At 37.9% G+C, this 1,153,433-nt stretch overlaps 4 protein-coding genes, 3 long non-coding RNA genes and 1 pseudogene across 26 annotated transcripts; 4 read left to right on the forward strand and 4 right to left on the reverse strand.

Moving 5' to 3' along the window:
• The first annotated feature begins 5,719 nt into the window (after window positions 1-5,719).
• TMEM184C (transmembrane protein 184C) lies at window positions 5,720-30,183 on the forward strand. Its single transcript, XM_072773538.1, has 10 exons — window positions 5,720-6,483; window positions 14,278-14,408; window positions 14,507-14,543; window positions 15,266-15,471; window positions 23,807-23,881; window positions 24,998-25,091; window positions 26,559-26,671; window positions 28,436-28,535; window positions 29,027-29,198; window positions 29,419-30,183. Exons 1-10 carry the CDS (start codon window positions 6,265-6,267, stop codon window positions 29,682-29,684), a joined length of 1,413 nt encoding a protein of 470 aa, XP_072629639.1. The 5' UTR covers window positions 5,720-6,264; the 3' UTR covers window positions 29,685-30,183.
• A 1,799-nt stretch (window positions 30,184-31,982) lies between these two features.
• PRMT9 (protein arginine methyltransferase 9) lies at window positions 31,983-73,082 on the reverse strand. Of its 2 annotated transcripts, XM_072773535.1 has the most exons (12): window positions 72,747-73,082; window positions 70,323-70,471; window positions 66,183-66,419; window positions 65,464-65,631; window positions 63,053-63,155; window positions 60,872-60,978; window positions 54,718-54,910; window positions 52,609-52,792; window positions 48,778-49,495; window positions 37,325-37,478; window positions 32,651-32,773; window positions 31,983-32,362 (listed from the first exon to the last, which is right to left on the reverse strand). In XM_072773535.1, the coding sequence occupies exons 1-12, from the start codon at window positions 72,933-72,935 to the stop codon at window positions 32,147-32,149; spliced, it is 2,541 nt and encodes an 846-aa protein (XP_072629636.1). In that variant the 5' UTR covers window positions 72,936-73,082; the 3' UTR covers window positions 31,983-32,146. The 2 variants fall into 2 exon arrangements, with proteins under 2 accessions (XP_072629636.1, XP_072629638.1); XM_072773537.1 differs by lacking the exon at window positions 63,053-63,155 and having other exon boundaries at window positions 72,747-73,077.
• On the reverse strand, window positions 37,486-48,768 carry LOC140603056 (DNA-directed RNA polymerase II subunit RPB3 pseudogene; annotated as a pseudogene).
• Window positions 73,083-73,337: 255 nt separating the features above from the next.
• On the forward strand, window positions 73,338-431,751 carry ARHGAP10 (Rho GTPase activating protein 10). 12 transcript variants are annotated; one of them, XM_072773557.1, is made up of 28 exons: window positions 73,338-74,241; window positions 103,858-103,981; window positions 107,032-107,094; window positions 119,142-119,469; window positions 120,080-120,189; window positions 206,150-206,245; window positions 206,319-206,380; window positions 229,026-229,097; window positions 237,539-237,640; window positions 243,733-243,843; window positions 245,937-246,041; window positions 256,716-256,845; window positions 259,879-259,985; window positions 262,094-262,188; window positions 284,075-284,156; window positions 286,091-286,136; window positions 288,419-288,484; window positions 309,435-309,509; window positions 316,235-316,322; window positions 324,572-324,630; window positions 333,573-333,678; window positions 335,120-335,279; window positions 380,660-380,810; window positions 405,359-405,518; window positions 422,021-422,173; window positions 423,457-423,548; window positions 429,627-429,677; window positions 431,051-431,751. In XM_072773557.1, exons 7-28 carry the CDS (start codon window positions 206,378-206,380, stop codon window positions 431,137-431,139), a joined length of 2,103 nt encoding a protein of 700 aa, XP_072629658.1. In that variant the 5' UTR covers window positions 73,338-74,241; window positions 103,858-103,981; window positions 107,032-107,094; window positions 119,142-119,469; window positions 120,080-120,189; window positions 206,150-206,245; window positions 206,319-206,377; the 3' UTR covers window positions 431,140-431,751. The 12 variants fall into 12 exon arrangements, 11 of the variants coding, with proteins under 11 accessions (XP_072629658.1, XP_072629659.1, XP_072629660.1 ...); XM_072773558.1 differs by having other exon boundaries at window positions 73,338-74,117; XM_072773559.1 differs by lacking the exons at window positions 119,142-119,469; window positions 120,080-120,189 and having other exon boundaries at window positions 73,338-74,117.
• Window positions 431,752-437,533: 5,782 nt separating this feature from the next.
• NR3C2 (nuclear receptor subfamily 3 group C member 2) lies at window positions 437,534-767,808 on the reverse strand. 6 transcript variants are annotated; one of them, XM_072773544.1, is made up of 10 exons: window positions 765,975-766,425; window positions 758,216-759,799; window positions 758,050-758,137; window positions 602,013-602,164; window positions 536,223-536,339; window positions 506,036-506,362; window positions 504,444-504,588; window positions 477,424-477,554; window positions 472,318-472,475; window positions 437,534-440,295 (listed from the first exon to the last, which is right to left on the reverse strand). In XM_072773544.1, the coding sequence occupies exons 1-10, from the start codon at window positions 766,363-766,365 to the stop codon at window positions 440,140-440,142; spliced, it is 3,249 nt and encodes a 1,082-aa protein (XP_072629645.1). In that variant the 5' UTR covers window positions 766,366-766,425; the 3' UTR covers window positions 437,534-440,139. The 6 variants fall into 6 exon arrangements, with proteins under 6 accessions (XP_072629645.1, XP_072629648.1, XP_072629642.1 ...); XM_072773547.1 differs by lacking the exon at window positions 765,975-766,425 and adding an exon at window positions 767,638-767,808 and having other exon boundaries at window positions 758,050-759,799; XM_072773541.1 differs by having other exon boundaries at window positions 602,025-602,164; window positions 758,050-759,799.
• On the forward strand, window positions 441,016-442,903 carry LOC140603061 (uncharacterized). Its single transcript, XR_012006116.1, has 4 exons — window positions 441,016-441,342; window positions 441,543-442,025; window positions 442,119-442,229; window positions 442,471-442,903. It is a non-coding gene; the product is annotated as an uncharacterized lncRNA (long non-coding RNA).
• On the forward strand, window positions 766,425-863,426 carry LOC140603060 (uncharacterized). 3 transcript variants are annotated; one of them, XR_012006114.1, is made up of 6 exons: window positions 767,667-767,802; window positions 814,128-814,234; window positions 818,091-818,188; window positions 821,642-821,780; window positions 839,672-839,897; window positions 858,603-863,426. It is a non-coding gene; the product is annotated as an uncharacterized lncRNA (long non-coding RNA). The 3 variants fall into 3 exon arrangements; XR_012006115.1 differs by lacking the exons at window positions 767,667-767,802; window positions 858,603-863,426 and adding an exon at window positions 766,425-767,055 and having other exon boundaries at window positions 839,672-844,854; XR_012006113.1 differs by lacking the exon at window positions 858,603-863,426 and having other exon boundaries at window positions 839,672-844,854.
• LOC140603062 (uncharacterized) lies at window positions 805,307-961,129 on the reverse strand. The gene is made up of 4 exons (XR_012006117.1): window positions 960,914-961,129; window positions 830,015-830,165; window positions 807,775-807,868; window positions 805,307-806,905 (listed from the first exon to the last, which is right to left on the reverse strand). It is a non-coding gene; the product is annotated as an uncharacterized lncRNA (long non-coding RNA).
• Between the last annotated feature and the right edge of the window lie 192,304 nt (window positions 961,130-1,153,433).

Here is a 1,153,433-nt window from a genome sequence, read left to right on the forward strand (position 1 = left end):
CACTGACAGGTGAATGGAGAAACAACATGTAGTATACACATACAACAGCATACTAGTCAGCCTTAAGAAAGTTCTGATACCAACTGAATGGACCTTAAAAAACATTACACTAAGTGAAATATGCCAGATGTAAAATGGACAAATACTAATGACTTCACTTACATGAAGTACCTAGAACAAATTCATAGAGACAGAAAGTAGGAGAGTGATTACTAGGAACTGGGGCGGGGTGGGGGGTGCGGACAGTTGGTGTCAAATAGATACAAAGTTTCAGTTTGGGACAATGAAAAAAATCCCCCATGGATTCTGTGGTGACAGTTTTGCAACAATATGACAGTTTTGCAACAACAACATGAAGTACTTTATGCCATGGAACTATACACCTAAAAATGGTTAAACAGTAAATTTTACATTATATTATTTTACTACAGTAAAAAAAAATTGCAAAAACAGTTCTTAGCTCATGAGCCATACAGAAATAGACTGCAGACCACAATTGGGTTGCAGGCCATAGTTTGCTCTGAATCATAAGATCCACTAAACAAAATGAAGAAAATGACATGAAATACTTAGAAATTTTTTTGTCCAAGTCATTATAATTCATTTTTATTTTAATATGAACGTTAAAAAGATTTCACATTTCATTTATTGGTTACATTTACCAAAACTTGTAAGTGCAACCAAAAAAAAAAAAAAAACTTGAGAGAAGTATCTTGAAGATGAGGTCAAAATGTATATAAAGACGGACATATGGGATGCCTGAGTGGCTCGGCGGTTGAGTGTCTCCCTCCAGCTCAGGGCGTGATCCCGGGATCCGGGATCGAGTTCCACATCAGGCTCCTGGCAGGGAGTCTGCTTCTCCCTCTGCCTTTGTGTGTGTGTGTGTGTGTGTGTGTCTGTCTCTCATGAATAAATAAAGTCTTTAAAAATATAAAAATAAAAAAAAATAAATAAAAATAAAAAAATAAAAATAAAGACAGACATATATGTAGAAATCTGGTAATACATATAAGTATGCAGAGCTTTACCTATCATAGATGGAGAGGAGGTAGAAATGAAAAATAAATCATGGTGTCTTCAGTGAAGCTTAAAATGTAGTCTGAACAATGGGTAGGTAAAGCTGACACTTAATGGGCAAGAATACTCAGTTTCAAAGTTCAGATTTTAAAGTTTGATATTACAGTTTGTTCCACTTTTATCTTCTCCATTCATTTGGTACACAGTAGGCTATTTTCCCTCCCATTTTGGGGGAGGAGAAAAAAATGACACTTTACAGAATCAAGCATAATATAAGGACCTGCTCATATCCCTTCCCTGCATTTGCAACCTTTAAATCACTCAGGCTGCCCAAGACACTGTATCTAGGCTTTAAATCAGCTCTACACAAAAATTCATTTTAAACAAGAAGCCTGGGCAGCCCTGGTGGCTTAGTGGTTTAGCGCTGTCTTCAGCCCAGGGCGTGATCCTGGAGACCCAGGATCGAGTCCCACATCGGGCTCCCTGCATGGAGCCTGCTTCTCCCTCTGCCTGTGTCTCTGCCTCTCTCTCTCTTTCTCTAATAAATAAATAATCTTTTTTTTTCAAAGGCATTAAACAAGAAGCCTTTTTCAAATCAGTAGAGTATACATAGTTACAGAGACAAAGGACACGGTTCCAGTTATCTTGTCACTGGCACAGACATATAACAACCCTAAACAGAGAAGTAAAACATTAATTTTCATTATGTTTATGGATTCTTTTTAAGACTTTATTGCTTTCCCAGGAGTTTTAGATTTACAACAAAATTGAGCAAAAGGCACAGAGAATTCCTATATAACCACTGTCCCCCCACATGCACAGCCTCTCCCATTATCAGGATTGTTCACCAGAAGAGTACACGTTTTACCAAGGATGAATCTACATCAAGACAGCAAAATTACCCAAAGTCCACTGTTTACCTTAGAGTTCATTCGTGGATTTGGACAAAAGCATAGAGACTTATATTCACCATCATAATATATGGAATATTTACATTGCCCTAAAAATCCTCTATACTTTGCCTATTCATCTCTCCCTTGTCCCCATCTGGCAACCACTGATTTTTTTTACTGTCTCCATAGTTTTGTCTTTTCCAGTATGACACATCATTGGAATCATAAGGTGTAGCCTTTTCAGATTGGCTTCTTTCACTTAGTAGTATTAAGTTTCCTCCATGTCTTTTTATAGCTTGATAGCACAGTTCTTTTCAGTGCTAAATAATATTCCATCATCTGAATGTACCACTGTTTATTAATCCACTTGTCTACCAAGTTGCTTCTAAGTTTTGTCAATTATGAGTAAAGGTGATTTAAACGCAGATGTGCAGGTTTCTGTGTGGACATAAGGTTTCACCTCCTTTGGGTAAATAGTAACAAGTGCAATTGCTAGATCACATGGTAAGGATATGTTTCATTTTATAAGAAACTTACAAACTATCTTCCAAAGTGGTGGCACCATTTTGCATTCCCACTAACAAAGTATGAGAATCCTTTTGCTCCACATCCTCACCAGTATTTGGTGTTGTCAGTGTTCTGGATTTTGGCCATTCTAATAGGTGTGTAGTGGTCGTTTTGTTTTACTTTGCATTTCCCTAATGATATGACGTAGAGTTCTCTTTGTATATACTCATTTGACATCTGTATTATCTTCTTTGGTGAGGTCTGTTAAGCTAGTTGGCCCATTTTTTTAATGAGTTATTTTCTTATTGTTGAGTTTTAAAGGCTCTTTATACATTTTGTATAATAGTCCTTTATCAGCTGTATTTTTCGCAAATATTTCTCCCAGTCTGTGTCTTGTTTTCTCAATTCTTCTAAGGCCATTGATTCTTCAAGTCAGGAACTAGGTCAGAGAGCAGAAATGGCTCGCTTCTGGTCCACAAGTCTATGGCCTTAGCTGAAGAGTGGCTCAAATGGCCGAGAGCTGCAATCTGATTCTCCATTCATGTACCTGGTACCTGAGCTAGCTGGAGGGCTGGGCTCAGCTGTGACTGTCAAATGAGAGTATTTCAAGGAGTCTCCTTATAGTTACGGGCTTTTCACAGCACACCAGACACAGGTAGTCAGACTTCTTACACGATGGCTGAGAGTTCCCAAAATAAGTGTTTCAATAGGCAATATGGAGTTGTATGGCTTTTTATGACCTAGCCTCTGAAGTCACATATGGTGATTATGATCACTTTCACTATATTCCATTGTATAAGTCAATCATAAGCCCAACCAGATTTCAGGGGAGGGGACACAAGGTATACCTTTCTATGGAAAGGACATCAAAGAAGTTGTAGTCCTATTTTAAAACTACCATATAGAGAGATATAGAGATATATGCCAAAGAGCTAACAGTGCCCACTTCCCAGGGTCCCTCAAAGTGAATTTTATTAACTCATTATTTTAAGTCAGACTAACCCAAACACATCTTTCATGGATGGCAAAATTCCATCTACTTATTTTCATATACTACAGTAACAAACAGAAACTTTGTTTTATCTATATAAACTGCATCCAGAATGACTAATATCTTACTTTTGGCCGTATACCATCTGCCAGTTACAACCATTTCTTATTTTCCAAACACTGAGAAGTTCAGATCCACCCTCAGGCTTAGGCTAAGTCATATCCAGAAAGAATACAGAGAATACCTATAGCAAGTAAAGCAAGTAGATTTGGATCATTTCAGCATTATGATTGCTGAAATTGGTGGCCATTGTCTATATCAGTGATTGCTAGACTTTAGGATTTCATGAACCAAGAAAAATTTCAGAAATAAAATAAACCAGATGGGGGCAAATATAGTTACCAACATTTTATTTTCCTAGGAAAAATATTTAGAAAACAACTGCTCTATAGCTATCATCACATAAAAGAATGGACAATTTCAAAATAAAGCACAATCCTTAAGAGTAAGTCTTACTAAATGAAAACTCACTATATATTTTTTTTTCTCATTTCTCTGCTAATCTGCAGAAACTTCCCCATAGTTGAACCCCAGTTCACAAACTGGTATGTAAAACCACTTGTGCATCTGACATTCTGGTCTCTTCCATCTCTTGATTTATTCTAATAGTTCTAGAACTTTAGCTTGCTCCTAGGAACATGGGTCTAAAAGACATACAAATAAGTAATTATAATACAGCATGAATGCTGTAAGGATACAGGGGGAAATGTCACAGAAGGTTTCATCCACTGAGTGAAAAAAGTTTGCTCATGTGCAAGAATGAGGAAGACTATTAAAGGTGGCAACGACTATGGCTGAAAGCACAGAGGCCATCTGTGTGTGCGGTATATCCAAGGAAGATATATATACTGTGTCCCAAAAAAGTAAGTAGTGGTTATACTTGGTTGTAGAATAAGGGTTACTTTTCTTCATTCTTCTATTTTCTGAAATTTAACAATGGAATATGCATTAATTTAATGGCCAGGAAATAAACAACTATCGTAATTTTGTAGACTACCCTAGGAAGAAAAAACAAAAGGCCTATTTCCCTTTAAGAAAGCAGTTCATATTAAAAGAAGCCAGGTTGGAAAACGGAGATGTTAAGGACTTGGAAGATGGGTGCAGAAATCCAGCTCCAGAATCTGGCTAGGACAGATGACAAGGGGAAGATAACACTCCCTCAGTGCCTCTGTGAGAATTCTAAGCTGGCTGCACTCAATACTCAGGTCTTCTTGTCCACGGAGTCATTAGTCAGAAATTCTCAGGTGGCAGGTGCTGACAGGTCACTGCTTAGCAGTGCTTCTGGAGTCAAGGCACCAAGGTTAGAATTCCGGCTCTAGCACTAAGTAGCTCAATGAGCAAAAGCAAATGACCAAACCACTTGAACCTGTTTCCTCATCTGTAACGTGGAAAACTGCCTGCCTTTCTGGATTTTCGTACAGATCAACTGATATAATGTAGGTAAAGAATTTAGTACAATGCCTGCCCCTAAGAAAATGAGAATTACAATGTAGGACACTTTTGTGTGTGTGTATATATATATATATATATATACACACACACATATATATATAATATATATATATATTATATATATATAATCGATCAGTTAGATATTTGTTTGCTTTAGTGGTTTTGAAAGGCTTTAAGATCCTACTTGCCATGTGTTCTATAGGTTTAGCTAACAGCTGTAAGTACACAAAAAGTCTGTCAGTTGGAATGTCAAAACCTTTTGAAACTTAGACACATGAGAGTGTTTAACACAAGTTCTGAATGCAGAAGGGATATTATCTGCTGTTGCTTCTAAAATTAAGCTACCTTTAGAATGTTCTGCAGGATCCAGAAGTAACAGCCCTCCCCTAGATTCTAACAACTGATAGAAAACGAGGAGGACGCTTCGGATTCTTCACGGACTTCTTCCAGCGGGCTGCCCCATCCACCGCCAGAGAGAATCGGAGATGCGCGCAGATAAAAGGCTCAGTTCTAGGTCTTACCCAGGCTCTCTTAATGCTGGAATACAGTCAACAGAAGAATGTAGGAGGTCTTCCTCAAGTCTTTTCAAACAATCCCTACAGCTTCCAGAATTCTGTTCACGGGCCACTGGGCCCCCAGGTACCAACTCCAACAACTTGCGTCCCCCTCCTCTCTTTCCATCCTACTAACCTTGCTACGCCTCTCTGCAGCCCCGCCCCCTGCAAATGACCAATCAGAGAGGGTACAGTGAGCCGGATGGGGTGGGCCCAGTTTGGCGCTGTCGACGAATCAGCACCCTCAAACAGCGGGGGCGGAAGCGGAAGCCCTGGGTTGGCCTTGGGTTCCGCTGTGGGGGATGTCCCGTGGGAGCGAGTGAGGCGGTCCTGGGGCCGGCCGGTGTGAGTCCTCGCCTCCTTATCTGCCCGCCGACTCGGGCCAAGAGACGCCTGCAGGCGCGGGAGGGAGGAAGCTCGACCGCCCAAGAAAAGAGCAAGCGGGCGGGCAGCTGCGGGGCAGAACCAAACTGTATGCAGGGTCTTTAGAAGTCGGTCCCGGTCGGCGCCGCTGTCCTCGAGGCCATGGTGCAGGCGGAACTCTGGGCGATCCCCAGGTGAGGGCAGCGGCTCCGCCCGGGGATTCCACCGCCCAGGAGCGGGTAGATGAGGGGCGGGGAAGAAAGAATGCTGCCCGCGCTGCTCCCTGGTAGCACCCTGAGCGGCCGCGGTTGCGGCGGCGGCGGCAGCAGCAGCAGCAGCAGCAGCCTCAGCAGAAAGCACAGCGCGGGCCGAGGAGGCGGCTCGAGCTGCTGGTAGAGTCGCCCAAGAACAGCTGTTTCTCTGTAGTATGCGAGTTGACAAAACAGCCAAAGAACGGGGATCCCCAGTACAGTCTCCTTCGAGCTCTTTTTCCTTGCTACTTCGAGCTGATTTATGCGGAAACATGCCTTGCACTTGTACGTGGAGGAACTGGAGGCAGTGGATTCGACCTTTAGCGGTGGTCATCTACCTGGTGTCCATAGTGGTTGCGGTTCCTCTGTGCGTGTGGGAATTACAGAAGCTGGAGGTAAGAGGGTCCTTCACCGTCGGCCTCTACCCTTTCTTCCACCGTCCTGCCCATCTAAGGTTGCCCATTTTTACCCCAGATGCCCCAGACTTGATATCCTGAAAATCATGTCACGTAAATGAGCCCAGTCTTAGTTCATAAACCCGTCTGGTTTCTTGTTCACGGTTTTTCAAAGCATGCTGCAGGTGGAAGGAGGACTAGGTCGAGAAAATAGAATATATTAAGATTGCTGCTTAGAAGAGCAGTCGTTTGCAAGTATTCATCAATTCCCAGAAAGTAGGTAATTTTATTCCTGGAATCTGACCTGTTCAGATTTGAACTTAAATAAACTACTTTGAAAACCATGTATTGAATTTTATTAGCATTTAACTAGCTTCCTGAATTGGACTCTAGTTGGTTTAACTCTGTTGTTTGTTTGTACTTAGAAATTAGCTCTTAACCCACAAAGATTTTGCAAAAAGTCACATGTATATTTTTTTGATGTCATATTCTTATTGTGACATCAGTAAAGTACTACAAGCTGGAAGATCCTAAGGTAAATACTCAACTAGAATGGGTACTTTATAAAACCTGTGTAATGAATTTTAAATTCTAAGTTAATAAAAACCAAAAAGTACTTTTATTTTGCAACACCTATTTTATAAGAGCTGTGGCAAGACTTTGGATCTTTTAGGCTCTTTATTATGGAAATGATTTTTACATAATTAATGCATTTTAATATACATTTGTTTTCTGTATGTTCACTAAATTGTATTTTGTTGACTTGCCCATATTGGCATAGCCTATGTAGTTATTTTTAATGTTAATGTAATATTCCACTACATTAAATATTCCCCATTTGTCACATATTTAGGTTATTTTCATAAGTTGTCTACCAGAATTCAAGTATAGACATTTTTTAAAATTTATTTATTATTCATGAGAGACACAGAGAGAGAGGGAGGCACAGACACAGGCAGAGGGAGAAGCAGGCTCCACGCAGGGAGCCTGACACAGGACTCAATCCCAGGTCTCCAGGATCACATCCTGGGCTGAAGGCGGCTCTAAACCACTGAGCCACCGGGGCTGCCCCAAGTATAGACATCTTAATACAAATAGATATCTCTTACTTGGAAATATTTTTGGGAGGTGTGGTATAGGAACTCCTTTTAGGCTAATATGTATAATATCAACTTAGTTTAAGGTTTATCTTAGTTGTTAGTTAACTATAGTTTTTAGTGCCGGCTTTTAAGGAAAATTTTAATCTGCAGTCTCTCCTGCAAAAACCCTGAACCAAATTCTCTTCATGTCTTGTCTTAGGACTTCTCAGTTCACCAGCCAAAGTGTCTAAATAAAACATAAGTCACATTACATGTGGCCTCTTTAAGTTTTGTCACTGAGAGTCCCAGATTAAAAGCCAGTATCCCTAACTGTGGCTATTATGGCCCAACATAATCTGACACCACCCCCTACTTCTTACCATCTGATTTTCCTCAATTCTGGGCTTCTACCACAGTGACTTTGCTCAAACATGTAGGGTGCATACATGTTTGAGGGTCTTTGCATTAAATGTTCCCCCTTTATGGTATGTTCTTACCCCAGATGGTATTCTTATTCCTTTATAATCCTTCAGGTCTTTACTCAAATGTCACCCAGCTACCCCGTTTAAAAATTGCAAGCTTTCCTTCATCCCAGGATAAATTAGGCTTGTGTTCTGTATGGTGAGAAATAAAAACCTGGCACCCTCCTGCATGGAACTTAGAAATATAACTAAAAAAAACAAAATCAATAAAATAAAATTGTACAAAATGCTATGTAAGAAACTAAAAAAAGATCCAAGAAAGGAACAAGCAAGCATCTTCAAAGAACCACTAACTACCAGCTATGGAAAATTAAGTGGAAGTAAAGGGAAGTTAGAAAGCACATTATGGGGCAGCCCCGGTGGCGTAGCGGTTTAGCGCCGCCTGCAGCCCAGGGCATAATCTGGAGACCCTGGATCGAGTCCCACGTCAGGCTCTCTGCATGGAGCCTGCTCCTCCCTCTGCCTGTGTCTCTGCCTCTCTCTCTCTTTCTCTGCATCTCTATGAATAAATAAATAAAAAAAAAATCTTAAAAAAAAAAAAAAAAAGAAAGCACATTATGGTAGTTAAGAGATCATTGGTGCCTGAGTTACAATGACTTATGGCCCAAATCAGCAGAAATAGAGATGGAAAATTGAATTTTAAGTATCTTTGGCAGTGAAGAAACAAGACTTGACAGTGGACTGGGTTGGGGAAGAGAGTCAATAAGAATGAATCAAGGACAACTGTGAGGTTTTTATCTTGAACAACAGGGTAAATGGTGTTGCCAGTTACTGAGATGGAAAATAGGGATGGGTTTGAGGGAAACTGACTTCTACTTTGAACATTTAGTTTGAGGTATAGGAGAGACCATCAGATGGGCATGTCAAATACGCAGTTGTACATGCAAATCTAGAGCTCAGAAAGGTTTGAGCTGCAGATATTAATATGGAAGTTGTCAAAATGGACAGTGTTTCAAGTCCTAAGGATATGAGATTATAAAGGTGAAGAAGAAGAAAAAGGCTGAGGACCTGGCACCGATATTTAGGAATCAGGCAAAGGAACAGGAACTTAAAAAGAAGCATCAGCCAGTGGAGAAATGGAATGCCAAGGAGTGTTATCATGGAAGCCAGAACAGGGCAGTGTTTCAGAACTAAATAGTGAACAATGTCCAGTGCTACTGAGATGTTTGTTGGTTTTCATAAAATAGAGTCATTGGTGGTCCCAGTAATGGTTTCAGTGGAATTGTAAGGGCTAAAAACTAGAGGGAGTTGTTTGAAGAATATTCATTCTTCATGTGAGACAAAGAAGTGGTATCAGGATACAAAGATAAGTTTTTTGTTCATTTTTGGTTTTGTTTTGAGTATTTTGACTCTGAAAGGGACCTGAGAAATGAGTGGCATTATAGAAGGAAGAGTGTGGGATTAAGGAAGGGTTTGTTTTTTCTTGTTATGTTTTGTTTCTGAGGTTACATATAATAACTAGAACATGTCCCCAAGATTTTATTTATTCTTCTTAAAACCCCTAAAGCATAGGATTCTTTCTTATTCTGTAGACGTGAAAACTGAAACAGAGATAGTGGTTAACATGCCATTGTGCTAAGTGCTTTATATACAGTATATCCTTATTCTCTTCATCATTATTCACTAAATGAATTTATCTATGTAAAATACAGGGCCTGCCATGTAATGTAGTAGGTCCTCAATAAGCCCCAATTATCACTGTCATTTTTAAAATACCACTATTGCTTTGGAGCAGCCATTCTCTTTCTTGTGGAATAGCATTTTAGTTGGGATCACGTTCTCAAACACCTAAGGCAGGGTTACATACATCTCCTTGAGCACTACATGTTTAGAGACAGTTTTGCATGAAAAACATTTGTCTTTTTAAACACGAGAATCCCGGGCACCTGGGTGTCTCAGTGGTTGAGCATTGGCCTTCAGCTCAGGTCATGATCCCAGGATCGTGTTCGAGTTACCCATCAGGCTCCCCACAGGGAGCTTGCTTCTCCCTCTGCCTTTGTCTCTGCCTCTCTCCCTGTGTCTCTCATAAATAAATAAATAAAATCTTTAAGAAAAATAAACACTAGAATCCCAGTGCTTACACTATGAGAAGTCATTGGGAACCGAAATTATAGAAAACAAGAGGTTCATATAGTCCATCCCAGGGATGCCTATCTGCACCACTTAAACTATTTCTCTTACTTGGCTGAGCGTGTATAATGGAAGTCAAGTAAGTTAAATGGACAGATAATGTCACACTATTCTGCAGTCATTTTACCCTACTCTGCCTGTACTTATGGCCCAAGTAGCTACTCTTTATGTAAGTGCTCCTCCCTTTCCCTGAGGAGGACTGGACCCAGAGAGCGTTCTCTTATTGCACTTTTCTCTCTGCTCTGAAAGCATTTGGCTTAGGTTCACTTAATTCACTCCTGGATGTTTGTCCTTAATGGTTTTATATTTCCTCAACTTTTCAAGTTACCTTGGGGAAAAAAAATCTATGCTACTTGTGTTCTTGTTTTATAAACCAAAACAACCCTCCTTATGACTGATAAGTCTAATAATGTTAATAATATCCTCCTATCAGTGTCTCAAGTATGAATAATTTTAGAAATAAGTATGAATTAAAATAAAGGTAATAATTTCTACAGATATCTGACATTATATTAAATACGTATGCACACAAAATTTAAATTTTTTATGCATATAGCTTTTTTAGGTAGCTCAAAAATCAAAACAACTATAAAACCAATGATTCAAATTAATAGCATTAATGTGGACAGATGATGTGCTTCTGAAACTACCACTTGCAATGTAAAAATGGTACTGACTCTGTGATGCAAGATTTTTTTTAATTTGGCATCACTCTACGAAATGACTCAGTTCTTTAGTCACTTGTTTTATGATCATTTGAAAAGAACTTTCTTTTTTATAGCACACTGAGGATGCTTGGCTTTCATTAGTCACAACCACATCATTTTTCTCTTAAGTCTACCAGCAAGTTGGTACTAGGGCAATTATAAAAACAAATGTGGGCATTAAAATTACTTGACGATACTGTTCTAATTATCACCTTATAACAGGGAAGATCTAGAATATGCTATTATTATTATTTTAGGTCATCATTAAAATGAACACAGGTCTTCTGTGACTTACAATGGGGTTATATTCTGATAACCCTATTGTAAGTGGAAAATATTGTCCATAAAATATTGTCCATATTTTAACATGCTCAGAACATTTACATTAGCTTACAGTTGGACAAAATCATCTAACACAGCCTATTTTATAAGAAAGTGTTGAGTATCTCATGGAATTCATTGGATACTGTACTAAAAGTGAAAAACAGAATGGCTGTATGGGTACAGAAGGTCCTCAAGTATGATGATTTGACTTATGATTTTTTTGACTTTACAATGGTGTGAAAGCAGTATACATTCAGTAGAGACCATACTTATAATTCTGAATTTTGATCTTTTCCTGGGTTAGCGCTGTGTAGTACAATGTTCTTCTCATGATGCTGGGCATGGGCAGCAAGCTGTAGTAGCATTCAGTCAGCCAGGTAATCCTGAGGATAAACAACTAATACATTTAAAGTCATTCTGAAAATAAATAAATAGATAAATAAATAAATGAATGAATGAATAAATAAATAAATAAAGTCATTCTGTACCCATATAGCCGTTCTGTTTCAGTATTCATTAAATTAAAGGAGATACAAGATATTCAGCACTTTATTATAAAGTAGGCTCTGTGTTAGATGATTTTGCCCAACTTAGGCAAAACTGTAGGCCAACTGTAGAACACTCTTAAGTGTTCTGAGCATGTTTAAGGTAGGCTAGGCTAAGCTATGTTGTTTGGCAGATTAAGTGCATTAAATGCAGTTTCAACTTAGGGTACTTCAACCATGATGGGTTTATGGGTTTATGAGGATATAACCCCATCACAAGTAGAGGAAGTTTTAAGTGTATAGTTTGTTTACCTTAATGATCCCATGGCTGACTGGGAACTACAGCTCCCTGCCCAACATCAGAAGAATATCATCATATCACACAGTGAAAAACTTTGCATATCCTTTCATACCACTGTAAGGTCAAGAAATTGAAAGTTGAACCATGTTAAATCTGGGACCACCTGTACTCAATTTTAAATGAAACTGAGCCAAGCAGAAATCCTTGGAAAATAATTGCTCAGACATTCCCTTTAGAATCTTCACATCCATATACTTGGTTATCGCGTACTATTTTGATTAATCTCTAGCATTCAGCAAAACTTTTTGTATAGTTGACCATTGAACAGCATGGGTGTGAACTACTTTAGGTCCACATACACACAGATTTTTGTCTAGAAATAGAATAGTACTGTAAATATTTTCTCTTTCTTACAATTTTAAATAACATCTTTTCTCTAGCTTACCTTATTGTAAGAATACAGTATGTAATACATGTAACATACAAAATATGTTTTAAAAAACTATGTTATTGGTAAGGCTTCTGGTCAGCAGTAGGCTATTAGTTTTGGGGGAATCAAAAATTATATATATATACGGATTTTGGACTGTGCAGACGCGGGGTGCAAAATCCCATATTGTTCAGGGGCTAAATGTATTTGCTTTTCAAGTTTTCCATACTGTTTAATGTAGAAGTTCATTATTATAAAAATACATTTGTTCCCTATACTTTTGTTTTTTTATACTCGTGTTGAAAAAAATATATATCTTGTTCAAATAGTAAAACTAGAAGTTGTAGACCTGAGCTCTTTTAATTAACTTTTCAAACCCCAGAGATATCAAAATTAAATGCCTATACCTTTTTTCCTTTAAAAAGTTAGCATTAACTTGTACTCCTGCCTTGAAGAGTAAATTCACAAATTAATATAAAATTCATTCCCTAGGGCCCCACAGATAGAACAAAGGTTCAGAGGTTTCTTTTTGTTTTTGTTTTGCCAGAAAGTGAGTGAAATACTTCAACTTTGCCTTAAGATGAGACAGTTCAGGGATGCCTGGGTGGTTCAGTTGGTTAAGTGTCTGCCTTCAGCTCAGGTCATGATCCCAGGTCCTGGGATCCAGCCTCAGATCAGCCTCCCTGCTCAGCGTGGAGTCTGCTCCTCTGCCTCCTGCTGCCCCTCCTCCCATTCATGCTCTCTTGCTCTCTCAAGTAAATAAAATCGTTATTTAAAAAAAAAAAAAAAAAAGATAGTTCAAAGTATATTTTTAGAAATTGAGCTTGTAAAGGGTAAAATGTTGACCAGATACTGACCTAAAAAAAGAAATTAGAGCTTCTTAAAATGTCCTGAGTTGATATTGTTGTATTTAAGAGGAGTAGCATGTATTAACACAGTTCGCTTGGACAGTAGTTGTGGCAGTACTTATCAAGTGGGAGGATTAAAAGATATAACATGTAAAAAACTTAGCAAACTATTAGGCAATACTCATTTACTAACATGTTGGGTAAATGATAAAATTCACAGAAAATGTAGGTAGGGTTTTAACTTTCCAAACAAAAATGAAGGAGTAGACCATAAAAGATTTTTAGGGGCACTTGGGTGGCTCACTCGGTTAACTGTCTGACTCTTGGTTTCAACTCAGGTCATAATCTCAGGTCATGAGATGAAGCTCCATGCTGGGCTCTGCATTGAACATGGAGCCTGCTTGAGATTCTGTCTCTCCCTTTCCCTTTGACCCTCCTCTCTCTCTCTCAAAATAAAAATAAAAAAAGATTTTTAGACTAGACTTGCTGAAAATTTAAAAACTTCTATACATCCCCAAACATAATAATCAAGTACAAAAGAAAACAAGCTGAAGGAGAAATGATATGATGTTAATATTCTTTTTTTTTTTTTTTTTAAGATTCTATTTTATTCATGAGAGACACAGAGAGAGAGGCAGAGACACAGGCAGAGACAGAAGCAGGCTCCATGCAGGAAGCCAAGCCCTACGTGGAACTCCATCCCAGGTCTCCGGGATCATGCCCTGGACTGAAGGTGGCGCTAAACCGCTGAGCCACCCACCCGGGCTGCCCCAATGTTAATATTCTTAATGTATATAGTGCTGTTACAAAAGGCCTCACAAGGAAAAATGCTCCCTCTCCCTCTGCAAAAGTACAAGTAGGCTGATTTTTGAAAAAGAAAAAATAAAGCCACTAGTCATTTGGAAATTGTTGGGCCTCGTTAATAATCAAATAAATATAAATTTAAGATATAAAAATATTTTATTTAGCTCTTTTTAGATTTATTTTAATATATTCTCTTTTTTTAAGGTTGGAATACACACCAAGGCTTGGTTTATTGCTGGAATCTTTTTGCTGTTGACTATACCTATATCTCTCTGGGTGATATTACAACATTTAGTACATTATACACAACCAGAACTACAGAAACCAATAATAAGGTAAATCTTAATATATTTTAATTCTTCCAGTGTTATGTTCACTTATTTTATAAATATGATTTAAAATGTTTTTAATTTATGCTTTGCTTTCTAAATAGGATTCTTTGGATGGTACCCATATACAGTTTAGATAGTGTAAGTATGTTTCATTTTATCTCATTAACTAAGAACTTGCTTGGTGATACAACTATATTTACAGAGTGCTTAAAGTAATGAAAGTTTATTATTTGGCAATAAGGAGTCAGATTAATACAAAAAGTGAAAAGATTCACTTGTTTTTAATGTTAATAAAAAAGACAACGTATGACAATAGAAAAGACAGGTGTTTTAAATTTTAAAAAACCTATAGCTATTTTCTTTGCTTAATCTTTTAAAATTTCTGATTACTAGTTCTTAGTTCTTTAAAGAATGTAATATTTAAAATTACATTATCATCCTTTTTATTTATTAAATATTTGGGGGGAATAAAGCCTTCCCCGGTGGATTCTAACATGCACTTATCACAAATGGCTGCTTTAATTTGATTAAATATAATGGAAATGTCTTTAATTGCATTTCCTATGATCCTCTCAAGAAAAATTCCAGATTATATTTAAAAACACAATAACAAAATAATTTAGCTTCTTTCTTCATATTCAGTATTTACCCCTAACACAAATTTTTGTTTATCAGTGTGCAAATCATTTATTGATTTTAAAAATTCATTTCACAGATTGTCTGGTAGCTCTCATAAATTTTAGAAAGTTTGATATAAATGTGACATCTCGTTTAAAAATTAGCATTGTGATTTCCATGATTTGGAATGGCAATTCATTTTATCTTAGCTGCAACTATTTTTAACATCTGTTTTTTCATAGTGGATAGCTTTGAAATATCCCAGCATTGCAATATATGTGGATACCTGCAGAGAATGTTATGAAGCTTATGTCATTTACAACTTCATGGGATTCCTTACCAATTATCTAACTAACCGGTATCCAAATCTGGTATTAATCCTTGAAGCCAAAGATCAGCAGAAACATTTCCCTCCTTTGTGTTGCTGTCCACCATGGACTATGGGAGAGTAAGTATGTTTGGTTTTAATCTTATGTACTTCAACAGAATTTTTAAGCATTAGTTCTCTGCAAAGTAGTGTATTAAGTACTATGAGCAGGACAAAGTTTAAGAAGAGTTCCTACCCTCAAATAGTTCCTAGTCAAGTTTGAAGAGTAAGAAAACACATTTTTATAATCCACACATACAGATTACTCTCTTAGACATTATTCATCCTAAATAGAAAACAAACATTGCAAGAAAAAAAACTTTAGAAATCATTTAATCAACATACTTTTACTATTTAGACCCAGGATCTACAGAGATTAACTTACTCAAGATTATATAGCTAGTTAATGACAAAATCAGGTGTAAGGCCCAGGGAGAAGACAGTCTAGGTGGAGAAGTAGCATATGATATAAAGTAGGAGAAACAAACAGTGTTTATTCTATATATAATGGGTTGTTGGCCTTATTATACATCCATAGAGGACAGTAAAGGAAAATAAAGCCTGAAAAGTTCAGTTGAAGCTAAGATTGCATTTTTTTAAAAAGATTTTTATTAGAGAGCAGAGCATGTGTGAACATGAACAGGAGGGAGGGGTAGAGGGAGAAGGAGAAGCAGGGAGAGCAGGGAGCCTGATGCAGGGCTCTATCCCAGGACCCTGGGATCATGACCTGAGCCAAAGACAGACACTAAGCTGATTGAACCATCCGTAAGATTGCATTTTTTTATATGAATGAACCACTGGATATTTTTCAGCAAGGAAACATTTGAAGATACCTTTTTAGAAAGATTAATTTTGTAATACTATACAGAAAGCATTAGAGCAAGAATCCAGAGATGGGGAGATAAATTAGGTTATTATACTAGTCCATTTGTGAAATAAGCTGAAAAGGAGGGATTAAATTGGGACAGAAAGGAAAGAGACTGCAACTGAAGAACTGGTAGGACTTAATCACTGATAACGGGAAATAAGATGAAAGTTGCAAGTCAAGGTAACTGGAATGGTTTAATCAGTGTAGATCTATAACCTAGGGATACCTATATTGCCTGCCATGCAATATGGAAACATTTGTAGAACATTGGGACTAATTATGTCTCGAGTTTACACACTTGGCAATGACAAGGAACTACATAGCTATTTTAAATAAGCTCTTAATGTGTTTATTAACACACTTGATAGGTATTGAGCACCTAGTGTGTGCCAGTATATGGATATATCCTAGTGCATGTAACAGAATTCCAGAAACCTACATTTTGGTTCGGAGATTTAGAATTAAATGAACACACAAATGTAGAGTTACTTGGATCAGGAAATGCTATGAGGGAAAAGGAACAGGAAGCTATGAAAGAGGATAGTAAGGAAAACTATTTTAAGTTGGAGGTGGTGGAGAGATACTGTGCTCAGCAATGAGTAAATACAACATGGATAGAGATTTGTAGCTAATGAGCAGACTGCGGTGGTCACAGAATGAAAAATTACTCAGAAGAGAGATATCAAGTGTAGGGAGATTCTCTAAACTGGCATAATAGAATTCTTGCTAAGGGCAGGCCAGGCACCTTCACATCAAGAGTGGGGGATGAGAAGCTTATCAAATATCAGGGGTAGGAGGATGACTTTGCAGTATTCCTTTCTCAGTCTGACTTAGGCCAAGGACAAGGCCTAAGAATGATGCCTAGTTGAAAAGACAGCTCAGAGGAGTCCTGTTTAAAGTTTGGTCAGGGGGAGAGAGTTGTCAAATGAGAAGCCATTATAGAATGTTGAATAGAGGACCAGTGCCCAATTTCATTTTCAGATATTACTGTGCTTTTTGTAGACTGAATTGCAAATGGGCAAGGATAGAAGAGATTGCAGTGGTCCAGTAAATATGATGATGATGATGATGGCTTGGCATTGATCAGGATTCTTCTCCTAAAATTACAGAACCTAAAATGAGCCTCTAGTCCTATCTTCAGAATGGCTCATCACAATGAGCTAGTGGTCCACTAAAACCCCAAACCTTTTTCAAACAATACCACTGATAAAATCCTCATATTCTATGCTTGTGCAATTTTTTTGTTCATAACTACACAATTACATTTATTCTTGTTAAATCTCTTTGTGTTGGTTTTATTTTTTCCTGGGACTTGAATTCTGACAGCTGCTGCCTAAATAATGTCAACAGTGCATCCATAGCTATAGAGATATTGTTACCGAAGTCATGCAGTTTGGAACTGTGATTTTAGTAATAATAAAATGTCTCCTGTGTATTAATACATTGTAGATTACCAGTCTCTCTAGTAGGTAACTGGTGTTTACAAATCTGATAATTAATCAGGCTTCTGCTGTTTAGGATAATCCAGTACAGTGCTTTGGTTATAAAATGTAAATACCATGGCAAGTTTGTAGCTGTTAATTGATAAAAACTGGTTTTTATCCTTTGATTGCTGTAACATAAACAGTTTTCTTTTAATGAACCTTAAATTTTTGTATGTTGACGAGAGGAAGGGAAACTCTTTACCTACTGATTTAGTACACCGGTGAAACAATGGTTTCCATGAAATGGTACTCATCCGTTTTACATATTCCTTCCCTTCCTCTTGTTTCTAAATTTCAGGTTACCACCTACCAAGTTGAATTTGACAGTTTGAAAAAAATTGTTCTAGGGTCTATACCTTTATGTAGTAGCATGTAGTAGCATCTTTAGGTTTTGTTCAGCTTTTTTAGTGGTAAATTGTTTTCTGAAGTGGCAATACCATATTTCTCTCCTACCAACAGTATAAAACACTTCTAATTGCAGGGGATCCCTGGGTAGCTCAGTGGTTTGGCGCCTGCCTTTGGCCCAGGGCGCAATCCCGGAGTCCCAGGATCGAGTCCTGCGTCGGGCTGCCGGCATGGAGCCTGCTTCTCCCTCTGCCTGTGTCTCTGCCTCTCTCTCTCTCTCTCTCTCTCCCCGTCTCTATCATGAATAAATAAATAAAATCTTTATAAAAAAAAAAAAAACACTTCTAATTGAACCACATCCTCACTTACATTTGGAATTACCCAGACTTCTTTATATTTGCCTGTCAAGAGGGTGTAAAGTGGTGTTTCACTGTGGTCTTAATTTGGATTTCCCTGATTAATAGTGAGGTTGAGTAACTGTATATGTTTATTAACTATTTGTGTTTACTTTACCTAGAAATGCTTGTTTCTGTTTATTTTTTAATGGGTTGTCTGTCCTAGCTTTATCAGGAATCTTTATATATTTAGGTACTAATTCTTTATTTAGTGTGTATTGAAAGTATCTTTTTCAGGTTTTGGCATGCTTTGCCAGCTTTATTTAATATTTCCATTATTTTGAAAATGGAAGTTTTGAGTTTTAATTTTAAATATAGTTGAATTTATCTTATTTTAGTCAGTACTTACTGTGTCTTGTTCAAAAATTATTCCAGTTAGAGGATTATAGAAACATTGTCTTGTGCTTTTCTTCTGAACATTTCAAAAATTTTCCCATTAAGACTTATAAACACTTGATGTTTTGTGTATTTATTGTGTGAGGTAGGAAAGCAGTTTCATTTTATTCCATTAATTGTCCTCACTGATATTGCCATCTCTGTCATATCTCAAGTTTCAACACATATGGTCTCTTTGTGGCTTTTTGTTTTGGGTTTTTGTTTTGTTTTGTTTTATTGGTTAACTTTTCTATTCCTGGACCAATTCCATACATTAACCACTACAAGTTATTAATAAGCCTTAAAATGAGGGGCATGTACCCTGACCTTATTCTCTTGGCTATTTTTGGGTCTTGGCTCTTACATATAAACTTTAGAAACAGTTTGTCAAGTTGCTTGAAAACCTGTTGGTGTTTTTTCACTGTAATTGAATTCAATCTTTAGTTTATTGACATCTTTATGATTTTTTGAGTCTTACCCATGAATGTGATCTGGCTTTCTACTCACTTAGCTCTTCATTTACCTTTCAGTAAAGTACATTTTTCTTACACTTTGTACATCTTTTTGACTTTGTAAATGTGTTTTATTGCTATTATAAGTGGCATCTATCTTAAAAATCATTTTAATTGCTTCCAGTATGTAGAAAGGCCATTGGTTTTGGCATATTGATCCCATATCCAAAAATCCTGTTACATTTTCTTAGTCTGTAGATCTTTTAAGTTGTTGGTGAAGATAGTCCTCTTTAAGTAAAGGACTACTTTGCTCTCCAGTCTATACGATATATTTCTCTTTCTTCTCACTGTGCTGGTTAGTATCTCTAGATATTCTTCCATTATTCTTGATTTTAAAGGGAATTCTTATAAAATTAATTGAATTTTGTATCTAAAGATGTTTTGTAGGCATCCTTTGTCAGGTTAAATGAGCTCTCTCTTACTCCTAGCTTGTTTGAATTTTTAAGAATCATGAATAAATGATTAAATTTCTTCAAATGCTTTTTCTGTATCTCTTGAGATGGTTGAGTTTTGCCTTTAACCTGTTAATTAGTGAATTAAATTAATAGCTTTTCTAATGTTAAAGCCCTCTTGCATTTTGAGGATAAATTCAAAATGATTAAGATATATTATCTGCTTTTCTACATCACAGGTTTTGGTTTGCTAATATTTTGTTTAGAATTTTTACATCTATGTTCTTGAGTTAGATTAGACTATAATTTTCCTTTTTTATATCATTCTTGTCTGATTTTCATATCCAGGTTATACTGCCTGAATAGGCATTATTGCTTTTTATAATATGTATCACAGGAAGAGACTGTAGCTTGAAAGATTAGACCTAGACTTTGTGGGAGGACAGGTATAGAACTAGTTAGGTTTCCTGTTGTTTCCAAAATCTTTTTTTAAATATATTTTTTAGGTATTAGAATAAAGTTTTAAAATGTTTAGGCAGGGGCACCTGGATGGCTCAAGTCATTTAAGCATCCTACTCTTGATTTCAGCTCAGGTCATGATCTCAGGGTCATGAGATGGATGGATCCATGAGATGGATCCCGAGTTGGATTCCACTCTCAGGAGGGAATTCTCTCTCCCTCTCCCTCTGGCCAACCCCCTTTTTCTCTTCCCCCACACATTCTCTCTCTCAAATAAATGTTTATGGGCATGCATTTCTATTTTCTCAGCTCTTTTTTTTTTTAAAGATTTTATTTATTTATTCATGAGAGAGAGAGAGGCAGAGACACAGGCAGAGGGAGAAGCAGGCTCCATGCAGGGAACCCAACGTCTCGATCCTGGGTCTCCAGGATCAGGCTCTGGGCCAAACAAAGGCGACGCTAAACCACTGAGCCACTCGGGCTGCCCTTCTCAGCTCTTTTGAATCTGTTATGAATCCTTTTCCATTTCTAGTGCTATTAGCATCTTTATTTTTCCCTTGAACAATCTTGCCAAAAGTTTGCCTATTATTACTAGACTTTTCAAGGACTGTTTGTGCTTTGTTGATTCTGTCTGTAATATATTGGTTTTTCTCTATCATTGATTTCTGTTTTTACTTCCTTTCTCTCATTTCTTTTGGTTTACTATCTTTTCCTAACATGTTAGAGTCTTATTAGCTCATTAATTTACACAACCTTTTTTTTTTTTCTGAATTTTTTATTTTTAAGTAATCTTTACACCCAACATGGAGCTCAAACTTACAACCCCAAGATCACTTGAGTCACATGCTCTTCTCCAAGTGAGCTGCCTTCTTTTTACATCTACTGGGGTAGATTTTCATTTTATTTTCATTGCAGTCAGAGAATATACTCCCTCTGAGACAGTCTTTGGAATTGGTTAAGATTTGTTTCATGCCCTTTTTTAGCTGATCAGTTTTTATAAAGGTTTCCTGTGCACTACAAGACATTGTATATTCTGTATCAGTGAGTGTGCTCATTTAATATCCATGTGGCTATTTATGTTATTCAACTTTTCTGTATTTCTAATGATTTTGGCTAGTTGTACTGTCAGTTACTGAGAATCTGCCACTGATTATTTGTCACTTTCTTCCTGTACTTTTGTCAGTTTTTGTTTTATATATTTTGATGCTGCTTCTATTCCAAATAATCTTGTCTTAGGCGCCTGAGTGGCTCAGTCAGTTAAGTGTCCAACTCTCGATTTCAGCTGGGGTTATGATCTTAGGGTCATGAGATTAAGCCCTGAGTCAGGCTCTGCACTGGGCATGGAGTCTGCTTAAGATTCTCTCCCTCTTCCTCTGCCCCTCCTCTTGCCTTCCCCCATTTGTACACATGTTCTCTAATAAAAAAGTTATTTTTTTTTCTTAAAGTTATTTTGTCTGGTATTAACAGGTATCCCATCTTTCCTTTGTTTAGTATTTTCCTAGCATATCTTTCTCCACCTTTGACCTTCATCCTTTCCATTTCCTTATGTTTTAGATGTATCACTTTTTTTACTTTTAATGTTCTTTGCTTTCTAATCCAACAATCCATCCCTTAAATTAGGCAATTTATACTTAGTGATTATTTATATATTCATTTAAAATCTCACCATCTGTTTTCTTTTTGTCTCACTGTCTTCTATGCTTTTATCATTGATTCCATTTTTTAAGTAAGCCTTTGTTTTAGAATAATTTTAAATTTACAGAAAAGAAGTCTTTTGTAGATTTAACTGCAAGTACTAACAGTTTACTTGCTCTGCACTCCTTGCATCTCTGAAATGATCCTGTGAGATCATTTCCTTTCTAAAGTATGGCCCTTAAAAGTTCCCTTTAGTGTGAATATATCAGTGGCAAATTTTCTCAGATATACTTATCCAAAGGTATCTTTATTTTGCTCTCATTCTTGAAAGATAGTTAACTGGATATAATTCTGTGTTGACAGGAATTTTCTCCAAGTATTTGGAAGATTTTATTCTACCTAATTCTGGCTCTATTACTGTTAAGCCTCTCCTGTCAGTCTAATTGTTATTCCAGAATAGATGATCTAACTGCATTGAAGACCCTATCTTTGATGTTTTGCCTATTCACCATGAAGTATTTAGGTTGTTTTGTTTCAGTTTTAGTCCTGCTTAATCTACAGGGTGCCTCAATCTGTAGATTCATACCTTTCATCAGTTCTGAAAACTCTGTAGGCATAACCTCTTCTGATTTTGCCTTTCTTCCACTCTGTCTTCTGTAACTATGAACATATGTTTGACCGTCTGATTCTATTCAGTTCTTTGCAACTCTCTTTTCACATTTGTCTTATCGTCCAGTTCACTAATTCCCCATAGCTTTCAAGGGTATCTATGGACTATTTAATCCATTTGTAAAGAGTATGGGGCAGGAAGCACAGCAGGTATGGCCAAGGCATTCTCTCAAGAGGTCTTGCAACAATCCCAAGTGCACCCTTTAGGTCTTCATAGGGAGTACACTTAGCTATAAGTGGGAGTGAACCACCTCACCACAGAGAAAGCTCTCACCACATAAAACCCCAACAGTTTCTTTATTCAGTCCTATTAACATAACACTTCAAGACTTTTATGCCAGATTCTCAATCTTCTCAATCTAGATGTAATTTTTTAAATTTACATATTCATTTGAGAGAGAGCATATGCTTTCAAAAAGGAGAAGGAGAAAAGGATGAGGGAGCAAGAGAATCTTAAGCAGGATCCCCACTGAGCACAGAGCCCAACTTGGGGCTCTATCCCAGGGACCCAGAGATCATGACCTGAGCCAAAATCAAGAGTCAGCTGCTTAACCGACTAAGCCACTGATATGCCCTAGATGTATTTTTTAAATTAGGGGGCTCAAAATACGTAACGTTGATAATCAGTTCTCCTGATAGTAGTGCTAAATAAAGCATCTGCCATCAGAGCAACTTGGTCTTTTAAGGAGGCTTCGACGTGGCTGTCATGTAGAGAGCCTTTCTTGTTTGGGGACTTTTTGTTTTGTTTTTGTTACTCCTTATGAATTTTCCCCTATCTTGAATAAGCCCAGCAATAAAATAAAAATTGTTTATCTTTGTCTTTTCATAATATCTAATCAGTGATACTCTCTGGAATGGTATTTACATTCTAAACTTGAAACTGAACCTTAAATGTAAATCACACTTTCTGAATATGCTTTCACATAGACATGCACACAGTTCATTTGTTACTGGGTCTTTCTTCCAGAAACACAAGGACACACTTATTCTTTCTGTGCTGCAGTATTCGGGAATTTGAGACTGAACACAGAAAGGGAGATCTTTCAGAAGATGTAATTGTTAAATAATTAAAGAAACCGCATTTAAACAGTGTTTGCTACCATCCACATTCTTCCTCAACTGCCATTTAGAATGACTAAATTAAAAGAATAAAATATAAACGTGCCATCATTTGTCAGAGTGACTTTAATTTGGGGCGGCATTGGAGAAAATCTAAAATCTGATCCTATTTAAATAAGTAATTGAAATGCTAAGTTGCTTTTTTTTTTTTTTCCTTTGGCAGAGTATTGCTGTTTAGGTGCAAACTGGGTGTACTGCAGTATACAGTGGTCAGACCATTCACCACCATTGTTGCTTTGTAAGTACAAAGAATTTATATTATCACTTTTTAAAAATACTCATGCTCTTCAGTGAGAACTGAATAGACATATGAAGAGTATTAATTTACTTTATGATATATATCTAGTCTGTTATAAAAAACATGGTATATAAAACCCTACTACATTAAAATAAATAAGGTGACCATTTATAAGCAAACAGCACCACAGAATTCTTCTAAATATTCTCTACAGCATTCTGGAAAACATTTTAAAAATTATGTTTGCAAATAATAATGTAAACATAGCTTTACAAAAACATCTATTACATGAAGTTAAAGTGTGCTACCTTCATTTCATTATGTGGTTTTATTTTCTATACGGTTAATTTAGAATATGAGTATTATATTCTAAGGATAAGATCCTATTTTTCTTTTGTAAGAATTCAGTCAAGGTTTAGGAGATGAAGTAAAATGGCATACCATTAAGCTATCTGGTAAAACTATGCCCTAAAAATTTAAGAATATCAGATAAAGTGAGTAGATTGCACGTTTTATCTGCTAATAATATTGTGCGTGTTCAGGGGAAGAATAGGAAGAAAGGTGAAAGAAGCATTTAGTTCTTTATTCTACCTTTAAGCTAGCAGTTCTTTAGCAGCATTTACCCCTGAGTTAAAATTAGTTTATTTATGAAGGCATGCTTTATTTGTCTGCAGTTTAGCAACTGGAGAATCATATAAGTTAATTTTAGATCTGGGTGTTCATAATAAAATTTACCTCCCAAGACAGTTTAGGGGAAAAATTAGAGTTGTATTTATAGACTTGTACTATATGCCTATAGCAATCAAACTTTGAAAATTAGCATAATTTTTTTTAAACATAACTTTTTTTAATCTGGTAACTGCCCTTTCTAGTTAAATGTGTATGTGTCTTATTTTGGATTTAAGATGGAGGAATAAGCATATGGTAGCATTACTAGAAAAATGTTTTAATTTTAAACCACCTCTGTGACCAAAATTCTCAAGTGATTATCTATAGGGTCTTTTAAATAAACTGACTTCTAAATTTAAGTAGTGATGTCAATGCAATGTTTTAAATATTGTTTTAAAATATATTTTGATTTAGTTAATCATAAATCTCATTTTTACCATTTTTTAGAATTTGTGAACTACTTGGTATATATGATGAAGGGAACTTTAGTTTTTCAAATGCTTGGACTTACTTAGTTATAATAAACAACATGTCACAACTGGTAAGTAAATGTTAATTTTAATTGTATTTAATTAGTACCTATGACTAAATTTTCTCAGAAGTTTCTTTGGGAATAAAGTTTGGGGTTTTTTTAAGTTATTTTTTAATTTTGAAATTTGATTTCTAGTAAAGAACTTATTAAACTTTTCCATTTTTTAAAAAGATTTTTACCTATTTATTTGAGAAAGAGAGAGGGTGAGCACAAGCAGGTGGAGTGGCAGGCAGAGGGAGAGGGAGAAGCACACTCCTCACTGAGCAGAAAGCCCAACTCAGGGCTTGATCCCAGGACCCCAGGATCATGACCTGAGCCGAAGGCAGACTCTTAACTGACTGAGCCACCCAGGCACCCCTTAAATTTTAGCATGTCTTTGGATAAAATAGATAGATAAATACATAAAATATCTTTGTTAATTATTTGGTGACTTTTACCGTGACCTGTTGATCATGTTTGTTCATTTGGTCCTAGTAGTCATTGCATAGTTGTGTAGATTGTGTAGATGTCGTAAATAAAAGCACAGTCCTCTCCCAAAGAAAACATAACCTAGGCATACTCAGTAAGAGAAAATGTCTTTTAAAAAAATGTCTTGTTGGAAAAAAGAAAAAAAAATGTCTTATTGGTATATGGTAGTCCCAGTTTTGAGTAAAAATGGGAAAATAAAATTCTCATGTATTTGGAATAAAGGAAAATTGCAAATGCCAAGTTAAAAGAAATGATGTTCTAAAAATTGAAATGCTCTAAAAAAAAACTGATCCTTTCAGCTTAGGAATATGCACTGTATTTAAAATCTTCAGTTTTAATACTTTCAACAAGGTAAGGTGCGGTAGCGTGTGTGGTATTAGATGTTTATAATAAAAATTATATGCCTTTGTATTCAAAGCTGTTCTATATGTTCATATTCTTTGGAACCAGTAATTCCATTTCTGAAATGTATCAAGAAATGGTTGTATTTTTTATTTTAATATCTTTGTGTATACAGGCTGTTATTTGTAATATCAAAGGCTAGAAACCATACAAAGCCCAGTGATAAGGACTGGTTAAATGTACCAAAATTTTAGGCAGTTAATTTAAAATAATCCTATGGGGCCACCTGTGTGGCACAGCTGGTTAAGCATCTGACTTTTGGTTTCGGCTCAGGGGTCATGAGATCCTCAGTGGGATGTCTGCTTAAGATTCTCCCTTTCCCCCTGCCCCTCCCCCTGTGCACACGTGTGCTCTCTCAAATAAATAAAATCTTTAAAAAAAATCCTCATGAAACAGGAAAAAGTAACGCACTTTAAGTGGGGGAAAAGTCAAGCAACAAAATTTATATTTAGTTGATAACTGTTAAAAAGCACCTTATGTGCTTTGGAATGGACCTAGAAAAATTTGTCTGAAACATTACTCTATGCCAAGTCTCTGCTTTATAACTGTATTATTTATTACTGTATTTACTTATTCAAGAAGTTTAACTATTAATCTTATTTCTAGTTTGCCATGTATTGTCTACTCCTATTTTATAAAGTACTGAAGGAAGAACTGAGTCCAATCCAACCTGTTGGCAAATTTCTTTGTGTAAAACTGGTGGTTTTTGTTTCTTTTTGGTAAGTATTGCTTTCTCTTAAATATAAATTTTCTCATTTTCTACAGAGCAATAAAAACAGTAGATTAGGAAGGATTTTCAAAGAAGTCTTAATATAGAAGATAGCTTAAAATGTCTCTACTTAAAGTTCATCTTCTTAGCCCTTTTTGGTTTTTCATAATGAAATAATCAGATGGTCGCCATAACATATGTAAGAAGAAAATAATTTGAGACAACCTAACGGTCTCAACATTAGAGGAATCATTAAAATATATGATGGTCCTTTCATATAAGAGGATAGTCTGTAGTTTGGAAGATAAATATAATGTAGAATATTTAATGTGATGTAATGTTCATTTACTTGGTACAATATATTTTTTAAAGCAGAAGGCAAAACTTTACATGGTCCCAATTTAGTAAAAGGGTGGGTGATAGGGCACTAGAAAAAAATATATCACGGGACTCCTGGGTGGCTCAGAGGTTTAGCGCTGCCTTCGGCCCGGGGCTTGATCCTGGAGACCCAGGATCGGGTCCAGCGTGGGGCTCCCTGCATGGAGCCTGCTTCTCCCTCTGCCTGTGTCTCTGCCTCTCTCTCTCTCTCTCCTGTCTCTCATGAATAAATAAAATCTTTAAAATATATATGTATATATATACCATTTAACAGTATACAAATACAAAAAGGGGAAAAAGAATAATCCTTGAATTCTTACCACCCAAAAAGAATGATTAACATTGTGGTGCAGATAATGCAACGTATAAAATGCCACAGAAAGAGTTTCATACCATAAAAACTTGGTGGAACTCAATAGTGCATTCATTATGTTGTGGATATAGTTCTTTGTTAGTAAAGTGAGGATATAGTTTCCTTGTCATTTAAGGGTTTTTTTTTTGTTTTTACTAAGTATTCTGTTCAGTGGATCTAACTCTTTAACTACTCTATTGACATTTAGGTCATTCCTAATTTTTTCACCATTCCAAGCAATACGGAAATTAAATTCTTGTAAACAGAACTATGAACATTTGTCTCATTATTAGCTATTTCAGTTTAACCTAGGATCATATCCATAGATGTGGTTGAAATGTTCAGTATGACTCCATCTTGCAAATTCATTGCCTTCTGAGTTTGTCTCTAGTTCCAGCACTTCAAACAAGACTGGTTTCAAAATATTTTTAAAAATAATCTGAATAGGGAAACCAGGTGACTTGGCGATTGAGCATCTGCCTTGGGTTCAGGGCATGATCCCTGGATCTGGGGATCAAGTCCCACATCAGGCTCCCCATGAGGAGCCTGCTTCTCCCTCTGCCTGTGTCTCTGCCTCTTTCTCTGTCTCTCTCATGAATAAATAAAATCTTTTTTAAAAATCTGAATAGTTACATGTATAAATAACATTTAAGTGTCCTTTATTTTAAATACTTATCACTCAAGGTTGTAGGCATTGTCTATGTATAGGAAGAATTTAAAATTTAATTACTTGTGTATATACTTCCAAAACAAAGACAAATAAACCAAGTATTGAAATTCCATGTGCTTACAAGTATGCATAATCAAAATTCCTATGATGAAACTGTATACTAGAAGAATAAATTTGTAAAGCATATATATATATTTAATATAAATATAAAATGTCTTCAGGAACATGTTATGAAGACAGGGTGGTGGTGGTGGTGGTGGTGGTGTTCCACAAGTTGTGCTGGGATTTTAACTTTTTTAAATGGCATACTGTTAAAACAACTGCTCATTTTATGCTTGATATAGATATGGCGTTTACCTTTTCCTAACATATAGGCAAGCAGTAGTTATTGCTTTGTTGGTAAAAGTTGGCGTTATTTCTGAAAAGCATACATGGGAATGGCAAACTGTAGAAGCTGTGGCTACAGGACTCCAGGTTAGTGCTATCCATGAATTTAATAAAACTTTACTGTTTTGCCCATTTTTACATACTGTCTCCTAAACCTGACAACATGAGGCTGTGGGGGTATTACCCTTACTTTACAGATGAAGCAATGGAGGAACCCTAGAGAGACTAGCATCATCACTAATTTGTGGTAGAGCCAGGAATAGAACCTAGATTTTGTTTTTCCTAGTCAATTTCTCTGCATTTTTCCTTAGTCCTTGGGCAGTGGATTGAGGATGCATTGTACTTTGCTAAAACATACTTGGTTGAGGGTAGCATAAGATAGATTTAAATTTTTGCCATTTTGTCCTTTTAAGAAGTCAAAAATAGCTTGGAAAAATGAAAAAATGAGTGCAATCTTCTGGGGGGAATACAGCTGATTTCAGTTGATATGGAAATACTTTTTGAAAAGAGAAAGCGCTTTCCTTTATCTACAAAACTAGATTTAAGCTAAAAGATGGCTGCTATTTTTTTTTTCGTAGGACTTTATCATCTGTATTGAGATGTTCCTTGCTGCTATTGCTCATCACTACACTTTCTCATATAAACCATATGTCCAAGAAGCAGAAGAGGGTTCATGCTTTGATTCCTTTCTTGCCATGTGGGATGTTTCAGATATTAGGGATGATATTTCTGAACAAGTAAGGCATGTTGGTAAGTACCAGCCATTCCATTCATCCAAATAGATTATTGTACTTTTCCTACTAGGGCAATTTAGTAGCTATTTGAGAGATGAAAAAGCTTTGTTTAAAGCAGTACCAGTAAGGCTCTTCAAATCAGGAGACAGGAGGGGAACTTATTTTAGCATGGTAAGTTTATAGTGGTAAAAATAACTTTTGGCTAACCTGGAAACCTTTCTATTACTTTTGAAAAGGAAGGACAGTCATGGGACATCCTAGGAAAAAGTTTTTTCCTGAAGATCAAGATCAAAATGAACATACAAGCTTGTTATCCTCATCATCACAAGATGCAGTTTCTGTTGCCTCTTCTGTACCACCTTCACCCATGGGTCACTACCAAGGGTTTGGACACACTGTGACTCCCCAGACTACACCTACTACAGCTAATATAGCTGATGAAATATGTAATGACACTACAGAAGAGAAAAAAGAACTTATAGACAAATCTGTGGCCTCCTGAACAGTGTGCAAAAGCAAACTGCTCCTCCTACCATGTTATTTCATTACCTGGTATCCCATTGCTCAGGATTTTGTGCTTGGGACAAACCATAAATGATGGAAAATTTCAACACAGAAGGTGAAAGCCAGGTACAACTACTGGATTTATATAACTGGGTTTTGTAAATCACAAATAATCAGTCTAAATATCCTAGACTTAGACTTGATTTCTTAACATTAGAGTATCACATACTCAAATGGTAGAAAATGACTCTACTAAATTGTTCCTGACGTTACATTGCTTTATCAAGAGGATGGACATTAAAAAAAAAAAAAAAAAAAAAAAAAAAATCCATGCTTCCTACCACTGATGCATGAATATAATGCTCTGGATTTAGCAGAAAGTGTAATTTGGAAATATGAATTAGTGGAACTTAATCATGTGCCATATATGCCTACCTAACAATTATTTCTCTATTTCTCAACTGGATGTCTTTCAATAAATAAGAATTTATCATTTATTTTCTGCAATTTTTTGTTTCTCATTCTTTAAACATAAACTCTTAATGTTTTTTATGAAAAATTCTTGATTAAAAACACAGCAAAAAAGAAGTCCAAAAAGATTAAAAGTTAAAAATTACATACCTACCATGAAAGATACCTATCTTATATTCCTTTTAGGAGAATTAGCTAGGACCTAATATTAATCTGAAAACAACTCTCTAAAGATCCTATTTGCAATACTGCTAATAGATTAAGAGATTATCCATGACTTTCAGATGAAAAGAATAAACTGGATAGAAGACTGGGAGAATAAGAAACTTGTGATGAGGGGCGCCTGGGTAGCTCAGTGGTTATGTCTGCATTTGGTTCAGGTCATGTTCCGGGGGTCCTAGGATTGAGTCCCACATCAGGCTCCCTACAGGAAGCCTGCTTCTCTCTCTACCTGTGTCTCTGCCTCTTTCTCTGTGTCTTTCATGAATGAATAAATAAAATTAAAAAAAAAAAAAAAACGTGATGAAAATGGAGTCTACTTTTCTTCAGTGATAATGAATGTCAGCAAACATAAAGGTAGGCTGAGTAGTCTTAATTATTCACTAAACCACAGTCAAAAGATGTGTAGGTGCTATGTGGGAAAAATTTATTACTTAAGATGGAGTTTCTCTAATTGCTAATCACAACCCACTGGGTTATATTTAACATATATTAAAAATCTAAAAAGTAAAAAAATTAGAAAGTGCCAGAGTAGTATGCTACAAATAGCAAAAATAAGTATTTTCTCAAAATTTTTGCTTCATATTTTTATGCACATACACATTCACATTTATATACTGGTTCACAATATTAGATGCAAAGTCTTTATTTCTGTCCACTATTACAAATATTTCTATTAGGGATCCCTGGGTGGCTCGGCGGTTTGGCGCCTGCCTTTGGCCCAGGGCGCGATCCTGGAGTCCCGGGATTGAGTCCCACATCAGGCTCCTGGCATGGAGCCTGCTTCTCCCTCTGCCTGTGTCTCTGCCTCTCTCTCTATCATAAATAAATAAAATCTTAAAAAAAAGATTAAAAAAATAAATATTTCTATTAAAAGGTAAGCTGGGTAGTATAATACTAGAGGCAGAGAATAGGCAATGTAGAGAGAAGGTACCTCTTATTTTGTGGCTTACTTCCAAAGAGCACAGAGTATATACAAGACATGACAATCGTCCTTATTAATCTCCCTGTTGCAAGTCTTTAAAAAACTGGACCAACTACTGTATAGTTCTTACTGGGCATCCAGATTGAATCTTTAAAAAATACTGGTTTAGGTGTAGCTCTTTCTTGAATTTACCAGCTTTTTAATATTCTTTGCCAAAGTAGATCAGGAAAAATGCTGCCTCCTACAGATTTAACTTCATCCCTTTTATTCTATTTAGCTTATACCTTAAATTCTTAATTCAAGTTTGCATTCTCAAAACACAAAACCCAACGAGTTTCAGAAGTATAGTGATTATTTAAAAGAAGCAAGCTTGGAATTTACAGGTAACCATAACCCTTAGTCTTCAGTGGAAGCCAAGTTTCTGATGTATCCCAGTAAGTTTGGACTTAAAAAAAAGTCAAGATGCCTAAAAAATTAAATGTTTTGCTTTACTTACACAGGACAATGAAGATGGGACTCAAATCCCTTACCTTTAAAGCTTTATAAAGTATTCAGCAAAACTGAAACCATTCTAAGTACAACCAAGTAATAAAAACAAACTACTAATTTGAAAAATTAGTGACAGCCTTTTTGAAAAAGGAAGTCTGCAGCAATATTTTTGTAATAATGCTCCTCTTAAGGTCTTTTTAAATATACTTTATTAATCAATTTTAAAAAATATTTGACCATTACAAGGAATTAAATCTTTATACCCCTATCTTATGATTACAAGTCCACTACTAATTCAGACCAGAATTGTGTACTTGCTGCTCTACTTGGACAGTTTTTCATTAGAAAAATACTTTTCATTGCTTTACTGTGATGCTGACATTGCTTTTGTGGTGCTGGACATTGAGTACTAATTCCTCTCCCATTTCCACCTGGATGGGATTATCTAAAACAACTGCAGCTTGTTTCCAGTGGGAGGCTTCACTTGAAGTATCCAACCTAATCTCGTCATCAAGGTACATATGATACCAAAAGGGAATGGCAGTCACTTGTCCAGATTTACAAATGTGCACCTATGAAAATTAAGAAATCATGAAAATTTCATCAGAGTAAATAGCCTTGGATAAGTAAGTCTGTCTTTTTTGTCAATTTAAGCTGCAAATTTTATAAAGATTTAATCACCCAATTCAAATTAATACCAATCTTTGTATTCATTAGTATTTGCCCAAGCTCATTTTTGGATATTGTTTAGAAAAAAACATAACATTTAAATCGTCAAAGAAAGTGGCCAATACAATTTTGCGTAAAGTACTTAGCTTAAGATAATTCTGCATATGATAACAATAATCATTTTGCATTACCTTTACTTCTCTGTTAGAGGTGTTCAAATACGGAGTCATTAAATCTAGTCTTAAGAGTTCCACTGGCTTGCTTAAAGGTACACAGGACAATGAGGATAGATCCAAAAATACACGTATAGGTACCTAGAGAAAGTACAAATTTTTCACTTTTACTCCATTCTTTTTATGGCCCACTGCCATCAAGTGCTTACTTCCGTACTTGCATCAGTATGATACAATACTTTTTATATCTAATACCTCAACTTAATTCCCATGTCAACCTTAAGACATAAGGACTTTCATGATTCCAGTTTTATAAGAAGGATGAACAAACTAAGGTTTAGGTAGGTTAAATAATTTGCTATGATTTCAATTATCTACAAATTCTTTTCTTGGATGAACACAGATTAAATTTTTACTTAAGCCTAAAAGCTTCAAAAAGTTTAAATTCAGGATATGCTTACGGGTGGGTGAAAGATGAACTAATAAGCAAATAGTACAATATTAATTATTGTTCTGTTTTGAGAAAATATGCCAAATTCAACCAAATAATACTGAATTTCATCTGGAAACTGAAGTTCATTTCTAGAGAGCAATGGTTCTCAATTTTGGCTGCAAGTTAAAATCACCTGGAGAGCTTTTTGAAAACCCCAACGGCTCAGGCCCCACCTCAGATCAATCTGGAGTTGGGAGCCTAGTATCAGTAGTTCTGAAAGTCTGGTCAAGTTTGAGAACCACCACTATAATGTGTTCCATCAATTTTAGTAGCAATGGAACCTACCTACTAGTTAACTTTTAGCCTTTTAATGTGACAAAAAAGGAAACTTGTTTTTGTTTTTTTTTTGTTTTTTGTTTTTTATTTATGATAGTCACACACACAGAGAGAGAGAGGCAGAGACACAGGCAGAGGGAGAAGCAGGCTCCATGCACCGGGAGCCCGACGTGGGACTCGATCCCGGGTCTCCAGGATCGTGCCCTGGGCCAAAGGCAGGCACTAAACCGCTGCGCCACCCAGGGATCCCAGGAAACTTGTTTTTAAAGTGCCCTCTTTCCTTTGAGTAAAATATTAGAGCAAATATGGTGAGAGTGGACACAGACCTATCAACCTCTCCCTAGGCATCCTTAAAGACATCCAACCTTCCTTGCCATAAAAACAGCAGTTCCAGGGCACCTGGATGGCTCAGTGGTTGAGCATCTGCCTTTGGCTCAAGTCGTGATCTTAGGGTTTTGGGATCAAGTCACATGTCAGGCTCTTCGCAGAAGCCTACTTCTCTCTCTGCCTGTGTCTCTGCCTCTCTCTGTGTCTCTCATGAATAAATAAATAAAAATCTTAAAAGCAAAAAAAAAAAACCCAGCAGTTCCATGACATCTCCAGGACTCATTATGCCCTTTATCCTCATTTATATCAGTTACCAGAAGCCCTAGCTTCCGGTCACCTCTCACTACATGCCCTCTAATCCCTCATAGACTGTCTTCACTCCTGTTTTTCAACCCAGCCTTCTGGCTACTCCTGACATCTGTGCTAATTCTTCTTACATTTCCCATCTAGAGCTCATTATTTCGTGAGTTCTCTAGAGTTCAATTCTTTCTCTATACCTTCAAGGTGATTTCACACAAAGCTTTAAATATCATCCACCAAATCTGAGTTCCAAATTTTATCTCTAGCCTCAATCTTTCTCTGGATTCTTATCCAACTGTTCAATGATCCCCCAAACACAAAGACAACCTGATCCTCCTGCTATTTTCCCCATTTCAGTAGATAACTTTCCTTCCAGGTGCTCTAGTACCCCACATCCAATCTATCACAGCCTACCTGCAAATGTTATCTACAATCAGAGCACTCTGCACCACCTCCACACTGCTACCATTCACTCAGAGTCTAAGTTGCTACCCTCCTCACCTGAGTTACTGCAATACACCTTTGCCTGCTCTCACAAGTGGTTTACTAACACAGCAACATTGTAACCCTTTCAAAACAAGATACACCAAGTCATTTCTCTGTTCAACATCTTCCAGGTGTTTTCTACTCCTTTCATAGTAAAAGTCTTCATATAACCAAAAGGCTCTACAAGATCCGGCTCCTAATACTTTCCAGACTGCATCTTTCATCTCTCATGGTTTCTTCCTCCTGTTTCTAAACACTCCAATCATGCTCTTGCCTCAGGCCACTGTACTTTATGATCCTTTCACTTGTTTATGGTTTGCTTCCTTATTTCTTCAGTTCCCTGCTTAAAGATCACTTACCCATGAGTCCTTTCCTTATTAGTCATCACCTATATGAAATAGTATATCACATACCCCCAGTTCCCTATATCTTAACCTGCTTTATGTCCACAGACTTCTAACCATCATCATTCTAATCTTTTTACTTATTATCTATCTCGTTTGTCAATTTGAATGTAGCTCCATGAGCGCAGGAACTTATCTCTTAGTTTCACAGCTATATTCCCAAAACCTAAAGTAGCATATATATATGTGGTAGACATTTGTTGAATGAATAAATTTCTGTTGTTTTCTGTACAGTAGTCCTGTGATTTCACTTTCCATGGTTTCAGTTACCAGCAGTCAACCAAAGTCAGGAAGCAGAAGATCCTCCTCCTGATAAACTGTCAGATCAACAGTAACCTAATGCCTATAGCATTCCATCCACATAATCCCATTATGTAGGCATTTTATCATCTCATGTATTCACAAGATGGGTGAATATGGTACAATAAGTTATTTTGAAAGAGAGACTGTATCCACATAAATTTTATTATAGTACATTATAATTATTCTTAGTTCTCTTACTCTACCTTATTTATAAATTAAGCTTTATCATAGGTATATTTAGATAAAAACAGTACATAGAGATTAGAGATTCAGTACTATTGGTGTTTTTCGCTGCAAGTCTTAGAAAGTATCCCCCATAGATATGGGAGGATTCTTGTATAGTTTTGCTTTTTTACAACCTCTCATTTTGATTCATTGGTTCATTCAGTTGTCTAACAGATAATTATCATATTAGAAGAGGGGAGACAATATCATCTAAGAAAATGGCTAAGTGGACCAGGAAATGTAAAAGCTACCAGGCAAGTTGCCTCTTAAGATGAATAGTCACAAGCTGAAGTGAGACCAAAGTCTGCATATGCAGCTGTAGGAGTACTGGTGTAGAGAAGGAAGAGAGCTGGATTTAACCATGCTGGGATTTTCCAGGACCAGTAGAAAGACTGAAGAGAAGGGATATATGAAAAGTATACAGAGGCACCTGGGTGGCTCAGTCAGTTAAACATCTGCCTTGGGCTCAGGTCATGGTCCTGGGGTCCTGGGATGGAGCCCCCACTGGACTCCCTGCTCACTGGAGAGTCTGCTCTTCCCTCTGCCCTGTGCTCCACTACCCCAGCTCATGGTTGCTCTGTTCAATAAATAAATAAAATCTTTTTTAAAAAGAAAAGTATATGGACCATGGAATACAAACTATTTTAAGATTTTATTTATTCATTCATGAGAGACACAGAGAGAGAGGCAGAGACACAGACAGAGGGAGAAGCAGGACTCGATCCCAGGACTCCAGGATCACACCCTGAGCCAAAGGCAGATGCTCAACCGCTGAGTCACCCAGGCATACCTGGAATACAAACTATTAAGGAGGGGAGGATAGAAAATGGGAAATACAGTGAAAAGATGGCAGGATCAAAATATCATAAATTCTGATGGAATCAAAGAATTGCTGATGCCAAGATCAAGAGGGAAAAAACTAAAAAGAAGATGGTGGTATTTTTGAACCAAACAACTGAAACTTGTTCTTTTTTTTTTAAGTTTATTTATTTTTTAGTAATCTCTACACCCAACATGCAGACTCTGAGATTAAGAGTCACACACTCCTCTGACTGACACAGCCAGGTGCCCTTAAAATTCTTTCTTCTGATGTGTATTCTCCTTATTAAACTCTCCAAAAATCTGAGATTAAACAGACCACAATCTCAGCCAGCCCCAAATTTATATTTGTTGAGCAAGTACTGTTCACAGATCTAACTGGATATTCAAGAGCTTACTATGCATGGCCTTTAGATAAAAGTTTTAGCTATCACTTCTTTAATTCTGTACCCAAATCCTACTTCCCAAAATTCTGCTTTGGCTTACACATCAGTACCCCACCTACTTCCTACCTCTGTCTTCAACCCCAAACCTCTTCCTTTAGACATTCCATCCACTCACAGAATTTTAAACTCACAAATTTGTATTATGCTGCTAATGCCTTTGCCAACAGTAAATCTTGAGTCCTTGTTTCCCAAATAGCAACATTATAACCTCTTTGCCTTGATCTCCAGTTTCCTAGGCTCCTGCATTCCTGCTCACAGCAATCTGTCTAGACATTAACTGCTATCACCTGCCAGTCTGAGGTTTCAATGTAATTTAAGGGTTCAAGTTTAGAACATAGGTCTTTTTCTGGATGCTTTTGTTTTAGACAAAACACTAAAGCTAGGACCCTATTTTTCACTTGTAACAATAGTTCAGAGGAATATCTATAGACTTTTGTCAGCAGGAACAGAATTCCTTGGCTATTCTAATCCCTAGATTGATTTTCATGCATAATTCCTTTGCTCTAGGAAACTGATTACCATCCTAATCAAGCTAAACACAGTGATAAAACTACAGAGAAAGATAAGGTAGATGGTGGGTAACAGCCACCTAGCTGAACTTGTAAACACTTACCTGAAACTGATTAATAAAAGGTGCTATATTTAATCCAAGAGTGCGCTCTGTTCCTTGAACAGCACTCTCTTCTACCAGTGTCTGTGATTCCACAAGCAACCCAAACATCAGCACATACTGAGGAAAGATCTTGCCTCCAGATTGTAGCAAACACCTAGAGAAGGAAAAATGTTTCATTTTTTTTTTAGTATTTTTTATTTTTTGGAGATTATGCTGTGCTCTTTATTGCCAAAAATAAAAAATTTTAAAAACACAACTCCTGTTAATAAATATCCCTTCCTTTCTGTACCCGATCTCTGGTTTGCTCCTGGCTTCCTCCAACAGACTAATTAACTGCTTTAGGCTAAGGAGTCAAGGCCAGACCTTCAGTAAGGGCCTTGTTCCTCAGCCCTCAAACTTAAATCATTAGGCCACTGGCAGTGAAGTTCCTAACTGATGGGTAGAGAATGAAATACAGGGTTTATCTGGGGTGGGGGGCAGCCAGAGTCTAACGCTATTCTTTAAGGGTAAACGAGGGATACTCAGGGGTCTGAACGATGTATCAGTATGCTGGCTCTGGGCAAAGACTGGAAGGATTTGTAGGGAACCACTAGGTTCTATGACTCAATCCTAACACCAGAAGCCCAACACACAAATGTGAAAACTCCCAACATTTGGACAGAAAGGGTTTAAAGACCCCAAATGACCAAAAGAGGAGTCTAGCTCTGTGGTTCTCAGCAGAAGACCGCCCCATTAGGGCACATTAGGAAATGTGCTGGAAGGAATGTCTGGAGTGCTACTGGCAATTAGTGGGCAGAACCAGGGAAGCTAGATGTCTAGTAAAACCTGTACTGCCTCAGATACCAGTGGCACCCCTGGCCATCTGTGCAAAGGCTGGGAGAGGACTCCTTTTCCCCTTGGCTACCTTTCTAGTGGGTACCGATGGCTTGCCAAGCAGCCTGAGCAACAGCTGTCCAGACTCCAGAAGCTAGGAGAATCTCTGGAGAGACCAGAGAACCAGCTACTGGCTTAGATCCCCCCTTTTTGCAGAAACAGGTGAGCTGCTGCTAGTTTATGGTTAGTACATCACTCTGGATCTCGTGGTTTAACTCGGCCTGTAGATCATCACTTAGTTTTTTCTTTAATCCAAAGAGGGCTGAGAAGACAACTGTTTTAGGACGCAGAGAGCCACAGGACTCCAGGTTGTAATAAAACCTTTCTGGCTTGCGGTTGGGGTCGTAGGGAGCCTGTGACTCATCTTCATCCAGCTCCGAGTATTCATTCTTGGGCCATTCCTCAGGCTTGGGGGTACAAGGCATTGTCAGGATCATATTCAAAAGCTACCCCTGCAGGAGGGTTCCACTTGGCATGCTCCTTGCCAAAGCTCTTTTTGGCATAGGCTCGAAGTCTTAGCTCTTGACCTTCCTCATCTTGACAATGAGGATGTCGTCCTGCTCCACATAGTCACTGGGGTCATTATCTCAGTTCCGGACGTCACCGGAATGACCCGCGGGCTGTTGGAGATGAGGTCTCAAGATGTGACACGCCAAGTCTGGTCTTCATTGCACCACACGTCAAGGGTGAACTCCACCGAGTACTTGGGGCAGAACTCCTCACACGTACAGTCCTGGGAATACTGCAGTTTATCCACAATGTCATCACTAGTGAGGGGGATTTAGTCCAAGTCTGTGAGCAATGAACTCATCATGAAGGACTGAGGAACTGGCATCAATTTGGACCCAGTCAATGGCTATTATGGGCACCTCAGTGATGAAGATCCTCTGTATAGAGTTGGCCACTGCCAGGTCTGTGTTCTCAATGATGAACCTGACATTCTCATCGGTAACTTCCGTGATCCACACAGTGGGCTGGTTGGCATACAGCATTGCACCCCACAGCCCACCATCTCCTGGGATTCAGCTCCGTGGTGCCACCGCCACCACCCAGGAAAAATGTTTTAAAAAGCATCTTGATTCCTTATGTTTTATAAATACCAATAACTAAATCATTATGCATTGGTGAGCTACAGATTATACATAATCTAATAGACTTTATGTTATTGGCTGGTAGTTGAGAGTGGTAAACCCTGGAAATAATTTCCCAACAAATTAAAGTGGCCGCTGATCCATGAAAGAGAAAAATAAACAGTTGGCTTGGATGGATATGAGTCTTTAGATTTAGGAAGAATCATCAATGGATATTAAAACTAGTGGGTGAAAGTTCTATTAAGAAAAAGATATTTACACAGTCTCAAAATATTGATCCCCCAAATGACTAACTCATTACAAAGGGAAACATAGCAATTTATTGTGGAAAAACCTGGTGGATACAATTTAAGCCAAATGATCTAAATTAACATCAACAAGAATGGGATACAGCAAAACTATGTGCTTCCTAATGTGACAAAACTTCGGTGAAGATTCCTCTCGAAAATGGGCGATCCAAATCTAATAAAAAAAAAAAATAAGGAACATTCTACAAAATAAATGGCCTATACTCACCAAAACTATTAATGTCATGAAAGACTTAGGAACTATTCCAGAATAAAGGAGACTAAAAAGAAGGGATAATTAAATGCAATGTGTGACCCTCAATTGGATTCCAAACCAGGAATAAAAAAGCTATAAAGGATATTATTGCAGGGCAGCCTGGGTGGCTCAGCAGTTTAGCCCAGCCTTCAGCCCAGGGCGTGATCCTGGAGACCCAGGATCAAATCCCACATCAGGCTCCCTGCATGGAGCCTGCTTCTCCCTCTGCCTGTGTCTCTGCCTCTCTCTCTCTCACTCTCTCTGTGTGTTCTCATGAACAAATAAATAAAATCTTTAAAAAAAAAAAAAAAAAGGATATTATTTCAACAAATGGTGAGATCTGAGTAAGGCTGTACACTACATATAGGTATTGTAACCATCCTTCCTGATTTTGACAGCTCTATGACGGTTATATAAATGAATATCCTTGTTCTTAAATATATGAAAGTATTTAAGGGTAAAAGAACAAAGTAACTGGAACTTACTCTAAATGGTACAGAGATAATAATAAAGCAAATGTAGCAAAATATTAACAATTTGTGTATCTGGGTATAAGGTATATGTTAAAAGTTCTTTTTTTGTTGTTGTTAAAAGTTCTTTGTACTAGGGGCACCCGGATGGCTCAGTGGTTGAGCATCTCTGCCTTTGGCTCAGGTCCTGATCCCGGGGTCCTGGAATCAAGTCCCACATCAGGCTCCCCTCAAGCAGCCTGCTTCTTCTTCTGCCTATGTCTCTGCCTCTCTTTGTGTGTGTCTCATGAATAAATAAAATCCAAAAAAAAAAAAAAATTCTTTGTACTATTTAACTTCTATTTAAGACTGAAATTATTTCAAAATAAAAGTTACAGACACCTGGGTGGCTCAGTGGTTGAGCATCTGCCTTGGGCTCAGGGCATGTTCCCTGAGTCTATGAGGAGCCTGCTTCTCTCTCTGCCTATGTCTCTGCCTCTCTCTCTGTGTCTCTCATGAATGAATGAATGAATGAATGAATGAATAAATAAATAAATAAATAAATAAAGACTTAAACACTGAAAGAAAAAATGTAATTAAAAATCCAATGTTCTAGTAAAGAATGTGAGGAAGAGTATATAAAGGGAACAAAACCTATTCTCCTCTTAAAACTGATCTTGGGGGAATGTCTGGGTGGCTCAGTGGTTGAGTATCTGTCTTTGGCTCAGGGCATAATCCTGGAGTCCCAGGATGGAGTCTCGACATCCAGCTCCCTGCAGGGAGCCTGCTTCTCCCGCTGCCTGTGTCTCTGCCTCTCTCTGTGTGTCTCTCATGAATAAATAAAATCTTAAGAAAAAAAAATGATCTTGGGTTCACCTTTTGTTTTTCTGGAAATCCCATAAAGGTGGAATGTCAGCTATCTTAGTGTGATCAGCAACACTGTTTAGGATGAACATTTTTTTTAAACTGCTTCTTAATAGGAAAAGTGCATCCAGACTGATGCAATTAGGAACAAACTATAAGCACTGGGAAACTATATCATCTTGGGCTTCCCTGAGTGTGGTGTCTCGTAACCAAGTGTTCCTGTTGCTACACCAATGGGAGATATTAGTTCCTATGTGAAATTTAGATCTTAAGCCAAGGCAACTCCCATGCCCACCACTACAGTCTTATTTCCTCACACCTCAGCTATGAGAATCATGAGGGGGTGAGTGGGTCATCTATTGCCATCACATGAAGCAGAATTGGAGAATATTTTAAGATACTTTAAACCAAGTCATTATTTTCATTTGCCGCATTTACAATCACACATTAAATCCCTTAATTTTACTTGAATATTCTAGGCTGGATTCCATCTGAACTAGGACAGGCTATTTATAGACAATGGAGTTCATATTGTATCTTTCTTTTTTTTTTTTAAAAGATTTTATTTATTTATTCATGAGAGACAGGGAGAGAGAGAGAGAGAGAGAGAGAGAGAGAGAGGCAGAGACACAGGCAGAGGGAGAAGCAGGCTCCATGCAGGGATCCTGATGTGGGACTCAATCCCGGTCTCCAGGATCACACCCTGGGCTGAAGGCGGCGCTAAACCGCTGAGCCACCAGGGCTGCTCAAATTACACAACTCTTAACAAAACTCCTATGTCTTTACCAAACCAGATAATTTATCTTCTAAAAAAAAACTGAAGAAATCTACCTTTTTCCTCAAATGGATCAGGTTTAATTCTGAAAATTTATGTTATTAAATTTTTCTGAACAAATGAATTTATCTGTTAATTGTGATCCATTTAAGTGGAATCAGATCTAATTTTCCTTAAGATCTCAAGCGACAGATTAGCCACAGAGCTTTATGCTACTTGACTAATTCCCTCCACCTCAATAACCACAAGAGGGTACTGTTCTATGAAATTTACAAGCTGAAAAAGCACATAAGTTAAAAGTCTTCCTTCTAACCATAAAAATCTATGGGAAAGAGGAAGAGAAGGCAATATATCCAATCATTTCAGAAAGTCAGACTAAACAAAATATCAAAATTTTATCTGCTGAACCTTAAGTCAGAAAAGGCTGAATCAAATACAAACAACCATGCCAGAGATAAATACTACACAAAGGCAGTATATGAAAATTGTTTTAAAAGGCCATGGTCATACTATTTTAATCTAAAATCTTTACAAATCCTTAATTCAATATTATTGTCACTAACAGGAATGCTTCTTAGTCATGTTTAGATAAAACAGTGATTGCCTTGAAACTTTGCTTAGCTTTACTGACATTGTTTTGTTGTCACTTATACCACTGGAGCTGCCAGACGACTCAATGGAATCCTCTGCAAAGCCAAATAATACTTCTGAACCATCTGTGCCTTCAGCAGTGAAAAAATACATTCCAACTCAAAAGTCTAACCATAAATGGCAAAAATTCTGATGAGAAGAAATTCTTCAGTTTCCTTGTGACCCAACACAAGATGTTTTTAAATGGGTTTAAATTTTTCAAAAAGTAACAAGCTTTTAAACTTTCTCCTTTATTTCAATTTAGTATAACTGAATAAAAGCCTAAGAATGAACATTTTAAAACAACTACAAAAGTAACTAGAAACGAAATATTTAAGTCTGTGAAATGACTCATTTTCCCACATTTGGGGGGGGGGGGTTCTGGGAGGAGTTCCACTGAGATAGAAGCCTTTATCCCAGATATAATCTATTCTCCCAATCACTAATTTCACCCTCTTTCACCAATCATGAGACCTCCCTTCTTTAGAGGCTAAAGATAGTAACAGGAGGCCTATGTGAGAGTATTTACATACCTCTGTCCCCAGAATCATGAGATACCTACCCATCCAGGCAAACAGATTGTACAATAGCTTGGGCTAAACGAAAGAACCACTGGTTCCCCATAGTAACTCAGGAGGTATTTGGAGAAGAAAGAATACTGGTTAAACAATAGTTACAGGCACTATTAGCATTTAGTGCCTAGAGATACCAAACATCCTGCAATCCATAGGACAATCCTATGTAAGAACTGTAAACAAACAAAAACAAAAAACAACAACAAAAAACTATCCCACTCAAACTGCCAATAGGACTCCTCCCCCTAAGAAACACAGGGAAGAAGAGTTGTAGCTTTACACAAGTTGTTTCTCACCAACTAACCCTTCATACAGAACACGTTTTCTGCTAAATTGTTTTTATAACCAAAAATGCTTTTTAAAAAATCCTTTATAGGTTCTATTTAAATAAAATGTGACTAAAAACTTCTCTACTAAAATTAGGAACAAGACAAGGACACCCATTTTCACTACCTCCATTAGACAGTCAGTGGAAATCCTACGTGAAGCAATCAGGAAAGAAAAATAAAGGGCATCGAAACTGGGAATGAAGTAAAAGTGCCTCTGTCCACAGAATAACATCATTATATATGTAGAAGCCCCTAAAGATTCCACATAAAAATGTTACAACTAATAAATTCAGCAAAGTTGCAGGATATAGAATCAATACACACAAATTAGCTGTATTTAAATAACATGAACAATCCAAAAAGAAAATAAGAAAACAATTCCACTTAACAATAGTATCAAAAATAATAAAATACTTAGGAATAAACTTAGCAGATGAAAAACTTGTAAACTGAAAACTACAAACATTGCTGAAAGAAATTTAAAAAGACACAAACTAAAAGACATCTGACATGCATGGACTAAAAGAAAAGGCTACTAAAATGTAAATGCTACCCAAAGTAAGCTATACACATTTAATGCAATCCCTATCAAATCCCAACAGCATTTTTTACCAAAATAGAAAAATCCATCCTAAAACTCATATGGAATTTCAAGGGATCCAGAATAGCCAAGACAATCTTTAAAAAAAAACAAAGCTGGAAGTCACACTTCTCAATTTCAAAACTTATTACAAAGTACGGGGAAAATGACCATCCAAGCAAAACGGTGGATGAGGAAGCCTCAAACTCACCTCTCCCCACAGAGACACACACTAAACTGTTTCTGTGAGATACTCGGAAACCAGGTAAGAAGTTCCTATACCCCAGGCCAATGCATGGCCAGAAAGAACTGCATGGAAAATGGTAGGCACAGGCACAACACAGCACAGATCAAAAAAGAACTTCCAATTCCCAGCTTCTTGTTGGAGATAAAAAGAGAAGAATGGTACATTTAACTTTCTGGCTTTTGAGGGTGCTGCCCAAAGGACTGGTTTCTGCCTTGCATGAGCCTAAGCAGTGACAGACCTCTCTGATAAAGGATGTGGTTGGTTAAGGACCAGAGTGTGCAGTACCACAGACAGACATTAGAGAGAGCTCTAGTACCATGACTTACCATAGCACCAAGGAAGCTGCAGCACTTGAGACAGAATTACCACAGGGCTCAGTAACTGCACCTCTGGATATATATCAAAAGAACTGAAAGCAGAATCTCAGAGTGACATATGCATACTCATGTTCACTGCAGCATTACTCACAGTAGCTAAAAGGCAGAATAACTAAAATGTCCATCAACAGATGAATAGCAAATGAAACCAGCATATTTACACAGCGGAATATTATGCAATTTAAAAAAGAAGGAAATCCTGCTACATGCTACAACATGGATGAACTTCAAGGACATTATGGCAAGTGAAATTTATCAGTCACATAAGACAAATACCACATGATTCCATGTATAAAGTAGCTAAAGTACTCAAAATAATAGAAACAAATTGGAAAGGTGGTTGCCAAGGGCTCCGGGCAATGGGAATTATTTTGTGGCTATAGTTTCAGTTCTGCAAGATGAAAGTTCTAGAGATCTATTGTGCAACAATGTGAATACACCTTAATATTACTAAACCGTATACTTAAAAATGGTTAAGATGAGGGGCACCTGGGTGACTCAGGTCATGATCTCAGGGTCCTGAGATGGAGCCCCACGTCTGGATCCCTGCTCGGCCAGATAGCCTACTTCTCCCTTTCCCTCCCCTCACTCCCCCACAACCTCCCCCCACTTCTGTTCTCTCTCTGTTGAATAAAATCTTTATTTAAAAAATGGTTAAGGTGGTAAATTTAATATTGTTTACCATAACAAAAAAAAAAGTAGTTGTTTAAAAATACTTAGGAAACTAGTAATCAAAATAGGATGGCAATGGCATAAAGACAGACATGTAGGTTAACAAAATAGAACTAAAGAGCTCAGAAATAAACTTTGACATATATGGTGAAATGATTTTTGCCAAGGGTGTCAAGACCATTCAATGTGGAATGGACAATCTTTTCTACTAACAGTTGGGAAAACTGGATATCCACATTCAGAAGACTGAAGCTGGGCCCTACCTGTATGCCATATACAAAAATTAAATCAAAATGGATCAAAGACCTAAATATATGATCTAAAATTATAAACACTCTTAGCGTTAGGCCATAGAATCTGATAATGAGGAACGCCTGGGTGGCTCAGTGGTTGAGCATCTGCCTTTGGCTCAGGGCATGATCCTGCAGTCCTGGGATCAAGTTCCACATTGGGCTTCCTGCATGGAGCCTGCTTCTCCCTCTGCCTGTGTCTCTGCCTCTTTCTCTGTGTCTCTCATGAATAAATAAATAAAATCTTAAAAAAAAAAATAAACTGACAATGATTTATTGGATAGGACACCAAAAGCACAGACAACAAAAGTGAAAACAAATAAAGTGGACTGTATCAAAAATTTAAATTTCTGCACATCAAAAGATACTATCAATAAAGTAAAAAGGTAACCAATGCACAGAATGAAAGAATATATTTATCAATTATCTAATAAAGAATTAATATCCAGATACATAGAGAATTCCTAAAACTCATTTAAAAAAACAATCTAACTCAAAAATTGGCAAAGAACTTGAAAGACATTTTTCCAAAGAGGATATACAAATGGCCAGCAGGCACTTATTTTAAAAAGCTCAACAACACTAATTAATAGGGAAATGCAAATCAAAACCTTGAGATACGATCTCACACCAAGTAGGATAGCTATTACCAAAAAAAACCACAGAAAAACCATCCCAGGGGCGCCCAAGTGGCTAAGGCAGTTAAGGAGCCCACTCTTGATTTTTGATTCAGGTCAAGATCTCAGGTTCACAGCATCAGGCTCCACACTCAGGATGGAATCTATTTCTCTCCTTCTCCCTCTGCCTCTTCCTCTCCCCATCGTGCTCTCTCTCTAAAAAAAATAAATAAATCCTAAACAAAAACACAAAAACCAGAAAATAACAAGTGTTGGTGAGGATTTAGAGACCCTAGGATTCTTGTGTACTGCTAATGGGAATATAAAATGGTACAGCAACTGTGGAAAACAGGATGGTGGTTTCTCAAAAAATTAAAACTAAATTGCCATATGATCTAGCAATTCTACTTCTGGGCATATACTTAAAAGAACTGCAAGCAGGGTCTGAAAGAGATATTTGCATTCCCATGTTCATTATTAGTAGTATTCACAATAGCTAAAAGGTGGAAAGAACCCAAGTATCCATCAAGAAATGAATAATAAGATATGTAATATACATACAATGGAATATTATTCAACCTTAAAAAGAAGAGAAATTCTGAAATATGCCAAAATATGGAGGAACCTAGAGAACATTATGCCAAGCAAAATAGAGACAGTAACATATAACAAATATTGTATGATTCTGGTCATATGAGATACTTAGAGTAGTCAAATTCATATAAGCAGAGACCAGAACAGTGGTTGTTAGCAGCTAGGGACAGGATGGAGTGGGGACTTATTGTTTAATGGGTATAAGGTTTCGGTTTTACAAGATAAAAAGAATTATAGGGATAGTTGAAGGTGTTGGTTGTGTAACATCATGAAATATTTAATACCACCAAACTGTACATTTAAAGATGGTTAAAGATGGTAAATTTTGTAATGTGCATTTTACCACAATAAAAAAATAAATAAATAAAAATAAAAAATAAAAAAAAAATAAAAAATAAATGAAAAAATCATTAAAACTAAAACTAAAACAAATCAATAGGTAAAAGTGTCTTTCCAAAGTGATTCTACCAAGTAAGTCAAACTTCATTTGTGTTAAAATTCATAGAGCTGAAATGCCTTCAAAGGCATTTAATGCAGTATCCCTCATTCACCGATAAGGAAAACGGAGGATGACAGATATTATGTGACTTACAGAAAATTTCACTACCTCAGGAATTCACTGACAAATCTAAGACTAGCTCTGAACCATTTACACTCCACTTCTACACTCTATCAAGTACATCTGCTTAAAATTTTATGTGTATGTATGTTTCTACTTACGTCACATCTCTGTGTCTCCATAATTTATGATATGTAAAGATTGTTTAAAAGAAAAAAAAAAACTAGTGGTGATTTCTATTTGTTACCCCTTAAGAAGAGTTCAGTTAACAAAGGAAAATGTATATAAAACCTAAAATGAGGATGCCTGGGTGGCTCATGGGACGCCTGGGTGGCTCAGTGGTTGAGCACCTGTCTTTGGCCCAAGGCATGATCCTGGAGTCCTGGGATCAAGTCCCAATCGGGCTCCCTGCATGGAGCCTGCTTCTCCCTCTGCCTGTGTCTCTACCTCTCTCTGTGTGTCTCTCATGAATAAATAAAATCTTTAAAAAAATAAAGTTGATTATAAAGAAGGAAAGGAAGGAAAGGAAAGGAAAGGAAAGGAAAGGAAAGGAAAGGAAAGGAAAGGAAAGGAAGAAAAAGAAAGAAAGAAAGAAACTAAAATGTCATCAACCATATAATCCAACACTTTTCCTGGTTTTGTAAAACTTTTTTCCTTCAATAGATAAAGTGCCTTTGCTGTTGCAATCTGGTCTGCATTCCCACCACTGTTCCTATGCTACAAAACAACCTGTTTGTATACCACAATATTCAAAATCTGTAACATTCACTTTACCCAAATATAGGTCCCCAAATGTTAAACACTGCCATCTTTTCAGATCTAAGCAGCACAACTCAAGGACTTTGAAGCTTAATCAAACTTACTTTCAATATTAAATACTAGGGTCAAGTTTGCCTCCAGCAACTAACACTGAGGAGAAAATACCTCAGGGAGAGAACTATGTTATAAAATAAAGATTTTAAGACCTAAAGGACTGGGACTTGTTTATAAGAAGTACTCTGCTCTCTCAATATACCATCAAATATGTACTATATGTTTCTTAAAGATATTTCTTATATCATAAAAATGAGATTTGATTTTTTCCTTATTTACCCTGAATATCTTATCTGTTCTTACAGACCTCTACTTAAGTCTCTCTATTATATATAGGCAGTCCAATTCCAAAGCAGGCTTTCTTCTTCACACCTTACAGAGCAGGGGTTCTTTTAGATGAAAAAAAATGAGTAATGACATGCACACCAAGAGAAAGAGATAAAGTCACATGTCCTGAAAAGCAATGTTTAAGGAACATACATGATCATGATTCATTTATACAGTTTTATCATTAAAGAATTAAGAGTTTACATTAATTTAAGCTTAAAAATCAAGAGTTGTATTTTGCATTTTACCTGGATATTGCTGCTTTTTCCATTATTTCCTGCTGAATGAGTCCAGATGGCTCAATGACATCCAATATAATTATACTCCACAACTTGTCTGATTTTGGCCTTTGCAACACAGCAGATTCATCTTCCACATGTCTCAACCAAAATTCAAGTGTTTCTTTAGGAAAGTGATTGGCTTCAGATATGAGGTCCAGAGTGATACGATGCTGGTCTTTCTCCACAGAACTATAAGGTTTAACCTGCCCAAGTGTGCCAGCAATTATGGGCAGAATAGAGAAGCCTTCAGACACATCTAACACATAGAAAGGTTCAGGGATGCTCTCTTCAGAAACATTCTCTCTACTTCCACAGCTCATCTCATTATTCTGACAGTGAGTATCCATGGCCTGACACAGTTTCTCTGGTGCCAATGAAGACAACACTTTTCTCATTGCCATTTTAAAGCCTTCATGATAGAGGTTGTTATTAAGCAAAGCAATTTCTGTGGATTCCAATATACATGTCTGCTCCACAGCATCTGGTTTACTGGTCTGAAGGTTAGCCAGGGCACTACAGAGTTCAGCCTCACTTCCTAAAGAGAGCAAGTCTTTATCCTTGGTAAAATTTTTTCCAGCATCAACTTCACACTCTGAACCAAAAACACTGATATTTTGGATTCTTAAGTAACAATCTTGACAAGACACTTCCATCATCACATGGTCCCCAGGTTTTATCCAGTAGTCTCCATAAAACAGTAAGAAAGAAAAACATTGTAATTGGTGAATGTGTCTGAGGATCATACAAACACCTTGACCATTTTGAAATCATTACAGAAAAGATTACACCTATTAATTGAATTAAGTAAATTAATTTATTCATTTCCATAAAAAACTGGGAAAGATTCAATTAACTCATGGCATAATAGAGTGACTGAAGAGCTCCATTACTGGACCCCAACTGTTCATATTATAGTGCTTCTAGTGTACTCACTAGGTATCAACCTCACTTAGGGAGTGAGGGAAGGGCTACAGGGGAATTTCAATCTTCTTCAGTAATGAAGCCAACAATAACAAAGATAAATGAAAGTTAGGAATCAATACCAAAGTTCACCTTAACTTAAAGGGACATTTTTTTTTTCTCTAAGAGAAATTTCCAAAAGAATAAGGCAGCATTCAATAGAATTTTACCAGTAATATTTCTAACTGTAAGTATTTAGACACTCTTGCATGTTTAGGAATTTGACAATGTAAGGAAAGATTAAGACCTACAATAAAGATTATATCATGCTCTTATCCATGAGCTTTCAAACTCCAAAAAACTTTAAAATGTAATGTATAATTACAATTCCTTATTAGCTTTAGAAGCAGTTAAAAAAAACAGGTTATTCTTGTGTTTACATATTTAAAATGTCCTTTCTCTAAGAAGGATTAAAAAAAAACCCATCTAACTATAAGAAAGTTAGAATAAACAAAATAACACATGAAAAGATATTCAACATCACTAATCATCAGGGAAAAGCAAATCAAACCACAGTGAGATATAATCACACATCTGTCAAAATGGCTAAAATCAAAAACACAAGAAACAACAAGTGTTGGCTACAATGTGGAAAAAAACGAACCCCTGTGCACTATTGGTAGTAATACTGTGGAAAATAGTATGGAGATCTTCAATAAATTAAAAATAGAACTACCACATGATCCAGTAATTCCACGATTGGGTATTTACCCAAAGAATATGAAAACACGAATTCAAAAGAATACATGTACCCCTATGCTTATAGCGTCATTATTTACAATAGGCAAGGTAAAGAAGCAGCCCAAATGTCCATTGATAGATGAATGAATAAAGATGTAGTACAGAAGGGAGGGATGAGTTAAACAGGTGATGGGGATTGAAGAGTACACTTGTGATAAACAACAGGTGATGTACAGAAGTGCTGAATCACTATACTGTACACCTGAAACTAATATTATACTATATGTTAACTAACTAGAACTTAAATAAAAAAAATTAAAGGGACGCCTGGGTGGTTCAGGCAGTTAAGTATCTGCCTTTGGCTCAGGTCATGATCCCAGGGTCCTGGGATGAAGCCTCATGTCAGGCTCCTGGCTCAGTGGGAAGCCTGCTTCTCCCTCTCCCTCTCTCTGCCCCTTCCTCTGCTTGTGTTCATGCTCTCTCAAATAAATATATAAAATCTTTTAAAAAGTCTTTTTAAAGATGCAGCATATAGATACAACAATAAAATACTACTTAATCATAAAAAAGAATGAAATCTTGGCAAGTACAACAGTATGGATGGATCTAGAGAGAGTACAATGCTAAGTGAAATAAGTCAGAGACTGACAAATAGCATATGATTTCATTCATATTTGGAATTTACAAACAAAATGAAAAGAGACTTAACTACAGACAACTGGTGGTTACTAGAGGGGAAGGGAGTAGACAGATGGGTAAAACAGGAGAAGGGGATTAAAAGTATATTTATGATGAGCATTGAGTAATATAGAGAATTACTACAAGAATTATCTGAAACACTATGTTACCTATACTGTAATTAAAATATTAAAAATAAAATAAATAAACTGAATTAAAAATGCCACTTACTGAGTGCAAGATGCTAGGATAGGCATTTTACATCCATTATCTCTTAAAATCCCTACAATCCTGCAAGGTAGGCAGCATCATCCCATTTTTGTACATCACATAATAAAAGCTCTGAGACAGCAAGACCAGCCAGGGAGTCAGTAAGTAGCAGTGCCAAGACCTGAACCCAAATCTACCTGACTGACTCTAAAAACATCACACTAGCCACAACACTACACTCATACCATGACTTAATGACCTTGCCAAATTAGATCCTTGTCTAGGAAACTACACAGAGATAGAAAACTTAAGTCCCTGTTTAAAAAGGTAGAATTTTTCTGTGTAATACAACTTATGTGAACTACACTGAAACCCATCAAATTGCTGGTAAAAAAAAAATTCTATATAAAAAAAAATCTTTAATATAGAACTTACCTAGGGAAGTCCATGAATTTATAAGCCCTCTAAAACTGCAAACTTTTGTTTTATATGTGTGTGTGCATTTCTATGACCTAGGGCTCCACAGATACCATCAGACTCTGTAAGAAGTAAGAACTCTTGTACTAGTGCTTTTCCACTATGTTCTATAAAAAAAAAAAAATGGACTAGCATGTCTCTTATTACTGATAATTAATCAGAGCTGAAAAAATTATATTTTTCAAACGTATTTATTTTAAAGAAAGAAAGAGAGCAAGCAAGCACAAACAGGGGAAGAGGAGAGAATCCCAAGCAGACTCCTCAATGAATACAGAGCCCAACTCAGGGCTCAATCTCATGACCTCAAGACCATGACCCAAGCAGAAATTAAGAATAGGACACTCAACCAACTGAGCCACCCAGGCACCCCAATGATAGGTATTTTTGAGTGGATGTAGCAATTATGTTTTACTTTCTTAACTACATATATTAATTATTTAAGACTACTTTTTTTTTCTAAAGATTTTATTTATTTACTCATGAGAGACAGAGAGAGAGAGAGGCAGAGACACAGGCAGAGGGATAAGCAAGGTCTTTACAGGGAGCCCCATGTGGGACTTGATCCTAGGACCCTGGGATCACGACCTGAGCCAAAGGCAGACGCTCAACCACTGAGCCACCCAGGCGCCCCTTAAAACGACTTTTTAAACAACAAAGTTCTGAAAAATTTAACCAATTTTCCTTGACTAGAAACTTCATATTCAAAGTAAATTTTTTACACTAATTCAAATGTTTAAAGAACTAAAGCAACAAGAATAAAAAAACAAATAACAAAAATTAGACAAGATATACCTGCAAGGTCATGTACCGGGTAGATGGCCTGTTCCCAGCATGTTTCCTCACTAGGACTTGTGGATAAACTGTGTTCATCATCAAGCTGGAGTACAAACCAAACCACAACAGCATCTAGTATGCCTTCTTTAACAACAGGAATACCAATTTTATCGGGTTTTTTCTTTGCAAGACTTTTTAATTCCTGACAAAATGTAAAAGAAAGCATATTATGTATTTAATATATACACGCCCTAATATCACATCACTTTCCATTTTTTCCATTTCTGTAAGTTCTCAGATCTGCCCAGCATCTTGGGAAAATCAGTAACTTGACACACCTATAGCCATTTAAGGCATACTGGATGAGAAGCTTCCATTTATCTTAGTGAATCCCTGGGTGGCGCAGCGGTTTGGCGCCTGCCTTTGGCCCAGGGCGCGATCCTGGAGACCCGGGATCGAATCCCACATCAGGCTCCCGGTGCATGGAGCCTGCTTCTCCCTCGGCCTATGTCTCTGCCTCTCTCTCTCTCTCTCTCTCTCTCTCTCTGTGACTATCATAAATAAATAAAAATTTAAAAAAAAAAACAACATAAAAACAAACAAAAACACATAAAACTATTGAAAACATTAAAAAAAAAAACAACAACGAGACAGATACATAATAGTGATGTAGAAAGAAGTCCATGATAATATTGTTGGATGAAGGCTGCGAGTGGCTAACAAATAGGGATTTTATTTTTTAAAAAGTGTGTGTGTGTGTGTACAGAACAGAAAAGCAAGTCTGAAAAGATATACTTCAAACTGATGATCTGGGGAAAGTAGGACCTAGGTTTTAAAAAGGAAGATATAGGGCAGCCCGGGTGGCTCAGCGGTTTAGTGCTGCCTTCGGCCGTGATCCTGGAAACCCAGGATGGAGTCCCACTTTGGGCTCCCTGCATGAAGCCTGCTTCTCCCTCTGCCTGTGCCCCCCCCCCGCCCTGTCTCTCTCATGAATAAATAAGTAGAATCTTTAAAAAATAATAAATAAATAAATAAATAAATAAATAAATAAAGGAATATAATTTTTCTTTTCCATTATTACTTGAAAGTGTTAAGCAAGCAGATACTACTTCCAAATTAAAGCCTTATGATGGTGGGTTTTATTTTTAACTGTGGCAAAGATAAATTTACATAAGAAAAGCTCAAAATAAGAAAAGGACAGCTTTGGGGTTTTTAGCAACTATAACTGTGTTGTTCCTATGGCACTGTAATATCAGAAATGAATGTTCTTGAAACTCAGCCCTGGCAAGTAATGTCAAATGTAGTTCTAAACCACCTCAAAAAAATCCTAGTAACAATTAATAGGGGATTAAATTAAATTTATTACACTATAAAGAACTTAGGCTAAAATGACTCTCACAAAGTCTTCTGTCCGCAGGCACATCTCATTTAACCTTAAAGATCTTCAGAGCAGGACTCTATATAACCTTTCTCAATTTCCTTGGGCACTTTCTTTGTGCAGTACATTCCCCCACCACCCACCAATACACATACAGTTAGATACATAGGGTCATCAACTTGTCCTGGTTTGTTCAAGACTGTCCTAATTTAATATGAAAGTCCCATGTCCTGGGAGTCTCTCATTTCTGGGCAGACTCTAATACAGATACAATCTAGAGATCTGGATTACTGTTCATTTCAAAGAATACTGTTAACTTGAAATGGCAGCATGACATTGAGAAAGTCAGAAAGCTCTAGGTTATAACTCTCGCATTCATGTCTGCATAATTTGGGAAAAATTAAAGCAACAGTTCCCTCATCTATATAGCACAAAGATAATTATAATTGCAACTCTGTTGTAAAAGCAATCTAAGAATACATGTGAGAGTACCTGGCACATTATACATTCCCAACAAAACTGAGGGTTTTTTTTTTTCTTATGTATTTAAAGTAAGTATATAATTTAAGAAAATACTGGTTACTATTTTTTTTTTTTTTTTACCATCTGGTTACTATTTAATCATTTTCCTTACATATAGTGAGTACTGTCCTATGCAAATCCATAAGATAAGACTATGTATTACTTTAAACAATGCTTGAAATTTAATGCTCAAAAATTGTAATTGAATTTTTTTTTTTCTTTTTTACCTGAAGATTGTTGAAATCCACTGTCATAATTTCAAAGCACTCTGTCAAAGCCAAATATCCCCCAGGAACTCGACTCATCTTTTCAGTTGTATATGGTTCAACTGTCTCTTCAGTATCTACAGAAGAACAAGCTGGACTCTGAAATTTCACATTTGCTGGTAAACAGATGCCAGCAACATCCTTAGTACCCACCCTGGTAGGAGGGAAAATGAGAAGGGAGAAAGACGCAGTTATTTTTTTTTTATCTTTATTGTTTTAAAGAATCAAGTAACACCATCTAATATTGAGTCCAGAAAAAATAAACATAAAAATGAAATAAAACTTCACTGACAAAGGTTTAAACACAATTACATACACAATCACTAACTATAAAGGAGAACAAATGACAAATAGGTCTACATTAAAATTAAAAACTCTTGGGTGTCTGGGTAGCTCAGTTAAGCATCTGCCTTCCACTCAGGTCATGATCTTGGGGTCCTGGGATCAAGCCCTGCATCCGGCTCCCTGCTCAGCAGGAATCTGCTTCTTCCTCTGCCTCTCTCCCCAGGTTATGCTCTCTCTCAAATAAATAAAATCTTAAAAAAAAATTTTAAAACTCTCTTCATCAAAAGATACTCAGGTTTAAGAAAGTAACAAAGCACAATGAGAATTTATAATACAACTATTCAAAAAAGGGCTCATATCCAATATGTATTTTTAAATTTCTATGAAGAAAAAAATGGGCAAAAGACATAAACAGACATTTCACAAAAGAGCATATCCAGATGGTCAATAAGCATACAAAAAGTTGCTCAGCTTCATTAGCCACCAGAGAAATGAAGTTAACATCTACACAACCACCAGAACTGGGAAAATGAAACAGTCAATAGAAGTGTTAGTGAAGACACAGTCTCATACACCATTAGCAGGAATATAAAATAAGACTACTTTAGAAGACTTTTCGTAGTACCTACTCAAAAGCTGAACATACCCATTCTAGATTCACTCTTAATATGGGAACCTCAAAGTATTTGGCTTTTCTACTTCTGGGAATATACCCAACAGAAATTCATATACACAATCACCAAAAGAATGCTCAAGAATCTTTATAGTTGTACTATTTCCCATAAACAAAGAGCTGGATATAACAAATATCCATCATCAATAACATTGGTGAATGTATTGGTATATCTGTACACTGGCATACTATATATCAATCAGAATGAATAAACTACACACCAGTGAATGTGGATGTTGAAAAAAAGAAGCCAGGCACAAAAAAACTTTCAGTAATACCATTTTATGAAAAAGAAATACTCCAATCTTAATCATCTCAGAGGTATTCACTTATTAGTCTATCTGTCCTTATAGTGTTTTAGAAGTTGGAAGGGTCTACTTCTAGAAATTATTTTATTATACTCTCAAAAAATGAATCAACAAATGATCTTCATAACTGAAAAGTGGCAAGTTACAGAAACAAAGAGGATATGACAAGTTCCTTTTAATTTCTTATAAAATATACAAATATAAACTTATCAAAACTCCAAACTAGTAAAAAGTAAAAGTCCCTTTCACAGTGTACCTTATCTCCATTTCTCCACTGTTAAGTCTGATCCTTTCATATCTTTTTCTTTATGTAATAATATGTATGTACACTGTTCGGATATATTATACATATTTTCCTCTGCTCTTTTTATTTTGAAAATGATTACAAATTTGTAGAAAAATTTCTGGACAGTCTCAAGAACTCCACACATCCTTTATCCAGATTCATCAAACTTTTAAATACTATGCCACATTTGCTTTATCATATTCTACCTCTCTCCACATCTATCATTTAAGAGTAGGTTGCATTTATCATGCCTATTTAACCCTTAATAGATACTTTAGTGCATATTACAAATGAGGATAATTTCTTAACCACCATACAGTGACCAATTTCACTATTAACTAATTTTCAGTTCATATTCTGTATTTGTCAACTGAATCAATAAATCAAAGATGTCCTGTAGTCTTTCTCCCTGATACAGCATCATGACTCAATTGACCTTTTTTTAATCTCCTTTAATCTACAACAGTTCCTCACCCTTTTTGCTTTGTCTCTCATGACACTGACACTTTTGAAGAAGGCAGGCTAGTTATTTCATAGAGTGGCTCCCAATGCATTTGTCTGATGCTTTTTCATAATAACATACACATTGTATACATTTTGGGTGTAATTTATGTAAGTGAGAGATTCCCCAAAGTATCATATTTGGAGGGATTTTACAATGCCATGTGGTTTCTTCCCTATACAATTAACATTTTTCCTTTTGTAATAAGTAATTTGTGAGAAGATACTTTTAAACTTACAAATACCTTGACCTTCATTAAATTTTTATTTAATCTATTCATTTGATTTGATCTATTCATAATTTTTGCTTACATCTTTATATGGGGATTGCAAACAATAATTCTGCAACATTTGTTTTATGTTATTAGTCAACATTCTAGTGCTGGAAAGAACTGTCTTTTTATCCCCATTTATGAACTTATTTATTTATTATAAGTAGGAACTCATGGATTCTTATTTTATTCAATGGATTTTAATCTATAACTCCCTTTAGTTATGTATTTGGTGCTTAAATGATCTCAAATTTGGCCAGTGGGAGACCCTTCCATGCATGCTTCTATGTTCTTTTAACAGTCTGTATTTTTTGAGCACTTCCTTAATTTCTGATGCAAAAGGTTTCAGAGATGGGGGATGGGGGTGACTGGGTGACAGGCACTGAGGGGGGCACTTGATGGGATGAACACTGGGTGTTATTCTATATGTTGGCAAATTGAACACTAATAAAAACTAAATTTATATTTAAAAAATGTTTTATGTACTTTTAAAAAAAAAATGTTTCAGAATTATCTTGAATCTGTCTATCCCAGTCCTGTTCTCCAAGTAGCTATAGTTCCTTTTGTTGAGGAATAGAATTTAGAAACCCAGACCTGAGTGCTAGATATGCTCATTGCTACTAAGATTATACTTTGTCTTTTTCACCTAATAGCGTATCATGAAATTCTTTCCATGTCAGGACACTTGCACATTACTGCACAGAGACGTTCTATCAAAAATTATTTTCTTATTAATAAACCGTCACGCAGTTTGTTTTTCCAATTATAGTATTATAGCAAACACCCCTGTACATAGATCACTGCACACGTTTGTGTACATTTATCAGAAAACATTACGAAAAGTGGAAATACCAGGTCAAGAACTATATACATCTTTAGTTTTATTAGATAATGCCAAATTGAGCTATAAAATGTTGTACCAACATAACAGTGTATAAATTTCCCCTACACCTATGAGAAGACAGAATATTATCAGTCATTTTTAATGCTTGCTAATATAAATATTCAAAAAATGTTATCCCATGGACTTAATTTCTATTTCTCTGATTAATAAACAATTGCAAGTATGTTAATGCTTTGCTGTAAAGGTTGCTAATTTTTATCTCAGTCTGCCAACTGTCCTTTAACTTTTTTATACCATCTCTCACGAGATATATTAAAATTTTTTCAATGTGGTCAAATTTGTCATTTTTTTTTTAAGATTTTATTTAAATAAATAATAAATAATTCATAAGAGACACAGAGAGAGAGAGAGGCAGAGACACAGGCAAACGGAGAAGCAGGCTCCACGCAAGGAGCCCAACGTGGGACTCAATCCCAGGTCTCCAGGATCACGCTCTGGGCTAAAGGTGGCGCTAAACCACTGAGCCACTGGGGCTGCCCAAATTTGTCTTTTTATAGCTTCTACACTCTACCCTGTGTTTTCCTTTGGCAAAATGGATCTTCTACACTTAGATATTTAATTCATCTTGAATTAAAATTAAATTAAAGTAAGAATCTAATGTTTTTCCCCAAATGAAAAATATCATCTCCATCACCATTCATCCTTTCTCTGATATGAAATACCATACTTGTATCATATGTTAAATCCAAAGTCTGTATCTAGATTCTTTATTGTGTTCCACTGATCTACTTTCCTATTTATGCATCAATGTTTATTTCTAGAGTTTTATATCTATTATTAGATAGAATATTATTTAATAGAATATACCTATTATTAGAAAAGTTTCTCACTTTTTTTTAGCTATTCTTAAAACATCTGCTTGGTCATATAAACATAAGATTCAACTAATTAGGCTCCAAACAGTAATTTTTATAATAATAGTTAAAATTGTTTCTACCAGGGTGCCTAGGCAGCTTAATCAATTGAACATCCAACTCTTGGTTTCAGCTCAGGTCATGGTCTCAGGATTGTGGGATCGAGCCCCACTCTGGGCTCCATACTCAGAGTAAAGTCATCTTGAGATTCTCTCTCCCTCTTCTTCTATCCCTACCACCAGGCTCACGATTGTCTAGTTCTCTCTCTCAAATGAATAAATAAAATCTTTTAAAAAAATTGTTTGTCCCAGATAAAACAGTAGCACTCATCTCTATATTTTTCAGCACCTTTCTTCATGGTTCTCAACCCACAACTGCAGCTTCATAAAAAATAAATACCAGGCCTCACTCATTCAGATCTACTCAAACAAAACATGTCATTTTTAATTTTATAAAAGCTGCCCCGATGTTTCTATTGTATAGTTAGACCTTTATTTGCTATATAAATCAATGATGAAGGAATCCTTTCGATATGGTAGATACTGGGCCACCTGGATGGTTCAGTCAACTAAGCGTCCATCTTCAGCTCATGACATGATCCCAGGGTCCTGGGATTGAGTCTCCCCCAAGTCAGGCTCCCTGCTCAGCGGGGAGCCTCCTTCTCCCTCTTCCCCTACCCTCTGCTCGTGATCTCTCTCTCTCATTTTCTCTCTCTCAAATAAATAGAAGCTTAAAAAAAAAAAAAAAGAAAATCAATGTTCTATTCTGAGTAGTGACTGATGACACAGAAGTTTGAAAAAAACAAGAACAAAAACAAAAATGGTTAAGATACCAATTTCTATTTTGTTTAGGCAAACAATTTAGTGATTTTCCTATAAAATATAAGAGAAACTACTAATGGCAAAGAATCTAGAATCGTGTTAGAGCAAGAAATCTCAGCAAGACACAACCCAGCTTTTCTGGTTGGCAATTCAGCAATATGTCTCCATAAACTGAAAAATGTACATACCTTTTAACTCAATTCTTTTTTAAAAGAATTCTATTTAATGCAATTCTTTATTAAGAAATTTATCCCAAGAAATAATAAAGACAAGTCCACACAGACCTAAGTACAAAGATATTTATCCTTGTTCCTAAAAGCAAAACAGTAGAAGCAAACTAAAAATTTTAAACACTGAGAACTATAAGAAATTGGTTTTAAAAAATCATGAAGCATATCTATTAACATGAAAAAGCTCACAAAGAAAAAGCAAATATATTTACCAATACTTTTGAAATACAATTCAATTTATACACACATTTACTTATATAGAGCTGACACTCAACCAGCATACTAATTCAGACAATCTATTAATTAAGGCCACTGTTTGGTTGGTGTCCTATGCCCTACCAATTACTAAATATTTTACTTATCACCCTGTAACATGCATAGAATATACAACAAAGATCAACAGTAGCTACCTAATGGTGAGGAGTTTAGGATAATTTTTATATTCTTCTTTTACTCTTCACTACTTCTTAAAATATTTATATGTTACATTTACTACTATTAAGTTATTGAAGGGGGTCTCTTTATCACACACCAAAAAAATGCTAGGCTGTATCAAAATTAATTTTCCACTAAAAAACTTGAAGCTGGTTTTAATTCTAGAGTCCCACTTTATTAATTATTAAAAATTTTTTTATTTATTTATTTGAGAGAGAGTACAAGCAGGGGAGGGGCAGAGAGAGAGAGAGAGAAGCAGGCTCCTGGCTGAGTAGGGAGCTGGGCACAGGACTTGATCCCAGGACCCTGGGATCATGACATACACTTAACCACCTGAGCCACCCAGGTGCCCCTAGAGTTTCACTTTAAAAGAAAGTAAAAAAAAGGTGAAAAGGGAATTAAGACTGAAATAAGCATCACGAACTTAAAAAGTCACAAAAACTACAAATTCTCATCCAAATAAATATTCATTAAATAACCTTTCAAGAACAGTCTAATCTTTAAAATTATTGTTTTCCAATATTTACTATTTAAATAATCACTTACCTATGATGTCTTCTTATCTCTGCACATTCTACTGCCATCCCAAATATAACAGCACTTGCTGGTATAACTTTCCCATACTTTTCACAATTACCATTTTCACCTCTGGTCTAAAATATAACAATAAAAATTATATTTAGTTTCATGTATGCAAAAATATGTGTGCATGATTACAAGAAAAAAAAAGTTTAATGGCAATAGGTAAGGACAAACAAATTAAGGTGTTTTTTTTTAAGTTTTTTTTTTTGGGGGGGGGGAGGGCGGCACCTGGGTGGTTCAGTGAGTTAAGCATCTGACTCTTGGATCTCAGCTCAGGTCGTGATCTCAGGGTCATCAGATCAAGCCCGGTATCTGGCTCCAAATGATTACCTCCTTCTCCTTCTGCCTCTCCCTCCTACACACACATGCTATCTCTCTGACTCTCAAATAAGTAAACAAAATATTTAAAAAGTTTCTTTGGGGGCACACTTCCGTAGCTCAGTTAAGTGTCCGACTCTTGGTTTTGGTTTAGGTCATGATCTCAGGGTCATGAGATCGAGCCTTCCATTGGGCTCCATGCTGAGCATTAAGTCTGCTTAAAATTCTCTCTCCTCAAAAAAAAAAAAAATTCTCTCTCCTCCCTCTGCCACTCCCCCCACACTTACTTCCCCCCTCCTCTCTAAAATAAAATAAATAAGATCTTGTTAAAAAAAATTTAAATAAAAAGTTTCTTTGTAGGGGCCTGACTGGCTCAGTTTAGTAAAGCATTCAACTCTTGATCTCAGGGTTGCTAAGTTCAAGCCCCATATTGGATGTAGAGATTGCTTAAAAATGAAATCTTTAAAAATATGCGATTGCTTAAAAATGAAATCTTTAAAAATATGCAATTGAGAAGTTTCTTTTGTTAACTAGACTTATTGTGGTTATCATTTCACAATATATACAAATTTTGAATCATTACATGCTTTGCCTGAAACTAACATAATGTTATATGGCAATCATACCTCAATAAAAAAATCTGAATATTACTCTGCCATAAAAGAGAATGAAATCTTGCCATTAACAACACCATGGATGGATCTAGGGTATCGTGCTAAGTGAAATAAGTCTGAAAAGATAAATACCATATGATTTCACTCATATGTGGAATTTAAGAAACAAATGAACAACAATAAAAAAGAGATAAACAAAAGACACTCTTAAATACAGAGAACAAACTGGTGATTGTGGGGGGATGGGTGTAATAGGTGATGGAGATTAAGAGTACACTTATCATGATGAACAGTGAGTAATGTACATTTATGTTATACACATGAAACTAATATACACTGTATGTTCATTATACTTGAATAAAAACATAATAAAAAATGAAAAAACAATGAATGTGATGCCATGTTAATACTAATTTTATTTTTTTAAAAGTTTATTTCACTTTCATTGCTCTATATGCATGTGTGTATATACATATTTTTTTTCAACAGTACAAACAGGAAGAGGAGGGTAGCTATAAGTCTGTATGCAACAAAAAACTGTTGGGTAAGACTCAACTGAGAAGCCAAAATCACTATTACCTACTTGAAAAACAAACTGCTCTTCTTTTCAGCCTTTAATTATGTATTTTAAGTTCAAGTATTTTCTGTAAATAGTAAGTTCTTATGACATATTAAAAGACTTTCAAAAAAAATCAAAAAAATTAAAAAAGGCTTTCATTCACATCACATATTAAAAAAAACTAAACCCATAGTTCATGAGCCATATTAGAGGACTTCATTACAAAACACAATCTGGCAATTTTAAGAGTTAGCTCTGTCCAATCAATCAGTACCTTAAAACCATACCAAGCCAGTTATCACTACACTCCTTTTTTGATAGTTTACCAAAAATCCAAGCAGTAAGGGCTACTGAGGCTCAAATTCCTTTCTCAACCCTACTCAAGAATTCCACAATATCCATCCCACAATGTAACCTCACTTACTATAAATTCCTTCCTGGAGTTATTTGGTCTCTATACCCCATAGATGAACACAAGTATACATATTACATGATTAAATGGTGTTTTGCATGTATTTCTTTCCAACTACACAGTATGTATACCCTGTCAGGAGGATGTATTTCATACTGCTTTGCAAATACACGAGGGGATCAATAAATACCTGCTGAAATAATGAATTCTTAATCAAATTTAAGTGTTTTCATGCTGCTTACCTTTGGCTGCAAAAGTAAATGCTCCCATGCATGAATTAAACTCTCCACAATTCCTTCTCCAAATAAACCTGCATCGACAGTTTCTGTTACAACTAGGGATACTCTATAGAATGATTTTTTAAAGATATATGTGAGTACGATATCATGCTATTTAATAAAGATGTTAAAGCTGAGAGAATAAAGGAAGAGTATATTATAGAAACATATAAAATTTTCTAAAACATTTCATTTTTTAAATATCTACCCTCAAATCTTAAGGAATTTGACTCTACTGTTCCACAGGCTCCTCTGTTCTCCACTGGCACCCTGTGGGGTAGGGAGACACAAAAACTTCACTTGACCCTGCTGCTTCTTCAGGCCATTCTTTCATTACCTAAATCCTTAAGAGTGCTTCATTCATAGCCATTACCTTTACCAGTCCCCTCCTTAATGCTGAGTAAATGAATTTCTGTCCCCAATGCTCTATAAAAATATTCTCTATCATAAATAACTCCCCTACTTATCAAGATCAATAATTGTTCTTAGTTCTCATTTTCTTTAACCTACAAATAACATATAATGGACTGGAGAAGGCCTCCCTCTCAAAATCCTTTCTTCTCCTTTCATTATCCAGGTTTACCTCTTACACATTCATCGTAGTTCTCTTGTTGCTCCTTACTTTACCTACTACCTGTGAGTTTTCACAAAAGCTTGGTCCACAGAGCTGTGATCTGCTGAGCATTCTTTCTAGAAAATTTCATTCAAAGACCTACCAAAACAATTTCTCCCTTCTCTGAACTTCTTCAGCACTTATTACCAGTATCATTAATTTATGTAGTTAGAAGATAAAGTTTCAAAAAAAAAAAAAAAGATAAAGTTCAATGAATACTCCTTATCTTCCTCTCTAGATTGCAGGTGCCTTGAAGACAGAAACAACTTTGATATGCTCCACAAGCAACCCAACACTATATAAATACACAAAATTTTCAGTATTTACGATTGTATACATTTAGAATGTATCATCTAGTCCAACATCTTGTAGTCTCTAGATTTGCTTAAGGTCAAAATAAATTAAAACAGTTAGTATGGAATCCTTATCTACTAATTCAAAATCCATAGGTCCTTCCTACAATACTATCTGTGAAAGAAATGAAGGTTAAGTTAAGGTAACTGATTCATGCCATGGACTGAATTTTGTACCACCAAAATTCATAAGTAGAAGCCCTAACTCCCAAAGTGACATTTGGAAGTAGGGTCTTTAGGAAGTAATTAAAGTTAAACGAGGTCACAAGGGAAGGGCAAGGCCTTAATCTGACCGGGCTGGTATCCTTATAAAAGTGGAAGAGACACAGGTGATCTCTCTTTCTCTTCACATGCACAAAAGAAAGGGAAGGAATTCAGCTATCTGTAAGTTAGAAAAAGAGCTCTCACCAGAAACCAAATTTGCCAGCACCCTCAGATCATGCACTTACAGCCTCCAGAACTGTGAGAAAATAAATGTCTGTTTTTTAAGCCACCTAGTCTGCGCTATTTTGTCATGACAGCCTGAGCAGATTAAGATAATTCAGGACACTGTTTATTTCTATAAAATGTGTCTATCTGCCTCAACAATCTAATAAGACTTCTTTCACAAAAATCAATGTAGAGCCTACTGAAAAGCATAAGTATTATGTAAACATATATATCATTATACATATGGAAGAAAACTAAAAAATCACAGTCCAAATGACAAGAATATAAAAGTCCTCTTTCAATATAAACTGAATTTAAATAAGATGAGAAAAAAAACAGCCAAGTAGTGAAATAAGTGTGCTACATAAAGAAAGCTGTCTATAAAATGACCGTGTTGGACCAGATGATTCGTAAACCCATTCTAGCTCTAAAATGCCATCACCTTTGTGATACAGATTAAAGCCAGATGATATACTGAAAAGCCAACATTTATGAGATAATATTCAAAACATCTGAAGAACTCGGCCCAAAATACTTTGACAGCTGACATTTCCAAAGCTTTCATGCTAAGGATAACACAAAATATGACAAGTCCATTAAGCCTAATCTACTAATGTATTATTTCTTACTACAATTTTTAAATAGTTAGTGACCACACAGGAGGTAGTATTTATTTTCAATCCAGAATACTGAAAATAACAAAAGTAAAGTAACTTGCTAAAGGTCAAATTTATTTATTGAATCTCTTAGCACGAGTTTTTCTCAAGATCCTTAAATATTTATCAAGAATATGACCTTATTATGAAAATCCATCTTATGCTAAATGATCCTATATTCCTATCTTTACAGTATAAGGGTTGTGGCATTTTTATTTGGGCTAGAAGCTCTAAACATGAGTATCTTAATTTTAAAAAACTAGTGGATTATTAAAAACTAAAATTATAATTTATATATACATGTATATATACATTATATAGTACCTTTCAGGAATGTGTTTTGGAATTTCTATGTCAAATGACTTCATGTGTAAGAGTTTGATTCCTGCTTCCATCTTGTTTGCTGCCACTACATCACAGGCAAGTTCATACATGGTCTTGGATAACTCACAAGCATATACTGAGTGTGCTCCAGCTTTCTTAGCAAACATGCTGCAAGGTGAAAAAGCGATCCATCAAGAAAAAATAATCCACTGTAGTTATTCAAATTTTAGTGGAATTATGATGCTTAAACATGGGGTTTTTCCTTTTATTCTTTAACACAAACATTATTCATTCCACATAAAAAAGTGAACCAATATTCTTATTAAGAAACAAATCATACAATAAATCATGACATTCATGTCTTTAAGAAGACACAACTGGAATGAAAAATGTTGATAAGCTTTCACTTGGACAACTAGATTCAACCAGAATGTTAATATAAAAAGTACTCTTAAAAGGCATTATTCAAAATTTCAAGAGTAACCCCAAATTCTTAGTAATGTCCAGTTCTTGATAATGCTACAGTAAAAAATACAATAATAGTGGTTATATGAATAATCATAAGACTATGAGAAATAAACTTTATTTTTGAATCCCACTTAAATTTTCTATATTTGGTAAAAGCTTTAATTTACCTTAGTGTGTGTGTGTGTGTGTATATATATATATATACACACACACACACACATATATATAATTAAAGCACAATTACAACAAACCTTAGTATTCCAGTTCCTGCTCCAATGTCCAAAACGCTCTTGGATCCCAAACAAACTGCATTTTGGATTGCTGCATTGTAAATCGTATTCCTTTTAGTATCATTAAGCATGATAAAGTGCCAGCGTTCCACCAACCAGTTTGCAACACGATAAAAATTCTCCTTTGCATCATTGAAATCAGGGTTTAGTTTCACTGCTTTATGAAAATATCCAGCTGCTTCATCTCTAAAGCCCATTCTATAGTAAAAAATGACAGACAAAATATTCAATTATTACGTTATCAATTACTATGCCTTTGTTCATGCCACTCATCAGGCCTGAGAATCCCTCTCCAGCACCCAAATTCTCAACCCAAGCACCATCACCTTTGAAAAGCCTTTTGTGAGGATTACAATCTTTTATCATTTTTTCCCTTTCTGAACCCTTACTGTATTTATGCATTCTAGGAAACTGACTATAAATTACTATTGTACGAAAGTATAGTAGAAGCTCTCAGAGTCATCCTCCATTTAACCAACCCACTAGAACACCAGTGCTTTCCAAAAACCATTCCCTGTATATAACATACTAATGTCTAAGACTACTAGGCTTCTCTGTAGTATGCCTGTATACCTTTTCTTTCAGCCTTTGAGTGAATTATCCAGAGTCAATTGTGTTTGCTGCCAGACCAGCTTATAAAAGTTATACTTGTCATTATAATTACATATTTTAATTAATGTTATAGAAATTAAATAGGAGCACTTGGGTGGCTCACTCAGTTAAGTGTCTGCCTTTGGCTCAGGTCATGATCCACAATCCTGGGATCAAGTACCACATCAGGCTCCCTGCTCAGTGGGGAGCCTGCTTCTCCCTCTCCTCCTGTCCCTCCCTGCCCCCACCCCACTCACGCACATGTGCACACGCTCTCTCTCGCAAATAAATATTTTTGAAAAGAAAAAAATAAACTAAATAAATATAACTGCAAAAAGAGAGTCATTATTTCTGAGGACACTAAGCTAAATGCTTTGGAAAAAATCAAAGGCAAGTCACCCAAAAAATTGCTACTGAATAAGATGTGAGCAAATCAACAATAAAAGGGGGAAACTATCAAACTATCTAGAACAGTGCTTCTTGAAATTTCTGTGATGAAGAACTCATCTCCCCTTGTTAAAATATTTGTAGACCAATACAATTGTCACTAACTGATAATAAGTGGACTTGTACCAGGGTATGCTCCACAAATTAAAAAGAAGTAAGCTAGTAAAACCCTTTTACACTCCTACTTCTTCACAAGGACCTTTAAGCATTCTGTCAATTAAAAAAAAAAAAAAATCAGACTATTCATTCTAGGTATGGTTAAAAAAAAAAAAAAAAAAGACATTTTGGAATGCCAAACAAGGAACTACACTCGTTAACAAAAGGTGTTGGCCCTATCTCAAATGACAGGCACTCATGTTTAAGATTTGTATCCGTTATTTTTAAATATCTTGAAGACAGGGTTATCTTTTCTTACTCTGCAACTGACACTGCACACAATACAAAATACATTTTATGTAATCATTACTTGATGAAACAAACCTAGCAACAGCTATTTTAAAATTTTTAACTATCAACAGTCTGCTGAATCAAAACCAAGCCTGTCCCTAATAATTTCCTGCAGTTTGTGCTTCCCTTAAGTTTGAATCTTATTATTCAGTTTTCTTAAACCGTAACTGAAAGATGTATGGTCCACTCAATTAAAGTACAATTCATATTGATAGACTCAACATGTGTGTCAGTATCAATAAACTATAAAACCACCTTTTTTCTTTTAACTAGAAAAAAAAATTACCTTCCCAATTAGTAACTTAAAAAATATGTTTTGTTTAAGTCTGATACTATTGGACAAGATTGAGAAGTTAAGGCTTTCCAGACACAAATTATATTTCATAAATAAAAGGAAGGAAGAAGCTGAGTGAAGTCAATCGGAGAAGGACAAACATTATATGTTCTCATTCATTTGGGGAATATAAATAATAGTGAAAGGGAATATAAGGGAAGGGAGAAGAAATGTGTGGGAAATATCAGAAAGGGAGACAACGTAAAGACTACTAACTCTGGGAAACGAACTAGGGGTGGTAGAAGGGGAGGAGGGCGGGGGGTGGGAGTGAATGGGTGACGGGCACTGGGGTTTATTCTGTATGTTAGTAAATTGAACACCAATAAAAAATAAATTAAAAAAAAATCTTTACCTAAAAAAATAAAATTAAATAAAAATTAAAAAAAAAAAAAAAGGAAGGAAGAAGGGGAAGCTATGGTTTACTCCGGAAACCTTTTTCTCCTGGAGCAGTGATTCTTTTAGTGGGAACTGAGTGACCCACTCTCTTTGATGAGGAAAGTAGAGGACAATAACTAAGAAACACTGTTGTAGAGAACAAAGACAAACTGTATAGCAAAAGTTACATTCACCCTATCACAAGTTCTGAATTCTCTTTGTCTAAAATAGAAATTTTGCATAATTAGAGCAGCCTGGGTGGCTCAGCAGTTAAGCGCCGCCTTTAGCCCAGGGCACGATCCTAGGAGCCCCGGATGGAGTCCCATGTCGGGCTCCCCGCATGGAGCCTGCTTTTCCCTCTACTTGTGTTCTGCCTCTCTCTTCTACGTCTCTCATGAATAAATAAAATCTTAAAAAAAAAAAATTTTTTTTGCATAATTATATCTCCTTAAGCAAACAAGCATTTTTTTGTCTCAATAAATGGTAACTGCTCAAACTAATATCCTACAATAGGTCACCAAGTTACAATCCATCAAAAGTATGTAGAGCTCCAATTTTCTGTTAAATTGAGTATATCCTTAAACGTAAGTTTCAGAATGATATGATCGTTACATGCATATTATTTGGAAATATAATTGAATGCTATAGACTAAGTCCCCTTATGTGGACTGAAGAACTAAAGAAAACTTTGAAATTTAAATGTAGATTTTTAACTAATGTGACAAGTTATTTAAAAATCTTTTAAATCTAAATTTCCCTTTAAGGGAAAGTGGTTGCTGATTAGTAGGGATGGAATCTGTGTATCAGGATCAGGTTAGCTGCCAGGGTGAACAAGCAAGCCTTGGTTGACAATCTGCCTCATTTTCCTGTTTATTATCATACTCTACAATTAGAAATTATCAAATATTTGTCTCAAGGGAGTACTCACTGCACTCCCCAGGCCATGCTGATTAAGACTATTAAACTATATAGTGGGATCCCTGGGTGGCTCAGCGGTTTAGCCCCTGCCTTTGGCCCAGGGCATGATCCTGGAGACCCGGGATCAAGTCCCACATCGTGCTCCCTGCATGGAGCCTGCTTCTCCCTCTGCCTGTGTCTCTGCCTCTCTCCCTGTGTCTCTCATGAATAAATAAATAAAAATCTTTAAAAAAAAAAAAAAAAAAGACTATTAAACCGTATAGTAGCTCCATCACTGAAACTAATACATTTTGATAAAGGTATTTCTTATATAGAATTTTTCATTGAATAAAACTTAGTATGACTGGATGAACAAAGCAATAATACTCAAGGGCAACTGCTGGAACAGGTAAAAGGATCTCACTATATAGAACAGGACATTATCACAGTGTTTCCTAAACAAGAAGGCTCCTTCTCCTTTGTACAAAGAAGTGAAACCAGATATAGTAAAACAAGTTTAAAACAAAAATTTGGGGTTTTCATGTTTTCCTAATTATATAGTTTCTGTGGAGAATAGACAGAAATTAATTTCCAATGGCAGGTTTCCAGCCAGATCCAGAGAAGAGATTTACAAATCCCTGGCAAGAACCACAGTGACTTACTTCACTGCCATCCTGCAATCCCACACCTATGTCCTCTCCAACAAGGTCTGGATCTTAGCCCAGTGAAGGGAACCCTTCCTTAGATGCTCTATCTCAGCTCTCGGGGCAGTGGCTATTACATAGTATACAATATAATACTAAAATTGATCTGTTATTACATATTATATCTCCTATTTTTATATTCTTTGGGTTCTTTTTTACTTCTTACTAGCCAATCCTTCACAGTTCCCCTTCACAGTTAATAATTCTTTATATTAAACTTGTCCTTTCAAATTACTGTGTGATTGATCCCTGATCAAGACTGATACAGAATAATTCTTAACAAGTAATACTGAAATCACTACAAACCTGAAGAGATGCTCCCCCATACTATTGCAAATTACTTCATCATCAGGAAACAGTTCCAAAGCTTGCTCATAACAACCAAGTAAGTCTTGTGTTCGACTGAGAGCATCAAGCTCTTCAGCCCATCTGAACAGTGTATACTGAAAAGTTTCCTGTGTGAAAGAGAAAACAGTAATTTAGTCAATAACATAAATGAAGAACATACAACAATGGTCGATGAATCCACAAAGAACAGAAGCTATTATTAACTGATCACCTTAGTAATTAGTGTGCAAAGAACTGGAGCTAAAACACAGCAATGAACAACATAAATCCTGTTCCTATCCTCACAGAAGACTTGTTGGGAGAAATTTAACATACAATTTTGAAAAATTTCAAAATGATCTAAAGTGAACCTATTACATTTCTCTCACACAGGATATAAGGTTAAGGTACCACTCAACCTCAAACCACTAAAGTCATTTTACTTTTTTTTAATTTTATTTATTTATTCAAGATAAACACAGAGAGAAAGAGAGAGACAGGCAGAGGGAGAAGCAGGCTCCATGTTGGGAGCCCCACGTGGGACTTGATCCCAGGACTCCAGGATCATGCCCTGGGCCAAAGGCAGGCGCCAAACTGTTGAGCCACCTGGGGATCCCCACTAAGTCATTTTATAATGCTACCTTAACTCCAATACAATTAGTTTATAACCCAGCCAATTCTGTGTCAGTATCTTTAAATCTGTCACTTCTTCATCCCCACTGTTACAACATAGTCTGGCCCTTGTAATACTTGCTGGACCATAATAACAGCATTCCCACTGTCACCCTAGCTCCAATCTCACTTCCCTGTAGCCAATCTCCAGACCACAGCACCATAGGAAGAGGGAAGGCTTTAGTCATTCCAGTCTCATCCTGAACACATTTTACATCATCTTCACAGATTTATACAGAGGAATTGATACTTGTAACTGAATCTTGATGGAGTTTACTACAGAGAAAAGAATACAGGGCAGCCCAGGGGGGCTCAGCGGTTTAGCACCGCCTTCAGCCCAGGGCCTGATCCTGGGGACCCGGGATCGAGTCCCACGTCGGGCTTCCTGCATGGAGCCTGCTTTTCCCTCTGCCTGTGTCTCTGCCTCGCTCTTTCTCTATCTTTCTGTGTGTCTCTCATGAATAAATAAAATCTTAAAACATAAAAAGAATACAGAAGAAGATTCTACAATATTGGGGGGTAGGGGGAGGAAACACATATGATATGAAATAGGCCAGGAAATCTATAGGTAACCAGCTTGGTGTGGCTGAAGTGTGGGCATGGGGAACAGAGTAGCAGGAAATAAGACTAAAGAGATCGTTTGCTAAGGTCCACACAAAGATATATGGGCTTTGGATCCGCAGGAACCCTATTGAACAAGAGGAACAAAGAATTAAAGAAACCACACTTAGGTTGAACCATTATTCTGCGGCTGACTCCCTTTAAGAGCTAACTGTATCTCAACATAGCACCATCTCTTCCTTGAGGCCAGCTGCTCCCGAAATTTACACTGAATTTATATTAACTACAAACATCTATATGTTACACCTAGCAGGTAGAGACCGACAATGCTGCTAAACATTCCACAATGAGAAGAATCATCCCATCCAAAAAGTCAACAGCGCTAATGTTGAGAAATGCTGGGTGAAATAAAGCAAGTTGCTTAAGGATGAAAACTGAATGCAAAAAAAAAAAAAAGAAAAGAAAAGAAAAGAAAAAAAAAAACCTGAATGCAAAATTAAGTGAAATCATTTTTTTTTAAATTTGGATTCTAAAATAACTTGAAAAAATTTAGAGCACTTAAATAGAATAACCATCACAGTCCAGTCACTGAAGCTTAAAGAACGCATCATTAAATGATTACTTTAGGCTAAATCCAAACTTTATTCAAATGCAGACACCCATAACATTCCTTCTGCATGTAAGTGGGACAAGTGCAAAGGTCCTGAGGCAGGGATATGCTAGAATTAGATATGGTGAAGAGAGAGAGAATCACCTGTGGCCTCATTTGCAATACAGCCTTTATAGGAAGATGTAAGTTTTGGAAAAAGAGAAGTGACATCGTTTCCCTTGTTATGAAACGCTCACGCAGGCGGCGGCGAGACAGGCTACAGGAGAAAGCCTAGTTAGGAGCCTACTGCAACAGCTAACAGATGCCTGAGGCTTTAACCAGGGTCGTAAAGGGCAAGGTGGCGAGGAGTGGTAAAATTGTGGATGTATTTCAAAGATGGAGCCGAAAGGATTTTCTGACGGGCTGACTGTGGGTGCGGACAAAAGCGAAGTCAAGAACGCGCGGTCAATATCAACAGCAACCGCCAGCCACTCCTCTTGACCCCCGTCTGCCCCAGGTATTCCTTCGACGCGAAGAACACAGGATCTGCCGGCAAGTGAACGAAGGGACGTCCTCCTCACCTTCACGTCGTCCTTCAGCTCCGGTGCCAGGCTGAGGACGAGGAGGTAGTGCGCGTAGGCGGTGCCGAAGTCCTGGGCGCTCAGGCAGTGCTCGGCGCTCCGCAGGGACCGCGACACCAGCTCGTCCCGCCCGGCGGCCCCCGCGCCGCTCCGGGCGCCCCGACGGGGCCTGGGCCGCGAGTTCGGCATGACAGAGCCACCGCCCTGACACCCCGTCCGTGGGACCAGAGGGAAGATGTCTGACTCAGAGGAACGACAAGACCGTCGCGCTGGCCACACTTCGGAGAGCCGGTACACGGAAGTCAGCCCTCCGCGGCGCGTGTGCGCGCGCACCCCCGCCAGGCGGAAGCCCCGCCCCTCCCTGCGAGCGGGCTCCGCGCGGCGCGACCCCCAGCCCCGCGGCTACCGACTCCGGCCCGCGGCGCACGCCGAGCGAGCGAGCGAGCGAGCGTCAGGGCGCCCGACGTGGGCACGTCGCGGCCCGCCCCGTCGCGTGGGGAGGGAGGCGCAGGGCGTCCCGTGCGCGTGCGCGTGCGCGTGCGCGTGCGCGTGCGCGTGCGCGTGCGCGTGCGCGTGCGCGTGCGCGGTGGGCGGCTTTGCCGCTGGTCTCTCCTAGTGTCGCCTGCGTCTCGGCGGTGCTCTCCGCCCTGAAACAGCTTTTCTGTCCGCCTGTCCTGGCCGTCAGGAGTGTGTGACGTCCACTGCGGCCCGCACGGTGCAGACCCCCTCAGCGCGAAGCTCCACCCGGCCGTGAGGGGCTGAGTGGCTGTGAGGAGAGGGCGGGTGCCTGTGGTGATGCTGAAGACTTGGATCGTGATTCACTAGAGCTCAAAATGGCGACACGGGAAAGAAGTCGGAGGTGACGAACGTACCTCAGATGTGGTAGAGCAGATGCTTTCACGGGCGTTGTTTCAAGTCACCCTCGCAAAACCCCGGGAGGCGGGCCTTTAAATCCCCATCCTAAAGACGGAAAAGACACCCTGACAAGAGGCTTGCCCAATATCACACAGCCGGTTGATGGAAGAGGCGTGACTCGAACCCAAGTTCCCTGTTCTTTTTTTAAAACGAGTTTAGGGTTTAGGGTTTATTTCTCTGATGGGTCACTACTATAGAGGAACCATGTTAATACGTAGGAAAAGCTTTTCTGCCTTCAAGAGTGGCCCCTGAAAAGATGGATTCAAAACTTTAAAAGTGGAGAGGGAAAGCAGTCATTTTTGTCCTCATTTTCAAACATGTCCATGGTGAATATTTAACTTAACAAATAAGAGCATTTGTATATCAAGCTAACAAACATTGAGGCCTCCTCCACTTCTCTGCCTACTCTGTTGACCCGATCATCTGGACCACCCTTACTCTTGAGCATCTACCAATGTAAGTCCTTCGGAGGCCGAATCACTAGATTGCTGACCTGCTTCCCTAGTCAGAAAGTTCTTCAAAGGCAGTGACTCTTCGTAACCATTTTTGTGACTTTGCCTCTAGCAGAGTCTAGCTCAAAGTAAGGACTCAAATTTTTAACGGAACGTACATTCCCCACTAGCAGGCTCTGCTTGTAGATTTTCCCAACCAATGAGGTCCTTCTGTCTCTCCCCTTCTGCATTGCTACTTTTTGTAGTAGACAATTTGAGATAGGACTATATGGTATTTCCCTACCAAGACTGCATTGCTAGGCCTAGTAGGATGTAGTAAAACATGAAAAGGCCACTGAACTTTAAAAAAAAAAAAAAAAAAAAATGCATTCTGGCCCAAACTCGACCTTTTCTGCATGTCCAATTACCTATCTTTAAGAAGCATTATTTATAAAAAGGCTTAACAAAGCTACATTTCCTACTTTGGACAGAAGATTGATATAACCATCAAGTGAGACAATGAGATGTATAAAAGCATTTTATATGTAAAATAAATTTAATGGTAGGCATGTATGTTACTATTATCTAGAGTTATTTAAAACTAATCTGGATGATTAAAAATTAGGTCCCTAACACCTTCAAGCACTTGATCAGAAACAATGCAACTCACATCATAGAAGAGCCTAAAGTAATTGGCTGGAATCTCCCTTCAGAAAGCAAAGGGAGACCTCCCAAGCTTTCTCTGCAGAGATTCAGGTTAATGGAGAATCGTTCTAGTCACTTCTGTGAGTCCCTGCTTCAGCTGAATTAACTTCACAGATTACGTAATAGTCCAGGACATCCTTTCCTATTCCACATGGGCAAGATTTCTTTTTTTTTTTTTTTTTTAAGATTTTGTTTATTTATTCATGAGAGACACAGAGAGACAGAGGGAGAAGCAGTCTCCCTGCAGGGATCCTGATGTGGGACTTGATCCCGGAACTGGGATCACTGGGATCACGCCCTGAGCCTAAGGCAGGCCCTCGACCACTGAGCTACCCAGGCATCCCACACAGGCAAGATTTCTTTTGTCTTGTTTTATTTTATTTTGTTATTTTTATCTGTTGGTTTATTGACGTAACCTACATCCTTCAACCCAAACACCTAGACCATACAAAGCTTAATTTGGGTGTATATTACCAGTATAGGCTAAGTGATAAAGGAGGGACTTGGCAGATAGTGGAGGGTAGGCAGAGAAGAAAGGAAAGGAGCCAACTTGCCTTGTTTCACCATCTACAGTCTCATCCTGTAGGCAGTGACTACTGCTAAAAAAGTGCAAGGGATGCCTCCTGCCATTTGTGAAATACATCAGGTACCATTGTGAGCTACCAAGTGTCACTGAATTAAAATGTGATTAGTCTTCATAGAGAAAGGGTAAGTTACCTGCATTTCTTTATAGCTTAGACACTACATAGAGTAAGCCATTTGGAAAAAAAAAAAAAAAAAACTGATACAAATAACATGGAACATCTGGTTACCTTAACAAAATGGAATAAAAATATATTTTGACTATTTTCCTTTATTACCTCATTCCAAATTAAGACTTAGAATTACTCAGATTGTTCATATTTATTGAAGGCTAACTGCATTTATTATAGTTCTCTTTCAGAACTTTTGAAAGAGTATTCCATTGCAAAGAACCCAAAAGCATGTTGCAAAACAAATGCAGAATGTAGGTTTTACTTCTTGATCCTTAATCAAAGTTTTCTTTAAAAACATCGAAAGCATCACTGCTTTATTCAGTCACCCTCCCACTCTACAACCAAAACTATAATTTTTAATTTCTTTGAGATGCTATTTGATTCCTTCACTTATGTGTTCTAGTTCACCGTCTTTTAGGGTTCCAAGAAAAACCACACTGATTAGAAAACCACTGCTGACTCAGAGGCAGGTTTAACTGTGGCTGTATTTTACCAGGTTCTGGGCAGCTTGTCAACAAACCACACATGTCAAACAAGGAAGCAAAACCAACTGAAAGGCTCTGAATCAATCAACTTTCCAATGTGCAAAAGTTGAGGGTTAACAGTAAAGAAAAAAAAAAAAGCTTAACATGAAGTTAGCAAGGGATAAATAGCTTGCTGGGCACAAGTATCTTGTGTTTATATTTCTGTGGAGATTCATACCTTTTTGTGTGATCTCTTTTGTTTTCTTTTGTGGTTTGGAGCCTTGTTCTGAACTCTGCATTTTAGGGTCATCTGGGAAGTTTTTAAGCGATATCAATGTCAGTCCTTATAGCTGGAGATACTGATTTAATTGGCTTGGATCAGGGGAAGGTCTAGACATGAATACTTTTAAAAAGCTCTTTGAGTTTAAAATGTGTGGAGGGGTGGGAAATATGATGCAGGCTTCTATTATATCTGATATATTTGAAGTATTTAGGGTATTGTAGTATAAAGTGTAAGGGCAATGTAGGGAGTAGAAACATAATTTGCTTATGGCTTAACAAAAATTGTGAAGATTGTCTGAACTAAATTCTTTAGAAGTGATTCGTATATGATAAAGAGTAGAATGTTCATCATATTATTTGTTGGAGAAAAAAATGATAACTGAATCAACAAAACCACCACCACCATGGACCAACTGCTTGGGCACTGAAATTTGCATTGATACATTCCCAATGCAAAGCATTTAATTTTCCCAGTTTCTTCAATATTTTTTATTTTACTACAGTTAGGATTATTTTTGTTGTTTTTTAATAGCCCTTTCTGATGTTCTGTGTGCATTTCAAAATCTGGAACTCAACGTTAAATACAAAATAATAGACCAGTGCTAAGTTCAGGATCTGTGTGTATAAAGGGCCTGTAATAATGTGACAATAGTTTCTGAGTTTCAGAGACCATATAAGAGGAGATTCATTTGTTGAGTACTACTGTGCACTAAGCACCATACTTGGTTCTGGAGAACCTGCCTGAATCCCCTGCTAGAGATGCATACCAAGGTGCTGGTGCTGGGACAGACTCCAAGTAGTCTGAACAGAGCATGTCCTAACAAAGCATTCAGGAAAATGCTAAAATCCATTAGGAAGCAAAAGAATCTAAACCCAGGAGTCACTTAAATTCTCTGACTAGTCAGGTCTCTGCAAGAAAAAGATTCAAAGGGCTTAACTGAAGAGAGTTTAACCAAAAGACATTTTATAGAGGTGAAGGAAGTTAAGGGATTAAATGTGGTTTGTGAGGTACCCAGAGAACAGCAATAGCTGGAAGGTATTACCATCACCTGTCCCTAGGAAGCAAAATAAGAGCCCCGTATTACTAGAACCCAGAAGGAACTGTAGCTATGGAAGAGGGGCCACTGAAATGAAGATGTACTGTAAGCAGAGGAGAGAATTCCTTGACCTTTTTATCCCACTGCTCTCCAGCCCTCAGTAAGATACCATCCATTAAGGGAGCTTGGATGATACGGCCCATAGAATCACGCCCTCCAGAGCACAGAACAAAGAAAAGAAAGGTCAAAAATGATTCAGTAGATCAAAGGGAAAGTAAGCATCATAATTCACCAAGTTTTACCTCTTTTACTCAGTAAAGTTTTTCCTAATCTGCCCTCTCCTCTCAATGCTTATTACCGTTCTCTGTGTCCATGTTATTTTCATCTTTCACCTCCTCTGTTATAAAGGCCTTTTCATCATCCAGCCTTCAGTTATACACTCCTTAAATTCATCTTTTGTGCTGTAACTAGAATGATCTAAAATGCAAATTTCCCATTCAGTGGCTCCCCAAAACCTATAGCTATGTTTTACAAACTGTTTTCTTAGTTTTTATCAAAAAATCCCTAAATCCGAATTAAAAATATAACAGTCTTTCCTTAGGAAAGGGCCATTGTTGAATTGTAGGTTTACACCCTGAGATGATTTGGCTTAGAATGTATTACTTGAGTAAATCAATTAAAGATCATCTGGTGTTCCTTAAAGACTAAAAGCCATAAGAATGTTTAGTTATATTGTCCTCCCGGGGCAAAATAAAATAGTTGAGCCACTTAGAATTGAGCCTTAGAGGTAAATGAACTCATAAGGACACAGCCAACTTCTTTTGTAGCAATCTTGGAGGAACTGGACCATCAAGGTGCAAGGCTTTCCTATCAAAGGTAGAAATAAAACAAATTGACTTTAAAAAAATCTAAGCCCTGGTATAGGCTACGCTTTTTGGGATTAGCCTTTTACATCCTCTGCCTTAAAAGAAGGACTCTCCTTAAGACCCACCTAAAAATACACTATAGCTCAGTGATTGTGAGATCAAATACTGAAGCCAGACTGTCTGGTTTTAAATTCTAGCCCTGCCACATACCATCTAGGTATTGTGAATAAGTTAAATTCCTTAATTTCTGTACCTCAACTTCCTCATACATAAAATGAGGATCACACAGTACCTGTATCTTAGCTTTATTGTAAGGATCAAGTAAGTTAACACATTTAAAGTGCCTGAAACATAGGAAGCCCTCAGTTAAGTATTATTAATTGTTGCTGTTATTACTCCAGCTTTCACTGGAGAACTCTAGTTGTTCTCAGAGGAGCCAGGTTTCCACTCAAGAGGAGCCAGTAACTATCTCTGGCCAGTCATGTAAGTCTTTACACAATGCTGGGATTTTGAGAACTTTAATGAGGGTAAGAAGACAAGTTCTTCCTCTTCTTCCTACTGCCTCTCAAATAAACTGATACATGTCTCAGAACTGAACAATAAGTACTTAATTTGATTTTTTTTCTCACAGTTAAGGAAAGGGAGCAAAAAGAGTGCTTTTCATGGTAAAATAGACCTTAAAGGATAGATCGTAAGCTGTGATCACAAGTCCTTTGAAGGTTCTTTGAACTTGATGGAAAGCAAGTGTTCACAGTAGATTCCTATGACCTATTTTTTTGTGCACAGTACCAATCAGATGTGAACCATGAAAAGGCCATAAAAAACAATACAGAAATAATAACAATGTCTTATCTTGTGCTTTCTCTTCAGAGCAAGTTCTTAAACTGTTCAGTCCTCATGCTTTCCAAAGCCAAAGATATCTTCTCTAACCTCTATTTGTGTGGTTTTGATAAGCAAACAATACCCATAGGTAAGGGAAGTATTTGCAAATGATGGTGTGAAAGTTAGCTGAGCTGCTCTAATTAAAAGTAGGTATCAGAATCAAAGCCATGAGGGGAAGCTGGCCTGCTCCTCCCTCCCCCAACCATTCACTGAATTCCGAGGGGCTTTGTTTATCCCAGTTTGAAACTGCTATCTTCTAAGATTGAGTCTAAGTTCCTTAATTAAGTCCAGCAAAATGATTCGGTTTCCACTTAACCTTTCTAGCTTCAATCTTTAACATTTCCTATATTACTACCACCATTCACACCTTTGCTAAGGCAGTTTTTTCTCCCTAAATGTTTTCCACCTTAGTTTTCTCTGTTACTCTATATCACCCTTACTCAGTTCAAGATTCTCCCTTCTAGAAATTGCTAGTTTAAGGAGCATTCTTTCTTTGATTTCTCATGGTCCTCTATATATAGCTCTATCTCAGCATTTATCCAATTATGTAAGTGAAATGATGTTTATCTTCCTGACTAGAAAGTGAGTTCTAAGCCTTAGGAGGTATACCTTTATTCATTTCTTATCTCCAGCATCCAGACTAGTGACTGGAACTTAAAAAGTAATGAAATGTGTGGTGACCTATGCTAAAGGCTGTGGCAGGAAGATCAGATAAAGGAAGATTTGGAAGATGCATAGAGAACAGAATCTACAAGACTTGAAAGAATTACATTATAGGAGTACCAGGGACATAAGCAAAGGGGAAAAAGTTAAGGTGATGACAAAACTTAGCTCTAGCAACTAGGTACATGGTAGTGCTGCTAACCAAGAGAGACAATTCAGGCAACAACAAAGATTTGAAAAGAAAGACAATGAGTTAAACAACGATGTTTGAGATATCAATGGGATTTCAAGTAAAGATGTCCAGTGAGAAGGTAAGAAAGTGTGCCTAGAGCTAACAAGCAAGATTTGGTCAAGAAATATATTTGGAAGTTTTCATTGTGTTGGTAGGTTGAGGTTGTGTAAATTGTTATTATCCTCCAGGGAAAGTATGCAGAGAGTGGAAATGCTCAAACAAAATGTAGAATGAGGGGGATCCCTGGGTGGCTCGGCGGGTTAAGGGCCTGCCTTCTGCCCGGGGCGTGATGCTGGAGACCTGGGATCAAGTCCCACGTCGGGCACACGGCTTGGAGCCTGCTTCTCTCTCTGCCTCTCTCTCTCTCTCTGTGTCTCTCGTGAATAAACAAATAAAACCTTAAAAGAAAATGTAGAATGAGGAGAGAACAACAAAGCCTCTGACTGGGAGAATCCTCTGAAATTAATAGTGGAGGAAAGTAAAATCCTGAATTAGATGGATCATTTTGTAGAAATGCACTATTCTAAGGAATGAATTGCCAGTTGGACCAGGGTCTTTCCCAAATCCAAACAGGGTAGAATAGAATAGATAGACTAGAATAGATAACTATAAGGAATATAAATGTTATCTTTTTCTCAATATACAAGTATAAATGCCTCTTCAAATTTCTTTTGGTGGGACGCCTGGGTGGCTCAGCAATTGAGCACCTGCCTTCGACCCAGAGTGTGATCCTGGAGACCTGGGACTGAGTACCGCATCAGGCTCCCCTCTGGGAGCCTGCTTCTCTCTCTGCCTGTGTCTCTGTCTCTCTCTCTCTCTCTCTGTCTCTCATGAATAAGTAAATAAAGTCTTTTTTAAAAAATTTCTTTTCGTTAGTGAAAACAGGTATTAATGTAGGGCTTTTGTAAAAGCAAAGTAATGGAAAATGGAGGATACTCTTCAGTTTATGCCATTTCAGCTTACAAAGGTTTCATAGGAACATTCTACTTTCAGAGAGGAGGAGGAAGCTATCTTATAACTCATCTTTATGAGGATTTTTTTTTGTGGCTTACTAAAAGTGACAGTTGGAAAGTTGGAGTTTATTGATATTTCTCCAGGGAAGTCTGTATTTTTTTAAAGATTATTTATTTATTTATTTATGATAGAGAGAGAGAGAGAGAGAGCGAGAGAGAGGCAGAGGCAGAGACACAGGCAGAGGAAGAGCAGGCTCCGTGCCGGGAGCCTGACGTGGGACTCAATCCCGGGACTCCAGGATTGCGCCCTGGGCCAAAGGCAGGCGATAAACCGCTGAGCCACCCAGGGATCCCCCAGGGAAGTCTATATTGAATGCATTAAGTATCTTAATGTTTAAGTAATTTAATATTTCACCAGCCAGCATCTCCCCTCTCTTTCTGAGAACTGCTTACACTTGTCAACTTTCACTGGGCTATGCTACATAACGAACAACTCTGAGAGTTCAGTGGCTTACAAAACAAAGTACTTTCTTGCTTATGTTACATATATACTTCACGTAGCCTACAATGGTGCTTCAGGCTTTGAGAAGGCTCTGCTGTGCACCGTGTCTTGTCTCATCCTGGATTCCAGATTTGAGAGGCAGGTCCTAATGTGAGACATGCCTTTCTCATGGTGGGGATGGGGTAAAACTGTTAGAAAAAAAATCATGATGTCCTTTTTATTTTTTTCTAAGCTAGCTAGCTTGCTTGCTTGCTTTTTTTCATCTCTACATCCAAGGTAGGACTCAACTTACAACCCCAAGGTCAAGAGTCATATATCCTTCTGACTGAGCCAGCCAAGTACCCCAAAAATCATGACATGTCTTAAAGCTTCTACAAAAGGGTATTGTATGTCATGGCCTTTCACTCCATTGGCTAAAACATGTCATATAACTAAGCTCAACCTTGATGGGCAGAGGATATATACTCTTCACAAGGAAAGGGACACTTCAAATCACATATACATGGAAAGGATGGAATAAGTTAATAATACAACTTAACACAGTATTCCTCTGTCAGCTCCATCGCTCTTGTGGGACAATTCCCATGTTCTTAAGTGTTCCCAATTTTTTGGCCACAATTGATTTCTTCAGGGTTGAGCACATAACTCAAACAGACCTCTTGTATTTTCTAACAGGAATTGAAAGAGAGAGAAAAAAAAAAAAAAAGGACTCTCCAGTAGCCAAATTGAAAAATGTAGTGCCTGGGAGTTATCAGTGACCACATTCCTCAACATATAGAGGAACCAGGCTGTAGTGGTAGAGAACAGAACTGACACACAGAGTAAAGTCAAACAAGGACAGGAAGTTATGGCATTTCTGGTTTTTTATGGTTTGGTATTCAGCCATTCCTTGGATTCTGTGAATAATGAAGCTTTAATTTTTGTCTAAGCCAAAGTTGTATTGGTTTTTGTCTTTTGTGATGATATCAAGGTAATAGACGTGTAATTTCATTTAATCATAACACAAATACTTTTAGGCAGTCACTGTAATTGACGTTTCACAAATGAGGATTAGAACTAGAGATAGAAGTTCTCTCTGATATTCTGGCTAGAAGAAATATTTTACGAGAACACCCAGCTACATTATCTTCACTATACTCACCAGTGATTCTTTGTACTGATCCTTCCCAGGGCACTAACAAACTGGGAAACAGTGACCCCAAAAAATGGACTGATGTTGGTTTTCTTGCCAGAAATAGTTTGCATTATGAAATAACTAATTGATATTATGATTTATAAATTAGTTTTTTAGGGAGTTGGGTTAGTGTGAATCATTTCTGAGAATTTGAGTTAATTTAGAATATAAGAACCTGTAACTTGAGGATCATATTAGACGTAAAACCTATCCAGGGCTAACCTTGCATCAAGCACATGCACTACCTAATTTTGGGCATCTGCTTAGCTGAACAACTGTCATATACTTGGATTTTTCAAGATATAAAGATTTTATTATTCATGAGGGACAGAGAGAGGCAGAGAGAGAAGCAGGCTCCCTGTAGGGAGCCCTATGCAGGACTTGATCCCTGACCAGGGATCATGACCTGATCTAAAGGCAGACGCTCAACCACTGAGCCCCCCAGGCATCCCGGAAGATAGAATTTCTATAAAGAGCTGACTTCTGGGATCCCTGGGTGGCGCAGCGGTTTAGTGCCTGCCTTTGGCCCGGGCGCGATCCTGGAGACCCGGGATCGAATCCCACGTCGGGCTCCCGGTGCATGGAGCCTGCTTCTCCCTCTGCCTGTGTCTCTGCCTCTCTCTCTCTCTGTGTGTGTGTGTGTGTGACTATCATAAATAAATAAAAATTTAAAAAAAAAAAAAAAGGAACTGACTTCTGCAGTCAAATGCTCTACCACTGAGCTATACCCCCAAGAACTGACTTCTGGACACAAAATTCAACATCCTGATCATTTATATCTCACAAAGATCTAAAAGATATATTAGTTACCTAGTGTTTTTAGCTCTAGACTAGCCAATATCAATGTTAAAAACAACCTAAGGTGATATCAGTGAAAATAGCAGAATAAAGTACTCCAAATTTCATCCCCCCTATAAAAGCAAATGAAAAATGGGTAAATGAAAAATTATCAGAATCAACTTTTTGTGACTTTGGAAACTAGTCAAAGGCCTGTAGCAAACCATCAAATACTTATTCAGGGGAAAGGGGCTGATTTTTAAAACAAACAGTAAAATGTGTGGTGTTTTAACCTACGCCAGCCCCATCCTCTGCTCCTCAGATCAATGGTGGTTGTAAAAATAACCTGCATTCCTTGTACCAAAGGGAGCAAAACATACTTCATAAGCAAAGAATTGTAATTAGTTGCAGTTGACCCTTAAATAGTATGGGTTGGAACTGCATGGGTCCACTTACAGATTTTTTTCAATAAATACAGTACTATAAATGTATTTTTGTTATGATTGTCTTGGTATTTTCTTTTCATTGTAAGAATACAGTATATAATACATATACAAAGTATGGGTTAATTGATTATGTTATTTGTAAGGCTTCTGATCAACAGTAGGTTATTAGTGTTTAAGTTTCTGGGAAACCAAAAGTTATAACTGGATTTTCAGCTGTATCAGGGGATAATGAGGGAGCTCACTACTCAAATCCCCTTGTTGGTCAAGGGTCAACTATATTTGTTCTAACTATGTCTAGTGGCTCCCTGGAATCTTGGGTCAAAGGTTTGTCTTTATTTTGCCTAACCCCAAACTAGCCTAGTGCTAAAGCTTCTTCCCACAGGGCATTTGTTGAAAACACTTAAAATATAACGTCTTGGGTTGCTGCTGCCTGCTATGATAGATAACAGCTGGAATAAACAATAGGCTAATTAGAAAGGCTGGGCTATAAGTGTCTTGTAAGGGTTTACAAAGCTCCTAACAATCTAGGCCAGATGCATGCTCAGGAAAGACCCAGGCAAGCCCTAAATTCTCACCCCCTGCTGACTTTGAGGCTCTAAAAAAAAAAAGGAAGTGAAGGAATATGGCAGAGTTGTAAAGTACCTGGTGAATGTGGAAAGGATGCCATAACGAACACCTAGGCTCTTTGCAAACACTGGAACATTTTTTTGGTTCCAAGTATTTAAGGAAATCTCTGACCAATCATTAGCTAATCACTATGCCACTGTAGCAGATACTTCAAGAGCTACATACAACAGAGAATAGACTGCAGAATTAGTTCAAGGAAGGTCATGAAACGGGCGCCTGGCTGGCTTAGTCAGTAAAGCATGCAACTCTTGATCTCAGGGTTGTGGATTTGAGCTCCCTGTTGGGTGTAGAGATTACTTAAAAATAAAATCTTTTCAAAAAGTCACTAAACAGGGCAGCCCAGGTGGCTCAGCGGTTTAGTGCTGCCTTCATCCCAGGGCGTGATCCTGGAGACCTGGGATCGAGTCCCACATCGGGCTCCCTGCATGGAGCCTGCTTCTCCCTCTGCCTGTGTCTCTGCCTCTCTCTCTTTCTCTCTGTGTCTCTCATGAATGGATGAATAAAGTCTTTAAAAAAAAAAGTCACTAAACAGTAAAAACTACAGTAAGCAGTTAACATCAATAATTCCTAGGGAATGGAGAGTTAATATAATCTTATCACCCAAAGTCTATATTTACATTAAGGTCCACTCCTAGTGTACATTCTATGACTTTTGACAAAAGTATAATGACATGTAGCTTCTATTATCATACAGAATAGCTCCACTGCCCTAAAAGTTTTCCGTGCTCAAAAAAAAAAAAAAATTTTCTGTGCTCTGTCTATTCATCTCTTCTTCCCCCTCTAACCTATGATAACCACTCTTCTTTTTAATGTATCTGTAGTTTTGCCTTTTCCAGAATGTCATGTATGTGGAATCATATAGTATGTAGCCATTTCAGATTAACTTCTTCCACTTACAAATATGTATCAAAAGTTCCCCTATATCTTTTCATGGATTAATAACTCATTTCTTTTTAGCACTAAATAATATTCCATTTTCTGGATGTACCACAGTTTATTTATTCACCTCCTAAAGGAAATCTTGGTTGCTTCCAATTTTTGGCAATTATGAATAAAGCTGATATAAACATTTCTATGCAAATTCTTGTGTGAACATAGCTTTCCTTTTTCCTTTTTTAAAAGATTTATTTATTTTAGAGAGAGAGAAAATTGGGGAGGAGGGGCAGAGAGAGAGGGAAAAAGAGAATCCCAAGCAGATTCCCCACTGTGGAGGGAGCCCAATGCAAGGCTTGATTCCATGAACCTGAGATCATGACCTGAGCTAAAATCAAGAGTCCAACACTTAAATGACTGAGACAGCCAGGTGCCCCAACACAGGCTTTCGACTCATTTGGATAAAACCAAAGAGCATAATTGCTAGATTGTATGTTAAGACTGCATTGTGGGGGCAGCTGGGTGGCTCAGTTGGTTAAGCAGCTGACTCTTGGTTTCAGCTCAGGTCATGATCTCAGGGTCCTGGGATTGAGCCCCACATTGGAGTCTTTGGAGCTCTCTAAACTGTTCCATTGATCTATTTGTTATTTTGCCAATACCACCCTGTGTTGATTACTACAGTTTTATAGCAAGTCTTTATGTCAGACAATGTCAGTCTTTTGACTTTTTCTCCTCAATATTGTATTGGCTATTCTGAGTCACTTAACTTTCCATATGAACTTTACAATCAGTTCATTGATACTTACTCTCAAAATACCTCAGTAGGATTTTTATTGGGATTGCATTGCATCGATGCATCAAATTGTGAAGAACTGACATCTTGATGATATTGAGCCTTTCTATCCATAAATATGTAATATCTGTCCATTTATTTCATTTTTAAATTTCTTTCACCTGAGATTAGTTTTCTTCAAATAGGTCTTGTACATATTATGTTGGATTTATGCCTAATTATTTCATTTGGGGGGATGCTGATGTAAATGGTAATGCATTTAATTTCAAATTGTACTTGTACATTATTGTTATATAAGAAGGTGATTTACTTTTGTATATTAATGTTGTATTCCATAGCTTTGCTATAATTGCTTTTTCATTCCAGAAGGTGTTTTTGTCTGTTCTTTCTAATTTTCTACATAAGTAATCACATAGTCTGTGAACAAAGACAGTTTTATTTCTTTAATCTGTATACCTTTTACTTCCTTTTCTTGTCTTAATGCATTAGGTAGGCCTTTCATTATGGGGTTGAAAAGGAGTAGTGAGAAACAATATCTTTACCTTGTTCATGATCTTAGCAGGAAAGCTTCTAGTTTTTCACCATTAAATATGACATTAGCTTAGGTGTTCTGTAGATTTCTTAACCAAGTTGAAGGTGTTCCCCTTTATTCCTAGTTTGCTGAGAGTTTTTGTCATGAATGGATGTTGTATTTTGTCAAATGCTGTATCTATGATATGATCGTATGATTTTTCCTCTTAGCCTATTGACATGATAGATTACATTAATTGGTTTTCAAAGGTGAGTCAATCAGCCTTGCATATCTGGAGTAGATTTCACTTTAGTTGTGGCATATCATTTTTTGATACATTGTTGAATTTGATTTGCTAATATCTTATTGAAAATTTTTATATCTATGCTCATGAGATATTTTAGCCTGTAATTTTCTTTTCTTGTGATATCTTTGTCTGGTTTTGGTATTAGAGTAGTTCTGACCTCATAGAAGGATATAAGTATTCTCTCTGATTCTGTACTTTGAAAGAGATTGTAGAGAATTGGTATAACTTTTTTTCTTAGGTGTTAGGATTCACTACAAAGTCCATCTGGGCATGGGCAGGTAATGGTTTTTCAAAGATTATACCAAAAGCAAAATAATGAAAAAATAGACAAATTGGACTATTTTGTGTCAAAGGACACTATCAAGAATGAGATAAAATATTTATAAATCATATATTGGATAAGTATCTAATATGCAGAATATATAAAGGACTCTTATAACTCAGCTAAGAAAGATAAATAACCCAATTTTTTAAAAAGGCAAAAGATCTAAGTAGACATCTATCCAAAGAAGATATAAACAAATGACCAACAAGCAGGGAACCTGGGTGGCTCAGTGGTTGAGCATCTGCCTTTGGCTCAGGTCATGATCCTGGGGTCCTGGGATCGAGTCCCACATCAGGCTCCCCACAAGGAGTCTGCTTCTCCCTCTGCCTATGTCTCTGCCTCTCTCTGAGTGTCTCTCATGAATAAATAAATAAAATCTTTAAAAACATGACCAACAAGCATAAGAAAATTTGCTCAGCATCATTATTCATCAGGGAAATGCAAATCAAAACTATAATGAGATACTACTTTGTACCCACTAGGACAGCTATAAAAAAAAGTAACAAACTCAAAATTAAGAATGAAACTACCCTATGATCCAGAAAATGCACTCCTGAGTATTTACCTAAAGAATACCAGAACAGTCATTCAAAGGGATATATACACCCCTATATTTATTCCATATTATTTATAATAACCAGACTATGGAAGCAGCCCAAATATCCATCGACAGATAAATGGATAAAGAAGATGTGGTGTGTATATATGCAATGGAATATTATTCAGCTATAAAAAGAACAAATTCTTGCCATTTGTAACAACATGGCAGGATCTAGAGAGCAGAATTTTTTTTTAAGATTGATTGATTGATTGATTGATTTATGATAGAGAGAGGCAGAGACACAGGAGGAGGGAGAGGCAGGTTCTATGCCGGGAGCCCGACTCAGGACTCCAGGATCCCGCTCTGGGCCAAAGGCAGGCGCTAAACTGCTTGCTGAGCCACCCAGGGATCCCCTAGAGAGCTGAATGTTAAGCAAATTAAGGCAGAGAAAGACAATTACCCTATGATTTCACTCATGTGGAATTTAAGAAACAAAACAAATGAACAAAGGAAAAAAACAAATCAAAAAACAGATCCTTAAATATAGTGAACAGATGATTTTCAGAAGGGTAGGGGTGGGGGGGATGGGTAAAATTGGAGGGGATTGACTACACTTACCGTAATGAACACTGATAACTATATGGAACTGTTCTGTCAATGTTTGGAACCTGAAACTAATATAACACTGTATGTTAACTACACTAGAATTAAAATTAAAAATTAAAAAGACACTTTAACAAGTGTTGGTGAGGATATGGAGAAATTGGATATGTCATACATAGTTGGAATGCAAAATTGTGGTGCCTCTTTGAAAAACCATTTAGCAGTTCTTCAAAATGTTAAACAGAGACAATTACCATATGACCCAACAATTCCACACCTAGTATGTATCTGAGGGAACTGAAATGTTCACAGTAAAATTTGTACATGAATTTTCACAATGGCACTATTAATAATAGCCAAAAAATGGAAACAAACCATATGTACTTTAGCTGATGAATCAATAAGATGCAGTATAGCCATACAATGGAATATTATTCAGCCAAAAAAGGAATGAAGTACTACATACATGCTACTACTTGAATGAGCTTTGAAAACATATACTGAGTGAAGGAAGCCAGTAATGAAATTCCTCATATCGTATGATTCTATTTACATGAAATGTCCAGAATAGACAATAGAGAAAAAAGGAGATGAGTAGTTTCCTAATAATGGGGTAACTGTTAATGGGAATAGGATTTCTTTTTGGGATGATGAAAATGTTCAGAAATGAGATTGTGATGATGGTCCCACAACATAGTGAAAATACTAAAAACCATGAAAATGTATACTTTAAAAAGGTAAATTTGGGATGCCTGGGTAGCTTAGTCAGTTAAGCATCTGACTCTTGCTTTTTGGCTCAGGTCATGATCTCATGAGTTGTGGGATCAAGCCATGAATCAGGCTCCATGCTCAGTGGGGAGTCTGCTTAAAGATTCACTCCCTCTGTCTCTCCCCACCACTTTTTCTCTAAACTAAATAAATTTTAGGGCACTTGGATGGCAGAGTTGGTTAAGCATCGAACTCTTTGTTTTAGTTCTGCTCATGATCTCAGGGTCATGAGATTGAGCCCTGCATCAGGCTCTGCACTTGGAAGAGTCTGCTTAAGAGTTTCTCCCTCTCCCTCTGCCCCTCCTGATTGTGCTCTCTCTCTCTAAAAATAAATAAATCTTTAAAAATAAAATAAATAAATCTTTGAAAAAATCAAATAAAATGATGAATTTTATGTCACATGAAGTATATCTCAATTTTTTAAGTGTTGTAAGGGAGAAAAATAGCCTGGCAGGGGTTACAATTTCTGGAGAAGAAGCTAACATATGAAAAATTAGAAAGTATAAGCCTCTATTCAATTCTTGTTGTTTTCTTTAATATTTTGAAAACTTTGTAGTTGTTTCAGATATACAACATAGTGATTTGACATTTATATACATTACAGTGTCTTCACATGATTAGTTGTATTATCTGTCACCATAAAAAGTTATTACAATTTTATTGACTTTATTCCCTATGCTGTACTTCTTATTTCCATGATTTACTTATTTTATAATTGGAATTTTATAGATTTCATAACTGTAAATTTTGAAATTTTATAACTGGAATCCTCATCACCTATTTCACCCATCCTCCTCTATTATCTTCCCCTTTGGCAACCACCAGTTTGTTCTCTATGTTTATGAGTCTGCTTCTGTTTTTTTTTGTTGTTGTTGTTTCTTTATTCATTTGTTTGTTTTGTTTTTAGATTCCCTACATAATTGAAATCACACAGTATTGGTCTTTCTCTGACTTACTTCACTTAGCAGAATACTCTCTATGTCTTTCCATGTTGTTGTGAATGGCAACATTTCACTGTTTTTCATGGCTGAGTAATTCCACTGCATGTGTTTTGTGTGTGTGTGTGTGTGTGTGTGTGCATGCTCTAGGCTTTCTATTGTTTCTGTTGATCTCTCTGTCCGTTTTTGTGCCAGTACCATAGTGCTTTATTATAGTTTTGTAGTGTATCTTGAAATCTGGGATTATGATAACCCCAGCTTTGTTCTCTCTCAAGATTGCTTTGGCTTTTCAGGGTCTTTTGTGGTTCCATACAAATTGTAGGATTCTTTGCCTTGTTCTATGAAAAATGCTATTGGTATTTAATTAAGGACTCCACTGAATCTGTAGATTGCTTGTGGTAGTATGGACATTTTAACAATATTAGTTATTGCAATCCATGGCATGTATATCTTTCTATTTGTTTTTATTGCCTTCAATTTTTTTTATCATTGTCTTCTAGTTTTCAGAGTACAGATCTTTTACCTCTTTGTTTAAATTTATTGCTAGGTATTTAATTCTTTTTGATGTAATTGCAAGTGTAAATAGTTTTTAATTTCTTTTTCTGCTGCTTTGTTAGTGTATACAGAAACATAACTAATTTCTGTATATTAATTTTGTGTCCTACAATTTTATTGAATTCATTTATTACTTCTAATAGTTTTTTGGTGGGGTGTTTAGGATTTTCTACACCAATAACACAAATCTTATTGTGCATGATGTTGCCCCAAAGGTCCCTTAACCCACCCTACTTTAAAATATATATGACATATGTAAATATAAATATAAATATATATTTAAGAAAGAGAGAGAGAGAGAGAACATCAGCACAAGCAGGGGGAGGCAGAGGGAGAAGCAGACTCCCCACTGAGTAGGAAGCCCAATGTGGGGTTCTATCCGAGGATCCTGGAATCATGACCTGAACTGAAGGCAGATGCCTAACTGACTAAGCCACCCAGGTGCCCCAACCTACCCTACATTTTAAATTCTTTTAAAATTATTTTTACTCCTTAGCTTGAGTGTTTCCACTTCTGTGTTTTCCAGATCGTATTCTTTTGCATCCTCTAATCTGCTATTGATTTTCTGTAGTGTATTTTTCATTTCAGTTATTGTATTATTCATCTCTGAATGTTTCTTTTTAATGTTTTCTATCTCTGTTGAACTTCTCACTGAGCTCATCTACTCTCAAATCCAGTGAGCATTTTTATGACCATTACTTTGAACTCTTTATCAAATAAATTGCTTATCTCCATTTTATTTAGTTGTTTTTCAGAGTCTTTTCTTGTTCTTTCATTTGGAACATATTCCTTCAATTCCTCATTTTCTCTGACTCTCTGTGATTTTTCTGTGTATTAAGTTGGTCAGCAATGTTTACTGGTTTTGAAAGTGGTGGCCTTCTGTAGAAGGCATTCTGTTGTGCCCAGTAGCTCAATCCCCCAGGTCACCAGAACCCAGGATTCCATGGGTATCCCCTCTGTGGGCTATGTGCACCCTCCTGTTGTGACTGGGCCATGAATACTGTGAGCACAGTGGTGGGCAGGGCTGCCCCAGCCCAGTTGACTGCAATGACCACTTGTGACTACTGTGGGTGCACTGGTGAGCAGGGCTGGCTCCTGGCATGGCTGGCTGAGAAGCCTGGCTGTAGCTGTTGCATTTGTGCTGGTGGGTAGGTCTGCTTCTCCAGCCCAGGGCGAGTAGTGCTTTGGAGGACCATTGGTCCTGGCCGGGGCTGTTTGCTAGGTATGGCAGGGGGGTAATTGCTTTTGGTGGACACCAGTTCTGACCAAAGCTGTCTGCCATGTGTAGTATGGTAGGAGCTGCTTTGGAGGGGAGGCTGCCAGGTTTGGATGTGACTAGTTCACAGGGAAACACCCAGGACAGGGTGAGTGGTGTTCTCAAGGTAAATGGAGAATGTCAGAACTGACCAGCTAGCTGAAGAAGAGTAGTAAAAATGGTGCCTACCAGCACTTCTTTCCTGGAAAGTTTGCACAGATTTCTGCCCCTTCACCACAAGCCTTAAAATTAGTCCATAAATCTCCTTCACATAAAACCCCAGTATTTTTAAAAGGATTTTATTTATTTATTTGAGAAAGAGAATGAGAGAAAGCACAAGTGTGGGAAAGGATAAAGGGAGAGAGAACCAGACTGCCTGCTGAGCAGGGAGTCCAATGTGGGGCTCAACCCCAGGACCCTGGGATCATGAAACCCAGGCAGTTTTCAAACTGCTGCCTTTGTGCTAGATCTCAGACCAAGCAATATAGTGTATTGGCCCTTTAATAAGAATAGAGTCTCAGCTTTCTGTAGCTCCCCAAGTCTCCTGGACATATGCCCTACTGATTTTCAAAGCCAGATACTGTGGGACCTTGTCTTCCCAGTGCAGATTCCCCAGGGTGGGGAGGTGCCCAATTTGGGGTTTGATCCCCTGGCTCCTCTTGGAGGACCTCTGTATCTATGATATCCCTCTCATTTGGGGGTCACTGGACTTCCAGGAGGTGTGGGTCCTGACCCCATCTCCACCCCTGCTACCTTTCTTGATGTGGCTTTTTCTTTATTTTTAGCTGTAAAAGAGCTGTTCTACCAATCTTAAGGTTGTTTTCAGAGTGAATTGCATTTTATGTAGTTGTAGCATCAATGTTTCTGTGGGAGGATATAAGCTCAGGATCCTCGTACTCTGCCATCTTCCTCATCCTCTGATTTCTATTCTTAATTGTGGTTTCCTCTAAAAATTGCATTTTAAGTTCATTTAAATGGCTACAATGAATGGGTAGATATTCAGAAGGTGATAAGACTTGAGCCAGGTCTTGAAGAATGGGTAGTATTTGGGATGTGCTGAGATAAGGGGAATGGTATTTTTCCAGGAAAAGACACTAGCAAAGCAGATGAAGCAAGTTGAGAATGGATGCTGGAGACAGTGAAGAAAGCTGTCTCTACAGAAAACTACTAATTGTTTGAGTAGCAGTGACAAAATCAAGAGTATAGAATGGGTCTAAATCATGGGAAACTGGAGAATAAGAGGGAAACTCTCTTGAGTCTGAAAGTAATAGAAAGTGTGTGTATTTATTTTCTAAAGAAAAAGACAGGTGTACCTGAGTAGAACAATTAATTAAGCCTCTGACTCTTAGTTTTGGCTCAGGTCCTGGTCTTGGGGTCTTGAGATCAGTGCAGAGTCTACTTGAGATTCTCTCTCCCTCTCCTGCCCCTCCCATTCTCTCTTTCGTAAGTAAATAAATCTTTTAAAAAAACAAAAAAACAATTCATATTTCTGGAACACTGGAAAATTAGTCTGACATCAGTTACAAGATAAATTTAAAAAGAATTCAGGCATGAGATAATTCAAGCCTGAACTAGAAAAACAGTCATAGGAATAGGAATAGGGAGATGTAAAAGCTTTTTGTTTCCAAGATAGAAAGAAAGAATATTTGGAAATAAATTGTTAGTGATGAAGAAAAGAACCAAGTGAAAATGAATCATCAGACAATTAGGTACATTGAGAGAAAAATGGAAATTGAAAAAAATGGCAACTTACAGACATAGGATGATATTGAGATAACCACAGTTAGTAAATAAAATTCCAGTTGGATAGTAGAGCTAGAGAAGCATAATCAGGAGATCTTCAGTTTAAAATTCTTCAGTACTGGGTGCCTGGGTGTCTCCTTAGGTTAAGTATCTGCCTTCAGATCAGATCATGATCCCACAGTCCTGGGATAGAGCCACGCCCACATAGAGCCTGAGCTGAACCCCCCCCATGTGGCTCACTGCCCGGTAGGGAGCCTGCTTCTCCCTCTCCCTCTGCCACTCCCCCTGCTTGTGCTCTCTCACTTTCTCTCTCATAAGTAAATAAATAAACAAACAAATATATATATATTTTTAAAGTCTTCAGTATTATTGGAGCAATGATTTTTTTTTTCCCCAAAATGAACATATAATGCTATCAAAGGACTTTCATTAACCTGGGGACATTCTCCAATGTAAGAAAAGGAGGAATAGGGCAGCCCCGGTGCCTCAGCAGTTTAGCGCCACCTTCAGCCCAGGGCGTGATCCTGGAGACCCGGAATGGAGTCCCACGTCGGGCTCCCTGCATGGAGTCTGCTTCTCCCTCTGCCTGTGTCTCTGCCTCTCTCTCTCTCTCTCTCTCTTTCTAATAAATAAATAAAATATTTTTTAAAAAAGAAAGAAAGAAAAGGAGGAATAAATATGGTCTTTGGGAAAATTTGTCAATCTCTTCATGCTTCACTTTCTCATTTTATAAAATGGGGATAATAAAAGGGCTGATATAATAACAGCGCAATAGCTATTGATTTGGGGTGGGGAGGTTAAAGAACAAGTTTATTTTCTCACAGTTGTGGAGGCTAGCAGTCCAAAATCAAGGCATCATCTCATTTAATTTCTGGTGAAGGGTCTCTTTCTGGCTTGCAGGTGGCTACCTTGTGGCTATGTTTTCATATGTGCACATAGAGAGTTCTTTGTCACCTCATTCTGTCTCTCTTTTTTCCAAATATTTTTATTGTGTTAAAATACACACAACATAGGGTTGCCTGGGTGGCTCAGCAGTTGAGTAGATGTCTGCCTTTGGCTCAGGTCGTGATCCTGGAGTCCCAGCACGGAGTCCTGCACCAGGCTCCCTGAATGAATCCTGCTTCTCCCTCTGCTTATGTCTCTGCCTCTCTCTGTGTGTCTTTCATGAATAAATAAATAAAATCTTTAAAAATAATACACATAACATTAAATTTACCATCTTAACCATCTTTTAAGTTTACAGCTCAGCAATATTAAATACTTTTATAGTGTCACACAACCATCACTTCCATCTAACCCCATGATTCTTTTCATCTTATAAAACTGAAACTCTATGCACATTGTCTAGTAACTCCTCATTCCATCTTCTCCCCCTAGCTGCTGGCAACCACCATTCTACTTTGTTCTACTCTGCTGTTCTACTGTTTGTGTGTGCGTGTGTGTGTGTGTGACTGTCTTATTTTACTTAGTGTAATACCCTCCATGCTCATCCATGTGGTAGCATATGCCAGAATTTCCTTCCTGTTTAAGACTGAATAATATTCCACTGTATATATGTATCACATTTTGTTTATCCATTCATCTGTCATTAAACACAAGTTGCTTCCACATTTTGGCTGTTTTGAGTAATGCTACTATGAACATGGGTATGCAAATATCTGCTTGAGAACCTGTTTGCAATTATTTTGGGTATACACCTAGAAATGGAATTACTGGATCATATGATAATTCTAGTTTAATTTTTTGAGAAACCATCATACTGTTTTGCACAGTAGCTGTACTATTTTACATTTTTGCCAACAATGCCCACGGGTCCCAGTTTCTCTAAATCTTTACCAGCACTTGTTTTCTCTCTTTCTCTTTTTTTATAGTAGCTGTCTTACTAGGTAGGAGGTGATATCTCATTGTCGTTTTGATTTGCATTTCCCTAAGGATTAGTGATGTTGAGCATCTTTTGATATGCTTATGACCATTGGTATATCTTCTTTGAAGAAATGTCTGTTCAAGTTCTTTGCTAATTTTTTTAATTTTTATTTATTCATGAGAGACACAGAGAGTCAGAGACACAGGCAGAGGGAGAAGCAGGCTCCCCACGGGAAGCCTGAGGCAGGACTTGATCCCAGGATCCTGGATCATGACCTGAGCTGAAAGCAGATGATCAACCACTGAGCCACCCAGGCGTCCCTCTGCCAATTTTTGAGCCAAGTACTTTTGGGTTTTTGTTATTGAGTTTTAGGAGTTTTCTACATACTCTGGATATTAATTCCTTATCAAATATATAACTTGCAAATATTTCCTCCCATTCTGCGAGGTGCCTTTTTTGTTGAAAGTGTCTTTTGATGTGGAGTTTTTAATTTTGAATATAGTCCAATTTCTATTTTTTCACATTTGTTGCCTTTGCTTTTGGTGTCATATCCAAGAAATCATGTGAAATCCTATGTCATAAAGCTTTTCTCCTGTGTTTGTTATATCATTATAACAAACTCTCTTTACAACCTTCTTTAGTGAACTATGATAATCAAGCATTCATTCAATATTTGCACAAGTCACAAAATATTTCACTAATTATTAGTAGTTACCCTTAGTAGTGGCTTTATCACAGATGTTATGTCAATGATCATACAAAGGCACATTAGGCTTAAGAGCTTTTCCTAGAACAGTAATTCTCAACTTTTTGGCCTCTGGATCCCTTTACACTCCCCCAAATTATTGAGGGCACCAAAGGGCTTTTGTTATGTGGATCATAGCTATCTTATTTACCTTATTAGAAGTTAAAACGTGTTTTTAAAATGCTTGTTTGGGGGCAGCTCAGGTGGCTCAGTGGTTTAGTGCCACCTTCAGCCCAGGGCCTGATCCTGGGGACCTGGGATCGATTGCCACATTGGGCTCCCTGCATGGAGCTTGCTTCTCCCTCTGCCTGTGTCTTTGCCCCCCCACCCCTCTCTCTCTCTCTCTCTCTCTCTCTCTCTCTCTCTCTCTCTCGTTTGTTTGGGATGCCTGGGTGACTCAGCGGTTGGGCATCTGCCTTCAGCTCAGGGAGTGATCCTGGGGTCCTGGGATCAAGTCCCACATCAGGCTCTCTCTGTGGAGCCTACTTATCCCTCTGCCTATGTCTCTGCCATTCTCTCTCTGTGTCTTTCATGAATAAATAAATAAAATCTCTTAAAAAATAAAATAAAATGTTTATTTAAAACAACAGTGATACATTCATTACATATTACCATACATAACATTTTATTAAAAATATTATATTTTCCAAAACACAAAAATGTAGTGAGAAGAGGGGCATTGTTTTATATTTTCAAGTCTCTTTAATATCTAACTTAATAAAAGATAGCTGGATCCCCATATCTGTTTCCCATTCTATCAGTGCAATATGTTGTTTAAGCTGAAGTTTATAAAGAAAATCCAGCCTGACATAGATATGTTGTTGTAAAAGTGAAGAGCATTTTAATAACATTTTGGGATAATTGAGGATATTTTTCTTTGTTACAATACTCAACAGTAATAGTTTTTTTTAAGGATTTTATTTATTTATTTATTTACTTATTTGAGAGAGAGAGAGAGAGAGAGAGAGTGTGTCTAGGGGCAGGGGAGGAGCACAGGAAGAGGGAAAAGCAGACTCCATGCCAAGTGTGCTCCATGTGGAGCTTAATTCCAAGATCCTGAGATCATAACCTGAGCTGAAATCAAGAGTCAGATGCTTAACTGACTGAGCCACCCAGGTGCCCAATAAGTGATAGTTTCTTAAAAGCTAGTTACAATATGGTATATATTTAGTGGTTTATCTTACCCTTTAATAGATCTTTAACCCAGGCATGATTTTGTAACATTATGCTTTAGGCATTTGGAAAGTAGTTCATTGAGTTATGTAGATCTTCCTAATGTTGGCACATTTCATCACACTTTATTTAAAATATCATATTTGTTAACATACCACCAATCTCATCAGAAATTCTCTATGTTTTGGGAAGCTTGCAGTCTGACAATGGTGGCTACAAATTTCCCAAAATTCTAATTTTTGTCTGAAAGTTGAATTTTATCATTGGTAACAAATACTGTAAATTATTTTCTTAGAAGTTGCAGGCTTACTTTACATTTTCAGAAAAATGTCTGCCAAATTTTCAAGTCTAAAAAACCATAGTTTGTTTTTAACTTGTTCTTTCAATGCAAGATGAGGTTTCATTTTTAAAAGTGGCTAGTTCACGGGCACCTGAGTGGCTCATTCATTTAGGCGTCTTTCTTAGGCTCAGGTCATGATACCAGGGTCCTGGGATCAAGCCCTGCATCAGGCTCCCTGCTTGCTGAGGAACCTGCTTCTCCCTTTCCCTCTGCCACTCCCACTGCTTGTACACGCGCATGCTCTCTCTCTCAAACAAAAATTTTTTTAAAAAGTGGCTTCTTCAGCATACAATTCTTTTTTTTAAGATTTTATTTACTTATTCATGAGATACACACACACACAGAGAGAGAGAGAGAGGGAGAGAGAGAGAGAGGGAGAGACACAGGCAGAGGGAGAAGCAGGCTCCATGCAGGGAACCCAATGCAGGACTTGATCCTAAGGTCTTCAGGATCGTGCTCTGGGCTGAAAGCGGCGCTAAACTGCTGAGCCACCCAGGCTGACCTCAGCATACAATTCAAACAATCACATATGCTTTTCCTCAATACAACCATTATAGTTCTGTATGCAGAAGTGCTTTATGTATATTTCCTATTTTTGTCACACAAAACATTAAAAATATGTGTATTCAAGGGATGAAATTTAATATAAAAGTTAATTTTTACTGTTTCATTAAAGACTTTTTAAAAAAGATTTTATTTATTTATTCATGAGAGACACACAGAGAGAGAGAGAGAGAGGCAGAGACACAGGCAGAGGGAGAAGCAGGCTCCATGCAGGGAGCTGGATGTGGGACTCATCCCAGGTCTCCAGGATCACACCCTGGGCTGAAGGTGGCGCTAAACCACTGAGCCATCTGGGCTGCCCTCATCAAAGACTTCTTAAATAAAACTTTTTTTTTTTTCCTGCAAATGTGTGGTGGTGGAGGATATAGTAACTACTAGCAATTTGGTACAACGGCCTTGATTCATGCTAAAGCACTTACAATTTAGCCCATCATTGATTTTGTATGATCAGTGCAAATGTGAACATACTGGGAAAGTCAGATAAGGCTATAATATTATTAAGAGAATGTTTTTGACTTCCTGGACCCTCTGAGGTATTTTGGGTGGATCTGAGGACCACACTTTGAGAACTGATGATCTAGAATGTGAGCAGTATAAAAGCAGTGTTTCTTTTGTTTACTCTTATATTTTCAACACTGTTCTATCTAGAACAGTGCCTAGCACACAGTAGGTAATTAACAAATATTTCCTAAATGGATTAATAAAACAAAAATAAATGGGAAATGCTTTATAGAAAGCAGAATAATAATTTAGGATGTATTGCTAACATGTGCCACAAAATAGTATAAAAATCTAGTTTCATTATTACCATTTTCTTTCATAAAGAGCCCATTGACTACTAAATTATGAGCAAAAAGACTAAAGGATGTATGTGAAGGAAGAGGTGTGAAATGTACCAGAATCAGAATAAATGCAAATTTTTTCCCTCAGAAACCCAGAGCCTTCCGAGATCTTCTAGCCTAATTCCTTCATTTTTGCAATGAGAAAACATAGCAGCCTGGGAGGCTCAATGACTAGCCCAAAGTCTTAGAGTTAGCGACAGGACTAAAATACAGGACTTTTACTTTTTTTCTTATGTATAGAAATGCTGGCCAAAATAATAGCTTCTGGTGGAGTACCTTGCTCCTCCTCCAAACAGCTCAGGCTGGAGACAGGCAAAGACTGCCTGGGGAGTCAGGCTAACCCCAGGTAACTGTGAAGAGGAAAAGATTCAGGCTCTGAGAAGTAAGCCAGGGGAGCCTGATCCCTAAACGGAGGGCCTTGGAGCCATACTGGATAGTAACATGGGTTGGGCCAGAGACTGAAAAGGCCCCAACAGAGAAGAATGGCTTTGGTATTTTCCAGCAGGGAGCTATTGGCGTTTTCTATGAACTGTCCTGCACTTTTCAAGCTGTTTACCATCCCTGCCCTCCACCCACCAAATGCCAGTGAATTCCAACTCACTGTGACAACTGAAAATGCCCTGCTCATTTTCAAATGCCCACTAGAGGGCTTGTATCACCCCTGATTACCCTGACTATCATTTATCACATATGTACTAATAAACACTTCCAGATGGATATGATGGGACACAGTTTAGAGATGTTTCTCTTCCTCACAGGCTTTTTGGTTCTCCTCCCCCACCACCAGTCCTCCCCCCTACACCCACTGAATCAATAGCATTCATGCCTCCAGGACGAAGGTAAACAGCTAAGAACAAACAAGACAACTAAATTTCTGAATGGGGATTTTTGTTGTTGTTTAGTTTTCAAAGTGAGTGACTTTTATTTTTCTCTGACATTATACAATCAGTTTCTACAAAATTTTAAGATCTCCAGAGAAAATTGGAATGGAATTTTAAAATCAAAGCTGAAACAGTAGGCTTTTTATTATAACAGAGGTTTCTTAAAGGAGGAAACATAGGATTTTTTTTTTTTTTTTAAGTTTTAAATCAGTTTGAGGTTGGAGAACTCAGGGGAGATTGTTTACACCATAAGCCGATGAGTTAGGAGGTATGACGTTGTCCATGAGAAGAAAACAAAAGTTCAATCTGCTGGACGGAGCAGAGAATGTGAAGGTATGAGGCAGACGGTGCCTCAGAAAGGATCGTACCTCCCATTTGTTCTGAGTCAGCTGAGAGGACAGGAAATTTCCTAGAGGGAGACAGGAAGGACTTCAAAGCAGAGAGGATCTTCACCTTGCTTCCAGCAGGCCTCACCGAGAGGGCCCCTGCTCACCATCCAGCTGAGGCAGAGTGACCGAGGCACTCTATCCACCCTCCAGGATGCTGAGCATCCAACAGTTGTCTCCTGTTGGAGATACAGCACATGAGCAGCACATAAGTGGCAGGATGGGAGGGGCCTTGAGGCCAGGAAGGGGATGCAGACATGGGGTAGGGGAGAAAGGAGCTGACAACCAAAGACTAGAGGCCACTGCTTATCCTGGCAGATCCTGGTCCAGGTGACTCTGAGGTCAGTACAACAAACAAATTTCCAGAAAAGGAGAAAAGGAAGAGAGAGGGGCAAATTCCTGGACTGACCAAGTTTAAAAGTAAAAATTGCAAAGTTTATGGAAAAAGGTCAAGTTCTGGGCTCCTAAGTGAAAGAGGGCTTAGGAACTAAGTACAGTAATAAAGACTTCAAGATTGCAGGAAATTCATCCTTAATGCAATAGTGAATACTTACACCTTCTTTGCTTAAGCCCTTTAAATTTGCAGAAGGCACTTAGATGCCAAATATCAGCTATTTGTTTAGGGTTTGTTGTTTGTGTGGCTTTGATGACTTGGCAAACAAGTGCTCATTTTATTCTCTGTGATTGGAAATACCACTGAGGTAGCTCCTAACTATATAAAAGAGGCTGAAGATTGGTTAATTTTGTTGTTATCAATGGATGAGATATTTCAGCTGGAATCTGTCCTTTTTAAAAATCAGTGGAATATTTGCCCTCTTATACAAACTAGTTTTAAAATCAGCTGTCACTCAAAATAGACTTTAAAACAAAGACTAACAAGAGACAGAAAGGCATTACATAATGATAAAGGGATCAATTCAACACAAGTACAAGATACAGGGGCGCCTGGGTGTATCAGTGGGTTAAGCCTCTACCTAAATGTGTGATCTGAAGACATACAGCATCTAGAAGAAAACATATGTAGTAATCTCTTTGACATTAGCCTTAGCAACATTCTTCTAAAGATGTCTCTTTAGGCAAGGGAAACAAAAGCAAAAACAACAATAATAACAACAACAAACTATGGGGACTACACCAAAATAAAAAGCTTTAGCAGAGTAAGGAAACCATCAGAAAAATGAAAAGGTAACCTACTAAATGACAGAAGATACTCACAAATGAAATCTTTGATAAGGGGTTTATATACAAAGTATTTAAAGAACTTATATAGCTCAACACCAAAACAAAATAACCCCAAAATCAATCTAAAAAAATGGGCAAACGAGGGCACCTGAGCGGCTCAGTCTATTAAGTGACTGCCTTCAGCTCAGGTCATGATCTCAGAGTCCAGGGATCCAGCCTCGTGTTCAGCTCCCTGCTCAACAGAGTTTGTTTTCCTTTCTTCCTCCCCACCCCACCTTCCTCCCCTGCTTGTGCATACTCTCTCTCTCTCAAATAAATAAAATATTTTTTTAAATGGCAGAGGACCTGAATAGACTTTTCCCAAAGAAGACATATAGATGGTTACCAGGTACATAAAAAGATGCTCAATATCAGTAATCGTTAGGTAAATGCAGGGGAAAAAATGTGAGATATCACCTTACACCTGTCAGAATGGCTAGTATCAAAAAGAGAAAAAATAACAGTTTTGATGAGGATGTGGAAAAAAGAGAACTCTCATGCATTGTTGATGGGAATGTAAATACAGTGGTTTCACTGTAGAAAACAGTATGGAGGTTGCTTCATATAAAAAATAGAAATACCGGGCAGCCCCGGTGGCACAGCAGTTTAGCGCCGCCTGCAGCCCAGGGCGTCATCCTGGAGACCCTGGATCGAGTCCCACGTCAGGCTCTCTGCCTGGAGCCTGCTTCTCCCTCTGCCTGTGTCTCTGCCTCTCTCTCTCTCTCTCTCTCTCTCTCTGTGTGTCTCTATGAATAAATAAATAAAATCTTTAAAAAAATAGAAATACCATATGATCCAGTAATTCCACTACTGGCCACCTATCCAAAGAAACAAACACTAATTTGAGAAGATATATACATCCTTATGTTTATTGCAGCATTATTTACAATGGCCAAGATATGGAAGCAACCCAAGTGTCCAACAGTAGTTGAATGGATAAAGAAGAGGTGGTATATACACGCAATGGAATATTACTCAGTCATTAAAAAAAAAGAGTGAAATCTTGGGGCACCTGGGTGGTGTAGTTAGTTGAGCATCTGACTCTTGGTTTCAGGTCAGATCGTGATCTCAGGGTTATGAGATCAAGCCCTAAATCAGGCTCTGACTCAGCGTGGAGTCCCCTTGAGTTTCTCTGCCTCTCTCCCTCACAAGTGCATGTGCTCTCTCTCAAATAAATCTAAAAAAAGAGTGAAATCTTCCCATTCACAACAACATGAATGGGTCTAGAGGGTATGATGTTAAGTAAAGTAAATCAGTTAGAGAAAGACAAATACCACAAGATTTCATTATATGTGGAATCTAAAACACAAAACAAATGAATAAGCAAAGCAGAAAAGACCCATAAATGCAGAGATAAATTGGTTATTGCCAGAGGCGAGAAGGGTAGGAGGATAGGCAAAATCCTAGGTGAGGGGGATTTGGCAAAATCCTAGGTGAAGGGGATTTGGAAGTACAGGTTTCCAGTTATGGAGTAAATAAGTCACGGGAATGAAAAGTACAGCATAGAGAATATAGTCTCAATGGTATTGTAATAGTACTGTATGGTGACAGAGGGTAGTTGCCCTCGTAAGCATAGCAAATAGGGTTGTAGAATCAATATGTTGTACACCTGAAACTTATGTAATACTATATGTCAACAATACTTCAATAAAAAATAGAATTTAAAAATAAGAAAAATAAATATTAACTATCACTAAGAAAACAAGGTTTCACACCTTGTAGAGGTTTTTACATTTAGATGTCATTAACATTCAGATGTTAAATTTGGTATACATATCCAGTGTACAGACTCAGCTTGCCTGTGGAGATGACCAAAATGGGCATTTTTTAAAAAATTATTTATTTATTTATTTATTTATTTATTTATTTATTTATTTATTTATGATAGTCACAGAGAGAGAGAGAGAAGCAGAGACATAGGCAGAGGGAGAAGCAGGCTCCATGCACCAGGAGCCCGATGTGGGATTCGATCCCGGGTCTCCAGGATCGCGCCCTAGGCCAAAGGTAGGCGCCAAACCAGTGCACCACCCAGGGATCCCCAAAATGGGCATTTTTATCTTACTGCATGCACTCATTCCAAGTAAACCTCAAGTTGATTTCCTTGTTTTGATACTGGTAAGAAGCTTATGTTTTACATTAGTAAATTTTGCCTTTCTCTCTTTCTCTCTCCAGAAAAGAAGAGAATTTCAGCTTGTTCTCAAAGAATACCAAAATAGTCTAAGAAAGAAAAAAAAAGTCTTAAGCTCTCATAAGCACATAATCAGATCTTACCATCTTTCATGGGGCCTATTGTTTGGTAAGTTGTATTTTATGTTCCAAAAGAGCAAAGTGGCAGTATTCTAATACACTTCAAGTTTTGCAACAAAGTCCTGTAAAATTTCATGTTCTCATCATTAAATACGTGTTTTTTTTAAGTGCAGCCTTATGTCTAAGTGATAAAACAAAGAAATGTGCTGAAGTTAGTCTATTTTATTACATACCTGACACCTTTTGTGGTTGAATTTGATTACTTGATTCATGAAAAAAATTTGCAAGCTTGGCTTTCTGGTCATTTTTGATAGCCTGTGGTTCATTCTGTTGCTTAGGAGCTTTGCATTCTGCTTTTTATTTGTTGATTTGTTTTACTTTTCAATGAAAAGAAGTTGGTATCTCTAATGCTATCTATGCTTTAGTTAAGCAAAGAATCAAGAGAACATTTCTTAGTCTTCTTAATCATATTAATGTTCTCTCTGGTGAAGATGACTGAGGCCTGAATGGAGAGAGAGTTGTGAATTTAGAATTTCTTTTCCTCTTTTGATCACTCCGTTCTGTAAGTAACATATGAAACATAAAAACAAAATTCTGAGAACTAACTTCTAAAGCTCAACCTTTAGAAACCAAGAAAAAACATGACTTAAAAACTGAATATTAGTCACTGAGCATGCCAAGCAACGTATTTCTTACTCTTGTAACTACTTTTTCAAACAGGTTAAAAACTGATAAGGAGCTCTTGGGAAACTCTCATCAGTCATTGCAAAAAATAGGTTAACCCATACTAATCTGGCAAAGACTTAAAAGGCCTAAATTCCTAAAAGCATTAGGGGATATATATATATTTTTCTATTTGCTAGTATTCTGAGTAAGAGTCTTTTTTGTTACAACAAATTCAGAGTTAAAATATCTTTTTATTCATGTGATATGTTCTGTGAGCATATTTGCAGCCTATAAAAGAGAAGGTTACTTAAGCTGACACTGCAGAACATTGCAGGAAGTGTTGATTAGAATTTGCACATTTGTTCTGAGTTTGTGAATTCCAAACAGGTTTGCTAAGAGAGAAGCAGTGGCTTTTTCACAACTGCTCAGCTCTAGATTATGGCTACCTTTGTGTGTTTCCTATGTAGTGAGAGCTGAAATATTTCACATAAGCTTTTTCTGCATAGGCTTTATCCATCATGTCTCAAAAATCTTAGTAGTTATACATTCCAGTTATACTTTAATGAATCAGCATGACTAATCTGTTCAAAGGTGCTTTTCTTTTCAGCTGACAACACATTCTAGAAAAAAATATTGAGGGGGTGCCTGGATGGCTCAGTCAGTTGTGCACGGGCTCTTGGTTCCGGCTCAGGTCATGATCTCAGGGTCATGATTTCAGGAGTGAGATCAAGTCCCAGGCCTGGGTCCACACTCAGTGGGGATTCCGAAGATTCTCTTCTTTTTGCCCCTGCTCACACATGCTTTCTCTCCTTCTCTCTCTCCAAATAAACAAATCTTTTTAAAAAAAAAAAAAAAAAGAAAAAGAATATTGAGGAGAGACTGAAAGAGGAAGACAGTTTATTTTAAAAAAGGAGATGGGGGGAGAAAAAAAGGAGATAGGGGATCCCTGGGTGGCTCAGTGGTTTAGCGCCTGCCTTCGGCCCAGGGCCTGATCCTGGAGTCCCAGGATTGAGTCCCACATCAGGCTCCCTGCTTCTCCCTCTGCCTGTGTTTCTGCTTCTGTCTCTGTGTCTCTTATTAATAAATAAATAAAATCTTTTTAAAAAATAAAATAAAATAATTAAAAAGGAGATAAAGAGCGCCATTTATAGGGTTCAGTGTTTCTTAAAGACCTTGAGTTTATTTGCTTTCATGAGTCTCTTCCTTAAGAACTGTGTATTCTTGGGCAGCCCCGGCGGCTTAGTGATTTAGTGTCGCCTTCAGCCCAGAGCATGATCCTGGAGACCCAGGATCGAGTCCCACATCAGGCTCCCTGCATGGGGCCTGCTTCTCCCTCTGTGTGTGTGTGTGTGTGTGTGTGTGTGTGTGTGTCTAATTTAAAAAAAAAAGAACTGTGTATTCTTTAGTTATATTTAAGGATGGGAGAGGCAAGTTAATAAAGGGAAATTGTCATCACTCCTACCAACTCACTCTATACCATATTCAGAATATCTCAGTGGGATGGTTTCTAAGGCTATACCTCACCTTTAACAGAAATATGCATAAGACAGGGAAAGACAAAAATCACTATGGTGGCTTAATCATTACAGAAGGCTTCCAGAAATAATATTTCAAATTGTCCCCTTGGTACCCTTGAGATTTTACATCTTGGGACAAGGTTGCAGATGACCCTTCCTTGAGAGAAGGGTCACTGTGAAAGGGGAGGTGGGTAGGAGAACTTGCAAAATGTTTTTTTGGATAGACCAGTTTTAGGAAAAAGGACAAATGAAAGTTGAGGATCTGGAAATAAAATTTCCCGTGACAACAGTGCTCTTTGGAAAGTATTCACATACTTGTGAGTGTTTCTATAACTCAGATTAAAGACTATTATCTTTTTTTTTTTTTTTTTTAGATTTTATTTATTTGAGAGTGAGAGAGAGCACGAGCAGGGGAGGGGCAGAGAGAGAAGGAGAAGCAGGCACCTCTCTGAGCAGGGAGCCTGATGTGGGACTCTATCCCAGGACCCTAGGATCATGACCTGAGCCGATGGCTGATGCTTAACCAATTAAACCACCCAGGCACCTAAAGACTACTGTCCTAAATAATCCCAGTAGGGAAGAAAAAGGTATTTTAAAACACCAAGAGTGACTGCAGAGGCACTCCCTTACAGAGCCCAAAATATGAAATGATGGATAGATGTGTACATTTACATAAATACTAGAGAGCAGCATGACCCTTGAATAATAAAACTGGGAAAAGCAGAATCCATGATGAACTTAGAGATGTGAAAAATACTTTTAAAAAGAGGAGGGTGGGTGATGATGGAGGGCCCTTGTAAGGTCATGTTCATAGCAAGAACAAAACCATAAAGACTGAGGAAAGATGATGTAATGTTAAAAGATAATAGAGAAAGCAGAACTAACCAATGTCTCTTTTTCTCCATTCTTCTCTCAGTAATTATCTTCATATGAAAAGGGTAAAAAAGTAATGGTAGGAGGGACCATAAATGCAACAAAGGTAAGAAACAGTTAAGTTAATTGAATTATTTTAATGAGTTTGTTTTTATGCCCAGATAAATTGTGTCCTGAGATATTTAGAGAACTTGTAGTTGTAATCATGTAACCACATTTAACAATATTAGAAAATAATTTTAGAAATAGAAAGTCAGCATAGATTCACTAAGAATCAATGCTGTCAGGGACGCCTGGGTGGCTTAGTGGTTGTGCATCTGCCTTTGGCTGAGGACGTGATTCCAGAGTCCCAGGATTCAGTCTCACTTTGGGCTTCTCCTTCTGCCTGTGTCTCTGCCTCTCTCTCTCTCTGTGTCTCTCACGAATAAATAAATTGTAAAAAAAAAATCAATACTGTCAAACTAATCTTACATCTAAGAACTTATTACTCAACTTAAGACCTAGTCTTTGTATCTTTTTCATTTAACATTATATTAGAGCATTTCTTTAAAATTTCTGGGATCCCTGGGTGGCGCAGCGGTTTGGCGCCTGCCTTTGGCCCAGGGCGCGATCCTGGAGACCCCGGATCGAATCCCACGTCAGGCTCCCGGTGCATGGAGCCTGCTTCTCCCTCTGCCTGTGTCTCTGCCTCTCTCTCTCTCTCTCTCACTGTGTGCCTATCATAAATAAATAAAAAAAAAAAAAAAAAAAAATTAAAAAAAAAAAAAATAAAAAAAAAATAAAATTTCTTATTAAATATTCTTCTATACTATAATTTTAGATAGCTACATACGTAGCTCAATTGTTTGAATATATCCTAAATTGCTTAACCAGCCCACCATGGTCAAGTTTTGACTATTTCACATTTTTGGCTTTTAAAACCCATGCTAGAATTAAGATCATTTAACATAAAGCTTTATAAATTACTATTTTTAAATTTTTAGGTAAAATTCCCAGAAGGGAAATAAATGAATCAATGGTATCATATTTCTTTTTTTTATATAAAATGGCATTATATTTCAAAGGCCATTTAATAAGTATCACCAAAATTGCTTCCAGAAAGAAGTACCTATTTATATTATCAACAACAATATATGAATAACTATTTTTCCAACCCTTATAATTACTGGGAGATTTTGGTAGAAAAACTTCATATTGGTGATTTTTTTTTATTGTGGTAAAATATACACACCATATAATTTACTATCTTAATCACTTTTTAAAAAAGATTTTATTTATTTATTCATGATAGACATAGAGAGAAAGAGAGAGAAAGAGGCAGAGACACAGGCACAGGGAGAAGCAGGCTCCATCCCTGGAGCCTGACGTGGGACTTAATCCCGGGACTCCAGGATCACGTCCTGGGCCAAAGGCAGGTGCTAAACCTCTGAGCCACCCAGGGATCCCCCCTTAATCACTTTTAAGTATATAATTCAGTAGCATTGAGTATATTCATAATATACAACCGATACCACTACTTCCGGAACTCTTTCATCATCCCAGACAGAAACTCAGTATCCATTAAACAAAGAAAAATTTAAAAGTAATATTAAAAAATATTGCCATTATCTTGCTCTGTTATTCAATCCCATCAGCAATACTCTTCCCCCTTCCTAATATCTTAGAATTCTTCTGTATTAGAATAGGACAGGCTGTACCATGGTAGCAAATCCAAAATCCTGTGGCTTACACAACAAGAATTTATTCTTCACTCAAGTTACATATTTGATGCCAGTCAGCAAGTATACCTGCTTCTCAGTCTTTCAGAGGTTCAGGCTAATGGAGACCCAATCATGTAATTGCTTAATAGTTTGCATGATTGCTGAGGCAGGGCAAGAAAGTGTGAGCTTTGAGGCAGCAGTCAAATGCTTAATGGCACATGCCACTTAATAAGAACTTGGTTACGACTAATAACACAGTGGAGGGTGACAATACATTCCTCCCATGCTACCTAAAAGAAAATTAGGTATGGGTGACCACTAGAAGTTCTACATCTTTCTTTGTACCCTTATTGATATATTTAAATTTTTGCACTTATTATCCCATAAGTGAAGCCCACACATTGATGTTTCATCTTATGTAATGCCATAAGAAATCCTAGAATAAGTAGGGACTCCTGGGTACCTCAGCGGTTGAGCATCTGCCTTTGGCTCAGGGTGTGATCCCAGAGTCCTGGGACTGAGTTCCACACATGGCTTCCTGCAGGGAGCCTGCTTCTCCCTCTGCCTGTGTCTCTGCCTCTCTCTCTGTGTCTCTCATGAATAAATAAATAAAATCTTTTAAAAATATCCTAGAATAAGTGAAACAATTAATTTAGAAGAATAGTAATTTGGTCTAAGGGAAAAGTCCATGTCATGGAGTAATATTTAAATGCTCTGCTATGGCTAACATATTAAATTACCATCTTTGGGCCCAGGTTTCTTCATAAATTCTAACTTTTGAAGTAGATGCTAAACTTTTTAGTGGCATTGGGCCCTCTGGTTTTCATGTGGTTAGGCATGTCACTGTGCATACCCCTTGGAAGATAAGAAATACTGACAAACATTTGACAAGTTCATTAGCAACGTTTTTGAGAAATGGGAAATCAGAATTTAATGTTTCACTAGACATGCACTCTTTTAGCTCATTTCTGCCAATTTTTTTTTATACAAAAAAATAGTTAGCAAACAGTAGAGTATTAGGTTATGTAACTATAGCCATAGAGTTCAGACCACTGTCTATATGCTCTAGGGCAGCTCTAGTAAATCCTCATTTCCTTATTTATTTATTTATTTAAAGATTTTATTTGTTCATTCATGAGAGACACAGAGAGAGGCAGAGACACAAGCAGAGGGAGAAGCAGGCTCCACAAAGGGAGCCCAGTGTGGGATCTGCAGGGCTTGATCCTGGGACTCTAGAATAATGCCCAGGCCGAAGGCAGATGCCAAACCACTGAACCATCCAGGAATCTCCCCTCATTTCCTTTTATATATTATATTTAACCTGAAGTTTTCATGCATCATGTTGACCCTGATGACCTGGCAACTTCATTTATCTTGTAGGTTCCCGCATTGGTCATTCTAAAATTGGCTGATACATCAAACAGCAAGAGTAGCAGTGTAAACTACTCTGATGGCCACTGGAAAGAGTAACTGTCCCTACCTGATCATATCCCAGGGAGCTTCATTGTCCTGATAAGTGCCCTTCTTGAAAGTGTGTTGGTTACATTGCTTCTGCAAAGGTCAAAGAGAGATAGGTTATCCTTGGTCACCTTTCAGATTTTCTACTTGTCAAAGTAAGAACTCTGTTCACTGTACGTGTGTCTCATGCACTTCTAGGTGAGACTATGGCAGGAGATCACATGCAGGGTAGATCCAGGAACTCATGTTGGCTTAATTTGAAAAAAATCTTTTCAGTTGTTAGGGTGCCTGAGTGGCTCATTTGGTTGAGCATCTGACTCTTGACTTCAGTTCAGGTCTTGATCTAGGGTTGTGTGAGTTCAAGCCCTCCACTGGGTTCTGCGCTGGGTGTGGAGCCTACAAAAACAAACAAACAAAAACTTTTGAATGCAATTATTTATCGTAAAATTCTATTTAAAAAGTGACACATCCAGGAGAAAATTGTGAAAGGACAACAGCTTGCATGCCAGCCTTGGAACAAGAAGCTGGATAGCCTGCCAGGCAGCAGGTCTCTTTTGACACTCTTGGCTGGAACAGATGAACTCTGTTTCTTCTGTCAGTGCTTTGCTATCCTTTAGAGTCAAAGTCCTGGGAAAAAGAGTCTGGTTAGCTGAGCTTAGGGCATGTGCCCTGCCCTTGGCAGTGGCAGATCTGAGAGGAAGGATTAGCAGAAGGAATCTCCAGGGATCTCTTTGGATTCCCTAGTGTGAGGCAGGCACATGAATTTTACCAAGACTTTGTGCTATGTGGGAAAATAATTACCCAGGTGAAAATCAGGGTGCTTTTGGGAAGTGGGAATGAAGGCCAAGCATCCAAAAATGCCATTATCTACCACTAAGAGCAAAAAAAGTGATCATGGGATGCCTGAGTGGCTCAGTGGTTGAGCATCTGACTTTGGCTCAGGGCGTGATCCCAGGGTCCAGGATCGAGTCCCACATCAGGCTCCCTGGAAGGAGCCCACTTCTCCCTCTGCTGTGTCTCTGCCTCCCTCTCTGTGTCTCTCATGAATAAATAAATAAATAAAGTATTTTAAAAAGTGATCATTTTAATGGCATTAAAACCCATGTACTCATGAATCTGTTGAGTTGATATGTACTGATTTATTTTACGATTTTCCAGTTGTTAGATTGCTTCCTTTTGTTTTCTATCCTTCAATAAATAGTCCTAAGCACATACATTAAAAACAAATATTTTCTTAGGACAAATTACCAGGTCTGGAATTATTGGGTCAAAAGATAACACATGAGTATTTAAATTTTTTCATTTTCTATTTTACTGAAGTGCTGATGGACTCAGAAAGTGTAGCTCTGATCATTGTAGATTGGCTTTCCAGTGACTGGATAATTGCCCAGTTGAGGTTCACCCTGTGAAACTTCTCTCTGGGTAGTAGCAGGGGCATTTGCAGTCCTGGGAAAAATACATTCTTTAGAGATCTCCTTTTTCCTTCTACTAACACTTTTAAAAAAATATTCATTGCTATCTGGATCAAATGAAGTACAAGGTCTCTACTTTGGTCAATTGATTCACATGTTATAGAAAGGAGGGCAGTGTTTGTCTGAGAGATCTGTGGGCAGTGGGGAGTGCCTACTGATATACGTCAGCATATAAAACATAATTATATATATTATAATTATAATGTTATTATATAATATATAATATACCTAGCTCCCTCTTCTCCATGCCAAGTCTCTCCGAATCTAGGGGCAGGAAAAGCAGTGGATTTCGCTGACAGGGCATTCTACCCAAGGAAGGTACTGGTTTTGTGTCTTGACCCACATCTTTTTGAGCCAGGTTCTTCTAACTCCAAAGCTAGAAGAGTCCTAGATTTCTTCAGAAGATTTTAACTTATATGTAAGGGAATTGGAAAAATCCCTCCTATAGCCCCCCTGCCATATTCATTTCCCATTTCTCCACCCTGACTTTCCTGGGGATGTCCACTTTTTAGCCAGGCTCCCAGGGTGCCTGGACCAGGCAGCAATGTGTTTTGTTTATAATTCTCCCTATGCCACTTATTCTCCATGGCTAGTGTACACCAGATTGTAGAGGCCTGGAGACTAGGAATGGTCTCACCTTGGTATTTCTTGCAGCACTTTCCACAGTGTCTTGCTCATTCCAGGTACTTAATATTTGCTCTTTTTTTTTTTTTTAGATTTTATTTATTTATATGAGAGAGAGAGAGAGAGCAAGTCAGCATGGGAGGGGCAGAGCGAGAGCAAGAGTGAGAGGGAGAGAGAGAGCGAGAGGGAGAGGGAGAGGGAGAAACAGATTCCCCGCTGAGGAGGGAGCCCAACACAAGGCAGGATCCCAGGACCCTGAGATCATGACCTGAGCCTAAGTCAGATGCTTTAAGTGAATGAGCCACCCAGGCATCCCAATATTTGTTGTCTTAAGTGGAATAGTTCTGGTACTTTCTTGAGGTCTAAATTCTTCCAAGTTGTGTCTCAAGGTGCTAGAAAACGTGAACATCCCCTAAAAACAATCAGGAAATCCTAGAGGGTTTCTGAACCCCATGCTGAGTGTTCTGGAAGAAAAGAGCTAAGCCTGGTGCAGTTGCAGATGGATGGGTACTTATTCCCTTTTCAGGGGTCAGCCCATGATGCTTGAGCCAGACAGCCTTTTTCAGTTTCTTTCTCTTTCTTCTCTTTCTTCTCTTTCTTTTCTTTTCTTTCTTTCTTTCTTTCTTTCTTTCTTTCTTTCTTTCTTTCTTTCTTTCTTTCTTTCTTTCTTTCTTTCCTTCTTTCTTTCTTTCTTTCTTTCTTTCTTTCTTTCTTTCTTTCTTTCTTTCTTTCTTTCTTTCTTTCTTTCTTCTTCTTCTTCTTCTTCTTCTTCTTCTTCTTCTTCTTTCTTTCTTTCTTTCTCTCTCTCTCTCTCTTTCTTTCTCTTTCTTTCTTTAAAGATTTTATTTATTGGGGCACCTGGATGGCTCAGTGGATGAGTGTCTGCCTTTGGCTTGGGTTGTGATCCCAGGATCCTGGGATTGAGTTCTGCATGGAGCTCCCCGCAGGGAGCCTGCTTCTCCCCCTGCCTATGTCTCTGCCTCTCTCATGAATAAAATAAAATATTTTTAAAAAGATTTTATTTATTTGCTCATAAGAAACACAGAGACATCCCAGCCTTTTTCAGTTTCTTGTACTGGGTCTCTGACCAAAGTTTCACTGGGCATGTTTCTCCCTTCTCTAGATCATATCCTCTTCACCTGTACCCATTAACTCCTCATCCATCAGCTGTCACTCAGCTCTATGGTTAATTCCTCACTTACATCTCAGAAAAGGCCAAATTCATTTTGTATATAGTATCATGTACAGCTCTTTCCTAACACTTATCAGTGATTTTGTTTAATATTTATATTTGTAATTATTTGATATGTTCTCTCTCTCTGACTGGAGAATATTAATCCATGAGGGCATGAATTATTTCCTTCACAAAAGTGCTTGTTTTGTTTACTGTTGTCTTCTTAGTTCTAGGGTCCTCCCTGGCATATAGTGGGTACTCTCAATATTAGAGGCATGAGTAATAGTTTCCCCACAGCACACACATGTATCCACAGCACCCCTGGAAAATACAGAGTATATTCAGGGTTGTCCAGAAAAACAGAACCAACCAATGGAATACATAAATATATATGTTTTTATTGTGGTATAAATATATGTATTATTTCTGTTGTAGTATATCACACATAATGTAAAGTCTACCATTTTAGCCATTCTAAGTGTACAGGTAAGTGGGATTAAGTATATTTACATTGTTGTACAACTTTTACCATTATATTTTATAGATCATTAGTTTGCATACTTATTGTATAGCATCTTCATATCTTGGATATGAAGCTTGAAGGATATATATACACAATACTGAGAAGTCCCACAGTCTTCTTCTTCTTGCAAGCTGAAGAACCAGGAAAGCTGGTGGTATAATCCCAGGCCATGTCTGAAGCAGGAGAACCAGGAGCACCAATATCTGAGGGTAGGAGAGGATGGACATGTCAACTCAAAAAGAAAGAAGGCATTTGCTCTTTCTCTGCCTTTTTCTTTATTTTGGCCCTCAATGGATTGTAAGATGCCTACCTGCATTGGTCACCCCCACTCAAAGGGTGGCCCACAACCTGGGCTACTTGGCATTTCCCCCACCTCTGCCTTAGTTGATCATTTGAGGGAGAAGCCTCTAGGTTTAACCGGGATAGAGCATGGCAGTCTCTTAAACTGGTTTGATGCCCAGATTGAAGTAGATGTGATAGGGGAGCATCTTTTAGTGCAGGAAGTGACATTGTTTATAGATAAATCTGGAAATGGTGAAGCCATTCAATTCTCACAAAGGAAGCTTCCAAGAAGCTAAAGTCAATACTTGGCTGATGCAGAGCTGAGAAAAATCACAGAAAAATGAAGTCGTAATAAGTCTACAGAAGACTGTCCTCTCTCTTCAGGGAGGATTTTAGTGATATGACCAATAATTTCTTGTTTACATTATTTTGGCATTTCCCCCCTTAATACTTGTGAGGAAAAGCAGCCTGATACAGTCTGAAAGACACCCAAAGATTTATCTTTGCTTTTCTTCTCTCTCTCTTTTTTTTTTTTTGCTTTTCTTCTCTTTATATCATTTACATTTTGCCATAGCTGTAACTTATATACCTCACTCATAAGGTGTCATCCTGCAGCAGAGATTGCTAAGTTCCTGCTCAAAATCTATATTGTCCTTTTTCTCTTTGTAAGAAAATTCAAGTTTCATTTAGGTGGCAGTGTCCTTGGATAAAATACCACATTTTCCATTTTCCCTTGCAGTGAAGTATGGCCATGTGACTAAGTTCTGGCTAATGAGATGAAAAGCAGAAATGTCTAAGACCTGCAGGAAGGCGAACAAAATGCTGACTCAGCTGGTGGGGGGCGGGGGAACAATGCACACTTTTATCCTTTCCGGTCCTCCTTCACAGAGGAAGCTCTGGGAGCCACCATGTATTATGAGGTGAAACTGAGGATGGAGCCCAGTGCTTCCCTGGCAACTGTAGAATCATATCAGACTATTTACTTCTGGACTTTTACATGAGAGAGTAATTTAAACTATGTTATTTTGGATTTTCTGTTACAGTGTGTCTGAACCTAATTCTAACTGACTCAGCCTGAAACATATCCAAAGATTGAGTAGAACCCACATTTGACTTTATAGGTGGCAACATTGTTACTCATCAGGGAAGACAACATTGTACATAGCAGAACCAACATAAAGAGGTTCATCTGTATTAACCTCTACTTTACCTAGACTGGAACCTGACCAATTTGCATTGTTTCAAATACTTAACTAATCCAAGCACTCAGCAAAGCATGACAATGCTTACCTGACATACATACTTGAATGTCTCCCAGGCACCTAAAACTTAATGAGTCTGAAACTGCAACTCATCTTGTCCATCCCAGTCAACATCAATTAGCACCACCACATCGACTTCTTATCCCATGTTTTCCTTTCCATTCCTTTGCTGAATGTTTAGTAAAGTTCATATCCACCCACATTACTTATCATGATAATAGCCTGGGGGGCCATCTTTGACACCTTCATCATTTCTAATATCCAGGCCATTGTCAACTCCCAGAATCTCCCTCTACAATATATTTTGATCTGTTTCTGTCTCCATTGCTGCTTAGAGGGTAAAGCTATACCATTTCTTGCCCAGATGACTCCAAAAGTTGTCCCTCTAGACTCCCATTCTCCACACACCAGCTAGAGAGAAAACACAAACCAGATCACATCACCATCATGCTGAATATTCTTCAAAGGCTCCCAATAGCATTACAATACAATCCAAAATCCTAAATATGGTCTATGAGGCTCTGTGCCATCTGGCCCCTGCCTGCCCTCTTACCACCCTGTGCTGCCTTGAGCCAGTTTCTCTCACCTAGGTATGCTTCAGTCACCTGACCTCTCTCTCTAACCCCCCCTTTTTTTAAAAAAAATATTTATTTATTTGTGAGACATGCAGAGAGGCAGAGATATAGGCAGAGGGAGAAGCAGGCTCCCTGTGCAGAGCCTGATGTGGGACTCAATTCTAGGACCCCAGGATGGCGACCTAAGCCAAAGGCAGATGCTCAACCCCTGAGCCACCCAGGTGCCCCACCCACCTGACCTCTTTTGTCTCTCGAATATACCAGACTCTCTCCCATTCCAGAGGCTTGCACAGGCTGCTTCTCTGCCTGGACTACTCTGCTCTCAAAGCCCCCTATGTAATGATTAATTCTTACTGATTCTTCTGGTCACTGATTAAATGACACTTCTCATTAAATCTTCCTGACTCTGCTCTAGATTTACATCAGGTCCTCAATTATAATTTCTCATGCACTCTTTAACTGTATGGCAATTTCACTTTAAATTAGATATATATTTGTGTGTATGTGTTTTTTTCCTTTTTGTTATTGTTGTTGTTTGCTTGTTTTTTTGGGGGGGAGGGGGGAGGGGTACTGTGTCAATTTCCCTCCAGAGAACAAAAGCACAGTAAGGATAGATACTGTTTGTTTAGTGTCTTGCTGTATCACCAACCTAGCATAGTACATAGTTCATATAGAAACTTTACAAATATTTGTGGGAAGAATGAATGAACAAAAATGAGACCTAGGAACTCAGTAGTATCTGCTTTTGTAATCATTTTCCTTGAATTCTGTCTTATGTGATTTTAGTAGAGTAGACCCCCCCTGCCTCCCCATCCCCCACTTTTCCAGTACTGATGGAATGTAATCTTCATCTCCTCTTCCTCCTCTCTCTTTTCAGCCTACCCTCCCAACCCCCTCCTTCTCCTGATCATCAGTATTACAACTTTCAGCAGTGACTTTACAAAAACAATTTTATTAAATCTTCTCAACCAACTTGCAGTTGCAAAGTCATCATCTATCTCCATGCTATGGATGGCAAGCCTGAGATTTAGAGAAAATTTACCTTTGCTAAGCTGGTACAACTACTAAGTAGTGAAGGTGACTAGGAGTCCCTAAATTTCTAACTTTCCATTTTACCATAAGGTTTCCCTTCACTTGGCCATACTTCTAATGCATTTCACAGTTACTGATAATCTCTACCAAGCATAGTACAAGATGTAATTGAATAAACTAAACTAGGCCCTTCCACGTTTGGTGATCACAGTAGACCTTTGAGTATTGAATTAAGCCTACTTCTCCCTCTGCGTGTGTCTCTGCCTCTCTCTCTCTGTGTCTCTATGAATAAATAAACAAAATCTTTAAAAAAAATTAAAATTCATATTCACTGGCTCTTTAACACCGTGTGTATAAAGACAGAAATAACAATGTTTTTGTGATGTTGTAAAATTATTTTAAACAACTCATTTTGCTCCAAATATCTAAATATCTTCAGAACTGGCCACAGTGAATGAACCAGAGGTTTTTTTTTTTTAAATTTTTTAAGACTTTATTTATTTATTCATGAGAGATAGAGAGAGAGAGAGGCAAAGACACAGGCAGAGGGAGAAGCAGGCTCCACACAGGGAGCCCGATGTGGGACTCCATCCCAGGTCTCCAGGATCACACCCTGGGCTGAAGACGGTGCTAAACCACTGAGCCACCTGGGCTGCCCTGAACCAGAGTTTTTGTGGCTGGGTGTAGAAAGTGGAAAGAGAGGCACTTCTGGAGCAGCCCCGCCCCCTTTTAAAATCTTTGTCATTGAGACGTTTCACATATCAAAAGAAAATCACCCATTTAAAGTGAACAGCTTCATAATTTTCAGTATAGAGTTGTGCAATCATTACCAAAATCTAAGTTTAAATTACTTTCACCATCCCCAAAGGAAACCCTTACTCTATCTCCCACACCAACCATCCAGCCTCTGGCAACAACTAATTACTTTCTGTCTCTATAGAGACAGATTTCTGGCCATCTGACATGAATTGAATAATATATGTGGTCTTTTGTGACTGTCTTCTTTCACTCAGCACAGTGTTTTCAAGGTTCCTTGTGTTGTAGGATGCATCAGTATTCAATTTTTTTCTATTAATATTCCATTAGTAGATTAATATTCTGCTGTATGGATACAGACATTGTCTTTAGCCACTCCTCACCACTTGATTGACATTAGGGTTGATTCCACTTTTTGGCTATTATGAACATTTGTGCATACCTATGATTTCCTTTGTCTTGGGGTACACCTAGGGAGTGGAGTTGCTGGCTCACATGTTAACTTTATGATTAACACATTTAGGTGTGTCAGCAGCCCCTCTTTAGGAGGATAACTTCAGGGTTTTGTCCAGAGGATTGCCTGTCGGTCTGTTTGTTTTGACAGGTCCTTACTGTTTGTTAACATCCCTTCTATTCTTGTGTCTTTCCGTCTTTATTTGCCTCTTCTGTTCTCTTCTCTGTAGAATCCAGCCCCCTGCTGATTTTAGCAGGAACACAAAGCCTCAAACTTTAGCCTCAAAGTTATCTGTAAAACATTTTGAACTGTCTGGCAGATGGACATTAAAGCAATAATGTTTATCTGTTTTTCTGTGGGTCCCCTGCACGCGGTGCTATTTTGTAACAAAAGAAGTCATTGAGTAGGAGGCTTATTTAACTTGTTCCTGAGGGTTACACTCCTACAACATGCTGTCCAAACAGACCTGTAATTACCCAGAGCTGAGTCTGAACGTTTTAAAGAGTCTGTTTGAAGTTTCTTGGTGTATATTAACATCTTTAGTAAACCTGTATATATAAACATACGTTGTGGGCTTGTAAAAAAAAATGCATGTAGAGTTCCTGGTGTGTGCCTGCCACATAAGAATTGCTTACTAAATTGTTAGTTGCCATTATAAAAAGTTACTGCAGTGAACTGATTTCTTTTAGGTATAAATTCAGTTACTTAAAAAGTCTTAACTTTTCTGGAGACCTATCTGAGTTCTGTTTCAGAACACACAGAATGCTTTTCCATGTGTGCTGACATAAATTCTCCTCTGATCGTCACCCCCACCTCGTGAAACCTGGCATTTGTTTTCCAGGGGTTATTTTGAGAACAGTAAGGATCCTCTCCACCTACCCAAGCAAATTTAATCTGAATACAACAGAGACAACTTTTTCAGTAGTTTATCCACCGTGTCCCTCCGTCCAAATTGATCGATGTGGATGCGCAGAAGTGTAATAAGAGCTCTCGGCCCCCAAACTCTTCCTGCCCGTGCAAAGCTTTCGATGAAAGCAGAGATTTAGCCCGCATTTTCCTTGACACGGGGAACCGGAATGGGGAAAAGCGAGCCCGGCGTGCGGAACGTTCGCAGCTCCCAGGATAAAGGAGATCAAGGAGTCAGTCGTTTCCCCGGGCAAGTCAGACCGGTGAGTTGCCGTCTCCCGGGGGCTACAGGGCGGCCCTTCCCGGTCCGGGTCGAGCTCCCGGCCTCGCGGAGCCGACCCCGAGTCACCCCAGGAGGGGAGCAGGGGGGCGCGCACCCCGGGGGTGGGGAGAGCCGCGGGACGGAGTTCTAGCCCGAGTCTGGCGCGAAAGGAAGAGGAGGGGCATCTGCGCCCGGGGGAGAGAAGGGAGGGAGGGAGGGAGGGAGGGAGGGAGAAGGAAGGCGGGGTGCGGGGGGGCGAGCGGGGGCCGCGGCGCGGGCGGGGCGGGGCGGGGCGGGGCGGGGCGGCTCGCGCCTCGGGGAGGGTCTGCGGCGCGGGGGCGGGGCGGGGCGGGGCCGCGGGCGCCGGGGAGCGGCGGGGAGCGGCGGGGAGCGGCGGGGGCTGCCGGGATCGGGGCGCCGCCGTGCACGCTCGCTCGGGCTCCCTCGGACACGTCCGCGCCGCGCGCCTCCCCGGGTCTCCCTGCGCGCGCCCCGCACCTGCCCGCGGCCGCGGAGCCCGGCTCCGGCTGTGGCGCGCGGCGGGGGCGGCGGCGGAGCGCGGCCGTCATGGGGCTGCAGCCTCTGGAGTTCAGCGACTGCTACCTCGACAGCCCGTGGTTCAGGGAGAGGATCCGCGCCCACGAAGCGGAGCTGGAGAGGACCAACAAGTTCATAAAAGAGCTCATCAAGGACGGGAAGAACCTCATCGCCGCGACCAAAAGTAAGCGGGGACCCGGCGCGGGCAGCCTGCGGCGCGGCGAGGCCGCGAGGGACACGGGCGGGCGCGTGGCCGGGTCAGCCGCCCGCGGAGCCGGGGAGGCAGGACCGGAGCCCGGCCCCCCCCCAGCCCCGGCGGGGCCCCCTGCGCGACCCGCCCGCTCACGGCGGATTGCGCCCTAGAGCTGTTTCCCGGGTTCCCCGCCCCCCGCCCCCTTGGGAGCTCTCCCGAGGACTTTCCTGGGCATTCTTTGAAAACCTGCTGGGTGCTGAGTTAGTCAGAAGTCCCTTCGGCTGCACCCTTACCGTGTCACTTGCTGGTGATTTCGGATACCGCCGTCCCGGGCCCTTCCCGGTACCAGAGCCGAGGGTCCCCCGGCGCTGTGCTGCTTTCCCGCCCGGCTGCGGAGGGTTCAGAGACTGGGGCTTGGCAGCCCGGGCAGCCGCCTGCCTTCTGGCCGGAGCCGGCGTGGCCTGCACCTGGGGAATGCCACCCGGGCAGGCTCGGCGCCTTCCTCCCCGTTGGAAGTGGCCGCCGCAGAAAGAGGTCTGTCTAGACCTTTCTGCGTCCGAGGAGGGTCTCCGGGAGGCAAGGGCTAAAATACGGGCCGAACCACCGAGTCGGGGATGCTGTTGGGTACGGGAGGCCGTAGCTCCCGCGAGGGGCCGCGCTGCCCAGCGCACCTGTGGCCCCACCGCCCCTCAGAGGGCCCCTGTGAGTGTCCTGTTTTCTTCTCAAGAACACAGCAGGCAGGGGACAGGGCAGTCTCCAGCCTCTCGAGTCTGTGTTGTTAGCGTTTTTATCTTTTCTTGACTTTCTCAATTCAGTAATTCCCAGCTTTGGGAGTTAGTCCCTTGTACACTTGTCTGTAGACACCACCTCTGGGAAAAAATACCCCCGTCACTCTCCCCCACTACCACCATTTTGCATTGAGAGAGAGTAAAACATACTGAACAAACCGTCTCAGGAACCCAGCACAGTGCCTGGAACAATAAATATTCATTTAATGAATGAGTTGAAATAAGTTTTAGAGGGGAGAATTTCGTGAGCCATCCCCTGCAATTTTGGAAGCAAGTCACTCAACTTCTCTGGGGGATGTCCGAGGTTCCTTTTGGTTCTGTGATCTTGTTGGTGTTGCAAGATGAGGATTGGGAATCACTTTGGGATCTGGGACTAATGGGCTCATTTGGTTGACGGCTGTCCAGTGCCTTGGCATTAGGTATGTGTGTTGCGTGGGAATTAGGGAGGGATTATCCACATATGTAGGCAGAAGTGAGGAGAAGGCGGGAGAGAGAATGTGTGTGTGTGTGTGTGTGTGTGTGTGTAAGAGAGAGAGAACTTGAGGGAGAGGACTCCTTCCTTCTGCAGCTTGGTATTAACCAGTGTCACTGGCTGAGGGAGTGTACCTCCTCTCTCACTGATTGTAGCAGCTCCCTCTGGAGCTAGGATGATGAGGAGGGAGGCTTTGGTATGGGGAGAGGCAGATGGCAAAGCTAGTTTGGCCACTGGTAGAAAGCTATTTAGGTGACTGCATGTTAGCTCTTCTGCCAACAGGACACATGCCTGGTGTCCCAGCAGCAGCTGGTACATCTGGGGGGCCAGCTGTCAGCTTTCCTCTCCAGAATGCAGACTTTCTTGAATTTGTGAACTGTTGTCTTATTCCTTTTGATTCTTGTCCTTTACCATAAGAAACATAATTTATGATCATGATTAAGAGACCAAGCAGAAAGTATCTTTTTACTTACTATGTTTGATGAACTTAACGTCTTTCCCACAAGGCAGCAAAAACACTTTAGCTTACATGCTTTAGGAAAGTTAAGGAGACCCTGTGTTTGCCCAGCTTGCCCCTTGAAGTTTTTAGCTCTAGTTCCTATCAAAAGACTATGAGCACCTAACTTAAGTCAGGGCGCCTGCATTTAATTTGCCCTTCCTGTTAGGGCCCATCCACACTACAGTTGGGTAGGTCACTTAATTCTTTTGTGTTAAATTTCTCTTGTCCTACTTCTTAGAGGCACTGGAACGATCCTGCCGTGTTTGGAAATTGCAGTGTAGGTCAGTTGTTCGCCCAACCAGTTGAGCCTTTCTATATGACATCTGCGAGTTAAGAAGTCAGAGAAGGACGTGAGGTGGGGGGAGGAGCTGCAGAAAGACTAGCAATCAACTAGGTCAGACTGCTTATATTTTCAGATGTTTGACACTTCATTGTGCAAAAATGGCACTTGGTGCACTTTCAGAATTGTGAGTTTAAGTGAGTTCTGTTTTTAATTGCCCTGTAAGATGCCCTCTTGCATGTACTACATACTTGTTGGACTTACGTAGTTTTGATGTCTTATGCTTTGAATATTCATAAATATTTAAAGAAGTTGGAGGCAGCTCTGTGGGACTTAAAGGCTTATTGCTAAGTTCAGTGATGCAGCAATCAGAAATGTTTAGCATCTATGACTCATTAAATATTGGGATTGAGATACAAAGAGGTAATAAGGCAGGGGTCCTTCTCCTGATTTTATTGTCCTGTAGTTGAATGTGGTCCAATCTAGGGAATGTGTTTGAAGAAACACATTGTGCTAAATTCTTGAAGAAACGAAGGAGACACAGACACATGCATATTAAAAGGTTAAGGGGCCCCTGGGTGGCTCAGTCAGTTAAGTGACTGACTCTTGGTTTTGACTCAGGTCATGGTCTCAGGATCCTGGGATCTAGCCCAGAGTTGGGCTCTGCTCTCAGTGCAGAGTTTCCTGGGGATTCTCTCCCTCTCCTCCCCAATCCTTGCATGTGTGTGCATTCACTCACTCTCTCTCTCTTTCAAATACATAAATTTAAAAAAAAATAAGTAAAAGTTAAAAAATTTAGTGATTCCCTCTCTGTGTCTCTCATGAATAAATAAATAAAATCTTAAAAAAAATAAAATAGAAAAAAAATTAGTGACAAGCAAGTATTTTAACTTTACCAGAAATGAGTTTGTCGTAGGTTAGAATGAGAACATGTGACTGGAAGTTCTGGAAATTGTTGTTTTAAGTAAGGAATAGAACCTTGTAGAACTTGTCAGATTGAAAACAGCTGAGAAGAAACCAGAACACCACAGTGTCTGAGAACCATGAGGAGACTAGTTAGGAATGGGATGAAGGGAGAGGTCAGTTTCAGATTATGGAGGGTCATAAAAGCGAGGTTAGGAATGTGGACTTTATCCTGTGGAGAATCAGTGAGGGTTTGTCAGCAGAAGGCTGACATAATGGGAAAGAGTTAGTTTTGAGACAGGATTTGACATCTGTGTGTAGGGTGGATTTGGACAGAGCAGTGGGGGTAGGCGGGAGCTCCAGAGAGAAGCCTGGGATCATTGACTTATGTGGTACATTTGGAGATCATTCACTCAATTCAATGGAGTCTTTGTTTAAATGGATTTTTTCGTCCTTTTTCTTTTTCATGTCTTTCTTTTCCTAGAATAACCAGTGTCCTCTTTTAATACAGTCTCTCCTTTTGTGAGCCTTTCATGTGCTGTCTGTATAGTTTCAGAAGCTTATGATTCATAGAAATGTTTAGCATATTTGCCAGAAACAGAAATAAGCCATATATGCTTTTCTCACAAATTTTACATTAGGCAGTCTTGAGAGAATTTGTTCTGTTTTAGAAGAAAAAAAATTTTTTTAAACAAATTATTCTTAAAGTTACTAAGCACTTACACAGTTACATAATGCTCTTTAGTAAGCTTAGATTGTCTAGCTTTCTTGGTGTGTGTTAAGCTGGATAGCCCCTCATAAGAGAGCCTGCTCTTATCACGGACCTGAAGAAGGATGTTAGTGGCAGCCAGGACTAGAATTGGAGTCTTCCAAGTCTTGGAATTAGTACTTTTTTTTTTTTTAGGTCTTGCTATTTTAATATTTGCTTTGCTTTTTCCTTTAATATTTCCTTGATTTTTGCTTTGTTTTCTTCAGGACAACATAAATGTTCCTTTTTGCTTTCTTTATTTAATGTTTCAGAGAAATGGTTCATGTGAGAATTCCTTTTGGGGAAATTCCCCAAATTCCAATTGCATTGAAATATATGGAAGTCTGGAAGACTTAAAAGAATTTCACATTGTAAACTTGAGCCTCAGTTTCCTCATTTGTAAAATGGGCTGTTGCCAAAAGCCCAGTCTGGGGATTGAATAAAATGGGGTGAAAGTGTTTTTGCAAACATACAGGTACAGTGTATGGACTCTACTGTTTGCTGAGCTAACTTTATTTTTCTCTGACTCTCCAAATTTTGTTCAAGTGTCTATACTTTTTCCCAGGAGATTCGGGACAGGTGATTAGGGAGTAATTCTGATTAGTTTATTTTTATTTATTTATTTATTCATGATAGACAGAGAGAGAGAGAGAGGCGCAGAGACACAGGCAGAGGGAGAAGCAGGCTCCATGTCGGGAGCCCGACGCGGGACTCGATCCCGGGTCTCCAGGATCACGCCCTGGGCCGAAGGCAGGCGCTGAACTGCTGAGCCACCCAGGGATTCCCTATTTCTGATTAGTTTAACTTGGTTTTTCAAGCCTGGCTGACCTTTAGAATTACTTGGACAGTTAGAAAAAACATGAAGTCAGGGTCAAGAGTCCCAGAACTTGAACTCAGTTCTGGTGAACTTGTTTTCTGAGAACTGGTTCAAAAATGAGGATGTATCTCAGTTCTGGCCTGTGAGACATGATAGGAACACTGCTGGAGACTTTGGAAAAGATTTCCTTTTGTTTGAGGAGACTCAAAAAGGGTGTAGTCAGTTGAGTGTCCGACTCTTGGTTTCAGCTCAGGTCATTATCTTTGGGTTGTGGAATCGAGCCTCAAGTTGGACTCCGTGCTTAGCCCAGAGCCTGCTTTGGATTCTCTCTCCCTCTCCCATGGTCCCTCCCACTCGTGCTCTTTCAAATGAATGAATGAATGAATGAATGAATGAATGAATGTTTTACTCTTCTGTGATATTTGATTATACTGCCTGGAGCTGCAGCCACCATCTTGAGACCGTTGAGTGGATAAGGACTGTGGAGCAGAGAGGGGACTGTATCTGGGTTTCTAGTATCGTTGTGGGAGCCACAGATTGTTCTATGCCAAAAGCCCAGCTCTGGGTAAATTGGTAAATAACCTAAGCCAGTTTGGGTTGTGTTTTCTGCCATTTCACACCCCTGTGTTGATGGAATAGTGTAATTGTAAATTTCATACTGATGCTATTATTTTATTTATTTATTTATTTATTTATTTATTTATTTATTTATTTATTTATTATAGTCACAGAGAGAGAGAGAGAGAGAGAGAGAGATGCAGAGACATAGACAGAGGGAGAAGCAGGCTCCATGCACCGGGAGCCTGACGTGGGATTTGATCCCGGGTCTCCAGGATCGCGCCCTGGGCCAAAGGCAGGCGCTAAACCGCTGCGCCACCCAAGGATCCCTGATGCTGTTATTGAGTAGAATTTAGGGAGGTATAGAAATAAAATGTTACTTAAAAGTTGATAAATTAAAAAAATATAATTTTTTCCCTGAATGGAAGGAACACTCATATGTATTTTTTTGTCCCAAAGGAATCACCATGGACCACCAACAATTCAGGGCATTGCCTGGGATAAGTCTTTTTTTTTTTTTTTTTTTTTGCCTGGGATAAGTCTTAAACTCTCACTTTGGGGTTTTACTGCAGTGGGCTGGTCTCCAGTGTGAATGTAGACTTGCTGTAAAAATAACTACTATCAGACTGGAGGGAGGGTATAGACCCAGACAGGTTTTAAAACCTTGAAGTGCTTTACTAACTGCAGGTGGTCCTTGACTCCATATAGAATAGTTTCTGTTTAGAGCTCTCCACTGGCCAACCATGTTCATTTAGAATGTTTTATGAGTCAGTCATCTGGTATTCTCCGTTTCTTGCTGACACATTGCCTTTTCCCTGTCCTCCATCAGTTGGGGCCCTTTGACCACTTCCTTTCTACTTAATTTATTTGGTGGGGTCTAGGGAGCTTTGTTGACTTTTGGAAGAGAAGACGACAGGAGGATATTTTTGTGTTTTAATTTTTTTTAAGATTTTATTTCTTTAGTCATGAGAGAGACAGAGAGAGAGAGAGAGAGAGAGAGAAGAGAGGCAGAGACACAGGCAGAGGTAGAAGTAGGCTCCATGCAGGGAGCCCGACGTGGGACTCAATCCCGGGACTCCAGGATCACGCCCCAGGCCAAAGGCAGGCGCCAAACCGCTGAGCCATCCAGGCATCCCATTTGTGTTAATTTTTAAAGTAGTTGATGATACAGTACAGTGTAGAAGATTAAGAGCACAGGTTGAGGGTACTGGTCTGTCTGGGTCCATATCCTAGCTCAACCACTCATTGGACCCCTGGTCAAGTTGCTTAGCTTTTCTCTGTGTTGTCATCTATACAATGGAGATTATAATACTATCCATGGGTAGGGTTGCTAGTTGGATTAAATGAGTTAATACTTGTAAAACGTTTAGAATAAGCATTCAGTTGTGAAGTATTAACACTTATGATGTATTACCTAAATTGCAGGTACATGTTTTAATATCAGGGTCCTTTTCTTGTCTGAAAAATGGCTGCTCTGGCTCAGTGACTAATACGTAATCTTTTGGTGCTTATTACCCTTAAGAATAGCAGTGACCAAGAAGAGAGACAAATTTGACAATCTGGGAAGGCTTCCAAAGTTTGAATGTAGTACAGGATGCTGAAAAATCTTGAAAATCTTGAAAGTAAGTTGATGAATCAAAGCTATATGGCGTCTTGGGAAAATATTCTCCAGAATTTATTGCTGGTTCACAAAGACTTGAAAATGAAGTAGAAGGTGTCAATAAGGCTGCTGTAAATCTAGCAAGCTCCCTGCAGCTGGGGCTCAAGCAGTCCACAGCAGGCCTCTGTCTAGAGGACCAATAAGGAGGGGTTGCAGGTGAGAGAGCTGTGTTCAGGGTACTGAGATAACATCAGTGACTGGAGCCTTCAGATACTTAAAAATTATAGTGATACTTTTATTTATTTATTTTATTTTTTAAAGATTTTGTATTCCTGAGAGACACGCACAGAGAGGCAGAGACACAGGCAGTGGGAGAAGCAGGCTCCTCATGGGGAACCCCATGCAAGACTCAATCCCAGGACTCCGGGATCACGCCCTGAGCCAAAGGCAGATGCTCAACCGCTGAGCCACCCAGACATCCCTATAGTGATATTTTTAGAGGATACTAATATTAGTGTATAATCTGCAGGAAACCCTAACTAAATGGGTGATGCTTGTGTCTGCTCTGGGAAATTCACAATGAGAAAAGGCAGCCAGAGACATCTCTAAGAGGGCTGTATCTAAGAGCTGGTAGGTAATCCTCCTCTCTATGAAAGAGTCCTCAAGAGTTCCCTTGACAAATTCCCAAAGAAGCTATTTTGAGTCTGTGACTCCAGTAGCTGTTTATCACCTTATTTTGTTTTTGGGGTCATAAGAGAAGCAAGATGAAGGATGTAAAAATGGTGGGTAGTCTGCTAGGTTACAATAAATCATGCTCTAAGTGATTGCTGACTGCATGGGGCATTGAATAGGTACAGTGTGAAAGCTTGCCCAAATCACACAATTTGTCAGTGGAGGAGCTGGAATGTGAACCCACTTTAGTCTGACTCTGAAATCCTTAACCGCAATCATTAGCTGTCTCCATACAGGGGTGTAACTGCGGTCTTGTGTTAAGGGAAATTATTCTGATAAATCTTGGTTATTTGGGATGTGTGTACACTTCATGATCTAGTTGGGAGACTGTTTTTATTAGCTCAGCACAATGACCAAGATTTAAAATGTAAGGTCCTCCAGGATGATTATTGTAAATACAACTGGCTGCTAGTTTGTATAAGTATAGACATTCAGAGATTGGTTGACTTGAAATCAATTAGATTCAGATCTCTACTTAAAACATTATCATTTCCTTCCCCTTAGTGTCTGTCTTTTAATCTCCATCTCCCCATCCTTCCTTTGCTTCCTATTCCTTGTCCCACCCATTAGTAGAATAATTTTTCATTTTGTTCTCCTATTTTGGCATTAGGCTTTTTGCTTACCAAAATTATGAGATAGTTTAGAAATATAAAAAGATACAGAGAATCTCATAATAACTACAGGTGTATATTGTGTCCTTCAGCTAACATCTTGTTTCATTAAGATGCAAGTTTTGGTAAACATATGTGTAGAAGCATATAGGAATAACTGTGTCCTTAACTCACTGAAAGCACATTGCATATAAATCGTCTTTCAAGTAACATCTTCTTTCATTAAGATATAAGTGGTTGTAAATGTTAGTGGAGAAGCATATGGCAATAACCCTGTTAACTCATTAAAACTATACTGTGTGTGTGTGTGTATGTCTATTTATAAAGAATCTCATAATAAACATTTCTGTATTTGCATCTCACTTTAGAAAAAAGCTTGCTGTCTGCCTCTCCCCGGTAGCAACTTCTTCTTCTCCCCAAGCAGTAGCAACTACCTCAAGTCTGGTGTTTATTATTTCTAGACATTTTAATATATCTGTACACATTCCTAGATAATAGCATGTTTTTAGACCTTATATAATGGTTCTCATACTATATGTGCAACTTCTTTTTTTCCCTCAATTTCCAATTCATGAAATTTATCCATATGGATACATGTAGTGGCTCTATTTCATTTAGTTCAACCTCTTTTTTCCCACAAGTGGTGTTTAAAAAGACTTTAATTGATGTTTTGTAGATGTTCTATAAAAACATAAGATGTTCTATGATGTATCATACATTCATTTATTCTTTTGATTGCCAAACAATTCCCTAGAGAATTTTTGCAGCATGAAAGCCTTATTGTAATTAATTTTATAAACTTTAGAACAGTAGCTTTGACAATAATCTGTAAATAATGTACCCATGAGTTTTGAAGTTCTTTAGTAAAAAAAAATTTTTTTTTTAAAGAGTTTATTTAGTCATGAGAGACAGAGAGGCAGAGACATTCGCAAAGGGAGAAGCAGGCTCCTCCAGGTTGCCTTCAAGGAGCCTGATGTGGGACACGATCCCAGGACCCCAGGATCATGACCTGGTCCAAAGACAGACTCTCAACCACTGAGCCACTCAAGTGCCCCAGTAAAATTTCTTTTTGATAAATTATCAGCTCATTGTGGATAATCAGAGCAAACTAGTTTAAGTTTCAGTCACTGGTCTGAATCACAGGATTTAAAGCCTTATCACTTCATTGAATTTAGACTTCCGATGCTAGTATCTAGAGAAAAAAATGATACTTTTATTCATAAACACAGCATGCATTAAGAACTCTGGTAGCTGTCAATCTAGTTAGGTCAGATGAACATGATTTTTAGGCAGGGACTGGCTGGTATTTTGTGATAGGCCCCAAAGCAAACAGGAACCACAGCCTGCTTTATTTGATTATCCTAATATAGGAACATAATTTATAGACTTGCCAAGGGGATGCCTTTGTAATTAGGAAGCCTTGACATCCTTCTCTTTTAAACAAACACACACACACACTGAAAAACCCCTGACACTTTACATTCTAAGGGTAGGTATCTTTAGACCCAAGCTCCACAAATATCACACCCTTGTGGCTGCTGCTGGAGGCCTGCCTCCCTGGTTGAACTAGAATTTCCTCCCTGTGCTTCCTGAGGAAGATGTTAATCCTGTGCCACTTAATATTTCAATGGTGAGTGTGATTTCTCCTTCCTTGTTGACTTGCTCCCCCGTGGGCACTGTCTGCCATTGGATGTCAAGGTATGCGTTGTTCTATCACTATCTGGTAGCGAGCCATGGGGTGAGGTGTGTGGCTGGAGGAAATAAATTTGGCCAGAGTAATGTCACTTCAGGTCTGAGTACAGGATGTTTAATACTCTCTAAAAAGGTGAATTTTTTTTTTTTTTTAAATCTCTGACTATAAAGTTGGGTCTCCTACTTATTAGCAGTGTAGACTGCTAAGCTTTGGGCAAATGAGATTTTGGGCAAATTACTTAAACCTTCCGTGTCTCACTTTCTGTTTATTAGTAAAATGGAGATAATAAGAACTGTATCTAATGGGATGGTTTTGTTTAATCGTAATCTTATATAGTAAAGGATCTCAGAACTATGCCTGGCCCCTGGTAGGTATGTTCATCATTACTATCATCAAAAGAGCACCATTCTGACTTCCTTTGGTTGAAGTTGGACACAGTTGTGGCTTTACCAGTAGAGAGAGTAGAAATATTCTATGAATACATGTTGTTTTCTCTTTCAGGCTAACAGTATTTGGAAGCATAGGGCTGAATATAGGCCTTGCATTTATTAGAGAGAAGAAACCAGCTGTAATAGCATGTTGAAGTCCAGTGTATTACTGAAGGTCTTTGCTTGAAAGTTTCGGGGACAAAGCCAAAGAAGTACAAGGGAGTTGAGTGTCATTGACATGAACTTACTTTTATTGCAGAATCTTGCAGATAGTACTTCTGTCACTGTGGCAGGTAGTTTTGTTTTTGTTTTGTGAAATGCAGGTCAAAGGCAGCACAGCAAAAATATTGAAGAGCATGGTCTTTGATGTCAGATTTACTTTTTTAAAAAATATTTTATTTATTTATTCAGGAGAGACACACAGAGAGAGAAAGAGGCAGAGACGCAGGCAGAGGGAGAAGCAGGCTCCATGCAGGGAGCCCGACGTGGGACTTGATCCGGGGTCTCCAGGATCAGGCCCTGGGCTGAAGGTGGTGCTAAACCGCTGAGCCACCCAGGTTGCCCTCATGTCAGATTCACTATGTGAACTTGGGCAACTTGTTTAATTCCTCTGTTCCGTGATTTTGTCTCCTGTAGAATGTGGATAGTGGTTTTGTCTCCTTAAATGTTGCTGGAATTAAACGAGTGAATCATTTCCAAAGCACTTAGAAAACTGACTCATAGTGACCCTTGAATGTCACTTTTTTTTGCTAAGCATAGAAAAAAATTAAAAATCTGTTTACAGTCATCACTATCATAACCCCATATATGACAGTGAAGACAAAGTGTTATCCCAAGTCATGAAACTCTACCTATTGTGGGCAAGTTGCTAGAGGTTTAACAGTGAACAGAGACTCTGTTTCTGTGCAGAAGTCAGAGTTCTAGTGAGGGAGATGGAAGATTAATGAAATGTTGTCATTCACTTTGTTGAGTAAGATTGGGATGCTATGGCCCTTGGTAGCAGGATTAACCAGGGAGTCAATGAAGAATTCAAGAAATAGTGACTTCTAAGCTGAGGCCACAGGGAAGGCTGGGAGGAGCTTCCACGCTGAGGGTGGGGAAGAAGGATTCTCCAAGCATGGGCAATTGCACACAAGAGGAATGGAGGTCAGAGAAAGTGTATGCTACATGGCTGGAGGAACAGCTCTGGTGGGCTGGGAGTGAGGCAGGAGCTCTCGCAGAGTGAGAACAGTGGGGTTGAAGAGTGAACAGGTGTGGGGTGGGGAAGGGCCTGGTGAAGCAGGGTCAGGACTTCAGACTTCATCTGAAGCACAGTAGGAAGTGATGGAAACATTTCTAGCAGGGGACTGGTATCATCGGAATTACATTTTTAGGGCAGTTTCTCGGGCAGTTGTTGTGCGAATAAATTTGTGCAAGGGGGACCTGGAGGCTGGGAGGTCACTCATCTGGCCAGAGACTTTGGCAGCAGAAGAGGAGGATGCTTGAGGAGGAGTCTGGAGACAGAGACTGTGGTGGATGATGGGGTTTGGGGGTTGAGGAAAGAGGTATCCGGGATGATTCCTCAGTTCTTGCCCTGGGCAGTTGGGTGCTTTTCACCGAGGTATCCCAGCTAGAGGCACAGGTTTTGTGGGAGAGAGGACATGTTTTGGGAGTAGGTATGTTGAGGCTGAGGTGCTTCTGAGCTACCTAGGGGACACATTCAGTAGTTTGCTTCTTTTATAAGTCTGTATGTCAGGAACACAGAATAATGCTAGAGGTAAAGATTCTGGAGACACAGCATATATATAGGGAATGACACCATGTAACTGAGTAGCAAATCTGCCAGGAGGAGGAATGTAAAGGGAGAAGGCAGGGAGGCTGAGCAAATCCTGAGGAAGACAACTTTTAAAGGGTGGGTAGAAGAAGAGTTTGAGAAGGAGATTTGAAGTAACCATGGGAATTGGAGGTGGGGGCAAAGGGAGGGAGGAGATGGAAGATCTGGTGAGGGTTACACATGTCAAGGAGAAAATAAGAGGGAGGAGACAAGTTCATGTTACAAAGAGCACCAGTACCAGCAGTACAGGTGACATTGCATTAAGGCAGTCATTGGTCAAACAAAAGGACTCTTAATTATAGGGAACAAATTGATGGTCACTAGAGGGGAGGTTGATGGTGGGGGGAAGGAGGAAATAGGTGATGGGGATGGAGAGTACATTTGTCCTTGAAAGGCAGTAATGTGTGGAAGTGGTGAGTCACTATATTGTACACCTGAACTAATATGACACTGTATGTTATACTGGAGGTGTGGGGGAGAAAGAAGACAGAGAAAAACTGGTAAAAGCTGGGAAATTAGTTTATGGTACAACAGGGATGAGGCCCTGACTGCAGAGGGTTGCAAGGGAGGGTATAAGGGAAATAAATGAGCCTGTGATATAGATAGCTCTCCGGTACTATTGGTTAATGGGTGAGATTTGAACATGTTGATGATGATCTCTAACAGAGAGAAGGAGACTGAAGATTCCGGGAATATTCCAGAGTACAAAGTACTTCTGAGTATAGGAGATGGGATTCAGAGTCCAGGTGAAGGGGGGTGACACCTTCATCTACTTCAATACTAGAAGGGATGCAACAGATGGGTGCACACTCAGATCAATTTGTTGGTTTGAGTCAGAACTTTGAGGAAATTACCAGTAGATTTATTTTCTCTGTGAGGTAGATGGCAAGATAGTTTTTAGTAATTAATTGTGTTTTAATTTCTCCCCCACCACATTCTTTTTCTGGTTAATAAATAATACAGGACTTGTAAGACTTCCATTTCAGAGCTTGTTTGAAATGGGGGTGGTGGTGGATGGAATCTGGATGTTAAACTGGGAATAGGTAATAGGAAGTGGGTGGGGAGAAAAGGTAGGAATAAAATATCTGGATAACCAGTCATTAAGACATTGACACAATTCCAGAGTTTATTCTGCTGGCACTTAAAGTTGAATATTTATTCAAAGAGTCTTTAAACTTTTTTTTTTTTTAAAGTGTTAAATGAAAGAACCTTTTTCTTTTTCACAAGTGATGTTGCTGGTTTTTCTGTTTTATCTCTGTGGAATTATGCTGGTTCTCTTTGGATGCCTACAGAGCAGAAAATACCTCTGGTAACGTCTGGGAAGAGACTCTAGGACAGTAGATTTTTGCCTTTTTGTCCAAGAGAGGAGGAGGAATAGAACCTGTAAGAGTTTAAAATGTAGTAGTTATCAGCGATCTAAAAAGATATTTTCTTTATCTTTTTTGCTAATTACTTAGGTTCTAATAAATTTAAGTACTGATTTCTAGAAGAAAGAAATCTTTATGATGACTGTAACTCTCCAGATAGAGTGAAGGCGGCAACCCTCTTTCCTTTAGCCCTGGGTGCACTGACTGTAGACGTACCAAGCACTTAGATGGTGGGTACGGAAGCTTTCAGGCTCTTCAAAAGGAAGGACTCTAGGACTTCAGTGGAGAAATTCATTGCTTGTGTCCCTAGAACTAGAGTGCGTGGACTCTTTTTGTGGAAAGCTTAGGATAGAGTTCAGAATTAATCTGAATCCTTTTTCTTTTTTCTTTTTTAACATTTTATTTATTTGAGAGAGAGAGTGTGTGTGTGCACATGAGCTGAGGGGAGAGGGAGAGGGACAACCAGACTCCCCACTGAGTACAGAGCCCAACTTGGGACTCTATCAGAGGACCCTGAGATCATGACCTGAGCTGAAGTCAGATGCTTAACTGACTGAGCCACCCATGTGCCCCACGAACCCTTTTTCTCTCTTGACAGCTCAAATTTTTGACATAAAACATGCTGGATATCCTCATTTGTTTTCTTCAGTTGCAAGCAAGAGATACCCAACTGAAACTAGTGGAAGCAAAAAAAAGGTTTCTTGGCTCACATGAGTGGAGTCCGAGGAGTTGGGCTTGCTTTAGGTACACCTGAATCCAAGGGTTCCAACAATGTCGTCAGGTTACTGTATCTTGGGTCCTTTCCCCTCAGCTTGACCCTGATTGGCACTCTTGCATGGTAGTGACAGCTTAAAGCTTGCATCTTCCTTATTGCTCTGGGAATTCCAGAGAACAGTGACTCCTTTGCCTTAGAGGACTCATTCTCAAATGGATTAATTTGACCCCCTTGGAGACATGTTTGATTGTCATAATTGGGAGGTGCTACTGACATCTAGTGGGTGGGGGCCGATGATGTTGTGGTGCTGAATGTCCTGCAGTGCTCAAGGTAGCCCTCCTGCAAAGAATGATCCAGCTTAAATAAGTTAATTGTTCTGGGGCAGAGATATCCTGCCTGAGAGGTAAGGAGACCATATGGTCTATATCAAGATACTTCTGAGAGTAAAATTATGCCAAAAAAATAAAAATAAAAATAAAATAAAGTAAAATAAAATTATGCCAGACAACAGATAAACTGGGATCGTCCTGGGTAAACCTGGACATGTGGTTGCCTTCCCTAAAGGCCGTATCAGTTCTGTGTCACTTGCCTAGCCTGGACCAGTCGCTGTGTATGGCAGATGGTATACTTGGGCCAACTGAATCGTGTGCCCCTCACTTCAGTGAAGAAGTGGCAGTGAGTAATTGTGTGCTTTACCAGAGTGCTAAGGTTCACAGCAAAGGAATTTTGTAGAGTGTAGAAAAAGGAGTAGACAGCTAATATGTAAGAGAACTTACATTTTTGGAAGTGCCGTTTAGGCCTGTTTTGATCTGGGCCTAGGGGCTTCATGTGGCAAATGAAGACTGTGTGAAGATGGTAAGTCAGAATGAGGGCATCCTCAGGGCCCACTAAGGGTGGCTTAGTTGGTTAGGCATTCGACTCTTGGTTTCTTTCTTTCTTTCTTTTCTTTCTTTCCTTTCTTTCCTTTCTTTTTCCTTAAAGCTTTTATTTATTTACTCATGAGAGATACAGGCAGAGGGAGAACCAAGCTCCCTGTGGGGAACCTGATGCAGGACTCCATCCCAGGATCCCAGGATCACAGCCTGAGCTGAAGGCAGATGATCAATCACTGAGCCACCCAGGCATGGCATGATTTCTGTTTTCCATTTAGGTCATGATCTCAGGGTCCTGGGATCGAGTCCTACCTCAGGCTCTGCATTCAGGAATGGGATTGTCTCCATCTTCCTTTGCCCCAACCCCTGCTCTCTCTCTCTCTCTGTCTCAAAAAAAAAAAAAACTTTGCCCTTGATTTTCCCCATTGCTTGGTTGATTCCTTTTAACCAAAATTGAGAAGGGCTGGAGAGATGAGATGGTAGAAAGGAAATGTAACTTGCCTAGATACAAGATTAAGGTTGTTGATACAGTGAAGTAATAAGTGTCTGTGCCTTCCTAACCTCTAAAGTACTGAGTCACTGTGACACTTTTTCTGTTCATAGTGGAAAAAGCTTAGATTAACATAGCTAACTTTTCTAATATTTTAGCTTGTGATAGTCCAAGAGAGTATTTTAAAAATTAAATAGTGATTTGCTGGCTTAATTTAAATGTCTGATACTGATATAGCGCTTCTGTTTAGTTTTGGAGAAATAAGGTATCGTTAAGAAAAACTGATGTTTGTGAGTATAATTCATCTCAATGAGTGGATTGAGTGATTTTGCATTTATTTTTCCTTTTAAGGAAAGACATTTTTTCTTTGAACAGAAATTAGAGCAGGTCATTTTTCTTTCTGTTTTTATGTGTTCCTGCCTTAATTTTAAATTTTAAATCGATTGAGATGATCCTGTAGGCATCTGGAAAATTTGCCCAAATAAGTTTATCTTCTTCTGAATTGTATGATAGTCTCTGGAAGTATTTCCCTTGTCTCCATTTTATTGTGAATGCTGGATAGTATTTAAAACAAAGATTTGAAAGTAGGTAAGTGATCTATTTGGACAATTTTCTTTTCATTGCTAGTCTAGGAGAATTGTGATGGTTAAATTAAACATTTATGGTGTGAACTCTGAAATCTTTGAGAAATGACTGCTATGTCTTAATTGATATTGTCTAAAAGGCTTATATGGCTATGCAAAATTGTTGATGAACAGTCCTACATCCAGAAACCGGATGTATCACTTAACCACAGTTAACAGTTTTTTGTTTGCTGTAAGATGGTTCACTGCCTTTTGGCAGCGTCTACCAGAGTGTCTGCAGTACTGATTTATCTTGACAATCATGGAAAAAAGGGTTTAAAAAGTGCTTCTTTGTCCAGAGAACAAAGAGACAACTTTGTAGAGACCTTTAAGTTTTGGGACTTTGAGGTTTTCATTTTAAAAGCTTTAAAGCTGAATGTGTAGTTTTGAGTAAAGATACTTCCTCAGTTTAACATATGCAGCAAGAACAAAATAGAAAGGAACAGAGAAGGAGTAGGTCCATGGCGGAAGCCAGTGCACCAGTGAGCATCTAACCTCTGGAAGGTGTTGGAGGGCACCTTAGAATGGTGTGTGACAGATTGTGATGTGTTTAATGAATGTGTACCAAAACTCAGAATTTACATTAGGAGGAAATTTGGAAAGGAATGGAATTAATACGTAATCAGTTCTGTGGGCTTCCATTATGTGTGTGTATATAATCTAATCATAGTTTAGATGTCACTAAACCATGTTTATTATTTAGGAAGGATCGATGATGATTCCTTTAAAATGAATAGTCACCTCCCAACCTATTTTTGGTATGTGTATGTGAATATCCATTTTTATCTGTTGGGTTTGTTTAAATGAAGGTGCATATAAAATATCTTCAATTTAATACAGCAGTGAGTAGATTACTGTTGTTTTAAGTTGGAGAAACTAGATTTTGTTTTAATTTGCCTCATATTTTAAGTTGAGCTGTTAGAAAAACAATATCTGAAAAAAATAAAAAAACAATATCTGAGATGTACTAAAACATATAAGTTTACTAAGAGTAATTATAATGATGGTGGTTGTGGTAGTAGCAGATAATAGGTATGTATTTTTAGTACTTACTGTGTAAGTATGTAAGCCTTTCACATGAATTATTATATACTTTTCATTATTATTTGGTGCCCATTCTTATAGTGAATACCATTTTGCAACTTAGGAACCTGGGTTTAGATGGGTTGAGTTACTCACCCAAGGGCATTTACCCAGAAAGCTGTGAGGCCCCTGCCAATTACACAGTGTTTCTGAAGCCCTTAGTTTTCAGAACATGCATTATTGCCACTGATACAGGATTTCGCAAGTCTGATTTATAGTATCTTGTATATAGGCATGGCGGGGGAAGGGGGCGGCGGGGCAGTTATGTCTGCAAAGCACACTTTAGGAAATTTAAAAGATTTCCATGAAAGTGATAGAAACTTCCTTTAAGCTATTAAAAGACAGGAAAGGAGATCATTTTCAGATGCTCTGGAATAGTGGCTGTACTATTCTACTTGTATTACAAAAAATGAAAGAGCTTGCTGTTGTTTGCTTTTTAACCAAAGCAGAATTGAAAAAGTAATGTTATGGTTAATGATCCAAAGGGTGTGTGGGTTTGATGTATACTGACAGCGTGATGCTGTTGACATTTTTATGTTCCCTGTCTTATCATGATAGGCCTGTAGGATTTCTTCCCTTAGAGGGAAAGAACTACTTTGTTTTGTGAAATGGATGCTTTACTGTTAATACTAGTCTAGACCCATGCTTAAAGTTTTTGCTATTTCATGCCCCAAATTGTATTGGCATCTTATTTTTTTCACAAGTAATGGCCATTTCTTTTCTTTCTGGATGTAGTTTCATTCTTTTTGGTGATGTACTTTGAATGTATTTACCCTGAAATAGGTTTCTCCTGGTTCATCTGTGAGGAACTTGCTACCTAAATGTTTAAGAATTTTGTCCAGAGTCATAGACAGTAATAAGAAGAAATTGTAGTTAATTTAAAAATATTTTGGAACTTTTTAATAAATCTTGAGTTTAGTATATTTCAATTTCCATATAGAAAACTAGAATTAAAGTCTTGGTCTTCTAGTACCTGCCACAGAGCTGGAAGGAATGCTTAACCCTTGTACTCTATAGAGGTGAAAACATGTTCTGAGTGGCCCCTTAGATATCTGCTTTGTCCATCTATTGGTTCCTTGAAGTTCACTTATAGTGTTGAGCTTTCATGGTAGTCATTTTTTATTTGCAGTATTAATGAATAAGTAAATGTGGAAATTATATTTAAAGGGTAATTTTTTCCCTTTTGAAACTATTTTCATGATGCTTACATCATATTCATGGATGTTGAAAATTTAGCTGTGGATGAGAGTGAGCAAATTCTGAGGCTTAACAATTTAATTTACATGAGTGAAAGCCCTTCCTCCTGATGCTTCATTTAAAATTGAAGTGGAGAAATTAATGAATTGAATAAAGATGATGTGACATTGTTTTGTGGCTGGGGTTTCCACTTATCTGCTACCGTTGGTCCTTATAAAGGCTGAACATTCCTAAAAACTTTGCCCCTCACCTTGCTCACATTCTAGATTCTAGTAGACTCTCAGCCTCTTGTGGGTGGTATCTCCTTTTGGTCCTTGACTAGTGCCTAGAACAGTGCCTGGTTCTTAGGTTTTGGATAAATACTTGCTTGAGTAAATATCTGTCTGGCTCCTGCCATGTTGGAAGTCTTGGAAGTCTGGAAAGGTTTGGTGGCACCAGTGAAGACACAGATAAGGATGTGAGAATCCAGGGCCTCTCATTCCTGTCTTGTTCCTGAACCACTGATGTGAGGCAGAAGTACATTTTTTAGCTGTGTTCTATATTGCTATCCCAGCTCCTTTACAAATTCCCATTGAGTACTTTGCATCTTAGGAGAACAGTAAAATCATAATGCTCAGGAGTGAAAGCTGTTACATTCTGGTTAGAAAATTGTTTTGGCTTTCAGTTGATAAATGTTTGAAGCATAAAGATGGACCTAGGAGGAGTTAGGGCACAGTTGGGATAGCATTCAAATCCTTCTGAGGGCCCAAACTGCTTCCAGATGCTGAGAAAGCTCAGGGTGGTTATTGCCAGAAGTGTATTTCTTTTGGTTGACTTTTCTCTTGTCACTTCTTAGCAATTGCTTCTATTTAATATGTTGAAAGTTGTCTACAATTTTTTTGTTGCTATTTTAGTCTGTTTCTATATATAGATATATAGTATGGGTGAATTTTCATTGTTATATGTGAGGGTATTAGTGTTTCATATAATGAAAAGTTACAGGAAAGAAACAATAGCAATTTTGCTGCACTGTAAAGTTTTCATCCTTTTATTAGATTTATAATAGACCCAGATTCCTGAAGAAATATTAAAATCCTTTCAAAATGATAGCTTTATGAAATTGCCAGGAAGTCCCACAATTATGTAGTCAATCAGTCTTTGACCAAGCAGAAAAGAATATCCAATGGGAGGGATGTCTGGGTGGTTCAGTTGGTTGAGCATCTGACTCTTGATTTCAGCTCAGGTCATGATATTAGGGTTGTGAGATCAAGTCCCCCCATCAGGCTCTGTGCTCATTGTGGAGTCTGCTTGTCCCTTTCTTCTTGGCTCCTCTCCCTACTCATGCTCTCTCTCAAATAAATCTTAAAAAAAAAAAAAAGAAAGAAAGAATATCCAATGGGAAAAGACAATCTCTTCAGCAAATGGTGTTGGGAAAACTGACTGGACAGCCACATGCAGAAGAGTGAAATTGGACCAATTTCTTACCGTACACAAAAGTAAAATCAAAATGGATTAAAGACCTAAATGTGAGACCTGAAACCATAAAAACTCTAGAAGAGAGCACAGACAGTAATATCTCTGATATCAGTTGTAGCAACTTTTTTTTTTCCTAGCTATGTCCCCTGATGCAAGGGAAATAAAACCAAAAATAAACTACTGGGACTATATCAAAATAAAACGTTTCTGCACTGCAAAGGAAGCAATCCACAATCCACAAAAGTAAAAGGCAACCTGCTGAGTGAGAGAAGATATTTGCAAATAACATATCTGACAAAAGTATCCAAAATATATAAAGAACTTCTAAAACTCAACACCCCAGGGATCCCTGGGTGGCTCAGCGGTTTAGTGCCTGCCTGATCCTGGTGTCCTGGGATCGAGTCCCACATCAGGCTCCCTGCATGGAGCCTGCTTCTCCCTCTGCCTGTGTCTCTGCCTCTCTCTCTCTCTCTCTCTCTCTGTCTCTCATGAATAAATAAATAAAATCTTAAAAAAATAAAAATAAAACTCAACACCCCAAGCCAATCCAATTTAAAGAATTTGCAGAAGAAATGAAGAGATTTCTCCAAAGAAGATACCCAGATGGCCAACAGACACACAAAAAGATGTTCAGCATCACTGCTCATTAGGGAAATGCAAATCAAAACCACAATGAGATATCACCTCATACCTGTCAGAATGGCTAAAATAAAAAACACAAGAAACAACAAGTGTTGCAAGGCTGTGGAGAAAAAGGCACCTTAGTGCACCGTTGGTGGGAATGCAAACTGGTTGCAACGGGCCTGGAAAACTGTGGAGTTTCCTCAAAAAGTTAAAAATAGAGCTACCATACCACCGAGCAATCACACCACTTGGTATTTACCCAAAGAATACGAAAACACTCATTCAGTGGGATGCATGTTCCCTGATGTTCATAGCAGCATTATTTACAGTGGCCAAATTACGGAAGCAGCCCACGTGTCCATGATAGATGGGTAAAGAAGGTGTGTGTGTGTGTGTGTGTGTGTGTGTGTGTATATATACAGACACACAATGTATATATTGTATATATCTATATTGTATAGATGTGGTGTATGTATATACATTGTATATACATTGTGTATGTATGTGTATGTGTGTATATATATATATATACACACACACACACACAATGGAATATTAATCAGCCACAAAAAAGAATGAAATCTTGCCATTTGCAACGACATGGCTGGAGTGAGAAAGTATTATGCTAAGTGAAGTAAGTCAGAAAGACAAATACCATATGATTTGACTCACATGTGGAATTTAAGAAACAAAACAAATAAAGGGAAAAGAAAGAGGCAAACCAAAAAACAGACTCTTAATTATAGAGAACACACTGATGGGTACCAGAGGGGGAGGTGAAGAAGGGGGATGGGTGAAGTAGGTGATGGAGATTAAGGAGTGCACTTGTGATGAGTACTAAGCGATTAAAAGAAAATCTTAAAAAATTCCCAAACAGTAATAATAAAATGCAAGCAAACATATTAAGCAAAACCCAAACTGTGATATTAGAAGTACTTGTTATTTTAAGAAGAACAGACTGTCACATTTTTCCTAGTTAAAATATTTTCTTACATAACCAGTTCTTGTGAAACTTAGTCTGGACATTCTGTGTTCACAGTTATCACTTCTCATATAATTTCTTCTAGCGAATTGTAAGGCATTCTATACCATTTGACTGTAAACAAGAAGGGGCCCTGGCTCTAGGGAGATCACTGCCATGTTATCAAGAAAGAAGGAGATGGCTCTTTTTGAAGACATTAACAACATTGACCTTTTCTTTGGCAAGCTGCTGATAAGATACTTGAAGGAGTAGCTTTACTTTTGGTCTTATAAATACAGTAAATAGAAACTGTCCTCTTGGCCTTCTCTTGCCCTTATATAGTGTGGGTGATACTTTTCTGTTTGTTTCTTTTAGAAGCTAGACTATCACTAAAGAAGGTAGGGATGTGTGTGTAGTGCATTGTGAGTCAGCCTCTGTGGCTGTTTGCTGTGGATTTTTGTCTTTGGCTTATTTGACTGTATTTATTCTGCTTGTGTCTTGAGGAGCAATACATTAGTAACAACTGGTTGCATGTAACAGTAGGCAGACCTTGACCAAATTGGTGATTATTTTCCTCACATAGTAAGTCAATAGTAGGTGGTTGCTGGCTGATTGTCAAGGCTGAGGGCTCTATAGATTTCTTGACCTTTCCCTCATGGTTTTAATAGGGCGCAGCCATTACTCTTTCCTTCCTTCCTTCCTTCCTTCCTTCCTTCCTTCCTTCCTTCCTTCCTTCCTTCCTTCCTTCCTTCCTTCCTTCCTTCCTTCCCTCCCTCCCTCCCTCCCTCCCTTCCCTCCTTCCCTTTCCTCCCTCCCTTCCCTCCCTCTCTTCTTCCCTCCCTCCCTCCCAGACTGAGAGAGAGGCAGAGACACAGGCAGAGGGAGAAGTGCGGGGACTCCATCCCGGATCCTGGGATCACGACCTGAGCTGAAGGTAGGCGCCCAACTGCTGAGCCACCCAGGCGTCCCCATTACACTACACCCTCCTTCTAGGCGAACAGGAAGAGGAAAGAGTAGTAAGGAGGAAGTCTGTATCAAAGGCTTTTCCAGGAGTCTTCCATCAGCTTCTGCTTGTATCCCATTTGCCACAGTTTTCATGTGGCTTCCCCTCGCCGCAGGAGGTCTGGGAAAGAGTTGCTTATGGCCCAGCCATAAGAGGGACCTTTGTGGGTATGTGGTATGATTAAAAATGCTCCACAGAGAAGGTAGATTTGGCTGTGGATGGGTTGATGGGAGGGATAGGAATTTCTGGAAGGGTGAAAAGCTTGAGTACCCAAGGTTATTTAGGATATAGAGGAAAATATTAGGGCCTATAGGAAGGATGAGTGTGGAAATAAGTTCTGCCTTAAAATAGAACTGGGAAGTCGCTGTGGTTTGGGAATAGGAAATAGGAGATATGCTGTTTCAAGGGAAAATAATCAGGTACTCTTGTGGAGCAGGGTCAGCCTGAGGCCAGAGAAGCCTGTGGAGGGCTGTCCTGCTTACTTTGAGGACAGGGGCTGTGGTCCAGGTTGGTGGCAGAGCAATTGGAGGGAGAGAGAGAGCCAAAGGGAAATGAGTGATGCCTGAGGAAAGTTAGCAGGACTCCGTGGCTTCTTAGATATGCTGACAAAGCTAAATCAAAGATCAGGTTTTCAGCTTGGAACACGAGGAGAAAATCAGAGACCAGAACCATAAAGTCTGCTGGGAGCACAGGGCAGTCCAGTTTGAGCTAAAGGCTCTGTGACCCCACTGGTCTCTGCAGTCGAGGCTGCTCTGCCTCCCTTTACCAGCCTTCATGAGTGGAGCACCCACAGCTTTTGTGTCCTCATAGTTCCTGCTTCCTTCCAATTTTGGCCTACCCGTGGGCTGCTTCTCTGTGTTCAGCAGCCTTGCCGTCCTCGGCTATGCCTCTGGCTAATTTCCATATTCTTAAGTCAGCTTCCTAAGAGAAGCTGGTTGGCCCAGTTAATTACCACTGCCCTCATTTGGGGGGAGGTTGTCTGGCTCAGCTCTTGGGAGGTCACTGACCCACCTGTCGGTTGTCTGCTCTTGGATCTGGTGCCATCCCTGTCCAGGCAGCTGTAACCTGTGGCACAGGACAGGTTTGCCCAAGATTGCCGACCTCACCAGGGCCTGGAAGAGAAGGGGTGATTGAGGGGTAGCTGAGATTATTTAGTTACCTGTATGACTAGTACACGTGCTGCAGCTTGCTTTGTGTTTTATAATCATTTCTTTATGGACAGGAGCTATTTTCTGTTTCACTCTATAAAGGATGTGGTTGGAGTTACATATTCATAAACCTTTGGCTAATACTTTTTATTTAGTATTTTGTAGCCACTTTATTGAGATCTAATCTATATACCATGTGAGTCACGTATTTAAAGTGCACAATTCAGTGGCTTTTAAAATGTTCACATATAGGTGTAACCAACCTATCAGTTTTAGAACATTTCATCACCCCCAGAAAGAAGCCCTGGACCCCACAGGCTATGGTATTTTGTGGCTGATAATGTGTAACATGCTGGCACTTTAGAAGGTGAGACCTTTCTGACCATCTTTCATCCAGTACCACTTCCTCCTCCTTTCTCCTCCTTACCTGCCTATTACCTACCACTGCCCTTATCACCTGATGTTTTATATTTTTGTATCTCTGTCTTAAAGTCTGCTTTTTGCAGAATGTAAGTTTTGCAGCCCTGTCTTTTGTCTGACTTAAAATATCTAGGATGTAGTAGGTATTTAGATATTGGCTGAATGAATTTGTTAGGCTTCCAGATACCAGTGTGGTAGTATCAGCTCCTTAGTTTCACAAGAACCCGAGGAGGTGGGCAGCCCCGATGGTCCAGCGGTTTGGCACTGCCTTCAGTCCGGGGTATGATACTGGAGTCCCAGGATCGAGTCCCACGTCAGGCTCCCTGCATGGAGTGTGTGTCTGCCTCTCTCTCGCTCTGTGTGTCTGTCTTGAAAAAATAAATAAAATCTTAAAAAAAAAAGAACCTGAGGAGGTAATTATATATAATTCCTTGTATCTGTCCAGTTGGCACACAGAAGGTTTACAGACAATGGTATGGAGAGCTGGAGAGCCTGAAAAATGTGTCCAAATTCACAGGCTTTCTACTTGGTAGGCTCAGGGGTAGAATCCAGCTCACTTGAGGGTCAGGCTAGTCCTTGAGCATAAAGGGTTTGTTTGTTTAGCTTCCTGGTCCATCTTTGGCCTTCTGAGGGACTCAGTGTGTCAGAGAAACCCAGAGGTTCTTTGTTGCTGATCTCAGTCTTGGCTCATTTTGACTCCTCCCACGATCCTCTTGTTTTGCGTGACTGGCCCTCCTTCCCTACCCTAATTCATTTGTATTCTCTCTCTCACTCTTTTTTTTTTCCCCCAGGCTGGGTTCTTTTTGAGACTTTCTTATTTTCCCTAAGTTCTCCCCTGGAAGTTCCTTGTTCTGTCCCTTTCATGAAAAAGGCCTTCAGAAGGCAAACAAATAATGTAAGAAAAAGATCTATTAATTTGCTGACTTGGTTAGATGGGGGCCAGTTAATTAATTGGTGGCACAGAACTAGGTGAAGAAAGATATTCTCATTCATGACTGGTTTCCCGAGGTCCCAGTTGAAGGGGGGCTGTGTTAGTCTCTTCCTAGGGTGATAGGAGCGCCCGCCCCACTGCTGTGCAAGTGGTGGGTAGGACTCAGGGCTGGGAGTTGGGACCCTTGGATACAAACCGTGGATAGAAACAAAAGCGTGGGCATAAAGTTGAGGACCTTCTCTGAGAACCGGAAAGGAGCTGTTAGTGGGCAATGATTTTTGAGAGGCAGTTTATTTGGTAAGGTTACCCTCTTTACAGGGGCCTGGGGTTAAAATTGTTTGAAACTGGCGAAGCCTTCTCTAGGGCTTCCACCTTGCCATAGTAATTTTTTCCCCCTGGCCACAAGTACGTCTCTTGTGTGTTTTGCATTTGTGGGTGGCTTCTTTGGAACTTTTTAGTTGGGTGTGGCAACAGCATTCAATTCAAACCACATGAGTCTGTCGCAATACCTAGTGGTTCCTCACTGATTAAAAACTTGGTGTTGGGATTTGTTCCCTCTCTTCCCAGAGGAATAGCAGCACATCTTTCATGAATGGATGGGAGGCTTTTATTGGGGACCTAGCCATTACATGAGGCCTTTACATTTATCTGCTGTAAAATGTCATGGATTCTGCCACCAAATAAGAGCAAACAGTATGAACTGGAAGATCCATCCATTCATAATATTTGGGCTAGTTAATCTTGCATGGTACTGGACTCTTTAAGGTTTTGTGCTGACTGGTACCAAGCAACTTTCAAGGTGATTTTTAAGAAAGCTTTGCTAGGACAAAAGAAAAAAAGGCTAAATGGATTGAATTATGAGTGACCCTTGGCTTTAGCTGTTTTGAGCAGTAGCAGTATGTTGTGCTCTTTCTCTTGACCCTGGTTTCATGCTCACACCTAGATCAGAAACAGATTCTCCACCATCAGAAACATTTCTTTTGAAATATGGATATGATACTAATCAATATGTTGTTATCTCCTAACAGATTACAGTCTTTAACATTGGTATTTTTTCTTTCGGCATAATTGACAAAATTGTAAGATACTTTATATATATATATAAAGATTTTATTATTTATTCATGAGAAACAGAGAGAGAGAGAGAGAGAGAGAGAGAGGTAGAGACACAGGCAGAGGGAGAAGCAGGCTCCATGCAGGGACCCTGACGCGGGACTCGATCTCAGGTCTCCAGGATCATGCCCTGGGCCAAAGGCGGTGCTAAACTGCTGAGCCACCCAGACTGCCCCAATTGTAAGATATTTAAAGTGTACAGTGTGATTGGATATATGTGTACATTATTCCCCCCAGCGCTGATGTTCTTTATAAGGACTAGTTGAAGCAGATACAGGATGGTAGTCTGGTAGGGACATGGGAAAGGGAAATGAGTATTGATGGGGTTAGTGAGATAGCCAAACAAATGATTTATTTTTTCATGACCAAGTGGACTGGGGTAGGGCAGATTGTTACTAATCAAAGATTAGTTGTTGCTACTTACTCTCTGCCCTGTTTGCTGGGAATTATGAATATTAACAACAAATTTTAACAATTGAGACAAGACATAAACTGTGACTGTTCATTGGGAGTAATTAAAAAATATATTTTCAGTGACGGAAACCTTTGAATATCTAGTACAAGCAAGAGTTGTCTTTCCACAAAAATGTACAGATACATATAATCTTGCTTATAATTTAGGGCTTTTAAATGCTGTGAAGTCAGTTTATAACCCCTGGAGGTATTTACAGACTCCAAGTTAACATTTAGAATAGATTGGAATAACTTTGTCAAGTACATTTAGAGGGAGTGGGGAAATACAGGTGTTCATGAGGTTTTCTGTTCAAGGTTTCAAGTGTTTGCCATTAACACTTCATGATGTGTGAGTAATTCAGCATCTGTCTAGTAAATAGTTTTTGAATGAAATTTACCTGAATTATTACAGGTACAACCAAAGTATTCCCATATCTTAATATTATAAGTACACTTTGGTACGGGGGTTTGTGTATATGTGTGCGTGCATTTCAGTGTGCCACTTGCATTTGCACTTCTGACAGGCTGCAGAGTACTGGATATGTGTATTGTTGTTAGGTCTTCTAAAATAAAACACAAGATAGGATTTAATCCAGCAGTCCCCAGTGTGTTTTTTTGGGGAATGCTATTTCTGATAGAAAGAAGCTCCATGAAAATGGTCTCAAAAGACAAAGTCCTTCTGTAACGCATGACATGTTCTAGCCTGTCTTGGAGATATACTATACATGTGATTATATTAAAGGAAGTCTGGCATTAAAGGAACCTGTTTAGCTTTGCTTAAACCCATTGATTCTTAGGTTTATTTAGCCAGGAATTTTCTTCTCAAAACACTCTTTAACTTCTCAAAGAGAAGTATTGTGAAATTTTTTTTTTTTTAGTATTGTGAAATATTAATTTGATTTAACTATCATCAGAGTTGGCTGTGTGAAATATAAGCAAAGCCTTAATGTGTGGGAACTGCAGAATTTGCTTTTTTAGAAAACCCACGTGGAAAGAATTATGTCAGCACTCTGAGAATTCAGTCTTCCTGGAGATTTGGGGTCAGAATTTTTTTTGTAAGCTTTAATTTATTTACTCATGAGAGACACAGAGGGAGAGACAGAGACACAGGCAGAGGGAGAAGCAGGCTCCATGCAGGGAGCCCGACGTGGGACTTGATCCCAGGACTCCAGGATCAGGACCTAAACCAAAGGGAGATGCTCAATTGCTGAGCCACCCAAGGATCCTGGGGTCAGAATTTTGAAAGGCATTCTGCCTAGACAGTACCTTTTAAAAATGGCCGTGTTTGCTTGGGTGATTTAGCTGGTTAGGTGTTTGCCTCTTGATTTCGGCTCAGGTCATGATGTCAGGGTTGTAAGATCAAGCTCTGTGTCAGGCTCCACACTCAGTGGGGAGTCTGCTTGAGATTCTTTCTCCCTCTCCCACTTCTCCTGCTTGTGTACACATGGTCTCTCTCTCAATAAATAAGATCTTTAAACAAAAAGAATGGTCATATTTATTCTTGTAAAAAGACAGAATTTATGAAGAGATAATTGAGAATCATGCTGAAAAGAAAACAGAAAACTTTTACAGTTTTCCTCCTAACCCATGCCTTTTGCTCAACTGAAGTCCTTTCCACAGTATAAATTGCAAATTTGAAAATAATAACTGATAGGGGTAGAGAATCAGGGAATACTGTATTTGAATGATCAGGGGAACAGTTATTAAATAACAGGGCAGGTAAATTAGAGTGTTTTATGTATGAAGGAGCAAAGATAAAAGATAATAGAATCCTGAAGGATATTATGTATGAGTATACTGGGGAGTAACCACCCCCACAAGCCCCTGGCTTAAGTCTTAAGGCATGAAAATTATAGTGTATTTAATGGATTGCTCCTTCTTCATGGTTTATTGATGAACTATTTTAGGATGATTTTCAAATATTTAATTGATTTAGATCATGTATCAAACACTAAATAAACAGCTGTAATTGACTAGCCAGTATCCTAGCTGTCAAATATTCAGGAATGATAAGGATATGGCTCCTGCCCTTAAGAAGCTCATAATTTTGGTGGGTATTGCTTACTCACCAATGTATTTTTCCTCTGGGTACCATCTTTTTTTTCTCTGGGCTTTCTCTCCTTTCCTCCCCCATTATTGCTACCTACTATTGCTAGTCTAATCTCAGGCTGAATGAATCACAGAACTGAGCATGGTAGTGCTTATGTTGCTTTATCATATTGTGAAACACTTCCTGATAAGAACATATAAGTGGTTTTGAGTGCCTGAAAACATTGTAAATCTACTGCCAAATAATCCTAAAGAATCCACTATTAATGTCAGTGCAAAGATTTGTTAGTGACTTATTTGCCAATTCCTTATTCCTATCGCAGCTGTCTCCTTAGTTAAGAAAAAGTCATCGAAGTTTTGGATTTAGTGAATTTTATTTAATTTTCTCAGGAATAAGAGACTGTAGCATATTCTTATAATATTACTCATTCTAAGACTCTTCTCTGCCAAAATTTTTCTCTTCTTTTCAAAACACATATTTGCCAACTACTAAGTAGAAACAAATGATAGAAACGTAGAAATTGTGAGAGTTTGATACCACCTTTGCTATTTTTGAAAGTTTTGATTTAAATACTTAGCTACCTAAAAATTGGGGAGGAGATGAATTACAAAGTGGTGATAGCCATATCTGTTTCTTCAGGTAGCACCAATCTGTTTCACTCATGAGGTGTTTTACCATGTATAGTAGAGTAGTTCTGGTCTTTAGGGAATATTTACTCAGTAAATATTCTTGAGGAAGGAGGGAAAAATGAAAGTTATCCATTCTGGCCATAATTTTAAACTTAAGATAAACCTCTAATTAGAAATAAGTGTAAATTTCATAGGCATTTAGGTTATACGTCCCTGTTCTGTATTATTTTCTTCATAATATGGACATTAAAAATAATGCATCAAAACTTTATTTCAAATAGGCGTCACAGTGCTTTTCTTTATGTACATCGCAAATTGTTTATCAGCCAACATTCTGCTACCTTGGAATTTCCATATATTAAGAGGTTCTTTCTATAGTGATGATTAGTACTTGTAATGATTACCCTGAGGATCCACAAAATTCTCTTGAGTCATCAAAAATTATATTCAGTATAACTTTAATATCATATACTTATTGTCTTCTAATTGTTTGAAAATTGAGAATCTATTTGTGATTCCCCCCCCTGCCCTGGTTGAATGTCCCATTTTATGATCATTTCACATAAGAAACTGTAGTATACTATCATGGAACCTGTTTTCTTTGCTACCCTTGTTTGAAAACCAGTGGCTGGAATTAAGAAATGTGTTGTGGAATTTTAGAGAAGAGCTTGAAGTGACTTCTACTTTCCCAAACTATGGAATATGGAATATAGCTTTGGGGTAAGAATAAATAAAAAGAGGGGTATTGAAGAGTCATCCTACCATTTATGCACGTTTTCCAGATAACAACAAAAGGGCCCAGGAAAGCAGGGGCAAAAGAGTGTTATGAACCCATACCCTTTGATCACAGAGAGGTAGGGTGCATTCATAGACCAGCTAGCTGCTCCTTCTTATCCTTGTTACCACTTCCTTGGTCCAGTCATTAGCAGGTATCACCTGTGTTACTTCATCAGTCATATAATTGGGGCATTTACCTCAATTCTGAACGTAACTCCTATCCACTGAATCGCTGATGTAGTAGTGTTTGTCTGTTATGGCACTTAGGAATTAACAGTCCTCATCATATTATATTACGGCTGTATCTGTGGATCCTGTATTCCAGTTAATAGTCACTTGGTGTAACTAAAGAGTAGTCAGTATGTATTGAGCACTTACTTTGTGCCAGTCTACGTATTCAACTTGTAGAAGGTAGTTTGTTTTGGCCTAGATTCAACATCTAACTATGCTACATGCTAACTGTGTGCCCTCAATCAAGTTAGCCTCTCTAGGCTTCAGTGTCTTTTTCTGCTATAGCAGTTATATTGATTTGCTAGGGTTGCTGCAGCAAAATATCATGGATTGGGTGGCTGAGACAACATAAGTTTATTTTCTCACCAGTCTGGAGGTAAGAAGTCTGAGATCAAGGTATCTGCATGTTTTCCTCTGATGCTGCCTTCTCCCTGTGTCTTCATGTGGTCCTCTTTTGTGAATGTCTGTCTGTCCTAATCTTCTAAGGACACCAGTCAAATTGGATTAGGGCCCACCCTAGGGACCTCATTTTAACCCAGTTACTTTTTAAAAGACCTTATCTCCAACCAAATACACATTCTGAAATACTGGGAAATAAGACATCAATGTACGAATTTTGGGGGACACGATTCAGCCTGTAATAGCAGTGAACATAATATGTGCTCAAATATTGTCATATTTCATATTGAAATGAAATAATATATACAAAGGCCTGGCATGAGCACGAGCTTAGTGCATGCTCAGTGTTAATTAACCTACTCTGTGCTAGAGGTGGGATAGAATCTTGTTTTATGTTCCTGCCAAGTGTGAAAGTAAACATTGGCGGAACTGTGCTTTGAACATCTGGGTGTCTCTTTTTGTAGGCTTCTTATCTTCTTTACCCCCCATTCATGCAACCAAGTGAGTGATTTGTGTTCTCCTCTGGGAAGTTCTCTCTGCTTCTACTCCCTGTCCATCAGGGCATCATCTCTGCTTTTAAAGTCAGTAGGACTTTTCCTTCCAGTTGGCAGGAATGTCAGGCTACTCTTGAGAACAGCAGTGCACTTTTGGCTTCCTTTCTCCCTTGATTCTTTCAGCGTTTCCACCCAGCAATACTGTGTTTCTGCCATTTGACACTAAAAATGTCATGGTTTATGTTAATTTAGACCTGCTCTTCCTCATCCTATCCCCTTCCCTTAGCAGTACCCCCTCCCCGCCGCAACCACATTTCAACACACAGACCAGAGGTTTAAGGTGGGGTGGGATAGGTAAATGAGGAAGCAGTGTGGAAGGAAGATGAGCACAGGCTTGGAATGACTTACTGTTTTTGTTCAGATTGGTACCATGTGGCCTGTGCCTCATGGTCAATGAGCGGTAATTCCTCTGAGAACGTTCTCTTGAAGGATCATGTTTGACAAGCATTAGCCAGCGTTTATCATCCAGAGAATTCCAAATAAACAGGAGTTTAAAATCCTAGGGTGTAATTGATCACAAAATCATTTCGCTTGTTAATTTGCAGGAGAAACTCACTTGTTAGGTGTTATTTAAAAATCTTTTACAGGCCTTGTCATTATGAACTATGGAGAAGTTTCCTCACAGCATTCTCTCAAGTTGAGAAGGTTTACTCAGTGTCATTTTCCAACTGGAGCTTGGTTTCCTGAAAGCTATTCTTGGTGTGGTGGATGAGTGCAGCTGTTCATATCTTAATATTTCAGTTTGAGTCACTGGGTGGGCGGAACTGATTAGAATTCCAAATGCAGTCCATACAGGCGGTTAGGTGCAACTCTTTTGGAATTTACTAGGAGAGGTTTTGACAGAAGTCCTACATTCTGGAGTTAAGTGGTAAAAAGAACACTTTAAGTACAAAGTATCTGAATAAATGTCTTCTACATTTCGTTTTAGTTTTCTTTTTTTGGTTGGTGGAAGGGACATTTTTCTTCATATTAAGAAACAGTTAAAATACGTTGTCAACACAAGATTGTTGAAATATTAAAAATATTAATTTTTTAATTAATAACTTTGAAATATTAAAAATAATGTGCTTCCCTTCCGAAGAGATGCTTATTTACTGTGGGTTAGCATGACCTTATTTTCATGGGTGTTCATTTATGTGTTCAAGACATCATTTTTTTCATTTAAACACTTTATGAATCTTTATCATAATTCCACTCAGTTTACCATAAGTTTGAATTTTGCTGTATCCCATACACCACTTGGGAAGAGAAATTACATTTATTGAATGGAAAGTGACTTTTGGGCTGGCTAATATAAACATCCCTTGGAATGTAACAAAGAGAGGCAGTGGAAAGCTTCATATTTTAGGATTCCAGCTGCCCAGTGACAGCTTGGGAAGTAGTGTTGATGGTTTAGAGTTTGTGTTAGGAATCAGCCCCAGTCCATATGTAGGCTTGAATGTTACATTCTGAGTTATGACATAAACTGACATTGTAATGTTTTCTAGGATATGATTTTCAGTGTTGTCATGATGTCATAAGTAAGGCTTGAAAAACAATGATTCATGGGTGAAGCTTAAAAGAGTGTATTAAAAATCATGTGCTCTATGTAAAACAAGCCATAAATCAAAGTGGAACGACAGGGAATCCCTACGGGGTAGAGAGGGAAAGAGGGTTCTTGGTTCTCCACCTCAGGTCTTCAGAATGTGAATCAACACAAGTAAGAAAGTGGACAGCTTTGAAGCGTAGGCACCTTTAAAGGGCCCTGGAGCCCATTTAAAGGGTTATTTCCTTTTTTTTAGCCATTGAGTCCTTGATCTATTCCAGAGTATAGCCTGAAATGTTTATTGAAGCTGCCTGTGAAGCAGAATATCAGGTGAGGTGCAGAGACATGAGAACCTGACTGCCTGGGTGGTGTACACCTCCTCCTGCCATTCAGGTTGTGTGATCTCGGGCGAGTTACATACCTCTCTGAGCCCGTTTCCTCGACTGTAGTATTCATAGGGTTGTTGTGAGAATGAAATGCATTACCATGTGTAAGGCCTTTAGGCTAGTGCCTGGCACCGAGCCAGCCATGTCTAAGCGTTGACTGCTGTGGTTAGCTTAGCGCATATTTAAAGCCTGTACATGACCCTGAGCACACCAGGTTGATACCTAGCGGCATTATTGTCACTTCCTGACCTAATTTGTCCTAAGTTCTCCAGCTAACCTCTACAATACCCAAGCTAGATAAGTACCAACTCTCATTCTTAGTGGAGTGTTCATGAAAGAATTTGTTTCTGCAGGTATTTGATGTTGCTTGACAGGTTTGGTTTGTGTGTAGGAGTGTAGGTGGTGCACATGATCTGGACTTGTGTCTGTAGGGTTTAAAGAATATCTTTAGGTGAGAGTTAGAAGGGCAGTTTTGAGATCAGAGTTTTCCTTATCTTTTTCTCTCGTTAGTGTTCTCCATTCTGTGACATATTTCATTTTTTTAAAGCCTTAAATCCTCTTTATTTCACGTGACTTTATTTTGTGGAACGGTGACCGCCCAGGAGTTCAAGAGTGTGTTGCTCGTATGTGTTGTGGGAGATTGTATAACATTGACATAATGCTTTTACTCAGGCGCCTGTGTGTGTTTTATTTTTTTTTCCTTGGGCTTGAAGAGGCAGAGATAAGATAAACATTTTGGTGTTTACTGAGTGCTGTGGGACTCAGAGTTGATGTAAGCAGCATTTGCTCTTTGTCTTCTCCATGCTAATACTTTGCTGGAGCTCTTTCCCTCTTGATGGTCCTTACCTGCTCTCCACATCCTCACCTGTGGAGTCTAGGTGTAAAGCTTGCATCCCACCTGCTGGCCAGTCTGGAGCCCTATAGAAATAAAGGGGGCTTTAGGTGGGCTCATGCTGTTTGCTGCTTCACCTTTGTCTCAGGTGGATGGAGGAGGCCTCTCTGCAAGGGCTGAGCTGTGGAGATAGGAGGCTGCTGGAGGAAGGCAGTGCCTGTTGTCCCAGGGGCTGGCCAGAAGGCCAAGTGATGGTGAAGGGTTTTTCTCCGAGTTGCATCAGGGTCCTGGTCTAAACCTCGTTCTCACATGCAGTTGTGCCCAACTGGTATATTGTAATAAGGCCTGGTCAGACAGAAATTGGTGATTATTGCTAGTACCCTTGGCTTTTGTCTTTTTTGGGTTTACTCAGAAGGCAGTGGGGATATGGAAAGAGCACAGACTTTGCAGTCAGGCTGGCCTGGGTTTGAGTTCTGCTCTATTGCTCACTGTGTTATTACAAATAAATAGCTCACACTGAACTTCAGTTTCCTCCTCTGGAGCATGGAGGTTCTCCTTCTTGCTTAGGGATATGGAGTAAAAAAAAAAAAAACAAAGTGCAGCCCACCAGGATAACGGCAGACAATGATGGTATTTGTTAACGTTGGTTGAGTGCTTGCTGTGCACCAGGTATTGTCCTAAGATGTGACAAATAATAAGTCCCTCAATCCTCACCATGGCAGGGTCTCCATTTTGTGTGCTAGGAAACTGAGGCACAGAAAGGCTAAGTATGTTGAACATGTGGTATTGAAATTTAGATTTGAATCTGGGAACTCAAAAGTTTGTTTCCACAGTTAATCCCGATGTATGACTTCCTGATAATTTCTAAGATTTGATATTACAAAATATAGTTCCTCCTAAATTTGTAGTCTCTGCATAGCAGTTTGTTGGCTGGTACTTATACTTTCTGTAGACCTACCAGTGGGCAACAGATACAACCTACTAAATGAGAAAATTATCGTTTTGCAGATGTTATGAAGTTAGAGTGGTTGTTCTGGTTCAGTGTGAAGCATATTTCTCCCCTCAGACACCACCTGTGGTACCAGCACAGACAGCAAGCAGGCTAGGTGGGTGTTATTGTTCTAGAACTTTTGATACATTTGTGAAAAGGAAGTCTCCCATCCCTAATTGCTTCCTTGTGCGTTGTTGCTTATGCCAGGTTGATGGGGAGTTATGCTGCTATTGAGGTAAGGTTTGATAGGGAGCAGCTGCCCTGGTCATTGGGTAGCAACAAAAGCTCATGCATTGGGACTTGGAGTGGAGCATAGACTGTCCCCTTAGCTGCTGTGAGGCTCAGATGACATAATGTGGCTCATTCTGATCCTGTTAGAGTTTTGGGGACTTTTGCCAGGGTATGATGAAAGCTTTAGGATAGGTCCTCTGCTATGGGAGAGCACGTCTGCTGTCTTCCCTAGTGGCCTGCAGTCACATGGAGGCTTTGGGGGTAGATGTTTGGCTATATTCGTCACTGACTAGTCCAGAAAAACTCTGGCTGGGCTTGACCTGGCAGTGGAAAGTATTGTGATGTGCTGGTAGCTGTCACGATCAGTTTTCTTCATTTGCACTTGAGTATATATTAATGTTAAGCTGTTTTAAGATGGATGTGCCAGATTGGAGTTTCCACTGCATATCTGTGGTCTGTTTACCATTAAGAGATTTGGTCTTCTTGCTTTGCCAACTGAATGATGGTCTGTGTGGCCGGATAGAATTGTCTGCTTAGGGTGTGTTTTTCAAACTTGGCCTCCTGTTGAACCTAAGTCTTGGAGATATAACCATTCTGTTAGGCAGATCTGTGAATCACACTGGGCTTCAAGGGTGATTCACGTGTGTGTCATTTCTGACTGTGTCTTTAGTATACCTCTGGTGGGGACACATTGTGTCTCTAAATAGTAACATGCAACACCGGAGTTTACCTTGCTTTTTATTACCTTGGGTAACACCCTTGAGATTATACATCTGGGCTCTGATTGTACTGTAAATGTTGTGTTTTTAATGATTTAAGTTTCTAAAAACTAGATTCTGTGTCCTATACATGGGGAGACATCTTGAGCAATTGGAGCCTTAAAACTAGAAAGGAGTTTGTAGGTCCCACCAGTGTGTGGTCACCTTTCATTATAACCTATGTGTGGCACTAAACTACATAGAGTAGGAATCAAAATAAGCCCTGCTTCCTGTTCTTAAGTTGCTTGCTGCTTAGGTGGAGATATAAGCGAGATTTAACACTACATAGGTTTGCAAAAGGGAAGATCCTGTTAGAAATGTCTGTTCAGGGACACCTGGGTGGCTCAGTGGTTGAGCGGCTGCCTTTGGCTCAGGTCGTGACCCTGGGGTCCTGGGATCAAGTCCCACATAGGGTTCCCTGCATGGAGCCTGCTTCCTCCTCTGCCTGTGTCTGCCTCTCTCTGTGTCCCTCGTGAATAAATTAATAAAATCTTAAAAAAAAAAAAAGAAAAAGAAATGTCTGTTCATATTGGCACCGAGGAGAACAAAATGATTTGAAATTGATGGATCCCTATTCTCTGGGTCTGGTTTAGATGTGATTTTTTTTTTTTTTTTTTGGTGAATTTCTTAATTAGAGATAGAGAAAAGTTGGTGTTGTCTGTCATATGGCAGATATTACCATTCTTTTTTTTTTTTAAGCTTTTATTTATTCATGAGAGATATACAGAGAGAGGCAGAGACACAGGCAGAGGAAGAAGAGGCGCCATGCAGGGAGCCCGATGTGGGACTTGATCCCAGGACCCCAGGATCACGCTCTGAGCCAAAGGCAGATGCTCAACTGCTGAGCCACCCAGGCATCCCAGATATTACCATTATTTTTTTTAAGATTTTATTTATTTATTTATACATGAGGGAGAGAGAGACAGAGGCAGAGACAGAGGCAGAGGGAGAAGCAGGCTCCATGCAGGGAGCCTGACTGGGACTAAATCCCAGGTCTTCAGGACCACGCCCTGGGCAGAAGATGGCGCTAAACCACTGAGCCACTGGGGCTGCCCAGATATTACCATTCTTGACAGGAGGTGGGTCCTTTTGTCTCTCGTGTCATCCACTATAGTGTAACTGTGGAATTCTGGAAAAACGTGAGATACACATTGTGTTTTAACCTGGGGCGTAGCACACTGCGGCCTGCCCTGCCCTGAGCAGCTCTCTCAGACATGTTGGAGACCTGCCTGCAGGTAAGATGGTGCTCAGAAAGTCATGCTTCCTGGGGTTTGTTTTGTCTATGGGACTTTGAGAGCCTTTTCCTTCTATTTCCTTTTGGGTTAAAACCCTAGAGCAGGAAAGAGACATTTATGGCAAGTGTGCTATGGCACTGTCCCCACTCTCCCAAGGAAACTGCTCAGAAGGGATATTGCTAATTGAAGTGCCCTTTTTTGGAACACCTGGTTGGCTCAGTTGGTTAAGCATCTTCCTTCAGCTCCCGTCATGATCCTGGGGTCCTGGGATCCTGGGATCAAGCCCTGAGTCGGGCTCCCTGCTCAGTGGGGGGTTGGTTTCTTCCTCTCCCTTTGCCCCATCTCAAGCTTGTGCTCACACTCTTGCACTCTATCTCAAACAAACAAATAAATAAATAAAATCTTTTTAAAACATGAGATTTTCTTTTCCTACCTGGGTAAAACTGTAGAATCTTTCTTCACCACATGGTTCCTGGCTGTCACTACTGTTTGCTCAAAGTTGGCACAGTTTATAAAGCTTGTAATTCCTGCCCAAAAACCCTGAGGTATTGTCATCATTCTCTGTTGCATTTTAATAGGAATTCAGTGAGTGGTAGAGACAGTAAGTTCTGTTGGCCTTCAAAAGGCAAGAACGCACTAGAGTAGTGATCTGTAAAGATTTTAGGGTAGAAGAAGGACTGGATCTGTGCTTTGAAGGGTGGCCAGGATTTAGATGGATGGAAGCTATCCTGTGAATAAGGGGCAGGAGGGGAGAGTACAAACATACCCTGGGGCTGGTGGCTTTGGAGGTTTCAGCGGGGCAGTGGTTCTCAATTTTACTTTATCAGTCACCTGTTGGGCCCCATCCCTGAGTTCCTGGTTTAGTTGGTCTGCCATAGGTCCCTATAATTTGCATTTCTAACAAGTTCCCTGGGGATGTTGATGCTCCTGGGCTGCCCTTGAGAACACTGGCTGTAGGGGAATGGGTACAGTGCTGCTGATGGAGGTCTAGGAAAGTGGAGGTGATAGCTAGGGCACCCCTGTGTGCTCTTTTCTGAGGTGGTGCAGAGCAACAGTCCTGCTAGGCCTGTAGCGCCAGCCTGAGGAGCTGGCGCTTTATCGTGTCTGCCGAGAAGCCATGGGGGAATTTTATCAGGATAGTATTATTGGCATCTTCCTTCACAGTTGATTGGGTAGCAGAGAGAGAAGTGGCCAGAGATGCTGAGACAAGTGTGAGGGTAGTGCAGTGTCCAGGGGATGGATTATTTTAGGAGTGGATTTTAGAGAAAGATCTGGAAGGAAAGAGGAAGAATACAAAAGTGACCCAACATTTCCTTCAGCTTGGGAGCCTGGGGAGTAGTGGTCACATTGTCATAAAGGGGAAATCAGAGCGGTGGCTGCTTTGGGGAAACTTCTCAGTTATTCTCAAACAGAGTTTAAATTGTTTATCTCTTCTTCCAAGAATATTATTGTCTGTCCTGTTTTCACTTTTTTTTTTTTTTACAGATTTTATTTATTTTTTAATGAGAGACACACAGAGAGAGAGGCAGGCAGAGACACAGGCAGAGGGAGAAGCAGGCTCCATGCAGGGAGCCTGATGTGGGACTCGATCCCGGGACTCCAGGATCACACCCTGGGCTGAAGGCAGGTGCTAAACCACTGAGCCACCCAGGGATCCCCTCTATCCTGTTTTCAAAGTGAAGAGTCTATGTAATTTTCCATGCCTCCCCATTGTAATTTTTTCTTTAATGTCTAAGCTTTTTGTGAGTCTAAACACGTGGTCACCCGTCTCTCAAAATTTCTTCTTATCCTCAAGTTTAAATGGAAAAATCTTATTTGAAATTCTCTTAGCCATCTCACTGTAATTTTCTCTAGACTCTTCCATCCTTATGGTCCTAAGTGAAATGGCATCGTTATCAGTCACTTGTGTTTTTTAGCAATATAACATTAATAATATTGGGTTGTGGTATATCTCTAATTTTTCTGTTACTTTTTTTTTTTTAATTTTTTACTTATTTATGATAGTCACAGAGAGAGAGAGAGAGGCAGAGACATAGGCAGAGGGAGAAGCAGGCTCCATGCACCGGAGCCTGATGTGGGATTCAGTCCCGGGTCTCCAGGATCGCGCCCTGGGCCAAAGGCAGGCGCCAAACCGCTGCGCCACCCAGGGATCCCTCTGTTACTTTTTATAGTCATTTGGTCATTATGAATACCCACAAATTGGTTTCTATTTCATTTCCCTCCCCCTCAATTTTTAAAGAAATACATTCTCATTATAGGAAATTTGGAAAAGGACCACCTGGCTAGCTCATTTGGTAGAACACATGACTCTTGATTTTGGGGTTGTGAGTTTGAGCCCCACATTGGGTGTAGAGATTACTTAAAAGTAAAAAATGAAGAATATAAGAAGTAGGACTCAGCTGTGAACTACTCACAAATTAGGTCCTTAACATTGCCATTTATTTTTTTTATTTTTACTTAGTTTTTCTTTTTTTTTTTTAAGATTTTATTTGTTTATTCATGAGAGACACAGAGAGATAGGCAGAGACATAGGCAGAGGGAGAAGCAGGTTCCCTGTGGGGAGCCTGATGTGTGACTCCATCCCAGGACCCTGGGATCACACCCTGAGCCGAAGGCAGATGCACAACCACTGAGCAGTTGCCCCAACACTGTCATTTATTTCACTCCGTCTTTGCATGACTGCATGTGTATTAAGCAGTAGAGTTGGGCCTATCTGGGTCAGAGCTGAGGCTCAGTATGCCACTGTGTGGAGCTGAATGACAGATTTTCTCCTATCTCCCCTCTGCTTTAGTATTTGGTACCCCCCCCCCCAACCCCCGCCCCGGCCTGCCACATATTTTGGAAGTCAGATTACTGGGAGTGACAGCAGCTCCCCTGAGAATGAAACAAAATGCCAACATCGATGAAGGAGTCCGGCAAGCAGAGTCTGAGGTGAAGAGGGCAATGCTTGTATCTCTGATGAGATGATATTGTGCTCATCTCAGTTTCTTTTGGATCTGTTCTCCTGAGGCTTTGGGGGCCTTGGGAAGGAGACTGGGAACAACAGACTGAATTAACTATGTCACAGCAGGGACCACACAGCTCTGTTGTGGGATTTCCCTCGCCTCATCCTCAGAGAGGGACTGGAGAAGGGGAGTTCCTTGCTTATCATGCAGAGAGAGAAGGAAACGTTTGAGGTCAGTGATGGGTCAGCCTCATCCTGTGGGTGACCCAAGCAGGACAGTGACCACAGAGTGGGGGCAGTGCAGGTGACAACGAATTCAGGTAGTGACAGAATGTAAGGAACAGCCGGGCGAGGAGATGCCTCAGGGTGTGTGGCTAGAGTGTAATCCTCTGAGCTGGTGTCGGTCCAGTGACCATGGAATGGGCTAAGGGAAAAAGTACCTGGAGCCTAGAAAGGCAGAGGCACAGAGAGCCACCCGACTTTTGTGTGGGGGTTCGGCCCTTTCTCCTCCACCTCTCACCTTTGGGAACTCCAGAGAGAGGAAGAACGAAGAGAATGGGCTCAAGTCTGGACCTTGGCAGCTGGAGCCACTGATCCTGCAGACTTAGGAAGTGACTGTTAGTGACCTTACCTGGGACCTGGAAACCATGGGGGTGTAGGTGTGGTGCCATTTGGCTTGTTTACCAAACTGGATACTTGTTAATATTTGCATTGGGCCCGGACCTGGCAAACCTGGAGGTAGGGTCACCCTAGATAATGGAGATATGCAAGTTATATATATACATATTAAAAAATAAAATCTGGGAACTGCTTTTTATATCTTAAGTAGCTCCAGCCAAGGCTCTAAACTTTAGCATATTTTGACATTTTTATTCCTTAAAAAAAAAAAGATAACAGTCCCTTTAGTATTAGGAATATGTTGGTATACTAAATATTGTACTGAAAATATTGCTAATGCATAGTTGTGTTTCATCTCATAAATGCACCACAATTTCATTAATTGCATAATGTTCCTAACGTAGGTTCCTTTCCAGCTATTTACTGACACAAATGATAGCAAAATAAACAAATCTCTGTGTATGTCTCAGTACTTTCATGAAAGTCAAATTCTTAGAAATAGCTGGACCAGACTGTATAGTTCCTAATATGTATTACCAAATTGTAGGCATTTGTTTTATTTAAAAAAAATTTTTTTTAAAGATTTCATTTATTTATTCATGAGTAAGAGACAGAGAGAGGTAGAGACACAGGCAGAGGGAGAAGCAGGCTCCATGCAGGGAGCCCAACGTGGGACTCCATCCCCGGTCTCCAGGATCACGCCCTGGGCTGCAGGCAGCGCTAAACTACTGCGCCACTGGGGCTGCCCTAGGCATTTGTTTTATTTTTATTTTTTTTATTTTTTTATTTTTTTATTTATGATAGGCACACAGTGAGAGAGAGAGGCAGAGACACAGGCAGAGGGAGAAGCAGGCTCCATGCACCGGGAGCCCGACGTGGGATTCGATCCCGGGTCTCCAGGATCGCGCCCTGGGCCAAAGGCAGGCGCCAAACCGCTGCGCCACCCAGGGATCCCTAGGCATTTGTTTTAAATCTGAATTTCTACATTGAAAAACTCTGATAATCGAGTTGGTCTGTTTTGGAAGCACTGTGAAATAAATGATTTTTTTTTAAAGGCATTAAGTAGTTTTTACCACTATTTCTCTTCTGGCCTTGGACGACAAAATGCAATACAGTGAAGTAACACTTGAATAGAGAAACTACGTTTACTGCTAATGCAGTATGTTTCATGTTGCTGTAGAGGGAATGTCTTGTAGAGACTGGGTTTACTGAATTTAACTGTGGTGGGTGTGTGGGGTGTGGGCATAGAAATATTTGACCATGGGGATCCCTGGGTGGCGCAGCGGTTTGGCGCCTGCCTTTGGCCCAGGGCGCGATCCTGGAGACCCGGGATCGAGTCCCGCGTCGGGCTCCCGGTGCATGGAGCCTGCTTCTCTCTCTGCCTGTGTCTCTGCCTCTCTCTCTCTCTCTCTCTGTGTGACTATCATAAATAAATAAAAAAAAACATTAAAAAAATATTTGACCATGAAAATCCTTAATGTATGTATGTATTTATTTATTTATTTATTTATTTATTTATTTTTAAAAAGATTTTATTTGTTTATTCATGAGAGACACAGAGAGAGAGGCAGAGACACAGGCAGAGGGAGAAGCGGGCTCCCCTCGGGGAGTCCTGTCCCAGGACCCCAGGATCATGCCCTGAGCCAAAGGCAGATGCTCAACCACTGAGCCACCTATATGTCCCCTTAATGTTTTTATTGATAGTTCACATTGTATGGTTGAAAGATCAAATATTGGACATGTTTAGCTATTTGTAGTTTTCATGAGGAGCATGATTATGTTTGCGATGACAGTTGTGGGACATAATGCAGTGCCCATGGCATTTTTCACGTGGCTCATGCATTTTATCACCAGCATGAAACTAGCACATTTTCAGGAGTGGGTTCTTCTAGTGTGAGTCAGCTCTGCAGCTGACCAGTCAGCTACTAGTTATAGAATGCTACTTTGTTGAATGGTCGTCAGCAAAAAAGAAAAAGAAAATAGTCTTCCTTACCTCAGCAAGAATTAGAGCTGAGAAATCAGCTTTGAGAGAACTGCATGTGTACATCAGTGGGTCAAATGAAGTGAAGGTGTTTTGTTGTAAAGCCCGGGTGGTAATTGGCTCAGTCACTGCCAGTGTCTGAGATGCTGATTACTGGTTATGTTACAACTTGCTCAGAGGGGCCAGACCAGTTTGCAAACAGGAAAGAAGAAACTTCTGGAAAGTTAACATATAAGGACTTCCTGGTCAGAGAGCATTTCTCAATTGTTTCCAGTTCAACTTGTCTTTAAAGATTCAGAAGGCCTGGGAAGGATTTCCTGATATTTTAAATATGAGACTACAGTCAATGCTGAAGTATATGAGTGATTGATTATGTTCTAACAGGAGAATAAAAATGTTATTATGACTGCTCAGATAATAACACCTAAAGTAAAAGGCAAGAGTAATTTTGGATATTGACTTGTTTGTTTATGCTTCAGACTTAACGATTGAGGCATGAGAGTTTATGCATTTGGGAGTATCATGAAACCTCACAATAAAATCACAGTGCTGGAGTTCTGCTTTCTGAGATTTCCCAGTTTTCTAATGATGGCTTGTGGTGTTTCGTATCTTTTCCTGTGTCTGTAATGCAGTGCCCTATTTTGCTTTTCTCCATTTTCTGGCCCCAGGTTTAATATTCATTGAGTCAGGTTCTCAGTTGTTTTTGAAAGATGACTTGACAGTGCTAGGCATAAGTGGAAACGGTTACGACCTTCACACTAATAACCTGTAAGTTTTAGAATGTGGGTATTGCAGAGATAGGGCTTTTGATATCTTAAGCACCTCCTTGAATTCCTTGGACGTCCCTGAAATCGATGTATGTGCGTGATATCCAGGACACACATAACATGCCGTTTATGCTTTAGAAAAAGTCACCCAGGAAGTCTCCCTTCCTCCTGCCACATTGTCGTATCGAAGCTCTTTATTGTTAAAATGCAATACTGAATCTGTTGAAGATAGTTACTAGGAGTGTTTTCCCTCTGTCATCGTTAGCCATGACTCTGGCCAGTTCTTGTGGATTTTCAGCATTTCATTTAAGGAAGGTTATCCTCTATGAGATTTTATTATTATAGTGGGTTTAAAAATAACTATAAAGGCTTGGCTCATAGATGACTCTTAAATGACACTCATTTTCTTAATCCTTTAGGTATGCAGACCACTCCCTCTTTTCATAATTTATCACTGAGTACATGTTACTTATATCCCAAGTTAGTAATGAAAGACTGAACCCATGAATGCCTTTTACAGGATAAACTTGTTTCTGTTTTTAGGAAAATTCAGATTGGTGTGTTCCTGTTTATGGACAAGAATTTTTCTGAGGTGGATCATTTATAAGCTCTTGGTTTCTTAGCTTTCCATGGGCAAGGTTGCTTTTTTGGCTAAAGATAGATGGAGATCCTAGGCTAAGGAGCTGTGAATGTTTTAAATGGAACCTGCAAGTCGGTTGCTCAGTGGAGCTGCTCTGCGACAAGGCAGCTGAAGAGCCTGCAAGCCTCTCTTAAGCAGCTGCATCATATCAAATAACTGATTTGCATTAACATTACAAGTCGTGTCACTGAATGTATTTGTTTTGTGGATCTGGCAATACCAGCATTCTAGTTGTGTGACCCCCTGAGTAATTCCCTGGGAATGGGGAGTGTATGACCATATAGAGGGATCTATTGTAATGAAGCCCAGTTCCTACCAATGTCAGGGAAAAGTAGTGACTTAAAATGTGTAGGAAGTACTTTCTTCTTCTTTCCCATTCATTCATTCCCTTAACCTAGATACTTTCCTATCTGTAGGAGCAAAAGAGGCAAAAAAAAAAAAAAAAAAAAAAATCCATACAACATTTGATTTGCAGTGTGCAAGGAGAAAAGTTGTCATATGTCAAAGGATAACTGAGGATAAAATGGCAACTTAAAGTAATTATCGGTAGATAGAATGCAGGTCATGTATACTGAATGGCACAACTTGGTTTTTGTGTTTGATTTAATTTATTCGACAATAACAATTGCTATCTTGGACACATAAGACCTGTTAGTTATTTGGGGATATGGATGGAGGAAGAGTGGGTACAAACAGGAATCTGTGTTCAGTCTCCATTTCCTTATTTTCCACTCTTTCATGACTCAAATCATTGTCTTTTCTGTCTAGTGACAGCTGTTCTCACCAGGTTCACACTTCTATTCCCTTTCTATTCATTGTAGTGGATGCATTTTTTTTTTTTAATGTCCTAACTCCTTGGCAGCGTGTGACCATTGTAAGTCACTCCTTTGTTCTTGAAGCACTACCTTCCCCATCCTGAAGGGGCCTGCAATGCTCAGTTCTTAGGCTGAAGAAAGTTGGTCTCTTCTTCACTACTTTTATCTCCTCAGCAAATAACTAAGATGGAGGCTAGAAGATCTGGGTTGTAACACATGTAAGGTGCTGTGGGCCTCTAGAAGACAGGAGGGACACTGGGCGGTTGGGTGTGATTTCCTGGTAGACAGTGGTACCGAATTTTTTCTTTTGTTAAGTGGCATTTGAGATGCACTTGGCACAGTGGGGGCTCAGCGTTCGAATGAGTAAAGGCAGGTTTTAAGCAGAATTGAGGGGGGATGAATAGGTTTATTTATTTATTTTTATTATTATTACTATTTTTTTGGATGAATAGGTTTAATTTAGAAATCAGTACAGGCAAAACGTCAGCAGAGGGGGAAGGTGGAGCTCATGAAGGTAAAAATGAATCACTCTCTTGGCTGCAGTGGATTGATGGCAGGAGGTGGGGCAGGAGGACACCAAGCGTGTGTTCTTGCCAGACTCTGGAAGTCTGCGAATATCAGCCAAGGAATTTGGGGTTGTGTTTGTTAGGCAGTGAGTGGACTGAAAGGATTCTGAGCAGAAGCTTTTGGCATTGGGAAGACTGATTTCAGCAGCAGTTTGTCAGATGGGATTAGACTGAGAAACATTTCATTCTGGTCTCACTTCTGGACTCCTTGCAGCCATTTCACCCCCACCCCCCCGCTGGAGGGGCCAGTTACTAGCCTTCATGCTGCAATGGCTCATTCCTTGTGACCATTGCCCTAAAGTCCTTTGGTCACTTTACTTGAGCCACTTGGTCCCATGACCAGTGACCACTGAATTCCTATCAATTTGTGTGCACAGTGTATCAAGTAACAGCCGTAACTTTGGTCTCCTGATACGGTAACCTTAGCAGAAGTCATGGTACACGTGGACGCACAGCAGCAGTGTGGTCGGAGTTCATGTGAAGCACCAGGTCTGTAGGGGTGAGAAGGCTTGAAATTTAGAACATGAGTGAGGAGGGCATGGAGGGTGTGAAGTGAGTGCCTTGGATAAGTTCAGGAGTAAGGGCTTAGGGCAAAATCAGGGCTTAACTATTTGTCATAAAATCTAAATAGTTTCCAGATTAAAAAAATATCATGAGAATTAATTTCAAAGTTAATTTTAAAGTTAATCAAACTCTTCTTGTCTAGGCTTCCTTTTTCCCCCATATCCACAAACCAAACACTCCCAGGGCCCCATATTGACACGATAATAGCTTTCTTCCCCCCCCCCCCCTTTTTTTTTCTTTAAGAGTAAGTACTTCTGAAGTCAAGTGAAAGTATGAGGGAAAAATTCTGAAAGGGCTTCTCTTTGTATCTCTGTAAGCTTGGGGGTGAGGCCCAGGGTGGAGGGGCATTAGCACACTGGGCAGGGAAGGGTAGCACCCTCCATGTCACCTCTGCCAACCTACATACTTGGGAATGTTCTAAGAGTATGATTTGAGCAGTAGTAGTAGTCTGCATTATCACTAAGTGATTTCTTTTTTTTTTTTTAATTTTTATTTATTTATGATAGTCACAGAGAGAGAGAGAGAGAGGCAGAGACACAGGCAGAGGGAGAAGCAGGCTCCATGCACTGGGAGCCCGACGTGGGATTCGATCCCAGGTCTCCAGGATCGCGCCCTGGGCCAAAGGCAGGCGCCAAACCGCTGCGCCACCCAGGGATCCCCACTAAGTGATTTCTATGCTAGGTCTTTCTTGTTGGTAAAAATGGGGAAAATAGTATTATGAAATATTTGTAGAGAATTCTAATTCTAAGGGCTTTGGTAGATTCCTGTGAAAGCTAGATAGTTTTGTATGCTTGAGAGCATATTCATGCTTCACTATTTATAAGCTGAAAACATCTATAAAGTCACTGAAATGGAATAAAAGGTCTAAGTTAGAATGTCAGTGATATTTATTAAATAATCATAAATGTGATGCTGGTGCCGTAAATCCATTCGGTTTTTGCCACAGCAAAAAAAAAAGTGGCAGCTTCCTCAGCCAGTGCTATTTTCTCTGGACCGAGGATGTCACTGAAAACTGATGGCAAGGTGGTGGCTGCTTATTTGGAAAGTGGCCTCCCTTCTTAGCTGTTGCAACCACCTTTGGGAGGGAGAGCGGGAAAGAGGCTCTTACAAGCATTATTTGCTTTCCTTTCAATCTTGTGGAAGTCAGGTTTCAATCTTGTGGAAGTCAGTTTAACTATAATCTTAAATTCAGCTGGGCATGATCTGAGCAATATTTTGTCAAGGTATAATTCTGTGGAAGTGGGCTGAATCCATTGGGACTCAGTGTCCAGGGACTTTAAGTGAGAGGTGCAGAAATGGCCTAAGTAGTGTGATACTGAATTCTTTTTTTTAAAGATTTTATTTTTTTTATGACAGACACACACACACAGAGGCAGAGACACAGGCAGAGGGAGAAGCAGGCTCCATGCAGGGATGCCTAACATGGGACTTGATCCTGGGACTCCAGGATCACACCCCGGGCTGAAGGCAGCACTAAACCGCTGAGCCACCGGGGCTGCCCCTGATACCGAATTCTGAAGCTTAAGGGCCTTTGGTCCCCTGGAGCAGTCTCATGTTTTAGATAAGATTGTCCACTGACTAGAGATTAACTGGCCTGCCAGTGTCACACAGGTGTGTCAGACCTCAGACATTTTTAGTTAGGGCTTTCCTCAATAAACTACGGCTGTTCTGTGTAAAACAATGATGGAAGTCATTTAAAATCAGGGGAGTCTGCTTCTCCCTCTGCCTGTCACTCTGCCTACTTCAGCTTGTGCTCTCTCTCTGTCAAATGAATGAATGAATGAATGCTCTTAATTAGCAGAAATATTTTTTGTTTTGTTTTTAATTCTAGTGTCTTAGCTTGGGTTGCTGACAAAATACCACAGACTGAGTGCCTTAAACAACAGACACTTATTTCCCACAGTTCTGGAGGCTGAGAACTCAGTCCACGATCAAGGTGCCATCAGGTTCATTCCTGGTATGAGCCCTCTTCCTGGTGTGCACACCTTCTCGCTGTGTCCTGACATAGGGTAGGGAGGGGAGCTCTGGTCTTCCCCATCTTATAAGGGCACTGATCCCATAATGGGTCCTACCCTCACAAACATATCTGCCTCCCAAACACCATTACACTGGGGGGGGGCGTAGAGCTTCAGCATATGAATTTTAGGGGGACGTAAATATTCAGTCCATAACACATAGTGATGCTGGGGTTTTTTTGTTGTTGTTGTTTCTTTTTTTAATAGGCTATTTGGTAGAAAGTATGTTTTCAATTTAAGAGATATTCCAGTGTATCAGTAGTTATTATTCATGTCACAAATACTCAGAGATGTGGTTAAATGTTTTTGAAAATATCCAGAGTTGGCTAGATTAATAATTTGACTTTTTTCCACCTACTTGTCCAGTTTATTCTGCAAATGCTTATTTGAGCACCTCTTATGAGTTGGGTGGGCCCTGTGCTGGGTTCTAGGCCAAAGGAATAATAAGATAAAGCTATTTATCTTTTTTTTTTTTAAGATTTTATTTATTTATTCATGAGACACACACAGAGAGAGGCAGAAACATAGGCAGAGGGAGAAGACAGCCTCCCTGCAGGGAGCCTGAAGTGGGACTCTATCCCAGGACGTGCTTGGGATCACACCCTGAGCCAAAGGCAGAGGCTCAACCACTGAGCCATCCAGGCGCCCCAAGGTTATTTATCTTATTTGAGCTATTTGGTAGCCAGTATTAAGGTATACAGTTATTTTCCTCCAGTCTTCTTTCAAATACATTTTATCAAGTTTTAGTCTTGTGCTGTTTACCTTTTACGTGAAATACTGTAAAAATACTTAATATATAAATAATATGAATTTTTTTTAATAATATGAATATTTAAGTACTCCTACCTGGCTTTATCAAATCTTAGTATTTGAAGGAAACACATCAAAATATTTTTTAGTATAAGAAGTAAACATCACATGGGAATGAAAGGTTCCTATATGCCCCTCCCTGTCCTGTGTCTCTCTCTCCGTTTCTAGAAGTAAATATTGTCTTGAATTTGAGGCAGATCATTGGCCATTGCATGTTTTTATATTTTATTATGTGTGTATGAGTTTATGAGCAATAGAGTAGATACCATTTTTAAAACTCTATGAAAAAAATAGCAAACTTTATGTTCTCCTGTATCTTGAGAGAAAAAAACAGCCATGTTATTTGAGATTTATTCCCCTTGATACATAGCTCTAGTTCTTTTTAAAAATCTGATGTATATAGTATTCTATTGCATGATTATTCTACATTATTAGTCTATTCTCTTGTCAGATAGTTTTGGAATGTTTCCAGATTTTCATTATTGTAAATAGCACTGCTGTGGACATTCCTGTACCTGTCTCTTGCATGTATGTGAATTTCTTTGGGGACATAGGTAAGTGTGTAATTGCTGGGTCATAGGATTTGAGTGTCTTCAAGCCCAGGCTTATCTCCAGCTTTATTAGATAGTGCCCTGTTATTCTGCACAGTAGACATTTTGCATTCCCCCTACAATATATCCGTGATCTCATTGATCTACATCTTTTACACTTGGTATATCAAACGTTTGAGGTTTTGTCCATCTGTTGGGTGTAAACTGATATGTTATTGTTTCTAGCTTTAATGCTGCATTTCCCTGATTACAGTGAGGTTGAATATCTTCTCACACAATTCTTGGCCTTTTGGGCTGTTTCTTCTGTGAATTGCCTGTTTGTCATGTAGTCCCACTTCTTTACTGGTGGTGGCAGTGGGACTCCTGTGCAGAGAAGTAGATCAGTCATAATCCTTAATGCATTTAATGCATGACACACTATCATCATTTGGTTGTGTATGACCCTTTTCTTTTTTTTTTAATTTTTTTTTAAAATTTTTATTTATTTATGATAGTCACAGAGAGAGAGAGAGGCGCAGAGACACAGGCAGAGGGAGAAGCAGGCTCCATGCACCGGGAGCCCGACGTGGGACTCGATCCCGGGTCTCCAGGATCGCGCCCTGGGCCAAAGGCAGGCGCCAAACCGCTGCGCCACCCAGGGATCCCGACCCTTTTCTTTATTCATATTTTTAATGTAATGTATACTGAGAACTCATAAGGGTCTGAAACACTGCCAACAGCTCACATCTGCCCATGCTTCTCTTTCTTCCATCCCTCTGCCTCTTGCCCCCATAATACTATCCTGAACTTCAACATTCCTTGTCATCTGGTTCTACATGTAGTCTTCCTTCTGGGCCTCGCTTTTCTCAGTTCCCCATTACTAGCCTGATTTTTATCCCAGTTGTTGCATTGGCTTTAGTCTGTTAATTTTCATTGATGTGTGACATTCTCCCATGTTATTATTTTTCTACTATTTCACCTTTGAATAGGCATTTGGATTGTTTTCAGTTTTTTGTAATTATGAATCATTCTTTTAGAAGCATTCGTATACATGAATCTTGCTGGCCATGGTTAAGATGGTCTCTTGAGTTTTACATGGGATTGAAAATGCTCAATTAGGTATTCTGATGTTTAAGTTCATTAGCTAATGCCATTTATATTCCCACACACAGTGAGTCTGGTTGCTCTAGAGCTTCTGCACAATTTGTGGTTCTTTTTGTGTCTGTGATTCTCATCAGTAAGCAGTTGTTGGTTTGGTGGAATTGGGTAGGAAAGTCTGATTTCCTTGTAATATGCCTGTTGGTTTGAAAGGAGTGCAAGAGGAACACATAAGCCTGCGCTGCCAGCTGTTGGAGGCTCTCAGCGCTTATGAGAACCCGACATTTGCTGTATCACTAAGTGGGTCAGTTTGCGACATTTCTCTTTTATGCCTATAATAATTTTAAATTTATAGTGTATCTCATAGGTCTGTTATTTAAAATTCATAGTGGATTTAATCCCTGCTCTTCTGTAGTGTCTACTCTGTTTTGTCCATAGTTTCCCCCTCACACCCCATGTGCTTTTTAGTTTTGGATTGTGTGCTCCTTTTCAATTGAGTATTATTTGTGGGAGTCCTGGTATATTAAAAAATACAGAGTAGGAGCTTCAGTTTACCAAATACTTAGCAGTGTTGGGTAAAATACAACAAATATCCTTTAAATGGAAAACTGTGATTATAAAAAGAAAGTATAGAAACTCCCCAGAGTTGGACAATGAAGAGTAGATGTAATTCCTGAGCAGTGCACTAGGAGTTGAGCGTTCTGCAGGGTCAGAAACGAGGGTCTTAACACCAAGGTAGGGAGAGAGAATGAAGCCTTGAACAAAAAGTTGGACCCAGGATTTTCCCTCATATCTAGTTAGCTAGAACCCTCCAAAGGCTGTACTCTTGGTGAAGGAGGAGATCAGAAAAAGTCTGCCCACCAGCACAGAAATACAAAGCTGGGCTCTGGGTAGAGGATAAAAGTTTTCTGATCACATCTTAAAATTAGAAAGCACAGGTGTTCCCTTACTTCTTAGGGTTTAAATATATACTACCCAAATTTTCCAGGAGTCACCAAGTCAAGAAATGAGCTTAAAAACCAGTATAGAGTTAATGATACTTTTCTGCTGAGGATGTATGCTTTATAGAAACAAATCTGTGCTATTTGTCTTCTGTATTAGTAGTGAGCTTCTTGGAACATAGCAGTGTAGGTGATCTTATGCACCTTTGCATGTCAATGTATTTTTGGAATGAATGAACAAATAACAAGTAGAAACACCTGGGCATTTTTAATGGAATATAAAGTTCATCTACAAGATAGGTTTTCAACATGTTAAAAAATAAAGCTTAGAAGAGATATTATTTTGCAATTAATTTTTACCACAATTTTCTTTTTTTTTAAATTTTTTTTAATTTTTATTTATTTATGATAGTCAGAGAGAGAGAGAGAGAGAGAGAGAGGCAGAGACATAGGCAGAGGGAGAAGCAGGCTCCATGCATCGGGAGCCCGACGTGGGATTCGATCCTGGGTCTCCAGGATTGCGCCCTGGGCCAAAGGCAGGCGCTAAACCGCTGCGCCATCCAGGGATCCCTCCACAATTTTCAAATTGTTCTTCCGTTAGCACTTTCTGCAAATTACAGAATGAGCAGATATTTACTGAGCATCTTTGCTGTTCCATATGTTGTGAAGGATACAAAGACTACCATGTGCTTTGTTCTTAGGGAATTGTAAGTGTAGGGGAGTGCCTGGCTTAAACACAAATAGTTATGGGTGAAAAGTGCACAGTAAGTGCTTTAGTAAATTTTCAAGGTAGTTTCGGGATTGTAGAGGTTGGCACTGATTCATTTTACCTGAGGAATTTATTCATTCAGTGAACTTTTAATAGAGCTTCTCATGTGGTCAGTATTGGGAAGATTACAAGAGAACCTAATATTTATTGTATGATCGCCCATGTATTAAGTGGCAAACATTTTATGTGCGGTTAATCTCTACAACATAATTTTAATTCTCGCATCATCCCTATGAAGAGGATCCTATAATTATCCTCATTCTTTAAACTATTTATTGGAATTTAGTATATATATAGAGAAGTATACTTTAGTATGTGTACAACTGGATGGACTTTCATGAATTGTACACACCTTTGTAACCAGCACCCAGAGCAAGGACAGACTGAACATTACAGGCATTCTGAAAGTCCCTCTTTTGCCCCCTTGACTTCCAGAAACAATGTTTCTTTTCCTGTTTCTATATTTTCTAGAAACAGAATCACATAATATGTGTATAGTTGTGGATTGCTTATTCTGGTTCTTGTCTAGTATTCCATTATCCCCATTTTACGGATGAAGCAGCTGAGACTGACTGTTCAGAGTAACCCAACATCATGCAACTAGTAATGAACATAATACAATGCCACTAAGTGTTTTTGAAAAACATTATTTTTAATATTCTTATGTCATGTTCTGTCATGTACATATAGCACAGTTAATTTAACCAATCCTCTTCTTTTTATTTTATTTTTTATTTTTTAAAAATATTTTATTTATTTATTCATGAGAGACACAGAGAGAGAGAGGCAGACACACAGGCAGAGGGAGAAGTAGGCTCCATGCAGGGAGCCTGATGTGGGATTCAATCCCAGGACCCCAGGATCACGGCCCAAGCTGAAGGCAGATGCTCAACCGCTGAGCCACCCCTGTGCTCCTAACTAATCCCCTTCTGATGGATATTTGAGTTGTTTACAACAAGTAATAATTTATACTTTACCATAAAATAAAAACGTCACTTTTCAATATTTAAAGTGTGTTTCTAAGTTTCCAGCTACTTTGCCATTGACTATAATCAGTTCCATATAAGTATAGCAGCTCATGAACGTTAATTTCCCCTGTGGCAAAGATAGTGGCTGCTGGTCAAGGGTGACTTTTGTAGTTTCTATGTAGTCTACTTGCCTTTTGAAAGTACCTTGGAAGAGTGCAGTGTCCTTGCTGTTTTCCTCTTCCCGTGTGTATCCCTTCTTCCTCCTCCTTTTTTCCCCTTGAAAACTCTTTGTTGGATTATCCTTTGTTCTGCTGTAGTCTGGAATTGCATCCCTTTACCTGAGGGACAGCTCTCCCTCTGGCCTGCTCTTGAATTCTGCAGCAAGTTTTGTGTGATCAGTCCTTCAGAGGACTTCATGAAACGTTCTTCTCTAGTGCAGCGATTCACAAAGGGAACTTCCGGAGTGTGAACCTCTGGAAGGTAGGAGCTGTGTGTCCTTCACCATGTTACCTGACAGGTAGTTGGTACTCACTAAATGTGAGGTGGCCAAGTGAAGATCTGCTAAAGCCTCAGATTGTCTTCTTTTTTTTTTTTTTTTTAATTTTTATTTATTTATGATAGAGAGAGAGGCAGAGACACAGGCAGAGGGAGAAGCAGGCTCCATGCACCGGGAGCCCGATGTGGGACTCGATCCCGGGTCTCCAGGATTGCGCCCTGGGCCAAAGGCAGGCGCCAAACAGCTGCGCCACCCAGGGATCCCAGATTGTCTTCTTTTGATTGACCTATTATAATGTTATGATTTATGCTTTTGGGGATTATGGATTAATTTTCTTAGGCTCTTTAAACAGAACTAGGATACTTAGAGTTGTTTGTTTAAACTTTTTTCCCCTTGTTCTGATAGTAGAAGAAGAGTGATTTAGGAATGCAATAGAAAATAAGTTTGTGATGATTTTGTTACAGCATAAAGTTTCTTATATTTTCTCCATTTATTGAACATTTGTTAAAACCCTACTGAGTGTCATGCAGTAGAGATACAAGGATGAATATAATAATCCTTACCCTTGAGGAATCTAGTGGGAGAGATACATACATTTTGCCACAATGCATTATACTTAGACATGTATCTACATGGCTATGAGCTATTTTTTGTTTGTTGGTTTGTTTTGAACACAATGGAGAGGCTGCCAGGAGGGTCCTCTGGGAAGATCTGACACCAGCACTGAATCTTAAGGTGGGTGCATAAATCTCTACTCAATCTTCCATCCAAATACTGCTTCACTTCTCTTTCTCCTTATTTCTAGAATGGGAGTGCTGCCTATAGTTACACCATTTTACCCTAATCTAAAAACCCCACTCTTGTCTTTTTCAGAACACGACACAGCTGTTTTCTCAGAGTCCTATTGATTCTAGCTCTGAAATTTCTCTGTTTCCTCTTCATTTCCATCCTCATGTTGATAACCTCCTTGATTTGAGAGAACAGGCATAGAAATCATTCATCTTTCTGTTTTAAACATCTGACCCATGACACATAATAGGTTCAGATTTTTGTTGAATCAAAGTGAACTGAGTGATCTGTAACTGGCCTTCCTTCCTCTAATCCCTTTTAGTTTCCTTTGATTCTATATAGGGTTTTACTCCTCTGGTTAAAATTCTTCCATAATTGATTATTACTTTCAAGATGGAAATACAGCTTCTTAGCTCAGGTCCTTATCATTGACTTCAGTCTGCCTCAAGTGCTTCTCATCCATCCACTGCCCCCATGCTACTGTGTGTCAGAGTACATCTGGAGTTCTTTATGTCATTCTCACGGCCTTGTGTACCTTCCCCTTTGTTGATGTGCCACCTCTGTCTCATGTGTTAAGATCCACCGGCAGCTGTCACCAACCCTGTGAAACCTTCCCTACCTTTCCCAAGAAGAATTAGTGGTACCCTTCACGGGTTCCCTGAAGTCTGTCCATTTCATTCTCTGGTTGCATTTCTACATTCAGTTACAATCCTCTTTTCTTTTGCATTTCTCCCATTAAACTGAGGGCTAGAATTGTGTCTGATTCTCTTTGTCCCCTGGTCAGATGCTTGTTACCTGTCATGAATAGGTCCTATTTGCATGGTCCCTTAAATACACCTTCTGTTTTCACATCTTTTCAGTTTTGCTTGCATGATTTTCATAATGGACATGCCCTTTCAGCAGCTCTGTTTAAATGAGTGCATTCATTATTCAAGGGCCAATGCATGTCATGCCTTATTTATGACATTGTCTTTGATCATGGCAGCCCAAAATATTGGTACCTATCTCTAAACCATTTTTGTTAGCCCTTGGCTGTGGCACTTGCACAATATTTGCTATTATTATTTGTATTTTTGTTGTGTATGTATCATCTCTCCCTAGTTAGATTATAAACTCTGAAGTTAGAGGTTTCTCATAGACAATTGTGAATCTTCTCTGTTGAAATATATAATTCCTTACTTAATAGTCATCTGTGATTTAAAGGTAGGTCTGTTAGTGACATATTCTTTCAGATCCCTTTGTTTGAGGATGCCTATTTGCCATTCATTCCTGAAGGGTACTTTTGCTGGGTATAGAATTTGCAGTTGACAGTTCTTTCAGCACCTGAAGAATCTATTTCCTTTAGTCTCCATGGTTTCAGATGAGGAATACACTATCATTTTTCTCTTACTGATATCAAGTTGTTGTTTTTTTTTTTGGTTTTCAAATGTTTAGTTATGTTTTGTTCCTTTACCATTGACCCCAGCCTTGGCATGCTTTTCTTTGAATTTATTCTGAGACCGGAATTTGCTCAGCTTCTTAAATCTGTTCGTGACCAAATTTGGGAAGTTTTCAGCCATTGTTCCTTTGAATACACTTCTAGCCTTACTCTATTTCTTCCCTCCCTCTCGGATTCTGAGGGTACAAATGTTGGATCTTTTGTTCTTAGGTCCTTGAAGCTCTGTTCACTTTTTCAGCCTGTTTTCTCTCTGTTGTTCTGATTGAGTGAATTCTCTTGTTCTTTCCCCAAGTTCACTGATTCTGTTCTCTGGCCTCTCCAGTCTATTATTGAGCCCATCAAGTGAGTTTCACTTTCTATTACTATACTTTTCAGTTGTAGAATTTTTGTGTGGTTCTTTTTTGTAACTTCTATTAATCTGCTAAGAATTTCTGTTTTTTTTCCTTTGTTCAGAATTTATACTTGATTATTGAAGTACTTCTCTTTTATGCTTTAAAGTCTTTTCTAAAAAATTTTATTTATTTATTTATTTATTTATTTATTTATTTATTTATGATAGTCACAGAGAGAGAGAGAGAGAGAGAGGCAGAGACACAGGCAGAGGGAGAAGCAGGCTCCATGCGCTGGGAGCCCGACGTGGGATTTGATCCCGGGTCTCCAGGATCGCGCCCTGGGCCAAAGGCAGGCGCCAAACCGCTGCGCCACCCAGGGATCCCTGCTTTAAAGTCTTTATCAGGGGGTGCCTGGGTGGCTCAGTGGTTAAGCCTTTGGCTCAGGGTGTGATCCTGGAGTCCCGGGATCTAGTGCCACTTCGGGCTCCCAGCATGGAGCCTACCTTCTCCCTCTACCTATGTCTCTGCCTCTCTCTCATGAATAAATAAATAAAATATATATTTTTTTTAAAAAGTCTTTATCCAGTAATTCCAGTATTTATGTCAGGGTTAGCATCAATTGATTGACTTTTCTTGTTCAAGCTGTAGTTTTCCTGGTTCTTGGTATGATGGATGCTTTTTTTTTTTTAAGATTTCTTTTAGAATTAGAGTGTGAGCAAAGGGAGGGGCAAAGGGAGAGGGAAAGAATCTCAAACAGACTCCCCACTGAGCACAGAGCTGTTTTGAGGGTTGACCTCATAACCCTGAAATCATGACCTAAGCCAAAATCAAGAGTTGGACACTTAACTGAATGAGCCACCCCAGTGCCCCTGATGGATGATTTTTGATTATATCTGTTTTGCCTAGTCCTGTTAGGATATTCAGGGTCCCATTTAAATATTTTATTTTAGCAGTCAGCCGGTTTTAGTTTTAGCATTCAAGACCTGGCCTACATTTTTGGGGTCAGATTCTGATGGCATTTAATTTTTAGAGCCTCTGTGGTGGTATTTTATTTTTTTTTAAAGATTTTATTTATTTATTCATGAGAGACACAGAGAGAGAGAGAGTGGCAGAAACAGAGAGAGAAGCAGAGAAAGAAGCAGGCTCCATGCAGGGAGCCTGATGTGGGATTCAATCCTGGGTCTTCAGGATCACGTCCTGAGCCAAAGGCAGACGCTCAACCACTGAGCCACCCAGGTCACCCTGTGGTAGTGTTTTAATTTGCTTGATTGACCAGATGTTGTTAGAGTTACCATAGCCCCCTGCTCACACTGGCTATGGGGGCACAGGTTTTCCTGGGCTGGGGCACTATGTGTCCTGGGAGGGGGGTAGGTAGATGCAGTCTCCTGGGGACTTGGAGCTTCCCTGACTGTGGTAGAATTCCTGCTGCCTGTATGGGACAGAGGGTCACCTTGATCCTGTCACTTGTTGAAGTGAGATCTTTTTACTGGTGTCCCATGGCTTTCCCAAGGTTTTCTGGACAAGGGAAAGGAAGAAGTCTCAGGCTTGTGGGACCAAAGAGATTTCTTGGACCATGAGTAACTGGGTTCTGTTGGGTTGGCTTATCTTTGGGCTTATGTCTTGGTTCCCTTAGTTGCTTATTGTTGATTGGGCTTAAGATAGGTCTTTCTTTTGGGTGGTGTAGGGCTTGCCTTGTTTCCAGAGGGACTCTCCTTCCATTTGGGTAAGAATAGTCCACATGGTCTACCTGCTGTTGTTAGGACAGGGGCTGGAAATGGTGGGTCTTAGTGGCTGCTTTTTTTTGTGTGGCAGGAATGTGTGCTTTCTCAAGGTCTTCTGGACAAGGGAAAGGAGGGATTCCTTTCCTGTGCTGTGCTGCTTCTCTAGGCTTGTAGTCACAGACTAGTTTGTTTCTTTCTTACCAGCTTTCAGAGGTTTTTGGTTGTCTCATTATTATAGCAATGAGTGGAAAGGGTTTATAGTGCTTAGTCGAAAGGAGCAGGGAGAAACAAGTCTATGCTATCTTGTCTCTTGTCATTCATTCTTAAATGTTGGGTTTTTAAAAACAATTGAAAATGTTAAGAATTTCAGCATTTATTTTCTACCTTTAGCAAATCATGTCATTGACCTCTCTTACTTTATAGGTAAGGAAACTTGAAACTCAGTCAGGTTCAGTGACTGGTCTAGGGCTCCCACTAGTAGTTAACTGCAGAATTCAAACTAGAACTAGGCTCCTGGTGAGGAATCCAGTATTTGTATTATTGTAGAAAACTAAGTCAGTTAACTAGAAGAGAAAACAAGAGAACCTTGCATTTCAGTAGTGTTTTGGGTTTTATAACATTAGCATACTGAAGAATTAATACCCCAAATGGAAAACTTACCAGAATATGAGAGTAAAACAATCCAGTTTTAAATTATATTGACTGAAATTGAATGACATGCTATTTGTCCCCATTTTAATACTAAACATTTTTTATAAAGTCTAAAATAACGTACCTTCTGTTCTTGCTATAAAATATCGAAGTGATCTTATAAAATGGTCCTCCTTAAAAAAAATAAAAAAATAAAATGGTCCTCCTTAGAAAAAAATTCTATCACTGATCATCATCACCATTCATGTTCTACTTCAAAGAGTGTAAAAAAAGTAATTAAGATTGGTGGTACTACCCAAACAAATTAATGTCATAGCTTAGCATTCCCTGTGGCTTTTTATCAGATACTCCATAGACTGTAGATGTTTCTCACAGTATTTCCCCATGAAGCTTTTTCCTGTATCTCAGAATTAGAGAAATGGAGAAACCCAGATGTTAACTATTTGGTTGTTTATAATTTTTTTGAAGTCTCCAGGGTTTTACAGAAAATAAAGTCAGAACTGAACTATTGCCAAAACTCTTTGGAGATCTGAGTTGGGAAGCATTTACTTCTTCCCCTGGGACCTTCCCTCAGGCACAGCAAGAACTAGGTACAATGAGGAGGACTAAACACTGTCTCTTTTCAATGTCATTTGAGTACTGATGACTGACCAAAGGGGCCTGGGGAGGTGTCACTGCCTCCCTTCCCCCTTTGTGTACTAGTTCCTCTCTTTCTGCTTTGTTTTTTTCTCCTCTTTCCTACTTATGTAGTCTTTCTGGAAAGTAGAGTCTCTGTACTGAAGAGATGGATTTACCATTAGGCTTTGGATTACTTTTCCTGTCATCTGTGATAAAACTCTAGCATAGGGAATTCCTATGCTAAAATCAGCTCTTTAGAATATGGTGTCAAGTTTCATAAAAATCCTGTCCAGTATGGTGGTTAAATTTTCAAACCTGTCTTATATAATCCATTATTTCTGTACTTGCACCAAGTGCTATAAAGGTAAGAAAGTATTAGTGCCAGTAATTCACCAGCTATTGGTGGGCAGGACCTTTGTGGACTATTGCTCTGAGGTCCCACCCTCAGCAGGGTGTCCCTAGCATACAAGTAGGGGGGATGTCTCATGATTGCCTGTCCAGTGAGACTGCCCATTGTATTACAGTTAGCAAGTTATGCTTTACTTTAAACCGAATTTGTTCCCTTTAGCGTCTACCTATATTGGCTTTTGGATGAGTCTGTTAAGACCATATGGGGTGAATCTAAGAACTGGTCTAATTAATGTCCCTCAAAATTCAGAAACCTTCCCAAAATTCTGTCTTCCTTGGTAGGGTTTTGGGAATCCTCACTATCCTGATGACTTTTCTTAGATGTTTGGTTTTGTCAGTATCCCTTTATAACGTAGTCCAAACTAAACACCGTGCCCCCAAGCTTTCTTATTCATGCTGGAAATGTCATTTTTTATTTCTTAAAAGATTTTATCTATTTATTCTTGGCACACAGAGAGAGACAGAGACATAGAAGGGAGAAGCAGGCTCCTTGCAGGGAGCCCAATGTGGGGCTTGACCTGGGGATCACACCCTGAGCCAAAGGCAGATGCTAACCACTGAGCTACCCAGGAGTCCCTGGAAATTGTATTTCTTAAAAAAAAAAAAAAAAAAAAAAGCCTAAAAAATAAAAACATAAAAGAAAGCTTGTAAAAAAAATAACTATTTCGTATGCTCCATATAATATCATACATGGAAAGGGGACATTTCTGAACTTGAATCTTCACTTACCCTTGCTGTGTCTGTTCCCTCACTTGTAGAGTAGAAAGCGCAACAACTGTCTTATGGAGCCGTTACTGTGGTAGAGCCCATGTGTGTCAGCGATCCAAAGTTGGATGCCTGGAGGAGCATGGAAGGTCAATCTATGGCCAGCTTGCTATAGGAAATGGAAGCTCCTAAATCACTGTACTATGTATCCATTTCCCTATTAACTCTGGGTATCTGTTTTTCCTTCTCAGGGATGTCTCTGATTGCCTAGATTCTATAGTTTGGGGCTTCTCCTTTGCTGTATGGAGACATGAATGTGATGAAGTTGGGTATCTCTAAACTCCATTTATCAACTTCTCTTCATTTTTATGAAAACCTAGTTCTTAGGGAATGCTTGGGTGGCTCATTTGGTTGGGCATCTGACTCTTGATTTTGGCTTGAGTCATGATCTTGAGGTTGTGGGATCAGGCTCTGCACTGGGCATGGAGCCTACTTGACACTTTCTCTCCCTCTCCTTGCTGCCCCTCCCTCTGCTCATCTGTCTCTCGCTCTTAAAAAAAAAAAGGCTAGTTCTTAAGAAACCAAAGAAAAGAGTAATCTGGAAGCTAGAATTAATGATCTTACTTATATGGTATTGCTTATAGAGTGGATAATAAGGCTGGTAAATCTTATGCTAATACAAAGTACCTATCTAAGAGTTATCCCAGTCCAGCTCAGTATGCTTAAAAATATGTACTTTTGTACATATACAATATTTTCCACTCAATGAGCTCTTATTATAATAAAATGTATATTTGCTTATTTTTTAAAGATTTTATTTATTCATGCGAGACAGAGACAGAGAGAGAGAGAGAGAGACAGAGACACGGGCAGAGGGAGAAGCAGGCTTTTCCCTCCTCTGTCCATGCAGGGAGCCCGACGTGGGATTCGATCCTGGGTCTCCAGATCATGCCCTGAGCTGAAGGCGGCACTGAACCACTGAGCCACCCGGGCTGCCCTGTATATTCACTTATAAAGTTGTACTTCCACCCAGTGAGCTTTTTATTTATATTTATCTCACAAGAGTTACCGTTTTGTTTAAAACAAAGATTCAGATTACAGTACCTGGTAGAAATGCCTGTCTTCAACTCTTATACCAGAGGACTCTCTTTTCTTTTTCTATTATTAAAAAAAAATGCTGGTGTAGCTCAATGTACTGATTATATCACCCACTAAATCACAGATGGCTCACTGAAGAATGCTGCTCTGAGGACTTTGTAAAAGGTTGCTGTAGGTCAGTGCTACTCAAAGTGAAGGCTGTGGACCTGTGTCAGACTCTGCAGACTGCTGGTTACGTTAAGTTGACTTCCTTTATCAAGAAGTCTTGCTGTAAAATAGTGTCAGCCAAACTAAACGGGTACTCAGTTAATTTACATCTTGTACAAATTCCTTGTCTTTCAGGGACCCTGTTACCAATCGTTCAGGGGCTGGCATCCTAAGTAGCATTGCCTGCGGGCACCACATACCTTCCTTTGCCACCTAGTTCTTAGCCGAGTGGCTCTCAGGTTTCCAAGCTTCTGGTAGATTTGAAAGGTGAGGCAATGCTACACTAATTTGGTATGTCAGTTAAACCCCCATTACCCAGTACTACTTAGTGTGTGAGCAAGTCATTCTACCAGAGTTGAGAAATGAACAGACCACAAGTTGGGAATCACAGTGACCTGGGCTTACTTCTGGTGTTACTCTGTAATCCATTTTACTTGTCTGTTTCCCCACCCGCCTCTGTCTATAAAATGACGACAAATATATTTACCTTTGTAATATGATTCTAAGGATTAGGGGTAAAGTTTATATAACACACCGCACACAATAACAGATGCTTATTGCTTTTGGAGCTAATTCTGAAATGATAGATAAAGTTCTGAAAAAGAAGAATAATAGGGATGATTGATTGTATTAAGTAAAAAGTGTGGCATGAAGACCATTGTTTGATATGTGGTACAAAAAGAGAGACAAAGGAGCAGAGAACTCAGAATTAAGTTTTTTAAAAAAGAAGTTTAGGGCAGTTGGGAATATTCAGTTTAATTTTCTTCTAAAATGTTCAGGGTTGTAAAATGGTGGGTGCTTTTTAAGCATGCAAATGATGGAAGGGGAAAAATTTGACTACCTAAGAGGATACAAAATTCAAAATCATAATCCAAAAAAAAAAAAGGTCACACAAGTAAAAGGGGAAGAATATTTAAAACAAAATTATGTGTCAAATTCATTGGAGTAAAGAAAATACAGTTCATTAATGGCAATTTACACCATAGAAATACTTGCAGTCAAGGAAGTAAAGATTAAAATTAGAAAGTACAAAAAAATTAACTTTGAAAAAAGTTGGGCAAATGGAATGATGAACCCATGTACCTGCAACCTTCTTCCAGAAATTATGAAGTCATGGTCCAGTGCTGAGGTACAATTTAGGCTTGATTGGAAGATATCTATCAGTCAGTTTATAACTTAGAGATTTGATTCTTGGGTTTCTAGGTTGTTTGAATTTTTTTAGTTATATTATGTCTTTGCTTTATCAGTTTGTGGAAAATAAAATCCAATATTTCCTTTTAGAAGCTTTCCATTTCTTTTTTTTAATTATTATTATTTTTAAAATTTTTATTTATTTTATGATAGTCACACAGAGAGAGAGAGAGAGAGAGAGAGAGAGAGAGAGAGAGAGGCAGAGACATAGGCAGAGGGAGAAGCAGGCTCCACGCACCGGGAGCCCGACGTGGGATTCGATCCGGGGTCTGCAGGATTGCACCCTGGGCCAAAGGCAGGCGCTAAACCACTGCGCCACCCAGGGATCCCGAAGCTTTCCATTTCTAATTCCAACTTTTTCTTTGTGCTGACTATCCCTGTGACAAATTTACATTCTGTGATATAGCTTGGGAATAAAGGATGTTAGCTGATCTTCTGCTAAGAGTCCTTTGAACTGGAGCCTGGATGCCTGGATGTTATTAATGGACCAGAAGGGTTCATGAAGGTCTTTAGCCCGCTTTTGCTTGTATGTGTGTGTAGTTTTGATTGGGGAAGGGTGAATCAATAATGTAACTAAATTTAGAGTGATAACAATAAAAAACTTACCTGGAAGATATGCTTTAAGGGCCTGTGGATCTTTGATCAATAGGTAGCTGATTATTTCCCATACATTTTATTTTTTTAAAATTTCTTACACATTTTAGTGTTTCCTTTTCAGTTATCTCCTGATAAAAACCATTTGAAATCAGAAGCTGTGGGTTACATATACTACAACTACATGCATCTAGTGTATATAGTTTGTCTGATAGCTGTGGAGCCTGGTTAGAAGATCAGGCAAATGTGGGCCCACTGGAGCTTTGGAGGAGTCCTGGGGGGGCGTGCGGGTGGCTTTGAATGTAGGTTGTACTTGAGTTTTGGAGGAAGTGGGAGAAGAGCATTCCAGATAGAAAGAAGGCAAGGCATGTTCAAAGACCCCCAGGAAGGAGAGAGCTGAGCAGAGACCAAATCACTCAGGGTATTTCATTTCATTTCATTTCATTTCATTTCATTTCATTTCATTTCATTTCATTTCATTTCATTTCATTTCATTTCATTTCATTATTTCATTTCTTTATTGGTTGGTTGATTGATTGTATATTCTTTTACTGGAGTTCAATTTGCCAACATATAGCATAGCACCCAGTGCTCATCCCGTCAAGTGGCCCCTTAGTGCCCATCACCCAGTCACCCCAACCCCCTCCTACCTCCCCTTCCACTACCCCTTGTTCTTTTCCCAGAGTTAGGAGTTTCTCATGTTCTGTCACCCTCACTGGTATTTCCCACTCTTTTTCTCTCCTTTCCCCTTTATTCCCTTTCACTATTTTTTGTATTCCCCAAATGAATGAGACCATATAATGTTTGTCCTTCTCCAATTGACTTACTTCACTCAGCATAATACCCTCCAGTTCCATCTACATAGAAGCAAATGGTGGGTATTTGTTGTTTCTAATCGTTGAGTAATATTCCATTGTATACATAGACCACAGCTTCTTTATCCATTCACCTTTCAATGGATGCCGAGGCTCCTTCCACAGTTTGGCTATTGTGGACATTGCTGCTAGAAACATCGGGGTGCAGGTGTCTCGGTGTTTCACTGTATGTTTCTTTGGAGCAAATCCCCAGCAGTGCAATTGCTGGGTCGTAGGGTAGCTCTATTTTTAACTCTTTGAGGAACCTCCACACAGTTTTCCAGAGTGGCTGCACCAGTTCACATTCCCACCAACAGTGCAAGAGGGTTCCCCTTTCTCCACATTCTCTCCAACATTTGTTGCTTCCTGTCTTGTTAATTTTCCCCATTCTCACTGGTGTGAGGTGGTATCTCATTGTAGTTTGATTTGTATTTCCTTGATGGCAAGGGATGCGGAACATTTTCTCATGTGCTTGTTGGCCATGTCTATGTCTTCCTCTGTGAAATTTCTGTTCATGTCTTTGCCCATTTCATGATTGGATTGTTTGTTTCTTGGGTGTTGAGTTTGAGAAGTTCTTTATAGATCTTAGAAACTAGCCCTTTATATGATAGGTCATTTGCAAATATCTTCTCCCATTCTGTAGGTTGTCTTTTAGTTTTGCTGACTGTTTCTTTTACTGTGCAGAAGCTTTGTATCTTGATAAAGTCTCAATAATTCATTTTTGCTTTTGTTTCCCTTGCCTTCATAGATGTATCTTGCAAGAAGTTGCTGTGGCCAGGTTCACAAAGGGTGTTGCCTGTGTTCTCCTCTAGGATTTTGATGGATTCTTGTCTCACATTTAGATCTTTCATCCATTTTGAGTTTATGTTTGTGTCTGGTATAAGAGAATGGTCTAGTTTCATTCTTCTGCACGTGGCTGTCCAATTTTCCCAGCACCATTTATTGAAGAGACTGTTCTTTTTCCAATGGATAGTCTTTCTTGCTTTGTCAAATATTAGTTGACCATAGAGTTGAGGGCCCATTTCTGGGTTCTCTATTCTGTTCCATTGATCTATGTGTTTGTTTTTGTGTCAGTACCACACTGTCTTGATGACCACAGCTTTGTAGTACAACCTAAAATCTGGCATTGTGATGCCCCCAGCTTTGGTTTTCTTTTTCAATATTCCCCTGGCTATTCAGGGTCTTTTCTGATTCCACACAAATCTTAAGATGATTTGTTCCAACTCTCTGAAGAAAGTCCATGGTATTTTGATAGGGATTGCATTAAATGTGTAAATTGCCCTGGGTAACATTGACATTTTCACAGTATTAATTCTTCCAATCCATGAGCATGGAGTATTTTTCCATCTCTTTATGTCTTCCTCAATTTGTTTCAGAAGTGTTCTCTAGTTTTTAGGGTATAGATTCTTACCTCTTTGGTTAGGTTTATTCATAGTTATCTTATGCTTTTGGGTGCAATTGTAAATGGGATTGACTCCTTAATTTCTCTTTCTTCAGTTTCATTGTTAGAGTATAGAAATGCCACTGATATCTGTGCTTTGATTTTGTGTCCTGCCACATCGCTGAATTGCTGTATGAGTTCTAGCAATCTTGGGGTGGAGTTTTTTCGGTTTTCTATGTACAGTATCATGTCATCTGCGAAGAAGGAGAGTTTGACTTCTTCTTTGCCAATTTGAATGCCTTTTATTTCTTTTGTTGCCTGATTGCTGAGGCTAAGACTTCTAGTACTATGTTGAATAGCAGTGGTGAGAGTGGACATCCCTGTCATGTTCCTGATCTTAGGGGAAAGGCTCCCAGTGTTTTGCCATTGAGAATGATATTTGCTGTGGGCTTTTGGTAGATGGCTTTTAAGATGCTGAGGAATGTTCCTTCTATCCCTACACTCTGAATGAGTTTTGATCGAGAATGGATGCTGTATTTTGTCAAATGCTTTCTCTGCATCTATTGAGAGGATCATATGGTTCTTGTTTTTTCTCTTGTTGGTATGATCTATCACATCGATTGCTTTACAAGTGCTGAACTAGCCTTGCATCCTGGCTAGGATGACCCACTTGGTCATGGTGAATAATCTTCTTAATGTACTGTTGGATCCTATTGGCTAGTATCTTGTTGAGAATTTTTGCATCTGTGTTCATCAGGGATATTGGTCTGTAATTCTCCTTTTTAGTGGGGTCTTTGTCTGGTTTTGGAATTAAGGTGATGCTGGCCTCATAGAACAAGTTTGGAAGTATTCCATCCCTTTCTATCTTTTGGAACAGCTTTAGTAGAATAGGTATTGTTTCTTCTTTAAACGTTTGATAGAATTCCCCTGGAAAGCCATCTGACCCTGGACTTTTGTGTTTTGGGAGGTTTTTGATGACTGCTTCAATGTCCTCCCTGGTTATTGGCCTGTTCAGGTTTTGTATTTCTTCCTGTTCCAGTTTTGGTAGTTTGTGTTTTTCCAGAAATGCGTCCATTTCTTCTAGATTGCTTAATTTATTGACGTATAACTGCTCATAATGTTTATTTTTCGTAATATGTCTTTTTTTCTTTTTCATAATATGTTTTTAAAATCGTTTGTATTTCCTTGGTATTGGTTGTGATCTCTCCTTTTTCATTTGTGATTTTATTAATTAGAGTCTTTTTTGTTTTTAATCAGGCTAACAAATGGTTTATCTGATTAATTCTTTCAAAGAACCAACTCCTGGTTTTGTTATGTGTTCTACAGTTTTCTGGTCTGTATTTCATTGAGTTCTTGAATCTTTATTAACTCTCTTCTTCTGCTTGGTGTAGATTTTATTTGCTGTTCTTTCTCCAGTTCCTTTATGTGCAAGGTTAGCTTGTGTATTTGAGTTTTTTCCAAATTTTGGGGATGCTTGTATTGCGATGTATTTCCCTCTTAGGACTGCTTTTGCTATATCCCAAATATTTTGAACAGTTGTATCTTCATTCTCATTAGTTTCCATGACTCTTTTTAATTCTTCTCTAATTTCCTGGTTGACCCTTTCATCTTTTAGCAGGATGTTCTTTAACCTCCACGTGTTTGAGTTTCTTCCAAATTTCTTCTTGTGATTGAGTTCAAGTTTCAAAGTATTATGGTCTGAAAATATGCAAGGGACAATCCCAGTCTTTTGGTATCGCTTAAGACCTGATTTGTGACCCAGTATGTGGTCTGTTTTGGAGAAAGTTCCATGTGCACTTGAGAAGAATGTGTATTCAGTTGTGTTTGGATGTAAAGTTTTGTAAATATATGTGAAATCCATCTGGTCCAGTGTAACATTTAAAGCTCTTGTTTCTTTGGAGATGTTGTGCTTAGAAGATCTGTCATTTTGCAGAAAGTGCCGTGTTGAAGTCTCCCAGTATTAGTGTATTATTATCTAAGTATGTCTTAACTTTGGTTATTAATTGATTGATATACTTGGCAGCTCCCACATTAGGGGCATAAATATTCATGATTGTTAGATCCTCTTGTTGGATACTTCCTTTAAGTATAATATAGTGTCCCTCTTCATCTCTTAGTACAGTTTTTGGGATAAACTTTAATTTATCTGATATGAGGATTGCTACCCCTGCTTTCTTTTGAAGACCATTTGAATGGTAAATGGTTCTCCAGCCTTTCATTTTCAGGCTGTAGGTGTCCTTAGGTCTAAAACGAATGTCCTGTAGACAGCAAATAGATGGGTCTTGCTTTTTTATCTAGTCTGAAACCCTGCATCTTTTGATGGGATCATTAAGCCTGTTCATGTTCAGAGTTACTATTGAAAGATAGTGGATTTAGTGTCATCATAATACCTATTCAGTCCCTGTTTTTGTGGCTTATTTCTTTGGGCGTCCTCTTTCTTTTACAGAGTCCCCCTTAGTATTTCTTGTAGAGCTGGTTTGGTGGTCACATATTCTTTCAGTTTCTGCCTATCTTGGAAGATCTTTATTTCTCTTTCTATTCTGAATGAGAGCCTTGCTGGATAGAGTAATCTTGGCTGCATGTTCTTCTCATTTAGGACCCACTCAAGGTATTTTAGACCTTTGGTGAGGAGTTTGGGTTTTATCCTAAATACAACAGAATGCTACTGAAGATTTAAGCTGGGGAGTAAAGAAATCCACTCATATTTTCACGTGGCTTTTGCTGCTGTGTAGGGATTGAGCTGAAGGAGAGTGAGTGGCAGCAGAGTGACCAGTGAGCATTTTGTTAACAGGATTAAATGTGTTAACATTGGAGACACAGACATGAGCAGATCCCGGGATATTTTGAATGTGAGTTGGATATGTAGTAGGTTAAGGGAAAGGGAGAAATCAGGATGATTTGTCAAAGAACTGCTTCTGGCCAAATCCCCAGCCTTGCAAAACATTTGGCACTTTCTGAGCATCCTCAGTTTTGTGTCTTCTCTGATTCTGCACACCCCTCGTACCTCATTTTGGCTCTATCTTTACTCTGTCTTGTCTTTTTCTGCCTCCCCCTGCTCCATTGTGAGTATCCTTCATGTTTTGCCTCTGTATTTTCAGCTCTACATTTTCTCTACTTTTTCCTTCTAACAAGGAAAATTCACTTCAATTACTTTTCTGCACGTAATTGACAGTTGGGATCTCTGGGCTTGACCTTTGTCTTCAGCTGCTTGCAGAATTTCTATGTAGTTCATCTGCTACTTCATGAAATATCTGAAATGCAGTTGTTTCCTTACCTTACTTGGCTTCCTCTCTTGACTTCCCCTGAAAAAACAACAACAACAACAACAACAAAACAAAACCGGTGCCACCATTCTGTCACCCAGACAGGACAACTTAGTAATCTTTTGATTCATTATTTTCCTTTACAACAATTTGTTATATAAAACCCTGTATTATTCCCAAGTTGTTGGAGCTTGGAAGGGCTGCCACCTGCTCAGGGCCACCCAGCTGGTCACCAGAGACGCTAGTGTGTGAGCCCCAGTGTGTCTGACGTGGTCAATCACTATGCTCTGTTACAGGCCAGGGAGCTTTGTGATGAGGCTTTTCTGAGGGACAACGAACCTTACTTTGTAAAGTAAGTCAAATATTCAGAGATTGGGACCTCAGTTATTAACAGTAGTTGTGCTCGCTATCTGAGTGTTTTCTCTGGAAATCTTGCACCTATATTGTCCATTTTTAGAGATAAAAAGGAAATTGGTTGGCTGCCATGGCAGGTTGTTTGCATTCTTCCCTCTTTTGAGGGTGAGGAGGAGTAACAATGAGCAGTGGTTGCAGATTCTTTATTTTTTTCTCCCTTACTGATACATGAAAGGGCTTATTTACCCATATGCTTGCAAATACTGAATTTCCTTAAAATAGTATTGCCCATCAGGTGAAAAACTACTTAAATTTTCTATAATTATTAGTGAATTTGAATTCTTTTTCAAGATTTTATTTATTTATTCGTGAGGGACATGCAGGGAGGCAGAGACATAGGCAGAGGGAGAAGCAGACTCCCTGTAAGGAGCCTGATGCGGGACTCGATCCCAGGTTCACACCCTGAGCTAAAGGGAGATGCTCAACCACTGAGTCACTCAGGCATCCTGAGTTTGAATTTTTTATGTTTTTTAGTGGTTGGATGATGTCAGTTAACATTGGGAGAGCCATCTGCTTTGCTCAGTCTCCCAATTGAAATGCTAGTGTCTTCTGGAAACACCTCCCAGACACAGTTAGAAGTCATATTTGATATGACATCCAGGCATCCTGTGGCTCAGTCAAGTTCATACACAAAATTTACCGTTACAGCCACATTGTCCTATACCCTGCCAGTCTATCCTGATGATCACGTATCATCCATTCTTCTGTTTTGTTTTGGCTTTATTTTTCCCCCTGATTCTAAAAGTAATTTATGCTAAATGGGGAACATTTTGAAAATACAGAAAAATGAAACATAAAAACATTGGTTAAGATTGGGAGGGGAGTGCTTAGCTTTCAAACTGTTTTATGTGCACTTCTATGCTTTTCTCATGCTTTTAGTGAATTTATAAGTTGACCATGTGTCTTATTTATTTAAATAACACCTCTTTCCTCTTTGAACATGGCTAGTTTTCAGGAGGCCCATATTTGTGTCTGGCTGGCCGAAGAGGCTTGGATTGTGTTGATCTGCTGTCTGGGACCCTGGTGTTTGTTGACCTTGCCCTTAAGGAAGCATGAAACCAAGAAGCAGACCTCACAGTTCTCATCGCCCAGCTGGCGCTTGTTTTCTAGGAGCGGCTTTTCCAATTGCTCTTTCCTTCTTCCTGTTGGCTGTGAGTTCCCCTGCATAGCTTTCTTATCCTGCCCTCCTTCTTGGGCTACTTTCCTTTCCTAGGGGCTGTTCACAAAACTTTTGTTTTCCCCAGAACTAAAAAAAAGACAGAACTTTGGGAAATCCTAAAAATGATGTCATCACGATGGCAAAATTTCACAGTAATCATTGCACAGAGTGTGGGGACCAAATCCCGGGTCCCAACAAGCTCTGAAGGCTGCCTATCTGGGGAGAGGCATGAGGGGGTGGTGTTCTGGGTGGGCCAGGCACAGGTAGTGGCTATGCCCCTGTGATAAGCCCTGCTGGGTGCCCTGGTCCCAGGGCAGCCTCCAGCTACCACCACAGGACTGCAGTGGTGGACTCCCAGGGACTGGGAAGGATCGCCTTATCTTCAGGGTCCCTCCGTGCGGGAGCCTCTCCAGCTGCCTGTGCCCCACATTGCCAGCTTGCAGTGGTGTGGGTAGAAATTCTATAGTCAGAGCAGCTCCATTTCTAGCCCTGCTTGCAGGACAATGTCCAGGAGCTCCCAATTCTTGCCTCCCCACTCGTCACAGAGCTCCTCAGCGTTCAGGCCTCTGATGTGGTCAGAGTCTGACCTGTCAATCCCAGAGAGGTCAAAGTGGTTCACCTGCATGTAACCCTGCAGGTCCCCTGGGAGCTCCCGCAGTCTAGACTCCTGACTGCAGGCGCAAAGGCCAGCTCGGCCGTCACACAGTGCTTGCGGATGCCCACAAACCGTTTTAAAAAAAATTCGTGACCCCTCCTCCAACACTCCAGCAAAATCAAGACATTTGGATGATTTACATATGTCTCATAAGGGCATTGTAAGGAAAGGATCTTGTAGTTTTCCCTATGGGGAGGCAGCATATTGTGACTGTTTAGATGGAAAGCTGTCTCCAGTGTTCAAATTCTTGCTCTACCATCTAAGTCAGCGTGACCCCTTTGTGTCTGCTGGTGCTGGTCTCTAAAATACAGTGCAAGAAAAGCTTACCTAACTGGGCGTAGTGAGGATGAAATGAACTCTAATGTATGCAAAGTACTTCCCTGGAGCGACCAGCACGTAGGAGGTGCTACATAACTGTTAGAAGGTTGTTGCACACATTTAAGCTGTTTGGAAGCACTGGATTTGAACCCATTTTCTAGTCCATTAGGAGTGTTAAAACTGCTTTATATCGAACATAATTCCTTATGTTAAAATGGCCTATCTCAGGCTCCCACCCTGCTACTGCAGTTTTTCAGATGGACTGGTTTCTGCCTCTAGGGGCATTTTGTGGAATTTTATGGTTAACATAGTAAAGTCTTCAGAAGTAAGTTTGGCCTTTAAAGGATGTATTTTGTCCTCTTTGGCTTTGTATCCACATTGTCACTCTTGGCATTTGCTAACTACTTCACAGCTCCTATAGGGAAAAAATAGCTTTGCTCACAGCCGCTGGTGAGGACAAAGGTCCCTGAGGACTGTGTGACCTCCCTCCTTGTCCGTAAGCTGCTGACTTGGTTGGTGTGGGACACTACTTCTGTCATGGCCTTCTGTGGGGGAAAAATGAGCCAGACCTGTTTGATTCTCTTGAGAATTTTAGTTTGGGAAATAAGGGAAAAGCAGTTAAGAGTTCTAGTTCAAAGAATGCCATCTGCTAACGCAAAGGCAGTGAAGGCCCCCCCACCCCCACCCCTCCCCAGTCAGGGACATGGCAGCAGCAAACCTGAGGACGCAGCAGTTTCGACAGCAAGAATTTATATGAAATAAAAGAAAACAGAGCCATTGAAAGTGAGAGAGAGAACAGGTAAAACACTCAGAAGCCACATGGTGTTGATGGCAGCAGCCCCGAGAGGAGATCCCACGGCAGGCTGTGCTGCAAGTGCCGTCGGGATGTGTTGTTTACTTTTTTCCCTAGGTTCTTTTCTATTGTATTCTCATTATTTGAGTGTATTTCTTGTATTCAGAAGGCCCTAATGTACATAGGTTGTGCAGTCTAGATCCCCTTTCTCGTCCCCTTCTGAAGGAGTCCCCTCATTTTTTCCTACTCAAACGTCTCCTTTGTGGTTCACAGCGATATAATTTTTTTTTTTTACAGTGATATAAATTTAACCCACTTTCTTGGACCCTGTTCAAGCTGCCCATTCCATGCTGTGTTTTCCTGATGACTTTCACATTTTTTCAAGTGTGTTTTCCATTGAACTCTTGTAGGGTGTGTGACCTGGACTCCTCAGTGTCAGTGTGGTATGTGATGTCATGGCAGTCTCTCCCTGATGGAGGTCATGGACTCCCTAGGGCAACTATCACATCTTCTCGAAGTTTGTATGACATCTTGGGCTGTGCCAAGTGACTGCTGCAAGTCATGGGGCATTTCTTGTGGCATTCCTTTTAGATTTTGTGATCCTGGTTCATCCTGGGACACAATGGAAGAGATTTTAGCTGTCCCCCCTTATATTGAGTCTTATTTTACGTAAATATTATTTTAAAGCAAATAACTGGCTAAAGCATTTGAGAGAAATGAGAGTTACGTAGTAACACTGGGCTTTGGTTGGCAACTGAGTTTCTCTTTCGTGCTGTGACATGGTGATGCTCCAATGGCAGAAGGGCGGGAAAGCTCACGTTCATCAACCAGATCAACACCCAACACGTCGGTCCCTGCTAGTATTTACTTTGGGCCTTACTGTGGTTAACACGGTAGCGTGTCTTGACATTATCCCCATATGTGGTTTTGTTTTTCTTTTTGTCTCCCCTTTCTTAGGACATTTTGGAAGTCACTTTGTTTGCTGAGTTACTGTATTCAGTACCAGAATGTTTGAGTAATATTGTCTGTCACAGAGCTTAAGTCCCTGGTCTATAAAACAATACTTGCCAGTGATGTTCTTATGTCTATATTACTTTTAACCTCCAGGTTACCTTATTTTTCTAAAAAGAGAAAAAAATAATCTTGATGTATTAGTTTGCTAGGGCTGCCATAGCAAAGTACCCCCGACTGGGTGGCTGACATAACCAAAATTTCTTGTCTCACTGCCCTGAAGTCTGGAAGTCCCCAGCTGAGGTGTCAGCAGAGCTGGTTCTTTCTGAGGCCTGTGAGGGAAGCTTCTGATCCAGGCCACTCTCTTTAGCTTATAGATGGCCATCTTCCTTTGTCTCTCCACCTTGTCTTCCCTCTATGTGTGTTTCTGTGACCACATTTCCCCTTTTTATAAGGACACTAGTCCTTTTGGATGAGAGCCTACCCCAATGATCCCACTTCAACTTGATTATACCTAAGAACCTCTCCCCAAATAAGGTCACATTCGGAGATGCTGAGGGTTAGGACTCTATTACGGGAATGGGTGCAAGGGGCACAATTGAACCCATTATACAGGGGAACAAGAACATTTTACTAATTTTAAGCATTTAGAAAGCAGGCTATCTTGGCTTTGAAGCCAAGAGGTTTCAAAGATGATTGCTATCCTTGGGGAAGTTTTTGCTTGTAAACCCCTCAACTCATTAGGTTGAGATTCCAGAATCTTACCAGTTGTTGGCAGTTTCCAGAAATTCTTTAAAGAGGTACTGTCCTCTCTGGCCTGGATCAGGGCAGTAGCCTCCTAACTTGTTTTCCTGCTGTGCGCCTCTTGTTCTCAGCACAGCAACCAGAGTGATGCTGCTAATTGTTCGATCCTACCCCTCTTCCCTAACTCAGAACCTTCCAGAAGCTCCCCATCTTATAATAGAAGTTCAAGTCCTTTCTGAACTGGCTTCAATTGTCTTTCTCCTTCTTGCCTGTTGCATTCTTTGTCCCTCCCTCCATCGGCTTCAGCCACACCAGCCTTTTGCTGTCCTACAGCAGATCTCTGTGTGGAAAGTGATCTGTGTGGCTTGCTCCTTGCATCATTCAAGTCTTTGCTTTGGTACTATCTTTTCTATACCATCCACTGAGATCTGCCCAGCCTCCCTCCCCAAGCATTCCCATTTCCTTAACCATTCTTCAGTTTTCTCCATGGCACTTATCTGCTCCCAGTAATTTATGTTTTATTATCTGTCTTCTCTACTCCCTTTCTACTCCCCCATCTCACCTTGGCCTGTACCCACTCTCACCCAGGTTGGTGTGATTAATTTGTTGCAGTAACCTCTGTGTCTAGAATACTGCCTGGCAAATATTTGGATAAATAAACAACACGAGTAGAATGTGGATGCGTAGAATAAGGAATGAGATGCTGAGAAAAGAACACTGGAATTCTGGCTGCTTGGGTTCCTGCAAGTATAGGAATAAGATGAGGGCAGATGGGACAAAGGAGAACAAAATGGTTCATTGATTCAGGGATGTGTGTGGGTGTACTTGTTTCTTTCATTTTAATACATTATGATCATTGTATTCTTTTCTGCTAATTGTTTTATGAATATGTATTACAAAAGTTGCAAGGATAGACTAATGAGCATCCTACGTGTCCTTTCATCTTTCGTAGACCGACCAATTGTTTAACACTTTGTGGCTTTTACTTCATTTCTTTCTTTCTGTATATACACATTCCATGTGTCTGTGTCTCTGGCTGACCTATGGGGGTTGCTCTTGGGTCACCTCTCTGTCCCTATTAATTTAGCCCTGAAAAAGTTTGGGTTGGGTCACGTGCTACAACACCTGCCAGTGTAGGAAGCGAAGGCTCTGGCTCAAGCATATTGCTCTAGAAGGGAAAGTGAGAGGTCACGTGTTAGTTAGATGTGACATTCTGGGTATTTACAGTTTATAGACAGGAAGTCTGTTACATACTACGTGTCTTGCCCAGAGCCACACCGGGGGTACGGCAGAGCTAATATTTCAAGCCAGGCCTGCTTGTCTCCTTTTCATAAACCACACGGCCTCTAGCGTATTGTGCCTTTAGTTCCTCATCTGTAAAATAGGATCATTAGTCTAGATTGTCTCTAAAATTATGTTCCCTGCTGATGTTCTTTAATTTAGGCCAGGACTTGAAATCCCAATGGCTCCAGGGGCCAGGAAGATATTTTTTTATGTATGTGAGGCAAATGTAGGCAGTCGTGGGACCAATTATAACTGCAGGATTTGAGAGATTCGAATTAAAATTGTAACGAAAGGGGTGGCCAAATAAATAAGTTCATGGGGCCATTGGTTTCTGATGCTCAGATTTATGTACTTACCTGGAAATGTTAAGCTATCCAAACAGTAGCATGCAGCCCTGTCATTATGATGTTTGTCAGCCCATCAGCCGTTCTTATTTTCTATGAATTGTAATTAGAGAAGGTGGAGCTTGGGAGTGTGTTGGTCTTAGTATTCTTTTTCATACTTAAAAAGTATGAAAGTATCAAGGGGATCACCTTGATCCCCTTCCCCATGTATGCATGCATGCACTCCGCTTTGCAGCCTTTCTCAGTGGGCATACTGTCCAACTGCTGGACCATGTATTCCTCCCTAACAGGTGTGCCTACAGGTTATGCTAAAACTAGATTCTGTACTAACAGGTGTGCCTACAGGTTATGCTAAAACTAGATTCTGTACTAAAACTTGGATTCTAGTTAGTGTTCTCCTTGAACTAGGTGTGTGACATTGAGCTAGTTGTTTAGAGTCATGCTTTCATTTCCTGACAGTATAGTGAAGGTGAGAGACTCTGTCAGTGATTTTCACATTGGGTTTTCTGCAGGGTGCACTCTCACTGGACAGCATGCTGTGGGAGAGGGGGACCAGCTGAAAGGGATCTTCATCCTACCTTTACCTGAGCAGCTTTGATTATCTCTTGGTTCAACTACTTACCAGTTGTATAATCTTGGGCAAGTTGCTTAACCTCTCTGTGACTTAGTTTTCTCCTCTGCAAAGTGGCATGATAATAGTACCTGTCTCTCAGAGTGGTTGGGATACTTAAAGGAATCAATAAATGTAAAGTGGTTAGGAAAGTACCTGATATTATAAGGTATGGTAGGTAGAGTAATGGCCCTTTCTATTCCTGGAATCTGCGACTATGTTATTTAACTTGGCAAAGGGGCTTTGCAGATGGGATTAAGTTAAAGGGCTAGAGGTAGGGGGATTATTTTGGGTTTGGATTGTGAGCCCACTGTAATCACAGTAGTCATTAAAAGAGTCAGAGATGTATGACAGAGGTAGAGGTGATGTGACAGGGGGCTGAGGGCTCTGAGCCAAGGAATTTGGACATCCTCCAGAACCTGGAGAAGGCAAAGAAATGGATTTTCCCCTAGAGCCTCCAGAAGGAATGCATTCCAGTAACACCAGTCTTGGCCTTCTGACCTACAGGATTAGAAGAATCAATCTGTGTTGCTGTAAGCCACTAAATTTGTGGTGATTCGTTACAGCAGCAGTAGAAAACTAATACGTGAAGTGTCGGCTAATTTTTCTTTTCTCTCTGTAAATAAGATTTTCTTTGAATAGCTCAATCTGTGGCCAAAGACAGTTTGAAAGCTGGTAGGCTAGGTGATTGCCAGCATGTCCTGCTCATCTTATAGCCTGTAGTGACAGGTATTTTCTCTGTACACAGAACCTAGCCTGCGTAGACTCCTTGCATTGAGTGAATGTGTGCGGAACAGTTGAAGCTTGGAATAAGGCATAGCAAAAGTAAGGTAATGGTTTCCAGTGTGGACCTGCCTATGGGATTCTCTGTAGTGTTCAGATCACTCCCTTCTTAAGCGTTGTTCCTAATTATTTTGGTTAACAGAATCTGGTTGTCTGTTATGTGCCCTATTACATCTTGGGACTTGTACTCCAGGTTTATGCATTTGTTCTGAGGCATTGCATCTTTGTGGACTCGTCTTATTTTCTTCTACCCCGTTGATTTGTCAATTCAGGGCTAGAATACTCTAGGGCCTTTAGAAGCTGCTTTCTTCTATGATGAAGATGACCTTACTATAACAGACACTCCAGTTGGGGTGGAATTGGAGAGCTAGGGCCAGGAATGCCTTTAATGCAAGAGTTCCAGAGATGGGGCTGGCCCTAGAGCTATTCCTAGAACTGCCTGTGATTTGGCTTTCAGGCCTCAATTAGTCCAGTAATGCATTTTGGGCTCATAAGATGTTTGCATCGTTTAAACAATCTATAAAGTGAGTTATTTACTTTCTTCTTTAACTCGTACAGAGAGGCCATACTGCTGTTCTTGTATATAGTGCTGCTGCCAGTTTTGTGAATCTGGAAAACATGAAGGAAAATCTGAAGCCAGTTTATAGGCTGAGAGGAATTTTGTTTCATTTCCAAGTTAAGTTGGATTAACTTCAGCATTATTTCCTTGGCATGAATCTGGCATGAAAGATATTAAGTTCTTAGAATCTGTACCCTGTTCCCCTCTAAATAAAACACTGAAGAATTTTGCTACATGTTTTGATGTGCAGAATGGGTGGCAGAGCTTCCCTTGGCAGAACTTTTGCATACTTGATGAACTAGTTACTTGGGTCTCTACATGCAAAGGAATGTGAACACCTAGGTGCAATTTGCCTCTTTGAAAAAAGGTTTTAGAAGTCCATATGGTTTGTGCAGAGTCTTGTATTTCAAATTTAACAAGTAAGAAAGACACATTTATTTGTGATTTCATTTTTCTTCTCAAGCCCAGAATTATAGAACATGCCACATTTCCTCAAGCAGCCCCATTCGCGCTTTGATTGATGGTGCGAGGAGTTGCTGCAGACAGTAGTTGAACCTTGTTACCAGAGCCAGGCTTGAAACTTGAGCAGCTCCACTGCATGCAGAGGGCTGCCTTGAGGCACAGTCAGACTACAGCCACCCTAGCAGAGAGGCTTCCCATTCACTCCTTCCGAGTGCCTATATGTGACTCAGAGTTCATGGTCGGAACTGAAAACTCTTAATAGGTGGATATTCTGCAAACAATAATTTCCTCATCTGTGAAATCAGCAAGCGTGAGTTTGTCAATTTGGGCCCGTGTCTGGAGGCTCTCTGAACCTGGATTTAAACTGTGGTTACATCTCTCCACATGCTGCCCTACATCTTGAACTCACCAGGTCTCAAATAGAACTACTCTCTCACACTGCTCTTAACCCTGGGAAGGGTTATGTTGCCTGTGCTTTCTCCCATTTGTCTGCGGATTGAAGACCTGCAAATTCTAGTCTGGGTGACTCTGGAAGTGGCAAGTTCATTTGAAAGGATGCAAATCACATTAATTCTTTTAGGTTAGTTGTGCTTTCTTTGTGTACCTTGAAGGTACTTCATTCACGGTGGTCAGGAATTAGTCAGGAGGAGAAGGTGGGGGCATGGAGCCACATATATGTGATTTTTCTGTTTAGTTAGAAATCTTCATTAGAGGGAATCCCTGGGTGGCTCACCGGTTTTACGCCTGCCTTCGGCCCAGGGCATGATCCTGGAGTCTTGGGATTAAGTCCCACGTCGGGCTCCTTGCATGGAGCCTGCTTCTCTCTCTGTGTCTCTGCCTCTCTCTCTGTCTCTCACATGAATAAATAAATAAAATCTTTGAAAAAAAAATCTTCATTAGAGCCATTCGGATAACTGGGTGAGATCCTGGCAAGGGAAGAATGTTGTCTTCTGAAAGTTGGAATGCTGTAGTGGAAAGGACATTGACAGAAGCTTAAAAGACCAGAGAGTTGATATTTGCCTCTAGGACTTATTACCAGTACTCTGAAGAGGTCTGTGACTTTGATCAAGTCACTAATCTATCTCTGAACTTAACCCATTTGTAAAATAAGGTGACACCAATGCCTACTCTCCAGGCTAATTATAAGGAGTAAATGAAGTAGTATTTGTCAGTCAGCATAGAGTAGGTGCTCAATAAAGGTATTCCCATCCAGCGGCCACTCTTCCCTCCAGTAGAGGAATGTTGCCAGCTTTTGTAACTTGAGAACTAAAGACTGCTTGAGGTTCATATGTGGTAATATTGGAAAGAGAAAACATTATCCTTTCCACAGAGCATCTTTGTGCTTGATTGATGAACTGTATGAAATGTGGTGAACTGTCTTATGGGTTTTATGTTATGTTTGAAAAGGCAGAAGATAGCTATGAAAGTATAAACTACATGGGAGAAAAAAATTGAAATATACTAAATGATGGAAACATGATAAATTTGTGATTTTTTTTTTTTTACAGATTTTATTTATTTGACAGAGAGAGAAAGGAAGAGCACAAGCAGGTGGAACAGTAGACAGAGGGAGAGGGAGAAGAAGACTCCAGGGAGCCCGATGTGGGGCTCCATCCCAGGGACCTGGGATCATGACCTGAGCCAAAGGCAGACACTTAACCAACTGAGCTACCTAGGTGCCTCAACTTTGTGATTCCTAAAAGGAATGGGGTTTGGTGTGGCCAAATTTTTAAACAACAAAAATTTTGCATAATGAACTCCAGTAACACCAGAAGAAAGTCAATAGAAAGGAAGAATGATTTATTTTAAAGTGAAGTATTAATGTGACCATAATATTTGGTACTTAAGAGAGAAAAGGCTGAGTGAAGTAAGTCAGTCAGAGAAGGACAAACATTATATGTTCTCATTCATTTGGGGAATATAAATAATAGTGAAAGGGAAAAGAAGGGAAGGGGGAAGAAATGTGTGGGAAATATCAGAAAGGGAGACAGAACGTAAAGACTGCTAACTCTGGGAAACGAACTAGGGGTGGTAGAAGGGGAGGAGGGCGGGGGGTGGGAGTGAATGGGTGACGGGCACTGGGTGTTATTCTGTATGTTAGTAAATTGAATACCAATAAAAAAATAAAAAATAAAAAAAAAAAAAGAGAGAAAAGCATGCTATTTACATAGGGAGAAATATATTAGCTGTGCAAATAAACCCAAGTTTAATCTGCATTAAAAACATTTTAAACTGGGGTGCCTGGGTGGCTCAGTGGTTAAGCATCTGTGTTTAGCTCAGGTCATGATTCCGGAGTCCCAGGATCAAGTCCCTTGTCAGGCTCCCTCTGTGGAGCCTGCTTCTCCATCCGCCTATATCTCTGCCTCTCTCTCTGTGTCTCTCATGAATAAATAAATAAAATCTTTAACAGAAAAATAAGGAAACTATTAAATTTTAACTTTCTAGAGAGCATCCTGCCCAGCCATATGAAATATGGACTTTTTTCCCTTTTTTAAAAAAATTTTATTTATTTATTTATTTATTTATTTATTTATTTATTTATTTTACTTTTTTTTTAATATTTTATTTTTTATTCATGAGAGACACAGAGAGAGGCAGAGACATAGGTAGAGAGAGAAGCAGGCTCTCCGTGGGGAGCCCGATGCGAAACTCGATCCCAGGACCCCAGGATCATGCCCTGAGCCAAAGGCAGATGCTCAACCACTGAGTTACCCAGGCGTCCCAAAATATGGACTTTAAAGTATACTTCAATCTGGTGATTTGGATAAAATACTGCAGGAAATAGCTCCCGAGGGGAAAAGTATAATCTATGTCAGTGTTTATATATTATGTAAATATTATATATAAAATGTGTATAATATATATATAAGTAAATATACATATGTAAGCACATATGTACACATAAATGGAACCAATGTACCTGCCTCTCTTGAGAACCGAAAAGCAAACATTAGCAAAATGGAATAATATAAGTTACTAAAAATGATAAGCCCACACACTATTAATACCTTGAAATAGGTGCATGAAATGCAAAAGAAAAATCTTATTGTGGTCCCTGTTTTAGGGATATAATAAAGTACAAGACTATCAGTTGTTGCCTCAGGGACATGACATGATATTGTAGAGCGGGGAAAATAGATGACTCTGAGTAAGTTTTGGCTAAATAAGGTAGTTTCAGATAGTGCTATGAAGATAAATAAAGTGGCAAAGGCTAGAGAGAGACTTAGGGCTGCAGGGGACCTTGCTTTGGAGGGGATGGTAGGGAGGAGGACTGTATGGGCTAAGCCATCAGGATTAAGAAGGAGCAGCCCGGTGTGGGTGGGGAAAGAGTGTTTTAGGTGGAGGGAGCAGCAGGTTTAAGGGTGTGACATTGGAATGAGTGTGGCATTTGTGACCAAGAGCACACCAGTGTGGCTAAACCTTAAAGAATAATTATAAGTTTGCTTGGATTACAATAGAAACTAAGTTGCTTTGGAATTGTCTAAATAGCCAGGTTTTTACTCTTCTATGGTTTAAAAAATTTTATTTTTTGATTGTGAAATTATGGCAAAAAGTACAGAAGCATACACAACGAATGTACATTTTATTTTATAAAGTTTATCTATTTTTAAAGATTTTATTTACTTAATAGAGAGAGAGAACACACGGGAGAGCATGGGAGTGGGACAGAAGGGGAGGGGTAGAGGGAGAAGCAGACTTCTCGCTGAGCAAGGACCCTGATGCAGGATTCAATCCCCGAACCCTGTGATCATGGCCTGAGCTGAAGGCAGACACTTAAGTGATTAAGCCACCCAGGCACACAACAAATGTATATTTTAAACAACCATAAAGGAAATATTTACAGCCTCACCACTAGCTTACAAACTAAAATACTTTTAATCCCTTTGTCACCTTCTGTTTACTTTCCTCAGCCCCCAGCATTGTGTGGCCTTTGAGGTAATGATTCACTTGCTTTTCTATAATTTCATGACCTATATATGCAACCCCAAATATAGTGTAGCTTGGTTTGAACTTTATATGGGAGAACGATACAGTGTATTTTTTGTATGTGACTTGCTTCTTTCTGTCCAACTTGTGAAACTCATCTGTGTTGACATGTGAATTTATAGTTATTTTCACTCTACAGTGTATGAATGTATTGTAATTTTCAGTTCTCTTGTTGATTGGTATTTGTTTTTTTCCAGTGTTTGGCTATTATTGTGATTGTTCTGTTATGGGTTTTCTAGTATATGTTCTACAAGTGCACATGTGTAAGAGTTTATCTTGGGAATTTACTTAGAAGGTTGTAGGATGTCACCTAATTTATTAGAAAATACCAAAGTACATAAGTAAGTATACCAATTTTTACTCTTACCCGACAGTGTATGAAGATTTCTGTTGCTCCTCGTAAGGAATTATACTAACACCTGGGCTTGCCAGACTAATTTTTGCCAGTCTGGTGAGCATATTGATGTATGTTAAGATTTTGCATTTTCACTAATTACCACTAATGAGTTTGAGCATCTTTTTCATGTGGTTCTAGGCCATTTAGATTTCCTTTAGTTCCTTTTGTGAAGGGCCTATTCAAGTGTTTTGTTTGATTTTTAATTGGAATTTATGCCTCACTAATTTATAGCTGTTATTTATACCTCCCAGGTGTGTGCTTATCTTCACGTTTTTATGTCTTAAAATTTTTTTAAAATTTAACACAAATTCTGTTCATCTTTCTATTAATTTATCTATTGCTTTGTAACAAATCATCCTAAAACCTAACAGCTTGAACAGCAGCCATTTATTTATTTCAGTCTGGACTTCGCTTGTCTGGGTGAGCTTCTGCATAGAGGGCAGGAAAGCTCTGCTTCTGCCGGTGGCTATCTGACCAGTGGGGTGTGAGTTGGGGGACCGGGCCACAAGTCTTTGACCAACCAAGGGGTAGTTTGGGCTTGTACACATGGAAGCCAGAGAGTTCCAAGAGAGTTGAACAGAGGTGTACAAAGTTTCAGGAGATGGAGGCTCTTAATTAACACAGTGTCACTTTCACTACATCATGTGGCCATAAGACCTAGATTCAGGGGTTGGAAGAGAGACTCCACCAATTACTAGAGGAGCTACAGAGTCGCATGAAAAAGAGAGGCACCTATAAGAAGGGATGGAGAATTGTCACTGTGCTTGTAGTCCATCACATTTTACATTATGGCATGTAGTTTTGTTCTGTACGCCAAGGGTAAGAAATTACGATCCTCTGAAAGTCTTAATGATTTAGCTTTTCACATTTACATCTTTCAATTTTTTTTTAAAGATTTATTTATTTATTCATGAGAGACATACGCAGAGAGAGGCAGAGACACAGGCAGAGAGAGAAACAGGCTTCTCGCTGGGAGCCCGATATGGGACTCAATCCCAGACCCTGGGATCACACCCTGAGCCAAAGGCAGACGCTCAACCCCTGAGCCATTCAGAAGTCCCAATCTTTTCTTTATTTTAAAGAGAAAGAGGATTTGAGAAGAACAAGCTAAACATGAATTAGATAGAGGAAGAATGAAGTTTCAAAAACCATGATAGCAAGGGATGTTGATAATAGGGGGAGGTTATGCTGTGTGGGGGCAGGGGAATCTTTGTGCCTTCTGCCCTATTTTACTGGGAACTTAAAATTGTTCTAAAAATAGGGCAGCCGGGGTGGCTCAGTGGTTTAGCGCCGCCTTCCGCCCAAAACCTGATCCTGGAGATCCGGGATCGAGTCCCACGTCAGGCTCCCTGCATGGAGCCTGCTTCTCTCCCTGCCTGTGTCTCTGCCTCTCTCTCTCTCTCTCTCTCTCTCTCTCTCTCTCCCCCTTCCTCTCTCTGTCTCTCATGAATAAATAAATAAAATCTTTAAAAAAAAAAGTTGTTCTAAAAATATAGTCTGTTAAGAAAAAAATTTAAGAGAGAAAACCAAGCCATGACAGTAGCTGAAAGAGCTGGTGAGCATTATTAGAGAGTTTGAGAAGTGAGAGAAAGCTTGTCCAGGAAGTCACTGGGGAGCCTTTGTACTTAATGATCTGAGGTAAAAAATTGGCAAAAGTAAAAAATAAATAAATAAAAAAAATCAGGTAGCGTTTTCTAATGTAAAAGTAAGAATCTTTTGCTTTTATTCCTTGTTTAGTCAATGACTAAAATAAAAAAGAGAGGTACCTGGGTTGTTCAGTGGTTGAATGTCTACCTTTGGCTCAGGTCATGATCCTGGGGTCTTGGGATGGAGTCCCACATTAGGCTCCCTGCAGGGAGCCTGCTTCTCCTTCTGCGTATGTCTCTGCCTCTCTCTCCATCTCTCATGAATAAATAAATAAGATCTTTAAAAAGTAAAAAAGAGAAAATTTCTTCTACTATCACATTAATAACAGCCCTCATTTTTTACATTGTTAGCCTCCCTTTCTTGTCCATATTTCTTTTTTGCATGAGTACTCTGACCAGCAGTTATGATTGCATTTTATTTTTTTCAACTTTTCAGTGTGCTTGACGTGGAACTTCAACATGGTCTGCCAGTATTCATGGTACTGAGACAAGTAGTGTGGGGAGTACAGGAGTCAGTGAGCAGCTTCTTAGAAAGTGCTTTAGACCAGTGGTAGGATTATATCTGGGCTGGGGCATGTCTTTGTGCAAATAGCATTGGAATAGAATCAAGCCTTTGCTGTTGTAGTAACTGTGCTACTATGTATAAATTATTTAACATCTCTGAGCTTTAGCACCCCATTGTAAAATGAAGATAATCTTTATTTATTGTATATATGAGTATTGAATGAGATAAACAAGAATCACCTAGCATGGTCTATGGCCCATAAGATAAATGTTGCCCTATTTTAGAAGTAGGGTTTTCCATTATTATTTTTTTCTTTCTATCTTTGTATATACTTCTCTTTAAATTTTTATTGAGGAATAATTGTATTAGTATCAACATAGTGATTCAATATTTATATACACTATGATATGATTGCCATGCCACAATAAGTCTAGTTACCATCTGTCACCAAAGTGATTACAATATTACTGACTATATTCCTTATGCTATACATTCCTGTGTCTATTTATTTTATAATTGGAAGATTGCATCTCTCAATTCCTTTCACCTATTTCATCCATCCTCCCTATCCCCTTACCCTCAGGCAACCATCAGTGGTTCTCTGTATCTGTGAGTCATTTTGTTTTGTTTTTTTGTTTGATTTCTTTTTAGATTCCACATATAAATAATATCATGTGGTGTTTGTCTTTCTCTGACTTACTTCACTTAACGTAATGCCCTCTAAGTCCCTCTCTTGCAAATGGCAAGATTTCATTTTTTTATGGCTGAGTAATATTCTTTTTTTAAAAAATTAATCAATTAATTAATTTTTTTGGCTGAGTAATATTCTATTGTACATATAAATCACATCTTTATTCACTCAGCTATCTATGTATCTATGTACATTAAGGCTGCTTCCATGTCTTGGCTATGGTAAATGAAACTATAATGTAGTTTTCTGCTATTTTCTATTAATCTGCAGTAAAAAAAAAAACGAGAACCTATAAGTCTTTTGCAGAATGAATTCTTTCTACCATTTAAGCTTGTCTTTTAGTTACCTCCATGCTGCTGTTTTCTATGAAAACTCTTTGATCCTTCTGGGTTTCTCTGGCTGGAGTTTGCCAGTCAGTTAAGGGCATCTGATTGGCTGACTTTGAGCTTTGATACTTTTATATTTGAAACCTTGGCATCTAGCCAGTTCTCATCCAGTCCTGGGAGATAACATCATGTGTGTGTGTTTCCTAATCATAGTGTGAACTTTTGAATTGGGCAAGTTCTGACCTGAGTGAGCAGAGAAAGGGAAAGATCTTTGGGGAATGGGAACAATGTGAGGTAGTCACATCTCTGAGGAAGATGGTGGGGGAGGGAGTAAACATTTCTTCAGCACCTGTTCTGTGCCAGAGTATAGAAGCGAAGACAGAAGCATCCCAGAGAGGGCCAAGTTGAGGGCAGTGGACCCCTTGGCAAAGGAGTTGGGTTGTGCTTTCTCATAAATTGAGTGGGGAGCACTACAGCTCTAGCAACCTTAGGAGGAATACATTTCTTCTAAGCCTGGACTTAAAGCATCAGGTAATCATTAAATCATTCTTTCTAGGTCTTTCAGCAGCCCAGAGGAAGTTTGCACATTCACTCAGAGATTTTAAATTTGAGTTTATCGGTGATGCAGAGACAGATGACGAACGCTGCATAGGTATGTAAAGGTGACGTTTTGATTTGCCTTCCTTCGCTTTGGCTACTAAGTAATCATACCTTTCTCTTTGTAGATGCTTCCTTACGTGAATTTTCTAATTTTTTGAAGAATCTGGAAGAACAGAGAGAAATTATGGTGAGTTGTGGAATGTAAATTAGTAAGTTCAACTTTAAGCAGGGAAAATCTGTGTTTTGAAGATGGTTTTGGTAGAGTTTTTTCTTTTTTAAAGATTTTATATATATATATATATATTTTTTTTTTTTCTTTTTTTTTTTTGAGAGAGTAGTGGGGAGGGGCAAAGGGAGAAACAGAACTCCCTGCTGAGTGTGGAGCCTGATGTGGGGGCTCAATCCCAGGGCCCTGAGATTATGACCAGAGCTGAAGTCAAGTCAGATGCTTAATCGACTGAGCCACTCAGGCACCCCTCTGGTAGAAGTTTTGATGCATTTATCTGCAGATGAAGTAATGCTTAGTAGTGGATAAGGTTTCAGGAATCTAGGTGTCTAGTTCCACAGTGGTGCTGACTACGGTAAGATCTTGGACAAGTTGCTGGACCTCTGGACCAAGGCCCTGTTTCTTTTTTCTCCTTCTCCTTCTGTGTTTTTTTTTTTTTTTTTTAAACATTTTAGTCATTTATTCATGAGAGACACACAGAGAGAGAGAGGCAGAGACACAGGCAGAGGGAGAAGCAGGCTCCTCGCAAGGAGCCTGATTGATGTAGGACTCAATCCCGGATCCCAGGATCACACCCTGAGCCAAAGGCAGATGCTCAACCACTGAGCCACCCAGGTGTCCCAAGGCCCTGTTTCTTTCACACAATAGTGGGTTGAACTATAGCAGTGCTTTCTAGATTTTTGTTAGCAGTAGAGCATTTTCGTTTAAATTGAGTCTCAGAACATTAATGTACCGAAGATAAAGGCAGAAAAGCTAATGTAGTGGTAGAGGGACAACAGAGCAATGTGAGAGCCTGACTCATACTTCTGAAGGTTTTGAGGTTGTGAAGGGGAGACTTTGGGCCTTGGAAGCCTTTAGAATCTCACTTTGCCTTGAGATTTGTGATCACAACAGTAATGGTAATGGCTGCTTTCCACATGCCTCATGCTATGCTGGGTGTATTGAGGGGATGATTTTATTTAACAAATACTCAGCAATGGATTTTGAGTGAATTGAGTAATATTTTCTCACCTTTCTTAAAAGCTTCCCTCTTAATGTCTGTTATTCATTCATTCAACAAAGATTTACAGTAGAATTGCCCCCAGGTTATTATATACTATCTATTCTCAGCAGTTTTTACAGGCTTTACAAAACTGACAAAACTATTTTTTCTATGTCCTTGAGAATGAGTACCACCTAGAATTATGCTAAAGTCTAAGTGTACAAGTAGGTTCAGATGTTGTTATACCAGTAATAATAATAATAATAATAATAATAATAATAATAATAATAACAATAATAATAATAATAGATCATGATAGCTAAGGTAGGTGTCACTCTGTGACTGGTACTATTTTAAGTTGTTAGTCTAATATTTCATCTAATTCTCGAGTCAACCGATATAGATTCTGTTACTGGCTCCCATTTTACAATTGAAACTGAGGGATAGTTCCTTGCCCAAGATCACATAGCAGTTGAGAGGTAGAGCCAGAACCGGGCACTCTGAAGCTCCAACCATTTTGGCCAGCTTCCTGGATGTTACTGTAATCTCTTGGGTGGTGGCAGTGGTGGGATTTCTGTTTCGTGGACCTCTTTGATATTTAGTTGTGCTTCTGGGATCCTGAGCATTCAGCAAATACACATTTGATCTTATTGTGTGTTCTAGGTACTGTTTAGAATCTGAGCACACAGAGGCAAACCAAGCAAGGTCCCTCATGGAAGTTGTGTTCTAGGAAGGGGAGATGATAAATAAACATATGATATAGGTCAGGCAGTGATAGGTCCTACAAAATAAAATAAGGTATGTTTAGTAGCCAGAGTCAGAGAGTAGCGAAGGGTGCTATTGAGATGGTGAGTAGAGGTCTTTACTGCTGAGAACTATGTGAGACATCTTGGCATTTTGAGGAAGAGGGTTCTGGGCAGACTGGTGCTGGATTTTAGCTCCACTGAAATACTGTGTGACTACTTACTATCTTGATGTTCTGTTTGCATTCCATGTTCCTTGAGATGAACTGACTAGGTAAAAAAATGAACATGGTCTTAGCTCCAGGCTATCTGATGATAGAGATAGTGTGGTTCTCAGAGCTATTAGTAGCTGGCATCTTGACTTAATCTTCAGGGTCTTTTACCCTGAGGGTGGTGCTGAGTTTGGTGGGGCTGAGTTTCCAGTACAGGGTAGAAGTAGGAATAGGATGTTGTCTGTATAAGGTCATGAACCTCAGGGAGGAATGGGACAGTATGTTACAACCCATTTGTGGGAATAGCAACTCCTGCTGCATAGCAGGAAACTGTCCAAAGACAGAAAGCAGTTTGGGGTCGAAGTGGGAGGGAGTGGCTATGACCAACCATAGAATTAAAGGGATATCTAATGCTATTTTGTTTCTTAAACTTTTTAGTTTGAAAAATTTTGAGTGTGTATGAAGAGTAGAGAGAAAAATAATTAAACTATGTGTACTCAGTATCCAGCTTTAATTGGTTGCCACACAGCCAATCTTGTTTCTCTGTACTTCTCACTCCCTACTCCAATTAGTTTGACAGCCCATTCTCGTATTGTTTCATCTATAAATACCCTACTACAGAGCTGTAAAAGGTAACTCTCTTTTTGATCTGTAGCATCCTTGACATACTTAAAGACAAGCAATTAGTAATTTCTTTCTTTTAAAAGATTTTATTTATTTATTCATGAGAGAGGCAGAGGCATATAGACAAAGGCAGAGACACAGGCAGAGGGAAAAGGAAGCTCCCCACAAGGAGCCGGATGTGGGACTTGATCCTAGGACCCTCAGATCATGACCTAAGCCAAAGGCAGATACTCAACCACTGAGCCACTCAGGTGTCCCAAGTAGTACTGTTTCTTAATATTACAAAGAATTAGGCTATATTCAAAATAATCTGATACTCATTTAAACAGTTCTTTATTTGAATCTGTATCCAAACATGTTGCATTCAATTCTTTTTTAAAAGATTTTATTTATTGATTGATTTGAGAGAGAGAGACCATGTGTGAGTAGGGGGGGGAAGGGCAGAGGGAGAGGGGCTCGATTCCAGGACCCTCAGCTCATGACCTGAGCCAAAGGCAGATGCTTAACCACCCAGGTACCCCTTGATTGGTAAATTTCTAAGTCCTTTTTAACCTGTAGGTTTTTCTTTTTCCTTTTTTCCATCAATAAGAATTCCTGATACTTTCCTATTTGCTTTAAAGGACCTTTAAAATAGTACTTCTTGGTATGCTTGGGTGGCTCAGTGGTTGAGCATCTGCCTTTGGCCTGGGGCATGATCCTGGAGTCCTGGGATCAAGTCTCACATCGAGCTCCCTGTATGGAGCCTGCTTCTCCCTCTGCCTGTGTCTCTGCCTCTCTCTATGTGTCTCTCATGAATAAATAAATAAAATATTTTTTAAAAAATAGTACTTCTTCCTGAGTTATGAGTTATAATAATAAAATAACAAAATAATAGAAGTGAAAATGTTTGGTATTTAACCCATATTAATGTTTTTTCAGTGTTTCTGTCTAATCTTGATCAGGGGTTACTTATTTTAACTACGAAAATTGCATAGAATAATGGCTACCTTTGTTTTGTTTTAAATAGTTTAGAATACTTAATAAAGAAAACTTTGATGCTTTATTAGGCACTAACCTTAAACTTTTGAAGAAGAAAAGATACCTCTCTTAGGAAGTGCTCAGTATGGCCCTGGAGAATAAGTGGTAAAAAAGTGAATTAAAATGTATTCTGCTAAGGGGCACCTGGGTGATTCAGCAGGTTAAGCATCTGAGGACTCTTGGTTTCTGCTTAGGTTGTGGCCTCAGGGTCCTGAGATTGAGCCCTGCATCAGGTTCTGCTTTCAATGCGAAATCTGCTTAAGACTTTCTCTCCCTCCCTCTGTCCCTCTTTCCCATGCTTGCTCGCTCTCTCTCTCTTTCTAAAATAAATGCATCCTTAAAAATATATATATTCTACTAAGTGTAATAACACAGGTATAGGTGGAGTTGCATGAAGTGCGAAGCAGCTAAATCTTTACTTGTTAGGAAGGACTTTGTGGAAGGAGTTGTATTTGAGCTGGAGTTTGTGGAGCAGAGACACAGAGGAGGGCCTTTTATATGGCTTAACAAGTTCATACATCCCTAACACGTGACAAAGAGATGAAGGAGGTTTTAAGTAGCTAAAATGGGAGCCAGTGCATTCTGGGAACTTTTAAAAACTCTTGTTTTACTTGAAATTATTACACATTGGGGTGCCTGGGTGGCTCATTTGGTTAGGTGTCAGACCCTTGATATCAGCTCAGGTCTTAATCTCTGGGATCGTGAGTTTAAGCCCCATGTTAGGCTCCATGCTGGGTGTGGAGGCTACTTAAAAAAAATAAGAGTACTATGGTTATCAGTATTATCATTAAAGTAACCCCTTATCATCTTTATGTAACATAATGAAAAACATACATTGCAGAGCCACATACTAAAAAGGGAATGCAAAACGACAATTATAAAATAGAGGTAGAAATATTCTAAAGTTGGTTCCAGGAATTTAACAAAATCTTAGGAGTCGCTTAATCTTTAAAAGGTGTTATACTCAACTGATAAATTATTGAACACTATATCTGAAACTAAGTATGTACTATTGGCTAATTGAATTTAAATAAAAAAAAAAAAGCAATTGGGGCACCTGGATGGCTCAATTGGTTAAGTGTCTGACTCTTGATCTCAGCTCAGGTCTTGGTTTCAGGGTAGTGAGTTCAGGCCCCACATTGGGTTCCATGCTAGGCATGGAGCCTACTTTAAAAACAAAACCAAAAACAATTAGTGTTTTCTGAAGTCCTAAATTAAATTATGTTGCGTCATATAGATATTCATCATTAAGACTCAGTCATTAAACTGTGAAAAAAATTTTAATCTGTTTCAGAAGGCAAAGACCAATGTCAAAAAACTTAAAAAGCTAAAAAAAAAAAAAAAACTTAAAAAGCTTTCCCTCCCTCCCTCCTCCCTCCCTTCCCTTCCCTTCCCTTCCCTTCCCTTCCCTTCCCTTCCCTTCCCTTCCCTTCCCTTCCCTTCCCTTCCCTTCCCTTCCTTTCCTTTCCTTTCCTTTCCTTTCCTTTCCTTTCCTTTCCTTTCCTTTCTTTCCTTCCTTTTTCCTTTCCTTTCCTTTCCTTTCCTTTCCTTTCCTTTCCTTTCCTTTCCTTTCTTTCCTTCCTTTTTCCTTTCCTTTTTCCTTTCCTTTCCTTTCCTTTCCTTTCCTTTCCTTTCCTTTCCTTTCCTTTCCTTTCCTTTCCTTTCTTTCCTTCCTTTTTCCTTTCCTTTCCTTTCCTTTCCTTTCCTTTCCTTTCCTTTCCTTTCCTTTCCTTTCCTTTCCTTTCCTTTCCTTTCCTTTCGATTTTATTTATTTACTTGAGAAAGAGAACAAGCTGGAGGCAGATCCTTAACTGACTGAGCCACTCAGGCACCCTGAAAGCTTTCCATTTCTTAAATGAATGTTAAAATAGGAAACTGGGCTTTAAGAATGTCTTCAGACTGGAAGCTCAACAATAAGGAACAAGTTCTTCTTTGGTTTTGAGCTCCAGGTGTATATATACACACACATGACTGATCTGTGTACTTCAACAGGCTTAGATATAAATAGTTCAGCAAATGCTGTGTGTGTGTCTATTACATGCCAAACACTATGCCAGGTGCTTTAAAGACAAAGGCATAGTTCCTGCCTTTGCATAATTAGCCGTCCATTGGGAGAAATTGCCCAAAGCATGCTTTGTGGTAACAGAGTTCTTAGGGAATTCAGGGAGGGCATGTTGAAATGATGTTGGAGACATCATTTCAGACCTGAGTTGACAGATGAATCAGAGTTATCCAAGTAAGGAAAGATAGAAGTGAAGCACTAGTTTCTTCCCTATGAGGAAAAATGATAGAATTTTGGAAAGAGGGAGGGATCTGTTTGCATATTTCCCATCAGTGTCTGTCTCAGTAGCTCTTAAAGCCAATTGTTGGGGAGGGAACTGGAAAGAAGGCTAGTCAGGAAGTCTCAAAGTGTTTCCCCCCCAACACCTGCACTGGAGTCCAATTTCTGTGCATGGATGTATCATGCCCTTTGAAAGGCCAATATTGACTTTTTCAGGGTAGTTCTCTTTTCTTTTTTCTTTTCTTCTCTTCTTTTTAAAAGATTTTATTTATTCATGAGAGACAGAGAGAGAGGCAGAGACATAGGCAGAGGGAGAAGCAGGCCCCCCGCAGAGAGCCCCATGTGGTACCATATCCCAGGACCCTGGGATCACGACCTGAGCCAAAGGCTAATACTTAACCACTGAGCCACCCAGGTGCCTCCAGGGGGTAGTTGTTTTCAAGTGAGCAGTTCTTACTGATTATTTTGCCAGCCTTGACTGTGAAAGTAAGTCGTGTTGGGGAGCTGGGTGCTGTTTGTGGCCAGAATTGCTGAGCTCACTTCTGTGTATCTTCTCCCAGGCAAGTACTATGTGATATTTCACTGCCAGAATTCTGGAGATGCTCTCTCTGGCATGGCAGGACATGGTGTTCTTCTCTGAGGTGGGCAGCTGTCCAAGAATTTAAGGACTTTTGAAATACTGCTGTTGCGTTTATAATGTTCTTTTAAAAGCCCTTCATATTGTATTTACTTGTCTACATGTGTTGTTTTATCGTAACTTTATGTTTCTGTACTTTTCCTAAATGTTACTGCTCAGTTTCTAGGGATTATAGGAAATCAGGACAGTTGTGTAAGGCCCAGGGGCTGAGGAAATCTTCAGGGAAGAGGGAATGTCTGGAGAGAGAAGGTAGAGCTTGCCAGATGGTACATAGTAGGCACTTGCCTCTCATGCCGAGGTGCTGGGGGCCCACTGGACTGCCGAGCAGGGCGAGATGCCAACAGCATCTTATCTACCAGCCACATCCCTTTCCCTGCTTGAGCAAGATGACCCTGTTCTGCTGTTAGGAATTCCAGTGTTTCTTAATTTGTGTTTAGCATTATTTATGAGTTCTTGAAATGTGATAAGTATCCAAGGCATTACATGCCATTGGGAAGATTGTGCCTTTAGTTTCATCTTACTGTAATAACATTTTTATGGTATATCAAATATATTTTAATCAGTTTTTTTTTTTAACATACTCTTTAGGCTTTTGAGATCTTCTTTTTTTTTTATCTTCCATAGATTTTACTCTTGTGAAAACACTGGGGTAGGGAACACTTTCTGGGTGATTTCCCTTGAGCTCATGCCCCAAGAAAGAAGATACTGGGCTTTTCAGTACCAAAGGCTTTTTGTTAACAGTTTAGATGGTTCTGGGCCAGATAGGATGGGTGTTTTCTTAACACTTGCCTATTTGTTTCACTCCTTTCTCGTTATTTTTTCATTGTTTCAAGTATCTTACAGAATCATGTAGTTATTTATCTTTTGGGGTTTTTGATACTGATTTTTACTCCAAACTTCCTTTTTTTTTTCAAAAGTATTTCATAATGTTAAGATGATGTATGTTGCTTAAAATGAACTAAATATCCTTTATGTTTTGGGAGAAATTTTCTTGCAGTTCTTTCTTTAGTACACTCTAGGGCAGTGGTTCTCAAGGCTTGGTCTTTGGTCTGGTAGCATCAGCATCACCTGGGAACATGCTAGAAATGCTCTCTTGGGCTCTACCCTAGAGCTACTGAATCAGAAATTCTGGGGGTGCAGCCCATCAGTGTGTATTTTAATAAACCCTCCAGGTTATTGTGAAGCATGCTTAAATTGGAATCCTGGCCTAGGGTGCCAGTGAAACCTCCAGGTCCTAACTTTGGACCTAGAGATGTCTGAAAGTTGGAAACGCTGTAAATTGATTTTTAAGGACTTTATTTACCAGGAGGTTAAAATGGACTTTAAAAACTAAGCTTTCATCTGTCATTTCCAAAGGATTTTGAACTATACCTAGTTTATTTTCATAGAATGGGTTTCTGCTGTTAGGAATTTTAGTGTTACTTAATTTGTGCTTAGCATTACTGATGAGTTCTTGTAATGTGATAAGTACCTAAGGGATCACATGCCATTAGAAAGATTGTGCCTTTAGTTTCATCTTATTATAAATATTATATTATTATAATATAATATAATTATAATATTATAATATTATAAATATTATATTTTAGGGCAGCCTGGCTGGTTCAGCGGTTTAGCACCACCTTCGGCCCACAGTGTGATCCTAGAGAGTGGGGATTGAGTCCCACATCGGGCTCCCTACATGGAGCCTGCTTCTCCCTCTGCCTTTGTCTCTGTCTCTCTCTCTGTGTCTCTCATGAATAAATAAATAGAATCTTTAAAAAAATTATATTTTTATATATATGAAGCCTGTTTTAATCAGTTCTTTTACAATAAAGTGACATTATTTTGTGTGAAGTTCTCTTGGAAAGTGCATTCAGATGGGGAAAGACCCATCTTGAACTTATTTGTGAAAACAGTTTCTCAGTTTAGTTTAAAAGTTGTCAGTGACCTAACTTTATGAAGAATTTTCCTCCTTGGAACTGACTCTTACAATTTGACAACATCATTTTTTTCATATAAATCCCTTTTCCCCCTTGTAAACTCACTATAAGTCAGTCAGATGCAGAAGTCACTGTGAAACCTGTTTGCTAGGAGAGTATCTTTTGCAAGTTGGATTTTTACTGACCTAGAATCCAATAGAGGTTACAGTCTGGACTAACTCAAATCAGAATTCTAAAATGAGTGAGGGGCAGCCCTGGTGGCTCAGTGGTTTAGCGCCGCCTTCAGCCCAGGGTGTGATCCTGGAGACCCCAGATCGAGTCCCACGTCAGGCTCCTTGCATGGAGCCTGCTTGTCCCTCTGCCTGTGTCTCTGCCTCTCTCTCTCTGTGTGTCTCTCATGAATAAATTAAAAAAAAAAAAAAAAGTGAGTTGAGGATATTTTAGGCGAGAGAATTGGGCTCCTTGGTGGGCCCTTCTGTGGAAGGCTTGCTCATGACTCAGTGTCCTCCCTTGGTGACTCATAGTCATCTGTGGTCTTGAAGACTTGTCATCATCAGATTCTACTTCCCTGCTGAAACTGATGTTTCCTATATTTCATGTCCTTGGGCTTGTTCTCTGTTTCTGAGGAATCGACTCTTCTGATAAACCAGTTATTACTGTCATGAAAGAGCGGACAGACGGACTCCCTTTCACATCACCTCCAGAGGTGTGGTTCCATTAGTGGGAATTAAGTTTAGCTGAATCTACAGTTTCATGAGAAAAATATTTTTGTCTGATCCAGTCACGAAGTATTCAAAGATATGCCCTTGGCTCCTAAAACAAAGAACTGAGAGAGAACTTAGGGAAACTTTTAACAATTACTGAAACCAAAAAAAGAGGGGAAACTGGAACTCAGTGAGATGGAGTGATTTTGATCCACATCGCTTCACCAAGTAAGTTGGTGGTAGTAATGAAAAGACAATCTTCTGGGCAGCCCTGGTGGCTCAGTGGTTTAGTGCTGCCTTCAGCCCAGGGTGTGATCCTGGAGACCTGGGATTGAGTCCCATGTTGGGCTCCCTGCGTGGAGCCTGCTTCTCCCTCTGCCTGTGTCTCTGCCTCTCTTTCTCTCTCTGTGTCTCTCATGAATAAGTAAATAAAATCTCAAAAAAAAAAAAAAAAAAAAGACAATCTTCTATCTCCTGGTAGCCTAAGGACATTATTCTTTGCCTTTAGCTCCTTGTAAGATTTTATCAACCTTTCTTCCACCTTTGAACATGGGTTAAATGGAAATGTATCCTTATAGCTGTCATCTACAAGGTGGCAGTCTTGAAGAAATGTGAATTTTTTTATTTCTCCGGGCCTGATTGGACATGTGTAGTCCCCCAACATTTCAGTCAACAAACCATTTACCCACCTAAGGAATGATATTCATATAATTCACTATATGAATACTGCTGGATGTTTGAAAACCTGTCTTTGAGGCCTTCTAGTAGATCCAAGAAGTGCCAGCATCAATAAATACCTAAAGAGTGGGTGTATCACCTTGGAAGAAGATCCTAGGTAACAAAGTGGAGCACCCCCTTTTTAAAAATATTTTATTTATTTATTCATGAAAGACACAGGTAGAGAGAGAGGCAGAGACACAGGCAGAGCGAGAAGCAGGCTCCATGCAGGGAGCCCAATGTGGGACTTGATCCCAATCCCGGGTCTCCAGGATCACGCCCTGGGCTGAAGGCAGCGCTAAACCGCTGAGCCACCTGGGCTGCCCAGTGGAGCACCCCTTAAATATTGGTACATCTCCAATATTCTTGATGACACAGAGGAGGAAAAAAATATGTGGACAAAACTAGATACTGGTGGCTGAGATGAAAAGTGATTGATAAGAGCTGGACTCTGAAGAAGTTTTAGAAATATTTTCAATGTTATTTATGTATGCACAGGAGGGATACATAATAAAAATCTGTCAAAGAGCTTTTTAATAAGTGTGAAAGTTCTAAGTATTAAGTTTAAATCAAGATTTTATTAGCAATATATAAAAGAGTGAAATGTGTCTTCTTCTTGTTCTTGTTCTTGTTCTTGTTCTTGTTCTTCTTGTTCTTCTTCGAGAAAGTGTATGTGAGTGGGGGGAGGTGCAGAGGGACAAGAAAAGAGAGAATCTTAAGCAGACTCCATGCCCAATGTAGAGCCCAACATGGGGCTCAATTTCACAACCCTGAGATCATGACCTCAGCCAAAATCAAGAGTTGGACACTTAACCAGCTAGGTGCCAACTAGATGCCCCTGGAGTGTCTTATTATTAGTGGCATGTTAGATTGAATGAAATACAGAACTTTAGTGGTGGTGGGGATTACTAGAGGTCCAGAGGTATACCAGTGGCCATGATAGTAGTGGAAAGAATATGGACTTTGCTAGCAGTGGCAGTCAGGCACCTCTCAGATCTCCCACTGCAGGGAGTAGAATGGACCATTGGGCCCGGCTGCTATATGGTTCTATCACTGCATTAGAGTGAAGGCCATGCCTCCTACAGGCTGCCCCCAGCCAGTGACTGAGACAGCAGGGGTGCTAAAGCAGCTCATTCCTGGGGACTCTAGAGTCCTCTGACAGGCAGCCTTGGCTCACAGAGTCCCCGATGTCCTTGCTGAACTTTTCCTAGAACTGCCTTGTAGTCAAACGCGTGTCTACTCAACCTTCTCACCTTCCTTTCCTCCCTATCTCCTTCCCCGGGGGTTAGACCTGCATTGCTGTCTTACAGCTCTTCTAGCCTCCCCGGCTCCCTCTCCATGTCCTCATGGGCATTTTTCCTAATAAATTTCTGGCATTTCTGATCTTGTCATGGTGTCTGCTTCTTAGAGGACCCAGTATAATACAGAAAGAGACTGTTTTGAATGAAGATGATGTGTACAGGAGACTTCTCATAGGCATTCATGGTTACTATTACCACTATCAGCAGGGAATGTTGAATTTATATAGAAATTATATTTTTTACATTAGCTAACTTTGTAGGAGAATCCTACCTCATTCATAAAATAAGTATTTTTGAATGCCTGTTAGTTGCTGGGCAGTTTCTAGCACCTGAGGATGCAGTAAGGTCTTAGGCCCTTGTCAGGATGAGGTCCTCAAGCTGCTGGCTGTGTAGTCGAGAATGAGAGCCTTTCTGTCCCACACCCTCCTTTTCTCTCTCAGCCACTCAGATAAGCCAAGGCACAGAAGGGCTGGAGATTAGTGTCTTTGCCATCAACCAAAGGTATAGATGTTCTTTTCTGACCAGGTCTCTCCACCCCCCTCTCTCTGTCTCATATTTTCTTGATCAACCACTTATTGCCTGATTGATGAGGTTCCATTAGTAGCTATGCTACTGACTCACACCATTCACTTCAGAAATTAAAATTTTCAAAAAAAAATTAAAATTTTCTCTTATTTAAAGGTAAAAAGTAAAATTTCAGATTTTCTTGTGATACTTTTGCAGCTTTCTCTCAGGCTCCTCTTTCACCTTTGTGGAGTTTTATTCCTTCTCGTAATGTTTTGCCTGGGTGTTTACTTTAAAAAAAGTAGGAGCTAGATCCTTATTGTCCCTCATGCACAGAGGGAAAGAAGATCAAGGTTAAACCTCTTACTTAATATCCTTATTAGGTTAATTTATTCCTACTATATCCAATCTTTGTTTGAAGATTCTTTTTCCAGTTTTTCCAAAGAATAACTAAAAAAAATCTTTATTCGTAGAGTCTGATTTAAAAAATTGGAGTAAAATTACTACCTTTAACCAATGGCCTTCAAAATTGATGCAAGCTTCTTTTTTTCCCCCTTCAAATAAATGCTAAGATATCTGTTTGTAGAAAATAGACATTAAAGGAAGCTTAAACTTTTGTGAGTCAGGGACTTTTTAAAATTTTTTTTTTGAGAGCCAGTTTATGACCTAATATTTAGGGAATTAAACTAGAGAGAAGAAATTGTCAGAACTTCAGCTCAAATCCTCTTGTTTTGTTAGGCTCTGTTGAGAGTTCAGGAATGAAAGTTGACAAAAACTCCTCACTGGGGACGTTTTATTCTTGGACTTTCAGAAGAAAGCAAAAGTGTGGTGGCTATCTGGTGACATTAGGATGTATATTTTACTAATTATAATTTCTAGCCTGTTAAATGGGACTGCTGTGTTCTGAAAGAATCAGATATTCAAGAAACTGTTTCATATCAATTGGCTCTTAATTTTCAGGTTTAAACTCTATAGAATTAACAACACCTCTGTATCTATGTCCCAGTTAGACCTTTGTATATGAATTCATTAAGATTCTCACCAGTTTTTAGCTGGAAAGTTTGAGCTATTACTGCTCTAAAATTTAATTTTGTTTTTACAATAATTTTTTCTACCAGAAGGATTAGCTTAGCTTGAGCTGTGCTGACAAATAAAATAATATCCAGGGATTTATTTGGAAGTTAAAATTACTTCTAGTATGGCATTCCCTTCCTTTTTTTTTATTTGATTTGTGTTGAGTAGGTAGAGAGAGCAAGCATTATTCCTTTTTTTTTTTTTTAAGATTTAATTTATTTGAGAGAGAAAGGATAACAAGCAGTGGGAGTGGCAGAGGGAGAGGGAGAGGCAGCCTTCCCGCTGAGCAGAGTCCAGTGTGCTTATCATGACCTGAGCCAAAGGCAGACACTTAACCGACTGAGCCACCCAGGCGCCCCACATTATTCCTTTTTTAAGGTTGAAAATACTCAGATAACAAAAAATAATTGTTTTTTCTATAGTCTAAAAACAGAACTGGTTAGGGCTGAACGCAAAAGAGATAGTGTTGGCTTCTTACTTATCACTGTGGCAGGATGCTTTTAACATAACCAGTTAAATGTTTTCATGTATTCTCAGCATCAGTCTTTTGACTTCTTTCTCTCATTATTTTAGCTATTAAAAATGGGAGGACTTTAATTTTAAAATGGGTGCATTTTAATTTTCCTGTTAGGACCTGAGTCTAGGTTGATGGGGGAAGGGCACAGTCCAGGGAGAGTGGCTAGATTGGGGAAAAAGAGAGATTGTAAAGGATGAGTGTAGATGAGGAGTAATCTAATTAATCAAAAACCGATTTGATTTAATCAGGAGAAAAAAAAACTTGTTTAGGAATTGAGATGGATAGTACTGAAAGCATTTTGACAAGACTGTTTAAAGTTTTTTTTTTTTTTAAAGATTTTATTTTTTATTCATGACACACACACACACACACACACACACACACACACAGAGGCAGAGACATAGGCAGAGGGAGAAGCAGGCTCCCTGCAGGGAGCCCAGTGCAGGACTCGATCCCAGGACTCTGGGATCAGGACCTGAGCCAAAGGCAGACAGACGCTCAACCACTGAGCCACCAAAGTGCCCCTAAAGTTCTGCAGTTTAAACAAACTGTTAATCCTGTGTTAGTCTAGATTCTCAGTTGCAAGGTCTAAGAATTCTGAACAGAAAGAGAGTGCATTTAAAGAGTATTTGATAGCTTGCAGTATCTTTATCTGGTTCTGGGAACCAGGGATCATGCCCAGAGTTCCACTTGCAGAGCTTTGTTTGGAGAAGTCAGTACCACCATCGCTACTGCGTGGACACAGCACAGCACGTACCAGCAGCACCGCTGCCCCTGGTGGTGGAAACGATTTGCTACCACCCACTGGAATCTCTGGTTCATAGTTTCCTGAAGACCTAGCTTCTGAATCCACGTCTGGGGGTGGCATATCTCATTAGTGGAATTCTGGCCAGGTCTCACTACCTCTTTATGAGGTGGCTGGAAAAACAAGTGTCAGTCAGTCATTTCCAGCTTTTATAGTGGAAGGTGGGCTCTGCCTCATTTGGTAGGAGAATTCTCAAACGTAGGAAGATATTTTAAAGTGTGTATCCCAAAGGGCAGATATGCTCTACCTGTAATGTTTATGCCTGATTGTATGGCAACACTGTTTTCGTATGAGAAAATTAAGCAAAGATATTTTGGGATGGCTTGAATGTACACACCTGTAGGTATGTGTGGGTATGTCTACTAGATAATCACATGCCTACTTTCATCTAGTTGATTAAATATGTGGCTGTATTGTAAAATCAAATTATTGATGTATACTTTAGAAATCCCCCCTCCACTTATTTCATAAAAAGTTATTCTAAGTCTTGACCCCTTTTATGTTAGTATATTTATCTCTGACACACTCTGAATTTTTCAGCACAGCTTTCCAGAGTATTTCATGGCCGCATCTGTCTGAGTTCTTTGAGATATGGCTCCTTTTAAAAATCTCTTTCTGATGCTTTCCTTGGATATCTTATCTTGAAGTACTGTATTCATTTGCAAACATTTGGACAGCCTCATACAAATTTTATAATACAGATACATTTTCATCACTTAATCAGTTACCTTGTTTCTTTCAAAGTGATATTTATAAAAGCACCAAACACAATTTGAGGTTTTCTCCAATTTCTTAGCTTCCTCTTGCTTTTGTAACCTAGACTTCTTTGTGATCTGCAGCATCTGAAACAAGTTGCGATTTGGGCCATTTCAGGCTAAGATGCCTCAAACAGTTCTATGTTGATCAAAATAATGGAAAGCACACTCCTTAAGGAGACTGTGAGAATTCTTACGTAGGATTAAGTCTTTTTTTTCCTGAGAGATAGTTTTGGGAAAAATATTTATGTTCGGATATATATAATAGTTCCTTTCTTGAGGTTCTGTTTCAAGAAAAAAAATAAGAAACATGTCTTTGATGCATGATTTCTTTGCTGTTATTCGTGATATTGGAGTTGAAAAGTAGAGTTTTCCCTTTAGTCTAATGAAATGGGAATTATCCAGAAGGTCATGGGAGAAAATAGTGGAAATTCTCCTTTGCTCTCAGATTATGCATTCCTCTGGGGTCAAGAACACTTGGAATCCAGGCTTAAAATAACAAGGGCCATGGGGAACAGACATAATTCCTTCTGTTTCATTAGGCTCAGTCTATCCTTGTTAGTACTGAGTGATTAGAAAGGCATGGTTTAGTACTCACATGTACTTATTCACTGTTTTATCTAGATTGAGACTTTAAAGAATAGTTATTAAAGATCTTAGAGGGTGTAGTTTTGGCTTTTACCTGAATATGGATTTCTAGCGCCATGCCAAATTCTGTTTAGATTTAGAACATCAGAACTTAGCCTTTGATCTAAATGGGGAAACTTAAAGTGGCAGCAGAGATTCGTCTCCAGAGTAGAGTCTGATTCTCTGCTGGTTAGCTGTTGTCAACAGATTTCTCAGTTACTGCTTGAGCTGCGGAGACAGGCAGAGATACCACCCTACTGGGTCTTTTCTTTGTAGACATTTAAGTTTTCACATCCAGGTATCTAACAAAAGGGATTTCAGACTTGCCCAGTTGGAATACTTTTAATCCCCCAGGCTGTTATAAAATAATCTTGTTCTTTAACCTTGAATTGTGAAGTTTAAATGGATTTTGTGATTTGCCATTTCAGCATTGAAATGTAGCCTACAGCGACACCTGGGTGGCTCAGTGGTTTAGCGTCTGCCTTCGGCCCAGGGCGTGATCCTGGAGTCCCGGGATCGAGTCCCACATCCGGCTCCTTGCATGGAACCTGCTTCCCTCTGCCTGTGTCTCTGCTTCTCTTCCTCTGTGTCTCTCATGAACAAATAAAAAAAATTAAAAAAAAAAAAAAGAAATGTAGCCTATATTTCTGCTTCTCTCAACTCATGTAGAATCCTAGAGTTGGATAGGACTCCAGAGGTCTCCTGGGCCAGCTGTCTCTCAGTGCAGGCCTCTGGTAGAGTATCCCTAGATGTCAGTCATTTAGATTGTACTTGATGTGAAAAGTTAGAGGTCCTACTCCCTGGTCCATGCCTGGTCCATGCAGGTCTTCTTCTTCTTTTTTTTTTTTTTATATCAATCTTCTTTTTTAAAGATTTATTTATTCATGAGAGACACACAGAGAGAGAGGCAGAGACACAGGCAGAGGGAGAAGCAGGCTCCATGCAGGGAGCCTGATATGGGACTCAATCCTGGATCCTGGGATCACGCCCTGATCTGAAGGCAGATGCTCTACGGCTGAGCCACCCAGGCGTCCCAGTCCACGCGGGTCTTTTTTTTTTTTAATATTATATTATTATATTATATTATATTATATTATATTATATTATATTATATTATATTTATTTATTTATTTATTTATTGGCAGAGACACAGGCAGAGGGAGAAGCAGACTCTATGCAGGGAGCCTGACATGGGACTTGATCCTGGGTCTCCTGGATCACACCCCGGGCTGCAGGCGGCGCTAAACCTCTGCGCCCCTGGAGCTGCACCCGTGCAGGTCTTATTGAGCTTTTCTTGATAGCGAACTCAGAATCTGCTCTTCAGCTTCTCACCATTAGACCTGGGTTTTCTCTTTTCTAAGCAAATCAGAATGATTTCTTCTTTCATGTAGCATCTATTTAAATATTTATGGACACCTTTCATGTTCCCTTTAAATGTTCTTTTCCTCTTCAATTCCATTGAATACCTCTGATTTTCTTACTCTTCCTAAACTGTTTTAGCATTCTGGGCATATTCCTGCTTTGCTCCAGTTAGAAAATGTCTCTCTTAAAGCTCAGTATCCATACTACTTAGATAGGTTCTGATCTTATAGGACACAGTTGAATGATTGTTTGGTTTGACCATAGCCAATATATGTGTTCATTCTTGTTTAGGGTATTCTTGTTCAGTGTTTATTGTTCACTCATGCCGAACCTTCATTTAACTCATTTTTAGAGACTAAAGCCCTTATTAAAGCATGCTATTAAATTCACGTAAATTGTCGTCAAGATAGTTTTATACTTGAACAATTGCCTTTCAGTGTTGAAACCTGAGTGATTGCTTATCCCAGCCAAATTCTACAGCATCACTTTTGAATCCCTCTTTTCAGCTGGACAGCTACATGAACTGTTTCTCTCATTCAGCATTCAACTTCTCATCCCAAACTTTGGTCTTCTGAAAATATGGTAAACAAATATTAAAAAATATATACAGTTGGTTAAGAGTAAGTAGAACGTCTTTGGCCATGATACTTGAGATTATCCTCTCAGGGTTCAGCCAGCTGTGGCCCAAGCCTACCTTGCCTCCTGTATTTGTAAATAAGATTTTATTGGAATCTAGCTATGCTTATTCACTTATCTACCATTTATGACTGCTTTTGTGCAAATGGCAGAGATGAGTAGTTGCCACCCAGCCTTTTATAGAAAAAGTTAGCTGACTCTTGCCCTACAGTGAAAGCAACTAGTAAATTAACACATTTTACGTTCATGTAGATGCATCCTGTTTCTAAGCAAGACTATCCAAAATCCTTTCCAAGGCTCATTAGTCATGGCTTTTTATGACTTCTTTTTGTGGCTGTTCAAGTGTTTTATGGGGAAAAATATGGTTATGCAATCTTCTATGTGTATTCTAAAATCACATTCTATATTTGCTTTTTCTCTTTAAATTACCTGATTGATTTCTAATGTACTAGTATTTGAAAGCTTTTATCCGTATTATTACTTCAGCTGTCTCTTTCAAATTGAGGGACTGTTATCACCAGAAATTTACTTCAGGGTTTTAGGGGCAGTCCTTGATTTGATACTCATTTGTTACTGGAGAAGAAGAATCCTGTTTTGGCACTAGAACATTTTAGTAATACTTATTACTAACAAGTATTATATAATACTAATGTGAAATTTATAAAAGGAACTGAGAGATTCCATGGAGTCTCCAGTCTATTTTGAGAAAAAGAGGAAAACAATCCTCTTTGCTCAACCAACAATTGCCTTACTGAAGCATTTTGTAGCCACTCTGTTACTTTGTTTTAAATGCTTAAGGTTCAGTTCAGAAGTTACAAAACAGATTTTTTTAAAGAAAAAGATAATTTTAAATTAAAAAAAATTTTAATCAAAAAATTTTCTGAAAAAATTGGATGTAGTGGCATCATAACTACTCCTTTTCTCATTCTGGAAATTTGCTTGTTAACCTACAAACAGTAGGACAGAAATCCATTATATTCTTTTCTTATACTAGTGCTAGATCTTGGGAGTCAGAAAGATATTGCATCAGATTGGTTCTCCAAGTGAAGAACACTCTTAATAATGACCTAAAATTGTTCGTGTGTAATCTCTGTGGACTGGTCCTTTTGTAAAGAACAATGTTTACTCCACAGTGTGGTGTTTCAGGGCTCGCATTCTAAAGGATTTCATATGTCTGTGTTATGAATGCCTATATATTTAGCATTTATGGAGCATTTCCTAGGTCCCACTCTGGTGGCTAATGGAGCCCATTGGATCTCTTCAGCATCTTCTGCTTATTTTTGTTGTCTTCAGCTGTGTTAGTGACACTGAATTGCTTTTGTAGTTCTGTGCCTTGAAATTGCACCCCTCCCCACCCACCACTCCCTTACTCTTATTCTTTGCCTGAGGAGCTCTGATGCCCTGTTTCGGGCCAGGTCTATTTTATCCCCTTCCAGAAGTCTCCTCTTACCCATTCAGCTTCCTCTTCTGAGCAGAGAGCCTGATGTGGGTCTCCATCCAAGGACTCCGGGATCATGACCTGAGCCAAAGGCAGATGGTTACCTGACTGAGTGCCCCTCACCCCCACCCATGGCCAAACTCTCTCATAAGTAACCTTGCCTTGTACTTCACAGAAAAAATAACCATCAGGTAGCAAGTCCCCGTGGCCTCTCTTCATGAAAGCTGCACACCCTTTTGTACTGATCCTTGTGTTCTTACTTCCTGTTACAAGGGAGGAAAGGATGACTACTTCTGTGACAGGTCCAAACCCATGCATGGGCAGCAGATCATCTCCTCCCACATTAGAGATTTTGAACCATCTTTTATGGATACTTCATGTGGGCATTTAGATGTTTTACTATCTTCTGGGTGTCTTCTACAATCTCCGATTTAACACAGCCCCTTAGTGCTTGCTTCCAGCTGCTTTTCCTCAAAATTGTCCTACTTCAGTAAATAATATTCTTACGTATACATTTGCTCATGCCAGAAATCTGGGAGTGATCCTAGAAATGCCCCCTTTTCCCACATTCAGTCTCTCACCAGGTACTTTGAGTCTACCTGACAATATCTCTGAAAATGGTCCTCTTTCTATTTTTTGTTATCATGACCTTATTCCAACCTCCCCATCCTCTCTTGCATATGCCATTCTAGAAGCCTCCTAGCGAGTCTTTCTCTTTCCAATTTTCCTCACCTCTAATCTCTTTTTCTCAGAGAGGCCAGGGAAATCTTTAAAAGATATAAATAATCATTGTATTAGTGCCCTGCTTAAAACCCTCCTGTGGCTTTCATCATGCCCCAAATAAAAGAACTCTCCCTAGGTGCACAGGGCCTTGACTGTTCTGCTGGTTTTTACTCCTCCCTTTCCATTCACTTCTTTGTTCTTTATGCCCCCAGCCACATTGGACTTTTGCTAGTTACTGTCAAACACAAATTCCTTACCTTAGGCCTTTTCCTCTGCTGATTTCAGGCTGGAAACCATTTCCCTTGCTCTCTGCACCCCTGTTTTCTTCATAACTTTCAGATCTGAGCTTAAATGTCATTTCTTTGATGGAGGTCTCCCTAGAAGTTTTTTTCCTTATAAATCCTCCAATAAATTCTTCACCTTAGCCCTACTTTTCTCCACTTGATGGGATTACTAGAATTTGCAGTTACACATTTACTTACGTGTTCATGTGAGTATCCTATATCTCCCATGCTAGACAGTAGGTTCCAGGAGGGCAGGGACTGTACTAATTTTGTTCGTAATTATGTCTCCAGCCCCTGGTGCTGAATACTCAGCAAATATTTGTCTCGTGAAATAGAAGTTTATTGAGATGGCTGCTTGGAATGGGGAAGTCCCTGTTTGGTACATTTATTGCAGTGTTGTGTGTTGGTTAAAGTTGGGCTCATGCATAATTGTGAATCTCTGCTCTTGTCTTTTGTGAACAGTTATTAGCCTCTGTGTTCTCAGCATGTCATCCTGGGTTAACTTTTTGTCTTGAGTGGACCAGCCACTCAAGACAACATGGAGGGTGTGTGTGTGTGTGTATGTGTATTTATATGTAGGTGTATTCAGGACAGTGAGCAGGCTAATCCAGATGTGGAAGCCTGGGCAGTGACACTGATGCTAATAGAAGTATGCCTTAAATTATTTTGAGATGTTGTGTTGGGAGTTGGGATCACTTTAAAAATGTATGGTGGAACCCCTCCTATCTGCTGGAGGCATTCCAAATTGTTCTGAGTGATTGGGCTTCCTGGAATGTGCTTTGTCCTGGCTCTGTTCTTTAGCACAAAAAATTTTCTGGTTTGCCATTTTGGTAGGTCACATGGTCAACAATGTAGAGAGGATAAAATTAACACATTTTGAAAATGATCCCTTTCCCTTGACTAGTTGTTGCTCTTAATTCTTTTAGTTCCCTGTTGCCCCAGCATCTTGAAACTTAAGTGACAAATTGTCAGGGTGAGAGTGACTAAAACCTAGTTTCTGGTCCAGGGAGCAGAGTTCAACCTTTAGGCATCTCAAGTAGGTATAGTCACTTTTCTGAGGATTCCCTACCTCTCAGTATGAATGGTCTCTTTGTAAGAGACCATTGCAAAGGGGCCTTTGGTTAAATTCAGAATCCTTTCTTTTCCTTTTATTTTTTTTTAGAAATTTTTTAAAAGATTTTATTTGTTTGAGAGAGCTCTTTCCTCCTTTTTTCAAGAATTTTTAAAAAAGATTTTATTTACTTATATGAAAGAGAGCAAGAGAGCATGAGGGAGATGAGGGGCAGAGGGAGAGGGAGAAGCAGATGCCCTGAGCCAGACTCAGGAGGACCCTGAGATCTTGACCTGGGCTGAAGGCAGATGCTTAACCAACTGAGCCACCCAGGTGCCCCAGAGTCCTTTCCTTTTTTTTTTTTTTTTAATTTAAAAAAAATTGTTTTTATTTATTTATGATAGTCACAGAGAGAGAGAGAGAGAGAGGCAGAGATATAGGCAGAGGGAGAAGCAGGCTCCATGCACCAGGAGCCTGATGTGGGATTCGATCCCGGGTCTCCAGGATCGCGCCCTGGGCCAAAGGCAGGCGCCAAACCGCTACGCCACCCAGGGATCCCTCCTTTCCTTTTTTAAGTCACTTACTTTCTATAACTTAAAGCGGAATGACACATTGTTGTAAGGTATTTTGAAGTTTCCTTTTCCATTCTGGATATTTCTTTTTTTTTTTTTTTTTTTTATTTATTTTTTTTTTTATTTTTATTTATTTATTTTTTTTTTTTCATTCTGGATATTTCTGATCTCCTGGAAATAAACAGTGAGAAAACCATACTCACCTGCATATTAGTAAGTGCATTTTCCTTGGGTAATTGTTCCCTTTTGTTTGTATTTTCTTTTTTAAAGATTTTATATACTTATTCATGAGTGACACAGAGAAAGAGAGGCAGAGACACAGGCAGAGGGAGAAGCAGGCTCCATGCAGGGAGCCCGATGTGGGACTCCACCGATCCTGGTACTCCGGGATCATGCCCTGAGCCAAAGGCAGACTCTCAACCACTGAGCCACCCAGGCGTCCCTTGTTTGTATTTTCAACATTGTTTGTTGTATATTCTGTCTTAAAACGAAAAGCCCCAAATCAGCCGTTATAAGAATGAGTGCAGTTGTGGTTGAAGTCTGTGTGTGGCTCCTGTCCTGTTGACCTTCCCCATCTGTACTGTTTGCCAGCATGCCCAGTATTTACTTTCTTGTGAGCTCCAGTGACTCTGCTGATAGACCTTAAATCCTCACAAGGAATTTTCAGTAAGATTGAATGTATTTAAACTCGCAGCCACAAACCTAGCTCTTTGCATAATGTAGTCTGATAACTAATAAAGGAATGTAATTGACTTGTAAATTTCTGAGGAGGGGGAGGGAAAAAAATCTCAAACAGAAGTGTTCTGTTAATGAATATGATAGGACCGCTTTGTTGTTTAAAGACAACCCGCATGCTATTTCCCTGAAGAAAGAGCTGCACATTTCACTGGCAGTTTGCCCCACCTCCTCTTCCCTGAAAATATTTATGGAGATGTAGTGTGTTAATAAATTTAGAAGTGATTTAATGGTTGCATTGGCAGGGTGAGATAAGGTAGTTAAAATATGTTGTTTATTTTATTTCTGGGTGGGGTGGAAGAGGGAAATGAAATACTGTTTTTTTTTTTTTCCTTTTGGGAAACCTAATACCGTGTTCTTTTGTTATCATTCTTGATCTCTAGGCATTAAGTGTAACTGAAACCCTGATTAAACCCTTGGAAAAATTCAGAAAAGAACAACTTGGAGCCGTAAAGGTTTGTGCCTAATTTGCATGTCCTTGTAAATGGAAGATGGAGGTGCCTCTGCTACTTCAGTGTATACTGTGTTCACATTTGGCAGCTCTGTAGGAGATGCTGGAGTAAACCATCTGTTGTTTTATGTTTTAAATGTGCTTTTTTCCCCTTTTGGGCACTACGAAATTGTAAACAAAACAAAAAACACCTGGGCAGGTAGTAAAAGCTTTAGTAATCTTTGGCTATACCTTCCCACATAGAGTCTTGAAAATCTCCTTAACCAAACAGCCCATTCCCTCAAAAAAGACGAAAAAGGCACAGCTTACCTCTGTAGGGAGTACAGTTATGTCATTGTATGCCTCAATTTTGTGGAGGAGGGTAGTGTTATGTGAAGGGTTAAGATTAGAAACACTGCTACACCATGATGCCATTGAAACTAAGAAGAGAATATTGTGAGGTTTTTGGGACGAAATTTCCTTCAATTGAACACAAATTTATTGAGCTGCTGTCATGTGCCAGTATTGTTATAGGTGTTGAGGCGTCAAAGATGAGTGACCCACAACCTGCACTCAACGATCTGGGATATGGGAGTTAGCCAGGATTTCTGGGAATAATGTGGTGACTTGACCACAGGGAGCCTGGGATATATTTAACAACTTCTAAAGTTTGTGAATGGAGCTTTGAAATTATCCCAGAGAAATAATTTCCACCAACCTTTCCTGAATTTTGTGCATTCTCTTTAGGGACAAAAAGTAACATTCATGTGTTGACTATTTTTGGGTTGGCCCAGAAGAGAATAACAACAATTTTAGGTAGAGAAGAGAGTTTTTATATTTGTATTTTTCCCCCAACGTGGCTTGGGGAGATAATTTTTTTTTTCCTTATCTTCCTAAACAAAATACTAAAATCCTTTTGTACAAATAAATATTGTGGCTTAAATGGCTATAGCTATACCGATGGACTCAAGGAATGCCAGCTTTTTAGTTGCTATTTATAGAATCATTTCTCCTTTAAGTGACTTGTTAAAATACTAGATGCTTCCTTTTGGCATAGTATTTTACCATTTTTAATGAAGGGCTGTGTTTTGAGATGGGTTACGGGGAGGGGGTAAACTCCAGGTCCTCTTCCTGGGATTGTTTGCTGACTGCATGAAGCTGACTGTGTCTTCTGGCTTTGCAGCAGGGCACTGAAGGTCTGCTTTCACACCTGTGACCCTGGGCAAGTAATTGGCTTTAGTTCCTTATCCGTAAAATGAGAGATTTGGGGATCTGGCTGCTTGACTTTGTAGTTTATGATTCTGTTTTAAATCTTGAACATCTTGCTTGGTTCTTTCTTTTTTTTTTTATACTTCATTGGCAGGTATGGAATTTAAACAGTGTCCATTACTTATTTTTCTTATTTTGATTGGATAAAGGTGTTGGGGGGGGGCGGTGAGGATATATTATGGGAATGAAAAATGAATAAGAATTCATATATTGTATTTTTATTTGCCATCTGCCTTTTTTGTTTTTGTTTATTTATTTATTTACTTAAGTGGGCTCCATGCCCAACGTGGGGCTTGAATTCCAGACCCTTCAAGATTTTGCTCTACCAGTTGAGTAAGCCAGGAGGCCCCCTACTGGGTTTTTAAAAAATTTCTGACCTCGAATTTTCTATTGATTGACTCCTCCCTCTGAAACTTAATTTCTTTCTTTTTAAAGATTTTATTTATTTATTCATGAGAGACACAGAAAGAGAGAGGCAGAGACAGAGGCAGAGGGAGAACCAGGCTCCCTGAGAGGAGCCCCATGCGGAACTCGATCCGGGGCCCCGGGATCACACCCTGAGCCAAAGGCAGACGCTCAACCACTGAGCCACCCAGGCGTCCCTTTACTGACAGTTTTATGTATTCTGATAAAGAGTAGAGAAAGGTAATTTTCCAGGTGATCTAGTGCTACATAAGCACCTGTCTCTTTCATTAGATAATTCAGTGTTTCAGAGACAAGGCTGTGCTTTTCTTTATTTTTTGCTAGCCTCTACACTGTGTTAATATATAAGGGTATCTAATAAATAACCTATTCTACTGATAATTCTAGAAGAACCTAGGGAGGGTTTGTAACCTGGATACTTGATTTTCTATATCTGTGTTTCCTAAGTATGTAATAACGTTTTGACAAACATATTTTTGTTTCACTGGTTAACTGGGATACTTAAGAAGAAGTTTATTCTCTTAGGTTAAAGGTCTTTTAAAAAGAAAAAAAAAGAAGACAAAACCAGAATAAAATAGTTTTCATGTGGGGATTTTAAAAACAAATGCCCTTGAAAGTTGACCAAAGCAGACTGTTTAATACATCCTTGTCAGAATGTCGATCTTTTCTTTCTCTTGTTTTTCCCCACCTGGCAGGTCCTGCTGTCTACCTTTCCACTAGACCTCTTTCCGTTCTTTTCAGTTTTGGTTTCTCCGGTTTCCAGAATCCCAGCAACACATTTAAGTTGTTGTTTTCATGTGATCTGAACTGCGAGGTGGTTTTTGCAAGTTGGGCTTTTTAAAAGCCCTGAGGTATTCTTTTCTACTGTTTGCCTCTGGATTTGTTCTCCTTCCATCCTTATTTGTCTGGTTTGGGCTTATTCCTCTGTTCTTGGAGGTTCTGCTGATTTTTTCCATGCTTGCCAGCTTCTCCTCTGTATTGGAAAAATTCCATTTCCTGTGGCAGGACACCGATCCTTCTGTGCTGTGTCACATGAGGTGGCTACTCAGAGTTCCCTTCAGGGCCTAGCTCAGCTGTTACTTCCTCTGCACTCTTTCTCCTACCCTGGGGCTTGTCACTTATTCCCAGAGTGTGCACAACACTTTATCCATAGCCACTGCCCATTACATGTCGAAATAGCCACAGGAGACTAGTACAGGTCCCAAACAAAGTAGGAACTTAGTCTGTTGCATAAAATCTCCAAGAAATGCCACAACTTGCTAAGATGTACAGCAGGAGAATTTAAAATTGCCCTTTTAGATATATTTGAGCAATCCAGTAATGAAAATGTGGCTTCAAGCAGGTGGCAGCCTGCAGATACAAATAGAGGCAACTACACTATATTGATAATAGAGTCTATTCAAATGCTAGTTTAGAAAGAGCCAATTACCATTTTATTCCACAGAATAAAAAATTGAACCAGAAGGGTTGAAAAAGATGTTAGTTTCATGTATTACAATTTCGTGCCTCAGCCATTCGCTCAACCTCATGCCAAACATCTTTTATATTTCTAAGACTGTATCTGATGACTAAATATTTAATAAAACCTGATTTCCCAGGAATCCATAAATGACTACAAAATGTGGATAAAAAGCAAATCTTTTAAAATAATTTCTCAAATTATGTTTGATAAAGTAGAAAAAAATTATATTTCCTTCATTTTAGCTATAAAACATTTACTAGTGCCTGTCATATGGCAAGAGGTCCTGGGGTGCAACTGTGAATTAAAACACTGGCTGGTGGGCCTTCGAGAAGTCTGCAACTCTGGAGGAGGGGAGGATGTCAAGTAAAAAAAGCCATAAAAATACACTAGAAAGTGTATAATTGGGGGTAGGCTTAGGTGCTCTGGAACATTCCCTATTATCTCAATTCTGGACTATCAGGCAAGTCTTTCTGGAAGAACTGATTCTTTCTGGTTTGAATCCCAATTCTGCCCCTCAGCTAGCTCCGTGATTCAGGGCAAGTTACTTATGGCCTCTAGCTCTCAATTTCTTGGTCTTTAAAGTGAGACGAATGACCCCTGCCTCAGAAGGTTTTTGGGAGGAGTCAATGAGCTTGATGGTGTGTTTCCCATGTCTAGAGTAGGGCCCAACATACCTAGTTGCAATTTATTTTATTATCCCATTTATGGCTTGTGCTGCATCAACTTGCCAAATGAAAATTGTTCAGATTTTGGTCCACTCTCTGAATGTAAGCTTCAGAGATAATGTGCCACAGTACTGTGGCTTATGACCCTTCTGGCCAAGTAGTGCTGAGGCAGTAATGGATAGGTGACTCTGAATGAAGCAAGTGCACAGGACCCCAGGGTGCCTGTCACCTTTGTCCTTGTTGGTGGCATTGCAACCGTGGGCTTCTCCTTTCTCTCATCCTCTGATGGATGTCTCTTGGGTGTGGTGTCTGTTGCTAGATTCTGAGGGGAGAAAGCTGAATTCTCATGTCTTTGGATAAGCAGAAGGGACTTTATGGAAAGGGAGACAGTGGAGTTGAATAAGGCAAATGAATTGTCGGGCAGGGATAGGTGACACTTGGTGTGAGAATTAAGAGAGGGTGCTGCTTTTATGCCACCGAGTGGTAGGGGGTACTTCATGGAAGAGGTGGTGTTTCACCTGGACTTGTAGGATGTGTTGGTAGACAGGGGAGGGTAAGAACAGGGCTCTCAAAACCCTGATTGGCTTGGACAACAGGATTGCATTTGCTAGCAGGTGTCCTGCTAGCATTTTACACGTGTAGGCATCTTGTTTCTTGAATGTGTGAGATTACACTCTTCTTCTTATTTAAATAAAGGAGGAAGATTTGGAATCTCCAAGAAAGTATCTAGTTCTCCAGACTTGTCATGCCTGTTATTTAATGTTTATAGTTGTAAAAGAAGCCTTTTCATTTCCTCATCCCAGGAGATTTGTAAAATAACCAAAACATTAAAAAAAATCATCTGGGAACTTTAAAAACTACTCCCCCAACTTCTTCCAAAACAAAACAAAAAAATTCTAGTATCCTAAAGAAATGTGGACAATTCACAGTAATGTTCAAGTTTTTGTGAATTCTGTATATGTTCCTTATCATTTTTAACAGAAATACTAATATGTCATTTTTAGCAAAAAAAAAATTGCTTAATCTTAAGAATGTTTTACGCATTAGGAATATTTCCTTTTTTCTTATACATTAACTCTATGTTCTCCCTGCTTTGTTTTTGGCCTTTTTGCTTATTTATTTATTTATTTATTTATTTATTTATTTATTTGATATCTAGATGTTCTTATGGTTTCTCTTGTTTCTTTTTTGCTCAAAAAGCATGCCTCTGTTCTGAGATCTGATGAAACTTTTTTTTTCTTAATGGCTTCATTTTTTACTGGTGACTTGTCAAATCCATCTCGAATTAATTTTGATATGAGCAATGGGTCTCTGTTTCCAAGTAGTTAACTAATTATATCAACACCATTGGCTGAATAATATTTTTTAACCCAGTGATTTATGGTAAGACCTTAAAAAATATATATGTATTATATGTAGAATATATATATTACTATATATTCTATATATGTTAGAATATATACATATATACACACACATATATATATATACACACACATATTCTAATGTATTCAAAAGACCTCATTACTTAAGTTTTGTTTCTTAGGTTTCTGAACTTCCTTTATCATTTATATAGCATACATCTTATTTGGTTACAATATTTTATTTCATTTCATTTCTTTTATTTCTTTTTTTATTTATTTTATTTTATTTCTTTTATTTAATTTTATTTATTTAATTTTTTATTTTAAAGATTTTATTTATTTACTTATGCATGAAAGACAGAGAGAGAGAGAGAGAGAGAGAGAGAGAGGCAGAGACACAGGCAGAGGGAGAAGCAGGCTCCAGGCAGGAAGCCCGACGTGGGACTCGATCCCTGGGCTCCAGGATCATGCCCTGAACTGTAGGTGGCGCTAAACTGCTGAGCTACCGGTGCTGCCCTACACTATTTTAAATAGTAGCTATTCTTTACCTTTTTTGGGGGTGGGGTATGGGTGGTTTTGTAACAGATTAGGAGCTGACTTTCAGTGAATCATATGTAACCTATAAACATAGTTTTGTTTGGCTTCCATATAAAAATCATTGGATTTTTCAGCTGTTCTAGAAAAATCAGAGGACATGGCTTGTATACTGGCCTATATTACCACATAGTAAAAATCTGCGGGAGCCATGATGTGGCCACCTTACCCTCTAGAATAGATGGACTGTCTGGTTTACCATTGCCCCTACCTCTACTTAATGAGTTCTACTTCTCTCTTGCTTATTCATTATATTACTATCTGGCTCAGACTTATGTGAATTTGTACTGCTGTTTAATAAAAGAACTTTTCATTGTATTTAATTTGATGTTTCTTAGAACCTTTTGTTATAAGTCACTCAATTTGTGTGTGTGTGTGGATATATATATATGTATATATATGTATGTGTGTGTGTGTGTGTATATATATATATATATATATCTATCCGATAGACCAGTGTTGGAGAAAAACCACTGTTCTTTATCGGATGCTACTTGAACACAGTCCGTTTTAAAATTCACATTATTTCTGCAAAAAAGCCATATGAGCACAAAGAAACAGAATTATATTCTATAATGGCATTGAGAACAAATGCAAGAAGAAATAATAATTTAAGTCTTCAGGTTTAAAAACAAAACAGCATTTGTATAATGCCATACCATGTGTAAACTAATGCATTTCCACTCTGTTGGTGGGTGGAATGTTGTTTCTTGGCTGAATTCCTTCTTCACAGAACCTTTTGGTACCCTGCTTTCTTTCATTCTCAACTTTACCCACATGTTAACTTACAAATCTCATGGAACTGCTGAGTGTGCTGGGTGTTTTGACTGCTGATTTTAGCATCACTGCTTCCTTTGTCCCATTCTGTGATTCAGATGAAATCAAATGAGTAAAAATATATTCAGTATTCCTGGTAAGTACGAATCTGCAAGGATAGGGAATGTTTTTTTACTATATTATCCTGCTTTGTGGTCTTGTGGTGAATGCAGCGGTGGGACTTCTCTTCCTGTATTGTTTGAACCCGAGATGCAGATGCTCAGAAAACCCTGTGATGCTGGTGCAGAGTCACAGTAGAAAGAAAGTGTGGCAGGGACCAAAACCTGTCTTCTCACACCTAACCCAGTATGCATGCCACCATACTGACTTTTTAAAATAGTGGAGATTCTGAAATGGTGGCTATATGTTTGTTTTATGTTATTTTTTTGTTAGCCACCAAAATAGTTGATGAAGAATGTAGTAGTAAAAACGGAAGAGAGAGTAATCACATATAAATGCCTTAAACTTTTTTTTTTAATAGTTGTAAATTAAGAGCATAAAGAAAAAGTGCTTCTGTTTCAACAAAAATGTGCCTGTTGTCACACGTAGGTGAACCATAGGATCATAGAATTTTAGGACTGGATCAAAGAAGGATCTAGTACAAAAAAAATCCCTGATCTTTTCTGTAATTGAACATACTTAGGTTGTGTTGTTAAATTTTTGTTTTTTTCTAAGTTGTGCAGCTAGTTTGTAATTAAACTTGGAATAGAAATGGGAAGAAATGTCCATTCCTGAGACTGCCTATCCTCCCTCACTGTGGGATGATTTCAGGGTCTTTAGAAGAGTCGATGAAGGCTCTGTCCTAGATTCCCATAAAGCAGCGGTTTATAGTCCCATGTTGTGAAAAAACTAATGATAAATGTGAAGAAAAGATTTTACATGCTCTGTTCAGTCTCTTTGCCTAATAGGAAAAAGATTGTATCAGAAAAGATTATTTTTGCTTTAGAAGGTAGAAGTTGAAAAATAGGGAAGAGAATGTTCCTTTCTAGGAGCCCTTGGAGAGTTAGGGAGAATTTGAAGTAAATGGAAACATTTTGACAGTATGAGGACATAGTGTGCTCTCATTGGTGCTCAGAAATGTTTATTAAAAATCCACTTAAATTGGCAGGCAGTGTTAGGGGAGATAGTCTGTCTTTTCTGTATTTAACAGTTAGGATACTTGTTTTCTCAAAAAGCTTCTATAGCAAAAGAAAAGCAAATGCTAGTGCTAGGCAGTACCTGAGAAATAAATGTTTGTAATGCTCACCAAAGAGTTTCAGTACAAAGATGTCAGTGGCTTTAGGCCCTGTTGACCTATTGAGAACTTATTTTCAATAGCATTACAGAAATCATGGTGAAGGTTTGGGAAAGGAGATGATGTTTCTGATCAGAGGGTCTTATTGTTAAATTCCCACTGGACAATTAAGGAAGATCATTCTCATTGTTTCTCCCGCCCTCCCAGTTGTGATGATGATGGTGATGATGATTTTTTTTTTATCTAGACCAAAATTTACTCAGTTTTAAAAGAATCCCGTTTCTTTGCCAAAATCTGCACAAGTTTGCTGTTTTAAGCCTGTGTTCTTTTTATTATTTCTTTCAATGAGGGACAAGTGACATGGCATTCCTTCTAAATACTAAGTGTAAGTATTGACAAATACTGTGCTTCATAAAAAGCCCATGAAAGGAAAAAAAGAAATATGACCTTTCTGTCCTGTTTTGATGATTAATACGCAGTGGCCTGGGTACAGATAGATTTTTCAGATAACTTTATTACACTTAGTAGTACTTTATTTTTACATATTAATCCTCTTTTGAGCTTCCCAGTAGATAAACTGTATAAATGCATCTTCCCCCTGTTTAATCATAGTTTTCTGTGTTTTTTTTTGTCTTGTAGGAAGAAAAAAAGAAGTTTGACAAAGAGACAGAAAAGAACTATAGTCTAATTGATAAACACTTGAATTTATCAGCCAAAAAGAAAGACTCCCATTTACAAGAGGTATTTTTACTTTTCTGTTTGTTTCTAAAATTCAATAAACAGTGCATGCGTTTTCTTTTTAAAATGTGCTTTCCTATTGTGAACTTTTCATCTAAGATTATTAGGGATGAAAAAAATGAACAGTATCATAATGAACAAGACACGAAATAATGAATTCATCTTATGGTGATTAATTCAGTATAGATTCATAGCATTAACATTTTTGGTTCTGAGTATATTTTCACAGGAACAGTTTTATCCAGTATTATCAAAGAACAGATATATTATTTTCAGGAAAAGATTCATTAATTGGCTTTCAAGATTTTTTTGAAGAAATGAATTGAATTTAATAAGCTCATCTACGATTTTGCTTTTATGTGAAGACAGCATTAATCTTATTTAACACTGAAGATTCAGGAGGTTCAGATTCATTGGAAAGAGAGATCTATTTTACTTGTGTTAATAGACTCATTTTTTTTTTTCTTTTTGAGGGAGCAGTGTGTTAGGAGAAAGGAATTTATATCTTATCTCTCATTTTGTCTTTTCTTTTCTAAATTCCCTAGTACTTGTGTTTTCTCACTCACACACTTGAGTGGAAATTCAGTGATTTCCAATTTGGAACATATGTTTTCATTAAAAACAATGCTGTTTTGCAGCTGTTGACTTGTTCCACAAAGTGTGATGTTTTTCTCATTTGTTTATCTTTAAACTGATAAAGGATCTGAGTGTAATATACCACTATAATATACATATACTAAAGTATCATCAAAATGACACTAACAACTTTGGCTCCAATATATTTAAATGCCGGATATGTAGTTGCACGCCCTGTTGTGTGTGGGGTCATTTTGACATTCCTCCCATGTCACATTTGCTTTTTCCTCTTTACAAAGTTTGACTGACATTTGGAAGGCATTTGACAGTTTATAAAAGAGAAGGGAGCTTTTATACCACTTAATCTTCAAGACAATACAGTAGGGGACCCCTTTCTTCTTGTTCCATATTATGTAGAAAACCATCATTGTTCCATATTATGTAGAAAACCATCGTTGTTCCACATGCTCCCCATCTCCTCCCCTCTCTCCATTTTGAAATGACAGCTGTTGTTTTTACTCTTTCTTTATGCCAGCGGCTTTCTACCTGTCTTCTCCCCTTATCTCCCTTTTCAGGTATTCTGAAAAGAGTTTTCATGCTGCAAGTAAATTTCCATCTCCACTTGACTATCTAATTATGTTTTTTGTTCGAGCTGTTACTCAGGCAAAATCTTCACGGCCATCCTTGGCCCTTTTCCTGCCCCACACCTAGTTTGTCTGCATGTCTTCCTTAGCTTCAGAATATTCTCATGGTATCGCAACTTCTGACCCCCACCACCATCACCCTGGCCCATGCTGTGGGCCACTGTCAGACTGATTGCCATTAAGGACTCTTAATTGGTTTCCCTGCTCCCACCAATGTATTCCTGGTTTGTTTATTTATGTATTTATGTATGTATGTATGTATGTATGTATGTATGTATGTATGTATTTATTTATTTATTTATTTAGTATTCCTGGTTTATATTCTGTACAGCAAGCAGAAGGAGCCTTTATGTTGCTTCTCTTCCCCAGACCCTCCCTAATAGCTGCATCCAGAGGCTCAGGGCCCACCCTCCTGTCCTCACACCCACACGGGCTGCTGCTGTGCTCTAACTGGCCTGGGACAGGCATACTCTGCTCTGAGCCTTTGCTTTTGTTGTCCTTCCTGCCTGGTACTTTTCCAGCCCAGACCCACATGCCTCACTCCTCCAAGTACCTCAGATACTCTCCACTCAGAGTTTACCATCTTATTTAAAGTGTCCCCCTTATGCTGCTTTGATTTTTTCATACTCTTACGAACATTTGACATACTATATATTTGGTTGTTACATGGCTTCTTGCACTAGCATGTGAGCTCCTTGAAGGCAACAACGTTATTTTATTCAGTATTCAGTCTTTTTTTACATCTAGAACAGAGCTAGTCAGGGAGTAGGCCCTTAATAACTGTTTACTGAATGAAGACGTGTGAAGATGCTTGCACAGTGAGCTAGGGCTTCATTAATTCATCATTCCCAGAGATAATCAAACTTTAGATCAAGGAATTTGAAGAGACCCTCGAGATGAATGATTTTAGTTTCATTTAAATTGTATATTCTGTCCTTCCTTGCTGTTTGCTCTTTACAAACATACACACTCCTGCTCGAAACCTCTTTCTTTTTTTAAAAAAATATTTTAGGGGATCCCTGGGTGGCTCAGCGGTTTGGTGCCTGCCTTCGGCCCAGGGCACGATCTGGGAGTCCCGGGATTGAGTCCCGCGTCGGGCTCCTGGCATGGAGCCTGCTTCTCCCTCCACCTGTGTCTCTGCCTCTCTCTTTCGCTCTGTGTCTATCATAAATAAAAATAAATAAATCTTTAAAAAATATTTTATTTATTCACAAGAGACACAGAGCGAGAGAGAGAGGCAGAGACACAGGCAGAGGGAGAAGCAGGCTCCATGCAGGGAGCCTGACGTGGGACTCGATCCCAGGTCTCCAGGATCACGACTTGGGCCGAAGGCAGGTGCTCAACCCTGAGCCACCCGGGCGTCCCTTGAAACAGTTCTCTATTACAAGTGTGACGGCCTTCACTGGGGGGGGGGGGGGGGCACTCTAAAAGGAAAACGTTAGGTTTAGATCTTCATTGATGTTGGCATTGGCTTATGTATTTCTCATCTTCAGTAAACTGAATTGAAGTATTTAAGAGGTTTATAAAGGTTGCTGAGAAGGTGCTGAACAAAGGCATAGAAACTTGTATCATTCCTTTTCCTTGTTTCTAATGAAAATAGCAAGAAACGACTGTGGCAGACAACCAAGTTGGCTATTTGGTACTTCTGGTAGGACCATTAGATACAGCTCTACATTTATTGGGCACAATAGCTTCTACTTCCATCCACATCCCTAAGTTCTAATTAATATTTTCACTAGAACAAGTATTAGACCTTTGAGAAAAATCTATTTCTTTAATTTTTAAAGTATATTTTTGCTTTTTGAGTAATCGAATGATTATATTTTAGTACCTATGACTAGAGAAGTAGATTGTTTGAATAACTTTGCCTGAGAATTGTCTATTCTTATTTTACGTGTTTATAGCAAGAATGGCCAGAAATCAGATGATGATCAAATAGAAATTTGTTAAAAAAAAAAAAGTCACTTTGTGGGCAGCCCAGATGGCTCAGTGGTTTAGCGCCACCTTCAGCCCAGGGCCTGATCCTGGAGGCCCGGGATCGAGTCCCACATCAGGCTCCCTGCATGGAGCCTGCTTCTCCCTCTGCCTGTGTCTCTGCCTCTCTCTCTGTGTCTCTCATGAATAAATAAATAAAATCTTTAAAAAACAAAAGAAGTCACTTTGGTATAGTATAAAAATACAGTCTTAATGTTATTTCACAGAACTGTGATAAAACATTTAGTTGTGTTTACTAATTTATCATAAAGAATAATATAAAAGATACAGATGAGTAGCCACATAGGGTGGGGTCTGGAAGGGTCCCAAGCACAGAAACTTCATCCCTGTGTCATTCTCTGGGCACTGGCATGTGGTCACCCATGTGGAAGTTCAAGAGTTTTTACAGAGCTTAGTTTGAAATGCCCCTCCCTCTACCCACTGCCAGAGGTCAGTGGGCAGTACAGAAAGTTCCAGCCCTCTAATCACTTGGGCTTTATGGTGCTATCTGGAGGCCCCACCCTAAATCCCTCAGTAACATAAATTCCAGTTTGCTCCAGGGGGGCTCTTTATGTAGATAAGAAAGATACTCCCCGTCACTCAGGAAATTCTGAGGGATTTAGAAACGTTGCACTTTATTCCATGTATCATACATTCACACTGTTGTGCAACCACCATGACATTTGGCATTCCATACCTAGACCTCTTTTCATTTCCAAATACTGAAACTCTGTATCCATTGAATACTCCTTCCCCAGCTCCCTACCCCCAGCTCGTGATAAACCCCACTTCTGCTTTATGTTTCTATGAATTTGTTCTGGGAACCTTATAAAAGTGGAATCATACAGTATTTGTCCTTTTGTGACTTACTTATTTCCATTGAGTGTAATGTTCTCAGGGTTCATCCATGTTATAGCATGTGTTTGAATTTCCTTCCTTTTTGAGGCTATGTAATATTATTTATATATATCACATTTTGTTTATCCATTTATCTGTTAGTAGGCACTTTGGTTGCTGCTGTCTTTTAGCTGTTATAAATAATACGGCTATGAACATAGTTATATAAATCTTTTTGAGTCCCTGTTTTTAATTTTTAGGTGTATATATCCAGAAATGGAATTATTGTATCGTGATAATTCTGTTTTTAATTTTTTTGGAGAACTGCCATGCTGTTTCCCCTAGCAGCTGCATCATTTTGCATTCCCACCAACATTGCACAGGGTTCCAATTTCTTCACATCCTCAGCAACACTTATTTTCTGTTTTTTAAATAGTTTTGTTGTAATTTATTTATTTTTGATAGGTGCGAGATGGTATCTTGTATTTGTTTTTCCATAATGATTAGTGATTTTGAGCAGCTTTTCAGGTGCTTATTACCATTTATATATACTCTTTGGAGAAATGTCTGGATAAATACTTTTAAAAGTAAAATTGGCCGAGTTAAGAAATATGTGATGCCTTGTAAGAATGGTTTCTAGGATGACAGTTCTTTTTCTACCGTACCTCTTTGGAACCCTGCTTCTTCCCTAGTTCCCGTCTAGTTAGACAAGATAAACTGGAACCTATTTTTTTTGGAACAGTCTCCTGACCATCTGGTGCCTGTTTACTCTCAGCAGATGAGACATTTTCAGGGCTTAAGAGCATGATTACCTATAGATGGGCTTCAAGCCCTGGACCACCTTTTGAGAATCAGGTTCTTTTCTTCTCTTTTTTCTTTAATTGAAATATAGTTAACACACAGTGTTACATTACTTTCAAGTACAACATAGTGATTTGACAACTCTACACATTATGCTGTGCTCACCACAGGTGTAGTAGCTACCATCTGTTACTATACAACACTGTTATAATACTATCAACTATATTCCCTAGGCTGACCTTTCATCCCCATGGCTTATTCATTCCATAACCAGAAGCATACACCTCCTCTCCCCTTCACCCACTTTGCCCATCCCCCCACTCCAGCCCCTCTGGCAACCATCAGTTCTCTGTTTCAGTGGGTCTGTTTCTGCTTTTTTGTTTGTTTTGTTTTTTTTTTTAGATTCTACATATATGTGAAATCATGTGGTATTTGTCTTTTACTTCACCTAGCAATAACAGCCTCTAAGTCCATCCATGTTGTTGCCAATGAACCCCCCCCAAAAAAATAATCTGATCTTTTTTATGGCTGAGTAATAATCCAATGTATGTATATGTACCACATCTTCTTTATCCATTGATCTATCAGTGGACACTTGGGGTGTTTCCAGACCCTGGCTACTGTAAATAATGCTGCAGTAGCATAGGGGTACATATGTCTTCGCAAAGCAGTGTTTTTTATTTCCTTTGGGTTAATACCCAGAAGTGGAATTACTGGATCATATGGTATTTGAGAGCCAAATTCTTGGGGTGGTACCATAACTGCCACTTCCTCACCTGCTGCTGTCAGTCATGAGTCCTGAGGTGACTAGATTTCCCAGGCCAGCTGCATTCTTAGAGGATTTGTCAATGGAAATAATATTTATGTGATTTTGATTCTATGTGTATGGTTCAACCTTGGGTGTCTGTTGTGGTTGGGGTGAGTTTTTCATGAAGAGCCATACAGTTTAATGCTCAAACCTCAGGGTCAAGGGTCAATCTCATCATAAAGTGCAGGGGTTGGCAGACTTTTTCTGCAGAGTCAAATAGTAAAACTTATGTTTTTATAGACTGTAAGGTCCCCAAACTAAGTTTGGCTGCTGTAGCAGGAAAGTGGCACAGAAGACACATAAACCAGTAGCCATGACTATGTTCCAGTACAACTTTATGTAGAGACAGGCTGGGGGCCATATATGGCATAGAGCTTGTAGTGTTGCCAACCTACGATCAAGAGTTTTTCTCCTCACCATATCTGATTTAACCAGCCTTTATTACTTTAACATAGGCAGATATCCAAGTGGAGCAAAACCGGCAGCACTTTTATGAACTGTCTCTTGAATATGTATGTAAGCTTCAGGAAATCCAGGAAAGAAAGAAGTTTGAATTTGTGGAACCTGTAAGTATCCTAGAAGGTCATTCTGCTATGAGATTTTTGTGGTGTAATAGAAATGCTTTTCCTTCTAGATCGAATTTACTATTGATGGGGGGCCATGGTGCATATATGTGAAACACAAGACATCATAAATTGTAAAGGGTGGACACATCACCACGAAGTCAAGGAATCACCTACAAATTAGTGGTTCTCAGCCTTCCTTGCACAGCAACATGTAGTGAATAGTATTTTTCAAGCACTCCACAATCACGTGCAATTTCTGCCACCCTATTGTAGGCCCACTCTTTAAGGAAAACCCCTGTGAAAGAAATGTTAGGATGGGAGAGACAGTGGTACTGTTGATAGATAATCTTACCTCTACTCGAGTTTGTTCTGCAGCAAGTATACCAATCCAAATTTTGATACTTTGAACAATTATTTGTAACAAATTATTTCTAACGCAACTCAGTGCTTATGACCACCAAAGTTAAGAACCAGCATGTGGAGCATTTGAAACTATTTTGTGAGTTACTCTGGCAGTTCTTTAAACTTATTTTAGAGACCTGTGATTTGTGTTGGTGTTTGTATAGATGTATTCTAACAGTTTTAGTTCTTTATATATTTTATATAAAGATATTATATATTATTATATATATAATATATTATATATTATATATAAATATATAAATATAAAAATATTATATATACATAAATACACACACACATATATATGTGCATATATATATAACATATACAGACACGTGAATATATGTAAAGGTAATTTATACTGTGGGTTTCAGTGAAAAAAAACAAGAAATACTGGAATTCATGATTCTCAAGATTAATTTTGATGTAGGTGTTTTTGCATGTGCTTTCTTAAGAAAACAGTTTTACTGAGATAGAATTTACATCCCATACCATTATCCATTCTATGTGTGATTGAGAAACAAAAAAAATACCCAAGTAATGATTAAATTAAAATCGGCATTCATAGAAGCAATGGTCTACTTAGAGTGATAGAATTAACCTAATTTAAACAATTAGAGAAAAATTCATCTCCATAAAGCTTTCTTTTATGTGAAATACTCATAATGACCTGCATTTACTGAGTATTTACAATGCTCATTGTTCAAGTCATTGTTTTAATATTTCACCATGCTCATGTGTTTATTCCACACACTAACTCCATAAGGAGATATTTTCAGTATCCCACTAAGCAAATAAGGAAATAGAAATACAGAAAGTTTCAGTAATTTGTCCAAGGTCTCGTAACATAGCTGAAGTTGGGGATTGACCCCTGCTGGCCACTTGATGTTAGAATCCCAGATTCCTAACCATTAAGCTGTGTTGACATAAAGAAAATGAATTTCAGGATTTCCATAATTCCTACCCCAAATCACTTTTACTCACTTTAAATTTATTCACATGTTGGGCAGAAGTAGGTGCCCTGTAATCAAGAGGGGCATGTTGAGATAGGCAGAGGGAGAAGCAGGCTTCTTGTGGGGAGCCCGATGTGGGATTCAGTCGGGACTCCACCCTGGGCTGAAAGCAGGTGCTCAATTGCTGAGCCACCCAAGAGTCCCAAGAATTCAGAGCTAATTTTCACCCTGTCTCAGCCCATCTCTGCCCCAGTCACTGAACATCTGTAGACAAAAGAGAGAAATTGTACTGTGTTGGGCGCCATTGGAGAGAGCTATTAGCTCTTTGATTCTGTGATTTCACTTTCATTATAGATTCTGTTGACCTATGGTGGTAAGATTTCAATAATAAATGAATATAGAGATTCTCTTGACTATAAAAAGAACAAATAGGTGATGTAGAATTCTATTTCTCCAGTGTAGTGTACTTTAAAACCTATTTAATGGCTCTGATATTTAAGGAAAAAATCACAAACCTTTCATCTTGTAAAAGGACAAATTAATAAATAATATGTAGTTAGATTTAGTTAAATTCTGATGACTTTTAATTATTTTACTTCAGTAGAATCACAGTGGGATGGGATGGGATGGGATGGGGGGGAATACATAGCTGTTTTTATTCTTTTTTTTCCTCCTACTTTTTTTTTTTTTTGTGTGTGTGTGTGTATGCTAATGTCATTTTTTCCCCCTTTGTCTTAGATGCTGTCGTTTTTTCAGGGAATGTTTACTTTCTATCATCAGGGCCATGAACTTGCCAAAGACTTCAATCACTACAAAATGGAACTACAGATCAACATTCAGAATGTAAGGAAATGAAAGCTTTCTGATATAAGAAGATGTTTGAGATGTGTATTTTCATTTTGTTATATAAAAAGCCTTAAACCGGGGGGGTGCAAATATCTTCTCCCATTCTGTAGGTTGTCTTTGAGTTTTGTTGACTGTATCCTTTGCTGTGCAAAAGCTTCTTATCTTGATGAAGTCCCAATAGTTCCCCGATGTTTCTAGCAGCAATGGCCACTATAGCCAAACTGTGGAAGGAGCCTCGGTGTCCAACGAAAGATGAATGGATAAAGAAGATGTGGTTTATGTATACAATGGAATATTACTCAGCTATTAGAAATGACAAATACCCACCATTTGCTTCAACGTGGATGGAACTGGAGGGTATTATGCTGAGTGAAGTAAGTCAGTCGGAGAAGGACAAACATTGTATGTTCTCATTCATTTGGGGAATATAGATAATAGTGAAAGGGAAAATAAGGGAAGGGAGAAGAAATGTGTGGGAAATATCAGAAAGGGAGACAGAACGTAAAGACTGCTAACTCTGGGAAACGAACTAGGGGTGGTGGAAGGGGAGGAGGGCGGGGGGTGGGAGTGAATGGGTGACGGGCACTGGGTATTATTCTGTATGTTAGTAAATTGAACACCAATAAAAAAAAAAAAATAGAATATAAAAAAAAAAAAAAAAAAAAAAAACCGGGGGGGTGCCTGGGTGGCTCAGTTGGTTAAGCATCTGCCTTCAGCTCAGGTCATGATCTCAGGGTCCTGGGATGGAGCCCCAGGTTGGGCTCCCTGCTCAGCGGGGAATCTGTTCCTCCCTCTGCCCCTCTGCCCCTCTCCATCCTCCTCCTTAAAAAAAAAGAAAAAAGAATAAAAGAAAAGGCTTAAACTGAGCTGTGGCTGAGCTGTTGGTGTTGAGAAACTGAGGCTACGTTGCCACCTTCTGGTCGGTTCTCAGTGTAACAAACTGCTCTTCAATTAGGTGAGGCTCAGGAACTCTGCCACCTGGTGGCTCTTTTTTTTGGATGACGAATATGTTTTAAGAACTTATTTTTCTTTCAGAAAAGTCACTAGGTATATGTTTCTAATCAAGAGTCACATGATTTATTTTTATTATTTTTTCCAGTTTTATTGAGATTTAATTGATACGCAGTCCTGTAGGAGTTTGAGCTGTACGGCGTATTGACTTGACACACATAGTGCAAAATGATTACTGCAGTGAGTTTAGTTAATGTCTGTCACTGCATATAGTTACAGAAAATGTTTTTTCTCACGATGAGAACTTTTAGGATATACTCTTAGTAACTTTTATATGTCCTATAGCAGTGTTAATTGGGACATATGCTGCACTTGTAGGGATGGTTGTGAGGAGAGACTTTGTCACATGACTTTCAGTTTTCATGTAGAGAACGAACAAAAGAACACTCTGCTTTAGATTTAAGCCATTTTGATTTTAACCTCAATTTCTTTTACATTTTACCTAAAAGTCTTACTTGATTTTTAATCCCAGCTAGGCTTATGGTTCAAGAGGAGTTTCTTCCCTGTGTTTATGCATACTTATTAATGTATTAATTTCACAGTTGCTGTGGGTCTATATTATTTTCCTGGAAAATTATGCTTTCAAAGAGGTCTTGGATAAAGAGATTTAGGAGAGCTTTATTAAATAGTGTAATGTAGATGATTTTGATCAGAAGGTGATGGATGTTTTTCCTCTCAACCCTTAAGTTGACTTTGGAAGTATACTCATTGAAACTCTTTTTATGTTTAGTATAATCTTAGGCCTTATTAGAAAAAGAGTGAGTGAGTTTTGAGACAAATGCATTCTAGCTCATACTGCAAGAAGTACAAAGGATGGGACTCTGTGCTGTTGGCTGCCTGACTTTCAATTTGATATCATCTTAGAGGTTGAGGAGAAATGGTTTTTGTGTAGATTTTATTTCTCCGTTTGTTGTATAGTTCCCTACATTTGGAAATGTAGGTAATGAAATCTCTCTCTCTCTCTCTCTCTCTCTCTCTCAGTGATTCAAGTGTCAATTTGTATTTGTAGGTTATTTGGATGTTGAGCTGGTTTAAATAACTAAAAGAGTAACTATCCCCACTCACATGTAACAATTTTTAAAAAATATTAATGTTTGTATATGTATAGATTTGTTCTAATTTAAAAAATGTCTCTGTAGGTAGTACAATAGTCTAATGTTGCTATGATTTTTCAGAATACTTTTGCAGATGGCAGAACAGGTTTGTAAAAAGAACACTATATAGTTAGTTTAGAAGATTAATTATACTCTTGATTTTTTCCTCTACCAACTGGCTGTATAACTTGTGGAAATTTACTTCTGTCTGGATATCATCTGTCAACTGCAGAGCTGGCCTGGATGAGAACTTTCAGGCAGAACTGGTTCCATAATTTGTGGGGCCAGTGTAAGATGGAGAGGCAGGGCCCTTATTTAAATATGAAGAATTTCAAGACCATGACAGTAGATCATTAAACCAAGTGCATGACCTTTTGAGCACAAGGTCCTTTGTGGTTGTGCAGGCTACGTGCCTGTGAAGCTGGCTGTGCCTCGGTGTTTGGGGTGAGGGTAGGGATTCATCAGAGTCTTCTGGGAGCTTAAGCGAAGCAATCCCTGCGTAGCTTGCTTGTGGATGGAAGTGCTTTTGTAACACACCTGTGTGATAAAAGGGATATAGTTACCGTATATACACCCAAATGATTCCGAGAGATTGAATATTTCAATGTAAATGAGCAGTGCTCAGTCATGAAATATTATAAGCAAAACCTAAAAACAAGCTATCGCTTAAAATGGTCCATAAAGTAACTTGGTTAATATCCTTACTGCATTCAGAAGTTAACCTATGCTTTTGCTAATAAGAGTCATTTCCCATAGAAAAATGGGCAAAGAACAGTTGGTGGAAAATTTTTCTGTATCCTATGGAACTCAAGGATTGTCACCAGTAAACTACCCTAAAATCTCTTCTCTAAATATTCATCTCTTCATTTTGTTGTTTCTGAGGTTGCTCCAGAACCTCCTCTTTCCACCCATCTGCAGTTTTGAGAACGCCTGATCAAGGTGTCTTTGCTATTCCTTTTTGCTCTTAGCTAATTCTTTTCCCTTCAAAAAATGCCAGCACCTTTGAAACACATGCCACTCACTCTGTGGTACCTGCTGTACTTGAGTGTTGCTGTACTTTGCTCATTTCTTGGCCATTTCTCTAATTCCCTGATATCAGCTTTTATAAGGGAAAATGCTGGCTATGTAAAACTACAAATTACAAAAATCCCAGTTATGTGTTATTTTTATGTGATGTATATTTATATATTTAAGGAAACAGACCCAAATATTAAAACCAAATCTTAGCGTTAACTATCTGTGTACTATAATGCTATGGATAATTTTGGTCAGCTTTTAAGTATTTGTAGTAAAAATCCCAGCAAGATCATTTTGTAATCAGAAAAAAGGTAAAAGTTATTTAAAAATAAAAACAACCTATTTTTCTCCATCTGGTTTCACCTTTTTTGTTGTAAAAATGGTAACACCTCTTTTCTTTTTTTGAAAGCAATTTATTCCTCATCTACTTTCCATAATCCAGAGTAATGCATGGAAAGCAAAACAGAGCAAGATGGCTTTTAGAAAATAGATTTTCAAGAAAAATATAAATTGCTTCAAAATTGAAGGATATTTTAAAAAACTAAATTTAAACTTTTGTTATCTTTATCCCCAGAGAAATGTGGGGAAAGAGAGACTAGAATAGAATTCTTCCTAGAAGGAAATATAATGTGAGAAATCTTAGAATTCATGAAGAATCCCCGAAAATCTTAAGAATAGTTAAAATTTTTTTTTTTAATTTTTTTTCTTTTTTTTTTTAATTTATGATAGTCATACAGAGAGAGAGAGAGAGGCAGAGACACAGGCAGAGAGAGAAGCAGGCTCCATGCACCGGGAGCCTGACGTGGGATTCGATCCCGGGTCTCCAGGATCACGCCCTGGGCCAAAGGCAGGCGCCAAACCGCTGCGCCACCCAGGGATCCCGAATAGTTAAAATTTTAAGAATATGCCCAAATATTTTTGTTACAGTGTTGTGAGAAAAGTAGAACACTAAAACAATAAACTATGTTTTTTTTAAGGGATTGGAAGTGATTGTGTAAAAATGCATAAGTCCTTATTTATGAGGTATAGATTTAATGTCACTTTTCATCACTTTTAAACCTTTTCCTGGGACGCCTGGGTGGCTAAGCGGTTGAGCGTCTGCCTTCAGCTCAGGGCATGATCCCGTGGTCCCGGGATCGAGTTCCACGTTGGGCTCCCTGCATGGAGCCTGCTTCTCCTTCTGCCTATGTCTCTGCCAATCTCTCTCTGTGTCTCTCATAAGTAAATAAATAAAATCTTAAAAAAAAATAAACCTTTTCCTTCTGCCCCCAAAACAAGACTGTACTTTTCCCCCTTTCTGTTTTATAATGTTGTGGGTTAGTTTTTATATTCTGAAAAAAAAATTAAAAATATACTTTCTCTTCCAATCAGATTTAAGACAATGAGCTATTAGTTTGGTATTGAAGACTTTCCTTTATCCTTTGATACGGAATGACTGTGACTTTTCAGTGACTTAATTGTCATAGTAGTTGTAGTGGTAATGTCACCTAAATTTATTTTCTTATCATTTGTCAGGGATTACTTGTGTGCTTTATTTGGATTATGCACATGTAGTTTTCATAAGTCCTATGATGTAGATTTTTTATTCCTGTTTTACAGATGAGGTCAATGAGGAGAGTAACTTCTTTTTGTCATACTGCTTTAAGATCAGGGCCAGGATGGGAACTTGGGCAGACTCCCTCCAAAGGACCATGGTGTTGGTTTCAGATTCTGTGCTGGGATATAAGTGGGTCATCTACGGTGTGTCTGGGGTCAGTAAATATAGCAGCTGGAGAACATCTTGATAGGGCCATCTGCTTGCCTAGACCTTAGCTACATGTGGGTGACATGGGAGTCTCTTTAATGGTAAGAACTCAGATTGAGACCTTCAGTTCACCTCCACCTCTCAACAGTTCTAAACTGAGTTTCCCTCATCCCCATGGAAAGTACCTGATACAGGATTTAGACTTACCATCTATTCACCTGGGGTCCGTTGCCTACCATTCCTTTTCCTGCCACCTTGCTCTGTGTGGGGCACTTGAAGGGCAATATAGGGATTATAGTGAGGGTGTGTGTGTGTGCGTGTGTGTGTCTAGGGCCTTACCCCTTTTCTGTTACATTATTTTTGCAAGGTTACTAAAGCAGGGCTGCATGGGGCCCACCCTGATGTTTTACAGCTGTTTTATAAAACCTTTTTCATATTTTTGATTATACTTTGCCTGTCTTTTCTCTCTGAATGACGTCATGGGGCCAGGATGGGAGAACTTAGAATGGCTATCTGTACTTGGAATCAGCCTTTGCCCTCTGCCTTTAAGGCTTTATTTCTGGCTATGACATTGTGAAAAGCTCCTTCTCTCTCTCTTCTTCCTTTTTCCCTTAATATGGGAGTGAGCCTGTGCTAATAATCCTGACCCACCGGTTTCCAGACAAAGTCAAATGTGTCTGAATTCCGGCTAAGTCCCCGAATTGAATCCTCCTTCTCCCAAATAGGTGATACAATAAAATATTTAATTTGTAAGGCTTAATTTAAAATTGGTTTATTTGGAAATTTATTTAGGAAAGCATGCAACTAAAGGAATTTCCTTTTCTTTCCTTTTTTTTTTTTTTTTAAAACTGGTAATGGATGGCACTATACTATCTCAGAGGTTATTTTGAGGATTAAAGCACCAAAAATGTTTTCAGTAGTGCCAGCCACAGTGTAAACACTCTAATGGTCACTTATTGTAGCATTTACAGTCTAACATTATTATTAGTTGATGGTATCTTAATATACACCTGGAATTTAGAATTAGAGATTGCTAGGCTCTAGCCATTCTATTATTTATGTTCAAATTTAAAAATATGTGATTTTCACTTGTATTCATAATTTACCTAAAATGATAAAATCTTCCCCCTCCCTTCCAGGTGCAGAGTTAGACACATCTGAGGAAGTTAGACAGTGAGGGCAGGTGGTACTCCATGGAGGTGGTTGGTATTCCATGGAGGGGTCTGCAGCAGAAAAAGTAGGGGTGGGGGTGGGGGTGGGGAGGGTATAAAAGTAGCCTGCAGAAGAGGTGGCTGAGTATTTGGAAGGTTGGTTACATTGAGCAGATGCATTAATTTGAAGGAATAAGTAAATTGAGAATAACAGGAGCTATATTTCTCACTATATGGAAAGAAATGTACGATATTGGGAAAGGAGGAGTGCCCAGGGGGCTCATTTGGTTAGGTGACTGACTCCTGATTTTAGCTTAGGCCATGGTTTCAGGGTTGTGAGATTGAACACTGTGTCAGGCTCCCTGCTGAGTGAGGAGTCTGCATGAGATCTCTCTCTTCCTCTCCTTCTACCCCTCCTCCTGTTTGTGCTCTCTTGCTCTCTGTCTCTCTTAAATAAATCAATAAATCTTCAAAATCAGTAAGAAAGAAACTGAAAGTATAGAAAGAAACTGAAAGTATTGGATTGGGAATAGATTTACTGGTATGAACATGTGGATTTTTCAATATGGAGAGATATAGAAGTGTATATGTATGTGTGTTCAAAAATATGAATGTGAACATATACATACATCCATGTGGTTTTTCTGTCTCCCAAGAACACTCAAGAATATGCCCAAATATTTTTGTATGCTTCTGTATGTCAGAAGCAGTGGCATCCCTTTAACTGTGACACATTGTGTTCAGGTTTTGGTTTCTAAATACTACACTCCACTAGAAGGAATAAGGGCTTCTTAAGGGAGAATGGTTGATTCTAGTACTGGGACAGAGAAAGTATAAGATGAACCCAGGACTCCTTTTTATATCAGAAAGTAAGGGATTACTCAATTAGGGGGCATGTCAAAAGATACCAGATTCAGCCAGAAGGGGCCCCTGCTGCTCAAATAGGACAGTTTGAGCATTAATATAAATAATGAGAGTATTGAGTACAAGGCATCAGATTAACAGGAATATATTTGTGTGTGCAGGCATGTGTTCCTGTGCGTTGCTGGCATCTCTACATACAGGGCATGCACATATATATATATATGTGTGTGTGTGTGTGTGTATATGTACACATATACCTCGCTCTATTGTGCTTTGCTTTTTTGAGCTTTATGGATACTGTGTTTTTTACAAATTGAAGGTTTATGGCAATCTATGTCACAGAAGTCTCTTGGTATTATTTTTAGAATAGCAGTTACTTACTTTATGTCCCTGTCTCACATTTTGGTAATTCTTGTGATATTTCAAACTTTTTCTTATTGTTACATTTGCAATTGTGATCAGTGATCTTTGATGTTATATCATAATTGTTTCGGCGTGCCACAAACTGTGCCCATATGTGATAGTGAACTTAATCGGTAAATGTGTGTGTTCTGACTGCTTCACTGACCAGCTATCCCACACCCCCATCTTTGTCCCTCTCCTTGGGCCTCCCTAGTCTCTGAGACACAGCGGTACTGAGATTAGGGCAGTGAATAGCCCTATCATGGCCTTTAAGTGGTCATGTGAGAATAATAAGAGTCACACAGTAAATCAAAAGCTAGAAATGAATAAGCTTAATGAGGAAGACATACCAAAATCCAGATAGGCTGAAACCTAGGCCTTTTGCACAACAGTTGTGAGTGCAAAGAAAAAGTTCTTGAAGGAGATGAGAAGTGCTACTCCAGTGAATACACGAATTATAAGAAAGCAAAACAGCCTTATTGGTAATATGAGCAGAGTTTGAGTGATCTGCATAGAAGATCACACCAGCCACAACATTCCCTTAAGCCAAAGCCTAATCTAGAGCAAGGCCCTAAGTCTCTTCAGTTCTGTGAAGGCTGAGAGAGGTGAAAAAGCTCCAGAAGAAGAGTTGGCAGCTGGTAGAGGTTGGTTTATGAGGTTTTAAGGAAGAATCTGTCTCCGTAAAAGAAGAGTGTAAGATAAAGTAGCACATGCTGATGGAGAAGCTGCAGCAAGTTCTCCAGAAGGCCCAGCTAAGATAATTCATGAAGGTGGCCTCAGTACAGAGCAGATTTCCAATGTGGATAATGTCTGGTTTCAAAGGACAGGCTGACTCTCTTGTTAGGGGCTAACACAGGAAGTGACTTGAAGTTGCAGCTAGTGCTCATCTACCATTCTAAAAATCTTAGGACCCTTAAGAATTAGGCTAAATCTACTTTACCTGTGCTCTGTAAATAGAACAACAAAGCCTGGATGGCAGCATATCTATATACAGCATGGTTTACTGAATATTTTAGGCCTGTTGAGACCTAGATGCCACTGAGAACATTTGTGATTCATGGGAAGAGGTGAAAATATCAACCTAAGCAGGAGATCAGAAGGAGCTGATTCTGCTCTCAAGGATGACTTTGAAGAGGTTCAAGACTTCAGTGGAGGAAATAATTGGAGATGGGGTGGAGATAGCGAAAGAACCAGAATTAGACATGGAGACTAAAGCTGGGCCTGAATTGCTGCAATCTCATGATAAAATTTGAATAGATGAGTTGCTTTTTATGCATGAGCAAAGAAAGTGGTTTCTTCAGAGAGAAACTACTCCTAGTGAAGATGCTGTGAAGATTGGTGAAAATGTCAACAAAGAAGTTAGAATATTCCATAAATTTATTTTTTTTTAATATTTTTTTAAATTTTTATTTATTTATGATAGTCACAGAGAGAGAGAGAGAGACGCAGAGACACAGGCAGAGGGAGAAGCAGGCTCCATGCACCGGGAGCCCGACGTGGGATTCGATCCCGGGTCTCCAGGATCGCGCCCTGGGCCAAAGGCAGGCGCCAAACCTCTGCGCCATCCAGGGATCCCATTATTCCATAAATTTAATTGATAAAACAGCAGCAGGGTTTGGGAAGATTGAGTCCAGTTTGAAAATAAGTGCTATTGTAAGTAAAATGCTACCAGATATCATTGTTGTCTTATTTCAAGTCGCTGCCGCAGCCACCTTGAGCAGTCAGCAGCTACTAGCATCAAATCAAGACCCTCTACCAGAAAGTGATTATGACTGGAAGCTCAGATGATGTTAGGATTTTTTTTTAGCAATATAATATTTCTTGAAGTATGTACATTTTTAAGACATAATTCTATTGTGCCTTTAATAGACCACAGTATAGTGTAGATGTAACTTTTTTAAAAAAGATTTTATTTATTTATTCATGAGAGACAGACGGGGTGGGTGCAGAGACACAGGCAGAGGGAGAAGCAGGCTCCATGTAGCCTGCTTGTGGGACTGATGCGGGACTCGATCCCAGGACTCCAGGATCATGCCCTGGGCTGAAGGCAGGCACTCAACCACTGAGCCACCCAGGGATCCCAGACATAACTTTTATGTACACTAGGAAGCCCAAAAATTCGCTTGACTTGCTTAATTGCAATATTTATTTTATTGCAGTGGCCTGGAACTGAACCCACACTCTCTCTGAAGTATTTGTAAAACTATTATACAGACACACACAGACACACATTCAGAAAGACGTGAGGGTTGGGAGGAATCTAAGCAAAGTGACAAAGGTGAATAAATAAAATCAGTATAATCAGTATTAAAATGGGGACAAGAAATCCTGGAGGCATGAGAAACAGGCAGGCAAAAGGGAACTGGCTATTAACAAATGAGTTCCATCCTCCTTGCAATCCTGCATTTTGTTCTAGTACATAAATTTTTTAACTCTCAGCATGTGCTTAAAATACGCTTCTGCAGTTAAGTTTTCCCCTTTGCAATCCACATTTATCAGACTCTCGTTCCCCTAAAAAATGTATACATTCTACCATTTTTCTGTTCTAGACCCTTGGTAACCCCTTTCATTGTAGGGAGGAGAGGAGAGGGATTTCAATAAAATTTTTTTTTATCTCCGCTTCTGCACAGTTTCACATCAGCAGTTTTTTGGTGTTAATACAATTATTTTAGAGTGTGGATAAGAGAAATGTCCAGAAGCTGGGTGGTGCTGACTCATCATGTTGGCCTTGGTAATTTCGTCACTTTACCTTACATATATGTTTCCAGGGTAGCCGTTTGACAGAGATACTGGCATGCTAAGTCTCCTGGGTTTCAGAAATGTGATTTGTTTCTTCAGTATCAAAGATATTATTTGTACATGAGATTCTTATTCCTCTCTTTATCTGAGAAGAAATGTCATTCCAAGTGCAATTGCCATGACCTGCACAAAATGACCTCATATTACTAGTTGGCAGAGAAGAATTAAGTTTTTCGGGTTCTGAGTACTTAATACTGCTGGTATAATAATACTGAGTCAGGTTTGTGCAAAAGAAAGACTTCCCAGATATTTTATGACCTACTTTTTTTTAAAATCTAAGATTTAGTATTATTGTGAGACGAGGTAGGAGTTCTTATGTTGATTAACACAAGCATTCTTGGTGTTCAAAAGCTTTGAGAGTAAATAATCTCCAGTTATCTAAGCTTAGACTCTTCTGTTAGCTATTTTACCACTATTTTTTTTCTTTGAACGGGAATCTTAAAGAGACAAACTGGAAAGGAGGGTATATTTCAAGAAGTTTATAGAAAAATGCTACAAATTTAATTATAGTTATCCAGAAACTTACAAATGGACATGAAAAAACTCATATGAGAACTTAAAACTTAGATGTGTTTATAATCTATTTCAGACACGAAATCGTTTTGAAGGAACGAGGTCAGAAGTGGAAGAGCTTATGAACAAAATCAGACAGAACCCCAAGGACCACAAACGAGCAAGTCAGTTCACGGCAGAAGGCTACCTGTATGTACAGGAAAAAAGTAAGAGGATCTCCAGCAGTGATGAATGACTAATGAAACGTCATTTTAAAACTCGTACTGTAATTACTCTATTTTCAGAATAATTATTTCTACCACTTCTTTTGCCCCCTCCTGTCCTAGAAGGTCAGTTTTGTATTGTGGGGGAAAACACATTCCTGCTCTAGGGAGGGGCCAGTGAAATTAGGAACTCAGGGAGCACCCTACTTTTCAGATGTACCTCGGAATTCTGCATCACACTTTGCTAAAACTTGTTTATGAGGATGCCAGAACTTGGTGTAAGGCTGAAAGTGAGGCAAAGTATTTTTCCTCCTTTCCCTTCATCCCTCCCATCCTTATCACCTACACACACACATATGCACATTCATATACATATGCACACCCTCCCCCTCCCACCGCCCTCCTTCCCATGTTAACGTCAGGAGGGCACATACTCCTCCTATTCCTTCATATCATTTCTTTCCACACCAATCTGAGATCATTTGTTCTTGCTAAAATTATCAGGGTGATTGCAGATGGCTATAAAAAATATTCCTAGGTGGCATTCTAACTTCTCTCAGAATTTTTAGTATTGCACTCAGTGAATACGTGGTGTATAGAGTGTCCTGGTTTTGAAAATTAAGGTACCTAAAGATTCTTTAAAACTTTTGACAATTTGTTATTATATTAACTGTTCAACTCTTAAACTTTAGTTCGTCAACTGTAGAACCTGAGTTACTATTTAGTAGAAAGGAGAATGTGAAAATGTTTATGTGTTTACTGTTTTCCTGCCTTGCCACCCTTGACTGTAGTCAGGGCACTTCACAATTTTTATTAGTGTGGCTGACTTACAGGATTTTCAAACTGACTACTTTAGTTGGAGAGAGTACTTGTGGAATAGCTGTGGGATATCTGTGCTTCAGAATGAAGTTAATGCATATACAGTTGGCAGAATGGTGGTTCTATTTCCATTTGCCATTATTCAGTCTGGGCTACCATAGTCTTCATGTCTCATGAAGAGGAATTACATGGCAAGCGGAACTCTGAATTTTTCCGATGCTTTAGCTTTTTTATCTCAGTTTGTTCATTGAACTTGAAAGAACTGAATTAACATGTAGGGTAGAGACATAGGAAGGATAGAATTTTTGTATTATATGCCCAGTGAAAATCAAAGGAAACTTTAATTTGTAGATTCATAACGTTTCTCAACTTACTGTCTTTGAAAGGAATTGGGCTGAAAGTAGTTGGAAAAATAGAATGAAAACAGTAGTGGCAAAATTCTCCTCTTGTTAACTGTATGCCAGACACTGTGCTAAGCTTTTTATACACCTTGCCTCATTTAATCCTTTAAAAAACTTTCTGAAGTGTATAGTACTATTATTACCCCATTTACCATTGAGAAAATGGAAGCACCATTGAGAAAATGGGGAGAAATAATGTCCTCTAGATCACGCAGGTCCTGAATGCTGAGATTGTCCATCTATGTCATGCTCTCTAGGCTATTATCTGGAGCATGGATGGCTGTGAAAAGCCTATGTATTTGGGTCAGGTGGGATCTGGGAAATGATGGTGGCTTAATGAGTGGGAAGACTTTGATATTTGGAACCAGAAACTCAAACTTGAGGTTAGGCTTTGTCATTTCTTGGGCATTTGGTCTAAGCTTAAGTTTTCTTAAACTGAAGAGATGGTAATGCACCATCCCCCCACCTCAAAGTTTTTTCTTAGTGTTGAATGAAATATCTGCACAATACATTTTGAACCATAGAATAGGATACAAGTGCTAGCTATTCATAACACACACACCAGTGGTCCCTGAATTCTGGTCTTCGCACTCCTGGTGGCCTGAGCTGAGATTTACTGTGGTCTAGTAACACCTTTCATCTCCCACTGGCCCCAAGACAATGTGCGAAGCTTTTCTTAAAGCTCGGTGGATCCTTTTGAATGAGCCCTTTTCTCCCTCCTAAGCTTGTCCTTCTTGAATTTTAGGTATAGAAGGTTTGTTTGTTTACAGGTAAAATGATGGTGATAAAAGATGCTAGTTGCTTTCTTCTTCTTCTTCTTCTTCTTCTTCTTCTTCTTCTTCTTCTTCTTCTTCTTCTTCTTCTTTTTTAAGTCTTGGTAAAAGACAACATTGTCAGCCTCTGTTGGGAGTAACTTTTGTTATGATTGGATTTTACTGGCATATGAAACTAGATTGCTAGGTACTCCTGACATGGACCATTCTCTTCTAAGAGCTCTGGTGCTGACAATACTGACTTTATATGAAGTAAAAAGAAGTTCTTCTTCTTCTTTTTTTAAAGATTTATTTATTTATTTATTCATGATAGACATAGAGAGAGAGAGAGGCAAAGACACAGAAGAAGCAGGCTCCATGCTGGGAGCCTGACGCAGGACTCGATTCCGGGACTCCAGGATCATGCCCTGGGCTAAAGGCAGACGCTAAACCACTGAGCCACCCAGGAATCCCCCCGTAAAAAGAAGTTCTGAGAATGTTCTGGTCACTGTGAATAGCTCACCTCTCTATTCTTCATCTTGCATTTTAAAGTTCGGCTTTACCATCATTAGTAAGGGCAGCTGCCCACCAAAGTGCTATAGTGGACTTAATGCTCTCTTAGATGCTAGACTAGATGCTTTTTCTCAGCATTGTGATTCTATGATTGTATTGTTTTTGAGAGGCCAGAACTGAATCCAAAACCAACATATACATTGAATGGAATTCTTGAAACCCTTGTGAGCTCTTACTACCTGGAAATAAAAAATATAGCTCATAATTAAGAGATTTTTTTTTAGGTGTGAGATAGCAGTCCAGCAAACCATTTGAAAAGTATGTCTTCAGCTCTTTGCTTTGCTGCTGAAAAGTATTGAATCTTCTCTGAAATGATCTCTCTGAGCCTACTTATTTTTTTTTTTTAATTGGAATCAACAATGTTGGTCGTTTGTTTCCTTGAGCAGTATTAGTTGCTGTTTATTGGGCTTTTCCTCTTTAGTAATATATTTGAAACTCTGCATATCTGCTTATTTATGAGGAAAAACATAAAGTTCTATTTCTTGTTCAAGGGCCCGCTCCGTTTGGTTCCAGTTGGGTCAAACACTACTGCATGTATCGGAAAGCAGCCAAGAAGTTCAACATAATCCCATTTGAGCATAGATCTGGGGGAAAACTTGTAAGTATTTGATTATATATTATGTATTCTATGTGAGGCAGTTTTTGAGGCTGACATCTTAATGGTGTTTTTTATTCACTAATGATAAATACATTATATTTTGGTTTTAGGATTAAGGTCTTTGTTTTCTTTTATTTCTAAATAAAATAGGCCACTAAACAACAATGTTTGTGGTTTTTGAATTGTATGTATGGATTTTAATGGTCAGGACTAGAATCCTTTTATTTCACCATTATTGGAGGATAAAGTGAACCCCTACAATGAGCTCACAACTCAGTGTTCAGTCAGATCGATATTTGCGTGGATCTGATGTGCACACATGTGTTCACAGTCTGAAAACATGATACATGACAATCTGTAATGAATTTTACTGTTTTCCATTTAGACTTACAAAGTTCTCACTTAGGCAGTTGCTAGTTAGTTAACTACTCCTCCCACAGAAATAAATAGCAAAACAACACATGATAGCAAGAAGATTTCAGGAATTGGCTGTGTAGGAAAAATGATCGCTCTTTGGGTTTTAAATAGAAACTGTAGCTCATAGCAATAATCAGTAGTCTGGAGGAGGCAAAACTCTTCCACCAATATTGAACATAATGGGTAACACATTAAAAAAAAGCGGAAGTCATTGCTTGCTGGGTGGATGGGCATGATTTTGCCTAGGTGAGTACAGAATTAACTCAAGTTCACTTCTATTTATATATACTTTGCATCTTCCTGAAAAATATTTAAAGCAACTTATAATACAAACATAGATTTATAATGATGAAAATAGACATGGAAAATCAAGGCCATGGAAAAGAGGAGTAAGTGAGGAGGATATCAATCTTAAAGGCTGTTGGGGATAAGATTGAGCATGAGATTTGCATGTGAGATTCCTGTCAGGACTAACTCAAATGCTAAGACGTGTCTGCTTAGTGATGTCTCTCTATTTAACCACCGCATAATAAAAACATTTCAGAATATAATGACTGTGACATTTTGAATATTGGCATGTTTGAATGTTTGTTTAGTATTACTTGGAGATTCTCCTGTTTTAGTAAATATAAGAATGTTCTAAAAGTAGGTACTCAAAGTTCTTATAGTTCTTTACTCAGAACTATAACTATAACTATAACTATATTGCATCTATTTCCATTGGATGGTTTAGTGAGGTAAAATAGTACTGTATTAAAACAAATAAAGTAAATATAAATTCAGGGTGATCCACTCCAGAAACAAAATCCACATTGATTGACTGGTTCTAACTTTCGATGATCACAATAGCTACTCTAGGGCCTTATGATATACCTTTTAGGTAGATTCATATGGAATTAAAGTTTTTATAGGTAAAGAAGGTCACATATTGCCTTTTACATATGGTTTAACAATATGAATTAAACAAAACTATTCGTTCAAAAAGAGCGCAATAAGAGAATAACATGTTCTGGCATGTGGAAACTATATTGTTAATCTACCTTTTAAAATTAGTGCTTATGAGGTCTGGTTTAATGTTACTGTAATCAAAGCAAGATCCAGAAAACCTTAAGGAAAAGAACATGACAAAAATGATTAAGATTATAAATAGGGGTGCCTGGGTGCCTCAGTCAGTTAAGCATCGGCCTTTGGCTCAGGTCTTGATCTCAGGGTCCTGGGATGGTGCCCTGCATCAGGCTCCCTGATTAGTGAGGAGTCTGCTTCTCCTTTTGCCCCTCATCCTGCTCCTGCTTTCTCTTTCTTTCTCTCAAACAAATAAATAAAATCTTTTTTTTTTTTAAAGATTTTATTTATTTATTCATGAAAGACACAAAGAGAGAGAGAGGTGGAGACACAGGCAGAGGAAGAAGCAGGCTCCATGCAGGGAGCCTGATGTGGGACTCGATCCCAGATCTCCAGGATCACGCCCTGGGCCGAAGGCGGTGCTAAACCACTGAGCCACCAGGGCTGCTGTAAATAAAATCTTTTAAAAAAAGATTGTAAGTAGTGTTTAAACAAACTTGTTTGAAAGAGAATAAAATAAGGGGACTTAAAATCTTGAACCTTGGCCCCACCCTCCCCAATATAGGGTTCTTTGGTGTGTCTATGCTTATATTGTAGTTTTTGAGAATAATTAAAATGATTGTTTGCAGGGGGATGGAGAGGTGTTCTTTTTGAAAGAATGTACCAAGAGGCATACTGACTCCATTGACAGAAGGTTCTGTTTTGATGTAGAAGCTGCTGACCGGTAAGTTATTAGAATTATTGTGCTTAATGAAAGAGTCTTATAAAAATTATTTTAAAAAGTGGAAGTTAATTGAAACTTGAAAAAGAGATTTCCTTGGCCTGAAAGAATGTTATCTTGTTACATTTCCAGGCTTTGTATTCACTTTGACCGGTTTAGGCTTTGTCTCTGTGTTTAGCTATAGAGTAATAGCTTGATCTTGGCTGGAGTTTGGAGTCCTTCTAATGAGTAATTAAAAAATTACCTTGGAGCATTTCATTGTTGACATAGGCCTAATTGTGGCATTGAAAGAATAATGAGTGAAAATGAGGAAGTAGGTGACAAAGCTGACAAGAGCTGGTGGGTTGTTAATACAGAACAATATTCGTTTTCATGTGTGGGAATTTTCTGTGTGTATTCTGTGTATGATGGAGGGCTATAGGCAAACTGTTTACTCAAAGACTGCTTATCTTTTGCCTTGTTGTATGACTTTCAGTAATTATAAAAGACTCTTTGCCAGAGAGGAGGAAGTTAAAAACAGAAAAAAGTTCGTCTGATAATACTACTACTTCTCTGGCATTTATTTCTAGGTCCTTCTGTCACACTAAGGAAAATCTTGGTACTCATAGAATATTTCTTTTGTACTGTCTGACAGTATGGTGGTTCCTTGCCAGTTCTGGTTTTGGCAATACTGGTCTTTAGATAAGGCTGTTTCATAGTTATATAACAGAAGTTTACAGTATGAGATTTTTGTAACAGAAGTTCATTTCAGGTCAGGACCCACAAATACACATGAGTCTTTTTTTTTAATTTTTATTTATTTATGATAGTCACATCAGAGAGAGAGAGAGAGAGGCAGAGACACAGGCAGAGGGAGAAGCAGGCAGGCTCCATGCACCGGGAGCCCGACGTGGGATTCGATCCCGGGTCTCCAGGATCGCGCCCTGGGCCAAAGGCAGGCGCCAAACCGCTGCGCCACCCAGGGATCCCGGACCCACAAATACAAAAATAATTAATGCTTCCTCTTCCCTCAGATGATATAACCAAGGCTATGGGATGGATGCTGAGAGGGAAAAACTATGCTTTACTTTACAATAAATGAATTGAAGACCACATACCTAGAAGTGTGCCATTAGGCATCACGATAAATTTGGCACTACCATGAGAAAATTAGTTTAACGAGCATATTGCCAGGACTGGAAAAAAGTGACAGAGAATGTCATTGTAGAAGAGGCTAACTTTTAGGCCAGTGAGAACTGGTTCAGATACCTCAAGAAGAGATTCAGTCTGTGTAGTACAACTTGAGTATTTGCATGTGTCTACCTATAGTGGGTATCTACTGAATCCTAAGTGTCAGACAGTGCTAAGTGCTCTAAATTTTTCTGTGCTTTATCTTATTTAATCCTGTGAGGCAGGTATTATCCTTTCCATTTTATGATGGGAATCTGGGCCATAAATAGTTTAAGTGATTTTTCCAAGGGAATATAGCTGAGATTTAAACTCCTGCATTTTGCCTCTAGAGCCTATTCTGCCTCTTGGCCACTACATCATAAGTCTGAGTATTACCGTGTAGTTGTGACATTCCCTAAATAATTGACAAAGGTGAGCCAGCAGTGATGTATACCAGATAGTGTGCTTAATGTGGTTAATATGGTTTGCTAGACTTGATCATGCCAAATGCACTTGGTCAATGATGATCTTTATTATGATTGTAACCACTGTCCACCCCTCACAAAGATTGACCAGGGATTACCGTGGAATTATTTTCACCTATATAGAGTAACATTTTATAAATAGACTCTGAGGATGGGGAAAAACTTTAGAGGTGATCTATTCTAGTGGTTTTTAAATTGCTTTATAGGGAAACCCTCTTCTCAAATAAAATTTTACATTTATGCATATATGAAACAATAAAAAAGAGAGTTCCCATATTAAAGTAGGGTAAGGGGCCTGCATCCCTACTTTTTCAGTTTCCTTCTTCTTATAGACATCTTTAATCTACGTCTGCTGACACCAGAGCTGCTTTCTGGGAAATCATGACAGGGGGACCACTCATCTAGTCTAGATGGATGGTTGAAGAAAGGCATATGGAGGATTTGACATCTCGTTGATGATTGATGGGTTATTTGGAGTCAGCTGGGATTGAGACTCCTATTCCAGGTAGAGAAAATGGTATGTGTGAAGGCCTGGAGTCAAGGAGGATGTGGCCCATTTGAGGTCCCTAGAGATACCAGCAACTTTAGAGCAGTCAAGAAGAGGAGGAGAAAGGCTTGAGAAGGGGAGCAAGGGCCTGACATTGAGGTTTCTCAGCTTAATCCATTACATGGCTTTAAGTTAAGTAGTAGGTAATACAGTTATATTTTTCAAAACTCACTCTGGCAGAGTAGAGAAAGGTCTGCAGATGGCAAGAGTAGATGAAAAGGGTCCTGGATTAGTGTTGGTAGCAGTGGGAGTGGAAGCTAAGGGATCCATTTGAGGGAGATGTTTAGAACTAAATTTAGAGACCAATTGGATCTTGGAATATAGAATGAAGGAGGGGATTGTTTCTGGCTTAAGCAACTAGATAGTGCCATTTACTGAGAGGGACAGCCAAGGAGGCTCAAGGATGGAGGATGATGAATATAGCCATGGTCATGTTGAGTTAGATTGCTGTGGATCATTCAGTAAAAAACCCAGTGTGTGTGTGTGTGTGGGGGGGGGGGTGGTGGTGGTGGAACAATAACAACAAAAAAACCAGTGGGAATTTGGATGCAGCACTTGGCAGCTTTGGCAGCATCCATCACTGAATCATGCTTGTTGCCACAAGATTTCTTGGACTTCTCTATTTTCAGCCATTGCTTTTTTAAATTTAATTTAATTTATTTTTTCATGAGAGAGAGACACACACACAGAGAGAGAGAGAGAGAGAGAGAGAGGCAGAGACACAGGCAGAGGGAGAAGCAGGCTCCATGCAGGGAGCCCAACGTGGGACTTGATCCCAGGTCTCCAGGATCAGGCCCTGGGCTGAAGGTGGTGCTAAACCACTGAGCCACCGGGACTGCCCTCAGCCATTGCTTTTTAAATGTCATTTCCTGTGGCTATCTTTTCTTTCTTTCTTTGTCCATTCACATGATTTCATCGCTCTGCAGTCTGTATTTTTCTTTTTTTCTGTGTTTTGAGCTGCTTTTAGAGTCTTTCCAATTCTAATGCTCCTATAATTTTTGGTGATTTCCATACTGCTTAAGATGAACCTTTTTAGCACCTTGCTTCCTGACTCCTTGAACTTCTCTCTTTTGGTCTTCTTGTTCTTTACTCTGCCTCAGCCATCCACTCTCACAGTTGTTGCTTAGATCTTGTCATTACAGGGACTGACAACTGCTCTAGAATCTCCACTGCAAGCCTTTCTCTTTCTGACATCACCTTCTATCCTTCTCTGCTTTTTTCCTGGTAAGTAACCTTAGATTCTCTCTAATCAGTTGAGCCTATTGTTACTCAATTTCTTACATCCTCGCTTCCTTCCTGATCTAGTTTAATTTCAATCATAATAGTCATTATTTTAAATATGCTCTTTTGTGTTTCTCTTCCTTTATTAGACTTGCTGGTACAACCTCAACTTAAGTAAGGTTCACCTCTGCCTCCTTTCTTTCTAGAGACATAGTTAGGCATGTTCACCAGGATCACTTCAGGTTCATGAGCACTAGCCTCAAGTAAGCCATTAATTCTAGCCACTAATTGTGTTGCATTTTCTAATTCTTTCATTCTCCTAATGATGAATATTTCATATTTTTCTCCTTATAAGCCTTTTTCCTAATAATTCTGTGTCCTGTTTTGCTATGAAAGTAGAAGCAATGAGAAGAGATCATCCACTGCCGTAAACACCCACTCCATCCTGGTACCCAGACACCTTGCTCTTCCTCCGTCTCTGTGTGAGCTGTGTTCCTGAGCCTCTCTGTTCACTTGTCTCTCATCCTGTCCGTGTTACTCTACAATATCACTTTCTTGTTAACATGAGGGTTGCCCTTTCTACTGGATTATTCTCATCAGCACACAAAATACTCTTTTTCCTCCATTTTGAAAAAAAAAATGCCACCAGTGTCACCAGTGAAACACCCGTGTCTTGACCAGCCTTCCCTTTTGTCTGCTGCCCATTTCTCTCCTCTAATAAACAACAAAACTTCTTCAAAAGCTGTTATATTAAGATCTCAAATGTTCTTCCTCTCATTCTCTTTTGAGCCTTCTCCTGTCTGGCCTTTGTCTCTCCTCTGCACTGAGGTTGTGTTTGTCAAGCTATCATGATCTCCATGTGCTACATCAAGTTGTCAACTCTCCTGTCCTTCCTCCTCTTTGCTGGCAGCAGCATCTGATATGGCCAGTCACACTCCCCTCCATGACATACTTGCTTTACTTCTAAAACAATACACCTGCCTGTTTGTTTTCTGATACCCCATTGACTTTTCGATTTCTAGACTCATTTACAACTTCTCATTTCCCAGACCTTTTGATGTTGAAGTCCTCTGATGTTCATCTTTGAGCTCTTCTCATCCTAACCCTCAAGAGCTTGTCCAGCCTCATGGCTTTAAGTGCCATCCTTACATTGGTAACTCTGAGACTTATTATCTCTACCTGGATCTTTTCCCTGAGCTTCAGGTTCTTACCCAGCTGCCTACTCAGTATTGCTTCTGTGATGCATTTTGAACAGTGCAGAGGTGGGAGATAGTTTGTTTTTTGTAAATTTCCCCAGAATTCTTGGAACAAAAATGATCCCTTTATAGGATTTAACATTTTATGTAAGTATATTCAATCTTATGTAAATACTAATATCACAGAAATAGTTTTTCAAAAGTGATACATGTTTATTGTGAGTCTTTTTCTAAAGGTTTTTGGTTAACTTGGAAAATAACTTTATGTTATGTGTCTTCTTGAGTCTTTAGGGTTATGTTACTTTTGCATTATTGATTCCTCTTATTTTGCTTATTTCTTCATTTCTAATCAGGGAAACATCTATTCAGGTTTGATATTACTGAAGGATAGTGTTTGTGGGGCTGTTAGATTCCTGCTACCAACCCCGTCGTCATTGTGTTTCCCACTTTTGGAGCAAAATCTGGAGGGAGCGTGAGTGTACTCTGAGGTACTTCTGGCATTTCAGAAAGCTTATTTAGTGGAGAGATTGAATGAGGTAGGTTCTTCTCTTGTCTATTTCTCCGATTCCTGGCCAAATGGATGACTGGGAATTGTAAGTAATTTGTTCCTTGTCTATTAGATTATGAATTCCACGAGGGTAGAAACCCTGGTTTAGGATTACTTGGTACTGCGATACTAAACGCAAGACTTTCTATATGGTGGGCATTCACCAAATTTGTATTGAATTAAATGAAATTGAATTGTTGCTTAGAAGTGACAGAACTGGGATTAGATTCAATCAAGCAACTGTCAGTTAGCTATCCTTTTCTTCTGTACCACACAGCAGTGCTGTGAACTCCAGTGGTTTTTTTGTTTTTTGTTATTTTGCTTAAAGAAAATAAACTTAACCCATTATGGAGCAGATGGGTATTGTAAGTGGGTTTCTGATGGAATTTGTAGAGCATTCCTATCGGTACCTTCATATAGTAATTTCACAGTTGATTGAATGTGCTTAACATATAAACATATTTTGTCTTCTTTTCTGGTATCAGTTTTTGCTATTTTTTTTATTCCTTGGGTTGGAAAAGCAGTCAGATAACATTGTGACAACAGGCAAAATACTTCATAAACAGCAGCATGGAGCCTGGGCTAGCATTTGATTTATGTAGATATAAATCAAGAGCTTTCACTTAATTGTTGCATGAGTTTAGGTCAGGTTTGATTGCATGTAACAGAAAAACTCAAAATAAGATTGCTTAAATAATGCAAAGTTTCTTTTTTTTCTCTGATTTGGGAGAGCCTAGAGGAGATCAGACCAGGGTGAGTATAAGTAGCATGCTTCTTGGTGCCAGGTCTTATTCCCCCTTGTGCATGGCTTACTTTCCCAATCACCTTAAGTGCACCATGCCCCATCCCACTTAAATAGCACTGTCTCTTGTTGTAGGCACACTTTCCAGAAGTTGAACATAACACTTCTGATCCCATAATGATGTGAATGGAATTATATGGTTATAACCAGCTGCAAGGGAGGCTGGGAAATGCCAAGGCAGGGCAGTTGCTGTCTTTTGTTTCAAGACATCCCTGTGCTATTCTGATTCTTCTGGAATCTGTCACTGATAATGAAAGAGAGAATGGTTGAGGGTAGGGGCCCAACTAGCCGTTACTACTTCGATTATCAATGTTAAATGGACCTGTGCTTCATTTTCCTCCTCTCAGTTCACCAGAAGTATACTTTGACTATTTCAGCTAAGAACATTTAGGAACACATGTGCTGAGAATACCATCCAAAAAGTGAAAGGACAGCCCACAGAATGGGAGAAAATACTTGCAAATGGTATATCTGTTAAGGGACTTGTATCCAGGATACATAAATGACTCTTATAACTCAATAATAAAAAGACAAATAATCCAATTAAAAATGGGTAGAAGATTTGAATTAGACATTTTTTTTCAATGAAAATATGCAAGTGGCTAGTAAGTACATCAAAAGATGTTTAACAACATTAGCCATTAGGGAAATCAAAACCACAATGAGGGACTCCTGGCTGGCTCCCTCAGTAGAGCATGTGACTCCTGATCTTGGGGTCATGAGTTCAAGCCCCACATTGGGCAAGGAACCTACTCAAAAAATTAAATAGGTTTTTAATTAAAAAATTAGATAAACAAACAAACAAACATATTTAAAATGAACCCACAATGTGATACCACTTCGTACTCACTAGGATGGCTGTAATTAAAAAATCATAATAACTAGTATTGGTGAGGATGTGGAGAAATTGGAACTTTCTCATATACTGATGATAGAAATTTAAAAAGGTATAACTGTTTTGGGAAGCAGTTTGGCAGTTCTTCAAAAACTTAAGCACAAAGGCATCTGGCTGGCTCATTTGGTAGGGCACGCAACTCTTCATCTCAGGGTTTTGAGTTTGAGCCCCATGTTGGGTGTAGACATTACTTAAAAATAAAATCTTTAAACAAAAAAAGTTAAGCATCAAGTTATCATGTGACCCAGAAATTCTGCTTCTAGTTATATATGCAAGAGAAATGAAAACCTACATCAGCATAAAAAGCTTGCACACGCCTGATCCCAGATTTCTGGGATCGAGTCCCACATCCAGCTCCTTGCATGGAGCCTGCTTCTCCCTCTGCCTGTGTCTCTGCCTCTCTCTCTCTGTGTGTCTCTCATGAATAAATAAATAAAATCTTTAAAAAAAAATCTTGCACACGTATGTCCACAGCAACATTATTCATAATGGCCAAAATGTAGAAACTACTGAAATGTCTGTCAGCTGATGAATGGATGGATAAAATGTGCTACATTCATACAAGGAAGTGTGACTTGGCAGTATAAAGGAATGAAGAGCTAATGTGTGCTATAATGTGGATGAATCTTGGAAACTGCATGCTTAGTGAAATAAGCGAGTCACAAGAGACTATGTATATGATTATATGACACATCCAGAGCAGGCAAATTGTTATAGGCAGAAAGGAGATTAGTGGCTGCCTAGGGCTGGGAGTTTCAAGGGAAATGGACACTAACTGCTAATTGATATGGAGTATTTTGGGGAGGTGATGAAAATGTTCTAAAATTGATTTTGGTTATGGTTCTACAACTCTTTGAATATATTAAAAGCTGTTGAATTATATACTCTGAGTAAATTTTATAGTGTGAATTTCAATAAAGCTTTAAAAAAATGCAGCTGCAAATAAGGAGCATAATTAAAATGACGTAAACATTCAGTACTTCATGCCAGCCACACACTGATACTGTGGGCTATGAAATGATCCTGTCACTCATTTCAAGTGGGGGAAGAGGATTTTGTGTGGTTAGTTGCTCCTTGGCAAGCTGTAGTATGTCAGAAGATGCAGCGTTATTCTCCAAAGGATTAAACATCATCTCCTTCCTCCTGTCCCAACCATTTTGTTATATAATGTGCTTTTAGCTTCCTTCGTATGCTTATCACATGCCACATTGTGCTGTGACCCCCACACATTTGCTTGATAAATAATTACCATTGTGTGAGGTTCTCCCACACATCACATTCAGGCACTGCTTAAAGAAAATGCTTCCCATTTTGCTCTCATTAATCTGACATTTCAGATGTTCTGTTTGGTTTGATTTTTGCCTGATTCCTGGTATATTAGTCTTGAAGGATGGCAAGATACTTCTTACTTTCATAATTCCCTCATTTATATTTTCACGATGACAGTGGGTGGAGGCAGTTGACTAGGTATCTGGAGCAGTAAACATTTTCAAGTACTGCGACACCAAAGACTTTATTTAGCAGCTATGTGCATGCTACTTTCTTGTTTGTCACTTGAAAAGTAAGTTAAGAACATGTTGCTTCCAGAAGCCCATGCAGTTAGGCTGAATAATAATGTTTCTGTAGCACATTAACTACGGTATATTTGTAAGTATCTTACAGAGCATGCCATTCAGGCACTTAAACAGTCATGGACTGTGTTTGGCACTAAGGATGCAAGAATGAGAAGCTAAAAGGTCTGGCTTTGAGGGGACTCACAGACTAAGAGTGTTTTCAGAGGTCTGAGGTGCTTTAGGAGCTGTGAAGCAATGAGTGGGGCTGGCTGGGAAAGCTCGCTAGAAAAATTGTTAAATTGGATCTTGAAGATTTGGTAACGGTTTGGAAACTCAGAGGCAGGGTTGCCTAAGGCAGAAAGAATGATAGGAAGTCTTGAGAAAACATATTGAGATAATCTTTTAAGTCTTGTTCTCAACTGTGAGTGATTGTGTCTGGAGACACTGTGATTGTCATACTAACCCGGCGTGGATGGAGACCAGCCCTGATGCTAAATATCCAGCACAAGACAGTCCTCTGCAACGAAGCATCATCTGGTTTAGTATAACAGCTTAATTGGTTATAGTTCAGGGGATGAATAAAACCAGAATGTGAAGGGATCTGTAAGGGCTGATGCATCATTCAAGAATTCTTAGATTCCAGAGTGGAGAGACTAGGAAAAAAATCATTTTAAAAGAGTTTAGGTGGAACTGGTAGAAAATGGATTACGCAGAATTAGAGACAGCATTTCTTGCATATAAGCTTCTGTGTTTTTCATAATATGTAAGATTTTGCCCTAAAGATGGTAGTTGATAGAGGCATACTGAAAGACACATTTTATTTTTTAAATTTTATTTAAAATTAAATTAACATATAGTATATTATTAGTTTCAAAGGTAGAGTTCAGTGAGTGACTCATCAGTCTTCTATAACACCCAATTCTCATTACACACATGCCCTCCTTAATGCCCATCACCCACATGCCCCATCCCTGCATCCCCATCCCCTCCAGCAACCCTCAGTTTGTTTCCTATATTAAGAGTTTCTTTGATTTGTCTCCTTCTCTGACTTTGTCTTGTTTTATTTTTCCTCCTTCCTCTACCCTACTGTTTTGTTTCTTAAATTCCACATATGAGTGAAATCATATAATTGTTGAAAGACACATTTTATATGGTTCCATTATTTAAATGGAAATCTAAATTGGCATTAATATGAATTTATTCTTAAAATGCATGTTGAAGGACATTGTAATGTGGATCATAGAACCATTCTTAGCTTTTGTGAATAAAGTTGTAATGAACAATTGTATAGAAGGGTTTTTGTGGACACATACTTTCATTTCTCTTGGATAAATACCTTGAGTGGGATTGCTGGTGTGTGCATGTGTGTGTGTGTGTGTGTGTGTGTATATATATATATATATATATATATATACACACACACATATGTTTTTATATATATGTTTATGTATATTTGGCTTTTTATGAAATTGACAGTTTTCCAGAGTAGTTTTAATCCTCCTACCAGCAATATATGGGAGTTCCAGTTGCTCTACCCTCTTACCGATCTTTGATCATGGCAGTCTTTTTCTTTTTAGCCACTTATGGTTAGTGATGTTGAATAATTTTTCATGTGCTTTTTAGCCATTTATATTTCTTCTGTTGTGAAGTGTTTATTCAAATCCTTTGCTCATTTAAAAAAGTATGTTTTTTTTTGTTGTTGTTGTTGTTATTGGATTGTAGGAATTATTCTAAGTATTCTGGTTACAAATCTTTCATCCAATATATTAGTTGTAAATATTTAATTTGTGGCTTGGCTACTCATTTTTTTTTTAAGATTTTATTTATTTATTCATGAGAGAGACGGGGAGCGGGGGCAGAGACACAGGCAGAGAGAGAAGCAGGCTCCATGCAGGGAGCCTGACATGGGACTCGATCCCGGGTCTCCAGAATCAGGCCCTGGGCTGAAGGCAGCGCTAAACTGCTGAGCTACCCGGGCTGCCCGGCTACTCATTTTCTTAACAGTGTTTTTGATGAGAAGAACATCCTAATTTTGATAAAGTTGTATTTATCAATTATTTTTAAAGATTTAATTTATTTATTTGAGAGAGAGAGTGAGTGAGTGCATGCCACATGCAAGTTGAAGGTAGGAACAGATGGGGAAAGAGAGGGAGAATCTGAAGCAGACTCCTTGCTGAACAGGGAGCCTGTCTCTGGGCTCGATCTCACCTCTGCAAGATCATGACCTGAGCTGAAACCAAGAGTCGGAGACTGAACTGACTGAGCCACTCAGGCACCCCTCAATTTATCAGTTTTTAAAAATTTTATTGCTAGAGCTCTTTGCTTTAAGAAATCTTTATCCCAGTTTTGTTAAGATATTTTCCCATATTTTCTTATAAAAGTTTTATAATTGGTTTGTGACCTAAGAAGATTTTGGAGGATGAGGTGGGAGGGTATATGGTATGATGTGTAGAGATTGTTGTTTTTTTCTTATGTAGGTATCCAGTATTTCTAGCACCATTCATTGAAAAGAACTTTCCTGCTATTGAATTGTTTTGGCAAATTTGTTGTAAATTATTTGACTGTGTGTGTAGGTCTCTTTCTAGATTTCCTATTCTATTCCATTAATCTATTTGTCCTTTTGCCAGTTTTATACCACCATTATTGCTATAGCTGTATAGTAAGTCTTGAAGCCAGACGTGATTTCTCTGTTCTTTTTCAAAATTAGTTGTTTATTGTAGATCCTTTGCATTTTACTGCAAAGGATCTACAATAACCAACCAGTTTATTTCTACAAAAAACCTGCAGTCTAATATCGTCAATACAGAACTTTAATAATTCTTGAGTAATTACCATTTATTTAGTCTTTAATTTCTCTCAGTAATGTTTTATAGTGTTCAATATAGTGGTTATGGATAGCTTTCATTAAATTTCTCTAAGTATTTTACATTTCTAAATGTTATTTTTTTACATTTCATTTTCCAATAAACTGTTAATATACAGAAATGCACTTGGTTTTTGTGTCCTACAATATTGCTGAGTTGACTTCTTAAAATTTCCTTATGATTTTTTTATGTACATAATGGTATCATGTGTGAATATAAACAGATTTCTTTGAGTTTGAATATATAGGTCTTTTATTTCTTTTACCTGTCTTATTGCGGTGCCAAGACCTCTAATAAAATATTAAATAGAAGTGGGGATATTGGAAATCTTACCTTATTCCCGATCTCAGGGGAAAAGAATTTATTATTTCACTGTAAAGTATGATGATAGCTGAAGATTATAGATGCCTTTGACATGTTGAGGAAGCTTTTATCTATTCCCAGTTTTTTTTTTTTTTTAAAGATTTTATTTATTTTTTCATGAGAGACACACAGAGGCAGGACACAGGCAGAGGGAGAAGCAGGCTCCCTGCAGGGAGCCTCATGTGGGACTTAATCCCTGGATCATGCCCTGAGCTTAACCACTGAGCCTTCCAGGAGTCCCTCTATTCCCAGTTTTAATGATGAAAGATACTGACTTTAACATAGTGTTATTATCTATCAAAATGGTCTTTAAATATTTTTATTAGATCTTTTATGGGTAAATTGTATTGAATTTTCTAAGTTAAACTAATATTACATTCCCGAGTTAATAACTCTACCTGGTCATGGTTTATTAACCTCTCTATCTGTTGTTATATTCATTTTGCTAATATTTGATTAAGGATACTTATATTTATGTTCATGAGAGAAATTGTGAGTTATCTTCTTTTTTTGTAATGTCTGTCTGATTTTGATATCAGGGTTATGGTGGCTTTAGGAAAGTTAGGAGGTTTTCCATTCTCCTCTGCTTTTTGAAAATGTCTGCATAATACTGGTATTATTTCTCCCTTAAGTGTTTCAGAGAATTCACCTTTGAAGTCCTCTTGGTCTGGTATTTTCTTGGTGGGGAATTTAAAATTATAGATTTAGTGAGTAATTTAGTGAGTAAAGAGAAATTCAGATTTTCTCTTTTTCTTGTTAGTTTTTATAAATTGAGTTTTCAAAGCATTTGTTTCCTTTAAACTGTTGTCTCTGTTAGCATACCTTTCTTCATAATATCCATTTCTTACTACTTCATGTCTGTAGGATCTGTAGTGATACTTCATTTTTTATTCCTGCTGTGGGAATTGTTGTTTCATTTTTTTGTGATATCTTGCCTAGAGCTTTATCAGTTAATTTTTTTTCAGATAACCCATATTGTTCATTTTATATTTTATTGGTTTCTGCTTTTATTTTTATTATTTTATTTTACTTACTTTGGATTTAATCTGTTTTTCTTTTAATTGCTTCTTAAGCAAGAAGTGTTGATTTTTCATTTTACTTTTGAATGTAGACTTTTTTTTTTGAGAGAGAGAGTGCATGTAGGGGGGATGGGTAGAGGAAGAGGGAGAGAATCTTAAGCATGCTTCATGCCTAGCATGGAGCCCAAAGTGGGGCTTGATCTCATGACCCTGAGATCATGACCTAAGCCAAAATCAAGAATTGGACACTTAACTGACTGAGCTGCCCAGGTTCCTCTGAATATAGACATTTAAATATATAATTTTCCTTAAAAGGACTACTTTAGTTTGTATCCTACAATTTTGTTTCCATCCTACAAATTTTTATGTATAATGTTTTCATTGTAATTCACTTCCAAATATCTTTATTTTTCATATGTGATTGGGACAAAAGTGTTGAATAATACTCAGGTATTATTTAGAAATATGTTTTGAAAGTTCCAAATGTGTTGGGGGTTTTTCTATGTGTATTATTATTATTTGTCTATTTTCTATTTTGTTTTTCTCTTTTCTAATTATTACCTTTTGCCCTCTGTGCCCCATTATATATTTAATTCTATGTACACTATGAACCCAATATACATTACTACTTTTATTTTATAAAATCAATAATTACTAATCTTTTAAAGAAATTTTGCTTTATTTATGTGATTTTCCTGTCTTTTAAAAATATCAATATGTTTATCCATTTTGGTTTTCTTCATTTTTTTTCTGCAGAACTGAATTTTTGTCTTGTGCCATTTCCCTTAAGTTCCTTTAGGCTAATTTAATCTTAGCATTTCATGTAATGCAGATATGCTGGAGAAGAATTCTTTCATGTTTCATCTGTCTGAAGATGTCTTTATTTTGCCTTCATTTTTGATAGATGTAGATTTCTATATTAATAGTTTTTCCCCCAAGGACTTCAAAGAAGTCATTCTATTTTCTATAGGCCTCCCATTTTTTTATAATGATAATAAGTCATCCATCTTTCTTATTATTACCCTGTATGTCATCTTTTTCTTTTGCTACTTTTCAGATTTTCTTTTCTTTTCTTTTTTTTTTTGATGTGTATAGGTGTGGCTTTCTTTGTTTTATCTTGCTTTGGGTTCATTGAAGTTCTTGGATATGTAAGTTGATATTTCATAGCAGGTTTAGAAAATCGAAGTCATTATTTCTTCAAATACTTCTTCTGTCCCATTTTCTCTTTCTTCACTTTCTGGGATTCCAGTTATGTTATGTCCGACCATTTGGTATTTGTTTTTGTTGTTCCTGGATTTTAATTTTAAGGATTTTAATTTATGGAAGTGACTGAGTGATGACATGGACAGACTAATGGGACTGGAAGACCATTTTATTAATTATAGTTTCCAAGAGAAGAGGGCATGCCATGCCACATAGGACCACATGTGGAATGCCAGGTTTTGGTCAAGAGTCAGGAAAGAGTGAGAGAAAATCCTAGACCAGTCTTTATTGGGGTTTCTGTAAAAAGAAAAAAAGGCAAGGCAGAGAAGGGAAGCAATTTAGGATTGGCTAGTTTGAATAGTTTTGGTGGTCTTTTTTTTGGTGGTCTATTTTTCCAAATAGATTTGGAAAAATCCTGTAGGGGTGGTTGTCCTGGGGTGCTTTAGGGCAGATGAAATACACCTTCCTAAGTGATGAGAGGTAGATAAAGGGGATGGTTGCCTGATACAGACTCCTGATTGGTTGGTTTGCATATAAAATGTGCTCTCCTCAATTCTTCATCATTGTTCTTTTATCTTTCATTTCTTGAATATCCATTTGTCTCTTTTTAAATAGTTTTTTCATCTCTTTGCTGAAATTCCCATCAGTTTACACATATTGGCTACCTTTTGTACTGGATCCTTTCACATATGTATAGTTGTTCATAAGTGCTGTCTGATTTTTTTCCTCCTCTAGTATCTGGCCTATTTCTGAGTCTGGTTCTCCTAACTGCTTTGTCTCTGTATGTTGAGTGATATTTTCTTGCTTCTTTGCATACTTCATAATCTTTTGGTTGAAAGCCAAATATTGTGAGAGAGCAGTAGAAAGAAAGTAATATTTTTTTGCCTGGGAAAGGGCATGCCCTGTCTTCCACGAGGCTGCTAATATGTAGGGCTGTCACTTTAGTTGGCAGTTGAGCTGAGGTTCTGTGTTGTTGCTACTTTATTTAGATTCTATCAAGGGTCTATGTGATTTTGAGAACACCATCAGAACCTCTGGAGGTTCTCTTGCTTTGCCTCTCATACTTGGCACACACACCTTGATGGGGGGGCCCATGGATGGAGGGGTCTCAGCCCTGCTCTCACATTTCCTTTTGAGCACTTGGTGAGGTCCCAGGGGAAGGAGTTAGAGAATTGATTCAGACTCCCTTTGTGTCTTCATTTTTAGGGATTTGTACCCCCTCCCCCCAATACTATGCCTTTAAAAGTTCAATTCTACTGTTGTCCTCCTCTTTGTCCTGTTGCTTCTCAAGGTGAAAGTAGCTGTGTGTGCATGTGTTATTTGCTCTTTAAGAAAGGGCTTCTTTTCGTCTACATTTTAGTTCATTAGGGTTTTTGTTTGTTTTCTTGTTTTGCTTTTTGCATCTTCAGTTCTCCAGTTGTTATTTAAACAATGATTTTATAGGTTTTCCATCCTGTTGTGGTTAGGGTTGAACTCTGTTCTCTTAAAACTTTCTACATTCTAAAGTAGCAGTTCTCTAATGATTAATGGTTTGAATTCACTTTTATTAGGGGAAATAATCATACTTTGACTATATCAATGCTTACTTGCTCTATTTTATTTTATTTTGTTGTTGTTTAACAGAAGAAAGAAGTTATTATAAAGTCTTTATCCTTTACCCCTAGTAAAATCATGCACCTTGCTTTTGATCATTTCTGGAAAAATGTTAGATTCATAGATTTGTACTTAAAACTTTTTTCCAGCAATTCTTATGTGAATCTGATTATGACAACTACATTTATATAACTTTACAAAGTGTTTGGTTTGGCTTTGGCACTTTCCCCTTCTTATAGTAAAATTTAGTGCAGGACTTTACAACATGCTGGTTTGGTTTTTTCCTTTTTCCTTTTTCCTTTTCAACATCCCTCTTAGAAAAACATTAGAATATTCCTGATTGTTTGCATTGTAAGTTTTGATGGCTGGTTCTTAGTTTTCTTTTCTCTTAACTCTCTATTTATAAAATCTCATTAATTGGCATCTCACAAATGTGAATGTTTCTGTTTTTATATTTTCTTAATTTACAGGCTCATTGAACTATCGTGTAGGATATAAGGAAGACACAGGTCTTCCACATGCTTTGATCGAACTGTAAAATATGCAGTTGAAAGAGAATTAATAGATATGGGGTCAAATGTAGAGCACAGATAATAGCTCTCTAGACTGCTGCTCATGTGCAGGCCTTTGTGGTGCTTCATAATACGTATTTTCTTAATGAGTGAGTGAAAAAAGGTGAATTGCTGATTTAAGAACAAGAGCTTGCTTAACCCAAGTGTTTTTCTTCAGATTTCAATTCTCTACCTTTTGCTCTACAGTCAACAGTTATGGTTTTAACAAAAGAAAGATAGACTATCCGGGCAAATTGCTCTTTTCCCTTGTCCATTTTTTTCTTTAGGAAGTTCATACTGTCGCATTTGTATTTGCTAAGAATTAGTTTTACTTACTGTGTGTGGGAAATTAATCCGAGCTTAGCACGATGCCTGGCACGTATTAGGTACTTAGATGTTAGTTTGGTTGAAATGAATTATCAAAAAAAAAATCAATTATCAGATGGAGAAAAGGATGTTGTGTCCTCAGTGGACGAGTATAGTACCTGGCAGCGGTATTGGCTTCAAGTACCAAAAATTAGAACTTTGTCAACCTAGTTCCAGTTCCAGTGGAGTGACTGATGTTACTGTAGCTTCTTCATGAAATGAAGATGTGATTGTGAATAATCTAGCACACTGTTAAATCTTTTGTTTTTTTGCTATCCATATATTTACTCAGTCATTCTTTTTTTAAAAAATGTTATTTATTTATTCATGAGAGAAACAGAGATTGAGAGAGAGAGAGAGAGGCAGAGACACAGGCAGAGGGTGAAGCAGGCTCCATGCAGAGTCTGCTGTGGGACTCCATCCTGGGTCTCCAGGATCACACCCTGGGCTGAAGGCGGGGCTAAACCGCTGAGCCACCCGGGCTGCCCCTACTGAGTCATTCTGTATATCTTTTAAATTTCATGAGTAAAATGGCTTTGTTTCAAAAACTAAAGACTTTTTATGGTTTGGTTTAACAGTGAGATGCTGTTAATACTATAGTTTAAATTGTATCCACTGCTTCCTGAAGTCTCATATTTGCAAAATGATTTCCTAGCAATTTATTAAAAAAAGGAACTTGAGAAATTGAAAATACTTAAAACATGTTTTAATGCACAGTTTTTTTTACTTTTCCTGTACTAATGTTTTGGAAATGGGGGCTAAGCAAATGGGGGATGAATGTGAGCCATCTGTGTGATAGGATGGGAACTCAGCTTTATGTAATATTAGTGACTGACCCCTGTGTGTAATAAGTGTGAATTGTTCTGAAAATGTGTACCATGATGAATTAATTCTCAAAGGGGGAATTGTTTTGAGTCTCATGATATTATTCGTCAAAATGCAAACAAATAGAATCCTTTCCTTGTAGGTGATATATTTCTACTTAATCTCTCATCTTTCGATCAGTTTGTTTTTTCTCTGCTGTACTCCATAAAGGGCTATAGGTGGCTCAAATCTGAGTCATTGTGCTTGGAGACAAGGCATATAGTAATTCTTTAGTTTTTATGCCACATTGGAGTATTATCCAAGTGTGCTCTATTTCGTTGGAAGCCGGACAATTGTTTTTTTTCCCCCTACTGTGCTATCTTAATTCTAGTTCATAACTCTTTAGACTCTTCATTATTCAACACTTTTTTTCTTGTGTTTCAAGTTATCAGGACCAGTCATTGTTTCTCTTATCCACCATCTGTTTGCCACTCTATGTGAATATCCACCTATCTATATGTAGTAAATATTATTTCCCCTCACATATCAGTGGAGAACCTTAGGGGAAAGCAAAAAAAAAAAAAAAAAAAAAAAAAAACACTAGAAAGCGCAGGAATCTCATCAGGCTCAGTGGCTGACTTTTTGAATGTAAGCCTATTAAGTCCTTATTTACTGCAATCATTTTTGGCTTTCATGGAATCCCTTTACTAGTTATTGATGAAGCATTGTAATTGACCTTTCCTTTCCTTTTGATTCTTGGAGTGGCTACTTTCTTACTTATTGTTTTGTTGCCTATGGCACCAAGAAGCAAACTCCTATTTCCAAGTTCCTGCATTTTTTCCCCTTCATTTGGCCCTTTGATCTCATCCTCTCAGTCTGCTAACAAGTCTCTGCAGCCAGCTCTTGCCTGTCTCCAGTCCATTTCCACCCAGCAGCCAGGGTTCATGTACACCTTTAGTCATGTTATTCCCCTACTAAAAACCTAAAAACCTTCAGTGACGTTTAGGATAAATCAGTCTTCACACAGCCAAGGATCCCTTTCTGGCTGGATCCCTAGGCTGCCTCTGTAGCTTTCCATTGTATTGCTCTCTGGCTGGCTGGGAGGATGGTTGATGAGGTTGAGCCAGCCCCTCCTTTCTCTTCTGTGAGCCTTCTCGGTTTAGGGGGTAATCTCTGGCCCTGATGCTCTGACGTGGCTCCTGTATCCTGAAGGCCTTAGGTTAAATTTCCTTTCCCAAGGAAACCTAATTTCCTTGACTAGGTGAGATCTTTCTCTTTCTTACACCCCCTCCCGCCCCCCCCCCCCCCCCCCCCACGTAGCACCTTGAATGTTGAAATGTCTTCTGAGACTGGCAGCTGAATTAGCCACAGACAAGTCTTCCTGACAACAATTTAACATATTTGAAGTTGAATGCTTTTGTATTTAGCCATACATCTTCTGATGTCTTTATTATGCTTTCTCTCTTTGGTAGCTGACTTTTTGCAGGACTCTGTACGATTATAATTAATAGATTGTGTGATTTTTGTTTTTGTTTTTGTTCTTTACCTTCTTGTTTGATAGACAATAAGCCCTTTGTGGGTGGGATGCCTAGCTCAGTGCCTAGGACATGGTAGTAAAGTATTCGATAAATAATTCCTGGCCCTCTGGCACAAAATCTAAAGGAGAGTAAGCAATCACTCAATGTTTATTGAACTGAATGTTTGTAAACTCTGTTTGTCTTCTTGTGATAGAAGTTGCCGTGTTTGGCCTCCAGTCCCATTTTCTCTGCTAGTTTTTCCATTCCTGGATGAGAGAAGCTGTCAACTTTCTATTATGTATTTGCTACCACATCTTCTTTTACATTTTATACTTTTGTTCACTTAATTGCATACTAAATGTTTGAATAAATAGATGTCTAACTTAGGTATCCAGATATTTTTTTCTTCTCGACAAGAACGGAGCATTTTTGCAGACGTGAGACCCCCATATGTAAATATTGTTTTATCACTTAAAGAATGTAAAGAAAAACATTTGTGCCATCTGAAGTTTTCCCTCACAATTTTAATTAACTCCCTTGAGCCCAGTGTGGGTTACTAAGAATAAGGGCCAAAATCTTCACGTCCCAGTCAAGGAACTTCTTAAAACAGACTGGTTGTCTGGGCATCTTGCCTTGATTCTTGCTCCAAAAAGATGCTGTGTGTAGTAGAGCGGGAGGAGGTGGGACCTTGGGTCTGTACTGTGTAGTGCCAAGGTGATGCAACAGTGGAGCTAATACCCCCCCCCCCCAAAAAAAAAAGTAGGGTAGACAATAGAGAACCATTTTGCTATTTAAGGATGAGGGTTGGGGATTATTGGTGATTTATTCCACCCCTACAAGTTTCGTTCTGGAGAAAATGGTTGTAGGCTAGAGCCCATCAATTGTAACTATAGTTACTTTGTAGTGAACCTTAAACAACTTGTGCTTTATAACTATCATGTGGGGAGAAGACATAATGCCTGTAGGAGTGACTGTTCAGAGCACTACTTATTCACGTTTGGCTCTTGCTTTTGGAGGACTTTTTACTTTATAGTACTTTATTAAAATTGCAGTTATTATTGAATTATAGTTGAATATTACTGAGAAAGATTATCCATTAGTAAAAATGAGATGAAATACTACCACAGGAGTGATAACTTTAAAAAGTATGTTACTATTGAATAGGAATTAATATTTACTTTTCGTTACAGCCATCTACTTTCATTTCTAGTTTTCTGTGTTTTGCCTTTTAATTCCTTGCCAGAAAAGTTCTTTTTGAATGCTAATTTATAATATTTGGATCAAATGTTCAAAATTTGTTTCATTTGAGAAACTGCCCTCAGGTTAGAGGCATTATTAATGGCTTTTCTATCTAGTGTTCCTTCCTGGTGTAAAGAGTTTTCTGGCTGAATCTCTGAATATCTGAATAAACTGAACTGAGAAAGATTGTTTGGCCCAGAGGACCGACATAGGGCTCTAAGAAAATAAGAAGGAAACACCAAATGGTTAACAGTCTGCCTTCTTGAACACAGAATTGGGAACAGCTGGAAAATGATTTTCTGGTTTTACTCTGTCCATGCCTGGGTGATAATAAGCATGCATCTCTTTTATAAATAAAAATTTAATCATCACTAGCACCTTACACCCATTAAGATGGCTACTTTAATAAAAAAAAGAGAGATACTAATATAACAAGTTTTGGTGAGGATAAATTGGAACCCCTTTGCACTGTTGGTGGGAATACACAGCAGCTGCTGTGGGGAAGGTGTGGCAATTTCTCAAAAAATTAAAAATAGAATTACTATTGCCCCAGTGTGACACAGAACGACTTTTCCCTACTCACACAGTACTTCTGCACTCCAAGTGTATGGGTTTTTCCATACCCAGCAGGTCTCTAAATCTCTGCAGAGACTGAGTATCCTACAATTTAACCAAATTTTGACACTAACTAAAGTTAGTGGGGATGTTTCAGATTAACGGCTCACTCCCACGAGACTGCCCTCCACCACTTCAGATGCCAGTCACAAGTCCAGATTGTCACCTGTGCTATAAATTGGGGGTTCCTATGATCCTTTCCTTGGTTTGGTAATTTGCCAGAATAGCTCATAGAACTCAGGAAGCCTGTTTACCTACCATTGCCAATTTATGACAAAGGATATTTTGATGGAAATAAATGAACAGCCAGATGAAGAGATATCTAGGGCAGTGTACAGGGAAAGGGGCTTGGAGCTTGCATGTCCTCTCTGCTACCCTCCATGTTTTCACTAACCTGGAAGCTTTCTGATACCTAGGGTATTTTATAGAATCTTCATTGTGTAGGAATGACTGATTTCTCATTGGCCATTGGTGATTCAACTCCATCGCCCTTCCCCCTTCTGGAAGTGGTGTGAGGGGGTGGGAATGAAAGTTCCAATCTCTTCGTCACACATTTTCCCTGGCAACCAGCCCCATCTGGAGGCTATCCTGCAGTTCCCAGCCCTGTTATCTCATTAGTATATAAAATGACATTTCTTTCGGAGATTCCAAGGGTAATAGGAGCTTTGTGCCAGGAAACAGGGTCAGACACTGAATGCATTATTTCTTATTATGCCACATCCAGTATTTCCACTTCTGGCTATATACTTAAAATAATTGAAAGCCGCTGTTGAGATATTTGTACACCTATGTTAATAACAGCATTATTTAGAATAGCCAAAAGGTAGAAGCAACCCAGGTGTCCGTTGATAAATAGATAAGCAAAATGTAGTGCATAGACACAGTGGAATATCATTCAGCCTTAAAGAGGAAGGGAATTCTGACACATGGTACAACATGGATGAAAATGGAGGATATTCTGGTAAGTGAAATAAGCAAGTTACAAAAAGAAAAAAAATACTATATGATTCCACTTATAAGAGTTACCAAGGAGTAATTAAATTCATAGGGATAGAAAGTAGAAGGGAGATTGTCAGGGGCTGGGCAGGAAGGGATGGGGAGTTGTTTATAGGTACAGAGTTTTAGTTTTACAAGGTGAAGAGTTCTGGAGATTGCTTGCCTGAAAATGTGAACATATTCAACAGAGCTGAACTGTACAGTTAAAAATGGTTAAGATGGTAAATTTTATATTACATGTCTTTTGTCACAATTGAAAATTTAAAAACCCAATTTCAGCACCACACTATAACATTAGAAAGTAGAAAAGCAGGTTTGTCTTACCAGCCAAAGGATCACTTTATCCATTCCTGGTGTCTTTCAGGCCTGGCGTTGCCCTGACCATGCAGGCGTTCTCTGAAGAGGAAAGGAAGCAGTGGTTGGAAGCTCTGGGTGGAAAAGAAGCTGTAAGAATAATCACTGGTTTAGTTATATTTCAAGTCCTTTAGTGTTGACTTGTATTCCTTTTTATGTTATTTCAGCCACACATATAAGACTGGTGTCTCATTAGTTTTTATTCTTGATTTTTCTTGACTTTGCCACTCAAATTTGCTTTGCTTAAGGAAGTCATCTAAATTCTCAATTTTTTCTTTCCTACCTGACAGTTCTTTGGGTGATGAACACAATAAATGCTTGCAATTCATTTTGATCTCAGTGGAGATGGGACAGTATATATGAGGCAGTACAGGCAATATTATAAGCGACTGCTGTAGTTAGTTTGCTTGATTTAACAATTTATGATTTAGACTAATGGTTTATGGTACGCAGTATCAGGGAGCTGTAGTGAATGGGCCTCTGTATGATTGGTTTGAGGAATAAATTAAAGGTAGTGGTATAGATCCAGAGACACACGAACTCAGTCTGTTTGCTACTTTATTCAAGCACAGCTTTCATTTCAGTGGACTGGTGGCCTTTGGGAATTGAGAATTTTGCAGATCGTGTATTGAGCTAGGGACTTAGGATAATTATAGAAAACACCATAGAACCAATTTAAATAAACTCCGCTGAAAGTATCATGACTCTAAATAAACTGCCTGTGCAGCTACCAGGTGGGCTTAACTGGAAAGTATTTGTCATTTTAGTAGGGTTTAAAAAAAGGGAAAGAGAGTGGTTTGCAAAGGTGAAAGAGTGGTCATATATAGTAAAAGAGGTATCAGAATAGAGTTGTGAAACTAGCAAAAGGTAATGTTATCTTATGGTAGCATAGAAGACTAGAATATGAGAGCTGGGGAGCTGGGGCATAGTGTGCTTGGCAGTCTTGGTTCAGTGTTTGAAAAATGAAATCCTGAAGTATGTATGTTAAAAATAGATGCTTTGGAGGGGAATATATCCCACTTGGGGAAAAAAAAAAGAGTAGTAATCAGATTTGTGTATTATTTTATTGTATTTGACCTACATTGAGCCTCCATAGTTTTTATTTCTGTCTGTTCTTAATTTGTCCTTGAAATTTTTAGCTGGGAATCAGGAGTATTTACAGCATTTATGGTTACTGAGATCCAAAACATATACTAATCCTCTCTAGCAGAGGCAATGCAGTGACTAGGACTTCTCTTCCCAGGGATTCAAGAAGTGCTCTGGAAAGTGAGGTGGCGGAGTAAAAAAAAAAAAAAAAAAAAATCACATGACTAAGTCTTTGAGGAATAAATCTGTTGTCAAAGGCAATGTAACCTTGCAGACACATATAACCTCTCCTTTAGAACAAAGAGCCAAGTAATTAATTTGAGATACATAGACAAAGGCAAATCTGCACAAAGAAAATATTTAGCTGTATATTTACATGAAGACATTTAAGGTTGTGTATTTTTTTATTCAGGTGCTGTATATACCTTGCAAATAATGGGTCAGAGCTGAAGTTCTTAGAGGCAGCCAGGAATGATCATCTAGCTATTTCAGATGTCGTTATTTAAATTATGAGCAGGAGTCATCTCTTTCTTAAGTAAATACAAGATTTTAGAAACAGGTGAAAAAAAATGAGCTTCATCTTATTGCCTAGAATGCAGCAATTTCTTTGTCATTCTGTACTTACAAGGCTGAACATTGCATATTTACATAAACTTCCAGTGAGTTCCTAAAGAATCATAGCTCCTTCATCTTATTTTTGTTATACTGCAGCAGACCTCTCTTTAAGAGACAAAGTAGACTCAGAGATGCCCCTTATTGTTATTTTAGTATTTGAGCACGTTAGTATATAATAAACCAGTATCGATGTATTTTTTTTTTGCATAGTGCTAGGTATGCCTACTTGAGTCCTTTATTAAAAACATTGAGTGTATATATATATATATATTGAGTTATTGAGTCCTGTATTAAAAACATTGTTTTCCCTTTTTCTCTTTTACAGCTGCTACATAGTTTTAATAGAGCCATCATCCCAAGACCAGAAGGAAGTAAGTGTTAATTTCATAAAAAGGACTATTTCCCCCCGTTTTTCATGAGTTAGTTTAATTTCATTACTGATGTCAAATTGTTGCTGGGTGATCTGCACCCTCCTTAAGCTAGTCTTCCAAATAATGTATGTATTCTGTTTTATCTACTGGGGACCAACTCAGATTTTCCTGGACTACTGTAATCCTCATTCATCTTTTCCATCTCTGAGCTTTTTGTTTGTTTGTTTTTCTCTATAATTACTTTCTCTACAAATCCCAGAATGCTTCCTTTACAACTTATTTTGGTATTTATTCTTATAGCCTTAAATAAACACATAAGAGTTTAAGGATTGCATTTTTCAGCTTCCTAAATTGTAAGCTTCTGTGGGTATGAACTGTTTATCACTTTCCCTGTTTGCAACTCCCTCACCCCCACCCTTGATATTTTTTTATCCTTAAAGTCTGAGTATGGACTGTATAAGTAGTAAATCATTGCACGTTAGAAAATAAAAACGATCAAATGTATTTGGATATTCTAGGACATTGATCTTCATGTGCATTGTATGCACTTGAGGAACATATAGCCTAGCTCTGTAATCTTGATTTTTACTGAGATAAAACAAAAATATGATCAGAGTTGCTAGATTCTGTGTAAATTTACTTTTGATATCTTTGGAGAAATCACGGCTATATTTATCAAATGTGTACAATTTGGAAACTTTATGTTCCCTAACATATGATTTCAAAATTATCATTATGTGTGTTTACCTTGAGCCAGTGCTTGAGTAAAAGACATTGCTACCTTCCCATTGAAAATTAGGAGTTGTTGGGACGCCTGGGTGGCTCAGCGGTTTGGTGCCTGCCTTCCGCCCAGGGCATGATCCTAGAGACCTGGGATCGAGTCCCATGTCAGGCTACCTGCATGGAGCCTGCTTCTGTCTCTCTGCCTCTCTCTCTGCCTGTGTCTCTGCCTCTCTCTCTATCTCTCATGATTAAATAAATAAAATCTTAAAAAAAAAAAGAGAAAATTATGGGTTGTAAACCTGCTTGAAGCACCTTCTTAGCCTCTTCTTGTCTCTCCTTCCTCCTTCTTCCCTTCCTTTCTCTTTTTATTTTAAAATTTTTATTATTTTTAAAATTTTATGTCTTTATTCATGAGAGACACACAGAGAGAGGCAGAGACATAGGCAGAGGGAGAAGCAGGCTCCATGCAGGAAGCCCAATGTGGAACTCGATCCCGGGAATCCAGGATCACAACCTGAGCCAGGGGCAGATGCTCAACCACTGAGCCACCCAGGCATCCCTCTCTTATTATTTTTATAGAGAAATAAAAACATGCCACTTTTTTGACAAACAGTTCTGCTCAACATTTTATAAGATGTTGTGAATAGTGGATCCTTAAACAGTAAACCTCCACCCGATTTTCTTCCTTAAAGTTCTCTTCAAGCTTAGCACTAAACCCACATGGTTTATATTCATGGATTGTCCATGCTGTCCCTTCTGAAGGACAAGTGTTAATATTAGTTTTCCCTCATTCTAAATACAAACTGAAGTATCCACTTCCCTGATTTCATTTTTGAAACAAGAATCATCTTTTAAGGTACTCAAATGTGCCAGCCTAATTGTAGGCAAGCATCTATATTAGGGGGAAAAAAAGAAAAATTTTGAAATAATCTTTTCTGCTACTTGAATCATCTGTCTTAAATTCATTATGAAAATACTAAAAAATTAAATACTTAGAGTATGGTATGAAATGTGAAATTCTTTTTCAAGCTCATGGCCCAAATAATGACACCCCCCCCCCCAACAATACTTTTAGAAATGTTTTAAAAACATTTTTCTATAGGTCATAAAAAAAGAAAAAAAAAGGTATGTGTTATTTCTCCAACTGTCAAATAATTTACTTCATTCATATACATAACTAAAAAAAATACCTGAGATGTTGTTAGAATTTTGGCAAAATGTATCTTAACTATTTTTAGATAGATTCCCCTAAAGATTTATATCACTTTCTTTTCCACTGTTTAAAATAAGTGACATTTATTAATATAAAAATTATATTTATAAATTATAAATTTATAAATTATTGGTAATAGATGTCCTAATATTCTAGTAAGTACTTTTCTAAATATATGAAATTCTCACTTATGTTATTTAAACAGGGAATACAGGGCCTTTAGCTTTCTTTTAATAGTGAAATAGAAACTAAATTGGATTTTAAGTAATTTTTTCTATTTTTGTAAAGAAGAGAAATGTAAATAATTCATTGTGCCCTTAATATTTTATAACTGTATTTCTTTTAGGTGCACAGTTGGATAAGATGGGATTCACAATTCTCAGAAAATGCATCAGTGCTGTTGAAACACGAGGTAACATGATTGAATCATTTTATTCATGAAAGACTATAGGTATGTAAAATCTAAGAGTCATTTAAAATACCTGTTGCATGGTTAAGTGTTGTAGAATGGAATATGTCAATGCAAAATGTACATTCTGGGTGTCAGAGATTGAGTTGTTCATTTATGATCACACGGTGGAATTTTCATTTCTGTTTACATTTATATTCCTCCCCCACCCTGCCCCACATTGAGACTTGAAGTAAGACCTGAAATGAGAAGGATTTGAAAAATCAGCAGTGTTGGACAGCCAATCTGAATCACTTTTTGTTCACTATTAAGATCTTCTCACCTTCTATTGTCTTGTTGGCCTTCCTTTAAAAAGTCCGTTTCATCGAGGTATCATTTACATACAAAGAATTCACTGACTTTGTAGAAATTGATGAGTTTTGACAAATGTGTACTGTTGTGTGACTGCCATAACAGAAGTAACAATCATGGAAGCTTTCTGGCTTTTCTCACCCCATTCCTTTTGAAGTCATCCCCTACTCCGTCTGGCCCTTGGCAACTACTTGAGCTGCTTTCTTTCACGTTGTTTCTTTCCTTCTAAAAAAGCATTTTATATAAGTGGAACCAGTGCATTATAGTCTTTTGAGTCTGGCTTCTTTTTTTTTTTTTTTCTTTTAAAGATTTTATTTATTTATTCATGAGAGACAGAGAGAGAGGGGTGGGGGGCAGAGACACAGGCAGAGGGAGAAGAGGCTCCATGCAAGGAGCCTGCTGTGGGACTCCATCCCGGGACTCCCGGATCACGCTCTGGCCGACTGTAGGCTCTAAACCACTGAACCACCTGGGCTGCCCTTGAGTCTGGCTTCTTGATGTATCATAATGCTTTTGAAATTGATCTCATTGGGTATAGCCCTAGCTCATTTCTTTTTAATGCTAGGCACTATTTCATTACATGGATAGATAAACCATAGTTTGTTTATTCATTCACCTATTCTTAAGTATTTGTGTTGTTTCCATTTTAAATTTAAGGAAAGCTAATCCCTCCCCTGACTGAAAGTTTTTCTTTATAGTCCCTAAAACAGACAAGGCCCTTGCACTTTGCAGCCATGCCCACAGACTCTGGAGAAACAAAATATTGAACGTTACAATATGGGCTCCTTGTGGAGGTCGAGATTCTCTTTGTTTAGAGACCCTAGTGGAGTATAGATACATGGATATTTAATTCACTCTCACATATTGCGGATCCTGGTCTCGCTTTGGATGACTTTGTGGATGAAGCGTTGCATTCATACTTTTCATCAAAATGAGGTCTTTTTTTTGTGGAGCCGGGTGCCTGCTGTGTCTGAAGTGAGAGTGTCAGATATCAGAGGAATACCGGCGTTTTGTCATTTGGGGATTTGCCCACTGACAGTAAAAACCCAAGCCACAGAAAGCCTTTTCTCCTGCACTCTCTTATAGTGGCAACCTGGGCTGTAACAGATTTTCCGTCGTTTCAGCCTGCCCTCAGTTGAGCTGACAAATTTCTTCATTTTCCTAGTGCTTCACACATTTCCAAAATTTCGAAAAAATACTGTGATTTTCATATCTCTCACTTCATCATTCATGTTTCTGTTTCTCATGAGCTCCGGAAGTGAAGTGCCTGAATTGTATCACTTGTGTGCTTATTATTTTGATAAATTATGTTCTTTCCCCAAAGGGTATGTTTTATACATAAATTTGCTTCTGCCTGAACAGATTAAAATCTATCTATAACATTTTCCGATTGGTATGTGTAGTTTTATGGAGTGTTATATACATTGAATGGAATATATATATACTAGAGTCTGCATGTATTGAATGTGTTTTTATTATAAATATATAATTATTGGATATTTTTAACAGAAGAATAAATCTACACAATTTTTAAAAAATATTTTATTTATTTGAGAGGGGGGGGCACTTCAGCGCACAGTGAGGGGGAACAGGCAGAGAAGCCTGATTAGACTCGGGGCTGGATCCCAGGATCCTGAGATATGACCTGAGCCAAAGTCAGATGCTTAACCAACTGAGCCACCCAGGTGCCCCGAGTCTACACAGTTTAAGTTAGATTTTCTCATTTAAAAATAACAAAAAGCATGTTTTTCTTTTTCAAATCTTTTGTTCTTAAAGGTCTTCCATTACTGAATGGAGCCTTTTACTTTTGATGGAATAATAGACTAATAACAGTGTTAAAAGAATCAATGGTCATATTATATTTTTAAAAATGATGAGAAACATTATAGAATCTCTGAGGCTTTTATTCTAAATTTGTAAATTCCTTCAAGGAATATTACTCTTAATGGTTTCCTCTAAATCAGCTATCATGGCTCTTGATTTTTTTGTGTGTGTGTGTGTGTGCTATAGGTATGGTTGCCTTACTTTTTTATCCATCAGGATAAAGCAGCTGTCTCTGTCCTGTAATAAAAAATGCACAAGTCCCTGTGGCTTAAAACAACAAGACTTATTTCTCACTCAGGCACTGATAGGAGGGCTTTGCTTATTACCAGTACTTAGGCTTACAGGTTCCTTGTTGCCTTTGCAAACTAAATTAAAGGTTTCTGGTTGCCTTGTCAGAGGGAAACAGTTCTGGAGGGCTTTGGACCAGCAAGTAGAATGGTCTGGCCTTGAAGTGAGTTAACATTTGCTTACAACAAAATAGTCAATAGAAGCCTCATGGCCCATCTCGACCCCAAAGAGTATGGATTGAACAACATTTCCAGGAGACTGGAAAACACACAGAGAGCTGGAAATATTTGATGAAGAGCATTAGTGACTACTGTGTATTTTGTGGATCTATATGCCTAAAGACTAGGGGCATTTAATGACATCTGATTGAAAAATTATTTCTAATCACTACTTTTATTGTTTTAAACATGATTATCATTGTCTGAAAAACTATGATTCATGTCATGTGCTTGGATTAAAATCATTAGTATGCCTTGTCCCCTAGTATGTTCTTCTAAAAATGACTTATGGCATTTTTTATTATTATCAACCTTATTTATGACATCACTGGAATATTGGATAGCATCAGACAAATGTCTAAAATTTACTGTGGTCCTCAGTATCCTAAGAAAAGGTAACATATTTTTAGTGTACTAACATGTCTTTGACAGCATATATAATATATATTACATTAAGATAATATATATGATGTGAATATATGATACTAATATAGGATAGCAATATACTATATGACACTAATAAAATATATAATCTATGTTAACACATACAATGTATGTTGACATAGACAGACACTAACATCTTGACCTGAGTGGGACTATTTAGCAGTTACTCTACTTTTGAGATAAGAAATCTGTTTCACTATAATATCGGCATCAGTTAACAAATCATACTCATCATTTCCACAGAGTTGTTTGCTCTTGAAGTTAAAGGGTGTGTGGGAGTTAGATCAACTGATCTTTCAACCATTTACCAAATATTCATAAGTGCTATAGAGTGGCTCTTAATGGATTCAGGTCAACTGACTACCACTAGGAAATTATTGCTTATGTATACTGTATACAAAATATTGTTGAAGGCCTTCCCAAAGCCATTATTCTCAAATATTGCTGCACATTGGAATCATCTGGGATCCTCAAAAAAATATGACCCAGCCCCAACCCCCGCCCCACCAGTCAGTTTTTCATTGCTATTTGGTGTGAAATGGGAAGTGGGATTAAAAAAATAAATGTTCTCTAGGTGATTTTACTATGTAGCAAAGTTTGGGAACCACAGTCCTGATGGAAGGATTGCTTGTGTGTTGGAGAAATAGGGTGCACCAATTATTATCTTTATGATTATGGTATCCTATGTAGGGAGCTTTTCTTTTAACTTCTTTTAAAAAATAACCCAACCTAAACCCAAATAAACAAAACAAAACAGAGAAGTTCTGAAAAAATAGTGCAGTGTTTGTTCTTTTCCTTCCCTCAGTAACAGGTGACTTATCACAATGAAATCCTAATTCTAAGGTGAAGCCAGTCAGCTAGCCAGTATTTATTTATTGAGCAACCATAGTGTGTACGTAGTAGCTTTGTTCTAGTCCTTTGGGACACATATTAAAGCTTAGTTAACATATAATGCTGGATACATTAATAGCATATATAGAGATCTGTCATGTAAATATACCACATGATAAAATAAAAGTGTTATAAGTTTGAAAAATTAAGAGAATTTGAATGCATGTTGATAGATTGCAGTGTATGCGATGTTAATTGAAGATTATGTTTAGGAATAGGCTACTTTAGAGTTAAAGGATAGGAAGATAAATTTTGGCATTGAGAGACACCTCTGCAGATGTGGAGATAGATAGAGTGTGATAGAGGCAAATTTGAAAGAAAGTGTGAAGAAACAGCGTAAAAGCAGGTACTCGGGCAATTACATTTAATTGTGAAGGGACTGGCTAAGTACTAGAGGGTGGTGGAAAGCAGCCTGGGAGGCTTAGGAAGATAAATATGAAAACTAGTGTTGGTAGCCATGTGTGGCATGACTGAGTGCAAAAGAGCCCCATAATTCTGCCTAGGTTGGAGGATTTGGTGGGGAGGTAGGGATGGGAGATTTGGCAGTGGGGTCAGATAGTATGGATGCATCCAAGTGGTTGAGCAGATGAAGCAGTAGTCACGTTTAGCAGTTGGTAGTACATGGAGGATCAGAGTCCTGCAAGGAATTTCACCTTCAGATTTTAGTTTGGAAAACAAAGGTATAAAGGAAAGTTAAGGGTCTGTGGCAGACTTGTTGATATATCAGGATCACAGAGTGTGCTTCTTGTAAATGCAGATTACTGGGCTCGATCAGTTCTGTTAAACCAGAATCATTGGTAGCTGGGCCTCTGCTGTAGACAATGTGAGTTCCAATTAAGAATAGTCGGTGGAGACAGGAATTTTCTCATCTACTGCTTTTAGAGGGTAGAAGAAGCCATGATGGTTTCCTGAGAGTAAAGTTTAAGAGGGTCCTGGGTCATGGATCCATGTAGCTTTTGGGATTATAAATTCAGTGAATGTAGCAGATGTAGGATAGAACCTTTATTCTAAAAAGTACAGTTGAGAGAAGAAATAAGAAAATGGCTTAAAGTGGCCAGGTCTTAGAAGCCAAGGGCATTTCAGATTTCAGACACCTTGTAGATGGATCCAGGGCAAATTCTGAAGTGTTTATGGCACCTGTTATCCAATGGATCCTGTGCTTCACTTCCAGCCCCACTACCTGGTATTTCATATGACGCCTAGTTTCTGGTGCCCTGTAGTAGTTTGTTCCTTTGTGGGAAAACACCTGACTATTCTTAAGCAGTTTTACACAATCTTTCCTCCATTGCCTAGGCTGAAAACCATGCAGCTACCATGTCTCTCATTGTCTTATGATGGTGGATATGATGGGCTCGTTCTTCTCCTTTGTCTCTCCCAGGTCTCTTGAGTCACCACTGACTCAGAGCTTTCCTGAGGACCTGACATGCAAGCTATGTTCTGAAGGACAAGGAAGAATTGGCCAGGTGCACAAGTGTAGGTGTCAGGAATGATTTTGACAAAGGAAGGGATGCGATCAAAGAGTAGATGTTTGAGTGAGCATAATGCATCTGGGAGCTGGGAGTCACTGGTGAGGCTGGAAGAATAGAGGCCCTGGGATTACTCTACAGAAGGTACACCTCTCTGTTGGCTGATAGGAGTTGTCAGGTTTACACTCCGAAATGATTCACTAAGGTAGACATTTTGGAAAGATTCTTAATTCCTCGGAACCTTAGTTTCTAAAAGAATGTGACTAGGAGGTGCATTCATGCTGTCTACCTGCACCCATGTTTGTGAGGATTAGAGCTAATTTTTATATATAGTAGATATTTGTTAAATGTGTGTGGTTTTTTTAAAGATTTTATTTATTAGAGAAAGTGAGAGAGCACAGGTAGGGGGAGGGGCAAAGGGAGAGGGAGAAGCAGACTCCCCCCTGAGCATGGAGCTCGGCATTGGGTTTGATGCCAGGATCTTGGGATCATGACCTGAGCTGAAAGCAGATGCTTTGAGCCACTCAGGTGCCACTCATTAAATGTATTTTTAAATCATTTTATTTATGATGTCACAGAGAGAGAGAGAGAGAGGCAGAGACATAGGCAGAGGGAGAAGCAGGCTCCATGCACCGGGAGCCTGATGTGGGATTTGATCCCGGGTCTCCAGGATCGTGCCCTGGGCCAAAGGCAGGCGCCAAACCACTGCGCCACCCAGGGATCCCTAAATGTATTTTTAAACTTCCTCTTTCCATCCTCCCTTGAAGTGCTTTCCTTGTGAAAAGGAAGTTCCTCATTTGGCAGTTATATTGTCTGATACTGTTAATTATATTTGATATATTTATTTTGTTTCTGGAACTTTATGGTTTCCTTGGAGTGAAGAAAATGTCTTATTTGTCCTCTGCTTGCCTCCTCTCATCTCTACATATAGTCTATGGTGTACGTACATAGAACTCAGTAAGCAATTGTGTTTTCTTGTGTATTCAGAGACTTGACTATGTAAGATTGGCTTCATTCATTTATGAATTATGTCAGCATCTTCTGGAATTATGGGTAATAGTTTAGACATAAAAAGATACATCATGTTACATGTTGAAGCATTTTATGGTTTCAGAGCTTGGAGAGTAATTACACGATTTCCTTAAGTAAATTACTCCCATCCCTATAAAGGGACCGACTTCTATGACCAGTATGTTGATTTTCTCTGGAAGTGCGTGACATCTAGTTTTTCAGGTGCATGGACTATGAAATACACACAAACAAAGTAAGACCCTTGCTTAAAAACTTCTTCTGGTTGCTGTTTTTTAAATAGTCATCATGATTTAAGACTAAATTTGCAAGCCACTTTTGTTTATGAAGTTTCTTTTAAAAAATCTTCCATATGTGAATAATTTGAATATTCACTTTAATTTCTAGAGTGTGGCATTAAAATGTCGGTCTAGGCAAGCTGTCAGTTATCCAGTTCAGCACTCTAACAAGCTGTGAATTCATGGGATAGAAGTAGGAAGCCACATCTAAGATGTGTCAGTCTTTGATTTGTTGTATGTAAAAGTGAATTTCTCTTTCTTTGGAAAGCAGAGCTTTAAATTTTGGGGGAATTTTTTTGAAGTTGGCTTGAGGATTTTTCCACTTCTGGAGCACCTCTGGAATTGTATGGGGTCTCGAGATGGGCCTGGTGGAAGATGGTACTGTATAGCTTCAGTATTAGTCTTTGTGGGAGGGAAGATGCCCAAAGTGAACTTGCAACATATTTTACCATGATTGCACATTAATCTTAAATTGCCAAGGGCAAATTATATGCAAAATGAAGAAAATAAAGAACAGCTGTCCCCAGAAAATTTACAGCAAGTAAACTTGAGTTTCTCGCTCACTGTCTCTTTTTTAATCATAATGGGTGTGAGATGGGAGTGGGTGGATAACAGAGGACAGTCTTATGTGGGAGGGAATCAGAGTCTTGTGGTGTCTGCAGAAATGCAAATGCAAAACTGAAATACTAAATTCAGGCGAGTCAGGATTATTCATTTTCTTAATTAGTAATCTTATTTGTCTTAAGAACAAATAAGCATCCAAAGCTATTAGTTTCCAAATGAGTAGTTGAATAAAGTTAATAGGGAAAAATGGTAAGCTGTCTTGCTACAGAGTAGGTGGGCTAGGTTCTGTGTGTCTTGTTCAGATTCTGATGAGATCCGTGGCGTTTTGTTGTAAGGCTCTGTCGACACTTTTAGCGTAGTGGTGAAGTTCATGAGCTCAAAGGTCAGTCTTGATTGGAATCTCTTTTATCACTTATTAGCTCTGCAATTTTATCATGTGTTGTGTAGGATGATGGTGGCATCTCCTTTGTAGCAGGGTGTGAGAATGAAAAGAGAAGGCTTGGGATGTTGGCACATGTGGAGTGCTCAATAAATGTGAATCAGTCACTTAGAGATACATCTGTTAATTGAGGACAATCACGGTTAAGTAGTTCTGTTATTGATTCGAGGCTCTGGGAGCACTGAGAAACTTAGTTTAGTTTTTTTTTAAATAGTAATTCACATAGGGAAATAAATCCCTTGAGTTCACTTTAGTAATTTAATGTGGTGCTTGTAACAAGCTGCAATAGTAACTGCTTTGGCTTTCAATCTTCTGTTCCTCAGTGTCTTGTGGGCGCTTGAGCAGGAATGTGGCTGGCAGGTGGTGAAGAAAGGAAAGAGCCTTAGGAAGAAGACCATGGCTTTTAGATAACTTCAAGCTACCCCCACCCCTCTCGCCCCCCCCAAAAAAAAACAGAGATTGCCTAGAGTTGCCCAGAATTGGTTTAGTCTCTGATGCTGCAGCTGCTCTGAGGTAGAGAGGCAGGTGGCAGCAGTGAGACACCTTTAGGCCTTTCCTGATGTTCTGATCTCTGCAGAGAAGGGAGGAAAAGGAGTCTTACAAAAAACAGCAGCCAACTTCTACCTTGAGTTTGAGTCTCTTTTCTGATTTATGTAAGTAAAATTTTGTGACTAAAGCTTGAGCTGCATGGGTGAGTTTGAAAATGAAGTGTACTTTTATTTAAACTGTCCCATCCATTCCAGCTTATTTAATACCTACATATTCCTGGGCATGTACATGTTAGAAGGGCTTTAGTCAATTCTTTTTGAGTGTTTCCTACAGGAAAGATATTGGAGAAAAAAATGGTGGAGATATGGTTCCTTTTCTTGAAGATTAGCTTCAACCTAGTTTCAAGGCCTTCTGGTGAAGGGCCTGATTTTATGCTTTCATGTGACCGAGTTATTTTGTAGTTTCATAGATTCTAGTAGAAGACTTAAGGCTCCTGGATCAGAGATGAAGGACAGTTTATTACTCTCAGTAGCCAGAGTATTAGATTTTGTGTTGATCACTCATCCCTGTTTCCCAAGGGCACTGCAGAGAGGGTCAGGTGATATCTGCACACATAGTGGGCTATATTATAAGAGGAAAAACTCTGAACTTAGGAAACTTGAGTCTTTATTATGGCCAGCAAGCATGCCTACCTTTTTTTTTTTCTAGATGAAGATACTCTCTCTATATTCTAAGGCTGCAAGTAAACCTGTTCTTTGCTCCAGAGGGAGATACTGGAACAGATCTTGCCCTTGGGGTATTGCTCGCAGAGGGGGTGGGCATGTGACAAGATGCTCTGTGAGCAGTCGAGGCCCAGGTGTGGCCGATCCCAGGCACTGAGCTGCATGCACATTTGCTTCAGTTCAATAGGTAGTGGTGACATGTGGACAGATTTGAGCAGAAGTGTGTTCACATTTTTTAATGGGAGGAAGTAAATTTAATGGGATCAGGTGGGATGGGGGGATGGCAGGCAGGATGGCTGGTTAGATTTTAGAAATAATTCACTTAAGAGCCGATAGAGGTTTAAACTAGGGCATCGGCAATGGAAAGAAGGAGTTGATACGATGAGAAACTTGGCAGAAAACCAGAATCTGATGACATGTTGGATGTAGAAGGTGGGGAAAAGGGAAGGTAAACTGTAAGCTTTCCAGCCAAGGTAGATGAAGAAGACATCTTTAGTTAAGACAGAGAATGAAGGATGCACAGTAGGTTTGGGAGGAATATAGGCATTGGGATTGGTTTTTGATATGAATTCAAGGTGCCTATGACATTTCTGTCAGAAATAAAATGAAGGCAACATCCCTGTCTTGTTCCTGATCTTAGGGGAAAGGCTCCCAGTGCTTCCCCATTGAGAATGATATTTGCTGTGGGCTTTTCGTAGATGGCTTTTAAGATGTTGAGGAATGTTCCCTCTATCCCTACACTCTGAAGAGTTTTGATCAGGAATGGATGCTGTATTTTGTCAAATGCTTTCTCTGCATCTATTGAGAGGATCATATCGTTCTTGGTTTTTCTCTTGCTGATATGATGAATCACATTGATTGTTTTACGAGTGTTGAACCAGCCTTGTGTCCCGGGAATAAATCCTACTTGATCATGGTGAGTAATTTTCTTAATGTATTGTTGGATCCTATTGGCTAGTATCTTGTTGATAATTTTTGCATCCATGTTCATCAGGGATATTGGTCTTTCTTCAGTGAGTTAGAACAAATTATTTTAAGATTTGTGTGGAATCAGAAAAGACCCCAAATAGCCAGGGGAATTTAAAAAAAGAAAACCATAGCTGGGGGCATCACAATGCCAGATTTCAGATTGTACTACAAAGCTGTGGTCATCAAGACAGTGTGGTACTGGCACAAAAACAGACACATAGATCATTGGAACAGAATAGAGAACCCAGAAGTGGACCCTCAACTTTATGGTCAACTAATATTTGATAAAGGAGGAAAGACTATCCACTGGAAGAAAGACAATCTCTTCAATAAATGGTGCTGGGAAAATTGGACATCCACATGCAGAAGAATGAAACTAGACCACTCTCTTTCACCATACACAAAGATAAACTCAAAATGGATGAAAGATCTAAATGTGAGATAAGATTCCATCAAAATCCTAGAGGAGAACACAGGCAACACCCTTTTTGAACTTGGCCACATTAACTTCTTGCAAGATACATCCACGAAGGCAAAAGAAACAAAAGCAAAAATGAACTATTGAGACTTCATCAAGATAAGAAGCTTTTGCACAGCAAAGGATACAGTCAACAAAACTAAAAGACAACCTACAGAATGGGAGAAGATATTTGCAAATGACGTATCAGATTAAGGGCTAGTTTCCAAGATCTATAAAGAACTTATTAAACTCAACACCAAAGAAACAAACAATCCAATCATGAAATGGGCAAAAGACATGAAGAGAAATCTCACAGAGGAAGACATAGACATGGCCAACACGCACATGAGAAAATGCTCTGCATCACTTACCATCAGGGAAATACAAATCAAAACCACAATGAGATACCACCTCACACCAGTGAGAATGGGGAAAATTAACAAGGCAGGAAACCACAAATGTTGGAGAGGATGCAGAGGAAAGGGAACCCTCCTGCACTGTCGGTGGGAATGTGAACTGGTGCAGCCACTCTGGAAATCTGTGTGGAGGTTCCTCAAAGAGTTAAAAATAGACCTGCCCTACGACCTAGCAATTGCACTGTTGGGGATTTACCCCAAAGATACAGATGCAATGAAATGCTGGGACACCTGCACCCCGATGTTTCTAGCAGCAATGTCCACAATAGCCAAACTGTGGAAGTAGCCTCGGTGTCCATCGAAAGATGAATGGATAAAGAAGATGTGGTTTATGTATACAATGGAATATTACTCAGCTATTAGAAATGACAAATACCCACCATTTGCTTCAACGTGGATGGAACTGGAGGGTATTATGCTGAGTGAAGTAAGTCAATCGGAGAAGGACAAACATTATGTCTGTCCATTATGTTCTCATTCATTTGGGGAATATAAATAATAGTGAAAGGGAATAGAAGGGAAGGGAGAAGAAATGGGTAGGAAATATCAGAAAGGGAGACAGAACATAAAAACTCCATATCTGGGAAACAACTAGGGGTGGTGAAAGGGGAGGAGGGTGGGGGGTGGGAGTGAATGGGTGATGAGCACTGAAGGGGGCACTTGACGGGATGAGCACTGGGTGTTATTCTGTATGTTGGCAAATTGAACACCAATAAAAAATAAATTTATTATTAAAAAAATAAAATGAAGGTAACAGAAGAGATGGTGAGCATGATTTTTGGAGAGGCGAAGTTTTGAGTATCAGAAAGTCATGCCAGGTGGATGGTGAGGCAAGAATATAATGGGCAAAGGGCAGAATCTTCGGGGATCTTTGGGCTTAGAGAATATGAGGAAAAAGAATAATTAAAGAGACATAGCATAGTCATGGGGTTAGAGGAGAACCCAAGAGAATGTGGTATAAAGGAATCCAGAGGAGATGTGATTCCAAAGAGGAGAAAGTCATACCTGTGACAACTGCTCTAGCAAGTTCAGGCAGGAGGAGGACCAAGTAAAAAAGCATTGGGTTAAGAGTGGAAGCAAGAAGCTAGAGAATAGTCAGGCTGTACAGGTTGTACTTCTTCAAGAACCCTATGAGACAATATTTCTTCATTTTACATGAGCAACTGGAAGCCAAGAGACATGATTTGACATGTGTAAGTCCCAGCTAGAAAGCATTGGACTACAACACAAATTCAAGGCTAAGTTTTTAATGCTGGTGTTCTCAGCATCAGTGAACATGAAGAGATGGACACTCTGTAGGTTGATTTCCATTTTTTTTAAGATTTTATTTATTTATTTGAGAGAGAGCCAGAGAGAACATGAGTAGAGGGGAGGGGCCAAGGAAGGGGGAGAAGCAGACTCTCCACTGAACATGGAGCCTGATGAGGGGCTGTATCTCAGGACCTGGGATCATGACCTGAGCCAAAGGCAGACTCTTAACACATTGAGCTACCCAGGTGTCACCTGTAGGCTGATTTCCTAAGGATGCTGGAGATAAATGAAAGGATATAGACAAATTTTTATTTTTGATTTTATTGATTTTTAAAAAAGATTTTATTTATTTGACAGAGAGAGCACAAGCAGGGGGAGTGGCAGGCAGAGGGAGGGGGAGAAGCTGGCTCCCTACTAAGGAGGGAGCCTAATGTGGAGCTCAATCCCAGGACTCTGGGATCATGACCTGAGCTGAAGGCAGATGCTTAACCAACTGAGCCACCCAGACACCCCAGGACAAATTTTTAAAGAATAGAGGAAGTTTGAAACTCTAGACAGTAGAAAAGGGAAGCAAGGAGGGAAGATTTAAGTGTCACTCTCTGAAGTGCTCATCCAGATTTGAGATGAAACCATTCTAAAGTCATACCTTCTTTTCTTACAAGCTCCGTCATGGACTTCTGAAGGGGCACCATCAGCCCCAAAAAGATTTATTCTCCTTGTTGAGAATCTCTGCAACACCTTGGAAAGTCTCTTAGTGGAAGATATAGTATCATTATGGAATCTGCATCTGAAAATATTTAAAACCCTAATAATAAATGGCATATGATTTTTATTGTTTTTTATTATTTTTGTTATTTTTTATTTCCAAATATTTTATGTACTCTAGCTCACTCAGTCCCTACAGAACTCAGTACATGGTTGAGGAGATTGATCTTGTTTATTAGGCTTAGGTACATATGAGGATCTGAGGCTTGGAACGAGTTAAGGGTAAACTTGCAACAGTTCACACAACTGGAAAGTGGCAGAGCTGGGATTTGGATCCTCATTTCCTTACTTGAGGGCAGAATTATCCCATGGCAGTAGAGTAAGGTGAGAGGAAGTGTTGGTTGACAACTCAGCTTAGTGGTAATAGGGGAGCTGAATTCTACTGGGAGCCCAGGGACTGTGAGATGCTTCTTTCCCCAGGGTATTTACACTATGAGGAGAAATAGAAGGGCCTGTTGAATGAGTTGTACCTAGATCTGTCAGATTTGGGACAGCAGGATATCAGACCTCTCTGGAGTTTGAGACCTCAAGTATTACTAGTGAGAGAGGAAACTTCTTGTTAGTTTGTAGTTTCTCACCAGCCCTGCTGGAGGCGCCCTGCCCACTGACTGGGTGTTTGTGCACAGAGTAGCCCCAAGTCTAGGGGTTGTCTGGTTGAAGCAAAAATGCTTTTTCTCCTGTGGGCGGGCTAGAAACTGGAAATGAGGACAGCCACATGGAATGAATGCTAGGAATATAGATTCTGTGCTGACCCTAATACCAAGGTAGCAGCTAATAAACCCTTTGTATTTGAGACTTGGATTTGAGAGGATGAGTCTTAGAGTCAAGCCTAGATGTGTCTGCGGAGTCCTGAAGTAATCAGTGCTTTCAAAAATAATTGGCTTAGACCTGAATTAGATATTTCCCTTGTGCTTTGTCCACATTGTTACACTGGGGTAGGATGCAGTAACAGAAGTGGATGTGACAGCCAGACTCAGTGGGCACAGCTGCCCTCGTGCACCAAGTTGTCGGGTTTCTGAGCTTAGACTCTGGTTTGTTTGGGCGTGGAAAGACCATGTAAATGGAGTCATGAGACCTTTCCTCAAAGTCCCTGCTTGTGGGGAGGCTATTCATCATAGTACAGAGCCTGCGGAGGCCAACTGAAAGTGAAACCAAGACTCCATAGGAAGGAAAAGTGCCGAGTAGTTCCTGGCAGATAGTAGCTGTCTATAATGGTTTTCTGTCTGCTTCCCAAATAATCCTCATTTAGGGAGGAATTCCAAATGTGATTGGTGAATAGGAATTTCATATTTTCCATGAGCCATTCATATTGAATAAACTTTGACTCTCTTCTTAACATGTGCTTTATGGTATAAAGGTAGGCTGTAGACTACACACCTCATTTAGGGCAACTTGTGTATGTGTTGTGTATTGTACCTAGCTGTTTTGATACTGATTTTGAATTTTGTGCTCAACTAAAGCTTGTAATGAATGCTTGGTATGTAAGGCTGCTCATGCACATGCTTTTCACATGTTGTCTCCTTTAATTTTTGTGACAACCCCATGCCATCATTAACCTCATTTTTCAGGTAAAGAAGCTGAGACACACACACACACACACAAAACAAAAAGAAAAAAAAAAAAGAAGCTGAGACACAGAGAGATTGAGCAGCTTGCCAAGCTGTACACTGGGTGGTGGTAGAGTTGGAAGTTTCTAGGGTATCAGTAACCTTAATTCATAATAATTTTTATCTCACAAGCTTAAACTTAACAAACTTGTGTTTCCTGATTATACTTTTTTTTTTTTTAACTGAGACTAAGATCTAGAAAGATTAAAATATTGCCATCAGCTGTAGCTGTAGTTAATCTTCTGTTTCAGGACTGAAGATTTGTTTCTTACCTTTTTGGTAGTATTGAATTCATTGTAAGGGTTGAAAACAATGCATTCTTCTTCCAAAGTTTTAGAATTCTATATGTCTATAAACCTAGTATCTTAAATTTGTGATGTTGAATGTTGTGTCCCCTTGATGGACTAGAGCAAATGATTCTTGGTTCTGCCTACTTATACTTAAAAATAATTTAGTATAAATGTGTGTTTTTGACAGAAACCTTAAAGTATTATGAATTGTCCAGTATCTGGGAAGGGTGTCTTTGTGTATGAACCTGTTTATTTTTAAAATGTGACTCAGCTCAATGAATAGCCTGGAAAGTGCTTATTGTATTTTCATAGACATGTAAATTGTGTGTTTATTGGGGATTAGTTATAAATAGATGTAAGGGACACATTATCAAATTTTTGTAATTTACTGATGACCTGAAGCAATATTCATGAGCCTCATCGTTGCTATTTTTGGAGTCACCTTTATAGCGTCATCCTTAGCCTTCTTGCTGGGTCATTTCTTCACAAGTTTTTTCTAATCATTTTACCTGTAGTGCTTTTTCCCTTTTATTTTCTAGACTCCTTCAAGTTTAGTTAATATTTATAATATATATATATAATTATAAAACATACTTTCAACAATGATTAATATTTATAGGTGCATAAAATTGTATGTTCATCACATGGCCAAAGGGAGAATTCATCTTTGCAGTGCTGGTGGAATATGTAAACCTGATTTGTTTTTGTGCATGTGTGTGTGTGTGTGCGTGAGTGTGTGTGTGTATGCCTTACTAATGATGACATGCAGCAGACTTTTGATGTAAATCTGTGAATGTGAACCTGAATACTAATGACCTTTCACCCCTGTTGTCAGCTTGCCCAAGTGCAAATAAATGATTCCATCCTTCCACACGTACTGATCAGTTACCTTATTCCATGCCAAGCACTCTGCTGGTTACAAGATGAGAAGTGAATGAATGGTAGTTGATGGTCCATAGCATATGGTCATTTATTTCTGTAGAATCATACACCTGGAAAATTCTTTTTAATAATTTTGTGCCTGTTATTATCAAAAACATTTACGTTCCTCTTTGAGTCTTACTCTTTTATATTGTTATATCTGTCTTTTCTACTAATAAATAATGCTTTCGTCTCTTTTTATTTTCTGTCCGTATCTCTATTAATCAGTCATCAACTTATTCATCATTTATTCAGTTTATCCATTAAATCATCCATTTCATTTGTTAAATGTATACCATGTACTGAGAATCATGCAAATTATTAAGAATCCTGAGTTATCAGGTATGAAATCTGCTCCTGAAGCCAGAAAGGAGAGAAAAGACAAGATTTTATGGCTGGGTTGGTCCCACGTTCTCTCTTTTAATTTTAATTCTCTTTAAAATTTTACCTTATCTTCACTATATTCTACTTCAGTGCTTAAAATATAGTAAGTACACAATATTTTATGAAGTTAATAGGAATTTAAATGTCATATAATTCCTAGTCCATAATCTTTTCATTTATTTCCAATTTCTCCTTCCTTTTATTCTGTTCTTTGTTGATCTTTCCTCTGTGTGCATATGTGTTTTCATTACCTGTCTTCTCTCTTCTGCTTCCTTTACTCTCAATGCCACTTCCTGTTTTCTTCTTACTCAACCCATTAATGTGCCCATTGTAGACACTCCAGCCTTTGCCCCCACCTCCGTTGTTTAACTGAAATTATCCACCCTTTTTTGACTTTCTTTTCCTTTTGCATCGGATTCTTCTTTGTCCCAGAGCATCTTATTTTCCCCTTTGCTTCTCCGGCCCACCTCTGAGGGCCTCTGAGGGTCTGCTGGTGTTCGTTACTTCTGTGCAAGTGTTTATGAAGTGGAAGAGACTCTGGTTGTGACACATCATCTGGGTTCTGAGAAGGAAGCAGAGATGGGCAGAGATGATGATGAAACTTGACTCATTCCCACTTTTTGACTTTCTCCTCAAGAAAGATGTGGCTAGTGCTCCATGACAGGACTGTGTGAGATTGGAGGAGACAAGTGGTAGGAAGTAAGACACATTTGATTTCACCTTGTTCACTTTGCCCAGGGACAGCTGTCAGCAGCTGCTCATCACGATAATGGAGAGCACTTACCTTTACCTTACTACTTAACAGAAACAATCTTATTTATTAAAAGAGAAAAAAATCTATAGCACTTTGATCAGATGACAAATTTTTGTTAAAAGTTAGAAAGTCTTATAATAACCTCAGGGAATGTTGATAACCTGAAAGAATTGTAATAACTTGGATATGTTAAGTTTTTAGTTCCTAATTGTAATGTTTGTTTTGGACCAGGTCCAATCTGTGTCTGTGGTTCCAAGTTCATTTCAAGTCAAATCACCCTGGCCATGCCTTCTGTACTTAACTATTCTACGCAAGGTACCATGAAAGCTATTAAAAACAGAAACCAAGATTGACCTAGTAATCTTTCCGTGTCTCTATGTATTTGGGGAGAGAAGGTAGGACACAGGTCTGAAAATCATGAGATTGGATGTGTTTTGGAAAGGTAAAATATACAATATAGGTTGTGTGTGGAAATTACTTTTAACATGGTTAATTAGGAATATTCACACTGGGGAAACATACAGACATAGATAATCTGATGTCAGGTCAAGCATTCAGCTTTTGATTTTGGGAATTGTGAATAAAAGACTCTTGGCTTGTTTTAAAATGTAGTCAAGTGTTAAGAGGAAATAATTATGAGTCACATTCAGAGAAAGGGAATGTCACTGTGGGCTGGTGGTAGAAAAGGTGGGATTTTATCTGGTTTTGTAGTCTGGATGAACTTCATTTTGCTCACTGTTGAATCTTGGGCAGCTAGAACAGTACCTGACACATGTTTGATGAATAAATATTTGACAGATGAGTAATTTGTGAGGAGAAAAGGAGGAATATTTCTGTCAGATGAGACCTCTGCCTCAGAATGAATTTGGTTACTTGCAGATGATAGTCTGGCGTCTGTTCTGATGCAAGTGAATACTCCACAATTAATGTGGGGAAGTGAGGTAGGGCTTACTGTGGATATTTAGGTATTTATGCCTTACCTACTTGTTCTGGAATCTAGACTTGATCTGATGGCTTATTCTTAAATGGGGATGGAAGAGAATTTAGATAATCCAAGTGATTTGGAAAATAAAAGGAACAAGTGATGATGTTCAGAATGATTTATGGTTGTGTGTGCTTCCCTGGAGGGATGCCTTAATAAATGTGAGTGTATAAAATTCAAGACTGTGTTGAAGGACAAGAGATTAGTCTGAAGTTTGAAGAAGCTATGCACATTGACCTATTGAATTTGGGAAATGACAGAGAGGAGGTCAAAGAAAATTTCAAAATTCTAATACTTGGCAATTAGAAACAGTGACTCCTTTGGCTGAAAGGGGAAAATGTGGAAGAGAAGCCAGAGAGACTGTGATAAGCCCACTCATGTGACTTGGCATATTGATTGGTTTATATTCTTCAAATGTATTTATTTGTTGTCCTTTATAGGACATGTGTGTGTTCATAAAGTATGTTCTAGTTTTCTTAATTCAGAGCTTTTAAGGACATTGTAACAAGAAACAAAATCCTACATGACGTGTGTGTGTGTGTGTGTGTGTGTGTGTGTGTGTGTGTATTACATGCTGTTTCCAACCTGCTTTTCTATGAGGTTTATTTAAATTTTATCTTGAAAAAGTAGAACCTGCATTGAGTAGCATCCATTCCCCCCTTGCACCTTCCATTATGCATTAGCAATTAACTCAGCTTCTCTCAGGTTGATGAATTTGAACTTGATCAATTATCTGATAGTAATTACCAGCACAGAGTGATTATTATTGCTGAAGTAACATTCTTATTTCATTTCTCTATGTATTTCAGGCCCTCCTCAAAGATGCACATTTGTTTGACTGCAGAATATGACTTGCTTTTTTGGCTTCTGGCACCGAGGTCAAACTATTTTAGATTTCTTAAATAGAGGAGTATTGAGAAAAAAATCCTCTGGTATTTTAAACTCTCCGTAAACTCTCCGGACATGGCCTTCTGGCCTTTAGGAGAAGGAAGAAATGGGGCCCAGTCTTTTCTCCTTGTAACAGGCTCAAACTCTGATTTTTGTGTTTCTTGACAATTTTCTTTTTATCAAGTCCTGGCAGGGCTGACCTGAATTTTTTTTCTCTCTCTTGGAGTCTGTGAGCTTCCCCATCAGGAAGGTGCCTCTCTGCTGCTTTGATTCTTTAGCATTCATAGAATGGTCTTTAGAACAGACGCGTGTAGACTGAAGGGCTAGCCTTTGCTCTTCTGGTTCTTTGAGCTCTTTGGAGGTAATTGAGAGAGAAGGTATGTGTTTGCTTGGACTGCAATAGTAAAATACCATAGACTGAGTGGATTAAACAATAGAAATTTGTTTTCTCAGAATTCTTGGGGTCAGAAATCTGAGGTCCATGTATCAGCAGGTTTCGTTTCTTCTGAGGGCCCCTCTCCTTGGTTTGTGGGTGATTGTCTTCTCTCTGTGCCTCTACATCATCTTCTCTGTGTGTGTGTCCCAACTTTTTATAAGAATATTAGTCGTATTGGCTTAGGGTCTACACTGATGACCTAATTTTAACTCAGTTACCTCTTTTAAAGACCTTATTTCTAAAGACAGTCAAATTCTGAGATAGGGTTATGGATTTTGGGGGGACACAATTTAGCATCTAATAGACAAATAGGACATTTGAAAAGCTTAAAAAATGATTAGGGAGAACCAAATGAAAGGCAAAATAGAGAAGAGGAAAGTAAATATTTATTTTTGCAAGGAAAAACAGGAGCTTTTATGTGTGCGGTGTGTTAGAATTGACAGTACATATGTTAATTTCATCTCCATGTCCTCCCACTGTAACACAAGGTGCAAGGTACTGTCCTTGATCTCAGATACCTCATCAAGGCTCAGAGAAGTCTCCTGTCCTGCCCAAGGTCTCAGAGCTCAAGAGTGACTGAGCCTGGACCTGAATCCAGCCCTTCTCAATCTGTCTGGTATTCTTTTCATCGCCCACACAGGGAGCAAAAAGACCGTAAACCCCCTTGGGCAAATTTCATAGCCTTTTTGGTGGTGTTTTGTTTTGGAAACTTTTGGGGTTTAGAGGCATCATCTTCCTTTCAGCCAGTTGTGTTCTTAATAGCTTTAACATTGGTAGTGCAGAAAAGAAGCATGGGCAGCAAGCTATAACTCTTTTGAGAAATAAAGATAAGCATGTTTTTTCAAAGGTCATCATTTTATTATAGAAGATTTCAAGCATGAAAAGAGTAGAGAGTGTGGTATTGTGAACTCTTGTATTCTTATTGCTCAGGCTCAACAATTATGAAGATGTTACTAAAATTGCTCCATCTATCCCTTCTTTGCTCTTAAAGCAAATCTCAGATAGGTTCCTTTCACTCTTTTCAGTATGTACCTTAAAAAAATAGAGACATTTTCTGACCTAATCTTAATGTCACTCAGAGTTTCCTGATTGCCTCAAAAATGCCCTTGTGCAGTTTGTTTATTCAAATCAGAATCCAAACTTGCCATGTATTCAATATGCTGGATTATATTCGACTATATTTTCTTGCCTTTTTTCTTGTCTGTTGTGCTCAGAGGTATTTTGTTTCCCCAGCTCTGCAGAGAGGGAATGCTATGATTTGGTTCATTTTGATGTATACTTTGTAGTAATGTTCCTTGGAAGTTTCAGAGCTCCTCACTGGACAGAGCATATAACAGCTTTTAAAAACAGAAACAAAAACAGTTCTGCCTTAGTTTTGAATGTATTTCTGTGGTCTTAAAGAATCATCCAAATAATGATTTCTTTCTGTGTACTAATTAACACCACGTTATTTTTTAAGAGGCTAAAACTTTTCAAGAAAAGCGTCAAGAATAAGTAAACATAACAAACATGAAAAAGTTATAATGCATCTCTACAGAATACATTGGTATACATGAGTACTACTTAAGGAACTTATTTCATTAACATTGACTCATTACATTTTGTCCACATGGAACATTGTTTTTATAGATTATTTTCCAACCATAACTCATGAATACCAAGCTGCTAAAACAAGTTGGTAAACACTTGCTTTTGTCGAACGTTATTTTTAAAGTCAACAGGAATGCTGCTAATGTGAGTTAGCAAAGATTCTGAATGCAATTGTTTGTTGCCAGCTTTTAAATATGACAGTCTTGTATTTTGCTAACTCTTTGTCTCTTCCAATAGGTATAAATGATCAAGGACTGTACAGAGTTGTGGGGGTGAGTTCAAAGGTCCAGAGACTTCTGAGTATGTTGCTGGGTATGCCTCTTTTCTAATCATTTTCCGTGCATTATTTGTTTATGTTCATTGACTTTACAACTTAATATTTCATAGTAATGTACAGCCTACTTGTAAATCCATTCTGTTCATCTACTGCCTAGATGAGCTTTCTCCTAACAGAGATAGTTGATGCAGAGAAGTAGATTAGTGTTTGCCTTAGCACAGATTATCCACTCCCTCTTTACTTAATAAGAAATGAGGGGAGACAAAAAAGAATGTGCAGGCTCATGGGCGAATGTCTTCTTGCGCTTGCTTCTCACAGGAAAGTAGCAGCCAGGCCTCTGTGATTTGCATGGCTTCCAAATTGCCTGTCCAGAGTCTTGACAGTACATTTGGTTGGACAAGACCACTGGGACTCACTCATTTTTATGTTGCTTCCAAAACTGTCACTTGACAGCAAGGATCTGATTCTCCAGGATTCATTGGTATTCACAGTGGCTTGTTTGTAGTTTGCACCAGGCTCTTCTCCAGAACCATGCATGCTCCATCTGTGCTGATAACACAGTGTTCTTTGGCATCGCAGACTGGAGGAAGTCAGAAAGTGAATTCATTTCATTACCCCAGACATTACATGAATGACAAAGCGCTTTTACATTACACACTGCTCTCAGGTTAGTGCCACCTGTAAGGCACCTCACTTCTCTCCCCACCCCAAAGCAGGCTGCCTCTTGAGGAGTGATGATAACTCATCAGGCTTGCAGGCCTATATGTCAAACCAATCTGTCATTTTGACCTTGCTAAATATTAATTAACTTGATATCTCACTTTAATTAATCAATATTAACAATGCCCTCAGGTATGCTGTTAATGCATTTAAACCTGCCTACATGTTAAAGTGTGGTGGGAAGAACTCATTTTTAGGAAGCATAAACCAAGATGAATAAAATCAACTGACGTGTTGCAGGTAGGATTGCTTGTTTGGCTGTATTTGAATTAAGGATTTAATAAGCAGTAACCTTTTTTTAGAGATTAACCGCAGGAAAATTTGCCCGTCATCAGTTGGAGAGCTGTCTTAGAATACATTCACTTTCATGAGATGTTTTCATTTTCAGCCTCTCTGGTTTAACTTGGGTGTGCAATTTTGGCAGTCAGATTTTCCTTTTTACCATTAGTGGTCTCCAAATTAAATAGACTCAGGTTGCCAGTGGTTCAGTAGCAGCTGGAAGAGTTTAATGGGACTACAGCATCTGCTTTTAGTTAATTTTAAAATTAGAAACACTTCTCTCATTTCCAAGATGGTGTAATAATGATTAGAATTGGAAGACGCTATTGGTATCAAAAGAGGATATTTTGGCTGAAAGGCACACTTTGGCAGTAAATTGGTCATAAGGATCTTAGCATTATTTTTATTATCTTCTTGTTCATGTTCAAGGGAAGTTCAAAAAAGGGTGTCTCTGGCCACACTGAAGTGTTAAGCTGTCTCAAAAGTTGTTTTTAATCTCATAAAATCCCACTTGATCTGCATCCCTGAACTAAAATGGTAGTTTCCTCTGCTCATGGGAAATGTCTCAAGATAATCTGAACTGGCAAGGTGTTTTAAAATACCCAAGCCCTCAAAAATTCATGACTTAGAAGATGGTTTTCACTTTCCATGAGACTCCGAGCAGAGAAGTTGGGGATACGAGTATGACAAAACCTGATTTCAGTTGTTGCCAAAAGAAATGCTGTGTTTTCCCAAGAAGTATTTCTTCAGGAAGTTGAAGAATTGATGAAAGGGAAATATACTGGTTTGTTATTTCCTTATTAAGGGGGTGGGTGCTATACAGTAGAAATGATTTTACTTAATCCACAATAATTCCTAGGATGAATTTAAGATTGCTAATCACAAACTTTGGGGTTTTTTTGGATTAATACCACTTTCTTGTTACTTTGTTACTCAGACTCTTAACAAAATAGATTTGTTCACTGTATCCTAATTTAAAATTCCCTTAATATACCTCTTTCCATCAAAGAAAAAGATATCTCATTCCATCTATCCTGATTCATGAAGCATTCAAAACAATTTATACCTCTTCCAAAAAAAGGATTTTAGAGTTTCTGTGTATTTGTATATACCCTCTCCCCTGGACATTTTTGTTTCCATTTTTTCTCACTTCCCTATGTTGTTGTTCCAGGGTTCTATATCTTTATTTACTCATGAGAGACACAGAGACATAGGTAGAGGGAGAAGCAGGCTCCCTGTAAGGAGCCTGATGCGGGACTTGATCCCAGGACTCCTGAGCCCAAGGCAGACGCTCAACCACTGAGCCATCTGAGCATCCCTAGAGTTCTATATCTTAAAGGGAAAAAAAAAATTGGATGAATCTGCTGGATTTTTAGCTTTGTTCTTTTATTTTTTAAGGATTTTATTTATTTACTTGAGAGAGAGAGATAGCAAGAGAGAGAACATGAGCAGTGGGGAGAGGGAGAAGCAGGCTCCCCACTGAGCCCAGAGCCCAATGTGGGACTGGATCCCAGGACCCTGAGATCATGACCTGAGCTGAGGGCAGATGGTTAACCAACTGAACCACCCAGGTGCCCTAGCTTTACTCTTTTAAACCAATCCATGTTTTCTCCCCTCTAGAGGAGTGAGTTCTGATGATTTTGCCCATTGTACTAGGCAGTTATTTTTTTTAAGTTACCATTTCTTTAGGTAATGTTTATTTCAAATTTCAATTCTTCAAAGTACAATTTGTGTGTAATGCTTTTTTTCTTTATAGAGATGAGAAATAATCTAAGCATTTAATATCTGAAGGAAAATTCCAAGGCATTTAATATTTTTTGACCAGAACTTCCATTTACTTGATTTCTTTAGTTCTTGAGGGTTGTTTACTTGGATGTTTTTCTATTATTGCCATTTTTATGTAACATATTTGTATATTGTTCGTTTGAAATGTCTTAAGTATTTGAGTACACTGTGTAAATGTGATAATTTCTAAAGAAAAGATGCATGCTTAGTATCTTGCATGTCTTTTTCTTCCCCCATCTCATTTTTTGGTGTGTTTTCACCCCTCGTATTTAAGATTAAAATAAAAATACTTCTTTCCATTCTTCCCCCCTTCCATCTTCTCCCTTTTCCTCTGCCAACAAGAAATACTAATGCCAGTTGACCAAAGAAAGTTCTCTAAATAGACGTGTCATCCCTACTCCTCCAGGTCAGGTCATGGTGATGGGAGTTGTCTTCTTAGTTGTCTTCCATCCTGGATGCAGAAGGTAGAGGTCTGCTAGCTTTTCCTGGACCGAGCTTCTTAAGTTTTTTTTTTTTTTTTAAAGCCCAAGTGAGCAATTGTCTTCGTTCTCTTTTCAGGTGTTTTTCTTTCCTTCCCCTTTTGCTCTAACAGAGGGCATGCATTGACACATAGTTTTGTAAAAGTTGTTTATTTGTTTAAATAGAGACTTGGAGCACTTGGGGAAGGAAGGGAGAAATATCAGATGAGGTGTCTTTGGGTGAGTCATGGATTTTTAGTAAGTGGGGTGAGAATGTAACAGATTAATGACAACAATTATTGGTAGGTTAGAACTAAAATGAGTTAGACTTGTCGGTATTCTTCTTCTCCCTCCCCACCAAGAATGAAAACATCAGAGCAGGGAGGGGGAATTGTGAGAAAATGTGGTAGTAGCTTCTGTGTGTTGGTGAATTTGGTAGTTATTTCCAAATTTAACTTGTAAAACAGGCTGGGTGATTTTATTTTTAGACAGAAACATAGAAAACAAGAAATAAAACTGAGTTAGCAGTTTAACTTTAAAAAATAATTACCTTGTTTATTTGCAGGACAGCTTTTTAAATATAGATGGGGGGAAAAGTAATGTAGGTGAAAAAATTTTGATTTTGGATTATAAAGCATATTCTCAAAATGCATTCAATCAGTGTTCTCTGGCAAGTATTTTTAGTCAATATTCAGAAGGGTGTCAGCACTTTGTGTTTAGGTGGGGCTGAAAATGTCCAGTTTCAAAAAAAAGAACACTGGTTACATAATTATGAAACATTAACCCAAATAAAAAGTCAGCTGTTTGTATCTGTGCTTGTTAGAGTGTTAACTAATCTGTAAGGGTGTTATCCCTTGGTCAGAAAGGAAGCAAAATTCCTTCCTCATTTACAGTAGAACCTATATTCTGATTGAACTCAGATATGTTTTTAAGTTTGAATCCCAAATAAGTTATTAGCAAATTTACCTGGTCCCAGTACATCCACTGATTGTAAAGAACTGCTAGGGATGATTGAGTTATTTGAAAACAGTGAAAAATTTAATAGAGGATTAGTACCATAGGCGCTATGTAGTCATTAGCTTCTGATATGACAGCTACTTTTTATTTCATGAATTCAAAGGATGGCTTATTTTTTTCCATAGAACGAATATTATTCTCAAAATATAGACTGATTATTTGGTAGAAAGATGAAAATAAAAGATTTCCTTCAGAAGCCTCCTGATTTTAAAATGCTGATTTGCCAGTAGCAAGTTGATTGAAAATGTTATCTGACTTGTATGTTAAAATGAGATTTAAATAATTGATTTAATGAGAGGGAGAATATTCAGTTACTGAAGTAATTGGTTGGCAAAGCCTTTAGAACAGAATTATTTAGTCCTAGTTATAAAGGATTGCACCTTTAATCAGGGTGCTTAATTTGATTTCTTGAATGTATCTGTGGCTTGTCTGACAAGCTCAGTAACAAATGAGTTCTGAATTGTAGGAACTGATCAAAATGTAATCAGTGTCAATTGCCATTGTTGTAGTTTATTGCATGTTGCTGTCAGTTGCTGTAATCAAGAACTGTTGAAGTGCTTTAAAAAGTCTCCAGACTTTTGAGTAATTGACTTCATATGTATGATGTTATGGCTGTGGAACATCACTTCCTGTTTTTCCTTTATTTTCAGAAAGTTTGAGAATAACATTGAGTTGCCATCTCTCCTTCCTCATGCCCAAGCCCAAAGCTTTTTAAGTGGCGTGCCTGACTGCATGCAGTGGTCGTGTGTTGACAGGCTTTTCTTTTTAGTGCCTTTCAAGAGAAAATACTAACAAGATGTTTCCTCCCCTGTATAGACAAATACAGTGTAAGGGAGGGGAAAAGTCTGAAATGAGTAGTTGTCTTGGGTCTTAGTTGAAACATCATTCTGGAGTGAGGAAGAAATAAGATCTCTTCCAGGGATGTCCGAATTTTTTTTTTTCCCCCCTTTGGATGATGAGAGTACAGAAAACCAGGCAGGCTTCTATTGATTGTTTAATATCCTTCATCATAACCCATTTGCTACCTTTAAGTAGGAACCACGTCTGCACACTTATACTTTTAGTGACTGAGCAGTGGTAATTACCTACTCATTTAAACAACTTATGGGAATCTGAACACATTCCTGATTTGCTTTGATGCTCTTCAGGGTTCTGTGAGAGCCTCTACATGATCTTTATTGTACAGGTGAAAACCTGAAGTTCAGACAGATTTGGGATGGACTTGTTTTGGGTGGTGTAGCTGCTCAGGGTGGTGGTGGAAATCTAAGCCCAGGTTTGTGATAACACGCTGCCCTCCTCCTGGGTGCTGGTGCTGAGCCACAGTTGGCTACAGTAGCCCTGCCTTAGAAAGATTAAAGGTGCCACCATACCCAGAGTGCTTGACTTTTCCTTTCCCATCATCCTTTACTTTGGTTTCAACCAACACTCACTTTTCCCTTCTCAGAATTTGCTACCTCCCTTCTTCTCCAGTTTGTTTAACCACACATATTTTTCTTTCTTTTTTTAAAAAAGATTTTGTTTATTTATTTATTGAAGAGAGAGTGAGAGCATGAGCAGAAGAAGCAGAGAGAGAGGGACAAGCAGACTCCCCGCTTAGTGCAAAGCCCTACATGGGCTGGATGTGGGGCTTGATCTCATGACCCTGAGATCATGACCTGAGCCAACATCAAGAGTTGGGCACTCAACTGACTGAGCCACCCAGGCACCCCATATGTATTTTTCTGTAAAGCTTATTAGCTATCTGAAAGGACATTTGGAAGAAACACATCAGTAATACTTCCAGGACAAAGAAAACTAGTTTTATTTAGAAAGAATGTCAGAAGTGTTGCACAGAGGCTTCCAATAAATATTTATTAGATGAGTGTATAAATTGTGATGTTGATGTGAAAGTTGAATTTAAATTTATGTATCACCATATTATATTTTGGTTGATAATGCATTAATCTTCAGAAATATAATATGTTGAGTAGAGATCTTGGAAGTGTGGAAACATTTATCGTCCTTTCTTCCTACTGACTTGTTGCCATTTTGCCATTAACAGTGTTGACTATTTCCCTTGTCATAATGCAATGTGATGACAGTAATGCCACCTGAGACATGGCAAAATATGTAGGCACTGCAAATGCCATATGCTCCAGGCCATAGCTCCTGAGTAGTGTCTTTAATAATAGTAATAAGTATCAGCATTATAGTCATCATGGCTGTATGTGCTCTGAGTTGTGAATATTGAAATGCTCTATTATGTCCAGAGCTTCCCTCCTCCCAGCCCCATCTTATCCTCTTCCTTTGATCTCTACTACAGATCTTCTGAAGTTGCTTAGGCATGTCTAATAATAGAAAACAGCTTATACTAGAAGAAACGGTGTATGTTTTTATAAGAAATCCCAGAATTAATTATTTGTGGTTTGGCCATTTAAAAATGGAAGCTTTGTGAGCCAGTCAAGAGGGACGTTGAGTGTTCTGGGTTTTAATCACTGTTTTCTTGCTTGCTTGCTCACTAGATGTAAAAACATGCAATGAGGTGGACCTGGAGAATTCCATAGAGTGGGAAGTGAAGACAATAACAAGTGCCCTGAAACAGTACTTGAGGTAAGCTCCTCTCAGTGATAGGAAGGAAGCATGGGCTCTTGGGCATCTAAGAAGTGAACACCAACTCTGCCCAGAGATCTCAATCATTGAGTTAAACCTTATGAAAAAGGGGACTTTTTACTTATTTTATGTTTTTTAAAGATATTTATTTATTCATGAGAGACACACAGAGAGAGGCAGAGACATAGGCAGGGGGAGAAGCAAGCTCCCTGTGGGGACCCTGATGGGGCACTCGATCCTAGGACCCTGGGATCACGACCTGAGCCGATGGCAGACCCTCAATTACTGAGCTACCCAGACGCCCCCAAAAGGTGGACGTTTATGAGGGATCTGAGTCTTCAAAAGTGTGGCAAGTAGTAGTTAAATGTGATTTGTTTGGTAAATTGCAAGGAATAGACTTGGTTTTTGAAATAGATGTCTATTGTTGATGTGAGTTTTAGGAATTAAGTGTTATGAAGCAGTGAGGAAGAAGGCTATTTGTTGACTTCATTGAATCTTGTTTATGTTTTGGGCTAAAATGAAGATTTTTGTTTTAGTTTAAATTTAAACCATTGAACCTAGCAGCTTATGATGATAACACATAAATACAAAGCTATTTGAAAAGAAGTTTACTTGATATTTTAAGATAAACTTAAGTTTTGCATTTATTATAGAAGATATTTAGGACCAGAGTTAGAATAGGGATCAGCATCTCTATGGGTCATTACCCTTTTTATAAAAAATAAAGGAGTTTAATGATAAAAAGCTTGAGGCTAGATGAAGAACAATAGAGAGTGAAAAAAGGAAAAAAAAAAAGGAAAAAAATCATGACTGTAATTCTTATGCTGTGGTGCTCTGGAGGACTTTTGATTTTTGTATGGCAGACAAATGGCATTTGCTTCCCAGGATCGATTCTTTTTAACCAACACATAGGATTGTGTTTCAGGTATATATTATTTGGGTTTGAATGAGCACATAAAATGAACTGCTATTATATATTTTATATTTTAAGCAGTTCATCTCTTTGAAAAATTCCAAGTCTGTAAAACCAGAGAGCTTAGTATACTGACTCCTCTGGCCCCATTATCCTATTTCTACAGTCATCAACATTCTACTCTTCTTATTTCTTCAGTCCCCCTACCTGCTACTTGTCTTGGATAATATTTGAAAGATTTTCTAAAACATCATATTGCTGTACCCATAAATATTTAAGCATATGTTACAAAAAGGACTTTAAAAAAAGACAATATAGAAAGATGAAAAGAATATAATTATCATACCCAACAAAATTAATATGATCCAGGACTCAGTCTATGTTTTATTTTTTACTGATTTTTTTTCAAAAGGTTTTTCATATTTATTTAAATTCCTACAGGGTTTGAATAATGTCAACACATTTCATTTGATTGATATGTTTTAAGACACTTTTAATCTGCACAGTACCCTGCCTCTGCAAAGCTTTCCTTTCCCTCGGCATTTTTATTTGTTTGTTTATGAACCTGAGTCATTTATATTTATTTTTTATTTTTTAAAGATTTATTTATTTATGAGAGCGAGAGAGAGAGAGAGAGAGGAGGGAGGCAGAGGGAGAGGGAGAAAGAATCTTTTAAGCAGATTCTGCATTGAGCATGGAGCTCAGTGAGGGGCTTTGGCTTGATCTCATGACTCTGAGATCATGACCAGAGCCAAAACCAAGAGTTGGACACTCAACCAACTGTGCCACCCACGTGCTCCAACCTGGGTCATTCTTACATAGAAATTTCTGTGTTTTAGATGTGGCAGATTGTGTCATGGTGTCGTTTAACATGTTTCTCTAGCCATCATATTTCCTTTAAACTAGCAGTTAAATCTGTAGACTTTATTATATTCAGGTTAGGTTTTTTTTTTTTTTAATTGATTTATTTGAAGAATACATTGTTGTGGTGTTATATTCTTTCTGTATTATGTAAGGAGGCCTGTGTTACCTGGTAGTCTCACTTTTTCATTTCTTTGTTTTTAAAGATTTATTTTAGAGAGTGTGTGCAAGTTGGGGGAGGGGCAGAGGGAGAAGGGGAATCTCAAACAGATTCCTTGCTGAATGTGAGCCCCACATGGGACTCAACCTCAACCCAGAGATCATGACCTGAGCTGAACTTCAGAGTCAGAAGCCTAACCAACTGAAGCACCCCAGTGCCCCTGGTTGTCCCACTTTTTTAATGAGATTAAAATTTATCAGTGAGTTTAGATGTGTATTACCTATTTTTGAGTATTTAAACAAGATAATTTTAATAAGTATTGAATATTTTATTTAAACAAACAATTTTAACCATTGTTTACATTTTTTATTGAACTACGAAGTGCATTATTGTTGTCCCTAGTTGATAAGGGGATAAAATTAATGCTAAAGCTATATGTTAATGTCTATCTCCTTATCTGCCACTAATAGTGACTAATAGTGAATTATGGACAAAATGAATCTCCTTAGCTCGCACTTGGGGATTAGAATCTAAGCTTCCTGAAGATAGGTATCTTAAATGTCTTGTTCACTGTAGTATCTCTAACATTTAGAACTGTATGTCACTCAGATACAGGGAAATTTTGCATCCCCCAGGTGATATTTGGCAACATTTGGAAATATTGTTGGTTATCACAGTTGCTGGAAAGGAGGTGCTACTGGCATGTGATGAGTGGAGGCCAGTGATGGGCTGCTGAACATCCTACAGTGCAGGAGGCAACCTACCATTGCCCCCAAATGAATGGAATGTCAGTAGTGTTGAGATTGGGAAATCCTGTAATAGTGGATGAAGGAAAGAATGGCAGAGAGATGTAAAAAATATAATGACTTGCATATATTAACTTGATGAACAAGGGGTGCTGCCACTCCAGGAGGTAGCTTTAAACCCATTTTACTGTTTGGTAAACTCATGGCTAGTACAATTAAAGGGATTGATCAAGGTGGGAAACTAAAGGCAAAAATCCAATTCTTTTGTAACAGTCGCGGGTTTTTTTCCCCACCCTGTTCTACATAGTCCTTTTTTTCCTGATGGGGTAAATAGTTTAATAAACTTAGAGGATCTTTTTATTGACTACCATACATAAAATTTCTTTTTGGTTCTTGATACTTTTTGAAGCTAGTTCCTTATCACTACTGGTCTTGTGTGCTTTTTCTGCCTTTTTCTCTCATTACGTTGCTTTATCTTTTGAATTCTGCTTTTAAGCAAACATTGCCTACAGAACAACATTATGAGATGCTATTATTATATAACTTCACTCCTAACAATATACACAGTCTGCCTAAATGTGATAAAGTGATTATCATAAAATGGCAGATGCCTTGGGAGATTTTGAAAGTTAGGTTGCTGTTCTCTCCGCTGTGTTATTTTTAGCAACAAAAATTCAGTAATTAGGGTTTTAAGTAATACTTTTTCTGGTGATGCACCAAATGAGAGAAAACTGAATTTTTATTTTGGCTATCTGGTTATGGCCTGAGCATGTGCATTTCTCTCAGTACAAGAAGTAATATGGTGTGATGGTCAAGAGCATGATTGGAGGAAGCCTGTGTGGGTTGGAATCCTAGCTTTGTCACTTAGGGTACCATAGCACAAAGTTGAATATAGTTTTTCTCACCCAAAAAGCTGTTGCTCCTGAATTCTTCTCACTGCAAATAATCCAGCCATCTTACTGGTTGGGAGGTTGGAGGTGTAAGAAGGGAAATAGCCAAATCCCTAAAACATTAAGAGAAAGATAAAGAAAAGATGAGCATCAAATACATGTATGGCCTCTTCCTTTTTTTTCTACTAACTTGAGGCAAAGATTCTTTACTTTAGTGTTTTAGAGGGCTGGATACCAACTCTCTGATTGATTGCCTATCGATTCAGACCATAATTTTGATTTCCAGCGATGTGTTCATTACGATGGTTTCCCATCATGAGGGGGCAAATGAGCTATTTTTGAGGTTTTTAGTAAACTGATTTTACCTAGAGGAAACTTTAAAGCCTGCAAATTGGAATGGAACTTTTCAGGAGGAAAATGCTAGCTTAGATAAATATTAGGATTTATATTCATAGACAGATCCCAAGGGGTGGCACAGAGAGGTAGCTCGAAACATGTTGGATGGCAAGTTAAGAGTCACAGTGACTCAGTATAATACATTTTGTGTGGGGAACTTGTCATGTTTATTACTGCTTCCCTATCATCAACAATATTTAATACTTATTATTTATGCTGTTTTGAGTAGCCGACATATGGCAATGGTAGAAGTAGCTTGTAGAAGGTATTTCGATGCAAATTCATTTTTACTAGAAAAGAAATGCTCTCTATGGCTTTTCTAGGTTGTTCTCTTCCACACACACACCCCCGCCTACCCCCCACCTTTTTTTCAGTACTGCTTAGTTTTCCTTCTGTGCTAAGTCCTCATTTTCCTTCCTTGCCATTTTCCATTTATCCATATTTTGAAACAAAAAACCCCGAAAGTTTACTTCTTTTTATTTAGGCTGTGGTATAATTGATTTTATTTTTCTTCTTTAAATGAGAGCGTAGGAGATGGAGGGGAGGGAGAGAGGAAATAAGGAACAGCTTTTCTTCACTAGGGCTTTAAGTTTTAGTTGATGTGTCTACGGTTGTCTTTGTGTCTGTGTGTGTGTGTTCTGTAGTATCCTAAGTTGTATGTACAGAATATGACCTGTAAATATATTTTTCCATCTGTTTTATTTTTTAAACAGCTTTATTGAAGTGAAATGGACCTGTAATAAACAACATATTTTTATAGTGTACATTGTGATAAGATTGACTTGTGCATACACACCTGTAAAGCAGTTACTGTAATCAAGATAGTGAACCTAACCACTACCCCCCAAAGTGTCCTCATACCCCTTGGGAATCCCTCTCTCCTACCCTTTTCTTCCCACTCTCTTATTCCTAGGCAACCACTGGTCTGCTTTCTGTCCCTGTACATTGATTTTTGTTTTTTATAATTTCATATAAATGGAAGGAAAATTTTTTTTAAAATTAAAAAAAAACTGGGTGCTTTCATTTAGCATAATTAGAGGCTCGTTTGTTTTGTAGCATGTACAGTAGTTCACTCCTTGTTGCTAACCAGTGTTCCATTGTATGGATACACCACAGACTTTTTTTTTAAAGATTTATTTATGTGAGAGAGAGAGTACATGTAGTGGGGGGTGGGGGGACAAGAAAAGAGGGAGAGAATCTCAAGCTGACTCCCCACTGAACACTGAGCCTGATGTAGAGCTTGATCTCACGACTCTGAGATCATGACCTGAGCCCAAATCAAGAGTTGGATGCTTAACTGAGTCAGTCACCCAAGTGCCTCTACACTACAGATTTTTTAAAATATCTGTTCAGCTCTTGATGGATATTTGGGTTGTTTGTAGCTTCTGGCTATTACAGATAAAGCTACCAAAAATTCTTTGAGTGAACAAGCTCATATTTCTCTTGAGTCAAGCCCTAAGAGTGGAATGTCTGTCGAGATTGTATATTGGATATATGTTTAACATTTTGGGAAACTGATGAACTGTTTTTTTTTTTTTAAAGATTTTATTTATTTATTCATAGAGACAGAGCAGAGACACAGGCAGAGGGAGAAGCAGGCACCATACAGAGAGCCTGTCGTGGGACTCGATCCCGGGTCTCCAGGATCACGCCCTTGGCTGCAGGCAGCGCTAAACCGCTGCACCACCAGGGCTGCCCACGAAATGTTTTTTTTTTTTCCCCAGAGTGGTTATATTTTTTTACATTCTCCCCAGGAATGTGCAAGAGTTTTTGTGAACTCTTGATATGGTCAGTTGTCTTCATCTTAGCCATTCAGACAGGTGTGTAGTGGTATCTCGTGCTTTTAATTTTCACTTCCATAAATACTGATAATCTTAAACATTTTATGTGCATATTTGCTATCTGTGTGTCTTCTTGGGTGAAATGTCTGTGTCTTTCATGCAATTAAAAAAAATAACTATTTGTTTCCTTATTATATTTTGATAATTTTAAAATGTATTTTGGATACATCCTTTCTCAGATACGTGTTTTGCAAATGTTTTATTCAGTCTGTGGCTTGTCTTTTCCTTCTTTTACTAGTATCTTTTAAATAGCATCAATTTTGATGAAGTCCCAGTTTATCATTCTTTCTTTTTTTTAACTGTACTTTTGGTGATGTACCAAAAATCTTTGCCTAACCCAAAGTCACAAAGGTTTTCTTTTATATTTTCTTCTAGAAGTTTTATGGTTTTAGGTTATACTTTTAGATCTGTGATCTGTTTTGAATTCATTTTTATGTAAGATATGAGATTAGGATCCAAGTTTGCTTTGGAATATGAATGCCTAATTATTCGAGTACCACTTGTAGGAAAAAGGAAAAGCTCTCTTTTCTCCTCTAAATTGTCTATTGAGTGGACTATACAGTTTTTCTATTTTAGTTTTCTAGTGTGGCAAATTACATTGATTTTGTTTTAATATTAAGGCAGTACCACATTTCTGTGATAAACCCAGCTAGGGCATGATGTATTATTTGTTTATTTATCTTGTTGAATTTGAATCTTGTTGATTTTATTTCTGTTCCCTTGCTTATTTGGGGTTTAATTTATTCTTTTTTTCTCTGACTCTTCAATATAGAAAGTGAAGTCTTTGGTTTAAGGCCTGTCTTTTTATATAGGTGTTGAATGATACAAATTTACCACTGAATACTACTTTACTAGTAACATCCCTTAAAGTCTGTTGTGTTTTCCTTTTCATTTGGTTCAAAATACTTTCTAGTTTCTCTTTCTTTGGGGTTTTCCAGATATCTTTCTGTTATTGATTTTTACTTCAGTTTCTTTTAAAACATTTTATTTATTTATTCGTGAGAAATAAAGGGAGAGAAAGAGGCAGAGACACAGGAAGAGGGAGAAGCAGGCTCCATGCAGGGAGCCTGATGTGGGACTTGATCCCAAGACTCCAGGATCATGCCCTGGGCCGAAGGCAGGCACTAAACTGCTGAGCCACCCAGAGATTCCCCCTTCAGTTTTTATTGTAATAAGAGAAATAGCTGGTATACATTAAACCCTTTTAAATTGAGATTTGTTCAATGGCCTAAAATATGGCTTATCTTGATAAATGTTCCATATGCACTGGGAAAGAATATGTTTTCTATTCCTGTTGGATGGAGTGTCATTTAGGTGAGGGACATATCAATTAGGTAAAATTAGTTGATAGCTTTATTCAGATCCTCTGTATCCTGATTTTTTTGTTTACTTGTTCCATCAGTTACTCCAACAGAGAAGTATTTAAATCTCCAGCCATGGTTGTGGATTTGTCTGTTTCTTCTTATAGTTCCATCAATATTTGCTTCATGTATTTTGAAACTCCTGTTATTATTAAATACATTAACATTTAGGATTATTATGTCTTGTTGATTAATTGTCCTCTTTATGAATAGGAAATAAACTCCTTTATCCCCACATTTCTTCTTGGCTTTTATATATGCCTTAATTTTTTTGTGTCTTTGATTTTTTTTTTCTTAAGCATTTGAAGAGGAATTCTGGGTTACACAATATAAACCTCTTAACAATTTTTAATATCTTGCCAGATTGCCCTCCAGAAAGACTGTGCAGATTGATACTTGTCTAAGTGTTCTTTAAGTGTTTTTACAGAGATTGGAGATCTGGTCTTTTAAAATTTAAGATACGTATAAAGATTGACTGAAATGTAGTATTCTGTTGACCACAGGATAAAATACACTACCATTTGTGTAATCTGCTTGGTAGAAGATTAAAATTATGTGGATATTTTTTACATTATTATCAATTTTATTTCATATCTCTTTTAATGTTTCATAGGCATAAACCAAAAATGGATATCATATTTCTATAGTAGAGATATGTAAGCAGAGAGGATATTTGTTTAAAGTTTTTAATTTTTTTGTAGCATCTTCAATTAATATACTAGAGATGATTTTCAAAACTATATACTTATGTTTGGTTAGATAGAATGTTTGACTTTAAATAAGTTAGTATAGAAGGAAGTTTTATATATAAAATCAGATGTTTGTAAAGGTACTTTCCAAGATTATGAAATATGTGATTAGATCTGATAGGGATTTGTGGCTGCTTAAGCTTTGGTAGTGCCTGGTACAGATAGTAAAGTAATCCATTTGATTTATAGATCTTTTTGATATGTAAAAGATTTCCTAGGGAAAGTTTTACACATCAGCCTAGAATTGCACATTATATTTATAATCTCTTATAAAAATTGAGCGCAAAGAGCAGTGATGTGTTTGGTAATTCTGAACTGTCCTTTTCATACAGGAGTCTTCCAGAACCTCTTATGACCTATGAGTTACATGGAGATTTCATTGTTCCAGCCAGTAAGTATTATGTAGAGGCACAGAGACAGTTGGGTCATTGACAGTGTGTTTACACTAAAATTTCCTCTTGAAAAATCTAACTTAATGCTCTTGTAATCTGTGTTAAAGATAGAAGTCACTTTAGAAGATGTTTGATTTCTTTCCTCTTTTAGAGACTATTAATATATTCATTCATTCATTCACATTTTTTATTGCCTACTGTCTGCTAGTCACTGGTAGATTACTGGGTACATGGAGCTGTGAGGGATTTCTGCCCTCTGGAGTCCATTTTTCAGAAAGTATTGGGGCTCATACACCTCCCATTATCCCATAAAACATATAATAATGGCATGAGCAAGATGCTTTGGGAACACAGAAGTATTTAACTTGCCGAAGGTTGGGACGATTCACAGATTTGGAGAGATTAACAGGTTGGAAATGGCTTCACATAGATATTTAGTTGGAAATTACAGGCAGAAGGATGATATTGAGATAATGCCAGAAGCCCACACAGTATCTGATAGTGAATTATATGTGATAAAATATTAAATAAAAAAGGCTTAAAAACAAAAGGCCTATAGTTGGTAGAATTTTAATTTGTGATTAAATTTTTCGTGAGTCCTACTCATTTGAAGCTGTCTGTTTTCTCTCTATTATTCATACACCTCAGTTTCTGTGTTTGACACATGGTGTTTGATCATCAGTCTTCTGAAATACATGGGTGTGAGGTATTTAATAGTTAAGGATATGAAAGTTGAGACATGTTAAGTAACTTGCCAGGTTATAGGGATCTTTATTTAAAATTCAAAACCCTAGCTCCACTGGCTAAAACCTGAGGGATTGGTTTTCACAGGTGCACTGACAGTAGCTATAATTGTATTTTCATTTCCTTTTTTTTTTTTTTTTAATTCTTCCCCCTTGGATGTATTCCATAGTTTAATCTCCTGAAAAATTTAGAGCAATCCCTTTGGGTCCTATGGTACTGCTGCCCGAACATTGCTTTAAATGTTATCTTCTTGTGAGGTCTTTGCTGCAGCCAGTGTGTTACAGAGAAAAGCAATGTGTAGGCCCAACTAGACTGTACCTATAAAATAGGCTTTTGGAAAAGGCAAAAAATATGGTTCTACTCACTCCTGTTTTTGTGTGGAAGAGGATTTTTTTTTTTTTTTTTTGAGAGTTTATGTGATCAAGGAAGTGGGGGAAAATTTTCTTGGCAAAAACTCAAGCAAAGGCTTAGTTGTTTTGATTCCTTCCCTGTGGCATTTTTGGCAAACTAGGGAAAGAGAAATTGAACTCTCTTTGGAGGACAGTTGTTTCATGTTGTTCGCCTTAGAGACTGGAAAAAGCAGAAGAATGCCAGTTTTAATCTAGAATCATTTGAGAGTTGGAGAAAGATAAAGTGATTATGGAGTGAGGTTTTAAGTGATCACAAGTTCGTGTCATTATGATTATCACGCCTTACAATGGAAGTCCTTGTGTTTGAAATTCTAACGTCAATGTTTTTTACCAGATAAAGTCTTTGTAAGAGGTAGGAACTTATTAATGAAGTCTGTGGTGGTAGGAAGTGAGTTTAAAGAGTTTGTTGTGGCTGTCCTTGCAATGTAGTAGAAGAGATTGCGTAAATATAAACAGTATCATCACCTGCTAGACTGGGGCCTTTTGTGTTTTGCCTCCCAGCTTTCTGGGGATGTTGTAATAGAGTCTCCAACAATGATTTGAATAACAGGCCTGTTCCAAAGAAATACTATAGCTACTGTAATCATTGGCATGTATTTGCACCCAAGTGGAGCTGCTGTTAGAACGGGACCTGTAGTTACCTTATTTAATGAGAAAAAGTACATCTGTTAAGCTGGTGTATCCAGTATTCCCAATGTGGACTTTAATTTTTTATTTGAATCTCTGTGAGCACCCCTCTCGGTACTCACTGTGCCTCTCTTAGGAAAGAGTGTAGAAGCAAATTCTCTAATCTCTTGCACATGTACTTGCAAGTATTGCATAAAAACAGTTACAGAAGTCAGGTGGCCAAAATTAGTCTTCCCTTTTCAATATTGTTGGGAAATTGGAATTGTGGTCAGGCTATCATTTTCCATTAACAGCGGCATAGATGGCCTTGTTGTGCGAAAATGTCTGTTAGCAGAACTGCCTGCTAAAATTATCAAGCATCGCCAATCTTTGTTACTGCCTCTCATATGAGCATGGATAAGAATTTTTGATTCCTTTTGGTCATGTTGCGAAGGTTTCCATCTGTTCTGGGCTGTTGAGATGGTCTCTTTTGCTCCCCCTGCTGAGAGTTCTGAAGGTTACTCCTGGGTCCCTTTATTTTCTCTCCTTGGTTTCTTCTCCAGTGGCTTCTGTTGAGAACCCATGGGTTAATTTCCGGACTGCCTAATATAAATATGAATTTTATTTTTTTGATACCACAAAAGACAAATATTTTTTGCTCTTAATTCTTAAAAAATACTGACTATTCAGTGTTAAATGCATTGGGAAATTATTATTATTATAATTTTTTTTGAAAATTAAGAGAGTTAACTTAAACCCTCTCAGCTGAGAGAGTTAACTAAAATTGCTGAAGGGAAGTAGAGTCCATCTGTCTAGGAAAACCATTCCTTTGTTTCTCCTTTACTCTCACACACAATACTTGATTTCTGACACCTTTGGTCACCAGCTGTGTGGGTTTTTCCCCCCACACTAACCAATTCTGCGACGCCAGCCAGGTGTCATACAATTCAATTCAGTTCTGATTCTACCTGCGTGAAGTTAGCATCAGGTCCCGCAGGGCAAAAGCTCAGTCCTACAAGATGGCCCTCACTCCAGACACCAGTTGTGGGGTCCAGGTTGTCTTCAGGACTTCTGCCTAACCCACTAGAAATCAGTTTCACAACTCCCACCTTAGGTATGATAAATGGCTCACAGAACTCAGGGAAACACAAAGTTGTATTTCCCAGCTTATTCTATGATGAAGGATGTGATAGAGGATACAGATGAAGAGCCAGATAGAGAGATACATACATTAGGTGAGATCCAGAAGTGTCTTGAGTATAGAAGCTTCTGTCCCTGTGGAGTTGGGTGCCACCACCTTGGCATGTAGATGTGTTCACCCTCTTTGAAGTTCACCGGACTCTACTATTTTTATGGAGGTGTCATTATGAAGGCATGATGGATTATGAATTCTCTCTCCCTCTCTAGAGAATGGGAGGTGGGGCTGAAAATTCTGAACTTCTAATTATGGCTTGGTCTGTCTGGTGATCAGCCCCATTTAGGAGTCCACCAGAAATCACCTCATTAGAACAAAAGATGTTCAAGAAATTATCACCCAGGAAATTCCAAAGGACTTAGGAGATCAGTGTCAGACACTCTGACCACTCACAAAATTATGGAGGTTGTTGGAGCTTTGTGTCAGGATCTAGGATCAAAGACTAAATATTAGAATAGAAGATTCTCTGGTACTCCTATGGCTCTAAAGGCTTTTAGGTTCTCTCTGCCAAGAACCAGAAGCAGAGACCAATATATGTTTCTTATTACTTCACACCATCCATCTTGTGAGAAAATAAAATGAGCTTTTATTTAATTTTTAAAGACATTTTATTTATTTGAGAGAGCAAGAGTGCACAAGTGGGGGGGGGGGCAGAGGGAGAGGGAAAAGCAAACTCCCCACTGAGCAGGGAGCTGGACATGGGGCTCGATCCAAGAACTCTGGGATCATGACCTGAGCTGAAGGCAGATGCTTAGCCCACTGAACCACCTATGTAACCCTATAATGATCTTTTAGTATAAAAATTCCTAAGATGAAAACACGGTTTACTTGGCCTGTGCAGGAATGCAAAAGATTGTGCCCATCTGGAGAAGGCTATTAGGTGTCTACCTGGATGTGTTTTTCTATGGCATTTATTACCTCTGAGAATGTTGCAGTTCAAGGTCAGAGCCCTTGATAGATCATATTGATAAAAATTGGACCCATTCAGGATTGGACTCCCATTAAGCTTAGTTTGAGAATGACTGCCAAAGCCTGGATGCCTCTTATGGCATCTTAAAAAATATTTTTCTTCTGAACAAGGACACTTGCTTGCTATGTTCTGTATGTTTCTTTCTGTAGTCAAGTTACCTGGGAAGCAAAATCATAATCACGACGTTCTTAAGTCATGATGAAAAATAAAACTATCAGGGGATACAGGGCACAGCTGGATATATTCATTTCCCATTGGGTAGGATCTCCCACAGAAGAACTTGAACTTGTGCTCCCGCAGAAGCACCTGAGTGGCTCAGTCAGTTAAGCGTCTGCCTTTAGCTGGGGTCAAGATCTCAGGATCCTGGGATTGAGTCCCACATCAGGCTCCCTGCTCTTTGGGGAGCCTACCTCTCCCTCTGCCTCTGCCGTCCTCTCTCTTTTCCTCTCATGAATAAATAAATAAAAAAAGAAGAAGAACTCGAATATTTAATGTCTGTTGGGTGAAGCACCTTGGGAAGTGTTTGGGTATTTATTGCTAATGCTTTTCTAAAATTAGAGTACTAATGGCTTATGACATTTAAATATTGAAATAATTTAATATTTATCTGTACAAGTATCTCTGATAAGCTCCAGTAAGCCACAATCATATCTTTTTCAGTCTCCGTTAGTTGGCGCAGCATCATAAGCACATACATTAAGCGTTGTGGTTGCTGATTTCTAGTTTCACAATAAAAAATGCTTTTTCTCTTTTATGGTAAACTCCTAATTCCCTAGTGTATGTTAGGAACTTGGCATCATGATTAATTCAGCATCCTAGATTTTAAGTTATGCTTTTAATTATATAATTTATATAAATTAAAACAATGAAATGCATATAGCAGAAGCAACTGAAGATAATTTATCTCATTATGTAATTTATCATTTAGAAAGTTTTTTTTTGAGTAACTTAAAGTTACTATTATGTTGCAGCTACATGGAAATGACTATTTAGTAGAGATTTATGATTAATGTCAAAACAAAATGGAGAAAAAAGTAGCTTTACTTTAAAAGCCTTACTTCCAGGGGTGCCTGGGTTGCTCATTGGTTACATGCCCGACTCTTGATTTGGGCTCAGATCATGATCTCAGGGTCCTGGGATCAAGCCCTGAGTCTGACTCTGTGCTAGGTGGGGAGCCTACTGGAGATTTTCTCTCTCTCCCTCCCTCTGACCATCTGCCCCTGCTCTCTCTCTTTCTCAAATAAATAAATAAATAAATCTTAAAAAAGAAAAAAAATCTTATTTCCAAATATTCTTCTTTTTGAAAGAGGGAAGAAGCAGGCTTCAAAAAAATGCCTGTGTGATTTCAAATGAAGATAGGTGTCGTAGGGGCACTCAGAGAAGGAAGTGGAAGGCTTTGACTCTGTTTTTCAAAACTGATTCTACTATTTTTAGAAATGAAGAACTTTAACCTTAGAGGGTGGGAAATGATTTCTCTGGCTTGTGTTTCTGAAAAATTAATAAATCCCCAAATATTAAAATTAGGTTTTCTTTGGAGAAAGATCCTACTAATGACAAGATAGATAACATGAGTTAGAACTAGCTTTTTAGTGCAAAGTTTTAGAAAATTTTCAGTTTTTGAATGTATGTAATTCTTATCATAGGCAGTTATCCTTTTATTCCTTTGGAATTTTTCAGAGTCCTGACTTTAATTTTTTCCTCTAATTTTATTTTTAAAATTAAAGCTGTGAATTGAAAATGTTAGTTTTTAAAAATTACTTTCATTTTTCTCCAGCTTTGATATAATGAGGTATTATCTTGGTTTTAACTCCAGATAAAAAACTTGATTACAATTTATCACCTAATTTGTGAGACTTTTTGAAGTATTGTATTTGAAGTATTGACACACAATGTTACATTAGTTTCAAATTTACAACATAGTGATTTGACAAGTCTATTTGTTATGCTATATTCATCACAAGTGTAGCCACCGTCTATCACCATATAGTGTTATTATGATATCATGGCCTATATTCCTTATGCTGTGCCTTTCATCCCTGTGACTTACTCATTCTATAACGGAAAGCTTGTACCTTCCACACCCCTTCACCCACTAAACCCTACCCTCACCCTTCCCTCTATAACCACCTGCTTTTTTTCTGTATTTATGAGTCTGAGTTTTTTGTTTGTTTGTTTTTGTTTTTTAGATTACACATTTAAGTGAAATCATACAGTATTTGTTTTTTTCTGACTTCTTTCACCCCTCTAGGTCCATCTGTGTTCTTGCAAATGGCGGGATCTCATCTATTTTATGGCTGAGTGATATTCCTCACCTAACTCTTTAGATAGTTGTACTTTTGTTTTCAGTGACAAAATTAGTCTGTATCTAAGAGTTTTTTTTAAAAAAGATTTTGTTAGAGAGAGAGAACAAGCACGAGTTGGGGGAGAGGCAGAGAGGGAGAGGGAGAAGCAGGCTTCCTGCTGAGCAGGGAGTGCACTGTGGGGCTCAATCCCAGGACCTTGGGATCATGACCTGAGCTGAAAGCAGATGCTTAACCAACTGAGCCACCCAGGTGCCCCCAATCTAAGAATTTTTATTATGTAATATGATTTGATTATTTATATTCTGCTTTATCAGGTTCCTTTTCATTTCTTAGCCTTTTTGCTTTCTTTTTTCTTTAGCAACAGCTGTGTCCTGTGTTGTAAGATCTCATTCCTCACTCTAAAACATTACTATTGGAAGTGTAAACTGGAACAGATTTATCTGTACAGTCACTGAAAGCAACTTAAATGTTCATAGAATCGATGCTGTGGTGTTCCTTTTAATGACATGGAGAGATATCCATAGTATATTAAATGAGATAGTCTTGTTTGCACATTTCATTATGAAAAAAGGAAGCAAAATTCTGAAAAGATTAAATCTAAAATTTACTAGCCTCAGGGTGAGATTTATTATAGGTAACTTAATGTAAGTGAACTTTTTGTTGAAACATAATAGAAATGTGCACCAATAATAAGCATACAGCTTTATGAATATTCACAACTTAAAGATAACCTTGGAATCAAAAAATGTCAGATGTATCTTCCCCAAATTTAACTCTGTTCATATCTCTTCCCAGCCTTTTTTTACCATGACTGATTTCAAAGCCAACAGTAAGGACAGATTCTTCCATTTAGCTCTTACAAACTAGAGTTTGGCCTCGGACTTCCCATATGCTTGAGGTGTTCTCTCTGCCTAGGCCGTGCATTTTCTCCTACTGTTTGCAGAATCTGGAGTGTGCCCCTTCCTCCCCAGTTCTCCCTTTCTTCTTTGAATTATCTGTTCTTCAAGACCCAACTCAAATGCCCTCCCTTACATGAAACTCATCTTCAGCTTCTCCTTCCAGCTCTCCATGAGCCTCCAAGCAGTCTCTACCGTTCCTTCCACTGCCTTAACTGATCACAGGATTCTCATTAGTCGCTTCTTTGACACTACTGAAAACTTTAATGGAATTCTCAATAGCAAGCATTTTATTGATGTGTTTGATATTTTCTGTCGAGAACATGAGAAAGGGAATTTGGGCACATCGTTTGTTAATAAGAGCCATGGAGAATTTATTCCAGAGTCTAAGGGGGAAAGTGAATGTATTCATTCCCTAGGGTGGCTGGATGGCTTTCATCAATTAATCAATCTACCAATCAGTCAATAAATAAATAAGTAAATAAATTAGTAAATTCATTCCTTCATTTACTCACTCACAGTTCTAGAGAATGGAAGTCCAAAATCAAGGTGTAGGTTGGCAGGGCCGACCTCTAAGTTCCAGGGAAGGCTTTTCCATACTCCTTCCAGCATATGGTGGTTCCCGGCAGTCCTTGGCATTTCCTGGTTTGTAAACACACCACTCCGATCTCTGCCTCCATTGTCACATGATATATTCTCCTGTGTCTATATTCACATTCACATGGCCATTTTCTCTTTGTGTCTTTGTTTTCTTATAAGGGCACCAGACATACTAGATTAAGGGACCACCCTACTCCAGTATGATCTCATCTTAACTGATGGCTTCAGCAATGACCTTATTCCCAAGTAAGGTCATTATGTTAAGCATGGCTTTTTATTCTGATGTTTTGACATCTGGAGCCTTACTGACCCTGGGGAGACTGCCCTTCCTGGGGTTAACCAAGTCCTTGAGGTAGTAAACTGAATATACTTTCCATGTGCCAACCAATCCAGAGCCCATTTTCTCACTTTTACTCTGTCTTTTGGGCTCTTCCACTCCATGTCAATATTCATTCTTCTGCCCTGATCACCTCAGGGCCAGGTACCTGATGCCTGACACAGCCCCTGTGCCCCAGAGCCTGCTAAAATAATTCAAACCAACCAATCCTAAGCCGGCTTACTCTGCCTCGCCTGTTTTTTCACATGGAAGGCACAATAAAGCCTCTTGCCCACATTTTTCTCCTCTTTTCTCTGCCTCTTGACTGACCCTGGCATACCATGCCTCCTGTTTCTAAGGACTGTGAGTATAAACCTCTTCCTTCCACTCAGTCATTTCCATGTCTGCGTGTCTTACCATACCTGATTCAAACAAATCCTAGGTACATTTTAAAACAGTCATGTTCTGAGACACTCAGGGATTAGAACTTCAGTGTGTCCTTTTGGGGGAATAAAACTCAACCCTAAGAGGGAAGAACCTATTTGCCCATATTTTATTTGCATTCCATCATAGGGCAGTGACAGTGATGCGACTCTGCAAATGATGAGCAGACTTGAACTGTAGTGTGCAGGAAGGAGAAGCTGTAGTAGCCCTCTGTTGTTAAATATCATCCTAGGGGAAGGCACTTGTTGCATTCACACTGAAAGTATCTCATAGGAGAGGTACAGAGGACTAAGGAATACAGCAAAAGATAGGTCCCCCACCTTTTTTTTTTGAAAAGTGACAAAATACATTTAAATTCTCTGTTTAAAGATATTGAACAGATGAACTGTTGTAATGGTTGATTTTTAGGACTGTATTTGATTCTGAGTAATCTATTTTTTTTCTTTTTTCTTTAAAGAAAGTGGAAGCCCAGAATCTCGTGTTAATGCTATCCATTTCTTGGTACACAAACTGCCAGAGAAAAATAAAGAAATGTTGGATATTTTGGTGAAACATTTAACAAAGTAAGCCTCTTTCTCTCCTACTTTCTTTGCTTCGCTCTGGGTGCCATGCAGGGTTCTTGGATTTGTAACGGTTGGAAGTGGGGCTCTCTACACAATACCAGGACCACGCCTGGAAAGCCAGGCTGGACAGTTGACTCACTGTGTATGTTTTGGACAAGAGCATTGAAATATGATGCTTTCGTGAAGTAGTATAATTATTTGCTTAACATCACTGCCAGCAACTTGGGGTTTGATTGGAAGTAAAAGAAGAGAATATTATCCACTTCCCTGTACACAGATTCTGGAAATGTGATTATAAGTCTGTTAGTGAATTTAGTCTAGTTTCACACCTACCTAACTCTAAATTTGAACATGGCCTTTAAATTAGTTTAATCCAGTAATAGGTAGTTATTTCATAGGATCCATTCTAGTCTTTTTACTCCTTTAAAAAGCAAGCAAAATGTAATCATTTCATGGAGAAATTAGCCCCCTCTTCAAATATAAATGACTCTTAAATCACTGTAATTGCAGAATTTTAGAGGTAAGAGGAAGCTGAGGAATGCTGTTTTAGAATGCTTTAAATTCAGTTATATTATTTATTATGTTTTTGTTTTACATAAAAAGAAACGGAAAGTCAGACGATATTACATCCTCCAAAATGTCCTACTGCTAGTGTAGCCATTCATTCATTTAGCCAACACATATTTACAGAATGCCTTTTTTAGGTGCTAGTGGATACATAGTCAAACAAGATAGATGAATTCCTTACTTTCATGAAGTCCCTTCTTTCTAAGAGAGAAAAGATCATAAACAGATTACAAATAAAAATACAAAATACTTTCAGGTAATAAGTGGTTAAAAAAAACAAGCTACAATGAGGGGTTAGAGAATGTATATCGGCTATGGGACTACGAAGAGGGTTATTATGGAAGGTATCTTAAGGGTGAGACCTTTGAACTGAGACCTGAATTAAGTGTCAGGGCTTCTGAGAACAGTTGTATAGGTTGATCACTGCACAGTGAATTGGGCCAAAGAGGTGAATATGGGTGCTCTGACCAAGTTCTATGTAGCTAATTCTAACAGAGGTACCATACAGTCTGGTCATTACTGGAAGCCAGGGATATAATAGTCTAGGGAAAAAGAGGATACTAAAAATAGAGGGAAATGGTAAAAGAAGATCTTCGAGGGGCACAAACCTAGCATAAACATGGAATTATTAAGGAAGCCATTGTGGTTACAGCCAAGCATCAAGAACAGAGGAATAGTAGGAAGGTAGGCAGGGGCTTCATCACTTCCTAGGGTCTTGTCAGATCCTATTATTTCAGAAGCAGACATTGAGGACAGTTGAATATCTTGACTCCTTGTTTTTAAGGAAATAAAGAGTTAGCAGAAGATTGTATATTCCCCAGCTATTGGCTCTCTTTTGACTGGAGACTTTCTCTCCCCACCTCTTCCATATCAGTGTTTCAAATCACTCCAAGCAGAACCTCATGACTGTGGCAAATCTAGGAGTGGTGTTTGGACCAACTCTGATGAGGCCACAGGAAGAAACTGTCGCTGCCATCATGGATTTGAAGTTTCAGAACATCGTGGTGGAAATCTTAATTGAAAACCATGAAAAGGTAAACTTCCTTTGTTTTTCCTTTCCCGTTTTTTGGCTTTATCTCCATACGAAACTATAAGATTCCCCACTACCTTTAAATGGTTTTGTTATTATTATAATAAAGAGTTTGGTTCTGAGATGTTCCCATTGAGCTTCAGTCTTCCACTGGATTTCCGTAAATCTGAAGTTTACCTGGTCGTCTGTTATCTCATTGGTTTAAGCATTTACCCAGATGCAAATGATTATCTACAATATAATATTGGACTGTTTAGATTCTTTGCAACCTTCAGTCCTATCCTTGGATTTCTCAAATTCTATTTTTGTAACACAGGGAAAATATTTTTGCCAATCTGTGTCACACTCTCCCTAGAAAAACACACTTGTAACTCCCCCTTATGTCCCATATGGTGCTAACAGTTTCCGGGGAGTCACATGCATCCCTGAATCTGGGAACCCCAGGTTAAGAATTTTGGTTTATAATGAATAATCTCTTTAGTGACACAGCTTTTTACTTGTTTCTCTATGATCTGGGGACTATAAGAGTCTTCAAAATACAATAGATTCTTTCAAGAACTTTTATGTAGTTTTTTTCTCATTATCATTATAGTTCAGGACCTTGCTTATAATTTTACTCACTTCTTTTAAGATAGGAAATTTGAGAACTGTTAAAATGCTTGGTTACTCATTTGTTTATTAGAGGTTTGTTTGTTTGTTTGTTTGCTTGTTTTCAACTGAGATTGCACTATATGCCAAGCGTGTATGAGGTACTAGGCTGCGAAGATGAACAATACAGTCCCCGATGGAAAGCAGCTCACAGTCTGGGAGGTGGAGCCCTATTTTGGGAGTTGCATCCCATAGTATTTGTCCCTGTCTAGCATGCTATATAACTTATTTATTGTCATAGTTATCTATTTTTCCCTGCCAGATACTTGAGGACAGAGATAGTTTTTTATACTTAGAATAATACCTGGTACATATTAAGCATTGAGTTAATGTTTATTGGATGAATTGATGAACTCAGTAAATTTTAAGGAGGGTCAGAGGAGTGGGAAAGAAAGAAACAACAGAGGTATAGTCTCTATGAGCAAGGCAGAGCAAGAGCCTTGTTGCATTTGCTGTTTGCTAGAGCAATTCTAGCTTGTGTGAAGAGTGGTTCCCACTGAAGAGTTCAGTATGAGATCTGGTCAGAGATTTTCTTGTCCATTATAGTGAAAGTAGCTTGCTCATTGTTATAAGAAGGTTTTTTTTTTTTTTTTTGCTTGTTTTTAGATAGGAAGTGGTGCCCTAAGCTATCCAGATAATTTTAAGGAAAGATGGCTAATAAACATTTTTAGATGAAGAAATAATTAGGGGCACCTGGGTGGCACAGCTGGTTAAGTGTCCAACCTTTGGTGTTGGCTCAGGTCATGATCTCAGGATCATGGGATCTAGCCCCACATTGTGCTCTGTGCTCAGTGTGGAGTCTGCTTCAGATTCTCTCTCCCTTTGCCCCCCACCCTCAACCTGCTCACTTGCTTTCTCTCTCTCTCTTTCTCCAATAAATAAAGAAATCTTTAAGAAGAAAAAAGTAAATAGACCCACAAGCTTTGGAACAATGTTTAGTGGTATGGCTATCATTAGATTAAATCCCAATTAGGGAACTTCTATGCAGTTTATTTGTGAAAATACTAGCTCTGGGTCTTGCTCTTGGATGAAAGGATTGCCATCAAATGCTGCAGCTTTCTGTTTTCTTATTTGAAGCTGAGAAGATAAGTCCATGATTTTTCTACTCGGGACGTAGATAGTGCTGCTTTCACCTTGTTAACAAATCCTATAGGAATTTCCAAGTGGCATTGCTGAGGCAATTATAATAGTGATGGCAGATGAAACCAAACCCTCTCTCACAGATGAAGCTTTATAGAGCTAAGGAGAGGGCTTTCTGTTTTCCCCTCTGCCTTTCTGTGACTATGCTAGATAATGCTGTGAATGCATAGCCAATGTGAATTAAAGCACTGACTTTCCTATCAAGGAGGAGGCAAGTGAGATATTGAGTTTCAGATTCTTCATTAAGTGCGTGGGTTTAGATTTGGAAGCACAGGGTTGCTGGGGGTGGGGAGCTGTTAGCTTGGATTAGTTCATATTTCTGAGAACTTAATTTCCCCATTTCCTCTTCTTTTCTCTCCAATTTCATCCTTGTCTACTTTCACTCCCAGCTCTTTATTCCTGCTCAGCTGGACTCCACTTCAGAGTCCAGGCTCTGCTATGAGGAAGGATATTTCTGCTGATGAGAGTGGTTGGGCAGAGAAACTTCACATGGATGCATGTACCCATAGGAGCCTCAAGTTTCCTTGGCAACTGATCCATGTTTACCACCCAAAGATCTCGTGTTTGACTTGAATGTGGTGAGGGAGGGATATGGTTCCTCTTAGGAAATGTTTGAGAACAAAATGAGAAAGAGAGGAAGGAGGATAGAAGGGCTAAAAAGAAGAGTCTTCTGGGGGAAGAAAGAATTATAAGAGATAGGGGAGCAAAAAGCAGGGGCAGTGAGAGAGGGAATGAAGAGGCCTAGATAGTATCTACAAAGGAGAGCTGACGGAAGGGAGAGTGACAATAGAAGGAAGGCCTTTTCTTTCCCTCAGTTACTTATTTTTTCATCCTAGGAATGTGAAAAATGTTGACTCTGACCAGGAAAGTCACTAAAGCAGAAGAGGAAACTTTCAGCATATAATTAAAGCAAGAAAGCTCTAGATTAATTTTAGAGTTAGAAAAAGACCCAAGTTAATCTGCCTTGGAGATCACATTTTATCCTAGCCTCTTCGCTGTTTACGTAAGACCCGTATGTACTCTATAGGAAACTTAATCCACATGTTTTGGCCTCATTCCCACACAATACATTAAGATGTTGTTTTAAAAGAAGTGTTCATGGGCCAAAAATATTATCAAGGTCTTTCTTCCCGTGCAAACCAGAAAATTGCATTTCCCAGGTGGAAAAGGGTGCTGAGAAATTCCCATGGATTTTCAAATTGGGATTGTACCTTAGAATTTATGTATGAATTTTTCATAAGTTTGTTCTTTTTTGCTTTTTAAAAAAGATTTTATTTATTTATTTGAGAGAGAGCACAAGTGAGCACGAGCTGCGGGGGAGGAGTTTAGGGAGATGGAGAAGCAGACTCCCCATTGAGCAGGGAGCCTAGTGCAGGGCTCAGTCCCACAACCCTGGGATCATGACCTGAGCGGAAGGCAGACGCTTAACCAACTGAGCTACCCAGGAGCCCCCATATGTTTTGTTCTTGACAAAATATACTTCTTATGGATTGATGCACTACATTTGTGATGAGCACCTGCATGGAGTCAGATGTGGTGTGAGATTTGAGGGAAGTGAAGGCAATGAGTGCAGCAGGGAAAAGATCTGTCCGGCAGTAACTGCAGGATGTCATGGAGAATAAGCTCTCTCAGATGCAGATAAAACTGCCAAGACTTTAGAGGAGAATTTATGTCTGACTGTGAGGAATCTGGAACGTTTCCTGACTATGTGGTTTGCATAGGTTTTAATGGAGTTTGAACAGGTGGAAATGTTTTAAGAGGACATTTCAGGTATGGGGAAATCATGTAATCAGAGAAGCACAGAGAGTAGGTGTGTGTTCTGGGAATGCAGCTTCGGTTGGAACACGGGCAAGTGACATGAGATGTGATTGGAAAGAGATTTGGGCCAGGTGTGGGGAAGTTGGGAATGTCACCATAGGACTTGTGGATATCATTTTATGGGTACCAGGGCCTCTCATGGTTTTTAGGTAAACTGCTTCAGGAAGGTTAATCTGGCAGCAGGTTAGCAAGTAGAAAGTAGAGGGATAACAGACCAGGTGAGAGGTCACACAGCACATAGTTGAGGATATGGTAGTGAGAATGGGAGTTCAAGGGGAGCAGGAGTCATCTCCTGAGGTACAGTGGACACAGTCCAGGGATTGGATCTGTGGGCCATCTCAGAGGGTTATGTTATAAATGATGGTCAGTAGGTCATGACTGAGGACCCAATCCTGGGAGAATCTTGGTGTCATTAATAAAAAGAAGGAAAAATGGGTTTCGGACAAGAGTTCAGTTTATAAAATGCTGAATTGAATTGTTTGGATGTGTAACAAACAGTTGGAGATGTGGGACTCAAATTTGTGAGAGAATTTAGTGGTAGAAAGTATAAGATAGAAAGGCATGAGATTGGCATAGATAAGTATGCTCATTGTTTTATTATGCACTTTTGGTCTACTACATGGGGCACTTGTCTCCTGTAACTCTGGTGTCTACATCTGTGAATGTAAAATAGGTATTAGATATTTAAAATAGATATTATAGATATAATTAGGTACTTAAAATAGACATAAAGTAAAATATACATTGCATGCATATGGAATAGTATCCCTGTATATATACAGAACTCTTAGTACATATACTATCCCTTTATATCATGTGAGAAAACTGAAGGGTGAGAAATTAGCTTGTTTATGGGCACACTGCTGGTGAGTGGCAGGCAACACTTGGGTTGAACTAAGTAAGGATTGTTTGACTCCCATACTTTTGCTTCTCATAACTAGGAGAAGGTTAAGAGCAATATCCTTGAGAAACACCAAGATTTTTTGGTTAGTGGTAAAACAGGAGCCAGAAGAAACGCAGCCAAGTTTCAGTGTTGGGTTGTGAAGGGGCATTGTCAGTGATGCCGGACACTGTCACTTTGGGTGAGTATGAGTACTTACTCCAAGGGTAGATGTCTCTTGGAAACAAGAGCTGAAGACTTAAATGAGTGAGTGTTCAGCCATGGGTAGTAGCAGATATGCTCTACCTTGTATTTTTCCTGCACAACAGAATACACAGGTGGAAAAAGTCAGCACAGACAGGACAGGGAAGGGAAGGAGGAGGGTAGGACTGCTAGCACCTGAATTATATACAGTTTGCTATTCAGTTTCAATTCTAATGTTCTGTTAGCTAATTTCTGGGGTTGGGGGCTCATTAGGGGAACTGTGAAAGGTATGTTAAAGAACCCTCTTGGGACTTAATAGAGTTTATTGAAATGGAGCTCATTCTGCTATTGTACACATTTTTAGTGTTATAAGAGAAATTTGTGTTTATAATGTGACCCTTGCCTAGTCTCTCCCCTAGTCCCTGAGGGGCCCTAGTCGATTATGAAGAGCCTTTGAGAATCATCAAAGAAAACATTAATATCAATGTGGTTTTCTTTTATTATCTGTCTTATTTCATGTTAATACTTATATTGGCAATTCATATGAAGTAAGATATGCAATGTGACTCTCAACTAAATCACTTTACACAATTTATATAATTTTAATCCAGGTTATAGGCATGCCTTATTTTATTGCTTTTCACTTTACTGCCCTTTACAGATATTGAGTTCTCTACAGATCAGAAGTTTGTGGCAACCCTGCAGGGAGCAACCATCTATCAGTGCCATTTCACTTTGTGTCTCTGTCACATTTCACTTTTTGGTCATTCTTGGAATATTTCAATCTTTTTCATTATTTTTTTTTTTTTCTTTTTCATTATTATATTTGTCATGGTGATCAGTGATTACAACTTGCCGAAAGCTCAGATAGTGGTTAGCATTTTTTAGCAATAAAGTATTTTTTATTGAATGTGCATTGTTTTAAAATTTTTTTTAGACACAATGCAACTACACACTTCATACCCTACAGTACAGTGTAAACATAGCACTGGGAAACCAGAAAATTCATTTGACTCGCTTTATTACAATATTCGCTTCATTGCAGTGGTTTGGAACCAAACCCGCAATATCTTTGAGGTATGCCCATATATTTATCTTGTTAAGGATTATAATTGAATCTTCAGTGTGATATGCCAGATGTGGTGCTCTAGTTGCCTTTAGCTTTGTGTGGTGCTTCAGGTTGCCGTGGTGTTCACGGATTCTGTGATACGCAGTAGGTCATGAAGGTTTTTTCTAGTGTCAGCCTTTATATACTTCAGTTTCTGTGGACCACAGGGTACCGAGAGATAATCACATTTACATAAGAATTTTCCTTGATAAGAATTCTTAAAACTTAAAAAAAATAAACAATGTAGTCTTTGAAACGGTATGCTGGCAGCCTTTGTCTCATTTTTTCCTGGTGAGAAAATGGAGGGCCATTTGTGGCTCATGCTTTGTGGAAAAGGCTGATGTTCTGTTCTTGTTCTGAGGTATCTTCAGTAACCCTGCCTGTAACGTATGTTACAAAATCCTTGCGAAGGGCCAGTGTACCTCCAGTCACAGAGGAGTCAAGATGAGAAGGGCATACATGTTTCCTATCAGGCATGCACCACAGTCAGAATATTAAATTACATGCACACGTGAAGTACACCAAATGGCATGTTGCATTCCTCTTGTTAACCTTGGGACCAACTTTCTGACCTACATCCTTGTCTTTGCCAAAAGCTAGAAGATCATGTCCTAAGTTCAGTGGTGGGATGGGTTCCCTAGTCGATCTCAACCTGCAGTCCAGCAACAGCCGCATGTAGACTGGTTTTGGTTTGGGGCATCCCACGCCTTGGCTCCTGTGGCTGCAAAGGCGAGGCACATCTAACCTTCCTCTCTTGAAGATGTGCCTCGCGTACTACTTGCATACTACTCACTTGGTCTCTGTCATCCTTGACTATGAAAGAGGCCCAAGTGAGTAGTATGCAAACCATTTTCCTTGAGGTGCAAGGAACCTTTTTAGTCTTAGAGTGTGCCTGTCATTCAGGGGAAAAAGAAATCTCTTTTTTAAAAAAATGCAGCCTAAAATGCTTCTTGATTTAGCTTTGCTGGCACTGGGTTGCTAGGCAGCACCAGTTTTCATGTGAGAGAAAAATAAATATCTTAAACAACAGCAATGGTAATAAAACTCCAAAGCTTCTAAAAGCTTTGTTTGCCTGAGTAGTGATGGTTCAGTTTAGAAGTCAAAATCCCGTGGCAAGAAGAGTTGACAAATTGCAGGAGGGGTGGTTTTTTCCCCTTCTCCCAATTTTTTGAATGTTGGCATCTTGACATAGCCATGGACACTTACTTTACTGTTAGTTTTTTTTTTTTTTCCCCTCAGTAGGGCCTTGCATTCTCTGGATTGTTTAAGAAGCAGCTTTAAAACCACAGAAAACTTTCTCTGTGCCTTTCTCCTTCCTCAAAGGAGAGTCAGAAGATAATAATGACATTGTCTTCTCAGTTCTGCTCTCTGTTTAGCTATGCTGCAGGAAGTCCCTTCTCTGAGCCTAGGTGTGGATAGGAGGGGATAGGTAGTGTTTTCCCATGGTACTAGCATCGTGTGATAAGAGAAAATTTGGGAGACAAGGTTCTTTCATTCTGCAGCATTTTAGTGTCCAGTATAGACAAAGCACTGGGGCTGTCTCAAAAAAATCAAAGAGCTGCATATCAGAAGGTGAGGGGATAGATTTATTTTCTGTTATCTAAGAAAGCATAGTCAGTACAGGCGAGCGGAACTTGCTAGGAGGTGAATTTTTGATTCAATAGAAGGAAGGACTCTTAATATTTTTAATAATGAGAATGTGTTCATGTTAGAGATGAAGATTGAGAAGCTGGAGAAAGAAAGCATGCCTAGGAGAGCTGGCCCACTCAGAAATTCTCTGCCAAGGTCCTTGGAGACACAGAGCTGCAAAGACAGGTCGTTAGAGCCTAGCTCTGGGCTTGGAACTTGGTACTCAGTCAGTATTTGTAGAATTAAGGATGATGAGGAACAAGATTCTTTTGTTCATCTCTCTTTTTTGAACAACACCAAGAGTTCTTGGAAAGGAAAATAAGAAATCAGGAGTGAGGGATTGGTAGAGGATGGGTAGGTGAGCAATGGTGAAGGTACCATCAGATGCCTTTCCTTAGGGGACAGTGTGGGGTTGGGGTGCTTATGGGCTTGACCATTTGCATGGATGTGCCCACTTTTATTTTCTTTTATAAAACAAAAACCCCAGCTTTCAGAGCTGTCTCTTTCACTTCTCTCAATGTAAAATTAAGAACAATAATAATTATAATAGCCAATATTGGCAGAGGGATGACTGTGTGCTGGGCACTAGGCTTAGCTTTTTCTATGACATTTTATTGAAATACTCTATATAGGATCACATAATGTAGCACAGTGAGCTCTAAAGTGAGATTCCTTGGGTTGACAGCTCCACCAGGTATGTGACTTCTGTGTGATTTGGTCACCCTGTTGATTCTCACTGTCAGTTTCCTCCTCTGTGAAATAGAAATAACAAAAGTACCTCTTCAACAGAGCTGTTGCAGAGATGAGGTGAGCTGATCCACACGAGGTAGTCATCTCACTGCTGTTGCACAAGTGAGGAAGATGAGGCTCAGGGAGGCTTAATCACTTGCTCAAGGCCATCATCCTAGAAAGTGACCAAGCTGGGATTTGAGCCCAGTCTGTCTCCAAAGCCTATCCCTTAACCTTACACTGTCACTGTCTGATAATGTGTGTATAAATATACACATTTTTTATATTAAACAACTTTAATGACTTATGTGTATCTTTTAAAAGACTTCATGTTTATTGCTGTTTTTTTTTTTTATAGCAGTGTTAGTTTACAACAAAATTGAGAAGGAATTGCAGAGGTGTCCCTTATATCCCCTGCTCTTCCTTCCCCGCCCACAGAGCCTCCCCATTCTCGGTATCCCGCACCAGAGTGTTATATTTGGTGCAGTTGATGAAACTATACTGACATATCATTATTGTCCCAAGTCCAGAGTTTCTTTGGTTCCCTCTTGGTGTTGTACATTCCATGGGTTTGGCCAAAGGTGTTAATATGTATTTATCACTAATGATGTTTCAGGCCTCCCCAGTTACCTTTGCCAACTCTAGCGAAGAAACTCTGCTTATCATCTCTTTCCTTGTGTTCATCAGCATAAGGATAATTAACAGATAATAAGAAAGCTTAATATTTATTAAGTGCTCATACTGTAAAGAATTTTACATTGGGGCACCTGGCTGGCTCAGCGGTTGAGCATCTGCCTTCAGCTCAGGTTGTGATCCTAGGGTCCTGGCATCAAGTCCTGCATCTGGCTCCTGATGGGAGCCTGCTTCTCCCTCTGCCTATGTCTCTGTCAATCTCTGTGTCTCTCATGAGTAAATAAATAAAATCTTAAAAAAAAAAGAATTCTACATCATAAATTCATTTAATACCCTGCTCAACAGCTCTGTGCGGTAGATATCCTCCTCATCTTACAAATGAAGAAACGGGCTTAGGGTAAGAATTTCCCCAAGTTCACACAGCTGGTAAATGGTGTGCTGGGATTTAAACCCAGGACTGTCTGGCTCTGGAGGTGGGACCATTAAACCCTAGACTATACTGCTGCTCTGTCCGTTCTAAGTGGCTGTAAATAGAAGGCTTTATTTATGTGATCACTGTCCAATAGACGGGACAGCTATGTTCTGATCCTTAGAAATAGCAGATCTAGAGTATATGTAGATTGAACTAAATCACTAAAAATAGAATGTTTCAAGGTCTCAATAAATTTTCAGAAATCCAAAAGTACACCAAATAGTGTCAGTGGGAAAATATAAAGTATCACTTCAATAATACATAAAGAACTGATTTTTCAAAACTTCAAATAAGGGAATTGAGAATAGGCTATATGTTTTTAGCAAAAACTTTGGGATGAACAGAAGTTTATATTAATAAAGTATGTATACTGTTGAAGCCTATGCAATGACAATATGGTCACTTGCATCAGATTAGGATGCTTGCAGAGGAAATGTTTTTATTTTCTTTCTTTCTTTTTCTGGAAAGATGTCCTGCTACTATCTAGATAACCAGGGCAAGGAGAAGAGTATTTTTCTAGACTCTGAACTCTGTCTCATCCTCTTTTACCTCTCTCTGATCCCCCTCATCTGTACCGACCCCCAGCCACTTAGTACAAATATGTCCTGGCAGACAGCCCAGTGCCTCTGAGAGCTGCTTGCTGTGGAGCTCATCCCTCCTATAGGTTTATAAGACATGGTACCTCTCTAACCTAGATCTGCTGGTGAGAGCTGGCTAGATGTTCAAGAGGAGTTTCATTGGAGTCTGGGCTGAGTCAGGTTCTCTCCTCCAGAGATCTGGAATTGGGATGTGGAAACTCAGCCAGTTACTGTGAGATTACCCCTGGGCTCGAGGCTCAAGAGACCCTAGTGGTGGGTCAGGTGCCCAGGAGAAAAAGGCAGAGAGGGCTGGGAAGGATGGGAAATCTCATTAGAAGAGGGTGCAGAGCTGAGAAATGGAAAGTTGTTGGTTGACTCTTGATGGCCTCAGGTACTGATTCAGAGCAGTCTTGAGTTCCAGCTCTTTCCACTTCCTGCTGATTCCTTTTAATAAATCCCTCCTTACTTCTGTCAGTTTAGTACTGTTTTGGTTGCAATTAAATCATCTTTGGACAGTGTGAGAAAGTTTACAACACAATGTACTTGCAGTTTGATAAATTTATGGATACATGAATTATTCATCAACTTTGATTTAATTCAACTTAAATTTTGGTGCCATCAGGTAGCTCCAGCATGTCCTTAAAACCGGCTGCTAATTAGGCCTAGTCCTTAGGGAAACAGATCAAGTGAGTCTGGTCAACAGAGTTTTTGGTAGAAAGTGGCATTTTGAGGTCACCCAAATCTGAATTTGTTGTTCTGTTCCCATGATTTTGGCTAGAGCTTCTTTAACTTTCTTCTTAAGTGTTCTCAGACCAGTATTTAGACTATTTTCTCAACTCTAACATAATTTATTTTTTTTTCTAGGTAATTGTGTTCCCAGCTGTTGGTCTCCAACCTGATATCCCCATTCCATCCCCGACTGTGCTCTTACCCATTTCCTGGTGGGGTGGGCCTCTGGTCTGCCACTTAGTTATTTAGCATTTTAAATTCTACTTGGCACCTGACATACTCTTCCTCGGTCTAGAGCAATAGTTTTGATGTTTTATTATATTAGGACCCAGTCTAAAAATTTAATGGAAGCTTGGGGCCCTCTTCCCAGAGGATCCCAAAATGGCTAAATTAAGGGTTGACAGTTTTAGCTCACGCACAGTGGGGCATGGCTGTTCTGTTTCTGCTAGGCTTCTATGAATTCGCCAATTTCCTTTTCTCAAATAATGCTATTAGATATACACAGAAGAGGGCAGTCCGGGTAGCTCAGCGGTTTAGTGCCACCTTCAGCCCAGGGCCTGATCCTGGAGACCCGGGATCAAGTCCCATGTCAGGCTCCCTGCACGGAGCCTGCTTTTCCCTCTGCCTGTGTCTCTGCCTCTCTCTCTCTCTCTGTGTGTTTCATGAATAAATAAATAAAATCTTTAAAAAAAAGATATACACAGAAGAAATGTAGGTGCAATTTTAAGAATTTCTGGTCAAGAACCTAGAACCATAGGGAAACCAAGAGCTGCCATACATTCATGAGAAGTTAGGGTCTAGACCATGTCTTCAGGCTTAGCCTTTCTTGTTTTGCTGTTGACTTATTTTCCCTGTTTCTTCTCAGGGGGGAATAGATAAGGATATCACTCATCTCAGATTCCAACTTTATTTCATCAGTGACACTTCATTGTTTCTGTTGCCTACTTGGGGCCAGCCACCAAGGAAACCCTTTATTAAAATACTGATTGCTCAGTTTGGCCATGGAAAGAATGAGCCCACATTGAAAGGCATGGCCCTTAAACAATGAAAGGCAGCCATTTCCCATTTTTTTGAGATGTGTTAATATTCAGACTTCTGCCTGGGTGAGAAGCAGAAAGAAATTGACTTGAGGCAGACTGAAGAAGGCACCTCTGTCCTGGCCAGGTTTTCATGGTGCACTTTTGTTGTCTCATCTGAATTCTTCTGAATTTGCCTGAAATTAAAGCCATTGGGAAACACCATTGCTGCACTTAGTGATAACAGAGCTGACCATGTGCTAGTATTTTGGTTCCTGCATCCTTAGCATGGCAAACACTAGTGTCCTACCTAACTAAATGTTTTGACTAATGAATGGTAGCTGGAAAATGGCTAAATTAAGGGTTGGCAGTTTTAGCTCATACACAGTGGGGCATGGCAGTTCTATTTCTGTTAGGCTTCTACGAATTCTCCAATTTCCACTGTAGCTAAAAGAGTAGATTAAATGTTTACTTGATGAAGCAGGCCACTACATAGTATCCTCCAAATAGAAGTCTTCCCAGTAAGTGTAGTCTTGGGTCCTCAAGACCACTGCCATATTTGGGGATGTGCTGGGAGGGGCTTAGCCTATACTTGTACTCCTAGCTAGATTCATCACAGCAATGAAGTAAAGGCACACAGAGAGAAGGCAACCTGAGTAGAATGTGGAGGAATCCACATGTAGTTTTGCTCATGCTCTTCCTTCCCAGGAGAGGTCACACAGAGCGGACTTCCCACAGCACTGAAAATACAATAACATATGTTTGATACTTCTGTTCAGGAAAGCCCATTGGAGACCAGTGCCTATTGGAAGGTACTCACAGGGGCATCTTTTGCCCACCATATACCAGACTTCCAGACTCCCAGATGGAAAGCAGGTGTTCCACATAACCCCCAAATATGCATATTTATGTACAAACAGTTTAAGCATGGCGGGCCATCCTAACCTTAGAGGGGATGATTTATAACAGTTTAAAGAACTGTTTGCCAGCCTGGTTCCCGGACACCAACTGAGGGCCAGCTTTGCAAGCAGGCCTTCCTGCCAGGATGTTCTCTGTCTTTCGGATGTTTAACCTTTTCTCTTTTGCTTTGGAAGTGTCTTCTCCATTCTGTTGGGGAAGTTGGTGTTGCCAGCCCTATTAGGAAGTACAGGATTAACTTCACTGAGGAGCATGGGAATCTACATGAATGTGGTCAGTGCAGGTCAAGTGAGTTTCAAGCCATGCAGCCTTATGTTGCTGGACTAATTTGGCACAGGATGAAAAGTCCCTTAAAAGCCCTCCTTGTTTTAACTTTCCAGTTGGTTGATTTCTCCTTGAGAATGACCCCAGAGGGCAGGAATCAGTTTTGCCAGCTTTATTTCTGTTCTTCAGCTTTACCGAGTACTGTCACTGGGATCCCACATTTTCTCAAGGATCAAGGTGGTGCCATGTCTATCCCGCTCTCCCTTTTTGGCGTCTGGTCAAATCCCCCCTTTTCTTCTTGGCCTAAGCTTTGTAGTGTCTGGCTGACACTGACCCTCCTCAGACTGGCATCCTCCTCTGTTTAATCTTCTGGATTTTTCTCTAAAAAATATTTTTGTTAAAAAGGTAAAAAAGCTAAAAAACAAAACAAAACAAAAAAAAAACAAAACAACAACAACAACAAAAAAACCCTCCAGCCTTCAATGAGGATTTGTTAGGTGAATTAATACTGTCTTCCTCCTCCCAAGCCATTATTTTTTCTCATGCAGATATTTGTAGAATTGTTGTGTCTCTCTTTTTTTTCTTTTTACCACCAGTACCATCTCATCCATAGTGATTTGGGGGAAAGGTTTGGTTTCCTTTTATTTGTGTCCCCGCTCTTCTCTTGACCAAATGATGATGACTTCTATTGATCTGTATGTAGTATTGTGTGTTTCTTGTTACTATAGAGATACAAATATCTAGAATTTTAGAGTAAAATCTCATTACTTAAAGGTTCTTAAACCTGTACTAAGTCTTGAAACTGCTTCAGAATAATTGAAGAATATCAATGAATTAAGCTGGCCACCAGTTAGTGATTGATGTAGTTAGATGATATGCACATAGGAGTTTATTATATCATTTTTTACTTGTATATATATCTCAGATTATTCATGATAGAAATCAAATGATCTGATATTTGATGTTGGCATCATTTCTTTTATGCACTTATTAATTCATTCACCAAACATCTATTAAGCTGCTTCTTCATGCCTTATATTCTATGGACAGGCACAAAAGATTAAGAAAAAGAAAAAAAAAAAAGCAGATCTTGCCTTCTGGAAGTCCAGTGTGTAACAAACTGACACAATGGAGATCTAGTGACCTGGCCTGAGGATTGTGTGAGTTTGGATCTACAGGAAGCTGGTAGCTTTCTTTATCCAAAGCCAGGTTAAGATCATTTCTATACTTTGAAGACTTAGTGTACTAGGCATTCTTTTGTGAATCAACTCAGTTGTGTCTTCAGAAGGTATTTACCCATTCCACTCACAGCAGTGAGCTAGGCCTGCAGGAGATCTAGCAGACGTGATTATAAAATTCAGAATTCCTTTTCCTAAGCATTTTAGTCCACCTAGGGAAGAGGGTCGACATGAAGGGCTTCTTGAGTGCTAGGTGTTCCAGCCACCGGCTAGCTCTCATTTATATGACTCAAAAATCAACTAGCCAACCCAAGATGGTAGGCAGTATTGGTTGTGTGTCTTGTTTTTTTGTTTTCTTTTAGGTGATACTGTTTTCTTTGTAGTTGACAGACTAATGCAAGAAATGGAAGTTTGGAGAGTTGAAATTAACTTACCCAAGGTCACACAGCTCTGGTTTATTCATTTACAATCTGCCTTGTTCCAAAAAGGGTTTCAGGCAGTTAAACCACACAGTTAGAAAATTCCTTGTGGTCTTTCTACTGTCCCAAAAAAAACAAGACCATATTTTTTTTCTTTTTCAGCTTAAATGATGCATAGTGTTTCAGTTGATATTACCACTCAGATCGCTCCAAGTTTAAATTGTACAAAAGTGCTTACGTATGTCTCTGTTGGAATGTGTAGGAGTAAGAAAGGAAATCTCTGTATTTGATTTCATAAAGTCATGAGCTTTCTATAGTTACTTGGGCCACACATGCCAGTACTTGGTTCTATGCACAAGACAGTTCTTATAAATCATTGTACAGCTGGTGGGTTGTTTGTCATCATTATTACTTATTCTTAATTACCAAAAGTGCACATGAGCTGCAGACTGTAGATTGTGCCAAACCAAACCTCTAAAGTGGTTGGACTAATAGGTTTTGAGGAAGATTTGTAATCCTTTGTAAATGATAGCAGTGCCGTCTATATTCATATAAAGAAACAGTGTACATCAGAAACTCACACAAAATCAGGATCATAATCTCAAGTATATGATTCTGAGGATCTGCCTCCTGTTTTCTTATTTGTTGCTGAATCAATTTTGCTTGTTTTGTATATTGAGAATAGAACTTATTTATAGGCTGTGCCTTTTTTAAGGTAATTGTTTCTCTTTCCCTAACTCAGCAATAAGTAGAAGTGGAGACATTCTTTCTCTAGGAAAGCCTTTAGACCCTTGATTTCTCTAGAATGTCATTTCTGTTTAGATGGAAATGTGGGACATGTCCACTAAGAGGATTAGTCAGCCTTTTCAAAATTTAATGAAGGTATTAGGTCATTTGTGCTTAATGTGCTAATAAGCTCAGAGTAAGCTGTCCTTACTGATGGATTGATGTGGAAGGATCCTCAGAATGGTGATTGTTTAGTGTGTATACTCCTTTTATTCCATCTTTTCTGTTGGACTGTGTTACCTGCAATGCTCAGGGTCACAAACACCCATGGTTCAACTTTTTTGGAAGTCCTCTCAGCTTTTTCCAAATTCCATGTAATTTAAAAGAAAACTCTTTCACTTGACTTTATTATTCGAATGAATCCAAACTCTTGTAAATGGTTTCTAATTCTCCATTGTTCTCCATTCTTGGCAGCTTTCCTGCTCATTACTGTAGCCAGTTTTTATGTTTCATACCTCTTTGAGAATTTGATGAAAAATAACAGTCTCATTTTCAAAAGAAAAAATACAAATGCATATATACCATTTACGTACAATTTGAGGGTATACACTACTACTGAAGTCTATAAGAGACCTCAGGAACCCCTGCTTTGGTGAAATAAACTTAGGTGATATTAATACAAACAATGTGGCCCATTTATAGAGTGTGGCAGTGAAGGAAGTAGTGAAGTATAACAAATTTCCTTACTTATGTCTTTACCAATAGTATTTATTATCCATTTATTATCTAAAATAGATATCCCAAACACATGCTTTAAGATGGTAGGTAAACTCAGATCTCAAAATCTTAAAATATTAACCAAAGATAGGTTAAATGGAAAAAAATAACACCATAGTTTCAGTCAATTGGAGGAAAAGGCTAGAGATTAGCCAATGACATTTAAAAAAAATTGGCATGGGCCCTATCTGTTTTACTCCTAACTCAACCTTCCACAGATGTGATATGGAACAGATGCATATGTAATCCTCAAAATTCCTTTTTGGATGAAGATATAGAGATGGTTTGGGCAGCCTTGGGTAAGACTTAAAACTTCCACAAAGGTAGAGACTCCTCCAGACCACCCTGTTCTCCTACCAGGGAGAGTGGGTAGGATGTGATGTACCATGGACTCTCTCTCAGACATTCCAGAGGCAGTGATCTCCAGCAATAAACAAAGTCAGAAAGAAAACCTCAGAATCAAAACTAAGTAAAAAAAAAAAAAAAAAGAACTTTGGTAAGAGAAGAAGATGGGAAAAATGAACCCCAAGAGCAGAGAGGGGAATGCCATTTCCTAGCCTGATAACTTGTAACATGAATGTCTAGAAGTCATGTCTCTTACCTGGTCCATCTTCTGCCTGGATAATGATAGGAAATGGGGATAAACCAGCCACCAGGTCAGAGACTGCTGGGCAGGGGGTGAAGGGCCAGGGCCTCTGCTGGAATTGTGTACAGCCCAGGCAGGAGGAGTGAATGCAGACACAGGCATTTTGGCAAAAACCGCAGAGATGATGTGAAAGACCAGGTTGCTGCATCCTTGTCCTCCTCATCCCCATTAGTTATGGACTGATTGTGTCCTCTCAAAATGTTGAAGCCCTAACACCAATAGCATGGCCCTGATTGGAGATGGGGTCTCCACAAAAGGGAATTTAGATTAAAAGAGGTCATAAGGATGTGGTCTTCCAACAGGACTGCTGTCCTTATAAGAAGGGGAATAGACACCAGGGATATGCATGCACAGAGGAAAGGCCGTGTGAGGGCACAGCAAGAAGGCAGCCATCTGCAAGCCCAAGAGAGAGGCCTCAGGAGCAGCAACCCCTGCAACCCCTGCTGGCACCTTGATCTTAGATTCCCAGTCTCTAGAACTGTGAGAAAATTAGATTTTTGTTATATGAGCCATCCAGTTTGTGGTGTTTTGTTGTGGCAGCCCAAGCAGATGAACACACCATTCTCCAGCTACAGAACACTGGGCAGGCAAAACTGTAGTGTATAGAAGAAGAAAACAGACCTTCACAACATGGGAAGAGATTCAAGGACATGTCACCCATGGTGTAGTGATATGACTAAAGTGTTCACAAAGCTGCCCATTTAAAACACAAGTATAGTTGAAATCAACCAACCAAAAATATTCAGTGTGCAGTCTATGTGACTGTATTGCAGGAGGAGAGGAGAAAATGTACACTGTAGTAGAAGAATCTGTTTTGGAAGAAATACCAATCCAAGGAAGAGAAGAAATGAACTTACTAAAATTTATCTCTGTAGAAGAATATTTAATGAAATGGGAGTTGAAAATAAAATGATTAAGGAGGATTTCTTTAAAGGTACTGTCTGAGCTAAGGAAACAGACTGACGTGTATAAATTTAAAAAAATCAAAATACGTAGAATCAAAAATTAAATTATCCTCACTGATGACACTATCACAGTCAGTGGAAGGAGAGACAGATAAGAGAAGTCATAGAAACAGACATAGAGCAAAAATGGCCCATCACAAGTCACCACGGCAGTACAGAATGAAATGCATGGAACAGAAATAATTTTAATGATAAAATAGATGAAAGCATTTTTCTGAATCAAGGTGAGACCCTAATCTGATGAAAACATTCACTGAATTTCAGGAAGCCTCAATTTTGAATTTTAAGTCCTTCAGAATTATCCGTTATAGGTATGAAACTATGATTCAGTAATTAGATTTTTTTATTTTTATTTTTTTTAGATTTTGAAGAAAAAAATCCACTAGGAGAATACATCTGGTTGTCTCATATTTTCCTACAGCAACTCAGAAGACAATAAAGCAGTGTTTATAGGTTTTGAGTATTTATTTTTGGCCACAAACAAAAATTCCAAATTTCAAAAGACAGAAATAGTACAGATCATTTTTTTCCTGATCTGTAATACTCTAAATCTAGAAATTAAAAGCAAAAAAGAAAAAAAAAGTCCCTGGTCATCTGGAAGTTTAAAAACTTCCATGATTCATGGATTAAAATAGAAATTAAAAAATTTTATAATACCTAGAAAAATATTATGAAAACAAGAGTATCAATACTTAAAGAATCATGCAAAAATTATGTTCTGAGGAAAATGTATATATAATCAACCTAGAAAGAATGAAATAAGTTACACTTCCACCCACCTCCCCCCAGGTTTGAAGAAATTAAGAATTATGAAAGATGAAATTAATTAATTTAGGAAAGAAAAAAAGTGTTTTTTATAAAACCTCTTGCATTTTTGGTGGAGTGGGGAGCATAAAATAAAACAGATTTTCTTGGCTAAGCTCGTCAAGAAAAACGAGTGGGAGAGAAGGCTCACAAATATAAATAGAAACAAATGTAGAAATAGCCATAGATACACGGTACACAGAATTTTGAAAATCTGAATAAAATTAGCGAACTAATAAAGAAACCAAAAACTTTAAAAGAGCTGTCATCTCCCCAAAAAGCACCAGGCACAGATATTTTCACAGGTGAATTTTAAACTGGGAAGAAGTCATTTAATCTGTTAATGTTTAAACTAGTCCACACCATAATACAGGAGAGTTTCAAATTCCTTTTATGATGCTGGTAGGGTACCAATGCCAAAGTCTGTCAAAGATAAAGTTGTAGATCAATTTTACTTAAGCATATTGTGCAGAGACCTTAAATAATACATCAGCAAATAATAGCGGTACTTTAACAGTATAATATTTCAAGCTAAGTTGATTTTATCCCTGAAATACAAGGGTGGCTCAATATTAGGAAATACATTAATATAATACACCATATTATTAAGTCAGAGGAGAAAAGCTTAAGCAGATGCCTAAAAGCATGTGATAAACTCTCCATAATTCCTAGTGAAATATTTTAATAAAGCAGAAATTGTGGATACTTAAAGATCATTTAAAATGTGTATTTTAACCCATAAGTTAATATTCTTTTTAATTATTGAAATGCTTAGAATATTGAAATTGTGACTTGGCTCACTGTTACTAAGTAACTGTTGTCCTAGAATTATTAGACAAGAAAATCAAGAAAGCAATAAGAGGTCGTTTGAAAACTGGAAGGGAGAAAGTTCGCATTATTTACGAGTGTGATTTAGCCCCAGAGCTCTTACATACACTAAAATGATTCACTGGGATTAAGGATTAAAAGTAATTACCACAATCGATAGCTTCCTTATAGACTGCAAGGCATCAAAAAATACAGTGGGAGAGTAAGCCCTATTATCAGTGTTTTCCAGAAAGATGAATTGCCTGCGTGTAAGCCCAAATCAAGAAGAGATAAATCACTGGTGTGTAAGCTTAAATGAAGAGATGAAGAACACCTATTTGAAGAAAGCTGTAAAGTTCCACTGAGAGTGGAGGAAAGTCTCCAGGAGGAAAGGAGTGTGTGTGAGCTGAAACAGACTCTCTGTGATGGTTTGCAGTATCCAGCAAGGCTTAGAAGGCCCCTCCTGCTTTGAAGCCATCTCTCTGTTACAAAGTACTCACAGATAACTGTCAAGATTTTGCAAAAATGTAGAGCATATGCCTTGCTACTGCAAGTCTACTGTATCTCAGAGCAAAAATCAGACACAGCCTTCAGTGGCAGGGAAGTGGGTTAAATAAATTATGTGGTGGCCATAAGAGAAAATACTTGGCAGCCTGTTAACAAAAATGAAGTAGACTTGTAAGCACTGGAACCAGGCGTGGTAGACATATGCTAAGGTGGCCCAGTGGTGTAAGCCCTTGGATGCCTGATGCCTGTGGGACCTGTGGCTTGATTCTCACCAGTAGAATCTAAGGTGATGGGATGTTTTACCCATGATGGTTTTGTTATACAAGGCTCCATGGGAGCAGACTGGAGACAGAGGTTTTCGTGGGCCTGGAAGAAGCAGATAGCCATGTTGTGAACTGCCTTCAGAGAGCACCACGTGGCAGGGAACTGGGGGAGGGGGGCTCCTGCCCATGCCAGTCAAAAAGTCAGAATCCTCAGTCCTGTGACTGCAAGGAAATGAATTCTGCCAACAACCCAGATGAACTGGAAAGCAGTTCAGCCTCTGTAATGCTGGCTGGCTGATACTTTGACTATGGCCTCATGAGCCAAGGACCCTAGCAGAGGGACCCAGTTAAGATGTGCCTGGACTCCTGATACTTGGAAACTATGAAATAAACAATAGCTTTCTTTTAAAAAAAAATATTCATGAGAGACAGAGACAGAGAGAGAGAGAGAGGCAGAGACACAGGCAGATGGAGAAGCAGGCTTCATGCAGGGAGCCTGATGTGGGACTCAATCCCAGGACCCCAGGATCTCGCCCTGGACTGAAGGCAGGTGCTAAACCGCTGAGCCACCAAGGCGCCCCAAACAATAGCTGTTTTATATACAGCAAGAATCAGAAAGCATAGTAAATGTGTTGTTTTTAGGCTTTGAGTTTGTGGTAATTTGCTACACAGTGATAGTAAATGAACACACTGAAACTGAATGAGATCTAAAGCACACCAGTGCTTTCCATTCTAAGCACTGGTGTGCTTTAGATCTCATGCTACTTACTGACTCAACTTTTCTTTCATACCCTCATGACTGCAGTTCTCCTGGCCTCCTTGGCATTCCTGGAACATGCAAGGCACATTTCCTTCTCAGGGCCTTTGCACTTATTTACTTCCAGTGTCCAGAACGGTGCATGTTCCATAAAGGAACATTCAGTTAATAGTTGAATAATTAAAAATCGAGGCTTGGATCCTTTGTATGTGCCTAGAAATTATGTGTGTGTGTGTGTGTGTGTGTGTGGTGTGTGTGTGTGTGTGTGTGTATGCAGGCATTGGCAACTTTTAAAATTTTCTTAGAAGGAATCAAAGGAGCTATTGTCAGTGATGACCTTGGGGGGTAGAGGAGGGGACTTAGTATATTTCTGGTATTCCATGTGTCAGTACCCTCATCAACAGTGGTATTAAGATAGGGAGATTATGACTCATTTATAGTTTCCTTCTTTGACTTAAAGCCAACTACCACATGCTGAAATTTACATTACAGAATAAACAAATACTCTGCTTCTGTATCTCAGAGCGTAAAAATATCTGTCCATTGGACTCATCTATTGGATGAAACTGGGAATTGCTGGAGAGATCAGGCTTCAGTTTGAAGAAACTTAACAATGAGTCTGATTCTCTTTTGAGTTTGAGTTCCTTACATTCTTCTACGTCCTTCCTTTCTGATGAATGAGCCCTTGTATGGCCGTCTTGTCCTCAGATGACAAAAACTTGAAGCAGTGGTGAGAGAAGGATTGTGTGATCTGTTGAGCATATTTACTGTGAAGTGCTTACATTTTGAAGTCACTTTGGTACGATTACTTTGTTCATATCCAAACCATCATCTGGTTGTACGGATGGCAGATGAAGACATGGAATAAATGTGTCTCTTGGTGGCAGACTACATAAAGATGGTCACAGATTCTTTCACACTCCTTCTGTAGAGATAAGAGGATCTCTCTCCTTCCCTTAGATTTGGTGGACCAGATGGGCTTGCTTTGGTCTTTAGATTGTGGCAGAAGTCACTCTGAACTATGGTTTAAAGAGCTGACCATTTCCATCCCCTTCTTCTTGGAGTTCTCCTTTTGGGGGAAGTTGGCCGCTATGGAGAGGTCCAGCTACCCAGAGAATGCCAAGCTGTGAGGAAGCCTGTGCTTGCCGTGTAGGGAGGTTGTGGGGGAGAGAGGACAAGACATGCACAGCTAGTCTCAGTTCTCCCAGTCTCTCATCCCAGGCATCAGATATTGGTCGTCCATCTGACCAACCAAAGCAGGTTGGTCGTCCCAGACTCTAGTGGGCAAAACTGAGGAATCCATCTGACAGCCAAAAGTGGGATATCACTGTCCCTAGTGCCTGTCTCAGCCATCTCCAGCCATCTGAGTTGACTTTGGCTGAGGCTGATCATTCCTGCTTGCCATGCCCAAATACCTGAGCCAGAAAATTATGAGCGAAATAGAATGGTGGTGGTTTGAGATTACAATGCTTTGGAGACGTCTGTTGCAGCAGTCACCAGAAGGAACATTCCACCATTTCACTGAAAATGAATTTTGGTTTAGTGGAATCAGTGTTTCTTTGACTTCCAGAAGAATGTTCTTTTAGGTAGAAAAGGAAATATTTTTAAAGTTTACACATTTAAAGAGCAACATGTTATCTGCATATTTTCGTATAATAATAATTCATAAAATGAAAATACAGTGCAGGATTTGCAGGTAATGAGTTAATTTCTCATCTTATCCTCCCCAAGTTGATAGCAGTTTGAGAGATTAAGCAAGTTTTAGCCAGCTGCCTAAGATTTCCACCTACTGTGCCTTCCCCCTCCTCGGCCCCCATGTTTCTTCCCCAGCACACAGACTTTACTTATCAGTGGGACTCTCTGGTGTCTTTTGGAGCAGGGCTCAGTGTTACTACTACAGTACCTGTATAGTTTTTTTGTTCTGTTTTGTTTACATATTTTGACATAGTAGCATAAAGGAAAATAAGGCTAAAATGCATATAGGTGCTGTGACTCTTAGGAAACTCCAAGGGGCTTATTTGCTATACTCTTTGATGAACACTTCTCCATCCATGGCTGTGGGACTCTAAGATCACTATTTCAGGAGCCATATAAGGATGACTTTTATCTATAATGAACATATTTATGAAATGGCAACAGTTCACAAAGCTTTTTCGTATACTAATATCTGACATGTTCTTCCACTGGAATGGGAAAACCAGAATAGAAGGAATGGTAAGATGAGATTATTCTGTAACAGGGCCACCCCTGTGTCATGTTAACCGTGCATCTGTGAGGTAAGGAGAACTCAGAGCATGGCCAACTTGCAGCAGGAAATGAGGGAGCTCAGGCCTCAGCATGGTACAGTGTGTATTTATCAGGGGTTGGGGGAAGGCTACCTTGTCTTGCAGGAAAGGGTGACAGGTCAGCTTGACAGGCTTGTTTCTATATTGAGGTGTCGGTCACTTGGCTCAAATAGCTTGGCGAGTGAGACTGTCTTTGGGGAGGGGCAGATGTTTTCTCATTCTTAGATTTATAGGCCAACTATTCAAGCCCTGCCTACATGTAGTGTTGGAGCCTCTTTTGGAATGCTCCTTGCCTTACCTTTTTAAGACTTTGTGAAACTTTGGTGACATAGAACTCATGGTCTCCCAAATTAACTGCTCAAGAGTTGTGTAACTTCACTTGTTCAGAAGGTTTTTTTCCCTGTATCTTCAGTTGACATATGCCTTCTTATATTTTTAACCCATTAGCCCTGGTTTTAATCTCTGGGCCAAATACAAGGTGAACCCCTCTTTTACATGATAGTGTTTTTAGAATCAGATAATAGGTAAGTTGCATGACTTTGCTTTGAATTTCCCACCTTCCTGGTCACATTGTGCTGTGGTTTATAGTGAGAAATATATATTTGGTCTTTGTCCATAGTTCCTGGCCCCCATTTCCCAGAAACCTTGGGATTTCCTTAGCCATAAGAGTGATGGGAGTATCTTTGTTGTATTTGGTCTCTTGTCCTTCCTGAATTGCTTTGGGTGAAATGGAAGTCTTATTATTCATGAAAAGGTTTCTCTACTACAACTGGGCTTATGTAAGTGAAGTGATTTCTGGAAAGTACCTAAGGATGGGGGCTGGTTGCCAGAGGAACCAACAGTGAATAGAGGATTGAAACTTACAGTCCTTCCCCCTGCTTTAGGGGGAGAAGGGAGAGATTGGAGGTTGAATCAGTCACTAGTGGCTGCTAGTGGTCTAATCAAGGATACCCATGTCATGAAGCCTTCATAATGAACCCAAAAGCAGTGGTTTCAGAGAGCCGGTTTGGGGAACCAGAAAGATCGCCAGTCATGATGTGGTGGCCTCACGCTGGCCTTACTGTCCACATTGACTACTTGCTGTGGCTGAGGCATATGTTCTCATACTGTACTTGTGTGGTTCCTTTTTACACAGGTTCAAGTACTGCCCCAATTGTTTTTTCTTTTGAATCCTGTATTGCTAGTCTGCCTGTTTCCAACCTGCTAAAAGCTGCTTGAGCGCACTTCTTACTCAGGAAATTGTTCAATCTCTCTCCAATTTTGTATCCTCTGTCTACGAAGACCAAGTCGTTGCTAACAAATATTGAGCTCTGAGGCGTAACACTAGAAATATTTCTCTAGATTTATAGTGGTGAATCTCAGTCCCCAGGGACATTTGATAATCATAACTCTATGATAATGTATAACAACCAGTTTTGGTTGTTAGAACTGAGTGAGGTTGCTCTAGGTCTCTAGTGAGTAGAGGCCAGAGATGCTGCTAACCATGCACAGGATGGTGCCTCCAACCAGAATGATCAGACCCAAAATGTCAAGGGTGCTGAGGTTGAGAAGTCCTTGTCCATATTAATTTAGTTCTCCTAAACAGTGTCTGGTAAATATGATTTTTAAATTTTGTTAATCAGGTTTATTAGCACCCAAGACAGGGATTCTCAAAGTGTAAACGGAGGTCCCCTGAGACCGTTTTAGGTGTCTCCAAGGTCATAGCTGTTTTTATGATAATTACCTTTCCCACACTTTTTTTTTTTTTTTTATAATTGTAGAGTGCAACTTTCCAGAGGTGATGTGATATCTAATATGGAAACACATTGAATGCAGAAGCAGATATGAGAATCCAGCTGCCTTCTTTTAAATCTGACATTAAAGAGATTTTCAAAATGGAAAACAATGCCATTTTTCTCATAAAATTATTTTTGTTTTAGAAAACCATTATTTTTTCATAACACATGTTAATATATAATTAATTTATCATTTTCAATAAACTAATAGTGCATTTAAACATTTTTTTTTTAATTTTGGGTTTTATTTCTGTCACTAAGAATGTCAGTAGACATAAGCCACACAAACATCCATGTTGTTCTTTGGGATCCAAATAATTTTTACTAGTATAAAAGATCCTGAGATGAATTTTAAGAACTTCTGACTAGGCTACATTTCTTCATTTTATATGCAAGGATATCATATCATGATTGACAATTTTAAAGGCCTTGTTAGAATCTGGCTATAGATTGTTGGTATTTTCCTGCTTGAAAGGAAATTGATTGGCAGGTTCCTAATTGACCTGCGGTAGCTTCTGGTTATCCTTTTCTGCTCTTCAAGTGATCGTGATTCTGTTAGTAATAAATCTGAGTGCAATTTGGGATCTCCCATTTGTTGGAAGGATTTCCTTTGCTTCAATTTCTTTCCTTCATTCACAGGTACCTTTTATTATTGTTGTTTCAGAGTTAAGATTAAATTTTTGAAAATGTCTTTGGCACATTGAGAAGGCTTTCTTTTCAGGACCTCAAACGATGTAAGTGTACATTGCTTTATGCAGAACATTTTGAAGTCTGCTTTCATGAAACCTTCGTCTGGTATCCAGATAAAGGACAGTGCTATTCCTTGGAGAGAATATGTGGCCTAACTCCTGAACTTTTTTAATTTTTGAAATTACATTTCATATGGTTAACCAATTCAAAACATTATAGATGTTCGTGATTGAGTGTTGGTCATATGGATACGTTATTTAAGTATGTTTGCTCTTTCATTCTGTCATGAAAATAGAAAATAAATATCTGTCCAGATGAAGTGTGTGAAAGATACAGTGATTGCAGAGTACATTGACTTATGGGAAGAGCATGGTGTTTGAGATGCTAGACATCATCTAGGTCTGAAGCAACCCTTCCAGCTGGGTCAGGAAACTGAGGCCTAGCCAGGCTGTTACTTTCCCAGGGTCACAGCATATTTAATAGCAAGGAACATTATTACTTTATGATCTTGTGGCCCTTTACTAGTAATATGATTGTGCACAAGTTATTTGGTCTCTTCAGGCATCTGTTTCCTCATCTGTATCAGCGAAATAAAAATAACAGTCTTGTAAGGTTGTTGATATTAATTTACATAATACCCTTTCCATTGAAAAATTTCAGATCCACAGAAAGATTGCAACATAATACAATAAATATTTGTATTTCCTGTACCCTATAAGTTACATTATTATAATTTTTGTTGAATCATTTGAGATGAAGTTCCATTTCTTCATGACCCACTTCATTTCTAAATACTGCAGCATGTGTCTTCTAAAACTAAGGACAAATTCAGGAAGCTTGACATTGACACTGTGTTGTTATTTAGTGTATTGCAACACTAAGTGTGACCCCTGGTCCAACACATTGACACTAAACTGGGAATTTGTTAGAATTGAGAAATTGGGGCCCCACTCCAGGCCTGCTGAATCAGAATCTGCATTATAACAAACCCCTGATTTGTATCTATATGGATATTTGAGAAGCTCTGGACTGAGTAGTCCATTTTCGTATTTCATTAGTTACGTGATACCTTTTTTAAAAAGTAATTTCTGTGTCCAGTGTGGGTCTTGAACTCATGATCTTGTGATCAAGAATCACATGCTCCATTGAATGAGCCAGCCAGGCACCCCACATGACATATTTTATAGAAAAATTTCCCCCATGCAGGATCCAGTTCAGTGTAATGAATTGTGTCTAATAATTGCATGTCTTTTTGATTTCCTTTAATTTAGAGTAGTTCTCTGTCTTTGTCTTTCATGACACTGATACTTTTGAAGACTACAGACCAGTTGTTTTTAAAATTTTAAAATTTCAATTCTAGAATAGTTAACTTCCAGTGTTATATTAGTTTTAGGTATACAAAATAGTGATCCAACAATCCTATACATTACTCAGTGCTCATCATGGTAAGTGTACTCTTTAATCCCCATCACCTATTTTACCCATCCCCTATCCACTTGCCCTCTGGCAACCACCACTTTGCTCTCTATAGTTAAAAATCTAATTTTTGGTTTGTCTCTATTGTTTTTTTTGTTCATTTGTTTGGTTTCTTAAATTCCACATGAGTGAAATCATATAATATTTGTCTTCCTCTGACTTATTTTGCTTAGCATTATACCTTCTAGATCCAGATGTTCTTTTTTATGGCTGATTAGTATTTCATTTTGTATATATAAACCACTGCTTTCTTATCCATTCATCTATTGATGGACACTTGGGTGGCTTCCATAATTTGGCTATTGTAAGTAATGCTGCAGTAAACATAGGGGTGTGTGTGTGTTTATGTTTGTATTTATTTATTTAATTTTAAAGATTTTATTTATTTATTTGAAAGAGTGAGAGAGAGTGAGCATGAGTGTGGGGCAGAGGGTAGCAGACTCTTTGCTGAGCAAGAAGCCTAATGCAGGGCTTGATGCCGGGACCCCAAGATCATGACCTAAGCCAAAGGCAGACGCCACCAAAGGCTGACTGAGCCACCAAGGCACACCAGGGGTGCATATATTTTTTTCAAATTAATGTTTTCTTGTTCTTTGGGTAAATACCGAGTAATGAAATTATTGGCTCATATGATAGCTCTATTTTTAATCTTTTGATGAAACCTCCTTACTGTTTTCCACAGTAGCCCCACCAAATTGCATTCCCACCAGCAGTACACTAAGGTTCCTCACCAACACTTGTTATTTTTTGTTTTTTGATTTTAGCTCTTCTGACAGGTATGAAGTGATAGCTCATTGCAATTTCGGTTGACATTTCCCTGATAATTAGTGATGTTGAGCATCATTTCATGTGCCTGTTGGCTATCAGGATGTCTTTGGAGAAATGTCTGTTCATGTTTTCTGCACATTTTTAATTGGAATATTTTAATGTTTGTATGTATTGAGTTGTATACATTAATTTTTTTTTCTTTTTCTTTTTTTCTTTTTCTTTTCTTTTCTGTATATATTTATTTTTTATTGGTGTTCAATTTGCCAACATATAGAATAACACCCAGTGCTCATCCCATCAAGTGCCCCCCTGAGGGCCCGTCACCCAGTCACCCCCCCCCCCGCCCACCTACCTTTCTACCACCCCTAGTTCGTTTCCCAGAGTTAGGAGTCTCTCATGTTCTGTCTCCCTTTCTGATATTTCCCACTCATTTTTTCTCCTTTCCCCTTTATTCCCTTTCACTATCTTTTATATTCCCCAAATGAATGAGACTGTATAATGTTTGTCCTTCTCCGATTGACTTATTGTATACATTCTTTATATATTTTGGATACTAACCCTTTATGATATATGTCATTTGCAAATATCTTCTCTCATTCAGTAGGTTTTCTTTTAGTTTTGTGGATTATTTCCTTTACTGTGCAGAAGCTTTTTATTTTGACATTCCAATAGTTAATTTTTTGCTTTTGTTTCTCTTGCCTTAGGATACATTTTTAGAAAAATATTGCTATGGGTGGTGTCAGAGAAATTCCTGCCTGTGCTCTCTTCTAGGATTTTTATATTTTCACGTCTCACATTTAGATATTCAATTTATTTTGAGTTTGTTTTTGTGTATGGTGTAAGAAAGTGGTCCATTTTCATTATTTTGCATGCAATTTTCCAGTTTTCCCAACATTATATGTTGAGGGGACTTTTAACCATTGCATATTCTTGCCTCTTTTGTCATATATTAATTGACCATATAAGTGTGAGTTTATTTCTGGGCTCTCTATCTGTTCCATTGATCTATGTGCCTAGCTTTGTAGTATATCTTGATATCTGGAATTGCCATATTTCCAGTTTTGTTCTCCTTTTTCAAGATTGCTTTGGCTACTTGGGGTCTTTTGTAGTTCCATACAAATTTTAGGATTACTTATCATAGTTCTGTGAAAAGTGCTGTTGGTATTTTAATATGGATTGTATTAAATGTGTAGTTTGCTTTGGGTGGTATAGACATTTTAACAATATTTGTCCTCCCAATCTGTAAGGATGGATATCTTTCCATTAGTATCATTTTCGTTTTCTTTCAACAGTGTTTTATAGTTTTCAGAGTACAGGTCTTTCACCTCCTTGGTGGAGTTTATTCCTAGATATTTTATTATTTTTGGAGCAATTATAAATGGAATTGTTCTCTTAATTTCTCTTTTTGTGGCTTCATTATCAGTGTATAGAAATGCAGTGAATTTCTGTGTATTGATTTTGTATCCCATGACTATACTGAATTCATTTATCAGTTCTAGTATCTTTTTGGTGGAATCTTTTGGGTTTTTTACATATAGTATCACATCATCTGCAAATAGTGAAAATTTTGCTTCTTCCTTACCATTTTGGATGCCTTTTATTTCTTTTTCTTCTCTGATTGCTATGGCTAGGACTTCCAATACTGTGTTGAATTAAAGAAGTGAGGATAGACATCCTTGTCTTGTTCTGATCTTAGGGGAAAAGCTCTCAGTTTTTCATCACTGAGGATGATGTTAACTGTGAGTTTTTCATATATGGTATATTCCCTCTAAACCTGCTTTTTGAGGGTCTTTATCAGGGAGGGATATTGTGCTTGTCAAATGCTTTTTTTTGTATCTTTTTTTTTTTTTGTATCTATGGAAATGATGATATGGTTTTTATCCTTTCTCTTGTTGATGTGATGTATCACGTTGATTGATTTGTGATTATTGAACCACTCTAGCATCCTAGACATAAATCCTACTTGATCATGACAAATGACTTTTATTTTTTTGTGAATGATTTTTTCAATGTATTGTTGGATCAATTTACTAATATTTTGTTGAGGCTTTTTGCATCTGTATTCACCAGAGATACTATATAGTTCTCTTTTTTTAGTAATGTCTTTATTTGGTTTTGGTATCATGGTAATGCTGGCCTCAGAAAGAATTTGGAAGCTCTCCTTCATCGTCTATTGTTTGGAATAGTTTGAGAACAGTAAGTATTAACTTTTCTTTAAACGTGTGGTAGCATTCACCTGTGAAACTGTCATGTTCTGGACTTGTTTGTTGGAAGTTTTTTGATTACTGATTCAGTTTCATAGCTGCTAATCAGTCTGTTCAAATTTTCTTCTTCCTGATTCAGTTTTGAGAGGTTATTTGTTTCTAGGAATTTATCCACTTCTAGGTTATCCAATTTGTCGGCATATAATTTTTCATAATATTCTCTTGTAATCCTTTGTATTTTTGTGGCATCAGTAATTATTTCTTCTCTTTCATTTCTGATTTAATTTATTTTAATCTCCCCTCTCTCTCTCTCCGAATCTGGCTAAAGCTTGATAAGTTTTGCTGATTTTTTTCAAGAATCAGCTCCTGGTTTCATTGATCTGTTCTATTGTTTTTTCAGTTTCTGTTTTGCTTATTTTTGCTTTAGTATTTATTACTTCTTTCCTACTACTGGTTTTGGGTTTTGTTTGTTCTTTTTCTAGCTCCCTTAGGTGTAATGCTAGGTTTTTTTTTTTTATATTTGAGATTTTTCTTGCTTCTTGAGGTAGGCCTGTATTGCTATAAACTTCCCTCTTGAAGAGATTTTGTTGCATCCCAAAGATTTTGGCCTGCTGTTTTCATTTTCATTTGTCTCCTTGTGTTTTTTGATTTCCTCTTTGATTTCTTGGTTGATTTATTCATTGTTTAGTGGCATGTTATTTAACTTCCATATATTTGCTTTTTTCCCAGATTTTTTCTTATTAATTTCTAGTTTCATAGCATTGTGGTCAGACAAAAAAAAATGCATAGTGTGACTTTAGTCTTTGTGAATTTGTTAAGACTTGTTTTGTGGCCTAATATATGGTCTGTTCTGTAGAATGTTCTGTGTGCATTTGAAAAGAATGTGTATTCTGCTGTTTTAGGATGGGATGTTCTGAATATATCTGTTAGATCCATATGGCCCAACGTGTCATCTGAAGCTACTGTTTCCTTGTTGATTTTCTATCTGGATGATCAGTCTTTCCATTGAAATAAGTGGGGTGTTAAAGTCCCCTATGACTACTAATTACTATGGATTATTTCCTTTATGATTGTCATTAGGTGCTTTATGTATTTGGGTGCTCCCATTGTTATATTTGGATTGTTCACTTTATGATTATATAATGTCCTTTTTTCTCTCTTATTATACTCTTTGTTTTAAAGCCTATTTTGTCTGATACAAGTATTGCTACCCTGGCTTTCTTTTCACTTCCATTTGCATAACAACTGCTTTTCCATTCCTTAATTTTCAACCAACATGTGTTTTTAGGTCTGAAGTGAGTCTGTTGTAGACAGTATGGGTCTTGCTTTTTTTTTTTTTTTTAAAGATTTTATTTATTTATTCATGATAGTCACAGAGAGAGAGAGAGAGAGAGAGAGAGAGAGAGAGGCAGAGACACAGGCAGAGGGAGAAGAGGGAGAAGCGGGCTCCATGCAGGGAGCCCGATGTGGGATTCGATCCCGGGTCTCCAGGATCGCGCCCTAGGCCAAAGGCAGGCGCCAAACCGCTGCGCCACCCAGGGATCCCGGTCTTGCTTTTTTATTTATTCTATCAGTCTGTGTCTTTTGATTGGTACATTTAGTCCATTTACATTTAAAGTAATTATTGATAGGTATTTATTTATTGCCATTATGTTACTTGTTTTATGGTTGTTTTTGTAGTTCTTCTCTGTTACTTGGTTCTCTTGCTCTCTTCTCTCAGAGTTTGTTGGGTTTTTTAGTGATATACTTGGATTTCTTTGTCTTTGTTTTTTGCATATCACTGGTTTTTGATTTGTGGTTACCATTAGGTTTGTGTATAACCACTTCTGCATATAGTAGTCTTTATTAAGTTCATGGTTGCTGGGATACCAGGGTGGCTCAGCAGTTGAGCGTCTGCCTTCAGCTCAGGGCATGATCCCAAGGTCTGTGATCAAGTCCCACATTGGGCTCCTTGCATGGAGCCTACTTCTCCCTCTGCCTGTGTCTCTGCCTCTCTCTCTCTGTGTCTCTCATGAATAAATAAATAAAATCTTAAAAAAAAATGTTCATGGTTGCTAAGTTTGAACCCATTCTTTACTCTTCTTCCCCCATGCTTTAGGTGCATGATCATTCTTTACATTTTCTTGTTTTGAGAATCCCATGACTAATTTTTATTTTATTTTTTTCTAAAGATTCATTTATTTGAGAGAGAGAGAGCATAAGCACATACTAGAGGGGAGGGGCAGAGGGAGAGAAGCAGACTTGCCATTGAGCATGGAGCCCAATGTGTGGCTCATTCCCATGACCCTGAGATCATCACTTGAGCTGAAATCAATAGTCAGATGCTCAACTGAATGAGCCACCCAAGTTCCCCAGCCTTGACTAATTTTTATAAATATATTTAATTTTACTGCTTTTGTGTATCCTACTTTTCTTACTCCTACTTATGGTGTTTCCTTTCCACTCAGAGAGTCCCCTAAAGGGGACATTTCTTGAAGAGCCTGGTTTAGTGGCCATAAATTCCTTTAACTTTTGTTTGGGAAACTTTCTCTCTCCTTCTATCTTTTTTTTTTTTTTTTTTTTTTAGATTTTTTAAAAATTTATTTATTCATGAGAGAGAGAGAGAGAGAGAGAGAGAGGGGGGCAGAGACACAGGCAGAGAGAGAAGCAGGCTTCATGCAGGGAGCCTGATGTGGGACTCAATCCCGGGTCTCCAGGACCAGGCCCTGGGCTGAAGGCGGCTCTAAACCGCTGAGCCACCTGGGCTACCCTCTCTCCTTCTATTCTTTTTTTTTTTTTTTTTTTTAATTTTTAATTAATTAATTTATTTATGATAGTCACAGAGAGAGAGAGAGAGGCAGAGACACAGGCAGAGGGAGAAGCAGGCTCCATGCACCGGGAGCCCGATGTGGGATTCGATCTGGGGTCTCCAGGATCGCGCCCTGGGCCAAAGGCAGGCGCCAAACCGCTGTGCCACCCAGGGATCCCTCTCCTTCTATTCTGAATGATAACCTAGTTGGATAGAATATTCTTGGTTGCAGGTTTTTTCCTTTTAGTACTTTGAATATATTATGCCACTACCATTTGACCTGCAGAGTTTCTGCTGAAAAATCAACTAACAGCCTGTGTACATAACTAATTACTATATGTATTGGTGTAGATCTCCTTGGGCTGATTTTGTTGGGTGCTCTCTGTGTCTCCTGGATCTAGATTTCTATTTCCTTCCCCAGATTTGGGAAGTTTTCAGCTGTTATTTCTTCAAAAAAATTTTCTGTCCCCTTTTCCCTTTCTTTTTTTCTAGGATCCCTATTATATGAATGCTATTACCTTTGATGGTATTGCTGAGTTCCCTTGTCTATTTTCATTTTTATTATTTTTTCTCTCTGCTGTTCACCTGGATTGCTTTCTATTACCCTGTCCCCCAGGTTGCTGATCCATTCTTCTGCTTACTCTAGTTTACCATTTATTCTCTCTAGTGTGTTTTTAATTTCAGCTGTTGAGTTCTTCATCTCTGATTGATTCTTATATGTTTTCCGTCTCTTTGTTGATGATTTCACTGATATCCTCTACTATTTTTTCAAGTACTACGAGTATCTTTATTACCATTATTTTAATTTCTCAGGCATATTATCTCCATTTTGCTTAGGTCTCTTGCTGTGATTTTCCTGTTCATTCATTTGGGACATATTCCCTTGTCTCCTCATTTTTTCTAGCTCTCTATGTTAGTTTCTATGTGTTGGGCAATTCAGTTATATCTCTTGGTATTAAAAATAGTGGCTTATGAATGAGAGGTCCTGTAGTGCCCTGCAGTGCAATGTCTCCTGTTCACTAGGACCTGGCATTTCATGGGTATCTTCTATGTGTTACTTACATGCTACTGTTGTTGCTGATCTGGCTTTGTTCAATCCAGTCATGTGCCATGGCTCTCTTTGCCTATTGTTGGCCGGGTTTGGTCCCTGTGTTGTTAGGGAGCCAGTCTGGGGCCATTTTAGGCTTGAATTGAGTCAGAGCATGTATTTGCCAGAGAAACAGTAGCACAGAACTGTAGAGTGCTTTTTCTGAGTTGTCCCCTGTAAAGCTTTTTTGGGTGGGTATCTTCTGCAGTTAGACCTAATGTCTGCCCCTCAACCACTACTGGGGCTGCAGTTAGAATGATGTATCTGGTTATCCTCCCCTCTCCCTGGGGCAGGAGTCACTTTGGAGTGGTGCTGGCCACTGTTGGGGCTGTTTGCACAGTGTCAAAATCTTGGATGGGCTGTGGCCAATGATTTATTGGAGAGGGTAGGGGCCTGATGACAGCAAGGTCCACACTGGTGTGCTATGGGGGAGGATCTACAGCAGTTTGGGAAAATTCCTGCTGAGGCTGGCTGGGTTGTGGGGGAACGTATCCACAGAAGTGTGGTGAGACAGGGGTGCTTTTAGCAAGCTAGGTAGAGAATGTTTGCCCTGCGCTGGTTCCTGCAGGTGTCTGTATAGCTAGGTTGGGAAGCAGGTTGGGTAAATGGTGCCATAAGCTCTTTTTTTTCTTGGAGATATCTTCCTAAGGATCCCTGCCCCCTCCAGCCTGTGCTCTGAGATTAGTAAATAAGTCACCTTCCTGTATACCCCAGGTGTTTTTCAGACTGCTGTTTCTATGCTGTATCTCAGCAGGGCTGTTTGTTGTGCTGTTTAATGATGGGAATTCGGTTTCCTCTCCCTCTTTAGCTCCCCAAGCCAAGCCCACTGATTTTTAAAGTGCCAGATGCTAAGCCCCATCAGGAACTTGTGAAGAAGCCCAGCCCTCTTCAAAGCCAAATGTTATAGAGAGTCCGCTTCCCAGTGTGTGTTTCCCATGCCTGAGGTGTCTGGTGTGGGGTCTGGTTCTCTCCCTTCTCTGTGCCCACTGTGTCTCTTCCTGCAGACAGTCCTACGGGTCCATTTGCTCTTCGTTCCCTCTTTTTTTTTTTTTTTTTTTGGTGTAGCATCTTCTGTGCATTTAATTGTGGGGAGTCTACTCTGCCAGTCTTTTGAGAATTTTCTGGGTTATTTGCACTGATGGTGGGTGCTATTGAGTTGTAACCATGAGATGAAGTGAATTGATCCTATTACACCATCTTCCCTGGAAATTGAGACCAGTTGTTTTATAAAATTATCTTTATTTTAAATCTTTATTCATGATTAGATTCAGGTTATGTATCTTTGGGAGGTAAATGATGTTGATAATTGTAAGCAAATCAGCTGGGAAGTTTGAATGGCTGGGGGCTGGAATCCTCTGGAGGCTTCCATATTCACATCTGGTGCCTAGGCTGGGGTGAATCAGAGGCAGGGCTCCTCTGGGACTACTGAAGCATAGTTTCCTGCAGCACAGGGTTCATCACCTAGCTTGTGTTTTCTCACAGAGCATGGCAGCCTAAGGGAGTGTCCTAGCCACCAAGAAAGGGACTGTAGAGCCTTTCATAATCTAGCATCCACAATCCTATTACATCATTAATGCATATGCTATTGGTTGGCATGCTCAGGAACCTGCCCAGATTCAAGGGGAAGGGATATTGATGCCACTCTTGATAGAAGAGTGTCAACAAATTTATGATCATGTTTTATTTTATTTTTATTTTTATTTTTTTATGATCATGTTTTAAAACTGTAGAGGTGACATCTGTCAGATTTTTAAATCATAAAAACAGCTTTATTCCCTTTGTAATTAATGGTTATCCATTAGGAAATAGCCCAAGAATATTTAGAATCCTATTCCACAGTAGACTTTTATCCTTTAGTGATAGCATGTATTGATCGCTCTTCAACATTTATGATTTGGGATTTATTTATTTATTTCGCAAAGTTTATTGAGCCATAGTTATAGAGCAATAGTACAAAGCATCTGAAGAGGGAGGGAATCTGAGAGGTTTGCCTTCTGATATGGGATTTAAATTACATAAAAATCTTAAACATAATATGCTCATCTCCCAGTAAATAAACATATAATGATGATAGACCCTGTTGGATTCTTGAATAATTCCTGTAACAAAGATAAGCATGACCCAATTTGATGGGTACTAAACAATTTGTACAGATATAAGTTACAAGCACTCACTTATTAGAATGTCAACAGAAATACAGATGAAGAAGTTCTGCTGTGTGTGGTTCTGTGGCTATTTTATCCCGATTGTTCTTTCCTTTCACTTAAAGGAATGCGCTTAAGGCACAACTCATCATTCATCATATTTGGAAATATTTGTGTCAAAGCTGGTCCTAGGAGAAGTGAAATCAGTTGAGGGAGAGTCCTTTTGCACTTCAGACAGAGCTATAATAACTGACATGTAATCCAAGAATATAAGCATTAACCTTTTGAGCCTTATATTCAAAGGTGCAGGAACTAGGTAAAGATTATGCTTTCATCATATTTAAGTCTTATTAAAATGAATTGTGCAGTATATACTGAAGAAGACAGTAACAGGTGCCAGTATGTGTGACTTCCACAGAGACTTGAGTTGGCAGGGTGAAGGTCTAAACACAGGGCTTCTTGGAATATTCTTAAAATTATGCAGGAGTATTTTCTAAATTCCTAATTAGAAACATTTCAAGGAGGTGAAATCTAGCTATATCCTAATATGTTTAGAAATCAAATGTCGCCCAAGGCTTATTCCTAACAAACGTGAATGGCAGAGGTCACCCCTCACATGTAATTAAGGACTGAATACTGAAAAATTTTAGAAGACTGAGATTTATACATTTTTGTAGTCATGTATTGATTTCTTTAGAATGAGACAAATGTTACATGGGAGAAAATATCTCTGAAGAATTGTCATTAAAATTTTAACGGAAATGTTTCTGTGTTTGAGATGATAGGTGGGTTTTATCTTCTTTAAAGAGTTGTTTCTTTTTAATTTTGCAGAATTTCTATAAGGAATATGTGTGTTATCACTTTTGTAACATGAATAAATTGTACAGTTGACATTTGAGCAATAGGAGTTTGAACTGTACAGGTCCACTTACAGATTTTTTTTAAGCTAAATACAGTACTATAAATGTATTTTCTCAAAATTTTCTTTAGCTTACTTTATTGTAAGAATACAGTGTATAACATGTACAACACACTAAATATGTGCTAATCAACTGTTTATGTTAGTAAAGACTCATGGTCAACAGTAGGCTATTAGCACTTAAGGATTTGGAAAGTCAAAAGTTTTATGTGGATTTTTGATTGCATGGGGAAGGGGAGGCCAAGCTTAAGGGTTGGCCTCCCCAGGGTGCCTCCCTAACCCTCAAATTATTCAAGGGCCAGCTCTAATTTAAATAAAAAAATTACCAATAAATGAAACCAAACTATTCTTAAAATTTAAAAACTGATGATTTAATATGAAGGCTAGTAAACATCCCCTGACCATACCCTGCAGCTTCTCATAAAGGACCCCATTGGCCACCTTCAAAACATGGTTTTGTTTTAGGCATTTAATTTTTATGAAAGTTAAAGTGGAGGGAAAATAAAAAGTCTGTTGCACTATTTCCTAAATATGTAGGCCATGCCTGGGGGCATACATACTTGAAAAAGGTTTCAGATGATTCTGATAAATATAGTCATATATATGTGCCTTCAGGAGATATTTTCTTCACTGTGATTAAAATTCACACATTTCCTTTTAGGGAACAAATAGATCTATGGCTTATTTTCTCTTTCTAGGGAATGGTCATTGTGGCCTACTCAAGTGACTATGGGTCATGGCTTGTATTCCAAAAAAAGTTTCATTCACCTTGAAAATATCATAAAATGATGAGGCAGTCCATTCTGAATGTGTTTACTTGTATTCAGTTTAAAGTGTCATAACTATCATTGAAGGAGGGTCCTGCTTTTCATCATGGCTAGAGCTAGTGCTGGGTTAGGGAGGCCTCTTCTTGTGGATCCCCAGAATGACCTTTGGGGACTGCAAGTGGTATACTTCCTGTGTTCTGATCCTCTGTGCTGCTGTTCAGATCAAGTGATTTCTACGGGAGCATTGAGTCCTACAAAGGTAAGGGGTAAAAAGGAACAAAAAAATTGGGGGCGAAGTGGTACACCAGAATTGGAGGAGGAGGAGAAAGAGAAAAAAGAAAGGAATATCCTGTATAAAGTATGCTTCATTGTTGATGTGGAGTATCTCTATTTCTTTAATGTTATTCTAGGCTTTTATTGCTGAAATGAAAACTTTTTTATTTGTATATGAGCAAAGGATACATTGATTGCAAAAAATAAAATTCTAGGTAGGCATCGGGTTTTTATTTAGTGAAGAACATTTGTTGACACTTGGGTTTTGAAAGTCAAAGTTACAGCTGTGTTTGGGAAAGTGTATTCTTCTGACTTGGGAAGGTGTATGCTTACGTCTCCCAGATGTTTGCAGGTGCAAATTGATAAAACTGCACCTGGAGTGTTTTTAAAGGTTTGCAAACCAGAAAACAACATTTTATAACTGGGAATATATGTTCACACCGTAAGTGTAAGAGTAGTGTAGCTTTGGCTTAGCCAGGAAAAGTTTACCTTATGAATTGATAGGGGAGATAGTTATTTAGTGAACCTATGAACATTTTCTTAATGCCATTTAGTTCCCAATATATCAGAGTTGTTATTTTTCCCCCCAGAGTTATCTCTGTCAGTTCTTGTTGAATGCTCAAAAAACCAGGGCACTGATGTTGCTTCACAGTTAATACCACTAAAAATACCCATGGTGTAGGATAGGTAGTTCTGGGGTATGTGGGTATGTTTCATGATATAAAGTCTGGTAAATAAAAGTTGTCATTTACTGAAATCTTTTTTTTTTCTTCTCATTTACTGAAATCTTGAAGTTAAAAAACCAGTCAGTTATGTATTACTGTAGTGCATGGAGTGCTACCGACATCGATGAGGTATTCTCCATTAGGACTTGGGAAGGGGTCTGAAAATGTCTCTAGAATTTAAAGCTAAAAGCTTAGAAAGAATGAAACACAGCAACTCTAGCAATTTGAAAAATTCCAAAAAGTACACTCTTTTTCTTCTTTCTTTCTTTCTTTCTTTCTTTCTTTCTTTCTTTCTTTCTTTCTTTCTTTCTTTCCTTCCTTCCTTCCTTCCTTCCTTCCTTCCTTCCTTCATTGATTTAGAGTTTTAAATTTATTTTTTTTGAGAGAGAGAGGGAGAAAGAATCTGAAGTGGACTCCACAGTGAGCACAGAGCCCGACTCCGGGCTTAATCCCACAACCACGAGACCATGACCTGAGCCGAAACCAAGAGTCAGATGCTTAACCGACTGAGCCATCCAGATGCCCCAGTCTTTTTTTTTTTTTTTTTTCTTTTTTGGGAGTGGGTGGGTGTTGTAAACCAAAATTGAAGTTGTTTTTCAAAAAGCTCATGGTAAGTCAGAGCCACAGTGAAAGCCTAGGGCTGCAGTGAAAGCTGGAGCCTATAGGATGAATGGACTGGGACTGGGAATGTCTCCTAACCCCCGCCCCCTCTTACCCTCTCATTCTTCCTGGCTGCCTTTCCCTCTCTCCTCTGAGACATAGTAGAAGGGGCCTCATGCTGACAGGTAGCTGTGGGACTGTAAACAAAATCGTACAACATGGTCCAATGTCAGCCTCACACATCTTCCTGTTGAGGCTTGCATCAGATAATGCATGTGAAAGCACTTGGAGGAACTGTGGCTATTATGGAAAATCTCCCCTGATGAGGAAGCACATGCATAAAGAGCAGTCTGTTGGAAAGAAAGGATAAGAGCCAGCAAGATGGCATTGCGGTCTTGGTCTGGGAATAAAGCTTGAGTTTACCACTAACTAGTGGTATAAATATGAGCAAATCTTTAACCACAGGGGCCTCAGTTTTTTCAACTGTGAGATAAAGGTCTTTGGCTAAGTGATAAGTAGGATACTTTTCAGCTCTGAAATTCTGGGTGTTATTGAACCAGAACAAATGTGAAGCCTTAGAATATTTCCAGCATCAAATCTAAACCCAACTGGTATTTCACTGTCAAGTCTCTATTGTCAATTCTAGTTACATTTTCTGTAAAAGACCTGTATTTAGTCATGGGGTCAAGCTGATTCAAGGACAGACTGCTGGAAAATTTTCAGAGTTCTCTGTGTATCGCTCACAGTAGCTAAATTCTGAAGTTATGTTGTAGACAAAAGATTTATGCTACCTTGGTGCCAACTTAGAGTCATACAACCTTAAGGTGATGAATGTTTGTCTCAACACACTATGGACTCTGAAGCTGAAAGCAATAGTTGGCCATTCTGTAGTTAAATATTGTGGAAAGAAGATTGGAAGTTTTATTTCTGTCCCTCTTTGTATGTTAAATGTTGACCAAGGGGAGTAGGCACTGATTTCCAACCTCCTTCTGGCTGTACCTCTCTGTTTATGAGTAGTATAGTTAGGTGAGATATGCCATCATCAAAGGGGACATAGTGTGAATGGGGCTTAATGTGATTGGCTAATACTGGAGACTGGGCAGCAGAGTGACTGACACATTCACACTGGAGTCAGGAAATCTGGGTTCAAATCATTGTAGGTCAGGCACTTATGTCAGACATATTTCAACTACCCAATCATTGCAACTATTATTATTCAAGATGATAGGAATATGCACACATATGGGTAATCTTCCTATTGCAGTTAAAGAATAGTGAATTCTTCTTTAGAAACATGTAAAAAAAATGGTCTCATCCCCCTTAATTTCCTTTAACCATATTACTAATTAATTTAGTTGAATCAAATGCTTTGGGTTCAAGTTGGGTATTAAAGAAAAATTTTCAGAGACCATTTTGGTTTCCTGTTATCTTCAAAGCATTTCTAGCAGACATAGTCCGATCATTTCCATGTGTGGCCCCTGGTAGCAGAGCAGGAAGGACTTGGGGAGGTATTTATCTGTACGGCTAAGTCCCATGGGCATAAACACGCAGTTTGTTGAGTCTGAGGAATCTGTGGCTGAAAGATGGTGCTAGACTTGTGTTTGTGCTGACACCCAGGAGACCTGAATACTCACTTACTTACCTGACACACTTACATGCAGAGTTTTGTTTTTTGTCGTTGGATTGTCTGGTTTGAGTTTTTCTGTGTTGTAAAATACGTAGGTGCAGTGAAGAAACTTTCTACCCTGAAAAACTTTTGAGTAAACTTGATCTTTTAGTATTGTCTCAGATGACTTCACCTGCCCTACAGTGAAGGTAGCCTGATGCCAGGGAAGTTAGAAGCATCCAAAGATTTTGGAAAGAGACCCAGGCAGTAAAGGAATTTGCCTCCATGCTGTGGTTCTAAATTGGGAAGTCAGTGTTACAGTTAAAGATGACACACAACTTGGTCACATAGAACAAGATAAGCAGAATTGTAACTTCTCAAAACAGATGGCCAGAAAACAGGTCAAAACTTGCAAAGTAAACAGTTTACTGTTTCTTCTTCTCCTAAGTTTAAAAAAGAATATTTTAAAAAAGTTGTTTCTGGTGTTTCAGAGAGAACCATGAAAGCATAGCTTTGTAGTTTAAAAAACAAAAAAACTTTGAGTACTTGAGGCTAGTGCCTTGGCAAACAAGATAGATACACATGAAAGGTAATGTGTTCTTGTAACATCTTGGAGGATGTAGCACTATGATAGTGAGTCTTAGGTAGATAAACCTCTTATATAGGTAATCTGAGATTATACAATATCCTGTTTTACTCTTTTTAAACAGATATAGAACAGTATAGTTGGTGATTCCCCCCCCCAAATTAAATTTTGTTTGTTTTTTAAACTGATGACAGGGTCTTTGGAATCAGAGCTGAGAGGGGAGATACCAACTCTACCAGTTTCAAACTTGAGACTTGGATTAATTATTTAATCTTTGAGTGTTTATCATTTTAAAATGTGGGGAACAATGCTTCCCTCAAAAGTTGTGAGAATATTAAAGAGAAAGCCTACTACCTAGTAGGTGTTTTTTAAATGTGAAATGTATTCAATGAAAAAGGAAGTAATTTAAATCCCAGATTTTAGTGAAGTGCACAAATAATTATGTGATTCTAGCTGACTTGGAAATTTTAATAATGGGCTCTATTTGTTTCTTCTGCCCATTGCTTGATGAGATTTTTCCATAAATATTTTAGAATCCTAGTGTTTAAGAATAACTAAACAGTGAATTTGAGGAATATTCAAGACCTGAAGAAATTAGTGCCATCTCAAAATGGTGGTTGAGCCCGGTAGTGAGGGTCTCAATCTATTTTTATTGTCATTACTTACTATATGTGATCGTATTACAAATATCATCAGCTCTCATTTATTTCTGATTACTATGGGCCAACTGCTGTAGTAAATGCTTATAAACATCTTCTCATTTAATCCCTGTAATGACATGAGATCTAGTTGTTATAGCCCTTATACAGATGAGAAAGTGAGGTACCTTGTTTTAAGGAATAGCTCTAAACTTCCACAGCTGAGAAGACTTAAAAGCTAGGGTAATGTCTTTGCAAGTTAGCAAATGTGCTTTGGTACTCCCTAATTCAGATAATAGGTTAATTCTTTGAATTGTTAATAATACAACATGGAGTTTATTGAGGGAGTGGATTGTATTTAGAATCTTTGAGATATTTTACTCTAATTAGGATTTGGGCAGGTCCAAGGAAATGATTGTATATGTTCAGTGCCAGTTTTTCTGAAATAATTTTTCTGGTATTTTGGTTTTGACTTGGTTTATCCAACAAAATTATAGAGTGCTGTATAATGATTGTCCGAACGGGCATTTTTCAGCCTTGGCTACACAGAAGAATCACCTGGAACCTTTAAAATGACTATCACGGCAGCCCAGGTGGTTCAGTGGTTTAGTTTAGTGTTGCCTTCGCCTTCAGCCCAGGGCATGATCCTGGAGACCCAGGATCAAGTCCCACGTCAGGCTCCCTGCATGGAGCCTGTATCTCTGCCTCTCTTTCTTTCTGTATCTCTCATGAATAAATAAATAAAATCTTAAAAAAATAAAATGCAAATCAAAGAAAAACAAAACAAACCTGAAGCCCAGTCCCCAGTCCCAGATGTAATTTCTCCCCAGTTTTATTCAGATTTAACTGGCATGCACTATTTATATTAGTTTAAGGTGTATAGTATAATGATTTGGTATATATATATATATATATATATATATATATATATATGCATAGAAATGATTACCACGGTAAGCTTGGTTAACACCCATCACCTCCCATACTTAAAATTTTTTTGTTTCTTGTGATGAGAACTTTTAAGGTTTACTCTCTTAATAGCTTTCAAATATGCAGTACAGTGTTGTTAACTATAGTTACTGTGCTGTACATTATATCCCCCGAACTTTATTTATCTTATACCTGGAAGAAATTTGTACCTTTTGATCACTTTCATCCATTTTCTCTCTATCCCTATCCCCCTGTCTCTGGCAACCACCAATCTGTTCTATTTCTAGGAGTTAGGTTTTTGTTTTTTTGTTTTTTTGTTTTTTTGTTTTTTTGTTTTGATTCCTCATATAAATGAGATCATAAAGTATTTGTGTTCTCTGTCAGATTTCACTTAGCATAATGCCTTCAGTGTCTATCCATGTTGCCACATGTGGCAAGATATCCTTGCCTTTTTATGGCTGAATAATATTCTCTCAGGTATTCTGATGTAAACTAAACATTGTCATAAATTATTCTGGAGCCTTCTGGAGGCTCAGCCCTGGGATGTCTCAGCTCATTCCCCCGAGAGCATTGGAGTCACACTCCCAGGTCCCATCTTGCTTGGTGGTTGGGCTTTGTAGACTCCCGGCTGCTCCCACAACTCACCATCCCCCACACACCTACCCATCCTCTTACCCTGAGGTGTGTGGAGGGAACAACAGTGTGGCTCTCTCTTTTTTTTTTTTTTTTTTTTAATGTGGCTCTTAAAGAAAAATCTGTTCAGAAGGTTGTCAGCTGTCCAGCATCAGTTCTGGGTATGTAACTTTACCATTGTTTATTTAGGCTTTGGAATATATTGGCCCTGTGTATTGTTTGGTTTCCTATTTCAGTACCGTCCCAGAGGCATTTCCTATATTTGTAAAGATCAAACATAGGTAAATCAAGAGGCTATTCCAAAAGTTGGTCACACACGTGTGCTCTTTTTTTTCAGTGGGAGAAAGTTTTCCATCTTTTCTTCTCTCCTTCACATTGCATTACTCTTCTCAGCCTAACTTCTCTCATGTTCCCACTGCCCCACAACCTTCTTTCATTTGTACAGCGACAGATGGTAATAAATCCAGCTGTGGACAGTAGTTTAGGCAGCAGAGGATTTTTTTTTTTTTTTTTGAGGCAGATAAGCAGTTTGCTATTTGCCAGAGTGTACTGTTTGGAACACAGAGTCTATGGAAATATGGTATTAGCAGGTTACCAGTTGGAGCACTAAATTAAATTTTCCCCAGCAAATATTTGTCCAGAGTAATTTAAATCATTTTGTATTCCATTTACACATGAGGGGGCAGTATGATACTATAAAGCAAAGGCTCTGTTGAAATTGTCTATTTTTATTGGTATATAATAGTTTTTTAGGTGACAACTTTTAGACTCTGTGATGATAACTCTGACATGGTTGTTAGTTGTTAATGTGATACGTGTATGTGATACCCTCACTCGTATACTCAGGTCACACGCCTGGTTTTATTTAAATGCGTAAATAGTCATTTCCTTGTGGCAGTGGGGCTTTCCCACAGTGCCTTTTACTGTGAATTGTATATTTATGTTTTGTTTAATGCTAGCTAGCTTTCTTCTTGTTTTCCTGGTTTTACTTGGGGCACATCAGCCCTCTTGGAGATGCAGTGTTTATTAGGTGGATGTGTCTAAATATTTTATTTTATGACCTCATCGAAGACTGAAGTGTCTGCTTCTGAACTCAGGCCTTGGCAGCTGTGGAAGGTCTATTTTAAATCACCTCTGCATGACATGCTTCCCTTTATGGCATAGATTACTTTTCTCAAAAGAAAAAATTGCTAAGCAAAGAAGCAGCACATTTTAATTAATGTTATTATTGTTGATGTATGAGCGACATGGTAGGTAATCAAGGTGCTAGTATTCTATGTCTCCTAAATGGAAGGGAAGGGAAATTATTAAAAGAAGTTGGAGGGTATTAATAGATAAAATCTATAAAGCAGATTTATGGAAAACGTACATGGGAATCTGAAAGGTAATTTCATAAGCATAAGCTATTTTTAAATGTGTAAAGAATATTTGCAGTCATATGTTTCTGTTTATGTAGTTTGAAAAAAATTGAGACCAGCATTTGGCATAAATATAACCCTGTACAAAATTTAATGGGATATTTACTTCTAATGTTTTATCCTGGCTACTTTCTTTGTGGAGGAATAGCTGTGGCATTGTTTACACCTGGTAAAGATAATTATATGTATTTAGTTTGGAAATGAATTTATTTTGAAATGTAATGATTGGATGTTGCTTTTACTTAATTTTAATGGGAAATTTTATTTTGAAATCTTCTGTTAAAAAAATAAATGAAAGGCTTATGACCTGTACCCAAAATTTGAAGGAATGGATTTTTGGCTCCAGCCTGTTTTGGATGAACTCCAAATCAAATGTTGTTTGATACTGGTTCACTATTGCAACACACAGGTTTCTGTTCATGGGAAATGATTAATGTCCTTTATGCTTTGATGGCAGATTTTTAGGACCCTGCCTGATGCCACATTCCCGGAGCCAATCCCCCTATCAACATCACCCCCAAATGCTCCACCAAGGCAATCGAAGAGACAAGGCCAGAGGACTAAGAGACCCGTGGCTGTATATAATCTTTGTCTTGAGCTAGAGGATGGTAAGATGTTAATTATGTTTTTCTGCTCCACAGCATGCCGAGAGTATGGTATATCATATGTCCGCAAGGGAGGGCCATGGTTTTCCTTTCCTTTGTGTTTCGATTTTTTTAAAGATGATAATTCTTAAAATTAACAAGGAGGGTAAAGCTTTCTTGTCAGAGAGAGAATGCAAGTTTCAGGTTTGTGTTTGTATCTGTTATGCATGTTTCTTTTTTTATTTTTAAAAGACAGCTTAAATTTCTTTTTTTGGGAGACTTGTGTGACCTCCTGTGAGGTTATATAACTCTGAGACAAATGGAAGGGGAACTAAAATTAAAGCAGATCTTTTGAGAGGAGCTGATAGTCTAATGTTAAATGCACCTAGATTAGAGGCATGGTTTTCTGTTGCACTAGAGTTTAGAGCTCCTGCATTTCACTTGGCCCATTTTTCTGACTTCTTTGTGAGGTCAGCATCACCTCATACAGCAGGGGTGGCAAAGCGGACCTGCCATTTTGGTGAGGGGCAGGCCACAGTGGAACTCTGGCAAATGGAAGATCTCCTCTCCCATGCTGGCTGCCATGTTCCAGTTACTTGTTGTCTTGCGGCCACATTGTCTCCATATTGCCAGATTGCCTCGTTTTTTAAAGAGAGCTTGGAAATTTGAAATTTAAACACTGATCTCTACAAAACAAGACTGTGCCTGTAGAAGTCACTGGTTGCCAGTTTGTAATCACATACTTATTGGTGTGAAGAGTAAGATGATCCTGGTCTCAGAATCTCCCTTTTTAGTAGGCATGTCTGAAATTTTGACTCTCTCACTGTTAGACTCATACTTGTTGAGGACATTTCCTGAATTTGAAATTCATCTTCATTCTTCTTATCCTTCCCCTGCTCCTTCTTTTTTTTTTTTTTTTTTTTTTGTATCTTCCCTCTATTATCCTTTCAGACTACCAAAGTTATTTTGGTTTGAACTATGAGGCAATTGTCAGAGGGAGGAAGGGAATGCAGATAGAAACAAATATAGTACCTTCATCATAAGGAGCTATATAGTCAAATGTCCAGCTAGTTAATATCCAGAGATCCATTTAAGTGAGTGACAACTGACTTGGGAGTCTCTACAAGAAGACTCAGAATGCTTCCTGTAATAACATGGGGGTCTAAGGTGTGCTGGTATTCTTTTACATTGTTTAAGACATGCATCATATGACACAACTATTAGTTTTACAGTCAGATCCTTATTTTCCAGAGGAAGAGCATGAATCATTAAAATCAACATAATTTCAGAGCTTCCTTTTAGACATCAGTTTCAACTTTTGATCCCACCTAACTTTTTTGTTCTCTTTTTTTCTCACCTTCACTCTCTCAACAGAGTTGCTAATAAGGAGTAAAACTGACTGGTTTGAATTGCACCTTTTCTTGTATCTCACTTGTCCTCTGGTGGAAGTGTTAATAAATAGTGAAAGAGGCTAATGTTGGGAAGTAGGAAGAGAAAAAGAAGTCAGGGAGATACAGAATAATATCTACATTGGATCATTGGCCCTTGACAAAACTGAATTGGCTATATTTCATAAAGGAAATGACCAAAGAGGGACTGTTTGTCTCAGAATCACATCTACTTTTTTGGTATTTTTAAGGAATTAAATCATAATATCCAATCTATATACATGGCATACTGATCTTTTGATCATTGGGTTACTAAGTGATTATTAATGGGTAAGAAGTTGCTGAAGTGGTGTTTGGCACATCTTTTATGGGAATGCTCAAGATGATACATAATCATGGCTTTCCTCGTTTTTAGGTCATATAATAATTCTTAATTATTTGATTATAAGGGAAAAACATTGTGAAATATTCAATTCCTTTAGTCTGTTTTTATATTCATTATTTATATGAGGTTTTATTCTACCTTTTGTATTTTATAACTTTACATTAATCTTTCTTGATTGCAGCCTTGGAATTTGTTGTTGGTGTTGCAAGTTGTCAGAATCAGGAAAGTCCATGATTTTGTTGCAGAGTGATTTTATTTTATCCTAGAGGTCATAAGATAAAACAATTGAAAACTATTATTTATCCCTCCACCCCCCATTATTTGTAGCTAAGCTTTAGTGAAACGCAAGTCATGTTAAAAAGAATTATTTCAGAGAGAACAAAATTGGGTCTACGTACTGCATTTTCCCAAAAAAAATGTAAGTAGGAGATAAATAAAGAGAACATCTTTTGAAAGGAAGCATATAGGGAAGGGTTACTGAAAAACTGTGTTATTGACCATCACTTAGCATATTGAAAACTCTGCCCTCTTCCAGGAAAAAAAGTCTATTCTTGCCATTAAGACTTAAATGTTATTTTTTTTTTTCAGTAGCCTGAGTTCTGTAATTTTCAACTCAAGGATTTTTAAAAGTTTAGTCTTTTTTTTTTTTTTTTTTTTTTGTATTTTTCTTATCAATGTTAGTCGTCACCTGCTATGTTTCTCTAGGTTTAGTTAAGGTATGCATTACAGCCAACTTTGGTGGATTATTTTTCCCCATATTGTAGCTTATATGAATCTGATAGAAAATTTAAATGCAAAAACACTCTCTCTCCCATTTATGCACTGTAGTATATATTAATTTTGACTTAATGAAACCCAGGGCAGATAGTTTTTGTTTAAATTTAGGTGTATTATCTGCCAAGATTCAAGGAACTAGATTGGATAACTGGAGATTTTCTTCAGACCTATGATTTGGTCACAGATTTGGTGTTTGAGTTAAGTCATTTGTAGTATGTTATTTCTTCTTCTGCATTGAGTAGGGTATGAAACTGTGTGATATACCAAATAGCCAACCCTGGAAAATGGCCAGAATTGGCTTCAATTTAACATCAGGCAGATCAAAAGGTCATTATTAACAAAGAGTCAGCAAGCCTGTTACATGAGCTGAAGTAGGATAGGTCTGGAAGCAGAGAATCCAAGCTGGCATAAAATGAGAGCGAAACCCTCTGCTATTAGACATGATTTTTATTATGGTATGTTCAACCCCACCCCCATCCCAATTGAGAGATGACCAGTTTAATTAAAGACGCCTAGTATCTTTGTTAAAGACTTTAATTGGCTTTGGCACATTTAGCCATACTGTATACACAATGCTCATTATTTTTCTTTGTAATATATGATTAAATGATATTAAACTTACTATTTGCAAAAGACTTTAAAATTCCAGCTAGTTGCTTAAGAATCTTTGTTGTTGGTTGATATGAACTGAAATGCATATAGTTTCTGGCTAGATTTCTTTAAATAGAGCAGCTATTAAATCTTTACTAGAATTCTTATCTTTATTTTGTAGAAACCATATTGTTCATTTTCATATAGCATTTAATAATCTCACAAACTTCAAAGTTGAGTAGATTTGGCTAAGTCTGTTGTGAAATAGCAAAATATGAGGTAGGCTGGAAAGTGCTAAAAGGAAAACTAAAAATCAGAGATCTGCGTTCATTCTCCAATTATCTGTGTGTTTTTATTTTCTTAGAATTAGTAATAAGGTAACTCCATACAAGTTCAGTATATAATGTATGTTCCTTTTCTCTTGCCAGCTCTGTATTTATGTTCTTACTTCCTCTTATATAAAGAGAGACTGTTGTCTTTTTTCTTTCTTTTCTTTTTCTTCTTCTTTTTCTTTTCTTTCCTTTTTTTTTTTTTTTTTTTTTTTTGGTGAGAGAGAGAGAGAGAGAGAGAATCCCAGGCAGACTCCCCTCTGAGTGCTGAGCCTGATGTGATGTGAGGCTTGATCTCACGACCCTGAGATCACTGCCTGAGCAGAAATCAGTAGTCAGACTTTCAACCAACTGAGCTACTGTTGTTTTTGTTGGAATTCTCCCCAATACAAGGAAGGTTCATGAAGCTATATGAGATATATTCTTTGTTATTTTTACTCAAGGCAAAAGACAAATTTTAAAGGTTTGGGGAGTGGGAGAGAAGATGATTGTCATTTAATTTTGACTAATCTCTCTCTTTATGTTACTTGTAAACAGAACTAGGCATTCACAGGACAAGTTTTTATTTGTATCTTCTTGGGTAGTTAGGTATGCTGTGCCCATCTTCTTTTGTATATGATATAGCAGTTGACTTGTTTAGGCAACTTAAAAAATACAATTTATAGCAAGTTGAAAACAGAATCATCTTGCAAGCCAGTTGGTAAGATTTAATATTATAGAGTAGGTCTTACTTGAGTATCGTTGGGTTGGCACTTTCACACTTGGATCCCGGATGTGCTAAGTGCAGCACATTTTGTTGAACATGTGTTATTGTAGTCCTACAGTGTGACAAGGATGCAGAGCCTTCTATGCAAAAAGTGAAAATGTAACTGTTGAAAGGGAGAAAGATAAACAGTGAAGCATGAATATTTCCCTTCTGTTCTAAGGAGGAACATACTGTGACATGGATCAGTCTCTAAAATCGGAGTAGACAAATATGTCATATATAGATGTCCTTTCAGCCTAAATGATACCAAGTTAGATTTTTAAATGATTACCTGACATTTAAATGTCCCCTATCAGAGTAATGCTGATGAGATAAATTAGCCACCTTAGTTAGGTATGTCAAAAAAATCTTATTGAATAATGGAGCAGAAGCAAGAGAACAGAACTAAAAAGTAGGCTAGTGTAGGGTCTTTTGAAATGTAGATTTTTAGACCTAAAATATGGAATGCTTCTGGCAGTTTGGAGTTTTTCTGCCTCTATCATTTATTTATTAGTGATTTTTCTCTTACTGGATACCAAAATCAGAATTATACTGCATATTTATTTTTTTAAGATTTTATTTATTTATTTGAGAGAGAGAGAGAGAGAGAGAGTGAGAGCACAAGAGTGTGCATGCATGAGTGGAGAGGAAAGGCAGAGAGTTTGGGAGAAGCAGGCTCCCCTGCTCATGATGTGGGGCTTGATCCCCTGGGATCATGACCTGAGCTAAAGACAGGTGCTTAACCAACTGAGTCACCCATGTGCCCCTATACTTTATATCTATTGAAGAGCTTTTATAGACTCCTCATGTCACACATGGTTTTTATTTCAAGGAGTTGATATTCTACTCTCCTTCTGTCACTAGTGAAATAATGAAACAGCATGTCAGAAAGTATCCATTGTTGGGCTGTTGGCTGTGCGGGCTCTGGGGATGGCAACTCCAGGGCTGCAGGAGGTGGGGAAGGTTTGTTGGTTTCCTTGAATGGAGCCATTTTGGCAGTTGGATGGGGAATGTTTTCAGGTGAGGGGAATGGCTTGAATGAAGGCATGGCAGCAAAACTGAGCAAAATCAAGGCAGGAGGTAAGGAGGAGGCTATCTTGATCAGAAGAGGGCACGAATGAGGGGCAGTGATAGGTGGCCCTGATGAGATGCTGCCAACCCTGGCAAAGTCAGCCTAAGGAATGAACAGGTAGTTAGAAGTCTGGGCTGAGGAATTTGTATTCTGACTCCACTCGTGGGCAAATAGCTTACCCTCTCTAAATCTGTTTTATTAACTACAAAATAGGAGTTATAATGTCTACTACTGAGGATGGTTGAGAAGGTTTAGGTGGTTAATATACTTAATATAGTGTCTGGCATATGGTAAACACTCAAATATTAGCTTCTGCTGTTCAGTGTTATTATTAAAGGCAGAGAAAGGTGCCTTATATTTAGAATGATAAGAGAAATTACTGTTTTTTCAGCAAGGGAGAAGAGTTGTAACATGGAAAATAATATTAAAAGAGGTTTAACATGACTTAATCTGTCTATAGGAATCAGGAAGGCCGTGGCAAAGGCTGGTTAAGTAGTTTAGGCTTAGGTTGATGTGGTCTTGAACCAGCACTAGGAATGAAGATAGATCTGGGAGAGATGTTCAAGCACCTTGTAGGAACTTCTTAACAGACTCCATGTGGAGAATGAAGGCAGATAATCAAAATGAGGTCTTCAGCCACATTTTAGGCTCATAGATAAATGTATCATTGCATTTATGTCTTAGTTTTTGCCTTGAGGGTCTTTTTATTTTTAATATTTAGGCCACCATTCTATCATGAGGAAAGAAATATCTCATTTTGTTAGCGTCTTCAGTACACATTGCTGTATGTAACTGCTTTGGGAAGTAAGTTTGGTAAAAATAGTGTAAAATGTATTAGTATAAATAGTGTATATGTTAAATCAGTTTCCATATTGACTATGGAAAGTCATTATGAAGAAAATATTAAAATTTTCTTAAGATTTTCAGAAAAAATATATTTTAAAGATTTTATTTATTTGAGAGACAAAGCGAGCAAGAGAGCACAAGCAGGGGGAACAGCAGAGGGAGAGGGAGAAGCAGACTCTCCACCGAGCAGGGAGCTGGATATAGGGCTCCATCCCAGAACCTTGGGATCATGACCTGAGCCGAAGGCAGATGCTCAATCGACTGAGCCATCTAGGCACCCCAAGAAAAAATACTAAATAATACTCAGTATGATGTCTTCTTAGAGAAAGAATAATCTTTAATTGTGAATGATAGTTCATTTTCTCCCTACTTTACCTCACAGACAAATATCCCCATTCATTCATAGGCTCGGAGGGTAAAGAATGGGAGGCAACCACTCTACTAAAAGACACTCGTTTCAGTAGATGTCAAGGGGAGATAGCTGACAGTCATGGCAGCTATGTACTCTCTAATCTCAGTTCCTAAGGAACTGAGAAATTCCTTTATGAAAATCTTTAGAAATTGCGTTCATGAAAACATGCTTTTGTAAGTGATTTATAACTGCTCTGTCCTCCCCAAAATGTTAAGAAGAACCACTGTAAAACCATTGTTGATGTGAATTTTCAGTGACATTCTACAGCTATTGACGTTTTCTTGCAGAGTATCTGATCCGCTTGACACAGAATTATAACCAACCTTAGTAACTGAGCACAAACAGATCTTTGGCTCAAGCTTGGCAATCTTCTCCTGATTCTTATCATCTTTTGGGCATGACATTTCATGGATAGATTCTGGATAATAACTTCCTGAGTGCCAGGGCCTCTTGCCATCTCTCCAGAGCAATGTTATGATTCCCTGACATGGAATTACTATATTGTGAAGTTAAATCTAAGACCAGGCTCGAATCAGTGACAGTATATGTAGACAGATTATTTCTTAACTCACTTTTACAATGATGAGATCAATGGGTTGGAAAAGGGAGCCAGAAATTTCAGGGCTGTAATTGAGTTGTGGTGTGCCCATAAATCATGCAAGCTGCCTCCCCTGCATTGGCGTCTCCCCAGAAACCTCCCAGAAGCTCAGCCCCCCTAATGTTAGTGACAAAGCACACGGCAACTTCTTATATGACTTCCTCTATAATCTTAACTATGCTTGTGTGTGGGATGAACATTTCCCCTTTTCTCTGGAGGGAAAAAGCTTATTTAATGCCTTCAAAAAATACATAGCCGCTTCTGTGGTGAAAATAAGTTCATGGCAGGTAACTAGAATTTATAGAAGGGAGAAAAATTCTTTAAAACTGTCTCCCCGTGGTATGGGGTTTTTTTTTTCCACTTCTAATAGCTTTTATTTTAATTTCTAGTTCTGAATTCAAGCAGCTGTCATTCTCTTTATAGCCCTTTTTGAAACTCCTACAGCGTAGGAGGTAGCCGGGCTGTCTAAGAAACATCTTTTCAAACCAACCAAAGTATTGTTTATCCTGAATGAAATAGAATTTTTAAGGCTGTCAAGAGTGAGTGATTTGAAACGTTTTCTTTGATAGCCAGGAAGATGAGCATAAATCTTGAAGGGGGGAAGGTATTATCTCAATGTGGCCAATTCCAAGTAACTTCTCTTACTCAGAAAACTCTTTTGGACCATGATAAAAATTACCACCAAGTAAGGGCATTGTGTACAATTAATATAACAAAACAAACCTGTGACAGCTCAGTTTTACCTACTGAATCCTTACCAGCTATTGAGGAAAGAAAAAGAATGTGAGATTGAGTCAACAGTGGAGAATATTTCTATAACTAATCATCTCTAGTTGCCTTTCTGAACTTTGAGTTGCAGCTCTGCAGTGTTGTTTCCTCTGAGGGCTCATTCTGCTTTCCATGGCATTGCTGTGTACTTTCTGTGCAATATCTGGAAGGAGTCCAGTGTCACCCTTGGGTGAAAAAAAAAATCTTCAAACCTATTAAAATGAATTCTTGGGCTGACATTTTGCATATACTAATATTCGCTTTCTAAAATCAGCAGCATGACTTTTTGAGCTTCGAATGTGATTATGGTCATGATTTTATTTTTCTTTTCAGGTTAGAAGAGAATAGTGTTTATTTAAGTCCTTGTTTATTATCTTAGTTATTTTTAAGGTATGCTCTTTTTCTTAAAAATGTTAATAGTTAATTCAAGGACAAGAAACAGAATTTGGAGGATGATAATGGTGAAGTTACATAAACCATATTATATCCCAGACACTGTTTTTTGCGATGTTTCTTAGATAATAGATAACCCTCAGAACCATCTGAGGGGTAAGATTATTGTCCCTATTTTAAGGTCCAAGAAACTGAGGCCCAGAGGTTAGTAAGTCAACCAAGACTTACAGCTGGCCGGTGCAAACCCAGGACTGAAGCAGTGAGATCCCAGTCTGGCCCCTTCGCATCCTGCTGGCATGCTGAACACAAGTGCCCAGGGTGAGCTTCTCTTCCCCTGAGTCAACACACATGGCCTTTTCCCCTTTGAGTCTTTTTAGAGATACTCTGTGCATTTCAAACAGTCAATTTATACTTTTTTAAATTTTAGGAATGATTCTTAGTTTTTCCATTAAAAAGTGCGTAGTTTTCTTGTACTGGATTTAGAGTAAAGGTCTTGATGAAGGAGATAAAGGAGAAGAAAGATCCAGAGATGTGTATGGTTTTATTTATTTATTTATTTATTTATTTATTATTTATTTATGATTTTATTTATGAGAGAGAGAGAGAGAGAGAGAGAGAGAGAGGCAGAGACACAGGCAGAGGGAGAAGCAGGCTCCATGCAGGGAGCCCAATGTGGGACTCCATCTTGGTCTCCAGGATCATACCCTGGGCTGAAGGTGGCGCTAAACCACTGAGCCACCCAGGCTGCCCATGTGTATGGTTTTAAATCTTGCACAATGCACTGTGGCAGAAATGGGCTTTCCAAAAATTAAATGAAATAAAATGAAATGAAAGAGAGAAAAAGGTTGAGGAGGGGGACACCTAGGTGGTTCAGTTGGTTATGCATCTACTCTTGATTTCGGCTCAAGGTTGTGAGATCAGGCCCTGTGTTGGGCTCTGCACTGGGTGTGGAGTCTACTTAAGATTTTCTGTCTCCCTCTGCCCCCTACCGCCAGCTTGCTTACTTGCTCACTCACTCTCTCCAAAAATAGGGGAAAGAATTAGGCTCTTGAAAGGAAAGGCGATGTTCTTTTTTTTTTTTTTTTATGGGAAAGAGGGAGGGAGAAACACTTATTTTATTTCAGTGATATATTTGTTTTATTGTAGCTTATGCAACCATTTATGTAAATGGACAAACACCTGATCTTATGTTAGCTGTAATGCGGATATCTCAGGTACCCTATGCTTCAGCAGGTTGTCAGAGATGTGGAAAGGGAGTGTAATCAGCAATGTGATGTTGCCTGAATATACTGGATTTTGCTGGTATTTTTTTCCTTCCTTTTATTAAAAAAATAAAAAATAAATAGATAATATGTTCCTTAGTTGGAAACATGAAAAAGTCTACAGTGATGTAGTGAGAAACCTCCATTCCGCCCTATCAGCTCGGTTCCCATACCCTGTAGCTTCTGCACAGTTGACCTGTAATCACTGATGGTAATGGCTTGAGTCATATGAAAGTGCCATCTTTTGGTTCCAAAGTTATCTAATATCAGCAATTTCAAAATAATTTTTTTCATTTAGTAGGTCAAAAATATGAAAGCCATCAGAAATTTCATGTAGTTCAACCTAGAGTTCTTAAATCATTTCAGAGTGAGATCCAAATTGGATTGCTAACCACTATTGTTAGAATGAGTCATACCATTTGAAACTGGTGTTTGTGTGCATCAAAAATGATCGAAGAGGGACACCTGGGTGGCTCAGCGGTTGAGGATCTGCCTTAGTCTCAGGGCGTGATCCCAGTCCAGGGATCAAGTCCCGTGTCGGGCTCCCTGCGAGAAGCCTGCTTCTCTCTCTGCCTGTGTCTCTGCCTCTCTCTGTGTGTCTCTCATGAATAAATAAATAAGTAAAATCTTAAAAAAATGATCGAGGAATAGCAGTTTCCTATAGTTTAACCTGTGGTTTCTCATTTATCTTTCCAGAATTCTTTATGTATTTATAAACAAATATGAATATAGATTCTTTCTTACCTCCTTAGGCACCCAACAGCCAGTTGTGCCTAATTAAAAACACATTTGTAATATACTCACTGTTGCTGCAGAGAGCTGTCCTTCCCTGTTTTTCACTGCTGTGTAGTATTCTTTGTGTTCTCTTGTAGGCATGTACTCCTAAGAGGGCCTTGTGTTCTACAGCCCAACCGAAGTGAATAGTGCAAGCCCCTTACTAACCACACACAGGCTTCTAGCCTTCCCATGACAATAAAAATGTTTCCACAGAAATAATATATATGATATCCTTTTGAGTGAATAAAGCAAGCTATAAACAGAATTTTCAGAATAATCTCACTTCTAAAGGAAAAACTGTATAAAGAAATGTATAAGGTGAGAAATAAATCTGGAAGGATATTTATCAGTCTGACACTGGTTATAGTTTTTCCTATATTGTTAAATACACACACATTATTTATTATACACAAGCATCATTTGTTAAATACGTATGTACATATTATTCTCATACACAGTATTGTTACATGGACACGTACTTACTTATGAACACAAATGAATACACGTACGTCACATGAATATCTGTGTATTTAAGTTACAAAAGTTTCAGCTTAACACAGATGCAAGCTGTGCTTGGTGTTTGGTGTGTTGAGTGTAAATTTAAGATTCAACATGGGAAGAATGAAGCAGATCCCTACCTAGCAAGAAGCGTCTTCAGCCCCTCGGGTGTGAGTTGGCTTGGACAGACTTCACTGGTGCCTTATTGAGAGTGGTTAGTGGTTTCCTGTTTGATTTAACATATCTTTCACCTTCTACCTGGGCTGGTCTCTCAGAGCCACGCTGTGAGCCAAGCATTTTGGGGATCACCATCACTGGGAAGACTTAGGTAGTGAAGAGTTTTATTGACTGGTGGAATTGTTTGTGGTCAAGTTTGGATTTAAAGTGATCTGAATTTTAAGCCTTGTGCTTTTCCTTTTATGATCATGGCAAGTTCTCCTCTAAGCCTAGAGTTTGGGGCAGTAAAATTTCATGATAAAATTTACCAAGAACAAATGAGTGAATAGTTGTAAATCACCCAATATTTTGTAAACACTCAACAGTTTTAGCTTATTTTTTTTTTTGAGGGTCTGATGTATGAAGTAGAGGGCTTCAAATATATTTTCATATAAGGCATACTTTCAAAGAAAGCGTAACTCAGTCTTTTATTTCTGTCAAGCTTAATACCTAGGCATATTGGTTTCTAGTATCTTAATCCGGCATTTGATGATAATTAACATTCCTTAGGTGAGAATGGCAGGGGAGGAGGACAGGTAAATAGCTAGGAGTCCAGAAGCCCTCATTGTCTCAGCTGGACTGGAGTTTGTGTTCTGAGCAGTGATCTAAATCTCCTGAGCTGTCAAAGTGTCAGCCTTCCTCAGAAGTTTATGGAAGACAGTTTGATTCGGTTTCTGATTACTTTTTGGTTCTAAGGATAATAGTACACGGTTGTTATATTTTTTATTTGTTTATGCAGGCAGAAAACTGAGTCTGTAAATAATACTTCAGGACTGTGATGATGGTGTAAAAATGCTCTTTGTTTTACAGAGTAAAGCAATTTGCTTTGACTTCTATTGACATTGCAACTGAACCGGTCTTACTCACTTTATAATTGAATTGCTACAGACTTCCATCGACCTTTGCAAGTAGTAGAGGTGGTTCCCGGAGTTGTAACCTAATGCCTATTAGCTGTGCTATAATGTTATAATGGGGTTTTATGTTTTATGTCGTGTGATATTAACACCACGGATTCCTTCATCAACTTCTCCTGGCATACACATCTAGGTACATCTAGGCTGTGTAGTAGGTTTTGGGGCAAGCATCATCCTTAAGTTTTTAAATCTTGAGGCAATAGAAAATAAAATTTGCTTAATAATTTTATGGCAACTTCATTACATCTTCTTGTGCCTAAATGTGATGCTTTAATTGGTAGTTGGGGAATTGCCTTTTTCCCTCTTATACAAGTGTTTTGGCAGATGCATATCTATATGTACTTTTGTTTTGTTGTGCTTTTGGGATTGGGAGTAGGAGGCTATTCTATTGAGATAACCTTTCGTAGACAGGATTTCAGATAAAGAAATTGTAATACCCAAGTGGATTATTCTCATTTAGCCACTGACTGTCATTAATCTGCATGTTATTTAGCTTCATTAAGGTTCCCATTATCGTTTGTCTTGTTAGATGAGGGCAAAATGAAATAGAGGAACTGGGACATCTTGCCCCCTACCCAGCATGACGTTGCTTTAACTTGTAGCAGAACTGAGAATTGAGTAAGTGGGACTTTAGGAACCTTTCCTTCCACTTGGTAATTATAACCTGTCTCACTGTACCTCCCACCGCTGAGAAACACAATTAGCTTTCTTTCCTTAATGGGCATTTGGCAGGGTTAATTTCTTATGCCTCCTTCCCTTTTTTTCCCTAATGTAAGACTAGGGAAGATTTTCTGATCAAAGAATCTAGACTGTTTTCCAACAGTAATCATTTACCACCTACTACTCTATGGACAGTTAAGAAGAAATCCCTTTGAGTGGTAGGGTTGGATTTGCTTTTTTAAAAAAAGATATCCAATTACCTTAGGAATTTTACAAGTTCAATTTGAAAGTCAAACTTTGAGTTTTCCTAGCCTATCTTGATTATTCTAATTTTTTAAAAAAGGAACTCTGTGTGTGTGTGTGTTTCTGTGTGTCTACTTTTCCAGTTAAGGAAAGCTAATGTATAAGATGGTATGATGTAATTATCCTGTCTGATGTTTCGAGGAGAGGATAAGAATAAATATCTGGCCTGAAAAAGATTATCAACTTTAATTTTTGTCTCGCTTAGTGCTTTTTCTTTCTGTAGCTCTTGCCTATTTAATGCCACTATTGATAGTGCTTCATAAAGCAAATTGTCTCAGTTCTTTGGCTGTTTTGGGTGCAGGAGACTGGCATATGGGAAGATGTGAAGGGAGTGCCAGGTTTTCTTTGGCTTGTTAGTTGTTAATTGGGTGTTGAATCTGACCATGACCCTTCCCAGCCATGCTTCTCACGGACTGCTCTGCTTTGCGTCAGTCCTGTTTGTATACCACAGCTTCCAGTTAGAGAAGGTCATAGAAATCCTTGAAGTTCTGGCCCAGCCAGGCATCTGAGTAGGTTGTGAAGAAACAAGGCTGTTCACTTTTCTTTGGCAACCAAAGTGTGGGCTACTTGGATGAAACCACCGTTAGGCAATCCACCTAGGCAAGACTGGCTGTTCTCTGTTGTTTGAGTGAATGGCCTTTTTCCATTTTCTTCATTCTCATGGTAAATTTGGCTGTCTGGCCATTGTCACGTCAGTAAGTCAATAATTATGGGAATGCTAGTGCTGAGGATAAGAAATGCAAAAACGAAACACTGGATGAAACTGTAATCCTGCCTTTGGAAAAGTCACGAGTAGTCAGCTGTTCTGGAAGTCATGCTCCTTACTCAGAGGTGGAACTCTTGAGTATTTCACTGTCTGCAGTAATCTCACCCTATAGTCTGAAAGCAAATAGGCATTATGATGTACATCTAAGAATTGGAAAGTGTTAGGCCATGGACAACTGCGTTGTCCTTGGATGTCCTTGTGAAAAGTAGAATTCTATCCTAGATGGGTTATTGTTGTGATCCAGCATGATAATTCTAGGATGTCTCCTTTTCTCATGAGTTAAGTAGCAGAGTTTAAACCTGTATTAAACACATTTCCGGGAATAGCCCTGCTTAATGCACGTTACTATTCCTGTGCACTGGATCCTTAATGAATTCTTTGATCTCTGTTTGCCTTCAAATTCCATTGTTGGTCCCCTTCTCATCTTTATGGAAATCAGTGGAAAAATATTTTCTTCCTACTGTTTCATATATCTGAAGTTTGTCACCAGTTCCTGAACATATTTAGCTTTATTTAAACCAGTCACTTCCATATTTGTTGTCTGGTTTTTGATGTGGTAAAATATAGTGACTCAGACTTGACTTTCACGAAGTAGAAGTTATGTCAGAAACTATAGGAAATGAATTTGAGAGTACTGTATTTGATATGGGGCACCCCTCTCCTTTTCAGTACACTTGACGTCTTGGGTAACATGAGGAAAAATGGCTATGGCTCAGAAGAGATTTTATTGATGTCATAATATCTGCCACATGGTGGAAACTAGGGCAGCATGAGTATTTCCTGCTTTGTTCAAAGGTTGTGTTTTGAACAGGCTTATATAAGTTAGCAAAACAAACAAATGAAACTCTCTTCCTACTGCAGCATTTCATTATTTGCTCCGACTTGCAGTCTCACCCCATCTTCATTCCCAGAGCTCTCATCTGTCTGCTACTGTGACAGATGTTGATTCTTGAGGATAACCTTTCTCTCTTTCCCACCTGCCCAGCCCTCTGTGGCTTTAGTCAGGTCATTAAAGCCTCAGTGTTTGGTGCACAAGTCTTTCTTGGGTACAGTGTCATTAGAGAAGACACACCAGTTGGGCAAAGAAGTCAAAATACTCTCAGCAAGACTATAGTGGTGATTATTGGGTAGCCCTATTATAAAAGATGGAGAACACAGAAAGGCAGGAGGATGGACCCAGGGTAATCCTACAGCTTTGTTCACTCCCTGCTGCTGAAAGAATCCACCTAGTTTTCGTTGAAATCACCCTTTAAAAGTATAATAGATCATGTTTAGTCTTGAGACCTTTTTCCTCTGTACTTAGGGTGAGATTTTATTTGTCAAATCACATTTTCTCATGAGTTTCTACTGTGATTTCGGAGATCCCCCCGCCACCCTGACACACTTAATGCCAATAAATATTAATAATAATAGTTATGAATATTAACATTTTACTTTATGATGTAGTTTGTGTTTACTAATTATAATATACAAGCAGTTCCCCTTGAGTCATGTACCAAAATAAAAAAAATACATCAAATATATTTCAGTAAATTCTAGTTTTATTGAGAGTTTACCCTAACTAAATTTAATTTGATCATTTAAACAGTCATGGTGACTATTGTTTGACTATCAGTATTTTGGATAATTGTCTATTTAAATATGGCATAAAAATATTCATAACCTTTTTTGTTTTCCAATAAATATTTTAGAGCTGTAAAGTTCTCTTTGGTATTGTCTTGCTGAGTTTCACAAATTTTGACATGAAATATTTTTATTAATCTTTTAAAATTTCCATTATGATTTTCTTTTTAACCATATTTAGTGTGCCAGCATATGGAAATTGTAAAATCTGTACTTTTTAAATGAAGTTATAGTTTGTGATTTTGCTCTTAGTAGACAGTATGTATTCTTTGATATTCAAGATTTTAATCTTCCTTCAAGAATATTGTGTTCTTTTTTTTTTTATTGAAGTGTCATTGACACACAATATTACATTAGTTTCAGATGTATAACTTAGTAATTCCACAGGTCTCTACATTATGCTACTTACCACAAGTGTAGCTCCCATTTGTCACCATACAATGTTATCACAATATCATGGACTATATTCCCTATGCTGTGCCTTTCATCCTTGTGACTTATTCATTCCATAACCAGAAGCCTGAGCCCCCAACTCCCCTTCACTCATTTTGTCCTCTTACCCTTCTCTCTTCTGGCAACCATCAGTTTGTTCTCTGTATTCATGGGTCTGTTTCTGCCTTGTTGTTATTGTTTTTATTCTATGTGTTCTTTTTTTTTTATTCTATGTGTTCTTGAAAAATATGTATCTTATTGCAAAATTTGTGTGTGTGTGTGTGTGTGTGAGAGAGAGAGAGAGAGGGAGAGAGAGAGATCACCTTTGTATTGTTGACGATAGATATCTGTGTGTGTGTATGTGTGTTTTGGCCTGCCTGATAGTATCTGAGAGGAGTGTGTTTAAGTCTCCAATTACAGATGTTGATTTTTCTATTTTTTCCTTAACAGTTCTACTTGTTGCTTGAGGCTGTATCATTAGGTGCTTATCTTCTCATTAGATCATCTTTATCAGTATAAAATGACCGTCTCTCAGTTTGTTAAGATCATAATCTTAATTATCTGCTGATTTTCTTTTACCTTCAGCCTTTTTTAAAGCTTTTTTGGTAGTAAACATATTGTTGGATTTAAGAAATACATATGGAAAGTCACTGCCTTTTGACTGTTGAGTTTAAGACATTTATAATATTGTATTTATCATTATGTTAGGACATCTGTCATTTTATATTTTTTATTTAATAAACTTTGGTAGGTTTTGTTCTTGCTTTTTCTTCAAAAATCAAATGTTCTTGTGTTTCCAATATTCCATTTTTGTTCCTAAGGTGATTACTCTTATATTGGAATGTATAATCTTATTTATTTCTTGATTTCTTAAACTTAATTATATGTTTCTCTCCCCCCTTTAATAAGACAAATAATTTAATGCACTCTCCTCTGCCTCTGGGCTACCTTCCCCCACCATGTTGATATTTCCCAGAATTTTGGTTCTGGATCATTTTCATTATGTTTTTACCTTTCCTTTTGTTCTAGAGTTTTTAGAAGATAACAATAGACATTATAAAGTTTGTTGAACATTCCATGTTCTTTTATTTAAACACTTGATTATTTTCTTTGAGAGTGTTATCATTGTAGTTCTTTGTATGGCAAACCGCATGTATTTTTACGTCTAATAATATTAATATGGTTTCACATTTGAATGGCAGTTTGGAATTTTGAATATATAATTCTTTGCTCAAAATTCTTTAATACTTTAAAATATTACTTCATTATTATGCATTCAGAGTTGCTGTTGAGAACTCTGATGTCAGTCTAGTTTTTTTTTTTTTTTTTTGTATGGTCTGCTCTATCAGGAGGCTTTTTGTTTTTCTCTTTATATTGGATATTCTCAAATTTTGCATAATGTATTTTATATGCAATATTTTTTCTTTCTTTCTTACTATTTTTAAGTTCTTATTTTAATTCCAGTTAACATGCAGTGTTATATTAGTTTCAGGTGTACAGTACAGTGATTCAGGAATTCCATACATCACCAGGTGCTTATCATAGGTGCCCTCCTTAATCCCCATCACTTATTTCACCCATACCCCCATCTCCCACCTGGTAATTATCAGTTTGTTTGCTATAGTTAAGAGTCCATTTCTTGGTTTGTCCCTCCACCCCACCCCCCAGTGTAACCACTGTACACACACACACACACACACACACACACCTCTTTATCCATTCATCAGTCCGTGGACCCTTGGACTGCTTCCATATCTTGCCTATTGTAAATACTGTTACTATGAATATAGGAATATACATGTATCCCTTTAAATTAGTGTTTTTGTGTTCTTTGGGTAACTACAGAGTAGTGTGATTGGTGGATCATGGGGTAGTTCAGTTTTTAACTTTTTGAGGAATCTCCATACTATTTTCCACAGCTACCCCAGTTTACATTCATACCAGCAGTTCAGGAGTATTCCCCCTTTCTTCACATCCTCACCAACACCTGTTGTTTTTTGTCTTGTTGAGTTTAGCCATTCTGACAAGTATGAGGTGATATCTTATTGTAGCTTTGATTTGCATCTCCCTGATGAGTAGTGATGATGAACATCTATTCATGTATCTGTTGGCCATCTGGGTATCTTCTTTGGAGAAATGTCTGTTTAATGTTCTCTGCTCATTTTAAAATATATTATTTGTTTTTTGGGTGTTGAATTTTAAAAGTTCTTTATATATTTTAGATACTAAGCCTTTACTGGATATGTCATTTGCAAATATCTTCTCCCATTCTGTAGGGTGCCTTTTAGTTTTGTTGATTATTTCCTTCACTGTGCAGAAACTTTTTATTTTTATGTAGTCCCAATAGTTTATTTTTGCTTTTGTTTCCCTTGCCTCAGGAGACATAATTAGAAAAAAGTTGCTCTGACCAATGTCAAAAAAGTTACTGCCTGTGTTTTCTTCTAGGATTTTTATGTTTTCAGGTCTCACATTTAGGTCTTTAATCCATTTTGAATTTATTTTTGTGTATGGTGTAAGAAAGTGGTCTAGTTTCTTTCTTTTGCATGTTGCTGTCCAGGGTTCCAGCACCATTTGTTGAAGAGATTGTCTTTTACCCTTTGGATATTCTTTCCTGCTTTGTCAAAGATTAATTGACTATATAATTGTGGGCTTATTTCTGGCTTTTCTATATCATTGTATTGATCTATGTGCCTATTTCTGTGCCAGTACCGTACTTTTTGGTTATTACAGTTTTGTAGTGTAACTTAAAGTCTGGAATTGTGATGCCTCCAGCTTTTTATTTTCCTTTTCAAGACTGCTTTGTCTATTTGGGATCTTTTATGGTTCCATACAAATTTTAGGATTGTTATAGTTCTGTGGTATTTTTTTAAAAAGATTTTATTTATTTATGAGGGGGGTGGTGGGGCAGAGATGCAGAGGGAGAAGCAGGCTCCATGCAGGAAGCCCGATGTGGGACTCAATCCTGGGACTTGATCCCGGGACTCCAGGATCACTCCCTGAGCTGAAGGCAGGCGCATAACCGCTAAGCCACCCAGGCATCCCAGTTTTGTGGTATTTTGATAGGGATTGCATTGAATCTATAGATTGGTTTGGTTAAGTATAGACATTTTAACAATATTTGTTCTTCCAATCCATAAGCATGTCTTTCCATTGTAGAATATTTCTTTATTCCCTTGTTTGGCACTCTGAGTTCTTTGGATTGAGGTCTCTGAAGTTCTTTAATTTTAAGAAGCTAGCTGTTATTTCTTTAAATTTTTCTCAGTTTATTTCTTCTTTTGGGACTTGGATATTGGCAATTTCACTTTCATTCTATCTTAAAAATCTCTAAATATATGAATTTTTTATTTGTTGAGTTTGCTATCTTAGTTTTCTTTGTGTTTAGAAATTGTTTAATTCTATCATGAAGGAGGGTTTTATGTGTGTACTCATGGCTATGGTGAGTTGGAACCTCCTCTCTCTACCTTTTTTCTACTGCCTCTTTGGCTCTTGCCTCAACCTAAGTGCTTTAGTTCAGACCCAGGTCTTATTATTCCGGCTCATAAATCACATACTGGGGATAGGAGGAGTAGGCATGTCAAATCTAGTTTCCCAGGCAATTGGGGAACTCAGTCATAGACTTTTAGCTTTCATTTCATGTGGAGAGCATCTCCCAACCCCCAGTTCCACATGGAGAGCCTAGCTCTAGCCCCCTGCTCTCCGCCTGGTATATTATAGATATGTTGTACTTGAGATACCACAGTATTTAAATGTCTGTCTGGTTCTGCTGATTTCTATAGGTCCTGGAGTTAGTAGTCCTTTGGCTTATGCTCCCACTGAGCTCTGAAACTATGTTCCCTTTCTGTTTCACAGATAGGTTTAACAAAATTTTGAGTGCAGCTGTATCTTTTTATTTTTAAAATGTCATTTTATCATTTTGTTGGTGGTACTGGTGGCAGCATATGTGGGATGGGACAGGTTTCCACTTAAAATTTCATTCCCCACTTAATTGGAAATCTTTGTCTGGCCTTTATTGTAAAAGTGTTACTATGGTGTTTTAAGTGTAGTTACATTATTGTCAGTAAATGCTTCTTTGATTCTATTGATGAACTGTTTGATATTTAGGAGTACCTATGATTATGCTGACCTGTGCCATAGGAGCTGCACTAGTGGTCTGCAGTTGCCTTCCAGTGAACCCAAATGAGCAACTGTGAGGCTCACTAGAATGAAGTTCAGTTAGTACAATGGATCTTTTAAAGAAGAGCATTCTTTATATGCTCTTTTCTTTCCTTTTTTTGCCTCCTTTTCCTTTTCTTCTTTACTTCTGCTAATACATAAACCAGGATGTTTAAGAAAGAAAAACATGGAATCTTCTTGCTGCTGTAGAGACAGTTCATTTCTGAAGAATAACCGAAAACTTCTGTGGTTCCCTAATTGAATGCAAACATTTTAGGCTAATGTGGAAAACAGCAGGTAAGAAATTTAGAGGGGACTATCCCTGATATCTTAACAATTAGGAAGTATATTCAATAGGAAGATGAGAGGAAATGAATGAAAGGGAAGGGCAAACTCAACGCCTGTTCCCTCCAACAATTAAGAAGCACTACTACTTATGTGAAATGACCAGAGATGAATAGAGTCATTTGTCATCATCAGAACAAGAAAGTTCAACTATTAGTGTAAAAGCCTATCTGTCTGTTAAAATTAAGGAGACGAACATCTTCAGATTATCAGATATGGTAGACCTATCAAGTTCTTGTTTCCTCTTCTTGCCCTAATTTTCTGCCAGCCTTTGAAGTTTTAGTCTATCATGAAAATAAAACACTTGTTCAGGTACTCAGTCATAAAAAAAAAAAGCATCAATCTAAATAGTGAATGTAGTAGTCATCATTGAAAGGCATGTCCTCCTGCATGGTATTTGCCCAATTTTTTTATGAAAATATGTGCCTTTGTGGGAATCCTAAATATTTGCAAAATTTACTTTTTCATATTTATCGTTAGTAACAAGAGCAACAATCCCCGCCCCCACCACCAAGAATCTTGCCTTAAGTAGAAGCCTGCTCCTTACATCTGAGGTTCCTCCAAGGTTCTTTTACATTTCTCTATCTTTTCCTTTGTTTTCTCCATCCAGTGCAATGATTTCTACCTACATGACTGTCAAACCAAAAAAAACTGTTCCTGACTTCTTTCCTGAGCTCAGGGTTTGTATAACCAGCTCTCCTCTGGGTATTTTCACCAGACTTTCTTGACACCTGTAGCCTAAGATGTCTACCCTTGGTCTTATTATCTCCCATGCTCGATTTGTTCCTTGCTTTTTATTCCCTATTTCAATTAATAATTCTACCATTTGCCTAGTTGCCTGAGCCAAGAACTTAAGGGTCATCTTAGGTTCCTCTCTCACCGTTCATCTTTATTCACGGAGTTCTAGTGACTGTGTTAATGAATATCTCTTGAATTCATTCTCTGGATCATGTCACTTTAGTGCTTCATCCCTGCAATAATGTCCCAATGCCTGTCGAACAAAGTCAGATACCATAATGTTTTATATATCACCCCACTTTGTACTCTTATTTCCCACCTTATTTTCTAGCCACATCCAGCTACCCATGGCTCTGGAAACTGCCACATTCTCTCTTGTTTCTGTGTTTTCAACCATCATATTTACTCTATTGGGGTGCAAGTTTGACAATAATTTCTTCCTTTTCCTGTTGACTGACTCCCACATCTTTCTCCCTCCACCAGTGGCAGGTTTGAAAACTTCCTTCTCTGGGTCTCAAAGCTGCTTTATACTATCGTGGTATGGCTGACAGCACCTTCTGCTGTGTTTGTCTTTATCTTCCTTATCCTCTGTGCTGTCCTGTGAGCACCTTCGAGTTAGGGACTAATTCTTCATCTTTAGAACTCAGCAGCTGTGATGTGCCTTGTTCATAAATAGAGTCTTAGTAAATCTTTGTTGATTGAATAAAGAGGGTGAAAGATACTTGTGGCTCGAAAGGGGAGAGGATGATAATCGGAAACTGCATGCAGATTTTGTAACAATACTTTTGAGGTTTGTAGATTTTTTTCCTCTGCCTTAGTTCCTAGAGGCAGTGGCTTTCCATATTCATATTTCACGTGGCAGTTAGTCCACAGTACTTCTTGAAGATTCCTTGTTTGCCTGGCTCTGCATTATGTTCTCCAAGGATTACCAAGACGGAGGCCTGGTCTCCGCCCTCAAAAAATGCATAATGGAAACGAGGAAATTCAAACCAGGTCATGAAACCATTAGATGATAGTGAATACAATCTTGCTTGCTGCTTCTCGTTGTGGGAGAAAAGAGGAAGAACAGACAGCTGGCAGGTACTTTGTGGAGAAGGTGGGAAATTAAGCTGGATGCTGTGAAGAAATCATTTTCTCTTCTAGGTGGTGGTAGTTCTATTTCTAGTGAGTTTCTTCTCTGGGAGTCTGTTCATAATGAAAGTCCTTCAGCACCATTTCTGCTCTCTTACCGGAACAGCCTTGTTACTCACAGGTGATCTTCTGTAGGTGCCTGTGAAAGGGTAGCGCCTACGGGGAGGTTGTGTGACGCTCTAAAGAAATGGAAGGTGAGAAATGGTGAGAGTATCCGACTTTAATTCTCAGGCACAAATCAGTTTCATAGGATTTAAAATCTTATGTCCAGAAATCACTGGACATAGAGTTTTTTTGGAAAAAGTTTTATTATTTTCATACTAGTTAAAACGTTTGATTTGGGGGAACTAACATTTCAGAAATGGTCATAAGTATTTAATGTTTATGTGCCTGAGATGTTCTGTGCCGGTTTCCTCGAATTCAGTGATTCTCAAGTAGATAAGCTCATTCCGGAACAGGGAAAGAGAAAGGAAATCTGTGTGCACAGAAAGTAGGGTGAGGTATCTCTTCATTTGATCAGTTTGTGTAAACTTGTTCCCTTCTGCCAATATTCTTTTCTCTTTTCACTTGAGGGTTCACATCGCTACTGTTTGGCAGGAGAGGAGAGAGTTGTTCTCGTAATAGAATGTGATTTAATATGCTGAATGACCGTTTGTGCTGTGTCAGTCTGCTTGGGAAAAGGATTTGAGGCAATGTGGATGAGCTAGTGTATCTGGTGGTAAAAACATTTCAAGCATCTTTTGGAAGTAACATTAGACCTTTGCTTTCCACTTCCCCAAAGTTGCTTCTCATTGAAAGGTTTCTCCTTGTAGGAATGAGTCAGGGAATAACTGGTCCCAGACTCTCATTTGCTGTTTTTGCTATGTCATGCCCTGCCCTAGAGACAGGGCATGAGGCCCAGAGAGCAGAGGGCTGGGATCCAGCCTCCTGAAGCCAGGAAGCTGCTTGCGTCTGACTCACTGTTGAGGTTCTGCTTCAGAGCTGATCATATTTTGCTACTTCTAGCCAAGCCCCAATTTGACAGCTGTTATACAGGTACATGTTCAGGAGTTCCTGGGGAAGCTGGAGCTCCAGCCTCCTATTCTTGAGCATATTTACAGAACAGAACTGGATGTATCTGAATTATCCAGACACAGGAGGAGAAGTAGCCTCAGTTTCAAAGTGGACTGTGTCCCGGATGAAAACAAATCAAAAGGAAATCATAGTGGTCTATCAATGGTTTATGGTTTATTTGTCTGAAACCTGGCCCAGGTATTTGAGGCTGAGTTACTCCAATTAGCTAAACACTTTTGTGGTGAAGGGCTGTGGAAAAAGTGACTTCACCAAAAGAGGAATCATACAGTATTCTAGATTGCACATTTGCAAATGGGCACCAAGCAGGGCTTTACAGGGACACTTAGATCAGCCCACAGAAGTTGCATTCATCTCTTGTTCCAACTTATCTCTCACCTTCCCCAACGACACACTTAAGGAAAGAAAAAGCTCAGAAAACTCTCCTCTACCAGAATCTTCTGCCCACGATCATCCTGGTAGTTCCTCCTAACTATCCCCATAAAGAATTCCTTTTTCCAGCCATCACCACCATCTGTAACTCCTACTTTCCTGAATTGAACTTCTCTAGATCTCCATTTCTAAGATTCTCTCTTTTAGCCTGAATTGTAAGCTGGGTCAGAGTTAAATAAGAATTGTCTCATACAATCAATTTTCAAGGTTAGCATCTTGGGATCTAGCTTAATCAGAGCCCAGAATTCCTCTTGTGCTTCATTATTAGTAGAATTGAAATCCATCTCATATGGTTTTCTGAGAGCAAGTTTCTTGCTATTCCTGGCGTTCATGCATATCTTTTTCTAGGACCTTGGACTCAGAAAAAAATGAAGGTTTCATCAGCTAGAAGCTGTTTGTGGCTGGGGTATAGGGAAGTTTCTCTATGTCTGGGATTTTAATAAATTGGGCTATTATGTTATAATCCAAGACACTGGTTCAGAAGACAAGGTCCCTTTAGAGTTGTTGAATTTATTACGCACTAAGTGGTGACTGGCAATGTCTTAAAGAAGTGAGATGTTGATCACTTAGGGGGCTGGTGTACTGCTCTGAATTGTTCTTGGAGTTATCACTGATTTATAGCTGCACTCCTTAGAGATTAGGAAGTCATTGTGGCTGCCATTAAGGTTCTTATCTTCCATCAGATCTGATTTGGATTATTGTGTTTTCTTGTGGGGAAAACCACCCCTCACTGTGTATTATCTATTATTTAGTTTAAGCATCTTTGGTTCAAAACAAAAACAAAAGCTTTGGAGAGAAGACTCCCAAATAATCTCAGGGTGAATTATAAAGGTAATTTTGGATTTAATTTGATTTGAGTGATCAAATGATGCCATATAATTATTAGTGAAATTGTTTTCACTCTTTTGAGTATGTGCTTGGAAGTTCATGCTGTTTTTTCCTCCCTAGGTGACAGTCCTAACCTTACTAAGGAGGACACCCCTACCAGTAATCTAGATTCACTTTCCTCCCCATCACCCATGACTGCAGCTGTCCACAGGCCTCCTGGACCAGACAAAAACCACCTTCTCGCAGATGGGGGCAGTTTTGGCGACTGGGCATCCCCTGGGTAAGTAGCTGTGCTTCTGTTTGGTGCTGTGGAAAGGAGGGCCGTGGCCTTCATTTTGAAGTTCACATGGCGAGTGGCTACTAAAATGTGAGGTCTAAGGACGTCTGTTCCCTAATCAGTGGGATAGCTTCAGGGAGGATGGTCCGTAAGAAAGGTCTTTCTTGAAAGTGTCTCTTTGTTCCCAATGTGGCGATGTGGATGGGTGCTACTGTAAATCTGTTTTAAGTTTAATTTGTGGCAATTTTGTGTTGCACAAAGGAAATGCATTATTTTCCTACTCGGATACTCAGAGTGTTTTCTCACTGTAATGCAAACTTTTAGACATAGGAGAAGGCATGCGTTGTGATCCATGTGACTCTTGAAACTAGCTGTAGAATGAGATTTTAGTTGTTTGAATTTTCAAGAGCTTTATGCTAGTATTCTCTATCTTCTCCATAGCACCCTGCATACTTGACAACTGATGGACGAAATATCTGATTTTTATCTTCTCAGTTTGGTTTAGTGACAGGCGTGTGTGGATCAGCTCAGGTATATCAGGACAAATAATCCTAATATAAACAATATCATGGATCTGGTCTGACTACATGGTTTGGCTTTCTGGGCTGACCAAGCTGTGGAATAAATGCAGATTGGTGGTGGTTTGGGACATCAAAAGAGCTCAAATTTCAAACAAATGCTCAGAAAACCAAAAAAAAAACAACAACAAAAAACCCCTACTAATAATTACATGCCATTACTTGATTAGTCAATCAAATTATATCCAAAAATACATTTATAATTCAGCCTGCGAGTATTTGGGCGTCTTGTCTTCAAAGTTAAAAATATATAATTTTTAAATGAAAGTTGCCTAAAATAAGTCATAGATAATGATGTCATCTGACCCTAGCCGGGCATTCTTGGGACTTTAAATGGAATTGGAAAGTGTTCCTCACATTACTTGGCTTTTTATAGTTACTGCTGGATTCACATGAAATCATTATGAACTTATTAAGTATTAAAAGAGGCTGAGAGAAATTTGGTATTCTAAAATTTGGGGGTGACCTAAAGACTCTGAAAATCTAACTGAAACTCTAAATGAAACTGAAAATATGGAAACATTCTCCAGATGAGATTTTTCCCCCCAAGATTGTCATATATGTATATTTCTATGCTGAAGACTGTGTATTATGGACTTAAATTGCATATTACTCAAACATGCTTGTCATTTTTACTGTTCTTTTTACAGAATAGAAATTCTCTTTTCACTTTAGTACTCCAAGCACCCGTGACAGTGGTCACATAGGAACCTAGAATCTAATCCTGTGCACTCTGGGGGTAAAATTTGCATGGGTGTGTGTGGGCACGTGTGCATGTGTTTAAGCAAAAACCAGATTTCTAATTATTTCTTTCAGTAAGCATGTATCAGAGTGGAGAGCAGCTTAGTTAGTCCTACTTCTTTTAGAGTGGTTCTGTAGGAAAGTGACATTATAGGCCATGATATAGCCACTGCTCAATTCATAGCACGTTCATGCCTGAAACATGAAGAGCTTGATATTTTTGGTCATAAATCAAATGAGGAGTGAATTCCCCAGTTTCCTATTCATACAAAATTTAAAATGTCATGAAGGCACTCCAACACTGAGAGGCCAAAAAGGGAGGGGAAAAAATAAGTAGTTGAAGCAAGTCTGGAAAGGAGATTTGTGTCATAATGTAGACTTTCTCCTACTTCAAGAATTTGTTTTTTTTCTTTGTGCAATGGGTAAAATGCATGTATATTTCTCTTAATTATATATAGAATGTTTCTTGAGTATTCTTTGAAGGATTTCCTTGTAAGCATATTTCTGTCCAGGTTTATCATGTGAGTATATCTCAAGCTTGAGCATAGACCAAGATTGCTTGGTATATGATGGGCTTATGATGCCCCCCACTGCAGGGCCCTATCCTAGAGTGACCCTGAGGCTTGAGGAGCGGCCTCCAAGTACACATTTCTAACAGAAGGCTACTGATACAGACAAATGACCCTCTCATCCCCTGGTTCCAGGCATGTGTGGATGGATTGTAAACAGCTTCCCTGAGGAGTGTAATTAGAATAGATGATATCTCTTCTTGCTTTTTTTTTTTTTTAAACTCTTCTGAAATGCTATATTTGCTGTCTCGAAGTCCCCCTGTGTGACTCTTCTATACTTCGATTTACTCTGCCTGAAATTCTTCCCTCTTTCTTTGCTCAAGGCAATCTGACCTATCTTTAGGGTCTAATTTAGTTTCCACTTTCAGGAAGTTTTCTCTGGTGCTGTTGTCTGCAGGAAAATTCTAAATGTCTCTCTGTCTGTACCCAATGCTGGACATAGGGGAAATATTGCCTTCTACTATTAGGTAATATTTACCTTTTAGTGTTAGCTGATATTAAAGTGATATATGTGTATGTATATCTATCTGCCTGTCTGCCTATCTGTGTATTTTAGTCCATTCAGGCTGTGATAACAGAAATACTTTGAGTGGCATTTAAATGACAGAAATTTATTTCCTACAGTTCTGGAGGTTAGATATGCAAGACCAAGGTGTCCTCATGCTGGGTTCTGGAGAGAGCCTGCTTCTGATATGTGGAGTGCTGACTTTGTGAGTCTTATAAGGACACCTAATTCCATTCATGAGGATTCTACTCTCATGACATCATTGAATCCTAATTACTTTCCAAAGGCCCCACTTCCTAATAGCATCACATGGGAGGAGGTAGGGTTTCAACTATAAATTTTGGAGGGACACAGACATTCAGTCCATAACACTATTTTTCCCTCTAAGATATATTATAAAATTATTAATGATAGAAATTGAGTTTTATAACTCTGAACTTTTTAGTGATCTTGGCATAGTTACTAAAATGGGAAATATTTGGCAGCTCCCACATTCGGGGCATATATATTGAGGATTGTTAAGTCCTCTTGTTGGATAGATCCTTTAAGTATGATATGGAATATTACTCAGCCATTAGAAATGACAAATACCCACCATTTGCTTCAACGTGGATGGAACTGGAGGGTATTATGCTGAGTGAAATAAGTCAATCGGAGAAGGACAAACATTATATGGTCTCATTTATTTGGGGAATATAAATAATAGTGAAAGGGAATAGAAGGGAAGGGAGAAGAAATGGGTAGGAAATATCAGAAAGGGAGACAGAACATAAAGACTCCTAACTCTGGGAAATGAACTAGGGGTGGTGGAAGGGGAGGAGGGCGGGGGGTGGGGTTGAATAGGTGACAGGCACTGAGGGGGGCACTTGATGGGATGAGCACTGGGTGTTACTCTGTATGTTGGCAAATTGAACACCAATAAAAAATAAATTTATTATTAAAAAAATGGGAAATAAAATATGTATTTATAAAAATGCTTTTCTTTTGGAAATCTCATTTATTTCTGTATGTCATTGAATGTCTGTTAAGCAACTGTGTTTTGTTTCTGGTCCATCTTAATCCTTATAAAGATTAACGACTCTTCCTCCAGGAATTTTACAGAATTAATCTCACCATTTTCTCTTTATAACATTTTTCTTTGTTTCCTTAACATTTGTAAATGTAGTTTTCATTGTGTGGTGTTTTTGTTTCTTTTTTTAACCCATGATCTCTGCACACAAGCTGTACGGTATTATTGTATGCTTTGCATAAAAACTGATTAAGATTTCTTTTAATGAAACCAAAATTGCTGTGGAGTCATTTAAACTCTACCTAGGGCTTTAAAAAAGTGCCTGGGCTGTCCTAATCTAGGGTAGTGATTCTTCATTTCAAAAGTTACACTTGCCTTATTTCATGTCCTGAAACATGGGTGAATGTGTGCGGATCACCTAGGACCCCAGTGCTCTGCTGTACAGAAATGCCATGCCCAAGCCACTAGAAAGCAAATTTGCAGAAGAAACTATAGCAGCCGAGATTCTGATTCTGATATAGGCAGTGTGTAAATACAGCTGTAGTCTCTGACAGGTAGAAAACAATACAGCAGATTGGATTTCTTGGGTTTCTGCTGATGTTTATGACTTGTGAGTATTATTCATTGCAGTCAATCAATCTGGAGCTATTACTTACCTGTACACTCAGTAAGGTGATGGGTGACTTCATTGCCAGTGGAGAATTGCTAGCTCAATCTCCTTGGAGGACATTACATCATAGGTCAAGGTATTTCAGATGTTCCAAAGTCATTTTTTTTTTCAATAAAGTAGTTTTCTCTAAACAGATTTCTTCAATTGTAAATGATGGAGCAGGTTCTTGACAAGTAATCCTTTTAGGTTCCCTGCCACAAAAGGAAATATCTTTTAAGAAATATCTGCCATTGCTATCTGCTTCCCCTGTAGATTTCAAATGAAAAGAAACACCTCCTTTTCAGCCAGCACATTCCCACCTTCAAGGTGGCAGCATCATAGAATAGCTCTTCATAGTTGGGAATGTTGGTATCCCAAAGTACGACTCACTCTGCTCTGGCAGGCCAGGAGGGCAGTCAGCCTTGTGTCCCATCTGATGAGAAGCTTGGCTTAATTTATCCTGAATATTGAGAAAATCCTAACCTGTATCTTTCCCAGTTGCTGCCCAGAGCTGCTTTTGTGGAATAGATTGCTGCCTATCCAGACTTGATGCTAATTGCTTGAAATCGTTAGACAGTAGACTCGCACTCTCATTTACAGCCTTGTGCTGCATATAATCCATAGATGTTGTGTACACTCACTGGTAAACATGTGTATTCTCATCAATGAAAGAAATTGCTTCCTTTAAATTGTGTGAACAATTTGAGGTTTCCCATAGACAACTACTTGGCGTTTTAAATTACTCGACTGTTGATTCCATGATTGCTTTTTAGGAAGTTGATGAAAACATTTTGCTGGGGGTTATCACAGTACCCTTTAAGTTTGATTTGTGGCTTCGTATACCACAACAAACCATGAGTGATTTGTGTGAAGTTCAGAAAATTAATCATCTTAAAATTTTTAACAAATCTCTGTGAAATTTGGCACACACCTAGAAATTACAGGATAGCAGCCATAGGGAAGCTTTGTCTTCACCTCCTCCTTCATCTCATTTTCTTTACTTTTTGCCTCTTCACCACCACCCCTTCAGGGAGGGCTTCCTCAACCCTATCACTTCTTGATTTTACTGTTCCCATCTCTTCTTGGGCCATGGGCAATCAGTTCACCCTAGAAATTGGTATCTTACATCTCTTGTTATGATTGTTGTTTAAAAAGAAAAGGGAATTTATCTTTTAAAAGTTCTTTTTCCCCCCACACCTGTTTTTTTTTGGCTAACTTGACTAAAACCAACACCTCATGCCTTTGTAGCAAGGGGAGGAAAGCTACATAAATTTAAAAAGAGATCCCATCATAGGGATTTTCAGCATCTTTAGTGGCTTGTGGGGAGATTGTATCCTAACAAGTGTAGCACTTTTCTCTGCTTACCTGTAGGCTGGCCATGGTTACAGAATGTGGTGGATTTCATGGATTGAGGTCTCTAGTTGAGTTAGTGCCTTCATATGGAAGGATGTCCTTTCTGGTGATGGCTTCTATGAAGAGTGAGTTGGAAGCCATTCCTTGCCCTCCATCCCCACTACCAAGGTGAGCAGCAAAGTCCCCGGGTGGATTCAGAAAATTAAAGTCTAAGCCCAAGGGAAGGAAGAATAGGGCCAGTGACCAGGAAGAGCATGTTGCCTTGCTGTGAGCCCATAGCAGCCTTTTAAATCATGCTCAGAGGATGGCTCCTTTCTGGACCTTCTTTTGGAAGATTGGGGACTTATAAGGAATAGAACCTTTTGCTTTATCAGTGGCTGGTTTATTGGGGGCCACCAGGCTGTGTTTTAGCTGCTTTATAAATGCTATTTCTTCTTAATCCTTACAGGAACCCAGTGGGTAGCTATATCATGTAAGTAGTTATAGCTTCATTTTTAAAGATCAGGAAACCAAAGCACACAGAGGGTAGGAAAATTGCCCCAAACCTCAAGACTAATAAGGGACAGAGGTAGAGTTTGTCCCTGATCCGTCTGTTCCAGTGATCATGGGCCCTTAGAGGTACTGTACTTAGAAGGATTGACATTATCTAGCTGCATATGAGAACATTGTTTGAAGTGCACGTTTCCCTCAAATCTGAAACCCAGTGAGATAACAGTGGCTGTCAGCCACTCATTGCCCTAGTTCTGAAGAGGGAGCACTGCCCTTACCGTAGGTCATGTGGCTTGGGTTTATAATTATCTGTGTGGGTAAACACTTGAATCTGGTTGGTGTGTAGTCATCATCCAACACCTTTGGCTGAGATTTGAGGAGGAGGGCAACAACAGAGCCTCCCCAACAACACAGCTGAGAGACTTGGAAATTTGAAATTTTGCAACAGAGCAGCATACATAATTTTTTTAATGAGTAACATGATATCCGATCATCTCTCTGTAACTTTAGTAAAGCACTTGAAGCTAATCATAGGGCCCACAGACTTGGCCATTGACCATAAATGTCTACTCACATCCTTTTTTGGGGTACAGTTTTGGGTCCTGGCTGTTTCCTTGAATCTTTTCTCCAACTCCATATAGAAATTATGCTGTACTAGCTGCCTAGCATCCTCACAGCCTTGCGTACATGTCCCATGTGTCTTGCTAGGGCATTTTTGGTATTTGTATTGTGTACTCAGATTTGCATGTGGCCTGATTCATATCTTCCTTTGTGCTGTAACTATAAGTTCTGAAATTTGAAGGTTTTATTTTCAGTTCAGAATGTTGATTGCCCATGTAACTTTAAGTCCCATAATGAAAAGTTGACTTTCTAAAATAAAGACACAAGTCAGAATTTTGTTGTAGCTTTTCTACTGCTTAATTCAAAGAACCAATTACATCTTCTCATCTTTATTATGTTTCATTTGTTTTTGTTGTTGTAATTTATCATTTTCTATGGATGGAATGGTTGGCAGTGTCTTGATATCAAAACGATGGCAAGGACCTCCTGAGTTCTTTGTAAAGTGGGAGATAGTTTAGACTGGTAAAGCATTGATTTTAGAGTCAGACAGACTCGGCTTTGTATTCACATTCTGCTTCTTAAAACCTTGGAGACCTTATATAAATTATTTAAACAAACTAAGGCTTAGTAAGATTATCTGTAAAAGGGAAATAACATCTGACCTCTGGATTGGGAGGTTTCAAGGTAACACATATGATTAAACCCAGTTGCTGCTCTCCTGGTTGGTCTAGGAGGACTCAGCTGGAGCTCCTCCTTGCCTGTCTGTGTAGGAACCTCCTTTGTAGAATCCTCTGAGAATTGGGCCTTTGGATATTACATGACCAAGGCATTGGGTACCCACTGGGACCCAGCCACTCTCTAAATTGTTCTGAGCAGCATGGAGAGCTTACCTATTAGAACTGGTAACCCCAAAAATGAGCTTGGTAAGTAACTGGAGGATTTTTCTTAGAGTAATATTGTACCCTTTTTGAGCTGTGCTTGGTAGCCCTTGTTTTATATATTCAGGCCTTACATCAGGTGGCAGCTGTTTTCCACATAAGAATTGAGCTGTTAGAAACATTTCTTACAGTTATCCCACAGGACCTCAATGCTGACACCTCCAGTGCCCCATAATTTTCTGAAATGAAGCTTTAGTTCATTTTCTGTTCCACTAGCAAGCTAAAGTTCAACCCTCTTACCTGATTCCAGTGATCATCTGGAAGGAAGAAAAATGGGATTCACTCTTTGAGTGAAAGATGGGTCAGAGACATAATTCTAAGATAATTCTTTTATAGCAAAACACAGGAAAATAATCACCCTTGGAGTGAATGAATCTTGTAAGCTGTAGGATGACTAGGCGGTGGCATCCTTTCTCCTTAAGGAAGGCATGCCCAGGAGCCTCAAGGAGTGGGAGGGGAGAACCAAGTGTTGTTCACTGTGGCTGGGCCCCACTTGGAAAGGCTTTTTGTCTTAACTGTGCTTGAGTGGTTTCCTATAGGGCTCTTTCTGGCCACAACCCTAGACCCCTACACCCCTCTTGCAAAAGACTTTTTCCAAGAGTGACTGAGTTACTGCTTTTATGTTCTGGCTTGATAGATTCTTGTCTCCCTTGTACATGGAGGTGCTCCTAAGCAGCTGATGAGGAGTGCTTCTGCTGCAGACAGGCCCTAGGCATTTGCAGATGGGCTTCTGGCACATGGTGGGAGCCCCATGTCACAAACCCAGTGCAGATGTGGCGGGGTGGTGGTGGTGGTAGCAGGGACTTCTCAGACCCAGGGGAATTTGCCATTATTATCATCTCCCCCAGCTCTCCACTCTGAAATGGATTCTCATCTGGTCCCTCTGATGCAGGGTTAGAACACTGTGGCCCACCTCTGCCTATTGTCATACATAAAGTTTTATTGGAACACGGCTACCCAGTCATTCACATTCTGCCTGTGACTGCTCTTATGTAGCACTGATGGCACAGTGGAATGGCTCTGTGGCTTGCAGACACTGAAGTATTTACTGTCTGGCCCTTTACAGACAAGGTTTGCTGGCCTCGGTCTAATCCATAAATAAAACAAATCTTTTTGGAAAAGGCAGCTTTCTTAAAACTCAGTTTCAATAAGGTTAGTTGCCTTAAGAGAGGCAATGTAGATGATTTTGAAATGTAGCCTTTATGAATCTTCTTGTCATTGAACCAGGCAAAAGGCTTCCTTGGGGCTTTTGGATGTCTCCAAGTGGTGTGATCCTAATTTCAAAAGGTCTTTAGTGTTTGAGTGAATAAATAGTTTATATGCAGCTGTTTTGTTTTTTTAATAAAGTTTTTATTTGAAATAGTTGAAGATTCACAGGAAAGCTACAAAGACACTACAAAGGGTTCCTCTAGACCCTTCATCCGGTTTTTCCTGCTATTAGCATCTTACACAGAACCATGGTAGTTTTGTTAAAAATAAGAAATTCACATTGGTACAATACTGTTAATTATAGACTTGATTTGGATTTTACTAGTTCTTCCACTCATGCCTTTTTCTTCCAGGACCATTCCAGGATACCATATGGCATTCAGCAACTTTTTTTTTAAGGATGACATCCACTTAATTTCTGGAGTTATTCTTCTTTGATATAGTTTATATGTTGTCTTTGGGTAAAGAAAATGATTTGGGGGCTCCTGGGTGGCTCAGCAGTTGAGTGTCTGCTTTCAGCTCAGTTTGTGATCCCCGGGTCCTGGGATTAAGTCCCACATGGGCTCCCTGCAGGGAGCCTGCTTCTCCCTCTGCCTATGTCTCTGCCTCTCTCTCTTTGTGTCTCTCATGAATAAATAAATACAATCTTTAAAAAAAAATATTTCTTCGTGATGATGTAACCCTTGAAAACAGAGATGATTTCTGGCTCCAGAGCACATACTGCTCATAACTGGGGCTTTGTTTATCGAGTGTTGAGTGTGCCCCGTCACTGCGAGGTGCCTCACACCTGGCACCCAACTGACATCGTACAGCCACTTTACCTGTTCATGATTCCTGTCATTTTCCTTAAGGAAACTGAGGGAGTTTGATACTCACGCAGGTGTCAGTTGTGGATGACCCTCAGCCAAGGCTAACCGGCATGGTGCACCAGCCTCCAGCGGGCTCTCTGAAGTCATTCTCTTACTCCTTACCCGGTCTCTAGCTAGTGAGAAGTGTCCTCTCTTTATAAAAAGGGCAAAAACAGGGAGGTTAGCTGTAGCTGGCTTTGGAGCTCACTCCTCAGAATGCGGAGCTTGTACTTGGTGTGGTCACAGTCCTTCAGTAGCCACCCGGCCCTCAGCACATGGCCCTGCCCCCTGGGTGGGTCCCACTGCCACCCCTCTCGGTTCCCCTCTGCGTGTTCTGCTCCAGCCACCCAGAGGGACGTGAGGCCGTGAGCTCCCGCATGGCCTTCAGTAGATCCCAGCTTTCTGAGACGCTCTTGTCATATGTCCTGTGAAATGGCAGCACAGCTGGCAGCCAGTGAATCGGCATCTGTGGGTTGTGTGTGGCCCGGTTGTGCCTAGCGGGAGCCAGGGTGTGGAGGCCTCATCTCCCAACCCTGGGTTGTGGCGACTCTCTTGTCACAGGCATTTGCCCTCTGCTGCTGCTGTCCTCCTCAGGATGTGCATTTGCAACCAACAGTGTGTTGGCTGTGGAATTCTCCCTCTCTGGCACTTAAGGAGTAACTGTGGCATTTATTTGAACAGAGATTTCCCATAATATACAGATCTACAATATTTCCTTCTGTCTTTATTAACATTTTCAAACACTTTAGCCCAGGACAGCTGTTCGAGACTTATGCTGTACGTTTCCCAGGCTGGAATGAAAGATCATTTCACTAATGTGTTAGCTTCTGCTCGGAGACCTTGCAAATGAGGTTTTAAAATCTTTCATTCCAACGCAAACTTCTGATGTGCTTCTGACATCATATAATCATAGTCAAATATCTTGGTAGTGGGGGGATTTAATCACTTCATATAAGCAGTCGTTTCTTTTCTTGGTATGTATCCTCCCTATGCTATGTCCTTTGAATTTTAAATTAAGCTCCTTGCTCCAAGAGCCCAGAATTGGGCACTTGGGTCGCCAGCACTGCCCAGAGCCTGACCCATCTATGTTATGCAAGAAATGTTCACTAGATGCAGAGGTTCTCTGGTGACTGGTGCAGCTGTTGTCGAATTTTAACAGTTAAGGCCCTAACTCCCCTCCCCCATCGCTGAAATGCTTGTGCTCTTCTGCTGCCAAAAAGTTTTTAATATGCATGGAGCGTAGAGTCTGGTATTGGAAAAGATTGGGTCACAGTTTGAATCAGAAGCAGCATATACTGCTGATTTGTTACATTTTATAAATATAAACTGTAAAATATATACATACACAGCTACTGTCACAGTTTTATGTGTCTGAGGGTTTATTCCTCCTCACCAGGAAAGCTACAGTCTTCCCTAAAATACAGACTCCAATGCAAGAGTGTGGATTTTTTTATTATTATTATTATTTATAGAATCTCTCAGCACTTTCAAAAATGCACATTCTATTCCCTGCTTCTGTATTCCCAACCCTCCATCTGCCCCGCTGGAGCACAGGAGACTTCTCTGTTGCCGTAGGAATAGCCAGATAGACTTTCAGTGTAAGTATTTTCGAGAATGAGTTTCTGAGTTAACAGTATAAAATCTTTATGTGTTTTTAGTGAAACCCTCTTGTTGCCATTCATTCCTTTTCTTTGAGAAGGAAACATTCCTCCTCAGAGGAAGGCAGTGATACTGGCTCTTGTGCACTGAAAATGGAGAGGGGTCCATTCAAAAGAAGGTTCTTTCAGTTTAGTGTGTAAAACTGGGAAGATAGCAAACAAACAGATATTAGTACTTCTCTTTCATTTATTTCTGTTTTGGTAAATGTGGTTTCTGAGCTTTTCAGGAAGAGTGGACTTCTGCCTCCATTTTTGCAAACCACAAGTTGGCTTTCAGGAAATATGTGGCACTTGGGTACTTTGTTGTAATGGGTTGCAGCTCATCATTAAATAAAATTGGTGGTTTGTGATCATGCCAGTTCGACTCATCAAAAATTTGTAAAGGGGCAGCAGGAAGAAGGATATGATTTTTTTTTTTTAATACTTAAATTTGGGAAGTGGTAGGAGAGGACACTCAAAATATTTCATTATGTTTTAGCAGGTAGTAAGCTTCTTATTCTTAGATTACCCATCATTTATGGTTTCCAAAGACTTTTTTTTTAAAACTAGGATTCTCCTCTGAACCACAGACCAAAAAAAAAAAAAAAAAAAAAAAAAAAAAAAAAAAAGAAAGAAAAGAAAGAAATGGCCTGAGTATTTTACCAAAGATGATCATGTCAAGAACTTTGAAGTCTGAAATCTTTCTCTACTTACAAGCTACCAAATTTGTCTGTTGTAGTTTCATGGGTACTGGTAGAAGATGCGGGAGTCCTGGTCAAAAGACTCCTAATCATAGCAGTAGTAGTCAGAGTATCAGTTCCCTAACACCTGGTTCCTACACGGTAATGCCCCATGGGCCAGACGATGCATGCATGTGAAGTGTTACAAGAGAGGAACCTGGAGTTTAGGAAACCCAGATCTTTTTTTAAAAAAATTATATATATACACACACACACACACACACACATATATATGATATGTGTTATATATATAATATATGATATGTAAATGATATATATGATATATAAAATATATGATATATAAAAATAAAAGATTTTATTTATTTATTCATGAGAGACACAGAGAGAGGCAGAGACGCAGGCAGAGGGAGAAGCAGGCTCCATGCAGGGAGCCAGACATGGTACTAGATCCCGGGACTCCAGGATCACACCCTGAGCCGAAGGAGGATACTCAACCGCTGAGCCACCCAGGCATCCCAGGAAACCCAAATCTTGCATGATGGGCAGTAAAGCTTGCTTTTTTTCTCCAGGGGGAGACTCAGTCTCTATCTTCCCAAGGCTGTTTGCTTTACAGACATCCTTGGAAAGATAGTTTAGGACAAAGGCCTCTCTGCTCATTAGAAATGCGGAACCTGAGAAACCCATCACGAATTGTCTCCCACCACATAGATAGCTGCAACTATTGTAGATATATAGGCAAGATGTTAATTTTATGTACCTGGTTGCCTTAGGACTTACTTCTCCCCCAGGGCTCAGGCTAAGAAAACCTGAGATCTTTGCTGGGGGCTGCCATTTCCAAAATTCTCAGTGTTTTGAATCAAAGAAGAGAGAGAGACTATTAGAAATAATATTTTCCTTTGCTATTTTTTGGGGAAAATATAAGTAATATATTTGAAGCAGGGGCAGCCCAGGTGGCTCAGCGGTTTAGTACTGCCTTCAGCCTGGGGTGTGATCCTGGAGACCGGGATCAAGTCCCACATTGGGCTCCCTGCACGGAGCCTGCTCCTCCCTCTGCCTGTGTCTCTGCATCTCTCTCTCTCTCTCTCTCTCTCTCTGTGTCCCTGATGAATAAGTAAATAAAATCTTAAAAAAATTTTATATATATATATATATATATATATATATATATATATATATATATATATTTGAAGCAATAAATACAGTGGACCCTCAAACATTCAGGTTTGAACTGCAGAGGTCCACTTAGCTGTGGATTTTATCTATACAGTAGTGAAAGCGTGCTTTCTCTTCATTATGATTTTCTTAGAAACATCTTTTTTTTAGCTTACTTTATTGTTAAGGATACAGTATGTAAGAAGTAACCACTTCTTACATAATGTAAATGTAATATACAAAATATAGGTGAATTGACAGTTATAGATAAGGGTTCCAAAGATCAACAGTAGGAAATCAGCGAGGGCTAAATTTTTTTTGGGGGGAATCAGAGTTGTATGTGGATTTTTTACTGCATGGGGGACAGTGCCCCTAATCTGTGCATTGTTCAAGGGTCGGCTGTGGTTAAAAAAATTTCTGATCTTCATTACAAAAACAAAACAAAAACAAAAATAAAGAACCCTGCCAAATTCTGTAAAGGAGGAGGTGGTTTATGTAAAGAAGCTCATGCTTTCAATTTGTTGTCTTCAAAAAAAAAAAAAAATACGAGCAGTTTGCTTGTGGGAGACACCTATGAAACGTGTCATTACCTGACCTCTTTGGTGGAGGTGAGAACTCATTTTGGGACTTTGTATTTCCTTAACCACTTCTTGCCTCACCCTCACTCCTTCCCAGTGGAGAAGCCTGTGAAAAGTTTCTAATATCCAACCAAGCAGCTGTTCTGTTAGTTCCCCAGACTTTGTTTTGCTATGAAGGTCTCTTCTTTCATAGGACTTTCGATTCTGCATGTGACTTCTGATGCCTCCTCTCCACAAAGACTGTTTCCAGACTTGTGTTTTGCTACCTCTTCTGAATATTCCACCTCACAAAGTTTGTGCCAGTGTGGGATTCTGAAACCAAGGAGAAGTAACTGGCTCAGGCTTCTGAGATACTATGGGGAAAACTCAGGAAACTGAATACAGAAATTGACATCTCAGGGGGAAGTCTGAATGGTTATTTTGGTGAACTGGTGAGTGCTAGATCACACAGCACATCTATCCATTGAAGGACATCAAAAAGGTCACAGAAAACAAACGAAAACGGCTAATGTTGAGAACTTGATCCTGGACAAGGATTGCTGATTCTGAGTCTGTGTTTTGGGACAGAATGGAGAAGGCCAAGCTAAGGGATAGGCCTATACCTATAGCACCTATTATTCCAACAGTTCTTTCACTTTCTGAAAGGAGTGTTTTTCTTTTACAAAAAAAGCAAACCACTTACAAAGATGTGAGGATTAAGTAGATAATAGCTATAAAATTTATGGTCTTTATTTTTAAAGAGCCTTATAAACATAGTCATTGTTACTTTATCTTCATCCTGTAGCTGTCCTCCCTCTCTGCAGATGGATGGCCATCATCTAATCACTAGGCTATTTATGACCTGAAAGAGTTGAGGGGGGTGTGGTAAAACATCTCATCTGCCACCACCACCACCCTCTAAACACCTTGAATAATTGCTGGGAGATGAAATGGCAATTGTTTGACTAAGTGCAGTCTTAAATTCTCTGTCAGAGCTTCACTCACCCCTTCCTCTCCCGTCCTGATTAGACACCACGGTAAGGTTCATTTTCTGATAAGGCATTGAGTGACTTTTGCTGCTGGAAATACAGATCATTTAAGATTTATAGGTTTCTTTGCTTGGTGTGAAATAGGTTTTATGACTTCCAAATGAATTGGCTGGATAGAGAGATTGTAAATAAATTGTTCAAAAATAATGTTTTTTAAATGTGAGCCCCTCTCCTTTTCTGGTCAAAGGATAGGAAACCTTCTAGTGTACTAAATATCTATTAAGTCAGTAATGCAGTATTTCATGTATTCTATTAGTAAAAACCAATTTTCACTGTAGAATGGTTGTTCAGAAGCTCGTGCAAGACTTCACATGCCTTAGCACTGTGCCTGGCTCTGTGAGGTCTACAGAAAGAGTTCAAGACCTGATTATACCCTAAAGGCAAGAGGAATATCTAAAACCATCACAGAACAACTCCTGCCAACCTGCCCTCTGTTTCTTACTGGGATGGGCCTTCAGAGATCTGTGACTTAGACCAAAGGAGGAGCATTTGGGGAGGCAGGCCTGGAGCTGAGCCTAGGCAGGGAAGATTGGGGTGGGCAGAGGGGTTGGGGAGCCTGAGAGGTGAGGAGAGACCTGAGGCAGAGGGCAGGACCGTCAGGGAAACAGGCCCTGGTGACGCAGGTCGGCGGGGAGCACACTTGTTCTTGGGGAGGCACATGGGGCAGACTGGGTCTCAGGTGGCTGAGGGTGGCTGGTGGAGCCAGCTGAGTCAGAGGAATTAGACTGGGGGCTGAGCCAGGAGACCAGAGTGGTGACACAGGCATAAGCAACATGATGAGAAGGTAGAGGAGGGAACAGCATGGGAGCTATTGGAAGTAAAAATGGACAGAATTTGATGTTTGTTCTGCTACAGAAGAAAGAACCAAAGGTAATGCTCAGGAATGTGGAAAGAGAACAAAGCTGCTAATGGAAACTGGTTTTAGCTGAAGAGGGTGAATTTGAGGCAAAGAGCATCTGGGCATCGCGGGCGTTGAATGTATGTGTGTTGAAAATGTAATTGAAACGAACAACTTTCATCACTGTGCTTTTAAAGTAAGAATCATATACTATAGTCACAGGCCTCCAGTTTTGAGATAACTGACGAATAATTTAGTTCAGATCAACATATATTTATTGCATGTTTTTTCATGTTTAGAGGCTCCTCTGTGAGTCTGTTCACTGAACTTTTTATGCTAGGTTTTTTTTTTTAATCTGCAAATATTAGGGAGTGTTAAGGTCACCAAAGATATTTGCTGTTCATAGGTTTCTTTGTTTGTTTGTTTTAAAGATTTAATTTATTTACTCATGAGAGATACAGAGAGAAGGGCAGAGACACAGGCAGAAAGAGAAGCAGGCTCCATGCAGGGAGCCTGATGTGGGACTCTATCCTAGGATCACCGGGATCACGACCTGAGCCAAAGGAAGATGTTCAACCACTGAGCCACCCAGGTGCCCCCGTTCATGGGTTTCTCTCCTAAATGCTGTGTTTAGTTTGCTCTAGAGGAATCTTGATTGCTAACTACATTTTTTTTTTTTTCTGAGTTGCCCCATGTATATGTCCAGATGAAAGGGCTTTAAACATTAAAAGGCCATGTGTTGAGTGTTTGGAGCTATTGAGCATGAGTTTGACTATAGATCTGACACTTTCCTTATAAGCAGAAAACACGAACATCTCAAAAGTCCAAGCAGCTGGTCATGGAAGTTGGCTTCTGGTGTCCTAATTAGTGAACTGATGTGGTGCTAGTTTGGACAAGACTTGATCTTCTCCACAAATCTGGAGAACTACAAGGCATCTCTCCTTTGGATTGTGGCTCTTGGGGCTACAGACCAGGGAGGATGCAGCAGGAACTCGGTCTTTCTCTCATCATCGGGAGAGATAAGGAAGCTGTCGTTTTAGCCACTTAAGAATGAGGTGTCATGCATTTGGTGTCCTGTGGCCTTTAGACTATTAATCCTGTCCTTCAAACTTCCACCCGCAGCCCCTGCCAGATGCGATCACCCATGGTCCAGTGGCTTAACATGCAGTCCCCAGCCAGCCCGAGCTGCAGCCCAGCTGTTACACCACCTTCACCCAAGCCACCGCCTTCTCCTCTCTCTCTATCTGCCACCGTAGTGGACAAGCCACCAGAAAGGTATGGGGGTGTGGAAAATGATGTCGAAGCTAGGGATTGCTCAACCTGAGGAGCATTTCCACCCTTGTCTTGGTATGTGTCTTAGCTCAAGAGCAAGTGCATTCTCAGGAGGAATTTGCCTTAGGTGAGAGCTGCTTGAACCTATCACCCTACTGTGTCTTTTTGGTGCCTGTTGTGCATTCCTGAAACTACTTCTATCAAAAGAACTTCTTACACATGAATATATAGCGCATACTTTTTTATTTTTTTGAAAAGATTTTATTTATTTATTCATGAGAAACAGAGAAAGGCAGAGGGAGAAACAGGCTCCTTGTAGGAAGCCCGATGCAAGACTCGATCCCAGGACCTAGGGATCATGACCTGAGCCGAAGGCTAACGCTCAACCCCTGAGCCTCCCAACTGGCCCACATGTTTGTTTGTTTGTTTATTTTTTTTGTAAAGGAAAGTGAACTGGAATTAACACGGGCATTTAATGAGCCCGTTGTTCAGAAGCTGGAGGTGCTGGCTAGCACAGCCTTGGTCCTGGGCAGTGGGCTGGAGTTCCTGTGGTCACTGGCTTCCCCCCTCCAGTGAGGTGGGACCCTTCCTTCTGCTTCCATCTGTCTGTCTGGCTGACAGCGTGGTTTCCATCATCCCCCAGCACACTCGTTCCCTAGAATAAGGCAGAGGGCGCTTTGACAAGTGATGAGAAGCTGAGCCTGAAATGCCTTTTGGAGGCAGGAGTGAGGGGATCAACTAGAGAAGACCCAACTCAGGGCACCAGACTCCTTCCAGAGAGGTGTGGGGAGCGGCTGGCAGTGAGGACAGGTGGATGTCCACCACGCCGCCCAAGTCACTGTGCGCGCCCCTGCCCTCACCGCCTTGCCTTCCATCTCATGACACTGGTGCTTTTCCTAGCAGATGAACACAGCACTTAGGAGTAAACATACCCTGTGGCTCCGATAAAGCTGAACGATGGGAAAGGGCATCCCACCAGGCAGAGAGGACAATTAGGTGATGAGGTTCAGTGGAAGCTCCCCCAAGAAGCTCCCTGAAGAAAGATTTAAATTTGAAACCCATCGTTTACTTGAGAATCAAGTACTGTAGATGTGCCTGATGTTCACTCCTCTGCTACTTGGCATGTGTGTGTTTTTTTGTTTTTTGTTTCTGTTTTTGTTTTGAAAGAGTTGTCCCACTGGTGATCTACAAATGAGATTTGGGAGGGGATCAGGGTCAGGGGGAGGTGAGGCCCCCCCTCTCCGTGTCTCATGTTTTAATCTGTGTCTTTCTCGTTCCCTTCTCAGCATTGTCAATCGGAAGGCTCGAGCAGTGTATCCATGTGAAGCAGAACACAGCTCAGAATTATCTTTTGAAATAGGAGCGATTTTTGAGGATGGTAAGTGTTAGTGGGAGCTTTGTGGTAGCATATATTCTGTCCCCCTCTGGATGTCTACAGTCAGCAGTCTCTGGTTGTGGGGTTGTCAGGAGCACACGTCTGTCCCTTAACACTTTGGACAGGAGAGAGTGGCCCCATTGGCTGCCAGGCACTAAACACCAGGGGGCTATGGAATTCCACCTCTGCTTTCAAAGTGATTATTCTCCAAACCTATTAACTCTTATGAATCTTCGTTCAGGACGTCTCTCTGCTGACGTAAAGAGAAGCTAGTGCGACTTGGAATTAAGAAATACTTCTGATTTGCATCCTTTGTTTTTCTCTCCCCGAGTCCCCAGCCAAGCCTCCTAAATGTGTCAGTTTTGCCAAATCTGAGTTACAGAAGAGTACTCTTGTCAAGGAATTTTGCTTTCTAGTTCCCTTACCATGCCTAGGCTTTACATGATTTTTGCTTATCTGAATAGTGTGTGAATCTCTAGACCTGGGCATTGACTTTGCATATTGAAACAAGGGTGTGTATTTTATCTGAGTCTTTAATATTCACACACAGGCATCTAGGAGCTCTGCTTGGCTTAATATTTCGCAGATTTCTCCTATGGTTCATTGCTTATCTCTTTTCCCCCTCTCCTGATTTCTTCCTTAACAGTCTTGTTCATTATGAAATTCACTGGTTGCTATGGAAATGGTGATGCGTGTGGGTGGAGCTGCCCAAAAGAGTTCTGGGAAGGCCCTGAGGATCTTAGATGCCTGGAATGGAATGGTCAGTTAGCCCAGAATGTTTGGAATATATGGAGTATGTCAACACAACACCTAGTGGTATATTGTCAGTAATGCAGTGCTTGTTGTGTTTGTTTTTTAGAAAGTAAGTTGCCTGTTTATTTTTTTATCTATTTATTTGGAGGGGAGGGGTAGAGAGAGAGGGAGAATCTTAAGCAGGCTCTATGCCCAGTGCAGACCCTGAGGTGGGGCTTGATCTCACAACCCTGAGATCATGACCTGAGCCAAAAATCAAGAACTAAATTAAGCATCAGACACTTAACTGATTAAAAAAAAAAAAAAGACACTTAACTGATTGAGCCACCTGGATGCCCTGCAATTTGCATCATTTAGAATAGATTTATATGTGTGTGATATGTACTGTCGAGAGCCAAGGACTCCTCATAGTGTTGGAAAACAAATAACACTCCCACCAAAACCCCCACATCTGAGACAATTGTACTTTATGGAGAAACTTTGTTCTTGGAGTAGAGGCAAGATCATTCCTTGTCACCGTAACATACATACATGTGATTTTTGCCAGGTGAGCATGGAAATTGCTGCCCTGCTCCAGGCCTGTCACATACTGGCCCACCACATGGCATGAGGGAACACTGAGACAGTAGTGTTGAAACCCACTCATTTGAGAAATGATGGTGAATTTTTGCATCATGTGATTAGATCTGATTGGGAGCCTCTGAAATCCCTTAGGCTGTGTTGTTTGTGAATTATTTACCTTGGTGGAAGGCTTCTCTATTAGAATGCCTTTGGCTGCAAGTAACAGAAACTGATACAGCTGGCTATCAATCATGAAAATGGATTAGCTCTTGCAATGATTAAGTCTGGAAGGGTTGGTTAATTCACATTCTCAGAGATAGTAGTAGATCCATCCCTGCTGAACTGTTTACAGCGGGCACAGTGGAATGCATTCAGAACCTCCACCCCGAGACTCGCTGTGTCTTAGGGCTAGGTCTTAAAGAGTACAGAAAATCAAAGACCCTTAAATAGGATTTATTCTTTTTCCTTTGCACCTTCATGTCTGTGCACAATTGATCTCTTAGCCGAAAATTTCATTAAAACTGTGCTTGCTTAGGAACCATCTAGTGAAGCTCTTCCTTGAATGGTTTAGGGTCTTGCCTGCTGAAGACTGACACAGAGTAGGACACACAGGTGGCTCGTCCGGCCTCCGCTTGTGCGAAGCCAGGCAGAGCTCTAGGTGGCCACCGTTACAGCACAGCCCTCAGGAATGTGACCAGGACCACATTCTTTTTGCACACCAGCAATATTTCGGCCTCTAAAGCATCCAGGACCTTTTTCCTGTGTTCACTTGTCCACTGGAGTCTTAGCAGCTATCATAAATGCTCTTGCAGTATAATCCCCTTTTGTACCACATATGGGCAGCAAAGGAAATTGGTTTATGGCATTCAGTGGCCTTTGGTAAAGACAAAATCCAGGTCAAAGAGGCCCCTGGGCCACATTGTCAGTAGTTACATGTGGTTTGTAATATATACAACAGCGAGAAACCCTAAACCAGACTGTGGAAGAGATAGGGATCTTTAGTAATGAAGTAGCTTGATAGCTGTTCCTTGCTCGTTAGCTCTTACTGTGTGGACCTGGACTGAAGTTATGAGTTTACATTCCAGGCTGAAGATTGATCTGCATCGTAGACACATGACTGCTTAAACATCGTTCATGGGAAATGCCTCCCATAGCTCCCAGGGAGGGCAATGTATGTAAAGTCTCAGGGCGGCCTATATTCTTGTGACTGCCATATGGACCTTACCTTCTCTCTGGGCCTGGGGAATCCCAGAAACACATTTGTCTGGTGACCAGTCAGTCCTGATCTCTTACCAGATGGGCGGCTCTTCAGCTGGCAGACTTCCAGTCCAAGTGGAGAGTGTATAGACACTAATCCTTGCGACAGTTTAGCATTATCTTGATAGGTTGGATGTGTACAGACCCCACAACCCAACAGTTGTACTCCTGGGTATATTCCTGACCTTTGGGAATCCTGACATCGTTGAGTTAAAAAGAAAAAGTGAGTGCCAGAAGACTCTATATAACATGGTTCTGGCTAAGCTCTGAAAGAAGCAAACTAAGTAGCATATTATTTGGAGACGTGTACATGTGCGATGAAACTGTGTTTTAACCACAGCTGGAGTAAGAGAATGAGAAATACAACATTCAAGCCTTGGGATCGGGGTAGGGATCTAGGGGAGGGGCTGGCAGAGGAACAAACCCCACGACGAGGCCTTCGTATCAGTCCCGCGTTGCATGGGTTGTTGGTGTTCACTGTGTTACGATGATGCTTCAGTGACTTAAATATTTGTCATATATATTGTTTTTATTATGCTAAAAAAGAATAACAAACTGCCACACCAGAACTGAGTCCATATTCTGTTCTGGAGAAAGTTTCTTGCAAATGATCCTTGTCACCAGCTCCAGTGTCCCTGTTGTTACGGGATGGTAAATGAGGACATGGAACAGCCACAGTGAGATTTCACCTCAGACCCATTAGGATGACTGTTATCAAAAACACAGAACATAACAAGCATCGGCAAGGATATGGAGAAACCAGAACCCTTGTGCGTTGCTGGTAGGAATGTAAGATGGTGCATGTAGTAGCTGCTAGAAAACAGTATGGAAGTTCCTTTAAAAAAATGAATCATAATTACCATCCAGTCCAACAATTCCACTTTTGGATATATACACACAAGAATTGAAAGCAGGGCCTCAAACAGGTGTTTGTACACTCATGTCCACAGCTGCATTTTCACAGTAGCCCAAAGGGGGAAATACCCAAATGTTCCTTCACGGATGAGTGGATAAACATATCATGGAATATTTAGCCATAAAACGAATGAAATTCTGAGACATGCTCCAACATGGGTGAACCTTGAAGATAGTATGTTAAGGGAAATGAGCCAGTCACAAAAGGACAAACTGTCTATAATTCCACTAATATGCAGTATCTATAATAGGCAAATTCATAGGGACAGTGGCATCGACGTTTCCAGGAGCCCAGGGAGGGGGATGGGGAGTTAGTGTTTAACGGACACAGAGCTTCAGTTTGGGAAGGTGTAAAAGTTCTGGGAATGGATGGTGCTGGTGTTTATACAGCATTGTGACTGTTCTTAATACCACTGAATTGCATACTTCAAAATTATTACAATGGTAAATTTTAGGTTATATATATTTTATAACAATGAAAAATCTGTGCTAGGGAGCAGCATCAGTATAATTGTCATTACATACTGATAGGGTTCTTAAGGATGTGTGCCTCGCCCAGGGCCATGTAGCTCATGAATAGCAGGATGGGGTGTGCAACTTAGGCCCTTTCAAGGCAACTGGCACATGGTTAGCGTCCCCCAGTGCTCGGTGACTGCCATGATGTCTACCTCTGGGTCGTGGGAGTCTTTAAGGAGCAGCTGCCTCTCCACAGCCTCTTGGGTGAATAGCGGAGCTATTGACCTCCCCCCAGTGGGAGATTATGGCTGATGGCAGCCCAATGTCAGGGAATTTGGAGGAACTATCTTTAGTCCACGTCCCCCATTCCATGCCCATGCCCACTTTCTTTGGGAGCAGTCTGAGGAAGGTATTTACTGCTCTTTAGTGCTAGCTGGGGTCCCTGGCCTCATACCCGTTGTCTTTGTTCAGGCTACTGTAACAGACACCATAGACTCGGTGGCTTAAGCAGCAAAAATTTATTTCCCACGGTTTTGGAGGCTGGGGATTCCAAGAGGGCATCCACAGGGTCAGGTCCTGGTGGGAGCTCTCTCCCTGGTTTCCTCACATGGTGGGAGGAGTGGTAAGTGGGTTGGGAGGAGAGGAAGTAATCACTCTCCAGTCCTTTCTCACAAGGATGCTAATCCTATCATGGGACCCCACCCTCATGACCTTATCTAACTTTCATTACCTCCCAAAGGCCCCACCTCCTACTACCATCCCCCTGGGAGTCAGGGTTTCAATGTATAGTTTGTGGGAGGACACAAATGTGCAGTTCATAACACCTGCCTTGCTGCATGCCCTGGCCTTCTCCCAGCGTGAGGCTGGCCAGGGTCCCATGGCTGAAGGAGGGCAAGGCTCTGGGCTGAGACTGACAGGCAGGGTACAGTCCACAGGGATGGAGACCTGTACACAGTTGCTTCCCTGCATCAGACAAGGTGTGGACATGGTGTGTGCCTGGCATCACACTTGATGTAAATGGTCTTACTTTAATCTTTCCAGCAACTTCAGGTGAGTTATTGCTTCCTCTCTTTTAGAAATGAGGAGCATGGAGGTCAGAGGAGATGAAGTCAATCATCCAGGGTCACCCAGTCATTAGGGAGTCAGAGTTCCAGCCAAGATCTCATTTCTCTTATACTCACTGCCTCTTGGAGTCCAAGTCTTCTCCCAAATGAGGCTCCTATTTCTGAAACTGCCTGTAGTTGGGTTCTCCAGAGACACAGAACACATAGAGCATGAGTGTGTCTGTGAATGTGTGAATTGCTTTCGATAGATAGGTGTTGACTCATGTAGTTGTGGAGAGGGTAGGCTAGAAGGCTGAGAACCAGGAGATGGATGCAGTCTTGTGTCCAAACTCTGAGGGCGGGGTCCTCTCTTCTTGGAGGGAGGCCAGTCTTTGTTCCATTAAGGCCTTCAGCTTATTAGGTGAGGCCCACTTGTATTATTTTAGGTGATCTGCTTTACTCACAGTCTACTGATTTCCCTGTTCATCACATCTCAACTTCTAGAATAACATGTAGGTACCCTGGCCTCTCCAAGTTGATAGGTGAAACCATCACACTGACATTGGAGGAAGTGGTTTGATCAACCAAGTATAGCAAGGAGCCCAGGATGGGTATTTTGGGATTTGATGTTCCCAGGAGAGGCTAGGTCTTCCTTCAAAGAGATGGTGAGACTCTCACAGGCCTCATCTGTAACCTCTGAGTCCCTTTCCCCATGACTGGGGAAGCAAGAACTCCTGCATCCCATTCCCAGGCCTTGGCCGTGTCCAAGCTCTTGGGTACTGCAGGGTCTTCTCAGTCCCCTAAGTTGGTGACATTTCTCTCCTGCCCTCTGGGGAGATGAGGGCTGCAGAGGAAGCTGATGAGGTGTGGATAAGCTGCCCAGTCTGTGGTAGGATTGGTGTGGGATTCCCGACCTAGCCTGGTTTCCCACATTCAGGCCTCCTTCACCCCCAGCTTTATGGGAAATTACCTTTCTTTCTCTCCTGTTCAGCCTGAGTCTATTAATTCCTTCTCTGGGTGAGATTGGGCGTTTGCGGTGTATAGGAGAAGAAACGATGAGCACGTCCAAGGCGTTCTTCCATAAACTATTTTCCAGACTCCTTGGAGCAGTCCTACAGGCTAAGTGCTGCTAAGCCCCGTCTTGCAGGTGAGGGGGCTGAGGGGTGCCTGAGGATTGAGTAGTTGCCCGGGTGCACCTGGCTGGCACTGTCAGCTGCGGGTCTCCCCTGCAGGCTCTGGTCCTGAGCCCGCAGCCCTTTCCACTGAGCGCCCCCCCCCACGTTGCACGACCCCTGGGGGCCTTTCCCATGGAGCTTAGTCCCCTCCCCTGACAGAGACTGTTCTGGGGGTATTGCCAGCTGGGGGGAGGGGTTGGAATAAGTGAGAGCCATTTTTTTTTTAAGATTTTATGTATTTATTCCTGAGAGACACAGGCAGAGGGAGAAGCAGGCTCCCTGCGGGGGGCTCGACGCGGGACTTGATCCCGGGACCCCGGGATCCTGCCCTGAGCTGAGGGCAGCCGCTCAGCCGCTGAGCCCCCTGGGCATCCCGAGTGAGAACCTTTAAAATCTGTGCCCTGAGGAACAGCTTCAGGCTGGAATCTGTGCGGGAGCCAAGGAGGTGGCTGGCTGCCGGGCCCCGGAAAGCCCGTACCCGTACCCAGTTCATTGGTTGTTGGTTCTTTAAACAAACCCTCGGCTCCGGGCAGGGAGCTGGGGATGCCGTCGCCGCCCCCATCGGGGAGTTGCAGGCGGGGAGCGAGGCCAGTGTGTCCCGGCGCTGCCCGGCCTGGAGTGCGCCAGCCGGGGGGGTCCACTGCGGGGCAGGTGGGGGGCGTTAGACGCTCTGTATTGGACTCCCAAGCCCCAGTGACAAGAGCTTGGACCCTGTGCATGTGCTGCCCAGCCAGCAGTCACTCTCTCAGGCATCTGGCCGGGTATTTGTGCCCAGGGGTGTGCGGCCTAGGCCCTGCCCTCAGGAGCACCCATCCTGTGGTAGACAGGAGCCCATATGACGCCCGAGGCCTGAGAATGCTGAGAATTCATGGAAGAGGGAGCATCCCCCGAGGACAGGGCATTTAGAGGCCCCTGAAGGGGAGGGGTCACCCCGTGAAGGGTTTGGGGAGGCACTGGAGGGGAGCATGAGGGGAGCCAGGAGGCCTGGGCAGGACCAGGTGCCTGGCACCAGACGGCGGAAGCCTGGGTCTGTTCCTGTACCTCGCTGCCTTTAAGCAGGGGAAAGTGATCAGCTCCATGTTCTAGAGAGTTCAGTGAGCTCCTTTGTGCACAGCAGATTGGAAGGAACCAGACTGGAAGCCGGGGGTTCGGTCAGGAGGCTGCTCAGGGCCACAGTGGCCGACGGGCAGATCCTGTAAAGAACCCAGATCTGCAACCTCACATCCCAGATGGGGGCCCCTTGGCTCCTGGTTGAGCTTTCAACACACACGGCCGTGCAGTGAGTTCCGCAGGAAGCAAGAACTTGGGGGCGTTCGGGTAGAAAGTGATTCCTCTTTCTTTTCAGTGCAAACCTCGAGGGAACCTGGCTGGCTGGAAGGGACCCTGAATGGCAAGAGGGGGCTGATTCCACAGAACTACGTCAAGCTGCTGTAGTGCCTGGCCGGGGAGGCCCCACGTAGACCTTGGCATCTGGGAACCTGCCTTCATCCTCCAGGGCGGAACCCACAGCCGCCGGACGTGGGAACTGCAGATCACGGCTTGGCACTCCAGGGGCAGGTGGGGGGACAGGACGGACCCCACAGAGCTGCCTAGGTCTGTGGAGCAGGAGGAGAGTAGCAGGATTAACGGGACGGACCTTTCATTTGTCAGGCCTCTGGACTGAGAGTTAATAATGCAGTCAGGCCTCCCCGCTGGTGATCACTCCTCCAGGCGCCTCCCTGCACACCTGCTGCTGAGATTTTAAAGGGAACTGTCCTCACTCGTGGTGGTGTCCACAGGATGTGCTCTTGGCCTCGGTTGATGTGTGGAGAGGGCTGCTGCGGGCGGGGCGGGGGGGGGGTTCCGTCCAAACCCAGAGAGAGGGCAGCACAGAGATGCTCCTTCCTAGATGGCCACCCCGGGACCCACATTCACTCCACTTAGAGCACACTGGCGTATTTATAACAGGCTTCTCGTTGGTGCTTCTCACCTGTGTGCTGTTTCCCAAACACCACCTTTTGGCCCCAAGTTCTCTGTAAATGAAATAAAATGTAATTTACTATTTGATTTGTGTGTCATAATGTGGGGAAGAGATCGTGGAATTCGTTCCCTTTGTGATGTTTCATGATTTGGCACCCAGGGCATAGAAATGCATCTTCCTCTGAGGTTGGTGCACGCTCCGAGGTAGGATTTATTAACAAGGAGCCTTGCTTATTCACAGCATGGCATGTTCCTGGGGACAGCAGCCTTCTCTGATGTGTGACATCCTGGAGGGCCACCCCCAGCCACCTGAACAGGCTGTCCCGGTGGTCTGTGTGACTCCTGAGGGGGGTGGGGCTGGGGTGGTGCCCCCGAGCAGTGTGTGCATGAGCAACGTCAGCGCTGTGGGGCCCCACTCCCTCCCCTGACTAACTTCACTGGACTACTCTGTCCCCACCCCACCCCCATATTCCCTCTGTTTTCCAGGAGGAGCCTCGTCTGTGACCCTGCACATCACGGCACCCTAGCTGTGGGCCGGCCCCACTGTGATGCTTCCTCATTCTTCCTGGGCACAGACTAAACCAACCTCTCCTTTGTCCCCTGAGCTGGAGTCCTTGAAGTATGGAGCTCGTTTTTAGGAGCCTCATGATTCTGAAGCCAGCCCCACACAGGGCCTGCTCCGGAGGCCTGGCGTGTCTCCTTCCCCACGGGATGGAGGCTCCTCAGGCCTGTCAGACTTTGCTCCTAAGAATTTGTCATAGGAAAGATGTGTCTGCTGCCTCTTCCCCAGATGAGTCGGTTCAAGAGCTTGCTGGTTATCAAGTTTGAAGTCACCTATGTGGACCATGTAGGGTGTCAAGTTTGTGGGTATACGGGGGAATGGGCCTGTTGGAAAGGATCTTTGTTTTACTGACAAATACAGCCTGAGTGCAAATCCTGCCCTGTGGGCGCAGCAGAGAGACCGGGACTGCGGGTGGCCCGGCGGCCTGTGTTCTGAGTTACCACTTCTGCTCATGCCCACTGCTTAAGGACGTGGAAGGGGAACTTGGTTTATGAGAGTAACTGATGTTTCCCACTTTAAGCCCTCTGCGGGGAAAATGCATATGTATGGGCCCCTCGGGTGGGCTCACGATAGCCCGGGGAGTGATCTCCTGGCAGTCATCCTAATAGGTGTATGCCCATGGGGCGTTTCAAGGAAGCCCTGCTGCACCAAGACCTGACTTATTTGCTTGCTTATGGAAGCCTGCCATCATCCACAGTGAGGTGCGCCCTACCTGCTGGTCCCCGCCAAAGTGCTGAAACTCCCGAAGCGTGTTTACCGCCACTTACTCGGTCAAGGAAATTGCTCCTGTGTCTGACTACCTGTGTGATTAGGGCTAAATTAAATTGACTCAGTGATGCCGTTTCTGCCTCCTAAAAAGAAAATGATAGCCAGAGGTTTGGACTGAAATGATGTAATACAAGTGGCATGCCCAGAATGTAGTATAGGGTTAGATAATGCGGCCTGCTGTTCCCTGTATTCTTACCACTAAGAAAGCCACTGGCACCTTCGTCATCAGGGCCATCTGTGTTCTGTAGGACAGGACGACGATGTGGTGGGCGCAAAGCCTCAGAACACGTGGGGCGCGAGGACTCCAACAGCCTCCAGCCCCACAGGCCACTCCTGTGGCTGGCTGGGGAGGAGTGCCAGAGGGGACCCAGGGGGTGTTTGCCTCTGCGAACAGGACCTGTGTGGCCAGGCTTGCCAAGGCCTCTGGGGAGGGAGCGTCCCTCGGTCTGCCCCACAGTATACTTAGGATCGTGAGACATTCTCTTATGTTGGTAGATCATCTTCATTTCCCCAGCTGCGAAATAGGGTCTATTTGTTTCTGCTGCGTGGGTGTGGCCATCTCCTGAGCATCTGCCGGCCGCTGGCCTCTCAGCCCACTTCATTCTGCACCAGTTGCAGCTGGGCTCAGACCAGGGCTCCAGCCTGTGTTCATTCAAAGTCACCAAGGGCGTTTTGGCAAAAGCAGACACTCGGATTCTGTTTCTGCTTGCTATGGGGCTGGCTGTGGGGCTTGCATCTGATTGCATCACCCGAGGGTCTGCTCTGGAGACCTCCGTGCCTATAAAGAAGATACCACGTGAGATTAGAACCAGAGAGTTTGCGGGGCTTTCCTCCCCTCTTCTTTGTAGTAGCAGAAACATCTGCAGTTGGGGGTGGGGAGTGGAGGGTGGGGGTGGGGAAAGCAGTGGGTTGTCTGCCAGAGATAGATGTTTAACTCCTTCTTTCCACAGAGTGACTGAATGAGCCAGGAGAATTTATCCCATTTTATAGGTGGGCAGATGGAGGCCCTCAAGGACCAAGAGCCTCACTCAGGTTCAGTCCTCTACTCTATGTTCTTTCTGCCGTACCATCTTGCCTCTGGGGGCCAGTAGGGGATGTTGGCTGTTTTGGGTTGATTTGAGCTCCTCCCAAATTCATATGCTGAAACCCTATGGCCCATTATCTCAGAATGTGACCTCATTTGGAAATAGGATTGTTACAGGTGTATGTAGTTAAGATGAGGTCAGTACCATGGGGCCCTCATCCGATAGGACTGGTGTCCTTATAAAAGGGAAATTTGAAAAAAATAAAAAATAAAAGGGAAATTTGGAGACAGAGACAGATGCACATAGAGGGAAGACAATGTGAAGAGACACAGGGAGAAGACAGCCATCCGTGATGAGGCAAAAAAGTCTGGAAGAGATCCCTCCCTCACGGCCTCAGAAGGAACCAGCTCTGCCAAGACCTCGATCTCAGACTTCCAGCCAACTGGTGGTAGGTTGTTACAGCTGTCCTAGGGAACGAATACAGTGGCTACAGGATGAGTTAAAAACAACATATTTGGAGTCTTTTTTCACGATTTTATACCTTGGTGACCTTGGGCAAGTGAACTTGACCTCTTTATACTTCTGTGGAGAGAGCACTGCCAACCTCACTGGGATGTTGTGACCAATGGTAGCATTGAGGGCCTGACGGGTGCGTGGTGGGAAGCACAGTTTGATAAGTGGAGACGGGAGAAGGCAGCTGGCAGGGTGCCCCGGTGGTGGGGATCCGTCTCTGTCCCCCTCCTCATCTCCCGGCCAGCCGTTGCTTTTCTCCAGGTCCTTCTCCAAAGGCCACTTCTTGGTCTTTCCCTCTACATTGGCCTTTCCCCGCCTTCCCGAGGGCATACTCGGCCTCTGTAATCCTGGCCTCGTCTTTGTTCCCTGTTCAGCTCGGTGCTGGGCCCCTTCTCACCTTCTTATGTGCTCCCCTCCAATATGTCCAAGCCAGGGTGGTGACTTCTTTTCTCAGCCAGATGTTTTCTGTGACTTTTTGAGTCGCCTTGAGCCACGCAACTTCCCTTCCTCCCTCTTGTCCAAAGATGTTTTCCCAAGAGCGTGTCCTCTACTGGCTTTCCCGTGCTTAGCACTGGGCTGTCTTCTCAGAAGCTCGTCAGCACTCCTCCTTCACTGGCCTGGGCACTAATTCATCGGTACCCGACCTGGGTAGCCTGGCGTAATCTCCTAATGTTCACGTCTGCAAAAAAGCTTCTCAAGCTACTGGTTAGAGGAATGAATACCTTGGAGAATTCTTTGCTATCAGAAGATCGACGTGATCGGAGAGCAGACCTCTGCATTTCGTCCAACGAGAGACCTGCGCTCTGGACTTTGGCAGTTAATGCACCAGATTCATGTAGGCGGCTCAGTGCCGTGTGCTGGCGTCTCGATTTCTCCCTCCTTGGGGGATTCAGCAAATGAGGAAACACTGCAGACGAATAACTCAAAGAGTAGGAGGAACGTGATCCAACACAGCTCAGGAAGTCTTCATAGGACCTGTGACCCTCTTTGGGCCAGGCTGGCCCAGAGCGTGAAGAGCCGAAGAAATGGGTTTTTCAGACTACGGATAAGCCTGAGAACTGCTGTCCTGGCAACAGGAATCCAATGAAAGAGCATCAGAGTCATTGCTAGTGATAGATTGATTTAATGATCCTAAATTTCACTGCTCTCTGAATCCATGTCTTTTCTGTGGCGCCTTCCTGTGCTGCCTTGAGGCTAGACCTTGTAACCGGTTTTGGCCGATGGAACAGGAGCAAGCTTGAGGCAGTCAGAGGCTTGGAAAGGGTTACAGCTTTTCACTGTCCTTATTAGAGCCTAGCCTTGCCTTCACCATGAAAATGTGCCTGGGCTAGCCTGCTGGAGGGTGGGAGCCACACGAAGCAAAACCATCCGAGACCACTGGACCGCTGGCTGGCTGGCCTGACTCTGCCCAGCCGGGTCTGGCTCAGCAGGACCTCCCAGCTGATTCATAAACTCATGAGAAATAATAAAAGGTGGTGGATTTAAACCGCTACATTTTGGGGTGCTTTGCACCTAACTGCCTGCTACTCTGCCCCATAGTTCCCTTGGTTTTGGGTATAGTCTTGGATATAGTCTCGGTCGGTGCTGACCATTCAGATCACATTCTAATCTTCTTGAATGTTCCACGGGAAGCCACCATTTGATTTCCAAGAAAGCTGCTGCACTAACAATTGGATGACTTGAAATTAAAGTGCCAGAGATACTCGTAATCAAGTCATTTTAGTCTGTGTACACTTACAGTTTATAAAAAGTATGTTAGAGCTGACTTTAACATAAAGGGACAATGTTTTCTATTTGCTTGAGGGGCATTCAACATACAGAAGCAAACAAACCCCTAATTATATATGCATCACCATGCATAATTTCTACTGCTCTGCCGTACAGTGGCTGGCTGTCTCAGTGGCAGAGACTTCATTCTTAGCTAATGATTCCTAAATGTGCAGCTGGATTCTTTGGGTCTGAGAGCACTTTTAGAAATTCTTAGAAATAGAGTCACCCTTGTCCCAAGAATGAGTCTGCTCTGATCAGAAAGGACACCCACTTTAATTAAGGGTGCACATCGGTGTGGCCTCCTGCTAGCCTCAGATAGCTCACAGCCTGAGATGGCTTTTATTTAAAGTTAGGGGCTTATCGGTGAAAAGCCTTGGCCCTTAGTAGGTCAAATTCCATAAACTTTAAGAGAAAAAATTAACCACAGTTATGGATGTTTTATAAGCAAATTTGTGCACGTGATTCCAATGTTTGAAACGTTTTTTTTTTTTTTTTTTTCCTGTACTGTGTTTAATGGCCATGTTGTGTTCTAGAAATCTATCATGTTAAAGAGAAGTTGAATTTGTTTAATGCTCAGATAGTCGTCTCTTTCTGGAAGCAAATAGTTTGAATGATCATCAGTTAAATGACATGTTAAAAATGTACTTGAGTTTATCTTTACATGTCTTCTAGTTTTAAGATGAGCTGATAATTGCTTCCTGCTCTTCTGTGGTCCATATTAATGAGTGAGATCAAGGGGACCAGCCTATAGGGAGCATGAGAAGCATTACAGCCAATGGGGAGCTGAGTCTCTCATCGGCCCAAGAGGACAGGGTGGAGGAGCAAGAGAACACTGCATGGAGGGAGAATGCTAGAGTCAGATGGGGCGTCTGGTCTACCCAGGTCAGTCTCAAAGCCTGAAAACTGATCAAGCTTTTCTGTGGCCGTGGAGAGAAAGGGGGCAATGCGCACAGACGGTCTGGCAGCTACATGGCAGGCAGTTCTTGTTGTGAAACTGTTACAGGTTGTTTTAGTGACCCACATATTAGCAGGAAGAAACAAGGCATCGAATTGGTCCCAGAAGAGTATAATTAACATGTAGCTAAGGGGGCGGGAGGTGGAGTTTTAACATAGGAGGAAAATGTTATTCTAACTCAGATGTAGGCAGAAGTGCAGGTTCTCAAGATGTAGAGGGACACAAAATCCAGGTGTTCCCACAGACATTCAAATGAAATGTTTCCAAAACAACAGGTGATTAAAGTAAAGGATTTATTGTAATCTGCTTACAGTCCTTTGCAAAGACAGACATATGTTTTTGCATAAAGATATAAATTGCTTCATTTTAAACTAATTTAGTGTTTTTTAATTATATGAAGAAGTTTTGGTGAAATATGAATTGTACCAAACCAAGATTTTTAAGAGCAATATGGTACAAAAATAAGAGCAGACAGACAATTTGGACTGGGACAGGCATTCAACAGTGAATTTAGAATATGGCTTTGCTGTTTAATCAAGCAAAGTTACCTGGAGACACATAAAGAGCCAGTAACTTTGTTAATACAAAAAAGCTGATGCAGACTGTCTCCATCCCAAACCTGGTTACACTGAAATTCCAATTTCAAAAAACGTAAGTCTGAGCTAAAAGCTGCTCTTGTAAGCCATTTCTTTTCTAGAAGCTCCCAGTCTGCATGCTGTGTATTTATCACCTTCCTAGTGTGGCTTTCATATTGCTGTGCATGTAAGTTGACTGTATTTAAAGATCTGCCTATAAATTAAATTACTGAAATTGCAAATTATGTAAGAAAAACTCCTCCCTCTGAATGCAGCTTTCACAGGTTCGCCCTTGCATAAGGCAGGTGTCTTCTGAGAGACAAGGTAATGTTGCCTGCATGGTGAACCCTGGAGAAAAGTGTGGATCCCAACGCTGCCTTCTCTTGGCCTTGGGCTTCTCCAGCTACAGCTTTTAGGTTCTGGAAAATAATATGATTTCACTGAGTACCTGATGATTATCATCACTTTTAAAAGATTAATTTGGCCTCTATTCAAAGTAGTTTATTTAGTGCAATCATATCGTTAAGTTTCCCCAAAGATATATAGGTTTGTGATCTGGGGCAAGAGAAAAGCCATAAATTGCATCAGTGCCAAACAGATTAATGAATTAAAAATTTTAGTGCCACTGTCTTGCTTATATGATCTGTAGTTTTTTTTTTCTCCAAAACTGTTTATGTATAAAATTTTTAAAACCTACCTTTTAAAAATCTAAAAACCCTCTAATTATCGTGCGGTCTCCACGCCCTTCTGACCGAACCGTGCCACAAGGCATCTTCCCAGTGCGTCCTGCAATGGCCTACGTGTCCCCACGACCGGTTACAGGAGTGCAGAACTCCTTTCCCAGACCAGCCTCTTACAGGTGTAGAAAGTGCACGGAGTTTCTTTCCCAAAGGAGGAAATGTGATTTTTCTAAGAAGGGAGGAGACTATGCTCTCTGGCCCATCGCATTCCAGCCTTGCGCTCCGGGAGCGGATTCTCTGCTCCGGGAGGAAAGGGGCGGGGGGGCAGCTTTCCTAAAGCCGCAGCACTCCTGGGACACTGTCTCACATGCGTGTTGTCACGTGACACCTGCGAGATGCTGCAGACACCACAGCATGTCGATCCCGACGACGGAAGCAGGATGGAGCAGGAGCCGGAGGCGGGCCCTCGTCCCACGAACACCCCGGCGGGAGACCAAAGACAAAACAGAAGTACAGAAAAAGTAGAAAGGCTTAGAGACAACCAAAGAGGTTTAAGTGTGGTTATTTACAACAGAGACTGTAAAATGGTAAATCAGATATGAAGCTAAAAAAGGCACAGCTTTCCCTTTCTTAAATACACTGTAAACGGTTCATTATGCATGCAGAACATTTCACTTTACAAAAAAAAGTTTTACCTTGTTTAGACAAAGATAGTACTTAAATAGTCTCCAGCAAAATAGAATTCTTTCAAAAATACTTTCCCCTTCATCCTATCAACCATTAAAGTTTTTTTTTTTTGTTTTGTTTTGTTTTTTTTTTGTTTTTGTGTCTCATTTACAAAAGTTCCTTACACCTATGTCAGGTCCTTCACAATTTATACATACAGTAATGTACAGCACAGCAAAAGACTGCAAAAAATTATTGGTAAAGCCAACACAATAGATACTAGAAATTGGAACCAAGGCATTTTGTTTAACATCTTACCCATTCTAGTTAAATAATAAACGGATGCTAAGGGCGTGTCTACCGGTGATGCAGCAGCACGTGGGCGGCGGGGGCGGGGCCTCGGGGCGGGGCCGGGGAGGGGCGGGGGCGGGGCCGGGGGGGCGGGGCTACTCCGCGCCACGGGCTCTGTTATTACACAACAGGAATCTAGGTTTTTTTCTTTTTGTGTGTTTTTTTTTTAAATAAGAAAAGAATATTAATGCCCCATATTGATTATACGTTTTATGTGCAACCAAGGGTAAGCTCTAAAAAGTCCGTTAGTCCTTGAACCCTTTTAAAACAAGCTAACGATACCAGAAACTACATGGCGTAGGTAAAACTTCCATCTGTTAAAATATCAAAATCAGAGTTATTGACTAGATATGGCTTTTCATCCAGAGGAACAGGAACGCGTTTCCAAGCGCGGGGATCGGAGGGGGAGACGCCTTCCGACTGCTCGGCTCTCGCCAAACCCACGTCGCGCTGCTTTCCCGGCTCCAAACCCTTGGCGTGATTTCTAAACTCGAGAAACTGCTCGGGTGGGAATCAACCAGCACGTGCTAAAAACCGGATTGCTCGGGTCCTTCGTGGGGTGTGGACGAGCAGGGGAAACTTAAGGCAAAGCTCTCCGGGCCGTGGCCCGTCACTTCCTGTGGAAGTACAGGGGCTTGGCGTTGCCGGACTCCACCTTCGGCAGCTGGTCGCTGATGATCTCCACCAGCATGGCGGGGAACTCCACCTTCAGGGCCTGCGACTCCCGGAAGGTGTAGAAGCAGAACTCCAGCAGGTCGCTCACCAGCTGCAACACAGAGCCCGCACGTGAGCCGCCGCCCCGCGCCCCGCCCACACCCCGCTGGCCCCGCCCACACCACAACCCACTGGCCCCGCCCCGACCACACCCAGATGGCCACGCCCACACCAGGCCCCGCCCTCCCGCTGGCCCCGCCCCGCGCCCCGCCCACACCCCGCTGGCCCCGCCCCGACCACACCCAGATGGCCACGCCCACACCAGGCCCCGCCCTCCCGCTGGCCCCGCCCCGCCCACCCCCGCTAGCCACGCCCCGACCACACCCCTGTTGGCCACGCCCCATACCAGGCCCCCGCCCTCCGCTGGCCGCGCCCGTGCCCCAGCTACACCCCATTGGCCCCGCCCCATGCCCCGGCCACACCCCCGCCGGCCCCGCCCCACGCCCCGGCCACACCCATTGGCCCCGCCCCCTGGCCCCGCCCCACGCCCTGGCCACACCCCCGCTGGCCCCGCCCCACGCACGTCCCGGCCACACCCCATTGGCCCCGCCCCACGCCCCGGCCACACACCCGCCTCCCCACCCCCCCACCCCGCGCCCCGGCCACACCCCCGCTGGCCCCGCCCCGGGAGGTCGGGGACCCGGCCCCGCAGGGTCACGGAGCGCCCTGTCCCCGCAAGAGCCAGAGCGCGACCGGGCGGCGGCAGCGTGGGTTCGGCGGGGCAGCTGCTGGCCCCGCGTGCAGGGCGCGCCCCGGACGGGCAGGGGTCCAGCCCCGCAGCCGCTGCGCCGCGGGCTCCCCTCCGCCCTCAGGGGACTCTCCAGGGCCCGCCCGGAGCTCTACTACCCTGAAGGGTCCGCAGCCGGGTGTGCGGTTAAGGTGTGCCCAGTCGGTGGATTTGGTAACGTCCGCAGGGCCCGGCGACTAACATCCTCCCGTGTCACAGCGTTCCTCGGCAGCTTCCATCGCCCGGCCGTGGCCGTGATCACTGCCCCGCCTTCCCCACCCGCTCCGCAGGGCCGGAGCTCTGTGCCCCTCCATCAGCATCTCCTAACGTCCCTGTCTCCTCTCCCCTGGTGACCACCGTTCTACTGTTTCTGTGAGTCTGGGCTTCTTTTTTTTGTTTTAAGGCTTATGAAATGCACAGTGTTATAGTCTTTCTCTGACTTCACGTAGCAAAACACCGGCAAGTCCCAGCCGTGTTACTGCAAACAGCGGGACTTCCACCCTTCTCGTGGCTGACTGCTGTCCCAGCCCGCTGTGTGTTTCTTACCCATTCTCAAGCACTTTCTATTTCAGGCTGACGGTGAGAGTGTGTGCAGGCAGCAGGGACAACCTCCAGGTCTACTTGCCTGTCCGGTCACTTCCCCTACTCGGTGGCCCACGGACCTGACCCACTCCCCATTCTGTAAGTGAGAAAACCAACCCTCCACCAAGCACTATACCATTAATTCCACACCCCGTTGTGGGAAAAATGAGTCTTGGCCATTCCCCACTGTATTAAAGCAGGCAATATGACATGCTATAAAATCACCGTAGTCTTAATAAAATGATTCTGATGAAAATACATCGGTGACTTTCCCTCAAGGTTGTTTTCTTTTTTAAACTTAATTAAGCAACCCTAAGGACAGTAAATAACTGCATGGTAAAGGTCTTTAATGCAAACCAGAAGTCAAAAAGTGTCACCAGGAAAAATACCGAGTGCTTCTGCGTGTGCCTGTGTGTGCCCTCCATCTGAAGAGGGACAATGCCCTGTGCGTTCCCAGGACTACGAGAACTTTGGTAAGTGGTTTTCGCTCAGGGAAGGTTGGGGCCGCCCAAGCGACTGTCCACTCTGGGCACGCTCACACCTCTGTGCATGCTTTGTGAATGCAGAGTCTCGGCTTCCACATCTGTACAACGGGGTACCTGCCTCACAGGGCTCTCTAAGAGGACTCAGCGAGTGAGCTGGCACACAGGCTGCCAGTTCTTAATCAGGACTGAGAGGTATTGCTGGTAAAACCTTCTGATTCTGTCCTCCCAAGTGGTCCCAAACTCCTTCAAACATAAAACATCATTTTCCTCTGTGGAACACAGTTTGCAAAATCTGCTCTGGGTTGTCCTTGTGTCATTTGGTGTTCTTGGGTCCCCTTCTATAAATTGAGAGACAGGAGAATTCTTGTGTTTCACCTTTCCAGGAGTGAGATTCTTAGAACTGGGGCAGCAAATATCTTAATTTCTTTTTTAGGAGGTGTGCTAGCGGCTATGAAAGCTAAAAGCCATGCTGGGCCCCACTCTCCAGATGTGGTGCCACAAAAGAGTTGGCAGTTTCAATTACAGGGCACATCTTTCAGTGGGCAACCGCAGAGCTCTGTGTACCAGCCGTGAGCACAAAGAACCAAGTTTAAGTTCACTCCAATCTCCCCCTCTCTGTCCCCAAGGTCCCTCTCTGCGAGGTGTCTGCAGGGCTGTGGAGGAGGTTGGTTTCTCCCCTTAAAAAATGTTAACCTCAGGATGCCTGGGGGGCTCAGTAGGTGAGTGTCTGCCTTCAGCTCAGGGTGTGATCCTAGGGTCCTGGGATCGAGTCCTGCATCGGGTTCCCCGCAGGGATCCTGCATCTCCCTCTGCCTGTGTTTCTGCCTGTCTCTTGGTGTGTCTCATGAATAAATAAAATATTTAAAAAAAAGAGCAGCCTGGGTGGCTCAGCAGTTTAGCGCCGCCTTCAGCCCAGGGCATGATCCTGGAGACCCGGGATTGAGTCCCACATGGGGCTCCCTGCATGGAGCCTGCTTCTCCCTCTGCCTGTGTCTCTGCCTCTCTCTCTCTCTCTCTCTGTGTGTGTCTCTGTCTCTCACAAATAAATAAATAAAATCTTAAAAAATATTTAAAAAAATTTTAACCTCTATTTAAAATTGGACCAAAAAAATAAAGTACCTAGAGATCAAGTTAACCAAGGAGGCAAAAGACCTATACTGTGAAAACTATACAACACTGATGAAAAAAAGTAAAAATGACACAAACAAATGGAAAGATATTCCCTGCTCATGGACTGGAATAACAAATACTGTCAAAATGTCTATACCACACAAAGCGATCTACAGAGTTAATGCAATCCCTATCAAAATACCATCAGCATTTTCCGCAGAACTATAATAATCCCAGAATTCTATGGAACCACAAAAGACACCAAGTAGCCAAGCAATCTTGAAAAAGAACAAAGCTGGAGGCATAACAATTCTGAATTTTAAGATATCCTACAAAGCTGTAACAATCCAAACAGTATGCTAATGGCACAAAAATAGACACACACCTCAATGTAATAGAATAAAGAGCCAATAAACCACGTTTCTATGGTCAATTAACCTGTAATGAAGGAGGCAAAAATATACAGCAGGGAAAGAGTCTGCTTAGTAAGTAGTGCTGGGAAAACTGGACCTTCTTATACTATACAGAAAAATGAACTCCAAATGGATTTAAGACTTAAAGGTAAGACCTGAAAACCTAAAACTCCTAGAAGAAAACAGTAGTTACTTTGTCACTGGCCTTCACAACATTTTCCTACATATGTCTCCCAAGGCAAGGAAAATAAAAGCAAAAATAAACTCTTGGGACATCAAAATAAAAAGCTTTTGGACACAGAAGAAAACAATCAACAAAACTGAAAGTCAACCTATAATTTGCAATGATAGATTGGATAATGGGTTAATATCCAAAATATATAAAGAACTCCTACAACCCCCTCCCTAAACCAAATAACTCAATTTAAAAGGGGGCACCAAACCTGAATAAACATTTCTCCAAAGAAGACCTACAGATGGCCAACAGACATGAGAAGATGCTCAACGACACTCATCATCCGGGAGATACAAATCAAAACCACAGTGAGAGATCGATCACCTTACACCTGTCAGAATGGCTAGAATCAAGAAGACAAGAAATAACAAGTGTTGCGGAGGATGTAGAAAAAGAGGAACCCTCTTGCACTATCGGTGGGAAGCAAACTGGTACAGCCACTGTGGAAAACCATGTGGAGTTTCCTCAAAAACAATTTAAAGATAAAAATGCCATAAGATCCAGTAGTTCCATTTCTTGGTATTCATCTTCCCCGAATGAAAACACTAATTTGAAAAGATATGTGCACCCCTGTGTTTACTGCAGCGTTATTTACAGTAGCCAGGATATGGAAGCAGCCCAAGTGTCCACGGACTGATGAGTGGATGAAGATGGGATGTGTGTGTGAACACACACACACACACACACACACACACACACTCACACACATGAATATTAGCCATAGAGGATAAGATCTGGCCTTTTGCAACAACACGGATGGACCTAGAGGGTCTTATGCCGAGGGAAATACCAGTCAGCGGAAGACAAATACCATATGATTTCACTCATATGTGGATTCTAAAAAACAAAACAAATGAATAAGCAAAGAGCAGAAACAGAACCATAAATACGGGGAACTAACGACTGCCGGCGGGGAGAGGGGCAACACGCGGGGGGGGGGGGGGGGAGCTACAGGCACCCCGGGAAGGCGGGCGACGGAAGCGAAGAGCGGAGCGAAGGCAGCAGTGGCGCGGTCACCAGCGCGGGCGCTCGGCCTTGCTGACTCACCTGCTGCACCCCCGAGACCGCAGCTACCACTGTGGCAACGACCTCAATACAGTTCTAAGCTGGGGGGGTCTCCCCTCGGCTCAGTTTCTAGGCGGTGTCAACCGCGAGGCCAACTCTTCGTGGCTGCCCCGTCTTTTACTTCTCTGGGGTCGGCCCAGTTCATGTCCAGAGACGAAGGCTCCCTGTCCTTGGGCCACAGGCTGCTGGGGGAGGGCAGAGGACCTCATGCGCAATCGTCCTCCGCGCCCACCCATCCAGGTCCCGGAGCACTTGCTCTGAGCCAGGAACTGGGACACGGTGACAAACACGACGAGGCCTGCTCTCAGGGCATCCACATTCTGCTCTGCCGAGAGGACACGAACGTGGTCAGGGGCTGACAGAGCGAGGAGGGACAGAGGAGGTGCTGTCTTCGTGACAAGGTGGCTCCCGGCTTTGACCCGCCGGAGATGCAGGGCAGCTGTTCAGCTGTCAGGGCGGGTGTGGGGTCACTCAGAGGGTTCAGAGCGGCACGGAGCTCGGGAAGGGGCCCCTGTTAACCGACCAGCCGACGTCTGAAACAAGTTACCTGGCAGGGCCAGGGCCACTTAGGGTTCACGTGTTGTGTGTGATAAGAGGTAAGGAGCAGAGTAAGTCAGCTCTTGAGCATGAGGCGGCCTACACAGGAGCACCCCGTGAGCCTGGTGATGGGGACGGGTCCAGGCCTTCTCACGGCTCTGCGCCTACCTGTAACACCTCCATGAGCATCACCTAGGAGATGCTCAGGAGACAGACCAGAGCCAAGGGCTCAGCTGTTTTCCCTGGCAGGTTGGCTGAGGACAGGTGTCCTCAGACTCTACTCACTCATGCATATTAACCTGCGGTTGGCGTTTCACACCGGCCTCTGTTCCATGTCCCACAGACTGAGAAAGCAGTTCCTTTCAGGTCACGAGCAGACACCCGGGGCTTCTGTTGACAGTAAATACCCTGGCCGGCTGCAGAGGCACCAGGGCTTTCCCGGGGCATGTACCTAGGGAGGCCTGGCAGCTTGGGACTGGACACGTGACCCTGCAAACACCTGGGGGTTAGGGCACTCCATCCCCAGCAACCACACTCAGGAAAGGGCTCGCCCCTGGGAGGTGGCTGGGACGCCAATAGTCTGGGAGCCCAAAGGGCCTCAGCAGCTACCAGAAAGTGCTGGCAGCTTCGGGAGTGTGCCTGGCCCATGCTTCCCTGGGACAAGGCTGTGAAAACCTCCCCAGGCCCTAACCCAGCAGGACCTGAGCCAGTGACTGTGGCTGGTGAGGTGAAGGATCATTTGAGAGAATTGAACCAGGTGCCCCTGGCCACTGGGCAGGGAGAACATGGGCCACTTGGGTCCGGGCTGCAGGTTCTGCTTGCCCAGAGCCCTTGCACCACCCTCATCGGCCTTGGCTTGCTGCAACCAGTGGGTCGGGGCTCCAGGACAGGACCCTCGCATCCCTGGCTCTTGGTGGACGTCTGGGAGGGGCTGCTGCAGGACCAGGGCGCCCAAGGCGCGGGAAGGGCAGAGCTGCAGGTGCTCAGAGCCTGAGGAGCAGGGACCAGGCTTTGGCAGCTTAGCCAGAGTCACGTATCGAAAAACCAGGTGGGCAGGGGTTCCGACCGGTCAGAACAGACACCAGCTCACGAGCCAAACTGCTGCGTCATGGCAAAGCGTGTGCTGTCATGCCGCTCACCTGCACAGCATCTCGTAGGTGTCGCCCTGGTGCGCCGCAGGGTGCACACCGAGGAGCACAGCAGGCTGGGCCCCTGCCTAGGCCTAGAGGACGCAGGAAACAAGGGTACAGACAAGTACACTGCACATGCCCTCCCCAGGCACCGTCCACTGTCCCAGGTAGGGGACAGGCCACAGTCATTCTTTACAAAACCTATCTGTTGGGGTCACTGAGGTTTAGCGAGATGACCGGCATGATTTATCAGCCTGAGGAGCCACAGCCAGAGCGGCGGCAGATGGGCCTGGTGAGGTCTTCAGCCTGATGGCACTTGAACCCAACATGAAGCCATCAGGGTCCGTGAGTGCCCTCCTCCCACTGAGTCATCACCAGTGGCATGGCCGCTCCGACCACGAGCAACAGAACGGTCTCCCGGGCACCATGTGGGGAGGGTCTAGGGAGGGCCTGGCACCTCTGTTCTAAGATTACACAGTCACTAAGTGGTGACAGAGCACTTGAGTGAAAAAAGCCTCTCAGAAACTGGGTCCCACATATTTTCAACAGCATGTTCATTTCCTGTAAGTTATCTGCTGACTCCAGAACTTTCCCCGGTTAGGATCAAAATTTTATCCTGAAATGAGCACTGGGCGAGGGTGGCAGGGGTAGGCTTAAAGGGTTATTTTCAAAGATCGGAATTTTAGCCAGCTATGTTACTAGGGTTAGAGGCAGAGGATACATGGCTTCAACTCTAAATACCGTGACACTAATAGAAATGGCCAGCAACCATTTACTTCAGGTGTTCCTGCCGCAGCTTCGTGAATACTGGAAAATGTTGCTCAGTGATTGTATAAGGAGTGTGGCTTTCAAAGCCCCAGGCTCCACCCAGCACAAGCCAGGGTGGACAATGGGTGCACGTATGCAGCTGGGCACCCTATGGCCATGCAGGGCTAGTGATGCCTCAGTGAAATACGATGGTAACATGGTACAAGAGTAACAACAGCCACCCAAATTTGGGAGCATTGGCTTCTATACCCAGAAGACAATTTTAGCAACACAGACCACTATTTACTCATAGATTTCCTTAGAAAACCCAAGCCCCACAGTGCCACTGCTTGGTTGAGTGCTCCTGGCAGGTCTGCCGTCAGGATACATTTCAAGAAGATACCATGAGGGAGTGATGTTAGCACCACGGTGGTGAAAGGCATTCCTCCTTTTTGTCCCTCTTTTTCAATGAAGCATTAGTCATCTGTCCATGAACAAAAGCGTCTTTGTGGGAGCTGCAGGATCTGGCACCATATGCCAGGAACCTGAGAGGAGTGTTGCTCACTTGTGCATCTGGTTATGGGCCTGCCCCAACCTCTCTTGCCATAGTAAGAAAAAACCTAAAGGGTGCTGAGCTGGGCTAATGCCCATGGACAACAGACAAATTGCCTAAGCCTAGGCACAAGGCGAGATTCCAGCATGCAAATGGAGCAACAAGTCTGGACACAGCAGGGATGATAAAAAGAACTTTATCAGTGTTGTCCTCACCACCACCAAGTCAATACTGCACTGGGCTGAACTATCAAGTGGCAGTGATCTCTCTCACAGAGGAAAAGAAGAGCAGCAGTGAGCATCCAGCTACCTCAGTGGTGTGGAATGCTGCTGGAGAAACCCGTTTCTCTCCACCAGCACCTCCAGTACTTAGGCAGGATCTACATGACTGGGAGGAAAGAGGAGATAAGAATGCCAAAGGGAATTAAAGAGACTCGGGGGCCTACTGACTGCACTCAGCAGGAAGTCCAATCATGAGCCGCTGGGAGTACTACCCTTGAGGATCTCCCTATGGGGCCTCTGGGCAACTCTAACGCCCCAAGGGCTAAATCTATACCTCCTCCCTCCACTCTGTGGATGGCTCCTTGTGCACACTCCTGAGTGTGGTGGCAAGTGCAAGCTCCTTGAGAGTGTGCTCAAAAAAACAGGCCAGGGTCTGTGGGCAAGGGAGAAACCACAATCTTGAGCTGTCTTCTGGAAAACAAAAGAAAGGTTTCCAATAGCCAGCCTGGTGAGTTTTAAGAACCAAAGATGTAAAAGCTTAAGAATTTTGCCACAAGAGGGAGCAAGAACAGTGGAACAGGTACCCATACAAAGACAGAGAAAATCCTAGATGGTAAAGGCATTAATGAACCAAATACCCAACCTGAAGGCAACAAGCCAAGATTTAAGGAGGTGGCTGCTAGTTCAAGGGTGAAAGCAGCAATGCAAAACTACAAACAAACAAACATGAAAAATCAAGGAAACCTGTCATTACCCAAAAATGATAATTCTTCAATAACAGAGCTGGGAGGCATGGGATTTTGGATAAAGAATTCAAAAATCAGTACTGAAGAAACTCAATGAGCTACCAAAAAACACTAACAATAGGTTTAGACCTGTCTTTTCACACACACACACACACACACACACACACACACACACATGTTCAAGATGAGATAATTACCAAGGAAATGGAAATCATAAAAAGGAAACAAGCAGACATTCTGGAGCTGAAGAACTCAAATAAATGAAATGTAGAGCAAATAGAAGATGGTATAAGTGAATTAGAAGATAGGAATTTTGAAGTAACCAAGTTAGGGGAAAACAAAGACAAAAGAATGAAAAACTGTGAAGAAAGCCTACATGATGTATGGGGTTTCATCAAAAGAACATATATAAAAATAATCAGGACTCCAAAAAGAAAACAGAGGAGAAAGGGACAGAAATTTTACTTAAAGAAATAATAGCTGAGAAATTCCCAAACATGCAGAGAGAACTGGACATCCAAGTTCACAGAGCTATGGAAGGCCAACCTATTATCTCAATGCAAAAAGACCTTCTGTAAGACATGGTATAATGTAACTAAAAAAAATAAAGATTAAAGAATTTAAAAAGTGTCCAGGGAAAAATAATGTAACTTACAAAGGAACCACCATTTAGCTGTCAGCAGATTTCTCAATAGAAATGCAACAGGCTAGGTGAGAGTGGAATGACATATTCAAAGTATTGAAAGAAAAGAAAATTGTCAGCCAACAGTACTATGTCCAGCACAGTTATCCTTCAGGTATGAAGGAGAAGTAAAGACTTTCCTAGACAAACAAAAGCTTAAGGAGTTCTTTACCACTAAACTTGTTTTGTAAGAAATGCTGAAAGTTCTTCAGGCTAAAATAAACTGATACTAATCAGTAATATGAAAATACACAAAAGTATCCAACACACTGGTAAAGGTAAATAGACTTCGGATGGTATGTTAATCACTTAACTATAGTATAAATGTCAAAGGAAAAAAATATTAAAAATAATTATAGCTACTATCATTTAACAATATAAAAAGAGGTAAGAAATGACATCAGAAATATATAAGGGAGGGGGTAAAGGGTGAAGCATTTATAGACAACTGAAGTTAAGTTGCTGTCAGTTTAACATGGCCCGTTTTATCTATGAGATGGCTTATGTAAGCCTCATGGTAATCACAAAGCAAAAACTTAGAGTAGATGCACAAAAGATAGAAAAGGGGGAAACAGAGCATACTACCACAGAAAATCATGAATTTACAAAGGTAGGCAGAAATAGAAGGAGACAATGCAAAAACAAAATAATCAAAAAACAGTGAGATGGTACTCTAAGATCTTACACAGCAATAACAACTCTAAATGTAAATGGATTGAATGAACCAATCAGAAGGTATAGTGGCTGGATGAATAAAAAATGACACAACTATCTGCTACCCATAAGAGATGCATTTCAGTTATCAAGGACACACATAGGCTCAGAGTAAAGAGACAGAAAAAGATATTCCATGACAGTGAACATCAAAGGAAACTGACGTTAGCTATCTTACATTGGACAAAACAGTCTTGAAGCCAAAACGGTAACAAGAGACAGAGGTCAATATACAATGATAAAGGGGTCAATCCATCATGAAGATATAACAATCAGGGGATCCCTGGGTGGCGCAGCGGTTTGGCGCCTGCCTTTGGCCCAGGGCGCGATCCTGGAGACCCGGGATCGAATCCCACATCGGGCTCTCGGTGCATGGAGCCTGCTTCTCCCTCTGTCTGTGTCTCTGCCTCTCTCTCTCTCTCTCTCTGTGTGACTATCATAAATAAATAAAAATTAAAAAAAAATTAAAAAAAAAAGATATAACAATCATACATACATACACACCCAATATTAGAACACCTAAATATATTAAGCAAATATTAATAGATCTGAAGGAAGAAACAGACAATAATACGGCACTTCCAATACTCTAATTTCAGCAATAGATAGATCATCCAGACAGAAAACCAACAAGTAAACATTGAGCTTGAGCCACACATTAGGCCAAATGTAGAACATTCCATCCAACAGAAGAATACACATTCTTTTCATGTGCACTTGGAACATTTTTCAGGATAGGCCACATGACAGAACACAAGTCAAGTCTTTTGAATTTAAGATGACTAAAATCATACCAAATATTCTTTCTGACTACAATGGTATAAAGTCATAATAACAAGATGAAAGCTAAACTATGTGAAAAGAAGCTACAACTACCTGAAAATTAAATAACACACTCTTGAAAAACCAATGGGTCAAAGAAGGAATCAAAAGGAAATAAAATATCTCAAAACAAATGAAAATGAAACACAATATACCAAAACCTATGGGATGCTGCCAAAGCAATTCTGAGAGGGAAGTTTATAGTAATAAATGCATACATTAAAATAAATTTTAAACAACCTCACTTTATATCAAGTCAGCAAAAGGAAATAAATAACAAAGATTAGAATGGAAATAAATAAAATAGAGACCAGAAAAATAATAGGAAAAATATCAGTGAAACCAAGAGCTGGTTTTTCAAAAGATAAAATTGACAAACCTCTAGCTGGTTTGTCAGAAAGAAAAAAAGAAGACTCAAAAAAAAAAATCAGCAATGGAAGAGGTGACATTACAAATGATACTACAGAAATACAAAGGATCATAAACTATGAACAGACAATATGCTAGCAAATTGGATAATCTGGAAGAAATAATAAATTCTTGGAAACCTACAATCTGCCAAGAATGAATGAGGAAGAAATAGAAAATATGAACAGACCAATAATACACAAAGTGATTTAATCAGTAATTAAAAAGCTCTAAACACTGGAAACTCTAGGACCCAATGTCTTTACTGGAGAATTTTGCCCAACATTTAAAGAAGATTTAATGTCAACCTGTCTCAAACCTTCTCAAACTCTTCTCAAATTGAAGAAGGAACACTTCTAAACACATTTTATGAGAGCATTACCCTGATAAATATAGATACAAAATTCTCAACAAAATAAAAGCAAGCCATATTCAGCAATGCAGTAAGAGGACTGCACACCATGACCAAGTGAGATTTATTCTAGGAATGCAAGGATGGTTCAGAAATACATAAATCAATAAATGTGATATGCTACATTAATAGAATGAAAGATGAACATCATAATCACTTAAATAGCTCCAGAATAAACAATTGACAAAATACAACATACTTTCATGATAAAAAGCCCTTAACAAATTGGTTATACAAAGAATACACCTCAACATAATGAAGTCCACATATGACAAATTCACAGCTAACCTACTTAGTAGGAAAAACTTGAAAGCTTTTTCTCTAAGATAAGAAATAAGACAAGGGTGCTCTCTTTTATTCAAGACAGTACTGGAGGTCCTAGCTATAGAAATAAAGAAATAAAAGGCATCCAAACATAGAGGAAGAAGTAAAATTGTTATTTGCAGATGATATGATCTTATACAGAGAAAACCCCAAAGACTCACATCCAAACCGAATCAATGGATTTAGCAAAGTTGCAGGAGATAAAATCAACATATAGAAGTTAGTTGCATATCTATATACTAAACAACAAAACATTTGAAAAAAATAAAACTATCCCATTCACAATAGCATTCCAACAATAGAATAATTAAGACTAAATTTAACCAAAGAAATGAGAGATCTGTACAATGAAAACTATAAGACATTGATGAAAATAACTGAAGAAAATACAAACAAATGGAAAGATGTCCTGTGTTCATGGATTGGAAGATTTAACATTATTAAAATGTCCTTGCTACTCAAAGCCATTTTCTAGATTCAACACAACTCCTATAAAAATTTTAACAGCGTTTTTCACAGAAATTTAAAAAAACCCTAAAATTTGTATGAAACCATAAAAGACGCAGACTACCCAAAGCAATCATGAGAAAAAAAGAAATCTGGAAGCATTATGCTTCCTGATTTCAAACTATACAATAGAGCTACATAGTATTTTAAATACATGGTTGTTATAAAAACAGACACACAGAGCAATGGAACAAGGAAGCGCAGAAGTAAACCCCAACAGTAAACTAGTATTTGACAAGAGGGCCAAAGACACTCAATAGGGAAAGGATGGTCTCTATAATAGATGGTGTTGAGAAAATGGAACCGCTATCTTACACCATACACAAAAGTTAACTTGAAATGGGCTGAGGACTTAAACATACAACCTGATACCATAAAACTCCAAAAACAGGAAAAAAAAAAAAAACAGGAAAGAACCCCCATTGCAGATGGGAAAAGGGACCAGGTCCTCTAGCCAGCCCACTGCCTCAGTAAGCCCTGAACTGCCAGCCCACACCAGCTCCAGCTACTCCATCAAGTAACATGGCACACACTGGGAAACCTGTGGCCTATCTCTGCTTCAGCTCCAACCATCCCACCAGGGCAGCTCTGGCACCCTGGCAGATGACTCCCTGTGCAAAATGCCCTGGTCCATGCCCACCCCAGCTGAAGCCATCCACCAGGGTGACCCTGGCATGGAGCAACCTGGGACCTCCTGGTCCATGTCCTCTTCATCCACATCCCAGTTGTCCAGTGCCAGCTCTGGCATGAAGTACTCACTTCATCTCCAGCTATCCCTCCAGTGTGCCCTCTGTGCAGAGCACCCTGGCCCACACTCACTTCAGCTCCAGCCATTCTGCTCACATGGCTCTGGTGTGGATCATCCTAGGATCCCCTGGCCTGCACTGACTATAGCTCCAGCTGTCTCACCAAGGTAGCCCAGGCACAAAGCAGCCTGGGACACCCCCTGTACAGAGTGCCTTGGTCTGTGTCCACTCCAGCTCAAACCATCAAAGCAGGGTGGCTCCAGCATGGAGCACCCTTGGACTTACCAGCCTGTGCCTGCTTCAGCTACAGTCTAAGCCACCAGGATACATCCCCCTATGTGGATAGGGGACATCCCTATACAAGGCCAGTCCATCAAGACTGGGAGAGATAGCTGTTTCACCTAATAAACACAGAAAGTCACAAAAAAAAAAAAAAAAAAAAAGAGGAGACAGAGGAATATGCTCCAAACAGAAGAATAAGACAAAACTTCAAAAAAAGAACGAAATGAAATAGAGATAAACAATCTACCTAATGAACAGATCAAAGTAATGGTCATAAAGATGCTCATCGGACTTGAGATAAGAGTGGATGAATTTAGTGAGAACTTCAATCGAGATAGAAAAAAAAAAACAACAAGCAGAGTTGAATAATACAATTAACTTTTTAAAAAAGATTTTATTTATTTATTTATGAGAGATACACACAGAGAGAGAGAGAGAGGCAGAGACACACAGGCAGAGGGAGAAGCAGGCTCCATGCAGGGATCCCAATGTGGGACTCAATCCCAGATCCCGGGATTACTCCCTGAGCCAAAGGCAGATGCTCAACCACCGAGCCACCCAGGCATCCCAAAGAATACAATAACTGAAGTGAAAAATACATCAGAGGGAATCAACAGCAAATTAGCTGATGTAGAAGATTAGCATGTGGAAGAAAGGGTAATGGAGAGCACCCAAGTCAAACAGCAAAAAGAAAAAAAAAGTGAGGATAGGTTATGGGACCTCTAAAACAACATCAAGCATACTAACATTTGCATTATAGGGATCCCAGAAGGAAGAAAGAGAGAGAAAGGGGTAGAAAACATATTTGAAGAAATAATAGCTGAGACCCTTCTTAATCTGGAGAAGGAAATAGATATCCAGGTCTAGGAAGCACAGAGAGCACCGAACAAGATGAACCCAAAGAGGTCAATACCAAGATATAGAATTAAAATAGCAAAAACTTGGGGCACTTTGGTGGCTCAGTTAGTTGAATGCCTGACTCCTGATTTCAGCTCAGAAGTGGTCTTAAGGTCCTTAGGATCAAGCCTGTGTTGAGCTCTGCACTCAGTGAAGTCTACTTGAGGATTCTCTCTCTTCCTCTCCCTCTACCCCTCCCCCTGCTTGCATGCTCTCTCTAAAATAAATAAATAAATCTTTTAAAAGGTAAAATAGCAAAAATTAAAGAGGGAATCTTAAAAGGAACAAGAGATAAGCACTAGTTACATACTAGGGAAACCCCAAAAGCCATCAGTGGATTTACTAGCAGAAACTTGACAGGTCAGAAGAGAGTGGCCTTGAAGTGCTGGAGTGTATTTGAAGTGCTGAAAGGAAAAAGCCAAAAATTCTCTACCCAGCAAGATTATCCTTCAGAGTTGATGGAGAGAAAAAGAGTTTCTCGAAAAAAACACAGGTTAAAGGAGTTCTTCACCACTAACTGATGTTAAAAGGACTTCTTAAAGCAGAAAAGGAAAGCATGTAAGTAGAAGAAAATTATGGAAGGAAAATATTTCCCTGGTAAAAGCAAATATGTTAAAAGTAGTAGATCAATCACTTACAAAGCTAGTATGAAGGTATAAAAAATAGTAAATCAATTATATTTAAAAATTCAGTGAAGGGATTCACAAGAAAAAGATGTAAGATATGACATACATAAAACATGGAGGGCAGGAGTGAAAATGTAGTGCTCAACTGTGTTCAAATTAAAGCAACCATCAACTTAACACAGACTGCTTTATAACCGGGAGGTTATATATGAACCTCATGGCAACCACAAACCTATAATAGATACACAAAAATAAAGAAAAAGGAATATAAGCTTAACATTAAGGGAAGTCCTCAATCACAAGGGAAGGGAGCAAGAGAAGAAAAAAGGAGCAGAGAACTATAAAAACAAAACCACAAGAAAAGCCCGACTCATAAAACCAGAGCCTAGAATGGTTACCAGGGGGTGGGAGAGTTGAGATGTTTGAGGGCGCCAAATTGCAACCCGTAAATAAGTCCTAGAGATCCAATGCATGGGATCCATGTGTGTCCCTGAAGCAGGAGACGAGGCTCATGGGGCTGTTTACTCTCATGTGAGCTCTGCCTGCAAATTCTAGGTAACAGACAACACCACCCCCCCTCGCCTCCCAGAGGGTGGCCAAAGCCAGGGCTCCGGGCTCCGCCTCTAGGGAGGTCTGGCTGCCTCAAGAAGTGGGGGAGGAAGTGGCCTCACAGAGATAGTTCCAGAGTCTAGGCTCCTGCAGGCTTGGGCATTCTGGGCCAGACCAAGTACCCAGGAGGGATGGGCTGGCTTCTGGGGTGGGAAGCAGAAGCTGCTCCACATCTTATGAAAAATGAAGAGCATTTCTGAAACTCTATTATCAGAGGCTACTTTTTAATTTGTCTTCATTACCATTTTTATATTAAATTCAGTAGTAGTCCTTGATCTCTGGTCAGTGATGAATATTAAATCTTCCAAATATGTTGTTTGGATGCTGTGGTAAGCAAGATGGGTTCAATTTCCTTTCCTTCCTTTTTTTTTTTTTTTTTTTTTTGTACTTAGATTTATTTAATTTCCACCCTGTTTAAGTTTCCTTGTGTTACAAGCCTCGTTCTGGATCGCAGCTCCGCCTTCTCGTGAATAAGGTCTATTGTACATGTGAAAAACACAAAGAAAAATGACACAATGGAAAGAGAAAGTAGAGCTTAACGATAAAGGGGTAATTAGAACATTGCCGAACAAAGGGAATCTAAAGGGAAGGGTTGTGTTTGAAACGCACTGGCATGTTACTGTATATAGAAGTATGAACTTCTCTTAATTTTGTCTGCAATATTTCCTAGATTCTTCTTGCCAGTGTACCCTGTTCTGAGCAATGTAAAATCCTAAACCGATTCATGCTGGTAAGTTACCAACTTTAATATCATGTTAACTCAAGATAGAAGCTGTTAAAATCCTTGTATTATTTCTGAAGGAAAAGGAACACTGTTCAAAGCAGCAAGGGCCAGACCCCATTGGTCAGGGGCAGCCTCTTTTGATCCAACTAAGGACACTTGAGACCAAGGGTCTATTCCTTTGTTTCTATTATGCCACTGAATGGATCAGGGGTTGGCAAACTATGGCCTGCAGGCCAAATCTGGCCTTATAAGTGTTTTCACATGTTTTTGTTTTTGTTTTTTTCCTTTTCATTTGGTTTTTTATACTTTTAAAAGATTGGACAAAAAAATCAAAAGAAGAGTATTTTCTGTCTTACGAAAATTATATAAATAGCAACTTCACTATTTTTACTAGAACACAGCCGGGCTTATTCGTTTATGTAATATCTATGGCTACTCTCCTGTTACAGTGGCAGAGCCAGGTAGTTATAGCAGGACTCTGGGGCCTGCAGAGCCTACAGTATTTACTATCTGGCCCTTTATGGAAAAAGTCTCCCGGCCCTGGACTGGAAGGCATGCTAGGGATTTAGTAACAGTTTATGGGAGAACAGGTTTTGGTCGGTTGTTAAAATATATAAATCAAGTATAAGATGTCTCCTGATTTCAGAAATACTAAAATGTGAAAAAAAAAAAAAAAGTCTGTGCACCAAGCAATCTGATTGGTAGCTAGAGCTGGCTTTCCAAACATTATACAGATTCTCTGAGCCTTTAGGAAATGCTTTCCAAAGAGTCCTTGAACATCATCATCCAGCTTAAGGGCTCCGGAATTTGTCATTCGAATGGAGAACCACTGTCACCCTTGTCTTCCATTTCTGGCTGTTCTTTCAGGAGTTATTTCCCTTTGGGCCTATAGTCCCTGTAGGTTACATACATTTACAGTTGTCATTGTTCATGGTAGTTACATCCTATTGTGTCATGGAGAACAGGATTAGCAAATACTGCACCCTTGTTCTGGGGTAAAATACACCGTTCGGTTTCCATGAACTGCTGGTCACACTGTCAGCAATCAATACACAACCTTGTTTTATGTGTTTCTGTTTCAAGACGCCTTATTTAATGTATATTGTTGACTCTTTAACATTGAACTCAGCCAACAGCACTATAACTCATGCCTGCATGAGGTTGACTGAACTCAATTATTTTCTCCATAAGGCACATCACAGCCTTTTTTCTGCCTGGGAACATGAGATAGTGTGTGAGCACATTTGGGGACCATTTTAAACAGAAGAATCACCAACAAAAATGCAAAGAACTGAGTCACTAAACAGATCATGAAAAGGACACTTATTTACTACACGAGAGCTGAAACAAGAAAGCAGAATGGCACCCAGTTTGACCTTAGCTGGGAACCTGCACATTTTTACTGCTTGTGCATGTCTGTGAATGGCTGCAAAAGGGCAACATTGATTCTGGGGTTACAAATACATTTTAACCAATGCGAGAATTTGTAAAAACAGAATCTGCAAATAATGAGAATCAACTGTGTGTGAAACCATATTCACTTTCCAGTTCCTTTAACCATGACCTTGATAAACACAATTGATCAACCGGCATCTTCTGGGTCTCTGCATTCACAGTCATTTAAAATGATCTTCTCGAGTCTAAAACGGCCCTGATAATAACATTCCTCTCTTCTGCTTTGCGGCATCTCTCTCCCTTATGAAATTTCTTCACTCGTTCTTCTCATGTCAAGTTAGGCCTTAGTTTTCAAGGCTCCTTTCCAGTGTAGTGATGAGTCTCTTATTTCCTTCAATTCTCCTACCCTGCTTGACTTAGCTTTCTGCCTTTCATAACCTCCACTGCGCCCTTTTTTCTTTCTTTTTTTTTTTTTTTTAAGATTTTATTTATTTATTCATAAGAGACACAGGCAGAGGGAGAAGCAGGCTCCATGCTGGGAGCCCCATGTGGGACTCAATCTCGGGACTCCAGGATCACACCCTGGGCCAAAGGTGGGCACCAAACTGCTGAGCCACCCAGGGTTCCCCCACTTCGCTGCACCCCTTCAAACACGCATGTGCCCGGTGCCCTGCAAGCTGCAAAGTGCTCCCCACACTCATCATCTCTGACCAACACCATCTTAGATGGGTAATATTGAGCCCAGGACAGGTGGCATTAGTTGTGCGGCTTCTTGTTCAATGTTTGCTACAGACTTCAAGATGGTGAGAGCAAAATATGAAGCCAAGAGTGGGACCCTCCTATGTGTGGGGTCCAGAGGGGACCCCCAACCTACCAGAGGCAACAGAATTTAACCGGGTACAGGGATGGCTCTGCATTGATGTGTCTCACAGGTGCTTCCTTCCCTGTGCCCTTGCCTTCTGGTCCTGCCTCACTTAGGAACCTGGGAAAGTGTACTTAATCAGTCTCAGCTTTAATTTTTTTTCTCTGTAAAAAGGTAAAAAAAAAAAAAAAAAAAAAAAAAAAGTAAATATTACTTTTATTCCCTTTCTATAGAGAAAGGAATCAAGATGAGGTGATTAAATGTAAACAGTAGTATTTACTTATCCTTGCCTCACGGAGTTATTAGAAGGATTTAATGACAGGACTTAAGGAAGAAAGGCAGTAGGTAAATCCCAGGTATTATATAGTTATTTTACATTATAAGAAGAGGGATTTAGGCTGCATAAGAGGGGGTTTTTATTGACACAGGTGTTAGACAATGAGATAGTTTTCCAAAATCTTCCCTAGATATATTTTCGATTAAGTAAAGATTCCTACGTGTCTGGTTAGATCCTAATGTGATTTTCTCTGAGCATGGCTTCAGGACCCTCAGTGGTTCTTTCTACCTGATATTTTGTTTCTGTTTTTTTTTTTTTTTTTAATTTTTTTTTCCCAGAAAGCCCATCCTATAGCATCATAACTCTTGAAGAGTCGGGTGGGAATGGAATGCATAATTCTTTTATACCTCCCCCACAAAGGCAAGGTCCAAGTTTCCCCGAAGCATCCTTTCAAAACGAGCTGTGAACAATGGTGTGTATTCTGTGGGTATGCAATGTTTAAAATGCTAATGAAGCCAAAGAAGTAGTTATTACAAGAAAATATGCCTTTGCCTTTTTCTTTAAATAAATTAGGATCAGATACAACTTTTAATTTTTCCAGTTAAGGATTAAAAGAAACAAGCTACTGTCCATTATCATTATAAGTTCAGAAAGGAAAGATTCTGACACCAAGACAAATAAACAAAACCCATGGAATAAGAGAAAATACTTGCAAGTCATGTATCTGATAGGGGGCTATCATACAGAATGTATAAAGAACTTGTACAACCCAACGACTAGAACAAAACAACTGGTTAAAAAATGGGCAAAAGGAGGCGCCCGGGTGGCTCAGTCGGTGAAGCATTTGACTTGATTTTGGCTCAGGTCATGATCTCAGGGTTGAGCCCCGTGTCGGGGCTCTGCACTCATCAGGGAGTCTGCTTGCATTCTCTCTGTTCCTCTCCTTCTCCCTCTGCCCCTTCCCTCTCTTTCTCTCTAAAATAAATAGATAAATCTTTTAAAAAAATGGGCAAAGGACTTGAATAGATAATTCTCCAAGGAAGAAATACAAATGACCAATAAACGTATGAAAGATGCTCAGCATCACTGATTATTAGGGAAATGCAAATCAAAACCACAGTATACTACCGTCACACCAGTTAGAAGGGCCACTGTCCAAGTCAAACTAAACTAAACCAAACAAAAACTCAGTAACAGCAAATAGCAAGTGTTGGTGAGGATGCAGAAAAATTGGAACCCTGGTGCTCTGTGGGTGGGAATGTAAAAAACTGTGAAAAATAGTGTGGTGGTTCCTCAATAAATTAAACATAGAATTATCACATGATCTAGCAATTCTACTTCTAGGAACATACCCAAAGAATTGAAAGTAGGGTCCTGAAGAGAGGTCTGCACACTCATGTCCATAGTAGCCTTATCTACAATAGCAACTCAAGTGTCCATCCGCAGATGGAGAGATACAGAAAACGTGGTATACACATACAATGGGATATTACCCAGCCTCAAAATGCCAGGACATTCTGACACATGCTACAACATGGATAAACCTGGAGGATAATGTGCTGAGTGAAATGCATCAGTCACGAAAAGACAAATACGGTGAGTCCATATATTTGAGGTACTTAGAGAAGTCAAATTCAGAGACAGAAAGAAGAATGGTGGTTGCCAGGGCTGGGGAAGAGGTAATGAGTTGTTTAATAGCATATACAGAGTTTTGGTTTTATAAGCTGAAGAGTTCTGAAGATTGTATGACAATGTGAATATACTTAACACAAGTGAGCTTGTACAGTTAAAAATGGAGGAAGTGGCAACTTTCATGTTTGTATATGTCATTGCAATTAAAATAAGGGAATGACAAACTCCTATATCGAAGTTTCTTCCTCATTTCTCAGAATATGACCTAGGTACCGACCAGCAGTTGGTAAGCACTGTCACAGTCTACACATTAGCCACTGAAAATATCCAATGCTTTAAATTAATCTTTTGCGAAGAGGTAAGGAAGTAACCCAGATTTGGCATCAAGTCACCCACAGAAAACCATGACCAGCCTCAAAAGACTGAAGGAGATAAAGTTCTGGGCTGCATGTGGAAATTAACTGTTAACTGTCAGGGTTTCATATGAACCTGATGGGTGAGAAAGAACTCAGGACCAGTTTTATCGATAAAATCGTGACTTGAAATGTGCGATCAGCCCTGATACACCCCAGCTTGCCTTCTGCACCCGCCTTCTGTCTCTGTCTAGATTGACAGATGCATGCAGTGCATACACATGTATTTAGTATATGGAACACACAGATATGTATAGAGCATATAATAAAGCTTTCACTAATTCAAAATTACTCATACGTGACTGGACTGAGGTCTGTAATAGTTTGTTTTGGGGTTATTCACAAAGACAGAGTTTGCTAAGCCACTGTGATTTCTCAGCTGTACTCAAACACAAAAACTGCAGGTATTTTCATCCACGTATAAAATACTCATTTATATACATGCCCTCACTTGACAGAAAGATTCATACTTCTATTTATTAAAGCAATTTTTTCAAGGAGCTTTACTGGAAAACACCTCAATGTTTTTTGTTTGTTTGTTTGTTTGTTTTTTTAAAAAACCTCTTTACCCAGTTTGCTTTGTGGCTTCTGATACAGTTATCGGAAACTACTGAACATTCACACAATTTGAATCAGTCAGTGATTTTTCACAATAACCTTTTCCGTTGCTATGGCTGTAGAAGTTTTCAGACTGTTTGCTGATTGACCTTTCTGCAGCTTCTGTCCCTCTGACCCCTCATTTGCACAGTGGGAGACACTCTCTTTTCTAGCTTGTCCCCTATGTCCCTGCTTTTTTTTTTTTTTTTTTTTTTTTTTAAAGCTCAGCAGCAGCTCCTTTGTAGCCTCCTAGGAATCTTCCTGTTCGGGATCCACTGGCCGTTTCTCCCTCTGGGTTTGGTTTTAGGCCCTCTGCTCCACACCAATGCCTGGGCAGTTCCATCTGACAGGCTTCATGACCACCATGTGCCACCACCTCCCCTATTGGCATCAGCACTTCATGCTTCTCACCTTCTTCTCCACAGAGCCTCATGCCTGCCTGACATTTCTCCTGGGATGTCCCAAGGGCTCCTTAGATCAGTACATCCAAAACCTGCTCATCATATCCCCTCCCAAAGCTCCTCCCCTCAGCCCCCTTGTCAGTGCTGGTTCCACCCCATCCAGCCATTTAAGTCCAAATCCCAGGGGTCATCTTTGACCTCTTCCCTCCTCCCTCCTCCTTCAATCTCCATGCTCTATTCATCACACCAAGAGACATCCATTCTACTACATGAGTGTCTCCTCAGTCCTGTCTTTCCCTACCTGTGACTTAGTCTCCCATCTCTTACCTGGATCATCATGCCAGCACCCCAACTGGCCCTCTGTTTCTCTTGCCCCTCCCCTAAAAGGTTCTCTAGATCAGCACTCTCCAATAACAGACAATTGTCAGACTTTCTGCATTGCCCGAAATGCTGACAACTAATTACATGTGGCCACTGAGCACTTGAAATGTGGCTACTATGATTGAAGAACTCAACTTAAAACTTTACTAAATTTTAATTAACTTCCATGTGAATAGCTGCATGTGGCTAATGGTTACTGTACCACACAGAGCAAGTCTAGATTCTCCACAGATGTGCTCAAAATCCCTTAATAGCTCCCTTGAGGTGGTTCACAGATTCCTTCATTGTCTCCATTCTCATTTCTCTCAGTTCCTCCCCGACACCCTTGGATGCAATGAAATTCTCCATTTCTCAAAATCACCATGTTTTCTCTCTCTCTTGGGATATTAACTCCTTTGGCTTGGAACAGTTTCCCTCCATCTGTCTGGCAAACTCCAACTTTGCCTTTGGGGCTCAGCTTAGCGATTGCTTCCCCACCTCATGCCATGGGCCATCTCTACCCCATCTCTTTCTCTTCCAGATACACTACCTATGGGCCTTACAGCCGATAATGAGCACCTGTCACACTGGATTTTAATCCCTGGTTTGCTTGTCTATATGCCTGATCAGACTTCACTGTGAGGTCAAGGACCGAGTCTCCTTTGCTGCTGCTGTATCCTCAGTACCAGCACGGTACCCAGCCTGGTGAAGGTGTGCCTATCCTGCCAGGAGCTCGGGTCCCAGCAGCAGAGTCCCTCAGCAGCACTTCCTCTGCACACCCCTGGTTAACAGAAAATGTAACTGACATAGGGGTGTCTCATCCTACACGCCCTAAAACAATGAGGCACAGAAAGGTATCATCTCTTATGTAGTATCCTGGTTACTCAGATCCTCTTTCCAACAGGTTTAGGAAGGCAGTAATTCAGCTCTTCTCCTGCCTCTCACAGTATGAACTGATTACAGACCCTAGGGGAGCTTGGAGAGTCACAATCTCGACCACTGCCTGACACTGCCCTTAAATTCACATGGGAACAAAGAAGGAACAACAGGTAAGGATGTCCTTTATGACTGTGGGGAGTTACATCTACCTGGGTTTCATGGCCAAACCTTGAACAGCCCAGACCTCTCCAAAAACCACACCCAAGGTCATGAATTCCCTATTTATCCACAATATGAAAATACTAGAACATTCTTATTTCTCTCCATTTCCCCGATCCTATTTTTTTTTAAATCTGACGCATCTTTTTCAGCTATACAAAGATAAAAATATTTTGAATGGAAATAAACACTCATTGGCACAATTTACCCAGGGCAATGCATTCAGAACTATTCTATACCCTTGGGATGAGAAATCTGTAAGGGCAAATGTCAGTGCTTAGGTATTATACAGAAATGCTGTGAACCATAGTAACTGTTCCACTGGTTTCATCAACTAGACAAAAAATAAAAATCTGCCATGTCAATTGTTAATGTAATTTAATGAATTTTAGTTAATTTAATTTTCAAAAGGAGAGGGTCTTTTGTGTAATTTGTGTCCTCCCCTCCACTGGGTCCCTGGAAGATAAGGCTCTGCTCCCTTAGCTAACTCTGGAACAAACAACTCTTCCTTTATTTAGAATGGTTCTAGCCATGGTCTTGTCAAAGAAGAAGGCAGTATAATGCTGCTAATAACTATACTGAATAGTTGCTTTGCTCAGTGAAGTAGAACGTGGCTTTGAACTTGATCACTCTTAAACACACACACACACTCACATACACACACACAGGTGTGCTACTGCCGGTGCTGTATTACAAATAGAGAATCAAATAGTGTCATTTCCTTGTCACTTGAGCAACGAGACGAGAGGGAGATTTCTCTCCTCGTGCTGAAGCAGCATGGCCAGCCTTTTCATTGTTAGCAGTGATCTGATAACACCTGGGGCAAGGGTTTATGGTTCGCCAGCATCAGTCCTCCTGATGGTCACCTCATGGCAATCTGCCATCATTGCATCATCAATCACCTTTAATTCAGCAAATTAGAAAGTGGCTCAAGCACACCCCAACATGTTTGTAACAACACCGATCTCCCCTGGTAAATATGTTCAGCTGACTTGGTGTGCACTGGGACCTGAAGCATCATGGAAATGCTTTAGGATTGATTTAATTCTGGTGACTCACTCCCAGACAACGTATTATGCTTCCTGCCTTACTCTGTGGAATGGTCCTTACAGCCTTTTATTTTTTTTTTGAAACTTTCTTCATGTATATTTGAAGAAATTTTCAAGGAAGTGCTTATACATATCTCATTAAAAATCTTAAAAATAAAAATAACATTCTCCAATAAACATAATAAAAAGGAAAATATAAAGCATTTTTAATTAAGGTAAAATTAAAACCCTTTAAATATCAGTGAACTCATCCAATCAGTTTTAAATTCATTCTCACACACACACATGCACATACACACACACCATGCATCACTGGCTAATAAAATTCTTACAGTGAAATGAAGGGTTGATTTCACATTAGAAAATACATTAATGTAAGGTAGCATGTTATTAAAGGAGGAAACTATATGAGCACATGAATAAACATCTGTATATTTGAAGCAAAATGGCTATCAAGGCTGAGTGAAGTAAGTCAGTCGGAGAAGGACAAACATTGTATATTGTATGTTCTCATTCATTTGGGGAATATAAATAATAGTGAAAGGGAATATAAGGGAAGGGAGAAGAAATGTGTGGGAAATATCAGAAAGGGAGACAGAACGTAAAGACTGCTAACTCTGGGATACGAACTAGGGGTGGTAGAAGGGGAGGAGGGCGGGGGTGGGAGTGAATGGGTGACAGGCACTGGGGGTTATTCTGTATGTTGGTAAATTGAACATCAATTAAAAAAATTAAAATAAATAAATAAATAAATAAATAAATAAATAAATAAATAAATTAAAAAAAAATGGCTATCAAGGATATATTTGACTTATTCCCAAGCTTGGAGGTAAACTTTTCAATTCTTCAGAGCTATTTGTTGGCCCTTACAGCCTATCTTGTCAAATGTAGACTGTCGTTTCCTTGAAGGTCCATGCTATGCCTCAAGGGTTTGGGGGTCTCTGTATTTATTTATTATTATCTTTAAAAATATTTATTTATTTACGTATTTATTTATTTATATATTTATATTTATATTTATTTATTTATTTATTTGACTGAGCGAACATAAGCAGGGAGGAAAGGCAGAAGCAGGCTCCCCACTAAGCAGAGAACATGATGGGTGGCTCAATCCCAGGCCCCTGGGATGGTGACCTGAGCCGAAGGCAGATGCCTAACTGACTGAGCCACCCAGGTGCCCCTTGGGGGTCTCTGTATTTAAAAGCAAATTAAAACTGCTTGATAGGAGTTTTTTGGTGGTATGGAGATACAGTTTTGGGGAAACTCTAACATGGTCTGGGAAAAGGGGATGTAGAGAAGTGAGTATCTGTTCTGTGCTCTGTGGCAGAGGCCTCACTCAGGACTCATTTCATTCGCTCCTAAAAATTCCCTAAGATGGACATTATTCCCATTCTATAGGTGAAGAGACTGAGAGTGGAAAATTTAAGTGAAATGCCCAAGTTTACTGGGACAAATGGTGGTACAGCACCGCAGGCCATTCTCTGGGGTAACGTTTCTGCAGTGGGCTCCTATTTTGGTCTCACAATGTTTTCTAAGGAGAAGCTGACTGGGAAGACATAAACCAGAATCAAATGTGAAAGAAAGCGGGCTGCCCAAACAGTGGACGGAGCCAAACTTGTGGTTTGCATTCTTCAGTGTGTGGTGAGAAATGCTGAAAATAGGTTTGCATCGATCTCAAAGCCACCGATAGTGTAACCACGATGGAAATTACACTACCACGGCCCAGATGCAAAAGCACCCACTGATTAAATGATCAATAAGAATCTCAAAATAATTTGCTAATAGTCTCGACTGCTTGCAGCAATACCTCTTTTGTTGGTGATCGTGTCACCGAAACTTAACGCCCTCTTCACGCAGAGAATGAAATCTCCTGAGTGTGCACGTGGAGCACTTACTGTCCCAGCAGATGTTCTGCTCCCCCCTGCCCCAGCTCATGGAAGGAAGACCTTGGCTCTGAGAGAAGAGCCACTTCAATTGTGAACATTCCCTCTGGAACCACAGACAGCAATTCTTCAGCAACATGACCCTTAGAGTGTTTCCTTTTGTCACGCGGAGAACAGCATCCAAGCGACACACCAGTGCCTGCCCAGGCAACACGTAGGTTCTTACCTGGGTTTAATGATCAGATGCAAAGACAAAAGCCTCTGCACCAAAGCCTGCTCAGTTTATGCTGAGGGAGACCTAACATTTTGTTTTGGGAACTTCCCAACGTGTATGACATTTTACTATAACGCCAGGTTCGTTGCCTTCAAGATGTAACCCCGTGCCTCACAAAAACAATGCATTCCAGAAGATGCCAGGGAAGATCTAAATGAGTCTGGAGAGCTGGAGAGCAGCGCAGCTGTTTTTAATGTTCCTAGATGCTAGTTTTCTGATCTGCAAAGATGCAGACCAGCCTAAAACTGAACAGCTGCTATTTGCCTGAAGCTCTCCTCATCGTGACAGTGGTTCAGGAGCACTAGACAGCGAGTCAAGAGGGTTCAGCTGCCATTGGCTACACATGGACCCTGCAAAATCACTCTCTGGGCCTCTGTCTCTTTTCCTATTAAATAAAGATTCTCTGAAACCCTCCTGGAAGCCTTCCAGGACCCCTGCCCAGCACAGCTGGCTCCTATGCCTTTTCAATCAGGCTTTCTATCAATTCAGAATAAACATCAGTGAGCCCTCAACTCATGGCATGCTCACCTGGTCAGAACTCCCAAGCCCCCTGCCTGTACAGTGGTGGGGGGGGGGGGGCCCTGAGCAGACTACAAGCTTCTGGAGGCCAGGCTTTGGGTTTCTTCTCCCCCAGACACTGCCTTGCGCCTTCAGACATTAAAGCATCTGCTAAATGAGATGAACATCTTCCTCCAACAGACAAGCAGGATCCCCTAAGGACAGGTATTCTATTCACACTTGCACCTTTGGTCCAGAACATGGTGGGGGCATGTTGGCACGAGAAAGAATGAGACCCATGTGCTCTCAAACGTTCTACTGCCCCAGTAGCCACCCGATTCTCTTCTGCTGTGCGTTGTTCTCCAGCCACCTATCTAGAATTCAAGCTATTTGAGGACTGGGTTGGTGTCATACACTTATTTTGTATCCTATGTAGCCTTGTCAATAGTGCTATGCACGAGGCACATTTCTTGCTAGAGTGTATGAAATAAAGATGATTATAAAAGTATGACCTTAAAACCAATTAATAGAAAAAGGGCAATTTTTCTCTAAAAAGTATTATTAATATCATTTAATATTTACTAACAGTTCTACACAGTGATCATAACATAATCCTTGATCTCTATGAATGAACAGAAGTTACCAATAACTTCATTAGAAATGTGCTTTTTACATGTGGAAAATTAGTTGCCTGCCTTAGCAATAGCTAGAGAATGACTATTAAATTATCAATTTTCTTTAGAAGAATAAGAACTCTATCTGCTCTGCATATAATACTCAAACATTTACAATGCAAAAATACATCTATTCCTAGCAGCCTGACCACAGCTGCTTTCTTTGAAACATTCTTTGGGGGAAAGATTGATGTTCAGGGGGATTATGATTCATTAAAGTTGCTGACCGATTCAAATACTTAACTGGCCAATCTATTTTTTCAGAGAATGTTCCTTTCACACACCTTGGCAGCATTCTGCCAACACATGTGTGCACCATGTGGGAGAAATCCACATGTCCTGAGATCTATGGACATGTGTCCCGAGGGGTGGCATACTATGAATGCTATTTAAGCAGAACTTTGATTTGACTCATAGGGTTCGTATTTGTGTGAACCTTAGGAACAAATGCTCTTTTTCCACAAGGTGACCAAACTAGGCTTGAGGATAGAGCCAGCCATTGTGGAGTTCTTTGTTCCCTGGAAGAAAATTCCACAAATGTTGATTCACTAATTTACTCTAATGAAAAAGCTGTAAGCAGTCTCGAGTCTGAGTAAGTGCGGATGTTAGAAAGGTCCCTCTAGACTTACGATGCATTTTTCAATATTCTGTCTACAATAGAAATATAAATAGAGCATTCAAGATGCTTCTGTTAGGCTACTTCGAAGCACAAACATTTTTGATAATTTAAAACAAGGGTTTCAGAATTAAAATGACTTTAGTGATTCCCCCAAAGAATGTTCTCCTTCTAGCCTTCTACTCTGGTGAAGTAAGGCGGATTGGATTTACCCTCCCATAAGGAAAAACCAAAAATGCCCTAAAAAAAAAAACAATAACAAAACAACGCATAGAAAGTGTTTTTCAATATACTCCATAGCGGTCAATGAAGGACAGTGATCTCTAGAAGAAAAGAGGACAAAAGATTTGTGACATTGGCTTCAGCAAGGATTTCTTAGATACAACTCTAAAAACAGGATTCATAAAAGGAAAAAACAATTGGATTTTATAAAATAATAAAAACTATTGCTTTTCAAAAGACATTGTTAAGAAAATGAAGATAATCCACAGACTGGGAGGAAATACTTGCAAATCATAAATCTGATAGAGGCTCTGTATCTAGAATATCTGAAGAACTTTTAAAATTCAACAATCAGAAAATCAAACTTTTAAGAATGAAATAGTTGAATAGACACTTCATAGAAGATGACATAAAGATAGCAAATAAGCACACAAAAAGATCAGGGAAATGTAAATGAAAACCACTATGAGACACCAGAACATAGCTGTTAGAATGGCTAAAACTAGAAAGACTAGCCATAACCAAGAGCTAGCAAGGATGTGGAGCAATCTGAACTCATACACGCTTCTCAAGGGAAGGTACAACTGGACAACCACTTTGGACAAGAGTTTGGCAATATCACAAAAAATGAAAACACACCTACCATGTGACCCAGGCATGCCACTACTGGCTAGCTATGCACCCAAGGAAAAGAAAGTGATGTCCATACGAAGACTGGTATACAAACTTTAGTGCAGCTTTATCTGTATTAGTCCCTACTCTGGAAACAACCCAACTGTCCATTAGCATGTGTGTGGACTACCAAGTTGTGGAATATCCACATGTGTAGGATTCTACTCAGCAAAGGGCAGGGATGAACCAGTGATCCATGCAGTAGCATGGATAAATCTCAAAATAATTATGCTAAGTGAAGAAAGCTGGACAAAAGTACTACATACTGCATGATTCCATGTATATGAGATACTGGGATATATTAACAAAACTCTATTGCTAGAAAGTAACTGGGGAGCAGGAGGTAGCAGGAAAGGTTAAAAAAGGGGGACAAGGAAACATTTTGGGTCATAAATATGTCTGTCATCTCAATGGTGATGATAGTTTCACAGGTATATACGTGTATCAAACTTCCTAAAGGTACGCTTAAGGAATGTTCAATTTACTGTGTGTCAATTATACTTGGATTACAAAAAATACTAAAAAGACTGATTTGCCTGGGGGAATTTTGCAGAACATCACCACCTATGATCTAGCCATATGGGTCAATGACTCAGTGAGTCCCAATCTTGTGCTAAGTATGGCACTAAAAAACAGGCTGGCTGAGGACAGAGACATTGACCACTGGCGTGGACTCCGAGTGTTTCCCAGCTTAAGGCACCAAGATTCTGAGAGGCTGTGGAAAAACAAGTCTTCACTTCTGCTGCCAGTCTCATTACACACAAATTGCCTCAAAGTGTTATCATCTATTATCACATGTTGCAGTGATGACAATCACATACTAATTCTGACATTGCACTTAAGCCTGTCCAGATCTTTGAACCAATAAGAAAACCCATCAAGAAAGAAACCAAGAGTCTGTTCTGAGTCCACAATAAAGGGTTTTCAACAAAGTTGACAGAAGAAAGTACATCTACTACCTGTTCTCCTATAGGTGGCCTATGCTCCAGGCTCTGGTTTCTTTTGTTCTCTGTGTGAGTTGTGCAAAACAGAGTTGCGGTCTCTCTACAGCTGCATTTGCCATCATCTTAGTCCTAAGATTTTCCATTAAATCATACTCTTTAGGCCACTAATAATTAGCAAAATTATCAATGAATTCACCTTGTGGGAATGTGACTTAACAATGTATGAAAAGTTGAGAAAAAGCAAAATCAATGTGGTATGTTCAGAGTCCTCAGTGTAAAACACTGGAAAGTGACGTTCTTTATCAATCAGACCACAGAGACATCATATCATTTCACTGGCATAAACAAAATTTTAAAGGATGACTCATGATTTCAATAGGAGTACTATTATAATACTAGCCATGGAGCCTGGCAACATTTTTCTGAAAAGCAGGAAAGTATTTGAGAAAGAATTTCTTAAACAAATCATATGGGCTGAAACTGGTGCAGCCACTCTGGAAAACTGTGTGGAGGCTCCTCAAAGAGTTAAAAATAGACCTGCCCTACGACCCAGCAATTGCACTGCTGGGGATTTACCCCAAAGATACAGATGCAGTGAAACGTCGGGACACCTGCACCCCAATGTTTCTAGCAGCAATGTCCACAATAGCCAAACTGTGGAAGGAGCCTTGGTGTCCATCGAAAGATGAATGGATAAAGAAGATGTGGTCTATGTACACAATGGAATATTCCTCAGCCATTAGAAACGACAAATACCCACTATTTGCTTTGATGTGGAGGGACTTGGAGGGTATTATGCTGAGTGAAATAACTCAATTGGGAAGGACAAACATTATATGGTCTCATTCATTTGGGGAATATAAAAATTAGTGAAAGGGAATAAAATAAAGGGAAAGGAGAGAAAATGAGTGAAAATATCAGTGAGGGTGACAAAACATGAGAGACACCTAACTCTGGGAAATGAACAAGGGGTAGTGGAAGGGGAAGTGGGCAGGGGGTTGGGGTGACTGGGTGATGGGCAATGAGGGGGGCACTTGGCAGGATGAGCACTGGGTGTTATGCTATATGTTGGCAAATTGAACTCCAATTAAAAAAATTTTTTAAATAAAAAAAACAAAAAATCCAAATTATATGGCAATAAATTTTCCAAAAGAAAGTATGAAAACCTCACAAACATAAGAAACTAAAGCAGCATGATTGTGTACAACTTTTTTTTTTTGAGCCAGAACTACAGAAAACTGCTTGCAAAGTGAAAAAAGCATATTTCAAATAACATAACAAAGCAAATTAACCAAATCAATATTTTGTAGAAACAAACACCTAGACTACATCTAAAATTGATTTAGAAACAAGCTCAAAATTTACTTTCTATATTTACAGAAGGCAAGAAAGGTGTCTCCTGTGAAGAATGAATATAGGATTCAAAATTTGGCAAAGACTGAGATGATCCAAGTTGGCCCTGGACCACTAATAATATTTTGGAAAGATTGTGTTATTAGATTAACAGTTGTAGAAGATGAACACTATTTATGCAATGTTAAAGCAAACATTTTTAGTAACCAAACATCTCCTAAATTGTAAGCAGAAATGTGAAACTTGATCTGACACCTGTAGCAAATATGAGGGCCTTCCCTGGCCCAGGACCCTGGGGTTTAGCCATTATGGTACCCGGCACCTCTCATCCTGCTCAGAATGGAAGAGAGTCACACCCTTTACTCCACATGAGGTGATCTGAAGAAAATCTCCTTCCTAATCAATTCTCAAGTCTTGCTGCCTCCTACTGGATAATCTGTCCCTATTTTTCTTGAATCCCTTAGAACTCTCTCTCACCTCTCCAGTTTTGTTGGGTCAATACGGTGTGACTGTTGATCCTTCATTTAACAGGCATGAAGGCTCTACTTACATCATGCATGGAGTCCAGAAGCTTGGTCAGTTGGTAGAACCTTTGCCAGCTCTGCCCAGAGTTGCTGGGACACTTAGTTACCATCTTCCTCAGTTCTTTGATGTAATTTGTCCTCATTTCTTCAAATGCAGCCTGGCTTTTGAGGCCGTCCTTTGGAACTGTGTTTAAGGAATACAGACATGTAAGTCCCCAGAATGGAAAACAGCAGCATTGCAGCAGTTAAATGGTGTAGAATATTTTGAGGTTTTTAGGCTCACACTTTTAGATTGATACTGAATCTCAATTAGTTACATTTGTGAACAAATATGGCAGTTATCTATTGGTAAATTCTTGTGCCCATCCATATACAAAAGAACAATAACTGCTATTTATTGGGTGTATATTAACCTTGCATATAGTAACTTGATCTTTACCTCAGTTTTATGACATAATCGTTATGGTATCCTCATTTTACAGATGACAAAAGTGAAGACTGGAGGTTTAATCCTGCCCAAAGACACAATAAATGTGTGGCAGAGAAGGGGGTAGAAACCTAGGTCTATTTCCAAAGCCTGTCTCTCAGTCACAATGCTACAATGCCTTGTGGCCTGCCATTGAAGTGTTTTATGATCCTAACTTGCCAATACTTCAGAGGTAAGAAAATATACTTTGATTTTCCAGGACAACTAGAAGAGCCACAGATGATCTAAACTGGGGCTAGAATTAGCAAGCGACATCTCTATATTCAAAGTCAGATATCAAAGACACTTGGGGAGACTGGCCATCTACCAGGGGGGAAGGAAGGCATGCTGAGAAGCACTTTGCATTTTCTTTGGGCCCGGATCACATGATCAGTGGGGTTGCTGTCATGTGGCCTCCCAGGAGACCAAGGGGTGGGTGTGCACACTGGTTTGTGTGTGCAAAGGAGTAACATCACAGTGGCTGTGCATGTAAGGCAAAATCTATAACTTTCAAAGAGAATAAACCATGTTCCTCCTTTTCTTTGAGAAAGTAAAAAATCAAGGATCATGTTTTCTTTTATGTAGTGGTTGGCTTTTAATTTTAAATAAGAAAAAGTCTCACTTAGAAACAGTATTTTGGAATTTAGAGCTTGGAAACATATCAAGTGTTTCTGTGACCTGCTGAAAGGAGATGCTTTTTCCCAGGATACATGTGAAAGCAGTTATGGACAGAAGGTGCTCCTGTGCTGGGAATCGTTCTGGAAAGAAGTATAGGGCAGAGTGTAAACTAAGGTATCCCCTCAGAAAATCTACCTTACATGTTTGCTTTTATCTACTAGAGCTAATAAATAGTTATGTGATAGTTATGTGCATGCTTTAACTTTGAAAAATAAAATCACTTAAGAACTTTATTTTTAGGAGATGAAGACCTCAAGAAAATTCATCTTGTGAAATTAATGTTCAGAGTTTGAAACTGCTTTTACTTTCACTTCTTAATTATACAGCATGTTGCTAATTTGTCATAGGTGGGATAGATAATAATTTACTTGGGTTGTCAGCCTTTTAGAATGGCTAAGTACATTTTTGACTATTATGAGAATCCTGGAAGCTGAGAATACCACTGTTTCCAAATTAAACCCTGTTGTCTTGTATAAAAATATGGATTATCTAAGGACTATATTACAAATTAAATTCACATATTATGGTAATAGTCTCCTTGAATTTAATTGTTGAGGCTTTTGATTTGTGGTTTATCTAAGTCTATTTCTGTGGGGAAAAAATAAACCCCTAATAGCAACTGCACGCATTCCTGAGGCTGCCACAATATTAGCTGTGGTTTCAAATATTTGACATTCACATTAAAAGTTAAATGCCATCCATTATATAACAAATAGTTTGTTTTCTTTAAAAATAAAGCCATGTTTTTAAAGTATAAAAAATATGAAGGATGGTAATAACCAGGATGTTAATAGTAAAACTATAGCTCTACCTTCTACCAAGATTTTAATGTTAACTTAAAACTTTCTGAAAGAAACTGCAAGTTTGCAAATACTTTGCAAATAGTGTCTACACACAGGTTAATATTTATTTCTGTTAAGTTATAAAATATCATGGAGTACATCTTTTGGTTTTCAATATGGATATTTAGGGATATCATCCTATACATTAAAAAATTACCTAAAATTAGACTGGGGTGAATAAATTTCACTACTATAGTTCACTACTATTTGATATATCTACTAAGAATAATCAAAGATCTTCATATGGATAGTTCTGTATCAGAAATTCTCAAGATTACAATTTGTGTCAAATATTACTTATATATTATTGCTGTAACTGAAAATATATTATACCAATTTCCAAGCCAGATTTTTTAGAAGTTGAAACAAACCCACAAATAAAGAGAATTTAAGCAAAACCTCAAATTCTGGAGGTTTGCCCAGATTTTCTGAATTTACTTATTAAATGCAGCAGGGCTGCTGGAAACTATCCAAAATCTAACGGCTGGAGAAGAGCAAAGAGACAACTAGGGTAGAGGTTTGTCTGTTTTCCTCCATAAGCATTAAGAACATGAGATTCTCTCAGTGTCATTGCTAAAAACTTTCTTGATACACTGGAATCAGATGTGCCATTTAACATCCTAAAGAAAAATCTTAACACATTCTCTCATAGATCAGCAAAATAAGCTTACTAAAGCCTGCAGCTCTATAACTCATACAATTCTTATGTTTTCCTGCCTTTTTATTTTGCTTTTCCTGCATTTACAAAAATCAGAATTGAAAATACCGAGCTATTTGGAAGCTAATAAATTAAATCGGGTAGCTTCAAAACGGTATCAGGATTGATTACAGGCTGATTAAATGGCATAAAAGGATAAGACACCAATTAAGATTGAGTAGTCAAAATGTATAGAGAATCAGTATCACACGCATTTTTCATTTCAATTCTATCACCCATCTGATCTATCTACGTCTAGATCTATACTTTACACATTTTTCAAGGCAGTGATGGGTAATGACATAGCTTGGACAGGGGAATAAAATCACTGTCACCGAATTTAAAGATTCTATTTCCAAGGTTATATTCCACAAAGGACAAATCAGGAGCATCAGAGACCCTGAGGAAGAGCTGAGTAGGGAGAAAGAGCCTGGCTCCGGGCCTGTAGATGAGGGGCTGCGAACACAACCCTACCGGACCTCGGACCTCGGCTGAGTGTGATTAGTGAGGAATGGCAGGGCCTGTGGCAAACTGGAGAGAACATGCCCTGCCTTGGGCAGTCGAAGTCAATGAAAATAAAACAAGACAAAAGGCCAAAAGCAACCTAAAATACCTGTGCTGGCCAAACAAAACACAGCTGCGAGTGGGCTGCACCTGGCCCAGGCTGCCCGCTGCCCCCTGCTGGCCTCCTGCGGGGGGAGCCGGGACCACGCTGGCGGGAAGGGTCCGAGTTCGAACTCACACAGGCCACTGAACGCACACACTCTAGTAGGCTTCTTTCTGCGCTCTCAACTTTTCCTCGGGAAGCTCTGCTGTTGGTCATGCCCCTTTTGGAAAACAGCCCTTGGCTCCCAGTTTCCCTGCCTCTCTGGAGTCCCATCTCTGCCTCTTCAGCCCTGCCATCCTCCACTCATGTACTCGACTGGACCGTTCCTTGTCTTTCTGTGCCCTGGCAACCCCACTCACCATTTTAGTTTTGATGACAGTTTGCCATAGGCATAATTTCATGATTATTTCTCAATACTCAGATCTGTCTTCTGAGTGCCAGTCCCAAATTCTCCCCATCTTCTGGCCTATCAGGATGCATCTGAAAATTAACCCATCTAAAATGGAACTCATTCTGTAAAACTCCCACCAAATCTTCTCCAAGTCGCAACATTAACATATTCCTTTTAATGGTAACACTGCCATCCTAGTCATTTCTCTGTGCTCAAAAACCTATTACCTCTGACCCCAACCCGTTTTCTCATCAGTTGCCAGTCTTGGCATGTTCCTTGAATGCATTTGTTCCTGTCCATCATACCACTGACCACCATCATTATGGCCATTATTTCAAAAGCCTCATAGCAGTTCTCTGGGCTTCTAATCCAGCTAAATTCTCCATCTTTGCCTCTCTGCCTCTCCCTCTCTTTCCCATATAATCCAGTCTACTACCAGGTACATTTTCATAGAGGCACAAAACACAGCTTCGGTCATGTCACCCCACTGCTCAAAGCCTGCCGTGCTGCAATCCTCTGCCCACCCAGTGAAGGTCAAGTGTTTTAACAGACATTGAATATCCTGGCCCACCCAACCTCCATCCCAACCTTATTCCCCACTCCTCTCCAACCCAACATCACCTTGTGCACCTTGAAAAATTAAATGAATACATACATAAGAAAAAAAAATTAAAGGGCAAAACACTTCTCCCAGAAACAAATTCTAATGTCTGGATATGCTTTCCCGCACTCCCTCACATCGCCGCGTCCCTTGATAGGAATGCCATCTCAGACCTCATATCCCATCTATAACCCTTGCAAAGCTCCCCCAAGATTCAGCTTCACTGTGAATCCCTTCCTGACTCCCAGAACCAAACATGCTCTTCCCTTTTTTGAGCCACCAGGACACTCTTTATCTTCTATCATGACTGGATAATCCCTTTCAACAACATATTAAAAGTATCTTTGAATTTATCTTATAGTGAAACTCCATGAGGGCAGAACCTGCACCTCATTCACCCTTGTAGTAGATGAATTGCCTAATCCTACCGTATGTATAAGATGCTTAACAAATATTTAGTGGTCAGATGGATGAAGAAATAAAGGAATATGCCCTTTCTTTGCCCAAAGCCTCATGTTCTCCAAGTAACTTAGTTCACCAAAGACCAAAGCCTCTCTCCCATCTCCTGAATTTTTTTTAAAAGATTTTATTTATTTACTCATGAGAGACATAGAGAGAGAGAGGCAGAGACATAGGCAGAGGGAGAAGCAGGCTCCCTGCAGGAAGCCCGATGTGAGACTCGATCCCAGAATTGAAACTAGTGAGCTACTAGGATCATACCCTGAGCCACCCAAGCATCCTATCTCCTCAATTTTTTTTTATACCAACAACCCAACACTGTAAATAGGCTAATCTCCTAAGAGGTAAGATTATCTGACAATAAAAAGTACCCAAGTGGACATCATCTTACTTGTGCTTAGCAGCAGCAGAACTTTCATTATAGTGTACTCTTCAAAGGTGAGCTGCAGTCGAACGAACTGAAGGCTGATTTGGTGCATCCCCTGGCATAGTTCATACATGGCAGACTGATGCATCTTCTCTCTGCAAAGGAAATGAAAAAAAAAATCTGAGAATACAGGGCTCATTATCAAACCCAGACTGGTGGCCCAAGGCACCTTAATAAGGGATCTGAGTCAGAGTTTCCCTTTTGCTTCAACATGGAGCAAATAGGTATCCAAAGACAAATTAAATGCCTTTTACACTGACTGGTAAATTGCTTCTAGACCAACACTGCCATGCTATTTCCTAGTACCCTGCAACACTGTGTCAGAAGCACAGAAACCAAACTTTTTCAAAGGGTGCCATTATTTCATTTTATGTCAAGAGTAATGATGTCTGATCTTGTTGTGTTATATAGTGAGATCATTCACGGAGCAGAGAGGCTGCCATGATGTGGGGGAAGCCCGCAAACGTCTATTCCTTTTCCGCTAGAGATACCAAGCCTTTACTATTCTTTTTTTTTCTAAGATTTTATTTACTTATTCATGAGAAACAGAGAGAGAGAGAGAGAGGCAGAGAGACAGGCAGAGGGAGAAGCAGGCTCCTTGTGGGAAGCCTAATGTGGGACTCGATCCTGGAACCCCGGGATCACGCCCAGAGCCAAAGGCAGACACTCAACCACTGAGCCATCCCAGGTGTCCCCAAGCCCTTAGTATTCTGACAAACTGTACTAGATGCTGTGAACACAGGATAGTGATGCCACTTTTATTTCCATAGGGACCCCCCTTAGAGAGGTCATAAAACATGAACAACTATTTGCAGCAGCACATTTAAAAAGGAAATTGAACAAAATTTTGCAATTGGAGAACCTTGAATAGAATATTTCTGATAAAGGGAAAAAGCAGTGTGGGAAACAAAGGCAAAAGAAAAAATTAAATTTCCTTATTACCTACAGCCCACTGACAAGTCCTTGAAACAGGCAAAGTGACATTCCTCTAGGGAGTCAACTGCCTCGATGTTAATACTTTGTTAAGGGCAAAAGGCAATCTTAGCTTAACATTATCCTGAAGCCCCAGGATCCTGTAAGTCTATTTTAATATAAAAAATTCCTTTGGAAACTTCCTTTATCTCTACCCACCCCAAGATACATGTTGGCAATCATCCCCCAAGCACATGGCCCACTGATATACATCTGAAGGATCTCACAATGAAGGTTTTACTAGACGGTAATAAATGACATTTTCCCAACAATAGTTAGCCCCCTCAAGGTTCTGGAAACCTCCCCTCCAAAATTCCTTAGAGACTTATGCTATGCCTAACCCCCTCCCAACTTGAAAGTATGTAACGGGCCACTCCTCATGACCACGGTGCAACTCTTTCTGCCCACAGATCCTGTCCCTATGCTTTAATAAAACCACCTTTTTGTACTGAAGATGTCTCAAGGATTCCTTCTTGGCTCTCAGCTTTGAACCCCAACATTTCCACTGTCAGGAGTTTGGGGCAATATAAGCATGTTTCTACTTGGACAATCAACTAATCCTTTCCTCCCACCAAATCCAAATTTGGTTTCTTTTTCTTTTGTTTTTAAAGATTTATTTATTTGAGAGAGAGAGAGAGTGCAAACGAGCATGCATATTAGTGGGGGATAGGGGGCAGAGGGAGAGAATCTTCCAGCAGACCCCCCCACTGAGCACAAAGCCCAACCCAGGGCTCGATCCCACAACCCATGAGCTCATGACCTGTGCCAAAACCAAGATTCAGACGCTCAACCGATTGAGCCACCCAGGTGCCCCCATATGTTTCCATAAAAACTACATTATATAACAGAAGTCATTGTCTCTTTCCATGAGAAGTAAGCAAAACATCAGTCAGTTTTTAAGATTTTCTTTCTCAAAGTAATAAATCTTTTGGGAGGTCTTGGGTAACTACTGCTTTATGATGGCCAGAATTTAGTAAGTGAAATGGACTTTGGACTTGATAAAGGCCAAAGAAACAGAAAAAGAAGTCATGACGGTTGATATATTTCCAAGGGTGACTGATAGCAGGTGGGAGTCTGTAGGACAGCAATACTGGGCCTCTCTCAGGATGCATTTTCGGGTTCCCCTCATTGTCAGAAATCCCTTTCATCTCAGCTCTGAAAGCCACCTGTATAAAGCCCATTAACAGAACACGGAACATTTTCTCTGCATTATTATTGTATGTCTTTTGTCTTCCATAACTGAGAAGATACTTTTAATTATGTAAATGTTTTAAACACATATACACACAGAATAATAGCAGGAGTGTCTGCATCTGAAATGTAAATAAATGCCTAGTATTTTTGTTATATTTATTTCAGATCTTCAAAAATTAAACATGGCAGAGATACGCTCTGCTCTCTCTTCCTCCCGGTTCCCATCCATCTTCATTCAAGAAGGGAACCGCCCACTTTGGGGAAACTACCATTTCCTCTCAGGTGTATGTATTTTACTACCACATCTATGTATCTATAAAACCAGCATATAGTACCTGCTTTATGTAAATTTAAAATAAGATATGCACATCCTCCTGCAATTTACTTTTATTCAATGTTGTAATTCTGAGATGTAACCATTTTAGTACAAGTAACTGTAAATTAATTCATTTTCACTGATGCAAGTTTCATTTGTTTGAATATATCACCACCTACTTATCCATCCCACTACCGATGGCCACTTGGATTGTTTTCTCTTATCGTTATTACGAATGATGCCCAAGGAACATCCTAGTGCATTAATCTAGGATACAGAATGAGAGCGGAATTGCTGAGTCACCGATCAGTGCACATCTGCTGCTTTCATTCCAACCAGTAAGAAATAAGAATTTCCTTTTTATTCCACACCCCTACCAGTACTTGTCATTATCCAATTTAAAATTTGTTGCCAGCTGATGGGGGTTGAAAGGATAGCTCCACTGGTGCTTTTATTTGCATTTCCATTCACACCAGTAGGCTGAACATTTTTCAAATGTTTTAGGACCATTTGGGTTTCTTCTTTGGTGATTTGTCTCTTCATATCTTTTTTTTTTTTTTTTTTTTTTTTTTTTTAATTTATTTATTCATGATAGTCACACAGAGAGAGAGAGAGAGGCAGAGACACAGGCAGAGGGAGAAGCAGGCTCCAAGCACCGGGAGCCCGATGTGGGATTCGATCCCGGGTCTCCAGGATCGCGCCCTGGGCCAAAGGCAGGCGCCAAACCGCCGCGCCACCCAGGGATCCCTGTCTCTTCATATCTTTACAACCAATTTACTGTAAGCCTTCCATCACTAAGTTAACACCATCTTTAATCCTAGTATTTTTTTGCCTTCAAAATTTTGTCTGATATTATTTTTTTCTTCCTTTCTTCCTTCCTGTCTTACTTTCTTCTGCTCTTTCCTTAGAATTTGCCTGGTATGCCTTTTTAAAAAAAATCCTTTATTTTCAAATTTCCCAAATAATTATATTTCACACATCTCTTATAAGCAGCAAAAAATTGGATTTAAAAAATAGGAGTCTGTGTATTTTAAAAACTGTTTAATCTGTTTTCCTTGATCATGATTACTGAGGGTAATGAATTTTTCTACCATTTTAACTTTCTTCTTTTCTTTCTTCTTTCTTTCTTTCTTTCTTTCTTTCTTTTTCTTTCTTTCTTCTTCCTTCCTTCCTTCCTTCCTTCCTTCCTTCCTTCCTTCCTTCCTTCCTTCCTTCCTTCCTTCCTTCCTTCCTTCCTTCCTTCCTTCTTTCCTTCCTTCCTTCCTTTTCTTTCTTTCCAGCTTCCTTCCTTTTATTGGCTTAATTCAGCTTTTAAAAAATCCCCTTCTTTGCTCCAGTTCTGGATTACATTTTTACTCTTTAAATAATTATCAAGTTGTAAATTTGCATATTTAAAAGTCAAAAGTTAATCAAAAGCTTTTCCATGAGAAACAAGCAAACAAAAAAATAGAATGTCTTTGGTCTACTGCTTCTAGTTCTCCTTGTTAGAACTCTTTAGAATTTAAATATCTGTTTTCACATCTTCCCTGAAATCAGCCCTTCTCTCTTCATACCCATACATCTCATCTGTCACAGTATCCATGTGTTTCTTCAGTCCCCATTGTTTCTTGTATTTTACTCCATACTTCTGGGTTCGATGTCTTACATATTAAAGAATATGTTTACATAATTCTTTCAACAGTGGTCAGTCATTGAAAGCTCAAGTCTTTCAGTCTTGATTTGTCTGAAAATCTTTTTACCTTCATTCTTTACAAAGTTATCGATTTGCAGCTTGATAGATAATTGCCTTCAGTACTTTGAAGAGACTGTTCCAGTACAGTGGGCCTTCATAGCTGCTTATGGAAAAGTTCTTGTTAGTCTAGTTGTCATTCTTTTACAGGTAACCCGCAGTTTTCTCTTCGGTAGCTTACCCCAAATTCCCTGTTTATTTGATGTCTGCAGTTTCATTCTGAAGTACCTGAGTGCAGAATAATCTTTTTCTCCTGCTCAGGACCTAATATCCCTATTTGATTTGAAGGCACAGGTATTTGTTCGGTTCTGAAATGTCCTTACACATTGTTTCTTCAAGTATCACCCCCATCCCATCCCTGTTATTCTTTCTTTTTGAACTCCTGTCAGCAGCACATTGTACCTTCTTGCTAGGTCTTTCACATCAACCTTCCTTTCAAAGTTCTATCATTTATCTCTCTGGACTATATTCTAGGTGATTTTCTCAGATCTCTAACTATATATATATATATTTCTGTGTCTAATATGTTTAATGTCTACAGTGTTTTAATGACAATATTTTTCATGTCTAGGTGCCTAGAAATATTCTATTTAGTTTTATTCTCAGATACCTCTTATTTTCCATAAGGTATTCCTTACTTTCTAGCTATTGTATCTTTGTTTTCTAAATTATGTCTTTACTTATTATATCTCTAAGTACTTTTAACATGTTTATTTCCAAGTTTCTTTCAGATTCTTTTGTTTGTTTAACTTTTTGGGATGCTAATCTGCATGCCTAACATGTACTGTTTGGCCTGGCTGAGTCCCAGGGGCACTGCCCTATGGAAGGGACTCTATAGGAAGTTTCAGCATTCATAACTGTCAGGGGTATAAGCACTTCACTTGTTTCGGACCAGTTTTTATGCTAATTTCTAAGCTTAAATGCTTTTTGCAAGACTTGTGTAGTTTAAATTTAGACTCCACATTTGATGTGATATAGGCTTGTTTCTTATTTCTTTCAGCTTCCCTGTCATGTCCCTGGGCTGGCTGGCACGTTGAGTTTTACTGTCCGTGTTAGGAGAAAATGAAATCATTGCAGAGCCATGGTTTTATGCAAGAGGCTCCATTTCAGGCCCAGCCTTGCTGGAGTTACGTTCTTGGTTCTTATCTCTTGTTGCCATTTGTGTTCTAATATCCATCCCTAAGGTATTTACCTACATTCACTAGTCAATGGGCCAACTATATAGCTTTAGCTCCAAGTTAAACCACTCTGGCTGTGAATTCCCTCTTCTTGCACCTGTTTTTTTATTTTATTTATTTTTTTTGTTTTTCGTTTTTTTTTCGTTCCCTCCTTTTAGGCTTCCCTATATATTTAAGCCTTTCTTTTTTAAATGCAAAATTTCTATGTGCTTAGAGGGGAAAAAAGGGCTCAGTTCATTTTTACCTCTCTGATTGCTAACTATACACTTCTTAAGGATAGGATCCATGTCTGGGTAACCTTTTTGAATGGTCAATAAGAATATGATAGCCAAGAATCATGTGTCAATCTTTGCTCAATAAATATTTCATGAATGAATGAGAAGAAAAAAGTGAAGACAACAAAATGAAGGTTTGCATATGATGATGATAATGATTAGAGCAAGAGAATATTGTAAAGTTATGTAAGATCAAATGTCTAATAAAATAGATATGGCATTTGTTAATTTCTTCAAAACTTATCAAAAAAAGGAGAGATTTAGGTTGTAAAGTGGGGTGGGGCAGATTACAAATCAGAGTATATCGTGGCATATATCACAACATGCATTTCACACTAGACAAGTTAAAAAGTGGACTCCTATGCCTTTGATTCCTTAGATCACTTGGTGCTGGAGCAGCATATGCACACTTGGCTTCACCCCAGCACGGTCTGGAGATGCACAGGGTGCTGGCTTTGTGAGTCTGTTGATCGTGCTGCTTCTGAGACCCAGACTTCCTGCATGTAAAAGTGGTATACTAATAATAATTCCAACCTTGCAGAAATGTAGGAACCAATTCTATAGAAATCTTAAATTATAAAGTACTATTATCTTTTTGGGTTAAATACTTGGTATTTACTTTGGGTAAAATACTTCTTGTGAGACCATTAATCATTTTGGTTAAAACAAAGCAAGGAATAATCAAATTCTGAAGATGACTTTGTAGGAAAACAGTATTATATTATCACTATTATTTCTATACGTCAGCTGATAAGGCAGGAGAAAAACCAGAGACAGCATGGATTTTCAGTGGAAGGAACTTGCCTGGAGTAGAACATAAATAAGGACTAAGCATCTCTGTGTCAAAGTGTTTCTGTTCTCAGATGTGTTGACAAAACATCCACACACAGATTAAAAGGTGACTTAAAGAAGAGACCTCAGATTCTACTTGAAGACAAATGAGCATGATAGTGTGTGACAACATGCCCAAAGGAAGCATGTTTTACCCCTTCAGTATGAACAGCATCTCTTGACCTCTTTCATGAGGTATTATTACCTGAGTAACCTCCATGGTCTTCAGAGTTATCACTTACGGGATGCCTACCATCCACCAACGCTAAATTTAGTCTTGCTAATAAAAATGCTTTGTGAAGTATTATCCTCATGGTCACAGTAAGGAAATGAGGGTGCATTTCCTTCAGCTGGGAGCAGACCTCAGGTTCTCCACTTTGTACCTCATGCTGTTTCCTCTCTCCATGCCTGCCAGTGGCCCAGCACTTTCTACCTGTTTTCTCCAGAGTATCTCTTTACAACTATGAAGAGATGTTTGGTATCTCATATGTTTTGTTATTATATTCACTCATTTGTTTATCCTTTGCTCCCCATTACGTGGTAAGATTTTATGTTTTCAAGTTCTACTCTTGTTTCTACTGCAGGAAAGTGAGTTCCCCAAATGAAGAATACTGGATACTTAATATAGCTTGAGTTCTCAAGAAAATAGGCCATCTTAAAAACACATTTTACATCACATCATTTTTGCACAATTGGATTAAATGCACGGAAATGTACATCCATAGAAGTTGAAACAAGGACAATCTTTTTGGCATGATACTGGTATTAATTTTGTAATATTACTTCACAGAAATACTCTTTGCTACATGCTTTTATTCATTTTATAATTCTTACCTCATTTTCAGTAGAATAATGTAAAATCAGTAGAATAATGTAAAAATACATGAACAATTTTAGGGAAAAAGACGAAATTTGTATAATGCTTCTAAAAAAAAAAGTAAATGCAGAAGTCATCCTTGAATGCTAAACTAATATAAAGGCAGTAGGAGATTACTGAAGTAGGAAATACCCCCTCTATTAAAGTGAACAGCAGACCTGAAGAACTGATGGCCTTCTGAACAGTGGGCACATGTCATCCATTTGTAAACATCTCGTTTGCAAGAACAGAATGAACTCTATTTTTGGATAAGTGCAACAATCAAAATGGGCATAGAGACCCAGTTCTAATTCCAAAGGCCTTGGGATAAAATCTACAAGAATGATAGTTCTAAATTTTTTTTTTAAAGAAAAAAATAAATGTTTCAATAGTTTTGCAAACTTGTCATTTTTCCACACTAAGAAACAAATTTTATTCATAGCTATAAAACTTCATCTGTTTCTCTCTTAGAACACCTATTATACTAAACTACAATCATATGGTCATTTGGAAATAGTTTTAAAATATTAAAATAATCTAATGTCTCCAGGCCTGATTAACTTGGAACAAAAGTGAATAATTGAAGAGTTGGAAAATATATTTTTCCTGGCTTTTGAGAGAATTTGGGGTTGAAAATGGAATTCACTTTCATGACAACTGTGGGAATTAGAAAAAGCCCCTTCATAATCAGAGTAGGAAGGATGTTCAGTTTAATTTCTACTTTTTTTAAAAAGATTTTATTTATTAGAGAGAGAGAGATAGAACGCACATGCACAGGGGAAGGGGAAGAGGCAGAGGGAAAGAGAATCTCAAGTAGATTCCCTGCTGAATGTGGGGCTCCATCTCACAAGCCTGAGATCATGACCGGAGCCGAAATCAAGAAATGAAAATATTTGACTGAGCCATCCAAGAGCTTTAGGAGGTTCACAATTTAAATGACTTGTATACTAACTGCTTGCTTTTAATTTATCTAAATAGCTGAACAACTTTTGTATCTGTAAGGCCCATGTCATCTTGCCTTTATTACATTAACAGTGTTGCCCTACTTTACATTTGGAGGACAGTCCTTTGAACCTATGAGTCAATGGCTGTCAGAAGGAACACTTCTGTTTTGGCATTCAAATACTAGCTTACCAAGACACTACTAAAAAGTATTTGAAAAGCTTAATCATTCAGTTATCTGGAGGTTCATCTCGAAGCAGCTGATTTGGGAAATTACCCAAACTAAATGCAATCCAGGAATATTTATGTTCTATTCTGTTAGAAGTAAATATTCGATAAGCCCAAACAATAAAACATTCCAACTATGGGTAGCTGCCGAACTCAAGAGCTCTAAGTATTGGTATTAGTATCATATGAACCTTGATGATAGTCTGTCAGGTAAATAAACCAGTCACAAAAAGCCAAATATTACATGATTCCACTTCTCTGAGGTGCGTGGTCCTCAATTCCTGCTGACAGAAAGTAGAGCTGCTACCCCTGGGGGCTGGGGAAGGGGAGGAATGAGCACTTATCTACATAACACTGTGAATGCACTTAGCATTATTGAACTGCATGGTTAAAAATGGTCAAGTTGGTAAATTTTATGTTATGGGTATTTTATCACAATTGAAAAATAAATTAATTAGAAATAAAGAAGAATCTCTGTAACTCATGATCATACCTGCTATACTTTGATAGAGATTAGGAGACTAGGATTTATGTTTAATTAAGTAACTTCTCTTAAGAGTTCAGGCTTTCTATTCATTCTTCTTCTTTTATAATATATAAACTATTTCTTTTCTGTTTTTACTACTAGCTTTTTGCCTTTTTGTGTCTTGATGCATTTTTAGTCTTCACTGTATGTACTTTTACTGCAGGCTGTGCTAAATGCCTTTTAAAAGCAGGAAGAGTAAAAATTCTTTAATAACTATAATTTCAAAAAGGCAGTCAGAAACACTTCCTCAAAGGCTTGTCTGTTGTAGTTCTGGTACCCTAAAGGAGAAGGGAAAATAGAACTACCTTTATCACTCTTTTCTCTAAGAATTCACATTTAAGAAACATAATCCTTTCACATTGGCTGATTTTATAAATGCCAAAGCACAAAAGGTTCCTGGCTCTTCCACTTACGGAAGCCCATGAAAGGTACCGTGACATTTTTTTTTCAACTGAGGATATTTTAGCCATATTGCACTAAACTGTACCTTGGTCACCTACACACCTTTTAGAAGTGGAAGACATCACTTTACTTAGGAAGAACTACAAAAATAAATTTTTGAAACATTTCTCATTAACTCATGGATTAAACAATAGGCAACTCCCATACTTTGAAGGTCTGTGTTCGCCTTCTGGAGAATCATCTGTGGTTGATTTTTTTGTGTGCAGAGGTCCCAAATTAGACTAGTACTAAATAAATATCTGGTAGCCACTGAGAACGGGTAAATCCAGTGGATTTCAAAGACGCTGAGTTGCTCTGAAAAAATATATATTTATAGAGAGAGGCACCTGGATGGTTGAGTTGGTGGAGCATGTGATTTTTGATTTCGGGGTTGTGAGTTTAAGTCCCACATTGGTTGTAGAGATTACTTTAAAATACAATCTTCAAATAGTAATAATAAAAGAACATATAAACAAAACACAGCAAAACTCATTCAGGGCTGGAATCCTTGAAGTCCCTGTCATCTGAGGAAGACCCTTCAAAAACACATTTGCTAACATGCCACTACTTTCATAAATCACCCTAGGAATGTGCATGTGTATTACATTGTTGGAATGCATACAGCAGTAGTATCAATCTTACAACAGAGAAAATAACTTGAGTGGTATGGTGCACACGCAATCACAGCTGATCTCCAAGACCAAACCTTACCTCTGATGCTGCAAACCACATCATTATGTCCGAATAAATGTAACATCTTGTTAAGTGGTCAGTAGTATAACAGATGGTCCCTGTCTTAGGCTTGTTATTTTTCTAAAAAATAATATGCAGAAACAGTTTTTTTTTCCTAAACCTTATTTAGAATAAAAATGACCTCAGTGTGAACATTCAAATTATTCCAGTGTATGGTATACATTTTTTCTCATAATCTTACCAGATTTTTCCTTATCTGACAAGCAAAATCTCTCTGTAGTTGGGCCATTATGCTAGCTATAGTTTTGATTTTGTTATAGCATTTACATCCTTTTTTTATAGCCAGAGCAGAACTCAGCCACTTTGGTCTAGGAATTGCTGGACAACGTTTGTGGTTGCTTTACTGGACTACCATACCAGAGGGTTGTATCCCAATGGTCTCTATGACATTCCTCAATTCCCTGTTAATTTTACATGGTCAGCTTTAGTAAGAGTTAAACGCTAATTCAGTGTTTTGTCACCTTAATTGATGTTCCAAAAGGGATGTGTTTTTGTAGAAGTGCCTTTGAACCTAAGCATCACAGTTGCCACTGACTTTAGAAGATGTTACACATATCAAAATGCTATCTGATAATTTAAAAATGTAGAAGGAGCTTGACTACCTGGCAGCCATAATGTGCCACTGACAGTCCTAAGAAGTTATGAAAAAAAATTCTTTTAACCATATATTTTATATATAGTTTTTTGTGAAACATTCTTTCATACCTTAGATTTTTAAATATTTATTACAGTTAGCATAATTTCTCTTGGATATAAGGACAGATGTTTCTGGTAGAGGGGAGAAAACATGAAGTCATAATCCACTGTGAAAATTTCCTCTTAACTGCTATACTAAGGTTAAAATACACATCAGCATGCTTAGAACTTCATGAGCACTTAATAAAATGCAAGCCATGTTAAGACTTAACACCTGAATTGCTCTACACATAGAAAGGATACAAAAAACCAACATCCTCTGGTGAAAGAATTTAAAACAAAAATCAAAGCCTCATTTTTGTAGGATGGAGACTTTACTACTAAATTTCTGCAGATTTAATGGTATGCAGACCACAGATGTTTCAATAGGAGACAGAAAACCTTCAGTGAGCTATTATCACTTCAAATGGGGACTTTTTGGGTATATACTTAAAGACATTGCTTAATTTCAATAAATGACCACAGTTTCCTCACTTGTAAAAAAGCAGCCATATAAAGGTAAGATTCCTACTTGATAACTACTGAATTTCAGGAGTGCAAAGGTAATCACTGAATTCAGGAGTGTGGCTAGACTACTGTGTGGGTAAAGGGTGACAGCAAATCACTTTTCCTAGTACAATAAAAGATTTGTATTAGATTGCAATTTATGGAGTCATATTCTTGAAGCAAAAGTCACATTAGCCTAGCAACAGACCTGACACAGGTTATAAAGGACATTTATTCTGATAAAGCCCAGGTGTACAGTTATGCTTCTAAGGCAACAGCAGAGCATGGCTGACCCTTGCAGAGGTGCCTTTACCAGTGTGTGTACAGGTTCAGGTGGGGATGTGGAAGTAGAAAGCAGGCAAGTTTACTTTACATGGTCACCGACTTCTACCTGCAACATCTTGCTTTGGAAGAAGAAAACAGCGAAACCCCTAGAGACTATTATCACAGACACTATTTCATTCATTAATCGGACTCGGTCCTAGACAACATTTTCAGGTGCCATAGTTTTGGATGAAAGCTAGTTTATTTTGTTTGTTTGAATCATTCTAAAAGCTGATAAATCATCTGCCTAAATAATAAGATGATGTTCAACTCAATTAATTTATTAGAGATTAGCCACATGTCCTTTCTTATTATTCTGAACATCTGTCACAAAGCAGATTTTGTTCAGGACATTATGAACAACTGCATCATTCATGACTAGATGAAGCAAGTATAATACTACCAGGTCACTACACTTGTAGTGACATCTGTTTCCCGTAAAACAGCAGCACTGAAACACATACTCCACATGCACATGGACATGAACACATTCCTTATTACTTCTCACCTTCTTTATCCACTTGTAGAAAATCGCTAGTCAATAGTGCTGAGGAGTTTAGCTGATGCTCCTAACCTTCTCTTCTACTTGGAAATGCTGTGAGCTTCTGAACGTTCTTAATCAGAACAGAATGGCCATGTGATCTTTAATGACAAACAAATGATTCCTTCAGTTTTTGTTTCATCCACTAGAAGCAATGCACAGTTGGAAGGCCAATGCTTCAAAAGAATTAGCTCCCTGGCGCCTGGGTGGCTCAGTTGGTTAAGTGCCCGACTCTTGATTTCAGCTCAGGTCATGATCTAGGGCTTGTGGGATGGAGCCCTGCATCTGTCTGGCTCTGTGCTAGGCGTAGTCTGCTTGTCCTTCTCCCTCTGCTCGTCCTCTCACTTGCACTCTCACTCTCTCAGAATAGAATAGAATAGAATAGAATAGAACAAATAAAATATTGAAAAAAAAGTGTCAGCTCCCTGCGCTTTCTCAAGCATACAAGACCCCAGGCCCAGCCAGACACTGGGTCTGGGACCCTGGTAAGAGAATGTGATTTGAGCTGCTCCCTCATGGTGTTGCTTAGCACTAAGAACTGGGGAGTGGGTTGGGCAGCCAGATGATAGCAGGGCTTTTCTGCAACAAGTACAAAGAACAGCAGTCAGGAAAGATAGAAAATATAATAAAGAGCAAAGAAGCAAAATCCCTCCTCTGAGTAGCTTCTGGAACAGAATCTCAGTAATTGTAAGACTAAGAGCAAGATGGGTGGGCTGTGAGTGAAAAGGTTTCCCACTTCGGATTGCCGCCTCAAAGAAAAGAGTACAATCGGTCATACTACAGTGAAATAGCAACTTTGTGTTTTCTGTTTTTCTTCCCCCTGCAAAGGTATATGACAGCCCTAACACAATTTCAAAACTAAGACAATATGTACAGCATGGTGACGGTGGTTAATAACACTGTATTTCCTATTTGGAAGTTGCTCAGAAAGTAGATTTTAAAAACTCTCATCATGAGAAAAGATTTCGTAACTATGATGATAGATGTTAACTACGCTTACCATGGCAATCATTCTGCAATATGTGCAAATATCTGAATCAGCAGGCTGTACCCCTGAAACTCATACAACGTTATAGGACAATTCTGTCTCAATTTACAAGCTCAGCTGATAATGGGATGTAACATTTTTGTTTGATAAATGAGAGATGGTGAAGGCCTGTGGATCATCCACAGAGGGAAGAGGATGGAGGAGAAAAAAAGGGAAAAGAGAAACTCAGAAAATGGAGGGAAGGAGAAAGGGTCAAGCAGAAGTGGAGGGATGAGACAAGAAAGAAAAAAAAAAGTCAGTTGTGGAGAGAAGGAGGTTAGGGAAAGGAGAACTAGTGAGAGGAAAAGGAGGGTAGGAAAGAAACAGTCACTTCCATTCTGAGGTTTGAGCCCACAGTTTTTCATGCTTCACGTACAGTTGGGTAACTTCAACTCTGAATTTCAGAGACTCATCCCTTTGCCTGCTCAGGTACAATTCCGCATGCCTGGACCATACAGCATCGTGTTCACTGTGCCCATCCAAATTCTAACCCTCCTTTGGAGGCTAACACAATTTTCTTTCTTTCTTTCTTTATTTTATTTTATTTTATTTTATTTTTTAACACAAGTTTTCAAGCTAGATAATTCCTTCCAAGCAGTTTTCTTTGATCACTTCAGCCCAGGGGAATCACCTTCTCTTTAAACTTCTGAAAGACTCATCTTAAATAAAACTTATTCGTCACACTGGTCATGTGGACTTTATCCTGTTGGGTCACCACTCTTGGGTCTAGGTCTTAATTTACCAAGCACATGATAGAATTCTGGAGGATGGAAATTGTGTCTACACAACTTTGGGTTCCTTACAACAGCCACCATGTAAATGTTCTCAATATTTATTAATGATCAGTGAAATGCTAGTCATTGTTTACAGTTTTTCTATCTAATTAATAAAGGATTTAAATTTCACTTTAGGTGGTGCCTAGATGGCTCAGTGGTTGAGTGTCTGCCTTTGGCTTGGATCATGATCCCAGGGTTCTTGGATTCGAGTCTCGCATTGGGATCCTCGCAGGGAGCCTACTTATCCCTCTGTCTATGTCTCTGCTTCTCTCCCTGTGTCTCTCATGAATAAATAAATGGGATCTTTGAAAAAAAATTTCATGTTAGGGGAAGTGATTAGGATATTTAGTTATGATACTGTCCTCCCTTTTAATTGGCCTCATTTTAGTCACAGATTCTCATAGCTATAAGAATTAGTCAACTTGTTGGTTAAATAAAATCATAAATTATAGATGGTTGGAAGGGACCTGAAGACCCTTCCATTTCCATTGATTTGTAGATGCATGGAGACATATGATATAATGAGAACACCATAAGCTCCAGGGAAATCCTGGACTCAACCTGAGATCCACCTCTCAACAGCTACGCCAGCTTGAATAACCCTCTTGAACTTCTCTGTCTGAGGCAACCAAATCATTTATAAAGTAGTGCCTGAAAACATGACTGTCTATAAACAAGACAGTTCATATAAAAGCAGCAACTTTAGAAAATGGCACAGAGTAGGCTCCATTACGTGTTCTGCTACTAGACTGAGAAGCCTTTAAGTACGGGGACCACATTGTATTTAGGTGTGATTCTCTGATATCTTAAATAGAGACTAAGTCTTTCCTGAATGAGGAAACAGAGATCTGGATCACAAGTGAGGCTTCCCCAAAGCCTTGCAGAATGACAAGTCTGGGTTGGGTTTTATTGATCATCTCATCTAGTGTTTCTCAAAGTGTGGTCTGGGGACTCTGGAATATCCCCAAGACCCTTTCCTGGAGTCTGTGAAGTACTCCTTTTTCCAACTACCTGGATGAAACTGAATTTTTTTCATATACTTCAACTGAAACAACCTATCACCACAGACTGAATATAAGAAGCAGACAAGGGAATCGAACTGTCTTTATTTAAGTCACATTGAAAGGATTTACAATAAAAGTAAAAGAGTAGCATAGCACTCTTTTAATACTTTTCTTTTGTTAAAAAAGTTTTTTTCATAAAATATTTATGCTATGCTGTTTATGTTTTTATATACCATGTAATTGCTATTTTAAAGCAAATGATAAATCCATATTTTAAAAATTTGTTTTAATTTCTAAAATGGGCAAATACCAATGGATACAACTTAGATAACCAACAGCTCTAAAAGCTCATCATCCTTTAAATTCCTCCTCTAAACCACTTGATTGTATCCTATTATCCAAGTAAATGGAGATACTACAGACTGAATGTGTGTCCCCCAAAAGTCATATGTTGAAGCCCTAACTCCCAAGGTGATAACAGCAGGAAGTGAGGCTTTTGGAAGTAAATAGGTTTAGATGAGCACAACCTCCATGATGGGCTTAAAGAAAAAAGAAGTAGAGACACCAGAGTTTTTTCTCTTCCCCATAGGAGGGTAGAGTGAGAAGGCAGCTGCTTGCAAGCCAGATGAGGGCCCTTACTGAACATGGCCATACGGACACGGACCTCAGACTTTCAGCCCCCAGAACTGTGAGAAATGAATGTTGCTGTTTAAGCCACTCAGCCTGTGGTATTTTATTATAGCAGCCCAAGGTGACTAAGAGAGTGAGCATACCTCTAGCAAAAGGGAAATTAGGAGTATATAAACTAGCAATTCCATTGAGGCAATGGTTATTTCAAGGTGGAGGAGCACAGACAAAGGGTCATTAGACAAAGGTTGTCACATCGGTGAATATGGACCCTGGCTGGGGCAGTACTCATACTGTAGATATACAGATAAGCTTTTTTTTTTTTTAAGATAAAGAGAGCGCACAACGGGTAGTGGGGAAGATGGAATCTTAAGAAGACTTTGCGTGGAGTGTAGAGCCCGATGTCGGGCTTAATCCCAAGGATCCTGAGATCATGACCTAAGAGTGGATGCTTAACCAACGGAGCTACTCAGGCGCCCACAGATGAGCTTTAATAAGTAGGCTGAAGGTCACTTTTTTCCTTCTCCTTCTCTACTTATTTCTTTCAGAAAAATATTAATACCAGAACCCCCATTCAAAAATTAACCTGTACAGAGCTCTCCAGATATACAACTCTATTAATTTAAGTTTCATGGCTGGAAGTGAGGGATTAAAATCCAAATAATCTCTCACGTATGATACAATAAAAATGTGTAACAATGTGGTTTTGGTTCTAGCAATGTTTAGAGATGCAAGTTCACTGAATACTTTATATATCAAGACATATAAAGTGTGTTCTCTTCCTTCAATCTATAGGAGCATGACCAAAGACATCATCTATGTGTCTGATGATGACCTGTGTCAAGGGAGGAAGCCTAGCACTTTCCTTAGTTCTGTAACTGACTAATCCATTCCTCAACCACCTGCCCCAATTTTGCAATATAATCACTGCACCAAAATTAATTTGTCTGTTTATAAATTTTTCAAAAAAACATTAATTCCAGTAATTTTATTTTGTATTGAAAAAAAGAGTATTTTTAGCTCAAGAGACCAAAGTCTCTGGGCATGCTAATTGAAATAAAAAGCAACATGCTAATATTAGCCACACTAAGGCTTTTAGAGGTAACATGTGACCTTAAACAGGTTTTGACTTCTATTCAAAATAAAAAATAGCTCCCTCTAGTTATTCAGAGTAGAGCTTGGACCTATTTCTTGGATCATTATGACTTGATACAATCTTCGGGCACCTGGGTGGCTCACTCTGTTAAGTATCTGACTTTTAGTTTTGGCTCAGGTCATGATCTCTGGGTCATGAGATAGAGCCCTGGGTGGGGCTCCGCACTCAGTGGGGAGTCTGCCTAAGGATTCTCTCTCCCTTTGCTCCTTCCCCCACTCAAGTTCTCTCTCTCTCTCTCTCAAATATATAAATCAGTCTTAAAAAAAAAAAAAAAAGAATGCCAGTGTCTTCAACAGAGGACTGGTTATAAAAAAACAAAACAAAAACAACAGCAATAACAACAACAACAACAAAAAAAAAACTCAAAAAACCCCCCAAGACCCACCCCTCCCCAAAACTGTGCAATCTCTATATAGTTCTATATAGCTAAAACAGTGCATTTCATTTGCAGTCTTCTATTTGTTTTAATTTCATACTATACTGGCAATTATCCAGCTTCATTAACTACTTAGGAAATTTCTCAAGTATGCTACAAGAAGCAATATGTAAGAAATATTAACATATAGCAATGTTCCTGAACTAAAATTTAAAAGAACCCTACAAAAAATGAATCCTTTTCATTAAGGTCACATGCCATACCCTAAAAGCACTTTGAGCAAACTCATAGCAGGAATCTTGCATCTGACCCTTGAACTAGAAAGAGCACTCATCAACAGACCAAAAACAGCCACTGAGTACCAATTATGTAAAAAGCATTTTGCTAAACATTAAGGAAAATTTTTTCAGGTATATTTTCTGTGCTCTAAAGTTTACTGTATATCTGGAGTGAAAACATATATAAAACACAAAAAGCAGCAAATAATTGATATAGAAAAAAGAGTTTTGGGGGCAAAAAATTCCTCTTGATTTTGAAGGTAATGGGAGTCACCAGAGAGGAGGCATCTTTTGGTTTGGGTGAGGGAGAGAAAAGGAAAATGTTAGGAGCAAAGGCACAGCAGTGGAAAGATAGGGCTAAGGGAAGAGAAAGGTTAATTTGACTTGCACAAAGTTTATGCAGAGAAGCAGCAGGAAATAATGCCGAAAATAGCATTTTAAAATTAATTAGTTCATCAAGCACTTACTAATGCCAGACAGTATTCTAGGTTCTGGGTATGCAAAGATAAAACAAGCCAGGTTTTTGCCCTCTCTGAGACTATGTTATGACAGCAAGAGACCCACCGCAAAGAAAATAAACGTGATATAATGAGGAGGGACTGAACAGAGTGGTCTCTCTAGATCTGGTGGTCAGGCTTCTAAATAAGGATTAGTTTCAACTGAGACAAGGGGGTGAGAAAGGACCATCTCCTGCACAAAGCAAATAGCAGGTATAAAATGTCTGAGAAAAGGATGAGCTTAGATCCTTCAAAGCACCACGAGGACGTCAATGTGGTTAATCAAGGGCGCTAGTAAATCCCCTGAGAGGATCCACACTGCACCTTATTATTTTATTTTTTAAATATTTTATTTATTTATTCATGAGAGACACACACAGAGAGGCAGAGACACAGGCAGAGGGAGAAGTAGGCTCTATGCAGGGAGCCCGATGTGGGACTTGATCCTGGGACCCCAGGATCACGCCCTGAGCCGAAAGCAGATGCTCAACTGCAGAGCCACCCAGGCATCCCTGCACCTTATCGTGTTAAATACCACTTTTTCATGGCTGTACACAAGGATGATGTTATGTTCCCTGTGCCAGAGTCCTTGGAGACACAGGAGGTGGGATTTCTTCACCACCTGCCTCCACCTTTCCTGCTCTCCTGTTCTCATGCCGCTGGAGTGTGAACTCCATTTTTCCCCTGTTGTATTCCCAGGTCCTAGAACAGTGCCAGGTATATTGAACAGTGTTCAATATTTTGTTGAATGAGTGGACTGAATAAATACCACTTATCTCCTTCTTCCGAGAACAGTTCAAAATGAGAAGGCAGGGTTTGGTGAACAAGAAGACAAGTGGAGGAATGAGTTAGAAAGTCGACCTACAATTCTAGTCTTAATACTACTCTCTTCAGGGTTCTCACCTTTCTCAGGTCCAAGGGCAGCCCCCGACCCTAACATGATCATTTCAAGAACTTTCCTTAATGTGAGCAGTAACCCAGAAGCATCCTCCAAAGCCAAGTTACTCATTTATTTTAGAACTTCTCTCAACTATTTTGCTGGAAATGTCTAGAAGTAACTTTTTGCTCTGACTCTACTTATCACTATGCTAGCTGGTTAAGGGGAAGAACAATGTTTTCAAAGAATAGGAGGAAAAAGAAGGGAAGAAATACTTTTTGTGTTGAGTTCTGTACCTATCTTTCCTCTGCCCCTATATGTGATGGAGTGATTAGTTCTCATTTGTAGCTTATAAAAATCCCCTCAGGTTTCACTGCGCCTACCCTGCAACTCCCTCCACCTCATCTCCCTCAGGGGGCAAGGTGTCTTCCACACCCCATCTCTATGCAAAAGAAAGGTAATTCCATTCTGCAATGTTTCTGCTACTTTCAGGCAAGGACTGACCATTTTCTACCCTGTGACATTGTTTTCCTTTATTCGGGAGTGTCAAACTCCACAGTCTGGGGGCATAAGGGGTAGAAGAGGGCCAGGTGCAAACAGCAGGCAGCGGTGGGAACCGTGGGGAGCAGGGCAGCAGATGCACCATCTAAAGGGCGAGCTGTGGCTCCTGTCCAATGCACAGAATGGCCACACCATTCTGCTGCAGCCTGTGGCCCTCCAGCTGGTAGAACAGGGCCTGGGTTTCCATAGGGTCTCATGGAAAGATAAGGCACAAACGGGCGATTTTTTTTTGTTGTTGTTCTTTCTTATCTCTTCATACTGACCCAGAAGAAAAAAACACAGAAGAAATCTCAGAAGGCTGCTGGTTTTCAGACAGGAGGTAGGTGTAGGTGTGTGTGTGTGTGTGTAAGACACAGAGACCGAAAGGGACGGAGATGGAGAGGGAGGAAGGAAGGAGGGGGAGCAGAAGGAGGAGGAGGGAAAGGAGGAAAGGGTGGAGGCCAGATACTTGAAACTACACAGAACAGTGTCCCAGTGAGCAGAGGGGAAGTAAAAAACCCTGTTTGAGTGCTGCAGAGAGCGAACTGAGGAGGAGAGAGCAGTTGGGGACAAAGAAGAAAAAGTAAATGAAGCCAGTGAAGGGGAAGCTGACCCAGGCTCAGCCTACTTCCTTGGCTCCTCTCCTCAGAACTCCTGCTGCCCATCCATCACTGGCTCTTACCCTGCTGCAGCGAGGGTCCAGGCACAGAAGGCACCTGTAGTGGCTCAGGAATAGCAAGCACGCGGCCTTGGGAAGGGAGGTTGAGGCATGCCAGGTTCTGACTCCATCCCCTCCTGGCCTTCATGGGGACACCCTGATTCTGGCCAGAACAACAGTGACACGGCCTTGGGACACACAGCCTGAGGATGAGCCAGGCCTACTAGAGCTTGAGGCCCTTAGGTGCAGAGGGTCCTTACGGGCACTGCCCTATTTGCAGAGTGGCCGAGGGAGGGCCCCCCACTAAGACAAGTGGCCTCTGGCAGCAGTGATCCCCCACTGGGGACACAGCAGGGACAGGTAGCACTCCATGAAATAGGAAATGACCAATAACTGTGTAGACTTCTCTCCTGGTGCTGCCATCACACAGCCAATGGTGGCAGGGCAGGCACGGGGTGGGGCAGGGGGAGGGCTAACCTTCCACCATGAGGAGTGGAGCCTAACGAGTCTGGGTCAGACACACTCACAGCGCTCACCCAGAGGGGCTCAGAAAGTGACACCAAGACTTAAACTCTTGCTCCTACCGTCTCTGAACCAAAATCAATCAATCAATCAGTCAAAGGTTCAGAACTACAAAGACCATGAAAGGTCATTCAAAAAACATTTTTTGTTGGGTTACCACCTGAGACAACATAAGCATGCTTTAAAATACAGAGGAGAATTAAAATAGTTTTAATTCTAAAATACTGGCCAAGACTTAAAAAGAGAGTGTTAACACTGAACCTGCCTTTCAGAAATTAAAAAAAAAAAAAAATGGAAGAAATTTCATTACAGGCTTAAATGGGAGTTTTAATATGTGTACTGAATTGATAAGAAATTTGAATACTTGCAGCGATCTGTAGCAATATACGATAAGCTGTTTCAAGGTACAATTGAATAATTAATCATTTAATATATATTTGAAAAGTTTCACATTTATAATAAGAAAAGTTCTATGCTAATTTAAAGTATTAACTCATATCTTCACCCCAATGTTTAATAAAAAAAGATTGGAAAGAATGTTTTCCTTACTTATTACCTGCTCCCCACCTTTCCTCCAACTCCAATAAAGCCAGTACACAGTGGAAGGATAAGATCTTTGGAAACTTCCAGATCTGTTTCACAGGAGAAGGCAAACCCAAAGGATCAACTATGGAAGTTTTGGTCACAGTTTTAAATATAGCAAAGGTTCAGTGCATGAAAATTGCATCCTCTATCACACTTCTTTATCAGAAATGTCATCCTCATAATTAGCAGTGATCACTTAGAAAGCATCTTTTAGACTAGTTAATAGATTGGTTCCTTTGTTCAACAATTCGTATATTTGGCAAATATTTATAGAGTTCCTACTTTGCCTTGGATACCATGCCAGGTGCTGGAAATTAAAAACTGATGAAGACAGAACTCATGATTTCAATGAGGAGGTGTCGGGGAAACAAAGGAGGGCTACAGACATGGGAGAAAGAGCTGGGTGCAGGTGAGAGGGCCTGAGCCAGGGGAGGGTTAGTGGGAGATCCAGGGGGGAACCCATGAGAGCTGATCTACCTCTAGCTGGATGGCATGTGCTATTCCCTTGCACAAAATGCCAACCCTTCCTTGACCTGGTAGAAGGGTATGGAGGTTCAGGCACTGGCCGAAGGAAAGTACAGGGACATGGTCAACAGATAAGAATGTGCAAGGTGTTGGCAGGCTGGTGGTGAGGCGTGCTTCCGGTTTTCCAGTTCACTGCTCACTGGGATCCCATGGTGTTTAATGTCGGTACTGTATTTTCTTTCTGGAAGCCCTCTTTTTCCTTGGGACCTGTGATGTAGCACTCTCCTGTCTTGTGTCCTTTACCACCTCCAAAATCAGTCCAAAATTTATATCTTCACTAGGACCTCTCTTTAAGCTTCAGATGTGTATAACTGCTTATTTAATTATCTTTCCTTGAATGATATTTGAAAGGCAATTCAATCTTATGTTTAAAACTGGCCTCACACTCTCCCTTCCTCTTCCCTTTCAAACTCTGGTCCTCTACCCTCGTTCCCTCATCCCAAGTCCTACCTGGCATTTAAGGCAGAGGCCTGGAAGTCATCTGAGGCACCCACTTTCCCTCTGCTCTATTCTCTACCTGAATCTGACCACAATAATTCCTGCCGATTTTGCCTTTTGACACCTTTGCACTTCTCTCCGTGTCCCATCACTGTACAGTTCTGCATGGAGTTCCTTCCTTGTCACTGGGTTTGCACATGCTGGGCCCTCAGCCTAGATCAACTTCCCTCCTCCTGTACTCCTTCCACCCGGTTGACACTAGTTTTATCAATACCAGGGAAGCTTTCCTGACTAGATTAGTCCCTCCCATTAACTGCCCCCAAAGTACTTTTCCCGTTCAATACTTAGAATAAAAATTTTAGGATTCTCTGATCAATATTTGTCTCCCTGATTATATGTTCCATGAAACAGGTACTATATATACATTTTCCCCCGTTCCAAAAGCACTGTTCAGAACACTGACAATAGTTAGTAAAAATTCCTTGAATAAATGCAGGATGAATCACGCATAGGAGTTCAGAGTCTAGTTGCAGGCCATCCTCCCTAACTTAGTAGTTTCCCTAAAAAGTACAGAGTCTATGATAGCATCCTGTGATAGAGCTACTACTGGTCAAGCTCTCCTCATTGGTGTGATGTCATCAAAAGGCTTTATGTTATTTCCAAATGTTTTCTGGAAGTAGGTTCTCCCATTTCTCAACTTTGAAAAATAAAGCTCTGCCCTATTCTTTCTAGTTGAGAGAAACCTACACAATTATAGGATGGGGCTAAGGTCAATGTTTTAAGAAGAGAGACAAAATTTTCATTCTAATAATTATATAATATCATAACATTGAACTATATTTATAATATTAGAAAGCAATTTTTGTGTTTGCATTTTATCTCTATTAGTATTTTTTACAACAGGCAAATGCACATGAAGTATATACGGCCTTTTCTATTTTTGGTTTCTTATTTATTTCTCAAGCCTTTCAATTACATTAATTTAGACTTCAAATATAAGCTGCTTTCCCCCAAATCTCATTTTTAAAAGGATTCTTAAAATTTTGTCTTTTTCAGAAAGTGTATAGATATGTGTATACCATTAAAAATTAATAGAGTACACCAAAAGCACAGGCAACACAAGAAAAAAATAGATAAACAGCACTTCATTAAAATTATAAGATAATTTTAAATGCCTCCCGGGATACTATCAAGAGTGAATAGAAAACCCGCAAAATGGGAAAAATATACAAACCACATCTCTGATAAGGTTTAATATCCAGAGTATATAAAGAACTCCTATAACTCACGAACATAAAGACAAACCATCAAATTAAAAATGATCAAAGGACTTGAACAGATACTTCTCTGAAGAAGATCTACAAAATGACCAATAAACTTACGAACAGAGGCCCAACATCATTAGTCATTAGAATAATGCAAATCAAAACCACAATGAGATAGGACTTCACAACTGCTAAAAGATAAGTCAGACAGAGAAACACAAATGCTGTAAGATATCACTTATAGGTGGAATCTAAAAAAAGGCTGACTTGTAAAAGCTCAGCACAATAGTGGTTACTAGGGGGTGGAAGAAGGGGGATAGAAGAGATGTTGTTTTAAGGATACAAACTAGCAACTAGTAGACAAGGTGCTGCAGATTTAATGTACAGTATAGTAAATGTATAAAATACAGTATCATCAACCTTGCTAATGGACTAGATCTTAATTACTCTTACCAAAACAAAGAAATGACAATATATATAAATGACATTATTTAATTATATCAAATATATTTCAAATCCCAGACCTCCTCAAAAAAATCCCATCCCCAAACATTCTATATACCGCTAGTTACCTGGGTGGCTCAGTTGGTTAAGCGTCCAACTCTTGATTTCAGTTCAGGTCAAGATCTCAGGGTGCTAGGATCGAGCTCATGGCAAGCTCTGTACCCAGCAGGGAGTCTGCTTGAGATTGTCTCTCTCCCCCTCCCTCTATCCCTCCCCTCATTCTTGTTCTCTCTCTCTCTCTCAAATAAATAGAAATAAATCTTAAAAAAAAAAAAAAAAAAGCCCCAAACAGAAAATAAGTGTTAGCAAGGATGTGGTGAAATTGGAACTCTTGTAACTATCCTTACTTTTTTAGATTCCTGGGATCAGGTCCCTTACTTTGCTGGTGGGAACATAATATGGTACAACTATGTGTGGAAAACAGTATGGTGGTTTCTCAAAAGTTTAACACAGAATTACAATATGTTCCAGAGATTCCACTCCTAGATACATATCAAAAAGAAATGAAAGCAGGGACTCAAGCAGACACTAATGTACAAATGCTTTTCACTTGGCAAAATAAATAAGGCAGTTATATTTTATAAAGTTGCAGCAAATACTGAATCAGTGAATACTGATTTCCTAAGGGAAATACAGGGTTAGGTTCTGGAGAGCCATTGGTCACTTCCACCAACTGATCTATACATAAACCTATTTTACGTGTATTTCTGTTTAAGGGCACCTTATTAATAGATATGTAGCTGATTCAGTAACGTTGAACTTACAGCCAACAATACTTAACTCATGCCCAAAAGAAGCTTATCTAAGACCTGTATTTTTTTCCCCTAAGGAACATCAGAATTCTTGCTTTAGGAACATCAGAAAGCACTCAGAACCACGCTTAGAGGTCATTTTAAATGGTGAAATCCCCCAGAAAAAGCACAAAAATGCAAAAAACATGGTACTAAATAGGCCATGAAAAGGCCACTTGTTCACAGTATGAGAGCTGAAACAAAAAAGCAGAGAGTCTCAGCTGAAATGTACACACTGGGCGATGCAAATATATTGCTGCTCTGGGTACATCTGTGAAGAACTGTGGAAGTGCTGTGAGTATTGACTCTGGGGTTAGAGATAGATGCAGCCAGAAGGTCAATTCACAAAATAGAATCTGCAAACAATGAGGATCGATCCTATGTACATACATTAGAATATCACTCAGCCATAAAATGAAATCCTGATACAGGGTACAATAAGGATGAGCCTTGAAAACATTATGCTTAAGTGAAATAAGCCAAACACAAAAGGATTCATATTGCATGATTCTACTTGTATGAATTACCTAGAATAGGCAAAGTCATAGACTAGGGGGTATCAGACATTTGCAGGAGGAGTCTGTAGAGTTATTAAGGAGTTCAAAGTTTCTGTCTGGAATGATGAAAAAGTCCCGAAGATGGACGGTGGTGATGGTTGCACAGCAATGTGAATGCAATTAACGCCACTGAATTGTACACTTACAAACGGCCAAAAAGGGAAATTTTTATGTTATATGTATTTTATGGGGAAAAGTTAATAGATGTACTAAACAAGATTGAACTGATCTTTTAAATCTCCTGTTAAAATCAGATGGAGGGGGGATCCCTGGGTGGCTTAGCAGTTTAGTGTCTGCCTTTGGCCCAGGGCATGATCCCAGAGTCCTGGGAGCTCCCTGCATGGAGCCTGCTTCTCCCTCTGCCTGTGTCTCTGCCTTTCTCTCTCTCTCTGTGTGTGTCTCTCATGAATAAATAAATAAAATCTTTAAAAAAATATCAAATCAAATCAAATGGAGACATGCTAGATGGCACGGAGTAGAGATTTTTATTTACCCACACTTGTAAAACACGGAATGTTTTTTCTTTTGGTTTATAGACCAGGTTTGAAAACAGGCTTACTACTTAATAACATCAGCGATTAATGAGGAAAATAAGTAAATGAAAGTGGGCATGTCAGTTGTTTGGCCTCATTTAGTGCTTTTGGTGAAAAATTATGCAGTAGAATTATTCTTCCTGACTACTGGCCAAAAGAAGGGTCACCTTGAGAACCAACATCTGATGTTCCTAATTTATATTGGAATAAAGTGGCCTTTGTGGCACACCATTTTGGGGTGACCCGGCTGTGTAGGTAAACTGCTATGGTACCATATAGGTATCTTGGCACTATGGATCCACTTTTAACCTTCTGCACTGCTTTTCTTTCTTTTATCACCAATCTATTTCTTATCTGCTTCCTTCCTTACTTGAAAACCCCTATTTTCATATCTAGGGAGAGCCATCTGTTAGAATATGGCTGTGGTTACTATCATAATTCAAATGTTCCTTTTTTATTTTAGGTATTTCTTGACCCCACAATTACAAAGAAGCCCTGCTGGAAATAAACATAAATGAAATGTGCTAATGTGGAATGCAAATGGTACTGAAATGTAAACTTAACATAGGAAGGAATTCATGGCCAACGAAACATCTCTTACAATTCTTTTGATCTTTTAAAATGCATCATAAAACCAAAGTTGTTTCACTACAGAGAAAGATTTTGGCTTTTTTTTTTTTTATGATTGCAAAGAAGGATAATTATGAGTGTCATGAAAACACATTGAGCAGCTGTATACTGTTAACAATAGAACCACTATATGAAAGCGTGCAAAAACTGGCACTTCATGCATTCGCATTTCCTAGAAATTAGTCTTCTCAACCGGAGTAGATACCAAACGAGACTGTTTTCTATTAATCGTGGCTTTGTACCAGTCAAGTTTTTAGAGCCAACTGGATCATCTTTCTGTTGGGACAATTCCCACATACTATTCTGTGAGATCCATATATACTGATTTATATATACTCAGACATGTGCATTATAAATCTGTAGAAAGTAATTTTTAAATTCTTAAATGATAGGATTTTTTTTACTCTTAAAATGCTAGTGTCAGTGGATTCTTTCACAAATATACATATGATTTATGTTTAGAAATGCTAAAAAAGCTTAACAAATAACTCTGCAGTTTATTTTATGAAGGCTAATTAATAGGTACTTACTCATTAAAGACTAGGTCTGGCGCAAAATAGAGAAATTGGCTGTTTGTATGTTTGTACGATCTCCAGCTCAAGGCAAATGATGATAGACACATCCAAGAATACTGGATTAGGGTAATTTGGTCCTCAAGAGGCAAGTTTCGAAATCCTGAGGAACAGAACAATTAATCACAGAAATACACTTAGCATTTAAGTACATTCCAGGAAGAAGCTTCTTAAGGCAACCCCAAACAGTCACCTGTCTCTAAGAGACTCAAATTAATTCAACAGTCATTTAAGGAGCACCCACTGTGGGCATGGCCCCGTTCAACTTACCCTTTTAAATTCACCCTAAATTTTCAATGAGGGTGAACTGCCAGGACAAATAAAAGCAGGGAGTTCGGGCAGTTTCATCGTGGATTTTACTTTTTGTGTTATAAAGTGTCATTCTTGTCTTATACAATACTTATTTGTCCTGAATCCAACTTGTCTGAAATTAAGGTCAAACTCCTGTTTTTTTTTTTGTTTTTTTTTTATTATTATTATTATTTCTTTATGTTTGTGTGTGTGTGGATGGGGCATTAATTATTCAGGTAAGACTTTGATTTTCTCTTTTGTTATCAACCATTCTGAATCTTTCTTTTTAACATATCTGTCTAGAGTATAAAGTTTTTAGAGTATCTACAGTTTACAACCCTTGGTTAGACTGAAATAATTCATTATCAACCTATAAAACTTGCTTCATCCTACTCACGATAACGTTAAAGAAAGAATATTTTAATAACTCATTGCCAACTCCTGCACATCTGCAATAATGTGGAAGGTCTTAATTTTCATGAATTCGCGGTGGTTGAAAAAGTATTATTCCTTGTTTCCTTTCTTCTGGGCTAATACTGGACTCCAACAAAATTGTGAAGCCGAATAAGCGTCCTTGGCACCCGTCCTCCCCTCTCCCGCAGTCTTCCTGTCTGGGCCCAAGTTAGCCCTTCTTTTGTTCCTCTTCTCATCCCCTGTGTCCCCAGGGGCACCACCACGGTGTTCTTCGCTTGTAGGGTTCACCTGGGCAAGCTCGTCTTCAAAGAAGCCAGCAAAGGAGCCTTCCCCAGTGTTCTGTCTTAGGGCCCCGGCTGACCGCAATCCAAGACAGTGCTCTGATTAATGGACTGGGACATTGGGCTGCCCATCCCTAGTGAGGTTTCTGTAGATTAACAGGGGCCTTGTTAATAAAATTCTATAGCATAAAAAAAATGACTAAAGTAGGAACTTCCAGGGACAGCTTAAAGGGTGCTGGAGGTAACGACGCTGTTTTCAGAAAGAACAGGCTTTCAGGGTCTCCTGCAACTTACTTGCTAGGTCGTGGTGGCCTTGGCGCTTCCACCGGCCCCGGTTTGCAGGCCGCTGCCACCCGGGCTCGTGTTCTGGCAAACAGGGCAGTTCGCCTTACTAGTATTTTGGGTCTGAGATGTCCCCTCTCAATCCGCAGCACAAGAAGGGGGTATTCACATGGAACCCTCGGCCCTAGCATCCGCGGGGACATGAGCTTCCCTGCACCGCGCCCTTCCTGGGGTACCGCCGGGAGGACGCGGGGCGGGGCGGGGCGGGGCGGGGCGTCCTACCTGGAAGTACCTTCGCCCACTTCACCACTTGGATCATCTGCTTGCCCGCCAGGCGGTTCAGCGTGGAGAGGAGGTTTTCGGCCGTGTCGGGCTTGGAGCTGTCGTAGCCCGCGTACACGACCTCGGGCTCGATGCTCTCCAGGATGGTGACCGGGGAGGGCGCGAGCGCGCGGGACACGGCGGCGAGCTGCGGCACCAGCGCGGCGGGCACGGGCGGCTCCTGCGCGGGCGCGAGGTACGGCGCCCCCTCCTCGGGGCTCTGCGGCGGCGCGGGCGGCGGCTCCTCGTGCGCGCCCTTGAGCTTGCCCAGCTTCTTGGACTTGCGGGCTGTGAAGAGGCACAGACGGGAGGGTTGGGCGGGGGGGCGGGCGGGCGGCCGGGGCCACGCGCCTGCCACCAGGGGACCACGCCGACGACCTCGCGAGCAGGTGCCCCGAAGGCCCCACTGTGTGACGAGGCGGCGGGCCGGAGCGGCCACGAGCCTGTGGCAGGAGAGAGGGGAGTTCGGAGGCCAGCGGGTGGCGGACGCGGCGGGGACATCCCCAAGGAGCCGGGGATGCCCCCCCCCCCCTGCCCCGGGCACCGCTCACAGGTGCGCACGGCCCGGCTGCTGGTGCATCCGCAGCATCCGCGGCCACGAGACCCGAGACCCGAGACCCGAGACCCGGCTGCTCCTCACTTGCAGCCCCCGCGGCGCCTCCGTCAGTGCGATGCCTGGACAAACTGACGTGTGGATTTCCGCCGCGTTATGGGGAGAGCGATCGACCCCAGAGCAAAGGCAACAAAAGGGAATAAATTAAATATCTAGGGGATTTCAAACTGCAGAGCTAAGTACTACATGTACAGGAATCAACGCTACAAAAAAATCAGGCGCAAGTTCCACCAGGACACACATATGAAATCTTTAAACATCTGCCTCGCTCTCTGTTTTTAATATGAACGAACAATACACGTATCATATAATCTAGAGCTAAAAATGTACTGATGCTATATCAGAATCCCACCCTAGATTTTTAGGACAACATACCCTGTACGAGTGACCCGATGTTCTCACTTACCCAGAACAGTCCTGGTTTATGCCGGTTTTCCCAGGATGATCACCAATAAGGCCCTGTTTACTCTTAGAAGTGCCACATTTTCGATAATAAACATAATACAGTCATTTAAGTGAAAACCAAAGGGTCAGTATTAAGGTTGATAGCAACTGTTTTTCTTTCTCATTTCTCTCAAGGGCTCTTGAAATAGAAAATGAGAAATCAAAGACTGGGGAGGTAGAAGAGAGACCGGAAGGTGGATAGGAGGACTGGGTGGGGGTGGGAAGCACATGCATGGGGTGGACAAGTAGACAGACAGATAACTGGGAGGATGGATGGATGGATGGATGGATGGGTGGATGGATGGATGGATGGAAGGACGACTGAATGGATAAAAAGGAAAGAAAGCTTAGAAATGCCAAACTGAGCTTCGAGCTATGATAATAACTTCCTTAGCAAATGCAAGGTTTTCAATTTTACTGAAGATTTTATTTTAAAATCTTGAAGGACCTTCTCCTTAGTTCTAACATGTAAGGGACTTCTAGAACACAAATTTCACGTCAAGTCAAAATATGCCACACCAATAACCTTGATTTTTAAAAACAACCATTCATGATTACAATTATGGGCATCAATATTTACCACATTCATCACAGAAACACCAATTCAGATACAAGGCAAGCCACTAGCCAACAATAGATCTATCTGCCACACATCCCTTAAATATTGGAATTGGGCTTAAAAGATATAAGTTCTGTCTTTCAGGAGTTTGACCTTAGCAGAAAAATTTTAAAAGTCATTTCAAATCATTTCATTTCTTTATAGGCTACCTCCTTCAAGAAAAGATTTGTGGCAGAAAAACCTGATTTCTGGGGTTGTTTCAATGAAAAGCAAATGTATCATATTCATATATGCTAACAGGAAGCTGAGAACAAATCCTGGCCAGGAGTGCTGAGCTTACAGTAGAGAACTAAGGTGTTTCTGATGAATTGGATGAGTGAGCAAACCACCAAGGAGAAAAAAAATCAGCAAAGTGCCTCACAAATAGCATCTACTGATTATTTGGGGAATCAGATACTTGGAACTGCCTGTGTCACATAAACTTTTCTCTAAGCCTCAAATGATTTGTCTGAAAAATGGAGATGACAGGGCTTCCCTCTCCTATCTCACAGTGGGCTAACTGGGTAAGAAAGATAAAAACATTTTGAAAATCATTAGTAACATCTGAAATAATATTTCAGTAAGTGCTACTGAAAGTGCTACCAGTCTTTCCATAATTTTGCAAATATTTAAAATATTCCAGTTCATTAAAATGTCCCTATTCATTGTAAGACTACATCTGATGATAACCATAATTTGATTGACTAGAAGTAGCCAAGGGTTATATTTTCAAATTTTATTAAAAGTGGTATTTGCTTGCAAATTAATTATAAAATTCATATTTGTTTTAGGCCTTAGGTCTATAATGCTGTGTTTATTCTCATGGCTGATTTAAGGTCAATGCTATGAAATATCTTGAAGAAGAAAGCTTAACGTTTTCTCTAGCACTTATCCACAAGGCTACGGCCTGTAGCATAGCCTATTGAGCAGCTTATCAACATTATGTTTAGTGTTTCAGTTACATTTAACTTTACCCTGTGATTTTGTGAATATATGTGGGACACACTTGGAATTGAGTAATAATCTGTATTTATTTAAATAGCTCAAGGTAATATTTTCAGTGTGCAGATTCTGCAGCCATGTGTATTCACCCAGTATCTTTTCTAAAAGCACAGGGAGTTACATAATTAATTTACTTTTATTACTCAAAGTAGCCTTTCTAAACCGCTTGAAAATTTTATGCCGCTCTTCTAATACATGCTGTATTATAAAATGAAAGCTCCTAGAAGTTGGTAATAGTGTCTTATGTGTTCCTATAACATCCTTTCCATGAGGCTTATGGGTACTCAATAAGTGTTGAATTTATTTCAAATTCCAATTTTAATAAACTTTAATAAATTATCATACTCTATTAATGAAGTTATACTATGGGGCTTCCCTTCTAATCTTTTTGTCTTTATCTAATTTGTATCATTTTTTATACTTTAACTCAAGCTTCAAATCCAGGTGTGTAATTAAGATGCTTGCTAATTACACAGGAAAATCTTTGGCCAAAGATCCTTAATAAGCATGATTCCACTATCCAAAGCATCAGTTAACATATATTTGGGGTCTTATCGCTGCCTACTCACCACCTTACTAAATAAACATGGAGTTAATAGGCATTGGGCTTGGGAACTCATGCTCCCAGATGGCCAGAGCCACACTTCATTTCTTAAGTGCCAACAACACCTGTGTGTGCACACGCACGGTTGGGGGTGTGTGTGTGTACATTAATGTTACTGGAAACATGTCCCAGTCCCACTCAAACCTAAAGGAGTTTCACTTGTTCTATCTGGATGTTATGGTTAACTAGTACGTGCTTCCTGGCTGCCCTCAGCTGCCAAATCCTTAATTACTAGCAGCATCTTGGCAGCCACTTTTTCCTGGCACCACTAGGAGATAGAACTCTATAGATTCTCCAAGAATTGTTTCCCCCCAGGAGCTGTGCAACGGGGAGACCCTGCTTCCCATCCTGACCAATATGCAGAAGCAAGCAGGGAGCATCAGGTTGGACCTTAGGGAAAGTGTGAAAAATTCTCAGTGAGCTCTCACGATTTGCAAAGGCCTTGAACGTAGCATGGCAAGACTTCCCTTTTTGGTTTACTCCTTCTTCTGAGGTGGATAGTCCTTTCTGACAAACTACTGGTGGGCAAGAACGATGGCTGGCTAGGCCTTACATCACTCTTGCATCTTGCAGTAAAACGATGGGATAAACAAGATTCTCATAGTACTTTCATCGTGATCTTTCTCAAGTATGTCCAATGAAAGATATTTTAGCTCTAGAAATGGGTAATTAGGACAGCTTTTTTTTTCTTCTTCTCCTGGAGTAGAAGAAAAGGCTGGTATGGATTCTTTTTCAATCATGATGTCTCACTGTAAAGTGAGAATTCTTTCATTTCATTTCAGAGATGTCTCATACCATGTCTTGAAATGTTAAGTGTGGGCAGGATATATTCAGGTCATGCGAAAACATGTATTTTCTGTTCACAGGCCAAATATAATTTCTGGCTTGAATCCACCGGATAAGAACAGTACCCACCCCACCATCCTTATTCTAACAGACCATTTTTTTTTTTTTTTTGCCACCCTCGACTTGCTTATGTTTTCCTAGCCTCCTCATCCTCGTCATTTGCATGACTGCTCTTTGTCTTTCTACTGCCCAGAGAAGACACACTCAGAGAGCTGGGGGCGGGGGGGGGGGGGGGGGGAGGACAGCCACGTATTTTTGTGTCGTAAAACCAAAAGAAGAAATGTCATCTTTCTACAGGTTTAATTGGTTTTGTAGCGAAACTTCTCTCTTTGGTACTAATATGTAAAAGAGCATCTGTAGTTCCCAAGGCAATACACACCCCTGGAACTGGGGTGAGCATCCCTTGGCACACTGCTTTATGAATAAATGATTAGCTTCTCAAATGATAATTAAAAAGTGGCATTTCAATTGTTTATAAATACTCCTTGAGTGGTTACAGAACTTGAAAACAGGGTATTTTAAAAAATATCCCTAAACATTCTCACATTAATGTACATAATTTAATAAATTAATAGGCATTATTGATGTTAGTAGTACAGAAAATATGCTAAGGCAAACTCAAACTCAACTTCTGACTACTTTAAAAGACATTACAGGGATCCCTGGGTGGCGCAGCGGTTTGGCGCCTGCCTTTGGCCCAGGGTGCGATCCTGGAGACCCGGGATCGAATCCCACATCGGGCTCCCGGTGCATGGAGCCTGCTTCTCCCTCTGCCTGTGTCTCTGCCCCTCTCTCTCTCTGTAACTATCATAAATAAATAAAAAAATTAAAAAAAAAAGACATTACACACACACACACACACACACAATGGTAACTGTATGGGGTGATGAATATATTAGCTTGTGGTAATAATTACACAGGTATATTTATATCACAATACCACACAGTACATGTTAAATATACATAATCTTTTATTTTTTAATCATAACCTCAGTAAACCTGGGGGGAAAAGACATTCCAAATTAGTGAATCACCATATATTAAATTTTAATGTGTATACAAATATGTCCATAGACATCATCACATCTATAATAAATATAATTTTGTTGCTATTGCGGAATACGTTTCTTCACGACTTAACCAATAACCAATATCTACCCCTGTGTAGAAGGTGTCCTGTGCAATGTTGAATAACAAGATCTGAGCCTGAACGAGAGATTACAATCTTGGGAAAATTGGATAAAAAAATAAGAGAGTGATTAGGTTTGTAAAGCAGGCTACGGTAAGTGTGGGATCAGTGGTACTGACAAATATGTAGAGAGTCAGACAATGGGAGGGAGACGTTGAGAGGTCACATTTTCCTGTATCCCTCTGCATTATTCCCACCATGCTCTGGGATTTGCTTCTGGTGTGATTCAGATTACACTGAAGACCCACATGGACCAGGCCACCTTCCTATGTGGGGATCCACCCAAAGTTAAGCACCACTGACCCCTCTAACAGGAGACCAGAAGCCAAATCTCATCAGACCAGATGCCAAATCTCATCAGAGATACGCAAGGGAATCTGAGGCAGTCAGAATAGAAGTCTTCTAATTTCGTGGAGATAATAACAAGGTTCTGGAAGATAACCCCCGATGACATTCTGATGCTTTTGCTGCTAGGGATAGGGCAGAAAGGTGCAGAGTGAGCATCTACCTACAAGGTATTTCTGAGGCTAGACAGATGATTAATATGGTGGTTCTTTTTTATAGCATTTATATTTTTTGTAGTCACATATATTATTTTTTCCTCTAATACTTTGCAACACTTTTTTCCTCTCTTTTTTCTTTTAATGCCAGTCAGACTCAGGAATGTGTGTACAATGAGGATGTGTGTGGAGAGGGTTCCATCTTGGGCCAGAGTTTTGAAGGTGAAGCAGCAGGTCTAGGTCTGGCCAGGCTGGGACTGCCTTAAACTAATTTTATTAGTGGGGAAACAGTGGTAGTAAAGAGCTGCCATTCATTGAGAATCTGTATGTTAAGTGCTAGGACAGTGTCCTGGAAAAATATCCCATTTAATCCTCATAAGCACCTTGTGAGGTAGGTATACCTTGTCATCACCATCATATAGACCGGTGCAGTGATTTGCACAGGGTCACAAGGATGGCACTGATGACGGGGGCAGAGTGATTAGGTGCTGAGCTATTGAATGACAATGGAAAAACAGAAGACAGAAGCCTCATTACATGTACAGATGACATCAAATCAGGAGGTCAAAGGGAGGTGAGAAGGGCCTAGCCCTCCAGTGACTTTCTACATGGTCACTAAGGTTACCATTAGGTCGCTTTGATTGCAGATATTGGTCTTTTCAGTAGGAGGCATATTATGACCTGTACCGGCACACAAGATATTTCCTCTCCCCATTCCTTGGGCAGAATGGTCACTTTCTGTGTATTCAGGGGCTGCTGCTGCTACAGCAGGTATCCCAGGCTTTATGCTTTTTTGCTCATATTAGAATACCTTCATTCTGATGGAAGGAGATATCAAAAGATGCAAATTCAAACTAGTCTGTATAAAAAATAGTATTCAATGGGGGGGGGGAGAACTACTTCTGAGCAAAATAAAGTTCCTAAGATCTGTTGCAATTGAGACTTGAGTTCTTTGGACAAATCGATCTTTGAAATCAGATGAAAATTCTTGATAAAATACATATTATTTATTAGCTTTTATAAATTTGTATTCTTTAGGAACAGCTATGCTACACTCAAGATCGATATATCTGTGTACACAAAACAAAATACAAACAAAGGAAAAAAGGAGAGAAAACTTCCATCCAGCTTTATAATGCACTTCAAATAAGAAAACCAGTGCCACAATAGCTGTGGCTGCCAAGCGAGAGGCCCCTCCCTCAGTTAAAAAGTTAATTCTTTAACAGCTGCAAGGGTTGCCTTCTTGGCATATGTTTGAGTACAGAATTTATTACACGAAGCCTGATCTCATTGGGCATGCAAGGTAAATAGTCTCATTAAGAATGTTTTATGAAGAAACATTACTGTTCTAACAAGGTCAAAGGGTGAACAAGGTATAAGAAAGAGGCAGAAGGCAGTGACCTGGAAACAGACTACAGTGCCCAGCTTAATTTACTGTGCCTTCCTGCACCCTAGCATGATCCTCCATTGGCTCAGGCCAAAAAGAAATAGTCACATGCTAGAACACATGTCGGGGAGAAAACCCACAGAAAGGGCCCCACGCATACCTTCTCAAACCAGCAAGTCTGCTCAGTGGGATCTACCTCAAGCAATATTATACACACAGATGCAAAAATGTTTACTTATTTATATTTATAAATATATAAACAAAAGTTTACCCATAGATATATTAGAGGTTATTTACCTTAGGTTAATGGCATTTTTCTTTTATAACATTTTCAGCAAAAGACTCTGTAAATAAGCTCTAAGAGAATGTATAAAATATAATGCTTTAACATTTGTCTGCACATCACTTTTTAGGCATGGTTCAATTATTCTGTTTTTCCCTCTTAGCATTTGTTCCTACTTTGCTGCAATGGCTTCTTCATCCTGGTCCCTTAGATTGTACCCAGTGACCTTACAACTTGCAAGTATTCAAGAATTCTAATGCCATGAGGAAAGTTGCCTAAATTCACTTTCAGATTTTTTTTTTAAGACTACTATTTATGTACCTAAGAAACAAAAACTATGGAGAACAGAAAAATATGCAAACTAGAATAGTTTTATCTCCAATATCAGTTTCCTTCAAAATATTTTATCCTGAGCTCAATATTCTTTCTGTCAAATAATTACTTAGAGCCACATCATTATAGTTTTAATGATCTTTTAAGAAATATTACTTAACAGCATATTTAATATAAAATCATCTCATTTTTGATCAAATTATAAGTAATAACTTATACATTACTTACATGAAAAATAAACTGACTAGGTTTTAGTTGAGACTACCAATGTTGAAATTATAATTGAATGATTAAAAATTATTAGAATTCTTAGCAAGAAAAAGAATTGGTGATCTAGATAACCAAACAGAATAATAACCCAATGAAATGATATAAATGTGTATTTTTCAAAATTGGCATAATACAGAAAACAATTCTGCACTTCTGAGTACTATCACTCTAGTATTTCAACATTTAAAAAATGCAAGACAGAGAAGCCGAGCAGGATTTTAAAAAATCTTCACATTAGAAGCTAACACTAATATAAAAAAAAAGAATGAGTATAGTAAGTACATGTTAATGGGTTAACAGGACGCCACTCAAGTTGGGGGAGGGGAGAAATTAAATAGGCCTGAGGAAAGAGAAAACAATTGTCAATGTTTGTAGCTTTTATACATTTTAAATAAATATTACTCTACATTTTATTCCACTGACATTATCAGAATAAGTCTAAATTAAGAATTAATAGTAGCCAATGATGCATGTACTTGAAAAAAAATTATTTTTCTAGGCTGGGATCTCTTCAGGATACAGGCTGAATTGGTCTGGAAACTCCCAGATAAAGCTGAGCCAAACCAAATGGTCTTTTCTGAATAAGTGATTCTCTTGAATTTGCTTCTCATGTTTTCCTTCCAGCTTTTTCTCTGAAACACAGGGTTAGCACTAAAACATTCTGAGGCCCTCTGATGATGTCTTGTGTTGGCAGGTCTCAGGTCACTGCTGAGGTGGAGTCTTCTCAGCTGCCTGGTGGTGAGCAGAGCTGTGCCAGGGGTGGGGGTGGGGGTGCGGACACACACGCCTGACCTCTCTGCTCTGTTTAGAAGACGAACAGCTATTTTTTTTCATCTGGTATACTGCCACAGTGTAAATTCCAGAGCTTTGGTGGCTCTCTCAGAACCTAATTCGGCACAGCAGGCTGGGCGAAAGCATCTTTAAAAGAATATGCTTTCCATTTAAGTTTCAAAAGTATTCTTCAAATTTAGCTACTTTAAAAAAAAAAAGGTCTAAGAAAGAATTTATGAATTTTTTTTTTTTCGGTGCAAAAAAGGTGGTTTTATTAAAGCACAGGGACAAGACCCGTGGGCAGAAAGAACTCAAGAAAGTTCTTAATAAATGCGATGCTAACCCATAAAAAGAAACTTTTAGGAGAAGTAGACATTAAATCCCTTTTTATATTCAGTGATTCCTTATAATCTATTTTTCCTTCACATAGGAGATTGAACCATAGATTTAGATAAAAACAAGTCAGCCCTTCTCCATCAAAGCTGGAAGATGAGCTGCCCTGAGGAGGTCTTCTGGAGACTCTTTAAGTAGTTCAGGAAGGATAATTGGGCCATTCGGAAAGTTTTTCTTTCAGGCTGTAATTCAGATTTATGTCACTGTTAGTAATTTTAAAAGTAATGTCACATTTATAATAAGGAGATTAAACAAAAACAGTTATGGTTTCTTATCACAAATTGCCTACCATTTTCCTGTTAGATTCTGCTTATATTCCAAAGATAGGGTTCCCTTCATTTAAAACATAGTCTGCTAGCATATTCTAATTTTTAACAGCCCTCTACATAGCTCTGAAGAATGGATGGTACTTTTGATGATAAATATCACTGATGGCTTTGCTAGTGTTAGAACGAGCCTCTTCTAAGTGTCACAGGGTGGCCCATGGCTGTCATACCAGGGCAGGGGTCTTGGCTAGGAGTCAGTTCTTTGTTGCTGATTTGGGTTAGGGCCAATTGCGTGCTATAATTTTCAAATGGACAATGTGGTTCTAAGTCACATACCACGGAAAACACCATTTTTAGCACCCATAATAGTTTTTAACTTCCATAATTGAATTGGGGATGCTACAAGCCTTCTCTAAAGGTTTTCCCATTAGAGAATTTGTATGCTTTCATGGGAATTTCCTTGGGCTCAGAGTTAGGATTTGAAATGTTTTTTTAGATTCAACTATTCTCCCTTTACAGATATGATCATAGAGAATAATGATCACAAGACATGCCCAATATACAGATGTACTCAATATTCATTTATTGGATTTCTGTATTCTAATACTTAGAACTTATTGGAGCATTTTATTGCACAGCACACAGTAGGTGTTAAATAAGTACTTACTGAACAAAGAGGAAAAAAGTACAAATAAATGAGTGAATGTTTTGCTGACATCCTACAACTGGTCGCATTTCTTAATGTGATGACTAGTCACCATTCTGTAACAAAGCTGTTGAGGAAAATAGGAAGTATGTTAAGTCTCACCCCAAACCCCAATGAGCTAGGCCAGTCTATCCAGAAAACAGCTCCAGCCAAGGCTCAAGTTAGCCTTAGTGTGATAATAAGGACAGGTCAGGTGTCCTCCAGAAAGAAGCCAAGTATAGTAGTAGAGGGCAGGCAGCCCTACCATTTCTGTGAGAGAGTCTAATGAGAGAAGAAAAGGGAAAAGCCAAAAATAAGTTTTTTTTCTTTTTTTTTTCTTTTACCTCTTTAACCTCATAGAAGAACTTATTCTATCTAGAGATAGAAACCAGGAAAGAGGTACTCTACATCCCTAATCTTAGGGCCCACTTAGTATCAGTGAGTTAGCAGCATGGATTCCTTTTTGTGGGTGCAGTGATGGGAAACGGTTCTGCCCTTAACACTGACCCATTGTTGGGGTAGGGGCAGAGATACAGAGAAAAGCTATGATCTTCTCCTGCCCAAATGGCCCTCATTAATTCAGTATCTGATATCCAAACTGTGAGCACTCTAACAGAATCATAGCCTTCTAGAACTAGAAGGGGCATCACAAAACAGCCAGTTTAATATCTGCATTTTAAATCAGAGGAAATAAAGTGCCTTAAGGATGAATTTGCTGAGATTCCAGCTGGTTAAGGTGACATATACACTCAGCCTCATCATTTCAAGTTCAGTGGCCTGTTAGCAGTGTTGGCATCAGAATTTTTATAGAGGAGGGGCTTAGACAAAACTGTGAAAACCCATTTGCTCAGTGAGACATTATCTGTATTTATTTATAGTAGGTGGGAAGACATTTGATGAAAATTATGAGGGAGTATCTAAAGACCTCTCCCCAGGCCATCTGATAACTACTTCAATATCTGCTAATTTGGCATGAACACAAAGCCATCCAAACAGAATTCTGGCTTTCTTAAAAATAGTTTCTTCATGATTACCATGAGAAAGTGACCAAAGTTGGATCACAAAGTTACTCCTAACTCTGGTGGAAAGCTGGTTAGTAGACCAACACTGTTTGCATGATTGTAAGCTGTCTTATCTGTGTAGAAGGACATCTGTTTTGGTAATGACATCCCAGAGAATATGCCTTATTAATGACCCAATAATTGCCATATATAATTCTAATGATAAATTTCAAGACACTGAATAATTGCTGTGGACCTATCAAAGCCCTGTGATTTGAACTGAACTGTTATAATACGCAGAATGCCAAACATGAGTTGAAGCTCCGGAAGGCAGGTGCCTAAATAAGCCTGCAGCTTTCCTAAGTGTCAGGCAGCATTGGGAGAAATAGCTCTTATGTAGTTACTGCTGCCCTCACCTTTTTGCTTCCATGGAACAAGTGCATGGCATAAACTACAATCCTCAGGGGGTCAATTTTTTGTAACATTTCATATGCATCAGTTTGGTTAAGGAATCACTTACATGGATTATTCCCAATATTTTCAGCTGTTACAGTCCATGCTTTTTTTTTTTTTTTTGATTGGTTCATACATTTAAAAGACAAGTTTTAAATCTTGTATTTTCAGGGACCCTCTATCAACCAGTGAGAAGACATACAGTATATTACCAAAAAAAAAAAAAAAAAAAGTAGGGACAAGAGACCAGAAATTTTGGGAAGAAACTCTGTAAGATGTATTATCCAGCTACTTGGTTGATGTGCCCATAAATACATTTATTTCCCAAAGTATAAATAATTATTAAAAGCTATGTATATTTTAAAGGCTTAATCAAGATAACAACATAATTGATTAGTTCAACTAATAAAGGATCTAAACAAATGAAGAAAAGCAAACGTTATGAAAACAAAGATTATCCTACCACTCTAACTGCGGTCTATGCATGGTCTTCCTCAGGATCACCTGGAGCCCTTTCAAGATGTAATCTTGGGCCACTCCAGATCTATGGGTCAGAATACCTACAAGGGCAGGCTGAGAGTCTTCATTTTTCAAGAACTCCTGTGTGATTTTTTTCCCTGTATTTTGAAATTAAGAACCACCAACCTAAAGGTTCTAAGTGAGATGACAGAGAGGAGAAACAGAGGGGACCTAGGAAAAGAGTCTAAAGACAGGAAGGAAGGGAAGGGATATACAGGAAGAAAAATAGATTCTATAACAGGGTTTCTCAATCTTATCACTATTGATATTTTAGGCCGGGTAATTCTTATTGTTGGGTTCTGTCCTATGCAATGTAAAGTATTTAGCAGCATTCCTGGCCCTCTACTCCCTAAAAGCCAGTAGTATCCTCCCACTCCAAGCTGTAACAACCAAAAATATTTCCAGATTTTGCCAAAAATCCCCCTGGGGATTATTATATTATATTATATTATATTATATTATATTATATTATATTATATTATATTATATCCCCCCTGGGGATATAAGTACCCCTGACTGAGAACCACTGCTTTACACCACAGAAATTGATAAAAACAGCAATAAAAAAAAGCCAGAAAGATAATTAATTTCTTAGACTATATAAAAAACAATCAAATGAGAACTGAAATAAGCAGCATACTAATTTATTATGATCCTAAAATTAGTTTCCTTGATCGTAGAAGTCATAAATTGGAAGTGAGCTTAAGTAATATTTAAAACTTTCATTTTCAGAATTTGGCATATTTCACAAAAAATTTTATAATTCTGGTATCTCAAAAAGAAATCTTAAATTCTGGCAAGATCTGCCTATTTTCCCCCGTGGCAACAAATGCCTGGAGCTGAGAGCTGGCCATTCCCCTCCAATGGAGCACTGAAGGTATTCCCTTGTGCTTTATAGAGAGGTGAATTCTATACAAAATATCCTGTATGCATCACTTGTGCTGTAAAAAATTAGAACCCACCCGTATTTTAAAAATTTACATTTAGTCTTCAAACTAAATCCAAATCTTATTATCTGTGCCACACTACAATTTACAAGCACACTAGAGAATTACACACTAGTGTAATCACAGCATCAGGTTTACAGTTCAAAAGCCATGGCCAAGGACCTACCATGCCCAAAGGGTGTGTGTACTGAGTGACAAGTGCATATCCTGTATGTCATTACACTCATAAAGAAAAATGAGTAATGACTGGCTGACTTCAACATTTTCACATTAAAATTCAAGCTGGGCTTGATAAAATAGGCTTCCTTACTAACCGTCCATTAAAAGAGTATTTGTTCCTGCAAGAAACAAAACATAATCTTCCTTCAGTTGTGTTGCTGGCACTGCTCCCCATGGTCAACTTCCTGCTGACACCACCTGGAGGTAAAAAGGTCCACACCCCTAGGTTTATAGGTTTCTCATCTTCGGAAGTTGTGCCTTTCCCCCATTCTATGAATGGCACCCCTGCATGCAGCCGAATTAAGTGTACAATTAAACGTGACTACAACGTTAAGGAATTTCCGACTATGAGCTGCACAGAGTTGCTTCAATCACGAGTCTAGTTTCACGCTGTTCATGTAGGTAGGCACGTTTTTCTTGTGGCTGAAGGCCTTATAGATCCTCCCTGATAACATTCTCCTCCTTTAGCTGGCAGGCTTCTCTATTTCCCAGAAATAGGACTAGAAGACTGTCTTCATGTTCATGGTCACGGACACAGCACTGCTTATTTCTGCTTCACTCATCTGGCCGCCCAAACACGTGCTGGGCGCTTCTGTCAATCTTGGTGAAGTTCTTGGGAAGACAGGTTCTTCCCTCACTTGAAATCAGCACACACACCTGACTTTGACCTTGACTTACAACTGTTCTGGAGACCATAGATTCCACTGATTTACTTAACGATCCTTGGGATTGGGATCCAACTAAGCTGCTCCACCAACCCTTCATCCTAACCTACTCATGCCTCACTCCTGTATTTTCTTTCCTTTCCATTACTTCCTCCCCTGTCTTTTTGCACTTATTTTGGAGGCTCCTTTCTCCAGCACTTTCACTCTAGGCCAACTCACACTAGCCTTGCTTGAACTTGAACTTAAAGCTTCACTACCAATCATCAGACCAGGGCTAAATGACAGCTACCCCAAAATGCCATTCTCCCATGCTGGTGACAAAAAATGCAGTTACATAAGCATAATTAAGACGTTCAAACATCACATAAAATTCCTCATTGACGAACAAAGAAATACATAAAAGCTTTTTTGCAATATGTTATCATTTAAGAAGTTGCCAAATTATACTATATAAGTCAACATTATGATCAAGACTTATCATATGTTTTTTGGAAACTGCACCTTCCTGGTAAAAGGATGGAAACAATAATATTTATAGTAGAACTTTCTTAAAATATCATCCTTGGAATCTTTGTTATGGGACTGGTTTCAAAATGAGAATACTGTGCCTTAAATAACTGTATAACCAAACTCATAGTTTTTTGCTAAGGTCAGCTTAGTTATATTTGTGCAAGGTTTAACTGCATGTTCATTCATTCATTCATTCATTCATTCATTCATTTATTCCATAAGCATTTATTAAACACTGACTCAGTTCTAAGTGCTCTAAATATAAAGACAAAGAGACAACTCTGTTCCTGAGAAATTCAAAGACTATTTGGCAAGAAATACCTATAAACAAATAATTGTAATAAAATCTGGTAAGTGTTCCAACAGAGGCTTTGGAAGTACAGAGGAGGTACTAATTAACTTCATCTAAGGAAGTCATAAAAGCTTTCTGCAAGAAGTCTTAATAAATTATATACATACATAACATCCTGGAACTGTCTAAAAAGGAATGAAAGTTCTCCCCACTGGGTAAAAGACTGATCTGTGAGGGGTGCACTTAATGTGGAGGTGATGAGTTTTTTGAAGGAGGTTTGGAGTGGGTAAGAGAGACTTATTAGCATAGGGGAGGAATATGTAAGCCTTTTAAGAACTGTGTGTACAAAGGCATGACCAGAAGCCTGTGAACAAGAAATCAAGGTGGCTTTAGGAAAAGAAGGGGTGGTGCCAGAAGGTAAGGAGACAGGGGGATGAGCTGGGCGAGTGTGTAGAAGGCCAAAATCAGGAAGCCATCTGGAAACCCCACAGTGGCAACTGCGTTTTATCAGATATAGGTTGTTAATAGTGTGATGGCAAAATAATGGTCCCCCAAAGAGTTCTACCTCCCAATCCCCAGAACCTGTGGAGGCGTTACCTTACAGGGCAAAAGGTACTCTGCAGATTTAATTACATTAAGGTAGGGAAGATGCATTCAATTTGGGTCTGAAGATGGAAGGAGGTCATGAGCCAAGGAATGCAGGCAGCCTCCAGAAGCTAGAAAAGGCAAGGAAATGAATTGTCTCCTTGAGCCTCTACGAAGGAACACAGTCTGTGGACACGCTGATTGTATTTTAGGTTGGTGAGACCCCTCTGGGATTTCTGACCTCTAGAACTATAAGATGACAAATCTGTGTTGTTCTAATCTTGTGGGACTTTGTTACAGCACCAACAGAAGCTCCTAGGCCTGGGAATACAGGGGGCTCCCTTGGCCTACCTACCTCTGTTGCCAGTGAGAGGCTTTTGCTGTGTCTGACAAGGGGCCCTGTCACTCAGACCAGTGAGGCTGACGTGGCCGGAACTTCCCCACAGCACCGAGGCAGAGGGAGCCGTGGGCAGGGGACAGCCCTGATTGTGTGGAGGGCACGCAGGAGCGCTGGCAGGACTAGTTACACCACCTGCGCCTAGGGGTGGAGCAGAACTGTCCCGGGGGCAGGGTGAGCAGGTGAAGGTGAAGGGCTGCGTGTGTGAACACAAACCAGCACTGTGTTCACTGCTTTATGTTCAGTCACAGGATCCCATTTATTTCAGATAACCTAAGGGGAGGCTTCAGATTTTGTTTCTTAAGGAAGAAAATGAATCAAATATTTTGGAAAAAAAACCCCAACCTGTCGGATAGGAAAGCCTGCTGGGAACAGGGCAGTTAGTGGACCTTAGGGTAAATAAATCAAATAGAGCTAAGTCTTTTAAGTTTTATTTTGAATCTGTTTTTGACTCCAGAGTATTTTAATCAAATCTCTTATATAATATTTAAAGTCTGATAAGGGTTTTTGTTTAACCATGAAACAACTGGAAAGCCAGCAATAAATATGTCATCACCATTATCTGAAAAAAGTTTAATGATGTGACCCAAACCATCTCTCTTGGGCAAGGGTGGAGAAGCAGGGCAGGAGGTCCTTTACGCTAAAGAAAAAACAGTCCGGAGAATAGACTCACTTGAGGGCTTGGAGACAGTGCTCATATGGACACCTTCGGACCCAGTGATGACCAGCTGGAAGGAGGGCTGCCGTGGAGGGGCCTGGGGCACTGTGAGTGCGGGGGGGGGGGGGGGGGGGCCGGAACTCTGCTCCCTCTGCTCTCCTCGGGGTTGCAAATGTCTACACATGTCCAGGGTATGAGGTGGGAGCAAAGGAACAAAAGTGACCCGAAACCATTTCTAAATCTGCTTCCTCTCTTACAACAGATCACAATCCTTTCCACCATCTCCTCTTTCCCCACTCAACTTTTCTTCCTGAGATCATTCTCTGCCTTCTCCTCTCTTTCTCCACCCATGGCTCCTCAGAAGAGAACTGTAGGGCCATTCTTTCAGACTTGTCCTCTCTTAGGATAAGAAACCGACCTTCATTTTTGCATTTTGAACACTCTCCCTCAATATTTGTAGCATTTAAATGTATAATTTATAAAGTTAGTGCTTTGAAAAGCACAAATCAGTAAAGTCAGTGGACTAAAGGCTAACAGGGCCCTTAATAAGGCTATGTGGAGGGTTAACAAGGAAAATACAAATACATTAACTTAAAATATCATTTTTAGGGGACTTCTGATAAAGAAATATTTTCCAAATGCTTAATGATTTCCTTGTGGAAAAAAAAAGTAACACTATATAGAAAAAAAATGAAAACTACTGTGCTTTAAACAAATAATAAAAGGGTTTTATCCTAAGAAAATTGCTACCAAATTTCTAGTAATCCCTAGAACAGTTGTTCTCAGCTCTATGAACTGATGCAGAATGCATAGTTTTGTTTTTAAAGTAAAAACGCCCATGCTTGGGACACCTTCAGCTCAGGGTATGATCCCAGGTCCTGGGATCGAGTTCTGCATTGGGTTCCCTGCGGGGAGCCTGCTTCTCCTTCTCCCTGTGTCTCTGCCTCTCTGTCTCTCTCATGAATAAATAAAATCTTAAAAAAAAAAAAAAAGATGCTCATGCTTCTCTAGATGTATTCCATGAGGGCCTCTGGAAGCAGGGAGTGGGTAAGTGTGCTTAAAAGATCTGATGGCTGAATCTGATATGCAGGCAGAACCAAGAATGAGTGTCCTAAAGTATTACTTAATTGAGTGTCCTCCTGGGTTCCTTTCTTTTGCATGATCTTTTGAATTTTATTTTATTATCTAAAAATAATGAACATATACAGAATGGAAAGATGTTTTTATTCTACAGGATTTAAGTTTCTGATTTAAAACAAACAAACAAACAAAAAACAACCTGGGGCACCTGGGTGGCTTAGGTGGTTAAGTGTCTGATTTTTGGCTCAGGTCATGATCTCAGGGTTGTGAGATTCAGCCCTGCACTGGGCTCCATGGCGGGTATGAAGCCTGCTTAAGATTCTCTCTCCTGGGATGCCTGAGTGGCTCAGCACTTGAGCATCTGCCTTTGGCTCAGGGCGTGATTCTGGGGTCCCGAGATCGAGTTCTGCGTCGGGCTCCCTGCATGGAGCCTGCTTCTCCCTCTGCATGTGTCTCTGCCTCTCTCTCTCTCTCTCTGTGTCTCTCGTGAATAAATAAATAAAATCTTAAAAAAAAAAAAAAAGATTTTCTTTCCCTCTGGCCCCCTCACCCCTCCCTTAAGAAACAAGTGAGCTAATTAACATATGTAAATGTTTTAAACTAATTATCATGAGCTGCCAAATAAACATGAAGCTGAATTTTCACTGGTGAACTACTCTAATTTCAGAATCAAGAGTGTCTAGGGGCACCTGGGTAGCTCAATCAGTTAAGTGGCCTACTCTTGGTTTCTGCTCAGGTCACGATGTAGAGGATCTTGGGGTTGTGGGATCTAGCCCCATGTCAGGCTCTGCACTCTGCAGAGTCTCCTTCAGATTCTCTTGCCCTCTTTCTCCAGCTCATGCTCTCTCCTCCTCTCAAATAAATAAAATCTTTAAAAAGAGGAATGATTTGGTTTGACTATTTCCAGATTAAGAAAACTGTGTGTGGAAAGACATCTTCGAGAATTAAAAACATTAAAAAAAACTCTTCATAAAAGTTTGTTTCCTGGCTTCTCTGGCAGTTGTTGAAGGTGAGTTCTGAAGTTTCTGGGGGAATCAGTAACATGCTGGGGTGGTTCAAGACCTGAAGGGAGCGGAAAGTCGGTGGCTAGGAAGTGGCTCCCAAAGTTCCAGCCTTTCTTTACAGATGTTTCCTCTTATCCATTACAAGAGCTACAAGACAGACGTGGCATGTGTGCCCAGGAGACTAATCAGAGATGCCTCAGTTGTCCTCAGACTAGAAATGACTTAAAAACCTCTGAGATGGCTAGAAGTCTTCATAGGAAAGTTAGTTTATTTTTATTTTTGGCAAGAATGTGAAGAGCCTAGTCCCATTTCAGGGAGCAACACCAAGTGAAGATAGATGCTGAAGTTTGAACTGGGGTGGTCTGTGGTTGGGAAGGAGCTGGGTCTGTCTTTACGACTTCACGATGCAGAGCTGCACCTTTCCAGACAATGTTTCACACAAGTATGGGAAGATGCTATACGGCTATTTGGTTGGGATTGATGCACAAAGGAAGCAACCAGGATGAACGAACCAAATATCAAGGGACAGAGTCAAGGGAAGCCATCCTGAGGTGCCACCACCTTGATCAATAAATACAAATCAAGATGTTATGGATACCACTCTAAGACAAAGACAAAGAAGTCTAGGGATTTGAGCCACCATCAACACTAATGGTGCTCTTAAGTGCTCTGCTGCAATTTTTATTTTTTATTTTTTATTTTTTTAAATTTTTTTAAATTTTTATTTATTTATGATAGTCACAGAGAGAGAAAGAGAGAGAGGCAGAGACACAGGCAGAGGGAGAAGCAGGCTCCATGCACCGGGAGCCCGATGTGGGATTCGATCCCAGGTCTCCAGGATCGCGCCCTGGGCCAAAGGCAGGCGCCAAACCGCTGCGCCACCCAGGGATCCCTGCTGCAATTTTTAATGCTTATCTGGTCCATAATAAATTTCTTCATTCTTAAAGATTAGGTCTTTGAAAGCAAGGCCAGTGCCTGCCTTCTCATGCTATCCTGGCAACATCGCATGGGATATACAGAATTTTAGAGGCATGTGATACTTATTTGCTGAACAAATCAATGAATAGATTCAGCAGAGATGCATTTTTTAAATAGTATGATCCCCTCCTATATAAACTAATCTTAATATAAAAAATTATATTGTAACAGAACAGAGTAGTAACCGCTTATCTTTACCACTGTTTAAACATATTTCACATTATTATCCTCTCAAAACAAATACTGTACAAAACACTGAGGGAGAAATATAGAACAATTACATTTTGGAGTGTCTTATTTTTATGACAGATCTTCTTTTCAAAATAAAGAAGCAGCACATTCTGAAGAAACCATTTTTATTAGCTCTGCTAGTTCAGCTTTTAAGAGCCTCTCTGTCAAAATGTAAATCATTATTTTTTAATCAGTAAATAAAGTGCTCGGCAAACAACTTGACTTTTCTTCCATCTTTATTCTCTCAATATATTACAGAGAATTATTACTTTCCCTTATTAATCACTATAGTGAGTATGTATTTTATAATTCCATAAATCAATAAAAATATTTTAAAAATCTGTTAAAATTGGGTTAGCCTTTAAAAGGTATATTATCTGCCCCCAAAAATCATCTTAAGAGATACTAATGATATCAAATATCATACTATTTACTAGCAAAGGCTGAAAAACTGTTAGCAAGTTAGCTGGATGGTTTTTTGTACATTCTAGAAGTGAGGACAGAAGACTTTATTGTAACATAAAAAGCTTCCTCTCCCCATCTTCTCAATCACAACATTTTCCTGTGAAAATGGGGAGAAGGTGTTTATGCAGAAAGCCAATGAGCAGATGATCATTAGTCTCTAGGTTTTCAAATGAAAAAAGATTAAGTTATATGCCTTTAGTGGACATACCGGTTAATTGAAAGTAAATGAATTCAATAATTTTTAACTTTGTGAAATCAGAATTTGAGGTAGATGGAAAAATGAATCCCAGAGAACAGGCAGGGACTTTATCTAGAAACACTGATCACCCCTTTCTAAGTTGACTAAGTATGGTAAACCTATGATGCTTGGTTTTAAAAGCAGTTTGATCCTCTCTAATATTTCTTTAGTCCTCATTCCCTACCTCCCCTAACCCCAGAGCTCATTCTCTCTCCTAGAACCTGGCATTTAGGATGAGAGAACAATTTGAGTACAGAGAGATGTTTTACAAGAGAATGTCCACCTTACACATTGGTTTTTTAAAATTAAAATTTGCTTTATTTATGTTTGTGTGTGTGATTTTTGGTCTGTTTTCAAAGTAGCTATATCAAAAAGTCTTGAATTCCAAAATAAAGCCTTAGCAGTTCTGCTCCAAGAAGCATGAAAAGTTACTTTCCTTTGTTAATTTGTTTACTGAAAACAAATGATTTTTAATTCTAAATATATGGATAACTTATATAACATGTGAACAAAAATCTGGGTGTTGAAAAATTACTATGATTTAAGGGATGCTCTACAATTAACAGATGATTGTAATTGTTACGAGTCTGTATTGAATCTATTACACTCTGATTGCTATCTATACTTACAGTTCCTTTCTGAAAAATGAGATCAAAATGTTTCTTGTCAGAGATTATCAAGCTTTGTGCCCCAGGGATCTATAACCTGCCACACCAGCCTGGGTAAGGAAGGGGCAGTAGAGGCAAGGGCAGCCATTTGTCTATATCCTCTGGAGGACTCCAACCAACCAGAAGCTCCATTCTGATAGTCAACCCAGGCCCTCTCTTGGTAAGTTTGAGTACAGGATACTCAGCTGATGATGAGCCTAAGAGACCGAGAAGGCAATGCATAGAGACAAGTGTACTGAAAACCATGAGTAAGCAAAACACCAAGGGAGGGAAGGGAGAGATTGTTGCTTGAAAAGAAATAAAATCAAAGAGAAAGTCCTAGAAATTGAAAACCTGATGTGTCCCAAATAACATTCCAGTATTTTCCAGAGACTAAAAGTGAAATTATCAATTTTCTTAAAATTAAACTCTATCTATCGCCATGAGGTAACTTCAAAGAATATAACAATATGAAGCACCATAAACAAAACAATCTCCCCCCTCCCAAAAAAAAACCCTCCCTGGGATCCCTGGGTGGCGCAGCGGTTTGGCGCCTGCCTTTGGCCCAGGGCGCGATCCTGGAGACCCGGGATCGAGTCCCACATCAGGCTCCGGTGCATGGAGCCTGCTTCTCCCTCTGCCTTTGTCTCTGCCTCTCTCTCTCTGTGTGTGTGACTATCATAAATAAATAAAAATTAAAAAAAAAAAAAACCCTCCCCATAGTGTACCCAAGAGTTAGAAAACAATTGTGTATTACAGAAAACATCACTGAGTGTGTGGAACTGGAAGGCTGCTGTGGTCCAGCCAAAGGAGAAACTGTATCTGTGAGGTGCTTCTCAGAAAGACAAAGGGCGGCTCTGATGCCAGGTCTCTGGAGATCACCAGGGCCCATGACAAGCTATCCTGGCCGCAAAGGTCAGAAAGGCTAAGCTCTCCAGCCCCTTAAATAAAGAAGGGATGACAGTCTACCAGGACAGACTGCAAATGAAAAAGTTAAAGGAAACATGGAAGTAATGGGCCTCTGCATACCAAGCAGAATTTTTCCAACACCTCTGGGTTATATATCTAAAAAGACCCAAGGGGGATGCCTGGATGGCTCAGCGGTTAAGCGCCTGCCTTCAGATCAAGGCATGATCCTGGAGACCTGGGATGGAGTCCCACATCAGGCTGCCTGCATGGAGCCTGCTTGTCCCTCTGCCTGTGTCTTTGCCTCTCTCTCTCTCTCTGTGCCTCTTATGAGAGACATGAATAAATAAATAAAATCTTTAAAAAAAAAGAGTTTAAAAAGACCCAAGGGAAGCATCATAGTTTAGTAAGCTCACCAAGGCCTGAGTATGTGCCTAGAAATGTGTCTATTTTTGGGATGGACTGAACCTTTGAATTGAATGCTTCCACTGCTTCCGTTCTGTCATCAGTCAAAAGTAAGACCCCAAAAAGAGTTTTAGAGGAAACCAATACTATTACATGTATATACTAATCGCAAATTATATAATCATAATTGCTAAAATTTGAAAGAAAAAAATGCCTTGGGATTGAGGAAATATAGTAAACCTTTAAATTCTGTTGGCTTTGGGACCAATGCTGAACTTTCCTCTATGAAATTTTGCAGGATAAAAATACCAGTTGTTTAATTCAAGTTATGTTCCTAGGCAATTAATATGGCTTAACTTATATGTGAAGATTAAAAAAAAAAACCCATACTTTCACTGATTCATAAAAATGTGTTATTTCCCCCTTCACTTTACTGTTCAACAGTCCTACTGAAATTCTTATTGTCTAAAAGCAAGAGGAATTAGAAAAAAAATCCAAGGAATGGTATTTCTTCATAAAACTCAGTACACAAGGGCTTTCTAAACTTCTACAGACTACTGCATATCCTCCCTCAGGGGACCCTTAAAGATATAAAAATTGTTTTTCTTATTGGATTTCAGATATTAAACCTACTCTTCACTGGCATTGATCCTGTAATTTCTCTCACCGGACCTTTGCTGCATGGGAGTTATGCAGGTGACCATGCCAACTTGTTGCAGTAAGTTGCTGGCAGGTACAGCCAATTTTCCTCAAGTAAGGAGATCCCTCTCCTTGGGCTTGGTGTGTCAGTTATGATTCTATCATTCTCTGATCTTTGGGTCTTTTGTTTTTCACTCACTTCTCTGTTTTGGTTTTTAAAACATTTCACAGCAGGAGATTGGTTTACTGAGGTCTCTAACCTCCTCTTTTGTCCTCCGTCCTGTCAAGCAAAAACTCCTTTGGTTATCTATCTGTAGGTCTCGTTCTTTACCTCTTCTGCTCAACAGCAGTATTATTTTTAGGTTTCCCTTCTTAGTTCAAGACCACGAACTCTATTTTCTTTAAGTTTTATTATAAAACATGTTCATATTACTAAAAAAAACTAGAAAAGGTAAAAGAAAAACTTTGTCTATATCCCTACCTCACTGACACAGCCATTTGGGGTATTATAGAACTTCCTCCTTGTCTGACTCCTGCAAGTCTTGTCCCACATAGCTGTAATCATAGAATAAGTAACCTAAATAATTTTGCATACTAATTTTTCATTATTACTTTTTTTAGAAAGTTTCTATGTTGCTATGAATTTTCATCGCCATAATGTTATTGGCTGATTAATACTGCATTATGTGGATGAATTTTAATTTACAGATTTTCCTCTCTGGTTCCATTCTCATCAGTAACGTACAAGAGTATCTGTTTCTTTGAACACTGCTAGCTTAGTGTTGTGTTTCATTCCTTTTCCACCGACCTGCCTTTCTGTCTCCAGAAAGCAACCATGATGTCTACTGTTGCTGCTGCTTCCTGTGTCTGACATCCTTCTCTCTCATCATATGACATGTTCTATTCCAAGAAGAGAAGATAGACCTGCCTGGTATGGCCACTGGTTAAAGAAGGCTCCTGCTAAACTGAGTGAAAGTGACTGCTGGCATTAAGGAAAGCTGCAGATACGCAGTGGAAGTAAATTGGAACCCAAATTAGGAATATCCTGTGGTTTGTAAAGTCTACATTTCTAAAGCTACAGGAAGCAAGTTTTAATATTTTAGAGTCCTCATTAAAGGAATGTGAAAGTGGACTAAGCCTATATAATGAAAAATGAAATAAGGGGGGGGGTGTGCTTTGTCAAAGAAGAAAGACAACGGAATTAGAATCCTTACGTTGCATTTTTTAAGTCTCTAATGATATGATCTTGGATTCCAAGTTCCTCATCTGTAAACGGGAGGACTGGAATAGAAAAATCTTGATGATCCCCTCTATCTTCTATGGCCAGAGCACAGTGAATAGGAAATACACCCCCCCACCAAACTCATTCTTGGTCTGAGGGCAACTTGGCTTTAATGCTATGTTTTATATATTTTAGGAGAAGCTCTAAAAGGCATGTATAGATCATCCTCTTCAGAACACTGGCATGTAAAAGTGATTAATTCCTCTGGAGAAAGCTATGCAAAGCAGTAAATTCTCATGCATATGGAACCACGACTTTTTTAGATCTACTGATAGGGGCTAGAGCAAGAGTGGCAGGCCCAGCTTGGGGCCAGGAAAGCTGTTATTTTCCTTTCAATTTCTCTGTTGACATTCTCACATCTTCTGCTATATTTTCCTTTGCATGCAGCCTAAAGCTCAGCAGGATTTTAAAGAAAAGGAATAGTACTTGTGGTAGGAAGGAGGGAGTGGGTCTAGAGAAAAGGAAAGAGGCACATTTTACGGCTCTAATTTTTAAGAAGTAAAAATCTACTTGCTCTTCTCTCTCCCTCCACTTTCTAAGGTAGAGGCTAGCATGGGGACAACAGTTAGAATGACATGCTGGCCAGCTGATAAGATAGGAAAAAAATTATTCTGAAGTATTTTGGATTCCTGAAGTCTTTAGAATGGGAAGGCTAATTTTGTTCCCAGAGTCATGATCACTCATCAACAGAAAATGCCTTCCAAATATTACATTGGGTTGGCAGCTGCCTTATCCCCCAAGAGAGGCAGCAGGGAAGAGAAGTGGATCAAAAGAAACTGGACAGCCCTGCTCTGTTAAGAAAATTTGGGGGGTGATCGCAACATGTATAGATAGGCTTTAATATGACTCGTTGTAAAACTGCTTCACACTAAAAGGTTAAAATTCATGTTATCATTTTTGAATATAATAGAACTGCTTGCGTTTCTTATTGCCCAAACTGAAACTAAAAGTGAGGCTTCGGGGCAGTCCCAGTGGCTCAGTGGTTTAGCGCTGCCTTCGGCCCAGGGCGTGATCCTGGAGACCCGGGATCTCTCCTTCTCCCTCTGCCTGTGTCTCTGCTCCTCTCTCTCCTCTCTGTGCTTCTCATGAATAAATAAATAAAATCTTAAAAAAAAAAAAAGCGAGGCTTCAAAATAAATTACAAAAGAAAAAGAAAAACTTACAAAGTACATGGCTGCAACTGGATAATTAGTAAAAGTTAAGGATTTATTTTATTTTATTTTTTAAAGATTTTATTTATTTATTCGAGAGAGAGAGAGAGAGAGAGAGAGAGAGACAGGGAGGGAGAGGCAGAGACACAGGCAGAGGGAGAAGCAGGCTCCACGCAGGGAGCCCGACATGGGACTCGATTCTGGGACTCCAGGATCACGCCCTAGGCCGAAGGCAGGTGCTAAAAACCACTGAGCCACCCAAGGATCCCCAAAACTTAAGGATTTAATAATCTATGAGCCAGAAGTGGTTAAATTATAACTTGTGCCTGAAGAAAATAGTATTTTCATAAATATTATTTTCCACTCTGCCTGTTTTTGACTCAGTGCTTCAAAACTCACAGCATGCCTTCGCTCTAGGTAAAATGTTTCACCCAAACCCACAGGACCTGTGTTGCATATGCAGAAACCAATGACAGACTATGTGAACTGTATTGGGTCCTGTGCCAAATCTCACTTACAGGTCATTATAGACACAAATGAAAAAGCAGGCTGTCGTGGCTGCCATTAATGGACAGTCTGGATTATTTTAAAAACGCCAATCTACAAATAGCAGACCTATGTCATACTGCAGAGTGACGTTGGACACAGGGTCTAGTGCCAGGGCCAAGGTCTGAGTTTTGGCTCCGCCATCCCTTGGCTCTGTGGCCTTAGGCTACTTCTTTAACCTCTCTGCATCTCCGTGAACTCACTTCCAAGATCGACAGATTTAACAGTATGTATCGCATATTGTTACATGAGGTTTGCCAAGGATGACACATCTAAAGGCCTAGCAAAATGCTTAGAATGCAGAAGCCCTCAAAAATGCCAGTTAGTCATTCATTCATCCAACGAATAGCTACTGAACACCTACTTTGTGCCAGCCACTGTTCTAGTCACTGGGGAAAAAAAGCAATGAACAAAACAGACAAAAATTCTTACCCTGATGGAATTTATATCGTAGCAGAAAATATCTCACTGAAAAGTGCTTATAATGATTTAGTATTATAGCTAAGCCAGTGGGTTTGATGCCACCCAGGGTCCATTTAGCAGAGCCTGGGAACATCTTTAGTTGTCACAACCTGGGGAGAAGGGCTTGCTATCAGCATTTTAAGTAGAGACCAGGGATGCTGATACACAAACTACACTGCATGCGATGGTCCCCTGGAACAAAGAACTATCTGGTCCAAAATGTCAACAATGCAAATGTTAAGAAATCCCATTTTAAGGGTTATGTAAGGGCTTGGGTACTCCTTAACAAAACCCAATGAGGTAGGAATTATACGTATGGTTACTTTGTTATTTTATAATAACCAATAGTACTTATATTTATAGAATATAATAATGAACATTTATAGTAATATTTATGTATTCAAATTTTACAGTATTTGTAAAGTTAAATAAAATTTACATATAGACGCTTTAAAAGGTACCTCCAGTAGTGTGTATGTATACTTAAATTCAGGTTTTGGATTTTACAAAACTGATTTAGGGTTTATTTCACAATCAATGGCAGTACCCTTGTGCCATCTAGATTTTAAATGATTTCTCCTGACCCTCCCTCACATATTTAAGAAGATGATCTTTGTGCCACATTTGCACTGATTCAGATAACAGAACAAGAGAACAGTGTGCTATACTAGAAACACCAGACCAAGAGTCTTGAGCCCTAACACCTAGCATTGTTATTTCGCTGGCTGTGGCATCTCTGGGCAAGTCAGCCTCTCTAGGCTGAGGTTCACCATCATCAAAACATAGAGCAATAATGTCTTTCAGATCGCGTGTGAAAGGGCTATGGAAATCACAGTGAGCATTGCAACCACCCACCAAACCACTGACATGTACTGAGTGATCACTTTCTTCTCACTGCACAGGGACTCATTCAATCCTCATCCCAGCCCCTGTGGTAAGCATCTGATTACTGCAAGCTGAAGGTAAGGGAATGCGGCACGGAAAGGCGGTAACTTGCTTGAGGTTACAGGGTCAGGAAGTGCAGGAACAAGGGTTCCCACCTGGGCAGTCTGGCTCTGGAGTCCATCCTCTTAACCAGCACCAGCCTCTCTGGCTGAGCTATAATGTGACATCTTCCGGCCACACTCTGACAAGAGCAGGCTCAGCTGGCGACAGCCCACTCCTGATTTCATGCAGATGCTCTGCTCTGCATGCTGCCTTGTTTACCTCCTCATCCTGACTAGCCAGCCAGTTGGTACATTTATCAAAGCAAAGAAGGATGAAGTCTCATTTCTTTTTCAAATTACTTTATTTCTTTTAAATATTAGGTAACATGTATACACAATACATGCACTAAACACAATACAAAATTCAAAGGCATGGCAGAGAACACAGTGACAATAATTCTCCTGCCTGTCCTTGTCTCCCAGCCACCTCAGTCCTTTCTACTGAGACAACCAACATTACTAGTTCCTTGTAAACTATTCCAGAAATGTTCTATACAATAAAAATTCTTTTCCTAAAACAGGTCACTTGTAGGAGACAAAACACCCTATTTTGCAACCTGTTTTTTTTTTTCACTAAATAATATTTTGAAGATCGGTCCATATACAGCTTCCCTTATTGTCTGAAAATTATCTGTAATTTATTGAACCAATCCTGAACATATGAATACTGAATGTATTTCTGATAGTCAACAATGTTATAATGACTATCTTATTATTGTATCATTTCTTACATTGCAAAAATAGACTTAGGATAAATTCTTAGAAGTGGAATCATTGAGTCAAAGGGTATGTGCCCCTTACCATTTTACTGAAATAGCTACATTGCTCTCTATAGGGCAACTAAATCACCTTATCCTTTCACCTAAAATGCACAAGATCACCATTGACTTTTACTTTACTTCTATATAATCAAACAATATATCATAAAAATGTTTTATTTTTGCTATTTGTAAAAAATATATATCATATTTTTAATTTGCATTTCTCTTATGATTAGATTGAAAATCTTTTCATGTGTTTCAAGAACCAACTGTATCTCTTTTGTCTATAAAAGTTCTGTTCAATTTTTTTTTTTGGGGGGGGGAGAGAGAGAGAGAGAGAGAGAGAGAGAGAGAATTTTAAGCAGGCTCCATGCCTAGTGTGGAGCCTTATGGAGGGCTCAATCTCACTACCCTGAGATCATGACCTGAGCCGAAATCAAGAGCTGGATGCTTAACCAACTGAGCCACCCAGGTGCCCCTCAATCTCATTTTTATAGTAAGTTGGTTTCTTTTTCTATGGAATTACAGGAGCTTTTTATGGAAGAAATAAACCCGTTGTCTATAAGTGGCAAGTACTTTTCCCCAGTTTCTTATTTGCCTTTGCAGTATTATTTGATTTGTAAATACTGTTAATTTCCTCAGTTCTTTTCTTTCAAAGCTTCTGAGTTTTATACCTAAAAAGGTCTTCTCCACTTGGAGAGTGTTAAAAAAATCCATGTTTTCTTTTAGTGCGTCTGTGGTTTTATTTCCAAGTTTAAAACTTTGAAAGACTACAATTTATTTGGGTGGATAGTATGAATTTGGATTCAATTTTTGTGTTTTCCAGATGGCTTCCCAGTTGTCACAACAATTTCTGTTGAATAATCTATCCTTTTACTACTGATCTGGAATGAAAACTTTATCACATAAAAAATTCTCATATTATTTTTATTTATTTCTTTAATTTCTGTTGGTCTCACAATCAATAAACAGATCTGTAAATTTACTGTAGTTGTATATTATATGTTTTGCTATCTGGTAGAGCTAGTTGCCCTCATTATTTGTCTTTTCCAGAAGTTTGCTGGCTGCTCTTTAGGAACTTTGAATCACCCACTGGTATTTTTTTTTTTCTTTTAGATTTTATTTATTTATTCATGACAGAGAGAGATAGAGAGAGAGAGAGAAAAAGAAAGAGAGAGAGAGAGAGAGAGAGGGGCAGGCAGAGGGAGAAGTAGGCTCCATGCAGAGAGCCAGAGATGGGACACGATCCTAAGTCTCCAGGATCACACCCTGGGCTGAAGGTGGTGCTAAACTGCTGAGCCACCGGGCTGCCCTCCATTGGTAATTTTGTAGGATTGTGTTATATTTATAAATTAATTCAGGGAAAACTAATACTTTTAGTATGCTGAATCCTCCCATCCATAGATATTGTATACTTCTGTGTTTGGTTCAATGCTTCTAACCACCACTCACCTCCACCCCACCTTCCCTCACAACCCCTTGTCTTTTGGTGGGCTCCTATGACATTTTTAAGTGTTTTTCATATAGGTCTTCCTTTAGTACATTTATTCCTAGAGTTAGGAATGTATTCCTATCTGGTTAATGTTATCACATGTAGGGCTTATTTCTAAACAGACATTACAATAAAAACTGTTAGTTACAGCTTTATATAAAAAGTCATTCATTTTTATTTTGGTTTTGGATATGTTCCCAGTTCTCAAAACCTTAGCAAACTCAAGGTTGAAAAATTTTCCTAGGACCATAGTCACGTAACATACTTCTTTTAAACTCCTGCTAAGAAAGAAATACTGAAATGTTTTAGAACAAGTATAGAACTTATGAGATTTTCAGAAATCTGCTCCATGTTAGCTTCATCTTAAATTTTGGGAGTATAGAGAACTTAGTGGTGTTATGTGACATATTAACAATTTTTATTGAACTAAAAACCCAAAACTTACCTCCTAAATTCATTCCAGCTTGAAGACATTTCTGAAGTCTGCAGGCAGGACAATTCTTCCGTCGAATCTTATCAATGATGCAATCATTTCTTCCAGCACATAAATAGTTATGTTGCCCTGAATAATAATTTAAAAAAAACTGTTAAAGACTATTACAATAATATAAAGTATTAATAAGTATAATCAGATTATGAGACTTCATCTTTCCTGCCCTGAAATTTCTTCTACAAAAAAATAGAAGACAAAAAAGATTTACCAATAACATAGGCACAGGAATAGTCAGTTTAACGTATGTGGGATTTTAGATTACAGATAAGATTAATACTGCATATATTGACTTTCTTATACATAGAGCCACATTCCTCTAAACTGAAAGTTTTGGTAGCTACCCAAGCCCTCTCAGGCAATGGCCCAACATTCATTTAGACATCACAGCAGCAACAAAGTGGATTGTTCAAAGGCTTTCCTGCAGTTGTTTAAGCTGCTATGCCTGTTCACCATCTATACACGTGATTTTAGTGGGAAGACTTTCAATTATACAAATGTTAATGTTTAACTATTTCACATTGTAGACCAAACTGTAACTTAAAATATTCAGATGTGGGAATATGCTTAGAGAGAGGCATCTACTGGCAAAATGTGAAATTGTAGCCTAGCTCTATTATTCATTTATTTAAAAAATTTACAGAACATCCACTAGGTACCAGGCACTGTGGATATAGCAATGAATGAGATAGTCAAAAGTCCAGGCTATCATTAATTTTCATTCAATTGGGAGGAAACAGTTAACAGACAAGGTAATTAGGTAAAATATACAAATGCTGGACAGTAGTAAGTGCTAGGGAAGGAGCATATAACATGGTGAAGGTGTGGGAGGATGTTGACATTTTAAAAAGAGTACAGAAGATGCTTACTCAAAGATACTTTAACTAATGGTCTGAAGGAAATGAAGGCACTGTGTTGATATCTTGGGGAGAAAATACACTACATAGAAGGAAAAGCAAATGAGATAGGGACAGGGTTGGGGAGGTTACTTGGCAGGTTTAAGGAATAGCCAAGTATGAAAGAACAGAAAGAATGAGTAGAAAATAGGAGATAATGAAAAAGAGTTAATATGAGTCAGATCATACTGGGCCTTAGTAAAGATTGTATTTAAGACTTGGACTTTAAGTGCGATGGAAAGCTTTGAGAAGAGAAATGACTTGATGTGATTTACATTTAGCGAGATCACCCTGGCTGCTATGTTGACAACCGACTCAACAGACTAAGACAGATGCAGGGAGGCCAGGTCACTGTGGCAGCAAGTGGCAGTGGTGAGAAGTGGTCAGAGTCTAGATGCATTTTAAAGGTAGAACTGCTAGCATTTGCTGATAGATCAAAGAGAAAGGGGAGTTAGAGGCATTAAAATTCTTGGGTTGAACCCTTAAGAAAAATGGAACTGCCATAAATTGAAATGACAAAGACAGTAGGAGCATGTGGTTTATGGAAAACTACCCCAGTTCAGTTTTGGACATGTTAAGTTTGAGATGCCTGAGAAGCATCTAAGGCATTAGATACACAGGTCTGGAGTCAGGGAGAGGTCTGGGCTGGAGATGTAATCAGCTTGTAGTCATTATTTTAAGCCATGAGACTGGATGAGATCATACGGAGTGAACAGAGACTGGAATGAGAAGAGGTCTGAGGACTGGGTCATGGGTCACTGAAAACATGTAGACAAAGGAGAGAGGGAGTTTCATCGATTACTGTAAAGCAGTGAACAGGCTCTAAAGCACTCCCTTCAGCTTAGGACTATCATGCTCCCTTGGTTGAGGCTTACTAAGTAAATTACAGTAAATACTCAATAAAAATAATGTGTTGCTTAATGTAATTAAAATAATTTAATCTAGAGCACATTCTCAGGAACATTATGGTAAATCTTAGTAATAATAACAATAAACAGTACTAGAATAGGGAAATCTATCAAAGTAAAGAAATGAAAACCCATCATTATAATAATCTAATGATTTTTTAAAAAAAAATTGGAGCTCTTAGTGAATATAAGTAGGTACAGATAATTACACAAAGGCAATCAATACCCTTGGTAAAGACTGTAACCGATTCATATAACATTTCATGATGCTGCATGGTATCTTAAATAGTTGGTTATCACTTTTAAAATAAAAATTTAAGGCCCTACTACAGAACTATCTTATTTAAGCCTTATTAACAGCCCTATGATATAGAAGGCAATTATTGTTATTATTGTTATTAGCTTACAAGAAAAACCTCATGCTAGCACTGGTAAAATGGGTTCCCAAAATGGTGGAATTGGAAGAATTCAGGAAGGCTGACAGTATCCGTGTGCCTTAAGGCCAGAGTCTTTCAAACATCAATTTGCAATATAATTTACTGGTGGTCCAACAGGATGCTAAAAGTGCTCTTTGGAACCAATAAGCAAAGGAACATTATTTGAATGAGGAACATTCTACTTTAACAGCCAGTATTTCCATTGGCAACCAGCATTCTGTGCCTTTTGCATGGTGTGAAACTGAACACAAAACTATAGATTTATCTATAACTCACACTGAATTGAACATACTTGAAAGTCCAACAAGAAAACTAAATGTAATTTTAATTGGTTTTAATTCAGCAAGTATTCATTGGGAACCTACTATGTGTACAAGGCTGCCAAACAATTGCATAAGGAGTTGGGGTAATCTAAGGTTCTTTCCACTTCTGTGAATGTGCAGTAAAATGTGACTAAGTCTCTTAGATTGCAGGCATACGGGAATGCATAAGAAATGACCACTGCCTTACATACACACTAGAGGATTTTCTTCTTTGGGTGTTCAAAAACAGAAACTTCCAAAGGCTGGGATATTTCCATATGGATTTTAAAAAATGAACACATCTTAAAAATCCATGTTACTGTAATAGCTACAGGATAACTTCCTTCCTACAGCAATATTTGAAATTGTGTACCTGATTTCTACCAACCAGTGTGGTCGCTGCCCCCAATTCATCTTCCAAAAATAGGATGGGAGCATTGTAAAAGACTGCTGCAGGAATGGCCTTAAGAGTTTTCAGATAGTTCCTCATCATTTATATTTTTAATTGTGCAAACATTAAAGATTTTAAATTGTACGTACAAAAATATATAATGTGTGTCCCATTCCTCAATCTATATTAAAACATCAAAGTAACAACAACAAACCCACAATGAAAACAGGAGAATGGGGATCCCTGGGTGGCGCAGCGGTTTAGCGCCTGCCTTTGGCCCAGGGCGCGATCCTGGAGACCCGGGATCGAATCCCACGTCGGGCTCCCGGTGCATGGAGCCTGCTTCTCCCTCTGCCTGTGTCTCTACCTCTCTCTTTCTCTCTCTGTGACTATCATAAATTTAAAAAAAAATTTAGAAAACAGGAGAATGCATCTAAAAGATCTAAAAACTTTAATCATGTCTTATTTAAACTCTGTGTTGTCCTAGTATTAAGACTGCTAATCCTGAGTAAGTCACATCCCAGGCATTTTTAGGTAAATGATTTTCTATGATGCTAACTTAGGGAAGACAACCAGAATGTTGGGGACCAGATAGTGGAAGCTTTGGATGATAAGCTAAGGAACTCAGATTTTATTCAGCAGGTGATGGGGTGTCACTGAAGATTCTATTTTACATTATGTTGAGTACAGAGCTATGTTTTAGAAACATTAATCTGAAGGTGATACTAAGTAGATAGAAAGGAAGTAGGACTCCATTAATAGTCCTCTTGAAATTTCTCAAAAATGATCTCTGGGCAAATTAGTAGCTATATATTTGTCAGACTATATAGCAATAGGAATAATCCCATGGTTAAAAAAAAATCTTGGTGATAAAGGAACAAAGATTTCTCATTTAAATTATATGTCCATTATGGGGAGAATTCCAGTTCTGGTAGTGGCAGAGCAGCTGGATTCAGATAGATCTCTCACAGATAACAGTGATAAACTGTCCACAAAAGGAGTGAAAGATTTGAAGGCACTGGGGAGCAATCAAAAGCAGCCAGAAACTGGAAGAAAATGGACTCTTGAAAAAAGAAAAAAATCACCCTAGACAAGATTCACCTTTGAACAGCTCTTTCCTTGAGGGCCTTGTACACCACTCAGTGTAGGATAAATAGAAACCAAGTAAAATTCTCAGTCTCATTAGTTTCAGAAGCAGAGAACAGACTTGGGGGCTGCCGGAGTAGCTAGGACTTGAAGAAGGATATTCTGGAAAGGGTGTCATGGGGGATGGAGGTAGATAAAATGTACATATTAAAACCCCCTCAACTTTTTGGCTGAGCCCTAAACTGAATATGAAACTCCATAGAGTCCAGGGGTGAAACAATTTAATGTTGAAAGGGCTGAGCAGATTATTTCAGCTGCTGGCCATCACAAAAAGTTTGAATCCCACTTAATCAGAAGGACTCATTAAATATCTCTAGCTTTCCATTGTAATACTAGAAGGTCCCTGCCTAGGAGGAAATATGGTATTCTGGAACTGAGACATTTACTCTAGGGTTAAAGGCACAATCGAAATAGACCTATCCTAAAAAAGTTTGAAGCAAAGGCTCGACAAGTTCACGGTGATTTGTCAGATGATTTTAATGCACTACGAAAACAAAACTCAATACTCTTTGGAAAAATGTAACAGGATCTGGATTCTCCAGAGTTTAGAATACAATAATGATCAATAGAAATATTTAAAAACAGAAAAATATAAACCAAAGACAATTGAAAAATTTATCAGTAGTAATAGACCCAGAAGTTGGAATTAACAGATAAGGGTTTAAAAATTGATATGTTAGGTTGTATAACAAAATATGATTAATAGGAATTAAGAACTACCAAAAGAGGTTTAGAAACTATAAAAACAAACAAAACCAAATGGATATCCAAGAACTGAAAAATATAGTATCTAAAATAAAATATTTATTGGTTAGAATTAACAATATATTGGGCACTAAACAAAAATGGATTATTGAAATTAAATAAATATAAGTAGAAATCATCCAAACTGAAGCACAGAGAAAATAAATCATAGTACAAATGAACAAGGCACTAATAGTCTGTAGTACGGCATTAAGTAATTTAATATGTGTGCAGTTGGAATTCCAGAAGCAGAGAGAAAATAGGGCAGAAAACTATGAAAATTTTAAAATTTGATTAAAGCAACAACTTGAAAATCTAGAAAGCTTAGCAAATGCCCCCTTTAAAAGATAAATTCAAAGAAAAGCACTATAGCACAATATAGTAAGGTTGCTGAAAAACAAATATAAAAATAATTTATAAGCAGCCAGAGCCAAAAAATTACACTACATTAAAGAGAACAAGGAAAAGAATATCTGATTTCATATCAAAGCAATTGTGGCCAGAAGACAACATGCAATATCTTTAAAGGTCAAAAATCCAGAATAACCAATGAAAATATTTCTCAAAATGAAGGTGAAATAAAGAAATTTTTGGATAAACTAAAGCTAAGGCAATTTGTTGCTTGTAGAATCACATTATAAGATATGAAAAAGGAAGTTCTCTTTGCTGAAAGAAAATGATACCAGATAAAAATCTGGATGTACTGAGAGAAAGGCAAGGACTGGAAATGATAGATGGTAAAATGTAAAAAAAAAATTTTCTTTCCCTCTAAAAATTCTTTAAAAGTCAAATGATTGTTTAAAGAAAGAAAAGAATAAAAATGTATTATGGGATTTATTAAATATGTACGAATGAAACACCCAAGAACATAGCACAGAGAAGAAGGGATATAAATGAAATTCTACTGCTGTAAGTTTCTTACATTAACTTAAAATGGTATACTTGGAATTAATTCAAGGTAGACAGTGAGAAATTAAGAGTACATCCTAAAATCCCTAGAGCAATAGTTCTCAAAGTATGGTCCTTGGACAAGCAACATCAACATAATGTAAGAATTAATCAGAAATTTAAATTCACAGGTCCACTCCAGACCTACTAACTCAGGAACTCTAGGGTGAGACCTAGAAATCCGTGTTTTATATAATCCTGCAGGTGATTCTGATGCACATTAACGTTTGAGAGACTGCCATGAAGCAGCCACTAGAATAGTAACACTATGAAGCATAGCTCAAGAGACAATAGAGGTATAAAAATGGCATACTAAAAAGTACTTAACCCAAAAAAATAGAAAAAGGAAAAACAAGTGAACAATTAAGAGGGAACAAAAGGAAAATAAACACCAAGATAACAGATAAAAATCTAATATAGCAATAATTACATTAAATGTAAATGGTCTAAACACTTTGATTAGAAGTCAAAGATGGTAGACTAGATAAAAAGAAGACCGATGTATGGGTTAAGGTGCATTTTAAATATAAGACACAGACAGGCTGAAGATTAAAAGATGGGAAAATATACACAATGTAAAATGTAACACAAGAAAGCTGGTGCAGCTATATTAAAATCAGACAAAGTAGACTTCAAGACAAAGAGTATCACCAAAGAAACAATGTCATTTCATGATGATTAAATTGACATATAATAATCCTAAATATAAGATGCATCTAATAGGACTTCAAAATTCATCAAGCAAAAATTGACAGAACTAAAAGGAAAAAAAAAGATAAATCCAAAATCACAGTTGGAGATTTAAGAACCCTTCTCTCCATAACAATTTCTCAGAACAATCATTATCTATCTAGAGAGACACTAAAGATATAGAAGGTTTGAACAGTAGTAGCAAACACTTTGACTCAATTAACACGTAGGTCATGCAATTACACAATATACATGTTCAAGTGCTCGTGGAATGTTCACTGAAATAGAGCATATCCTGAGCTATGAAACAAGTGTCAAACTCTAAAAGGCTTAAATTAATGCACAGTATAGTTTCTCACCACAAAGGAACTAAATTAGAAATCAATAACAAAATATCTAAAAAAAAACACATATATGTGAAAATTAAGCAACATCCATCTAAATAATTTATGGATCAAAAAAGATCAAAATGGAAACACTGAATATTTCAAACTGAATAATGAAAATTCAACATATCAAAATTTGTTGGATACAGCTAAAGCAGTACTCCCAAAAGAACTTTTGGCTTTATATACTTATATTAGAAAAAAAACGGTTTAAAATTGATGATCTAGGATTCTAATTTAAGATGCTAGAAAAAAGTAGAAACTAAACCCAAAGCAAATAGAAGGAATGAAATATGGTGCAGAAATCAACGACAAAGAAAAATACAAGCAATAAAGAAAAATCAACAAAGCCAAAAGGTAGTTCTTTGTAAAGCCTAATTAATCAGGCAACAGCAGATAGGCTGGGAATTCTGCCCACATCTTCTCACTTTGGGCCCCAGGCTGATGCAGTGAATACTTCAGTCTCATGGCACAGGGGCTGGTGAATCTACTTAGGAAATCTAAAACTCCAGCCCAGAAAGGACAATTCACTATTCATTGCTCAGATCTAGCCCAATGATCCCACTCAAGCACAAGGAAGGCAGGAATTGGAATCCTACCTTGTGCCCAGAAGGCAAAGATCTAGAAATATATGGAGAACCTCACTGAAGACTATCTCCATGAAGGGGAAAGGAGAACATAAAATTCGGCCTCTATATTAGTTCTTCCTGAAGTATTAGAAGACTTACATTATTGCTTTTTTTTGGAAAAATGAATTTTAATAGATACTGTTGAGACCTCTCTTTCCATAAATAGCCGAACTTTTAGAAATGTTAGTAAGAAGCTACTGATGTGTAACACATTTCCTTTTAAATGAAAATAAGCCTCTATGGACTGTTTTAATAAAGAACGTAATTCAGTGACCACCCCCAAGTCCCCAAACCCCCAGCTATTTTATCAATGGTGGTACACTAATATACACATGTATTCAAGAATTTGTACTGAAAGAAAAAAGAAACTAAATTAAAAGCTTATAGGGGAAATGCAAATGTCCCACAACTTTCAAAGAGATTATAATTATTTTTCCTCATAAAAATTTAGAGAAAGTTCCATCTGGCTAGTTGGTAGCAAGCATGGTAATAGATACTCCAAAGGAAAAAAAAAAGTACAGTTCCACAACATGAAAGGAAATAAAAGCTTAAAGTAAATAGGATATGCTTTGGAGATTCCAAAAGATTTCTTTAGATGAAAACTTTTGTACAAAATTGCTGAACATCCATCCATTAGGCACTATGAAAAACAACACAGCACAAACAGCATACTTTCCGGCCCACGGTTGCTACTGAATAGAAGAATGAAGAAATGAATGTAAGCATAGTGATACATTCAATCATATACAACATACAGAACTTAAATGTTCATACAGTACGCTGTATATAGACAAACCGACAGGAACGGATGTTCACAGAAGGCCTTCTGACTCCCAGGTAATTGACTTACAAAAGATCCATGCATACAAATCTTTTCTGCTCATCTCCAGCATTGTACCTTTCAGACTCTCCTACACACACTGACACATACACACAACAATGGAAAAAAAGAGCTCTCCGAATTGGCTAGTTCCTTGAGAGGCAAAGCTTAAACCAGGGTCAGAATCCCACGGGGGATGAGTGTACCTTCCTAAGTAATTCTAAGTAATTCCCTGATGCAGCCCACATCATGCTCCACTGAAGTGGGTTAGGTAGCCATTCCAGAGTCACTTGCATTTAAAAGCATCTTGTTTTAAGAATGAAAATCTGTTCAGTAGAGCTCAGGGAACTTTAGTCACTCATCCATCTGTGTGTACTAGTTCAATGTACCTCCCGCCTGAGGAAGTGGCAGCTTTTGGGAGAAAAGGCAGTAATTCTAGAAAACAGAAAGCCACCACGGTTAGAGTAAATCTGGATGGGATACCAGGAAACTTAGTTAGTACATGTGTAATATAAATTCACCGGCTTGCGGACAAACCAGAAGTACTTCAATCAAAGAGAAAATGTCCATGGACTTTAAAAAACTTTAAAACTGAGTTCAAAAATTTAAAAAACAAATCAACAATATCATTTTTTCCTTACTGTTCTCAACTATATATAGCATTGCTTTTTAACTGTAGAATAATTCAGAGAATGACTAAAAATTAACATCATTGTTTTAAAAGTTACTGAACTAAAAAAATGCCTTTTAAAATTTTCAATTACTTTGAAATCAAGAACCAAGTTTTTGTTGTACTTGGGCTGGTCCCAAATGAGAAAATACAGATTGGATGACATATGGGTCTTGCCTTAAAGCATCAATAATGCTAGAACGGAAAGAGTGGAAACATGGAAGGCAGCGGGGAGGAGATACAGTGGGAAGGGCACAGCTTTGTCACCAGAACCGCACCTGGGTCCCAACTCTACCTCAGTCAATAGGGAGCTGTGAGATTCTTGGCCAATTTGCTTAACTTGTTCTGAGCCTCAGCTTTCTGATCTATAAAACGGACACAGTAATGCCTGCTTTGTAGGTTGTCAGATGGATTCAAATTAATATATATAAAGCAAGAAGCACAAAGCCAGGCCGGAGGAAAGAACTAAAAAAAAAAAAAAAAAAATGATGATAGTGATGTTACCCATCTTTTTCTTTTTTTTATTACTAGCTCGGTCTGAAAAAAAAAAAAAAAGTAAAAGAGAAAATCCAAGGAACAAACATAGCCAAACTCTTAATGAAATATGTCAGTGAGGAACTTCCTGTGGGAAGAGACTATCACCACTGAGTGAGCAACACCCACTTGAGATGATACAAATACCATTCAGCTCCGATCTCATCTTCAAACCTTAACTTCTTCAACAAGATGGCAAGGGTGTAAGAGTGGAAAGCGATATCCTTGGGGTAAACACAGGACAAATTGCCAGGATTTGGATCTGTCTTTAGTTCACCTAAGAATCCTAGACAAGGACCCAGGATCCTGAGTGGTAGGACTCTGGAAAGTTAAACCTTCCTGGTCCCGTTGCTCCTCATACATTTTATCTGTTTTCTAGTGTTACTTAACATCAAAATTCTTAAAAGTAAGTAGGCACATGTTTTAAAGGCAAAACATGGTCCAATCCCTCCACAACCTTTCTAGAGGGTGGACGAGGCTGGGGAAATGACTAACATAATAACATGTTAAATGACTAACATAAATCATGTGGGATTGAAGTTGTATGACTTTAAAGGAAGTGATTATATTGGGAAGAGAGGGAAGAGGAAGGCTTTGTGCAGAAAGCAAGCATCTGAAGTAAGCCTCAAAAAATGCTGTGGATTTGAGACAGGGAGAAGATAGGCACACAGGCATCCCAGGCAAAGGATGGGGGCAGGGAACAGCAGAGACATAGTTAGATGGGGTGGTGAGCAACTGGTCTGGTCAGTTGAGGGCCAAGGAAGACACAAGCACAGAGCAGGAACATGTTACATCTATACATCCTGCTGGCCAGAGGACCTCCAGGGAGCTGTTAACACTGGGGTGGCTGCTGAGCCCTCTCTTTCATGTTGTAGACGCACTCATCCACCTAACTCAGTGGACATCCCCACCTGAAGGTCTCTGACATGTCAAATCCTCCACGTTTACAAATCAGGCATAATGTGCCCACCCCACAGACAACCCTCTTCCAGGTGCTTACATTCCCCTACCCTTAAAGCTATAAGCAGTTATTGGAACTAGAAGCTTCAGCCTTACTCTTGATTTACACCTCACCTATCTCCCTGCAAACTCCTGCAATTGTCAATATTTAACTGGCCATCAGGTCCTGATGATTCTCTGCCCCGAGTTTCTCTTGAATCCTACCTATGTCCGCCAGTGTTTTCTCCCGATTTCAGACTCTGTTGGTTACATTTCTGAATTACAGTGTTTGAATCCCTGCTCACTATCTGTGTGACCTGAGACAAGTACACTGGTTTCCTCATTTGTTAAATAGGAATTATCAAAGTGCCTAGCTCATGAGTTACTGGGAAGACGAATATGCCATATAAAGTACTCAGAATACTCCCGGGCATCTGGAAAGGACCCTGTGAATGGTAGCTGTTATTATGGTATCATTGCTATTAGCATGCATTATTGCATATTATTATTATCGTAACTAGTTGACCTTGCCTCTACCATGTCCTCACTTCTAAATCAGATGATCCTTAAACTTTAATTTGAAAGCTTAGTCTAAAAGAAATGAACTCTAACCTAGACTTCACTATCTTAGAACACAAAGAGAAGAGCTCCTCTGGTTGAAATGGCCCAGAGGGCCCTCCCTAGTGTTGCTCCCCATTCGGCACCTGCCAGTGACCCGGAGGCTGCGAACCCAGCACTCCCGTGAGCACACACGCAGAGCCATGAGCCTCCGTCTTCCGGACAGCTGTGCAGTGATCCTGCAGAATCACACATCTGATCGTTTCATCCTTCCGATTAAAGGCCTTCTCGGGTCTTTCACTACCTAAACTTCCAAGTCCAAACTCTTCTGCATCTTATTCAAAGTGACATGGAGCCACTGGGGCACAGAGAGAGGAGGCGGGCTGGCTGGCAGAGCTCAAAGACCTGCTCAGTGCAACTTACTGCTATTTCAGGAAAAGTAAGCAAAGCTGGGGTCAGAGGCATCTGATACTGTAACACTGGACTGTTATTTCTACTGGTGTTTTAGTTCTGGTGTTTTTTTTTTTATTGTCATTTGATTGATATTATGATCGGTATGAAAGGCATTGTATCTGGTGGCTTATTTTAAGAAAATGGGAAAATGCAGAGGATTGGTCACCTTGTAGATTTCCTCTCTCTTCACAGGTACAGGCATGTAGGTCAGTCTGGAATTACAAACCATCCTTAAGAGACATCCTAAAAAACTGCAGATGGGTAGCTTGGGGTGCAGCAAGCATCCTCTGCCTGTCTGCCCCTGGCTGTGTCCAGCCCTAGGCTGTGGCCACACCTGTGGTACATCTTCCCCTTTACCTCTTTGTTTTGACCTTAGGAAGGAGTGCTTTTTCTGCTTCTCTCTGGCTCGACTACCTTCATATTCAGTGATATCTAAGGACAAATAAAAATACTTATTTTTCCAGATGTAGTTAGAGGAGAACAAGAACTCCTCTCTTGTTCCACCTGGAAGGTAGGCCATAAGCATGACTGATACCGAATCAAACACCAAAGTTCTCAGGTAAAATTAGACATAGAAAGAATCGGGTTCTAGAAGCCCCAGTAACATGCTGAACATCTACAAATACTTATCTGAATTTTTTTTAAAAGGATGCACAAAGGAGAAGAGGTAGTTGAACTCAATCTGATGAGCAGGCATTTAATGTGACGGGATTAAAGTGATTCTAGACTGAACAGAATACCCCAAGTTCTGCATTTTGAAAAACTGACTTATCCTAACACTTTGGGAGCACGTCCCTTTACAAATGGGGGACAGACTGAAGAAAGTAAGGACACACCAAACAGGACATTTGCCCCTGCCCAGGCATCTAGATCTTTCCACCTCCCTAAAGAAGCTGTGCCTAGGGCCTCAGGTTGGGCCTTCCAGACAAGAACACTTCGCCCACCCCCTAGCTCCTCCATTACTATTTTCCCCTGGGGGAGACAGCTCCATGGATGCCACACTTCAGGTCTATATTGCCTTTACTTACTCCGCCTTGATTAGGAAGTCTGACAAGAATAAAGCTGACTTGTTTGGCTAAGCATCTTCCTCTTGGGGGGAAAGTGCAGCCTCCAGTATCAGGAGGCCTGTCCTGCTCGAGCACTGCCTGTACCTGTACATCTAATTCTGGGGCTCAGGTGGCAGCACCCCCTTTTTGCTCTTACCGCTCAGCCACATCTAACAACTTATTTAACCCCTCCCTCCAAAAGCTGATATTTCATCTACCACCAGCTACTGCTTTATTTCTTAATTTGTTCACCACCCAGGTGGGGAAATGTGGTGCTAGTTCACAGGTTTTTTAGAGATAAAGGGAGAACCCAACACCAGAGTCCCTGAGACTCAGACCTCAACAACAGAGACTCAGTACCTAGTGGGTTTCCCCTACGTGAATTCTGCGACTAGGTCCTATGGTCCTTCTCCATCTTCTTCCATGGAATCCTGCTCCCTGATTCCTGACTCCTCAGATCTGCAGCATGGTACAAGGCAGGATGCCCAGAGCATATGGACACGTGAGAATCCAAATGTTGGGGTGCAAACCTCTTGATGACAGTTAAGACATATTTTATATCCTTTTCTTTTATTGTTTTCATTTTCCTTTTAAAAAACAACCTGTCAAAGAGATTTCACCAAAGGATTTCATTTTCCTTTAAAATTTTATTTCACACTTACCATGCTACGTGAAATGCAATTTTCTTTTTCATGCCTTGAAACTACAAATTTTAACTAAAAGGGGGCAGAAACAAATGACAGTTTAATATTTATCACTATTTGAAACATATTTCTTAATAATTTGCTATATGCCCAAAACCATGAACAAATCTAATGGTTTTGTTGTTGTTGCTGTTATTAAAACCTGGGAATTCTGTGCTTCAGCAGAAAACCAAACTTTCTGAGTCCTCTTTATGTACCTACCCCTGATGGGTAGTCTAGAGTATCTAGACTTCATGTATAATGCAGTTTCCCTTTTTCTGAAAAAGGCATTCATTTTCAGAAAGATAATTTCACTTTTTAGAATTAACTTTTTACTTAAATTTCCTTCTCATTTTTAAAGGTCCATTTGTTATCCTGCTAGAGGATTTTTTTTTTAAAGGCAGTTGACAACTGCCCAGCAACAGCAGCCTGTGTTTGCAGTCACTATTTTGGGCTACATCACATGTCACTTACATAACCTTGTTTAACTGCTCTTGAACTGGTTTGAACAACCTGGGAAACAGATTAGGGCAGTCCCTGCAAATTCCCTCGTTGCAGATCCTGATGGGTGATTTCCCATCCCCCTGCCCCCATCTTATAATGCTGCACAGTGAATAAGACGGTGTCCTACAAGAACTGGTTATTCATTGTTAGAGCCAGCTAAAACATTTGATAATTAACTTCCTCTGCTCAGTTTAAACCAGTCTGGTCTGCCCATAATAAACCAATGAACAATGATCCCCTGCTGCTGGCATTTATGAGTGAGCCTGGATTAACATGCTTTAAAATGCCAGGGTTGGGGGGGGGGGAACTCACTTGAGAAGTAAGTATAGGTTGCCTCTGCCACCTTTAAACACAAATCTTTTGAAGTTATATTTTGAGGATTTTAATATTTTAGTTTAGAAGTCAGATTGGACTTATTTTTTTTTCCCTGAAGTGTTTCAAGAGTTCTTCCCATGTGGGTAAGCATGAAATTCCCAGATAAACATTCTTCTTGGTGTGAAAGGTGTTAGTTTTTCACTTAAACAAATATAACTTCTAATTATCATGACTTACATTTTAAGGCACTCTGTATATTTTGGTGAAAGATAATCAAAGAAAATACATGACAAAAGCCAAGTGCAATAAGCTTTTAACCTTGAGAAACATTTATTACGATGTGCAATAAGAAAAGACAAGTACATTATTGACAAGGAACAAGGAACATTTCTTTTAGGAGTGACTTACATCCTATACACATTCAGCAGTAGGAATTTAACATAGTTGTACTTCACTATGCAAAAACATCTGTTATCTACATAAACTTTCTTTTAAATAAGTTATTCAGGGCACTGGGCAGGGAATTAACATCTGTTGAATTCCTATTATGTGACAGGTGCTTTACCAATCATATAATTTAATCCTTGATTTAAAAATGCTATGGGATTTGGGAATGAATCCTATGAGATTTTCTCCACTTTGTCAATGAAGCCACACAAGGAGGTTAAATCACGCACTGGCTTAGCTGGGCTTTTCTACTTGGTGCTCTTTCATGACAGCATTTACTCTTTCTATGGCTCCATACATATTAGAAGTATCCATAAGATATTTGCACCTAGGGGGTAAAATGGAACAGAAAGAATCTTTGCACCAAAAGACATTTGGGCTACCATATAAAGGATAACTTGGATACTAAAATATTAACTACTCTGACACCTGGGAAGGGAAATGGCATGAATTCAGGAATATCTACAAGCCTAAGCCTCAAGTGATATTATATAGGGTGGCAAACTTACATACTGTCCAATCCACCATTTTTTCCTAGTCCAAATGTATCTGTAAACCCCCAGATCCTTAGGCCAACATGTTCACAGTTGTGCAGAATTGAATCCTGTATGCTGGGTTCTTAATGATCAGATTTCATTCACTTTTGCCCAAACAGCAAGTTCCCTAAGATCTTAATAGTAGAAATGAGGTCTGGCAGAAAGAAGGGGTCTTGTTCAGCCACCCTGGCCTCAAACTATTTGTTAAGATTTGAAGGTCTCAACACAGCTCAGTGGGTCCTTATTTGCCATCTGAGGCATAGCCTGGTTTCTAAACACCCTTCCAGCTCTAAAACCAAATGAAATGCAGATGAGAACTGTCTTGGTAACAGAGAACAACTGGATCATAAACTTATACTGACTGTCTAAAGGTTTGCTTAAAAAGAAATTATGAAACTATTTGATAAGAAGTGTTTTTGCTCACACACATTAGACTAATTTGTGTATATAGTGATGTAATGGCATGTGCGTGGTACAGAATTCAAGCAACATCATGGATCATATGATGTAAGGTTCCGTCACCACTATCCTCTGGCCACCCAGTTCCCTTCCCCAGAGGCAATCACTATTATCAATGCCTTTGTAGCATTCCAAAGGCTCTCTAGGACATGTGTTTTTTAAGCACAGTGAGCATGTTCTGTTTGTTAAGCACTATTAATTCAATATGTCTGCTTGTTATTTTACTAATTGACACAACAAAATAGTTATTGGATGGCTATTATATGCCAGTTATTGTGATGAGCACAGGGGCTGAGACATAAATAAGGCAAGGCCCCTGTCCTCAAGGGACTCATACATGGTTCAGTGTGCGAGACAGGGTGCTGAGCAAATCAAACTCCGGAACAAGACTAGCATGTGGGCAGAGTGCTATAGGGACATGGAAGAAGAATGGCTGTGGTTTCAGAAGTCAGAGAGGGCTTCCAAAAAAAACACCACCAGGCCAACTTCCTGAGGAATATTCCTTGGATGGAAAGAGAGAGTTTTCTAACAGAGAAACAACATATTTCAAAGTGAACACTGTCAAAGGGTATCAGGTATCATATATAGGGGTGGTTAAGCTTGGTGTGGCTGGAGCACAGAGAGTGTGTGTGGAGGTGGTAAAAAATAAGACTGTGAGGATGTGCCATGCCATGTTATGTTGTCTGGATATGGATCTTTAGGCAATGGGGAAGCCAGTCCAGGTCTAATTTGTGTTTTAGGAAGTTCACAGGACAGCTCAGCGGGAAATATCCAGAGTAATGGCAAAGGGATTGGCTAAGCTCAGAATTCACATGACTTTTTAAGAGGGTCGTCAGGGGGTATAATTTCCAATTAGTCATCCTCATCTCTGTTACTCCCTAGCTCCAAATGTGTTTTTCTTTATCTTAATTGCTTCAACATCCACTCAATATCCAGTGAGAACAGTTGAAACCATCCTAAATTATTTCTTCCTGGTCCTCCATGCAAATATTCCACACCTTTCTGATTTTATAACCCAAAGTCATTGACTTCTGCCTCCTGGGTCTCATCATTGTCTCAAAGCAGCAGATAATGTGTATGCTTGAGATAAAAAAGGTAGCCTATGAGTTATCTTCTTACCTTGCCAAAGCAGAGTAGATATTTTCTTTTTTAGCATTCTAAATTGGGAAGTCCTCCTTTATCCAATTATTCCCAATAGAAATTACTCACAAATTTTAGGATGTTTGAAGCAAAATTTTTGTGCTTATGAGGAAAAAGTGGTACGGGATGTGGATCTGCATACACTAGGACTTTATGTAAGATTGTTTTTACTACTCGGAGCTGAAGATTAGAATTAGAGGAGAGAGGGCAGAGGAACTGCGGGAAACTGTCCTGTGAAATAAGACAAGCTGTTCGCTAAGAAAGAGAAGGGCAAGGACGAATGAGAGAGCAGACTGTAAGTACGTGGAACCGTCATGAGAATACGACAGACAGCATGAGCTGGGAATGCAGAGGACTAATGTTTGGTGAGTAGCTACTAGGCTCTCAGCTACCAGGCTGGAAAAGTTATATTCTCATCATCTTCAATGTTCATAGGTAATATGATCCTTATGTCCTGGACAAGAAACATAAGTTAAGCAGCTGTCCATGGTGCTTCTCATGGCCAGTGGTGATGTGAGGATTTGAACCTAGATCTGATAAAGCCCATGCTTGCCTGGTGAGTCACTCACAAGCAGTCCTGAAATCTTAATACGCACGACAATATCTCATTCTTGCTTTGTACTCACACATTTTAACCTTGCACATTTGATCATTTGACTAAACTGCTTAAAATCAAAGGGCTTCCCTTTTAGAAAATAGCTTAGCTCTTATTCGCAGCTGAAACTCAGGACAAGAAAAGTTGCTAATGTGGTTCATAATGTAGTGATGGGTTTTGGATCAGACACGTGTGGGTGATATCCAGACTCTTATCACTTCTCAGCTATGTAATACCAAGCAAAACTTACATTATATTCTCTTGTCCATAGAGTAACCAAACTTATCTCATAGGGGATTATAAAGAATAAATGCAATAGTATGCTTAAAATTCCTAGCTCCATGACTGGAACACATGGATGCTCCATTAACCTTCTCCCCGCAAGGTCATACCATTGGGGTTCGGATCAGGGAGTGGAACACTGTTCCTGGACCAAATGCCTGTCTCCCACCATGTTTCACCAAGCCCCGACTGTGACAGTTAGTTACTTGGCCTCATGAAGCCTTCATAGCTCCATCTGTAAAATGGGGAGAGTAATAGTACCTCTCCCTCAGGGCAGCCCTGTCCAGCCCAATCCTGACTTTGAGCAGGAAGGAATGAGATTCTCTATTCTAAACCTGGAATCTCTGCATTAAGACTAATATAATCTCTAATTATGCTTGTATTCTGGGTTCACTTTCTGTTCACTGGGCTTGTGCCCCATTGTCTATTCTGCAGCTTGTATAGCACCCCTAATTCTCAGAGGACAAAGTTCCTAACACCCTGGTTCCCTCTGAAGTCCAGCTCCAAGATGGTTTGACACTTGTTTCTTGAGAGCCCACCTGGCTCCTCTTGCACTCAAAGACTCTCCTGATGTCCTGTGCAGACCACAGGGGTTTCAGGGATCTGCCTTCTGAACTCTTTTTTCCTTCAGCACAAATGTCCATGCTCCAGTTATTGTCCCATTTTGGTGAGCAGGTCTGGTTTCATACACCAGGCCTTTCTAGCTTATCCCATCATTATTTATTCTACAAAGGTAAGTTTTCTTTCCCTAATTCTTGTCACCATTTCTTTTACACAGAAGAGATAAGACACATAGAGAAATAAACATTTAGCTTGTTGTGAACTGTATTGTACTTTTTATCCTCTCTCGAAAAAAAAAGTCTGTCATGAGGAACATATAAAACTTATGTTACTGGATTATTAAGTACACAGGTTTACAGATTGATTGCCTAATGATTATTGTGGTCACTTTTAAATCAGAGATAACACATTTACGTTAGTGGCCTATGGAACTGGAAAACGGCCAGTTGATTTTTAGCTCATCTGGAAATCTACTTAGACCTGGGATGGTTGTTCCTAGCCCTTAGAGATCTGGGCCCTTCCTGCTCTTCCAAGTCTCCCATCTTAAGGCCCCATCTAGCCATAGGTCCGGGGTTGATACTGCTTCAGGCTAGCTGTTCACAGAACATTCCAGCCCTTCTCTACTCCTGCTCTCCTTCATGATGCTGGCCTCTCACGTTTGCTCAGAGCTGCACTGCTGCATAATGTTCTCTCACTGGGTAAGAGCTTCCCAGGCCTAAATTTCCCTACTGGACCCCAGGTCACAAGTCACAAGAACTTCTGTGCAGTGTCCTCTTCTCCTTGAAGGGTCAGCTTCTAGAGGATGACTCCTTTTTGGTAACAGAAAATGAAAGTGGACAGAGGCCTGTTTTAGTGTGATACTTGACTGAGCTTCTAATATCCTCTCTTGTGGGGTCTAGACCAAGCCCACTGCACTATTGCAAGGCAGGTCGCTTCCCTACTTTCCAGTGTTCCTTACGCACACTCCTCAAGAGAGAAAAAAACCTGGGATTCGAGGCATGGTTGGGCCTTGGTCTTGGCCTCCCTTCTAAGTCGCTTCACCAGGCACCTGTCAGACATTGCTGGTGTGCCCTTACCCGTCCCCATCCTTTGTCCTTATACTCTACCACATGGTTTAAACTCCACAACCACGGGTAAAACTCTGACATGCCAACTGTCTACCTGGATTCTTAGTCTCATGCCCCATCATCTGCTACATGATCCTGGAGACCCCATACCAACCATATGCCCGGACTGTGGCTGGGAATGGCTGTGCCCCTTCAACTGTAGGCACAGTACCATGCTATGAGGATGAAGAATTCCTGAGACATAGCACAAGCAAACAATCATAATGTGGTTTTTAAGTCTCATGTAGCCACAAGTGCCAATAAATTACTTAATTTTAAAAAAATATATTTTATTTATTTATTCATGAGAGACACACAGAGAGAGGGGCAGAGACATAGGCAGAGGAAGAAGCAGGCTCCATACAGGGAGCTCGATGTAGGACTTGATCCTGGGACTCTGGAATCACGCCCTGAGCGAGAGGCAGATGCTCAACTGCTGAGTCACCCGGCATCCAAAATTATTACTTTAATAAGTTAAACAATTTTATATAGAAGTACCTCAGTAATGTTTAAAAATCCCTAATTGGCTGGTCATCCTGGTCAAGTCATAGCCTTTCTAAATCCTTTCTCTTATCTACAAAATGTAGAGATGGGGCTAGGTTGTCTCCCCTATCTCTGTGGCTCTATCTCTTTGCTTCTATGGTCCTGAAAAGGAGAATGATTGAGGGAAAGTTACAAAGTCATCATTAGAATGAGCAGGCAGTAAATAGGGCAATGTAGCCTTACCCTGTGGCCTATGTAAATACACAGTGTAATTGGCAAAGCCAAACTAAGAGCAAATTGTTAAAGACAGGAGAGGGAGCTGTAATCAATGTCCTTATCCCACACAAGAGTCTTAGAATTGCAAATTAGTTAAAAGAATTTAAAAGTAGTCACTATGGCCTTTGATGAGAAAGGAAAAGATAACGGAAATTACTTTTTTGAAATACTTCTAAAGAAAGTGCTCCAGGAGAGAAAAAACAAAATCATAAGACTGTATATATGTGTATAGATACCTATCCATACAGACATTTTTTTTTAATTTTTATTTATTTATGATAGTCACACACACACACACAGAGAGAGAGAGAGAGAGGCAGAGACACAGGCAGAGGGAGAAGCAGGCTCCATGCACCGGGAGCCCGACGTGGGATTCGATCCCGGGTCTCCAGGATCGCGCCCTGGGCCAAAGGCAGGCGCCAAACCGCTGCGCCACCCAGGGATCCCCATACAGACATTTTAAAGAACCGTAACGCTGATGAAAGTTAAAAAGCAATCACATTACAATCTTGAAGCTACGGTAAAAAAAAAAAAAATCTAGATTTTTTTGCTGGTATTCCAAGATTAAAAAATGCAGATACCTAAGGTTCGATCCTCCCCTCCCCATTTTCCATGCTCACTCCTACAAGTTTCTAAGGAGGCTACTTGTTTATATATTTACCTTTATGTTGCAATTATAAAATTGGGAAAAATCTAGAAGTAATATTGTAGTCAAAGAAAAATCAGAGATTATTATAATTGAGAAGCTGTGGCTTCCCTGGAAGAGTATTAAAGAAAGAGGTACTCTGTGGTTAACACCTAAGACCAAGTAATGTGAGATAATATGCCTGTATGAAGCAGGATGGTGATAAACAAAATACAGCTTGTAGGCCAAAAATAGCCTAGTTTTTCCCAGCTCTGAATTCCATCTGTCAGAATAAGGTGGATGGCATTCATCAGATACCAGCATTGCATATATAGCTGGACTGATTTAATCCTCTGGGGGACTTAAATTTTATTACCCATAAAAATAATCAACCATCAATTAATAGAATTTGTGTAAATTCTTATGTAATGGAGGCTTTGGACATTATCCATTATCATCAGCCCATTCTTTCTCCTTTTTTTTTTTTACCCTTTTTATTTTATTTTTTTTTATTTTTTATTTTTTCTTTCTCCCTTTTTAGAGACTAAGGTCAGAACACGTTCAAGTCCTTTCTATACTGGTCCAACTAAGGTCTTGACTAAACCTCAAAGTTCTCTGCAAACTTAACTGATTTTGGACACACACATCTCTCTAACACCCTCACACTTCATTTGAACCTCAGGGATCTAGCTTAAGAACTATTATGAGCTGTGCCCCATAGTGCAGCATTATTTTAATTAAGATTTGTAAGAATAGCATACACTATTAAAATTACTCCCATTTCATGTTGTTCTTATTGCTCTGGCAAATTCTCCTTGGCAATTACTCCTTTCTTCCCTGTGTGAAGGGTGGGTGTTTGTGAGCCATTTTTTTTTCATATCTGTATCAGAACACCTTCAAGTGAGGGAGCATGTCTTACATATCAATAGAACCCCATGGCACATATCACATGGTAAGTGTGAGATATGCATTTATACCATTCTCAGAAGCAAAGAGCACAGTCTTCTTGTTTAGCACCAGGCTACTGCCTGGGGCAGGGAGGCTTTGTCTTCTCAGCTGGTGCACCAGCCTTATGCTAATGGCAGTTTCCTCCCAAACTTCTCAATGCCATGGCTGGCAGAGTCATAGGAGTTAACATTTAAAGTCTTGTACCAGAGGAGTCAATAGCTATGGTATCATCATATCATAAAACAAATATACACGGGGGGCAAGCAAGAAAATATCTGAAAGTCAATGAGTTCATTTGAATGAAATGAAAATGTAAACCAAAAGTACGTTTTGGAGATTTTGAGTGGTCAGCAACAAGATTTTGAAAAATAGATTCTTGTTTAGTCAAACTTTAATCTTATGATACAAAATGATTTGTGATAAAATGAAAGTATTTTCTGATTATATGGTTTCAACCTCTGTCCCTTTATAATCACTTACTGTGTGACAGGCCTTGTGTTTATTGACATGATGAGTGTAAGAAAAGAAGCTTAACAAAGTTCTTCACAGAGCTACACAGAAAACTACATACAGGTATAAAAAGTGTTACAAGCCACTATGGAAAACAGTTCTACAAGAGATTAAATAAAACTACTATGTGATCTAAAAATAAAAAATAAAAAATAAATAAAAAAAAAACTACTATGTGATCTAGCAATCCTATTTCTGACTATATATCCAAGGGAAGTAAGATCAGTAACTCAAAGAGTTATCTATACTTCCATGTTCACTACAGCATTATTCACAAACCAAGGTACAGACACAATCTAAGTGCCTGCTGATGGGTGAATGGATAAAGGTAGCGCACACACACACACACACACACACACTGTTAATATTATTCATCCTTAAAAAAAAGTCTCTTTCAACAACATGGATGAAACTGTTGGGCATTATGCTAAGTAAAACAAGCCAGAGAGAGAAAGACAAATACTGCATGGTATCACTTAGATGTAGAATCTTAAAAAAAAAAGAAAAGAAAAAAGTCAGACTCACAGAAAGAAAGTAGAATGGTTGTTGGCAGAGGCTAGGAAGTGGGAAAATAGGGAGCAACTGATAAAAGGGCACAACCTTCCAGTTACAAAGATTAATCAGGTCTGAAGATCTAATACATAATATGGTGACCGTAGTTGATAATATTGTATTGGACAGAAGAAATTTGCTAAGAGAGTAAAACTTAAGTGTTCTCACCAAAAAGAAAAAAAAAAATTTAAAGATAAATATATGAGGTAGTGTATTTGTTAATTCGACAATGGGTATTCTTTCATGAGATATACACACATCAAATCATCTTTAGAATATTATAAGTTTATCTGTCAGTTATACCTCAATAAATCGGAGGGGGAGGGGGAAGTATTACAAAATCATACAAAAAAAAAAGAAGATTAATGAAGGAAGGGGGACAGATAGTCAGTGGTGATTAGTGAGGCTTGATGAAGAGGTCATCTTGATCTGGATCTCAAAAGAAAAATGCAATTTCTCCAAGCTGAGTTGGAAGGTGGAAGGATGCTGATACTTTCTTTCAGACAAAACCACACCTGCCCATGTGGGGCCAACAGCTGCCATAACATGGTCCCACAGCACACTCAGTGCCTTCCACACAGGACTCAGGAGAGCGGTTGAATCGCTGTAGTAAAATTCAATGAAGTAACAGAATTAACTTTAAAATCAGTATAATAAAGATAGTAAAAAAAATTAATAAAGACAATCATATTGCCAAACTCAAGGAAAAACAGAAATCAACAGCCATGATTCTAAAACCCATGAAATGCCAGATAAGAGGTGAGAAACTGCCCCCCAAAACTGACAGAATGCTAATGCAGGTTTGGAGTTACACGATAACTTACTAAATCAGTTTTCTGACATGATAACTTACTAAAGATTCAGTTTTCTGTGTTAATATTTATAGCATTCTGAACTGAGTATGTTCATCTTGTATGAAATTAAAGCTGAGTATTATTAGGCAGCATTTCCAAAGGATATGGTCTTCCACATGTACTCAACCCTTAAGTCAATATGATCTGATTGCTTAAGAAACAGAGACATTACATCTCAGTTTTTCTGCCTAAAAACACTCTAAATTATTTAAATTGAATTCTGATTAAAGTTAAAATAAAATCTTCTTCAATAGGGCATGCAAGGTTCTTAGAACTTTTGTAAATGAGATCTTTGTAATCTGATTCTGTTTCATCCAGTAAAACCATATAATGAAAATGCCATGGAACTGCAGTCACTGTGGCTGTCTACAGAGTACTTTTCAACTTACACAGCCCTCTCGTTCTGCTTGAGCTCTAAAAAGGCAGGGGGACGCGGTACGAATGCTCCTCCTGAAGTCTGAACACGAGGCACTACCTCCGGTGACTGAGTTGAGAATTTTCTTCTAGAGGACAGTAGTCTTTTGTTTGTTTTAGAAAATTATATAATTTTAGAGCTGGAGGGAAAGAGTTCATTCCCACCCAGGGGTTAACCAAGGTCACAGAGATAATAGAGAGACGCCAGACTTTAACTCAGAAGAGACGGGCTTGAAATCAAACACTTTTAGTCACTAGCTGTGGGGCAGGTTACTTTACTTCCTAGGGGTCAGTTTCTTCATCTGTACACCTGTAAAAACATAACCTGCCCTGCTAGATGGTTGTACAGGATGGGGGAGGGGCGGATCCTGAAGGTGTGAAGTATAGTGCTTAGCAGAATCAGTGCGTAACCAGCTTAGTTTCTAATATGGATTACAAAGTTGAGCCCTGCATGCAGACAGGTCTCCTGGTTGCCAGTCCACCATACCCTCTGGGCTGTTTGTATTTTGCTCTGCTTTAAACACACACACACACACACACACACACACACACACACAGAGAAAACTACAGAGCAATATAATAACCATGTACCCACTTTCTATAATTTGAGTTGTTTTTCAACCATGAAACAAAATAAGACAAAACAGAAAGATCTCCCAAATCACAGGCTAGGTCAAAAAATGAATGCATTTGGTTTTGTGACCACTTAGCGTTTTGGGTGGACAACTGGAAATCGCCTGTAACTCAGGAAGCAGGAAGAGTGGACGGTACCCCGCAGAACTACCTGAGCCACGCCGAGGATGAGGGGGCCGGCGGGGGCCTGAGGCTGAGGCGAGACCCTGCACTGCGGGCGGCAGCGGGAGGCAGCAGGCCCGGCTCAAGGCGAGAGCAGCTGCTACAGCTGCTACAGCTGCTTCGCGGGGCTTGCCAAACGCTGGCATGCGGGAGCGCAGGGGCTGCCGTGCCAGATCTTCCCCTGCTTCAAGGGAAGCTGGGCATCCAGATTTTATGTGAAACCTCCTGATTCCTAAATGCTGGCAACTAATGCACAAATTCAAAAAGAAAAATTGCACAGGCCAAATACAACCCTTCAGCAGCAAGCTGGATTCCAATCTTGGGCAACGAGTGGAAGACCCTTAGGAGCACAGGAGCACCCAGGTGTGGGGGCTGTGGTTGCACGCGGCCTTCTATAACCTGCTGGGGCTTGGAGTGGGGAGCACATGGAGCGCTGCTAGGGAGGAACCTGGCCTTCCACATTTGAATTTTTATGTTGATGTCTAAGAATTCACAACAAATCCTGGAAACATCAGAACAGATAATATCAACCCGATTCAGGGCAGGAGAAGGAAAACAGGGTATCTAGAATAAGAGGCATGCCCCTGAATTTCGTTACCCTTATTGTCCTTGGGATTCACTGCTATATGCCTCTGGTGTTTCACAGAGTATTGGGAAAAACATTCACATCGACTCGCAGTTCTCTGGAAAACCATTCCAGTTCACTAAGCTGCAAATGTTATTAAATGCCCTTGAGGCGTTTATCCACGAACTGCTGTATGCTGGTGGAGACTGTGCTCAGCAAGCTTACAGAAGCTGATCCAGGCCTTCCTTGTGAGGAAGCAAATGCTGTGGATAAACAATATGGAGAAAGTGGAGGTCATTTATTAACTCAAATTACAGTAAGGCCACACATGACCAAAGATATGCATTTGTAGCATCAGGATTAAAACAGCTATTAAGTTTATTTATGCTTCCTTCGAATACCCTGGGAGGTCATACTGGGCATCAGGAACAAGAATATCAAGGCAAAAAGGTTTCCTCATTCTATATCCCATTGGAGAAAAGGTATGATTATCCTGCCAAGCTCTGAGTACTGCAAGGATCCATCTAGAGCAGGGGTAAACAAATTTTCTGTAAATGGGCTGAACTGTAAGTATTTTAGGCTTTGTGAGACATATAGTTTCTGTCCCAACTATGCCATTGTAGTGTGACTGCAACCACAGAAGATATGTAAATGAATGAGTATGGCTAGTATTCCAATAAAATTTTATTTGTGAACACCGATGTGTAAATTTCTTATATTTTTAATGTACCATAGATTTTTATTATCCTTTTGATTTTTTTCTCATCCATTCTTAGCTCAAAGACCATACAAAACCAGTCAGTGGGCTAGATCTGTCCCCTGATCCAGACAAATAGTCAAACAAGAGGAAACAGTATTTCCTAATCAATTACCATAATCCATTTAAACTGGGACAACAACCCTATGAAATATTTTTATCTCCATTTTAAATATGAAGATGCTAAGGCTTGCCTAAGTATATACAGGCAGGCAGTGAGAAGCCAAGATTTGAACCCAAGCATACAGACTGTGAGCTCCATGCTGGGGGCCACATATACACATAGTGGTTCTCAACCCTGACTATGCATCAGGACCTTATAGGAGAGTTTTCAAAACTATAGATACCTAGATCCGCCCCCCACTTCAGTTGACCACATCCGAATCACTGGACATAGGACCCAGGCATCTGGAGGTAAAAAACAAAACAAAACAAAACACCCCCCAAACTACACACACACAGTTTCCCACTAGCTCTGGAGTATAATGGGGACCTACTTACTATATACATAGACCCATTGCAGAAACAAAGCCTATCAGACATGGTTCTCCTAATAAAGGGCCTACATATCCTGAACGTAAACCACTCTGCTATTTGGACTTGTTACTTAGCTCATAATCATAGGCAAATTCTTTAAAAGCATCAAATTACAGATGAGGCTTAAAAGAAGCTAAGTCCCAGTTGGTGCCCAGAGTCTTATTACCAAAGCCATATTTGCTCAAAAGTACTGCCACACACTGGGGATGAGCCAAAGTTGAACTGAAACTGCATGCCTAAACCATATCAAGAGCAAAAAGTGGCAAGACTGCTAGAAAAGGCAATACGAGTCACATAAGAACTTTACATTTAAACAGCATAAGCATCAGTAAGTCAATCTGATTTGGGACAAACCATTTACTTGCTGATTGCAATGGGTTCCCAGGGGTCAGACTTCTCCCTTAGAGCTCTGAGAAGTCAGTCAGTCTCTGCCTTAGTGAAAAACAGCCTAGGAAGCTCCTGTGATCTCCCCTGCTAGATTTAACCCAATGGCAAATATGCAAGGCGGCAACCTGCCCAGGGAATGTGCTTCTACTTTAGGACAAAAATTATGGAATGCTCCTAGGACATGCGCAGGACAAATTCTCATGGTCCTCCGGGTTCAACCTTTACGCCTCGGAGATTTTCAACCTGGGGACAGGGCCAGTCATGTCTTCCTGAATTTCCTCTTGTCAGAGGTCATCAGTGCAACAGATTATATGGAACTCGCTTGAATGATGTGACTGTCCCTACTAATGTCATCTTGGGTAGTTTCATTCTCCTCCTATGACTTTGCCCTTGCAATAGGGTTTCTCCCTCCTTCCATCTTTTCTTTTTGATGACCCATGCTGATACACTTGCCACTATATCCTGACACTAGCCATCTTCTTTTATCTACTTGCCTGTGACACCAAAAGCGGGTCAGGGCCCTGGAATCCAGGCTACTCTATAGGTTTTCCCTCGTTCACTGGGATTGAGTGCTTGCTGCTTATCAAGCACTCACGAAGCTTAGAGCTATAAACAGAGAAGACAGAGAAAGAGAAGAACTGTATCATCTAAAGGGGCACACAGAATGTGTATGGAATGAACGGTAGCCCTTGTAACAACGTCTGTTGCCACTGGCAGGAAACTTCAACAATGCCACCTTTGAATATAAAGGACAATGAAAACCTCTTAAAACCTGGGCAAATCTACTGCAGCTACATGCCTTTTACTTGCTGAGAGGTTTACTCAATCAAATGAATAGTTTTGTTGTCTTAATTTTTTTACGGGGTATGCTATAACTTCAGCAGAGAAGTACAAAAAAGTTACCAACATTTGATCTTAATGTTTTAGGACACGTGAAGCCAGTGTCTGGAGTATGTTAAGACTTAGGAATTTGCTATAAGCTTAAGCTGTGTTTCTCATGAATGAATAAAATAGAATCTTAAAAAAAAAAAGGCTTTAGTAATAAGAATGCAGGGATACCATTGAAAATATATCTAAAAAATAGAATGGCAAAAACAGAGTAATACTTTGAGAGGGGGCCCCAGAGAGAGACTTAGGCAAAAATAATTATGTCACAGTTGAGTAGTCCTCATACAAATGAGGCAGGATTCTGCAGAATCCTAGGGAAGTGCTATGTTCTGCTCACGCTCTCATAGGTAACAAGACTTCAATATTAGTCTCGTGGTTTTGTTTTGTTTTGGTTGATATTTTGATGTATTTCCCTTATTTTTCAGGTATACAATCTTTAAAATACAAAAATATATATTTTTCTCACCCATTTTAAGTGTACAACTCAGCGATTATTAGTTGTTTTATAGACTTGTGTGACTGTCATCACAGTCCAGTGTTAGGGCATTCCCACCACCCCAAATCCATCTGCATTAAGCTCCAGGTGCAGACACTTCTCATCTTCACCCTGATCAACCATTCATCTAGTTTCTGTCTCTTTTGATTTGTCTTACTGGACATTTTATATAAACGGAAAAATGACATGAGAATTTGCTTCTGGTGTATTCCAGCCAGCACAATGCTTTTGAGGCTCATCCATGTCGTGGCATATACTTGGTATATCAAGTATATCAGTTCTTGTTTATTGCTGAAGAATGCTCCATTAGGTGGATATACCACATTGTTTATTCCTTCACCAAAGGATTGGCATTGGATGCTCTCTCTATTTTTGTTATATTGAATAATATTCACGTGGACATTTGTATATAAATCTTTGGGTGGCCATATATTTTCATTTTTCCTGGGTGGATACCTAGGAGTGGAATTCCTGGATCTTAAGGTAAATTTATTTTTATTTTTTTTAAGATTTTATTTATTTATTCATGAGAGACAGAGAGAGATAGAGAGAGAGAGAGAGAGAGAGAGAGGCAGAGACACAGGCAGAGGGAGAAGCAGGCTCCATGCAGGGAGCCCGACGTGGGACTTGATCCCAGGTCTCCAGGATCATGCCCTGGGCTAAAGGCAGCACTAAACCACTGAGCCACCCGGGCTGCCCAGTAAATTTCTTTTTAAAAGATTTATTTATTTAAGACAGATTGAGCGAGCATGTGGTGAGGAGAGAGGGGCAAAGGGAGAGGGAATCTTAAGCAGACTCCCCAGTGAGCTCAGAATCCGACTTGGGGTTCAATGCCATGACCCTGAGGATCATGACCTGAGCCAAAATCAAGGGTCAGACACTTGGCCGACTGAGCCACTCAGGAACCCCTGAGTTCTTCCACATCCTAACACTTAATATTATCTCTTTTATTTTATGTTTTCAATAAAGCCATTATAGTGAGTTTGAGGTGGAATCTCTCTACGGCTTCAACTTTCATTTCCTTAATGATTAATGGTGTGAAACATATTTTCATGTAATTATTAGCTATTCATATATCTCTTTTGGTGAATGTCTACTCACATTTTTTTGTTCATTTTTCAAAGAGTTGTCATCGTATTATTGGGTCCTATAGGTTCTTTATATATTCTGGATACAAGTGCCCAACTAGTCTTTAACTTTGCATGGAACTCTAAACTTTCATTTGATGAGCTAGAACAGGGGATCTCAAATTGTAGACCAGGGTTTCTAGAACTGTTTTAGAGATTCCAAGAGGTCAAAATTATCACCATAATTATACCAAGACAATTTTGCTTTTTTCATTCTCATTGTTTCATGAGTATACAATGAGTCTTCCAGAGACTAGAACTATACACAATTATCTGAGAAGGCTCCTAAAATGCTCTTCCCCCTTTTCAATTATTTATCTATGAAAAGCCAGATTTTCTTCACACACCTCAAACAAAACATGAGAATCTAGCTGTTTTCCATTAAACCAGATATTAAAGAGATTTGCAAAAAATATACACCAGTGCCATTCTTGTTTAATTCAGAAAACAGTTATTTTTCTAAAAGTATGTAATTTAGGTTAATATGTAATCAGTTTGTTATTCTTAATGAAATAAATTGAAATGTCTATTCTAATTTCTAACATGAAAAATAGAGATATAACACATAAACAAAAGGTTTGAGAGATCTTTAATATTTTTAAGTGTATCAAGGAATCCTGCAACAAAGTCTTGAAACCACTGAGATAGAGAAACCATAAATTAAGAAAATACTGGAGTGACTTGTGATTATAGAGGTCACTAGAAAGCATCTTCATATGCCAGAGTCCAGCAAACAAAAATCTATAATTAAAAGAAAACTTCCTCATGGAAACCAGCTCAAGGTGCAACAAACAAGAAAGTGGTTGAGTGGGCTCCTGGGTGGGGTCTGGTGGCAGGATCTCTGCTCCTCATTAGAACTGGGGTAGAAGGAACTGAGAGCATGGGGAGAGAGCATGGTGTTGATGTAAAAGAATACACAGAGTGAACTCTGATTAATCCCAGGTTTTTAACATCTGCTTATTCACTTCAGATCCAACAAACATTTCTGAAGGCTTTGAGGCCTTTGCCATCATGTGCTGAAAGCAAAATAAAGATGCTAGCAAATAAGAAAATGTGTGCAAAGAATATCTGAAGGTGAGACCAAATTTCTGATGAGATTATTGCTGAAACCTGCTAAACTCTATGCATTATCTGAGTCTAAAACAGATGGCCTCTGGGATGATATTAATGCAATGGTAAACTGACCATCTACCTCCTGGGATACTTGTGAGAAGAGAGTGGCTGAGAGTTTGCAAGGTAAATCCTAAATCCTTATTATGTAAACCTACCAATCATTTTCATTGGAATATATATGCTAAATCTCAAACAAGATTTCCAGAGTCGTCACACTAAAAAGTCAAATGAAGAAGATGTTCAATTCATGGAATAATTTTTTCTTGATCACTGTATTTCTTTCAGACATCCTGCAGTATGAAGGGGGGCTATTGGTTTAATTACTAGTCATAATATGTCATGAAATGCTACAAACGAAAAAGAAGATGGATGAAAAAAATTAGAAGAGAGAATAATCAAGTTAGATAAGCTTCTTCAAAACAAATCAAAATTTGCTTATCTTTTTCCTATTTTATTGAGACTAGACATGAATGAAACCTTCAATAACTGGAAGATTTAAATCAAAAGTAAAACATATCTTTATTACATTTCAAAGTCAGTTTAGAAATAGCACTATGATCTTAATATTTTAGTATGGAATAATTATAAAAATGTAACAGATTTATGTGTATGTGTGTGTATTAAATGAATTAATATAATCTATAAAGAGCTAAAACTGTGTCTATCAATCACTCAGCTTATTTGCTTACTTGATCACTAGTTGAGAAAGCAATCAGTAAGGGTTAGCTATTATTATGATCGTTACTGATGCAAAAGAACACTCACTGGTACCAAAAAGGACTTCTGTCTATTTAATCCATGGAACATCATCATTATATTATCTTGGGACTAATTGAAATATCCTTGGAATGAGAACATACCTTAGGAAAAGTCATAATACATCATCTAAAATGGTGAGTTTCCCATTATTTGCAATTACAGGAATAAGGAGGCATAACAATTAAAATTCCTCAATGGATTCTGATTTCTTAGGGGTCAGGTGCTAAGTACACAAAAGCTTGCTGATCTAGTAGATGAGCCCAAAGCCCATTTTATCCTACAATGTTTGCCTGAAAGAAATTCCTCTTGGTTACCCAATACTACTCAGGAAAAGCTGGATGAATTCATATATATTTTACAACACCAATTCTGCCACTCGACAACTGAAAATTTTCAGTATACTTTGTTACAAATGGTAGCATCTAGGAAATTAATGAAATATAATAAAAATGACATAATTTAAAATACAGGTTATATACTGTTTAAGATTCCTTAATTAATTCAGCTAAATTTTATAGTTTGTCATGTGAAATGTTCACTAGGAAGAGCAGAGATAAATAAAAAAAAAAAGGAAGAGCAGAGAATATAGAAGTTTGCCATTTATTTTACTGCAATTCAGTAAGAGGAGTTTTTATTGGTCATATACTATGCACCCACTAGCTTCTTAGATGCTAGGGGAAAACAAAGACATTTCAGGTAACATTTTTTGTCCTTGGGACTTCACGACATAGATGGAATGTGATGGGATCTAATACATAGATGTGTGGGAGAGGAAGGAGAAAGTATCAAGGGTAAAAATGTGTAGAAAAGATAAATGTAGGCAATTGGGTAAAGGAAATTGTGAACTATAATTCTTTAGAAATACTTCAGGAAGAATATTAAATAGAAGCTAGAAATTGAGTAGCTAGAGAAGTAAAAGGTATTTTGGTTCCCTCCCCACTTTTCAACCTCATCCATCCACTCTGCCCTACACTGGCACTCCCTTTCAGCAATATTTATTTTTATTTTTTTTAAAATGATTTTACTTATTTGAGAGAGAGAGAGTGGGTGAGAGGCAAAGGGGGGAAGGAGAGGAACAAGCAGACTCCCTACCAAGCAGGGAGCCCAACACAAAGCTCATTCTCACAACTCTGAGATCATGACCTGGGCCGAAATCAAGAGTTCAATTCTTAACCCACTGAGCCACCCAAGCTATATTTTTGAACTATGCATTAAGCTCCAAATATTCCCTATGTCTCCTTCAAATCTCCACTTATTCCTTCTCCCCAGTCTCAAATGTATTCCTACTCCCTGACTCTGTAACTCTTGGTATTCTCCAAGATTCAGCTTAAGACCCATAAGGAAGCACTCATTTGGTCCTCATTAAGCATTACCATGTATTGTTAGTGTTGTTTTCACACATATGCTTTAATTTTCTAACTAGACCATAAACTGCTTGAGCACATGGACTGTGTGTTATACAAATCTGCATATTCTCCACAGTGCCTGGCAGGCTTTCAATAAATATTTGGTAGTTGATTAAGGTAGAATCTGATTTAAGAACAAAGTCAGACTGTTATTGAGTTATGATAAGCTCTTATTAAAGAAAGGCACAAAAAATAAGCACCAGAGAAATACCAGCTGAGCAGTAGTATGGTTAGTTTAGGGAAAGGAAAGAGCCCACTGACAGAAAATCAAGAGAGGACTGAAGAGGAGAGAAAGCATAGATACTTTGAAGAAAGAGTTAATAAGAATTAGAGACTGATTTTACAAAAGGAAGAAAGACAAGAAATAAATCTAAATGACTTTAGGGTTATAAACAGTGCCTGAAATAATAATGGTGTCATCATTAATAGTAATGCAGACGTTAGAAAGAACTGCCAAGTTTGCAGGAGGCTGGGAAGTTAAAGTTTCATCTTGTTATGTCTTAGGTGTCTACAAAATCTATGCATAGAAAGATCCTATAGGCAAATGAACAGATAGAACATGACTAAGAAAGCTGAATTTGGGAGTTGTTCACAAAGGTATGTTGATTGAATATATCAAAGGGATTAAGCCAAGAAAGGAAAAGACCAGAGAGTCAAGGACCTCAAGTGACATAGGAAGAATACAAATGAAAGAAAGGACAAAAAAAACAAAACAAAACAAAACAAAAAACAAATGGAGGAACTGCCTAATCTTAGGAAGAAGTAGATTATCTTGCAATAAATTTAATGAGCTGGATAGTCAAGAATTTCTGATTAAGGGACACACTGAATTTTAGTCTAAGGATTTTATTTTTATTTTTATTCATTTATTTATTTTTATTTATGATAGGCACACAGTGAGAGAGAGAGGCAGAGACACAGGCAGAGGGAGAAGCAGGCTCCATGCACCGGGAGCCCAACGTGGGATTCGATCCCGGGTCTCCAGGATCGCGCCCTGGGCCAAAGGCAGGTGCTAAACCGCTGCGCCACCCAGGGATCCCTAAGGATTTTATAAAAGACTATACACACACATAGACACACACAAGTCAAAATGGAATGTATTAGCATGACATTCAAAGCACAATGATTTTATCTCTCACCTCCTCAGCCCTCACAGTACATACAGCTCAAAGCAAACAGTGAAAAAATGCTTGTCATATAAACGTCTAACTTAAAAACTGTGAGGTAGCATTACGTTGTGGATTACAAAGGCAATGGAAAATGAGATTCAACCCTATGGTGAGTCTTGTAAACAGTGAGTCCATTCCGTAGCTGGCAATTATTCCAAAGTTTTATGCTTTTTATGGATTTCAACAGATTCTAAATTTCAAGAGATTATGTGACATGTGGGACAATGTTTGGGCTTTGGAGGTGAACAAAATGGGTTAGAATCCCAACTTGGCCACTTATTTTAAAACTCTGAAGCTTCTCGAAGTAAGAACTTCCATGTGCTTCTTAAAAACGCTAGTGAGGATATCTAATACAATGGTTATGAGGTGTAAGGGATACATTGAGAGTTCATTTTCCCTCTTATTTCGGGGGAACTACCTTCAGAAAAAAGCTCTTACTGTTAAGTTTCCAGCACCTTGTTTCCATTTTTTTTTTCTTTTTTTCCCCTTGTTTCCATTTTAATCAAGCCTTTGCTCTTTTTGCTGAATCAAGGCAAAACTGATAAACAGAGGGACATCTTACTAGGAATTAAGCATTAAAAACTCTAACTTAAGTAAGGGCATTGTCTAGAAAACTGGAAACTTAAATCTTCATTGGGCTGACTAGAAGCCATAAAAATGTACACTGCTGATGAAACACTGATGATTTTTCTCTTCTAACTGGACTCTCCTCAAGCCCCACCCCAGCTGACACAAGATTCTAGAGAATCCTGTCACCAAATCCAGAGAGTTCTGGCGAGGCTTGAAACCTGACAGAAATCTTCTGCTGAAGATCAGTAAAACTAGAGTCTAAAAACTGCTCTGTGAGCTTCTAGAAAAGTTTACCTGCCCATGTATCAGAAAACATGAGTTGTTTGCCAGAACAATTCATTATGAAACAACATAAAATAATGCCTCAAAAAGACAGACATAAAAACATAAATTCCCTTATCTCTAGAACTTTGTTTTCAAAAGTTTATACATAATAATTTTATGAATTCTGTAGTTTAGTTTTTTCTTTGCTGAAACGGACACAAATACTCATTTAGAAATTGTTCATTACCAACATTTCCTAATGAATTACATATAATTTGTGAATACTAAAGCTTGACTAATTTTGAAATAAATTAGAGGACTTTTGAAAAGAATATTTCAGTATAATTTCTATACCGCTAACAGATTACTCAGCTCCAAAAAAAAGTCACTAAAACAAAAAATGAGAAACATTTTTATTAACAAAAACCAGTGTTCTGAGGAAATAAATGCAAGGTATTTAATAGTCGACTAATCCAGAAGACTATAATCCTAATATTTTTACACTCTGACTTAAGCTGCACTCAAACATCTGGCATTTTCTAACTCTATTACTCATTGGGTAATTTTCTCCCTTTCAAAAAGGATGTTTATGGCTTACTAATAAATGTCCTAGCTTTATACAGAAGTTTACCAAAGTAAGAGTAGATATTTTCAGGTGTTTGTAAGCCACAGTATAAAATATATTAATTAAATTTAGATAAAATATAAATATGCTTTCCTAAGATACATCTAGTGAAATATAATACATTGAAAAAATATATTATAAAAATTTCCTTAAGGCACCTACCACAGACTGTTACTGAAAGCTTTATATACATAAATATTAACCTAAGGTTCCAGTTTTACACATGCCATTATTGGTTAAGCTATAAATCCTTCAAAATTTTACTCAGAGCTTATTCAATGCCAGGCAGTCTGCTCCCTTCTGGGCCTTGTGTTTAAAATGAGACAAAGTCTACTGTCTAATTTGATATGTTCGGATAAATATACTCACCCATCAAATCCAGATACAGATACTATTTCTATCACCCGCCTTCCAGCCAATCCCCACATGCCACTGGGCAATCACTACTCTGATTTCAATTTCTATAGCTTGGTTTTTGCTCTTTATGAAGTTCATACAAGTGGAATGGCACAGGCAGTTCTCTTTTGTATCTAACTTCTTCTGTTCAACATTGATTTTTAAGGTTCACCCATGTTGCATATATCAGTAGTTCATTCTTTTTCTCATTGCTCAGTACTGTCCTAGTGTATGAATACACATAGTTTGTATTATGAATTCAGATCCTATTAATATTCATGTGCACATTTTTGTGTGGATATATGTTTTTATCTTTATGGATAAATAACCAGGAAATAGAATTTCTGGGTTGGAGGGTAAATATATATTAGGTAGACATAAGGCATATACAAACATCATAGGAAACTGAAATTGTTTTTCAAGGTGGCTGTACCATTTTGTACTTCCACCAGTAAATTATTAGAGTACCAGCTAATACACATACTTGCTATTTGGTGATGTCCATCTTTTTTTCTTAATATTTTATTTATTTATTTATATTCATTCATTCATTCATTCATTCATTCATTCATTCATTCATTCATGAGAGACCCACACAGAGAGAGGCAGAGACGTGGGCAGAGGGAGAAACAGGCTCCCTGCAAGGAGCCCATTGAGGGACTTGATCCTGGATCTCGGGATCAAGCCCTAGGCCGAAGTCAGATAGATGCTCAACTGCTGAGCCACCCAGGCGTCCTGGTGATGTCCATCTTTATCATCAAATTTTGTAGGTGTAAAATAGTCTCACTGCAGTTTTAATTTGCAATTTGTATTCTTTCTGATTACTGATGTTCTTAACATCTTTTCATATGCTTATTGGTCAGCATCTTTTGTGAAATGTGTGTTCAAGTCTCTCTGCTAACATTTTTAACTTTTAATTTTGAAATAATTTCAGAATTAGGAAAAGCTGAAAAAAAGTCCCAAGAATTCCTATACATCCTTCACTTAGCTTCTTCAAATGTTGCCATCTCACATAACCCTAGTACAACGACCAACTAAATTATGCTATGGTGGTGGTATTAACTAATATCAATAGACCTTATTTCTACTTCACTATTTCCATCCCACTAATGTCCTTTTCTTTGGGATCCCATCCAGGGTTTTTCACATTGCATTTAATTGTCATGTCCACTCAGTTTCCTTCTTCCAATCTGAGATAGCCACTCAGTTTTTGTCTTCATGGCCTTGACACTTTTGAAGAGTACTGGTCAGTTATTTCATAGAATGTCTCAGTCTGAGCTGTCTGATACTGCCTTATGTTTAAACTCATGTTACGCATTTTTGGCAAGGGAATAAAAAAATAGCAATGTTGTACCCTTCTCAGGGCATCACTCCAGGTGGTATATAATGTTGATATTTCTCTCTATTGGGTATATTAACTTTGACCTCTTGGTTTCTCATAGGTTTCTCCACTATACTGCTATTATTTTTTCTTTGTTATTAATAAATCTCTTATGAAGAGATACTTTGATACAAAGCAAATATCCAGATTCTTATATTTTCGCTCACTAATTTAGCATCCATTAATCATTCTTACTTGTAACAATTAGTACTATGGTGTTGGCCAAGTAGTGGTTTCTATTTCCCTCATTTCTTCTACATTCATTAATGGAATTGTACTATAAGGAAGAATTATTCCTTTTACCCTCACTTGTATATTTATTGTATATGTAATTATGGATGTTTAATTTATAATATGGGTTATAAACCATTACTATTATTCATTTATTTTGTTGTTTAAGCTGTCCCAGATTTGCTATTGGGAGCTCCTCAGCATGGCTCTTGTGCTCTTGTGACAACCTCGCATCATTTATTTTTTGAAGACTACATTATTTTCTGGTACCATAAGATGTTCCAGGATCATTGTATATGTTCCTTGTCCCAGAAGAGAATGGAACCATTCTCTGACCTTTTCTTTGGATAATGGTATTACTAGAAATCAAGATCTAGATGTTAGTTGTGCTTACATCTACTGGATAACACTGTTTTTGGGCATTCTCAGGAAACAGAAGAAGAAATGTATGTACACACACACACACACACACATATAAACAAACATATAAATCTATTTTGTATCTATATATCTGTACACCTAATAATAACCATGAGTTGATACCACTATTTCCCTATGCCAATGCAATATAAGAGTTCATTCCTTATTTATAATCAATCTCATTGGTTTCTGGTTTATTCTTCCTGAAGAAATAAACAAAAATATGCATATATATATGTATATTAGATCTTGTATTTTCATCTGTCTCAAATTACCATTATATAGACACATTTTTGTAGTCTGCTTTTTCCACATAATAAAATGTCCTCCATATCAATTCTGAGACCTTTCTCATGCTTTCATAAAGCTGAGTTGTCCTCCATTTCATAGATATACCCATGGTTGATTTAATCACTTTCCTATATATGGATATTTAGGTTGTTTCCAAAATTCTGTAATAACAACAACAACAACAAAAAGATACAGCTAATTTTTGTATTTTTTATTGGGTGGTCTGTGTTTTTAAAAAGCTATCTATGTGTATTATATGTATTCATTCTATATTATATAATTAAGCCATTTGTCAGGTATATATGATCCATCTTATAAATATTTTCTTCATTCTATACTTTCCTTCTGCATTTTCTTCATGGTATCATCTGATGAACAGAGTTTAAAATGTTGATGAAATTCAAACTTTTGATGAAAAGATAGTAAGGTAAAAAAGGGTTTTTAAAAGTCTTAAGAGTAACTGAAATTTGAATACTTACTTTTTAAAAATAGGTCACATAAGCAAACTGTAAATATGCAGCTTAGGCAACCTTGTATTCAAGCCTATATAATAACGGCATCAGAGAAACAGAAAGTATCTATTCACTGCAGCCAGACTGCTGGCAGGAGAGAAGGGCAAGGACCTAGTCCAAACTTCTGTATCATGTGGAGCTGGGAGGTATGAAGAGATTAACAATTATGGTGAAACATGGAAGGACTAAGAGAAACACTTAGTCCTGATGGCACGAGAAAGACTACTGAACAAAGAGACCAGGTATAAGCTGAGAGGCTCTCTCAGCTTTTTTGCTGAAAGCAGACCAAAGCAAGTAAGACCAGTGTAACATGGCCAATTCTGGAACTGGAAAGGATCTCAAGGGCCTGACTAAAGAAACCAATGCTATCTGGCTGTGGTTTTCCTGGCAGAAAGAGACGAGACATGGCTGCAGTGTAATGACGTCCGCAGCTCACAGATGCGTGTCACAACAGGTCACAGGAACTCCTGTGACACTTGGGTCCTCCAGTTCTAAGATGTGCCACAGCAAAGAAAAGAGATACCAAAATGGAACTCACTAGGGCAAACGTTGGCCCAAGATGCCAATTTAAAGTCAGAAGAAAGTTTACTTTTTCATGAGCTGCTTAAAATTAAAGAGACTTCGTAGTGGTCTTATTGGTGGGTCTTACCATAGCTTAGCTGCCACCCATTTCCTTCCTCCTTCTCCCTTTCCCAAAGAATTCGAAATGCGCCCCTTTTCCACCTCTTCCCACACAGCTGATCTACTTCAAGAGAGCTACTCCAATTTAGGCCCAAGGGAAGTTCTTAATCCTACAGAGTAACACCATTCCCCATCAACAACTGCTCACAAGTGACCACGTAACTCTTAAGGCCAAAGGTTTGTTAAGGACATGTAGAAAAACAAAGCTCTCTTATTTATTTTTTTAATGAGAATTCTCTCTCTTTCCCTGTGCATAAATGAGAAAACATAGCTCTAGTCACTTCTGGAAGCCAGCCTTGGAGTAAAATAGGCACTTAGAGGAGAGATCAGAGAGAAGAAAACAACCTGGATCTTGAGATTGTTATTCTCCTGTATTAGCTAATCTTGAAACCTGTCTTCCCTCTGGATTTGTGATATGTGAGCCAGTAATATTTTTTATTATTGAAGTCCATTTGCATTGGATTTCTGAAAGTTAATTACAGCCAAAAGCATCTGAAGTGATGGAATATCTTACTTAACATCCAATAACTTTGCCTTGGCTAACTAATTTCTTCCTACATTGCATTTAAGCTTGATGTTCAGTTATAATCATGTAGTAGGAAGAAGTAATAGTAAGCATGGTTAAAGTTCCACATGAAAGATGGGAGAATGTAATTATGCTTTAAGCCTCAATCCTGAATTCAGCAGACCGTTTGGTTTCCTAGTATCACACCGAAGTTTAGCAATAGCCAAAGAATGAGAAAGATGTGCTCAGCAAATTTTCAAAATTTAAATAACAGTTGCTGAAAATAAGCTCTTGTAATATAAACTCAAAATGAATTCTAAGAGGTGCCTAGGTAGCTCAGTCCATTAAGCATCTGCCTTCAACTCAGGTCATGATCCCAGGGTCCTGGGATGGAGCCCCACAATGGGCTCCTTGCTCAGTGGGGAATCTGCTTCTCCCTTTCCCTCTGCCTGCCATCCCCCCTGCTTGTGCTCTCTGTCAAAAAAATAAATAAAATCTTTTAAAAAATGAATTCTAAGATGTGAAATTCATAAATGTGCATAGTAGTCACACAGCCTAACAAGTAAGATGGATTTTTATTCTTAGTACCATCTAAAGGATGTCTTAGATCCTATTTGTCAAGGTAATTTTCACCCCTTAGTGAGTATTCCAATTCCCATGACAAATTAATCATCTCAAATAGTATTCGGTTAAAAGCATAGTGCTCTAATGTGACAACTGGAAGTACCATGTTCTAGAAGACATAATTCTCTACTGTGAGTAAAGAGCTAGATTCTAGGTCCAGATAAACAATTAATGATTTTGCACAACCAACTGAAACTTTAAAAATTCAGCTCTTTTGCTCTAAAAAGCAAAATGTAAACAAGACTTGCCACAACTACCAACAAATACTCATATATTCATTGTAAAGACAAAAATAACCTACCTATAAATCACTTGAAATAAATGGCTCATACTTACTGAATAATTATGATGCTGACCGTCACCCACATACAATCTTCAAAAAGTAATCTCTATATGCAAGTTTGGTTTCTGCCATGTTCAGTCAAGGTCTTTAAAGTATTCTGCTACTGAATATGCTGTACCAAAGCATACAACTTTCCACCTTAGATTTTGGGAAGGTGACATGATCATCAATGACTTTTAAAACAAACTAGAAAGATTTTCTCTGCATAAAAATATTTTCACAGGATATTTGGGCTAAAGCACATCTGCTGTTTTAGGATATCATGAAAATATTTATAAGACCTTTGGTATGGTTAATAAATCACATTTAAAATTACAATTCCAAGCCCCCAAGATCCTAGTTATATGCTATTTAAGAACACTAAGCTCTGCAGAGCTTGCTTGGTTCCTAATTTGAACAATTTTAAAAAGATATTTATAATATCAATGAAAATGTCAATGATTATTCTTTTTTAATATGCTAATGATTATTTTAGTAATAATTATATTTAATAGTTTGAAGTGGCAATTTCAGTTACTTTTTTTTTAAACAGACCTATCTCTTAAAGATATATGTTAAAGAATTTATGGATGCCAGACATACTTGAAAATAACCAGTAAGGCAGAAAAGGGGATATACTGATATTTGTTGAGCCTGGGTGATGAATACATGAGGGTTCATTACACAATTTTATGTTTTTTTTTTTTTTTTGGTAAAATTCTCCATAATAAAGTTAAAAGTATTTATTTTAAAATATAAGGAATTTAAAGTAGAGTGATTCAGCTCGTTTTCTTTTTTAGTTTAAGGATAAAACAAAACCATTCTGAAATAAGATTTTATTTTTTTTAAACTTCAGCTGCTTTCCTGAAATATAATTTATACCCATAAAATTCACCCACTGTGAATACACAGTATATTGATTTTTAGTTAGTTTATTCCATTGCACAACCATCAGAACAATGATTTAATTTTAAGCCAGGGGAATATTTTTTTTTCAGGTCAGAGTATTTTTAATTTTTTGTTGTGAGGGCAGCCCCAGTGGCGCAGCGGTTTAGCGCCGCCTGCAGCCCGGGGTGTGATCCTAGAGACCCGGGATCGAGTCCCATGTCGGGCTCCCTGCGTGGTGCCTGCTTCTCCCTCTGCCTGTGTCTCTGCCTCTCTCTCTCTAGCTGTGTCTCTATGAATAAATAAATAAAAAATCTTTAAAAAAAATATGTCTAATTTTTTGTTGTGAAACAAAGTTCTACTTAAACAGTGGTTATCATAACAGCTTAGTTACGCTTTAGAAATATGCCTATTTTTCACTTATCAGTAATCCTAAAACAAAAACTAGTATTTATCAGCAACTAGATTTTGAGACTAAAGCCATCTTTTTTCCCCTCTATCTTTATTGACATATTTTCTCCTTGCCAAGTTATGAGGAAGAAACACACCCCCCCCCTTTTCCATATAACTTCTCCATTGGCAGCCTGCCACATGAGCGGCAGCAGGCAAACACAAGATCTGAATCGGCTCTTCTGTGTTTTTATGGCTAACTCAGGGCAGCCCCAGGGAGGGTCCCCACCCCCATTCCTGGTCCCCTCGGGAGGTGAAGAATATAATTTATCTTTCCCACTTCTCAGGAAATGAAAAAAAAAGTTGAATACACTAAAGTAAGCCTGCACAGAACTATACTATCAGGTAAACCAATTTTGTTGCTACTCCACCATCATCTTTAGCCAGGCCTTAGAGGTTTGAGGTAAGTTACCATCCAGCTAACAATGGCTCCCGATATTTGTTTCTATAAAAATCTATGTAACTTCAGTGGCAGACCTAAAAGTTGGCATGAGTGGCTTAATTTTAAAATTTCCAGTCTCAACTGAAAAATAATTTTTTTTTTTCCCTAATGAAATCCTATAAGGCTTTTTATATGGGCGAAAAACAATGTTAGAATAATTCATTTTGGACATTCGCCATTAATATATACAATTTCCAAGTGAATACCCTTTATGCTAAAAAAGGAAAGCTTAGAAAATTTTTGTTTGAAGGTTTATAGATACCGTAAAAAATATATGATTTTACAATCAGTCATAACACTCAAATTTCACTGTTTTGAATATTTAGAAAAGAATCAATGCTTCTGGGGAAAGTGTTGCATATACCTGGGCACTTATGGTCACAATTAATCATCCAAACACTTATGGGTGTGAAAGGAGGTGCTATTAAAGATTGCACAGGGAAAAACAGGCATAAACCAAAACTATCCCAGGCAAACTGGGTCACATGATCGCTCTAGTTATAAGTCAATGTAAAAACATTAAAGACCAATGGGACTTGGCTATAATTCCCAATTCTTTGGGGCCTATAGTGAATTCTCTACAATAGTTATTCTCAAACTTCTACCTTTGGAAAGCTGCAGCCACCAGTAGGGGAGAAGCTAAAAGGCATCTCTTTTTAAGTCTCATCCTTGACTGTGATATTTTACCTTTATACCATTAACATCTTTACCTTTACATTTATAATATATGTCAATGAACTATGGCACTTGAAAGAACAATACTGAGAACAGTAAAACAGATTATAATTTATCAAATGAGAATTATGAAAATCGCCCAAAAGCACCCAAGAATTTTTTTTTCACCCACTTGTAAAATTATGAAAACTATATCCAATTCTAGGGAAGACATTTTCATTTCCCAATTAGATCATTTAATTGTTTAAGAAATATATATTGCCAAAAACCACTAGCACTATAAAATATCAATGACAATTTTGAGACCTACAGTGTGCACTTAAATTAGAAATCCAAAATAGAAAATGAATGACCCTGGTGGTGCTCCCCGCAACTATTTATATCATTCGGACAGTCCTAGAATTTGAATAGCTTTTCACTTTCTTTTAATGTCCCTTCTCACAAAAAAATGCCATAATTAACATTCTCAACAGCATTTATGTCCCTGAACGTTAAAACCCAAATCAAACTAAAAAAATTAAAAACAGCTGGAATTTATAAACCAAAAGGATTTTCTCCTCTGGTAAAGAGATTATAATGAAGTGTGGCACAATTTTATGAACTTATTAGTCCGACTAAATTAATTTACATTCTGCAGCACTTCAATAACTTTAGAAGTTGGAGCACTGCCCAAAAACAAAATGGGGATTTTTTTTCCTGTTGCTTTTTATGCAGAAGTCAAAATGATTTACATTTAAAAATTAAACTACAGAATAAAATACATGGCATTAAGAAATCAAGTCAAGAATACTAATGAATAAAGTTGAAATATGATATAGGGTTAATAGCGTGATATCCTTCTTTTGTGAAGCTAAAATGGTTATAATGGGTGAGTAATAACAATGTGGGTTTCCCCTCTCAAGAAACAGGCAAAGTACGTGCTAAAACTATTTCTCAGTGAACTTCCCAAACCATTAGTATCATTTATTTAAACACCCTGATATTAAGATGATACCAGCTTCAATATGGGTTCTGACAGCTTATTCTATTTATACAAGATATCACAGGGAGAATTCAGACACATTCTGATGATATCAAATGGGAAACCAGACACATTCTGATAATACCAAATGGGAAACCTCAGTAAAATTTTTCTAATATTTATTTATTTAAGATTTATTTATTTATTTGAGGGAGAGGGAGAGATGCGAGCACACAAGCAGGGAGAGGGGCAGAGAGAGAGAGGATCTCAAGCAGACTCCTTACTGAGTGTGGAGCCTGATGTAAGGCTCCATTCCAGGACCCCAAGATCATGACCTGAGCTGAAATCACGTGTCAGTGGCTCAACCAACTGAGCCAACCAGGCGTCACTCTACTAGCATTTAGAGCAAACCATCCGAGGACAGCATCTGAGGACATCTGAGGACACCATCAAATACGCTTCCCTTTCCCTAACCAATCACTACAATATCTGCTTGTGCTATTTTGCATTTTTATTTAAAATTACAAACTGCTATTTGCAAAAGTATCTATTTTCAGGCATGGCCACTTGGCATGTTCAGTATATGAATCTAGAGGCAAGAGGAGGTAACATATAGCCACTTGAGAAGTGCCTCAACAGGAAAGACTATGCAGTTACACATGGAGATAAAGGACATTCAAATTTATCTTTGATATCTGTTTCCCAAGGCCAAAATGATGTTTTCCCTCAGCTGAATTTTACTATTGTATGTCAAAAATGACTTGAGTTTCTTAATGTCATCTGTAAGAATGTGAGAAATTTGAACAAATCACTCACTATGACTAACACCCGTAACAAAGAAAGTCATTTTAGCAAAGGAGAGGTCAGAGAAACCAATACAGAAATGGAGCTGAAGTACGCTATCAAAAGAGGGAGAACAATTTAAAAATAGTAATAGATTATAAATTGCATCAAAAGACCATCATTAAGTGTTGAATTACAGTGCACTGCAGAAACCCAATTCAAAAGATAATAATCTTCCATCTTTCTCCTCTAGTTAAAATTTTAAATATTGTATTTTCCAACATGTGATACAAGACAGACATGCAACAGCTACCTGCTACAGGTAGCATTGTTCATTCATTCATTTCCCTACCATTTACTAGGTACCACGTTACTTGTAGGAATAAAAGACTAAACAAGGTACTGTCTCTGTTCCTAGCAGTCCCGAGGGAAGACATAAAGAATTCATTTTAAACAGAGCTTGTTAAGACATGCGGTGGCGTGAGCTCAGGGGCCACAGGACATGCAGGAGTCAAGGAAGCTTCCCAGAGGCAGCTACCTCTAAACTGAGAACTGGAGCTCTAGAGGGAGCTGGCCTGCACAGCTCAGAGGGGAGGATGGGAGGGCGATCAAACGGGGAACTGCAATATGCAAAGCCATGGCTGGGATGGGCAGCCAGACAGACACCTGGGAGGGATTCACCATTTCATCCTCGCGGTGCAGCTGGAGAATGGATTGTGAGGCATGAGTGGAAAGCGATAAAGCTAGAGAGGTAGGCAAGTTCCAGAGCTCATACATGATGCTGAGGAACCTTGAAAAGCAAAGCCAAGGAGAACGAATGCCGGGTGGCTCACTTGCCCTCCATCATGTGCTCTGCTGCCGCCCTTGCCACCCAGGGATTCAGGGCGGTGCCTCAGCAACACCATTACATGGGGCGCATCTTTGGATGGAGGCCAGGCTTGCAGATGGCAAGACGAGTTTTGTCGGCACGGTTCATGATGTGGTACCTGCAGACCTTATGGGAGGCGGAGGCACGGGGTCTTCAGTTCAGCCCTGGGTCCCATCCTTCCCTTTCCCTGGCTACCCTCTCTGGACCCCCTGAAGGTATCCGGAGTCTGCCTCTGGCAGAAATGACAGAGAGTGATGCCACAGTGAAGGCGGAATGCGGAGTGTCTTCCACGCTCTCCAGTTTCCCCATGTGACAGGTACTAAGACAACTACAAAGATGCAGAGGACGTGCATCTGGCTAGTTGTCACAAGCACCGGAAGTTCTTAACACCTGCTAGTAAGTCTAACAGACCTGGCTGTAAAAAGCTGCACAGGGCCTATAGTTTATCTAAAGACATTTTACCAGCTTTTACATACACACACACACACACACACACACACACACAGGGAAGCAAAAAAGGTAAAAACTCAAGTATAAGAAGAGCCTCTCCACTGTTTGGGAGAATGTGAGACCTTTCAAAGTTCTGTGGGCAGACTTTCAAGGTTGTTTGTTTTCTATTTCCTCTGTGGTTAAATCCCAAGAAGTTCCAGAGATACCTTATGTGAGCTGTGGTGCTGTCCCCCTCTTCTCTCACTAGGATCATGTTTAGTTCATACGCACGGGGCAGTCTGATGGTAGGAGCGCTGCATGACGTCCCTCGTGCGTGTGCGCGTGTATGAGGGGGGAGGAGGAGGCAAGTAACGGTTTGAAGAGAAGGGCACTGAGGTAAATATTTGAAATGCCCTGGTAGCCATATTAAAAAAGTAAAAATAAGCAGGTGAAATTAATTTTAGTACTTTTATTTAATCCAATTTCACCAAAATATTGATTCAACATACAGTCAGTATAAAAACTGTGAAAGGTATTTCGTATCCTTTTCATACTAAGTTTTCAAAATCCAGTATGTATTTTATATTTACAACACCATCTCAATTAGGACCAGCCGTGTTTCGAGTGTTCGAAAACCACATGTGGCTGGTGTCTACCATATCGGACAGCGCGGGTTCAGAGTATTTTACTAAACATTTCACCTGCCACAAACGATAAGGCCAACAGAATACAGAGACATTTTTCTCATGGTAGAAGTAGCTAGCCTAGGAGTAGGGGGAGGCGCTCACTGCCTGGAGATGGTAGTTCACTGGGCTCATGCCAAAATGCCCAGGGGCAGTGGAGGCAAAGCACGGTGACAGAGGCTGCCTTAGGGGTGCAGCGACTGGGCACAGGTGGCAGACCTGAAGAAGTAAAATCTACAACTCCCTCTTACAGCAACAGAGCTATTCCGGAGGTAGATCTGTTAAGCTCTCTTTTCCAAAACACCTCTTCCATTCACTTCTATTATTTATGACTAAATAATAGTCATATAGCTCGGTACAGCTTTTTACATGTCGACTGGGTCTTAAAATGGTTTTTAAAGATGAATGGTCTGGGAGCAAAGGAATGTGGCTCTTTGCTGCAGGGAGACACTGGGAAACAAGTCTTAGGCTTTCTTTAGCTTACCTATAAAATAGGAAAAAATGCAAAAATAATAAAATGAAGTAGGAAAGAATTCTAGATGCTAAGTGTTATGACAGAGTGAGTCTTTTATAATTTCTCTCACCTTCTCCTGGACTTACTGTTAAGAACAAAACGATGGACTTCTCTGGAACTATGAAGGGTGATAACCATTTCATATCTTGCTTCCAATTCCTTTACAAAAATAAAATCCAACTTCCTAACAATGGTCTTTGAGGTCCTACATGATCTCATCTCACCTCTGTGCCCTCATTCAAGCACTCCTCTCATTTCATTTCCTTCTTGCCCACCTTCCAGCCACATGGGCCACTGTATACTCTTCTATCATTCCAGTCTCCCTCCTGCTTTGGGGCCTTTGCACCATGCCAAGGGCACACTTAGGGCTCCGATTTCCACTTCGAACTCTAAGACCCATTTACCTCTCCAGGGAGCTTTCAGAGACCACACTATCTAACATAACCATTCCCCTGCATCCCAGATACTCTATCTTAGAATTCTTTACCCTCCTTTTATTTTACTCATTTGTTTATTTGCAAATTGCCAATCTTTCCCATTAAACCATATTGCCTATGAGGGCAGTGGTGTTGCTCTGCCCCTCATATCTAGAATAGCATCTGGCACCCAAAAGATGCTCAAATTCTTCATAACTACAGGAATAAATGAATGTCATTCAAATACAGACTTCTATCAGTAACTACTAGGGCAAAGCCTTTCTTTCTTTTTTTTTTTATGATAGTCACAGAGAGAGAAAGAGAGAGAGGCAGAGACATAGGCAGAGGGAGAAGCAGGCTCCATGTACCGGGAGCCCGAAGTGGGATTCGATCCCGGGTCTCCAGGATCGCGCCCGGGGCCAAAGGCAGGCGCCAAACCGCTGCGCCACCCAGGGATCCTGGGCAAAGCCTTTCTTGGGGAGTTCTCTTTCATCATAAAAAATGTCTTCTCATTGACATGATGTTGAGTGACAAAAAGCCAGTCACAAAAAGACAAATACCATCAAGACAGAAAGTAGAGGCAACTAAGGGCAAGAGAGGGGGGCAAAGGGGAGTCATTACTTAATGAACACTGAGTTTTGGCTGAGGAATGAATGGAGGAAGACAGTGGTGATGGCAACATGACAATGTGAATGCACTTAATGTCACTGAACTGTACCCAGCAGTGGTTAAGGTGGTATACTGTATGTTAGGTGTATTTTCCCACAGCTTTTAAAAGGTCACAATGATACAGATACCTATCAAACTAGCATCAAGTAAAAAGTGTGGTAGTATCTGTTGCAGGTGAGGCTGGTAATATGCTACCGGTCAAAATGTAAATTACTGCAATCTTTGGAAAGCAACCTGGCAACACTTCTTAAAATCAAAAATCCTCATGTGATTCAGAAATTTTAGTCTGGAAACCTATAAGGTGTAATAAATATAAGGACACATACAGGAAAAATCTTGGAAGCATTCTCTCTCCATGTGGGAAGAACCCATGGCACATATATTTTTGTATTCCTGTGGGCTCTGCATTTACTGGACGAGTAAAGTAAACATCACAACACCAACTGGCTCTCATATAATTCTCTGCTATGCTCAAAGGACAGATATTTATTCTTTCTTCATTCTTTTCTAAAATTTCACAGAAAAATATTTTCGTGTATAAGCAGGGGAAAAGACTACTTTTAAAAAGCTGGTCAACTGATGCAATTTTATCATCAAATCAACTATCCCCTGGGATTAGAAGTTTAAAAGTCGATTACAAAGTAAAGAGAACTGGTTCTTATGTAGAAGAAGCTGAGGCATATGAATGAATCACATTATGCCTTTAATATTTAATTTCCCAAAACATACTGCAAATCAAAAATTTTACATCTCCTCAGTGAGACAAAGTTAAGGCATAAAGGAAACACTGTCACAATGATTCTAACAGAAGTAGGAACACTAATTGGTTGTAAGAACGTTACCATTTTAGGTAGAAGGATTTCTTCAGATCTTTTTTCCCATTTTAAATAAGATGGGTATTGGCTATAAAGGCATGGTCCCATGATAAACAGGGACTAATCTGATTACTGTTATGAAAAACAACTCAGAGAAAAAAAGCTAATTTTCTTTCATTTAACTGCCCCAATGATTCATTTTAAAAAGGATTTTCAATATCCCCCAAGTTTCCTTTCTGAGTTCTGTTTAACACCAGACCTGCTTTTCTGGATTTCAGAGGGTTCCATGGCACCTCCTGATACACGAGTAAGATATAACATGGGAAGATTCATTTTTATTTTCATTTCAACAAATACAGACTTCCATACAGTGGGCCTCCTTTAAATGTGGTACACTTGAACAACTCTCAACAGTGCTCATGACTAGCTCCCTGCGCCCTAAATATGTCAAAGAGAATCTAAATGACATATTCGCAGATCGAAAACATGAAGCCATTCCAATGTCTTACGAAGGTGTAGAGCATTTGGAAGTCTTGGAAAGCAAATCATCTGTTGACTTTAACTATGTGCCAAGTTTGACTTTGGGATCAGTTTTATTGAAGAAAAGTGCTGTATGATTACTGCTGTAATATCTGTGACAGACAAGTTTCCTGTAGTTAGATCATTTACAATTGGCACTGTGCAAAGTTATTAAACTGGGTAGGCTTAAGGGACAGTCATTTATGTAAGAGAATGAGTTTATATTATAGTAAGTTCTGGCTATTATGTACCAACAAGGTCAGCCACATGTATAGGTGGAACTGGCAGTTAACTACTGACAAAAATGCCAGCTTGACAGATGGAGCCTATAGTCCTAGCCTGTGACATTTATTGATTCCCTTGGTTTAAAAGACCAGTGACACAACAGCCATCCTCAGGAAACAGTATTCTCTTAATCTAATCTATGTACTTGCTTCTATAGGTTTTGGGATGAGAGAGGTGGAGATCCCAGGTATTTCCAGGGAAAATCACTAGAAGTTAAAATATATATATATTTGGACACTGGAAATCAGCTCCACATTAAAATTTTTAACCAAGGGCACGCCTTCTCTCCAATTTTCTCCAAAAGGTTTCCTCCAAGGGTTAGCTTCTTTGTCAGGACAGTGCACAGCTTGAGTCAGGTTCAGACTGAGTCTAGGCTTTGACACTTACCAGCTGTATAAGCCTGCCTAAGTCACTCAACTGCGAGTGTTTACTAGTATGAAGACACATGCAAACATAAACTGTTAACGATCACAACTGCACATGAAGATATGGAAGTGAGATTTGCTTTGTATTTCTTCTTAGGAGTGAGCCCACAGCATCTTAACTTAAGCTGTCAGCGTATTTTGGTTTCTGTAGAATTGGTCTTGAAGGGAGAGAAACTGCCTGATAATTACATTTTTTTTTAAATCAATTATTGCTTCCCCTGCTCTCATCTAAAAGTTTTTATTTTTTAAAAGATTTTTATTTATTTATTTATTTATTTATTTATTTATTTATTTATTTATTTGGGGGGGGGGGCAGAGACACAGGCAGAGGGAAAAGCAGGCTCCATGCAGGGAGCCCGACTCGGGACTCGATCCCAGGACTCCAGTATCACACCCTGGGTTGAAGGCGGCGCTAAACCGCTGAGCCACCTGGGCTGCCCATCATCTAAACATTTTTAAAAGAGTACTTTCACATTAGGACTATGTGGGCAAAATTTTAATAAAATTTTGTTTCAAGGTAGAATTTAAATTATTCCTTCTAGAAAAATTACAGTTTAGGACTTTTGACCTGAACCCATACTCAATATCATGCAGTGAATCTCTTCTACAAAATAGTACTAAATAGTATTATAGCCTTTAAATGTCATCCATCACCCTAGTTGATAATAAAACACAACTATTTTAACAACCGAGAAAGCTGCTTATCCTAGGCCTACATCTGAGTTCAATGGTATTTATTCTCACCAGTATTCAAAGAAGTCCTTTACTGGTTTCAAATACACATTTTATATTTAATACGTGTGTGTGTGTGGGGGGGGGGTTAGAATCTGATATACAGAATTACCGTTCCCCTGACATTTTATATACTATCCCATCAGGTGACAATTTAAAGAGCTTTGCATAATCTGTGGAGTATGTCCAGTCTGACAAGTAATAGGAGCTCTGTGAACAGCTATCATTTATTTAACATCTACAACATGCCAGCTAATTGGCATACATCATCTCCAATTGCCAAAACACGACGCTAAACTACGTATTACCTGATCTTCATTGTACAGGTAGGAATCAGGGAGAGGCTAATAATATGCCCCAGTAGTGCAGCATGGTAAAACCAAACAAAAGTGAGCTTGGTATGAGAGAGAGAGAGAGAAAGAGAGAGAGAGACAGGTCTACCATAGGCAACATAATGCATCACAGGTATACACCTCTCTCCATGATGATGTTTCCTCTAAATATTGTTTTTCCCAAAACAAATCACCCATAATGCATAGTAGAATGATGTTATAATGCAATCATTACAGGAAAAACTACACAGTGAAAGAGATTTGCTAATGTTTCAACTTAAATCTTTTAACATATTCTTTTTTTTTATGATAGTCACACACACACACACACACACACACACACACACAGAGGCAGAGACACAGGCAGAGGGAGAAGCAGGCTCCATGCACCGGGAGCCCGACGTGGGATTCGATCTCGGGTCTCCAGGATCGCGCCCTGGGCCAAAGGCAGGTGCTAAACCGCTGCGCCACCCAGGGATTCCTCAACTTAAATCTTAAACATATTTCAGTAACTGAAAAAATATTTCATACGGGGTTGATTTAGAAAAAACTTCTTTACACACAATGAGATGAGCATTGGGTGTTACGCTTTATGTTGGCAAATTGAATTTAAATAAAATTTAAAAAAATTCTTTATTGAAAGTACCAAAGTCATAACTATCTGAAATGATATTCTTGCAGTCTAGTCAACAATTGGGGTTCTTCAAAAAACTATAATCGGATATGTTGAGTACATTTAATTTAAAAACTTTAAAGGGAAAGTTACAGTAATTTTATATCTAAAATCACTTAATAATGGTATTTCTATAATTATCCTCTTTAAAAACAGTGATTCTTATTAATGCCTTTTAAAATTATTATTCCTTTTGTAAATTATAAAATCAAGTCATATTAGATAGTAAAAAAAAGAAAAAGCACAGTTATTACTTATGTAATGGTAAGTTATGGTAAAGACAAAACAGGAAAGCCTACTCCATTTTTCTACCTAATTGAAAACCCATATCTTATGTTATACTTCTTCTGACTTGCTCCCCTGACTATAAGGGAGATAATGTGCTTGATTTTTTAAATAATTTAAAAATTGCTTTAATTTTGTTTGTTTTTACACAAGTGTTAATGACTCAGGAGAGGTTAATTTTTGATACAAAGATTTTTTTTTTGTTCTCATCCCTTCCCTGTGGGTCACGATCATAAATGACAACTTACTCGGTCTCATAAATGGCTACTAGGACTTGAAAACTGCAATTTTTTGTTTGGTAAAGGGAGTTCAACAGTGAGAATCTTCATTCAAAAAAAAAGGGGGGGGAATCTTTTCTGGTTCCATTTGATTTTTACACAATTTGTACTGCTTCATTTGAACACTGGAAAAGACAAAGTTAATTCCTAAGGCTCGATATTATTATTTTGCTTTATAGGTAATTTTCAAAATGCACTAGATGGCAAAAAAAAAAACCCACAAAAAAACAAAAAAACAAAAACAAAAACAAAAACAAAAACAAAAACAAAACAAAATACCACTGCTTAGAATGAAGTCAGGGGTCATGTCTGCAATTCTTGTGCCTTTTCCTTAATGGGAATGGGTTAGAGCACACTCCCAGGGCCCAGTGTGTACTAAGCATTCAGCAATATTCACTGAAATGAATGAGTGTGCCTGGGTTGCTATGTGGTTCTACACCGTAGCACACGTGGGGCATTTTCCTTTCCATGTTCAATGACAGCTTTATCCCTAACCGGCCCTGGCCCTGTTGTGTCCCTGCTTCTTTACTTGTCCTCTCATCTCTGGCTTTCCAGGTTCTGGACTTGGCTTAGCATGTTTCAATGAGATCTGCTCCTTAGTCACTCACTATTACAGCTCTGTTCTTTGAGATGTTGGTTAAATGAATTAGGGAAAGGTCAGCTATTTCAGTATTTGGGAGATGTCATACAAATATTTTGAATTTTAAGTATCACCAATTAGAGGAACTAAAGCTCTTCAAATAAATATAAATCCTAATCAGATGTGTCAGAAGCATATTTAATTTTAAAAACTGAAAGAGGGGATGCCTGGGTGGGTCAGTGGTTGAGCATCTGCCTTCGGCTCAGGGCGTGACCCCATCCAGGGATGGAGTCCTGCATCAGGCTCCCCGTGAGGAGCCTGCTTCTCCCTCTGTCTACCTCTCAGGCTCTCTGTGTCTCTCATGAATAAATATATAAATAAAATCTTTTTAAAAAAAAAGCTGGAAGAGAAGGTTGTCTGAAGGAATTTTTTTGTCTAGTATTATTTACTAATAGCATTTCTGTAACAACTTCATCTATTCTTCTTTAAAAAAAAAACAGTAATTTTTAAAAGATTTCTAATTAATGGCTACCAGTACTCCACTCTGATTCTTTTTTTGAATGTCACCCTAGTTCATATTAGATAGCAAAAAACAAAACAAAGCAAAAACAATTAGTACTTATGTAATGCTAGCAATATCAAATTGCTGAGCCTGGTCCAACTGGGAAAATGCTATGGTGTAGCCAGATGAAAAATAATCAACTTAAACTAATTCTGCACTCAGTTTTCCAATTAAGTCGTTCAACAAGAGTGGGAGGATAAGAGAATGCAGTATGTTTTAGAAATCTTGGTAGAGTTAATTTAAAAAAAAGGATGGTAAAAAGTAATTGTGATCTTGCAAATAATAAGATGTTGAAAGTGTGAAAAATGGTCTTTGTTCTTTGTCTGATTCTCTATTTAGGTGGATTAAATTTAAATCCTGACCTTAAATGCAAAGGTTTCCCCACCGTGGCCCTTTGGCCCAATATTCAAGAACAATACAGATCTGCCTAAACTAGTGACAAAGAAGCCAAAACTCTAAGTTTTGCCTAAAGTAACAGATGCTTTAAGTTTTACTAGTTTTTCCTTCAAACTAAATATTTAACATGTATATAAAATAGCTTCAGTTTAAATGTTCCACATTTTATTGAGAACTAAGATATACCGATTAAATTACTTCCCAAGAAGGGGAAAGTTCTTTTTTAAATGCAATGTTTGCAAAGAAAATCATTATTGTTTCTAAAGCAGTTTAAACATATATGTACTAGTTTTTATCTTCCTAACTCTGAGGGATGGGTAGGGCTGATATTTCAAGATTTAATTTCTCTTGTTTCTAGAAGAGGAAACAGATGTTCCATTATTTGCTCAAAGTATCGGAGTCAGTAGCACTATGGACTGAAGTCCATGTTGTCTGACCCAAGGCCAATTCTCTTTCTACTCTACTATCATTCTACATAAAAAGGACTTTATATTATTTTTTAAAGATTTATTTATTTGAGAGAGAGCACCGGGGAGAGAGAGAAGCAGACTCCCTGCCGAGCAGGGAGCCCCAACATGGGGCTCAATCCCAAGACCTTGGGATCATGAGCTGAGCTGAGCTGAGCTGAGCTGAAGGCAGACACTTAACTGACTGAGCCACCCACGTGCCCCTAAAAAGGATGTAAAAGCTCATTTTGGAAATGTTTTATTATATGGCTTCTTACTGGAGGACTCTCACAGTAAGTGTGCAAACTGCTGGATAATTTCCAAGTAGCATTTCACTAAAAATATTAGTAAGTGATCAGTATGGCTTATAAGAGTGTGGTTGAATCTATAAACTTAAACCCTGGTTCTTCCTCCCAAATTGGAGAATAAAATAAAAAAGGGATTGGGGGGGGGAGAAGAAGGAGGTATCTTCCTTTTAGTTTTCAAATTATATAGTTTTGATTCCATTGAAATAAAATATAATTTAATGAGCCTGAGCTATACTATAGTGATATATGTAATTTGAAATGTATGTTAAACTTCCTAAAAACCTCACCCTGTCTACTCCTCCACTAATTTTCTATAAGTGATTCTACACAGTTCTTGTTGACAATTATGATGCCCTTCTAGATTTAGATCCTTTATTCTGTTGTTTTATTTCGTTTGCTTTTTTTCATGTGCTAACATTAGAAAAGTAAACAAACACTTTTGTAACGATATATTAGGCTGTCAAATGCCAGCAATTTAATGGAGCCTTTGGTCTCCTACCTGTAAAGAGAAAATATATTTCTCACTCTTCCTTAGGGATTGTTCTTTGCTCTGTTGAGGTATAAAAGTTCACCGTTAATTAGCAACACAGCACATACAGGAAGGTGCTGCTTTCGTAAATGTAACGTTATAGTTAACAAATTCCAAGAGCTAGCATTTATTAAAGAGCTCCAAATAGGGACAACCTGAGGGCAAAATGGAAACAATCTATGTTGCTTATGAGAGTTGTGAGCTTCATTCCTTGCTGTTGATCTGTTCTGCTCTGGATGTGGATTTGGTCTATGATGTTGGAGGGAGGTGTGTGAATGTGAGAGAATGGGCACATGTGCACAGAGGGTTTTATACAGTAACTGTCTTGCTGACGACATTCGAGCTTCCCCTCACTCCTTAGCTCCAGAGCAGCCATCCCTGGGTGGTCGAGCGAGGTGGGGCAAAGCTCTGGAAGTGTGTGTGTGTGCTACACGTATCTGCCTATCTCTTAAAACATTATTACCAGCCTCTCTGTTTCCTATCTAAAAAGTCAGGATGGGTAGTGAACACAGATACCAAGAAATAAGGTTAAAAGGGAAAAAAAAAATCACTACGCTAGTTATGTCTGTCCTTAAAAACCAAAAAATTACAGGAAAAATTTTAGGGACTTGAAACACTGGCATCTTTTTATTTGCTACAGAATTTTTCTGCCTTCTCAACTATAAATAGCTTCATGTTGTGGCTCCCTACGGGGTTATAAGCTGCTGAAATCATCATTTAGACCCTCTAATATGAGAAGTAACAACAGCACAAGTCCCCCCAATGATAACTACAGCCAGCAGGCCTGTTCCATCGGTGCTGTGGGCCCAACTCCTTCAGCAGGCTTTCAATCTCATTGTGTGGCTTCCCGCACACGGCACCAAACAGCCAAAACAGCCACTCGTATCTATTGCCTAAAGCTCAGCCAATCTGCCAAATGCTGAATACTTAACTGTGCAGTTTATTTTAAAGTTTTCAAGAAACTATTTCTAGGTAGAAAGTGAACTTTTTTCAGAATTTTGTCTCTGCTTTTCCTTTCCTATTTACCTGGGCTGCTTTATCCCTTTTGGAGAACAGATTGCCACAGACTCACTGGTTCCAACCCTCCACTTTTCCATCATCTCTATTCTTAGCATGTTTCCTTCCCCGGTCTCTGTCAGAGACCTCCTTCTCCCAAATGAATCCACCATCGGGTCCTGCCAATTCCTCTCTCTCACCACTCAAATCAGGCCTTCCACTCAACAGCACCAATGCCATCCCAAGTTAGGTCCTTTCTACTCTCTGTCATCCACAATCCCATCTCAGTTGTCATCTCCTCCTCTAGGTGGCACCTGCCATGAGCCACTCACTGCTGCACACTAGAGACAGAATTGTCTAAGCCACTATGTTGACTTTTTCCACTGTAAAGAGTTTTATAAAAAGACTGGATATATTTAAGAGAATGGCTGTGATTTCTCATTCCAATATGAGGGCTTTACATAATCCAGCCCTAGTGTCTTTGTTCCGTTGCCAGCTCCACATCTGAGCATGGGCCTACTCTGGCCAGGCTGCCGCTGAACTGGGCCTGCTCAAGCCAGTGGGCTCAGGTTCAGGCTCCTTCTTTCCACTCCTCCTCCTACCGTTCCTCCTCAATGCCTAAATGCCTCCGCATCCTCTCTGCCCTTCCAGGACCCTATTTTGGCATTTGACTGCAGTCAATTTAGCAATTTTCATTTTCAGTGTCAAAGTATCAAATCATGTAAGTTGTATGATCCTGATAACACCATGAGTGCAAGTTCTGTGAGAGCAGCTTTGTGCCCTCTGGCTCTCAGGTCCCTTTCTGAGCCACAAGGCATAAAGCAGACAACAAAGAGCTGAGGAGTTAGCAGCTTCCAGGTTTGTATGAGGTAGGCCATTCTCACAGTGGTTCTCTGAACCTGATAGGTTATATCGAATTTGTATCACACACAGGAAATGAAACGCAGGAAGATAAAAAGTTTTAAATAAAGCTTTAGATTAATACCAAAGATGTTAAATAGGTACTTCAGGATGGTAATGGTAATTTTTTTAAAATATGGAGATCATTCCTTAAGAAAAAATAGAGACTACCCAATTCTCTCCCATTAGGGCAACAGAAATTCACATTAGAATTTCAACTTGGAATGGCTAAGAGTTAATTATTTAGCGTATAGAGAGATAACTGTTAAATTATAATGTGCTCTTCATAAGTGTTCTGAAGCTAGAGAGGTTGCCCTACTTTTTAGCGGGTAAAAATAGTTGGGATCTTTGTAACTCTGTGAGAGGCAGTGTTAAGTACACAGAGTCAGAATGCCTGGGCTTCCTGAGTTCAAATCCCACGTCCTTCAGTCTCAGTGATCTTGAACTACTTGCCTCTCACATGCCTCAAATGACAGATCTCTAACAAGAGGACAGATAATAATCATACCTACTTCACAGGATTATTATGAGGATTAAAATGAGAATATACAATAAAGTTCTTAGCATCATGAGCATGAAATAAGTACTTAGATATTTACTATTATTGCTATTAAATTCAAGAGTTGAAGGATCATAGCATAAAGGCTCGTTAAAACACAGGCAACGTTTTCCTTGTTCCGAGAGTTTAGATTTAAAGATACTACCTTTGAAAGATCACAAAACTTTCAGATTTAAGAAGGCTGTTGTGAGGAGTAAGTGAAAACATGGAGGACTGGACACAGTGTCTGGCATCTAGTAACTGTTTGATAATGGCAGCTACTATTATAGGAGCAGGTGGTTGACAAAATAAAGCATTTTTTAAAGCACTGCTCCTTATTATAAACCAAACTATTCCATTAACAGCAAAAAAAAGTGTTATTTTTTAAATTTCCAATTACGGTTCGTGTAAAAGGAACAGACACATTAAAACCAATGCTCATGAAAATTTTCTTACCAACAGGCAATCCTTTACACTAGTTTTTAAGAACATCATAGGTTAGGTGACTCACTCTTGTCTTTGGGTTGGCTACTAGAAAGACGAGAGCCAGATGAGTGAGTGGCCAGTCTCTACAAAAGTCTCAGGGCATATATTCTCTATGTCACCCCCAGTCCTGGCTCTATTCTTCTCTATTTTGCTTTCATCTTCCCTTTGTCCCATTTTTCATTTCACTAATTTTAAATTTCATGTTAACTTACATAAAGTTGTTTCTTTGGATGTTCTTCTGGAATGAGATGGGTGCCAAACAAATACATGTAAACATTTGAAAATCACTGGGCTTCTAATTTATATTTTACAAATTTGTGAAGTGAAGTGCACCTTAACTTAAAATTTTAACTTACAAAAAGCTCTCCTTGGATAATGTTAATTTACTTTTGACCCACCTGTCCCTTCTTCAAATTATTTTCTAGTAAGCCACTTCAATGTATTTTTTATTTCAGAGAAACAATGACAGAAACAAGAGTGACTTCCATATATAAATAATTATCGAACAATCAAGCAACAATGTTGCTTGAGCACCTGCTATGTGTTTGGCATTATCTCTGCATTGGTCAGCAAATCAAATCTCCTTTATATCATGTTTAGTTGTGGGCCCTGGATTAAGGATTTAATAATAATCAAGGCTTAATGATGAATAAAAACAAAAACTGGGATAGAAAATTCCACATATACAATAACGTCCGAAGTCTAGCTAACCTTAAAATAACCACAGACCAAGTTAATTAGGACTTTCTGTGTACAACTTGGAGAAGAGAGAAGAGAGAAAAATCATTCACAGATGCCTAACACACACACACACACACACACACACACACACACACACACACACACTCTTACGCACGATGTCCCAGATTTATGTTCTCTAAGGTTCTAACAATGGCACATTCTTTGTCTAAGTACCCATTTCCTGGGCAAATCCATCTGTTTTCATGGATGATAATTCCAAAATCTTTGTTTTCAATCTTGCCTTAGTCCCCAAGCTTCAGAATCTCACATCCAACTTTCTGTTAAGCACACCTGAATGTCCTATAGACATTTCAAACTCATTGCACTAAATCAAACCTCATTCCTGAGGTTATTCATCCTGACAATGGCCCCCCTTTTTTCATATGCTACATAAATTACTCCTTATTATGTCTACTGTCTCTACCACCCCTTACTAGAATGTACACTCTCCACCAGGGCAGGGATCTTTGTGTATCTGATCTTAATGTAAGATATCCCTAGGTATACTTAGAATGGTGACTGGCATTTAGTATATATTAAATAAATGTTTGCTGAATGAATGAACCTTTTTTCTCATGTCCCCAAAGCTGTTTCCTCTCCAATGCTCCTAACTAATATCAGCAGATGAGCCTGGAGAATCATCTTTCTTTACCTCTAATATAGAACTACCAATGTTCCTCCCCAGATAGTCTCCTTAACTACCCCTCCTCTCAACACTGATGATCTAGTTCTTTCCCCGGACATCTCTTACCAAAATGATTTAAAACAGACACCAGAATTGTCCCTGTTTAAACAAGCATACCTCTGTGAAGCCAGATATTAAATGTAAAACTGAGCTTGCCATTCTGCTACATAAAGACATTCAGACCTTCTGTTTCGCCCAAGGGTAAGTTCAGGCCCCTACTTATGGACCAAGACCCGGACCCAATCTGCACATTCAGCTTCATCTTCTATTACCTCACACCTCAAATTTTCAAAGTGCTTAATGTGAAATTGCTTCTGGTGTCCTGGGCAGTCTATCCTTTTCTTTCTTCACCACTGCCAATTCTAATCTTTCAAGATTCAGTTTGGGGGTCAATTCTTCAAGAAGCCTTCCCTTACCTTCCGGGTTGGCCTAAATGTCATGGCTTTGCATGTTTCCATAGCAACAAACTGAAGGGATATAAAAAATCTAGGCAAATATTTGCAATTAGCACTAAGGCCTTATGTTTATATAAGGAAGAAAGGAGTGTTCGTAAAAACCATAGATATGATCTACTGGGTAGGTATTTATTTAAGCTCTTAAAATAAGTAATTAGAAAAAATCAGGTTACTTGGTTCCCAATATCAGGTGAAGGAAAGAAATAATCTTTAAAGAATTTTATGAGAAAACTGTAAGCCAGAACAGTCGTTGGCTTCCTATCAGCAGTTCTGGAAGACTCATAATGGATTTTAATGCTTTTTAGCTTCCTATACATGCCTCATGGGGACACTGAAGGCTATATCATATCATATCATGAACTGAAGACAACTAATAAGTATAAATTATTTCCTTGCATTATCATTTCTTTAATTTTGTATTGCCAGTTAAAAAAGAATGGCTATATTTCAATTATTATATAATACCATCCTAATTAGTTTGTGTCTACTAAATTCAAGTTCTCTATTTTGGGGCACAATGGTATTGTGCCCATCCCCTATTCCCCTACACCTCCCACTTGCTCATATAGCATTGATAAGGCAAATGTGGGTTTGACATAGCAAGACACGCTTTCCTCTGGACCTGTTCAGTTTAATCATTAATTTCAGAAAAGGAAAGGAAATTAACTGTTAACCAACCATCACATTTAAGAATAGTTTCCCGCAAAGAATAATCTATAAATGTAAAGATTCTATAATCTATATGCTGCGAACTACATTTGGAAGGACTGAGGTACATATTCACAGGCCTGGTTGCCTTAAAATTCTGTGTATTTGAAGAATCCTTTGATTAATCTATAACCATATCTCCTAAAGTGATTATCATTTCAGGAAATAAATTTGTAAGTCTCTTACTTGAACGGAAATGTTTGAGTATGGAAACTGACATCATACGATTTGGCTGACCTTTACCAAGATATGGACTCTTTAGCCTAACAGGTCTGCTTACAAAAATATAAATCCAGTTGACTTTACATAATAATGAACTCTCTCTCTTCCTTTTTACAGCCTTGTAACTCTTCAGTGGTTTGTGGTAGTTGTGTCTACCAGACTTTGCTTGTATACTGAATATCCAAAAAAGAAATTGGGTTATAAAATAGTATACAGAATGTAGTTGGCTCTGTTCATTGAGGAATCACAAAATAAAATACACATGAGATGAAACTCAGGGTAATTTATAGTTGGAAAAAGACTGAGATAGTAAAAACTCAGACTAGAATTAGGGCTGCAGATTAGAAGGCCAGAGGCCTGCATGTGAACTCTTTGGCTGGTTTTATTGCTAATTTACTGATTTGGCGGGAAGTCATTTAACCTCAGTTGCTCTGATGCCACATGTATACACTCACATGTACCTTCAAACATTTATTTGGTGGTGACTAAATATCTAGAGTCTTGCTGAATAGACTCTGGCAAGACTCTGTCCTGCCCTAAAGATACCTAACAGAGAAGCTGAAAGTCTAGGTGATGTTCTTAATATTTTCTCTACTATGCAACTTCCAAAGGTGAGACTGCCAGAGGGTCATTATGAGGGGAAATCTCAACAGTCCAGGCCACAATGGAATGTGTGGGACAGCCTCTACAGAAAATTTTGGCAGACCCTCTGTTATCCCCACTTCCCCCACATGCCTTTTGAGAACTTTTGAGAACTGCTAGTCTAGAAGGATCTTACAGCTTCCAAGGGCAGCACTATAAAGAAAATACTGTATTATAGAAAAAATGAAGATCTAATGAAGAAACCTAACAGCACCACATTATTCTATATGTCTCTCTGTAAAGACATTAGAGAACTGTAGCATTTGATCCTAAGGAATCTAATATTAAAATAAATATCTAATATTTTGATGTACTTTGATTTATAAAATCTGCAAAAACATTTTGTTTTCATTTAATTTTTCTTAGAAGTACATAGGGCAATACTACTTTTCCTATTGAGATATAAAGAAACTGAAACCCAGGCAAATTAAATAACTCACCTAATGAGCGGCAGAGCCAGAAATTAAAACTAAATCTTCTGACCCTAAAATCAGTCCAGTATCCACCCAAGGGCAAACCCTACTTAAAAAATATAAATACATAAATGCTTATTCTTTTTAAGATAGAAAGGTCCTAACAAATCTTCAAGGCAAATAAGCAACTCAAATTTAAAAAAAATATATAAACTTCCATTTTTAAGGTACAATGATATGACTCTTAACAGACATTATTGGAAAATAAGGTGTTCTGCATGAAACTTCTAAGGATTTTTATATTAAATGTTTAAGATGAAAAAATAAACACATATATACATCACATTAAACAGAACACAAAGATTATAATTTACACTTTAAAAAAACAATTTTCAGTCTCCCTACAGTTATTATACCACTATACCAATCTTTAGAGTAAAGTGCTCTGGGGCATAAAGCCTTAAACCTGGAAACTCAGAGCTCAAATTGCTATGTTTTTCCTCCTGTCTCCACTCTAGCAGACACTTCCAGTTCTGTCTTTGGTGTGGTTAGCTCTTTTCAGCTTAGCTGGCTCCCTTCATCCCAGCTCCTTCTCCTTCTATCCACTTCCACTTGGAATTCTCTGCTTTTGTGATCTAAGGAGAAGTTTACAGTTATCAGGGAAAGCTAGAAAACAAACTTGGTAAGTATTCAAATTTAAAAACACATGCGTGTTTGCATACGTGTATGTACAACCATAGTCACACATAAGTATGCACACATACTAACAGTGCCAAATTATGTCTTCTCAGTGCTTACATCACTCCCTTTGTTATCACCAAGTAGGCATGAGCGAATGACATATAGGGTCGAATGTCCATAAACTTGAAAATTAAGAAAAATGAAAGAAATAGATCGTGGGATTTGGGGCCATGAGGTGTTAGGCTGGGTCTGTGTGGAGTCCTAAAGACTTTAATACAGGTCTGAGTTTTTGGCTTCATGATTTTGAATAGACTAGTTAGTAGACTGGGTCTAATCCTAATTGTCTTCATCTGTAAAAGGGGAATAAAAAAGAATCTACACACCATAATTTTATAACCACCACCTCAAACTATATAAAGTATTAGAAAAATAATTTATTAAATCAGAAAGTTCTGATACAAAGACAAATTTCTCATATATTCTATCACACAATAAAACAATAAAGAAGTAACAAATACAAAATAAAAACAAGTCCTGACTCTCATGAAGTTTATATTCAAAATTTATAGTCTTGTTTCATGCAGGTGAACTCTAAAATCATAACTCCCCTCCAAAATAGGGACTAAGGTATATTAATAGAAGTTTTAAAAAGTGTTAATCAAGTTTCACTGTTTCACTGTTATTGATCAGCTCTTCAATGAAGATTATAGATATCAAAGCTTTCCTTATTTATTTATACCTTAAGTCTACAAAAATAATTATTTCCTCAGTTACTTTCATAGAACCTACTTAAAACAGGGAAAACTATGCAAAAACATTGGGAAAACCTTTTGCTTCTGAAGCAGAGAAGTGCAGGTTCTATAGAGTTGAAACTTGGGTCCTGATAAGAAGGCTGACCCACCTGCGGGGCAACACAGAGGGTCCTGCTCCAAATGCCCTTCTCCACACTGCTTTATTTTTATATATCACCTTACTTTGTTCACTAATTAGTGAGCCTGGAGCGAGCAGGAGGTGGGGGGTGGGGGGAGTCTTTATATTGGAAGATACAAAGTGGCATTAGGAAGGTACCAGAGGCAATTTTACCTATTTATCTACTACTGAGACAATCATATAGTTAAGAAAAGAGAGAAGGGGGTGACAGGGGAGGAAAGTCTGAAAAAAATAAATTGACTTCACTATCATACAAATTTATTTTCCAAGACTCAGTCTCCTGGTAACAGGATCCATTTTTTTTTCCTGTAGGAAATGCTATTCCCCACTGTTGGTCTAGGTAGCATAGGTTAGCAGACTCCAGCCAGAAGTAGCCTGTCAAATCCCTGCATTCCCAGGTCACTGTGATTGGTTCAGAGGGGAATATGGGGGCCAAGTGTAGTCTTAGATTTAACTGGGGACTTATAAGAACTGTTGGCAACAGAGAACCTCTTTTTCACGAGGTCCTGGTGGCTGTCTAATCACCATGAGACAATATGGACAAGAACAGAGCCAGAGCAAAGTCAAGGGGGGCAGGTCATGGAACTGAGCTCTAACCACCTGGCTTAAGACCATGACTTATGGGAAGCCAAGCCTATACCAGGGCTTTAGAGTTACGTGAGCCAATGAATTTCCATTGGTGCTTAAGCCAGTTTGTGTTCAATTTTCTGTCACCTATAACCAAGAGCCCATATTCTGCGAAAGAAATACAGAATGCCTATTACTGATTCAGTGCTGGGTTTGGGGACTATTAAATAATTAATGGTGTAAATAATGTAAAATCATGTAATATTAACTAAATAATGTGAAATCAAACCCAGAAGCACAGAAGTGACTACTTGGTCAGCTTTTTCATCTGGAACTGAAGACATTTACTCATGGTTACCAGCAAAACAAAGATTAATCATTCAAGTCCCTTACCCTTAGGTCTCTGAAACATCCCAGAAAACTGCCCTGAGAAATAAACCTATGGGCGTTTTCATGTCCCGCTCCTTTTTGAAATCAACGTCAATTATGCCGGTGACACTGCTAACTAATAGCAAAACTTCTACACTTCAACCAGTCATGTAGTCAACATTTAATAAAACCATTTGGACTAAGTCTGATGTTAATTAATTGCTTATAAGTGAGGATGGAGGGAGGCAAAAAAGAAACTAAAAGATAGTACTTCTCCTTAGGAAGTACAATTACTCGGACAGAAGCAAAAGCTAGCCTAAATACACCTAGAGAATTGCAGTCAGATGTTTAACATCCTGATTTGTAAACCTTCAGTTAGAACAAAGGTAAGACTTTAGCTGGGACCTGGAATCCGAAGCAGCTGCTCAATGGAGTCATTCTGTATGGAACACAATTTAAATTACAGACATGACTCTGATATTAATGTTTTAATTTGCCACACATATATTTGCACAGAAACACAGAAAAGACATGATGCATCCTATGTGGGCCTAGTAAAAATGCTCCTGCACTCATGCAAATTAAATTTACGTAGAATTATCTTTCTAAGGTTCACTGAAAAACCAAGACCAACAAAAACAAAAAGTTATTTTTCGCTGATCTCAGTTCCCAATGTTAAATTTTGCCCATTAAATAGTGCTCAGTGGAAAATCACCAGGTGGTTTTAGGTAAAGACATCATTACTATTTATCACTGACAGATTGCATCAGAAATGTTTTTGAATTATTTCCCAATAATGACTTAAAGTCAACTATACCAGTAAACTACACACTAGGAAAGAAAAGGTGTAAAAGGAACACCCACATGAACATTTACCTTCCACTGCTCTTTTGAAGAACACTTTGCAGCTGCCACAGGTTACTACCCCATAATGACATCCTGAAGCCTCATCCCCACACACCAAACATATTTTGGAAGGTCTTGAAGATCCAGTAGAAACACTTCGTAAGGTAGAGCTGAGGAAAGAAATCAAGATTTAAATAAATACACTGTAGTAGCACATTTGATATGCTGTATAGTTTAGCTCAAAATCTGTCAATACTCGTGGTTGCCTAAATGAATTCAGTATTTATGGGTCACGAGTGTGACTTAGAAAATGAAAACTCTATCAGTGGAGGAATGCTATCCAGAATTCTGTATAGCAAAGCACAGCCTTTTTCAAAAGCACCAAAAAATAATATTCACATATATACTTTTCTCCATATTTTTGAGAAAGTTGACCAGAAAATCTTATTTGCATTCTAGGTGGGTAGGGAGGAGAAGAATCTTGAGTCAAGTCATCAGGGAAATATTTTTGGTATCAAAGAACTATTACAATACTTCTCTACTCTCTTTACTCAGATTATAAATCTCAAATTATGCTAGATAAACTCCCATTTCCAACACAATCCACTAACTAAAATGCAAAACTTCTTCCTTTACTGTCAGCAATTTTAACCCTCCAAGCTTCTACATTTTTTTCCTCTTACCTTACTTAGATAGGTATGTTCAAATCACTTCAATTTGCTTAATAATTTGAGGGGACATAGTCAATACTTAAAAAAAAAAAAGCTATGTATAGTAAATATTTCAGTATCTTTTTGGTAAGAAACTGAAGGGTTCTGGGCATTGGTTTTTAGGGACAAATTTAACCCTTTAAGCAAAAATCTATATGAATACTTTTATTTCATTTTTTAAAGAAAAAATTTAGTTATTTATTCACGAGAGACAGAGACAGAGAGAAAGCACGCATGCGAGAGAGGCATATGCAGAGGGAGAAGCAGGCTCCCCGCGGGGAGCCTAATGCAGGACTCGATCCCAAGACCCCAAGATCATACACTGAGCCGAAGGCAGATGCTCAATGAATGAGCCACCCAGGTGCCCTTATATGAATACTTTTAAAGGGGCATCTTTGCATATATATTGTGGTATATTATATATTCCACTGCTAGTTAATGGCACAGTTTAAACAAAACTGTTTTAAATTCTAATAAGGACTCATAGTTTAGTGACAGATGTGTTTTGAGCAGGCAAAGAAGGTGATGTTATTCATTCTTCGTCCTCATGCATTTATTATCTATATGCAGGTCCTGTGCAAGGTACTGAGGAAATAAATACCCAAACCTAGTATCTGTCCTCCAGTTAGTGGGAACATGAATTATTACGGTGAGTGCTACGCTGCAGGGCCGTATGGTGCACATACTGGGACAGCTGGGGCGATGTCACTCAAGAAGCACTTCTCAAAAGGTGACCACTGAACTGAATTTGGAAACACAACTGGATGAGAGTTGGGCCAAGAAAAGGGGCAGGGGAAGCAGAAAGTACAGTGGCTCAGGGAAATGCCAGCTAGACATATTCAGAAACTTTGAGTAGGTTTATTGTATGTCACCACCATCACCTTGCTGTCACGACATCGGTCTCCATGTGAAATAGCAAGAATGTGGGGAAAAGACTCAAAGAAAACACAGTAAAAGGTTAGAATGGTTAGATTACAGGGATGCTTTCTTTTTCTGTCTTCCCAATTAGCTAAAATGTAATAATAATTCTGTCCTGGTAATTTTTTTTTAAAGATTTGAACTATTTTACCTATGCTCTCACCAGAAGAAGAAGAAGGGTCAAAATATTTAGCTGCTGGAGCACTGCAGCATGACCGACTTTCGAGAAAATGACTTCTTAAATCAAGGACTGAAACAATGTTCTCCAAAGTTGTTTCTCCTTCTGAGAAAAGTGCTCTTTATTATTTTTATTAGTGTCCTTTGACTTCTTTATGGCATTCAAAACATTCCATTTCAGCACCAGTAACTTCTTCAGCATATCAGCCAGGGGAACTCAATCCATGCTCTGTCCGACTGGCTTAGGCTTCACAGGGAAATACCTCGACTTCGTAAACAGAATGTAACTTATGATCTTCATCAACATGTAACTGCTTTTCCACAACCACTAGCCTGCATGAGACTTGTATTTCACATTTTTGAGAGCCCCAGGCTTGGTCCCCAAACTTAATAATCTCGTAACCTCTGTCTTCGCAACTCTCTTCTATCCAAACTCACTTCCTCTGTGATCTCGCCTAGTTTCTTGGCTTTGAATATCATCAATATGCCCCGGACTTCCAAATGTTCACCTGCGGCCCATACACCTCTCTGGAATTTCTGCCCCATTCATCTGACGGCCTGACGTGTCCAGTTGAATGTCTGAGTGTTGAATGTATGTTTGCGGATCATCCTCCTGCTCCTCCAACAGACTTTGTCATCTCAGTTAATGGTAACTGTTTGGGCTCAACTGTGTTCTCTCCAAAATTTGTGTGTTGAAGTCCTAGCCCTGAGGAAGTCAGCTTGGGCCTTTCCTTGGGAGTGGGCTTGAAGCCCATATGATCAGTTAAGACGAGCGCGTCCTGGCGTGGGGTGGGCCCCTTCCCCAGCTTGGCTGGCATGCTTACTCAAAAGTGGGGATTAGGGGACACACACACACACACACACACACAAATGCCGTGTGAAACACACACACACACACACAAATGCCGTGTGAAGGTAAAGGCGGTGGTGCTTTTACGAGCCAAATAACACTGAGGATTGCCAGGAGACTACCAGGAGCTAGGAGTCAGGCAGGATCAGGTTCTCCCTCACAGCCTTCAAAAGGAACCAACCCTGCTGTCACCTTAATCGCAGACATCAGGTCTTCAGACCCCGGGGACAACATATTTCTGCTGTTTCAGCCACCCAGATTGGGATGCTTTGTGGCCGCAGGCCTGGAAAACTAAAACAGCAAATTGGACTCATCCCTGACTCTACTCACACCACACACACAATCTGTTAAAGTCTACTCACTTTGTCTTCAGAATACATCCAGATTCTGCTCACCTCCCACTGTTCCTGTGGTACCACTAGCCCAAGCCATCAACATTTCTTCCCTGGAATCTGCAAAAGCCTTGTAGCTGATCTTCCAGTTTCTCCCTGCGCCCCTCCTTCCCCTGTAGTCAGAATGATTCTGACTCACTCCTCTGCTCAAAGACCATCCAGGGGCTTTCTTTTACACTCAGAGGAAAAGTCACTGTTACCCATGTAACCATAGGGCCAGAATCTGGCTTCCCAGACTTCTCTAACCTCTTTGACTTGCCTACACCGCTTCAGCAACACTGGCCTCCCCACTAGCCCCTGAACCCACCAGGCGCGCTCTGACCTCAGGGCCTTTGCACTTGCTATCCCCTCTTCACCTAGGTATCTAGAGAGTCCTCTCTCCTTCACCTCCTTCATCCAAATGTCACCTTCTCAGTCAACCCTTCTCTGACTATGCTACTGAAAATGCTCCCATCCTCAGGATCCTCTTTCTTCTTCTGGCTTTATTTTTCTTCCTAGAACATATCAGCATCTAAAACACCATCCACTTTACTTCTGTACTCTGTTTATTGTCTTCCTCATCCCCGCAAGAAAGTAAATTTAATAGGAATGGGGGTTTCTTCTGCTATTTACCACGGTGTCCCCAGAGACAGGTCCCTACTCAGTACTTGAGTAAATGAGTGATTTCAAATAACTGGCACTGTCACAACAGATAACGTAAAACCTACTGCATCAACAACTTTCAAGTGCTACTACACTCCTTATATAAAGGAATGAGATTTGTTTTTAACCATCTAGAGAGTGAAAAGTATGCAGTGGAACCAAATTAAGAGAATTCGAAGAGAGAGTCTAAGTATGAAAAAGATACACGGTGAAGTCCAAATTAAAACAATTTTCTTTAATTATAAAATTAAAGCAAACATGAATGATGTTTCCCTCTTGTTCACTGCCATCTTTCAATGACACAGAGCAAATCTGCCTCATGTGCAGCCCTCTGCCTCCTGGGTTTCCGTTACCCTGTATTGAGCTCGTTCTTCTTACCACGCCTCCTCTATTTTTCAGACTCCTCATTTTCTAGATCATCAATGTAGCTTTTCTTCAGAGCTCGACCCATGACCATCTTTTTTCTTATTTCTGTACTTTATCCCTTCATGATCTCATTCCCTGTCCCAGCTCCAACAGCTCTCTTGGTGAATGACTTCCCAAATCTTCATATCTGGCTCCAACCACTCCCCCATGTCCAACTGCCTGTTTTCACTTCCTTTACATAACTCATAGGCTCATAGAATGCCTCTGCATTCTATGAGCTTCTAGAAGGGTCCGGCTATCTGCGAGCTTCCCAGGGTCAAACCCTGGACTCTCCCCCTAACTGCCAAATCTAACAGTTATTGCTGCTATGAACACGGTACCAGGCCCTCGTCACTCACTTTCGAAAGGTTCCTCCCTGACACCAGCCTCTCCTCCCTTCCAGCATCTCTTCCAGGAGCTGAGAAATGAATTTTCCTGTTTAAGAGCTCTGCCTGAATGATCTCCATCACCCCCCACCCTGTCACGAACGATGACCTCAGTAGGACAGCTAAGTGCTCTCCCCCCACAACCTCCCTTCAGGTCCTCCCGTGTGCCCAGCCTTGCGCACCCTCCCTGCAGGGCACACCTGCACTTGCACAACCCAGCTTCCCCTGCTCCCACTCCTGGCAATGCATCCATCCTTGCAGGGGCCGCATCCATCCTTGCATGGGGCCCCATGTTCTCCTGCCCTCCTCCTGATTCACCCCAGTGCTCGGCTCCCCCCCTTTCAGCAGTCCTCTCTCAGGGCCTTATGGGCCTTACATTAGAGACCCGCGTACTCATCCTAGTCCCTTCAGGGCAAAACCCTGTCCTGTGCAGCTCTGTGCTCTCTGATGCCATTAGTGTGGGGTTGCTACTATTTATTGGATGAACTAAATCTCACTCCTAATCTCATTACAGTAGAACATAAATTTCCAAAAGGCGATTGGACAGAAGGTAAATTAACGAGGCCAAGGTTATCGGCTCAATTCCCATACGGTTCGTTTAGCTTTTCACAGAGGAAACGGGCGGGGGGAGGGGGGAACCCATCCGGGGACATAGACTGCTCTCCAAAGCCCAGCCAGCAGTCTCACAAACACATGCATTAGGAACCCAGAAGACAGGCCACAAAGAATGGATGGGTCGGGAAGCACCAGTCCCTACTGACACTTACTCATGTGGTTACCTTTGAAACTGAAATATGGGACGTGTTGGGAAATTATATGTTCAGTCTTAAGCAACACATCAGTCCATTTTAGAAGAGAGTGGGTAGAGAGAAGGGAGAGTAGAAGGGAAGCAGGAAGAGAATGACAGGGTGCCAGATGTTGGACTCACTTCTTAGGCACCGAGTGCTATCAAAGCACAAAGCTTATTCAGTGATTCTGTATGTCAGAATTCAACTCTATAGCATGGTCTATTTACTAGGCATCTGCAGACAATGTGAGGGCCAGACTGCAGGGTCAGCTATGCAGGGGCAAAAGCAGGAAGAGAGGTTCAGGCTCCAGTTCTAGCTCAGCTATTTCCTGGTGAGACCTCAGCAAAACCACCTCTCCTCTTTGGACCATAATTCTCATTATAACAAGGTTAAATGGGAAATCTCCAAGATTCTTTTCAAGATGTCCTTTTAAGACAAAGATGGATACAAAAGATAAATGAGGCAGCCTGTGCTGATCAAGTTTTATACAAACCAAACCATCAAGCTCAAATTAAAGACAATGAATCTACACCACAAATAACCATCATTTGATCTAGAACAGGCGTAAGAACATCTAAATGTAAAATCATATTCTTTCAACAACATCTAATCGTGTAGCACTTAAGACTCTATTACATCTACTTGATTGCATCTATGTTGATTTTGGTTAAAATTTCTTAATAAACGTATGCATTAAAAGGGTACTCTACCCCCTAAAAACCATTTTTATATTGGGAAAAACTATCCAAACTGATGATTTTTGGTCTTGGTTATCAAAGAAACATTGCTCACTAAAAGAAGTTTGTAACCTATAGAAAAGGAAGTTAGTTCATAGGGTTTCATACAAATGTTAAAATACTATGAAGCAAAAGTCTGTGAACATTGTATTTCTGCTTATAAAGACAGTATTTGTTAGGAAAAAACAAGAAAGATGCAGCTATTTTTAGTGCTAAATATAACAATTCTAATGACCCAGTGAGAAGACTGAAGACATTAATCAAGGTTCTAGGTGCATGCTGATTTTGGTGACATTTGGAAAGGGATACACTAGCCAATCACTAAAAACATCCCTGAAGGGACGCTTGGTGACTCAGTGGTTGAGTGTCTGACTTCAGCTCAGAGCGTGATCCCAGGTCCCGGGATCAAGTCCCATGTCGGGCTCTCTGCATGGAGCCTGCTTCTCCGTCTGCCTATGTCTCTGCCTCTCTGTGTATGTCTCTCATGAATAAATATATAAAATCTTTGGGAAAAAAAAATCTCTGAAATGGCAGGATGTTTAGGAAGAAGCAGTAAGAAGCTATATGAGAAAAAAAATGGTTTTTAGTGATCAAAACATGACTGGAAAACAAAACAAAACGAAACGAAACATGACTGGAGAAACCAGCTCACCGAGAAACTGTAATGTGCCATGTTGTTCCAGGAGAGACCATATGAAAAACTATCTTTCCACATCATTATAACAATTACAGAATAACACAGTAGTGACTGACGCGCTATTCAGTGAGCTGAAATTCTTCATATGAAAATACTGTCTCATTTCTTAAACTCACTCAACGTGAATTAAATGAACCTATCTTTTGTACTATCACTTAATCAGATATATGCTTCTACCATCTCCACCAGCTGCTAAAAAGGATCTTTTCCCCATGTAATCAACTCCAGTGTTCAGTCAGCTATCTAGAGCAGGGTGAGAATTCTGAGGAATATACAACAATACTTCAATAAGCATCATTGTCTCTGAGCACATGGGTGTGTTTTAAATCATTTGTTAATTAAGCAATTCATGGAAGGCCTATTATAGGCACCACTGTGACAAATAAGAGAGAAAGTCCCTATTCCTGTGGAGTTTCTACCGTAGTAAGAGAGATAGACAATACAGAAGTAAGCGAACAATTTCAGCTAGTGAGAAGTGCTATCGTATTTTACAATCTCAGTTGTACAAATGAGATTACAAGGCTACCCACCACTGAAAATTCAAAAATATAACTAGCATGGAAATTGAAAATTTAAAGCACAGCTATAGCTGATCAGTCTTTTCCAATTGACTTTTTTGTTTGTTTTCACGATAGTTTATATCATAAATAATGTTAGACTGGCTTTGTTTATCCTGCCCTGGGTGGCTCAGCAGTTAAGCACATCTGCTTTGGCTCAGGGTGTGATCTTGGAGTACTGGGTCCGAGTCCCACATCAGGTTCCCTGCATGGAGCCTGCTTCCCCCTCTGCCTATGTCTCTGTCTCTCTCTTTCTGTGTCCCTCATGAATAAATAAATAAAATCTTAAAAAAAAAAAAAAAAAGAGAAAGAAAGAAAACAACAGACTGAGACTGGATGGGGTGGTGGAGCACAGGACTCTTTAGAAAGGTAGCCTGAGAAAACATCTCTGGGGAAACTGAAATAACAAAGTAGCCAGCTATGTGAAGATGCCAAAACAAGGGACAAATAAGGACAAAGTCTCTGAGATAGGAATGAATGTGACATGTTTCCGAGACAGAAAGGAGGGCATTGAGGCCAAGCTGCAGGCAACAAGGTAGAAGGGGAGACAGGAGATAGGACTTAAGGCCCAAAAAGAGGGTAGAGATGGACTGCATGGGCCTCCAAGGCTATGGTAAGGAGTAGGAATACTATTTTTTTTTTGAGATTTTATTTATTTATTTGAGAGAAAGAACGTGCTAGCACAAGCAGGGGGAGGGGCAGAGGAAGAGAGAAAGGGAGAAGCAGACTCCCCGCTGAGCAGGGAGCCCAATATGGGACTTGATCCCAGTACCCTGGGATCATGACCCAAGCTAAAGGCTGATACTTAACTGACTGAGCCACCCAAGTGCCCCAGAATACTATTCTAAGTGCCATCAGGAGTGATGTGAATACTGATATGTTTTAAGCAAGAGGGTAATATGATCTGATGGACACTTAAAACACCTTACCGTGGCTGTTGTGCGGAGAATGGACTGGAGGCATGGGCGGTGTTGGAGTGAGGGCGAACAGCAAAGGAGAATTCAGTAATGTCCTAGCCAGGATGGGATAATGGCTTCTACAGGTTAAGCTTACAGTAGTAAAGACAGTGAGAAGTGACTGTTTTTTTTCTTTAGATAGTACCAACAGGATTTGCAAAACTGGATGGCAGTGCTATTAATATATAAAATTGAGATGAAGAGCTGGAGGGCAGGGTAGGAGAGTGTGTTTTGGATCCAACAGTGGTAGGACAGTATTGATACATTGTGTTCTATCTTTGTAAATAATGTAATAACAATTAATTATATGATAGTTTATCCATTGGGAAAATGGGGAGTGATTTATATTAGGTTTACATAACCTTTCTGGACCAGTTTCCTCAACCATAAAGTAGTGATAACAAAGCTCCGACCTTATATTACTCAATATATGTAAGAGCTCTAAGAACAGTGACATATCTTCCATGTTATTTAAATTCTGGTGATAATTAATCAGTGTTACTATAAGATCTATAATCCTTAACAGTGACTGCCACAGTAGTAAAACTACAGATAATTCCACTTTATTATTTTTTATGTTATTGCTTTTAATTTATATAAACAGGTATAAGATGGGTAAGCAGCAAAAGAAAACGTTTTTAAATATACTATAAAATACTAGTACTACCATATTAGCCATATTGTGTATTTACTGCACTGGCAGTGTTTTGTGTGCATATGGATTTAAGTATTTTATTTATTTATTTATTTATTTATTTATTTATTTATTTATTTATTTATTTATTTATTATTTTTGGATTTAAGTATTTCTTGTAAGTATTCTAGTTCCTCTCATGTCTAGGATGTGCAAGGTGGGAACAGCCACATTACATCATTAGGATAAACAATCAGATTCAAATATATTTTTATATAAAGAACACTGAATCTAAGAAACATAAGAATCTCGAGAACACTAAAAAAAAAGCCTTTCAAGAACATAAATCAACCTTTAAGAATTGGTTTACTAAAATCCTATTTTCACCCACACATAAAACATGCCAAAAAATAAAAAGAACAAAAGCCAATACCACAAAACTTTTTTTGCTATTTCCCTTTGTTTTGATAAGCACATATTGTGAAGCACAATATTTAATGTGAGGTATCTTATTCTAGTTTCCTCATTATATTTTGGAGTGATTTTTATGGTATATTTTCTTTTATGGTGTCATCTTTGATGATAAATGAATCATTAATGTTTGGGGGTATAATTCATCACCAAATAGGGTTCATCCTCTTAAGTCACAATTCATGATGTGCCACAGACAGAAATTTAAAAAATTTAAAAAATTTAAAATTTTAAAAATTTAAAAATTGGTATCGTATTTTACAATCTCAGTTGTATAAATGAGATTACAAGGCTACCCACCGCTGAAAATTCAAAAATATAACTAGCATGGAAATTGAAAATTTAAAGCACAGCTATAGCTGATCAGTCTTTTCCAATTGACTTTTTTGTTTGTTTTCACGATAGTTTATATCATAAATAATGTTAGACTGGCTTTGTTTAATAAGATATGTATTTTCCTACACTCTGAATTTCATTTAAATGAAGGAAATTTGCCCATAAAAGACTTAAAATCATAATCAAGAAAGCACAGCCTCAGTATAATAGAAAAATATTTCGATGTAGATCTAAAAGAAAAAAAGGTAGAAATATTTTGGATCACAACAAACTAAAGTCCACACTACTATGTACAGAATTTCATTTTAAAAATAAGGATCTATGTTAGGAGTGCATTTGAGTAACTTTTCCTCCTTAAACTATAGCTAGACAAATTAGCATTTGATCAAAATATGCAAAACCTATTTTTAGAAAATAGGCAAAAATATTTAAATCTAGATTAAAACATATTTTCTAACAAAACAAAGAAAACAGTCAAATGTAATTATAGGTGACTGAATTATTAATGAATTATTTTAATCAAATTATTTTTACTAAATACAAGCTTTGTGAAAGTCCTGAGAATACAGAGATAATAAATGGCTTCTATTCTCAATAAGTTTAAAATTGAGTAGGGTAGATAAGACCTGGAGTCTGGTAAATATTAAAATCACTGCATGATAAGAGTTATCCATGGCTTAAAAATAAATGAAAATTAAAAAATGAGCTACACCAAAAAAAAAAAAAATCCAGAAAATGGCAAAATGTACTAGAACCCAAATTCAAGGAACACATTCTAGAGATAAACGTGAAAAGTGGCCCAAATCATGGAGGGTCTCTAACACTAGATTAAGTAGTCAGATGACTGTGGAACATTGAGTTAAAACATCTGGTAGACAACTGAAAATGTAGCATGGAAAATGAATGGGAACAAAAATCTACCAAGTCATAATAAAAGTGACTTGATTATGATTTTTTAATGCATACAATACAGACAATGAGAGCAAAAAAGATCTGATGAACTGGAAGAAAAATAAGAGCCACTAGATAGTACAAGCACAAAAATTGCATTCAACAAAAGCAAGGGTAGAACATAACTTAAAAGATAGGTAATTCTTAGAGAGCAAGGACTCTACATTTTATCCACAGAAAAATGAATGAATGCACCCAGAGAGAAATTGAAATGAGGAGAAAAGGTCACAAATGGAAATCAATAGAAAACAAACATTTCTGGTTAGACAGGAAAAAGGAACAAACAAATCTAAGGGAGCTAAAAAACCCAGAGGCAAGATAATGCAGTCTTAGACTCAAAGGGAGGGGCACATCAATGGAAGATCAACAGTGTCAAATGCCACCAAGAGAACAAGACTTAAGGTTGGCCATTGGGAAATTGTCATGGTGGACACACCATTGACCTTCGGGATGGTTACTTTTATGCATATATAAAATGCATATATAAGCCACATTTAAGTGAGAAGCATTCTACATCTTTCTATTAAGGAGTTGCCATATTCAGAGATGTCCTTGACATAAAACCATACCTGGTAGTATAATACACTTGAGCATATGCAGAGTCTCTAAGAAGATCTAACATCAAATCATCTCCAGAAGTATTTATTAAGCATGTGTATATTAATCACTGGTTGCTAAGACAATGACCAAATATATGTGCTAAAAAAAATGCCTCCATATTTTATTTTGCCTCTGAAATCACTGGCATATGTGTATTTATATACATCATAAATTATTAATCTAAAATCCTCTAGAAATGAATCATAAACTTATCATCTGTGGGTCAGTACTTTAAAAGTATGTTTTAAGGAGATTACCTCTAAATGCTTGCTTGAGTGTATAAAGTGTGTTTTAAGGAGATTACTACAAAATGCTTGCTTGAGTGTTTTTAATTACAGTAACTTTGCTTTTGAAATATACTATATATAGTACACAGGATTTAACTTTTTCCCCTGAATGTTAACTATCCTTATGTTAAGATGCAGACTTAGATGCTGATACAGATGGCATGAGACACTGAGCACTAATGGGTACTGAACCTAGCTGTGGACTTTGAACCCGAGTTATTTGGAAATTACTGATCAAAGTGTAGATCTGTTTACCACATTTTCAAAAAGTTGATGTAAAACATGCTTCATCATGGCCTTTCTGTGCAGCAGAATATGGCTTCTTTCTATAAATTTAATTAATGAGTCAAAGTGCCAAATTGCTTTTTCCCTGAGTGGTTTCTCTTACATTCTAAAAATGATCATTTTCCTTGTCGCCGGTATTACCCTCTGATTCACCAACTCAATTCCACTAGCACTGCTGCTATGCAAGACTCGTTCATGAGCTTACAGGGGCTTTTGTCTGCACTCTCATCCTCCTGTTCTACCTGCCTTAATACTAAGTTTTTTCACGTAGGATAAAGGGATATCCTTCACTATTTCATAAATGTACATGTGATAGGTTTAGAGCAGCTCACTCAAAAATCTATAAATTACTGACAGTGTGACAGTACTTTCGCTGACACGACATTCTGTCATAGTTACTTCAAACCTATTCAATACCTGACTTTGAGTAGAGTTAGCGCCCCTCAAAAGACTAAAATAAGCACCTAATATGACATCAAAAGTCCTAAAGAATTGTTTTAATTAATGGGATTAAATAAATTCATTAACATTTCAGTTTTCAAAGTTATCACTTGAGAGTTAGAAAAAAACTAGAAACAAAGTTCTCAAGTAACAAACTTATTTTCTAAGGGTTCATTCTATAATTTGAAAATGGCATTACTGTTTCCAGGTCAGCTTAATACTCTGAGATGATCTTTCAGTAAAGATATAAGGACTCTATCAGGAAAAAAAATATCTTTCTTATTCACACATTAGCTTCTAACATGTAAAAAAAAAAATGTATCCCTTTCCAAAACATGAATGATTTTTTTCTAGTCGTCAGGGGTTTTCTTTATGGAAGCCTACAAGCATAACCACACACACAAAAAGAGCAACCTTGTCCTTATTGTCACTTGTACCTGGATCCTGTTGGCAGGCATCACCAAGATGAATGATTTGGTCAGCACCACAAAATGCTACTCGGGGGACAGACCCCCTCACTGGTAAGCTCTGAAAATAAGGTGTGCACACACACACCAAAGAGGAGACCCATATACACACGCACACAAAAATCTTCTGCAGTGTCACGATGTGCTGCCCTTCAGGTATTTTTCATTAAGAATTTTCTGGGAAGAAAACAGCAGAGGCTTTCAATGGGAGCAACAACAGGGCACTAGTCAGTAGGTTGAGATGACTGAGTCTGCAGAGTGATGCAGAGGCATCTCTTCTCCCTCATACCCACACCCTTCAGGATTGACAAGTCAGTGCTGTTCTCGTCCATCAGTTGGTCCATGGTTATCCTCAAGTTTCCCTTAACACTAACTCCCTTTTAAAATTCTCCTGCTCAAGCACAATTTGTAGGACTCAACCATATGAAATAGCTATTTTTAGCTGTTTTTGACCTGAAAAATTAGAAATTTGTTATGGCTCCACGTAACTCATATCTGGCCTCTGGCTTTATTATTATTTTTTTAAGATTTTATTTATTTATTCATGAGAGACACAGAGAGAGGCAGAGACAGAGGCAGAAGGAGAAGCAGGCTCCATATGGGGAGCCCGACGTGGGACTCAATCCCGGGACCATGTGTTCATGCCCTGAGCCGAAGGCGGATGCTCAACCACTGAGCCACCCAGGGGCCCCTGGCCTCTGGCTTTAATGATAAAACCATAATTCCAACTCAATAAAGTGATCATTTCCTATTATGTGGGAATGAGTCCTTTCCTAGGTATGGTGGTCCTGGGCCTTCAAAGTAACACACTGATGTTCCAGGGTGAAGTTAAAAATTGGTTATCCTCAGCCCCAGACCAAGTTCCCTTCTATTACCACACTTCCCATTCCACCAATTCTCCCTAAGAATTAAAAATCTGTTATCTGTTTTTAATTTTTTCTGATCAATTTCATTACTTTTACTTTTAAGTGAAATGGTGTTTGTTGTCTTTTTGTTTTGGGGTTTTTTTTTTAATAATTTTAATAAACCAAACTGTATGCTCATTTCCTAACTTGGTGTGAACAGAACAATGATAGAATCCTGAGTACTTTCTCCGGGTCTTTGTTTTTCTTAGGGTTTGAAGTTTGGAGCTGTTTGATTTCCTCTCTCTAAAAATATGTGAGGCCTAAGGTTGCAGGAAGGCTGGTCTTTGGTTAGCTAAGATCGTTTGTGCATATATGTGCTAACACACAGTCACTGAATTAGTGCCATTCTATGTAGCTAACAACAGGGTACATAAAAATGCTGTATTTATACCATTAGCTACCATCTTTCCCAGGTATCTTGCACCCTACCCTACACTTAAGGTAAAATCAAGGGAAAAAATCCCCCCAATACTCTGCTTCTGTCTCCTTTTCTCTACTTCTTTCTCTTCCCATCTGTCCCCCTTCCTCTTGCCCCAACTCTACTCATATATATTTTGTTTTTGAGAAAAAAGCTACCACTAAAATCAGAGATGTGGGTATATTTGGTTCTCATTAGAGCAGACATTAAAATTATTTAAATATCTAATTTAAATTTAGGGCCATTTAGGTATGTGCCAGTAGTTGGGAGTGGAAGAAGGAAGAACTAGTTAGAGCCCACTGTTCTAGCTAGGCTCACTTATACCTCCTTCCTCACTCTACTTCTGATGTTATTCTGGTGCTAAGGAATAGGGATGGTTACCTCCAAGCATCTCTCCAAGGCTATGGTTGTGTGGTAAGAACAACGGTCTTGCCTGTCTTTTCATTTATTCAACACCATTACTGATTACCTAGCATATGCCAGATCCTGTTCTGCCTTTGACACATATCAGCAAACAAAATATACTAAAATCTCTGCTACTTGGAGGTGATATTCTAATGTCAGAATGGAGATGAAGTAGGCCCAGTGGTACAGACAAATCTCTACTGGAAAATAAATATAAATATATATACTAACTTCCGAAATGCTTTCATACTATTTTCCTCTTAAAACATATCAAGTCTGCTTAAAACAACCCCTTCTAAGGCAAGAAAAACTAAATGACAGTTCTAGATCTAGTCAACTCAATGTGACTTCTGTTTCTTATAAATGAGATAGGAATCACAGAGATTCAAGAAAGTACTCCTAAGATTACTGAAGCACAACCAGGACTAGATACAGACTTGTATTGCTCAGTCCAGGGCGTGTGTGTGTAAATAGTCACAGCATTATTTAAGTAAACATGCCAGTCTCTCCTTGCTCCCAGTGAGATATGGCAGTCCTTCAAATGAAAAGGTACTCATATTTACCACTGGCTTTATGCTCGATTTCATGATCTTCCAAGGTTGTAAAAATCTGTCCTTATTAAAGACAGCTGTTAACATCAAAATTTCCCTGATGGTCTTAGAAGCAATTACAGAAGCTTTTCTCAAAAGTTTTATAAGTTAGGCTTTTTCCTTTTGGAAACGATCTGAGAAGAGATGAAAAAGGTTTTTAAAACAAGGCAAATGGCATTGGTATCAAAGCAAATAGGACATTGTTTCGTAGTTAGAAGTAGTTCCAGTGGAGTTTGTGGGGGAAAAAAAAAAGATTACAGTGTACCCATATATAGTGATGAAAGATGAAGAAGTGGAGGAAGGAAGGGCATTCCTTCAGTGGTAACTGCACAAGGCAAGAGTGCTTTAGAAGCTACTTAGATCTACCTTGCTTCAAAAATGTGTTCCTGCCTTATGCTGCTGCCAGATGAGGACAGTCAACTGATATCAACCTGATAGCCTACCACTAAAGATATGAAGGAGATCAGCCTTTCTCTGTTTTGTTATATGCAAAGATGTATTAAACTCCCTATATTTAATTTCAGTGTCTCAGAAGTAAGACCATTAGATATCCTGACTTGATTTCAAGGACACTGTGTATGTCCTCTTATTAAGATTGTACCATCAACACCTGCTTGCAATATATATATTTAAAAAGATTCTATTTGAGAGAGAGAGAGAGAAAGAGAGAGAGAGAGAGAGAGAGAGAGAGAGAGAGAACGCACGCAGGGGCAGAAGGAAAAGTAGACTCCTGCTGAGCAGGGAGCCCAATGCTCGACCCCAGAACCCTGAGATCATGACCTGAGCTGAAGGCAGACACTTAACTGACTGAGCCACCCAAGGGTCACTACAATATAAATTTTGAAATCTATACCAATATTCTCTATTGTTTGAAACAAATGCATATACTATATGCATTCTCTGGGAGAGAGAGATTAATATAAAATATTTCCCCACACAGGAAACATAATACAAATGTGTGTACACACACGTACTTCTCTCTAGGCAAATTTTCACCATGCTTTAAAGAATATGGTAAGCAGTGTCATTTTTTTAAATATAGAAAAATAATGCTCAGGAATCAGATGGCATCTTGGCCTTTCCCCTTGCCCCTTAATTTAGTAAAACTTATCCAAACTGATAATTTTTAAAGACCCAGAAAAGAAAAATAGTTGGCTTCAGAGGCCCTGTGATCCCAAAACACTGAGCAACAGGGCAAGGAGGCAACTTACAGGAACCAACGTGGCCACCTGAAAAGAGACATGAAGCTGAAGCTGGGAGGTGGTCAGGAAGCCACAGGAGAAGAATGAGAGGCAGGGAAGGCACACTGGGAAATGCTGGGCAGCCAGCTAGGCCAGTAAGGGCAGGGATGCCCAAGGTTCCAGATCGGAGAAGCCCTTGGAAACCAGGTAAAAGAATCCCGGCCGTCCAGGCAGAGGCACAGGGTTGAGCTCCAAAGCAAGACACAGGTGTTCGGCATAGGCTGCGTAGGGTTGAGGGGGAGACAAGGTAACAGAGTTGGGGGCAGGTAAACCTGGGCATCTCTCCGGCTGGCCCAGGGGCATGACACGGCACGCTGGGCTTTGGGTGTTGCGCAGCCTAGACCACGTCACATGCAAAGAAGCACCAGCCAGCATGTTCAATATAGATAACAGAGAGCCAGTCGTGGGAAAAAAGTAAAGTTAATGCAGGTGAGAAAGGAAAGGGAGAAAAATAAACCTTTCAAAAAAAAAAAAAAAAACTAGGTAGCTGGAAGCTGCATAAACTTTCCGAATATGGTAAGTGTTTTAAGGGAACTGCTGCTGGGAACAGATGGTGTTCAAGGAGACAAACGGCAATTTATTGGAGTCCTAGAAAGGTGGGTATATACAAGCTTAGTCAGAAAAGTTGTCTAAAAATGGCAGGCATTTCCAAGAAAGAATCAGGAAAATAATGGTAGATATAAATTTGCGACAGAGGGAATATAATTCTGAAGTATATGCATCTAGGTTCACGGTTTGTCTCCTGAGCAGAGAAGACTATTTATTAGTTGAAATAATTGCAGTCATGCTAAATGAAAAGATCATTAGAAAATGGTTAAGTGTAAGCAATGAAAGGTAGGGAAAGGATTTGTTAGGATAGGAGAAGGAATTTTTTACTGTACACTTGCAGGGTTGGAAAATAATTTGTTGAGGTCTAAAATTAAACTAGGAAGTTTTGCTTATTTTTATTTTCAAAATTTATATAAAATAGAGGAGTTGACATTCTATTTTTTAATAAAGTAAAGCTAATGTTTTTAAAGCCATATAAAAATATGAACTATAGTGAAAATAATGGCTACTGCCATATACCATTCACACAACTAAGAGGAAGGAAATCCGGAGTTTCCAAGAGTCAACAGATACCAAACAACTCCGGACAAATTTCTAACTCAATCTGTAATTCATGAGTAGGGAAAAATATTTCAATATAGGCTTATTTAAAATGAGCATATTAAGTATGATTAAAATGTGACTGCAATAAAAATGGGATAATTTGTTTTATGAAATTTTATGATACTACTTGAATATTACTCACAAATCCCCTTTCTTCCTTAAAACTAGCATTAAAATCATTCTAAAATATACAGAATAAGGTGAATCTAATGGAAGATTTTCACTCCAGAGCTTTAGATTCGTCGCTGTGAACATTTTATGGAAGCCTTAATATGTTTGACCTAAGAATATCTCTCTTGAGTAGGGGGCAACATGCACTGGGCAGGGGCATCACAGGAGTGAGGTGCTATTTTGCTGACAACTCCCTATTGACTACTTGAATTCTGCACACAAATTGGTAAGTGCAGGTTCTGATTAATTTCGATATATTTAACTGTGGGTTTTTGTAGTGTTTTTTAGATAGAAGTTTGATGTAGTGGGTCTTGGGTGTATTTTATAGATCTTGAAGTAGACCCATAGTCATGAAAGACCAAAGACAGACGAGTTTACTCTTATTAATCAGTTGCACAAAGTTAAAAGACCGGGCACCTGGGTGGCTCAGTGGTTGAGCGTCTGCCTTCGGCTCAGGGCGTGATCCTGGAGTCCCAGGATCAAGTCCCACATCGGGCTCCCTGCAGGGAGCCTGCTTCTCCCTCTGTCTGTGTCTCTGCTTCTCTGTGTCTCTCATGAATAAATAAATCTTTTTTAAAAAAGTTAAAAGACCATGTGTAGGAGTTAAATTAATAATAGCATTACTGGGGCAGGGATTTCTTCTTCCTAACGATAGGCAGAGTCCCAGCAGCCTTACCCAAAACTACACAAAGGATCCCAGTCTGGTAACAATGGTTCCGTTAAGGTGTATGTTTCTCAAGCAGAGCTGAATGAAAACAGATGAGTATGGACACCCTCCCTTTCCTACAATTGGTAATAGTAATAGGCTGTTCCTGAGAAACACATTTCAATCATTCAGTAGTGTACCACAATTTCCTGCTGTTTGTTCAAGAGAAACTTAGGGTAATACTTCACAGTGTTAGGGAAGGCAATAGTTTTACAATTTCTCTTTTATACTATTGAAACAATTTATAACACTAATATCATAACAAAGTGATAAATTTCTCTTTTATATAAACAGTTTCAAGAGTATTGACAGTGGTCTTTTACTTTAGTTAAAATAACTGATTACATTTGTTGGCATACTGTTTCCAGCATGGTTGAGACTCAACCTACTGTGTGTTCAGTGACTTGATAATACCCTTTAATAGTGTTTCTCTCACTTGATCTTTGGAAGCAAAGTTTCATTTATAAAAGGAATCAAAATATTATAAATGATATCTTCTGTAATATACATTAAAAGTCAAACACTTTAGGGGAATCAAATATATAGTAGCAACTTTAAGATCAACATCATGTAATTTTTTGATAAATATTAGCATAAAATCCTACAAAATAGGATATTCTAATAAAAGATTAATTTCAGCTCTAAAAAATTTCAATTCTGTTACTTTGTAACATTAAGCAAGATAATGAGTATCCAAAGAGGACATTTAAGGATTATTAAAACAATATGAATCACCACTGTATAGAAAATAATATGCCTTGGAATCCTCATGGCTATGGGTCATCCTCACAAGCATATAAAGTACTACATGATTTTAAATATTATAATAAAGTATCCAAATCTCTAAAAAATTAATCTACATCAAAATTATATGTGTTCTTTTATTTGTGCTGTGAAGTTCAAGTGAATAACAGGAAATAAGTTTTACAAATGGTGCCCGAATTTAAAATAACCCACACCTCCGGAAGGCTGTTCCCATTACCTCTACCCCACCCCAGCACTCATGCCAGAAATCCTGCTAGCTTTGTGGCAGCAGCTACACTAGGCTTCGGCACTGAAGGCCAACCGTCAAGGCCAGGACTTGGCCAGGCAGGAGACAGACAGTTCTACACCTATAGGACCAAGGAAAACCCATAGTTTTGGTCTCTGTATGAATTACCTTCCTGGGAGCCAGAGTATGTTTTCTAAAAGGAAATAAAGACAGATTCCTAGCATTCAGAAGATGCAACCCTGCTATGAATAACATTATTTAGCTAAGAAACTATCTTTCAGGAAATGTTTCAAAGAAGTTACAGAATCAAGTTCTGAAATCTTATTGAGGACAGCTTGCATTCAGATTTGCTAAAGGATGTGTAAGACTTTCAGAGGACCCTAGTTTGATTAAAAAATATGCTGTTATATTTATGGTTATCTGTTCATATTTAGTTTTCCCAAGTTATCTGTAAAGTTTTGTATAATGCCTGCTTCTCCCTACCTACACCCCAAATCTTTTACCTCTCAAAAAAGCTCAACTTTTCCTATGACTTTGTCAGGGAAATAACTCCTTAAGAAAATTTATCTGGTGGGACACCTGGGTGGCTCAGTGGTTGAGTATCTGCCTTCGGCCCAGGGCATGATCTCAGAGTCCCAGGATTGAGTCCCACATTGGGCTCCCTTCAGGGAGCCTGCTTCTCCCTCTGCCTCTGTCTGTCTGTCTCTCTGTGTGTCTCTCATGAATAAATAAATAAAATCTTAAAAAAAGAAACTTTATCTAGTAAGAAATGCACTGAATTTTTAAATTTAAAATACATGTATACACTAGTACATAACATAGGGAGACTACTATATCTCACCTCACACTGCTACTTAAAGAGGCAAAGTATATATTCTTTAAAATAAGAGCTATTCTTTTTTTTTTTTTTTTAACATTCTGGTTTAAGGGATCCCTGGGTGGCGCAGCGGTTCGGCGCCTGCCTTTGGCCCAGGGAGCGATCCTGGAGACCCGGGATCGAATCCCACGTCGGGCTCCCAGTGCATGGAGCCTGCTTCTCCCTCTGCCTGTGTTTCTGCCTCTCTCTCTCTCTCTCTGTGTGTGTGACTATCATAAATAAATAAAAATTAAAAAAAAAAAAACATTCTGGTTTAAGAAACCAATCTTGAATTTTGAACCCAAGAACTGTCAAAGGGAAAATAAAATTCAAGACTGATTTCTTGCCTTGTGAAATAGCTAGATCTCACCCTAATATATTGGAGAAACTTTTCAGAAATGGTTATTCTAAAGCAAAGTAAGTGATAAATTAGACCAATTTGATGGAGAGCAAAACATTAATTGAGCATAATATTTAATTCCTTTTCTTCCTGTTATTAAAGTACTGTATAAAATATGCATTTTATGCAAGATTTATGTAAAGAGGAAATATACTCTAAAAATTCATGACTAACAATTCAAAAATAAAATATGAGCAAAGCTAAGCTCTAAGTCTTCCAGCTCTTTAACCAGAAAGGTTCAGAGTCTTTTCAGAAAAGCAATGCATATGTTGACAAATTTGTATATAATATGTACCTGTTATCCTTAATGTAGGACTAAGATTTTAACTTGAATCAAATCAAATATTGCATTCATTCTTTACCACACTTTGTAAAGGAGTAATGTTAGCTGGCTTCAAGCTGATAAAAATATCTTATTTTTATCTTAAAATAATCTGTTTACATTAGGGAAAATAAAAACTTAATAACAGTAGATACACTTATCCTTTAACAGAATTCCACTGAATTCCTGTGGGAGAATAAATCTAGTTTTCAACAACTGTTCAAAGAAATTTTAAAGCATAATATAGCCTCACAATTTTTCTGAATGCACTTTTTGCTAACTACTATCAGGGTTAACATGATCCTAGTCCCTGGAGAAATAAAAACAACTTGTTCCGCAATTTTTCGGTTTATAAATACAGTCACCTGGTTCACTTAGAAGAGTTAACATGGAAAGAAAGTTATGAGTAAGACCAAAAAGGATGTCAATTATAGCAAAGAAAACTCGAATGTACTTAGAAATACAGGCATACCTTGTTTTAGTGCACTCTGTTGTATTGCACTTTGCAGATATTGCATTTCTTACAAATTGAAGGTTCAAGATTTCAGATGTGGTGGGAATAGCAAGAGAACTAGAATTAGAAGTGAAGCCTGAAGCTGTGACTGAATTTCTGCAATCTCATGATAAAACTAAGAGATGAAGAGTTGCTTCTGATGGATGAGCAATGAAAATGGTTTTTTGAGATGAAATCTGCTATGAAGATTATTGAAATGACAACAAAGGATTTAGAATATTCCATAAACTTAGTTGATAAAGCAGCAGTAGGATTTGAGAGGATGGACTCCAATTTTGAATGAGGTTCTACTGTGAGTAAAATGACATCAAACAACACTGCATGCTACCAAGAAATCATTTGTGAAAGGAAGAGCCAATGAATGCGGCAAATTTCACGCCTTATTTTAAGAAACTGTCACAGCCACCCCAACCTTCAGCAGCTACCACCCTGATCAGTCAACAGGCATCAATGTGGAGGCAAGACCTTCCACCAGCAAAAAGATTACGACTCCCTGAAAGCTCGGATGATGGTTAGCATTTTTTTTCCTACCAAGAAAGCATTTTTAAATTAAGGTATGTATTTTTTTTCTAAGACATATTGCTATTGAACACTTAATAGACTGAAGTATAGTGTAAACATAACTTTTATATGCACTGGGAAACCAAAAATCCATTTGACTTGCTTTATGGCAATATTCGCTTTATTGCAGTGGTCTGGAAATAAACCAGCACAGTACTGATGTGCTATGCCTGTAACAAACGTGGGACAAGGCTTTCAGATATACTAGGTTGAAAAGCCTCATATACCAAGTCATAGAATTAATTGTGTTTTAGAGCATGAATATATATTTAATATTTCCTTTGGTAAACTCATATTAAGGTAAGAGAAACAGATTCATATTTGCATTAGTTCCCCCTTTTATGTTAATCTCTGATTGTTTAAATGTGTTTGAGAGAAGGGATGAAGGCTAGTTGGAAAAAACAATGAGCAAAAGGAGAAACTGAGTTCCAGGCCACCTGAGCTCCCTGGGTCAGAGCTGCAGGTACCTGCTTGAACCATTCTCTTGAGAATTCTACTATGAGTCTGTCACTCCCTTCATCTCCCACTGACACTTCATTCTTTCTTGTTCCCCAGATCTCTAAAATCAAGCTGTTGTGGCTTTGACCTCACCTCTGTTTTTTCTTTTATCCCCTGTTTAATTACAATCCCCAAATGAAAAGAAACAGTCTGTGACACTAGCCAGTTAGCCCCATGAGAAAAAAGCATGTGAAAGATGAAAGAAGGTTTTTTTAAATTTTCCTCTGTAAAACTAGTGCCTGTGGTTATATGCAAATGCAGGAATAACTATTTGAACTGTAGTAAATTATATTTAATTGAAACAAAAGTTTCAATTCATTCAAACATAATTAAGCACATTCTATGGTTTTACATATTATTTTAATTACTCTGTGCCCTTTCTTAATTAAAAATAATGAGTACTTTATGTACACTTGCACCCTTTCAGTCATTACCAAATATTTTTATTTACATTTTCTCTTTCACAGTTATGAAAATTCAACTGCAAAACATTCAAATGCTCATTACTTATTTTAAGGCTTTAAAAATCACTGTTTTCTGGGATATGTCCTATATCTTGTACTTTCTCACTTTAAGCTCCAATCTTTGCCCTAGGTTTTACTGTTTCTTATGCCTTATGAAGAGATGTGTTCAGTATCAACATTCTTGGAATTTTCATTTTTTATAGTTTTTCCACCTCTCAATTCAGTATAATAAACATTGAACAAGTATCTGTGCTACGTGGGGCATCATGCTAAATGCTTTGGGAAATGTAAAGATGATTCCTGTCCTTTCAGGGAACTAATAGGGAAGCACGAATATATGTAGACACAGCCATATATAATACCTATTAATGCAGTAACATAGAAAAATAGTAACATGAATATAAAATAGGAAGAGATTAATTTATTTTAGAGGCAGTAATACTCAAGGTGGCCTTAAAGTATGGATAACATCTTAACACCTAAAAGTTTTCATTAACTTTTCTGAATATATCTTTTAGATTATCTTTTTTTTTTTTTTTTTTAAGAGAGAGCAAGCATGGGAGCTGCAGGGGAGGGGAGGGTACAGAGGGAGAGGGAGACATAGAATCTTAAACAGGCTCTAGGCCCAGTGCAGAGCCTGACGCAGGGCTCGATCTCACAGCTCTGAGATCATGACTTGAGCCAAAATCAAGCATCAGACGCTTAACCGACCGAGTCACCCAGGTGCACCACAGATTATTTCTTTACAATATGATAGGCTTGGACAACAGTTAAAAATAGAACCATTTTATATAATAGCACAATTATAAGGAAATTTGCTGAAAATAAATACTGCAGGCAAGCCTAATGTATGCTACAGTGTAAGAGTATGTTCAGTAGGGACAGAAGTAAAATAAGTCGAGTAGGTTATTTCTCCCACAAAGGTTCACTGTGCAAGTCAGGAGAATGCAGAGAGGAGGGTGACAAAGTCCTTGCTGGGTAGGAGACAGGAAACAAAGAAGAAAGCCCCCGATTAAACCCACTATGTTCCTGTGTGGGTATAGATATCCAAAGGGAGGAAATACCAGGAAACTGCCTAAAACTCATTTGGCAAGAGCCATCTAAAGAATTCAAGGGTGGTAATGAGGGAGGGAAGATAAAAGTCAAGGAAAGATGGGTAGGTAAAAAGAAAAGCAAGAGAGGGATACAAGATGGACACAGGTCGAACATGGCACCTAAGAAGAGGACAGAGGAGAGAAACAAAGGGGATGGCCTGGAAGGGCAAGAGCTGAGGGACTTTATAGGGGAGATGAGGAAAAGGAAAAGGAAGGAGACACATAGTTGAGGGGAAAAACCACCATACCTAGCAAACCATAAGGAAAAATTATTGTTTTTTAAAGATTTTATTTATTTATGATAGACACAGAGAGAGAGGCAGAGACATAGGCAGAGGGAGAAGCGGCTCCCTGTGAAGAGCCTGATGTGGGACTCGATCCCAGGACCCTAAGATCAAGACCTGAGCCAAAGGCAGACAGATGATCAACCAATGAGCCACCCAGGTGCCCCAAGAAAAATTATTTTAAATGTCCTATGAGCTACGAGTAAAAACATCTAGCACTTGAAAGAAGTAAACAGTAAGAAGAATAATTGGATCATTTTAAAGATAAAAAGCAGCATGTGAAGGACGAAGATAACTGTTAGCAATTAAAAATTAAATAACTTTGCTTAAAACTATGATCAGGTAAGCCAGTTTTAGTCATTACACACACAACTGAAAGGATCAGAAAAACAAAAGCACCATGGGTGACAGTCTTACTTACAAAGAAACTATAACATTGCAAAATTGATGTATTTTTTTCAGAAGAATATTAAATGTTTAAATAAATGATACCAGGCATATAACACTTAGAGTTTATAAATAGCATTTCCTTCATGCCAAGGGATATTTTCATAGAGAACCCATTGATAAGAGAAATCCAAGAGTGACACTGACTACAAGAATTCTCTGTGTTTTTCCCATTGTGATTGCTTCTGACGAGTGTCTGAAAAATCTTAAAGACTATCAAGAAATTTAAGCATTAACTACCTCAAATTCAGATGATTGCTGCTTTTCAGTCGAATTGCATTTACAGTTTTATATTCAGTTCCTACCTACCTCTTTCCAAAGGCAGTTGGTAAAAGACACTTAAAATGTTTTGCTCCATTTTCAGAATACAGCAAGAAAATGCTAAAAATTATGCAATCTATACAATCAAAACAACTTAGAATTCAGTTCTTGGTTAATTCATAACTGCTGCTTAGACAACAAATAACTTAGTTCATTAATTCATATTTGATTAAATCAGTTTCTGGTAAATCATTATTCAATCTTTAACATAGTAAGGATAGAAATTCAAAAGGACATGAACCCTTTTGTGTCACACACAAGACACTGGAGGATGAGGATAGTTACCAGCCCATTTCTACCCACGGGAGTAATTACTACTTCCAAGGTGTTCCCATATCAATTAAATTCACTTTAGGAAATATTTCATTGACCTTCTACCATGTGAGAGAGGAGCCTGTAAAGAAGCCATGCGATACTGCAGTAATGAAGAGCCAGGGCACTTAAGGAGCACCAAGAAGATCTCTTGTGGATGTACGTCTACTAGCATTTACTCCTCTAGGCTACTCTTTGTATACATATGTATTGCCCATAAGCCTACTGACTCCCGAGAGCAGACATTGGCCTTCTAAGTTTTGGGTCCCCAGCAAAAGATGGGACATGAGTTAATACTCAATACATATCTGCAGACATAAATACATGAATAAATGATCCAAAGGACAGAGGAAGGTGTCTGAGTTTTCATAGATAGCTCAAGGCAGAATCCAATCTAGGTATGGATCAGTGATCTTTACTTCTATCTGGTGGAAAAACAGAGTTGTTTCCTTATGCAACAAATCAGGTGAGTGAATACATACATTCAAGTTGTTTACTATAAGGATTGCTGCTAGTCTATCTTATGGTCAAGAATATTTACTGGTACAGTCTTCTGACCAGCAAGGAAGGTGAAAGGATCCGTGACTTTCTACCTTGTGAGCCAAGATTTTATACTAACATGCAGGGCTTCAATTAGTAGTGCTTTCTGCCATCAGATGGCACACTGGCCCATAGCACTGTAATCCCAGGCCACAGTCCAAACCTTCTGACCTTCAAGGGCAGGAAGAAGGAAATTTAATATGTGCTGAACCCAAAAGTAGTGAGGGGCCACTTTACATGCATTCTATTATCTAATTCAACAGACAAGTCCTCCTGCTATCAGTTATTGTTCTCATTTCATAGTTGAGAAGCTCAGGCCCAGGAAAAGTGAAATACAACTACCCTCTGGTTACAGAGCAGGGACCTGGCAGAGGCAGACATGAACTTGGGTTAGTAAGACTCAGAAGCCAATTCTCTTTCTAGCTCTCAGGATTATACAACATGTGGTTCATTTCCAGAGCCCATCTCCCATGATGTGAGCTGCAGCAGCTCCGAGAGTCCTACTCTAGAATTGTCATGGGAGTATATCATGCCAAAAAATGAACTGAGGATGTCAGAAGAGATCAAGGCCCCGAAAGTCTTCTGCCTCAAGAAAGAAGTGATTTCCCCTTTGTTGCAGCCTTTATCATGGAATGAATGCATTAAGAAATGCTCAGGGCCTTCTAATCTGTAACTTGTATTATGGAAGACAAAGAAAAACCAACTCTTCTGAAGAATGAGGATGAAGCTGTGCAGAGTCTAGTGGTACCAATAACAGAAACAAAAAGGCAAGAAGGAAGTATATTTCATCTTTTGAAATTAAAACCCTCCTCCCTCCACGCACAAATACTGCAGCTGCTTTTCTGTCCCTCACATGCGGAGACCGGACAAGTCAACCTTAAAAAGTCTGGTGGTTTCTTGTATAATTCCTATCAATCTACTTAAAACACAGTATGTTACAAAATATATTTATCTTTCACAGAATTTATTCTGGATGAAATTATTAACATGTTATTTTTATTCAAAGAATGATTTCACAATGTGTGTTTAAAAGGTGATTAAAAACAAAAGATATTTTATACATTATTTGTTTTATAATTAACATGTGACTAGGAGAGTTGGGAAGCAATGTGTTAAATAAGAATAATTGGAGAAATTTTGCTTCATCTAAAAAGTGACACTCGGGATCCCTGGGTGGCTCAGCGGTTTAGCGCCTACCTTTGGCCCAGGGCGTGATCCTGGAGTCCTGGGATCGAGTCCCACATCAGGCTCCTGGCATGGAGCCTGCTTCTCCCTCCTCCTGTGTTCTCTGCCTCTCTCTCTCTCTCTCTATGTCTATCATAAATAAATAAATAAATAAATCTTTAAATAAATAAATAAATAAATCTTTAAATAAATAAATAAATAAATAAATAAATAAATAAATAAATAAATAAATAAAAAGTGACACTGCAGGACAAGCAAGCCTACATGTGTGGCACAAAGAATTCTGTTGAATTTCTGCCAGCGGTTCAAAATCTATAAACGACCACAATGAACAGAAATAAAAAAAAAAAATTTTTTTTTTGGGGGGGGAGATGCTGAACTGTGAAGATTATAGTATTTTAAAGCCAGTTGATAATAGTAACAGAGTAAACCAGCAATCACTTTAAAAGACTCAGCTACTATGAATGGCTTTTAAGTGTCTCTGTTGTCTTCTGGGGTATTTTCATTCAACTGCTCTTGAATGTATAGGTCAGTAAAAATCAGGTTGCACAGAGCCGAGGGAAAATAATCTGATTATATGAATCAACTATTTGGATTCTAGAGCAACAGAAATTCTCTGTGATTCACTTCTACAAATAATGGCATGGATCTTCACAATGACCATATGGTTACTGAAAAAGGAAAGTCAAATTTGTAATTTCATAAAATGAAATAATAGCCTGAATAGTCATTCTTGGCTCATCCAATGGAATGTGGATGAAGGAAGGATGAACCCCATTCCTGAATAAATCCAAGAAACGACCACAGATTGTTCAAGATAAGGAAACCATGCAACTGTCCAGTGCAAAGATGTTTTCTCAAGTGTTGTGCGCAGCCTTTTGTAGGCATGTAATGGAATATAGGGTTAAAGAAATCTATGTCTAGGTGCAGATCCATTTTAAGAAATTCAGCTCATTTAACAGACAGCAACACAAATACACCCACTGAACTCAGTTATAGCAAAAATCTCCTAACATAACTTCTGCCCATTATTACTTTACAATCATGTACAAAGGGAATCATGATTCTTCTCTGAATGGGGAAGTGGTTAGGGAGTCAAGTGCTCTAAACTCTCCTGCCCACACTACATTCTTATTCTGCATCTGTATTTCCTGCTTGCTTGTGGCAGAATGCTAATTTCAACTAATTTAAATGAAAGCCTCACATAATGCGGCACTCTCATTCTATTTAAACAAAAACTAGCGATAAGGAGCAAGTAAGGGATGGCCCACCAGGCTGCTCAACCCAGCTTTCCATTATTTAACAGAGAATTATTAGCTATGCATGGTAACCATTTTTTTCCTCTGATGTTTCTGAATTCTGATCAGAGCCATTACTACTGTTTCTAACTTTGTACCCTCTTTTGCAAGCTTTCACAAGCCCCTTATTAAAGCGCTGGGAAGGCTTCCTATCTGATGCACTGCCAGGCACTGTCCTTTTGGACACAATGCATTCAGGTTATTAGCTTGATGTGCATCATTCAGCAAGCTGTCTTACAATTTCACTGATCATCATCTAGTAAGACTGAATTGCTGCCTTGCCTATGGCTTTTAGATTTATATAATTAACCAAAATTAGCTTGATGTTTAAAACACAATGCCAGCCTACTCATTTATTTTTGGAAGAACACTTTAGTGAACACAATGAGTGGGCTGATTTGGAATTGCCAACTTAAACTGTCAAAGTTTTCCTATAAAATTACTATGCTTAAAAAATTCAAATTCTATTAAGGCCAATACCATTTAAAACTATGTGATAAAATAATCAGGTATGATATTATTTTCATTTAGGTTCACTATTATAGTCAACTAAGTTCTAGTATAAAATATTCCACATAGTTCCTTGGGTGTGTATTGTAAATATTAATTATACATAGAACCTTCTGGAAAAGTACAAAATAGTTTTAGTTATAAAGCCCTACAAATACACAGCATGCACAAAATGACATATACAAACTATCATTCAGAAGTTATTAATGTCAGACAGAAAATTAAAAATAGCCAATCACATGCTAAACATTATAGTAGATAGTAGGTAAAACCTTTGGGTATTGAGTTTGAGCCTAAGGTTTTCCCAATACACTTTTGCTTCCTTACGTCAAATTTACCTTCATAAGTGACCCATGAAAACATATTTAATTACTAACAATTTTCATACAGGGGATTGAAGAACAGAAAAACCAAAATGATTTCCATAAAATGAAGCAGTACGGTCTGTAAATAGCACGTACAAAAACTGAAATTAAAATTCAGCTCTCATGGCTATTTCTAGTTCCACTAAAGCCAGTAATATGTATTTTAGAGTTTGCTGGACCTTGGTTTGAATAATTTTAGGCAAATTCAAACTTCTCTGTAGCTCAGTGTCTTTGTAAGATGGTGTCAGTAATAACATACCTCATAAGGATCTACTAGTACATGAATATTTACACATTATATGAACTGCACAAAACATAACACATAAAATAGAAAATAATAGTCCATTCATTATCCATTCATACCTAACTGTATTCAGCCAATATTAATTGAGCATGTAAGTGCCAGGCATAGTCCTAGGCCATGGACCATGGAACTATCATTCCAGTAGGAATAATCAGGAAGAGGTTGGCTTGTGGCATAAATGCCAATGAATAGCCCCTCAGCCAACTTTTCCTCACCCCCTCCCTTCAGCACATGGTTCCTGGATACCAGCCAGTTGCTCTGTCATACAAAAGGTTTTAAGATTTGAATCCTGCCCAGCTACTTCACTTTTTCTCTCTTACTCATTCTGCTGATCCTTTATCTTCTTTCTACTCTTTCAGTCCCAACCATCTACAATTTAAAACAGTAGCACCGAATTGTGCCAAACACAGTTCAGCCAGGAAGGTGACTGGGAGCTGGGAGAGGCGTGGTTTGGGGAGACAGGTCTCTCAGCCCTGTCTAAATCTGAACAGATGTCTCTATTTTATCTGTTTAATGCCTCCTACATAACACACTAGGCTTTCAGAACAAGGTTCTGATGCAAATAAATAACTTAAGTGCTAAAGGAATGTTGCAGGAAAAGAAAAAGCACCAATTTAAGATATATTACATTTCTTAACATTTGTTAACAAGCTGATACACAGGAAAAAGAAATAGGGTGGAGTATGGAAATCTAGTATAGTAAAAGAAACTTATAAGACATAAAAATCAAGTGGGATATATGATTCTTGATAGGATCTTGGGTTGAACAAGTCAACTATAAACAGGCATTTTTGAGACAACCAAGGGAAATTTAAATATGAACTGGGTATACAATAGTTGATTTTTATTATATATTACTATGACAGTATGTTATGTGGCAAAATATACCTTTTAAAGAAAAGAGTAATGAGATAGTTAGGGATTAAAAACCATGATGTCTATAATTACACTTTAAATACTTACAGCCACAAAAAAAGATGATATAAATATGACAGTCAACAATTGTTAAACTTTAGTGAGGAATGTGCATTATACACTTCTCTTGACTTTCAATACTTTGGATATTCTTCATTAAAAAGTTTTTATTTTTTTATTTTTTAATAATAAATTTATTTTTATTGGTGTTCAATTTGCCAACACACAGAATAACACCCAGTGCTCATCCCATCAAGTGCCCCCCTCAGTGCCCGAAATCCAGTCACCCCCATCCCCCGCCCTCCTCCCCTTCCACCACCCCTAGTTCATTTCCCAGAGTTCAGAGTCTTCCATGTTCTGTCTCCCTTTCTGATATTTCCTACCCATTTCTTCTCCCTTCCTCTATTCCCTTTCACTATTATTTATATTCCCCAAATGAATGAGACCATATAATGTCTGTCCTTCTCCGATTGACTTATTTCACTCAGCATAATACTCTCCAGTTCCATCCACGTCGAAGCAAATGGTGGGTATTTGTCATTTCTAATGGCTGAGTAATATTCCATTGTATACATAAACCACATCTTCTTGGTGTCCTCGGTGTCCATAGAAAGATGAATGGATAAAGAAGATGTGGTTTAAAAAGTTTTTAAATGCTAAATGCCTATTGGCATTTATTGGCCTTAATATACCTCAAACTTCTTTTAGCTGCACAAATTAAAACTGTATACAGGTTGTTTGTTTTGTACTTTAAAAGTTACATAGTTCTATTACAGCATTTAAAACATATCAAAATTACTCACTAACCACCATAAAGAAAAGAGATGGTTTACAAATTACATGTAATCATTACTGCATGAGGAGCCTCTACCCATTGTCTGGTATTTTTGTTATACAGATAACCTTCACACCAAGCATATACTTACAAAGCTTTTAAGATGACCCCCAATAAGCCCCACTTCCTGGAATTCAACCCTTATTTAATCTTCTCCCTTTGAGCACTAGGCTGGATCTAGAGACTCAGTTCTAACAATGGAATGCAGCAAAAGTGATGAGCGGTCACTTTGGAGGTTAGCTTGTACACATACGACCGAGACTTCCAGACCTGCTTCCTCATTTCAGTCTCTTCTTTCTTGATTGCTTGCTCTGATGAAGTGAGCTGCCATGTTACAAGCACACTGCTCTATGGAGAGCCCTACATGGCCTCAGAAGAGCAGTGAATGGAGGAACTGAGGCCTCCAGTTCAAAAGCCAGCAAAGCATTGAATCCTGCCAACAACCACCTGAGTGTGCTTGGACCAAATCCTTCCCTAGTTGAACCTTAGATGTCTATGGCCTATGAGACCCTGTATTACCTTGCTATGGCTGCCATTACAAAATACCACAGATGGGATGGCTTGAACAACAGAGATTTATTTTCTCACAATTTCTGGAGGCTAGAAATCTGCTATCAAGATGTGGCCAGGTTTGGTTTCTTCTAAGCCTCTTTCCTTGGCTTGCAAATGGCTACCTTATCTCCGCCTTTTCACATGGTCTTTCCTCAGTCCACATACATTGTATGTGTGCAAATTATCTCTTCTTAAAAGGACATCAGTCACATTGTATTAGGACCCACCCTCACTGCTTCATTTCATTTTAATTATCTCTTTAAAAGTTTCATCTTCAAATATAGTCACATTTTAAGGTATGGAGTTAGGGCTTCCACATATGAATGTAGAGCAGGATACAATTCAGCTTATAGCAAACTCTAAATCCCAGTTACTACTGGATTCCTGATCTACAAAAAAAATGTGAGATAATAAGTGCTGCTTCAAGCCACTAAGTTTGAGATAATTTATTATGCAGCAACAGATAATATACCAGATCAAATAGTTATACCATTGACCATCTGTGCCTAGTGAAAAACAATTTTATTTTTCTTTAGTTTGTTTATTTACTGATTTGAGAGAAAGAGAGAGCACGCAAGCATGACCAGAGGGGAGGAGCAGAGGGAGAGGCAGAAGCAGTCTCCCTGCAGAGCAGGGGGCCTGATGCGGGACTTGATCCCAGAACCCTCAGATCATGACCCGAGCCCAAGACAGACACCTAACTGACTGAGCCACTCAAGTACCCTAAAAAACAACTTTATTAAAACTTTTTATATGAACTTGAACATAATATAAACCCAAATTTTTATTTCATATTTTCCTGGTTTTAAAGGTATATTCCTGAAATGGTCAATGTCCTTTTAAGGCGAATAATTGCTCAGCTATTGTCATTCATTCATTCATTTATTTATTTTTAAGATTTATTTATTTACGTATGATAGACAGAGAGAGAGAGAGAGAGAGAGGCAGAGACACAGGAGGAGGGAGAAGCAGGCTCCATGCTGGGAGCCCGACGTGGGACTCGATCCCGGGACACCAGGATGGCGCCCTGGGCCAAAGGCAGGCGCTAAACCGCTGAGCCACCCAGGGATCCCCAGCTATTGTCATTTATGAATTTGGAACATACCCTGTAAACATCGATTCCTGATTTCAAATCTCTTTGACAAGTTCTAGTTTATCTTTCTTGCACTTATACTGTCAAAGCACAATATTTTGAAAACTTGAGGTCTGTCAGGTTCAAGACAGGATAGGATGGTCATCTTTTCTGCCCTATATATGCACAATATTTTCATTTTTGATTTATAATAACCCATTAGAATGAGCAGTACAATGACTTTTTCACCTCTATATTATTTCCTTTCCTTCAACCTTGTATACAAGCTTCCCTTTAGCATTTTTCTACTTACAAACCATATCAAGTAAATCAGCATTTAACTGCAAGGTTGGTACATATAACAAATCAGTTTTTTAGACTGGCTTCTATTTATTCTATTTTTTAATGAATTTCAATGATCATATTATATAAAGACAAAAAACATCATGATCTCCTCGATTTTGGTTTTATTTCTCCCCTACTAATTATACACCTATAACTAGATTATGACTTCAAAAAAATTTTTTTTAGCAACCGTAAGCAAGATTTACCACTAAGTCTTTATGTCAGGAATTTCTATTTCGCCCTATAGGAAAAAAATATAGACAATATCTTGAGTTCAGCCTTATGACATACTATTTTCCAAATATGTCTCTGTGCATATGTTTTAGGAGATGAAATCTATCTTAGATTTAGCAGAGGACTGTTCTGTATTCTATTTTTTGTATGTATTATTGATCTTACTTTGGGGGTTTGACAAAGCTTTTGTATCTTTTCCTGTTACTATCAATATTTCAGTGTGCTACTGAACACTAGTCAATGAAACCCAATTCTTATCTACAAACATTACCTTTTATTCAGTTCTTAACTGTATTTACATATAAAGTGATTGTGCTCACTTTTTTTGACCTTTGACCTTCATTATCAATGATGTTTAGTTACTTTTTCTTTTGTTTCTTAACATTTTTCAAAACATCAAGTTTCCCACTGAAAAAACACTACAGTTGCTTAGCTATAGTATTTATTCCTAGTAACATATTTTTGTTCGGAGTAACTGAAGTCGGTCTTCTTTAGGTCCTTTTTACACTCTATTACCACTCTCTAGATGTCATTTATAGCATACAAAGGGTAAACCACTTTATGCATGTAATACCAGCAGTCATCCTGATATTCTCTGTAAGAAACTATTATTCTGGTCCTAGATTAACCTCTCATGGTTTCTTAACTGAAATGCTATCTGGCATGTAGAATGCCCTGTAAATATTTGCTGCTTTTATGTAATCATACTTTAAGAAGACAAAATACCATGGTAATATTGCTAAAACCCTTATGATACACATTTTTAAAAGATCTAAAAGTAAAAATTCAAATATTTTAGACATTTTGCTATGCCGACTTATAAAGTTGGAAAGTAAAGAGCTACATATAAAAAACATACTTAGTTCCCTGTCCAACCACCATGAGAGTCCATAGTAACCCATTCCAGGTTGGTGGCCAAGGTATACGGTTTCTCTCAGATTGTGGTTTGAATAAGGCTAAAGTATCAGAATATAGAGAATTTTGGTAAGGCCTTTTAAAAAGTCAAACAATTGAGTTCTTGACTGTTCCCTAAATATAGCTCTCCAAGGTCTCTGGACTACTCAGGGCTATTGCCAGACACTAATCATAATACCCATAGGACAGGTTAAAGACTATAGAAAAACACAATTTGATAGCCTTTTAGAATGTATTTATTTTATATACTCTTTTAAATATGCAATTCAAAGTATATTCACTGGCTTCTAGGCATCTGGGCTAGAAGTTAACAATTAACTTCATGGTTAGAAAACCTTGAAAAATCTCAAAATAAGAGCACTTGAACTCACGGAGAGCATATTTTTCTCTGTTTTTTATAACAGAATTATAATGAGTAAAAATTTAAATCCTTGTTCAATAAATACAATATATATTATTCATATGTAATATCAATAGTATTAGAACGTTGAGCATGGAGAAGATCAAACTAGATAAAAACACTTCTCAAAAAAAAAAAAAAAAGCTGAGTCAATTTATAATCATTCATTTAGAAGATCAAATTTCCTCACTAGAAAAATAATTTTGTTATGGTAGTCCTTAGCCCAATCTCTGCATCAGAATTTAATGAATAAAACGGCATTTTCATCAGATCATGCTGTGAACATTTTGGAAATCAAGAGACAGATACTGCTTAGGAACTCTGTCTCTGCTGTCCCTTGGGTAGGTTTACAGAGTGTGGGTGTGTGGTTCCCCCCTCCAATTCATTACTGACCAGAAATGCCTTAATGACAGCATATTTACCTAAAGTGCTGACATTTAAGTTACTTTCTTATAATCACAATTGATACTATTCTTCATTCTGAGACACTGGTGTTCCACATGAGAGTTTTCTGTCTGTCATAAACTAGTCTGAGTCTAGCCTATGCACTCAATCCATTTCAGAAGCAAGGAGAAAAGGAAGACGTCATGCTCTCTTACTGCCTCTAACGGGTGTAAGAGGTCAGTTTGGTGATCTACTTGTTAGAGATCATCATTTCAGAGTTTTCAGAGGTAATCATGATAAAAGCCCTCCTACTAACGTTATGACCCTGGCTTGCTGTGCCCCTAACTTGGTCTCTGTGTCAGAGCACAACCCTCTCTAGGCAACAGGGGCCATCTTCCATGCCAGGTCATGAAGGCAGCCTTTAGTACTCAAAGCCCCTCTTCTCCATGTACCCTTCCCCCAAATGGAGGGTTTTGTTGTCTTGGGTGTTCTAGGAACCTGCAGATTCCTTCAAAAACTAATCCAGTGAAATTACTGGTGGTTACAAGCACCAGCTCTGTGGGCAAACAGAGCTTGGATCAAACCATAGTGCCTTACTAAGTCATGAGTGATTCTGAATTAAATATGTATTGCCTTGAGTCACTGTTTCCTCACCTATAATATGGGGATGGTAACTGCTTTGTAGTTCTAGGGTTAATGGAGACAGATACTTAGCACAGTACTAGGGACCTGGTCAGCACTCAGTATTAATCTTCATGCCATAAATGTGGTTAAATCCTGAGCAGTGGTCCCAAGTGATTTCAGCTATATTATATATACAACCACTTCGTGATTTCCATATACAGACAACTTGTGCATTGCTGTTTCGGACAATACAGTATTTAAAATGTCTGAAAACATTTTAAGCACATCATCACCCACTCCCTCACAGAATAGCCCTTTATCCTGTGTTCTATTGCAATTTAATCTAAGTACCTTAACTGGTGATAATCTAAATTATAACCTATACCTTCATTCTAGGTCAAGAATTCCTTTCAGAGTTCCTCATTGAAAAAAAAATGTCATTTTGTAATACTGTTAATCAAATGACTATGAAATAAGCATTCTCATATTATTTAAATACTGACAAAACTATGAAACATTTTAAAATCTATTTAGATATATTAATATAGATATAAAATAAATAGAAATATTCATAAAAATAAAAATTAATATAAAACAGAGGAAGATGATCACTGAATTATACCTGGTTTTAGATATTCCACAAAAATGGAAGTTTCCCTTTAAGATACAATGTAAGAGCATCTTCTCTGCAACCCAATTTGTATTTAAGATATAGTGGTATAATAAGAGAAGAAAAACTTCGAAGAAAAATTCTGTAGAAAAACTAAGAAAACTGAATGTACTGACGAGTACATTTAAGTATGAAAATAAGCACTGTCCCCCGCCAAAGTCCAAGTCTTAGCTCTGACTGAGACCATCACAATAAGACTCCAGCTATAGCACCTAATTCCCCTCTATCCCCATGCTAATTCCCTGTATGTACCTTCTACTCTGGAGACTAAACATATGGACATTTGTGGTCTATGACCCATTATCTATGTCATCCCCTCCATCTAGAATGCCTACTCTTACATCTTTGTTCACCACAAATCCTGATGACCTTCTAAGGCCATGCCCAAATGGCAGCCCCCCAATGCACCAAGATAGAAGGGCTCTCTCTTATAGCCTTACTGTTGGAACTAACATTGAATTCACCTGACACATGTCTACCCTCCTCTATTAGAACCTAAGCTCAATAAGGACAAGAAATAGTCCCATTTACTAATTCATCTTCACTACACCACATCTCCCAGCAGAGGCATGTGTATAAAGCACTGACAGATGCATCCTGATGGGGATTTAACAGTGGCAGTAGCTGCTGTCCTGCCTTCTCAACTCCATAGAACTCAGGACACACATAAACTACAGCATGAAAGGAGCTAGAAAAGTTGCATTTTTACTTAAGAATCAACCCATTTTGGGCAGCCCCAGTGGCCCAGTGGTTTAGTACCGCCTTCAGCCTGGGGTGTGATCCTGGAGACCAGGATCGAGTCCCACGTCAGGCTACCTGCATGGAGCCTGCTTCTCCCTCTGCCTGTGTCTCTGCCTCTGCCTCTCCCTCTCCCTCCCCCCCTCCCTCTCTCTCTCTCTCTCTCTCTCTCTGTGTATGTGTGTCTGTCATGAATAAATAAATAAAATCTTAAAAAAAAAAGAACCCATTTCATCCAGAAATACAGCAAACACAGAAAACATAGAGGATAATTTTGCTCCAGTTAATATTTTGCTTGAAACAGAGGCTCTTAATATGAGCTAAGAGAGGGGGTAAAAGAGAAGAAGACTGTAGTTGGGTCATCAGACCATACCAGACAGATCTAGAATGAACTTGGGGAGGTCACAAAATCTCTCATTGGACTTGCATCCTTTATCAAAATCAATGATTCAAACACCTATTTACTTAACATTGATTATTTTATAAGATTATTTTGAAGGACAACAGTAATATTTTAATGTCAATTTACTTAACTGTGCTCCACATCACTTACAATGTTACCACATTTCTGGGAATTGACCCAAAAAAAGCAGTATTCACAGTTATTCCTTAAGAATGCCTTGTATTCCTATAAAAGATTCTAGACTGGAAAAAAACAGAAACAAGTAATATTTTATTTCCTCCCATTATGTTCAGTAGTAAAATAGAATGCTGCCTAATTGGAATCTTTTATTTGTTTTCTTTCTTCTCACCAAGACATTATACCTTTCATAATCACATAATCATTGAAACCAAATGACTTTATTCTTAAGAAAACTGGATTGTTTTTAATGATTCATTGTCTTTATGACTTCAATCTGCTCAGTAACAATCTAACCAATTAAAAAAGCACATGTGTCTATAACATAAATGGAACAGATGAGGAAGTTTCTAGCGCCATAAATGGAAGGTGGTCTGAATCAGCTGCCTGTTTCATTTTGTGCATAGAAATAAGTGACCAGGGATCTCTGGGTGGTTTAGTGGTTTAGCGCCTGCCTTCAGCTCCAGGTGTGATCCTGGAGTCCCAGGATTGAGTCCCACATCGGGCTCCCTCCAGGGAGCCTGCTTCTCTCTCTGTGTGTGTCTCTGCCTGCCCCTCTCTCTCTCTCTCTTAAATCTTTAAAAAAAAAAAAAAGAAACTGACCAGTATAATGACTTTATTAACTCTAAATCTAAGCATTAGACCAAATATACAGAAAAATATAACTTCACATCCTGAGAATTTTGTATCTGTGTCTATATCAATGTTCTGGTTATGATATTATACTACAGTTTTACAAAATGTTGCCAATGGGGAAACTGGGTAAAGGGCCACAAGATCTTTATTAAGTCTTATCACTGCATACATATCTAAAATTATCTCAAAAACTTCAACTAAAAGGTAATAAAAATATGAAATAAAATTCCAAATATCAAAAATTTAAGTGAATTAAAGGCAATGATTATAGTCAGACTTGCACTTTCTAGTATGTAAAGGAGACATTTTCGTTATTTTGCAGTATAAATACAAGACCAGACAACACCTGAATATATTTATCTGTCCATTCACTCTCCAATACAGTGACTACTAGCCATAATTAAGATAAAATATAAAAATCCATTGCTGAGTAGCACTAGCCACATTTCAAGTGCTCGACAGCCATATGTTGTAGTGGCTAGTCATACAAAATAGCACAGATTGACCATGTCTATCAACACAGAAAATTCTACTGGATAGCACTTAGACAATTCCAATAAAAAGGTGTGGGTGAATTAGTGAATCAATGAATAAATGACCTTAGCTAGTGAACAAACCAACCTATTAAAAACATAAATTTTCACATTAGATGTGATGAATGCTCATAATTACCTGGTTAGCTTTCATTATCTTTTACCTTATCCTCAATCATTAGCTATTATCTTTAATTGTTAAATTTCTCAATTCAAACCAATTGACAAAAATATCTGTGGATTCTGAAAAAGAGTTCATATTTTCTAATTAAAATATGTAGGCATAACTTAGAATAATTCATAGCATTTAAATTAACCTTAGAATTCTGAAAATTTGCCTATATATTAAAAAGTTACACGATATACATCCATCAGAATAGATAAAGTTAAAAACACGGATAACAAAAAGCAGTGGTGAGGAGGTAAAGGAAAAAATCTTCACATATTGTTGGAAGTAGATAATGCTTAACTAATGTAGAAAAGTGTCTGGCAGCTTATTGGAAGTTAAACACATCTCCTCTGTGGCCCAATTCCCTTCCTAAATATGTTCCCCCCAAAATAAAACATGTCTGTGGAAAGACTTGTAGTAGAACATGCATAGAAGCTTTATTCTTAATAGCCAAAAACTAGAAAAAGGCCTAGGTGTCTATCAGAAGAGATAAACTAGCATATTCTGACAATGGCATATTATGTAGCAATTAGAAAAAGTTTATAACACCACGAATAAATCTCAAAAACATAAAGTGGATGAAGAATGTGCTACATGATTCCATTTATGTGAAGTTCTAGAACACACAAAACTAACCTATGGTGAAACAAAACCCAGAACAGTGATTGTCTCTGGGAGAGAGCAAGAACAGATGAATGGTGGGGGTGATGGAATGCGGTATATCTTGACCGCTACTTTCAGAATGTATAGATTTTGTTTTTTAACTGAAATAAGGAGCTAGAAGCAAAGTAGAATAAATTATTGGCTAACTTCGTTTCCTCTTTACTAGCAAAGGCACAACTATTTTAAAAATCAGAGATGACAAACTGGGGCACTGATATAGGACATGCTGATCAAATGACTTAGATGGAGGTCTTAGAAAAGATAGCAAATTTGAGGAGTTATTTTCTGCAGAACTCCGATTCCCTGTTAGTCTCTTATCCACTGCTGGTCAACACAGGCTGATCAGAGTTCAACAAGCACAGAAATTCTGGCTATGCTGTTGCAGGGAAATTACAAATGCCATTGCATATGTGCTATGTCTCCCATAACCCACGGCTTTCATATTGAAAATTTATCCTTAATGAATAAACAATATATATTTAGTTTTACATATAATTTACCATTTATTGCAGCTCTTGAGTGGTCAATGAAATAAAATATAAAAATTTCCTCATTTACAAAATAATGAACAAAGTGTGAAGTATTTTTGGTGTCATTGGAATACTTTAAAAATCTGTTGTATACACTGAAAGGCAGAGTATAAAACTGTTCCTTTTCCATCTAATTAATTTGGATTCTTGCTTAATTTCTTTTCTCAAGTTTTGTTCTACAGTCTTCATTTAGGGCTGTGCACATGAAAGCTTATCTGAGCAAAGCAGCGCTTTGTACAGGAGTAAAAATGTATGACTTAGAGCTAGAAAAAAGTTGGGGCTTGCAGACAGATAACTCAGTTTGGGGATGTGGAATTAAAGAAATGTTACTAATATTAAAACAGGTGAACATTCTCTTAGGAGTATGAATTTTATAAAAATTCAGAGAATTTATATACTCAATATGTGTCCTGGGCTATTCCAGTTGCTTTTATTTTGCATACCAAGCCAAATAAGCAGCTGCTCCTAGAGTTCTCAGAAAGGAAAGACTTGCAGGAGATAGAGTGCCATGGAAGGGATTCTGAGGACAGACTGATGAAAGGACAAGAGCTGATTCTACTTTAAAATGAAACCATCAACGACAGCCACCTGCCCAACATTATGCATCGTACCATAGCCTTGTATTTTCTGCATAGCATGTTACAGTTTAAGGCATATTTTCACAAACTGAACAATCCTTCTGCTGCATATCATGCTCTATTGTATGCCATCTTTCCTACATTTTCTTAAAAAGGAAAAAAAAAATAACTATCCAAGAAGCAAGAGGTAGAATCTAAGAGGTTTAGACGTGGAGACTTTTTCTGGATTGAAATAAAATATCTTTTCTTCTGTCACACATCTCTGAAGTTACTCTTGGTGGCATGCTGGGACCTTGCAAAAAATGATGACCTCTTTTGTTGAAAATAAGATGGACACCCAGCGCACTTCTACTTTTTTCTGCCAAGAGTTGTAATTGAGGGTACAAGATGTCACGGGTATTAGAAAGCCTAGATCACAAAGAAATGTGTGGGAATCATAAACAACTCATATTTCGTCTTTGCTCTCCCCAACGTTTTACTTTGGAGATATTCACAACTACAGAAAAGCTGAATAATGTATAAACATGGGTATACCCTTTACCTAGATTAACCAATTGCTAAAATTTTCCCACATTTATATACATACATAGGATAGAAATAGTATGCTAGTTGATTTTATTGTCAACTTGACAGGGCCATGGTCCCCAGATATTTGATCAAATATTATTCCAGAAATTTCTGTGAGGGTGTTTTTCAATAAAATTTAAATTGGGGGACTTTGAGTAAAGTCAATCGCCCTTTATAATGTGGATGCTCCTTACCCAGTCATTTGAAAGCTCAAATATAATGAGACTAACCTCCTCCAAGCAAGAGGGAATTGTGACAGCCAAAGGCCTCCAGACTTAAATTATAACATCAGGTCCTCCCTGAGCCTCCAGCCTGGTGGTCCACCCTGCTAATTTTGGACTTGACAACTTTCATAATTTTAAGAGCCAATTCCTTAAAATAAATCTTTCAACAGATAGAGATAAATATAAATACAGATATAGATTCACCCTATTGGTTCTATTTCTTTGGAAAGCCCTAACATATATATTTTTCTTTCTATTGCAACATGTGAAAATACATGTAGACATCACACAATCTTGCACCATCTATCATCAATATATATCCCCTAACAGTAAGACAATATTCTCCTACATAAACTTAATTCCATTATCACATCTAAGAAAGCTAGCATTCATTCAATAGTATCTATCATATAGACAACATTAAAATTTTCCCAGCTGACCCAAAAATGTGTTTTATATCTTGTTTTCATAAGGATCCAATCAAGGTCTACTCATTGCATTTGGAAAAATCTTTTTTTTTTTTTAAGAATCAGACATTTTAAATGAGGTCTACATTCTAAATTTGTCTTATTTTCTCATATTTAGACCTACAATAAACTGTTTTAGCAAGAATACTACATAGATGATACTGTTTATTTTTTACTATGTCATATCAGGAGACACATCAGAGTATCCATCCCATCACTGATGATATGCATTAGCAATTTGAAACAAAAAATTTGGGATCCCTGGGTGGCGCAGCGGTTTGGCGCCTGCCTTTGGCCCAGGGCGCGATCCTGGAGACCCGGGATCAAATCCCACTTCGGGCTCCCGGTGCATGGAGCCTGCTTCTCCCTCTGCCTGTGTCTCTGCCTCTCTCTCTCTCTCTCTGTGACTATCATAAGTAAATAAAAAATTAAAAACAATTAAAAAAATTATGATAAAGTGTATACCCCTTGCTTTCTAGTCCAGATTCTGCTACAATTATTCACTAAATACTTTTAAGTAGATTGCATTAAAATCTACACCATACAGAAGCACAGGGCCATGACTCCATGCTTAAGGTCTGCAGGTTTTAAGTAAAAACTTGCAAATGACAAAATTGGCTTTAATGAAATAAACAGCAAGGTAATTTCTCAAAGGACTTATTTATACAAATAATTGCTGTGGAAGGACCAGCAATGATGTTAGCCTGTCAACCTCCTACTCACTGTATGAGGATCAAATCCTGGTTGCTTCCCTTCTTTAGTTTTCTGTATATTCCTTACTTTTTTTGTGGGGTTTTGTTGTTGTTGTTTAGCTTTTCTTTCTCTCTTTATTCTAAAGAACATGTTTATATTTCCTAATCCATGGAGAAACACAATTCTGAGATGAAGCCTGCTTAAAAAGAGAATTCTTCTAAACTCTCTTGTGGAACCTAAAACCCAACCACCTCTTTCTTAAGATGTTCAGGTTTTGTGGTTGTTTGACAACTTGGCTGTTTTATGCTACAGTGCAAGCAAAATGAAATTCTGTAATTTACCTTCCTTTCTCTACTAATAAATCATACTTGAAAATTCAGGAGAAATACAGGATGGATACTACTCAAAGAGGAAATGGAGTGACTGCTGAATGGAAACATCTGGGATATAGGATTCCTGATTTTAGTGAGCTCAGGAAAATACATTTCACTTTAAACTATATGCTGAAGATCTGTTGACCCAGGTGTATTTTATCACTTTCTTCGTAGCATCTCGAAATAAGCATTTCGCTTACAAAAATGTAAATACGAATTTGAAAAAACAGTGCCAACACAGATTTGGAATCCACAGTTCTCTTTGTGTCTATCTTTCGTTCTTTTGTTGACTCTATTAGAGAAGGCAGAGGCAGCATTGCCAGTTCTTGCACCAGGACAGCCTCTTCACCTTTCACAGGAAGGCAATGAGATATTTGCACCTGAAGCAACACTTCTACAACTTGGAAGGAAGGGTTTAATACCTGTTTTTAAAAGGTAAAATGTCTTAGATAATAAGAAAGAAAAACTGAGAAGAGAGAGAACAAATGGGATAATGCTCTTTCATTTGTAAAGGGATAAAAGAGAGAAATAAAAGAACTTTCTTAAGGCGGTTACCTATAAATTGATTATGTGAAACAAAATGTGATCAATTTGTACAAACCTCTTGCAGACTCGTCATATCCCTTGATTATGAATTATTATGCATATTTCACTACTCTGTTAAGCTTCCTTGAAATCTGAGACTCGTGTATTCATTTTCAAATCCATCGCAGACGTCACCTTCTCCAACTGCCCGAGTAAAATTTCAGATAAATAGACTTGTCATTCCTATACGAGAGGATAAGTCTATTATGAATATTCCTTGAACATACCCCAAAGTTGAAAATACTACTAACTGGACACACTTTACAATTCTAAAACATGACAGAATAAAGCAGTAAAGTTTGGATCTCCCTGAGGGAACAAATAAAACTTTTTTCAATAATGCTTCTCATTCTTTAAAGCTGTGAACTAGGAAGGATAATATTAAATATTTAGGTTCCCCAAATAAGGGAGCACATTAATGAAGAAAGGTTCTATTTTCCAGTAGGTTCTAACAGATGGTTTCCAAACACATACCATAGATTTAAATGCATAATTTCACCCTATAAATATGCTGCAAAACATTAAAAATAGATTATAGCACATATGCCTTATGGGGCAAATGAAATGATAAAAGGAATTTTGTAGTGGATAAGCTCATAATTAAGAGATCATGCTAGCTTACAACTGTGTCCCTTTTAATAGAATTAATGGATTAAATGGAACAGCTTTATAAATAACACTTATGATTATTTCCTTAATTTACATCTTAATATCCTAACAGTATAAGAGGAAAGGTCTTCCCTTTAACATAAATATTTTTTTTTTGACAGATTAGGGTTTTGGGATTTAATTTTTTTCTATTTCTACCTCACTAATAATAAACCAAGCTACATTCAAATACTAAGATGGTTATTATACTACATCACACTAGGTAAAAAATGCAAGAAGATAAAACTGGGCAGAGAGAAAGAGCAACCACCTTTGAGGGAGTTTTCCTAGTTAAGATAGTTTTCTCTGTTGAATTCTCTCTCAGAGGAATCAGTTTTGATGATTTCAGATGTAACTTAATGCTGCAATTAAAATGCGTTGTGTACTAGAAGGTGAAAATAAAAGGGCGAGCTAAGGAATTAATCAGTTATTCTGAACTACATTTCTTTTGCACTTTAGAATTTCCAACATAATTGCCTGAAATATTAACTTACATATTCACATAAGGATGAAATGAGACTGGTAGACAACATTTGACAAGTGAAGACACATCTTAGAAAACATGAGTTGTGTGCATGACACAGCGTGACTACTAAAACATCCTTTATAGCACAATCACCACGGACCTCTACCTTGCAAATGCCCTTCTAGACAAAGCACAAACCCAGACATGGCTGAATCTTTACTTAAGGAGCTCATATTTATACTTAATTAATGTGGATAAGGATCTGGGGACGGTACCAGTGCTGCTTTGGCGGGGAGGCCCAGCTTGGCTGTGAAACACTTAGAACAAGCCTCTTCCCCAAAGAGAAGAATAAGTGACAAAAGATGACAACAAACATGCTTTCTACGTACAGTGGGTCCTACTGAATGAAAGAAAGCTGTTTGTTTTAATAAGCTTCTGTAGGGGAGAAGAGCTAGTGTAAAGCTAAATTCTGCATCAGAGAGGGAAAGGGCATTGGGAGATACTTTAAAAGAAAAAAAAAATCTAGCATGTGAGAATACTGTTGTTATTTTATTTTCCTAAAGAAAGAGAAACACTTTGACTCCAATTCTCAGACAGCTCTCCCCAGCTTCTCTATCCTTTGCAGCAAAACTATGGAGAGAATGCCCCATGCTCCCTGTCTCCAACTGTCTCTCCCCCTTACACCCGTGAACCCAGGCTCTGGACATAGCCAGTCCCAGCAGCAGCACACTCACCGCGGTCAAAAAGGACCTTCATGTTCTAAGTCCAAAGGACGACTCTCAGTTCTCACCTTATCTTACCTATAACCTGCAACATCTGACATATTGGATCACTCTCTCCTTGAAACATGCACTTCATTTGTTTTCCAGACACCATGTGCTTTTCATTTCCCTCCTAACACTCAGGCCATCATGCTTGGGCTCATTCACCAGCTCATCCTTGTCCTCCCGCTGGGTTGGATAACTCTTGGCCTTTTCTCTTCTCCACCCTCTTGGTGACCTCACCCACCTCTATTGTGATGACTCTCCAGTTTATATTTCCAACCCAAACCCCTCCCAGATTCCTAAACCCGACTGCCCATCCAGTATGTCTACGTCATGTCTATGTCACAGTCACCTCGAACGTAGCATATTACGCAAACAATGATACTTCTCCCCCCGAGTCTGCAGTGGCCTCCCCCATCTCAGTTTATGATAACTCTGTATCTCCAGCTGCTCAGGCCCAAGCCTTGGAGTCACCCTCCTCTCCCATGCCTCATGCTACAGGACCCCATCAGCATTACTAGTAACTTAGAAGCAGCATTTGGTCATATCTCACTACCTCCAGCACTACCGCCAGGTCCAAGTGACCATCAAATGCATGACTGCGGTAGTGTCCTGACAGGTTTCCATACCTCAGACCTCATCCCCTAAGGTCATACAGCAGCCAGAGTCATCCCATGGCATCTGAAGCAGAGATTACTGATGTGTTCAAAAGTTCCGAATGGCTTCCTACCTCGTGCAAAGAACTGCTTAGCTCCCAGCCATGGTCCACAAGGGCCTACACAATAAGACTCCAGTAGAGTCACCACCACCCCCCCACCCCCTGCCATGCCACCCTCTTCCTTAGTTTGTACCAGCCTCCCTGAGAATTCTGGAAATGTGTCACATTACTCCTGCCTGGGGCTTTTGCATCTGCTAGTCACTTTGCCTGAAATGCCCTTCCCTGGAGGTTTCTTTTCTTTCTTTTTTAGGTTTATTTATTTGAGGAAGAGAGAAAGAGCGAGAGTGAGCACACATGTGAATAGGGGAAGGGATAAAGGGGGGAGAGGGAGAGTGGGGGGTGGGGAAGACATGTGCACCATCCATGTCTATATCTGGAACCACCAGTCCCCATTGAGCATGGAACCTGATGGGGGGGTCTCCACCCTGTGACCCCGAGATCATGACACAAGGTTTAATCAAGAGTCAGACCCTTAATTCCCTTAATTGACTGAGCCACCAGGTACCCCTCCTCCCGCAAGTGGTTTCATGACTGTCTCCTTTACATTCTTCAGGAGGTTTCTCAAATGTCAACTTCTCAACGAGGCCTCTAGTGACCAGGCTTTCTAAAACAGCATAGGTGCACGCATGTGTACACACACAGAGCAATTCCTCGGTCCCAGTTTTGCTTTAGTTTTTGGCCACTTAATCATCTTTTAACACATCATGTTTTACTTTTAAATTTTGTTTATCCCTTAGCACTGCACTGGAAATAGCTTGAATCGGCTCATGAAAGCCAAAGCTTAAATTTTCAGGAATTCTGCAAATTGGTCATTAAGCTACAGCTAATTATTAAAAATTACTTTCTATAAACTTATAATTAATTACATTAAAAGGGTAATAAGTACTCAAAATTTATTGTTTCCTTTTTACTCCATGTTCTTTAGGTATTTAGTATTTATATTTACTCTATCAGCAGGAAATACTGTTACTGTGTACTACTTAGCACCTTTTACCAACTTCTCATTCAGTAACATCACATTTGTAGATTGAAATCAGTAGTGGTAAGAGCATTTATACTACAAAAAGCAGCAAACACTAAAAGTCAAGGTCTTTCCTCCCAGACGGAGGCCAGTCATTAAACCTTTACCATTACCAGCACAGCACTGATTGTCTGACTCTGCTGTGATGTAGCCGTGCACCTTGTACAGTGCCTGGCATATGGGTAACACTAAAATATTGAAGGGATGAGAGAATAAATTTCTCCGTAAGTCACTTGCAAAAGTATAATGAGAAGAAAGAAACTGCAATATTATAATGTATTCTCATTTTACAAGTCATATACAGTTTTATATGGTACTCTATTAAATACTGTCACATTAATTCAAATAAACGTCTCATAAAATGATGATTCAACTTAGCTACATGCAGCTGGCATTTTTCCAAACAAATAATCATAACTTTAAAATTAATACAGTCTTGCCTCAGAGTTTCATTTAGTATTGCATTTCAGCAAATTTATAAAAGTTTGTTTTTTTTTTTGAAAAAGCGTTATGTCTTTAAAGATCTGTAATGCAATGAATTGTTACTTTTTTCTTTCTTTCTTTCTTTTTTTTTTTAACTGTTGGAATGATTCACCTTTGAACTACTAGAAGCTGTAAGGATAGACAATAAATGCATCATTAACCCACAACAAATAAAATTAACACTTTTCAAAGGCAAGAAATAGTAAATGGTCCTCTTAATTACTTGTTTAAATGACCCAGGACTCTCTTTTATTACCAACTGCAAGGAATAAGCCATACCAAAGTAAGATAAAACATGATGGATAATTTACCAGAGAAAGGAAACGTTACAGTCTTTAGAAAGTCCTTGGGCTGTAGTCCAGTAACGTTTATCTTGTGGGTAGTAAGCAGATTTATTACAATCCATTAAAAAAAACAACAACCATAAAACATGATCACTTAACATACTTAGTCCTGAAAAACTTCAAATTTGTAACAAGTCCCTTTCACTCACTGCAAATTTTGATGTATAAATATTTTTAAGTCACCAAATTTGCCATATTTAGAGAAAACTTAGCTGATGGATGACAGTAATACACTTTGGTAGGGCTCCTACTAGATTTTATATTGACTGAAGAATCTTTGAATTTACATTTTGTAAACTAAAAAGAACAAGTAAAACATTGTTATCATAAATTTAGCAAAATGCTAAAATCCCTTTAAATCCGAGGACAAAATCATGAGGTACACAGCACTGTCCCATTTAAAAGTGACAGAAAACTGAACTTCAGTGGCTTACCCTGTCCTCCACAGTCGGTCAGGTGGGAAAATGAGCTCCACGTTTTGGTTCTGAATTCTCTGTTCTTTCCATCACACTATGCAGTGTTTTCAAATGTTCTTCATTTGAAAGTTTTTAAATTTTGTTTGCTTTCACCCTGTGTCCTGCAGCCTGACTTGCCCTTCCTGCATGTATCCTGTCTTGCAAAGGTGGCAAAAGCAGCCCCATGTGAGGTAATTTTCTTGCTAAGCTCAACAGTAAAAATTAGGATCCTCAAATCCTGTGGCCTTGCTTGCTAGCACACACTTGCAGGCTTTATGAAAATGGCTAATATACCTGTTCCTTCTACTTTTTCCAGGAGGAAAACAGGTAATGGAAGGGTCTCATTTACAGAGGCTGCAAATATTCCAACTTCTGTCTGAAAGAGGTGTATTTTATTGTAAGAACAAGTGCATGCCCCTGCAGTTCCAAACCTCATCAAGGAATCACAAACTCTAGTAAGAGCTACTAAACATGAATTCCATGAAAAGACACAACAAAAGGATATGGAGGGGTGGCAGGGATTTTCAAAGGAGGTGACATGATCACATAGTTTGAGGTGGAAATGAAAAGGAAGAGTGAGTGGGACATGAGGGAGATGAAGCATCCACCTTTCCACACTTCTCCAGAAACCAACACTGTGGGATGGAAGTATGCTATTTTTAGCATAGTATTAAACTTGGCCATTTTTTAGTTCTGTGAAAAAAATTATCATTCTTTTGGATCTATAACCATGTTTAAAATATGAGGTCTTATGTGTAAGAGCTTTATTTCATCTCAGTCATGGAAAATATGCTGCGAGTTTACTATGCACACAGTTTTATAGATATTTCCTCCATTAATGTTCTGATTCATATAAAATTACATTTTATGTTTATATTTACAATTTACACAGTAATGAAAATTGAGTACCTAAAGGGCCTTCATTCAATACAGTATTTTAATGAAACACCATAAAACTACCTGCATGTCCATATTTTAAACATGATCTAAGGTTACTCATAATGATTTACAAATCATTAGGAGTTTTATAATTTCCTAAAAAGGATAATTCATTGTGAAAGTTATCTTAATGTCTATTTCAGTTCTAAAGTGAAAAATAATTAAATCCAGAGGATTTTCAAAGAAAAGTTAAAATCTAAAGCCTTCCTTTACAACTTATTTGTAAAAACAATGAGCAAATGCTATGCTATTGCTTTCATTTTTTGTTTCCCAAGTTTTTATTTAAACACTAGTTAACATACTAGTTGTAGTCTTGGTTTCCGGAATAAACTATTTCTGATATCAAAATAAATTACCATAATGTTCTCATAACTACGAATACAGCCAATAATTACATAGGATCTTTAATTAACGTTGTAAACAATTTGAGTGTTTTGTACAATGAAAATGATGTAAAAATCTCTACTATGCAAAATTCTAACACTGAAAACAGCATTCTGCAAACATCATACAATAAATGACAATTATGTACTTTTAACGTTGAAAACTCTTGATTATCTATAATTCAGGCAAACAGAAGTTTTAAATAACCAATGTTTTGACAGTATCAAAGTTGCTATGAGAATTTATTTTTAAAAAACAGCTTTTGCTATATGTCATGGGACGAGAATAGTTAGGGCCAGCACTTGACTGCCTCCTACATCACAGCTCCCTGTTCAGTCACTTTGATCTGCCAGTTATTTCCAAAGTCCAATAGGGTCTTCCAGGGTGGGCTGTCCCCAGCTTTCATTTCATGGCAAACCACAAGCACTTTTGGTGCTTTGAAGCTGCCACTGTGCCTGAGCTCACCGTCATGCAAATAAAAGATCAGCAGTGTCACCTCCAAGCTACCATGTTTGTTATCCCCAACTATCCAATACCTAAATACAAATCTACAAATCGAGCAAGTAAAAATAAACTCTTCTGGGGAAGCCTAGGTGGCTCAGCAGTTGGGTGGCTGCCTTCAGCTCAGGTCATGATCCCGGGATCCGGGATCCAGGATCGAGTCCCACATCGGGTTTCTGCAAAGAGCCTGCTTCTCCTTCTGCCTGTGTCTCTGCCTCTCTCTCTCTCTCTCTCTCTCTTTCTGTCTCTCATGAATAAATAAATAAATCTTTAAAAACAAAGAAATAAACTCTTCTGGAAAACTCTGAACCCCTTACTGTCTATCCAACCAATAGGTAACGCTGCTTTACAATGATGCTTTCAGACTATATATATATATATATATATATATATATATGAGTGTATCCCAGGTATCCAGGTATCCCATGATACCTTCTGAAAATTCTTTTTGATGTAGCTTTTAAGGATATTTTGCTTTCATAGAACTGAAAAATTAATGCTGATAGTAATTTTTACTACATTTAGAAACAGTTATATGACCTAAACTTTTAAAAATTCTTACTCTTAAAAATAAATAAGTAAGTAAGTAAATAAATAAATAAATATTCTTACTTTTTGATGATATAATCCTCCTTTTAGGAATTCATCTTAAAGTGTCAGAATTTAAATGAACATTTAAGTACAAATATGCACATTACAGGATTTATGAGAAAAAACTCAACATAAACTTGAATGGGTCAAAAAAAGAAAACATAAACATAAGATATGTGATACAGGCTATAAGTTTTTCAAGCACTAAAAGTATTTTCCATGCTAAAAATGGTTATTATATGCTAAATGAAAAACAGCAAAAAAACACTTGGCAGACTTGATCTCATTTGCACTCAATATATGTGAAATAGCACACACAAAAACAGAACAGATTAGGAGGGAATATATAAAATATTCATAGTGATTATCTTTGGTGTGATTAGGAATATTAATTTTACTATTTAGTGTTATATAGTTAGCATAATAATTTTAAATAAAATCTCTTTATGTTTTTTATAGTAAACACATTATTTTTAAGCCCTCTTTTAAGGGGGAAAATTAGATTATTTACTTTCTGGGATGCCACAACCTTACTATGTAAATGTAGTTTTAATTTGCTGTACACAAATTTCTGTAAGGCACTGACTTAATATAAGCACCAATTTTCATGAACATTAGGGGCAAATATTACCTTATGCATTTCTACAAAAAGGAGGGGATAAAAAAATTGGTATAATTTAACATGTAAAGTGTCACTTAGAATTATAAGAAATAATCAATAGGTATTTGTGAAATTGTCTCTTTTAATTTGCTTAAAGAAGGAAATTTTTATAATCAGCCAAAATTATGTTTAGTTATATAGATTTTTGACTTATGGATAACTTCAATTAGATACTATGTATTTGTGTTTCACGTTATTTTAGGAAAACATGCAATTGGGTTCCAATATTCCATTTAAAAATTAAGTGTTCTTTGTTAGTATTTTTAAAGGGAAATCATAGTCCTAACAATGATTAGGAATTTATTGACTTAAGACACTAGAAATTCAGTATTTATATTTAAAAGAGTTTCATAAAAGATAGTTATTTGAGTAGCAAAAAGAGTATTTTAAAATTTTCCAGTTATATAAATGAAGACATTATCATTTTATCAGTTTCTTCATAACTGCCATTACCTAGTGAAATATAACTAAACCAGGTTGCTTTGTACCTATTTTGAACAGTCATAAAAAGATTAGAAGCTTCATAAAAGAAAACACAACTGACATGGTTATAATGAAGATGTAGAGAGGAAGTATGGGGACTGGATGATGCCAAAAACTGATCTCAAAGAGAAAGATATTTCATTTTAATTTTCCTTGAGAGATGCATCTTAAACCATTTAGTCATTATTTTACATATATGTAAAAATGAAGGAGAGGAATTATGGTAAAAAATAAAAACCTGATGGATCTGTAGGAAAAACAAAAATTACATCTATCTCATTTTTTAAAGTCTTCCATCTCAAGGTTCTTCTAAACCTTATAAAATTCAAAATGTCTGAATTTGTTTCCATTCTACAAGTTACTCACTTCCAAAGACTACACAGCTCTGACAAGAACAAATCTAAATCTCAGTGCAGAATGACAACCAGCTGGTGAGACCAGCATCTACTACCAGTCATTATCTTCCTATATACACCAGTACTAGCCAGAGAAAACAGCATAAACTCTGAGAAAGATTAGCTAATCTTTAATTGGATAAAGAATCATCCTACCTGCCTTAACAACTACTGTGCAAGTCTTTTGTTATTTTGTAATAGCCACAGGCCAGCAATGAAAGATAAGCAGATTATTAGAAGCCAAAGACAGAAGCCAAATGTTACTTCAAATACTACATGCACATGAGAAATAAAATCAGTAGCACATTGCAAGGCCATCTCCAGATTACAGAACCATTAATTTAAGCACAAATTTACCAAGATAATTCTCTAAGCATCACAAGGTCTGCTGTTGTGCCTAAGCAAAGAGTACAGAAGTGTGTATGCATATATTGGGGGGGGGGGGATACAGTCATGCACACAAGATTTCATCCTGCAAAAAAACGACTCAGCTCTTCTACCAAATAGCTTTGTAACCTTGAGCAAGACATCTTGGGTCTTGCTATCTTTATCCATAAAATGATGTCTTCCCTATATACTACAATTCACTACAATTACAGGTGAGAGGAGAAAAATAAGCAAACTAAGTAACAAAAGTTGCAAAGCAACCTCTGTGTAGATGCCTTATTTAACTTCTTTTTTATCTCTAGTATATTGTGCCTATTGTTTGCCTCCTCTCTAACAACAGAGGTGTTACAACACATAGGTGTGCTACAGATCAATGAGAAAGAAAGTGGACTTAGAACAAGCAGGAAGTCGTGACATGTGAAGTACAGTAACTCTACATGAAATCTAGGTATTCTCTCATGATAGCAGATATGGATTTTTCACACATGTGATTGTCATCTATCAAGTGTGCTAAACATGAAAAGGGTAAGATCAAAACAGATTTAAACAAGGGATAATTTATTCACCAGGGAGAGACAACCCAGACTTGCACTACTGCTGTTAAGTAAGCAAGCTGCTAGCAAATGGTAAAGGAAGTTTTTCCTCAATGGCTGTGTCAACAAAACCAAACACTTCCCCCTCCCTATAATAATTAGAGCAAATGATTGATTATCCTGTAATATATTCAAAGATGAAGCCTAACAGTAATAGAGGATATCTAAAATCTTGTTTCATTTTGTATGTAACTAGGAGATGCATATATACATGCATGTACTTACTAGTTTAGCTGCATTTTATCAAGATTCTGTTTCAGTTTTAAAATTTAAGATTCAAGATTTTAGTTTTGTTTTATTTTGTTCAGTGAATCATACCACTGTTAACAAGTTTGTGGGCAAGTAAGTTTGATCCTCAAAAATATACTAGCTTTCTACCTTGTAACTCACTCTAGATGTGAACTTCAACTAGCAAGAGGTATGATCACTGGACCCAGCCTGTCATCAGAACTAGATGTTTTGTTTTTAAAATATATCTTTTTCAAAGTACCTTTGAAAGCTTCACGTTTTCCAACATTACAAACCAAGATGAGAGACTAAAGAAGAGAAGGTTACACACAGCTAGAGTTGGAAAGGGCTTTATTACTACCCATTAGGTCTACCATCCGAGTATACAAGCATCAATCTTTCAAAGACTTTTTAGATTCTCCAGGTTTTTTTGTTTTTCTTCAGGGCTTTAAGGATTTTGACCCCAACTGCTTATGGAACAGATTTAAACAGTGCATTTAGAACAAGGACTGACAAAAAGTTTAACCTCCATGACAATGAAGCTGCACCACTACTAACAACATTCACTTTTCAAGAAGGGCATCTGAGCCAGTGCTGAGAAATCCCATTGGCTAATGCTTAAACTAAATAGAAATATTTTAAATCTTTAAATATTCTAAAAGAACATCTGCTTTATAAATTAATACAAGAGCAAAAATGACTGGAAGAAGGAAAAACTCAGTAATAAAATACCACTAAAAACGTTATATTCCTAAAGTTATCACTTAAATGGATCTAAAACACTACTTTACTTCCTTACAGATACAATAAGTCCATTGTTGAGTAAGAATTATTTTCGTCTGGTAATTCAGTTCTATGTTTTCAGGTCTGCATAAGAAGCAACTACATTAATGAGAAGAAATTAAAATTAAACTAGAAGATGTCAGTTGGGTGAGGGCATTAATCTTCCACCTGTGTCTTTTAAGTACATCCTAGTATTTTTGTCTCCTCTCCCACAATCAGTGCAGTTAAACAGGATTATAAATAAAAATACCTGATTTCCACAATTCTTAGTCATGACTGATGGTTTATGATGAACACTGATTGATGCAGAAAGAAGTCTATATTATATACTCTTACTGATTGAAAAAAAATCTCAATTTCTGGATGTTCAAAAAGTAGAAGAGAGAGATGAAGTACATTTAAAATTAAGGATATGGAGCTAACCTAGTTGAAAATATGTGAATCTTTATATTGAAATTTAACCTTGTACAGCCCCAATCTAAAAGCAAAAATAAAAACAAAAAAACAGAAAACACCCAAATCACAGACATTCCCACGCACCCATCAAACTCACTACAGTGATCCCTTAGAGTACTGAGGGATCCTGGGGGCCATTATTGTGGCAAAAATGTGTCTACAGTCTGGGGCACCTCCAAACATACTGTACTGATGGTTTCCAGAGCTCCTGTTCTTCCCCACAGTCTGTAATTAGCTGATAATTCTGGGGCACTGGAGCTCCCAAAGTCTGTTATATGACATCCTCCTGATGCTGATTTCACCAAAAGGAATAGAAAAGGTAAGGCACAGGATTGTATCCGCCTGCACAAGGGGCAGCGTGGGTGTGCTGTGTTACAGTTCAAGTATTTATGTATCAGTCTTGTCAAAATGGTCTTATTCCCAGCACAGACAACGGGCTAGACCTCACTCTCTTCTCTCCATTTCCTTTACATTTTTCTCTCCAATATATGCTCTCACCTGCATGCAGAGCTATGCAGAAGCATGTGAACCAAATATTAATGGCCAAGTGTTTTCCCAGCTCCAGCCCCTAAAGCCTCTTCCTTCTTGTGAGGGGATTTTGGTCTTTGCAGGTTTTCCTTTCTTGCTTTAATATTATGCCCCAGCTTGTCCTTTGCCAGAGGCAACAGTGGGCCCCAACAGCTATGGGTATTTATTTCAATGCTGGCTTCCTGCCAGGGCTCTGCCACTTGTAGCCAGGGCTGCATTTGCTATAGAAGAGACTGCATGATGGGGAAAGAGGTGGCAGCTGTGGGAGGAGAGCACTGTTATACTTCCCCTTCTGCCTATAGCAACCTAAGCCTGCACAGGGCCAGTGGCTTTGAAGGGCTACACATGGAGTATTCTACTTCCCGCTGTAGACAGAGGAGAGAAGTTGAAGGCAGAAGAATCACCACAGGGAGGAAGATACACTTAAGAGCAAGAGAGGCATTCATTCTTGGGGCACAAGACAGACCTGCTCACCACCTGAATGCTCTACAAATTCTATTTCTTGCAAGGCAGACATGTACTACCCTCCCAAGGAAGAAAAGACCTGTGTCTTTTAAGTACATCCTAGTATTTTTGTCTCCTCTGCCAAAGAAACAGAAATGACAACTTTGGACAGTGTAAAGGGAATAGGAGCACCCCCATCTCCTCAGTACTAGCAACCAAGCTACCTGTCCCAGGTTTTCAGGAATTATTTACCCAGCCAATCCAGATTTTTAAATTTATATCCATTAGTTTGAAGAGTAGAAAGGACATCATTAATACAAAACTCTAATTCTCAATTAACAGAGGGAAGAAGCTAACAACTGGTTAACCACCACCAATGACACAGGCACTGTGCTGGCTCAAAGAATTTATCCGAGGCCTCACAGCCAATAAATGGTGGAGCACGAATTATAACCCTGGGTTTTCTAACACCAAAAGAATTATATTTCAAATGTAACATTCACACACAGTCTCAACCAATCACCAACCGCAGTTCAACAGACTGCTTGATGATACAATTAGTTTTTATGTTCTCCCCTTTCATTCTCTATTCCTGAGGAAATGTAAAAACTTTAAATTTATAAGAGATTAGAAAATAAGATAATGTGATGAAGGTCTATCAGGAGTCAAATATGCAAACATCTTCAGGGGGGCCTGGTAACCAGGCACAAAAATAGGGAATTGAGAGACTGTACTTACTGGAAGAGCCCCAGCCCTAGGTCCCACCCAACATGCATGGATTAAAATCGCTTTCATCCTAAGGACCTATTAGGATTTCCTTCACTTATACTGCTTACAGATTCTACACTTTCGGTTCCTTCTTCTACCACTTCATGTCCCTTCCTTCCACAATACTAATTTGGCATCACAAGAGATTTCTTCGTAAGATGGTAATCTTCTAAGTATAATAAAAAGAAGGAGGTAGAAAGACAACCTCTGCTGAACACCAACCATGTACTAAGTAGCACATGAGCAGATTTACAGACACCAATGTCAATCAACTACTAGAAAAATTATAAAAACTTCTATATTTTACAAGCAAAGAAGCTGAGGTTGAAAAAGTTTAAGTAACTTGTCCAAGGTGGAGAAGACTGGATTTGAATTCTGACCAATTCTAAAGTCAGCAACTCATGCAACTGACAAAGAGAAGAGTAATATTAACTTAAATTTTAAAGATTACATTTAAAATACCTAGTGATTCTTTGTGAATTTTAATCTGATAATTGGCTTTAATCTTAGGTTTTATTTAACTCAGTCTAACCTGATACGGAAGTCACTAGGTGGTGCTTAATGGCTTTTCATTCTGTAATCACCTCCTACTTTTACATGCTTGGTCACTGATCATCTCTTATCTATTTCTGACTAGCCAGGGAGTCCATGTTTCAACAATGCAAACATTTCTGCAATTCTAATTTGAGGGCATGTTTTAAAAATAAAATGGATGATTGAGTTGAAAACTGAACTTTGAATTTCTAAGGTTAATCTCTCATTATCTAAAAAATACTTTGGCATTAAGTGGAAAAACTTAATATGCCTCCAAGCACCTATATGTGCTTTTTATCTTCATAAAACTCGGCAAGTATTAGCTAATTAATCCTAGTGAAAGCCCCACAATACGCATAAGATCCAATTCATTCTCAATAGGCATTTATAAACTAGACAGTTATGGTTTCAAAATTTATGAGTCTTCAGCTCACAAACATTATGAAATACAGCCTAGATTCACAACTGGCCCATCTAAAGTTCCAATGAAATAACAAGCTCTCCCTCATCAATTTATAATCCAGTGTTTCACAGAGGTTCCTTTGGACTCTTCCACCACCTCTAATCTCATGGCATCACAGAAAACAATGCCCTTCATGTCACAGGCAGAGGCAACCCAACTTAGCCACTAAACCATAATTTTTTATTGCATATGAAATTTTTACATATTGTTAATAATATTTTTCTTCCTCTGATTTTGGCAAATAAGGACTGAAAAAAAAAGAAAGCTACCAGCCTTTAAAAAAATAAAATCTTCAAGTTTTAGGAATAGGTACATATTCATGAAAAATACTAACACTTCTCCTATTTCACTTTATATTCAAGAGTTCACTAGTGGCATATAAACGAGGTACATATATTCTCCAAAATTGGCCAATAGAAAGTAGATCTAAGTAATCCTAATCTTTGTCATCATTAGGTTTCTCAATAGGAGCAGGAGAAGAAAAAGATCATTTTGCTACTTGCAAAAAGTTATATCCAGCAGTCTTTAGAATTTACTTATGACAAAAAAGATGAGTTAAGAGAAAAACTAAAATGACTGTGCCGAAAGATTGCCCCAAACATGAAAAGAATTGCTAGAATCAGGGTTTGGGAAAGTCCTCTCAGGGGACCACACACAATCAACATAAGGGGCAGCAGCACAGAGGTGATAATCTTTCAGGTGGAAATACTACATTTAAGGGCCAAGGAAACTCTCCTAATTCAAAAAAATAAATACATGACAATTAGAAAGCTTTTACATATTAAAGACATTCCCAAGATGAAAGTCATATAATGACATATCTACAAGGTTTCTAAGTAACAACTTAAACCAAAGTTTTTCTTCCACACTTACATAAAACTTCCATAAATCCTACGAAAAACTGCCTTTTTCATAAATATATAAAGATAGCCCCTTTGACTTTAAGAACAAAAGAAGATAGGTAGCTTCCTAGTACAAGAACAGCAGTGGTGCTACAAAGACAGAGAACAATGTGGATGTGCTCTGATATTCTGCATCCAGGTGAACAAAGGGTGTGAGAAAATGAAACACGACATCTTGCAGAGGACATCCAACCTTGTCACATATAAAATACCATCTTTGCTGACCCTGTTGGATAGAAAACACATTTTTTATTTCTAAATAGTAAGTGCAACTGTCAACTCTCACCTTGGGGCTCATTCATTCTTCCTTAGAGCTCTACTTCATGAGACTGGAGAACTGGGTAGGAATATCGGCTTTGCATGTTACTTGGCAAAGATAAACCTGAAAGCTTGATGGTTTATAAGAATGTCAGAAGAAATTTAGGACAACTGTCCTATGAACGTTGGGTTGGAAAGAACTTCCCAAGTCTGTCACTAAAACCAGAAATCATAAAGGCTGATTGCTATCACTACTTTAGAAAAAAGCACTTAAAAATATTGACAATTTACAAACATGAAAATGGCATAAATGTGACAAATTATGATGACTAAATTCCAAGTTCCTTCAAATCAGATTGAACAAGAAATCCAAAATTAAAAAAAAAAGAAACACAAAACTACAAGAAATGTGCTAGTGATCACTATACACGTTGGTGAACACATAGAAAATTACTGAACTATAGCCCTTAAATGGGGAAATTGTATGGTATGTGAATTATCTTTCAAACTCTACAGAGAAAAAGAAAAAAAAAAGAAAGAGGAAAGAGAACAAAGGAAAAAGGGAAGGAAAGAATGAATGTCTTTAAAAAGTCTATGTAAGTCAATAATCATGGCAAGAAAAAACTGCAAATAAAAATAACCTTTTTGCCCAAGATTACAATACTTAACCCCTTGCCACTGATCCTGCTATAAATAAATGAGAGGGTATGATTCAATCTTTTAGGAAGCCATGTAAAAAATGTTTTAATATTTAAACCATTATAACCTTTGAGGCAAAATTTCACTGGAATATCTTTTCCTTAACACTTAGGTGATACCTCTATGAATATACATACCCTCTCATTTATCAAATATGGAAGACTATACATCAAAATTGGTTAGCAGTGGTTAACTGTGACACGTGGCTTGTTTTGATTTGTATTAAAATACCCTGTTTTAAAATATCTATCAAACTGTTCTTAGAATGGTAATACCTATGGCAAAATATCAAAGTCAAAACATCACATATCTATAGCAGGACCAGGGCAATGCTGCCATGTGACCTGAAAGCCTTTCTTCGCACACTAGGAACTGCGTCCCAAAGGGCACGCAGTACAGTATGTTAGACAGCCATGGGATATGGAGATACATCTTCATGGAATACTAATTTTATTCAATTTTGGAAACAGTTTTAGTTCTTTTCCAAAGAACTGCTTTTGTGTGTGGATTTTTTGTTTGTTCTGTCTTGTTTTGGACATAACAGTACAAGTAAAATCTACAGAAATGTACTTTTCCAAATGTACTTATTTTGTGTATATTTCATTTTAAAAAAACCTTCAGAGTTAAAAAATATATATATATATATGGTGAGAACAGGAATAAAAATTGGCCTTTCTGTATCATCAGTGGATAATAGTAAAATAAGTCTGATTTTAAAAAAATATATATATATATATTTATGTATTCATGAGAGACACACACAGAGAGAGAAGCAGAGACACAGGCAGAGGGAGAAGCAGGCTCCATGCAGGGAGCCCAATGTGGGACTCGATCCTGGGACTCCAGGATCATGCCCTGAGCGGAAGGCAGATGCTCAACCGCTGAACCACCCTGGTGTCCCAAATAACTGATCTGATCTTAAACTGTGCACACTACTCCCTACCCAAAAGACACTTCCAAATCTCTTTTGCTGCTGGATGCAACCATGTGACCAAATTGTAGTCAACGAGACATGAGAGGAACTATTGCTGGGTAATTCCAGAAAGTCTCCTTAAAATCTCCCTAATGATAGGAGAATGAAAAGTTGGTAGGACCCAGAATTTCCACAGGAGTCTCTGAACCTAAGAGCCACTGTTAGCCCCAGCCACTTCCTAGGCTCTTTTACATGAAAGGGAAATCTTATTTAAGCCACTATATTTTGTGTATATATGTAGCTAACCCTAAACCCAGAGGGATGCTGGAGGGGAGGTGGGCAGGGGCATGGGCCAAATGGGTGATGGGGATTAAGGAAGGCACTTGCTGTGATGAACATTAGGTGTTATAAGTAACTGATGAATCACTAAATTCTACTCCTGAAACCAGTATTACATTATATGTTCACTAACTAAAATTTAAATTTATAAAAAGCCACCCAGTTGATATAAATAAAATTGAGAAAAGCAAGTCAGTATTAGTGTGAAGGTTATTTCAAAGTGAAACAGACATGTCTTTGTGGCAAGAACAGACTATGCCCAGCACCCAGGTCCCTGCCCCAGTGGACCAGTCCTAGCCCAAAGGAATCCGAAAGCTAGAATTAATGATTTCAGGGGCAGTCCCCTAAGATGCTCACACATAGCTAACTTTCTTTGAAACTAATTTACAAAAACTTGAAAAAAAAACATTGTTTTGCTTCTGTTTTTGATTGTATGCTTCAAAAATCAAAATGATTTTAAATTTATTTTCTACTGAGAATATGCCTTGATCATGAGAAAACAGAAATGTGAAATTGAAACAAGGGAGAACACACAAAACAACAAGGTGGGTTTGCAACAACAGAAGTCATCACTGCTCTGATCACAAAGGTCATACATGCTATCAGGAAAATTATGAAGAATACTAGAAACATCTCTGGCTAAAATAAGAGGTTTTTTGATTTAGAGAAAGCATAAAGCACATAAAAAATTGCATTAGGCAACTTTCAAAGATAGTAACAGAATGAACATAAATGGGGAATAGCACATAGCAGTAACTTTGGCATTGGCATGACCATAATTTGTTCTAAATGACAAAGAAAGAGAGCAACCAAACTAAAAGGCGGGAACACCCACAGTTATCAAATAGATTATTGTAAAAGTTTCTTGACCTGATGTATTAGTTTGCTGGAAATGCCATAACAAAGTACCATGAACTGGTGACTTAAGGGATCCCTGGTGACTTAAAAAACAGAAATGTATTGCCTCATAGTTGAGGAGACCAGAAGTCCAAGACCAGAAGTCCAAGACCAAGGTTGTCATCAAGGCTGGCTCCTCTGAGTGTTGAGAAAGAGAGAGGGCTCCAGGTCTCTGGCCTAACCTCTGGTGGCTTACCGGCAACCCTTGGCAATCCTTGGCTTCTGCTCTATCACTCTGATCTGCTTCCACGTCCACACGGCATTCTCTTCATGCACATGTGTCTGTGTCCCAATTTTCCCATTTTTAAGGACGCCAGTCTTAGTGGATTAGGGACCTACCCTACTCCAACAGGAATTCACATTAACTAATTACATCTGTGATGACTATTTCTAAATACAGTCACATCTGAGGTATTGAGGGGTTCAGGCTTCAACATATCAATTTTCGGCAGGGTGCAACTCAACAGGTTAACAACTGGTGAGGGGCTAAGGTCGTTCTGATTTTTCCCCATTACAGCTGGTTGAAAGTAAGAGGATGTTAACAACTGTGCCATTTAATATTGATTTTATTTGTATTTATTTATACATGTCCATGAAACATGTTAATTTACAAAGTATTTGATCACAAATAACTAATAATGTCAAGCCAGCTAAGAGCTTTTGGTGGTAATGATTAGAGAAAAATGTGCAGAGATGTGCACAAATGGGGTCACATCTAAAACAGGCAAAACCAAAGGACTGATTGCCCACAGAACGGCTACTATTCAGCCCAAACACAACAGCAGCCACTGAATCATCCACTGAACACACACCGGCTCCTCTCAAGTATCTTTCACTGTGCTCATGGAGATTGGCAAAAATAAAAAAAAAAAATTTATTAAAAGCATTAGGAATGCTCCAGTACTCACCATTTTAGAAAAACTTGAAACGAAAAGAGGAATGACTCTGAAAACCGGCTCTACTCACTACATGGCTGTACCCCTCAGAATGCTCTTCCTCAGTTTTCATTTTCAGTGCTGACAAGCATTTTGGCTATATAGTATAAGTCATTAAAAATAACAACAACAAACCTTTTATAACCAATAATGCTACTTTGGAGAATTTCCCCCTAAGGAAATCATACACAGAGAAAAAAATTCATGGATAAAAATATTCACTGCAGTGTTACTTATAACACTGAAAAAGGAATGAACAACTGTGGGAGAAAGGGAGACGGTTAGCCAGCTACCGCGTAACCAGGGTAATACTATGCAACTAGGGCTGAATAACATACGACGTTATGGATTTGTTTTCTGTCCCTTCCCTACCTGCTTTCCTGGAGTGGCCAGGCACTGTATGCCCCTTGGCTGCCTCCAGTAATGGTGTCTCAGAGGGCCGGAGGCAGATAATCCTCACAGACAATCTGATTTCCTCACATTTCTGGAAGCCTGAGCTCCTAAATGGGATTAGACCAAGAGTTCCTATGGGTGGGAATGGAAGAGAGAAGCATGCCTTTGAGACTGAGAGATGCTGGTAGCATAAGGGAGACCTATCCTAGCCAGGGCTAAGGCAGGCCTATGGGAGTGGGTGGCATGCTAGGAGAAAAGGGTTATTTGGTGGATCTATGCTGAGATCCAAAGGCCACAGACCTGAGAGGATCCCCATGCTCCACAACACAGTGAGAGAGAGATCCATCAAACACTGCAGGATCGTGGTGGTTTGATAACAAGCTATTAGTGGTGAAGACACAAGAACACATAACTGGGGGCAGTCCCGGTGGCTCAGAGGTTTAGCGCCACCTTCAGCCCAGGGCGTGATCCTGGGGACCCGGGATTGAGTCTCACATCAGGCTCCCTGCATGGAACCTGCTTCTCCCTCTGCCTGTGTCTCTGCCTCTCTCTCTCTCTCCTGTGTATTTAAATAAATAATTTTAAAAATCTTTTTAAAAATTTTAAAAAAAGAACACATAACTGGGGGACCTCTATAGTGCTATGTAAACCATCCCCCTCCCAACACTCACACACTACAGGATCCTTACCAGGCCTTGGAAAGAGAAAGCTACAGGTGGGAAACTGAATAATGTCCCTTTCCCTAGCCTGTCAGAGCAGTCTCTTACATTTAGAAGGAAAAAAAGTACAAGTCTCTTGCATACCCTAGGTTGTAGATTAAGAATTATATGTATTACTTAGCCACCAGAATGGTATAAAAACATTAGAATTATGCCAAGAAATCTGTAAGGTTATGGGAAAAAAAAGCAGAGTACAAAAATATATAAAAGTCTGATGGCACATATATGTTGTTGTTGTCGTTTTAAAGCATGGAGGAAAAACACCTGTAAGGAAGTGTATATCAAAATGCCAGTAGCTGTTGCTTCCTCTTTTTCAGGGGGATGGGAGGAGGGGATATTGTTTTTCTTTTTCCTATAATACGGTTTTAGTACCATTAAAATGGAAAAATATGGGGAGCCTGGGTGGCTCAATCGGTTAAGCTTCTGCCTTCAGCTCAAGGTCATGATCCCAGGGTCTTGGGATGGATGGAGCCTCACATTGGGCTCTCTGCTTAGTGGGGAGTCTGCTTCCCCTTCTTCCTCTGCAGGTCCCCCTGCTTGTGCTCGCACTCTCTGTCAAATCAAATCAAATCAAATCAAATACCAATGGATGGATGGATGGGAAAACAATTCAAAGTAAACACATGAAACTAAAACATTCTTTCCTTTCAGTATATGTGCTGCTGAAGTGAGCACATCATTCATTTCAAATCTACATTTAGTCAATTTGGGGTTCATGTAGCCTTCTGCTGATTATTTTTATGACTGTTGACTTTCACAATAATTCTTGTTGATGCAGAAGTTATAGTGGTGGCCTTACTGGATTTTAAGCACCACAAAGTAGAAACATTAGGAAGAAAAGGTCTTTTTTTATTAATATTATTTGAATCTTCAAGTATATTTAAGAATTAAGATTTGCTACTGCTAACAGGTCAAAACATAATTTACCTGTTTTTATAAAAGATTTAATTTGGTCTAGAAACATTGATTTCAGTATTGGGTAAATATTCAGACTTGACAGTCTTTTAACAACTGAAAAGAAAATCAATGTTTAAAATGCCCCTTCAGGGTGGCCCGGGTGGCTCAGCGGTTTAGCATCGCCTTCAGCCCAGGGTGTGATCCTGGAGACCCTGGATCGAGTCCCACCGTTGGGCTCCCTGCATGGAGCCTGCTTCTCCCTCTGCCTGTGTCTCTGCCTCTCTCTCTCTCTGATGAATAAATAAATAAAATCTTTTAAAAAGGTAAAACAAAATGCCCCTTCAGAAAAGCAGAAATATATGGTATATTACCCAAATTAAGCTAACATTTCAGGCAAAAATAATCAATATTTTCATTAACACACTTAAAAATGCAATGATTTCAATATACAAAATGGGAATTCATTTTCTATTCTTTGTTTTTTTGAGGGAAGGATGTTTTCCCTTTTAATTTTGGGAAATAGCATGGTGGTTAGTGCTTATGAAGATAGAAAACCTGGATTTGTATCTTGTATTTCTCACCAGATTTGTGACCAGCTCTATATTTTCTAAACTTTACATACCTCATTCCCCCCCACCCCCATCTGTAGCATGGGGATAATATAAGAACTGGCCTCACTGAGATACTGTGAGGATTAAATATTATATGTAAAGTATGCAAGTACAAAATGAACACCAATATACGACTCTACTATGATTATTACTTTTAGGAACAAGACTTTGTCTCAAAAAGGAAGGCTTCCCTTCATTAAGGGGAACAGCAAAACTATTAAAAAAACAAACAAACAAACAATTAACTCACAAAAGTCACTGTCCCTTTGGAAATTCCAGTTGTTTCTTACAGTATTAATAACTACCTTAGAAGAAAATATACTCAGTTTTAAACCTGTTTTTCTTTACTGGACTACATATTTAATATCCATTTAACTAAGAAAGAAATGTTAGATACAAATGAAGCAGATCCAATGCTCCATAAATTAAGGCATCAGACAATGCATGCATAGACTAATATTCAAAACCAGGGTATCTAAGTGCTAAATGTGATTGTAATGTGATTTTTAAAACAGTATGTCTTTTTTAAGAGGCAAAATCAAAATGTTTTTCTTTTTAAGGAGTAGAGATGAAGGAATCTTATCAGTACATTTTACTTTGCTTGTGGTTAGGGCTGATTTATTTATGTAGAAGTCAGGGGTCAAAATTCAAATGGTTTACAGGAGTTAAGGAGGTAAAATAAAGGAGCAAAGTTGCCAGGGTGGGGATGGTAAGTCTGATGTTAAAGGGCAACCAACCAACGCTGGGTCTTAGCCTGAGGGAGCAACAGGGAACGGTGGCAAGTCCTGTGACCCAGGGATGTGTCCCATTGAAGGAAGGCAGCTGTTCTGGCCAAGGGAGAACTCAAATCCAGTAGGGCCAGTTTGGTCTCTCCCTTCCCCCAATAAAGAACCAGAAATAACTCTATTTTAAAAGTTAGGGACTAATTTAATAAAAAACAAAAACAAAATGTAGAGGCCAAACAAAGCACATCACAGGGCCAAATCTGGCATAGACGCCAGTCTGTGACCCATGATGTAAGTGTTCCCAATCACCTAAAATGTTTTCGTGTTTTTTTGATTTAAGAATTGCATCACATTGTCCAAATCTATTTTGATACAGCTACTTATTTTTTAAGTTTAAAAAATATCTGAAAACTGGAGTCAAACTCACATATCTGTAATCAGGATACCCCTAAATGCTGTCCACCCACATACAGTCAAAAGCCTACCCACAAGCAAAACAGCTTCTGAGCAGAAAACACTGTTGTCACAAATTCACGCACTGGATTTGCATGGAAATCTCTGGTGCCCCCATCTAACTTTCTTACTCTTGTTTTATAATCAGTCTGCCAGAGGGAGGAGTATTGCTGAGGACAGTCCCATGGACAACAACAGATTTCAGGGTGCAAATGGAGATAACTGGGAACCTCAAATCAGAGGCTGACAGCTATAAGCAGTCAAATGTCGGAGCCTAAAATCTTTGGGGAAGGGTCATTTTGCCCAATGGAGCAGCATTACATTTCAGAAAGACCACCTGTCTAATTCGACAAACATTTATAGGAAATGTATTATGTGCAGGGCCCTGAGCTACTGCAAATACTTGATAAGAATTATTTTAAGGGCTGATATTTCCTTGTAGGTTAGTCTCCATCCCCAAAGTGCCTTACAATTCTAAAACCAGTCCATGCCTTTTCTGTAAAGGGTTAAACACTCAAGCTATGGAGAAAATCAGATTTGAACATTGAAGAGTTCCTAATGGTAGAGATAAGAGTTTAGTTTGGTTTTGCTTTAAATCAGAACTGTGACCACAGATAACAAGTTACAAAAGACCAAACTCTGATGTTTAAGGACTTCAGCTATCAAAGAACTGATCAAAAATAAGCTTGCTTCAATAAACAATCACTCAAATAAAGCTTGGCCAGTAACTGATCAAAACATTTGTGCAGATGGGGTAGATTTTAATACAGACTCTGCCATTGCTGACAGCACATTCTGATGAAAATAGAAGATGCTCTCCTCTCCCTCTTTAGCTAAGTGTCTAGGAAGTAAGAAGCGGCAATTAACCTTCAACTCAATGCACACAAAGTATTGTAGCAATCAGATTTGCCTAGTTTTTGTTCTGTTATACTTGTCAGCATTTAAGAACTGATGCTGTACATTTTTGCTGTTATTAAGTTGTGGTTGTTTATTTCTCTAAGATATACAATCCCCAAGACTGGAGAAAACAAATCTACTGAAAATTTTACGTTAAAAAAAAACACTTGTAGGTGACTTTTTACATAAGTTATTTCTACATCTCCACTGACTCAATTTTATACAGAGTTCTGCTTCATTTTAAAATTTTTGGTGTTTTTACTTTACTTCAAAGATTTAGATTTCAAATAAATTAAACATTAAGGTGAGGAAAGCTGCACTTAGAATGATTCTAGGTTTGGCTTTGAGAAGAAGCACAAGGACAAGACTATAGTACACACCAAATAAAACTCTTCCCAGAGTCAACCTCTGTAACATGTGCAAGGAGTCATCAATAGCAATCAAGAGTACAGGTCAAATCAAGACAGACCAGAACTGTCAATGAAACAGAGAAAACACAGCTGAAAAAATGAGGAAATCCATCACATCATTTCTTTAATGTCATGGCTACCTCTCAAAGCATCAACTAGCAAGATACTGAACACAGAAAAGTCCTGCAGAAAGTTCTCTGTTAGGGTGCTCCATACAACCATTGTGATAGGTATCAATGGCACAAAATAAAACAACTCTGAGAAAACACCTGTATTTCACATCTGATGAGGCCCTGGTTTGCTGATCCATAATAAGCCCCTTATGAGCTAAGCTGTGCTTTCTCTATAATCCTTTCCCACATATCTGAACCTGCTGTGGGATTTTTTTAAACTGCTATTAGCAGTGACTAAAACTTCTAATCCCCTGCTATGCCTTTATTATTAACACATACAATTATCATGCTGTAGCATTAAAGAACTGTGAAAAACCTTATCTTATTTCTAAATCTCACTATTTCTAAGAGAATAACAGTAGGATTTTCACAGAAATACTATTTCAGTCATTTTGTCTGTATTTTTACTGTAAATTACTTCAGCTATAAGGTTAATTGGCATCTCTTATAGGCTATGAGAAACTTCAAAGTACCTGGAATGAATCCATTACTAATGCAGCTACTTCAGATATAAAGTAATCTTTCTTTAGTTTACTAAAGACAAGGGCAGATTTTCGGGCCATTCCTGGAAAGAAAAACAGAAACCATTTTTGGAGATTAATATGGTAGTCGGACTCAGAAAGGAGTTCCTGACTCCATGGTAATTATTAAATCAAACACCACAGCTCTTTCCTTAGTCAAACTTAGGAAAGACCATGAAGCAGCCCAAATTGTGGAGGCTGCAAAGCAAAGACATATATCCACTACCCCAGAACTTACAGGGCTCTGAGGCAAAACTGGTATCACTATACCCTTACTGCCATAGGTAACTTATCCCCAGCCCCCTTTCTTCCATTCCTTCAGTCCTGATTATTTTATCATGGGGTCAATTATTTTGCTTTTATCAGTTTCTGTGTCACTGAACAAGAACTGCTATGCCATAAGGAAGTTTGAACCCTTTGGCCCAAATTCAGGGTCTCTGTGGCTCACTGAGTCAAGCACAGAGGCAGCAGGGGTACATCCCTATTTTTTGACCTACTGGACCTTCAATGTTAGGGAGGGAGGAGTACTGGCTGCCTTCTCCCCACTGACACCTGCCCTGCTGGGCATGCTTTTGGTCCCCAGAATTTCACTAGGTTTATTATCTGTAATCCTCAGGGTTTGGGGTGGAGTTGGATGGTATGAAGCCCTGTTTCCTCAGTGTGTTTGCAGACAATTCCAACCTAAGCTTTTAGAATCCAGGACTAAAACTTCCTATAAATGAGGAGTAAAATTCTCCCAACAAAACACTTCAAAGGTATATGATGAGAGTGACAGTTGGGACAAAAGTCACTGAATGACAAACCCATGAACGTATACACACATGGGCCAACATAATAGCGAAGGAAAAAAGAAAATGCAAAAAAAAAACAAGGACTAGTCTAGTCTTCTTCTGAGGTTGGGACATTCAAATTTGAGGGTTAAATCTGAGCAGGATGCAGAGTGGAACCTGGTTCAGCTATAAAAATTACAAGGCCAGTTGCATTCCTGTTTGCTGAGCCGCAGGAATGATAAACAGGACTAAAGTTGTGAACAATTCTTGAGAGAGCTTTAAATTAATTGCTGAATGCCAACTAAGCCATAAGCTCCATCTAGGGAAAGGATGACAGACCATGTTTTCTTGAAAACTTCACAAAGAACAGTTTTAAAACTCTTACTCTTTCCTATAGGATTGACTTTCACTCTAACAGGTAGAGAAACATCCATTCAACTCTTCTCTGAAAGTAACACAAAGGGCTACTTGCAGGTTTGCATCTTTACAAGTACTAATAACTAGAGCTTTTAAACTTCCTAAAAATACTCAAATGACTTTCTTATATTCAATTTGATCAAAATATTGTTTAAATTATATGTAATATAGTGCAACAGTGGAATTTTAAGTAACATCAAAGATAGTAACTCAAGAAACTTAACAACACAGAGGTAGTATGGCTGGAAAAGGCCTTAAGCTTTGAAGCCAGATATCAGGATTGGAGTTCAAACTTCAGTGGGAGCTATGTAGACTTGGCAAGTTACTCAACTCTGTAACTTATAAAATGGAAATACCACTATATTCTCAATAACAGAACAAACCTAAGGCACCTAGCACTAGCACTGGGCTTAAGGCTTTGTCAGCACTCAGTATGTGCTAGCTGCTCTCAGCAGGAGCTGGACAACAGAACATGGCCAGCCAGGATTTGAGTCCATCTCTGTCTACCTCCAAAACCCAAGTTTTTTTTTCACTCCTTCTCTGGTATTAGTCTGAGGTCAATGCTGCTACTATTGCTCAACATGCTTAATATAATTAAGAGGTTTAGAAATTCTAAAACAGATGATGAAATCTGAATTCTCTTGAGGAAGAAGTGGGATAATACACAGGATCAAGATTTGCTTCCCTGCCGGACAGGAATCGGACTCTAAGAGTGGAAAGAATACTTAACCCATTAAAGGATCTGGCTCCTTTTAACATCATTCCAAGGCCATATAAGATTAGCAATTCTGGCAGTTTACTTTCCGCTGATTAGCAAAGGATTAAAGACAAACAAATTCAAGTTGGTTTTCAGATGCACAAAATTAAAGATTGAGAAAACTTGGTATTTTCAAAGCATACACCAGTGAAGGATTTCTTTTAATTTTAATTGTTCTTTCCAAAACTTTTAAAGATTCAGTGAAATAATCTCAATTTGCTCTGCTTTGTTCTTTGCTTTCAAATACTGTAAATGGCTGGATTCCAGATAGAGTAGTTATCCTCAAATGCCTTCCAATGAGGCCTGCCAGATTCTGTGGTTCAGAAGTAATTTAAAAGCAGAAATGTGTAACAAATGAGACCTAATGGAAAACACTGGATGCTTTATAGTTAGAAAGATCACTTCTTTTTTTCTAGTGAGAAACAGACAATACATATACACACATGTGCATATACATATACATGTACAGATTCATGTAAACAAGACAGAAAATGAATTGACGTGTTTTCTCTCTTCATTGTAGACACTAATTCGCAAGACTAAAAAAATACATATATACTATTGTTTTTGAAAAGAAAATGAAATCATGATGCCACTATTAACCAAACTCAACAGTAACACTAAATCAAAACAATATTTGGGATAATACAACCTTTATCTTATGGGTTTTTTGGGGAGAGTGGGAAAGCATATTGCTTGAAAAATCACAAACCATTTCTTACGTAAGACAAATTCTTCCTCCATATAATGAAACAGTTTTTTTTTTTTAATAATAACTTGTTCACAAGAAGAAATGCCCATCTAGTTAGTGTTACTTCTTCTTTCTTTAAAGATTTTATTTATTTATTCATGAGAAACAGAGAAACAGAGAGGTAGAGACACAGGCAGAGGGAGAAGTAGGCTCCATCTAGGGAGCCCAATGTGGGACTCGATCCTGGGTCTCCAGGATCATGCCCTGGGCCGAAGGTGGTGCTAAACCACTGAGCCACCCAGGCTGCCCCGATAGTGTGACTTCCTAGTGAGATCACTAGTATTCAAGCAGAAATTGGGATGTTCCAAAGGTAATTCATGTACTAGGATAAGGGTTAATTAAACTTGGGGACCACTCCACTGTGTTCTCCTGGATTTGTTCATTTGTTCATCTTTCCTAATATTCATGAAATACTCACCAAATGTCAGGTACCTGACTAGATATTGCATGTATAGCAGAGCATAGGGCAGACCCAGTTCCTGCCTTCCTGGATCTTAAGAGTCCACTAGGAAAGATGAACTACAAAGATTTACAAATATGATGAATGCCATGGGGAAGGTCAGGAGAGAAAGCTAGGCTGGAGGCAGTGAGAGACTTCTCTACTAAAACCACCCGAGGGACGAACTGAAGTTAGTTGCATGAGAGGAGACGGTAGAAATGCTCCAAGCCAGGCAAAGTGTGAGTGAGAAGTGAAGGAAAGCCAAGATGGCTGAATCAGAGGAAGAGAAGGGTGAAGCCGGCAAAAAAAGACAAGGAAATAACCTTAACGAACGCAATTAGGCATGAGTGGATTTTATCATGAGAGCAATGGAGAAACTACTGAAAGATCTTAAACTGTGGAGTGACACTTAAAATGGCTCAGGAAATGTGGGTAACACTGTAATGGCAAGAATGGAGGCAGGAAGACCAGATGGGAAGCTAATACCCATAGCCCATAGAGGAAAGGATGGTAATATGGCCCAAGGAAATGGCAACGATGATGGCGATTCAAAGATATCTGGTTGTTACATATGCTAATACTGGATGTGAGGGTGAGCAGTATCAAAGGAAATGTACAGGATTCTGGAACAGACAACTTGTTGGGTGAAGGTGTCTTCATGGGATGTGAATACTGGAGGCAGAGCAGATTGGCGGTAGGAAGGGAAGATGTGATGCTTTGTTTTATACAGGCTAAGTCCTAAGGTGCCTCCTAGGCAAATGGATAATGGCTCTAGAGCCCTGAGAAAGTTGAGGGCTAAAGAGGAGGATCTGGTCTTTGTGACCATACAGACCTTCAGGGACCAATACAAGAGCCACTAGCCACGTGTGTCTACGAAGCACCTGGGATGTTGCTAGATCAAATCCAGTGTGCTATATTAAAAAGAGAAATACATCCTAGATTTCAAATAAATCTGTATGAAGATAAAACGTAGGATCTCATTGATAACTTTTATATTTATTATATGCTGAATCGATATTATTTTTGATTTATCAGTCGAAATAATATTAAAATGATTCTTTTTTTTTTAAACATAGTCATATGCAGGCTTTTTAAAAAATTTTTATTTATTTACGATAGTCACACACAGAGAGAGAGAGAGAGAGAAACAGAGACACAGGCAGAGGGAGAAGCAGGCTCCATGCATCGGGAGCCTGACGTGGGATTCGATCCCGGGTCTCCAGGATCGCGCCCTGGGCCAAAGGCAGGTGCCAAACCACTGCGCCACCCAGGGATCCCAATGATTCTTTTTTTGAAGTATAGTTGACATACAATATTATATTAGTTTCAGGTATATTAGTTTCAACATAGTGAGTCAACATTTATGTACATTATAAAATGATCACTATCTTTTGTTTCTTTTTACTTTTATAATGGGGTTCTACTAAACAATTTAAAGTTACATGGGAGTTTTGCATTATGACTCACATTCTATTTCTATGAGTGGCACTGATATAAACAGTAACTGAAGTTTAGAAGAGTAAAGAAGACCCATTAATGAAAGCTTGGTCTCTAATGAAGCTGCAGGATTCAACACAGGTAGGAGGATAGTGAAGGGGAAAGGGGGCTAAAAAAAAATGATATAAGCTGATAAATCTGGATAACGTGATACAACAGAAGAAAGACAAGCACAGGCTCTGACCAGCAGAGAGTGGACAACAGGGTTAAAATCTGCTACGTAGTCAAGGACTGATTAGCACATTTAAACTAAAACACCGAAGAATAAACAGGGTTCCTAAAATATTAATTTATTTTAAAAAACCGTAATTGTATTACTAGAATTCAATTTTCCTGAATTAATGTATATTTTACTACAGAGTTCCAAATTTTTATTGTACTGACTTCCAAATGGCATATTATTTTCAAAGTTTTGCACCTTTTATTAACCCATACTTCTCAGCACTACTGCCAAAATACTTCTTCAGTATGATCTGACAATCCCTGATATGACTAAAAACAAATCAAAGAACAGAAGAGAAAAAAACCTCCACTGTTTTCAAACTGTATCTCCCTTTGCCCCATGATTCACATAATCCCTCTACTGAGTCATTCTTACTCACCACTATATAATCACTGATAATCTCCAAAATTTTTCAAATTCTAAAATTATACGTATCTATTGTTAATATCCAAAAAATTCTTCATTCCATTCTTAATAAAACCGGTGTTGTTATAAGATATGGTGACCTCACTAAAAGCACCCATTGTGAAAAAGTAGACATCTGCACATTTTTTTGCTATTTAATTTTCCCAAAAGCATTTATTCAACACATATTTCTTGTTGCCTACTATGTGCTTCCAGTGGCACAGAAATAAATATCACTGTTTCATAGCAATAATAACAAATAACAACCATCATAGCAGCAGTGGTTTATATGATTTACAACCTCCGGAAATTGCATCATCCTACCCTTTACACCTATTACCTAGATGTGTTCACAATAACACGTGTTAGGTCACTCCTTAGGCCTATTTTACAGATAAAAAGACTCAAGACCCAACAGTCAGTCCCTCAAGCCACACTCTGCCTACGTAAATCTAACTGTCTGGTTAGGCTTTAACTGACATTCCTCTGCCAGCTGTATCAAGCCATAAACTTGATGTTTATGGGCAATAAGCTCTGTCTTCCTAGAGCAGCACCTACCATGGTGGTAACTTACACTATATGATTTATGTTTGAGTCATCTAATGTTCTATACACTCCATGAAGGCAGGGATCGCATGTTTTTAGGTCCTAAGCACCTAGAGAAATACCTGCAACATATGAGGTACTCATAAAATATTAATTAGTTAAATGAATGAAAGTAAACTTTCTGAATCTAAGAAATTTATTCATGTTCAAGCCTAAACTTTTATCTTTACCATTCAAAGAAAAATCTTTTTATCCTTGTCTGCCTTCTTATATAGGGTGGAATAAACGTAACAGTAACTTCCCAGGGTCGTCATTGTAAACTCTCATCTTTGTACATGGTTGTAAATGCAGTGATGCCATAGGGGAGAGCTAATGAGTTTATAGGGTCGTTTGCCTAAATAACAGATAGCTCCCTAATTGCTGTGCTAAGTGTCTGTATGGGTTTTAATGTCCTACCCTACCACTTTCAATATGTTTGTTCTTATCCTCTAATTTGCTGGTAATATATGATAATCCAAGAAACCCGATACTTGTTTACTGACCTTATCAAAAGGGCATGGATTTTAGCACAGAGATTTTGTTATATCTATTTTAAGGACTAGAATGTCTTTTCTGCTTTCTTCCTTCTGACTTTTCAACCGTTTTCAAGCCTGAGGATTAACTTGCCACTCTATTTTTGCTGCATTAAAAGGAATAATACCAAGCACAAGGAAAATAACTAGAAAGAGAATGAAATAGCTGAACATATACTAAATTAATTTATCCAACTGTTAGAACACAGAAGTGCAAACAGCTTCCAAAAGCCTGGAGGGGACATTACCTTACTATTAACTGCTATTAACAAGGAACCTGACATGGATAAAACAATGGTTTCAGAATGTGTCACCTTTTGATATAGAAAGTTCCACTACATACTACGCAAAATTATCCTTCATAACTCTGGTATTAAAATATTCTCCCTCACAAGGGTCCTTCCTTTTTGTTGCTCACCATTTTATTTGGCTTTCTCTACACTTTTTTTTTTTTTTCTGGTTTCATTATGTCTCTCTTGTACTATAACTTGAATCTGAAATACAGCAACTTTCTGGGGACCCCTCATGATTTTGCTTGGTGGAAATGTTAAGGTCAGCCTAGAATACAAGCTTAAAATAACAAATTATACTCAGAGAAGGAAGATTGTATAATGAATGTTGGTCATCTTCTTTAGTGTAGCCCCATAGGGTTCGTGAAAAAAGGGATCACAAGTGCCTACAGAGATGCGCCCTGGTCTAGGGCTGACCAAACCTGTTTAATGAGAAACACCTCCCATCTCTGAAGGCTCTGTCGGTTGCTTGGGAAAGGAGTTCATAATGACCACTTTCCTTAGTGTTTACAACATATTTGATTTTTTTTTTGTTGTCGATGTTAATGTATGACAAGCAAATTCTAGTTAATTTCATGGCTTCCATTTCCCATTAGACAATTTTCCATTATTTGCTAAATTTCTTTGAGTCCCCAGAAAAGTGTAAAAGAAACGTTTATGGTATATATTGTTGGTATCAACTAACACTACAGTATACTGCTCCCAATGTAATGTTATGAGGCGGAGGGAAAATATCTGGAAGAAGAAGAACAGATATATAAACATAAAATTGACGAAATCTGCAAACAAGGGTCCCATTATAAAAGTGGCAAAATAAACCAAGAAGCCCCAAATTACAATATTTTCTTTCCTGAAAGACGAGTACCTTATTATATATAAAAACAAGAAACATTTACTTATTGTTTAGAATGTGAGCTAATATTGTGCTAGTTGTGTTATGTTCATCATTTCCTTGATCCTCAACTAACTCTATAGGCCAGTAAATTGGGCATAATGCCCATTTTACAAGTTAGTATATTGAGGCTGAGAGAGATTAAATTGTCCGTGAATTACAAAGTAAAGAAGGTGATCTGTTTGACTCCAAAGTTAGTCCCTTTGCATGCTGACCCTTTTAAAACCGTCTGTTCTCTGACCTCCCATAACTGAATATGAGAATTTCCAAATTTCAGATGGTAGGATAGAAACCCTAGGTTTATATCATAACATATGAGTAAGACTTCATCTGGCTGGGCCACACAGAAAAAAAAACTAACTCATACTCTAACTTTTCAAATAACTGGTCCTAATATATTAAGGAAAGAAACTCAAAGGTTTAGGAATATCTCAAAAAGGCTGTTTTTTAAATTCTTAAACACAATTTTCCACATTATACTCTCATTCAAGTTATGCCATTTTCTCTGATAGAGAAAATGGATTACTCTCCTAACTGATCCCCCTCAAATATTTCTTTTACATAGCTACCACAGTAAGAGATCTAAAACAATTTTAAAACTGCCTCTCCTCTGCTTAAAAGCCTTCAAGATCCCCATCATCTACAGAAACACTCTAATCTCCTTGGCATAGAGTGCAGGGAGTTCAGGGGCTGGTGCTCATTGCTCATCTGTCTTAAAATGGCTTTGAACTCAAGAGCAAGAAACTATAAAGTTTATGAGCTCAATAAGTGTTTACTGAGATGAATTAATAGCCATAAGCTTGGTACAAAATATTGTTCTATCCTTCTATTGTTCTTTTCCTTTTTTTTATTCCTTTTTTTCCATCCTGAAAGAAACTATCTCTGATGTGTCAAAGTATCTGGTGTGCTACAGTAGGTATTCAATAAAAAAATTATAAAAATAAAATCCTTACCAGGCTCATGTTTTTATGTTAGTATTCTCAGGTAACACTTAAAAGGTATTGTATAAGAGATCTGATCTTCTGTTTTAACATCCATTTCATGTTCCAGGCTAACTTGTCTTTTCTAATATGTAAATTTGCCTCTCTCTTCTTCCTGGTCAGGAACATCTAGTACCTCATATTCAGGAAACACCCTACCCTTCCGCCTTTCTCATCAAAGGCATCATGGCCAGAGCCCTGCAGTGGACTCCTTTTCTAATGACAACCTTGGGAGGCCATCAACCACATGAGGGCAGGGACAGCTTCTTGGTCATTATGTATCCCCAGTATCTTCCCTAAGCAGTTGGCAGGTGATCAGCAAGTGCCTGTTGACTAAATGAGTGAATGAAAGAGTAAATAAACTGACTCACAATGACCAAATGAGTATAGATCTCCTCACTCATAAAAAAGTAATAACTGTTTACTGAAAAAGTGACATAGATATTGCAGGTAATATTACTGCCTCAGAGGAGGCATTCGCAAAATTGTCTCCATTCTTTCTTTTCTTTTTCCTTTTTTTGGATATCATTGCCAAATACACTGTATTAGTTTTAAGTGTACACCATAATGATTTGATATATGTATAGATTGCAAAATGACTACCAGAGCAAGTTTAATTATATTCTCACTTCACACAATTACATTTTTTTTCTCATGATGAAAACTCTTAAGATCTACTCCCTTAGCAACTTTGAAATATATGATAAGGGATCAACTACAGTCATCATGTTCTACATTCCATCCCTGGGACTTATTAATCTTTAACTGGACATTTGTGCCTTTTGACCACCTTCAACCATTTTGCCCACTGCCCACGTTCACCTCTCCCGCACCTCTGGTAACCACCAAGGTGTTGTCTCTATCTATTTCAGGCTCCATTCTCTTTTTAAAGCTTTGGCTAACACCAGGTACAGAAACTCAGGCCACTGAAATGGTGGATAATCTGTGGTTAGCAAAGAAATGAGTTTTGGAATTCTTAAATAACCAATGGAAATACGGGTTACTCAAGCTTCCCGACTTGCCGGAGGAAGGATGGCTGATAAATCAGAACTGCTTCTTTGGAAGCTTCCTTAAACCATGAGGATGGATTTTACAACATTAGTTCTAGAAGAATACTGTCGTACTCATTTTCCAGCTAAGAGATACTTGAAAATATTTTTCTGGATTTCTCCCTCAGTTTTCAGAAGTCATTCTGAGAAAAAGTAACCGGTGTAATGATACTTATGGTACTTTATACTTTGAGGTCACTCAAGAGTATTTGTTTTCCAAAAAAAAAGAAAAAAGAGTATTTGTTTTCTCTTTTCTGTGCTAATTAAAATAATAAATCCTATCTCTACATAGAACTATGACAGTATATATCCTTGTTCATCTAGCCAAAATGCTGCTTGGCATCTTCTGAGATTCTCTTCAGCCAGAGGTGCAAACTACACAGTGACTCACTACAGGCTGCTGCTCAGATGGAATTGAAAGGTTCTTCCTCCTAATATCGTATCATATATTTTCTCCTACTGGCATAAGCAGGTCATTAGAAAAGGAGGAGAAATTGTGGTCACTGATCTCTATTAATCTTGGTCCTAAAATCATTCAGCAACAAGCCTCTTCCACAATGAAATCCAGTAAAAGCAAATTATCGAGTCTTCGTATTTTTAAAATGGTATCTTACTAAAAGTTTTGGAAATGCTAAAGAACTAGATTGTTTTTATTTTTTGAAGTACAGATATGTAAATAGTAGGAATGCTAATTCACACAGAAAAACCCTTGAAAAATAAAGATTGTTAGATAACATGGTTGAAAAATGTAGGGTAGCTAACAAGTTACTTAGCACATTTTCTGAAATAATGTATAACAAAATTCAAATACTGAATGAATAAACATTAATGGGAAAACAAGTGGTAACAAAGCAGGTCTTGACACTTTTAAAAAATGCCTCAAAACAGTTTGCGTAGATTATAGATGACAAAAAAGTGAAATACTCACTTTAGGACAATGTAGCAGTTTCTATAAAACTAGAAAGATCTTATATTTTTGACTAAATAGGTAGACTCAATCTCAACATGCTCCTAAGATATGATTAATCCAGATACCATATTATAAATTTATCTATATTCTGCTTTATTCTAAAAAAAAAATAAGGCAGCTTACAGTAAAAACACTAAATTCCAAAACCCTGATAAATATACAATTGAAGCACCAATATATTTTCATTAATGCAAATCTATTTTAATTTTTGAATTATAAAAACCCAAAAGAGTCAAAGCTAAATTTGTGGTTTGTCAAAACCACAATAAGAAATAGTTGTCTAATAATAGAGAATTGCTTATATACACTAACAAAAATTATATATAAGTTTTCTATATATCTCCTTAAATATTCATTATATATAACAACACCGGAAAGTTTTCATGAGCTATGAAAGTGCAAGTAGTTGCAAAAAGAAAGCTTACACAAAATTGTATTACCAGGCAAAGAAGAGTGGAAATAAAACATGGATTTCCAAGTTTTCTACAAAATGAATGTGTTTTAAAAAGTAGAAAATTATACTTTTTAGAAAAATGCATTATGTTTCTATGATTATTTCCCTATATGAAAAGACCATCACTGCTATTCAAAACAACTCCCTGTAAGAGGAGGAGAGGATCTATGCTCACTCTTCTTACTGACTTCACATGTTTTATCAAGGTTTTATTGTTTTACAGGACAGTTTCACCCTAACTCAACCCATGCAGTGTAAATAAGGAACCACATCCTAATGATGTTTCAACTGTATATGAAATGGGTTGTACCTAATGGTATTCTTCATTCACTACTCCTTAAAAATAGCTTAAAAATTATTACATCACAAGTCCTAAGCTATAATATCTAGACATGAAAAAATGATTTTAAACCTACACAACCTTGCAAATACCCACTTAATCAACAAAGAAAAATAATTGAATACAAGAAAAAGCAAAATACATTTTCTGAAGAAGTATATTATAAAATAAATTACATTACTCTGTAGGATAAACAGCTATAAAGGCATTTTTTAAGCTTGTGCAAGGTATCTTAAAAGATCCTACTACAAAACAATGATGTAATATAAACAATAATACTGAAACACAGATTTTTTTTTCTATGTTACTGGTGCATAAAGTATCTCCAAAAGGACACAGTTCATAAATTTATTTTTATGAAAAATATCATAAAACTGTACCACACCCAGTTATTAATTATATAGATTCATCCTGTATCTAGGAAAAACATGAAATGAGAACAAAAATCTTAGACTCTGAATTAACAATGGAAATTAAGAAATTTGATTATTTTTTTGCCAAGATTCTGTTATTTTTGTAAGTAAAAACCTGTATTTTATAATATCACTAAATTATTTCAATGAAGGGAAGAGTAAAATAGTTTTTAATGGAATTGTGCAAAATTAAACCACCACTTATTTAAACAATGAAAAGTTTAAGATGAGCTCTTCTGACGGTCAGAAATTGCCTTAGATGTAAATGTTCTACACATATTAAAGATTCTTCTTGCTCCTCCCACTCCCTTCACAATTTATCAGTAAGATATCAATACCAAACTTCTCAAAGTGAAGTCCACATACCTCCTGGGGGAAGTGGGGTATGCCAGAGATTAGAAATCCTAACAAAACTATAGCATGTCACCTTAAGTTTTTTACTTTATGAGTAGAATGCTTGGAAGAAAAGTATCTTAGACAAAAGCAGCAGCATGCTTACACGTTTCTTTCTCCTGGTCTTTGCAATTTCTATCTTTTCCTCCAAACACCCTACTCTACTCCCTCCCCAATTCTTTTCCAGATTAATCACTAACTTCAGTGTTGGTGTAACAGCCAGAAGAAAGCTGTCCTGAATTTTCAAGGAGGGCAGGGATGCTCCCTCAGTTGTTTACTGTTTGCACCTCACTGGGAAACAACAGATGGACAAGCTGACCTAAAGCTTGGAGGTCCACCATGATCACTGGAAGATCCTGGTAAGCTACCTGCTAATAAAGCTCAATGCAAAGTTAAGAATAACACTTGGAATAAAAAGGTTTCTTGTCTGAAATCTGTAAAGGAAAGATAAAGTTTAGGTTTTGGAGATCCAATTCTTGTCCTGCCACCTGAGCCTAGTCAAATTAAACTTTCTGTATTTCTTTGTTTTAGAATGGGGGCAGGACTAAAACCACAGTAGGTTAGAGTGTGCATTAAGTAAGCCATGTGCATAACATTCCTAGCAATAGGACCCAACAAATACCTAGTGTTTTCTGAGTGTTGCTATGCATCAAGATCTTGAAAGTGAAAACTGCGTAATGTTCACGTGTATACCTCAGATACACAGAATAAAATTATCATTATTCAATTCAAAGAAAAGGGGCCTATTAAAAACATTTTACAGGTTATACTTATTAAACAAAAGCTATTGTTACTGTAATAATGAAAGCATGTTCTCCATATATCTGAGAAAATCTTTTATAGTACTTAAAATATTGATGAAAATGAAAATCTGTAAATGTACAAATGATTTTGCTAATTCCATTAAAATGTGTATACTTACGTATATATGTACACTATAGAATTTTGAAGAAAATGATATGAATATGTAGAAACAGTAAATTCTCATTTAAAGAAAAACATCTATAAAACACACATTCAGAATAAAAAGGAATATTTTTTCATAGTTGACCCCATAAAGGCTGTATATCTAGGCTGTAGCTTACTGAGCCATAATTTTGTACATGTGAATTACTGGAGCTTAACATAAAGCTATGCTGTAACTTGAAATTTGCTAAAGGGATACTTAAGATCCGTATATTACTATGACATTATTTCACAAACAAAAAGACAACTTCTTGGGGATCCCTGGGTGGCTCAGCGGTTGGTTTAGCGCCTGCCCTTGGCCCAGGGCGCGATCCTGGAGTCCCGGGATTGAGTCCCGTGTCAGGCTCCCGGCATGGAGCCTGCTTCTCCCTCCTCCTGTGTCTCTGCCTCTTTCTCTCTCTCTCTCTCTCTCTCTCTCTCTCTATCATGAATAAATAAATAAATAAATCTTAAAAAAAAAAAGACAACTTCTTAAAGTAACCTTATGGCACATATCCGAGAGCAAACGCATTTACAAAAACACTGTCACCAGAACATAAGTATTTGTATGTAAAAATAAAGTCTTGTTACCAGAATAAAAGTTTCACTTTCCTATAGCTCTCTGGTCATAATTTTATAACTCTGTTCAAGTCTTTTTTTTTTTTATTACAGTTGGCAATGTTATATTAGCTTCAGGTGTACAGCACATGATTCAACAATTCTATACATTACTCAAGGCTCACCAAGATAAGTGTAATCACCATCTGTCATCATACAAAGTTATTACATTATTATTGACTATAACCCCTATGCTGTACTTTTCATCTCATGACTTATTTACTTCATAACTGAAGTTTAAACCCCTGAATCCCCTTTTTCTATTTCCCCCACTCCCCTGCTACCTCCCCTCTGGCAATCACCAGTTTGTTCCCTGTATTTATGAATCTGTTTCTGTTTGTTCATTTGCTTTTTAGATTCATATATAAGTAAAATCATATGGTATTTGTCTTTCTCTGACTTATTTCACTTAGCAAAACACCCTTTAGGTTCATCATATTGTTGCAAATGGCAAGATCTCATTCTTTGTTACGGTTGAGTAATATTTCATTCTATATACATACCATAATTTCTTTATCCATTCACCTACTGATGGACATTTAGGTTGCTTCTGTATCTTGGCTATTGTAAATGCTGCAAATAAACACAGGAGTGTACATATCTTTTCAAATTGATGTTTTCATTTTGGGGGAAGGTTAATACCCAGCAGTGGAATTACTGGATCTACGGTATTTCTAATTTTAGTTTTTTGAGGAACCTCCATACTATTTTCCATAGTGGCTCCACATCCTTGCAGTACTTGTTTTTTTCTTGTCTCTTTGATACTAGCCATTTTGGCTGGTGTGAGATGTTATCTCTGGTTTCGATCTGCATTTCCCTAATGATTAATGATTCTGAGCATCTTTTCATGTGTCTGTTGGCCATCTGTATTGTCTTCTATGAAAAATTATAAATTCAATAAAGTTGCAGCACACAAAATTAATAGACAGCAATATATTGCATTTCCGTAAACTAATAATGAAGTAGGAGATACAGAAGTTAACAAAACAATTACATTTATAATTGCATCAAAAAGATTAAAATACCTAAGAATAAATTTTGCCAAGGAGGTAAAAGACTTGTACTCTAAAAACTAAAGGATCCTGATGAAGAAAACTGAAAATGATACAAACAAGTAGAAAGATAATCCATGCTTGAGGGCTGGAAAAATTAATATTGTCATAATGTCCATACTAAAGCAATCTACAGATTAAATGCAATCACTATCAAAATACCAATAGTTTTTTTCACAGAAATAAAAAAATAATCCTCAAAGTTGTATAGAATCACAGAAGACCCTGAATAGTCAGAGCAATACTGAGAAGGAAGTGAGACACCTGGGTGGCTCAGCGGTTAAGCATCTGCCTTCGGCTCAGGGCGAAGTCCCACATCGGGCTCCCTGTGAGGAGCCTGCTTTTCCCTCTGTGTAAGTCTGCCCCCACCTCTGTCTCTCATGAATAAATAAAATCTTAAAAAAAATACTGAGAAGAAAGAACAAAACTGGAGTTATCACAATCCCAGATTTCAAGAAATGCAACAAAGCTATATAATTAAAACAGACACATAGATCAATGAAACAGAATAGAGAGTCCAGAAGTAAACCCATGTATGGTCAATCTAGGACAATGGAGGCAAGAACATACAATGGGAAAAGATAAATCTTTTCAGTTAAATGGTGTTGGAAAAACTGGACAGCCACATGAGAAAGAATGAATCTAGACCACTTTCTTATGACGTACCAAAAAACAAAATGAAAACAAAAAACAATCACCACCTCAAAATGGATTAAAGATCTAAATGCAAGATCTGAAGCCATAAAACTCCTTAAAAGAAAACAGAGGCAGTAATCTCTTGGACATTGGTCTTAGCAACATTTTCCTGGGCAGATCTCCTCACACCAGAAAAACAAAAGCAAAAGCAGACAATTGGGACTACATCAAATGAAAAAGCTTCTTCTGCACAGGGAAAGAAACCACCAACAAAATTAAAAGACAACCTACTGAATGGAAGAAGATATTTGCAAATGATATATCCAATGAGATTATCCAAAATATGTTAAGAAAACTCATACAACTCAACACCAAAGAAAAAAATAATCTGGCCTAATCTTCACTTGTAAAACTGGGATCCATTCATTTCTGTTATTTCTGTTATTGAAAGCATGAAAGACAAGCCCATTTATCTATCAAAACAAGACCTATGCTTTTAAATGTCAAAAATATCATCATCCTCTGTAGTGAGAGCATTCATATACTTTTAAATGACTAGACTTTAAGTATCTTTTTACCGGGTAGCTCTAACATGGAAGTCTCCCAAATCATAACTTTATCAAGGTAAAGCAAATATAATGCACACACATATTGCTCCAAAGATAAAACAGTTCTGTGGGCAAATATTAGCATATTAACATGTATTAACATATTAACACAAGCTTTGGTGTTAAATACAAAGAAATTCATTCATCTTTCGATGGACACCGAGGCTCCTTCCACAGTTTGGCTACTGTGGATGAATGGATAAAGAAGATGTGGTCTATGTATACAGTGGAATATTACTCAGCCATTAGAAACGACAAATACCCACCATTTGCTTCAACGTGGATGGAACTGGAGGGTATTATGCTGAGTGAAGTAAGTTAATCGGAGAAGGACAAACAGTGTATGTTCTCATTCATTTGGGGAATATAAATAATAGTGAAAGCGAATATAAGGGAAGGGAGAAGAAATGTGTGGGAAATATCAGAAAGGGAGACAGAACATGAAGACTCCTAACTTTGGGAAACGAACTAGGGGTGGTGGAAGGGGAGGAGGGCAGAGAGTGGGGGTGAATGGGTGACGGGCACTGAGGGGGACACTTGACGGGATGAGCACTGGGTATTATTCTGTATGTTGGTAAATTGAACACCAATGAAAAGTTAACTTATTTAAAAAAATACAAAGAAATTTCCATCAAAGGCTCGTTATTTATTTAGCATTAATGATTTCTGCTAAATTGTACCATATTATATTGCTTTTTCTCTGTTTATCAATCTCCATTATATCTTCTTTCCAATCATCATTTAAAAAACGTAAGAGAAGTGTAAGCCACCTTAGTTCCTGGCATGTTAAAATTAAAAGTATGACACAGACTACAAAGATGAGGCACAGGTAAAGAAAAAAAGGGGGGGGGGTAAACACACTGAGATCAGAAATTTTTACATCTCAATTTATATAGTACTATTATACAAGAAAACCACAAATATCTTTAAATTATAAAAATGCACTAAAAGTGTCCTCTTTCCAAAGGGCTGTATTTATTCAACTACGTGTTCCCAATACAAGGTAAACCCCTTATTAAAATGCCATGCCTTAGTTCTTTGTTTGCTAAATTTAAATTATATGAAACTGCTTAATCCCTGAGGTTCTAAAAGCAGTAGGTCTTAGAATCTCAAGAAAAAAATAAAGATTCCATTTTCAAGACACTCATATCTTTGATCATAATGACCCATTGGAGTACTTGGCTAAGAAGTTGATCTTTAATTGGCAATTTCCTTAAATCACAGTAATAGCATATCAATAATAGTATTTCCATAAGACAAATTTGATCTTGAAAAAGAGAAAGCACCTACAAAAATATGAATATGATAATATAAATTAAGCTAAACTACAATTCACAAAAACAACAAAGTGCCAAAAAATATTCCAAAATGCTACATACCTAATTTACTTGCTAGGTCATAAAAGATACCTAATTTTTCAAGCATTGCTTTCTTTGGATCACCATGGCACAAGAGAGCTGTTTAAAGGAAAATTCATGCTAGAATTGATAAGTGAATTATGTTTGCTAATCTGTAATTTTGGTCCAACTTCCTTTTATAGTTCTATTAATTTTTCTTTTCTGAATCATTCACCTTGAATATTATACCAAAAATTCATAGGCAGTTTTGATCAAATGTGTTTAGTTTTCTCTGCCCTGCATTCACAATAGCTATTTTTCAAAAAGTAATACTTTGAACATCTTATAACCTGAATAAAATTTTTAGAATTTACTGCACCACAGGGTTCCTACAGTTTCCCAACAGAAGTTACTTCTCACATCCACTTGGGTTATATGTAGGATCTGTAGCTTCACCAAACAAAGGGATTCCAGTTACCTCTGGTTTCACCACTACCACTGGCAGGTCTAGCTATATATAAAACTTATAGGAGAAACAAATGATTATCAATAAATTTTGCACATGCCAAAATAAAGTAGCCACCACTCTATTTTTCACTTCTGTTTACAAATCAGAATTAAGCTAAAAAAAGAGGGCGGGAGGAGATATGGTAATGGTAATGGTGGAAATCTAAGAGTCAGCTCCCATTTTCTCCATTTTTGGTGTCCCAACCCCCTTTGAAAAACAGCTATGTGCCCACAGCTTTTCTATATGTATGTGTATACACACCAATTTTAGGTATAACTTCAAGCAGCCCAGAGAAGCTCCCAAATTAAGGCTTTATAAACCTTAAAAATGCCAATATTGTGTATGGGGGAGCTCTATCTTTACACACAAACAATGATTAGATGATCTTGTGTAACTGATTATGTGGGCTAAAGACAGTGAGTGTTCAAGATGAGACAATGAGGCAAGTGGGTATGAATGAGGAACTTATGGCCAGTGCTATGGAACAGTCCCCCTGGATGTGCTCTGTTCACTTTTAAGAAGGAAGCAAAGGTAGAGAAATAAAAGAGAAGTTCTTGGTGATAATAGCCCACAAGAAATGGAGTTTTCAAAGTAGCCTGTTCAAACACAAAATACAGAAGAGAAGAGATACCATAAGTTGTTGAGTAAAATCTTGGCAAAACAGAGGCATGTTTTCATCTCACCTTGCTTCACACTTGGTTATCATTTGGCTTATTTAACATCAAGCACTGTAGAGAACTTTATAAAAATAAAAATTATATAATTAACACTATTAATTTATACATACATACACATAAGTATACTGTATATATGTTCTTTCTCCACTTAATAATGTGTGTTTTCCTCTGGAAACAAAACCAAAAACAAGTTTCAACTGAAACTGGATCTTGGCCTATGGTAATAGAGGCCAAGATCCATACACTATGTAACTGCTGTAAGTATGCTCCTTAATTTCTTCTCTGTGCTATGGGTATTAAAGGGTCTCACTATGAAGCTAAGTTACTCATAGAAAAGGCAACAAAGTCAGCCAAAAGCATTACAAAACTGTATTATAATTAGAATTACATTTTATTCAGTAACAAATCCACTTTACCCTAAAAAAAATTTAAAAAAAACTTTTCAAAAAAAAAACTTAAAGCACCTGACATATTAACTAAAGATTAATCATTTCTATTTAGATTTAGGAGGTATTTGGGTTATAAACAGAATCATGCTATTGCAATTGCTGCTAGAAACATGATTTCTCACATTCTGGAATATTCTAAGTCACGTAGTAATGGACTAGGTTCATAAAAAAGACTCTTCACATGCTATGTGCCAGGTATTTTAATAGAAGATTTCATGTAAGTTTTAACCTTAATTATATAATGCTGAAATCTTTTATAACACAATCCTAAATACGGATTGGCAAGAAACAGTAATGTTCAATTATATATCTGACTCATGAAGTCTGGGTTTCCAAGTCTGGAGTGTATGACTGCAGCCACAAGTTATACATCAAGGGATCAATTTATACATGAGAACTCTCAATAACAAAATTAAAGTGTTAAACCTTTAATCGCTTTGAATAAAAATCTTTAGACTACGATATTCTTTTCTCTCTTAAATGTAATATAACTTACATTCTTCCAATGACACAGTAATTACTGTGAACACCAGTTATTATAGAGAACTTTGCAGGTAGCCGTAAGTGCTGATGGCATAAACCAAAGAACAAGAGAACCACCTTGAAACCTGCCCCAGCAGTGGCCCTGCAAGTGGATGTCCTGAGATGCTTCTGACATCGTCCTTTCCCACCCTCTTCAAACATGATGCAATTAATGGAAAATTATGACGTCTGGTTTCAATCTTAGCTTTGACATCTTATCATCTGAATCTTGGGCAAGTTAAATCTCTCTCATTTACCATGTTTTCAGCTGCTGATTTGGTGTTAACACCACTTACAGAAGATTATTATAGAGGTAGAATAAACACCCACCACCTTCATGGCCTTTCCTTCCCCTTCTTACAAGGCATTATCTTACCTTTAATGGTTACTGACCATAAAGGTGACCATATTTTCAGAACCAAAAATTGACAGACATAACCACATAACTAGATTGATATTTAAAAATATATATTTCCTGGAAAGTTCAGGATACACAGCATTCCCCAAGATTGTAAGCTGTCTGCACTATATCCCCTTATTAAAAGTTCCTTGGAGTCTTTATTGGTCATTATTTCCATCCATGTATAGGACAGTATATAACCATTCCTGCTTTCACCTGCTCAAAAGCTACAGAGTACCAGCCATTAGGAGCCGAGACTCAAGCAGGGAAGAGATGGGCAGAGTTCCCATTGCAATGGAACCTACAATCTGGAGGCTTAAGGAAGCAACAGCCATTTAACAAAACAAACCTTATGCAAATAAATAATCAACCATTGTGATAACTGCTGTGGAACACAAGAGAGTGAATCCTACCCTGGGAAAACCAGATTTGGCAGAGAACTGGGTAGGCTGTGAGGGAGGCTGGGCAGGGACTCTGAGGAATGTACATTTAAGCACAGCACTGATGGCTCTCACAGTTTTCTACTTTTTTTTTTTTTTTTGCAGCTTTTCATTTTCTCCCCAAAAAGGTGCCCCAACACTGAATCCGAAACTCTAGCTCTGATTCTCATCTGTAAAGGTGATGGTTACATCATCTCCCCAGGCTCAACCTGTAAGAGGGAGGACATTGGCCCAGGTACCTCAGAGTCCCTGTGAATGAGGACTCTATGTCAAGTGAAAGACATCGTGACTACAGAACTACTTAAGAGTGCAAACTTCTTTTTCTCATTCCATTTTTCTTTTTTTCTCATCATTTCTGTTTTCTTACATTTAATGACCTCTTTACTGCTGTTAGTGCTCTCTGAAAAGAATGGACATTCTAGATATCCCAAATCAACCTTCTGTTTCCTTCTAGTCAGAATTTGGCCTACCAAAACATGCCTTCCTTGTGTTTTTCAGTCACTCATTCACTTAACAGACCTTCAGAATGTGTTTGTTATGTATCCAAGTCACAGGCATTAAGGGATAGGATTTTAAAAATGAAAATATGCCACTACTCATAACAACTAAAATGGGCTTTCCATGTATCACTATACCAAGTCTCACTTATGATTTTGAAGGGGTAAAAATACTCTCCTGCCCAAACCATATATTTGAATCTCAAGCATCAACGAAAACATGAATGATGCATTAGAGATAAAAACTCTAAAAAGAGATTTCACATTTCAAAATTAATTCCTAATTGATTTTGCTCAGTAATTATATTTTAATTCAATCATATGGCTTTACAATGAGTCTCAAATATGAATCCAAGTTTTATAACTTCTGAGTAATGTGGCCATTTCATAAATTGATACCTATTTCAATTTACTCATCTGTTAAATTGCATAATATTTATGAGCTACAGAAGGCTGTCATAAAAACAATACTCCTTTAAAAATCCAACACAATACTTAATATCTTCGTTTTGCCCTCTTCCTATTTATTTCTTGATTAATTATACTAGATAGAGAGGCTTCACCATGCTGTTACACTTTGGTTTGCTGGAAATGAACCATGTGGTTTTTCCCCATGTTTTGCCTGACTGACATATTGCTTTGGGGAGCATTGAAGCCCATCAGTTTGGATTAGAGGACTGGAGAATACAGGAATCAATTTTAAAAGAAATATTTATGGGAAAGTAATCCTCTTTTCTTCCATGAATGGTAATGTTTTGGAGCCATACTGAAATTGGCATGTTCCCGTAGCAGTTCATTGTGAAGTGTAATGACACTGAGCCACAGTGAAACTGGAGAATGAAAGCACAATTTATATTAGATCTAGATGCCCTGCTTATACTCTTAAAACTTATTAACATATGCCGTGTTCTTAGGAAGGCAAAAATACTTTTAGTAACATCTTCTGTAGGCACAATACTAAAATTTTTCAAAACTATTTCCATTGTTTTATCTCTACAATTAATTTCCCAAGTCAATGGGTGGCATCATTATATGGCACACATGTGCCAGATGGCCTAACTACCCGAGGTCACACAGTGAGGTACTGGTAAAACCAGCTCCAGAGTATCCATCTGCTTAGGTCCCCTGCCTAGGGACCCTTTTTTATGTCACGGATACTTTTGGCAGTCTGGTGAAGTCTACGGACCCGTTCTCAGAATGATGTTTTCTTAAGTGTGTTATTAGATTACATAGAAAATCATCAGATTGACAGTTATCAAAATATTTAAAATGTGATATAATAATGTACTGCTTTACTAATGTATTGAATAACAAATTCTAACTGTGGGTCTAATAACTGGTGTAATTTTAAAGTAGTGATGAGCTTCAATATTTTGAGTTATCTGTAACAACTATAATATAAGATGAGAATATCTGTGATTTCTATCAGTGGTAAGGTCACAGGCTGCCAATACTCCTAGGGTTGATTGCCTGCATTCATAAATAAGAGACAGGCCAAATTTCAGTTAGATACTGATGAAAATAAAAAGAGTAATTTTTTTCTCCATCCAGGCTCACGAACTCCTGGAAATTCTGGCCACTGATCCCAGGTGGGTCCCCTGACAATTCTCACAACAAAGTTCACCAACTTTAAGATAGCCACAGGAATGCTAAAGTTTCAATATATGACAAAAAGTTATCCTTAATATCAATGTCAAAATCTAAAAATCAAACCAAAAAAATGCCAGAAAATTCTGTTTCAGAAAGTCATAGCTATTATTTCCCAACCTTCACCAATGTTAATATTCCAAGTCTTAAGATAAGTCTCTAAAAAGATTTCAGGAAATATGGAATTCTTAAAAACCTGACCTGCTGAGAACATATATGTTAGATAAATACTTTGGCTTCCAAATCAAAGGAAACAAAAACACAGCAGGTATAACCATGCACAAGGATGTTAAAAATCAAGAGTAGGGACCATTTGCTTCCACCTCTTTTTGAAAGCCCCCCCCCCCCCCCACACACACACCAAGTGCTCTTCCCCACTGTGCCTTTCCCGGAGAGTTTAGTGTACCTGTTGCCTGCTCCCTGACTTCAGTCATATGTAGAGCTCTACCTATTACCAAAGTACTCCATGTAGGAAGACCTCAAAGTAGCCCCAAGTTTAGTGTTTGTAGATCTAAAGACCACAGTTTCTGAAGAACCCCAGACATGGTTTGACTAGTGTGTTTGTGGAAACTAGACAAAATACTTGATATCAGAAGGTTCCTAGAAAACCAATAAAGAGTAACTTAAGGAACATTTAGGGAAGTTCTTTCTCCTCCTAAAGACAGGTTGACTTTCCTGTACTATAACTGGCACACATGTCTACTCTACACACTTCAAGCCAAAGGAGATTTAGGAAGACTTTGGCAATTACAAGACTGAGTGTTTAGGAATTTTTGAAGTGATTTCAGCTGCTTTCTTAGACACTTTTTTTAAAATAGCAATATTCTAGAAGATATACTATAAGAGAACAAGTTACTGGTTCTTGAATTCAGTTATACATTTCAAGACACAGGTAATAATTTAGAGAAATCTAAAATAACAAACTCACAACAAATCAATGTCTGTTCACAAGCCTTCTCACATATGAAGCAAAGACCATATTAAATCATCATAAAAATTCTGATTTCCCCTTCCTCCCACATATTTAAATCTTGAGTGATTACATTCCATTCTGAATATCAAAAGCTAAAATTACAAAAAAGAAAAAAACCTCTATAAGAACTATAATAGAAAGGAATTTTCTAGAATAGAAAATCATCAAACAGTGAAAAATGACCTTCAATTAGCTACGTTTAGATTTTATTAACAATAGCTAGATGTACAATTACACTGGCAATGTGATTTCAATAACACCAATTTATAAGAAAAATACTTCACCCTTAGGTTTTATGTATGGTGATTTATTTTCTATGGAGACATGCTAACACTTTACAATCTATTCATAAGTAAAAAAACAGCCCTTATAAAGTTCAGAATGAAGCATGTTACACTCTATGAAATCAGTCTTGAATTTTGTCATCTCAAAAGTTACACATTTTAAAAAGAGTTCACATTACTTAAAAATGCAAAAAGGTTCCAATATCTCCATATTTGAGACTCAGTGTTCAAAAATATATATATAATAAAACGGAACTAAAAAAATTTAAAAAATAAAAATAAAATGGAACTGTCATGAGATTGTGTGCTTCACTTCATTTGAGAAGTTGCTGAAAAATTAGAAGGCAGTTTCAATGAATGCAAATGCTGGAGCAACTCAATATTAGACGTAAACGTTCAATATAGACATACCTCAGCAATACCGTGGATCTGGTTTCAGACTGTCATAATAAGAAGATATCACAATAAAACAAGTCATATGAATCTTTTATTTCCCATGGAGTATAAAAGTTATGTTCATACTCTATTAAATGTGCAATAGCATGTCTAAAAAGAGGGCACATATCTTAATTTTAAAAAATATTGCATTGCTAAAAATAATGCTAACCATATCTGAGCTTTCAGTGAGTCATAATCTTTTTGTTGGTGGAAGGTTCTTGCCACCATGCTGATGGTTGGTGACTGAACAGGGTGAAGACTACTGAAGATTGGGGTGGCTGTGATGATTTCTTAAAATAAGACAACAAGGAAGTCTACCAGGTAGACTGACTCTTCCTCTCACAAATGATTTCTCAGGAGCATGTGATGCTGTTTGATAGCATTTTACCCACAGGAGAACTTCTTTCAAAATTGGAACCAATCCTCTCAAACTCTGCTGCTGTTCTATCAACCAAGTTTATGGAATATTCTAAACCACTTGTTGTCATTTCAATAACCTTCACAGCGGTAGATTTTATCTCAAAAAGCCATTTTCCTTGCACATCCATCAGATGCAATTCCTCATTGGTTTTATGAGATCACAGTAATTCAGTTCCACCTTCAGGCTCTATTTCTAAATCTAGTTCTCTTGCTCTTCCCACCACATCTGTAGTTACTTCCTCACTGAAGTCTTGGATCCCTCAAGGTCGTCCATGGGAGTTGGAATCAACTTCTTCCAAACTCCTATTAATCCCAGGAACCATGAATGTTCATAATGGCATCTAGAACAGTGAATACTTTCCAGAAAAAATTTAATTTATGTTGCCCAGATCCATCAGAGGAATTGCTACCTATGGCAGCTGCAGCCTTGCAAAATGTATTTCCTAAATAATAAGACTTGAAAGACAAAATGACTCCTTGATCCACAGGTCACAGAATGGATGCTGTGTTAGCAGGCCTGACAACACCACTCATCCTGTTATCCATCTCCATCGAGGCTCTTAGGTGACCAGGTACACTATCAAAGAGCAGTCGTATTTTGAAAGAAATATTTTTTTTCTGAGCAGTAGATCTCCACAGTGGGCTTAAAATATTCAGTAAACCAGGCTGCAAACAGATGTGCTATACTCTAGGCTTTGTTGTTATATTTATAGAGCACAGGCAAAGTAAGTTTAGCGTAATTCCAAAGGCACTAGGATTTCTGGAATGGTGGATGAACATGGGCTTCAGCTGAAAATCACCAGCTGCACTGGCCCCCAACAAGAGAGTCAGCACCTGCTCTTTGAAGCCCTGGAGCCAGCACTGACTTCTCTGCAGCTGGGAAAGTCTGAGACAGCATCTTCTTCCAAACGAAGGCTAATTCACCTACATGGAAAATCTGTTAGTGTGGCCACACCTTCATGAATTATCCTCGCTAAGTCTTCTGGAGAACTTGCTGCAGCTTCTCCATCAGCACCGGCTGCTTCACCTCATAACTTTATGTTATGGAAATGGCTTCTCTCTTTAAACCTCATGCACCAGCTGCTGACTTTTCTTCTGGAGCTTCCTCACCTCTCTCAGCCTTCACAGAACTGAAGAGACTTAGGGCCTTGCTCTGGATTAGACTTTGGCTTAGGGGAATGTTGTGGCTGGTGTGATCTTCTATCCAGACCACTCAGACTTTCCATATCAGCAATAAGGTTGTTTCACTTTCTTATCATTTGCGTGTTCAGTGGAGCAGCACTTTTCACCGTCTTCAGGAACTTTTCCTGTGCACTCACGACTTGGCTGTGTGGTGCAAGAGGTCTAGGTTTCAGCCTATCTGGACTTTCAACATGTCTTCCTCACCAAGCTTAATCATTTCCAGTTTTTGATTCAAAGTGAGAGATGTGAAATCTTTCCTTTCACTTGAACACTTAGAGGCCATTGTAGGGTTATTAATTTCAATAACACTGTGTCTCAGGGAGTATGGAGGCCCGAGGTGGGGGAGAGATTGGGGAACAGCCAGTCGGTAGGGCAATCAGAACAAACACAATGTGTATCATTCAAGTTAACTGTCTTATATGGGTACAGGTCATGGCACCCCAATACAATTATAATAGTTACATCAAAGATCACTGATCACAGTCACCGTAACAAATATAATAATGAAAAAGTTTAAATTATTGCAAGAATTACCACAATGTGACATCAAGAAAATGAAATGAGCAAATGCTATTGGAAAAAATGGTGCCAATCGACTTGTTCAATGCAGGGTTGCCACAAACCTTCAATTTGTAAATATAAAACAAAATGAAACAACAAACCCTATAGAACTCATCTGTGAAGCACAATAAAGTGTAATAAAAGAAAGGCATGCCTATATAGTATAATTGTTTTTTTGGTCTGTATCATATTACATAAATACTATCATAATGTTAAATCAGCAAGGCCAACATTTAAATGGAAGGTATCAAATACTAAAAAGTTTAAAGATACTCTCAAATAAACTGAAAAAATGTCGATTAAAATTCAGCTTGGGTTTAATATGAAAAATGTTAACGTACCAAAAAAATTTTAGCTAAGCAATCATGTATAAACATAGATATTAGCCTGAAATTCAAGACAAGCTGCTGGATTGAATGATGAGACCATCAACTTGAGTTCTTCAGTTCATTAGCTTAACCACAATCCCAACCTAATATCCATAAAGTCACAAAGGCAAATGTAATATACCTCCTAAGTTTAAAGAACCACACAAATTTTTCATTATTCATATCATGAAGGATTTATGTTCAGCATTACTTTAGTGACAGTAGAGAGAGAACTAGAACAGTCCTTGAGGAAGAACTTTTTAAAAAGCACTAAAACCTGTTTTTCTTAAGTTCCATACCAACATACTGAAAAGCAGAAATACATCTCTTAAAAAACAAAACCAAGAAACTCTGCAAATTACTCAGTATGCTTCCACTCAGAGATACACCAAAGCAACACTCAATCTTCCTCCACAGATCTGCCCTCCTGCTCTATTTCCTCTATCTTCTACCTAGATGCCCAAACCGGGTCCCTGGCATCATCTTGAACTCTCCCTCCTCCCCAAATCCTCACTCAACAATCACTCACCATTGATTCCCCCTACATGTCCATCTCTCTCCTTCTCCCCAACTCAGATCAGGATCCTGATCCCCTTGCTGGGGTAGTAGGGTCCTCCTCTCCCCATATGCCAGTTACCTGTCCTCCTCTCCTTCACTTCCTCAGACATCATGCACCTGCTGAAACTCTTGCAGAGTTGTGGCCTCTGAGACCTGTACTTCTGATTTCACCTACAAGTCACTTCCTGCGGGAGGAGGAAGAGCTCTCACAATAGGTACTCACTTCTCTGGATTTGTTCTAAAACAAAAGAATGTGTTTCAGTTGAGTCAGTACCTCCTCAAAGAAGAGAACCAAGAGAACAGAATTCTTTGCTGTGCAGTGGCACTTTAAGTGTCAGGGTTGATTTCTCGCTCCCCACTAAAGCCCTCACTTCTAGCCTCTGCTACTGTTAGTATTATTTCATTACTATGAATAAATAGCCAATATTGGTATTTTGTTATTAATAAAATGACAGGGTACTTTAACATACACAATTATGTATTTGATCCTTCTCTGGTCCTAGCTACATGGAGTGTGAGAGGCGTCCTACACATTTTATCAGTACATAATGATTCAATGATTTCTAAATGTGGCTAAGAAAGGAAGCAGCAGAAAGGGATCTAAAGACTGGATCCGTATATAAAGTAGCACTGGAAGGGAGAGAGTGAGTGAAAGAGGGCAATATAAAAGGCACAAACGGATATTCTGGAAATATCCACAGAGAGACCCCAGAAAGTGGGGTTCAATTCATATGAAATCGCAATTCCTAAGTCTGCTCCACTTTGTCCAGCATGATTTCCCCAAAGACGCAGCCCTGTGGAAATAGAGCTTGTTTACACCATACGGGGCATATTTTCTCTGGTACGCACTAACTTTCCTTCTTGGCCTTTTCTAAACTTGCCTTTAGCTCTTTTCTGTTTCTACCCTTGTACAGCTTGTTGCCATTAACTACCTTCTGTAAAAATGCAGTCTGCACTTCAGAATTCTTTGCGAGCAGTGGGGCGGGTCATACTTGGCAATTACCTGTTAGCGAAGGAAAAACATCATTTCCCTTAATAGACTTTATGCAAAAATGATCCAGAATGGATTACAAGGGCAAGTGTCTAAATTGTGATTTCATACATAGCATGGCATTAGTAATTTTATGTGGTTTGAAATGTTTGCTATCGATGAATAAAATGAAGAGCTCTTTAGAAATTTTCGTTTAAGATGCCCATAACATGGATTAAGAATATATCAGAATACAATTCCAAGTGATGTATATAAGCCACCTTCTCATTTGCACTTTTCCCACACTGTAGCATTGCCCTAGAAGTTTAAAGGCCCCAAATGGCAGCATTAGCAGAGACATATACTTCACTTGAAATAGAAAAATTTTAGTTGGATTAAAAAAAATAACTGACAGAACTTAAATGATCACAGATCTGAAAACCGACATTTAAATACTTCTTCAATGGGGGGGTGAGGGGGGCGGGAAATCCCTGGGTGGCTCAGTGGTTTAGCGCCTGCCTTCAGCCCAGGGCATGATCCAGGAGTCCCCGGATCAAGTCCCACATCGGGCTCCCTGCATGGAGCCTACTTCTCCCTCTGCCTATGTCTCTGCCTCTCTCTTTCCCTGTGTCTCTCATGAATAAATAAATAAAATCTTTAAAAATAAATAAATACATAACATACATACACACACACATACATACTTCTTCGGTACTTTGTGTATAATCTTCATGCTCAGTGTTTCTCTTAAATACTTCACGGTTTCTCTGAATTTTTTTTTCGGTTTCTCTAAATTTTAAAGCATAATCTACTGTTTCTGTATGGCAAAAGGATTTGGCCCACTCTGACGTCATTATATAAATCCTTATCCAGTGATACCTACTCCCTTGATAGGTTCTTAATGAGGACAACAAGACAAAACAAACACAATAATTTTGTATAACAAAAAGCAGGAGAGATGAGCTACACCACAAAAAGCAAGAAGACTTGCCTCTGAGCTCATGGTTAGCTGTCCTGGCTGCCTCAGCCTCACCATACACCACACAGAATCTCACAAAATTAGACATCACTAATGGGCACCAAGGAGTTAGAACCAGAGACTTACCTTTCTCAGAAGCAGTAACTTTTAAAATTAATCGCAATATACTTTCTCGTATACCAAGATGATGCAGCCAGCCCATCTACTGGGAGGCATGCATTTTGAAGTATTTTTCCAGCAGGGGTGATGGATATAAGATTTGTCCTGTGGGGATAGATGGCTGGTGATAGGTGCAAGACAACTGGCCAGAGTCAACCATGTGATTTAACTACAGAACTAAGCAGACTTCCTGCTTCTTCTGGAAGGAAACCTTCACCTTGGGCCCCATGAACCCCATGACTGACCTGGTTGGATAGGCTAAAGCACAAAAACCAATACAAGAGTTTGGAGGGCAATTTTTCCACCTAATGAATGCCTATCTTCCTATGGCTCAGCATTGGAAGAACCTCACTACAGACCTGTTAAAATAATTCAACAGTTAAAAAAACAAAACACTCTACTAGGCAATGAAAACATTGCTATTCAATTCATTTTGCTAAAGTCTTTCTCGTGAATGTAATCATGAAAGTGGAATGGTTAGAAGAATCATATAATTAGCCTTCCTAACTTTTTCTTTCAATACTGTATTTGTGTGTCAGTATGTCTGCACATAAAAGAAACATGTTTATTATTCTGGATAAAATCACATGGAATGCTGTCAAAATCAAGAGGTTTAAATAGGAGTTTCCCTAACTATGCACTTTTTTAAAAGATTTTATTTATTTGAGAGAGAGTGAGAGAGAGAGAGAGAATACAAGCAGGGACAGGCAGGGGGAGAGGGAGACGCAGACCCCCTGCTGAGCAGACACAAGGCTTGATCATGAACTCCAATCCAGGATTCGAGGATCATGATCTGAGCTGAAGGCAGACACTTAACTGACTGAGCCACCTAGGCGCCCCGCTAACTATGCAATTTATATGAAATTTTCAGACAGATGAACGGAAGAGGGTGCTGAAATTTAAGTATCTGGAAAAAGAAAGCACTCTCTCTGTCTGGTTTAAAAGTAAATCAGAAGACTCATTCTTACCAATAGGCATTTATTCAGAGGAGAAGTTATGAACATTAAGTTCCCTTCATTACTTTTAATTCTTATAATCATAGGTTAAGACCAGATAGTTGGTAAAAATGTCTCTGGATCTGTCTGCAGAGGAAACTAGATAAATGCCCAAGGACCCCTTTGCCCGATGATTTTACAATTTTACAGTTCTGTAAATGTTCAGAGACAAAAGAGGCTCCCAGAGACAATACTACACCACAGAAATAAACAGGCATACTCCCCTTATAGAAAGTAAACACAATTTATACCTAATAACTTTGTGTATAAGCAGTCCCTTTCAAAATAGTTTCTAATTCTTTGGCGGGCGCGGGGCGGGGGGGAGATGAAGTAAAAGACATTCAAAAGCACCAAGAATTTAGGAGGGATACTTAACAAATTTACCCTAAACACTTCCTGGAAAATCTTGCTAATACAAAAACATTATCAATGCTCATTAATCTGAGATAGGTACTACTTACTGTGTAGAGATTTTGAAATGGAGGATCTAAAGATTAGATGCACTAAATGAGGTCACTGCTTATGATTATAAGCTACTAAGCACCCAAAGCACAAGATTAAAAGGACAAGGTGGAGAAACTCAACTTTTCAACTTCTTCCCAAAGAAATGATTATTTCTAGGTCCTTAATTTTTCATTTATTCATTCTGCAAACATCTGTTACGACCTTATACCAACTCCTCTTGGCCCTGTAGTCAGAAAAGAAATAACATCGGATGGATATTGCTCATATATAAAAAGCTCATGGTCATAATTTTAGTAGACTAGACCTAAAAGTAGAAGTAAAATTTATTTACATGTTTTAGTGAATAAAGACTATTTAAATTAAGATATATTTTCTGATAAAACATAACATTAAATACCATAACTCCACCTTAAAATGTGTCCAATGGGTAAATAAACAAAAGCAGAAAGCTATCTCACTTCCTGCAAACCTCCTACTGAACTAATGACAATGGCAGAAATAGAATTCTAGATACTATACCATGATCTCCTGTTTTAAAAATATGCTATATTCCATCTCATTTATATTGTGCTACTAATATTTTCTGCAAACAAAAGCCCTACTATTGACCACTACTCATTATTTTGTTTATCTCCCTGAAGGTGATGTGACTGATGATCTCGGTGTACCCAAAAGCTGAACAGATACCAAACACTAAAGAAGCTTTCTTAACATGGAAGAATATACTTGGCTCAAGGTTTGAGAAAAACATTTCCTATTGGCAATCAGAAATACAAGGTGCCTACAAGCAATCTTATTCACTGTAGATTATTTTAAATAATCTATCATGAAACAGTATTTCAAACTTTATGTTGCCTAATGAAAGGTATATGAAAGGAAAAAGCCAATAGCTTCTTTATTTTTCCAAGTTATTAACACTTAAACTCAGATATTTACTGGAACAATTCCAGAGAAAAGGTATTCAGTTGTAGCATGATTTTAAGGGATAATAACTAAAATTAAATATGCCAATCCTTCCACTGATTTATGAATACACTTCAGACAGTTTAATCTCTTTAGAGAATCTCTGCTCTTAAGTTGTTCAAAAATTCAAAACTAGAATACAACACTCTTCTACTAAAGCAATTTATATGTCACTTGTAATGGAAAGATTTTTCAGCAGCATCTGATTTTATACACACACACACACACACACACACACACACACACCTACTAGGTATGTGATCTAGAAAAAGCCTGTAAAGAAGGTAGATGTCTCTGATAAGACATTAGGGTAAACCAGCACTTTAATGTGAGTTTCCAATATGTTTTCAGGTGAGACATTATTTCTTACTATAAAAAACGATGCTATACTTCAATTGCCTTCTAAAGTCACTTCTATTTTTCTTTCCAAGAGAAACCAAGTTCCATTAATTCATCAAGTCCTCCAACCCTGATGGCTCTCTTTGTCCTGACTGGAAGCCCCTCCTGGTTATCTCCCTTCTCCCAGTGGTGAAATCCTACCCCCACCTTTCAGGCCCAGCTCTAATCTATCTTCTTATATAGTCTTACAAATATTACCAGTTGAAATTCATTGCTCCATCTATATTATTACATTCTCATTCACTTTTTTACAACTAACTTTCCATTATGCCTTCCATTCTTGTTATCCAGGTATGTACACACTCTCCCCGAGCACAATACTTTAGATATCCAACAAAAGGTCTCCCAACTTGAACTGAAAAATGATGTTTTAAAATGCTAAAATTGAAATTAAGAATAGATTTGTAAAAGCGACACACATTATCCTCATTTTAGAAATAAGGAAACAGAATCAGAGCATTCTAATGAATTGTATCAGGGATCAAAACTTTTGGGTAATATAACCAAGATTGAAACCCAGGGTCTGAGACTCAAAGTCTTTCAGCATGGTGCCTGGCAGCTGCCTCTCAAGATAGGAAATGGAATTCTCTCCCTAGAAGGTTTTATCTTCACTGGAACCACTTAAAATCACAAATGCCCTAATTTGTAAGCCATTTTTACTCACAATCTCCCTATGAATATCAGATTATAATAGCCTATTATAAATAAAAGAAAAAGGAACCAAGTGAGAATTAAGAAGGTAAAAATTTCTTCAAATTATACAACATTACAAAATTAAACACCTACCTACATTCTATCAATGTAAATGAAATACGCTCTATGTTACCTTATCCTGTTCTCATTATTCATTAAATTTTAGTCTATAAAAAAGACAAAATAATCCTAGAATTTTGTCTAAACTCTTCAAGCTGAAAGGATCTCATTCTACTCACTATTTTACAGATGAGGAGACTGGGCCGAGAATGAGTAACAGCCTTAGAAGCTGGCCTTCTAATGCTCAGCCTAACTGCTTTTCCACTATACTGGAGGAATTATATACTATATTTCTAGAGAAATACTGAAAGTAAGAACTATTAATTACAAATGTGCCTAAAACAACCTCATAGATACTTAGGCTTTAGTTTAACAGCCTAAATTTTATGAGGAAACTGAGGCAAAAGGAGCCGATATATTTCGCCCAACTTTTTTTTTTTCTTTTAAAATATTTATTTATTTAAGAGAAAGAGAGAGAGAGAGAGAGAGCATGCACATGCCCATATGTGAGCAGAGGCAAGGGCAGACAGAGAGGGAGAGAGAGAATCTCAAGCAGACTCCCTGCTGAGCACAGAGCCCAGGCCTGGGCTCCATCTCACAACTTGGAGATGACTACACAAGCCCAAATCAAGTCAGACACTTAACCAACTATGCTACCCAGGTGCTCCAATTTTGCCCACCTTTTAAAATTATTTTCAATCAGTTCAATGAAAATTCCCCCTCAAAAAATTAAACATATATGAGGTATAAAGAAAATTCATCACAGTAACTGACAGGGCATCTCTGTCGAAGCAGACTCCCTTTCTTTTGCTAATCATCTATGCTTAGATTCTCCACATATCCTTAAAAGACTGTCATAAAACCTATCTGATTATAAATATAATATCCTCCACCTTTAACTGTATCTGAAAACAAGACAAATATGCCCTAATTACATCCTAGTGAAGTCGTCTTTTTATAAGAAACAGAGATTAATGAGCCAAATGAAAAAGTAAGTATGTTGACACGTGTCTATTATATAAATTAATTTTAATGTCAGTGAAGTAGGGAAGAACAGTACGTTCAATCTTAGCTGGGTTTTCTCACAAATACAATACACGTTTAATTTCTACTCGGGTCTAGAAGTTCCCATGTGCAGGATTAATCAATAAAACAGCAAAACTTAAAAATTTTGACGAGGTGTTTCCAACGAGAAAATATCTACTCCTTTCTGTCATCTCTATTTTACTAACATGAGCAAATAATTCTTTCAAAAAATATAACATTTCCAAGGCTTTTCTTGCTTTAAAAAGTTTCAAAAGGGACACACCCTGTAGTTGAAAGGCAGACCTCCACACCCTTCATTTCCCTCTACCTCTTTTCAATTTAGCGGCAGCCACACAGATTCCAACACAAGGGGAGGGCAACTTGGTAATGTCAGAAAGTAAAGCAGGCGCATTAAAACTAGAATCTGAAACCAAAAATATTCTAGGACAACAGGAAGTAAAAATCATGATAACAAAGAAAAGTAGGAAAACACCAACACAGAATTAATTTTTTAAAGTAACATGGCATTAAGTGTTCTGAATGCAACTCTGTTCACACTTCTCTACTCGAGTTCTTTTCCTCACCATGAGAGGACATTGTCCTCTTAAAAATCATAAGTAATAAAGTTATCCTGCTTAGTTCAGCAGAAACCTACCCAGGCCGAGGAGGAAGGCAGAAAAGAATGGACTGTTGGGGCACTTTCTCCCCAGACCACAACAACTGTTTTTCTATCTTGAGAGAGAGGAAACCTTCAGTATGGAGGGAGAAAGCAAATAAAAGGAAGAACTGTAATTCTTGAGCCTGTGCCAGTTTACAGTATTTAAAAAAAAGAATGTGCGCCACAGCTTGGCGGGCGGCCATATTTACAGTAAGCTATCTCGAGCTCTGCCCGACAGGAAGAACAAAGGGCTCAGTGTGGTGCTGCTGGTTCTGTGCGCCTCAAATATTGGACAGAGCAGGAATGCAGCCCCACACGCAACAGACTCTTTGCTTTCTGCAGCTCTCTCTCCTCAAGGACTCTCGAAATATGGTCAGAGTCTATAAAAGGGCAAGAGAACGCTTACTGCCCTCAGAGTCTCAGCTTAAACTTTAAATAACCATTTCTTTTGCTTTAAAAAAAAAAAAATGCAACTCATCTATTAATTTGGCTTGAACTTTAAAATTGCCGAAGTTTAAAAGCTCATGATGTTTAACGACATAGGTAATTCTATCTTCCAAGAATAGCTAAACCTGAAAAAGAGCCCGAACTACAATTTTCTTGGTGAGATTTAATATATGTTCCTTCCATTATACTATTAGAAGTATTTAGCAAATAAGTGGAGTAACACCAGGACAATTATGTTAGGGACTCAATTGCTGTTTTAATATAATACATTTCTAGTCTATTTCCAGAAATAAATAAAATTTGAAGGTACAGTTTTGTGACCACAGCATTAAAATCAACAAAACTCTTTTCCCTCGAAGTTTACTTCTTTTGAAACTTTGCCCAAATATAGAGTAAATTCAAATTTAAGTTTGTTGAGATCTTTTTTAATATTTTATTTATTTATTCATGAGAGACACAGAGTGAGGCAGAGACACAGGCAGAGGGAGAAGCAGGCTCCATGCAGGGAGCCCGACGCAGGATTCGATCCTGGATCTCCAGGATCACACCCTGGGCTGAAGGCGGTGCTAAACCACTGAGCCACCCAGGCTGCCCAAAGTTTGTTGAAATTTCTATTTCATTATGTATACCTGGGTTTACATATTTGCCAAGGTCAAAACTTTTTTTTATCCTAAACCAATGCAAAGGACAATACATCTGTGATTTTTTAGTTTTTCTGACATTTTGTTCTAGTGGGGAAGAAAGAGAAAAAAAGAGGTACACAAGTTTAATACACAGACTATCAGAGAGTGAAATCTGCTAAAAAGAGAAACTAAAGAAGGCATGAGGGGATAAAAGTTGGTGGGTCAGGAAGAAGACTATAAAATTGGGGGTAAGAAGTCAGGGAAGCTCTTTGGAAAACTGAATTTGGAGCCCATACCTGCACTGGAGAAGGATAACCAGCCCGTGAATATCATACAGAGCATTTTGGCCACTGTGACCAGCAAATGATGGAGTTTCTGAAGGAATAAGGATTCTCAACTACTGTGAAGCTCTTCTCAAAGGTGGGGGGACAATGAAGACAGTTTCATTTAAACATAGATACTATCCACAAAATGAGAAAAGGAGCTAGCTCTGGGTCAGAAGATATAGCAGCAGCTAGAAAGAATTTAAAAGGAGAAAAAGGAAAGAGCAGATGAATAGGGGAGAAGCAAAGCAAGAGACAGATGAGAATGATGTTGAGAGAAAAAGTCGAACCCTAAATATTAGTAATCATTTTAATAGGTGGACATTCAACACTTAATAAAGAGTTTGTAAAGCTGCTGCCACCTGGAAAAGGTTTCTAATGAGAGTCTGGGTAGTAAAGCAGAAGAATCACCAAGACAATGCCAGACGCTTCTACAGCAGGGTAGTTTACTGAGATTTTATTTTTGTGGTTTCCATTATTTTGTTTTGTTTCCTTCCTTGTGGAGAAAAATGGAGGAGAGAACTTCTCTGGGCTATAGGCTATAGAGCCACCCAGTGCCCAGGAGACAGCAGCAAGGAGGAATGGGTACACAGTGCAAATACAGACCACGTAGGTGTGGCACGGCATCTAATGCCACTTCATAGCGCTACAGGACTTGGCGGCGGCTAAGACACAACAGCTGTATGGGGGAAAGTATAGACTGACAACTAGAGGAACTCCTCAAATGTTCTGCTGTGTGTATAACTGCTGGGTCCTTCCCATTGGTCACGGAGGTAGTCAGAAGAAAAATCATGAGTGTGAGCTAGAAAGACACAATTTCCCTCCAATCTGGGTACTTGGGGGCTCTTTTGAAAAAAAAAAAAAGTAATTGAAAGACATCAGTAAGAAACCACTCATACCTATTAGAGCAGCAAAAAGTTTTAACTCATGAATACAGTGTTGGCAAGAATGTGAAACAAGGGCTCACAGACTCTTGGTAGGACTGTAAATTGCAGAAGAACTCGCAAATAACCAGAAAAAAATAAAGATATGCATACTCCACGCCCTGTCAATTTCATTTACAGGAATATACTCAGAAAAATTGTTGTGCCATCGTACTTTTGCACAAGGAAACACCTAAAAGTATTCAGGGTGCTATGCTCTGAAGTAAAGAAAAATTACAAAGAATTTTCATCCAAAGGAAACAAATTACATTCATTATAATAGAATATTATGTAGCAATGAAAATAAATTCAGGGAATCAACCTGTATCATCAAAAACTACAAAAAAGATGAAAAGAAAGCTACAAAAGAATTCACAGTACATTACATGAAAATTAAAAGCTAGAAAACAATACTAGACAGATTAAGCAGCTAATAAGATAAATGAAAAAAGGATTAAATTCTCTCAATTTAACCATGTATCTAAATTTAACTCTATAGAAAATCTAGATACCTCTTTCAGAGCATGCGAGTTATTTTAAAATAATTCTTACTTAAAATTTCAATTTAAGGAGGTAAGCCAAGTATTCTTTATGACAAATTCTCAAATAGGAGAGGCTGGGAATTCATCAGTGAATCTAGGCAGGGATCTACCTACTCCCCACCTCCCTTGAGGAAGAGACCAAAGGATTGGAAAGGTGGTATGCAAGTGTCAGAGCAGAAGCACGGAGCAGCAGCAACATGCGCAGCAAGCTCACCCTCCCTCCGGAAGTTGCACAGCTGACAGGCCAGGCTGTCTCTGCTTTGAGAGAGGAGATCTGGGACAGGCACCAAGAAGGTGCCAGGAGAGCTGCTAAGTGGGATTTTTTCAGAGTCTGAGAAACCATCACTTTATAAGAACTAGTCAAGTTTCTATTTAGAAACAAGAGTTGGTAGGAGATACCAGGACGATTTTGAAATAAAAATTTTATAGCATTCTCCCATAGCATTTACTAAATAAGCAACTTTGATTTTCTAATGACGTCAGTGATAGAAAGAAGAAGCAGGATGACCTCAAATCTGGTCTGTGTACTTATTCTCCCTCATGGTTGCTGACTTATTAAGTCCATATTTCAGTATGAATATTCTTTGATACCAACTAATACTCTATTTTCACCTAATTTAGAAAACTAAAATTAAGAATTACTTGAAAAAGTTCACAAAAATAGATTTAAATGACGTTTTATGTTATTCAAAAAGGCATACCGGAAAGGTAGATGTAGTGATTTAGGGTAAATATGCCAGTGGCACTATACATCCACCGTCTTTTTTTCAAGATTTTATTTATTTACTTAACAGAGAGAGAACACACAAGCAGGGAGAGCAGCAGGCAGAGGGAGAGGGAGAGGGAGAAGCAAGCCTCTCACCAACCAGAGAGCCTAACACAGGGCTTGATCCCAGGACCCCAGGATCATGATCTGAGCCAAAGGCAGATGCTTAACTGACTGAGCCACTCAGGTGCCCCTTCTTTTTTTTAATTGAAATATAATTCATATACCATGCAATGTATATTTTTAAAATACGTGCTTCAGTGATTTTTAATACACTAAAATGTGCAACCGTCACTTCTAATTCCAAAGTATTTCTATTCCCCTCAAAAGAAGCTGTACCCATTAGCAGCCATGTCCCATTCTTCCCCACCCCCTCATCTCCAGCCCCTAACAACCACTAATCTCAGTTCTATGTCTGTAAATTTGCCTATACCGGACCCTTCAAATAAATGGAATCAGACAGACAGTATGTGACCTTTGTTGTCTAGCCTCTTTCATTTGGCATAATGTTTTCAAGCTTCATATATGTTGTAGCATGTGTCAGCTCATTTCTTTTTTGGCTCAATAGTATTCCACCAGATAGCTATAGCACATTTTGATTACCCACTCATCAGTTGACGGTCATTTAGGTTGACTTCTTTGGCTATTATAAATTAATGCTTCCGTGAACCTTCACATACAAGTTTTTGTGTGAACCTATTTTTTCAGTTCTCTTGGAATTTCTGGTCATATGATAATTCTGTTTAAGCTTTTGAGAAACTGCCAGAGTACTTTCCAGAGCAGCTATATTATTTTACATTCTTACCAGCAACGCATGAGAGTTCCAATTTTACCACATCCTCACCAACACTTGGTATTGTCTGTCTGATTATAGCCATCTTGGTAGGCAAAAGGGGTACCTCACTTTGTCCTGATTTGCATTTCCCTCACTAATAATGATACTGAACATCTTTTCAGCACACAGACTTTCATAATAATAGTTTTCCATATAGTTTAGATTGATGTAACAAATGCTTTAACAATAACAATGACTAATGTTTAAGTTCTTATATAATTTTTCTATTAGACTTCACTAAGGAGACTTACATACAACCAGTGAATGTTCACTCTATGAATGAAAAAACTATTAAAAGATAATAAAAAGTAAATCTTTAAAGATTACATACGCTGACATAAGATTTTATACATTAATATACTCATAATATACACACTTTGTCCTTATTTAGCAAGAATAGTTGATCAAAGTAAAGTTAGGGTAAGAATGAAGTTTGTAAAAAGCAGCTCAGTATCTTCTAGCAAAGCAGTAAGTGGTGGTAGATGAGCTAGCCCAGTTGTTCAAATGTCATTTATTATTTCTCTAGAAAAATGTAATGATTCTAAATAATCACAGCTGCCAAGTTTCATCACTTACATCAGGTTAAAGTTTCTAAATTACTTTAAAGTTTACTTCTGTGACCTTTCCATTTGCAAGACCAAAATAAAATAGTAACTTCAATTATATTCAGAAACATTTTATTACTAAGTGCTCATACTCATGACATATAAGACCACTGTACGATAAAAGCAGGGAAACTGATGTTTGAAACACGGAAAATTCAATCAAGATGTTCCTATTTTTAAAAACATAAAAGAAGGAACCAAGAGCTCAAAGTACAGCTGATAGCAACAGTTAACTCACTCCGGTTACAATCACTTTTTAACTCATTCACGAAATGCCCACATTATCACTTAGTAAATGACACCATAATGTTTTCTGTCGAAAGTACTGAACCCAATGACCTCCGTGAATATTTTGTACGTGTGTTTTAAATGTGCTGGTCTAACCACTATGCCCCCTGCCACTATGCTTTCCACTTCTAGCCTCTGTTAATGCAAGCCCCCTCTCTGGCAATCGTCCCCTCTCCAGTCTTCTTTCCCTCACCCCTGCAATCTACTCCAACCCACTACGTGCCCTGTATGTGATAAAATGCTATTCCTGACTATTCCTTCCACTGAGCAGCTACTTCAACTATTGGGGGGTGGGGGTAGATCCACAGGTAGATAAAAGAAGCTTAATTCTGAAGGATCAAAGATGGCTCCCAGGTTTCTAATTAGGCTGTGTAGACGGTCACATCCCATCACATAAGCTTTTATGAAGGTATGAGTCAAGTCAATGAGAACAATCTTCAAATTACAAGGCACAAAAGTAGTTGCAACCCTTTCTAGGACATCTAAATGAGTTGGGTGATTACCTATTCTACCTCTTCCTAACTGGACTCTGACCTACGTGCTAAGGATAAAAAATAAGATGAACTTAATAAATGCCTAATACTCATCAAGCACTTATAATGTAATAGTTGTTCCACTTCTACATCATTACTTGTAATCTTCACCAAAGACCCTACTATTGTGCCCACTTTATAGACTTGGGACTTAAGTGGTTTCCTCAAGCTCACTAACCAACCGATACATAGGCCAAGATCCAAAGATAGATATATCCAACCTCAAAGCCACCCAGCCTCAATGCCTCAAGCAGCTCAGTGAGGAGTATATGAAAGGTACAAAATATGTATTATACAGATGCAATCATTATGCATTTATAGCACATAAAATAATGTCTATAGTTTCCAGAGCATTATACATTAAATAAGCTAATCTGGTTGTCTTATTTCTAAATTGTAATATCATCTTTTATAAATATGCTATGAATGGCACTCATCAACTTAGTAGAGTTTTTACAACATAACCCATTTACAGGTAACTAACTTCCTACTGCCAACCAAGAGATCTACCATGGAAAAAAGAGTAAAAGTCACTCTAGGTAATATTAAAAGAACCAAAAACCCCTGCTCCTTACTCATATTCTTTAAAAAATGTAAATGGTTAAAGTCTCAATTTACTCAGAGACAGTATTTTCAAATCCAGTTTGTAACCACAAGTTCATTTACCCAAACTGTAAATAGGACAACCTATAAATTAGACAGTAAGTAAACATACCCAGAATATTCCAAAATATAAGCTGTAACAAGGGTTAAAATATTCACAATCTGATTATTTTAATATATAATAATTTATAGGGTAGCATGAAATATTATCAGGCTGCATGATTTCATTATATTGTATAAAAGTGGCCATTATAATAAGAACTAAAGCAGTAATTCTGAATGATTTTCTAGAATTTCTTTTCTGAGCTGAGAAAAACCAAGCCTTAGGCAATAAGGCTGGAGATAAATCAACTATAGTAAAAGGCATGTTAACTTCATGTAAATCAAGACAATTTAGTTATAATTTTCTTATACTTCAGTTTGTAGTGGCCTAGAAATTGCAGCAGATCTTTGTTTCTTTTAGACTCATTTCACACCTTTGCCTTTGGTTAACAATTATGGGTTTTCTGTATTTTGAATGTACCTGAAATTAAACATGACAGCTTTGCCACAATTTTATGAAGTTTTATAAATGTTAAACAACAGCTGTTTGACTAGGGATTTACCATACCAAAATGTAAACTAACATCGCCAGTGCAAAGGGCCTAAGTTTACAACTTTAACACCATAAGCCAAGGACAGTTTGCCTTCAAAAGGTTTATAAATAAGCACCTTTTAAAGCTGAATGACACCAATAAGGAAATAGATGCTCAGTAAAATGATAGGAGTTTTTGTTGGTTTTTCATGAACCAATATTCACTGACAATTTCTGGAAAGGAAAAACAATTTACTTTTTATTTTCTTCTGAAAGAAAAAAATTTTATGTAGACAACACTTGGTATCTACTGTTGTACCACATTCAAAAGAGAATTCAAATGATCACGTATGATAATTCAGCTTTTCTATTACCAAAAATATTTTTTTATTACCAAAAATATTAAAAATGTAAAAACAAGTATCTTCCACATGTAATAATGGAAACTAAGACTTCTTACATCAATATGTGAATACTTGGTAGTACTTTTATTTCTTATTCTTACACGTAAGTTTCACATATAGTGTAAATATTTATATTTATTTAAAAGCATACTTGGGGAACCTGGGTGGCTTATTCAGTTGAGCGTCCTACTCTTGATTTTGGCTCAGGTCATGAGATTGAGCCCAGCATCAGGTTCCATGATCAGCAGAGTGCTCAGATTCAGTCCCTCTGCCCCTCCTCCCCCACTGCTGCTCACACTCTTTTCTCTAAAATAAATAAATAAACAAACAAACACACACTGGATTTTCTTTGTGAGAAAAGATAAGAATTGCAGTACTAACATATTTTTTTTCTAAATGTTACTGACAAAGAAAAAAGGCATACCATATGGTTAAATTAACTGATTTTTTAAATTCAAATTGTATACACAGAATCTACTAATATTATGCACATCCATACCATGTGGTTTCGAACTTATTACTCAAGTCCAAAATTCAGTACACACTCTAAAGAAGCAACAGTATCTGCTGAATTCCCCAATCGGGCAGAACAAGTTTTCCTATTTGGTGAAAACTACAGATTTTTCCTATGCTTTTACCAATTCTGTAGCCATAATGTTCTATTATCCGTTCTTCATAAGATATAATGTAAATGGAGAACTGCAAATTAACTTAATGAAACATTTCATTGCCTTTTATGGTTTCTTTTTGAAATCTGTCATAAAAACACCAGTAATGAGGCATATTGGTAACCAGTCTGCAATTACAGGTCCTATAATAACTATGAGGAAAGACCAAATAGTGACAAAAGCCATGTGGGTAAATTCTGTATAACTTTATTCAGGAAGCTTCATTTCCCTGGATACCATTTTCCTGAGGGCAGAAGGGAGAGCCTAGATCTTCCCATGTTCATTTCATCGGGGCACAGTCCCCTGGTATTCATTTCAAACGGAGGCACATTCCCCTGGTGTCCGTGGGCCTTCAGAGGTTAGCCAACACCTAAGTATGAATATGGCATGGATTCAGGGGCCTGAATAATAACCCCAGAGATCCTTCTACGGGACAGCAACACTGAGGTTGCCAAAGGCAGGAGCTGAGAAATAAGCTACCACCTAAATGAAGAACAAATTCCCGGGAAAACAGACTTATCACATCACCATTATATAATAGGAAGAAACTCTTATGCATCATGCGGCTTGTGCTAAAATGCTTAGTGATCTCATTCTTACCATAACAAATTATCTGCCAGAAAAGAACTTCAAGGTCAACCCTGGCAACAATTAAAAAATAATGAAAAGCATTCATCCCTAAGGCAGAGTTAGAATGTTTTAGTTTGAAGCAATGTGCTGTATATTTTATTAGCTATAACTTGTTTAATTATTCATTGCAACTCTTCTTATATTCCATACAGAAACCTCAGGTTGCTCAGATTTCTATCTGAAATCCTTCTTTTTTCCCCTTATACAAGGGCAAATGCCTTAAGAACCCAAATTTCCATCCACTATTTTCAACTAACACAAAGATCTATTTGTTTAGAATAAAGTACTAAATTAAAGCCAGAAAGATACGGGGGAGGGGGGGAGGAAGGGGCAGAGAGAAAGAGAAAAGAGAGATACAGACACACTATTTCATCATTCTGAATCACATAAACCTCAGACAAGCCTTTCCACAGGGATCTTCCTTCTGCACTTTGGCTGCACATACCCCCACACACACACAACACACACACACACACACACACACACACACAAAAAAAATTCCACCTGAGTTCTACATACTCCTGTGGCATTCTTGGTGGACAACCAAAAGGAGGGCCAAACAGAAGGTAGAAAGATCCTCAGATCTGATGACGTTGTAAAGCTACCCATCTACCTGGCTGCTCTCCTCAGAGGAAAAAAAAGACCGGTTTGACTAAGCCACTGTGGCTTGAGTTTTCTGTTATATGCAGCTGAAATTATTGCTGATTCATGTATCAGGGGTCAATGGATGTTACCATGAACAAGAAAAAGAAAACCACAATTGTATATTTTTAATTGTATGCTTCAATTTTTAAAATTACAGTAGCATGTTTAGTCCAACCACTGACAGCTAATTTATTTGGAGTAACATGTGACAGCACTGCTGGGGCTGGTGGGGGGGGGGGGCAGGGAGATGGCTCTTTGAAGACGTATCAATATGTCTCACTGTCAAAAAACATACTCATCTGATGTGTTAAGTGTTAAAAATGGTTGTATCCTGAGAAAAGTTGGTGTAAATTGTATCAGTAACTTGTGGTAAGGTCTACAAATTTAACAGTGACAGCAACATCTCCTATATGAATTCCTCATCCTCAGAAGAATGTTTTTATTCTAAATAGCTGATATCTCAATGTCTTAATTCTGAAATTTAGAGCAAGCCGTATTTTACAGGTGGTACAAAGAACATCTAGGTAACTGGTTACCCATTTCCTATCAAATACTTCACAGCCAGAAACAGTCAGCATATGAACACTCTTCTGAAAATCCTGCCACGTCCACTGCATTTCTGATAAGTCATGTTACTTTCTATGTCCAGATTAATTCCCGAGACCACCCAAGAATTCTGAACTGCTACTACCTCTGCCTCTGCCAGACACACTCATTTTTATTCCTGTCTCATTTGCAAATTCTAATAAGCTGAAATGAAAATGGCTTCAGAAAATAATTTATATGCTACAGTTTTCTTTACTTTTTCTCTAAATATTAGGCAAGTAAATAAAATGTCCAATATATTAGAACAAAACAAAGCATTGTGAGGCTGCATCAACCTCTCCTAAATTTTAAATTCACCAATTTTACTGTTCAAAAGTATATCACATCACAACTACACATAAAACCCTATCAACCATCAACACCAATTTCAACGTATAAAAACAGACAGAAAATGACAAAATGCTTAGATATAAATATGAAAACATGAAACAGTCACTTATTTAGAACCAAATAAACCCATTTAAAAAAAAAAGATTTTATTTATTTATTTGAGAGAGAGTGAGCAAGCACACAAACGGGGAGAGGCGCAGAGGGAGAGGGATAAGCAAACTCTGCACTGAGTCTGGAGTCTTACGAGGGGCTCCATCTCATAACCTCAAGATCATGACCTGAGCCAAAATCAAGAGTCATCTGCTTAATGACTGGGCCACCCAGGTGCCCCTAAAGAAATCCCTTTCTTAAAAATGCTTATCATTTAGCCTCCATCTTGCCCAAATACTAAAAAAGGTGTAATAAGTGGAAGAACCAGGAGGGATAGTTGTGAACTGAAAGGTACTCTTCAGTCACAGGGCTACAGAAGACCCAGACAAGAAAGAGAAGTTTCTCTGACTCGCCCGCGGATCAGCCAACATCAGTCAGGGAACCTGGGTGGCACACATCTGTGGCAACCAGGTTGGAAAGAGGCACGTGCAGTCATAGACACTGCATCTGTAGCCCACCCTACAACATGCTGGTTTACAAGAGAGGGCTTTGCCTGACTGCTAGATCATAATTAAGTTGAGCTACATGCCAAGATTTTAAAGACCTATGTTATACTTCAACTGATTCAACATTCAACATCAAGGTCTTTCATCTAAGATTTCCACTTTCATTTACCAAAGCATTATACGAGGCTCTTCCTAAGACCTGAAAAAGGCCTGTCTCGGCCACACCTCCAGGTCTCTGAAGCATTTCAATCTGCAGTTGCTGTTGAGCAATAGGGGCCTGGCCACATCTTGCAGAAAAAGCAAAGCACCAGGTAAAAAAAAAAAAAAGAGCTCACTGCAGAGAGATTTTGGTCTACATGAATATGAAGATCATGCTCCACCATGATCTTATAGTGCACAGATAAAAGGTGGTTCAGCTGCAGGACTTAACAGATAAGTTTCAAATGTAAATGCACTATTGACTAATTTGGTAAATGTCCCCATCTCTCCTCTTTACAGTATATTTTAAAAATAAATAGCTTTGTAGTTTTAGAAGTCTTCTTGTCCCATGCTCTTTTCTTTCGTCATTTGTGTTCTAGTATTACTTTTGTAAAATAGGAGACTTTGCTCTCTTTATAATTACAGGAAAAAGCCCACATTTAGAGAGGGTGCCAGTGTAGCTTTTAATAAGATAGTCTTTGTAGAGAAGAATTAAAAAAACTAAACTGCACAAAAATACTTTCTTTGGACTGACAGAGATATATCTTGCATCTTCAATGCATTTCATAATGACTGTACTGAGATAATCAAGTCTTGCATGCATATTATCTCATTTAAATATACGGAAGCATTCTGTTGGTTATTAACTATAACAAAACATTGAGGACAAAAATACTAAAGGATAAAGGATATTGCTGAGGCAAAATGCCTAGATTCACAAGCTACTTCATATTAAAAATGAATTAAGAAATTAAATTGTAAAGAATATATTATTACTGAAAAAGTTTCACCTGCATATCTTATGCCATCAGTAAAATGCAAGTTAAAACGTCAAGATACCACAACATACATATTAGAATGGCCAAAATCCAGAACACTGACAACACTAAATGCTGGTGAGAACACAGAGAAACGAACTCTCATTCACTGCTGATGGGAATGCAAAATGGTGCAGCCACTTTGGAAGACAGTTTGGCAGTTCCTTACAAAACTAAACACACTCTCAGCATGTAATCGTGCTCTTTAAGATTTACTCAAATGAACTTAAAACTTGTATACACACACACAAAAAAAACCTTGTATCCACACAAAAACCTGCACACAGATGTTTATAAGCAGATTTATTCATAACTGCCAAAACTTGGAATGGACCAAGATGTCCTTCAGTAGGTGGACAAACTGGTATTCTCGGACAACAGATTATTCTCTGCCAGAAGAAATGAGCTATCAAGCCATGAAAAGACATGGAGGAATCTTAAAAGCACATTAATAAGAGAGGGAAGACAATCTTGAAAAGGCTATGTACTGTATAACTGTAACTCTATGACACTCTGGAAAAGGCAAAACTACAGAGACAGTGAAAGGATCAGTGGTTGCTAGGGGCTGATAGAAGTGACGAAGGGATGAATAAGCAGAGCAGAGCAAATGTTGGTGGCAGTGAAAATGCTCTGAATGCCTCTATAATGACAGATGCATGTTATTATACATTTGTCCAATCTCAAAGAATGTATAACACCAAGAGTGAACTCTGATGCAGACTATGGACTCTGAGCAATAATGATGTGTCAATGCAGGTTCATCCCTGCTAACATATGTACCATTCTGATGAATGAGGTCGATAATAGGTAAGATTATGCATGTACAGGGCAGGGGGCATATGAGAAATCTCTGTACCTTCCCTTTAATTTTGCTGTGAACCTAAAACTATTCTAAAAAAAAGTCCTCAAAAAATTCACTTGTGCCTTCACACTATGCCTCAATTTTGAAAAATCATTATCTTTTACATATGCAAATTTAAGAATATATAATACAATATATATTTGCATTGTTTATTGGTAAGTTCAATTATTTTCTAGTCTTTTCTATATGAAAAAAAAATCTTGGGGTGGAATTACAACATTCTCACATAAAAACATGACCAAATGGGATGTGGGGTTAGGTAAGAAGAGTTAGGCTGTAGTAAGAATTGGAGAGAGCGCAGGAAGTGTACACAGAAGGGTCAAAGACTAGCTCCAGAATCACCTGAAAAGAGGACAAGGTAGGATTGTCTGGGGAGACAGTACACTGTAGGCACTGTGTGAATGGAAAACACAACAAGGTCTTATTCAAGTAGATACTGTTTACTTTGTGATGTGTGACCCCAGAATTCAGTGCTGTATCGATCAGCTTACTATGAACCAAATAAAAAAGATGCTTGATTTGTTACATAAAACAAAACCTTAAATACAGAGGAAACCACTAAAATAATGTTAGGAACAACAATCTTGAACTAAGATTTTGGCAGCACACATACACAAATTGTTATGAAATACGTGCTTACCTATGAAAGTAAAAAATTATGTCTGCTCATAATATGACTTTTAAGAGTGAAATCAGGAATTTATTTTATCTGGTACACCACAGTAATTTGCTATAAAGCTTTATGAAACAGCTAAAATAATGTTACAGCTAGAAACCAATTGTTGCTAAAATGCATTCAGTTAAAATGGAAAATATAGGGAAATAAAACACTGTAATTGTCTCTCAACCCACATTATATATTATGTTGCTAAATTATATACTATTATATTCTCTACATTTTAATATGCTTTCCCATGGAGGAATTGATAACATAAGGAAATGATTCTCTGCTTTTATTTCTGAAGACCTAAAAAATATCTCACACATATTTATAAACCAAACAGGGCCTCAGCCTCTTATTAGATCCCAAGGCTTATAAAATCTTTTTCACAAAACCACAACATGAAACAATGTATGAAATAGCTAACACAAATGGTTTTCTGTTCTACTTCTTACTCTGATTCACAACTGGGGAGTTATATATTTAAAGTGAACTATTACATAAGAAAAAAAAAAATCAAGGTTTTCTTAATTTTAGAAAATCTTTTAATACTATATTGTATAATTTGTACAAATATTGTCTTTGGCCTTGATGATATTTATTTTAACCTTGTCCATCCACTGAATTGTTGGTGTAATAAGTAAAGCAGAGATTTCTACCCAAAGGGATGAAAGAATTCCATAGGCCTGGTCCAAATGTAGCAGGATGCTGACAAACCATACACTAGTGAGGAATAGGAATATTACTTAAACAAAAGAGCAAAGGTCTCCTTTACTAGAGACCATGTGAGAATTTATGTAATAAACCATCACAATTAATACAATAGTAGAAGTATAAGAAGCATACATACCTCAAGAAAATGAGTAATTTTCCAAATAAGATGCATTTACCACATATGAACAGACAGACTTGACTCAAAAGAGGCAGACCTTGGCAGAAGTTTTAAAAAAAAACCACTTCATAACTCCTTCTAGGTTATGTTATCAATTCAGATTTTCTATGAATACCTTAAGGTCTGAAATAGGAAAGACAATAATGTGCTTACCCCTCTATCAAGGTTCAGCCCTTACTGAATTCATTCTGAGGAACTACTGTGTTTCTGAAATGTTTGCCCAAAACAAGATTTAATCTATGTGTTTCTTGCAGACTTCCAGAGTAGCCGGCAGGAACACTCTCTTCCCCACTTGGCCTTGTGCTCACTGAGGGCAGGCCTGACGGGCATCCCCCAGATCAAGCCCAGCCCCTGCTTCTGACTCCTTGAATCTGTGCTTTACAGAGAAGATAGGGCTAACAAAATTGAGAAGCCAGCTCAAGGAAAACAAAGGTTGACCTTAAAACATGGTTTTGGTTTTTTAAAAAAACAATCTCAAATACGCATTGACCATACCTAAAAAACGATGACTTTATTATTGTAAAGTCGAAGTGTTTTGCTAACATAAAATACTATAAAAGAAGCTGCTGAGACACAGAGATGAGGAAAATACATTTTGTGGGCTTTTAAGTCCCTTTAATAATTTAAGGCTTTACCCTAATTTCAAGGAAAATGGTACCATCTCCGTGGTAGCTTCTACAGGTAATCAGAGCCATTAATGTTCACAATCCTCTCCCATCTTAATAAAAGACATCTTTCAATAGGTAGAGTTTCAAGTGCTAATAAAAGGATCACTACTAAAATATATTCCTTCTATTTGAGTTTCCTAGAAGAAGAATATCCCTAAAGCTGTAATAAATGCTGACTTCTTTTCAAATATGGAGAAGGGAGAGTTTTGGGAGCCAAAATTAAATTCCCCAACAGTTCAAAAATTAATTTCCCTATCTTATTTCATCACGTATTCTCTTCATGGAGAACCTAGGAGGAAAAATTAAATAAATGTGAAAGCATAGGACAATTTTTAAGGTAGAGAAATAAGTAAAGTCAAAGTACAGTCATTTCTCAATTATTCAATATTATTCAATTATCTGGGAACCTTATCTTGAGTCAGTGGTTCTTAAAGATGGGAGTATAGAACCACCTCTGGAGCTATGGGATGATGCACATGCCCAGGCTCTGCCTCCCAGCGAATCCCATTTAACGGGTGTTAGGTAGTGCTCTGGACCTTCCTGTTCTAAAAGCTTCACAGGTGTTCTGAGACACAGCCCTGGTTGACCATGAGCTGCCACAGGTTCCAAATGCCTTGGGAGCTGCGCAGGTAATCTGAACTAGTGAATGGGCAGTGGTGGGACCGCAACAAACCAGAAAAAACACCCCTGACCTAAAGGGACAGTCTACTTAGCTCCAGCTCTGTGGGCAGTTGTGGATGCAAGTCTCATATACCAAGGCTTCTGAAAGAGAAGAAGAAATTCAGATTTAGTTTATTGTCAAATCTCTTCAGTTTTAAATGTTTAAACATGCTGATGATCACATGGAGGCCTCAGCCATCAGTTCTGATCCGTGGTTTATGAGATCAACGGTACTGAATAATTGTTGCTTCATAACTGGAATACTCTGAAGGGCATACAATACTGAGGTGGCTGTTTGAAAAAACACAGCGACAGTATTTTGCAGCCCTTTCCATCAAGCGGCGGGGCCTATTTCCCCACCTCTTGAGTCTAGCTGGCCTTGTGACTTATTTTCAGCAACACAGGAGTGATACTGTGTGTTCCATAGCCAGGGCTTCAAGGGGCTTTGCAGCTTTCACCCTCTTTGGAGATCCCTGCTGCCATGTAAGCAGGTGTGAGGTAAGTCACTGAACAATAAGAGACTACATGGAGTGAAGGGCCTGCCCAGCACATAGCACCAAGGCCCCAGTGCAGGAGTGAAGAGAACACTTTAAACTCTCCAGTCCCCATTGGTCAAGCCATCAAATGACCACAGCCGCCTGAGCAGACCTATCTCAGCCCACCCAAAATGCAGAATCATGTTCAAATAAAGAGTTACTGTTTTTGACTCTAAGACTGGGCAGGTGGAGTAAGCAGAAATGGAGAACTGCTACAGAAATACTGAAAGTAAAGTGTTGCCACCATAAAAATAATAAAAACCCGAACCATGTGGCATCAGTTTTGGGAGTGGATGTAGACAGAAGCAGGGAAAATTATAAAGCAGTAATTAAAGACTGGAGGAACAGCAGCCTGTTGGGGTGAAATAACAAATCATATTTTTGCCCGTGATAATTTGAGAAATAGAAAATGTACCTAATGAACTTGCTGATGTGTCTAAGAAGATCCTAGAAAGAAGGCTGAAAATATAATTCGATTCCTTAAGCTGCCTATGATAAAGGCACAGGGAGACAGGGTGGGAGCTAAAAAAGAAACTTTCCAGTTTGCAAGCAGAATGTAGGGGAAAAGAGAGTCCAGAATTTGGTGGGTTGGAAGTAAAACTGTCTCATGCTCAAAGTTATAGATAACCAATGTGACTGTTGGGGGTAGGGAGTGGGGAGAGGGGAAGAGAGGTAATACTTGAGAAGAAACAATATAAACTTAAACAGAATATATACTTCAACAGACATGCATGTGTGTATAGACATACTGTTTTTCTATTAGTTATTCAAAATATTGTTATACATTAAAATAAATATAAATATACTACAGATAGATTTTAAATTGGCATTAATTTTTCAATGTAAGACTTCAAAGAAATTGTATTCTTTGTGGTTGAGGATATATCCCTAAATCATCTGGGATAGGCATTTATTCCTTTCCACCACATCAGGGTAACTTGGTGGAAAAGCTGAAGCTGCAGTGAGACAAGTCACCAGGTGAGCCTGACTTCATAAGGTTTGGAAACCGGGCATCCAATTAAAGTCCCAACGGGGTGGGGAGCAGGGCAACAATGAGTTGTGGATCACAACTGTACCATAAGGATTATCCCAACTCCCAGAGATCCAAATATCAAAAGAAAAGAACTGAACCAAATGGCAGAAAAATTAAGAAACACAGACCCCTGTAATTAAAACAGATGACCCAGAATCCATGTGCCAAAAGCGCTCCTGTATAGTTATAGGCAGTCAGGCTCTTACTTAAAGCTTATTTGCTCTCACTGTACATAATATTGAACCATACTCAATTAAATTTTCCAGACTCATGACAAAGGGAATAAGGTATTTAGGATGAGCTCTACAAGCTAGACAAGATTATAGCCCCAAAGCAGGAAGCAGCGACAGCAGTCTGAGGTCATTTATTTTGATGGCAAAGGACACTAAAAATATCAGTTGGCAGAATGGTTCATTGATTCAACTAAAATAATTGACCATGTGCCCAGTTAGATACCAGGGGTTAAAAATGTGAATCTTGCCCTGGTTGGAGTTTCAGGAAGGTAGAAGTGGTAGTCATATGAGGGCAGGGATAGGGAATTCTACTATGCTTACAAAAGCCACTAAGCTCCGAAGGAGCTTAAAATAAACCATAGTTTGATCATTCATCAAGGAAAGGTTTTTGCTCAGTACAATCTATTTAAGACAGGAAAACGGGCAATTTATTTTAGACAGACTTCTATTCCAAATGTCTAAAACAAAACAGTCTTGAATTTTAAGCAAACTCTCAGCTCTGGAACAATCCCAACGCCAAAGTTGTACTGAACATATCATATGCAATATTTCACGATACATCCTATAAATATAAAGCAGAACATAAAATAAATTACATATATAAACAGAGACTAAAAATTCATATGTTAGTACTTATGAGTAATAAGACTTGAAATAGTTATATTTCCCCAGGGGCAAAGTTTCTTCATTTTATCCATTAAAAGTTCAAGGCAATTTGAGAAAAATTTATATCCAACCATTCTGTATACATCTAAATTACCTCAATGTTGTATAACTGAAGCACTTCTAACGAAGACTAGAGAAATAAGACTAACTTGAATTTTTTTAATTGCAAAAAAAAAATTATTTTCCTTCCATCATTAACAGAATAAGTTGGTAGAAAGTCTCATTAAACTATAAAAAAGCAAAACTCCCATACCATGAATTTGACATTTTTTCAACCTAAATGATAAAATGAGGACAAAAATGTGTAAGTCCCTGGAAACAGGTTCCCATAAAACTGCCTTAGAAAACATTACAGGCACATTTCTAATTCACTTAGAAATCATACAATAGTTCATTTGAATGTACTCCATAAAGTAAAATTTACTCTTGATTAGCTGAAAACTTAATATACTCTAATAAACTTTGAATAATTTTAAAGCAATTTTTAATCTTTTCATTAAGTTTCTCAACTTTTTCTTACAACATTACATTACAAAAGAGAACATGGTTTTCTCCAATCCCTACAATTCAATTTACAGAAGTTGGTGTGTTCATTTCTACCCTGTTAGAAATCTAAGAACCCTTCTTTTTGAAGAATTCAAAGGTTTTAATAAACATTCAGTATAAACTACCATTTACAAATGTTCTCTACAAGTCCCAGTATCAAAATTTGCCACATGAACCTCACTGAGATTTATAGTTTGAATAGCTACTTTGGCATATTACTTCATCGATCACATACCAAGTTACAAAGCAGCTGCTTTCACTGAACATCCCTCCAGGGTCCTATAGTGGAAAATTCCAGTGAGGACCAGCTTCCTCCTTTTCCCACTATTCCTGACTGGCTACCTGACCACCAGCCTGGGCCCTGCAGTCCTTCTCCTGAGCCTGGGGAGCCATGGGCTTTCATTATGATCCCATTTCTGACAGCTCTGGGCAGTGAAAATAGGAAAGCTTTTGGAGTCATAGACCTAGAGTCTAATCCTGGTTTATAGCCTAAGAACTATAGAGCCTGGATCAGTTAGATAATCACTCTACAGGTGATATATAGTGACCAATCTATATGCTACCAAAATGTATTGTTACATTCTTAACTACATTATGTAATCTGAGGCAAGAACGTAAGCTATAAGTATTCCAAACTCATGAATGAGAAAAACAGACTAAAAAAGTTAAAGAATTTGCAGACAAGACTCTAAATCGCCTCTTGGTCATCTCTCCTGGCTTGTTGCTTGTCACTGTACCCAGCTCAAACTCTATGCTTTGTCATCCATTCAGAAACATTTTCAGTCCTTAAAACCTGCCTGCCCACTCTTGCCCCTTACCTTCGTGTAAATGTCTTGGTATACCTTCTTGCACTCAGAATACATAGAAGACTATTCTGCTTTTAAATTACAGTGCACATTCTCCATACTCTTACGAGCTTCATGATGATGTTAAAATGGCAACATAATATTCCACCAAATGTCATACCATAATTTATCACCTTATTATTCACTTACTTTAAGATTTATTTATTTATTTATTTATTTATTTATTTATTTATTTGAGAGAGCGAGAGGGAGCAGAGCGAGTAAGAACATGAGTAGGCAGAGAAGAAGCAGGCTCCCCGATGAGCCAGGAGCCCGATGAGGGGCTCTATCCCAGGACCCTGAGATCATGACCTGAGCCGAAGACAGACACTTAGCCGACCAAGCCACCCAGGCACCCCATTATTCACTTATTTTAACACCTAACACAGTATTTTTCAAGCATGGAAGTTCCAGACTATAGGTTCCAAAATGCAACACTGGTGTCAGGCTATGTGCAGGTTTTTAATCTTAACCCAGGGGAGTGGTCAGTAATACGTATGTACAGTAATATATATGTACAGTAATAAGCCTCATGAAGTGTAGACAGACACAGCAATTACCTTCTGGGCTTTGAATTCTTAAAAACAAATTGCCAGACTAAATTATATTTCAGTAATTATTCTGAACTAGGAATAATGGGAGACAGGAGGAGGAGGAGCTAATCAAGATGAAGCTCTTAATACCAAAGGCATCCAATATTTAATAAAAGAAACATCATCAGAAACCATATATGCATTATAGCAGATGATCTCTGAACATGAAATATCTGGCCAAGATACTGTTTGTCATATTCAAATCAATAAGCTGGTATTTACTGAGTTTCAGGTTTTGTGGGAAACATAAAATTCACATGATGTATCTGAGAGCAGAGCATCTCAGAGATGGATGTAAAGACCCTGCAGTTACTGGACTCCTCTTTAGTAAGACTTGCTAAATTTGCAGTTAGAAAGTATCTTTGATGTTTATATTATTTTTTGTGTACAGAAACAATAAAAATCACTATATAAGTGCTTGAGGTCAGGAGCTCCCTCCCTCTTCATTTCAATATTCCCCTGTGGTAAATGATAGCAATTCAATAAATGCTTATTTTATGAAAAAAAAATAAACACCTCAAGTTTCTTTAAAAGTTTTAAGATTAAAACATATCCATGAAAAAAATTAAATAAATAAAATAAAACATATCCATGCCATGGAAAACAGGCTTAAAAAGCCTTTCTGACTGACATGGAAATAAGTCCAAAATGTACTGTTAAATTAAAAATGGCAAGTTGAAAACAATGAGTAGCTTGTAAATATATTAAAGAAAACCTCTAAAAGGACATACATCAAATAGTGGCTTCTTTGGCTTTGATGGTGGGTTTTTGGTCTTGTGGTGGTAAGCAACAGGGAACCTTTTGCTCTATATAATTCTGTATTTTCTCACATATACGTATTTGTATTTTTATATGTATATAACACATACTTTTACAGAAGCATGCATACTTTTAAAACATTCTGTAAAAAAAAAGTTAAAATGATTTTTCAAAATATCCGAGTAATCTAAATGAAAAGTATTATCCAAATAGTTTCATTCACAAAACTGAAATTACAAAAATATAAAAAAAGTTTGGTATGAAATGCACATATTTCCCTTCTCATATTCCAATAAAGCTTCAATTGTATATTTCAATACATCACTAGTTGAGATCCCAATCATATACTGGATGCTGAAAAGGAAGAGTTTTCTCTATTCCACCAGAGCTTAATTTTTATACTTTGTTACAGTCTGCTTTCCATTTACTGGTAACAATATCTTTACTACAGAGGAAATACCCCTGGCTTCAAGAGAAAGTCTTCCATTAGAAAGTAGTTGAGTGCTGAAAGAAGGAGATCAAGCCCAAAGGAAAACAGAAATTTAGGAAGAGGTTCTGTTTTATAATGACTGATTGGAAGGAAAACATCTACTTTTAGCAGATTTCAATGCCTGCCCTCTCTATTTAATCTCACCCAATCTTATTTCAGAATATTTTTTACAAATTATCTCATGCTTCAGAAAAAATATTTTTATATAGAGCCAGATAATGACTGAAAAATGAAGCTATAAAAATTAAGACAAACTTTTTACTACACAAGATTTGATCACAGTAATTTGCAAATTTAAGCATTCTAAATAATACAGCGTAGGAAATAAGGATCAGTGTAGTAGTTCAAGATTCTAACAATCATGAGCACTTTTTATACTCCCTCCCGATAACTGGTTTATGTTTTAAATGAAGGTATATTTTCTGAAATCTTTTCAAATGCCAAAAAACTTCATGTTCTGTTTTATATACTATTTTATTTTTTTAATTTAATTTTTGAAGATTTATTTTAATATTTTAAATAAATTTTTAATAAATATTTATTTATTTATTAGAGACAGAGAAAAAGAGAGACAGAGAGGCAGAGACACAGGCAGAGGATAGAAGCAGGCTCCATGCAGGGAGCCAGACTCAGGACTCCTCCAGGACCAGCCCTGGGCTGAAGGCAGCGTTAAACTGCTGAGCCACCTGGGCTGCCCTATACTTTCTATTTTAAATGTACCTGGGGAACTGTTTACTGAGAGGAGGCCAATGATAATTTCTTGAATATATAAAGTTTCATATTCCACTACAAACTTTACCTGTCTACTCTTTTTGGTATCATTTCCATTTCTTGTATAGGAAACCAAGAGTGAAAACAGTTACATCTTTTCTCAGACTCAGAGAGCTACGTCAAATTTTAAACTTAAAATTGGATTTCAAAAATCTGTGCTTCTGATGCTTTCTACTTGGAACTATTTTGTACAGTATACATTCATGTCCAATTCATCTTCATTTCATTTTATAGATCATGCTTAAAGTCAGGTACACCTGCACAGAATAATTGAAAGCTCTAGTTTATAAAAGTTTACATTTCAAGGCAGAAATGATTGATTACTTACATTAAATATTTTTCATTTGAATAAGACTCATTTAAAATTAAAGTTCTTCTGAGTAAGCTTCAAATATGACATATGAAACTTAAATTCACAAAAAAGGAATAAGAACACATTTATTAAATGAAGTATACTAATATTTAACAGTCAAAACTTTGGTTTTGGCCAAAGACCATTTCATGGTTCTCAGAGCTTTTGTTTTATTTTTGTTTGATGGCTGGGAGACAAGTATCTGCATGCAAAAATGCAAACAGAAAATATTTTGAATCTCCTGCTATAAGCATAAGTATGATGCTAGTATAATGTTCTGTTAATTTCAAGGAATCATTTTTGAACACTTATGATCTACCATCTCATCTAGAAATTCAAATTCAAAGTAATATACATGGATCTTGATGAATTTTTTGGAAGGAAAATGATAAAATGACTTTAAAACATAATATCAAAGCATAAGAAAACATAATAAAAATGGAGGAAATGTACTTAGGGGCATACTTTCAGAAATGATGAAAGTCTATGTAATGTTTTTCATTTACATTCACGATTTATTTGTAATATTTGCTTCTCAGAATGTTACCTGAAGGAAAAAATCATAATCAAATTTAACTGACTTAAAATAACCAGAAATAAAAGCATATATTTAGCAGAATTTCCTAAGCCTATAAACTAAAATGCATGTAAGGAATTAAATGGCTCCAAATTCATATACTGGATTTTTTAGCAAACTATTTAAGCATACAAGCAGTGGACTGTTAAATTTCAAATATTTTACATTCTTGAAGATTAATTTCTAATAAGACATCAGTGTTTTAGAAATGTCTTCTGCTCGTATAATATTCAAAATCCAGAATGGACTTATTTTGCTTAAAGAAATTTAGTAGATGGAAATTACAAATCATGGCAATGATAATTTGATATACAACATGTCTCTATACAGAAAGATACATTATTCTCACCAAAAGTCTGTATGGAAAGAAAAAAAAGTCTGTATGAAACATTATATTTAGCTATCATCTTTCTCCAACTCTCAAGAGCAAAAACATCTTGCAAATCTTCACCAACATACATGTGCAGGGCATGTGTGTGCATGTGCCCACATGTGCACACACACACACACACACACACACCCCTTCTGGGTCCCAGTTTCTCAAGATGGCACTAGGAAAGGGGGGATAGGTTCAAGCTAATACCTGTCAACCCCCAGAACCACATCACCTCTTTTTACAGGTAACATTCATAGCACAGGTGCAAAGACTTCATTTACTTCTCCCAGGGAAAGAATTTTACTTTTGGGAGTTACTAAATTAAGCAAAATTCCATCACAACAAAATACTGACTGGTTCCTGAACTGGTCATAACTGGGCTTCACCTAGAACAAGAGGAATTAGCCGCTTTCTAGCAAAGTTTGAATGATCTATATTGATCAAAATTGAGAGATCCTTAGATTTATAAAGCACTTCACAAATGCAAGATCTCTACTGGGAAGTTAGAGGTCTCTAAAGGGAAGTTCCTGCTAGATACTCAAAGGGCAGGAAGCGGGACACCTGTGTGCACACTTGCACACAAAACAGCTAACAGAAGCTGAGGCTCCCCAGCAGCTCTCGCTGGCCTTGACACTATTTGCCAACTCTGGGGCTTTCCAACTTTCAAATGTTAACCTCTGTAAAAATAGTGAGCAAGAGAGACACAGTCCTGTCCTAATGGGGCATGCATTCTAGAAGGGAAGAATTTAAGGGAGAACTTAAGGTCACAGAGTTTGGAATGCCTTCCTGACCAAGAAATGTTTAAGCTCAGCCCTGCAGTACTAACAAGCAGGACACACATGTGGGACACAGCAGTTGAGGTGGTTGCAGAGGTATGCAAAGAGAACTGCCCTGGGTATAGAAAACTACCCACAGATGAGAGTATATACTGTTGGAAAACTTGGAAGAAATTCAGCACAGTAAATACTAAGCTGATCCTTAGTTCAAGGTTTGATAAGCTCCTAAATAATGAATGACATTTAGGACTTTTCAAATACTAAACTTTTAGAATTTTAAACTAGGACAATTCATTATCATGCAAAATATTGTTGAGAAAAGACTTTTTTTCCGATTCCTTGAACACCAGGCTGTGTCATCTACAAAACACAAAATAATGTTAGAATCTGACAGTTGACTGTCTCAGGGAGATGTGAATTTAAGTTGCAAGTTTTAACTAAGAAAATGTAATACCAAGCAGTTTTATACATACATATACATATATATACACACACACAGTATACATTTTTATATAAATATAGAAAATTAAGATACATGTATATTATATATGTGTGTGTGTGTGTGTGTATTAATTAAACAATGGCAACCATTGGCCTAAAGTTAACATTTATGTAAGTACCAACCAAGTATTATGGGAAGGGCTTTGTGTGTATTCTTGGGTCCTCACAAATTCCCAATGAGTTAAATAGATTATCACAGATGGAGAAACTGAGGTTTACAGAAAGGAATGACTTTCCTGAAGGCACAACAGAAACAGCAGAACCAGAATACAAATGCAAGTCAATGCAATTTGAATTCCTGCCACTACGCAGTAATCAGTCATAGATATGTTAGGAAGATGATATCGTTAACACTAGACAAATACGGCCTATGAACAACAAAAACTCTATTATATGTAGAATTCACTTGATTGTATTTTCTTCAACTAAAGAAAGTCTTAAAATCAGAGTCTATAGCTATAAACTGCATGGTCCTAAAAATGTATCTCTTTTGAGATAATTTCCCATGTTAAAATGATTTTATCATGACTCTCAAACATATAATTAGTTTTGATTGAATGGTTTACTTTTGTGAAATTGTATTGATCCATTCATTTAACAGCTTATTCTTCAAAGAAAACAGTGTTAAAGTCTGCATAAATTACTACTGATAGACAGGATTTCACTAGACTTCCAAGTATGCCAATACCTTTTTTCATAGTTCTAGAATATGATTTGCAAGCATATGCACATAATGAGTCTAAATGAATGTAAATCATTCAAATCTATCAGAGGTCCCACTTCATTAGGAATACATTCTTCTAAAAAAATTAGTTCACCATCCCATTTTTACATTAGTTGGCAGCTTTAACTACTTTAGTATTACTGTAGTATTATAAAATGGCACACTTATTTTTATAAAACATCAGTATTTGCCCTATTTACTATTTGCTACTAGAATAGTGTTCAAACTAAAATGTGAACACAAATACTAAAGAGTATTTCCTTCTAAATAATTCATATTAGCAAACTGATGTAATGAGAATACCAACAACCTGGTGACAGGCCCTGAGTAATACCTTTCTGGAAATTAAAAAGCAACAATTTTTAGATTAAAAAAAAAAAAAAAAAAAAAAACTTGAGAATCCTCCCTCCCACCGCCCTCCTTCTGCTATTATGTGGTAGCAGGAGTCAACCCAACATGTGGCCAAATTAATATCCTTAGCTAAAAAATTAAAAGGTTCCTTTACTACCTGTCACATATGAAGTACCAGGGACCCAACACCTGCAAGTAAATGTTTTCTTAAGTTTTAATCTAAATGTGGAAAAGGTAGGGGGCAAGGAGTGACATAGCACAGATGGGCCAAACCAAACCTTAATGATTTAAAGTAATCAAAATCATTAATTCTGTTAATCACTGCCAGTTACCTGGTAGCTATAAGGACATAAACTAGATTTCCATCCTCCATTATAATATACCTGTAGAGATAAGTTTCTGAAACCTCAGAGAATTTATTTGTAGGACTTACTGGAGTTTTATTTTGCCTCTCCCATTAAGTTTTATACTTCTGGAAAGCAGAAATCATACCATATATATTTTTTAAGAGTTTATTTATTGCAGAGAGAGAGAGAGAGCTTGTGCAATGAGCAGGTAGGAAGGAGAGGGAAAGGGAGAAGTAGGCTCCCTGCTGAGCAAGGATCCTGACAGAGGGGTGAATCCCAAAACCCCAAGATCATGACCTGAGCCAAAGCAGACACTTGACTGACTGAGCAGTCCAAGTGCCCTATACCTTATTTCTTTATACTCCACAATATCAAACTCAACAATTATACTCAGTTGAAATATTCAAATTACCAATAAAAACAATTCAAAAGAGGATAACTTTTTTTAAAATGCTAGGTGGTATCTGCTTATAAAAGGGCAGCTGCTTTAACTATTTAATTTTCTGCTTATAATAACAATAGACTAATTTTAGGAAACAGAATAAAAAGTGTTAAGAAAAATGAAATCAGCCATAGTATCAGACTATCACCCAGAGAAACAAATTAGCATATTTCATCTATGAAACTATTTCATCTGTATGTCTAAGAAAGTATATTTTTGCATATATGGATATATGAAAAGATCATGCTGAATATGTTTTTGTACACTGCTTTTTCAGTCAGTATTTTCCTATGTCTTGCAAGTTAGAAAATACTTAAAATATTTACAGCTATAAAGGTCCCCCAAATAGGACTATACCAAACCTTGTTGCACATTTCACCTATTAGCAGTTGTTTTCTAGGTCCTGCTAACACTGTGATGAATCTTTGTAAATGTCCACATTTCTCATTATTCCCTTAGGCTAGCTTCCTAGAAGTAGAGATAGCTGGTCAAAGAATAAAGGAAGGTTCTCACATAGAGCGCAACTGTCCTCCAGAAAAGACCCCCACCAATCTGTGCTCTTGATAGAAGCACACATGCATCTCTCATTTAAAAAATGTACTTTAAAATTTTTGTCAATATGGAAAGCAAGCAATAGATCCTTTCTTTTTAAGTTAGGGGCCATTTTTTATAATTTTTTAAAAGATTTTATTTATTTATTCATGAGAGACACACAGAGAGAGGCAGAGACACAGGCAGGGGGACAGCAGGTTCCATGCAGAGAGCCCTACATGGGACTCGATCCCAGGACTCCAGCATCACTCCCCAAGCTGAAGGCAGGCGCTAAACCACTGAGCCACCCAGGCATCCCAGCAATAAATTCTTATTGTCTTAATTTATATTGCTTTGATACTAAGTGAGGTAAAACATCCTTTTATATGAGTATTAGCCATTTATATTTTCTCTTCTTTCTATACAAAAATTCTTTGTGTTTGTCCTTATCATGAGTCATGAACTATTCAGAACCAGATTTCAGAAACCCATGAGTTGCCATCTTGAGGGAGGGTTGTACACTCTCCCAAGTGTTTACCCACTAGACTTAGGCCATAACTTTATTAATATAATATTGTCTTTGTCAATACTTATAAACCTAGACTTCATCATTTTTTTTTTAGATTTTATTTATGTATTCAGTAGAGACACACAGAGAGAGGCAGAGAGACTTAGGCAGAGGGAGAAGCAGGGTCTCCGCAGCCCTGAGCCAAAGGCAGACGCTCAACCACTGAGCCACCCATGCATCCCAAAGACTTCATCATTCTGAGGGAACTTTTCTCTAGTTAAAATAAGTATAATTTTTTCTTTATTTATTATTTTCTTTATTACCTATGAAATTATCCTTAATTAAGGCAAGAAGTCACTTTCCAGGTTAGCATTTTGTAAACTGAGAATATTTAATAAGATGTTGAAAATTGAAAATATTAAAATTGAAATCTTTGCATGTAAACACCATGTAAAAATATTTGATTATCTAGGTAGTCTTCTTAACTATCATATCTTACACATAAATTCATGGTATAATGTACCAAGGAAAGTAATTTATATAGTCTTAAATGCTGGGTTGTTTGTTTTAAGATTTTATTTATTGATATTAGAGAAAGAGAGTGAGTGTGGGTGTGGAGGAGAATGAGAGGCACAGAGGAGGAGGGAAAGGGAAAGAATCCCAAGCAGAGTCCCCACTGAGCAGAGTCTGATCTGGGGCTCCATCTCTTGACCCTGAGGATCATGACCTGAGCCAAAACCAATAGCCAGACACTTAACCAACTAAGCCTCCCAGGCTTCCCCTAAATGCTGTTTATTTAATTGAAGTATAATTGACATACATCATATTTGTTTCAGGTATACAACATAACAATTCGATATTTGTATACATTGTGAAATGATCATTGCAGTAAGTCTAGTTGGCCATCACCTTACATAGTTATAAAATTGTTCCTGTAATGAGAACTTTTAAGATCTACTCTCTTAGCAACTTTCAAATATGCAATACAGTATCATTAACTATAGTCACTATGCTGTACATTCCATCCCCATGACTGATTTATTTGAAAACAGGAATTTTGTATCTTTTGACCCTTTGCTCCCACTCTCACACTCCCTAAATTCTGTTTTAACCAGTGCTTTCCCTCAGGACTCTAGAGGAAACAAACTTTCTCTTGACTAAAACATCTCCCTATATATAATGGAAGGCTTAAGAATGTCCCTATCATCATATGAGAAAGATATTATGAGGCTAAATGTCAAATGTTTCTAAAGTCCTTTAAACCATCTTATATTTAAAAAAACTTCTACATTAATTCCAAAAACTACCATTACACAGAGTGCTTTCTTAAAAAAAAAAAAAAGCCATTATGTAATAGTCACATCAAAATTCAGGTACTTATATATATATTATAAATATATATAAATATATATTTTAAAGATTTTATTTGACACCGAGAGAGCAAGCACACAAGTAGGCAGAGGGGCAGGCAGAGAGAGAGAGAGAGAGAAGCAGACTCCCTGTTCAGCAGGGCTCCACCCAGGTGTCCCAGAAATTTAGGTACTTTTAAAGGGCTATCTCATTTTTAACACAGAAGAAAGCTCTTTAAAGAACAACTGATAGTCATTCATTTCTCACTTTATAGACTGTCATTCAAAAATGTCTCAAGTTTTAGAAAGTATGCTAATAATTTTATGTATGTGTGAATATCTCATTATTATGAAACCGTAAGTAGTAACTAAATGGCTTTCTGAACTAAGCTCATCTCAAACCAGCTGCTGCTTTTTGCCCATACTAATCCAAATGGGGTCATCTGTACTTCCAATAAATGAAACAGTGCTTAAGTTATTAATAAAGTTTTTTATATTAATAAAGTTTTAAAGAAAAACCCATTCTTAAAATGAACCAATAGACAGAAAAGACTCCAAAAACCAGACCATCCTCCAAAAGATAACAAATCAGCTTCTTTCAAATCCTCAGTTCATAGCACATTCCCCTTTAATTGAGCAATAACAGGAGTTTATGGGCTTCAAATTTATAGAGACTTAATTCAGGGAACTGTTAACACCACATTTTAGTTTAATTGCAAAAGCTTAAATCAAAGTTTAAGATACAGAAATAAAATTAAAATACAAGTTAGTGTCTTGTGATCCACCAAACGTGGGACCTTTCACTATATTTCAAAGAAGCAGGGTCTCTCAAAGAAATTATTTTTCTTACCTGTTAGTTTCCTTAAACATCCTGGCCTATAAGGAGAAAAAAGTATCTCCAAGCAGTGAGTACTTGTAGACTGGCCATTCATATTTCTCTTTTATCTACAATAACTGAGGTTGCACTTCTATCATTCATGTGCCCACAGAGCACAATAGAGTCACACACCATTTGGCCAGAAGTGACAAGGCATGCTTTATAGATGGATGTGAATTCACAGATAGACAGAACACATACAGCCACCAAAGATACAAACCAAACCCAAGCATGCAAAGAAGCCTCAGAGAATCCAACTTTCAATTCAGTGTTACTTTACACAGTTTGGAGGTCCTAACACTGCAGTTTCTTGCTATATCCCAACAACATATTTTTATTTTTAGCAAGAAGAGCTTAATGGCAAGAAAAGCTCCTATTGGCTGGTTGCACCAGGCTTCTTCTCTTTTCAGTGGCCCAAACAAAGAATTAAACTATTTAGTTCTAGGTTCCAAAATATTTTTGTTTGGAAGCACAGTAATTAGCAGCAAATCCTCCTGGCTTATGACCACTTTCTGTTGTGGTGGCTAGTTGAATGGAAAAAAAAAAAAGTCAAATACAGAAAACTGGAAGCAGGTTTGGTTGATATCTTTGTTCCATATTTTTATACTTCCATTATACACACATAAACAATAAATGGGCATACTCTATGTGGTTTTAAATTTTTATATGAATGGCACTACATGATACATATTGTTCTACAATCTGCTTTTTTTTCCCCTTTTTTCCTTTGTAACCCAACATAGTGTTAATAAGACCCATCCTCAAATATTCCAGACAGTGTGGCCCCACTTTATGTTGTCTTCAGACAATGTCACATCACAAGACATTTACGCAGGGTACCATCTGCATATAGATCCAGGACAAGCTCTAAGATTAACCACTAGGCAAGCAAACTTTAGCCTTCAGTGTTGCTAAAATAAATATTCTCTTCTCCCTCATCTTACCTCCTCTGCAAGTTCAGAGCAAGACAGAGGAGCTCCACAACACTTTTTCTCGAGAATGTAAAGATCCACTTGTGCCAAGGCACAAAGTCATACAATTATAAAACCACTGTCATTTTAATTAAGATGACAATATTGATAAGAAAAGGGTTCTCAGAGTCTATCATAGCTGGGCTATAAGCCCAGTTCTAGCATTTACTAACCCTGAGATCTACAACAACTTACTCAGCCAGTTAAAAGCATCAGTTTCCTCATCAGCAAAGCAGGGGTTAGCACACCTGTCTCCTATAGTTGCCAAAAAACCTGATGCTTGGAAAGCACAGGGCCTCTACGACTGGCATATGGTTGCACTGAAGCCAGGATTGACCACTGCTGCAAACAGCTGCCTGTATATCCAATGGGCTACCTTCTTTGCAGGGAGGGGTAGGAGCAGTGATGCCTTGCTTATGGTTAAGAAAGCAGCGAATCCTTTATACCTAATAACTTATTTTCTAGGGACTAACATTCCTAAAAGTATAGTTTAAATTAGTTAAATTTCAGAAGATTGAAATTGTGCTAGAATACGTAAGTGAAATAAAAAAAGATCAAGCTGGAATTGTAACTCGTTTCTTGGCTAAGTAGTCACAGTTTTGGGATTCAGATTTAGCCTTTCAATGATAAAATGCAGGCAGCTTCTATTGGTAATTTAAATTGAAGAGAGAGGCAGAAGAGAGAGAAGTAGGGAAAGGGTAAAAAATGTTCCTTCCTTTCTTAGGAAGAAAAAATAGGGTTTGTCTGAGAGCCTTATAATGGCAACACCAACTGTAGCTTCAAAAACTCAACTGCCAGCACTTTCCAGTCTTATGAGCATTCTTTTTTCTTACTTACAGTTTCTAAAAATGTGCAATTTTTATCTTTTAATCTGTGACGGAGCCTCCCTCTCTGCCCCAGACCACACCACTGTGAATATCAATGTGCTATCCAGGGATCATCCCCAAAGGACCACTGATTGCTTCTATCACACTTCAGACGACAAATTCTGTTGAGAGTACAGAGCAAAAAATTCATGTCATTTGAGCTTTTCCCAGTCTGTGTGGCCTTATATTTATTTCCAAAGAAGTTTAAGATAATAATCTAAATCTACACTGAATAACTGGGATCATCAAAATGAGACGTTTCCTCTCTTTTATCTTCTCAAATCAGCATATTATTTTCACAAATATTTGAACCTCCAAATCAAATAAGAAATAAACAACCCTGACTACTACGTTTTATCTTGTTTTTACTGAAAGCTTCTGAATAGCTGAATAGCAGTCACTTTTGGTAAGTCAACGTATAACTGGTTTTGATTCTTTGCTCCTTAAATATCATAAGAAATTGTCCCTATTGCTGTGAAGATCACTTCTGAGGATAATAATGACAGTGCATCATTTCCTAGGGTAACCTCATTTCTGAAAACTAAATTCTTTTATCAACGACTACATGAAAGTGTTCAGACTTAAAGAAAAGCAAATCCTATGAAAGTACATATTGGAAAATATCTTTGTGAATATAAGGTAGGGAAGGATTTCATGGGTAAATCATATAAAGAACAAACCTAATGAAAGATAAATTGAAATTTTACATCAAAATTTGAATCATTAAAAAAATACCATAACAAGGTATTTCCCATAGATTGGGAAATCATATTTTCAACTCACACAACCAAAGGCTTAACGTATGGATTTTTTTTTATAAATCAATAAATAGAACACAAGCCAAAAGAAATCATAAATAGGATATGAATAGCAATTTACAGAAAGAGGAACTCAGTCTGATATACCTATGAAAATATGTCCAACTTCACTGGTAAAGAGGAGATTCACATTTAAACTACAAACCAACCGCTATTTCCTACTCAATACAAAATGTCAGCAAGTACATGAAGACACCAGTAACTTACACATGCTTTTGACAATATAAATCAGTACAAATACACTGCCCTGCACCATGCAAAACTTGTAAAATTTGAGATACACATTCTCAAATACCCAGAAATCCTATTTCCAATTATATATCCTAGAGAAATCTCTGCTTGTGTGTATAAGGAGACATTTATAAAATTGGTCTTTGCAGCACTATTTTTATTAGTAATAAAATTGGAAACAATCTCAATGCCCACTAGCAGGGAACCAGACAAGCAACAAAATTCTATAAAGTAATTAAAGTAGCATAAACTAGATCTAAATGCATCACACATAGAGCTCAAAATTCCTTGAAGTTTTGCAAGGGTAAATTTTCATTTATGTAAAATTGTTAAATATGTGCATATACATATATACGTATAGGATAAAAACATAGGCAGAGGATACACATGACATTCTTGACTTTGCCTCTGTAAAGACAGAGGAAGAAAAAGGCCAAGAAGGGATTCAAACAGGACTTGAAATTCATCTGTAATATTTTGTCTCAAGTTTAAATAAAGATCTGAAACAAATGATGAATTAACATGTGTTAACTCTGGGTGACAAAATATGGATATTATTATCACCTTTGGCAACTTGATTTTAAAAATAATAACGAGGGGATCCCTGGGTGGCTCAGCAGTTTAGCGCCTGCCTTTGGCCCAGGGCACGATCCTGGAGTCCCGGGATCGAGTCCCACGTCGGGCTACCGGCATGGAGCCTGCTTCTCCCTCCTCCTGTGTCTCTGCCTCTCTCTCTCTCTATCATTCATAAATAAATAAATAAATAAATAAATAAATAAATAAATAAATAAATCTTAAAAAAATAAAAATAAAAAAAATAAAAATAAAAATAAAAATAAAAAAAATGAAAGGGGGCAGCCCCGGTGGCTCAGCTGTTTAGAGCCACCTTCAGCCCAGGGCGTGATCCTGGAGACCTGGGATCGAGTCCAATGTCAGGCTCCCTGCATGGAGCCTGCTTCTCCCTCTGTGTCTCTGTGTCTCTGCCTCTCTCTCTCTCTCTCTCTCTCTCATGAATAAATAAAATCTTTAAATAATAATAATAAAAAAATTTAAAAAAATTTAAAAAATAATAATAATAATAACAATGAAAGGGACAAATAAGGCATCAAGTGAAAATACCTAACCCCTGTTTAGAGATTCAACTTCCTGAAAAATAGTGGTAATCTACCTTGATTGTTATCTACCTTAAGTAATTCTTTTTTGAGCTTCATACCACTTTCGAAAAATACATCCAATAAAATTATTAGCAATAGGTCAAACTTATATACATGAATGTCTTTGGGGAGATAATTTGTCATATATACTGGTGTTAAACATAAGAACTTCTGAAAAAAATACGTTTAAACTATTTTCCTTAATTTGCTTAATGAAAATTTTTTTACTACGAAGAAGTATTACTTAGCAAAAACAACAGAATATTATAAATATAAATCTAGACAAGACACAATATCCATGGTCATCACATTCTCAGTGAATATGATGTCTAGTCAGCAGACCAATTCCAAACCATAGCACTATTAACAATATTAGGGTTGTTTTTTTAAATAATAAGAATTTTATATTGCACATAAAAGCCAGTCTAAAATATCTGGCAACTGATTAGCTCCCCCACACACAAAAATCTATTAGGCTTACAAAGTTTCCAGTGATTCACCTAATATCAAATAATAAAACTCTTCCTGTTTATTCACATTTAACTTCTCTTCATATCACTGAGCTAACGTATCATTATGTGAGAACACAGCACATCTTAAAAAGTTTAAAAAAAAAAAATCAAAGGATTGTCAATATAAGTACCTGAAAGAACCATTCTTACACAATCACAGAAAAAGTCAGATTTTAGGCCTGATAAAACAGGGCCCCCATAACGGAACAGGAGGAAAGATCATTAAGGTAGAGGAGAAATAAATGTGAGGATAATGGATTTTTTTTATGCAGTATTTTTATTCTGCCCAAATAGCTCCTAAGTTCCTTTATTAGCTTAGGAAATAAACTAAATTATAAAAACTTTGCTTTATTCATCATGCTTGCTTATTTAATTATAAACATAACAATTTAATTTACTCTCAAGTAGTTTTAATAGATATTAGAACAAATGGTCCTACAACCTAAGGAATCTGGAAACAGCAGAACCTGCTGGAGGCAAAGTAACATTCTGAGAGGCAAGGGCAAGGTCTACACAGTCCTCCCTCCTCACCTATCTAGATCTTCTAGAACTGGTCTGGAGAGCAAGGCAAACAAAACCTTCAAGCACAGATCCTAAGGAAGCAAAATGCCTATTAGCCCAGAATTCTTTACTTCTCTTTGAAAATGGTAGTGCCACCTGGAGGCAAAGATGATCTTGTTCTTCTATGTGAGATTTACTATACTTTCAAATGAGATCATTATGGATACTCTTTTAATAATTTATTGTAGACATGACACATTCTCATTGTAAAAACTTTGATAAATACGAGAAAGAAAAATTAACAAAGCAGTAATCCTATTACTTGGAGATAACCACTAATGATTTTAAGGCAATTTCCATTCCATTGAGAATGAAATACACACATTCATTTCCACTGAGAACAAAACACTCACACACATAAATATGTCCACATAAATTCTGTAAATACAGTTGCATATATAATGTTAAAGGGAAAATATTAGATTTTAATGATTTCCCGTGCTATTAAATTTTCTCTATAGAAATGACTGCACATTTTACATAGTAATATTAAAAATAAATTTATCAATCCATTGGGGGAAAAACTATTTAAAATGTTACAACTCATGCTAAAACAAATGCCATTATATACAAATCTTTGTCCATATGTATAAAAATTCCCTTATGATACAGTCCTAGAAACTGGACCTTTTGAAGTACATACAGGAAATGATAATAACAATAAAGGAAATATACTTATGTAGAGATTATCCTAGGCCAAGAACTTCTCTAAGCAGTTCATATATACTGACTCAATGTGCCCTTTTAAGAGTTTGTAAATTCTATCACTGTATTCATTTTACAGAGGCAGAGAGAGGTTAAGTAACATGCCCAAGGTCACACAGCCAGTAAATGGTAAAGCTCAGATCCATCTGGCTGGGGAGTTCATGCTCCAGAATTAAATTACATTAGTTCTGATGGTATGTGCTGTCAAATCACTTGTCTCTATTTAGACTCTCCACTGACATCTTTCCACAGTGGCATGCATCCATCCATCCATCCATTCTCCTCTCTGAGAATCTGATAGATGAAAAATGCTATCTAACTGTCGCTTATATTCGTCTCTATTTACTAGCATGACTAAACAGTTTATAAGTTCATACACCCCATATGTACTAGCTTTCCAATGAGCTGTCTATCCATGTTCTTTGCCTATTTTTTTTCCCAACCTTACTTCAGATTTCGTGGTTTTCTCATTAATTTGTATCATTTCTTAATATAGGTAACCTAGTCACCATTTCCCATCTTTGTCTTAATTTTCTTTGGCATATAGCCATCTAGAATTTTTACAGTCAAAATTTTTGGTTTATGTATGTACTTTCTTCCTCTGCTCTAGTCTTACAAAGCATTTGTCTATTCTAGAGTCAGATACACATTCAACTAAATGTTTTCCTTGACTGAGGTTCTCTTTAATCCACCTGGAAATTATCTGGTGTATGGTGTTGGCATTAAATTTTAAGCAGAATGGAATTGTAAAGATATGATACTATAGATGGTTTTACATAACATGTTTTTTATCCTTATGTAGTTTTTAAGCCAGACAGCAACATATGCTGACTTATTACAACAGAATTACTCAATCTGAGGAAAAGCCATAATCTAAGACATTTCTATTCTGGTTATAGCCACATCAAAAACATCTCAAACATGAAAATCATTCTCACCTTTAAAAACCCACAGAGTGAAAGCTGTCACGGGCCTTCCCTGAACATTAATTCTAGCCCAATGTTCAATATAAAGTCAGCAGATTTTTCATAGCTGATCTAAATCCCTAACAGGGCTTCTTCTTATTTTATTCTGTAGTCCAAAGGAAAGAACAACTAAATATTTGGTATCATCATCTTAACAGTTCTTATATTTGAACAGCAGTGTTATACTCAGAGATTTTTAACTGTGAAGGAGGAGGAAGGGTCTGGACATTTTTACTTATGTCTCAGGCTCTATTCTAAATGAGTACTATATAAAAGGGCATGATCAGTTGTGACCTATGTGCCAAATAATTTGTTAATAATAATGATACTGATGTTGGTAAATTACTTCCAAAACAGAAACACAAACCAGGTTCATGATTCTTCCCATGATAAAGCCAACTTACTTCTCTGCATTCTCATGTCTTCACAAGGAGAAGAGGTGGAAATTAAAACCATTACTGTATATTACCATGCAGCCCACATTACCTATTCAACAGCCCATAATAAGCAATTCTTAGTGAAAAATACTTTTATGCCGAGTATTGATTTTTTATGAATACCACAAAAACAAAAAGCTCATGGTGCTATTTGCTTTACTACCCACACACACATACCCACACAAGGCTTTTAAATCAAATCTGCCATTGAGTATGTGATATATGCGAATATTAATTCTTCATTTGTATTGCTCTAAAACAGAATTGAGAATTCCTAGTCTAAACTATCTTCATAATCATCTCTATTTTTGGAATTCAGAAAAGAATACAGTTCTCAATTAAGGATCTCATAAGAGCACAAAGAATTGGAAGGATTTCCTCTCTCAAAAATAATGTTAGTTTTGTGGTTGAATCTATTAAATCTACATTGCTAATTCTTCTCACAATGGAATCTCTTAGGTCATACTTTCTTATGAGCAATTATCTACCCATGTAACTCCTATGTGTTCTTATTCCTCTATTTCAATTCTAATCGAAACTAATAATAAAAATCAATAATAAGAAGAACTAAGATTTTATTTTCACTGAGCAGTCACTATTATTAGCAGTCACTATTGCTAGCACTTTATAAGGATTAGCTCAGATAAATTTCCCTTCCCCATAAGGGAAGGACTATTATTGTCACTATTTTACAGATGTGGAAACTCACTATTAGAGAGGTTAGATAACTTGCCCAAAGACATACAATAAGCAAGTAGAAGTGTAATCTTAACATGGGCCTTATTATCTGCCACCATTCTCCTACATCTTCTTTTCTTAACGTTTTTTCCAACTTACCAGGACCACTATGACTTCTGATTATACCCTTCCTCAATGATGTTATCTGTATCTGCAATATCTGCAAGCTTATTGATCCTTATATTTTTCAACTTATTAAATATCAACTAATCAGATTAATTTATATCAATTTATATGGGCCTCTCAGCACTCCCTATTTAATAGAATTCTTTTGCCCAAATAGCCATCTTACATAAATATTCACCACATGTTAGATGTTATAACTGACCATACAACCCAGTACTACTGTCAAACAATTCAAATTGCATTTTCAAAGATAAATATTCTCTTGGTAGTTGATCACCATGGTCCTCTTTCTACTATTGTATAATATTTTAACAATGACCAAGGGGTAACCTGGAGCCTAGAGGCTCATGAACTGGTCTGTGGACCTTCTGAGCCATTTGCAAAATTATGTGTGTAAATATACACGTATTTGAACTTAGGTATAAGTTAATTTTGTTAATAATCCTTCCAAACTACGAAAACATCATTTGCACCAAGAATGGCAGAGACTCTCAATCAACAGGCCAAAGAAAATAACATTTAATATAGACATTTTTTTTTTAAGATTTTTTATTTACTTAATCATGATAGAGAGAGAGAGAGGAAGGTAGAAGGAGAAGCAGGCTCCATGCAAGAAGCCTGATGCAGGACTCGATCCTGGGTCTCCAGGATCACGCCCTGGGCCAAAGGCAGGTGCTGAACCGCTGAGCCACCCAGGGATCCCAATATAGACACTTCTTAAGTAGCAATGATAACTAGTTCTAGATGGCCTAGGGCCATATTTACAAATGGGGTGAATTCAATAAGCCTTTTAGAGTTCTATTAATACTGATTTTCCCTATATAGCAGAGATAAGACTGAGTCTTGAGCCTACTGCTCTTGGAACACATTCTGGTTACTACTAAATTTTCTCATCATTAAGGCATCTGTAAATGTACTCCACAAAAGAGACTATCAGATCTCTCCCTCTAAAAAAAAAAAAATAATAATAATAAGCCACATTGGCCTTTTTAATCATCAATTTTCTGTCCTCTACAAGTTCTCAATACTACTATTTACTTCAATAACAGTAAAATCTTATTAATGAAAGTACTTAGAGTCAAGCATTGTGGTTAACACTTCTAATTAAAGGCTAATAAACAGTGGGTATGTGTGTGTGGATAGTATGATCAGTTATGAAACTATTAACATAGAGTACAGTTTTTGTTTGCCCAGACCACTAGGGAACCATCTTCTGTGTTCTTAGCCCACTGGGCTGGGTGCAGCCAAGCACCACTACTCACATGCATACATGCACGCACCCATCTATCTCTACTCGAGGCCAGTTGTGAGACCCAAGCTAGGCCAACAGAATCCATCAAGGAAAGGGCTGATCCTTTGACCAGGATCAAAAACTAATGAAAATGCAAGCCCAGAGGGATGCTGGCCATAGCCTCCCAAAAAAAAAAGTTGAATGAAAAGAGAAAAGCTGCAATAGATGGAGAAACAAACTTATGACACCACTACTTGAAGCCTGGAATCTAGCCAAGCCTGAGGTGTACCCTTTGAACTTCTCCCATTTTGTGAGCCAAGAGATTCTGTTTTATTTAGACTAGGAGGAGATGGTTTCCTGTGCTGTTCGCAAACCAAAAGTCCTGACCAATTACATTAAATTCACTTATGACTGTCATATAATTTTATTAATTAAGTTAATATTTAACTTCTAAATATTCTCTCCCTGTGTTCTCCAAAGATTATTTGGTACCTCCAAAGAAACATCTACCACAGTCTACTTTGTAATGGGATCTTGGATGTATTTTGACTGCGTGTCCTAAAGGATGAAGAATCTCTCATTTTTGCTCTGACCACACACCCAGGATTATGCTTTGACAGAATCAAGAGCTTAATAAATGTTTGTTAAATGAAAATCAGTACAGAACAGTACACATATGACACTGTACCTACTAAACAGTGCAGAAGAGACAAAGCTAAGAATGACCTGATCTCTGCTTACTTAGTCTCTGCTCTCATGGGCTCACACAGTGGACTTCCAGTATACCTCAGTATCTTTCACCAACACAGGGCACCCCCATTTTTGTCAAGACAAAGTGCTATTTTCTTTGTTATAAATTTATACATACATAAAATTTACTATTTTCACCATTTTTAAGTATAGAGTTCAGGGCATTAAGCACATTCCCACTGTTGAGCAACCACCACCATCATCCATCTCCAAAACTTTTTTGGGTTAAGTGCCTTTAATGTGCATTGTTGTTTGTTATAGACCCCAGAGAGTTCAGTAAACAAATTGGTATCAGTTATTTATAGGTGGATTCCAGTGCATTCCTCTTTGAAAAATCTCCCTGTCTTGTAATAGTCTCTCTTTCTTCCCTCACTTGCATTAACAACCAGAGAAGAACATCCCCCTTTTAAAGCCAAGCAACTGAAAATAGTATGACAAACTTTGATCATTCTTCATTGATTAAAGGCCTTGAATAACTCAGGTTAGGATGCACAGTATCAGTTACATGTGTGGAAGAGACAGACTGTATACAGACTCTGACACATTGATAGAAATTTAGTCCCTTTCCCCATTAAAACAACATTCATTTTTTAAAACTTGCTTTGGGTCAATTCTCCTTAAAACCTTCATAATACCAGATCTGATTATTTCTACCACAGTAAATTGGCAAGAGCTAATTTTTTTTAAAAAAAGCATATTTCATCAGTGTTATGAAATCATTGAGGCTAAGCCATGTTCACAGTTAAGATTTTTGGTCTTTATTTCTTTCATTCTCTGGCAACAAATTCATCCTTCAACAAATGCACAGTTCACAAAAAGCCAAAATCTTTGGCTTTTTAAAATGAACATTAGCTTAAAATTAAAGAGTACCTGCTAATAGACACCTAAGACCCTCTCATGGAGTAGTTTCAAAAGTTACATAAGAGCTCTCAGGTCTAGATTTTCACTATGAAAGGTTACTGTGCTTATACCTCTCTTTCCCCACTCTACCCATCTGTCAGTCTCTTCAGTTTGTTTAAAAAACAGTACTTACGAGGTGGGGAAAGTGCTGTTTTCACCTGAATCATAGCAACCAAGTCCAAAATACAGGGTATATGTCAACAAAATTATCATATTTCTACCACATACAGAAAACTCAAATGCTTCCAGAAGTCTCAAAGTCTCATATGTACATTTACCTCAGTTGGGTCTGAAAATGATGGAGAAATAGAGAAAAAAAAAATACTTTGTACTGTGTGACCATATATTCTTTCACAATACCTTAGTTTCAAGAACAAAAGCTGCTCTGGACCTAATTTCCATTTCAGAAATACAGGCAGACTCTAAATTGGAGTAAATTAAAGAATATCTGCTCCCATTTAAACCCCTACACTCCCAAACTTTGCACTTGGAATCTCTTCTCAAACTTATCAGAAAAATATTTATTAAGTAAATACAAACTCTACCATGTGATGGAAGAAAATGAGCACATTTCCAGTTGTGGAAAGAGCACTATTAATTCAAACACCAGTTACTTGAGGACACAAGAAATGGATTTCCAAACAAGCTAGGACTGTGCCTATTTATATATGTGTGCGTGTGTATGTCTGAATTCCATACATCAACATTTCTGATTCATATATATCATCTTTTGCTTTTCAACTCTGTAAAGCCAGGAGCAGCTCTTCCTGTTTCCATTCCCACAGGTATTTTTCCCCCTAGTTTAATAAAAAGTACTCTATTTTGGTATCAAAATTATCAGGTTTTACCTTCATCCAAATAAAATCATTTCACTCCTTTTCTCTTAGAGTCATAATTATGTTCAAATTTTCTCCTTATTACTATTTTTATTCCTTATACCCTGTGGCAATCTACTTTTCATGGGGCTGTTAGCACATATGGCTTAGTGGTATAGTGGAAAGGAACAGGCTTTGGGTCAGATAATCTGGCATTCAATTATTTCTTCCTTCAAATTCTAACTTCTCTCCCTTGCCCACCATTCTGACCACTAAAGCACTTACCCTCTCAGGTTGAATTACCAATAGGATAGCCTTTCAACTGTCTGTTTCTTTTCTTTTCTTTTTTAAATTTCAGTCACTATTTCTTATCTCCCCTACCATATTTACCTTTCTACTGTTTTATGTCATTTCAGGTTAAGAGAATGTTTAATAATGCTATATTTAAAATGCCAAACACTTCTTTTAGGCATTCAAAGATTTCTATAATCTAGTTTTCTCTAAAAAACATTAAGCCAAACTACCCAGGCTTCATTTGTCCTCTGTCCCAACACCTGGCCTGTGCTGTTGCTTATTCCTTTAATACATCTCCCCACCAAATACCACCAAACTTCCAATGTCAACTGTAATTCACCTCCTTTATGAAGCTTTCCTTGGCTATTCCAGGCCACATAGAACTCTTTCTTTTCTAGTCTTTGGAAACAGTTCTTATCTGCATCATACAATCAAACACATAATTACAGAACCACCAAAAAAAAAAAAAAAACTGTATAAATTCATATGAGTCATCTCCCCTACTAGAGGGGAATACAGTGAAGGCATGTGGTTTGTTCACCCACATTTGGAATAAGGTGGGCACTAAATAATTTGAAAATTGTCTATTATTTTTCCCAGAAAATCCAGAAATTTAAATCGCTACTTTTCTCTTAGTTCTAGGTCTTCTTTCAAAAAGTTGACTTCAATATCCACAGATAACAGAACTCAAGAAGAAAGCAACTCAATAAAAATGAGCAATAGAGTTAACAAGCATGAGAAGGAGACATATGGGTGGCAAGGAAGCACATGAAAAAATGTTCAGTATCAGGGATCAGAGAAATGCCAACTTAAATGACAATGAGTCACCACTACACACCTATCATAATGTCTAAAATTAAAAAGATGAACTCTCTCAAGTGCTGGCAAGGATGTAATGGAACCAGAGCTCTCACACACTGCTGGGGGGAATGTAAAATGGTACAGCCACATTTGGAAAACAGCTGGATAGTTTCTTAAAAATTAAACCTACACCCACCATATGATCTAGCCATCGTACCTGCAGGTATTTACTAAAGAAAAAAATCAAGCATATGTCCATACAGAGATTCGTATGTGAATATTTATAGCAGCTTTATTTGTAACAGCAAAAACTGGAAACAACCCAACAGGTGAATGGATGCACAAATGGTGGCATAGCCACAAATGGAATACTACTGGGCACTAAAAAGAAACTAATAATATGCACACGACAACATGGAGGAATGTCAAGGGTGTTATACTAAATAAAAGAAGCCAGAATCAGAAGGCTATAAAAAGTATAATTCCATTTAGATGACAACCTAGAAAAAACAAATCTACAACGATGGAGAACATATGAATGGTCGCTAGGGTTTGGGAATGAAGAGTTGGGTTGACTGAGAAAGGACAATACAAGAGAATTTTAGTGGGTGACAACTATTCTTATCTTGAATGGGTGGTGGTTACAGGACTAGACACTTGGCAAAATTTCTAGAATTGCACACCAAAAGGAGTTAATTTTACTGTTTGCAAATTAAAAATAAATGACCTCAAAAACTCAGAATATGTCGCCATATAGCTTGTAATACATCATTACTGACTACTTTATTATGTTGAGATTAGAAAAAACAAGAACAGAAACTGTTAATTTTGTGAAAATCTTTAAAAATATGCTGATAGAGGTCACCACATTTTTTTTGCTAATCTCCACAGAACTCGGTTATTTGACAATAAGGGTATTAGTTTTCCACAACCACCAACACATACCAGTCATCCTCAAGTTCCTCTGCTAACCAATCCATTCAATCAGGATTTATTGAACATCAACAATACACCTGGCACTGTTTGAGGTCTGGCCAAATGTACTTGTAAACAGGACAGCCAAGGTCCCTGCTCTCAGGAAATTTACATTCTAATTGGAGGAAGCCAAGTAAACAAATTTCTGATAGGTATGTGCTATAAGACCACAAAAGTAGGTGATGTGTTTTTAGAAGGTCGGGGGGGGGGGGGGGGGCACCACTTTAAATAGGATGTCTGGGAAGGCCTCTTTAAGAGGGTGACATTTGAGCTAATGCCAAGTGACAAGAAGGGGCAGATGACCAAAATCTGGAAGCAGAGCCTTCTTGGCAGGGAGAACAGTCAGTATAGAACTATACCGCACCCCCGAGGGAAGGGGGCTTGGTTGGTCTGAGCCACAGAAAGGTCAGCGTGGGGACTGAGCAAGGAAGAAAACCAGATACTAAATAAAATAGAGGTCTTATATTTTTGTGTTTTTCAGGCCCTTGATGAGTTTACTTTATGCTGCTTGCAATGAGAAGTAGCCAGAGGGGCTTTACATCAGCCACATAATTTAATTTAATTTTTAAAAGATCCATGTGTCTATTGTTGTTGTTAGGACATTCAGTTTTCTTCTTCTCTGTCTCAAGTATTTGTTTCCTCATTTACCTTAGCTATGTGCCTTTGGCAAATCACATATACCTTCTGGGCCTCAGTTTCTATATCTATAAAAACTGCAACATTAGCTGCCAGTAACCGCTTACATAGACTGGTTCAATGGGGCAGTGAAACATCTGACCCTGTGGCTAACTCAAGTCTCCCTTTCATTCTCAGCATCTCAGGACACTGACCCATCAAAAATCTGCCCTCCTTACACCCTGCAGCTCAGGCATGGCACAGTCTCCTCCACCACCCTCTTCACAGCTTACGTGTCCATCACAATCTTGACTCTGATCTTACAGTTCACAGCTCCTCTGTGCTACGATCTCCTCTCTCACCCTTTCTTTTTACCACTGAACGATGCCTCCGGTGAATAAACACTGTGCAGGCATCCCTCAAGTCTTTCCTCTTCCTTGCTAACTTAATCCTTAGCCAATCACAGTCTGATTCCCATTCCCACCACGAAACAGAATTCCTTCTGGAAAAATCACCAGCACCAACTATTCAGTCCAATTTCTGGTCCACTTCACCCCATCATCAGGTTTTAAACCACCATCTCCTGCTGAAGAAAAGGATAATAGACAAAAGGGCAGGATCTAACCTCCAGCTCTGTTACCAACTACTTTGTATGATCCCAGAAAAGGCATGTAATCTCTCTGGACCTTAGTGTCAGGGCTGGATTTATAGATAGCCTTAGGGCCCTTCTAATTTGAAAATCTAAGACTACATGATTCTTCCCTTTGGCATCCATGACTCGGCACTATCTTGATTCTCTAAACAACTCCCTGTCTCCTTTATTAGGATGCGTTGCTCATCTCCTAAATGGGGTTCTGTTCCTCAAATTCCTAACAGAATGCACTTTAAACTACACTTGGGTCATACATACATTCTCTCCATGGGCAACAGCACCCACACGGACACTGTCTACCACCACTTCTATGAAGAGGCCTCCTAGACCTCCAGATCAACATTTCCACCTACAGAGAGAACTCTCTTAGTCTAAAGTAGTCCACAACTTAATCTTCTTCTCCCAGCCTATTCTTCTTGATCTCTCCATTATCCATGACAGTCAAACTTACATGTTGAGATTCCACTGATTTTCCACACACCTGACCCTCCTTCCATTTTCATATGAGTATCAAGTGCTCTCCTTTCTCTTCCTTCACAGTAGTAGGATGTGGATAGCTGTGATGGTCCACAGTGGGGCACCAAGCCAAGGGCAGTTCTGATGCCCAATGCAAGGTGGGGAGGAGTACCCATGTTGTCCATGTGTTCTCATGGTCTAGTGCAGAGAATCAGAACCCAAGACAGACTAGCAGGGGGAAATCAGTGCTGGAATGTAGTAAGGAGGGCATTTCTGGGGAAGTGTGGCCCTGTGACCCAAAACTCGAGCTATACCCCAATCACAGGCAGGAGACTATCTGTGGGAATGGAAGCAGTCCTTGGAAAAATAGCTGACCCCAGAACTGGGGCAGAAAAAGTACAAGATGGGTCTAAAGCAAGTAACTTAATGTTAATTTCTTGATTTTGATGGCTATACTGTGGCTATGTGAGAGAATGTCCTTCTTTAGAGTTCTCTGTGATGGACTTAATTTTTTTTAGGTTTGTGATTATTTTAAAATAAAAAAATTATACAAAAATCAACTCCTACAAGGGCATCTTCTGTAATATCTCACATCTGTCCCCTTTTTTCCATTACTCTGGACAGAGAGTCAAGTTCCCAACCCCTTGTGCTGTTGCAATAACTTAACAAGGCTCCACCCTACAACCACTGCCTAATTAAGGTTTTTCCAAAGTGCACTTTAGCTCATGCTACTTTCTTGCTCCAACATTTCAATAGTTCCTCATTACCTACCAAATTAAGTACAAATTTCTTAGTGTGACTTTCAAGTTCCATTGCCTTCTACTTCCAACTAACTAACCTCTTCCAGGCTTTCTTCCCCGCAATTTCCTGTGTCACAGTCAGCCATACAACCTGACCACATTCAGTGTTTTCTGCCGATCTCCATGTTTTGCTCATGTAACTCCCTCCATCATGAAATGACCACTCCTACTTTCTGCAAATGGATAAATATCAACTCTGACCAGCACCACCCCATTTCCCCATTTTCCAAAACTTGCCTATATAATTTTATACTGTCAGAAAATCCAAAGTTGACTTTGCCCATTATAAACCTTATTCCACTTTATTTTTAGACTATAATTTTTGTTTATATGTCTCAACAACTCCTAATCTACCTATAAGGTGAGGACACATACCAGTGAAAGAGTCATAATTAATAAAAGTGCAGCCACAGTTAGGAATTCAGATAATCAGTTATTAGCTCACTCTCTTCTCCCTAGGGAATTAGCTTTTTAGGTATTCAAATTACTCTGTGTATGTCCTCTTTCCTTCCTTATACTAGAGTTTTCTATTTCTTGCATAAATACAAGGAATTTTTACCTCATTTCTACAAAGAAATGTCAGCCTTGGCCTGAACACTGACAATCATAAATGCAGAGGCTTCCAGGCATCAATTAAGTAACAGGTGCTTACATGTAATTACATTTTAACTTCATCATTACTTTACTATATAAAGAATGAAAATAAAACTCTTAAAACAAAATAAAGCCTACACTTTACAAGTTTAAAACTAGAAGTTCTAAAGTTTAAGATGAAGACCTATATACATTTAACATACTTATATTTCCTAGGTTTTCACCAATAAACTTTGGAATACAGTCCCAAAACACACAATTTAAGGGCTATATTTAAATTTTATAATGAAGCAAATATTTTTCTCTTGATTTGAATTTAATAAATGAAAGAAAATGATACATTATTTGGCAGGAGAGGTGAAATTTTATCAGTAGATGAGGAGTATGAAACTGAAGCAACAGTTGAAAGCCTGGAAAAAAATATTATTTTGGAGGGAAAAAAAAAAGTTAGTAACATCAAAGCATTAAGGGAAGTGAAGTATTACTCCTAAATTACTTGTGATCAACATAACATCGGGGGCAGCCCTGGTGGCACAGCGGTTTAGTGTGCCTTCAGCCCGGGGTGTGATCCTGGAGACCCAGGATCGAGTCCCATGTCAGGCTCCCTGCATGGAGCCTGCTTCTCCCTCTGCCTGTCTCTCTCTGCCTCTCTCTCTCTCTCTCTCTGTCTGTCGTGAATAAATAAAAAGTCTTAAAAAAAAAATAACATTGGGCATTACTCTAACATTACAAGTATAGAAAAGCTCAGACACACCCAGAATTTCAATAGTGCTAAAGGCATCAAATCCATAAATGCCACACCTCCAGGTCCTAGTTTTAGCACAACACTGCTGTGCATGCAAACAGCCTGAAGTTGAATAATTTGAGTTTATTTAACTGAAACCAAGGCTTTTATCTCCATTTTTTAAAGTATGACGTAAACAGTTCTAAGTATACTAATACTTTAGATGTTAAAAGGTGGACATACTGACATATAAACCTAGGACACTTGTGATGTTAAAAGCAAAATGTATCAAAGTGCACTGTACATAGTGATTTATTTGTTAAAAAGTACTAAGGGTTTTTTTTCAATAAAATTATCACTACTCTCACCAGAAATACCATAAATGAATGGAAGTGAATGAATCATCAGGAGAAGCAAGTCTCATTGTGAAATCATTTCTAAAAATATTATTTAGAATACTGAGTGGGGAAAATTCTAGGTACACTAACAATTTCAAAATGAAAATATTGTGAGACAAATAATAAGAAAAAGAAAGTCCCATGTTTTCACTTGTAAATGACCGCAGTAATTCTTAATGGATTTATTATAGTAAGCACAAATAATCAATCTGATTCCACCCTCTCCTAAAATCATCATTCTTTCATACTTTGCATTATACAAGGATATTTAAATCCCAATGATTTACTCAGAAAGTTTATTAAGAAACAGGGCAACTTTGGTAACTCCTTGAATTCTGAACCTTTTGCTTTATTACAGAAGATAAGTTTTAAAAGACTCTAGGGACAATTGAAAAAAAAAAACTGTAGTTTTTTTACTAAATTGTTTCATTCTATCATAGAAAAAGAATGCAGCACAGATTAAGATAAACACCTGATTATCTGTCTTGAAGCCTACTAGAATATGCCCTTTGAAACAGTGAACTTTATATTCAAAGGTCTAAGTCAATGTTAGTGCTGTTATGATGCTATCAAAGTGACTATGACCATCGCCATAAACATCGATGTTGTATCAACACAGAAACACTGTTTTCAAAGGAATAGTGTAAATTAAAAGGAAGAGAAATTCGTTGTATCAAATTTTATAAAAGATCTGATAAAAAAAAAAAAACCTCTGCTTTTCAAAGTAAAATAAATAAGTTTCCCATACTCACTTTTAAATGGTAAATGGCAATGACATTTTTCTATCCAGAACACCCTGGAAACAAAAGAGCTACACCTGTGATTAAAATATACTTGAAACCAGATAAACAAATATGTTAAAGGATACTCAATTTTGATTTTTAACATACAACTCCAAGGAAACGTCACAGCCACTTAATGGTTTTGCAGGCTGACCTTGGAGAGCACCGAGTTCAACACGTTCACCTTAAAGGAAGAAACTGAGGCCCAGAGAAGCTGTGACTCACCGAGGTCACAGTTTTGTTTGTGTCCTGGCTGACAGGGAAACTCCAATCTACATGACACAACCAGGTCCAGTGTCCATCCTCAAAGCTTTACATTCTGCCTCTGTCATAATTTACTTTACACTTTGGTGGTCAGGCAATCCACTCACCAGCAATGATTAACAGACAGATGGCTTTCGTCACCGCTCTCACAGGATGCCCCCAGACGGAGATGAGGACAACACACACTTCGCAGCCATTACTCACTTCTATCGGCTTAAAAAATTAACTAGACAAGAATCATTTTTCTTATTTGAAGAGGGCACTCCTTCCTCAGCATAATATTCAGTAAGGCTAACAAAATAAAGTAATACCCTCTTTTTTCATTAACCGCCAAAGGGTGTCCAGAATAAAAGAGACCGGCAATTCTCAGTTTTGGGGTCTTCAGACATCCTTCCACCCTCAAAATGTACTGAGGACACCAAAAAACTTTTGTTTATGGAAATTAGATCTACTGGCATTTGCTGCATTAGAATTAAAACTAATATTCATTTTAAATCATTTAAAACTAAGAAGTCACTGTGTTAACATAAGCATATGTTCATGAAAAAATAACTATGTTTCCCAAAACAAAAACTTGAGTGAGGAGATTGGCACTGTTTTACATTTTCGCAAGTCTATTGTCTCAACAGAAGACAGCTGGATTTTCGTATCTACTTCTGCATTCAGTGGGTAGTGATAGGTTTCGGTTCAGGTATATGAATAAGATCTGGGTTCACATGGATAGGTTGGTGGAAAAAGGACAAGCATTTTATTTTTTTTTTAAGATTTTATTTATTTACTCACAGACACAGAGAGAGAGAGGCAGAGACACAGGCAGAGGGAGAAGCAGGCTCCATGCAGGGAGCCCGACGCGGGACTCGATCTCGGGTCTCCAGGATCACACCCCAGGCTGCAGGCGGCGCCAAACCGCTGCGCCACCGGGGCTGCCCAGGACAAGCATTTTAATGGTCATTAGCAATAACTGCACATGTGATTCTTTGACACTATGTTGAAAACTGCCAGTCAGTAGTATCTTAAAGGTTAGTAGCAATGTGGAATCTGAAATCACATTAGTGAACTTTCCATACACAATTACATTAAAAACCATGGTCCACCCTCCCTTTTGAATGGATCTTTTACTGACGCATGATCTTTCACTCCACAAACCTCCTTGAAAGGGTCTCAAGAATCCCAAACAACAATTTAGAGTTCAATCAAAAGATGGAGGTTATCATGAAACCTCGTAACAGACACACACTGCCTTGATCCTCCACAACCTATAATTCTTTCATTTATTCCACATCCCCCTGAATGGGGTATCCTCATCCCACATTAAGATATAGACAAAAAGGCTGGATTTTGATCCAAAGGACACTAAAATACGAGACCAGTGATGAAGCATGGACGAGGTTAAATGAAATATTATAACATGTGGATTGAAATCTAGAAAAAAGATGTAAATATCTCCTGCTCCTTGAGCCTTTATTCTGAGAATGATCAAAATAAATAGGTTTGGACAATACTCACCAGAAAAAGCTGTCAATAATCGGTAAGCTACAAGAGACTTCATAACACAAAAGCTTTTGTTAGTAAAGTTTTGGGAAAACTTATACTAACTAGCACAATACAACATGTATGTAAACAAAATGAACCCCCTTTGACTATATTAACACGTATGTGAGGAATTTTGGAATACTCCAGAGGAGACACTGAACAACCCCCTGGGGCCCACAAATGCAGAGGAGACTCAAGGTCACTGATTCACATTAATATGTTTGAGGCGATGCATCACTAGAACATTGGGAGGGACTTCAGGAGTTGAGTGTAAAACCTACAATTAAAATGGGAGAAATAGGATGCAGAACAAAACAAAGCAGAGAACTAATGATTTCATCTACTATGGCTACCAGAAATATCATTACCCAAAGTAATAGCCTTCAAATCCATAAAAGCAAATAAATATGTTGTGGCAAATGTATGATGCCTAATCATGAAAAATAATAGAGTAGAATTTAATAAGAATTATCAACAAATATTTCTTCCAACTATGCATAAAATATTTCTTTAAACTATTTTGTGTAATTTCATATAATGAAAACAGAAAACTACAGATTGTGTAAACTAATCAAATGTTAACAGTAATAGCTAAAATGTATACAATACCTATCGCATACCAGATAATGTGCAAAGTGCTTCTCATAAACTAACTCAATTATCTTAACTCCTTTTGAGACAGGTACTATTGAATTCTTTTTTTCTTTTTTCTTTTTCCTCCAGATGAGAAAACTAAAAGCCCAGAGGTGAAGTGTTATACGCAAGGACACAAAGCAATTAAGTGGCAGATCAGGGATTTCAATCAGGACAGCAGTGCTCATAACTACCAGGCCATACCCCCTCATACTAACTCACTAAAAAGTCACTTACAAAAATATTGACATCATGTGCAAAATTTCCTTCTCTAAAAGTAAAACACAGCAGTAGCAGGAGACCACATGCTATGTTTGTTTCTAACGAAAGCCATGCTAAAATGCACTATCTTGCGTTACGGTTTAGAATAGAAGAGATAGAGGGGGTATCAGAATATGATCATTCATGCTATCAAGAGCTGTAATAACCTATCCTTCAATGGAATGTTTGCTTCCATAAAGGCAAGAGGAGCAAAGTTTGAATCAATGATAAGGAAAAAGAACGTATGAACTAAAGTTTTAGCCTTTGGCTCATAACAAAACAGAAGGAGAAAAAGAAATACATGTAAACGTAATTGTTTACATAACTGGTAATGGAATGAACATAAGTTTTTAAGGAAAACATCCACATATTCCCAAATGCTGAAGGTATGAACCATATCTAGGACATCTATTCTATGTTCAATAAAGGGATCATTTATCACAACCATATAATAAAAACAGTACTGAAACAAAGTCCAATGCAAGTATTCATTGTATAATTTAGAACCACCCTTTACAGTCATATCAAAAACCTCTTCCTTGTTTTTTCTAAATATATAGAATATGCTATCTGCAAAAAGGAAAGTCAAGAGATATTTTACAGTTAGTAAAGTATGTCTTCTTGTAGATCTTAAAAGTTAAAAATATACCAACTCAAAACTGCAGTGACATATTTCACTTCCAATATGAGTAAGAAAGCAAGACTGTCCACTTAGTAATTTTAGATGTGCTGAGTCTTTAAAAGCCCTCAACAGTTAAGGAAATGATTTATTTGTATGGAAAACCATGACTTATATACAAATTAAGCTACCCAGAAAAGGACGAAGAGGGTGTAGAGCTTGTGGGTAACCGATTTGGGGTTCAACTTCATACTTCACAACCAATGAAGTGGTTAATAAAAAAAAAAAAAAAAAAGCTAAGAAAAAAGACAAAGACCACAAAGAAACAAACTTAAAACAATTCTAGTGAACCAGTGTACCACTAAAGAAAAAAATAATCTAGCACTAGTCCGCTAAAACATATATAGTCCCAGACAGTAGAAAACGGACTTTTCCCGAACACCTACAACAGGCAACATGCTATAAGGGAGAGGGAATATCCATACGTATTCCTTCAAAATCAACACAAGTATTTTCTTAATTTTAAGAACTTTTTGTTTCCTATTTCAAAACACCAGTATACCAAAATGGAAAGAGGGGACACTAAGTGACCATCCTGAAAATAAAAATAAAATGAACTGTGAACTGAACAGTTCATTTCAGTGAACTGAAATGTGTTTAAATTTATCAACTGTAAATACTAGTTTTTTTTCAACATTTTATAAAGCCGCGATTTTCAGAAAAGAAGAAAAAAAACAACTTACCTTGTTACGTTTTCTGGAATGTATTCTAGAACTGGATATCCATCATTTCTTCTAGATGACAGGTCACCATGTGATTTCCATGACTCCACTAAAGTATTAACAGGAGGAAAGGAACTCAGGTGTTGGAAAGATTGGTCTCTAGCTGATCGTGATAAAGATATTGTACCTTGAGCACCAATCCTGTAGTGAAAGGACTGTCCACCCGAATTCACACCAACAATAGCAGATGACGGGATGCTGGCCTCTGGGTAATAGCTCCCATCATCTGGTTCCTGTTTAATACCCATTGGGAATCCGCTGCCTTCACAGTTACCATCAAAGCCGGGCACAGGTGGTCCTAAAATTCCTGATAGAGAATAATAGTCTTTATCATCCATAAAGGAAAAATATGAGCCATCCATAAATGGAAATGGATTTACTGTTGGATTCCCTTTAAAAGAGGTGCCTGAACATGAATGCTTGGTTGATTCTTGTTTTATTGGTACTGAGAATGGGGAATCAGAATTTATTTTGTTATTTCCTCCTAGACATGAGCTACTAAAAGCTCCATCTGGCTCCGGTTTTATGTACTGGACAATGTTAAGCTGGCCAGTCACACCATTGGAGATGGCATTCTCCACTTCCTCACTCTTAGGAAAGGGGACCTCTTGAGCACCTTTCTCCTGTGTGTCTGGACTAGGAACCACATCCCGGGCCACACTGGATCCAGCAGGAGTGCCAGAAGCAGTGTAGCTGAAGGCATTGTTTACAGGGCTACAGATAGATCCCACAGTACTAGCAGTTGGACTGGAAAGCGTGGATCTGTTATTTGTGTTGGAAGGGCTGGAAACGGAGCACCTTGAGTTGTTGATGTTTGCAGGGCTAGACACAGAGGATCGCAGAGTGACATTGTTAGGACTGGAGACTGGAGATTTTACACTGCAGTGACTCGGAGGGCTGGATATTGGGGATTTCATGCTACTTAATGGACTTGAGAGAGGAGAGCCCACGTGTGCTGGGCTGTGCGATCTGGAGCCTCGATTCTCAACGTTAGGGGAGCATGTCAAAGGAGTCCCCTGGGTGATAGGGCTGTGCACTGTGAAACTGCCAAAGCTGGCAGAGGTGGAGGACACAGAGCTGATTCCAGCAGGGCTGCAAACTGAAGATGTCATGTTCAGAGGGCTGCAAACAGATGGGCTCTTCTCATGACACATGATAGGGCTTTTAACAATGGCACGCATGACCCCACCGTTCACAGAGCTCCCAGAGTCAGACATGAAGGATCTCAAGGGCCTGTTCACACCACCTAGAGTGGAAGGATGATGGCCATTTTCTTTGTAAAATTTCACCAGCTGTTCAACATTTTGATAAATCTTTGCTGGACTCATGCTTCCTTGTTGGTTCTGCTGGTCATAGGTATAGTCAGCATCTCTTACAGAATCCATGTATAAACCCATGGACTCAGCCACAGTCGCCGAAAGTTCCTTAGACTCCAGCTCAGTTTTAATATCAGATGTTAAAATCCCAGACCGATTATTGTCTTGCTGAAGGCAAGGGAGTAGTTCGTGTTTTTCTTTGCTGCTTCCTTGAGTACTGTTGTTTGGAATAGCACCGGAAACACAGCTTACGTTGACAATCTCCATGTAGTTATTCTCATCGGTCCTCTCTGTAGGTCCCAGGGAAGAATGTTCCACAGCCTGAGAAACTTGACCCCACCGTCTTTCCATATCTAGACCTTCAGGGAGACTGTGGTAGCCTTTGGTCTCCATAGCTAACGAATAAATTTATATTAAAAAATTGAATTAGAGTCATTTATAGCAATATTACTCTAGAAGACATTCTAAAATTGTACTTGCTGAGCTATACATACATATCCTACTTATTATAAGCAATATTTCTACTTATATTAAAATTGTTGCCTTTTTTATGTGCTGTTATAACAGAGTACTGACTATAACTTGTCCAGAAGCTAGACTATAAGCAGCAATCATATAAAATTATTTTGCATCTAAATAAAAGTAACATGTTTGCTATAATACAGCCTTTAGATTTGCAAAGAATATCTACAAATGTTAACTTATTTAATATTCAGAGTAATCACGGGGACTGATGAAGCAGGCAAGGATGAAACGAAGGGCTTACTGATGTGGGTGACTTGTCCAAGGTCAAAGGCGTGATAAGTGACAAGTTGGGTTTAAAACTAAATCTTCTAACTCTAAAACCTTTGGTGTCTCTCAAGCATACGGAAGCTGCTTTCCATATTGAATACGAGGCTTTATTAAAACAATACAGTAATGCAACCAATGTTACTATTTATTAATATGAAATTAAAGTTATCAAGTGGATTATCACAGGAAAACTAACTTATAAGAATGATTTTTTTTTAAAAAATAAGGTTTTCTTAAAATGGATTACTTATGAGGATACTGTAATGTCAATTCCAAAAAGTAAAGATTCATGTATCCTGATTACTTCAGGCAGTCCATATAGCTCCATAGAGAGGCAGTATGACAACTCGGGAATGTCAGCACTAGATTCTCCGTATTTCAATGCTGGCAGGGACTTTGACACGCATCCCTACTTAGTGGTACCTCTGCTATAAAGACTTCTAGCAGAAACAGTTTTATTTTCAACGGTAAATGGAGGAAGTTGAGATGAGTCTTGACAATTTATGTGTTCATTCATTGAACAAATATTTACCAAGTGCGTGCTACATCCTGGGCCTACAACCAGTCACTGAATCTATAGTGACAGACAAAACAGGCACAGTTCTCATCCAAGGAGCCCACAGGTTTTTTTCATCTACACAATCACATCCATTGACTCTCTATAAAATTATTTCATAGACAATATAATTATAATAGGTTATATTTACATAATCTTATAATTATACAATTCAATGCAACAGTATATGCCTCTTATTTACCCTAATAACCGTATAAGATTAGTAAAAGTATTATCTAAATGATATATTGGGGAAACTGAGGCACAGGCTATACAGCTATGTGGCAGAGCTGGAATTTGACCCCAGGTCTCTCTCTAAACCAAGGCATCTCAACCTTGGCATTACTAACATTTCGGGCCTGATAATTCTTTGTGGTGAAGGTCTGTCCTATGCATTGTAATATGTTTAGCAATAACCCTGACACCTACCCACTAGATTCAACTAGCACTCCCCATATTCAGCTGTGACAAAGACATCTCCAGACATTGCCAAATGCCCCCTGCTTTGATATGTTTCTATAGAAACATATCTTAAAGGAAATTAACTCATTCTTTGTAAAACTTTCATTTATATATTCTAATATACAAAACTGCTAAAATCATTACATATTCATTTGTATTGTATTATGTATGCATTTTTTCAAATCCTTTCAGGTGTGTAGATAATCCATGCCCCAAATAAAAGTCTGATGTAGTCTCTGCAGTTCTGTACACCAATATTACCTTAGGCCTCTCATTCTTTTTTTATTTTTTAAGATTTTATTTATTTATTCATGAGAGACACAGAGAGAGAGAGACAGAGACAGAGACAGAGAGAGGCAGAGACATCTGCAGAGGGAGAAGCAGGCTCCATGCAGGAAGAAGCCCGATGTGGGACTCCATCCCAGGGAGCCAGGATCAGGACCTGAGCGGGAATCAGATGTTTAACTGCTGAGCCACCCAGGCATCCCAAGCCTCTCATTCTTTTCCTCCTTCAGCCACTCACTACTCCCATCTCCCTTAGCTTCCCCTCATGAAATGAGACTAGGAAGTCCTTCTGCTACATAACTTATATTAACTTACACAGGAAAATAATAGAATGGCTCTACTAAATAAACTGGCAATAGATTATCACAAGGCTCTCTAAGGACATTTAATGCCTAAATTGTCTAAGTATTGTAATTATCTCTTCACTCTATTCTATACTAGATTTTAAGTCCCCAAGAGGCAGAAATTTTATCAATTTCACTACTGCATCCCAAGCAGATAGCCTAGTACAAATAAAAAATGTTAACTCTTATAATCAATACTCAATTTGTGAACATTAAAATCTAGCCTATAACCTTTTACTTAAAGAACATTATTCTATGAATTCCTAATCACAAGTCAATCACAAAGCAGGGGAAAATAAATCAAATTACAACAATTTAGGTGTTTATCTGATAATTCTACCCAAAAAATTGAGTGTGGATAAAAGACAAGTTGAAATAAATATACGGTGAAATGGGACTTAAACTGCTAATACTGACCTTTTCTTCTTTACTGAAAAACCAGTTAGCTGTAACCATAGGTTGAAAAATAGGAGTATTCTATGCTTCTACTTCTATCTAAGAATATTCGATCCTCCCCATAACAAAGCTGAACAGATGCATATCTAAGGTATAGATGTTTCAGGTCCAAATTCATCAAACACCACAAGAAACATGTCTATTCATGCTCAAAACTGAACATCTTCTGTGTTCCATTCCCCCCCTCCAAACCTGTCTGTAAACCCACATTCCCTGCCTTGGTGAACTGCACCCCTCTCTCCCCTAATGCCTGCAAATCACCCTTGCCTAGGAACTCTTGCCAAAGGCCTCCAAAGGCTCCAGCTTCCCCACCTTCCAACTACAGCTCCATTCCTCATCTCCACTCTCCCCCCCTCAACCCAAGCAGAGTCTAAAAAGAGAATCTACCCCAAGCAGAGTCTAAAAAGAGAATCCCATCTCCAGATCCCTCCCCAAAAATCCATCCTCCAAACGTCCTTTTGGGAAGGATGATCACTTACTGCTTTTTTGAAGTTTCACAGTGTAAATCTGCATGCTAAACTCCTGAGAAGTTTTACAGTGCGGAAACCGGTTTCCTTTTTATTCCAGTGTCCTCTACATAATTTGGCCACGGCCCCCTTTTTCCACAACACCTACTAATATTCTAAGGGATGACTTTCATCACTCTGCCTTAAAGCAGGAGCCAAATCTCAAACCTGTGAGACTATATGACGATTCTAGGAGAATCTACATGGGAAATAGCAGACAAGTATAATATTAAAGCACTCTACAAGGAAGCACCTTTATCAGCTAACATCACACAGCTGATCACAACTTTCCAAGTCCTGTTTGGCTAGCCTTGAATTCTTAACAATAGCATAAAACAGCCTGCATTTCACCACATTATTGACAGGGCTATCATTAAAGAATTTGCAAAAGGCTTTGCTGAAATCTAAATTAGTTCTGTGTAAGGTACTGTCTTCATCTACCAACTTAATGCACCTCTCAACAAAGAAAATAAAGGTTGGCAACAGTCAGGCACAAAAGAATAGATATCTAGCGTCTTCATGGCTTCCACTGCCAACATTTTTTAAGATCGTTTTTAAAAACTTAGGAGTATTAAAATATTTTATGCTGAATGCCCCCCCATTACTTTCATCAGTCTTCTCTGTAAACAAATAGATTATGTTAGGCATTTATTTCCTAAATAGTCCAGGAAACTCAGATTGTCTTTTTGGAAGTGGCATAGCCATGGCTTGAGCAGAATTTCAGTTAGCCTGAACTTACTAATAAATACTGAAAATATTAGTTGATGAATATACTCCTTATAGAACTTAACACCCCCATAGTAAAGGAAAAGTTGTTACTAAAGTATAAGATGAAGCAGACACCGGTATACATATCCAGCTTATATAAAATCAGATTTGTCTCCCTTACAGCAGAAATGTTAACAGAGGCTCTCTAGGGACAGGGACAAAAACCATTATGACCCTTTAATTTTCATGCAAATGGCCTCCCCCAAAACATAAAGGAAATTTCCAAAAGTAAGGAAGAGCTATTCATATGCTCTTAAAAACTTTTTGCAAAGGAAAAACCTGACTTTAAAATTTTAGGTTTTATAGTCAGTGTTAAACTGCGCTCTTCCATAAGGAAATAGGTTTGCTTTTTTTTTTTTTTTTTAGGAATATTAACAAAGATTCTTGTGAAATGACATTTGGTCTGAAAACACTTTCACTTTTAAGCCCCCCCCCCACAGTCTCATTTAAAACATACCATTTTCTATAGTTATTTCACTTTAATATGGCATCTTAAAGACAGAACCTTAAGAATTTCACAATTTTCACTAGTTGCACGGCCGTCAAAGTTTGCCGTACGTAACTATTTTTCTGTCATCCTCACTACGGAACTATTATTATGTCCTCTTCTTTTATACATGGGGTAAATGATAGAAACCTGCCCAAGGTCACCTAAGAGAGCGGGAGAACCAGTTAGAACTGAGCACACCTGATTTCTATTCACTCACCTAATTCACTGAGCCACCTGATCTTTCCAAAATCCCCAAGCCAAACTATGTCCCTCTTAAAGGAAAAAGCTCCCCTTTATCTTTTTTTGTAACTTCTATCCTCAGGCATTTCAATGATAGTGTGCCTTGAACCCAAACATACAATTAAAACTTCACAGAACTTCACAGATGGGCATGCTGTTATCATTATTATGTAAATATCATCAATAACAGCACCTAGAGAAATGGTGATACAAATGTTAAAAAGCAATTTAAGTGCATTAGGAATTCAGCGCTCCCAAAAACTTGTCTGGTATCAAACAAAAGTTTTGCTGACTTCTAGGTCATAATAAATAGTCAAAACTGATGGTGCCATAAACCATTTTGATTTAAGCCTGGTCTTTTAAAATTTAGTAGGGAAAAACCATGCACTTAAGTTCAATAGTAGGGTACTGATGACACCAAAAGAAGCTTCATCCTTTCTCCCCTGCCTTTGGAATTACAACTGATGCCACAGAAAGCATTAGCCTCTCTCAAGAGTTTTTATAAATACTAGGGAACGGGAAATGCACGAATTTCCAGAGCCCCCTTCAGACAGGCTACATCAGGATCTGTATCTCCTTCAACTGCCCTTATCCGCTACACCTCTAGCTAAGATTTGGGTGCTTCCGCAATTGATAGAGGAAACAAATATTATTCAAACGCCCCTTAAAAATCGTATAAGGAAGAGACGATCCGAAACTCATCCTTGGGGAAAGGGAAGGGTGGTAGACCTCCCACTGCCAAAGGCGGTTGAAAGCTGCTCGTTAGAGGGCATTTATCCAAAGTGGCCAAACTTTCCCAAAATAGTCCTCTGGCGGCCAAAGGGGGTAAAAAGTGGAAAACCAAAACAAAACAACAAGCACACAGCACCATACTGACTGTGCCTCCGGATTACGCAGCCACTTCTCCCTGCAAAGTGCACGCTCCCGCGCCGCGGCCGCCAGCCGAGTCCGGCGAGCGGCGCCCCGCGGCGCACCCCTACACACCTGCCTCGGCCGGGGTCCGTCTCTCGGCGTCTACCTGTTGCAGCGCTCGCCAACGCCACGACACCCCTGCTGCGGAGCCCCCCTAAATCCAACCACATCCAGGCCAGCGAGTGCCGCTCTCCCTGCAGCGAGAGAGCCCGAGGCTGCAACGCTCCTGCACCCAGGTGACTGCACGGGCTTCCTCCGAGCAGCCTGAAGTTGGCTCGCGTCTCCCCAGTCCAATGACACCCCGGGCGCGGAGGGGCGGAGAGGCGGGGGCAGGGCCAGGGCCAGGGCCAGGGCCAGGGCGGGCGAAGTGGGAAGGGAGAGAGGGAGAGAGGGCGGGCGAAAGCCCGGAGGGGGAGTGGGCCAGCTCCAGGGCCGGGGTGGTCACATGTCCAGATAAAGTTCAGGTTGCTATCCCGCCCCCCTGAGCCCTTCCTATTGGCCCGGAGGGAAGCAAGGCTCCACGCTGCACAGGCCAGGCGGGCTTCTCATTGGACAACCCCGGCTGTCAGTCACCGGGAGGGCGACATGACTGATACAAAGTTGCTGCGACACAGCCTAGACTCGGCAGCTCCCTTAAAGCCGCAGCCACGGCGGGCGCCTGGGGTGCCGGGCAGCAGCTGCGACGCCGAGCGCCGGGCACCCTCCACGCGCCGCCCCCCGCCCCTCTCGCTCGACTGCTCCAAACTTGCTCGCTCCCACCTGACTCTCCTCCTGGCTGACCTCGGGCTAACTGGAAAGACGTGAAAAGTGTGGTGACGCGGAAGAAGTCGGTTTTTCCGAGATCCAGCCAAGGTGTCGTTCCCTCATGCTGTCCACCTGCAGCGCCAGGTGAGCGGCAGCCCTGGCCCAGGCACCGCCCACGGCGTCCGCGCGCAGGGGAGGGCTCCGAGTGGGCTCTCCCCGACCCCCGGGGCTCCTCTCCCCGCCCCTTCCCTCGGTTCTGCGAGTTACCTCTCGGCAGAGCGGCCGCAGCGTCGCTGCCCGCGAGCAAGAGGATCACGTTCCCACTCGATTTGAATTTCCTTGTTTTAACCGTGCAGGAAAAGCGGGTGATTTCAGCGCAGCCAAAGCCCTTTAAACGCAGCCTCATTCCCACCCCCACCAAAAAAAAAAAAAAAGAAGAAGAAGAAGAAGAAAGAAAAAAGAAAAAAAAAAGTGCCAGGGTCAAGAGCTACTGCTGTCCTTCTTTATGATTTTGTCGGTTCATTTATTAGTTTAGTACTGGATTTTTCCACTAGCTCAATTTGAAAGCCATCGAGGATATTCACTTCTTTATAATGGGGGGGGGGGTTTGCACACAATTGGGAGAAACACACAGGGGGGGAAAGGAACCAAAGTGTTTTCTGAAGATCGAGTGCCTGCAATAAATTTGTTTCCCTGCAGCCGCCCCCACCTCGACTTTCCTCTCGCCCACCCAAACGCTGTAGCTACTAGGCAAAAGGAAGGGCTTCTTAACTTTGATTTCTAAAGACTTTGAGGCTCCGCGTCCGAGGCTCCGTTTTAGGCTCCCGGCTGGCCCAGAGTCAGCACCAGTGACGTACACACCTAAATCCGGGCCCCCGGCCCTCGGCGACCCGCAGCCCGGTGGTGGCAGCTGTGCAGCCGGCCTCCCGCCTCACCCCTGCCTCGCCCCCGCCAAAGTCGGAGGGCCAGGGGGAGGGGGTCACTCCGTCTGTGCCCAAAGCCCCCCGCCCCCCCCCCCCGTCCTCTCTTTACTGTAATCAAGCTTCGGGATTCCAGACCCCGAACCCTGGAAGACTCGAACTCTCCGCCGCTCCAGGTAGGGAACTCCCTGGCGGCGGGGCGACTCCGGTGCTCAGCAGTCCCCTGTGCGCAGCGGCCCCCGGGACCCCGCAGCCGGGAGTCCCCGCCAAGTGTCCCAACTTTCCCGCGGGGCCCGCCGTCACGCGCGCTCTCCGGGCCAGGCGAGCAGTCTGGCATCGATCGCACCCGGGCCGAGCGCGGGCGGCGGGCGGGAGCGAGGGGAGTCCCGGACCTAGCGCCGGGGCAGGCGAGGGGGGCGGCGGCTCAGCCTGCGCCGGCAAATTTATTATTAAAGGAACGGACGTGTCTCTTTTACTAAGTTTTTACCTCCTTTTCGGAGGGCCGGTCTTGCCCTGGATCGCAGCTGCTTACAGAATCTAGGTTAGATTTTGCAGGGACAGCCGCCGCGACCGCTCGCCTGCCGCCCGGCACCCCTGCCCCGCGGCGGCCCGGCGGGCACCTGGTCTGCTGCCCGCAGCCCACCTCGGCTCGCCCACCCGCGCCCTCTACGCGGCCCCTGCCCTCCCCCGGGCCGCCTCTGCGCTCCCCGGGCCCCCTCCCGCCGCTGTCAGCGCGAAGTGACTGTCGCCGCACTCACCTTTTCTAGGACATGGTGGGGAAGCTGGGGCGCGGGGCGGGGGGGTGGGGCGGGGGTGAGGGCGGCGAGACTCCCGCCGCCGCCGCCGCGGGCAAGTCCAGTATAGCGAGCAGATCGGCGGCAAGGATGGAGAGGACGAGAATCCCGGCGGTCGCGCTACTGACGGTGGGTAGAGCAGCGGACCAGTAGTGTTGTTACCCCGCAGGGGGCGGCGAGGCGGCGGCGCCAAATCGCGCAGAAGGGGACGCGAGCGCCCGCCCGCCCCCAGCAGCGGCGGCCCGGCCCCGAGCGGGCCCCTCTCCCGGGGCTGCGGGTCTCCCGGGCGGTGCCGGCGGCCGCCCTGGAGGCCGGGAAGCGCGGCGGCTGGTTCCGCGCCCGAGCCCCGCGGCGCGGCTCTCCGCGCCCCCTCTCCGGGCCTGGGGTGGCCGGTGACAGCTCAGGCGGCGGAGCGTGTGTGCCTGTGCGTTGGCGAGGGGGCGGCCGCAGGGGGAGCCCGCGGCGCCGCGGCCCCCTCCCCGGGTCACACCCTCCGCCGCGGGAGGAGGCTGCAGGGCGGCCGGGCCCCGGCTGGTGGGCAGTGGGGCGGGGGCGCCCGTGGCTGCGCGCCCTCTCGCCCCGGCCCCCGGCAGCCGGAGGCCCCGGGAAGACGCGCGGAACCCTCCCGCCGCCACTTCGCGCGTCCCCCAAAGTCTGGGCCCGAGCCCGCGCCCCGGCCTCAGGTGCACTTCCCACCCGCGGGGGGCGGCGCGGGCTGGGGACCGCGCGGGGGGCGGGAGTGAAAAGTTTCTTTTCCTGCTCGCCCGCCGCCCACCCGGGAGGCCGCTGCTCTGCCCTCTCCCGAGCTCGCGGCGCCGTCGCCCCACCCCCACCCCCACCGTGGGGGGGACGCCGAGGAAGGACCGGGGTCTGCGCGCGGGGGCGCGGGGGCAGGTCGCGGAGGAGCGGCGGCCGCGACCGGCCCCCGGGCTGTGCCTGTGACAGCGGCCGACGAGCGGCGGGCGGTGCCTGCGCGGGGCGAGCCGAGGCAGGGGCTCCGCGCCGGGCCCCCTCCCCCTCCCCCTCCCCTCCGTCTCCCTCTCCCTCTCCCCCTCCCCCTCCGCGCGCCCCCGCGCCGCCCCGCGCGCCCCCGCGCCCCGCGCCCCGCGCCCCCGCGCCCGCCGGGGCAGCACCTACGCAGACGCGAAAGTGAAAGGGGGGGCGGGCGCACGGCGGGGGGCAGAGGACCGAGCCGGGACCCGCGAGCCCGGGGCTCTCACGCTGCCGCTGCCCTGCGGAGCCGTCGGCCGCCTGCGGGCTCCGGAGCCTCCCCGGAGTCCCACGTCCGTCACTCTCTGCCACGCAGATCACCCTTATCAGGGGATGTGTGTGCCTGTGTGTGCGCGCGCGTGTTCACGTGCACTCGCGTGTGTGAGATGTACGTTCAGCCCGACTCTTCCACTGCACCGTTACACTTAGCCTTGGTGGAAATTTTTTTTTTGGGGGGGGGGAATGGGGGCGCATCGTAAATGTCACCATCACTCACAGGCTTCCGTGCCTGTTGTCCTTTATGATATAGAGTTTAAAAAACCCCGCGAACTGACCCCCCCCATACACACACACACACACACACACACACACACACACACACACACCCCTTTGCCGGCTTAGCACTTCTTTTCCTACAGGATCTGTTGACCACCACCCTAAACCACCACCAGCACCCCGCCCTTTGCAGGATTCTTTCCCATTTTGTTCCCAAATAGCTGTGAAAGTTGCTAATCTCTTCCCACACAAAACCGTGTTCAACACGGAGCTGCCCTGTTAAAACAATCGCTGCCTTTCTTCCACCGCATTCCCACTGTCCCAATACCGAGCTCCCCTTTGCGTCCATCACCTACATGTACAGTATTGGCACTGCTCAGTTCTCAGATGGCTGAAGGGGGCATTTTGGCCTCTAGGAAAACGACCTTTTGCCTCAGTTCCCTTCTTTGTAGGGGATGTAGAGTTCTTAAAGTATTAGGTTTTAAGCGAAAGCAAGGAAATAATAATACATTTTCAAATGAACGTATCGACAATTAATTACAAGTGTCTACTGCAAAAACTGACTCTTGAAATGCATAAAAGAGTAAGATGGATTGACATTGGTGCCTTGCTAAGGTGTACAGAAGGACGGGTGGATATATGGTGAAGCATGTATATATTGAAGTACATTAATGGTGGAATCTAGTGGTGGGTATACAGGTGTCTGCTGTAAACTTCTAACTTTTTTGTATGCTTGAAATTTTTCATAATGAAATGCTAGAGAAAACTCTTATTAGAGAAAACTCTTATTTAAGGTAACCTATATAATGTAAATTCTGTTTACAAAATTTGCAAATTAGGTATTGATTATTCCTTCCCACTTTAAAAAATGATTTACCGTAAACATTCTTTACTTAGATACCCTACCATGATTCTAATCAATAATTTCCATTACAGACAACTTGTCAAGGGATCAGACTATGGCATAAAGTAGGTTATTATAAGTGCAACATCTTGGAAATTTAGATTTTTACGTGCCTTTTCTTGCCCATTCTCAAATTTGTATCTTCCCTGCCTTAAAAACCATTTGGTATTATACAACTAAGATTGAGTTTTAAGCATATGTAAATATTCTTTGAAATTTTTTCACACCAAAATAGCTAGGAGTGGGGGGCATATGCCCATATATATAGCAGCTTCTCTTGTTCTTTGGGAGGGATGTTAGGGGATCTAGCAATTATTAATAGGCAAATCTTTGGGAGATATCTGGGTATTTAAATTAATTTGCCAAACATTTGAACAATTAAGTTTCCCTCTTCGCTTTATTTTGTTGTGCTGTCCATAAGACAAGAGGTGGTCCTGTGCCATGAAGGGAGAACAGCTCCAGGATAAGATCTGTGGGTCCCTCATCTGAAAAGAAGGAGACATTTATTTTGGTTGGAATCACCCCACAAGTGGTATCTCTGAGACACTCCATCAAAGATGGGGGTGCAGGGTTTTCTGTTTGGAATATTCTTTGTGCCAATGCTTGTTAATAAGGAGCCCTATCACCTTAAAAAAGTGTATGCCTAGAAATGTCATTACTTGCTTGTTTTTTAAGCTGTCTCAACAAAGATTGTTCTTTTCAGCCTTTTGGATAAGCATATTTTTCTCTCTGCAAAAGGATGAAATGTGTTTTTTTAAATAAAAATTAAGAAAGGAAAAGAACAGAAAAGGAATTTAACTTTATCTCCAAATAGAGACAATTTACAGCTGCCAAAGAGTTTTAAATCCTGAAGCAGCAACAATAGTTATCTCCCTTTTGACAATAGATCACCCTCAGTCCACAGTCGCTGTGTCTTAAGACACCACCCTCCCTCATCCCATTAATGTCAAACTCTCTGAGGTTTGCCACCATAAAATGCAAGACTCAGCGTTTGCAATTTACATGTGTGACATCACATCCTCTATTATATAACTTCAGATACAAAGCCTAATATCATCTAACTTTGTGTTGGAAAAAATTCTCCTTTGCTCTTTATTTTAGCTTTAGCAGAGCAACCCCTTAGTTCCCTGATGCTAATCCCATTTCTTCAAACAGCTGACTGAGGGAAGAAAAAAAGAGCATGGAGTTGTTTAAACCATGAAATCATTACCCACCCCCCAAAGAATCTTTTCAAATTTATTTTGAAACGTATTAAATACCTCTCCTTTATATCTTTACTTACTAACAAGAAAGTGAAAACCATTAGGTATCATATAATTTAATTGTATTCAATAATTTTTAAAAGTTAAAGGCTAAGCGTTTGGTCATAGTTAACTTCATTAATAAAGCCTAGCCATGCTGGCGGGTTTTTTTTTTTTTTTCTTTCTAAAAAGCTAGGCTTTCTTCACACACACACACACACACACACACACACACACACACACACACACCCGTCTCTTACCAGCTGTTGGAAAGAGTTGAGAAAGACAGAATGGGGGGGGGGGGGATATTGGGGAGAGAAGATAAATAGGGGAATAATATAAGATAGAACTTTTTCTTTGTTTATTGCAAAACACACATGTTACAGTTTATAAACATTGCAAGCAAATAAGAAATTGTGGACCAGAAGATAAATACAAAACATATCAGGGTTTTTGTAATATCCAAAATAGACCAAACTCAATTTTCTAGACTACTTGGAATATTTTTATTAGCCTTGGTTATTCACTCATTTCTATATTTGTTTTCCCAAGTATTTATTCATCTATCTACCTTAATTTCATTTGTAGTCATTTTAAATAAAAGTACATAAACCTAATACATTTCTATGGCCAGATTTTGAGACGACAGAGCACCCAACAGCACATGCATCACAATTAGTATGCCATATTATTAGAAGCAAATCAGATTTCACTGTGCCTACACTGAAGTTCTAAATTTAGAAATAATGTACAGTAGTTGAAAAGGGGGAGAGGAACTTAGAGCAGTATATTTTAATAAAAATAAAGATATTTTCAATTTCTTGTCTTCTCTTTTTCTTGGTTTAGTACAGGAAATTCATCACCTTTAAATAACTGTGCTAATCTTGCATAAATAAATTCATGGTTTGTTTGCACATTAGGACTATGCATTGGGGCTGTTTCTTTGATATTATGTGCTATAACAACCACAGAAAAGTGAAACAATCCAGTGGGTCAGGTGTGAGAAACATGAGTCTCTGTTGAACTTGATGAAAAACTCATTTAGAATTTCTCATTAGGACTTCACAGGAGCAGTTAGCTTTTCAGTAGTTGGCATTATATTTTTAGCAGCATTTTAACAGCTGTCAGTAACAACTAAGACAACATTTTGATCAACACTATTTTTTTTATTCCAACAAAGATGATTGCAAAGAAACAAAATGCTTCAGGATTTCAATGTTTAACTATGAAAATCACAATAAAAATATTTTTTGTAATATAAAATGTTGATAATACCTCGAGGGCAGGCAATAAGGTATCCACATAAAATGAGGCCAAGTAGATTTTTAAATTTTAATTTTCTGATGCCTAGGTACACATGATAAAGATAATTTTATTCTTAAAAGGTGTGTTCAATGTCAGAAATAGAAACGTCAGAATAAGAGAATGTTCAGTGTATCCTGTCATATATTTGCAAGTAGGTCAAGAATAGCCATATGGGCACCCAAAATGAATAAAATCTCTTCCCTAACATTACAGTTTATAATGGGAGGTTATCATATGTCAGATACATGACACTGGAAATAGCAGACAGAAAAATGTAAGAAGCTTCATGGTGGATGTCATCTTTATTCCTGAAGATGGAGGTAAATTTGCTATGGGTAATGCATTACAAAGCAAATGAAAACTAAATGTCTGCAAGTGTCAAATGTGCCTTTCACCCATAGTCTCCCAAAATTGAGTAATTTCTGTTCCAAGGCAAGTAGGAGTAATGGTATATTATTAAAGCAGCCTACTGAATCATCTTATTCAGAGGTCATCTACTCATTTGGAGGATCTAATCCAAGTTTTGAGTTTGTCCCAACAAAGGCAGCTGAGTATTTCCCACTTCAATCTAGTTACCACAGTGAGGGAATTAGTGCATTCTTATGTCAAATGATATTTTTATTATATTGCATTTTTTTTCTAACCTTTTCGGGGCACTTATCTATCAACTCTTTCAATATGAAGCATTTTTAACTGCTTGGTAGGACTTTCTTTCAACAGATCTATGCATCTTTAGTAAAAACTGTGATTAGATATCCTTTCCTCTTTCCCAGCACCAACTCCTGCCAGATGCAAATCTTTTGGTGTTGACAGTTTCTCACGGAGCATTATATAGTATTCTTGATACATGAATTTTGGACATTAAATGTCCATGTATAAAAATGAAACACATATAAACACTTTCTCTGTGGAAAGTATATGCCATATCAATTATTAATATTTAAACAATAATCTATTTTGAAGTGCTTAGTGCTAATTATAGCTAGACCTTAATATTTTATCAAAACAAGTAGACATGTTTCTATTTAAACTAGTTCATTACTTTAAAAAAAAAAAAAAAGCTTTTTAATGGCCTCTCCCATGAATGTAGTAGAACCATGTCCTCTAAGTAGAAGTTAAGTAGACTTACAGTGCCTCTGTACAATGACAGTAGAGATTGCTTTCTTGTGTAAGGACCAAATGAGCACCTAAAGTCTTGAGACTTTTCTAATACATTTATAAATTTGACTTTTAATCTGTTGTTTAATATAATACAAAAGCATATATTATAATTGTGTATAATAATTGTATATCTCAAAAAAGAAAAAATTCCAAGAAAATTATTATTTTAACTACAGCACTTCAATATATACTACTGCCCCATTCATTTATAAATTACTCCTTTTATTTCCAATTTGTGTATCACATGAACTGAAATTTTGTTTGAAATATAATTAGTTTTTAGATTATCTTTATTTGTGAAAATATATATATTATTGTTATAATTCAGTAAAAACTTCCCAGAAATAAAATGCAATATCATATGTACATATCTTTATATTCACTGTAAGTTATTTCCATGGCACTGTGAGATTACAATACTAAAATACAACTACTAGTACATTAACAAACTATGGACCCAGTACCTAAATCAAGAATATTAATCATAGTGAGTGAACTCACTGAGAAATTTAAACAAACACTAACTTTTGCAGATAATTAAAAAACCCAAGGTATAAGAGAGAGCCAAGGTTCAATCTTCTTAAATGAAAAAACCAAGCAAAAATTTTTAGCCTAGAGCTATATTTCACTACCCCTTTTCATAGAACCAGCAAATCAAGCTGTACTGTAGAGTAGAGCCAGCTTACATGGCTTAGAATTCTGGCTTCAACACCTACTAACCTTATAACCCAGTGCAAATTACTTAATCTTTCTAAATTTAGGTTTCCTTACTTGTAAAATGAGATTATTGATACCATAACAGGATATGTACTTAACATTACAGTACTTGGATCTAGTAAATGCTCTCAAAAATGCTAAATATCTACCTCTGGAGGTTTATTAGAGAAAATCAAAAGTGATTCTTTGGAGGATTAAAGATCTTGCTTCCAATTCAAAGAATTTTCAAGATCCATTGAGAATCAGTGATTTACCTGAGGTCCTCAAGCATTTCATGCTTCTAAGAATTCTCTTTCCTAAAACTGAGATTCTCAAATTTAGCATGCATCAGAATTACCTGGAAAGCACGTTAAAAGAGATTACTAGGCCCCACCCCTAGAGTTTCTCATTTAGTAGGTATGGGTTGGAGCCTAATAATTTGCATTTCTAATAAGTTTCCAGGTTGCTGTTGCTGATGATGATCTGGAAATTACTCTTTGAGAATCACTGCCCTAGATACAGTGGATGAAACAAATGGCCCCAGGCTGCTCATTTTGAGGAACTTAAGTTATTGTGGGCAGCTGCTGCTGGGGTGGGGATGAGAAACAGGAAGTAGGGGAAAGAAGAAAGGAAGTGTTAGATAGTGATAAAAAGGAGTAAGGGTAGGAGGTGGCCTTCATAATCACATAATTATTGAAATAATAAGACTGGCTAGTTGCTGTTGAGGACCTTCTCTTTCAATACACATCCCTTGGACTTTATGTTGATTTTTTAGACCTGGATTCCTCCTCTCGATTAGTATTTGGGAAGTATTTTTATCATTTTCCATCTCTTAAAATATCTATTAGTTTATTGTTGTATTATCTTAAGGCACTAACTTTGGTTTATTTGGGGGAGGTAAGAATTGATAACCCAATTCCTTTAATTATCCTGGCACACAGTTTACTGTAGTTAAGTCTAGATCACTTTATCTGTCTTGAGTGTATCATAAAGATAGGTCCATTACTCTTGAGTAAGATTTTAATTGATTTCTTTTTCAGCTTTCATCCTATCAGAAAGGAACATAGATCTATTGGCTGTAATGAGATTTTGACAAATCCATAGTGGTCATTCCTAGTTTTTAACGAATTATCATAAGAACAAATTTCTAATTTTTTCCTCTGGAACTCAGGCCTACTGTTTACACCTATAGTAACTTCATGACTTTGTTAAGAAATGATCTTACCATCGTGGGATTTTCCTTCCTTAAGAAGTTAAAAAATAAAATTCAGTCAAGATAGATGAAATTCCTGGAGATGAAGCTAAAGAACAATCAAGTAAAGCCAAAAGAAATAAAATAATGCTACATTCCTAGTGTTATTTAAATCAAACTTGACCTGGATTGAGCCAGATAAAAAGGGGAGAGCAGAATATGTACTTTGAGGAGACTTGTTATAGTTAGCAGTAGATTCCAACTGAAGCATTATGTCATTCATAAGTTGTGGAAACAATTCAGAAAGAAAACCCAATGTTCTTAGCAGTTTTTAAAAGCAAGATATACATGAAAAAATTAAAGTGATTAGATTTCCGTAACCAAGTAGATAGTGACATCATATAAAACTATTCATAAGAAATTAGGTAAACCACTGAGTTCATTTTATTTTTTGCTACTATAAAAATCACTTAGAGTTTTGACAGCTTCTTTTTAATGTTGCTATATTAATATTTAATTATAATATTATAAAGCATAACATATTTCACAAGTTTATAAATGTTTCATAAAATGTTTCAAGCATACCAAAAAAGTAATCACAGGCTCCAAAGTAGTCACCACCTTTATATTATGAGGTGGGAACATTTTGTCATATTTGCTGCAGAAGTATAAAAACCTGCATGGGAGTGATATATTACTATTTCCTGATGGGGTTACTGTTGGAGAGGGAGAGAGCCAAAAAGTATATGGGATAGACTTTCATCACCAGGGGGTTTCACTCCAACTGTTACAAACCCTGGGTATTGCACTCTCTGCCCAAGAGTTTAAGAGGGAATTAGTTCTTAATATATGCAAATAACACTCAAAGTGGGACTGGTGGATAATCCCAGCTCATGGTTTCAGTTGAGGGAAGGGATTTAAAAGTCAAACTATTCTCTCTGAGACCCTCAGGAATGAAGATGACTTCAAGGCAATGAGAACTGCCCACCTAGGAGACTACCGATTCTTGCAACAGAGCAATTAAAAATCAGTTCATTTCAATGGTACTGCTTATTGGGTCACTTTCTAATCATCATTTTCTTACCCAATTAATTCCAATCACCTTTTTCTTAATGAAATACAGGACTCCTATACACCATTGCATGTTGATTTAAGTCCTTACTAGAACTATTCTGATTCATTGGCCTATGTTGTATGATTTGCTAAATATTTTGACTCTAATCCTAGAGAAAAGTGTTCAAATTGGACAGGTAAGTATCTTAGTTTGTTTGGGCTTCTATAACAAAATATCACAGACTGTGTAATTTAAAAACAGCAGAAAAAAAATAAAAATAAAAACAGCAGAAATTTATATCTCACAGTTCTGGAGGCTGAAAAATCCAAGATCAGGATGCTAAAATGGTCAAGTGTGGACATTCTTTTCGGTCACAGCCTTCTTGTTTTATCTTCACATGCTGGAATATGTCAGAACACCTCTTTTATAAGGGAACTAATCCCATTCATGAGGTTCTCAGCCCATATAACCTAATCACTTCCCAAAGGTCCACTTCCTATACCAACACCTTAGGGATTAGGGTTTCAACATATACATTTTGGAGAGGCACAAACATTCAGACCACAGCAAAGGGCTTAGGAAGTCAGTGAGTTTAACCACTTTCAGCTCATTTTGTTTGGCAATATTTTGCCCTTTAGGTTAGAAATAATCTTCAGGCAGTTCTTTCATATTCTGATTTATTAGTTAGGTACAGATGAAGTTCCTATACAAAGATAAAAGGGTGGCTCAAATAGGAAAGAAGTTTAATTCTATCTCACATAAAGGCAAGTAAAATGGGCTTTGTTCAGAGTAGATAGGTAGATTTGCTACATGAGGTCTTCAGGAACCCCTGTAGGGTAGCAAATTTTACTACCCCAAAATATGCCTCTTTAGCATATTGATTATTTTAAGCTGGTTATTTTTAAGAAACTGTGGATATAAAGAAGCTCTGAAAACCAAATAGAAGTTATCCTTTTATAGGAGATATTTACATGCATAAGGGAAATCTCCATTTGTAAAAGTGTTTTCTTGGCTATACCAAGATCACTCTAAAATCTCTAAAAACTGTTATCGATAGAGAAGGCATGGACTTAAGTCCAGGTAACAACATTACCCTTCTCTACTATGCTTTTCCTGGTAACCTCCCTTAATTAACTCTCCACCCCCAACATCTTTTGTCTTTAGCTGGAGCTATTTACAGTGATGGCTTTGGCCATTTTGGAGATTTAGTTTTCATAGGTCTTTCCCATATAAATAGGAGGTATATCTTTTATTGAGGTTTTGTTTGATTTTTCTCCTGTTTATCTGTCTCATGTCAATTTAACTCTTAGACTATCCAGGAGACATTTGAAAGATAAAGAAAATATTTTTCTCCCCAACAGCCCCATTCCATACAGTGTTGTCCTCATCTGTATGGTGAACTGTGTCACCAGCATCATATCCACAGTTCTCTATTAAAAAACAAAAGTTTGGGATCCCTGGATGGCACAGCGGTTTAGCGTCTGTCTTTGGCCCAGGGCGCGATCCTGGAGACCCACATCGGGCTCCCGGTGCATGGAGCCTGCTCCTCCCTCTGCCTGTGTCTCTGCCTCTCTCTCTCTCTCTCTCTCTCTCTCTCTGTGACTATCATAAATAAATAAAAATTAAAAAAAAAAGTTTTGCCCAAGTAATTTGTACTTATCACTTCTGCTTACATCCCATTAGCCAGAGCAATTTTCATGAGGTTTATTGGCCATGTGCCCTACCAACGCTGTAATTCTACTGCTAAAAGGAAGAAGGAGAGAATTAAGTACAGGGGACAATCAATGGCCTTTATCACATGATGATCAACTCCCCTGAGCAGAGAAAAAATGAGACAGACAAACTGTGACACAGAAATCTAAAGTTATAACTGAGGGTATAAGTAATGATGGGTAGAAGGGTGGGTGAGGTCAGGGGCCAGGATGTAGATGCTGGGATCAGGATTTATACTTTCATAATCAAAGGAGCCATCTTTTACAATATACTTGGGTAGTGGAAACATTGGTAACTAAATATTCTAGCGAAGATGAGCTAATTTTTCACTAAGCCACATGGAAAGTTTACAGAACAAGCCAGATTTGATTAATGATTTTTTTTAATGAGAAGAAGCATATCCAATACAAACCAATCTCAAATGAAATCATTGAATATAACAAGAATATCAGCTATTTGAGATAAATCAGCAGAGTTTGAAATACAAGTAATACTATCCCATAGAAAGCCAAAAAAGCTCAGATTTTAACCTGTACCTGACACAGAGACAGCTAGTATGACCCTCAGTGTGCATGTTACCACTGCAGGAATATGCAGGAGATTACAATTTTCTTTAGCATGTCTGCCAGAACCACCACAGGACAAGGTTAAGAGCAGCCTGATGTCCAGTTGGTTAGTACTAGGACAACTGGACTTCTTGCTTACAGCCTGTGGCCCTCCTGATTGGCTGATATACATGCCTGATTGACCAGTACCACCATATAGGTCATTAAATATTAGCAACATTACCACTACTTTCAGGGTCTATTCAAAATTTCCTTGAGAGATGATCAGACCCCAATGGGCCAAGGAAGAAGATTCTTAAGGAAAAAGTAGTAATTTCTTCTCCTCCAATCTGCAAAACACTGCACATAGGATAGATAGAATGCAGAAAAAAAGAAACAACACTCGGGTTGATTGATCAATCCATCTTTGAGACAGCAGTGTAGAGGGTCTGTGGAAAGCATATATTTTGCTAGTGTTGACTTATATGCTATTCAGAATTTACTGGCCTTCCTGGAATTTTTATGAAGAATTCCAGATTTCCCATGCATTCCAGATGCCATATATTTACTCTATTTGCAGAGTATGAATGTTGAGACAGATTACAAAGGAAGTTGTGAACTTCCTACTCCAGAGAAATTTAGAAGTAGCATTTCCTCTGATCTGAAATGGCAAAGGCAGGGGTCTGTAAGCAGGGTGATGGATAAGGCATCTATCAGTTTGTTTAGCCTTTTAAATAATTACTTTGCAAAGAGGAAATGAGATCAGGAAGAAAGGCCCAATATAGTCTGATGAATCAGTGGGTGAGAAAGTACATTGGAACTTTGACATCCAGCCTTTTACATTTTCTTTTGAAAAGCTGCCTCTATGTCATAAACTAAGTATCACTTAAAAGAGGAAATCCAGCAGGGTTTGTCTTTTAACGTGGCAATAAAGTATAAAGGTTAAAGCATAGACTTGAGCCAGATTTAGCTTGGGTTTATATCCTTTGCCTCTTAGTAGCTGTATGGTTCTGGGCCTTAGTTTCATCATCTATAAAATGAGATACTACAACTTACCTCATAAGGTTGTTATGGGGATTAACAACCTGTAAACTGACTTACATACAATAAACACTAACTATGATATTTTTTATACCGTTAATCCTAAACCATTTGCTCCTACCCATTTCTCTACCCATATTCTTTCCTGCTCTCTATGCACTTGACATCTATTCTTCTTGGATCACTTCTCCCTTTTTTTGTATTTTCCTTACCTGGGTCATTTGATATTCAGGGCTGTCTGCCTGGCTTACTCCAACTAACATTCCTCCTATTACCATAACAGGTAGACTTTCTTCTGATATCTCAAGCCTCCTGTCACGAAACAGGCAATTCTTCTGGCACAGTTTCACTCCTTCTGCGTAACCTCGTGTTCCATGGCATAAACTGGATCTCGACCTTTACATAATATTCATAGGGTCTTTTTGCTATATGAAGAAGTAAATCTCCTTAAATAGTATAAAAGAGATAATGCTAAGGGCTCTCCAGATTTGATCTCTTATTCCCTCTCTCCCTCTCTCTCTCTTTCTTTTCTTCTGAGCACACAGAAAGGCTACATATCTCAGCATCTCTTGCATTTAGCCTGGGTCCATATGACTGATAGATTGGTAGAAGTGATGTGCTCCACTGGTGGTAAGATCCCTACAGTGATTGTCTGACCTCTCTCTTCCCTTACTGTGAATGCCTGAAAGGGCTGAAGTTTAGGATGGCAGTATCATAGTATAGAAGGAGATTGGATCTCTGGGTCACCACTTGGAGGAAAGCTACCAAGGAGAGTTGCCTGAATTGCATTGGACTGTGATGAGAATGACAAATCTTTATTGTATGCATTCCATGAAATCCGGGTGCATTGCCCTGATTAATTTAAATAGGACAGTATATAAATCTATTGTGAGTTTTATAGTGAGGCTTGAATGTATTTATACTAGGATGTTTCCTCTATTCAGTATTACTGAATTCCTTATGGAGTTTAGGTAGCAGAATATTGTAGAGAAAAGGATACAGATTGCAGAACCCCTAGAACCAGATTTGAATTTTGTCTCAAACATTTATAACTTTGACTTTAATGTGTTCTTTCTCTGGAATCCAAATAATACTTCTTTTCTAATGGTGTTATTTGGTAAGTCAACTAAAACCTATTAGGTAATAATCTTCCATTCCTATACCCTTTCCAGTATTCCAGTATTTCCAATTGAGTATTTAATTTCTGTAATTCTCTCCTCTAAACTGTTTTTCATAAATTGTACTTTATAGCAGCACTGGACTAAAATCTTGACAATAAAAGGTAATAATTTGGTCTGGAGATAGTATCCATATCTTTAATTTATGCCAAAATAGAAGAAAATCATTACAAAATTTTATGTGTTGAAAATAGTACTTAGTAGAGAACAATTTTCCCTTTATTTAGGGCATTATTCAGGAAGTTCCCAACTTAGAAAGCCTATGCCATGCATCATAGCACAATTTTGAAAATATTGTATTTAATTAAAATGGGAATTTCTGAAATGATTGCTATAGAGTTTATCTTTCCAAACCTCACATAAAATTTTTGACCCATGCAATATTTATGAGTTAATTTTCCTTTTCCCCATCTCATCTTAACAATCAGAAGAATAGCCTCCATTTCAAATTGCCAAGGATGGCCCATTGGCAGAATGTGCACCAGCAAAGACAGAGATAAGTAGTGACCACCTATTTTTCAACTTCACTGTTTACACACCCCAAAAGCCATTTGCACACCTAATATAAATACAGACTTCAAAGGCACACCTGCAAGAGCTGCCTTGTTACTTGTTTATTATTTAAACAAACTTTAGAATTTATGACATCTACTTGCTGGCTTTTTAAATTAAAAAGCAAGCTAACACATAACTTATTAAATTGCATGACAAATATGACAAAATTGTACATTAAGCATACAAGAAAAGAGAGTTAACAATTCAATAGGCATTACATTAGTTTATAGACCGTGATCCTACATTGCACAGTAATGTCTTTAAAAGATCAATATTGCAACAAACTAAGCTCTCTGTGGCAAAGCTTCTCTTTTATAACATCTGTAAACTTCCTTTCAATTATCAAATAGATGTGCCTGAAAATTGATAGAGTAGCTATGTGCTCTCTCCATCTTCTTTGCCTTTCTGATCTTCATTCATTCACCATCTCTTCTTTTCTTTTCTCTTTTTTCACCATCCCAAACTCTAATCTCGCCCCCGAGCTCTCACCCAAGACCTCCAACTTCCCATCACCTCTCCTCAAATGTGGAATTGCATTTTATGTAGAGTTTGGTTCTTAAGTCAGTAAGCAAGGTGAAAAATCATATCAAGTAAAAAATACCCTTTGGGAAAAAAATCCCTTAAAGCATCATTTACATGGCCATTTTTGTGCGTGTTTGAGGCTGATATAGCATCCAACTCAGCCAGTTTTTCCTCCAGCATTGGAACAGATTGCTGTTTTTCTCAGCTAAACACCTGATGAAGTAGTTGGCTTGCATTTAGGGGCCATGTTCTACAAAAAATTTTAAAAAAATTAAAAAAAAAACCCACACCACACACACACACACAAAATCACGTATCTTAAAACACTTGAATCACACTCAGCATGGTAAGATGCTCATTCTATGAGAGCAATTCAGGAACTGAGACCAACCGAAGGAACATCAGATTCGCATCTCCCATCCTGCGCTCCTCAGGGCATATGCTCTAGTGGAACGTGGAACAGAATCACCCACACTATTTACATTCCTCTCTTTCTCTCTTTCTCTTTCTGGCAGAGTAAGTCGAGTTGAGTATGGATAAAAACTTTATTCTCTACATATTAAGAAAAGATTATATTCAAAACCACACGTTTCTCTAAGAAGGACAGCTTGTGTTAGAGGACATTTCAGGGTCTCTGTTGCTCTTGTGTGCCATAACAGGCCCCTTCAGTTTAGTGGAGTGAACCACCTGATGGGTTATGGACGACATAGGATCGAAAGACATGGAGTCTGAGAGTATGGAGACTGGAGAGAACAGACTCTATGCCACATTCTCTCAACCTTGGCTCTACTGACATTTTGGATTGACTAGTTCTTTGTTGTGGCAGGCTGTCCTGTGAATGTAGGTGCTTAACAGCATCTCCAGCCTCATCACACTAGGTGCCTATAGTAAACATGCCCTCAAGTTGTGAAAACCAAAAATGTCTCCAGACATTGCCAAATCACACCAAGGGATCAAATCACCCTTGATTGAGAAACTCTGCTCTGTATAATACAGTAGAAAGGGTTTGAAAATCTTGGTAAATTCTGAATGGAAGAAGTAAAATTGAAATAGGGAGTGGGAGAGAAGGAACTTTCTAGATAGTGCAAGGCTGAGCACAATAAGAGGGGAAGTGGCTTCTGAAAAATCCTTAGTCATAGGATGGTGGGAGGCTTTTAAAAGACAGATATATCAAAAATCCCATTCGAAGCTATATTTTTGCTATGTGAACCCCCTTCCATTTCTCCAAATCCTCAAAAAGTCTATTGTCAACAACATTACGTGAGAACAGCTAGTTTGTGGCCACCAAGAAAGGGAATGAGTTCCCTAGCTGGGCTGACATGGAATGGGGATAGCCAATGAGGAAAGGTCACTTAATTCAGAGGAAATGGCACCTTAAAAGAGAAGTAAACATTCACAACATGAATTATGCAAAAATCTTTGGATTTCCACAAGGACTGGATTGTGGGTTTGAACCACTGTTTTCTGGATCTTAGGGGGCAAGGACTTCCCAGTGGTGCCATTAATTAGTGGCACTCTGAGGTTTTACAACGTGTAGGTACCATAGGCCACAAAGAGGCACCACCAACTCTGGCAAGCATTAATGTGGAAGACAAAGAGACTCATCTACATGTCTCTCAGTGGGTTAGGAATCTGGGGCCTCCTGAAATGGGAGGGGATTTCTTATTGTGAGGATGGTCTTTATTAGGTACATAAATCTGTCTAGGATACTGCATATTCCCTGATTCTATCATCCTCAAAATCTGTCTCTTCCTCTTCTCCTTCTCAGCTGCTTCTCTACTACCCTGTCACAAAGTTCCATACATTTTGCTATATACAAAATTCTTTCTGTCACCTTTCCAAAGCTACTTTGCATTGAGTACAGATTTGGAAGGGCTCCACTTTTGGTGGCCCACCCCCCTTTTAGGATCAGGTCCATCCTGTCAGATATAAACAATTTACTCAATATTTTACTCTTTATTACTTCCATGCCATTCTGGTCTCAAGCCATTCCTCTCCATGAAGCCTTTCATTGCCGTATCTTCGGGTCTCAATTTGATCTATTCTAATTAAAAACATTGGCTCAATAATACTATTTCTTATGTAGGATAAACTCTGAACTCAGAATTTATCCATTCTTTTTAGTGGTCTTTATCATTTTCTATCCACTGTAAAAATTATTTGCATCCATGATATATTTACTTTTAGACTAAGAGCTCCTTGAAAACAGGAACTATGTCTTAACATAATAATTGGTTCAGAACAGCTGTTAAGCGGTTGATTTTATTACTTTTTTTTCCTATTTTTCCCCAAAAGAATTTAAGATGCCTTAGAAGGACACAAAATAGTGGCCTAAGAATAGTAGGTTATCAGTAAATGCTTGCTGAAAAATAAATTTATTTTCCTTTTGTAAATATTGGCAGTAGGTCCAATCATAGACACAAGCTGCATTTGCTTCCTCACTCACAACTATTTCATGATGATGACATCTATATGTCATCCCTCTTCTTTACTCCCTATTTTTTCCCTCTCTCAAATCTGGCCATGCTGTATTATGTGGTCCATTAGAAACTACCCTCTTCTTCCACAACCTTTACCTTCCAGACTGCAATGCTCATTCTCGGCTTAGGCACTTGATTTAAGCCAAGCCAAATAGAATCCTTCTCTTGGGTTTTTGGAGCTGGAGCAAGAGGTAAGAGTCTTTTCTCCATGGATGGTAAGCCAGGAATCTGCTGAATCACTATACTCCCTGGGTAGAGAAAACTGATTTTCAGGAGAAAAAATGGAAGCCAACCTACAGAAAGAAGCAGAAATCAGAAACAAAGAGAGAATTCTGGTGGCATTTGTACCCCTGGTTCTTATTTTTGAGGACCTACTCCCAACCCCCACTCCAGAGCTTCACTTATCCCTTGCCTTTCAAAGCATGTCTGTTAGAGCTTCTTTTGATTTTTATTGGATTAAGACCAAGCCCTTGAGTCTGACAATCCAACATTTCCAGCACCCAGTCAGCCTTATCTTGCTTCTAAATTCTCAGTTGAGAGCTGCCGTCTCACAGATGCCAGGCTCATTCTTTCCTCTGTGGTTTTCTTAGTTATTTCCTTACCTTGAATGACCTCTTGCCTCCTCTCTCTGCAATACTAATTCTAGCCTTTCTTCAAGGTCCAATTCAAGATCTATTTCCTCCATTAAAACCCTTCTTGATTGATCTTTTCCTTCTCTGAACTATGGTACCCCTTATTTCCCTAGTTTTTACCATGCTGTCTGAAACACATTTATTTTTCTGACTTAGATTGTTCTACGTGTTTTGTGTGTAAGAGAATGTTTTGGTTTATTACAAACTTAACTACCTTTAAGAAATGGTTTCTCCCTTTTTGTTTGTTGGCACTTTAATTTCTTTGGATATGTGAGTTTGGGGTGAAGATTCAGGGAGCACTACACTGGTCTACCTTAGAAACAGAGATAAGAATATGAGGCTCTTGCAAGCAATTCAGAAAAGGAGAAATGAGGAGCAGAGGGGGAGACTAAGAGGGAGGGGAAAGTAAAACAGTGAAGCAGGAGAAAGTTGTACATAACCCAATAAGATCATTTCCCACGATCCTCAATTGCTCATGAAATTAAAATAAACTCAAATGCTTGGAGAGCATGCATATTTTATGGAAATTGGTGAAGGGATAGAGTTTCGGGTGAAGGCTATCAAGGGGGATAACAGAAGCAATACACATGAATTCAGGTGCTATAGACACAGTGACCCCGAAAGATATGAGCCCTGAGCATTTGCAGAAAGCATGAAAAATTTTTTGAAATGTAATCAGGTGTGGATTTGGGGGTTGAGAGGTAAAGGGCAAGAGGTTACATCTAGGGCAAACAACTGAGTTATAAGTGTTTATTAGTTTAGTGATAGACACATTAGCCTTTCCTTCCCAAGTTGATTGTAAGTTTCATGATATAGGGACCATCCTGTCTTCTGTTTCAGAGCCTCTCATACTGTGTCAAGCTCAAGATAACAGTTTCCACATTTTGTGGAATATTATTAATATTATTAATATTAATAATATAAATATTATTTTTCCATATTTTATCTCTTCACTTTCCAATGCTTCCTGCATATCAATGTGGGCGAATAAATCTTATAATTTTGCTTTTATCACATCAGTTCTCTGCTGTATGGAAAAAAGAGGGGGAAGAGAAGGAGGAAAGGGTCGGAGGATAGTCTGTAATTGGCCTCTGCAGCCATGTTATACTCCACTACTGGTGGTCAAACTCCTTTGCTATCTAGCCTCATCTGATTTATCCAAACCCACCTCTTCTTACCCAGCGTGAATCCCTTTTCTAGGAAGGCTGAGTTCCTCTCTGTCTACTCACATGGCACAAAGAGTTTCATCTCAGTGTCTTTTTTATGCAATTGTCTTCATCTAAAGCACTCCCAGTTTCGCTCTACCTATCAAATCCTATCTATCCTCAAATTCCAGCACAAAACACAGTTTCGCCAGGAAACCTATTATGTCTCTCAACCAATCTCTAAATATCTTTCTGCTCAGAACTTTAATTGCATTTGTAGTTTGGACCATGCAACATAGCACTGATTATTGCTCTAGTGATTTGGATGGTTAATCTTCTTATAAGCACCTTGAGGACTGAAAGAATGATTTATATTTTTTATACAGTCAGTGCTCACTACCTTTGAGTATTTAAGAAGTCCCTCCCCTAAGTGGAATCACAAAAATCAGGAGCTTTACTTGTTTTTCTATTCTTTCCCCGGTACCAGAACATTGCCTGGAAAATAGTGGTTACTCAATGAATATTTGTTTGATGAATGAATGAATTAATTAATTAATAATTATTGGTCTGCCAACCTTTATGACTCCCAGTAGTAGGAAAGACCAATCTTTTTACTTTTCCACTATGAGTATAAGACCTTCACATAACTCTCTTGACTCTTATACTGTACTTCTGTTGTCAGATTTCTCAGCCTTTCAAACGGTGCTATGCAGCTCCTTCACTAAGGGCATCTGTCATTCTTTTAAAAAAAATTTTATTTAAATTCAATTATTTAATATATAATGTATTATTGGTTTCAGAGGTAGAGGCAATAATTCATCAGTCTTATATAATACCCAGTGCTCATTGCATCATGTTCCCTCCTTAATGCCCATCCCCCAGTTACCCTCTCCCGCAACTTCTCCCCTCCAGCAATCCTCAATTTGTTTCCTATGATTAAGAGTCTCTTATGATTTGTTTCCTTCTCTGATTTCATCATGTTTTATTTTTTTCTTCTTACTCTATGATCCTCTGTTTTGTTTCTCAAATCCCACATATGAGTGAGATCATATGATACTTGTCTTGTTCCATACATGCCATTGCAAATGGCAAGATTTCATTCTTTTTGATAGCTGAGTAGTATTCCATTGTGTATGTGTGTGTGTGTGTGTGTGTGTGTGTGTGTGTGTATACCATTTCTTCTTTATCCATTCATCTGTCAATGGACATTTGGGCTCTTTCCATAGTTTGGTTTAGTGGACATTGCTGCTATAAACACTGGAGTGCAGGTGGCCCTTCAGATCACTACATTTGCATTTTGGGGGTAAATCTCTAGTAGTGCAATTGCTGGGTCATAGAGTAGATCTATTTTTAACTTCTTGAGGAACCTCTATACTTTTTCCAGGTGGCTGCACCAGCTTGTATTCCCATCAACAGTGTAAAAGAGTTCCCCTTTTTCTGCATCCTCACCAATATCTGTCATTTCCTGACTTGTTAATTTTAGCAATTCTGACTGGTGTGTGGTGGCATCCCATTGTGGTTTGATGCATCTGTCATTCTTAAAGTGCTGCACTTATTTCAAATCACATTTGTGACAAATTTAATCTATTTATACTGAAAGAGAAAACAGGAAAGCAGCATATGCATAGCCTGCTTTCACTTCCATGCTTCCTTGGGTACATCACAATATTGAAAAAATGGGACTTGAGCATGTATATAGTAAAAAAGAATCTCTTTATAGATATATCATTTTCATAAATGGAAATGTCCAGTGTCATAAATATACCAATTATTTCCAAATTAATATATAAAAATATGATGCAATTCCAATCAAATGCCAACAGAGAATTTCATTTGGTGAAAGTTAACATATACATTCTAAAACTAACTTGGAATAAAAAATTGAGAATGGCCAAGGTAATTTTAAAGAAAAATGAAAGGGACTTGACTTTTCAGACACCAAAAGTTATCGTAAGGCTATGGTAATTAAATTAGAATGATGTTAGGGCAGAAATAGACAAAAAGACTAATTAAACAGGACAGAGGGCCCAACACACATGTGCACATATGTGCATACATATATATGGAAGTGGCATTACAAATTAGGGATATCAGGCTGGAAAAAATAATAGTGGGACAATTGATTAACCATATGAAAAAGAAGTATATCTCTACATCATATACAAAAATAAAATAAATTCCAGTTGGATTAACAGCTCAAACGTGGAAGCAAAAATCATAATACCTTCAAGAAAAATACAGAATATTTTTGAAGCCTTGGAGTAGGGAAGTTTTTTGTACATAATCAAAATGCATAGGCCATAAAGGAAAAAAAGATGAATAAATTTGGCTGCATTAAAATTTGAGGCTTACTTATAAAAAAAAAGACATCATAAAGAAAGCTAAACAGGCAAGACACAGAGTTGAAAAAATATTTCAAACCATATATCTGACAAAGAATGGTATGCATATTTAAAGCTCAGTTTAAAAAAATCAAGAATCCAACAGAAAAAAATGGGCAAGGAGATGAATAGGAAATTCCCAGAAAAAAAATAATTGGCCATTTATTCAGGGAAATAGAATATCTACTAAAATTGAGACTGTACATATCCTATTTATTGCAATTTTTATTTTAGGTATATATATATATTTTAGGTATATAATATATATTAGAAATTTATATATACATATATTGTAATCTATGTTATATTTTTACATAATGGTATATGTAAATCATCAGATATGTACAAAGAATCTCAGCAAAATTATAATTGTAAAACTATAGGTAAAACCTAAATTCTCATTAATAGGGGAATAAGTTGTGCTATTTTCAAAAAATCAGTTAAAATAAATGAATTAGAACTGCATGAATCAACATGAATAAACTTAAAAAAACATAATTTGGAGGAAAAGGCAAACTGTAGCATATGTATTACACAATAGAGTTTACATAAAGCTTAAAAACATACAAAACAATATTTCATGCTATTACTATAGTTCAGTAGACTGGGATCCCCACAAAACAGTTTCTGAGATAGAGATTACCAAGAAGAAGTTTCTTTAGGGGGTGCTTTTGGGAACAACATCTTGCGGAAAGGACAGGAAGGAAGCAGGACAGGGCTGAGGGAGCGTTTGAGTCATGACACAGTTTAACAATGCCCTCAGTCAACCCCTCTAAAACCTGTGAAACTATGATTGCCCTTCAGAATTGTCCTGGGTTGAGATGAGGACTCTAGCCTTTACATGCCTGCAATCCCACTGGATATGGGAAGATACATGATCTTGGGGGAGACAGCTCTCCTCAGATTTTGGGTAGGCATTAGGAACCTTCATATAAATATTCTGACTTCTTGTAGGCATATGATAACATTATATTTCCCTGTGTCCTTTGAGTTAGGTATGGACATGTAACATGTTTTGGCCAAATGGAATGGAAGCATAAGTCGTACAGGTCACTTCTAGGTAGAAACTTTAAAAAATATATATATTTTATTTATTTTAGAGAAAGCAAAAGAGAGAGAGAGAATGAGAGAGAGAGAGAGAGCACACTTGAGTGTTGGACAGAAGGGCAGAGGGAAAGAATCTTGAAAGCCAACTCTGTGCTGAGTGCAGAGCTCACTTGGGGCTTGATCTTACAACTCCGAGCTCATGACCTGATCTGAAATCAAGAGTTGGTCTCCTAACCAATCGAGCCACCCAGACACCCCTATGTAGAAACTTCTTACAGTCCATATGTGATCCTCCATATTCCCTTTCCAATGCCATGATGATCTGTGACTTTGTAGATCCATGGAAGTTCTTCCACCTGCATGTCTGAATGAAGACAATGTAGAGAGCAGTGCACTCAGCCAAACAGTGATCAACATTAGGTGTGAACAAGAAATAAACACTATTTGTTTTAAATCACTAATATATTGTTGTTTTGTATTGTTTTGCTTTGATTTTGGTCACTGCCGCATAATAACCTAGGTATCCTAACTGATACCACTTCTTGATTCCAAAGATCATTTTTGCCATTTTGACCTCTTTTTCTTGCCATATATATTTACTTAATAATATTTTTGTCTTGTTTCCTGGATCAGGGTCTCACAAAATGTGTCTGCAGAAACCTAGTCATGTGAGCTGCTCTCCAATATCATAGTTTTTATGGTCAACTAGGTAAGAAACTCATATTTTATCACTATTTCAGGGATTAGAATTGTTCATTAGCATATTAAATTTCCAGAGCAGTATTTTTCATAAAGAAACCTGCTTAACCAATTTTAATCTTCCATTTCACAAACTCATTTGACTATGGAACCCTATAAATAACGTCTATTAACATCTGACAGAGGAACACGTTTTTGGAAACTATGCCCTAAGCAATCTTCCTCTTTCCATTCCAAATTAAACACATCCAGCAGGTTTACTTGGAAGTGAAAAGAATGGAACTGAGACTTATTTATGATGGGTTCAAGAACTAAAAGCCTTTTAATAAATATAAAATTTCAGTAGAATTGACTTGTAAAAAAAAAAGCAAAACATTAAATCAGTAGCAAGATCAATCAACACACACATAGGACATACAGACTAGAAACATGTATTGGATGTACAGTCCTTAATCACCGAAGGGTGGCAACATGTTTGCAATATAATATGTAGGCACATAGAAAGCAAAACAATTAAAGTCCATAATCATTGTCAAATGCTGTAGACAGAACCTTGAGGATATTTAAGATCACACAATGAGTGAGGGCAAGAGTGGTGTCGAGATTCCATGTATTGGATTAGAGACTCAAGGATTCACTGAATCACAGAACACTCACTCTTTGAAACTATCCTGAATCTCTTACCAGAAGTATGATGCACAAGAACTGAAATCTTAAGCATAAACAATGAGGGTGATTAGCATTTCTGTATATTTCTGTCATGGCATCAGAAAACAAAAAAATAACTTGCCAGTTTTCCAGTCTGGCAGTCAAGAAAAGCCTGCTTACGTACCTTATCAATGTAGCAAATTATAGCACTGCTTGTTGGCTGAAAAAAATGGCCCACTGCAAATGAGGAGGCAGGGCAGATGGCTGCCTGTACGTTTATAATTTTTCTCCCTTACAGAATTTAGAGTTAAGGAATTATGTTGTTTTGGATGAAAACTCCATTTTTTAATAAATTACATGGTCGACAACCTGGAATGGATGGAGCAAAATGTTTTATATAATTTCTAACCTCCGCCTTTTCTTTTTGTGTGTTATGAATGAAGGGGGAACTATTGTAGATGACAGGAAGAAAAAACAAAACTTTAAAAGAAATACAAAACTACCAAAGTCTTGCTTATGCCTACATACATAGGAGTTTGAAATAGAAATAAAATTCACAGTGTAATGTATTAGAGACTCAGAATCCAGATATTTTAAGAGTAGATGGCTCAGCAAAAACACAAATTACTTTTAGACCCAATCTATTATTTATTATTTCAATTTATAAAAAATGCACCCAATGCATCTTTGGGATGAAGAGTTCAAAGTCATTGTGATTGTTTAGTTGGCTTATCTCTGGCATTCAGAAATCTGCATATTTTATGTTGACTTGAAGTTGTATTCCGTATGAATTGTCTTGCCATCAAAAAGCTAGTTTTAAAGAATAAAATTCACAATGTTATCATACATGCATTAATTACTTTAAGGTTACATATCACATAATATCCTGCCAATAAGAGGTTGTAATTAGATTATGAGAAATGGATGCTGAGATGTTGAGTGGGGCATTATTTTTATCACTATAGTTAATCAGTCCTATTGCCTTAAAGCCAGAATAAAAAGTCCTCAGAATTAAAAGTGTGAACTTCATTATGTGTGAATTGAAGTAATTAGTTTCTTTAGTTAGATTATCAATGCTTACATTAAATCACCATTTCTAACACCCTCCTTCTTTCTACCTCCAATGCTTCACCGAGCCTTCCAACTTCCAGAAGAAGTTTCTGGTCCACTTAGTAGACTCAGGTTTCCAATTTGAAAAAGAGGAAGTGATTAAGCTGAACTCAAAAATTTCCCTTGTCATTTAAGTTTGAGATTAGTAACAATATTTAGAAGGTTCTAATTTGGATTCTGAGACTCTTCATAAAAAAATAATGATGAAAATATTTCTTATATTAAAATTAATTTTAAGTGGAACATTTAACTGAAAAAACATTACTTTGAAATCAATTCCTTGCTTTTTTCTTAAAATATACCATATGTAAGCAGATAAGAAATATTAAACTGCCTTATAAGAAACATTAAATTGTCCTTTAAAAGCTGAATTGTATATATTTCCATACATAAATATTCAATTCTTGAGTGTAGGTTCTGTTTTCTACTTGATTTTCCAGTCTTTCTTTCTTGTGTAATATTACATACCTGATGTGTATGTGCAGCCACTTTCAAGAAAATAGTGCAACTATTTTCAAATACAGTAAAAGTAGTCAACGTTTAGCTATATATAATAAGTATAGTTTATTACTCTCTTCATTAAAGATGAAAGACTGTAATACATTCATAAATTCACAAATAAGTAGCCAGTTTGGCAAACTTCTTATATTAAATTAGATGGCACTTAATTATTAAGACAAGTAGGCAATGAATGTGATGCTAATTTTAATTAGCCCTAGCAAAACAGCCTACTCTCCATTCCTGATTTCTAATTCCGTGTCCATCAAAAAATCAAAGGCCACCATATCTACACGAATATCTAGAAATCTGGCTGTTGAGTCCAGCATCATTAGATATAAATCTGAATTTGAAAAAACAAGCATGTAAAACAATCATCCAAACAAATAAGGTAAAAAAAAAAAAACTCCATAGCGTTAGATTTCAAAAATGACAAGGCTATATATAAGACAAGCTACTTAGAAAAGTACATTTTGCATTTTTGTGTGAAAAGTGAGAGCAATCCATCATTTTCAAGCAGCAGGTAAATACATTTGTGTTGTTGCATCACAAGCTCAACATCTCCGTAATAGGCTGAATGAAACTGCATGGTATGGAAATAGATTGTTAAAAATTGAGTTCAAGTTTTATCTTGTTCATCATATGAATGTGAATGAAAATAATTCAGAAGCTTAATTTGAACAGACTACTTATCATAGTGCTTTTAATGAGACACTTGTTTCAAACAGCATTTAGGATATAAACCATAACATGAGGAATCAGAGATCCCATTCCCTGGTACAATGAAGTGTTTTTGAAGCTATTTTAATTCTTCCAACCTCCAGTTGACAAGATGATTAGAGGCATCTTATAGGAGGAGGCTGGGTGAGTCCTTCTGAGGAGGTCTACCTAGGAGTTTCTAGGGACAAACTCAGATCACATTAAAAGCTTTTGCTGCTTTCTCTGCACTGCCTTCAGAAGAGCACAAAACAACCCACATGCTATTAGGAAATGCCCAATTACCCAAAGACCAAGGAAATGGGAAATGTACATTTTCTCTAGGATTTCAACTCTGTGTTTATAAAATAGATTTAATAGGAATGAAGAATTTACTTAGTTTGGTTCACCTGATTAATTATGGTAACCCTAGGGTGGTAGGGTCATTTACATTTTTTGGATTCATTAGCTAGTCAAACACTATTTTTTAGTGAAGCTAAGCACTTTGTAGGGCATTTACAGAAGCCTACCTGTAACATTGTCTCCCCCGCCCCACTCCCTATCCACTGTGTCTATGCTCTTAGCCAAGTTATTTCACAGATCTGTTCATCAAGAGGTGATGTCCATAACCCTGCTCTCTTGGGACCTCTTCCTTTGTGATGTAATCAAACCCTGGCTGTATAGCTTGGGGATGAGAGACCACTGGGACCAGAATTATGTTAGCTCAGTTGTCCTAACAGAGGTCCCAGAAATGCGAGGGAACCCAGCCAAGACCAAGACCTGACCTGATGCTTTAGATCTGACCTGATGCTTTTGATCTACAGCTGATTGAGGAATGAAGGAGCCCAGCTGTGATCAGAACAACTGCCCAGCTGAACTCAGCCTAAATAAATAGATAGCTGATAAAAATGTATTGTAAACTGATGATAACCCCATTGTCCTCAATTAGTGATGTGACACCTAAGAACTGAATCGATAAATTCAGAATCTAAGGACAAAACCATTCTGTCACATTTCTGTATGGATTATCATTTTTAAACTATCTGTTGACATAGTTTACTTTGCAAGGCAGTACATAGATGGATAGTCACTGCCTGTCGGTAACTTAAACAATTATTTACCATATAAATCACATATTCCTTACATTGTGTAGAACTATCCAAAGAATAGTGTATTCATGCTGATTAATTGGATTTATATAATTTTATAATTTAATATAAATGTAATATTAATATATTAATATTTAATATAAATTTATAATTTAATATAAAATTTATATAATTTTATAATTATATATAATAATATATTTCATATATTAAATAATTTAACACTTAAAAAAGAGGGCACCTGAGTGGCTCAGGGGTTGAGTGTCTGCCTTTGACTCAGGTCATGATCCCAGGGTCCTGGGTTTGAGTCCTACTTCAGGCTCCCTGGGGGAGCCTGCTTCTCCCTCTGTCTATGTCTCTGCTTCTCTCTCTGTATCTCTCATGAATAAATAAATAAAATCTTAAAAAAAAAGAAAAAAGAAAACCAAAAAGAGTTGAACCTAAGAAGCCCCACATAGCTACTCAAAAACATTCAATAAAGTATTTTTATGTGGTTAACAATGTGTATGTACATGTATATGATATTATGAAAGCTCATCAATTCTCCCCTGTTTCTGGGCATTTCACATCAGTCAAGGACCATTGTATCATGAACTCCCTCTTCCCCATCCCAAACCTTTCACATTATTATGATCATATTTAGGCTATTATAGCTCAATCCCCAAATTCGTCATGAACCACAGAGGAGGCTAGTGATAGAATTTTAAAGTTAAAAGGAACTTCAGAGATCACTGAATGTACTGGTGAAAAAAAGCAACAGTATATACAGAATCCAATTTTATTCCTACTTGTCACACATACCTTTTTTAGTGGGTAGGTTTTTTTAAATTTTTTTTAAAGATTTTATTTATTCATGAGACACACACACACACAGAGAGAGAGAGAGAGGCAGGCAGAGAGGCAGAGACACAGGCAGAGGGAGAAGCCGACTCCATGCAGGGAGCCCGATGCGGGACTCGATCCCGGGTCTCCAGGATCAGGTCCTGGGCTGAAGGCGGCGCTAAACCGCTAAGCCACCCGGTCTGCCCTTTAGTGGATAGTTTTGATCCATCTGATAGTAAAATGAGTTTTGGTACTTAAGACTTCTGTGTGTGAGAGAGCAACTAAAAAGATTAATTCCTCTCCGTGTTCTAAAAGATGGTCAAGAAATGCTGAATTGCTGTGGACAATAGAGAGGGTTTTCAAGAGGCCAAGAGAGGAAAAAGAGAGAAAGACAGGAGGTGTCACCAGACAAAATAAGTCTAATGGATGAATTTGAGGATGTTTCTTTCACATGGTATGTGAGTTTCCCCATACACCCTGCCTATACTTTTGGAGTTGGAATATTGGAGCAGGTTGGGGAGGCAGGGGAAACAGACTGAGGAATGTAGCTAAGCACACCTGGGGACCCTGCCATGGGATAGTAGTGAGAAAAGAAGCTGCCCCCAAAAGCCCAGTCGTACTTGAGTTACATAAGATTCCTTGCATGTCTAAAAATCTCTGGCTGTGAAGGCTGCCTATGCAGCATCTATACTAAATAACAGTTCTCTATATTCTAAATTCCCTAACTCAGAATTTTTGATGAGCCATTTGGGACCTGGCTGATGTATATCTCTCTGCTATATATAAAGAAAGGATTTGTCAAGGAAATAAATGGCACAAACAAGACCATAAAAATGACACTCAAAATGCTTGAAAGAGCAATTTTCAAACATCCTAAATACTTTAGGGTCATGATTTAATCAATTGTCCTCCATGAAATACATTAAAATTATGACCGATGATCAAAAAGGATGTATATATATGTTTTCTCTAATGCTGCAGAAGGATAATCGGAAGACATTGCCTTCTTAATGTGTGAATTATAACAAGATTTACAGAAATTGGCTAATAATATGGCAGGCTGATGAGATGAATTAGTAAATTAACCCAAGCTGTTACTGTACATACGGAACTCCTCTGAGATGGGAATTTTTAATTGATTCCTCAAGGGTGCTTGTTAAAGTGGCAAGATGGCTGCTTGACTGTTCATGTCAATTAAAAAAAAAACAAACAGTCAGTTAACTAGTAGCAATGGACTTCATACAGACACCACAACCACTGAATGTCAAAGTTGCAGTTGAAACTCAAGTCTTAGTTGTAACTCAATAGTTAGTTTTATTCTCCCACCTTTCAACTTCCTACATCCCCAGTGCCATTGATCAGTAATGGCGGGCCTCTCTTGCCAGCTACCCTTGCTCATACTCTGATCTCCTCTAGCTCATTTTTTCTCATTTTTGCCTCTGTCATCTACTCATTTTTTGTGCATTATCCCAATGTTTTATATTCTCATTTCCCCTATAAAACCCTGGTTTAATGTAATGAAGTGGAGTGGAAAGGGAATGAGATTTTATCTGAGTTGGGTTCAAATCCCAACTACTCTGTTTAATAACTGTGCAGTCTTGGGAAAGTTACTTAACCACATTCCCTGTTTCCTCACCTGTGATCTGAAGGGAATAATAGTCACCTTGCATGGCTGCTATGGACATTTGAGATAATATAGATAAAGCTCCCAGAACTTAGCACATAATTAGTAGCTAAATGATTTTCTCTTCCTGTTTCTTTTTCCTGAAACTCAGACTTATTCCTAGTGACACTGCTTCCCCCTCAACACTCTAGGTGTTGCTCCTATATTTTAGCTTCTGGAAGAGGACTCGGCATTATCCTGGCTCCCTGCAACTTCTCCTGGCAATTTTCTGTAGCTTTCAGTTAGCAATCTATCTTCCTTAGAAGGACATGGTGGCTCTTTGTATCGCTTACTTCCCAATAAGAACATGTATAATTACTTTTTATTTGATCCTAATAAGAAGGTTGGCTGATATGGAGAGCCAACACTGGCCTGATGAAATATATAAGTTCTTGTTCCTGTTATCTCTGGGTCATTTTTTTTCTTAATCTTCAGGGACTTTGGAAGTTGGCTCACACATCTGCTATCATCTTAAGTGACTTCTCACAGTCTGCTCCTACTCTGACATTCACCTCCATTCCACTTACCAATCCCATGTACAGAAGCACACTTTGGATCTTTTACTCACTTGGAACTGCTCCTTGAAAATTGGAATTTTGAAACAACTCTCTCTGCCCACAACTTTGTAGTCTTTTCCCAAACTCTCTCCCACAAAACCTGTTCTTCAGCCTCATCACATGCTGCTGCTTCTCCAATACTTCCTAGTCTCTCAGTTTATGAACATCCTTCTGCTTCACCTCCCACATGACCACCCTGAATTCCAAGTATGAGCTCCTTCATACGTTCATTCATTCCATATCTCTCGAGCACCTTCTGTATATCAGACCCTGTGGTAGAAATCATGATAGGCCATTACTTCAGTCCTGAAGCAGCTCAGGATGGACTTGGTCTTTTTCTTCATGTACCCATCAACACTTGGATTCTCCATCCCCTTTTCTTTCCTTTGTTTCCACCAAGGAAAATGTCGGTTTTAGTTAATTATTTTCCCCGTTTAGACCTGACTCTAATCACTGCTAGAGAACATCCTATCTCCTTATGATTCCTTACCTGAGCTGGGTCTTCAGTGCAAATCTCATTTCTCAGAAACCCCAGACAGAGCTCTCTTTCTGTACAGCTGTCGTTCCAAAACTTTTGACTCTTTTCTCAAGCCCTTACCTGCTCTCTCACTGAGTGACCCAGCCTGGCTTCAGAAAGAAAATAAAGGCTGTCAGTTATGAAATATCTCAATATCTCTCACCATTCATCCACACTATCCATATTTTTCTTCTTTTTTTTAAAGGGCAAGGACAAGATCAAGCAAGACAAGACATAATTTGCATAGCTAGCTTCTCTATAGGTACTTTAGTTCATCTCCCCTGACTTCCTCCTTAATTCCTTAAATTATGTGCTCTTTTAATCTTCCACTTCTTCTCTAATAGATTCTTACCTTCAGTATCACAAACACCCTCAAGAAGCTCTCTCTTAACTCGACCACTAAACTTCCATCACACAATTCCATTTAACATCAGCAATCTTGAGAAAGATATCTTCACTCGCTGCCTTCACTCATGAACCTCTCCTTCACTCCAGTGCAATATGGCATCTACCTCCAAAACTAACAAAATTGCTTCAGCACTTAATTGCAAATTTCCAGAGATCCTTCAGGCCTCTTATTACTGGAAATGAATGACTATCTCTTGTGTTTAACCATATCCAGTCTACATCTGGCCAGAACTTGACAAGGAGCTCTGGCAAAATTCCTGGACCTTCTCGCCATTTTGCAGTCTCATTCCTCTATCTCTCTAGTTGTGCATTTACTTGGTGCTTTACCTCTTGCTCCATCTCTGATTTCCAGCCAGCATTTATCACTTGTCTTTAATGACAGATTGGCATTCTTTGGCAAATCTTTGGAACATGCCCACAGTGTCTGATGTAAGTCCAGAATCTATAATCCTACTCTATGACTAGTTATCATATTGGTTTCCCTGCTGGGTTTGGTCTGAGCTCTTCTGCGTGGGCGGGACTCTTAAAGTCTGTCCTTCCTTGGTTTTCATGATACTCTTCTCTCCTGATGCTTTTTATACTCCTCTAACCATTCTTTCAAGTATCCTGTGAAATCTCTTCTTCCTTCGCTTCTCACTCTATACACTTTTCTTGGCAGATTTCATCCACTCCCATGGCTTAACCATCATCTCTATGTTGCCAACTCCCAAATTTATAATTCCAATCTTGAATTTTTTTTTCTGAGTTCTATATATGTAACGCAAACTGCACACTGGATAGTTCCTCTAATTTGGACTCCAAATTCAACATATTTAAAAACAAATTCATCATCTTTTTCTTCTAACCTGTACCTTCTCTTGTGTTCTCTACCTCAGTTAATGTTACTTTAACTTATTCCTAACAGCTGCTTGAACATTAAGCTTTTGGAATGCCTTCTCCAAATGGTCTCTTATATCTGTTTCTTTTATCAGTTTCTTCTGATGTAGCCTAAATTAGCCTCTGCATTGTTTCTTGCCTAGATTTTTCCAGTTGTTCTGGTAACTTGTGTCTCTCTCATATTTGCTTCCTTTTTCAGGCTGTTTTTCACACTGCATCCGACTTTACTTTCTAATGGAAGATTTTGCTTATATCACTCCACAGCTTTAAAACGTTTTAATGTACCTGGATCTACATTAGACAACTTGCTGTTCCTGCAACTTAACCCGAGATTTTCACATCTGAAACTTCCTCCTCTATCCAAGGTGAATTACATTTCTTTTCTTCCAATTTAAACCTTATTTCAATGTTCATCTCTCATACAACAACTTCTGAGAGCCTTTCCTAAGACTTTCTGATGTGTTCCCATCCATAGCACTTATTTCTTTCCTCCAAATGGTGACTCCAGGACGCAGGCTCTTATTTTGTGGCTCTTTTGTCTCCTGGGACTCAAAGTACTCCACTAGTTCCACTGCATATCATTGGAAGATAAGAAAAATAAATGGAGGATCACATGTGGGAGGGTTCTATGGCATATGCAACTGGGGTTGACAACCCAGTGGCCAGAACTCACTCACATGGCTGCTGCTAATTGCAATGGTGGCTGAGAATCGTAGTCTTGCTTTGTCCAGGAGGAAAAGGCATATCCTTTGGTGAAAAACTAGTCAATGTCTTCTACACTGAAACATGGGAGGTGGTTAGTATATATGTTTGAAAAGTGAGAATGAATTACCTTATAGAAAGAGCATTACTGAGGTAATTCTATATCAGTGTTCTTCCCTTTCAAATTCCTTATTGCTTCTAACATTGTAATTTAAGAAAAATAAACACTATATCATATAGTCTTATAAGTAGCTATACTATTGGTCAGGAATTTGATTTTATTGCTTAGCCAAATACTTTTATTAATAATATTTATAATGTATAACACTTACTGGCATAATTTTCAGAGATAGACCCCTATCCAAACAACACTCAAAGTGTAATGAAAATAATTTAATCTATATTCCCCATAATAATTTACAACTTGCTCAAAATTACTTTGCAATATTGCCATGCTTCAAGGCCATTAATTTCAGAATCCATCCATTAACTGTTTGGGAATGGCAGACCTTGTGCACATTGCCATCTGACTGTGTATAGGAGAAAGCATGCTGGAGATTCAAATTCTCACTGCACTGCTTCCTGGCTGGATATGACTGACAAGACAATGTAGCCAAAATATCTTCGCCTTTAAAATGAATACTTTTTATTTTTTTTAAAGATTTTTTTTTTTATTCAGGAGAGACAGAGATAGAGATAGAGAGAGAGAGAGAGAGAGAGAGAGAGAGAGAGGCAGAGATAGGAGAAACAGGCTCCATGCAAGGTGCCTGATGTGGAACTCAATTCCACGCCCTGATCACGCCCTGAGCCAAAGGCAGACACTGAACCGCTGAGCTACCCAGGCATCCCTAAAATGAAGGTTTTTAATGGATGAGCTCTCAGTCCTCTTAGAAAGTAAACACTCACTTCTAAAATTTGTTTGAAAGTGCCAGTTAATCGCGGCTAGAATGGCAGTCAATAGAGAGTTTACCATTTCTAAGTGAGTTAAGTTAAATCAAGTTGTGTTTAGTATTGATGTCCTCTAGTGATCCTTAAAAGCCAGGGGAAAGTACTATCTAAAATTAGGTAAGGTCCTCCTTATTGCTATGTTTATAATCAGACCAAAGCAGTGCAATTATAGGGTCCATTTGCAAAGGTTGCGTCCCTCTCCAGTGCTCATGCGATAGCACATACCTGTCGCACTACTAAATCGTCTACTGCTGAGACTAGTCAGGAGTTTTTGTTATCTTAATAGCATCATCTCTCAAGATGATATTATTGTAGCAGAAATAACTATTTGCTTATTCACAAAGAGTAGTTTGGAGTTGTTCGCAAAGGGTTTATTCAGGGACCGTGTAAGATTGACACCCAAGAAATGTGCATCAGTTCTCAGTGTGGTATAGACTGCTCTGTCTACACCACAGATGAGAAATGTTCTTATCATCCTATCTAATACTAGTAAATTGACCTGCTTTAATTTTATTTTGTTTTGCCCCAGAAAACACAAAATTGTGAGAGAAAATCCCAGATCTCACACTATTTTAGAAATTAATGCCACTGAAGTTAATAGTGTTGATCAAGTTGAAGTTAATAGTGTTGATCAAGTTAGCACAATGTCTCTATAGTGGTCTTGAAAATCTAGCAGGACTTGAAATTTAGACCTGTGATCCAAAGCTGAGCTACCACTGATTTAGATGTGCTGTGTTGGCCAAATCTTATGAGCCTGCTGTTCCTGGCTCATTATTTACAAAATGGAACTAATGCATTCATTCATTTATTTACTGAGCGTCTACTATGTGGGAGGCATTGTTTTAAGACTGGGGAAATAGTAATAAACAAAATTAATTCCCACTCACATGGAGCTTACATTCAAGTACAGAAAGACAAAGACTACATTTTGTCGGATGGCAAAAGTGCTATTGGAGAGGGAGATACTATTGTGTTCGGGTAGTCAAGGAAGGGTTCTGAATAGGTAACGTTTATGTGAAACTGAAGAGAAGTGAGAGTGAAAGCCATGTGTATATCAGGGCAAAGTATGTTTCAGGAAGAAGGGAGAGCACATGTAAAAAGCCTGAGAAAAGTAATCTCCTTTTTCACCTTCATTATGAAATTGCTGTGAGGATCAGATGAAATAATATATGTGACTTGTATATTGTTGAATATTTTTTTTATATTGTTGAATATTATGCTAATTTTCACTGCTGTTGTAGTCCATGTTTTTGCATAAAGCTTATTTTTGCAAGATAACTATTTTATGTTTTATTAAAAGGGAACAATTCTTAGAGGACATGCAGCAAATACCATAATCTTGAAGTTCACTGGTGAAAATACACTTCATTTCTATATTCAAAGAATTTATAAACTACTAGATGAAATCTGTATGAAAAAAGCAGAGTGTAAAAAATATTGCAAGACAAGTGTCAGGCTGATGCAGCAGTCTGCTGAACAACGTCTGAGATTCAAGAATTCAGATTCTATGACATAAGAGATAGATTTCGCTATTTAGGAACTCTCTTCTCTACATCATGTTTCCCTTTTCCCCTCTCCTTCGCTCTCTCTCTCTCTCTCTCTGTTTTTATTTCTTTCCTTCCTTGTTTTCCTGCCTTTTGCACACAGATCTTGAGGTGGCTTACAAGAAGAACACAAACAATAAATAGTGGTTAAGAAAGAGGAACTTACAACATTCACATGAATATAACTATGAACACATTTCTTAATGTTAAATTTAAACACTGTTAAATATTCCCATGACAAGCTAAGCAGCAGGGAAATTTTATAATTTCCTCAGATAAACAGGAGAAAAGATCACTCCTTGCTTCTGGTCCTCTGATATTGGAGGGGAACAGTTGGCTTGGGTATGGAAATACTCTTGACAAATATTTGTATTTGTTTCTATATACACACAGAACAAATATCCAAAAATTTTTGTGACATGAGGCAGGTTATATACAAACATGTAAACAACTAATTTTGAAAACGGAAAAACAGAATTCAAAGAATGTGCATAAAAGTGCACAATGAGATAGAATTCCATTGAGGGGCTGTTTAACTTTAGTTGAAATGCCCATTTCCAGAGTAAGTCACATAATATTTAGTCATGCATGTTTATAGATAGAGCAATTATTTATTTTAAATATCATTGAAAATTTTAAATATATTTCCCAGCTTCGACACCAACCCCTATCATGATGTGAAAGTCAGAAGCTTTTTTATAATGAGCTGTAGACAAAAGGTTCCATATTCTTTCATTTCTTCATTTATTTAGCCACCTTAAGCTCAAGATTTGCCATGCTTGAGCATCTGCTACATAGCTTTGGGGTCATTGCTTCATAGAGCCTGGGAAAAGAAGCAGGTTCTAGAGGTACAGAACACTGGGGCTTTAATTACTTTCGTTGGCAAAGAGAAAAGGATTTCTGCCTGAGTTCTCCCAGATTGCTTTTCTCAAGTTTACACCAAGTGCTACTTCCCATCCCCCCCAACCCACCAAATCTTTCCCAGGAGAATCATGATTGTTAAACGTGAACGTCTTAATAAGGCACACCTGGAGTGTTGCTACAAATCTAGAGATCCCAATTCAGGATGTCTGGGGAGCAGCCCAGAATCTGTATTTTCAATAAGGACCCAGGTGCTTCTAATGCAGATGGTCTGTGGACCACACTGTGAGAAACACTGTTTAGACAAATTTACTCAAAGGTAAGGAAATCTTTAAAGAAGCTGAATGTTATAATGAGAGACAAACGGTTGGCAGGTGGTTCTTCTTGAGCAGGAGGCTGGGGGCCCTGTAAAATTGGTGGGGGCAGGGAGAAATTATTTCAGCAGATAATTTAAAAATTCACTTTTAAATTTTTTTCCATCATAATAAATGTACATTTTAATTCCCATCACCTGTTTCACCCATCCTCTCTCACCCACCTCACCTCTGGTAACCATCAGTTTATTCTCTATAGTTAAGAGTCTGTTTCTTGGTTTGGCTCTCTCTTTTTTCTTTGCTCATTTGTTTTGTTTCTTAATTTCCACATAAGGGGGAAATCATATGGTATTTGTCTTTCTCTGACTGACTTATTTCACTTAGTGTTATGCTCTAGCTCCATCCATGTTGTTGCAAATGGCAAGATTTCACTCATTTTTATGGCTGAATAACATTCCACTGTATACATATACCACATCTTCTTTATCCATTCATCTATTTATGAACAACTGAACTGCTTGAGTTTGGCTATAGTAAATAATGCTGCAATAAACATAGGGGTGCACGTAGCCCTTTGAATTAATGTTTTTGTATTTTTCAGATAAATACCCAGTAGTATGATTCCTGGATTGTAGTATAGTTCTATTTTTAATTTTTTGATGAACCTCCATGCTGTCCTCCCTAGTGGCTGCACCAATTTGCATTCCCACCAACAGTGCAAGAGGATTTTTCTCCATGTCCTCACCAAAAGTTGTTATTCTTATGTTTTTGATTTTAGTCTTTCTGACAGGTGTGAGGTGATAGCTCATTGCAGTTTGGACTTGCATTTTCCTGATGATGAGTGAAGTTGAGCATCTTTTCATGTGTCTGTTGGCCATCTGGATGTCTTCTTCAGAGAAAAATGTCTGTTCATATCTTGTGCCCATTTTTAAAGCTGGATTTTTTGTGGGTTTTTTGGTGTTGACTTTTATACAGTTCTTTAAATGTTTTGGTTACTAACACTTTATCAGACATGTCATTTGCAAATATCTTCTTCCATTCCACAGGTTGCTTTTTTTGTTTTATTGATTATTTCCTTTGCTGTGTAGAAATCTTTTATTTTGATGTAGTCCCAATAGTTTATTTTTGCTTTTATTTCTTTTGCTTCAGGAGACATATTCAGAAAAATGTTGCTATGATCAGAGAACTTATTGCTTATATTCTCTTGTAGGGTTTTTATGGTTTCAGGTCTCACATTTAGGTTTCTAATCCACTTTGAGCTTGTCTTTGTGTTTGGTGTAAGAAAGTGGTCCAGTTTCATTCTTTTGCATGTAGCTGTCTGGTTTTCCCAACACTTTGTTGAAAAGACTATCTTTTCCCCTAAAGTCAGGAACAAGACAAGGATGGCCACTCTCACCACTTTTATTCAATTTAACACTGGAAATCCTAGTTACAGCAATCAGACAACATCATGAAATAAAAGGCATCCAAATTGGTAAGGAAGAAGTCAAACTTTCACTATTTGTAGATGACATGATACTGTATACAGAAAACCCCAAAACACTCCATCAGAAAGCTACTAGAACTGAGAAGTGCATTCAGTAAAGTCACAGGATACAAAAACCAATGTACAGAAATATGTTGTATTCTTTACACTAATAATGAAGTGGCAGAAACTGAAATTAAGGAAAAATCCCATTTACAGCACCCAAAACAATAGCATATCTATGAATAAACTTAACCAAAGAGGGGAAAGACCTGTACTCCAAAAACTGTAAAACACTGATGAAAGAAATGAAAGATGATGCAAAGAAAGACATTCCATGCTCATGGGTTGGAAGAAGAAATACTGTTAAAATGTCTATGCTACCCAAAACAATCTACTGATTTAATGCAATTTCCATCAAAAATACTAACAGCATTTTTTGCAGAACTAGAACAAACAGTCCTAAAATTTTTTTGGGAACCACGGAAGATCTTGAAGAGCCAAAGCAATCTTGAAAAACAAAAACAAAACCAGAAGTATCACAGTTTCAGATATCAAGTTATATTACAGAGTGGTATTAATTAAAACAATATGGACTGGCATAAAATTAGACACATAGATCAAAGGGATAGAACAGAAAACTCAGAAATAAACCCACGATTATATGGTCAATTAATCTTCAACAAAGGAAGAATGAATATTCAATGGGAAAAAGTCTTTTTAACAGATATTTTTAATAAAATCTTAAAGAATTATGAGTTGACTTAGTTAGCAGAAGCTACATGGGTATCAGAAAAAAAGGGTATTGATTGATCAGAATTAGAAGAGACTTGAAGGCAAGAGGGAGATTTTTTTTCCCAGGCAGATATGGGGTCCAGAGAAGGGACAATTACTAAGGAGGTTGTTCCAGTTACTATAGTTATAATACAACAACTATCTCAAAATTTAGTTTTTTTTAAAAAACAGCATCCATTTTATTGTGATCATGGATTAGGAATTTGGATAGGGTGCATGGGGACTAGCTTGTCTCTGTTTCAGGATGCCTGGGAGTTCAACTGGCAAGACTCAAAGGGTTAACTCAGCGGTTCGGTCTGGAATCATTGGCCGGGTCCTTCACTCCTGTGTGGCACTTGGTTTGCACCAATTTTAGGACTAAGACCACTAACCAGAATTCCCACATGTGGCTTTTCCTTGTAGCTGGGCTTCCTTTCAATATGGTGATCTCAGGGTATTTGGACTTCTTACATGGTGGTTCAGAGCTCCAAGTATGAATGCTCTAGTAAATAGGGTGGAAGTTGCATCATCATAAGGCTGTGAGCCAGTCTCAGAAGTCACACAGTGTCACTTCCACCATACTCCATTAGTTGAAGCAGTCAGAAACCCACGTTGATTCAAGAAGAGAATTAAACTTCATTTCCTATGAGTTAGTGACAAAGAAATATAGTAAAAGAGCACATGGTATGAGGAATATCATACTATCTTTGGAGAATAAAATCTGGCAGGACCTAGGGAACTGGGTAGCTGGAAGAATGGGAACAAAAATGGATAGATTAATAGTAGTAAGTTTATTCAGTGCAATACCAAATAGTAAAAATGAGTGAACCACAACTACACATATTAACACGGATGAAGCTTAGAAATACCGTGTGTTATTGAAAGTGCAAGTTGCAGTATACTTAATGGTATGCTACCATTTTTATAAAGTTCAAAATAGTTAAAGATAAGCAAGACATTTTTTATTATTTTAGGTTTACCTACATATGTGATATGACCCTAAAGAAAAAGCGAACCGATGAGAAAAGGGAAAATTTGGTGATAGTGGTGACTCTGAGGGTGATAGCTGGCAAGATAAAGGAATGGAACAGAATATACAGGCGGGGGATGCCTGGGTGGCTCAGCTGCTGAGTGTCTGCCTTCGGCCCAGGGCATGATCCTGGAGTCCCGGGATTGAGTCCCACATCAGGCTCCTGCATGGAGCCTGCTTCTCCTTCTGCCTGTGCCTGTGCCTTGTTCTCTCTCTCTCTGTCTCTGTCTCTCTTTCTCTCTCTCTCTGTCTCTCATGAATAATAAAATCTTTAAAAAGCCCCCAAAAGAATATACAGGCGGTTTCTAGGTCCTAATACTGCTCTACTTTTGAGATAGGGAGTGGTTTTGGGTGTTTGGCCCACCTTTTATTAATTTACTGTTAGTTTGTCCATGTTGGCTAGGTGGTTAATTTACATATTCATTCAAGAAATACATATTAAGAGCCTAATATGTGCCTGACATGTGTTAAACTATGAGAATAGAATGATAAAGAAGACAGTCATGCATGGTCCCTACATTTTCAGCAGGGGCTTGTGGTGAAAAAATACATAGTAGGGGAAGAAAGTAAACAGGACATGACTTACAGTAAAATAAGTCATCTCACGGGAGGACAGCAGCCGTGAGGGGCATATGAGTCAGGATAAATCTCTGTAAGGAAAGAACCATCTTCATGCAGACCTGAAAGATAAATAGACAGAAGCAAGAGCATGTGCAAGGAAGGGTTCAGCAGGGACAAGGACCTAACAAGTTTGTGGTATTGAATGAACATTAAGGATGAAGCAGGAAATAGGCAGAGATGAGCTTGGACAGTTAAGTAGGGCCTAGATCATGGAAGGTCTTGCAAACCATTCGCATTCTAAAAGACTCTTGGTTGCAGGGGCCTGGAGCATACCTTGACCAACTCAAATGGGAAGGTGATTTTTATCATAAATATGTCATACCATCTATGGAGCCCAAGGATAAGGGTGGGACCAGTTTACAGGGACATCTCAGACCAGGAACTGGAATGCACTCAAGGCATCAACACTCTCTTGTCTTAGTGCATCTTTTTGTATCTAACTTCTCTCTGCTGACACCTCTGATTCTAAGGGTCACGTAACAAAAAACATGACCACTGACTTTCTCAGTTCCAAGTCTTAAATACCCAGACAAAGAGACCTAGTAACTATGGCTAGTGTAATAATAATGCAGCTCTCATGGAAGCCATATAGACAGATGGGAGCAATTACTTGAGAAAGGATCCTCCAATGTCCTTAACCTCTGTTAAAAACTGATAATTTTCCTAAAGGTAAAAGCCATTTTAATAGGATGGCAATATAACATGATTTGCATATTAGGGAGATGAATTTGTCCAAAATTTGGAGAACTGTTTTGGATGGTGGTGATAAGGTCAAAGAGAGAATAATGAGTTGGTAGCTTGCCTCAGGTGAGAAAGAACGTGGTGTGGGTGGTGGCAGTGGGATTTTGAACACGTGGTGAATTTCTGTATACTTTATACTAGGCTTGAGAGTTTCAAACTGTCATTACAGCACTCTTCCAGAAAGTCTAGCACCCAAAGAGGGGTGGTAAATGTTTTAATGGCCAATAAAAGAATCTTCTCAAGGAGGGGAGTAAGTTCTTTTTCTCTTTGTGATTCCTACAGAATGGATATGATTCACTGAAGCTCACTGTTTTGAGCCCCCTTAATGTCTGCATCTATCCTTTTTGTTTTATTCTCATTGCCATAATGAGGGGATAGATCTAGGTTTAGGAAGTCCCATTTTGGAAAAAAAAATCAAACATTATACATACAAAATTAGACCAGGAAGTTAATTTGTATTTAGACTGGTAAAAGGAATCATAACTGATAAACACCACAAGCATTACAAAATCCATAAAAGTAACAGAACATTTTTATTAATTCACTACTTCCATACCTCCCCACAATTTTTTCCTCGTATATATATATTTTTTTGGCTACACACTTGCTGATCACCTCTTTAAAAGCTAAGGATTGTGTAATAATTTTTTAGAGAGACTAGAAAGACAATTCAGTCTTTTTCCAGCTTAGTGGATTGAAATTTTAAAAATTAATAATAGTTTAGTAAAGTTTCTGTCAGCATCACAGATCATTATTATAATGCCATGTAAATTGCTCTCAACTATAAACTAGTCTCAAACTTAATTGTTTTTAAATGAGTTGCTTTAGACTCTCTGTGAAGTGAGGCTACAAGTATATATGTGTTTTATAAACCTAAATGCTCTAAAAAATTTTACTTTGTACAATTCCATTTTATAAAGAAAAAAGTATAGAGTGTTTATAACACAGTTAAACAGTTATAATGCATATATTGCATTGTCGAATATATTCCCACAGGAGAAGACATCCCTTTTGATTAGTCATCAATAACCAAATCTTCCATGTCCAACTTTACATATCTGATAGTTGGTAGAATTTTCCACAGACTTGGCTTCTGGCTCCATACATTTCAAAATGTGTTTCTCCTCTACCACCCACACCTTTGGGGCGTAAGGTCTGAGGGCATATTATGTTGCAATACAAACTGTGGCCCTGCACCTTCATGTCAAGACTCTAGGTAAGATGGCACTGGGGCACAGGAGCATTTCTGAAACCATATCTGGGCAGGGAAAGATAGTAGTACACGGAAGTGAATGAAAACCACATAAATATACCTTATTAAACCCGAACTAAATCTCTCTCCAACTAAAATTCTTCTTAGTCCATTCCCATAATGCCCCATAGCCTCTCTAGAGCACAAGGAAAGGAAAGTGATATGGAAGGAAAGTAGAGGTGTGCTCTAGACTGAATGTTGGTAGCCCTGCCAATACATGCATGGGGGCCTGAAACTCTGATGGAATGGTATTAGGAGGGAGGGTCCTTGAGAGGTGATCAGCGTTAGTTGAGGTCATGAAGATAGTGATCTCATAATGAGGTCCTTATAAGTGTCTTTATAAGAAGAGGAAGAGACCTCTCTCTCCTCCCATGAGGACAAAGAAAGGCTATGTGTGTATAGAGCACCTCACATGGCTATGGGCAAACCAGGAAGAGGGCTCTCATTAAATTTGACCATGCTGGCACCCTGATCTCAGACTTCCAGCCTCCAGAACGGAGAAAAAAAAAATGCTTGTTATTTAAGCCACCTTGTCTGTAGTGTTTTCTTATAGCAGCCCATGGTGACTAAGGGTGGAAAGAGACAGTGATCTTAACCAATTAATATCTCATTTTTGCAAAGTTCACAAAACCATCTGACTGTGTGAGGTATTGTTAGGGTCTTTTCTGAGGCCTTAGATGAGGCTCAAGCAAGTGTGGTACCAAAAATTGAGCTTCATTAGCTTCAGGTAAATTCATCTTTGGCCACAATCCTAATTCTAGCCCTTAACACTTCATGCTCAGATCATCACATTAACCTTCCAATGAATTTCTCTGGATCAAGTCTCACCTGCTCCTCAAGCAGGTTCCATAACTACTGCAGTAATCTCTCCCAAATACCTTCTCTGCTTAAAGGCATCAGACATTCATGGAATAAAGACATTCATGGAATAAAGTCTAAATCCCTTAGACTGATAGTTGAGGTCTCTACAATAGGATTGCAATTTTTGTTTACAAATTTTTATCCTGTGGCTTTCTACACACACACACACACACACACACACACAGGCAATTATTAGGGGGTCTACTTAACAATAGGCATTTCCCCAAATGTCAATATTATATAAATGTTTATAACAACCCTGCACAATGTGTAAATGAAAGAACAGACCTCAGAGACAACAGCTGGAGTTGGAAGATAGCTCGGACTGACTCAGTTCTCCTGCTCTTTCTACTGTACTATGCGCCTCTAACTCAGTCCTTGACTCTCTGGGTGAATTTGGATATGATTAAACCTCCATTTAATCCATTCTCTCAGAAAACCTTTTCCAATTTACTCCCTCAAGGGCCCTTTCCTACTTTGAACCGCTACAGTATTTGGAATCTATATTATTCAGTGGGCATGTACACTCTATATGGCCTTGCATTTTTAACTTAATCCCCCTATATGTCCCAACTGCAGCTTGGCTGTAAGATCTTTGAAGGAGGAGAGAATAGTTGATGCTTTTGTGTATCCCTTGCAACACATGGCAAGACTCCCTACACCATTTAATAGATAATTCTAGAATGAATATATTTGTTCATCAGTGGGACCCACAAAATTAAGGTAAAAAAAGGGGAACAGCCAGCCATTGCCTCTCACTATTAATATCTCTACCCCATTATTAGATTATTAGGGGAAGGACAGTTGCCACTGGTGCTCAGTTTTAAACTCTTCTCAGGAGTACAGCTGCTGATTGACAAGACCTCAGAGAATATTAAAACAGCACAAGCACCAGTTGGCACTAGCTGACATAGCGATGCTATTCCCCAAAGCACTACTCTCAGAGGTGACTGGCACACCCATCAGCTTTCACAATGATGACAGAAAATAAAAGGGTTTGGTTCCCTAGGGATCTGAACACTTTAACTGGAGAAAAAGTTGACATTTCCTGAATCACCCTGACGCTTGTCTACTGTTCTCCAGTATAGTTATATTTACCTTTCTATCATATTTATTGTTGGTCTTTATTTTTTGTAAGAACTACAACATTTGATTTTTAAGTTTTACTTACTATTTTCAACTTTGTGTCATAGAACATTTAAAATATATATGGGGGTACCAGGTGGTTCAGTAGGTTGAGCCTCCAGTTCCTGGTTTTGGCTCAGGTTGTGATCTCAAGGTTGTGAGGTTAAGCCTTATGTCAGGCTCTGTGCTCAGCAAGGAGTCTGCTTGAGTTTCTTTCTCTCTCTACCTCTGCCCCTCCCCTGCTAAAATAAATAAATAAACCTCTAAAAAATAAAATATATACAAAAGTAGACAAAATAATTGGACTGATCCCCATATAAGCATCACAAAGCTCCTAAAATTAACATTCCAGGGCCAACCTTGTTTCATTTCTCCTTCAACTCAGGATTTTTTTTGAAGCACATCCCAGAAATCATATTATTTCATCCTTTACTCTTTTTAAAAATATGACAAAGTAAGTGTCTTGACAAAAGAAGCTCAATATGGGAAAATTTAGTGATAACACTTTTAACATGACAAATTTTTAGAATCAGGATATTTGATTTATATTTTATTTAATTTTACAAAAAATGCTTATGTAAAATATCTCTTTATTTAAAAAATCCTGAATATAGAAATCCCGAGTAATAGCAAAAAGATAAAAATTAATCTTGTTCATCTTGTTCAAATTTTGGGAGCTAGCTAGCAGGAATAAGTAAAATGTCCAACCAGTATAAATGTTAATCTGTTGTTTCAGCTGGAAAATGTTTTGAACCTGTTTACCTCATTCATATATTTCTTTCATGAGAAAGAAATTCATGAGAGAGAGAGAGAGAGAGAGAGGCAGAGACACAGGCAGAGGGAGAAGCAGGCTCCATGCAGGGAGACTGACGTGGGACTCAATCCCGGGTCTCCAGGAGCACGACCCGGGCTGAAGGCAGGTGCTCAACCACTGAGCCACCCAGGGATCCCCCTCATTCATATATTTCTATTCTGCCAATCCAATTCCTTAACAAAACATCTATAAAATTTGTTTGACTTCTGAGTGGTCACTGAGTCATTGAGGCTTCCTCAGGGGGGCGTTTTGCAGCACTGATTGGAAACAATAGTCATACAAAATGGGGAAGAGTGTGTTGGTGGCAAAAGTCCCATCTCTTCCCTCTTCAGCTCTCTTGATGTTAGTTTTCCTCTTGCCATGAAAGAGAGTGGAGGCTTGTTTGGACACTCCCAATAAAGTTAGAATGCAGGGCAGGTGAAAAAAGTAAAACAGACAATTTAAAAGACATTTAAAGAGCCTATAATGAAATTCATTCAACTTCTTAATCTTTTTAGTTTCTGATGTCTCTCATTGTCTCTTAGAAGGATTCATGCTCTCCTCCTGGTTGCTATGATGAGACACATGTGGAACTTTTCATTTTCCTGGATTGTGTAGACTTTAGCTGTCATCTTTACTGAATAAGCCAGCCTACAAGACAGCTAAGTTCAGGCCTTTTGTTATTTTTATTTTTTGTAATAGTAAGAAAAAAAATGACTGATGTAAAAAGAGGAATGCATTTCTAAACTCTGCTGAGGGGAGAGTCTCTGTAGAAGGGGTAAATGATGAGGGAACTAGAAATGCTAGTCTGGGGGAAGGTGTAGAGGTCTCTAAATCTGAGAAGGGGGACAAATGGATAGTTTAGAGGCTTAAAGGTAGTAGAAATCTCTGCACTGTTCCCTTTCTGTCATTACTCTTAAGAGGCAGGACCCCAGGTGTCAGGCTTTCAATCTCAGCAAATCCCTACCCTGCATCTCAGCGCTGGAGCCACTGTGTGATTTGGACAATAAACAGAGACAATGACCAGTGTGGGCTGAAAAAGAGTGCATTTCTCAACCACCTAAGACCTTCAGAATTTACACTGAATCTGGACAAAGGGGGGTAATAGTGCCCAAATAGTAGCCCAAATCAATTTTCCTATAGCCTGTTGATTAAACATTATTTACAAAAATAACAAATGTGCCATTTCTTAAACGTGAGATGTGAAGTAAAATTCATGACAGCTGTGTTTTATATTTTGCCTAATTTTGTTTTAAATTTGTATTTATTTATGATAGTCACAGAGAGAGAGAGAGGCAGAGACAAAGGCAGAGGGAGAAGCAGGCTCCATGCACCGGGAGCCCTACGTGGGATTCGATCCCAGGTCTCCAGGATCGCGCCCTGGGCCAAAGGCAGGCGCTAAACCGCTACGCCACCCAGGGATCCCTATATTTTGTCTAATTTACTTTCTCAGAGGACTTGAAAGAATCCTCAGAAAAATTTTGGGAAGTTTCTTTTAATGGGATTATTATATTTATGATTTTGAAGTTTTTCTTTCATGTTATAGACTGAACTGTGTCCTGTCTCCCACCCACACTCAAATCCATATGTTGAAGCTCCAGAGTCCCAATGTGATTGTACTTGGAGACAGAACCTTTAAAGAGAAAATTAAAGGTAAGTGAGGTCATAAGGGTGAGGTCCTATTTCAGTAGGACTGATGTCTTTATGAGAAGAGAGAAAGACACCAGGACTATGCACAGAGAAAAGGCCATATGAGGACACAGCATGAAGGCAGCCATCTACAAGCCAAGGAAAGAGGCCTCAGGAGAACCAACCCTGCTGACACTTTGGTCTTGGACTTCAGCCACCAGAATTATGAGACAATACATTTCTGTTATTTAAGCCAATTTTAAGTTTGTGGTATTTTGTTACAGCAGCCCATAGTTAATAGTTTCATATATAGGTCCTTATTCTCAGAGAAAATCTATGATATTTTACCCTAGTAGAAATCCTACTGTCAGGTGGCATTGGTTTACACTCTACTGGAAAAAATGCTTCACTTTCTGAAAAAAGTGCTGCAAGGGGCTACAGAACATACTGTATTTTCCATTGAGCAAATACACAGAAAGTGAATGCTCCCCACACAGTGACTAAAACAAGAAGACAATATGTGCAGGTGCCAGGGAAGGTACCACTATGTTAAATTTCACCATAAATACTTGCCTCAGATACTGTGGTAATGCTAACAGCACGTTAACCTTTGTCAGGGTGAAGTTGTTGAATACATGTTAGTTAACTGATGAGATGATATTAACTGATAAAAATTACTTTCTTACTCCCATATTTGCCTGTACACCACCATTACAATTCCTCTTAAAATCTTTAAAGATTGAGAGTCAATCTACTTATGATTTTATAGGCCTATAAAATTGCTAGTTAAATTTCATATGTACTATCCAAAAAGAGAGGGAACAGGAAAAATACAAGGATAAGGAATACCTATTGCTAAACTACCATAAGTTTCTAGAAGTCAAGGATATATCATTGTAACCTTGAGATCCTCAAACATGCCATTTTACATACGGCTGGCATTTATTACCGGTTTAGTGCATGTGACTTTGAGAGAAAAGCGTACAACTAATATGGCTGTAGAATAAAGAATAAATCTTGCATATAACATGCAAAATTCTCTTCCTTACTTTACAATTATATACTGCATGCACGTGAAAATATGCAAGTAGGTTTTAACTGGGTCAATAAACTGACACAAATGTAGGTATTCCTGAATTTTTAGATATTTCCAAATACCTATGGTATTAAGTATTATTAAAAACAAACAAATAGACTGTCTTAACTGGTCACTTTTTATTTGGTTGGCTTCTCCCTCCATCACTTTCTTGAGGTATAACTGACAAATAAAATTGCAGGATATTTAGTGTACATGAAGATTTGATATACACATACACTGTGAAAGGATTTCCACAATTGTGTTAATTATCACATCCCATCACCTCACATATTTACTTTTTTTGGGGGGGGGGTTTCTTTTTTGTAAAAAAATAAAAACATTTTTCTAAAGGGAAACTTTCTTACACTGTTGGTGGGAAATGCGAACTGATGCAGGCACCTTGGAAGATAGTATGGAAGGTCCTCAAAAAAGTTAAAAATAGAGCTACCCTACAACCCAGCAATTGCACTAGTAGGTATTTATCCAAAGGATACAAACATAGTGTTTCAAAGGGGCACCTTGCACCCCAATGTTAGAGCAGCAATGTCCACCTTAGCCAAAATATAGAAAGAGCCCGGATGTCCATCAACAGATGAAGATGTGGTATGTATATACAAAAGAATATTAGTCAGCCATCAGAAAGAATGAAATCTTGCCATGTGCAGTGGCATGGATGGAACTAGAGGTTATTATGCTAAGTGAAGTCAGTCAGAGAAAGACAAATATCATATTATTTCATTCATCTGTGGCATTTAAGAAACAAAACAAATAAACACAGTGGAAGAGAAGAAAAAATAAAATAAGATGAATATCGAGAGGGAGGCAAACCATAAAAGATGCTAGACTGTAGAAAACAAACTGAGGGTTGCTGGAGGGGAGATGAGTGGCAGGATGGGGTAATTGGGTGATGGGCATTAAGGAAGGCACTTGATGTAATGAATCACTAAATTCTACCTCTGAAATTAATACAAAAAAGTAAAGAAAAAACTTCCCCCCTTATTTAAGAACAAATGCTAGCAAAGATAAATAGTGTCTAAATTCTCTAAATATATCAACTCAGTAATATGACCATTTGATTTGCAATTTGTCATACATTAGTATGTATCATTACATTAGTAGCACATATCATATATTAAAACAACAAGGAAACCATTATTTCTAGATCCCAGGTAAACCCAGGATTCTCCCAGGAGTCAGTGGGAGAAGTACAAAAGTACAAAATCAGGTACAAAAGTACCTGATTCTATGTCTGCAAAACCAAATGCAGGATAAAGTTCCCTTCGTTGATCTATCACTTCACCTCTAAGTATTCCCTGTGACAATTAGAAGACAGGAGAGGGAGAGAAGGACCTGAGTGACCAGGGATGTGGGAGTGACCTACCTGTGCTGCTACATGCATAAGCCCAGTGTGACTGTGTTGGCTGCAGTTTAGCTGCCCTCTCTGCAGGCCCTGCAGCCTAATCATAACAATAGCAGTGACATCAGAAAGCATTTACTCAGTGTAGACAAAACATATAAGTTTGTGCTAGGTGGTTCCATTTGTTATGTTTAATCTTACCAAAAACTCATGGCAAAAACAAAGTTTAACTTGGTTTCTACTCACAGGGAGAAGTCTAATGTCACAAGCAGTGCTAGAATAGAACTGTGCCCATGCTATGGATCAATTTAACCAGTATCTAAAAAGGCTTTCTTGAGGTGGTTCTTTGGAACTGGACATTAAATGATGGATCTAAATTTGCCAGGAGAAGAAGGTGCTGGGCGCTCAAGACAGAGAGAACCAACCTTGAAAAGCATTTGGACATGATACAGCATGACACATTTGGGGAACACTTCAAACAAACCTCAGAGTTTACCAGAACCCCAGAACATTTCTCTTTCTCTTTGAAAAGAGAAAACAAAAGTAAACAAACACCCCAGTGGCATAGTGGTTGTTTTTTATTGAGCCTTTTCTGTTGGCTATTTGACTTGGTATTATCTTTGCAAGAGCCCTACTAGACCTTCTATTTTATAGAACTGTTGGTGGGTGTAATTTTCATATTCTACCCTAGAAAATCTCAATTAAGGTTTTTATAAACTTGGAGGCCTTATTCAAAAGGCTATTGTATTTTATATTTTCAAAATAAATATTTATACTTGAAACTAAATTAGAGATGTTTTTATATTTACATAAAGCTATTTTATTTTCATTTTGTAATTTGCTTAAGCTCTAAAGGATAGTGAACATTGGTCTCTAATCAACTTTCTCATTTTTAAGACAACATGCAAAATGAGGCAATAATTTGAGTTTGGACAATGAAAGGAAAATTTGCCATAGATGTAGTCATGAATTACTGGTTTTCTTTTCTACATTTAACAGAGATAGCAGCATCCAGCTTTAAACTTCTAAATAATATTAGGACACCCTAAGTAATGAATTGCATTTAAGAGAGAATGTGACCTATGACTCATAAATGAAATCAATAATTTTACTATTGTTTATTAGAAAAAAGTCCACCTTCCTCTTAACTTTCAACATGAAGAAGACAAGTCTGAAAATTTTTATGTGAAGCCTTAATGTCCCAAACAAAGGTATAGGCTGGCAATGGACTAAACAGAGAAGTAGTAGAGAATTTTGGTTTCTTCTGCATGCAATGTGAGCATATTTACTTGTCTTAGACTGAAGCAATGTGGTGCATTTTTTTCTGAAATAGCTGGTGTTGGGGGGCACATGTCCCCTTAAGAGGTTGCAGTTTTAATTAATTGCATGGATGATATTTTGCCCACAGGATGCTGCATTTTTGAATCTTTCTCTCTGTCCCTTAGTGTATTTCTCATCCCTGGAAGACTGCCTGCAAAGAAGGGCATCATAGGAACTACAGCAGCCTATACTTCCACAGTTCTGTTTCATGAAAAGGGTCAAGGTCAGTTTCTGGCTATAAAATGTAGAAGCTCACCTCTAAACCAAGAGGAAATACCAGCTTTATAATTTGTCAAGGAATTCTAATCTTAATATTTCAGAGATGTACATGCTCGATAAACTATTAAACATCAACTAGGTCATCCTAGGTAACCACTTTGCATATTTCTACAGTGCAATGTACTTTAGAAGTTTTGGAATCAATGGAAAGAAAAGATTAGAATCAAGTAGAATTTCATATTGCATCTCAGAACTCAAAATTCATGTTGTTCAGTAGTAGGTAAACTTGGCACATATCTTCTAGTTTAATAAAGGCTTAAAAATGTAGCAAGACTATTAGTTTAAATAAACTTTTACATAAATACGGTTACCTAGGAATGCTCAAAAGATCAATGTTTAATTTTCTTGGCTCCCTCAGTGTCTGCCTTTGCACAGTTTATTTGCTCCTCCAACTATACAAGTTGCAGAATGTATAAATCATGCTATGGCTTTTTTTTTCTGGGGAAACTAAGTCATTTCCAGGCTCACAACATGAGTTGAATTATATAGATTCTCTGGTTTCAAGCACCAGAATACTCTCCCTGTTATATGTGGTCACGTGATTCATTATTACAGAGCTTCCCAAACACTTTTGGTCATGACACACCAAAAATTGTCTTAGTCACATGGCAAACTGGAGTAAATGGAAGAGGGTACTCCCAGTGATGGGGCCAGGGGTTCCAGCTTCCCCTGTCTCCTCTCCACAAGCCTGAGAGAGAAGTGTCTTAACATCTTGGTACACTTACAATCTATTCACAGGCACACAAATCAATTTATTTAGAGCTATTTTAATAGCTCATCTAAGAAGTCCAAATACTCATCACCGTCGATTATCACATTTTAGATTTGAATGGGGCCTAAGAAAATTTTTAGACTGACCATTCAACTCACATAGAAGACAACCACAGAGGAAAGCAATAGCATGATAGAGTCAGGGAAGAAGGGATTTTAGAAAGAGAACTAGGTCTGAATCTTAGAGGGGCTACTGTTGAGTATGTTTGTAATCTTAGGCATGCTACTAAGCCACTCAGAGTCTCCATGTCTTCATCTGCAAAGTAAGGATAATTTTAATTACCTTGCTATAATATTTTAAGATTAGAAATAGCGTATGTGAATTACATACCTAACATGGTACGTGACACATAATTAATTGCTAATTTCCTAAGTGACTTTTCTAGTTTATGGGGCAAGATATAGAGCCTGAATTGAAATTCCATACCTCACTTCCAGCTTGGTGCATTGTTCATACATTGTGGTGTCCCAGATATTTCAAAATATTTTGACCCCTTATGGTAAGGACTGGAGGTGTGCCCCCCAAATTCACATGTTGAAACCTTAACCCCCAATGTGATGGTATTAGGAGGCAGGGCTTTTAGGAAGCAATTAAGTTAGGTAAGGTCACAAGGGTAGAGCCCACATAGTAGGATTAGTGTCCTGACAAGAAGAGCTCTCTCTTCATGTGCAAAGATGCAGCAAGGAAGTGGCCAACTGCAAACCGGGAAGGGGGCTCTCACCAGACAGCAGATCTGCTTGTACCCTGATCTTGGACTTCATAGCCTCCAGAACTGTGAGAAATAAATGTTTGCTGTTCAAGTTGCCCAGTGTATGATATTTTGCTCTAGCAGCCCAAACCGATTAAAATACTTTACTTTCATTACTTGGGCTCACTAATGTAGCTCATCAGTTTGGTGTTACCAACCCCCACTTTATCCTACAAAGTAAGCCTGGGGGGAAAGAGATCCTTTGGTAATAATCCTAAAAGCAACCAATATTTGGGGAGCATTTACAGTTTTCAGTGCTTTTTTCAGACTTGGAGCTTCTGAATAACCTTGGGAAACTGTAACAGTCCATGTTTTCACTACCCTTGATGTACAGATGAGGCAACCTCAGTCAAAGAAACTAAATATGGTTGAGGCCTATCACCCCCGCATGACAGGACATGAACAGAGTCTGTCCTGGACCATTGTATTTCCACTGCTTTGCTTCACTGCTGGATTTGTAGCAAACTGCAGATGAATGTGTTGATGGTTCAGACCCCTAACCACATAACAGTGGATCAGTACATAGTGATGAGAGAGGGGGGAATAAGATATGCACTGGGGGTGGAGAAGGCAGGTCTGAAGGAGGAAGGGGACACAAGAGGACACTTCTAGCTTTGCTAGAAGCTAAGAAGTGGGTGAGGCTAAGGCTTCTCCAGATGTCTTCAAGCCATTAGGATAATTTCAATTTGCTAAAAGAGTACATTATTTGAGGCCTCTGTACAGTGGCAAGATGCCACCTAATGGTACCACACCTTGCCTTAGGCACAGACTGAGTTTTTCTGGTATTCTGATAAGATGAGGGAGTATTTTACCAAGCATTATTTTACTCTTTTAAAAAAGATTTATTTATTTAGGAGAGGGAGAGAGAGAGAGCCAAGTGAGTGGAGGGGACTAGCAAAGAGAGAGGGAAGGATCTCAAGCAGACTCCCTGCTGAGCATGAAGTTCACAGACCCTGAGATCATGACCTAAGCCAAAATCAACAGTCAGATGCTTAACCAGCTCAGCCTCCCAGATGCTCCTATTTTACTCTTAATTAAACTTTAAAAAATTGAAGCGATACATCAAAAACAAATTGAAATAATTTAATTCAACCAATATTCATGACAATATAAATTGGTATATACTGCAGTCACTTGGAGAACTGATTCATCATGCACAATTTCTAAGTTTATTTACCTGGTTTCAAAGACAGAGAAGGTATAAAAATATAAGAAGTTAAGATTAATATTAAGAGATAGTAACTTATCCATATATATTTAACTTTGTGGGGAATAGAAAAAGATATGCTGAATTGTGCCAAATGTATGTGCAGTTAAAAATAGAGGACAGATCCAGTGAAATCTGATCTTAAATCCTTCAGCAGGAATTGGTACAGATCCTCATTTCTCTGAAGAGCACTAATTTTTGACTCTTCAGCAAACCACTTGCTCTTTCTAGACTAATTTTTCTCATTTATGAGAGGTTGCACTAGGCATTGGCTAAGCTTTTCATTTTAAACTTACTTTAATAGATGATCTGGGTATTAAATAGTAAAGATAACTTCAATTTATGGAACATATAATAAATATCAGATATTCTGCTGGACTTTGTGCATGTGTGTGTGTGTGTGTGTGTGCAATATCTGTAATCTGTACTACAGTCAAGCAAAGTGAGCATAAGTCTCATTTTATATAAAGGGAAACTGAGGCTCATTTCATTTGGTGATTAGCTTAAATTAGAATCCAACCTTGTTTACCTATAAAGCCTACACTCCTTCTTCACCATATACATTCTGAAGATGTGTAGAGATGTTTGATATTCAAGAAGCCGGTTTGAATATACAGTCTAATCACTCACTTGTTCTACAAATCTTTATTGGACTTTTATTATGTTCCAGGTACTCTGATAAGAGCTGAGTCTACATTGATGAATACAACCAATAAGGGACCCCTACCCATGAGGAGTTTCACTGTCTTATAGAAGAGTCTGTTACTTAACTATTCCAGCAAGGAGAAAAACATAAATGGTTGTTATTGGTAGGTGCTATTTTAAGTCTCCAAATGCTTTAAGAAAAAGAAAAATAATAATTATAAAAAGAATATAATGCAGCCATTTTGATTCTTGCATTTTGTCTCTAAGGTAACAAAGGTTTTTTTTGTGTGTTTTTAAATTTTATGCATTTACATATTAATTTTTGTTTTAGGTTTTTTATTTAAATTTTATTTAGTTAACATGTAGTCTCACCTTAGTTTCAGGAGTAGAGTTTAGTGATTCATCACTAACAGAAAATAACCAGTGCTTATCACAAGTGCCCTCCTCAATACCCATCACCCACTTAACCCATCCTTCAGCCCACCTTCCCTCCAGCAATGTTCAGTGTATTCTCTATGGATAAGAGTTTGTTTTATGGTTTGCTTCTCTCCCCCACCCCGTTCATCCTTTTGTTTCTTTTTCTTTTTTTTTTTAATTTTTATTTATTTATGATAGTCACAGAGAGAGAGAGAGAGAGAGAGAGAGGCAGAGGGAGAAGCAGGCTCCATGCACCAGGAGCCCGACGTGGGATTCGATCCCGGGTCTCCAGGATCGCGCCCTGGGCCAAAGGCAGGCGCCAAACTGCTGCACCACCCAGGGATCCCTTGTTTCTTAAATTCCACATTTGAGTGAAATCATATGGTATTTGTATTTCCATAATTGATTTATTTTGCTTAGCATTATACTCTCTAGCTCCATCCATGTTGTTGCAAATGGCAAGATTTAATTCTTTTTTATGGCTGAGTAATATTCCACCACACACACACACATGCACACACAAATACGTATATATATATCATAACTTCTTTATCCACATATCAGTCAATGTACATTTGGACTCTTTCCATAATTTGGCTATTGATAATGCTATCATAAATATCAGGGTGCATGTGTCCTTTCGAATCAGTATTTTTGTATCCTTTGGGTAAATAAATACCTAGTAGTGCTCAACTCTTTTGAAAGACAGTGATAAAGTCATCCCTCCTTAGGCAAATATATACACTAAATTTTTCTGAAGGCTCATCATAGGTAGTCTCTCTAACTCCACTTCTTAAGAAACAGAGTCTCTGACTACATCTAGAGTTAAAAATAATTAAGAGTATTTCCACTTGTGCAAGAAGCCATTTAAAACATACAGATAGCATGAAAGGCACATGCACACTATTTCTAGAAATTGACTTTTTTCTTAACATTTCTAACGTTAATATTAATTAGCAGAGAATTAAACATAATCTCTGAGTGTTTATTAGCTTTGGGAAATACAAACTAATTAAGAGTAACTAATGTATATCTAATTAATTAAAACTTACGGTCCCTTCTCAATGTGTTTTCTTTTGTTTCAAAATGTAACAGAATCTACTGTTCATTGTATTAGGTATGGACTAATGAGATTTGTGGTATTTAATCTATTCTTGATTTCATCTCCCTGTCAACCTCTCTGCCTTACTCCTGCTAAATTTGGTTGTATATTGAATCTAATAGTCTCTGCACTTTCTCCCCATTCATTACTAACCCCAATCTGGCTTCAATGCACCTGTTCCTATTATAAGTGAATCTCAAAGTGAAAGATAATCATATTCAATTTCCACTCTTCCTGAGAGTGAAAATCTTTCAGTCAAGTGGAGAGAACTTCATTGTGGAATTTTTGGTATCCTTTAAATGGGGCTTAGTGTAACTAGACTTGCCCAGATGTGCCTGAGAAAGAGTGTCAAAAGGAAAAGATCAAAATAAAGGCACTAATGAAGCCAAGAATAGTTGTCTATTGTTCTTGACTCAGATCATTTTTTAAAAATGAAATGCTTGACTGACACAGATTCAAATGCTTGCCTTTCTTGACAAAGGCTAACTCAATGTGTTGACATAATTGTGCAAAAGTGCCTCACTAAAGTGCCAAATAAAACAAGACATAAGCTCCAATAGATGTTGCATTGACAAATACAATTAAATATTTCTTAAGATTTTGCAGATAATACAAATTATTCCTAAGAGATTTAGAAATTCAAACACCCAAGAGAAATCTTGCCTTCACTTCTTTTGATATTTTCCAGTTTTAACTGTCTTTGGATATCATCTATTGTGGTATTATCAATGTTTTTATTATTTACTCAATTCTTATTGACATCTTTATTCCTGCAACACCCTGTTTTCCTTATACCCTGAGGCCTGCAGGAATGGAAGGAAGCTTTGTTATGTTCAGACTTTGTTAAAGGGAAAGGTCATTTAAATAAAACTTTCAATAGCCCAAGTTCCTGACTTGTAAGTTGGGGGTTATTCTGCCAACTTTCTCCGAGTATATAAAGTAACTTCAGAGCATAGAGACTATTGTCGTTACATTAAAATAGATGACTCATGCTGTGTGTATTTCCAGGATGAAGAGTTAGTTCCTCCTGCATTTCTTTCCATGTGGCCAGAGCAGAGGGTCCTCCTCCCAATCCTCCCAGACTTCAAAGGAAATATTATATTCCTGTTTCCTTCTAGTGTTGATATAGGGATGGAATTAGAGAGTTTAGGCAGACAACATCTCTCCTTTCTAGAAATATCTATATGTAAGTAGTATATACAGAAATTTATCTAGATGTCTGTGCATAGAAACATATGGAGAAATTTATCTCGAAATATATATATTTTGAAAAAAATACAGCAGTGATCCAGTTTAGTTTACACTGTAGAGGAAAGAATGCTGAACTCTGAGTTAGAAAATCTGCATAGTTACTAGTCATGGGCCCTTAAGCAACACATGAAACATCTCTAGATCCAGATTAGTTTACTCAATGGTACACAAATGATAACTCTTGCCCTATTTCCTAGGCTATTGTGAGTGTGAAATAAAGTCATGTATGTGAAAGTGACTTAAAACCTGTGAAGCTCTATGCAACTACAGAGGGCTGTTATTGCATGACACCTTCTACTTACCTGTAGTGGTCTACACCAACTTAGCTTGTGTGTCTATGGACCTCATCTGTAAAATTTATATTGGAAGCCAAAGGAAAATGGTTTGATCTATACAAATATTGGTTTTACCTATGACATTTACATCTTAAGGGGCAAAAAGTGCATTTGTGTGAATAATTGTGCACAAAAGAATGTTAATAAATGAAGTAGAAGGAAGGGTTAGCATTGTGCCCTAGTCAAGGGAGTAATTATACATTTCAGGGTGAAAAGTGCAAGTTGCAGGAGCTGCCTGTTCGCTGGTGCCAAGACAGCTGTGTGTTTAATCTCAGTAGCCCAGCCAACTGGTATCAGCTCTGTTATCGCTCATCACCTGCTCCTACCTCTGCTGTTGTGTGAGAACCAGTGAGACTCATGGCTTGTACTACAGCAAACTTTAGTTTGGATTTTTTTCCTGTCAATATGTTGAATTGGCAATCTGAAATGACCTCAATTAAACTGAACACTCGGGTAGAGTAACTTATCTGAACTGATTTGCTTTCACCTCCTAAACATGAGGATTAGTATCTATTTTCATGCCTGTGTTAGCACATGCCATCCTCGATGCACTAGTAGACATACAGAGGCTCTATCCTCTCAAATAACCAGTGTTCTTTCAGTGTGTTCGGCTTTGGTCTGAGATTCAACTTAGTTTTCTTTCTTTCCCTTCTTTGGCCAAAGACACTCAGGTATGTTTTTTGGCACATCTACATTTCTATAATTAGTTTGTGCAAGTGTGCATAACCCGCAGGCTACACTCTTACCCCTGATGTTTTGCAGATGCACCCAAACACCTACAAAAGTGAGTTACATGCTCTTCCTCAAAGCCCAGTTCAGAATGGCCAGGTGCCACCGTGCCTCTTAGTTTCTCCTATGCAAGCATGGGTGCTGGTTGGCTCTACGGTTACATGCTGGCATGAGTTTGCTAAACCACTGCCCTTATGGAGGTTGTGTTTTCTCAACCATGACTTCTGAGTCTTATAATACGTGTATGTTTAGGGCTTGGAGTAGAGAAAAATTGTAGCTGTTTTTATAGATTTGAACTACTTCCTCCCAAATCCAGCTGCATGTTAATATTATTGTCACCATGGATCCTAGCTGGTGGCACTCTTTTTTTCTAAATATTTTGGTATCTTTTTTTTGAAAGGAGATAGTTAAACATTTCTGCAATAGCTAAGTGTGCACAGACCACAGGAATACATTTGTGACATTTTCCTGCCAAACAAGTACCAAGATGTAGAATATTAAAAGTTTGATTCAGATTAAATGAAGTCATTTTAAAATTAGCAGAACAGCAAGAAGTAATAAAATTATGGTAGCATTTTGGCACATGTTCTGGCATTCATATATTCACAAGTCCACCTTTCACTTGCTGAAATAGCAAATGGTTACTATATCTGTGATATATTAATCATGTTTCTGTTTCCTAGATCACAAATCCAGGTTCAATTAAGCTTGGTTAAGTCTAACATCTCTCAGATAAATAATTGATATTTTCAAAAATTCCCAGGTCAGATATTCTGCATAACTTTAAAAAATGAATCTCTCTCTATTTCATCTGTGACTAAAATGCAGTGGAGATTTTCAGAAAGGTTACATTTCACCTTAATGTTCATAGGTAGAATTCCTGGAATGCTGCTACATACCTTAAGAAGCATTTTTTACAAACATCTTTAACATGTATATGTTTATAAGCATTAAGCTTAGTAGCAGCATTAGATATTAAGAGAAAAAATATTCATAGCTGTTGACAAAGCTACTTTTATACAGTATTTGCATTCTTGAAGATTTGCATGTCCGTATTTCTAGAAATGTGATATTTTACATTGACTTAATAGCAATTGCAGAAATATGTTTTCATAGACTTATCTTTCAAACGCCATGCAAATAATTTTTCAGAGTATGATAAATCTCTTTTCTTCTTTGTGCATTTTCCTTGCAAAAGTCTTCAGTTAATATGAATTGCTTTTATTGTGAGAAAACATATTTATTTAAAAATTTTATAAATTTCAAACAATATCCAACACAAGATTAGCTAAACTTGTGTTATCTTCACACAGTGAATTAATTTCTATTCACTAAAACTCATATTATAAAAGAATACTTGTGATATGAGAAAATAAATAATATATCACATAAAAAGCCTATTATAAAATAGTAAATATTAAGTTTTGGTAAGAAAACTGTAAGTGTATACATGGATAGAGAAAAGTACAGTTTGGCATATTAACTGTGGTTGTCTCTCAGTGGTAAGAATGTAGATGCTTTTGTTCTTCTTAAAACTTTTTTACATTTTTCAAATTACTCTGAGAATTGTATACTACTTCATAAGCAGGAAATACATATATATAAAAATAATAGTGTATATAGTGCTTATATTCATCTTTTAAAATTCTATATTTAGCAGGCATGTTAAGGAGAGTACAGGAAATCTGGATTGAGAGACCAGAACAACAAAATTCACAGAAGTGTAATAGGACACTACATTTGGTGAATGGCAAGTAGACCTACAGAGCTGAAAAGGTAGAGAGGGTTAGATTATTTAAGAGCTCAGAAATTTAGATTCTATAAAAGATGACCATACATACTGGTTTACCTGAGAGGGTCCACTTTAGTCCTATTGTAGCAGCATAATTATTAATAGCATCCTCCATTATTAGCAAAATTATCTAGTTTAGATGATATATCATGTGGTCAACTTATATAAATACTAGGAAACCACTGAAACTTGTTACTAGGAACTTAACCAGATTTACATTTTGGAAGGAGGTCCTTGGATGCATTGCGCAAAAATGAATTTTGGTGGGGAGAGGATGTGCAGGAACATGGGCAGGGAGATCAACTGGGAGACTATTGTAAAGTTTATGAGAATGATGTCAGTAGCAATAGGGTTATTGTAGACGAGACAGAAAGGACATTTATATAGAAGAGCAGGTTTAAACATTCATATAGGAGGCATTGAGATATTTTAATGTAGAAATGGGGGTATCTTGATACCATTTGTGAAAAGTTCTTAATTTAAATTTGAATTTGAATAGCTTCATATATCAGGGCTTCTGTACTGGACAGAGAAACTCGAGATTTTGGTCTGTGAGCTGTGAGAGAGACATCTGGCCTGTAGATGTAGCTTTGTGAGGGATCAGTTAGGTGCTGGCTGAGTAAATGCATTTGGTCAGCAGAGCTTGTATACTGAGGAGAGGGGAGGGTACCATATTTAAGAGATTAGCAGAGGAAGAGGAGTCTGCAAAGAAGGGTAAAGATTAGTCAGAGGGTTGGGGAAGTCCCAGGAAACGGAGTTGGTTTTGTAGTCAAAGAAATTGAGAGTATCAAGAGGGGAGCGATTAATGGTAATCAAAAGCCTTATGCTGGGGATCCCTGGGTGGCTCAGTGGTTTAGTGCCTGCCTTCGGCCCAGGGCATGATCCTGGAGTCCCGGGATTGAGTCCCACATTGGGCTCCCTGCATGGAGCCTGCTTCTCCATCTGCCTGTGTCTCTGCCTCTCTCTCTCTCTCTGTCTCTGTGTCTCTCATGAATAAATAAATAAAATCTTTTTTTTTTTAAAGCCTATGCTGTAAGACATCCAAATAAAATGGACACATTTTGGAAGGATTGAGGCTAGAAGATTATAGAGGTAGAGAACCATTTGGAGTAGAAGAGTCTAGGTCTCAAAAGAGTTGAACTGCTGTTGAAACTCCACTCTCAAAGGGAGTGATAAGGGAGAGAGTTCAGGAATAAAAGCAATGGAATTTGATGACTGATTCAGTGTTCTAGGAGTTGTGAGGGTGGGATTCAGAGTTGACCAACAGAAATCAGTATTTGTGAAAGGCAACAGTGAGAATGAAGGATGAAATACAAAACCTCACTATGCCCCAAGTCTTAAGGAATTATAGTATAGATTTCTTGATGTAGCTACTTTCGTAAGCAATGATGGCTGTGCCAACCAGGAAGGAAACCTGTTTCATAAGTGCAAGGAACTGCTTTTTTCCCCCTTCTTTGATGATATCAGACAAGAACCTGGAGCTTTGTTTACCGTTTCAGCAGGGCAATGGCAGCAAAGGCCCACAGATGAAAGAAAGGTGGAATCCAAGAAAGGAAGACAGAATCAAAACATCCTTTCAATAAAAAGAATGATCACTGAAGAAAAGCTCAAAATTTTAGGAACATTAGGATGGGAAACATGCAAATAGTTGTATTCATCTGTAAGCTGCTTTTGGGAAGGCAACGTGGTATAGTGGAATAAACAATTGAACTGGTAGACCATACAGTAGATTTAGGTTCTAATATTGGTTCCATTGTTAATTAACTATGATCTTGGGACAAATGTGATTTAACTCTTCTGGGTATCAGCTACTCATATGTAAGAAGATTATTGTTAAAGTTTATGTTTTTTAACTTTAAAGTTCTATTAGTATAAAGGCCAACATAAAATTACATCTAGTGTGCTATGATAAATCTGAGTCCATGAAACTATGCTAAATTTTGTTGACTTGTGTCACAAAATTTCACTCACTGATATTTAGTGGCTGCGTTGGCCATAGAAAACTAATGCTAAAACAGATAATACGGGAATAAGCCAAGTTTTGCAAAGTTAAAAAATCATAAAATACGTAAAGAGTTATTTTCCAAGTTACAAAGAAAAACGAAAGAAAACAAAACAAATAATGAGGTTGTGTCTAACCTGAGAACCTGTAGGACAAGTTTCAGTTCAAAGAAACTGTTGAAGGCCTCTTAATGGTGCCTGGAGGGGTAGACAGTGTGGTGGGTTAGAGAATAGAATACTTTTAATCTTTGGTTTCAATACTTACTCAATTCAAAAAAAGAAAGAAGGAATGAAAGAAGGAAGAAAGGGGAAGGAAGAAGGGAAGGAGGAAGGAAGGTAAGAAAAAAAAGAAAGGAGAGAAAGAGAGAAAAGGAGGGAGGATGGGAAAAAAAAAGAGAAAATGCTATCTGTTGTTTATTGTTGTAAGAAAAGTTTAGTGTGGTAGAGCATAACTATAGTTTCAATCCTTAATCTTCCAGTAAGTGTGTTGCCTTGGGCAAGTAATTACCCATTTCTGGGTCTCCATTTCTTCATCAGTAAAATGAGAGGTTTGGGCCAGATCATTTTGAAAGTTCCTTCTTACTCTATGGTGTTACAACATTGACAATGTAACTCACATGGCCCAGGATTGTGGGTTTGTGTTGCTCAGAAAGGAGTAAAGCATAGTGTTGGGGAAAAGTTATCTATTCATTATTTCACTTTAATGCATATATTGAGTTTTAGGAAATCGTTTTCAGCAGACCAAAGTAAGAAAATAAAAAGCAGTCTTACCAATTAATGAGCCCTACTATTCCAGCTGTGATAGAGGGGGTGCCTGGAATCACTAAATCTGCCCTTCAATGGAGTCCGGAGGATTCACCTCTTCTGTTCTCTCTGCCATCCTTCTTCCAATGTTAGTCCTAGGAAGATGTGCTTGTCTCTCCTGCAGAAGAAAAAGGCAAGCTTCTGTCCTAGAGAAGGAATGTGGAGGAGAGCTATAAAATATCCTTAGCTACTCGAACTATGGAAATTCATGTATTTTATGCAACTAATAAGTATTTAGCAAAGATGGTTTATAAATTGTTAGCTTTTCTGCACTCATGTACTTTGATTACTCCTTTGAATTGCTGAAGTTACTCTGCAAAAACATGAGAAATATCTTTGTTGAAGAGATGGCTTGCCCTGTTTTTTCATGTGCCAAGCTCCCTCCTTGTACAAAAACAAAAGAAGATTTTCTTTGAAGATACTGCAAGTTTCCAAGAGGCAGAATTGTCCCCCACATTCTCCCCGAAAGTAAGGGTCTTCTTTTAAAAATCGTTTTTTTTTTTTTTTTGGAGCAGGGTTGGGCAATACTTTCATTGTCAGATTCTTTACACTTAATGGAAGTGCTAGCTGAAATTCTGGAATTAGGCGGGTCCTACATGTTTAAGATTTCCAGAAAGCACTTGAGTTTGGACTGTCCTTAAAGCCGGGTAAGGGTAAAAGAGTTCACTCTGTTTAGATTCCCAGGGTGCACCGGACTTCCCTGCTTCATGTAAACAGCTAAAATGACAGTGTGATGACTTCTCTCAGGATTGCTGTATTTTTTTCTTTTATTATAGAGATTGGTAAAACACTTTACCTGATACAAAGGGACAGAAGAAAGCAGTGCTTTTTAAAAAATATTAAACTTTGTGGGACTTTAAATACCAGGTTTTGGGAAAAAAAGGGTTGTTCTTTTGGTTATAATATTCTTGATCTTAGGGAGTTAGGCCTGGCTCACTATCAACTGTTTTTTATCCTTTTTGCATCTCAACTTGTGAGGCTATGGTATAGAACTCCGCGCCCCCCCCCCCTCCTTTTTTTTCACATGGAAACATTTTAAAATCTTAACTACCAGGCACCATAGCTCTTCAGTAGGGGCATTTGTTAGAAATCCGAGAAATGATGCATTATCCATATTTCTAATTACTAATATTTACTACTTTACTATTTTCTCAAATGTCATTCAAAAGCAAAGGACCTTAGTCCTTATTCTCTAATATCGGGCTTGGCTAACCAATTCTTTGCTCTTGAAATTCTCCTTCTTTGACATGTCCACCACCACCACTCTGGTTCTTCTCCTTACTTTTCACCTTTCCTAATTAATTTTTGTTGTAAGTTTCCTTCCACTTTACTTCTTCTTCAAACCTGGCACTTTTCTCTCTCCAAACATTTCTGGAATATGAGCTCTTTCTTATGGCTTCATCTAGTATTTCTAATTGTTAACTCAAAATCTAAATCTCTTGCTTTGATTTGGTATCAGAGTTGCACTCTTGAGTCTCCAGGTGCTTCTTATATGTTTATAACTTGTGTAATTAGTGCTAGGTGAGGTAAAAGTTAATTGTGTTTCCTGTGAGTAAACTGCATTGAAAAATTATTAGTACCTTTATCTGTGGAAGCAGACATTCACTATGTACAGATCTTTGCTTTCTTAAGTTACACAAATATAGGGCTTTCTGTTTAAGAAGATAAAAGTATTCTCTTGCATCAATTTGGGTACTACAGATAAAAGTTCATGACAATACATTTGACAATTCAGAATAAATATGCACCTTTAAAACTATAACTTATTGGGGCACCTGGGTGGCTCAGTTAATTGTCTCCCTTCAGCTCAGGTCCCCAGGGTTGTAGGATTGAGCCCCATGTCCAGTTCCCCACTCAGTGGGGAGTCTGCTCCTCCTTCTGCCCTCCCCCTTCTTGTGCTTTCACTCTCAAATAAATAAAATCTTAAAAAAGCAAAAAAAAGATAACTTATTAAAACTGATGCAAATGCTCCGGATATTTAAAAAAAGAAGTATTGACAATGACAAATTACCAGGTGATTACAAAAAGAGGATCAAGAGGTCAATGTCACTTATAAACATAAAAACAAAAATCTCAAACATAATATTAGCAGAGAGAATCCCACAGTATGTTAAAGGGATGGTCTTTCACTAGTGTTGCTGATGTGGCCTCTGGGAGGGTTAGTGTTATCTTCCAATATACTCATTTCTTGTCTGAAGGCTTTCTCTGGAACATATGCATGGAGGTCACAGATACCAGAGAATTAACACTTTCCAGAAACAGTGATTGATTGGCAGGAAGGAGTTGGGTTATAAATATTCCAATTCCCTTATGTCTCAGGTGGGATAGCTCTGAGACATGTGCCTATACCATTCCCCAGTGTTTCTTGGTAGGCTTAAGCTCCAGTCACTGACCATGGCCACTGGCTTGATAATTCATCCTTTCTTGTCTTCCTTTTCTCCCTTGTCTCACTTCTCCACTCCCTTATCAGAGTTTTCTCCTCAATAAACTACTTGCAATGAAATCTTTTTCTCTGGGCTAGCTATGTATGTGTGTGGCAGGGGGGTGGGGGAAGAGGGAGGACCCAAGCTAAGAAAATAACCAAGTTGGAAGCTGGATTATTCCAGAAATGGAAAATGCTTTTAGCTTTAAAAAATCAGTGAATTTCATCCATCACATTTACTGAATAAAGGAGGAAAAAGATACCATAGGATTATCTCAATAGATGCAGTAAAAGTATTGTTTTAAAAGTCAATACTTATGGTAAAAATTCCTACCATAAAAGGGAATTCCTCAGTCTGAAAAATACTAGGTATAGAAAAAGGAATTGCTCAATATGAAAATTCTGTATATGTACAGAAAAATCCTACAGGAAACATAATAGTTATGAAATATTTAAATTTATGTCTTTAAGATAGGAAACAAAATATTTGCTATCACTACTTCTATTCAACATTGCACCAGAGGTCCTAGACAGAGAAACAAGGCAAGAAAAAAGCATACACTTTGTAAAAAAAGAAACAAACTGCCATCATTCATAGACAAAATAATCATTGGTATAGAAAATTCAAAAGAAGGTACCTACAAATTATTGGAACTGATAAGTGAATTTAGTGAAGTAACTGGACATAATAGGGTTGATATAAAAATAAATTTTATTTCTATATACTATCAAATAATAATTAGAAAATGAAATTCAGGGGTGCCTGGCTGGCACAGTCAGTAGAGCATGTGGCTCTTGATCTCTGGGTCATGAGTTCAAGCCACATGTTGGGGATAGAGATTGCTTAAATAAAGTTTTTTTAAAAAGAAAAGACAGGCACTGGGTGACTTAGTCTGGTAAGCGTCTGCCTTTAGCTCAGGTCATGATCCCAGGGTCCTGAGATTGAGCCTTGCAATCCCCTGTGGCGGGGAGTCTGCTTCTCCCTCTCTCTCTGCCCCTCCTCCCACTCATGTGCATGATTTTTCTCTCTGTCAAAGAAATACATAAAATCGTTTAAAAAATTAAAACAACAACAACAACAACAATGGATAATAGCATCAAACACAACAAATAGCCAAGAATAAATCTAACCAAAGATGAAAATAAGTCTCCATATGACACAATAAAACATCATTAAGATGAGCTAAAGAACTAAATAAATGGAGAGATTTGGTAAATTTTCATTAATTGGAAGGCTCAGTATTATAAAGATGTCATTTCTTTCCAAGTTTGTCTGTATCAGATATTATGCAAGTACAATGTACTTTCAATCAAAAAGTTAATTTTTTTTGTTTATTTGCCCTAGAAACTCTGACAAGGTGATTTTCTATTTATGTGGAAGTGTAAGAGGCCAAGAATAGCCAGGATAATCTGAAAAGAACTATGGAGGACTTACATGAGGTTTCAAGACTCACTATAAAGCCACAGTAATTAAAATAGTGAGATATTGATGCTAGGATACATACAAGGTGAAGAATAGATTTAAGAGTACAAAACTTACCACAAATATATGATAATTTATATTAAAGGTGCTCCTGGGGCAGCAGGAGAGGCAGAAATGGAAAGAAAAGCCTTTTTAGCATATGGTACAAGATGTATTGGTTATCCAAATGAAAAAAAGGTAAACATTTATTTTTACTTACTATTGACACAAGAAAAGGAAGAGTGAATAGTTCTAGTCAAGAAATAGAATCTCTAATTTAAGACCTTCTTGGAAAGAAATATCCAGGCCAACTGAATGCTCCAGATATTTAAGGAAGAAATATTACCAATAGCCAATTATTAGGCCATTGCAAGATATCAACAGGCTACTCTCACTATGAACATAAAGGCAAAAGTCCTAAAAACAATATTAGCCATGAAAATGCCACAATATGTTAACCATAGAAAGCACACTATATAAAAAATAAATTCCAAATAACTGTAGACCTAAATGAGAAAGGTAACCCAATATTCTAGAAAATAACATGGAGCGTATTTTAATGACTAAGATATTCTTAAATAGGCAAAGATTCCCCCTTCAGCTTTATTGAGATATAATTGGCATATAATATGTATAAGTTTAGGGTATTGATTTGATATACTTCTATATTGCTACATGATTACCGGTGTAGTGTTAGCTAACACCTCTATCACTTCACATGCTTATCATTTCTTTTTTTTTTGTGGTAAGACTATTGGAAGATTCGCTCTTAGTAACTTTCAATTATATAATACAGTATTATTAACTATAACCACCATGCTGTACATTCCACTGGGATGAACTTATTCATCTCAAAACTGCAATTTTGTACCCTTTGGCCAACATCTTCCCATTTTCACCTCTACACCCCAGCCTCTGGTAATCACCATTCTACTTTCTATTCTATAAATTTTTATTTATGGATAGCTTATATAATTGTTTTTATTTGTAGGGAGAACAGGGGCCAGAATTTTCTATGTTGACATTTTGACAAAGATTTCTTAAATAGGATGTAAAAATTCCTAAACATAAAAGAAAAGCTTGATAAATCAAATTATATTAAAATTAAGATTTTTATTCACTGAAATATATCCTTAAGAGAGTGAAGAATTGTTGTTAAACTATGGACTTTTACATAAAAATCATAAAGAATGCTATAGAAAACATTCATGACCTCATGACCCAGCTTAAGAATAAGCTTTTATTTATTTATTTTTTTTTTATTTTTTTTTTTAAGAATAAGCTTTTATATGATATACATTACACATATAGTTGCTATTTTTATTTCTCCTGATCACCAAACCTCAATGTAATTACTTTCCCTCTCTTCCCATCCCCTGGGGTTAACCACTTTCTGGAATGTTGTGTTTCTCCTTTCCCTGCAGGTCTTTATAGTTCTATAGGAGATGTACCCCCAAATAATATATATTACTTTATTAGTCAGGGTCCCAGCAGAAAAATGATAGTACAATCCATTGGGTAAATGAAAGAAAGTTTGTAAAGAGTCTTTTTGCAAAGGTGTGATAAACTTCAGGAAACTGAAGTAGTATCTTGAGACTAGTGGCTTTGGAGTTCCACTCCTATCTCTGAATTTCAAGAGCTAAGGAAAACTATCAAAGAAAGGATGTGGGGAGAATAAGGCTGCCTGAACAGAACCCAGCCCTTTGGTCAAAGTAGGCTTCAGTCCATGAAACCTTGCATAGAGGGAGCCAGGAGGATGGACTTCTCTGATCTCACACTCCTGCCTCATGATGCTCCTCAGTGAACCCAACTGAAATCCAGAAAGTATGTGTGTTGTGTGTGTGTGTGTGGGAGGGCAATGATGCAGAGGACAAAAGTCAGGGCACAAAGAAGTGTAGAGAAAGGAGAAGAGTGCAGCCAGGCACAGGGGAATGTACCTCCCTGTCAAATATGCATTAGCACCTTCAGCATATTACACTATTATAGTAAATTTATTGTGTTCTCTGTGTATCCTTTTGCCACTTGCTTTCCTCTCTAGCTTTCTAAAACTTGATCTGAACTTAGTGTGTATATATATATATATATATATATGCATATATATTATATACATTATATATATAATGTTATTTCTAGACAGATATTGATTCAAGAAGCAAGCATATTGTGCTTTCACCAGTTTGGTCTTTGTTAAAGTTTGTAGTTGCAAACAACAAAATCCACCTATATTATTTCAAGCAGAATAATAATTTTTTTTTTTTTTTTTTTACAAAAGGATGTTTTACATCATGGAGTCTCTGCAATGGCCGGAGAGTCAAGCTTGATGGCCTTGTATTCCTAAATAATCTTCAAACTGCAATGCTGTACCACTCCACTGGGGCAACTTGCTGTGGGCTTTGAATGTTGCAGGGGACACTAGGAAGTAGGACTATTGCTACCACAGCATCTGAAGGCTGGCTGTCTTTACCCCTTTGCCAGCAACGATTTAATACTGTATTTTTTCATTCACTCCATTCTCTTCCAAACTCCTATTTCATCTGAGGTGCACTGGAGAGGCACAGGTCATGAGCTCATACTCTAGCTTTGAGGGAAATTGGGAAAGCAATTTTCTAGGCTCTGCTTTGGGGAGGTGAAGACTTTCTTGTCTTTATCCTTTAGTGCTAATTAGTGGCATTATTCAAAATAACTATTGACTGCCTTTTTAATGATATTTGTGATTTTTCTAAAATAGTATGAAATGCCATTTTATTGTTGGTGATGTATCTCATTATTTGGTTTTCTTTCTTCATTAAAATTTTAGGGATCCTTGGGGGAGGATAATAATCTTTAACTTTTCACAGGAACTAGCATATTACTATGAACATAGGAAGTGTAAAAGAAATGCTTGTTTTATGATTGTTCCATGGTTTGAGTGTTGAGGGACTAGAGACCATGGTCAAGTAATAAAAAGAAAACATATTTATGTGCATTCTACTGTCCAGATCATGATACAAGGCAATTCACACAATCCCTATTGCTAGTTATCCAGGAGTATACTTGTCATTTATTAACATGCTTTTGATTTTTCTTTCCCTATCACTCCAACTTTTAGATTAAAAAGAGGGCAAAGGCTGGGAAATAACATGGTATTTATAAAAGTCCAAAGGGAGATGAAACTTGGATAATAAAATAAAATAATCAACAAGACTGTTTTGGGGGAGAATTTTTACGAAGAAATAGGAAGTTGATTAGAGGTTGGATTTGTCAAACAACTTTTATAGTAGGAGTATGTCAGTAGCCCTTTGGGGGCTTCCTAAAACATGTCTTGGGCATAAATAACCAACTGGCCAATAAACTTCTAAAATGCTTGAGACCATAGGGCACAGAAAGAAGTTAAGTGAATGCTAGACTTGTGTTTGTGTTCACTACTCACTTATTGTATGTCTTATCTCCATCTGATGTGGGTGTGCTGATGAATATTGGAGTTTGAAAAACATGGAGGAGAGATGAGGCAATGTGTTAATCCCCATACATGAATGAATCCATGGTTGAATGGATGAATCCATGATGAATCTATGTCATAAGCCCATACTTGCCCACCTAGAATACAGTTGAGGCACTCAGGAAAAATGCTAATAAAATATATGGAAATCTTGGCAGAATAAATATAGGACCACAGACTTAGTATAAATCTGGGAAGATCAAAATCATGTTCCAGTTTAAAGAGAGAGAACAGTGGTAGCCAATTATTTATTTTGATTAGCAAAGGATATCTAAAAGCCATCATAGTTTTTGTTACCTAGGCAGTATGGAGATCCATGAGATCCAGGAAGCAGGAGTGAAAAGTGGAATCAATCCAAGGTCCAGTGTTCTCTGACGTTTACTGGCAGATAAGGTGTGTGTTTGTGTTCTCTGTGTGTATGTGTGTATTCATATGCTAGCATAGAATAAGGTTTTCTGACCTGTCTTATCAGCACATATTAAGCACTTACTAGGTGTAAAAGAGTTGTCTAAGTGATACTAAAGAAGAGAGGGTGCTCTCTGCTCTGTGGTGGGAAGAGCAACGTGCATCACTGTGATAGAAGCTCCATTGTGGAAATGGGCTCTGTTTATTGCTGTATTCTTAGCACTCAAAACAGCCTGGTGCTTCAATAAAGAAGCACTAAGTAAATTAATAAATTATTTCTTGAATAGATTCATCAGTTCCTCTGATGTGAGTGATGTTTAACTTTAAGTAGGCAAGTCAGATAGCGAAGACCTAAACTTAGATAGTGTATGTAATTCTCACGGAAGCATGAGGCTCTGAGACTGGGCAGGTGTGAAGAATGTATGACAATAGGAGACGCACATAGATGCTGTTTGCCAAGCTGGAGGGTGGCAAGCAAAAACAGAGCGAGCAGAAGAAAAACTGTAAAGATCCCACAAAGTAAAACCTCATATGACTCGGTGTAATTCTGGAATTCCAAGTGATAAGAGGCAGAGCATCTTTACTTGCGCCAGTTAGAAGTATAGCTATATATGAATAATGGTAATGGGTAGAGTAAGATTTTAAATTGTGAAGTCAGAAATAGCTGTGGGCTCTGCAAATAGGGCTACAGCTGCCAACCATAGAATAGCCTTTATGTACAGTGTGGAAAGAACAGTTGGTCAGGCAAAGGTTTTTTCAGCCACACCTGTTCACTCAGATAGCAATTGCCAGCACTGGTATCTCTTTATAAAGATAAATATATATTTTATATAACTATGTCTATGGTTATATACACATCTTATAAAGTTACATTGGTTAATTATGCTCTTTTAAATGAAGAATACAATCTGTTATGGCACTGGGTCAAAATTGGTATATCTAACGTCATGTAGAGGGATCTCTTAGTTGAGATGATTCTTTCAGAGTTATTAGTGTGGTTTCATTTATGAGTACAATACCAGTAGAACCTTGTTATGAATAACTCATTAATTATACCAAGCCAGGTATATCATGGGTCAAATCACTTCTCCTGAAGTATAACAACCACATATAATAAAGCCTGAAACAGTGCAATTGGCCTATTCGCCTTTCATTCGCTCACTTCACAAATGCATATCAAGTAACCTCCTAAACTGGAGGGATTATGGGTGATAAATTCATAAACTTTGTCCATAATTATCGTAAGGAAACTAGGTTTACCTTGTGAGGTGGGCACTTTAAAAGAATTCTTTCAATGTTCTGTGGCAATATTAATATCTGTTATGAAAACTTTTCATCCTAGATTTTTTGAGAAATGTCCATAGCATCTTTCTCAAAGTGGTTTTTTAGAACATCTATTGAATTTTAAACAAAAATAAAATAAAAGGTAAGTAGTAAGTGCTATTTGAAAAACCTGATTGTGTGTCATTACAATTATGAAGTTTAAAAACATAGCTACAGGGTAAAAACTTGTTGGAGCTGCTTGTCCCTCAACTCAGACTTAATCCATGCTATTAACTATGATTAAAATTCAAGATACTTAATTGTCATGATTTAGAATAAGTCTATGCACCCTACAACATGTTTACGTGGAGTATGTTTTTCTGGTTAAAGTCATAGAGGAGGAATTATTTGCCTGTTATGAGATTCTCTTCCTATATCAGAGATTATAATTTACAAATTGTTTAAAAGAAGTTAAATGATTTCTTATTTATCTATGGAAGGTGGTAATGTCAGGTATCCATTGCTACATGACAGATCATGCCAAAACTTTGTGACTGAAAATAATAATCATTTTATTTGCTCCCAATTTTCCAGGTCAGCTGGGAGACTCTTCAATTCTGAACCAGCTTTGTTCATCTCTATGGGCAACAGGCAGCTCATCTGAAGCTGGGTGGTCTGGGATCATTTCAATTGCCTATCTGTCAGCTGGAAGGTCAGATCATCTAAAGCCCTTCAGCTGGTCTCTCATTTTCCAGTTAACCTGGGTGTCTTCATATGGTGGTGGAAAGTTTTCCAGATACAAGAGAGGGCAAGTTCCAAGGTACAAGTCCTTTTCAAGTTTCTGCTTACATTCATGTTTGGCTTTTTGACCAAACCAGGTGAAAAACCCCAAGCCCCCAAGCAACTGAAGATTCAAGTAGTAAAGATTCTCCCCTTTGTTGGGAAGAACAAAAAAGTAACATTGTATGGCAGGAATTTTCTTATAGAAATGGCAGGAATTTCTAATAATTCATTTGTAATCTACCATTGTGTGTTCTACAGTAAATTTTACTCTTCTTGGTCAATGAATGTCAATGAGCATAATATTATGTAAATGCTAGTTTATTTGTAGGTTGATTCAGGTTCTTGAATTTTAAAAAAAGTCAATATTAATTCAGAAGCTGTTTTTGGAAAGTAACATTTACTTATAAGTAGAGATTAGGAAACATACTTTATCAAGAAAAAAGCCAAACATTTAAGAATTATTTGAGTACAATAATCAAAGCAAGTTGGTTAGGATAAAGAAAGGCTGACCTCAAAAAAATAAAAAATAAAATAAAATAAAATAAAATAAAAAAAAAGAAAGGCTGACATCTGCTTTGACTCTAAGGTGAAGCCTTTTCAGCTCCACTAGTAGGATACTCAGTCTTTTAGTTGGTATAATGTGTATAGGTCTCTATGGTTTTTTCTTTGCTTTTCTCTGTTCCACTCTCAATGGCCTATACTTTCATCCACACATCATCACCTATATTATAATGACTCCCAGTCCATATCTTCAGCTTTGACCTGTCTTTTGAGTGACAGATCTATTTAATTAATTGACTCCTTGATTATCTCTGGAAGGCTTTGCCCATAGGTAGTCCAACCTAGACATGTCTAAATCTGAACTCATTGCTATCTGCCCAAACTTTTTTCTCCTACTGCAATCTCTAACTTAGTGAGCGGTAATGCCAAAATCTATTTCATGTCCAAACTGGTGACTGTAGAATTAGCTGAGGCTCTTTCCTCCTATTATTGCCTCCTTTTTGCCCCTTTAATATTTCTGGGTTTTAGCTCCTCCAGTTCCACTGCATCTATCCCAATCAGACTCCTCAGCTCATCTCTCTGCTTTCAAGTTTTCCCCAAATGCTTGCAATCCCTTGAATTCCTAGAGCTTTCAAACTAATTTTAATATTTGCCTAAATGAGGTAAATTAAGAATGCAAATTTAATGTAAATAATTATGTTTTCAAAACTCAATTTCTAGAAAAAGTGTTTTAAGATGTGAATTTCATCATGTCATTCCAAAGCTTCCATCAAGAAACTCCTGAAATCTCCAAGATATGATCCACTTCTTATCCTGGAAAACAAATCTCTCTAGGATCTGACCTCTGGGTTCCATCAGGGGAAACTGCCAAGATGCTTTATGATATCTCTTGCTTCCTTGTCCAAGCTGATCCCTTGCCTTTATTATCCTTCTTGATCTCTTTCCTTCTCCACATGATTAACTCTTGCTCATTCTTTAAGAAATCTAAGGCCGTCTTCCTTGGGAAGTGCTCATAAGTTAACAACCAGACCTAGGTGGGTGGTCCACTGCTTTCCCTTATATGGTGTACAGCCATCATAAATCACATCCCATAGTTTTTAACTGATAATTTACTTTGGTCTTCTCTGTTGTTGATCTGTGTGATCTTAGCAGTTAACACAGTCCCTGACACAGAGCAAGTTCTCAGTACTTGTATTACTGAGATTGAATGAATTGATCGAATGAACGAGTGAATGGATGAAGGATGTGAGGAGAGTATGATTAGATTGGAGCTGTCCATGTGCCCTGGCTAGATCTCCACCATACATGCATGGTGGGACTACTTATTATTCAGAGGTAATTTATATAAGCCTGGGTGTTGGAAGGAATGCAAGTAGAGTTTAAGTTAAAATTCAACTGAGGGTATGAGTGGGATCAGGTTGAGAATGGGAACAGCTCTGCTTCTGAAAATTTAGAAGTCATTTATAAGTTATTTTATCATTGAAAAAGGAGGTCTGTTAGACATTTCTCTCAATACAATTGGGGGGATTCATTTTCTTTATTATTTGTTGCTAACTCTTAGTCTCTGCTGGGATTCTCTCTAAACTCTAATATTCTTCTAACCCTGATATCGCTGAGTGTTTTCCTAGAGAATTTAAACTAATTTTAATACTTGCCTAAGAGGCAAATTGGGAATGTAAATTTAATGTAAATAATTGTGTTTTTCAAAACCCAATTTAAATAGTTTTGGAATATCTGCTGTTTTAGATTATTCAGATCAATGCTTCTAGCATCTAACCATGGATAATGGAGTTGTAGATGATTAGTAAATTGAACCTGATTTTCTGTATTTATAAGTAAGTTTGGTGGTAACAATAGATTTTCCTGCACTTTCATTTTGGTGTATTCTGCTTTGAAAGAGAGATTATCTTCTATAAATGGAGTTCTTTTGATTTGCATCTTTATAATACATCAGGAGTGGTGTTAAGAAGACATTTCTATCATTGGTATAAATATCTATCTACTCAGTGAAAAGAAGAGTTTTATCACTAACTTTTTGTCCCACTATCTTTCTTTCCCAGGTACAGTGGGTTCTTAGTCAATATCTTTATTTTTCCCAGCAGTGCATTTCTCGACCATTTACCTGCAACCACTGACTGCTCCATTTTTTTTTGTTTTGTTTTGTTTTTTTGCTTATGCTCTGGCTATTATTTTCCCTTCTATTTTTTGAGAAAAGAAAGCTATCAGATAAAACACTTTTTAACTGCCTGCCATGAAACTTGGTAGGAATTATACCCTTTCTTGTCTTTCCTCTTTCTCTCACAAAGTAGGAGGACTCATTCTCTAAGGCTTGACCTGGCATCTTTGCCTAGAATCCATCTTTCTCCAGACCTCAGTGTTTCCCCATTAACATTTGAACACCCTCAAGACTCTCCCATCTTGTAACTTCACATTCCAGTCCAGGGTTTGCATTAACTCTCTTTTGTTTTAGAGCCAAATATCTTGAAAGGGTTGTATATTTCACTTGTCCCCTTTTCCTTCCTCTTGACTTACTTCCTACTTAGTCTACACCTCATTTTATTCTGAATTCTGATCCGTCTCTTCATTTAAACTTGTCAAGTTTATCATTGTTCTTGTCTCTAAATGCAATAGGTATCTTGAAGTTTTTATTTTATTGTCTTGAACATTCAATACTAACTGTCCCCTGTCAACAGAATAAGATTATCCAACAAGTAGACTAAACATATGCTTGAGGCTCTTGCAGAATCAAAGAAAAATTGAAGAAAATTAGCTTCAGTAAATTTACCTAAATTCTTCCATCAGAAGTTTAGAAAGAAACTATTTGGGATCCCTGGGTGGTGCAGCGGTTTGGTGCCTGGCTTTGGCCCAGGGCGCGATCCTGGAGACCCGGAATCGAATCCCACATCAGGCTTCCGGTGCATGGAGCCTGCTTCTCCCTCTGCCTGTGTCTCTGCCTCTCTCTCTCTCTCTCTCTGTGACTATCATAAATAAATAAAAAATAAATAAAAAATAAATAAAAAAAAGAAACTATTTTAATTTCAGCATATTTGTTGGTTTCATGCTTCATGAATGGACAGATATATAATATATGATAGTTTTAATATACATATATAAAATCTATACTTAGGTTTTAAATTCCTATGTCAGAATATTACAATCTTCTAATGTCTTTAAAAGCTTTAAACTAGCTCCCACTTTCTGGAACTCTCTTCCATTACTTTTGTGCTACTATCAATTCCTGGTTTCTCATGAACATCTCTTACTGCTGTTACTTCCTCTGCAGGATCTTTAAATGTTGATGTTCTTTGGGGTTTTGTCCTGACCTGTCTCCTTTTCTCACTCTAACCAAAGTCACTGGATGAGCTCATCTACATCCAAGCTTCAGTTTTTTTCTCTGTGATGATACCTGCCCAAACTACATCTGTGTGTTAGACCTCCTTTCTGAGTTCTTCATTAATATACCAAATACTGGACATTGCCCCTCACATACATATATTGGAGATGATTCAAGTTTACCATGCTCCCAAATGATTTCAATGTGTTTCTCCATAAGTTTCTCCTTTCTCCTCAGTGTTCATCACTTCGATGAATGATACTACAGTCCAAACCAGAAACCTGAGATTTTTACATAAGTCCTCCCAGTCCTTTGTCATTATAACCAATCAATCACCAAGTCCTAGGATTCTGCTCCCTGTTATGCCTTGATTATGCTTACTTCTTTCCCGAGCCACTAACACAATATTATAGGCCACCATCATTTCTTTTTTTAATTACTATGATAATCTTCTAATGGATACTTTCCAGTCTATTCTCCAATTTAGAACCCAAGTGATTAAAAAAATAATAAACAATGTCATCTTGTTTCTCTCCTGTATAAAGTCAGTACTTTTAAGATAACTTAAAAATCTTTCTGGGGTACATCCAGACAATGGAACACCATTCAGCACTCAAAAGAAATATGCTATTAAGCCATGAAAAGATATGGAAGAAACTTACCTTTTTAGCATAATACTAAGTGAAAGAAGGCAATCTGAAAAAGCTATATACTGTATGATTCCAACCGTGTAACATTCTGAAAGAGGCAAAATGATGGACAGGGAAAAAAAAAAGATAGGTGGTTTCCAGGGGTGAAGGGAGAGGGAAGAATAAATAGGCAGAGCACAGAGGATTTTTTGGGTAGTGAAAGATTCTGTTTGATACCAAAATGGTGGGTACATGGTGTTATACATATGTTAAAATCCATAGAATGTAACACAAAGAGTGAACTGTGGACTTGGGGTGATGTGTCAATATATGTGGACTATTTTGGACTATGTGTCAATATATGTTCATCCATTAATAAATCTACCACTTTGGTGCAGGGTGTTGATAGTGGCAGAGGCTGTGCATGTATAAGGACAGGGGTATATGGGGACTCTCTGTACTTGGTGCTCAGTCTTATTGTGAACCTAAAATTGCTTTAAAAAATAAAATATTAAAAAAAAAACCCACAACGCTCCATGGTGTGGCTTCTTTATTTCTCTTTAAAAGAATCTCTTCTCTACTCTGCCCTTGCTGTATTTGTTTTCATAGGGAACTTCTTTGTTTCCTATTGAGCTAGCCATTGTCTTACTCATCCCTGAGCCTTTGCCCATTTCATCTTACTTTTCCTCTTTGCTTGCTGTCTGCTTGTCATCCTTGATCATTTATCATACTACTTTGTTACTGTGTTTTCACTTTTCTGTCTTCTTTTGCCAGACTTTACATTCTGAGTCCATTTTGTTCACTATAGTATCCCTAGAACTGAGCATGCAAAACATTGAATAAATGAATAGGTGGCATAGGGTTTGAAGAATTTACTCCCATTCTTATCTAGAACTACCCTGGTTTTGTTTTCAACTGCTCTGAGCTTTTGGTAAGAAAGCACTCTAAGAAAAATTACCAGCCTAGGTTGCCAGATTTAATAAGAACAACAACAATTACAGGACACGCAGATAAATTTGATTTTCAAGCAGACAATGGACAGTATATTACTATAAGTATGTCCCCTGATATGTAATCTTTGTATAATATTTAATTTAATATTTATATAATATTTGGGATCATTTATACTAAAAAATCTATTCATTGTCTGGAATTCAAATTTAACTGAGCTTCCTATATTTTATCTGGCAACATTACTCAGGCCCCAAGATCTGTTTCCTGGCTACTGGAATCATTTGGTTAAACACAGATAACAGAATTGAGTAACTGCCTCCATCTTAAGCTCTCTGTAGTCAATTTCTGTTGAGGACTCCCCTTTCCTTTGCAAATTTTCATTTTTTAGTGCTTGCAGCAGGGCATTTCCATTTCCATGGAGAGAGATTTTGCCATTTACTAGGAGAAAAAAGTTTTGACTTTGAGCTATTGTGTTATTTATATATAATTCACACACCATACAACTCACCCATTTAAGGTGTACAGTGCACAATTCAGTATATGCAGAGTTGTGCAACTGTCATCACAATCTAATTTTAGAACATTTTCATCACTCCAAAAAGGAATCCAGTACCTATGAACAGTCACCCCCTATCTGTCACCTAACCCCAGCCCTAGGCAACCACTAACCTACTCTCTGTCTCTATGGATTTGGACATTTAATTTAAATGGGATCATATAATATGTTTTTTTTTTTTTTTGTGTGTGACTGGCTTCTTTCCCTTAACAAAATATTTTCAGGGTTCAATTATGTTGTAGCGTGTATTCTACTTCATTTCTTTTTTTTTTTCTTTGCTGAATATTATTGCACTGCAGGAATACCATATTATGTTTATCCATCAGTTGATGGACATTTGGGCTGTTTCCACTGTCTTTTGTAAAGGAAATATTCTAAAATAGATTTTGTATTTTGTATTTGTTGTCTATGGTCAAGCTTTAGAGGAAAGTAAAAACACTATACTTGTTTTAATAGTTAAAGGATTTTATTTTTATTCTGCTTTTGAAATTTCTTTGGATTCATTGACCTATCCCTGCTTTTATCCAAATCTTTTCTTTCACATAAGAATTGTTTAATACAAGAGGTATATTGGTTGTTGTGATAAGCAATGAAGATTTTTGTCAGACTTTATCATTCTGAGATCTCAGAAAGTTTAAATTTGAGAATCTGTGGTATTACAGGTCTGTCCAGTGTGGTATTTTCCATGACTACAGAGAATATTATAGACTAGAGCATCTGGAATTGATTGTTGTCTTTGGCACAAATGTGTGAAATTGTGGTGTGAGGCTGGAGTTTTTATGTTATATGTTTTTACATAATGTATTCTGGTGTGATCTGTGGATAACTGCACCTAAGATGGCAAGTCAAAATATAAAACCAAACCACATCAAGGTAATAAGGATTTTTGAGACTTCACAGATGTAGAAATGTCATTTTAAGAACAAGTAATTTCTTAGAGAATATGAGTACATGAGAGTCAACACTGACCATCGCACTATACAAGAATATTAATTAGAGCCCCATGGGGGCTCACTAGGCAATGTTTACATTAACCCACAGTAATGGAAGATTTGTAAAATTAAATATCTACTTACTGTGCTTACATTATCAATGTATGACTTCCTTTCTTCCCTCTCCAATCCCTCCTTCTTTTTCTTTCACCCTTCCTGTCTTCTTTCCTTCCTTCCTTCCTTCCTTCCTTCCTTCCTTCCTTCCTCTCTCTCTCTCTCTCTCTCTCTCTCTTCTCTTCCTTTTATGATTTCCCTCAAATCATCCAGGTAGAATAAATAGTCAGAAATTGCTTAAAGGAATCATAATACTTTGGGCATTTTAACATAAATATTGATGAATAAGGGGTAGAGATTTTTAAACTCAGGTTTTGTGATGACCTACGGAATATAGTTATTTCAAGCAGTATGAGCAAATCTCAAAATAATATGAATATATGTATTCACTTTAGTTTTTATAAGTATCTATCTTATTTAAAAATAAAAACATGTGAAACAAAAAAAAACTCCTAGGATGTAATTCTTTATAAAACTTGAATGAAGTCTTAATCTATTGGAGGTTGTGCATTAAGCAGTTTAAAGTGTACTCTGTTTTACAAATGTACCTTATTAAAAATTGTCTTTTTCAATATTCCTAAAATTGATGCTCAGAGACTAAATATTCAAGAAATAAAACAGATCACTCTGATCCATTAAACTGCATATTTGGTGTTTGACTTTCAATCAGGATTTATCGAGTGTTCATCGTCTGGAATTTTATGTTAACATTGTAGTGAATCTGGATTCATCAAATATCTACCACCAAGAAAGAAGAAAGAGACTAATGAATTTCAATGAATTGTAAGCAATATCCTGATTTCAGAGATGTAAAAATGAGAAAAAATATATTGTACAATTAATAAAAAGTACTAGCACTATTGAAAGTATACAAATATACTCAAAAGGCAACTGCACTCTAAAATATATAAGTCATTGGTCAATTTCATTCAGTTACAAATTAATTAAGCACTCTAAATATGTTTAGCTCTAGCCTCAATCCTAGTCCATAATTGGGCTGGAACTATTTAATTATCTAGAAGTTTCTGTTTTTTAATCATCTTCTCTGTGTACCACATTATACCATTGGAATGGGTGGAGTAGGTAGCTGCCCATGAAGTGTGGGTTAAAGTTCTCTGGGAAAGTCTTTATCCCTACTATTCCTTTACTGATGCCAGAAAATTTCCTGTAAGCATTTTCTTCCTTTGACCTTCTGTCCTTTGAACATACGAATATTTCTGGAAGGATGCATTGAATATTTTAATCATTAACTCTCCAATGTGGAATCATTGGTTACATTTTCCCAATGGGATAGCAACTAGGACTTTTCTTTTTTTTTTCTTTTAAAAGCACACTATCATAGCTGATGAGGAATCAGAGCTTCAGAGACCCTGTGTAACTTGTCCAAGACTGTGCAGCATGTAGGTGATTGAATTGGGCTTTCAGCTCTGCTCTTTACTGGGTCAGACTGTCTTTCATGAACATCTCAAATACACAGAACCAAAGCCTCCAATCTAGCTGACCTGCTGGAAGAGAAGAGCATAAAGAGAGAAGTAGAGAACTTGGGGTATTGACTGAAAGGATCAACACTAAGTGGAGAAAGATAGGGGGGTTGTTGGCTTTGCAGTGAGAAGGCAAAGTTTCTAAAGGGGAAAATGGAAAGATGCTAGAAGTGGACTGGTTGCTTCACAATTTCCGCTGTACTTGCATCAGAATTACTGATTCCCAGAATGGAGCTCGTGTCACCTTTAATGTTAGGTTTACTTCAATTCAATATTTTACTGTCGTTCCTCAGAAAGACTTCAGGACTCACTTGGGAACCCTGGCAAAATTTTATCTTGATTCTACAGCTGAAATTATTGGATTTTTAACCCACATGGAATGCAAATTTTTCTGACCAGTATTTAAGACATTGGTGCTTCCTTTTCTGCATTTTTTCTATGATTGCGACAGAAAGACAGCTGAAAAACTGCACTAAATATTAGTGTACAAACGTTTGAACACACCCACAGCCCTATCTGTATGTGAATCTTAATGGCAGTGTATAAGGCTCATCGAAAGATAAGAGATATTAGTATCATTTTTTTCTTAACAAGGGTAGTTAATATTGTCTGTCCTTTAATAGCAATGAAAAGTAAGCTATAGATTTTGATATGAAAACGAGGATATCATGTACCATTATTTGTGCAGGAGATGTGTGACCTGCATGAATGATACTGCTGCAAACTCTCAAGTCTAATCATCCCATTGAACTAACCAGAGTTCCTCGTTGGAAGCTGGAAAGCAGAAATAATGAACGAATTTATTCATTCATTCCACAAATACTTATCGAGCTCCTACTATATATATATCACCATGTATGTACTTTTCTGGGAGGTGGATATATAGCAGTGCACTAGTCAGACAAATCTGCCTTGACTCTAGTGGAGGGATACAGGAGTACAGTGAGGACAATTAGGTGCTTACGGTCATTAATAGATACAGTGATTTTCACACTTGCTATTCTCTTTGCTTCACAAACTTCTCACCCAGACTTTCATTAATCCCTATTTACCCTTTAGGTTTCTATTTAGATGGCTCTTCCTCTGGAAGCCTTTTCTGACCCCTGAGTTCAGGATCCCTGCCCTTCCCATCAACTCTCACGAAACTTTGCATTCTTCATTTCTCAGCTCTTACGCTGTATTGCTTTATTTGTGTGTTTTCTCTACCAGATTATAAATGTCGAGACAATAAGAACCATGATTTTTTTTGGTCTATATTTGTACCATCAGCAACTTGCTTTGTGTTTGGCACAGAATGGGAACTACTGTTTACTTAGTGAATAAGTGATCTAATGAAATGACTTCTCACACATTAGTCCCAGAGTAGAGTTCAAATTCATATCTTCCCTTATTACAGATCATTACATGGTTGTTTTGGTAGAATCTTCCAAGGGTGTGAGATCCCAGTTTACAAAGCATCCAGTCACTGAATTCCTAGTCCATCAGGGTGGCAGAGTGACTGACAAGATTTTAAAATGTTCTTATCTAGGCGGCATTTGAGTGGCTTAGTTGGTTAAGCATCTGCTTTTGGCTCAGGTCATGACTCCAGGGTTCTGGATCGAGCCCTGCATCGGGCTCGCTGCTTATCAGGGAGCCTGCTTCTCCCTCTCCTCCCCGCTTGTGCTCTCTCTTTCAATATCTCTGTCACTGTCTTGTCTCTCCCAAGTAAATAAAATATTTTAAAAAATAAATAACGCCATTTATGCCATATAATTGTTGCCTAATAAATATTCCTTAAAAAAAAAGTTCTTATCTAGGATGTACGGTGTGTGTATATGTGTGTATGTGTGTGTGTGTGTGTGTGTGTGTGTGTGTGTGTTTGAAGATGTTAACTTTGATTTGTCCCATCTTGGTACATGAATCCTAAAGTATACTTCATATCTCAATTCCTGCAAATATATAGTATAAGACCATCAAGGGATGACATAGCATAAAGGAGTGATACAGGAAGATAGTAGTCGTAGTGATAGCACTATACACTTATTTAGTCTAACTCTGTGCCAGGCAATGTTATAAGCACCTCATCCATGCTTATTTAAATATACCCATAACTCTGTGAGGAAACTGAGGCCTGGGAGGCAGGGCAGTAAATAACTTGATTGCATAGTGAAATAGGTGGACTCCAAAACTAGGCTCTAGAGTTCATATTTTTCTATATTCTACTCCTTCCATTTGAATACAAAATAAAACAAAACTATTTCTCTGAAAAAGCTAAAGAAAACCTAAAGTAAAAGAATAAAACAGCTCAAGAAATGCCATTTGAATTGGACCTAAACATTCTCTTAATATATTAAAAACTGATATATTAAAAGCTACCACTGATGCTTTTTTTTTTTTTTTTGCCAAGGGAATTAATTGCTTATTAGACAGATGGAAAAGTTCAGTTGAGGGGGAAAGCGCTAAAGTATGTAGCCAACGTGAGAGAAAGGGCAAGCTTGGCACACAGTGATATGCCAAAAATACTTGCAAAAATATGTCAGAAAGATAGCAGGCAGGTGACTAGCATCCCAAAGTCCACATGACTGAGGCCAACACGGGAAACAAAGAGAAAGCAATGAAAAGAAAGATGACAGGTGAACAAAAACCTTTTATCTTTTGAAAGAAATCTTGTGCAATGAAACAGAAGAGATGAGTCACAGTGCTGTAATTAGATAGGTAGAACATTGTACCTCACAGATTATTGGTAGAGTAAAAAATCTTAATGACTTAACCGATTAACATCAAATAATATTTTTGAGAAACATAATTTTTGACAATCCTCATTTTGATGAGGACTTTACAGCACCAAGGTAGATTTATTAATAACTTACCTATCAATGTTGAAGGTTTTTCCACAGTCCAGGGCTGGATCAGGTTGTGAGAAAAAGGAATGGAAATTTGGAAGGGCCTTTAAGAGATCTTACAAACAAATAGGCATGATGAATTAAAACTTGAACATAGGTAATATGGGTTTTAGGGTAGGGATGAGATACTTCATTGAGAAATTCTAAAACGGAATACAGACTTCTATTCTATAGTACAATACACACTTTTCTGAAAAGTCTCAAGTTTGGCAAAACCATCTCTAAAAGATAACAAAGCTCAGTGGAAAAATAGAATTGGAGTAGGTCATTCCAAACCTGTATAATTTGTAACCTGTGCCTGGCAAAAAAAAAATAACAATCCTAATTACTAACTCTAATTCAGTTAAAAAGACACGCAATACTCTTTAAAAAATAACACTACAGTACATTTTAGATTTCACCCTTGGGGGAAAAGCAACGGAGTTGAGGTGAATGTAAGATAGGGTGAATGTAAGAGAGAAACATCTGAATTCTGGAAATGACGGAAGGATGTGTGCAGGTTGAGGAACAGTTTCAGGTTTTGCCCAAAAGTAGAGGAAAGCCTCCCACTGAGCGCCTCCAAGACAGTGCTCATTGCACTGGGTTTCGTGCTGTGTCTGTTTGCAGCCTGCTCCAGTTAGCTGTGTTACTGTGTTGTGTTCAGCTGCTGTTACTCAGTGATACAAAGCATTAGGGGCTGGGAAAGTTTACGTATGAACCAAGATGGCTTTTGTGTAGAGAATCTATGAATTTAACTATGTTTCCATCCATCCATCCATCTGTCCGTCCATCCATCCCTCTGTCTGTCCACTCACCCATCTATCATCTACCTACCTATCTACCTACCTACCTATCTGTGTACTTAGTTAGCATGAGGGACTGAGGATGTTCTTAAAATGAGTCGCCCCCTCTCAATGCCCAGAAAACTGTGATTCCTTTTGTCACCATAGTACCTTAGAACTCCTTAGAACTCCCATTTGGATCTTTCACTGCTTGAAGCTGTTTCTCAAGTCTGTGACTCTTTGCCTTCTACTGTTGACTTTGGAGCTCAGCAATTATATTGATATATTTTTTGATTCAAATAAATTCAAAATTGAAATTCTTGATTCAGAAATTTTAAAATCTCCAAATATTTTTGATTATAATAAAGTTGGTCTCTAAAATCCCCCAAATTCCTTAAGAAAATATGACAAATCTGAATTATATATTTATCCTATGAAATTAAAGTAAACACCGGCAATTTTCTCCTTTGTATTGAACTAAATTGCTGTTAATGCTTTCCTAGTTCTATTTTTGTACTGAATGACTAGGTTATATGAATTTTTATTGCATGCTGCTTCCTTTGCATTGGTAAAAAATCATTTTGAGTGAAGAATTACTTCTCTCAATATAGTTTAATTATTTCTGAGGAGTTGGCAGATGAAAAAATGACAGGAATATTATTGCTTGTGTTTAGCTTTTAGCATATTTAACATGTGTAGCTAAGATAATTAGAATTAAAAGAATGCTCTTTTTATTTAATGAATTAATGGAATGGGCATCCAGAAGTTGCACTGTGAAAGTTCAACCGAAGCTGCTTAAACCTTCTTCCATAAATCAACTGAGTTGGTTCAGTAATTTCATAGCCAATAAGATAATAGTCTCTTCCTTTGCCTTACTTTTATCTTCTGCATTCAAGTTACATGCACACACTCGTTTGATATACAACTTTACTTTTAAGTTTATATGAAAGATGCAACATAATTTTATTCTAAATATGAACTTGACAATATGGATTCAAATTTGATTCACTGATGTGCAACCTTGCGTGTGATATCTGAGACCAGAAATTGTCAAATGATATATCAAAAAGGTAAATTAGCATTTTCTCAGTGCAACCTGACATGACAGATGGGTAGGAGGAGTGCTGTTATCTCTGAGAAGAGACTAAATATATTATAATTTGGATGTATACACAGACTGGATAAAGACTTTCATAAAAGAATTTTCAATGCAAAATCTATTTTCCACACTCATAATAATTAGTTAAACCCCCTCCATCACTCACTTCTTTCTATGCTTCTATGGATTGCTTTGCAAAGCATCCGTGCATAAAAATTACTTCATGGGATTTATGTTTATTGAACACATATTAATTTCAAGACACTATGCTAGACTCTAGAATACACTGGTAAGTCATTTCCATGTCAATAATATTAGTGGTAGTAATAATAAGAATACTCGTACTGATAATTGCTAGTAGTGATTGAATACTTACCGTTTGGCAGGAACCACTCTAAGCCCTTTACATGTATTCTGACTTTCACACACAGATATACACGCCACATAGTCAACTAACAATAAATGACAGGTGAGTGATGTGGGCAATATTTTTTTAAAAAATCAGAAGGGGTGTAACACCTGAAGAGTCACGTAGAAAAGGTGAAATCAGAAATGAGCCAGGGTTGGGTAGATAGCATGAAGAGATAAGGCATTTCTGGGCAAAGGGATGGAGAGCACAAACTTAGTGGTGGGAAAGTGCAGTCTGAAGGAACAAAATTTATATTAGGAAGGATGTTATGGCAGAGAAAGGGGGACCAATGTTAAGAATAAGGCTCGTGAGTGCAAAGCTGAGGGTTTTAGATTGATTACTGCATAAATCATGGGGATCCACTGATGTTTTTGGGTAAGGGGAGTGATTTGAAAGCAATAAATTTGGAAGATGTAAATGGTGGGAGTGCAAGTTGTGTTGAAGGGAGGAAAGGTGGAGTTAGAGCCTAATGAGAAGGCTATGTTTGTCTAAGAACTGACACAAAGTGGTGATGATAGGAAGCTTTACCTGCTATTTATCATAAATGAGGAAAGATGAATTGAGGATGACTGATTTTCTTGGTCAGATGATTGTCGGGATGAGGACCTGTTTATGGGAGGGATGTGATGAGTTGAGTTCTAGAACTGGTGTAGCACCGAGGTCTCTATGCACAGAAGGGTGCAGAACATACTCTGAAATTTGCAAGAGGGTCTCAGTGTTGGGAATCATCAGCTTGTAGCTGAGAGCCAGTCTGGAGACGAGGACAAATTCTGTTCTGCTGAGATAGAGAGTGAGAAGTGTGGGAGGCTAAGGAGAAAACCTGACAGTCGGTGGAGGCAGAAGAAAACCCAAACAGACTAGGACTGAAACAAAGATAACATGGCCATGGGAAGGTAGGGGAGGAGATGGTCCAAGACTGAGGGTGTCTTCCATACTATCTGATGTCACAAGGGTTCATGGAGAAAAGCGGCTGCATGCACACGAGTGTACTGCCGTTGCAAAGTCACTTGGCACCTGAAAGTACAGCGTTAGTGAATTGGACAGATTAAGACTTTAATTTAGATTGGATATTATTTTTATTGATCACAACAAGCTGCTTGATGTTATCAGTTGCCTGCATTCTAATAGTTCCCGGGCAGGCTAGGTTGTCTAGAAAAAATACCATTTATGTTTAGGTTTTCAACAATGATATGGGCCATAGATAAAGAAACACTGTTGGAGATTCCTGATATCACCAAATTAGAGGAACAAAATAACATGAGAGTTATTTAGAGTTATTTAATCGTCTGCTTTAAACTATTCTTCCTAAGGGAGGCAGAGAGTAGGTGAAGGTTGCTATCAAACCTTTAGTTTTTGAGGAAAGTCTGCTTGTTCAAGAGGCCTTTAGCTTTTGTTTATGCTTTTAAAACTTTTTTTTTTAATTATTATTTATTTTAGAGAGAGAGCGCATGCACACCTGAGAGCTCTCTCAGGTAGGGTTTAGAGGGAGAGGGAGAAAGAGGATACCCAAGCAGACTCCCGGTTGAGTGTGGAGTTGGATGTGGGGCTCCATCTCAGGACCCTGAGATCATAACCTGAGCCAAAGTCAAGAGTTGGACACTCAACTGACTGAGCCACCCAGCTGCTCCTGTTCTCAAAATGTTTGATTTTTAAAAATATTTTTATTTATTTATTCATGAGACACACAGAGAGAGGGAGAGACACAGGCAGAGGAGAAACAGGCTCCCTGCAGAGAGCCCGATGTGGGACTAAATCCCAGGACTCTGGCATCACATCCTGAGCCGAAGGCAGATGCTCAGCCGCTGAGCCACCCAGGCGCCCCACTCTCAAAATATTTTAAAAAGATAGATGGCTTGCTGATGACTCTTGGAATGTTGATAGATTTAAAAGCATGAAAGTTTTTCTATATAATAATAATTACACTCAGTGGGATTAAAATTCAAATGCCAGCATTCCCCAGAAAAATCATATTCTGCTAACCCCAACCAAATAACAAAAGAAAAAAAAAAACAACAAAAAATAATTCTCTTAGGAGTTAGAAGTTTAATTTCTGTGATAATTGGTGGTGAATGATAGGCCTGTTCAATACTGTATTCCAGAGTGGCCAAATGTGGCTATTAAATTAAACTTAATTAAAGTTAAATAAAGTTATACATCCAGTGCCTCAGTTTCACTAGCCACAGTTTAAATGCTCAATGGCTAGTGCAGATGAAGAAACTCTCTGCCACTGCTGTGGGTTCTGGTATAAGCTATAAAAACCACAAGCACAGCCTGGTATCACAACCAGATGTGGAGTGCCATATATAGATAACAATTTCATTTTAAAAGATACAACAATATTTCAAGACTGCTTTTGTCTTTGTTAAATCTCGTTACAATGGGGGTTATTTGCTACACTGCCTTGGGTTAAAATTTCTTTCATTAAGTAGCGTTTGCACATGGTAACAAGCTGTTTTCCAAATAACTATGAATGGGAGTTTGAGGTAGAGGAAACAACAGAAGATGTTTGGAGAACCTCGAAGCATTGATTTCTTGGGATGGGGCAGGGTGTCTCTCTATCTGTGTTTATTTTCCCAGTCGTTTCTGTTTGAGTTCTCCCAAGTTCAGATCTGTATGGGTAGTGAAATTTCCTTGAGTGCTGAAGCTAAGTCTGTGTCTGGAGGAGCCCATTTTACGAAGTAGCTCAATCATGCAATGGTGTCGTGAATGGGGAGGAGCTAGACATGGGAGGAGAGGAAGTGGGGGTCAGAGATGCAAGAACTGAAGCACCCCTCCTTTCTGAGCAGGGATTTTCTGTTGGGTGACAAAGGGTGGAGGAGCCCAAAGGTAAAGAGAACTGTGACGGGAAGCCACAGGCAGCATCTGTAGGTTCTACACTCAACAGCTGGGGAAGATGGCAGAGTGGGATAGCATGGTTACACGTTACAAATCACAGCATAAATAGCACTTGTTGAGGATACAATCAGGTTGGGAGCATGAGGAATGGCCATTTCATTAAGTCATTGCATCAGATGATTGAAGAATGCAGCCTTCTGGGGACAGCATGTGTGTCACTTTGGGATCTCTTGAAAGCAGAAGCTGAAGTGGGCAGTGGGAGAGACAGTTGACTTGAAAGGTGGTCTCAGGAGGCTGGAGAGAGGGAGTAACAAGTATGAGATGGGGAAGAGGAAGACAATATGCCGATACTGTATTATGGTCACTGTTGGGTACCATAATATATGGGTGGGCAAGGGGCCTCTGTTCTGCTAGAACCTCCACGGTTCTGCTGAAAGACAAGAAACTGCTATCTGCTCTTGGTCGAGGGTTGTTTTGGGGGCCTGAACTCCCCTACATTCCTGGGCTGCACTTTCAGCTGGCCCAGCGGTGTTCCCAGGGGCTGGGACAAAATGCAGAAAGATCCGAAGCATCTTCCTGGTATGGAAGGCTGTTGGTGCATCATGAGCCAGGGGTACACAAATCTGTCCACCTCGTCTGTAGCTGTAATCAGAGGGTGGCCGGGGGGTATGATGCTGAGCACCAGAGGTGTCCTCTACAGCTACCATTTCCTCAGAATAATCATTATGTGTCAAACACTGCGCTGAGACATAGCATGTACATTTTCTCATTTAGCCATACAGCTCCCCATGAAGCGATGTCATGAGCCTGCATTTCATAGCAGATATGGAGCAAATAATGTGCTCAAGAAACAATATGCCCAAAGCCCAGGATTACATACGGCTGACAGGATTCTTACCCTGGCTTTTGTGGCCTGTGTACCTAGTTCTATTATTCTTCATGCTCCCTCAGTGGCTCTAAACTTGGCCTTCCATCTTGCTGTTTCTTGGAATACCTCACCTCACCCCCCCCCCCCCGCCCTTTGCTCTTTGTACTGCAGCATGTCTGCAAGTTTTGGCAAATATATACATCCTTGTAACTCCCATCAACACCATGATCAATATATAGAATAATTCTATCATCCTCAAAACTCCCCTTTTGCAGTAAACCCTTTCCCCATTTCTAGCTTCTGGCAATCACTAATTTCTTTTGTTTCCCTGTAGTTCGGACTTGGCAAGGATGTCATGTAAGTGGGAACATACCATTTATAGCCTTTTAAGTCTGGTTTCTTTCGTTTAACATGATGCATTTGAGAATCAGTCCATTGTGGTGTCGGTAGCTCATTCCCATTACTGAGTAGTATTCCATTGTTTGGCTATACCATAGTTTGTTTCTCCATCCTTAGTTGAGGGAAATTTGAGTTATTTCCAGTGTTTGGTGATTACAGAGAAGCTGCTATAAGCATTTGCATAGAGGTATTTGTATGAACAAAGGGTTTTCATTTCACTTGGGTAAATATCTAGCAGTCAGATCACTGACTCTTATTTTAAGTGTATGTTTAACTTTTTAAGAAGTTGCCAAACTATTTTAAATACTGACTTTACTTCTTTGCATTCTCACTGTTAATCGCTCCATATTCTCACTAGTACTTGATATTAAAAGTATTTTTTAGCCATCCTAATAGGTTTTTAGTGTTATATCACTGTAGTTTTTAATGCATTTCCCTAGTTACAAATGATGCTGAACATCTTTTCATGTTTTTACTTGTATCTATATATCTTCCTTGGTGAAATGTCTGTTCAAGTCTTTTGCCCATATGTTTTATTGGGTTATTTGCTTTCTTCTTATTGAATTTTGAGAGATCTTTCTATATTATGTATGTTTTCTATATTATGTATTTTTTAAAAAAAATCAGTTGTGTGTATTGCAAATATTTTCTTACAATATATGGCTAGTCTTTTCATTCTCTTAATAGTTTGAAATACTTTGTAAAGTAGTTCTTAATATTTCTGGAGTCCAATTTGTCATTTTTAAATTCTTAAAAATTTTTATTTTTAATTTAAATTCCATTTTATTAACATATAGTGTATTATTAGTTTCAGAAGTAGAATTTAGTGATTTGTCTGTTGCATATAATGGTGCTCATCACATCATGTGTCCTCCTTAATGCTCATCACCCAGTTACCCCATTTCCCACCTACTTCCTCTCCAGCAGCCATCAGTTTGTTTCCTAGCATTAAGAGCTTCTAATGGTTTGTCTCCCTCTGTTTTCATAGGCAACCTACTGATTGGGAGAAGATATTTGCAAATGACTTATCAGATAAAGAGCTAGTGTCCAAAATCTATAAAGAACTTATCAAACTCAACACCCAAAGAACAAAAAATCCAGTCATGCAATGGGCAGAAGACATGAATAGACATTTCTCCAAAGAAGACATACAAATGGCCAATAGACACATGAAAAAATGTTCAACATCAGTTGGCATCAAGGAGATACAAATCAAAATCACAATGAGATATCACCTCACACCAACAGGATGACTAAAAATAACAAGTCAAGAAACAACAGATGTTGTCATGGATGTGGAGAAGGGGGAGCCCTCTTACACTGTTGGTGGGAATGCAAACTAGTGCAGCCATTCTGGAAAACCGTGTGGAGTTTCTTCAAAAAGTTGAAAATTGAGCTACCCTATGACCCAGTAATTGTACTACTAGGGATTTATCTGAAGGATACAAACATAGTGATTCATAGGGGCACATGAACCACAGTGTTTATAGTTGCGATGTCCACAATAGCCAAACTGTGGAAGGAGCCACGATGTCTATTGACAGATGAATGGATGAAGAAGATGTGGTATACAGATTCAATGGAATATTACTCAAACATGAAAAGGAATACAATCTTGCCATTTGCAATGATGTAGATGGAACTAGAGGGTATTATGCTAAGTGAAATAAGTCAGAGAAAGATAAATACCATATGATTTCAATCACATATATAATTTAAGAAACAAAACAGATGAACACAGGGAAAGGGAAGGGAAATAAAATAAGACAATTTGTCATTTTTAAAAATTGTTTGTCCTCTTGCTGTCATGCCTAAAAGTCTTTGGTTATTCCCAGTCAGAAAGATTTTCTCCTCATTTCGTCTGTAAGTTTTGTGATTTTAGGTTTTATTGGAGGTATATGATCCATTTGAGTTAATTTTTATGAGGTACAAGGTGTAGATCAAGATACTTTAAAAAAAAAAAAAAAAAGGATAGCTCAGTGTTCCAGCTCATCTGTTGAAAAGATTATCCTTTCACTATTGAATAGCTTTAATACCTTTATTGAAAATCAATTGACCGTGTCAGTGTGAGTCTGTTTCATGCATTCTACTGTATTCCCTTGATTTACATGCTTATTATTTCTCCAATACATTGTCTTAATTACTATAGCTTTATAAAAAAAATCTTTCTTTTTTAAAGATTATTTTTGCTATTATAATGCTATTTTATTTTGCCTTTTCTTTCTTTTTTTTTTTTTTTAAAGATTTTATCCATTTATTCATGAGACACAGAGAGAGGCAGAGACACACGCAGAGGGAGAAGCAGGCTCCTTGCAGGGAGCCCAATGTGGGACTTGATCCCAGAACCCCGGGGTCACACCCTGAGCCGACGGCAGACTTTCAACCACTGAGCCACGAGCCACCCCTTATCTTGGTTTTTCATATACGTCTTAGAATCAGCTTAATTATTTCCAAAACAACAACAACAACAACCCAATTCTGCTGGACTTTGATTTAAATTCTAGTGAATCTATAGGACATTTTTTTGGGAAAACCGACATCTTAACAATTTTCCCCTTATTTTATTACTTATTGGTCATTACATAGAGGTACTGAACAAAAGCAACATAGTGAAAGGAAGACATGTTTATATAAGTGTGACTGCTAGATTGTTAGAAAATTGTGAACACTTCTATTTTCCAGGTTTACATATAACATAAGTATCCACAAAATAATTCAACCTTGTGTTGCTGGCTAGGAGAAGGAAATAGTGTCTGTTGCTCAGGAGAAAACGATTATATTTGAGTTTTGCTATTGCCCCCTCTAACTTTGCTAGTTTCCCCTCCAGTGTGACTGAGATATCCGTATCTGCCGAATATAAGTTCTATATTGTCTGTAAGTCTTTATGGAAACCAGTGAGTGGTTAAAAAAACCATTACTTCTTAAAATATGTTTTCAAAGTGAAACATTCCCTACTGCTAAAACCACAAATTGGGACACTTATAGGAAGCAAATGTAGTTTATTGTTAATTCAGAAAAGGTACAACAGGCAAATAGACGATCTTTAATGTAGGTCTCTGGCATTGAATATTTCAGAATTACTTAAATCTTTGTGTTTTTCAGTGGTAATTCTAATTTTGGAAATTTTCTAAATGTCTGTGCATAGTGTTTAATTGATAACTGAAAAAAGTCTAGATGTTTCTGATACAGGAGGAGAGGCTCTCTTCAACATGGGTAACTTAGATTCTGTTACCTTCACCTCTGGGTGTTAGGCCTCCTTCCTGTTGTTCATGCCCCAAATTCAACTTTCAAACATTGCTGCTTGCCTCCTCAGTGTTTTAATCTTCCCCAGCCTATTGCTGGCTTCTTGGCAGAATGTCAGCCCTGTCCAGGCAGGACGTCAGACCAGTCCAGATTCAACTAGCTTGATCGAAGAAACAAGCCAGTGCAAAACAGCAAGATCCTCGTTAATCTTAATTAACAGTTCCAAACAGAGTTGCACAACAAGGTCATTTTCCCTAAATGAATTATTAGAGATAATATAAGAAGTAGGCTTCTCCAAGCAGTATTTTTCAACCCCAGGAGTTGGCAAAAACTATCCCAGAGAATTTCTCTCTTTCTGAGAATGGTTCACTCTTAAAAAGTTGAGGTGAATATTCCCTTGAAAACATTGCAGTCATGGTCTGTACCTGTTCCTCCTCTCTTTTCCCTAAGATTCAAGTGGCAAAGTTCAAAGCTTTTCAAAGAACGCTATACAGTGATATTTCCTCACCTGGGAAAAAATGGTTAGAAAAATCCAGACCAGAAAACCATATCTCCTTATAAATTGAGAATACCAATGTCTTCCAAAGAACTCTAAAAAAACTTCTCTAGATGTCCACTTGCTGTTCCATTTTATTGACTCCTTTGCTTATTAAAAATTAATTGGACACATTTTTCATAAATTAGAGCCTGTATTTTCTTTCATTTATTTTGTCTTTTGCTTGCTCATATGTGATTATCTTATTATCTCCAAAAGCAAACAATATTGTTTCCATGAAAAGACTTTAATTTATGATGAAATGTATAGAGAATGGTGTTTTTCTAAGCATCTGAGATCCTACCTTTATCAAGTTGTTATCTAAACACCCAAATAATATTATTGATTAAAATATGCTAAAAAGTTTAACTTGGACGCATAAATATAAATGTCAGAGTACACTGACAGTTTTTCAAACTTCTCGACAAACTCTTGAAGTATTTGTAAGTAAATATAAGCATGCATGTAAGTATTTGTAAGTAAATACAAATATGCATGAACATTGTCAGTTTCCTTGGCAAGTCTTACATCCTAGTGTCTTACATCCTAGTGAAGAGATAAAAGCACTTAGCTTTAAAGTTTATCTAAGAAACTCAGTTAGATTCAAAGTTACTGTAACAATTCTTGTGAAAAATCAAAACACTGCCAAAAGCAGCTGAAGCCGCTGACCTGGCAGCCTGAATCTGAATGAGGCATGCACTAAAAGCTGTAGGGGTTGAACTAAACATATGGTATCGGATTACTATTAATCTGGAGAAACAGACCATCAGCAAATTGAGAAAAGAATCTCTTATTGCAGTGATTTGTCAAGGCTTTGAGTTTTCATCCTCATTCTTCCTTTCTGATTTGTCTTTTGGAGCTTGGTGTATTGTCATGTAGGGGTAATGGTTTTCATAATGAATAGATTTCCCCTGCAATACTTGTACACATGTCCTCACCAATAAACTGTCGATTTCAAATCGACACTGACATATATGCACATTCATGTATACATATTTGTATTGGTAGATGCTACTCTAGCTATATATTTACAATATTATATATATAAAATATATGTATGTATGTGTGATGTATTGAAGACATTATGTATTTAAAACCAAGTATTCTTTCTAAATTTTTAACTTCATGTGTAACTTATTAAATAATTTGCTCAAGGTGACACAATATGCAAACAATAAGATGGTGTGTAGGCTTAGACATAGTTTGGTGATAATGGTTGTTTCATTGTGCAGATCGCTTCACCAATCAATGCATGAGTAGAACAAGTTGATTGTTTTGTCTTTGGCCTTTCAGAGACATTAGTTGCAACTATTTGAATAAGTTTTTGAGATATATGAATATATAAAGATATGAGGAGAAAAATAACAGTTTCTTATCCTGATTTTGGCATAACATGTCTTAGAAAAGGAGAAAAGTGGCTACATTTTGTTAGGAACAAAATAATCTGATAGCTAATGACATAAAAAAAAAAAAACAAACCAAACTAAACCAGCAAATAAATTTGTCTCAACACATTCAAAGATTAATTCAACCAAAGTGAGTTCAATTAGTAGCTCTACAGAAATAGTTTTATTTACATGTGCTATATTAACTTGATAATATGTGTGCATTCACTAAGCTGTCAAAGTGCCCAATATTTAAATATTATATACCTTGTCATGTTATGTTGACACACATCGTCTTGTGCATGTATTCTTCATTAGTTCCTTAAGAGTGGGAAAAGTCTGTTCTCTCCCATCATACTAGTGATTAGCTCAGTGCTCAGCAAATTATAGGACGATCTTGCAGAAGTGGCTGGTGAGCAAGATGGCAAGTAGAACAAACAGTGAGCTGTTGGAAGTGACTGAGATAAGACATGTTTCAGAAACCAGAAGCTGCAACCCTTGAAAAATTTGGTGATGTGAAACCCTGCTCTTCCAGAAGGGCATCATTGAAATGAAGTTATTTGCTATAATCTATGTCTCTAGTTCCCTCTCCTGTTCCTCTAGATTTATGAATCTCTGAACCTACTTAATAAATTTACTGTGAATATAATTTCTCCTTTATTTTAAAATTTCTTCTGCCTTAAACTATGGTCTTTAAAAATGTAAAAGCTCTAAGCAGGGAACCATATACATTCTATCAGTCTTCTATTTTGTTATAAGACACTACTTAGCAAGAATAGATTCTTCTCTGTGGGATGAGCAATTAGAAAAACCATCAGACTTATGAAAAATCATTGAAGATGAAAGAGAGAGAGAGAATATGAAATATAGATGTAGGGGCTATTATGGAAAAATAAAACAAACAACCTATATTCTGGAAATATTGCATATATATGGGAAATTTAATTGTAATGAATAGATAAAATGAAATTAGTAGAAGCAAAATGATGAAAGTTGAATTGAAGTAAAAAATAAGTTAAATGTAATAACACATAATTAAGAACTTAAAAGGAGAAAAATGAAACATAGAAGACCCATCAAAAGGTCAACTTATATAAAATAGAATTCAATACAATCAGACAATCTGATTAAAAATAACCAGAGGACCCAAAAAGAAATTTTTCCAAAGGAGATATACAAATGGCTGACAGACACATAAAAAGATGCTCAACATCACTAATTCTCAGGGAGTTGCAAATAAAAACCACAATGAGATCACCTTACACTACTTTTAATGGCATTTTCAAAAAGACAAGAAATAACAAGTGTTGGGTCAAAGATGTGGAGAAAAGGGGATTCCCTTTCATCCACATGTGGGTGGAATGTTGGTGTAACTACTGTGGGAAACAGTATGGAGGTTCCTCAAAAACTTAAAAATAGAACTGTCGTATGGTCCAGCAATCCCACTACTGGGTATTTACCCAAAGGAAAAGAAAACACTAATCTGAAAACGTATGCATACCCATGTGTAATATAGCAATTTTTATAATAGCAAAAGCATGGAAGCAACCTAAGTGTTCACCAGTGGATGAATGGATAAAGAAAATGTGGTATATATATACAATGGAATATTATTCACCATAAAAAAGAAGGAAATCCTGCTATTTGTGACAACATAGATGGATTTTGAGGGCATTGTGCTAAGTGAAATAAGTAAAACAGAAAAACAAACACCATATGATCTCACTTATTTGTGGAATCTTAAAAAAATGAAATAGATACAAAGAACAGATTGGTAGTTGCCAGGGGTAGATGAAATAGGTAAGGTGATCAAAATGAACAAACTTGCTGTTATAAAATAAATAAGTCATGGGGATGTAACATATAGCACCGTGACTATAGTTAATAGTACTATATTATGTGTCTGAAATCAGAAGAAAGCAGTAGTAGTATTACATGAGGGAGAGTTTATTTTTTTATTTTTTTAAAAAAGATTTTATTTATTTATTCATGAGAGACACAGATAGAGAGAGAGGCAGAGACACAGGCAGAGGAGAAGCAGGCTCCGTGCAGGAAGCCTGATGTGGGACTGGATCCCAGGTCTCCAGGATCACGCCCTGGGCAGAAGGCAGGTGCCAAACCCCTGAGCCACCCAGGCAGGGATCCTCCCATAAGGTAGAATTTAAAGCAAAAACATTAAATGCTATAAAGACATTCATTTTAATCAAGAGATGGTAAAATTAGTAATAAAGATAAAAACATTAAAAAATCCTCATGGATGGAAAGGTATCACTAATAGTGAAGGTAAAACCTTTTAGAAATTCACAGTAGTTTTAATACAATTTTATTATTGTGAGAGATTTTCACTACCCTGATAGATCAATTAGAAAATAAATTGAGAACATTAATAGTATTAATGTATTAATCTCAACATCATTAGAAACAAAATAAAATAAAATGGGAAACCTTTTTCTAGCTATCAATGAGCAAATATTTTTTGAAAATGTAACAGCCAATGTTAACAAGTGTTTGTTGAAATGGACCCTCTCGTGGCTGGTGGATGTGTAAATACATACCAACTGATGAGAGAAACAGCTTGGTCATATCTTTCAACAGCCTTAAAAAAGCTCATATTCTCTGTCAGAGTATTTTCACCTCTTGGAGACAGATTGCACAAAGATTTATATTTGTGCATGTTAATTTTACAAAAATCTTTGATAGAAAGATACTGTAAATAAATATCCAGTAGTGGAAAAATGGCTAGGAAAATTGTGTCATACATTAAAAATATACTCAAATTGGACAGAGACATACAGAAGAATGAAACTGGACTATTTCCTTACACCATACACAAAAATAGACTCAAAAATGGATGACACGTGAGACAGGAATCCATCAAAATCCAAGAGAAGAACACAGGCAGCAACTTCTTACTAGACACATCTCCAAAAGCAAGGGAAATAAAGGCAAAAATGGGCTATTGAGACTTAATCAAGATAAAAAGCTTCTGCACAGCAAAGGAAACAGTTGACAAAACCAAAAGACAACCAACAGAATGGGATAAGATATTTGCAAATGGCACATCAGATAAAGGGTTAGTATCCAAAGTCTATAAAGAACTTATCAAATTCAACATCCAAAGAACAATCCAATCAATAAATGGACATAAGACATGAACAGACATTTATCCAAAGAAGACCCGCAAATGGCCAACAGACACATGGAAAAATGCTTAACATCACTAGGAATCAGGGAAATACAAATCAAAGCCACAATGAGATACCACCTCACACCAATCAAAATGGCTAAAATTAACCACTCAGGAAATGATAGGTTTTGGTGAGGATGTGAAGAAAGGAGAACGCTTTGACACTGTTGGAAGGAACACAAGCTGGAGCAGCCACTCTGGAAAACAGTATGGAGTTTCCTCAAAAAGCTGAAAATAGAGTTACCCTATGACCCAGCAATTGTACTACTAGGTATATACCTCGAAGATACAAATGTAGTGACCTGAAGGGGGACCTGCACCCCATTATACCAGCAATGTCCACAATAGCCAAACTATTGGAAGACCCCAGATTTCCATCAACAGATGAATGGATAAAGAAGATGTAATATATATATATAATATTATATATTATTATATATAATATGTTATATATGTAATATAATATATTACATTAATATATTATATATACACATATATTGTTACATTATACATTATTATATATTATATACATATATATAATGGATAGTGGTCTACTACTTAGCCATCAAAAAAATGAAATCTTGCCATTTGCAACAATGTGGATGGAATTAGAAAGTATCAGGCTGAGTGAAATAAGTCAATCAGAGAAAGACAATTATCACATGATCTCACTCATATGTGGAACTTAAGAAACAAAACAGAGGATCATAGGGGAAGAGAGGAAAAAATAAAACAAGGATGAAATCAGAGAGGGAGACAAACCATGAGAGACTCTTAATCATAGGAAACAAACTGAGGGCTGTTGGAGGAGAGAGGGGTGGAGGGACAGGGTAACTGGGTGATGAGCATTAAGGAAGGCACGTGATGTAATGAGCACTGGGTATTATATGAGACTGATGAATCTCTGACCTCTACCTCTGAAACTAATAATATATGTCAATTAATTGAATTTAAATAAAAAATACACTTGAGATTCTCTATTCTCAAAAATAGTATTTTTGAAGAATATTGTTTGGCACAAGGAAAAGGAAGAATAATTCTATTACTATTGTAAATAAAACTTATTACACAAGATTCAATAAGAGGGAGAGAGAGTGAGCAATCAGAGGGAGAAGCAGAGAGAGAGAGACAAGCAGACTCCAAACTGGGCACAGAGCCAAATATGGGGCTTGATACCACAACCTTGAGAGTCGAAACCAAGAGTCAGATGCCCAACCGACTGCGTCACTCAGGCACCCCCCCTTAAGTTTTTATTAGAATTATGTTTTTCTTATTTATTAGGATACACATGATAGTGCTATCATGTAGACCCACTTAATAAAGATGAAGAGACATTTTATTCCTAGAAGTGATATTCTATAAAAAAGTTAATGATACAAAAAAAAAGTTAATGATACAAACTTTCTTGGTTACCAAGAAAAATTCATATTCATTTTGTTTTACTTTTCATTTGGTAACCAGTTTTGAGGCACATAGAATCAACCTACAGTTGTCGATTATACCTGTTTTTTTTAAAGATGATTTTTTTAATGGAAGTTTTAGATTCACAGAAAAATTGTAAAATAGGTAATACCCCTGTTATCTCGATATCTCTGCACATGCTGCAAGTCACATTCGATTGTGTGCACTTTTGTGACTGAATCTAATGCCACATTTATTAGGGACTTTGGTCTACATGTAAAGCTCAGCCAGGGATTAATGGAAGAGCCACTGGGTATTGAAAGTGAGTATATTCAGCATTTTGTCTGGGCTAGAAGTCAATCAGAATGCAATCATTCATTAAGGCTCCTGCAAGCAATAGCTACTGCGCTGTGCCAACATTCATCAAGTTAAGGGCCAGGAAATGTGAGTGCCAGGGCAGATCTCACAGAAACAGCACAAAAGTCAGCTCGTCTCAATTACAACGCAGCCATGGCTGCCTTCCTCAGAACTACACTCTCGGAAGGGCATCTGGGAGGCAATTCAGTCCTTTTCCACTGGGTTCATTCCCAGCAGGGATCCTCTATAAGATTCTAAACAACCTAGGATATTTCTTTTCCTGTTCTCGATTTTCACAAGAATGGTTGGAATACAGTGCCTGTGTCTTGCTGACTCAAGAAATCGAAGGAGGAAGAATATAGAGGAGCAGTGAATATTTGGTGTCATGTTGAGGGAGAATATTTGAAGTGGGAACACTCAACAGCCTTTTAGGAAGACAGTTAAAATCTTAGCTCTACGTCTTGCTGACCATGCATCCCTAGGCAAATTCTGTAATTCTTCTGGATTTTAGTATTCTTACCTATAAACTATCTGATCCATAGGAATGCTATAATAAATATATAAAATATTGTGAACAAAGCACCTGAAAAAAGCGCACAGTATGTGGTGGCTATTATGGTGAAGGCAAAATATCACCAAGATTAGAAAATTCTCTTTCTTTAGAAATTTGGATGTGGATAGCTATGTTTTTGATAGTTAGATAAAGAGTTAAACTTTGGAAGCAAATGATAGTGATCAGGGACGTAAAATAAGTCCTAAGAATTCCTTAGAGAATCTTCAACTCCCAGGGGTCTCTTTATGAAATAAGATCCACGTATGCTTTTCACCTACACCTAAAAAGATGTTTGAAGTTCACCTGTCAGCATGGAGACCTCCACAACCTTTACTGAAAACAAATAGAGCTTTTATAAGTCCAAGGTGTTTTGACAGTGGAGGAAATGACTAGAAGCAGGCTTCCCTCTTGGTGACACTCACTCATCTTCAGTTTCTTTGTGTCCCTGTGAATGGGTATGTGTGTTTTTTGAGGAGGTTGAATTATAAAAACTCAACAGTTCAACGTTCTTCAGAATTAAACGTAAATATGATGTAGTGTCCTATATCAAAATGATATAAATATAATGATTTAAATGCGACTGTCAACATGGTAGTGTGCTCTGTCCCTGTTCTCACTGCGATTTACCACGTAGCAGTAGGCCCTGCATGGTTCCTGCGACAGCCATGTAGCCATGAGAATTCTGCTTGTGCTCATGGTCAATCTCTACTACTGTATGTGAGGAAAGCCCATGGTCCAATTCGCAATCAGAGTTTCCTCTTTCACTCAGAAGCCTATGGCATGCAAGCCTGTAATTCTGGTATGCATGACTCCATGGACGAGGAATTGGAGTCCTGCTTCAAGGGCTGGGCTCGATGTTACTGTACGGCACAAGGCCACAGAGTTGCCCGGCAACGGGGTTTGTTTTCCTGCTGCTGGGATTCCCACTTCTGCTTTCATAGACGCGTGCTGCATAGTTTATCTGTGTGGTGTGTTCTAATTCTGTGCAAGGAGGGTGGCTGCCAGCAACCCAGGCTTGGCAAGGGGTGGGGGGTGGGGGGACTCTGGTTATATAACATCTGTCTCTTTTGCTATAAGGTTAAGGAACAATAAGAATCTTCCATTATAAAGATGGGCTGTACTGTCACACTCTGGCAGGCCACACCACCTGTTCAAAAATCTCCAACCACTGGCCCCTGTCCCATTCTTCTGTTGGTGTACCAAGTTTTAATTTCTGAGGAGCCCATGTAAAAGTAGCTGAGGATGGATAAAGGAAAGACGTATGTGGCAGCAAGGATGGAGTTCACGGAACCATATTTCAAACTAGCCTGACAGAGGAAGTCGCTCACTGGTTTGACACGGATGCGACCAGGTTCTTTAGAATATTGATCACCTTAGCCAAAAATACACAAATCTAGAACTACTTTCATAGCCATCCTGAGAGAGAACTGGAGCTATTTCTACTGGATGGGATTAGCATTAGTTGCAGTTGGAGAAAAAAAATAATGAAAACTTTATACCAGCTAAGAAAAGCAGTATCATATAAACATAAAATTTTAAAATGATCTCCTTCTGCTGCTACTTTGCAAATATTAGAGATGCTTTGTTCTACTCTCAGATTTCTATACTTCTACGGCAACATTGCAGGAGATACCTTTCTACTTCGCTTCAACTTCTACTCTTCCCCAACATTCTTTTTAGTGTTTTAAAACTTTTTTTATGGATACATTTTAGTGTGCTGGGAGTAATACAATTTTGATTTGATTTGATGGATTATAAGTGAAGAATATAACAAATTTAAAATCATTGAGGACAACCAGATTCCAATAAAACAAAATAATGTAAAGCAGAATTTTCTGCGTCCTATAACATGTTGAGTCTGCTAGCATGGTATGCTGAAAACTGCACAGCTTTGGGGGTAGGTGGAGTCTTGATTTGTATTATTTGCTAATTTTCATGGTGTAAATATTCTCACTATAGCCAATTTCATGCTATCAACTCAATGTCACTGAAGGAAGAGCTGGGAAGAGAGGAGCACAACTGGATCTCCATACAAGATGGCTCCAACACACAGTGGCTGCTAGATGTTAATAGGAATCTGGGGAAGAAAGCATTCATGGTTTTTTTTTTTTTTAATGGGAAATACTGAGTAAAACTAAATATGTGGGAAGTCTTGTAACATTTAAAATACTAATTTCTTTTTTGAAATTCTAAGATATTCTTTATACTTAGACTACTGAACATTTTAGTTTGAAGACCTATTAACATCAGGTAGGATACTAGCATTCTAGGAAACACAATTTAGAAAATGCGTAAGTTAGAGTTGTAGCTTTTATATTTTTAATCTTTAAATCTTTTAATTAAGCTTATAATTATAATTCTTTTAAATTATGAAAGTGACATCCAAGGCAAATTAATAAATAAGCAATAGAAATTTAAAGATGTTAAATTATCTGTTTTAATTCCATTTCCCTGCATTAATCAATGCTAAGAATTTGATGTATGTTCTTTCGTATTCTTATCATATCAACATATAAAACTTGTAACTACATATATAGCAGAAGTTCCCCCCTTGAATTTCTAAAAAACACTTTAGAATTAAAAAAAAAATCTTTCAACCTTCCTACTGTAAGATAAGATGTACAATCAGCAAACTACACAGAAAAATGTAGGACTCAGTGCAATGATTCTCAAACGTTAGCATGCGTCTGAAAACCTGGAAAGACCTTCAAAAAACAGATTGGTTTTACCTCAAGTGTTTCTGATTCCGTAGGCCCGGGCAGGGTCTGTAAATGCGCATTTCTAACAAGTTTCCAGGTGAAGCTGATAATGTATATCTGGCACCAAACTTGGAGAACCTCAAGATTAGTGAACTATTTATAAGATGAATATTTTATAAACCCAAGACAGGTGAGAGAATAGAACTTTACTGCCACTGAAAAGACTCTCTGTATAATCCATTCTAACAAGAGTTCTTCTCTCCCTTTCAAAGTAACCACTATTCTGACTCTTAATCACTTTCTTGCACTGCTTTGTTGTTTGTTGTTGTTGATCTTTACTTATGATGAACATATTTTATTAAACAAATTAGGATCATCCTGGACACAGTGTTTGTACATGCCACCACATAGTATGTTTCCATGTCAATAAAATAGTAATATATGTTATTTGTTAAATTAATAAACGTAATTTTTAGAGAAGTTTTCAATTTATGTCAAAATTGAGTGGAAGTTCAAGGGAATTGTCATATAACCCCTGTTCCTGCCTCCCTCTTCACCCCTAAAACTCACTCATTACTAACATCCTGTACTGCAGTAATACATTAGTTATACCTGACATCCAAAGTTTACATTTGGGCTCCCTCTTGCTGTTGTACCTTCTATGGGTTTGGAGGAATGTATAATGATATGTATCCACCATTATAGTATATATAGAGTATTTTCTCTGTGCCCTAAAAATCCTCTGTACTCTGTCTATTCATTCCCCTCTGGCCCGTTATTCCTGGCAACCACCCATCTTTTTACTGTCTCTCTGGTCCTTTTCCAGGATATCATATATAGTTGGAATCATACAGTATATAGTCCTTTCAGATTGGCTTCTTTCACATAGTAATAGGTTAAAAATGTGAAAATCCTCATGTCTTTTCATGACCACAAAGCCCATTTCTCTTTAGTGCTGAATAATATTCTATTGTCTGGGTATAGTACAGTTTAGTTATCCATTCACCTGCTGGAGGACATCTTGGTTACCTCCAAGTTTTGGCAATTATAAATAAAGCTGCTACAAATATCTATGTGCAGGTTTTTGTGTGGACATAAGTTTTCAATTCACTTGGCTAATTGCCAAGGAGAACAATTTCTGCATTGTGCATGCTAAGAAATGTTGAGTTTTTAAGAAACAGCAAACTTGTTTTCCAAAATGGCTCTACCATTATGTATTTCATACCAGCAATGAATGAGAGTTCCCACTACTCTACATACTCACCAGTATTTGGTGTTGTTAGTGTTTAGTGTTTTGGATTTTGGTCGTTCTAATAGGTGTGTAATGGAATTTCATTCTGATTTGTAATTCCTTAATGACATAGGATGTTGAACATTTTTAAATATGTTTATTGAACATCTGTGTGTCTTCTGTGGTGAGATATTTTGTCTGTTTTTAAAATTTTTTTTTTTAATTTTTATTTATTTATGATAGTCACAGAGAGAGAGAGAGGCGCAGAGACACAGGCAGAGGGAGAAGCAGGCTCCATGCACCGGGAGCCCGATGTGGGATTCGATCCCGGGTCTCCAGGATCGCGCCCTGGGCCAAAGGCAGGCGCCAAACCGCTGCGCCACCCAGGGATCCCCATTTTGTCTGTTTTTAAATTGGATTGTTCATTTTCTTACTGTTGAATTTAGAGTTCTTTGTATATTTTAGACAGTAGTCCTTCACTGATGTGTCTTGTCCAAATATGTTTTCCTAGTTTGTGGCTTGTCTCTGCATTCTCTTAACATTGTTTTTTACAGAGCAGAAGTATTACATTTTAATCAAGTGCGACTTATCAATTATTTCTTTCATGCATTTGTTGTTGTATTTTAAAAAGTGTCTCTATACCCAAGGCCACATGGGTTTTTTTCTCTATTATTTTGTAGGAGTTCTGTAGTTCTGCCTTTTACATTTAGATCTATGATGTATTTTGAGTTAAGTTTTGTGAAGGTTGTAAGGTCTGTGTTTGGATTCTTTTATCTTTTTCTTTTCCTTTCTTTTCTTTTCTTTTTTTCTCTTCTTTTCTTTTCTTTCTTTTCTTTTCTTTTCTTTTCTTTTCTTTTCTTTTCTCTTCTCTTCTCTTCTTTTCTTTCTCCTTCTCCTTCTCCTTCTCCTTCTCCTTCTCCTTCTCCTTCTTCTTCTTCTTCTCCTTTCCTTTTTTTGCATGGGGATGTTCCACTCATTCCAGCATTTGTTGAAAAGACTATCTTTGCTTCATTCTATTGCCTCTGCTCCTTTTTCAAAAATTAGTTGACTATATTTATGTGGGTCTATTTCTAGGCTTTCTATCTTGTTCCATTGATCCATTTGTCTATTTTCAAAATGAAGCCATAATTCAGTCTAAAGCACCTTCACTTATTCCTTCTTCAATTCTCTTACTTTCTTTATGTAGATCCAAGTTTCTGACTTATATCATTTTCCTTGTCTTGGAAGAGATTCACTTTAACATTTTTTGCAAGGCAGATTTATTAGCAACTAATTCAATTTTTATTTGAGAAAGTCTTTATTTCTCTTTTATTTTTGAAGGACGATTTCACAGGGTACAGAGTTCTAGGTTAGTGTTTTTTATTCTCTCAACACTAATTCACTTCACTCTCTACCCCTTTTCTCTTTCTTTCTTTTTTCTTTCTTTCTTTCTTTCTTTCTTTCTTTCTTTCTTTCTTTCTTTCTTTCTTTCTTTCGCTTTCATGGTTTCTAAGAAGTCAAGTGTAATTCTTATCTTTGCTTCTCTGTAAAGAAGATTTTTTTCCTCTGACTTCCTTCAAAATTTTTTCTTGATCATTGATTTTCTGTGTATTACGATATGACTAAGTGTAGGTTTTTGTTGTTGTTGTTGTTGGGTTTTGTTTTGTTTTGCTTTGGAATTTATCCTGCTTAGTATCTCCCAGCTTCCTGGATTTGTGGTTTAGTGTCTGAGATTCATTTGGAGAAATTCTCAGTTATTGCCATTTTATTTTTATTTTTGCTTTAATATTTTATTTATTTATTCATGAGAAACACACACAGAGAGAGGCAGAGACATAGGCAGAGGGGGAAGCAGGATCCATGCAGGAAGCTCGATGTGGGACTTGATCCTGGGACTATGGGATCATGCCCTGAGCCAAAGGTGGACACTCAGCCACCTTAGTCTTCACCGACTTCCAGCTAGAAGAAGGGTATGATTTCTTAGAGATCAGTGGGACAGAAGCCCCATCCATATGGATTCATCCTCCTGGTACATGATGCAAGCCTGATGAGCCCTCTTAACGAGGCTCACTTCCCATCTTTTGACTTTAATAAGTTAAAGCACCCAAGTTCATGTGAAAAAAAAAAAAAAAGCTCACCTGCTGCCGAGTCACCCAGGCATCCCAGTCATTACCATTTTAAATATTGTTTCTTTCCTTCTTTTCTTCTGGGATCCCCATTTTGCATTTGCTACACATTTTGTAGCTATCCCACAGTTCTTGGAAACTCTGTGTTCTTTTTTCAGCCTTTTTTTCTCTTTGCTTTTTAGTTTATGAAGTTTATATTGTCATATCCTCAAGTTCAGAGATTCTTTCCTTAGTCCTATTCAGTCTACTAATAAGCCCACTTAAAGGTATTATTCATTTATGTTATTCTTTATTTTTTTAATTCTAGCATTTTTTAGGGGTCTTTTGTAGGATTTCCATCTCTCTCTTTACATTATCTGTTATTGCATGTTGTCTAATTCTCCCATTAAAATCCTTATCATATTAGTGATGTTTTTAAAAAATTAATGGTCTGGAAATCTCACCATTCCTGGCTTATCTGATTTTGGCTCTCTTGCTTATTCAGTCTCTTAAACTGTGCTTCTTGCTTTTTAGTATGTCCTGTAATTTTTTTGTTGTTGTTGAAAATGAATGTGATGTACTGAGTAAAAAGAACTATATAATAGGCCTTTACAATGTAGTATTAAGTTATGGGGGAAAGGAAAACATTCTATAGTCTTGTGATTAAGTCTCAGCCTTTTGATGAGTAGGCCTCTGGAATGTGAACTTCACCAGTGATCTTTAGTTCTTTTTCTCCCCTCAAGACAGGATGGCTAGAGGGAGCTAGAATTGGGTACTTCCTTTCTTCCAGGTTGGTTAAGTTCTGTTCAATTCTAGCAGGTTGTGCTTTAGTAGTAGTTTTTCCGGAGAGTAGACCTTGTTAAAAGGAAAAGAACGCTCTGTGTATTTCAAGATGGCTACCTTTCCCCTCTTCATAATGGAACCATAGAGCAGATTCTTCTATGATATTAACTGTGAGGACCTTACAGAACTCTTGGAGGTGAAACTCAGCAAAGTGTGAAGGCCGACTTGTGACTGGGTCCCCTTGGAGTTTTTAACTCTCAGACTTGTCCACACTAAGCCTCCAGTGATTTGTCATTTACAGTCTAAATTTTCTTGCCTCAGTACTGGTTCCCCTGGATGTTTCTGCTCATGGGTTTCTGCTCCAGTAACTTGTGATTCTCTGTATTTCCTAGTCTTTTTCTCCAATTTTGGGGGCAACAGTTTGCTCTGTGACCTCACTTCTCTGACAGATATAAGATGAATTGCTTATTTTCTATTTGGTACAGCTTTTTACTTGCTGTTATGATGGAGTGGTGATTTCTAAGCTTCTTACATGCTGGGCCGGATTCTAGGACACTGTATTGTGTTTTTATTACCTAAGTGTGAATCTCTATACACTATTGACCAAGCTTGCCTCCTCCCACCCGTTTGATATGCCTTAAGTCTATAAAAAGTGTCTCTCAAAGAATCCTGGCCATTTGACCTGTAGAGTTTTCATAATCTGGATCTTGTTGTATTTATAATGTTGATACTATTTAACAGTCATTTGTCTTTTATATTTCTTTCAAATTAACAGGTGGATTCAGAGGCTTACTCAGATCAATATCCAAGAACTTTGGCAAATGTGTAAGTGGTTTGAATTTCTTTGGCAAGAGAAGTCTGGCTTTTCCTCTATTTTTAAATCAGTTGTATTGTGGTGTAATTTATATACAATAAAATTTACCAATTTTATTTTATTTTATTTTATTTTTTTAAAGATTTTATGTATTTATTCATTATAGACACAGAGAAAGAGAGGCAGAGACATAGGCAGAGAGAGAAACAGACTCCTTACAGGGAGCCTGATGTAGGACTTGATCCCTGCACTGGGATCATGCCCTGAGCCAAAGGCAGACGTCCAACCACTAAGCCACACAGGCATTCCAAATTCACCAATTTTAAATGTGATATTTGCGGAGTTTGATAAATAGGGATAGTCAAGAAACTGTAATAATGATGATACTGAATATTTCCGTCACCTTTAAAAGTTCTCTTATCCATCAAACTCTTTTGCTTATCCACTATCTCCAGAGCCACTAATCTTTCTATCTTATAATATTTGCCTTCTCTATAAATTTATTTTATTTTCATTAAAAGATTTTATTTATTTATTTATGAGAGACTTAGAGAGAGAGGCAGAGACACAGACAGACGGAGAAGCAGGCTCCATGCAGGGAGCCCGATGTTGGACTCGATTCCGGGAATCATGCCCCGGGCGGAAGGCAGGCACTCAACCATTGAGCCACCCAGGCATTCCTTTTGCATGTGCCTTATCTCAAATTGCATAATGCTTTTGAGATTCACCTCTGCTTCTATGTGGGATTATTAGTTATAATTATTATTATACAATAGTAATTCCATCATTATTTTATTATTACACAATAGTATTATTTTAGTATTTATTATTATTAAATATTATTATTTTATTATTTTTATTACACGATAGTATTCCATTGTGTGGATTTAACAATTTGTTAATCTGTTTACCATTTGATGGACATTTGAGTTTTTTCTTGCTTTTGGCTTTTAAGAATAAAACTGTGCTGAACCCAGTACATATAACTCTTCTCCTTTGAGCATGGTCTCCTCACCAGGATATGTCAGTTTTTGTTCACTCAGCAGTACTTTCAAGTAGCCTGCTTTCTGTATTTTTATGTTATGTATCTGTATTATAGTTGGTTTTGATCCATTAGGAAATGAGTTTGCCATTACTCAAAGTATTTATTCTCAAAATGATGATATTCTTATCCTATGATTTCATGTTCATTTATTGTTTTATTTGTTTAAAATATAATATTTACCAAAGAGTCAATGTCCACATCTACTATTTAATTATCTATGGATATAGTTTATATTGGTACAACAGGAATAATTCTGTCTTTTCATTTACCCAGTTTTCAAGATAATGGGGAGTCTAGTCATACTCAGAATATGACTAATTAGTTTCAAAAAATATAACTATGATAAATAACTAATGACTTTCAAAAACAGAAAGTACCAGGTCCAAATAGGTTCACAGACATGTAGGAAAGATATTATACCAATTCTCTGCAATCTCTTCTAACCTATTGAAGCAGAGGAATACTTCCTAACACTATATGAGGCTAGCATTGCCCAAACACAAAAACTAAGGGCAATAGAAGAAAAAAAAAAAAACTGCAGACGAATGACTCTCATGAACACACATGCAAAATCCTCAACAAAATATTAGCAAATTGCATTCAGCTATGTATAAAAAGAATTTGTATCATGACCAACTGGAATTTATCCCAGGGATGCAAGGCTGGATCAATATTTGAATATTGATTAATGTAATCCATCAATGAAGAAAAATCACGTGACATATTAATAGGTGATGAAAAAGCATTTGACAAAATCCAATACTTATTCATGATAAAAACTCTCAGCAAACCTAAGAATAGAGACAAATTTCCTCAACTTGTTAAGGAGTATCTACAAAAAACCCCTAGAGCAACTTGAAGGTTTCTCACCAAGATCAGGAGCAAGGCATGGAGGATGTTCCCTTTCACCACACCTTTTAAACACCTAGCTAATGAAAACCAGAAATGGAAAATGTTGTTATGAAATCACATATTTAAGCATATTTGTTGAGTTTTAATACAGTACAATTCTTACTCTTACTGAAGTTCAAATTTTCTATCTTTGGATAGTGGACTCTTCTTAAGATGGTTCCTATAGATATATAATAATCCTAATTGTTTTTAGTAGTTCCATGCTATCTGGTATACTAAGATATTACATGCTTTTTTTGTTTATCTCCTCTTCTGGTCCAGAATCAGTTATGTTTCCAGGAAGTACCATCCCTCCCTGCTTTTAATTGGGAAGTAGCATTTCAAGGCCACGTTTCTGAGGCCCTATTGATACTTCTTGCTGCTGGATTGATCATTGTTTTCTAGACTTTTTTCAGAATGGCTAGGACACACACACACACACACACACTCTAAAAATACCTCATATGTTTTTAATGATATTTCTAATTAAAATTCAGAGCGACCTTGTTTTTACTTAAACTGGTCTGTATTACACTGCTCTATATTTTTTCTTACATTCTGAGAATCCTGCAGAGTCATAGGAAATGTTACAATTAAAATAATTCCATAATTATTCATTTGTTTTACTCTACACGTATGAGTTTTAACAAAATACTCCTACTACTAATTATGATTATTGGAAATAGTTAAAACTTTTTTTTTTAGTTAAAACTTTTTAAATATGCCATCTTACTCTTTTTCTTTTTATAGTTATAATGCATCTACATGTGAGATTTTATAATGTTTTAATCCTTATTTAGAATTACTTCTGTATGTATTTATATGTTTACTCCACACCATCAGTCTTTGGGTAAATGATGTCTCTTTGGTCATTTTGGTTGGTTTAAGTTACTTTTTAAAATAGATATCTAAAGAAGGTCTCATGGGGACAATAGTCCTTAACATCTTGGCTATTGATAACAATTAGTGCCTTTTAATTTTAAAGATCCATTTCACTGGGTAGAAATTACTTGGCTCACATTTACTTCCTTGGATACATTAAATATATTACTTTATTTCCTTTTGGCTTAAAGATAAGATGACAAAAAGTCTGATAATATACTTTTATACTTTTTATAAGTCATGTGCTTTTCACTCTTGAACACCATAGGTTTTCAATTTTCTATTATAAGCCTAATAATTTCACTAGACTGTCTTGGTTTGGTTGCTCTGATTCTATATACTCAAGTACACATTCTGCTCTTTCAATATATAGTTGCAAAATTTTTTATTATTGTTTTAGGGAAGTTTTTATGATCTTTTAGTTATGTTGATTTTCCCAGTTAGGATTCCTCTTATCCATATACTGGATCTTTTTTTGCCTATCTTTAAACATGTTACTATCTGAAATCCTTTCTTACTCCCTTTTGATTTGAAAAATCCTTTCTCTTTTCCATCATTTATATTTAAAGATAATTTTGGGGTGCCTGTGTGGCTCAGTTGGTTAAATAGCTGACTCCTGATTTTGGCTTAGGTCATAATCTCATGGTTCTGGGATCAAGCCCTACATCAGGGCTCAGCTGGGAGTCTGCTTGAGGATTCTCTCTCTCCCTGTCCTTTGCCCTTTCTCCCACTTGTATGCTCTTTCTCTAAAATAAATAAATAAATCTTTAAAAAAGAATAAAGATAATTTTTGTTGTGTTAATCCACTCCTGTTTCATTCTAGGTTAGTCTTCATTTCTAAAATGATTTTGCATCTCCTTTCCAATTCATGTATTCTCTCATCTCAATTTTATATTTTCATAATATTGAATTATACTGTTTTTTCATATTTTGTACATTTTTTAATGTCTTTCAGCTTGTTTTGAAATAGTACTTTGCAATTTTTTACTGTCTTTTGAATACATCTTTCTGGCAAGTTTTTATTGCTTATAGAGATGTCATTCTGGTTCTTATTCTTTTTTATGTAGTATTTTGAATGGGATTTGATTTCAATAATTTATATTGCTCATTTTAATATTAATAATTCCACTTCTTCTGAATTTTTATAAGGAGTCTGGCTCATATAGCTTTCTGCCTTCACAAAATTTCCTTTTCTACTTTTGTTTAGTGTTAAAAATATGACATAATGCTTTCTAAGATTTCCTGGCTTTTTCATTTTGCTGAATTTTTTTTGACTCTTCTCTTTTCTTTGTCCCTCTTATCCCAGTGGGATCAGTTTTCATTTTGTTCTCATCCATTTTCCCTCAGTTTATGGCCCTGTACTACAAAGGAGCCCTGCAAACTCAGTTTCAAGAATTCACAGAGGCTAGACTGATCCAAACTCTTTAGTCCTTACCATGGCTCTTTGCATTTATACACTATTATAGGGTGCAAAACCCTTCCTAGATGCAGTGACTCTTCTTGAATTGGCCTCCAAGTGTTTAAGGTGAGTATTCTGTGTTATACATATTATTCTTAGGTCAGTCAGGCACACCCTTGTTTCCCTCTGCTTTCTTTCATACAAATGTCAATAACATTTATATCTTTAGTTATTGGTGGTTTGTATTTTGGGGTTCACGTGTTACTGAGTTTGTTGTAAATATTTTGTTTTTGCTCACTAGGTACTTTGACTATTTTTACTTAAGAGCTAAGAAATATCCAAAAGCTGTGCTACTGCCACAATTCTCTCAGAATGTACATTTTTTCCTTCTTAAAAGACATGACCATTTTCCAGGTCAATGCATATAGATCTAATACATCCTTTTTAATAGTTGAGTAACATTTAGTTTTTAAAACACAATTTATTCAGCCATTTTCTCTTGTTATAAGCTTTGTCATATATATTGCAAGTATATTTTCCTAGTCTATCTTTGAATTTTGACAGAAAGTTTCTATTTTATGTACTCAAATCTATTGATAATTTTCTTTATGGCTTCTGAGCTTTACAATATTCTTAAGTCACCTTCCATTTCAAAGTTACACAAATGTGATTTTAAATGTTCTACTACTATACTTATTTTTTTAACATTTAAATTTCATGTGTGATTTAGTTTCACATGGTATCTAATAGAGTATAATTTTATTTTCCTAGATGGATTGTCATTGAAAAAAGTGCATTTTATCCAATATATTGTAAAACCATTTTTATTATATGTAAAATTCACATATATTGGGATACTTTTATAGACTCTGCATTCTCCTATTTGACTATTCCTGTGCCAACATATTCTATTAAGATTATGGCACCTTGAGACAATGCATTGTGTTTAGGACAAGCATCTCTTTACTATTTTATTTTTAATTTTTAGTTACTAGCAATTTTTTATAATTGGTTTTGTGCATGAAATTACAAATATAATTTCTACATCACAAAAATCCCTTATTGTAATTTATTTGGAAATGTGTTACATTTATATATTTGTTTGGGGGAAGACTGACATTTGCATGATATTGTATCTAGGAATATGCTACTTTTCCAAAGTTATTCAGGTCTCAATTTTATTTTATTAATTAATTAATTTATTTTAAAGATTTTATTTATTTATTCATGAGAGACACACAGAGAGAAGCAGAGACATAGGCAGAGAGAGAAGCAGGCTCCGTGCAGGAGCCCGATGTGGGACTCAGTCCTGGGACTCCAGGATCACGCCCTGGGCTGAAGGCAGACGTTCAACCGCTGAGCCACTCAGGTGTCTCAGGTCTCAATTTTATGAACACGTACGTATAAACAAACATAGATTTTACATTTTTTTCTTTTATGTCCTTAGAATATTTTAAATAGTTGTTCATGTACTTGGTCACAAAAAGATTTATCTTCTGAAATGTAGACATTTTCAGAGTATATTCTCTGAATATAATCAAAAAAATAAAGATAGAAAGCAATAATACAAAGTTGTCTAGGATAATTTTCACATCCTTCTGGTGATGGTATAAACTGGTTTAACAACTCTGAAAACCATTTGATGGATTATAGCTTAACACTGAATATACACATACCCAACAATTTCACAAATAAGTATAAACCCTGTGGAGAGTTGTGTACCAAAATGTGAATGTACATAGTATTACTATTTGTAATAGCCCCAAACTGGAAACAGCCCAAATATCCTTCAATAGTAGACTTCACAAATAAATTTTGGTATCTACAAACAATGGAATACTATATAGTAGCAATGAGAAAGAACAAAGAATTGTTGCATAGAAAAACATCAATGATTTTCATAAAGAAAATGTACATAAAGGAATCAATAAAGAGTACATACTGTATAATATCATTTTTATAATGTTCCAAAGTAGACAAAACTTATTTTGGATAGGAGTGCCCTCGGGGACATAATGATTGGGAAGGAATAGGATAATCATGGCAGAACTGATGATATTGTCTGCTGATCCCTTTGTGAAAAGTTATTATGCTGTATGTTTATGATTTATGAATCTTTTATACATGTGTTACACTCTAGCAACAAATATACTTAAGAATGTGTTCAGGATATATTGTTAATTGTACTTATTTTCTAAACAAGTAAGTGAAAAGCCACTCCCAAACCACACAACCAAATAAACACATACATCAATTTCAGTACACAAATAAACATTTTTTTTTTCAGATGGAACAGACGGTTTTTGTTGCTGTTCATCAATTATTTTTTTACCTCGTTTTTTACCAAAAGAGGTTTTGACAAATGACTCTGGAAGAATTACAATGTTGAGAAAAGATGAAAAAGATGAATTTTAATGCAGAAGAAGAAAGTATCTGGCCCTACCTGCTTCTTTTAAAGTTATCAGGCTGACCCAATGCTATCTAAACAGTATTCATAAAAACAGAATTTCCAATGACCGTATCTCATTTAAGGTTTTAAACCTGAAATTTTTCCCGAATCCATTTCAAATCTCGCTTCCCAATTTCCGGCAAATCTGAGTGGCTTCTGACTCTATGATTCTTCTCACATTCAGGGCTTTACACATCTCTTGTACTTCTCTTTTCTGACCATGAGTATACCCTCCTAATCAACTGCCATGGTCACTCTGAGTAGATAGGTGCTCACTTTTCAACATCCTGCTCTCCGTTTAGCCTCTCTTTCCCTTTTGCAGTGTCTCTACATTATTCTTAGCCCTGAAAAAGGGTTCTAGAACAAGTACAGGTTTAAAAAAATTTTTTTTTAAAATTTATTCATGAGAGACAGAGGTGGGGGGCGGGGACCAGAGGCAGAGAGAGAAGCAGGCTCCATGCAGGGAGCCTGATGTGGGACTTGATCCTGAGACTCCGGGATCACACCCTGAGCCGAAGGCAGATGCTCAACCACTGAACCCCCCAGGTGTCCCAGGGTTGTTGTTTTTTTAAACATCATTTAAAAATTCAGACTTAAACAGAAAAGTTGCAAAAAAAATAATAGAAAAAATTCCTGTTTAGTCTTCCTTCAGATTCTGCAAATTAACATTTTACCACTTTTGTTTTATCATTCACTCTCATTTCTGTTCTTTCTCTATTGTTATTATTCGTGGTAGGTTTGTTCTATAAAGTCACAGCAAACCCTGAATTAGCAAATACTGAGATCCTGGGGGAAATACAGGATTAAATTCCCATGAGCCTCTGCTCACATTTCCCTCAACTGATCAATACAAAATCTTGTTTAATGTGTGTTTCTACTTAAGACACTTTTAAAAACATGTACTGTTGATTCATTAACATTGAACTCAAGGCCAACAACACTATCACCCATGCCTGAAGGGAGCTTATCTTAACACGGTCTTTTCTCTATAAGGCACATAGCAGACTTCCTGCACTTACGAACACTCAACAGCAGCTCAGTGCTATGTTGGGGGCCATTTTAAACAGTAAAGAACCAACAGAAAACAAAAATGCAGAAAAGCATGGCACTAAATTAATTGTGAAAAGGACACTTGTTTACAGTATGTGAGTTGAAACAAGAAAGCAGAACATCACTTGTTTGACATCAGCTGGGAAGGGCACGTTGTGTGGCTTGCAGTGCATGTAGGTGAATGACTGCAAAAGTGGTTACAAATAAATTTTAGTGAGTAAATAAATTTGCAAATATGGAACCCATGAATAATGAGAATTGACTATGTGTAGGCGTATGCATTTACACATATTACTGAAACATTTGAGAGTAAGTTGCACATATAATACTTTTTTAGTCTTAAATATTTTAGTATGCATTTACTAAAAACAAGAACATTATCCTATATAACTACATTATAATGATCACACCAAGAAATTAACCTTGATGAAGTACTATTACAGCTACAGATTTAATTTTATTTCACCAAATATTTCACTATTATCTATTATATTTCAGTATGCAATCCAGAATCACATGTTGCGTTTAACTGTCAAGTCTCTTTAGGTTCCTTTAATTCATAATGGTTTCTTAGTCTTTATTTGCCTTTCATTGATGCTATCTTTTTAGCGGTATTGGGGCTTGGAAATAACAAGGAGAAAATTATAAAAGATATAAATGAAGGGAGGGGATGAGAGAATATTATTTATTAAACATTGTTTGAGTCTCATGATGATAATACAGAAATATAGCAATGGAAAGCAGGAACTAACATTGTGCCACCTACGACACTATTTTTACTTTATTCTTTCTGAATTAATTGCCTGTGATTCCATCTTTATGCAAATGAGGACACTGAAGATCAGAGAAGGTAAGCCTTTGTGGAAGGTCACTTAGCTAGTACTGGTGGGATTAGAATTCAAACCAGGTTAATAAGATATTAAAAAGCAGTGCTCTTCAAAATACGCATTCTAGAGTTACTAGGATGGCACCCAATGAAATATCAAGTAATCTCTGGTGCAACATAATTGCTATACTGCCCTGATATTTTTTATTTCCTATCTTCATTACAAAAACAAAAAACAAAACAAAACAAAAACCAACACAAAAACAATATAAGAGAGACAGAAAAGGCTTTAACAAAACAATTGTAAATCCAAACAAAACCATTAAAAACTTTCCATCGGAGGTGGCCTAGAGGCAATCTCATTATCATTTTTCCCATCAGCATCTCCCAAGAGTTTGCATTTAATTTTATTGTTAAACCTGACTTTTAAGATTTGTATAAAGCAGTATTTACAAAGTTGTTAGCAAAGTCTCCCTTAAGGTAGGAGATATATGGATTTGATTAGTCTGTGTTCTCAGGCATGTTGGAGAGGGATACATCCTGGGAGTTAAGTTTGAATTTAGGGACTGTAATTCCAATCCAGGAAGTCTGCCTTTTTAACTAGAATACTTGTTCTTGTCCCAGTGGTCTAGTAAATACACTACATGGTCAAATTGCTCTGTATAAACTGAAACCAACAGTATGTAAGAGCACTATGGTGTAGATGGGATGTATGGTGGTGGCATTCGAATATCTACATAAGAGCCAAGAGTTAATTGTTTCCCTGATTCTTGAGTCTTTCTTTGGAATCATAGAATCAGAAACAGAATTTAGGGGATTGAAGAAATCATCTTGACTAACCCTCTAATTTGCGGGATTTTTTCCTATTAAAATAGATTTCTGTAAACCAACCAACCAACCAACAAATCTCTCTGACATTCAATGAGCCCTTATGATGTGCTAGCTATTGCGTGTTTCATTACTTAATTTTCACAATTCTCGGAGGTAGGTATTACTATTCGCAGTTTGCAAATGGTGAAACAAAAGCTCAATAGCTTGTCCTAGGTTACACAGTTAACAAGAGATAGATTGAAGTCTGGAGTCAGAGCTTCAACAAGTGTGTGCTCATTTCATCACATCACTGATTTCCTGGATGTAATATTTCCATCTCTCTGAGGGACTTGTTATACGAATAGTTATTGATAACTACCAATAGTCTAAAAAAACCCGTGAATTAGGTGAAATCTTTTTCGGTATTTTCCTAGTCATCATCTTAAACAATGTATTCATAAGTCTGGCTCATATGTCTTGGCCTGTGTCTCTAAAGATTTATTTTCATTACCTATCACTCTGATTTTCTTAGATCCAAAGGTGTTACCGAGATAGATAAATTATACCTATAAATGTGAAAATGGGAAATAATTATATGAGTAACTTTTGGAGAAAATATGCACTTTTTTCCCTTAACACTGACTTAATATTGGTGTTTAATTCATTGAGATGAAGTTTTTCAGGTCAATCCATAGAAAGTTATATGGGATTCAGTCTGCTAATGAAGTAAAGAGAAGCACATCTGTGAAAATGTATTATTAGTGCTCAGCTCTTCCATGTTATCTGTTTCGTAACTCCTGACAGGTTAACAAAATAGGCATAGGAAATAAAATGGTACATCAGGGAGGTAAAAGAAACTTGAGTTCTGAGTTCAAACAAGCAGATTATTATTATGAAGTTAGCCATAGAATTAAGTATGCTTTGCTAAAAGGTTTTCATTATCTTTCAGCACTGATATTTGTAAAGAATATAAAATACAGTAACAGAAATATCATAGTCTGAATAAAGTAGTAATGAAAGCTTCAACTGTATGTTGAAATCAACTAGCAACCTCTAAACCCACAGCATTTCACTCATTTCATTGTGCATAAGAGCTTCAAATGACTGGGGAGTTTTATAATGCCCTTACTTTATGAAATGGAAACATGAAAAAGTTTTTGTTACAATCATAATATCTGAAGATTATTACATGTCAAAGGAAAATTCACATCTGAACGCCATGTGTTTAACATCTGCAGAAGAAGGGAAAAGAAAAGGAAGACTTGACCAATTTATTACAAAGCTCTAGATACAATCAGCCTACCCATGTGTAGAAGCATGGAAACTTAGGAAATAAAATGGGAAATCAGTTACCAAATACAGTTGATCCTTGCACAAAATGGGTTTGAAACTGCATGGGTTCACTTATATGTTAATGGTTTTCAATAAACATATTGGAAATATTTTGGAGATTTGTGACAATTTGAAAAAACTCACAGATGAACTGCATGGTCTAGAAATATCAAAAAAATAAGAAAAAGTTATGTATGTCATGAATGCATAAATATATGTGGATATTAGTCTATTTTCTCACTTTCATAAAATACACATAAATCTGTTACAAAAAAAGTTAAAATTTTTCAAAACTTATGCACATAAATACTTGCAGACCATACATTACACCATTCTCAGTTGAAAAAAAAGTAAAGAAATGTGAAGATACCCTATCAGAACTGCATAGAATTAGCTATTATACATGCTATGGTCCTCTAATAATTTCCTGGGCACCTCCTGTTGCTATTGTGGTGAGCCCAGGTGTTGCAGGTATCTGCTTAGAATGCCGAGTGATGCCAACTGTCTTCACATCAACAGTTTATCTCAAGTAAATTGTGTATTGCAGTAAAAAGTGACCTCACATTTCTCACATATTTTTCATCATGTTCAGTATGATACTGTAAACTTTGAATGCACCATGGGACCTATACAAAATGACACTAGTGTTGCTTGAAGTTCTCCCAAGAGGCAGAGAAAAGGCATAACATTATAAGAAAAAGTTGAATTGCTTGATATGTATGATAAATTGAGGTCTGTAACTGTGACTGCCCACTATTTCAAGATAAATGAATCCATTGTAAGGAGCATTGTAAAAAAGGAGAAGAAAATTCACGAAGCCGTCACTGTAGCTATGCCAACAGGCATGAATTTCTTGCACTTTTTGTGAAATACTTTTTTTTTTCTAAATCTCATATTGAAAATGCAGCCTTTATGTGGGTATGGGGTTGCTTTAAGAAAGGCCTACTTATATACTATAATGTAATTTGACAAAAAGCAAAGTCATTATATATCAACTTAAAGCAAAAAGAAGATGAAGGATCTAAAGCTGGAGAATTTAATGTCAGCAAAGGATGGTTTGATACTTTTAGAAAGAGGTTTGGCTTAAAAAATGTCAAAATAACAGGAGAAGCATCTTCTGCCAACCAAGAGGCAGCAGATGATTCCCAGGTACTATTAAGAAAGTCATTTAGAAGGAAAAATATCTGCCTGAATAGATTTTTCATGCATACAAAAGTACCCCATTCTGAAAAAAAAAAAAAGAGCTATATAGGATATTTATTAGTAAGAAAGAGCAGTAAGCACCAGGATTTAAGGCAGGAGGGGATAGGCTAACTCTACTATTTTGTGCAAATGCCTTGGGTTTATAATCAGGATTGCCTTACTTATAAAGATGCTAAACTCTGAGTCCTGAAGGGGACAGATAAGCATTAACTGCCAGTCTTTTGGTTGTACAACAAGAAGTCCTGAACAATAATACCTCTTTTTCTGGACTGGTTCCATTGAAGCTTTTTCTCTGAAGTCAAGAAGCACCTTGCCAGTAAGGAACTACCTTTTAAAGTTCCTGTTGATATTGGACAATGCCCCTAGCCACCCAGAACCCCATGAGTACAGCACCAAAGGTATTGAAGTGGTCTACTTGCCCCCAAGCACAACATCTCTAATTCAGCCTACAGATCAGGTGCATCATAAGTACTTTTAATTCTCATTGCACATGGTACTCTATGGAAAGGATTGCCAATGCTATGGAAGAGAACCTTCATAGAATATTATGAAAGCCTGGCAGGACTATACCATTAAAGATGCCATCATTGTTATAGAAAAAAGCTGTGAAAACCATCAAATCTAAAACAACAAATTCCTGCTGGAGAAAACTGTGTCCAGATGTTGTGCATGACTTCATAGGATTTATGACAGAGTCAATCAAGGAAATCATGAAAGAGATTGTGAATATGGTAAAAGAGGTGCGGTGTGAAGGGTTTCAAGATATAGATCTTCTAGAAATTCAAGAGCTAATAGACACCACACCAGAGTAATTAACAGAAGACGACATGATGGAGATGAGTGCCACATAATGAAGAGGAAGACATAAAAGAAACAGTGCCAGAAAACAAATTAACATTAGATAATCTGACAGAAAGGTTCTGATTATTTCAAACTGCTATTCACTTCTTTTAGGACATGGATCCTTCTATGATATGGGCACTGGAAATACAGTAAATGGTGGAGGAAGGATTCGTACTGTATAGAAACATCTTTAGAGAAATGAAAAAGCAAAAAAGTAAGACAGAAATTATGATGTACTTCTATAAAATTTATACAGAGTGTGTTTGCCTCTCCTGCCTCCCCTATCACCTCCTCTACATCTGCCACTCTTGAGACAGCAAGACCAACCCCTTCTCTTTGTCCTCCTTGTCACTCTTCAATGTGAGGATAACATGAAGACCTTTATAATGATCATTTTTCACTTAATGAGTAGTAAATCATCATCATAGTTAATAAACTTACATGTTGTTTGTGTGTGTGTGTCTTCATATGAAAATCTGATAACTATATGGCAAGAGCTATATGAAGCATTTTTGTGTCATTATCATCATCATCACCTAAGTATTCATCCTATAGAACACTGGGTACTAGACTGGTATGCAAGTGAATAGTCTTATCTTTACATAGGCATAAAGTGAGTGGCACTTAATATAAAATTAGTAATGTGTTAGTTTTCTTACTGTTCTATAATTTTGCTTTCAAAGAATTACATTACCACACAGTATGTGTCTCTCATAATTGGAGAAACTGTGTATCAGCCTATCACCACAGGTAAGTATTTTTTTTAAAGGTAACAATTTTTCCAATATTGTATTATAAATATGACTGCAGTACTGAATATCATAAAAATTTTACAATGATTCATTCATTAATGTATAGGTTAGACTACAATAAAGCAATCTTATTACTGTTTCTTTATTATCAATGGATGAATCCTCATGCCTACAAACAAATATTAATTTTTCACATTGTATTTTCATTTCTGATGTCTAGTTTAGTAATATATATTCCATCTACAGTGTTTTGTATCATATAGGACAATATTTAAATAGATACTGACAGATAATTCATCTTATAAACAGATGATGTAAACTAATGGCATCAAGAAATACAGTAAAGTAATGTAATTTTTTCTTTTTTTATGATTTTCTTAATAACATTTCTTTCCTCTAGCTTACTTTATTGTAAGAATCCAGTGTATAATACATATAACATACAAAATATGTGTTAGTCAACTCTATGTTATTGGTGAGGCTTCCAGTAAACAGTAGGTTATTAGTAGTTAAGTTTTTGGGGAGTCAAAAGTCCACATGTCTTTTGACTAATAGGGGGCTGGTGCCCCAATCTTGCATTATTCAAGGATCAACTGTATATTTCCTAGTCAGTAGTATCAAAGAAAAAAAACCATACACACACACTATATATATATATATTTTTTTTTCCTATTATTTCATGCCAAATTGAGTGATAAACTATGGTGAGGAGTGCTAAGAGTTAACTAGCTTCATGGCAGGACAGTGAAAGTAAACTGCTGTCCTTGCAAAGAAAAGGTAAACAGCATCTAATCCTTTATAGTTATGGAAATTTTATTTCATAAATAAATTCCAGAAGTTGCACTGATCTGCTCCAGTAAAGAGATTATATTGTACATAGTAACTGTGACTTTGTTAAGTTTACAGAGGTTCATCTTCATCTGCCATGATCCATTCTGTGTTTATGAAGGCATAGATAAATTGATAGAAATTTGATACATCACCACTGCATCCTTCAGTTCTTTGACTGTGGTAGATATCTCTGCAATTCGTTATGACATCTGGCATTTCTTCTGATTTGTTTACTTTGATTACTCCTGATTATTTACCTTAGCTGGGATGTAAATCTCAGGAACTTCCTTCCATAATGTTTCTCACCCCAACTTAATGTGAGCTGCTACATATATCTGCATCAATTATATATTTAGAACCTGAGGAAAATACTAAAGAGTAGGCTCAAGGACTTGCTGGACCCACTATCAGATGATCCAGAGCTATAATTGCATTGGTTACCTGGCTTCCATAAGCTCTCACTCAACTGAAGGATTGTGATAGTATTTTGCATCTCCTCAGAAGGTCTGGGTATTACTTGTTCCCTAGTGGCCATTCTCCTGGCATATGACTCCAGGTTTCTATAAAGCAAGAAAGAAGGTATATTATAGTTATTATAATATACAACCTGTGGCAGCATTGCAGGGCCATTCTTCAAAGGGATCTATCCTTCCCTTCAAATGAAGTTGATAAATATAGATCTGAAGACTGGGTAGAAGCGATGACTTTCCATTACAGCACTGACATCAATCTTCTCCCTATCAGATCTCAATTTTTTTTCATACAAAAATCAAACAGTACCTTGGCCAACTTTTCTTATATTTCAACTCTACAGATATCATGATCTATTCAACTATCATCAGAGATCCCCATGTATCAGGCACACTCAATACTTCTCTGGTCTTGATGTCATGATGTTAATGACACTCACCTTGTTTCTGATGCTTAGGTGTGTCCACCAGAATTTTGCCCAGTTCAAAGATAGATGGTCCCTTTGCTTCTCAAGAATTCAAGTGTTCCCCAACAATAAAGCATTGATCTCTGAGGTTAATTTGGGGATGAACAATTGGCAAGATCCCAGAAGTAGATGTATTTGGATAAAACAGAAATAGATACATATTGGAGGATATGGTATAAATTGGTAGAAAGTCACTGAGGAAAGGATTTAATAAATGGTACTTTAAAGGCTGATTTGCCTTAAGAAGAAAATAATTATATCCCTAGATTATAACTCTATCTTACATCATTCTAAAATAAATTCCAGCTGAATGTGTCTTGAATGGGAATAGCAAAACTGAAAACATTTTTATAAGAAAATATAGGACAATAACTTCATGATTTCAAGGTAGGAAAAGACTTCTTAACCAAGAACACAAGAATACAAGAACAAACAGCATCTACTATAAGTGAAATATTGATAAATTTGACAACATAGAAAACTATAATCTATAAGATGGCAGAGAGATTCAGAGAAGATATTCACAGGATATTCACAATATTTTAGCACTGGATTCATATCCTAAATAATTCGAAGGCCATCTACCAATAGGTAAGAAAAACTCTTGTGATATAAATAATATGAATAATCAATTCATAGAAGAGGTCATCTGAATGTCAAGTAATAATTAAAAGTAAAGACACAATGAGTAATAATTAAAAGTAAAGACAAGGTATCCCTGGGTGGCTCAGCGGTTAGGCACCTGCCTTTGGCCCAGGGCGCGATCCTGGAGTCCCAGATGGAGTCCCACGTCAGGCTCCCGGCATGGAGCCTGCTTCTCCCTCCTCCTGTGTCTCTGCCTCTTTCTCTCTCTCTCTGTGTCTATCATAAATAAAAATAAATAAATAAATCTTTAAAAAAAATAAAAGTAAAGACACAATGAATTACAGTTTTACACCATCAGACTTCCACAACCCTAAAAATCTTGCAATCCCAAGTGTTGGAGAAGTTGTGGAGTAACAACAGTTTTATACACTACTACTGGTAAAATATTTAGTAAAACTGAATATATTCATATCTTACAATGTAGCAATTCCATTTTTAGGATGATTATAGTTGGAATCACACGGAAAAAGTTTTCTTCCCAGCTTGTCATTATATTTAAAAGTCCTACAGATACATGCTTTTAGATTAAGTTACTGTTTATAAAAGGTCATAATTGAAATGCAGATAGATGTCATTGGATGAAATTAAACAGCAACATGGATTATTTCACAAATTTAGCTTTTCTCTCTTGGACAAGAGTACCGAGGAAGGACACATGGGAAGGACAAATAGAAATGTCTTAAAAGTGAAAGTTACTGTTGAGAGGGTATTCAAGAAAATGGCAATAGGCACAGTGTCATCTCTTCTTCCTTATACAATTTTGATTTAATTGCATATTCTCAGTTAAAAGCCTAGTGAGGCCTAGAGTCTTCTGGGTTCAGTGAAGCCTTTGGTTTTGTGGGAACATTAGTAAAGAACACTAATGAAGGGTTTTTTTTGTTTTTTTGTTTTCCCTCAGTGAGCTCAATGAGGAATCTGCATAGGGACACTGGGATAAAGATCACAAAGTAAGCAACCCTGGAAATAGCTTGTTTACAGGCACTGGCCTCCAGTTGAGAAGTGACTAAGTCATCCCAGTCCTGTGCTTGAGAGAGTGAGGAAAATGGAGGCTTTCTCTAGGTTTCTTAGCAGGATTCTAGAGGCCATAGTAAGAGGTACTATTTAACTCTATCATTTTGGGGAATGCTACCTCTCAGAGGTACTTGAGAACTAGATCATGTGCCCAATGAATTAGAACTACTGAAATAGACAGATGACAACATGAATATAAAACTAATAAGCATGCTTAAAAAAATTAAAGGTGAGCAACATATATTTGAGTCCTGACTAGCCAAACTGGAGTATCTTGAATTCTCAGGGCATCCCAGGGCATCCATATACTACCATGACCTAGTATAAGAACAAATCTAACTCCAGCAAAAAGACTACCCTAGGTTTGCCTTAAGCATGTTTAAAAACAATCTTTGGGGAACCAATTATGCTAATAATTTCACTAAGTGCAAGTCCAGAACAAAGTCCAACACTCTTTGAAGAAAGAAAAACAATCAAGTATTTAATAGTGTGAATTTTATAATATTCAGTATCCAATAAAATTACTAGATATGATGAGGAAGGACAATGTAATAACAAGGAAAGAATAAATCAGTAGAAATAGATTTGAAAATAACAGGGATGGTGGAAACACCAGAAACAGTCTTTAGAAGAGCTATAGAATTTAAGGAGAAATGTGAATATAATGAGAAGAGAAATAGAAGATATAAAAACAACAAATGATACTTCTAAAAGTGAAAAATACAATATCTGAAATGTAAAATATAATGGATAGGATTAATAGCAGTGTAAATTCTGTAGAAGAAAGATCAATGTATTCGAAGACATGGTAATAGAAACAATTCCAACAGTGGAGAGAAAAAAGAGGTTGAAAAAAGTTAATAGAGCAGAAATTAAATAGAAAATGAACAAACGATAAATAAATAACTGAAACCAACAGCTAGATCTTTGAAAAGACCAGCAAAATCAATAAACTGTAGCTAGATAGATCAAGTGAAAAAGAAAAAAGACACCAAATACTAACATCTTGATTATAAGCAGGAAAATTACTACAGATTCTCCAGACAAAGAATAATAAAGGATTATTATGATGAACTGCAGTTTAAACAAAATAGAGAAACTGAATTCATCTATTAAACAAATTGAAATCACCCTGTAATTGAATCACATGTACTTTGTTTCCCACTCATTCCCTCCTTACCTCAGATCCAGATATAGGAGATTTCAATGATTAATTTGATCAAATTTCTAAGGAAGAAAGAATATCAATACTCTTCAAACTTTCAGAAAACAAAGAGGAGGGAATACTTCTTATTTTGAGTCTAGCATTATCCTGATACCAAAGTAGATGAGACATGACAAGAAAATAAAAAAGCTACAGATCAATATTCCTCATGAACATAGATGCAAAAATCCTTTTAAATATATTAGCAAATAAAGTCATGAATACAGAAAAAGGATACTATATCATCGTCAAATGTGTTTATTCCCAAGAATAAAGTAAAAATGCTCTCACGCAAAGAAAGCTGAGAATATTTATTGACAGCACACATTAAGATATAGTAAGTGAAGTAATTTGAGTTGAATAAAAATAATCCTGCGTAGAAGCAAAGAAATGCAAAGCAGAATGAAGAGTAATAGAATGGTGAATGTGTAGATAGATATAAAAGAATATTGATTGTTTAACACAAACATTACAATAGTGTCTTGTGGGGTTTTTAGCACATCTAAAATATAATAATAGCATGAAGGATGGGAGGAGGTAACTTGTTAAATTTCTTCAATGTTCGTACACTAGTTGGGAAATTCTAAAAATATTAATTTGACTATAATAAGTTAAGCATCCATATTTTAATCTCTAGGATAACCACTGGCCAAAAAAAAAAAAAAATACAGACTATTATAACTATACTGCTAGTGAATTAGGTAAAGTAGAATTTTTTAAAGTACTTGATTAATTTAAAATAATGCAGAAAAAAATATAAAAGAATGCAGGAAAGAAGAAATAAAAGAAAGAAGAACAGGTAGGATAAATAGAAAATAAATAATGAAATAATACCCCGAATTACATGAATTATAAATTTTCTGAAAACTAATGAAAAGACAAAATTATTAGACTATATCTGAGAAAAACAAGACTCAATTGTATTCTATTTACAGGAGACTAAATATAAGCACATAGGTAGTTGGAAGATTAAAGGATAAAAAAGTATATAACCTAAAACACTAAGCTGGGGCCACTGTCAGTATCAGACAAAATAGACTTTAAGGCAAGAAGCATATTTCATACTGAAAGGTGTTGTGCCCAAGATTGCGAATCCGAGAAACCACCAAGGAGCTGACACCGATCCAATCACACGAGGGTTTATTTACAAGCTCGAGCTTGGGTCCAAGTATACCCGACACAGCGGAGCAGGGACTTGGATCCCGAGGTGGGTTTCAGCTTATTTTTAAGGGCTGGTCTGGGGGACCTCCAGAAGGGGTGGAGCAATTCCTCAAGTTCTGTTTACATTTTGATATGGGGCCTTCAAGGGCATTGAGCTCTGTTCTTATTCTAATAGGGGCTTCCTGCCCTTGGCTTGGGCTCTGTTTTTATTCTAATATGGGGCTTTCTATCTACAATATCTTCTCCCATTTCTAAGCTGTAAGCTGTTTTCTTCCTGTAACTGAAGTAAGGTAAAGTTCAGCTCTTATTCACAGGGGCCTGGGATGGCTGTACTTGTGCTAATGCTGAACTTAAAGTGGAATGGCCTTAATTTTCTCGGCCTCCACAAAAAGAAGAAAAACATAGTTCTAAAATTGTTTGAAGATAGTAACATAGTTTCAACTTGTATTAACAAAAACTTGGCAGAAATGGAAGAAAAAATAAACATATCCATAATTAGAGTTTGAGGTAAGACAAGCAGAGAAAAAAAATAATGGAGATATATTAAATTTGAGCAGCATAATTAACGAATTTGACTTAATTGACATAATAAAGAATACACAAACTTTTCATGTGACCATGGTACACTGAACAAAAGAGAGCCTATGCTGAGCCAGAAAAAAATCTTAAGAAATATCAAAGGATTGAACGTATACAGAGAATGTTCTCCTGCCTGATTGGAAGTAGGCTAGAGATTAATAGAGAGACACAGCTAGAAAATCTGCAAAAAATTTGAATTTCAATTTTCAAAGCAGTATCTTTCAAAATAGCTCATTGAGTCAAATAGAAAAGCCTGATTGAAATTATGAAATATTTTGAACTGAATAATAATACAAATATGACATATTGACATTTACAGGATGTAGATAAAGTAGTACTTAAAGGGAAAATTTAAACTTTAAGCACACACATTAGAGAAGAAGGAAGGTTGAGAAGCTATGATTAAAGCCTTTATCCCAAGAGGCTGGAAAAGGAACTACAAATTAAACACAAAGAAAGTGAGGAGAAGGACATGTTTATATAAAAACAAAAATAAGTAAAGTAGAAAGCAAAGGGGTCCTAAGAATATTGACAAAGCCGAAAGTTGTGTGATGACTAATGTGTCAACTTGATTGGCCATGGGTGCCAGACATTTGGTTTAACATTATCTGGGTGTGTTTGTGAGGGTTTTTTGGATGAGATTAACATTTGAATCGGTAGACTGAATAAAGTAGGTGCTCTTCCCAAAGGAGGTGGGCCTTTCATGAATTCAAGGCCTGAACAGAACAGAAAGGCTGAGTAAAGGGAGCATTCTTTTCTCTCTGATTGACTGTCCTCAAGCTGAGACATCCTGCCTCAGAACTGGAGGCGGTCAGGAAATTACTCCTCCATCAGCTCTCTGTTGGGCTGGCTGAGAGACAGGGGCACCCAAGATGGCGGACATCTCAAATTGGGTCAAAATGGCTGATCTTCCCGCCAAAGCAGCCATGACCACCACATCATCTCCAGTAAATGGAAGCCTAGATGGAAACCGAAACTTTCCATCCAGGACTTTCCAGCCAGGGACCACCCCCCATCTGCTGTACTATCCCCAACCCAGCCAGTCACCTAGGGACACGGTGTTCCCTTGCCTAATTTGGCAAGAGACCCACCCGGATCCGACCCGGAACCGGAACCGGAACCAATAAGGCTTAAAAACCCCCACACTCCCCAACCCCAGCGTGACTTCCCTGACTCGGGCCACCTCTCTGACCAGGAGCCCTCCCCATTAAAGCACTCTCGAACCTACTACCTGGCTCTGCCGGGTTTTTTTTGTTTTGTTTTGTTTTTTTAATTTTATTTCTCCGCCCTTCATTTTGGAAAAAACCTAACACTCTCCTGCTTCTTAGGCCTTCAGACTCAGAGAGGAACTACTCCATCAATTCTCCTTGGTCTCCAGACTGTTGCCTGCAGATATTGGGACTTCTTAGCCTCAACAATCATGGAAATCAATCCCTATCGGTTCTTTTTCTCTGGAGAACCCAAACTGGATTTTAGTACCAAAAGTGGTTCTTCTTGGATTTTCTCAGCTTCCATAATCATATAAGCCAATTCCTTATGTTAAATCTCTTTATATATAGTAGTTCCATTATCTGCTGCTTCACTTTCCATGATTTCAGTTACCTGTGGGTAACTGCAGCCTGAAAACAGATGCTCCTCCTTCTGACATATCTTCAATAGCCTTATACTATGTCACAATGACTGTCTTCTCACTTTACCTCAGCATGTAGATGTTTTATCATCTTACACCATTATAAGAAGAGTAAGATATTTTGAGGAAAGGATGAGACCACATTCATAGCTTTTATTACAGTATATTCTTACAATTATTCTATATTTTATTACTAGTTATTATTATTAATCTCTTACTGTGTCCAATTTAACTTTATCATCAGTAAATACATTTGTAAGAAAAAACAGTATATATATATATATATATATATATATATATATATATATACACATATACATATATTGGTCAGTACTATCCATGGTTTCAGGCATCCACTGGGGGTCTTAGAACATATTCCCCACGGATGAGAGGGAACTATTTTATCTCTTTTTGGATCTGTTTCTCTGGAGAAATCTAATACCAGTAGCATCTTTGAATATTTTAATAAAATTTTATCAATACTTAGCAAGACTGATCCAGAAATAAAAGAAAAAGAAAACAATTACTATTAGGGATGAAAAGTTTTTATCATTGTACATCTAGGAGGTATGAAATTAAATTGAAAATATAATAAAGCATATTTTGTACAACTCTATGACAATAAATTTAACATTGGAAATGAAATGGAAAATATCTTAAAAACAACTTATCAAAAGTGACATGAGAAGTGATTGAAAAATCTCAATAGTTTTTATCTGTTAAAGAAATTAAATATTTAGGTAAAAATCTTCCCACAAAGGAAACTCCAGGAAGGAATGGCCTCCCTAGCTAATTTTCCCAAGCATTTGGAGAAGAAAATATATCAATCTAACATAAACTCTGAAAGGTGAACACTTCTTGTTTTACTGGACCAACACCAAATCCAACACCAAAATCAGAAAATAACATTAGAAGAAGGGAAAATCAGAGGCTAATCTCTTATAACAATGGATGTGAATTTTTATTTTTTAAAGGTTTTATTTTATTTTTTATTTTTTTAATTTTTATTTATTTATGATAGTCACAGAGAGAAAGAGGCAGAGACACAGGCAGAGGGAGAAGCAGGCTCCATGCACCGGGAGCCTGACGTGGGATTCGATCCCGGGTCTCCAGGATCGCGCCCTGGGCCAAAGGCAGGCGCCAAACTGCTGCGCCACCCAGGGATCCCCTGGATGTGAATTTTTAAATATAAGGTTAGCAAATTTAACCTGGTAAAATGCAAAAAGGATAATAAATCATAACTGAATGAAATTTATCTAAGGAATGCAAGGTCGTCTTAACATTATGTTTATATTAACCATTAAGTCAACCAATAAATACATCAATCTAGTTCATCACATTTAACCATTAAGTCAACCAATAAATACATCAATCTAGTTCATCACATTAACAGAATAAGTGATAAAAAATTTTGTGTTCATCTCAATCCATATTCATGATAAGAACTCTCAGAAAACTGAGAGTACAATAGAGCATCCTTAACCTGATAAAGAATATGTATAAAAAGTATAGTTTCATAACTAGTATTAAATATTGAATGTTTCCCCCTCCATTCCAAGTTTAGAAAGATCAGAAGTCCACTATCACTATTTCTACTCAATATTATCCTGGAGAACCATTTGCTTCAACGTGGATGGAACTGGAGGGTATTATGCTGAGTGAAGTAAGTCAGTCGGAGAAGGACAAACATTATATGTTCTCATTCATTTGGGGAATATAAATAATAGTGAAAGGGAAAATAAGGGAAGGGGGAAGAAATGTGTGGGAAATATCAGAAAGGGAGACAGAACGTAAAGACTGCTAACTCTGGGAAACGAACTAGGGGTGGTAGAAGGGGAGGAGGGCGGGGGGTGGGAGTGAATGGGTGACGGGCACTGGGTGTTATTCTGTATGTTAGTAAATTGAACACCAATAAAAAAATAAATTAAAAAAAAATAAAAAAAAATAAAAAAATAAAAAAAAAATAAATTAAAAAAAATATATTATCCTGGAGATCATATCCAGGACAAAAAAAAAAAAAAAAGAAAAAGGCAAGAGAAAGAAACTGAAATGTAAATACCAGAAAGAAAGAAATGAAATTATTTTTTTTCAGTAGAAATGATTATATATGCAAAAAATCCAAAAGAATCTATAAACAGTTATATTACATGAGTTTAGCGAGGTCTTTGGATGTAATGTCAATATAAAGTTATTTGTACTTCTAATGCATTTTTAGTAATAAATAATTAACACTCACAATAGCACCAAAATCATTAAAATTTCTAGGGATAAGTTAACAACATGAAATATGTATAAGAGATCTACAAAATACAAATATCATTATGAGAAATTAAGGAAGATCTAAATATGTGGAATGATATACCATTTTCAAGGAATAGAGGACTCAGTGTTTTTAAGATGTCAATTGTCCCCATATTGGTCTTCATCACTTTCATTGGTTCATCACTTTCCCAATCAAAATCACCACAGGGTGTGTGTGTGTGTGTGTGTGTGTGTATGCACACATATGAGTATGTGTAACTTGTATGTTATATGGAATAGTCAAGGCGTTTTAAATAAACAAAACAGAGTTTAAGAACTTATACTCTACCAGATGTTAAGATTTACTAAAAGACTATAATAATTAAGACAGTGTGGTATTAACCTAAGGATAGAACCTTGCCAATTGAAAAGAATAGAAAATTGAGAAATAATCCTACTTGTATCTGATCGCCTGATTTACTACAAGAGTGCCTCTGTATCCAGGGGGGAAACGGTGGTCTTTTCAGCAAATTATAGTGGAATAATTGGATATCTCTATGGGAAAAATAAACTCTGACCCCTTTCAAAAATTTTATTCAAGGTAGATCAAAAGTCTAAATATAAATGTCAAAATAATAAAACTTCTAGAAGAAAACAATATTATCTTCATTATCTTGAGGCATGTAATTTTGTTAAATAGGATAAAAAACACTAACTATAAAATAAAAGACTGACAAGTTGAACTTCATTAAAATTAAGAGCTTCTGTTTTTCTAAAGATGCCATTGAAGGAGTGGAAAGGGAAGACAAACTGGGAGAAGAGATTTGTAACACATATATCCAACAAAGCCTTGAATCCAGAACATATAAGAGCCTTCAAAATCATTAATTAAAATACAAATAACCTGATTACAAGTGGATAAAAGATTTGGATAGGCACTTCATAAAATTGGCTTCATAAAAACCAAAAAGAGCATGAAGAAAAGCTCAACATCATTACTCATCAAGGAAATGCCAGCTAAAAGCAAGTAAGATCCCATTTCACACCAGAATGGCCAAATTTAAAAGACTGCCAATCAATACCACATGTGAACTAGGATATGGGGCAATTGGAACTTACATGTATTCTTTATGAGAATGGAAGTTAGTACAAAGTCTTTGAAAAACTATTTTGCAGTATCTAAACATATACCTACCCTATGAGCCAGTAGTTCTTGTCATAGGTATATACCCAAGAGAAATGGTTGTATATATCTGCTAAAAGATACATAAAATAATACTTTCAGTAGTCCTTTTCCTAATAGCCTCAAAGTAAGAAGATCCAAATTTTTAGTATGTAGAAAATGCATAAATAAAAAGCAAAAAAAACCTGAAATACTTCCAGGCTCTACAATATGATTGAATCTCATACATGTTATACTGAGTAACAAAAGTTGATGATAATTAGCTCACTATATGAACGATTTATATGAAATTCAGGACCAATCAAAGTTAATCTGAGGAGACAGAAGTCAGAGCAGTGATTCCCTTTGAAGATGGACTGACATAACAGTATATAAGAGTTTATAAAGGGGTACTACCAAGACTTCTGGGATGTTAATATTTCGTATCTTGATCTGGGAGATATATGCTTATGCAAAAATTCATCCAGCTGTACACATAAGATTTATACACCTTAATATATATATATATATATATATATATATATATATATATATATATGTTATTCCTCAGTTTAAGGTAAAAATAAAAAGTAAACTGGAAACTCTTAGAAAAACCAATCCAAATGGCCAACAAAGGAAAATATACTTAAATTTACAATAAACAAATGCAAGTTAATATAACTGTGAAACAGCACTTTACACATATGAGGCTGCCCAAGAACTAAAAAGCAGGTAACTCATTGCTGGTAGAAATGTGAATTATTATAATAGCTTGGAATGCAATCTGGGAGATCTATTAAAACACATAATACTTTTGTCCAAAGATATCAGATCTGATAATCTCTCTGAAAAACAAAAGTTTTGGTACTTAATTGGTATTTATAAAAGTTGCTCACTGAAGCCTTGTTTGTAGGGGAAAAATAGAAACAATGTACAAGTAAAATTACTGATTTCAAAGTGTTTGATACATATACATTATTCCATAGCAAACAACAACTAAACAGGGTGAATTAGAGCTATATAAATTGACTTGGTGAGATATAAGTGAGAAATGGAAGATATAGAGACATGGATATATTTTTATTATAGTGTGGTTAAAAAATGAGAAAAAGGAGGAGGAAGCAAGATGGCGGAAGAGTAGGGTCCCCAAATCACCTGTCTCCACCAAACTACCTAGAAAACCTTCAAATTATCCTGAAAATCTATGAATTCGGCCTGAGATTTAAAGAGAGACCAGCTGGAATGCTACAGTGAGAAGAGTTCGCGCTTCTATCAAGGTAGGAAGACGGGGGAAAAAGACATAAAGAAACAAAAGGCCTCCAAGGGGGAGGGGCCCCGCGAGGAGCCGGGCTGAGGCCGGGGCGAGAGTCCCCAGGACAGGAGAGCCCCGTCCCGGAGAAGCAGGAGCTGCACCGACCTTCCCGGGCGGAAAGGGGCTCGCGGGGAGTTGGAGCAGGACCCAGGAGGGCGGGGATGCCCTCGGGCTCCCTGGGACACTAACAGGGACCTGCACCCGGGAGAGTGCGCCGAGCTCCCTAAGGGCTGCAGCGCACGGCGGGACCCGGAGCAGCTCGGAGGGGCTCGGGCGGCGGCTCCGCGGAGGGGGCTGCGGGGCAGGAGCGCGAATCCACCAGCGCAGGCTCCGGAGCCCAGGGCGCCGGGACACAGCCCAGGATCCGGCCTCCCCCGGGACAGGTAGAGGCCGGGAGGGCCCAGGACAGCGAGGACGCTCCTGCCCCAGCTGAGCAGAGCAGCGGCCCCGCCCCGGAGCCTCCAGGCCCTGCAGACGGAGAGCTCCGGAGCTACTGCGGGGGCTGAATCCAGGTTTCCAGAGCTGCCCCGCCACTGGGGCTGTTCCTCCTGCGGCCTCACGGGGTAAACAACCCCCACTGAGCCCTGCACCAGGCAGGGGCACAGCAGCTCCCCCAACTGCTAACACCTGAAAATCAGCACAGCAGGCCCCTCCCCCAGAACACCAGCTAGACTGACAACTTCCAGGAGAAGCCAAGGGACTTAAAGTACACAATCAGAAGATACTCCCCCGTGGTTCTTTTTGTTTGTTTGTTTGTTTTGTTTTGTTTTGTTTTGCTTTTTGATTTGTTTCCTTCCCCCACCCCCTTTATTTCTCCTTTCTTTTTCTTTCTCTTTTTCTTCTTTTTTTTTTTTTTCGTTTTTTTTCTTCCTTTTTTTCTCTTTTCTTTCCTTCTTTCTCTCCTCTCTTTTTCTCCTTTTCCCAATACAACTTGCTTTTGGCCACTCTGCACTGAGCAAAATGACTAGAAGGAAAACCTCACCTCAAAAGAAAGAATCAGAAACAGTCCTCTCTCCCACAGAGTTACAAAATCTGGATTACAATTCAATGTCAGAAAGCCAATTCAGAAGCACTATTATACAGCTACTGGTGGCTCTAGAAAGAAGCATAAAGGACTCAAGAGACGTCATGACTGCAGAATTTAGAGCTAATCAGGCAGAAATTAAAAATCAATTGAATGAGATGCAATCCAAACTAGAAGTCCTAACGGCGAGGGTTAACGAGGTGGAAGAACGAGTGAGTGACCTAGAAGACAAGTTGATAGCAAAGAGGGAAACTGAGGAAAAAAGAGACAAACAATTAAAAGACCATGAAGATAGATTAAGGGAAATAAACGACAGCCTGAGGAAGAAAAACCTACGTTTAATTGGTGTTCCCGAGGGCGCCGAAAGGGCCAGAGGGCCAGAATATGTATTGAACAAATTCTATCTGAAAACTTTCCTAATCTGGGAAGGGAAACAGGCATTCAGATACAGGAAATAGAGAGATCCCCCCCTAAAATCAATAAAAACCGTTCAACACCTCGACATTTAATAGTGAAGCTTGCAAATTCCAAAGACAAAGAGAAGATCCTTAAAGCAGCAAGAGACAAGAAATCCCTGACTTTTATGGGGAGGAGTATTAGGGCAACAGCAGACCTCTCCACAGAGACCTGGCAGGCCAGAAAGGGCTGGCAGGATATATTCAGGGTCCTAAATGAGAAGAACATGCAACCAAGAATACTTTATCCAGCAAGGCTCTCATTCAAAATGGAAGGAGAGATAAAGAGCTTCCAAGACAGGCAGCAACTAAAAGAATATGTGACCTCCAAACCAGCTCTGCAAGAAATTTTAAGGGGGACTCTTAAAATTCCCCTTTAAGAAGAAGTTCAGTGGAACATTCCACAAAAACAAGGACTGAATAGATATCATGATGACACTAAACTCATATCTCTCAATAGTAACTCTGAATGTGAATGGGCTTAATGACCCCATCAAAAGGCGCAGGGTTTCAGACTGGATAAAAAAGCAGGACCCATCTATTTGCTGTCTACAAGAGACTCATTTTAGACAGAAGGACACCTACAGCCTGAAAATAAAAGGTTGGAGAACCATTTACCATTCGAATGGTCCTCAAAAGAAAGCGGGGGTAGCCATCCTTATATCAGATAAACTAAAATTTACCCCAAAGACTGTAGTGAGAGATGAAGAGGGACACTATATCATACTTAAAGGATCTATTCAACAAGAGGACTTAACAATCCTCAATATATATGCCCCGAATGTGGGAGCTGCCAAATATATAAATCAATTATTAACCAAAGTGAAGAAATACTAAGATAATAATACACTTATACTTGGTGACTTCAATCTAGCTCTTTCTATACTCAATAGGTCTTCTAAGCACAACATCTCCAAAGAAACGAGAGCTTTAAATGATACACTGGACCAGATGGATTTCACAGATATCTACAGAACTTTACATCCAAACTCAACTGAATACACATTCTTCTCAAGCGCACATGGAACTTTCTCCAGAATAGACCACATATTGGGTCACAAATCGGGTCTGAACCGATACCAAAAGATTGGGATTGTTCCCTGCATATTCTCAGACCATAATGCCTTGAAATTAGAACTAAATCACAACAAGAAGTTTGGAAGGACCTCAAACACGTGGAGGTTAAGGACCATCCTGCTAAAAGATGAAAGGGTCAACCAGGAAATTAAGGAAGAATTAAAAAGATTCATGGAAACTAATGAGAATGAAGATACAACCATTCAAAATCTTTGGGATGCAGCAAAAGCAGTCCTAAGGCGGAAATACATCACAATACAAGCATCCATTCAAAAACTGGAAAGAACTCAAATACAAAAGCTAACCTTACACATAAAGGAGCTAGAGAAAAAACAGCAAATAGATCCTACACCCAAGAGAAGAAGGGAGTTAATAAAGATTCGAGCAGAACTCAACGAAATCGAGACCAGAAGAACTGTGGAACAGATCAACAGAACCAGGAGTTGGTTCTTTGAAAGAATTAATAAGATAGATAAACCATTAGCCAGCCTTATTAAAAAGAAGAGAGAGAAGACTCAAATTAATAAAATCATGAATGAGAAAGGAGAGATCACTACCAACACCAAGGAAATACAAACGATTTTAAAAACATATTATGAACAGCTATACACCAATAAATTAGGCAATCTAGAAGAAATGGACGCATTCCTGGAAAGCCACAAACTACCAAAACTGGAACAGGAAGAAATAGAAAACCTGAACAGGCCAATAACCAGGGAGGAAACTGAAGCAGTCATCAAAAACCTCCCAAGACACAAGAGTCCAGGGCCAGATGGCTTCCCAGGGGAATTTTATCAAACGTTTAAAGAAGAAACCATACCTATTCTCCTAAAGCTGTTTGGAAAGATAGAAAGAGATGGAGTACTTCCAAATTCGTTCTATGAGGCCAGCATCACCTTAATTCCAAAACCAGACAAAGATCCCACCAAAAAGGAGAATTACAGACCAATATCCCTGATGAACATGGATGCAAAAATTCTCAACAAGATACTAGCCAATAGGATCCAACAGTACATTAAGAAAATTATTCACCATGACCAAGTAGGATTTATCCCTGGGACACAAGGCTGGTTCAACACCCGTAAAACAATCAATGTGATTCATCATATCAGCAAGAGAAAAACCAAGAACCATATGATCCTCTCATTAGATGCAGAGAAAGCATTTGACAAAATACAGCATCCATTTCTGATCAAAACTCTTCAGAGTGTAGGGATAGAGGGAACATTCCTCAACATCTTAAAAGCCATCTATGAAAAGCCCACAGCAAATATCATTCTCAAGGGGGAAGCACTGGGAGCCTTTCCCCTAAGATCAGGAACAAGACAGGGATGTCCACTCTCACCACTGCTATTCAACATAGTACTGGAAGTCCTAGCCTCAGCAATCAGACAACAAAAAGACATTAAAGGCATTCAAATTGGCAAAGAAGAAGTCAAACTCTCCCTCTTCGCCGGTGACATGATTCTCTACATAGAAAACCCAAAAGTCTCCACCCCAAGATTGCTAGAACTCATATAGCAATTCGGTAGCGTGGCAGGATACAAAATCAATGCCCAGAAATCAGTGGCATTTCTATACACTAACAATGAGACTGAAGAAAGAGAAATTAAGGAGTCAATCCCATTTACAATTGCACCCAAAAGCATAAGATACCTAGGAATAAACCTAACCAAAGAGGTAAAGGATCTATACCTTAAAAACTATAGAACACTTCTGAAAGAAATTGAGGAAGACACAAAGAGATGGAAAAATATTCCATGCTCATGGATTGTAGAATTAATATTGTGAAAATGTCAATGTTACCCAGGGCAATATACACGTTTAATGCAATCCCTATCAAAATACCATGGACTTTCTTCAGAGAGTTAGAACAAATTATTTTAAGATTTGTGTGGAATCAGAAAAGACCCCGAATAGCCAGGGGAATTTTAAAAAAGAAAACCATATCTGGGGGCATCACAATGCCAGATTTCAGGTTGTACTACAAAGCTGTGGTCATCAAGACAGTGTGGTACTGACACAAAAACAGACACATAGATCAGTGGAACAGAATAGAGAACCCAGAAGTGGACCCTGAACTTTATGGTGAACTAATATTCGATAAAGGAGGAAAGACTATCCATTGGAAGAAAGACAGTCTCTTCAATAAATGGTGCTGGGAAAATTGGACATCCACATGCAGAAGAATGAAACTAGACCACTCCCTTTCACCATACACAAAGATAAACTCAAAATGGATGAAAGATCTAAATGTGAGACAAGATTCCATCAAAATCCTAGAGAAGAACACAGGCAACACCCTTTTTGAACTCGGCCATAGTAACTTCTTGCAAGATACATCCACGAAGGCAAAAGAAACAAAAGCAAAAATGAACTATTGGGACTTCATCAAGATAAGAAGCTTTTGCACAGCAAAGGATACAGTCAACAAAACTCAAAGACAACCTACAGAATGGGAGAAGATATTTGCAAATGACATATCAGATAAAGGGCTAGTTTCCAAGATCTATAAAGAACTTATTAAACTCAACACCAAAGAAACAAACAATCCAATCATGAAATGGGCAAAAGACATGAACAGAAATCTCACAGAGGACGACATAGACATGGCCAACACACATATGAGAAAATGCTCTGCATCACTTGCCATCAGGGAAATACAAATCAAAACTACAATGACATACTACCTCACACCGGTGAGAATGGGACAAATTAACAAGGCAGGAAACAACAAATGTTGGAGGGGATGCGGAGAAAAGGGAACCCTCTTGCACTGTTGGTGGGAATGTGAACTGGTGCAGCCACTCTGGAAAACTGTGTGGAGGTTCCTCAAAGAGTTAAAAATAGATCTGCTCTACGACCCAGCAATTGCACTGTTGGGGATTTACCCCAAAGATACAGATGCAGTGAAACGCTGGCACACCTGCACCCCGATGTTTCTAGCAGCAATGGCCACGATAGCCAAACTGTGGAAGGAGCCTCGGTGTCCAACGAAAGATGAATGGATAAAGAAGATGTGGTTTATGTATACAATGGAATATTACTCAGCTATTAGAAATGACAAATACCCACCATTTGCTTCAACGTGGATGGAACTGGAGGGTATTATGCTGAGTGAAGTAAGTCAGTCGGAGAAGGACAAACATTATATGTTCTCATTCATTTGGGGAATATAAATAATAGTGAAAGGGAATAGAAGGGAAGGGAGAAGAAATGTGTGGGAAATATCAGAAAGGGAGACAGAACGTAAAGACTGCTAACTCTGGGAAACGAACTAGGGGTGGTAGAAGGGGAGGAGGGTGGGGGGTGGGAGTGAATGGGTGACGGGCACTGGGGGTTATTCTGTATGTTAGTAAATTGAACACCAATAAAAAATAAATTAAAAAAAAAGAAAAATGCTACATGCATATATATTTGTTTTTTTTTTTTAATATTTTACTTATTCATGAGAGATACAGAGAAAGAGGGGCGGGGGGAGACACTGGCAGAGGGAGAAGCAGCTTCCACATAGGGAGCCTGATGCAGGACTCAATCCTGGGTCTCCAGGATCACGCCCGGGGCTGAAGGCAGCTCTAAACTGCTGAGCCACCGGGGCTGCCCATAAACATATATATTTGTATAAAATTATCTGTATATTATTCTACATGTCTCTGTGTGTTATAAGGATATAGGAAAAAATAAGGAATAATATACTAAAATTTTAAATATGATACATGGTGGAATGGATGCTAAGGTTTGAAGGATAGAGACATTGATTAGGGGAGCTAAGTAAAACAGGAAAATTAAGAGTGCTCAAAAATTTCCATTGTATAGGTAGGACATAAGTTAGGCATTTAATTCAGATTATGTATATATGTATATGTAAACAGGAATTTAAAACAGGCATTTATTTATAAAAATTACCAAAAATTAAGCATAATTATTTCCCTTGATGCATAATAATTATTTTTATTTATTTAGTAAATCTCTTGCCATCTTTAAATTATATAATTATATATTTTCCTCTCAATTTCATTTGTAGATACTCTTTTTGTATCTCTATGACCTTCATGTTCCTACATTTAAGTGGCTTCAGATTTCCTTCTAGATAATATTTCATAATTTACTCATTTTCTGGATGCTGAATCATTTTATTTTTAAAATCAGAATTATATTAACATCCCTGCCATAATCAATTTTGCTTATAAAACATTCTTCCCTTTGTTTTATAAAAATCATTTCATTAATTTAAATTCCTGGGAATGTGGTTATTGGGTCAAAAGTCATGAATATTTTTATGATTCTTGCAATGTATTGCCAGATTTTTATCCCAAAAGAAAGAAACAATGCATACTAATATCAGAAATGCATGTCCCTGATTCTTCAAATTTTACCTGTTTTTATTTTTGCTAATTAAATAGATGTGAAAGGCATATATTTTTTTTTTTGCTTTAAAGACTGATTTTTCTTTAATTTTGAGGCAATCACTGTCATTTTATTTTTAAAAAATATTTATTTTTTAGAGAGATGGACAGAGAAAAAGAGAGAGAGAGAGAGAGAAAGTAGGGGGAAGGGCAGAGGGACAAGGAGAGAACCCTAAGCAGATTCCACAATGAACATGGAACCCAACCTGGGGCCCAATCTCAGGACCCCAAGATTCATGACCCCAGTCGAAACCAAGAGTTGGAGACTCAACCAACTGAGCCACTAGGGCACCCTTGTCATTTCATTTTTGTTGATGCTTTCAAACGACATTTCCCCTTGGGCTTTGGTATTGCTCTTTATAAACTGCTCTTTGTTTGTTTGTTTTTAGAGAGGGGGGAAAGGCAGAGGGAGGAAGAGAGAGGAAAAAAAGAGAGAATCTTAAGCAGGGTTCTCTGCCCAGCATGGAGCCCAGTGCTGAGATCATGATCTGAGTCAAAATCAGGAGTCAGATGCATAACCAACTGAACCACCCAGACACCCCTATAAATTAATATTTAAAATGCATTTTGTATATTTACTGTCTTGAAAGCATACGGGAATTTTATGAGAAACAACGGTGTACTGCAAATGTAGTATTGCCTGGACATTCACAGCTGGGGACATAACAGGGACACAGGGCAAATTAAGGGACAAAGGAAATCTGCAAGAGAAGTGAAGTATGTGCTAGTTGAGTAGCTGTTTTTGAAGATAATTATTATACAATGCATTATCCCTGGAGTATCCAGTGCTTATTCATCCTGTCTCAGTTTTGAAGTTACTCCCTCAACAAGGCTGCCTTGATACTTAAACTTCCATGATAACATAGCATCTAGAAGAGTCCCTGCTATTTTAACACCCTGTTTTATAATATTTTGGTTACTTGTTTATCTCCCCATTGAACTTGAGAGGTGTAAAGACTTAAAACATCACCCAGTAGAGTACCTAGCACATAGTAGGCTGTCAATAAATAATGAATGAAACAATGTATCTTAAGCAGGAAATAAGTGTCTTATTTAGTATTGTTGATAATTAAGGTCATTATAATCATGATTAAAACTCTTAGGAGGAATGAACACGCTTATTCTTTTATCATTTAAGAAAGCTACAAATTTGGGAGGAATCTCAAGTTAAACATCTACATAGACAAATAATTGTATATAAGTGTTCAGTGAAGGGGTATCCTAAACTTGTTATGATAGTTCATTCCATTGTCTAACCAGTAAAAAATTATGAGTACTTCCTAAAAAGGTCTGTTATAGTTGACTATGTGATTCCATGGGAAAATTACATAGAATAAGAAATATTCCATAAAGTGATATATGCCACTAGTTTGTTCTCCATGTTTTTATGGCTTTCAGACTTATATTTACTATGGCAATATGTCTGATATCCTGGGCCTTGAAAAGGTTATGAATAGAATATTATAACTAAGAGATAGCACCTAGAATGAATTGACTCTATCATTGCAGAAGATTTAAAGATTAAATACGGACTGTTCACATATAGAACATGTAACAGAAATAGGAGTAATAACTAACACTTTTATTGTGTATACACAGTGTATGCTAGGCATTGTCTAAATGCTTTATTTTTAAACGCATTTAATTTTCACAAGAACGCTATGAGATATTATAATTACGTATTGGCACTCCGAGATACTCTCATGTTAACTTCATTCAGTGAGGACATTGCCACAGAGAGCTTAAGTGATTACATCACATAGGCAGTGTGATCAGTAGGCCAATGCTTGGCCACAGATTTCCTGAGTAGGATTCTTCAGATCTACTTTCCCTCCATTAGTCATTTCTGGAAGTTTGGATATCATTTATGTTTGTTATTTTTTATGTTTATTTTTAAACAAAGAAGAAAGTGCTAGCATAATGTTGCAAACTTTTTTCTTATTTGAAGTTAAGTTATTGAAAAGTAATATTTTTAGTTAGAAAACAGCAACAGTAATTAAAAAACAAAATCAAGAAGAATTAATGAATAGTAACAATAATAATGATCATACTTAACATTTTTTTAATAATTTGCCATTAGCCAGGCACTATGTCAACTTTTACAAGGATTATCCTGCTTAATCCTCATACAATCCCTTAGAGTACTATTATTTCAATTTTGTCATTATCATTTCACAGTAAGTATATTTTATTGAAAAAATAAGTAGAAAGGACATAACTTTAGAATAATAGTTAGTCTTTTAAATTGAATAAAACTTAGTTTTTTGAAACACAATTTTGTATGTGTAGATTTTTGGTTATCTTGTTTGATTTTCTATAAACTATAAACCTAATCCATGGTACAATGCCATAATGGTGAGTACATGTCATTATACCTTGTCTAAACCCACAGAATGTACAAAACTGAGAATGAACCTTAATGTACACTAGGGATTTCGGATAAAAATGATATGTCAGTGTAGATTCATTAGTCCTAACAAATATACCCTTTCTGGTAGAGGGTGTTGATAGTGGAGGAGGCTATCCATATGTGGGTGCAGGAAATCTCTGTCCTTTCCACTCAACTTTGCTGTGAAGGTAATGCTGCTTTAAAAAAAGTCTTAAAATACAAAAAAAAAAAAAAAAAAAAAAAACCACCCCAAAAACAAAAACCCAAAACCCTCACAAAACCTCTTAACCATGGACAAGTATTTGCTAATGCTGACACCATATTTCTTTCTTACCAAAAGACAGAAAAAGTTGAGCAGCTGTTTGGAAAACTGAAGCCGGGGACTGCAGGTTCCAGAAGAAATGTTAACTTGACATCCTGAAATATAATGTAAAGCTTTGCTATATAGTTAAGATATTCTGGGTATAGCAGCAGCCAAAAGACCCACTTGGCAGTGAGCAAACCTATGTAGCTCTTTTAGAGCAAAGACATCAGTAACCCATTGAGCAAAGAGACAGAGTCATAAGAAATAATGTGTTCTAAAATGGTCTCTAGAGCTACAAAAATAGGACAGTCCTCCTATGCATCTGCCCATGTGGCAAGACTGTTAGTCTCCCTCTGAGATTTTTAACCTTATCCATACATACGGCAAACAACTCCATTAGTAGTGTTATCTGTGAATGCAAACTACAACAATACATTATATATGTGCACTAGCATATTTGCTGAATTTTAAAGTATGCAGCAATGTGAGAGTTGGAGTGAGGCTGTTGTTTATAATGTATATCATGAAATGAAGAACAGATGATCTAAGAATGAACATTTGTTGGAATGATCTCTCTGGGCTTAAATATTTATTTTACTTCCTCCATGCCCCCCTCCCTTTTTGACAAAGTACTATGTTTTCCAAAATCTACAATATGAAACCATGGAAAGTTTATGACAAAATCACCTCAAATTGCTACCATAAATTATTACCTCCCACATAGTCTTTTTTTCTGCTATGTGCAATTAATCAAGGAAACAACTTATTCTTTCTCATTAAGGAATTGGTTCTAACAGTTTTATTTTATGGATAGAAGGAGTATTGAATTCTGGGAAAAAAATACCGATTGTCCTATAAAACACTGTGCTTTCATTTCTGTCTTCAGGGTTTTGTGAATGATCCCAAGGAGAGGATATCCCTTGTCCTATTTCCTCAGAGAAAACGGGAAACTGTAGCTGTAAAAGGTCAAGCTTTGGAAGATAGTTTTGAAGGAAACAGTATCTCAATAGGTAGTTCACATGGCTGATTTTGGGGAGCAAAACTGAAAACAGTGTTGAGGACCAAGATGTAGAGCTCATTAGAGACAAGAAGATTTATTTTCTCTTTGAGCTCCTGCGACGCGTGATGAGAGTCTCATTGCCTGTTTTATAGGGTTCTTAGATTTTCTACTTGTTCCTAGATTTTTTACCTGTTCTGATAAATTATTTCACCTAAAGCTCATTTATCCCTGAGGTATAATGATTTATCTATTTATTCATCCACCTATCCATTCATCCAATCATCTTCTAACCAACCAACCAATAAATATTTATTGAGCACCTGCCAAATGTATATGGTGTAAGGTCCAAAAAAAATGAATGAGAGATGATCTCTGCCTTTGAAAAACTCACAGATCAATACAGTCATCCAAAAGAACGTTTGCTTCACTCCTTGAATTATTCTAAAACGGGATCATGCCAAGACTCTTCAAAGGAGTCTGCATATCTATCAGAATAGAACCAGTATGCAATCTGAGGTCTGAATTCATCCTCAGTTACTCTTCTGTGGCCTCGCAGTGCATCACAGTCTTTCTCAAGGCTTCCATTTTGGCCAGTTGTTTGCTTTCTGCTCCTTATATATTTGATTCTTGTATTTTCCTGACTTTTTGGCTTTTTTCATGTTGTTCTATCTGTTCTTTATAGCCTTTTTCCAATTCTAGGCCCAGCTCAAATTCTTCCTATTTTTTTACAATCCAACATTATGTTGTATCTTTCCTGAGGGGCTCTAGCCTCACTCATCTACAACCAATTTTCAGAATGATGTCTAAAGCACTAACTGGATTGTGTTAACCTCTCTGTTTAAAACCAGTTCATGACTTTCTGTAGCCCCTTTAAGATAAAGTTCCAGTTCTTCAGCATGGCGACCAAGATCCTTTATGATCTACCTCCTGCTCACCCCTCTAGTGATGTCTCGCTGCTCTCTTGCCCCTGCCGTACAGAATCATGTAATGTTCTTTGAGCCCAACATGGTCTTCTGTGTGTACAATCCTTTGCACAAGCTATTTTCTTTGGCCAAAATGTACCTGTTTCTTTTTTCTACCTGATAATTTCCTGATCTTCTTTCAGGTCTCAATTTTGATGTTGCTTCCTCTAGAAAACCTTCCTAATCCCTGAAGATTGAGTTAACCATCTCCTATGTGTTCCCACAACGTCTTGTATGTCCCCTAGCAAAGCAAAGCACAGCAGGTATCTTGTCATGTTCACATGCAATAGGTACTAGCAATGGGTATTCAGTGAATGTTTAATTATGAATTTTGAATTGAACCACTATAATTTCCCTCAGGAAATGTATAAGCTGGTTATTTATGGTAATGGTTTGCCACGTGGCCAAGTAGCATGTGGGAACTACAGGGAAGCCAGTGAGCCTAAATAGTTCCACCCCAATATATGCAGACTAAAGTCTCTTATGCAACTTGATTTGAAGTTTAGTGTTTTCCTGGGATAAGAATAACAATACTCTGTCCAGAAATAAAGATTCAAAGAGCCAAATCACTAAGAGTTATAAAGCCAATTAATGTTTGAGACCCAAGCAGTTCTTTTTTGATTTCATTTGTCCTTGGGGGAAGGCAACCACTAAACTCTAGGTTAATCGACAGAACTCTTCCATAGTAACCATGCAAACAGTGAACATGGCTTTGGGGATAGAGCCATTTCTATAGTGTATTGAGGTTCTAGCAGTTACTGTTAAAGGAATCCAAGAGAACCAAGTTCAGCAGGTCAGTCTCTCTGGAACTCACCAGTTGTGGAGATCTGCACAGAATGTGTCTGATTCACAAACCAGCATAAACCAACCTGGAAATCCTTTATAATTTGTGTATGTGTATGGGGCTTGGAGATACTATTACTATCCTGTGGATGGGGAGATTAGGGTCACTGTACATTGAATTTTAAAGGTAACACAATCCATTTGTGTAATCGCAGTTTGGGGACAATTGGAGACTGTTGAATTGTGTATCATTAATTAATCCAAGTCAAATTTTCCCTTTTCAAATACTCCATAGTTTGTACATTTAAAAAGCAAGAGAATATAAAACAATGGAGCATAGGGTGTTATTGAAATACAATTTACTTTCTCTGTCTCCAAGGAGGTCTTCACTGAAGGAGTTGTTCACTTGACTCTTGAAAATCTTCAAAGAGGAAGATTCAGTAACTTCTTCAGATAACTAGTTCTTTTGGCTTCCTTGAAATAATTTAGTTTACTTCTGTAATAGTTCCTCCTGTAGTAATTTAAAATCTTGTTTTCTTTCTGTGGTCTGTGGTCTTGACTTAAAATGACAGCATTGCCTAGTGTGCTATGATAAATGAAGAAAACTTTCAATTATCTACGCTAATGGGTAAGCAAGGAAGAGCATGAATAAAGAACATCTAACATATTCTCTAAACCTCAGCTTAGCTATTAGTTTTGACTTTTTCTCCAACAAAACTTTCTAAGGGTCTACTAAAAAGCAACATACTGATTTGAATTTCATGCCTTCACTTTTTCACTTGCATATTCTCTGGTGGAGGTGATAATGATCATTGAGATCCTCAAAGAAGAGGGAGAGAGTGGAAGATGGAGAGGTCTGGGATGCACATAAATTGGAGACTACATTCATGCATTTATAAAAGCTTTAGATTTCTGGCTTACCAATCTGCTTTCTCCAATTGCTCTATAACTTCATTTAGCATTGTAAGTTGTGAAATCATTGTGCATGCATGTCATTTTGGATGTGCAAAATGTACACTCTTTTAAACAGTATTCTGCATTGAGCAATGGTAATGTAGCTAGTCTGAGCTCAAAATCCATGAACTACATGACAATTAGGTGCTACAAAGGAAACGGAACGTGCTATTTTGTAAAAATGGGACAGTAAAATAATAATTGCTCCTTACTAATTAAAAATGCAGCCAATTAAAGGCATGCAAATTTACATAAATGGAAGAACCTTAAATTTTGCATTTCCTGACTGATAGGATTAAACTTCCAAAGAAAGTGTGAATTAATGCAAATGTTAACATGGCATCTCCTAAATCCTTTTCTACTTTTACCACCAAGAACAGAATATAGAGTAGTGAAAATTCATAATGAGAGGCCAGTCTCCACTTGTTTTGTCATTTGCCCAAAAAATACTGAACATCCTTAGAAACCATGGAGAACTCAGTGAGATTTCAGGTAGCAAACATCTATGCAGACCTATCTACATATCTGTATCTATATGACAGAGACCTGATTTCATGTGACATAATCATGGATTTCAAACTCCCTAATAGGAAATGTCTGACTTTCTTTTTCAAAGGCTGTCATATTTGGTGGTCCCATTTGTTTAATGAGAACTTCTTATTCCTTATCTTTCTAAGATGACTACCTGGTTCCCCACTCTCTAGCAAAAGGATTCTTTCTTTCCTTCTTTTTCTCTCTGCTTGTTTCCTTTCCAGTGGGATCAAGGTTCTGTGATGGCAGTCCATCTTCATCCTACATCTCTTCTTTCCAAATGGACTCCCAAACTGATTGCCCTGGGTTGGAGAGGTGCAGGTCTCTACAGGGCTGCCTTTGTGTACCTGTCATCCTGTAAGGTCTCACGTGTTCTAAAAAAAAGTCATCCCAATTGGACCATGAGCCCCACAATGCTAGGTTTATGGTTACAACTATGGTTATGTTGACTGTAAACTGCTTAGGACATTTGGACATTTGGATTCTTGGATTGATTTACCAGACTTTCTTTGGTGATGTGTAAAGGAACAACATTCCAGAGGGTCTCTACTTTTCTCTGCTTTGCATGTTTGACACTGCTTAATAAACATTCATATATATATAGTTCTTCTCAATTTTACCTGCTCATTTATTGAATATCTCACTGACATTAAATATTTTCTAACCGACAAATGCAAAAGCTTATGCTTATTTTATGAAGATTCATTTAAGATACAATTTTCAGAAGTGTTCTGCATTGTAAAAGCTGGAGTTATCTGTCAAAAATAAATGCCTGCTAAACCAAAGATATAGAAAAATACAGTGTTTAAGAAATGAGTTTCCATAAGAACACAAGTTATAATGACCCATAAAACATTGTTCTTTGCACACCACCATGTGCAAAGTCTTCATTCAGTTTCAAATAACTTTTAAATAGTTTCTGCAGCTCACCCTCTCCTGACAATAAGTATATTTAAGTTTTATTTCTTACAGATGAAAATCACTTCTGAAATTTAAACGTTTATGGTTTTAGTACTTTGAGGTGACTCATTGCTAAAAATAGTCATGGTTAATGGCCTATTGGTTCATAGTTTCACTCGCCAGTAAGGCACTTCAGTGTGTGAAGGGTGTGTCCCTAGGCTGTGACCCTCCTTAACTTGAATTCCCACCAGAGTTTCTGAGCCTACCACCAATCAAAGCAAGGACCTCTGGTTGTACTCTCTCCTTTTAGAATGTGGATTTGTCATCAGAGATGTCTCAGTCTGGGTGGAGGAAGGTAAAGAAGGGCAGCCCAGAACTTCAGGGTGCTGGGATTCTCAATTCCTTCCTACTGGACCACTCCTATCTTTCTTTTTCACTGACGCAATACTACATTATTTTGTTTTTACATCTCACAATTCACTTCAGAGGAAGTCTTTTGTTGGTGTCCAGAAGGTTTTTAGAGTTGTAACAATTATATCAATTTTATTTTTTAATTTGAACAAGTGAACTTCAATGTCTCAGGAGCATTTTCAACTTGCTACTTTAGCACAGTTCTTTATGCTTTAAGCTGGAGCCCATGTCCACTGTCTTTCTCCCTTGGCACTCTTCTCAAAGGGTTTTGGGGGCTCCACAAACCCCTTCTGGGTATACCCTACATGGAGTCCTAGGGAAATGTATTTGTTTCCACCAAATGCCCTTTCTTAAGTTCTATCTTGTCTCAGGTTGGGTTCTCCAGAAGCAGATGCGGAGTCAGAGAATGGAGTGAAGGATACATTGAGTGAAGTATATCCTGGGTCAACACCTTTGGCAGGAAATGGCACTGGGTAGAGGGAAACATTGAACTATATCCTGGCCAGACATCCTGTTGGAGCTCTGGAATTTATCTATCCTATCAGAATTGTCCCATGGGATGTTGAAATGGCCAAGCCTTTATATGCTTGCTGTAATCCGTCATCAAATGTAGACCATCCTAGAAGGGCATTGCTTTGCTGAGGAGGATCTACAGCTGAGGCAAACCTTGAAAAGCTAGCAACTAGAGGCCCTTTGGTGACTATATTCTCAGTAGCTGGGACAACAGTTTCTTCCTTAAGGGGGATTTGGACATCACATCTCCATGTTTACTGCAAAGTATTTTTACGAATGTGGGTCTTAGGGTGTGCTCTAGATAACCCACACTTACCTTAGGTAGATATATCAATGGAAAAAAAAGTCGCCCAATAATTCTTTTTTGAGATAGGGGCAGAAGGGGGCTACCCTGTACATTGGAGGGTATTTAGCAGCACTCTTGGTCCCCACTCACCAGATGCCAGTAGCAGTCCTCCCCCTTCCCCCAAGTTGTAACAACCCAAAATAACTTCAGACATTGCCAAATGTCTCTTGGGAGACAAAATTGTCTCTGGTTGACAACCACTCTGTGACCTGGACAAAAAGCAAAAGCATGATTTTGCTTTCATTTATTAAATTAGCTGATATGTTTTCGTAGAAAGAAAAAATATCCTTGATAATATGAAGAAATATTTGTTCATAATTATTATGCCAAAAGAATGATTGCTAAAGTAGTTAGAGAAAAAGGAATTCTGTGCTTCCGGGTGGAGATTACCAGGCATTAAATAATTTTGCATATGAATAGAACACTACATTTTCTTTTTTCCCAAGTATTCTATAAATTTGTCTGGGTACTCTTTTCTTCTCTTTCTCCCTTTTGCTCTAATATACTAGATTGCAGATTTCATCTTTCCCCTTGCTTTTCCAATCTGGCTTTGGTATATAATTCTCACCTGGGTAAATTTTGTTCTGGGTGAGGATATTAGGTGGAGGTGGCTTCTAACAAATAGTGTGGTTATGACTGAAGTAAAAAAGAAAGAGAAAGCAAGCAAACAAGCTCAAGAAATTGAAATAAGACATTTTTATTTCTCCCTTTTTCTCACCTTCAGATGTGGATGACTTCAATTTATGACTAGGCATCATTTAAAGAACTGATCTAAAACTAATGTTGATTTCTTATATATTTTTCCAAGGTTGCGCTGGGAGAGCAGTTGATGCTTTCTCCTTGTCAAATGTAGAAGAATGAAGTAGAAGAAGATAGGAACTTAGGTAAATCTAAATGCTGGACATGAAGTTTTTGTGAATGTTTCTTTCATGACTGCTGAGGAACTGGTGACTAACATGACAGAATGTTTTAGGTATGTTTCAAATAATGGCATAAACTGGATGCTGAGATATTCTCCCAAAAAGGAAGGACAAGATTTTGTCTGAATGGAAAAATTCACATTTGAAATGTCTATGTGAAATCTAGAATCTACAATATTTTCATATATAAAATAACTACAAAGAACTCTTATATAGTAGAGAATAATAGATTTTAATTTTTATTTTTTTCTATATTTTTTTATTGGAGTTCGATTTGCCAACATATAGTGTAACACCCAGTGCTTATCCCGTCAAGTGCCCCCTCAGTGCCCGTCACCCAGTCACCCCATCCCCCTGCCCACCTCCCCTTCCACTACCCCTTGTTAATTTCCCAGAGTTCGTTTCTCCTAACTCCCAGAGTTAGGAGTCTCTCATGTTCTGTCTCCCTCTCTGATATTTCCCACTCATTTTTTCTCCTTTCCCCTGTAATCCCTTTCAGTGTTTTTTTATTCACCGTATGAATGAAACCATATAATGATTGTCCTTCTCCGATTGACTTAATGCACTCAGCATAAGATTTTAATTTTAGAAAACAAACACATAAGGTGAATTTTGAAGTCTTATGTATCTATAAATGTTTAAAATTGCTTTTCAGTATGTGTCCCTCTATAATTGTTGGCAGATATTTCTCTCCATTAGTGATTCTTTCTTGGAATTATCAAATCCTATTAAATCGACAGGTATTATGAAATATGTTTAGTGCCAATGGATATAAGACTAATACATAACACCTGCTCAAATTCTTGAGCTTAAAGTACTGCCAGAGTAGTGATTGTTCAAGTGATTTGAAGTTTATAACAAATCTCTTTGAAGACTTCTCTGAGAATGCACAAAAAAGATCATTCTGTACCTTTTGATTCCTTTCACCAATTTTGCCCAGCCCCACACTCCCTATCTCTGGCAACCATCAATCTGTTCTCTGTATTGATGGGCTTGTTTTGCTTTATCTTAGATTCCACATACAATTGAGATCATATGGTATTTCTTTCTCTGTCTGACTTATTTCATTTAGCATAATGCCCTCAAGATCCACCCATATTTTTGCAGATGGTAAGATATTATTCTTTTTTATGGCTGAATAATATTCATATATATCCACAATTTCTTTCATTTATTCATCCATCATTGGACACTTAAATTGTTTCCATATCTTAGCTGTTAATAATGCTCTAAGATTTGAACATGGGCATGCATATATCTTTTTGAGTTCATGGATTTTTTTTTGTGAAATTTTATGTATTAATGAAGATTTGACCCATCTGAATCTATTTATTATGAGTATCAGTATATTTGGAATTACTTCTGTTGTGTCATTTTTGTTTTTATTTACCATTCTTTGCTTCTTTTTTGAGTGTTTCAATGAAGTGACTTATTCATCATTTTCTTTTTATCAGTTTTTTAAAAAGTTGACTTAGAGCTGACACACAGTGTTACATTAGTTTCAGGTGTATAACAAAGTGATTCAACAAGTTTATATGTTATGCTATGCTAACCCCAAGCGTAGCTACCATCGGTCACCATACAATGAATGCTATTACAATACCATTGACTATATTCCCTGTGCTGTGCCTTTTATTCCTGTGACTTATTCATTCCACAACTGGAAGCCTGTATCTTCCCCCTTCACCCATTTTGCCCACCTCCTACCCACCTCCTCTCTGGCAACCACCAGTTTCTCTATTTATGGGTCTCTTTCTTCTTTTGTATGTTTACTCATTTGTTTTTTAGATTTCATATATAAGTGAAATCATATAGTATTTTGCCTTTCTCTGTCAGACTCATTATTTCACTTAACATAATACCATCTAGGCCCATCCATATTGTTGCAAATGACAATCTCTCATTCTTTTTTATGACTGAGTAATGTTCCATTATGTATGTGGATGTATGTGTGTGTGTATTACATCCTTTTTATCCATTCATCTGTCGATGGACATTTGCCTTGTTTCAATACCTTGGCTATTGTAAATAATGCTACAATAAACATAAGGGTGTATAAAGCTTTTTGGATTAGTGTCTTCATCTTCTTTGGGTAAATGCCCAGCCATATAATTACCAGGTTGCATGGTATTTCTATTTTTATTTTTTTGAGGATACTCCTTACTGTCTTCCATAGTGACTACATCAGTTTACATCCTCATCAACAGTACACCAGGGTTCTTTCTTTTGTACATCCTTGCCAACATTTGTCTTTTTGGTAATAGCCATTCTAACAAGAGTGAGGTGATATGTACAACATGATGACTATAGTTAATACTGTACTTGAAAGTTACTAAGAATGTCTTAAAAGTTCTCATTAGAAGAAAAATTCTGTAACTAGGTGTGGTGATAGATATTAACTAGACTTACCGTGGTGATTATTTCTCAATATATGTAAACATTGCATCATTATGTTATACAACCAAAACTAATATGTTTTACGTCAATTATACCTTAATTTAAAAAATAAACCCTGTATGCCTAGGTGGCTCGGTAGTTGAGTATTTGTCTTTGGCTCAGGGCATGATCCTGAGGTCCCACATCAGGGTCCCCTCAGGGAGCCTGCTTCTCCCTCTGCCTATGTCTCTGCCTCTCTCTGTGTCTCTCACGAGTAAATAAATAAAATCTTTAAAAAAACCCCACTGTTACAGAAATAACACTTTGTTCCTTGCATCAATACAACCCACTTTTTCTTTAAAAAAAAAAAAGATTTTATTTATTGGCAGTGGCAATAAGTACAATTTTTTGCTCCGTGTCAGATGCTCAACCACTGAGCCACCCAGGTGCCCCAACCCTGTTTATTGTAGTTAACACACAGGAGTTGCATACATTATTATTCATGGATAAAGCAGGCAATGGTCCACAGAGTCTGGTTGGATTGGCCTAGAGAAAAGGATCCCTGTGAGGGGGCATGTTCCAGTGCTAGACAATGTTTTGCTAGAAGTACTTTTGTGGAAGTATTAGTTTGTGCCCTAGCCTGGGGGCCACAACCGGTTGTGAGGTTATTGCAAATACTGTTTGCATAGTTACTATTATATGAGAGTTGGATAAATATTTTTAGATTAGCAAGGGTCTTCATACTGAAAAAAGGTTAGGACTCCACAGAGATTTATGTAAAATTGGAACATTATTAATTTAGAGCAATACACCTAAAGTCCTTCTCTCTCTGTAGCTGACTTGTTATAGGAATCTGAACAAGAACAAGAATTCGTTGGATAATCCAATTAACCAGTGATTTCCAACTATGATGCCTGATTCAACAATACTTGCCCTCTTCTAAGGACACTGCTAGAGATATTCTTTAGCTCCTTTGTTACAATTATCTTGCAGATTATAACTTTGAAAAGCCAATGTTGGCCTGGGGAGAATCTTCAAAAGATGATTCCTAGCAAGGGAAAATATATTTTGTAAAATATTTGTAAAAATACTACAAGAGATTTGTATTGATAATATTGGCAGATGTCATTCTATTTTTTGGGGGAATAACTTTTCTTAAAATATCCAGGCTATGTTGATTACGTTTTGCACTCTCCTGAAAATCTTCAATCTCTTGCACTGCGACATTTTCTTGATATGTTACACACATAGAAAAATATATAAATGTAAGTGTATAGCTCAGTGGGTTTTCACAAACTGAACACACTCACGGAAATAATCTTTAACTGTTAAAGATAAACACTATTGTGACTTCTGCAGTCTAGAATAGCTTTGTTGAAGCAAGGATAGTTTGCATTATCAGAATTTTGTTTCCAGACAGTTGTGCCGATTTCGACCTTGCTGTTGCCCCATACCCTGTATGTAGCCAGGACACTGCCTGAGGATGGTCCAAAGTGTGTATGTCCTCTAGGCAATCAGGATATAAGTAGAAGAATGGAGTATGGCAGGAGTAGGCATCATGGGAAGAGGGCTTAGACAAAGTGAGATGGGCAAAGGCCAACCAAAGAAAAAGTTTCCCTGTTTACATACTTCTACTTAGGAAACTCTGGGGAGCAGAGTTCTCATTTCTTTTTGCAATTTTCCTCTTGAGACCTCTGTATGGTTCTTACTGTTGACTTTGCCATATGTGGTTGTAGAGGAAGATCAAGTGTTGGTTTCGGTACAAAATAACTTGGTGAGTATTAAAGACATAAATACTAAGATTTATAAGAACATTGTGTGTACATGAGTATTTTTATTTTAGTGCATTTCCAGGGAATGTCTCTTTCAGGGCTGAATAGGACCCATATTTTTAATTCATCAACAGAGCATTAGTCACTAACAAGAGGTACAAAGATCAGTCAAAGCATAGGATTATATCTTAATGAGAAGGTGGAGGGTTAGAAGAAACCGATGGCCTCAGGTGTGGATTCCTACTGGCCAGAAGAACTGCTGAGAAAAACCACTCATATTTTACAGGAACACCCACCAGCTCTCACTTGCCAAGGGCTGAGGTAATTCTTTAATGTATTTTTCTTTCTCTCTTTGAGAAACATAGGCCTAGAAAGCCTCTTACTAGAGAATGGAGTAGTCAGTAGCAGTATGACATCTAATTTAAGCCTAGGCTGAGTGCAGCACCTTCTTTTCTTACTCACAGCATAATTCTTGGAAGGTCCACTTCATAGAAGAGCATGACTCCAGGAAACTTAATAGCCCTGAATGCTTCCTCTCTTTTATTTGAGGCAGACCCCACCCTCCTGAATGCAACAATGGTTTCATGCACTTAGAACATGTGACTTATTAAAACAACTTATGGGAGTTGTTTCTTCTATCAGGTCCACATTTACATGGTCTCTTGTATGCTTCCCAGCAGAGCTAGGGCTTTAGACTAGAGCCAGGGGAGATGGAGAGGTACACAAAGCTGGAGACCCACTGCACTGCTCAGTTCCTCCACATGTGCAGGAAAATGGCTATACCTGCCAGCTGGAAGTAGGTTTGCATATCCTGTCTTGATATTCCCTAGGCTGGGAATAGAAGACGCTTTAAGTGCTAGGTCTGGATTTTCCTTTCAGGTTCATTCTGAGCCCTTCAAATCACACTGAGACTCACATAAGAAGAATGTTCTGGAATGCATCCATATTTATGTCTTGCTATATGTCATGTTTTCTATTCTTGAGTCTCAGTTCTCTTTGCTTTCTCAATTTTGATCTCTTTTTTCCCCCTATTTTTGTCCCTATTCAAATTTCTCTAACTGTACTAATGGCTAGTACATTTTTTTTTTGCTTCTGATTTTATTCATCTAGCAGTCAATTTAGCTCCCACTTCATGAAGTTGGATCTACCAAGGCAAAACTTCGGTGGATGAATCCCAGTTTCTTCTATATCCTAGTTTTTCCCAAGGATAGTTAAAGCTGTGGTTTAGCACTGGGCTCTCTCCCTTCTCCACGCTTCCTCATCTCTTTCTTTATCCACCAGTGCCAATTTATTAATTTAAAATGAGAAATACAAATGTCAAGTTATTATTTATTTTGTTAGCCTGTTTTTTTCCCTTATACATAAAAGAAAACTTGCTTAGTGAACATGGGAAAAGACATATGGTAGTAAATTATTATTAGATTGTTTAAGCCTACATCTCTGAATAGGAAAGTACTTTCTACCTGGGTCATATGCTTGAGCTTAGAAATCCTTCTGCCATGTTGGATGGTACTGGTGCTATGTATGTTCTATGGAGCTCAAGGACCCTTCTTTTTCATGTACAAATGTAAGCAGCTTATACAGCTAAAACTGGTTTTCTTCCACCTTCTCCAAGTCTCCTTATTTCTCTGCTTTCTTTTTCTGCTGCTTTAATGATGCATTTCTGCACTTCTCTCCTTTTCCCTCATCTTTCTATATCTTATTTCTTTTCTGGAAACACTCTTGCTGCACATCATATGTCTTTCTGTATACTCTTAGCACTGTACTTCCATCTCTGTCTTCCTGTCCTTGGTTTTCTTTTTTTCCTCTAGTGAAGGGACAATTTACCACAGTAAACAAGATCATCATTGGTGTCTAAAGACAGATATCCTGCAGAATCTGTGTTTATTTAGCATTTCCTAGGAATAGGGAAGTGCAATCACCATTACTTCTTAATTTCCCTAGCTTACTGATATGGTAGAGACTAAGGTCCAGCAAAGCTTTTGGACAACCTTACTTGTTTGACAGCCATGGTAGTAGCCCATAAGAATGCCAGCTTGGAACTTATAAGGAATTATTATTTGTATTGAGTTTTATACAATAACATCTGTCTTTTAAAAATCTTATCTGCTTATCTTACCAAGGGTGGGAGTAGAGGGCGGGGGAAGCATATTTTAGGATCTGTTCTTAATTAATCTCTTCAGGACTTGTTCTCAGCAGCATTTTTTTCCGTGTGTGTGTGTGTGTGTGTGTGTATGTGTGTGTGTGTGTGCTGTCTGAGTAACTGAGGAAGTAAGTAAATGGGGGAGATCTCATGATGGGAAAGTGAATCCATGAAGAATTAAAGATGGATAATGATATTATTTTGTTTAGATTTTAGTTGGTTAATTTACTAAAATGAAGGCACTATAAATGAATGAAACTAGAATGAAAAATTGGCAAGGTAAAGTATTTTTAAAGAAATCATTATTTTTTGTTTTTTAACAATGTGAATTAACTCCAATTAGCTGTTTACGATATGTTGCCAAGTAGAACTCCTACCTCAAATCTTTTAATGAACAACAAAGGTTCATTTGTAAGTAATCATTTATTCCCCCAAGGATATTGTGAAAGTGTGTTTTTGGTTTATTTATCATTCCCCCTGCAACCTGGCTTATATTGATTTTCTCAGATCCTTGCAACTCGAAGTATGTTGTGCCCTCCTAGCATAAGCATCAACAGAGAACTTGCTAGAACTGCAGAATCTCAGGTTCCCATCCAAAGCTACTGCATCAGAACCCTCATTTAACATCTCCAAGTGATTCCTATGAACATTGAAGTTTGAAAACCACTGACCTAGAAGATCTTTCACCCCAAATTATCAAAAAAGGTAAGCTTTAGTCTATTCTTCATGAAATTATCTCAGATTCTGAACTAGTAGAGAACTAATCAGCTTTTATTAAATTTCATTCATAATGTAGATTAAATTTCACTGTTTTGATTTTATTATCTACTAACTTATTTCATAGACTTGAGTTCTCTACTTCAGAGAAAAATATCTATTAAAAATTGGAATCATACACCAATCCTATTTCAATCTCCTCAGCATAGCTGGGCTGTGTCCATAAGATTCTATTTCAGGGAGGTTTTGACATTGTGACATTTCCTTTTCCCTGGAGTATTGTATTCTTTCCTTTAATTGTGTGTTGGATAATTTCCTCTAGTCTCAGTAGAAACTATGTATAATGTTTTTATTTCCTGAATTAAGAATTCCCAATAGATTTAGAGAAGTCTTTTTTTATATATGTTCAACTGGCAATATTTGGAACCTATTTGATGAGGTTAAGATACTTTATGTATTGCAAAAACACATTCAAAGACAAGTTTCATCTTTTGGTTCAAATAGGAGTGAATTTGTAAAGCACCAAGAATCTGCTTCTCATGATATACACCTTATGTCTCTTACATCCACTTTACCTTTTATCTTTGTACTTCAAACAATAGCTTTAAGTGGTTTGAACATGTATAAGCCAAAAATTATAAGGCAAAATAAAAATAGTACAAGTCACATTTGCCTGACATCTTTTTAAAAGGAAAATGTATTGATCAATCTGAGAATCCATATTTTCTCTTTAAAGATGCATAATATTGTAACTATCTGGATGGCATCCTTAATCCTACTTGTATATAAATAGTTCTTGCCGTAAAATGATATAAAAAGAAACTTCTTGGATATTAATTTATTTGCATATGAATCTCAAATTATTGTAAAACTGGAATATAAACTCTCTGAAGGTCAACATATTTGTCTTTTTTTCATTGTTGTGCCCTCCACCACCTGAGGCCATGCCACATACACAGTGTATGATAAACACGTGCTGACAGAATGAATAAAAAATGAAATTACAAATGTAAGTACTCTTCCAAATTAAACAGTTGAGATTCATTTCTTATTGGTTTCATTTTGCTAAAAGTGTCTTTAGGTAATAAGATCCTCCCTGGACACAAGATCTTATCTAAACAATTAATAACAGAAGCCAAAGATAATTGTGATTCTTGAAGGTATTATGGAGGAATGGCCACAACAATATGCCTAATTTACTTATTACTCTTCTATTTCATGGGTTTTGTCTATAATGATGTCACAGCTGAAATGCTTTTCTTTTGAAGTCCTGCTTCTTCCTGTTCCTTGATCTAACCCCATCACATAGATTTCTGGTAACAAAAATATTCAGAGGTATTTCCCACCTATCAGTTTCCTGGCCCTAAGGTAGATGGAGCCTATTTTCCCTTTCAATGTTGAGTCTGATGCCTATCTATTTGGTCGGCTGATAGTATGACTCTTCAGTAGATTTATCTAATAGACTCATTACTCCTTTTCCTTCTGGAAGAACATACTCTCTGCAGATGGTGATGAAGGTGATGTAGTATTGGCAATCTGAAGATGCATGGACACATTTTTTTATAAGCTAAGGATCTACTGGTTATAGTTGTTGCTTGCTAAAAACAGAGGCTGCTAAATTAAAACTGCAATGAGATATCACTCTACACTGGTCAGAATGGCAAAAAAACAAAACAAAACAAAACAAAACACAAGAAACAAGAAGCATTGTTGAGGATATAGAGAGAAAGGAACCCTTGTGCATTATTGCTGGGAATACAAACTGGTGCAGCCACTGTGGAAAACGGTATGGAAGTCCCTCAAAAAATTAAAAATAGAATTACCATATGATCCAGTAATCCCATTACTGGATATTTAAAGAAAATGAAAATACTAACTCAAAAAGATATATGCATTCCTACATTTATTGCAGCATTATTTATAATAGTCAAGATGGGAAAGCATCCCAAGTGTCTATTGATAAATGAATAAAGAAGATATGATACACACACTACACACACACATATACACACACTAGAATACTACTCAGCCATAAATAATGAAATCTTGACATTTACAACACATGGATGGATCTAGAGAGTATAATGCTAAGTGAAGCCAGTAAGAAAAAGACAGATACCATATGATTTCACTCATGTGTGGATTTTAAAAAACAAAACAAAGAAAAAAGAGATTAACAAAGAAATAGACTCAAAACAGAAAACAAACTAGTGGTTGCCAGAAGGGAGGTGAGTAAGGGGAAAGCTGAAGTAGATAAAGCTGTTTAGGAGTACAGTAATCTTGATGAACACTCAAAAATGTATAAAATTGTTGAATCTTTATATTGTACACCTGAAACTAATATAACACTCTGTTAATTATACTTTAATAAAAGAAAAAAGTAAGCATCTAATATCATTATTATTTTGCAAATAAACAAAAGTTAAATAGTCCATGGCTTGTGGCTATAGTACATCAGCGGTGGATCAAGTATTACAATTCAAGCATTTTTGTTCATTGTAGAGGCAGACTCCTATGAAAACAGCAAGAGCGTCAGAGCACAGAATGAGTTGAGACATAATTCAGGCAAACATTGCTTTCAGAGCCAGGCCTAGAAATAATAGGGTGCAATCAAAAGAAAGAACCACACTGGCTATTTTAATAGTGAGAATTTAACATATAGAATTGTTAATTACTGAAGAACTGAAAAGGGCTAAAAGGGAACCCAAAGGTATCTCCCAGGAAAATAACTGCAGGGAGCAGCTCTCATCCCTGGAACTGGGAGTGACTGAGAGAATAGCGGAGCAGGGTGGAGTTATTAAAACTCCAAAGCTTGGTGGAGGGGGCTGATGGGGCTTAAACTCAGACCTCTGAGAAGGGGAAGGGCTGCTGCCTGACTGGTGCTGGTGTTCCAGTGGATGGTCGAGGAGGGACCCCATGGACCTGGGACCCAGATTCCTGAGGAGAGGGTACTGGCTGTGGCTGGCCGGTGTCTCTGAGAGGGTACAATAAAGTTGGGAAAAACTGCAAACTGGACTTGACAGCTGTTTTGATATTAAACACCACGGCCAGGGTAAAGATGAGGCACTTCTGATTGGTGCTGTTAGGAACAGAAAGCCCACAGAAAGTGAACGGGAAGAAACAGTCACTTTCCCCCTCTGGCCCCATAGTCCACCTCTGGCAGTCCTATTCAGAGTCTAACGGAGTCAGCCAGCAGGGCTGGAGCGCAGTTTGTGGAGCTCTGATCTCAGCAACACAGAGCAGAGGCTGGATTTGAAGCTGAGTGACCATAGGATAATATCTTGATGCATATGTGCTATATGGTGGTGGTTGCGGGGGGGAGGACAACGCAGAATCAGTGTTCCATGAGATCTGTCTGTCCTCGGGCAAGTGGGATCAAGGTGCTGCCTCACAGACAGAGCCGCTAGGCGACTACCCAGGGCAACTACCTCGTCAGGGAAGCATGAACCATGGCAGTTACAGGATTCAGAAGAAGTCTTAAAGGCATGTCATTTGAACTTTATGTTCTGGCTGCCAGCTTTATGAGTGCCAGAGCCTGCTAAGTGTTAGGCTGAAGATGTTGTAATTATTGTTGTTCCTGTAAAAAATGACCCAGAAATTAAGGGGGGTTTGAGGCTTTGAGGGTCAGCCAAATTTGTGAACCATGTGCTATGAGAATCCTGTGTCCCAAGTAATCTATTTTTCAATTCAATTTAATTCTATTTAAGATTTTAGATATTTACTAGAATACTCGGCATGATGCTTGGTGCAGGAGATATAAATATTTTTGTCTCATGATTCAATAGAAGAGACCAAGACATACATATATAATTTAACCTGGCAAGTGTTAGATTATGAATACTTAGATATTTAGAAGGGAGGTAATTGATTCTACCTGGCTGTCTCTGGGGAGAAAACATGGGAAAACCTTAATAGAACAAATGAAAATGTGCATCTAAAGTGCCTAGATTAAGTTGATTCTTGGAAGGTGAATAGGATTTTAACACAGAGCCTAATGCTTGAAAGGACATGATATGTTTGGTCGTGATGAATAGTTTATATGACTAGAAAATTAGTGGAACTGGAGGAAAGGCTAGAGATGAGAAAGAACAAGAAACTGAGAACCACAGTGTAAAGAGTTTCAAATCCAACATTAATTGAACTTCCATGAGAATCTAAGCACATGGCTATGTTTTGATGGTACAAAAATGAATAAAAGTCAGTATCTATTTTTGGGATGTTCTCAGTTATATGTATGAGTCAGATATGAAGTAGTGTAGGGAAGAGTTGTAGGTACAGAGAACTACACAGACAAAAACAGAGGCCTGATGATGTCTGTAATTTCAGGAAACCATACTAGCCCAGCACTGCTGGATGTGTGATAAGGATGGGTGGAGATAAATCTTAAAAAGAAGATTGAGAGGAGATTGGAAGCTCATTGTGTATTGTAATTAGAGGTTTGGATTTTATGCTATTATTAACAAGCAGGTGTAAGATTTTTAAAGTGAAGATTAATATGGTTTTTTATCTGATTTATAACATAATTTTGGTGGCAGTACATGAATTATAACTTGACAGAAGGTGGGAAGAGAGATTGGAGACCAAAAGGCCAGGTAAAGAATATTAAAGTGGTCCAGGCAACAGGTTTTCTGATCTAAGGAAGGTAGGTTTTGTCATAAATAATACAGTATTTTATGGGGCTTGGGAAGACAAGGGAAAGATAATTTTCCTTTGCTTGTATTTTTTGGTGAGAGGAAGAAGGCAACCTTAAGTTTGAGGTATCTGGGTTGTCCAAGTGAAGCAGTGAGGTGGATGGTTGAAAATATGCAACCAGAGTATAGATTAGTCTAGATTAGAAATGTCTACCTGGTGCCAGCAGCTTGCAGGGGATAGATGAAGCCCAGTAAACAGCCAGAGATGAACTCACTCTTGGGGAAAATCAATAATTTGGTGTTGAACAAAAGAAAGGTACAGGACACTAGAAAAACCAGAGGAAATCAGAAGGGATTTTAGAGGTTCAGATTCTCTCTATATTTTAGAGAGAAGATAATTTTAAGGGGAATATATTGGTCAACAGTGTGAACCACTGCAAAGTCAAGGAGAATAAAGAACTGAGAAGAAACACTTCTAGACTAAGTTCCATGGGGCAGGAACCACATATGTGTCTGACATACATTAGGCGCTCAGTCAGTATTTGTGGAATGAATGGATGGATGTACCTTCTCAATTTACCTTAAGGGACACATGTGCTTCTTTTCTCTGGTTTACTCTTGCCTATACACAGGACCATTTACATTTCAATGCATAATCCATATTAGATGTGAATATTTCTCTGGTTTTCAAAACCTGGAGTCAAAATTAATCTAAAAGGAACATGATCATATTTTTCTAGTTAAGGCACTATTCTGCAAGAAAAGGTTTTCTCCCTCATCATTTTCAAATAAACGAAATATTATGCATTAAACAATGGAAGATGAAATAGCACACATTTAATTTCCTATGTCATCAGAAGTATGTTCCTTTTGACCTTTACAAGTTAAATTCAAAAGTTAATTCAATTTTCCCACTAAAGTCTATTAAGGCTCTGAGGCAAGGGTTTCGGCTGGATTCAGAAAGATTTTAATGAGTTGGAAGTCAGTCAAAAACCATTTACTACTTATTTTAAAAAATGCTCCTGAGTTATCATGACTTTCTCCCCAACATTTTCATAGTTTATCCTCTAACAAAATTAAGTCCTATTAGCTGTATTAATTTGAAAGTGGCAAATTTCTTTCAAGGGCCTAAATAACTTACAAGCATTTAAAAATATATATCACTTGAAAGGAATTTGACAAGTTTTTTTTTTTTTTTTTTAGTAAAAGATCTTCAAAACTGCTATAAATCTAAATATGATTTTTAAATCTCTGCTAATTTGCACTCTTCTAATTTTCAATGTGATATCCATGTTCAACAGTACGGTGTTTCTTGTGTTCTCTTTAAAGGAGAGGCTTATGCAGGTAATTAGCAGACTATGGAATTCTAATTGATTAATATAAACTAATTCAGAGAAAATTCTGTTTTTGAATATTACATATACACACACAGTACTAATTACAGATGAATATGAAATGGAGACGCTGTTGTTTAGTTAGTGGTTTGAGCTACTGTCTTGGGTTAATTTCTCCAGAACCAGGCTCAGAGAGGATTTGTAGCCAACTGATTTTTTTAAGGTGGTACTTTTTGGGAGAATCTGGCAAGGGAGTGGGAAGCTGAGCAAGCCATGCAAACGTAGGATTTCAAAGTGATGTCGTTCTTGGCCTCAGTTTGAGCCCAAGACGCTTGCTCTGGAGTATTAGGTACACCTCCTGAGTTTCTTACCATCAGCAAAACCCAGACTGTCTTGTTCACTATCAGCTAGTCATTCGCTAAGGGCCGTGGAGAGTGAGTGAAAAGAGGAATATGTTTCTGGAACTTCCTTCTAATTATATAGATAAAGCAGGCCTCTGAGGAGAGTTTGACCTTGGCCATGAGACTCCAAAGAAGTAGGTGTACAGTGTGAGGGTGGGGTGATAGAAATAGTAGAAGGGATCTGAAGAGATCTGAGTGGAGCAATATATGTGTGTATATATATATATGTTCTATATTGTCAAAACCTAATTTCCCTGAAAATATAACAATTTACAAATTTGTCTAATTTGTCTAATTTCAGTTGCTGTTCCAAAAGCCCACACAAACAAGGTTTTATGTAACTAGTTATAGTATATTTGTTACTTGGTTGCAAAGTTAAAAATGTCCTCTTTTCTCTATAGACAAAACCAGGTAAGAAATGCATTTAGAGACACACTAAGTGGCTAGAAGGAAATGTTCTTTAGTGCTCCATTTTTATTTAGAGAGGTTCCCTTCCAATCCTAGCACAAACTATTCCACATAATGTGTTTCGGTAGTAGAAATAGGTATGTGATTCACCAAATAACTTCCATATCACATTGACAAGTGCCTATTTTTCTCATTCAAGAGTTTTTCCAGATACACTCAAAGTTTGTTTTGCTTGTGTTATGGGCAGTTCCTTTTCTTTCTTTCTTTCTTTCTTTCTTTCTTTCTTTCTTTCTTTCTTTCTTTCTTTCTTTCTTTCTTTCTTTCTTTCCTTTCTTTCTTCTTTCTTTCTTCTTTCTTTTAAATCTCTGCCTTGCTATTTGTTGGTACAGGGAAAAACAAACCATGTAAATGCATATGGTGACATTCTGTCTCAAAAGGTGACATTCTGTCTCAAAAGTACTTCATAGAAATATCTAAGTCATTAGTTTCTTTTTATTAAATGGGTGTGAAGCTAGTTAATGCAAAAGTCACTTCATTATTTGGAGTAACTGCTTGAAAGATTAAGAGAAGTTGTTTAAAAGATGTGTTAGCTTTGTTTTTTTGAAAAGAGTGATATCTGAGCTCCATTTTCTCTATGAAAAGAAATTCAAATTTTGATACAAGAAAATGTCTTGACAGAGATCTTACAATAAAAGCTAATATTTATTGCTATTATTTACAGCCAATATGTTGCTCCAGCTGAGGGCACTTGGTTTTAAATATTTCACTTCTACATTGATAAACTACAGTCAACAGGGAGACCGTAGCGGGGATTGACACTTCCATCACAGAAAGGCATGGTCATCTTCTCCTGCCTTTCATTAAAACACAACAAACCTAAAATCAGGACTGATTTACCTTTCAGGTCAATTGCACAATCTATCTGGCATTCTTCACTTCCCTCACCCTCCCTCCTTCTTATACTTATCCAGTGTGAGGAGAAATAAAGGAAAGGAGGTCAAATGGTTTCACATCTGGAAACATGACCTTATCTTAGCTTTCTAAGATGATTTTTGTTTGTTTGTTCTATGAAGGTAGTTCAATCACTTACTTGCAGCAATAAAGTTATCTTTTTGTTTGTGTTGACTATAATTATATTCCCTTGCCCTCAAATGTTAGCAAAAATGACTTTAAAAAGCACCCAAACCCATACCCTTCTTATTGCCAAAAATGTAGTAGGTACACAAAGTAAGATATGTAAGGGTAGAGCAGATTGGAGACAATTGTAAAGAAGCAGAGGAAGTAGAGGGAAAATGCTTCCAGATATTTGATATGGGTGGTTTACTACACCTGGACAATTCACTTAACTTCAAACTTCTTGTCATTTAAGGTGAAAGAAAACATATATTGGTTTCTTGACTCATTTGTCATCAATGATCAGATCATTTTGACACAGAGAAATGGTCCACAAGCTGGAAGGAAGTTGGCCCAGTTTATCCCCGTCAATCTGTCTTTCTTTCCAAATTCTAGACAGATATCACAAATTTTAGAGGAAGTCTTTCATGTGAAATAAATATCATCTAAATGGTGAAAAACAAGATCCAGAAGTCATGTGGCTGCTAAAGAATGTGTGGGATAATAGAAATGGACTTAGATATCACCCCCACCCAGATCTTGGACCACTGTATTTATCAACATTTCACTTTCACAGTGGAGTGAAAATTATGTTAGGAACGACAGTGGCTACTCTGTACTCTGAAACTATGGGTGGAAGGACTATGATGGCAGAGTGGTGGGAAGCCAGGCTGAGGTTACTATCCCTTTCCTCCTCTGTTCTGTCTCACTTTTTGTTCCTTTTGATCTAAGCATCTTATGTTTCATTTCCTTGTGGTGAGTTTTATAATATCTGCTTCTGTGGTCAAATTATAGTTTGACAGAAGACCATCATTGTCCTTCTTTAATATCTGTTTTCATCCCTATAAAGCAAAGAGGCTAGTCCTTGTCTTCTTGCTCCCTCATAAGAGTTTAAGAAGGAAGGAGAAAGAGTGCACAGAATGTTTTAGATATCCAGGGAAAAGGCGCTGCATACCAAAGGTTATCTACCTATCTCATGGGGCTCTTATGAACTGAGATAGTATGTGAAATATTTTGAGTTCCATGAAACATATGGATTTGAGCCCTTATGATTAATGTTCTGTGAAGTTATAGCAACATTTTACTTAATATGTTTATTCACTACTTTCATTCATTCTATGGCAGATTCCACATGGGTAGTGATTCAATAGTGGAAAAATGAGACTGTGTTTCAAAAATATTCCAAAGGAAATATACAGTTGTCCAATAAATATTGTATCCCTTGTCTGCACATCACCACCAGGCTGTCTACTGTGATTTATATTTTCCTTCCAATGAGGAGGTGGGTGGGAGAGGTGATAATGAAAGGAGAGAGTGAAGAAAGATCAGTGTCAGAGAGGTTTATATTCAAGTGATTCCAGGTCTCACAACACTCAGCAGGCTGAAAGTGCCTCTAAACATTAAAACCTAAAACGTCTCTTTTGGAATGACTCATCAGTGGAATGGATTTGAATTTCTCTGTTTGCTACAGAATGACAAGCTTTAAAAAAAATTTTCTGGAAATCTATTTTAAGGAACATGGGCCATACAGAACCCCCTTCATGGCCCATTCAATTCCAGAGCATCATGAAAATGTTTATTAAATGTTTAAAATTTATTGCAATTAACATATTACTTTTAGACAAGCTAACAGAAAACAACACAGACTAATTTTGTCAACAAAAATATTTTGGGGGAAGCTGAGCAGCCCACACAATTTAAGAAAGAGCTGAACCAGCAGCCTTTGAGAAAGACCAGAACATCTGCTTCTGCCATCTGAAGAGCAGGAATTCAAGGTTCTCTCTTCTTTGGGTGGACCATCACCCAATTAGTCCCTGTGCTCTGCTTAAGATACAACTTCTTCGGAGAAGGTACAGTTGGATTAGTTTGGATAAAGTACTCATCTTGGTGTTGATGATTATGAAGGGGTTCCAGGGATTGACAACCCACCAGAAACACATGGAGCAGGGGAGGTACAAATCTCCAAAGGAAAATAGATTGGCAGAAAAACCCAAGACATCTACTATCTCAAAATGATATTCTATGCTATAGTTAAGTTGATTTCTTAAAGTATGTAGTAAGTAAATTTTATAGTATATTGGGCAACTGACAACTTTTTTTTTTTTTTTAATTTTTATTTATTTATGATAGTCACACAGGGAGAGAGAGAGAGAGGCAGAGACACAGGCAGAGGGAGAAGCAGGCTCCATGCACCGGGAGCCCGACGTGGGATTCCATCCCGGGTCTCCAGGATCGCGCCCTGGGCCAAAGGCAGGCACCAAACCGCTGCGCCACCCAGGGATCCCGCAACTGACAACTTTTATGCTCTGGTTATACATATTGCTTAAAACTTATATAAAGGATGCAATGAGGTGAAGTGGTCTATATATCTGGGTTTGCCTTGGAATGGCCATTAATTAGCTGTAAGACATGGGCAGGAACCTTAATCTCTCAGGGTTTCAGTTTGCAGAGTTGAAAAATGAAGGGATTTTTAGACTTATCTTCTTTTCATTTGTCTTTTGTTATTGATATGAGATACAGAACTGAGTAACGATACAATTTACTGTATGGTACACCATCACATTCTTCTATGCAAGATGCTTCTTTTGTTTTACTTAATTTTCTAACTTTATCCTCAATCTCCATTCTTTTTACTCCATGGACAACCAATCTAATATTTTCAATATATGTTCTTATATATGTAGAATGGATATTATTTTTGTCATATGGTTGTGAATACATACTATATATATATATATATACATATATATATATTACTAGTCTCATACAATTTTTAAAAATTGTTTCCATGCAACATTTTACTTTTTAAGGACTATCCACATTGGCTCCTATATATCTAGTACATTATTTCTAATTCTTTATAGCATTCCATTATATGTACCCACTATTACTGTATTTATCTATCTTTCTAGTGATACATAAAGCAGCACCAACTTGCTTGCTTGTAGGTGTTTGTTTTTTTGTCTGTTTATAGGACTTGCAAGGGTTTCTTTGGGATATTCCTAATTTAGTAAGGTTGAAATACCTATACCATACTGCTTCAAATTACTTTAGCGTGTACCATACCTTAATATATGAGAGATTAAGTCCCTGCTCTTTTTCTTTTTTCAAAATTGGCCTACTGGCCAACTAGTGATTCACGTGGAAAGAAAAAAAAATATACCATTTTATAAAAAAATAAGTTCCAGATGAATAAGAGCATAGGAATAATTAAAAAATAAATCTTTGAAAATCTATGAGAAGTAAATGCAAACATATGCATTACTGAGATCTTCCTAGCAAAACTGGAAATCTAGAAGCTATAAAATAGGAGATAGAAATTACTGACTATATAAAAATTTAAAGCCTTTGTATTGCAAAACATTCCGTTAAAGATCAATAGGCAATAATGAAACGAGAAAACATATTTGTAACTCAAAGTATTAATTTCTGTATTATTCAGAGATGAACAAGTCAGTTAAAAATGGATATAAGATATAAATAGGTAATTCAGAAAAGGACAAATTTAAATAGCTTATTAGATGCCGAAATTTAAAAATAAATTCACATTAAAGAAACATTGAAATATAACTTTATAGTCATTGGACAGAGAGAAAAGAGTAATGTGATGCACATTAGTGGCAGGGAAGTTAAAATATATAGCATTTTGGGAAGAGAATATGGCAATATCTATGGATATTAAAAATACATATTCTTCTCTATTCAATACTTCTATTCCCAGAAATCTCTCAATTGCAGAAATGTAAGAATAAGTCTTGCCCATAAAAATTAAAGTACAAGTTTACGAATATTTGACTCACAAGGACCTTTATTACAGCATTCTATATATTTGCCAAAAATGGGAAGTAAAGATGTACTAATGAGATGAGTATAACTGAATTATGGTTCAAACACTATGTAATATTCTACAGTCCTGAGAATGAATTAGAACACATGTATGTATATGTACAGAATATATGATTATGGAGAAAAGCAAAATGTTAGCATGGCTACATGGAATTAGGGATGAAAGTAGAGAAAAGATATCCGTGAGAGAGAATGTATCTTATCTCTATAAAATTATACATATATGTTTTATATGTATGAATGAGGAAGGCAACAATAGATAGTTAGAATGTTAAATGTGATTATTATAGGGTAGTGAAATTCCATGTGATTTCATTATGTTTTTATATATTGTTATGACTTTTTAGCGAACATGTTTTATTTAGTCATTTTCATTGTGTGAAAAAATTTATAAAAATAGAAAAACAAACATATAAAACTAAAATTGATGATTATTTATGAACCTTTATTCTGTGTAGGATTAGAAAGTTTGTAAAGTGTACAAAAGAATTCTACTGGTATCTTTATTAGCATTGCATTGAATTCAAGAAAAATTCATTGCAGATTTGATATCTTTATAATGTCACATGTATTTTATATTTATTTAGTTCTGCTCATTTTTTTATCCCTAAAAGGGTTTAAACATTTTCTCTCTAAAGGTCTTTTTCATGCCATATTAGGATAATTCTTAAATATGTTGTTTTCTTGTTATTTATTAAAAGGTTTTCTTATTTTCTTATTTTATTGTGTGGCTTGTTTTGAGGGATAGAACCTTTTTCACATTTATAAGTTGATCATTATCTTGTAATTGTGCTGAATTATTAGTTCATGTGGTATTTTATTAGTTTATATTTATTTTATAATTAAAAAATTATTGTGGTAAAATATAACATAAAATTCACTATCAACCATTTTTTTTTTTTTTTTTTTACTATCAACCATTTTTAAGCGCACAGCTCAGTGTTGTTAAATATGTTCACGTTATCGTTTAATGATCACCACCATTTGAATACTTCCATCTTGTAAAATTGAAACTCTGTACTCCATGAAATAGTAACTCCCCTTCTCCCCGCTTCTCCCCCCTGGCAACCAGCATTCTATTTTCTGTCTCTATTAATTTGATTGTTCTGGGTATCTCATATAAATGGAATCATACAGTGCTCATTCTTTTGTGACTGATTTATTTACTTAGCATAGTGTCCTCGTTATCTGTGTTAACATTCCATTATATATCTCACGTTTTTTATTCATTTAAGAATAATGTTGTTATGAACATGAGTATAAAAGTCTCTTTAAGACTCTATTTTCAATTCTTTTGGGTATATACCCAGAAGTAGAATTGCTGGATCATATACTAATACTATTTTTAATTTTTTGAGACACTGCCATACTGTTTTCCATAGGAGCTGTACCATCTTACATTCCCAACAACAGTGTACAAGGGTTCTAATACCTCCACATCTTGGCCAACGTGTGTGTGTGTGTGTGTGTGTGTGTGTGTGTGTGTGTGTTTTATAATAGCCATTTTAAAGGGTGTGAGGTAGTGTCTCATTATCCTTTTGGTGATCAAGGCTCTCATCTAAGATTTGGTCACCATGTCCCCTTAAGCTCCTCTTGGTTGTGACAGTTTCTTAGGTTTTTCTTATTTTTGATGACCTTGACAGTTTTGATGATTACTGGTTATATATTACACAGAGTGCTCCTCAGTTGGGATTCATCTGATGTTTTGAAAGATTAGACTTGAGTAATGTCTTTTTGAGTGGAAGACACAAAGGTGCCATTCTTATCACATTATATCAAGGGTACATACTATCAATATAATTTATCAGTATTGATTTTATCCTTCATCACCTGGCTGGAAGTAGTGGTTTTCAAGTTTCTCCACTGTAAAGTTCCTCTTTTTCTCTTTTCCTTTCCATACCATAATCTTTGGAAGAAAGTTGTCATGCACAACCTACATTTAAGGAGTAGAGAGTTATGCTCTACTTCCTTCAGTGTGGAGTATCAACATAAATTTGGGGTTCTTCTGTGTGTAAGGCTTATCTATTGTCCCCATTTATTTCTTCAATTATTTACTTATAATAATAGAGTATCCTTGAGTGTGAACTTGAGGATATTCATGCTGTGGATTATAATCCAATATTACTTTATGTTGTTACTAAAATTGGTCTAACTTTGACTATTGTACCCTTTCAGTCAGTTCCTGTATATCTTAGACATATCTTTTCATTGAAGGTAAGGTTTCTTTTTTTTTTTTTTTAAGCATTTTCTTAACTTCCTAGTGCTATAAGATACTTCAGGCTCATCTTGTCTATTTTGTGCTATAGTCCTAGAATCAGTTATTTCTCCATGAAACTCTAGTTTCTTTTATTGGAGAATGATATAGAAACCAAAGTTTTGGTGCTAGACATTCTTATTTGTAATAAGAATTTGCACTTTCAGGGGACAGAACAAGGAAGTATATGTGTGTATACTAACCACGTACACATATATCTATAAATGTTCCATTTATATGTTATTATCTGTATCTTTTTTTTTAAATTGAGGTATAATTGACATGAAACATTATATTAGTTTTAGGTGTACAATGTAATGATTTGACATCTGTATATATTGTGAAATAATCACCACTATAAGTAGTTAACATCTGCCATCATACATAGTTACAATATTTTTTCTTGTTCTTTCTTACAATATTTTTTCTAAGATCTACTCTCTTAGCAACTTCCAAAAAAGAAAGCATCATTCTTTTTAATTGTGGTTTCATTATAATAAAGATATTATTGATAGGTTGGAAATATCTGCTAACTTTGTCAGTTGTAATACATTTACCTTTGAAATAAAGTATGCTTTCTAGTGTTATATTGCAGAAGAGCTATATAAAGTGATTAAAAGTATATTAAGAAAATATATGTAAGATAAAATAAAGATAAAATACTTTTTATTTTATTTTTTTTAATGTTTATTTATTTATGATAGTCACAGAGAGAGAAAGAGAGAGGCAGAGACATAGGCAGAGGGAGAAGCAGGCTCCATGCACCGGAAGCCCGATGTGGGATTCGATCCCGGGTCTCCAGGATCGCGCCCTGGGCCAAAGGCAGGCGCCAAACCGCTGCGCCACCCAAGGATCCCGATAAAATACTTTTTAATATTTCATATAACCATTTAGACTCTTGAATTTTAGTTTATGTACTAAAAAATGAAAAAAATGTTAACAGAGAAAGATGATGTGAGTAAAGGAATAGGGCATCACATTAGTATTTTTTTTAAATATTTAAATTAATTAACATACAGTGTATTATTGACATGAGAGGTAGAGGTCAGTGATTCATCAGTCTTATATAATATGCATTGCTCATGACATCACATACCCTCCTTAAAGTTCATCACCCAGTTACCCTGTCCCTCTACTCTCCTCCCCTCTAGCAACCTTGTTTGTTTCCCATGATTAAGAATCTCTTATGGTTTGTTTCCCTCTATGATTTTGTCTTGTTCTATTTTTTCCTCTCTTCCCTTATGACCCTCTGTTTTGTTTCTTAAATGTCTTTCTTAATTGTCTTTCTCTGATTGACTTACTTTGCTTTACATAATATCCTCTAATTCCATCCATGTTGTTGCAAATGGCAAGATTTCATTTTTCTGATGCCTGAGTAGTAGTTCACTGTATATATACATGTATATATATACACATGTATATGGTATATATATACGTGTGTGTGTGTGTGTGTGTGTGTGTGTGTATATATATATATATATATACACATACCATATCTTCATTATCCATTCATTGATGGACTTCTGGTCTCTTCCAATAGTTTGGCTATTGTGGACATTGCTGCTATAAACATTGAGGTGCAGGTGCCCCTTCAGATCACTACATTTGTATCTTTGGGGTAAATACCCAGTAGTGCAATTGCTGGGTCGTAGGGTAGCTCTATTTTCAACTCTTTTTGAGGAACCTCCATACTGTTTTCCAGAGTGGCTGCACCAGCTTGTGTTCCTTCTAACAGAGTAAGGGGTTCCCTTTCTCTGCACCCTTGCCAACATCTGTTGTTTCCTGACTTGGTCATCTGACCCATTCTGACCAATGTGAGGTGGTATCTCATTGTCGTTTTGATTTGTATTTCCCTGATGTTGAATGATGTTGAGCATTTTTTAATGTGTCTGTTGGCCATTTGTATGTCTTCTTTGGAGAAATGTCTGTTCATGTCTTACGCCCATTTTTTTGATTGGTTATTTGTTCTTTGGGTGTTGAGTTTGATAAGTCCTTTATAGACTTTGGATACTAGCCCTTTATCTGATGTGCCATTTGCAAATATCTTCTTCCATTCTGTCAGTTGCCTTATTTGTTTTGTTGACTGTTTCCTTTGCTGTACAAAAGTTTTTTCTCTTGATGAAGTCCCAATAGCTCATTTTTGCCTTTGTTTCCCTTGCCTTTGGAGACATGTCTAGCAAAGGGTTGCTGTGGCTGAGGTCAAAGAGGTTGTGTTCTGCCTGTGTTCTCCCCTCTAAGATTTTGATGGATTTCTGTCCCATTTAGGTCTTTCATCCATTTTGAGTCTATTTTTGTGTATGGTGTGAGGAAATGGTCCAGTTTCCTGGTGTGAGAAAATGGTCCATTTTCTGCATGTGGCTGTCCAATTTTCTCAACACCATTTGTTGAAGAGACTGTCTTTTCTCATTGGATATTCTTTCCCACTTTGTCAAAGAGTAGCTGACCATAGAGCTGCGGGTCCATTTCTGGGTTCTCTATTCTGTTCCATTGATCTCTGTGTCTGTTTTTGTGACAGTACTATACTGTCTTGATGATCACAGCTTTGTAATAGAGCTTGAAGTCTGGAGTTGTTATGCCACCAGCTTTGGTTTTCTTTTTCAACAATCCTTTGGCTATTTGGGGTCTTTTCTGGTTCCATACAAATTTTAGGACTATTTGTTCCAACTCTGTGAAAGAAGTTGATGGTATTTTGATAGGGATTGCATTGAATGTATAGATTGCTCCAGGTAGCATAGACATTTTAACAATATTTATTCTTCCAATCCATGAGCATGTAATGTTTTCCCATTTCTTTGTGTCTTCATTAATATCATGACTATTCTATAATCTTTTGAGTACAGATCTTTTGCCTCTTGGGTTAGGTTTATTCCTAGGTATCTTAGTTACCACCTATATCTCTATTTAGCTAAATATGAGAGCCATTGATGTCTTCAATTCTAATGCATTACCAGATGATGAATCTAGAATCCTCCCATGCTTATTTGTAGCCTCTCACTTTCACAGTGAGAAACCTGGTTCTCACCATTTGCCAGTCTTTGTCTTGCCTTGTAAACTTTAGAATTCGTTTGTATATTTTTTAGAAAATAGCTTATGAGGGGATCCCTGGGTGGCTCAGTGGTTTGGCACCTGCCTTTGGCCTGGGGCGCGATCCTGGAGTCCCCCTGGAGTCCCTGCATGGAGCCTGCTTCTCGTCTCTGCCTCTCTCTCTTTCTCTCTCTCTGTCTATCACGAATAAATAAATAAATCTTTTTAAAAAAAGAAAATAGCTTATGAGATTTTGGTGAGCATTTTATTTTATTTTATTTTATTTTATTTTATTTTATTTTATTTTATTTTTTTTTATGATAGGCACACAGTGAGAGAGAGAGGCAGAGACACAGGCAGAGGGAGAAGCAGGCTCCATGCACCGGGAGCCCGATGTGGGATTCGATCCCGGGTCTCCAGGATCGCGCCCTGGGCCAAAGGCAGGCGCCAAACCGCTGCGCCACCCAGGGATCCCCTTGGTGAGCATTTTAATTGGGATTGTACTAAATCAAGTTGTGAAGATTTGACATCTTAATAATGAGTCTTCAAATCCATGAACACAGAATATATCGTCCTTTAAAAAGTCTTATTTGATTACTTTTTATTGGCAGTTTTTTATTTTCTAGTCTTCCACATTTTCCATACATAATTCCTACACATGTTAGATTTATACCTAAGTATTTCAATTTGTTGAGTGCTATTGTAAAATAATATATTTAAAAAATCCCAAATCCCGGGTGTTCATTGATAGTATATAGGAAAACAGTTGACTTTTATGTATTAATCATGTATCCTGTGACTTTGCTATACTCTCTTATTTATTTCAGGAGATTTTTCTTCTTGGAATTTTCTATATAGACAATCACATCATCTATGAATAGAGACAGTTTTATTTCTTCCATTTACGATTAAATAATGGCTCCCCACCCCTTTATTTTGTCATTTTAGATTCCTTGTTTCTTTTTTTTTTAAGATTTTATTTATTTATTTATTTATTTATTTATTTATTTATTTATTTATTTGAGAAACAGAAAGAGAGAGGCAGAGACATCGGTAGAGGGAGAAGCAGGCTTCCCCCAGAGAACCTCCCCAACCCCAGGATCACACCCTGAGCTGAAAGCACAGTCAACCCGTGAGCCATCCAGGTATCTCTAATGCCTTGTTTCTTATTTCAGTAAGAAAGGATTCTGTTTCCCATTATCATGTATAATGTTAGCTGTAAGTGTTTTAGAGATTATCCTTATCAAATTGAGGAAATTTTCTTCTATTCTCACTTTGCCCAAAAATTTTTGTCATGGTATAGTTGTTGGATTTCTGATATGATCATATACCGGTTTTTCTTTAATCTGTTGATGTAGCAGATTACATTGATTGATTTTTAATGTGGAAATAGCCTTACATGCCAGGAATAAATACTATTTGTTTGTGGTGTGTACGGTTTTGTATATATTGTTCGGTTCAGTTTGGTAATATTTTGTTAAGGATTTTTGAATCCATATTTACAAAAGATATTGGTCTGTTGTTTGCCTTTCTTTTAATATATACATCTGTTTTTGGTAGGGTAATGCTGGTCTCATAAAATGAATTAAAAACTATTCCCTCTGCTTCTATCTTCTGGAAAAGACTGTGGAGAAATGATATCACTTCTTCCTTAAATGTTTAATTAAATTTACCAGTGGAATCACCTGGGCCAAGTATTTTATTCTTTGGAAGATTATTAAATATCAATTAAACATATTTAATGTGTATGGGGTTATTCAGGCTATTTTTCCTTTTGTGGGTTTTGGTTATTTGTGTCTTTGCAGAAATTGGTCCATTTCATGTAAATCATCAAATTGGTGGTCATGGAATAATATTAATAATAATATTCCCTATTATCCTTTCCATGATGATGGGATCAGTAATGATGATCCTTCTTTCATTTTGGGTATTGGTAATTTATATCTTCTCTCTTTTCTTCGTTAGCCTGGCCAAAGAATCAGTTTTTGAATTCATTTATTTTCTCCATTGTTTTCTTGTTTTCAATTTTATAGAATTTTGCTCCAGTTTTTGTAATTTCTTTTCTTCTGTTTGCTTTAGACTTAGATGTTCTTTCTCTATTTTCCTATGATGAAAGCTTAGGTTAATGATTTTAAATTTTTCGTTATTAAAAAATTTCTTCAATGCTATACATTTCTTTAAGCACTACCCTTATTGCATTCCACGTATTTTTTATAAAAGTTGTGTTTTCATTTTCATTTAGTTTGAAATATTTAAAACTTTCTCATGAGATGTTTGTTTTTTACCCGAGTGCTATTTTGAAGTATGCTGTTTAATTTCCATGTATTTGGGGCTCCTCCGGTTATCTTTCCTTGATTTTTAGTTTAATTCCATCGTGCACTGACAATGTATCCTATATGATTTCTATTCTTTAAATTTGTTAAAGTGTATTTTATGACCAGAATGTGGTTTATCTTGGTGAGTGTTTCACGGAAACTTGAGAGGAATGTGTAATCTGCTGATGTTGGTTGGAGTGAACTATAAATGTCAGTTAGATCAACTTGATTGATAGTGCTGTTCAAGTCAACTATATCTTTATTGATTTTCTGCCTGCTTGATCAATTATTGAAAGGGAGGTGTTGACCTCTCCAACTATAATTGTGCACTGTCTATTTTTCCTTTCAGTTCCATCAATTTTTATCTCACATATTTTGACATTTTGTGTTTAGATGCATGCATGTTTTGGATTATTATGTCTTTCTGGAGTATTAATTTTTTTATTATGTAGTTCTGTTCTCTATCTCTAATAAGTCTCCTTGTTTTGAAGTCTGCCTTGTCTGAAATTGATATAGATACTCCAGCTTTCTTTTGATTGGTTTTCCTTCTCTCTTTGCTATTAATTTACTTGTACATTTAAAGTGGGCTTTTTTGTAAACAATATAGTTGGGTCTTATTTTTTTTACCCACTCTGATAGTCTCTGTCATTTAATTGGTAACTAATAATTAGACCATGCATATTTAAAGTGATTAGTGATAATATTTAATATAAACTGTTTGTCAGACTTTTATATTTGTTGTCAGAGTTTTTCTTTTCTAGTTTTAATTGAGCATTTTATACGGTTCCATTTTATCTTCTTTCAGCTTAAATATTATACTTAAAAGTTGTATTTAGTGGTTGCCTAGCATTTATAACATACATTTTTAACTAATGTAAATCTACCTTCAAATAAAATTATTTTGTTCCACATGTAACACAAGTGTCTCAGAATATTTCTATACCTCTTGTTGTCCTGTGACATTGCAATTCACTTTTATATATGTTGTATCACTCAACATATTCATGTTATTATTACTTTAAACAGTTACTTTCAGATTAATAGGAAAAATAAAAAAATATATTATTGTTTATTTCTTCCCTGATGATCTTTATTTTTATAAATCTAGGCTTTCTTCAGCTTGAAAAAATCTTTGAACATTTCTTGCAGGACAGCTATGCTGGCAATGAAGCCCCTCAATCTTTGAAAAAATTTTTAATTCTCCTTAGCTTCTGAAGCACAAATTTACTGACTATACACTCCTAGGTTGGTGGATATATCTTTTTCAACACTTTAAATGCTTTGCTCCAACCTCTTCTTACTTGCATGATTTCAGCAAAAAGTATGTTGTAATTCTTATCCTTATTGCTCCATAAACAATGTGTTTTTTTTTTTTTCAATCTGGCTTCTTTCAAGTTTTTTTTTCTGTCTTCGTTTTTCTGTAATTGAATATGCTTTGTATAGGTATGTAATTTTTATTTTTTGGTCTTATTTTACTTTGTGTTTTCTGCACATCTTAGGTATACAGTTTGATGTCTGTCATCAATTTTAGAAAGTTCTCAACCATTAATCCTTCAAATATTTCTTATACTCTGTTCTTTTTCTCATAATGCAATTTCTATCAAACAATTCCCAAAGTTCTTGGATATATTATTTGTTTTTTAAAAAATATAGTTTTTGTATTTCAGTTTGTTGAGTTTCTATTGGTATATATTTAAGCTCACTGATTCTCACCTTAGCTGTTTCCAGTCTATTGATGGGTCCGTTAAAGGCATTCTTCATTTCTTTTATATAAAGTTTTCAACCTCCAGCATTTACTTCTGATGTTTTTCTGAGAGTTTTCATCTCTCTACTTGTATTATCCATCTGCTTTTGTACATTGTTTACTTTTTCCATTAGGGCCCTTTACATATTAAATATAGATATTTTAAATGCTCTTCAGATAATTCTAAAATCTGTGTCATATTTCAGTGTTGTTCTAAAAATTGTTTGTCTCTTTACTCTTTTTGTTTTGTTTGGTATGCCTTGTAATTTTATTTTATTTTATTTATTTTATTTTATTTTTGTTGGAAACTAGATGTATTGTAAGCAGTTACAGAAACTGGAGAAAATAGGCCTCCAGTTTAAGAATTTATGCTCATTTGGCTAAGAGTTGGGCTTTGTTTAATGTTTTCTGTATCTATAGGTGTCAGAGGCTTCAAGTCCCTTTAGTATCTTGTTGTTTTTTGTTTTTTTTTTTGGTCTCCTTTCTTTCCTTTCTTTAATTTGGGCTTACCTGAGTATTCTCCCTCAGAAAGAGTCTGTTTTTTGGGACAGTCTATTTTTATATTGGGACCAGATTGGTATGAAATTATTTTCATGGGTGTGAGAGAGTGTTTTATAATATTCCCACTAAGTTTTAGTTTTAGTCTTTTGGTAAGCCAGTGTCTTTTATTTGTGACCTTCACAGCATGTCTTCTTGTATAGCTCTGCAACCCTCTCTTTAAGTGAGACAGAAAGACTTAGAGGGGATTGGAATGAGAGAGACATTCTTCAGAGAGACATCCTTCTCCCCACAACTATTGAATAAGCTCTGGTAAAGTATTTCTTTCTAAAGAGTAGGCTTTTGTTTTAAATAGAGAAGTTCTGTGCATATTTACTAAGGATTACTCTTCTCCTCTTCCAGCTAGAGCCACGAGGGGATCTTTCTTGGGTCTTTATCTTAAGAAACTGTCAGGGTTCCTGGAGATAAAGACCATGTGGTCCTAATATTTTTTTATTCTTAAGCTAGCATACACGGAGCCTCCAGCAATTCATAAAAATCACCATGTATGTGTCTAGCTAATTTGAGGTCTCAGCAACTTCTATCCCAGGTTAGTGGATCTTGGTTTTGACTCTCTGGGTTTACCTATCTCTCTAGATTTTGAGAACAATTTGCCCTGCAAATTCAGATCTCTGATTTGTTCAAGAAAAATAATTCATTTTCTGTTTGTTCAACTTTTTGTTTTTGTGAGGACAGAACTTTGCATGTTGGAGCTGAAACAAAGTCTAGCTTATATCTTGCATTTTTATTTTATGTATTCCTTACCTCCATAACCATTCTATTATTTTCAACCTTTTCAAATTCCCCCTGCTGAGTATGCCTCCTATATTGGGTGTATTACTGGATCTTATTTTTTTAGTCAAACCTAAAAGTCTTTCTTTTGATCTATGAAAATAAACAATTTGTATTTATTATAGTTACTGCTAAAATATAAATTCCTCCATATTACTTTGTATTATTTATGTTTGCTTCTTTTTTAACTTCCTTTCTTCTATCTATTGCATTTTTTTTTTTACTTTAAGGTTATACTTTTTATTCTTAGGAGATGACTCCTACTAGGGCTCATCCCTAAATTTTTATTCATTTTTTAAGTTTCTGTATCCCATCTCTTCCTGAACTTAATGACTACTTGAATACCTATAACTACTGTTTTATCATTACCAACTGTCTATGCTCCACCCCATTCATATGGTATGTTGGTATCTCTCTAGGTTTAAGTTCAGATGGGAGAGCCATCAACCATGCTACTTGCCATCTTATCAGCTAAGGAAAATCTTTACTCTAGCATTCAGTTTATAAAAACTCTAATTTGTACCTCATGTGTCACTTGTTAGGGACAGCAACAATGAAACCAGTCTATTTGGAATTAGAATACAATTTTGAGCAGAAAGTGATCTTAGAGATCATGTAGTAAAGTAGTCCTTATTTAATAGACCATTTTTCATTTTCTTGTGGTTCTCCAGGCAGGTTGCTCCTACAATGTCCATGTTATAGAAAATGAATACAGTTAATTAAAAATCTTAGCTACTCTACATAATATATGTAATGTCACCTCCATCTCAGAATAAGCTTCCAGAAAAATTCAGAAAAAAAAGACAAATATCACTCTAATGTCCAAAAGCACAAATGATTTAGTTTAGTAACATGTTTTTCTAAGAAATAAGCATAGAACTAGGTGGATTAAGTAACTATGGTCTAGGTCATGTAGCATGTTAGAAGCAGAGCCAAGCCTGAATCCTTGGTTGTGACTCCTGTTCCTGTGCTCAGTCCCTGGAACCATAATGGCTCCTATTTAGAGTCTATTTTGTGTAGGAGTATATGAGGAAATAGCTGCATTTGAGTACATAAGAATTCCATATTACAATACAATGCTGTGTAAGAAGGAGAAAGTAATTTTCATTATAAGCCATTCCTTTCAGTTGTTCAAAGCCTTCTGAAATAATCTCTTTTAGACTTAAATTATCCATGCTTGAATAAAGCATGGTTGAAGACCAGAGGTAATTTTATTTTAAAAAATTTGGGAAGACTCTTTTTGAGATTCATTAGATTAGTAGAAATTAAAGAAGGAAAAAATAGTAAAAACTCACGAACTTTTTAGCTTTTATTTAACTCTCAGCTTGCTGAATTCGTAACTTTATTTAAGTTAAATTCTTCATTTTATCGGAATAAAATCATAAAATAGTTGAATAATTTAAAAATATTAGGCATTTAATTTTTAATGTATTAAAGTACCAGTAAACATTATTGCTCCAATTTTCTCATTTCAGCTAGTACCATTTTTTTCTTTTAAAAACATCACAAATACATACAATAACAGAACCACACAAGCAACCTTATATTTGGGTGGATCATTTGAACACTGTAAAGTCAGAAATTTTCAAATTAGAATTTTTTTCTGAAACAAAACACAAATTCAATATTTTCTATTTCCTTTTTCTCACTGAATATTTAGTTAGGCATTTTTGCTTTGATTGAGAGGAACAGAGAACTGCTCTAACAACCCAAGCAATGGAGGCTTATTGGAAGAACACATGTGGTCTGGAACCAGAAGAGGAAACTCATTGAGTACTGAACTGCTCCTTCTTGATCTTACTCATAGAGTCTTAGCTTCTTTCTGGGTGTCTGTTTTGGCTTCTTTCTTCCTTCTAACATATTCTTTTATTTAGGTAAAGCCTCTGCTCCTTCCTGACTTCAATGTGTACTAGATTATTTCAATCTCTTGACCTTGCTGTGTACATCATGACTATTCATTTCCACCTTATCCATGGGGAACAGAACATCACTGCAGTGATGTCCACTTTGATGCACCTGGTTTTAGGTAGGTGCCAGGGAGGACATGTAATACCAGCTATGGCTACCTAGGTTTTAAGAGCTGATAGAGGACATGCAGAATTTGTTATGTCTCTAGCACAAATATTTACTATGTGCGTACTTAACCAGGAATGACAAATAGATACATATACATTACCATGTCCAACTTGTCATCATAAATTACAGTTTTTGGTGACCTCACTGGAATTCTCCATAGTGTTAAAAGTGACAATATATATAGGTACAACTGTCTAAAATACTTTCCAAATGTATTTATTATGAATCTTTTAGGTGGATATTATTACAGTATTTTTATGTAATCCAGACATATGGCATGAATCTCAACACATACAGTTGCTATGCATGACGACATCTAAGGAATTTCTCCTTACAGTTTCATTGGGGTTGGGGTAGGGTAGACAATGCATGCTTTTTTCCTTTTTAAGGAAAAAGAAATTCAAAATGTCAAAGGCTTGTTCTATTTGATCAATGCATATATACAAAGATAGAAATATTTGGTAGGGCTTATCAGATGATACTTGAAGCCAAAGTTTCCTCCATTCACTGACTACTAGCAGATATTTCCCTGGGACCTCCTCCTCCTCGCTAACTATTTTCAATTGCCTAGATTTGAAGCCCTAGGAAGCAGTAGCTTGAATGCTGTACTTGTCCCTGGTGTAATTGTGACTGTGCAACTGGAACTCATGGATCATGTTGTTCCAAACAGACTGTAGGAAATTAATACAGGAGATTAAGAAGAAAAGGTCCCGCACCATCCACTTTGTGCTTTCAAAGACTTAGAGTGTCAAGAGAAGCAAGACATGTGGAGAGATACAGAAGGCCAAGCTCTTTCTGGAATAGGGGGCTTCCATCAGTGGAGCAGTGGAGATCAAGTCTCTAGTTTACCTGCTTTCTAGTTCCTATAGTCTCCTTGATTAACCAAGTGGTTCATGTAGAAACCATAATATTGTAGTTTGAGAAAAGCTCCATTGAACTGCTAATTTTGTGTTTATATGAATGAATCTGGTATTTGTAAATCTTCTTCTGCAATAGCAGTGGCTCTGACCCTTGAACATTTCTATAGCAGGAAGATTCACTGTGGTATAATGGAAAAATCCCTGGAACAGGCATTAAATGTCAGAACCTAGTTTTGTCCTGACAAGCTGTTTGACCTTGGGTCTTTGTGGGCCTGGATTCTTCATCTGAAAAATACAGGTGCTTTTTTTTTTTTTTTTTTTAAACAGTGGAACACTCATTCCATTTTCCTTCAAATGAAATTGTAAATAGAATCCTATTACATATAAGACTTAAGGCAGAGTTGGAATACTCATTAAGCTTTCTCTTCACTCCTACAGCAATCTCTGAACTGTCTCTGCAGAATTCTAGGACTGAGAAAACTTTTTTCTTTTTTTTTTTTTTTTTTTACTGAAGTTCGATTTGCCAACATATAGTATAACACCCAGTGCTCATCTCGTCAAGTGCCCTCCTCAGTGTCCGTCACCCAGTTACTCCAACCCTCTCACCCACCTCCCTTTCTGTAACCTGTTGTTTGTTTCCCAGAGTTAGGAGTCTCTCATGGTTTGTCTCCCTCTCTAATTTTTCCCACTCAGTTCCCCTTCTTTCCCTTATAGTCCCTTTCACTATCTGAGAAAAACATTTTGAAAATGATTAGATTATCAGAGTGGTTCCTGGGATCTGCTCCTAGAAATTCTGATTCAGAAGTATTGGGGACAGTGCCTAGGAATCTGAATTTAATTCTCTTCCCTTAAGTAATTCTGAGTAGACATTGATTATATATTCATTTCTGAAAGTCTCTCTAAGTTACATTAGCTTTGTGAAGCTCCAGTTTGTTCATCTGCAAATATGAAGATTAAAATATCATCCTACTTCAAAGATTCTTTTTGTGTATTTAGGGATCAGATGAGATAATGTATATAAAATTACGACTTTTAAAATGACATCTGTTGAAAGATGACTTAAATACCTGACAGACTATAGAATACTATGCTATTCTAAAAATAGTGTTACGTAAAAATGCAATCCAAATAGTATAAAAAAGAGTTCAACTCCAAAACTTCTATATTAAGATCTTCTAGAAAGAAAATTCTAATTGGGTGTTTTTCTTCTGTTAGGAAAAAGAAAGTGATAAATGTATAATCTGATTGATTAAAGTAATATAGTTTTTAAAAGAATAGGACTTACTTTTTCAAGTGTCTCTAGAACTCTATTCCCTCATCTATAAAATGAGCATATAGATGATCTCTAGGTCTGCCAACTTAAGTATAAGCTCCTAAATTTATAAACAGAACTCTAGAGGGGATAAGTTACCTTGAAACATCCACATAGTCAGGAAAAGAATGAGGCTATTGTTTGACTCATAGTCATGTTAAACTTTATTTTTGTAGCAGCTGATATTTTCTGATGATTCTATATAATTTCCTGATTTAACAGGGCTGCTATTAATTAGCCCACAGCCAGAAGGTACTCTGGGCCAGTAGTCCCTAACCAGGCTCCTCTCAGACCTATTGAGTATAATTCTGATCACTCACATTTGGAAACCATTGCACAAGAGAGCCACTTATTGAAAACAGGATTTCTCCTGATGTGTCTCAATTAATCCTAGTCAATCAAATTCAAACAGCTGTGGATGGTGAACTTTTCAATAGTTGTGCTGAATGTACTGTGTGCCTGTGCATGACCTGTTAATGGTGCATCTACTGTTTTAAATATAAATAGTTCTAGTAACTATCAACATGGGTGTTTACAAGTAAAATACAATATATCTTGCTGCAATGTATATGTAGTATGCCATTTTATGGTTATGGGGAATATTAAATAGAAGTATATGAATAAGTAGGGTCATATTCTATTCCCAAAAGAAGCAAAATGAAAACCCTTTTGGGACTTTAGTAAATATGCCTAAATTTCTGGAGCATATACTTCTTTATGCATATGGATATTTGTGTAAACTCTCTATTGGCACCACATGACAAGTGCTGAGGGCTTGGTTACTCTACCTTGACTCTAGAATTTCTTTGTAGATAAAGGGTAGGGGTGCCTGGGTGGCTCAGTCAGTTAGAATTTCTTTGTAGATAAAGGAGAAAAAGATTATAAGAAGAGTAAAATAAAAAAAATGTGGAGAAGAAAAGCTCCTGTTGAATTCACTATAAATTAGTAATATTAGTATATATTAAACATATTTATAATTATTATAAATAGCTCTCATTAAGCCCTGGTATATTGGAGAAAAACTATATAATGTAGGGCTTCTTAGATTTTTTTAAATTGTCCTTGAATATCTCCTACTTTTCTTCCTTCAGCTTGGACATCTTCCTTGCACCTGTGTTTTCTCTTATAACTGGCTTAGAGGAGGTTTTTTTTTTGGTTGTGAGACAGCTCATAACCTTAACTTTTACCTCATTATGTTCTTCTGAGCTCATTGTTTTGATTGCATCCAATGTCCAAGCTCCATTATTCTGTATCCAGTACAAATATGTACCATGGGCACTCTGAGAGTTTCTTTGGGTGTATTCAATACTAAATCATAATAAAATGTTCTTTTCATGTATTTCATATATGTTATCACAGGAATCCTAAAGGAAATACTTCAATCTGAAAGTTTGAAATACCACTTTTATAGCTGATGATCTGAGGGCTGGTTTGTGTTAGCAAAAGTGGACACCCATTCAAGCTAGCATGAATGAAGGGGTGCATCTCATGATCTTTCGCTGGAAGCCAGAAAGTCAGAAATCTCATGTCCCTTCTCCTTATTGTAGATCTAAGGTCTTCAGCTTGTCTCTCTGGTTGCCATTTCCCAGGAAAGAGAATCTGGTTGGCTCAGGTGTCATGTAATAAAGTTATTCTTCCTAGGGCAGGGGTTGGTGGGGAGCAGATAATACAAGAAACATCATGGGAACTGGGCAGAAGTGATGGTCTTTCAAGTAAATGACTATTGCTAGTTTTAAAATTTTGGTCATAATATCTATTTTATGTCTATCTTCTTCTTATAATGTGCTTTCAAGGTTAATGTATTTTAAAAACAAAGTTAATTCACTTCACTAGCAACTTTATTATGATTATCAAAATTATTATTTTTTCTTTTCTGATGGTATGCTGGTTTTGGGCCAGAGTGCTCCAGACCTCTTCCTTCTTCCCTCTGGCCTGTTACAGGGCAGCAGACCCTGCTATCCCATTGCTCACCTCCCATGATAGTTTAGTTGACTAATAAACAGCACTCATAAGAGACTTTCATGAGTGGAAGGGAGAAACGTGGTCTTCCTTCCTCAGGTATCATTTATGTCAGTGTCAGTGTCTTCTCTGGCACCTCAGGTCCCATGAGCCATTGGGGTCCAGCTTTTTCTATGCCCCAGCCTCTGGCTGTCATAACATGTCTTGTTCCCTTTGCCTTTTCAGCTTAGGGGTAGGAGCTGCTTCTTGCTATTGCAAATCACTGAGCTCCCCCTACATCCTCTTTGGTGTTTTATCTCATACCTCACCAATGTAACCAATAGGTGATTGATAGATTGCTAACAGTTTAAAGTAGTGTTTGGACAAAGTGTGATATAGCAGAAAACTTATTCTGCTTGTCTTTTTTTTTTTAATATACCTTATTTTTTAGAGCAGTTTTAGGTTTACAGAAAAATTAAGCAGAGAGTTTTTATGTATCCTGTCTACCCTCACAGTTTCCTCTATTATTGACATTTTATATTAATGTGATAAAGTTATGAGCGAATAGTGACACATTATTAACTAAAGTCCATAGCTTCCATTAGAGTTCACTCTGTGTTCCACATTTTATGTATTTTGACAAATATATACTACCGTGTATACACCATTGTAGTATCATAGAGAACTGTCTTACTGTTTTAAAAATTCATTCCCCCCCCAAAAAAAAAATTCATTCCCATGTCCCACCTATTTATCCTTCCCTCCTCCTGGCAACTCCTGGTCTTTTAGTGTCTTCATAGTTTGCCTTATCAGAGTGCCATATAGTTGGAATCATACAAACTTTTCAGATTAGCTTCTTTTACTTAATAATGTACATTTAAGTTTACTCCATATTTTTTTTGTGGCTTAAAGTCAATTTTTCAAATTGCTGAATAATATTCCCTTGTATAGATATACCACAGCTTGTCTATTCATTTACACATTGAAGGACTCCTTGGTTTCTTTCAAGTTTTGGCACTTAAGAATAAAGCTGCTGTAAACATTTGTGTGGACATACAATTTTTAATCATTTGCATAAATACCAAGGAATGCAATTGTTGGATGATATGATAAGAGTCTGTTGTTTTGAAGAAACTGTCAGACTGTCTTCCAAAGTTGCTGTGCCATTTTGCATTCTCACTAGCAATAGAGGAGAGTTCCCGTTGCTTCACATCCTCATCAGCATTTCAATGTGTTGGATTTTAGCCATTCTAATAGCATTTTCCCACTACTGATAATAACCAGTCTTTTCTGGTGGTGAAGAGATTATGTCAGTGACTATATTACAACTATCTGTAAGCATGTTTTATTAATTGTTACTATTTCTTAAGGACTTACTGTTTTGAAAAACTTGTTATACATGTGCTTCTTTTGGCTCCCATTGTTTGTCTGTCTGTCTTTTGGTCTGTTGTTCTTGTATTTCTTAATTGGCAGTAAAACCAGAATTAAGAGTGTGTGTGTGTGTGTGTGTGTGTGTGTACATACTATGTGTGCAGTGTGTATCTAAGTATCCATACACAAGGAAAGTGAATAAAAGGTTTCCTGTATTGGCTACAAGCATTATCCCTATCCATGTTTTCTTTGTTAGATACACAGACTAGTAAGTTTAAATTATTATTTACTATGGTGGCCTGTAATTTAGGAAGAAGGAACAAGATTGTGCCCTTTCATGATCATTCTGGAAAATGTTCGAGGACTTAATCTGTTTCTGCAATGTCTTTTCTGTCCATTCCCAAAGCTACAACCTCAATTCCAGCCTTCCTGTCTCAGTTGATTTATTGCAACAATCTGCTGAATGGTGTTCTTGACTGCATACTCTCATTCATTTACTCCATGGATAAAATGTCATGAAGAATCTATTGTGTGTCAATATTGTGCGGACAGGGATATACAGACAAGTGAGATATGATCTCTGCCATCAACATGTTACATTATAATATTATGTTACAGTATAATTATTTCAATATCATAGTAGAGAAAATTAGGCAGTGACATGCTCAGAACAGAGTTTTGTAGGTCAAACAATAGATAGCATACAATAATCATGTTTCTTCATGAATACTTCTAGGGTCATTAGTTTTGGGTGGGAGACTATGCTATGTACTATGGCTATAGCATGATCTCAATAAATATGTGTTGAATCTGTGAAAGGATGGATTCTCCCTCTCTGAATGTCAGCCAGGTTTTCTTATTTGCAATTTGAGGATGTATAATTCTTAGGAAAGCATAAATCTCACTATTCTTCCCACCCAAAGGCCCAGATTTACCTGAACAATAATAAAACATACTTTCTCTGTTTCTACAGAAAGCAGCAAGTCACTGTTTAGAATATCACTTGTTCTTCCCTTGAGTTTTGATTCAGGCATATATAATACTCTATAAATATCCTACAATCTTGACCTACCATTTAGCTACAGTTGTTTTCTACTCTGGCTCAGGGTAGCCTGTGTCTAGAGATTTTTGTACTGTGTAGAAGTCAGAAGTCTTCCCTGCAAAGAGAGCTCCTTCTTGGGACCTCTGTGGGAAGGAAGTGGTAAACATATGGAGTTACCACATGAAAATGGCAAAAACTGACCCACACACATGTATGATAATTCAACTGACAAAACTTCACCTTGTAGTCTCTAACAATCAAGCTGGCTTGATACATGAGTTGTTATTGGCCACTTTTTATGTGGCTAATCAGGTGCGAGGCACTATTACATGTGTTATTACCCTTGGAATAAACATGCTACTGAATTTGTCAGCAAGGAGATGGTGTGATGAGAATAGCTTTGGGGAGGTGGCTGAGTACACAGAAGTGGCCTCTGCAGAGAAGCTTGTATTTGAGTTATAAGGTAATAGGGAAACCTTGTTGTGGGAACAAAACCTAATAAAAGCAGTGCTTCAGGAAGACTTCCATGACATTGCTCCCCCCAAGCCCAGGGAGGATGACATGTGAGGTAGACCTTGGCAAAAAAGGCCTGTACTTGAGATGAGCTCAAAAGTTCTCTTTTGATCCCAGCACCTTGTTCCCTGGAGCATCTTATAACCCTTGCTGTGTCTGGCTCTTGTGTGCTCTGCCCTTCTAGTTTGGAAGTACACTCAGCTCCAAAGGGAGAGATGAGAGGGTCAGCAGCACAGATGTGGCAGTTGACCCATGAAAGGGAATAAGGTCAAGCCAAGAGAGTCAGGACTCAAACCTGGGGAGGGTGGGGCGGGGGGAGAAGAGTCAGTGGAAAAACCAGAGGGCTTTGCAGCAAGAGCGAGACATAAACAATGAATCAGGCTACGGAAATATCAGCAAAAGCAAGTTTTAGAAGGAAGGAGTGCTTTTTGGTATGAAGGGCAGTAGTGTCTGTTAAGAACCTAGGAAGTCTATACCACAATCCCAGTTAAAATGGATTACTCCTTCCTCTCTCATCACTTCATACAGCTATAACTTTTTAAAAGATCAAATATCAGCCTCATGACCTTTTTTTTAAAAAAGATTTTATTTATTTATTCATAAGACACACACACACACACACAGAGAGAGAGAGAGAGAGAGAGGCAGAGACACAGGCAGAGGGAGAAACAGGCTCCATGCAGGAAGCCTGACATGGGACTTGATCCCAGGACTCCAGGATCACACCCTGGGCTAAAGGCAGTGCTATACTGCTGAGCCACCCATGCTGCCCAGCCTCATGACTTTTTTTTTTTTTTTTACACATATCATCTCAGTCATTATAGCAAGTTTATTAGGTAGCTATCATCAACATCATCATTTATTTATTACAGATGGAAGAACACTAACTCAGAGACATTAAATGCCTTGCCCAGGTTTGCACAGCTAGGAAAGCTGGAATTACAAGTCAGGTTTGTCTGTTTCCCAAGTCTCAGGTTTTAGTATCAGCATTATTTTATGGCACTTGAGATTTTATATGTGTGTCCTCCTCCTCCTCAAAAAAAAAGTTAAATCCCCTTTCTATTGCTTTTTTCCCTACACCACCTTACACTAATAGTAGGAACACAACACAGAGTAACTGAAAGGCTGAGAGAAGTGGACTGATAAAGAACAGACTATAATAGATTAGGTGATAGAGAAGTACTTGCTACCTCTTGAAACCAGATTGCAAAGGAGTTACCGCCTTTGGTTTGGTATTCTAAGTTTGGTTTACTAGTCTCTCTCTTAGGTAGTATGTAGGCATCTTCAGATTTGCATTTCAATTTATCTGACTGGTCTAAGAATTATCTGGGAAGCCTGTGTGTCTCAACTGGTTAGGCATCCAACTCTTGGTTTCAGCTCAGGTCATGATCACAGACTTGTGAGACTGAGCCCCCATCATGCTCCACACTCAGCAAGGAGTCTGCATGACAGTCTCTCCCTCTGCCTCTCCTCCTCCTTTCTCTCTCTCTCTCTCAAAATAAATAATTTTTTTAAAAAAAGAATTATGGCCCCATGGCAATAACTGTTACAGGTAACATTCTAAATCTAGAATAATTTTTGACTCACTGTTCCTTCCCATCTCCTGAACATGCTGTCTATCCAACAGAGCTCCTATTTGCATAGTTTTCTACAGTTTTCTAAATGCTATTCAGGCTGATCTTGGCAAAAGAAGACTCAAGGAGTGTTGAGTGAAATGGAATTATTTTGCTCATTCTGAATATAATATTTGATTTGTCCCTCCTCGTCATCTGAAAGGGAGACTACCTACAGACTAAAGATAAATAGAGTGCAGAGGGCTGCAGATCCTTGAATAAATATGATATGCTAAAGGCCTGAATAGTTAACTCCACTTACAGACACTCCTGTGCAAATTAGATAGTTGGATTTTCCCCTAGGTAAGTGAATGTTGGAGGATATTTAAAATCAGGATGGTAGATGGCCTTTTTATTAAAATTTTTAAAAAGGAGTGTGTGCAATAGAAGTTTGCATTTGAATGAACCAAATGGATCATTGGATTCACACTGGCTCTCACAGATAAAGAAATTGAGATGAGCTAATTGGCCTTAAACATCACAAAATTAAGAAGGTGGGGAGTTCACCAGACTCTGTCTTGGCCTCTTCTCTGGTTACCATGGGTATCTGCCACCCGACCGCGTTGCAAATCCTCCCCTCAACTCCCCTGAAATAAAATAATGACTTTTTAAGTGTTCTCAATCTTAAGTTATAAAATTTGTTTTGGGATATTATACCAAGGTTCATTTCTTGATGCATATATAATAAAATAATTGGAGGTATACAGAACATGGTTCTAGAGCTAGTTTGATTCACTGACTTAAGAAATGTTTACTGAACTCCTGCTCTATGCCAGGTACTGTACTAGACATGCTAGACCAAAGGGGTGCAATGGCAAGGAAGACTGGGCCCTAAATAAACTCTAGTTACTTCAAGGATAGTGAAACTGGCTTCTTGTTCTGCCACTTAGGAGCTTAATACTGGGTTAGTTACCTGACCTCTTGGAGTCTCAATTGCCTCATTTATATAATGGGATAAAAATAGCTCATAGAGTTACTGTATAAAGAAAAGCATACACAAAAGTGCTAATATACAAGAGCTTACTAAATGGAGCTATTATTACCAGCTTTTACAAGCAAGGAAACCAGAGTCCAGAAAGGCTGAGCAAAATGCTGAAGGTCACACAGTAGTAGGCCATCTGATTCATCCACAGGTCCAGATTTCTGGCTTGGGGAATCTCTGAACATGCTCAAGGATGCCCCCTTCACTTAAATTTTGATGACTTTATCTTGTGTCATAGTTGCTTTCTGTAGTATATTTTATACTGCAATCTCTTGGAATGTAGAAGCAGATGATCCAATATCAAGGGCGATTTAGTAGGTGTTAAGGGGAAAAACCTCTGATGTTCCCGAATTGAATTCTTCATTTCTCATAATGAAAGAAACTTCACAGTCCATTTAATACACTCTCCCTGTTTGGTCTTTCAAATTAAGTCCTGTACTACTGGCTCTCTTAAAAGCTAGCTAGTGTTAATTTTAAAGGATGCTTGAGTATCAGATAAACATCATATGAAAGCACACTCATGGTTACAGAGCTCTCCTGTTCAAACAGTATGTTCTTTTCACACCAATGTGGTGGGTTTGCTACTGTGTAAGGGGAGGTGAAGACATAACTGGAGCTCATTCAGTAAAACTCAAATTACTTTCAGAAAGATTTAAATTTAAAGGTGAATGAAATTTGAATAAGTATGAGTATTTTCTGTTATCCTATACCAAACTTCATTTTAGAGAAAAAAAATCTGTTACCTCTTTCAGGACTCAGTTTTAGTGCACTCACTCTGGAGAAAGGTGAGGAAGAGGTCCTCATCATCGGCTCCACCTCTCTGCTCCTTCGTCCTCATCAGCCATTTCTTCCCCAGGGCTTCTCCTGCCTTGGGATCACTGGGAGCTTGTTACAAAGGTGGATTCCTAGTGTTCATCAGACCAACTGAATCTGGTCTTCTGGGGGTGGTGTGGAGTGGGTTTGAGAGAATCTACAATTTAAACAAGCTCTCCAGGTGACATTTTCCCCATAATAAAATTTGAGAACAACTGCAGGTGTGTCTGTTTATTGTTTCACTCTGGTCCTTGCTTTTAACCAGTGGTTCTCAAACCTGGTTGCATGTGAGAACCACCTGGCAAGTTCTGAAAAAATACTGATGCCAGAACCCCACCCACAGTGATCCTGAAATAACTGGTCTGGGATTGAGCTAGCCACCAGTATTTTCTCCAAGTGATCTTCATTTGAAGCCAGAGTTGAGAGCCACAACAATGCTTCTGAGATCCCCACCTGATGCTTTCACATATCCACCCTCTTTCTCTGTGTTCTGCCCCCTTTCTATTACTTTCCAATTTGCTGCTTCTCTTCCTTGCTTTGTACATCCCTAACTCCTGACAGATGGAATTCACAGACCATTTGGCATATGAAAAGGGATACTGTAAAGCACAAAAAGCAGGAAGTCACTCGGTATTTAACGTCTGTATTGCTGGCTTTTAATATCCAGGAAGGTTGTGTTCCAGTCATCGTCCTATAATTTAAATGCTGCCCTTTGCTCCTGGCTCTGTGATTCTGATTATGGAGGTGACACACCTTAAAAATCAAGCAAAAGAAAAAGAGTGATTGGTCCTATTGCTGCTGATGTTTCAATTTACTATTAGAGATGGGGGAGGATGGTGGGACACACTGAACCAAATGGTATATATTTTGTGATCTTAGGAGACTCAGGTTGAAGACTTGGGTCAGTCCATTTCCTTCATTACACAACATGGAGAGATTTATTTCATCTCTTGGATTTTTGTGACTACTGTTTCATTCATTATCTTCATTTAATAAATATTTATTGGGCACTATTGTAATGAGAATGAATGATCTATAATCATATGTAACACTGTGGGTGAATCTTACTAATATAATGTTGAACAAAAGAATCCACACACAGAAGTAATGTACTGTATAATTTACATAAAGTAAAAGCAAATGCAAAATTAATCTACGCTATTATAAACCAGGATTGTGATTACCCATAGGGATGTATGGACTGGAAGGGGAGAGTTGGGGACTTCTGGTGAGCATGCAATGTTCTTTCTTAATCTGGGTGCTGCATGAAGAATATGTTCAATTTGTGAAACTTTACCGAGGTTTTTACGTATGATTTGGACATGTTTTGTAACTATTTTATATTTTCATAGAAGTTAAAACTACATAAAGAAAAAAAAATTCATGGGCACTGCAAGACCCTAGGGTTTCAGAAGTGAATAAGTCAAACGTGTACCTGCCCTCACAGTAAATGCAGTCAGGTGGGGAACATAGGCAAGTGCCAGCACATACACTTTGACAAGGTTTCCCAGGGAAAAAGACAGCTAAGAGATTTAAAGTGTAAATAGATTAGTATAAGTGATGAGGAAGGGGAGAGTGCTCATAGTTGCAAGAACTTCATGGACCAAGATCTGAAAGATGAAGGCATGGTGGGACAGAAAGGAATGCCCTTACAAAGTTGTGTTTTCTTTCGGTGCCTGCAATCCTCCCTAACAACAAGGGCTATTTTCCAAGGGCTATTTGCCAAACAACCGCAATAACGGTGAACTGAAAAGAAGCGATTAGGTCCATTCATTGGGAAGTTTGAGGCATGTCTCTCAACCACTAGGTTTCTCAGTTTCTTTTTCTGTAAAATGATGACAAGTAAGAAGCCCCACCTCTCCACAGGGAAGTAAAGAAGATAAGATGGAATCCCAATTGGAAACATGCTCCCTAAATTCAAGGAGCTACTATTACTATTCCATCATATTTAGTCTTGGAGAGGATTTCCCTGTACTTTCTTTTGCACCTGATGTTAGATGATATAAAATGTCTGTTCCCTCTAACGTTACATTCATAGGAGAGGCATTTCTGATATCTAGAAAAAGGACTAGAATCAGACCATCCTTCACTGTCATCTTTGGGATGGGGTCTTTCTGTGTCTATCTTTGCCATTTTAGTTCATTCTATGTGTCCCAAAAGTTCCTCTCGAAGGGTACGCTTCTCTTGGAGTTGCTCTCAGCATGTTTTAGTTAGAGAACTGGTACCACCATCCACAGATTGTGTACACAGCTTTGGTCTGCAGCCAGGAAGTTAGTCTGGAACCTCGACTTTCTACGTGGAAAGACCCAATGACTACCCACAGACTCTCTCTCCTGCTCACTAATGAAGAAAATCACAGATGTCACTTTATGATTACTCCCCAGTTTTATTAGTTGCCTAAGAAGATAAATGAAAATCCTTCCTTTAGCACGTGTGTGTTTGAAAATTGCTCTAGTAGGAAAGGCCAGGTTTATGTGTAATCGTTATTTAACTATTAATGAAACTATAAAACTATAATCACAGTTTAAACCATAAATCACAAAGTTAGAGATGACTTGTATGGCTGCCTAAAATTTCTGTATTATGTTGAGTGTATGGTATTTTGAGGGGTGACTCTGCCTCAACCATGAACCCTCCCTTGACTCTGAAATAATTTCTGTAATCATTATATATAACTATGGTAGGTATTACTTTTAATATTAGGCAAATTATGGAGAACTGTCTCATAGAAAATGCCATGAGAATCATTCAAATAGTTCTGTCCAAGATAAAATAACTTGGTAGCTGCTGAATATATAGTAGTACATAGTGTTAGGAACAGTGTGACTGAGGAATTTATTACGTATTTATTTGCTTTCAGTATCTTGGGTATCCAAGTGCCTTCTATGTATTGAATTTGTGCCATGGTCTTTGAGTTCAGGGATCCTGGGTATGAGTTAGGCCATTCTCTTTCTCATATCTACCCTGTAATTCTTTCCTTGCCTGTGCCCAGACTGTTCTTAAATCCATCCGCTAAGATTTTTTTTGCACTGATTACACATATTACACTGATGTTTAGCTGCCTTTAAATCTGCTTTCCTTATATTTGCTTTTAGAGATTAAATCTCATTTAGAGATTATATACTTTCCTTTGTTTCTTTTAACATTTAAAATGATCTCGGGTTGCTTTTTACCGCAACTATAGTTATGCTCTTTGTTGCATCAGCAGATTCTTCTGTGATGATTTGTTCCCTTCTGCTTATAAATTTTGACCCTGACCTCCTTTTCCATTCACACTCTCCCACATGCCCTGGCTGAGGGACTCAACATTCAGTGAGACTCAGTCTCCTAAGACAGACCCTCTCTTGTACCTTCCTTGTACCTTCTCTTGTACCTTTCTATATATGCTTCACTATTTTCAGAACTGCCTTCACCTCTACTTCAGAAATAATGGGTAACACTGATTTCTGAGCCACTGTGCTATGGAACTATACTCTTCTATTTTAATTTTATCCATATATAAGAGCCACATTTGAAAGGCTCCACTGAGAATGTTTCAAAACCTACTATAAAGCACATTAAATATGACCAATGGGTGGTTAATTGCTTTACTGTTCATATATTAATAAAGCATACAAATATTGATCACATACTATGCGTCAGGCCCCTTCTGGTCACTGGACACCCAAAGCTGAGCAGAGCATATCTAGCTGAGGAGATTGACAAGTGAACAATTATGTGATCTGATAAACAGTATTATTGAATTATGACAGAGTTCTGAAAAATCAGGTGATATTATCACAGCAGTGTATGGATATTTACTTTGTGTCAGGCACTGTGTCAAAGTTTTGATTTTAGTAATAACCTTAAGAGGCAGCTGACACTGAAAAACATATGTTAATATTCTCATTTTACAAATGAGAAAACAGGGGTCATCCCATGAGCAGGAGTTATATCCCTAATAAGTAGCAACACTGGCTTTTTCAAGCATCTCTCTCCTACTCTAAACCATTTCTTATAGGTACAAACTGGTGTGTGTGGGGGCACTTCATGGAGGGGATGGCAGCTGAACTGGGACTTGGCTGAGTGGATATTAGCCAGTCAGGGTTGCTCTTGGAAGAGAGCAGTCACATAAGCATGGGGAGGATCTAGGAATGGGAGCAGTCTACTGTGACAGGCACAAGGAACACTGGCCATGCAAGAGAGCCTAGAAAGGGAGAAGGGACTGGATCCTGAAGACTTCACAGCCACCATCTTCTCTCATATGAGCCAGCTCTAGCACATCACTGGGATTGGGGAGAAAAGTAAAGGGGTTGAGAGTCAGATTGAGAGCTGGGATAAGTATATTATTGACATGTATTAAAACAAGGAAAATATAAAGTTAAGATATTAGCAGTTGTGTGTGAATTCTCTGCTCCATTTGCCTCACGTATAATGGTACCACAGAGCTACCGTCAAATGAGCAGGTAGGGTGTACCTACCATCCCAATGCGGTGTTTACCCTGTAAACAGTTACTGCTTCACTGCACCCTCCTTCCCTCACTGCACAGCATCTGTTTCAGTTGATTACTGGACTCCACCTCAAAGGTTTCAACCAGCAACTTCTTAAAAAAAAAATGATTTGCGGTGGCTGAACTTTGTGAGGAAGAAAATCACTTCCCCCTCCCCGCAAGCTCCCTGTGTTCCAGGGAGTATGTGTTCTATTTAATGAATTCAGTCAACTAAGCTAAATAATAATAGTAATAATAATAATAATAATAATAATAATAATAATTTGTGATAACATTTAGAGGAATGCCAATGATCTTTGATGTTTTGCCCTTTGGCTGACATAGGCACATTTGATTATCACCTAGGTAGAAATATCTTCCTATAATGTACATCACTCAGGTGGTGTGCTGCATAGTGGTTTTTTTTCCTTTCTTTTTTCCTTTTATTTTTCAATGCAACAGTGACAGATTTTCAATTTGTATGACAAATAATGTTTTGAGGCATTTTTCTACATTCACAAAGAGATTCCTATGTTTACTAGTGTGTATTTTAGAGGAAATGAAGTCATAAAAAATTGCTACTTGCTGTGGCCCTTTGTTGAAACAGATATTTTCCTCTCAGGTACATGTGTACAGGGATTAAACACAGGCCATCTGAGCATATTATTTCACTTGAAATCACGATTAAAGTGTCTCATAACTATTACAAGTTTAGTTGAACTTGTGTTCTTGGATTGTGTTCACTGTCAGCCACTCTTTTTATCTCAGTGCTGGATAATCACTAAATTCTTGTATTTATTTCCATTTCCCCAATTAGCTTAAGTTGTTAGTGCAAATTTATATGTCCTGGTTCTTCTAAGTTCTTGCCAATTACTTTGCAACATTGAACACTTTAACTGTGCTTGCTCTGGGGTACTCGCAATGAAATAGTAATTAACTGAGATACTTGCCTTGTTTCCTTGAAAGTTAAGAGAATAGGATTATACTCCAATAAACAGGCTTAAAGCAAAATCATGACAACTCTTTTGATAACAAATTTTTAATCATAATGTACATGTAATTCATTTTTTTACATGCATAAAACTACAGAAATGAAAACAAACCAAATTAGGTTTTGTCAGATATAATGAAATGCTAACAGATCAAGTCTGGCTTGGCTCAGAGGTACTCTGCAATGTACGTGACGTTTTAAATGAATTGTAAAATGTTAATAAAGTAGAAATCTTGACCAAATCTAAGTAATCTGATGAGTTCTGCTATAGATATAAAGCAAATATAATTTTCTCCTTACTGAGTTTGTATCTTTTAAAAATTCACTTATGGTTATTGAAGAACAGACTTAGAAATAATTTTTAAAATATTCTAAAATTATTCTCTTCTGAATACCTTCAGTATTTTGGTTATTCTCCTGTAGAGAAAAGTGATATGGGGATTAATTATCCCAAATGTCTCAATAGTTAAATTGAATTTCAGACACACTTAGGGGCAATCTTTATTTTAGCAACATTTCCTGAGTTTCTAATAATGCGTCTGGATAAAGATACTAAGGAACCAAAAAGATACTAGGGAATAAATCTCTGTGTGTGTATATATACAGTTGATCCTTAAACAACATGAGTCTGAACTGCATGGGTTCACTTACACACAGATTTTTTTCAGTAAATACAATACTGTGCTATAAATGTATTTTCTCTTAAGATTTTCTTTTTTTTTTGAGATTTTCTTAATAGCATTTTCTTTTCTCTAGCTTACTTTATTATAAGAATACAGTATAATACATATACAAAATATGTTTGACTTGACTATTCTTGTTATCAGTAAGGCTTCTGATCAACAGTAGGCTATTAGTAGTTAACTTTGGGGGAAGTCAAAAGTTATATTTAGATTTGTGACTGTGCAGGAGTCCATGCTCCTAATTCCTGTGTTGTTCAAGGATCAACTGCATATATACATGGAATATATGTATATATATATAAAATATATATTATATATATATAAAAATGTGTGTATGCATGTGTGTGTGTGTGTGTGTGTGTGTGTGTGTGTGTATACTTTCCAATCCATTCTGATTTTATAAGCTGTTTTATTGAGCACTCTAGAAGCCTAAAATCTAGAGATCTTGTGAGAGGATTTTTTGTGTTGTGGGACTGTCAGATACTCGGTTTGGGATAGACTGAGATGGAGATGAGGGACATCTGAGTTGGGAAGTTCTGCAGGGGACACCAGAGGAAGAGAGTCTGTCGCTGTATGAAGGCATAGTGTCTTCAGTAGAAGCAGCAACACTTACTCCTTTGCTTCTTTAAAGTCTTCAACTTCAGCTTACTGGGAGATCATTTCTTTTTTAATGTCAATATGTCAATCCAGTATTCCTAAACTTCCTACCCTGCCCTGTTTTTATCCATTTGGATTTATCATGATCTAGCATTCCCCTATATATTGTATTTATAAGTTATTGCTCATCTCCTCTTCCTATGTTCCATGAGGGAAGAGACTGTCGTCTATTCTCTTTGTTTTTGTTTCCCAAAAGTGCCTAGAATTTAAGAAATATTGAGTAAATAAGTGTTGTCTAAATCGTTGGGTAACCTAGTTTAATATCTTGGTTAGTTCCATATATTTTATGGTTATGTTATTCTCCTTCTCTTGCAAGTAGAGCTACAAAGCCAGATATTTAAATCAGCATAGTCTTCCTTCCTTTCTCTATGATTTAGGAGCAAGTCATTGGCCTGAAAGGGAAAAAAGAACATAAACTGACACGGGGCTGATCTGGGACCTGGAAAAACTAAAGCACCATGAAGAGGCCTTTATGCTCTAGTCTATACTAATTCAAAGAGGCCCAGAATTTGGCTCAGTGTCTCAAGCTTATAGATAGGAAACATTGATTTTTATTCTTTTTTGTCACTAATTTACTATGTGACATCGAACAAATCACTGTCCTGGTTTCATTGTTTATAACATGGGGATAATAGTTTTAAATGTGTAAGATGCTGTGCATTTGTGAACACGTTATTCTTTTTATTGCTTTTTTAAAGGTATTTTCATAAGACACTATATCTTTAGGTGTAGAATAAGATGTTGAGGCATAATGAATACTTTCTTTAGGTGGTATATTTGCTTAATGTGCATGTGAAATGTTTCCTGGTTTAGAATATCAATGATTTCTGTAAAGTAGGACTTTGAGGGCTATCTTTTTAATTCAAATACGAATATCAGTTACTCTGTCGGCAAGCAGAAAACGCAGTTTGGGTATCTGTGATCAGTGCTTTTGGCTGCGAGGATACTGGATCTGAAGTGAGATCCTGCGTGGCGGTTGCATGGAGGGCCCGTGGGGAAGGCTTGGGCAGGTAATGGGCACTGACGAGGAATGAGCTTGTCATGAACCAGCCCATCAGGTACAAGGGCCATAAAATGAGGCCGTGAGGGACATGGTGTTCCTGATGGCAGTAGTAAATCCGCTTCAAATAAAGTGAACTGTTTGCTTAAACTTTCCTATGTACTGTCAGACCTTTGGCTCTGAGAACCAACTCCATATAGAAATGAGCTCACCCAGAGGCTGTAGGACACAAAGACTCAAAGTACAATTTGCCACATCAAAATTATGTTTAATAACACAAAGCTCTCCTGAAATATTTGGCATGTTGCTTTTTAGAACTTTCTAGCTTGGACAGAATTGTCCCTTCTTCTCTTATTTTTCTTTTAGCAGAACAGTGAAACTAAGTTCTCACCTGATAAAATACATATATATCCAGCTCTCTGACAAATCTACAGGTTTTAATTTTAATTTCATATTAAAATCATACAAGGAAAATTATTTAGCATCCCAAGTAAGCATTGACTGCACTTATTCTCATGGACATTTCATGTTTTATTTTTATTTTTACATGGACATTTTTCTACTTCCTTTTCTCCAGTGAAGATTGTTTCAAATAAAGCTGTCTGATATAGAAAGACATGGTTGCTAGGGAGCCAGAGTCACAACGGCTGATGTTACTAAGGAGGATACAGAGGTGAGTCCCTGATTATAGAAGAGAACCATTTTTCATTCTCCTTGAAAGTGAGTCTTTATATACCGATGACAGGTTCACTAACTCGGTTAGGAATAAGACTTCAGAAAGAAATATGAAATTTTAATATGTTTCCTCGGAGTGATATAAATCTAAATATATTTCTCCCAGATGAATGAATGGGGTTTATGCCCACTTCTAGCTTACTATATGGTGAAAATGCTTTTAGAAAATCCCACAAGCTGCAAATCCTTTGGTTTATAAAACTGGGCAAGCTCTCTTAGACTTTGGGCTCATCACCTAGGTGGGATGATAAATCTCCGCCTAGTATTTCTTTCTTCTTCGCATTCGGTTAAGTCAATAAACATTCACTGAGATCTACTATGTGCTAGGCATTTTACTAAGGGCTTTTCATACATTTCTCACTTAATTTTATAATCCTGATGCAAGGTATTATCATTTTAATAAACACTAGCAAATATTAGAGCCAGTGGAGAAGGCAGGAGTTGATTCCCATTTAGTATCACAAACTTATATCTATTAAAACATTTTCTAAAGATAAATAGAATAAATCCATAAACACATCAATTTCATATAAACCACACCACCAGTACTTTTTCTGCTAGTTTTATTAATGCTTCTGAAAAATCCATAAATGGTAAATTTAGTGAAATACTTTCAGGAGATTATTCTGGCTTTTGAAAACAGAATGTGTTGCTTAGTTTTACCATTACATAGTTTAATTTTAAGGTGTCTTATTGTTTGGGTTCCCTGTAGGATGTTATTAATGCCGACAATTAAATTTAATTAAAACTTACTGAGTAGATATCTTGTATACAATATTGTGCTAGAATAGGTAAGACAGTCATTGTGAAGCTTTCTACACAACGTGGTGGGGATATTGCCAGATGGTAAAAGGAACGCATTTTGAGTAGAAATCTTTTTTTAAAAATAATCTCTATGCCCAATGTGGGGCTCAAACAACACCGAGATCAAGAGTCACATGCTACACTGACTCAGCCAGCCAGGCACCTTCTGAGTAGAAATATTTTTTTAAGGTTTATATATTTATTTGAGAGAAACAGAGCATGATGGGGGAGGGAAAGAGAGAGAGAGAGAGAGAGAGAGGAAGAGAGAGAGAGAGAGACTCTCCAGCAGACTCTCTGCTAAGCATGGAGCCCAGCATGGGGCTTGATCCCAGGACCCTGAGATCATGACCTGAGCAGAAAATCAAGAGTTGGACATTTAACTGATTGAGCCACCTAGGTGCCCTGAGCAGACATCTCAAATGTCTCTTCAGTATTTGAAATTGGCAAATAGTAAACTTTATCTTCTTCAAATTTAGATAACTTCAGTCACCTGTAACCTAGAACACTTTACTGGAGTTCCAAGGTCAAAGCCAAAGAGTAACTACCCACAACTTCTTCTGAGATTATGGCGTTTTCATCGTTGCCAGCATGCACTCACAGAATGTGAATAAGAGCAGATGGAATCGACTAATATCCTTTAAGAAAAGGTTGTGAATGTTGGGGTTCACATGTGAAGAAGACATGAACCATACTGAAGAATATTGGCACCCTATTAACCTGAGAAACCACATCCTGCAGCTCAGAATATCTTTTAGAAAGCAAAAGTGGATTAGAAGAGAGAGAGAATTGTTCTTGGAGAGCAAACGATATGACTTGAGTGAGATTTATTGAGGCAATTATTGTGTCTGGGTTTTCAAAAGTGCTGGAAAATCTTATGATCACCACTAGGCACTTGTAGTCTGGTCAGTGGAGATATAAGAGAAAGATTATATAATGCTTCTGAATATAGATTTATTGGCCATGGGAATTAGGATTGAGTCTTCTCCATGTAGTACTTTTTCCCATGTTAGTTTTTTTTTTTTTTTTTAAAGAAAGTTTGATCTCTTCCTCTGAAATACTTGTTTGTTGATTAATGTTAGGGGCAGGACATTTGATTAGGCAGATTGGATTAAATATAGCAAATGCCACCCAGCTTTAATAGAGGTTGGTTAGAAATGTGGGGTTTTGGGATTACTACCTTAACGGTTATCTGTGAACCTGACACCGTCAGTCTCTTATCTCAGAGGGTGTGGGCAAACCTTTACATGACTCCAGTTTTAGAGATGGTGGCACTGTGCATTAGACATCAGCCTTTGCAGCAGACCTGAGCCTTGAACACAAACCAGGATAAGAGATTTATGGGAAAGACAAGACATGTTGCTCAAACCACTGGCTGCTCATAAAACATGATGATTAGACAGGGCTGCATGAGTTTTAGACATAGCAAGAAAGTGTAGGTATTTTTCCACATGCTTGGTGACTTTATCTGAAAGCAAACTTTCTAAGAGAAATCTTATAAATAGTTGCAGTAAGATACAAGTTGTTAAGGGAAATGGCAATATTAAAATCATCTGTAAAGCTGCATTGTTTATAAATGAGCCAGTTTGTTTGGAAGGGTTTGATTCATCTCGTGAGTCAAACAGCTGAAGTATTTGTATAAATTACCTATGCTGATAAGGCCTAGGGGTTATTAATTGTACAATTATATGTTCAATTTACAAAGCATCCAGAAACTGGTAGGAAGCTTTGGACATGGTTTATGTTTATTTTTTTAAGAATTGATTTATTTATTTATTTCTGAGACAGAGAGAGAGGGAGATAGTAAGAGAGAGTACAAGCTATGAGGAGAGGGATAAGCAGGCTCCCCACTGAGCAGGGAGCCTGACACAGGGCTTGATCCCAGGGATCATGACCCAAGTGGAAGGCAGATGCTTAACTGACTGAGCCACTCAGGCACCCCTGTAGGCATGGTTTAATGTGGGCCCCCAACAGTTTGAAAAGGAAACACTCAATTCTTCCAAAGATATCTACTGAGCCCCTATTTTATGTCAGGCATTGCAAAAGTTACTATGGATCAGACATAGGGAAATACAATCCTAACATTAAAAAAAGAATATTTACTAAACACAACATTGCTATTGAGACAGATTGTGTGAAACAAAAGAGTATTGTTTGACCTTGAGTGCCAAATCAGGTATCATTGCCTATTCTGGAAGATATGGGTCCATCATAGCAAAGACCCGAGGGACCTTCATGTTTTTAGATTATAACCACACGAAATCAAAAAACTGTTTCACAAACATTTAAAGTCCTCTTTATTCTCCAGATACATATAAATAGTTGCTGCTATGTTTTTTTCTTTTTGTTTTTTCTCATTTAACAGGCAGTGGCTACAATTGATTCAGCGCTACTTTACCAGAATAAGTTAAAGGTCTATTTGCCTTGCGTGATATTAAATTAAATCTGTCTGAGAGATAAACAACTTAAATTTTAATGCTTCACATTCAAGAGTGCATCTGTGCTAATATTTAAATAATACAATTCATCTATCTTTCAGACTCTGATTTAATGTTTTGGTCTTCTTTGGTTTTAGGCTTTTGTAGAAAGCTCTAAATTTATTTAATCTCCTATTTTTCCAGAAAAGGTGAGGGTATTGCTCTAAACCTTGCTTGACTAAAAAGAAAAAAAAATGCAAATCTTACTTCAGATTCATCACTGAGTTATTTATTTTACCAGTTTACATCAGAGCTTAGTCATAAAAGCAAATGATATAAAGCAGTGTTACCCGTAATATTCTTTTACTATATGATAGAAATATAGAATGACCACATTATCAAATATATGCCTATAAAGAAATTTGTTTTATGTTTTTCCTCACCAATTTGAATTACTCTATTCCCCAAATCACTGAAGGCAAAGCAATCTTTCGAGGATTTCTATATGAATATAGGTATTTCTTTTTCACTTTTCATCTGTAAGACAACCCAGTGGAGTGTAAATATATTTTCAACTTTTTTCCTCCTTTATATAGGTATATATTGTAGCTGAACTACCTCATTTATGGAGAGAGTTTGTAATATACACACACTCACTTTGTCTCATGAAGCAAGACAGCATAAGAAAAAATTTCAGGACCCTAACACTATTCCTTCCATTAACTTGGATAGGGTGCTAAACCTTGAAGGACTTCAGTTGCCTTATTTGCAAAATGCAGTCAATCATATCTACCTTTTTTGGGTGTTATGAAAATTAAATTAAGATGCAAAACAAATACATTTTGATAAATTGTGGGCAATAAAAAAGTGTCAGCCCTTTTCTCCTTATCGCTAATTGTTGAATATATTAGCGGGACAAAGCAAGCCATTCTTTACTTTTTCTTCCCACTAAGATCCAGGACAAATGGCAAGACTTTATTTTACTTTTCATATTGTATAAGTTTGTCGTTCAGAAGACACAAAGTTCAGTACGAGGAGATAATCATGGCATGGTTTCATGCGTTTTCTTAGAAGTAACTAAAATATACTCATTTGAAATTTTATTAACCATAGAAACTATTCTATAGTTTGGCAAATTATTTAAATAAATTGAGTTGGCTTGAAATTTTGTGTTTTATTGGAAAGCTGTGTAGAGCTGAAACACATCGTTTTTACCTTGCAAATATTTAGTTTACAATTATGTCTGAAGGACTTCTTAATGAGTTTTAATACAATATAACTCCCAGATGAAGCAGTTCACATCTAACCTTTTGAAAATTATGTCTTAGGCATTTGTGTTGGATAGTCTCTGTGATGACCACCACCAGGTTTCTCCTTCTCTGCACCTGAGCACTGTGCCTCATATCAAGGGATGGAATCTAATTTCCATCTCCTTGAATCTGGGCTAGCCTGTGTGAGCAATAAAATGGAGCAGGAGTGATGCTCTGTAGCATCAAGCAACCAAGACTAGGTTATAAGAGGTTTCGTATCTTCTTTGTTGATCTTTTAGGATGTTTCCTCTCAGAGTCAATTTGCCTTATTGTGAGAACTCCCAGGCATATGGAGAAGCCATGTATAGGTGCTCTGGTTCACAGTTCCAGCTGAGCTCCAGTTGGTGGCCATTATCCACAGTCAGCCATGAGAATGAGCCACCTTGGATGTCCAGCCCAGTTAAGGCCTCAAATGACTACTTAAGATGTCCTGAGTTTGTATGAGTCAACCTACAGAGCCATGAGGGAAAATGAGAAACTATTGTTTTAAGCCTCTAAGTTCTGTGCAGTTTATTATGTAACAGAATTTGGATAACAGGAATGGCATTTATAAGCAAACTGCATGTCCACATAAGTATGTGGTATTTGTTGTGTTAAACCTCAAAGTATTAAGCACTTTGTGTCCTTAATAGGCCCAAATCCTGTTTTTTATTTCATTGTGATCAGATTTTAAAAAAATATAGTGGATGTATGGTGTTAGCTTTGAGAGGGAGAATTAAAATATAGAATTTTGGAACTCGGAGCTTCATATGCATCCATCCATTCATTTAAATATTGATTATGTACATATGCAAAGCAATATGCCAGGTGCTGTGGGGGATAAAGGGATGAGTCAGAAAGCTGTACCAATATTAGCATTTTGGAAGACCCTCCCTCTTCCCTCAGAAGACAATAAGACACAGTGTTCATGTTCCCTGCTGGGTTTTCATTTGGTGTTCTCTTCAGTTTTCTTTCTTCCATTCTTTTGATCTTTTTAAAAAATTTTTTTTAGGTTGTTTTTCTTTTAGTGCTTGGGAAATGTAAAAAAGAAAAAAAAAACTAGTGTGAAGGAAAAACAGTCACATGCATAATGACCTAATAATTTAAAAAAATCACACAAACTAGTAATGCTAGTAAGCCATCTAAAATTTTGGTGAAGATTTTTATTCTTTTACCAGTTTATTTTTTGACACCATAATATTGTCTTTCAGTGAGATTTATGTTCATGATCTGATATAAAAGACAAGATAGATAATACAATTTTTCTATAGCCCAGATGCTTCAAGTGCGATAAATCAACTACTAATTACTTTCAAATACTGTGACTTTCTTAAGAACATAAACTTTGAAGGGAGAGAAGCTGGACCATATTTATGATTGACATTTACTATTTTTTTTTGCCGTAGATGATTTTCAAAATACTCTTAGCCTAAGTTTATTATCTATGAAGTGAATATAAAAATGGTACCAATACCCAAAGACTATTATGAGTACTGGTTGCAAGCACGCATATAAAAAACTTGCAAGGGCTCTAGAGCATCATAAGAGAATTGACATTTTTCAGATATCATGGTCGTGGGGGATTACATTTTTGAGAGTCTTAAACAATGTTGGTGCTGAGGGTTTAATGCAATGTTATTTAGATTCCACAGTCAGTGGGGCAATTAAAAAATGACCTGGACCTATTTACTTTTTACAAGTGGTTTTAAAATTTAAAAAACTCATTTAAAAGGCAGTGCAAGCTTTCGTTAAATGAAATCCCATAAAAATGGGCCATTTGTCTGGTTGGAATGGGAGTAAGGATGTATCTCACTTTCTGCAGTGGTCCTTTAGGAAAGTGGGTCCACTTTCCTAAGTGGTCTTAGAATGGAAACCTAATGGCTTATGAAAGTCCAGGTTCAAAATGATGGCATTAGGGTGGCTTAGTTGGTTAAATGTCCGGCTCTTGGATTCAGCTCAGATCCTGGTCTCATGGTTCCTGGGATGGAGTTCTGCATGGAGTTCTTCTGTGGGAGGTTGCTTAGATATTCTCTCCCTCTGCCCCTCCCCCGACACGCCGCTCAAATAAATAAATAAATAAATCTTTTAAAAAAATGATGGTAGTAGGCTATTATTTCTATGTTTGTGGCTCTATTTCTTTCTAGTTCTGATGGCCATGTGTTGGAAGCCTTTGAAACTACATATTACCCTAAATGTCCTTCTTTTGTCCTCTCTTGCCTCCCTACCAGAGTAGAGTTCCTGCTCCTTACTCTGCTTGCAGAATCCTAACCTGTGCTTTTGCCTTTTAGAGATCAATTGTTCCAGCGTGGAGGTAAAAGTAGGTAAGGGAAATATGTTTTAACGGGAAAAAACTTGAAATGCATTAAATTTACTATTGGAAACATTTAATCCCGATTACAAATGAAATCAAACATGTTTCACCTGAATTGCTAAAGCAGCTTGAGCTACATTTTCATTCTATAGTTTAAATTTTATAATTTGGGATTTCTCCAAATACATTCTAGGGAAGTTGGTGAAGATACTACCAGCTGGTGAGCACAGATGTTATTTCATTAACATATTTAGCCAAACCTTGATGAATCCTAATATATATTTCCTTAAATCAAGACATTTCTTTCCTTGAGTTCCTTTTCTCAAAGACTTCCAAAAATTTCCAGGGATGTCAACACATATTCATGAGATTTGTCTGGTTGTAGGTCTTACTTCAGTGAGTTCACTCCAAACTCCACAGACCTTAGACCTGCTCTCTAATTCTGTGCACCTCAAGGCTTTGCCACTGCTGTCATTCATGAAGTTGGGTGTGGTGTACATCTGGCAAAGGGGGTCTTAGAGCTTACTCCTTCACTTAAAAAGCATGAATGAGAGCATCCCTTTTGACTCCTAACTCTGGGAAACGAACAAGGGGTGACAGAAAGGGAGGTGGGCAGGGGGTGGGGGTGACTGGGTGACGGGCACTGAGGGGGGGCACTTGATGGGATGAGCACTGGGTATTATTCTATATGTTGGCAAATTGAACACCAATAAAAAATAAATAAAAAAAAAGAGAGAGCATCTCTTGCTCTTTGTTAGAGGAAAGAGCTAAAAGTCTCCTGGAAAAAGTAAGTCCTAGAGTAGTTAGTGACAGCTCTTTCAATTAAACAAAAATAAAACTTTAAGAATAAAATACACTTATTTTAAAATTTGAAGTAGTATAAATGCATATAGGTAAATAGAGGAGTCCTCTATTTTTGTCCATTTTGTTCAAATCTTCTATATATTTCTTTTTGTTTCTCTATCATTTACATATACTTATACTTTTATACTTATACTTATACTTACTTATACATATATATGTACTTTTAAACCAGAGCTTTTAGGACAAAGGAGAAAGACAAAGAGGCAGATGCAATATTTAGGAAAATAATAGATAAAAATGTACCAACTTTGCTCTGATTAGTATTTTTGAAACATTTTTACCCATGCTTTCATTTTTAACTTTTCTGTTTTTTCCATGTTTTTATATGTCTTATAGTTAATATGCAAATTATAATTAAAAAATGTAGCCTAAATTTTTTTGCCCTTTAACTGGAACCTATGGTACATTCAGATTTAATGTAATTACTAACATTGCAAATTGTCATGTCTTTTTCCTTGTTTCTTGCCTTTTTAGGGTTGATTATTTTTTATTATTCCAGTATTCCCTTCTACTACTTTGGAAATTGTATATTATATTTTTTCTTTTAGTTGTTTCCTTAGAAATTATAATGTGAATATTTAACACATCATATAATGTCATATAATACCTTTACCTTTCTCCTAGACAGTAGAAATCTTAAAGAATTTTGATGTCATTTATTCTTTTGATATTTATTATTTTGTTAGATATTTTAATTCTATTACACAATATATTGTTACTAATTTTTATTTACTGTTGTCAAAATTCATTTAGATTTAATCAAATATTAATTTCTTTGCACTATATTCTTTCTTGTATCTCAAACTTTCCATTTGGGATCACTTTCCTTATAATTGAAGAATATCCCTTAGGATTTTATTAATGAAAATCTCTTAGTGGAAAACTTTCTCAATTTTTGCTTATAAGAAAAATGTCATTATTTTCCCTTTTAAAAGTTATATTTTCCCCGGATATAGAAATCTAGTATGACAGTCACTTCTGTCATTCTACTATCTTTTGGTTTCATCGAAGCTGTTGAAAAGTCAGATGACAGTCTGTTGTTCCATTAAGAGAAATCTGTTTTCTGGCTTCTTTTAACATCATCTCTTTGTCTTTGGTGGTGTACTGCTTTACTGTAATGTGACATTTCTTCTGTGGGAGATGTATTTTTTTTAAAGATTTTATTTATTTATTCATGAGAAACGCAGAGACATATGCGGAGGGAGAAAGCAGGCTCCCTGTGGGGAGCCCTTATGCAGGACTCGATTTCTGGAGTCTGGGATCACGCCCTGAGCCAAAGGCAGGTGCTCAACCACTGAGCCACCCAGGCATCCCCTATGGGGGATGTATTAAGCTTCTGCAATCTAGGGATTGATGTTTCTTATCATTTCAAGAATATTTTCTGCCACTGTCTTTTCAAATATTTTTCTTGCCTTATTCTCTTTCTCTTCTCCATCTAGGCTTTGATAAAAATATGTGAGGTGTGTTAACTCTATTCTCAATCTTTTCACCCCATTTCTTTATTTCTTCATATTGCAGTGTAGGTAGTCTTTTCTGATCAATCTTTCAGTTAGTTTTCTTTTCAGCTGTTTTTGATCTGCTCACAGTCACATCATTGAGTTCTTAAATTTGAATTTATTTGTTTATTTCTAGAGTATCTCTTTTATTCTTTCTCATATCTACTGGATCACTTTTTATGGTGTCCACAGATATGTTATATGTTAATTCTTCTCTGTAATAGGCATCTTAAAATTTAGAACTCATGAATCAAATATCTGAAATCTCTGTTTTGGCTTTTTGTTATTGTTTTTGTTGTTCTAATAATACCTTCATTTGATGTGTACATTGTAAATATTAACTCTTAGTTGCTTATTTTCTTTGAGGTATTATTTGTGGGAATTGTTGAGTCTCTGGATGAAGATAAATTCCGCTAAAAATCTGGAGAGTATTTTTATTTGTTTCTGCTGTGTACTTAAGGGAACTATGTCTGGGACCATCTTAAACTAAAATTATAGTCTGAGGTCTTTTGGACCACACAAGTGATATGAATATGAGCTACAAATATATTTTTTAAATATTTAATTTATTTATTCATGAGAGACAGAGAGAGGCAGAGACACAGGCAGAGGGAGAAGCAGTCTCCTCAGAGGGAGCCTGATGCAGGATTCAATCTCAGGACCCTGGGATCATAACCCGAACCAAAGGCAGACATTCAACCTCTGAGCCACCCAGGTCTTGGAGCTATAAATCTATAGAAAGGCTGGATTACAACTTCTCAGTGAAGATTTATCCTTTTTGCTTTCTTTAATACCAAAGTATACTTCCTTGTAGCCTCCTGGAGGTGGAGAAAGGGGGATGGGCTCACTTCTGATTCATTCTCATTAAACTTGTGGCCACCTGGAGTCCCACATTATTGGTTGGGAAGTGTCTCTTTTCAATTTCGTAACTTGGGTTAACCTGGTCCTTTTTTATTTTAAAATTTTAAAAATTTACTTGAGAGACAGAGACAGAGACAGAGAGGAAGGGTCGGAGGGAGAAGCAGATTCCTTGCAGAGCAGGGAGTCCAACTCAAGACTGTAGGATCATGACCTGAGCTGAAGGCAGACGCTTAATGGACTGAGCCACCCAGGCACACATCCTGATACTTTACTTTTAATCCCCATTTTTCCATGAAAATGATATTCAAGTTTCTAGTTTAGAAAATGCCCTCATGTAAAAGCTACATTAATCCTCTCCTTACTATTTGAATTCATTTTTTTCATTATGTTTTCGAGTGGCAATAAGTTACTATTTTGTCACATCACAGCTGCTTTTAATATGACATTTTTATGTTTAATTTTGTACTTTTAGTTGTTTTCAGAAAGATAATCAGTCCCTCTAAATTCCTAGCCACCATAATATCTAAAGCAGAAGTCCCCATTCTTGCCTATACCATTAGCATATTACTTAATCTTATGGAGACCTGTCACATGTCTTTGTTATGAATAATTATTAGGTTGTGTAACATTTTATTGTATGTGTCGGTTTCTAATTCTATTATAAATACCTAAAACAACTTTGATGTAACAGACATGGTTCCTAAACAGCATCATATTACTGGTGCCCAGAATATAGTGGCTGGTTGAAAGACTAGGGTTCAATTTCTCCATTCAGAGAATATTCTGTTTTTTATCTATCAGTATAGCACCACTGACCCACTGGCGGTAAGTCATGCTCTTTAGGTTGTTTTCTCCATCAGCACTGATTAATTTGTACTGATCTATCTTTTCTCTTTGGGCAGAACCATTCATTACCAGGGGCTTGCATTTTTAAGAGAGAGGAGATCAGGAAATGCAAGAGCAGACTACTTGGGTATGTGAAATGGTAATAGCAGAAGTGGTTGGTTTTCTCCTAATATCTGCTCTCCTTTTCTCCTATTACAATAAGATTTTCAACTAGATACATGCCTTCCTAGAACAATAAAGTAAACTGGCTAGTTGCCTTCGTAATGAGGTATGAAATATAACTATATTCAATGGGATCTAAGTGGAAATGCCTTCTGACAGCTTCCAGGACCCTTCAATATGAGACAAATGGCATGTACCTATTGAGCGCACTTAACTCCTTCCACTAACTTGTTGCTTAGAGTATATGTAATGGCTGCAATTCCACCTCAGACCATGATGGCACAGTGGAAAGTTAGAAAGAGTCAGAGTCCCTGAAGACATTTTGGAGTAGGGCTGTATATTGTGTCTCTGTAATGTTTAGTTCTGAAATCTTGAGAGACAAACTTCTGACTTAAGCCATTGTCATTTTATGTTTCTGTTATTCACATCTGAACATTATTCTAACTAATCTAATGAGTAAAGAGTTAATTTCAGAAATTACACAGCCAGGGTTTTTTTTTATAAATATCTGGGATCTAAGACATAACATTTAATCACCTCTGATTAATGATTTTTTGTCACTCCTTACATGGAATTTGATAGTAAATAGCATTAACTAACTAATATCTGTTTTATGTGCTTAAATGCAGAGTAAACATTACAATTTCCAGTATACGCTTTGTTTTGAGTTCCATTATTCTACAATTTATTTTGTTATCTTTTAAAAATCTCCAGGTTAAATACCTTCCCTGTATATTGTTGATAATTATATGAATTGGATAAAACCCCATCGAAAATGTTGTCAAGGTTGTGCTTCATGTCATAATGTACTGGGCGGCCCTGGAAGCATGAGACATTTTTGTAAACATAACATCACTGGGTGTTTGTGCTTTACATTGATGTATATAAATTTCCCCACTGAAAACAAAATAAATTGATGAGAGCAATTTCTACGACATTGATTTTTTGTTGTTGTTGTTGCACCACTGAAGTAATAATATGATTCTCATTTCTGCAACTGGTTAATTTTATGGAAATAAGAAAGGAAATGTAAAAGTTTACCAAATCTTTCAGGAACAGATAATTACTATGTAAGATATGCATTTCATGGCTTAGGATCAGTTAGCTTTTGAACTAATTCTGTAAAAGAGCAAAAATACTGCTATTTATTCCAGAAAAAGATCAATAAAAAATGATAACTAAAGAAGTTTCATCTATGGGTATAGATGCAAAAGTCTCAAATAAAATAACAGCAAATTGAAACAGCAGTGTATAAATCACCATACATCCTGACCAAATACATTTGCAAGTAGGGGTCAACATTAGGAAAGATACTAGCGTGACTCATTTTACCAATAAATTATAAGCAGAGGGGAAGATCCCTCAATAGATACTGAAAAATTCCTTTTTTTTAAATCAGAGATTCCAATAAAATCTCTTAGAAAGATAGAAATAAAGAGAAAATCCCTTAACTAAACATAATGTATTTATAGAAGACCTTAAGGACAGATCTTACTTAATGGAAAAAATATTAGAAATGTTCATGGTATAGACAAGCACAAGACAAAAATTTCCACTACAACTGGTAGTACCCCATTTTGGATGAAAAATCCTGTTCAGTGTAATAAAATAAAAAAAATTATATATATACCATATATAAAGTGCATAAGGTTTATCTTTTATAATATTATTTATATTATATAATATATAATACGATTTATACATGATTATATAAATAATATACAAATATCTTTCTATATTTTATATATAAAGTACCACTGATGCAAAAAGAGGTGAATAGACTAATGGGACTCTAATAAAGTCTTGAAATAGATTCATGTATATATAAGAATTTAATATATAATAAAGGCACCATTCTCATTTGCTTGAGGAATACCATCCTAAAAGAGGCAGAAAATCTAGAATATAAGAAGGAAGAAAGATCAAGATATTTGATTATTATAAACCAATAAAACAAAAATAAGAAAACCCCAAGTATATTAGAAGATAAATTTAAAAGGCAAGCAGTAGGTTTACTTAGGATTCTGGAACAAAGCCTTATCTTTGTGGCAGAGAACAATTCCTTATTTGGAAAAATAGTGTGATGCTGGTAACAAATAAAAATTTAGTCCTTATCATGGAACACAAGTGACTGTGAAAAAAAGCTGATCATCATGAGCTATTATCAGACCTACCAAGTCACAAGGCCAGGTGGGTATCAGAGCAGTACATTACATAATGGAAGGGATACATACAGGATTGGACTGAAGTCAGTCTAGAACACCTGAGTAAATTACATAAAGATGGCCTAGGCTCATTTGTCTTCTCTGTAGGACCTTTCCTACAATCCACATCTATGGCATCACTGGGGACTCCGGACAGAGAAAAAGAACTTGGGCCTGGTTCACAAAAAAGTTTCCTAGAGTATGTTGGTGCAAGCCACAAGGAAACTGCAGGAGTTAAGAGCAATACATTTGATTATCCATTCCATGTTGATAAAGAAGTGGCCTGAGGAGAGGATATATACCAACTCTTGAGCAGCAGGAAATAATATGATCAAATAGTCAGTACTTAGAAGGAACATGCAAAGACAAAGGATGTCTAGCAGAAATGTATATACACAGACTAAGGAGAGCAGACATGATACATGCGGATCTTTCATTACATATCAATACCTACCAGAGAATAGCAATCTCATACGAAGCTCTTAACAACCAAGCAGGCAATGAATTTCAGTTAGTTTCTTACTGAGTCATCCCACTGCTTATACGATGGGGCTATGAAGGCATGGTGGCAAGGATGGAAAGTAAGCATGGATCAAAAAGCATATATGTTCCTTTTCACTAAGGCTGACCTTATTATTCCCACAGTCTTAGTCTTTGCTGGATTAGAGATCCTAGCTCCCAGAATGGGAACTCTTCTGTCATAGATCCTAATTAAGGGGGGGGGAGGGGAGGGCAACAACTATCACCTTGCCACTTTGGGTTCCCTATACAAGTGAACAAAACCAAAATAAAACAAAAACAACACACAAAAAGGCAAGAAGTTGACTAGAGGGACGCCTGGATGGGTCAGCGGTTTAGCACCTGCCTTCGGGCCCAGGGCGTGATCCTGGAGTCCCAAGATCAAGTCCCATATCGGGATCCCTACGTGGAGCCTGCTTCTCACTGTCTGTGTCTCTGCCTCTCTCTCTCTCTCCTCTCTCTCTGTGTCTCTCATGAATAAATAAGTAAAATCTTAAAAAAAGAATAGAGTAAAAAGATGTATATATGTATAAAAATTATCCTTTTAACAAAAATATGTATATGTGTGTGTGTAACAAAGAATATACAAAAGCCATCTACAAGTCAATAAGAAATGAATCATTCAATAAGGAGAAGGGAAAAGCATATGAAATACAAATAAATGCATAAAGTTTTGAAATGATACTAAGTCTGCTGTGAAAGTCAGGGAAATAAAATGAAGGCAATTGTAATTGTGAGACAGATAATTTAGAAAAAAAGCAAAAAGACTGATGATTGATAATATCCCGTTTTGGTGAATTTGTGGGGAAATGGTAACTCTGAATATACTCTTTGTGAGAAAAGAAATTTGTTAAGCTTCTTTGGTGGGCCCTTGGAAATCTTTATCAAATTTTTAAAATGAGCTTAACACTTTTTTTTTTTAAACAATTTATTTTATTTTTATTTTTTTTATTTTATTTTTTTTAATTTTTATTTATTTATGATAGTCACAGAGAGAGAGAGAGGCAGAGACACAGGCAGAGGGAGAAGCAGGCTCCATGCACCAGGAGCCCGATGTGGGATTCGATCCCGGGTCTCCAGGATCGCGCCCTGGGCCAAAGGCAGGCGCCAAACCGCTGCGCCACCCAGGGATCCCAAAAAATGAGCTTAACACTTGAGCCAAATTTCAACTTCTATGTATAGGGATATTGAGATGTTCACTGAAGCAGATTTTGTAATCAAGAATAATTGAGATAACCCTAAATATAATCAATAATTAAATGGTTAAATACCACCTATATATAAATATTCTGCCACAGTTTTAAAAAGTAGGAAATACCCATAAGACATGTTTGACATATTTTAAGTAAAAAAGATTTTTTAAAGATAATGTGCACGGTGTGATTTTATTTATAAATTAAAATATATATTTGTCATTCACCTATGTATTTTGTGTATAAATTCACACACTAAGCATGGAAAAAATTTACATTGATGTCGTTTCAGGAAGAGTCTATCGGAGAGACATTGGGAAGATGCAGAAGGAAACATGCTTTGTAACCTACATACTTTCGTATTACTTGAGTGTATTTAAAAATTATAGTGTATTTAAAAATTATAGCCTATGCAATTTTAAAATGGTTACAAAGACCCAAGATTCTTTATTTCTAGTTCAGAGCTATTCCTGCCCAAATGTTGTTGTCTCTATTCTTGTATTGTGAATAAGTCATACAGCACTCAACTTATCCATTTTCAAGGAAAGCCTAACTGATCATTAGGAATTAAGTATATATGTGACATAATTTTTCAGGATAAAAGCAATATAAAATGATAGCTATTGCTACAATAAGTGTATATTTATATTATGTGTACAGTGGTTTCACTCATTATAGATACACAGGTTCTCACAAAGCCATTTCTTTAGGTGTGGATACAATTCTCTAAGATGGTGAGGTTAGAGAATAGGAGTGTGAATTTCTATTTCATTTGAGGTAATATTAAAGAGCTTGAAAATTAGAGGAGAAAAAACAGGTAAAGATGAATGCAGGAGCCTTTTCTAGAATGTTTCATATTCTGCTAGCTCTAAAGATCCTCTTTAAGGGACAAATGCTCTTCACTTATTATGTTTTGATCAGGTTATGTTTTCATCAGGTTAGGAATAAGAAACTTCAATAATCCCTTCTCAAGGAATCTGCAATTTACTTGTAGCCATTGAAATTACTCTTATGCTTTTACTACTTGGTGGAAACAAATGTTTGTCATGTGAATAGGAATGCTGGCTTTCATTTTTGAACACCATTAATGTCCCAGAAAGTCAAGGTTTTCATCTGAGAGAAAATGCAAACTTAAATTGGGGAATAATAATGCCCTGTAAAACTGTCTAATTTACATTGAAAGAGAGGTAAAGGAATTTTAATATGATATCTCTTGAAGGAAAAGGTGACATGATATTACAGAAGGTCAAAACATTTCTTCTTTCATGTTTGAAGAAAACAAACTGATGAAACATGTGTACCAATTACATTTTTACTAGTCACTGCTGAAAGATTGAACTTCATATTGATTCTATTTATGAAACCTGGCCTGATATCCTCTTTTGTGACCCAATGAAGAGCTCTTCCAGTGTGCAGTGGGTCTAACAATGTGTTGGGGGCACAGTTGAGTATACGGAATGAAGACAATGACCAGAGGGAAAAGTCTACTGACTCAAGAAGACCTAAATTTTCTTTTTTTTTTTTTAAGATTTTATTTATTTATGAAAGTGGGAGAGAGAGAGAGAGAGAGAGAGAGAGAGAGAAGCAGAGACATAGGCAGAAGGAGGAGCAGGCTCCATACCAGGAGCCCGATGGGACTCAATCCTGGATCCTGGGATCATGCCCTGAGCCAAAGGTAGACACTCAACCACTGAGCCACCCATGTGTCCCAGGAAGACCTAAATTTTCAACTGGCTATGGAAATTACAGCATCTGTGGAAATTAGAGCCAGAAAGGCAGCACTGAATTTTACTGCAAAAGCCTTAAAAAGAAGGGGGTTCAACCAAGGAAGGGCCTCAATGAAATGGAGGCAATTGAAAGCTTAGCAAGTAGAAATGCATGTCTGGGTAATTCTCCTAGTACAGGATTTCAAGGGAGTAGTGTGTGAAAGAATGAAACAGGACTCAGATAAAGAAACTGAGAATAAGGGAGGTCAAACATTTAGCTCTTGTTTCATTTCTGATATATCAAGGGCAACTTCCTGACTCTCAGTCTATAGCTCTTCTACTACATTTTCCCCCCTTTTCCCCTTAAAGAGAAAGCCTTTTCTCAGAAGCAACACAAAGCAGGTCAATGAGAGAATCTCTATGGACAGAACATGAAGGGTGTGAATATGGTAATTAAATATGTTGACTATCACAAGAGTGATCAAAGTAAATTTGGGGATGGAAAGTGGTTAGCAAGCTTTTTTTTCTCCTGGAACTGAATGAGTTAGAACTTTAAAAGTCAAATCAGCCAATATCTGAATAAAGTGGGAATATTAAATAAATTGAGATGAAAATATTTATGATGAAGATTCTATATTTGCAAAAACAATTTTTCTTATTGAGAATGATGGCTGTTTAAATAATTATCCGTGCTTCTGTACAGATAGTTTAACCATTAGGAAGCATTTAAAATACTTCTGGCCTGTGTTAAATGTACTGTTTAGATTCAGATTATATTTGGCATCTTTTTTTTTTTTTGACAGTCTTTGTCAAAAACACTTCTACTTTCAGTCTAGTAAACTTTAGTAGAACAGTACAATGCCCCCTAATCAGAATTTTTTAGATAACCTTTTATTCTGTCTATAAAATTCATACATAGTATTAATGTAAAATACAGGAAAAGACAAGCATGGACAGGATGATGAAGAATGGTATCTCTCATTCCTATCTCTTGGAGAGAATCATTTTTAAAGTTTTGACATATTGCTTTCAAATTACTATTTTGAAGGTATGGAGATCTATGTGTCAATGCCTGTATACCTTTACCTGTTTTTCTATTTGTCATCTATCCATCTATCTATTCCTCAATACACATACACATGTGTACACACACACACACACATATACACACACCTCATTTTGTTAAAAAATTAAAATAATGCAAAGAGTATTTTTGCTAGACCGTGTATTTATGTAGAGTTTTAATTATCATAATGTATTTCTGTTTGGAAACTAAGATTCACTTTCAGATATTACTAAAAGGCTAGTAATATCTAAATCAAAACTTTAAGTTTCTGGGGCACCTTGGTGGCTCAGTCTGTTAAGCAGTTGACTCTTGGTTTTGGCTCAGGTCATTATCTCAGGGTTTGAGATTGAGCCCCAAAGTGGGCTCTACAGGCTGCGCTGAGTGCATGAGATTTTTTTCCCCTTCCCTCCCCCTCTTCCTCCCGTTTACACATGTGCACTCTCTCTCAAATAAACAAATAAAATCTTAAAAACAAAACGAAAAAATTTTAATTTCTCATCTAAATCAAAGTTTCTCCCTTCTACTCAGCATTATTTCTGACCCATTGTGGCTGAAGGACCTGCAATGAAGAAGGTGAGCATGATATTATCAATCCTCACCCTGCTGTTGGACCCTAGTGTTCAAACAAGGAAAGGAAAATTAGAGGAAAAGAAAACTCTTAGATGACGAGTACTATTTTAGTTCTCTATTGAATAATACTCTTTGTTAGCCATGTCCTCTGTTTTGGAAAGTGTCCAAATATTTACACAATATTTCTAGCTCTTTAGGGTCAGTTTGCACGTGCAAATGCACATACACACACTCAGAGTTTTGTGCTATGCTACTCCCTCATATAGACATTTCTCTGACCTTTAACATGTTTTTCAACTGTCTCCTAGTTTTCCTTTTGGGTCAATTCCATCGTACCACTTAGTTCTCAGGAATGTTAGGCATCCTCACCTTGCTATGGGGTTGAAGGACAAGTTGCTCCTTATGACTATCTTTTGTCCTTATTTTGCTAACTCAAATGAATCCATCTTACTGCCTGCTTTTAGATTGAGAAGCAATTTCCAGGGTCCTAAAATTCCAAGAGACACACATCAGGCTCTATCAAAATTCTCACTTTACTTCAGTCTTTTGCAGCAACAGGGTTACAGCTAATGAATGATGCCAGTCTTTCTTTCTTGTAGATACCCTACCCCTCCATGGATGTTTCTTTTTAGAACATTTGAGGCAGGGCTTGAAGGGAAGAGAAAATACTGTGCACTCCCTGTAAGTTTGACTGCTCTTCTCTCTTAAGGGTGCTCTTGAATCCATTTTTGAACTTTAGACTTCACTTAAATAGGTTAGAGGTGGTAGTAAGGGTTGAGAGTTGCCAGACCAGTTCTTTTCTCTTCACTGAATCCTCCATGGATGTGTCTAGCATCTCTCTTTAGAATGTACAGCTATTTATAACTCATTGTTCTCAGTGTTGGGCTTCAGCCAAAATTCTAAGACAACAGGAAGAGTCCTATTCAAATTCATGTTTTAAATATATATATACACACACACACACACACACACACACACACAGATACAGAGTTGATTTCATATTCCCTATGTTGTGCTTTTTAACTTTTTTTTTTAAATTGACAATTATATCATGTGTATTTATCATGTCATTACATTTCTTTGGAAATGAAATACTGATAATTGATATCATTGCATCTTATGAAATGTCATGATTTATTTCCCTTTTTAATTGTTTAAAATGTTAGTATTTTTTTCTATTTGATTGTAACAATAATGTATACTCATTAAAGAATTTTGGAAAATACAGAGAAGTTCCAGGAAGATGACATTATCATTTGCAATCCCATGAGTAACTACCTACTTTTTGGTATGTTTCCTGCTAGGTTTTCTCCAACTGAATAGTTATCGGTAGGTATATGGATATAGAGATAGTTATGTCAATGTATGTGTGCATATATGCATATATGCATATGCAGGCATATTTAATCTTATTAATACTTTGTATTACCATACATCTGTATTTAAAAATGAATGGGATCCCTACTGTATACCATTTTGTACCCTATTTTCACTTTCTATTATATTTTGATCTTTCTTCATATCTGAAGAAGTGTTTTAAAAACCTGTTTTTTATTACTAGCAAACATGTTAACTGTAGAAAAGTTAGAAGAGACAGATTAGCAAAAAGAAAGTCAAAATAATATTAACTTTTTGGTATTTATCCAGTCTGAGCCTACCAAACAGCCTTTAGATAGAAATGAAGTCATAATAATATGAATATGCAAATCTCACTAGCTATAGAACACATCAGTCTTCTGCTGCAAAGTTCTGTCTTCTATGCCCACCCTCTCCAGTTATTTATGGGCATTCCTCACATTAGAATGCTAATTGTTTCACTTCTGCTGCTCACTCATCTACTGGTAGCAGCTGTATTGGGACAGGAGGACCCGAGAGGCCATAGCCCTCTAGAGAACCTGGTGGGTAGATGCAGTGAAAGCTGCCATGCTCTAGTACCTAGAACCACTACTTTTTGTCCTCTGGGAGCCAGCTCAGTTTGCTTTACTGAGCTCCTTTTCTTCCTTAGTATTCTTTCTAAGGACCCTCTAGCTCCTGCCTGAAATCTGTCCTTCCTACCATCCTCTCTCCATCTCCCATAGTCTGAGAGTTATGGCTGTCTATGTGTGCAACTCAATTGTAGAGACAGTTAAAAAAAATACCCCTTCCCTGGAGGGTGTTTGAGCCTTGTTGTAATTCGTTAGACGTTGTCAGGCAGGAAGTTAGCACTGGAAGTCCTTGTGCGCACACACACACACACACACACACATACATACACACATAATTACGGACTGATTTTTAGAATATACATGATATTATATGATATTTTATACTGTGTAATTTTCTGGGTGTATTTATTATGAAACATTTTATGTATTTAAGTATTTACATCTGTATGTGCATGTGTACATGGTGGTTTTAGAGAAGTATCTATAGATTCTTTGACTCTCCTCCACTAAGAAGCAGCTTAATTAACCTTCCTTTGAATGTGAGCTGGACTTGGTGACTTGCTTCTAGTGATAAAACATCACTTTTAATGTTAGATTGTAAAAGACTAAGGCATTGGACTAAGACTATTACCAAAGTAATAGACCTAAAATTACTTCAAAATCAAAAGTAAACAACAACAACAAAAAACCTTGAAAACCCCCAAAAAGAGGCTATGAGGAAATGGAAAAATAGCATACTATATAGCTCTTTGGAGTCTAAACAGCTGCAGAAAACATCCAAATAATATTTTAGAAACGGTCCCGTGAAGAAATGAAGCCATCTCAAAACCTTAAATGCTGAGGGCTCACTGGTCCTGCTGGCACTGCTGCCCCAAGTGCCTTGCAAACTAAACTCTTCTTGTTTCATGACTTCCATGGAAGATTCTCAATCTCTGCTGCTCTCTGATCCTGCCTCTTAGTCTGGAATTAGTGAATGTGAGTGATGGAACCTTTGTTGTAGGCATATACTCTCCAAATGGAAGGGACAACTCAGAATTTGGCCATTTTAGTTTCTACCTTGGAAAATAGGCTGGGTCTTTCACTGGGAACAGTGCAACTAACTTAATGCAACTAACAACCTTCACACGTCCAAAATGCATCCACACAAAGGGGAACAACACAAAGTTTCATTCATTACTGCATCCTGAAAAATCCATTTTTCATCTAGTTGCTTTACCATTTGGCTCCAATCCTAACAGCCAAACTGAAAAGTTGTTTAATACCAACATATCCTATACAAAATGGTGGAAGGAAAGATAAATGAGAAAAGAGAAGTGAAATATATAAGCCTGAGAAATTAAAGCACAAGAAGTTGCTTGTTCTCTCTTTGTAATTGGTCATGAGGCTAGTGTTAGTAATTATGACTCTTCTACTACTTATTTTATGTATCTTTTTAAAAAATGTAGCCAACGTCTCAAGTGTCAAGGTGTCTTACCTAATGTAGTGTCCCAAACGGTCATTCTTGAGGAATCTAAGGCTTTGGTTATCTTTCCTGCATGAATGCTGTGGCCTCCCAATGAGCTTTATCAATGGATAAGTCAGAACCAGGAAGCACCCCAGGACCTTCTTTTAGAACCTTCAATATTTCTTACTTTCCTAATTGTGTAGCAGCAATTCTAATTCCCCTTGACAGAATCAATCTCGAAAGTCAACACCATAATCCCCTTTATTGGCTATTCATTTAGTGCCCTGAAGAGCCTGATTTGTTCAGGTAGTATTGCCAATTTACCAATGAATGATTCCATTGTTTTATATTCTGATATAATCACTACTGCTTTGGTTACTGAGACAACCAAATCAACAGCACCCAGAATTTCATGAGCGGAAAGTTGCATTTTGAGAATGATGACATTTTGTGTAGGGTCTTCTGAAATCTAGGATTTCCCACTCCACCCTCTTTCAGGCCATTGATCATTGGCAGCTTTGCATGGTACTTTAGACAAGAGTAGAGGAAGGGATAAAGGTGTAGCACCCAAACTCACTCGAACTTTATCAGATCCTGTTCTGTATATCCAATTCTACTTGATGTTGGAGCACATTGGTGTACACCTGACGTTATAGACAAGTGGGTTAAGATGTCAAATTTATAATGTGAAATTTCAGGTCTCATGGTCACATGTGTTATTGTAAATAGATACTAGAGACAAACCAGGATCTATTATTCGAAACAAGAAAGACAGTTTAGAAAAGGGTAATGGCTTTAACCACAAATCTTAAGAATCTCTTCTGTGATTCTTCTAGGGACTAGCCAAAAACTTAACCATTGGATTTCATGAGTAAAGTAGTGAAGCTCCTTCCAGTAGAGTCTGGTCAGCTGAAAAGCCTTCTTTTCCCCTGAGACATTCCTTGAAATTATCACCTTTTAATGTACCTCATAAAGGCTCAGATGGCATATTTAAAAGCAGTCATATTTTCTCTCCCAAAACTAAAATGGTTCAAATATAATTCCCTTTTGCAGTGGACACAGATTACTGAATCTTATCATTCACTTTGTTTGAGAGAGCCCATATTGCCCTGGAAACATATTTTAGAGAAGTTAATATTCGGGTTCTGTGTTTTTGTATTTTTATCTCCTATTATTTGGAAAATGTATATTTTATGTTTGGCTCCCCATTTCCCATGAACTAGGATAATGTAGGATGGTGAGACAATCCACTTCTCTAAAGGGAATCAGGCTTATCTCTTTTCTAGACTCATAAGATGTGGACTTTTTGAGATGTAGGAGTCTCAGGAGAATGACTAATGTCTAATATTATAATGAATGATTCCTGTTAGGTCTGAACTTGCAGGCAAGAAGATTAACAACTCAAACTACTTACTGATTTGAATGAGGCTGAGCAATATGAATGCATTTGACAACCAGGTTCTTAAAAAAGAAGACCATTAAGTGCATAATTCAAATACAAAACCGAGTGTACTTCTCCTAGTCACTTTTACCATACCTTGACCCTGTGGACAAGATATATTTCAAAAATTTTAGTTTGTGTTGTTTTGACGTGGAAAATGTGTGTTTTTTTTTTCTTGGATAGATTCAAACTTTCTGAACAACACTACGTTCCCATAATTATTTGTCATGTGGGAGATATGGATAAATGGCTTTAGACCAGGGCAAGAGACACTCACTACATTGAACCTATCATGATTCTCGCTAATTATTAATGGCAGAGAAAAGGGACAGTTCTAATATGCAGAGGTGGAGAAATACTACCAGATTTGTTGCTTTGTCTATTCTTTATTAAAAACTCTCTGCCTACTTTTTCTTGTTTACTTAGCAAATCCTCCATCTTTTTTCTTTGCCAAACCCAGGTATTTGAAGTTTTTTTGTCTCTCTTCATGTGCATACCCCTGAAGACATTTCAAGGGTGCTTTCATAAGCATAGCTTTTAATGGCTAACAAATAACATGTGTGGAATGCCATATTTAAGACATTTATAATTCCAGCTTAAGCGAATATTGCTACAGCGCACAGGTATTTGAAGTTGCAAGGAATATCTGATGGGTAAGTGTTAGATCATTTTATATTATGCTTATATAACTTTCACACATCTATGAGTATTTTAGGATTACTTCTTATGGTAAAATTTCTGGATCAAAGGGGTATATGTTTATAAGGTACAGGGAGCAAACTTGGCCCCAGAAAACATAAATTAATTTATAATTCTACCAGTAGTGTACAAAGAGTTTATTTCTTCACAACTTTGTTAATTTGAGATGTTATAAATAAACACAATCTTTACAATCTGTTAGGTAAAAGGTATTATCTTATTTTTTAAATGTACAAATGACATATTTTAATAGGTTACTTATGTTTTTTCCATTTTTCCATTGCTGTTTTTGTCTTATTGATTTCTAAGAACTTTTTATATATAAAGAATATTTAACATTTACTTATCACTTATGTTTAAAATATTTTCTCCAATTTTTAATATGGATTTAATTAAAAGAAATAAATATTTTAAATATATATGTGATAAATATATCAATATTTTCCTTAATTTTTTTTTAACTGGATGCATTGATTGCATGCCTAGAAAGCTTTACCTGCACTAAATCTGTGTAAATATTCCCCTAGAGTTTTTTTTTTAAGACTTTCTTTATTTATTTGACAGAGAGTAAGAGAACACAAGCAGGGGGAGCAGCAGAGGGAGAGGGAGAAGTAAGCTCTCCGCTCAGACAGCCAAACTCGGGGCTTGATCCTAAGACCCAGGGATCATGACCTGAGCCAAAGGAGACACTTCACTGAGCCACCCAAGCACTCCTCCCCTAGAGATTTTTATAAAACATTTTGCTTCATTACTTCAATATAAGTCTTTATTCAATCTGTAATGCATTCTAGGGTATATCTTGGGGGAAGTGATCCATTTTTTCCCCAAATGATAAATTCCCTGCTTTATTTATTAAATAAATTGTTCTTCCTCTCCTGATTTAAAGCACTATCTTATGCTTAAGATAAGCATTCTTATCTGAATTCTTAAGTTTGCTAGCACTTAACCTATTTGTGGGCATTTTTTCCCCTATTTCCTTTGTTTGGTTTGATTCTGTGACTCTACACTGTTTTGATTATTACAGATTTTTAAACATTTTAAACATGATATTTAGTTCTTAATTTGACTCTGGTTGGTGAGAACATATTGTTTTTGAACAACATTATTTTCCAAATGACTCAATTTGTCGAAACTATTTAATCTGGGTTTTATTACTAGAATACTTCTATAATGTTGTTTTGAATTGGCATTATATTCTTATTTTAAATATTTATGGCATTTGTATTCATCTCCATAGCTATATTAGCGACAGTTATTTAGTTTTAACAATGTTCAACGGGTTTCAAGACACTATCTTGCCCTAGTAGATAACATACTCTATATTCTAGAGTTCTCTTTTGAATATTCTCTTGGTTGGATTAAAATTAGACTTGAAATAATATTTTGTTTTGCAAGAGTCCATGAGTAATATTCTTTATTAGCTCTTACACAGATGCATAAATGAACATAAACACAAATACATATATATGTAAAGCTCTCTTTTTGTTTTTTGTATACAAGCTTGCATCTTAGCTTGGGTTAGCTCTTCAGGGAGATATAAATTGTTTTCCTTAAAAATATCTATAGATGTTAATTTTCAGTATAACTCTTAATTTTGACTTCTTATGCAGATGCCTCTAGAATACTGCTTATCTTATCCTGATGAATCACACTTTGGTATTAGACCTATTGGGTATCTTAGATTGACATTTTATTATTCTTATGTAAAACAACTATTTTGATGCATATACATCTATTAATTACTCCATTGTTTTTGACATTTTGTGTCCCTAAGAATATATCTGAGACTTTCTTATTTTTTTTTTTTTATTTTAGGTAGCATACTTTTTTCTACCTATATATTGTTTTTCATTTTGGTTATGCAAAATTTTCAAGAGAGCTTAGGTAATTTATACCTTTTCAGTAAAATTTCCTGCAGCATGTAGAGCAACAGCAATCCCACCTACTATGGGTTTGCACTGCAGTTTCAAAAGGTTTTCTACAAGTATGTTCTTGACTTTTCCTTGTGTTTTATTTTTTTTATTTTTTTATTTTTTATATTTTTTAACTTTTTATGATAATCACACAGAGAGAGAGAAAGGCAGAGAGAGAAGCAGGCTCCATGCACCGGGAGCCCGACGTGGGATTCGATCCCGGGTCTCCAGGATCTGCCCTGGGCCAAAGGCAGGTGCCAAACTGCTGCGCCACCCAGGGATCCCTTTCCTTGTGTTTTAATGTGCTCTTTTTCCCTTGGAGTTTTTGTTTTGAATTCACTGCATTGTAGCTCATCTTTTCAGGTTATACACCATATCACTGATTTGGTTTTTCTGTATTCTGTACTCTATACTGATTGTACTATAAATTTTAATTCAATTGAAATTCTATTGTCGCATTATTACCTTATTTCATACTACTCAAGGCTTAGTTAGCCTTGGACTTCCTCTTTATTTTAATTTTTTAAAAAATATTTTACTTATTTACTTATGAGAGAGAGAGAGAGAGAGAGAGAGGCAGAGACACAGGCAGAGGGAGAAGCAGGCTCCATGCAGGGAGCCTGATGTGGGACTCGATCCCAGGACTCCAAGATCATGCTCTGGGCTGAAGGCAGGCACTAAACTGCTGAGCCGCACAGGGATCCCCTGGACTTCTTGTTTATTATGCATTTTAGTCATGCTCAGTTTTATTTCAATTTCACATCATTATCTCACTTGTTTCTTTAAATTTAATAGAGTGCAAGATTGTAGGAGATTTCTGAATCTTCTAACTAATTCTTCTGCACTTGGAATATGTCTTTTCTTCTAGCGTATGCATCTAGCTTATGTACCCACTCTAAGGGTGCCTGGGTGGCCATTTGGTTAAATGGTCACCTCTTGATCTCAGCTCAGGTCTTGATCTTAGGCTTGTGAGTTCAAGCCCTGCTTTGGGCTCCATGCTGGGTGTGGAGCCTACTTTATAACTAACTAAATATTAGTTAATTTATAGTTACCCATTCTTGAATAAAAGATTAATTTAAGCCCAGTGTTTGTCATTAAACCATTTAGCTCATTGTGTTTAGGTGTCTCTTGTTAGATCTTAAGCTAGCATTCAAATGATGTGCACACTATGAAAATGATTTTGGAGTATTGTGCTAATTCAGGTAGCATCAACTCTACTGGAATATAGAAGAATCTCCTCCCACTTTTGCCAGGCTTCTGGATGATTATTTTTTCCTGAATAACTTGAGACATTATGTATATATATAAATACATATATATCCTTCTTTTGGATACACTGTGGCTAAAACTTAGATCCTCCCCCCTTTTTAAAATATTTTATTTATTTATTCATGAGAGGCACAGAGAGAGAGAGAGGCAGAGACATAGGCAGAGGAAGAAGCAGGCTCCCCTCAGGGAGATCCCTGAACTCCAGGATCACATCCTGAGCCGAAAGCAGTTTACCTGCTGAACCAACCAGGGGTCCCTAAAACTTCAATTCCTTAATTGCCCTTAGAGTTTGTATTAACTCTGTCCCTCCTAGTTCTGACCTCATATCGCAGTGTGACATTGCCTGTTCACTTTTAATCTGAAAACTGTTATACATTACTGAAATTGTTCATTAGTAGAAGAAAAGTAGGAAGGACCAGTGTAACAGAGAGGTGAGCAGAACAGAGGATTCTCTTAAATACTAGTGAAAAAACCTGATAAGAGCATTGATTAATATTCAAACTATTACTGTTGCAATGACACATTTTTTTCCTGTGTTGAGGGTGAGGACTGTGTTTTCAGAACAGAGAACATGTGTGTAGGTCAATAGACAAGAGACCCTGTGAATGGTAACAGGTTGTATAATGGACGGTGTAGAGAAAAGGGTGGGAGAAGATGAGGCTAAGGAGGTCAGAGTACATCACTACATATACCTGCCTGTGGGATTTAACTTTATCCTGAAGAAGGTGTTGAAATTTTCAAAGCTGGTGTGTAATAGTGGGACAGAAAGATCCCTTTGGCAATAATTTGATTGGAGCAGGAGGAGGATCTTGATGAGAAGAGCACATAGGAAGCCATGGCAATCACCCAGGCAAGAAAAAGGTAACATCCTGGAGGGAAAATGAAAGATTTTTTGATTGGAATAGAGGGCAAGAGAATGGAAGGAATCCAGGGTGACTCTCATGCATTTGGCTAATGTTACAGAGTCAATGAGTGTGACATTCACTGGAATAAGCTGGCTTGTTGAGACTGTGGTATTGAGTGATAATGAGTTCAGTTTTGGAATTTTATTAGTGATCTCATACATACAGTTTTTCTACATTTCTAAAGCAATGATCACTTTAACTTTAGTGGAACAACAGGAACAAAATGTTTCCAAGGATAATATATGGTGAATGTTTAGTATGCATATATTGCCTAAACTAGTTGGATTGTGGTATGTTGTTGCTAAGGCCAAGAAAGGGAGAGAAATTAACCAGCAAGATCAGTATTTAAATCAGAGTTGCATTGGCAGCATAAGGGAGTGAGAAAGAGCTTAGCTTTGGAAGGCAGGAAATTAATATCCTTGAACGGATTTTACTCATTAACAGTAGGATTTGGGGCAAGGCACTTAGTCACTTAGTCATAGGCTCATAGATAGTATCATCTTTCAAATTATTTCAGAGTCTTAAGATTTGAACTAGATAGTTGATATGAAATTGCTTCCATATGCCGGTTTCATATCTAGAATGAGGAGAAACAAAATATTAGATATTTATTGGAAACTGCATTGGGGCAGAAGTGTTCTGGTGCACTACCTTAAGATATAAATAAGACTAGCCTTTTGTGCATTTTAATGATACCTTTGATAAAAGAACATATTTAATTCAATTTTTTAAACATAATAGTTTGGAGACTAGAACATTGCAAATGTAAATTCTGACACATTACAAATAAAATAAAGCTAAATGGCAGTACTTAGTGCCAGAGAAGATTTTTTTTGCTATCAATTTTTTAATTAGCATTTTCCTTTATTAAAAATACAAGAAGAGAGAAAAAAAAAAGAGTTTTGCATTCAGTATTAATGTAGTTTTCAACTCCTGGCTATGATTACATCATAAATATCATAGCCAAACTTCTTACAGAACTAAATACAGAGCATTTCATATTCTTTCAAACAAGTTCACATAATTAAGAAAGTGTTTTTCAAATGAAATAGAATTATCTCGTTTACTCTGCTGTATTTACATATGTCTTTCATGAAGAGCTATTTGGCAGTAAATCTAGCTGTTCTTTAAATAAGCATACTAAAATACTTCTTCAGAGTCTAAAGTTCTACTAAGAGGAAAAAAAAATCCACACCAATTTTGCCTCCGAAAAGATATTATCACTGCTCTTTTTGTTGGTCTAGAGACAAAATATTGGAGAAAATGGAATTTTACCAAAAGCAAGTTATGAATTCTCTTTCATAGAATCTTATCCTACAGTTTTTTAAATAAACCAATAAAAATTAATGGATTAGAAAAAAAAAAAAACCCTACTTATTTCCCTCAAAGTATTTTGGAATAAAGAAACTGATAATTATTTACCCAGAGGCAATCCTAGGTAAGCTCCCCTGAGGCAGAAGTCCAAATGAAAAACTTAAACACTGCAAATTGTGTTCGTCACATGAAGTCCTACACATTTAAAACTGAAAACAAGCCAGCCCCACGTCTGATTGGTAGATATTATTAACTAGTGTCCATTCAGCACCTCAGTTTGAATGGGTTTCATTGCCAAGTTTAAATTTTAGGTGTGTTAATATCTGACAGAGATTCCATTTTAACTCTGTTGGTTGAAAAAGCATATATTTTAACAGTTGAATGGGTTTGAGAATAACAACTTCTCAGCTTGTGCCTGAGTGTCAGATCATTCTTATTGATACCAGGGGATTAGACTAGTGGTTCAGAGGCACTCTTTGCGGTCAGGCTGCTTGAGTTTGAATCCTGGCTTGGCTGTCTACTTAGTAACCATGTGACTTGAAACATATTACTGTCCTTCTTTGTCCTCAGTTTCCCTAATTGTAAAATGGGGAAAATAAGAGTACCTCTTTCATGGTTGTTGAGAGCATTATATGAGTAAATATATAAAGCAGTTAGAACAGTTCCTGACACACTAAGTGTTCAGTACTTGTAAGCTCTTGTTACTATTATCAGCTCAGAGAATAGTTAACACTATATAAAGCTGATAAGCAATGAGAAAGAAGAGTAGACTCTGTGATGGTGTCCTAGACATTGCAGGGATTTGGGGGAAGGAATGCATCATTCATGGGGACTCTACCAGTCCCCAATAGAAGCCAATAGGCCTCTTCTTCTTATTCCTTGGGATCAATCTTGAAAAACCAAAAGGAAGAGTATATCACTATATTCATCATTGAATGCTGGCGACCTAATCAGAACCTTCAGTTATTTTTTTGCTGGTAACATTCATTCCCAAACGAATCCCTCCTCTCCCCCTCCCTATCCCCGCAAACTTGCAAAACCCACATGCCTCACTTGAGAAATACATGTGCCAAGTTTGAAATTTTAAAATTCAAACTCCTTTAATTTTTTGCATACACATAAATTCTGGCAAATTTCGACGCTGGTTAAAAAAAAAAAAAAAAAAAAAAAAAAAAAACACGTTTTGCTTGTTGGAATGCTATTATCGCTCCAAACGAATGAACAGATTTCTTCAGCCTTTCTAAATGTAATTCATTTCTGAGAAGACAATAAGGATGAAGAATTTCTTCTTTAAGGGTCATGCTGAAGGAGGCATAGAAAGTACTGAGTTTGTGCACACAATGTGCAAAATAAGTTTGCTCTCACCTATAACCGGATTATTTTATAAAGTTTCTTTGCAAAACTCCTGATGAGAAAACATAGCCTTGACAAAATGAAGAAGGAGTTTTAACTGGAACCTATACTCCTCATGTAACTCATTACAATGGATAGCTTTATGTGTCAAATTGGGTAAGCTATATTACCCACATTTTCAGTCACATACTTATCTAGGTACTTCTGTGAAGTTATTTTGTGAAAGTGGTTAACATATGAAACCAGTTCACTTTAGGTAAAGAGGACTAGCCTAGATAATGTGTATAGGCTTCATCCAATTGTTAGAAAGGTCTATGCGCAAAACAGAAATTTCTTCCTTACGTGTGGGGTCTACAGTCCCAGCTTCTACTTGAGAATTCCAGCCTGTAGGCTTGCTCTACAAATTTTGAACTCTGACCAACCAAACCCCACAATTTCATGAGACAACTCCTTGATATAAATCTCTCATATATATATATCATATATATATCTCACTGATTCTGTCTCTTTGGTAGAACTCTGATAGACATTTTGTCTTAACTGTGATATAAAATGCGAAGTGCGAGTTTCAGTGGCATAAGACTTTTTACTTAAACTGCAACAACACTACTGATTTTCAGAATTTAAGCATCTATAGTTGGTTTTTAATTTTTTATTGAAACATTGCACACACACACATACACACAGAGGGATAACACATATCAAATTGAATAAACCTGTAGAATCAATACCCAAATCAAAAAACATAATATAATCTGTATGCCAGAAGTCACCTTGGTGCTCCTTGTCATCATGTCTCCCCTTCTCCCAGGGTAACCAGTGTCTTGGCCTCTAAATGCATAGATTAGTAAGCAGACAAGATTTTCAGTGTTGATAAGTAAATGTGATTTGAGAATAGATATCATTATCTTTAGACCTGGGTTGAGGTGTTGAAGCAAAGAGTGTCTCATTACTCAGAGGTTGTTATAAACCCACTAAGATTTAGAGCAAATGATGAGTTTTTCTTACTATTGTAAAGTCTTAGTCACTAGAGAGGTTTTCTTAAGTGTATATTATAAACTCTATTCCAATTAATAAGGAAAGCTAAGTCCATAGAGTAGGGAATTTAGTAGGCAGATTTCTGCCCTCACGTTATTTAATAATTAATTGCAAAAAATAATTAATTCTGTAAAATGGAAATTTGTTTCTTTCCAAACTTCAAGCCGGTGGTACTGTAGTGGTCTTCCTGAGTATTCCAGATTTTTAAAAAAGATTTTACTTAAATATTTGAGAGAGAGAGCACAAGTGCACAAACCAGAGGCAGTGGTGGTGGTGGTGGTGGTGTAGGGGCCAAAGGGAGAAGCTGACTCTCGACTGAGCAGGGGAACCTGACTCTGGGTTCAATCTGATCCCAGGATTCCAGGATCATGATCTGAGCCAAAAGCAGATGCTTGATCAACTTTGCACAGATGCACCCTTCAGCTTTTTCATAAGGATACATAGACCAGCTTCTTTGCTGAAAAGAGACTTTCTATGTACGATATATACCATGTGAAAATATCCCTTTTGTTGGTATTTATAAGATCTCTCACTGATAGCACTTTACTGACTTTGTGAAGCTCTCTAGCCATCTGCAGCTATTTCCTGGTATCACATATGCAATCAGTCCATAATTCCTTACAGGAAAGTTAAGTCAGTAATATCCAACTTGATGTACATTTTAAAATTAAATAAATATCAGAAGATTATTGGAGTAAGTAACACCACTTCAGAACTTGCATTATAAAAACTCTACTTCGGTGGTGGAAAATAGGACTTCTGCACCCAGAAAGGTTTATGGAAAGATGGATGGTTGGGAAATGAAACCAGGAACGGACTTCAAAGTTCCTGTGTACACTCAAGTTCTGTCTCCTCTGGCCAGTAACCTCCCAGGTACCTTTTACAACATTGACCAATGTTGGTCATTGTGAACCCTCTATTTTCATCCACGTGAGCCCTCTCTCTTGGTCAATGTGAGCCCTCAATCCTATTCCTTGGGAAGGCATTACTCAGTTCTGAATATACACCACTCCCCAAATCCCTTAGGTCATAAAAAATATCAGGGCATTTGATTTACTGGGGTGAAAACAGGAAAAAAGAGATCTGGGGAATGAAAAGCCCTGTTAAATAGCTTGGCCATTCTAGCTCTCATTGTGGTGATGAGAACAAAACCAGATTAACATGGCTGTTGGGGATTTCCATGTTGACAAAGTTTTTGTATTTATATCATAGTCATATAGGTGCATGTCTTATCTCCACTAATATACCATGGGCTTTTTAAGGAAAAGATATCTTCCCAATAAAGCTTTGCGTTGCCTCCATAGTGTCTAAAAAATCAGTATTTGTCATATAGATTAAAAAATAACCATCATTTAGTTTTTAATATTAACCCATCAAAATTAGGAAAAAATTATGCAATTTTGGGGATGAAGGTTATTTATCCTCCAAAAGAGATTTAGATGATCTAACCATTGCCTAATCTTTTAAAGGAAGAATAAGCAGAACGAATCTAAATAAAGCCTTAATGTATCAACACTTGGGATGCTGCACATTATTCTGGTTATTTCATCTTGAGGGACAGAAGAGCAACAGAAATAATAGGAAAAGAATAAGGAGACCATGAAAGAACTGTGATAAGGACATGAGCAAATCCTATTAAATTATTGATCTTATTGTGTCCTTTAGTTACAAACATTTACAGCAAAACTTCTTGAAAGCTTATCCATTCACTTGGATCTGATTTCTCTACTCCAATCTCCCTCAAGTCCTCCCTAACCCACCTTTCAACACCAAATCCACTCTACCAACACTGACTCCAGGGACACACATTCCAGGCCTTCCTTAAAGGGCTTGACTTCCCATTTGACAAAAGTGACCACTCTCTCCTTTTTTGAAGTTCGTGGCTTAGCTTCTAGGATGTGCTCTTCAGGATGTCCCTCTCCCTGCCTCTTCGCGGGGGTCTGTGCCAATCCCCTCCTCGTCAGATGCCTTCATGTTGGAGTGCTGGGAGCTCCCTTGCGTCTTTCTCTGGTACATTCACCCTGTTGGTCATGAGCTCAGTCTCATTGAGAGTTATCCTCTGTATGGAGATGCCTCTCAAATGTATCATCTCGGGCTCACTTCTCCGAAGATGCCCGGTTCCAGCTGCCCACTCAACATCCTGATGGATACCCAGTAGGGTATCTAATGGGTCCAATCTGACTTCTGTTTTCTAGCAAACTCCTCCCAATCTTACACTGAAAACCCGTTGCTCAGATAATCTTCCTCATCTCAGACTCCGGCCAAAATCTCATCTTCACCCCTTCATCTCATTCAAGCCATTCAGTAAATCCTGGTGGCTCCATCTGAAAAATGCTCTCAGAACTTCACCATGTCTCACCAGTTCCCCTGCTGCCATCATCTTTCACTTGGATCGTTGCAATTGTTTCTTGATGATAGCCTCTCTGCTTCATTCTTGCCTTCCCATGGTCTGTTCTCAAAATAGCAGCCAGAGTGATAGCAGTTAAAAAGTAAGTTGGATCACCTTACTTCCTCTGCTGAAAACTGTCTGTTGGCTCTCCAACATACTTTTAAAAAAAATATTTTATTTATTTATTCATGACAGACAGAGAGAGAGAGAGAGGCAGAGACACAGGCAGAGGGAGAAGCAAGCTCCATGCAGGGAGCCCGATGTGGGGACTTGATTCCGGGACCCTGGGAGCATGACCCGAGCCAAAGGCAGATGCTCAACCACTGAGCCGCCCAGGCATCCCTCTCCAACATACTTAAGCAAAATCCAAAGTCCTTGTATTGGCCTGCAAGAGCCAACATGATCTGGCAACCTCATTTTTTACTACTCTTTTTTTCTCCCTCTAGTCATATTGGCCTTCTTGCTGCAGGCTCATGGTTTCTGCAGTCCCTGTTTCCTCTGCCTGGCCCACTTTTTCCCCAGTCATCACTTCGTCACTTCCATCAAATGAGCTCCTCAGATAGACGTTCTTTATCATGTCTGAAATCACAACCACCTCCACATTCCCTAGCTTACTTTCCTGTGTTTAATTTTTCTCCAAAGCAGAACATACTTTTTCTCCAAGTTATGAACATACTACATATTTTGCTTATATAGAGACAGAATGAAAGTTCCCAGGAGGCAGGGAATGTTTTATTTTCCTCTGATAAATATATTCCATCACCTAGAATTTTAAGGCTCAATTATATGTTGCATGATTGTGCCTCTTCCCTTCTCATTCCCTTCCCCTCCTTTCTTCTTTTCCTGTCTTCTCCATTCCCTTCCTTTATCTTGTCTTCTCTACTTATATTTATTCCTTTGATGATCTCCTTGCCAATATGGCTTTAATTATCACAAAAAAGTGAAATCCCAGGTGTGCCTGGGTGATTCAATCAGTTAAGACTCTGACTCTTGATTTCAGCTCAGGTCATGACCTCCAGATCCTGAGATGGAGACCCGGGTCCACACTTAGGGGAGAGTCTGCTTGGGATTCTCTTTCTCTGCTCCTCACCCCTCTCACGCATATGCACTCGTTCTTTCTCTCTCTCAAAATAAATCTTAATAAAAAGAAGGTAATACCAAACTTGTTTAATAAATACTGTAATATAAAATATATTTAGAGACACCTATTCCTTTTGAGAAAAGGAGCTAGGCAATATAGAAATAAGATGCTTTTTTAAATAATTGGTAATTACCATGTGAGATATATTTCTCCTACTAACAGTTTCATTCAGTCTCTCATGATTTTTCCTTGGATTCTTAGAATAATATCTCCATTGTTATTTGTAACTTGTATGCAACTATCTCTGATCTTTTCTTCACATAGTTGCCAAAGTAATCATATCACACATGTGAATATATTTCATTGGTTTTCTATAAATGAGGAGGAGGGTGAAAATGATAATGATGATAAAGGTGTAGAATCAAGTATTTTGAAGCTGGAATGATACGTGTTCTTTTCCTCAAAGTCAAATACATGTTTTCTATATGAGTTAAGCATATCAAGGAGAAATTCTGGAGAATGCCTGTATTATACATGTATATATTTTCACTGCAAGAAAAATACTTCTTAGATGAATTAAAGGCCTATATTGCCAATAGAACTTTTAAACACTTCATGCTTTTAAATAAAGTAGAAATAAAATTGAAACCATCTTGAGGATCATGATGTATTTCTATAACTGTGTGGACCGTTGCTTGTCATTAGGCTCAAGTTTTAGCTTGGTCAGCATTTTCTTTGCTAAGGTCATCCATGAAACCCATTTTAGATTGATTCATTTCTTTGTTAAGTTACATGGTATTTTAGTGGTGCATAACAGGATAGATTCTCTTGCAGGAAACACAAAAGTAGAAGTGTTTTCCAAATCTTTCTATACTTGAGTGACATTCTTCACTGGCCCAAACTTCTTTGGCTAATTGATTCTCTAAACAAGACCTCAGCCAACCTTCAGAGCAGCTGTTTCTGGAAAAACGGAGACTGGCAAGTGAGGGAATACCTGTGGCTTTAACAGGCAGGCATTTGCTTTCCACCACATTCTAAATTGCCCTCTCTGAAAGGGTTGCTTTTGATGACCAAATGTATCTTGTTTTCTCTTGGTTAAAAAAAAAAAAAGAAAGAAAATACAGTCCTATTTTTTAGACCATGATAACACAAAGCAGTCACTGGAAAAATTGGCAAGAGTGAGTAAAGTTCCTAATAGGCTGGCCACTGTGACTTGGGATATTTTTCTGAGAAACCCAGTAATGCCTATTTCATTTTGGAATAGATTCCTTTCCCCCAGTGGCACTCCAGAAGCCTTGCTGTCTGTTTCAATTATAAATCCCCAGTCTTCTCATCACAGACTCAGGGCTATAACTGACTTCTGGCAATTTATGATCAGACCTAAAGCATTTAGCTAGTGAATTGTACCATTTGTTGAGCATGTAAAAATTTCTGACACTTGGAGCCAAAATTAAAATGTCATTTGGTAAATGAGTGTGTTAATAGCTAGGGAATCTTAACAAGAGAGATAACCAATGCCTTACTTAAAATCCTAGAATTTTAGAGCTGGAAGGGAACTTAGTGATCATTTACACTCTAACCCTTGATTTTACACATAAGGAGACTGCAGTCAAGGGAGATTATATACCTGGCTCAAAGACACACCTGGCTTACAAAGACCAGTCACCTCATTCCCTCCAAGATCCTGTTTTGTGTCCCGTGATTCTCTTTTCATTCTAATATGCTTTTGTGAAAGAGCAAAATCAGAAGCCTAAGATATTAGGCGTTTACTTTCCCTTACTGGTAGTTCTCTTTTCCCTAGTGGGATCGGGCAGGGTGGGTAGGTGGAGGAAGACTGCACAAGTCGAGAAGCCCCTGAGGTAAAATTTCATGGCTTCTATGTATTTAGGAATGTTAGTGTTGTAGGCCGAGTAAAAAAGGAGGGGGATAAAACTATCTCTCTTGGAAACAACTACCAAAGATAAGAAACTTTTGGTGTCTATTTAATAGTAGAAGGCATGAGGCCATCTTTGATAACTTTTCAGTCAGTGTGTTTGTATACATTGGGTTGGTGTCAACAGGTCCTGAGTGTGTCATGATTTCCTGGATTTTCCATTACTTTAGTTTGTAGGACAACTACTATCAAATAAAGCATACATTTGAAAAACAAACTTAGAAGAAACTTTGGAAAGACCACAGAGACTGAATTTTTGGAATTAAGAGCCATTTAACATTTATGGTTGTGACACTGGAGTTTTGTAGATGAACTTGATAAGAAATTAGGAGAAGATTATTTTTGTAGTCTTATATCTTCAGAGTTGTTAGAGGTAGAATCAATCTATTAAAATGATGTTCCATAGTACTGTTGCAGAATGATGTCGAGAGTCTTAGGGACCCTAGAAATGTATCAGGGTTTGAGTTTTCCAACAGTTGACAGTGAATGGCTCTTCATTTGGACTGAGGTTGCCTTTCTGATAAACCTTTTTCCCCTGTAAGGAATCCTGAACATTCACATTTGATGGTGTTATATCCAGGTCTTAATTATTAGGATATCAGAGAATGTCTGCTGCATGGTAGATACTTACATCTTTTTGAAGAAAATGTAAAAGGTTTATAAATTTGGATTTATTTCAGAGAGGGACAGAGACTGAAGGAAAGGCTTAAGTATTGGATGTGGCCATGTTCAGAGCCAGACAACCTCTTCTAGCCCATTGGATCTTATCACCTGGAGGTTTGGGGGAGGGGGGGATCACTTGTCATTACATTTTCTTCTATCCACTTTGGAACAAAAAGAATAGATAACCCATCAAGCTACAGCATAATAGCCAACAATTTTCTGTGGTGGCCTGAGACTAATGTTTTGATGTATGAAAATGAAAAAGGAATATTTTAAAAAGATAAAATTGTTATGGATATCCAAACCCCAATTTCTAATAATTCATCTACTAGGTTAATAAATTCAGTTTTTCTCAGCCAGCATTTAATGATATTCTATTTGTGAAATATTTGGCTTGTATAGAAATGGAAGACCCAGATAGTCCATGTGAGAAAGTCCAAGTTAGAATTTCCATTAAATTTTATTTTAACCATGAGATTTATTTGAAATAAGACAAGAGAATCTGAGTTCTTGGTACTCTTATAAACTGTATATAGAATAGCAAATTGATTCCCTTTTTACTACTTCCAGCAGTACTTCTGATGTGACTAATTATACTAATTATTTGGAAATACTCTGGCTTCAGTATGTTAGTTTTGGTGATTATAAAGGATTTCATATATCTACATGTAAATGTAGGAGACAATATTCATAATTTATGTCACATCATGTAAGTGAATTCAGCACTTGAGGTTGATTTGTTGAAACATCTGATCTCACTGGAAGGAAGTGCTGATAAAGGCTGAAAGATTTTCAAAGCAGAGAGGTATCAAGTTCAGTAACACCTCATTAGGTGCAAGTGCTTTGTCTGCAGGGAAGAAAAATTAATGATATCTCCATATTTTGTAACATTTGTCTTCATACTTTAGCAGTGCAAAGACCCTGTTTCTATATTAAAGTTCTCTGTAAAGCTATCTTTTTCCTGGGCCATGGTCTTTGACCTTCTTACAGTGGGACTCATTTTAAAAGTTCAAAATTGGTGAGGAGTCACATGGAAAAATAATGACTATTATTTCCCTAGAAATAAAGCAAGCTATAAAACTACAGATAGAAAGGGTACAGGGAATACTAAATGGGATAGAAGAGAGAGAGAAAAAAAAAAAGCCCTACATACTTTATTGATCTTTTATACCAGAAAATGTAAAGAAAAATTTCTAAAAATTTCTGGAGAAACACGGAAGATTATTTATAAAGTAATAAGAATCATTGATATTAGACTTCTCAACAGGAATATTGGAAACAGGTAAACAATAGAGCAATATTTTGAAGGAAAAATATTTTAAATATTAGACTTCTATAGCCAAATAAGCTATTGTTTAAATATTAAGATGAAATAAACAAATAAACATATCCTTAGACATATAAGGATGTCACCTAGTTCACCTCATAGGGATATTTTTTAAAAGAACGCCTAGAAAGTGTACCCTAAAATGAAGTAAAATGAATCTGGAATTGATAAGATATGGAAAATAAGGACAAGTTCATTGCTATAAAAATAACATTAAAATGTATAGCCACAATGATCTAAAAATAAAGGTCTAGATAGCATCAATGACAGCAGGGAAGTAAGTATGATATGAAGGATAGGTCACAGGGAGGTGTGAACTTATAGAAATTTTTACCCTGTTCATAGATAAGACACAGATATTTATAAACTTTAGAACTAGAGGAACTAAAACTTCATGAGTTTTATGTAATCTGTGCTTGCCAAAAGTATAAAACTTGGATATAACTATTAAACTAGCAGAAGAAAATTTTATTTAGCCAATGGAAAGAGGTAAAATAGAAAAAAAAATGAAGTAAAATTATTGTAAAATAAGATATAAACTAAGATGGCACAAATAAGATCTAATATAACAATAATTACAATAAGTATACATGGGTTAAAATCACTACAAAAATAAAAGCAATAACTAAGGGAAGCAATCAGTAAAATGAAAACAGCAAAAACAATAACAAAAGCTATTAAAAGGAAACACAATTCTTTAAAAAGATTGATCAAATATGTTGTGAAAACCAGTCAAGAGAAATGGGGATAACTTCTAAATTTTAAAAAATGAAAAATAACTAGTAGAAACAGAAATTAAAATTGAGAAATAGTGTTCAGAACAACTATATTCTAATAATTCCAAAAGCCTAGATAAAATATATAAAATATATATGAATTTGTTATGACTTCCACATGTAATTTAAGCTTTTTAATACCTTTTGTTTGAATTTGGAGGAAGTTTACATTGGTTGGACATGCCAAAGAAATCTTTCACTTTGATTTAAGACCATGGTAATTTGCCAAGCCTGCTTGGGAACCTTGTAGTCATATCACTAATCTCCTAGGGTTTACAAGAGAAGACAGATGGCCTTAGTATGTGAAAACTAAGATGAAAACATCTCCCAGTAAAATACTGTGTCCAGAGAATGCTAACCAACGCTGGTAAATGAGAAAGTGAATTGTATAATTATGGAACAAAACACAAACAAAAGCCCCCATTATCTTTAGGGCCAAGAACTCATCATCAATGCTAATTTAGAGTAACCCAATTAGATATGCTTATCTCTTGCTTGGGGGGCTCTAGGTGTTTTATTTTTTACTAATTGGACAGTAGAACAAGACCAGGCACTTTGAGCTTGAAAAGGGTTCTCTGATTTTCTGTGGAATTCAATGAACCACACTCCCCTGGATCCATCTTCGCTTTTGGGTAAGCTGTTTATGCATTTGTTTCAAGCTCTCAAATTTGATACTCAGAAAGAGTTCTGAGTGACTTTCTGCTGCTGTTAGTAACTTGGATTGACTACTAAAGGATTCAATTTCTCTGTGAAGGCAGAAAAATTTATAATTTTGGGGGTACTTTTTTATACTTCAGAGATCTGAAGGGGCTATCTTACCAGAAAAGTGGTAACATTTTTAAGAAAGACTGGAAAATAATACTTAAAAATAATTGGGGCCCGTAGACAGAATTCCTAAGGGAGGAAAAAAGGTATCTGTTCTCTTCAAAAGCTTAAGTGAGAATATCTACCTTTCACTTAATAGGGTGTTTGCCAGGACTGTATCATTATTTTACATTTAGATAATATGACCTCAGGCACATCATAAAGCTAGCCACAAAATCAACAAAAATAAGACCATTTGTATCTGAATACGCAAAAGTAGCTAGAGATGATAAAGGAAGTTCTCATGATAACTAGCTTTTTTAGCTGACTGGTACTGGCTTCAAAACAGCATGTTACTCCCAAGAAGGAGATTCTTTTGATTCTGATCTGGTTGTCTTCTGGGTTGATTCTAGTCCAGATTCAGTATTTCTAGAGGGCAGTTATGAATATCATGCTCATTTGGCTTCAGGCTTTAGTACGGCTGTTAGAAAAAAGCTAGATGATAAATGAGTTCAGAGTTTGAGTGGCCAGTTATCTTTAAGTCATAACTGTATTTGTTAAATCCTGATTTATGTACAAGGAATGAAGGAGAGTCCGTTTTATGTCATACCCTGAACTTCATCTTCCAAAACATATGCCTTGGAATTTGAAACCTAAAGAATTTGTTAATTTTCTTCCCAAACTTGGTAGCTTATGTAGTGCTCCTCTATTTCATATTTTACTATTACAGAACCTCTGGCAGAGTCATTTTATTTTAGATTAATGGACCTGGCTATTAGATTGATGAAAATATGGAGTACTTTTCTGTTAGATAAAGACATGTATTTTTCACCTCTCATGCTGGGAATGAATATTGTCTTTTTATAGTACAGGAAAACAAATAGAAAACAATTTTTTAAAAATGGGGAAAAGGATATCTAGAAATTATTAAGGCTTAAAAACCATCATATAAAACAATAGTTTGTACAGTGTTTTAAAGTTTACAGTGATTTCCATATATTTTCTCATTCATTTATTCTTCATTTAATACACAGCACCAATAATATCAGCAACAATGGATTGCCTTATAATCTCTCAAATAATTCTGTGAATTGGGTGTTGTCCATATTTGAAAGATACTGTGTATGCTTCTATGTGAATCCCTTGCATCATTTTGTGATGGGGTTGATCTTATTGATATTTCTGTTTATTCGGTCTTTCTTAGGGTTTCTATGAATTATGATGCCCATGAGGCCAAAAGCTTTAAACAATGCCAAAGCTTTCATGGATAACTGCACACTCTCCAGGTACCCACTATGTCCAGGGCAATCAATGTTTCACTGGATTTAGCAGATGTCTGCTAAAAGTTGGCCTAGAAACACTTTGTGCACCAGACAACTATGAATGCCATATACACTAATACTTATATGAGGAAATAAAAGAGGTAACTAGAAAAGATCACTTCAACATATTTAAGAACTAATAAACTTTCCTCTGTGCTCTATTTAAAATTAAGTGCTTATGCTAGGCACTCTAGTACAAACTCAAGTTGTAGCGAATATCATTTGCTTATTACTTAGCTTTCCATCATACCAAAAGTCCCACTGACTGGTAATAACTGTGTTTATTTTACCATCTCTTTCTCTAAACTGAGCTCCTTAGAGCATTTGTGATTTTTCATTTGCTCCTTTCCATCACTAAGCACAGTACTTGACACCTAATAGGCATTCAATGTCAGTTTTTTTCTAATGGATGAATGGCTAAGTCATAGATCCAAAAACTTAAAATTCTCAAACATTATTTTTCTGCTGGTGGGCAGTGCCATTAAGAAGTCATTATCTAATAGGGTACATTTTGATACCTACACTGAGAAAACCTCTATTCACCTAATTGAACTTTAGTGGAGAACATGAATTGACTTTTTTCAGTATTTACATCGTACTGAAATAAGACAAATTCTACTTATACCAATAAGTTGTCACAAAAACTTAGTGAAGAATATGCAACTCCAAACAAAATACGGCTGTGATAAGTGCACCATCTGACTACTAAGTCGGTGCTCACCATCTCCTTTTTTTTCCCCCATAAGAACATTTAAGATTTAGTCTATTGGCTGATTTCAATTATATAATATAATTATATTTCAAATTTCAAATATATGACATAGTTATATAGCATAATATATAATTGTACCTCATTTTTTGGTAAATTTTAGAAATTTATGCCAAATGACCAAATTTAGACAGCCTGTGACATTTCATTCTGAAACAGTTTTCTATAAAAAGACTTTATTTTGGTGTGATTGAGTGGAATAAGAATGGAGTAGCCAGAAAGAGAAAGACTTGTTGAAAAGTACCATTCCTCCTCACTCCCCCAAAAGCTCAATGTCACAGATGCATAAGTGTAAGATTATCTCACCTTGATAGAATGCAAAGGAAGCAGCATTTTGATGTTTCAAAGACTGAACCAAGAGAAGGTCTAAAATAATGTACAAATAATACAAGTAATAGTATCATACAAATGTATAAATAATATTCTCTTTTATCCTTCAGTTAGATGGGTGCACTTGCTTGGGCAAGCAAGGATATTGTCTATTGCTAAATGCAATATGCTTCTACAAAAATATTTCAAATCTGATATTAATCACAAACTTTTTTTGATGCTTGGGTTGAGGTTGAAGACTTGTAATATAAAGAGTGGGTCAGTTGTGAATCTTGTCAACATTGTGCTAGTGACAGACTTTGTTACATGTAAAAAGAAAAATCAGCTTCAGAACATTTCAAATGTGTTGGCTGAACAGATATAAACAAAAAAAGATTGGCATCCTCATAGCTATATTTTATGTATTCAAAAGCCCCTTTCCATTCATGGGGAAAAAACCCAGAGTTCATTATGTATTTATGAAAAACAAAATTACCTATTCATAAAAATCAAAAGCAATATGTTTTGCTTATATCAACGGGTAAAATTAATACAACTTTTCCTATAATAGCTCATTTGCTCTGACATGATTTTGAATATCAGAACAAAATGTCAAGAAGAGTTATAAATTGGAATAAGAGATAAAATTCTTCAAGTAAATTGTTTTCTCTATAGAGTCATAGGAATCAATTATTTATTATTCATGGAAATGTTAGCACTTCTAATTTATACACGGGCTTTCATTTTTACTTATTGATTCACCTACAGGGCATGCCCCTACTGTAAACATAAAGGTACATTATTATTATTGCTGGCACTACCTATTAATAACTTGATATTGGAGCTGTGCTTCCAGTGACATGTTTAATCTGCTTTTGATTAAAACAAGCATTCAGTTATTCTTGGATACTATTTCCTTGAATCATAGTTTTAAATATTAGGAGCAACAACCTGATTCTTCTTTCTCTTATATGCTTTTGTATTTGTCCCTGTCATAAAAATAACTGGAGGCGTATTAACTTCATGGTGGTCAGTCTTCCAGGTATCAGTCCTCCCTTGCTAGAACAGCAAAAGGATGGGAAAGGTAACTTCCTACCAATGAGATAGCCCTTGATAGGATTATTCAATTTCTGAACTTGCTGCTGCTACCAAGGCTGTTAATTAGTACCAACTATGACAGCTTGTGGCATGATTGGACTCTTGTTCAACACAAATAATCATTAGCTGCTAATGACTTTAAATCATTGTGAACAAGGCAGAGACTGACCTTATAACCTAAATGTTCCAAGGGATGCTTAAAAGTTATGAGGTCTCTGGGATCCTTGGGTGGCTCAGTGGTTTAGCGCCTGCCTTCGGCCCAGGGCGTGATCCTGGAGTCCCAGAATCGAGTCCCACGTTGAGCTCCCTAGATGGAGCCTGCTTCTCCTTCTGCCTGTGTCTCTGTCTCTCTCTCTGTCTGTGCCTCTCATGAATAAATTCATAAAAATCTTAAAAAAAAAAAGTTATGAGGTCTCTTGTAATGGGTGGAGCTAGGTGTCTGTACTGGAGAGCTGGGATTTTTTTCTTAGCCACAGAAATGATTTCTTTGAACAAATATATAAGATATTGGAGTCTCGATTTATTCAATTTAAAAATAAATGTTTTACCTGATGTAGGATATTTTGTGTACAGAATTGGTGCCATACAAAAAAGCCAAGTAGGAAATGCATGAAGTATTTCCTATGGATTCTGTGTGCACCTTTGTGAGTTTTTGGAAATGTTACTTTTATTTTTCTTTCCATACAGAGTAGCATGGTTAGTTCTTTCCCATTATCTGTAGATAACGAGTGACTTAAGACTAGTTTGGCTGAAAGTTGAATGAATCAGGGGAAAATGAAAAATGCCTCCTTCAAAGCATTATGGAAATTATTTATTTACTCATTTATTTATTTGAAAATTTTTAAGAAGAATGATTTGGAGATGTAGTTCTTTATATATTTTACATGTATTTAATATTTTATATAACAGTTATTGAATCTATATACATCGCAATATCCAGAGACAGACCTATAAGAATGACTCTAAAACACACCAGAATTAAAAAGAGCAGAGATTTGATTTATCAAGACAAAATTTCCAAGGTAGCATAAGGAATAAAAAAAATAATAATGTAAGAAATATAAAAATATACAATAAATAAAATATCCGAGGCTTCTAAATGGCATTGCTAAATAACCTTATTATAGCATTGCTAGATGCTTTAGTTGTTAAATTCTTAGAGCATATAACTCATGCTGAGCCAGGAATAAGAGTCTTAGGTTCCATTTTTATATATATAAAATGGATATAATACAAATATAAAAATATACAATAAATAAAATATCCCAGGCCTCTCGATGGCATTGCTAAATAACCTTATTATAGCATTACTAGATGCTTTAGTTGTTAAATTCTTAGAGCATATGACTCAGCATGGGCCAGGAATAAGACTCCTAGGTTTCATTTTTATTGTATTTGCCACTTGCTTGTTGCTTACAGTATTGCAAATAGTTGCTGCCCAGAACCTCTCAAAGATGGGTGATTATTGCCATTATACCAATGGTGACACCAGAGACACAGTGTTGTCCCTGACATGTCAGTAGCCAATGGATGGTATATACATCACTGAACAATACACATGTATCTTCCCAAATGCAATTTTGTTTCCAGGCAAGCATAATTGCTACTCTGGCTTTGCTAAGATTCCTTATAAATTTGTACTTAGCGAGAAATTATAATTTATGGGATTAATTTAGCAATTATTAGTTTCAACTGGAAGATAACATGGGACAAATAAAAGTGGAATAATTTGGAAATTTGCCTAGCTTCTTTTGGAATGACAGCTTAGGAAGAGTTAGAGATGGGAAATGAGTCCTAGGTTTTTCAGAATTGGAGTCAATGATTTTGATATTTTTGAATGAAAGTCAGGCTTAGGATTTTGGTAACATCAAATGTGTGTTCTCAGCTTCGAGTGTGTCATCCTAATTGGCTCAACTGAGCTGTAGCTTTTCTTTACTGGGTAAATTCTGCTTATGACAAGAAGATGCATAATATAGTAGTAAAAACTTATATTTATTGGGTGTCTTCCATGTCCCGAGAATTTGGCTAGGTATTTTCACATATATTATCTCATTTTCACAAAAACACAGTTCGCATTGGAGAAATTAAAAGCAAAATGTCAATTTGTCTCAAATCTCATGAAGCATGGGGCTGATCTTTGGCAAAACTGTCACTGTTGATTTTTGGTCTTCCTGGGCTCCCTTTTTCTGGATCTTTTCCTAAATTCTTGCCCCATGAATACCAGTTCTAAAGCAAGTATATGGTACTGGCCATTTGCATGCTATGAATATATAAACAATATCAAAAAAGAAAAATCCTAGAAGTTTTAATGTTAATGTATAAATAAGAGCAATATCTTATTTTAGGATAAAGCCCTGAGTGCTCCCAAATGCACAAGGATCTGGAATTCTCTGAGATATTGAGACGGAGAATCACGGGGACTGACAAAAACTGAAGGTTATTATTGGGCCTGGGGTAAAAAATGCAGTTTCCTTGGTTATGGGTAAAATGATGGAATCACAGTCCCAGAAATATTCTGTAGAGTTACTTTATTATTGTTACAATCCCCAGGATGAAAGTTATAATAGTGGACGTCTAAATTAGTGGCAAATCAAAGAGCAAAAACATTTTTTGCATTTCTTCTTCTTTCATGAAGCAACCCTAATATATATGTTCTTGTGTGTGTGAATGTGTGTCCCCATGTCTGTATGCCTGTGTCCGTGAGCTTTTATCTGTACACCGGTGTGCATGTGTGAGTTAGAAAGCAAAAGTACAAATAATACAGAAGATCACGATGGTTGTCACTGAGTGATAATTCTCCAGTAAAAGAGAAATTTTATTATGCTTCCACCTGCCTGCGGATAAATCCACATCAAGTAGGATTCGTAGAAGAAAAACAAAGCAGTCAAATGAAGTTATGGGTGTGAAAGACAGGGAAGGAAAATGAAGAAAAAAAATCATCCTGAAACTGTCAGTTTCAGGCCAGGGAAATGTGATCAGAGTCATAAAAAAGTCGAAGATGTAACCAAGCCACAGGTCTAACGTGATAACTGGATGCTTGATAAATCTAGCTGGAGCCTATTTCTATCTGTGAATTGAGGATAATCTTTGAGGAGAAAGATGGGCCTTCTGACTGCTTAGATTCTTCTTCTAGGATCGGCACTATAATCCAGGTCAATTAAAGGAAATTGGCAGAGCTTCCCTGGTGAAAACAAAAGCAGGTTTTCATGCAACAATGTGCTGTAGGTTAAGTAATGGACTCTTGGTTCCTTGGGACAGGATGTACTACTGGATACGTGCTAGGGTCATTACAGAGAGAGATTGAAGCATCCACCAGGGTTATAGGCAACAGTTATTAAATCCATTTCCTAGGTTAGGTTCTCCAAGGTTCATCACAGGCCTCCTTCCTGAGGTGACCTGATTCTTCTGCCGTGAATGTATGGTGTGACTTGCAAAGCCTCTCGGTATAACAGTACACTCTTTTCACTATTGTCTTTTTCTCTGGTGCTGGGCATTTTTCCCAGCTGGCTCTTATTTGGCTCTTGAGAAATCAAATCCTGTCCTGGCTTTGTGTGTATCAACCCTACTGCTTTAGTGTTTTATTATTATTATTTAATATTTATGGATGTGACATCATAGTCATCGTGTGTCCATTGCCAACTTCCTTAACTTCATTTTGACAGTCTCTACCCACAGGGCTACGTCTACTCTGAGAAAAAAAGGTGCAGCTTTCAGAGAGCACTTCCGCGAGATATCCTTAGTAGGTTGCTAATTAGCATGTTTTCTCTGCATCATTTTGGATGGTCTCAGCTTGTTTTCAGCTTTTCTGCAGCATGCATTATTTTTGCCTCTCTTAAAACATACCATTAAATTTCACTTCATGTAACTACATCTGGAAAGAAAATATCAATCATTTCCCAGTAATTAAATGTGGCTACTTCACTGCTGATTTACTATCTGATAAAATCTCAGAATTTCCTTGAGCATTATTCTAGAATCTAGCCGGTGAGAAGTGTTATCACAGATACTCAAAAGTTTTGTGGTAAATCTAATGAGATCTCATGATAATTTTGGTGATACCTTATTAAAACTCCCTGTAGTATAATTAGGCCCCACTATCCCACATTTAATTGAGGGGAGGAAATTCTGAACTGTAACGTCAACAGCTGCAACCACTTTATGAAAATGTTAAGACAGTTAGTAAAGCCAAAACAGATACAGATTACTATTATGTAAATCATAAATTTACATACAGCCCCACATACACATACATATACACAGACATATACACATCTGCAGCAGATCAGTTTGCCTTCAAACAGAGATGTGGCTGGGTGACACCTCCATCTACCTTACCATCAAGTCTCACATATATATCAACATTTTCTCCCCTCCCATGTCCTCTGTTGTATTGGTCTGTGGAGAGCTGACCCATCCCCAGCATTCTCACCTCAGATTGACTTGTCTGTCCATTATGATTTTCTTCATTGGAAAGTTCTGTCCTGTTCCCACCATAACTCCTAGAATGACTTTCCCCTACATTTGAAGTCACAAGGCTATAAAACTTGCTCCAGAGAGTGCTAGGGGCAGCAGAAACCTCACCTATTCTGAAGTCCAAACCACTAGGCACGGAACCAGCTTCTGAAAGCCAATTTACTCTCCACCCTTGCGCAAGAAATATATATTCCATGACACCTGGCAATCATAGAATTCACTGGGATGCACTGAAGACTGAGCGCATCCCAGTGAATTGTGTATAGAGTTTTTCACCTGTTGATGAAATAAGGAAAATGCTAAAAATCTCTGATATTAATTTTTAAAGATTTATTTATTTATTTTAAAGAGCATGAGTGCAGGGAGGGGCATAGGGAGAGGGAGGGAGGGAGGGAGGGAGGGAGGAATGGAAAGGGGGAGAGAGAGAAAGAAGCAGACTCCCACTGAGTGTGGAGACCAATGCAAGCCTTGATCCCATAACACTGAGATCATGCCCTGAGCTGAAACCAAGAGTCCAATGCGTGACTGACTGAACCACCAGGTGCCCCTCTAGATATCATTTTCAACTGAAAATTTTATGGAGATAAATTATAAATGCAATTGGAAGAAATAATACAGAGAGATCTTTTGCACACTTTGCCCAACTTCCTCCAGGGTTGACATTTTGTAAAACTTAAAGTATAATATCACAATCGAGATTCTAATATTGATTCGATCCACTCAATCTTATTCAGATTTCCTTTTATTTGCATTTGTGTGTATGTAAGTTCTATACAGTTTTATCACCTGTGTAAGTTTGTGTATAAACCACTACAGTCAAGATACCGACTCTTGCTGCTTTAATTAGTGTATCCACCTCCCACTTTCCTCTTCATGCCCCATCCCTAACTCTTGGGAACCATTAATCTATCCTCCACTTTTAAATTTCTGTTATTTCCAAAAATGTTATAGAAATGAAATAAGACCTTTTGGGATTTGTTTTTTTTTTTTTTTTCCACTCAGTATAATTCCCTGGAGAGCCATCTCAATTGTTATATATCAAAAATTCATTCCTTTTCTTTTCTAAGTAGATTCCATAGTATATTATGCAAAAAAGCTTGGTTAGCCATTCACTTATTGAAGAATGTCTGGGCTGATGCTAGTTTTGGCTATGATCAAATAAAGCTGCTATGATCATTTACATACAGGGCTTTTGTGAACATAAGTTTACATTTTATCTGATTAATTAATTAATTAATTATGAGTTGAATTTATTATTAATGTCTGAGTTGAGAGCTGAAGGGTAGAATAAAAACCTGGTAGTTCAATTACTGTGTTATATGGTAAGATGCACGTTCAGTTTTTATAGAAACTGCCAAAGTGTTTTCCAGAATGACCATATCATTTTTACACTCCCTCCAGCCATGTATGAATGATCCCATGTCTCCAGTTTCTCCATATCCTTGCCAACATTTAGTTTTGTTAACTATTTATTTTAGCTATTTTTGTAAGTGTATGGTGATACCTTGTGGCATTAATTTGCATTTCCCTAGTGGCTCATGATATTGAACATCTTTACTTTTGCTTATTTGCCATCTGTGTACCATTTTCAGGGAAATATCTGTTCATGTTTTTTGTCCACTTTCTAACTGATTTTTTTTACTGTTGAATTCTGAGACACTTTGTATATTCTAGATATAGTCCTTTGTCAGATTTGTTGTTTGTAAATATTTTATCCCAGTCTGTAGCTTGCCATTTCATCCTCTTCACAAGCACTTTCTCAGAGCAACAGTTTTGATTTCTGGATGTCATTTTAACAATGTTGTGAGTGAGGCCAGAAGGAAAACATTAGTGTCTATTATTTAAAGATGATCATCAAGATATGGGTTAAAATGCAAAGTCTACAGAAATCATAGTCCTATATCTAGTTTAGTTTACAGATAATAACAGTAGTTGGAAAATAAGGTATGTGAGGGTATGTTGTAATACATAGTTATCTATGAATTCATTATTCATCCAATGAATAATTACTGAGTGAGAATTATGTGTCAGGGCCTATGATGATGATGCAATAGGATTTAAATCATAAGAATGTATAATTAAAACTTAGATAAGAACTCTGAAGTAATGGAATATTGTACAGTAAGAACATTTAACAGAGAAACTAAAATTCCTCTTAGGAAATAATGCCTGAGTTGAGAGCTGAAGGATGAGTAAGGGCCAACTGGATAAGGAGTAGGGGAGGATGATAGAAGTGGAGGTGACAGATGGGGAGATATGCTGTTCTCAAAGGAGGTGCCACAGTGCAGAGACCCTACAGTAGGGGGGAACATGGGCAGCAGCGGAATGAAAAAAATGGCAGCCATAAGGTACGTAGTTGATGGCCAAATGATGCAAGAATGGGTTGGAACTTGATCTTTATTCTGACAACTATTCTAAGACTTGGTAAGTTTTATGAGGAAGAAGCGAATTAAGTGATCAAACTTGCATTCTGAAAAACATACTCTAACTGCTACATAGAATGAGGAATGGAAGCAGCGGGAGAGGCATGGGCTCACAGCTAAGAAGCTTCTGTGGTTGTACAGGTAAATGTTAGTGGTGATTTGAACTGAGATGCTTATGATATGTTCTTCATAAGGTTTTTAAAGGGCTGATAGTCAACCTCAGACAAAGAAATTAAAGTTTGGGCTGCATTTTGTAGAATTGAGTGTTTATAGAATTGGGTGGACCTCCCTTTAGATACATACCTAATGGAAAGACTACTGTAGGAGCAGTTTCTTCTCTGGAAAGGGACAAGGACAACTATTTATCTGCCTTTAGGGCTGAATCTAGAAGCTCCTGTACTTTGTCTTGCTACTTAGAGCTGTGTGGCACTCTATTCCAATAAGTTTTATGAAGCTTATTTTCCCCCTCCTACCTAAACCATTTGTAGATCTAGGACCCAAAACCAAAATGGCCTGAGTATTTCTTTTAAGACCTAAGTCATAAGAAAGGAAGTATGTTAAAAAAAAAATAAAAGATGAGAAGAGAAAAGGTAAGAAAATCTAAGGGAGTAAGAGACAAAAAAGGGAGAGAGGGGAATATAATCAAAGTTTGTGAGAAATAAGAATGAAGAAAAAAGGTTGCATATGGCAGGGCGTGCCATCCATTATTAGTTGGTGTTTCCTTACTGACAGAGTTTCCCATGTGAGTATAGCTCCCTTTCTCTAGCCATAATTGGTAGCAAGGCTACTATTTGTGTGGAGGAAGAGTGTAGCAACCCAAATTGCAAAATTGGAGCCAACTACCAGGGAGCCTTGGAAGCTAGAAAGGGTCCATGATAAAAAAAACAGCAATTATGTTTTAAAAGCCAATGGACGGATGGGGCATGGGTGGATGAAAGCACACCTTTAACATGAACCAAGAAGGAAATTTTACTCTAAATTCACAGAGTCATATTTCCAAGTGTACTCAAAACATTTGGTGCCTGTGCTTGTTTGTACTTGGAATATCATATTTTTTTGTTTGTATGTTTTAATAAAGAGCTTGAAGAGAAAAGAATCACCTCTAAAGCTTTGGGATGGCAAATAGATCTTATAAAACATTCTTCAATAATCTAAATATAAATGATATCCAAAAGCACATAGATCAAATTTTTCAAACTATCAAGTAAAATAAAAATGAAACAAATATGTAATGAACAGGAATATGTTATTCTTATTAAATATTTCAAAATTTCTCTCAATATACAGAAAGTCCCCAACCCCAGTTGTGTTTGTTGTGTTTACCTGTCTGTCTCAAGGTTAAAAGGAAATAAAAGGACTGCTCCATGGATCTAAGTGACAAATTAAATCTGATTTGTTTTGGATATATATTAATAAATATGTATCCAAGAGGTCAATTTAGCTCTAGTGGCTTAGGCTGCTAAGTGTAGTCACTTTGCTCACAGAGAAACTATCTAGTTTACTTGGCAAGTTCAGAACGATTCATTTTTTATATTGTTGGCTTTTAGAAAATTTTGGTCACCATACTCACATTCTAATTCTAGCTATGGGAGAGATTGGCAGTGCTTTAGGGCAGTAGGGGCAGCTGGCATCAAGAGAAAACATGCTGAAATGCTCAGGATGGCATTTAAGGAGTAATTGCAGTTATGAATGGCTCTTGCAGGTAGTGTCAATGCAGATTTGCCTCTATGAATATGACCACTTTTTTATGCTTGGAAAATTCAGGAAGATGTTTTCATCTCAGATAAACACATTTTGCATGATTCCTTTTTATATTCTATTGCGGCAGATTCTTTTGGAAATTGTACCCTAAAAGATACCCACAGACTGGCATTGATCAAGTGGTTGCACATATTAGCTATTCCCTCTACAAAGTGTTATAGGACCAGATTCTCTCTCTTATACTATTAAATGGAAGAAAGAGGAAAACGTCTGAAGAGAGGAAAATCACAGAAAGAAAAGTATAAACTAATTATATTTTTTCTCCTTCATCTCATCCATCTCTTTGAGATGGTATTAGATTTATAAATGATGAATCCTTTGCTCACAATACTATTTTACCTTGAAAATTCTACTCTATTTTATAAACAGTTATCTAATTTTGGGGAATTTTCTGATAGCACAGTGTCCTGTTTCTTGGTTGCTCCCCAATTTTCTAAAATGTAACCAGTTTGTTTTCCAAGGACAGGTGAAAAATTGTCCAAGGAAGAATTTATCAATATGGGAAACTCTCCCAAGATAAAGGACCCTGAGAGTTGATGCCATCATACAGTTGGAAGTTGCTGTTAAAAGCTTGAGGAAAATGATGGTTCACATTAAGTGAAGTGGAATGCCAAATGCTGTGTGACAGACAACGAAGAAGGGATCAAAGGCTGATGAAGTAGATGTACTACATAAGGCTAGAAAGCCCACCTGATGACTACATTCTAAAGGAAGTCCCAGACTTAAAAAATAAATAAATAAAGTTGCTTGGCTGGCTCAGTTAGTAAAGCATGACTCTTGAGTTATGAGTTCGAGTCCCAGGTTGGGAATAGAAATTACCTAAAAATAAAATCTTCAGAGGCACCTGGGTGACTCAGTCAAGTGTCCAACTCTCAATTTTGGCTTCAGTCATGATCTCAGGGTCATGAGAGTGAGCCCTGCGTGCAGGCTCTGTCCTGGGTGAGGAGCCTGCTTAAGATTCTCTCTTTCTTCCTCCCTCTGCCCCTCCCCACCGCCTTCGCAATCTCTGTCTCTTTCACTTAAAAAAAAGTCCCAGGGGACACTGCATTTATTAAAGCAGCTTTGGCAGGAAGCAGCAACATTATAGAAAAGCTTCATGGTGGTTGTGCTTCATAGACCAGAGTTGATGGTAGAAGTTGCCTTAATCACCAGGGATTGATAGGATCCCAAAATAACAAAGGCTAATTATTAAGCGCCAAATGCTAGTTGGGCCTACTTACTGTAAAGAGCAGCAGGGCTAGGGTGGTAGCTGGGAGACCTAAGATGCGGAGGGCTCTGGAGATTTTAAATAGAACATGGCATCTCTAGGGACAAGATAGATAGGAATTTAGCAGAAGTGTTGCTCAATCTACACAATTAAAATAAAGAGTAGATTCTTAATATGCTAGGCAAGTTCCCAGTTTACCAATCCATAATCCATTTACTATAGGAGAGACCAGATCCTCAGAAGGAAGGACACTACAAAATCTTGGCAAGTGAATATGGTAATAATTCCCCCAGCACTTCTGCAAGGGAACCTATGGGCACTTACTTAACTATATTTTGAGATAGGGAAAGATCCAAACATTTTGAGGAACATTGAACACAGAGGTTATGGCTCAGGTTCGACTCCAGAAGTCCAGAGTCCCACCCACTGATTATTTACCCAGTCTCACAAAATAAAATTGAATGTAGCAAGAAGAAACTCCACATTGGGACTGAAGCCTATGCCTGTGGGTAAGAGCAATCATAATGAGGAATGCCAAATAAAGTCTCAGAAATAGTTTCCTTCCCATCTTCCCTTCCTCAATTTATTTCTCCAGTTTCTGGAAGTATAGAAATATAAAACTTGAAGCATATGAACTTTAACTTACAAAACTAAGTTACCATTTCCTCAATAATTGGGTCGTACTTTCTTCCCAGGGAAGTTTGAATCTATTGGTTAATGTGAAAGATACAAAGGTTGGCTCCTTTGCCTGATTTCCTTCAAGTTGGTTGTGCAAATTCCTAGCTTCAGAGCTCCTCCTGAGATTGGCTAAGGACATTGTGGGGCTTACCTTTTCTCTACCCAGTGGTACTTCTTTTACCATCCCATAGGTGGTAATGCCAATGACACTCTCCAGTAAACTTTGTGCATGCAAACCTCAGTCCTCTGAATGTGCTTCACAGGGACCTGATCCACAGCAGCAGCCTTTCATTTATCAAGATAAGATAGTTGTGGGACTTGCCCAGCAAAATGAACTAAATGGCTAAAATTTATTTAGCCAACTCTTCCAAAGTGTTAGATATACTAAGGGATCATTTATCTGTGACTTTCTTAATATGAAAATTATGTTGGTTTGATGAAAGGTAACTTGGGAAATAAATCAATGAGTTGATTCTGTTATTTGAGCTCAGCCCAGCATTCCCATAAGCATTTCATATTAAAAAATTCAAGGAGATATTTGGGGAGATCTTTGGGGAGAAATCTGCCTTCCATTGTTGGGGAATTCAGACCTACCTTGAGCTACACCACCAAATAAAAAGGAGCCCCCTTATTCTATCTGGTCATTATACGCAAAATGGTGGGATCCTTTGTTAAAATCCTCCAAACCTGAAATGAATGTGCTTCCCCCCCTTCTCTACCCTCATTTAATTATTATTATTTTTTAATTATTGTTTTTATAGTAATAAATCTGGGACAATTTCACCTCCCTTTTTGATATTTTGAAATTAACTTCTATTTTAAATCTTGGGTGTAGACTGGCTTTTATTTATTGCTTTTAGAAGACTTTCAACCTTTACAATCTAAAAGGTATAAAACCTCAGAGAAATGGGAAAAGGTACTACTACTATTTACTGAGTATCTGTTGTGTGCCTGCCATTTTGCTTGGCTTATTCATATGCATTATTTCATTCAATCTTCACAATCATCATGTATTATAATTATTATTCCCATTATGTAAAAAGTTGAGAGGTAAAATAGCTTGATTAAAAAGTCAGACAGCTCATAAACTGAAAATGCGAAGTTAGAACCCAAGTCCTAGTACCAGAATCCAAGTTCGAAGCTCTTTCCACAGCTAATTTGACTGTGTAACTAAAATCCATATCCTCTTCATGGCAGTTTTTAAAGGTATTAAAAAGTTATATCTTACCTGAAATATTGTGATTTCATAGGTAATTAAACTCCATTGAAATTTTAATTCCTTTTTCAAAAATCACAGGGAAATTTGTGCTATTAACAAGAGAAATTTTTTGGTCCTTGAAAATAGAGTATATTATCCTACTTTTGAGTTCTTTGCTTTGAACTTGGAAATTTTCACTTGTACAAAATGGGAATTTAGTAGTTAAAATATAGTTAATTGTGGCTAGTGTGTGTATTAAATATATTGTACATGTGAGTTTGTGTTTGTGTATGTGTTTAATTTATATGACACATTATTGCCTAGTAGAAGTGAGTTAATAGGCCATTAAAGTGGTTTAAAAATATTTAATGTATTTGGGATATGATTCTCTACCTACCTCACCACTGGTTTTAGAAGATACCAGGGTAATAAGGTGAAACAATGGTTTCCGTAAATGGATTTGAAACAAGTGACAATGGATCTTCCAGATAATGACTGCACAGAAGGAAGGGCAGCACCCTTCTTCTTTCTGTTTTCTCCATATCTTATTCATGATTGATATCTACCGCTGACTGAGTGGTAAACAAAGGAATAATTTTAGGAAGTAAGTCTTTCCATATCATCATTTTAGTTATAGAAACCCTCTGAGAGAGTGAGCTGAGTATAATAGTCTAGCAGAATCTAGATAGGGGTGCTCCTTTTAGTAAAATAAATAGCTGGAAGGAGATAAATAAATGATTGCAGACAGTATTAAGAAGTAATTGCTTGTGTATCCTAAGTCAGAAGTAGAATTTTATGATCAACATACATCTATTCTGGAGAAGAAAACCAGAGAGTGCAACATATTCATGTCAGTACATCTAGAGCAACTCTCTCTCATTGCTTCCAGGTTTGGAGCAGGGATTCAAGGTTCCATTGGACTGTTGTTTATCAGAGAGTGTTTTATGCTTGTTGCTACTAATGCTTCATTTTAGTATCTTGGACTCAATGTGTCTCCGTGTGGGAAAACTTTAGGCTACTCAAGAAAGCCTATTTGACACTGACTCAAGAGGGTTATACAAGAATCCAATTCAGTGCTTTAACAAATAATTAATAGTATGTAACAATGAAGTTTTGTAAGTGCAAAACCTTTGGTTTAGTTACTAAAACAAACACTGCATATTATATCTAAAGAAAGCTCCGATGTCTTGCATCTATTGGAGTGATAAGAATTCATTCTTGTATGTTTACTTTATACTTTCTAGAGTGTTCTGTTTCATTCCATGTCTTGAATGTTTAATATGACTAATTGCTTCTTGCTCTGGAAATCAGCATATTCTTTGATAAATTGTTCAAGTGTTTAGACATATAAATTGAAAAAATTTAGATACTTGACACTGTGTATAGCATACAAGTTGATGAAGGGAACCTCAATACCACATGCCAAACAGGTTCTTCAACATTATGTATTTACAAAGAGATTGATGAAAAATAACATAGGCTTTTGAAAGTTAGCTTCCTTTCATTTCAAGATTTTATTTTGTTTATTTGTTTGATATTTTAAGCTAGAAACAATTGAGTCATCATTGAACAGGTGAAAAAAATCATACAGGTTTACTTTACATACAACACACACACAGAGTCACTAAATAATATGTATTTTCTGAAACATTTGTGAAGGCTAAGGGAAGACATTGAAATAAATATAGATGGGGGGGGCAGATAGAGCAATAATGCCACCAATTACCTTTATCAGCCATAACATTCCATTATACAATTCATAGAGACACGTAGATATATCTTTATAGATTGGTTTTGGCTTATCTATCAAGACAGATGTTATCATTTGAGTTGAACCCAGTACATCATACATTCATAAAAGCCAGATGGATGACACTGCTTATAGGAAGTTTAGTGCCTGTCCATAAAGGCCAGATGGGTGCCGCTTCACAAAAAGTTTTATATTGGCCAGCTGTGACTGCACTCTAGAGAGTAATGAAATATTTTCAATTCTCCAAAGAATTTCTCTACTCTTTGTTTTCCATTGTAATCATCTGTAGAACCTTTCAGAATGGAGACATACCATTTGTATAATCATATACAACCTATATCTAAAGACAGTTGTTCTTTGGTAGTATATAAAAAATATAAGACACTCAGTAGCCATTTCAGCCAAAGAAAACAAATGAGTCAGATTGTGAAATGATTTTATGCTGGCTATTTCTTTCACTTGTAAATGGTTCTGAGTCCTATAAATGTATCTAAAAATATGTCAAAATGTACAAGAGAATTCTTTGATGGAAAACACCCAAAATCTATTCTCTTCACCTGTATTAACACACAAGATTCCAAAACCTTGTGGTGAGTGAAAATCAAGCCAATGCTGAATGAAGGCTAAATTGATATTCCATCTCTATGTGGTTTCCTCATAAAATATTTATTTTTGTGACTTATTCTCTTTGCTGACTTGGTGACTGAATTGGTTATGCTTGGTTTCTTAAATTTTCAGTCGCATAAATAGTTTGCTTGTAATTTAATATTATGATTACTTAAAAATCCTAAATTTACAACAGACTATAAATTCAAGATAGAGCCATCTTAAGGCTTTGTAAATATTCAAATTTATGAATATCACAATTACAAATTATTTTCCCCATGAAACTTTTTACATCCTAAGACCTATTACTTTCTTAGAGTTTCACATTTCGTTCATTAGATCAGTAGCAATTCCCTCTTGTTTAAGAACTATTTTTTCATGAAAGATTTATATTATCTCATGAGTTTTACTGTGTACATGGCAAAAGTAAAGAATAACCTATCTTAGTTAGCTGTGAATAAGAAGTTAGTAAGCCTCTAGCATGTTTGATTCAAATTCTTCAAGGTTAGTCACTGTTGGTGAAATCATGGATGTTAAATGTGTGAATGCTGACAATTTACCATGTTTCTAACCTAATACACCTATCATGATAAATCTCTTAAGGCTTTGGAGTATTTAGTGTTTAATATGCCTAAGCAAAGAAAAAAGCATCTTTTTAAGATTTTATTTATTTATTTGTGTGTGTGTGAGAGAGAGAGAGAGAAAGAGAGAGAGAGAGAGAGAACACAAGAAGAGTGTCAGACAGAGGGAGAGGGAGAAGCAAGCTCCCCACAGAGCAGAGAGCCTAATGTGGGACTCGATTCCAGGACCCTAGGATCATGACCTGAGCCAAAGGCAGATGCTTAACAGACTTAGCCACCCAAGTACCCTAAAAGAAGCATTTCAATGAAGAAGAGGGAGAGCATGAATCTCTCCCCATCACTAGGGTCTTTGTCTGCCTTCTTCAGATATTTCAATATAGCTTCTTTCTACACAAAGTTTGAGAAACTCTGAACTAAACAACCTATGAGAGATTCCTTTATATTTTAGGTATCTGGATCAAGAGTTCAAATTGGACACCACTTGGATTATTTGGTGATGAAGTTTAAAGAAAAAAAGAGCAGCAATGTATACTCATGAGCCAGCAACTCAAAAACATGGTTAGTCAAATATGCCAACCACACTTGACTTTCTAATTTCCAAAGTAGAAGGGTTCCTTCACAGATTGCAGCACAATATCATGTTATGGTTGAGAGTGAATGTGGTTCCACTGCTGTTCTCCAGCAAGAAGGAAGCAGAATCTATGTCCTGAACAGAAACACTTTAGTAGTTTAGACCTTTGAAATAGGGTTTAAGGAGTGAAGCACTTGGGCTCCAGCATTACCATGTTGACAAGACACAGCTTATCCTCATGTACAGGGTAGAATAATGGCATGGGACCAGATCTCTGTGATTCTGGGAATCCGATCTCCTTAAAGAGCTCTCACACTTGAAATAAAGCATGGTAAAATACTAGAAATTGCCACAGATGGCAGAGTAGGGAGATACTGAGCTTACCTTTTCCTACAGAGAATCTACATCTACATATATAATATCTCTGAGAACAAACTAAAGACTAGCAAAACAGATCATACACAGCTAAGGATACAAAGAAAAAGGCATATTGAGATGGGGAGAAGAGGCAGAGATGTGGTTTGATCAGGATTCACAGCCAGAAGGATATAACCATACAAACCATCCCTGAAGAATGAAGGCTTGAGCCCCATATTAGGCTCTATAGCCTGTGGGACCTGTACTAGGAAAAGGAGCCCCCCAGTGTCTGGCTTTAAAAACTGGAGGAGCTTATGTCTAGGAGAGCAGAAAAGTGGTAGGAAACCAAGATTCTGCTCTTAAAAATCATGTATACAATCTCCCTTGCTCAGAGTCTCAGTGCAGAGGCAGGCATAATTAACTAATTTAGTCAATGTATCCTGGAGGGGCAGGGGTCTGTTGGAATCTTCTCTGGAGACAAAAAAGCACTGGCGGGCACCATTTCTTTGCCACCTCCCTTCTACCTAGCTGGTCTGGTGTTGGTGGGTGCCATTTTTGACACTCTCTTTCCAGCTACTATGCTAGCACCACTTGTCCATCATGACTTTCTCCTATGGATTTGCCCACTGAACTCATCTGCCCCATAGCTTTCCTAGCTCTGCCATTTTTAATGGGCACACTTGGCTGGCACTGAAACTTCTCCCAAATGGCCCTGCCTTGTGGCCAGGCCCCCATATTAGAATGTCCATAATAGTGATATCTGGACCTCACAACAAGCCATGCTGGAGGCCTGCCCTGCCCACCAGTAAGCCAGGTTCTGTAGCCAGCTGTGCTGGGGGCCAACCTTTACACCAGTGCCCCCAACAGTCATGTCCAGCTCTCTCCCTCAGACAGGCCATAGACCAGTCCTGCTCACCAGCATAACCATAAAATTCATGGCCCAACTTCACAGACAACCATACAGGAGATAGCCCTTCACATCAGCAAGTCTACACCAGTCATGACTCAGACACGACAGGAGGATACATGCAGCCCATACAAGAGTCACTCCTAGGGTAAGTGGCTCAAGTGACCAGGAAGAGTTTGCAGTACAAAGCTCCACAGAACACCTTTTTCATAAAGTCATTACGTCAAGACTAGGAGCTATAATTGATCCAAATGGAGATTAGCAATCTACCAGATAAAGAGCATCATAAAGATGCTCATCAAATTCAGAATAATGGATGAACAGAGTGGGAACTTCAACAAAGAGAAAATACAAAAATAAAAAACAAAGCAATTAGAGATGTTAAAAAATACGGTAGGAGGAATCAAGCAGATTAGAGGAAGCAGAACAGATCTGCAATTTGGAGGACAGAGTAGTACAAATCATCCAAATGAACAGGAAAAAGAGAATAAAAAATGAAGGTAGGTTAAGGAACCTGTGGGACAACATCAAGTGTATTAAAAATCACATTATAATGGTCTGACGAGAGAGAGAGATAGAGAGAGAAGAAAAAATTATTTGAATAAATAATACCTGAAAACTTCCCTCACCTGGGGAAAAAAAAGGGACATCCAGGTCCAGGAGGCATAGTGGACACCAAGAAACTTGAACTCAAAGAGGTCCACACAAAGACACATAATAATTAAAATATCAAACACTAAAGAGGCAATTTTAAAACACTAAGAAAAATACAAATTGTTATGAACAAGAACAACTACCTAAGGCTATCAGCAGATTCCTCACCAGAAACTTTGCTGGCCAGGAGGGAGTGGAAGGATATATTCAAAGTGCTGAAAGGGGAAAACAAAAACAAAAACCCGTGAATACTCTACCTGGCAAGGTTATTATTCAGAATTGAAGAATAGATAGAATTTTCTGGACAAAAGTTAAAGGACTTCATCACCATTAAACCAGCATTACCAGGAGCATTAAAGGGACTTATTTAAGCAGAAAAGACTATAACTAGAAATAAGTAAATTATGAAAAAAACCCACCAATAGCAAAACTAAAGTAAAGGTAGTTAATTAATCACATATAAAACTAGTATGAAAGTTAAAAGAGGAAAGTAGTAAGGTCAACTATATCTAAAATTAATTAAGGGATACACAAAATAAAAAAGATGAAAAATACAACATCAAATACATAAAATGTGGAGGGGGTAGAACAAAATTGTTGTGCTTTAGAATGTGTGCAAACTTATGTGACCATTAACTTCAAATTGACTGCTCTATATATAGAGTATTATATATGAACACCATAGTCATCACAAACAAAAAATAGTATCTATTATGTTAATTGATACACACAAAATAAACAGAAAGGGATACAAACAACACTAAGGAGAGCAACCAAATCATAAAGGAAGGGTATAAGAGAAGAAGAAAGGAACAGAGAATAAATACAAAAACAACCAGAAAACAACCATTAAAATGGCAATAATTCCTTTAAATGTGAATGGACTAAATGTTCTAATCAGAAGACATAGGCAGCTTGAATGTGTTGAACAAAACAAAACATATATGTGCTGCCTACAAGAGACCGACTCCAGATTTAGACACACACAGACTTGAAGGTTGGAAAAAGTTATTCCATACAAATAGAAAAAAAAGAAAACAGGAATGACAATACATCACACAAATTAATCTTTAAAACAAAAACTATAACAAGAGAAAAAGAAGTGATTTACATAATGATAAAGGGATCAATCCAACAAGAGGATATAATTCTTTTAAATATCTATGCACACAACATGAGGCACCTAAGTACATAAATCAAATATTAGCAGACATAGGGGAGAAAATGACAGTGATACAATAATAGTAGGGGACTTTAACACCCCACTTACATATAGGTCACCTGGATAGAAAACATTGACCTTAAATGATACATTGAACTAGATGGACTTAATAGATATATACAAAGCATTTCATTGAAATGCAGTAGAATTTGCATTCTTTTCAAGCGCACGTGGAACATTCTTTAGTATTGATACCATGTTAGGCCACAAAAGAAGCCTCAATCAATTTAAGAAAACTGAAATTATATTAAGTATCTTTTCAACCACAAAAGTTTGAAACTACAAATTAATTACAAGAAAAAAAAAAACCCTAAAAAATACCACAAATACATAGAGGCTAAAAACATGCTACTAAATAACCATGGGGTCAAAGAAGAACTCACAGAAGAAAAAAAACAAAAAAACAAAAAAAACAAAAACCTGAGACAAATGAAAATAGAAACACAATGTCCCCAAATCTATGAGATGCAGAAAAAATAGTTCCAAGAGGGAAGTTTTTTAACAATACAGGCCTACCTCAGGAAACAAGAAAAATCTCAAATAAACAATCTAACCTTATACTTACAGGAATGAGAAAAAGAACAAAGTCCAAAGTTAGTAGAAAGAAGGAAATAATAAATTGAGTAGAAACTCAAACAAAACTGGAAAGATCAATGAAACTAAAATTATTTATTTCAAAAAAGAAACAAAATTAAATTAATAAACTTTTAGCCAGACTCATCAAGAAAAAAAAGAGAAAGCGTCCAAATAAATAAAATCAGAAATGAAAGAAGAGAAGTTATAATGGATACCACAGAATACAAAAGATACTAAGAATCTAACAAACAATTGGGACACCATGGAAGAAACAGATAAACTCCTAGAAATACAATCTTCCAAGAAAAGTCAGGAAAAATCAATTATGAAGTGAATCAGAAATTTAAAAACTCCTGAAGTACCCTGGTGGCTCAGTTAGTTAAGCATCTGATTCTTAATTTTGGCTCTGGTTATGATCTTCCAAGTCATGAGATTGAGCCCTGCATTGGCTCCATACTCAGTGGGAGTTCTGCTTGGGATTCTCACCCTCTGCCCTTCCCCTATTCATGCTCGCTCTCTCTCTCTCTAAAATAAATAAATAAATCGTTTAAAAAATAAGAAAATTTTAAAAATCTCAACAAACAAATATGCAGAACCAGGCAGCTTCATTTGTGAATTCCAACAAACATTTAAATAAGAGTTCATACCTATCTTTCTCAAACTGTTCCAAAAAATTGAACAGAAAAGAAATCCTTTAAACTCATTCTATGATACCATAATTACATAATACCCAAACCAAAGACACCACACACACAATAATTACTAGCCAATATCCCTGATAAACCTTGATGCAAAAATGCTCAATAAAATATTAACAAACAAATTTAACAATACATTAAAAATACATGGTGTACATATCATACACCATGATAGAGTGGGATTTAATCAGGAGATACAAGAATGGTTGAATATCTACAAATCAATCATGTAATATACACCACATTGTGATATATACCACAATAACAAAAAGAAAGGTAATAACCATAAGAGCATTTTAATAGATGTAGAAAAAGCATTTGACAAAATTCACAATTAATCATGATAAAAACGCTTGACAAAGTGGATATTGAGGGAATATACCTCAACCTAATAAAGGCCATATATGAAAACCCACATGTAACATCATACTCAAAGGTGAAAAGCTAAAAGTTTCCTTTAAGATCAATAACAAGACAAGCATGCCCACTTTCATCACTTTTATTCAACACAGTATTGGATACTCTAGCCAGAGCAATCAGGCAAGGAAAAGAAATAAAAATTATTCAAGTTGAAAAGAAGAAGTAAAACTGTCGCTATTTGAAGACGGCATAGTACTATGATAGATAACCCTAAACACTCCACCAAAAAAACTACTAGAAATAATAAGGAATTCAATAAAGTTTCAGGACACATAAATCTATTGCATTTCTATACACTAATAATGAACTATCAGAGAGAGAAATTAGGAAAATAATTCCATTCACAATTGCATTAAAAATAAAATACCTAGGAATAAATTTAATCCAGGAGATGACAGACCTATTCTCTGAAAACTATATAGCACTGAGGAAAGAAACTGAAGGATACATTGTGCTCCTGGATTTGAAGAATATTGTTAACATGTCCATACTCTTCAAAACAATCCATGAATTCAAAGTATCCCTATCAAAATATCAATGGCATTTTTCACATAATTAGAGAAATCTTAAAATTTATATGGAATTACAAGGCCCTGAAAAACTAAAGCAATATAGAGAATGAAGAACACAGCAGGAGGTATAGTACTCCCTGACTTCAAACTGTACTATAAAGCTATAATAATCAAAACAGTATGGTACTGTCACCAACATAGATACATAGATCAATGAAACAGAATAGAAAGTTCAGAAGTAACCCCATCAATCAACCTCAACAAAAAGGCAAGAATATACAATAGGGCAAAATCTGTTTCTTCAGTAAAAGGTGTTGGGAAAACTGGACAACTACATGCAAAAAATGAAACTGGATCACTTTCTTACACCATATACAAAAAAAATTCAAAATGTATTGAGGACTAAATGTAGACAGGAAACCATAAAACTCCTAGAATATAACAGGTGGTAAGCTCTTGGACATTGGTCTGAACAATAGTTTTTGTTTTTGTTTTTGTTTTTTATTTGTCTCCTGAGACAAGAGCAACAAAAGCAAAATGAATAAATGGGACTACATCAAACTAAAAACAATATCTACACAGCGAATAAAACCATCAACAAAAAGAAAAGGCAACCTACTGAGTGGGAGAAGATTTTTGCAAATGATATAACCAATAAGAGGTTAATAAACAAAATATACATGGAACCTCCACAACTCAATATAAAATAAAACCCAACAATACAATTTTAAAAATGGGCAGATTGGGCACCTGTGTGGATCAGTTGGTTGAGTATCTCCCTTCGGCTCAGGTCATGATTCTGGGATCCTGGAATCAGGCTCCCTGCTCAGCTGGAGTCTGCTTTTCCTTCTCCTTCTGTGCTCTCTCTCTCTCTCTCTCAAAAAATAAGTAAGTCCTTAAAAAATGGGCAGAGAATGTGAAAAGACATTTCTCCAAAGAAAATATATAGATGACCAACAGGAACACAAAAAGATGCTCAACATCACTAATCATCAGAAAAATGTGTATCAGAACCACAGTGAGATATCTCCTTACATCTGTCAGAATGGCTATTTATCAAAAAGACAAGAAATAACAGGCACTAGGGAGGATGGGAGAAAACAGGAACCCTTGTGCACTATTGGTGGGAATGCAAAATGGTGCAGCTGCTGTGGAAAACAATGTGGAGGTTCCTCAAAAAAACTAAAAACAGAGCTGAAACTAATATAATATTGTATGTCAGCTATACTTCATTAAAAAAAAAAAGGATCCTGTGGCCCAATAATATGGATATTGTTTTTTCCAAATAAAAAGAGTTAGCATTACACATAAAACAATGTCTTTTAAGACACTGTCTTTTATAGAGTGTCCTTTCTAATTGCATAAGTATCTGTAGCTATTACAATCCAGTTGCTTTGGGAAATTTGAAAATTAATAATAAGTTCTTAATTGGAATAAAATTTTCCCTGATACATTTAATACTTATTTTAGTGAGGGTACTATTTATAAAACTTACAACACATTTGGATACACTGGAAAGGGTTTAGAGTCATGTAAATAAGTGGGTTTATGATGAAGTCCAGGAGGATTTTGTAACTAGGGTTTTTGTTTATTTGTTTTAGTTTCGTATGTTTGTTTTAGCTTGAAGAAGATAGCTATAATTATGTTAATATTTATTGAAATATTTTGATAAAAATAATTCTGTTTGGAAACCATAAGAATATAAGAATATTTTGTCTGTAATAGCCTGGGTACTCATGTCCTAAAGTAGACTTCTAAAGTTGAAGAACCAAAAAGGTAGGTAAATTTTACAATAGTAGAATTAAAATAAGCATCAGATTTTTCTTGCTTGATCTGTATGAGTGTTTATTTCTTTAGATTTTACACAAACATGAAGAAAGTAAATTGTAAATATTATATATGTATATTTTGGAAAATCTTATTTGATCTTTACTAGATTTTAATTACAGGGAACAAAGCTAATGGAATTTTAAGGGCTTACATTTGGTTCCAAATGCATCATACATTTAGACTTTTTTAATGTTTTAAATAATCATTGCTAGTTTGCTTTTGTAACTGAAGCAGATGTATAGCATTGATAGCAATACCAAAGGAAAGTTTTAATTTATTAACTAAAATGTTATAGCTCCTATAAGGTTAGTACTTTCATGTAAGCAAAAGCAGTGATCTGTGAATTAGCTTCTCTTCTCAGAAGTAGAGTTGCTATGGATATTTAAATAGGATTTAACTGAAAGAGAGAGTTCTGTGGCTAAATCAAAGCATTAAAACATTTCAGTGAAGTTTAGATTTCATTTCACTTTCCCAACTTGCAAATGACTTTCCCTAAGCATGAAAGGCAGAAGTTGAGAAGGCTGGGAAGAATGTGGTTTCTGTAAAGCAAAGCACAGTCCCCGATTTCTGTTTAACTACCACCATTCCATTTCAGTGTTGATTTCCAAAGTCTGATCATGATTCCTTCTGGGGTCATCTACAGCTTAAAATGTTGAACTGATAACAAAGTGGCATAGCTTTTGAGTTGTTCTCCCAACGTTGGATGGCAGACCATTCATTTGGCTTAAGACTTTGGAAGAGAACCTCAGGAAGGAACCGAGGCAATTCCCTCTCCACAACTGTGTTTCAAGATGATCTCTCAAGATCAGACTTCACTGAGAAAGGTCCAGACAACATTGGCACTCTGCAAGGGGGACTCAGCAAATGGTTCTTGACAGAGTCAGTCACTATTCCCTGACTAGATCTGGTCTAGATCATCTTAACCAGAGATGCAGAGAGGGGCTGACAGAAGAGGTAGGCTAAATCTCTGGTATACATATGGCATTGATCTCTTTCATCTTTGGTTTTAAGAAGACTGACAGCTCTGATCAAATTCAAATTTATGTTATTTTTCATACTATTCCTTCTTTAAGGGATGCTCCTTAGTAAGCAGGGGAAACACGGTGCCAGCTACCGTATGCATTTTTGAAGGCTTCTTGACCCTATACCTGCTGTAACATGTGTTTCATTTCATATCAGTCTCAGTATCTAATGCTTTTCTTTAGGCTTAAAATAAGTGTTGTCTTTATGGTTTAATAGGACTCAAGTTAAATCTTTACAATTGGCTGAAAAAATATAACTGTTAAAGGTAGAATAGCTTACTGTAGAGGGTAAATTTAGTTACTGGGAATCAAATACAAAGGGGAAATGAGGACATTAAGCCATGACAGATGCAGGTTGCTGTCCATTATACTTATTAAATGTGACCTTAGAAAACACTAATGATTCTTAATCGAGTACTGCCAACTAAAATGACACTATAGTCAAGAGGAATCCTGGGGGCACCTGGTGGTCAGTCGATTAAGCATCTGACTCTTGGTTTCCACTCAGGTCATGATCTCATGGGTCATGAGATCAAGCCTACCTCAGGCTCCACACTCAGTGGAGAGTTTGCTTGAAGATTCTTTCCCTTTCCCCCTCCCGTGACTCTCTCTCTCTCTCTCTTTGGAATAAATAAATCTTAAAGAAAAAGAGGAATACTAGATTGCAAAACCACACTTAAAGATACACATTATGAGTAAAATTGGTTTAAAGTTTCAGTATATCCTCACCAGAGGTCTTACAAATATAATGGCTTTGTAAAACTACTTCAAACTAACATAGAAGAACAGAAGTTGATTATATTCTCTTTGATGGATTCCCTCAGTTTATGAGGGAATCAGTACATCTAAGAAGAACAAAATTTATGAATTTTGTCTTAGGTATGTACCTCTCTTTACCATTGGTTATTTAGCAAATGGAGTCTGTGACCAAGCTCACTTGCTCAGATTTTATTGACAGGTGGAATCTCAGAGCAGCAGGTCTGAGGCAAGGAAAGTGAGGCAGGGAAAGAGGGAGTAAGCATTCAAAAGGATATATAACCAAGCTGGCCATTGCTTTACAAGAAATACAGAGGATTGCCTGTTTCTGCATACTAAGCAGGCTCTGCCTCAGAATTGCTCCTTTAGTGCAGGGGTCCACAGAATTTATCTGTAAAAGGCCAAACAGTAAATATTTAACTACACATGGCATATAGCCTTGTTCACAATTATCCACTTCCATTGTTAGAGCATGAAAGTTGTCATAGACAATAAGTAAATAAATGATCATGTCTATGCTTCAATAAAACTTTCCCAAAATAGGAAGGAGGTCAGAATGGCCCTTTGTCTGACAAACCCCATCTTAGAGGGGAAAGGGGAAGGGATTTACATGCCCTTTCTTTCCTGTCTCCCCTCTCTCATTGGTCAAAGTTCATGCCATGGGGCGTTAATACTTGTGGACTTTGTCCCACCCTTCCCTATAATCACCGAGTAAACTGTTTCTACATACCAAAGCATGGTGCATGATTTGAACTTGGAAATGTTGGAGGAGTCATAACCTTCATAGGTCCACTCAGGTTAAACCTGATCCCAAGAACCACTGTGGCTACCACCATGGTAGCAGGGATGAGATGCTGGGATGAAGCAACAATGGTGGTGACTGGGCTGTCTACATGGACTGTAGCCTGGGACACTCACGGGGCCAATCCAATCTGGGGAAATACTGAAGCTGAGTCTGATAATGTTGCATACTCAAATAAGGATTCAAACTTTCCATTAAGAAAATAAAATGAGAAGGGCTGATGGACACATATATGACCTATGTTCTTTGCTCTAAAGTTTGTTAAATTACCACCACTGTAAAACAGCTAATGGAATGGAATTTTGCTGAAGCTATTTCTTTATTAATACCTGAGCCTTAAACGTCTACATAGAACATTGGGATAAAAGCAGCATTTGAAGATAATATCCAAGAAGATGCAGTTGTCCTCTGAAATGTCTCTGGAGCTGCTATCATAGGTGGAATAGTTGATTAGATGGCCATCAGAGATCTTGTCCTATTTTTTATATAGCCAACCCAGGCATTGGTGTCAGAGAGTCTGGGTTGAAATCCTAGCTTTGTTTCATGGAACAGTGTGACTGTGGGCAAATTTAACCTTCACTGAGCCCATTTCCCTGATTATAGAGTAAGAAAATGATACCTATTGCTGTGAAGATTAAATAGGATAGTAAGTAAACTGAGAAACACAGTGCCTGATACACTGGGCATTCAATAAATGGAAATTATTAGCTACTTTGTATGTATGCTTGATAAAGCTACTCTCACACTCATGGAGTCTCTTGAGAGAAAGATATTTGTGGATTACAAAGCTGGTCTCCATTCTCACCTTTATTATGTACTATTGTTGTAAACTAAATATGCATCATGGGTGACTCATTTTTGTGGGCCTCAGTTTTTTCATCTGTCAAATGAGCATATTTAACACCTACCTATAAGATATTATTGGGAGCATACATGATTTAATATGTGTATAAAGTACCTAGTACTTTCTAGAAATTAAATCAATGGAAGCTACTATAATTATATAATTATTATAATTCATAATTAATCTCATATAGAAGTATAATCTAACAAATAAAGTCAATCACTAGGGTGCATCTTTCTCAACTGCCTTTTCCTATTAAGATATAATGGATCATGAACAAAATAGCTCAATCTGTGAATTTGTGATTTTTCTATTTCAATCCTTATGAGAATTGTCTGATAACATCAGTACTCTCATTAGCACTGTACTGTGTAGTGAGCTAAAGAGCAAACTGAAACAACACAAGGTTGACCTCTAGTAGCTTTTGCACAAAAATGCTGTGATGGTGGGAAAGAAGATGAAACTCCCCTATTTTGAATACAAACTATCCACAAACACTATTATTTTCCTTTAAATATAATTAACCACCACAAAGATCTTATGAGTAGGCACTCTTATTTTCAGTGTACTGATGCTTGAAAAGTTTATGTAACTTCCCCAAAGCTGTAGAGTTATATTATGATCCAGCTAAAACCCTGCATTGTCTGGCACCAAAGCCCTTACCTTTCAACTATTCCACACTAAGTCCCTGTGTGAGAATAGAAGTCACAGAATTTCTAATTCTACCTGGGCCATACACTTGGTTTATGACCTTGAACAAAATGTATCAATTTCTAGGCCTCAGTTTGCTAATCTCTAGACTGAGATGATTGTGTTATCTTGACTTGGTTCACTTCAAATCTGTGATTCTGTGCACACTTATTAGAAGAAACAATAATAATAAGTGCATCTATGGCTGGGAAGGGGTAGTGATCAAGATGTTTCTGGAGAGGGGGGATAGACAAGGTATGCTTTGTAGTTGTCTTTTCCATATAGTTGAAGGTACACATGCCCTCAGCCAGCTGACAGGCTGATGCTTTTCAAACATTACATCACCCCAATATCTTTCCATTTTACTCCAATGGTTTATCTGACCCTACTTGATTCTCCTGTCACCCCATCACCTGTCTAACGTCATCTCCTACTCTGGTTCTTGCTCACTCCACCATGTTGACCTCCTTAGTGGTCCTGGAATACATCAGGCACACTCCTGGCTCAAACCACCCCACTTGTTATTCCCTTGCTTGATATTCTCAAGAAAACAGAGACACTCAAACCCAGCACAGCCCATATCCACTTCAGCTCCAGCTATCCTATCACAACCTAAAATAAAGAACAAGACAAAAGCCTCAGAAAAAGAACTACATGAAACAAAGATAATCAATATGGCTGATAAATAATTTTAAGATCATCATAAGGATGCTTACTAAGCTGGAGAGAAGAATGAAAGAACTCAGTACAACTTTCAATAAAAAGATAGAAAATATAAAAAAGAACCTAGCAGAGTTGAAAACTTTAATAACTGAAATGAAAAATACACCAGAGGGAATTAACAGATTAGTGGATATAGAAAAATATATCAGTGATCTGGGAGACAAAGTAATAGAAGACATCTAAGCTGAACAGCAAAAGAGAAAAGAGTAAAAACAATTGGAGGATAGATTAAGCGATCTCTTGGATGACATCAAGAAAATAAACATTTATATTATAGGGATCCTAGAAAAAGAAGAAGAAAAAGTGGCAGAAAACTTATTTTAAGAAACAATAGCTGAAAACTTTCTGAACCTAGGAAAGGAAATAGACATCTAGTTTCAAGAAGCACACAGTGTTTAAAACAGGATCAACCCTAGTGGCTCCACATCACAACACATAATAATTAAAATGTCAAGTGTTAAAGAGAATTTTAAAAGCATCAAGAGAGAAGCAAAAAGTTGTGTACAAGGAAAACACTATAAGGCTATCAGCTGATTTTTTCAACAGAAACTGCAGGCCAGAAGAAAGCAGCATGAAATATTCAAAGTGCAGAAAGGAAAAAAAAAAAACAAAAACAAAAAAAAACAACTACAACCCAAAATACTCTACCTAGCAAGGTTTTCTTTCAGGATTGAAGGAGAGATAAAGAATTTCCTAGATAAATAAAAGCTAAAAGTGTTAATCATCACTAAAGCCTTATGAGAAATGTTAAAGAGAAAGGGAATGAAAGGCCATAATTAGACATAAGAAAATTATTAATAAAAAATGTAAAATATGACAGCATTTACATATAAGGTGGAAGAGGGAGATTAAAGAAATGGAGTTTTTTAAGAATGTGTTTGAACTTAAATGACCACTAACTTAATATAGACTTTTATGTACTTAGGATGTTATATACAAACCTCATGATTTATAGCCCAAACTCAAAATCTATAATAGATACATAAAAAATAAAGACAATGAAATCTAATACAGAAACACATCAATCATGTTGAAAGAGAGCTATATCCTGCCCACAAAAAGACTTACTTCACATCTAAGGATATCTACAATCCTAAAGTGAAGGGATGGAAAAACATTCACCATGCAAATGGAAGTGAAAAAAACAGCCAGGGTAGCAATACTTATATCAGACAAAATAGACTTAAAGCAAAGACTGTAACAAGAGACAAAGAAAGGCATTACATAATGATAAAAAGATCAATCCAACAACAGTATATAAGAATATAAATAACTACACATCCAACATTTGAGCACCTAAATACATAAAATAAATATTAAAGGACATAAAGGGAGAAATTTACAGTGATTCAATAGTTATAGGAGACTTTAACATTCCACTTACAACAATGGATAGATAATCCAGACAGAAAATCAATAAGGAAACTGTCTTTGAATGACACATTAGACCAGATGGATATAACAGATATATACAGAACATTCCATTCAAAAACAACAGAATACATATTCTTTCCAAGTGCACTTGGAACATTCTTCAGAATAGATCATGTGTTAGGCCACAAAACAAGTCTCAAGAAATTTAAGTATATTAAAATTATATCATGTACCTTTCCGACCAAAATGGTGTGAAACTAGAAATTAATCACAATGAAAAAAAAAATTGGAAAAAACACAAGCATGTAGATACTAAACAACATGATACTAACAAACAATGAAGATATCAGAGAAGAAATAAAAATTACATGGAGACAATTGAAAATGAAAATACAGTGGTACAAAATCTTTGGGACAGAGCAAAAGCAGTTCTAAGAGGGAAATATATAACAATATAGACTTACCTCAAGAAACAAGAAAAACTCAAATAAGCAATGTAACTTTACAGCTAGGGGGAACTAGAAAGAGAAGAACAAATAAAGCTTAAGGTGAGTACAAGAAAGGAAATAAAAAGGATCAGACTAGAAATAAATGACATAGAGACTAAAAAAACAATAGAAGGTCAGTGAATCAAAGAGCTGATTCTTTGAAAAAAATAAAATTCATAAACCTTTAGCTGGACTCATCAAGGAAAAAAGAGGGAAAATAAGAGAAAGGAGGCAAATGAATAAAATCAGATATGAGAGAGAAGTAACAACTGACACCACCTAAATACAAAAGATTAAAAGATAATAAAGTGAAAAACTTTATGCCAACAGATTGGACAACTTAGAAGAGATGGATAAATTCCTAGAAACATAAAATCTTCTAAAACTATACAGGAATAAGTAGAAACTCTGAAGAGACCCATACTAGTAATGAATATGAATTAGTAATGAAAGAAACTACCCCAAAGTAAAAAGTCCAGGACCAAAAGGATTCACAGGTGGATTCAGTCAAACACTAAAAGAAGACTTAATACCTATTCTCTTCAAACTATACCAAAAAATAGAATAGGAAAGTAAGCTTTCAAATATATTCTATAATACCAGCATTACCCTATGATCAAAACCAAAGACACGACAAAAAAAGAAAACTACAAGCCAATATTCTTGATGAACATAGATGAAAAAAATTCCTCAAAAAATATGAGCAAATCATAGTCAGCAATATATTAAAATGATCATTCACCATGATCAAGTATGATTTGTTTTGGGAATGCAAGGATGGTTCAATATTAGCAGATTAGTCAATGTGATATACCACACCAACAAAACAAAAGATAAAAACCATATAATAATATTAATATTTGACAAAAATTTAATATTCATTCACAATTAAAATACTCAAGAAAGTGGGTTTAGAGGGAACATACATAAACATAATAAAGATCATATATGAAAACCCACAGCTAACTTCATACTCAATGATGGAAAACTGAGAGTTTTTCCTCTAAGATCAGGAATAAGACAAAGATGCCTACTCTAACTGCTTTTATTCAACACTATATTGAAAGTCCTAGCCATAGCAATAAGACAACAAAAAGGAAAAAATGGAATCCATACTGGCAAAGAAGTTAAACTATCACTATTTGCAGATGACATGATCCTATACATAGAAAACTCTAACAACTCCACCAAAAATCTACAAAAATTGATAGTGAATTCAGTAAAGTTGTAGGATAAAAAATTTATTCCTAGAAATATATAGCATTCTATACACTAATAACAAAATAGTAGAAAGGAAAATTAAGAAACAATTCAATTTCCTATTGCACCAGAAAGAATAAAATACTTAGGAATACATATAACCAAGGAGGTAAAAGACTGACTGTGGAATCTATGAAACACTGATGAAAGAAACTGAAGATGACACTAACAAATGGAGAAATATTCCATGTCATGGATTAAAAGAATTAATATTATTAAGTGTCCATATTACCTCAAGCAATCTATGGATTGAATGCAACACTTATCAAAACAGCAACAGCTTTTTTTTTTCAGAACTAGAACAAAGAATCTTAAAATTTATATGGAACCACAAAGCACTTCGAATAGTCAAAGCAATTCTGAGAACAAAACTGGGGTATCACAATTCTAGATTTCAAGCTATCCTACAAACCTATAGTAATTAAAACAGTATGGTACTGGCACAAAAATAGACACATAAATCAATGGAACAGAATAGAGAGCTCAGAAATATGGGCTATTATATGGTCAGTTAATATATGACAAAGGATGCAATAATATACAATGAGGAAAAGATAGTCTCTTCAACAAATGGCACTGGGAAAACTGGACAGCTACATGCAAAAGAATGAAACAGGACCACTTTGTAATACAATACACAAAAATAAACTCAAAGTGGGTTAAAGGCACAAGTGGGAAACCTGAAACCATAAAATCCTAAAAGAGAACAAAGGCGGTAATTTCTCTGACTTTGGCCATAGCAACATTTTTTTAGATACATCTCCTAAGGCAAGGGAAACAAAAGCAAAAACAAACTATTGGGACTACACCAAAATAAAAAGCTTTTGCCCAAGGAAGGAAACTATCAACAAAACAAAAAGGCAACCTATGGAACTAGAGAAGATGTTTGCAAATGAAGTATCTGATAGGGGGTTAGGACCCAAAATATATAAAGAACTTACATGATTCAACATCAAAGGAAGCAAACAATCCAATTAAAAAATGAGCAGAGGACCTGAATAGACATTTCATTGAAGAAGACATATAGATGGCCAAAAGACACCTGAAAAGATGCTCAACATCACTAATTATAAGGGAAATGCAAATCAAAACCACAATGAGAAATCATCTTACATCTGTAAGAATGGCTGGAATTAGAAAGACAAGAACTAACAACTGTTGGCAAGGATGTGGAAAAAAGGAACCCTGATGTTCTGTTGGTGGAAATGTAAATAGGTACAGCCACAGTGGAAAACAGTATGAAGGTTCCTTAAATAGTTAAAAAAAATTTAGAAATACCATATGATCCAATAATTCAACTACTGAGTATTGATTAAAAAAATGAAAACACTAATTTGAAAAAAAGTATATGCACCCCCGTGTTTACTGCAGCAATATTAACAATAGTGAAGATATGGAGGCAACCTAAGTGTTCACTGATAGATGAATAGATAAAAAAGATGTAGTTGATATATAGAATAGAATATTGTAAATATTAATAGCCATAAAAAAGGATGAGATTGTGCCATTTGTGACTATAATGGATGGACCTAGAGGATCTTATGCTAAATGAAATAAGTCAGACTGAGATAGACAATGATATGAAATCATATGACTTCAGTCATGTATGGAATCTAAAAAATAAAACAAATGAATAAAGAAAAAGCAGAATCATACCTATAAATACAGAGAACAAGCTGATGGTTGCCAGAGTGAAGGGGTTCAGGAAATGGGCAAAATGGGTTAAGAGCAGTGGGAGATACAGGCTTCCAGTTATAGAACGAATAAGTCATGGGAACAAAAGGCACAGAATAGAGAATATAGTCAATGGTATTTTAATAGCATTATATGGTGACAGATGGTAGTCACACTTGGGGTGAGCATAGCATAATGTATAGAGATGTTGCTTTTGCTCAGCATGGCTCATTGAACCTAATGGTTCACATACACGCTCAGTTTTATAGGTGGAGTGTCCTGTAGTGCAGCCGTATTTCTGTAAGATAAACATCTACTATTGGTCTCCTTCCTGGAAGGAGTTCTGTTTGAAATGGGCATACCAAAACTTCTGGTGGCTACTGACAGCACCCAGAAACCTATTTCTGGTTTGGATAGACAGGACTCTGAATTGACAGGGAAATATGAGAGGATAGCAGGGTAAGATTTATCTTTCTGTGCCCTGGAAACTCCATTGCTAGCAGTGGAGAATGAAAGGGATAATCAATTAACCTAACCCTAACCCTAATCCTAACCCCTAAGCCTAAGCCTAAACCTAAACCTAAGCCTAACCCTAACGCTAACCCTGCTACTCTGCAACTTGTGAAAAGAAGAGGGTTTTAATGTAGTGGGAACATTTTACTTGGAATATTTGGATCTTGCCTTCCTCCTGACTACTGGGACATGCTTTTGAGCCATTCAAAAGCATGTACCAGATCAAACCATTAGGGTAAAGAGAGAGGTTAGATATAATCCCTCTACCTGCTTCTACGTTGGGTGGTACCAAAATCGTCCTGAATTCACTCAATTGAGGAGTCTTTGAGTCCTCCCTTCTCCATTCCCAGAGAAGGAAGGGTAGTGGTCTCCATTTTTTAGCGTTAACTATATGCTATTCAAAACCTGGGGATAGAAGAACTTCAGCCTTTCTCTTCTCTCCTGTCATGAAACCTAAGCTTTTTATTGTTGTTGTTGTTTTGGAGAGGAAGGGCAGAGGGAGGAGAGAGAATCTTAAGCAGGCTCCCTGTCCAGCATGGAGCCCCACAAAGGGCTCAATCTCATGACCCTGAGATCACCCCCCGAGCCAAAAATCAAGAGTCAGATGCTTAACCAACTGAATCACTCCGGTGCCAAGATCTTAATTTTTTTCTACTCCTATAAGCAACGTAATAAATGAAGACAAATCAGTTCCTCTTTATTTTTATATGTAACACACATGTGATATTATATTATTTTCTTCAGTAGAAGCAATTACAAGTCAGTGTTAAACATCGCACAATTTGGTATATTTCTTCAAGTAGTTTTATTACAGTCATAACAAATAAGCCAATATTGCCTTTGTTCTCATGCTTTTCCTCCCAAGTACGTAGGATTTCTATTTGTAAAAAACAAAAACAAAAAACAAAAAACAAAAAACAGGATTAGAGGTGATATTTGATTTTGATACACTAAGTTATGGTACTTCTTTCCTACAGAAATTTTCTTTTGAATTTGGTCTCATGATCACCCTCATCATCATCACAGCTAACACTTACATAGCACTTATGATGTACTAGGCATTGAAAGGATTTTTCATTTATTAACTCATTTAAGCTGTAAGACCTCCCTGCAATAGTTAACTTGCTAGAGCTAGGATTTGAACCAGGCAACCTAACACCTTATAGCTCTTATCCTCTGAGATATAACTTTTGCCAGCAACTAAAACAAATACATGCACTTCAACTGCTATTTTCCATTAAACCACTTGTTTTCTTTTTGGAAATTTCATTATGTGAAATTTCATTATGTGAAATTCTATGATTAAGTGATAATTAAGGGATTTTTCAGACACAGCAATGGCCCTGTCTGTTTGATAAAACTCTGGTGTTTATGTTGTCTTAGATCTTCACCCTAATTCTTAATTTTTTTATGTCTCAGGGAAAACAATTATGTTTCTTACTTGCTGATAGATACCATGACTAAATGAAAAATCCAGTAATTTTAAAGACAACCATAGAAAATGTATTCAGGTATGCTTCAGCATTTGAAAATAGCCAAATAATTAAAAAATCAGTAAGATGTGAATTGAAGACCATATATTTTAGGAAGGAATATGTGTATCAGAAATACTATTTCCCTTTTACAGGTGGCAATGAGCACGGAAGCCTCGTGTGACACAGGAATATGTTTGCTTAATGACTTACCAGATCCAGCGCCAGTTCTGGTTTATGAGAATGGCCGTGTCTGTTGCTATGTAGATGAGGAATTGTAATAAATGTGTTCAAGGACATTAGATAACATTAGCAGAAACACTCAGAGAATATCTACCATACAGTGTAAAAGAAAGTTGCAAACATTTCTAGTTAATAAAAAGATATTTTTTGTGGAGCTCTTTCTTCATCTTTTTGCCTTTTAATCTTTATTTGAAAACTAGACAATTCTTTTGTTATTAGGTTAGCTTTCAAATCTATCAAAATACATCTTAGTATATAAGTGGCTACAGTTTAGATGATAGCTGTATTTGATTTCACTTCATTGCCTTTGCTTTCAATTCATATTCATCAAGCAGCATATTTTTTAAAAGATTTTATTTATCTATTCAGGAGAGACAGAGAGAGAGAGAGAGAGAGGCAGAGACGTAGGCAGAGGGAGAAGCAGGCTCCCTGTGGAGAGTCTGATGCAGGACTCAATCCCATGACCCCAGGATCAGGCCCTTAGCCAAAGGCAGACGCTCAACCGCTGAGCCACCCAGGTGCCCCAAGCAGCATATTGAATGAATGCATTTTACCAAACAGTAGCTGCTGAATGCTGTATGTGTGTGTGTGTGTGTTTGCATGTGTGAAACACATCTAGGAACAAACTTGTATTTCAGGGTGGAAACTTGGCATTCCAAGTTTCAGTCAGAATTATTTTTTTATGACTTAGTCACAGACCCACAAAAACATGGCTTTATAATGTAAATGCTGACATAACCTTTACATATACTCAGCAGTAAATCAAGGTGCTATAAAATATCACATTTAAAAAGTCAAACTAGGTAAAAATACTGACTTAATGTTTGTTGAGAGAAAGAGAAGTTAACACTTCCAGTTTCAGTTTTGAATGAAATACAGACTCTTTTGTGTATCTTCCGTAACAAAATAAAATGCAAAGTGACCATCATGCATGAGTGAAATTAATGCAAAAATACTCTCTATGAGAAATAAAAGATATTTCAATCAGGGGTTTACTATTTTCTAATCCAAAAGCAAATTTATGAATGCCACTGGGAGTTACTTCCTTAAGGGATTAAATTTCAGTCACGTATATTCTGCTGGACATTGAAAAGATACTCAGTTCTCACTGAGTGCTGCGGAAGACTAAGGAGTTTGTGGAGTCAAATGGAATATCATGCCAACAGATTTCTCACTGAACACTTGATGTCATGCATCATCTGACACTGGCTTTTCCATCAGGTCATTTCAGGATAAGGTACTACTGAAAAAGCATAACCAACTTAGCTAGTGAAGTGCTGACAAGTTTCAGGGGCTTGGCTGGCGTTCCAAAGTTTATTTGAATTAATTTTCATTCTCACTGGCCTGCAAAGCTCAGTGAAAACTGCGTTTTCAGGGAACACTTTCATTACTTCCTGATTGTACTGGTATCAGAAACACCACAATAAAAGTACTTGAGAGATGGGTTTTTATAGGAATAATTTTCTCAGGTAAGGAAGAACTTTCTGTTAGAAGGTACAAAGAGTCTCTGGTTTGTGTTTGTTTGTAACACATGGCAACTGCAGGCAGCAGTATTTACCAAAGCGAGTGTAATTGGTGTGCTGATGGCTTGTTCCTGGATATTATTTGGAATTTACACATTCTACAGTAGGTTCCAAAGAATTCCCATTGATTGGTTAAATAGGGAGAAGGCACCAACAGATAAAATCAATTCAACAACAGCACTGTGAATCTGCAGAAATTCTAGTTGTGTTTTTAAATTTAATAGATGATGATTGAACTGAGAGGGTGTTGGGCTAAGTAGAAAATTACACATTTTACTGACTCGTAGGACCCTAGGGCTAAAGGACATTATAAATGATACAATGATTCTCAAATTTCCACATATTCTATCTCATGATTTGCAATGAAAAAGCCTACATTATCTTCTGAGGATAAAATGTATATACTTAAAAGATTTTGTTTCTGCTTTAGTAATAGTTATGGAAAACTCCTGTTCTGCTTAGATCAATGATAGTAGTATACCATTGTACCTGTGAGTTTGGTTGGGTTTTAGGGGGAGAGTTTGATAGTACACATAAAAATAATAGCTAAGTGGAAAAGAACCAACTTGGTTAATGGCTGGGCAAACAGAAACATCCCTATTATTGGATTTTGTCAAAAGATTTGAGAACACGCTTTAATTCTGGAAACCTAGATGAGGTCTCTGACTGTTAAGGAAATTTTAAATCCCAAGGAACTTCTCCCTGTAATGTGACAGAGGCCAATCTGTTGCACTTACCTGCACTAGGAGAAAAGTGGAAAGATAGTGAGAGTCCCCTATCCACTGATGGCTCATTTCAAGCTGGCCTAGGCTGTTTACCACTCTGGTAGGCCTGTGCCAAGAGAAGAAGGGGACCAATGTCCTTTGACATATAAAGCAAAAATTTATAGAGCAAGTGGGAAAGACTTGCTTTCAGGGGATACAGGAAGTGAAAGAAGGAAGTGAGACATGCCCATTCCTTCTCAAGACACAATAATACTACACTCTGTTAAATGTGGTGCCAAAGATGATAACTTTCGTCCAATCAAATTGGAATGTACTCCTTCCACAGGGCAGTGGGAGGGGCTAAAGCCCAGAGAGACATTCCCTTCTCTAAGGGCAGAGTTAGAAATGCAGCAAGAGAGAGAGAAATGCTCTTCTCCTTCAATGCCACACTTCCTTCCGCCCATGGAATCCTCTGCATAATTTTTACACTGAGTGACTATCCAGAACTTGCTTGAATATCTGCAGAGGCTGGACATTACTCCTGGTGGTTCAGTGCAATTTAGGTTACTGATAGCAAGTTCTTATATGGAAGCCAACTAGCCCCATGATTTCTGTCATGTATATTGGTGCTGTCTTTGGAGCAGCAAAGAGTTGGTCTAATTATGTAACTCATTTCTAGATATTTGAGACAGTTATCTCTTTCACATAGCCCTCTCGACTTTCAAACACCATGATATCCAAGAGAGAAGTAGAAAGAATTTTTATAAATATAAGGATACTTAAAATCAGTTTCCTCTTAAAAGCACTTTCCCTTCAATCATGTCATGGAGGGGAAGTCCAGCTTAGAGACCCTGGGAGAAGCAGCATTGATTGGCAGGGTCCCCTGGGGCACTGTGGGGAATGTGTAGTGCATTTTCTTTCCTCTCATTACATGGCAGTGAAGGCTCCTGTCCCTTTCCATGTGTCTTCTTTTGCCTCTGCTCTTAAAAGTGAAATTCTGCATAGTTGGGAGGACTGGTGCAGAGTTAAGACTCGTAGAGCCAAGAAAATAAAGAGTCAGATGTCCCAGCAGCTTTCATTGCGTCCTGATTCTCACCACCCCCAGAGCAACCATGAAAGTAGGAGGGACCAGATGAAGACATTTAAAAATTGGTTCTGCTCCACAGTGATCCAGAGCAAGCTGGGGCTCGGCTGCTTTGAGGTGGTTTGAGAAGCTTCTCTCTGGGGTTGGGACATTAATATGGCAGTTCTGTTCCCCCTTTGAAACCTCCCTGACTCACTCCAAAAAATAAAACTTTCTATTTTTTAAGAAACATATTTAACTTAACACACAATCTAATGAAACCAAATTCCATGGAAATCCAACAGAAGTATATATTCAGCATAGCCATGGCCAACTTCTGGTCTTTAGCGCAGATCTGTAACGAGGGAAGTGTGTGGGTGTTTGTGTCGGATCTGTGCCATTCATTGGGTCTACAGTAAGATCTGTGTGAGTTAAGAATTCCATTTATCCCATACGTTACAAGGGGAGAAAGGAAGTTCACTTATGTGCAGTGTTAAGAAACAAACAAAACAAAACAAAACCCCCTACAATGTAAAGGCCCACATTTTAAAAACTGTGTACCAGCTGCTGGAGAGTGGATTATATAAACTTGGGATCTGAGGTGGATCTGAGATGACATCTACATTGCTACAATGGTCACTTACTTAAGAACCATTGTGGTGGAGAATTACCTACTGAAGGCTTTGCATAACTATTAAAGAAACATCTATAGAAAATTCCAAGTGTGACATAAAATACAGATAAAGTAAACTTACTCTATAGTCACCTGCATATGACTTGGCAAAGTGTGAACCTCTGTAATCACCAGGTAGGAATCTAAGATCTTCCACGTTCTTTAGCAACCTTGCAGATTCATGAAGACTGTCAGGGTCTGTCACGAGGTAAGCATTGAGTGGATAAGGTTGAAAGAGCAGTAGATTAAACTTCCTTTATTTTTTTCTCATTACATCACACAAATATCTGTGTTCTTGGCCAAATATATTATGAAAAAAAATAAAAGAGGAAACTCTAAATAATGATTGATAAAATGCCAAGCAACTTCAGAACTTTGTTGACATTTGCTTCTTGAAGCAATTATATCCTAATTATAACTCTAAAGTAACGTAACCTAAAAAAAAAAAAAAAAAAAAAAAAAACACCTCAAAACATACCAGAACAATATGCGTTATTTCCTTTGGAGCAAGAATGGTAGTAATTAATGGAATGATGGCACTTAACCCAGTAATTCCAAAATTATTCAAAACCATTGCTATACTGCCTCTTTGCAAGTGTCTACAGTTACACACACATTGCTTCGAATGTCAGTGTGTCTGGGTCTTACAATCTGGCATATACATCTTCTCTAGCATCCTCATTATAGAGAAACTTGATCTAGAAAGTTCAAGTGATTTGTCCAAAGTCACAGAAAGCTAAGACCAGAACCAAGATCTGTTTTCCAGGATAATAATTTTGCCACAACATCCTTCTGCCTCTTTCTTTCGTGGGTGGACTTAATTTTGAAAAAAAAAAAAAAAACAAAGCATGAGTTATTCAGAGACAAGTCTAGTGAATAAGATGGATGATCAGCTCAGTGCAATGTGGCAAACATTCATTGGGCACCGACTATATACAAGGTATTCTGACAAGTGCTGCACAGGCTACAAGAGATTTTACAGCATGGGGCAGGACCTCAAATTAACTCTAATAGATGGATCCGAAGAATGAGCTGTGATTACAGTATAATTGAGAGCCGTTTCCTTGAGTTCCCAATTCTGTATTATATCCTTTCAATCAATAGGTTTGAATTTATAAAACCAACAGAGAAAGCACCTACTTTTGTTAAGTACCTGTTTGTTGTGCCCTTCTTTCAAATTCACCATGACAGGATTGGAATGAACAAAATTATTAGCTTATGAAAAGCATTATGAGTCTTCAAAATGAAAATGGGTCCCAACATTTTAGGTAAGAGTACAATTATTATTTTCTGTAAAAACTGTTAGAATTTTTAGAATATTTATGTACTGCCAAGTTGCTATGTGGATACCTTTGGGGAAATGAAATCAACACATCCAATCTGTGGTGACAGACCTTTACTCAATTCTGTGCTATTCTAGAGTCTTTCAAATATGGTTAGCTCCTAAACTCACTGCTTTTTAAAATCCTGAAATAAAGATAATAAATACTCTGTTAATCTAATCTGTTTCAATTAATTTATATTATGGTAACTGGCCTAGAAAAACAAAGTTCATTGTCTACACCTTTTCCTGTGGTTTATGTAACAAAACTCTATCATCAATAGAGTTTTGAGTTAGTTTTCTAGTAAAAATGTTCACTTGGGAGATTAACAGTTGTTGAACATATATTAGATGTCTGGTGCATTTTATAAACTATTAATTGTATCATTTATACATTTAATCCTCATAATAACTTCCTGAAGTGTTATTAAGTAAGGAGTAAGGACACTGAGGCTCAGAGAGGCTAATAGATTACCTAAATTCACAGAATGAGAAAGTAGGTATGCTGAGATTCAAGCTCAGATCGGTGGGTTGCTAAGCTATGTTCTTCTCGCTGAATTATCTGTACATACTTCTTGAAATCAAAGTGCTATGCAACCTTTCCCTTTGATAATCAAGGGTGTACATGCATGATGCCTGGCCTTCGGGGAGGAGACAGTTAAGCATAAGTGGTGGAGAAACAGTAATTAGGTGGTCTAGGACTTCCAAAGCCATCCTTGCCTCCCACACTGCCCTGAAAGAATGCTGAGGGATATGTATGCATAGAAGAACACGTCCAGCAAACAGGAATACTTTATTAACGTGTCTTTCACCACACAGTTTTGCGCATTTTCTCAGGGATCTAAGCTGGGCCTTACTAGAAACCTCCAAACTCTTGCTGAGGCCAGAAGCCATCCAAATTTTCTCCTCTTTTCTTCTGCCTCTTTCTGGTTCCCACTTGGCTTCTGGGGGAAATGGAGTAGAGAAGAGGGCACTTATTCTACATGGAGGACAGGGCCCAAGATTCTATTTTACCATGCAGGGAGGAAGCAATCTGGAGACAAGTGTTTGTGTTCTTTCCAAAAGAGCAAATCCTAGAGCCCTGTACTCCTCAGCCCTTGACTTCTGGCAGACTCAAATTTTGACTCCTATCCAACCTTGTGAAAATTTTTAGCCCAGGAACCAAAAAATGTTGTTGTCTCTCAAAACATCCATAGCAGATGGATTAAGGATAGTAGAAATAGAAATAGGCTAGTACAGAGGCTATTAGTTTCTCTTAGCTATTAAGAAACAGTATGCATTGATTTGAAGGATATCCAGCTCATGATGCTGTCTTTATTTATGCAGTGTCCTAATCTTCTGAGTTAATCAGCCTAGATCTATCTTAAGGTTAGGTGAAATCATTTCAGTAAAGAGAAGGATGTGCACCTCTGGCCATATACTTTATGTGATTGGTAGAAATACTTGACATGAAACTTGAGAGCAAATATCTTCAAAGAGAATTGCTCACAAAATGCCTGAAACAAATATTTTCTAAATCTGTAGCTGATGAATACAATAATAATAGTAGTTCTCTTTTTTCTCAAACCTATTACTACTTTATGCCAAACTTCCAAACACATATCAAATCAAACTGATTAGCCCATAAGGATAGTTTCCAACTATATTGTATCAACAGGGCTTTATATGCATGTGGTTCTATGAAGCTAGGCCCATCTTTTCCAGGTATAAGGATGAAGCTTCACTTGTTGTCCTAGTCAGAATAAACAAATAAGCATGAGTAAAGAGTTTGAAAGATGTCTGGAGCACCTGGGTGGCTCAGTGATTGAGCGTCTGCGTTTGGCTCAGATTGTGATCCTGCGGTCCTGGGATCGAGTCCTGCATCAAGCTCTCTGCAGGGAGCCTGCTTCTCACTCTGCCTATGTCTGTGCTTCTTATGAATAAATAAAATCTTTAAAAAAAAAAGATGTCTTGATGACTTGAGGTAATTCTGGAATAAAACACCTTTTTGAGCCCTAACAAATAAATATAACTATTTTATCACCACCAAAAGCCAGTTTACCTTGCTCCTTATATTTTACTTCTATATTTTCCAAGAAGGTGCTTAATATTTTTTATTTTGTCAAATCTAAGCATGGCAAATACTATTACTTTGCTGTTCAAAAGCTATAGTCTCTTCCTGGCTAACCAAATTCCAAGTTTGTTTAGCTAGGCTAAGTACCAGCTCCAGGAAATGAATCATAATTAGATCAATTTGGACAATTCTTTCTGCTTTATCAGATACTTGCTCTTCTGGGCTTCCTTTCAGTGAGGGATGCCACAGGACAAGTTCTGGCCAATGAGGCTTAACAGGAGTTCTAAGGGGGCATTGATTTCCCTCTTCTCTAATTAAAAAAAAAAAAATAGTAGCCTCCTTTTACCTGATGCCTTCTTCCTCCGTGCTTGACACTGAAATAAGGATGTGATTCATGATTTCTCAAAGTACAGCAATTATCATGCTATCATAGAGTATGAAGCCTGAGGATGAAGGTCTACGCATGGTGGCAGTGCAGAAGCACAGCTGGGCTGCTACACTCAAAATAAAACCATGAGTTTCCAAAGTAAGAGATGGTCCTAGTAGTTAGATTATAGATGTAGACAATAGCAATGCATTTATGCATGTCATGTAGAGGAAGTTTATGGGGCTAGGATAGTATGAATGAGGAATAACCATGTCAGGATTCCAAAATATGGTGTAGGCAGATCCAGTGTTATCCAGACCAAGTTAGGTGGAAAAATCCTCTAAGGAAAGGAATCCAAGCAGAGATACTAGTGTATGCAAAGGCAAGGTGATGAGCAAGAGCATTGCTGAATGTCTGGTCTGTTGTTTAGGAGTGTTAAGTGTCAAGGGGTCTTAAGACCCAGAGATCATGATGTGAGCCGAAACCAAGAGTCAGAAGCTCAACCTACTGAGCCACCCAGGCACCCCAGCTATGCTTATTCAAAGCTAGTGAGGTCCTAGGAAATGATCCTTCTAGTATCAATGGGAAATTTTCACGCATAAAGCCTAGGGGGTCATTTCTCTGGGTATGAAATCCATGAAGCAGAATCTTAAACTAGAGCAGCCTTAGGAGCTGCAAGCACCAGGCATTTCTGAGGAATGACACTTCCCCAGGCAAGCTTTCAGGCATCGAACAAAGAGGCTTTTCCGGGTCTATTTGGATGCTGATTATGTGTTCTCAAGGGCCATTGATAAGTAGAAACAGTAAAACCACAAGAATACCTTTCGATAACAGTAGAGTAGGCTGTTGCATTCCTGAGCCAAAGCTAATGTTCCCTCATCCACTGCAAAGCTATAGAAAGAGACCAATTATTCAAACCTAGTCTTACCTATTTGGGCTGGCCGCTTTCAGGAAATGAGCAGCAGCGTGTGTGTGTGTGTGTGTGTGTGTGTGTGTGTGTGTGTGTGTGATAGATCGATAGATCGATGGATCGATCGAACATATCAGAGTTTAGGCCCAGATCCTGGCCATGTCTGTGGTGCTGCAGTGCCTGGTTTCCCTATTCTAGAGGCTGGGGGTCAGGGTAGGGTGCCACTTGACTGGTCCATCGCCCCAGTGTCAGAGGTGGAGCCTGCCCCTGCCAGAAGCCTGCCTTTGCCTTTTGGTACTTTGGCTCTAGCAGCCGGAGAGAGCAAAGGCCAAGCTGCTCACCATGCCTCTGCCCACCACTCCACCCTCCTTCCTGCCAATTCTCGAAAACCAAACTACTAATGATGAGCACAGATGTGCTTTGCACATGCTGTCCACTTTTCCTGGGATCTCCTGCCTTCCTTATCTGCTTGGCGGAATCCTACTCATCCTTCAAACCAGCTCGTGAGTCACGTTGTAGGAAGGAGACTCTCTTTCTTCCTGATACCATGGCTGAAAAATTGCTGTGCCTCCTTCAGGTTCGTTTTGTCCCTTAAACAGTTTCCCTTAATCCTCTATATGCGTGTGTATAAATTTATATATATGTGTATATATATATATATATTAATTATGGCAAATAATGCATAATGAAATTTACCGTCTTAACCATTTAAAAATATGCAGTCTAGTAGTGTTACGTACTGTCATGTTATTGGACAACAAATCTTCAGACATTTTCATCTCACAAGTCTGATATTTTGTACCCATCAATCAATGCTCATTTCCTCCTCCTCCCTGGCCTCACGACCACCATTCTTCTTTTTGTTTCTAATGCATTCGACTACTTTTAATGCATCACATGAGTGGAGTCATATAGTTCTTTTGTGTGTGACTGGCTTATGCTACTGAGCATAATGTCTCCAAGGCTCATGGATGACATAGCATATGGCAGGATCTCCTTCTTTTTCAAGGCTGAATAATATACTGTTGTATGTATATATCACATTTTATTTATCCGTTCACTCATGGCTTAACACTTGGGTTGCTTCTACCTCTTGGCTATTGTGAAAAATGCTACTGTGATCATGGGTAGAGAAATACCTTTTTGAGTTCTTGCTTTCAATTTTTTTGGACATATATCCAGAAATGAATTGCTAAATCATATGGTAATTCTTTTTTTAATATATTGCTTTCCATAGAGGTTGCACCTTTTTACATTCCTACCAACAGTGCACAAGTTTTCTGATTTCACCACATCCTCACCAACACTTGTTATTTTCGGGTTTTCTTTTTAATTATAGCCATTCTAATGACTGTGAGTGATGTCATTTTTGTTGCTTTGATTTGTATTTCTCTGATAGTTATGTTGGGCACATTCTTAAGCTTGTTGTCCATTTTTATATCATCTTTGGGTACATATCTATTCAAATCCTTTTTTCATTTTTGAATCAGGTTTTTTGTTGTTAACTTGTAAAAGTTCTTTATATAATCTGAATAATAACTCATTATCAGATTTATGATTTGCAAATATTTTCTCCCATTCAATAGATTGCCTACTCTTATTATTGATTGTATCCTCTGGTCCACGGAAGTTTTAATTTAGATGTAGTTCCATTTGTCTACTATTTGTTGTCTGTGCTTCTGGTAAAACGTCCAAGAGATGACTTGCCAAATACAATGTTATGAAGCTTTTCCTCTATGTTTTCTTTTAGGGATTTTTATAGTATTAGGTCTTAAGTTGAGGTCCTTAATTCATTGTGAGTTATTTTTTGTATATGGAGTAAGGTAAGGGTCCAACTTCATTCTTTGGCATATGGATATGCAGTTTTCCTAAAAAGAAAATGTATTTGTTGAAGATACTGTCCTTTCCCATTGAGTTGCCTTGGCATCTTTGTCAAAGATCATTTGATCATATATATGATGGTTCTCCCCCCTGAGATTTATATTCTATTCCGTTGGTTTATATGTCTATCTTTATGCCAGTACTACTTTGATTATTGTAGCTTTGTATTATGTTTTGAAATAAAAAAACTGTGAAATCTAAAACTTTTTTTTTAACAATGTTTGGCTATTTGGGGATTGCATATGAGATTGCATATGAATTTTAAGATGGATTTTTCTATTTCTGCAAGAAATACCAGTGGGATTTAGTTAGGATTGCATTGAATGTGTAAATCACTTTGGATAGTATAATGGACTGAAGCATGTCTCCCCAAAATTCATATACAGAAGCCCTACTACATTTAAAGAGGTAATTACGAGTAAATGAGGTCATAAGAGTGGAGCCCTATTCCGTGTGACTACTGTCCCTGTAAGAAGAAGAGACCCCAGGAATGCATGCACATAAAAGAAAGGTCATTTGAGGACACAGCAAAAAGGTGACCATCTACAAGCCAAGGAGAGAGGCCTCAGGAGAAACCAAACCTGCCCACACCTTGATCTTGGACTTCCAGTCCCCAGAACTATAACAAAATTAGTTTTTATTGCCTTAGTCACTCAGTCTGCGGTATTTTATTATGGTAGCCATACCAGACTGATACAGGAAGGTACTGATATCTTGACAGTATTAAGTCTTCTAGTCTATGAACAAGGTATATCTTTCCATTTATGTGTGTCTTCTTTAATTTTTTCAGCAATTCTTTGTAGTTTTCAGTGTAAAGTCTTTTGCCTCCTTGGTTAAGTTTATTCCAGAATATTTTTGATACTGTTATAAAAGGAATTATTTTATTACTTTCCTATTGGGGTTGTTCTTTGTAAGTATAAAGAATACAAATGAATTTTGAGTGTTCATTTTGTATTCTGCAAATTTTCTGAATTGGTTTACTATTTCTAACATTTTGTGTAGAATCTTTAAGGTTTTTAAGATCATGTCATCTGTGAACGGAGATAATTTCAACTTCTTCCTTTCCAATATGGATATCTTTTATTTCTTTTGTTTTTCCAAATTGCTCTGGCAAAGACTTCCTGTACTGTGAATAGAAGTGGTAAGAGCAGGCATTATTTGTGGTTTTATATTCCAATCCATGGTTCAAAATACCTGATGATTGTTCCTCTCAAAAATGTCAAGATCATCAAAATCAATGAAAATCCAAGAAACTATCATAGCCAAAGAGTCTAAAGAGACATATGAACAGAATATAATGAGATCCTGGAATAGAAAAAGGATACTGGGAAAAACAGAAAATCTGAATGAAGTATGGACTTTGTGTATTAATATTGATTCACTAATTGTAATAAATGTGCCATATAAATATACGATATTGATAGGGAAACTGGGTGTGGGACACATGGGAACTCTACCATCTTCACAAATTTGCTGTAGATCTTATTCTAAAAAGATAATCTCTTTAGAGGGTATACCTCATGTTGTGTTCTTACCCCAATAAATTTTTTAAAAGGGGGAGTTAGGTATTGACATGAGCTATTGGAACACAAGATAAGAAAAAAATGAATATATAAGATTCTGAATATAAATATATTGGAAAAATGGATTTCAACCATTATTCTCACAGGTTCCCACCCATATTCATACCTCTCTTCCTCTTTCCCCTCCCTCTCTTCCCTCATATACACAGACGTACACATACGTACCCAACGCAGAAACTGAGTGCTCATATTTGTCTATACAAATGCATGTGGAAGAAGGGAATACCAATGACATACAAGGACAAATGACAACCAAACCAAACCAAACCAAACAAAAACAATTGAGAAAGAGTAAAGAACAGTATGAGAGATGAGGTCAGCTAAATCGATTGTGAAGGTACCAACTCATCTTTCCTCCAGCAGGAATGAAAGGGAATATTTATATTAGGTATTAGCTTGATTTAATCTACTTTTTAGAAATTCAAAAGGACACATATTTATTTTTATAAGATCTTTTAGAATGGCACAGGGCAACGGACATATCTTTGGCCTGGTTGATTCCACTGTAATACAAGCATGATGAAATAGCCTATCTTTCTTGTCTACTGCTGTATCCCTACTACTTGGGACAATCATGACATATAATAGGTACTCAAAAAATCTTTTCTCCTGAATGAATATACAACAAACATCTGTGTGGCACTGTGTTTATGGCAAGGAGTTCAATGTACATTGTCATACTCATTCCTCTTGAGAATTCTCAGGATCATAGATATAGTAATGGGCAGGACCAGAGCTTCAACCCAGCTCTGAGTGCAAATTTCATGTTCTTTCAGGGATGATCTGCTGTTTTAATCCTTTTTGTGTCCTTAGTGCTTTATAAGAAAAATAAGTATTCTATAAGTATTTGTTAAAATGAATACCTTCTTTGCATAAATGTTATTTCTGAGCATTTAGTAGATAATTTGTTCTAGACTTTGTCAATCCAGAACAGCAAGTGTTTGTAGCTGCTATATTCTTAAGCATTTGCTCATAACCATAGATGCTGGCCTTACTCAGTTACTTGGTTAAAGGCAACCGTGAGCCTAATTAACAATTTTGGCCATGAGTATATTTTTATCTGAAGCTACTCATTTTAAAGTTACCATACTCAGTCACTGCTCTGTTATATATAGGACTTAGCATAAATAATGTGAGCCTATATATAATATATATGCCTAAGGTATATATGCGCATGTGTACCCATACATGTATTTATATATATGCATATGTAGTTTACACACACACACACACACACATACACATACACATCAACTGGCCATTTGTGTCTGTCTTTGAAGGACTGGTGGGCTGGGATCCCTTTAGGAGATACTGTAAGAATATAGTCCTACTTCAGTCTCTATGATTAGAAATGAGTAGGAGACACTTGCCAAAGGCTCTGGTACTCCAAAGACTGTGACTCTGGAAACCAGGCATATTCTTGGCATGGATCTTGCAGTTTCTGTAGACAGCATCAAGAACAGCCTATGTCAAGGTACCTGAAGGAGAGAGTGGGAACACAAGAACAGGAGCAAACATATTCCTGGGTATTCAGGAGAAATCATCATAAGATGCCTAGAAATATCTGGAAGGTAAGTTCAGTGAGTGCTACAGTCCAACAGTTATGAAAATGGGAGCAAAGAGCTGCTGTAGTTTGGACAGAAACGTTACTAAGACTTCACATGGGAAGGAGGCCTGGAAGTATTCAGGTTACAGAGATATCTCTTAAGCAGTGATTAGCATATACAAACTTGGACATTAAAATAATTACCACCAGCAAATGCCTCATAGGAAAAAACAAGTTTCTTTGACACAGGGAAAATCACTTGTGGATTAGCAAATGAGTAATAGTCCTGGATGGTTTGGGTTTACTGAAAGTTAAAGGGATTGATGTGAATGTCATCACTTAATTTTCTTGATAAGAAGTTGATAAGCTCTATTAGCAAGAAAGTTGTACAATAGTAAAATTCAGCTTTAAAAATAGCCGCCAGTCCTTTACACATAATTATTTAAAAATAGTGATGGTTTCTCATGGTTAGGAGTTCAATAAATCTTAGCTGGCTCTAATTGTTTCCCTGAAATCTCTCTCTTCTGTTCAGGTGGTCATGGGACAAAATTATCCTGAATCTGTTTTCTTCCAAGACCTTACAAACCAGGCAACCAGGATTGGCTGGTTGTCAGTTACAGACTGGGACAAGAAATTTGAAAAAAGAAATTTTAGTTGGAGGCAGGAGGCCAAAAGAAAATTAAATAAAAAACAAAAACCACACATTAGGTACATTTAAGAAATTATTTCTCATCGTTTTCAAATCCTCTCTGAATTAAAATGATCGATGAGTAGAGCTTTAGGAAATGAAGTAGTTTTCAAATTATACCTTTACGGAGCTTCAAATTCTGCAATGAAAATCTTAGACAATTGAAATCAAATTCATTCAATTACCACTAAGCTAGAAGTAGCAACTTATATAATTTTCTCATTAAAAGGGTTATTTCCAAAGTCTTTGTTTTGATAAAATATTTCTTTCATAGTTCTCGTTGGCTTTTCTTCTTCTAGACTGAAAGGTTTTGAAATTGAGATTTTTATGTCATCATTATAGGTTTCTCATTGCTTTATCCATAGTAGAAACTTGGGGTACCCCTCTGCAAGTCTTTCCATCTCACATGGTTTTGCACATGGTAGGAGCACCATAAGTAACTGAAGGCTGAGAAAGTGGCAATGCTTGCCTTGTAGATGGAGAAATGTTGTTGTCATTTCCTTTCCTCTTCCCAGTGTTTGATATCTGTATAGTTTTGAAATACATTAATTGAATTTTATCTATGGAAATACCAGGATGCAATGAGCCAACTTTGGAATTGCTGAAGTTTAGTTTAATTAATGAGTCACAAATAATTGCCTTAAGAATCAAGACTATTTTTGCTCTAACTCTTCTAAGATAGGGTAGAGCTGCCTCCGTAAGATTTTTTTTTTGTTATTATTCCAGGTATGTAAAGAGGCTAAAACAGGGAGAAGAAGCAATAAATCTGGAGCACATCCATTATTACTTAACCAAGGAAAGTTGGACAGCTCTGAAAAAACTTGCATCAAAAGCTTAAAAAAAAAAAAAAGGTATGCACTGACATTGTTTTATGGTCCTCCACTGGTTATTTCAGCTCTCTTGTACACAGCACATTGCTGAGGATATGTTTTTCCAAATTTTTATTTCATTCTCAAGATAGTCCTAGAAAAAATTTAATCATTATTTTTGGAAGAAATTAAAATTAATATTACTCTTGAGGATCGGGAGAGAGCAGGTGAAACCCGGAAAGCATATTGTGCTTCTTATGGTTGGGAATTGAGTACCAAACTAATCATGTTGTGGCATCTGAAACTAAATCTTATTGTTCCTATTTGTAATAGTGTTTCCTCTCCTATACTGCCTCTGTGCCTTGAATAAGTGAGGGTGTTCACAGCTGAACTGATTGCTATGGTTACAGGCAATCTGTGTTACATCTCAAGGAAGTGAAAAAAAGGGTAGTTTGAGGTAAACATTACCCCTCTTTTACAGAAGACAGTTCTCTCACAACTGCGCTCCTGACTCAGGGTTCTGTTGAAAATATAGGAGGAACGCACTGAGGCTCGAGTTCCCACGCACCCTCCTTGCCCCACTCACAAAAGCATACCTTTGATGCCCAATCTTATTATCATCTCCAGAGGACGAGCTAACTTGGTTTCTGCAGTTTAGGGGTTTGGGGCAGGTGTAGAGTTGCAGACACAAAGAAATCTGTGAGACCTGTAAAGTTATATTTATTAGTATAACCTATTTGGTAAGCACTGGTATTGTTACTGGCACCAGCCAACTGAGCCGTAATACTTCCGATGTTGCAAGAGCTAGCTCTGACAGCTCTGGTCCTAAAAGAGGTGTGTGCGTTTCCTCTGCTGTGGCTCTGATCCCAGTGCTGGATGGGGACTGGACTGTTAGATTCTATGGTTAAAAGGCTGGTGTCCATGTCTGTTCACCTCCCAAGCACGTATTGAGAGCCTACTCTTGAGCAGGTGCTCTCCTATGTTCTGGAAATGGGAAACTGAATAGGTCTTTTCCTTCTTGGAGAGTTGTCAGATAGTCAGTATCTTCCCAAGGATGAAGAGTGGGCTATGAAACAGGGTTTTGTTGTTGTTGTTGTTGTTGTTGTTTTTAGATTTTCCAAAGAGCTTAACTGTGGCTGAGAGATGTTTTCTGTTAAGAGAAAGGTTTCAGGTGTGAGACCATGACAGACACTAATGTTTCAAAGATCCCACCGGCTCAGGCTAGAATCCTATTTCTTACTTGATACATTTTTCTACATATTAGCCCATATTTCATTTCCCTGTGTCTCTGCTTTTAGTTTATTTTTTCCTTTGTTCTCTTTTTGCCCTCTTGATACTATATTTATGGATGATTTTAAGCCCCCTTTTCTCTCTTAGTTTAGATAATTTCTTAGTAATTGTAGCTCTGTTGAAATTGGAATTGAAATAGGGAAGTTAATGTTGTAATTCATTACTAATGAGTTCATACTTTTTTGTTTTTTGCATAAGAAAGATATTAATGGCATGAAATAAGCTGACTGGCTTTGCTCTCTGGAAGGAAGAGGTTTTATTTCTTGGTTACAAATCCAGCTTTGGGCAAGGGTTTCTGTTTTGTACCAAGCATATTTTAAGCCTGATTCTGTTGTTGTACAGGAGGTGATCCAAGGAAAACTCAGTGTTTGAGGTAAATTGGTCAGTACCAGATCTTGATGGAAATGTATTCATTCTCTTTCTGTTGGTTGAGAGTGGTCTGGTCTGTCCTCTAGCAAAACGTCAGTATTCAAATTCGAATATGAGCAGAGAATCTTCCTGTTCTGACAGTGAAAGAAGAGAAGCCATCAAGAACTGGACACATATTCCAGCAATTTAGCTTCTGTATCAGAAACCAAAGCTTTTTAAAGAGCTATCTAAGAGAATTTTAATATTGATTTAACAATTTCAGCACATTTAACATTCATGCTAGTTACTTTCCTCTGCCAAAGTGTTTTAACTTCTTCTTCTTCTTCTTCTTCTCCTTTTTCTTTTTTCTTTTTTTTCCTGGCCTGAAATAGCACATTGTTTAGCATTTAGGGTGTTTAGATAAATTTATCTTTTAAATTTCAGAAAGGTATTAATCAAGTTTCAGAAATGGAAATATTTGGAAACCGAGTAAGCCTCTCACGGTTTTATGCAGCAGTGAGTTGTGCTTTAGAGGCCCTACCTTCTCTCTCTTTCTCTCTCTGCCTCTCTCTGTCTCACACACACACATACACACACACACACACACAGAAAATCAAGCATCTTAGAAGGAAACCTGATATGAAATTTACTCTTGACAGTTCAAATGAACAGAAAATAATTGGCAAGGATTCACCTCCAAGGAAGCTTTATAGAGATGTTTGGCTTTTGGGGACAGAATTTTCAGGGAGGCCTGTGGAAATGATCGAAGATTAGGCGTAATGGTTTGGTGGGTATTGAAGTAATTATGAGAAAACATTTCATATAAAATGAATAAAATGCAGCATTTAACAGGCCCCAGACATCAACACAAGAGTAATATATCTTAAGATCCTGGAGTTAAACATTACAGCTTCCCAAAATGAGTTCTTGAGATGTGCCCTAGCTATATTTTAAAATTAAAACAGAAATAGTTCATCTCTTCTTCGTTATTTCATTGCTTAGGCCAGGAGGACTTAGATGCCTTCCTTGAATATGGAATTCTTTGAACACTCCAACAAACAAATTGAAGGAGATTATGGGTTTGCTGTGCATGCTGGTCAACCAGCCGCATCCTCTACAGGTTCTTTTAAATATTTTGTTTTTCTCTGGAGATTTTATTTCTGACTCTAAGTTTGTAATGTGGACATTGGCCAGGTATTCCAAAATTGAGAGTAGGTAGCTAAAATATTCCCAAACAGGCAAACAAAAAAAGAAGCCTGAGCTGTTTTGTTTGTTGATTGGAAAGGGGATTGTTTTATGTTTTCCACCAAACACTTTACATTTACTCCCTGTTTTCCACACCCCCTGAGTCACCATAAAGGGTGACTTTCTCTTTATAGATTTAAATGCTTGTCTTAATACTTAATAAAATGTCCATGCAAACTAGGATTTTTCTTCCTGGTTTTATGTTTGTACTATTTCTTTATTCTTTACTTTTTTGGTTTCACTTGCCTCTATGATCACATATAAAAACAGAATCCCAATCAATTTTTGATGGTGTCATCTTGACAAAAGGATAGAGCTCTACTTTTCAGGTAGCTATTCTTAAGAGCTATGTCTTCAAGTAATCACATTCATAGAAGAAACATGATTATGTTAAAATGGTACTGAGAGACTATTCGATAGATACAAATTTTAGAAGTGAAACTTCCATTAGATGTCAGACAAGATGGTAAAATTTCTAGGTCTCTGTTTCCTCATACTGACAAATGAGAATGTTGTGCTAGATGTTTTCCCATTTTTTTTTGACCCTATTCTATGGTTTGGATATTTATAACCCCCAGATGGTAATTAAAGTAATTAAAATTCTCTATTCCTACCCAAAGTACTATCATTAGATTAACTAAGATGTTAGAAGTATACCTCTATAAAAGGAATATTCATAAGTCAGTTAAACTAAGGCTTCCAAGAATTCCAATTTAATAGTTCAAATTGAAAAAAGCCATTCACTTCAAACTAAAAGAAAACTTTTTCTAACAGGGCTGTGGTGAGTAGTATTTGGAATTTGTGGACATCTGGAATGAATCCTCTTCCACCTTTTCATTGCTCTTCTTCTCACCCCAGGAATCCCAAAGCCAGCAGTGCTCTCAAACATCTTATTTCTGGATTGTAAATACATAGGTAATGGAGTTAGAGTATTCACTAAACTCCCCTGGTCACAAGAGTCTTAAAGTAGTGTTTATAACAATAATAAAAACCCATCTCTATCAAAAAATAATATTTTAAAAGAGCACTAGAATTTTTAAATGGATATCTTAAATCAGAAATCATTGCTAAAGGGACTCTAAAAGGCTGATAGTAAAAGACATTTTCTATATTTGCCAGAACAAAATTTCTTAAGTTATTATAATATTTGGAAAATAATTGATTTATTTCATATTCAAAAAGTGTTAATTTGGAACCTACCGTGGTCCAGGCACTTTGGCAGATGCTTGATTTTCATCTGGTTTAATCCTCACAAGTCTACTGTATAAAATATAGTATTATATATTTTTTCAGATTATGAAAGTGAGCATCAGTAAATGTAGTTGTCCAAGGATTTAAACTGAGTCTTTTGTCTCTAATTATCACAAACAACCATCATCTGAATTATTTTTTCCCCAAGAAATTAAATTATTCAAATTCCCACAATTACTAATGGTGTGCTAACCAACTGTTATCTAAAGGAAGCTTTACACTGAAAAGACAAATGATTTGGAAGTAATATATCAAAACATCCAGCTGATCTGTTGCAATTATAGAAGTTGTATATAAATGGATTCACTTAGGTAATCACTCTCCTTATGGGTTTGCCTATGCTGCTCTAATTTGCTTAGCTAGCTCTTTTTTCAAAAGATAGTGTAAAGATAAACATCAACCCATATCTCAGCAATTACTGGATTAATTAAATCCATATCAGTCTGGATTTATCTTTATGCCAATATGGAAAATACCACAATTATTATACAGCTGACCCTTGCACAATGTGCTTACCCCCATGCAGTAAAAAAATCTGTGTATAACTTTTGACACCCCCCAAATTTAACTACTAATATATTGATAACATAAATAGTTGGTTAACACATATTTTGTATGTGATACGTATTATAAACTATATCCTTATAATAAAGTAAGCTATAGAAAAGAAAATGTTATTAAGAAAATCACGATGATGAGAAAATAAATTTACAGTACTATACTGTATTTATTGGGAAACAGTCTGGTTTTATTATTATTATTATTATTATTTTTTGGACCAGCACAGTTCGCATCCATGTTGTTCAAAGGGTCAGCTGCAGTTATGTACTAAGAGATCAATTTGCCTTGGATGTTGAAGGTTGTACGATATTAAATTTATGTCTTGGAACATGGTGAAGTTGTTATAGAAAACACGTTTGTCCACTTTTGAAAGTTCAAAATAAGGAAGCATTTTTCTGATTTATATGAAAAAGCTAATAAATCTTTACCATTTTAAAATATCTTTTAACACTCAGAGAACTCAAAAATCAGTGCCAAAGTTCCTATTTTAACATCCACAAATGTCCAAAAAAAGTAGGTGCTAGATTGATTTGCTTCTTTTTAAGCCTGTCTGATTGATTAATGAAACATTTTCAAAGAGAGAAATGTCTTGCTGCGTGGCTTTTCCGGGCCCTGCCTGGAGGAAGTAAACCTGGGAGGGAGCGGTTTATCAGGAAGAAGAATGAAGCTTTTCACTAGCATTGTGTCTACTATTCAGCACCTTCTTGATTTCTGGAACTGAGGTGCTGGGAAGACCCAGATACTCTGATGTGGACATGCAAGGTCATATGCTCACTGTCCAGTCAGAAGGGAATAGTCCTTTTTCCTTTATCCCCATGCAGAAATGCATGGACCAACAGTGTGATGAGAAATACTAATTTACAACTTAAAAAGCAAAACAGAAAAAGATACCTTAATTACATGTGATTTAATAGAAACAAATTCATATTCATCAGCACACCATAATTGTAGTTTCTTTTCCTGTCAGCAAGAAAAGTGATCTTAAGCAAAGTCTACCCATTGAAGAAGACTGGGTGTGCTTTTATTCTGGACTGACTCTGCAGCCTGGATTGAGATGAAGCATATTCATTAAAAAACTCAGCTAAAAGGGTTATCTTTCCATCTTTTCAAAGATCTGTCTGATGCTTCACGGAGTGACTTCATAAAAGTTTGATCCTCTACATACACATTTCTCTCTCCCAAAGGACTGTAGGAAACAAGAATGAACCAAGATATCTCTTACTTTCATTGAAAGCTGAATAGGAAAGATTTGAAGGAATACCATTCTTTCTGAGTCTCTTCAGTGAATAAAAGAAAGAATAAACAAAAACAAAAACAAAAACACATACTTCTAGATTCAGTCATCCTCCTGTTTAAATCTCAGAATGCCCTTACTGATTTATCTTATTCCCCAGGGAACACCTGCCTCTCCAGTGGGCCCTTTGTTGGTTAACAACAGTGTGTCAAGGGGAAATAGCACTTCTTCTGTGTTACATATTTCTTTTTTAGAGCTGTGTCACATTAAGCCATTTTTCTTTCCTTTTTTGATGGAGGAAAAATGAGGATGATGAGAAAGCACTGATTGACATCATCAGATTACCTTTGAGTTATAAAGCCATTCTAGTTGGATCACTAAGGCTTGAATATGCCTTAGGCTCAGAGACTTAATTGGAGTTTTCTCTTACAGTTCCATTTCCTTCTTGAAGGTTTACAGAATTAGAGTTAATAGAGAAGGGATATTCCAGAATATTACATTTAATTTGGCAAGATTGTCCATTTTGTAATATTCATGTCTCTTCATCCCCTTCACATGCACTTCTTCTGTTGATGCTTCAATTGCCTTTTTTTGGGGGGAGGTGGTGCATATATTTCCATTATCAAATTTACTCTCCTCTGCAATGACTTTTCCATTTCAGAGTTGTAGGGGATTGTGCTCATTTTTGTTTTTAAACTCCATAATCATTGGCTTTTGGGTAATAATGCTTACAAGGATTTTTTAGTATGGTAAAACTTTGATAGTATATCCCAAAAACTTCTGGAGAACTGTGACTGAAGATTTACACCCAATAGGTACCCTTTCATGCCTTTATTTCCAGTGACATTTGACGCTCTCTTGCTTATAGTTAATAATCAGATTGCTGATGGGTTTTCCTTTCAACTGCTCTCTCTCTATTAGGGAGTCTGTGGTCATCTTTATTCCATACCCAGGAAACAGGAATTTTTTGTGATGTGAAGCAGTAACTTGAAGAAGTTCTGAGGGGGTTGAAAAATACAAAGGGGGTATTAATGTATTAATGTATCTAGGGTGACACAGTATAATGAATAGTTTGTGGTTATTGTAATGAGGCAAAATTAAATAACTTGCCTCTAAATAAATTGGGGAAAAATGACAAAAGAGTAAAATACAGAATTCATGAGTTGGCCTGGAAAACACAAAGACAGATCAATATAAATAACAGACCTGATCCTTGTCCTCATGGAACTTTCAAATAATTGCAAAAAAAACCCCATTATTTATCTATAAACATGATAAGTGTTACAAAGGAAATCATGAATTAAAAATGGTTTTTATATTTTTAAATGACTGAGAAAAATCAAAGAAGAATGTTCTGTGACATATAAAAATTATATAATTTTTCAAATGTCAGTGTCCATAATTATAGTTTAATTTAAAGGCAGTCAAGCTACTACCTTATGATCTAGCAATTGCGGTACTAAATATTTACCCAAAGGATATGCAAATACAGATTTGAAGGGATACATTCACCCTGATGTTTGTAACAGCATCATCAACAATAGCCAAATTATGGGAAGACCCCAAATATCCATTGATAAATGGATAAAATTGTGGTACAAATACATGCATGCATGCATGCGTGCACACACACACAAACACACACACAGGAATATTACTCAGCCATCAAAAAGAATGAAATCTTGCCATTTGCAGTGACACAGATGGAGTTAGAGTGTATTATGCTAAGTGAAATAAGTCAGAAAGACAAATATTGTATGATTATACTCATATGTGGAATTTAAGAAACAAAACAGATGAACATATAGTAAGGGATAAAAAAGAGAGAGTCAGGGAAACAAACCATAAGAGACTCTTAATGATAGAGGACTGAAGATTGAGGTGGGAGGTTAGCAGGAGATGGGCTAGATAGTTGATGGGTATTAAGGAGGACACTTGTTATGATGAGTACTGCATGTTATATATAAGTGATGAATCACTAAATTCTACTCCTGAAGTCAATATTATACTATATGTTAACTACTAGAATTTAAATAAAAATTTGAAAAAAATACATCCAGTCCTGCTCATTTGCTTATGTACTGTCTATGGCTCCTTTTGCACTATAGTGGCAGAGTTAAGTAGCTGTGACAAAGACCAAATGGTTCACAATGTCTAAGATATTTATTATCTGGTCTCTTACAGAGAAAGTTTATAGACCCCTATTCTGAGGGAATGAATTTAAAAGTTGGTTTTGTTCCCTTGGTAAAGGAAAACATTGGTTGCTCTGCTTATAAGTTCCCTAGAGGTCATAGACCTTACTTTTATAGAAATTGCAAGTACTACTAGAATGGAATAAATGGAAACAGAAGAAAATTGAGAGTTTTTTTGGGGAAAGCTGATTTGAACAGCAGAGAAACCTAGGCTATATATTTGTATTATTTTAATAAATGTTCACTGTTTTTCCTCCTAAACCATTTATCTCTCTATAAACATATATATAAGCATATATATATAAATTTGACTCCATATATATAATGAAGTCTAATTTTGATTTTTATTTCTCAGTTATCAGGTTCAACCTATAATAAATAAAATTGGTTGGCAACTGTTAGATATTACCAGTCTCATTGAATCATTATTTTATTTAAATACAATTGTATTTATGTCATATGTTGTTTTAACCTTAGTGGAAGGAAACTATGACAAGTTAGAGAAAGTGATGTAGCCATAGATTTTGGAATCCTGGGTCTAAATAACCTTGAGCAAGTTACTTAACCTCTTTTAGCTTTTGTTTCTTTACTCTAAAATCAGTATATCATTACCTATTTTGTATTGTTATGAAGATTAGATTCAATAACACATTTACACTGTGTAGCATAGTGCCTATTACCTAGACATGCACCTTAAATGTATTAGTTTTATTATCATTATCATCACCTTTATTCTAAGTTCCTTGAAGTTGAGAACATGTTTCATTTGTCTTTAAATTCCCATTGCTTATCATATAGTAGGGACTCAAATTTGGTTGGTAAATGGATAAGATGTTTTTATCTTTTACATTTCAAAACTTCTGTAAGACGAAATATTTCTTTAGAATTCGAATAAGAGTATTTTAAAATAAAAGAACAAAAGCAGTATTTATATTTTGGCAACGTTTGCAGAGAAATAATACATTAAATAAGTCATTAGAACATAACAACTGAATTAAAATCCACTGGAGTCTAGTAAATGGAGAATTGATGCTGAGGAAATCAAACCAGTGAGATGCAGAGAAAATTGTGAGAAGTTCCCCCAGTGCATATTTTTATGCAAAGAAATCACAATGATGAGATCAAAATAATAAATAAGAAAGCCAACCTTCAGCTAATGGATAATACCTGGAGGAGAGAACAAAACAATTGGGAATGAAACAGTTATCAAAGATATACTGGAAGAAAAATGTTCTGAGTTGAAGAAGTACTCATATAGTGGACTTTTTTCTATTCTCGAGTTCTTCCTGTAGCCATAAGATCTTACCACCTTGCTTATCTCACTTGTATAATCACATTAAAGTCTCTGAGATTTCATAGATTATTGGTTATGCAAGAAGAGTACAGCTTTCATAATTTTGGAAGAATTGGGATGCTTTTAAACTTCATTTGTGTAAAAACCAATCGACGTTTAAACACAAATGACTAAAATTTAAGTTGATTTATAAATTTGAGTTAAATTTGAATTAAATTTGAATTATATCAATAGATAAAGAATTGATTTCTTAAACATGGATAGTAGTGATCAAAGTATGTGTCCCATTTAGGAGTCCAAAATATTAGCCATGAAAGTTATTAGTTAAGTTTGATAACACATAGGAGTTTAATAACATATATGTTTAACAATAGTCTTTCTAGCTTGGGACAAGATAGTCTATAAAGGTCAGTAACACAAAATTCTTGCCATCAAAGAAATGATGAACTGATTGGAAAGAAAAATGTGTGCAGGAACAATAAAGAAATGAACAAAGAAAGAATTATTAAAGTGTAAACATGGTTTGAAAAAGAAATCAAGAAGATGCAAAATCGCATACTAGATTGTTGGTTATATGAAAGGGGCCATTTTAAAGCATGTGTCAGGATTATGATTGATTTGAAAAAAATTCTCCAAGCTCTGGAGACCTGAAATGATTTTAATAGGGAGAGCTGTTTTAAACCTTGTCACAGTGGCAATGTTGTTTTTGGATCATTATTATCTATCTTGGCATGAAACCATTTGATCTGTTTCTCCTCTCATTCTACATCTTCTGGATTCCCTCTTTCTTTTCATCATCATCACAATAACTATCATTTATTAGATTGTTTTAAAGTAGCAGCTAATATTTGTATAGTCTCTACTCTGTGTTGGGCACTATTTCAAGTGTATAATTTAATAATCAACATGGATTATTCAATAATCCTCACAACAGCCGATTGAGGTGGGTACTCTGTGTTACCATTTTTCAGGTGAGGAAACTGAAGCAAAGAGAATTCGAGGTTACAACTTAATAGTGGCATGGCTGGGATTTGAACCCTGGGCAGTCTGTTTCTAGACTTTGTGATCTTAATTGTTATGCTGCACTGCCTGTGACCAAGCTGTGCATTTGATATTAGAGTAATCTTAAGAACCTGCCAAATAGGGATCCCTGGGTGGCGCAGCGGTTTGGCGCCTGCCTTTGGCCCAGGGCACGATCCTGGATACCTGGGATCGAATCCCACGTCGGGCTCCCGGTTCATGGAGCCTACTTCTCCCTCTGCCTGTGTCTCTGTCTCTCTCTCTCTGTGTGTGACTATCATAAATAAATAAAAATTAAAAAAAAAAGAACCTGCCAAATAGAGATTATTATCTTTATTTTCATAAGATAAAACAGAAGATTAATTGAATCTCTTAAAGTCATAGCATTAGTAAATGACAAGATGGGACTCAAACCCAGGTTTGGATAAATCCAGTGCCTATTTTCATTATTTAGTATTATCTTTTATTGAATTTTAAATAAGGTATCCTTTAAGCAAGAATTTCAATCTAGGGCACCTGGATGGCTCCGTGGTTGAGCATCTGCCTTTGGCTGAGGTCATGATCCCAGGGTTTGGGGGTTGAGTCCGCATCAGGCTCCCTATAGGGAACCTACTTCTTGCTCTGCCTATGTCTCTGCCTCTCTCTGTGTATCTCATGAATAAATAGATAAAAATCCTTAAAAAAAGAATTTCAAACTAAAAATTCAATAATATGAATATGTAATGTAGATAGGTGATTTTAGGTAGATGATTTTCTTTTAGGAGATCTATTTTTAGACAGATTTTCAAAAACAGATTTTTTTTTTTATAGAAATACTTAGCAGTTGATAGCAAAGACTTGTTTATAAATACAGGATTGAAAATGGTACAGGTTTTTTACCTTTGCCCAGAGAGGACTATTAAGGACAACAACAATAAAATTCATCATAGTGTTTTAAACCACACTCATCTTAAGCTACACTAATTTTAGAGCAAATGAACCATTAGATTTGTTATTATACTATGTTATCTAATATTAGAAAACTATCTTGTGTAAGTGACATATACAAATAAAGGAAATTAGCATTTAAAATACCATATGAAGTCTAACAAAGTCTGTATATATTAGTAAGACGGTTTCCATGAAGAATAGAGTTTTGGATCCGAAAGGTAATTGGACCAGTGTTTCTGAATCTTGTGTAGATGATATTGAGAAGAAACCTTCATGTAGACTTGAAGCTAATGACCTAGTAATATGTGTGCTTTGAGTTTTTCCAGAGAAAATGAAGGGGTTTGTAAGCTGTCATTATTTTCACATGAAGGCTACTGGTGTCATGGGCTACCCATTTGTATGACAGCTACCTGACATTAAGTTATCTGCGGTGGAGTAGATGAAACCAATTGGTCTGCCATATGGAGTGATATTCTAGTTTCACATTTTGGTCTTCATTTTTCTGACGGATCTATTTAATTAATCTCCCAATTTGGCTTATTCACCTTGGCTATTTCGTGATATTATAAATTTTTCAATTGCAAACTTTCTTTACATAAAGAAAGCAACATACTATTTTTGCTTAATTTGTGTCTTTGAATAGTAATTTGAATTAACACTTTCTTTGAAGTGTCAGGAAAAAGTGTTACAAAAAAACAATTTTTTTAAAGAAACCACAGTTTGTTCAAGTTTGAGCCAATTTAAGATCTTTGGGTAAAAGCCAACTCAAAATAGATCTCCAGTTCCTGACATGAAAGCAACATAGAAAAGCAGGAAATTTAAGACCACCTAGTGATTGTTAATATCACAGGGAAAAGTTTCGTTGATTTTTGGTATCTTTTTTCCTTTAGAAAAATAGATTTAAAATGCTAATAAAGCCCAGTCCAGTCTTCCTTTGAAAATGAAAAAGGAAATGGGGGCACGATACTCATTTAATGATGGGTATATGAAAATGACAGCATCCTAGGGAGCAAGAGCAATGATGTAAATCTTTTAAAATGAGGATATTAAAGACTTTTTCTTGACATGTTAATGGCAATGTGTACAGGGAATAATTATAATGCCTACAGGAAGGTAAAAAGCTAAATTGGTTTGGTGGAATAAGTATTATCTTCTTTTTTTCTGATGGGACTCAAATAAATGATTAAATATATGTGAAATATTGATTTTGAAAAAATATATACATTTTTATTTATCAGATGGTTCTTTTTTTGAAGAGAATATGTGCCTACTGTTCTTGGAAAATTTTGTCTTATCCTATGTTTTCCTTCCTAGTTTCACAACTATGCTATTGGTTTATTCTTACTCTTTAGCCATCTTACATGTTCCCAGTACAGAGAATACAGAGTATTGTGATGCCTCTCATTAAATACAACACACAGATATCTAGATTGGAGGTTCAGTTGTTCTTAATTCCTTTTTTATAGCATTATGGATTTTGCTAAATCATCTTTTGCGTGGGGTCTCTGAGATCTGTGCTTGTCTGAGCTTATGGGCAATCTGTCATGATCCGAAAGACGTTAAAACAAGAAATGATTTGAATTCAATTTCATCTGTCTATAAGTAAATGCCTTCCATGTCCTTAACTTCTATCTGAAAATTTTTCCTTTTAAAACTTGCCTTTAATTTCATAGGACCTAAAAATTCCCTTAAGACCAACTGGCAGTTGTAGAATTTAAAAAAATAATAACACAATAACAACATAATCACTCTTTTAAAAAAAGCAGAGGTTATTGAAAATATTTGGTGTACTCTCTACGCAAGACTGTAGTCTCACTTTGTCCTATAATATGTGCCACATCTATCATTGGGTTTGCATATTCAGTTTCAGATGGTGAATAACACCGACATGTGAAGAGGTAACATTGATGAATGAGCTTGAAATCACACTCCAAAATTAGACGAAGTGTTCTATAAAACCATTTATGCTGGAGGAAACAGCGAATGAGGAGAAACTGCACCAGGGGCAGTGCCAACTACATATTCTTGTGTGCATTGACAATTTGTGAGTGGTGGAGTGGCCAGATCAGGAGAGGGCTGTCAACTGATCTTCCATCCTCCGCTCACAGCAGGTTATTTTGTAGGTTTGACCTTGGATTATATCAAAGCTTCACTGATTGTTAATTCTACTTGAATAAACCTCTGCTTAACCCAGCTGTAAGCACATTAGAGCAGAAATGTGGCAGGGTGTAAGAGAAGAACATCACTCTTTTAATTTGTGTGGGTGTAATAATTACACACTTTGGGGGGAGAATTGGGAGGAATATTATTATATTCCTTTGTGAGTGCTTCTCAATTTTCTTAGCTCTATAATATGTATACTCTTTTACCTTTGGAAAATTCAGCATGCCATCGCTTTCTATCCTTAGATTTCCTTTGGGATGCAATTATTGGCAATTGAGAAAACTTTCACATCAGACTCCAAGTTGAAGAAAGTCATTTAAGTAAGCTTAAGCAATGTAAGTACTCATTTTCACTAAATATTTTAAAAATTAGTTATTTCGATAAAAAGGCCTGTGTTTAGAATATTATCAATGAATGGTCATACATTAGCAGGAGCGATTCTTCCTGGCATGAGTCCAGGCTTGTCTTTACAAGTGAAAAGAGAACATTTTGTGTTCTACCTGCCAGGTGAGAATCTGAGTCATACCTCCCAAACCGGTGTTTTTGAAGGCAGAGAGCCAAAGAGAAATTTAAAATGTAGCAGTTCCTACTTCTTAATATAATGCATAAAATATTGACAGAGTGTATAATATGGATGGTTTTTAATTTCAAGTTCTGGTTATAAAGTTTTAATAAACGATTGAGGTGAACACTAGCTAATTTAGAACATAATTCTTGGAGGAGTGTGTTATGCCCCAGGGCTTTGGCTTTGGAGAGACCTTTGATGATATTTAGCATTTTCTGCATTGAGAATCTTGAGTAGCACAATCTGGGTAGTTTGGTGTTAGGATATTTCATTTCGTTAAAACATTCCTTATTAGTATTCCCAAGCTTTTCTAGTGGTTATAGGATGTGACTGGATTAATAAAACGTTTTCTAGGAGATTGCTTAATTCATTAATAGATTTTTATCATCAAAATTAGTATTTAAAATATATTTTGAAACAATTTAATGTAATGAATGAGAATGAATTAGTGTATGTATTTTTAAACTAACATTTTGGTTATTGGTTTTGAAATTTGATACTTTGCTTTTTTGAAGTAATAATGCAATTGGTGATTTTGTTGCTTAAATTATTTCTTATCCTTATCCATTCTATAATCAAACTTTAGCAGTTAAAAATATTATCATCATTATTATGGGAATCTCAAATTCTGTAACTGTATAAATACCCAATTCTTCCTGTTTTCATTGTGGTGCTGCAAATCTGACTCTAGTCATAATGTGTGTGTTTTTTTTTCCAATAACATCAAGCAACTAACTGAATTCTGACACTGTCTACTTGGAGATGGCATCAGATCCCACAGGTTAAGAGTCCCATAAGATGCGCAGTCCCATAAGATGCTCCAGCCCCCCATGTTCAGACACAATTGTAAGTTCTGGTAGTCACGTGTGCTCTTGAACAACTGGCTATAGGTCGGAATTTCAACAACCCCCTCCTTGCGTTCGGCTAGTTTGCTAGAGGGGTTTGCGAAACTCAAACATCTTACGCAGTAGATTGTAATTACTGGTTTATTATAAAAGGATGTAACTCAGGAATAGCTAGATGGAAGAGATGCATAGGCCAAGGTGTAGGGAAAGGGTGGGGTTTCTATGCTTTCCTAGCACACTGCTCTCTCAACACCTCTGTGAGTCACAAACTTGGAAGCCTTCTCAACTCTGTCCTTTTGGGTTTTTATGGAAGCATCAATACATAGGCATGATTGATTAAATCACTGGCCACTGGTGATTGGACCTTTCTTCTAAGGGAAGGGTTGGGTAGGGCTGAAAGTTTTAACCCTCTAATCACAAGGTTGGTTTCACTGGCAACAAACCTCCATTCTTGGATGCTTCCTAAAAGTCACCTCATTAATACAACAGAAGACACTTTTATCATTCTCATCTCAGGAAATTCCTAGTTTTAGGAGCCATGTGCCAGGAACTGGACAAAGACAAAATATATATATTTTTACAAACTACAATATCACAGATACTTTGGCCCACAATTATTTACTCTTCGTTAGAAACCTTATTTCAGCTCAAACATCATAGTTCAGTAAGGAAGCAAGTTTTGCTTTCCACTGCCTACATCAATGACAGACAATTCTTCTTAGGTTCTCTTCTGTATTTCTTGCCTTCCTTAAATTATAGACTCCTATGCCTATAGCTTTAGACGAAGAATTAGTCTGCCTTTCAAAGTCTTCTATTACATGATCCTACTCTACGGTTCCAAACTTAACTCTCAACATACCTTCAACAAAGCAAGCTATTCATTGCCTTTAGAGTACCATACGTACATCTGTACATGTGTACTTCTGTTCTACATTTCTCCCAGTCTTCATCAATCCTTCCTTTCCTTTTACATATTCTCATCACCTTATTAAATTCAATTCAAAAACTACTTTTCCCCTTACATATTTCTTTTTTTTTCCCTTACATATTTCTACATGAATTCTGCTCATAGCAATCCTGCTCCTCACTTTGGAATTCAGTAGCATTCACTGTTTACCCAATAACATTCACTAGGCAAATAAATGAAACTTTAAATGTATCTTTTCTGGGGCACTTGGGTGGCTCAGTTGGTTAACCATCTGCCTTTGGCTTAGGTCATGATCCAGGTCCTACTCAGTGGTGGGCTTTCTTCTCCCTCCTGCTCTGCCTCTCCTTCCTGCTCATTCTCTCTCTCTCTCTCTCAAATAAATAAAATCTTTGAAAAAAATTAAAAGTATTTTTGCTTTTCTTGGAGTATAATAAGCTTCTTAGGGGAAAACTCTGTCTTACCTGTCTTAATCACATACCACAAAAAATATCTGCTCCATAAAAATCATTCATGGTTTGCTGAAAAAGGGGGTGGAAGGAAAGAAAGGGAGGAAGGGTGAGAGGGAGGGGAAAGATGATAGATAAATATATATTGACTTATCTCTCGTATTATCAGCAGAAACATAAGTTTTTGAAAGATAAGGGCTATACCTTTGTGTAAAAAGAAACCCTATGACTCAGCAATTACACTACTGTTTATCCTAAAGATACTGATGTAGTACACGCCAGGACACCTGCACCCCAATCTTCATAGCAGCAATGTCCACAATAGCCAAACTGGAAGGAGCTGAGATGTCCTTCTACAGACGAATGGATAAAGAAAATGTGGCCTATATATACAATGGAATATTACTCTGCTATCAGAAAGGATGAATCCCCACTTTTTGCTTTGACGTGGATGGAACTGGAGGGTATCATGTTGAGTGAAAGAAGTCAATTGGAGGACAATCATCATATGGTTTTCACTCACACATGGAATATAAGAAATAGTGAAAGAGATTATAAGGGAAAGGAGGGAAAATGAGTGAGAAAAATTAGAGAGGGAGACAAAACATGAGAGACTCCTAACTCTGGGAAACAAACAAAGGATTGTGGAAGGGGAGGTGGCTGGGGTGATAGGGTACTTGGATGATGGGCACTGAGGAGGGCACTTGATGGGATGAGCACCGGGTGTTTTACTATATGTTGGCAAATTGAACTTAAATAAATACATAAATAAAAAGAAACCATAAATATACATCATAGTACTGTGGGTGCTCAAATATTCATTCATTCAATAATTATCTATTAAGTTACTCCTTTTCTGTCTCCATGACAGAATTTTCGCTTCTGTAATCATGGAAGGCACATCCCTGCTTTTAGCCTTTTTACCTCAATGTTTTAGAAAATAATATAGTTCTATCTCACCAGTTTTTGGAAATACCTGTTAGCTATGTTGTCCATGTCTTTATTTGTATAAAAAAGAATGCTTCCCCTCATTTAATATTCCCATGATTAAATAATTTTAATTAAGATTTCAAATTAGAATTTCCAAACATCTGCTAAAGATTAAGTATGCATTGCATAGCTAGATAGATTATGATTATGGATGAGTCGTAGTTACAATAAGAACATGGATAAGCAAAGACTCAAAAATACCCTTTATCTTTCTGTGATAATAAATACTCATTCTTCCAGTGCCAGACAACAGCAATCTAGAGCTATACCGAAGCATATTTACAAGGGATGTATATTCTTCTCTTAGTGGGCTGGTTGCCTGTGTGTTTACATTCTATATATTTTTTTCTTCCTCCATGGCCAATGCACAAGGAAAATGGAGCATAGATTCATTTTTTTGTTTAATGTCATCTATTACCAGGGAGGTGATGAATTTCCTAGTCAATTCTACCTGTAAAAAATGGTCAGAGATCAGGTATATTGCTGAAATCTTTTCTACCAAATCTGTATACCATATCATATCAGTTGGAATACACTCAACAGAATGTAACAAAAAACTCAAATACAAGTAAGTGGTTTAAACATTATGGTAGCCAGGTTGATTAGTTTAGCAGCTCAGTAATGGTTCTTCCCATTTTTCTGCATTGCTATCCTAGCTAGCTATTGGCTAGCTCCTCTTCATATTGCTAAAGCTCTAAGCATCACATCCTATTCATCAATGTCAGAGAAAGTTAAAGAACAATTTCTTCCCTTGGCTTTAAAAATATATATTAAAAGTGAAGGATCTTTTCCCCAAAACATTTTTTATTAATTTTGTCTCTTCTCTAAATAAAACCTGGGACCTGTGTAGGCTTTCTGCTTTGTTCATTGCTATTTCCCTGAGATCTAGTGTCTGCCATGTAGTGGGTAAATATTTGTGGAGTGAATGGATGAATGTATTCAGGTCTTATTGGCCCAAACGAGATTGCATGCCCTTTACCCAAACCAATCATTGCCAAGGAAGATGAAACTCTATAATTGACCATGGGCCCTTCATAGTTTATCTGAGTTAAATGGGGAAGGATAGATCCCAGGGCAATTTGGGTACCAACAGCATTAAAATGGGGGATATGGCTATTAGGTTGACATGCACACTGTCTGCTCCAAACATCATAGCTAGCAATTTTGTGTGAGAGCAGAAGTCAGTATTTGCAGTAGGTTTTCCATAAAGTAGGTTAATGAAGAAAGAAGAAACTATGAGCTAAAAAGTATAGAAGACTTTTTTCTATCCTAGAAAGAAATGAAATATTGGATGCAGGGAGGTGACTGAGTCATGCAGCTTGAGATTGCCCAACTGTTCTGTATCTTTATGTACTATCTACCTAAGGCTTAATACATGCCCAAAGTAGTGTTAGCTATTTAATTAAATTTCATGGTAGAACTTTTCTTTGTTTGTCCTGTTTTTCAGGTATCAGAAATGCTCAATCATGTCATTAGGAGGTATTATCCAAAATTACTTAGGAAATAAACTGTCTCAGATATTTTGCTTTTATTATCTATATTGAATTTTATCTTTCTAGATTTGGGCCAGGACATCCTGCTTAAATTGTTTAAATCCTGAATCTTCTATCTACTTCTACCTACTGTATTTGCTACGACTTATTATTAGAAATTTAATTTTGGACATATTTGGAAACTTAACCAACAATCTTTGGTTTACTGGTTGAAATGATTAGACTTTTAGCAAACTGCATATGATTGGCCTTGTAGTTTTCTGTCTCATATACCTCCATCATGAAAGCTTTTACTAAAGACTTTTCTGCTAAATGGTAGGGATTTCAGCAATATCCAGGTAAATTGGTCCATCACAAACAAACACATACAGAAAAAAAAAAGAAACAGAATTTTCCCCTTTTAAATCTGTAGATCTGTCTAGAGATTTTTGCTTCATCTTCATGTGAGAAATGCTTTTGATAATCAGCCCTGGAATTCTGCTCATTTTTGCTAAATACACCTAGATAGAAATTTTCAAAATCCACCTTCTCCTCTTTGAATATCAAATCTTTGTCTGTTTTCTATTATCATGTATTTATTTCATTCTTTATGATTTCTCAAAGGTTTCAAATTTGACTCAATAGTCGTATTCGGTATTCCTTTAAAACTTTTGGAAAGACCTCAAACACATTTTGAAGGGTTAATTCTTCTCTTTACTTTGGACTTTCAGGCCTCTGCTGACAATCTGAGAATTAGTTTCCCTGACGACTAAGAAAAAGGCCAGTGGAAGTGCAGTAGTTCTACTCTCATTGCCATATATATTAACAGGGTTCTATCACTCCTATCTGAAGATTTCTTCCTTGAACATTCAGAAAAAAATAGATGATATTCTGTAGTGATTAGACACAGGGGCTTTATAGTGTGTCCACTGGATTGAAGCCCTGGTTCTGCCACTTATTAGCACTGATTTCTTTGAGTCTGCATAATGAGACTAATAATTGCATTGATGTCATGGTACTGTGAAGGTTCAATGAGATAATGTCTGACAGATACTTAGCATAGTATTGGGCACATTACAGTTGCTCAAAAATTATATCTGAACTGTCATGTTAAAGAAGAGATATGGGGTTGGAGAGAGGAGAAACAAAGTTTGGTGGGATGTTTCCAACATAGGTCAGAAATGCAGTGAGGCTAGGAGATTGAGTTTTCTGCCTGTGATCAAAATGTTACTTGCCTGGGACATTTCACATGGCTACTTTTGTTTTTTTTTTTTTTTTTCATTCTTTTTTTTTAAGTTTTATTTATTTATGATAGTCACAGAGAGAGAAAGAGAGAGAGGCAGAGACATAGGCAGAGGATGAAGCAGGCTCCATGCACCGGGAGCCCGACGTGGGATTCGATCCCGGGTCTCCAGGATCGCGCCCTGGGCCAAAGGCAGGCGCCAAACTGCTGCGCCACCCAGGGATCCCCACATGGCTACTTTTGTATATGGCACTAACTATTAGAGTCTGTTGCAGTAGTTGAATACTCATGACAAGGGATGACTACAGCAATTTTGAGGGTGTGTAACCCCTAAGAAGCCCATATACTTAATATGAGCTTTGACCTTTGCTTCCTGTAAGTACTTGGCAAGTGTCAGAGTTTGTTTTCTTTTCCTTTAATTTTTTTCCCCCTGAATCTTACCTCAGATGCCCTTTGGAGTGTTTGATATTTCAGGCATTACCCTTTGAGTTCTTCATTTTTCTCCTCCCATTTATTCCCTTCCTTTATAAACATCAACTGTGGATCCCAGCCTGTATCTAAATGGGTTCTTTCCTTGTTGAGAGCATATTAAGATCCATTGATCTTCAAGGTCTTCAAATCATCTGTAGCTCACTGTATTAAGGTGCAAGCTGTGTGCTTTGTTCCTCTGTAGGATGTTGCCCAACTGTGTACTCTGCAGTTCAAACTTGGAAATAGACACTGAAGTGTTTGTTTAGTTTGAGATTGTGGGTTTGTCAGATTTTTTAGGGGGAATGGTAAAAATAAACATGTCATAATAATTTATGTACAAGGATGTTTATTGCAACATTATTTGTAATGGTGAAAAATTGAAAACAGACTAAATGTTTATCAACCAGAGAATGGTTAAATAAATTATGGCACATCTATAAGATGGAATACTAGCTAGACATTGAAATAAATGAGGCAGATTTATATGTAGTTGTATAAAAAGTTTCCAGTACTGTTGAGTGGATAAAAGCAAAATGAAAAATATTATGTATAGGATCCTCTTTCTGTATAGGATCCTTTTTCTGTGTGTATATGTGTGTGTGTGCGCATAAAGCCAAAAATGCCTAGAAGTGTAGCAATTATACTGTTAATAGTGGTACCCTTGAGCAGTGGGGGTTAGGGGCATATAAGGAGAGGAAACTTTTGCTTTTCTTTAATATACTTCTATTATGTTTGGATGATTCACAGTGAGCATGAAATCCCATGATAATTTAAAAAATAAAACTATTTAAATAAAAGCTGATTTTTACTTCACCTGTATTAATTAGCAGTGTCTTATTGATTAAAATTAAAGAGAAAATATTTTACATTTTTCCACCTCCCACCCATAACCCTGGATCTGAGGATGAAAATTAATATAATATTCCTAGAATCATCTATTCAATTTGATAATAACTTACACTTTATGATACAAAATTAAAATAGTAACTTATCAATTTATATTAAAGAAAAAAAATTTTAAAGGAAAAATAGGGGAAAATATTTTCTTACACTATTTGTGTATTTAAGTTTTAAAGGGATTTGTTTGAAGGGAAATAGGTCAGAGACCAATTGTATAAAACAAAAGACTCTGTGTACAAGAAGTAAATTGAATATTGGGATAGGATATGGGAAAACCTAGTGCCTAGCATATCACTAGCATATTAGGCTTACAACTTTTTTCTATTATTTTTATAAACTTAATCATGGATTGCCTAAGGACAAAGACCCAGGGTATTTTAACTCTGTGTGTGTGTGTGTGTGTGTGTGTGTGTGTGTGTGTGTATGAGATAAGGGAAAGAGGAAGGCAAGGAAGACTTAGAGGGAGAAGGATAAGAGAGTGGGAGAAAGAGAATGGGAGAGGAAAGACAACTAGCGAGAGACATATCGAGAGTAAACTTTCCTTACCTTTCAGAGTTGACCCTATATTCTGTTGTAAGGTTAGGGATGGTGAGCTCTGAGGAAATCTTGAACACAAACAATTATAAAAATTATCAAAAATTAAAATTCTGAGACTTCAGTTTCTGGTGCAGCATATGAAAAGCTTGGAAATTGCCACTCTGTCCTAACAATAAGTAAAAAGTTGAACAAACTGAAAAATCAGCATTCCTTCCTAGATCCATAAGAGAAGTGAGAACACAGGGCAAACTGCTGCTCCCCAAAATTGGTGTGACTAATAGGAAAATACAAAGAATTACAATTTACTAGAGCAGAAACTCATGAGCTAAAACCTCTCAAGAACCAGTTCCAGGGTAGAGAGATCTGTACTGTGTTGATGAATTGTTAAATGTTCAGTGTGAACCCTGAATATTAGAAACCCCAGGGGGACATAGTCATGGTGGTAGGGAGAGGTCTGTCCACTCTTGAGTTCTACCTCCTAGGTATCCCTGCCAGGTTCTCAGAATAAATACTGGAGATAAATCTCTTGTGCTTCTGGTAGGGAGTGGAGAAAGGAGCGATTTTGAAGTATGCCAGAGAATTGTATTCTTCTTAAGAAGGTCTGCCCCAGGAGAAACTAGCTAATGAGAACCTAACCTGATGGAGTTTTATCAGAGCCTGATTAACCTGGCGAAAGGGGCACTTGGCGGGATGAGCACTGGGTGTTATGCTAAATGTTGGCAAATTGAACTCCAATAATAATAATAATAAAAAAAAAACCTGGGGAAAGGGACATATTCAATTCCTGCTGACTTTAGTTTCCTTGTCAAGAAAAGGAATTACTCTAGCCCTCTCTACCCTTCTATGTGGGAGAAGGGAAATATCCAACTCCCATCTAAGGGGAATGAGAAGATGGGGGGACAAAGAAACGTGCGAACTTCACACTATGGAAGCACTGGCTCACTAAAAGACTGACACCTAGTCATAAGAGTAGAAAACACTTCCCTTTCACTCATACCTTACCACTACATTACTAAAGAACTGTTTATATCAGTTCTTTTATCCAATACATCATGCCCAGTTATCAAGAAAGAAAATTACAAGATGCAAGGCAAAAAACACAGTTGAGAGACAAAGAGCAAACATCAGAATTGGACTCAGATGTGGCAAAGATGTTGGAATTACCATGAATTCTGCAATATAAGCAGAGACGTAACATCTCTTCCATTTCTGATTTTATTTGAGTTCCCTCTTTTTTTTTCTTGTTAAGTCTAGCTAAAAACTTGTCAATTTCATTTATCTTTTCAAGAATCAGTTCTTAGTTTTATTGATCTGTAGTCTTTTTAGTCTCTGTTAAATTTATTTCTGCTGTAATCTGTTACTTTTTCTTCTACATTTTGTGGGCCTTATTTGTTCTTCTTTTTCAAATCCTTGAGGTGTAAAGTTAGATTGTTTGAGACTTTTCTCATTTTCTGAGGTAGGCATTTATTGCTACGAACCTCCCTCCTAGAACTGCTTTTGCTGTATTCCACAAATTTTGGTGCACTATATTTCCATTTAGTCATTTATTTTAATTGGAGAGAAGATAATGGAAAAGTATCTTTGATTATATAGCCTTAAAGAATTAGAGAGATGGAAGGAAGCTTTCAGGTCTTCAAATCCAAACTTCCTTCCCTTAAAAAAATGCTTTTATATAATCATCACATTTCTATTTAAGTGTTTTCTATAGCAGGGAATTCATTCCTTTATTTTTATTATTTTTATTCCTTTATTTTTAGACAGAATGTTCCAGAACATAGACTTGTCTTAGAGAGAGAGAGAGAAAAAAAAAAAAGGTATCTGCTCAAATCTCTGACCTCAACTAGCAGAATGAATTCTAGCAAGTCATTTAAACTCTCCAGGCCTTTTTTCTTCATTCATAAGATAAGGTAGTTAGGCTCAGGGGCCAATAGAGTCTCATGTATCTTTAAAGGGCTATTTGAACTTCTGTGATTTTTCTGTGATTTTTGTTTGGGGTAGAAATATGTAATAGCAGAAATAGCATGGGCTTTGGAGTGAGGGAAACAGGGTATGAATATTGACTGACATTTTCTGGGTGGGTGACCTTGGGCAGATCGCCTGATCTCTCAGTCTGACTTCCCATATCCTTCAACAAGAGTTCACAAAACCTACTTTGGAGAGTTGTTCTGACTGTTGATTGAAATGATGCTTTCAAAGCTCTTCGCATTATACTGAGTGTGCAATAGGTGTTCAACAAATGTTAATTCATTCTTCCTTTCTCTGCATTTAAAACAGGAAATCTATGGATTAACATGAGAGACCAAAGTGAATACTTATTACAGAAAAAATAATTTTTTAAAGATATAGATATAATAACTGGCATTAATTTGGTAAAATCCATTTGATGTTGTTTGGATTATTCTGCTTGGATCCAGAAAGACTAGATTATATTGGAAATTTATTTCTCCTCTCTAATTTACCATTATTTCAATACAGAACATTAAAAAATAACATAGTGATACAAAAACATATTTAACACTGTTGAAATACTTCCTATGCCCAAGATGGAGCCATTCCTGCCTGGGGGTGTCACATGAGCAAACTAAAACTTAGATAACTTTTCTGTCCCCAGAAATGTTACTCTTGATCAGAACTGCAGTTAAGTAGTCAGCCAATCTCCCCAAACACTAAGCCAACTCTAGACCTTCTCACCCCAAACAAGGTTGACTTGTGGGCCTGCCCAATCAGATATTGTCTACTTTTTCTCGTTCCTTATTCTTAATCTTGTAAAAGCTTTCTTGCCTTCCACCCCATTTTGCAGTTCTCTGAATGGAGACTGTCTGTTTTATGAAATAGTAAATGAATTTTGTATCACCTAAACTGTCTTCTTTAATCATTTTTGACAATAATTACTAGTAAAGAGATACTTGTAATGTAAAGCCTTTTCTGTGTTCTCTTGAAACTATTCTTCTATATAAGCTTGTCTTTCAAAATGGTCCCTGAGAAAGGAGTCCTAATTCATCTTTCTTCCCCCACCATGCATCATGGTGCGAGCCATGTGGTAGGGATCATTAAATATTTGTTATTCTACACTAGTAAGTACTCAATACAAATTACACCTTCAAATAGCTTAGAAGAAATAACTAATTAATTACTCCATACTGAACCAGTTGATAGGATATATAGTTTATTATTTCAAATCAAGAATCTGAGGTCCAAAAAGATTACTAAACTAGATTACTAAAGTTCAAAAATTGCCTTCCTAACAAAATGGAAATTTGGTGACTCAGCAACCAATTAACCAATTGGACCATTCAGCTTTTCCTCTCCTTTCGAGGTCCTCATGATTCAATAGAGAACACTAAAACCAACACAAAGAAAATAAAGGAACTCAAATGTAAGCCACAGAGGGAAATAATATAGCTCTATGTGTACTATTAATAAAAGAGAATAAAAAGACCAAACAAACAAATAAAACAAAAATGCTCAGATATAGCAGGAGAGGAATGGAAGAAAGAAAAGAATTTGAGATTAATTAATATTTTGCCAACTAAACTATAAAAAAAACCAGAGTTGACTAAAAGAATAAAGAACCAACACTTAAGAAGACATAAAAGGAGAAAAAATATAGAAAGAATTGGGAGTAAAGGACTCCTACTGCTTTCTACAAAGCAAAGAAGTATTACAGAATAAAATGTCAAAGCTATATTCATATTCTATGTAACTTACTGGAAATTCTCCTCCAAAGTTATGTGCACTATGGTGAGCATGGCATTCACCCAAAGATTCCAGACCTCTGAGATATACTTTTGTACCCATGTCACATTTGTACATTGCTTGTCAAAATTCTTCCATAGGGTAGTGATGAATGAGAATGCAGAGCTAAATATAAACAACTATGTAATACTACTCACTACAGTAAAAAGTCATTTCAGTTCAACATACAAAGCTAAAGGAAACTGTGTTGGCAAATTAAAAAAAAAAGAGAAAAGAACATCTGTAAAATTAGGAAATTTGGCTGCCTTGAAGAAAAATGGCAAAAATTAATTTTCTATGAATTTTCGTGGGATGAGGCTGAGAACTGTGTCCTTTGTGGGGACACATCACAAAATTAATTCCTTCATAATTAATCTTTAAATCCACAGTGAGAAAGAAAGACATTTCTAATCATTGAAAAAAGAGGAAATAAATGTGGGAAGTACTAAGTTTGGGGGTAATTACAACTCTTTCATATTAAAAGATTTCAAGATTATCCAGATGTTTGCACAGTTCCCCAGAGAAAATTGAAGGCCATTTCCTGCCAGGATGGAATGAATTATATAATGTATATGTAACAGTTATTCTGTCATTAAAAAAAAATCCCACAAATTTATTCAATAACAATGAAACGTTGTTAATTCTTGGAAGATAGGAGAAGCCACCTGGGGGCCTTTTATAGTTAATTTATTTCACACAGAAGACTCTATTCACAGTTTACCCGATTCTCTGTAATGCCCTTTTGTGCTCCTCAGGGCAACTTTATCTTGATGGGACTTCAGTTTACCTAATCCAACCAGTCTGCACAGACTGAGTGGAGGGTTGGATTCAGATGAAACCGGAGCCTTTGGTAAAATCAGAAGGAAAATATAATTACATACAAGGAATGAAACTCAAATTTTACTCCAAGAAGCCCTCCCTATTCTTTAAAGAAGTTTAGAAAATAACTATATTGAAGTCCATCTTCATATTAGTTTTAAAACACTGTTTCCACAGTATATATGGAATAGATTTGGAAGCTAATACATGACCTTTTTTTCCCTTTTCACCTCATTTGACTTTAATGAGGTGAGAAAAGGAGGGAAAGCTTGTCCTACATTTTGAGGCAGAGTCAGTTCTTCAAAAGCCCCGTACAGAGTAAGAATTGGAATTTGAATAGAAGGGTGCAATTAAAGAATCATGGACTGCATATTCCTCTAGAAAGGATAAAATTCTCCCAGATTTATCACAGTTGAGATTCATTTTTACGTTTATGCCAAACACTTCATAGCTTACTTATTATAGCTTGAAAATCTATTCTCATAATGTATGTAGTCTGATTTATGTAATTATTAGATGAAATAGTCAGAAAAGATAATGTTAAAACAAAGATGGTGTTAACATCCATGTAAATATGTGGAGTCAGTCTCAGGAAATGAAGACTTGCTGACATTCAGCTAGCATGTGGTCTGAGAGTTGGCAGAGGTAGGCTTACTCTTGATTATTTAGAGAAAGTTTCCATACATAGCTGAGTTTCCTGAAGTTCTCTAAATGATGCCTTGTACATCATAGTATTTGACCCAATATATGTTGAAGGAGCAATGCAAAGGAGACTTGTAAGGGAAGAGAACTTTCGTGAGGGAAAGCAGATAGCTCAGGTGGGGTGAGAGGACGGGTCGGGGTGTGGGTGAGACTAATGGCCATGGACCAATTGACAACTGCATCTTTGAAGTTCTTACTATGAATGCAGACTGGGTTTGTTTGTTTCTGTTTTGATGTTCAGCTATGATATTTAGTGCATTTAGTGCTTGTAAGAGTGCTGTGAAAGAAGTATATATATTTTTAAAGATTTATTTTAGAGAGGAGGGAAGGGGCAGAGGGAGAGGGAGAGAGAGTCTTAAGAAGATGTCACCCCAAATGCCAGCCCAACCCAGGGCTCAATTTGAAGACCCTGAGATCATGAACTGGGCTAAAACCAAGAGTCTGATGCTTAACTGTGCCACTCAGGCTCCCCATAATATATTACTACATTTGTTGTAAAGATGAGGAAAAAGGTCAATGGGTGGCTCTGAGTCTCTGGGGTAATCTCTTCAGTGGGAAAACCTAGGCTTTTCATCCTGAGCCTCAAAGAGATTTGCGTCAGCAGAGTAAAAGAAAGGACATGGGAAACTAGAGGGAGAGAAATTACTGGACATGCCCATATGCCCAATGTATCCACTTTCCATTAGCATAACTTCTACCTCTAAGCTAATAGCATGTTTACCCTCCTGTATTCCACTTTGAAGTTTAATGGGAGTGCAAAAGGTGCAAGAAAGATAAGAATAGAAGAGTGTCCAATTCACTAATGGGAATTAGAGAGAAAAGGAAGAAACCTGAAAATGACTGAAGACTTTCCCCATGTTAGTGACAGAGTAGAGGGATGGAAGGAAAGATTCCTGGTCTCTTTGGCTGCCACTGGCTCACTTGACAGCAGTGAATACTTCACCTCAGTTTCTGTCACCTTTAAAACAATGGAAACAATATCCTTTACATCTACAAATAATATCAACCAGGTGTGACATTAGACAAATTATATTAGTGACATTTTAAGAAATAATATTTCATAATTATGTAAAGTAAGCTCAGTGCCTTCAGCTATGTAAATGTCCATATGTGAACTTGAAAAAAAATGGAGTAAATGGTGTGTAGAGCCAACAAAAGTTATGGATGTATGAAAAGTTTTAATCTATTTTTGTGCTCTCCTATAAATTTTGGGAGGAGGTTTGCTTGAAGAAAACAAAAAAAGCAAACCAAAATACTCAGGGGTTTGCCTGATATTGACCTACTTCACAAAATGGTAGCCTCTAAATATAGTACATTGAAGTTAAACATTTTTCAGATCAAATAAAATTATAGAATGTTTCCACCAGCATTTAAACCCATAAATCTTAATTTCCTGTGAAGTTTGCTTTCCATACTTCCAATTTCTCTTATATTACCTCTGGACGCTCCCAGCCCCTCCTCTGATTCAGGAGGAATCATATCATTGTGCAGTGGAGGCAAATTGGGACCAAAATTCAGGGAATCCAACCCAATATGAATAAAGTATGATGCCATCATATCAGCACAAACCCAGTTACAATATCATTGAAATGTGAAGATACTTTTTGCATATTTATGGAATCAAGCAATACACAGCATCGTGCTAGTTTTGTTTTTTATTTCTTTTTTTGCTAGTTCTATTTTTATTACTTATTTTTGAGTCCCATGATCTGAAGCCATCAATGCAAATATTAATTTATATGCTTACTCTAAAACAGACCTGGAGAATATACTTATAGATTTTAAAATTATTTTCTAGAAAAGCATTCAATCATAGGAAGAGGGAATAATATTTTGTTCACTATTTCAGTGTCTTTTCTCATAGAAATGCATGGTAAATTTGGTACTCAATGTTTGCTATGTAGATTACAAGACCAAATGGTATTTTTAACCAAATATAACTTTGGAATAACACTATAGTACTACACGATCACATATTACATCAATGAATTTTAGTTACTAATTCTTTGTTTCCCTAAAATTGAAAGATAGGTATGAATGATTGAAGATATATAAAAACATTCTATCTTTAATTTAATCTTAAGTCATTTAAAAATAAATACTTTATAGGACCTAAATCAATATTGTCACTACACTATTTGGTATGTAAAACTACTTATTCTACTATCTACTATCTATGATGCCATAAAATCCTTGTGATATTACTCATATTACTCATTGGAAGTTGATTTCATGCAACTGAATACTTTATAGGGTGGAAATTCATACATAGTTTCCTCGGTAGCCATTCTAATAGATTTAATAATGGTGACTCATTTTGGCACTGTGTGGCTATAACAAGCAATTCCATGGAATTCTAATATAATTCAGTAATAATTAAAGTCCACTAAGCAGAAAAACATTCTGGCAACATCAGAATACAGAGTTTGCTTGTCCATCATGGGTTTAAAAAAATGTGAGGTAAAAATGTAGAGAAAGCATGTGCGTAGAAGACTTTGCAATAAGGACACAGGGAACAGGTTTATCTTAAATCTCCTTTGAGAACTTTAATTAGCAATTTCCACACTGATAATAATAGTGATAACAGCTACCATTTATTGGCCAGTTATGTGTCTAGGTGTTTTATATAATCATCTTACTGAATTTTGGGAGCAACTATGAGACAAAAGTATTATAGTGTTCATTTTACAAAGAGGAAAATGATGCTTGGAGAGGTTAATCAATCTGCCCATGATCCCACTCAATTAGAAGGAAGTACTAGGAAGTCATGGTCATCAGTGGAAGTATAGCTGCTGAGACCTAGGAAGATTTCGGATTCAGAAAAGCTAGTTTTGAATGTCAATTCTGCTTCTCACCAAGGAGAATCATGAGGCTGTGGGGATTGGGAGAGGTGGGATCAGTTCTTTAGGCCTGATTTATTACTTGTGAATCATTTGAAGGTAGGATCTATGTTTTAGTCTTATCTCTCCAGCTTTTAACCCAGGGCCGGGCACATTGCTTTGGTCCCATTATTAGTTGCTAGGTTGAATAAGGGAGATTTTCATGTGTTTATTTTTTTATTTAATTTTTTTTTTTTTTAAATCAGAGTAGATTTGGGAAGAGAAAGAAAAAGAATCTGAAAATCCTGAGTGCCTAGGTGAGGGGTAAGAATCACCTGGCAGGATTCTCAGAATTAGAGGAGAATAAAGAGACTAGAAGTGTAGGATACAAGTAACAGTATAATATAATAATAGGACAATTCAGAGCAAAGATTTTAGAGTCAGACAGAATCCTGGCCTCCCTCCAATAATCATAAGGCCTGAAAATTATTTAATGTAGGTCTCAGTTTCTCATCTCTAAGTGGGAACTGATAATTCCATCCATCCATCCATCCATCCATCCATCCATCCAATTATTTAGGGTGTAGTTGTAGACAATGAATGTGATAATACATGTAAAATAATTAGTATCCTACCTGAAACATATAGTAAGCATTTCACAAATAATCAATATTTTTTCACATTTTTGAAAATCTCTTCAATGTCTCTCTACATAGATAGGTTTTTATACCTATCAAAATAGCCATTATTTCCTATATATGTCTTTTTTATTTTTAAAATTTTTTCCCATTTCCTTAATCTCACTTTAAAAAATATTATTTATATATTTATTTTTAAATTTAAATTTAATTAATTAACATATAATGCATTTTTGGTTTCAGTCTTATATAATACCCAGTGCTCATTACATCACATGCCTTCCTTAATGCCCATCACCCAGTTACCCTGTTCCCCAATCCCCCTCCCCTCCAGCATCCCTCAGTTTGTTTCCTATGATTAAGAGTCTCTTATGGTTTGTCTTCTTCTCTGATTTCTTTTTGTTTTATTTTTTCCTCTCTTCCCTATGATCCTCTGTTTTGTTTCTTAAATTCCACATATGAATGAGATATAATTGTCTTTCTCTGACTTATTTTCGCTCAGCGTAATACCCTCTAGTTCCATCCACACCAATGCAAATGGCAGGATTTCATTTTTTTGATGGCTTATTAGTATTCCATTCTATATATATATATATATATATATATATATATATATATATATATACCATTTCTTCTTTATCCATTCATCTGTTGATGGACATCTGGGGATCTTTCCATAGTTTGGCTATTGTGTGGATGGATACTGCTGCTATAAACATTGAGATGCAGGTGCCCCTTCAAGTCACTACATTTGTATCTTTGGGATAAATATTCAGATTGCAATTGCTAGGTTATAGGGTAGCTCAATTCTCAACTTTTTGAGGAAACTCCATACTGTTTTCCAGAATGGCTATACCAACTTGCATTCCCCCCAACAGTCTAAGAGGATTTCCCTTTCTCTGCATCCTCCAACATCTGTCATTTTCTGACTTGTTAATTTTAGCCATTCTGACTGGTGTGAGGTGGTATCTCATTGTGATTTTGATTTGTATTTCCCTGATGCCAAGTGATGTGGAACATTTTTTCATGTGTCCATTGGCCATTTGTATGTTTCTTTGGAGAAATGTCTGTTCATGTCTTCTGCCCGTTTCTTGATTGGATTATTTCTTCTTTGAGTGTTGAGTTTGGTAAGTTCTTTATATATTTTGAATACTAGCCCTTTATCTGGGTCAGAATAGAGAACCGAGAAATGGACCCTCATGTCTATACTCAACTAACCTTTGACAAAGCAGGAAAGAATATCCAATGGAAAAAGGATAGTCTCTTCAACAAATGGTGTTGGGAAATTGGACAGCCACATGCAGAAGAATGAAACTGCATCATTTCCTTATACTGTACACAAAAATAGACTAAAAATGGACGAAAAACCTAAGTTTGAGACAGAAATCCATCAAAATCCTAGAGGAGAACACAGACAGCAACCTCTGTGACCTCAGCTGCAGCAACTTCTTGCTAGATATGTCTCCAAAAGTAAGGGATACAAAAGCAAAAATAAACTATTGGAACTTCAAGATAAAAAACTTCTGCACAACAAAGTAAACAGTTGACAAAACCAAAAGACAATCGACAGCATGGGAGAATATATTTGCAAATGACATTAAATAAAGGGCTAATAACCATTTTTAAAATCTTAATCTTCATCTCATGTCTATGATGTGGGTATTATTCTTTCCACTAAACAAACTAATGCTCAGAGAGAATGACTAACCTTCCCAAGGTCACATAACCAACACATAATTTTTCTTCCCCCCCCCCCCCGGGCTCTTAACTAACATACTATATTGATTATTTGAAAAAGATAAACTTCAAAGACCTCGCAAAGGGAAAAGCCTGGCTTTGTAGTCTACTGCGCTATGGGTTATCATACCTATATTACATCCTATTTATTTAGGTTTATTTGGTAGAAGTTACAATAAATTTCAAATTTAGAAATAATACTTGTACTCAGGCTTCTGTTTTCTGATTTTATGTGTTATGATGACATGGCTGTAAATGTCCCCTTGGATTTCCTTAGCACATGCCAGGCAGACAGAAGCTTAGGCATTGGAAGGAAGCTGTGTCATTACTAGTCTCATGTTATACAAATTTCTCTCCTTCCTCACAAAGGCATTGGTTGCTCTTTTGCTTTATCTGAGGCAGTTTAGTTTAAATTTTCATTATGACATTTTTTGTCTTTGCTTCCTTATTTAGAGAATGGTTCTCAAAAAGTTTTCATTCTGTAATCCCTTTGAGGGCTTTCACAACCCTCAAACATATCTTGAACCACTTTGCTATCAAAATAAAAGCATGGAGGAATAATTCAGCTGTTGGGAGGGGAAACAGGTTACTGTCTATACTTTTCTTGACACTGAAGAAGGGGAGGAAAGAGCTCAGAAGAAGGTGGGAAAGGCACCAAATGTAGGATGGATAGGAAATCAGCTTTATGGTTTCAGTAAAAGAGAAGAAGGGGGTTATACAAAAGAAGATGTTGCAAATCTAAAACTCTCCTTCTTAACAGATGTTAGGGAGTTTGCAGCTTTGGTCCTGGGCCTCCCTTAGAATATCCCTGGGGAAATGACATCCTCTTTGAGAAGTAGTGATTTGAAACAAGCAGCTTTTTCTCCTTTTGTTCCCATTCCTTGCCTTTCTTCTCAAAATCCCCTCCCTTTCCTTGCTTTCTCTCCTTCCCTTCCAAGTCTGGCCTCCCTCCTCTTCCTCAGTCACCTACTCCTATTTGGAGAAATGCAGGGATTCTATCTATTTTCCTTGCATTTTTCAACCGATCTCACACTTATGACCCCATTGACTCCTAGAGCTAACTTTGCCCTCTGACACAGAAAGCCTCAATTCCTATGGGGATCCCTGGGTGGCTCAGCAGTTTGGCGCCTGCCTTCATCCCAGGGTAGGATCCTGGAGTCCTAGAGTTGAGTCCCGCATCCGGCTCTCTGCATGGAGCCTGCTTCTCCCTCTGCCTGTGTCTCTGCCTCTCTTTCTCTCTGCATCTCTCATGAATAAATAAATACAATCTTAAAAAAAAGTATTAAAAAGAAAGCCTCAATTCCCAATTCAGCTTTTGTCTTTCATACCAAATATAGATGAGTATTACTGGGATTTCTGTTTGTGTGTGTGTGTGTGTGTGTGTGTGTGTGTGAGCGCGCGCGCGTAAAATTTAGCTTGCAGCACATCTGAGCTGGCTTTCTCTTTCACTGGCTCTCTACTCATACCTACTTTTCTTGAATTGATCAAGTTGCAGCTGTTTTTCTCTCTAACTTCCCCTTCAGTTCCAGCAAAAATAAACTACTTCCTGACTTCAGTGCCTGGCCATAGAGTGATGTTATCCTGAGTGGGTAGCTTAACTATAGAGTTGGAGGAAATGAACTCTCAGCATTGTTTGCCTATTGGGTAACATTTGTTTTTTCCTTTGGTACAAAGAACTTAATCGACTTTTGAGGGCATCAGGCTTATGTTATGCCCCCATGGAAAGATCGTGTGTGGTCACTGAAGGTTCAAAATGCCACCCAGACTATACATGTTTGCGCTGGCCCTCCGCCACTTGTTAGTTCCAGCATCCTCTCTGATGTCTGGTTCTCATCTGGTCCTTCCTAAGGCCATTTGCTTTGTGATAAATCACTGTGATTTCTGTCATCACTTGCAATGTGATTCCCTATTCTAGCTGCAGCCACCACCTCATGCTCAGTGACAAATCTACATGACATCAGCGTTACTGTCTTTCTATGTCTTTATACAATTTGAAACTGTTCTCCTTGCTTATTTCAAAACTGTGGACCAGCCACACCTTCAGCTTCTGTCTAGTTAAATTGACCTGACCTCTTAAATATTCTGATTTTCTGTACCTTCTTTTTCCTCTCCTTGTACAGCTCAAGCTGACTGTGCCTCTTGGTCTATCATGCAGGCCGTCTGGCCTCCTTTTCCCTCCTGGGAACAAGACTCAAGGTATTTCCTCTTTACCTATACCTTTGATCTTTCTGGGATAAAGGGAATGTGTAATGGAGAAACTTCTTATTCCTTGCTCCACAGGTAATCTCTTTTTCATTCCTCTTCCTTTCTCATGTATCCTTTTGTCCCTTCTTCCTTCAAAAGAATTCTGTCTGGCCATCTCTGTCCTTCTGTGTACACATTACTCTTACAATGCAATCTAAGGGGCAGCCCGGGGGGCTCAGCGGTTTAGCACCGCCTTCAGCCCAGGGCGTGATCCTGGAGACCTGGAATGGAGTCCCACATCGGGCTCCCTGCATGGGACCTGCTTCTCCCTCTGCCTGTGTCTCTGCCTCTCTCTCTCTCTCTCTCTCTCTCTGTGTGTGTGTGTGTCTATCATGAATAAATAAATAAAACCTAAAAAAAAAAAAAAACAATGTAATCTAACACCCAAATGTGGTTCATCTTATGTCATCATATTCAATTTTAAAGTCTAATATTTTAGCAACAGGTATCAAGTGTCCAAATACAAAACTCTAAATCAGCCTTAAAAAATAAGAACACATTTTACCATCTTACAAATTATTTCCACTCATTTTCCACTCACTGGGTTATCCTTAAAAATGATCAATATGCCAAGATTCTAGCTGACTTGTTTGGCATAAACCATTACCTGGGTGGATGGATGATATTTTCTCTCAAATACCAAACCAATCCATTATCAAGTGTACCTGGATGTTCTTTTACAGATTGGCTTAGATATAGAATGTACAAATCACTCATTTCCCTTTTTATTCCTGAGATAAAAGGAATAAAGGGCTTCTGCCCTTGGAAGATGACCTTGAGTGTGACACTTACTATGTCACCACACAGCATTTTCCTGACAAGGGTAGTTTATGGGGACTTACTGGTGTCCCCACAACATTTGGACTGATAGCAGAAACAGAGGAGATTGAACAAGCCAATAAACATTTTTGGATTAATACTGTTTGCATTTCCCCATGATAGTTGGCTATAAAATATACAAAAAGATAAGCTCTAAGCTTCTGCAGGGTTTATCAACCCCCCTAACATGTTTTTTCTCTTTTGTTCTGAATTCACTTTTTTGTGGCCTTAATCACTTCTCAAAGCAATAATCACCTCTGGGGAAGAAGCACAAAAAAATGGAAAAGAGCTGGTGTTTTAAAGTCAGGTTGAAGGGACAAAACCTTATCTCTGTCTGCAGGAGTGACTTCACCTCTCTGGCATCATTTTCTTTTAAGCAAAATGGGGATAACAATTAGTAACTTTCCATCAGGGTTATGGGATTGAAGGTACTATGTGAAAGCACTGAACACTGCCTGAGAAATAAAAGTTATGAACCAAATGTTACATTATTTTTATTGAGTTATACTATCTGCTTTATTCATGAACTGATACCTACATCAATGTTACAGGCTTAAGTACAGGCAGATAGAGTACCACATTCTTGATATGATTTCTGGAATGCTGGAAAGCTCCAGATAATGTTCAGAAATCACTTCCTGACATACTGGCCTAATGTTCCTATTCCCACCCTCACTGTATTCTTTACCTTAAAGTTCATTGTTGAAATGTAAACATCATTAGGAAGATAAATCAATGGCTATCTTTTGATGTGAGTGGATTTATCAGAGACCTTTTCAGTGAGATTTGATTAGAAAAAATGTAAAGACAAAGAGAAGTTTAAGGCACTGGGATTCAAGACTTGGCAGGTTAGAGAAAAGTATGTGGAGGAGGATTAAAACAGCTATGTCTTGAAGGATATACAGGTGAAAGTGCTTGGAGGTGTCTCTTTCTGTATCTGGCCACTGAACTGGGGCACCAACCCCGTTGCCTATCAGAATCATTGGAATATCTTACAAAATACTTACACCTAGGCCCCATACCTCAGAGATTAGGATTTAAACATTTGGGGGGAAGGCATCTTTGGTGCTTAAGAACTCAGATAATTCAAATGCTTAGTTGAATCGAAAACCACGGGGTTGGAACAAATAGAGGCACAGGGAAGTACTTTTATCTAGTTCTCCTTAACCTAGCCATAGGTTCTGACTGAATTAACTACTTAAAAACCAACCTCTTAAAAAAGGATTTATTTGTTATTGGTTTAATTATTGTTAAGACCAGCTGTTTTTTTTTTTTTTTTTTAGATTTTATTTATTTATTCATGAGAGACACAGAGAGAGAGGCAGATACATAGGTAGAGGGAAAATCAGGCTCCACATGGAGAGCCTGATGTAGGACTGAATCCCAGGACCCCGGGATAAATGCTCTGAGCCAAAGGCAGATGGTCAATGCCTGAGCTACCCAGGCACCCCAAGACTGTTTTAAAAACAAAATGTGAAGCCGTAATATCAGAAATCAGATCTCCAGGTTGTGAGACCTGTGTCAGATTCCTTGCTCAGTGCAAGTCTGCTTGGGATTCTCTTTCTTCCTCTTTCCCTTCCCTCTCCAAAATAACTAAGATTCTAGGATCAATTCAGCAATCATCAGTGCAAGGTAGAGAATTTTGCATTGTTATTTTCCTTATAGTTCTTGAATTTAGTGAGCAAGCTTCCTGCTCTCGCTTCATTTTTTAAAGGAAGAGAATCATGATAGAATCTTCAAGAAATTCCCAAAATTCAATTAACTAACTGTTGTTTGTTGCTTTATAATGTATAATGTGACTGTTAATGTATCACAGTGATCGGGTAGATATTATTATTATTGTTATTATCATTTTTCCTACTTGCAGAAGAGTAAACAAAGGCTTAGAGATTCTGATTTGCCCAGTTACATGCAGATTTAAATGCAGAGGTAGAACTTGACTCTGGTTTTGATGTTAAAATTTGCATCTTTTCCACAAGTTCATTATCTTGAATTTCATTCTGCGTTTCTAGATGTTTAGCAGTATCTTGTTAATTTTTTTGGCTTCAAAGATTTTTTTCTGTAATTAGGATTGTGAGGATTTATGGCATAGAAATCTCAGAGCTGTAGGGTTAGGTTTTTTTCTCTGTCTCTTTCATTTTAGAATCTCAGAAATCAGAATGTACTAACAAAAGGGTGACCCTAAATCCTGACTCAGCTTGGAATGGTCTTTGTTTATGCTTTTGTCCTAGAGTAATTACTAATCATGCCCCCTTCACTCTCCAAAGGTCTCAATTAGGATGATAAATTATATAGTCACCCTACCAAATAGGCATGTATCAAGCTTCCTGTCTTTATTTTGCTGAAATAAGTTATTTATTTGGTTGGGTTTTCTTTCAACACAATAGTCAAGTTTTCATAGTGCCTTAATGGTCCCCCAACCCCTGCCACATTTTACTTAGAACTTCACTGAGATTTGACTGTGTAGTACATATACTATAATGGTGGTGATAATAATAACAGTAATTTGCATTACCAATCATTGATTTATCTAAGCACCGAATTCTATGCTCATTATCTCATTATCTCATTTAATACTTACAAAACTTGGTTAGGTAGGTACTAATGTTGTCCTCATTTAACAGATGAGCAAACTGAAGTATAGAGATGCTAAGTAACTTACCCTGGGCTCAGGGCTGATTGACAATCAAGACTTTAAACCCATATGTGACTTCAAAGTCTAAACTCTAAATCAATGGCCCTCTTATCCATTCTACAAGACTACAGGAACCATCTTCCTCAATAGCCACAGAGCAAAATTTCTTATCCCTGATTATTTGCCAGATGAAATAGGAAATAAAGGAGTGTAAGAAAAGGAAATTGTTACATTCAATATGCTATTGGAAACCTTAAATCTCCACATATAGTTGTGTCTATAGCCACAGGAATATCTGTAAAGAATATTAATTTTTTTTGCTTAAATTGTCGATCTTTTTTTTCTAGTATAAACTAAATATGTCCTAATTTTCATCCATATGTGTTAAAGTAGCCTGAACATTTTAAAGTCAGTAACTTGGCCACAGCAGTTTTATAAGTTACAATGTTTTGAGTTGAGACTATACCTACCTTTGATTATTCAAATGAACTAACTATAAGAAAGGAACAAAAGGACTGAGTCTAAACATAATAGGCAGCATGGATAGCCAAAGATTTGTCACAGGTGGAAATATTGTAGGTATGCAAATATACAGCAGAGAGATGGAATTTTCACCAAGCTATTTGCTACTGAGCAGAAGTGCTAGAAAATGGTAGAATATTGAATTATGGAAATGGTGTGTGTGTGTGGGGGAATCTCTGAAATTCTCTCAATAGTACTCCTATATGAAAAAGAAAATCAAAACAGTATGACCAAATTCATATTGTAAATACAAGTAGTTATTTAGGACTCAGGATGATAGACCCTTATTAGATATTACCAATTTAAGAATTACTATGTGTGAACCTTGCCCTTGGAGAGACCAGAGTAGTAGTGAATAGGAAAGACAAAATCAAATAAATGTATTATTGATGATTTTGAAAAGTTTGAGGCCATATTTTGGGGGGAAGGAGTTGAGTTATCTTTCTGAATGTGTAGGACTAAATAGCAATTACAGAGATGAAGGGTATTTGCTTTGCAGATTGAAGGAATGTGGCCATATTACAAAGTGATAAAGGGTTATTAATGTGTCAGTGGCCAAAAGAAGGCAGTGTTTGGATTTGTGCAGGAGACTAGCCTAATGACAGTGTAGTGATTGGAGAGCACACATAGGCAGTCTCAATAGTAAAATTATTTGAGACCAGCACTGAAGACTAAGTAATACAGCAGGAAATGGTGGTGACAAGATCCATATGGTGAATGTGAAATGTTCCTGTTGTAGATATTGAAGACTCTGGAGGGATTGAAAGACAATCTGAAGGTATAATTTGAACAGATCTAGATCAAGAAATTTTATAGAGGGTGCTACAGAGGGAGAATGTAGAAGAAAGGTGAATATGGAAGTGCCTAAGATTAGGAACAAAGCGGATGTACAGCCTTTATGTAGGTTAGCACAAATCTAACTCTTCTTTTTACAGAGGTGAAATAGAAAGCAGATTTTCTTTTATTCAGCCAAGCTAAACACTAATAAAATTGGCCAGCATGAATGCAGAAATAAATCATCCCAAACATGATTAATGTGCACATGTTACACAGTTTCTGAAAGCAGGTACAAAGTATATTTTTTCCACCATCACATAAACTTTATAACATTTCCATAATTTGAGGTTTCAAGAATAAGAAAAAAAAAAGCTCTAAATGTTGAATTCTCTAAAGAGCAGTCATTATAAACATATTTGGCAAGAAAAAAATTTGAAAAGATTAATTGAAAGTGAAAAAAGTAAGTTTTGAAATTTATTTTTCTTTTAAAAAATTATAATTACAGCTTTACTTTTTGAGCAGTTTTAGGTTTACAGCAAAATTAAGAGGAAAGTACAGAATTTCCCATATACATTTTGCCCCCATGCATGCATAGCCTCCTTCATTATCAACAGTCCCTACCAGAGTGGTACATTTGCTACAAGTGATGAACCTACAGTGACACATCACAATCACCCAAATTCATAGATTACAGTAAGATTCACTCTTGGTGTTATGCATTTTATGGGTTTGGGCAACTGTATATACAAGTGCATGTATCCACCACTATAATATCATACAGAGTAGTTCCACTACTTCAAAAATCCTTTTCTCCATCTATTCATCCTTCTTCCCCTCTCCCAACCAATGATTTTTTTTAAAGATTTTATTTACTTATTCATGAGAGACACACACAGAAAGAGATGCAGAGAGAGAGGCAGAGGGAGAAGCAGGCTCCATACAGGGACCCCTATATGGGACTCAATTCTGGGACCATGGAATCACACCCTGAGCTGAAGGCAGATGCTCAACCACTGAGCCACCCAGGCACCCCCCAACCAATGATCTTTTTACTGTCTCCATAGTTTTTGGGTTTCCAGATTGGAAATATAGCTGACATTTATAGAATGTAGCCTTTTTGGTTTGCTTTTTTCACCTGGCAACATGCAGGTGTTTGTCTTTTCATGGTTTAACTCATTTTTTTAGCACTAAATAATATTCCATTGTCTAGATGTACCACAGTTGTTTTTTTGAAAGAGATTTTATTTATTTGTTTGAGAGACAACACACAAGTATGCAGAGCAGTAGGCAGAGGGAGAGGGAGAAGCAGGTTCCCTGCTGAGCACAGAGCCTCATGCAGGACTCCATCCCAGGACCCTAGGATTATGACCTGAGCTGAAGGCAGAAGCTTAACCAACTGAGCCACCTAAGCAACCCTGGATATACCATGGTTTATTAATCCATTCATCTACTGAAGGATATCTTGGTTGCTTTCAAGTTTTGTGGATTATGAGTAAAGCTGCTATGAACATCTATGTGCAAGTTTTTGTGTGGATATTAATTTTCAACTTCTCTGAGTAAATTCCAAGGAGCATGATTGCTGGATCACATGATAAGAGTATATTTAGTTTATAGAAAACTGCCAAACTGTCTTCAAAGTGGCTGTGCATTTTGCATTGCCACCAGTAATGAATGGGAGTTCCTATTGCTCCACACCCTCACCAGCATTTGTTGTCAGTGTTCTGGGTTTTGGCTATTCCAATAGGTACCTCGTTGTTTTAATTTGCATTTCCCCAATGACATACCATGTGGAGTATCCTTTCATGTGCTTGTTTGCCATCTGCATATCTTCATTGGTGAGGGTCTATTAAAGCCTTTGGCCTGTTTTTTTTAAGTGTTGTTTACCTTTTTATTGGTGTTTTTAAAAAGATTTTGTATATTTTGGACAACAATCTGTTATCAGATGTGTCTTGCAAATAATTTCTCTTAGACTGTGCCTTTTCTCATTCTTTTACATAAGAACAGAATATTTTAATTTTTTAGAGATTTATTTACTTATTGGTGTGTGTGAGAGAGAGAGTGAGCATGGGTGGAGGGGCAGAGGGAGAAGGAGAGGGAGAATTGTAAGCAGACTTCCCACTGAGCACAAAGCCTGATGTAGGGCTCTATCCCAGAACCCTGAGATCATGACCTGAGCCAAAATCAAGAGTTGGATGCTTAACTGGTTCCCATCCAGATGCCCCTAGAAGTGTTTAATTAAAAAAAAAATTATTTATTTATTTATTTATTTATTTATTTATTTATTTACTTATTTATTTATTTAACAGAGTGAGAGACAGAGTGAGAGAGAGCATGATGGGGTGGGATGGACAGAGGTAGAGGGACAAGCAGACTCCCTGCTGAACAGGGAGCTCAACTTGGGGCTTAATCTCAAGACCCCAGGATCATGACCTTAGCAGAAGGCAGAAGCTTAACTGACTGAGTCACCCAGGTGCCCCACAAGTTTTTAATTTTAATGAAGTCCAACTTATCAATTATTTCTCTAATGGATTGTTTCTTTGGTGTTTTAACTAGAAAGTCACCATCATACCCAAGATCATCATCTCAATGTTATCTTCTAGAATTTTTATAATTTTGCATTTTATATTAAGGTCTGTGATCCATTTTGAGTTAATTTTTCTGAAGGGTATACAGACTGTGTTTGGATTCACTCTTTTGCCTATGGATGCCCAGTTGTTCTACTGTCATTTGTTGAAAAGAGTAACTTTGCTCCATTGTATTGTCTTTACTCCTTTGCCAAAACCAGGTAACTATATTTATGTGGGTCTATCTCTGGACTCTCTCTTCTGTGATTTTTCTTTACCATTAGAATTTAGTAGGCTTATAAAATTTTAAAATGTGCCTTTATTAAAATAAAACCTACAGTGTTTCTTCTGTATATAAAAGGCCAGATTAGTAGTTACAATGATAATAAAAAGCCCATGGGTGTGAATAGTAACTCTCCTTGGAAGGTTGCTAAGATATTAGAAAATCTATCCACTGACAGAGAACCACAGAAGACTTAGTCACATTGTGGTGTTCTCTGAACTCATATGCTCTTTCTTCTGTTGCTTCCACTCCCACCTTTGTTCCCTTCCCAACGTAAGAATGGTCCTTAGGACCCTTGCCTAAACGTCCTTAAGCCTTGCTTAAGCTATGACTGACTTCCTGTTTCTTCTTCCTGCTTTCAACAGAAATTCCTAGCTCATTTCCCTTTCCCTAGGGCCTTATGTTCTTTCTGGCAGAGATAGTGGATGAATAGTCTCAATGTGTGTGCAGATAATATTGGTACTCTGTCCAGGTCCCCTTCAATCCTTTATTCCTATTTTGGGGGCCCTCCTGGCCTGTGTGTTTAACTTTGAATAACCAGTGTCCGTTACTTTGGGAACCACTTTACCCACAAGAACCTAGGGATTTAATCCTTCTGGAGTATGCTTTAAAGAAAGCTGAGGAGTATAGGATTGTGAAAGTCCGAATTTGTCACTTTGAATCAGAGACAATACTGTGGCAAGCCTATTTTCCAGGGTTTCCCTGTTGAATCAGGCTAGAGCATTTTTAGCTTCCTCCCTGTACTGATATCCCCTGGAAATATATACAACTCTTCCACATGAATCCTCGTCAGAGTCTGCTTCTGGCATATTTGACCTGAGATACTATGTTACCTACTTTAGAATTATTTATATTTTAGCGATGATCATTAAGACATGATGCTTCAGCTCAAAGGACTTACTTTCTAATGATGGAATAGCATGACCATGTAAGGCAGAGTGTATGTGAGCATGTGCCTGTAAATTGTGACCTTAAAGTCTGTAGGTGACCACCTGTTTGTCTAGGCATAAGGCAAGATTTAGCTATAGGTATAGACTAAATTGTATCTTTAAATCCAAGTTCCTGCTTTTCTCACCTATAAAGTGGGAAAAATCTAATAACTTCTTCATGGAATTGTTATGAAATCACAATAAGATAGTGAAATTACTTAGAGCTTAGGCTGGGCTTAACATATAGTAATCGTTCATTAACATTTGCTAATCTCTTGTGAAGTAAATTGTATATGGGCTAAAATTAAAAACTTTAAATTAAATCATACTGAAATGTATTTAAATTATAGCTTACCACTTTATTAAAGTATGATTTTGAGTAAGTACTTTACCTTCTCTAAATATTTAGTTACCATTGTCTATAGAGTGAAAATCCTCAAATCAGGGAAATTCAGCTTGATATAGACCAATGAGTAGAATTATAAGTATAAATATATAAGATTTGTAATAAAATATAAATTAATTTGTTTAAAGATAGAGGTCTTAAAATTAATGATTCATAAACTATAGTAATTGTTGGTAAATCACAATGTGTATTTTATGGTACTGCTTATAAAGTCAAGATCTACTAGTTAGATATTGTTAAGTGTTGAGTTTACCTTTCATTGGATTTCCTAGGACAACTGGTTATCTTTATTAATAAGGACATTAATGAGACTAAGTTTATTCATTTGATCTCAGTGTGAGCCAGTGAGCTTTGTTCTCTTCATGATCACAGACTGACTCTTAATCCTTAACAGTCATTGTGGATTTGTAATGCTCAAAATGAAAACACTAATGAATCTGGTCAGTATGAACACATGGGTACAAATCCCTAAGGGCCATTTCTATATGTGTATATGTATATATGTACATATATACTATAGCACGTCAGATTAGATTCAAAGAATCCGAAGAGGATTAGGTAAGGCTGAGGGTGTTAATATAGCTATTAATTTCACCATAAACTCACTGTAAAGTCATAACAATGACTAAGGAAGATACTCAAAGTGCATATAGAGCTTTAAATGAGAAGATTAATTTTCTGAAAGGAAGGATGGCATGATTTTTATTTGATATCCTTGGGGTTTCGTTCTACTTTTATAAAATAGAGTAATAAAACCTTTTCCTCATATATTAAATTCTATCATTTGTTTAAAGAGAAATGGGGAGGAAATCCTCTGGGTTCTTAGGAACCCAGCTAAGTGATTCTATTAATTTCATAACTTTCTTCAGAAAACTCTTAAATATACATTAATTGTAAGAATAGGGAGAGCACATTTTGCTTAGAGATAGCAAATCATAGAGATAATCAAAGTTGACTTGAAAGTTACCAAACATGGCTGAAAAAGAGCCATATAACTCCTTGGTGCCTAAGTAGGTTGAGACTAGAGGAACTCAAAGGACTATTCTAGTGCCACAATTCACTATTCTATGATCCACACAAGGAGTGCCATGTCTCAAGTGGCTTCTTTTGTAAATGATTATTTTTTCTACCTACCTCCTAATTAAACTAACTCTTGATCTTAAAAAAATTAAAAATAATCCATAAATTAACAAACAAACTAGTTCTTTATCTCTATTTTTGGCCCCTTCTATATGTTCTTTCATATAGAATGACTTCTATATCCTGAAACCTTATCAAACCAAAATGGTCCACTTGCTAGTAACTATGAGATTATAATTATTTTTAGAAAATATTCCACCATCAGATTTACCTGGTATATTTCTTCAGTGTGCAACTTTACTTGCCAGGGGGTACTGATACTATGCCCAGTTAGAAATTTTATTATCCTAAATGCAGTTGATAAGGACAAGATCATAAACAGAGAACAACTTTATTGGTCTTTGAACTTTCAAAATTATGGACCCAAGAAACTGGAAAAAATCAAACACTAGTTGATGTTGCTCTTGGCCAGGCCAAGAAGCCAAAAATGGAGCAAATATGTCAGATGAAGTAAGAGACTGATAGTTTACACGCTGCAGAAATCCTCTTGCACTTTTCTTCCTCATCTAAGTAAATGACACTTGGTCTTATGGAATGGCTAGGTCTTATGGGAGAATTTTCAGGTGAATCTGACCTCAAGATAGCTGTCACTTTCAGATAGTTGATCTTATGTTGGCCATGGTCACAGCCCTGAGAGAGATCATTTTGAAAGAGAATCTGATAGCTTTCTCCATTGCTTGCTTCTTTCTAAAATCAAGTATAGCATCTGAGTAGAAATAAGTTAGCCCATGAAACATTGCCAGTACTCTAGATAGTATTGTGAACAATGAAAAACTTCAGCAGAATATAGAAAGAAAAAAAAAGTTTTGGATTTTTAATTTCTATTATCTTTGTTTCTGGGTTAAAGGGGGGGCTTTTTGCTTTTTGTGTTTTTGTTTTTGTTTGTTTGTTTGTTTGTTTTTTCGAATTTTAATTTAGAGATAGAAACATACTTTCTTAGTTTAGCGGTGTTTCACTGGACACAGCAGCAACCACAATTGCCAAGTGGCTGGAAGAAATGGCTTCTCAAATAGAAGGGAATGTTATTAATTCCCAAGATAGAAGTGTGGTAAATTCAATGGAATTAGTTTGTAAATTTGACTTGGTAATGAACCACTAAGGGAAAAAAAACATGCCAGAAATTTTCCCTAAATCAATAGTTAACATTGGATACTTGAAATGCCATGACACTTTCACAAAACATCTTAAGTAGATGGTGGAAATAATAGTCAATTGTATCATAGGACTTGACAAAGAGAACTACAACTATTGGGTCTTGAAAATATAGACTTAGAATATAAATTCAGGGAGAAGTCCTTATAAAGTTTGGGAAATAAAGACCTTTTGTGTTTTGCCTGGAGAGCTTAGATTTTACAGAGGAAAAACCACGAGTTCCCAGTGTATAGCCCATACTTTCCCAGTCCAAATCTTATTTCTCATCTGGTTACCCAGTAACCAGAAAAGGACAATTCCATTTTCCAAATAAGAAAGAAAAACGAAATAGAAAATAGAAAACAGAAGTGAGTTTAGAACAGGATAAGAACCAATAGAGAAAGAAAAAAAGCATAAAAGGTATTTGTCACATTACATCAACAGGGCTGCATAGAGAAGAGAACTACAAGAGTGGGGAAAATATCCACCAATGCCTATTTGGGAATACTTAGTACTTGAACTTACACAATAAAATAATGATCAAGATAATTTTTAAAGAAATAAAAATATTAAATTACAAACTTACTTATAAAATACACTTAAAATGTAATTGAGGTTTTATGGGATGAAATTAAACAAGACTATAAGTTATTATAGTTGAAAAGCTATGACCTATGTACATATATATGTATTATTATATGCATATTATGTATCACCTCTCCCATTTTTAAAGGTTTTTTACTTATTTTAGAGAAAGAGAGAGAGACAGAAAGTGAGTGTAACAAGGAGGGGCAGAGGGATAGAGAGTCTTAGGCAGACTCACCACTGATCACAGACCCCGACTGACACCTCCATCTCATGATCCTAAGATCACGACCTGAGCCAAAACCAAGAGTTGGATGCCTAACACACTGCACCACCTACACCACCCCAGTGGTATCCCACTTCTCCCATTTTTAATAAATATAAAATATATCCAATTCCCCCCCCTCTCCATCTACTTTTCCTTTCTAATTCCAATTACTAAATGAAATATAACATTACCATCTGGTGTCAAGGGTTCTTTGGTGCTGTAATACCTTCTTTGTAGAGTTGGGAGAAAAATGTAGCCTCTGTCCTCATGGTAGACAAACAAATATACAATAGTAATTTCTCCTGTGGGTCATCTTTTTGGTGATGACAGGTAAAAGTTCCTGCCTTTGTTAGCTTGTTTGAAATATGTATGTCATTGCCATTCAATTATATAAGGAGAGTTGTAGAGGAAATGAAATTGAAGCTGCACTTTGCAGCTGGAAGGGAAGCTGGGTGGGAAGCACTGTGTACTCCGAAATCATGGCTAAGGTAGAAGTATAAACCTAGGAATGGAAGCAGCGCCAGTGATATACGTAGACCTGGAAGACAAAGTGAAGAGGGAGTGCTCTCAGGCGATGCATAGATCACTGCCAATTTATACACTTAAAGCGTTTTAATACAAGGGAACATTTGATTTCAAAGGCTCAGAGAACACTTCCACTTTGGTCCCTTGCCCATTTAGCAGTTTAGGATTACCATTTGTGTACTAGATAGATTGTGAAGTTGAAAGTTCCTATTATATTTGACTGTTTTATGTGTGGTTGCTAAGGTAAATGTTTAATAAGCAATCACAGGTCAGTTATGGGTACTTTTTTTTTATACTCATGGTTGTGAGCTGCTCTGTGAGAAAAATAAAACATATGTAAGAGGTTTCAAAATGAGTTTCATTGCTTCATTAAAGTTTTTACAGGATTGTCCTCCAATGCTACTCACTGAATGAAATAAAAGGAGAAGCTGCCATCAAAAAAGGATATAGTCACTTCCTTTCCCCACATCTTTGTCTAATTCCTGCTATCCATATTCTCTTCAAAAGATAAAGCCTCTTCTCTTGTATATGTATTGCTTGGAATCTGTCAGCTGAACTACATTAAATTAAGAGGTGACTTTGCCCTGGATTAAAACAAAACAAAACAAAACAAAACAAAACAACAAAACAAAACAAAAGAACAAGTGAGGTTTTGGGATTTTTCTATGCCCATTCCCAACCCCTTTTTCTTTTTTCTTTTTTTAAGGTTTTATTTATTTATTTATGAGAGGCAGAGGGAGAAGCAGGCTCCATGCAGGGAGCCCGATGGGGGGCTCCATCTAGAGGCCAGGATCATGCCCTGAGCCAAAGGCTCAATCACTGAGCCACCCAGATGTCCCCCAATCCCTTTTCCTAATAACAAAGGATGACATCTTCTCTTGAACATGTTTGTGTATTTTTCATTAAGCTTTTTCTCCTTCTTTTCAACAATTAACCACTTTGGTTGGACCTTATTTACTGTGATCAGTTACTGAGTGATTTAGATATTATCTTTACATCTTTCTGCTAATGGAGTATCTTTATTTCTGTTTTTATTGAAGTATAATTGACATACAATATCCTATTAGTTTTAGGCATATATCATAGTGAGTTGATATTTTTATACATTTAGAATGATCTCCGTGATAAGTCTAGTTACCATCTGTCACCATACAAAGTTAATACAATATTATTGACTATATTCCCTACATTACATTACAACCTCATGACTTATTTACTTTATAACTGAAGTTTGTGCCTCTTAATCTCCTTCACTCATTTTGCCTTTCCCTCCCTCCTTTCCCACTTTGGTAACCAACAGTTTGTTTCTGATATCTATGAGTCTGTTCTTGTTTTTTTGTTTGTTTGTTTGTTTATTTGTTTTTTAAATTCCCCATATAAATACAATTATGTGATATTTGTCTTTCTCTGTAGGACTTATTTCACTTAGCAATAATACCATTTAGGTCCATCCATGTTGTTGCAAATAACAAGATTTCATTTTTTTTTTGGCTGAGTAATATTTTAGAGTGTGTGTGTGTACACCATTTTTTCTTATCCATGCATCTATCAGTGAACAGTTAGGTTGTTCTATATCTTAGCTATTATAAATAATGCTGCAATGAACATAGGGGTTCTTATATATCTTCAGTTTAGTGTTTTTATTTTCTTCAAATAAATACTGAGAAGTGGAGTTGTTTTATAGTACAGTAGTTTTAACTTTTTGAGGAAATCTCATAACTTTCTATAGTGGCTGCACCAATTTACATTCCCACCAACAGTTTTCTTCACATCATCAACACTTGTTTTTTTTTTTCTTTTCATTAATAGCCAATCTGACCAGTGTGAGGTGATATCCCATTGTGGTTTTAATTTGCATTTCCCTGATGATTAGTGATGTTGATTGTTTTTTCATGTGCCTGTTGGTCATCTGTATGTACTCTTTGGAAAGATGTATATTCAAGTCCTCTGTCCATTTTTAAATTGGGTGTTTGAGTTTTCTTTTATATTAAGTTATATAAGTTCCTTGAGATGATCATAGGATTTTTATCCTTTGTTTTTTTTTTTTTTTTTTTTTATCCTTTGTTTTGTTAATGTGGTGTATCGCACTGACTGATTTGTGGATGTTGAGCCATCGTTGCATTCCTGGAATAAATCCCACTTGATCATGGTGTATAATACTTATACTGTATTGTTGAATTTAATTTGCTGATTTTTTTTGAGGGTTTTGCATCTATGTCCATCAGGGATATTGGCCTGTAGTTTTCTTTTTTTGTGGTGCCTTTGTGCGGTTTTGGTATCAGGGAGATGGTGGCCCATAAAAAGAGTATGGAGTTCCTTCTTCAAGTTCTTGGAATAATTTGAGAAGAATAGGTCCTAAATCTTCTTTAAATGATAGACAAAATTAATCTGTGAAGCCATATGGTCCTGAACGTTCAGTTTTTGGGTGTTTCTAAATTACTGATTCAATTTCATTGCTTTTGTTTAGCTGATTCAGATTTTCTATTTCATCATGTTTCAATATTAGAGGATTGTGTTTTTATTTGTTTGGATTCTATATTTTTAGGAATTTATCCATTTTTCTATACTTTCCAATTTGTTGTCATATAATTGTTCATAATATTCTTTTATGATATTTTGTATTTCTGTAGTGTCAGTTGTAATTTCTCTTTCATATCTGATTTTATTTATTTGAGTCCGTTTTCTCTTGTTTCTTGATGAGTCTGCCTATGGGTCTATTGATTATATTTATCTTTTCAAAGAATGAACATTTAGCTTTATCGATCTCTCCTAAAATTTTTAGTCTGTATTTTATTTGTTTCTGCCTTGATTTTTATTATTTTCATCATTCTACTAACTTTGGGTTTTGTTCTTTTTCTAGTTCATTTAGGCATAAAGTTAGACTGTTAAGACTTTTCTTGCTTCTTGAGTTAAGTCTGTATTGCCATAAACTTCCCTCATAGACCTGCTTTTGCTGCATCCCACAGATTTTGGAATGTTGTGTTTCCATTTTCATATGTCTCTATATATTTTTAAATTTTTCTCTTTGTCTTTTTAAATAAAACTTTGGTTGTTTAGTAATATGTTGTTTAGTCTCTATGTGTATTTTTTTCCATTTTTAATCTTGTAATTGATTTCTAGTTTCATACCATTGTGGTCAGAAAAAGTGAATGGTATGATTTCAATCTTCTTAGGTTTATTGAACTTGTTTTGTGGTCTAACACATGATCTATATTGTGCACTTGAATCCTACTGGCTTTGGATGAAATATTCTGTATATATCTGTTATGTCTGTCTGATGTAATATGTCACTTAAAGGCACTATTTCCTTACTAGTTTTCCATCTGAATGATCTATTCATTGACATAAGTCAGGTGTTAAGGTCCCCTACTATTACTGTAATACTGTCAATTTCTCCCTTTATGTCTACTAATATTTGCTTTATATATTTAGGTGCCATCATGTTATGTGCATAAATATTTACAATTTTGTATTTTCTTGGTGGATCAATCCCTTTATCATTATGTAAATCCCTCAATTTTCTCTTTGTTTAAAAGTCTGTTTTCTCTAATATAAATATTGCTACCCTAGATTTTTTTTAATCTTCAATTTGCGTGAATATCCTTTTCTATCCCTTCACTTTTAGCTTATATGTATTTTTAGGTCTGAAGTAAGTATTCTATAGGTAGCATTTAGATTGGTCTTTTATTTTAATCCATTCAGTCACCCTATGTCTTGATTGAAGTATTTAGACCATTTACATTTAAAGTAATTTGAGATATATATATATATATATATATATAATTTGATATATATATATATATATACTGATTGACATTTTGTTCATTATTTTCTGGTTGCTTTTGTAGTTCTTCTCTATTTTTCTTCTTCTTTTTAAATATTTTTGTTTATTTATTCGTGAGAGACACAGAGAGAGAGAGAGGCAGAGACACAGGCAGAGGAAGAGCAGGCTCCATGCAGGAAGCCCACTGTGGGACTTGATCCTGGGACTCCAGGGCTGAAGGCGGTGCTAAACAGCTGAGCCACCCAGGCCACCCTCTATTTTTTCTTCTTATCTTGCTCTCTTCTCTTGTGATTGATGATTTTTTTCAGGGTTATGCTTGGGTTTCTTTCTTTTTATATTTTGTGTATCTATTATAGGTTTTGGTTTGGTTTATCATTGCCATGAGGTTAAAATAGAACATTCTGTGTATCTATATTAAGTTGATGGTCACTTAAGTTTGAATATATTCTAAAAGCACTATGTTTTTTCTTAGCCTCCTTTATATTTTATGTATATGATATCATATATACATTCTTTTATTTTGTGTATCCTAATTTCTGAAATATAATTGATTTACTATTTTTGTCTTTTAACCTTCGTACTAATTTCTTTAAAACAAAGATTTATTTATTTATTTTAGAGAGAATGAGAGAGAGCATGTGAGTGGGAGGGAGAAACAGAGGGAAGGAAAGAATCTCAAGCAGACTCTGCTGAGCACAGATCTGACACCAGGCTTGATCTCATGACCCTGAGATCATGACCTGATCCAAAATCAACAGGCAGATGCTCAACTGACTGAGCAACCCAACCTTCATACTAGCTTTGCAAGTGATTGATCTATTACTTTCACTATAGATTTGCTTTTATCAGTGAAATTCTTTCCTTTCATAATTTTCTTACTTTTATAGTCTATTCTTGTTTTTATTTTTATTTATTTATTATTTATTTAGTTATTTAGTTATCATTATTTTTTTTAATTTTTATTTATTTATTTATGATAGTCACACAGAGAGAGAGAGAGAGGCAGAGACACAGGCAGAGGGAGAAGCAGGCTCCATGCACCGGGAGCCCGACGTGGGATTCGATCCCGGGTCTCCAGGATCGCGCCCTGGGCCAAAGGTAGGCGCTAAACCCCTGCACCACCCCGGGATCCCCTCTATTCTTTTTTTTAAAAGAAATCCCTTTAACATTTCTTAAAAGGCTGCTTTAGTGATGATGAACTCCTTTAACTTTTGTTCCTCTAGGAAAATTTATTTAACCTTCAGTTCTGAATGATCTTGCCAGATAGAGTATTCTTGTTTGTTGGTTTTTTCTTTCAGCACTTTGAATATATCATGCCACTTGCTCTGATCTGCAAAATTTCTGTGGTAAAATCAGTTGAGAGTCTTTTGGGTTTTCCCTAGTATGTAACTAGTTGCTTTTATCTTGCTTCTTTTAAGGTTCTCCCTTTATCTTTAATTTTTGACATTTTAATTGTTATGTTTCTTAGTGTGGACCTCTTTGAATTCATCTTGTTTGGAACTCTCTGTGATTCCTGTACATAGATATGTTTCCTTCTCCAGTTGAGGAAAATTTTTGGCTGTTACTTTTCAAATAAGTTTTCTGCCCCCTTCTCTTCTTCTGGCATCACTATATGCAAATATTAGTATGCTCAATGTTAGCTTTCAGATCCCTTAACCTATCCTCACATTTTAGGTTTTTTTTTTCTTTACACTATTCAGCTTGGATACTTTCCATTAGTCTGTATTCCAGATCACTGATCTTTTATTCTGCATCCACTAATTGGCTGTTGATTTCCTCCAGTGTATTTTTTCATTTCAGTTATTATATTCTTAAGTTCTGATTGGTTCTTTTTTTATATATCCTATCTCTTTGTTGAGGTTTTTACTGAGTTCATCCACTCTTCTCTCAAATTCAGTGAGACTAGTTATGACTATTACTTTGAACTTTCTCAGTTAGCTCTTTTTTTAAAGTTTTGTGATATTTCATTTGGATCACATTCCTCTTTCTCCTCGTTTTGTCTGACTTCCAGTGTTTGTTTCTATGAATTACACAAATCATCTATCTCTTCCAGTCTTGAAGGAATGGTCTTACATAGGAAGTCCCCCGTGTAGACTAGTATGTCTGGAAGCTTTGGCTAGCTGGCTGGAGTCGGAGTAGTTGTAGGCCAAGGGTCCCTGAGCACTCTGCTACATCCTGATGGGATGGATGGAGCTAGAATATGGAGTAGGTGATACTGAGGTGCTCTGCAGTGGGGCCACCCAGATTGGATGAACAGTGCTGAGGCAGGCATGCTCCAGGGTATTCCATGCATGGGGCACTCTGGTGGGATGGCTAGAGATGGATTTGGGATGGTCTGGGGTGTACTGGGGTACTTTACACCTGGAACACCTTATCAAAATAGCTGAAGCTGTACTGGGTGGAGGCTGTGTGTGTTTTGGTGTGTGCCATGCCAGGAGAGCCATGGAGGGACAGCTAGAGCTGAGACAGTCACAGGTGTGGGGTATACTGGGAGGCTGGCTAAAGCCAGTATGGGCTAGGGACTCTGCTCCTGTCTGTGCTATCAAGGTGGAGGGGAAATGTAAATGATGGCATTCTACAGCACCTATGACCTTGTAGAGAGTTTCAGCTGTTCCCTCACTGTTAAGTGGATGCTCTAGGATTAATAAATGGGTTTTGTTTATTTATGGTCTAGTTTGCCTTTAAACTGCTAGGTTATTTTGTTTGTTTGTTTCTGCTGTGTTCTAGGTCAGGTAAATATGTATGTGGGCCTCTCGGGGCTATCCCTTCCTACTGCAGTTTGTAGAGTCAGAGGTGGGCTTCCAATTGTTATTATGTCTCCATCTCTTTTGTTGTTCTCTATGTAGTCCCTCTATCCTTGGTGTTCAAAAGCTGTTCATTTGACCTTCAATTCTTCTTCAGGAATATTTACTCTATATGAAGATTGAGTATGTCTGTGGGAGGAGGTGAGTTCAAGGCTTTTTTATGCTGCCATTTTGGACCTACCTTCAAAACTCAAGTTTCTTGAGTTAAGGAATGACTAGCCTGTGCTTTGTGTCAGTGGTGGGCTAGGATTTTAAGTTTTTTTCAGGTAGAGCTAGATCTTTTCAGGACCTTCACCAAGTCTGCCATGCCTTTTGGTGATAGTTTCCAGGGTGCTAGGCATGGACTGTGCACTTTAAATATATTGGTTCATTTAATCTTTAAAATACACTTGAGATAGATTCTGTAATTATCCCTTTTTTTTCAGATGAGAAAGCCAGGGCATAGAGAGAATAAATAACTACCTCAAAGTCACTGAGGAAGTAAATAGCAGAGGTAGCTTTTGAAGTCAGGCATTCTGACTGCAGGTATTGTGCCCTTAACTACTTTGAGAGATGAAGCATATGAGGGGCAGGATGATTCTGGGAAATTTCTTCTCTGGACATTTTAAAAATAGTTGTCTAGAATAAGAATGGGCTTCCAAAGTGACTTTGTGAAGTCTTGAGGACATCCCATGGATAAGTGTTGAGGCTGCTCCAACACATTAAATGTAGTATATTAGCCTGAGGAGTTAATTTGTTCCTGGGTCACTGGATATATACCAAGTGATTTAAGGGACTAGTGCATGACCATGGAAAACTTTGAGCAGAATACTTTTCCCAAGTGTGCATAGCTTCTCTGAGTACAGATAGTCATGGTTAAAAATTGAGATGAGATTTTTGAGGATAGTAGCACAATCTTACTTCAGGGAGACTGTATCCATGTTGTCATGTGTTTAATGTGTTACTAGCTTTTGGAAAGTTGTATAATATATTTCGTGGGACAAAAACAGACTGATATTTTGAGGGAATAATTGCACATGTACAAATATGTATAAATATGAATAATTACTGTATTATGATTTATTCAAAAGGAAAATACTAAGAGAAGTGAGATAATACCACACTTCTGCAAGTGAATTTTACATTGTCTCACTTAATCTTGTTTACAGACAAGGAAGCTAAACCTTACAGATATTAAGTAACTTTCTCAAGGTCACAGATATGATAAAGACGGAACTAGATTTGAAATCAAGTTTGTCTGATACCAAAGTCCGTGATCTTTACACATCACTCTGTGTGTGTGTGTGTGTGTGTGTGTGTTTGAGAGGTAGAAAGAGTATGCTGAGTAGAATATAATGAAATGGTTTCCTTTTGTAGTTCTAGTAAAAGCTGAGTGGTGCCACTTCTATACCTACATTATAGAAGTCATTTAGTTAAGAAATTATATTGAGAATATGTGTTATTGAGATTATATAAAAGATTCTGCTAAAAACATTACAGGATATAAAGAGCCAATGGTCAGTTCTACCTTTTGTCACTTGTGGTTGGAAATGTCTGACTGTATCTTCATGTTACCTATTGATATCATATTCAATGTTCTTCCTGCTTTTTCTTTCTTTTTTTAAAAATATTTTATTTATTTATTCATGAGAGATATATATAGAGAGAGACGCAGAGACACAGGCAGAGGGAGAAGCAGGGTCCATGCAGGGAGCCCGATGTGGGATTCGATCCCAGGACTTCAGAGCCACTCCCTCAGCCAAAGACAGGCGCTAAACTGCTGAGCCACCCAGGGATGCCCTGTTCCTACTTTTTCTTTGAATATCAGCTCATTCAATTACATTAAGGCCATTTTCTTCTTCCAAGTTCAAATGATAGTAGGCCTACACCAAAAAGCTCTCAGTGGGAACTAAATGTTAGAGGAAATTGTAAGAAACATTTAAAAAATAGCAAAATAGCAAAAAGGCATATTTACTGATGATATGGGACTGGCAGGAGTGAGGGGTGTATGAGTGGTGCAATATTTTTGAAAAAAAGAAAGCCTCCTTATTCCCAGGCCCCTTTGTGTCTGGGTGACTACAATGATGCCGAGTCATTGTTTAGGAGACAGATATTAATCTTATATACAATGCACTAGGAAAATGCTGCTGTTATTAGGACTAATAGTCAAAGTAATGATTACATCTTTGGCCAAACTGTCTTAACATAAGAAGAAGAGATTATTAGGCCTCCAGTAAGATCATTGGTATAAAATATTTTTCTAGGGAAGGTGGAATTTCTGTTGATTTTTATTATGATATGGCTAGGAGGCTCAAGACTTACCCTGTGGCCATAGAGTATAACCCACTCAGCTATAGGTCAACATAGGATTTGAATTCCAAAATTCTGCTTTATTACTTGGTGCATCCATCAGAAGAGTCACATATTCACATATTACTGAATGCCTTTCTTGGAAAAGGAAGTGCTAACTTTCCCTACTCCTCTCCATACATGCACCACAACCTTATTTAGTTCAAGAGTGCTTAATTAGGGAATAACTAAATTGAGAGCATGGTAGTCCCCCCTCATCTGCAGTTTCACTTTCCATAGTTTCAGTTACGTGGAGTCAGTTGTGTTTCAGAAGCAGATGATCCTCCTTTGGACATATTATCAGACAGTCTGTAGTAGCCTAATGCCATGTCACTATGCCTGCATCATTTACCTCAGTCTCATCACATAGTTATTTTATCATTTCACATCATCACAAAAAGGTGAATGCAGTACAATAAGATATTTTGTGAGAGAGGCCACATTCACATAACTTTTCTTACAGCATATTTTTATAATTGTTACATTTTATTATTATTGTTAATTTCTTGTGTGCCTAATTTATAAATTAAGCTTTATCATAGATATGCATGTGTAGGAAAAACATAGTATGTATAGGGTTTGGCACTATCCTCCATATCAAACACTTACTGGGGGTCTTGGAACATGTTCCCCAGGGAAAAGGGAGGACTATTGTAATAAGTCATTATCAATGTGATAGGGTAGTAATGAGTAAACACTGAGTGTTCAATAAATCTTAATAGCCAGTCAATAAAAATAGGAGGGACAGTAATTAAAATGGATCTCCACTTGGAAGAGATAATCAGAGATAGAAGAAAAAGTGATAAAGAGTTATGCTGCCCCCAGGAGTCAGCAAAGCCCTCATATTCCTTGGAACTCCTCATGAAATGTGGGCCTCCCTTCATAAGAAAGACTATGACATTAAGCAAATCCATATCTCAGGTATGACAAATTGTGATGATTGCCCAGACTAACAGCGAAAGATTTGAGTGGCTAAAAGACAAAGAAACTGTGGCAATGCTGCTGGAAAAGCTTTAAAATTTTTGAGAAGGTAACATAATGAATGAATAAAGAATGAATGAAGAAATGAAGACTGAGAATTAAAAGGCTTGTGTCTTTTTCAGTGGAGTTTGGGCTCCACATCTAACTTTAGTTACCTTGTCTGTAAGAGATGAGGGGTCAGCTACAGTAGTGCCAAGATTCCTGTCTTAAAGTCCCATAGTCCTAAGCTTGAGTTATTTCAGAATCTGAACAGAATTGACACATTACCCTTGTATCCCAGTGAAATGTTAGGTTGCTTGCCTGACCACAATATCTCCCATCCACTCTACAACTTCTCAAGGAGGATAGTGCAGTCTGGCAGTATCATTTCTTTTTAAGGATGTTCTTTGGGGGTAACTTAGAATTTTGATATAATTTCAAGCATATGGAAAGGATCTACAATGACATTTTCCCCAAATTCACCAATTATTTACTTTTTGTTTCACTTAGTTATTCTCTGCATGGGCATATACATGTAGGTATCATATATTATATATACTTAAGGGCAGAGTGCCATTTGAGAGTAAATTTTAAACACTGTCACCTTGATCCTCAGTTTATTACATATTTCCTAAAAACACAGGCATTTTCCTACACAACCATAATCCAACAAAACCAGAAAAGTTAGCATTGATGTATGTTATCATCTAATACACGGTCCATATTAATTTCAATTAATTTTATCAATTATGTCCTTTATAGATATTTTTCCTTGTCCAGAATCCAATCCAGAACCACTTATTGCATTTACTCGTAATGTTTCTTTGAATATAGAATGGCTTCTCAGCCTTTCTTTACCTTTCTTGATCTTAAAATTTTTGAAGAGCAGATGTGACTTGTGTAATAGAATGTCTTTCACCTTCACCTTGTGTAATGTTTCCTTATAATTAGATTCAGATTATGCAGTTTGGGGGGATAGTTGTATCATTGAAGTTGTAGTGTATCCTTCTCAGAATATCATTTCAGTTGGCACATGACCCAATATTGATAATGCTGACACTGATCATTTGATTAAGCTTCTAGCTTTCTTTACTATAATATTATGTTTTTCCTTTTATAATTAGTAAAATTTTAGTTCACATTATAGGATTCAAGTCACACATGCTTTAACCTATTAAATATTGCTACTTCATTGTTTCACTTTTTTGTGCTAAATATCTAGATGATTTCTGTTGACCTGCTGTCAAGTTTATTTATTCTTTTCACTGATATTTCCAGTCTGTGGATAAGCCAATGTACGAATTTTTCATCTCAGATATTATATATTTCATTTCTAGCAATTTCATTTGGCTCTTCTTTTGTAATATTTTATATTTATTTGTTAAAATTACCGATCTGTTTACTTCTGTTATGTACCTTTTCCAATATATTCTTTTAATAAAGAGTATAACCTCTGAGCCATCTCTGAGACTGCTTGCATTTCCCTTACAGTTTTTTTCTTTGGGTGTTTTATAATTTTTGGTGTGTGCAAACATTGTGTGTACTAAAACAAACAATAGCAACAACAACACCCCAGACCAAACAAGCAAACAAGACACAGTAGAGACTGAAGTAAATAATATTCCTGCTCAGGAAAGGGAACACCCTTTTTTTCTGATGGAAGTCCATCTAAGCCATAGTTGAGCTGACAGTGGAATTTACTGTTTTAATTAGATTTAATATATCTTTAGGTTAATGATTCAGGGGTGAGTCAGTACTTCACCTTTGGCAGAGCAAGCACTCTTCGTACAAACAAACTTCAGCTTTCTAAACCAATTGGACTCTCATCCTGCTTTATAAATTGGTTTCCATCTTTTTATGTTGTGAAGGGATTCCCTTTGTCATCATGTGTTTCCTCCTGGCTTTCTGTGTTTGAAGTGATCTCTTTCTGCTCTGCTGTCTTGCCTTTATCTTTGGAATGCTGAGAAGTGCAGTCAGTGAATGCTCAGAGTACCTGTAAGAGATTTAGTGTAGTGTGTCTGACAGACAGGGAAGAAGAGCTGAAAGAGACTCTCGGGTTCTAGGCACCTACTCCTCAGTGATGTCTCTCTTAGCAACCCTGTTCTTCCTCCAGCTGTGGAAAGCCTCTGAGAAGTATGTAATAAGAGTCTGCAGTGCTTTGGAAGGTCTTTCTCAGTTCTTCTCTCCTACTCCCAGCATTCAGCAAGTGCTTGTATTTTAGGGTTCTATCTTAACTCTCTTGCTCTACTCAGAATCTTTTGAGGGCCTATGGGAAAGATCGAATGAACTTTATGCATAACACTAATCTGAACATCACAACTGTCATTTAGTCTTTAAAATTCTTACAAAGTTCAGTTAGTTTCTTCTGAAACCTATTAATGGTGGCTTCTTATTCCCACTTTCCTATGAAAGATGATAGAGGCTATAGGACATTTTTTTAAATTTTTTTTTTTTTAATTTTTATTTATTTATGATAGTCACAGAGAGAGAGAGAGAGAGGCAGAGACACAGGCAGAGGGAGAAGCAGGCTCCATGCACCGGGAGCCTGATGTGGGATTTGATCCTGGGTCTCCAGGATCGCGCCCTGGGCCAAAGGCAGGCGCCAAACCGCTGCGCCACCCAGGGATCCCCTATAGGACATTTTTAAACAAGGAGTTTGTCACTTTTTAGATTTTACTTCATTTTGGTTTATTTAATCCTCAGCTATCTGATAAGTTTACAAAAAAAAAAAAACCCTATGACTTTGTAGGTTATTTGGCTTATTTTTAATATAAGAGTGAAATTAGAAGCAGAAATTAAAATTTGGTGTCCTTTCAACACATTCCCATCATTCTATGACTGCTTTCTGGATTTTTGTATAAGATGTTCCAAGATCATATTATACTTTCCCTGCTCCGGCTCTGTAATCAACCTTTTCTCATGGATCCCCGGCCCTTTTTAGCGGAGATGTCACTATCAATTAGAAGCCAAGTATAAGTACAGATATGCTCATTGCTACTGGTGTCATTGGTCCTAGTTCCTTTTAAGTAGACAGAGTTGAAAAATTATCTATCTATCTATCTATCTATCTATCTATCTATCTATCATCTATCTAGACTTCTATTTATCATCACTATTTGTTCATTCAGTATGACTGAGGTCATACTGATATCTCCTATTCCAATCTAACAACATAGTATACAGTATAATCTTCATTTTTTCATGTTTGTAATTTTCTTCTACAACAATGTTAAACTTGAACCTCATTATCCTTAATACATTTACTTCTATCTTCAAGATTAGAATACGTAGAATTTAGTTTAAGAATTGCTAACCCTGGGACACCTGGGTGGCTCAGCAGTTGAGCATCTATCTGCCTTTGGCTAAGTAAGGTTGTGATCCTGGGGTCTGGGAGCCTGCTTCTCCTTCTGCCTGTGTTTCTGTCTCTCTCTGTGTGTCTCTCATGAATAAATAAAATCTTTAAAGAAATGTGCTAGCCCAAACCATGGGGTGTGTGTGTGTGCAAAACAAATCTACTAACTAAACTTCAATATTTATTTACCATTTTAAGGTAAAATTTGCTTAAAGTAAAGAAATATTAACTATACAATTCAATGAATTTTGATAAATGCATATCTAGTATAATCCACACCCTTTTAAAGATACTGAATATTTCCATCATCCCAGAAAAGATCCCCTTCCTAATCAATTCTCTCTCTCCCTTGAGCAAATGCAGTTCTAATTTTTTTCATTATATATTAGTTTTGCCTGTTCTACATATTCACAGAATGAATAACACAGTATGTAGTCTTTTGTGTTGGGCTTATTTTGTTCAGCATAATGTCTGTGAGATTCCTATGTGCTGCATGTATCAATAGTTCATATTTTTTGAGAATTATACTATATATATATTTCATAATTTGTTTATCCATTTTCATATTGATGCACATTTGGGATTTTCCAGCTTTTTCAATTATGAATAAAGCTGCTGTGAACATTCTCGTACAAGTCTTTGTGTGAACATATACTTTCATTTCTCTTGGATATGCAAGAATGAAACTGCTGTGGCATGGTGGGTATATATATAACTTTATAAGAAATTGCTAAACTTTTGGCCCAAATGCTTGTATTGCAAGTCTGTTTTTTTTTTTTTAATTTAATTTTGATACCTTTCTTTTGGAACTAGTATGGGGCTTTATAGCCCCTTCCCCACACTATATGTTTTTCCCCTCCATAGAAAAAATTCTAGTGCTGTATCGGTTTAAAGGCACACAGGGAGCTCTGAATTGCCTGGAGTAGACAGGCTAGTTAAGCTTCTAGTTGGGCTTCAATGATCTAGCAACAAACCTACATTCTCATTCAAAGAGTTCCTGGTCTTCCCCCAATTTCCCTCCCTTTCCTCAACCATGCAGCTAGCTATTCAATTCTCAACATCTAGTAGAGTTATCATAGTTCAACTATAGCTAGATTTACAAGATTCCCTGAGACTGTAATTTGGGAGCTTACTTTATCCTCTACAAACCATGAGATGTTGTGGGGCTGAGGAGAGGGTTGGTGGGCAGGGCCTCTGTTTTGGCTGACTTGACCCCTTTGCTCTTCTAGTCATCTTGTGACAGAGTAATTGGAGCCTACTTCATGGCTGAACTTGGCCCTAGTCTTTGTGATGTTTGGACTCCATGAGCTCTGTGTTTAGCTAAGAATTGTCAGAAACAAAATGACTAAGGTGTTTGAAACTCTGCAGTGTTCTGAATTACAGTAAAGCATCTATACTCCAAAATAGCACTCATACAACACTAAGAGTGTGCATTCCTTCTCTCTCTTTCTGGACACTGTTGTTGCATTTTCTTTACCCATACCAGTTCATCCTATTACCTCAGCTCTTCCTTTAGGTATGTGCTACAGTTTTCTTATCAGATTCGGACACTTCTTCTTCCTAGCAAACTCTTTTACTTTAGATTCATTCCTATTCTTCCTTTTCACGTTTATTGGTGTCAAAGGGCACTATTACATATTATTGCCTGGCTGCGTCTACTTAAGTGGAGGAGACACGAAACCCTGGTAATTACAGTGCTAGCCTTTTGAAGGAGTTTTGTGATTAAAATGTTTTATCATCAGTGGTTGTTGTGCATGATTTTTTAAATCTGTCTGCTGTCATGAACATTTATACTGTAAACAGAGCTGTGATACTCAGCTAAAAAGAGCAGTAAAAATACATTTCCTGGTGAGTCAGTTCATTTTAGGTAACAAACCAGACCCTGGGTTATAGTGTATGTAGCAGAGATGGCAGATTCAGAGAATACATGTCAGAAGAAAACTTCTGTTGATGATGAGAGCAGCCAGGCACTTTTCCTTTGGGCAATGGAGAATGTGTCAGGAGCCCTGGTTCTCTTCAAATAGATAAACTGTTTCCACTACTAATTTGGACTCCACCTTTTACTTCCTGAAATAGGACCATCATTTTCAGGGAAATCTGGAGTCCTGTGTTGGTTCCTACAGCTTTACCCAACATATTCTTTATCCCTTCTTGCCTTAGGAGTGATTTCTTAAGTGAACTTTCTTGGAAATCCAACTAGGAACAAGTTTAAAGGGCATTTTGAATCACAACATACCTTCCTGTTCACTCATCTAGCCTTCATTCATCCTTCTACCATGCACTTATTGAACAACCAAGGATTAATATGCTCAATAAACATATTAATCACAGTGGACAATTAAATATGATTAAGATAAGATATCCTTGTCCCCCAAGATATTATAATTTAAAAGAAAATGGGGATCCAAAAGTGCCTACTTATAAGTGGCTATAATGAAAGGAAGAAAGCAATGAATTCCACAAAAGAGGTAGGAGCAGTGCTGTTAGCTCAGAAAAGTGGTCCCCACAATTTTTCATTTCATGCGGTCTATTTATAAAATTTTTGCATGCCTATATATGATATATATTTTTAGGTAAATAATCTATATACATTTAGTACATACATTTTACATATAGTCATATATTTAAAGAGGAAATCAATGTAAAGATGAAACAGGCAATATTCTACTTTTTTAAATATACTATACATAATTTTTTGGTGACAGTAATGTGATTATATGTCAGATCTGACTCAACAGTAATTGTTTTTGCATCTAGAGTGTTTGATGTAATGCTCATATTTGGGAGAAGGGAAAATTATACTTGTTATTTAATTATTGTTTGTTGGTGCTTACATTATAATATTATTTTGAATTTGTGAGTTCTTTTAGAAAAATTATTAAGCAGGTTGTGAGACTTATTTCAATTAAAAAATAGATAAGAAAAAATACCTACACAAATTGCATTATGTCATAATGTGCTAAAAAAAAACATGATAGATATGTGCCATAGTAACTACTTCCTTATTGTGGAATTCCAGACATTTCAAAGACTACTTTGCATGGTATCCAAATCTGATGTATAGAACCAGTGTGGGTTCCAGTGTCAATTTGTATATTAAGTAACAGTTACTCAAATTCTTATTTATTTCTTAAACTAACTAAAAATATATTTTAAATATTTTCTTTCTGTAGTCCAATAGATCATTTACTCTTCCTTTATGTGTATACTAGTTTAGAGACCTATTGGTTAGAGGATGGATTGGATATGAATCCCTCATATCTCAACACATTGGGGAAAACTCCACATAAATACTTAACTTTGAATGATGAGTAGAAACTGGAAAGTATGCATCAGGGGAGAGTGAGTGGCATGAGTATTGCCATGGAAGCACGGGGTACATGACAGGAATAACGAAATGTCCATTATTTTCAAGCATCAAAGAAGATTTGTAGGTAAATTAGAGCCAGAATATGAAAGGCATGGAATACCTTACCTAGGGTAAAAATTTGAACTTGATTCAGTAGGTGCTGAAAGGCATTTTACATATATATATTCTTTGAACTGGGAGGTATTTAAGGAAAGCGACTTTTCGTTTAAGATCTCTCTTAATTTCTAAGAAACTGGCCATTTTCATATCTACATCCCCTTCGCTACACAATTTGTTATTGGAAATGTCATTCTAGAGTAGATAGGGTCTGGGATGCATTGGTGGTGGTGGTGGTGGTGGTGGTGGTGGTGAGGGAGGAAGTCAACAAATGAAGATGCTTGTTACATGAGTAGTGACTGGTTTAAGTCAGAGGCAATAAAGCCTTAAAAAAAGCTGGTGGTGACAGAAATGAAGGCAAAAATAAAAGATTGTTTAGTGAAGGAAGAGAAGAATCATGTTCCTATGATAAAGTTTCCAGTCTGAGTAAGTGGGAGAGTGAAGATCAGGAGAAATGGAGATATCTGGAGGATTAGATTTGAACGAAGTCATAATTATTGGAGGCAATATTTACCTAGAGCTGTCCCAAATAAAGCTGAAAGCATGAGTATGTAAAGATAGGACTGGAAATAATCTATACAAAGGGAGCATTAAAATAATTAATATGATTCACGAGGGGAACTAGTTAAAAGGAGAAGGTGATCAAAGACAATATTGGGAAGATATTCCTCATATTTTAACCTGGCAGTACCAGTTGAAGCTGATACTGGAGAATCTGGGCTTAGTTGTTTAATTCAATTATTCATGTCTTTGGTGATTGTAGCTAGTTCACAAATTCTTTTCTATCAGTGAAATATAATTAAAATCAGACTTCAATAATCTTAGGGAGTTAGTTTGAAGGAAAGTCTCTACACTAAGAGGGCTTAAAGAGAAAAGCAATCCAAAAGAAATAAGCATACTTTGAGAAAATAACATAAAACATAATGAAAGGTGAAAAAATATAAGTTTATGAACACAGAACTACATTTGAAATGGAAATATTTTTGAATACTATCAAAGGTATATTTAAGGCATCTGCCTTAAATGATACAGACACACTGATGATATAGACCAATCAATTCCACTAAGCGTGAAGTTTTTTTTTTTTTCCTCAATGAGTTGCTCGGCTTGACTCATTTGATAAACTGCTTTGCTGTCTAAAAAAAGCAACACCAAAAGGATGTTTAAAAGAAATATAGAGGGGATGCCTGGGTGGCTCAGTGGTTGAGCATCTGCCTTAGGCTGAGGTCGTGATCCCTGGGTCCTGGGATCAAGTCCCACATTGGGCTCCCCACAAGGAGCCTGCTTTTCCCTCTGCCTATTTCTCTGCCTCTCTCTGTGTGTCTCTCATGAATAAATAAGTAAAATCTAAAAAATATAGAGAATTAGCGAAACCATTAGGACAACAAAAAAATCTTAGGCCGGGAAGTAATTTAGGGGAGAAAAAAGTAGAGCATAGCAAAGAACTATTTCTGGCAAATTATAATATTATACCTAGTAGAAGAAGGAAGACTGTTAAGGATAAGTATGTATTTTGTTATTAGCTAAACTATGTTGCTCCAAAATTCATATGTCAAAGTCTTAACAGTATCTTAGAATGTAACTGGATTTGAAGAGGGTCTTCGAAGAGATTATTAAGATTAGATAAGGTCATTGGGGTTGGACCTAATTTCATATGACTTGTGTCCTCATAAGACTTGAGAACACAGATTTGCATAGATGGATGACCATGTAAATACACAGGGAAATGAGGATTATCTACAAGCTAAAGAGAGAGGCCTCAGAAGAAATCTACCCTGCCAACACCTTGATCTTGAACTCCTGCCTTCCAGAACTATGAGAAAATAAATTTCTGTTTAAACCATCCGGTATGTGGTACTTTGTTAGGACAGCTCTAGCAGACTAATATGATTTTTAAAGTTATAAGAGGCTGACTTAATTAAAGATTAAAAAGAGAACTTGAACAGATTATTGAGTACTTCAAAAAACAAATTTTGTTTTGTTCTTGTCAGACTCATTCATTACAACCTAGAGATGTGGGTCCGAGAAAGATTTGATGCAGTCTATTTTGACCTTACATGTTTAAAATTATATTCTATAGGAAACACACATCATTTTATTAGGGAATCAGATTACAACCAACCTATGGAGTCTCACTGGACAGGGAACCGAACTCAAGAGCATGGTTATGAAGATACATACCAGCTTGGAATGGGGTGGTCAGGACAAAGTGGCCAGTAATCTAGGAAGAAAAAAAAAAAGATACGTTAAAATTTGCTGCTAAAATAGTGTCAGTCTTGGAGGACAGGACCAGTATTATTGACGTAGATTCCTTACTAATGTGGACAAATGGTAAGAGATTCACAGAGAATTCTGACTGACAGTGTAAGAATGTAAAGTACTTGGGGCAGAACGACAATTACCAAAAGGGAATCCTTGATCTGTAATCTTCCTTAGTCTAGCTGATGACTATTTCAGGGATGATCATCAAGCAATGGAACAAAAAAGTAGCCCTATAAGAGGTGGAGTCACCATAATGAGAGTCAGGAATAGAAGTGCAGAAATCAGGAACCATGATGTCATCTTCCAACTATGCCTATCACTAGCCAGACAGTCCCGGGCCCCATTTTTAAGCTCTAGATTTTGCACAAAAGAATGTAGAGGTCTTAGAGAAAGTTTAGTAGTGAAGATAAAAATAATTAGAAAGTAAGATCTATGAGTATAGCTTAAAATTACTATGGATTATTAAAATGAACAAGATAGGCCTCAGTTATTTAATAGTACTTTTATTTTTTTTAAGGAATGTTTAGTCATAATTGATGATAATCAACCATTACCCATTTACACAGCAGAGGTCAAAACAAGAGGAAATGGGACCCAACTGCAATGTGTGGGATTTAGATTAAAAATAGGGAAGAGCTGGCTTAGTGGGATGAATTACTATGGAAGGATATGGAATTTCCTATGTGAGAGATCTTTAAAAATAGTTTCTCAAGTGTCAAGGCTAATTTAAAAATTAAATCCTGTCTGAATAATGGGGCTGGAGATTTGGTGAACTGGAAGGTGAAAGAAAAAAACATAAACACTGAAGAGACCTTCTAATCTTAAAATGTAATGATTATCTTGAAAATAATACTAGTTATGAAGTAGGATATTAGAAAATAAGTGAGTGCTAATATATGTGTTGTAATTTATTCTTATTACTTTATCTTTCTTCCTCCATTAATCTGGACAGCAGTTTGGGCATTTGCCAAGGAGGTTATAATTATCTATTGTTGAGATTTAAATCTCTTGATTATGCAAAAAGCACCCAGAAAGACCAGATAGAGGGGTTGGGAAATTTTTGCTTTAAGGAATAGCAATAACAACAGATTCCACTGTTACTAAAGCTTGTCAATTTACCAGTTTTTATTTATTTATTTATTTTTTTTTTTAAGTTTTTTTTTTCTAATTTCTTTTTTTTTAATTTATTTTTTATTGGTGTTCAATTTACTAACATACAGAATAACCCCCAGTGCCCGTCACCCATTCACTCCCACCCCCCGCCCTCCTCCCCTTCTACCACCCCTAGTTCGTTTCCCAGAGTTAGCAGTCTTTACGTTCTGTCTCCCTTTCTGATATTTCTCAGTTATTAGAAATGACAAATACCCACCATTTGCTTCAACGTGGATGGAACTGTAGGGTATTATGCTGAGTGAAGTAAGTCAGTCGGAGAAGGACAAACATTATATGTTCTCATTCATTTGGGGAATATAAATAATAGTGAAAGGGAATATAAGGGAAGGGAGAAGAAATGTGTGGGAAATTTACCAGTTTTTATTCTAGAGTAAGTTTTCTTCTATGAGTAACTTCTAGATGCTCAATAACTGAATTAAATGCTGCGGAAACATAGAAGGGGGATAGGACATGCCTTTAAATGTGTGTGTGTGTGTGTGCGCGTGTGTGTGTGTCTGTGATCTATATGCGGAGATTAAATAAATACATGTGAAGAATTAGTGCACGATATCAGGTAGGAGGATTGAATTATATGATATGAACTATTTGTGCTGGAAGAGTGGGACAGTGGGGCTTATAGGCTGGAAATGTCACAGAGTAGATTTTAAAGGATGGGAAAGAATTTTTAAAAAGCAGGGGTACATAAAAGACATTTCGGATAGCAATGTAAACAAAGGGATAGAAGTGAGAAAGTATGTACTTGAGTTATACTTTTGAGACCCCGAAGAACTTTGCATAATTATAGCCTTTGGGATAAGTCTTAGTCGTTCATATGTCACACAAAGCCTTTATGATTTGCTATTGCTAACATCTGTGACCTTAACTCATCCTATCTTTTGGTTCACCCTCACTCACCCTCACTCCCTTTTCATTGCCACCACCTTGAGTCTGTTTGAGTTCAAATGTAAGTTCTGCCACTTTGTAACTCTGTGACCTTGAATCTTCGTTGTGTCATGTATAAAACAGGGATAATAATAGGACCTACCTCAAAGGGTTGTTGTACGGATTAAATAAATTAATAGATGTAAGAGGTTTAGAATAGCACCTGGCATATTATCGGTGTTGTTATTATTAATCCTGTAAACCATTAAATCTAGGTGTTATCTCTTCCTAGAAGCTTGTCCTTTTCTAGCAGCCTGCATTAACATCATGCATGTGCTTGCCATTCCCTACTCTCATCTCGCTCACAGCACAGTACTCTGTGCTTTAATGCTAGGCTCGCATGTCTGTATCATCCTGGATTGTGGGGTCTGGAGGCCATCATGTCTTGTTTATTTCTGTATTTCAGAGTCTATGGGCAGTCAGTCAATGTGTACTGAATAATTAGGTAAATCAATGAATAAATAATTCATTGAAATATAAACATCTACAAATTTACACATTATACACTCCACCCACCTCCACTATACTTGCTCATTCCATCTTGTTTAGTTATTAATACTAAAAAGTTATATGAAGATCAACAAAAAACAAACAAATAAGACTGTGAAATATGTAATGAAGGTGTATGGATCAAAATTTAATGATTTGTTACAGTTGATCTCACTCAAGGAAGCTTTACAAAATGGATTCATATTCATCTTTCAATACTTAAAAGGCTACCACTGTTATGTAATCTTAACAACCATACTGTACTTTGAAGAGTTGTCCAAAGCAATCAAGACATGAGATATTTCCATTATATAACTAAATATAAAATGTACTTTCTATTTTTAAAGTCGTTCATTGTAAATTCTTAGACTTCAGAGGTGGAGAGATCCAGTGGTAGGAATCAAGAGATACGGCAATAAACTTCTCTGGGTTTCAGATCCTCACCTTTGAGGGTTTGAACTAAATAGTCTCAAAAATATTTTCCCCTTGACTATAGATTCTCTGAATTTGGTGAATCTATGATGTGGCTGTGGTTATAATCTGGGTTTCTTGAATGTAGACTACTGTTCCTTCCATTAAAGTCATATAGTTTTGTTAGTCACACAATTAGTCACTTTTTTAAATTATTTTATTTGCACAGAATCTCTAATAGATAGAATTATGGCCATGGAGAATTATTAATGTCTTAATAAAAATAAAATGGTAAAACTAGAAAATTTCATCTAAAACAACAAGTCCTACAAACTATTAGTTAATAATAACCAATAATACTTGTAAGTTATCAGCATGACAATTCAAAGGGCTCCAGTGTACAAAGTAATCACTTTTAAAAGCAATTTGTTGTATTGTTACACATCTTTCATACTTAGAGATAAAAGATAAAGAACATATTTATTCAGCTACAGAATCTATTATTAAAAAATGTATCTATTTAAAAAATTAGACAGGCAGTTATACCTGCTTTCATCCCAGGGCTGATTCTTTCTGAGAAAGAGGCATTCAAATGTCATAATTATATTATTGAAGTAGCTGGAACATCACACACAGTATTCTAGGCATCTTAAAAACCAAGTGGGTCAGGTGCATGATGGATCAGATCAATTACTAAAAAGTCAACAGGCAGGGATGAAATTAGCCATGGCACATTCAGGCTGCTTCTTACTCTCATCTATTAATTGGATTGTTTAGTGACTGAACTGACCCACCGTTTAGCATTTGGAGTTAATTAACATAGCCAGCCTGACTACATTATGTTCTGGTTAACTGAGACATAGATAGAGTTCCTGCTTTCTTGGTTCATGAGATGATGAAGGCACTCATCTAGTTAGATTATCAAATTCCCAAATATCCATTTCAGTTTTGCCATCAATACTCTAAGGAAAAATATTCTAGTCTCAATCTTTTCTATAGTCACTTTTACTTAACTAATTAATTTCAAGATTTTATTTTTAAGTATACTCAATATGGGGCTTGAACTCAGAACCCTGAAATCAAGAGTCATACGCTCTACCAATGGAGCCAGCCAGGCACCCCTTTACAGTCATTTTAAGGTTAGAATTATTTATTCTAGAAGTCTATAAAACATACTTTTCCCCATCTTTTACAATAATATTTTGCTTTCTGTTGATGAGGCAGGACAAAATACTGCCCATATTCTATGGGTATAATATAGTGGCCAAAAGCTTCGGAGTTACATGGACCTTGACTGATGTCCCTTCTCTCACAACAGAAGGTACAATATCCACTTTCTAAGGTAGTAGGGATGAAAGGTTCATAATAAACATGAAGCCTTAGCACGTGATGAGTGATACATAGTAAATAATTAATTAATGTTATCTCTTGTTTCTGAGTGGTGACACGAGAAATCAATAACCATTTTTTCCTCCCATCATCATTTGATGGAAATTTTTACTTAACTTTTATGGGATTCACTATTGCCTGAACTGGAAAATGATATCCCTAGATAAGAGACAACCTGGAAAATGGGGATGTACAGTATTATTTGGAATAAACTTATTTTTCCTCTTTCATTTTGTAATTATCGGTGCTATTAGTAAAAGCAAAAACAGCCAGAATAATAGGTAGTGGAATAAAGCACTGGTCATACATTTTCTATGTGTCATTACTTAAAAGCTTGTTTATTTAAAAACATGAATTAAATCATGAATTAAATCGTTCTAAACTTTGACATCCTCCCTCATTGTACAGTAGAGAGTGGTAAGTAGAAGGTAAAATCTACTTGAAAGATTTCACCCAGCTCTGGCTCCTACAGAGGGAGTAAAGACCCCATGTGGAAGGTTCAGAGAGAAGGTACAAAGATGCCAAGATGCTGGAGAGTGAAGACTAGGGAGAAATGTTAATGGGGTTGGGATTATAAAGGAGGTAAGCGTGATAATCCTGAAGTTATAAAAAGTGTGAGACACAGCAATGCAGCACGGTTATCTGTGCAGAGGCTAGGACAGACTAAGGAGAGGTGAGCCATGAAAACCCTCCCTTCCCTTTAGGTCTTTAATTCTGCTCCCCTGAAGGGACTTCCTCCCTTCCTCATAAATCCATCTTTCCCTTTCTTTCATTTCTGTCTTACTCTTTCTCCTCCCTTGCTGCTTCTTCTCTTTAGCGTGTCTTGGTGAAAATAATAATCCGATTTGAAGCTAAAAAGCTCTGATTGTGAGGTTTCAACAGGTAATTACTAGATGTATGAGGTTGAGCCATTTCTGAGTTTCATTTTAGAAACAAAAAAGAACACATGTTTCCTTACTTGTAAAAGGAAGATAATTTCTGCCTCATAGGGTTGCTGAGAGAAGAAAAAAAATTACAGGCACAAAAGTTACTTTGTAATATGTAGAGTAATATGGATGTGGGGTTTTAGTATTACCAATGTATTTCTTCAGTCTACATCTTTCCTCTCCTCCCCCTTTAAATTCCAAGTAACAGGAAATAGAGAAGAGAGAGAGAAAATTGTCTTCTTACTCTTCCTTATAAGGTAGCTTCTTCTTTTTAAGAAAAGGTTTAGTGATAGAGGGATGGATCTTAGGCTCTATTAGGCTTTATTCCAGTCTCATGATTTCATGACAAACCTTCATATATTTCCTCTGTGGGGTTGCTTATTGCATTTTTTCAAGGCCCAGAGCAATCACTATCATCTTCTAAATCTATACTTTGAGACCCTGGACATTTTTAAAAGAGAAAACTGAGGAAAGGAACAATTTCAGAGGCATGATTATATTGGTATGGATTGTGCAGTGAGCTTTTCCTGGTTTACCACCACCAAACTTGTTCAACGCACCCCGCAGACAGTGTGGATTTAATCCTGCAGTGTTTTGCCTTGCGGAAGGAGACCAAAGACAGACCTAACCCCTCTACTTTGGCCATGGCTGCGTTTCCATGGTGATCCCAACAGAGGCCAGACCTCTGCTTCCTGCTGTTTGCACTGTGCTACCTAAGAGACCCAGGGCAGAGTCCTAATAACACTCTCATTTCTGTCGCTTCTCTGAAATCACAGTGAACACTGCTTTTGCTGAAACAGTGCAACATGCTGGCCTGCCCTGGACCACATTCCTTTATAGCAAGACCTGGGATCTGCTGAGCAGAGGGGGCAAGTTTCTGTAGTTTCCTCATAGTCAAATTCAGAGTTTCACAGGAAGGCGAGAATCACATTTATCTTGTCCTTCATCTATTTCTGTCATTAGGGACCATGTTAGTTTGTTTGGGCTGCCATAACGAAGTACCACAACTAGATAGCTTGAACAACAGAACTTTATTGTCTCACGGTTCTGAAGGCCAGAATTCTGAGATCGAAGTGTCCCAGGGTTGGTTCCCTCTGAAAGATATGAGAGAGAATCTGTTTCAGGTCTCTTTTCTAGCTTCTGTGGTTTGCTAGCAAGTTTTGGTGTTTCTTTAGCTTCCACTGCATCACCCCAAACCCTGTCTTCATTTTCATGTGGTGTTCTCTCTGTGTGCATATCTGTATTTTAATTTTCCCTTTTTATAAAGACATCAGCCATCTTGGATTAAGGGCTTGTCTTACTCCAGTATGATCTCATCTTAACTATTTGCCTCTGCAAAAACTCTTTTCCAAATAAAATTATATCCTGAGATACTGAGGATTAGGGTTTCAACATATACAATTTTAGGGACACAATTTAACCCATAACAATGAAAAGCTCTTAAATATATTTTGATTAAAATTTTTGTTGAGTGCTCATACGTGTAAAACATTATCTGGGTAGTGTAGACATTGTTTAAATGTATAAATTATGAATGATCCCTGCCTACTAAGAACATACCTTTTAGTTAGAAGTCAACCCTGTAGCTGGGAAAAGTTAAATAAATATATGGAAATAATCTGACCAAAATTAATTTCCAAGTTTTTTTTAAGCCGGAGAAAAAGCTTTGAGGCTGGGAATCAAAAGTAAATATTAGAAAAAAACATATTTTCTCTGATTCAAATAAGCATTTAGAATTCCTGCTACCCATTTTTTTTTTTCATAGCAGCCATTGAGGCTTCATGAAAGAAATACAACTGAATTAGAACTCCAAAGATTAGTTTGATCTAGAAAGGCAGAAGTGAAGAGAGGAGTATTCTAGAATAAAATACATAACATATGAGTAAAAGTTTGGAGATAGGTATATGGAAGGAGTCTTAAGAAATTAGAGATTTGAGTTTCAGAGTTTCAATGGAAGCAAGTATAGAAAAGTAGATTGGCTTCAGAAGGTGGAGGATCCCATTGTGGCTTGACTGACTTCAGATTTTTGAAAGAAACTCCAGAGAATTGGAAGCTTTGCTGTCTCCCAGTGACCTCCATATACCTAAATCATCTTATTTGTATGCCTGTACCTTATCCTTATTTTGATGGTTCCTAATCTCTAGATTACCTTTTTTTTCTTAGAAAAACACCATTGAAACAATTTGGGAATTGCGTTTTATGGATTTGTTTCTTTACTTTTGTGCTAGATACAGCATAATTTTAAAAATATTTACTATCCATTTCATATATGTAATGGATTTATAGCTTTGACTAGAATCATATGACAGAATTATGAAATGAAAAGAACTATTTATTAGGTACTGTCCTAGGAACTTAGGTACAATGTTGTATTTCATCTTTACAGAATTCTAAGAAAGATTTAACTATTTCTAATTTACAGATGAACTATTTGAAGTAAAGTATTTTTCCCAGTTTCACAGTGAGTAAGTGTAAAAGTTGGAATCTGAACATAGATCTGCTTGACTATGAAGTCTATGATTTTTGTTTCCCCTAAAATTTTATCCTGGAGAGCAGGAAATACTGAAATGTAAAGGTATCAACACAAAGTCAAAGCCTGTAGTCAAATCCTAGATCAGAAATAACAAAAGAATGAGATCTGGGAAGGCCTGAATCCAGACTTTTCAGTATTGATTGGACTTTCTTTAAAGACCAAGGCACAATTACATCTTTACTTAAAGATGTAAACTCAGTCTCCCATGTTCATTTTGAGTCAATGGAAGAATTTTCCTACTCTGAAATGCACATGGAGTAAGTAAGAGTCACTTCCATGTTGTCTCCATCCTATGATATGGATGGTCTTCATGTGCTTCCATCTCTGTTTGCCTACACATTGTCTCATTCATGTCCTTGTGTGCTTCCATCCCTGCTCCTCCCTATATGTTGTCTCATTCATGCTAACCTTCATTAAATATATTGTATTTTCTTTCAGTTTTGGGCACATTATTTTTGTATGTGCATATATAATCTACACTTTATATAGGAGAAAATACTTTAATAGAAATACAGGTCAGGGGATCCCTGGGTGGCGCAGCGGTTTGGCGCCTGCCTTTGGCCCAGGGCGCGATTCTGAAGACCCGGGATCGAATCCCACATCGGGCTCCCGGTGCATGGAGCCTGCTTCTCCCTCTGCCTGTGTCTCTGCCTCTCTCTCTCTCTCTCTCTGACTATCATAAATAAATAAATAAAATTTAAAAAAAAAAAAAAAAAGAAAGAAATACAGGTCAACTGTTGCCTCTAGGATAATGCCCAGTGATGTCAGGAGGAAGTGAGGAAGTAGGTCATGGAGTTATGCAATGGACTTCAAAGAAGAGCTGGCTTTTACTTCCAAAGGGAGTTTAAAATGACCTGCCATTGTCAAAACTTGCCAAATACTGACCTAACAAGGAGAATGGAGCCACGATATAAAAACTAAACAGAAAAAGTCAGGCATGAGAGAGCCACAATATCACATGCTATTTATGTGAAATATTAAGACAGGACACTAGCATTTTACAAGGCATGTTGGAAAAGTCTGTCATAGAACTAAGTCAATACATTCCCCCCCCCACTCACTGGTTTCAGCAAATCCACCAGCAAAGAATAGACAGACACTCAGGGAAAATATAGAGTTATAAAGAAAAGTAACTATAGACAGAACTCAAAAAAAAAAAAAAAAAAAGAAAAAGAAAAAAGAAAAAATAGAGAACTTGTTTCTAGAACAGCCGGAACTGCTATATATTCTCATTCAGACAGGCTCTATCTTATAGACTTAAGCAAAATACTAAGCTTGCAAAGTTCTGAACCTAGTATATCTGACTATTAAAGGGAAATTGAGTTGTGGATACATTTAGTTTGGGTTTAGTGGAATATATTTATGTAATTCTCTGTAATTTCCATGAATATTTATGTTACTGCTAGCTGTCCTAGTATGGGTCTATCAGAAATTCAATGACCATCTTTTGTGTTGACCCACCCAGCACCATGACACAGAGCAGCAAGTGTATCAGGATATTAATGTCTTCTCCAGTGGTGGGTATGTACAATCAATAGTGGAGCAAAGTTTGCAAGTGTGTGGAGCTAGGAGACTGAGCTATGGAAATTTCTTCAATATCTTATAGTTTATATAAAAAAATTAACTTGTTAGAATTTTTCCCATGTTTGATAACAACGTAAAAATGTACATGGTAATAACTTGTAAGCTGAATGAAACCTTCTAAAACATCATTAAGTAAACAAATTTTGATCAGTCGATATTAGAGAAAATACTGAATTATTTTTCCATACTCAATAATAATTATACTATAAAATTGTCCTTAAAGTAGTGATTAAAAAGTGTGCAGTCAAAAGTGTTTGGTAAAAAAAAAAAACTTATATAATTATGTTGCTCAATTAATAAAAATACCATTCTTCTTCTGAGTTTTGTGATGTTTGTGTTGTCAGACTTTTAAAACTTTTAAATTTTATATTGTTATTCCCCACTTTAAATAATTAATCATTTAGTACTTAATTTCATATTCATGATTTAGAAGAAGACTCTCTTAAAGAGTCTTCCTTGTACATCAGTCTCAAGCCCCCCAAAACCTGAATTCTCTCCTGAATCTGAACAATAAATATAATGGTTGATAATAGCCAAGATATCTAAAAAGAAATGAATAGACCCTTAAATGTGGTCCTTGTAAATCTTAACTCAATGTCATCAAAAGAACCTCAAAAAAAGAATTCTCTGAATTTCCAATTTAAGCCTCACTTTTTCAGAAGCTTATCTTACATTCTAAGAATGCATCAATTTGTGTCAAAGTATTTTCCAGGCTTCTTTGGATTACTTCCTGATGCAGTTTCTCTTAGCCTACATATGGAAAAGTGGAAAATCACACAACAATACTAAAAAGTAGATGTAAATTCCAATCTTTGGCCATAATTTGTGAAAAATTTCCACAAGTTATGAAGCCATTAGAATCCCCACTCTGGATGAGTAGTCTATACACTGTTTACTTTTTCTTTTTTTTTTTTTTTTTGTTTACTTTTTCTAATAGAGCTCATCTAAGGGTCCCCAGGAATATGAAATTATTTCAGTCTTATGAATGTCAAACTCTTGGCTCCGAGTCCCTGGGCTCTGTTCTAGATGTTAAAATTGGCAGCTGTCACCTACACAGGTATTTTCTTAGAAGTTTGCTGAGGCATCAACCCATCTTACTCCCACCATCAATAGCTCTTTTTATACATATTTTAGAACTAAAAAGCAAAGTGATAAAAGAGCACAAGATAGGGAGGTATAAAAAGAAAATAAGACTGGCTTATTATGTCACAGAGGCAAAAGTTATAAATGGAGGAAGATCAGGAAAAGCCCTGATAGGAAGACAGACTGCAAATTAGTTATTCCTTATATTCCAATTACTCTAAGTGATATAGGATTAGGGAGAAGATGAAGACATTCATACTGCATAATGGCTAGGAATTGAGCTAGAAGTGGTATATATAATCTTGTTCTTCAGATGGACATATTAACCTGAGAGTCTACTCAACCAAAAATGGATAAGAAACAGGGCTGGAGAAATTTTGATAATGAGGGACTCATTAGGGCATTTTTTTTTTAAAGTAAGACAGTATATAGAAGTGAAATACCATCTTGAAGATCTGTTATTAAAAGAACATGATGCAGAAAGTGATTTATAGCAGGGAACAGAAGAAAATTTAATATAAATTTAATAAAAAACACCCTGTCTGAATACTTTCATTTTACTGGGTAAACATCCAGTTTACAAGAAGATAAAATTCTTATGAAACAAGAGCCAAAATCATCTAGAAAAGTAGTGTTATGAAAATAAATATTGGGGGTAGGATTGATTAAAAAAAAACAGCAAATAATAATGAATAACAGAATAAAAGTATGCTGGTAAAGGGAAGAATTGGTGTTGCAGAAAACCAAATGGGTAATGTCGAGGGCAAATGTATCAGGTGTGCCTCAGCATGCAGAAGCATGGGACAAAGAAATGATGGGGGATCCCTGGGTGGCGCAGTGGTTTACCGCCTGCCTTTGGCCCAGGGCCCAATCCTGGAGACCCGGGATCGAATCCCACGTCAGGCTCCCAGTGCATGGAGCCTACTTCTCCCTCTGCCTGTGTCTCTGCCTCTCTCTCTCTCTGTGTGACTATCATAAATAAATTAAAAACAAAAACAAAAACAAAAACAAAAAAAAACAAAGAAATGATGGCCATCAGAGAGAAAATGGCCTTTAGAAAAGATAGAGGGCGAGGATCCAACCTAATAATTACATGTGACTTAAGGAAAATGCCAGTTGGGATGGATACAATAAACATAGGCAAATTGAACTAGAATGTCTGGTCTGAAAAAAAACAAATGAACAAGTCCCCCTTAGACTTAGTTAGACTAATTGCAAAGGGGTGGATGAGATGTAGGAGAACTAAAAGAGAGAAGGTAGGAATCCAGAGCTAGTAACAGCAGACTGTTCTACTCGTAGGCCTGAGGGGAAAAGATGGTGAGAGGTTATCAAATCAAAAATGTAAGTATATTATGTAGAGAGGCCACCTTAAGATAATCAGTGGCTTTCCATTAAGGAGCAAATCAACTTAAAGCCACCTCACAAAGAGAAATGATACACTCATCTCTCTCCTTTTACTTCCAAACTTTTGGCCCCGTAGGCCAACAGAAAACCACTGGGCAGGTATCCTAATGCTGTAAATTATTCAGGCTAATCCTTCAGGACAGAGAACAGGAGGGAGAAGGACATGAAGCGTAGATGGAAAATACATGACACAGCACATAGAAAAAAGTCCTTCCACATTTGATAATGGAGGGAATAAAGTGAATAAATAAGAAAGGAATGTTAGACTTAATAAATATTTACATATATTTATGATTGTTATTAATGTATTTGAAAACAAAATGCATGATTCTTAATAAACAATATATATTATTAAATAATTTGAATTATGATAATAGCTCATGTCTCAAAACAGATTAGAGTAAGATAGGATGAGTAAATTGATTAATTTCTGATCTCATAAAGTATATGGAAAAGATAAAAGGCATTAGTTCATTTTTCACCCTGCTATTTAGATAAAAGCTATATGCGTGTGTTTGAAAAACTTAAAGGTTGGGATACCTGGATGGCTCAGCAGTTGAGCATCTGCCTTTGGCTCAGGGCCTGATCCTGGGATCCGGGATCAAGTCTCACATAGGGCTCCTCACAGAGATCCTGCTTCTCCCTCTGCCTATGTCTCCACCTCTTTCTCTCTGTGTCTCTCATGAATAAATAAATAAAATCTTAAAAAAAAAAAAAAACTTAAGGGTTCATTCAAATAGGCCCAAAGTATTCTTTTAAATGACTGGAGAAAGTTAAAATTGCACATAGCAAAAGATAGTGTTTGAAAAAGGTAAAATAAAAAGACTGTATTGAGTAGTTAAAAAATACTTTTAATAAATTTAACTTTAATAAAAGCTGAAGATATTCAGGCTAATCTAAAAAAATCTAATAACATGCAGCTTTATTTAGCAAAATACAATAAACAAAATGAAAAGAGAAAAATTATTTTATCATGACCTTATAATAATGGTTCTCAAACTTTTTGATCTCAGGATCTCTTTACCCTCAAAAAAATTACTGAGGATCCAAAAAAATTTATTGAGGATCCAAAGAACTTTTATTTACGTGGATTATATCATACCTATCATTATAGCTTGTAATACAAATTAACACTGAAAATTTTTTTAAGTCAAGTAGATTGCTGTATACATAGTAAAATTCATTACACTTTTCATATGCAATTCTATGAGTTTTGACAAATCTCTACAGTTGTATAACCACCATCACAATCAAGATACAGGATATTTCCATGTTCTTTTGAGGTCAAATGCTTCTTTCCACTCCCAGTCCTGGAATGATCTATTTTCTGGACCTATATTTTTACTTTTACAAATATCAGGCAAATTGAATCATTCTTTATGTAGCCTATTCGCTTGGCATAATGCTTTTGAGATTCATCCATGTTGTTAAATGTATTCATAGTTTAGTCCTTTTTGTTATTGAATACTATTCCCTTGTATAGCTACACCATTTTTTTTGTTGTTGTTGTTGTTGTTTTTATCCATTAAGCAGTCAATAGATGTTTGAGGTTTTCTAGTTTGGGGCTATTACAAATAGAGATGCTATGAACAGTTGTGTATGGAGTTTTGTGTGGGTATATATATTTCTCTGAGTAAAGACCCAGGAGTGAGATTGTTGTATTGTATGGTAAGTGTATATGCTTAACTCTATAAGAAACAATAACTTAATAAAAACAATTCCAAATGGTTGAATAGTTTTGCATTTCCACGAATAAGATATGGAGAGTTCTATTTACTCAATACTCTCACCAGGACTTGATCTTGTTAATTAAAATATTATTTTAATAGATCTGTAGTATTATGTGACTGTATTTTTAATTTCCATTTCTCTAATGGATAATGATGTGCAGCATGTTTTCAGTGCTTATTTGCTATCTGTGACTCTTTAATAACATCTATTCAAATCTTCTGCCCATTGGGTTGTTTTCTTATTATTGAATATTAAAAGGTGTTTTTATATCTTGTGGATACTAGTTTTTTATCTGTTATGTTTTGCAAATATTTTCTACTTTGTGGCTTCTCTTTTCCTTTTCCTTTAAGTGTCTTTCAAAGAGCCGAAGTTTTAAATTTTGATGAACTCCAATTTATCAATTTTTCATTTAAGGTTCATGCTTCTGTATTCTATCTAAGAAATCTTTGCCTAACCCAAGGTCAAGGACTTTTCCCCATGTTTCCTTGTAGTAGTTTCATAAAACTGAGAAATTTTTATAACAGAAAAATACACAAGCACACAAACTATTACCTATCAGAGTGTTGATGTATGTCTGTATCAGAGCCATACATCACATAGACTGGAAGCCATTTTAGAGAACAAGAAGAGATGGTTTAATTTTGTAAAACTAGCTAAAAATTTATGCCAAATACTGAACAAAAGAAAACTCTACCCTTTTCAAAATGTTAAATGAAACTACTGTACACTCCTAAGAGAATGCGAGTGAAGAAGGCAAATAGTATCTTAGAATTATTCTGAAAATATTGACCACATAAACTTCCTGCTTTCCTTTTAGATTGAGAATGGTCAATCTAAAATGTAAAGGCAAACACAAATTATGAATGGCAATATTGAATTTTAGATGGAGTAAAGTTCAGGCAATACTTTAAAGAAGACAAAGGGTATTTTCATATATTAACAAACCCTTTTTTATCCAATGACATTATAAGAGCTCTAAGTTTTATATATCAAATAACACAGCTTTAGAATTTATGTTAGAAGTCTAGAAAATAAGGATACATTAAAATCATTGCAATTGTACTTGTTTTAAAAAGATTTTTATTCATTTATTCATGAGAGACAGAAAGAGACAGGCAGAGACATGGGCAGAGGGAGAAGTGGGAGCCCAATGTGGGACTCGATCCCGGGACTTCAGGATCACACACTGAGCCCAAGGCAGGCGTTTAACCGCTGAGCCACCCAGAGGTCCCTGCAATTGTACTTGAAGAACTTTTACCTCTTTATTTAGAAGATAAAAGATATCAATAATACATATATAAAAATTTTAAAGAGATGTATACTGTATGGTATATAGAACAGTTGTTGGGAGAATAGATCCTAAGAGTTCTTATCATAGGGGAATTTTGTTTCTTTTTATTTTATTGATATGATATAATGAATGCTAACTAAACTTACTGCAGTAATCATTACACTCTATAGTAAGTCAAACCATCGTGCTGTACCCCTCAACTCATATAGTGATGCATGCTAATTGCATCTCAGTAGAATAGGAAGAAAAGCACTTTGGAAAATCTGATGAAGAAAGCAGGAGAGAAAATGAAATAAAATATTGTAAATAAAAGTGAATATAGTGAGAAATGACAAAGGTTTTTAAAAATATTAAGGATGTAGGGACGCCTGGGTGGCTCAGTGGTTGAGTGTCTGCCTTCAGCTCAGGGCAGGATCCCGGGTCTGGGATCGAGTCCCACATTGGGCTCCCTGCATGGAGCCTGCTTCTCCCTCTCCCTGTGTCTCTGCCCCTCTGTGTGTGTGTCTCTCATGAATAAATAAATACAGTCTTTAAAAAATAATAAAAAATATTAAGGATGTAAATAAAAATGTTCTATTACTTTGAAAATATTAGTTATATAGATAATGTTTTGAAAAAAAGTATTTCCAAAAGTTCCTGTGAAGAATGTAAAACCAAAACATATCAATGACCATAAAAAGAATTGAAAAATAAATAAAATGATCGTCAACAAAAATCACCAGGACTAGTTAATTTCATAGGAGCATTCTTTCAGACTTTCAAGGAATAAATTATATGTTTTCCTTTTAAGCCATTTTAGAGAACAGGAAGAGATGGTTTAATTTTGTAAAACTAGCTAAAAATTTATGCCAAATACTGAACGAAAGAAAACTATACCCTTTTCAAAATGTTAAATGAAACACTTGAATGTCCTGTCAGAAGTTAATAGTTATACCATACAGAAAGCATTTCATGTATTTAGTCAAATAAATTTAATAAACCATGGATAAAACAGATCTTAACAGAGTTCTTTAGTACAGGGCATCCTGTACAGAGATCCTAAGATCTCAAATATACGAAAATGCATGGTAAACCTTTATAATTTATTTAACTATAAGGAACCCCTACCCTTACTCTTTCTTCATTGCCCAATATGCCTAATACTGGTTTACAATGTTTAGCCCCCAAGTGTTCCGGGCACTGGTGTGTGCTAGCATTCTCAGTTACTGGACAGACTGTCAAAGATCAATCTCCCCGATTAACATAGGTGTTGAAATCCTAAATCACCAGTATCAAACTGACACTGGCAGGGTATTCACAGAATCATTCATCATCTTGTAGATTTTATCCCAAGAATGAATGCAAGATTGATTTACTATTGTGAAACACATTAATACAAACACTTTATTTATTTTTTAATACAAACACTTTAAAAGGTTAGATTTCCAAATATGATCGTTTAAACCAATGGCAACACAGGCTATAATATAACAAGAGAGAGGAATACATTCCATTATAAAATTGGCAACGATGGAGAAAGCTTGGTTACAAAGCTGGCGAGATTGCTGGGAGGTGTCCTGCTGGTGGGAGCGTCACTGGGACAATCTTTCGGGGGGACAGTTTGGTGACCTGGGTTCAATATGTAGTAAATTCTTTAGAAATTAAAACTTCTTAGAAGCCTTAGATTTGAAAGAGGAGAACTGATGAGAGAAATAGAGAGATTGACTGACAGTGTTGTCAATAGCGTCTTTATTTTTATAAATTTGCTCCTGTCCTTTGGAACCAGCCATCATCCTCTGTCCTCCTTTCCTGACTTTCACCCCCATAGCCAGGAGGCTTTTGTGTTAAGGGAGATGAAAGTAAGTGTCCAAACTGATCCCCAAGTAAGTGACAGGTAAATGGTTATCTGCATTCGTGGATGAAAATATTACTGGTTCTTCAGCTGTATCAGGAAGACAATCTTTGGCCTGGCCAGCTGGGCTGCATACAGTAGCCAGGATTTCCCCAAACAGTAATAACTTGAATTGCTCTATCACCCAGGTTCCTGAGAACTGAAAGTGCTCACAGGAGAGGTCAGTTTACCTGCTGCTTCCTCCAAAATCCACAGACACAAGTGAAAGGGACAACTGTGGTTCTCCAGTCAGAACTTTGTTCCTTTGGGATTCTTAACGCTAATGCAATTTTGGAAGTTTAAAAACATATTTTGTTACCTCTTGGATACCTGACTGCAGAATGCCAGTCAAAGCTTTAATGCTATAATATCCAGCAGGTGAGTTTTTGGCTCCCCTGTCGTCGGATAGCCACAGTGTCATGCTAATGCATCTCCTGCACTATCACACAGAACTCATAATGCTGGCAGTGGAGGGGCCTGGATGTCTTTGACACCTATTTGTTACCTTCAAGGTCAGCAAGGACACACCTGGAAAACACAGATGCTGTAACCTAAATCCCACCTACTCACCAAGACTTGTCTCTGATTAGGTTATTTGAATAAAACATTATTTGGAATCTCACATTATGTATTCACACATGCTTACTTTAAAATTCTGGGTTTTGTGGAATATGCTGTATTTTAAAAGATTCACAATGCTTTACCAGTTACATGTTTTACTTCGCTTTTTACAGACTTCTGATAGCAGCAGCAATAACTACTGAGTAGTAGCATTTCATTTGTATTGAATACAAGCATGTGGATAAATGTATTAGTACATAGAATACTGAGTTGTGAGTGCCTGTGTGTGTGCAAACACATGTGTATGTGTTTTAACTATGTATGTATTTCCATGGCAATAACTGGAGATGAAATAAAGCAATTAGCAAGATTTGACAAATTATTTTAACCAACTCTTTGCCATTTTGAAAGTTACAGGATATGTGCTTACTTAGATTCTTCCTATACCTACTACACTTTTAGGACTTGACACTTATAACAAAGGATAGTCAATTATATTTTTAAAAACATACTAAAGCTACTGTGTCACTGCTATAGCAATTGTGATTACTTTTTTCACTTGGCCCTCACTTAAGAGGCTAGAGCAAAATTTTTGTTGCTATTGTCTTGTGAGAAAGAATAAGTGAATCATGGAAGATATTTCTACTGCAAAAACTTTATTAAAATAAAACATTCTGAAACACATGATTTAAAGAATGTAATTTTATGCTGCCAGTACAATTTAGTAATGTCATTTATACTAATCTTGATAGAATGGCAGCATCCGAATAGTGGCACACACTAGAAAGTCATTAAGCTAAATATTAAAAATGTTGTTTTATACTTTCAGATCTTTCGATAATTTATAGTACATAACTCACAATCTGGATGAGAGGCAGGGAATGGCTATGAAAAATCTCTGGCCAGTGCAGATGTAGGGTCTGACTCCTGTTAACATATAGTCCTGGAGTTCACTTGTGGCACATTGAAGCAAAAAATGCTAAAGGAGTAAAAAAATGTAAGTTCTAATTGAAGGGTCACTAAATATCACTTGGTGCATCAGTTTCATAATCTATAAAATGAGCTCATTTGGACAATGGAATGAGAAGAGTGATGCAAAGATGCTTTGAGAGCATTGCTATCATAATATTAGGAGAAACAAGGGTGGTGAAGTGAACCATGACCAGCTGAACCATATAGCCTTACATCAATGTTATGAGTGTAAAGATGTGGGATATATCTTTTAAAAATAAAATTGTATTGTAAATAAGGTCTTAGAGGAGTACGCTATGTCGCATATCTGTTCTGCATAGCTTAATGACTTTCTAAATTAAATCCAAATTTTAATATCTACCTCTTATGTAATCTCCAGCAACTTTTTCTATTCATGTATTCATTCATCCACCAGATGCAAAAATGAGTGTTTATCGTGTGCCCACAGTTATACGAGATGCTAAAGCAGTGATGAACAAAACAGGTGAACTCATGTCTTCTTGATGTCACATCTGGAGACTACTGTCCACTTGTATTTTAAATATGAATATTTCTCATTTTTTCAGATTGGAGAGATATATAATTAAGTAGTTTAACTCTTTTACCCAAATTTAAAGGGTTATTGTGAAAACTAAACACTTTATAAAGTGCTTAGTATAAGTGTTTAATACATTATAAATATTCATAGTAAGTGGCATTTATTATTTCCACAGTGTCTTCTAAAATGTTTAGTATGGGATTATAATGTTACTGGTAATAAAAAATTGGTATTAAAATATAATTAACTGAAATTTTTATGTTGCTTAAGTCAGAGTGATAAGTATAGTAAGTTGTGTGATACAATCTGTGTCGTATATAAGAAGAATAATTTTTTTCCCAGATGACTATATATGCCGTAATTCTTTTTTGGAAGCCATTGGGGAAAAAAATCTATAAATAAATAATATTAATTGCTTTAGAAAGGGCTTTATAGAAAAAATAGGCTTTTATGAGCATTTAAATAAGGAGAGGGAGAGCAGTGGATGAGTTTAGACAGGGGGGGATGTGCTGAGTTTAGTGCTGCTTGGAAGAAGGTTTGGCTGTGGGTGGGAGACGAATGCAAATAGGAAGAAGGCTGTTTGCACATGTGCTCACAGAAGCAGGGAAGCTCCACAGAGAAATAAAGGAATCTAAAGGGAATGGAGGATAAAGGAGCAGTGATTAAATAGATTAATTCTAATCCAAAGTGTAATCAATGACTCCAAAATGAAATAGTGTGCTCCATTGTTAAAATGAGGAGCATAAGTGGATTGAAGAAGACCTCTGAAGTCAGATGGTACCTTGCTGGACTATGAGAGGAGTTCACTTCTTCAAGGTTAGAGGGAAGACTAAAATGGGATGTTGCAAATGATAGGAAGTATCAGTTCTTGGGAATGCTGTCTGGGATGACAGCAATCTATTTGCTTTTTCTAAACTCTTGGAAGAATTATAACTGATCAAAGAAGAAACCTTGGCAATGGCAATAAGTATAAATTTTCTTCCTGAAATAAGGGGGTATCAGATCTCAACCTGGGCAGTAGAAATTGCAGGGCAGAGGAAAATATGAAGTGGCGGAAGGATGGAGGGAAAACAGGCTGAGACAAGGAACAGGTAATGTGGATCAAGCTTGGGATGTATGTAGACTCAAATATAACCAGAGGCCAAGGGAAATGGGAATCTTTTACAGTGTGACCTACATTGAATACTGGATCTACAGAGTGAGGAGGAACTCCCAATGGGGCCAGTCTAGTTTGGACTTTGATATTGAACCGAGAATCTGAACAGCATATCTTTAAAATAGGTCATGTAAAAGACAATCTGCATTTTTACCAGGGCAGAGACTAAGAAGTCCTAAGGAAGAGTGCTACAGAAGAGGGGACCAGGTAATGTGGGAAATGCAACAACTGTCTTGGAATATTAGGAAAGAGCAATTACCTTTAGAAACATCTGAGAATTGAGGCACTTGGGTGGCTCAGTCAGTTAAATGTCTGATTCTTGGTTTTGGCTCAGGTCACGATCTCAGGGTCATGAGATAGAGCCCCACGTCAGGCTCCACACTTAACATGGAGCCTGACTGAGATTCTCTCTCATCCTCTTTCTCTCTGCCCTTCCCCCACATCTAAAAAAAAAAAAAAAAAAAAAGACAGTGTGCGGGAAGAAAACGGAAAGGGTGGTCTGGATGGATGATCATGCATCCCAAAGGGTTCACTGGAAGACTTTTAAGTAGGAAGTGACACCATATAATTTCAGAGGTATAAGAAAAAGTCCTACAATTTGATCTTCTACAATTAGAAATGTGTTTCTCTCCTTTCTTTCTTGCTTCCTTCCTTGACTTATCAAACACTGACTGAGAATCTATCACTCATTCATCACTTTGCTGGGTACCAGTAATCCAAACAAGATTTCCAACCCTAGGGATCTTCTAGTTTTATGATGGAAATGACACGTTTACTAGCACTGGTAGAAGTTTGAACCAGCAGAATTTCTTTTAGGGGGAAAAATCCATGTTTAGGAAAATGCTAGGATGGGCTGATTTTGATTATAAAACAAAAGATCTCAAGGCAGAATGATGGGAGAGATTTGGAAAGAAGAGAAAAGTGATCCAGATAATAAAATGTCAGAATTTGCGGGTTGCATGTTGGTTGCCAGCACTTGGAATAAAGTGGAAAAAAAAAGGAAAGGACTTCAGGGGTAGAGAGGCCCAACATGGCAGCAGGCAGACAGCTGGTTGAGGTCTTCAGAGAGAGGGTCAGGGAACATTTCCTGTGATTGGAGAAATTTCAAGGAACATGGGATGTGGAGTTCTTTCTTACCTTGGGATGCAATTATCCCTCATTATTTATGACATTATTCTGAAAAGTCTGTTACGTACAACCGCCTTCTAATCCTGGTTAAGTTGGTTTCTTCCGGTTGCAGAAGAAAAGTGCATATCTTTTGTGGGGGTGAAATGCTCAAAAAAGAAAGAGGTAGCTCTCAGATGTAGGATGGTAAATGGGGGCAGGAAATCAGAATGAATGGTGGTAGGAACATAAGCCCCTCAGAAATGCAAGCAAATAAGGGGAGACTGCCTGCAGCTTTCCAGCTAAGCCATCTTAATTAGGTATTACAGGAAAAGCTGATGATCCAGAGGGATTGAGGACTTGGGGACTTTCTGGAGTAGCAAATATTTGTGTTACATAGAAAGTTATAGTAGAGAATAATAAATACAAGGATTTTGTGCTGACATCTGTGATAGACGGTTAGTTTCCCAAGGAGGGTGATGGGAGTTACTGTAAGCTAAGGATGGGGTGAGGAAGGAAGCTTCTCACACCAAGAAAAGTGCAAAAGCCCACTGCAGTTCAGGCAATTCCAAGTGAATTTATAGCATCTGAGATGTAGGACTGAAAGTGGTGGGACTAAAAGGTTAGTGAGTATCAAATCCTAAAATACTTTCTAGGCTGTACTCTGGGACCTATCTTGCAGGCAGTTGGACAAGAAGGGGGTCCCTGAAGGATTTTATCAGGAAATGACACACTTTTATTTTTCATTTATTTTTTATTTTTTAAGATTTTTAATTTATTTATTAATGAGAGACACACACACAGAGAGAGGCAGAGACACAGGCAGAGGGAGAACCAGGCTCCACACAGGGAGCCCGATGTGGGACTCGATACCGGGACTTCAGGATCACGCCCTGGGCTGAAGGCAGGCACTAAACCACTGAGCCACCCAGGGATCCCCAGTGACACACTTTTAAGCTGCATTTCTGCAAAGAATGGCTTCCAGCTGATTTAGGGTTGATTCTGAAATGAGTGCACACTTCTTTGGAGGCTCTTCTCACCTCTCCTTCCTTCTATTGTAACTGCTAATCATCCCAGACTCCCAGACTCTCACAGGCTGCATCCTGGGGCTGGGAGCCTTCCTTTCCCTGAGGACATCACATGACTATGGTCTGGTCTTCCTCTTCTTTTCCTCATCGAAGATCACTGGTCTTATTTCTCATAGTCTTGAGTCCCTGTTCTCTGCCAAAGCAGAGCTGATAAAGCACATGTACCTTCTGATGATGGCTGAGGGAAAATGAGCTTACACGTGCTGGGTACCTTCCTCAGGCACTGTCACTGCTTCATGTCCAGTGCCTGGCACAGTGCCTGGGGTGCAGTATTAGACCAACAACAACAACAAAAATTAATCATTGCAACCAACTCTTTTTCTTATTTAGAGATGAGTAAATTAAAATTCAGACAGATTATTATGCTTATCCAAGGTCACATAGCTGCTGAGTGGACCTTTGAGGATTTAAACCAAAGTTTTTGGCCTCCAAAGCTCATCCTTTTGTCATTCTATCATGATGCGCCACTTACAGAGACATAATTAATATGAGCTTCAGAAAAGGAGCTACTAGTGTGTGTTATTTCCATATTCTTGTAGAATGATGCAGAAATATGCCACGGAGCTGTGATAATTAAATTGATACGTAACTAGTTGAACAACCATACATAAAGGTACTGATGAATTGATCGATGTGGGCTTGTAGTAAGGTGTTTCCTGGCTACCCCAATGTTAAGTCCTCAATAACGTCTTCCTCAGCAAGTTTGTTTATGGCTGGAATGAAGATATATTGGTAATATTTATTTAATTTTTAAAGACACAAACACTGGGAGGATGCTAAGAATAACAGATTCGTAATTCAAAATGATCTTAACAAACTAAAATTTTGTGTTGAATTTTCTCCAAGTTTTTAATAAGAAAAATTACAAACATAAAAATAGTTGAACAAATACGGTATGAATATGCACAAATTGGGCCCTTGGGTGGCTCAATGGTTAGGCATCTGCCTTTGGCTCAGGCCATGATAGCAGGGCGCTGGGATAGAGCCCCACATTGGGCTCCCTACTCAACGGGGAGTCTGCTTCTCCCTCTCCCTCTTCTCCAATTGTGCTCTCTCTTGTGTACTCTCTCTCTCTCAAATAAATAAATAAACAAAACCTTTAAAAAATGAATACTTATGTATTGAGTACTTAGGTTAAGTAGCTGTTGATATTTTATTAGTTTTCTTTATCTATCAGAATGCCTACTTTTTTAATCACTAGAAAGCAGGTTGCAGGCCTCATAAAATCTGACTACTCTCTATTTCCTAAAAATACATTCTTCTACATTACTCTGCTTCTATTGATCACATATAAGAAAATTAGCAGTAAATCTCTAACATCATAATATCCAGTCCATATTTAAATTTTCTCGATTTTTTAAATATGGTACAATATTTATAATATAAATAGAATTATCCTTTTCACCATTTTAAGTGCAAAGTTCAGTGGTTTTATGCACATTCCCATTATTGTACAACCATTACTATCATCCATTTCCAGAATGTTTTCATCATCACCCTTAATTTTTGATTCACTGAATTTTATATGAAACTTTGTAGGGATGGTACATAATCTTACACTTGGATCTAAAAACCAACTTCATAAGCACAGGTCTGAGGAGGAGGAAACATATTTTTAGCATTAACAGAAAACAATTAGTAACTTCAGCTAACAATAAATTCAATTGTGAGTGTCAAAAAGTGAGTGCATGGGCAGCCTGGGTGGCTCAGTGGTTTAGTGCTGCCTTCAGCCCAGGGCCTCATCCTGGAGACCAAGGATCAAATCCCATGTTGGGTTCCCAGCATAGAGCCTCCTTCTCCCTCGGCCTGTGTCTCTGCCTCTCTCATTCTCTCTCTCTCTCTCTGTCTCTCATGAATAAGTAAATAAAATCTTGAAAAAAAAAGTGAGTGCAGGCTTAGGCTAAAGTGTAGTCCTGGAATCTGGAAGAGAGTCTGCAGTTTTTGGTACTGTTCACACCCTACTTGGAGTGGGGCATCCTGTGCTAGTCTCCACACCATTGGATAGTCAGAAAAATGATACCAGGAAAATAAAAAGATTTTAAAAAGGCA

This window comes from Canis lupus, chromosome 13 (genome assembly GCF_048164855.1).
Source record: "Canis lupus baileyi chromosome 13, mCanLup2.hap1, whole genome shotgun sequence".
Classification (NCBI taxonomy): Eukaryota; Metazoa; Chordata; class Mammalia; order Carnivora; family Canidae; genus Canis; species Canis lupus.

Coding starts and splice junctions, on each gene's coding strand:
- ARHGAP10 (XM_072773548.1), top strand. CDS start 120,036: ATGGGGCTGCAGCCTCTGGAGTTCAGCGACTGCTACCTCGACAGCCCG. Junction 284,157..286,090: donor CTCTGGGTGGAAAAGAAGCT/GTAAGAATAATC, acceptor TCTCTTTTACAG/CTGCTACATAGTTTTAATAG. Junction 423,549..429,626: donor AGGAGCGATTTTTGAGGATG/GTAAGTGTTAGT, acceptor ACTATTTTCCAG/ACTCCTTGGAGCAGTCCTAC.
- NR3C2 (XM_072773540.1), bottom strand. CDS start 766,365: ATGAGGCTGCGTTTAAAGGGCTTTGGCTGCGCTGAAATCACCCGCTTT. Junction 602,165..758,049: donor ATTCCAGAAAACGTAACAAG/GTAAGTTGTTTT, acceptor TTCTTTCCTCAG/CTCTACCTTACGAAGTGTTT. Junction 477,555..504,443: donor CCAGACCTAGTCTTTAATGA/GTAAGTACCTAT, acceptor TTTCCTTTGCAG/AGAGAAGATGCATCAGTCTG.
- PRMT9 (XM_072773535.1), bottom strand. CDS start 72,935: ATGCCGAACTCGCGGCCCAGGCCCCGTCGGGGCGCCCGGAGCGGCGCG. Junction 52,793..54,717: donor TGGATTTCAACAATCTTCAG/GTAAAAAAGAAA, acceptor ACATTTTGTCAG/GAATTAAAAAGTCTTGCAAA. Junction 37,479..48,777: donor GAAAAAGCAGCAATATCCAG/GTAAAATGCAAA, acceptor TTCCTTCTCTAG/GTGTTTGCTACAATCTGGAG.
- TMEM184C (XM_072773538.1), top strand. CDS start 6,265: ATGCGAGTTGACAAAACAGCCAAAGAACGGGGATCCCCAGTACAGTCT. Junction 6,484..14,277: donor GGGAATTACAGAAGCTGGAG/GTAAGAGGGTCC, acceptor TCTTTTTTTAAG/GTTGGAATACACACCAAGGC. Junction 26,672..28,435: donor GTGGTTTTTGTTTCTTTTTG/GTAAGTATTGCT, acceptor CCTAACATATAG/GCAAGCAGTAGTTATTGCTT.